The 1150062-nt window shown below is 48.7% G+C and overlaps 6 protein-coding genes across 31 annotated transcripts; 4 read left to right on the top strand and 2 right to left on the bottom strand.

Moving 5' to 3' along the window:
- Positions 1-47906: 47906 nt before the first annotated feature.
- Positions 47907-126529, bottom strand: GALNT9 (polypeptide N-acetylgalactosaminyltransferase 9; the record flags this gene model as incomplete). Its single annotated transcript, XM_082066285.1, has 10 exons — positions 47907-48428; positions 49026-49193; positions 53364-53459; positions 55562-55699; positions 59066-59251; positions 92846-92963; positions 98917-99114; positions 107833-108007; positions 110054-110220; positions 126363-126529. The coding sequence occupies 10 exons, from the start codon at positions 126527-126529 to the stop codon at positions 48282-48284; spliced, it is 1560 nt and encodes a 519-aa protein (XP_081922411.1). The 3' UTR covers positions 47907-48281.
- A 375364-nt stretch (positions 126530-501893) lies between these two features.
- Positions 501894-978724, top strand: FBRSL1 (fibrosin like 1). Of its 17 annotated transcripts, none has more exons than XM_082066498.1 (20): positions 501894-502910; positions 622409-622609; positions 698383-698484; positions 710173-710208; positions 810020-810049; positions 886041-886094; positions 922345-922390; positions 950858-951254; positions 952764-953011; positions 958030-958244; positions 960376-960426; positions 961325-961420; positions 964787-964858; positions 965424-965462; positions 966349-966420; positions 967709-967841; positions 970881-970958; positions 972713-972796; positions 973820-974054; positions 976104-978724. In XM_082066498.1, the coding sequence occupies exons 1-20, from the start codon at positions 502617-502619 to the stop codon at positions 977335-977337; spliced, it is 3717 nt and encodes a 1238-aa protein (XP_081922624.1). In that variant the 5' UTR covers positions 501894-502616; the 3' UTR covers positions 977338-978724. The 17 variants fall into 17 exon arrangements, with proteins under 17 accessions (XP_081922624.1, XP_081922623.1, XP_081922622.1 ...); XM_082066497.1 differs by having other exon boundaries at positions 958030-958265; positions 965424-965453; XM_082066496.1 differs by having other exon boundaries at positions 958030-958265.
- Positions 978725-1016033: 37309 nt separating this feature from the next.
- On the top strand, positions 1016034-1061168 carry CHFR (checkpoint with forkhead and ring finger domains). 5 transcript variants are annotated; one of them, XM_082066660.1, is made up of 20 exons: positions 1016034-1016133; positions 1016595-1016742; positions 1018528-1018627; positions 1021496-1021605; positions 1025615-1025674; positions 1025829-1026041; positions 1027019-1027234; positions 1027958-1028114; positions 1028354-1028508; positions 1029082-1029244; positions 1031896-1032038; positions 1032439-1032558; positions 1032859-1032942; positions 1033662-1033732; positions 1034712-1034799; positions 1034976-1035083; positions 1037331-1037403; positions 1048146-1048277; positions 1050537-1050669; positions 1061090-1061168. In XM_082066660.1, the coding sequence occupies exons 2-20, from the start codon at positions 1016607-1016609 to the stop codon at positions 1061111-1061113; spliced, it is 2286 nt and encodes a 761-aa protein (XP_081922786.1). In that variant the 5' UTR covers positions 1016034-1016133; positions 1016595-1016606; the 3' UTR covers positions 1061114-1061168. The 5 variants fall into 5 exon arrangements, with proteins under 5 accessions (XP_081922786.1, XP_081922785.1, XP_081922783.1 ...); XM_082066659.1 differs by lacking the exon at positions 1061090-1061168 and adding an exon at positions 1051196-1051547 and having other exon boundaries at positions 1027067-1027234; XM_082066657.1 differs by lacking the exon at positions 1061090-1061168 and adding an exon at positions 1051196-1051546.
- On the bottom strand, positions 1048294-1061945 carry LOC309446697 (uncharacterized protein). Its single transcript, XM_082066663.1, has 6 exons — positions 1060987-1061945; positions 1055631-1055682; positions 1055428-1055530; positions 1053992-1054155; positions 1049554-1049799; positions 1048294-1049171 (listed from the first exon to the last, which is right to left on the bottom strand). Exons 1-6 carry the CDS (start codon positions 1061937-1061939, stop codon positions 1048440-1048442), a joined length of 2250 nt encoding a protein of 749 aa, XP_081922789.1. The 5' UTR covers positions 1061940-1061945; the 3' UTR covers positions 1048294-1048439.
- A 23559-nt stretch (positions 1061946-1085504) lies between these two features.
- GOLGA3 (golgin A3) lies at positions 1085505-1113770 on the top strand. 5 transcript variants are annotated; one of them, XM_082066062.1, is made up of 24 exons: positions 1085505-1085673; positions 1087547-1087905; positions 1091348-1091506; positions 1092498-1092610; positions 1093105-1093787; positions 1094998-1095109; positions 1095718-1096024; positions 1096441-1096643; positions 1097003-1097140; positions 1098082-1098243; positions 1099001-1099369; positions 1100582-1100659; positions 1101558-1101821; positions 1102404-1102498; positions 1103175-1103391; positions 1104085-1104228; positions 1104856-1105053; positions 1105734-1105850; positions 1106339-1106478; positions 1107266-1107398; positions 1107579-1107701; positions 1108062-1108226; positions 1109157-1109320; positions 1112105-1113770. In XM_082066062.1, the coding sequence occupies exons 2-24, from the start codon at positions 1087773-1087775 to the stop codon at positions 1112307-1112309; spliced, it is 4422 nt and encodes a 1473-aa protein (XP_081922188.1). In that variant the 5' UTR covers positions 1085505-1085673; positions 1087547-1087772; the 3' UTR covers positions 1112310-1113770. The 5 variants fall into 5 exon arrangements, with proteins under 5 accessions (XP_081922188.1, XP_081922185.1, XP_081922186.1 ...); XM_082066059.1 differs by having other exon boundaries at positions 1091348-1091629; XM_082066060.1 differs by having other exon boundaries at positions 1085505-1085692; positions 1091348-1091629.
- Positions 1113771-1117340: 3570 nt separating this feature from the next.
- ANKLE2 (ankyrin repeat and LEM domain containing 2) lies at positions 1117341-1137508 on the top strand. Of its 2 annotated transcripts, none has more exons than XM_082066580.1 (13): positions 1117341-1117359; positions 1120278-1120772; positions 1121807-1121998; positions 1124936-1125129; positions 1126098-1126286; positions 1126584-1126706; positions 1127095-1127161; positions 1127825-1128006; positions 1129479-1129585; positions 1130470-1130663; positions 1131578-1132304; positions 1132794-1132925; positions 1134024-1137508. In XM_082066580.1, exons 2-13 carry the CDS (start codon positions 1120289-1120291, stop codon positions 1134259-1134261), a joined length of 2829 nt encoding a protein of 942 aa, XP_081922706.1. In that variant the 5' UTR covers positions 1117341-1117359; positions 1120278-1120288; the 3' UTR covers positions 1134262-1137508. The 2 variants fall into 2 exon arrangements, with proteins under 2 accessions (XP_081922706.1, XP_081922705.1); XM_082066579.1 differs by lacking the exon at positions 1117341-1117359 and adding an exon at positions 1117371-1117663.
- Positions 1137509-1150062: the final 12554 nt, after the last annotated feature.

Raw genomic sequence — 1150062 nt, 5'->3', positions numbered from 1 at the left:
TATCAGAGCTACCACATACAAAAGTTTATCGATAGAGTCAAACCCAATCCTTGCGCTGCTCTGCTCAGCAAACAGCAGTTTACAGCACAGCTGGAACGTCCATTCCTGCTGGGGACGGGGAGGATAGCGGGGCCCTGCGCAGGAGATCCGTGCCCATTGCAGGGCAGACTTCCCTTTGGTCTCCAGTTTGGAAGCACTTCACAAATGTCACTGTTTACACAAGTAAGAGGAGCTGCTCGCCAAGGACTCAGCTCCCACGGCGAGGGGAGGGACGGGGGATGCTCTCGAGGTACCATAGACAACTGTCCCTCACACCCCACGCTCCGCTGGGAAATGAAAGCAGCTGTACAACAATTACAGCACCAAAAGCTGCCTTTCCTCTCCCCAAAACTGAGTGAGCTCAGCATGCCCGGGGTGACAGATGGCAGCGGCCATAGACAGACAAGCTGGGGAGTGGCCCATGTAGTTTTGTACTTAAGATAGGCTTGCAAGGTTTTTATTTTGGAGGAAAAAGCCCAACAACAACAGGATCTCTTGTAATTGGAAATGCAGCTAAATGACTGCCACTGCCTTTATGCTGGCAGCTGAATTCCAGTAATGCTCAGCAGTTGTGGTTTTGTGATGTAAATATACCACTGTCACTGCACTGAAATAGATTTCTTCTCTCTCCCTGCTCATCAAAGCAAAAAACATTGCTCCAGATGCTGCTGATCAGGAATTTTTGAGAACATTACCCAGACAATTAGTATTCGGCACACACTGCCAGGTGCACAAATAACTCACCAGCATCTCTCTCAACCCAGTTAACTGAGTTGTGGCCTGATTGGGTTCAACAGACAATAAAAAATAACATTTTCCTAGTTTGAAAAGTTTTGACCTGCCTCAGTGGGTAAGAGTGATAAGGGACATCTCAGCAAGAAAAGCAGGTTTGGGAGCCTAATAATAATCTGTATTTAATTTTGTGAGTGCTCAGCTTTTCTTTTGCTTCCTTACTCATATTTCTGTTCGTGCTGCAAGACAAACGAGCCGGCAGATGCCACAAAAGGTCAGAAGACAGATAAGCAAGAGAGATTTTTAGCGTAACTAGATTTTCTCATCCCTGGCGCGGTCCTGCTGTGCACAGATGGATTTCTGCTCCAGTTGCGTTCTCAGACGGAACCGCAGCCGCGATTACCAGAGGAGGATGTGCAGAACAAGGTGTCCTGCCCCACAGCAACCTCTGCTCTTCTGAAGGCTGTGGAGCTCCGGTCTGATAACCCACGTTGGGATTTAGCACCAGGTGAAGCACAGGAACCCCCAAAGATGGGGAGAGCGCGTGGTTCGCCCACAGGATTCAGCTGGAGGGGAGCGAGCTATGGGGGAAATGAAGGAATTTTACAGCTGAGAAAACCTGCTCTGCTGTGCAGACCTGCCAGATCTTTCTTTATAGATATCCCCTTCTTTTATGGCAACAGAGCACCCTCGTCCTTCCTAATTGTCCAAAGAGTTTCTGCATTTGCCAGAGGAACCCTGCAAATCAGCTACAACAGCAGCTGTGCCAGACAAACCCTCTCTCCTGCTGTGTCCTCAGCGTGTTTCTCTCTTTCCCCAGCTGACGCCTCCTAAACTCCCGGCTTGTCCCCTGGGGTGACCTACAGCATCGCTGCCCGTCCCCATCTCCGCACACAGCCCGTCTCCAGCACAGCAGCCCCGAGCCAGCCAACGGAGACCGGCCTCAGGCTGCCACCAAACCCCTGCAAACTCAGCAACATGCAGGGGGTTTGACAAGCGCTGCCTAGAAAAGAGCAGCAGGTACAAGAGGCCAGAGCAGAACTGCGCCGTCAGCACCCGCAGCACGAGCGACTTTGCAAACTGCGCAGTTTGGCAGCGACCTTGCAGGTGAGCGGCGGGATGGAGGCGCCTGGAGCCCACGCGAAGGTCGGCGTCGGGCCGACCTGTGCGTTCGCTTTGTGATTTGGACCTTCAGCCCATCACGTTGTACTTTCCCACCTATCGCCCCCTTTTCTGGGTGACAGCAGGACAAGGTTCACGGCTGCTGCAAATCAGCACAACTCCAGTACGACCCCCAGGGCTGCAGTGCTCTGTGCAACCCATCTCTCACCTATAAGGGCCCAGAGAGCTTCATATTTTGTAAAATATTAGGCATTACACAGCAGGGGTGAATCTGACTAATTAATTTGACTAATTAATTGACAGAGCTGAAACCCCATTCATTAATGTCTGTATATTTCCAATTTCCTTGTTTATTGAAAACAAATACTTCCTAAATACTCACTGAGGGCTCTTTTTCAATAGATACCAGCCTCAAATGATTGTCAATCCACTCCAACTCTATTTAAGGAGCTCTTGAGTAGAGCCTGCTCTTCCAAAGTGCTTTTCTGTTTTGGGCAAACTTCAGTGGAGAACAGGCCAGCTCGTAGCACCAAGCTTCGCTGTGTTATCTGCCCTGTGTTAAAAGCAGCAGCCCAACCCCTCCTCCCCAGAAACCAAAATACAAATCATGAATTAAGAGCTTTCAGCTGCATTCAGTTGTCAAACAGGCTCTGGAGTATTAACAGATGCAAACAGTATGTATTTTGGTCTGATTAATAGAGAAAATGAAGACTGATGACGCAGAGGTAAGCATCAGGTTCTGAATTGAACGCTGTGTGTTTATTGCAGCGTGAGTCCCACCATCGCAGATCCAGGTCAGGTCTGATTTCCAGAGCAGGAGGGAGCTCGGGGCTGTAACTCAGCCCCGACCGCTCTGTCCAGCCGGGACTGTGGCAGACAAGGTCTCCAAGGACAGCGATGCTTGTGCTGCTAATTATTCTTCCAGCTGGGTTGACCTTCTTAATATTAAAGGAGAGCCTGGCAGGTATATGCAGGTCAAGTGTTACACAATTTCAGATAATTTCTCATGGCTTGAGATAGTGTGTTTTATAACTGTGAGCACAGAACATGGATGAGATGCTAAAACATACTGAAAATTAACAACATGCCCATCCAGGTATTTGATATTAACCCTTCCCCAAAATAACCCTTTAGGGCTACAAAGTGAGAACTAGTTTAGACTCCTTTGAGTCATGAGGATGTCAGCGTGTGACAACAGGCTGGGGGTCACCCTTGACCCAAAGTGACCCATCACTGGGAAAACCACGCTTGTTTTCACTGGTTTTCAGGCAGGCCAGGAGGAGGGCAGTCAGTATCATGCTTCTGGCAGCAATATTCTGCACATTTTAGAAATGAATATGGCGATAGGAAATGGTTAAAGATTGATAAACACATGAATGAAAAGCAACTAGTGTGAGGCAACTTAAATAGAGAAACCACGGAACAAAGGAAAAGCAGCAACAGATTCTTTTTTCTGCTGATAAGAACTGAATTCATACTAAGACACAAAATATGGAAATGTTTAGCTGACCCAAACTTCCTCTCTCTTACCCTTTTAATTTTGCTTGTTTGAAAAAATAAGAAAATCCTGTTTTTTTCTTGACAATTTTAAGATCTGAAAAATTCTCAGAGAATGAGAAACACTTCCTACATGAGCTCGTATTCAAGCAACTAAAATCAAACCAAGCATTTGATTTCCACCATCAGGAATGTGTATACTGAATTGGAGTATATGAAACAAGAGAAACAACCCTGCTCATTTGCCTTCCTAAGGTCATATTTATGCCAGAAGTTGCTCTGGACACTGATTCCATATGCGATTGTACTCATCCTTTAGCACATTTTCAAATTTTTAATTGAATTTGCTTAATCCATTTAGAAGACGTATATTCATAAAAGCCTTTCCCCTTCCAAAATAAGAGCAACCACCCACAGAGGCAATTAGGACCAGTTAAATGGTTTGACATTCAAACTTTCAGTCTTATTCTACACTTTCTTGAGTATAAATGCAAATATTGATTCACCTTTCTCCTTCCCTTACAGTTTATCCAAGGCCACTCAAGACAGATAATTCAATGAGTGGTGAGATGCCGTGTGCCCGAACGCAGCCGCACAAGGACCCCGCTGGCCCGGCTCCTCGAGGCGCAGCCGCTCTGCTCCGGCGCCCGGCGCCGGGGCCATCTGCTCGCTCCAATTAATTACAGCTCGCTCCACAGGTTTCCGCGGGGACTTTCCCTTTTCAGGTGTGCTGAAATGAGACCTGCAAACGTTAGGGGAACGCGACCACATTGTCCCACCTTTTACACAACAATAAAAAGATATGCCCTTCTTAAATAAGGAAAATGGCATTATTTCAGCTCCCTCAGAGTGACTGGTGATGTCTTTCTCTGCAAATGACTATTTACCACATACACAATGAGGCTGGGAGAGGGCGAAGTGTCAAGAATGGTTGAATTTTCAGCTACTTGCTCTTTAATAAATAATGACAGGCTGCACTTGAAGGACAGCAAGGAAACTCTATTGCCTTTCTCCTGCCAGGACATCTTTATGCATTACAGGATTGGACACAAACTCTCCTGACACAGCAAGGTTAGTGCAGTCATGCACTTGAAAAGACAACACGGTGATATTCAGGGTCAACAGCTGAGAAGTATTAAACCATTCGGGTGTCACGCTCTTGCTTTCCAGGCTCCTCCATTTGCTTGTTTGCTGGAGACACGTCTTACAGGGAGATCGGCAATGAACACAGCGACTTCTGCATCTCATTGCAAAAGAGGACAGGTCATAACTTGATAGGAAGATTTTTCTAAGTACCTTAAGTAATGTAATTTGCCAATTCAAACCTGAACTTCTGGCTTACAGCCTACAACATACCGTGTCATGTCTGATTTACCTTCTCCCAAATACGCAGGACTAACACCATGAAGTGTTTTGCACTCTGAGGAAGGTCACGAAGGAAAACCCCCCGCACCTTTATGTGAATACTCCTGTGAGCGTATGGTGTTATAGTTTCTGTCACAAAAATACCGAGTCATCTGCTTAATTATTTCCAAATCATTGAATCAAAAATTCCATCACCTTCTAGTTCCTCCCCAGTTCACCTCTATTATTAGATCCTGGAATGTCTTTAACTTGCCACCAGCCTTATGACCTACTCCAAGCACATCTTGACATTGCAGCATAAAGAACCAGCCTGAATTTTGCTGGATTATTCCCAAACTCACTAAAACCTCCTTCTCATCAGCTGCAGTGTGATGCTGAGCAGTAAAGAGCAGGATAAATCCAACTGTTTCAGTGCTCCTTGGGGTTCCTCACACACAGATACATCTTCTGCCCAGGAGAGTTCAATGCACTTATCTCAAGCTAGCATCTTGTAAAGAGGGGCAGGGGGTGATGGGAGATGTGACTGAAGAGCTTTAACTGAGAAATGCACGTTCTGAACTCCTTTTGACACAGAACAGGGAGCCTGATGAGTCACCAGCCTGAAACCCGACTTCTCTCTCCCACTCCAGCAGGAACTGAAGGGGACGGTTGCTGCAGAATCAGCACTTTCAAATCTCTTCTTAATCCACTCTTGCAAAGCAGCTGATTCTGAATGAACTTGCTGACAGCTCTGTAAACCTTTCTAGATCAATCTCAGCAACTGAAGGACATTTGCAAGGGTTAGATGGTTTAGATTACAACCTTGGGCTGGGACTCTGTTAAATATTCTCGAGTTCAATAACTTACTACGAAGAATTCAATTAGAGAATTATCATCAGTCTGTTTAACAAGAAAATTCTTCACACCAAGTTCTTAAATTCCCTTTTCTTCAATAAATCGAGGCATTTATTCTCCCTGTCATCCATCACCATCTTTTTATTTGCCTGGCTTAAATATTTTAGCAAGTGCTTTAAAAATGTTTGCTGTTTAAAAATTTAGGTGGTGAATAAATATGCCAGTTTCCTATTTCTTAAGCCCCACTGATGCCAGGGACCAGCTATTAACGGGAACACTTTCTGCTGAGCTCTCAACCACAGGAATTATACATTCACATGTTGTCAGAGGGCTTAGCACTGGGTTGAAGCAGTTCGGTGCTCTTAGCACATCATTCCTTCACACATCTGTAAATGAATAAAGTGTATTTGATGAAAATCTGTCACGCACTACTCATCTGCATTAGCAGAGTTTTACATTTTCATGAGAATTATGTTACACTTTAATAATAATAAAAACCCCAACCTTGGAACATATGCAGGGAGTAAGGAGATGTTTTTTGCATGCAGATTAAGGAGTTTTAAATGTATGAACTATACAGCAGAACTTACCTCAGCAATGGCGAAGAAAAGTATACGTGGTCTACAAACTATTCACAGGATATGAAGAACATAAGGATCAAAGAAAGAATTAATAAAAAGTAACATTTTAATAAAAAGTAACACAGGGAAGAAATCATCTTTCTTCAGGGAGACTGGCCCCCACCTCATTTTGAGTCCCATGGAAATCCCGTATGCCCAAGGCTGGGAACATCTGGACACGGGGTTAGTGCTGGGTGCAGCTGAAATGGAAACGGAAGAATGACTTTCCAGGAAAAAGCAGCTCCCCTGTGGCCAAGGCGTTGTGCCGGCCTTAGAACTGGGCCTATTACACCTTTCCCCCAGTCCCTCTGGATTTGATTCCTGATAACTGTAGGTCCCTAAAAAATACCCTTCATTAGTCAGTTAACAGCTGAGTGACTCTGGTTCTGAGAAACGTCTTTGAAGCCTGTTAAGCAGGGGATGTTCTTCCTGGTCTCGTTTCCCCTGCGGTTGGTCAGAAGGACACACGGCAGCCCGCGGTGACAGACAGACAGACGGACGCCGATGGAGCTGTGCTGCCGGGCAGAGCCGGGCAAAGCTGGCACCTGAATTCGGGCTTCCATGTGTAGAAACTGTACTGAAAGGTTTGCTTCGCCACAGAGCGGACAATGAGCGGTAATTTAAGAAGCTGTCTGGTTAAACAAGACCTGCTGGAAATGAAAAATGACATTCCTGATACAAGGCAATTACTGTAGTTCCAGCCATTCACTCAGGAGTGAGGTATAAAGAAATGCTTCCTGCATTTAATTTCCTGCAAAATCACAATTATTAATTAACTTGACTTTTCAAAAAGGTGCTGCCTTTGACATTTGAACACATGCAGATTTGATGGTGGTTTGTAACCATTTGGTTTTTGCAAACTGATTCCGGTCTGTGTGAGCTGACTGAATAGCCGTGCGGTGCAGCATTTAACTGCTGAGAGAACAGTTCTTTTCTTCCTTCATCCCGGATACTTCACAGCTGCAGTAATGGAGCAAACCCTGGTTCAGATAAGCCTGCTAACTGTTCAACAGCAGCGCAATTTCTGTGGACATCAGCCATGGGGAGGAAGGAGCAGATTAGAGCTCATGGCCATGCTGATTTTCTGATTAGAGAGCAGAGGAGGTGGGTTCGGTGATTAGATTTTGGTGGATCTTTGACTAACGAAGCACCAGGAAAATTGTGATGCACTGCAGGACTGAGAAGCACTATGGATATTTTTTCTTTGCCCTCAAAACTTAACACGTTTTCCAAAAAGGAGGAATTCCTCAGAACACTGAGGCTGGTCAGCCTGCTACAGTTTGGCTCTTTTGAGTGTTTGGAAGAGAACATCTTTCTATGAGGCTCAGGTTTCTTCTAGAGAAAAAAATAGAGTCTTCTATTTGTGTTCATGTCCCAAGTCAAGTTTTCATCTAGTTATTGTTAGATAAAAGAAGCTTCATCTTGTTCCTAAGGTCAGAGCAGTAAGTTTACTGCAGCTCCATAAGCAGCACATTCTCCCTGCACCCCTCTCTGGCTTCGAGCACAGCTCTGACACCCCACGCCCACCGCTCCCACACGGCTCCTCAACTCTTTCTCTTTCCCATAAGCCGAATGTCCTCAGCAGTCCTGCCCTCAGCATCCTCGCATGAGAAGACAAATTTAACATCTGTGCTGAAGTAGCCTCCTTGATATGTAACTGTCATGAGGCCCCCACAGATGCACCGTGAGCTGGCACGTCGCTACAGCTGTGGCCAGATGTTGGTGTCAGCAGCAGGGACCCAGAGACTGAAAGTCCTTGCTTCACATCACTGAATATCCCCCCGTCTCTCATTAACGTTCCTCACAATTCTCATTGATGATCTTTCCACCATACTTACAAGCGTCTAGCTGTTAATAAGCACTGTCACTCCACTTATTATGTTTCAGATAAATATGTTGCAGTAATTAATAGAGAATAACAATTTGATTTGAAAGATACTGGCTTGCTCTGGTATGAAAAATGACTTGACTGTCATTGCAAGCTCAGCTAGTCCTCCATTTGATTATATATGCAGTTCACATGGGGAATCATACAGAAATCCCTCATCAGTAAAATTATATTAATTAGCCCTCAGTTTAGAAACGAAGTCGGTAAACCAACTTTATCTCCTGTCTGTGGGGTGAAGAGACTTTTGATAACAGCTTTTTAATTAGATGAGGCTCCTTAGCATCAACACACAGATAAGTGAAACTGCATGAATTACCTGTACTTTGCAAAAATAGATCCTTTGATTCAGAATATAACAACAAGAAGATTTTAACATCAAAAGTATTGGGGACAGGACTGCTGATGAATAATAGCATCTGTATAAATTACAGCAGGAGCAGCTGCAGAGATGAGCGCCTGTAAACTGAACCTACTAGAAGAAATCTGCTACATCAAACCTAGAGAAATCGAGCACCAAGTGGCTATTACAAACTTCCAGGCAGTCCCCACTTGGGTACGAGCTGCCTCACACTCACTTTTCCTAATGGGACCTTAATTATAAAACATTTATCACATTTTCACCCCTTGTTAAATGATTTCTTCCAGAGGAGTTCTTCACTGGCAAGCACACCTACTGCTTCCATATGCCAAGCAAGCAGGAAAAGGGAAAGAGTCAATATTTCATACAGTCCCTGGCTACACTGCTGTGTGTTTCTGGGGCACTCTGCAAGAGCCACAAGGTCTTTAAAAAGCCATTTCCAAGAGAATGGTTCTAAGTTTCCCCTTTTGAACCTGCTGGTCATGTAACTTCTCAGGTGGGAAGGACCCAAGAACCTGAACTCAGCCCTTCCCCAGGAGCACTGAAACCAGACTTGGGAAAAAGCAGCTTCCTCACATCAAGTCTTATTCACACACTACACTCGAGGCTCGAACAGGATTCACACATGCAACACATTCTGCCTCCGCTGCTCCCTCCATAGATAGAGGAGAAGCGGCGAGCTATGGGCCAAGATGACTGCAAATTCTTGCATCATAAATCTGATGTATGTTGTCCTTCAGCAGCTGCTGTGTGCACCCCAAACATCTCGAACTTCCCTCTAAACATCCTGTGTGTGCAGAGATAAGGGCTGCTGGTACTCAAGGTGACAGCTCGTTTCCACACTGAACTGTAAAGAGCAGCATTTCCAGTTCACTCCTTTGTCACCACCATTTCCTCCGTCAGACTCCAGCTGGCACCAGCCAGCCAAGCCTGGAAAGCCGTCCCTTGGGTCCTAGACCTGACAGTTGTACTGATTTCTCACCAGTTCTGTGTAAGAAAAAGATTAACGTGGTCTGGGGAAAACGCAGAGCCAGGCGGTTTCTAGAGGCTTCAGTAAACACAGGATTCCTAAGGTACAGGTGGTGACATGACTTTCTTCACCCTAAATGTCCCTAATGTGAGTTAGAAAGAAAAGCGTCCTCCAGAGCCGGCACGAGACTCCCCGGCGTGTGTGCTGTGCTGTCCTGCTGTCAGACGGCTCATTTTCAATGCCAGAATGCTGGATAGGAAAATATCAGAGCTATCTATGAGTTGTCTCCACTCCCATGGAGGGAGGTGGGAGGTGGGTATCTCAGTCTGATCCTCCGCTCGCTGTCCCAGAGCTGCACCCTGCAGACCTGCCATGGGGAACAATCGAACCCCAGGAGCTGTTTGCCTGGTCCCGGCAGGGGACAAGGACCCAGATCCAGCACCCCAGTGTGATCCCGCCTGGCTGGGGCAGCGATTGCTCCTGCTGAGGGTCAATTAACAGACTTCATTAACATGCATCCTCCATACCATACCCCTCAGAGCACAGCTTTAAGTTTCCTCCAGAGGCAGGTAAAGCCAACTGCCATGTAACTCTTTGCAGAGACTGTTCTTCTTGTTATCAAGTTCCTTCTGTAATACTCCCCTGTCTGCCCTACACTGAGTTTTATGGGAAAAGATCTTGCCTGGGTTTGAAATAATTGCAGGGAGAGAGGAGGCGACCAGAGGAGCACACACCTTTCTGAGAAAAGACAGCTATTTTACATAGCTCACAGCATCACTGTAATTTAAACGGTGTCAAATGTAGCTCTTAGGATCTCTCTGCTCCCAGCAATAAACTTCCAGACAGTTTTAATGCTATTCAGTTGTCAAAGTAGTAATTTACATAATAGTGCACCACTATGTCTGAAAGTCTCGACTCTTTCATAAGGCTCCTTGGCATAACACTTCTGCCTCCAGGAATATTTACATGATATTATTCAGTACAATGCAGCTCTGTGGGTCCCGGCAGATCGGGCTCGCCCAAATGCATTATCCTTGAAACTATGGAAGACTTTTGTGCTGCTCTGACAGCAGAAATTCCACACCTGCTCTCGGAAGACTTGCAGCAGCTCTCCGCTGGCCCCAGCACGTGCCGCAGCTCTTGTCCGCGGGCTTGGTCATAAAGGGTTTGTGTGTGTTCTGCTTCTCAGCAAGCGAGAGGTAATGAGCAGGAAAGGGAATAACTCAATCCTCAATTTGATTCCTATTGTGCACACTAATGCTGCTTTGTAATCCAATCCTCCTTGTGCATCCAAATGCACTGGGGCTAAAGGGGTTTGTGGTCCAGCTGTCGATAGGGAGGTTTGACAGCTCTGACCACATCTGGCTGCAGCTGGCAGGGGGCACAGCAGGGCAGTCCCACCCCAGAGAGCAGGCTTTTGGTGAGTAGTCTGAATAACATGTGCATTCCAAGCGGCCACAAACCCTGCTCAGCGTTCTTTCTCCCCCAGCACAATGTGAAGGAATGCAAGAGCGCTGAATCCTGGTGTCAGGGAGCAGGGTTTGCATTTGCTCTGTTCGTGCTATTTTAAGGTTTGAGGGCAGCGTGGGGCCGGGTGCCATGGACACACACACTGTGGAAACCTCTGCCACGCTGAACTAGAACCACTGGGAAAGGTTTGTAGCCGATAATGTAAAACCTGAGGAGCTCAGGTGCGAGAGGAGATTGTGTGACCTGCTGTGGCTTTCTGAAGGTCACACGTGATGTTTGCACAAACCTCCCTCACAGAAGCCCTAGGAGGAGAGGTGGTGTCAAACTTATAACTGCATTTCAGCTGATGCTTCGGAGTCCTGCTCCAGCATACAGAGATCCAGTGGGAACCTGAACAACGTTTGTGAGTTTTTCATTGTTACATTTGAATATCAAATAACTCAATTATTTGATATGCACCTCAGATAAGAAATCTCAAGGTCTGACTATCCTTTGCCTGTCCTAACCTCTAGTTTCATATGCAAACATTCTTCTTGTGGTTGGGTACTATGTTTCACCAGTGGATACCTGGTTAAACAAAGCACAGGACAGTTGAAAACCAGCCTGTCTCTGCAATCGTGCTATAGCCATCCTCAAAGCTTCCCCGACCTTGCAGGATGCTTTTAAAAATACAGCCAGCCTACAGAATATTAAATAAAGGAGGCCACTAAACAGACTTCTCAGGCACTGGAGGAAGATTTTTAAAAACCTTTCCAGCTGTGTTATCTTTTAGCAGCTGTTAGTGACTACAGCAAGTGGAAAATGCTTTTTCCATCTATAAAACTTGTGCTACGTAATTTCGCAGCCCTAAAATGAGAGAGCATGCACACAGGCAGAAAAAAAAAGTGCAAAGTTCTTCACTTATTCATTTTTCTCCTTGTCTGCCCAGCCGATACTGAGAATGACTGCTGCTTTCTGTCAACATGCAACACATGGGCATTAAGCAGTTTTACTCGATAGCCAGGCAGGTATTAGAGCAACCCAGCCCCCCGTGGCACCACCTTCACCCGGTTCTGTCCCGGGCGCTGCTGGTCACAAAGTGGCCTGTGCAGCAGATGGCCAGAGGTGCCGCCGTCCCTCCCGTCACCGTGTGAGCAGCCTGCGCGCTGCACCCCGCGCCTCGCAGACCCAGCACCGGCCCCTCCGTTGTTTACTTCTCAGATCGGCCTTAATAACGATGTAGGGAAGAACTCGGTTTGGCGATGGAGAGTGATTTAACAGAGCTACCGGTACGCCTGCAAGCTTTGCCCGGGCTGCTCAGCAGAGAGGTGAACACTCTGCCGTTCCGTTAATGGTTATGGGTAGTTGGTCACAGGCATTAACCAGCTGTCACGAATAAAATCTCTGCAATCCACCCATTTCTAGACATGTAGCAAAGCAGTCTGTGCTACGGACAAAAATACTGCCTTCTGGACCAGGTGATGGGAGCACGAGATGTTGTGGTTTACTTTGTGCTTTGTTTTGCTAAGAAACTGGCATCCTTGTTGTTTGGATCAACCCTAATGAAACACCTGCTAGGTTTTAATTAAAATAAAATGGAAAGCAGTCGCACGAACAGGTGGAAGGAGAAGATGATAGACCATACAGCTCAGATCCCTCCGTGTGTTTGGAGACTTTGCAAAGTCCCAGCTCTCACATCCATAAACAGCGATGGAGCGTATCAAGAACATTTTGATTGTGCACACGAGTCTGGTTAAAAAGGCACCTACTTAGTCCAGGAACAGCAGAAAGGTAATATTCAAGCAGCCTTTCATTACATCCAGGTAATGACTGGTGTAATGGTTTCTCGCTTCTGATGTACTACATGATGACATTTTCCAGTTGTGAGAAGCTGGACTATTCGAATCATTCACAATAAAATGTTAAGCATCAAAACAACAGCCAGACATCAAAATACATGAAGCACATAGGGAATACGATCTTAAAAGAAAAAAGTCCTCCATTATAATTCCTACTCTACCCTGAGCTTTCTCCTCATCCTTTGTTGCAAAGATCCAACCCCACGAGGCAGGAGGCTGCCAAAGAGATGGGGGAAAATTAGGTGCTTCATTTACACAGGCACAGAAGAGACGCGGTGCTCTCAGTGATGTCTGTGTCTCCTGAACTTGGCACAGGGTTCGTTGCCATCTGTGAGTGGCAAGAAAAGGGAAGGAAATGAAGAGTTGGAGCCACGCTCCAGCCAACCCCACATCTGGTGCTCACGCTCCAGGAGCATCAGTCACCGCAGAGAACAGAATGAAAACTGCCTGGGAAACAGGGGCAGACAGCGCTGCACTGACATAACAGAATGAAAACTGCCTGGGAAACAGGGGCAGACAGCGCTGCACTGACATAACAGAATGAAAACTGCCTGGGAAACAGGGGCAGACAATGCTGCACCAACATAACCCAGAGCATCTGTGCCTACAGTGGTCAGCAAAAGACACAGCAGCAGTGGATTATTTGCAAGCACTTGCTCCCATTCTGAACGGGAGTGCCCTGCTCTCCAAGACACAAGCTTTTCCCTTTCTGGAAGAATTGCTTAGCAGCTACTGCAAAGTTTACTGCTTGCTATGTTCCTGTATCGCAGCAGCCGAGCTGTGTCACTGCTTTCAGCACCAGCTCACGTACTCTGACACAGATTTGTTTTACTGGAAAAGAAAACTACCCCCCCAGACAACATGCCATCACACCCTCCCTTTGGGAAGCAGAGCTTTGGATCTCTTACCATTAACTATCAGAAGAACACAGTGCATCAACAGACAAGAATCCCTGCTTGCAATGGCTCTGAATGGAAACAACACCACTTCACGGATGTAGTTCTATAAATATTTCACAAATTATCTCTTTTTATTAGCCTTCGCTATCCAGTTCTCCACAATGAGTTCCACCTGCTCCTCAAGCATTGTGTTTCAGAAGCGCTGCCTCATTACAGGGACCTGATTAGGGCTCACTGAGGCTAATGGAAAAGTTTCTACTGACAGCTGCTTTTTCCCGGGTCAGTTTCAAGTGTTTTAGCAATAAACCTGCCCATGTATATAGCCTACTATTTAATTTCAGCAGATTGCTTTTGAGACAAGCAGTAATCAGCCAACCTCAATATTTCACAATATCCAGTGAGTAAAACTTGTAGTTAATGCCTTTACAAAAAGCCCTTAGTGCCATTTAGTTCTTACACTGGGAAAATTGGCTCTTTCCTGGCAATGAAAAACAGAAGAGAAGATGATGGTACAAGCCTATAATCCAAAATACAAACCACAGCCTTGGAGGAGAGCTGCAGAGGACACAGTTTTTCAGGCACGAATACAATGAATACGAGCACCAGCGCAGAACACAAGCAGCTCCAGAAAACCAATGCAGGGGCTGAACACTCCTCTAGACACTTCTCCTCCTCTGAAGGGCTCTCATAAATGAGGTTTATTAGCTTCTTGGAGTGCTTTACCTCACAAAAGATTTAGAACATACAGATAATGTACTTGCTCAACCCAAGAACAGTTATACAGAAAGCAAATTAAACATGTGAGATCATATCAAAACAAGAAAAGTCAGCCTCGAATCTTAATGCCTCATGCCATAAAGACACAAAATGATAAACCCACTCCCTATGGGCAACTGAAAAAGCAGCAACTTGGCAAGCGATCAAGAAAACTGGGTTCTGTCGCTCTGCTAACAGCCCCGGGTCACAGAACAGGAGAATTCAAAGCTGCTGGAGGAACTTTCCTTCTCAGAGGATGAATTAATGAAGGAGCCGCTCCACTGCTGCTGCGCCACCGCTTGTGTTGGACAATTGATGAGGACAAGTTCACCCACACAAGGCACATCCACCCGTCCTTCCCCACTCCTACAGTTCCAATAAAAGCGTACCGGCTTTCATGAGAAATTACATGATGGAAATAGAGTTTAATTCCAGAATCCATTATTTTGTCCAATTACCAGTAGAACACAGGCACAGGATTTTATTCAGGGACCCCTTTAGTGGCCAAATGACTTGTGTTCACTTAAAGCTAAACCAAAACTGTCCAGACATGCCACAGTGCCTCAAAGGCTTAAAGAGAGGAAGAACTCACCTATTACATAGCAACTTGTTCTAATTGGCAATTATGCCCATCTTTCAAAATAAAAGGGTATACACCCCATTTACATTTATTTGGTCTTTTTCTTCACATCTTGGGCCTTCCAAATTCACTTGAAGTGAGGGAAATTAATGCAAAAGGTAAGAAAAGTGTAAGTTTTTGGTAACTGCTCTAGGGGGATCATAACAGTGGACACTCCTCTGGTTTGCACAGCCAGATCCAGCCTGTTAATGCAAATCAGGAACTCCATGTTACCCAGGGCTGAGCTGCCCCTGCTCCTCCCTTTTGTACTTCACCATGGCTGAAGTTTTTAGCCTTGCCATAAATGAGTCTCCTTGGCTTTTACAACAATCTCTCAGCAGAAAAGGCTGTAGTTTTTCTCCCTGCCTTCAGGCATCTTCATTACTGGGTAGTTTAAAAAACTAAACAAAAAAACCCCACTACAACAAAACCATAGTGCAGTGTGCCAGTCAATATTGAAATTATGAGAGATGTAATTTACTCTCCTCACTCTAATGAGCTGAGGAGTAAATAACTGTCAGGCCATGGCGCTGAGCTATTGACCAGGGCTTCCCGCGGAGCTGACGTGCTGCACCGGCACCTGCTGCTGAACAGACGGGATCGATACAGGAAACTTCTCAAAACAACACAGAAAGGGTTCAGGTTTTTAAGATGCTTTTTCTCATGTGCTGGGGCAGCACATCTTCACTGCTGGATCAATCTTCATTGTCAGACCCACCCCGCGTTCTGCTTCTCACCTTGAAGAGGTTAACCATGTTCTGTAAACCCCTCGTCCCCTGGGACATAAAGGCTGATTAGCGAGAAGTGGAGCTGATAGCAGGTATTAGAGCAGCAGCCTGAGATAACTTCACCTGCAACAAGTGCTGCAGAGAAATGTTTATTGGAGATTTAAGCCTCACCTTCTTGCTCCTGTACAACATGGGCACCACACCAGGCACCAGCTTCCTATCCCACCATGGGCCACAGCCCTCCCACGGCAAAACCTCCCACCCTGTGTTCAACACCCTCCCCACCAGCATCTGGAAAATGAACTTTAAGAAAACATGAGACAATGTCATTGTGTTTAAAGGACACTAATGACTGGTAGGGGACCCACTGTTCCCTATAATGAAAGGGAATGCAGAATAGGGTTCAGCTTTCACAGCACTTTGGGGAGGTGGTGTTGTTCTCCCTCTAAATAAATTTTGGAGAGGCGACAGGTGAACTCTAACTGCAACTCCCTCTGTAGGCAATAAAGCATCTGATGGAATTTCTGCACATCTGTGAGTGAAGTTAGATGGATTAATCAACATACAACATCATTTATACAGAGATTACTAAGACCCCCTTGGACTGCTTTGCAAGAACATCCTCTTGACATTATTTTGATATGAATATCTCAGCCTTTATTTGTTTCTTCTCTTCTGGGGTGACATAGGTTAGAAAAACAAAACTTGGTGAAGAATCTTGCTTTGGGAAATACTTGTCCTGATCTTGCACACTGTACATAGGGGTTAATATAACCAGGTTCATTTTCTCCATTGTGTTTTCATTGATGTGACAGTGGGGACAACTGGCTGGAGTCTGTTGACATTTTCCACCTCCACACCCCCAAAGTGAACACGTGGAAAAGTGACATTTTTCAGAGAAAGTGTTTACTTTGCCATCAAAGTTCCCAGTTAAACTTCTGTACTTATTTGAAATCCCAAAAGATATTAGTGTTGACAACATGAAAATGCAAAACTGAGGTACTTTGAAATGGTGGAAATTAATACAACAGTGCTTTCCAGACTTTGTTGGGATGGGAAGGAAATTCAGCAAACATCAATATTTGATTTTCAAGTTTTGAAGAGAGAATTTTTGTCCAGTAAACCAGACTTGAATGAAGTTTCACTAAACATCTCAGCACTAGAGAGGAAGCAGTGTTTGTCTCAACACAAACATCATCTGATTAAATTACAGGGTATAGCAGGAGATACCAGTGTTGATGCCTTCAGTACTCTCAACTAATTTTCGATAACATTTTGGTTTTAACAGCATCTTCCACTAAGTTTTGACACAGTCTGCGAGCTTTGGAAGCTTTGCTTACAAGAACAGCAGTGTGTTCTCTGGGTGTCAAACGGGACCCATTTCGGTCACCTCTCTCTCGTCAAAAAAACAGCTCAACTGAAACATTTAATTGAAACCATGATATAATAGGAAGTCTTCAAATCCCAATCTAGATTTATCCAGAGTCAGTTCATACATGATTTAGTTTTGTGCTCTAGCTCAAATGGGTATTTCTCTCTTTTTTTCTCATTTGTAGTTCCTTCTTCTAGATGAATCTTCTGCACCCTAAAACTACTTTTCAGCCTACCTGGCTCTCACAGGCCCATCCATCACCTTCCCCTCTGAAATGTTCCTAACTCCGAACATGGTTCACATCCCAGATCAAATCTTTATCAATAAACCTGCTCGTAAATCTCTGTAGGTAACAGCTGTCACGCACCTGAGTCAGCTGAAGGGAAAAGGAGATTCATGGCCAGCCGGTCACTTGCTTTGCTCAATTTCTCTTCTCTGGTTCATCTCTGGTTGCCTACAGCTTGGCAGAGAAAGAAAGCACATTTGTAGCAGCCAGGTCTGTCTCCATTTGGAAAGGTTTGCTAACACGACCTTTGTGTGCCGGCACAAAGACAGAACAAAGCCAAAGGGGGATGTCAGAGACACAGGCAAGCACTTTGTCAAACACCACTGGTAGCAGGACACGCTCAGTAACAAGGATATGTCAGAAGAATGTCCAAGTCCTGACCTAGCAGTGATTAGAGCGACTGAACGATCTGGTAAAGGTATTAATCCTGCTATAGACCAGCAGCCAAACTCCAACGAACAGGGCTCGGGGAGAGTTTAATTCTGTCGTCAGTGCCCTGCTGTGAAGGCTGCAGGCGCCAAAGCGGCTGGTGCCCCCAGTGCTGGAGAAAAGCCGCTGGACATGGTAAACTCATCTTCCTCAGCTAATTCTCACATTGCTTTTCTATTTAAAATCAATGGGATGATTAGGAGTGACTTGCTTGTGGCAGGACTGCAGGAGTTTATTAATATATCATGTAACAGAAAGGAATAAAGGGGCACCAGGGAATCTTACAGACCACCAGAAACTTGCTGCTGCATCTTAGGGGCTTGCTTCCATTATACTGATAAATTGTTTCTCCATTGCTTGTCAGCTACAGGATAAAACAGGGCATCTTTATTAGCAACAATGCACTCTAATTGGAATTTTAAAAGAAATTACTTGCTCAAGAGCTCACTCAACACTATTAGGAATATGCATTACTTAGTACTATAGAAAGGGAGTGTTTTAGTAGCATCAGACTATTTTGACTAAATTTATCTCTCTATCCTGACAGTGTGCTGTTGATTTAGCACTATGCCTGCCAGTTATTTTAGGACGGTAATTCTGTCTTGCAGCTGGGGAATAAAGCTTTAATAAAAATATTTATGGAACATATGATTTTTCTTAACGATGCCCAAGTTGGGCAGACTCAACTTACAGTAGCTGAGCAAAACGCCACCCAAAACAATTACAATCAATTCCTTTCAATCTACGAGCAGTTAGACTTGAAACATTAACAAATGACAGACTGGGAACACTTACGGCAAAGTCATTGAAATTAAACCAGCATAAGTGAAAAGATGTACTACTCAGAAATGTGAAAGGACTGCGCTGCAACTGCCTGGGCTGTGCAGCCTTCATACCTCCTGCTGCTTTGGTCGAGTCTTTTTGACCTAAACACTCAAAAAGTCACAATTCCGAGAAAGTGACATTTAAAAGTACAGTCAGGGGAAATAAAATAAAAACAGACAAGATTCAGCAGGGAGACGATTCGTCTTTCCAAGCAAACAGGGGGGGAAACCAGTGCGGAATTACAAACACAAAGGAAAAACCAGTTAGGCAAACAAAGAACATACGGCCCAGAGACACCAATGCACCACCTGCCTCCGCTTGCAAAGGACATGGCAGAGTTGAGAGTAAATGCATCTTTGGAGCAGCGACCGGACAGCTCTTCATCCCGCAGGGAATATCACTCTCAAATAAGACATTCTGGGAGAACTACTCCCGTTTACTTAAAAACAGAAAAAAAGCTTATGTTGCAGCTTTTGGCTGCTCTCATCCAAAGCCCAGTTGTCTTGTTTCCATCCAAGTGGTGCATCTCACAAAATACAACTGCCAGCCCCAAATCGGGAGTAACTTGCTGTGACAACTACAGTCCCCTCTGCAGCTGGCTGACGGTCGGCAGGTATTGGCTGCACCATTCACACAAGTGCCAACTGAAAAAGTCACTTTCATCAGCAGTAACATGTTCACAACTTCAATGAAGGTTTATATTCACCCAGGAAACAGCAAAGAAAGTGAATGAAAGGATGAAGCGAGTGCTGCTCCCCCAGGGCTGAGGCTGGTTTAGAGGTAGATTATCTCTAACTTTCTCTAATGGAAAAGCTAAAGCTGATAGCTAAACTTGATTCCATAATCCTGCTTAGTGAAGTGTAAATACTCATCAAATGCTTTTGGAAGAGAACAGCATTTTCTTGACAGCTAATCAACCAAGAACTATTGTTTGTCTCTAGGAATGACCAGCCCATTGTTGCAGTGTCAGCTTTTATTTGAGGAGAGCACAGCAGCACCTCGATGCAGATGTGCAGGCGTGCGAGCTATTCTATCTGACAACTGTCATCTTCCATTATTCTTTTCTTGCCTACCCTGGTCTTCTTGTTGTAGCCTGTTGTAATGAATTCTAAAATCCCCCCCGGGATCTTGGCACCTTGTTGAGACAAAAGAACTTGTAAGATTCCCTGGCAAACATGGATCCCAGCCTGTCTGGAGTAGATCTGTGACCTGCTGCAATCAGTGCACAATCGCACAGTAGCAGCTTGAAAGAGGAAGGATTATAAACTACACATGCACAAGTGCAGCGCAGAGAGCTGTTTCTGTGCATTTGTTAGCTGCACTGCTATAAGTGAAAAGTTATATTTAAAATTACTCCTGATTTTTTTTTCCCCAGCTTTTGCCTCCAGCAAGTGAGCTCAGCATAATCCTGCCCATGGGTGTTAAAAGAGGAGTAGCAATCATTCCATTAGTACTTCTAAAACCACATGAAGACTAAACTCTGGTGCAATAGGAGCACATGAGGCAGAGACCAGGCAGCTCTGAGCTGAGCTCACCTTGGAAATCCTGTGAATAAAACCACTGGGAGTTGAAATTACATTAATTCATTTTCAGCCACTTGGAAGCAGATTTGTACTGTTGGCAGATTAGTCCACCTGTCTTCTGGCATAGCCACTGACTTGGAGAATAGGAGGTTTTGTCTTTTCAGGGGAAAATTTTGTTTGAGCATAAGCCTGATGAATTGTCTCTGAGAAATCAGTCTGATATTCAGCTAAACATCTACCAGTAAAGAAGAGCCTGCACTTGCTCCATTTGAGGTCATTGTTACTCCTGGTGGCTTTGAAGTATCTCCACAGCAAGATAATTCAGGTTCTAGCTCTGCCAGGTGAACCAGTTCACATGTGTCATGTATAACAACCTGAACAACACAGACTTTGAGGAGATGGAGCATTTGAGGTAGAAGAATTTTAAGTCCTCTCATAAATTGACCTATTCTGTCTTAGTTAAGGCAAATCTTCTGCTTTGTAGTTACCACAGGCAGCAACATTTAATCACCTGCTTGAATTTATTCGTTTTCCTTTAGGCACACAGCACCTTCATCATGCTGTAACTGATGTGGTCCAGGAAATCCTTTGCTCTCGATAGGGGTGAGTGTCCTTGGCATTTGTAAGGCAGTTATCACCATCAGTGCTTGCATTGAAATCACAGGGCAAACTGCTCATTAGAACCGCAATTCATAAGAAGCTTAATTTCCAACATGACGTAAATTGAATGTATCATGTTAGGCCATAGAATATCCATTTACCTGCCTAGTTTCAAGGTTCATCTTCATCAGAACTTGTATTCCACAGTTAGCTACAATAAATCAGCTCCACAAAACAAGGGCTCTAGTAGCAGCAGGTTTCCAGTCTTTGTTTCAGCTCCCCTCTACCTGTAATTAATGCTTCATCATTGTCCTTGAGCAAGAACATCTGTTTTCACAGATCATGCCAACAATTCATTAAATACAACTGTCTTCACTGTTCCCAAAAACATATTTGTCAGATCCTAAACATTTGTATGAGATTCTTCAGGAGGTTTTTATGTTTTTCCTACACCCTCTACCACCCCTTTGCAGAACCAAGCAGCTCTTTTTTCCCATTAACTCACAAGAAATTACCATCCTACTTCCACCGCCTAGAGCCAGAGCTGCAGTATGAGATCATTATCATGTTATCATTACTCTCAATTACACTAAGCCACAGACACAAATAGTGCCTGATTTCACTGTTACCATCACACCTAGTATTACTGAGGAAAGTAAAGTGTGAAGATAATTAGCAAAGATTTTAAGACTTGTGACAAGCAAGCATTTCTCAATGTGAGGCATGCATTTCTCAATGGAAGGGGTTCAAACCTCTTCTACTCTTGAATACAGACAATACAGAAAGCGCAGTCGGCTGCTTCAGAACATCGTTCCTCTAATGGTTAAAAAGATACATTCTGCTGTATCTTACTAACAGAAGCACTGGGGATTTTCTAGCGCTAATTCGTTGTGCTGCGCTACACTGATCTTCACTGCATTCCAGATGTGCTGAAATGACAGGAGAAAACATTTAACGCCTCACATTTCTGGGAATCACATAACACCCACTTCCCATCATCCAGCTCTACAAGTTCCTGGTACTTTCAAGTAAGGTCACAGCACCAGCATCTTCAGAAAAATACCCAGCTCAGATGATAGGAATTCAATATATTTGAGATACGTTTCATTCTCATATAGGATAAAAAAGAGCATAGGCTCAAGGAATTGTTGGTTAGGGCACTCTGGGCTAAGCCAACACATATCCATTGTCAAGACAGAAATTATATATTAACTGCAAAGTGAAAGCAACTGACAAGAGGATAATTCTAATGACCCGAGATTGCAAAGGTGACAGTCTTGGAATCAAATCACTGTATTGCCAGCAGAACCATTTTAAAGGAAGTGTAGCTCAGAGTTTGATAAATAGCATCTCATTAGCAGAAACTCAAGGAGGCAGAGGTTAGTGAGAGTTACAGTCCAGCCAGGTTTGTAACAACGTTTTCAAATTAAACCCTTCATTTAGAATATGCACACAAAGTAGAAGCTGAGCGTCACAGCTCCTGTACGTTCCTTACCCTACTCAGGTACCAGCCATCAGTATATGGCTAAAAGAAAGATGTCCCCTCTCTCCCTTTTTTATGACTACAGTTGTCTGGTGCTTGCAGGTAAAAGCTTTAATTGCTGGTACGTGGCAAGCATAACAATGGGAGGATTTGCACATCTAATGTTTCTTAAACAGGAAACAAGCCCTGCAATCCCATTAACTGTCTTCAATGGTGACTTTAATTTCTAAACTTGGGTAAAATTCTTTCCAGCAAGCCACTTCATACTCTGAGCTCCCACTATGCCTCTCCCACTATTTATTCACCACTGTCAAAAAACGCCAGAAACAAACATTTTAACTCTGAAAGTTAAGAAGGGTATTATAAATGCAGCTAATAACTGCAGAAGCATTCACAATCCCATTCCAAGCTTCTATTGGATTAGTTATTGTAGACTTAGTACAGACAAGTATAATTGAGCAATCACATGACAGATTTTTATTAGGGAAGAATCTGTTATGGATTCAGACACCTAAGAAAGAGCAGGAACGAGATAAGAAGGTTTTGAGTGATCCCAGGGGAGCAGCCAAAAGCCCCAGGTGATCTCCCAGTGATCTTCCAGCCCTGCTGGACTGACCGCTCTGTCTCTAGAGCCTCACATTGTTCTGTCCAAGCCATTTAGCAGAAGGATACAACATATAATTATAAAAGCATAAATGACGGAAGATGTTAAGCTACTGTCTCCTTCTAACAAGGAAATACAGCTGATTATTATCTCAGAAACAATGAAAACAATTTCTGCTTAATTCCTTTAAAAATTCATATCTGACTCCTCTTTGTTAAAACAATCGACAAGTCTTTCTGAAGCCTGCAAGGTAATGAAAATAAGAGACCGCACAGACAAGAGGTACCAGGATCTACAAAGCTTATTACTTTTTGTTGGAGTCTCCACACAGCGATGATCTGTACAACACTCACACATCAGAGTATCCCCAAACCAGAGCTACGCTCTAGAGCGCACCCAGTGCACAAACACCACGTACGCCCCACCCTGGAGGGTGAACTTGAGCTTTTGAATTCACAGCAGAAATTACCTATTACTCTGATTCAAACAAAGCAGTGAGAGCGCCTGTACTTTGCTTTTACCGCCTAAGACAACCCTCAGCCTTCTATCTAACGAGACTTCTTTTATCATTAGACTTAGTGACCCTTAGAGAATGAATCAGCTTTTTTCTCCCAGTGTATCTAGAGACAGATACTCCACAACCAAACATACCAGATTAACATTTCTTGCAGAATTAGGTCCTAACAAGACGAATTGTGAAAGCAAACCAATAAAAAGCAAACCAAATGAAACAAAAGACTAGGCAAAACAACTATAAGAGAAAATAAAATTGTCATAGTCCTTACAAACTCCTGTTTCAGTACAGCTTTGCCTATATTAAAACTATAGTTCACCCCCTGAGTAACTAACAAGTTCCCTCCAAAGCATTCAGCAACCTTCAATTTTTTCATTCTAAGTAGTATTTCATGTGACATTATTTCACTCATGTGAGACAAAGTCAAGAGGGCTCTTCAGTACAACGAGAGCTGCCCAAAAATAAATTACCTTTGTCTGTAGTTTCAGAACCTCCTCTCAGCTCAGAGCAGCCCTGGGAACCCGGCAGCAGCAAGAGCCCAGCCCTGCACCTCCTCCTTTTGTAGGGCCAAGGGCACCTGTTTACCAAATTGCTGTTAATTAGCCATCAGTTCCACCTGTTTCAGATCAAAATCCCCGGTGCTCCAGGCTTGTCCCATCACCTTGTTGTAACCAGCGAAGAGGTTGAGCTGGTGTTTGCAGTGACCTCCTGCCTCACTGACGCCTCACGTTCATGACTGTTCGCTGTGTGCAGTTGTTGACTTGCCTGCTGCACTTACAGACTTGGCTACACACGGTTTCTCTAGTAAGTTAGTTCTGGTTGGTATTTTAAAAGTGAAATAAACTGATTTTTGAAGCAGCACAGAAGTTTGCGAAAATATTCTGTGAAATCAGAAGTACTTCTCCCAGTTGAAATGCCATCTTCTTGAGGACATGGCCCTGTGGGACAGCTGCCGTTTGACACATGCGCTGTACAGCACAGGCTGTGATGGGCCCGAACCTTCTAGGCACACAACAGCAGAAAAGCAGATTATTAGTAACAGCAATCATGAGCATGCAGCTGTGTGCCAAGGATAAAACATGGGACAGCGTGTACGTGCATTCAAACCCAGCATTCACAGTATTTTCCATTAAAAGATATTAGCAATTTAAATATTTCTGGTCGCTTGCTCTTATTGTACCGATCCCATTTTTAATTTTTCCCAGGCTCTTCTGAGAAAATGATTTAATGTGCTGTGCAGATCTCGCATGCAAAAAGGACCAGCATTTTTAATTATAGTAGTTTCACAAGATCTAATAGCAATAAGGTTCCCATAAATGTTCAGAATCTAACAAGCTCCACAGCACTTTGCAAAGAGTAGCCATCATTCAACAGAAATGCTAGAATGCCCTTTATTCCCTTTATTTCCCAGCAAGCACCCCAGGAGAATCATGAGTTTTAAATTTGCTCAGGCATGACGGGATTGTGCGCCCCTTGAGCCTTTGTATTATGATAATGCAGACATAAAGGTAAGTTTTATTAATTGGAGCCCTATCCACAGGGGTCCCTGCAGCGGAGGAGGCGGGGGAGGGGAAGGAATGGAAGGAGTTGTTACAGTTAGCTGCACTTTGCTTCGCAAACTGTATCCAAGATTCTTACCTTATCTTAAAAACTATGCAGGTTGTATATGAGTTTCATATTTTAGAGAACTAAAAGTTAGTACTTATCTTATCTCGCGAAGATAGGATGTGCTGAGAAGGTACATTTACTATCATCCAAGAATTTATACAATTTTGTGAAGAGTGCGCATGTGCTGAGATGAAAGGTGAAAAGTACACTAGTGATGAAGACTACTTACTTCATCCTGAAGACCCCCAAAACGACCACCAGAGGACACTGCGCATGCTTAGGGTAGTTCCAAGGTGTTGCAACTGATATTGTGAAATAATTGTGTAACCTTATGAATATGCAGTATACACGTTGTAACTCTAATGAATATGGATGTAACCAAACTGTATAAATGTAGTAAAGTTCAAATCAGTGGTCGAAGCCAGCTTTGGGTGCGAACCCCTGGTTTCCCAGCGCTGAAATAAAGCACCGCATATAACTACGCCCGTGGTTATGTGTCTTGAATGCTAACATTTCTGGCGACCCAGATGGGACTTCGTGGGCTGCGGAGGCGAATCGCGTCTCGATTCTGCTCCGGCTAGCACCGAGGTATTCTTGGGGAGTGCATCGGACGCGACCGACCCTCTGCTGCACACGACGGACCTCTGACTGGTGAGAAGGTGCTTTATTTGAATTATTGGGTACCCATCTGGTCTGGTTCTGGTCTGGTAGCCTGCTAGTCAGGCATCTGGTAGCCTGCCGGTCAGACGCGGCGAAAGCCACGCTCGGTTGGGCAGGGAGCTCCCGGGGCATTGCCTAGGCAGCCGTCCGTCAGACAGAGGGAAACCTCTGCAGGCTCGGCATCTGGTCTGGTCTGGTTATTTGTGCTGCAGGTTCGGCACCTGGTCTGGTTCTTTGCGCGCACTTGGTCTGGTTATTCGTGCTGCTCAGCACCCGGTCTGTAGTTCTGGTGATTTAATCTGTATTTACTGTTGAAACTGGTAATTTGATCCCGTTTATTGCCCGTTTATTGCTGGTTCATTGCTGTTCTGGTAAAGTTATCTGTGTTATCTTTCTGTGTCTGCTATCCGTATCCTTCTGTGTTGACATGTCTAATTCAAAGGTATCACCGTTGAGTTGTTTACTGAAACATTGGAAGGAGGCTGGGTTTGAACAGTCTATGCATAAAAAGAAGTTAATTGAGTATTGTACGCATAGGTGGCCTGAGTATAAGTTACCAAATGAAGTACAGTGGCCCCCAGAGGGCACTTTGGACTATGAAACTATTGCTGAATTAATGAGGTTTTGTCAGAGAGAGGGTAAATGGGATGAAGTTCCGTATGTTGATCTTTTCTTTTATCTGGAGCGAAAGCGTGAATGGAGAGAGAGCTGTGGGTTAATGTTAGTGCAGAATGACAGCGGTAATAAGTGCACGAGATGCACAACGGAAAAGAAATGCATGACGTGTTTGGCTGTGGAAAATAGCAGTGGTAATGATTCAAAGACGGGTTTACTATGCCTTGATGTTGCGCCTTCTGAGGGAATGGTGCCAATTAGACCCTCCGTGCCGATCCCTCTCACTGATAGTGATGATGATTCAAGTGATGAAAAAGAGGTAATAGCCGGTGTGAAAGAAATAACCGTAACCCCAGTGTCTCACCGAACCAGAAACAAGGAAAAAGAAAAGGAAGTGCAAAAGGGGGGGGGATCGTCAAATGTAATAGCACCCCTGCGGCAGGCGGTAGGTGTTGGGGGGGAACCGGTTTATGTAAAGGTCCCGTTTTCGCCGGGGGATTTGGTGATTTGGAAGCAGTCAGCCGGTCCTTATCGGGAGAACCCAGATAAGGTTGCAAAAGTAATGAAAATGATAATTAAGACACAAAATCCCGATTGGGATGATTTACAAGTTATTTTGGATACCTTAATGGATTCCACAGAAAAAGATATGGTTATACGGGTTGCAAGGGATAAAGTGAGAGAAGATATTCGGAACGGGAGAGTAGAGGGTAATGTTGATGAAAACTTTCCAAAAGAGGATCCCCGATGGAATTATAATACAGGAGGCGGATTATGCCGTCTCCGGAGATATCAGGATTGGTTATTGATCGGTGTTCAAACTGCTATACCAAAGCAAATGAATTGGTCAAAATTGTATAACGTGAGGCAGGAAAAGAATGAGTCTCCCTCAGCCTTTTTGGAGAGATTAAAAGAAGCTGCCAAAAGATATACGGATTTAGATGTGGAAACGGAACAAGCAAAAACTCAGTTGGCTTTAATTTTCTTGGGGCAGTCTCAGGATGACATTCGGAAGAAACTGCAGAAATTAGAGGGGGCGCAATTAAGGGATTTGGACGTAATACTAGAAACGGCTTGGAAGGTTTACAATAATAGAGAAAAGGAGCAGTCGAGGCGTCATCAGCAAAATTTGTTAGCTTTGATCCAGGGCCAAGGTAGGGGAATAGGAATCCGGGGCAGGGGAGCTGGAAATAGTCGAGGAGGTCGGGGACGTGGTTTGTGGAATACCCAAGGAACTCCCCTGAGACCCCCTGTGAGGCTTGGCCCAAATCAATGTGCTTATTGTAAGCAAGACGGACACTGGAAGAATGAATGTCCGGCTAGGGACCCCGCGGGTCAGGTGTCCAATGCTGCGGGAAAAGTGGCACAAACAATGGTGTTGGGGGAATACAGTACTGACAGCTGACTATATGAAGGCACGGAAGTGAAAACCCAGAATAAGGAGCCCTTGGTGACGGTACAAGTGGGAGACCGGGATGTAAAATTTCTAATAGACACGGGGGCTACTTACTCTGTATTAAATTCTTTACAGGGGGCAGTAGGTCACAAAGCTACAACAATTGTTGGTGCCACAGGGAAGGAGGAAGTACGGCCATTCCTGCAACCCTTGGATTTGTGCTTTGGAAAAAAGGAATTAACCCACGAATTCTTGTATGTTCCAGATTGTCCAGTTTCTCTTTTAGGACGAGATTTGTTGACAAAACTAGACGCCACAATAACATTTGAGGATGGAGATTTGGTAATGAAAATTCCGGAGTCAAAGGTAGGACAAATTTTACTAGTAAAGGAAAAACCGCTTGTAAGAATACCACAGGCAATAGAAGATGCAGTGATTCCCACGGTATGGGAAACGGACATACCTGGGAAGTCAAAAGCAGCTAAACCTGTGAAAGTGGAGCTGAAGGAAGGTGCAGAACCAGTACGGTTAAGACAGTACCCATTGAAATTGGAAGCCAGGTTAGGAATAGTATCTTTAATTGAGAAATTTTTGAAATATGGAATTCTAGAGGAATGTGAATCAGAATATAATACCCCAATTTTTCCAGTAAAGAAACCTGATGGTAGCTATCGACTAGTCCAGGACTTACGAGCAATAAATCAGATCACTAAGGACATACATCCGGTAGTTGCAAATCCGTATACCTTGTTAACATCTGTGAAAGAGAAATATAAATGGTTTACAGTACTTGATTTAAAGGATGCCTTCTTCTGCATACCCCTTGACCAGGAAAGCAAAAAGCTATTCGCTTTCGAATGGGAAAATCCACACAACGGAAGAAAGACCCAATTAACCTGGACGCGCCTTCCACAAGGATTTAAGAACAGCCCGACTATCTTTGGAAGTCAACTAGCCAAAGAACTTGAGGAGTGGACTACAAGAGGCCATATCGGAATTCCCCGACAATGGTATTTGTTGCTGCAATATGTGGATGATATTCTGATTGCTGCTGAGACCCAAGAACTCTGCATCCAGGTAACAATTGAAATACTGAACCAATTAGGAATGAATGGATATAAAGTGTCGAAAGACAAAGCTCAGATTGCATCTACAACTGTGATCTATCTAGGATGTGAGCTTTCTCAAGGACAGCGAAGATTAGGTATAAACCGTGTGCATGCTATCTGTGCTATCTCAGAACCCCGTAATTTACATGAATTAAGATCTTTTCTAGGAATGGCAGGATGGTGCAGGCTCTGGATTATGGACTATGGACTTATTGCCAAACCTCTATATGAGGCACAGAAGAATAAGACCTTAGTGTGGGAAAAGCCACAGCAAGAGGCTTTCCAAAAACTGAAACAAGCTTTAATGCAAGCGCCTGCTTTGGGCCTGCCTGACCTGAGTAAGGACTTTCAGTTATTCGTACATGAACGACAGAGACTTGCCCTAGGGGTATTAACCCAACGGCTGGGATCCTGGAAAAGGCCCGTAGGTTATTTTTCTAAACAACTTGACCCGGTAAGTGCTGGATGGCCGGCGTGCTTGCGGGCGGTGGCTGCTACTGTAATATTAATCCAGGAAGTCCGGAAACTGACCATGGGGAAAAGGATTGAAGTATTTGTATCCCACATGGTGACTACTGTATTGGAACAAAAGGGGGGCCATTGGCTTTCCCCAAGTAGAATGATGAAATACCAAGCAATTTTGACAGAACAGGATGATGTTACCCTAAAAACAACTAACCTAATGAATCCAGCTGTGTTTTTAAGTGCAGAGACTGAAGAAGAAGTTCTGGAACATGATTGTGTGGAGGTCATCGAGTACACCCACGCAAGTCGTCCCGACTTGAAGGACATCCCGTTAGAGGAGACGGACTGGGAACTTTTTACTGATGGCAGTAGCTTTGTGGAAAACGGAGTGCGGTACGCAGGATATGCGGTTACTACTGCCAAAACAGTGATTGAAGCCAAATCCCTACCACCAAACACATCAGCACAGAAAGCTGAGTTGATTGCCCTAACCAGGGCACTGGAGCTCAGCGAGGACAAAAAGGTCAATATTTGGACTGACTCAAAATATGTATTCGGAGTTGTTCACGTGCATGGAGCTCTTTGGAAAGAGCGTGGACTACTTTCCTCTCAAGGAACAAACATCAAGTACCAGAAGGAAATATTAAACTTGATTAATGCTGTTCAAAAGCCGTCGCAAGTTGCCATCATGCACTGTAAAGCTCATCAGAGTGGAACATCGAAAATTATTGAAGGAAATCGACTTGCTGATCAGATAGCTCGATCAGTGGCACGACAAGTCTGGACTATGGTGGGTCTTGTCTCCCAGAAGGTAAGAGCAATTAATTTCTTACCCACACCTTCAGAGGTACCTAGATATTCTACAGAAGATGAGAAATTGGCCAGACTAGTAAACGCCGTCAAGGATAATTCCGGATGGTATGTAACCTCCAATGGACAAATTGTGGTGCCAATAACAATCATGAGAGGAATACTTCAGGCGGAGCACCAGAAGTGTCATTGGGGTGCAGAAGCATTGGTAACATATCTGAGAAAATGGATTATCTCAGTCCAGATGTTAACAATGGCAAAATCTATCATGGCTAAGTGTGAAATTTGCTTGAGAAATAATCCTCTAGTAAAAAGAAAAGTAGATATGGGAAAAATTAGGACAGGTGTACAACCAGGAGATTATTGGCAGATAGATTACGTGGAACTCCCCAAAACTCGAGGATTCAGATATCTATTAGTTGGGGTATGCACCTTTTCAGGATGGCCAGAGGCCTTCCCTTGTCGCACCAACCAGGCACAGGAAACTGTAAAATGGCTACTGAAGGAAATAATTCCTAGATTTGGGGTACCATTGGGAATATCATCCGACAGGGGTCCACACTTTGTTGCTCAAGTGGTAAAGGAAGTCAGCAGATGTTTAGGAATCAAATGGGAATTACATACCCCATGGAGACCCCAGTCTAGTGGACAGGTGGAGAAAATGAATCAGACATTAAAACGACAGCTTAGCAAAATTTGCCAGGAGGCAAAAATTCAATGGCCTCAGGCCTTACCTATAGCGTTACTGCGAATTAGGATTAAACCTAGGAGCGGAATGTCAGTAAGTCCATACGAAATTCTGTATGGCAAACCATATGAAGCACCTGATCCGAATCCAAGTGTACATGTAAAAGGGAATCAGGATGTATACAATTATGTGTTGTCTCTTGGCAGGACATTGAATCGACTCAGATCCGTACTAGTGTGGAATCGCCCACTAGCACTTGAGAATCCGGTACATGATATAGAGCCTGGAGACACGGTGTATGTAAAGACTTGGAGAGAAGATCCTTTAAAGGAACGTTGGGATGGACCCTACCAAGTACTTTTAACTACATTCACTGCAATTAAAGTTGCTGAAGTAGACTCCTGGATACACTACACCCGAGTGAAGAAAGTCCCAAAACGGTGGCAATCGCAATTAGTGGGTCCTACCACACTTAAAATCACGGCGCAGGATGTCTAGCTTTTTCTACCGTTATGTGTTTATAGTAGTAAATGTACCCAGACTGTTTGCTTTTGTGGGGACACCTCTTGGGGAGGGAACAGAGAATGCCACTCTGATCTGCAAGGTCGTTGGAGAACAATTATGTAGGATACGAAGAGGTATAGGAGAAGGTGACAGCACTCAAATGCCACAAGTAGTGCAGAGTGTACAGAACCAAGCAGAGAATTTGATGATAGGATTAATTCGAGATTTTGCACTGACCCAGAATACCAGTAGCATCACTGCTTGCCTTCCCATCCCAAAATCGGCCGAAGACCCAATACAATGGGGAATAATATCTACGACCTTACCAGAAATAAATAGAACTGGTAAGATAGTATGTGAATCTCGTACCAGGTTGGAACAAGTGCCAACCAAACAATGGGCATTAAGTGGACTTGAGGAAACTATAGTGAAGTCCAAAGAAGACTGTACAAATCAGAAAGGAAAAGTGACGCGTATCATATACAGCCTATCGGGAAAGCCAGTAGGGGTACTGTGCATACGTGAAAAGTGGACTACCAAGACGGTACATGAAAAGGTTAATCGGACCTATTGGGAATGCAAGGATCAGGATAATCAGAACATAACTGAATCATGGCATAATATGTGGACGATGAGTATAGTACAACAATATCAATATAGTGAAGCATTCCCATGGTGTGTACGATGGTCCAATGTAACAAAAGGAGTAACAGTACCGTGGTGGAATTGCTCACAAGTAATAACCTGCCAAACAGATGTGAGAGAGATACCTCTGTCTATCATTAAAGTCGCAATGATTGCAGGTTGCATCTGTCAGCAACAATTGGATCCAAAAGAAGCGATCAAAATAGGCATCGATGGAGACAAACTAGATTGTAGAGGAGCCATAGGTAGCGTAGGACATTTGGTTTGGGCCTTAAGTGATGGAACCTGGGCAACACATTTACCAATAGGAGGACCTGTAAGGGAAATTACTTTGGGGTTACCAACCCTATGTCCCATTTGGAAAAAGTCACCCTTGAAGAATAGGCAGGAACTCTTACAGATTAGGCACAAACGAGAGATAGATGAAGATGATGTGTGGCATGAACCATCAAGCAGTGTTAAATTCGGCTGGGCATTAGAATCTTTCTTTGCACCAATTGCAACTTACAGAAACAGAGAAATGATTGACAAATTAATTGGGCAGATGGATCGATTGGCAAGGATAACCAAAAAGGGTTTTCGAGATTTCAATATACAATTGCAAGCTACGACCAAAATGACCTTGCAGAACAGAATGGCACTTGACATAATGTTGCTGAAAGAAAATGGTGTTTGCGGATATTTAAAAGACAGGGTTGATCATTGCTGCATTCATATCCCAAACGTAACCTCTGAAGTGGAGAGAGATATCTCCCAATTAACCCAAACGGAAAAGGAGCTACAGAAGGAAAAACAAGATGCAGAGCAGAGCTGGATTGGGGCCTTGCTAGGCACATTGAACCTGAATTTGGGGGGATGGGTACATTCATTACTGGAAAGCTTATTCTTGCTTGCAGTTACAGTTGCTCTCCTCTGTCTGCTGTATGCTTGTATTAAACGTCAAATAGGTCAATCAAACGCCAGGAACGATCGTATCTTTACTGTTCTTAGCAGAAATTACACTAACCCGCTTTTTGACAACCCTCCAGCTTATAAAGATACCCAGCTATAATTAAAACAATAGAGTGAAAATGCATTGTCTAGGAATAGAAAAGCATTTTCAAAGGGGGGAAATGTTACAGTTAGCTGCACTTTGCTTCGCAAACTGTATCCAAGATTCTTACCTTATCTTAAAAACTATGCAGGTTGTATATGAGTTTCATATTTTAGAGAACTAAAAGTTAGTACTTATCTTATCTCGCGAAGATAGGATGTGCTGAGAAGGTACATTTACTATCATCCAAGAATTTATACAATTTTGTGAAGAGTGCGCATGTGCTGAGATGAAAGGTGAAAAGTACACTAGTGATGAAGACTACTTACTTCATCCTGAAGACCCCCAAAACGACCACCAGAGGACACTGCGCATGCTTAGGGTAGTTCCAAGGTGTTGCAACTGATATTGTGAAATAATTGTGTAACCTTATGAATATGCAGTATACACGTTGTAACTCTAATGAATATGGATGTAACCAAACTGTATAAATGTAGTAAAGTTCAAATCAGTGGTCGAAGCCAGCTTTGGGTGCGAACCCCTGGTTTCCCAGCGCTGAAATAAAGCACCGCATATAACTACGCCCGTGGTTATGTGTCTTGAATGCTAACAGAGTGACCCGGTGAGCGGTGATCCCAGATCCAGAATGCAGTGCCACCGTGCTCCCCCGAGCCTGCCCTCCTCACCCCTGCGCTGATTTAACGTGAACCGTTCCAGGCAGCTCTAATTTTTAACAACTCACTCCAATTTATTGTCTTTTTAAAAAAATCAATACTCCAAACTCTCCTTTGTACTTATCTTTAAAAATTGCTCTCAGGCAGGGTTGGAATTCATTACTGTAGCCTTTGCACAAAAGTACCTTTGAGTTCACGCTCTGTGCCGTCCTGCGCTCGCGCTGCCTTCCTAACAGCACAGTGCAGACGTCAGAGGTTCCGCAGTGTTGTCCTCCTTGCTGGCAAATCACACTGTATTTCACTCCTCCTTATTGCATCTGTTTATATCTGTGACTCCTATCACTATTGCTTTCTCCTTCTGCCTTTCCCCGTTATAGCAGCTGATGGATGTACGAGGACATTTCCACGGTGGCAGATCCCTCCTTCCAGTCTTGGCGCAAATGGGACTGAACTGCTGCAGAGCTTTCCCATCCCGTCCTCCCCAAAGGTTTTGGGGGGTGTAGAAGGGAGATACCTGACTTTGGGAAACAAAAGGCACACAACAAATGCCTTATTACTTTCTTATCAGTAACCAGGGTTTGAGGGAAGGAAGAAAATAAAAGTTGGTGGTAGGCTGCTCCTGTTGCTTCTGCCTGGTGCTCAAGCAGAGCCTGTTCACGGCTTTTTTCTCCTTTTCGTGCTGGAGACGTTCTCTTCTGAGCTAAAGGGCACAAGCAGCGTGTAGCTAAAATAAACTTCTTAGCATCTGGTGGCTGACAGCTGCAGATTTTAAGATGTGGTTTGACAGAGATGGGGAAAAGAGTGCAGTGACTTCAGGAAAACCCAGCAAAATGAAAGGCGGTGTGAGATGGGCCCCTCTCCCACCCAGCCGGGCGCTGCCCCGTGTGCTCGGGGATCCCCAGAGCTGCTCTGAGCAGCCAACCATGTCCGCATCATGCTACAGAAAAGAAACGGGGTACATCTCTGATCCCTGTGTTCTGCAAGAGTTGACCAGGTTTGGTCCCTTCCCTCCTTTGGTTTCTTAGGGCATTATGTGTCTTGGGAACAGACTTCACGTTCTACAGTACATGAGGGCTGGTAAATCAACCCGAGAGCACCAAAGCAGAGATTAAGTCAGGGATGTCATTCTCATTCCACCAACAGTTCTGGCAAAGATATCATTTTTCATATCGTGCTCACATACACATCTGAACATCCCGGGGGTTTTTGTATATTCACCCAGTCACAAATCAAAGTATTTGCATTTAACCATATGTCCCCATCCAGCAAACACCTTACCAATCCAGTTGGAATGCAAGTATTCACAAGTTATGACTGAGCCTCCCCACACCTACCACATATTAGAAAAAGAATAATTTATTAACCAAAACCTTGCAGATTTGCTATGTCCTCAGGTAGCTGCAATCCTGCTGCCCTTCCAGCTGCCTCCTCGTTTCAGCAGAAGCAACAAACAACATTCTGTTTCCTGATCTGACAAGTGAGGCCAAATTGACTTAGAGAGCTTAATTACTCTTTAAAAAAAATACTAATGCCACTGGTTGCCATGGCAATACATTCTCACTCGATGGAACAGCACTGGCGGTATTGGAGAAACAGTCTGTCTTTGTAAGTGCTGCTCTTAAAATAAAATACAATTATTCACTATAAATGCTTCTTGCTGTTTAGATCTGCAAGCCCAACAGCCAATACAAGAGCCCAGGACTGCTTTTGATGCACTGCCACCGAAATTCGGGTGTGTGTCCAACGTGCGGCTGCTGCGGCAGCGGGGAAGGGAACAGCCCGACCGTCGCTGCTCGTGCGGCGTGTGACAACGGGTGTGCTGGAGACCTGGGAATGGCCCCGCAGTGTAACCAGAGTGCAAACTTCGCTTGTGCACAGAAACAGTCACACACGTGTCCTGGTCTTGGTCTCTCCCAAGCACTTGCTTAAAACAATTTAAAGAAACCCCCAAACCAGTGACTCATTGCTGTATTGATGGAAGTAGGAAATGAAGCGAACCAACCCCTGCACGGACGGGTTGGGTCCCAATGTGTTACTGCCAAGGGTGAGGACCAGGTCCATCTTCTGCTCCCTCGAATGTGGAATCCTCACTTCCCTGAGTTTTTCTCCGATTCTGGCTCTTCATATTCCTTCTTTCCTTTTCTTTCAGGAGTAGCGCTTAGGTAAAAACAAAGTGTCCTGGGACAAGCATCTCGGGACTGCCATAGTGACAGACTGTCTGAATAGAAACACTTCCACATTTTTGGCTAAACATGATGATATATCATTTGATTAATAAAATTATTTAGAGTGGAAAAATCTTAGAGTTATCCCTCCATCACTTCAGCTCTGCCCTTCACCGAACTGTTGGTAGCTACACATGAACCACAAATCAATTCATTACCTTCTCCCCCACCCCGCAAAGTGCTACCGAGAGCAGAGGACACTCAACAAGTCTATTCTTGCTTAAAGTAGGCTGTGATTTAGGCTGCTTAATGTCTGTTTACTCCAGCACCTTTAACTATGAGGAAACAGAAGAACATTTCAAGGGAAAATATCCTCTGCATTTCTTTTATTAGTTTTAAACTGATGTCAGTGACATTCAAAGACTTAATCTCTTCTCAAGCTAAGGTGCATTCATGCACAAATAGAATGCCAGAAAAATATTGAAGTCTTTGACATTATAGACAAATTCTTACTTAATAATCAGGTGCTCTGTCTCATACACATCTGGAACATGGAGTGATTATGCTGAATGTTGGCAAGCGTGCGAGTTTTGCTTTTGTTCTGTCAATGTGTTTCTGAAAAGCTCTAAGAGAGCTTGTCTGTGGGATTGTGCAGCTCTGCTTGTAAACATGCAAACAAACTTTGCCAAGTGCTCGTAGCTTACCTGGAGATCCTCATGGTGAGAACACACTGGAGGTATAAACTTATGCCCTACGTTAATGGCTTTACAAGGTTCTCCACTATCAAATGGCAAAGAAAATCCTGGCGGTACATACAACAGGCAAACACAAGAGGCTTCCTGGGGAAGCCATTACTTGCTTATTTGTCATCCAGCACTCAAAAGAAACCTCTCTGGCTTTTGCTTGTTATGAAGAGCAGGAAAGAGCTTGTCATACTGGTACCCAGCGTGGAAAAGCAGAATGGATATTGGATTGCTCCTTCAATTCAAAGGATGAGCAGATACTCATGCAATATTTATCACTGAAGGGCAGAGGAAGCAATCAATACCGTTGTCCCATGTGTGCCATTTTTCTCATTGCTTTATAGGACAAATCCAGGTTTCCAAATAACCGGAGCAGGGATGATTTCAGGCCTGCACACGAGGCCGGTGTCAGGACCCACCTGCTCCTCCTGCCCCGCTTCGAAGGTCCGAACTCCTGCACTAATTCCTCTGCACAGGAGCGAGTCCCACCCAACAGAAATGACTTACCCCAAGCAGGAGCAGAGTACGAGCTTCTCAATTTCACCCTTAAGCCCCTTATGTAGGAAAAGAAAACAATGTGCAATAGCTACTGTTGAAAAAAGGAAGAAAACAAGCTCACACAAACCCAAACAATGAAAACCGCACCTGAACCGTGCCCTGCGAGTCAGGAACAGTCAGACTTGCTTGGATGCTTTAACCTGTTTACATTCTGCTTCTCATCCTTTCCCCACTTCCCTCCTTCCTCAGACCAGACAGATGTATTCCTGGTGCTAACAAAACCCACCAGCTTCAGCTGATCATTCCAAATTAAAAACAGAGGGAAGGAAGATTTAGGAAAAGAGATGAAAACATCTAAACAGAGGCTATAAGAAGTAAATATCCTTAATATTTAATAGCATCACCTGGGATCCTTAAAGAACTGGAATTGATTTGTATGGGTTTCATAGTGTGCTCTGTACTTTTCAGAAGAAAACAAACAAAGAAGCTATGCCAGATTTTGAATTAGAGTCTTAATGATAATTCATTAATAAAAATACCATCCAGCAGCAGTTGATTATTTGACAGCTACAGGAAAGGAGAAATGTGTCCAAACCACATGCATTTCAACAAACAACACTCCCACTCTCCCCAAAATCCGTATCAAACCACCCCCGGGTTCCAGAGTTCAGCCAAAGCTCTGGGTTTCCTTGGCAAAATGTCATAACTTTGCTCTGTGCTGCTGCTTTGAGGATTGCAACCATACGGGCGTTTTCTTGAGGTGTCGGTGTAATTACTGTCAGCTCTTCCATCCTTCCCGCTGCCAGCGGCTCTTGAGCCGCAGCAAAACACACACAACTCCGCAATGGAAAAACTGCTGCTTTCCTGCTTTTCAAGAGCAGCCAGCAAACAAACCCTCATCCCAAATGCTTCCCAGGAAAGAAGAAAAACCTGATGTGGAGAAAGACAAATATATTGTTAACAACATGCTAAACAGAACAATTATAAATGCAAACAGTAACAAAAATAAAATTACATCCAGTCAAAGGTGTAAGAGCACGGCTGCCCACAGCACCCCCTTCCCACGTTCCTCATGAACAAGTCTCCACTGAAGAGACAATGAGAGACTAAATTCAGCTCACCTGAGACATCTCAATTATTTAATTAAAAATCATCTTTGGACATGCTAATCCCGACTTAGGTTTAGTTTTCAGTCTCAGAAGACAAAAGCGATTACTAACACAAGCAAATCAACACTCTGCAGCAATGTGGTACCTCAAGCGTATTTACGAGCGGGAAGGTATTATTAAAAAACGAAGAGCTCCCGAGCTCAGACTGAGTGTGTGATTACGGTTGATTATGAAACTTCGCCATCATCATTTAGCTCACCAAGAGAGATTGCTGAGCCAGCACCCGGAATCAGAGCACAGTTTGGGTTGGGAGGGACCTTCAAAGGTGCATCCATTTTCACCATCTACCATTGAAATGGTATTTTTATGGAAAATGGAACCACTACTAAAAATTGCAACAGCCACACCAACGAGGGTCAGGGAGCTTCAACAAGGGAAGAACCTCTTATTTCCTCTTGGTATATTTGGTAACTAAGGGCAGGAGAGACGCCGTTGTCACAGGTGGTGAAAACTGAGCACACTTGAAGGATAACGGGGTCAGACCCTCTTCTCTGAAACGAAATCTCTTTGGAGCCGAAACGTCTGGCTTTGTTTTTTCACAGAACATTGCTCTAAGGTGCTCTGAGGGATAAATCCATCCATTTTCAAACATTTTCTGCTGTTACTTTTCACTCACGTGCATTAGCATAATCTAGTTTGATCACAGCTCCGCAAATTTACAGCTCCAAACAACACTTCTAGTGCTTTAACTCAGAAAATACCTTCTTGTCAGCATTTTCCTTGGTTTGCAAGGACAAGGTGAGGCTGGAGTTGGAGTCCCCATCTCCACCCGGTCACTGCCGAACAGAACCTGCTAATTACTGCACCCCGGCACACGGCAAAACAACACGCAGCCTGCAAAGTCGTTACAGCTGAAATTATCTTTAGCACAGTAAAGCTGAAGTCATTAGTTATTTATTCCTTGGCAGTGTAGGTGGATAATTAGTGCATAATTGGAGGTTTTCTAGGCATGACAGCCTGCTCTGATAGCTGCCCCTAGTCCTGACTAAATCTCTGCTTCGGATCTCACAGCAGCACCTCAAGTGAGACAATTCCAGGCTCTGTCAGTATCGTGTTACCGTCTCACACTTTGAAACCATCATGAATTCTTTTTTTTAATGAATATTTATCTTTTTTTCCTCAAGGTTTGACTAAATGTTGCTTTGCACTCAAAGCACCTGTGAGAACATGGATGCAACTGCAGGGGAAACAAGGGGATATTACATATGAGGCATTCAAATAGCATCATGAACAGAGAGATACATGGACTTCAAAGAGGGAAGTAAATAAGTCTGCATGCTATAAAGTGTATTCAGTTAATGAAGTGTGTTCAGTCTGCTCCAGCCCACACACCAAGGACAACATGGAGCCATTATAGCGCACCCAGTCCGCCCGCCTGGGCTTTCTGCCCCCCATGCACAGTGCCCAGCGCTCACAAACAAGTGGAAAAAAAGAGAAAAAAAGATTAAAAAAACAAAGGAAAAACCAAAAAAGTGCCCATCGGAGGGCGGGCAGACGGCAGCGCGGGTTAATGAGTATTGACTGTGCAGATGCAGCAGTGGGGATGCTGGGTCCTGCCCGCGGCGCCCAGAGCCGCTCACTCGGCAGATTTACACGTTGTGCTGGGACGGGTCGCAGCTCTGCAGCCTGCGAGCTGCGTTCGCATCCCTCCACCCCTCCAGTCACTAGATGCCAGTTAGCCCAGCTAACAATGTAACCCCAGTTCAGGGTCAGACAGGAAAGGGAAGGGGTGTCTGCGTGGTGTTCGGCTCCTGGGCAATTTTGGGGTTTTTCGTTTGTCTGGTTATTTAATTTCCTGATCCCTGGCTTGGGTTCCCCCACGGGACCGCTGGCAATTCCATCACCTAAATCCTCCTGTGGATGCGGATTTGATAAAGGCATCTGTGACAGAGCCCAGCCCAGCTCCCCAGCCCACAGCTATTCCAGTGATGCTGGGGAGATGTCACCCAAACTCCCATCACTAAATATTACTTCTCAGCGTCTTAATAAATACAATTCCTTCTTACCTTGGACTGATCCCTTATTACATTTCAGGGGCTAGCTTGCGGAGGACAGGTTCATTTGCTAATATATGAATCATTATTGCTCTGAGCCTCTGAGTGAGCGATTTTATGAGCACGTTTCAGAATGGATTTGATTGCTGTTAGAAATCATTTTGGTTCAAACTCGACAACCAGGCCAACCTCAGCCAATATGCTCTGCCTGGCACTGCGAAAGGATGTTGTGAGAATTTAATTACTAACTGCGAGTTACTGTGCATATGGTGAATTTTAAATGTACTGCTTCTTTTTTTGCCTTTTTTTTTTTTCCTCCAAGATAAAATGGGGTTGTTTAACTCCAGCTTATTAAGACATCTATCTAGCAGTCCTGATAAGACTGTTTCAGACTGTACACCCTACAGAGCAAATTCCTGTGTCCCTTAAAGACCCCACACTCTGCTCTCAAGAGTGACTCAAAATGACTTATACTGTGTAAAAAGAGAAAAACTGGATGCAAAGTTACTTCTGTTCAGATTTACAAAACTATTTAACTGCTCAGTTTCAGTGGGCTGGACCCCAGCTGATCCGCTTGACTCGCATTTTGCACCCTTGATCGCGATTCTTTTCTCATAACTCTCTGCCCTTTGGTCAGTAGGACAAGAACCCCCCGTGCTGGCCTTGCCCGGAGCACGAGCAGCCAGGTCAGCGCCTCATTTACCCAGAGTCATCCCCAACAGCCTGAACATCTTGCTAATTGCTTTTTAATACAAACCCATCAGCCTTGCAATAAAAAGAGCAGTTTCCGAAGTTCAAGCAGGTCAATGTGCTGTTTCATTTCCCCCTTCTTGCTGGTAGGTGGCACTACTTTCTGCGGGGAACGCCAATGCTTGAATTGCAGAATTGCAATGCAGAATTGCAATAGCTTTGGCAAATGTTTGACTGCTGCCACACCACAGCACCAACCTGTGTGTGTTCTGGAGGTCTGACAGCAGATTATGCAGATTTCACTGTAATAAACTGCAAAAGCAGAAAAACCTCTCCTGAATCCTGTTTGAAATATCTTTATTAAAGCTCAGTTATTCATGTAGGGAACCCAGGGCCTGCTGGCTTTGTGAACTCCTGTATGTCGGGTTACGCTTTCCAGACCGCACAGGGCAGCTCGGGCTCTCATGTTCAACTCCCATTTTCCAGTTCAAGGAAATCCCAATGTGCCTTGTCCTTCCCATATTGCCCCATAACTCCAAGTTACAACAGATGCAGAACTGCTGACAAAATATTTACATGAACCTAGTTTTGTTGGATGTTATTCACTGAACATTCATTTTAACAAGCATATGGTACCTTTAAAGGTGACATTTCTCATTCTCAGAAATGCTGGCTTGATTATAATAGGAAATTAAGTCTACAGAATACCTAAGATAGCAACAGAGCGACGTTTCTGCAGAGTCCTCAGAGTGGGTTTGCAAAGGAAACGTCTCCCTTTAAACCAGGCTGGTCCTGGAGCCGGAGCCGGAGCTGGGTACGTTCACCGCGGCCGTGTCCGGCTGTTCCGCTGAGCCCGGTTGTGTCCTGTCCCAACTGAGGGCTCCAGACAACCCTCCTGCGGGAAACCAGCACCCAACAGCTGCTCCTGCACCCGGGCGGCCCCCGTCCCGTGGAACCCGGGGCAGCGGGAGCTGGTGCACGGGGTGTCACGCAGCTCATTCCACCGGAGCACCGGAGCGCAGGAGTCGGGAGCTCGGAGACGTGTCCTGTCCCCGTCGCACAGCGTGACCGGTTACCAGGCAGGAGGAGCAGGGCAGGGAGCTCTTTCCGGCAGAATGAAAGATGGTGTTGGATCCTTTCTCAGATGTTCTCTGCTCTTCGATCACAAATTGCAATCTTTTTGCATGCACACTAACAGTGGACAAGCAGCCTGAGATCCAAACCCATGTTAAAACCGGTCCTGTATGCTTTATACTGCTGAGCAGCTCAGGAACGCATCAGTTCTCACCGTGCTATCACCCCGTCCAATGTACGACACTGAGCATCTGCTTGTGCTTTTATCAAGTTGTTTGCTAGTGACACAAAAAAAGCATGACAGTCAGCTCCGAAATGTATTTTAAAACATGATGACAGAGGTCAAACTAAGAAGGGTGTTAAAAAAGAGCTGACAACAGTCATTCGCAGTTTTTCACCATAAGAGAACTACAGGGCATCCTATGGGATGAAAAGCAGAGATACTGACTCGCACCAATCGTGCTGTTTAGTACAATGGAATGTGACATCCAGGGGCGTAAGATTAGATACATAGAGGCCCGCAGTAGTTATTAAATCGAATGGTTGGGTTGGTGTGTATACCTCTGGCTTGGGAAGTCCTTACCTTTTGAAATTACGGGGAGATAGATGATGAAAGGGTCATTCTGCATTTTCCCTGTCTCCTATTTCATTCTTCTAAACATCAGTTATTGCTGTGCTCAATGACGAGGCGCTGGGCTGTGTAGGCTCCTGGGAGAAGCATGACAGTGTAGGAGGGAGTTCACAAGTGCTTCATATCCCCTATTGCCTTTGGGCAGATAAAAGTGACTTCAGAAGCAGAAAAAAACAATCGAGTCAATAGCAATACCATCAGTTGCACCAGCCCAGGTCCACAGGGGGTATAAATTACTAGAGTTCCCACAACTTCCCCGGCTGCAGCAGAGCGGTGACATTTCTGTCATCTGCAAACGTGCCCTCTGTCAGGGCACAGGGTGCGGGCGTCCTTCTGTTCCTGGTATTAATTTGGGAACTGTGAGCTGCTCTGTTTCTTGGTTGTGTTCTTTAGAACAGTAACACACCAGTGACAGATCAATGACATTTGAACTGCTAAAACATGGGTCCGGTGCAAAAGTCCTGAAAAGAGAATACTTTCATCAGCAGCTTCCTGGCTGTGGTTCAATAGCATATTTTTCCCCATGGTTCAGTAATTCTGGGAATGGTGATTGCAAGGTCAGAATTTTTCTATGGGATTTTTTAATCTCGGTTTGAACGCTTCTGGCGGAGCACTCACCGGTGCCATGGGCTGTATGGAGCAGAGCGGCTGTTGCTGTGGGTCGGTGCCTGTGGGTGTCACTGAGCGTGTCTTTGTGCCGAACAGGACCAGCCCCCTGCAGGAGGATCTTGTGCTGCTGGTACACTTGGCTCTTCTAGTTCCCCTTTGGACAAAAGCTTTGAATTTTAATACAAGGTGTCCAAATGTACGAGAATAAAAATGCACCTCATGTCAGCAGTAAAATGCATAGTAATTTATTAACTTCTTAAGTGTAAATACAAACCGATTCGATGATGTGTCACATAATGAAAAATTATTTGCAGTCACAACTTGCATTCTAGTTGCTGTATTTTTTTTTTAATTTAACTTATTACAAAGAGTCTGAAACTGTGCAATACTTGTTGGTGGCCAATAGAAAACTGTATCCCTATGAAAAGTAATAAGTACTTGTACACATCTGCTCTTGATTCAGAAATTCTGTTCTTCAAAATCCCGTTGCCACAAATTGCTTCACTGGTGTGTTTATAAGTATCCTTGGCCAAATAAAACAGTTTTTACATAGGGCAACTCACAACCTCAATACCTTTAGTCAGATATCATTGACCCTTTTGTATTGTAAGTCAATGTGTTTAGTGAAACCGTTCTGAAATCCATTACAGTTTACTGAAGAGGTCACAGTATATCTCGTTTTCTGATGCCACTGGTGGCTGGGACTTCGCAGCTGAAGTCTTCCCATGGCATAAGCATCCCAGCCCCCTATAGGGACAGGAGAACCTGAAGCCAATTCATTGCATTTTTTTAGAAGATGTGAATATTGATGCACTTTGTGCCAAATTCACTGAGCATTATTAACTCTATAATTTCAGTATTTATTCCTCAAGTTCCCTCAGGTAAGCAGACGCTGTCTCACAGAACGCACTGTGTGTTGGCATTGCAAGAATAACCTTGTTGCCACAGGAAGCTATACATGCACAATGCACATACTGCAGTAGATCACGGTGCCAATTCATGTATTTTTTATGCATTCAGTAATTACAGCTCTCACCTTAAACCCACTAATTTCACATGTGAAAAAAAATCACATTGTATCTGCAAAATATAATTTAGAGGCACACACTACGGTGGCCTCCTGAACAGGTACTCCTGACGAGCCCTACAAAAATCTGTCAAATCTGGGATTCTTTCCAGAAAGAACGTAATATCAGGTTTACTTTGGTGGCATCCAGATCCAGAGACATGCGGAGACCTGGTCATTCCTTGGTTTCTATCCAGCTTGTTGGATAGTTCTCATTGGCACTACCATCTTTCATCTGTGGCACGGCCTCACTAGTGCCTTGGATTAGCAGTAAGAAGCGGGCAGTAAAAATAACAGCAGTCAAAAATGGATCATCATTGCTAGAAACGTTTTCAATTAAGCACATTCCTACAGTTGTTCTTCCTCCTAAAGCCCTTCAGGAAAAACAAGCAGCCAACCAACCAACCAACCCATCCCACGCCACACAAAGGTATTTGTGTCCTAACCGAATAATAAGATGCCAAACTCCCTCTGAACTCCAACTTCCATTAAAGTTCTTCTTACGACCCAACTCATTGGGTCCCGAAACAGGCCATAATTTGCTTCAGTATGGCTGTTAATGAACCGTTTCAAATGAATACTGGATACTGAAGGAATTACATGCTGTGTAATTGATCTGAAGAACAGATTAGGACTGGTGCTGTTTCATTAAATCTTATTAGCTTTGGCTTAAATACTTAAAATTGCAGCTGTCCTGTGTCAGATGGATTACACCCCCTGTCACACGGCAAGTGAGGTTTTCATCTACTAGACCAAAGGTTTGAAAAAGCAGCAGAGCGATGAAAAGAAATACAAACAAAGGACTGCAAAGGCCTGGTTTTCAGACACACCAAGCCCCGAACTACTCACTGAAATGAGTGAGTTCAACCCATTCGGAATATGGATGAAGCCCCGTTGCTCGTTTCCATTTTGTGTCTAAGATGACTGCGGTGGATGGAGGGTTGTGCTTTCTGGGTGTGGAACAGCCCTGCAGAGTTCTGGCGCCTCATGGATGAGCACAACGTCGATCTTGCTGTAACTGCAGGGAACCCGCTGGTTTTCAGCACCCTGGTCAGCTCCTCATTCGTGTTGCTGTCCCCAGCGGTCACCGTGCCCCAGGACACTGAGCCAGCAGAGCCAGGCTGGACTGGGCAACAAACCCATTTATCAAGCCAAGAATCAATTCAGCTTGGAAAACAGTTTATATCTCTCAAAGGAGAAGGGGTCCTTTTCCCCACAGGACTCAAACTAATTTTTAGGGATCTTGACATGCTTACACAAGTATTTTTCTAACCAGTTTGCCTTTGACAGCAGTTACCACGCTTGATGTTCGTTCTTACCTTCTATTCTCTGTCCTAGGACCTAGTATTTAACTCCATAATCTCCTCAATTAAACAAAAGAGCAACTGAAGATTTTGATCTCAATTTCCTCAACAAGGCATATTACATGATACTAAATACTTTTCCTAATATCTGGACTGCTGCACTGTGAGAAGCAAGACTGACAATTTGAAACAGCATTAAGCAGGACTTAGGGGTGAAATATTGACAAAAGACCCATAGACTTTGTTTCAAACAGGTAATACTCCAGGCTTTTAAAATTATTATTTCTTTTATGAGAGAATATTTAAGACCCTCTCACATGCAGAGTCACCATGTTAATACCACAGCCAGAGCTGCACTTCATACAGATAAGGACTAAAGTAAAAATAATCCAACAGATGTTTTTCAAATATAATAAATTATTTCAGTAAATCTTACAAAAATGACAATCGTAGAAAATACCAGCGCCACTTTGAAGAGTCATTTGAATCCTTTTACATTATTCTGTAAATCTCAGAGGCATTTAACGGGCACAAAAATCTGCTTTTCTTCTTATACTGAGAGCCGGGTTGTTGCAACCCTGCAGCCCCTGGGCTGCGCAGGCACCGCGCGCCAGGACTGGCCGCCCCCACCCGCACCGCGTGGCCACGTTCGGGCGCTCGGCGCGGGGCTCTGGGAACGCGCAGCAGCAAAACCCCAAGGAAAATCAAGTCACACTTGTCATGGTGGTATCACAGTGAAGGGATGTTGGTCTTGCTTTAAATCCTTGCCAGTAAGTGCACATCTATCTGTGCTTCTCAGCTCCAAAGCTCCTAAGCAGCAAATGCAACACTCTTTTAAGATAGCAAACCTAATCCTGGTGTTTCTCCAGATATGCAGCCTTCCTTTTCCATCTACTCAGCATCTAAGAAGATTGCTGCCCCACTGCTGACCAAGGATCAAGTGCAGATTGCAATTTAAGACATGGGGATTAAAAAAAGGCATAACCAGATGCATGTACCATTAATAAAGGTCAGCTGTTAGCCACAAACAAACTCCAGGAGAACCGGCTTTGGGTGCCATCTGACAGACTCTGCTGCAAAAATAAAATTGGGGCAAAATATAGTGATATGCTCTCTGGATACCAACCAAGAGTTGACAAGAACTGATGGATTATGCATGTTAAAAGTAAATATTTTATTACATATCATGCCCTTGAAGAATTAACTTTGTTTCCAGTTTATTTTGTTCAGCATGCCTTGAAATAGGAATGGCTAAAACTCCTCAAGAAACAGATCACCATATTCATGGTACTGCAGTGTCTGTAATTACCTGTTTTCCCAGCTCAGTAAAACAAAGCTTTTTGTTTAAAATGACTATAAAATATTAAACGGTGAAGTGCACAGATACCATGGGTGTCTCTCCTTCAGCGTGACCGCATCTTGTGTGATGAAAAGCTCTGTGCCACAGCCCCTGATCCAGCGCCCGCTGCCCTGGCCAGTGGCCTCGGCTGGGACAGCCCTGGGACGCGCCACGAGCCACCTCATTCCATCCAGGGCACAAAGACGCTGTCAACAGGCCAACTGCACTAAAATAGTTCTATACCAGAGTAACAGCACTTACATACGCTGCCTAGTTCTTCTCTAATTTGCGCTCTTGTCACTAGCTTTTACTTTGTTTTTCAAATACTGAAAATACTTTGTTCAGGAATTTGTCTAAATGGTGCTCACGAAGCGTGTTTGCTCACATTTGACGTTTTCACAGGACGGGTAACAAAATGGAAGATTCAAATTGCTAAATTCCACAGATGGCACCTAAATCATTTCACTTATTTTGAGAAGTAACGAGGGTCCAGCTTGCAGGCAGCTGCTGGAACACACCAGGGCGCCCCTGCCCCGCGCGTGGAGCCTTGGAGTCGTGTCCAGGGCTGGGGCCAAGACCGGCCTCCAGAAACCCAACCATCTACCGGGACATCTACAGCCTCCAAAGAGCTAAATATGCAAGTGCTATATTGTGATGCTTTTACAGCCAAGATATGTAAAACGTGGCAATATAATGGAGCGTGTGGCTATTTTACCTATTCAACATTTACCTGTGTCTAACTAGAAGAGGTCTCTAAAATGCCGCCTTTTAGCAGCTCGAAGGTTGAGAAGCACCTGTAAACATTTGTGGAACAGTCTCTATCTAGAATTAGAGACTCCTAAACAATCAACCTCGGAATTTTTCATATATATTATATTTCCAGTGTTATTTACAGATCATCTTGTTTAGTACAATGAACCAGACATGCTGAAAAGGTATGATTTTTGAAGTCCCCTTTTATATGAAGTACAATAAAAAAGGCACATGATTATTCACCATAGGAGTTGTGCACCAGTCAATAACTTAAAGCTAAAAAGCTACCCATCAGAGAATTCTCTTTATGAGGCAGTATTGGGATCTCTCCCTTCAACTCGTCATAGAAACATCTGTCTATTAATTCCTTCAGGAGAGCTTAAGGAACCCACTTTTCTGTTGTGTTCCAGTGTTCCAACAATTTCCAAATCAACAGAAGACTCTTGTTATGCTTTCCAGGTCATCTACCAAAGCAAGGAAGAGTCAAATAGGGCATGAGTGTGTCTGCTTTCCTTTTTCTTCTCTTCCTCCTTTGAATGCCCAGCTATGGAGGACTTTTGACAGCCAAGTCCTGTTCAAACTAATTTGCTTTAAGACAAATGCCTTGCAAGATATGGCACACTGAGCAATGGACGACGGCAGGAGAGGTGGCTTCTCAGCCCCAGCAGTCAATGTCGACCGTGTTTGATCCAGTTTCTAATCATCCATTTTTGCCCCGAGCACCTTTGTACAACCAATCTGAGCCCAAAATTTGCATCCTTTGACATTTCCACTTCTAGACAGCGGCCAGTGTCTCTGCTGATGATTGGACCATTCTGAGAAAAATAAATTCAATAAGGATTAGAAGAAGGAATAGAAAATGTGAACATACTAGAAGAAATACAGTGCTAGACATGTAAATCCTTAGAAAGGATTATAAAATGCCTGGAACATTCTGTATATATCAAGTGATAAAAGTCCCTAGCAAGTGCTAGAAATTCCTAGGAGGAGCTAAATAACCCACACAAAGTGCCAAAACCATTCCTTGATAATGGTAGATTTAGCAGCTGCTAGAAAATTCCCCAGAAATCACTAGAAAATCTCTAAAAAGCACTAGAGAACCACTACAGTCCCCAAGAGATAGGAAATCACAGAAACTGTAAGAATGCCTTCAAAAGTGCCAAAAATTAATCGAAAGCTAGAAAGTATAAGTGCAAAATCCTCAAAAGCATACCCCAAAATTCCTTAGTAGCCATATAAGAAAATTCTGGGATAACACACGACCTATGGAAAACATACCCGACTATTTCTAGAAAGCAGAAGGGGGGATTCCCAGAATAGTCCTCTAGAGACGTTGTTTCTCCCCAGGTGCCCTCTGGAGCAGTATCACTCCCACACCTTGTCTCTGCAAGGTTCCCTGAGCTCTCCTGTACCTGTGTGAAGTCCCAGAAGCGCTGTGCTGGCCTCAGGACATCTTCACACTTCTTCAGAGTGGGTGTCCGGCCCTTGCCGTCGTCCACGAGGCATTTGGAGTCGGGCAGGAAGGCGGTGGAGCCCAGCGGGCCCAGCTGCAGGACACCTTCCGAGCTGTAGCGCACCAGCTGCGGGAGAAAGGGAAGGGAAGGCTTGGACCACGGCCCTAGGAACCCTGATCACGGGACACAGCGCCGGCCTGGAGCTGCCTCCTCTGCCGGCGACACGTCCTCTTGTCCTCCTGTGTGGTGGGACCTTCCCAGTCTGGCACGCAGAATCATAAAATCATTTTGGCTGGAAGATCATCAAGTCCAACCATTAACCCAACACTGGCACTAAACCATATCCCTAAGAACCTCATCTAAATACCTCCAGGGAGGGTGACTCCACCACTGCCCTGGGCAGCCTGTTCCAACACCCAATAACTCTTTCCATGAAGAAATTTTTCCTAATATCCAACCTAAACCTCTCTGGTGCAATCTGAGGCCATTTCCTCTTGTCCTATCACTTGTTCCTTGGGAGAAGAGACCAACCCCCTCCATGCACCAACCTCCTTCCAGGCAGTTCAGAGATCAGAAGGTCTCCCCTCAGCTCCTGTTCTCCAGCTGAACCCCCAGGTCCCTCAGCCGCTCCATCACACTTGTGCTCCAGCCCCTCACCAGCTCCATTCCCTTCTCTCCACTCACTCCAGCACCTCAAGGCCTTTCTTGGCATGAGGGGCCTAAAACCACACACGGGATTCGAGATGCAGCCTCCACGGCACATGCTGCTCAAGGGCAAAGCTTGGGAGGCTTGTTTTCCCAACACAGGGTCTCTCACAGGACACAACGTTCCCTTCTTCCACACCTCTGCTCCCTGCCCTAGTGTCACTGCAAAAGGGCAATCAAGAAAGTGAAGTCATCAATATGGAAATCAAACCCACTCAGCAGGAATTGATTTGACAAGGACACGATGTCAATTCGCCATGCAGCTTGTTCTTAAGAGCTCTGTTAGAGGCTATTGATAGCAACAAGTCTAATTAGTTTTTGTAGATAAACGCTACTGAAAAAATCCGACCATGCAACCAGTATCCAGATATATGAGAGGGAAAAAATGGAAATCATGAGAGAAATAACAGCAGATTTGTTAGCATGCACTTCAGGCCCACGTAATAAAGAGTCACACTCTGATATTGCAGTTTTGTCTGTGGCTTAACTGTTCTGCAATTTAGTGATGTAGTAAAAGCTACTGGCTGTAATTAGAGGCTTCAGGTGAGAGCCATTTATTATTTTAGAGGTGTTTTTTTTTAATAAAGAGATCTAAGCATGCACAACAATTCATGTTAATTTTTACTGCAGGGAACAAAGTTTTTCCTATGGACACACAGACACACTGGGGACCTTGGAAATTTCTTGCAACCTAAGAAGCCACTGAAGAGCTGCTGGGTGACATCGGGCCTGGAGAACACAATCTTGATGAAGGAAGCTTGATTTTAGACCCTTTATTCTGCCTCCTCCAGATCTGAAAGTGAACTTAAACCGGTGCAAAAGCTTGTCTGGATATTCCAAACTGTTGGCTTGCACTGACCTAGCTCAACTCAAATCCATTAAGCTAAATTGATGTAAACTCAGCCTAAATGCATTCCAGAGCATCCAGGAAACAGCTTGTCCCTGTTTGAATAAAAAAAATTAAAAAGCTGATGTCATTGAAAAGATGTGATTTATCATGGTAAAAATGGTCTTGAGAATACACACAGGGAACAGCGTTTTGTTGCTGGAGCTGTAATGGTAGAGGGGTTTTATTTTTCACCGGTATGCAGGACAGCACCATTCAGGGGTGTGCGTATGCAGGGAAATAGAAGGGTACGCAGAAGAAAAGAACATTTTGTCACAGATGAACAATAATCTTATTCCTTACTCCACTTTCTTTAAACACTTAACAGACTCCTGCTGGTTTCAGTGGAACTATATATATATATATACACTAAAATCAGTGGTAATTTGCTTGTCAAAATTGAAGTGTATGAAAAGCAAACAAGACTGTAGCTGAATAGCGAGAGGTAGGACACATCAAGCACCAGTGATAACCCAGCTGGTGAAAATGAGTTCCATGGTTATATTCATTTATATTCAGTAGGTGTGTACAACTAACCCGAATCCCAACTCAGGGGGGTATTTTATGCCCTATGCTCGAGATGAAAAATGTCAAAAACTGAAAGCTAAACACAACAGACAACTGTGCTCACCAGGCTGATTAGAAGAAGGGCTTTAAAAATGTTTATTTAATATATTAAAAGGCTTGCTGTCAACACCTTTCATGCTATGTGCTTGAATATCCTTGATTAGGGTTTGTGCAGCTGTGGTTCTCATGTCCTCATACCAAATTAATTTTGTAAATTGTGGTGAGATGATAGAAGTTTTCCAGCTGTGTAATCATTAATTAACTTGGCTGCATCTGAGTGGCTCCAACCCATGCTTGTCTGTGAAATGCTCAGCTGAGATAAACCATCCCCTCTGATCACCTCTGCCTGCTGCCGCTTGGTGTTTCTTACAGAATGGAAAATTGTTCTTTCTTACTTTTTTTTTTTTTTTTTATAATTAAAAAAAGAGGAAAGTGCTGCAGGATGATTTAGCAGATTCACTGTTTGCCTTTCTCATACTTTCATCATTCTCACATGGTTTGGGAAGAGTAATTTTCTATGTGAAGAGCTAGTAACAAAAGGGCTCTAGCTTGTGTCTGTAATGTTAAGTCTAGACCGAGCCTCCCAGGCTTTTCCAGAAGATGCAGATGGACAGGACACTGCAGGCCTGTAGCAGAAGTGAGCCAGAAGAGATTTAACCGGACACTTCACAAATTCAGCTTCTTGGGCAGCAACTACTTTGTGTATTTTGTTTGCACCTGAGAAGCGCTGGCCAGTGTCCAGCCTAGACCCGGCAATTCTAAAGGCATCAACTACTAGCAATATATTTATATCTTACTAAAAGGAAAATTACCTGTTCCTTAATGGAAAAAATTGGGCAGAGCTGGATGCTGAGAGGTGAGATACTTTACACCTGAAAATGTCCCTGAAACGTACCAGGAAAAGCTGGGCACATTGTGCTTCCTTCCAATACACTCACAGTAACTTACGCCCTCATCTAGTTTCTTCTTCTGGGAGTCAAAGCATGTTCTATGAAACAGGAGTCATGGAGGCAAATAAGTAGGTTAAGGACTTAAATTGCAAAATAAATTACAGTCAGAAGCATTTATTTCATTATTATTCTCAGAGCTCACACGACGATCGCAGATTAGAGGTTGCAAAGGGACTTTCTAAAAGGACGGAAATTTGCAACTTTCTGGTCAGAATTAGAATGGAGCGAGAGACTCAACTCTGTGAGTGCCTTGACATCTCCAACTAGAGCCTTCTTGAAAAGCTCATTTACATCTAATTAAGTAACACTATTTAGTTACCATGCTCAGAGGCTGTTCCTTCCGCCTCTACCAGGGAAGTGCCAGTCAAGCGTTCCGTAACCATCCTGCCAAAGGTGGACGTTTTGTCAGTAGGAATTACTGTCTGTCTCACTTTGCCCCAATAAGGCATTGCTCTGCACCACCTTGCAATTAAGCACAACAGGCAATATTTATAATTCGTGACTCTTGTTATGCCTCCATGGTGATGAATGAACCAGGACTCCCAGTCAATGGGAGTACGACTGAACTTCAGATAATTGTTAAACCTGTGATAAGGTCAGAGTTTGTTTCCCCATGTGAATATTCATTAATGTACTGTTGGTTCAGGTGGCACTTCAAAAGAAACTACAATTGCATTTCAGAAGAAACTCAAGTCCTGGATTTAAATAATATCCAACTTGTATTTAAAAAACAAGTAACATCCCTATGAGCATGAAAAGAAGAAATGTCATTTTAAAATCTCCAGACGTCCGTAAGAAAGTTATAATATGCACAGCGACCAATAAAAAAGAAATCTTCTCTTTTAAAAAAGCATTAAAAGATATTCTTAATTCCCTTTGAAGCTGATGTTAAATATGTGCTTAAGGTTTTGCCTGCTTGGGGAATCACAGCAGCAGCTTGCTGAATCATCTCTGCATAGGAGCCTATTGGACCAACAAACAGTTAATTTAAAGAGGTGCTATTCCTAGAACAAGTAACATCAACATGAGAAGAGCCGCTCACACAAACACACTGTCTAAATTCCAATATTTTCTTTTGCACCTCAGAAATACACTGCCAAACCCAACTCAAATGGACCAAATTACCCTTTCTTTTTTCCTGAAAATACTTCAAGTTTTCTCATTAACGCTGGGATTTTCAGCATTTACCTGGGAGGACATTCCATGGCACGGGTAGAGGATCGCCTTGTCGTCCTCCTCGGCTCCCTGATCCAGGCAGTAGCCGCTGGCCTTGCTGTTACGCACCTGTAACCAGATCAGAAGAACACGGTTGTATTAGACATTCATTTGGACAACACAAGTCCAGTCTAGTTAAATCTCAGCCGCACTATGGCTATTGAAACTCCTAATATGTAAAACTGTCCTCTGAGAAGCACATTCTCCAGATATGGCAGGATGCCAGTAATGAACCTGCTCCAGGAAAAGATGTTATTTGGACACCCTGCTGTCTTTACAGACCACGGGTCAGAGTTATATTTTCAGCAATTGCTCAAGGATCAAAACCCCTTAAAATTCAGTATAAGAAACCCAGGCCAAGTTTTGCTCCAAATTACCCCTTGTGTATAGATAAACTTTGACTCTATATGTTAAGAGTGTGATGTAAACCAAACATCATAGGAACTACCCAGGACTGGTACAGGATGTTGCACCCTTTTATTTGCTCCTACTGCATATATAAAAATAAAAAAGCATACGAAAAAATCCTATTTGAATTGAGGCTATAGTATAGGGTTATGTAGAGAAGTGGTGTAAAGCACGTCGTAGTGAAAGGATACGGCAATGAGGACCAGCGTTGGAAGGCTTTCAATGCACTTGGGGTTTGGGTTCAGAGAACTGAGTCAAAAATCCCTGTGCTTCCCCAGACAGCGAAAGGCTCCAAGTCCGTAAAACTGGGCTGGAGCTCCTCTGAAATTTCAGGCCTTTCTTTCTCTTCAGGGTAGAAATATTACACATTTTAGACAGGACTTTTACAGCTATCTTAGTGAAGAGGTTATTTAGATGGACATTTTGAAACAGTCAACAGGTCAGTTTTGGTTTAGGCTGTGAACAATTTGCTGCCCCCCCCAATAATACAGAGGTGTCCAAAAAATCATTAAATAATCCTTCATATTACAGCACATGAGCGTCACAGGGATCAGATAAGGGGGCTCACCAGCAGTTAACTTTCAGGACATTTATTTTACGACTTGAGTACTATAAGGCTAAAGAAGATGAAGACAGCTTTATGACATGGCTTTAAACATCTGAATTGAGTCACCAGGAGATATATTTTTACTACTGTTTCAATCTGTTTCACATCTACTCAATACATGCATTTTCCTTTAAACCTGCTGAAATCCATATGTCTTTTCCTCCAGGAAATTAACCAGAAGAGAAGGTATTTAATAACAAGCTTGATGCTATTTGGGATGAAGTGTCTAGTTTTTCATTATGGGCATGTAAGACTGAAAGGGACCGGTGCCAGTTTACACTGGCTACATGGCTTATGTGGCTCCATTTTATTATAAAGGTTAATGAATTAGATACTTGCATCATTAAACTTCCTGTGTGTCTCTAGAACCTTCATATGGCCACTCAACTGAAACAAAGAGCCCGGCTCGCTCACCGCCTGCTGGAACTGGCACCATCACCATCATCATCATCACCATCACCATCATCACCATGCTGCCCGTGCTCTTTGCACTTCACAGCCGCCTCAGGCCTGACCCTTACTAATAGCTCCTGTTGAATTTATTACACGTCTTTCCTCAGTTACTGCCAGGGATAGATATATTAGGATGCAAAGTGATACTATGCAATAAAACTCACACTTTGCATCAATATCTGAAGCGCCTGACTTATATGAAGTCAATCAAATGGAACAGAAAGGAAGAGTGTCCATTTCATTGTCTTGTGTCAAAATACATTGCCTTTGGATTTAATTGTAGTTCATGTAGACAACTAAAACAGAATCTCAAAAACATTACACAGCAGGAGAGCTCCTGGAACCTCGGCCCAGTTCACAGCCATTAGGGACAGCAGTCCGTACATTGCAGGCACATTATATAGATTTAAAGAGCTACAGAAGGTATGTCTGACTGCTTTAGGGATTGGGGTTGAGCATATGTGGGAGATGCGATTGGTTCATAGAAGAGAAATAACTGATCCAGAAAGCTGAAAGGAAACATCTCCACACTTCTGACATGTTGGGATTCAGGGACCCGTCCACTCAGCTCCTCAGAGCAACTGGTCCAAGGACTCAGCACTGGGACACAACTGGAACTGGAAGTCCATCACCTGAGCACACAGACCTGAGGCGAAGGACTGCTCCCACGCAGCCCGGGTGCGTTTTCAAAGACATACAGTACCTCTCCATAAGTGACAGTGTTGTTATACACCCTCATTTCAGGATAGACGTTCTCCAAGTACCACTTGAAACTCCGGCACTGCAGCCGCTGCCGTAGGGCTATTCTCTCAGAAACGTCTCCAAAGTCAACTCCGGGGTTCTACAAAGCAGAAACCAAGAAATCTCACTGCATTGACTTTATGAGTCAGTTTTTTCAATTGAAACCCAACTGGAGCCCATTCTGTGTACCAAGCTGTGTTTTCCTTTCTTCTTTCTCAGTTTTAAGTAGCAGCTCATCAAGCAGCTGCTGTTGAGAACAGACAATAAATATTAATGAAAGTCAGTGGAAAAAGAAGGATAACGAACAAGCAAAAACCAGACATAAATCAGAATAAAAAGAATACAATAAGCGTGTTGTTATTTAGAGCAATTCTAAATGTTTGCAATCAAACCTGAACTCCTTTGCTTTCAGATTTGTGAGGAATTTAGGCGGTAATTCTGCTCAAAGATATGGCATCTTGATCACGGTTTACTCCAGTAACAGCCTTGGATATTCACAAATGTAAATGAGATCAAACAGGCCTGTTAGAACATCAAAGCAGAACTGCTCAAAAAGTCATTAAGCTCCATTAACATTTGCTTAGACCAGCATTCAGTTTTTACTGGAACTGGAGCTCATTTGCAGACTTGAGCCATATAACGCAGTTAAACTTAAAACCTTCTTAGAATTCTACTTCAGAATTTAATTCATGTTTGATTCCAAATCCCATGAAAACATAGGCTGGAAGAGTCAACTCACCATGATCAAAATGAGCCATTTACAAAATGCCAGGTCCTGAGTTAGTCTGTTGATTTAAACCGTAATAAATCACAGTTCAACATCCGGACAGTGAGAGTTACCTCATCTAAAAATCTTTCCCGACACCGTATGAATCGAATGGGCTGGATCTGGGGAGTTCCGTGCGGCACTTTGTTCAGTGCCCCGTGCGTTTCCTCCAGAAAGGTCTCTGTACGTTTTACAAATGAGGTCTAACGCGGGGCTGCAAGGCAGCAGCAAACTTAGCTCAGGCTTTATGAGAATCCCCAACAGACGCCTGGTTTTCAGGAGACAATACAAGTGTAATACTGAACAGGTTTTTCTATTTGCCACATACGGAGCTGGCTGCGCTCACTGCTGCGTGCTGCTGCAGACTGTGGCACGAGCTCGATGCAGCATCCATTCCAATGAATGGTAATTTACCTGCTACTTCAGGCTACATATGAGGAGAGCAACTCTCGGAGGCACTCAGCACCATAAATCATTCAATATAAGATTCCTTCATCACTAAAATTGTTGAGGAATAGATCATAAGCAGGGGCATACCAAATATTTGGTTAACTAAAATAAAGCTATACTGACCTGCTGCTGAAGGTTATGAGAATATGATCTTATAGACATGTTCAAAGAGCACCTGCTGATCAAGGTACACGTTATGCAGAGATCCTCAAGAACGTAGAAGGGAATGAGTTGTGGAAAGTGTTTATTTGGATAGGTTTTGGTATGGAAGAACAGATGTATGTGACCTGCCCCTCTCTGCCCCGTTCTGAAGGAGGGTGCCCTGCTCGCAGTGCTATTCCTGCAGAGCACAGGAGCGGAAAACTGAACAGCTCCGGACACGCCGTGCCCGCCTCTGTATGAGCTGCACTCGTCACGCACGGGGTACGAGAATGAAATGTTCACAGAATTTAGTATGTGGATGGACTCTTTTTAAGCAGGCAGTGAGGTTCCTAGTTCTGCAGAAGGTTTTTCTTACGGCTTATACCAGCACAGTACTTGTTAGTCACCCAGACTGAACACTACAGTGGAATAACTGTGAATATTAATCCCAGCTTCTTTTTCCTGAAAGCGAATGGGGTTGTTTTTACGATGCACATTTTATCAATCAATTTATTTTATGGAAAGAAAATTTTGATGTTCAGTACTTACGCTGATTTTATGTCTCTTAAAGTAGATGTGCCCCCCCTTTTTATTTTCTTTAGAGCACTGCTGTACAGCTCCGTGCAGAAAACGACATAAATAAGTAATCTTAGAGAGATTAAATGAAATCATGTTTTGGTGTAAATGCTTATTTAAATGTCTTTTCTCAGAATTCATTTGCAGAAGGCATCAAGCAAACAAATTTACCAAGGTTACTTCTTTTTCCTCTCCTATTTGAAACATACTATTTTATCAAATGGATGCAGACAAGGCCAAAATGCCCCTAAAAACTTAGGTGAATGCTGCTTTGTCTTCCTCCTGCTATTGTGGAAATCTTGTATGGGAAAGAAGTTGTGCAGTATTGCCTTGTTCAGACAAAATAATTCTCTGCAATGACCTCTCATGCCAGAAGAAGTCACCAACACATCTTCATCGAGACCCAGCTTTCAACATAGCACCAAACGTCCAGTACTGACCAGCAGCAAGTGAATTTGGCCACATGTGAACATCAGGCACTTCAGACATCACGGGGAGGAATAAAACCTCGCTCCTTCAGGTATGTGTATTTTCAGAACTACAACAGGAATCAATAAAAATGGGTTTTGATATATTACCTAGGTACCAAAGTACAAGTGGGTATTTTGGACACAGACTAAACCTGATCACGTCTTTGACGAGACTCCCATGACCCTGATGGACTCTGGGCCATAACTGAATATTCACAAAGACACTGTTGGGCTGGTGATTTTTCCTGTTCTGATGGGAACTTTCCTGTTTCCATTTCTTCAATCAGCTTTGAACGAACGCCTCACAGGAGGGTTAACTGAGCCATTCGTACCTCCGGAGCAGTGTGCTTCCCCGTGCCCCGCACATGAATCACCTGGATGCGAACACCACTACCGGACATGCAGCGCTCAGCTTCCACCCGACTGGCACCGGACACAGACCTCTGCCCTCCAACAATTACACACAATGGAGATGTAGCATGTGACGTACTTACAGAACAGAGACATAAATTGAATCTACAGTTTATCTAATATTTATATTACATGGATTACTAGAGGTCCCCACATGCCATCTACAATTCCTTTGCAAAGCAAGAAACAGAATGTGTCCACGTCGCAACTCTCAGCCTGTAGACAATAAAGCTGGTTAATGTGTGATTCTTTTATCACATACTTCAGTTTTTATGCTGGTGAGATCTACTGAGTCTCATGATGAATGGTATTTATTTATGGACATTTCTGCAGCCCTCACCACTGTAGCATATGAACACCTCAAAGTTTAATGGCATCCCAAATTAACGACTTCTTCTGAGGAAGCACATAAACCTGAAACATCGTGCTCTAGAAATTACAAGCCTGTGTCACCTCTCCGAGCACACAACACGAAGGAAGCAAGTTTATACGGCACAACCCTCTGTGTTGAGCGCGCACCAGCACGAGAGCGCTCTTGCCCCAAGATTCCCCACTTACAACTGCCATCCCCGTTCAACCGTAGCACCGTCCTGCAGCTCACGGAGCTCACTGGGGACTCCTGCCACCACTCTGCTCTGCCACCCGCACTTACCGCCATGGGGATGTTCCACGCCATGTACACGTGGGACTTGAAGTCGTCCATCCAGACCTCGGCGGCGCGCAGGGCGTTGCGCTTTGCATAGTAATCGATGTCATTGTTGTAGGGCTTCTTCGTGCGCTCGATATGTGCCACGCGGGAACAGGGCAGCACCTCCATGCTCCCTCCGCACTGCCACACCTGGGGAGTGGAGGAAAAACAATTACAGGACTTTTTAGTTTATTTTACTTTTAAAATTTCTTCTTCAGGTGATACAACTGCTGCTTTTCAGCTGGTCTGTATAGAGCGTTCCCTGGGTGGCACTGTCAAAGGATTCAGAGCAATCACCCGATTTACCTGCGCTGGGGGTGAATCTCCTCCCTGCACGGTGACTATACACAAATGCAACATGAACGCAGCTGCCTGTGTTAGGTACACAAGTCTACGTGACATAAATATCCAAGTCTTTCCCCATAATGTCACTGCTCTTGGAAGCATTAGGCAGAAGACAAGTGATAAGGTGGTAACCTCTATCACAGGGACTAATTTCACCCAGTGCTTGTTACTGAAACTTCAGCACAGAGCAGTTGTATCCGCCGGCTGTGTTTGGCACTGTGTCAGCTCTCCAAATCAATGAACAGACTTTTAATAGCTTAAACGTGACTGCCAGAAAAATCTGATATATGTTTAGGTGTAAAATAAGCATTTCAGATGACATGTTCCACACCAGAGCCTTTTACGTGGGGATTTGAACATCACCTTTGGAAAAGAGAAGGAAACAAGTTACCCACATACACAATACCAACAGAAAAAAACCCAAAAGGCATGGAAACATACTTATTTTCTTATTATGGAAACTTAGACTTTGATTGTGAGTCAGTCAATTATTCTTCTCTTTTTCTGATCCGTGCCTGCAGGCTTCGCTGGTTTTCACAGCGGTTCTCCCTTCACAAACACCCTTATCCCATCTTCACTGAGATACAAGTGCTGACCCACCTGCTACAGGATGTCCCGTGGAAATTTTAGCTCACTAACCTGAGCACAGGGTGAATGGGTAAATCTGGCCATTAACCGACTGTGCATTTCTGCAGCACGGAGGCCGTGGCACACGTGGCAGCGCGGCCAGCGCGGCAAACGCTTCCTGCGCTGTGCTCACACAGGGACAGCAGTGACGGAACCAAGAAATGATGAACTGTCTGTCCCTGGGTTGCTGAGGATGGGTAAGAGGGGCCAAGTGGAGACGGTACCACCCAGCCGTCCCGGTGCCACCATGCCCACACCGTCCCATTTCTTCCTGTTGGTTATTGACTGTCCATGGACCTGTCCCTTCGAATCAGCAACATTCGGAATGATGCACGGGGAGTGAGGCTGATGCATTTCGGTTCCCTCAGGTCTGCACCCAGTACTACAGTAGCTGAAATAAATAAAGGCTATTGAAATATCAGCAATAACCCCCTGCTTGCCAGGCTGCCTGTGACTGAGCACAGGGAGGATGCGCTCCCGAGCGGCCCTGGGGCAGTTCTGCTCCCAACCTGCCCCCTCGGGGACAAAGGTAAATTGCTGGGGAAGTGGCAGATGAAAATCTTCTCCTCCAGTTTGGCTTTTTTTTGTTTCCTTTACTGCTTCATGAGGTAATATTTATTTGCTGCTTCCCAAGCAGTTCTGCAGTAAATCACCGGCCACTGGAATTTACATTTGATCAATGAAATACACTGATAAACACACCGCTCGTAAATTTGGACTGACGTATGCTGAGGGCTTCCAGTGCTACAAAAAAGAAAGGAATTAATTGATTTTCATGATCAGAATGGGAAATGAGCAGTACACTTTAATATACTGCTCTTTGGCCAAGCCATCCTGGAAGTCAGCTATTTAATGCACAGCTCTATTTTTTTCTCTTGATATGGTTAATGACCTTGTAATTTTTATTTATATATTTTGGTAGCAAAAGCAAATACATTATCTGAGCGACAGATTTATTTCCTTCAAATGCCAGTGCTCATACAAACCTCAAAAGAAAAAGGTACTAAACTGCAACATTAAAGGAAACAGTTTAGCTCATCTGTAAATTCAACACAAACGGGTATTTATCAGCGGTAAATTCTCGGCAGATGAATCCCCAGGGAGCTCAGACACCGGCTCTGAACAAGGCACAGCGGGACAGGAGCAGCCCCGGGCGGGCGATGCTCAGCACCGGTGGAGCTGCCTGCGCTGTGACGGCCCCGGCGCACGTCTGCGGCACTTCACATCTCCGCTCAGCCGCTTCTTTCCCCTGTCCCTCTGCCCCCTTTTGCTCTTTAAAGAGACAAAATCTGAAGAACACAAATGAAGGAAACAGCCAGGAAATCATCAAGGAAATTTTGTTTCCTATAAAGATGCTAATTTACCCCAGATGAATTCCTTTTCTGCTCTGTGTGCTCCTGGGCTGGCCCGGCCATAGCTCCATCACCATCACCATCATCACCAAACAGGCTCTGCTCCATGTGCTCCTGGGCTGGCCCAGCCATAGCTCCATTACCATCATCATCATCACCAAACAGGTTCTGCTCCGCGTGCTCCTGGGCTGGCCCAGCCATAGCTCCATCACCATCATCACCACCAAACAGGTTCTGCTCTGTGTGCTCCTGGGCTGGCCCGGCCATAGCTCCATCACCATCACCATCATCACCAAACAGGCTCTGCTCCATGTGCTCCTGGGCTGGCCCAGCCATAGCTCCATCACCATCATCATCATCACCAAACAGGTTCTGCTCTATGTGCTCCTGGGCTGGGCCAGCCATAGCTCCATCACCATCATCACCAACCAGGTTCTGCTCCGCGTGCTCCTCACCCCGCACGGCTGCGGCCCAGGGACCCGGCTCTGCTCCCACAGCATCACACTGTGCAACATTTTCAGACATGATCGACTCATTCTGAGAGACACTCCACTTATTTGCTAATTGTAGTTAATTTCTAATTTCAGGATTGCTCTTTAGGCTGCTATAAACAAAATTGATAGCAATATAAATGTTACCATAGCTGTGTTACCTTAGCTTTTTTACTGCTAATTATCTCAATCAACTTTTCTATAAACAGACATATTAAGTATTAAGAAGAACAAGTACCCACATCAGGGGTAAATTGCAAACGGAATGATAGAGTTTGTGGTTGCACTACAATTATTTACTTGCACTAATTATTAGCTATTCCTGTACACCTGAGATCTGGCTGTCCTACAGAAAAGCGTTCACCATTTGTTATACAGTACTTAATCCAACACCTTATTCCATGCAGCAAAGACAAGCCGAGGTGAGGCAGGGTCTGCCATGACCTCAAGTGTGCGGCACCAGAGCTCCCTGAGGGTATGGGATTTACAAAGGCCAATAGACTGCAATGCTTTAACTCTTGCTAAACAAGAAGTTGTTTTCTGGGTAAATATGATATCCCACAAGCACTTGTTGCTGAAGATCCAAACTACTGTTTCCGTTAAAAAAAAACAAGCCAAAACAAGAAAAACAACAAAAAAACAAACAAAAAAAGCAAGAAAAAAAAAATCCAGAAAAGGTCCTAATGATTATTCATCATTTCAATTACAAAACACAAACATATAGCTTCACCAGTTTACGGATGACATTATTATTCCAGTTGCCCCAATGACGAGCGCTTGGCAGCGAGCTGCTTCTCCCAAAGTGGTATCATGAGAGGTGTCAAGGGAGCGTTGGGTCCTCTTGCACAGAGGTTTCATCCCAGACTGAATATGACCCTTTCTCTTTGTAGGAAGTAAAAAATACTTGATTAGCCTTTAAAACTTTACAAACGTATTGGGGTTTGACCTCTTAGCTTTGTTCCCTTATGGTTTTCTAAAGTTTAGAGATGGATTGCTTTCCGAGAAAAAAGGTAATGGGACCGTCATGTTCTTGCAATGAGTCTCTTTTTAAAAGTTCTTCTGGTGGCTCTTGGGTAAGCAAACGTCAAGGTTGTCCTTCACGTATTCCTTAGAGGTCACCCAGAAGCTCAAGTCAGTAAGATCTCAGATGTGCCAACAGTGAGAAGATAAACCCTCCCGTTAACCTCTTACAGAAGAAAACAGATAAGAATGAATAAATTGAAATGTGTTCTAGAGACACTCGCGCTCACCGCCCGCTATCTCTCTGTAAAGATAAACGTTGCGTGTGAAGAACTAAGTCCAAGAAATTAATAGACTCGTTGCTATGTGAGGGAGAAGATGGGATTTAAAATGATATTTAAAATGTCCCATGTACTTCAAGCACCTTTTCTAACAGGCAGGCAAACACATGAGCCTAAAACCAGGCAGAACGTCTCATAGCATCTCCCTTGAGCTGCTACCTCAGCTCCGCCAGCATGGGAGTGACAGGCAAAAGTTGTTCAACTTCTTTTCCCCAAGGCGAGTTCTCAGTTGTGTAACATCATTAGTTCACACTTCCAGTCTTTTGCTAGAAAAATAACGATTACTGCACGTTCAACCTGCAGCAAGAAGGCTGAAAAATGATAAAATGCTTCCTGGCATTTTAGGTGAAACCACAGGGAGGAAGAATAAAGAGTGGAATTTATTGATGCTTCCATTAGAATAAAGTCACTCTTGAATAAGAAAATATTGAGACAGACTGTCTAATGAAGTGATCACAAAGGGTCTTTTCAAAGGACCCTAAGTGGAGTCGTCCTCATTTGTTTTCTCTTTCCACAACATCCCCTCAAATGATCTTTGCATATTGTCTGCACTAAATCCTGCAGGGTTGCTATTTTATCGTAAGGAAAAAAGCTTTTAGGCTGCAAGGGATTCATTCAGTGAGAGCTATTATGCTTATTGTGACTCTGCTGCAGAGCCCAGGGATTCACTATATGCTCATTAGATCCTGCTTTGTTCCAAACCAATCTTTTCCGATGCAGATTTTAGCATGCAGATCTACTTAGAACAACATCTTCAAAAAAAAAGGCTGTTAAAGTAAAAGCTTTGTCTAATGCAGAAACACCACAAACTCAGATTAATTACTAATACTTTAGACCATGAAGACATCTGGTGTCTCAGCTTGATTTCAGCTTGGAACATGGTTCCAAGAAGCCACAAGACTCGGCGTCACAGGCACAAAGTGACGCCGTGGATGGTCTCAGAGCTCAGAGGCCACGTTGTGAAGTCACCAGGGATGAGGCACATTTGTCAGGTGGCTGGTGCACAGAGACGTGTGTGTTCAACCTTCGGCACCCAAAGCCTTTAGGCAGTGGAGAAGAGTCACGGCAGAGATGGTGGTTCAGCAGGACCTGCGCAGGACGGCAAAGGGAGCAGGAACAAGTCCCAGGTTCCGACGCTGGCCGGTCAGCGCTGGGGAGCTGGGACAGTTTCATCTCTCAAGAGCGCTCTTTAAATTCACGTCTGGCAGCTGTGACCTGCAGACGTATTGATGGCGAGGGGTGTGCTCTTGCTTTCCAAAGCTTAATTTTATCTTGTTCCTCCTCTATGACCTTCCCAAGGGAGCGGTTGTACAAACACAAAACGATGAATATTATCATCCCAGAGATACACCTGATAGCTCATTCTTAATAGTTCTATAAATCTCACTAAGTCTTAGTGCTTTAAGTGTAGGGCAGAGATAATACTGCTGTACTGCTGTACGGTGTGAACCCATCTCTCATCAGTACAGCATCCAGCCAGCCTGGTGACACTGCACTAATGCCTTCTCCCTTGTACTCGGATTAGCACAACTCGAGCTGGAGCTGGAATTGATACTGAAAACTGATCTCTAGGATAATTAAGAACACATCAGAGGTGAGCTATAAGAAAAAAGAATAGTTCGCGAGCAGAAGTATTAACAAATCATCATAGTAATTCCAGACATGCTTTCCCACACACCATTCCAAATCAGATCAGCAAACTAAATACACTATTTATATTAAAAGACCCAGAAATCATCATGTGTTTATACTGGACAAGTTCACCTGGTGTGAATAAGCACCTGCTCACTAAACCAACACACGATTACTGAATTCAGATGATGTCCTGTTTTCTGCAGTAAGTGCCAAATCCTTAATAAATGTAAAATGCAGATGTGTGTGCATGTGACTTTCACTGACCATTCCTATTTGCTTCAGATGGCAAACCCTGATTAACGTTCCCCTCCTGGGCAGCAACCAGTGCCGTGGGTGTGGGCTGGGGCAGGAGAGGGCTGGAGCGGGTTTAGGCCAAGCCCAACACTAAACATGGCTCTCAGGTTTGGAAGCCATGTCCTGACTTCCACGCTGCCCTTGGCACGGGAACCCTGGGCAGCTCAGCAAGAAGAACCACCAAAAATAGTGCAAAAAGCTCCTGGCGAGTCTGGTGCCACACACGTGGACTTGACCTGTCTGAGCAGGGGACAGCGCGTGTCCGGGACAACTTCTGGGCACCTTAGGGGAAAGGCACAAAGGGGACAAGAGGAACTTTAACAGAACAAAGTGCTATTATGTGCTCGTCATTCACTCTGCTTAAACGCTTTATTGCTGCTACTAATGGACAGATGATATTAATCACAGGCTGTGAAGTGACTGACACACTAAGCTATTTTATACGAACAGATTGCTTAGCATGTCACCTAAGGAGCTGGTAAGGGACGTGATTTGTACCGGCTCTTCTCATGTCATTTCTTCAGGACCAGCTATTCCCAGTTAAGAAGCTTTAGACTAAGGCTTGCGTTAGTTGACAAATTACTTTGTTTGGAGGAGTTTTTTGTTTGTTTTGTTTTGTTTGTTCTGTTGTACAATGAAACCAACAGAAATGTATCAATGGTGACATGAAGAGTTTGCCAGGCATATTTCTATTCCTTAAACCAGACAGGACACATTCCATCTAGCATAAGAATGTACAAATACATATACGCATTTGGCAGTATTTTTCCCAAGAGCTAAAAGTGTCCTCACAATCGAACACTGTAAATATTGGCTTCAGCTTATTGGGAAGATACTGTCCTGTATTATTAAAGTGCTGAGCAAATAATGGATGTTCTTTGTTTGCGAGAGATTTCTAGAAGTTAAATATATGTAGCTACAGATATGGTTTCAAATTGAACCAAAAGCGTCCTTGGTGTTCCAAGGTGCTTGACAACAAATATGGAAAAAAGTTTGTTTCAGATCAAGCAAAATATTTTGTTTCAACAACATCTGAAAATGCCCTTTTTGAGAATGTGACTTAATGGATTCTCCCTCCTCAACAGTCAAATTTAGATATAGGATATTTTTTAGCCAAATCTGTATTTTTTTTTAATTATTTTGAAAATTACTATCCCATTATAGACAAAAAGTTCATTAGTTGATTATAAGGAAAACATTGACACTTAATTTTTCCTTTTTATGGCTTACTTAATTAAGTCATTAATCATAATTCCTCACTCCCGGGCTGGGAACCCGCACTCGGCATGTCCGCTATGAGCAGGTTTCCAAAGCCCCAGCTGGAGACAGAGTGGAAAGCAGCCGTGCAGGAAAGGCCCCGCTCCCCCCGGACACAGCGCCCCGTGCTGCACCACGGACAGGACACCTGGAGCTCACAGTGGCACCCCAATCCATCTCCCTCAGCCCCGCGCTGAATGACGCGGTGACACCTGCCACGCTGGGAGTGGCGGCAGCGCTGCCCCTGCCCCTGGAGACAACGGAGACCCAGCTCGGCAGAGGTTAAAGATGTTTCTGTATCATCCGTCCTCACTCGTACCAAAGGACTGTGATCCTGACACCGAGTGGTCTGCAACACCCGCTGTGAGCAGGGGGAACAGTGTCCCCATCTCACAAACCAGTAAATGAAAATGGATGCACTTCACGCCACCTCTTGGCAACTCTGTCCGGACAAACATCCACGGCCTCCACGAGCTTCTTCGCATGGAAAGGGTTAGAACAGCCAGGACACGTGAGACGAGGATCTCAGAGAACACTTGGACAATGTGCTCACACCGCGGGTGCGTCCCTGCCCTCGGTCCCGTCCTCCTTCAGCCCTGCCCTCAAAGGGCTGCCAGATGTGACCGGAAAAGCAGAAAATATAAACCAAATACAGAGTTTACTTAATGAACATTAATTTACCTAATGGCATTTTATGTTCCCAGACAGCTGCTATGGTTTTACTCCAAATTCTACACTTCAACTACAGTTTGGCTAAAATGAAGAAATAAAAACAACAACTCTATTACTGCAGTAATTTCTTTGTTTCTGGAGGATGGTAGCAGTCATTAAATACTACTTGGCTTCGTTAAAGTCAGAATTTCCAAGAAGCGAACGGGAGAGTGCCACAGGATTAAGGGATCCCTTCATCACGTGCCCGGTGCGTTTCATCCCCGCCGGGTCACAAGTGCTCTCCATTTACCGAGCTCAGGTTTTATCTGACGATTTATTCGTGCAGCCTTTGTTGTAAACACTTTGGGCTGCCAAAGAAATAATCAAGAGTCTTCCCTACTTTTCTTTCTCAACCTGAATACAATTCTCTGTTAAAAAACCTTTTCTGGTAAAACAGAATGGATGATAAAAAAACAATTACAGGGGCTGCATTGCTTCCCTTATCATCTGTAAGGATATTTGAAAAAACTACATCATTTTTATGAAGGCACTCTTCTGGACCTTCAGTTCATTTAATTTTGCCCTGGAGCATCTTTGCTGTGAGTAACACGGAATACAATCCACTTGTCTGTCCCATTGCCTCTAAATCATCTCCTTCCATCTCGTTTCGGGGCCGGGCTGTCACGAGCACTGTAACACATCTACAGAGGTGAAATGAGACCAAAGCAATAACCGAGGCCCCTGGGGGTTCCTCCCGAGCGCGAACCACAGTGCCCCTTGTATCACAGTCCTGCCTGTTGCCCTGTGTCAATGTTCACTCGCTCCGCTGCTCCTGCCCCAGTGTTTTCAGAGGAGCTCCAGCCTCAGCTTCTGCTTTGGCAGGTGATGGCAACAACTATTTCCATTGCCCGTTTCTCTTGTCACCGTCACCAACTCTGGTCACAGCATCTGCTCTATGGCTGAGCTATGCTGAGCAATTCATCATTATATGCAGGATGCTGTGTTTGAAGAACGGTTCTGCAGGAGAAAGGGCTCTGTGGCTGCTTGGTCCCACTGCTGAGACTCGGCTGCTGGTTCTGTGCTTTGTTTTGGCTGGGCCGGGTGAAGATCTTACCCAGAGGTGTTCGTGCCAGTCCTGGTCCATTCCCTCTGCCCCCAACACATCACCGCTCCTTGAGCTGCTCATGTGAACACCCCGTCACTGGCATCAATTATAATTCTAAATGATACAGTCTGGTTTAAACGCTTTAAATAATAGGAGCTGCAGCCTTGTATCATTTTGACAGATTTGGGAAGACTAAGGGCATGGTAACCTACATTTCAGGATGAGGACAGAGAAGAGGCAACATCTTCTTATCCAGTTTTGCTGGAAACAAAATGCCTGACTGTAATTTATGTTGACATGGACCTTTTATTGGGTGAATTTCAGGTTTTTAAATGAGCAGTTCTGTGGCTCTTAGTGTGACAGCAGTTGCAGACTTCAATCACATCCACATGCCACATATGCACGTATTTAAAAACCAAAAGCATTTTAGAGGTCCTCTAAAAGACAGACATGCACAGAAAGAAATATTTCCTCCCATATGCCATAGAACAAAAACTGAATATAGCGAAATCAAATATCTTATTCAAAGTCACATCTGAATCTGTGGCAGAGACAGAAATCAACTCAGATTTCTAATTTTTGGGCTGGTGCCTTAGCTGAAAGGTAATCCTAACGCGGCCAGGCTGGGCTCGGCACAGAACATGCCGTTTTCCCTCATTAGCTGATCCCGGCAGGATTTCTGCCAGGAAATGTCAGTTCCGCTCAGCACTTCAGAATCTGAGTTCAGCCCAGTTTGTCCCACCTTCGTTATTCTGAAGAGCAATGGTGAGCAAGGCCAGCGCTGCAGCTCCCACGCAGGTTCAGAGGCAAATCAAATACACAGTCTGGGTGGGATAAGATGAATGTAATGAGTCATCGCCTTCCAATTAAGAGCTACTCTCTTAATTTTTCTTTCCCAGTGTAATTTAACTGGGATCCTCCTTCCAGATTAGAGTCAGTGATTCCTGATGGTCCCCAGGAAACAGGCTGATAAATCCTCATACATGCAAGTTATGAAGCTGTAAAGACACTGTTCTTAAAGACGTCTAAATACTGTCGCCCAATATCTACAACGATTGGTGTCAGAATGGCCTGTGAAGCCCTTGGAGAGGGCTCGGCAGCACCATCTGCTCCCGGGAGAGAACACGTTGGGTACGTTCAGTGTCCACCTGCACTCACACGCAGACACAGCGCTGCAGGCAAACCTGGCCCAGCCTGGTCAAACCTGGGCTGGAACAAAGCTTGTGCAAAGGAAACAAAAGTCCTTTTCTTTGCTTGACAAATTCACTGTATTTCACTCATGTTCCTTCTCAATAACATAAGTGTGTTTTTAAATCTCAAAAATACGCCATGCAGTGAGGCTTAAGAAGCCCAAGCTATTTTCTGAGAGAAGTCCAAGACACAGTTCAATAAGTAGCTGCATGGGAAGAAATTCTCCATCCTGGCTCTTTAAGACAGCAGAAAAAGACATAATGCAATCTAGTAAATGGTAGTTAACGCTAGAAAAATTCTGACTTCAGATTTCTGGTTTTTTTAAACAACAAAGCCTTTGTAGCGATGCTGGACATCTAAAACTGACCACGAGCCGGAGCAGGAACGCTGGGCTGTCTGTGCGAGCGGCAGGTCAGCACCCCAGCCCTCCATCGGCCAGTCCAACTGCAGATGCTTGCTGGGAGTTATGGGGATTTAACCTCGCATGTTAAATTTACAAAGTATTGCAGAGCAGGAAGATCCCACGGCTCAAAAGAAAGCCTGACAATCAGCAAGCTCTACATTTCCCATTTTTATAAATGATATATAATTTTTACATATTAAAAATTAATCAGGCAAGCTCCCTAGGCTGGGCTCAATCCAGCCCAATAACCCTTTGATGTAGAATTAGAATTTCTTCAAGCAATATTTTTCCTTAACTTTCTCAGGCTATGATTATTATAACTACAGTGCAAGAGATACAGATGGAGATTAATAACTCCCCTTCACAAGGGGAAAAATATTGAAAGCAAAGTACATCACTTTCTGGTAATCCAAGACACAATAGAACAATGTTTTCCTCTGCTTTTAATCGCTAAGGATGTGCAGTAAACCAGAAGTTATCAAGTAGAGCCTGTAGCTCTCGATCCAGCCAAGACTTGGCTGCTTGCTTAACTCTACAGCTCTGCATTATCCCATTGACTATGGCAGGACCACTCAGCTATAATTAAATGCCGATTTAAGTGACTTGTTTTTGGCTTGTTAACAATTCACTGTCAACGCCTCCACCTGCTCAGACTGTCGCTTTCTCACTTGCAGTGGTTCTCCGGTGTTAACCTGAGTCTAAAAACTCCTTTTAGCTCCAAGTTGAACAAGCAAATGTGCTTCTGCAAACACCCCTGATCAGAGCTGGTGAAGAGCCTGCTATCTCTCCTACTTATGCAATTTTCCTAACAGAACAGTACATCACACTTATCTCATTAGCAGTAATCACCTCAGGCAGTACATACAATGTAGGTGGCTTTTCTTTTTTCTGATTACCTAGGAAGTCTCGCTGTCTCTAATTTTCCATGAATCGCCGCTGAAATCTTTATAGCTACGGCAGCCTGGAATGCAATGCTCTAAACTAATTTTATATCCAATAAAACAATTTAATACCTAATAAAGTTTATGAAGAAAGTGGCACACTTCTAAGCAGTGCTTGGTAACAAAATCAAGCCAAAGATGCTCGAGGGAGAAAAGCCTCGTGTCTGTGAGCAGCGGCCTGGGGTACGGTATGTGCTGACACCCCAGGCGAACATCAGAGACCTCACAAAACCAACCGGTACCATCTGCTAATCTTAAACCGAGCTTCAAAATGAAACTTTGTACTGTTTTTATCTTATGGAGAAGTTGCGTTGTAGAAGATGATCCCATATTGCCAAGGAAACAGCGCAAATAATAGACTGTAACTCAGTTTCTCAGTTTTTCAACTTAAATGACACTTGGAGGCTTTGAAGAACACGCCCTCATTGAAGTGATGACTGCGGGGACTTCGGAGCGACCTCATCCTGGACACAAACTGCTTCAACCTCTGACCAGCTTCCAACGCCAACAGCAGCCCATGAGACACGTTACCTGAACCAAAGTGGAAGGGCCAGCCCTGGTTCTTCACTCCGGCTCTGGATTCCACAAGTAGAAGAAATAATTCGTGGCCCTGAGATGCTCAGCCTTGGTGCAGTATCGGAAGTTTGTGGATTATACCATGGTAAAAACCCTGCACGCTTCCCCTACTGTCCATATCCTGCTCCACCATACATTTCTCCAGTTGCAAAAGAAAAACAAAGAAAAAGGTGTGTGACCCTCTGACTGAAATGAAAGTCTGCCCAACATAAAACATCAGGTTACCTGCAAACATAGTTTTAAGCATTTTCCCCTGTATGGGTGGGAACTTCAAAACGGTGCTCAAAACCCTGTGTTATATTGGGGTGGAATTAGCTCTGTGATTGCCCTGGATGCATCTTTGCTCGATGAATCTCTGTAATCATCTGCTACTTAATCAAAACACAACCCAGCATAGCTGTGATTACACCATTTCAAATGATGAGTAACAGCCTCCATCTTTTGTTTTGATGAATTCCGAGTACTCTACGTAGATAACATGGTTAATTTGTTATTTAGAAATGGCATTTAATCAGTGAAGGACATTCTGAATCTGACCAGAAAAACAAAACCACCCCAGTGACAAAAGGAATAATCGAACAATATTTGATAAATGCAATCCGATTGATTTGAACAGTTTTGTCCAAAGTGTTGAGCTTAGGAAAGCAGGCTAAGTTAGCAACATGGAAAAACCCCTAACTCTGTCTTGTTTCACTTCTCTGATATTTCACAAGTCGCTACACAGGAGGAGATTTACAAAGAATTTATAGTAGTTTTGTATTCTGAACAGATTCACTTGGTCGGCAAGAGAAATGACATTAAATATACAAGGCAGAGCCGGTTTCAGTCAAGCCTTGGACTGTCAGAAGGACTACAGACATTAATATCAATCCATGCCTACTCCTAATAGAAACTATGCAAAAAGGAAAAATAAAATGTGTTTTCTAAAGCAAGAAGCTGAAAAAAACATGTCTTGAGATGATAAAGAGACTGTAGAAAATTCAGGTACTGATTTCATGTGTATTAGCTATGCATAATATGTAAGAATTCAGCATAACCGTGTGAACAGGGCATTTCTGTAAGTCTGAGGAGGAGCGCTGGGCTGGGTCCTGCCCAGCGCGGAGGAGCTGGACAAGGCACCTCACACCTCAGGCTGCTCACAGGTAAAGGGCAGATAATAAAATCGCCTTCTGTTAAAAACACGGGAGAATCAGAAGCTGAAAAAACATACAGAAATTAAATACCTCACTTTATTGTTTGTTTTTAAAACAGCGTAGGCGTTTTAAAATACTGGCAACCTCCATCCAGATAAGTAGACAGAACTTGATTCTGACTTAGAGTAAGGGCCCTCCAGACATCACTGGTTGCTGGAGGTGCCTCAGTTTGCAATGGTCAGTCTGGGTCTGCTTAAAGAAAAGGGGTCAATGGGCACATCTCGTTAGCCACCTGCAGTTGTTTCCCAGTTCAGTAACAGCAAGGGGATGATGCTGAGCAGGGTGTCCCCGTTTGCCGCTGCACACTCCAGCGTGTGACGCAGCACAGCATGTTGTAAGTGCTGCCTGCGCTAGATGGACGGTGGGGGAGCTTCCTCACCCTAGGTATCCCGTGGTATCATCACGAGTAGAAGGGCACATGCCATTAAACATAATTCTGAAGTGCCATTCGATGAAATTTTTACTGCTCCCAGCAATTTGAGCAAGATACGTATTAGGACAAACTAGTATTTTATGTCAGCAATGGATGATCTCTACACCAAGAATGAAGTAGATTGTATTTCAGTCTCAAATCTTCAAAGACTGCAATTTAGACCGTTTCTATAGGGTGAACGTTACAGCGCATATGGCTTTCAGCATTTTCAGGCGTCCTGGGTCACAGAACAGCCGCCGTGCCCCAGGCAGCGCCCGCCGGTGCTCCCCGAGCTTCCCTTGCGCTGCTGTTCCACGGCGCCGCTTTCCCGGGGCTCCACACAGCACCAGGAAAAGTGGGGCTGGGACAGCAAGATTTCACTCTCAAGTAGGTACAAAAGAGGAAATTCACTGAAGTTTGGAGGAGAAATCAATTCATTATCAGCTTTTCTTGCCTTTTTGCAACCCTGGAGAGAACCAAAGCCTTTAGGTCACCAGCCCTGGCTGACATGAGCATTTGAGGCAGGTTTGAGCTCTAAGTCATATTATGCTGGCCCATCTGTTGGTGTGGGATAATGCACCTACAAACACAGCAGCCCTGGAAGTGCTTGGCTGTCCCGCTAGGGGGGTGATGGGCAGCACCGGCACACATTTGGGCAACTACTGCACTCAGACAGAAAGAAACAGAAATACATTTCCATCAGCTGAAATGCAGAAACTGAATCTATAAACATAAAGCATCTGCTTGGTGAAAGTGAAAGAAAAGAGGAGCGAAAACCGAGAGAAACATCACAGCTTTAAAATGATAAAAGCCCTTCTAAGAACAATATACTGTACTTGCCGAAATGTGTGCAGCATCATTTGTCAGTTATGAAACTTTAAAGCGAGGATCAAAAGGTGCTCAAAATGGAGTACTTACATGACACTGCTCTATTTTTCTTTTTCTGAAAGCCTTACGGTGCTTTTAGCACAAAACCCCATGAATGTGGCAATCACGTTCCTGCCAAGCAGACTCCCAGTGCTGGCTCGTGAGCCCGGGCAGGATCAGCAGCCGCGGGGGCGGCAGCGGCCGTGGGACCACGGGGCACTGCCGAGGACACGCCGGCCATCAACCCCATCAAACCAGGGACACCGGCTCTTCTCACCAGGAGCCACCTTCTCTAGTGACCACCTTCTGCAAGCTGCTCTTTGAAACCCAAGTAAATATGAAATTAATTCAGGAAAACAAGGTCTGATATTTCTATTTAGACTCTTTGAAAGCAGCCCTAGGCTGTAGACCCTCATGGAAAATGTCTTTCATTTTCTTAAGCTGAATAATGTAACCCAAGCTCCACCCCGCTGTAAAATTGTACCAGTGATGTTGTAACCATGATAGGTTAGGAAAAAAAAAAAAGGTCAAAATCTTCCTACATTTTCTATGTACACATGTCACCTAATAAACCAGATTCTTACCACGGCTTTGGCTATGGAGAACATGACTCCCTATCTACTTTACCACTACTATTTCTTTCTTCCATTGTCGTACTTTGGAAACCAAGTCATGGACCCGCACACATTGGTACCCGGCGCTTACAGAGATCTCAGGTCATATCTGGAAAATGTCCCCCCTTTTCCTGACCTTTCCCTGAATGAGCTGCACACCCAGCAATGGAGAACAGGCGTGTGTGACCGCACCGAGCTGCACACCCAGCAATGGAGAACAGGCGTGTGTGACCGCGTGTGTGACCGCACCGAGCTGCACACCCAGCATTGGAGAACAGGCGTGTGTGACCGCGTGTGTGACCGCACTGAGCTGCACACCCAGCACTGGAGAACAGCCGTGTGTGACCGCACTGAGCTGCACACCCAGCACTGGAGAACAGGCGTGTGTGACCACGTGTGTGACCGCACTGAGCTGCACACCCAGCACTGGAGAACAGGCGTGTGTGACCACGTGTGTGACCGCACTGAGCTGCACACCCAGCAATGGAGAACAGGTGTGTGTGACCGCACTGAGCTGCACACCCAGCACTGGAGAACAGGCGTGTGTGACCGTGTGTGTGACCGCACTGAGCTGCACACCCAGCAATGGAGAACAGGCGTGTGTGACCGCGTGTGTGACCGCACTGAGCTGCACACCCAGCACTGGAGAACAGGCGTGTGTGACTGCGTGTGTGACCGCACTGAGCTGCACACCCAGCACTGGAGAACAGGCGTGTGTGACCGCACTGAGCTGCACACCCAGCACTGGAGAACAGGCGAGTGTGACTGCCCGTGTGCCCGGCCAGGAGGGCAGGAAACGGGGCGCAAACTGCAGGCCAGGCTGGCACCTAATATTAAAATTACTATTTCCACTCCACTCGATTTTCGGTGCTAGCAATGAAGCCAGATGGATTTACATCAGCAAAGGACCTGGCCTTCACTTTTTTCTGAATTGCCTCTGCTGGCTGCATGTCAGAATGAGTCTTGGGCATTCAACAGGGCAAGGAGCCAAGATTGCCGCTTCATGGATTTGTTTTCCAAGCTTCTTTTGGAAGGGTTTAGTGGTATTTATCTGCTGCAAGCAAGTGGGCAAGAGCAGCTTTGTTCAGCGGGTTCTGGTGTCACGCAGGCGTGCTGCCTGACTTGAGCACCTCTCTTTTGTGGAGTGAATTTGTTACTTGTTTGCTGTCAAGATGCTCCTGGGTATCAGCCCCCACTTCTTCTAAAGGGATTTTGTTCTATTATTTTTCACGCTGTCCCCCTCCAGCATTTCAGCCGCTCTAATACTTGAGGATGTTCCAAACAGCAGAGGGATAATGCAGGGACACGGAAAGCCTTTAATGTTGTGACTTCAGATTATCTTTCCTGAAGTTGTTTTCTTTTGAAGTGGCTTCTCAGTCCCCAAATACCAATTTGTCTTTCCTTGGCCTCTCTTAATTCCTCCTCAATATCTACTTTAATAAAAGTTTTAACTACTGTGGCTTTCCTTGTGTCCACATGGTCCCATACTACTATTACAGTGTCTGCAAAACAAATCAGGATCAAGAAGCCGGCCCCTTCCAGCCAAGCTGACCCTGGGGAATAAAGCGCCTCTTGGCCTCTTGATGGAAGTCATAAGGACTTTGTTTTCTCCAGAACAGCCAATTTACTCTTTGAGCCGCAGAGCTGGGCACAGCCCCAGTTCCAGCTCTGAGGAGACAGGACCCGTCACTGAACCTGCTGCGCATCTGGTCTTCAAAAGGGAAACAGAAGGGGGTCTGAACAGGAGCCTTAGTTTGAACATCAAAACCAAAGTCAGCAGCACAGAAGGTACCAATAGTACAATCTCAAGGTGAGAGTATGAGGCAGAATAGGCAGATAAGGGAAAAAATAATATTACAAGGCCCTATTTCTCATCTCAGTGGCACTGGGAATGAACTAGAGAGGATTGTCCTCTGAGCAGGCGAAGGAGCGAAGCACATGCACGCAGCACGAGTTCCGATGCACGAGGCACTGCCAAGCTGTCCGAAACCCAGCACTCAACGCAAGCTGCTCCGATTCACTGCTACACGAACACAGAAATAGCTCGTCTGGCACCTCTCAGCTTTCCTCAGCATTACAGTTCCAAAAGGACTATGTCTGCAAAAACATCAACAGCTTTCAGCTTGCTAAGACAGAAACATTTGACACGAGGCTTTTTAGCACTTCTGAAAAATAAACAAAATTTAAGAGGAACATGAATGTGGATCTGGCACAGGTTCCTGGTTTACACCTCAAACTGGGCTGGGCCGGCATCTCGTTTACAAGGAAACCGCACTCGCCTCTCCATGAGAATCAGACAACCCCTTTATCACTGGCCATAACCGAGCTTTAGGACATAGCTCAGGATTAAAAAATGCAATCTGAGCAGGTTTACACAGGTCAGATGAATAAAAGCCTAATGGAGGTGACGGGCAATAGCTTGCACAAAGGGCCAGCTGAGGTACCTGAAAAAGGAACATTAGATTGCCTCCCCAAAACCAGACAGCAACACCATTAAACAAAAAAGTTACCTTGTGATACTGCACTAAGTCTAGTGATGAATGTTCTGGAAACTCAATGCTTAGTCTTGTGTCACCACTGTAAATCAGAGGTCATTTCTCAAAAGACCGAATGTTGTTCTTTCTTGGTCCATCTTCAGCTGTGGGTTCTCAGCTCTAATGGGAAGAATCCAATTTATAGCCCAGAACTTGGAGCTGATTCTCAGGCTAGACGGATGCTTGTCTCCTGAGCTTAGGCTGACATATCTGACATATTTCTTACTCTCACAGATGCTCGGAAGTTTTTAAGGAAGCCTGAAGTTGCCAAAAAGCAGAATGAGAAGAAATAGCCTAGCACACGGGGAAAAAAAGAGATAAGAAGCAAAACTTTAAAATTTCAAGGTTTTAAGTCTTCGCTATATAAATTCTTCATTCTGCAAAGGTTGTCTTGCTCTTCACTACCAGACCAGCACTCTAGAGCCTTCAGGTGTCCCTGTGGTCTGGCACATAAACCTATGCAAGGACTAAAGTCACGGAGCCCAGGTCATGTCCCCTGTCTCACTATGTGGTCACAGTACAACAGAAAACCCACGTAAGGGTTTCAGTGGTGCCAGACACTATCTGACATTTTCCCTTTTGATCCAGGTATTTGAGGGCTTGTCAACACTAAAATAATTAAGCTCGGTTAATTAAAAGATAACAAAGTGAATGTATGTAATTAAATAAACATATCAGACTGCTATGAAAGCTCTAATTCAGGTGTAAATGGCTTTACATTGAAGATCACGGTTTAGCAATCCAAGGCCACTTTGTGCACACATGTTAACTTCACACTTTGAATCAATTCTCTCTTTCTGAATCAAATCAGCAAGACATTAGTTTCTTTAACATCTTCACCGGCAGGATGTGTCAGATCCTGGAAACACACTGAGATTTGCCACAGACACGTAACTGAGAGAAGTGATTTAGTGTTTAGTGTTGACGTGAGTGAACAGTTTACTGCTGCCTTTTTGAAATGCTGAAGTGAAACACTGTGAGCAGTGAAATGCATTAATGTCAGCTGGAGAAGCAATCTAGACCTGGAGTCGGTAAACACAGAGACGAAAGGCAAAGAGGAAAACAGCTTCACCAATACACCTGGAACAAGCGCACATGAAGCTCTTTGCACTTTGCCGACCTACCATACCCCATCCAGGATTTGTTATAACAAACAAACAAGGAAAACCACCCCCCACAACACCCCCCACACCACAGCTCTGCAAAATGACGGCAGCACCGATCCTTGCAGTGCAGACGCCCTGAAAGTGGCTCATACACCTGACCAGACCGACTCGCTTGGAACTGCCGTCCACAGCACCTGCTTACAAGATGCATATAATAACGCGTTAACAAGAAATTAACCTGTAAACTAATGCACCATTAGGTTTCTGATTCAGATCTTGTCATTGAAAATAATGTCATAGATTCAATAAGCTATCACATCTAGCTGTCTTCTCCCATTTGCACACGACAAGGAAGCATAAGACACGATTACCATTTCTGTTCATATATCTGAATTATTCAATTAGGTTTTTCTCCCTTTGTGAAAAAAAAGTGCAGATCACACAGCATGTGCTGAGAAAACCCATCTTAAGTCTTAGTAGATATCTTGCATTAAAAGATCAAATGGATTGAGTTTGAGGTTTATATTACTTGCTAACACTGATGCTCTGAACAGCCTTTTCAAGTTCACCCCCAGCCTCACTAACCCTCTCTGAACTGGCCGAGTTATGGTAACAAAGGCTGCCACTGTGTGGTCAGTTGTTTTAGTATTCAGGTAAATACAATATACTTCTCCTTCTTTATTCCGTCGCTTCAAATGGGAAACTGGCAAACAAGCTGATCCATGTTGTCCCGTGAGGCCCCGGAGGCGCCAGCCCCGAGGAGCCGTGCCCAGGTGGGACCGCAGCAGAACGGGGTCTCAAACAGACCTGTCCTGCCCCTTCATGTCCGGCCTCAACCCCAAGCAGCTCTCGCCCTGGGAACAGCTGCGATGCTCTGCCCGTGGAAGGGACAGCTGAAACCTGTCCCTCTGCATCTTCAATGAGTCCCTCTTCTGGTCTGAGTCCCCAAGGCCAACATGCACAGTGCAGTAAACAAATGTTAATGGGGCTCATTCTTGCCAGTTAATTAATAGTTATTCTCAGAAATAATTTAGTAAATTATTTCAGTGATGAATAGTGCTTTGAAAGGGTTTTGCAGTTACTAATAACACTATTCTGTCTTCCTGTTCCACAGCTGGTTTTATTAATAGAATCCTTTCACAGACGAGGGCTGATCTGCAAGAACATTTGCTAAAAAAACATGCAGAAAAAGATGACTTACAGGCTGTTCTGAATCCCTAAGCCCGAAGAAGCTTTAGGAAAGCATCAGGATGCTGAAGCTAAGGGAGCTGGGCTGCTTTCAGAACACAGAGCCCCACATTGCGGTGGAGAAGCTGCTCTGAGGTTTCTCACCTTCCATAAAACACCAGAGTTTCTAACAAGGAAAAATTCACCTGCTCCTTCTCTTATTGAACTTTATCAAGTTTAATGGGCTCTACTGATTCATTTTCACTTAATTGGCTCTAAGACGTTACCTCATTATTAGTTGAGCTGCAGGCATTCACACCATCTCGGAAAGGTAAATTGGTCCTAAACCCAGAGAATTACTCCTTTAATTAGGTTGGATTGATCAGAAAGGCTACAAAGATCACCTGCATTAACTATAAATCAGCACTCGTACCCTGCCTGGAGTTGGGGAGTGGCAAACGACCATCGAGGCCTTGTCTGGTAGCACCCACGGACACCAGCCCAAGTTCCGAGATGCTGCAGTAAGACCATCCATCCCACACCCACAGACTGCAGCCACGCTTGCCTGAGGTTTGTTATAGCAATGAGCCGAACCCTCTCAGAGTAGCAGACACCAGGAGGGAAGGATGTTATATGGATCTCCAATACCAGCCAAACAGCCTCAAGCTTGGAGCCAAAATTCTGTCACTCTGCTACTCCGTGGAGTGTCTTGTTTACAGACTTTCATGAGTTACCTGGCTTTGTAAACCACCCATTCCAGAGCTCCCAGTGGTATGAGTGGCTTATCATCACTTGCCATCAACTGTAGTATATCATGTACATTAGTAAGGGTCCCTATGGAAACATAGCATAATGGAATCGGTTCATTTTCCCCAGTAAGAAAAAAAAACCAAAACCAAACCAACAAGACTTCTGCAGAAATAAGCTTCTGAATATGTAAAAATTAATAATTAGGCACTAACTGTTTCCTTGCCAAACGACAGAGTAGGACAATGAGAAGCTATTCAAGATGTTGGTGCCCAGCTAACTTAACACACACTCCAGGAGGGATTTCTGAAATTGCCCAAGTGCTCTGGTAAGTGTCCCATTTCCAATGACATCTCTGCTCCAGAGTCACTCGGGTGAACCTGAGGATTCTCCATTTCCAACGCCCAACCTGTACCATCAGACAGCTCCCAAAAAGAGCTGAAGCACATGTGCTCGGGTACACAGCAGACACTGCCCCTTGGATGGTGCCAAAACATATTGTTAAAAGTTTCCTTTCGAGTTCCATCAAAAACCAGCCCTTTGTTAGCATACAGATACCACTGCCTGCAAACGCTCATAAACCAATCTTGGTTACATGCAAAACATCTGTACTCTGTATTCTGTTATGGCTATAAATTTGTATTATGCTCCTTTGCACACCAGTATTTATCTCTGTTTAGTGCACCTCTGCACACCGCAGAATTCATCAGGAAAGCGACCCAGCCATGCAGCGTGGCTATAAATCAGTGTTGTGTCTGAAGAAACGCTATTGATTTTGCAGGGCACTCCTGGATTTGCATGTTTGCTGGTTAGCTTGACCATAGCACTATAATGTTCATGGAAGAATATCCTCGAGTCGACTGCGCTGCCTAACCAGGGCCGCACTTTGGCAGCATGTTAAGGCTTCACAGAACACCAGCGAGAAAAAAAGCCCCAAACCAATCAATTAAGAGACTTAGACTTAGTCAAGCGTAAATTTTAAGAAAGGGTAAATTTTATAGCTTGCTGTCTTTAACATTTAAGTAGAGCGAGAGTGAGGAGCGAACTCTTTAGCTAATACGCTGAAGTGGTTCCTCTCTTTCCAGCACTCTGAGGGGTGACCTTGGCGGCTACAACCAACCAGCCCGCACCTCGGGACAATGCTCCCTGCAAAGCAGGGCAGGCAAGACGCGGTAAGTGCACTTATGCTGTCAGGCAGCACAAGAACAGACTTAAGGACAGAGCCAAGGCTTCTGCGAACACACTCCAGCACAAGCACAGCGCTCACTCTAGTTTACCCATTTTCATAGCACAGGTTGAAAACGCAGACTCCCAGAAGAGCAGCAGCAAGCACAAAGCCCTGCCTTGGGCACAATGAGGAAACGCACAACTGCAGCGGGACACCCTGGTAAAAGCAATGGGGAGAATGGTCCTCATGGGAAGCACCTGCAGGACCTGATGCAAGGGATGCAAGTCAGAGAGAAGCTAAAACATCACACCAAGAGATGGAAGACAGGGAAGGATGAGGACGTGCTACTTGCAGACCTTGGTATGCGCTGTGAGCTGCAGACACCTTGGCATTCACAACCACCACAGGACACCCGGACTTGTGTCACTCACCTATAGAGTCTTAAAACTGAGAGCTGGCTTTAACCAGCCTGCAATCAATGATTGAAGGAGAGGCAACTGGTAACATATCATGATTAGCCAGATAATTTGCTTCATATTTCCATTAATGATCCCAAGGGGCATGATTAATTGCTGCAGGGGGCAGAATTTCAGCATGACTAGTGGGGAACTTGCTTTGTAATATTGTGAATCCCATTACCATTAATGGAAATTTAACAGCCAAATCCCCTGTGGATCACTTAGGAAAAATCACTCCTTAAGGTTAAGGGGGATTGCTTTAATAGGATTCTAGGATGCTTTGATTTAAAAGTACTGTAAGCCTCCAGTGCCATGTAGAAACACGCATCCTACTGATTTTTGTACATCTCTTGTTATTATATCTATCACATTACCCTCCTCTAATGGAATTTCGAATCACAGATCAGCGTATTGAAATGTAAGGCACATTAAGGGTAAATTTTCTGGAAGTTATTTAAGGAGACTTATTTGCTAAATTTCTATTAATATTAATGGGAATTGCCCAGCCACAATGCCAGACACTACTCTGAAAATGAACCCTAACAGCAATTTCTCAGGCTCCTTGATTCCTGATGCCCACATATAGCAGAATGTACATTACACACAAGTCTAAAATATGGGCTGGGAATCTAGATAGCACATTGTCATGGTAAATGACACCTACCACTTCATCTCACACTCATCCGAGATGTACATGGCATCTTATAAATGACTTTCTGGAGTGTTTGGCATCAAAAGCCAATCCGTGGGTGTCACTCAAACCTAGCTAAGGGATATGTAGAAAAATATTAACTTGTCACTCTCGAGCACCTCACTGACTGTCAGTCACTAGGAAACACTGCTGACCGAGGGCTCCTGTTGTTGGGCAGCCAAGTTGACAGAGAATTAAATTCTCCTTGAAAAGCAAGGCTTATCTTCTCCAAGGGCAACCAAGGCCCGTTGAAATGGACACCCAAAGAGTCCCCTTTAGACACACAAACAAAAGGGGAGCTGCAAGCAGGGACACGGTGTCTCAGACTGATGATAACAGTTGCCCCTTTCAAATTTTTCCTCCAAACACGGAGCATCTCTAGAGGACTTTACTGCACCGTCTTTCTAGAGTCAGAGATGAAGTCAAAGGAAAGCCCTACGACCAACGGCTCTTCTCCCTGTAAAACATAAGCCTCTTCTACTTTTCCTCTGAATTAATTTCCATTCAAACTATAACATTTCCTTTACAGTATCATTTCATGTCACAGAGGGGACTCCTGCTTAAGTTTTTTTATTAAAAAGGCTTTTTTTTTTTCTCTCTCCTTCTCACCTAGTTGAGGTTTCTCCTCTTAAGGAACGCACCACTGAGAAAGTGGCATTTGGGTTGGACAGGTGGATTAATGGGGAGGAAGCAGAGCAGTTCAATACATGCAAATCACACAGCCGCATTTAATCATGTGAATCCATTCTCACAACAGAATATTGTATGGCACAAAAAGTCCCTGAGCGTTCATCTTTTGGCTTACTCTGAAGTGTTAAAGGTTTACCGTTTGAGAATTACTGTTTACAAGTTCTGAAAACAATAGACACGGTGAGCAGAAAGACTGAGAAGCTCTTTTGTAGGCATGCAAAAACATACCCTAAATAATCTGTGCAGCCTTTCAGACTGAAGATGTTTCGACTCTTAGGAGCAAATCCCTCCTCGTCTCATCTGGCACGTGTTCGAGCAGCCCTGATCCTAGAAATGCTATCGCTTTTATCTGTTTACTTTGACAGCTTCTTTGCCTAAGTCTAGCACAATGCTTCCCTGGCTCTCACAGTATAATCTTCATCCTCTTCCCAACAGCTTTGTAAACATTTTTGTTAATAATACCAGTAATCAGAAAAGCACACATTCTGAGGCTTGGAGCCACCTGCCTGCACTGGCGAATCTTTCAAGAGCTTCTATACGAATCTCAAAATCCTCCGTATCAGGCAATTTGCTTCTCACCACCCAGCACTACGGCTGACCCTATTTCCACCAACATCCCCTATTTTACCTTCTTTTCCTCATTGCTGTTCTGACCACGCACAGTGCGGGATGGATCCCTTGTGATAGGAACGGCCCTTTCTGCCTCCCACCCTTCTCTCCTTCCACCCCGGCCACATCGCCTTGTTTCTACACACAGGAATTCCTGTGGAAGTACAAAACCTGTTCGTAACCTCTTCCTTTGCAGTTTACCACTACACACATATTGAGAGTGCATCAGTTTGTCAGAGCACACAAACAGTCTGGCGTGTACACAACGGATTTATAATAGTCCCTTTTAAATTATACATATGCTATTGATTGTGTGTATTAATGGAACACTTTATGTGCAAAAGTAATGAACATGCATTTGTAGTTAAGATAATCAGAGCTCTGCAAAGTGTTCACAATGAAAATTTAAACCACACCTAATTTAAAGACTGTTTGACTTTCATTTTGCAAAATTAATTGAAGCCGAAACACAGTTTCTCTCTTTAATTCCTTTGCTACAAAATACAGCATTTCCATACCTTTCTGGTTTTGGAAAAAAAATGCTTCTCTATTTGAAATAATGTATTTTATATTAACACTCCTATGAAGTTTAGTGGTTCAGCAAACATCCAACTGTCTCACAGCATCCCTGAGAGAAGGAACGACCCAAACCAAGCCCTAGTCCATGGCCTCCGCGTACATATAAATACGTATACACAGACATTATACACAGCCACGTACACAAACGGGCAGACAACTTATCCAGATGTGGAGACAGAATGTGCGTGTGAAGCTGCAGAGAGGGCGCATTTAATAAAGGGAATAGCAGGACATGGTTACATGTTCGTGACAAAGTCTGGCTTTCTGATGTGTCTTATATTGGAAAGCATCGTAATATTTGATTCTAGGTATAAGAAAGCTGAAAGTTCTTAGATAGAGAGACATAAATGAAGTGGTATTGGAAAAAAAATACCCTAGACTCAAATTCTTTTCACATGGTCATTTAGCAACAAAAAAAACCCATAAAAACAAACAAAAAAAAAAAACCCAAAAACCCAAACCCCCAAAGAGTTCCTTATTTAAAAAGAAAAATGCAGTAATTGATATTGTTAATATTTAAACTATGCATAGAAAGGAAATGAAGAATCTCAGGTCATACAGCAAATCACAGAGAAGAAAACGTACTATAAACCATGCGAGTTTCTCTGAATATCTGCATTGGTTTCCAAATAAAAAGTCCCTGTATAGGAAAGATCTGACAAGCAAACTAATCACACCCAGGCAGCGTGCGGTACAGGATTACAGCATATGAAGAGGTACTTCCAGTGCCCCATGTTTGTTCTATCTCACCGAGAGCCCCGTTTCTGGTGTTCCGCCGAACCAGGCGCCCGGGCAGCCGAGCTGAGCTCCGGCTCCATAAGGCTCCATAACCCCAGCTCCTGACAGAGGACTCGATGCTGCAGAGGAGACGTGTCCCCGCTTGGCACGGAATCCCAACTGAACAAAAGGCCTCTTCCAGCCTGGAGATCACCCTCCAGCACCTCACTTAACACAAGCATCTGCAGGGAGTATTTTCCCCTCCACGCCTCCCATGTCCTTCTTTAACATTTACTGTTCGAGATCAGTAGTCTGTACAATTTATCGCACCTGTCAAGGCTAATTTATTCATGTGATCTGGCAGTAATCAAAGCCTGAGATCGATGTGCCAGCAAACCCTGACGTTTATTCATATTTTAAAGTCCCATTTGACCTTGGACTGCAGCTGAGTGGAGCTGAGCTTGTCAGCGGCCCTGGGCTAACGGCACAACATCAGGGCAACCGGCGCTGAACCACGAGAGCACAACATCAGGGCAACCAGCGCTGGACCACGAGAGCACAACATCAGGGCAACCAGCGCTGGACCATGAACCACACGGGCGGGGAGAACAGCACCGATAACAACGCGGATGCAGCACGTGCGTCAGTGCAGCTTGTACCTGCTGGTTCCCACAGAGCAGCGCTCAGGAGCCAAAGCGTTCTTGCTGAGGGGTGAAAAGGGTGAGGGAGAGGAGCGGGTGTAACACGGGCCTGTGCTGGAACCTCCCGTCATCATTTCAGGCCTTGAGTTCAGAACAATTAGCAGAGAAATACAACAAAGTATATTTAAAATACTTTCAACCTGGGTTTTGCTGTCAAATAACTCTCTGCCATCCCGTGAGGACACAGGCTGCCTGCCTCAATTTCCCCTTGGATAAACTCCCAGAACTTTGAAGTTATTAATTGTTTGTTTTGCTGCTGCTAAGAAGGTATTTGTGTAAATGACATGCTACCAGAGATTCAGAGGAGATCTAAGTGGCATTTGAGGTAGAAATAAGCAGTTTCAGTTTTACTGAAACATGCAAATAGATTATTTCATTACAGCCAAAACACTTGAATATGTAATACTCATTTGCACCTAACGCAGATTTTGCAGACGGATTCTGATGCTTGTCTGGGTTCTCCTTGGCTGCATTTCTCACACTATAAATTCTGTATGTCATTTTAAATATGATTTTTCAGTGAAATCTGCCTTTTATAAGCCCAGAAAGAGAAATGACAGATAGGCTGTTTTATGTTTGTTTTCCCTTTCTTTTAACTAGCTATCCACTTTCATTGCATTGGAAGAAAAGTAGCTGGCATTTTGATCAAAACATTTGTGCATGTTATATATATGTTTAACAGTGCCACGCAATCTGATGCTCATGGAAGAGAAACAATGACGAATGGGGATGCAAAGGTAATTTATGTGTATGGATCCAGACCGGCTCCAGAACTCAAGCAGTGAAACTTCCTATGGAGCGATGCAAGTTACGATTGACATGCTAACAAAGCATTTCAGCCAACCTGTTCCCCTATTTTTATTATGTAGGAAACAAAACTTCAGAGAGACTATCTTGGAAGTGTTTAAAGTGCTTGACCTGCTCCACAGCACAGCTGCCCTGGCTGGGGGCTCCTTTGGTGTGAATATTCCCATTGCACTACACAGATCATTAAAAACAGATTTACAGAAGACTTGCATGACACATTTCTCATTGGTGACTAATCCGCTGCCACCTTCAACAGAAAATAGTTTGTCTCTTTCATGCACGGTGTTAAGTTGCTATTTTTTCCCCTGTGTATTACATACAGCACAGATAATGATATAATTTTCTGGCACTAAGCAGTGAAGTTTTGTTCAGCGACACAGGTACACACATTATTCCTCAGCTCGGAGGTACCTGTCACACAGGTCAGCTCAAAGCGCTTTGCTCTACTCAGGCAACACAATTGCAAGGATAATTATTAGTCAGTTAGACATTTCCTTAGCAGATTGCAAAAAATACAGTAAAAAATGTCACATTACCTCCTGAAGTTTTGCAGGCAGAATCAAAACAAACCCAAAACACAAGGGCACCCCCCTCCAAACCCACAGCTCGTCAAAGATCAGCTCTGGTTTCTTCACGTTTATGTGACAAGGATGCTTCCACTCACCAGTGGTAAGGATTCCTGTGCCTCTGCTTAACATCATAAACGACGGTGACTTGAATCTTCTACAAGGGTAACACCTCGGCAACACATGGCAAGTTATACACTTCAACATCTACAATCCCACCTGCAGACGCTGAAGTCAGGGCTGGATGGTCCCCCGAGCTCAGCGCTGAGGCTGAGGACGCTCTCCCAAGCGCGACGCTCTGCCTGGAGGACGGTTCCTGTGCGACCCCTCCCCGCAGCACCGGCTCCCGGGACCTCCGGCCACCGCTCGGGGCTCCCACCCTCAGAGCCCCATGTGCTCCCCACAGGGCCAGATTAAACCCCTCATCCCCAGCAAAACAAGAACCACCTGTGCACATTGTCAAATGGGCAATTAGAGAACAGGCATCCCCCTGCTCCGGGAACAACTGGTATCCTGGAACACTTTTGCATTTCATTTTTTTGAGTGGAAATAAGATGTTTTCCCCAGCAGTGATATATATACTTTTGAAGAATTCTGAAAGACGATCAAAGCGGTTCTAAAAAGATCAAAAAACCTTTGTGGCAGGTGTACTGAGACCCGGCCAAGGACCGACACCTGGGTACCCGACAGCACAAGCCAGGCTTTTGGAAATCAGCAGCCAAATGGAGAGTTCTACACAACACTTGGAGTTCTGGACGAGTTATTATTTTGCAATAGAAAATATGTTGCATCAGAAAGCTTCTGACCAGCTGTAGCTGATCTGCAGGCTTTTGGTTCAGTGTCCTCATTAGGCAAGTGAAACCTCTTTGAACCTCAACACAACCAGCAGGCTCAACTGCTCTGCGTTTGCCCTCAGTCGGTTCCGTTGGCCACTGCGGAGGCACCTGTGTTAGGTTTAGATTAAATCCACAGGAAAGCGGCGGAGAAGAAAGCAGCAAAGACCAAGGAAGCATTTTCCTCCCTCAGTTCTTTTGCTGTTGATCTCTTTCTGAAATTCCCAGCCTTGCGCTTTTATAATGTCCTAGTACATGAAAGAGTTTGTAACATGAAATGTTTCACTCGATGGAGCATGATGTGATATTGAAGCCAAATGGCCAGATGCTCTTTTCTGAGCTATTTCCAATGCTCCCACTTTAGAAAGTGTTTTTAACGGTGTTCACAAGCTCTAGTCCTGTAGTTTGCTGGCAATTTCATGCTAGAGCACCACTGGACTATGTTCTGATGAAAACATTGTTTTCCATTCAAGGTTACAGTTATTTTCAATTTAATAAAAATAAGAAAGAAAAGAGCATGCTGTGGTTCAAAGACATCGCAGACAGGTAGGGAGCTGGATTCTCTCCCCAGAAACAAGATCACACATCCCGTTTGGAGTGCAATTAAGACTATATAAATGAACTGGTAGGAGAAAAACCTAATTACTCTCAGTGGGAACATGACGAGGGCCATGTTGTAGCTGTTTGGCTTTGCTTCACGTTCCTTTCTTCCACATGGGGAGACCCTTCACACGGAAAACCCTCCGGTTTGAAACACGGGTGATGTTGGGCGGGCAGAGGAGGGAAAGGAGCTGTGAATTAACGTAATCCAGGCACCACGAATTCAGTCCTTTTGTGAGTTCTTAATGCTTGATTTAGCAGCTTAACATGCTTTTACCTTTGGAAATGCCCACAAAAACGCTGAGTTAAACCGGAGATGAAAAAGAGGACACCTTTACTAACATGGCTTATCTCATAGGCTGCGACCTAGGCAATCGATCACCAAGATCGCTGCAATTGGCAGCTCCCAATAACAGGAGATGACATCACCTATAGGGATTTTGCTGAAGTAGTGCAGAGTTCAGGGGAGAACTGCTCAGAAACGTTTGAAGAGCATTAACTTCATACCCAAAACGCTGCTTTATCGCAGTGCAGCGAACAGGCGTGTCCCAGGACAGAGCCCACCCCCCAGCAACCGTGGGGGTTCGTTAACACCAACGAGGGCGTTAAATGCCTTCACATTGTAGGGACTTCTTTAAAAGTTTTCATCTGAAACACAATTAATTTATACTACAAATTACTGCTTGGAAAAGGTCAAAATAAAAGTGAAGGGTTTTTGGATTTATAGAAATAAGGCATTTTGATTAACCTGTACTTTTGTACAATTTTCACTTGTATTTTACCACAGCATGTTGGGAAAAAACCTCGAAATGTTGAGAAAGTCTCCCGAATGGGGTTTGTGCTCATCTCCCAGCGCCAGGACCGGCGGAGCCTCATGAATCACGGAGCCCAAGCAGCATTGTCCAGAACTCACAATTAACGTTTGCTCTACATAACCCGCTGACGGTTTTACTGCCGCACACCAGCCCAGAATCTGTGTTTAAAACACCAGCTGCTCAAGAGAATCTAAATCTCCTTGGCTACAGGTAATAAAACCAGGTCAAGGATTCAATACTCAACAATCCACCATTAGCATTTCTCTGCAGAGAAACTGGAGTTCATCTATTTTTAAAGAAAGTAAAGCTGGGCATTATAGCATAAGTTTGGAAAGTATAATGATTTTCTTTTTAAAGTTGATGTTGGCCATAAAAAAGCTTTGCTTTCAGTTGTCAACGTGGCAATATAGTTTTTATTTATTTTGCTTGCATTCTTAATGGTGGGAGCAGAATTTTATTTGTACGAGAGCATCCTTTAAAATAAATGTGTGATTTCTTCCCACCCACCATTACAGTTGATGGGTACAAAATAAAAAGAACAGCAATTCATTCACCTTATCACAGGAGCACCAGGGGAGAGAGAGATCCTCAGTGCAATGATGAATGGCTCACTATAAAAAGACACGTCATAAACCGCCTGTATTAGGTCAAATCATAAACTGGGCTTTTCATGTTTATATGATCCCTTTCTAAATAATTATCTGTAGCTCCCACTAGGAAGGCCACTCACATGACACTTGCAAACATGCGGTTCTTACAGGGTCATCATTTGGGACCCTCACTTGGAGGGTTCCCTGTTCCTCTACACAGGAGCGTGGCTTGAACTCCTCTTACCATTGGGACATCGCTCTGTTCTACAGGGCAGAGACCCCGTTCCATGTCCAGCAGCGGCCAAGACGAACGTGATCTGCGCTGAGTTTAGGGCTCTTCTTCAGGCACAGCCACGCGCACGGCTCTGCTGCGGGAGAAATCGCCGTCCTTTGCTTTATTTGTGCCTCCAGGCTGGGAAGAGGACAGATAAACCAGGGCCGAAATGGAAACGGGGCCACGTGTGGACGAGGCAGATCTGAGAACAGCGCCCTTTGTCCATAACAGAATTCAGTCCTGTATTTATCCACCTTGCAGAGAAACTGTCGTCTTTGAAAAATACAGGACGAGATGACATTATATAAGTGCCCACCGGTTTCCTCACAAGCCCTCAATCACGTCCATCTCCCTTTCATTTCTCGGAACAGCTGGTGCTTTTTCTCAACCCAACCAGAATCTCCTGAGCTCAGCAAACAGACATTGGCCTCATTGCGAAGCTGCCGCATTAGGAGAACGTCACAGCTCGAACCAATATGAACTCTATACCAAAAATAATATTAATTAAAAAAAAAGAGCTGCAGAGCCCTAAATATTTACAGCAGAAGTGGTAAGGCCAGTCGGTTTATGCACCGCTTACTCAATACAGAAAAGCACTTTGGTTAATTATTGAAATATTTCCATCTATGGAAAAGTCAATAGAGGAATACCCAAGATGATGATTTTTTAATAAACAATAGATTTAAGAGGGATTAGCTGGGTTATCAAACAGTATTCTCCCAAATCAGCTCATTAGTTTCACTGACTTTCCCTATTTCACTTTATTAAAACAATTTAAATGAGGGTTCATTACATGCAATGTAATCTAATTCAGACACTCCAAGCCTAATCCTTTTTCTTTTAGCAGTAACATGATAATAGTTTGCAAAAAAGTTTAAAGGATTATTGTTACAGCTGTTTCAAACTGTTTTCAGCCAAACACGGGCCACCACTTCCCCAGCATCTTCTGATTTATTGTTGGATTATTTCTTTACTCATTCATCTGTTTGCTCCTTCCCTTTGGTGTATTTCTTTGCTCCACACAAGCAGAGTCACACGTGGGTGACACCGGCCCTTGGGACGGGAGCGATTCTGTGCGACTCTGAGATTCTGGAGATTAAAAAACCAACCAAAACCAGCTTTGTAAATTGCCAGTGATTTCAGAAATACCCCCGAGGATGGGGAGGAAGCTCCAGCGCATGTTCACGCTGCTGCTTTCTGACAGCTCCGAAACACACACAGAGGGAACACGCGCAGGACTTGCAAACTGGGAGGCAGACACTGGGTATTGCTCACTTTGCTAGGCTGGAACCAGACTAAGAGACCCATGCTGTGGACATACAGGTTATGTCAGAATGAGCTCACTCATAGTCCTGGACTCTCATAAAGCCTTTTTCAAACAGTAGGCTTAATTATTCTTTATAGGGAAACAAAAACCACTAAGCAAAAACCAACTAAACAAACCAACCCCAAACAAACAGAAGCCCTGAAGAACAAGAGCCGGATCCTCGATCCTGGGTTTCTGCAGATTTCACATGTTTCCTACCCCTGAAAACCTGTTCTCACTCACTTCAAATCCTGGTCTCTTCAAGCCAGTGACATTTCATAATCCTATTAAAACCTTTGCCTCTTTCTAGCAGGAGCCCTAATCGTACTCAGCGAGTTCTTCTCGTCTGAGGAAGAGCGACAGCTTTCAGATTGCCAAGGAAGCTCATTCATCAGCTACGCAGGGTTTGGGCAGAGCGCTCAATCTATTCTGGGAGCAGCCATGTGGAAAAAGCTTCAAACAGCTCCAAGCCCTGCAGGATGATAAAGGAAAGCTCACACAATCCTGGTAATAGCCTGACCCTCTTAAGGAAAATTGGATGATTTGTGGTAGCAGTTTTTCTGTCCCTGTGTGAATTCCGAACCTCTAAGCATGAGCAGTGTATTCACACGGTCACATTACAAACCCTATCCCTCTTGCGATGCTGGAATAACAAATACACACCCATATGTGAAAATAACCTCTTGTGGCAATGACCTTCTTCTTCAGCCCAGGGGTGTGAAGGAGTTTGTAGCCATTTTAACAAAAACAGGCAGGTAAAGAACGCACTCGTTTGACGTTCGGTGTTTCACCACGAGCAGAATCTATGCTTTAACGAGCACATCACTTGCACCGGGGACGTGATACTGTGAGCCAGGGAATAAAGAGTAAGGGGAAAACAATTAAACAGTCAGCTTTATAATGAAGAAACTATGTTCATGCAACAATAAGTGGCCTAATTTTCAAGTGCTAAGCAAAGACATGTTGCTTGGACTTCAGAAGGACTTTCTGGCAAGTACTACCTTCAAAACAAGGGTCACAAGTATCAAACCTCCTGTTGTCCAGACGCAGGGTGGACTGATGCACTGACCTGACCCACGGGACCCACTACCTGTACAGGACCCAACACCTGTGCCCATAGTCCTTATTCACCAAGGCCCCTGAAGTTTTACGATACCACGGCATCCATCACGTGTGGTGTGTAGAACATCACAACTGGCTTCTGCCAGCCTGGCCACGAGCTTCCACATCATCGAAGACTTGGTGCAGCTGTTCGCACAAGCAAAGCCACAGGAAAGGGGAAAATCTGTCTCATTGGGTTCAGACACTGACAGAATGAACCAATAAACCAGATTTCTGACTGTTATCAGTTCTCTCAAGGCCAGTAGGGCCAGGAACATTCATTTACTGGGATGACAGTTCCAGATAGTGTTGCAATACCAGTTAATCCAGTGCAATAGCCCATGGGTCGGATGGCAGTTCCGCGGGGCCGCGGGCTCCCCGTCTTTCTTTGCAAACGGACATGACACAAAGTCTCCTCTTTGCTACTCACCCTCATGCCCAGTTCAATGTTTTCTCCTCCGTAGACCTCCATGCCAGGGTCGAGCAAGCCGATCTCCCCAAAATACTCTCGGTCTACTACAAACGAGCATCCAATCATGGCTGGTGTCCTGCACAGACATTAAAGCAAAAAATTCAGTTGTTTATTGGCCACTACAGAAGGCACCTCGTGACAAATGTACACAGACAAAACAGTTCTTAGCCTTCAATTTCACTCTTTCAGTTTCTCTGTTAGCGTGCAATCACATTGTGCTTCATCCCTGATGGACAGAGGACCCTGTGGACCAGAGCCCCCCGATCGCTGACACCCCGCCAGCCACAGCTGGAACAGCTGCCCGTCACAGCCCCAGCTGGAAAGGCAAGTGGTCCACGCACATAAGGGAAGCATCACGTTCTTTTTCCTTTGTGTTATAGGCACAGCCCCTGTGCTGCATTGAAGTTACCCACCAACAGAGTAGCACGAGACACAGACAACACTCATTTGAAGATGAATACACAAAAACACCCCGTAACCTTTGTCAGAAATGGGGGGTCCCCTCACCCACATATGAAAAGTGAGCGGATCCATCAGAGTGCGAGGCCTGGGAAGGGACTCCCTGGGCTCCAGAGCAGACAAATCCCAGCCTTTGTGGAGCTGTTCCATGGTTCACATTTCTGTGTTTGCTGGGCTCAGTCTTTAGAAACGGAAAAATTCTCCGATGAAGAGACTTTGCCCTCAGATCCGCCACTGGCCAACTGGTGATGTCACACAGATCTCTTCCCTTCTCTGAAATCACTTTCTTTATCTGCAAAACCATGGTTCTGTTCTCCTTTACAAGGAAACCTGAAACCTGTCACTGTGAAACACTACATGGCAACAAATTTTGCGATCATTTGCCATATGAACACAAACATCATTTCCGTGCAACATAAGCTGGTGACATTTGTTAGTTTTATTAGTCCAGGCTTTCTCTGCATCTCTGCGCTGGTCACAACACTTGTCTCTCTAGAATTCAAGGTAGGAGTTCAGTTTTGCCACTATAACAGATACATCATCCCTAACGGCGCTATTGTAACAAGACATCAGGAAAATTCTATTTTATGCCAATTTTCTCTTTTCTAGCAGGACAGAGAATGCTCTGTCTATGGCCCAAGCTCGTATATATACCCCATGAAAATACCCTATAGAAACAAAGGTGATGGAAAAGGTCTAAAGCCTATTTTAAGAAGCCTGAGTTATAATGGACTGCTGCTACGCTGCCATTATAAAGTCTCTCTTATCCCAGATGGTGCATGGTGGTTTTCAGTTTGTACAAAGCTCTTCACAAGGTATTTGCCCGTGACACCTCAGAAACATATTCATGAGGCAGCTTCATATACATGTGAAAAACGGCCCTGGCTGGGAGAATGAACACGTTTTCACGCATGTATTAGTGGATCCCACTGGTAGCAGCAGTTGTTATCACATTAGGTCCTTTTCTCATCAGCAGTTCACCATTTCTACAGCAGGGCATTAAAAAGGCTTCAAATAAATGGCCAAGATATGGTTAGATAAAACAATTATTTGCTCCTGGGCCTAATGCATATCCCGACATTGCGGAATACAGTCCAGCCCATGGCAGGAACTATTTGGTATCCTTGAAAAGGTTCATTTGCTGAAGCGCTGCTATTACTTACCTCTAATGGACTCTGCTGTAGCACTCACATTACTGGCACCACTTCAGCATCTCTCCCTTGCACTTTTCTCAGTTTGAAAGCCATTGCAACCTCTCAGATCATTACAAGCCTACACTGCAGTCAGTGCGCACCATCCCGCTCATGTTTTCTCTGCATAATTGAAAAAGGCAGCTGTTGATAGAAACACATTTGATCGGCGCTGTTTCTGACAAAGAAGTTGAAATAGCTTGATTAACTCTCACATTCCAGCCCCACAGTGAGACGCATTCCCTGCGTCCTGAGCTGCGGGGACAGGACTCAATGGCATTTCCAAAGACAAGTGTCTGGCCCTCACAGGTGACTTTGGGCAGACGTGGGGCTCTCAGCCAGATCCCCGCGCCCGCTCAGCCGAGGCTGTGAGAACAGAACTTGAGGACAGATTTGCTGCTCGGGAGCTACAGGAAAAAACTGACAAGCTTAATGATGGGAAGGTTTGTTAACCCCTTTGAAGAGCTACGGCACATGAAAAAATGCAACCCAGAGTGCTTGGCTGGGAAAGGCAGGGCAACAGGGATGTAGAATCACTCTCTGATGTGTATTTTTGGAACAGGCAGGACACCCATCTGAATTGGACAAATAAAAAGGAAACTCCTCTGTTATAGGCTTTGGTGAACCAGCAACTAAAAAGTTGTTAATCATCCATCAGTTGTCACTAGTTTCATCATTACATGACAGAACGTACGGATGAGCCCCTTCCTGAGCTCCTGTACACAGGGGTTTGTGCCCAGGGACACCCAGCATGGGCTGGACACCCGCGCTGCGGCTGACGCGGGCGGCAGCGCACGCTCCGGGACCCTGGGCACACACACCAGCCAGACACGCGTGCTCTCTGGAGCGGCTGCTTCCCAGCGAGTACCGGTACCAAGCTACGGCGTATTAAAGCAATAAGAGAGAACATATGCAGCAGTGCCACGCACCAGTGCTGCTGGAGGAAGATAAGATGGAAAGCTGCGCGGTGCCCGGCTGGGGGAGGCTGATTGACGGCTCCAGCGCTAGTGGCTGCTGCTCAAGAAATCCAACACCGAGCAGCCCATCGCAGTCACGGCAGGTGAGGGGGGACGAGCCAGAGCTCAGGGTACCAGAAACCGTCCTTGTTCCAAAAACCAGAACTATCTTCTGCATACAGAAGAAAAACCCAGCTTGTTTCAATGCGTATTAGTCAAATTCATTAGAAAGCCTCTGAAATAGGATCCTTTGTTACACAGTTTGTCACCAGACGATAAGGAGGTTTTCGGGCAGTGTGTTCTCAGGAACACAAATGGAAAATGACGTGATGGACACAGCGTGTCAAAATAACAATCCCCACACAAATCTTCATGTTAGAGGGATCTTACATCTCAAATGTCAAACATGCCAAATGGATTGTCTGTAGAAGCCGATTTGGGGGACATCAATTGTTCTGAATTTCACAGTATTAACGTGGCGGGGGGGGAATAAAAGAACTGACTTTCAACTGTATCAGAAATCTTTGCAAAATCGGACACTTTGTTCTTGCTACTTCTTTATCTTTGCTTGCACTTCAAGGCTCTATTCCCTTTGTCACTTGGACCACAAGGGCTGATGTGACATTTTTTGGTGTGCGCGGGACACAAGTGCCCACGCGGAGCCCCAGGGCTCTGATCCCCACTGATACCAGGGTACAGGGGGTTTTTAACCCTGAGAGTCTTTAATCCCTTTGGAGATCTGGGCGGAAGCATCCAGCTACAGCAACCACAAAACCAGCCAAAGCGTTATTAGTTATTAGCCTTTCCTTTCACAAAACACACACGGAAACACAAACCAAAGCCACTATTTGCTGAAGACAGCCTCAAAGGAGCTTTAAGAGGGACAGTGTCAGCAAGGACTAAATACATTTGCAGTTATCATGCCGATAAATAGTCTTGCAATCTTACGAACGCACTGAACAGCCACAGGGATCCAAACACCATCGATGCTTCGCAAACTGGACTGAAGCAGAAATCGCAGTTGCCGTCCGTGCTCTGGAAAGCTGATTACAAAACCAAAGTCTGTACCGAACCAACAGAGACTTTTGGAAAAGTTCGCTCCCTAGCCTGATTTTCCCTTACTTTTGAAAACATACCTGAAGTTTTTTACAGCGAGTAAGTTCCCATCACGGGCGCTTTCAAATCTCAGTTCTAAGTACAGATTGCCTGATCCTTTTCAACACTCACACGTTCACTCTTTCCATTACCATAATTACACTGGCATACCCCTTAAAAGCCACAAAATTGCATTGTACTGCAGGTGGGCACAGCACCCCAGCACAAACAAATGCTTTAGCAAACCCATCCACGTGCTCCTGCTCGGGAGGCCCCTCAGAAACCCGCGCAGCGCGACCATGGGGCGGGTGCTGTGCCCCCCCAGATGGCTCCTTCAGAGCACGGGAGACGGGGAAGCGTTCGTGCTCTGGCACTGATATCTCTGCATACTAGGGCATGTAGTTCATAATTTGCACAAGATACACTTATGAAATCGCATCTCAGTGCTCCTGGCATTTGTCAGCCAGGGTTGGGTGCTCCTCTTGTGCTGTTGTCTCATCTGTCTCCGGGCAGCAGATGCAGTGTTGAACTGAACGGTTTCTGCGCTCGGGTTCAGAATAAATCTCTGCTCTCAGGAGCCAGCTGCTGACGTGCATCAGATTCCAACACCGGTCAGTGCTTGAGTTTGGACCTTATTCACTTCTGCATCAGTCCAGCTCAGTGCCAGTAAAACTCTGGCAAGAGCTTGAACATAAAGCTGAGGAAAGCCCATGGTACATCAGGCCCTGTACTGCTGAAAGAAAACAGACACTTCTTCCAGCATTACGGGGATGAGATTCCCTATTCTCTGTTAAAAACATCTGTAGTTGGATTTGCAAAAGTGTTTCGCAGATGCAGCTTCCACACCCTGGGGAGTGCGTGAGCTGCCTCCGCTGAAACCGCGTCTAAGGAACCTGCTGAGGTTTAACCTCTTGGTTCAGTCTTATCTGATATGTGATCACTGCCTCCAGAACAGAAGCTACTCAGATACTAGAACAACTCATGTGAAGATTAATATAGTGATTTCACACATAAACTGGAAGTAATGAAGTGTGTAAAACCTTTCAGGAATAAAAGACTGAAACCTTGATGTCAGGAATGAAAGCTTTGGCTGATTAACTTTCCTTCATCGATAAACTATTTCTCAGGGCTGAGTCAAATAGATATAAAACACCTGCACTTTTAAAACAATGTGAGGAGAGCAGGGCACGTTACCCAGGAAAACTGATTTCCTAAGTAATTACTTTCCTGCTTATTGAGGTTTCAAGCTGAGCACAGGGTCAGTGATGAAGGACTTTGCTCTCCTGTAGTAAATAAGGTTTATGTTACTGTACGAGTCTGTTTCACCATCACGGGGCATAAGAATGAACCTAAGAGCAACACCTGCTCAAGTATGGATTGAAATATTACTCTCCATATGAGGGACAGATCCTGTGAGATGTTTCAGACTGCTTTAGGATTAAGCTGATATACACTAAAACAAATATGACACTAATGCGGTAATTTGCGTCTTTCCTAGCAAATCTCAAAAATAGGGCAGAGCAACACGAAGTGTGTACCTGGGCTTCATATCTTTTAGTGTTTATTTGAAGAGTTGCTAACAACAGTACCCTCCACCCAGCACATCTCAGGGGAGCTGTTAGACAAGCGTCTGCACTGGAGATGAAGGGCGAGGAGGTACCAGTTTACAAACGAAGGGGAAAGAAATCCCCGTTCTTATCAGCTCCTGTTTTCCTATTGTAACAATTCTCAGAAACACTGTTGTGACTCTGGAGACAGTAATTCCTTAGAAAATTCCATTTCTGCAAGGTAAAACGTTCCCTTACAGAGAAAAATCAATTACACTCTATGTGGTCCAGTTTCATTCTAAACTTCACCTGGTAGGAAAACTCCAAGCCGTGCGCAGTTCTCCACAGAGAAGAGCAGCTCCGGCGCTGGGCCCGGCCCGCGCGTCTCGCGAGCGCTGCTGGGCCAGAGCAAACCGCTTCCTCCTCACACACAGAACACTCTCGTTTCTCAGACACAAAAGGTTTCACTGTCTTACTCCTCATGTCTGAGTCCACTGGAAAATGAAAGCACGGATGAAAAGAATCCTGCTGGCTTACTAAGGGCTACAACAAACCTGACCCGCACGTTCAGCACCAGGACACCCGCGCCCCTCTGTCCCTTGCGGTGCAGGTCTGAGGTGCCAGACGTGCACCCACGGCCTCGCAGAGCCGCCCGTTTTCTTCAGCTCCGTTTTGCTGTCCCTGTACAAATCCTGTAGCCTTGTTTCGCTTAAATCCCCCTCAGCAGACAGCTGAGATGGAAACACCGTGAGGACCAAAGTGACAGCACGCGGGAGATTTACCTGATGGGAGCCGACTCATCCCCTTTATCGAGCCAGTCCTGCGGTGGGATTATGTACATGCACCAGAGGCCCCAGTTGTAGCCGTGGGCTGCGTTGGCGTATTGCTGCACTTCAAAAGTGTTGTACTTGATATTGTCAATGGCTGGTAAGATGATCCGCTTTCGGTCGTCTTTGATGCGGGTAAGCGCAGGTTCCACCCTGACAACAACAAAAACAGCAAAATGGTTTGAAGCCATCGAGCTCGGCAGCCTGATAAAATGAAGGGTTTGGATACTGCGAGCAGTGACGCAGCGAGACGGCAGCTCATACACAGCCCGGCGGGATCGCGCACAGGTCACTGCGCACGCCGGAGGGGATGGAGCTCGGTGTGGGACACTTCACATACAACAGCACATCAATTATTACCTTTGTGAAGCTGTACCAGAGTTTAACAACACAAAATTCTACCCAGCGGGGCCTGGAGACTGTCAGTTCATTTTGCAATGGACAAGTGTTGAGAGACACTATTGCTGAGAGCGACTGCCCGGTCTCCAGGAGCTGCACCCCCGGCGCCCGGCGGCGATTGAACACCTGCTCTTGCCAACAAGGCCTGAAGAACCAAACGCGCCAGGGACTGAATGAGTCTGAAGGTTACGCAGGTTTTACTCTTGTTTCCTAAGGACTGACCCCATCAGATCTACTTTGAGTGACAAGCCTGGCTGCGTTACACCTTCCAAAACCTCTTTGGTGATGAGAAGGTTTCAATTGCCAGATGGTGCTAAAGCAGCGAACTGCGGGAAATGTGCCATCATTTCAAAAGGCTTTAAAACATCAATGTGCTCTCAACAGCAGCTACATCCCAAAGTGTCTCGGGGAAGTACAAAGCTTCGGCGCAAACACTCATTTCTGACCGAGGCAATCTGAGGTCGCTATGAATTTACAGAGAAACAGATCCAAAGAGTAGCAGAGTTACAGGAGGGTGGAAAGCGCTTCTCAAAGCAGCGCTAGAAACAGCCACCGGTTGACTCCTTTGTGACTGTGTTTCCCTTGAAATAAGCTTTGAAGATTTGCAGAGCTCTCACGTGTCTTTAAGGGGATGGTGGTTGCTGAGATTCACAGAGGTAGCAGAATTTGAACCACCGATCTTTTCTCATTATTCTTCAGTTGTTGGTTGAAAGGCGATTGTTCCTTTGTCGTTTCAAGTTTGTTACCTTATATTTTGTTTGTTACCGTGTGTTTTCTCGTGTAGGCCAACAGAAAGGGACAAGTTATGAAATTAATTCAACCTCCATTCTCGTTCTTCACTGCCTCAATCTGAACTATCAGAAAGTTGCAGCACTTTCTCTGTACTTGAATATGGCCAAAATATTTGCCTTTTTTGTACACAGACTCCACACTGCTTACACAGGTCAAGTACTGCTTGTTTCTTTTCTTTCTGCCTCTCCCACATCAGTAGAAAGAGACATAGATTCAGTGAAACCCTTGAGTATTGATGATGAGCTACTTACTGCAAATAAACCAGCATGAACCAATGCAAAATAAGAACATAACTGACAAAATACAAGTTTGTCACAGCGTTTCATTTGGAGAGAAGTCAAAGAGTGTGAAACTAGTTTTATTTGGATTCCTCTAGAAAAGTGACATTTGAATTTATCAGCTGAGTGGGAATAACACAGGGTGTGAAGGTTTTAATAGAAAAGATGATCACAAGCATGGTGGGAAGAGAAGAACGACATCGAAGTTGCAGAAATTCCCCCTGGCCAGGCAGGTTATGAATGAGATGTTCATCTCACATGCATCATAGGTTGTTTTGTAACTCTACTTTATTTATTCTGGGAATAAATCAGTGCATCCCCATGACCGGAATGGCCTGAGCTCTGTCTTACTCCTGCCTGTCACCTGCGATTCTTGGTGCAGTAATTCTGCTGTCAAAGCCCAGTCCTGCAAGGTACCAAACGCTCCACAGAAGCATGAAACTTCATCAGCCCAGGCTGTAAGGTACCTTTTTGACTTTAAAATAGTTCCTTAGTCAGCAGGATCATGTGCTGTTTATTCCCTGTGTCTACACGGTTTATCTTAGGTAACCCATGACATAAGAGGAGTTTTTCTGCTATATGCCTTGCTAGCAACATCCAGCCTTGGCATGGTTCTGTTAGGCTCAATGACTTGCAGTGTCTTTGTCTCTGCGCGCTGAGCTGCACATTCATCAAATCCTTTGTCAGCTTTGCTGGTAATTCTGGTTTGTCTAATTGCTGCAGGTTTTTGAAAGGATTATGATTAACTCTTTCCTAGTAATTTCTATTTATTTTTTTCCTAGTGTTAAGCTGCTCCATCATTCTGTAGACTCAGTCACACTCTACCAGCCTCGGGTGAGGACAGGCCGGAGCGGCAGAGGCTGCTCAGGTCCGGTGTGCTCCCCGCGGGCTGATGCGGTTGTTGTTTGGTGTTCCCGTTCCATACCCACTGCTGGCGGGAGGCAGGACCAGCCTGCCCCATTGGCTACATAACCCAGATGTGAGTTCTGAGATTCACCTCTGGTTTTCACAGATGCAAAACCATTAGGTTCCTAGCTCGTATCTGAGTCAATGTACTTTATGGGCACAGAGCGGCATATATTGTTAACAAGTTATTTACTACAGCAAGAGGAAAAATTCTCCCGGGCATATTCATAGATGTGATGGATTTCAGTAAACTAAATACGATCAAAAGATTCAGCTTTAAAGGCAGTGCTTCACAGCATTTGGTTCATTTTTCCACCCAATAAAAACCAAGCATGTAATTTGGGCTGAAATTTGAGTGACATAAGAAGTTCCTCCCTCCTGTCCTCTCAAAAATCTCTATTTGCCAGTGTCCTCCCCTCACTCTGAACAGAAACCAGAAGGGAAAGGACAGTGAATCAAAGGACAGTGGGTCAATATCTGCACTAACACTGGGTTTTCCAAGGTGTTGAGCACCCGTGATGGTTTCGGAGGGAGCTGCAGAAATGCCAGCACCATGGGCCTCAAAGAATAAGTGCCCCCAAGATAAATATTAGAGCTATGAGAAGAGTTGGAGGGCAGAATTTAACCCAGAGTACACAATAAGCTGGTATGAAAACTGAGAGCAAAGGCGGGGGTCACGCTGTGATCACACGGGCTCTTCTAATCCCACCGTAAGCCCGTCTCTGAACATACATGCATTCTATATTTAATACTGGATCGACTCAGCTCAAACCCCATGGGAAACACAGCGCACACAGCTGCGTGCTGCCGCGCATCCGTGTCGGATTGCCCAACGGGCAAGTCTGGTTGTTCGCAGTGTTAAAAAACCCAGCTTTTCCAGATAAAAACAAGTTGGTAATGGGCTCCGCGGCACACACGATTATATAACTCACTTTTTAAAATATGTAAAAACACCTGCTGGCTTCAAGCAGGCTTTTATAAAGGCACAACAGTGGAACTAAGGCCGCAGGCAGCCCCTCTGCTCGCCAGCCCTGCCCAGCGCCTGCCCAGCGCCAGGGACGCGCGCTGACACGGCAGCGGAGCAGCGCACCCACAACACCTCGAGTTCCCGATCAGAATGACCACAACAGGCATTTGGCAATAACTCCCTCCCCACCCCGCCCCATGGGCCACCTTTTATGCATTTGTCCAAGTGTAAATCCTTTCCTAAATGCCGGGAATTGCGCTGGGAAACGTCTCTCTTAAATTCTGCCCCATCCCCAGTGGGTACTCTTAGCTCCAGTTTCTTTTGAGATAAACATGCCTTTTGTTCCTCTCCACCATCACTATTTCTAGTTTTTACTCCAATAAAAAAACATTAAGAACTAACAATAAAAATCCAACCTTTCCCCCACTTCTACAAATCAGAATTTATTCTTTTTTCTTGCAAGGGCTTAAGAACAAGTCCTTATAAAACATAAATGAAGGACAACATGGTCTCATCTACCAGGTTTGATGGCTCGGTGGGTTTAACACCATGTTTTACTCCGGCTGTACCACTGTCAGGTACCATGAAGTAAAACCTTAACACAGAAATGTAAGACAAAAATCTGTGTAAACTGCAAGCTTATTTTGAATGTGATTTTATACGCTACCTCACATTCCACTGACAATATCCATTTATCAGATGCAGACAAGCAGATCTACTGACATACATAATTCCTCGCTGAGGCCAGCTGTAGAATATTTCATGCAGAATGCCTCTCCTGTAAATAAGTGCTCAGAGAACTGAAAGAAAAGTTAATTTCATCCTCCCTTCGTCGGTCTCCAAGAGGAGAGGGAAACTCCCTGTGTGCTATACCTGACATCTTCACCACATCCCGTGTGCTGTACCTGGCACCTCCATCACGTCCTGTGTGTGCTGTACCTGGCATCTCCATCACGTCCCGTGTGCTGTACCTGGCACCTCCATCACGTCCCGTGTGCTGTACCTGGCATCTCCATCACGTCCCGTGTGCTGTACCTGGCACCTCCATCACGTCCCGTGTGCTGTACCTGACACCTCCATCACGTCCCATGTGCTGTACCTGACACCTCCATCACGTCCCGTGTGCTGTACCTGGCATCTCCATCACGTCCCGTGTGCTGTACCTGGCACCTCCATCACGTCCCGTGTGCTGTACCTGGCATCTCCATCACGTCCCGTGTGCTGTACCTGGCATCTCCATCACGTCCCGTGTGCTGTACCTGGCACCTCCATCACCTCCCGTGTGCTGTACCTGACACCTCCATCACCTCCTGTGTGCTGTACCTGGCATCTCCATCACGTCCCGTGTGCTGTACCTGGCACCTCCATCACCTCCCGTGTGCTGTACCTGACACCTCCATCACCTCCTGTGTGCTGTACCTGGCATCTCCATCACGTCCCGTGTGCTGTACCTGGCACCTCCATCACGTCCCGTGTGCTGTACCTGGCACCTCCATCACGTCCCGTGTGCTGTACCTGGCACCTCCATCACGTCCCGTGTGCTGTACCTGGCACCTCCATCACTTCCCGTGTGCTGGGAGGTGCCACCGCAGCCCCAGCCCGTTTCTGCTCCACCGAAAGGCGCTGAGGATGCTGCAGTGAGCGCTCTGGGTTCTTTAGGTAAATGAATAGCTGAGGTTGCTTTTCTGGCACTGTCCCGTGGATCTGAAAGGCCCACATGGCTTGTGTCACAAGTTTCCCTCTTCACCCAGGTAAAGTTAGTTCACTATTGCCATCTTAAACACGTATTTCTTTAAGTTACCGAATTGGTCCTAAGTGACAGTAATGGCTCTGGATGGGAACAAACTCCCTTCATTAACACGTGTCCTTTCCTTTGCATTTGCATAAATAAAACTTCCAAGGTCAAACTCTTCTTCTTAGTTCATTAAAATACTAGTTTTCTATATTTTAAAACACTATCAGCTTCAGGACAATCCATAGTGATGGGATGTTTGTGGCACAAGCTGATGGGTCCTCGTCTTACATTCCAGGTCCTCTTTCTCATGTCGGGCTTTCTCTGCCTCTGGTGTATATTTGAATCTTTGGATTAAATCCTCTTACTCCACTGCTTCTTAGTGATACTCCCCCTTTGGCAAAATTTTAACTACCACAGTACTGCATAACTCTGTTCAGCGCTCTGATACTACCTTTGTGACGGGAGCACAAGCAATCCCGAAGATAGAATGCAAGTATAATACTCTATCATTATGTTGCGCCTTTTACGGTTCCTCGCACCCTCTTTATGGCTGCTGATATATTGTGTTCTCTGCCTTTCATGTACTGATTTCTGCTCTCCTTCACTCACCGTGTCCTTTTTCTCACCCAGAGAATTAACACCCCATCTCTGCGATCTCTCTTTCCTTCTCCCAGGTACAATGCAGTGAAGTTCTCTTCCCCTCGGCATGTTACTCTTTCCCACCTTTGGTGGACGGGAGTCTATATGATGCTTGACCTCCTCTGCAACGCACTCAGCAGCCGGGATGCAGCGCCTGTGCTGTGTTCCCGTGAGCTGCTCAACGCACCGTGGGTGAGCCCGACAGAGACCTCAGAGCTGGAATCCGCAGAGGAATGAAGGGGAAACCGAACCACATAAGCTTAAACATACCCGCAGAGAGGGATGTACAGGAGCTTTCCATACCTGCTGCTTCTGCTGGGTTACTGACTCCTATTGACATTAAGTTACCATTAAAACCAGCAAAGGTTCTACAGCAGGACAGGTAGAATTTTACATATGAATTTTACACACACATTATAATGTGATTTTAATTTAAAATTCCATTTGAGAATGAATAGCTAGTCCTCTGCACGTTTGCTCTCACAGCAGCAAGATTGGCTCACACGATCAAAAGCCTTAACAGGAACAGGTCAATAGAATCTCTGCTCTGCGCTAATACACTTCAACACCTGAGAAGCAAAACAGCAGCAATTAAGCACAGCAAAATAAATAATTCAAGAGTAAATTTGACCTGCTAGGTTGCAGAGTATTTTTTAATATCCTACCAGATCGTATTTTAGTTTAGAAGCGTCCCTGGGGAGTAATGCTGTGAGAGCCTGTAAAATGCTACAGTGCAATATAAGGCAAAAGCTCACCCATAAATGGGTTTTTTGTTGTCAGAGTCCTGGATGTTTCATGAGAAAGTGATGAAGTCCTCCTCTGGTTCTTTCTGAATTAATCCGCCAGCTGATTAGGCAGGTAAAGCAGCCATAGGCTGGAAGACTAAAATCGCACTGCAGGTACTTGACTTTTCGATGGAACACAAACCAAACAGAACGCTAACGCTCTTTTCTGTGTTGAAGGAATTGGCTTCTTCTTAATTGCCTCACAAATAATCCATGGACAGCTTCGAGTGGGAGCAATCCACGTGGCCTCTGAATACATCAATATACATGGAAAACGGGGGGAAATCTTTGTGCAAGATGAGACTCAGGAGGAGAACAGAACAACAGCGCTTTAATGAGATACGCCCACATGAGTACCAAGTTTATAGCGTGATGGAGTAGGGGTGATGTTAATCTGTTTGGAAAAAATAAAGCAGTCCAGACGGAAGGACTTGCAGTCTCTCCTGGTAAAAGAAGACGAGGTGAAAACTGAGATGACAGGCAACCGCATGTGCACGGGTGGACAGAATTAGAACTCGGATGAAGCCGGTAAGAGATGGTTTGAGACAGCTCAGCAGCCCAGGAGCTGAGAAACAACAGCAGAAACACCTGAGGGGACACTCCGAGCCCCCACGTGCGGCTCCGAAACAACGGGGTACGTGATGCTGCGTGTTTGCTGTTCCCTTCATCCCCTGCGGCTGCTCCGGGAGCCAAGGGGGCTCGGAGCAGCATTGCGCAGAGATGAGCCAGAGCACAGGGAGGGTGCACTGAACACACACCGTTTATCTCGGGTACATGCACTCGTTTACTGAGTAGTCTCAGTTCCTACTATACTGATTTCAGCCCTTTCTGACATGAATGCAAAGCAGGAAAGTGAAAAAAACAACCAACCAACCAACCACCAAAAAAAAAAACAAAAAACCCACCACCAAACAAACAAACCAACCCCCACACCACAAAACTAAACCAACCAACCAAACCTAAGAGCAACCACAACCCCCTTTCCTGCTCACTGCCACCACTGCCCAGCGTCTCTGGGTAAAGCACATCAGTGACATCCCAATGTCCTCTCTAGAAGTGATCCCAAAGCTCTCCAGGAGGCCCAGGGCAGCTCGGGCAGGACGAGCACCGCGAGCAGCACCACAGGACGCTCCCCCAGCTCCCCATTCTGCCCAGTAGCTGATATTGCCCTACGTGAACATCTGCAATGATGTCTAATTTAATCCCTACCACATACAAAAAAATACTCAAAATCTGACATTATCAATCCCGGTTTAAATCACATAGCAGCAGAGTGTGCTGCCATTTAAAAGAGTAAAACCTGTCTGTAAGGAGAGTCTGTAACCCCACTTCTCTGTGGAAACAGAAAGATCCAGTTGCTTTAAAAGTAAATAAATAAATTAAACCAGCTCTTAAGCTTCTAGAAAATTACTACAACTGCTCTTATCATCCCGGGGAAAATAAACCAGGCTGAACATAAACCAGGTACACTTCAAGACTTATTTTATTGCATCTTCTATTTTATAAAGATATTCATGAACATATAAAAATAAACACTCCGCTCCTTTGCAATTAAATTTCTCTCTGGTTGTAAGTACAGCTATTTTTAGTTTTAATTTGGGGATATCTCCCAGAACTGCAGAGCATCATCAGCTCCACCATAACCCTGCATCACCAGGATCAAATAACAGCCTATCTTTGGAAAATACACATTTTACATACTGAAGGTCCCAGCAGCCTGTTTTCAGCTGACTGTACGGATCAGTTCCTTCAGTCCCGATTCCAGCAATGGCAAATATTGGCCAGTAAGTGGTGCTACAAAGATTTACTCCAGCTGCAGATCTGGCCCGTTCAGCCCAAAACAGAGCTGGCCACGGCCAGGGCTGCTCCCTTGCGAAACCGAAGGGATGAGGCAGGGTGTGCTCATTTCAAGCCCCATTAAAAATGCAGGAAATAATTCAATATTTCCCTCAAATGTAAACGCAAGAGAAAATCGAATCAGTATTCAGGTTTCTAAGAAATTATAGAAAATGACAAGGAGATTTTTAAAAAGTACCTGGAAACTTGCCTGTGCCTCCAGCACCTGGATGGTGTCTCCCCATTGACTGCTTGGGAGGTTTCATATTCATTGTGGTTTAAACTACTTTCTTTCCACTGCACTGTACTCGAGTGGGCACAACAGCTTTTCCATTATGGATCTTGCAGGCGTTGCAGAAGATTGTCGGCAATGTTGCAATGATCAAGACTATTACTCAGCAGCCATTGCTAACGGTCTAACACCAGCGCAGAGCCGACTGACCCTGCGCTCTGCAGCTCCCGTTGGCGAGCGGAGCTCCTGCCGGCCCCCGGGACACGGTGACAGTGCCGCTCTGCCCGGGACCAGCCACTTACCAGCCAACGTTGAACTCCACGTGAGCGTCAAAGAACCCCACGACAGGAGAGGTCGCTGCTTTCCAGCCTTGGATCCTGGCTCGAATCAGCCCTTCTCGTTTGGTATTGCGCACTATTTTCACCAGGCCGGGGTATCTTTTATTCACATACTGGTCCAGGTTAAATTTCAGCTCAACTGCAAGAGAAAGAAACCCCACACAAATATTGAGAACAGGAAAAGCCCTGCAGGGTTGTGGTTTGCTTTGATTTATTCAGCAACAGAAAGGGGAAGAAATCCTTAGATATTCCTAAACCCTCAAAGACAAGAACCATTTCCCCACTTGTGGCATGGACCAGGGTATCAGCGCAGACACATCAGAGACTTGCACAGGTTTAATATGGCCTGATAGATTTGAGCATCATTATCAAGAGATAGTTTGTCTAAGTATTTTTCAAGTAACTCCTATTTGCCCTCTCTGGCCATGTGCATTAGGTTAGAAGAGGCCTGTGGAGGTGGAATCCTTACAGCAGTGGAACATGGGGGGCTGGAGATTTTGGTTTTCTTTTCTGATTTATGCTATTCAGTCAGAGTTGGAAAAATAACCTCAATGGATTTTGGGTCAAGATATAATTCAGACAACAATTAATTTGCCTTAGTTTTAAGGGTTTTCCCTTGAATATAATTAAGACTCCTCAATACCAGGCTTCTTCCCTGTTAGACTAAATGGATATAAAACATTTCAAATGGACGTCTCTTTTGTTCATTTCCAGGCATTCAACCACAGGCAGATCAGAACTCATTCACTCCTTTATTCAGCTTCATTTCAAGAGGCTTCTAAACAGGCAAATTACCAAAATGGTCTCTCTATTTTTTAAAATCAATCTAGTTTGGTAATTCATTTACATTGCAGTTTATTCATAATGAGGCTTTTACTCAAATATATTTATTAGAAAATCTAGTAGAAGCTTCTAGGACATTAGAAAGCTCATTCTTCTGGTCTGTATTACACAAAAGAATCATTATCATTGGAATCAGAGACCTGATAAATCTCTAGTTATCTAGCAAACTGGCATAGAAAAGCCATATAAGAGTTCACTGAGAAACAAGGAGGCCAGTTCTCCTGTGTGTTACATGGACTCCAAACACCTTGAAATCTCACATAATCACTGCACAAGTTACGCTGCTGCAACCGAGGGCACAACTGGGCAAAAGGTTTCTTGAATCTATAGGTTCTGGAACTTATTTTTGGTTACGTGCTTCGTTCTCTCAACCCTCCTTTCTCTTTGGGGGTCTTGAAGAGCAATAGAAACATGAAACTGGGAGTTTTAAAGCTGTTGATGTGTGAGGCAACGCGACACTTGAGCCTTATTCTAACAAACATGATCTTGGAGAAGATGCAACAGTTCTAGAAGGCTACGGTACAACAGCTTGAAGCACAACAACACCGCTAGTCACCTGTATCCTAAAAGTTCTTTACACCCAAATATCCTTTGAACCATGTTGATCAGTAGCACCCTGCTCACCAATATTTGGAGATTCAAGTGCTATAACAGAACTGCTATTTTTACATTAACGTACCAGATGACCCTAAAGTTGCATGTGCTGTGTGTCCATCCCGTTTCATTCTCTTTGTCTAATTTAATCCCTACCACATACAAAAAATACTCAAAATCTGACATTATCAATCCCAGTTTAAATCATGTAGCAGCACAGTGTGCTGCCATTTCAAACCTGTCTTTAAGGAGAATCTGTAGCCCCACTTATCTGTGGAAACAGAATTTAAACGTTTAGTCTATTAATAGTGATATTCCTCTGGATTTGAAAATTTGGAGGAAACTGTCCTTTCTCTAGTAAGATTGTCTATGAAATATCATTCATCCTGTGAGGACTTCAATGGAACCTGCAGGGTTTATCCACATTATGAGTATTTGTTATACAACTAGTTAATATTTACTCACAGCTTTGTGCAAGTGGCTCAATCAACAAACACTAACGCTTGTAAGTTCTGCTGACTTCAGTAGCGGGACATTCATTTACACCAAATCATGGTCTGGCTTATTAGCCATAAATCAGCAGTTGCAGGTGTGACCTTCCTCCCTGTTTAATACAGAATGAGTCACGGCTGTTTCATCCTGACGTTAAAGAAAAAGGTTAGTAGTGACCAAACCCCCTTTGATTTACGTTTCATGCCCATTAAGCAGCCAGGATGCAGAACTCAGAGGAGAAGTCGGGGATGCTCACCATTGTCACTGTTGTCATCCACCAGGATGATCTCCTTGAGCAGGTGCGAGGGGGTGTGATTGACCACGCTGTGCACGGAGCGCAGGATCACCGACAGCGCCTCGTTCACAAATATAAAGACCACAGAGATCTGGGGCAGGTCGTCGGGGTAGCTCATCTGCTTGCACCTGCAGAGAGAAAGAATTAAACCCCAAGCAGACACTGGGAAGTAAAATACACTGAAGAGGGTCCTCTGGCCATCGCCCTCCAGCAGCCTGCAGGCTTTGTTCCTCCTAACCCCAGAGACGTGGTAAAAGCTCAAATGGAGCAACACAGCAGCAAACTTTCTATCAAGCCAGTGAAAACCGAAGTGCATCTGCATGCACACAGACTGGAAGTGGCTCTCATCCTCTGGAAGGTTAAAAGCATCTCTTGAAAACCAAAGGAGTATCAGTGATGTGCCGGGTGCTCAGGGCAGCCCCTTCTTGGGGGCAGCGTCTCAGCTGCCCTGCCTGGGAGCCCCAGCACCAGCACCACCAGCGACGGAGCTGACATCACCACGGTGACCACCAGCACCACCATAGCACCGCCAGAGATGGAGCTGACACCACCACGGTGACCACCAGCACCACCGGCAATGGAGCTGGGCGCCACCACAGTGACCACCAGCACCACCCCAGCACCGCCGACGATGGAGCTGACACCACCACAGTGACCGCCAGCACCAGCACCACCAGCGATGGAGCTGGGCACCACCGTGCTCCCCACTGCTCTGCAATAGCTCTGATCACATCAGGACCTGCAGCAACCAGGGGAGGAAGGGCAACTACGGTAATTGATAGCCAAATCTTAGCCTCGTTAACATCTGTCTAACACTACTGAGCTTGAGGAGAACTTAGAGTGCACATTTGACCTCTGTGGTAGCTAATGACGGTGTAAGCTGGCCAGGCACAGCTCACGTTTAATATTACCCTGACTCTAGATTAGTGTTATGAGCCATCATCAGGTCCCACAGTGTACAACCAGCAAAGGACTCCAGGTCTGCAGGAGCGGCAGCGTCTCTCCGCAGGGCAGATACGTGCGCTGCAGAACACGCTGCTGGGTGCATCTAGGGCTGGCAATTGCAAGCAAAGGCTGACAATGTCATGGCTAATCATCTCCTTAGACTAGCTGAGAATGGATTAGACCTGATATGTGAAACAGCCCTTCAGGCACCTCTCATCCAACATGCCAAGCATCGAACCTGAGGCACTGCTGTTGTCTTGGGAAGAGGCTTTGAATGCTCTTGCTCTGAACTGGCTACTGCAGAGCTTGGCTGGAACCCAGAGGTGTTTCCTTCAGATGTGACAGAGAGCTTCATGTCAGATCATTTTTCTCTATTCTGGAGTGGATTTTTGCTCGTTCTTCCCTTTGCGCTGAAGCAGCTCCTCAAATGAGCATTTCCCAGCCCGGAGCCCAACTGCGAGCTCTGCCCGTGCAGGCAGCTGCAGCTGGCAAACCAGAACCCTGGGAGAAAAAACAAACTAAACCAAACGACGAAAACCCAGCCCACTGAAACCACAACCCAAACCAAAAAACCCCACACAAAGCAACAACAAACCCAAACCAAACAAACGCCAACAAAACCCAGGTACTAACACACACAAAGGGTCACACATAGGACCATAAGTGAACAAAAGCTGCTCAGCTGCACAGAAGCCTGCTCATCACAGCCCTGTGAGCTTGTAGGAAACAAAGGGAAGGGAATTTTCTCTTGTCTGAAGCTCCATTCCCTGATGTCTGTATTTGCTCCACTTGTACCTGATCCAAAAGAGACGTGAAGTCTCTGTTTCTCAGAGCTGCTCTTACAGTCCATGTGAGCCACACTGTTCTTTGGGAAGGACTGATGTTACAGCCACACCGGCAGCTCAGGCTGTTGCCCTGTTCTTTGGGAAGGACTGACGTTACAGCCACATGAGCAGCTCAGGCTGTTGCCCTGTTCTTTGGGAAGGACTGACGTTACAGCCGCACAGACAGCTCAGGCTGTTGCCCTGTTCTTTGGGAAGGACTGACGTTACAGCCACATGAGCAGCTCAGGCTGTTGCCCTGTTCTTTGGGAAGGACTGACGTTACAGCCACACAGACAGCTCAGGCTGTTGCCCTGTTCTTTGGGAAGGACTGACGTTACAGCCACACGGGCACTTCAGGCTATTGCCGGGGAAAGAAAAACCTTCCGTACTCTGTCCTGTCTCTCTCCCATCTGCATACTCGCTAAACTACAAAAATGAGTTTTGCTTGTAGACCTTAATATACTGTGCTTGGAAAAGGGATATGCAATGCATTTGGAGATTTCTGACAGCTGTACCCTTCAGGAAGATATGCAAACAGAACTAAGCTGCTTCATGAATCTTTGAAGTATTTAATACAAGATGTGTTTTTCCAGTGAACCACTGGATGGAGATGACCGTGGGTTTCTCTCCTTCGCAAACCCGATGCCCCTTGCTGGGCATGAAGAAACCTCCTCTGCAGTTCTAGCACAAAAATCCCCAGCACGTCCATACCTCGCAAGCCGCGGAACGGTCTGTGTGTGTTTCACAGCCGCAGCAGGGGAACAGCGCTGCACTGGGTATGCGATCAATGAAAGGACAAAGATAAATATGAAAAAGATTATTGAATCCTGGCTCATTAATGCTAACAAATATTACTCTCAATCACCAGGTCAATGTGTATTTTGAACCCAGTTAAACCAAAGGCTCAGAGTAATCTTACATACATGGTTAGCTTTTAGTACCTAAATGCTGCTGTGACTTCTGTGGGCATGGGCGATTTTCAACAGCTAAATCACTACATTTGTGGCCAGTTCAACACCTGATTTCTCTCTCCAGAAAACCACTGAGGCTTTGCAGCCAGTGTCAGATGCAACGGTGACTCTTCAAACACAGGAATGAACCAGCGTTACGCTCCTGTTCCGCATTGGCACAACAGTGCAAACGTGACCAGCCGCAAACATCTTCCCGCACAGATGGAGCTGCCGACGCGCCCAGGACAACAGCAGCAACAGGCTACGGAACCCCCCGCTTCACCGACCACGAGCCCAGTTTCTATATTTTGGCTTTTAACAAGCTTGCTGCTCTATTTGCCTCAATTGCCCCCTCTTCTATGACAAATTGGTTTATATGTATGGTAGAAAGCCTCAAAAAGTGTCAGTCAGTGACTGATGGCCCGATATATATGTATGGTTAACATATGCAGAAGGATGACGGTCCCACTTGTAAAGAATATTAACACTTACATTTAGGGTTATTAGACTCGTTAAAAGCAGCTGCCACACACATCAAAAAGGGCCCTTATCTCAGTGAGCTACTTCTGGCCTTCCTCAGGCAAACACCACCAGAAATATGCCATCCTGTCTAATACTCATATTGATTTATACATATAAAAATACTAAAGCTAGTTCAAATCACTTTTAAAACAAGCCCATCTATTAACATGAACAATGGCTAAAAGCTCATGTTCAGATCCTTCTGTAGCAAAAAGTATTTGGCATTTTGGTAACTTAACCGGAGTCACTAATATGTATTGAAATACCACCTGTAAGAAGTTCCCGCTGTATCCCCCAGTGTCCCCCTCAGAGCTGCCCCTGGCTGCGTGTGCAGCATCGCAACCATTAGACTGACTGGAAATTAACGGAGAAGCTGGAATCTGCTTTCAAATGCTCTCAACATTCCCCACAGAAAATATATCCCCCATACGACTTTATTTTTAATGGTGCTGCACTTAAATTTAAAGAAGAGCCCAAATAAATTCCAGGTGACATGTACTCTGCCTGATTGCAGGTGATTAAACACTAATGGCTTATTTAGGTTTGTCAAGTGATTGTCAAGATTTCTGGAAGATCCTGGTCCCAGTTCCAACTGGGTATTTATCCTGCATCCTTTAAAGTGAAAACTAGACAGGAGCTGGCATAAAAAACTAAAGGCGGTTTTGCAGAATTCTGCTTAGAGATTGGAGAGCTCCTTGAACTTGAAGGTAAGTGAAACAGAAACATCAGTGAAACCAACGCGGTGACACTCAAGAAAGGCAAAACTAAAGGCATCTTGCCAATTCACAACAGCTGTGCTTTGACTCAAAGCTCTAACCAGCAAAACAGATCCAGAAAACGTTACCTCCTGTGCACCGTTTTGAACGTTAATTCAGGGAACGATGCTGCCTTTGGGGGAGAGAGAAGATTCTCTTATCTCAGTGTGGCACCAAACCCAAGACCTCCTATTTCAAACAGGGGAGGGTTCACAAAGAGCCGTTCGAGAAGCCAGAAGATGTTTTCTAGAGTACATTCCCAAACCTGGCTTCTTGCTCCCATCACCAAGGGGCGCTGTTCCCCAGCTGCCAATGTGAACTCAGCGATTGGCTGAGTTTCCAGCAGTGATTTCCAGCAGATTTCCCACTCAGAAGCACTCTTCACTCACGGTGATGCATCAAGATCCAAAAAAAAGGGTCTTTATGGCAATGCAAGAATTAATCCCAGCATGTCTGCAGGAAGTGAAAAGGTAACAGCCCAGATACCCAAATGTGGGTAACATATTTTAAGATATTACTTTTTTGGAATGTCTCATGCATTCCAAGTCCATGCCAGACTAAGGAAAAATAGCAGAGTGGAGGAAATCAAATAATAATTTTCAATAAATAATGTATAAGAATAAATTCACCATTTTCCATTTGCACAAACCAGTTTGCTGTGCCCTGGAAGCTATTTGTTATTCAGATAATCTGTAAATACAGAAAGTTATCCTCGACTACTAAAAAATTTGCTGCAAGTATTTAATGTGCAAAATTGAAGGTCCGTTTGTTTAACTGACTATCTCAGTCCCTCAGCTCGAGCTGCTGGTGCCAGGCAGAGGTTGAGCATCCCGGTGTTATCTGGAAATGTAGGGCAATAAACCCTCCTCAAGGTAAGAGCCGCAGAGCTGCTCACGGCTTCACTCCGGGTCTGCTGTCACGTTGCAGGGCGCTGGTGCGGGGGATAGATAGAGGAATGCAATCATTTCCCACTATTACTTCGGCTAACAACGTTTTTCATGGTCTCAGGAGGACATTAAACAACGTTTCGCAAACAATCCTTCCTTTAATGGGCTCTGGCATGTTTCACAGACCAGCTTTAATCTCTGGTCAAGTCCAGTTATGCAGCAGAATGTTTCTTTCTACCTGTGTACAAATACAGGAGGGTTGGAGGAGCAAACAAGTGAACAGGAGCTCAGTCATGAACTGAGCAGACCCGTCCTGTCCCTGTCCAAACCCAGCCAGCAGCGCCGAATGACACCCAAACCAGCCGCGCCGAATGACACCCAAACCAGCCGCGCCGAATGACACCCAAACCAGCCGCGCCGAATGACACCCAAACCAGCCGTGCCGAATGACACCCAAACCAGCCGCGCCGAATGACACCCAAACCAGCCGCGCCGAATGACACCCAAACCAGCCGCGCCGAATGACACCCAAACCAGCCGCGCCGAATGACACCCAAACCAGCCGTGCCGAATGACACCCAAACCAGCCGTGCCGAATGACACCCAAACCAGCCGCGCCGAATGACACCCAAACCAGCCGTGCCGAATGACACCCAAACCAGCCGCGCCGAATGACACCCAAACCAGCGCATCAGCAGCAGGGTGACACCTCCCCAGCCAGCCCAGCACCGGGGTGAGGCCGAACCTCATCTGACTAACCAGGAATGGCCTTGAAACGTTTAAACAGTCGTCACAGCGTTTGTCCTCCTGCTTTAAATGATCGATTTCTATCAGAGGGAAAGCAGACCGAGTTTATGGTATGTGGGAAGAGTTATGGTTGAAATAGAGCAGTGTTCCAAGAACAAATGCATAAAGAACATTGATTTAGCACTGAAAATGGGAGTATTAAATCCATGATGTTTAGATGCTTTCTATGGGATCAAGCAGTGAGGCTGCTGGTGGTAGCAGCGTGTTTATAAAAGGCACGTCTGAGTCCAGCAGAGAGGACAAATGAAGGTGCATGGGCTGCAGGTATTTCCCTCAGGAGACGGGGTAGGAAACCGCCCGACAAACAGCGTCTTTAACAACAGGTGATGGAGCCCGTCCAGCGATCTCACCGGGCTTTGGATCGGGACCCTGCCAGACAAACCCCTGGGCAAAACCAGCTTTGTGGAACTCAGAGCAGTCAGATCCTGAAGTGCCATCAAGACTTGACTCCTCTTTACATCTTTCCCAGTGACACTTGCAGGATTTTTCATTGTATAACTACTTCACTCAATGTCCTATTCGAGTAAGGCAGTTAAGCGTGTTTTAACTTCACTGGGGTTACTCATACACTTAAAACTAGGAACATATTTAAGTGCTTCATTGGACTGGAGCCTAATTGCACGTTTATAGCTTTTGTTTAAATTAAAGGCTAGCTAGAGGTGAATAGCACAGCATTCAACAATTTCATGCATTTAGAAGTTAAATAGTAACAACAGTTTCCTACCTTTAATTATTTCGGGCACTTCAGAAAACTCTTGCATTTTAATTTAATTTTGGTTACATTTAGAAATAAAGATGTTTTTAAAAATTCAGCCACATTTACTGCCTAGTACAACGCTAATATAAAGGGAACACACCCCATAGCAGCAAAACACTTCAATGTATAGGGATTTTTTATATTTAGGAGGTCTTGCCCTAATTCAGACAAACAGGTCAGCACGTGCACACTGAGCAAAGTCAGGCACACGTCCTAGACCAGGCAACACACTCCGGCATGACTGTGACTTGAGCCAAGGGCAGGGGGAGAGGATTCCTTGAGCTCTGCCCAGCAGACCAAGCTGTGTGCACAGCCGAGCCCTGCTCCTCCCTCACCTACCGCCACACGCAGCCTCTCTCGTCCACACTATTTGCTCCAACCTGAATTTAGAGCAGCTTTCCCCCCACTGCTTCCCGAGATGGCAGATCCACCAGGCGAGGAGCCCCGTGCTCCTCTACGAGCAAACAGAGCACAAACTCCCCGCCTCTCGGGTACACGCGGGTTAATCGCACCAAGGCAAGAAGCCAGCGGACTAGCTGTAGGTCACGCGTTTGTTTTCAGGCAGTGTAGAAAATACAGGAGCAAAGCTTCAATGTCATCTTTATCTTGAGCTTAATGTAAACTGCACCATGACCCTCCGGGAGAACATGTCCTGACGACGCATCCGCGGGGGACGAAAGCTCCTCCAGCTGCTGCGTGAGACAACCGTTCATTTGGGCGATAGAAATAACTCAGATTTATGCCTTTCCTGTGGAATTTTAGGGGTACGGTCTAACTTAGCAACAGCACCCAAGGGTATTTTAGTGCACCGTTTTAATTATTATTGCTGCTATTAATATTCCACCATTAGCCAAGTGTGAGCTGGGTCTCTGCCAGGGCGGTGTTTCATCCCCCCCAGGGGCCGGCCCGGCGCTGGGGCCTCTGAACACAAAGTACAGAAACGCACACTAACAAAAGCCTGGGAGCACAGAATTCATAATCTATTCATCCCTTGGAGCAAAGAAGAAAATAAACTAATTAAGGAACTATTTGACAGCCTGAAGGCATCTCACACAGGTAAAATGCAGCTCCGGAGGGGTTCGTTTCTAGAAGCTGAGAAGCAGGGAGCTTGGTGCATCAGCAACACACAGAGATGAAATCTCCTGTCATTAAAAGCTGCCTAATGCCTCGCTAATGAATCTGGCCACGCCACCATCAGCTGTAGGTGCGCTCCTTAGACCAAGGGGATTCGGATTTTGCCTGATGTTTGACTAACATTGTCCTCGTTTTCTCTGTTCAATTCAGACATAGGAGGAGAGATGTGTCTTTGTGCCGGGTAGAGCAGAGAGAAGTCTGCAGGTGGGAACATTCACCTGCTGCAGGATTTCTGGTGGCCAAAATTGCACATACTCAGCTCCACAATGGTTTCTTATTAAGACAGACGGTTGGTTTGGTAGAAACGCAGGGAAAGGAGTGCACAGACTGCACGGGAAGCAAGTGTCCCTGCGTCTCCTTTGAGGCTGCACCCGGCAAGGTGACCTGCTTTGACCACGCTTTGTTTCCCAGCCCGCAGCAGAAGGTTGAGAGGCAATGCAAACGAAGCCAAGAATGGTTCAGAAAGCTGGAGGAACAGAAAATAGAGGCCTCATACTTCAGCATCATAAAACTGTCAAACAAGTGAAATGGCAGGTGCTGCTTCAGACAAACAAAACCTTGGAAAGCATCTCGATCGCGCTAACCAAGGCAGGGAGCTGCATTCGCTAGGCTGCAATGCTCACGTACTTCTGGCTCTGGCCAGTTTTAGGAGTCTCTCACTTTTATTAGCACTAAATTCACTCAAAACAAGAGACATAGGCAAAGCAAGCAAGAGCTGATGCTATTACCATGAAACACTGCATCAACTCAGAGTTCACAACTCAATTCTACTGCAGACAGAAGAATAAATTGTTTGACATTTTGGCCTCTTCATGTTTTATCACAGAGGCACAAACAACAACTACTAAAAAAACCTTTATATTATTTGACCTGAAACCTTGAGTTTCCTATACTATGAAACCTATCCAAATAAAACAGGAAGCAAAACCAGCTAATTTTAAAAGTTACACCAGGAAGGCATTTGGAGATAATACGTATCTCACGTTGTTAGCAGAACTAGATTTGCATGCACATTTTAAGAAAGAAAAAGGGAACATCATCTCAAACCATTAGAAGAATTCCTTCCAAGAATATCACATGTAGTGTAACAGAGATACATGTAAGGAAACATAAAAGGAAAAGAAATACCACGCTGAATCCATTGCCTGACTTGTTCTGTTACTTCTTTTTAGCTTGTAATGTGATATAATGGAGTGTAACATAACATGACAGTTCAGAAATGTACAGGAATACCCTTTTCTCCCTGGAAGTGATAGTGGGCAACGATCGGCCACGGAGCCGGAGGAGGGCAGGGAGGCCGCCAGGCGCCAGCGCGGCGGCACGGGGCTCGGCTGGGCTGGGCTCGGCTGGGCTGGGCTCGGCTGGGCTGGGCTCGGCTGGGCTGGGCTCGGCTGGGCTGGGCTCGGCTGTGCACTACAGGACCGGCCCAGTTCCCTGGGAAAGAATGGCATACACAACCAAAGACAGCACGGTCTTGCTCTTCTTAAGGAAGAAATACAGAAATACTCCTTCTGCTATGAAAATACTGTGGCTCTCTGGTTGCAGGTTGAGAAAATTACTACACTCTCTAAAGCACACCTTTCGTTAAAAAAGGCAACCACGTTTAAGGCACCTGTAAATGTGCAGATCATGAGAACCATGTTTAGTCTTATGGTCTGTAAGATAAACTGAGGGATGCAAAGCAGCTCTCCTAATCATCCTGTCTGTTCCTCCCATGTGAAGCTGTGCTGCACCCAGAGCTGGGGGTGGGGGCCCTGCCCAAGCTGCCGGGTCACCCTTCAACATGTGTCACTAATACAGAAATTCCCCCTTGTTTCTATGTGCCTTGGAGCATTTAACATTTTGGACTGGATTCACCTCTAATCCTATTTAATCTGGCCATCCCAGGCTCCAGAGGGAGAGGCCTCCAGAGGACATAACACACCACACATCTTAAGCGATGCTACCATGTTTTCTCCATTGACTATAAAGGCAGTCAAGTCAATCCCCTTAAGTTAAATGCCTATTTTTTAGCCAATGCTATGCGACCCACCTTAGGTAAACCCGTGTATTCCAGAGTACATTCTGGTGCAGACAAACTGCAGGGAATGGCTTCCAGTCTTACTGCATTTAAACACAACATTGCAATCAGTTATTTTTCATGCTCCCTAGTTAGTCAAATTCAGCCTTCACTAAATCTACATTTATTAGTGCTGACAGTCATGCAGAACTTGTCTTTAACAATTAATATACACAAAGAGACTGCAAAAATGAAGCAAGAGGAAAGCCACTGCATTTGAACATAAGGTGGGGCTTTGGAAAAGTTGTTCATTTGTATGATTCTGTTTAATTTAGCCTTGCTGGTCCTGCTTTTATTATCCCTTGAGACAATGTTCATAATCAAGGTCTATGTTATACATTTTGTGGTATAATTAAAGTCACTACTTAATTGGAAAGCCTAGCTAGCACTGAACAAAAGGGAATCAATAACATAGCTAATTGGGAAAGCCAGAGAGAACTATTGAATATCAGAAATAACTGTGAGACATTGCCAGGTGTCCAGCAGTGCTGTGGGGACAGCACGGGGTCATGGGGGGCCACGTCCTGCAGAAAACACGGGCATTGTCCACCCAGAGCCTGGGGGGCCACCAACCTGGACAAACAGCAGAGCGAAGGGGGAGTATCGCCCTAGTGCAGCCTGGGCAGTGCCGCGGTCCTACCGCATGGTCCTGTCCTACTGCTGCTCACCAGGGAACGGCAGCCCCGAACCTTCCTGGGGAGCTGATGGCCTCCAAAACTGGTTGGAGAGCTTCTCAATATTTTTTAGTTATTATTGGGAAACATAGTCACAGTGTTTATCTGTTCCTCAGTCGGTCTTCTCGTTGGAGCAATTTAACAATTATGTAACTTTACTTAAGTTTCAAAGACCTAATGGTGACCTGAAGTTTTGGAGACAAATGCTTGAGCCCACAATCCAATTAATAAATCATGATTCATGCAAAGCAAGCAGAGCTCCAGCAGAGCTGGGAGACCTGCAGGACCTTCATAAACAGGGACAGGTCACAACTGCAGGTCTCAGTGACACCTGCAGAGGTGCGGGGTGAGTACGGGGTGTATGGCCCATAGGCTGCTGGCACCTGGAACACAGGGACTTTCCCTCCCAGCCCAAGGAGAAGGGGACTTTTCTCCTCCTTTGTGGGCTTTACACAGATCCAGTCCGAGCCCTTTACAGCCAAATCACAAACGTTTCCCAAAATGCAGCGGTGAGCCCTTGGCATGCACAGGGACACCCGAAGGAGCACGGCCAGCCCAGAGGCTGCAGTGGGAGCAAATTTAGGTCGTCAACCGATATCCCAAACGGGCTGAGTCAGAATCACAGCACCAAACACCCGCTGGTCAGAGCCCAGCTCAGCACACAGGAACCAGCACGGGGACCCACTCAGTCCACACCAGCTCCTTCTGCCCCCGGGCTAGACAGATGCAGCCCAGCATCCAGCGCGGCCCGTGGGCTGTGTCGTGTCCCCGTGGGCTGTGTCGTGTCCCCGTGGGCTGTGTCACGGCCCCGTGGGCTGTGTCGTGGCCCCGTGGGCTGTGTCACCAGCTGCGGCACAGACTGCGTGTGCAGAGGATCTGTGCTGTTTGCAGGGACCTGCAGCCCCAGGAAAACACCCATCCTGGGAACCACACAGAACCCCAGAGCACGTGTAGGTACACGGCCCCTCTGCGCTCTTCAGAATCCACATCTGGACGTTGATTTGGAATTTAATTAAAACACTTCAGTTGGTTTCATCTCTTACTCGACTTCCCTCCAATAAACAACCCCAATCTGTTGCCCAGAGGTAATTCTGTCTGCTCCATTTTCTGTCCTTCCTTCTCTCTGCTCTGACTCGCATCACGTGTGCAAGCAGAGTGGCCAAAAGGGCACTTTCAGAATTTTAGCATGGATTTTTAGATTTATTGAGAGTGGGTACAAAAAAAAGTTGAAAAGTTTCCTATCAAAAAAGAAGCCTAAATGAAATAAAAATATTGTGCCTGTGCTGTGATTGTGAAACACCGTCAGCTGCAAAAAAAGAAACCTTTAATTTCAGCTGATGTTTTGGCTTCTGTGACCTGACATTAATCTGAAAGTATCAGTAGAAGTTCGTGATGGAAAATCGAGTATTTTAAAACTGAATTGTTCACGGGAATCTAAATGTTTCATTGGTCTAAACATTTTGTTTAAATAATCATTGCACAGATGTTCAGCCTGACAAAAATATATTTTTAGGTATTTTTTTTTAGTTGCCATTTTCTGCTGATCAGAAATTCTGATTCCGCTTCAATTCGGAGATTCTTGTGTCATTTTCTTTTTCTAAGTGGTGCACCCCGTGTCCCCAGAGGATTCGAAAAGTGGGTCAGGAGGCAGAGCAAGGAGAAAATCAACTGACATCAGGTCTGGCCTCCCCGATCCGCTGATCCAAGAGCTGATGCTCTTTGAAAACCATCTGCTCGGCGGCCGCGGGGCCAGCGGCGCCCAGGGCTGCACCGCACGGCACAGCGCGGATCCTGCTCGCACTGCACGGATCCTGCTCCCGCAGCGCGGATCCTGCTCGCACTGCACGGATCCTGCTCCCGCAGCGCGGATCCTGCTCGCACTGCACGGATCCTGCTCCCGCAGCGCGGATCCTGCTCCTGCAGCGCGGATCCTGCTCCCGCAGCGCGGATCCTGCTCTCCCAGCGCGGATCCTGCTCCCGCAGCGCGGATCCTGCTCGCACTGCACGGATCCTGCTCCCGCAGCGCGGATCCTGCTCTCCCAGCGCGGATCCTGCTCGCACTGCACGGATCCTGCTCCCGCAGCGCGGATCCTGCTCTCCCAGCGCGGATCCTGCTCGCACTGCACGGATCCTGCTCCCGCAGCGCGGATCCTGCTCTCCCAGCGCGGATCCTGCTCCCACTGCACCCATCCTGCTCCCACTGTGCGGATCCTGCTCTCCCAGCGCGGATCCTGCTCCCGCAGCGCGGATCCTGCTCCCGCAGCGTGGATCCTGTTCCCGCAGCGCGGATCCTGCTCCTGCAGAGTGGATCCTGCTCCTGCAGAGTGGATCCTGCTCCCGCTGCACGGATCCTGCTCCCGCTGCACGGATCCTGCTCCCGCTCCGCGGATCCCGCTCGCACTGCACGGATCCTGCTCCTGCAGCATGGATCCTGCTCCCACAACATGGATCCTGCTCTCCCAGCGCGGATCCTGCTCCCCCTGCACGGATCCCGCTCCCACTACACGGATCCCGCTCCCACTGCACGGATCCCGCTCCCACTGCACGGATCCTGCTCCCACTGCACGGATCCTGCTCCCACTGCACGGATCCCGCTCCCACTGCACGGATCCTGCTCCCACTGCACGGATCCTGCTCCCGCAGCGCGGAGCTCACACACACCCCCACACACGCAGGGTTTGGCTCCAGAGCCGCTGAGCGATGGCTCGGACACCGCGGCGGGTCCAGCAGCTCCCCCGCCGCAGCAGGGGGCGCTGTCCAAGGTGGGCAGACGGCGCTCCCCAGGGGCTGCAGCCACCGGCCGCTGAAGGACAAGCTCCTACTGAAAGGCTGTTGTCTGGCTACTGTTATTAAACCGTTGAACGAACAAATCAGAGTCTATTTACCGAGTCTGCCCCCTCGATAGCACTGTTTGATCAATTCCAGAATCCTTTTGGATAGGTAATTAAAAAAGCTTTTCCTTAGGTATAGAGTGGAGCGTACCATTAATTACACTTCAGAGCCCTAGAGATGCAATTCCTCTGCTATTGTGAAATGTCTATTGCGAAGATGCTCGCCTCTATGAAAGAGCTGAATAAATGAAAGTAATTTCCTTGAGACCCAGATTCCTCTGCTTTTTATGGCTAAAGACTTGAGTTGCCTCAGCATTAATAAGCGTGTTCTTCAGGGCTGAATTTTCTCAATACAAACACCCATGACCATAACACAAAGAAATATCTTCTTTGGCTGATAGAGCCAGCAGACTGAATCCATGTATTAGTATTATTGTTATCACCGAACTGCTACAATGCACTTGGCATCAAGTTCCACAAAAAAGATCAGTTAAATTAAAGATCCTCACCAAGCAGCGACAATTTCTTGTAAAAGCCAATTTAGCCCTTATGGAAGCCCCAGGATCACATTAAGTTTTCTCAGAAGTATGCATAATGCATCGCAGCAAGCGCTTCTGACAAGTGCATGTGTGCGTGTGTGCGGATGTGTCCTGCATGTAAAGAAACCCCAGAAGTTATTTAAGTTGCACAGTCAAGTAACAGAAAGTTGGAAAATGCCAGATTTACAGGTGTTCAACCTGTTTAGCTCAACCCCTCACGATCCAGCCTGTGCAGCAGGAAGAACAGGGGAATTGCTGTTATCCTGAGAGACGATGCTTCTGTTTGAAAGCAGCTGCTTAGCTGACACTTCCCAGTTTTCCAGGATGCCGCACCGTAAAACAAACAGCTTTTGTAAATTTGGGGCCTTTTGCCCACTTACGAATGGAATTCCTTAAGGTTCTGACTTTTTCTGCATAATTCATCTTTGATAAAGTCAAAGTCTACTGCCATGTGAGGCTGTAGCACCTCTGTCTTCATGCACGATTGGGAAGGACTGGGTCTGGTCCTTTATTCCTGGAGCACAGTTATAACTTGTGCTGCAATGGGCAGCGGTGGGTGGTTGTTCCCCAAAAGGCAGGTGGGTGGCAGGGACACCTGTGCTGCTTCCTGACCCCTTCCTCTTGGGCCTGTCCTTATCACGAGAAAGGCTTCTCATGCTGGATACGTGTCTGTATGACAGGGGAGGAAAATAACTCAATTTCAAGCGTTATGAATTCCCTTGTAACAAAAATAATCCTGCAGAAATCTTTTGGCAGTAATGTAGATTTCATAGGTACTAAAAAAATTACTCATAAAATAAGAGCTTCTACCTCTCCAAACTTTCACTCATTTTCATTGCAAACTCAATCTGAAGGGTTTTCCTGTGACTCACAGGTATCTAGAGACAAGTGTTTCAGTTCCGGCACCCAGACCCAACTGGAACCACCCCCAAAGCGTCAGAACAGCCCGAGGAAGGCGGTTCTCCTGGAAACTCGGACAGTTACCGCGCGACACGGCCGTACAAGCTTTCCAAAATGCCCACGTCCAAAAACTCCTCTGAATGACTCATCAAAGCTTGCGAGTAGAACAGCGGAGGCGCGTTATCTGGAGTGAAATATCACTGCACTGCAAGCGCTCGTGCTCCCGAAGCTGCGGAGCCGGAGCCACGCGCCGCGACCTTCACGTTCGCATCTCCAGGTACAACATCCTCATCTATCAATTCTCATTCCCATTTCTCACCCACCTGAGCGTGCAGCCAACAACAGGCCAGGCCAGACCTGACTGCCTTGCATTTGGATAACTCCTCTGCTGATTTTAAAGGTCTTTGGACCAGATGTACAACTCAAATATTTGTGTAACTACAAACTACTTCCTCCCCAGAATAATTCCATGATGGATTTTTATGATGTATCAAGAGAGATGGAGAGATAAGACCATTGGACAAGTCACTCTACTTGCATCAAACGTGATATCAAAGCAGTGGGGTTTTTTTCCTCCTTGCACTGTCTTTTATCTGGGTTTTCTCTCTTATAGCAAGTGTCTGAGAAAACAAATGCTGAGTCAGTACTTCTGAGATTAGATTAATATGTAGCACAGCTAATGAAATTTGTAGTTAAGCTGAAATTTTCTTTTGTTGGATTTCGTTTTTGGCAGCCTGAACTGCCCAAGTTCCTAATTCAATTGCAATCTCCTCGAAGAGCACAGATGTTTTGCTTGGCTAAACTTTTCCTTGCTACTTAATAAGACACTTTTTTATTTAACTTTCAGTTCTGCCTGGGAGCCCCAGTGGGTCTTTTAAAACAGAAGATTATTATTAGAAATTAATTAAGTATTCTTTTCAATTCTGCCTCCCGAGAGTAACGAGGCACTGCTGCTGATCTCCTCCGCATTAAGACGTTACTGATTGTCATTCGCGGGATGACAGTACAGAAGTCTCATCTGGATGATACATAACTCCATAAATATGAGAGATTTGAAAGACATTAAATACAAAATATAATAAATCAGTACCAATATTAAACATCGAATTGCAACGTCAAATATAGCACAGGCGTGTGAAGACTATAGCACCAGAATAAAAACAAACACACATTCTAATGACCAAAAAAAACTTATTGCATTTATAGAACCCTGATGGATGACACTCAGTCTGTGTTTCAGCACATTGTAAAACCTGACTACACAATTCTAAGAACAACAAACGCAATTAAAGAAAAGGCAGTTGATTTGATTGGTTTTTAAGTGACCTGTATGTACCGAGTGCCTGTGGTCGCTGCCCCTTCCCTGCCCACGAGTACCCGGGCACGGGCGCCTTGTTCCAAGTTAAACAAACCCCCAAAGCACCAAAATCCTGATGTATTTTTCAATGCGAAGCCTTGAATGTGCACATTAACACAGTACTCACAGAATTAGCTATGCATTTACCAGGACACTTCACGCTTGAGATGGCATTTGGTCTTTCACAATATCACTAAACTCAGGGGTACATGCTGACTAACTGCTGCCATGCTCCAACCTGCACAGGACGCGAAGGGACGAACGCCAGCATGGGCCAACAAGCAACAGTCACTCACTTGCTCTTGATAGTAATGTGGAATTCAACTTACTTTTTCGGTCTGTAGTCAGGGATGGACCTGTCCAGTGATATGCGGTCACTGAGCTGGGCATTGTAACCGTATTCTTCGTACTTGGTCTCCGACTCGTGGCTGTCGTCCCTCAGGGTAGCGGCCATTCCCCCCTGGCCCAAGCCCCCTGGACCTTCAACTAACCCCATGGGCTTTGCCAGACCTAAACGAGAGACACAAAAAACCCAAAATGAATCTAAAGGAAACGCACACAACCTCCCCTGTGAGCACAGAGTGCTCTCAGCTCAACCAGATTGGGAACCCACGAAACTCAGCTCCGAAATCCTCACAGCTCTGTGGAAATTACCCTCAGCTTTTCGAACTGGAGTCCATATCAGTGTACCAGGTAGCATCAGTGCATAATTGTTCATGAGCAAACTATAAAAAATCAATTAGCAGCTTTCATGTTTTCTCCTTTTTTCTTTATAAAGCCCTGGAAGCAGGATCTGGTTTCCAAACATTCTAAAATGCTTAATTATCGAAAAGGTAATTATGAAAAATTTTCCTCCTAAGAACTGGAAGCCGGGCCCTTTCCCAGTATAACCCATTATAGCTGCATTCATTTTAAGAGAGATACGTTGAATTTCCACCACGTGTAGATCCATTTAACTCCATATTAATGTCAGTTCTGGGAGAGCTGTCGGAGCCAAGGCCTCTGTCTGTGGCACCGAGTCCACCCGCAGCTTCCAGCGCATCCGTCAGCTCCATCCACTGCTGCATCACTGCTCAGCTCAAAAATACATGTAAACCATATGATCACATCACCAAGAATCTCTTCCATGGCAACAGGCACTTAACTTGGTGCTGAATTCCCATAAATAAGCTCCTCAAATATCCTGTGTTTAATGTCAAAGATTTCCTTTCCAAAAGGTTCACTACCAACAAGTCGTTATAAGCGAAAAAGTTATTTATAATAGCCTTGGGGATGCCACACCAAAATGTGCAAATATCCTCCAAGTCATTCGACTTTAAACAACAATTTAATCCCAGTAGCTGAAAATTTTATTCTTTATACTATATGTTCTTGCAGTTCACAGAGCAAAACACCTACATCTTTATGGTACAAGGAGAACAAAACTTTCAACCTCGGGATGCTTGAAGCACTTTGTTTGCTACTTTTCTTGTGAGAGAATTAGTTAGATAGCTTTCCAAACCATGCATAAGGACAACTATTTCATGTACCTTTTTTCCTAAATCTGGTATTCTAGCTCTTCGTGCTTATAATATGATCTTGTTCTAGGAAGGAGTCATCATACATCTGACTAACTCTCAGAACATATTGCTGTGAGGTTTCTTCCCCATTCATTACCCAAATTGTAGCCTCGTCTGACTGACAGTTATTATAGCAATGCAGTAACATCGACCAATATACAGCAGCAATTAAATAAATGATATCACATTGTTTCATTCTGCAAGATAAGCACTAAATTTTCTCTACAAGTTCTCAGGAACAATGAATATAGTATATTTTTATATATGTGTGTTAAATTCAGCAATTACAGGCAATGTTCTTCAGTGCTCGGTCGGTTAGCTAGATGCGGTATGTCTCACATAGGATAACATTTGCACAGCATTTCTCATCTCAACGATCACCCGCTGCTCCAGCGAATGTCTCCACAGCGGAGCGTTTGCTCCATGGCTGCCTGAGCCAGGATCCCCCCCCAGCCCCAGCCCCACGGAGACCTGCACTGGCCACCCCTTGTGCAAAGGCAGCCAAGGGTGCCAGTTGGGCAGCATCTCCTGCCGAGGGGCGAGCGGCCGGCGGCCCGGACAGAGCCAGCAGAGAACACGTTCTCCGTGCCTCGTGCACAACCCGGGCAGCCCATAGGAGGGCTCATTCCTGCAGCTCTTGCCTCCCAGAACGACAGGGACAGGGATCCATTTCTGGAAATACTGCTGCTCTGCAGAGAGACAACTGCTATTGATTTTACATGCAGGGTGTTCAGGTCCTACAGCGATGGGGAGCAGCATAAAACCTAAAAAAGACAGACAGAGAAGCGCTTCTGGTTCAACTTCCAGCGCATGTCTGGGTGTTAACCAAGGCAGATCAGACGAGAGAGCTTTTCCATTTTCTCCTACTTTTAAAGCTTGCTGTGGACTTCCAGATCCTCATCTCGTGTATGCGTTGCCCACCTACGGCTCCAACCAGCGCCCATCTCACCCCTTTTTGCACTGAGGGCAGCGTACAGCAGCACTGCTGATAGTGCAGCCCTGTGGCAAAGAACTGAAACTGTGCTGCCAGCCCCGAAACGGTGGTGGGCAGAGAGGGGGACGACCGTGGCAATGCCCAGTGAGCTGCTATTTTTAAAGCTGTCTTCACATTTTTAGGCTAAAAAGATGTACAGCCCATGCTCTGGGATCAGTCGCACCCAGTTCAACGCCACAGACGACAATGAGGTCACAAATAATTAGTGTCTGTCATTCATTTCAAATGTATTGCTCTCACTGCAGAGGTTTCTGTACAAGACAGATATTGCTGGGAGAGTGAAGAGCAGAATGAACCAGTATTAGTTTCTTAACCAGATTAATTACTCTGCAGGATGCATAATTTTCTAGGAAGAAAAGAGAACTTTTATTTTTCACCATAAACCCTGTCACAATGGGAAAATTACTGAAGAGATTCATGTGAGAAACTATGGCGGAAGTATGATCAAACCACATCTGCGATTATTTTAGGGTCTTTTTTATTACTATTTGCAACACAATTACAAGCAGCTGTAAATCAGGTTCAGCCAAGGTTCTCAGACATAATGAACCTTTTGCCTTCTGAGCTTTATTCGCGCTGCCCTCCTGAGTGACACAGGAGTATTCTGGTTCCTTAAAGGAGGGAATAAAACATTTCCTTCTGAAAAAAGCCGCATAGTCACCCAGCGGTTTTCCCTGGGACCCCTGAAACACTCCCCTCTCTCTCTTAAAGAGGAAACACAAAACTCATCAGCACCACAGTTGTTTCCTTCCTTCCTTTTCCAGTTCTGATTTCTCAGTTGAAAACATCCCTCCATAGCTTTAAGGCAATAAAAATCTTTAGACCCTGGCTTAACCAAGAAAGGAAAAAAATAAATCAGTGGAAATAGCACCTCTACATAGACTGACAAATAACAATTTACATAGACTGACAAAGCTGACTTTTCCAGTTATATCTTTTGAAAGAAAAAGGTTCCTAGACTCCAGAATAGGCTCAGTAGCATAGCTAAAACAAGACTCACGTTATAACAACCTTTTAAGCTAGTTCTACACAAAACCACCCTTCTGGAAGGGGGTATTAAATTAGTTGCATCTAATGAATCAGCCCTCGTGCTTCCGTCTTGAATTACTGTGCTGTGCTAATTTTGTAATCCTGTTCTGTTGCAGCTAGAAACTTCAGATGAAGGTTGCTGGCATATCTTTAGGCACGGAGGCAAAACCTGGTCTTCCTCCTTCAGGAGATAACAGCACATGCTAGAGGAAAGCAGACGCACAGGAAAAGCGGCTGGCTGGAGGAGGAAGAAAGAGCAACATGAGCTGTTCAACACCAAGCAAAAGGTCTCAGCTCACCAGTTGTCTTGCTGTTTATAGCTCTCTTTTAGTGTTCCCTAAATATAACCGAGAGGAACAAGTTTTCCAAAAGCACGCGTTTGCACCAGAGAAAGGCTCCGTGGCACGGACAGACAGCCCAGGGAGCGACGGGCGCTCGGCTCGCGACGGAGCCCAAGCGGGCGCTCGAGGACATGCCGTGGGAGGCCAAGCAAGTCCCCAGGCTACAGCCATGGGGAAACGTGCCATGAGCTTTGTCTCCATTCCAGATTGAGATGGTGAGTCCCACCGGGCAGATGGTTTGACAAAGAAGGGACATAGAGGCTGCAAAATGGCACTAAGAACTGTTTTTACAAAATGCTTTGGATAAAAGGAGCCCAAGTTAGTTACTACATCCCAAAGGAAGCAGATTTTGGGCTTTAGACTCGGTATCAGAAAAAATATATCTTTTTCAGAAAACAGTATTAGTTCACATGTCCTTTCCTGGGGCTACTGAAAGCAAAGCAGCCCCAGTGCACAGCAAGTTACAGTACTTGGAGCACTTCATGTAACTGTCACTAAAAACCTCGCAGTTGTCTCCCAGGCACCAGTGCCCGGGTCCCAGTGCCCTGGGGCTGGAAGGACTCGTCCGTCCCACCGCTGGGCAGGAATGAGCTGCTGAAAGGCTCGAGAACTTCCCAGGATTGCACAAGATATGGTGGTGGAGCCAGAAATCACAACCAGCGATCACCTGAATGCTCGTCCTGCTGTGATTCACTGGGGCATTAAAAAGCAGCCTCCCTCAGGGTCTCACACCGGCCAGAGCCGAAGTGCCTTCTCTCGTCGCTCCCTGCGTGGTCGGCTGGAGCTCACACTGCAGTAGTACTGGAGGACATCACCCGTACAATGGTATTTCTGTCCACCATTCCGCGGTACAACCCTGACTCTGCCGCAGCGCTGAGCAGGCTCCATAGCCCGTGCTTTCTCCCTCTCCCACACTGGATGCTTCATTTTCACAACAGGATCCCATGCAAAAGTCTGCCCAAACCAAGTTTGCAGGTATCTGCCTCTTCCATTTACTCCCATAAATGAAGAAATGACCATAGCTAAGAAGTGTCTCTCTGTGATTATTGCCTTGGAGAATATAAAAGATAGTTTTGTTCTGCAGGCATAAATTTCCTGAATGCATTAGCAGCTAAGTGCACCAAAATTAAACCCGAAAAAGTAAAAGCATTTTGAAGTTGCAAACACAAAGATCAACAACATCCAGATTAAAAAAAAAAAAATCATATTGGGAATTATTTCACTATTTGACAGCACTTCAGTCAGCCTCGCAAACAGCAGCACGCGGAGCGGTGGCGTCTGGCTCATGATTCAATCTAAATGTTAAATACAGCCTGGCCCTTCATTTCTGCATATCCCAATTTTCCATATCCCCAGTCGGTTTCTCCTGCCACCACCCTGCACTAAGTCTACATAATATTTAAGACTAAGCGCCTGGGGAACTGATCTAAATGTTGTCCATACCAAAGATGCTCGCTCTCTGAGTTAGGAGGAAAGCCATGGCTGGATGACATTTAGTTTTACATATAGAAACATTCCCCAAATTGCACTCCACAGGGACACAGTCTCAACTCTCTGCATAGAGAAGAGCAGCAAACAAAATCCCATCCAATTTCAATGACTCCAGCACTTGCGTTTATCTGAAATCCAAAATACAGTCCTATTTTTATAGTTGTAATCAAGTGTGCTGCATCCTTGCTTGAAAGATTGATGTTCCCTGGTAGCCAGTATCAGCCCCAAGTGCCTCTGCAGATATACCAGGGAGAACACAAACAGCATCCTGTGGCTGATGGCTTGAAAAGGAAAGAAGTACTTGTAAACTTGTAAAACTGGAGCACTTGGTGTGCAGCTTTTTGGCTCTAGAGACTGGGGGCTGCAGTGGTTTTTCCACCTCGACCTCAGCTCCAGACCCTTCCCTGTCCAAGTGGCAGCGTGGGGGTGTGTTTCCCAACCTCCACCCACAGGTGAAACGCACAACGGGGACCAACACAGCAGGAAAAGCTGCGTCAATGGTCTCGGCACAATGTGGAGAATGACCAGGTCCACCAATGTGTAAAATGGGCCTGTTGGGGGAAAAAAAAGGAACGTATGTCCTTGCAGAGCCGTTTTCTCTCCCTGCCCCACTATTCAAAGGCGTTTCACACGTGACACCGTTGGCTCCATCTGCCCCTTTACAGGCCGCAGATTTTTGTTCATTGGCTTAGCAGAAGCAGTAGCATTGCGTAGGCTCCCTTTCTAGACACAAAATTCATTAGTGCTTTTTAATTGGAAGAAATACTGTGTTTTTATGTACAGATATCTAATATCAAAAGTAATTGCTTTTATAGAATACTCATTTGGAGCTGGTTTCCCCTTGAGATGAGAAAATGTATTCTAATTACAACAGATAATTCAGGAGGAGATAAACAGATTGATGACTGGGAAGGCCAAGAAAAAGGAGCTCCACGGACCACCGGAGATGAAGATAAACCCCGGTTCTGAGGCAGAACACTGATCCCAAGCCTAAAGACAATGAGAGAGATGCCAGAGTTTTGTCAGAGCATTGATATAAGAAAAATCAATTTTCCAAAGAGCAGGGATCCTTGAATGAGGGAGATCAATAGATTTTTAAAATTTGAATAACCAGAAGAGCCTACCTCACATGCACAATGTATGAGTCATTCCAGGTTTTTTTAAATTTTGATTTTTATGATCAAAAAGATCATTCACGGAGAAAGATAAGCTTGTTTTCTTTAAATAAGTAACAGATGCCAAGATTCTTCTAGAAGTTTCAAAATCCCAGCTGACTTGTGGCTTGTGCTAGTGGAACATAGAAAATGGATTTTTCTCTTCAGGGCTCTGGAGGGAAGCCAGAAAACTCCTCCTTGGTGACGGCACAGACCCGGAGCGGGAGAGGGGAGCTGCAGCCTCAGTGTAAGTGATACTAAAAGGAGACAGAGCCCGAGTGTCGTCAGGTCGGTGTCTGGCCCCTGGCAGCCCCCACCACCTGAGGCGCCCGAGGAGACCAAACACAAATCACAGCGCACTCGGCCAATTAAACTCTGGCAGCAGAGTTCCCTTCTGAACCCCATAGGCAGGTAACCAAAGCCCTGAAGCATAATATTAGATTACCCTCATTATCTTAACTCAGACAGGTAGGAATAAGGCTTAAAACTACCCGGTGTCCTCTAAAAGCCCAGACGCCAACACAGGACTCAATGGGCTCCTGCAGCAATGAATTCTCCGGTACTGCCACGGTCAGAGTGCCACTGGCTCTCATGAAACGGATCATCTCTATCAATATATTAGATTTTCTTTAATTTCTCCAGGGAAACAGAGGTGAGAACCTGGGGAAAGCGATCATTAAGATGATAACTGAGCCATTCTAGAGAAACAGAAAGGGGCTTCTCCTTGAAAAGCCACAAGGGGCAAGAGCTAAAACTTTGGGGCTGTTTGATTAGATTCAGGAACAAGCTGCTGCAGGCCAAGTCAAAGGGCTTTCACTTCACAAATGAGGAAAAGATCTTTAGAAAAGCAGGGAGTTTGTGTGAGTCAGAGGTAGGAAAGGGCAGCAGCAAACAGCTGCAGGGAAGTTCTGACCCGAGGTCTGACAGGACGGGGCCCAACGCTGGAAAGATGCTGTTGGATACAACGACATTTTCTTGCACCTGCAGAGCTGTGTGTCTCTACCCGTTAAAAATAGCCCTTTGGTTCCTGATGCAGCGCTGGATGAGAAATCCCCACTGGCCTATTGTCAGACCAGCTCAACCGCAGCAACAAATCCCACAGGGTTCAGTTCCATAAGGAAGAAATTATCTTTAAAGGAATATAAAATCAGCGTGTCTATCTAACGTCAGGTCCTATGCAGGCCTGTATTACTGTAGACTCTGTTGTGCTGAGCTAACCAAGGGCTGTAGCACATCTGACACGGCCAAGCCTGCCGAATTACTGCCGTTCAGCCCAGGCTCAGCCGCCACCCTTGGGACGCCGCTCCGTCCCAGGGGATCGTGTCCGGGGCTCAGGGCTGTTTGAGCTCTCGACAAGGGCCACACGAGCCCATCTCCTGCAGCATCATTTTGCAATCATGCTCCACATTATTTGCAGACATTCATATGCCTCCCTGCTCATTTACCTAAACAGCCTGCTATTAAATTAAACTAACATAATCACACAGGCAGCTTTCCCAATAACAAAGTCGCATACAACACTTGCCATTTGTATGACTGGAAAGCTCCCAATTGCTCAACCCATTTTACACAGCGGAGGATGACAGCATCAAATTCAGCCGTAGTGGCTGCTGGAACTCAAAATCACATCATGCTCAAAAGTGAGATCTCGATTCTCCCCAGCTGTGAAATTAGTCACCAAGTCCACGTCTGGCAATGGAACTACAATAAAGAGACAACATAACACCTACAGACCTGCTGGCTATGTCCATTGTTCTCCTTCCATGCTCCCAGTGACTCCGTCTGGTGTCTTTGTTGGCCAGGAGAGAATTAAATGATCTGAAAAGACCCCCAGTTGTGCCAGAGCAGTTCTGGTTCTCTATCTGCTGCCTCCCGATCTTATCATCAGGCATTTCTCCTTGGGAGCAGCCAACAGACAGATCGGCTGCCATGGAGGCCACGAGAGTTTGAACACTTCCATCAGATCTCTTCAAGGGCCCACGTTTGAAAATCAGTTAATTTGGATATTGGTTTTGACAGGAGCCAGAAAGAGCCTCGATTCCTCCATTTTCCTTTCAGTGTGATATTGCCTTACAGGCTCTTTAAAGGTGGCGTGCTTTTCTTTTTGCATCATTGCACATCAATATTGATGGCTGCCTTCAAAACATACTCATTTTCCTGACAGACTGCCTATTTTACATCTGGAGATATGTGTCTTTTTCTTGAACTGTGTTTGCGTGCTGCTTTTTCAGGCACATCTTTGACACCTCCCAGGGAGTTTGGCTTGAAACCTTGGCTGCAGATGGAACTTACATCTCTGCTTTTTCTGCTCTTTTCTCCCTTCCCTGTGTTTTCCTGTCTCACGTCACACGCTCCACGGCTGTGCTTGCCAAGGGCCGGCTGCAGTGCCTCCTGCCATACACACAGCATTTCATCTCCCACCAGCAGGACAAGACAGCTCCAAACCAAACGCAGGACACATTTGAAACAGCAAAAATACAGCCCAGAGTCCAGCATCTGAACCAAAATGCTTACAAATCAACAGTTCATGGCAGTTGTGAAACTACAGTGAAGAAAGTTACCATGCAGTGTCCTAAGTGGTGAGATACATTGGCAGCCACAAATAGGGCAGATCCGCTGGAGGATGCAGCACAACTCAAGGTCTGATTGTCTCCTGCTCACAGAGAAGTAGAAATTGTCCACAATGCTGAGAATCACACTTGGTTTTGCTGTTGTCTAAGGGAATGTTGAGCTTGGATTGGATTTTGGCTCCAGAAAGAAAAGTGTTCCCTCTTGAAATTTGTAAAAGCCTATTTAGAAATGAAAGACACGATGTTGTGTGGATAGCTTCTAACATACAATTAATCAGGGATTTATCAGGGAAAAATAAGAAGAATTTGGTATTATATTCTCTGGAGGAAGTAAATCAAAGGATGAGATAGTTTTGCAAAAGAAAGGAGAAATGAGGATAAATAGCAATTGTCAATAAATTTGAGCAAATAAAGATCTAATGTTCGAGAAAAAGTATTGGCACAATGTTTTATTTAAAAGTGGTAATAAAAACATTGCTTACTTTGATTTCTGCCCTTTCTGCTTTATTGTAGATATAAAGATAAATTGACTCAGGCTTCCAGGAGCGGGAAAGCGATGATCCACTGTTACAGGCACTTTAAAACAGCATCGCTATAATACCTGATTCATTATTAACAAGATTGGCTTCATTGCATGTTGGTATTTTTAGGAATTGCCTGTGACCTATGGGTAGTTTAGCCCCTGACAGACTCACTGGGGACACCGTGGCTTTTCTTTGCCAACACGGGGTGCGTTTGGTAACAAGGTGCTGCTTTGATCCACCTGCAGAGCATCCTTAAAGCTGTCACACACACCTAGAATTCAGATCATAGATAAAGACAATGGCTGCAACATTGAAGTTGTGGATCACATCATTTAATTATTCAGCCAGCACTGAAAGGCAACGAGACAAGCCAGTGGGACCCAAGTTTGCCCTTTGAGGAACCTGAAAATAAAGGAGCCTCTCCTGCAGTTCTGGTGGAGCGTCAGGGAAAACTCATGCTGCTATAGCTATTAACTGAGGTAAGCAGGAAAGCAGAGAAAAAATGCTTGTGTTAACATATTGCCAATTAACAGAGCAAGCAGAGGAATTCAACGTGAAGATCTGAGTCTGGTTCCTTTAAAAGCGAAGAACTTGATTGTCAATAAGAAGAATTTTACAAAGTGTTTCACTGCTCTCGTTCTTCCACAACCTCCACCATTTGGGCTCCAGCTTCTCAGCACTTACGATACCTAAACAACAAGTCCTGCAACATGTGCAAAACCATGTTCATGCAGCTTCATGGGGGCTGCGTGGACCAGCCTGTGTCCCCCAGCTTCAGGTCAGGCCATGAACAGTTCTCTTCCATTGCCACATGTCCTCTGCTCACTCTTCTCACCGCGCAAGGAAGGCTTAATTATCTCACTTTGTGAACTTTGTAATGTGCGATAGAAAGAGGGAGACAAAGAATCCAGTTGCCAGGCAAGTCAGGTTCCGAATGAATCACAGAAGAAATTCTCGGTTCCCTGAGCTCACCCCAGAGGGCTTTCTGCTGCTGGCTCGGGGTTGAGAAGGCCCGAAACGGGAACCACACCACGCCGACTTTCAGAAAACAGAAGGTTTTACATATAACCCCACTGGATACTGGCATTATAAAAGCCACTTCCGTTCCAGGATTAATTTTATGTTAAATGAAAATGCATTGAGCCAGATGGATCCATTTCAACAGGAGGATGAGGCTGGCACGAGTCTAAAATCAAAGATGATTTTTTGGTGTATTCCAAGCTGGAATAGCTCAGAGCAAAGTGCTGAGTGCAGGTGCTGACACGTTCAGGTCTACCCCCAAAGGAGTGCCCCGGGAAGGACGCATCGAGTGAGTTTGCCAAATAATAAATTGAAGAAAGATGGGAAACTTCTAATTAATACCTGCAAATCTTTTCACTGCTCCCTGCGGTACCGGCAGCAAGTAAACAAAAGACATGCTTCACGTGTCGAGAGAGCTGCAGCCTCCGGCAGAAGCAGATGATCATGAAACAGCGGAAGCAAAGGCTGCTCCCCAGCAGACACCGGCCGGCAGGCTCCAGCGGAGCTTTTCGCCGCCCACATCCCCGCCACGGCGCTGCAACGAACCCTGAACCCACAGGCTTGGATTCTGGGGGTTCTCCACGTGACAGAAATCATGGAACGGAACTACCCAAAAGAAGTGGTTTCCAAACCCGAGGCTAACACTTAAACCACTCAACCACCCATTGTTTTAAGCTAAACCCACCCATTGCTTTTGTAAATGGTAAGCACCAACCATTTCAGCAGTCAGGCAGCCTAGCATTGGGCTGTTCAATAACTTGATCATCTCTCACCTCGTACTCCACTCCCATCTGTCACATGGAGCCGCCTGCAATCTATCATCATGTTTTAGGATTAACAGCTCTGCGCAGCAAAACCTGGTTTTCCCTATTAGAGGTGTGAACGTCCCCGGCCCCTGCTCAGCACCCCCAGCAACACGGAGAGCACGGAACGCGCAGCCGGTTGGCCGGCGGACTCAGCATCCTTCATCTGTCATCAGCAGGTTTGCGCTTGTGGCAATTGCCAACGGGATTGCGTTTTGCAGATATAAATCGTGCAGCTCTCAGTAGCCTCACTTTACACAGGGCTGGGTGACTAGAAATCTGCCTTACAAGGAATCTATAAAGCAACTGCAAATTTTAATCCCGAGGAAGACTAACCTTTGGGTTATACAATGCTATTTCAATTGGGATATTTTTAGTCTTATCACTGCCTTCAGTTCAGTATGCACAGGAAAGAATACCACCAATCTTTTCTGCAACACAAGCCTTGCTTGAAAATGAGTTAATATAACAAAAATACATTTTTATTTACAAAAGTTTCACATCCTAGAGGCATACGAGAGCTGGAGGAAAAAATAAATCCAATTTCTAAAAGGGCAGTAAGGCCCCATTGCCAAATAAAACACAAAACCAGCATAAAGAATCCAAATGAAAAACAACCAATTAACCCCATCACCCCACCAAAAATGCCACAGAGACAAAACGAGAAGCAAACTTCTGCAGAATTGCAGGAGAGGTTTCCAGCTGCCACGGCGGAGCCCGTCAGGAAAAACAAGCCCTTGTGCGGTGGGAACGGTGCAGCAGCACCTGGGCTGGGGCCCCAGTCTGGGCTGTGGGAAACAGGATTGGAGCCTGTGTGCGACCTTGCCCACGATCCAGGTGTTGGTGCATTCCCCAGTGCTCTGATGCACTGAGGATGGCTGCTGGGGGCTGTGATCGCTGCTGGGGGCTGTGATAACTGCTGGGGACTGTGATGATAGCAGCTGGGGGCTGTGATAGCTGCTGGGGGCTGTGATAGCTGCTGGGGCTGAGGGATCCAGCCTCTGGCTGAGGCTCAGCAACAGAGGATGTGGAAAAAGAGGCAATGAAAAGCCCCATCCTTGCTTTGAAGTCTGAAAACCTTTGTCCAGAAAAGACCCACAGCCCTAAAGAATGCAGCAGCTGTCTTATTCACCTAAAGGGAAGTTATATGATCTTCCTTTTGCTTTTATTTTTTAAACAACATACTGGTTAAACAACATGCTGGTTCAAGCATTCAGCTAGGACACAGATACCCCACAGGCCTTCAATTGCACATGCACGCTAAAAATACCTATTCAGTCAAATCTTGGGTCCCGATCAGAGCCCACGAGTCAGGCCCCGATCTGCTCTGTGCTGCCAAGCTGAGACAACAACCATCACCGCAGAGCCAGGAATGCTCTTCGTTTCACAGCGCCACCGAGCCAGGAGCGCCCTGTGTCCTGCAGGACCTGCTGAGCATCCTCAGCTCTCAGCTGCACTGCAGCTCGTCTCCAGGACTGTCTGGGAAACCTGGATACTCCGGAACATCTAAAAGGATAAAAGCTATAGGGCAGAAAGACAATTTTTAACCTATTTGCACCTGCAATGGGTTTTCCCTCCACCTACAAGGCATTCAGATATTCACAATGATTTCCATGCTCCATAGTCCTGGGTTTAGGAACAGCGGGCACAGGCCATAGCCGTGAGCTGGCTCTCGGGAGGGGACGGTGGGTCACTGCGACGCTCTCTGTCTGGTTTCATTCTCAGAAGGCAAAGTTCTCTCATTTCAGAGGACGGTTTTGATCAATAGGACCACAACAAGGCTGGAAGCTGCTCTGCGGTCTCTGCCTTTCTTCCTCCCTGTTACCCAGAACATCACAGCCTCTTTTGTTTTCTTTCACTTTGTTAAAGCGAGTGACGGCAATGGCTACCAAGTGAAACCTTGCAAATAATAACAATAATAAAAAAGTGTGCCAGGTATACCGAGAAAGACAAACTAAATACCCATTAGTAAGGTTAGAAAGGGGCACTAATAAAAGGAAGAATTGTTGAACATGACTCATTTCTTTTCCTTCCTTTCATAAATCTTATTTCTTCCTTGGAGAACAGCCATGCACTCGGTGGCTGGAACCGCATTCTGAAATGATGCTCTTGGTTTAACTACTACCTGTCTTACTTAAAAAAATCAAATAAACAAAAACACCCCTAAACTCAAACCCCAGTGCCAGCTCCCGCTATGGAGGGCGAAGTCAAAGGCAACTTTTCTGATCAACAACCGCACTGCAGCCCTTCACTACAGCCACAGCAGACCCACGTTTCCTCTGCCAACCCCAGCCACGTCTACACAGGAATGGAAAGAAACCGAGCTGGGGTATCTCCCAAAAGGCAACAAAACACCAGTCCAAGATTTTCTTTTGACCCCTGTAAACATTACTTTGAATCCTATAGAGTACAAATTATTCAAGTTCTACACAAACAAATGAGTCAAGGGTAAAATTAGCGCATGATTTGTCTGTTGAAATGAGCTTTCTTCCCAGGTACCAATGCAAAAAGCAGAGACATCACATACAAAATAGCTACCAGTATATGAAACAGAAAGCACAGGAAGAGACTTGAAAATCAGCAAGTTGCGGCTGGAATGGAGATCTACCTTTTGTATTTCCCAAGGCTTTGAAGGTTTGAATGCAATTCTGCCCATTTTACAAAAGAGATTAACTTTTTTTTTCTATCAAACATTTAGGCCTTTTCTTCCTAAAGTACCTAAATAGTGTAATACTATTTTGAATATTACATTATATTTTCATAGGGGCTATCAAAACATAGACTTGTTATGTTTTCTTCCCCAATTTTGGGGAATGAAGTCTTGGCCTTCCTGGAACCACTGATTACGTGTTTCCTCAGCTACATAAGTCAAGACTAACACAGCTAAAGCCAACGCGGAGTGGAAATCAGCCTTTTGGACTCGCCCATCACTTTGAAACACAGGTCACGCCTGTAACGAGGTTTACTTACCTAAGCTGGAGTAACTGATCCAGAACAACGGAAAATACTTGTTATGTGTTGTATGGTAAACTAATAAACTGCAGCCTAACTTAAAAATACAAGCAAAAGGAAATATAGCTGGTGTTTTTCACTCCTGCCTTCACTAGGTCCAACCTTGCACTTCTTAAAAATATCCTCAAAATGCGACCACATGGAGATGATTCTCACGGGTACAAGGAAGCACAGGACCCACAAATAAGCTGATAATTTGCAGGTAATTATGTGCTAATTTCATCAGATGCATGTTAGCATCAGACCATAAGCAAATCAAACAGTAATAGATACATCATGAGAATCTGTCTGTGGGTACGAGAAGGTGCGGTTCCATTAACACGAGGCTGATGGTCACACGTACATCTCCCCCATGCACACGTGGCTTCTCCCCTCTTCCCTCCAAGGAATTTCTCTTCAACTCAAGTTGCCAGCTGTAAAAGCTTCTTTTTGACAAGTGTGATGTGGCCGTTCACATGATTCATTTCAGCCTGTTCCCAACCCCTGCTTTTGATATGGAAATTTGGAACCATTTTCAACCAGCCCCAAGCCTATAAGGACTAAAACTGTCCTTTTAAAAATACTACTGCACCCTTTAAGTATGCAGATTGCCAGGCTGAATTGTCAATGCAATCACTTTGCTTCCAGTATGCTCTAAAAATCAGGAGTCCCAGTCCGCATGGGTCCGTCCTCTGCACCCAGGACCCGCTGGTTCCATCATTTTAAGCCTGTGTGCTGCAATTACACAAATTGTCCACTTTTTTCCCCAGCCTCCTCCATGAAATGCATATACAATATAAACCCCATTTATCATACTGGAAATTGCTACTGTATTTAATCTTCCCAAAGAGAGCAAAATCAAATTACGATGTGTAAAGAATGATGATCTGCCAAACTCTGGGAGTACTCCCAACGTGTCCCTGCACAGCTGCAGCAGACCAGGGCACGGGGGCCTGATGTGGAAGCCATGGATGTGGGCTCACGGTCTGAGAATACATAACGAGAAGATGAAAACTCTCTTAATCTCTGCAGATTGAATGAAATCTAATTACATGCTGTATTGATTGTTGCATATTACTGGAAAGAGACAGTGAAAAGGGAAAAAGGCAATTACAGTGGAATTGTAGTCTGACCCTTCAATTGCTTTTGGCACGAAAGGTCATGCTGTAGTCAGGGCATCAAAAATTCTTTATCCTCTATGGTAAATCATTAGTAACAGACTCGGATGCAAAACCAATTAGGGGAAAAAAAAAATCACTCAATTAAATATTTATTTTTTTTCCCCTTTACAAAAAATAGAAGCAAAGGAAGAAAATACCAATTGTGATCATTATGGCATTTCATGCCTTGCAACTAAGTCTTTCTGGCGTTAGTTCTGTCCTGACTGGCAATAAATCATATTCATCAATAGGAATACCATCATAAGAATGAAAAAAACATATAGATTGATGAACTAGATCTAGAATAACTATTTATTTTCAAAATAAATTCTATACCCGAAGTCAAATACTAAGAGGCAATATGAAGTTTCATCAGGGAGATTCCGCAGACACGTTGCTTTGCTTTCCCTTCCCTTTGCACGCCCTGTTCATTTACCTCCATCACCCAGGAGCAGCCGAGGGGGAGGCAAGCTTTCAGAATACTGGCGTTCTGATAGAAAACCAACGCACGAGCCACTGAAAACGCTTGTTTGGGTGCACGTCTGCAGGGAATCACGGCAATCCTCATTCATTCTGTGCTAAAGATCCCTGTTCTGCCCAAGATACCTGCAAGGAGCAGCTTCCTCCTGCCTGTCGCGCGTGGTCCTCTGTGCTACACCCGCACACACATTGAGCGCACGGGCTTGTTCAGACTGAAGAGTTAATGAGTTCTCTAGTGACCTGGTTTGTTTCGCCTCCTGATACACTCCTAAGGTTACTGCTTGTGTTTGGTTTTCCTTGCAGAAGTTACACTTTCCAATAACATTTATTTGAGTGAATGGAAACAAGTAAGTGTGAAAGAAACAGAATTGTGTGTGGCTGCAGCTGCAGGGCTGGGCTCCACAGATGTGTCTGTTACAATGGATCTCCAACAGAGTCCCTACAAAATCCAGGTAAGGTCTTACTGGTTTAGAACTAACCTGAAAAGAAGAGGAAAATGGGATAAAAAACCACTGAGACTTTATTACCAAAATACAAGATGCTTAATAGGTGGGTCTGAATTTGCTGATCTCAAAACAGAAAGAACCAAGAGCAGAAACTAAAATAATGATCTGGACAGATCTACTGTGACAATAACACTGAGCTGGACTCAAACTCCTGGTGCTTGTGGGAGCCCTGGGTATGCAAAGAATTCATATTCCTCATGAATAAGATCTGTCTGCCTACGTCTGTCTCTCCCTATAAAAGTGACTCTGACCCACTTCATTAAAAAGTGACATCCCAGAAGGCCTTGGATGTGTCTCTCACCTTGCGACAGAGCAATATACAGGATAAAGTCTGAGAATCCGAGCATCGTCAGACACACTGAGCATCACCAGACAGGCTGAGCATCACCAGACAGGCTGAGCGTCGTCAGACAGGCTGCCTGGAACCTCAGTGCTGCCAGAGCACTATTGTGCCCATCAGTAGCATAAGTCGTGATATTAAAAACTGAATACCAGTGAATCAAACCCAAACACAGATGCTTGATCCCGATTTCACCTACAGTAACGCAACTCTGACGGTTTCAGTGGGGCAGCTCCTAATGTTTTAGAAGTTTTTGGTTGTGTTGCCACAGAATAGGGAAAAGAAAGAAAAGTGACAAAGCATATTTTCTTGCTGATGATGAAATAATCTGTGTTACTGTACCACTGTGTAATAAAAAACCAGCCACGTCAGAGGGAGAATGAGGGGAGATGAACAGGAAATTTGAACAGCTCAGCTTGAAAACCTTTCCGTATTTTCCTGTGTAAGAACTTTCAAGAAGCAGCAGCTGACTACAGTGTTTATCACGACCTGAAGAAGCAACGTAACATTTAGGTTCATGTAATTTCGCTGTGAAGTTCTGTATCCAGCAACCGAATTAAAGACGACAGAAGTCCCCCAAACAGAGTCGTATTGACAGAGAAGCTCCTGCTTGCCCCGCAGCACGTGCGATGGTGCCCGCCCAGGACGTTACGGACTCCTGTGATTCCTCAGTGGGTGGGACATGGAGAGGAACCCGGAGCAGGGAAATCCTGCCCAAAGTCTCACCTATGAACAACACCAAGAACAAAGCAGTTTGGGCCAAAAGAAACCCCATTCAATGGAGCTGTTATAGATCTAGCTTGGGGACTGATCTAGTTTAGTTTGAGAAGACTACGGCTTTGTTGAATTTGGGAGCAGGATTTCCCTCTTAAATCCTACATTCCTCAGAACTGCTCCAAGATACAGCTGGGAAACACAGCTGCTGACTCTTCCCTCTAATGTCTGAGTGTGTATTTTGTGACCAACACCCACACCCCACGTTCCCCTTCTCTGTTCCCTGTTCATACAGATGAGCACGTAAGGGGCCGCCTGTTCTATAACGTTTGTGGCATAGACTGCATGTTACCACAACAGACTAAACTACTCAGGTTTATACATTAATTCACAACATAGCAATAGGAAATATACTTGATCCTAATCCTCCTATTTGTCTGCATTTTGAGACTACAATAGCCTTTGTTAGGTCAGCGTTAGGAGTAAGATTGTCACAAGCAGCCTAGAAGAACATTTACTGTACTTAACCATATTTACACTGCAAGTTTTATGTGGTGCTAGGCATTAAATGTTACATTCGTATTATAATTTCATGTAAAAGTTCACTCCATCAGCCTCTTCTTGTCCAAAGCACTAATGATTTTAATCACATCATTATTTCCTTGATGTTCCACATTTAGAACTTTATGAATCTATGCAAATAAAAATGCACTCATTCTGAAGAATTAGTTCTATATGAAACATCAGTTGTTCTATAACAACATTTATGACTTAGCGTGTTCCAGCTACCATAGAAGGGCTTTTTTCTTATCTATCAATATTTATCAAGGGTGGTGAATTTGAATGCTATGTCACAAAAAGAAGTGGTAGATGCTTCCCTACCTCACCAAAGATAATATCAAATTAAAATGGCAAAGTCATTAAGGAAACATATGGGTGCTATGTTTAAAAAGATCATTAAAAGCACACAATATAAGAATTCAGCAGAATATTTTTAGAGTAGTTCTGAAACGAAGCATATGACTTCCAGCTATAACCTAACAGTATTTGCTGTACAAACACCTACCCGTGCAGAGTTAATACATCCAGGCAAACTGTAAAACCTGGTCCAGCCCGTAGGGACTTCCACCAATCCCTAAACCCGTGAACTCTGCAGCCTCCTTAACTTTGTACCTATTGAGGAAGTCCTGACTTTGGACTGAGAGCTCGCGGGGGGGTGCACAACACCACCCCCCCCCCCCCCCCCCCAAATCCCTGCAGCCGCCTCTTTCCCTTCATTTTCAGCACTTCAGCAGTGGGGTCAGTGCACACGGTTCCCAGACCTCCCTCCCCAGCGGGCGGCACTTCGGGTGCTCTCCCCCAGTTCTCAGCACCCTCTCAGGACACAGGGCACCACGGGACTGGTGCCATGTCCCCTCCCAGCCCCCCCGTACCATTGAGCTGGTTGTAGACCACTTCCTCCAGGTGGTCCAGGCGCTGCAGGATGGACTCCCTGTCGGCCAGGCTGCCCACCTTGGCGCCGCGGCTCCTGGCCCGGCGGTCTGCACTCCGGACGATCTGCACCAGCTCCTGGGAGCGGTCCTGGATCCTGCAGTAGACGGAGAAGAGGATGATGCCCACGAAGACCAAGATGTTCACCGTCAACAAAGTTTTGATTTTCCGTGCCACCGCCATGGGAGCCGCCGGCGCGGTGGCGGGGGGCGCATCAAGGCGCGGCGGCCGGCGGCCTGCTGGCCACCCGGGGAGGGGACGCGCCCGGGGCGCGGAGCGGTGCGGAGCAGCACAGAGCTGAGCAGGGCCGAGTCGAGCTGAGCGGAGCCGAGTGGAGTCGAGTGGGGCTGAGCTGAGCTGAGCCGAGCCGAGTGGGGCTGAGCTGAGCCGAGCCGAGCGGAGCCGAGTGGGGCTGAGCTGAGCCGAGCCGAGCCGAGCGGAGCCGAGTGGGGCTGCGCGGGGCTGAGCTGAGCTGTCCTTCAGCACCGCCGCGCCGCTCCCCGCCCGGCTCCCGCCTTCGCCCCGCGGGGGCCGCGCCGCGGCGGGCTGGGCGGCATGGAGCGGGGGCGCGCAGGAGCCGGACCCGAGCGCTGCTGCCTGCGGAGCCGCCGCCGCTTCTCCTCCTCCGGCGGCTCCCGCTCGCCCGCCCTCGCTCTCTCCGCCGCCCCAAACGCAGAGCGCCGGTGCGGAGTGACGTGCTCCGGGGGATCTCATCTACATGCACACGGTGGAGCCGCCGCCCCGCCCGCGGCTCCCGCCCGCACCGCCCCGGCTTTCAGCACCACGGACAGGGGCGGAGGGGCCAGGGCGGCTGCGAGCGACCCTCCCACCGAACACACCGTGGCCATTTTCTCCTCATTGCCCCCTGATCCTGCCCCAGCAGCGCTAGAGGCAGCTCCTGAGAACGGACAGGACAAGGGTTGTCCTTGTCTACGGGTGCTATCTCTGAAGGGGATGATGTCCCACCTGCCTCACCACTGGAAATAGGCTGAAACAAGTTCTCATGCCTCCAACAAGGGAGAGAGCTGGTAACACACTTGGCTCTGGGGGTTTCCTCGCAACCGAAGTACAACATCAGCTAATGACCCTACCTGGAAGTGACACGGCTGGCATGACATCCACATGCAAAAGAAGTTCTTGCCAAGCATACATAGAAAACATAGAATGGTTTGGGTTGGAAGGGACCTTTCAAGGTCATCCAGTGCCATGAGCAGGGACATCTTCACCAGCTCAGGTTGCTCAGAGCCCCATCCAGGCTGGCCTGGGATGTCTCCAGGGATGGTTCATCCACCATCTCTCTGGCCAAACTGGGCCAGTGTTTCACCACCACCATCTTAAAAACTTTCTTCCTTATATCTAGTCTGAATCTGCCCTCTTTCAGTTTAAAACCATTACCCCTTGTCCTGTTGCAACAGTCCCTATTAAAAAGTCTGTCCCCATCTTTCTTATAAGCCCCCTTCTGGTACTGAAAGGTCTCCCTGGTACCTTCACTTCTTCAGGCTGAACACCCCAACCCTCTCAGCCCTCCCTTCAGAGGAGAGGTGCTCCAGCCCTCTGATCGTTTTGTGGCCTCCTCTGGACCTGCTCCGACACATCCATGTCTTTCCCATTATAGAATCATAGAACCATACACGGGTGGAGAAATGCAGCCTAGGCCCTTACTGTCAAACACAAATCCAGTGATTGTTGTAGAATTACCAAGATCATTAAGCTTGACAGCTATGGACATTAGATAGGACCTTTCACCTTCTCAATTTGTGTTCACAGTGGTCCTCCTTTGTGTATCATCTCATGCAGAGGGTTGCACATCAGAATTTAATCCTGGTTGTGAGAATTTTTTTTCCTTTTATCCTTCCTTCCTGATTACAGGAGCTGCCAAGCTAAAAATCTGGCAAAAGTTACAACCTCCCTGAACTTACTGTAATTTGGCAAGACCTGCTCAGTGTTTCCTGAGCTATAAACTCCCCACTGCTGCTCTACTCCCAAACCTCCCTGTTGTTCACCTTCTGTAAGGCCCCTGAGGGTGCAGTTTGTTTGAGAAGATGTGCTTCTAATTTAGAGGAATCATCCGCTTGTCTTTTGGGGATCACCAGTGAAACACATGTTGGAGAGATCAGCTGGGCAGAATAAGCCCAAACTAGAGTTTCACCATAATCTGATCTTATCCCTGGCAAAAATGCTCCAGGTTTCTGCAGCGTCATCTCTTGCAAACAGGCACCTCTCTACAGAAATACGTACAAGATGTGGCTACTCCCTACAGGATGGTATTCTTAAACAAACAACACCTAAATGCAGGGTCAGATGTTTTTTCACTGAAGCAGTAGCAAAACTCTCAGCTCAGCAGAAGCAGCTCAGAACCTGCAATTTTCCAGTGTTTTGATTATTTTAGTAGTATTCTTATTGCAAGACTGTCATAGCATTACATTTTCTTACAAAATACCAATTTGGTTTAAGAAAATGTATTGAACTAATGTTGAAATGTAGCTTATGAGATGTCTCCACAGCATTTAACATATTATAGCAACACCTGCTGGTCTCGATATGGGTAAGAATCTGTTAGATCACGATTTCCACTGTAAGCTCCAAGTGCACAACGTGGGCACAAGAATTCAGTCTGGATTCTGACACATCAGTTTAGAGTTCATCCCAACACCTTTTACTATCTCAGAGAGTTTACCACATTCTGATGTGGTTTGGTTTGGTTGGGTTTTTTCATCACTGCATTTTTAAACGGGCTCTTTCAAAGACACAATTTCATCCATGATTGACTTAGGTCAACCAGTTGTTTTGCTTTGGTAAGTAACTGTTCTTAAATGGTCAGCTTAAATAGTATATGGTGTGCACAGAAGAGCACAAGAATATGATTATACGGCTTAAACCTTACCCAACACCATCCAAATAACAGCTAGCTTTTAGAAGTCATTGTTCATTCACAATTCTCTAAGCAAGTTACAAAAGATCCAGTGTTCGGGCTGCCGGAAGGATGGCAGCAGTCTTTTTGGAAACATTTCAAGGTCAGAAAATGTATTTTCTTTATGCGTTGGAACAAAACCAAAAAGCTCTGAAATATTTTCACACAAACAGCATTGAACCGAAACCACCGTTACTTGCCCCAAAGGGTCAGCTTCCAATTTTTCTTCCCTCAGAAAGGCTCATACTGCCAAAAGAAAACTGGATCAAAATCAATATATGCAACACCTGGATTTCAGCAGAAAGGCTTCTGTTGCCACCACACCAGTCAGCTCAGCCTGCTGACCCATTTACCTATGGGGAACATGGGAAGGCATCGGTAGCTTCTTCCAAACCAACGGAACAAGGCAGAGGCAATGCCAGGATCCCACTCCAATCACAAATCCAGTTTCTCTTGCTATTACTCTCTGATTTTCACTCCTACTTGTCTCCATAGGGCTCCTGTTTTCACTCATAACATCCAAGAAACAGCACGATACGTGTATTCCAATGACAGTCCGTAGTTGATCACGCTCTTTACACCTCTCTGCCACCACCGTGCTCAGCCGAACCAACACGGGGCTGAAGGACAGCTACCTGAGGAGGTGGAGACTCTAAACAACTGTCATCACTCTAAACCAGCGTCTGTCACCGGCGTCTCGCCTCAGGAGGAGAGGTGGCGCATCGCCTTGGGGCACTTCTGGCCTGCGGCTGGGCTGTCAAATAGCCAAGGCTGCAATGACAACAACAGCATCAAAACCCAAACCTCATTATTCTCTGTGGCTCTCCTTGAAACTGTTCTCGGTCTTGAACAAAGTTGATCTCGCAACAGTTGTCTTTGCTTCTATTGACTCTTGGTTAATGCGGAACATTCCATCTCGGCACAAAGGTGCTGATACAGAGAAAACTTGAGTTGTTTCTGCAGTGACAGGGCTGTTCTGCTTAGCTACTGAGGTCAGAGGCAGCAAATTTCACCCCAACAGCACTGAACTGAAGGATTTTGAAAAGAATCTTCAGTAAAGCATCAGTCTTGCAGCCCCTGTCTGCAGAGCCCATCGTGCCACTAGTCAAGGCAACAGACACCAAGTCAACCCAACCCCCGTTCATCTGGAGCCACGAACCTCAACCAACACAGAGGAGCTGGATCTTTCACCAGCGAAAACCGTAAACTGCAGCAACTGAATCTGAGCAAGATACCATCACAATCTGGACATTTCTCAAGGTCAAGTTTTCCCCAAAAGTGGTCAGAAAAAGTTACTAAAGAGACCATGTTAGACGTACAAATTACCATCTCGACAGCAGAACCCCTGGCCTCACCATGCCTTCTGCTGACAGCCCCTACGGCGGGTACACACAGACTCACACAATCAATATGAGCTCCGGTTGTTTATGAGATGTTTTCTGTTGAATTTCATGTTAATGTCTGCAGAAGGAGATGAAGGAACTGCCTTGCTGAGGAAACAAGAGAAAGAAGGTTTTTGCAGAGAGGGGAGGAAAGACTGAGAAGTTGCTTGAAAGTTTTTTGAATTTTAAAAAGCTTAGGTTTAAAAAAAATATCGAATTCAAGCTAATAACCATAAAATCACTCCCAAGCACTTTTCCAAAAGGACACAGGATTGATTCCGCATATCTAAAGAGACATACCTTTCTGATCATCCTACTGCACGATATGAGACACTTTCAAGAAGGAATCATGTGTGGAAGGGAAGACTTTGATGTTTCAAATATTTGAACACTAGCTTTAAAGAAAAAAAACAACAAACCACAGCCAAATATGACGGCAGTAATGATCTGCAATTGTAGTTTCTAGCTGTGGTTATCCACACACAAATGGAATCCCAACTGCATTTACTAGCCCACCGCTTCGAGATTTAAGATAGCCTAATATTTTGATACTGTAAGTAGCGCTTATTTAGAGGAAAACAGCAACAAATCAAGACAAAGTGGGAGACGTCTGTTACACCACCAGACACACAGGACTGAGGCCCTCGTTCTGTCGCAAAGAGGAACTGCAGCCATCACATCATCGTGCAATGTAACATTGTGCAGCCCCATAAGAGATGTGAACAAACACAATGTTTGTATGAGGTTGCATGAAGGTTTTCTTCATGAAAGTAGCAAGTTAGGAGAGAAATAAACAAGGAAACCTTGGCTGTCTCGTACTTGAGGTGTTTCCAACCAGCCCCTCATCTTTGCTGCTGCAGCCTCAGAGACGGTGGCAGCTGGTGTTGGAGAGGCACACGGAGCCTCGAGCCAAATAATTCCTCTTGCAAGCCCCTGCCAGGCCCCTGGGGCTTCCAGCTGCCACTGTGCTCACGTTGATGCTTTGGAGCATGTTCACCGGTGACCAAACGCCTGTTGTTGCTGGCACAGACGTACTGTGGCCGGTGAAGGCAGAGACAGGAACCCCCAACCCTGTATCCATCTCACTGCAGTAAAGGGCTGGGAGCCCGAAAGCCGTGAGGGATTTCCGTGCAGCGATTCCATGCTGGAGTGTTTGGTGCTGGCTCTGAAAGGAAAGGTGTGTGGTGACGGGGTGGCCCTGAACAGAAACAGCGTTTGCTTTGCTTAGAGCAGAATGACAACAGCATGTGCTGTGCTTTCAACCCAGACGAATGTGTTGACTTCAGTAAGATGAGCTCTCTGATACACTTATTACAGACCCAGTGCCGTAAGCATTAATTAGCGTGGTCACAATTACAGTGTGCGCAGACTCTCATTCGTACCCAGCAGACCAACTCGGAGCAGCACACACGGCACAGAGATTAAGTATTCACAAGATCAGCCTGAAGGTGCTGAATTCTAATTTCATCCTGAGGATGGTTCTAAATCAAATGAGATGCCTTAAAATCTTAACACATATTTCAGAAGTTATACAGATCTACGTGTCTGTTTAATTTTGGCAGTATTAGTCTCATCACTGTTTCACTCGTTATGGTTACACAGAAGTTTCCTAACTGGAATTTTGGGATGTTTCCTTCTAAAACCGCGGCAATTCCCACCTGCACACGGGACAGTTCTTTGAATGTACAGACCTCTCTGTGTTCTGGCACCTGCTGCTGCCAGACAAAGATGCCCCATCCGTATATTCATCACATTAAACTCCAGGTTGACTCTGCTGAGAGGATTTACAATACACAGCACAACTGCAGGCAGATCTGCTACTTTCACGTTTGTGATACTGTGCTGATGACCACACTGTAGTAAATAACATAGAGATAAAAGCCAACAATTATCCAAACAAGCATTAAAAACCCCAATAAACCTGTCATTGTAAATCCAGAATATAGATAACTGCCAAGACTAAAATATTCAACCCACATGCTTACATTTTACAAAGCTCTAATTTATAAACATGACAGCTCTCACCAATTTTAATAAGAATTATTTGAGCTCCAACTGCACAGTTCTCTATCCATTTTCTATTATTATCTCCTAGTGTAATTTCAGAATAGGTGCTTGTTTGCTAAGAGCGCTTTATCACCATTCGCTGTGATCAAGGATTATTTACATGGTCTCAGATGTACTCCATGCAGCAGCAGCAAAGCGGCGTGAGGACCCCGTGTCCCCGAGCGGCAGGGGCTCGGTCCCTCAGGGCTGGAACCTCCCGGCACTGCTGCCCGCGGCTCCGGGTGCAGGGGATGCCTTGGACAGCCATCATCATGGTAGGAATTGCACAGGTATGGTGATAAGACAGAGAGAGGCGCACATGCTGGACATAAATCTGGGAAGTTTTCAAGGGCAGTTTCTATGTTTATGAGAATTCTAGTAAAGAAAATGAATGTGCAAGAGATATATAAGTATAATTTAATACCCAGCTATTACAGATACAGAAATTACCTCATTATACTCCTTGACATTCATCTTTACTTATTCCTGTTGGCAGAAAGCTTGCAAGAACCGAACCAATGGCAGGGCTGTTATGTCGCTGAGGCTCCTGCTCTTCACCCTGAGCAGCGCGGTTCTCGCTCCCCCCGTTCTGCTGCAGCCCCGTCTCTGCTCCCATGCTCCGTACAGCCCTCAAAGCACAGACTGCTTTCTGACAGGACTTTGTAAAGAAATGACTAATGCATTGTGTTCCTAATCCCAGGAACAATCTTTGGTTCCGTCTGTCCGTTGACATGTACAGACTATGTCCCTGTGCTTCTCTTTGGAATCTGTTTGTCTTGTTTCCACCTTTATCCTTATACAGCCAACCTTATGGTAACAGAATTTGCAGTCAGCTCTTTTATTAGTGTTTAATCAAATATTGTCTTAGGCAGAAAACACTGTCCAGATCGAGTTTTATAGAAGGCATGTTTTTAATATACTCTGTTTACTGATCGGACTGGCAAACAGAAGTGGCTTTCTCAGACAGGCGTTGGACCTAACAGTTCTTCACTGGCACCAAAAAGCTGGAGGGATGTTACTCCCTGTCCAACCCAGCTGAAAGCCTATGGAAACCATGCATCACTGTCTTAGAATAGTTACCAACATTTTGCTTCTGGAATGGCAGAGAATTCATCAGGGTACATTAATCCCGGGCCAGCACGGCCACAGCCCCAGCTCTGCCAGGAGGTGCGGGCGCGTGGATTTGGGCGAGTGCCGCCCGGGCTGATCCGCTTGTCGGAAAAGAGCCTCATACAGTATTCATTACTTACTTGTCTCTGTCTTGATGCACATTATTAGGTGATGCATGGCCCTCCAGCAACATCTTCACAACAAAATTAAGAAACTCAGCCAGTCATCGTGTCAGAGTCGTAAGAGATTAAATATTCTAAGTGCAGCAGCACAGGGGTAAATTAGTATTGGTACCTTCTGACCCCCAGAGCTGCACCCGGCGCTGACTTTAAACAATACAAATAATGAGATTTTTAGATTCCATTTATTTTGAAACAACAACTGGCAGCTTGAAAGAAGAAAACATGTTTTAGCAAATAAAGTTGACATTTTTCGCAGAGACCAGCTACACGGGAGCTTGTCAGCGGGCAGCCCGCAGCAGCTCGGCCGCCTCGGGGGTGCGGTGCTTCCACAGGGACGGTGCGTGTGTCGGTAATACAGAACAGTTCCTATCTGCCTTTAACAGAGATGGTCAGGATACTTAAATAGAAACCAAACAGTTTCTAGCATTAAAGTCTTCAATGTATTTTTTTTAAATATCATCTTAAAAAAAAGAAGATAAAAGCTGATGTATGGTAAAATTCCAGCCTGAAAACTACGCAAGTGAGAAGCCTTAGCAGATGGAAGTGGGATGGCAAAACCCCACTCTTCTAGTTGAGCTGAATTTCCCAATATTCCCAGTAAAGGTCAGATTCCCATTTAACAGCTTTGGAGGCTTAAATTAAAATAAATCAATAAATAGATAGATAAGAACAAACACCAAAAACCAAACCACCAAAACAATAGAACACAAACCAAAAAACCCATTGCGAGCTCGAAAAAGAGCCAGCTGGTGGGAAAAGAACACTTAGGACCTTATTGGACTATGCAAATGCTCCAATAGCTATTTCCTGTATTTCCTGCTCCAGACCGCACAACTTCTCTGGTTTTCAGTTGCTCCGTCTGAGAAGCGGGGACAGATTGCCATTAGAGAAGTGCCACAATCTGCTTTTATTAAACTTAATCTCAATTCATAAAACAAATAAAAGCCCGAAATGAGAAAAACATGGAAAACCAACAGATCTGCTACAAGGCACCAAAAGAGCAACACGGGGACAGCAGCTGCGGGTGCACAAAGACACGCACAGATATTCAAAACCCTTTTAGCTGGAGATGCTGGGAAGACATTCTCTATTATTCATTAATTCTGTGGTGAGCAGATAGATTAAGCATTTTTCCCTGTTAATTCTCCTTGCTCTGGGCTATGAAGTTGAAGAGCTTCATTTATTTATATATTTACTTGTTTTGAGAGAAAAGTATTTCTCATCAAATCCCTTTGCAGTGAAGCTGCAGCACCAGCGGCTCCAGCGCAGCCCACAGGCGCTCCAGACCGTATGCCCCCTACACCACCATATATCACTGCAGACACAACACCCACTGCTTCTCATACTACATACAGCAAGATATTGGATGTCGGTGGCTTGATTTGCCCAAGTACAGACATTAACACCAGCCATAAAGGACAGATCATATTCCACCTATATAAAGGAAACGTGAAATGGAAAGGATCAGGTCTGCAGTTTTCCTTATGCTGTTTATTATTATATATTACGCCCAACACGTGTCCCATTGTATCAGCTCACAAACATTTCCTGACATTAAACCCTGTAATGTCTATTGAGCTGCTTTCGATTTACATAAACCCAAGGTCAGCAACAAGCAGTGACTGGGCTGCCTAGCGCTGAGCGAAGCTCTTGGTGGTGCTGGTTGTTCCCTTCCACCCTGGGAGGACACACGGGGACAGGGGGCAGCACAGACCTATACCGGCTTCAAATATCTGAAATACAGGGCGTTCAGGCGCTGTTTAACACAGATAATCGGCACTGAGCAGGCACTGCTGTTCGTTAGCATGCTTTGTTCAATACAATTAGCAGGGTCCCCTGCCAGAGCAGATGCTAAAGGAGAGCTCAGGTGACAGACTGAGGTTATTCAACTTTTGACAATAGGTTAGGGGAATTTTCTTGAAGCAGTAATTGTCTGTCACATGAAATACCGCAGCTTCTGGAACACGGGAAAGAGGAAAACAAACCGTGAATTGATTTAGGGCGAGAGGAAACCAGAGGTGAGCAGGTCAATGCAAGGGAACCTAATGGACTTACCAATGGAGTCTAGGGCTTCCATGCCAGGCTACGAACCTACCCATTTCTACTGTCTCATTTTGGAGATAACTTTCTGTTTGCAAATATATGTGTTTCACTACTCAAAAATATTTAGTTTAAAATGTAATTACAGAGAACATCAATGTTGTATTTCCCTAAAAAAGATGCACTGAAATGCACAAAGTAGTAGAAGATAGGAACATCACGCTACACAAAAATAGGAACCCTTGACAAAAGAGTAATGCTTTGAAAAGATAAAGGGAAAATCAATATGTTCCATCTTTAGAGACCCTAATCTCGTATTCTCCTGCAGCCTCAAGTCAATCCTACTTTTGTCTGTAGTCTAACAAAGGGTACCAGTGTTTGGAAATGTACAGTAGTTCCTCCTTTATGCTCCCTGATAACTTGTCATTTATAATCAGCCTGAGATTCAGAACAGCTTTTTCTCCCCCTGCCGGGCTCCCCGTCAGCACAGCTCCCGCAGCTCGGCCCTTCTTTCCTGCGCATAAAGGTTGTTGCCTTTGTTGGGTCCCTCCCTGTCACCCGGCCCAATGGCACCACTGACAACGGCCAGGGCAGCAACCGTGTGAAGAACAGCCCTGTTCAGCTGCGGTACCGGTACCGCCACAGTTCACCGCACGTTGGGCATTGAAAAGAAGAATCCACCGCAAATATACCCCCAGGTGAGGATGTGTGGAATCAGCCCCGCTCACCAAAGCTGCGGATCTGGAGCAATATTAAGGGTGGCAGATGGGCGCCAAGGACACGCTGCCCCGCAATAGGCAGCTGAAAACCGGGGTGTCCAAATGCAGAGGTCAAGCCTGGAGCTTCGTCTGAGCAGCCTGCTCTGATTTGCTCCTGAGTTATGGCAGGGCCATGGCAAACGCTGCTCTGCAGGGCGCTGCAAACCAGAGCTGCAGAGCAGTGCAAGAACAAAGTCATTACCTGGCTCAGAAGTACCAGGACGTGACAGCAATTACTTGTATATAAAGAGACACTATTTGCTTGCCTTTTCACCCAATTATCTGTATTTAAGATGTGCCTGTTTACAAGAAGTCACACAAGATGGAAAGGAAGTACAAAACCTCACTTGCTTCTTCCAGAATAACCTAAAATATCTTTCCTGGAAACACAGAGTCCCTGTGATATTCCCTGCTGTCTCAGCCGAGAAAGTTCTAGAGTCTGTCTGCAAAGCGCACTGCGCCTGCTGTCTGGGCTTGTATTTATAGCAAAGTTTTCCTCTCCAGTTGAATAGCGCTGGTATTCAGCACTATTTTGGCAGTTTCTGAATAAATTAGTTTTTGTGAAAACCCAACAAAAGTGGGGGGTGGTGGGGGTGGGTCAGATGTTTGGATTTCATGCAAGTGATGGTAGAGCAGAAGAGGATGGCAAGTGGACGCAAAGAACAGGAACAGCCCCCGAGACTGATGTTAGTACAGCCAAGGGATAAACTTATCAGATGGCCCAACTTCTCTCTGTTTCGTGTGTCACAGTTGTGACCAATTACAATGAGATCAGCAGCAGACTGGTTTAGGTAGCAGACTGAAAAGGTACTTCAGCACTTCTAGAGAGAGCACAACTGGTTTTATACAGAGTAAACAGAGCAATTTTGAACTTCATTTCCACATTCAATGCTTATCAAAGCTTTTTTCTTAATTATGTTTGGAGAAGGTGGTGGAGAGTAGGAGGATGTGAAATTCCCATAGTTGTTTCATTTCTGAACCCCACAAATCTATCAGCACAACATGTAGGATTACCAGGAATCAAAATCCCAACACTTTGCTTTCATACAGAAGCCTATGAAAGTACAAAGTGGGCACCTTCTTTGGAAACTCGAAACTCCACTAGATTACAGTCTGAGTTCTCAGTAAAGCAGCAGATGAATACTTGGAAGAAATGCTACAAAGGCAAAATCATTTTGCTGCAGACAATGAGCCTCCATGAGGACTGAAACCCACTTCTTATCTTTCAGCAAGTTTTTTGTCTGAATACTATTAACACAGCATTATTTTGATAATTTCTAAATGTCATTTATAAACCCTTGCACAGTTGTTCTGAGCAGAGCAGATGACAGGGTCCAGCCTTCCTCCTCCAGCTTGCAGCCCATGCTCGGTGGTTAATAAGGATGGTGTATACCGTCTCTTTTCAGTTTATGCTTCAGTGAGTACGACCTGTGCTGCACTGTAATGAACCAGACCCTCTACCAGCTCAGTAAATTGCTGAATGTGTGATATGTGCAATGCAGAGGATCGCACTCTCAGTTTGCAAACTCGCACTCATTTTCTCAGAGCTTTCTTCAAGCCACCGGCGGCTCGGGCCGGATCAGCAGCGTGGGCTGACCCCCAGAGAACAGCAGCACAAACTGCCCGTGTATATAGATGACATTGTAATTTATGTTCAGCCTTCTCACAGACAGAAAGGGAAGTTTAATTTTGATCCTGTGCTAAAAATTACGTATTTATTGACCCAAATCCTACCAGCAGTGCCTGTTAAAGGAGAGCTGGACGTGGCTCCTGTCCATCCCCACCTAAACAAAGGGGGCAAATGCTGCCCTGCCACAGCCTCTGAACTGCAAATGAGCAAGGTAAGGGAGGCAGACACGGCAATAGAGCACCGCAGGCTCAACTCTGCTCCGGCTTTAACCGCGGTGTGCAACTAATCTGGAAATCTAGAGCACAAATTAAACACTGGATGAATTCTACATCAGCCATTTGTACGGCATCCATACATGTAAAATTCCAAGCATCGAATAACCACACTTTCTTGGGAACTCTGGGCCACAAGCAGCATGGATGTTCTACGTTTGCTCCTACTTTGAGCCGTAAGGCGCACTTGTTTCCAGGTATTTTAGTGGCAATGTCCAATTCTGAAAAGCTGCTAGCTGTTTAATTATTTCGAAGGAGGAAATGGAACTCTCTCTGTTGAATTAATTAATTTCCTTCCATTCATGCAACGCTTCTCTTTCTTCACAGTCTGTGATCAAAGAAAGGATGTCTTAAATAATGTTCAATATGCTTTAGGTTTTACAGTGCGCTATCTGCTAGCTTGGCTTTCACTTCTCTAATGAATCTTGTGTTTTGTAATCACATCACACAAGGCCCATGATAAACACCACTCAGGAACAAAAGCGCAAGGGCTCTTATTCCAATGTAGAAATAAAACAAAAGCCAGTTGCTACCTTATTATTGCCAGTGCCGAGCTGAAACAACAGAAAACCTCCTAAAAACTACCACCTGCAACCTCCTCCAAACACAACAATGAACTCCTCCAGTATTGGGACCAGTACAGTTTTTTCCAGAGGAATCCAAGGCCAGCTGGGGAAGTGGGAAATTCCCAATGCCACCATCTGCACCCTTGTCCTGCACTCAGGAGGTGACATTGGCATCTCCCTTCACGTGGCAAGGGCAGGTCCCAGCCAGGTGTGCGGCCGCTGGTTTGGCGCCGTGATGCTGCAATGCAAAGTCAATGCGACTCCGCGCACCGGGCGGCTGATTCCAGCCCAACACAGAGCACCGCGCCGCGTTTGCCAAAATATTAATGCACGTTACGCTCCAGTGTTAACTAAAAACATTTCTTAATCTATTGCCTAATCCCAACAAACAAATTAGTATAATTGGAGAGCTGTGTTTACGAATACAAAGCACAACGAGAGGCAACGCACATTGTCTCGTTGTCATTCCCATCAGGCCGCGACGCTGGGCTGGTTCTGCTCCGTGCAGGCTGAGCACACTGCTATAATGGATGGCAACATTTATCATAACAGCAGCACAAAAGCATCAATTGCCTGATGAATTTATTTACTCCTGCCCACAAGTGAAGCGATGATTGGACCACTTTATAAACATCAAACTGCTGCAGACCTGCGCTGCTGTTGTTGATTGCACTTAAAGAGCAAGAGAGAAAGGGAAAAAATACAGAAGAAAACACAGGGGAAACAGACCCTGATTGGAAGGTTGGAGATGGAGTGAAAAGACTAATCTCTTTGATTAGAGGAAAACAACCATTATTTTACCTAATTTAAAAACAAAAATCAAACACATGCGTGATGAAGAGCTGCAGTTTTATCTGCTGCACAGTTCAGTCCTTTCTCTGACAGGTTCTCTCTTCCCAACGTACAATAATCCTGGAGGTCAAGAGCTGTAACGAAAGTATCAGTCTCCCAAAGCAACCCGACAAGGTCCCTGGGCTTAGCAAAGCAAAAACACAAACCGCGTCACATTCCTATTTTGTGAACTGCTTGTCTTCCACAGAGAAATATGGGGCCATATTCTCTCCACTCTGGCGCTCCGCAGTCATTTAAACTTGTGCAAAACTCCACTGTTTTTCCTGGGTGGATTCTGCACTTTTTGTGCACAGATGGAAGTAAATCCAACGGGAAATAGGTCCAATGGCTCTACATTTTATAGGTTTCCAGGCTCTCACTCTACAGCTCTGAAAATCATTGCTTGACAGGGAATGGTCTGTGACACTCAGCCTGCATGCTAATAAAGTATACTTGTTCTTCAAATAATAGTAACTGCAAGAAAATGGTTGGGGTTTGGTTTGTTGGTGGTTTATTGTTTGTTTGTTAAGGTTAAACAGAACACAGGGCAGAAAGCAACGTGCTCTACCAGCAGCGCAGTGCCAGTGCCAGTGCCAGTGCCAGTGCCAGGATGGGTCTCAGCAGAACCGAGCGGGATTTCAGCAGCGTGCGCCGGCCCCGAGAACAAAGTCACTGAATTGCTTTGGTGCTTCCGTTCCTTAGTGACCCGGGGGCTTTAGAAAACTCCTGCTGAAACCCTTTTAATTCCCTTCCTAATTATGCCACTTCTACCTTTGAAGACCCACATCCAAAGCATTTTGTTGTAAAAAGCTGGTACCACCACCCATGCTCCCAGTAACAGTGGGGAGGTGAATGGGAACAAGCGCTGCCTCCCAGACTCGCTATAACCCACAGATAGAATGTTTTTATGAGCGGGGCTTATATCTCCTTTATGTTTTACGCAGCACTTCAAACTCATGGTCAGTGTCACACAAAGAACAATAAGATTATCATAGTAATAAACCACTAATCTATCCTATGAAGCTGTGCCTGCAAAACCTGCAGCAGAGGCAGCTTTCAGTAACAATGGAGGCCCCAGAAAAGGGCAGATTGAACAGACTTCCAGCACGGGGAAATAACCCACCAAATCCTGCCGCATTCAGTTACCAATGTGACATATCCCATGGGAAATTGGATGAGAGCAGCGAGAACCGCTGGTGGCACAGCTTCCACCCTGCTGGTCTGCTGAGCACACCCATTGGGAGAGCCCGCAGCCCGGCCAGCGACGGACGGCTGTCAGTGTAAAGAAACGCCTGCACGAGGAGGGGAAGCAGTCTGCACCGTCCCCATCGCTGTTCAGTGAAAGGCGCAGCTGCACCCTTCTCTGAGTTGTCAAAGATCATTTCAAAAGCATGCAGAATGGCTTTCACAGCAAGACACCGCCCATCCTTTCTCTGTTACTCTGTTCTACAAGGACGGGGACAGGGTGCTCTCCCTTCAGCACACGCCTCTTGGCCAAAACGTTGCTCCTGAGAAGAAACCGCTGCCCTTGCCCTCGGTCGGGTCCTTCAGCCCGGTGCTGTGCTGCTTTGCCAGGGGACGAAGCAGAGCCCTTCAGCCCAATGCTGTGCTGCTTTGCCAGGGGGTGAAGCGGAGCCCTTCAGCCCGGTGCTGTGCTGCTCTGCCGGGGGGTGAAGCGGAGCCCTTCAGCCCGATGCTGTGCTGCTCTGCCGGGGGGTGAAGCGGAGCCCTTCAGCCCAATGCTGTGCTGCTTTGCCAGGGGGCGAAGCGGAGCCCTTCAGCCCGGTGCTGTGCTGCTTTGCCAGGGGGTGAAGCGGAGCCCTTCAGCCCAATGCTGTGCTGCTCTGCCGGGGGGTGAAGCGGAGCCCTTCAGCCCGATGCTGTGCTGCTCTGCCGGGGGGTGAAGCGGAGCCCTTCAGCCCAATGCTGTGCTGCTTTGCCAGGGGGCGAAGCGGAGCCCTTCAGCCCGGTGCTGTGCTGCTTTGCCAGGGGGTGAAGCGGAGCCCTTCAGCCCGGTGCTGTGCTGCTTTGCCAGGGGGCGAAGCGGAGCCCTTCAGCCCGGTGCTGTGCTGCTTTGCCAGGGGGCGAAGCGGAGCCCTTCAGTCCAATGCTGTGCTGCTCTGCCGGGGGGTGAAGCGGAGCAGGAACTGAGCACAGGATGAGACCACAGAACAGGCTTCAGTGGTTCCCATTTTGGCACGAATCTCTTCCGTTTCTTCAAAACCTCTGGGAAGGATGGTGAAAGGGACCCTCTAGTGACTTGCAAAATGCAGAGGCTTTCAGCTGAGAGCAACAAATTTCTATCAAAGACAATTATTTTGCATTTAATATAAGTAAGGCAAGTTTAGCTCCTTAAAAAGACCAAAAAAATGGCAGCAGCATATACCACCTGAGGACTTTGCTTCCCCCATGCAAACAGCAACCTTACTATTATCTTTGCTTTTCTTCCTTTGTGCATCACAGTTCAATGACAGAGAGAAAAGCTGATGGCCTTTCCATATGCTTACTGCTCTCTTCATGGAATCTGACGGAAAGAATTTCTCTGGCCTTGCACCTTCCTGGAGATCTGAGCATCTCCAGCCCCAAAGGCGGCTGCTGTCCAGGGGCTCTGAAGCCGCGCCGTGCAGGTGCTCAGCTGGCTGGTCGTGCGCAGCACGCAGGCTGCGCGGCCAGATGGCTGATGTTGGGAGAGCAGGAGAGATCAGCCCGACTGAGCCCGCTGGCAGCACCGCAGTAATGTCGGACAGGCACGAGGGCTCCATCGCGAACTGCTCCGAGCTGCTCTATCACGTGTGCATCCCCTTGCTCAGAAAATCACATTCACTGCTGCTTGCAAAAAGTCCTCACTACCAAAGTAAACCCTTCCTTACTGTTCAAATCACCTTTTTGGGGATACTTTACTACAGCTTTAATAGTTACTTAACTATTAATATTATTTATGACTATTAATATTTATATATTATTTAACTATTCCACCAGCATGCTGCAAAAGCCTAGATAATTAACAAGAATTCCTCTGCAAACTCCTAATTGCAGAAACACCTCTCCGGTGCGCCCTGGGCCCCAGCAGGATCACCCGTGAGCCACAGTGGGATGTACAGCTCAGACCAACAGCAGGATCGCACTGCCCTAGGACAAGGAACGAGCCATAGAGCTCCGGTCCCCGTTCCTCAGCCTGGTCTGCCGAGCGAACGTCCCTCCTGCAGAGGATGGAGCTTCCCGGGCAAAGCACAACGCTATCGGCCACGCTACAAAGGCAAAACCACTTCAGCTCTTCCTTTTCCATAGTTTTTCCACTCATTTCACCTCTCTGCCATCTCCTTCTGAATAATGTCATTCACTCGCTCCTCCCTTACACGTCAAAAGGACAACTAAGAATCACCCAGCACCCAACCTGAAGAGACAAAAGGGGACAAGGCTTTGAGGCCATCAGCAGGACAGAGCTCCTGCACAGGGACAGAGGAGCGCTCCCCTGGGACAGGATCCTGCCCGGCCACCGCGGCACCGATCCCACGGGAGCTGAGCTCCCCAGGTCCACCTCGCTCTCTGGGGAGCTCTGTCCCTGCCCCGAGCTCCAGGCGGAGGGAGCTGGACCACAGTCCAACCGCCTGCAAACCCAGACGGACGGCGCTGTGGACCAAACCTGCAGGGTGTTGAATGAACACCAGTGTCAAGGCAGATTCACACCAGCTGAGGAGTTTGTTTGCTTCCCAGCACATCCCACCAGAATAAAGCATTTTCTCTGCTCGGCCATGAGACCTGCAGGGTTTGCAGGCTCCTTCTGCGGCTCCTCCCGAGCCAGCCCAACTCCTGAGGCTGCAGCAGGCTCACCCGGGACCTTTGGGCCTTTAATCCAACTCCCTTAAACCAACAGCACTGTCTAGGCTTTTCCCTTCTGTTCTGATTAGTAGACCAAAATACGTTCTACACGAATTCTATCAGCAAATCCATTTTCTTCTGCATTTTTTTTCCAGCTTCCCAAACTGTAGGGCTTCTTCCCCTGCAGAACTCCCCAAAGAGATGCCACAAAGCAAAGCAATCATGCAAAAAGATTTATGACAGTCATTTGTATACATGAGTATGCTCACAGACATTCAAGTTCCCTCTTCTGTCTTCTCCTTTTATTTAGTGTGAAAGCGCAAGCTGTTCCCAAGTCACATTTATACATTTTTCATAAATCAGATAGACTAGTCATATCATTTTAGAGATGGACGTGAGGGGTTATTTTGTGTTTTCTTTTTCCAGAGTCTCAGCCTATTTCCTTCTCTGCCTGGAGCCTTTGGCAAGCGTCAGATTGACTGGAAAGGGACACTCCCCTCGTGGTTGAGCGTGACCTGATGAGCCTTTGCTCAGTGCCCCTGTAGAACCGGCACTAACCGAGGTGCCCGAGGAAGGAATCGTGACCCGGGGGCAGCTCCAGCGTCACCCTCCGCTGTCTGACCTGGGCTGGGTGCAGCTGCTCGTGTGGAGGCCACATCGCACCCCCACGTCACATTCCGGCACCAGACTGGGGATGGAGCGGTAACGTCCCCACTAAACCACCGGGACGGGCCCCGCGGCAGGACCCGCAGAGCCTGGCTGCTCAGCGGCGCTGGAACAGCCAGGGCTGCCTAAAAACTAACACTGATTTCTGCATAGGAGCTGGCGGCACACAGCCGAGCCTACAAAGAGAGCACAGCCCCATGAAAGCCATATCCAGGTATTCTCTGAGCTCGGTGCCCTCTGAATAGTGAGAACATGAGAATATCTCAGCCTCTCTGACTTCTGCAAGAAACAGCATGTGTAATACCCTTTTCCAGGTGTCATCATAGATGGTTACAGTGGGTTCTGGTTGCTTTGCATTACCTGGGGCCAGAATTCCCGGACAAGTAAGAGCTGAGAGAGAACTGGACCTTGGCCATAACACAAGAAAGAAAATGACGGAAGAGGGGAACAGAAAAACTGGGAGAAAAGAGTTGCAACCAGCTCGATCTGATGTCCTTCGCAAAGGGCGTTTTGTGTTTCATATGCATTTACAGTCATTTTGTAAACCTTGGAGAAAGGAATCTGAAACCCCCGTCTCGCTGGGAAAGGAGCAAGAAGAGACGCTCCCTCCGGGCAGCGACATCCTTCCTGGGGGGCTCAGCTCAGCACCCTCAGCTGGCTCGCTCGCTCACGACTCGCTATATTGCAAATGAAACCTATCGGCTCAGGCAGACGGAACGGGGACATTCTATTTCAGTCAGATGAGACTGATGAGCAGACCGGTGACCGGCAAAAGGAGTCAAGAATTAGCAAAGCAAAGGACTTTTTAATGGAACTTTATATTGTCGATCTCCATCTACCATCCAGAGTCTTCAGTCACAGCATGAAATTTATTCAGACACTATAAGCACCCAGCCTTACTCTGACATTGGGACTTAACATGCCTTCTCTTGTTAATATCATTCACCAACAGCTGCATTATATTACCTGTCAAAATTATTAATCCAATTCTGTTTTCATGTATATTTATCATTTCACTGCCAACTACAGTCAAATGATTCTGCAAGACATATTGATCTCCTGAACGAATTAAATGAAAAGTATTTGTCATAAGTTTTACAGACAGTGGAATGATTTTCAGGTACTCTTGGTTTTTTTGCTCTCTTTTATTCCCAATAACTTGCAGATAACAACCAGGGAACAGACGTGCTACCAACTATGAGAGGAGTTTTGCTTCTTTTCACTTTACTTGCTTAGAAAAACTGTGCCATAGAGCCAAATATCCTCACCTTCTTCATATACTGACTACACTCAATTTTAGGAGAGCTCCTTCTACAAAATACTGTTTCACCACAACTACTCATCTGAGTAGTTCCCAGAATCGGAGCTGACAACGTCCATTTAACAAAACCATCCTGTGCTCCTGCCCTTGCATTCGTCTCAGAAGACACACAGCAAGTTGTTGCCCATCTCCCATGACATTCACTTCCATCAGCTTCACCACGGATGGATTTGAGCTTCACACCCTGTATAAACAACTCCCCATTTACAACACCTTGCCCAGGTCATGCAAGTGGACCACAGACCACACTCCACCTTCTACAACAGGGTTGCTACATGGCAAGAAGTGCAGCGCATCCCCCCTAGTTAGCGAGTATTTACCATTTACATCAGTACCCACAAAGAGAATATATTAAAAAAAAAAAAAAAACAACAAGATAGGTCTGTTAAAAGACAACGAGAAGTCTTGGTCATTGAACCCAGGAGTCCTGAGGAAACACGACGACACATCTCAAGCAAGCCCCTTTCATCATTTTCTTCAGATGAAGTTATAATAAAGTTCACTGTGCCTAAAGCAAAAATTAAAGTCCAGAGGGGCTTCAAAAGTGACAAAAGGATGAGAAATATGTTAACGTGAGCAGATAGTCTCCTTCAACCCCATCACCTGGAGATAACACACAGTCCCCTTCAATGACATGCAAGTGCCTGTCAAGGAAAAGTGATTTTTCCCAAAGCATCAAGCTTTTCCTCTCACTCCCCTCAAGCGTTCACAAACTGAGTATAATAACATCCCTCAGAAGCTTCCTTGCCTCTCCTCAGCCCATCTCTGCGGACGCTGTGTAGATGACCCGGCGTCTGGAAGATGCTGCGATACCGGGGGTTCAGCTCTTGACAGGGGCACCGTTGGGTGGTGAGGCGAGCGAGCCTGATCCATCTCCATTTCACAGCGCCAGTGAGAACTCTCAAATGACCCCGAAGCTGTTCATCTCTCAAGCTCATTGCCTCCATCCCATTCCCTAGGACACAAGTTCACCTATCATCATTATTTGCAGGCTATAAATCTTCCCCAGCTTCCATAGGACAGACATGCAAAATGAAGCTTGTTTTCAAAGCCAGTAGCTGAGACAGATGCTCCTCAGAATGATATCAAATGAGCTGTGGAACACCGGCCGTTATGAGTCGGACCTTGCATACAATACATCAAGCTTTTACCAGTCAAGACACAGCGCCGTGCAGGTGAGTTTATTGCAGGGTTTGTAGAACGGGTGTGAGATGTTGCTGAGCTGCTAAAACAGCCGCTGAGCAGAGCGTTTGCTGCCTGGACCCTGCTCAGAAAGCACAGCAGCTGCTGCCCACACTGACCATGGCCCTGCCTGGCAAACAAAATGTGTTAGTAGACCATACAGAGAAAGATACACCTGGAATAATGCACTTTTCCATGCTTCTGTATGAATATCTGGGGAGAGTTTGCCCCCTGCTATTTATTCATGAACGCAAATAAATTTGGGAGGTGATGGTCAACCAAACCTTACCCAAGGTATTTCTTAGCAGAAGTGTGGAAAAGGAAGATCTTGAGATGGGCAGAAGGAGCAAGTGCCTCGGTTCAGAGATGCGCTCCTCACATAAGGAACAAAGAAGCAGAAACGTATGGCAAAAATATTTGCATTTCCAAAGGTGACGTGAAGCAGTGGAGAGTTGATAAATGGTGGGTCCCCACTTGAGAGAGGGCCCAGGAGAACAGGCAAGTTAAGAACCAGAAAAATGATTTCAGCATTTACAGCTGTGTCTGGATCAGGGAGAACTATGCAGATTTTAAGGACACCAAGAGGCTACAGTATTTTTGATTCAAAGGAGTGACAGTGTAGGTGGGAATCCTGACTGAGCATAGAAAGAGAAAAAGCATTTCTTAGAAGTCCTAAAGAAAATACAGTCCATCCTTTGCCTGAAGGAAGAAATGGTATCCAGGTAATGGGCACAGGTCAGACTGAGCCCATTTGCTGTGTGTTACCCCGGCTGCTTTAGCACTGAGGTAAGAGGCAATGATTTCATTTCACTTTCTTTCAGGCAACGGAACTTGGTAATTTCTCCAGGATCATCTTGATTTTGTTCTCTCTTTGACCTCCCGCTCTCTGCATTCGGTATTTCCTCAACAATTTTTTCCTTAGCCACTCTGAATAATAAAACAGTGCTACTTCTACTCTCAGTATTCCCAGCTCTGCTGCTGTTATGGCTCTGGAACTGGACCTCTTTGCTTTGGCCATACTGCCTCAGGGCTCCAATAGCCCAAAATCGTGCACTGGCACCATTTGTAAAATTGAACAATTACTTATGGATCTGCATTGTTTTTCACACGGAGCCCACACTCAGTCGGCTCCCTGTTAAACCACTAGAAAATATTCCTGAGGAAAAGAGCAATACTGGCTTTTCTTTTTCTTTCTGCCCTCACCTGACAAATAGGAAACATGTGCACAGTGACAGCAGTGCCTTAGCTCAGACATTCGAGGGGTTTCCTCCCTTCACCAACCTGCAGGACAAAGTCTTTGCAAGTACATAAGAGGTACTGGCATCAGCCATGCTAAATGTTGTGTATAGCATTGACTGTATAGGTGCATGATAGCCTCTTTCTTTTCCCCTCTACCTTCTCAGTGTTACTAAACTGGCTTGTGCAGCCAGCTGAGGAAGCTGAAAAATAATTTAGCTCAATGGAGATTCAGACTTGAACCACGTGTTTATGGAGCAAAGGCAGCCTGTCCTGCCACGGCACAGGGAGAAAACCTTCACCTGAGCATCCAGGGGCAGGGCAGTGCTGCGCTCGGGAGGGCACAGCCAGCCAGCTCCCATCTGGAGGGGACAGACAGACAGCCAGCCAGCTCCCATCTGGAGGGGACAGACAGACAGCTCCCATCTGGAGGGGACAGACAGACAGACAGACAGCTCCCATCTGGAGGGGACAGACAGACAGACAGACAGCTCCCATCTGGAGGGGACAGACAGACAGACAGACAGCTCCCATCTGGAGGGGACAGACAGACAGACAGCTCGCGTCTGTCAGCTGGACGAACCCCGGGCCAGCTCGGCTGCCGCGGGGAAGCACCGTGAAGGGCTGTAAATCGGTACCGAACTCCTCCCTGGGAGCAGGAACCCGCTGCTGTTCGGCGGGGTCTGTGAGCCCCAGCGCCGTGGGGCTCACACAAAACTGCACATCCCCAAAGCACCCGCAACCCCCCGGAGCACATCAGTGCGCCGGAGCTTTGGGCTCCAAACAACCATCTGAAGCTTCAGCTGGGAGAGGAAACAGCACAGTGTACATATTAAAACAGTTACAATGGAGGAGGAAATCGCCTTTCATTAATTTTCCATAAGTGGATTACACCAAGCAGAATGTAAACAGTCCCACGGGCACCAATTACCAGGCTTATTCTATAACTGAATTGTCCTAAACAAGCACCGTTTTAATTTGAATATCAAATACTTTACACAGCAGGAAAGAGAAGGAATAAACTAACCTAACAATGCATTTGTTATGGATTTCTACAAAATTGCTGTGGGAAGCTCGGTGTCTCTAGTGGCCGGTGCACGGTCTCTTCGCGGTGCTCGCGCTGCACGTCTCGCTCCGTTGGAGGAGAGGCGGCGCGGGCACGTCCCAGCACTGCGCCGTGGGCAACGCTGCTGCAGCACTGCAGGAGGGGCCAAACCAATAAAACCCCAAAACAAAACAAACCAACAAGACAATAAAAGAAAACAACGTTTAGATTTGGCACTATTCCCTTTTTCATTTTAAGAGACTAACAAGACCTACTTTCTGCTTCTAAACGTCTTGGTGAAACTAGCCTTTGGGTATGATTTTTCTTTAATAAATTGAAATTAATAAATACCCCATATCTAAGAGAGAGGGGGGGTTATCCCAGTTTAAGAAGTGGAAATGGAGGCACTCATTAACTAGTTTACTCCACAAAGCTCGCACAGAGTCTGAAGGACATCTACTGCCTAAACCACAGGGCTCCTGGCTCTTCATCTTCTCTCCTGTACATCAGCTGTCCTCCAGAAGCTGGAACAATGCTGGGAAACTGCATCAGAAAGTACATCTCCCCATCTAAACCTCCAGCACAACGAGCGACAGGCAGACCTGCACGAAGGCATTCGGAGCCTCCGTTGGTATAGATCCCGCGGTCCCGCCGCTCGCCGCTGCAATGTGATCAGACAGACCGCGCTGGAAATTGAAAGCAAAGTGTTCTCTGTACAGAAATAAAGAAATAATTTGGTTCCCAGGTGAAGGCAATGTTGTTAAATGTCTTTGAAGCTCTGCATACAAAACAGCCCTTTTTTCCTGCCAGTATGTTTTGGGTTCATTTTATACATCACATAGACGAATGGGCAGGAAAGAACAGCCTTCTGGAAACTGAGTTTGGTGTTTGCCCAAAAACATTATTCATTTCCATGTGTCAACAGCACAAACTGCACGTTCTCCCCTTGTGCTTAAAACTTTAAAAGGAAGGGCCCTAAACAGAAATGTGGGGAGAAGGTTTTTACACGTAAAACAGAAACGATGATGTTTCCTCTTCTTCAATTACATCAGGCAGAAGAAAACCATCTTATATTAAATAACCAGTCTCCAAAAAGGCCAAACCACAGCGTCCTTCCATTAATGGCTACCTATACGAGGGCAGGACTAAGCGAGTGGATAACAAGACCCTAAAGGGAAGAGTCTGATGTCCTCTAAACCTGCCCGGCTGCTCCTGCACAGCAGCAGGAGTCGGGCCCCTTTGTTCTGCACACTCCCCGGCTTTATCCTGGCAGATGAAAGGTAATGAGCCAGCGGGCTTTGTGCCCAGGCACAGGGTACCCAGGAACCCCGCCCCAGTCTGCAGTCCCTCCTGTGCCAACCCACGTCCTTCTGAACGTCCCCAGGAGCGACCGTGGCCAGCCCTGCACGGCCACGGCCTCCACGCACGGACACCGGCACGGAGCACTCCTGTACTGGCCTTCTCCCTTTTCACTGCTTTTCAAGGTTAATGCATATCATATGTTTCACAAAAGAGGTGAAGCCTACAAATATCACTGACTCAGCTTCAGGTACGGTTGGTTCATTTCCAGACTTTGCCACCACTGAAGAAACAGGAAGGCCAGGCGCTGGATTTAATGTTTAGCCTTTCCGGTGACTGTCGGGAGCTCAAGGAATTCCCATATTCATTACACGTGTTATTCTTGTGTTCTGCTTGCTGCCTGGATGTGGCACGAGCACACACGTCTCATTCAGCCCCATCCGGTACTGCCAACCCAACAGAGCAACAGTCCATGTCCCTGCTCCAACGCGGACTTCCCGCATGACCTGGGCCAGGTCACTTTTCACCTGGGAAACACCCATGAGCTCTTACTTCAGTAGAGCACGGAAGGATAAAACACAATTCACCGGAACAAACACTGGGATAATGGATTAAGGAGATTAAGGATGGCCCTACATTTTCCAGCTTGTTGTGCGTGCTGCGTTCTACTACAGAGGTCACTGTGTTGTGTCCTTGTCCTTGCACAGTTCCCCTGTGTCCCCTGCAACCACCACTGGACCCAGGCAGCTTGCACGTCCTTGTGTTATATTCCAAGGCACATCCACAAGTCTCCAGTTCAGCCTGTGAGATGAGATTTACTGGATGAAAAATAGGAGCAACGGATTTCAGGCTCGGCAGAGAAGCCCCCTGTATATTTATGAGCCTAAGTCCAACCTTTAAAACTCTCTTTTCCCCAGTGCAGTTCTTCTCAATGGGAAGCCATGGATAAGACACAGAGAAGCTGCTAATAATAAAATGGTCAGGCAGAAAGAATAGATTTGGATTTTATTTTTTTTCCTATCAGTACCAGCACAGTAAAATAGCAAGAAGCGCCAATAATTTATTTACTGGTCTTCACTACTTCACATCCTGCAGTTTTTCTATCCCCAAACAAGACCCTGTGGGTTTAATTAAGTTTCAGAGGAGGCTTGGGAGATATGATTTCACTCAGTCTATGTCATTTATTCCATGTTTGCTACAGATGCATGGGGAAAAAGCTACACGGCACAATAAATCAAACACGGTGCTGGTGAGCAATACACTACACACACATGGCAAAACCCCCTTGTTCTAACGCTGTGACACTGCAAGGGGGGACCACAACCGAGGGGAAGCAGCCCTCAAAACTCAGCATATCGTGGACATCATTCTTACCGAGAAAAGGGAGGAAGGTGCGAACGAGCTCCTGACGTACCTCTTGTCCCTCCTTCGCCACGGCCACATGAAGCTTCTTCTCCATGGACATCTACAATGAGCACGGCATTTCCAGTCTCACATTTGAGACTCCCACACGCAACAAACTAATGCTGCGATCAGGACTAATAACCAAGGAGAAGGGCCAAAGCAGTTTTTGGACCTCCAAAGGAACAAACGGCACCTGCAATTTGGGAGTTCAGCACTTGCAAAATCAACCAACAGAGCAGGATCTTGAGGACAGATTGAGATCCATCCATGTTTGAGGAACATGACCAGAGCTCCAGAACAGCCAGTGGAAATTGTGCCCAGTCTTACACCCTCTGCCTACATCTGTAGGCAAAAAAACCCAACCCGAAGCACACCTCCTTAAGCTTGGAGACCACTGTGTATTTTTCATGATTTAAAAAAACAAACAGTGGGCTTGTTTTCTCTCCCTTTTGTTTTTAAGCCAACAACTTAGAAGCTTGAAAGTGAAAGATATTTCTTTATCAATTTCTTTTCTCTTCCTCTGCCACCCATGCACAGTGGTTTGCTTATTAAGGTTCATCCATGTGTAGGGGCTGCTGGCATTGATGGATTTTGTTAGCAGGGTGAAGGGTTTTTCTCTATTTTTTTTAAGAGACTACCACATTAATCTAGGCTGGCAGGACGAGCAGATGAAGATGATGCTGATTCTGCGAGCAGAAACAAGAGACAGAAACGCCAGGCGCCGGTCTTGTTGTGGCTGAGGACCCCCAGGTATCAACCGCGTTAATGACGAGCTCTAAGGGGAGGCTGAGAGGCAGGATTGATCTTGGGAAACCTGTCGTGTGCACCCGGTCTTAGACCAGAGTAGATCAATCTAAGGCAGTTCTTTGCATGACAGCCGCTTGTAGGTAAGATACGGACCCTCGCAGCAGTAGCGAGGAGCGCTCTGCTCCCAGGAACCTGGAGATACAGGCAGTCACCTGCGCCCCTTCCAGCCATTTGTCAGTTCATTTACGCTGCTTAGCACCTCATTTAAAATTCTCCTTGTACAATTAAAAAATAATAATAATACTAGTGATTTGTTTCTAAGTGTTCCAGCACAAGTTTCTTTTCACAGGGAGACTAACTTTGGAGTGACCACTGTAGCTGTGGTCAACTGTAGAAAAAACACGCAATATCCGTAACTTCGAGTTCAAACCCAGCCCTCAGCTCCAGTGTCTCTCCTGGCTACATCTGCTATATCTCCCAGCTACACACCTTTGCAAGAGCTTTAGCTTGTGCACGAGGGCATTTTGCAGCAGTAAGGTGTATGCACAGCCAAGACAGGCATTTCAGAGCGCCCCTGGACACACGCACAGGTTGGTGTCTGGATGAGTGTGTGTAACGTCTGTCACCCGCCTGGAAAGGGGGCTGCGCGGAGCCGTGCGCCCCAACGGCGCTGCCCTCGACCAACGGCTCGCTTGGACACGTGCTGCTAGTCCTGCTCAACAGTCACACTTTACAACAATAAAGAAAACTCAGAAGAAATCTGAGAGCACAGAGTTCCAGGCGTTGCTTAAGGTCTCTTGCAGTATCAGAGATCACTATCGCTCCGTGTTTGTTAGAAGAGTTTGGGAGAACGAGGAGGGATTGCTGAAAATTGGCTTTTAAATCTGGCTTCCCCTGAGAAAGATGGCCATGCTCTGACGTTTGTGGTATTACTTGATAAGCGGTGATTAAAACAGTAATCCCGAATTGTAATCAAAAAGCAGTCAAGGCTCTGAAATTACTTTTTACTAAGCTTTTCCCCCTTTCAAAGACAGCCCTGTATGGCAAAAGATAATAAAACCACAGTCGCCGTTCCAATTTCATTTAGAAATATTTGATCCATTAATTTATAGTTTGGAAAGGTTTTTCCTCTTTTATTTGTCTTTAAATCCACATGAGAAGTGGGTGTATAGTCTAGGAGGATGGAGGAAATTCTTTTTGCTGCAGTGTTTGCTCTGGGAGAACACCTGATATATTTATATGTCAGCAGGGTATGAAGCAGTGAAGAGGTTTCCCCTCGCCCAGTGGAACGCTCACTACAATCAGCCCTACCCAGGCAATACAGTGTCGGACTGGCCCATCGGTTGCAGTGGGTTTGCGGTCCCGCGGGTCAGCGATGAGCACAGCGCAGTGAGCGGCCGCTCCACGTCCAGCGCAGCAGAAGCAGCTCACGACAGCTGCATTTTCAACATAACGGTCAAACCAGTTTCCAACAGTGTTTCAGAGAAAAATACATTAGCAATAGGATGGCACAACAGACATGCTGTTTAAAATTTCTGACCTAAGTACAAAACTCTCATCATGTTTGAAAACTTTCTGTAGTTCTATGCAATTAGAGAGGAGATTTTTCTCCTTTATGCTGATTTTGCAAGGAAACAGAAATAAAATTGGTCAAGCTGTACAAATCAATAGTGATGTTCTGCCCTGCGTGATGGCAAAACGGCAGCAGTTTATCAAGCTGAACTGCAGGATTCACAGAGGACAGAGATGGTGTTTGGCCGTGGGAGGAACCCAGGGTGCTGGTTTTGTGTCAGCAGCCCGGCCCCGCACCCAGGCCTTGGGCTTCATTAGAGGCACAATAAGGACACTGAATGGTGTTGCCTTTTCCCAAACATGCCTTATAGCTCTGGAACCACACTTACTTTAGAGACAACTTAAGACATTTCCACTTAGTAAATGTTACTCATTATGTAACTACTCCATGTTATTCATGGGCTACCCTGAAACAGCCACCCCCCTCACACCATCCCAGGGCTTGCGTTTCCTCCAGAGATCGCTTCAGTACTTTCCTACTTGCATGTCTCCGCATTATCGCTTTCCATGTGACATTTCCCCACTGTGCATTTCCTGAGGCCAAGTGCCTCAAGAAATAGGATCAGCTGCTCCAGACGTGGTGGAAACACAGACGAGCCTGAGGATGAAGCGGCAAACCTGCCCGAGGCACCTCCCTCCCCGTCCCGAAAGCCTCCGAGAGCACCAGCCTCTCCATAACGGCGGAAAGAGGCAGGAAACTTTCTGTGCGCGTTGATTAACCAGCCCGACCAGTGACACATACATCTTTGATTTACAGAGCTTCTGAAAACCACATTTTCTTAGTGATAAATAATTTCCTTCTGTTCCACTGAAGAGCTAGGTAGGGAAGATGAAGACAAAGCACGTGCTTTAGCTGCGGATTAAATTAAACCCTGGATTACAGATGTAATCGAACATAATTATTCCAATAGTACAAAAATGTAAGGTTGCCCTATGAGGCAGAATCTGCCCCACAGCGCGTCATAAACGTGATCAAAGCGGTTATCTGCTGCTAGTGCACACGCTGGCATTCGGTTCGCAAGCAGCTAGAGAAACGTCTTCCATTGCTTGTGGAGGAACAAAACAACCCCAAGATACCTTTATGTTTTATGCTGGTCTGTGAAACCAGCGAAGTGTAAATGCTAGAAAATGGCTTTTAATCTGATACAAGTTTACTTTGTACTGTGTGACACGATCATCTAGAACACACGTTGTGGGTCGAATTTGGAAACAGAAGATGCAACCTCAACAAACCTGCTGCGCTTTGGGCACCGGAGGCACCACCCCCGCCAGTGGCAAACGGGACGGACAGACGGACAGACTGTTATACACAGGCTCTGTGATAAATACAAACGCCTGCTCATCACTTCATCTTTCAATCTCATGATGCTATTTCTGTATTATTGCTTCTATAATTTGGTTCCATTGCAATAACAATATACTAATAATTTCGATGCATGACCAGCATTCCTGTCTGACTCCTGTACGACACAAGACATCTCCAGATTGGGAAAGAGACCATATGTATCCACATACCATACACATGTGTGCACACACATATAAACTTGGATAAAGGTTAGATTGTGTCATTAAACTGGGTGTAGGATCCTTCAGCACATATCAGGATCTTCCTGCACTAGAGACACAAACAGAAATCAAAGCAAGAGCTCCAAACGTAACAGAAGACGAACGAACGGTGGATCACAAGGAAGAAAGCAAGACATTGCTGATGAAAGGTTTCATTTAAGCAAACATGCACTCTGGCTGTGGTCAATTTTTCTTGGCCTCACAACAAAGAACATTTGGAAAAGTATGATGTGAAGGAAACTAACAGTCAAGTTCTATGGAGTTGTATCAGAAAGTTTTCCTCGTTCATTTCAGAAATCACGGGTCCTACTTCCCCCTGCACGTTTTCAGACTGGCTGTAACGCAGCTCCGTGTATACACACACACAAGGCAGAACACGGCTGTGTCCAGTTCCATCTCTCCTCGCAAACAATGAACTGAGCCATGATTTGCAAAAAGAGGAAATTCTCACTCTAAAATCAAGAGGTAAATAACGACCTTGCCCTAGTGTTCCGAGCCGGGCCGGCGCGGGCTGCCCCGATCCATCACTTCCTCTCGAGCATACAGAGCAGCTCAGTCCGGGGAGTAAATCCATCATTTTCTCTCTCTGCAGTGTACAGAATATGGACTGCTCTAGTGAGTGACTGCTTCTTTATAACATAAGGTTAATCAATAAAGATAATTAGACACTTCTGGTTAATACATCTATGTCCCTGAAAAAAGCACATAACGTCCTGACATTCGCTATTGAAACACAAACAAACACTGGAACAAATCCAACTCCTATAAAAATGACCTGACTGCATGGAATTGAAAAACCCAGATGAATATTGTGCAGTTCACCCCAACCTGAACGTTTCTGAATCACAAGCTGCCTGATCTCCCATGGCCTGGGCCAGGCGGTTAAACCTCTGTGTTCACCCGGAGCCATCCTAATTTTAGCAGATTTTGAGCAATTTGTGGCCAGTGCCAATTTGTCGTCTGGCATCTTGGTAAAACCGGTTGGGATAAAACCCAGCTCTGGTTTTGGCATAAGGGTCCAACACACACAAAAAGCAAGCACCCTTACAAGACTGGAGCCTTCTTCATTATTTTCACCATTTTTGGGCCATCTCTACACAGCAATTATAAAACTGGAGGTTTATTAACCTCATCCCAACCCCAAAACCTCTGCTTGCTCAGGCGTCCTTTGATGCAAAGAGGGGCGAGCAGGGGCAGCTTGTCCAGGGCACAAACCAGCTCACAAGTGCCCACACGGCTCCCTCAGAGAAATCCTCCCTTCCATGGCTTCTGTGGCACCTACAGCTCTTATTTTGAATTCCCGTGAGCCACACAGCTCGTCTGGGATCACTGCTCCGCTCTGGACAGGGAGGCAAGATCAACCTCTCCAGCCAACCCGGGAATCTGCAGTGATGGACAGCCGGCATCATCCAGCTAATCTCCACTTGTCCCACTTCAGCGGAAGCTTTTCACAAACAAGTATCGATCCATTGTTCCCCAGTCACAAATCCTCAGGTAATTCCCTGTGAAAAGAAGCACTTCTCTTTGGGAGGGGAGGGGAACATTTCTTTGAACCAGAAGAGGGAGAAAAGGGAAAAATAAATAACGTTTCTGCAGCACCAGCAGCCACAGAACCCGCCTCTGCCCACGGAGCAAGAGCTCGCTCTCCCTCACACAAACTCATCTTTAACTTCCACTTCCTCTGGTTAATATTTCAAGCCCAAGTAGGATTTGGTCGCAATACGCAGCCACACGCAGCAGCGGCTGGTCGGAGTTCCAGGGATCATTGTGATTGCCCAGCAAAACATCTAAGAGATAGTAACAGCCTCAATGGAAGTGAGGAAGAATAACAACGAAAACAACCCAACCCGAGCAGGAGACCCTGCCAGAGAAACCTTTCACAGGGAACAACAACTTTGCTTTTCTCCTTCACCATTTGAGTTACCTGAGCAGCCCTGTGCTGCCTGACATGACTGTCAATTCATTTTTAAGCTTGATTCTTAAAAGCAGATGCACCGTTTCCAAACCTCCTGATCTGTCACATATGGAGATGCCATCTGATCTGTTACTGCCCCAGCGTGACCATGTCACTCAGCTCCTTCCTTCAGGGTCTGCTGAACGCCAGGGCAAAATGAAAGTGGCGATAGAGGAGGGAGGAAGTTCAGATCTGCTCTTCATTCTGCCGTGACTAAGAGGATGAATAGGCAAGAGATGCTTATTCTTAAGTACCACGTAATATTAAGAAGCATAAGAAGTGCATGTGAAAGACAAGTGTAATGCAGGATGAGTCACTCGCACAGTAACCAGCCCGTTCCTCTATCTCTCGTTAGAAGCGCGCAGCGCCTGCTGCCCGCCTGGGCCAGCTGTGCACAGCTGTTGCTGCTCCAGCAACAAGAGCAGCGCGTTCGCTTGCCGCTCGCCTGCCTTTCTTCAGTTTTGCTCCGCACCGGAACGGGGCAGGTACAGAAAGCAGCCTGCAGAAACGTCCTGCCCGCGCAGAGAAACGAACCGCTCCACTTCTACATTGGCCCTGCATTACAGAGCCAGAACGTGCACATGGGAAAGCTCAGGTGCAGGATTTTGTGAACGATGAATTGGAGAAACATGATTGAGAGATGAAGTAATTACTATAGCTGACAGAGAAAATCATGTAGATCCCAAGGGTCCCAAGGAAAAAAAAGTCTTATGGGGTGCTCTACAGCTATATTTATCTACCCACTAGATTCAGAAAGATGGTACAATCTTTTCCATGGCTTTTACTCTACAACCAGGTCCAGTCACAAAGCAAAACTTTAGAAAGCATATTTCTCACGCTATTTCTAGACATGGGGTGACCATTGCCACTGAAAAAACAGAAAGAAAAACTCAAAAGAGTGCTCTCACAGCAAAGAAAAGGAAGGTCTCATAGAGAAGATCCTAAATCCAAACCCTGGGTATCACAAGTGGATGAGCAGCTTCAGCATGTGACAATTATGAGCCAGCGTCCCCCTGCGTCACTGCTGCCCAGTCCCGCAGAGGTGACAGTCACTCCACCTTCTCTCGGTTACCGGGACCAGCTCTGCAGGACACTGACGGTGCTGCGGAACCACCCTGCGGCTCTCACAGCGTGAACCAAACTCTGTGTTACTGCACAAGAAACAGGAATAAATGTAAAATGATCGTGAAGGGACATCGGGCAAAAGAACACTATTTAGATGTTTTAAGGCCATTACCTTAAATCCATAATAGCTTTTAAGCTTATACAGATACTTATATTGGCAAATCTCTACTCCGGATAAAGATATGAAGATTGGAGTAATATATTTAGACCGCTCTATACCTGGTTATGGTCCATGCCAAGTTCCACATCTTTCACAGAACATGTACAAGACCTCTGAACACGACACAGTCTAGATAAGAGCATTTGTGAACAGCCTTAAGCCATTCACGTGAGCAAATGGTCATAACCTGACAAAGCTTCCCAGATAGGGAAATGAAGTCTTAATATCTAAGATATAAGTCCTCTGATAAACTGAAGGATAACACAAAAGCCACACTACTGCTGTCAAAACAACATCGCCCTGAGAAACCTCCAGTGTTAAAACACGAGTCACGTTGGCCTCCCATTTGCAGAAAGGATCCTGGGCGATTCGGAACCTGCTCAGATTACAAACTGCCCTTTGGACACGGTGCTGCTGCTGCTTCAGGAAAGGTTCCCCTGTCCTTGCCACCAAAGGAGCCGTTCTGATACCAGAGTAAGCCCACGAAGGTCAGATCACACCAATATAAAGCACACAAGACAGTATACTTGTACCTGGATTACTGCTCTGACATGCTGCAGAAGGAAAATCTCACTGAAAATAGTGCATACTAAGCAGCAGAGAGCTTGCTGATGACAAAAACTGGCAGTTTGTTAGCCTGGCCACCAAAACACATCTCAAAGGCTCCACAAGGAAACCTAATTGCAGCATGATAAACGCCAGTTGGCCACTCTTTGCCAACCCCCCCACGCTTCCAAGGGTGGCGTTTCCCGCCCTGGCGTCTATAACACGGTGAGTGCTGTGTGGCTGTAAGGCAGAGCAGAAGTGAAAGAACGTGTGCATGATGCCAGATGGAAACAGGAGAATGCAGGGTGTACGTTGCCTATGAAATGGAGATGATCACAGACAGCGCAATTAGCAATCTGTGTATCTGCCTTACTACGACTCCCCAGGTCAGAACACACTCATATTGGTTCGGTGCTGCAGAAAGCATTTATTTGCTATTGCAAGAGGATATGAAGCAAAACCCCCCTCCAAATAGTTCAGTCCCGCAAACATCTATCAATTAGTGGCAAACACAAGAAAACCTCGCAACGATGATGATATTACTACAGTGAGGACTATGGCAAGAAAACTGCCCCACACCTACATTCAGTAGAAATATTTTCCTTTCAGAGTTAAGCGTGCACGAATGTTACGCTTGCCTGCAGGGAACAGATTCCTTTAATTCCAGCTGAAGTCAAGGAGTTAGAACACTGCACATTTTTTTTTCACATCTTTGCTCAGTTAAGTCCATTCCCATCATTTCACTTGTGCCCCAAAGCTGCTCTCTCTGCAAACAGCCCTGTGGAGACCAGCGGGCAGGATTCTCACCTTTACTGAGGAAGAACGAGGGAGGACGCCCTGAATCAGAGGCTACAAAGAGAACGATTGCAGGATTTGGTTCCTCAGGACTGAGGCACCAAATTGATTTTCACGCTATTCTGAGAGCATTGCCTTGGGCCTGGCTTTTCGTGAAGGCCTTGGTCCAGAGAGACCAGGACCAAACGCTGAAGTAATGACGGCATCATTGACACCTCTGAAGTAAGGCAAGGGCTGTTCTGACCAGCAAACACACACACACACACCCCAGCACACGCACACACGCACACACACACACACCAGCACATGCACACAAAGAAACAAAAGGAAGCATGATATAAAGCACTAAATTATGTTTCTAATTAATTTTCTACAACAAATGATAAGCACATTTCTAATAATTAACATTTCTGGCTTGCAAACATGTATTGGCCACTTCATTCTTACGCAGCACAAGAATAAAAGCTGAGAGTAGAAAAGAAGTCAATAAAACCAAAAAGTCCTCAATGCTGTAAAAAAACAGAATGAAAAGGACAAGAGTACCTTCCATTGATGTGTAAAGCCCTATGGAGCTTTGCAGTTTAACCGGGTAGCGAAGATTTGCCCACCACCAGCTATCCTCAACCACTAGCGCCTCACACCTTCCACCTGTGCCCATTGCTGTGGGGTTCCTGCAAACCCAGGCTGGTGCTGAGCTCTTTGAACAGGCCCGTGTTACACCTCTGCTGTGAGGACAGCGTGAACCCCTCACAGGTCTCGTTACATGCAGGCGTTTTCTAACCACTGCAGATCCAAAGCTGTCAGACGTACGTGTGCAACCACCACATTGCAGTCCCCATGTCCTGTTAATTTAGAGCCTTGAGTGCAAGGCTACCATCGCCTAATCCTTCCTTCTTAGTGGTTTACAAAGTCCTAATTAGAATAACATCAATGCCTGTCCTTAAAATTCTCTCTACTTTCTATTCTGCTCTTTTGGCTATGCACACTTTTTGCTCCTTTTTTTCTTTATAATAGGAAAGTGTCTAAATAGCTCTTTCACGTATTGATTAGGCCAGCACTCGAAGAAGAAGGGAGGTGATTGATGAACATACCTGTTCATTTAAAGTAGGTCTGAGGCAGCAGTGAAATTAGTTGCTGACTTAAGTAATTTAGTCACAAAATTATGCTCATGTAAGAAGCGAATAGAGTATTTCTGCTGTGCAGTCAGAAAGTCAACTTTTGATGCGCACAACAAAAAAGAAGCAATTCTGCACGTGTCTTCTTTACAGCAACCTGGGCAGAGCAGTGAGGATCTAGGGGATCCATGCAGGAAACCCACAGAGTTAGGGGTTGGAACCCCCTGCTCTTTAGCCGGTGATGTGACACAGCAGCGGCCACCACCTCCTCTGCTCTCTGCATCTCATACGGCAGGGTTAGACCGGCAAATCCTCAGTACAGATACAGCTACACCAGCAGAAAAGCCCTCTGTTTTCCTGGAGGATCTGGATTTAGCATCATGTCCACTGAGAATTTACTGATGTACTTTAAACCCTCTTAATGAAGCAGCTGTTTGAGTCCATGAGGTACTTTGGTTCGTACACTTGTACCACTTTTTATGCATAGCCGCGCCACCAAAGACCTCCCAGCGTATCAAGACGCCCAAAGACGAGTACGCAGGCCACGAGCAGACTGGGAAGCACAAGGAAACCCAAGTCAGCGCTCTCTGCCTTGCTTAGTACTCTCAAAACTGACAAGCACTTCAGTTCCCCTGGCAATGAGGGCTGAGCAGGTGTCTCTGTGCACACAACGCAGCGCTTTGCGTTGCACGAGTAGCACCTGGAGCCTCCTGAGCAGCCCCAGGTGTGGTGAGGGAGCCCAGGAGCCCTTCCCAGAGCCAGGGCTCGCTCAGCCCCGGTGCCCGGAGCCGCACACGCCTCTTATGGGCTTGTCAGCAGGCAAACCAGATTTCAGTAGAGGCAACCGGTAGGTCAATGATAATAAATCTTAGCAGAATTAGGTAACAAGTGAAAAGCGTGACTGCCAATCCTCTCAGCAAGTTTTTGGAATACTGCATTTAAGCAGGATGGCTGTCCAGGTTTTTTTAAGCAACTACACATATAAGAATTGAATATCATTATGAAAGAATATTTAGGCAAACTGCCATGGCAGAAACCCGGTGATGGAGTGCGTCTCAGCTCTACGTACTTCAATTCTAAGTCTTATTAAGTTACCGTCAGGCAGAAGAAAGTGGCAAGTACAACAGCATAAAGACAAACAAAGTGATACGTCCTCACCGCAGGTGGCTGAAGTGGGCGCTGCCTTTGCTGCCTGATCCGCGTCGCAGCTCCCAGGTCCCGCGGTCACCGCGCGGCGGCCGGCAGAGCTGGTCAGAGCCTTGTCCTGTCAGCAGCACTCTGAGAAAACCTGAAAGAGAAGACAACACACGGTCCACATTCAAAATCCTTGTTACATTTTCAGGAAAACAAAGAACAAATCAAGAACAAGTTCATTTTTTAACCTTGTTGTGGAGCACATCCCCACCAAACACACAGACATGTCATGACACCAAAGGCCAGGGAGGCATTGCAGAGGAATGATTATCTGAGCCCAAATTCCGGCATTCAGCTGCTGCTCGGGCTGCAGGATTGGAAGGTGCTGCCCCAGAGCGTCACTGCTGCTGCACCGCGGGGAGCCGGCACAGCGCCGCGGGGAGCCGGCACAGCGCCGCGGGGAGCCGGCACAGCGCCGCGGGGACAGACGGGACCAGGGCTGAGACCCGAGAAGCAGCGTTTACATTCTCAACCAGGCAATATAAGCTACAGGAATGCAATAAATAATGACTGCAACCTGCATAATACTACTGCTTCTGTATCATTCAGTGTTTGGGTCCCATTTCTCCAAATCAGAAGCAAGTGGGCTGGCACGCACCTAGAATAAACATTTAAAACACCGAAGCAGAGACAACCTCGCTCTTCTTTCTTTGCCAAGCTCTTTATCTCTCCGCACTGCTAACTGGTCTGCTGCTTACAGAGCGGTGACAAACCCTCATCTTCAACAAAAATACATAGATATATAAAAGATGTGGGGAAAGGAGGGAGCAGATATCCTTGAGATGAGATGATTCCCTCAAATGTTTGATCCCTCAGATCAAGCGCGGTGTTTTTCCTCCCTCTGTGCACGTGTGCGTGCAGCTGCACCGGTTTACTAGCAGGTACCACAGCCCTTAGAACTCCTGATCACATTCACAGGAGAATCACAGCACAAAGGAGCAAACATTGCCCGTTAAAAGGCAGCCTTGAGTTGTTCTTTGCCAGTTTTCTTGCTTTAGGCTGATGCTTTGGTGTTCATACAAACCACTGAAGTCTCTTATCAGGGACAGCACAGCACAGAATTTGAAAGGGAAAAACACAGGCAATCTGAGTTTCCTTAGAAAAATATTAGAAGGCAAGCTTTGAAAAGTCTTAATTTGAAACTTCTTTTTCTTCACAGTTATCTCTCCCTAAAAGCAAAATGATGACAGCCAAGTGACCAAAAAAGAACAAGGGAACTTTGAAAGGAGCAGGCAGCAGAAAAGGCTGAGCGCAGAATGGCCGGAGAGCAGCCCGGGGAGGAGGACGTGGGGCGCTGCTGGATGAGACCAACGTGCACCTCCAGCCCCGAAACGCAGCCACCCCCGGGCTGTGTGCAGAGCAGCGCGAGCAGCGGGCGAGGGACGGGACCCTGCCCCCTGCCCCCCGAGCACCGGAACGGCTCCAGGACCCCAGCACCACCTCAAATGCAGCCGTAACGTTTCCCGCTGTATGCATCTTCTTTCTAAAAAGATGTGGGGAAAGATGTGGGGTTTTCCTTTCCCCTGTTCGTACGGGCTCGGCTGCCACAGGCAGCAGCACCGACCGGGAGCGGAGACGCCGCCCTTGCCACACCTTGTGTCATTTCTGGATGCCACGCTGACGAAACCAGCGCTAGAGTGTGTCACACGCTTGCTTGTGATCTAACAGAACTCACATCATGTCACAGCACAGCATCTGACTAACTCAACAGCATGTAAGAAATGGAGAATTCCAAGTCCGCCTCATTATTTAATAGGCCTTGGAGTGTAAAATCATTGGATCAACTTGCCAAAAAGAATCTCACCTTTTAAACTCTTATTCGGAATCCATTTGTGTTTTCAGGTAACCAAGAATCTCATCTTTTATTCGTAGGCAATTTGTTTTACAGCTGCCTGTAATCTCCCAACTTCCAGACTGAAAATCATTTAAAACCAAATGAGCTTCCCTGCAGATAAAATCCAGAATCATCCTGAGCTTTCACAATAATAAAACTAAAAGGCAAGGTTGTTTTTCATCTTCCCTTTGAGCTCAGAGTAGACCAGAAAGTCCCATAAAGTTCAGCATTAACCTTGAGGCCAGAAGCAGTGGGCAGAGCGCACGTTTCATTTTCCTGGGCCATTTTACAGGAGCGGGGTGAGAGAGCAGAGCACAGCGTCTTATCCTGTCAGCACCGTTCACGTTTCATGTGCTTTGGTGTGTGTGTCTGTGCTCCAGCTGGGCCCAGTGCCATCCCTGATTATACATTCACAGCTTCCGACTCCACAGCCAAGATTTCCAACAAGCTCGAGTAGCTTGAGGTGCCTCCAACGCTGAAACGTCCCAAGGCGAACAGCTTGGCAGCACTTTCACAAACGGCCTTTTGAAGGTTTTTCGGTCTGGATGCTCAAGCAGGCTGGTACCAAGTCATCACCGACTTGTGACAGAAGCTGGCAGTAGCATAAGGCACATTTCCATATATATAAACTGCTGATGGAGTTGGTAGCTGGTTTTGCTTGAACATTTCAATAATATCTGATATCAAATGTAGGATTAGTATAAACCTGCCTCTCTTTTCTCCAGTGCTTCAGTGTTTTACCGAACTGCATCAAACGCTTTGCAGGAGCACTCTGCCATGTCTCCTGTCAGCACCGCCCTGCGATGCCCCATGGCCCTGGGGGCTGCAGAACCAGAGCCGGGGGGGTCAATGGAGCAGCAGTTTCCACTCCAACCGGCACAGGTTCCCATGGGAACCAGTGCGGGTACGCGATAAGAAACTGGACACAGACCCAGCGCACTGTCAAACTCCCCTCCTGAACACAGAACCACACTCTTCGGGCTGTGTCTGCAGAATTTACTGCCCCCACCTCCGTTCCGGTTCACGCTGACTTTGAGAACACAAGGCAACCGCACGTCTTGTTTGTCTAATGCCAAACACTGACATCAATAGATTATTCAAATTTTCTACTAATTTTTTACAGATTCTCACAGACTTGCAAGAGTCTTTCTGTGCATGCATGATAATTCCAATTATACTCACTATCTGATTTTGTCACTTTTATAAAGTTCCCTACTTGAAAAAGTGTTTTGAAAACAACTGAAGTGCAAACATCCTTAATCGTATTCTCTTCCCCTTGTCCATGGAAATCCAGCAGTAAACCTCATCCCTGTTTAGGCTTCCAACACATATATGCTGCAATGTATGTCCCTCTCCATGGCAGCTCAGCTGCACTGGTCATGGTACCACGAAGGGAACTGAGCACCAGTGGCTGGGGAGCTGCTCACCCTCTTAACTCTGTGTTGTCTGGTAGCCTTTGCACATATAAGAAAGAGATTCATGTCATCTTTTCTGATGAATACACTGGAAAACAAGCTGTCACAGCTGTGAAAAAAATAGCTATTTCATTAGAGAAATAGGAGGCACCTTTGACATAACAATCAGGGGGGACAGCACAGATAAAAGACTGTCAGGCAAGAGAACCAAAAGGACTTGCCCGGGAAGGGGTTACACTCCCAGCACGTTTTGTAAGGCTTTGCATATATGCAAATGTGCCCCTGCGCTCCTGCACATCAGCACAATGCAAGAGACTGGATGAGTCTCTGGGACGGGAGGAAAACAAACTCAGGCCAAAGGAACTCACGTACACACAACTGTTCCAAAGAACTAGAAAGCACCCTTCTCTCGCCAGTTTGCAGCACAGCATCACTGACCACTGCCACGCGGGTCTGGGTTCACAGCTGATCTCTGCAGCTCTAGGAAAGCTGAAAAATACGGTGGAAAACAGTTTCGGATGGATCCCAAGACAAATTGTTCATTTTTTTTCCAGGCAAAACCCACAAACAAATCCTGATGGGCTTCAAAGTGATTTAGGTCATACGTACTGCTCTTGCTTCATGTTTTTCTTCTTTGTTTGAGGCCATTACTTTTAGCATTTCAAAAATAATTTAGTAAGAATGGTTTTTTGGGGGAAAAATATTGAAAGCTAAATGCTATTTTAAATATTACCCTGAAAATACCAGGGGTATAGGTGGGTATACCATAAGTTCTCTACAGAAAATCTGGTCCAATTTTATTTTTATACCCTATAACTGTCCCTCAGAAAAATTAATTAAGCCTGAACAATACAAAACAAAATCCTGTGCCGTGTTCAAGGAACCTGCTGGGACCTATGTGAGCTACTGTAAGATCATTTAATGAGTACTCATTAAATTAACATCTACCCCCACAGCAGGTTCAGCAGTAAAGGACACAAGCAGAAGCGCTTCAAATGGCTTTTCCTGCTCTCGGGGCTCCCGCTGTCTCGTTTAGTTCAGGCAGCTGGATCCGGTGCCTCGCGGCCCAGGAAGCTGCGCCGGCTGCAGAACAGGCTCACCAGTCGGGTTTTACTGTAAATTTCCAGCGTTTAGAGGAAAAGGAGCCTCGCCAGCCCCCAGCACAGCTGGCTCTGCAGGTGCAGATGCTCTGCACAGCTGGAGCCGCTCGCAGGGCAGCACCGGCGCATCCCGCTCGCTGCCCCAGGGACGCTGCCCGACCCGCTCTGCCGCCCTCCACTCGTCTTGTTTCACTCTTGCCTTTCCCAACGAGGGCTGGTTTGGGAGGAAAACAACTACTGGCTGGCAAGAGTTGCCTGAAAATGGCTCATACCTTACAAAGCTCAGGCTGGAGCTGGAGGGATGAAACTGGGACAGAGATGCAGTTTAATCTTACAGTGCATCTCATATGCTTGTCCGTTAATTAAAAAACAAAAAACCAACAAAGTTTTCCTCTTGTAGGTGATTCAGTTGGGCTGCTAGAGTGCTCTGGAGACCAATATGAACGTTTCAATGTTTTATAGCAATACTTAGATGAGCATAAAGAAATCTGAGTTCAGTTTCGTGCTGGCTCATCCACCCTGGGTAAAATGTGGATACTTTGCTTTGAACTCCGAATGGCTTTGCTTTCACAGAGGCTACCGCGCAGTGTGCTGACTGCGTGATGCACCTGGTTCAAAGGCACCTAAATGCACTTGACACTTGGAAAAGGCAAATGATTTGATCCATTTTTCATACTAAGGTGCTACAAAATAACTCACCAAGTGCTCAGGATCACCCAGCTAGCACAGAATCGGCACAATGCGTAAGGCAAATAATGGCATGCGAGGAGAGTTCACCACTACATTAAGGACATTGACTTTAAAACCAACCTCTCCTACCTCAGCTGGGCTGGACCAAACTCCAGCATCAGTTAAAGCAGCATCAAAAGCAAAGCTTATTCACATGCACAATGCTGCCAAATTACACTAAACTGTCAAAAGAAACAGTGTGTGTCAAACAGATGCTCCTTACGCATGATGAGGAAGAACCAGCTGGTGGGTGGTTCCCAAAACGTCCTGCAGCTTCTTGGTTTTTGGAGAGCTCGATCCCAGCACGCAGCCTAACTAATCTGGAGACCACTGCTGCTAGTACCAGCAGCTCTGCTAAGGTCAAGGTTAAGGACCACTGCTGGGTGCTGGACAGCCAGAGTAACAAACAGCCTCTTAAGGCACTTACAGCCACTATGGAGAAATAACAACAGCTGATGAACCTCATTTCATCTTTGTGTGCAAAAACAATTCAAGGGGCTGCTTTTTGGTGACCGATCACCCCTATTTCCCTGATCTCTGATTCTGGTCCCCGATTTCTCCTAACCTAGCTCAAAGTCTAGCTCAAGTTAATGCCTGTAATACCCAAACCTCACCTTTAACCATATTTTTCCCAAGAACAAGCAAATCCTACCTGGCCACCATCAAAGCTCAGCTTGTTGCCTGTCTTAACTGATAGTCCGGCACAGCCATGTTGCTCCTGATATATTACCCCAGCGTTTCTCCTCGTGCCTCAGGGTTCCCCGGGCGCAGAGCAGCTCGATGCCATTACCAGCTGTGAGGGAACACGAATTACTTCCGAAAAGAGAAAGGCGTGGGTGGAACAGTAAGAAGCATCCTGTTCTCTAATGGTTACTTCCATTCAGCTGCTGAATCAGGGAACACTTTCAGATTAGTGCTGTCACTGTTTGGAACACACTTCTTAAATGCTATTGATTTTTAAGATGATGAGTTCATTTGAGGAATATTTTGCCATTTACAATGTTTGAGATGAAGTCATTATCAGCTTTCTGGTGGCATTTGGAAAGCCATGTTCTGGAGAAGCAAACCCTCAGGGAATATGTGAATGCTGGGCCACTTTCCATTCTTCTGAGTACTGTTCAGCTAAGGAACACTTAGTCATTAAGCCACCTTTGTAACATGTTCTACCGAGCGGCACAGTCAGATGGATTCTCACAATTCGCGTCTGTAAGGTGCTTAAAGCCACGTGCGGCGCACACCAGTCCTCAGAGGTCTGCAGGTGCTGGAGCCTGGGTGAGCACCCGTTCTCTTGTTTGCAAGGAGGCGGCTGAAGCACAGCCCATGGCTGGGGCCAGGTGAGCACCCTTCATTAGAGCAGCCGCTCACCCCGACACCGAACATGAAGAGGTTTCTAGTTCTGAGCTACGGGCAAAACTGGGGTGCAACTCCAGCTGTGTCAGCTCTGTCATCCCGAGACAACTGTATTTCCACCTGCATAGGAAATGTGACAGGCACCCTCAGCATCTGCTCCGCAAGTGTCAGGAGTCCAGCAAGAGGACTTGCTGTTTGCAAGTCTGCTTACAATTCAACCTGACTCAGGGTGAACAGAGATCAGCTTATTTTTCTTAATTAGGCCCTCTACGCACTGATGTGCACAAGCCAAGGCAGCTGCTGATGGCAGCACACATCAGCAGGTCTGGGTATTTTAACCCAGGTGCACACGTGGAAGAGTCTGACCAGGACTGGGAGGATTCACTCAGCTCGGTTGTTCACTGGGCTCTGGGTTAGATGATGGTTTGAACAGGAAAAATTTGCTCAGAACATTTCCAAGTGACCTATAACGAAAACAGGATCGCTTCCCAGACAAAAGCATGGTCAGAGAGTGCAGGACGGCTCATAACGCAGACACCGCTTCCTTGCCAGGTAAAGCTGAAGCCCCTGGGGTAGCTGCCTTTTCATACGCGCTGCCTAAAGTCTGTGTCGGGCACCAATTGATGGGAAACGTGCTAAGACACAACTCTTCTTCTGGATTGACCAAAAATCCTTATAATACCATGACATTTTTTTTTCCAGTAGGAAGGGATTACAAGAATCCGAGGCCAGGTTTTATTTACACGCACACAAAAGGACACAGTGCATGTACACACACGACTGTGAAACAGTCTGTCTCACAGCCCAAATTGAAAGATTAGTTCAGGCTCTCTTTAATATGGCATCGACTCCTGACATTTCCTTTGTGAGTGTTATCACACACAGGATTTGCTGCTGGCAGAAGCTGCCAAAACCCTTCTTCTCAATCCCTCTGCATTGCTCCCTGGAGCACTCGCTGCCGGTCCCTCCTGCACCCAGGACACGGCCACCTCACCCACGGCTGGAGCCCCAGCAGAGCCAAAGGGTCCTGCAGGCAGAACGTGTCTTCACCCAGAATCTCTGGCCAGCAGCTGCCCCTCACGTGTACCAGCTTGGAAAGGGACGATCAGCCTGCACTGTGCAGAACTTTTGGGATGCTCAGCTTTCTAAAAGCATCCGTTTCAGGGCAGACGTGGTTCATGGCTTCATTGCCATTGCATTACAGCTTTACAACAGTGTGACAACGACAAGGCAGCTCCCGGCAGGACGAATCGCACCCAAAGCGCTGGAGGAACCGCGTGAGACAGGACGGGCTGTCACACGCTGACAACCAGCAGCAGCATTACTGACACTGGTCTCTTATTTAAAACCATGTTCAAATGCATCTTAATGATGCAAAAAACCTGGTGTCAATAGTAAAATACCCTATACTAAATTTTTGAAATTTAATAGTATTTTTAGGCAATGAGCCCATGGCACTATACAGAAATCACAGTGACCTGAGGGCAGCTCTCAGGGAAAACAACACTGAAGCAGGTGAACTCACATACCTATCAGATATATGGAGGCAGACTCAAATTCTGGAAAATTCTTTTACTTGTAGTCAGTGTAACACCCAACCAATCAGTCCCACAAACATCCTTACACCACCTCATACACTTGGCATTTAGATACGTGCCCAAGTTCTCCACTCATCTGGTAGCAAGATTAATCAGTACACTATATTCACCTATAACTGATAATTCCAATTATAAATACAAAACTGCATTCTGCCTCACTACATTCAACGTGCACCAGTAATGACACGAATCTGAAAGCAGTTTGGCTCAGCATTCATCATCATTTAGAGTCCTCAAAAAGAATGTGTAATGGAACTTCTGCTATTCAGTCCTGAAGCCTGTGACAGCTTCCACCCCCTTCCCCGCAATGGACTTGTCAGCAATACTTGCCCTAACATTTTTTTCCCTAGTGAGTGTAGTTGGCCAACAAGAACTGCAAATTGATCTGTGCTTATCTTCTTCTGGCTATTGCAGAAATCGGGTCCTTTTGAAACAATGTCATCTGCGGTCTGCAAGATGAAATTAAACCTAAACTTGTAGGCTTAATCATATTACTTTGAATGGAGTATCGATTGCAGCTAATTTTATCATGGGGTTGAGAGGCTTGCTTGCTGGCTGGCTGTCACTTTGATAAATGGGAGCCAGTGGATATCTAAAGGGGGACTGATATTTATATTGGAGAAAATACCACCAGTAAGTGTATGAAGAGAAATAGCCCATCCTCTTTACTAATGATCACCGGAGCAATTATGTTTGATGAGTCCCCGTAACACCTACCCCGAAGCAGATGGTCAGTTCAGAACACCCAGTTACTTCAAACCACATTTTCCAATGGTTGCTGCAGTTCGATGAGTTTGGCCGCTGAGCGAGCAGCAGCTGCCACTTTGAATTTCAACAGCCCTGTACTGCAAAGCCCCTCGGGACGATTGTGCCGTTTGGTCAGTATGGTGCCCGTCCAAACACTGAGGCGTGGGCACGAGATAAAGGCGGTCCCGAGAACAAAATGATCAGTCCGGGTTTTGCCATCGCATGGGCTCGGAGCACCTGCCTCCCTCTGGCCAGCCGGCAGCAGGGCCGGCGTGTCCCCAGGGCTCGTGCAGCCGCAGGTTTCTGGCCCGGGCTCCATGCAGCCGGTGCAGCTGCTCTGGCGCAGCAGCTCCTGTGGGGCAGGTGCGAGCCGCTGGCTCCGGCGGGCAGGAGCGCGGGAGGCGAGCGAGTCTCAGCCACGCAGCCCCTGTTCTGTGGAACCACCGCACAACCCATCAGCCCTGGGCACTGAGGTTTGCAAAACCTGCTTGCACATTCGGTATCTTAGCTTTTGCTTCACAATAACTTTATTTTAATGGTAGAAGATAATAGACCAGACTGCACAACATTTATCTTACATATAATCAAAATTAATATGTTATTGTGAAAGGCAAAAGTTACACGCATGGAGCTTGCTTACTCAGCCTCACCCCATTACAGATTCACTGTGTAAACAGTTTTCTCTATTCGGTTTGCTCCCAAAGGATAGCCTAAGTAGATTTTAAAGGATTGATCAGCAAATATCAGCAAAACCTGCCTAAGCCAAAGATATCTTAGAATGGGGGGTGAGGGGGAATAAGCGCCTATCAGGGATTTTAAAACAAAGTCCAGTCTCATAAAAAATCTGTCACTCCAGTTACAGAACTAGTCCATTTTTTTAATAGTTCAGAGTCACTTATCCAGTTCAGATTCTTCTTCAGGTAGAGATCAAAGTGCCCACATGTGCAGGTTATAAAACCGTTAGCTGTATTTTGGAACACGTGGCAGGCTGCAGGCCACATAGATGCAAAAATCTGTTTGCAAAACACATGACCTTGGTTATTCCTCGGATCCCTTTCAGATGCACTGTCCCTGCTAACACTATCTGATAGCTCAGTAGATTGCTCAACGCCAATTACAAGGCTGTGTTCCCATCTGAAGTGAGCTGCTCATTCCTCATTAAAGTGTGTTCTTATCTTCACAAGTTCAAGCGAATTAATCCTTTTCTTTTTCTCTTTCTCTGTTCTTGCCCAGCTCCAACGTGCAGTAGAATTTCTAATGAGGTCTCTAGTATTTGGAAACAGAATGGAAACCTCAATATCGTTCTTGAGCAAGTGATGCGAGTGCAGAGGGGTCAGTCGGGCCGTGGCTGGTGGGACGTGGGAGCCGACGCGCAGCCTGCGCCCGCGGCCGGGCAGCTCGCGTCCTCCTGCGCGGACACGGCTCCCGATACACACCAGATCTACAAGAACATGCTGAGGCACACCTGGTGCCCATGACAGAACTGCATTGCCCCGTTTCCATATATACTGCCACGAGAAAAATACTGATATGAAAATGAGATTAGATTCTTCATCATGAAAACTCCTCTGTCTCACAATTCAGGCAAATGAGCGGCTTATCCTGGCACACGATTGATTGCACTTCATCCTCGGTAATAACTGGGCTTTTGCTCTGGTTCTTTTTTCTTCTTTAAAGGAGGAAGCCCTGCCAAAAGCCTACTATTATCTGCATAAAGAGTTTTTATCATTATAAACAATTAGGCTGATTCATCAGAATCCTGAATTCTCTAAGTAAAACTTTAAAATGAGGCGATGAACTATCATTTTATACATTTCAGAGACAAGCAAAGACGTTCAGAGATGCCTAATTCAGACAGAATCTGAATACAAATGTACAAGCCAGGATGTACTCAACACCCAGGAAAGGGATCTAAAACCATTCCAGTGCCCACCACAGTCGCTCTGGTAAACATCATTCATTCAGAACTCAGGAGTAAGTCGTTTGTGAAAGCAGCTGTTTCCAATGGGAAACATCAGCCTACAGATTGTCCGTCATTCCGGGGTGCTCGTGAGCATGAGCGTCACACCCCCGGACGGACAGAGCTGTCAATGGCCGTGAGGGACAGGGCTGGAACTGATCTGGGTCTTCACTGAGCTCTCCACTAACCAGCTCTACTTCTTCCCTCAATACCAGACTCTCGCGCTTATCGCGTGAACAGGCTCCAATTCATCAACAGGATCCAGCTGATTCCCTGAAGTACATGCTGGGATAACAGAACAAATGCATTTGCACTGACAGTCATTGGTAAATGGCTAATCAATCCCTCAGTACTTCTTAATTAGCGACTGCAGGAGACGGTTCTAATTGGCATCTGATACTTGATTTGAACAGACAAACAAACTGCCATTCAGCCCCTTATTGGTAGCCAAGCTTTTTTTCCCCTATTAACTCCACTGAAGCTCCCGAAGCACATTCCTGCAGACCGGCCCAGAGCAGCAGCTCCCGCCGCAGCCCAGCCTGGCACGCTCCAGCGTTTCATCATGATTTCCGTGCTGATGTTGCATTGAAACAATGCACATGCTCTACTGATTGCTCAATATGCTTTATATTTGTACAAGTTGTGGGCTGTCACTGTGCAGAGAGTAGGGACTTAGATGGAATGCACTGGTTACTTTGTCACTGGAATATGAACAAGTAAGTTCAATAAGCACTATAAAATCAATTTATAGTTTTTATGCACTTCATCTGGGCTAAAAAATAGTTTTGTTCTCCACTATTTTCTGCCTAGACCTCTTCAAGAGAAAAAGGCAGAATAAAGCTTTTAAAATTGTGTTTTGGTCAGCAATGCACTCTGGAATTCAAGATGAAAGATGACAGTTTTCAGCTGCATAAGTAATGCTTGCTTTGTTTTACAGACCCAAGGCCAGCACGGTGTCAGGCATTCCATTGTGAAAAAGCCATCCGAAGGTTAAAGAACAAAATCCACTTCGACAGAGTCAGCCGAAAATCAGCTGATCTGCATTAGCTGAGAAGCCAGTCCAGTTCTGTTTACTCCTTCAAATCACTGATTCACAGAGGCACATAGTTGGTGGTTATTAAAAGTTTCAGGAGGAATGGCAGCTTTGGAGGGAGTAAAATAAGTGGTACCATTAACACAACGCTCGGCGGCTGTGCCTGTAATTGCTATGCAAGGCACAAACACGCTTTCCCAGTAGCATGAAATCCAATTAATACAGTTCTGGGAAGACCCAGTGTTCTAGTTCTGATGAAGATTTAAAGGCTCAATGACAGATTGTAAGAGTGAGCTTGGCCTAACCCCCCTAAAAGCCTTGCTAATAGTGGCAAGATTTACTCAGCATGTGTCCCGCTGGTCGGGTTGAAGAGATAGCTCATCATCCCAACCGGCAGGAGCGCCCGGGCTTTGCATTGTGTCACCCTCGGTGGGCAGAGCAAGGCACAGGTACCTGGCAAGACAGATCGTTCCAGTAAATGGTCGTGTCCCAGCATTGTACACTGAACAATCTCGGAAAAGCATCTCTAGGAGCTGTGAGGGGATCCACGATCCCTGCCCCAGGCTGCCCTGCTGCAAAACACAGCCCTGCTCACAATCAGCACTTCTCCAGCCCTTGTTCTTTATTACTAAACCAGTTTATCATCTCACGCTCATCCTCTATATTATACAGTCTGAACCACTGTGCAGTTTGGAAATCCAAGAACTTTAATGCTGTTTAATTACTTTTTATAATAATCAACCTCCTGGAACCAACCCCGCCATGAGGCCGCGCCGTGGGGCGCGCGGCGCACAGCCCAGCACGCACAGGCCATTCCCTTCTGAACAGAACCTATCGCTTTTTTCCCCACCGTGCAAGGTAAACGTCTTGTGTTTGACACGTGGCTGCTTCATCCAGAGGAAAAAGGGGACGAGAAGACACTGTGGAAAGAACACATAGCTCCAAGAACTAAAACTCTAGCTGAAGTTTGGCAGATAAAGGAAGAAGTTTATGTGTTGGGGAAGCTTTGACCCCAGAAGGTGGTGGCAGACAATGCACTCACACAAAAGCTCAAGTTTTGCAGGATCATTTATCACCTGTGACAGTGGCCTGCAGTAAGAAAAGGTCTGAAGCATCAGCACCGCGTTCCCTCTGCACAGGATGCGTCCCCTCCCCAGCACCTCTCAGGAGACGCTACCAGAGTACAGCGTTATCCCACCAACCCCACGCCCAGACTTCGGCTTTGTGTGCATCCTGTTCAAATCAACTAAAAGGCTGTATCTACAGCGACCCCGTTCAGATGACATTGGAGCAATGATACAATCAACAGCTCAGGGGAGGTTTGAACCATCTGAAAATGCAATTACTCCAAAACCAGGCTACAAACTGTACAAATTCATTGCCCACCAGACCCAAAACAGCACAGCTTTCAGGCTCAAATGCAAAGATGAGTTTCCCAGCCTAGCTCTCCCCAGCAGCACCCTAATGAGGCTGCCCAGCTCCACGGGAAGGGCTGCGGGGCTGCTGGGAGATGCAGCTCCAGGATCACACCGCCCCGGGTCACAGCTCCGGGATCACAGCTCCGGGATCACACCGCGCCGGGATCACAGCTCCGGGATCACACCGCACCGGGTCACAGCTCCGGGATCACACCGCACCGGGTCACAGCTCCGGGATCACACCGCGCCGGGATCACACCGCCCTGATCACAGCTCCGGGACCACACCGCGCCGGTCAGGCTGGTGCAGGACCTGAGAACCTTCCAAAAGGCACTTTGGAAAACAGATCACCAGAGTCCACCTGGAGCCACCGACACTTAGCAGCTCGGAGACTGGCCCAGCACAGCTGCCCTTGAGACCCGCGGTGTCCAGAGCAGAGCCAATTGCAGGTACACTGCGTATCTTCAGCCTCACCTCTAAACACCGCACTGAACACGGGAAAGCAGTGACAGGTCAGCACTGCTCAGACAATAAGACATTTCAGCTTTGTCACGCACTTTGTCCCGATGGTTTCACCAGGGACGGCAGCAGATGGGGAACGACGCTGCGTACCGAGCGGGATTTGGCTGTCATAGAACTAGGGTCTATGTGATTTAAAGTCGTGCAGATTACCCTGTCGGGTATTTGTTGTTATACTTTCCAAGGGCTTTTAAAATGGCTCCAAGAAACATTTACAGAGTGAAAAATAACCAAAGATCTGTACTTCCCAAGATATTTCAGCATTAATGGATTAGAGAATTACCAAGGGAGGGCTAGAAATCATTCCTTAAATAGTCTCAAAGGTAATGAAATAAAACCCACTGAAAGACAAATAGGAATATGAAGGCTTGAATATTACTATTTCTGCTTTAATCAGGTTCCTGAGAGACCTAAATCCACTAATGTTAATTAGCAATAAACAATAATAGCACTTACATGGACCTATTCAACTCTGTGATGTTATAGGCACTCATTTAGAAGTGCATGGAGCCCAATGGGATAGGTACTGCTCTTCACGAGCACCAACATTGGCTAAAACTGGAATTTCTGTTGCAGAAGAAATGCCCATGGAATGCAGTTTCTGCTCCAAACTGTAATAATTCTTCTAAAGATTTCATTTCACAGGCATTCTTAAACACACTTTGCTTCATTTTAATTGACAAATCATGAAAATAATTGATGTCAATATCAGGCCTGTTCCCACATAGGGAACAGGAGCAGCAGAGCGACACGCTCATTTCCAATAAACAGCTGCACAGGAGCCAGTTTAATCTCAGGCACCCAGCAAAGCTAAAGGGCCCCTCCGTGTACCCTGTCATGGGAACTCCTCTTCTCCAAGCACTTGCCTGACACCTGATTGTTTTGCACTGATTAGCACCAGGATCCATTCACTTCTCAGCTGGCCATTCAAGTTATTAAACATACACACGTACAAAGATCAGCCTGTCTTAAATACGTCTTCATCAGACACAGTCACAAAGGCTCGAGCGTTCAGCTCAGCCACCTTGTGCGGCAAAGTCACCGTAACCCTGCGGGCAAAGCGTTTCCCAGGCTGAATGACCCGGAGCGGCGGGAAACCAGCGTCACATGAAAAATGCAGAGCCTTGGGGTTTCTAAAAGCATTGCAAACAGTGGGGAAAAGCAATCAGAACGCATTAGCAGAGGAGGGTATTCACACCTCCCCTCTACCCTTTTCAAGCTGTAAAAGCAAACGCAACATGAGCAAAGCAGATAAAGCTTGAATGGACAGGATTAATTAGAAAACAAAATAGTAATGGGGAAAGCTGCTGTGCTTTTTTTTTTTCCCCTGCAATTTTCAGTTCAGTAAGTGGCCACTTATAAAACCCAAACAGAACACTCACAAAATCCTGGCACGGGATGACATCTCCTTGTCTTGCTTTGAGTAATGAACCTATTTTCTTGTTCCTTGAAGATAAGGCAACTTTTGACTATGAGAAATATGGGAGAAAGTTTTCCATTATAGCTATAGGTCAGCTAGAGAACAGAGGCAGAAAATCGCAATACAGCAGAGACAGGGAGCTGTGGAAGATCGGTTTTCCAGATGCGCTGCTGTACTCTGCTCTCTCAGGTTCTGGGATTTCAAGGGCAGGTACCAAGAGACGAGTCCCTGACGGGAGCTCATTTATTGACTGGATAAAGGGAACCAGTCGCTGGGGCAGGGGAGGAAGAAACAGAGAATAAAATGGAATTGCAAGTGTTCTGTTGCAGTGCAGGTGAGCAGGACGGGGGAGCAGCCTGGCTGGTTCGTGTTGAACCTGAACCTGATGTTCCTCTGAAATCAATGGATACAGAATTCATTTCTAATATATACCTACAGAAAAGACATATGTTATTCTCTACATGTGTGTATGCATATACATATATCTATGTACATGTATATATAGAGAGATTTTAACCTAGCAGACAAGCAATGCACTGGTAGAAGGCTGCTCCCTGGTTAATGCTGTTGGCTGGAAAGGCTTTAAATCATCTCCAGGCAATCTCTCTTGCATCTTTACAGTTGCATTGCAGGGGGTGGGGATCAAAATACACAGCACTAACAAACATTTCACCACATTTTCTCCAGAACCGAGTGGATGAGATAACCCTGACTACAAAGAAAAATAAAACTTCCAAAACTCTGCAGCCCGCTCCTGTTTCAGATGGCTCAGCTCAAGCCTTGGGTTTCTGCTCGGCTGGTTTCTAACGCAGATGGCTGAGATGTTGTTCAGGCACGTTCTGCTGTCAATAATCGTCCTCAGGCACCTCACTGACCACGGGCAGACAAACTTCTGGAGTCAAACAGCTTCAAAGAATGACGATCCTGGTTTGCCTCTTTCCATCCAGTTGGCTCTTGCATTTGACAATGACAATACCGTAAACAACTGGCTTGTCATCTGAAGAGCCATACTAAGAAAACTCACCCTTTTCCGACTACACGGTACTTTAGCTGTGCCGCAGGGTTATTTATGCCCCTCCTGCTCCTTTCTTTGGATGCGGATGCAACACTTTTAGATCTTAAGAAACCATTTGTGAATCAAACAGCGAAGGACTTGGTGATGCCCTTGATCCTCCTCAGCAATCTCACACAAGCACGGACAGCCCTCCCACCCACGCTAATTTAATTCTTTTGTATTCTTACTAGGACATGAAGTGCTGACATTTTCATAAAATTTGTAAAATTAAATCCTTCCTTCCCCCTCAGAAACAAGGGAATAATGTACTGTTGGGTAAGTGCCGCCCTCCGTACTCATGTCAAGTGCATCACTCCATGGTTGTTCCATTCAAGTGTCTCATCAGCAGCCCGGTTAGGAGTGAGTGACAGGATCCCACCGCCACGTACCTACAGGTCTCTGTCACCCCCAGTATGGTGCCCATGTTCTTGATCCTCCCAGGAGAATACAAAACAATATGTCAAATCACTAAGCTGTTTAAGCAGCAGTTGAGTCAAGGATTTTATGAGATAGAAAGCAAGACTGGGTGACACCAAACCAGAATAAGAGAAGGCTTATTAGTACTGAGCTGAGGAGCTACGCTGCAGCACCTCTGTAGTGCAAACATCACTCCAATGTGACAGGGTGACGTGAGATGGGCGAGGACTCTTCAACAGCAGCAAAGGAAGGCAGAAAATCTAATTCCCTGTCACTCAGCTGTAAGTGGTCTAATGAAGTGACAAGAAGATTTCTCAACATAAAAGAAATGCGTGCCTCTGTCTAAATAGAGACCATTAGACTGAAACCTGAGAGAAGCTTGTGGGCACAAATGCTGAAGTGGAATAATCACCTTTTGCAGCAAAAACCCTTTTTCTAGCAGAAAACGTTGCCTTCGGCCGGTACCCAAAGGCTGCGTCTGAGCAGCAGGATGAGCGCCCTGCACCGCACGCTCAGCACAGGCTCCGGAGCGGCTCTGGGGAGGGAACACACGGTCCTCCAGGACAAACGGCCGCTGTCAGCGCCCTCTGCTTCAGGCCAGCTCCTCTTTCCCCAGCCGGGAGCTCTTCCTAGTAGAGAAGGTCCAGTTGAACCCGTCCAAATGACTTCCCGCGTAGGGCCAGCAGCGCACGAGCCCGGATGGCAGCGCGGGGTCACCCCCGGCATCCCCAGCAAATCAGGCCCTCGGCAAACAAACTGAAGTCCCTGCTCTGATTGCTTTACAGTACAATTCCAGATAGACAATGAACACTCCAGATTTATTTACAGTGATGGATATTTCACATGCTGATGGCTCTCAAAGGTACTTTGCGTGGCAATTGCCCTTTTGGTTTTTTTTTTTTAAAAAAAGCAAAACTAACAAAGTAAGAAGCATCACTTTGGGCCACTTCTAATGCACTGAATTACATGAGTCTGAGTTAAGCTGGAACGTATCCCATAAGGATGCATTAATTCCGCACACTCCAAATCCGGTAATGTTGAACAGATTTATCAGGGATAGACAAGTCGGACTGTAACACAGTGATTTAAGATGGTGCACCAAAGGGGCACATGTGCTGAGCCTCCCCTTAACTGCCCAATTCTTCTTCAGCTGAGCCACCACTGACTCTGTCATATTTCATTGCTGCAGAAACCTTGCTTGGAAACAGCATCACAGGAGAACGCCCATTCCTGTGCCTTTGCTAAAGAAGCTGTTACAAGTTTCCTGAAAGCATGAGAGAATTTCAAGTATTGGGAATTTTTTCTGCAGTGCCCCCACCACAATACACACAGAAATTAAGAAACTGTTTTCACATTTTTAGGTTGAACAGGGAGCACCAACAAAAACCTTGGCACTATTTCCACAGAGTTAACCGTGTTTTGGATCTTTCTTCTGAGCTCAGATAACACCCAAAAGGCTGCAAGGCCTCCCGCAAAACCAGGAACCTTGAGGAAAACCTCAGTTTTCTCATCTACCTACACAGCTCCAGGGCAACACCGCTGGCCGGGCTGACTGGCTCAGAGTCATTCCAGCCACAAGCCCTCGCGCCTGGGCAGCTCCATCAGCCCGTCATCTGGGTATTCCTTACATTTAACCTCTCTCAAAACTCAGAGAGCTCAGGAAGAACACATTTGGCTTACTGTTCACAGCATTTATCGACCTGAAGAGGTTATTATGATAGACTGCAAGTCCACAAGGGCTCTTGCACTCCAGCTCTGATTTCCATAAAGCTATAGATTTTGTGATTACAGCTGCTGGCTATAGGTGCATTTAGACAACAGTTGCAACGAGCCACTCAATTCAGCCCAGCTGAAAGCAGAGCCCAGTGAGAAATCTCAGCGTATTGTCTGCTGTGAGCTACCGCTTGTCATTCTGCCTTTGCAGAAACATGGAGCATTTGACTACGTGTACAGAGACGAGGCACTTCCTGTGGAAGCCCTATAGCTTCAGCTACACAGCACCACCCAGCACCAGCGCTGGGATCGGAACGGTGCCACATGGATATAACCCAAGTTTTATAAGTATTGACCATCAAGTATTTGCATCTCACGAGAGCACTGAGAGGGTCCCCGGAGGGCCTGGCTTTGCAGCTGGTGTCACTGTTCCTCCCCTCTGACCCAGACCCGGCTGGCAGCGACTGCACGATGAGCCTGGGCTGTGCCCACGGCATTGCTGGTGCTGGCTCAGGAAAGCCCAGCCCTGCTGCGTTCATCATTCCTACACACCAGAGCCAAGAACAGCCATCTCTTTTCTGCTTCCCATCGAGAAGGCCAGGGAAGAAAGCTCAGGTAGAACAACAGTTTTCACCACTGCACTACAGCCCTGTGCACCCGTGAACCTTCGGGCACGGAGCACTAAGCCACGCTTGGCATTCAGCCCCCAGGCCCAGTGCAGCATTTCCCAGGCCTGGCTCAGGACAAGCCTTCCTTCCTCCTCACACTCTTCCTCCAGCTTGTTTAGGACGAGCTCCTCAGTGCCACGCGGGCAGGACAACCCAGACATGGAGTTTTGCCTGAATACCCACGGTGCTTAATGGTGCTCGAGCCATTCTCGTCAGTGCAGCTTCAAAGCACAGAAACACTTTAATCCAGGTGAAGCAGCAGCAAGGAAAATGATGATTAATCTATGCATGTGTCACACCCATGGTCATCTTCCTTCTAATAAGGACACCCCTCAGTACCACAACTGTTCAAGTTAACAAAGAATCAGGGCTCTGACACGATACTGTTCTGATAAGAGATTGTAGCTGGGCTGGTGACCAGGACTGCCTGTTCAACGTTTTCCCCTCTGACAGACAGACAGACATACAGACATGCCGGCCGTTCCCTGTCCACTTTCCTCTTCACCTGATGGCCCACGACTGCACAGCAGGCTCATATTTCCAGACCAAGGATGGGCTTCAATGCCCCAAATCACATCCTTCTGCCTTATGGTGAGACCCAGGGGTCTGGCAAGAGCTGTTAGTCCCACCTAACGCTGCAGAGCTTTTCTCACATAGAGTTACTCAGACAGACAAGTCTCTAGCCCCCAAAAGCCAAGGCACCGACAGGATGAAATACTGGCCTATACCATGGTTGCTTTTCACAGTATTTTGACTTATGTCTTACACGGTATTTTTATTTGCTTGTACAAAATACTATAAAACCAGATAGAATTTTTGGAGGAAAAAGAAAATGAAAAATCACAGAGCCCCAAGTATTGCAGTGGAACATTTTTCCTGCACTGGGAGATCTGAAGTTTTCTTTTCACAAGACTTTTTAAAAACCATCAACTATCCTCAGAGGAAAGACACAAATCTCCACTTCTATTTGCTAACTTGATTGGTGCTTTATTTTGCTTTCAAGATTCTGCTGAGTCTGCTTGGCTCATGGCCAAGAGATGCATTTTGCCTCTTTGTTTGTATCAAGTTAAGAATGACCATATTCGGGTTGATGGGGAACAGGCTGGTAGAGAAGAAGCCTGTTAAATAAGCCATTTCCTTAGCAATAAACCCTTTCTTCTCCAGCACTTTCAAACCCCGGTTTGTACCACCCCACGCTGACACAGACGTTCTGCCTCTTGACCTGGGGCAGACCAGAGCTGTGGCAACACCAAGGGTCGGATGCAGATGGAGCTTTCCCACAGCCTGCCCTGGAGCTGCCGCCGCTCGGGCCTGCAGGAGGGACCCTGCCCGGAGGGACCCGCGCGTTCGGTGGGGATGAACCTCGCCCCAAAGGGCACCTGCACATCCCCAGTGCCACATTTGTTATTCACCCAATTGCATTGTTAATTAAGGCCAAGTGAAACCTTAATCCTGAACGTGGCTGGGTTTTTATTTTTTAGAGAGTCAATTATTTCTAAACAGTGTATCTGGTCAGGATACAAACGTTTCTGAGCTTAAAACAAAACCTTTGGAAGGAGCAACGACATCATTTCTTTGCTCCTAGGGCAACTAATTAGCGCTCAGAGCTGTGTTCAAACATCCTTCTCTAATGCCACAAACTTCAGCTATTGCTTCACTCTGGGCTGCCCATAAGCCTAAAATCTGTAATGTCTGTTCCGCAACTTAACGGAGCAAAAGCCAAATCCCTTCTCAGAAGGAAAAAAAGGTGGCTGAAACACGAAGGGATTTAATTAAAACAAGTCTTTGCTTATGAATGTTGTTGTGAACATGCAGAACCCCTTGGGGAGTTCCAGGCAGAGCAGAGTCTCCAGAGCAAGGGGAGCCGGGACCCCGTGCAGGGGTGTGCGGGTGCTGTTCCCATCACAGCCCAACAGGAGCTGCACCCAACATCCCGGCACTTCGGGGAAGACCGGGAGGAGCCTGATGTGATCAGACATGACTTTAAAGAGACTTTAAATCTTCCAATTTAAACCTTCTGTGGATCAGGTTCAGTTTGGGGTCTGAGGTTTACACACATTTGTCTGGAGAGCCTGAGTTAACCCATTTACAAAAGCCTGATCAGCTGTCAACTACTCCAGTCCAAACAATTGGCAATAACATGTTCCAGATCCATAGTCCCCATCTTCACCTTTTCTGGTCTAACAGGAGACTGTACTTTTTATCATTTCAGAGAAATTGGTCACAAACTCAAACTAGAAACATGAACAGCACTGCACAACATGGCCAATCCTTCATCTGCGACCAGGAGCCACCTTAACACAGGTGTTCTGCGGGGCTTCCCACTGGATATTCTACTTGCTAATTACCAGATTTGTCTCAGGACTACTGGCACTAATTAACACTGCAGTCTCATTAATCAGAAATTCAAATTCCACTGAAGAGCTTTCGTGCAGCTATTTCTGCCAGGCACAATGGGGGAAATTTTTATTGTTGGGTTTGGCTTTTTTGATAGTTTATTTTGCTTTGAACTAGTAGCAAGATTAATAGTCTTGATAGGAGTAGAATTGATCATTTTCTACTAAACAGCTTTCTGTCTTTTTTGTTTTTTTAAAATAACATTGCTCTTGCCCAACTCAAACACCTTTCCCTGTCTCTTGTTTTATTCCCAAAACGTGACAGTAACCAATACCGTAACTGCTGCTTACTAGAGATGCTGCCATCTCTGTCCAATGAGCAGCTTGGACTTAACTAAGGACTGATCCTGCCACAAATTTAAGACTGACATGCATAACAGACCAAAACCACCACCTGCCTTTAAATTCTTCCATACTGTTACTCCTCTACATCTTTGTGCAGGTTTGTCACAATCCTTAGCCCTACAATCTACTACTAAGGTGCTTCGTTAGCTGTTTGTACTTTCACTGCTTAAATAATTCAAATGCAAGCAACTCAAACACGACCCAGAGGTCCAGGCCAGATGCTCGCAGCAGACTCGGCTGTAGGCACTTCCAGCAGTTTGGTCACACAGAGCTTCACCAGCCCAAGACGAGCCCTCGGTCCCCGTCCAACAGGGCTGCAAACCGCTGGGAATGTGCCATCCCACCCGATTTCATTAAAACAGCAGGAGCAGGAGATAACACCATCAATGGGTAGTTTGTAAGAAGTACATCACGCCCACATCAGCTAATATCCAGGTAACCTCCACGGTAAGAAGCAGTGACAGAATAACCCTCCCAGCCCGGCTGTGCAATGAAGGGTTTCACAGCTGTTGGCAACGGGAGCTACAGATGCTCAGCGTGGCTGAAATGTCCCACCCAACCACCAGCAGAGCAACGGAGCACCCGCACCAACAGGGCTCAATCCTCCTGCAGCTTCATTGGCCTCAAGAGAAACAAAAAGTTCACCTTTATCTTGCTGGATCCTACATAGGGTGACAGGATGAGTCCTCATCTGCTGTAAACTCAAGAAAAGCTTCCCTGACTGAAGAGATTAAAATCTAAACCAAACAGGCAACAGCTTGTAGGAAGGAAGCTCTTCATGCCTTGTGAGCACCAGGAGGCATGAAGATGAAACTTCATTTTGTTTGAGTCCCTCCTGCATTCCCCCCACAGCCCAGACACTGAGAAATGCCAATTTCAGACAAGCTGCAGCATTGAACATCAGCAATTTGTTCACTGGATGCACATTGACCCTGGTGCTTTTAAATACATACAAGAATAAATTAATGCAGGTCTTTTACCCCTCTGAAAACCATGGCATGTTTTCAGTCTCCCATTACACATCAGTGCATCACTGCATTAGTTTTGCAGAGTTTTTGTATGGGAGGAAGAGGGACTTGGCAATCATCCTGCTGATTATACCTACAGCTGGTGGAAATTAGGGAAAGCCAGATGGTGTCTCACCGATTGTTCTGCAGCTGCCCACAACCAAGGCAGCTGGGGAGGCAAACACTCCCACCACACTCAGCACAGGCAGCAGCACAAAAAGAAACGTGTCTCCTCCTGACAAAACTCCAATTCATTATTCAAAAAAATAAAGGGTTGAGGAAAACTGATTCATGCAACTGCCAGAGAAGAAAAAGGGGGAAAAAAAAACCCAATCAAAGAAACAAAACACCAACCTAGAAGTTCAGCTGCACTGTCAAATGAGTGCACTAAACCCTAAACCAACGTGGTGGATTCCCAAGGCGTGGGAATGAGGGATGTCCTTTGGTCGCCGCCACATGTGCTCCTTGGGATGCTTCACATCTACATCTGCAAGGTTGATCTCCCGCCATCCCTGAAGACCTGAGCTCTGCCCTTCCTTAGGACACGCCACCGAGAACAGATGCAGCTCTAAGACTCAGAAGCTGAACTACATCTTTTTGAGCAAACACATGCCGGCTGGCAAAGAGAATAGCATTCATTAACACAAAAAGTGAGATGATACCACAGGCCACAGTGGAACACTGGGCTACTGAACGATTATCTGAAGCCCAGGTCTTTGATTTCATTTTCCGTGCCACGTGCAGACCTGTCTCTGCTCGTTACGCGCTGCAAGCTTCAGCCAGCCATCCTCCCGCCCCGACTAACCAAGAAAGCAATCTGTACCTACAGCTTTCCATAACTCTCAAGCGCCAGATGACTATGAGGTGGGAACTGTCATTTTGATGATTTCACAGATGATTTGGAAAGGCAATTCCTTAAAGGGTCACTGCCTTGCCTCTCTACACCTTTAGCTCCATTGCATCCAAGGGCTCTTCAGTTGCTGAATCGCTTCCCAAAGCACTTTCCGTTACGTCTCTCAGCCCCGCAACCCTCAGCCGATAGTCCTGTAGCCCCAGATAAACAGCACTTCCAGACTATGAATCTATTTTTTCCAGAGCTGTGACAGCAGGCAGCAAGTGCTCTACAATACCTACAACAGTTATGTATTTCCCCCCACACTTCAGCAGGTTCTCAAGCTGCTCATCAATGCTCAGGAGCATTTACACCCCTGCTGGACCTTCACTGTGCTCAGTGGGTCAAATAATTGGTTGGGATCCATCACAAAAAGCAGGAAAAAACCTCAAAAATGTAATTTCAGTGTGCAGCAGGCTAAAAGCCACCAACAGTATTCCAGCGTGACAATACAACCCTAGATGACACCTCTTGTCTTTGTCAGAAATTGCAAAAGATCGCAAATGAAGCTGAAGTGCTCATTTCCTTGGGAAGGAAAGCAGAGCAGCCTCCGGAGCCGCGGTGGCAGACGGTCCCAGCCCGTCACCCCGCCCCACCGGCCTCCCGCCCTCCTCTGACACCCCATCTTTCCAATGCAGCGATCCTGTTGTTGTTTTGCAGCCAAGCACCATGCAGTGCTGCTACAGAGCCTTAAAACAGCTCCTGCATTTCATCCCCAAGGCTTCACCATTTAAATGACAAGGGATCCTTATGCATGCAGAACAGCCAGCTCTACCCTGTACAGCTACAGCCAGCACCAGACTGAGGGTATCACGGTGACCGGAGTTCATGATGCTCCACACATTGGCCTTTCAATCTCATTGCTTGTGCCTCTGACCCCAGAAAAAAACCAACACGCACAGTTTATTTGGGAAAGGACAAAGTGTTTGTTAACACTGTGGCTACACAAGGGACTTTTTAGTCCATGGCCTGAAGAATGTTACCTCCCGCCTCAGTCCAGCTTGACACTAAAATCACAAGTCCTGGTAGGCGAGGGTCTAACATGAACAGTACTTTGCCATTGAATAGTATGTGATGAGGAAGATTTCCTACCAGTAGCAAGAAAGCTGTTCGCTCCCCCGTGGCTGTTCACCATTAGGCACGTCTGCTTCGAAGGCAGCAAGATTTCTTCAGTATGTTAGGACAATACAGGACCATTCATTAGTCTCTAATTATTTAATAAGCACAAACCTACAATGTGCTGAGTGTTTTCACTGAATAAGTATGAAGCGTAAAACTGTGTGGGCTTAGCTAGACGAGGACAAAAAGAAATAGGTCAAACTTTTGTGCTTTAGGAATATCATAATGTTTACTTCTAAAATTAATATTGCTGAACTCTACACCTCTGTAACAAATTTGCAAGGACAAAAATATTGCCTGTGTACTTTTCCCTCAAAGCTTACCATAGCTGGATGTAGATAGCAGTAAGGGTAAAGAAAAACAGAGAGGGGCATATATATATTAAGATTTCATGCAAGAAACCTGCAGCGCTGTAAACTCATGTCTTTCTACAGATGATGATTCACTCATTAAATTTAGAAGCATTTTCAGACACTGAAGTGGAATAACATATCTGTGTGGGTATGGGGTAACTGGAAGACTGAAGTGATGGATAATTTGAAATGTTAAGATACTATATTAAGAACATATCTTTATGACCAGAGCTGAAGAGTGTTCTGGAATTAAAAAAAATTAATTACCAAGTTTTGGCTGTATTTGATTGACTTGTCCTATAAATGCAATGTTTGGTAAGCGGAAGGGGGAATGAACCTATTTCCTAAGCAGGTCCCCAAGGGCTGCAGGGCTGCCCGTCCCCCCGTCCTCTCCACCCAGGGACACTGCAGGTGTAGGCGCATGCATAGATTGTGTATGTGCAGAAAGAGTCTTCTCTTTTAAATAGAGATAGATACATATCTACCCAGAGATATATAATAAGTAAATAAATAAAGCGCCAGAACAGAAACGCAGACTAAACTGGTTCTGGCACCGCGTTGCTGCTGCTCTGGGCTGTTTCCAGCACAACAGCTCCGCATCCCCAGGGCGCCCAGCCCACGCTGCATCGTGCCGGATCAACCAGCTCCACACGGGCCAGCTCCTCAGCTGGTGCACACTGGCCCTGCTCCAATGACTTAATCAGAGTTTTGCTAATTAGCACCAGCACACAACGGATGGCTTTCTGCCTGAGGAGCAGCGAATATTTTTCCTGCCTGCTGGCCTGTGAAAAGCTTTTGCTAGCATGGGATGGTCTTTCCTGATGTGGCAGGAAAACAGTTGTGCGTTGTTTCCATTTCTGGAAGGAGCTCGGGCGGCTGTTTGCCGCACGGAGGAGACGAGGAACCCGGCCGGGTGAGAGCCAACCCGGGACAGCAGGAACAGAGCCAACCCGGGCCAGCGGGACACGCGGGGCAGCGGGAACAGAGCCAACCCGGGACAGCGGGTCAGCGGGAACAGAGCCAACCCGGGACAGTGGATCAGCGGGAACAGAGCCAACCCGGGCCAGCGGGTCAGCGGGAACAGAGCGTTCCTGACACGCGGCCAGGGAAACGAGCTCTGCCCGTCACCGGTGCTGAGCTGCGCGGGGCCAGGCGCTCCCCGGCTGCACCGAAACGCAGCATATGTGCAGAGTCATTAACAGCCACCGTTTAACTCCGGAAATTAAATGAGCAGGGACAGAGCTAGAGAACATTAGTGCCAAGAAACAACAGGCCGGTTCTAACGAGGGGTAAAGCGCAGCGCTTCCCCGCTCGCTCTGCACACACACGGCCACGTGAACAACAGAACTCTGTGCTACCGCCCTGGCAGCATTTATGACCCGTATTTGTGACCAAGAGCATCTATGGAGTGCAACAGAGACAGAACCCAACTGTGTCACACACAGAACCTGCCTCCCAAAGCCTAGCACACAAATCCACCACAATGGCAGCTGAAGTGAGGTTACACAGCCAGCCAAGGAACACCCGGAGTCTCCTTGTCTCCTGCACTGCTTTAACTCAGAACGCATTGCCAGACCGAGACAGACATTAAATGGGAGCCAAGTACTGCCGGAGGTCGCAGGCTTAACCAGACTCAATCTGATTTGCATTGATACTAATACTAATGTGTAGTAAAGCTCATCAATTTTATTGAGTGAGAGTTTCATTAGTTATAAAGAAGCTCAACAATAATGGGCATGAAATCAACAGAATAGAAAAGTAGTATAGAATCATATAAAATGACAGACTAATTTCTCTCCAATAAACCATGACATTCAGAGAATGGTAAAGACACTTCCACTAACTAAAGGCGTTTGATCACATAAGCTCTTTAAGATATACTCAAGTTTATACTTGCAACTATACTGGTGTTAAGAATTAAGGCAGTGGAAATCAGCACCGTTCTTTAATCTGACCTGAAAACACAGCGCTCCCATTCTCATCTTCAGTTGCTATTTCTTTCAATGCTGCCAAATGTTAAACAGACACTAGAAGCAAAGCGCTCAGCAGCTAATGTGGTACATTTTATAGCAGGAGCTTCGCCTATGTAAAATACAGCTCTGTGTCACAAACCTCGGTTGCATGGGTCTGGTACAGAAGATGCAGAGGCTGCGCTGACTTCCAAAGTTATAACTCAGCAGAAGAGCTGGAGCAACAAGCGTGTTTTCTGGTGAGAGGCTGCAGGCTCGTTGATTCCTGCAGCTCGTGCAGCAGGCGGCACAGAGAGCTCGCAGCTCTCCCCAGGCCGGCACACGCGGGCAGGACGTGTGTGCGCAGAGCAGAGCCGGCGCTCAGCGACTCGCACCGCGGGACGGCAGCGCACGGGAAGGACGCTGCGGGAACACGGGGTAACGCCGTCATCTCAACCTTTTCCCAACGCCGCTCTTTCTCGTTCAACCGAGAACCAGTAGCAATCCAGCATTACCTTTAATAACATGATACGGCTGGCGGCAAGAAGCCCTGAGCTAACAGGACATTAATCTCTCCATCTTTGGAGCAAGCACTAAGTGGGAGAGCAAGTATGACCCAAAGCAGTATATAAAGGACCATGGATTTTGCATTAGTTTTGTGGGGAATTCCCTCAGAGCTTTTGATCCAGATGGAAATCAGGAGCGGCAGCAGGGGATATAAAGGTATCTTTTAGCTACAGTTGCACACATACCTGACCTAGAGTGTTCAGGCACTTGGGTGGATGCTGTGATTTGTGCCAGGGACCACTTCAATTTACACTGATCGCCATTATCAAGGGATCCAGGTGCTCGAGCAAACCAGCACAGGAAGGTATTGGGAGCTGCGGGTAGTTGAAGGGCACCTTAGGGTTCCCTTATAGCAAACAAAAACTCCTATAATCATGTAAGCTGGTTTTATGGCAGCTCTGCAGGACAAACTGCCTTTAAGGAAGACATTTTGGGTGCTTCCTTTGTGGAGCAATTGGTGGAGTTGCAGCAGGACCGTGCAGAGACTACAAAGCAGACGGGAAAGAGAGATGGCATGATAAAGATCAGGGCACGCTCCGGCCCCTTCCCCAGCTCCTCCTGGCTGCACGGCCGCTTTCAGAACCATTAGCACGCATCACGACAACGTGGCTTGGGCAGAGAGAAGGGCTGTCGATTACTGTGTCTTTACAGCAGCCCTTTCACCTCACTCGGACGTTTTGCTTGTAGAGTTAACTGTCCGTTTGTAGCTTCCAAATGAAAGCTGTCAGCTGTGTAAATACTGTTGGCCCCGCGGGAGTTGTATCTCCAGCCCTCGTTCCAAACAGCACAGCGGCTGGGAAACCTGACAGACAAACTGAATTCTTTGTAGTCTCCCTCTGAAGTGTTTCTGCAAATGATAGTCCAGAGCATCCCCCGGGCTTCACGTTTCCCGGCCTTCCTGCGCCTGCAGGCAGCAGCAGCTCAGCAGCTGTGTCCCTGTCCCTGTCCCCATCCAGTGCCAGCCCCTGGCACAGGGACGTGCCAGCCCTGGAAACACGCCGCTCTGAACTCTGCAGCTGGGGCTACATTTGGCATGATATGCAAAAATACGAGAGCTTGGGTTTTGGTCTGGTTGCAATTTAAATCTCATGAGCTGCAAGTTCACCTGAGGATTCTAAAGCAGTTTGTGAACAGGTGAGAAAAGGTTCATTTAGTTTCTGGCAGTCTCTCCTCATGAGCGGGGTGGCATCTGTGACAGGCAGCCCTTCGGTTTCCATTCACGAGAGAAGTTTTCTGAGCACAGATGGAACAAAACCAAAACCACTGCGAGCACAACAGCTGGGCTCACCCAGACCCAACGCCCAACACCCAGGGTGTTCGCACGGGGAACTCACAACAAGACACACGCACAGTCGTGTATTCACCAGACACAGCCCAAGAGGACTCGCAGTCTGGAACCCAACTGCCACAGACCTTCTAAGACCGTAAGGACAAGCTCAGTATCTAGAAGAATTAAGTCACCATTATTATGGGAGGACTTTGTCTGCCATAGGCCTGTTTTAATCCAGGTGGTGTTATGCCTGTGTTAATTTATGCCAACTGCCATCAGTCCAAGCACGTTACCATGGCACGGTCCATTTGCAGAAATTCTCAGCCAAAATGTCGCTCCATCGCTGGTGGTTCTGGAGCTGCCTCGTCTGCGCTGTGCCCTACAGATGTGCGGTTACACTGGTCCCTCGTGTTCCAGATGTGCTGGCACTCAGGCCCCTGTGAGCTCAGTGCTGCTGTGGCTGGGCGAGGCGGCCCCCACTCGTGCTTTTGGTTTATTAGGGCAAGTAAGGCCCAGCACTTCCCCTGCTGTTGGAGATACAGTCACATATGGGCTTTAACGTCCACAGGGAGCACTGACTTCACCTACGACAGAGCCGTCCTGACAGCAGCTGGACACGCACTGAAATCAGGCTGCTTTGGAGGCTCTAAAGTGGCGCCCCTGCCAATGCTCCCCCCTTGCTCTCCCCAGGTTTCCTCAGGTTTTCTAGTTCATTCCCTTTTGCCTAAAAGTATTCCTTGCATTTCCTTTTAAAAACCTACTTGATGCATTAGTTTTTCTATCTTCTTCCATCTCTGTTTATTGGTTTCTGTTCATAGGCTCTTGTTTCTAATTCATTCCCACATAGCTTCAGCTCCATCCGCCTTCCCCATCCACTATTTGACATTCCAATCATGTCCTCTTTTTATCTCCTGTCTTCTAATGAATTCAAGACTAATTTTCTTAACCTCTCCACATGGCTCGAAACCATTGAGACCTTTTATCCTACTAGTTGCTCTCTCCTGCACCTTTTCTAATTCTTCAATATGCTTTCTGTAATAAGAACAAACGGCTAGAGGTAAAAGCCTCTCTTCCGGCAAGTGGAAAGAGATTTATTAGAAAGAACAGAAGAATGCTAATGGCAGCCCCATTTTCTGTCTGTGACACACACAGACACCCATTTACAACGGGGTAGGTCCCGAAGAACCCATCCTGCAGCAGCGGCGAACGGGAGCCCCGATCCGCGGGGATTCTGCCGCTGCTGCCGCACACCCGCGGCTGCCCCAGCCCACCCCCAGAACAGGAGAAACCCAACGCCCACAGCCACGGCTTTAAGGAACTGCAGCATTTTGCACAGCGCAGGTACCTACAGGCTGCGGTAGAACCGGTTCCTTCCAACAGTCTGACCAGCCTATGGCAGGTCTATCAGCCGCCTCACCTGTCTCCCGGCAGCACTATATCACTGCAAAGTCACAAGAGCCCACAGACAGAGAGGATTCAGCACCTGTGCCGCCTGTAGAGCAGTCTAAAGGTTCATCCGTCCCTAAAACAACCGCCCTTAGCACCACACAGGGGACTCGGTGTAGTTACTGCAACGTCACCATTCACGGGTGAAAAGCAAAGTTTGCTGAAACTTCTTCAAGACTTGTTCATGATGTTCAACCCACCAAGGTAAGAGGATATGAAGGAGGCACAGAGTATTTTCCTCCTCATCCTCATTAACCCGAGGAAGCACACCACAGTAACACGCTGCCAGTTACCGTATTCTGCCCGCCAATCCTCCAAGTTGAAGCAGCAGTGTCGCTGCAGCAGAAAACCCCTTAACCTCTTGAAACAAAGTCTGAAACAAACATCTTCATAACTTTGACCCTTCTGAATTACCCAAGCGCTTAAGTTCACCTAATTCCCCATTTAATTCCTAACTGGTAAAAGCCTAAAGCAGACCAGCAATGCTAAATTGTAACCAAACTCAAGATTCAAATCTGGATCTGAGCTTTGCTACTTTTGGTAGAAAGGTCTGGAGCAGTTTGAAGCTCCATGAAAAATATTTGCAGCAACAGTAACCCATGTTGCAAGACTATTATTATTATATGGCGACATTATAAACAGAGAAAATAGAGTAATTACTCTAAGTCATTAGAAGATGTTTTTCTCTTTCATCTTTGCCTCCAACTGTTCCACGTTTGATCTCAAAGCTTCAGTCAGATGGTGAATTTTGCCCGGCGCTTGTGCACCTGCCAATTCAGCCACTGAATTCTGCCCCACGGAAAATGTCATTCGGGGAAAGCTGCAGCTCATGAAGCTCTGAAAAAGACTCAAATTTGTGTTCCCACTTAGAGAAATTAGTATACAGCCTATTGCTAGAAGTGGTGAGGCTGCAGGATCTGGAATGCTTGTTTAGCGCCAATCCAAAGGTGTGGATGTGTCATGTGGAGCAAAGGCAGCTTCCCAGAGCTGCTCCCTCTCCCGCCCGTTAGCCCAGCAGGGCAGAGCGAGCAGAGGCCAAAACCAGAAGAAACCCCGAAAACACAGCCTTGAAGGGATATTTTGGATGTATGTTTGTTTTGTTCTACTCACGCTTTTAAAACCTTGGTGTCTATCCTACCAAGCACTGAGCAGTCCCAGCTGCGTTTCCAGCAGCTCCCTGCGCTGCAGTGCCTTCTCGGGTAGGATACAAGGATATGAAACGGAACATCAGGGATTCCGCCCAGAGTAACTGAACCCATTACATTTCATGAGATTTCTACATTTAATTTAGTTTGAAATAAAATAAAGATTGTATGTCTTTCCTGAGTCTATGGAGCGAAAAACCAAATGTACCTTTAACAGAGCTGCAAAAAAATTAGTCTCTTCTTATTAAATCATACTTAACAAATTATAGCAGTGACACAAGTTAATTGCAGAGTTATCTGGAGGATGGTGGAGTTATTATGAGTCACTCTGTAATTAGGGACAGAGCATGATTTCTAACGGTTACCAAAGCCAGCACATCCCAAGGAGTCCGTCCTGCGGAACGACGGGCAGTGTCCTGTCACCCCCAGCGCCGGAGCCCGGTCACGCTGCTCTGTCACAGGGACACAGCCGCAGGGACACCCGCTGCGGCCACAGCCCGGGCACGCTGCTCTGTCACAGGGACACAGCCGCAGGGACACCCGCTGCGGCCACAGCCCGGGCACGCTGCTCTGTCACAGGGACACAGCCGCAGGGACACCCGCTGCGGCCACAGCCCGGTCACGCTGCTCTGTCACAGGGACACAGCCGCAGGGACACCCGCTGCGGACACAGCCCGGTCACGCTGCTCTGTCACAGGGACACAGCCGCAGGGACACCCGCTGCGGCCACAGCCCGGTCACGCTGCTCTGTCACAGGGACACAGCCGCAGGGACACCCGCTGCGCCATCAGGATGGACCCTGCTCTAAAACTGGGGCGGAGGGAAAGTGAGAGACATGGGCTGTCACGGGCACGGTGACGAGGCAGGCGAGCAGCACTTCCTGGTGTAAACCCCGTTTCCATTCAGGTGAGCAGTGAACCAGAGACCACAGGACAAACACAGAGATGCCACTGCCAGCTGCATCCCCCCACGCATCGCGATGGGACAGCAAACGCTGCACATCGTGGCTCTGCTCTTGAGGTGGCCGTGGTCAACCACATGGGGAAAATGAGAAAAGAAGCAGGGATTTAAAGTCTGAGAAAGAACTTTAGCAGCAGGTGACTGGCTACAGGTAACCAGAGACCTGGTAAAAGGACAGGGGAAGGAAAAGAGAGAACTGCAGCCCCGAAGATAAGAAACGCAAAAGGGAAAACCAACTAAGTCTTGAGAGCAAGAGCTCTCACAGCACCCTTTTCGGAAAGGAGGAGTCTGACAGCCTGCGTCTGCAGACGAGGACAGTCCTTCCCAGTGCTCACATTCAGTGACGCCCTTGCATCTCTTTTGCCAGCAAACAGATGCCCCAGGGCTCCTGTCTGCAATGGACCTGGCCGGATCCATCCCTGACTCAGGCTCTGCCAGCGGGGTCCTGCACATCCCCTGTAGGAATCGGGGACCACCTGCCCGTGGGACCAGTTTCGTTAACGGCCCAATCTCAATTAGGCTGCGACTTTCTGGGAGAGGGATCTGGGCCATTTACCCAGCATGAGAACAGGGAGCGCTGCCCTGCTGGAAAACCGCAGCTTATAAAAGATAAGTGCAGCCACGGGTGGCTGAGAAATGAGAGCTGGATGGTAGATTCCCATTTTAGAAAAGACTCTCTGGGGAGCACTTCAGTGGAAAATCCATATGCCCTCCTTTCCTATCAAATTTGTGCCAATCTCGAGTGTCAGAAAAGGGAGCTGCAGAAGTGTAACTCCTGCACCAACAAACACAGCATTGTAGAAATGTAAATATAGCTGCAGTGTGTGCAAGGACAATGGGGTCAGAAAGTGACACTGAAAAAAAGGATTGTTAATTGGATCTGAACAGCATTTGCAGTTAGCAGCTAATCAGCACGCCAGATAATCAACGCTACCATTACTTCGTCCATTATCAGTGGCAATTTCTCGCTTTGGACAAGCGAACTTACTTTTGCCACTGTCACCTTCCAGTTCTCCTGTGCTCAGAGATCAGGGCTGTGAACTTCATGTTTCCAAACTATAAACCATATGCTTCATCCTCTTCTGTCCATTTTTGATTTCTCCATTTGTGCCTTAACTAACCTTGCAGGAAAAGTGTCTACTCACGCATTAAGCTTATTCTCAGTGCACATCCAATCAGCCCTTTCTAAAGATGTTTGTCATTTGAATACGTATTCCTCAGTTTCAAAGTGTAATTGTAAGAACTTTGCAGGAATAACAATTTTCAGGACACGTGTATGCAAAGCAAATGGACTGTTGCTGTACTGCAAATAGATGGCAGTCAACCCCGTCAGCTGGTTCTAGAAAGACTTGACTTCTCTCTTTATTAGCTCCAGTATCTGCTCATAAAAGGAACAAATCAATGAATTCTACTTAGGAAAAAAGAGTAGGAGGGGGATAGTTTTCCTTTTTGGCACTGACTTTCTGATCACTAGAAAATAAATGTTGCAGAAATGATCCTCACCACGCCGAGTATTTTAACATAATGGGCATCCTCTAATTGGTACTGTGGACCATTTCATCTCTAGGGCGTTAAAAGCTAAATTGCATAGTGAGACAGCAGAAGGTAGGAGACCACAGAGGAGCCTAAGGTCTGTTTAGGCTGCGCCTACTGCAATGGAGCAGCGGTTTTCACTCCTGCTGAATATTTGTCATCCATTAAATCTGCTTAGGAGGTTAGTCCAACACTTCACACACGCTCCATCTGGTTCCACAGAACACCGCGTCCCTCGGTGACCAGTAAGCCAAGGAAATCGAACAGTGAATAGACTGCGTTGCCTCAGCGCAGAAACACGAGTAACTGTAAGTTACAGCCATTTAAGTTTACCCTCTGCAGCGCCATGTAAAGTGGGAATGAGCACTTTATGATGCAAGAATTGAAACGATGCATTTGTAGCTCCCCTGTAACAGCTCAAAGACACTTTTACCTTCACCCAGGAATTATAATTCCCTCGGGTCTCAATCTCAGGGCAGCTCATTGAGAATTCTCTCTTAGCGTTTGGCCCCGTATTCAGCACAAGTGCACAAGCCAAGCAGTGGGGAACACGCTGCCAAGGAGGTAACGAATAGGTCATACTGTATTTTAATTATGGAGAAGAGAAGAAGGTATTCTGATAGCTGACGGCAGCCTGCGCTGCTGGTGGCTTTGATGGAAGCCTGTCTTGGTGAATGAGGCGTCTTTCAGCACAGCGAAAATAATGAGCTCCCTGGTGTAGGCTCAGCTATTTCTGAGAAACCATTTTCTTCCTGCGCCAGTTATCAGCCAGACTACACCATTCCTTTCAAATAGGGCTCAGGGTAAAAAGAGGAGCTGGAAACGCACAGCGGTCCAGCCTATCATTACGGATAACGAAACAAACTGTGCCGAGCGGCACTTAAGCCTCTGATTTAGAAATGCCACGATTTCGTCAACAAGGCCCTTTAGCGACGGCGCAGTGAAGGCAGCACGGATCTCAGTGCTGACAGGATCACCCCCGGCATCACCTTCACTAACAGCCAGGTTCACCCAGCACTTTCCCCCAAATGTCGGCTCCGTTCGGACACCTGCAGCTCAGTCCTCGCGCTTTATTACGGATCTCCCCGCTGGAATCCAAACCTGTCACCGCGGCTCAGCTCCCAGCCCGTTACCGCTCACACAGCCCGTTCGGGCTGCCCTGCCCCAGGGACCAGCGGGCCCTTCTGCTTTACAACAAGGTTCTCAACAGGTCCTGTTTCCCCCTTAAACCGTGCAACAGGACATCAAGTATTTCACATGACACGCAGCATCATTCACCCACAGCTGCATTTCGCACAGATGCCAGAGTCAAGGAGATAGAATTTTTGGTTACTTTTAGCTAGGAGGGTTCAGCATTTGTTGTCCTAAAAATCAGATCTCTCCATTGATAGACCCAATATAACCCAGAGAAAAGGCGATTGTGTTGTACACCAGGGAAAACAAGCTAGCATCAACACCAAGGCAAGTGTTTCCAAACAGCAGCAAATTTACAAGCAGACAGGAGGAGAAATGATTAAACATTGAAATGAATACTGACCATAATAAAACAGGTTAATAAAATGAACAACACATTCTAATGACGAGAAGGGAATAATTCCTAGTAATAGCGTAGCCCCAATCCCAACACTTTGCGCGGGCAGCGGTTGGAGTTCGCAGCATCTGGCCGCTGAGAATCAAACCGGCCGCCACGTCCCAGCGCCGCAGGGGAGACGCTGGCAAACCGGCCTGGGCTGCCTTGAATCACAACGGACTGGTCCTTTCCCTACGATACTGAGGACAGCATAAGAAATTTGGGCTGCACATCCTGAAACAGAATTGGAAGTAAATAAGAACTGGGTTCCCAGGGGCCCCAGTAGTTTACATGCTTGGGCTTTGTTACTGTGGAGTAACAAAGTGTGGCTCATGCAGCTGTTGCTCAGTAAATTCAATGGCACAACTGACACCCAACGCATTAGCATTTATAATGTGAGCGGGCCAAGCTAGAGGGGCAATCTGCTGGAATCGGATTGGGGTCCTGAGCACTAAATAGCTCCACACAGCACAACAGAGACGCAGGTAACGAGAGCGCTGCCTGGCCACCTCTGCCACGTCACGCTGAGGGACGGGGACGTGGCTGCTGTTGGCAGAACCAGCTCCGTGTGAGCCGCGTGCCCCCGCTCTGCCCGGGAGGCGCTGGATGTGCTGAGCCGCGTGCCCCCGCTCTGCCCGGGAGGCGCTGGTTGTGCTGAGCCGCGTGCCCCCGCTCTGCCCGGGAGGCGCTGGTTGTGCTGGGCAGGATCCCGTCCCTGCTGTGGTTCCTCAGCCCGGGGCTGTGCTGGGCCACGGCACAACCACAGACCCGCAGCCCTCGGGCGCAGCGCCAGCCCTGCAGGAACCAGCCGCTCCTGTTCAGGGCCATCAGGACTTCAGAAACATTTCCTTTCATTTTCTAAAAGGAAAATTCGCTTTTTAACTAACGTGTTTTCAGTCTTCTCTACGAAGAACAGCTGTGCTCAGCCCTTTGCCTTTCTCTAGCCAAGGATTCCTCTGGCCCAGAGCTGCAGCATCAAAGCAGCCACGGAAAGCTTTGGAAAGGTAAAGCTGTACTTTTTAAGCCCTGCACCACACCGAGAAGGAGGCAGGTCACCTTTGCTATATCCATCACCAGCAAGAGCAATGTTCCCTGGAAGGGAGGCAATTCTGCTGGCAATTGCAGATTCCTATGGCTGTGTATCTATTTCTAAAACAGCTACAATGCAGATGCCAGAATGACTGTTGTTTGGAGCAGTCACCATACTATAAAACTCGCTGTGCTGGTGGGGAAGCAGGTCACCCCCAGCCGCACACAGTGTAACCCGGAGGGTTTCTCTGATCCCCACCGGCCCTGGAGCAGTCACCGTACTATAAAACTCGCTGTGCTGGTGGGGAAGCAGGTCACCCCAGCTGCACACAGTGTAACCCGGAGGGTTTCTCTGATCCCCACCGGCCCTGCCCGCTGCTCTTCACCGTCACCCGAGGGCCCCGCTGGCAGCGCCGGCCCCGACTGCTGCGCCCGCCGCAAACCAAAGGAGAGCTGAGCCCATTCACTTGATTGTTTTCTTACTTATACCAATCCGACCCTGGTTCCCACCACGCTTGTGGAACCGTTCCCTTCAAGCTCAGATCTGCAGGTATAATTCCTATGGAGCTTTATCAATAGCTATTAGCTTCCTTCTACGTGTTTCTAAGCTTCCAAATGACTTCTAGGCAACAGGATTAATCGCTATTTCTTGCCCTAAAACAAAAAAATACTGTTCGTGTCACTCTGCAAATGCTTCAGCTGGCCCCGGCTCCACTGCCCCACTGCTCCCGAGGGGAATCCCTTAAAAGCTGTTGACTGTGACTATAGAACTCCTGGCACAGGACCCAATTTCTTCTCTACAGCGTTAAAGTCTGTCCCACTGCCAACCCCCCTTTCCACATACTCATCGATAAAGGAGCTGCTGAGAGCATTTTCAACCTGTTATCACTACTTTGGGTGTTCCACGCAGAAAAAAAACTTGAGCAGCTATAACTCACTCTCCTTTGTTTAATATGTATCAATGCCAACCAATATCTGTTGGACCCAATGACTGAATACTGACATGCATATTTTTCCAGCCCACTTCTCCTTTGGCAATAATGCTTGACCAAGATTGATGACTCTAATACCAAGGCAGGCAGTTTGTTTGTTTCTTCTACAGGCTTCATTTTTCAAATCGCCTCAGATTCCCCCTCCCTCCCTCAAAGGAAAAAGAAATAGAAAATGGTGATAACTACAGCGATACCTATACGAGTTCAGTTGCTGGCTCCTCAGGCCACCAACCACAAGGGTCAGAATCGCTAACGCGCTAACTGAGTTTATTCCAGCATAATTCGCATGGGTTTATGTCAGTATAGAACTGGTCTGTCACAGTGACACATGCAGCTCCCTCGGTGAGGGATTCGGTTACTGGTGTGGGACAAAACCGGAGCAGGTCTGATCAGATCACAACAGGCACATCTCGTACGTACCGAGTGCCCACACGAGATTCAGGGCAGTTCTCAGGAAAAAGAGTGTCAGCAGCACAAACAAAAAGAACAAAGCAGCCCGCACACGCACAGCACGGCTCTCCTGCCTACACTGTCTGCAGGAGTCAGAGCCCAAGGACACCTGAGAACACGCAGAAACCCTGACGTGCCAAGCTGAGCCAGGAGCCGTTTCCAGCAGCAGCAGGACCCCGTGTGTGACTCAGAAATCAGACAGTAGAGTTTGTCTTGCCTAAGGGGAATCCACTGGGAGCAAAGTACACTGCTGCGTGCTACAGACCACAATTACCTGGAACAAGAACAGAGGAAATGGGAGAAAGCTTTCAAATCAGAACTCAGTGTATTTTGGTGTCTAAGGACAAACCTAGCAATGTTGCATTTGTAGATCAACTTTCCCTGTGTTTTCTCAAGAGCAGTTTGGACCTGGCCTAGCACTTGGGTTTGTTGCTGTATCACTTAAGTTCCTCTATGCTTTTTGCAAAGGAGCCATCTAGGTCATTTAAAAAACGAAGACCCAGGCCGTGCTCCTTGCTGGCATAGCAGACCCACGCAAGAGATGCTCAGGGGCTGGACACGGGAATATATCCGCTCTTCTCGAATCCCACCCATGGCAAAACCAGCTCTCATGTCCCACCGGTATAACAAGAAGGTCACTGTGACCAGATCAAACTGAATTTAAAAGAATAAAAAACCCAAACAAAACAGAGGTCTGTCTTCCATGAGCCCCTTAATGCTGCACAGCAAACGCACAGAAACCAGCTGCCTCCTCAGCTACCGAGGCACAATTTCTGGTGAGCAATAAGCAGGAATAGCCCCTCTAAAGTTTCCTGAGCCCCATTCATACAAGCTCTTAGAAAGCAGCCGCACTTGTACTTCAGAGCCAAAGACAAAAAGCAATTGCAGAGATGAGTCCCCAGAGGGATCTTTGCTCATCCTCAGCCTGGAGAACTTCTTGCCAGTCTATTACGCTGTTCGCAATTTGAAACAACGTGTGATATATAGGAAAGGTTAAACAGGACTGATCAGCAGTAGAAAGTGCATTTTACACTGAATTAGGTAAGGGTAAACAGGAGCCAGCTGCTGTGTTATACGGTAGGTCTGTACCGTAGTGATCACATACTCTTCTGCAAACCCTCTTCTGAATGAAGCATCGCCACACTTACACGCCTGAAACAGCTCACAAAATATCACAATGACGTGCATCTTCTAATAAAGATGCATTTGAGTTCTAAAGAGACAAACAAGAGATTTCATTCGTTCTTGGCGACCTTGGGCTGTGATTCTCAGCCATACATCCCTGATAACATCCCTGATAACATCCCCGCCACGCTTCACTCAGCCCGCTGGTTCTGCCCCCCTCTTTGCTTCAGTTCCATCAATATTTGCTGGGTAGCCCTCGAACAGCTCACAGTCCTGTAAAGATTACACCTGCGACAAAGGCGAATGATAAAGTCTGGATGAGCACAAGGACAGTTTTTGGGAGGCAGTCATGCCCCGAGCCTGACACTTTTAGGTACCCTTCCCCTCAAAGAACCGTTCCATGGCTAAAGCTGCCTGTGAGATGTGTGGGATACAGCCCCAGTTCCAGGGTCCTGAGATGCCGCACTGTTAATTTGGTAAAATAACCTCTGATATATTCCAACCCATCTCCAATGCGGTTCGACAGGTTTACTCTCTGTACAACGCGGCAGGCGGTGACACGTCATCGGGAATGGTCGCGGAGTAACTGGCTCTGGGAGGTCCTTTGAAGTGATACTATTCTGGGGATATTTTCTAAAAGCCCTTGCTAAATTATCTATATCCTCTACCACAGCTAAACAATAATTGATTTTTCTGTTCTTTCTAAGCACTGTCCCATTGCCAACACACATTTCTCATTGAAGTTCCTGGAGCATTTTGTTGCCTCTCCAGCTTAATCTTGCCTTTCTATAAACCTACTTTACGAGCCTCCCCCTCTGTTTCCGAGAGCTGTGTGCACACGCTCTGTATGTGCAGCTCTCTGTATGGCTGTTGTGCAGCCAGGTGTGCGTCTGCCCACCGCACCGCACACACGGCCCGTCCGGAGCCGCCGTGACAACGCTGCAAAATGAGATTCTGAAACGGCTTCGCTGCCGATGCTGCTCCCCATTTAATACCTGTGGCCACGATGAATTACGGTGGACATCCTGGCTTCTCCTCGCTGAATCACAGACTGCAACACAACATCTCTCCCCGGTGTTACACAGAATGCTTTGGCATTACGAGTTCCTTGTGTGCCTTACGACTCCGTTTTTGGCACATGACCCTTCTGGATTTTACGCTGACAGTAAAGCAGATTGTTAGCATCACATTCTTCTTTATCTGTTTGCCAATAGCATGTAACAAAGTATTGCTGAGTGAGGAATCTTATTGCACTGCCCAACCCTCCTGCTTAATATCAGCGCCCTGGGGAAAAGCACGTTACACAAATAAAGGTCAGTGCTGACTGGACTTACTCTTGAATACAATGAATACTCCTACCCCTTAAAAAATAATATAATAATAACGTCCATAACAGTGAGGAAGAGCCTCACGTTGCCGTTCCGTGGCTGGCTGTGCCCTGGCGGCCCGGCTCCAGAACCAGGCCAGCTCCTTCGTTTTGGCTGCATGGGAAGCGTTAAAACACATCCACAGATTTTGTCTTTTTCTGCCCTTTGGTGATTTTCCACGATCGAATGTGTGTTTCTCTTCTCGGGTCCTCAGCTGAGAATTTCACCTCACTAAGCTCCTGCTGTTGCAGAGACCTGTGACCTTCAACGCGCCTTCGGGCTCTCCTGCTCTTTTCTTACCGCACAGCATAGATGTAGCTTGTGATTTTACTGCACATCCTAAATACATACAGGGAAGTATTTTGTGCTTTACAACTCCACCAAGCCATGTAGGATGCAGTCTTCCAGGCACAGCATTTTCCTCCACCCCATCACTTCCCAAACTTGTCTTTCTAGAAGCTGGAAGACTCTGGGCTGGAATAAATAGCTGAAAAGCAAAAATACTCCTTCTGGGAATTTGCAAACCAACCTTTGTGTCCCTGCAGATGAAACACTGCTCAGAATCGCTAGCAAGTGTCATTCAGTCATCAGGGAAACACGCAGAGCAGCTCAAGGGAGCCCGTGCCCTTTGAGGATGGGTCACGCTCCCACTTCACCCGATGTAAGCACAGAAGGTTCACATGCCAGCGAACACTCCACATCTCGACACCTGCCAACAAGCACTTGTGGGAAGATCTGCAGAACTGGGCCCGGATCGTTACATACAGCATGGTGTTCAAGTACTTGAGGCTGTTGAAGTTCAAGTGTTCCATGCTTCAAAACACCGAATTTACCTGCCCTTAAAAGGGCACGATCCAGCTGTGCCTGGTACTCCAGACAAGCGCTCTTAGGGAACCTTTTCAGGACCCACCTCCACTTTTTTTTATTAAAGTCAACACTTAACGTAAAGAAAAGTAGAGAAGGAACTTCCAACCAAAGTGCCTTTATTTTGCTACAAGGCACATTTTCCAGACGCTTTCTGCTGTTACCACCAGCAGGTGCCACCAGCCATGTCCCAGGCGTCCCCAAGAGGTGAGGGACAGCAGAAAGAAATAGGGGAGCATCCCATTGACTTGCATAGCCCAGACTGCAAACTCCAGGGCACAGGTGGGAAAGGGAGGGAAAGCCATCGAACTAAGAGCTTTGCTTTGGTGGTGGTGGTTTGTTTTTTCTGCTCCTAACAAATTAAATAAAAAGTCTAAAGACTACAGCTTGCATAATTTAACATGTCTGTAAACATGGAACATGCATAATTGATGTTAAACAACATGCTAATCACCTCATAATGCGAATAGAGGGGCAACCTGCCCTCAGTTTATGTATAAGTAACAAGCCAGACGCCTGCTGAGCTCTGTATAATAGTTCCCCCCCTTACATTTGTGTCTCAGCAGGATGGTAAGCCACAGCTTAGGCAGGAAACCTCATGTATTATTTACACTAAGCTTTGAACTGAAATGCTTTTCTGTATTTTATATAAATATATATGTTTTGTCTTCAAACACAGTGATTGATTCTGTCAGGTCACTGTACGAATGAGTTCCCTACTGCGGTTAAAAGGGGACGGCCAAGCCGCAGCCGTCAGCCGTGGGGGACAGGTTTGTTTCTCGGGGCAGACACGGTCCTGATCCTCTGCCATTCCTGGGGCTGCTTTGGAAGCTCCACTGAGGGTCCCACAGCACCGAACCCACGGGGACTGAGGGTCTTTCCTCCAGGTGTTCCCGCTCAGAATGAAGGAGGTCGGTCTGTTTCTATCCAGAGGAGAACAGGGCATTATTGGGGAAATAAGGGAAAGCATCAAGGCAATAAACCCAACAGTAACACTGTATGGGCAGGAACTGCAGCAGGAGAGCAGGAGGCAGGTCCTGCTCCGGCTGCACACAGCGGGGACGCTGCACAACTGCACGCTGTGGGGTGCGGGGGCAGGGACGGGGGGGCTGGGGGCTTCTGAAGGAATGTGACTGAGCTTTGGGGAAATTTAACATCAATTTTATCACATTTTCTCCTCCCAAGGCGATGCAGATGGGGACTGAGTTGGACTAAGAGGTATTACACAAAACCACAGCAATGAGCCCACAGTAGCTTCCACCTAACACAACATACACAGCGTCTGCCTTGTCAGAGGTCTGGCTTTAAATCAAATCAATCTTCAATAATTTACATTACATTTCATTAAAAGCACGCTGAGTTAGACCAGGGCACAACCAGTGCAATTTGCTGTATCCTGGGTAGGAGCTGAGAAGCTGAGGTCAGAACAGTGCATTTCTGTTTCTTTCTCCTTTTTGGAATCTGCTGTTTAAAGATAAAACAGCAAACGATTTTCAGCCTTGCTCCGGGCAGCCCGGCTCCCTCCCATGGAATATGTTAGCTGGATGATTAAAAGAACAGAGACAGCCACAAACAGACGGGAGACATCCTGGTTTAATGCCAGAGCTGTTCACCAGTGGCACTTTAGATGCTGGACGTGAGCACCAGCACAACCAAATTGTGCTCCACGCTGAACCAGAGTTAAATATTGAACACTGGAGGGAAGGAAAAGGAAGGCAACAAGGCAGAAAGAGAAACAAACGATTGTACGAAATACAGGAATCGAGAATTGACTAAAAGCCCTGCAGAAGGCAGATCAATAGCCAGGGGCGGCCCCACTGAGAAAGTGGTTTTTCTGTCTCTGAAGGGTTGGGCTTCGCTTTAGGGTGACGAGCACACTGGCTGGAAAAGTTAATGGTGCAGACTCACTCCAGGCTGGTTCCCACTGCGCTCACATCTGCTGAGGGAAATCCTCTTCAAACCGGTTCACTTGAACTGCAACATCTTCAAACATGAAATATTGCATTTTTACTAGTTCCTACCTTGTAGCAAGGGCAGCCTTGGGAGAGCAGTATCTCCAGCACGCCCAGATCAAAAACAGCTCAAGTTAATCCTCCTGTGAGAAAACATCCAATGATGTAGGAGGAAAAAAAAACGGCCAGGATGTGTAGGGAATCCACAATGTTAACTCTGTTCAGCCGGGAGCAATGCGCATTATTCCAAACAAGTTTGCACAGTTTAAACACTTGGTATCATTAACAATAATAAAACTCAGGGAATGCATTCAAAATATGTCCTCGGTGCTGGTGCCACAACTTTGTTACCTTCATTTCTGTTCAGAAGTGGTACCAGCTTAACGTCTCACATAAAACAGAATGAGGGAACTGATAACGAGTACCCTTCTGTTTAATAATTGCTGTGAACATGGCCTCTTATTTCAAAGCGGAAAACAGAAACAAACTAAGAAGCTGAAGTAGGGTGAAAGCGATGATTATTGCTTTTAATTGAGCAGAGCCCGCTCTCCCCCGTGAGCGCAGCTCCGAGACCGCACTGCCATCCAGCGGGCATCCGCAGCCACAACGAGCTTCTCCCTTGCCCGGGCTCCTCCTGGCCTGGGGCCACACAAACGCTCCCTGGTTCGGTACCACACCCCTGGGAAACCGAGCTCCGAGCGCCCTCGGGGGCTGCTCCGGTCCCCTCTGTCACCAGCCGGACAGAGCGCGGGTCCCTCTGCGCCTCCAGACACGAGCGAGCAGACCTCCAGCAGCAGATCCGCCCCGCCGTGCTCTCCAACACTGAATCACAGGCTATTCTTTTCGGCAATGGGCAGAAAGACTGCCTTCCCGTAACAAGTGGAGGGTTCTCGTCAGCTGAGGGAGGCAAAAGCATCACAGCAGTGAATCTTCATTGTGGTTTTACCTTTGCTTGCGCAGCCCCCGGGCAGCACGGAGAGCCCGGCCGAGCACAGAGCCGGGGCTGCCAGCGCCATATGGAAGTCACGACACTTACTACTCTTCAACATGCTGAACCAAGCTCCTGTTTAAAAGCCAAGTACTTTGCCTAGTTTTGAGTTGTGGGGTTTATCTTCCATGTTCCCACTCATCTCATTTTTCTAGCCGTCTGTCTTTCAGTTTTACATCCTGATCAAAATTTCCCTTTACAACACAGTTCGCCTGTCCTCCAAAGATATTAACCCGCTTCACCTGCTGCCCACCGGGTTAAAGATAAAAGGGCTCCACTCGCATCAATTTAAACTCCCTCTTAATAAAAGGAAGCAGACCATTTATACCAGCAGCCACTTGCCTCATTATGGTGCATTATAGCCACATATGTTCTCCACATTTAAAGCAAGTGGCTGAAGTTTCTTTCTCTAAGAGAGGAAGTGAAAGTAGCTGCTAACAAGACTGAGTTCTTCACTCCCGACAGAGCTGCATTCACCAACTCAATGGCATGAGAACAACTGGAGGCTTAATTCCAAAGCAGACAAGTATAACACGAATTAAACAGCTAAGATTAACTGTATTGCACTGGGATCATCACGATCATCAGATTATCATTGCTATGATCAATATATTATACAATCCCCATCAGATCCTACGGGCTTTTCGGATGCAGGAAGGTCAGACGCTGTCACCGTCCCCAGAGCACTCGATTCTCCATTGTACACAGAGAAGACTGGACACTCACACACCACCCTGGGGTGCTTTTGCAAACCCCTCGTTTCGAGTGCTACAGCTGCTTATAAAACACGTCCAGACCTGGCTCAGACATTCCCAGCTGCTGTGGTTCAGCTGACCCAACAGAACACGCTCGCTGTAACCTGCACGACGGGCTGCGCGCTCTTCCCGCTGTGTTACAGCTCTTCTGTCTCCTAGGTTTCTCTGCTAAAACAGTGCTAGAAATGCCATGGACGTTGCCTTCACTACCATTTTGACTTACAGAAGCTCAGGCAAACACAAGCGTTAGTTCAGCCTTGTGGTGCAGATCCAGCCATGGTGCAAAAGGTGTTTCTAAGCCTTAGTGAGACTCAAATGAAGTTGTGATCACTGAAAGCAGCAGCAAAGCAAACCTGAAGCAGCAGCATTCAGCTTGCGGTCTTTTTCCACATGGGTAGAAGGGAGAGAGAAAAAAATGGAAGTTGTATCCCCAGCATGAAAACAGCAAAGGAAAACCCTGACACTTTGTGTTAAAACATTCTCACTCCAGATTCTCCCCGAAGTCTCACTTGGAGCCACTAGATGTCATTCATGGACTTCCAGCTGAAGCAATTGTTTGGTTGGTTTTGTTTTTTCCCTCTAGCTGTTATGCCAGTTGCCACAAAGAATGAAAACCTTGCCATCATTTTACATCTTCATTTAATATGATGGTTCCACAAGAATATATTTGGCCTAATGCCTATGGGAGCAGACACACACCAAATTGCCCCCGTGTAAGACTGGAACTGGTCTGCTTATAATTCAGCTCAGTGACTGATCTTAAAAGCAACACCATTTCAAGAACTTATTGTTTAAATATTGATCTTCCCCTCAGCACTGCTTAATCCCTCTAGAAACACTAGAAGAAGGCAGTACCTTGACTTTGGGAGGGGGTGTGAGGGGATATCTTCTATTTCCCAAAGCTAGAGGTGTAAAATTAGATAATGCTTCTGTAGGTCTTGTTATTCGAGGAACCTCTAATGGAGCAAAGTGCAGCACTAACAGGATTGCAAAAATCCTCGGCATTTCCCCTTGTGAAGAGGGAAGACTATGAGGGGTGGGACTGAAAGCCATAAAGCAGCCAGGTGAAAGAGGAGCAGAGCAAACGGGAACACAGCGCAGCGAACAGACCAGGGCAGGACACCCGACCACGGGAACTGCAGAAAACACATTCACAGACTGTCAGCAGCAGGATACAGCTCCTCAGGAAGGACACCTACACACGGCCATGGTGAACAACGTGACAGAACAGGAGTGTCTCCAGAAACAAAAAGCACTCTGGTGTCAGACCCAGACCACGAGGATATAAGAACTGGTAAGTCCAGACAGCATTACTCCAAGTCTGGGGCTACAAACAGCCCGTTAGCACACACAGAGGCTGATATGTTTTGCCGTGAAGGTTGCTTAGATGCTTGAGTAAATCCATCTGACCCTTTTTCAAGGCTGATTAATCACCACTCTGGATAAACGTTCCCTTGCTGGCGAGTGTTCTCAGCGCGGAGCGGGAAAGGTCACTGCGACAGCACCAGAGCTCAGCAAAGCGCAGCTTTCCATCCCGGCAGGATTAACCCGGCTCCTCACCCTGCAGTTGACCCACATTTGGCTCTCAAAGGGAGGGCAGCACGCAGAACTGCCCTTAAAACCAGCAGAGGTATCTGCCCGCTCCTCGCCTGGGCTCGGCTCCTCCGGGTCCCCGTGTCCTTCCTGCAGGAGCTGGCGGCTCACACCCCCGTTCCTCCCCGCACCACCGAGGAGGCAGAGCAATAGTCGATATGCATACGACACGCTGCCTTCTCACTAAGGGGTGGGGGGAGGATTCCCATGGCCAGAGGGAGCCGAGAGCGCCTGTTCTCAGCAAACCAGCACATGCGCTCCAGCCACAGAAACCCACCACAACACCCTGACCGGCCCACTGCCCACAAGATCTCTGATGTCTAAACATGCAGAAGTGATGATCTAAAGACCGGTAAGCACACTAAGAAAAAAAAAGACTGAAAAACATAAAAATGCTATTCTAGTCAGGAATGGGAAAAAAATAGCATTTTGTACAAGCAAAGCAACCTGGTTGCAACAAACTCACGAGAGAAAGCTACACACAATCTTTACACAGGAAAACAACTGGAGTGTAATAAACAGGTCTAAAGAATGCAATCTGCTTGGAAAAAGAGGGGTTTTTACTGAATGAAAAACCTGTGTAACAATGAACTGGAAGTAATTAATCCAGCACTAGTGAGAGGTCCCATTCTACAAGCACCTTTTCTCCAGAGGCATATTTGGGAGTGACAAACTCTTATGCAGGGATTGTTTCATTTATTGCAATCTGCAGCAATTAGCTACAGACACCCTGAGAGCCACCGACCAGTAGCACCACAGGAGTTCAAGATGCAGCTGAACAAAGATACTTCTCCTGGACATGGAGGCACTGGACTGTCAAGTAGCACACTGTGAAGCTCAAGAAGCTTCAATAGTCCTTATGATGGACACACAGCTGCAATTACAGCTAAGCAGCTGCTTGCTCTCAATCTTCACTCCATCTCTTTTGTCATATGAAGCTGCTTCCTATATATGCAATCGACTTGGCAAACAACCCTCATGTTTTCTCTTTCTCCTACACCACAGCAGCCATGTAGACTGTGAAGTTCTTCAGCCTCAGCATTCCCTCTCCTGCCCAAGCCGCAGGAGATCACGGTTGTAATTTGGGACATGGTGTCACACCTGTCACAGGGCACGGCCCAGTTCTGCTCTGGTGCTGTGAACACGAGGGGCAGAGCAGCCGCACCTCAAGGCTAAAGCAGCTGCAGCTCTGCAGATTGCCTGTAGCTACACTAAAGAGATTCAGAACAACACAACGTAACTGCTTGACAAGGGGCGGCTGGGGTTGAGTTCAGGGGAGGTATTTTGCAGGATTTATAATCCACATCTGTATCACGAAGCAGCAGACAGTTGATGTAAGAGGCAAACAAGGCTGGGGGCAGTCTGAACAGTTCTTAGAGCCTTTTTTTAGCATCCAGCCAGTGTCTGCACTGAGCAAGTGGTCCCACTGCACTTCTAACATGCTTAACATAGGGGAAAACATCTTAAGGGAGTTTGAAGTGGTAATGGGCCACGAAGCATATGGCAGCGTTGTGGCATCTCGAGAGCCATATGTACAGGCCTACAAACCGTTGGGATGTGATACACTACAGATAATATCCATGATAAATTATTCACTTAACCAAAAATTGTACATCAACCCTCAACAGCTGGTAAAGCTGGATCCTTGCCCAGTACATTAAGGAAGTTTGCTTCCTCAAAGCTCTACTGTTCTTTGGGGGATTTGAATTATGCATGTTACCATGAAAGCTAATGCTGTACATATGCATTCAAAGATATTATTAACCTCATCAGGCAGAGGAGGAGTAGAGAAGGCAGCTGTTTTTCTAGCTCGTGTGCTTAAAATGTGGTGATGTTTTAAAGGACTTGCTGAGAGCAAGGATACAAGGGAGTTTATTTTTCCCTTGGAGCGGCTTGGCAGTTCACAGTTCACCCTGCTGGCGAAGCCTTCTCCGCCCATTGCAACATCCAGCACCTTCCCCAAACACCAGCTCACCCGTCCCCCCGCTCTCACCCTCTCCCAGCCCCAGGACTGGTTCCCCATCTGCTTCGGGGAACCGTCTCCTCAAGGCAACACCACAAACCTTCCCTCAAGGGTTCACATCCACCAGGCTCCCACCTTCGATGTTCACACTTCATTATACCAAGTTGAACTTATTTTTATAGATGAAAAAGCTATATAAGTAGCTTCAAAAACCTCTTATCCACACCCCCAATTTCATTGGAGAGACCAAACTTCCAACTAAAAACACAGCCTTATGCTGTATCTTCAAGCACTGCCTGCAGAACTGATTTCTACTGATCCCGAAGAGCAGGAGCAGGGCTGTGCTCGGCCTGCAGACAGCAGGGACAGCGCCGCTATCTCCTGCTGCCCGTCCCTGTGCTCTTGGCATTCAGCTCTGTAGCAGCCCCAGCCACTCATTTCTCTCTTTTTCCAATATGCTGCTCTGCCAAGAGATTCGAAGCCAGGCTATCTGGATAAACAACCAGCTGGTGCTGATGCTCAGTGCATCCCTGGCTAGAAATGGGTTGGAACAACAGTTTGGGGGCAGTTTACATCCCTCGGCCAAATTAGACAGGAGAGAGAGACCAGACATTCTGCTGGGACATGGAATAAGATTTTACAGCATTAACTGGCCTATTCCAGCAGCTGCTAGATAGAGCAATAATCTTTGAACATGACTTGTTGGTCTCTTCTCCCAGAAAGACAAGCTAATTAAAAAGGGGTTACAGAGAGATTATGTAGGCTAAGGGGAGACTTCCGAAAGGCATGAAGAGCAGCTCAGCAGCCAGATCTCCCCAAAAGTCAACGTGAATTAGGCAGCTAACTCCCACTTGTCCTTCAGAAAGCTCTGCTCGGGACTTTTAAAGCTTGTTCTTTGGTCAAAATAAATAAGTAAATCTCAATTTCTTCTGGCAAAGCTATGCATCACCTATACAAATTCCCCATCTTTTAGAGGATCAGTGTGCAATCACCATACAGCAATTTTTGATAGTGCCATCCCCTTATCCCATCCCCCAAATGATCAGTCATAACACACCCACCCTCAGCCCTAGTGAATAAAGCCAGCACACCCTTGATCCTTCGCTGCGCACACAAGCGGCGCTCATTGTCAGAGGCTGTATAACGTGATGATTAAATCAACATGTCCCCAGGCTTCCCAGAGAGCTGCAAGGAAGCAAAGAGCCCTGAAGTGAGAACACGGCTCCGCTTGCTCGCTCTCCTCCCCGAGCAGGCGGCTCGGGAGGCCCCGGCAGCAGCTCTGTGCTGCGGGACCTTCTCCTGGGAGACCCCGGGAGGAACCGGCAGCCCGCGGCAAAGCCGACATCTCCTGAATGTCAGCGGCGTTTACACGGTAAATGTCACTCAGAGCTAACGCCAGAAGGAGCTTGTTGGTGTAATTCAGCAAGAAGTGGCAACAGCAGCTTAGCAGCTCTTTTCCCACATACATGTGTATATATAAAAATATATTTATCCAAAACTGGATTTAAACTCTGAAAGGTTTTTCTAGCGATGACATGAGACTGCCAAGCTCGAGTTTACAGCAGTAAAATCTATATGGCACAATCATGTGCCAGAACACAGACAGTTTTAGACACTTTCTGAAGATGCAGGCAATTTACAGCCAGCATTGGCCAAATCTTTGGCAGCTCTGCTGTGGTAAGGGCGCCAGCCCTGCTAGTGGTGCTCAGACCAGATGAACTTGTCCATCTGGAACTGGACTGAGAATCATTTGCACAGTTTATACTAATCACTGAACAACAGCTCGGACACTAGGCAATCAAGTCACTGCTGGCGCTGGAAGCAGAACGGCGCCTCTCCAGCACAGCTCTGCAGCCGGAGCCGAGCGCCAGCGCCGCCCCTTCCACGGGCCAAACCCCGACCCGGCACAGCCAGCACGGGGGCTTCTCACAGAGACCCAGACAGACACTTGCACTGACGCTTCTGATAAAGGGAGGGAGAGAAGGGAAGCCCAGCACACGACCTGATCCCTCCTGGCTCCGAGCAGCTGTGGGAGCGCGGCCGCAGCGCGGGGCCGCTCCGGTGGCTGGCACCGGGCCGGGAAGCCGCTGCGGACCCCGGCTTGTCTGACCACACATCGTCAGCCCTGAATAGAAGCTACAGGTATTTACAGCATTTGTTGTGGAGAGAACCTGACATCTGTAATTAACGCCTCCCTCGAACTACTAAACCACGTGTTGGTGTCTTTTAGGATATGTCCGTCTCAAACTCTTTTATTCAGGTTACCTGAGACCTGTAGAGCAAGCACAAGGGCAGGCTGGGGAAGCAAATACAGAATGTTCATCAGACAACAAGGTTCTGTAGCCACTCGTACATTTTGTTGCTCTAACACAACCCATGTGCTTGACACATGCAAACAAAATATCCACCTGTTGAATGGCATCACCTATGGTGAAGTGCAGTATATTTCTATAATGTAAAACACAGACTGGAGTCTTCATTTGCGCCTTCCTTGACATAATGCAGCTGCACAGAATTGAGACGTAACACGAGAGCCTCATGAATTCAGAGCTGAGCTGTGGGAGTCCAGAAGCAAATAAATATTTCACGAAGTGTTAGCACAAGACACGACAGCATAAATAAAACAGAACCGCGAGGATAACGGCTCCAAATGCAATTTGGCTTAAGTCATCTGTGCCTTCAGAAATAGAAAGATGATTTATTTCAAACCCGAATGACCTGAAGGGGAGGCAGTGGGGTTTTCTTGGGTTTATTTATTTTCTGTCATTATCTTTGACCTTTATGCAGACGGCGATGGGAGCAGAAGCGGCGGGTTGCTGATACGTCCATAGGTTAGCACAGGAAACATTTCTCAGTGCGGTGACAGACACCCGATGAAGGCGGCTGAGATGGTCAGTGCAGTTCCCCAAGCCCCTTCTGCTGGAGCCCTGTGCCTGTGCCTGAGCCCACGCCACGGCCACAGCTGATGAAAACTTTTCTATTTAATAGCCCTCAATGGACTTTTCTTCCCTGAATTCATCCGGGTGCTTTTTGAGCCACATAAAAACTCAACATCTACTCCCCTTGTCCCAAGGCAAGACAGCTTGGCGCACATCGCGCAGGGAAGGACGTTTTGTTCGATTCCAATCTGCTGCCCCATGGTTCATTTGATGCCCCTTAAGCCACATCCTGGCAGAGGGAATGCGTGGGTGTTCCTTATTTGGTTTTCCTGTTTCACTTGGGGTTTTACAGCCCTCAGTCACATCCTCCTCCGTTCTGTCCTTGTCAGGAGGAGGGTCCTGGCCCTTCTCTACCCCTGCTGACCCCTGTTTGAGTCAGAGCCCGGCCCGCAACCACCACTCGTCCCTCAGCCAGTGCCCCGTGGATTCAAACAGCAGCAGAACAAGGCTGGGGTGCTGGAGACTAAAATGAACCAACTGCTGGAGGGAGGAACACAGCGCTTCAAGCTAAGGCTTGTTAAAACCATGCCCTAGATCTGACTCGCTCCAAGATCCAACCCCAGCCCAGAGGGCTTGGCAATCACAGGGGAGTAAAAGTGCCTTTAATGTATTCCTTATCTCATGACTTAACCTGTTTTCTCATATTGCCCCAGTTCATACAGAATTAGGCAATACAAAAACTAGGGTAACTCTTTGGCAGTTATAAAGTCTTCATCAAATATTGCTCCCTAATCTGAAGCACTGGAAAATGGTAATGAAAGAAGCATGAAACTCTGGAATTCACAAAATTTAAATTAGCACAAACTTAGACCTGCAAAACATGGTAGAGTCAGCGGGCGAGGCAGAGCAGCCTGGGGTTTACCCACAGACACGAGTGCCGGGATTCCCAGCTGCACACACACATTCCCATGCAAAGGAACAAGTGTGTGCCGTGTATCACCCCATGCTTCATTTTACACTATTCGGACTTGATGGTGCTTTTGGGCACCTGAAGCGCTCCTGGTGGCAGAGGGACCGTCCCCTTTCCGCTGAAGCAGCTGGAAGGTACCCACTCTGATCTCACACTCCAGAGCTGTGATTGGCTGGCAAGTTACCACCCTCTGTGCGACACAAACGTCACCGTCACCGTGCTGCCAAAGGCAAAGCCGCACTGCACCTCCAGCTCTCCAAGCAGAACAGTGTGCGGGGGAAAAGAGAGAAGCCACATAATGCTTGAGGGAGGAGAGAAGGCAAGGGTCGCACACAGGCTGGCAAGTGAATCGTTGCCATTCAGCCGGCTGGAATAGTGGCAAGTCCGTCAACACGAGCACCTTATCTCCAGGCTCAGCTCCTGCCGCGGCTGCAGCGAGCTCCGGGAAGGACGCCCGGCGGGACGCTGCTCCTGGCACCGCAGCCGCGCTGGCGGCGGCTTTCGGATGCTCTCTGGTGTGGGAGCAGGAGGCGATTTGAGGCAAAGTGTGCAGATAATGATTTCCTCTGCTGAAAACCCTGCTTGACTTGGCAATCCTGCAGCAAACGCCTTAGTGAGAGCCAGCTAGAAGGCCATCCCTCCTGCCACCTTCCTGCTTCGACTGACTGGCAATAGTACACCCAAAGCATAAATATCCCCTAGCCAAAAACAAACCAACAAAAAGAAGTGAAGCAATAACTGCAGTTTTAAAGCAGAATATCTGGTTTGCGAGAGCAGCTCTCGGCCACACAGGCAGCCTGCGGTTCTCCTCTGCACAAACACAAACCCGAGGCAGCTGTAGCCCAGCCCAGCGCTGCTGGTTCCGGTGGAGCGGAGCCGACACAGGACTAGATCCTCAGCTTTACAGCAGCAGCCTAATTGAATCCAACCCATTTGACTCCGGGGCTGGATGCAATAACACAACAAACACCCCCTGACTGCCGAGGTAGCGGGGTCAGGCCAAGCCTGGATGCTTCTGGAAATCCTGCCCCGCAGCTATCGCAAGGGCTGGCTCCAGCTCAGGAATTTAACAGCATAGCAGGCGTTAGAAATGTGATCAGCAAAAACGATGGGCACATTCTCAGCTGGTGTAATCTGACATAACTCCACTGACCTCGAGCAGAGCAGCAGCTCTTCCCAGCAGCTGACAATCTAATCGAATTACCCTGGTTCGGACTGAGAGAAGTGACACAGCTCTCGGCCACAGAGCACAGACAGCCACATTGATCAAGGCCATGGACGCACGTGTGGGAGAAAAGAAAAACCTGTCCAAAAGAAACTGTAAAATCGTTGGTGAGGTTACTGTCTAATTCATACTGTCTTATTCAATTAAGGGAAAAAGAGGCTCTAGAAGACTTCTGCCTCTCAAGGATTGTACTTTAAGCACTTCTCCCTCCATCTCTGCTTGTGCCTTCTTCCCCAAAATACATCATCTTATCTCCTGTAAATGTGTCTTACTTGCATATCCTTACATGGCCCAAAGTAACACCATAAAGATAACTCAGTTACCTCCAGTAGAGGTTTAAGTGGAGAAAGAGCTCCACCCAGGCAAACACACCAACCAAGACAAAAGCACCCGTCATCTACCTCCATCATCACCTTACTGCACGTGCTCATTCCATCTCCAAACATAAGTCAAAGGCAGATTAATTTATTTAAAAGCTCTTCTTATACTTTACTCACAATGTTGTCTCTGTTGCTTCTGTAGGCCCAATGCCTAAGGAGAGCTGAACAACTCCTTAGGAAAGGACTGCTGCTCAGCTCAGTCGCTGTAAAATGCCCGTGGTTGGGATCATCATAACACAGAACATTGAGCTTCCATTCAAAGCTGGCTGTGCACCAAGCAGAGCTTGGACCAGGCAAACTCCAAAGATCCCTCCCAATCTAAATTTGTCTACAATTTCTTTACGTGTGGCTGAAGTTCAATCCACTGTAGTTAAGAGTACGTAACAGGAGTAAGACTAAAAGTCTTTTAAAATGCTACAACCTACCAACCTGGTTAACAGGACAATTAAAAAAAAATACACACACAAAACCCACAAGATGAAATAATGCTCAATATCCAAAATCAGCTGCATTACAAACATTTTATTCAGTGTCATGATTTATTGGTCTCCTCCCCCTTGAGAGCTTTTATTGACCTCAGGTTCACCTCAATGAATCTTGATTTTTGAATGAAAACAGCAGTCAATAATATTTACTTCCTATTGACTTCATCCTCAACAGCACAAGGAAAAGACTGAACTATTGTTGACCTCCCTGTCTCGGTTTAATCAGAGCAGCGAGATCCACGGCACCACCTCCGCGGGTCAGCGAGAGGTGGCACCCAACCACCACCCACCAGAGGTGATGGACACGTCACATCCCGCAACTTTATTTATGCAGGGAGGAAACGAGCTTCCTGAAATCTCATGGCCGGTTCCGTGTGACAAGAACTTCATAAAACATCCTGTTCCCCTTGCTATTCATCTCCATTAAATCTATCATCGGGGGCAGCAGCTTCAAACCATGATACAGAGACTTGCTATGAGCATCTGGCAGGCAAATCTGAATTGCTGGAGCAAGTCGATTGCATTCCAAGGCTACTGCTGTTTATTTACACCTTTCCTAATGATCAAGGGATTCTGAATGGAAGAGATTGTTTGCTACTCCTCACCCACTGATCCTTCCACCAGCAGTTTGACTGTCAGGCACCTTTCAGATGGTCAAAGTCACACATAAGCTCAACTGTGACTGACAATAGGAAACGCAAACTCTTCCCAGCACACCTAACGAAAGGACAGGAAGGCCTTTGCAAGTTCTGAGTTCATTTTCTGCCTGCAGGATCATCTATAAACAGACTTGTTAGCCCTGATTCAGACTCGAGTCCTAAGGAACAGGTTTAATCTCTTCCAAACTCACCCTTTGCATTTATCAGCAATTTCCTGATCTGCTCGTCATGTTTTGATTTTTGAGTTTATTAGTGCCCCTCCTTCACATTCACCTTGTTCTTTCCCTGACCAATGCAACCACTGCATTGACTGTAAGTCTCGAGTTCAGCACCCCCATACCCACACGAACAGAGGCCGTGTCCTGACGCGGCGTCTCAAGCAGGAGATGGTGAGCCTGGGTGCGCTCTCCGCTCGCTCCTAAACCACAGCCCCATTCTCAGCCTCCCCGGTTCCGCAGCCATTTCATAAACCAGAGCCCCCAGACCACAGCACGGCTTTGCTGAGCTTGCCTCTAAACCACCTGCTTGGCTTTCCTCTTCTGTCTCATCTGCCTCTGTAGAACTTTGTCTAGACACATCATCAGACTTTCTTTACAACCACAGACACTAAACTAAGCTTATTTCCCTCACTCTTGTGCCACGGGCTGCAGGCAAAGCAAATGTTGCTGTCAGGGAATGTGGGCAAGTCCCTTGTGTCCAGCAAGGCATAGCTGTAACAACAAGAACAGGCACTCACATCCAGCAGGCACTACTGAACTAATCCAATTGCCTATGTGTTTTTCCCTGGGTACACTCAGGCTTGGGGAAGCAGTTCCAGGTTACCCCTCATTAGGCAGATGTTCTTTAAATGATTTATGCTTCTATCGAGCTTGATATCCCCACAGAAGACTGTTAGTGGAAAGCTCAGTGTAACCATTCACAGCGGGGTTTCTGATGCTGGAGGCGGTGGCTCCGCTGGCAGGACGGGGGCGCCGGGGCCGCCAGGGGCAGAGCCCGAGCACCGGGCGAGGGGAAACCAGAGCGGGGCTCTCGGGACCCTGTGCACACAGGGGAAGCAGCAGAGACTTCAGTCCCCCCGCCAAAGGCGCACGCACAACCAGAGGAACCAAGCAACACTCCACCTCAAACTGGCAAGGGAGGTGGTAAGTGTGGCTTTAGACTGGTTTTGGCTTGAGCTTGCCCTCCTTTCTTCCTCTGTTTGTATTAAAGTTGCCTCAATTAGAGTCCTGTATTAAGCAAGCAGCCAGTGATGCAAATGGTTTCGTTGGTTTTGTTGCTTTTTGTTTGTTTTGTTGTTTGGTTTTTTGTCCTGTGTTTGTTTGTTTTAAGTGTTATTAATTTATTTTTAGGTCAAAAAAATCACCCAAGCTAGAAAAACAACAAAGTGTGGGGTAAACAGCAAGCAGCCAATTGCACCAGACCCTGGTCCCCTCTTGCAGCACCAGCATCCTCAGGAGAACAGCTGTTAAAGCCATTTCAGGGACATCTGCAAACCACCAGCACCTGGAATAAAATCTCAAGTATTAGTCATCTTTGTACTTCCCGTTTCTTCCAGGGCTGGGAGATAAAGTGCTCGAATACACCCAGAAGGCCAGAAGCACCACAAGAAACGCGCGATAACTCCAGAAGCAGAATCACCGACAGGCTCCTGGGAACGCGCAGTTTTCCTGCCCTGCAGTGCGGGCCCCTCAACACTTGGAGAATTCAGAGGTTGGGATTTTACCCACCCAGGCCGCCCGAACCATCTGGAAGTACTTGCTCCTGCAATCCAGGAATCTCACATTTACTACTCAAAGGCATTTTAATTGTCCTTGGTCCACATTTCTGGCTGACCACCCAACTCTTGCCCAGTGCATGACGAGGCCAGCAGCTTACCATGGCGAACAGCATCCCTAGACGGGCTGGGAACACACGCCAAAGAAAACGGAACTTTAGCTGGCCTAGGGAAACAGCGTTATCCCAAAGCAGCCCAGGGAAGGAAGAGCAGACCTGCATTCTCCTCCCCAGCGGACCCAGCAAAGCTTCTACAGCGCTCCACTGAGCTCAGTTATCTGCTTCTGTCTCACCTTCCTTGCCTACAAGATGAGGCTTTGTTTAAAAAGCCATTTCCAGAGCATGCTGTGAATGCTCCTGGGGTAGCAGCTCTCAGAAAACAACGTGATTTCCAAATCTCTTGCTGGTTTTACGCAAAGTGGCCTAGAGACATGGGTCTTCAGGTTCATCACACAGCAAGGGACGTTTTCCACCCCAGAGAGGCTGCAGGTAAAATATCCCGGCTGGTCCGACAGCGGCAGGAGGGAGGAGCAGGTACATGAGCAGGGGCCCAGCCAGCAGGGGCCCAGCCCAGCACCCCCGCTCAGCACCCCGGCACGGGAAGCCCGTCGTGCCCCCGCAGCGGAGCCGCTCCCACCGCTCCCGCAGGAACCGCTCCGAGCGCACCCACGCGCCACCCAACCCTGAATTAAGTAGCACAGCTATTGTAAAAATGAGTCACAGCAAAAGCTCCTTCATCTCAGCCGTCACAAGGGCTATATCCCACTTCAGTTTTGGTACCAGATGGCTCAAGGTCTATTTTTCAACAAGTGCTGTCTGCTGTACTTGCTGACACAAAGCCCTTTGAGTTACAAGCCAAATCTCTCCCCTTAATATCTTTTTCATCCTCCACCCCCCGCTTTTTGAGCTCTCAAGTATGCCTTTTCTTAAGAAAAAGAAAAAAATCTATTATTCTTCAAAGGCCCGGTTGTGTCCTTCATTTACTGAAGTAGTCAAAGAACATTATGGGTCATTTTGTCACCATGGAAACCACAAATAGACCTTCAGGGTTTTGGAGAGGTGATATTATTTTGGAGAGGCCGTGTAGGGTTCTCTGACAGAAAATAATAGGGACGGCAAATCAAGGAGACCTTTTATACAGACTGTGTGAAATGCAAAGGGTATCAAACATCATTTCTCTGCCACTGAAGACTACTCCAGGCAGCAGTTTAATACGGTATCTTCTGACAGCTGAGCCCAAATGGAAAATTAATGAGGCAGCATGATATATGAGTCTTTTTAAATCTCATAACCAGCCTCCTTTATAGAATAAAAATGGCCAAATCAGTTTAATATTAGGGGAGAGATTCTCTGTGTGTCCTTCTTCAGAGACTTGTCAGTGCGGTGCTGAAGAGACAGTTTTGTTTTATTGACTGTGTAAGCCGCGCTGTTTTCCAGTTTGGGATTATCTAAATTAAAATAACTCTGAGCCTCGGTGGTTTATCAGAACACAGCAAGGATATGGAAGCCTGAGGAACCGCCGGGACCCCGGCAGCGCCGTGTCCTGTCCATGGGCCCAGCAGCACAGACCGCAGCCCAGCTCAGCCCCGGGGTGGCCGGGGACAGCGGCTCCTCCTGCACCTCCCACCTGCACAGCATCCCATCCCATCCCATCCACCACAACAGCGACACGGCTTTGCTGCCATTTGCACCGTGTGCCTGCAAAGGGGACTCGTCCACAGCAGCAGCACACTAGCTACTACGAGAAGAGAGCAGTGTGGTCCAGAAAAACACCCTGGACGGGATGTGTCCCCCACTACGCCCAGTCCCTGCCCAAGCAGACGTTCCCTGTCCGAGATATTGGTGTAGAAAAGAGCCAACATCCATGTAGAGCACAACCTCTCGGTCTGTGTACACGATGCTGCCCCTGCTGCTCTGTTTCGGATGGAGCTCTGCATGCTACAGAAATCACAGAACTCCCCATCCACCGGCATTGCCGGCTCCTGCAGCCCCTGCGCTGCAGCTCTGACAGACCTTTCATCTTCTTTATTTAGAACCAGACCAACCCATTTGATATCAGACACGTTTTAAAGGCTCAGCCTAGCGCTAGCCTATCAAAATTCTTCAAGTGTTGCATTTGATAAGATTTGTTCTTTTGCAAACAAAACTCTTAATTGCACAAATGACTAAACCCGTACAATTGACGGGTCAGAAGCCTTTGTCTGCAAGCGCACCAGCAAACGCTCTTGCAGCTGAGGGCCAGAGGTGAAAGGAGCAGCGATTACAAACAGAGCTTACAAAACAGACACTGTACCCTACCCGGAACTGCGTGAATTCTAAACCTACAGAGGACCCTGATGCTTCAGATGTTGCTGCTACTCTGAATTACAACAAAAACTCAAGTCATTTTGCAGAAGAGAAATTTCAAAATGCTCCTGTCTGGAAACAAGCAGCCGCTTCACTGAAGCGTTAGAAAAACAGCTGGAACACAACAAAGGAGTGAAAACAAACATTCCTTCCCAAACTCTTCCGCTCGGACTTCTTTGAAACGGACACGTTCCTGCAAACCACGTCAGCTGAGCAGAAGAGCTTCCTTCGGACAGCTGCTGAGGAAAGGTGCCAACTCCGCTGGCTTCCCGAGCGGTTACAAGCAGATCATAACACACAACCACCCACACGGTTCAAACGTTGTCGCTTCCCCGTCACCCCCACCCAAAACAGCAGAATTACCTGGGCACTGTCAGCACCCAAGCCCCCAGTAAAACACAGTGCTCTAGAGACCAGAATTTCAGAACATTGAAGCAGAAGGGCCAGCAGAAGTCAGACAAACAGCACTTTGTTATACTTGAGGACTTAATTTTAGCAAACAAACAAACAAGCATTCAACATGTGGCAACAGAAGGAAACCGCTGTAGACTTCATTTTACCTTCCCACCTCATTAGGACACCCCTGACTTCTTTGAAATATTCCATTGGCTGAGGTTCCAAACACACCAAAGGCACTTTGCCTCTTGCACTACAACTCACCCAGCTCTGGTGGTGCTGAGCGCGTCCCACAAGGTCCCACGTTGAAAACAGACGCAGAGCTCCAGCTCCAGCACAGACGTCTGGCTCTTGTCCTGGTTCCCAGCCCACTGACCCCCACCCCAGGCCAGCAGCACAAAGCAGGAGCAGGGGCAGGATCCTCTAATTAGTAGTTGGGCCACTGAAGAGGAATTGGATGCAGCTGTGTGAAAAGGGGAGGAGAACAGAGCACCAGCCAAGCCTAGGGCTTTCAAAGATGCCTCATTTGATACCTTCAAGAAGGATGATGAGGTGGAAGCAGGGATATCAAATTAAACTTTAAAAAAAAAAAAAGGCTTTTCAGGATTTCCCTCATTCCTCGGCTCTTTTTAGACAGTGAATGTTTTATCTTTCAATAACAGTAAAAACTTATGCAGAAATTAGTGTTTGATGCAAACCAGATGGAGTCTAGTTCCTCCGATGCATGTGGAACCTCCTGCAGCTGAGCGAGCAGAGGTGATTTCCACCTTGTGTGCGCTGCTTTCTGTCCTCGTTAAGCACACGGCTGTGCAACCGGGTGCTCTGAGGCTGCCGAGTGGCGTGTGGAAACAAACACCCAGCAATGTAACAGACAGGGAAATGTTAGTGGGGAGGTAGGACCCTGCTGCTGCACCAACACACCAGGTATCAGAAACACTGGGACCGGAATTCCTGCATCTTTCCTGGGAGTTTAAATGAAGACCCTGATTGGTTTCATTTCTGTAATGAACAGTATGATAGTACCAATAAATGTATTTATTGGCTTAATAACATCTCCATTCCTGTTTCATCAAGAAGACTTTACTCAGTGGGTGGGAAGCAAGACAAGGAGGTAATTTAGTATTTCATATGAAAATAAAGCTCATTGCCCAGAGCAAACATTAGATGCTGAATAATGTGTACTTGTTTCCTTTATCGTGTACTGGTGTGTTGGTTTTGCTCAGGCTGTAAATGCCAGCGCTGTTTCGAGCCCCTTGCAGGGGCTGTAGGTGGGCGGCACTGAGATTTCTCCTGCTTTAACCATCCCCACCCCGCACGCTCCGTGTCCTGAGGGCACCAAACGCTGCCCGTGTCAGCAGGAACAGAGCAGCCTGGTGTTCCTTCTCCACTAAGTACTTAGAGACCTTCTCTTCCCTGGGCTCCTTAAATACTTTATAAACATTTAGAAACAGGCAGAGTGAAAAATCAATGCAGAGATGCTATGGGGCGGAAGAGAGAGCGGGGAGAGAAAAACCCAACGAAAAATGAAATCCTGCCCATCCATCAGCTGCCCTCAGCCTTGCTGTTCCAGGGGCTTCCTTACTCCTCCCCATCACAGGCTTTCCGTGCGGGGGGGAATAGACATTTTGTAATGGTCAACTGAAAGGAACAACATGGTTCTTAATAATGGGTCTGTTTCCCGGCCCCCTCGCTGAAGCTAAGGTCGGGTTTGGAAGCTCAAAGGCAGGGAGGATGGTTCCTGCCTGCACCCCGCTGCCTGCACAGGCAGGAGCAGGTAGGAACAGGTAGGATGGTTCCTGCCCGCACAGGCAGGAACAGGTAGGAGGGTTCCTGCCCGCACAGGCAGGAGCAGGCAGGACGGCTCCTCCCGCACAGGCAAGAGCAGGCAGGAGCAGGCAGGCTGGTTCCTGCCCGCACAGGCAAGAGCAGGCAGGAGCAGGCAGGCTGGTTCCTGCCCGCACAGGCAGGAGCAGGCAGGCTGGCTCCTCCCGCACAGGCAGCGCCGTGCAGTGACAGTGGGGGGCAGTGCGTCCCTGCGCATCGATCGGGTTCCTCAGCTGGGAAGGGGTGACAGGAAAAACGGGAAAAGCAGCGATTTGGCACCATTTGTCCTTCCTGATATTTGTGTTTGTAAATCAGCACCAAGTCCTTGAAAGGACTTGGGTTAATGGGGAAAAATCTGCTGTCAGGTTAGTGAGGACTTTGATTTCCTTGGTCAGTCTTAAGCAGCAAAAATTAATGATCAAGCAGTGAAAATTAATTTGATTGCTTAATAAATGCTCCCATATGTGCAGATGTTGAGGTGCTTTCCCCGACCTCTGATCGGATGCTGTGGTTACTGGTGTTAGTGACCCCCATCAGACACCCACCTCTGTTATTTCCTGAGAAGGGGATTCCCCCCCACCAACATTTTGGCAGCTTTTCAGGGACGTTATTTATCCATCACAGAGGGTTTCCCGGGGCGAGCGGAGACTGCAGTTCTGATGCTGCAGCTGAGAGCATGGAAACAAAACCCCACCTCCCACTGGGGTCAGCAACGGGCCTGAGAACAGACCCCAAAAGGGCTGTACCCCGGTGCACACCAGCTGCTGCAGAGCAGGACTAAGATGTGATGAAAGCAGTAGGACTGTGCAGATGTACAACAGGGATGAGATCAGTCAGATCCCTCTGCAGCCTTGATTTACTGCCTGCACTTCATAGGTGAATTCAGAGACTTTGAAAAAACATCATAAATTTAATAAGTCAGACATCCTAAGCTCAGAATCTCTGCACAACTGAGACAAGACCCACTCTTGCCCTGACTTAAGCTATCGGGAGTTTTACTTTTGCCTTCGCAGGATCAGCAGACCCTGGATCAACAGCATGTGCTGGAACACGCTCGGTGCACCTTGCCCAGGGGCTGTATTTTCTGTAGCCTACCGCAAACACTGTTATCTCCCGCACTCTGGCAGGCCACTAATAACAAGTTTATACAGTTCATCTTAAACAAATATTGGGAAAGTCAGTCCATCCAAGGTCTACTGAATTGCAAAGAGGTCTGTGCAATTGCGATTGATGGCACAGCGCTGAGTTATCCAAAGGAAGAGGCCAGTGCCAGCAGGGCTGTTTCTCGGAGCACCTGTGGAGCTCTCATTTAACTGCCAGCTCTGAACACGGGCACTGGCTAAAGCAGAGCTCTGCTTGTTCCAGCACAGGGCCCTCATTTGGCTCCAGGAGCCATCTGCTGATTTAATAGGGGAGCTGGGCTGTTAGGGTTTTCTTTTTTTCATTCTTATGAACACCTAAGGCTTGGGCATTTAACAGAGAAAATTATTGCACTGAGATAATCCTCTGTGCAGTAAAAAAGGGAGAAATAAATGAGTTCGGCTTTGTTTAATTTTGTCTCCTAAGCAACCAACATATTGGATATTGTTGGTACCAAACCTTAAGTGTGTGGAAGTCATTAGAGCGGCCCTTCAAGACTGCTGCAACCCTATTATTAGGAAATTTTAGATAAATTACACTGTCAAGACTGCTAAGTATCACCTTGTGCTTTTATCAGCCACTAATTAAGACTGAAACAGAATGTTAATGCCTGTCTTCAGCTAAACAAACACAGATAATACACACGCTACCTATACATAGATAATAGGCACAACACCCCCTATATACACATTCTTCCTATGTTTTCCCCTGACCATTAAAAGCCTGCTGTTGCCAGAATAAATAACTTTGAAAGGGTATTTCACCCACTAAGTCCTACAGCCAAGGCTGGTGACGTTTGGATTTATCTGAAAAGCTACGGCACCTCTCCTGCTATTCACACAATGGAAAGTGCTTTGAAAATGGGTTTCCAGATTTCTCATTTGTGGTGTGTTATGAGCACATGTGGATTTAATTCCATGGGTAGAACTGTTAATTAGACAAGAAAAAGTGTGCCCTGAGTTTGTAATTGTTTGTAATGCAATGAGATTCCTTCTCATTCTCAGTCCATGGTTCAGACAGAGACACCCGAAACATCTCTGGAGCCCATCCTATCCAGCACCTGAACAAACGCTGCTTCCAGAAAAGGGGTTAAATTGGTGAGCAATGACACCCTGAATGACGGCAAACCTTTCAGCCAGGAGAGGTGGGGCAGGAGAGGAGAATCGAGGCTTAGCTGGGAGCTGGGTCTGCAGGTACGTAGGGACAGGCCCAAGAAAGCCTGATGCAAAGCCTGGCCCTGCGCTCTGGCACTGCGCTTGACCTCTTACAGGAGAGAGCTTGAGCCTCTCTCTGGTTTTGTTCTATTAACTACATGAACAGTCTGCTCCAGCTGCTTGGCTCCAGCTGCTTGGCTCCAGCTGCTTGGCTCCAGCGCCAGTTCACGCTGCCAAGCCAGACGTACTTGGCTTTGATACGAAGTTGGCTCAGCCTTCAAATAAACCACTGCTGTACTGTCATTACAGAACCACTGCCATATTGTCATTACAGAACCACTGCCATATTGTCATTACGGAACCACTGCCATATTGTCATTACGGAACCACTGCCGTATTGTCATTGCAGAACCGCTGCCGTATTGTCATTACGGAACCACTGCCGTATTGTCATTATGGAACCACTGCCGTATTGTCATTGCGGAACCACTGCCGTACTGTCATTACGGAACCACTGCCGTATTGTCATTACGGAACCACTGCCGTATTGTCATTGCGGAACCACTGCCGTATTGTCATTACGGAACCACTGCCGTACTGTCATTACGGAACCACTGCCGTATTGTCATTACGGAACCACTGCCGTATTGTCATTGCGGAACCACTGCCGTATTGTCATTACGGAACCACTGCCGTACTGTCATTACGGAACCACTGCCGTACTGTCATTGCGGAACCACTGCCGTACTGTCATTACGGAACCACTGCCATATTGTCATTATGGAACCACTGCCATATTGTCATTATGGAACCACTGCCATATTGTCATTATGGAACCACTGCCGTACTGTCACTATGGACGGGAGCTCTGAGGGGCTCTGAGCTGGGCGCAGGGCAGCGCGGGAGCAGCAGACCGGCTGCAGGCACCAGGCTGCTGAGAAGTCTCTCATTTTCAGCATCTCCCGTTCATTCCCCAGTCTCGCGTGGTTTGTGACACACCGAAAGCAAGCCGTGTTTGGACAATCTCTATGTCAAACGTGACAACCCATTCGTTCTAATTTTTTCCAGCATTTTTAGGATAATTCTGCCCAAAGCTACAGCTGGTGACACTAAAACTGAGGTATCTGATGAGGGGAAACCCACTGGGCAGGGTGCACCAGGACAGCAGAACAGGACCAGGTTAGAAACACTTGCCAGAAGCCAACAGAACGATCTGCTGACAGAAACCCTGACAACTGTGTATAATCTGCCTGCTTTTCTCTAGTCCAAACAGGCTTAAAACTGGAAGCAGTTCAGCTTTTAGGGGAGCTGGCCCTAGGGAACACAAAGCTTTCTAGACAGAGCAGTGGCCATGGAGGGAGACTCCCAGCTCTCCTTCTTCCCATCTCTTCAAAAACTGATCCAGAAAAACAAACCCATTCCCCTGAAGGTGGGAAATTCAGGAGGGAAAGGACAAGAGGCATAATTCTAGTTTTAAACACCTGAAAATGGCTGCAGAACTACTGAGAATGGCATGGAAAGCACTTAGGAAAATACCACCCAAGTACACACCCAAACTCGGGCCGGAGACAAGTGCTTGCTGGGAAAACCCTGAGTCATGTCCAAGGGCTCAGCACTTCTATTCACTCCCCTAAACTCCCAACATTATCACAACAGGCTGGCAAAATTTATGAGAAATTTACGAGAGTAGGATTTTTGAGTCCTATTCTGGGATTTATGCTGGGTTGGGAGCCAAAAATTACACCTGAGTTATGGATTTCAACAGAGAGTATCCTATCAAAATGTAAAATGAAATAATATCCAGATGCTAACACAAAACACGTGTTAGGCTTTAAGCATGATAGCATTGACTGTTTTAGCCACATTAATATTATGGTTAAGACATACTGTACTGATTACAGGTTTAATTTAATAAATGTCAGTGGTGCAAAGCATCTTTTCCTTTATTTACGCGCGGCATCCTTCCTCCGCAGGGCAACGAGACCGGAAAAACAAAGGAACCTTCACCAAGTGAAGTTCAATTCAATTTAAAGAAAGTTCGGCAAGATGAAGGCTTTAACAAACACTGCGATACGCTGCTGGACTAACGGCAACACTGGATTCGGTTTATTAATGTCAAGAAACACCATCAATCCAATCGAGTAACCCTGCATGGGCAGCGCTGCCTTCCCCTTCCCCACCACAGCTGCTCATTTGTTTTCCCCTTTTCCTCCCAGAATTATTGTACAATTTACCGTGGGAGAGCCTGGGCCTCCTGGTCCTGCTCCCAGCGGTGACTCCAGAGCCAGCCCGACCCGCTCAGGTCAAGCTTTATTCTCTCGGGGGGGTGGGAGTGCGGGGGCACAGGGACCAGCAGCTTCGCCTTCTCCAGGCATTGCTTTCCCTCTCTTTTGGGGGGAATCGGGCAATGACACGTTCGAGTGAAAACCTGGTGCTTGTGGAACACAGTGTGCTGCCCACTGAGAGAGACAAACACTGGGAAAAGAAAAAATACAATGTTCTTTTGCAAAATTAAGGCAAATGGTGTAATGAAATCCCGATGGCTGATGGCCGGTCCTTAAGAGCAGGTTGAAAATAATGTTTGCAGAAAGCAGGAGAACAATAGCAATAACATCCTATTGTCTCTAGGTTTTAGAGCCACTAAGACTAATGAGTTCATTTATAGCCCTGATGGAAGTAATTAAATCTGAAAATCAAAGCACAACATTCTTGTTTAGTGCTCTTTGAAACCAATATTCGAATGGAACGCCATCAGCAGCTAATTGAAGCGCTGATCTGGCCCAGGGTTGGGCCCGTTGCCCAGATGGCTAATATATCATTTCCTAGTCTGGCAAGCAACATATTGCACTGGCTGGATAAAGCAGTGATTAGATATTTCTATATGATACAATGGAAGCATTAGAACTTTTGTCAATCAATATTTTGATAAAATTGGCATTTAATGTCAGTCATTCAATAAACTTCTTGCTAAAGTACAAGGACACGTCCTTGGCTTTATAAATAAAAATCTGCTGCCTTATGCAAATGAAAGTTCCTACCAACTGTATAGAAATGGTGATACAGAAACATGAGCAAGATTAATGCCCAGTGACTGGTATGAGGACAACTAGAAAAATACACAGCTGAATTTTCCTCCTGTAATTGAATAACTTAACAAATCAAGGTCACCGTTTTCTGCCAAAACATGTCCTTTCTGCAGGTTTTTGTATCCTGTGCGCTCTGTCCGAGGGAGGGGTGGAAGGTGCGTTGGCGGGGTGTCTGACCCAGCGCACCGACAGGAGGGTTCTCATCCCGCAGCGGTCACTGGGAGGAGCCTCCAGCCTCTGCGCCTGGGACGCAAGAATCTGCTCTTCCCAGAACTGGAGCTTCGGAGCGTCAGAGACCACGTTAGCAAATTTTAATACAAGCAATATGACTAATGTTGCATTTTCAGACGGCATATCCAGTTGTAAATGCTTTTTTTCCTGGCAGGTTGTTGGGGTTTTTTTTTGTTTGCTTAGTTTTTTTGAACTTAATAGTGGGGCAGCTGTTGACATCTGGTTTAGATGTTCAACAGATTTGCCCTCTGTGGTCCCTTTTCTCACTGTGCACATTCACAAATTGTCATTCAACTGTACAGTGTTTGTTCAGCCGGACGCTCAGCTGGTGTAAATCAGCACCATTCTGTGAACGCCAGCAGAGCTTCGCCAGCTCACACCAGCTTCAAATGGGCTTCTGGGCGCCCGGTGCGCTTGGAAGCAGGGAGGCAATGAAGCAAGATAACGGGAAGAACATCCTTAAGGTGCCCAGTGATCTGTGTCTGCACTCTCTGAAAATGCGGTTTGAACTTCAGCCTCCAGCCATGAATTCAGAATTGCTCATGGCACGTGTTGTTCCTGCGGAGCGCTGCGTGAGGTCGGGTTTGCAGGCAGCACGGACGCCGCTGTGCTTCCGAACCCGTGCACGCTGCTCACACGAGCTGTGAAACCGCACAGCCGTCTGTGCGGGCACCCAGCCCTCTCTGGGAGGCAGAAATCATCTCAAGAATATCCTGGTTTGTTGGTATTTTGCCAGCAGACTGGTCAGACAGAGTATTTTGAAAATTCTGTAGGTTTTGGGTTTTTTTTTTTATACTAAATGGTATCAAGCTTAATGCCAGTACAAGTCCTAAGTCCAAATGCAGCATTAACTGAGAGCCAGCAGGAGGCAGCAATCGCTGTCTACCGCGGTACAATCCTGTCTTACTTCAGGAGACAAGAATCTGCCTTGACAAGCGAGGGAACCAAACATCCATGATATGTTCATCTATAACTTACTTTTAGTATGCACATCAAACATTAGGTATTTCTGGCCCTACACCTTTAATACACATTCTGTGGCTTTACTTTCTATACTATAAGCTTAACACCTAACATTAAGCATCAGTATTTCCCTAAGGTGCCTAAGTTGAAAGAGCAACCACTCAAGGCCAAGGTAGGAGAGCTCAGACCTGCCCTGCCCCTCTCTGCCTCCCTCGCTCTGACAGACAAGGAGCAGGCTCGGACAGCTTACGCACCACTCAGTAATTGGCCACATTCCAGGTGAACTGGAAAATAAAGATTCAGTATGGTCCTTGACCCTTAAAAACAGAGGAGCGAGCAGGTGAAAGCGTGAAGCCTTGCTCACTGCAGCAAAAGGACACGTTTTTTTCCCAGCATATAACTCAGAATCAAGTCAACATACCAGAGCGGCAGCAAATCACAGCTTTGGCATTTTCTAATACCTCAGGGCAGATGCCCTATAAATCTGTCGTCATAGGCCCAAACCAGCGTTGTCAGATGGCCCAAAGCCCTGCTCACTCTGCTCGTTCACTCTGTACCCGAGCACTTCCCACCACACGAGAGACCATCCGGCTGGAACTGCCGGCACGAAGAGTGAAGTTGGCATTAAATCCCCACCATGTGCTCCCCCACTTAAAATGGAAATCAAATCCCATGCCCACACTTGACTGGGGCAAGATGATCTGGCAAGGCACGGATCTGACATTAATGACTGTGGAACCACATTTTCCTTGTAAAGGAAACCTGAGCAGTAAGTTCAAGGTTTAGCAGCCGTGGATGTGACCCTGCTTCTTCACGAGCCCTGCTAAAAGGCAACGGGGAGATTAATGTGTGGAGGATTCAAGTTGCCCCGTAGTGTTCTTCAACAGGCACAAAACCAGCATAAAAACAAGCCCATAAAGAGCTGTTTAAAATGCCTGCTGTACAATCCATTGCATCCTACAGATTTCAGAGTGGATGCAGATACAACAGGTCCCCAACATTGGCATTGTTCCCCAGAAGCCTTTCAAAGATGCCAACGGCTTTTAATGGCAAAGCATGTGTTTCCACTCTATTCTGAAGCGCTGCATTACCAGGATACAGTTCCCAATACTTGGTTATTACCATCTCCATTAAAGTTCTTAATTGGGCAGAATCATTTCACTCAAGCATGAAGAGGAAAACCCACACACGTTATTTTTTTAACCGATAGTTAAAAAGCGTGGAGAGTGATCCTTCAGCACAAGCTCAATACAAAACATAGTAACCTACCCAACAGGTTGAAGTGCCGGCCGCGGTGTGAGCGGGTCCACGTCAGGAGCCGACACACACCGAGCGCCGTGGGAAGGGAAGGGAAGGGAAGGGAAGGGAAGGGAAGGGAAGGGAAGGGAAGGGAAGGGAAGGGAAGGGAAGGGAAGGGAAGGGAAGGGAAGGGAAGGGAAGGGAAGGGAAGGGAAGGGAAGGGAAGGGAAGGGAAGGGAAGGGAAGGGAAGGGAAGGGAAGGGAAGGGAAGGGAAGGGAAGGGAAGGGAAGGGAAGGGAAGGGAAGGGAAGGGAAGGGGCTGCACATCCACGCTGGTGAGCCCAGGATGCTGAGCGCCCCAGGGATTGCTGTTAAGAATAATGAACCTGACCTTGTCAAAGGCTGTCATTATTGATAATAACAGAGTTCAAGAGCGTTATTATAGGATTTCACAACTGTTAACCTTTATTGCTGGAGGGCTAATTGTGACCTTCCTTGTGCCTCCTTCACACCTAATTAGGTTTCTGTTGTAATGAGATAAAAGAATGTTTGTATCAGTGTGGCATCTTTTTGTGCAGCTGAGTGAATTCATGAAAGAGTGAGATTGTTAAGAGACAGAGAGAAGGGGAGGAAATCTAGAAAAAGGCAGGAGGCATTAACAGACTTTAGAATAAAATCCTGACAGATTCAAATTGATTCTGCTGCCTGAGAAAATTGAGTGCGGAGGGAATTAGATTTATGCAGTGTTAAATGTAACTGCCTGGCAGTATCCATACAGAAAGCTGTTAAAATGGTAATCTTTAGAGATGTATGAAAATTGTGTGTGAATAGACCAACGAACCATCACTCGGAGCATGCCTCTTCTAGCCAAATAACACAAGACAGTATTATTATTATTAATAATGTATTACAAACGCTATGCATTATGTATGTAATTTAATCACAGCATCTAAATGTATAAACAACAGCACAGGCAGTCGGGAACTTTCTTGTGCTTGCGGTTATGTATTAATTTTTTCACTTTGAGGACCCTGAGGAAGCCGAGCGCGCTGCTGGTGACCCGGTGCGGCGGGTGAAAACAGGTTTGGGCTGAAGCGGGCGGTGCGAAGCCACTTCTTCAGGCAAAGCGTGGAGGACCATACCTGATGGAAACCCTCCTGCCACCAACGCACGTGCTGGTACCCACGGCCGCTGGATGCCGGCAGAGTCCTGGGCAAATTCACTTGAGGGACATGACTTACACAAACAGATCGTGAGATATGAAATCTCTCTTGGCCAAGTCACCACTTAGACTAAACCAGAACAGTAATTACCTTTCGACATTGCCCAGACAACGGGTTCCACGGGCCGCGGGGCAGCCCGGCTGCTGCCGGCTGTCAACGGGCCCTCGGTGGCGCAGCGAGCGGGGCGAGAACCCGCGGCCAGCGAGGGCCGGGCTGGGCAGGGCGGCAGCCGCCCAGCGTCGCCAGGGGGGTCGCTTCTGCTCTTCTTTCAAACCTTCAGCTAAAAATACTGGGTTGAAAACCCTTCCAAAGGCTAATGCCTAGCAAAAGGCATGGACGGCGTGTCAAGCCAATGGGAGTTTCGAGTTACAACGGAGGAAGTTAGGAAGACGTTTCTAATAAACATAACCATAGCTCAGATGAAGGGGGAAAAATCCAACTAGAAATGTAATCACTTCTTGAGTCCCCCGTTTGACTTCAGATCTGTGGTTCTTATGTCAGGCTTATCTCCGGCATCAAAGCAACTCAGAATGAGCATAAATTACCACAGATGATAGGGACAATCACTGATTGATCTTTCAAGATCCGATTTAGATTACACGCTGTCATAGGTTCTTTTTATAACTCTAAGGGTTGTAACTTCACTCTACTCATATTTGGAAGTGCACTCTCTGTAGTAACGGAGCTATTTCAGGACAGAGCAAGTTGCTCTTCGGTTGTTGCTTCATCCCATCAAGTACAAGGGGCTGTGAAAAGTCATGAATCCAGAAATACTTCCAGGTGAGCCAGGTAGTTACGTCCTTTGGACCATGGTGCTGAACTAGAGCTCCTCAGATACTTTCTTCTATTCAGAAAATGTCATTTCTACACAGAACAATTAATTCACTAAAGCCTTGCAAAGAAGCAAAGCCATTACGCAAGTCCAACCCAACAAACCTGCACCCAGCACCCCGTGCGGGGATCTGAACAAAGCCCCTCATGTTGGCAGCCAAGCCTCTTATCTGCCACACCTGTGGCCACCTTGAAAGGCGCGCTCCACGTTATTTCAGGAACTTTGTTCCAGTTTTGTTCCAGTGTGGATACCAACCGAGTTAGTCATGCGGAACTCCTGTATTTCAGCCACCCTGGTGACGGCACTGACAAGACTTAAGACAGCGCTCAACGCTCCAGCTCGAATGCCGTGTCCCTGTCCCTGCCTTGCACAGAGCAGCACGTTGCACTCGACGTTCCTAAGGAGTTCTACTGCCAAACGGCTTCTCCAGAGAGACCTGTCTGGAGTCAGCTGGAACCCTCCTTACAGGTACCTATAGTTCACACCAAGCCAGCAAACCACAGAAAGCTGAGGGCGCTGAGGGGACTCTCAGCATCTCCCCGTAGGGCCACCACCTCCTACCTGTGCACCACACCAGGTCCTCCACGTTTTCCCCTCTGCTGTTGGAATATCCAAGGTTCACATCCATTCTAACACTGAGTAGTACAGTGTAAACACGCATAAACAGAACATGGACCAGCTCAGGGTGGCTCACTGGCCAGGACACCCCAGGCTGCCCCCCACAACTGCACAGAGGAACCACACAGATGGATCCATCACTGAAACACAGCAATGTGGACACAGTTTCAGCTAACGTGAGATCATCTTCCCTCCCCGGCTGATTCCATTTTCTCTAGCCCCAATCTCCACTTTTTATGAGGCAGCATTGAAAGTAACTTGCTCGACTTGTAACTGAGTCACCTAGAGCAGTTTCCTTCCGTGCGTCTGAAAAATAAGTGCAGCCCTGTGCATTTAGCTAGGAACATAACTCATGGATACCCTCCCAGCGGGGCTGAAATGTGATTAATCTGTCTTGGGTTCACGCAGACTAGTAGAGGATTTAATCTCCAGCAGACTGTTTCTCATTCAACGGTGTTTTAGTAAAGGACAATCCTCTCTGGCTGCAGAGTGGCTACAATATTGGGAATTCCTTACTGTAGGCTGAGTCTTTAAACTGGAGAAAATATTGGAATATGGTTGAAGCAATAATCTGTCTTGCTCAGCAAAGCTAGTGAAGGGCAAAAATAACTTTATTCTTTGACAAAACTCTATGGCATACTTAAAATGGATCTATAAAGTGATCTATAAAGTGGCACACTTAGAGATGGATCTATAAAGCGATCTATGAAGTGGCATACTTAGAGATGGATCTATGAAGTTGCTTCCTCCTCCCAGTCCATCCCAAAGGACTCATGCTTTTAGTGCCATCTCTGCATGGCCCACACATCCAAAATGAACCCCAAACCCGCCATCTGGCCCCACAGCTCTCCCACCCACCTGCTCCCCACCTCCCACCACCTACCTGCAGCACCCCATGGGCTCTGCTGCTTCCCCGTCCCACAGCAGCACTAACCTGGGTGCTCGGTCCTCATGAGCATCTGGAGGATCACACAGCAGGATGAGGCCCGAGGCGCAGGAAGGTTCAGTGCCAGGGGACGCAGGAAGGTTCAGTGCCAGGGGACGCGGGAAGGTTCAGTGCCAGGGGACGCGGGAAGGTTCAGTGCCAGGGGACGCGGGAAGGTTCAGTGCCAGGGGACGCGGGAAGGTTCAGCGCCAGGGGACGCGGGAAGGTTCAGCGCCAGGGGACGCGGGAAGATTCAGCGCCAGGGGACGCGGGAAGATTCAGTGCCAGGGGACGCGGGAAGGTTCAGCGCCAGGGGACGCGGGAAGGTTCAGCGCCAGGGGACGCGGGAAGGTTCAGTGCCAGGGGACGCGGGAAGGTTCAGTGCCAGGGGACGCGGGAAGGTTCAGCGCCAGGGGACGCGGGAAGGTTCAGTGCCAGGGGTGCAGCAGAGGCAGCGCTGTCCCCACGGCCCCCACGCCGAGCTCCTCCCGAACGCTCCTCGTGGGGTCAGGAGTCACCCGTGCTGCTGCTGTCATCCCCACCTGGAATCAAGAGGAAAAGCAAGAGCTCTGGGAATGTACTCAAACTGGTTTACTGCTTAAACAGGCACATGCAATAACGTGTTGACAAAAACGTATGGGGGAAATATTCTCCGGTATATTGCTCTGTGGAGATAAGTATGCTAGCAAAAAGCAAGCATTATGTTTTATTTACCAGGTCAGCCCATTTTTGAACTAGCTTTCTGTAACAAAAGAGTTTAATAATAGCATTGAAGGCAAGAAAGATACCTATAAATAGGACCAAGACCTGTCTGTGGAACTTTTACATGAAACTTTAATGGCAAGAGAAACAGCCTTCATGTATCGCACTTGGCAAATTCTTTACTGTATTTCTGCCTATACCAACTTAGAGTGAAAGTAGGTAGTAGAATCAGGAAAAGATTTTTCTATGTGTCCATTAATCAGTTTTCCCAAGGCTTCTCTACCCCGAAGCCTGGGTGCTGGCCCCCTACGGCCCCTCCTGCCGAGGGACAGTGACAGCGCCGCTTCAGCACCGGCAGGGACCTGGGGACGCCCTTCCCATCCTCATCCCAGCTCCTCTGCCTCCCCCATCGTCGGGGACAACGGGGCGCCCCCGCCGGGCAGATGGCGATTTCCTTCGAAGGAAAACACACACACACACCCAGCTTTCTCTAGAAACCTTGGCTCCCCAATGCCCGCTGCAGCGCTCCCCAAAGTCCGTCTGTGATGGGTTCCTGAAGGACACGGCTGCCAGCAGAACTCTCACCACCGAGCCGTCCACTTTCCACAGTCAGTCCAGCCCTGGTCACACGCGGGCACTCCTGAAATGAACCAATGACCCATTCGTTCCTCCTCATCTGTTCGGGTGGCCTCTGCTGTATCTATTAACTACAGAATCTCCAGTCTATCAAAAATGCAATCTGTCTTCCAAGACTTAAAAATTTTATCTCTGTGCCCTCTACACATATACTGCTACGTGAAAGCAAAAGGGATTTCATCCTTGGCAGTTCAAATGTTACGTATTCCAGGTGAAAAAATATTTTTAATAAGAAACAGTAATTTCTGCTACTAATTGCCATTTTAATAATTCTATTTATGTGTATTTTACATATCAATTACCAAATACTGATAACAAGTATCATTAAGTAATAATTATTTTAAGTATGCTACTGTAAATTGCGAAGCCCTTTGTCTCTCTTCAGATCATGGCAGCTCATGTAACAGAAAAGCAGCGTGCCCAGGCTGAGCCTGCTCAGAGCGCGGAACGCGTTTCTGTTGCTGGCTGCTGCGCGTGTTTATATGGACAGCTGAGAAAGATCATCATTATCTCTAACTCTTAGCCATTTGGTTTCCTAGAACTACGCAGGAATATTTCTGGCTGGTGCCACCACTCACCACTCAAACACCTACAAGTCTTTATGGTGAGCGTGTCTCTAGTCCCACAGCTCTTGTCTTCCTAGAGCTTTTCTTTTCCTTTGGACGCGCCCCTAGAGAAGAAGGCGGCAGAAAATGTCCCATACCCCACATTGCTTTTACTACTGCACGGTCCTGTAAAAGGCTGGAATTTGCAAATGGAGCCTAAGGGAATTTGGCACCCAAATCCTATTGATTTCAAGCAGGTCTGGAACGTCAGAACTCACAGCCTAAAGAAAGACTGCAGTGTTACTGAATTCCCAAATAGTTCAGAGCAGATCCAATAATATTATCACCTCAATTAATAACTGGCAAGGGAAGGGCTGCGTTTTCAGCTGGAATTTCAAAGCCCCTGGAAAGCCCTTTGCAGAGGGGCCTGTGCGACACGTGGCTTCCAGGGGTTTGCATGTGAAGGGTCAGGGAACGTCCCCCCGCGCCACAGAGGAGAGACCGGGAGCAGCTGGTGAGAATCCTGACGGCGACAGCTCCGATGGGAACTTCTCCTGCCTCTCCCTCACTCGGGATCTGATTTCATGATCAGAATTACAGACTGTCACTACGCCCACAGTGTTTAAAAACCAGCTCATGCTTCAAGGAAAATCACTTCTCCAGCAAGTACACAAACAGATGCTCGGATCTCACGCAGCCTGAGGAGAGGCGGCCATGGGATGGATTTCTTCCTTCCAGAGCTGTTGGAGCCCTGCGGCCAGAGAAACAGCCCCCCGGGTGCCTCTCTGCAGCACCTGCCGGCTCGTTCTTCCTCGCAGAGATCACTCCATCTCACAAGCCCTAAGTCACCTGGCAGGTTTGATGACCTTGATGCTTGAGGACTAAGCCACCATGTTCACAGTGCAGCTAATGCTAACTGCCAGTTTTGCTTCCCCAGCTGTTCGGTGAGAGCAAAACCTCATTCGCAGCCTCTCAAACTCTCTACCAGGTCCTGAACTTGTAGCTCCATCGCCTGTGGCTGCCGCAGTCAGTGGGTGTCTCCTAAGCACGGGCTGTAGCTGCAACAGCCGTAAGCCCGAGAGCACCCGCAGCCCCAACAGCTCCTGCCTTCCCGGGGCTGAAGCACCCACCGCAGACACAGGGCCAGCCCGTTACCTGAGCTGCAGACGGGCTCATCCGCCCAGCGAGGACAAACAGAATCACAGGCAATTTGTCAGAGCATGAGCTGATAACTCAGACCGAAATGGTAGATCTGGAGGTGCAGCTCCGAGCTGCAGGGGAAATGTTATTGACGCTGACGGGTTCCTGATGACAAACCCACTCCCTCTCCCGGGGCAAGGCTACATTTAGACACATTTTCATTCAAACTCCAGATTAACACAGCAAGTGGACAGCAGGAAAGAAAGCGAGCGGTTGGTGGAGGAAGCGCGAGCTTGCACAGTTGAGGTTTGGCTTCTCATCCCACCTCTGTAATCGTGGCCTCATTATTTCCTCTAAAACTCATTGACTTCACCATAGTAATTATTACTCAAGCTTAGAAATAAATATTCCTTCTGCTTAGAGACAGCCATTCCTGCCTACTAAATACTACTTATTTGCTGTAATAGCTCAGAGTCCAGATTTAGACAACACTGAGCCTCGATGGAATCTTGCCCCGCGCTCTCGGCACCGCCTCTGGTCCCAGGGCTGCATTCATTCATTCATTGTCTCTCAGGCAGAGATTTCAAAAGCCTTCAGGTTATTTCGTAGTTGTTGTTCTTGTATGTATTCATATCACCCTGTGCTGAGCCTTCAATGACAGCTCTTAAGTAGCAAATAATAGTAATAATTGGAGCATATCTAATTGGGCTGCATTTTTCCAATCCGGGTGCCTAAGGAGGTGCGTTACATCTGAGCGTGGCTCTGCTCCTAATCCACTCGAGGTGCCTTCAAAACAAGACACTTGCAGCCCTGTTCATTTCAGCAGACCTTGGGACTGAGGCCTCTAAGCATCAGAATATCTTCTACCCGTCTTTAAATGGACATCCTGAATTAGGCAGCTTTCTTGGTGTGTTGGTTTGGTTTCAACTAGACTTTCCTGACTTATAAGCTCTCCGTTGACAGAAAATGTCTTTTTCTACCATATCTTAGAGGGGAAAAAAACCAAACCAAACACATTCAGTTTGATTTTTTCATCAGAATTGAGCAAAATTTTGCATATGATTTGTTTGCCCCCCTGCTTGTCAAAATTGGTTAACATCAAAACTTTTCAAACTTTAGCACAACCTTACCTAGATGTGCTGCACAGAGGTCCTGCTACCACCGAAAACACCTATCGAACCTCTCACCCTTCACTGGACGGCACTATTGCACCTTTGGGCTGGGTGTTCCCTCTGTCCTGCCCCGGCCCGGCGCCGCGGGCGACCAGACCAGCTGCTCTGGTGGCCACTGGGGCGTTTAAACGGCAGACAGGCTGCTGAAGCAAACACAGTGCTCCCAAAGCATCGTGTACCCCGCAAATCAGGCCCACGATGACACAGAGGGAAACACGACCCCATTTAATCCTGGACATGTGCAATCATTTAAAGAGCCTCTTCCATCCCAGCCAGCACGCAGGATGCAGCTGTTTACTTCCAACACACTAAAGGCCAAAGCCAATGACAACTCCAGACATGGCAGAGGTTGAATCAGCGTATCACTTGACGGGGAACTCAGAGCCATTAACCTTCCACTGGCACTTGCGACCAAGAGCTGGAAGACAAACACACTGGGTAGGAAACAAATGGGCTCATTCGAACGCTATTAATGTGCTTGTCCTCAGAGGCCGCATTTATGCTTTTGGAAAATTACACATTCATGCGTAATGAAGTGAGATATAGCTCACCGATTGCCAACAGGGTGCAAAGCCCACGATAAGGATTTATAGCAGGTGCCTAATTCTCTAAACATTTGCAAATTAAGTATTTGCAAGCATAATGCTGGCTATTTTATTGCTAGTTTAAGTTACCATCATTTGAGCTTTTTATTTTGCACTGAAACTGAGCTGAGCATTTAATATCCATGATGTGTAATTTATTCAAGTGATTTGGTGATGGTATAGTGGCAATTAGGGTGATGCCCAGAGACCTTAATTATGGCACAACTACACATAAACATAGGAAGAAATCCTCTGTCCTAAAGAACTTGTTCTCAACTGATAAAATCAGATAGAGATTGCAACACACACTGTAGAGGAGGGAAATGTCAGAAAGAGAAATGGAATGACTTGCCCAGTGCCACATGAAATGTCTGTCAGAGCTGGCAAACATCCCAACATCCTGCCCTACACACCTGGGGTGCAACCGGAGCTTTGGGTACCCGCCCGCAGGCGATGGGCCTCAGCGTCACTCAACACGGCACAGAGTACCCCCCAGGTAACCACGAACCTTGTTTCCCTGGGAAGCTGCCACAGCTTACAAGAATATATAAAGATTTCAAGAAATACTGAATAGAGAGAGCATGCATAAGAGGTGACAGCATGGGTAAAAGGGAATATGCCACCTGAATATTCCTATTGCAGTTCCTCCCCATTGAACATTCAAGAAAAAAATGGGGATTTGCCCTGCGGTGAGTTCATAAGAGAGATTTTGCACAGCAGGGAAGGAACCAGGTTTCATGACCCAGGAGGTGCCCTTCAGGCTAACGGTACCGTGAAAACACATTTTGCAGTCTGTGTAAAAGAACATAAGCATTTCTGTAAGTCACACAAGTAATTTACCCAACTTTTTTTCCATAGAAAGACTGTTTTTCATACCTCACCATTTCGTTACGCTATTTCAATATGGGAAAGCTCCCATGACTTCTGCTGCAAAAGACCAGCCCTAGGTCTGAGGTGAAGGATCAGCCCAAGGCAACTCACAGCCCTCCCGCAAGTGGAACCAGGAGACACCAGGAGCAGCCGCCAGTCTGGGTGATGTACAGTGGCATTTGTACCTCGTACCTCATCCATTCCCTGCTGGTTGGTGCAGTATATCTTGTCTAACCATTTCCCACACGGCACACCAGGCGCAGACGGATGGATGTACCTGGAGGAGCATCAGCTCATCCCCAAAGAGGAGCTGCCAGAGCTTGGCCAACACCCAGCTCGGTGTCTGTACCACTCCCCCTCTCCTGGCGCAGCTCCGCAGCCCGGCTGGACACGAACAGGCTGTTTGCCTTGGAAGGCACCCAGTTCCCCACAGCTCTGCTGCAGCCAGCACAGCATGGAGGAACAGTTGAGTTTCAGCCATGGAATGGCTTTAAAACTCAACGCAAATGGTTCCCAGGAGGTGGAAGGGATGAAATGATTCACATCGCTGTTCTCCTCGCAGGTGGAGGGAGCACGTCTGTTTTGCTCCAAGAGAACGTGCAAGATCTGTCTCTCTCTGCCCGAGCAGCGGTGACATATTCAACCTGTCAACCTCCTGCTCCGGATCCGCTGCTCAGCCCGCCGGCTGGAAGGTGAATGATTTCCCTGCCTCTCCCCTTCGCGTTTCGAGGAGGTAACAGCTTAGAAAGAGAGGAAAAGATTACTCATTCATTAAAAATGTGGCTTTGAACCGGGCCTAAAGTGTTATTCCAGGACATTTATAATGAAACACACCAAGGCTGCTGCTTTTTCGCTCTGCTGAGCATCCCTGCGTAAGGGGCTGTTGCTCTTGAGGAGACGTCTGTGTGTGCAACAGGCACCGCTGCGCACCCCGAGAAACGCTCTCCCTGCGGCATCTGAGCCGTCCCTCCGGAGCAGAGCCCAGCAGGAGCCGCTGCCACGAGGGGTGTGCGGAGGGCAACTGCAGCGCACTTCTTGGGTGCTAAATCCCCCGCAGCTTCCGTGAAATGAACACAGGTTTGGGCTGAAGCGGGCGGTGCGAAGCCACTTCTTCAGGCAAAGCGTGGAGGACCATACCTGATGGAAACCCTCCTGCCACCAACGCACGTGCTGGTACCCACGGCCGCTGGATGCCGGCAGAGTCCTGGGCAAATTCACTTGAGGGACATGACTTACACAAACAGATCGTGAGATATGAAATCTCTCTTGGCCAAGTCACCACTTAGACTAAACCAGAATAGTAATTACCTTTCGACATTGCCCAGACACATGTGAAAGGAGCAGACTAGTCCTTGCTGCACATAAATAAAGGCCCCATGAATCAAGATAGAAAAATCTGACACCTTGCCTACCACAGGGTTTTTAAAGATGAGGATCAACTAAAACAGATGAATTCATGCCATACCCTGGGAGCCACTAAACATTTTAAGTATTTCTGGTCTTCTGGAAAGTAGATAAAATATTATTATGGGAAAACTGTTAATGCACAGTGGTTCAAGAAAAATGAGAGGAAGGGAAGAAGCCAGATAGGACTGGAACAACTACCAAGTACTTAAGCTGTTTTGCAGCCAAAACTTATTGAGAATGTATTTTCAAGTGTAGCAAGGGATGCTGTTAATAACTGGTGAGTAAACCCTGATGCTAAGTGCTGCATATAGGTTTGAAACAATTGACATTTGTAGAGGTTAAAACGGAGGTTCTTCATCCAGAAGATGCTATTCTTTTTCTTCCGGGGATGCTGAATGGAATGTGCGTAGCTACAATGACGGATTTAGAAGAGCTGTTAACACCAGAGCAGCTTTTGAAAGCACCTATTTTCCCTGGAGAAGCTGAGTGGGGCTGCACACGCAGGTCTCTAATTGTTCTCCTTAAACCGATAGTGCTGCCTTTCCATTCAGTCTCCTGAATTCCTCTCTCCTGGGAAAGCCAGAAATAGAAAGGGGCAGGCAGAATTTTCAGTGTTTGAGGTGAATTTGGTGACAAAGTCAAGGCTGTGACTTTACAAATCCCACCCTTTATCTGGGGCTGACGCAATGAGATAAACAAGGGGAGAGCTGGAAGACACAAAGTGCTGTTCCGCTCCTCCGAGATCCAAAAGTGTCTCCAGAAATCTCATGGACTATTAACAGGCCTCATGTACCTCTCCATATTGATTCAATATGAGGCATTTAATTCCCTTTCTTTAAATCATCCTTGATTTGAAACTGTTCCTACATCACCTCTTCAGAGTACCTGTTCTCCCTTCCAAAGGCATTATCCTCACCTTCCTGGCACTTTACACACGTGTGTGCTTGGGATGGTAAAGACCTTGAGTTTTAACTACAGTGCGCTATAAAGACACAGAAAACTCTCGTCTCCTCATTTTTCCCGTTGTTAATCCAGATTCTCATAAAACTTCTGTATGAATTCATGAAATCATCTCATTAAACAAGGAAACATTGACCTGGGGCAAAAACTCAGAGTTCTTGGAGTTGTCACAGCTCATCCGGGTGAGGTCTGACAAAAGTGACGGGTCCCTTCCAGACGAGCCGCTGACCCCGTCGTCCTCCCTTTCCAGATCCCTCCTTCATCCTTCAGCGTTCGAAGATCTTCAGAAACTGACAACACGCTGAAGTTGAGGGCTTGGGTTTGGCTTTATTTCAAACCATTTGTGTTTTACTGTCAGGGTAGACACAAGCCCCAATATCCAGCAACACCCAACAATTGTGTGTATTTTCAGTTCCAAAAAGCCGTGCTTGTCAGAGACAGGGTGCTCAACACTGTGACATCCAGCCCTGGTGAGGGTCAAGTGCAGCCACTGAAATCACAATTCACTAAGCAGTTTTGCAAAGGGAAGGTATTACCAGCAGCACCATGCCAGCAAGTGGAGGAGGAAAATTCCTTCACGTGTAGAGCAAATACTTAAAACTGCGCAGCATATTGATGGCTACAGTGAGACATGTTTATAAAAGCATCAACTACACGAGTGTGCAGTCACGGCTTATCACCTGTACAAACACTGCTGCTGAATGTAGCCGGACTATGCTGGGACTCTCCTGAGAATCAAGCGCAGAGGAGGCAGGGATTTGTCAGGCATGTCCTGGGCATGTTCACAGGGACTGAGTATGTGAAGCAAAAGTCATGAATAAGCACATGATTTTGCATAAAGAAATAAGAAGATGTGGCCAGATACCAACAAAAACTACACAAGAGCGGAGCAGACAAGCTTTATAGATGTGATCTTGGAAAGACTGACAGAAAACTGTCACAGAAAGAACCTTTTCTCCTAAAATATTACCTACTTGGGACTTGTGGCCATTCTAACCTTCCAGACTAAAGGGATGTGAACTCAGAGGCTGACAGAAATCTTGGTCTGCCCTGTATTTAGTTTTATTCTTTACAATACAACCTTTTGCCCACTATAAAATAGACGTTTGTCAGAACCAGGAGATATACACTTATTCCCAGTCATACCGCGTACTTGGACTTTTCTTGTGATTGTGTTAAAGAAACCTGCTTTTATTTTAAATTACAAAAGCAACCTGAGCGGAGGAGGGACACTCGTAAACCAGAGCGAGCACTGAGGTGATCAGAACGCACCCTATGGTGGAGATAGAGATAGATGCCATCTGGTGATGCATCCCCATGGCGTTCCGGACCACAATTTGCCTGTGGGCAGTGGCACACGAGAGGTTTTTCTTCCTGCCCGTGGAGGGAGACAAATGCCCGTGAATCTCATGAGCTGAAAACAAGCTTCCCATGGGAGCACAGGGAGAGCAGAGGAGAGTTTACCCACGCACAGCCGGGGAACACAGCTCCTGCCACATCCCGGGCAGTCTCCATCAGGAGCAGTGCCCAGCTCAGACTGCGATGGGATCCCAGCGCTGAGCTGGACACCGAGCTGCCCGGGGACAGGCCAGCACCATGGCCCGTGGAGCCCATGTCCCCTCCTCACATCACTGAGGGCCCATCACAGCCCTCTCCAGCTGCCTGCTGGCCTTGTTATCCTCAAAGAAAAGCGTTCCCTGAGATTTTCTATCAAAATATCAAGAAGCAAACTCAGGATTGGCTCACCTACCGCTTACAATCGCTTGGCAGCCCCTCCTCTGGCTGCTTCGTGTTTGCCCCCAACCAGCGCAATTCAGCTCAGGATAAGGGTGTAATTTTTAATTGTCGTTTCTGTTCTTCGGTTTAAAAGCAGCTGAAGGGGGAAGTGGGTGCTGGTGTGTGCTCCCCCGTGGGTACCGGTCCCCATCCCCACAGCCAGCACTGCTCGCCCAAAACGTCTCCAGCGCCACATGTGCAGTGACACACGGGACTCAGACACGGACCCGCCAGGATCCACACGGGACTCAGACACGGACCCGCCAGGATCCACACGGGACTCAGACACGGACCCGCCAGGATCCACACGGGACTCAGACACGGACCCGCCAGGATCCACACGGGACTCAGACACGGACCCGCCAGGATCCACACGGGACTCAGACACGGACCCGCCAGGATCCACTCGGGACTCAGACACGGACCCGCCAGGATCCACACGGGACTCAGACACGGACCCGCCAGGATCCACTCGGCGCTCAGAGCAGCGGAAGCGCTGCCCACGGGTGGGACCCCCTGCTCCCCGCCGGCTGGGAAACCACGGAGGAGACCTGCGGGAGCCCGAGCACCGAGCCGCCTCGCGCCTCGGAAACAAACCAGATGCGTTGGTGTGAGACACAGGCAGTTGTCAGCCCAAGCGAGGCTCGCGACGGCACAATTACATCTCTTAATTATTACCAGCCTGGCTCCCCAAATGTTCGCGTTTTTTCACAGTTACTAAATAAGTTAATCACTTCATGAACAAGGAAATCTGCAGATGCCTTTGAGGCTTTGTTAACATAGTGCCTAAGCCAGCTTTACACTCCTTTCTAATCCTCTTTAAGACAGTATGAGGCAGTGAAGTAGCCTATAATCAGTTTTTAAGGTTATAGACAATATCCCCACTCAAGCTGGTTGCCTAGAGCAACAGTGCAGGAACTGAATACTAGCAATGAGATTGGATTACTTGCCTTGTTTATTCATCCATATATATTTATCCTCTGCTCTGCCTACAGCAGAAGCAGGGATTTTTGTAGCCTGTGCCATACATGTCTGGATGCAGAGCAGGATTTATGTAAAAAAATGCAGACAGGCTTCAAGAATTAATCTCTTTCCATTTCTGATTCTCTCCTTTCCCTCTCCATCTCAATACCTGGAAGTTCAAAACACTCCCAGAATTGAGATTGCTCGCACCGCCTCAGCACCAGTGACGGTCCTCCCGCTGCTCCACGTCTCGATGGAGGTGGAAAGGCCTCCACCAGCACCAGCACCAGCACCATCCAGGCTCCCCGACCCCCCTCCCGCGCCGTGCACGCTCCCCAGGAGCTGCTGTTGCACCTTCACTGAGCACCCGGCCCAGCCTGACCCACGGGAAGCCCCATCTACCATCTGCACAAAGCAAATTGCTCTGCATTTGATAACCACCACCAAGAAGTCGGCCTGTGCCCCTGTTTCTCTCAGTTGTAAGCATTCTAACTTCATCTTCTTTCCTTGAAAAACTGCATTTCTTCCCTCTGGCCAAAACCTCCTTCCATTTTGCACTTCAAGCTTAGGCGTAGTTTTAACCAGAGTCAGAACAATTTATCTATCCATTCTTGCCTGCTGTGGCTCTTCAGATGGACCTGGAGCAACTGGTGTTAAATCCAGGCTCTTCCTTGGAAAAGAAGATGATACAAAAGCCCCGTTACTGGTGGAAGAAAGACTTGCAGCAATGACACTGAGGCAGCAGTCAGAGACTGCCTGATTGTTACCAACAGACCTGGGACCGAAGTGCACAAAGCACACCTTGTGCTGCCACACTTCTGCTTATCCGAGTCTTCTTGGAGCTCACGCTTTCTGTAGCAAATTTAACCAGTATCTCCTACGCACAGGCCAAAATCCCTTCTTGGAGCTTTCTTTAACCCCAGCCAACATAGAAACCTCAAAATCAGTCAATAACGGAAAATCCAGAAGGATCTTCTGTACCCCTCACATTCCAAAACCCCCCTGGAGCTCGGCAGCGTTCAGCGGCCAAACCGACCCACCGAGCTGCCCTTGCTGAGCCACGGACATCGCGTATCGCACGAGCTTCTCAAAGGAAAAACAGTTCACCCCATTTCCTTCCACGATGCAGCGTCACATCCTCGAGCGGCCCCGTCACCCAACCGTTACCACACAACACATCAGCTCACTGAGACACCGCAGCTCCGGCCCTGGGACAGGGGCTGCAGGAGCGGGGACGGAGGACCCAGTCTCAGGGGAATTCGGTGTAATCTGGGCCTCGTCACTTTGTAACTCCACTACTAGTGAAATGGTGTGTTCATTCTGGAGAAGAGATTAGAGGCTTGACAGATAATAAATGTGCTGAGAAACTGAGTTTTAAAGACATGCGACTGAATGGCAGATGAACTTGGCAAATGGTTGTCACTGAGCAAAGAGGGAAGGTTGCTGCTAGGAGGGAAACCAGAAATAGAGTTCAAGATATTGCATTTCAGGACACTGTTAAAACAAAAGACATCATTTTGGGAAGGATGAAGTTTATCCCTTGAATATTTCCAAAAAGAAACTTGCTGGCTTTACAGTTTGAAGTGTATTGGTTTTTTTTCTCACATTAAAAGTCACCTAAACTAAGAGGAAAGAGAAAAGCAGGAGTTACATGACCCTAAATCAAACCAGAACATTTCATTCTGGTTCTAATCAGACATTTCAGGTTGACTCAAAGTGAAAGCTTTGTGGTTTCACTTCACTTCAAATATCTGAGAACAAAAATGTCTGTCTCAAACTGACATGAACCGTTTCCCCCTACACCTCCCACCTTCAAACCCATCTTTGGTTTCTCGGCTAACAAAAAAGACCAGTAACTCTCATGTATTATCGCCTGATGGCTTGGACCGTTCATCCAGCCGGCGATGCAGAACCTGAGCTGTTTGGGACCTTCTACCAAGCGTCTCCCACGGGATCCTACACCATGTGCCGTCCTTCTGCTTTTCCCAAGTCCTCAGACAATGAGCATCTAATGACGGGAGAGCCCTCGTGCCCGTGCCCCACACGGTCCCTGCACCGGGCACCGCCAGAGGGTCCGAGCCCCCGCCAGTGAGCCCCGTGTCCCCCGAGGGTCCCTGCACCGGGCACGGCCAGAGGGTCCGAGCCCCTGCCAGTGTCCCCTGAGGGTCCCTGCACCGGGCACGGCCAGAGGGTCCGAGCCCCAGCCAGCGAGCCCCGTGTCCCCGGTCCCGCACTCACCCCGCTGCCTCGCTCTACCTTCTGCTTCAGCTTTTTGGCCTTTTTTTTTCCTCCCAGAGAAATTATTTATTGCAGGGATTGCCAGTGCTCAGTAAACATCCCTCCAAGAATAAATTTGTTTATCTAAGGTATTTTATTATGCTGCCTCAGATAAGAGAGGAGGGGAAAAAAAATCCTTCCCAGAATATTTTTGAGTGTGCAAACAGTGGAAGAACAGTGTCCTTGAGCACCATTTCCAAAAGGGAGGTTTGTCAGAAGCCATTTCAGCTGTTAAGGAATGAGTTATCTTTCAAATGAACAAAACGAGGTGGCAGTGGAGGCCCTGGCAATTGATCCAGTGTGACAGAGACAGATTTAGGAGCCTCAGAGCGTTTTGTTCCAGGGGCTGCGCTGGTTGTCCTCCTGTTTCACCTTCCGTTGTCACCCAGACTCGGTGGCGGGGGGAGGAAGGTGGAAGCGTTTTAAATTCAGGTTGTGCAGGTTCAAGTAGAAACACGAGACAGCAGATCATGGAAAATCAGGACCTGTGTCGCTCAGTCCTGCGGTGGGTTGTGTCTCCTCCTCCCGCCCTGGCTGGTGTCTGTGCTGATGATCTGCCGATGATCTTCCGATGATCTGCCGATGATCTGCTGATGGTCTGCTGATGGTCTGCTGATGGTCTGCTGATGATCGGGCTCCCCATGCACCAGGGCAGCGAGTCACAGCGGGGGGGCAGCTGAGAGCCCCGGGCTGGGCAAGCGGGTGATGCAGGGAAGGATCGCTCCTTAGGAGCAGGAAGCCTGGCAGTAGGATTTCTCATCCCAAATATGGGGTTTTCAGAAATATGAATAATGCATGTCAATTGTCAGCATCCGGAAAGTTAGTGAAAGTAGGTTGGGGGGGAAAAATTAAAAAAGAAAATCACACTCCGATGCTCTCCATTCAAAGGGAGTCAGCTGCTCATACTGGGCCCATATGGAAAGAGGGGACAGTAATTCAAACCTCATCTCCTGCATGAGACTGTGCTAGCAAGAGACAGAATATTTTCCAAGTGGTTGTGCCCAGCCCTTCAGGCTCCTGCCCAAACTGCTGCCCTGCAGTCACCCCTATGGAAACGCCGTCCTGTGGGGCCATCCGTGTGCCTGGGCACGCCTGGAGAACCGCTGCCCGGGACCAGCACCGGGACCAGCACCAGGACCAGCCCCAGGACCCAGCCCCGGGACCAGCACCGGGACCAGCCCCAGGACCCAGCACCGGGACCAGCACCGGGACCAGCCCTGGGACCAGCACCGGGACCAGCACCAGGACCCAGCACCAGGACCAGCACCAGGACCCAGCCCCGGGACCAGCACCGGGACCAGCACCGGGACCCAGCACCGGGACCCAGCACCGGGACCAGCCCCGGGACCAGCACCAGGACCCAGCACCGGGACCAGCACCGGGACCAGCCCCGGGACCAGCCCCGGGACCAGCAGCCCCGCTGCGCTCCGCACTGAGCACAGTAATTGCAGCACTTCCTTCCACCAGGGACTCCGGCCAAGACATTTTACCAAGTAACAAGGCATTCTCTGTTCCCCTCTTCAGAACAGAATAGCATTGTTTAGTGCAAGTGGGCTCCCAGCCAGAAGAAGGTCAAACATAACAAAGCACTGACATTAAGATAAAGGGTAAAACTAAGCTTTGTGAAAAGTATCCAGCTCGTGACAGCTGGCGCTTGAGTGACAAGTTTGCACTGGGAGCGCTTCGTGTACTTGGCTTTTGTAATTCGGGTAGTGTTCGATTTCACGTTTGTGTTTATTTATTGCAAACCACAGAATCTCCCTCCAGGTTTTCTCAATTTTCTCCTAAGAAAAATACAATGTTCTATTGCAATTAAGTAAACAGAGCTGATTTTAACATACACTTTAAAAAAACATCGGTTTGCGAGCCCGCCAGCGGCGCAGCTTGTTTACAGTTGGCGGTCTCAGGCATTTTCCCTGTGGTTCTCTACATGGCGGGTTTGCTGTACAAAATAGCTGGCATTGTCTCGTCTCCTTTTTTGGTGATGTTTGCAAAGAAAACTCTCTCTAATAAAGCTGCACGGATGAGAATATCTTCCCAGCTATCACACACCTGCAGATTAACACTGCTGCTTTTATTTCTATTTTTCTTCCCTAAAACGGCACGTCTTGACATTTGGTCTCAGCTTCCCCGCGTGCTCCCCGTGCTCCGACACGCGCTGCTTTCACAGTATCACAGTATGTTTGGGATTGGAAGGGACCTCAGAAGATCATCTAGTCCAATCCTTTCCCACCAGCGCCCCAGCCCGTCCCTCCTGTCTCGCTGGTGTTCTCTGGAGAACCACCTGGAAGCTTCACTGTGTCTCATCTTTTGGTCTCTCCATAACTGCGCATTTTTTGCCCTTTCAGTACAGGATCAGATAACCCTTCTTGGTTCATTTTCCATCTACTCCGATAAAATGGGTTTCAAATTGAGATCCAATATATTAAGAATGAGGACACACTTCTGAAAGATGAGAAGGAGATTTTGTGATATGCAACATACTGGCCAAATATTTAATATGTGCCTCAGTCAAAAATTCCTCCGTTGCCTCTCATCTAAGCACTCCCTATGTGCTACATCATCTAACATTTCCCCTGGGCAGCCAGTGAAGGCCGAGTTAACACCTCAGAGTTACACAGACACACTGAGACCCCGAGCGCTAAAAGGCTGAGGGAGCAAATGACAAGTGATGTCAAGTGCCTCACCCAAGAGCTGCAGCTGAGCCAGAAAACGATAACAGTGCAGCCCCTGCACTGTCACTGCAGCAACATCCCTCCCGCCCCTCGGTTGTTCTCTCTTGAAATATTTGAGGGTCTAGCACCCAACCCCAAGGTGTGAAGGAGAGAGGCAGCGCTCCTTGTTGTGACAAGACAGGAGAAAACCAACTTCCAGGCACCCAGTCTGTTCAGACCTGGCAGATAAAGGCAGTTTTGTGAGCTTGTCAGATTTTGGTAACTGCTGTTGGCTCATTTAACACAGGACATTACATTTCCCCACAAACCTTGCATCTCTTATAGACTTAAACCACTGTACAAGTAATTAATAATTTATTCCTCCCTCTCCCTGGAAATCTAGAAACATATTAAGATATTCATTTAAAGCATGTGTGTTGAGAGAGGAGGGAAGTGAGGAGAGGACGATAAACACGTGTGTGCTGGGGACGTCAGACAACGCTTGGAGCCGCAGCCGTGGGAGAACTGCGCTTTGCTGCCTCCCGTCCGTCTCACAGCCCATGGTTGTCAGCAGCAGCCAGCGCTGGGCCCGCTGCACACCCCGGGTGCTGCCGCAGACACAGATCCTCCCGCAGGACCCACCTCCTGCCACCAAAGCGCCACTGACAGCACGTGCCACGAGCAATCCCGATAAACTACATCGCCCTCCATCCCTGCGTACGGATCCTCGCAGGGGCTGGGCAGGCGCGGTACCGGGTGTTTGCGGTACCGGTGTTTGCGGTACCGGTGTTCGCGGTACCGGCAGTGTGTGCACGCCGTGTGCGGGCTGCTGCCTTTCGTCTAGGAGCTACTTAAACCGTGTTCATTTGACAGAGCTAAAATTAACTCACGCATGTTCTCAACGCTATCTTAATTTGCTAAATTCTACAGTTCAACGTAGATCATCCAAACTTCAATTAGCCAGAACTCCCTGGTATTCAAAACAGGGTTAAGTCACTTGACACCCATTAAATACAATGAAAATTCCCTCAGTTATCAGAGACCTCATTTATACGAACGTATTCCATATTCCCAATGGTTTTTAGGTAATTGAGGCTGAATGTCAGTAAGGTTTCGATTTCTGGATATTTTGACGGATAATTGAAATTTCCAGAGATAGCAATTATTTCACTATATTATTCTTTGCCTCTTCCTTTTTTTTTTTTCTGTCTCAAGAAACCTATTTTGCTAAACACTCAAATTCAGACTAAGACTCCCTGTGACAGCCCCGGGCACCCACAGCCCTCTACCACACTCACAACAGGCGCTGCCTCCCAAACTGGCTCACGATTCTGCAGGCAGATGTCTGTCTTCATAACATACCGTACAGTGTTTTTAGGTTTCCAATGCTCTAACCACACCAGCTGTACATCTCTGAGTGAACAGAAAGGCGGTTTGACTCAAAACACACAGAAGGATTTCGAAGATCTCACACGGGGTACGATGCTCAAGGGCTCAGGCTGGATCTGTGGTCACCACGCAGAGCTTGAGCAAGCCCAGCAGATCCTGAGGAGGATCACAACACTGCACAGGAGCCACAATGAAACACCTGAATACACTTTCTAAACTATACAAGGAAGTGTAACCTAAAGAGCTAACAACTAACGAATGGCTGCACTAATAAATTCTTAGTCTAAGTTACTGGACAGGTCACAAGGCAGAAGATTCAAGAGGCACAGTATGAAGAGACACAGAAGCTGGTAGGAGAAGGTGCTCGGCGTGGAAGGATGTGCGGAGCACAGATTGGAGGCAGTTGCACAGTGTGTCCCCACCCTCTCATCCTGACACTCGTTGTTTGTCCTGTATCCAGGCTGGGAAGGGATGCAAAGCGCAGAGAAGCAACATTCTGCAATCTACGAACAGTCTGGGCTTTCGGCTCACAGCAATTCCAGTTGAGATGAAGTTAGTACACGATGACAACCCAAAAATGTCCTTGCTAGCAGGGCCCGGGGAGATGGTTAATTCTTTTTGCTTACAAACCCTTGGTTAGAAATGGCTGACTTGTGTAAGCAAAGAGCTTTGAGGCAGTACATTTGCTTGCGGTGTGGGAGGACAGCTCATCCCTGAGTGTGACAAAAACAAAGAGAAGGACAAAATGTAGAGATGAGAACGGAAGCAATAAAAGTAGAATATTAACAGCAACAATAAAAAACCAGACGAGGAAGGTTGAAAAAGGTCTCATGGGGAGCCAGGCCCAAGAAGTTTCAGAAAGCAGAAAAAAGAACTGACTGTGCTCTTGTAACAATCAGATCCCTCTTGAACATTGAATCAACCAACACCAGGAGACACAAACCATAACGTGTGCTGGCTCTGGGCTGCAGACAGAAAGCTGCCTGTGGGCATCTTCTGTACATCTGTCTAACTGTTGTGTTTCTTACGCTTTAAACAAAACCAAGAGATACTCAGAAATTCTGGGACGGTCCATGCAAAGGATCCCAGAGCTACACTTGCAAATTCCCTCCTTCAGAAGTGTTTCGGGAGCAGGTGTGTGTGTTGGCATCCTGAGGAGTCAAACCCGCATCTCTGGGAGAAGGAAAGTCCAGAAATTGAGCTCTTGTGAAGTTCTAGCAGCTGAGAACCCAGACATCTACCTTCACTATGGAACCAGGCCACACATTTCTAAAAACCAAGTGATATAGAGAAGGGAATTTTCCTAAATTTGCACATTTCAGACAACACAAGACACTCTTTACACTGGGGGAAAAAAAAAAAGCCTTCTGGATTATTTTCAAGACACAGTGTCGGGAGGGGAACCCCAGCCCGTCCATTTGAACTGGAAAACACCCTGCGCTCCATAGCGCTTGTCTAGAGGAAAAACCCTACAGAAACAGACCCTGCAGGCAGCGAATCTGGTTTGGGTACAAATTACACAGCGGGGCGGCTGGGAAGGAAGGGATACGTGGATCCTTTCGTCTGCCTTGGGTCAGTTCCCCACGTTGCCCTGATAAAGCGCGAATAATCTCGAATTGGCTGCTCTCGGGGTTCAGCGAGCAGAGGCCTCGTGCTCGGCCGCGGCGCAGGACGCCAGCAGCTCTGCCGGCCCCGCGGCCACCGCGCCAGCCGCACAGCGGGGGCTGAGCTTGCTAAGCCGCCAAGCTCTGAAGGGTTCCGCTCAGTATGGCAATAACAAGGCTGAGCGATAAAGCTTTTAGTGGGTAGAGAAATAGCAGCCAAGATCTCCTGTGAAGGGGACATGCAGTTTGTTTTCTTTACACAGGTTCTTCTGGACATGCCAACACAGAAATAAATAAAATTCTGCACGCTAGATAACACCCTGGCTATGAGACAGACCAACAAAAGCTGGGAAATCAGCATTGAAGAGATGTTGTTAAGTGATTTAGACCAAGAAGTTGACCTGTCAAACCTGATAAAGAATATCACGTAGATATTAAGCAACCAACAAAATAAACCACATTATTCAGGTACTCTGATGTTTTTAAACAGAGCCAATCCATTGCCAGTATCTGCAGAAAGAAGTTATTGTGATCCTGGTTTGGTTCTGCATGAGTGGTCGCCTAAAGAAAACAGGAGCAGGAAACGCAGCCGCCCCACGTTCTGCCCCCACCCTCAGAACAGTCGTTCTATGCACCCAAAATACTCTCACCATTCAAATTAGGAGACCGGACAAGACCCCCTCACTAATGATTTAGACCCGAAATGAAAGAGTCCAGGGCCTGGGAAACCTCAGAGGTGCCGCTGCCTCTCCCTGACCCTCGGCCCCCCGGCTCCCAGAGATCCCCCTCCCTCGCCTTTTGTCTCCATCAACGCTGGAACAGGTTGTTCTTCAGGTTTCAGATGTTTCTGCTGCTCTCATCAATCTAAAAGGCTTTTCGTTTTTTTGAGCTCGGGCCTCACTGATTGGAAAGCCCCATTATAGATCAAAGGTGATGCTCATTTGCAACCCAACTTAAAATAATGGAAAGACATTCAAGCATCTACAGCTGAAGGCGATCAGGCTTTAACCCCTACAGCGCAATCACACTGCGCTTCACCCAGCCTGCTCCGTCCCGGGCAGATGTGGATCAGTGCGGCTTTGCTGCACACGCACGCCTTGGAATCGTCGTGACTCTTCGAAGACCAGCAAATCCGGAGCAGGCTCCAAACCGAGTGCTCCATTGGTGAGTGAGGCTTGGGGACGTCACCACTCACCACCAACAAGGATTTGGCTGCTTTGCAAACCAACAGGATGAAAACACTCAGAAGGGTCAAGTGCCTCCATCTTGTTTGTCAAGTGCCATAGGATCTTTGTCTGAAAGCAAAGGGTAGGATGCAAAGAACAAAAGTAGCAGAGAATAACTAGGATTTTTATTTTTAAGGAGGATTCGGGCCCATAGCCCCATTCAGAAGCCCATGGACACCGCTGTCCCCCAGAGCTGCGGGCCCTTGTCTGGGAGAGCAGCAGCTGGTGCCGAATAGTTCTTAGACAAACAGTAACTTTACAAGCAGACTGTACAAGAACATTTTGGTGCCTGCAAATTATGAGGCAAATATTCCTGTGTTCTCTTTTCCATAATATTTTAAGTGCCATTTAAGCTCACTAGAATGCCCGTCCCACCAACGCAAAACATGGAAACAAAGGAAATAAGCAGTTAGGTCAGTCAAGCCCCAAGTCCCACAGTCACCAGTTCCCTACCATAACCTCAGTTACATCCCGCTCACCACCCACGTCCCCCCGCTCCCAGCACGCTCATGCCACCCCTGCAATCGCTGCTCAGTACAGCCGCCATGTGCAAAGGGCTTGAAGTACTTTTCTTTCATCAGGCTGCAGAAAATCAGCATTGTCTCATACCAGGGTAACACGGAGCTGGGGCTGCTGCTCAGGTTGCCCCAGCAAAGGTGTTGGATGGGGTTGAGATGTGGATCGCCCCAGGAGCTTCAGGATGACCTTAAGTCCAGTATCTGAACTCCACCAGCAGCTTCACCTCAGAGTTACCCCAAGGCTGTGACTGTGGCGAGGTCTCTCTGCAATGACTGCGGCAGATCCAGCAGGAGTTCAGCTGCCAGCTCTTAAACATAGGAGTGTCTGGTGGGCACTGTTTTCATGGTTAAAGCCTCACACAAATCAAGCGCTTGGCCAAAGCTCAGGGACTAACTCAGTGCAGGGCGCTGGGGATTCCAGAGTGGAGACAGCGGAGGGAAGAGAGCAAGAGAAATGGACATCTCGGGCATTAAGACTTGACTAACGGGATGAGAAAGGATTATTAAAAAGGGGGGATGGGAAGGGAGGGAGGCAGACAATCTTCCCTAACCTGCCCCGTCCCACCATTAACGTTCAAATTAAAATGATGAATTACTGAAGTAGCCATGGTCAAGGCCTCCGCATCCTCCCCTGTAGTAAGCACCAGGATGCATTGTCATGTGCAAACAGCTCCTTCGTGAGACACCAAAAGGCTCTTAATAATGGATATTACACTTCTGCGATGATCGCAGTGGAAAGCACCCAAAATTACCAGCTTTCTTTGCAGAGTAATTTGTTATTTTAATGCTGTCAACCTGCAGAAATAGATTTATTGTTATTAATAACAGTGATTTGCCACATTTTGCTAGTTAAATTACAGTGCTGTATAGTTAGTTCCACAATAAAGGACTGGAAGTGTGCCAGGAGATTGCTCATAGCTCAGTGTAACAGCACTTGGCACTGTTCCCATTAAGGCATTAAAATTTGAGTCAGAAACATAACAGATGCAAAACAAAACATCAGGTCGCTCACGGGGATTATATAAAAACAATTAAAACAAATTAATTACCAGTTATGTTAGTGTTGCTGAGTGTACACGTAGAATGATTACAAATCCACGCAGAGGTCTTTTAATGACCATAAAAGTCAATCAGGATCCCTGAGGGACCAGGAGGGAACTTTTGGTTTGCAGCGCACAGTGAGCTGAGCTGAGAGCGTGGAGGCCCAGGGGGGCCAGCACAGCCCCCGGGCGGCAGCTGCCGGGGCTCCCGAGGACACTCGGTACGAGGGTGACGAGTGGAGAACAGGTCCCTGTCCCCCGTTGTTACAGATGGTAGAGCAGCCCGAGCACGCAGGCTGGAGCTCTTTGGGGAAGAAGGACCCTGAGCCAGCTCAGGAAATCCCAGCTGGAGGCAGTGAGATAAAGCAGGGTGGGGGACACTCCAGAGCATGCATGGGACATACTTCATAGAACGACGGGTCTGTTGAAAGGTGCTGCAATGATTGTCTCCCCATCTCCTCCTACACAAGCCTGAATGTTTCTGGTCCTTGCAGAAAACTTGCTGTGAAGTCTCTGTGGAGAATCCCTATGGAGAGCCCACCCGTGAGTACACTTGTTTTCCAGCCATGTGTGTCTCTCTTTGCGAAAAAAAGGGGATTGGTTTTAGTGTGTTAATGCTCTTCATCATCACCTTGTCTTCGGGGGCTGCAGTTCCCCACAGAAGCAGGGATCAGCCACCACCAAACCCTGCTGGAGAGCTTCTCTGAGCCCTCCCTGTCCTGCTGCTGCAGAAATAGAACAGCCAAGGAACCCGGGGGTCCGAACAACCTCTTACACCTGTGCACCCCCCGTCACTTCACACTGTCCCCCCCCATCCCACGGGCCCTGCAGGACAGCACAGCTCAACACAAAGCAAGTATCAGAGGTATTTGGTTGTGCTTTACACCCTACGTCTGTGACTCGGTTGTAATAACCCTTGCCTGCGCAAAATCAACAGGAAAAAATTGCCTCTGAGTTCTGCTAATATTTTGCTATTTGACTTCAGAGTATTGACAGAGAGATTGGCAAATTATTTCTCATCAATAGAGAGCACTTTCCACCTTATTTAAATAGCTTTCTCCTAATAATTAGAAAGGCTGAACCAGGCTGGATGAAGTAAGGTCTGACCGGGACCTGAGCACCGCACCGCACCGCACCGCACAGCACCGCACCGCACAGCACCGCACAGCACCGCACTGCAGAGCACCGCACCGCACAGCACCGCACAGCACCGCACCGCAGAGCACCACACCGCACAGCACCGCACAGCACCGCACCGCACAGCACCGCACAGCACCGCACAGCACCGCCCAGCACAGCACCGCACAGCACTGCACAGCACAGCACTGCACCGCACAGCACCGCACAGCACAGCACTGCACCGCACCGCACAGCACCGCACAGCACCGCACAGCACCGCACCGCACAGCACCGCACAGCACCGCACAGCACAGCACCGCACAGCACAGCACCGCACCGCACAGCACCGCACAGCACAGCACCGCACAGCACCGCCCCGCCGCTGCCAGCCCTCTGCACGCAGCCCTTGGCCCGCAACAGCCGCACACGGGAGCACCAACACCAGAGCGCAGGCGGCCTCCAGGAGCAGCCCTGGCAGCTCTGGACTCACACCCAAGCGCTTTGCTCTGACTTACTGCTCAAGTGATAAGGGATTTGCAGTTTCTAACTCCACCCTCTTAAAAAGCAGACGGAAGCAGTAAATATTGATGGGTATCGCCAGATGTCACTGTTGTACAAAGTCATCCAAGTTGTGTTTCTTGGAGAGCACATGGTAGGCTTGAAAAGGCACGTGAGGCTTTTCCCCTCGCCTGTGCCCTTGGCCTCAGCAGCCCAACAAAAGGTTCTACAAGAGGAGCAGCAGCAAATTTGCTCTCCAGCACGGGTGGTTTTAAAGCCAGTTTCTGAAAGTGGAGGCAGGCTGGACTGTGATTTGGGGAAGGAAACACGGCGCATCACGACGGCTTTTGTTTCAGGTCCGATGTGTTTATATCAAGCTTTGTTCCAATACCTTTCTTTCTGCTGGAAGGCTAAATTGCAGGGCTGCAAGCACTGCTATCAACTAGCAAAGAGATAACAATAATTAATACTTAGTAATATTGAGCCTAGAATGTCTTTTGCATGATGCTGCCTTATTAGTTTCAGCAGGGATTCTCTGAGATAATCAAACCCTGGAGTTTAGAGTTCATTTGCTTAAAGTCTGTTCCATGCAGATTTTGATGTATTCTAGGATGGCTCGGATATGAGCATTTACTTTCCAATAATAAAGTATTGTTCCCTGTCTGTAAGATATCTATCAGCAGAGCAGAGCAGTAGCTGGAGGAGCTTAGGGGTGAACAAGAAATGCAGAGAGCAGGGCTCTTCCGAAAGGAAGCCTGCTGAGGAAATCATTTCAGCTAAGAAAATAAACATGACTGGCACTGCATCACAAGAGCAGCACGAGAACGTTGACCTGCTGAAGGAACACACTTGAAGTTTCAAAACAAAACAGATCTGTGCAAGGAAGTGCTTGCTTAAAATAAAATACATGTGTATTTTTGTTCTTCAAGACACGTTTGAAAACAAAAAGAAGACGAAACATACACACACATAAAGCCCTTCAGCCTGAGCGCGTTGCTGCTGGTTTGTTATGTATCATTAGCTATTCCCAAGGTGCCAAGCGTTATCTGAATGCGGTTTGTGCAGTAATCCAGAACCAATTATGTATAATAGTTCCCCAGCAGAGTACATTGCAAAAATAAAGAAAACGTGCTGATTGACAAATACGCTTCTCCTAGTGCTGGCACAGCGCCCCTGCCCCCCCCAGCAGTGGACGAGGAGAGGAGAGGAGAGGAGAGGAGAGGAGAGGAGAGGAGAGGAGAGGAGAGGAGAGGAGAGGAGAGGAGAGGAGAGGAGAGGAGAGGAGAGGAGAGGAGAGGAGAGGAGAGGAGAGGAGAGGAGAGGAGAGGAGAGGAGAGGAGGCACCAAGGGGACCCAGAGCCCAGGACGGGGGGACAGCAGCGCGTCACCACCCCTGCCTGGTGACAACCCCCCAGCCCACCAGGAACACACGTGCCAGGGTCTGGCTGCCGAGAGGGTGATGGTAGGAAAGAGACACGGGGACGTCTGGTCCCCACCAGTGCCACGGAGGCACCGGCCAGAGGGACTCATCGAATCGATCCCAGGGCGAGCGTCAATAGCCATGAACCAGCCGCTGCTTGTCACTGCCCAGGCATTAGAGAGCTCTTTCTGTCACAATCCTGCTGCACTTGCACAGAGCAAAAGGTACAGGAATTAGCCTCAGGTCATTCCACAATGAAAAACATTGCGAAGAGAAATAGAAGAAAAACAACAGGCCTGGGGAAGTTCACAAAATATGAGCATGAAGTAGCAAAATAATATTCCAGACAGAAAAATGCAGAGCTAACATGTACTGTGGAGGCTGGAGACATAAATCTCGCATGCAACAGTTTGAGGAGGAGGAAGATGCTTGTGATGCAGGACAAGGGGATGCTCTGGGCTGACAGGGCCCATTTTGTCTAAGGGCCGGCACAATGCTGCTGCTGCTGAGCTCCCTCCCTCTCCCCACCACCCCTCGGGTCACACCGAGGGACACAAAGGCAGTTCAGGCTTAACAAGCAAGCAGAAGGCAAAGAGCTTTGGGAGAAAGCCTCCTTGTTTCAGGATCGAAACCAAGAGCAAAGCGCCCGAGGTCAGGCGGCGAGCAGCCTCCCGTCAGGCTCTAATTGCCTGCTGCAGGATTTCTGACATTTTCGTCTCATACAGCTGGTAGCACAGTGGGAGACAAAATATTGTGCTCTGATCCAGTCCATGAGTAGACTTAATCTTTTATGCTCTCTCTTCCTGCCATCCTTCGGTAGTATTTTCTAATAAAATGGTAGCACTTGTCCTCCAAATAAAACCAACAATGCTTATTTTCAAGTCTCAAGCCGTAGCTCAGTAGCAGCAGCCGGGGTCAGCTGCAGGAACCACCCCAAGCTCAGCCAGGCAAGCCAGGCCTAACTCGGCAAAACCAGCCCAGATCTCCTCAATCCCTGCCCCATCGGCCTGAACTTCTTAAAGCCCTGTCTCAGTCTGGCTTCTCACCAGCCCCAAGGGTTTACTGCAGGGCAGGTTTTGCTGGGACCTCAGGTGTCTGTCCCCGTCCCTCCCCGGAGACCAGGACCCAGACAAACGCAGCTGGCACACGGGACGCTCGGCTGGCACACGGGACGCTCGGCTGGCACACGGGACGCTCGGCTGGCACACGGGACGCTCGGCTGGCACACGGGACGCTCGGCTGGCACCGCCGCAGCTCGATGCCTTTTCTCCAGAGCCACGTCTGCCATGCTCACCTTGCTGTGTCCCTCCTGTCCCCACCTCCAACCTGCTGCTTCCTCGCACATCCCACATCACCAGATCCACACACAGCCTTCCAGCTGCTGTCCTGGGTTGTTATCACCACCACCAAACACAGGGGTGACTTCAGAGCTGTCCTGCAGGGACACGGGCAGGTTCAGAACCCCGGGTCCCAGCCCGTCTCAGCCCCGCTGCTCCCACTCCCACCGCCTCACTGCTGTCTGGGTTGCCAGCTCTCGGCACCAATGACACCAATGAGACGAGGACAAGAAAAAAGCAAAATCAGAGCAGAGCAATGGAGAAGAGCCCAAACCTGAAGAGGAACGGTCCTTCATGTTTGGTCTTGTGCACACTGCAATGCATCAGCCTGCAAAGGACGTGGCTCGCCAAAGCCTCTGTGCAAAGGGGAAAAGAGCGTGATGCGGTGTCTGTCGTGCATTCATTTGTAAGCCCTTTTGGGCTACTTCGCTGACTAGAGCAGCATGAATAGGTCTCAGACTATGAGGTCCCAAAACACAGCAAACACGTCCTAAAGGCTTGCACACAGAACAGTGCTCGCCCGAAGCTGATCTTTGAAGCAATTTCCTCCTGCAACTGCACAGATTTTCTTTTGCTCTCAAGAGAGGCCACTCAGTGCCCATACAGATGAGCAGCACAAGTTAGAAAAATACTAAACCAAGCCGCACAGCAGCAGTGCTGCAGGCTCCTTACCACAAAGGGTATTTCAGAGCTGGAGCAGCCGCTTGTCTTCGCTCCCGTGGCGTTAACCCCTGCAGAAGGTCGGGAGCAATTACAGCCTGTCAGAGCTGCGGGTTCGACCCTCCGCTGCCTGGTCCTGGCTCCTCACCCCTCGACATGGCACCCGAAACAGCCCCTTCCGAAGCAAACGCCAGGCTCGCCGTTCTCCCGCGGCACTGGGACAGCCTGGAGAGAACAGCCAGGCGAAGGGCTGGAGCGCTGACACCGGATAAACGCTGTCACCCAGCCAACCGCACAGTCATCGGGGCTAAAGAAAAGAGCAAACGTCTGTAATCGGAGCTGCTGCAAACTCACTGGTTCCTTGCTAAGCCCTAAGAAAAACAAGGAGATGAAAAGTTGGCTTCTGCTCCTTTTTGTAGGCACTGGCAACGCTTTGGCTCGGTGCGAAGCGACGCTGTTGACACGGCCCCCCCGTGGCTCCCGCCCGCGTTCACCCTGCGATCGGCCTCTGGTTGCAAGCAGCAGGGAATGGGAACTCTGTCCATGAAAATGGATGATGTCAGGGTTAATTAACCCGACCTGAGGTGACACGGCCAGGAGCAGCCACTGTGTCAGCCGATAGGGAGAAGCTATATTTAGTTGCATGACACTATGAGACATATCAATCATGCAGCAAAGAAAACAAAAAGGCACTTTGATTTAACAGCAAACTCTGCTTTGTGATCCCAGGAAGGCTGGTCAGCTGAAATACTGCATGGAAGTCAACCACAGTGCAAAATGTATTTGCAGATGGGGCATTTACTGGTAGAGATTTGCGCCTTGATAGGAGGGACTGTTAGAAGATCTGAGCATCTTTAACAGGGAAATTTCCTTTTCAGTCTGGAGGTCAGAGCTGTACAGAACAGCCAGCAGCTTTGTCTCCCAGGGTATGAGAACATCATGCTCAGATCAAGCTGCAGACTTTGTCTCCCCGTATTTCTCTGTCTAAGCCCAGAATGGAAAGCTAAATTCAGTCAAACACCCAGGCAAAGCCACAGGAAGCCATGAATTTCACATGGTGCTGGATGGGAAGCCATAAATGCATCTAGGAATGCTCCCAAATGTTTCCCAAGCCTTCAGGGGATTTTTCAGCTCTTTATTTGTGAGATTTCAAACACAGCTCACAGCTGAGCTAAGGGAACCGGCTGCGGGGCTTGTTCCCAATCCGTTTTCAGAGCCGATGGGGAAAAGCAAAAGTCCTTCTCACTCTCTCTTCCTTCCCACCAGTTACCTGACCAGCAATCCAGCTCACTGATCAAGACCTTCCAGGGTCATTTCAGGAATCAGTTGATGTTGTTGGACAAGAGAACAATGTGAGCAGGCTGAATCAGCACAGCATTTAACAGAGCAGCGTTCTGACGAGCGGCCTCGCGCTGGTGGGGATGCTGCTGCGTCACATCAGGGGCTGGGGCACCTCACACCCAGACAAATCGCACCCGCCCTCGTTGCTGGTTCCTGCTCCGACCACAAAACCAGTTCCCATGCCCTGAATTGCAGTCAGGAGCCAGAGCGGGTACGATTTTGCCTGCACTGGCTGACGAGCTGTTCTGTAGCCCACGGAGGGCAGAGTGGATAACTATAAATGCTCCCTCTTGGCCTTCGAATGGATCAATCTATAAATATTGATAGCCCTGAAGATTCAAGCACTCTGTTTATGCACAAAACAAGTGAAAGCAACAGCCAAGTATCTTCCTGGAAATGGCTGTTTTATGTGCTTTCCCAACATGGGGAGAAGGAATTGGCAGCGCGGTGCATTACCAGGCTGCCCGCAGATTGCCACCCAGAGCCAGCGCTGCTGCCCGCTGCAACAGACCCCACAGGAGCTCCTCATGTGTGTGACAGCAACCCAGAGCGGGGGAACGGGGGATTTCCTGCCCCAGCTGAGGGACAAGAAGGAGAATTATTAAAGATAAAAAAAATTCAACAACCTTCTGTCTCTGAAGTGCAGCTCCAGTGACTGAACACGGTAATGACATAGTGCAGGTGCAGCAGGAATTTGTCAATGACAAACATGTGCGAGAAGAGCGTATGTTTATCCTGTATATACACTGTGAAAAATACAGCCTCCCCTCGGCACCAGGCCTGAGCGCAGCCCCGCTCAGCACAGCCCGGATCTGCACAGCCTGACAGCTCGCTATTATTTATGGCAGCTTTTCCACCTAGGTAGACATTTACAAATCAAAATAACTGTCATCTGTGTTTTCTGAATGCAATTTTTGGTGTGTTTTATCCCCTGCTTTCCCCCACCTACTGTATTATTAAGGGCGCCCAGCCTCTCCCTGCCAATCTCGCGGCTCCCGTGGATGCTGCCCCCGCGCCGCAGCCCCGAGCAGAGCGGACGGCACACGGCAGCCCACGCGCCTCCGGACACCCCTGCCCGCGGAGCCAATGACGGGCTCATTGAGACTCCGTTCTGGCTGACGCAGTCCCGGGGACGCTGGACCCAAGAGCCCCCCCAGGCCTGTCCATGGACACGTGGGGTGCAGCTCCCTCTCTGGGAGGGCGGCTGGACTGGGGGTGCTGTGCAGTCACCTGAACCCCCATGGAGCCTGGGCCAGGGGGCGCACACAGCACCCGCTTTTCCAAAGAGCCTCAGCCCATAGTGTGGAGCCAAAAGGGACACAGGGGTGGGGCAAATTCTGTGCTAAGGCAGCCAAGAGGGGAGGGAGGTGCTGCTGCTGCTGAATTACTGGCAGGGTGGTGGGAACGGTCCAGCTCGGGGCTGCCTGACGCTGCTCCTTCCTCCAGGATGTTTTCACTGCAAAACCAAGCAAGGGGCAGGTCGTGCTGCAGACCTGGAGAAGATCTGCAGGGAATGTGCCCCCGGAGCAGGATGTGGGAGCAGAGAGCTCCACAGTGACCGCGGCAGCAGAGTCCGCGCATCCTCTGCCCTGGGCTTTCTGTGCAGCCACACAGGAGCGAGACCCAGTGAGAACGAAGCACACTCTGCCTGCAGCTCTGCTGTCCCCCAGGGCAGCTTCATTAAGGGAATCAAAATAAGTAAACAGATAAATAAATAAAAACCCCTCCTCCCGTCCATTCTCCAGAATAATGATCACCAAAACACTGCGCAGAAAACATACTTTTATCCCTTTGCTGCAAAGGGAACATGCAATTTTTTTTTCCTAAAAACTGCATCTCTCGCACCGTGACCCACGACTGGCCTGCGAGCGGTACCTGGTACAGAGGTGCGTACGGCGGGGCTGGATTAACGAGGGTTTAAGAGGCTGCCGCCTCCCCACGAGCTCTGCCATGTGCGCGGAGAGCAGCCGTCCCACTGCGCAGCCCTTCCTATTCCCATGGAAACCACGGCTGCAGCAGCGGGGGTATAAATAAACCTCTCCTACTAACTTCATCCTCTGTGTTATTTCACAGCCGTGATGTCTGACACCCTTATTTGGGGACACGGGCGCCTCTGTGTGTGCGGTGCACCGGCACAGCGCTCTCCCCCTCGTACCTGAACACGAGCCAAGGGAGGACACACGGGAGCCCAAGGAAGGGAGGGGTCGTATGGGGGAATATAACAAGACATGATCAAACAACACATCTCAAAATTACGTAGAACAAAAATAATCCTACAGCCAATTTTAATTGTTCTGCGTGAATTTTTAAAGTCACAAAGAACAGTGCTTAAGAGACACTTAAAATGCACACCATCCAATTTTAAAGAGCCGTGCAGAAAAATAACCCTGCACCTTCCATTCCTGCGGGGCTCCCCACACTTTTGGTAGGAAAGCACAGGCCCACCTCCAATATTCTGACTCCTGTTGGGTACTCCTGGTGACTGGGAATATCTGATTTGAACCCACCCGCGATGCAAGGGCACCTTTGGGCAGCGAGTCCAGCACTCAGCCAGCAGGTTTTCTTTCATTTTAAGGGAGACTGGGATAACTTGCAGGTGATTTTAAAAGGTTTTGGACACACGCAATTCCCTTAACTCTAGTTGTAGGGGTCCATCTTTTATCTACAAACACTATCTGCTCCCACATACCCCACCTCTCCTGTCGTTCCATAACCATTTCTTTAGGGGAAGGGGATCTGCCCAAACAATCTCCGTGCTTGCTCTACAGAAAGGATTAGACACTGCACAATATAAGATCATCTGCCGCTGCACATCAGGATCAAAACTGTAAGTGGCGTGAGCTGTGGCTCTCAGCCAGACTCCAGCCCTTACACACAGGCACAATTAAGCATTAGAAGGAACGGCAGCGAAGGAAATGTCAAACATTTCCAGGGTTTTTTAGCCCGGTCCCCGAAGCCTGCTGCTACCTCCACTTTGTCAATTATTACCACTAACAATTATCAGACTAAACTCCATGCAGAGGAACTTCTCCATTAATTACAGCCAGAAATAGTAACAACAAAAGCATTGCCAGACGTAGATCAAACTCCTCGACGACTCTGTGAGCCCGCGGTACCTCGGTGAGCCTCTGACAGCAAGGGAAAGGAGCCTGCTTGACTTTGCTGGAGTAATTTTATTAACTCTGGCTGGTTCTGTTAGTTGACAAAGTGACAGGAACCTCGGGAAAATTTCTCTGTGTGTTTAGTACATCTTTGGCAGGTGTCAAGGTATATTCTCTGCCTTGTCACTCACCAGGCTGCCCTTTAGATGGTTATTATTTCATGTAATTATGATTATTACGTGCTGAGATGCCACCCTTATGAATAGCCTCTGGTTGCTGTCACTCACTGCAGCGTGGCGCGGGAGGACGAGCTGCCAGAGGGGACTGCGGAGTACGGAATTGCCACGTTTCTCTAGGTTAAAACAAACAACGCCGCTGCTTTGCTGGTCATCCCCATCCGCTCAGCAAGCGGCACGCGCAGGACAGCAACACTCGGGCAGCACGGACAGAAAACCATCTGCTATGAAACAGCCATGCCAGTCACACAGTAACTGCAGCCAGAGCCCCCGCACAAGATGATGGTGACACGAAGCTGCCGGGAGAAGGAGAAAGGATAATAACGCTGGAGCTGCACACCAGCGCTGTGCTGTGTGGCATTTCTCTTCCAGAGATGCCTTCTCCTTGGCTGCTCAATCCAAAACAACCTGTGGAACGGGGGACCGGGAGGGGACACATGCTCCATTTACTGCTGAGCGGGCAGATCACCCCCTTGAAACTCAAGCGTGCCGATAAACTCCTCCGCTTTGCAAAGGTGAGGTTTCTATAGCAGACATGCACAACATATACACTAACTGATGACAGTTCCTGCTCTGGGACTGTTACACACAAATCAAAGCATTTGACTTGAACTAAGGCAACCCTGATTCTTTCCCAAAGTCATTTTGTACTTCCATCGCCCTATCATAAAACGGAATTCATGGTATTTTCTGACAGCCCTTTAGACCAAGTGTTCTTCCATACAATAACAGCTGAAAAGTGCAATGCAAGAAGGCTGCAATCTTGACTAAAGCCTTTTGGAGCAACCACAATATTAAAAACAAAACACAACAAAAAGCACTCTCTCACTCGATTTCAGATACCTAACGCTTTGTACAGCACACAGCCTCTGCAGGGAGATATTCACAATTACAGATGGGTCAATATTCATAAATCATCTCCACACAACAGCCAAACAAATCATTTGTAATGATTCATTTCCTTGATTAATTTCACTTCTCTTTCTGTTTGCAAACTACTTGTGAACAGAGTGGGATTTTCCAAATTGATTTTTTCCAAGCCTTTTTCATCCCATATAATTTCTGAGAATAGCTTTGAGCCTTAAAAGAACACTCCAGATCCGCACCCATCGCTGCGTGGCGCCCACGGTCAGACCGCAGCTGTCATCGACAGCAACCAGCTCGTTACCATCACCATTGCCCTACTTGGTTTCACGGCACATGAGCCGCCCAGCTCCTCGTGTTTCTTGCCAGGGTGGGTGCAGAAGTCACCATCAGGCTTCTAGTGCAGAAAACTTAGAAAACCTAGGTTTGCCATCCTCTTGGAGATTAATTTGAACAGATATTTCCCATTCCCATGAGCACTCCTGCCTGTAAACCTGCTCGCTAAAGCATTCACAGAAAGCTAACGCAAAAAAGGACAGCACAAAGGTAATATTGAAGCCAGGCCTGCTGAAGCATTTGCTCAACTTAATACCTGGTGCAGCCCAGACACAATTCTCCTTGCTCAGGTCTTCTCCTGTACTATGGATGATGCACTAGCATCCCAGCCCATGGATGATACATTAACATCCCAGCTCAGGGATGATACACTAACACCCCGGCTCAGGGATGATACACTGACACCCCAACCCACGGATGATACACTGACACCCCAGCCCATGGTTGATACACTGACACCCCAGCCCAGGGATGATTGATACACTAACACCCGGCTCAGGGATGATACACTGACACCCCGGCTCAGGGATGATACACTGACACCCCGGCCCAGGGATGATACACTGACACCCCAGCGCAGGGATGATACACTGACACCCCAGCCCAGGGATGATACACTGACACCCCAGCGCAGGGATGGTTGATACACCAACACCCAGCCCACGGGTGCTCCCTGGGTGCTCTGAGCCGTCTCTGCCTCCCGCAGCCACCAGGAACCCCGGTTCCACTTCACCAGCGCCGAGATCCGCTCTGCTCTCTGAGGGCAAGTGGGATTGATAATTAAATCCGCTACTGAGATATTCACGTTCTGTTCCCCTGCCATTTAAGCAGACATAAAACATTTTATTATTCTGCTGATTTAGGAACCTGAATTTAAATATTAGAGTATTAAAGTGATACTTAATTAGTTGACTGAATGTTCTCCCTTTTATCAGTGTTGACAGATCTTAATTATAGCATGGGCTGTGAAAGCTGATAGAACAGCTGATGGCAGCAGCACCACCAGGAATACTAAAGTGTGTCGGAATTGCTTGTCTGTTTTCCCTTCGCTCTTGCTCTGTTCTTCGGGCACACTCTCAAGCCCTTGGCAAACAAAGCCAATGCTGCGGCCAAGCCTGAGCAGTTTGCCATTTACTCTCAAGGACATGAGAAACTGCTCACCCTTGGGGGAGTCAGGATTATCCACAGGGCCAGACTGTCCAAAAGACCCAAATGATGGGAAATTGTCTCCCAGTTAATCATTCTCCTATCCACTAATCAAGCAGACATGGGGATCACCATAGAACAAGAGTGCTGAGGTTACTTATTTGCTTAAGCCCCATTTTGAAATGCAGTTTAGACACGTGGGAACGGCTGTCTGGATGGCACGTGGCTTTCCAGTGCCGTGACCCCGCGCGTCCTGCTCCGGTGACAGTGGTGGCTCTGAGCGCCGGCCGTGCGGGCACACCATGGTGACAGCCCTGGCTCCTCGTGTCACAGAGCCTGCTTACCTTACGCTGTTTGCAGGTGAAAAGTGCCATGAAAAACGTGAAGTAAACAAGGTAGAAGCAATGTCCTAGAGCCAGTCGTCTAATCAACTACAGTTAAAATTCGGAGAGAGTCCCTTGGCACCAGAAGCACAGCATGGTTCTCCACTGTGCTGAATGCTGACTACACTTCAGATCCTCATCCCCACCCAGAATACTTTAGGATTATTAAATTACTCAGATCCAATTTTATTCTGGGAAAAATATATGGTAAATATCGTGAATAAAATCAGTAATTTTCATCCATTTGTGTATCCTGACTTTAGCTCCTTCCTTTTAAGGCTGCAGAGGAAGAGAAGTTTAAATCCCGCTGGTCCATTCATGCTTTATAAGTTATTCCAGCGTGAATGATCTCAGCCTCAGGAATGATATGTGCAAACTCTGCCAGAGCGAGAAGACGGGCATGGAAGAAGAAACCCTTTGTTGTCATGATTCAGACATGTGATGGGTTGCAACACCTTTTCTGCAGGTACCTCGCAGTGCTCAGCGCTGGGCCAGCTACCTCCTCACCACAGAAGCATCTGATTCCCACTGCCAGTAACCGCTGGAAACGAGCCCTTTTCCCTCCCATTATTGAGTGAGGTAAGCAATGACTTTGTACTTAGCATGCACGTGGCTCCGGGCGGGCAGAGGGTCTCTGCACTGGCTACAGGTTCTCCTCTGCTCCTGTACGCGCAACCATGTCCCCATGGGCGCACAGGACACTTGTGACAGAGAGTGTCCCCCAGGAGCTCGGGGGGATGCGTGTGCTCTGGGTTCCAGCGGCCGCACCGTCAGCGGGTTCCCACAAACACACCCGTCTGTCACCAAAGTCACACGGAATTCTTTTACTCAGGCTGGCAAAGAGCCGAGGCACAATTCTCTTAAACAGCTACAGCGATCCAGCCGTTCCTGAGCCAGCCACCCAGACCACATCGGGAAAGCAAAGGCTGTGAAATCTGGAAATTATCATTAGAAGGAAAAAGAAAAAAATGGGCACAGAGTCCTTTCCATAAAACTGTTTTCCATTTAGCATTCGGCCCAAAAAGAAACACTAGTTCTTCCATTACTTGTGCCACAAGCCCAAAGCAACAACCATTGACTATTCTTCAGTCCCAGCTCCACAGCAGCCTGGCCAGGGGGTCAGTTTTGCAAGAGCAGGTGTTCCTCAGACCTGATTTCTTACTGCTCTCTGCCTCTGAGAGCGCTGGAAACCCACCTTCTCACCTTGCAGTACTCTGGGTATTGCTGCTGCTGGCAGGTGCCCAAATAAACTAGAAAATAATGACTTGGAGGGGAAGGAGGACATTTACTCAGCTTTACTAATCGCCCCCAGAAGTTCAAGTGGCAGCTTTGACTTGAAGCCAAATGCTTTTTCCAGACTGGACCTTTCTCCATTAAGGAGGCAAAGCTGATGCTTTCCATTCTCCTTCTCTGTGCCCACAGCTAATTCCAGCCGCAGCTGGGACAACACCGCAGGACACCAAAACATTGCGTGGAGTGACTGCTGAGGCCAAGTGGGTTTATTTCAAAGGCTCCTTCCCACCCTCCCCAAACCCTTGACGCTGGTCCCTTTAGAAAACCCAGGGTCAGGATTGCAGCAAAAGGGTTTGTATCTTCCAAAGGTTTTTTTACTTCTCCAGCATCATTACATCCATCAAGGCGCATAACCAGTCACCCATAGCAGCACAACAAATCAATGGCTGTAGATTAAGCATTTTGTTTCTGCACCGTGCAGCAAGGCTCTCCGAAGCCAGCAGCAAAGAGCGCTGCCCGCGGATTTCATCACACGCAGCCCCAGCCACGGGCTGGCGAGCACGCTGTGCAGCCCGCGAGGTTCCGCAGCGCAGGGGCAGCCAGCCCAGGGCTGCTCCGTCCGTCCTGCTCCGTCCTGCTCCGGTCGGTGCTGGCTCGTGCGAGCTGCCGTTTCCAGCACAGCCCACGCTGTCCAGGAGGCTCCAGGGACAGCGAGAGCTTTGCTGCTTCCCAATGTCCCTCCAGCTGCCCTGGGAGGAGACACACGCAGGGTCCCGGGGCACAACAGTGCAAGAAGGGAAGAAACTTCTGCCATCGAGTCCCAGGCTCATTTGTTGTGACAGACGAGAAACCCTCTCACCACCCCCATGGGACTGGTGCCCCAGCCCTGGCTCATTCCCCACAGAAACACCTCCAGCCCCAGCTGAACCCCCAGCATAGATTCTTCCCCTCACTCCCACCCTCCTCATGCCTGAGCAACGAGCCCTCTATTGACACTTTTTTTACAATATGCTGGTAACTTGTATATATCTCCCTTTTGGCATTTTACTGCAGAGATGAGACTTCAATTCCTATAAACCACCAACACCGAGAAGCCGAACAAGTCCCTCTCCCCACATAAACGGCACAGAAGCAGCACAGCAGTAATTCACCTGTGCTTGCAAGGATTTATTTTTCCTCCTTTTCCTTTCGTTTGAGTTGCCACTTTCACCCCCCCCACCAGTGCCCAGTTCCCCATCCCACTTGTGCCACCCGCGGCATTTGTGCCACCTGCGGCATCCGCCGGCAGGTGCTGGGTTAAGGACAAAGCACACCCGGAGCTTTGCCGCAGTTGTCTGTCTGGCAGTCTGTCTCTATGCACTTTAACCATTATAATCTCCGCTTCTGGGTCAGAGGTGGCTCCAGTAACGCAGGAACCAGGTCTGGAAGATGGTACATGACTGCTTTAAGCTAGAGCTTTAATAGCATTTGCTTATCAGGGACCTGATGGTTATTCCCCAGATGGGGCTTGAAGGTCACTTGCAAAAAACAGAATCATTTTGATTGGAAAAGACCTTTAAGATTGAGTCCAGCCATTAACCTAACACTGTCAAGTCCACCTCTGAACCCCACTGAGGTTCTTGAGCAAAGATAAATGTTATTTCCCAGACCTCAGGCTGGGGATCCACAGGACAGAACCAGCTGTTTAGACCTGATGTTTGGCTCATCACCCTGGTGCCCAGGCCTGCGACTTCTGCCCAGGAGAGCGAATGGTGATCAATGGCCAGGGAAAAGGAAATGAAAATGAGGTGAAGAGGTCTGCACACACGCTTGTTTCTTCTGAATGCCCATCCCGGTGTCGCTAGCAGTGTGTATCAGGATGGAACACCTGTAGGAGTTGTTTCTCCTGTTTTCTGACCAAAAGCTGGTCATGTCCCCCAAGAAACAGGCAAACCACTGCTGGTACCTCAGCCATGCAGCTCCCCCTCTGTATGCAGGAGACACCCGCGTTTTAACAGAAAGCACTCCCTGCGCTCATCACAGCGAGCATGGCGGCTGCAGATCCTTCGGGACTGGGGACATTATGTATGTGAATGACAGCAATATTTCAGAGGATGACAGTGATGGCCAATATAGACTGCTGCGCTCCCTGGGAGGAAGTATTATGAAGCCCATAAAAGCTGCAAAGGACCTTGCAATTGCCATCAATTTAATGGAGAAGATGCTGCGGTGATGGGCAACAGGTAAAAACCTGAAGAGAGAGACAAGAGAAGTGGAGCATCTCAGCTAAAGACCACGAGAGGAAGGAAGCGAACCGAGAACTGCACACCGACTCCCGTGTGTTGAATGGTGGCCATAGACAACAACACAAGATTTCAAAGGGAAGGCATTCAGTAGCTTACTGCGAGGGCTTTGGGGTGTGGGGTGTTTTGGTTTTTTGGTTCCTGCAGACTGTTGAAAATTGGCTGCTATAGAATGATTTGTGCACACATCTCTTCCACGTTCTCAGCCAGCCCCGGCGAGGTGAGAAAGCTCTGTTGGCTCTATTTCAAGTGTCTGACTCTCAGCAGAGTGAGTGTGGAACATCCCAAAGGGAGCGTGTGGACCGCACTGAGCTCCTCAGCCTGTCTGCAACATCGGCCCTTGGCTGCTCCTCGTATCCCAGCCACAGCGCCACGGACACGCCGCTTCGCGGGAGCTCCGCAAACGGCTGGAGCCCCTCAGCCCCTGCTCGGCCCGCACACAACGCTCTCGTTCCAGAGTGAGGTGGGCACGGTACCCCGGCATGAATCCAGCTGTAAATATTCACAGTGATTCATTGTTTGGCACATAAAAGAGACTATTTCCTTGTGAAGAAGGCAAGTTCTCACATCTCCATTTAACCACCTTTCTCCCTGGGGTGCAGAGCAGAAAACTGAATGTGTGAGCTCCCTCTTCCCTGTCACCAGATTAACTGAATCCATGGAAAGATCTCTTTTGCTCCTGAGAAGTTCCCAGTTGGGCCCAGTAAGCTCTCCATGGTGGGAGCAGAGCTGGAAAGAGAAAGGGGCGGCCCTTGCTTTCTTATCACATCATTGATGTAGTGCTTGTCAGAACAAAGTATTATTTTTATTCAGTGCATTTACATTCTAGACTTTATTTCAGTCCGCCACAGCCTCCCTGCCGCTCAGTGAAGAACAAAAGGAGGAGGGACCGATGGTGTCCCGGGCGCAGCGATGCCCATGTGTCGGCACCGCCCTTGGCCAGCACACAGGGCTCCTCACGGTGCCACTGACCCCTGGTCACCCTCCGCTTCCCCTCAGCGCAGGGATCTGCGGACACAGACCGAGGGCACATCGAGGTGAGTGTCCATGACAAGAAAATAAAAAATAGCTGCTTACAAAAATAAAGAGCAAACAAAATCTTGTCTGGCAATTCCCAGATCCCCAGGATCTGAAGTGTTGAGGAGCCTCTAAATGATTGTCTTCTGAGCCTGCCACACCAGCTCCAGTAGGTATATGAGGATCAATGTACATCGGCCTGTCAGGTCCTGATGAGATGTGTCACTCATCTCGGGGTTTAATCCTCAGACACTGCAGATGACAAAATGCTGCCCAGCTGAGCCTGTCAGAGCAGCATCGATAACTCGGCTTCAGCACCTTCCTTCGGGGTAACCCCGTCCCCAGGGGTCCCGACAGACCCCGCCGGCTGCAGTTCTGCCACAGCAGCCAGGACGTGTTCTGACACTCCATGGTCAGAAGGGAGCACAGCGATAAAATGAAGCCCTGTCCAGAGGGAAAATGCTCCAAAGGTAAAAAGACAGAGAAAGAAAACAACTTTTTCCAGCTGGAAAACAAAACAAAACAAATCTGTGGATGCTTGTCACTAAAGCTTTCTAGATGTGAGCTACTGCTGGGGTGAGAAGCAGCCAAAGCGAGCACTAGGTGTAATCCAAGCCAGTCCACATCCCACGATGAGCAGAGCAACATCCCCATTACAAGCGCTAGAGGAAAGGATACCATTTGATTCTGCTGCTTGCACTGAAGCAGGCAGAAGCAGGCAGTTCCTTGGAGAGGGCCAGCCTTCAAACAGCCGCCTCCTGCGGTCCGCGCAAAATACCACGCGAGCCACTGTGCGGCGGTGTTATATTGAGAAAGAACAAACAGCAAAAGCAAGATTGGCAGCTGAAATCAAGACAGGAAATCAAGAATTCTTCACACAAATACACCACCATCATCAGCTGGGGCGTGCAGGAAAGCAACAAAGGACACAAGAAAAGAAAAAGCCAAAGAATGGTCTCAGTTTTTACAGCTAGTTTTCATTGTTCTGCTTGGACATCTGGTAAATCTTTCTCTTTTTTTGAGGACCCAGTGTAGAAGGCACTTGATGCGCTTTTTGACCTTTTAATTCAAAGATTAAGCTCAACGTTTGAGTCACAGAGCCCACTGTGTAACTGGTGCACTCGGTGAAAACAAGGGAGCTGGCAATGAGCCCCGGGTGCTCAGCAGCACCGGGCACTGGCGATGAGCACCGGGCACTGGCGATGAGCACCAGGCACTGGCGATGAGCCCCGGGTGCTCAGCAGCGCTGGGCGCTGGCGATGAGCACCGGGCACTGGCGATGAGCCCCGGGCACTGGCGATGAGCACCGGGTGCTCAGCAGCGCCGGGCGCTGGCGATGAGCACCGGGCACTGGCGATGAGCCCCGGGTGCTCAGCAGCGCCGGGCAGAGCCGCGGCACCCCCTGCCTGGATCACCAGCAACGGCTGCTCCAAGGCAAGCACAGAAAGCAATCAGTGTTTGTTCATTACAGGTTGGAGATTTGAAATAAATTGGCCTTCACCCAAGACACAACCACACTGCAGGTCAGACCAAGAGTTACCTGTGCAGCCAATGGGAGCTACTAAACACTGGGCATGGAAGAAATGGAGCAGAAAGCCTCGGTGACAAGAGGAAAAACAATGGCCAAGGAAAGAGCTCTTCAGGTGAACTGCTGGTTGGAAGAGGCCTGGAGCTGTGAGCAGGGAAATATTCTCGTTTGAAATTGTGGTGAAAGAAATGGGACTTGGTGCATCTCTGCTAAGGAACAAGCTGTGACAGTGACCCACCTCCATCTTCAGACTCCCTACCAGTGACCAGGATAAGCTCTAACTGAGAGAAGTGCTATAAGAAGGTGCTTGTTGCACTTCCACGATCTTTGCAGCATGTGACAGTAACTCTGTGCCTCAGTTTCCCTGCACAGTACGAGGCTACAGCCCCTGCCTGACCACTCGGAGGCAGAGATCGCCTTTTCTGGGGGGTCTGCACCGCGAGGCACGGAGCAGAGAGGGGCTGCAGCGACAGAGTAAACCCAGAGTACCGAGCAAACTGCGCTTCAGGCTGCAGCGGTGCGAGCACAGCCACGCGGACACCGCGGGTGAAGAGGCGTTTCCAAGGGGGAGAGACGCGTTTAGAAGACCCCGGGAGGCAGGAGGAAGGGGCTGTTTCCCCCGAAGCCACGCGGTGTCCCGCCGGGCACCCAGCAGCACACCATTAATAATGCAGAGGCTGATGCAGCGGTGTCTGCTCCTGCGGGACCCGGGGGAGGCCGCCCAGCAGCTGCCGACTGCTCCATTATTGAACACAGCTGAGAACAAACCTGATCTAGTTTTCCATTTACTTCCCAGGGATTACTGCATGCTGTCCTTGTCTCCACTTTGCAAGCCTTCTTCCATCTATTTGCATAGCCCTGGTCAGTCTCCAGCTGCTGAGGGGCTCCTGACCTCATGGCACATCTCTGGATCTCAGACCTTCTAGCCAAGCCACACTGCAAAATCAAACCATGACTGTTCTGAGAACTGGGAGAGGAGGACCAAGTTTCACAGGGTTCCAGGTATAACAATCTGGGGAAGGTTTGGAGAAATAGTCTTACATTCTTTAATTTAAAGTCAAGCAATCCAAAACACACAGATTTGGATTTATCATTGGACCACAGCCACCTCTCCTCAGGGTCAACCGACAGGAGATGCTCCCACGTCACAGGATGCAGTCACGGCTCCAGTCCAACGGGGCAGATCCGCCACCCGCTCCTGCTCTGTTTGCCTCACAGCAGCCAGCCCTGAGTCACCGAGGAAAGGGACATCTGTCTTTTGATTCAGCCGAGACCACATGCTGTTGTCTAACAACTCCGGGATCGCAACTGTAAGGTAAACCACATCTCCATGAGCACCCAAGAGGGGTGGGTGGAAGAGAACAGAACCTCACAGTATCCCTCTGCAGTGGCTCAGACCATCTCTCTAGCACCAAGAACAAACGTCTTCCCAGCAGATCGCGTTCAGATGGATCCCTACGGCTGCCCCACCAGCAGATCCGCAGAGTGGTGCCGCTCCTGCCGTCTATAAACAAGGCTGGTCAGAGCAAGGCTCAGATTTGGTTCTGCACTAAGGACAGATGGATGATAGGGGTGACTAATCCCTGATCGCCATCCAAGAGCCTTTTTTGCAAGATCTGGAGCAGGAACGTGAAATTATCATTCCCCAGGCTATTTCTACACAGTTTTCATTTGTGTCTGTCGGCAGATGGCATGGGAAAGAGAGTTTGTGCTGCCAGAGGCAAGGAGACCATGGATGACTCTGATGGATGCAGGATCTTCTGAAAGCGACCTGTAGTTTCTAAGCTCCCCGGTTCTGCCTCAGTTCCCCCAGCACTCAGTATACCTTTTTCACATGAAGAAACAGCTTTGAGTGTCGTCATGAGCTGACAGACAAGTGTTAATGGGTCTGCGCATCACTGCCCGAGCTGCAGGCAAACGTTCCTCTGCACAGAGCAGGGATACCAGAGGAAGAGACACCCTTTGGAGTATCGGCTGCACTGCCAGCACCAGATAATGCTTTTCCTGCAGAGAGGTGAAAACTTGAGAGAAAAGAAGAAGAAGAAGAAGAAGAAAAAAAGATGAGAAGAAGGAGAAGAAAACCAGAAGGGAGTCTGCCAGTGTTGCAAAAGGTGCTGGCAAGCGGGCAGTCAACTTCTCCTTACTTGAGAAAGGATGTGTTATCGTAGGTTCAGAGCTCGAGAACCTGGCTGTTGTACCTGGCAAGCACACGCTCGATCTCCTAAAGCGCCGCGGCTCCCCTGCAATCCCCACGGGTGCCCCTGCTCCCCCGAGTGTCCCTCGAGGGCCGTGCTGCCCCCAGCAGGACCCCGGTGAGGGGCTGTTCCTGTCAGCTCTGACCACAGAAGAGCTTGTTTGCCAATGACACACCAGAGACTATTTGAGGTATTCGGAGAGGCTCCGTAAAGGCCAGGGCTGAGAACAAAAAGCCCTTTTGGTACAAGCCTGACAACACTAATGTATATTAACCCATGGCACACAAACCCTTTAAGCAGCATCAAGAAACCATTAAGCAAAAACCTATCAAAACCATATAAAACCCGTGCTTGCAGAGCAGGAAAGGGATGCAGGGAAACACACGCTGCTTTCTGAATGTCTGGCCGGGAGGAAATATTTGCAAAAAAATGCAGAGGCCCCAAGGAATCCATTAAATTCAGCATCACCACAATGCGCTGCTAGTGTGGACAGCCTAATTACACTCTAATCATGGCCTCTAACCCAAAGTGCAGATCTACTTCACCGAGATTTATACCTGGAGAGGATACACAGTACTTCTTTTCAGAGATATTTGCCTGCTACAACCTTTTGCTCTAACACAAGAGGGTATTTGATGCCCACATGCAATGCACTGAACCAGAATGCACTCCCATCTCAGCATCTTGAAATAACTGAGAGTCCTTGGAGATGAACACAGAAGTGGCTTAGCAGCCATAAGGCAGCAGCACTTGGCTCCCATGCTGTGTGTTCCCCTGAAGACCTCAAAGCTCTTTAAAAACATGGCAGAGCCACAAGGACCCTGCTGGAGCTGTTATTCAACTCATTTAGGTGGTGGGTGGACTGAGCCCAGACAGGATAAACAACCCTTCCACTGCAGATCGATCAGCTCTCTAACAGCCCAAAACAATCAACGCTTATTTGCCTTACTTATCCCAAATATTTTTCCATTCCACTGGTAAGGCAAGGGAACGTTATTGCAGACTTTTCCCTCTCCATCCTAATTCACTCTCCATCCTCACCTGAGACAGCAATAGCAAGAGAGTTACCGTGGCTGCTTTTACCTCCGTGCTACTCAGACAAATGCAATGACAACTCGAAAACTCAGCCTCTAATTGCCACGGGCAGCAGACCAGCCTGTAGCATAACAACAGGCTTCGCTAAGAAAGAGCACTTGCCATGCACTGAAGTGCTTGGCTAGCAAGGCTGGATACATGCAAGCAATGAAAGATTTGAGCTATCCTTCTGCCACATTAAGGACATTGATCAATAAAAGTCTATACTAAACAGCATAACAGAGTTGTTAAAGATCTTTGCTGCTTCTTTAGCTAACAAGTCAGCTTATGGTTCCTGCCCCAACCTCGGCCATCTCAGCTCTGCACGTGTGGCTGGTCGGGAGCTGAAACTGCCCTCGCAGCCCCTTTGGGCACCGCTGGCCCTTAGAGATTGTCCTGTTTTAACCCCATGAGCCCCAGAGCTCAAAACAGGCTTTTTCACCTTCCAAAGGAGGAAACCACTCCACTGCAGAATGCAACAGACGAGAGCGGATTTTATCAGGGTCTGATCCTCTGTACCAAACAACGGACAAGCGGGGAGAAAGAGGTCTCCCACCCTTCCTATCTGTTTCCTTCCCTAACCACAGCAGCCGTGTCTTCAGCCTGCGGAGGTGCCGTCGAGCCCGCCGAGCGGAGCGGCTGCAGACAGCCCCTCGCTGGCAGCGTTTGCTGCGCTACGTTCCACGTGCTGGGCAAAGAAACCTCCTCTCCATAGCTTTTAGGAGGGAAACCCCCAACAACTTCAAAGGCAGCAAGACTTTCACCATACAGAAGCAACAGTTGTGCAGGTGCAAAACAAAGATGCCCACACCAGGTGGGTCACTTGGCATAAAGGACAGCACTTCTGTCTCATTTTAGCTACAGGCAGAGGAAAGCACCACGACACCCAGACGGCCCCATCCACCTCCTTAGAGCCCCAGCAGCATGACAAGGAGGGATGTTACAGCACCTGTATCACTAATAAGCCGCAAGGTCTCGGTGTTTCTTCACCTTGCTGCCCCTGCCGAGCGAGCAGCACCACGCCAACCTGCTTCTTTCACCTCACCTCTGCCTTAAGCTTCCTGCCAACAACAACAACCAAATCCATTCTATGCATTAGGTACGGCTCTGATCGCAATTACCCAGCCCTGCGTTGCATCCCGCTCCCCGGAGGAAAGGGCCTGCCGTGTTTTCCAATTCCATGGCGCAATCTCTTTAGACACATTTCACAGTAATTGCAAAGCTGAGCCGCCCGGATTGCGCGCAGAGCCTCCGCTTCAATGTTTATCCAAGGTGCTGCAGATCTCCAGCTGTGATCTGTCAGCGGTTATTTCCATACCCTTCACTTCACCCTTGTATGCGAGCATGTACCGAGGAACGAGCAGTAATTAAAAGAATTGGGGTCTATTTAATTACGTTCCGACACAGTAGTGCAACGGTTGCCTTCAAAGCAGCAAATCCAATCCAAGGGCAGCCGAGCAGCAGCGTGGGCCCCACATCGCATCAGCTCAGGGCTCCTCTCTTTGCAGGGGAAGCAGCAAGCTCTCATTTCCAGTTCGGAACACGCCAATTCCAGACCAAAACCTGCCACAGAAGCCAATGGGATTGCAAAGGGCAAACTTTGAGTGTGGCCTTTAGGCTGTGGCAGCTTTTGGCAGTTCAGTGGGAGCGGGCTGGGGTCATCATAGAAAGGAATCGGGGGCTGCACAAATCCACTCGCACAAGCCAGGAAGGTTCAGTTTCACGCAGATTCACGTTAACGTTCCTCAAGCAGAGGAAAGGTCTCAGCCCACACACTGTTCTCGTCACTCCTCAGAAGTGGTGCCTGATAGCAGCCTGGGAAAGCAACACAGAGAGGGGGTAAAACCTGCACCTCCTGCAGCCCAGAGGCCCTCACAGGGCTCTGGAGAAGCATCTAATTATTTACCCACAGCCTCTTCCATAGGAGACACGAGCTGTGAATGCCTAGCACCAGGCAACAACCACTGCCAAAGCCTCACAGCATGAGTGGTGCTTAAAGACAACCCCAGTGGCCTGCAAATCCCAGTGCCAACTCATGCACTGGGACACTGGGACTGCGCGTTTCCACCTCTGCCTGCTCCCAACTTGCCATTGTATCAGGACGTAACTGCTTCTCCTCATCACCCTTTCACCCTGGGTCTACATGAATTTGTACTAGCTAAGGTCACAGTCCTGCAAGACATCTGATTTTTGTCTGTGGTTCAGGCAGAGGGCAGGGAGCTGATGGATTGATGGATGGATGGATGGATGGATGGATGGATGGATGGATGGATGGATGGATGGATCTCAGCCCTCCTCCTGAAGGAGGGGGCTCTTAGCAGCTCTTCTTCCCTAACAAGTCTCACCTCTGAGCTGTACCCTTGATCCTTTCACACACCTTCTGCCTTAGGGAAAGATGTAATTATCTTTGGAAGTTAAGGAAGCCCAAATGATGGCACAAACACCCCTGTGCCAGGACCACCGGGCAGCTTCAGGCTCTTTCAGTCCTGCCGCAGGGGATGCTGGTGCCCCATGCAGATCAGTTACAAACCTGCGGTGAACAGACAGGATGCAGAACCCACAAACTGTTCCTCTGCAGAAAGGAAATGGAAACCAAGCAGAAAAATCTAACCACGAGCTCTCGAGCTCATCAGGAGACAAGCAGAAAGCAAGCAAGGACGGGAGATCCGCGGAGGCGGCAGCGGAGTCCCTGCCACCAGCCCGACCCACACCGGCTCCAGAGGGACCTGCAGGTGCCCAGCACCTCTGAACACAACGTGCTGGTGGTTTTGTAAGTCACCTATAAACTCAAAAATACAGGCCAAATGTTCCTCGAGAAAGACACGTCACCATTTCCTCCACCAGAAAGCCCTTCCAGAAGCTGCCACGATACTTAGGAGAGACTTTCTCCATGACAAAGATTGAGTTAGGAGAAAACCTCTTCCCCATAAACCATTCAATGAATTCTTGGTTTTTGTTTTTCTTGGTGCAAAGCAGGGAGGAAAATGCCTGTCTTCTCCTGAGCTGTTTTCTGGACATATTCAAACTACAGGATGTTCCAGCTGATTTTCAATGTAAGAATTAACGTCACATCTCTGTTCTGCAAAGGGCAGTTTCCAAACCCAGTGAGAATATTCACATTTATGACTCAAAATCTGTTCTCTGGAAAAGTCCTCCATGCTTTGTTTAAAATTCATTGTTTCTTGTAAACTCATTCACTAGAATATTAATAGAAGGAAAACATATAAAAGGAAGAAATGCAGCTGACAGGAGTTTGGTTAAAAACTCAAACAAACATTCACAGGACTTTTCCATTTCCAAGCTCTGGGTTGTACAATTTTCGATGCACAGACCCTGAAACAGGCCTGAATTCTAATGCTATTTTGAAAAGAAAAGACATGATGAGTGTTTTGGCAGATTCCTGATTTTCTTTTTAGCTCACTCTGAAGATACGATTGAAAATGCAAAGAGACATCATGGACAAAAGAAAAAAGGAAAGGAGATGAAGGACAGAATGTCACACAGGAGGAAAGAGCCTGCAGAGGCAAAGAGGCCAAATGTTGTGTTTCTCTTAATATAAGTTTGGGTCCAAAGCAACCACGGCCAAGATCAACTGGTGCACAGAACCCCTGGTGTTTGCTGGTGCTTCATAGGGGTGAGGAGACAACTAAAGGAGACAACTGGTAAGTCCGGTGGCTTGGAAAACACTTGTGGGCTCCTCTCCCATCGCTGTGATGTCCATTTGACTCCACGTTCCAGAGATGAACAAGCACTGTCCCTGTGACCGACCCATTAGAACATCCAGGCCCTGTCACTAACTTGCATACCACTGTGTATACTTCTACTAGACAAAACAGATACTTATCATCTAGAGTAATATATTTCTATTAGACAATTTTTTATTATATATTTATACTAGACAAAATAGATGCATATCATCTAGAGTAATATCATTCTAAGCTGCAGAATAAAAGAAATTGGTAGGAAACGTGAGGAAGAAATGACTGAAACAGTTATTAATGAGGAACTACCGTGTAATTACACAGGTTACCAATAGCCCATGGAAAGGCAGCAAAGCCCCACTGAACTAGCACTCGCACACTTCCACAGCCACGGGCTGTTCCACAGGCAGCGCTCTGCTCCCACGGCCCCTGCCAGCAGCACAGGACGCGGCCGCACAGCCGGCGGCTGCTCCCGCCCCGCTGCACCATCGGCTCACCAGCACAGCCAGAGGAGAGAGCACCCCTCATGGAAACTGCAGCTGCCATCTCAAATGAGCAAAGAACAACCATCTGCACTGGAGTCTGGCTGCGACAGCTGGGCTGCGAGACTTCAGACCTCCAACATTCCTTTAGACACCTTTTATCTGCCGGGCAAATCCGCTCCCAGAACTCAGCCCCTCATGAGAACAGAGAGGAAAAAGAACCGCTGAGCATCAACATCACAGGGGAAGAGTGGGGCCAAATTCCACACCATCCTCCACATGGGGCACGACCAGATGGGAGGAGCAGGTCATGGGTATTTGCATCTTGGCTTCTGAGCCATCTGGGGAGCCAGCCCAGCAGTGCTTTCCCCCCACATGGCTGGGAGCAAAGCTGAGGACCCCTGCAGCCCTTCTTCCCAGCTACAGCCCCTCCCCGTACACGGGTATGGCAGCTCATTTCACACACGCTCTCTCTCTTTAGCACGGGGGAAAAAGCAAGAAGGGGTTCAGCCATCGAGCACTGGGCCATGCTGGTGGTGTCACACAGCCACCAGCAATCGTGTCTCCATGTCTCAGAGGGCAGACGAGGCTGGAACAGCAGCACCCCAGCACTCCCAGTCCTCCGTGTTTACAAACAGTGGCTCAAAGGAGACCTGGCACCGTATCAGACCAGCACCGCACAGGTCACGGCTCCAGAAGGAGGTTCAGCAGTGTAAAGTCCCACCCAGAGCAACGTTTGGTGTTGTCACTAGATGAGCCTTCCAGCGCCACCCCCACGGCCCGTGCCCACTGCACCCCGCAGCAAATCCACCAGAAACGGGACCTGAATCCCACCCAGCCCACACACACAAGCCCTGCAGAACACTCTTCGTGGAAAACCCCTAGACCGCTCTGGCTGTAGTCCCTGCTCGGAGGGCATTCTTCAATTCTTCACCCGTGAGAACTGTCTGCAGAGACTCCTCCCAGGCAAAAATTTGCCAGCACAGAGCGCGTGTTCCCTGGCAGCCGAATCCCCCCCACCGAGCGCGGTGCAGCTGGGAGCTGAGCACCGAATCCCCATCACCGAGCGCAGTGCAGCTCAGAGCTGAGCACCCGAATCCCCCCCACCGAGCGCGGTGCAGCTGGGAGCTGAGCACCCGAATCCCCATCACCGAGCGCGGTGCAGCTGGGAGCTGAGCACCCGAATCCCCATCACCAAGCGCGGTGCAGCTGGGAGCTGAGCACCCGAATCCCCGTCACCGAGCGCGGTGCAGCTCAGAGCTGAGCACCCGAATCCCCGTCACCGAGCGCGGTGCAGCTCAGAGCTGAGCACCCGAATCCCCACCACCGAGCGCGGTGCAGCTGGGAGCTGAGCACCCGAATCCCCATCACTGAGCGCGGTGCAGCTGGGAGCTGAGCACCCGAATCCCCATCACCGAGCGCAGTGCAGCTCAGAGCTGAGCACCCGAATCCCCGTCACCGAGCGCGGTGCAGCTGGAAGCTGAGCACCCGAATCCCCATCACTGAGCGCAGTGCAGCTCAGAGCTGAGCACCCAAATCCCCATCACCGAGCGCGGTGCAGCTGGGAGCTGAGCACCCGAATCCCCATCACCGAGCGCGGTGCAGCTCGGAGCTGAGCACCCGAATCCCCATCACCGAGCGCGGTGCAGCTCGGAGCTGAGCGCGGGCAGGACGGGCCCCTGGGTCCGTGTCTGCGCCGGCACAGCGAGGGCTGCGTAACACACAGAGCCATTATCAGGGGTAAAATTAGCTCCTGTTACTGACAGCATCTATCACTCATTCTACTCTAATCTCTACCAGGGGAAAGATTTACAAGCAACAATGATGAAAGAGAAAAGGGAGGGGGAAAAAAAAAAACCTCAAAGCAAAGATAACAAAAGCATTTGTAAGGCTGGAAGAAACAAACTACATTATATTACAGGGACCAAGGGATCCTTATCACGCCCAGATAAGATTTTCATTCAATGTGTTGGGAATTTCTTTCTCAACTGCTTACGAAGATTCAAAGACACGGGCAGGTACCTCCGCTCCGCCGGGGGTTTCTCTGAGCCCTGCATCACCACGGCCGCCTGTCCCTAACATCCCAGGGAAACACGTACCGGGGAAGCACATCCAACGGACACACATGTGAGACACTCAACAGGTACAAGAACTAAAGGTGGGAACAAGATAACACTCAGATTTTATGTCAATGCTATTCTTTAAGAGGTTTATTAACCCTTTAAAAATGGTTTATTGAAAAGCTATTCATTGCAGAATAATCAGTTGTGATGAACCTAAGCCACAGATCAATGGATATTACGCTATTAGAGAGATGTATTAGTAAATGGCTACATAATGCAGAAATTAATGAACCATTATGAAAATGGTTCTTAAAATAAAATATGACCATGAAAAGAAAGCAAACCACCAGCAGTGCTGCTTGTCAGCTCCCAAATAATCTTTGCTTTGTTTACCCTTAATAAACCTCTCCATTTTTTGGCAGTTAATCACCACAAATGACAGCAGCCTCTGGCTGCACTGTTCCCAGGCAGGGTCAGTCCTCTCCTTCGCTAAGTGTGCAGCTACTGCGGGCTCCGCGAGTCAAGAGACCTCAGCCACCCAGACTAACGTCACCCACAAGAACAGTGTGATTTAAATGTGCCTTTTATGCACAGGTCTTGGAGCACCTGATCAATAATTATTAATGGAGCCGAACAGCAACCCATTCACCAGTTCCTGCTGAATTTGTGCTGCTCCTTTGGCCACCGCTGAGCCAGAGTGAGCCAGCCCTCCGCTCCCAACCCCCCTGCACTTCACACAGCAGCTGGAGGGGTCAGGGGCCTGTCTGAGTCAGATTATAAAGGACAACTAAAGAAAAAAAGCAAAGAGCCTGCCCTGTCTTTACACCTTCACCATACACGTGTCTCCCATGAGGTTCCTCTAGCATTAGAGGTGACTCCTGCTCCCCAGCACCTGTTTGGATGGAACACCCGTGGGGTCCGGGCTGAGGGGGCTCACAGAACACGAGCAAAGGGAACGTGGGGCTGTGCTGCCACCCAACAGTGTTCCCTTCATCCCTCCCTTCCCGGCACAGGGGAGGCACCAACATCTCTCTTGAAACAATATTGAAATGAACGGGAGGAAATGACTCATTTGCTAGGAGAGGTTACACATCTGTGTTTGGGGAAGTCTAATTTGCATTTCTGGGCCTCTGAGTGCCCCTAATAGAATTTGCAGAGGGTTGTGAAGATTGCCATCCCAGCCAATCAAACATAATAAATAGCTCTGGCTGAACAGATGACTCTTCTACAGCACCGTGGTTATCAGAGGGATCGGTCTTAATTTGAGACTCCATTCATCAGCCCGGCTAACGGGGTAGCGCAGAGAGTGATATTTGACGGAAGTGTTTGTGAAATTCCTAACTGGAGAGTGCGCATTGAGGGAGACAAGATGGATGTTTCCATTACAGTGACTGTACGGGATGTCTCGCTGCCCCCTCTTCCCGCCCAGCAATGAAGAGCTGATGGACACGGACCATTACGGTGAACACAGGGGGCACAGGTTCCTCCTTTTGTTTATCTAAAGGAAAACAAGCATTAATTCTGGGGTGCAGGGTGCCAGGGGCCGGGCAGGCGCTCGTGCTCCGGGCTGCACATCACACTGTGAGCTCTGGAGGGGGCGGCGAGGGCAGGAGAGGCCAGAGGGACAGGGATGGAGCCAAGAGCCACCGGGCAAAGGAGTCACTGGGGACTGGAGACCAGAAAGGACCTCGCGGTGTATTGACCCGTGTACCCTGCAGGCGGGGAACACGGGAAGGAAAAAAGTATTTAAAAAAAAAAAAAAAAAAAAAGGAGGAAAGAGGGAAGCTTATTTTGCAAGTCAAAAACAGTTTGGCATTTCCAAGCTAAACACAAGCGAAGCCTCCTGTCCACATGCTTCATTGTAGCACTGTTGCTCTAAATCCGCTTTTATCCCTTTAATTATGCATGAAAAAACCACAGGACCTCCCGCTTGATCGCTCGGCCCAGCACCGGCTCACCAGCAGAAGGCTCATTATACAGCTTTAGCAGGGCTGAGTGCTTTGAATTATTTAAATCTCCATTAAGTCTCCACTACGGCGTATCTGTGTGATAAACGGCTCAGGTGCTGCTGGGTGTCTGCCCTGGCCAACCCGCGCTCTCCTTCCCCCGCTAAACTCGGTGGGAAGGGAAATAATTGCCAAGAGGGAAAGAGTCTGCAGTCCTGCTATCAAGTGCTTCGGTGTCATTTAAAAGAGGCCAACTGAGCCAAGTAATAAAGACACTTAATCAGGATTAGCACTAGAGGGCACAGTAAGGTGGTCAATGCATAACTTGTTTAATGGCCATTTTATTGTTTAAATTAAATAAAACTTAAATCATTATGTTTTACTTAAGCAGTGTGAATGCCCCGTCCCCGTTCCTGCGGCACCACTGCACAGGCACACAGAAGCGATGGTGTATTGCCAGAGACAGGGGTTGCGACGTGATGGGGCTCAGGGCACCCAGCGTGGGGAGTGATGGATTTTGTCCTGCCCGTCCCTTTCTCACACGTCCAGGAGCACGAGGAGGACAATGGTCCAAGGAGAACCTGGGAAAGGTGGACTGCGGGATCCCAGAGCACGAAGTGTGAGGGGTTTGTGGAACGGCCTTCTGGCTCCAGAAAAGTGGGAAGAAGAAAGTCAGTAAGACACAGCAGTGCCTGCAGCTTCCCCGGGAGCAGGGGGAGCCGGGGAGGCCATCCCACGTCCAGCAGAGACCCTTAATCCCCGGGAAGCAAAGACCTTCAGAGCAAGTCAGTTCACAATGGTTGGGAGGGAGCAGCAACCCAAAAATACAGTTATTACATCAAATTCACAATTCCTTACCCCTCCAAAAAAGTGAACAGGATTTACCTCCCGTTCAATCACAAATTTGCTGAGTGTGAGTAAGTCCCAGCTCTGCCCAGGCTTTGGCTGCCCAGCTGCCAGATGGAGATGAGGGTCCGTGTGTCACCCGCGGCGCAGCGAGGCCGGAGCATCGTGAGCGGCTTCCAGAGGCCGAGGTGAGCGGGGAGCTCCCCCGCGGCCTCGGGAGCGCGTGCTGCGCGGGGCACGGAGCGACGGGCTCCCCCGCGGCCTCGGGAGCGCGTGCTGCACGGGGCACGGAGCGACGGGCTCCCCCGCGGCCTCGGGAGCGCGTGCTGCGCGGGGCACGGAGCGACGGGCTCCCCCGCGGCCTCGGGAGCGCGTGCTGCGCGGGGCACGGAGCGACGGGAGACCAGGGCGGCACTGAGTTAGTTATTTGTGAAAGCTACTGCAAAATGTGCTGAGGAGGAGAGAAAAAGCCTTTGGTGTTAAAAATAACCCCTGCCAGGAAAAAAATAAAAAGCCTCTTATTTTAAAGAGTTTCTCTCCATATTTACTCGAGATAAATGGAGGCAGCACAGTGGCAGCAATTTCTTAAGACTTCAGGAATTGACAGCAGGGCTTTGCTCATGTATCACCCCCTCCTCCTCCCGGTCCTGGGGCACACGCGTGGCTGTGAGATCTTTGGCTAAGTGCACAGAGCGGCCATCCTTACTACATCCGTGTCTACTTACACCAGCAGTTTGTAAAGCCAGTAGTTACTGTGCTGCTCTGGCAGTGCTTGTTTCTCCAAATGCAGGAAAGCAGCCATGCCTGGTGCCCTCCCCAGCACCTTGGGGTGGCGGGGGACCCCACCTCACCTGGGGCTGCCCTCACCCCCTCTGGGCCTCAGTTCATCTCACTCTTGCCAGCTCCCATCTGTATTTTAAAAGCAGCGTGAGTCAGCCATGAGTCAAAGTCCTAAAATGCAAGGAATTGGCTTCAAACTGCGGCTGCATTTTAAAGAGGAAGGTGCCAATTTTTTCTGTGCATGTGAAATATACAGCGATGACCTCTAGGTGCCGAGACTCTCTTTTAAAGAAGTCTGAAACAGATAGTAAATACAGAGTATTTACAAACATGAATCATCTAGGTTTACAAAACAAGTGTCCCTTTGCTGACAACTCTCAAACTGTATCAAAACAACCTTTCCAAGGGAAAAAAAACAAACATAAGGCATCGCCTCCCACTGATAGCAAAGCCAGGATAATAGTAATAAAGCCAGGAGGGGCAATCAGATCACATTGTCCCACCCAAAGCCCAGGGGCTCTGCCAAGGAGAGGAGCCACCCCAGCCCCATCCGTCCTCCTGGGGACCCGCGATCCCATGTGCTGCTCCTCACACGGGCGCCTTGAGATGGATAACCAGGAAAACTTCAGTATTAAAAGAAAACCACTATCAGTTTCTAATGCAATTAACAGCCCCCTGCCAAGAGAGCCAGTAAGAGCACTTCATCAGACCATTATAACCCTGGAGGGTATAGAGAGGCTGCCACGGCAACTCCTTTAATTGCCCTTAATGTTTCATTAAACACAATTACATTTAAACCTAAACTGTGCCATTTGTTGTGGTTTTAAATAGACAAAGGGCAAGATAAAAGGACTGGATTAACCCTCTGCCTCCCTCCCTCCCTCCGCGGGGCTGGCCGAGCTGGAACCGGCCCGAACAGGGACCAGAGCCAAGAACACGCACGGAGCCGGGAGAACAGCGGCGGCACGGCCGGGAGGCGGCGGCACGGGCTGGGCTCACGGGGCTCTGCCGGCGGGACAGCAAAGCAGAGGACTTTTTCTAACACAGTTCTGCAGTTTCTTTGGCACGATCAGAGATGCCCGTGGCCACACAGCCTCCCTGGTTACCGATGCCTTTCCTCAGTAGGGAATTGTCAGCCCATCACTCCTGCAGCGAGGCTGCTGCGCTGGATGCACTCCCGCTCTCAGATGCTGGTTTCAAGAATTTGAAACAGACACACACAAAAAGCATGCAAACACTTATTGTAACCTAATTAAAAGTAAACCCTTTTTTTTTCCTTTACCGAATTTATTCACTAGTTGCTTAAATATTGCTTCTAAGTTAAGTCTAAGGCTTAAATGCTGAATGTCTGCACTCCTGTTTGATGTTGCAGAGCTTTGCAAACCAGGCTGTCTCCTCCATCTTTTCTGAGCTTTTCAGTGACTTAGAGGGGAAAAAAAAAAGTGGATGTAGCTGCAGTGCCACACACCCAAGCCAGAAAACACCGCTGATATGCTGCTCTCTTCGGAGACTTATGATACAATTAACATTTCCGTTGGTTTCTAATGACTTCTTTCTTCCTTTTTGAAGCTGACAAGAGAGTAGGAATAGCCACAGGGTATAATCAGACAGTCTGCAAGGTGGAAGGGAAATGAAGCAGAGCAGAGGGACTCTCTGAAGCAGGTGGGTGTCATTATTGTGTCTTTGTGGGAGCATTAGCACCATTGGAGGGCACTCAGGCACCACTGGAACAAGAGCAGCATCAGAACTCGAACAGAACCGAGGAGAAGATGAAAAGAATGAAGCAGGCACTCGCTGACAAGCCTGAATGGCTCCTTTGTGCCGCAAGACTCGCTGAGATTTTGCTATCACCTGACAAGTGCCAAAGCTCCACAAGTCTGAGCCAAAGGCTACATCTGTCAACAGGAAACCTTCCATTAGCTCCAGGGAAACTCAGCCCAAGCCACGGTGTCACAGATCACGTATCGCTGTTCCAGGGAAACAAGTGACATCCACCTTTGAATTCTCACTACTAATTTCTAGTGATTTTTCACACTATATCTCATCATCAGAAGCGTCTACTCACACAATAAATCAACGCTTTTGTAAAGCTGCGAGTAAAATGAGGGGACGGGGCAGATGACAATGATGGAAGAGACAATGTGTGCCATGGCTGAGAAGAAAGTAATTGGAGCAAGAACAAGCTCTCCTTCGGTCCACTAACACAGCTACGTATGCGCTGCAACAGTTCGTGGTGGCCTCACCAGTCACAGGGACAGTCTTAACGCCCCCCGAGAGGGAGCTGAGGCACAGACTAGGAGGTGAATTGGCACTGCAGCAAGGCAAGAGCTGTACACACGAGGTGAGAGATGTGGGCTGGGAATCTGTCTCTGCAGAAAAGCTCCCAGTCCCACTGACTGCGAGGAGAGAGAACAGCACTGCTCAGCAGGGCCAAAGCGGCACCAGAAGCAAAAGAGACCAGACTAGCCCAGGGAGGAAAGAGCCAGACTTGCACGCTGAGGCTGTGAACAGACAGAGCGTGTTGGCCTGGGGAGAGCACGACGGGTACAAACACCGGACTTGGGAGCAGCCAAAATAGCACAGCAGGTTGCAAGCTGGCAACTCCCTGTTACTAGGTGTGCACTTAAGAACAGATTAACAGGGCAAATATATCCTAATATGTCACTTCCAATTTACTCCCTTGTTCTTTTAATTTTCTGTTTGCCCAGAAGTAAAGCCGTGAGTGGTCCAGGTAGAGCGATGCTGCCTCTCGACCTCTCCGCAGCCCCGTGGCAGCTCCTTCCATTCTGCCGAGGTAAGAGGGAGGAACATCCCCGTGACCATCACCAGACAACCCAACACTGCCACGGTGCTGCTGCCCAACAGAAGAGATTGTGGGAGCTCCTGCGCTGGGGAAGCTGCTGCCCACAGCAAGGCCGGAGGGCACCGCGCAGCCCTGCTCCCAGCCCCAGGAGTAAGGGGTGACCTTCGGTTTGAGCTTTGGGGAGCAAGAGGGGCTGAGGGGCAGGGGTACGAGGGAGTGGGGAGAACAGCTGTTAAGCTCCTGGAGATAATAAATTGAGTAGCTCTGAAATTGGACCCACAAGGATAAAAGTGTTTTTAGTGCCTATAAGACCGACTATAAACTCAATCTGTCAGACAGCAGCAGCTGTTAAAGATAATGGTCCTGGTAAATTTAACTTCCGAACTGCCACAAAAGGACTAGTGTGATGTTAAGTTTCTCCCTTCTTTGAAAGGGGGTGAGGAGAAAAAGAAAAGGCATCAAAAAACGCAAGATCTTAACCACGCGTCTCCAGGCAGCAAAATCCAAAACCGCTTTGAAGAGAACGGATGGGCTGAGCCCCCACGGGGAGGAGAGATCCCCGGGGTTCGGGGCAGATGAAAACCTCCGGCTGCTTTGACAGGATTCCACAAATGGCACCAAATATTTGCTAATCGGCCAAGGTCAGCAGGGACAGCAATGACTCTCTGCTCTGAAGTCAGGCAGCTCCTAATTATTGAAGTTCCCGCTGTGACTGTGTCACGAGCTCCAGGCAAAGCAATGTGTCTAGCTGGACGGCCCCGAGCGGATGGCAACCCAGAAGCATTCTCCTTGCCTCCATCACCCCGGCCCTGGAAGAGAACAGCCCTTCACGCACCTCAGGCCCCTTTGGGATGAGGATCCTTCCCCAGATGGGTCCCAGCACACGGTGAGCGGGACAGAGCGAGACCAGCCCAGGGCTGGCCCGGCAGAGCTGCTGCTCCCCAAAAACCCCCAAAAACCCGGGGAATTCCATCACTGAACCCATCAGCAACAGGGTCTGCCCACAGAGATCAGGCAGACGTCTCTAGACTGGCAGTGTAATTCTTCTAAACATATTTTGCCAGGCAAGCAGGTAACACAGTGTGATTGAGAAGGTCTTTTATACAGACCGCTGCTCCAAATCAGCTATTTGCAGCAAGTGGTTTTAATATGACAATCAGAACTACTTCTGCAATTTTGAAAGGACAGACGGATTTGGCTACAAGAACCGAGGACAGTCCAGTGAACTTCACTTAACAAAGCACCCATTGCAACCACAAACCATCACCAGCTTCCTACAGAATAAAGCAAACAAGGCCTGAAGGTCCTGGTGGGAGGCGAGGAGGAGGACTCGCCCCTCTGCATCAGCCACCCCGCTCAGCCCGTCCGGCCGCACGGCCTCCAGCCCCTCCCAGCGCTCCGCAGGGACACGGACCTTCCCCTCGCACGTATCCCCAGCATCCTGCTGGCTCTGGATCTGAGCAGGGCTCCATCTCCTGAGGATTGCTTCACAGCTCATTTTTCAGCTGCCTGAGTGGTGTTTTTGGACTCTCGCCACTGCAAGGCAAACCTACAGGTGACCTTTACTGAGCACACAGAAGTGGTTCCTTTGGAAATGTTTTTATTCCAATGGGGATGAGATTTTTCATGTGCTTAGCATAATATTTGTGCCTCGATGGATTTGGATTTCATTGGAATGAAGGATATGGTGTCAAACACAGCAATGCTTCCAATCAAGTCCCTGGGAGATGACCACGCAACGACTTTGGAGCAATACCCTGGAATTACTTCCCAAGCCAAGGGTATTTTTCGGGGGGTTGGAGGTCTGGCTCCTCTGCACACATTTCAGCAGAACTCATCATTTCTAACTAGCACCTAAAGAGTGTTGAAGGTCTCAAGTCAGAAGCAGAGCAATGTAAACTAGCTTTAAGCTACTTGGAGATTAAAACTCCTGATTTTATTCAACAGTATGGATAATTTATCACTGTTGTTATTACCCAAGGACATAAGAAGAATCCAATCAAACTTAAACACACGGAATATCTGGGGGGCATTTACAGATACACTAATGAAAGAAGAGAGCAAGCCCAAGCGCCAGTGTTTACACGTCTCATTGCCACCGGAAAGCTCCAATTCCAAAGCAGCTCCTCCAGCCTCTCTCGTCAGTGCTATGAAGGACAGTACAGAAACGACGCAGGATTAATCCCTGTGGAATTATTAACGCTGCAGCCACGCACAGCGCAGCTGCTGCCGCAGTTGTCCATCAATCCCAGCAATGGACCTGGGGACTTTATTCCCAGGAACATCAAGTTTGCAACGGGAGGTCCCTGCAGTGACTCCCCAGCTCAGCGAGCCCTGCGCACAGCACCCCCGGCAGCCCCTCCCTCCTTCCATCGCTTCTTTGTGCTCTCGGAGCAGAATAAAAGAAAAAAGGGGGTGGAAAAAAAAAAGAATAGCCTTTCCAGGCCTGCGGGTTAAACCATGACCTACTTCAATCCACACTGCTGCCCATTATTAACAATCCAATTATTCCAGACAGGTTAACTCAGCTTTAATTTATGTCAATCCAATTATTTTTTTATTAAATAAAAAGATCACTTCGTGCTTCGAATGATTGATGAACACTGGGTCAGCATCACCGGGAGCGCACCGGGAACGCTCAAGGTCAAGGTTGGTCCCGTGCAGGAAATCCCTCCCGGTTTGTGGGAGAGCTTTACCCACCTCATCTCCCCTTTTGTGTGTTTTAATTGGATCTCTCACATGAGCCTGTGGCTTCCAGGACTCTGCTCAGCGAGCAGGAATGGGATTCTGATTGCAAATATCTCTCAGCTGAAGTAAGAGGCACTTAACTCCATTTCCTTGTCTGCTGCAGTATAACGCGACAGAGGAGCACAAGGCTTTCCCTTTGGGGGAAACGAAATCCAGGATGGGGAGTTTTTGAAGGCACAGAAGGGAGTTAGGTATCTATTTCCCACAAACATCCCCTTCGCCAGCTCCTGCAAATCTTTGAGCCGTGGGCCAGGGGCAGGGTGTTGCCAAAACCCCTCGGTGGGTCCGGCTCGGCGGGTCCGGCCCGGCCCCTCTGCCACCAGCACCAGGACCGAGGCAGCACGAGATGCTTCCCAGACCTTCAGAGCTGGAACATCCTCCACTCCCCTTCAAGCGAAGGCTCCAGACGACTCAGTTCTACTCCCACCTCTGCCTCTAACCCACCAAACTCCTTTTCACTGATGTTCCCACAGAGCCAACAACCCACAACGTGGGTCCGTCACTACATCCCCTGCCAGGGACCAAACGCGAGACCCAACAGGCTTTTGACTGACTATCTCCCTGGCTCCTAGACAGGCCATGAGCAGAGCTCGTTAAGTCTTTAATATGCATTTCTCAATTATTCTTCCCCAGCGTTTCTAATTAGGACCAAAGAAGTTCTGCTGAAGTCAGCGAGACCCAGTGTCCCAAGCCCAGCTCCAGCACCGGGAACACGCTCCGTGCGGGACGGCATTGGAGCGCAGCCCCGGGGTGAACACCACAGAGACAGCTGAGTCACAGGGAAAAGGATGGAAAGCATAACTGCATCCAGATGGGGAAATAAACGGAAGAGAGACGTCAAGAACAAGCACTAAAATCACTTCCCAAAAAAAAAAAAAACATCTTCCTTTTAGAAGGAGAAAGCATCTCAAACCAAGAACGTAATTCTAATGGTCTCCTTCGAGTGCTCCCTTCACCTCCTTACCTGAATGAAACCAGGATTACCTACATCTCAGTCATAGTCAGACAGTCAGACAACAGGGCTGTCCCAAACAACACAACAAGCCCTCTGCCTGAAACCCCATCCAGACACCCAGACACTGAGTCACCTCAGCATCCCGCCCGGCGTGTGCTCTGGGAGGAAAGGCAGACGCTGAGCTGGGACACCCCCGGGACGGTCACACCAAGCACCGCCATTCAGAACGAGCATCCCTTGAGGAGAGGTGCGATGGTACCTGCCCTTTCTCAATCTCTCTTCATCCTCACGCTACCCAGTAACCGCAACCACCTGGGCAGAATCTGTTCCCCATCCCTCCCACTTCGCCTTGGGAATGGGAATGTCATTTTTTCCCAAATACAGCCTTTAATATTCTAACAACAATTATCTGTGTGCACACATTACTTATCATTGTCTAGATATTGCTATCCTACCCCAATTTTAGATGAGGACATAAGAACAAGTCAATAGTAATAGGTCAATAGGGTACCCAGTTCCTAAAGACACCACATTAAGTGGTAAAGAACTTGAGAACATATTTCATACAAAGTTAAATGCTGGATAAGGAAAGCACCAACCTGCACAAGCCTATTGCATTATTCCTTTCCTTATCCTCAGGCTGTGCCATTAAGAAGGTACATGAGAAACCGGGATTATGCTGTACAGCTACAACAGATGTCCATGTGCTGCTCTTGAGGACTTCCCTGGTGCTGCTTTGGGGAACACAGCCCAAATTCATCATGTACTGGAGCCGTTGTTGAGCTGTCTGAAAACAGGCAAATGAAAACACAACGCCAAACAAAAATCATAGCTTTTGCAAAGAGGGATGTTCGAAATTCACAAAATGCATTGCTACAGCCAGAGAATTTCAAGCTCTCCTTTTGCATGCTGCCAAAGCAACATGGATGGCCCCCCTTAGAGAAAATAAATAACAAAAGTCCATGCCTACCAAGTGGCTTTGAAATTTCCATCCCAAATATCAAGATGACCCCTTGGGCTGGGACAGCATTGTTCCAATTAGTGCTCCTCTGACCAGCCTAATTGCTAGAGCTGGAAACAGCCAACATTCCAAAGGGCCACGAGCTCTTTCCCCTATTGTTTTAGGCTCAGCCACCAGAGAGCAAGTGAAGGAGGAGTAACAGCGACAAACAGGAGGGAAGCAGCTGGATCCGCTCTCCTGGGGCTATTTCTGCCAAGACTTAAAATAACACCGAGATCCTTCATCCTCCTCCCTCTACACTTTCTATCACAGACACCAGGTTTCTCCCAAGCTGTGACCTGGCACAACATCTCCCAACCAGGACCCCTCTTTTTGCAGGCAGAGTTTAACACAGGCAGGTGAAAGGAAAAGCCTGAGCTCCTGCAGCGAGAAGGCTGCGTTTGGGTGAGCTCGGGGGAGTTTATTCTCTGCAAACACCTTCCGTTCCAGCCTGAGCACGAGCTGAAGGGAACCAGCCCTCCAGGATCCCCTCCTGCCCTTTGTTTTGAAGCCAGTCTCAGAGCAGGCTCCAGCTCAGCATGTGTTTTCTCTTCTCTCATGACACGTGTTAGTGTTGGTTTTCTGCCCATCCTCTTCAAAAGCAAGAAAGAGAAGAGACAGGAAAGAAAAAAGTACAGCAAAAAATGATGCCACTCTCCAAAGATGGCACTTTAGGCAGTCTCCACTACATCAGTAATGACAGTCAACGGTGCCTCCAAGGACTCGCTTTCTTCAAGTCAGTGCTATGTTCTGACAGCCAGTTTATTCCTGGGATCCATGAGCTCCTCTTCCAGATTCAATCTTGCTCAGACAATCACTCCTCCGAGGCTTTTATCCAGCTCACAGATAGCACAGCGATACGAGAGCCAAGCAGGGAAGCAATCTGACGGCTGCTCTGCAGAAACGCGCTGCTTCACCACGCGCTTTTCTTACCCACCAGGGTCACCCGTGGCACTGAAGAAGCCAGAGGTCATTAGAAATAAAGCAGAGGTGCTTAAACAAACACCCCTTGCTGGATTCACACAGCTTAGGCTTCAGGTGACCCTGTCCTACAGCCTTCCCTCTTAAAGAGATTTATCCCATGGAGACAGGGCCAAGAGGAAAGTGAGGCAGAGAACATCTAAGAAGAAACAACAATTTAAAGCCTGTAAAGCTTATTTCACTGACTTGGCTGCATGAGCCAGAGCTGAGATGGTACCCAGCACATCCACCCCAGTTTGGGGGTCTCAGCAGGGAAGGCCTTATCTTTGTTACAGAACTGCCCACCTGCACCACTAACCACCTGTAGCAGCCAGTCCTTGTCCTCAGGCACCAAGGAATGAACACAGAGTCATCTTCACAGCAGGCCGAGAGAAGAGGAAGCATGTGCTAAAATAATGAGGCTCAGCGCAGCGAGCCCCTGGCCGCCTCCTGCAAAGGCACAAGCACGATTGCAACATTAAACAGACGCAGCAAAGAGCTCGAGGTTACAAAGAGGTTTTGCAGAGATCAACAGCAAGGTTGGTGAGAGCAGCCTTAGCAGCTTCAACAGCAAAATGCAGATGCTTTGTGGTGATCTCCGTCGCTGTCCCAATTTTACTCACATCCTTGTATTTCAGGAAAGCCCATCTTTGCTACAAACGCTGGATGGAGCCTTTTTATCAAGGCACTTTCTGCAAAGACTTGTTCCTGCTTCAGCTGCCGTCCGTATTCGCTGTGCCCGCCCGCAGGAGTGGCGGAGGGATTCCCGCCAGTGCTGAGCAGCACGGGCAGAGTCACCGTGAATTAACCCGCTGGTCCCAGCTTGGGAAGAGCACACTGGGAATGGCACGTCTCACAATAATCAGATGCTCCTGCTGCAATCAGGAGCAGAAGACGAATGACTAGTCCTTGGTGTCCTTGGAGTGCTGCTCCTTTCCCTTCTCATACACCAAAAGCCTTTGATGAAATGAAAGCTGTCTATCAAAGAACATCTCCCATCATCTGAACTCAGCTCTGCTTTGTGCGTCGCAGTAGCCTCTGCCCTCCTCCCTGCACAACCAAATGCAGCTCACTTGTGCTACAGCAAAGCCATAGGGTTATATTGTTTGGTGAGTAGATGAGGGCAAACCCGGAAAGATTTAGATGTTTTTCCAGCACCTGCCACCTTGCACCTCCCTGTGCAGCGCCAGCGCCAGCACCAGCGGCGCGATCCTGGGGGCGACGCTTGGCAGCGTCACAGCAAGTTCACCAGCTCACCCGAGAGCCTGAGAGCTGGCTGGTGACTAATGAGGCCCAGGGAGGGACGGATTGCTGCTGCTCGTCCAGCTTCGGGGAGGAGGATGGGAGTGCTCTGCAGATGCAATCAGTACGTATTTGCACATTAATGTAATTTAACCTGAACTCATTCTATCTTTTAAACCCCTGGAGTGGCAGGGAAGACCCACGAGCAAACAGGCAAAGAATATCTTTATTATGGAAAGAATAAGGTGACAGTTATAACATGTCAGACAGCTGAAGCTGGCAGCAGGCTGGAGATCCGAGCAAGAACAAAGACCACAGCAAAGAAATACCTCCAAGGTGTTCTCCACAACACACGCACTGGAGTTGAATTTCGCCTGACAAACACAGCTAAAGTGGTGTAAACAGACACACTCACAAATAACTTGTTTGCATGGCTGTACTCTTAGAAGGAGCTGCTTTACCAAAGCCAGATGTTTGCACAAAATCCCCAGAGGCTTCTGAAAATCCCCTGCAGTTAGAAGCTGTCACGATCGGTATTTTGTATAAATTAACGGCAAGGACTGCTCAGAGCAGAGCTACCCAAGCCAGGAAACCCAGAAACTGTCTGACCACAAGTACGTTTTGCCCAGACCCCTCCAGACTGGCAGATGTGCAGCACATCCCACGTGCGTGGGACCCTGTGCTGCTGCCCTTCCCACGTCCCCACAGGAGGAGAGGACAGTGGCCACCGAGCCCCCAAGCGCGCTGCCCCTGCCAGGTGACTGCAATCCAATGCACAGCCGGATAAATTGCGCCTCCGGTAGATGCTGCACAGGCTTGTTTAGCCTGGGGCTCTTTACACGCACCCACCAGGCTCTTCAGATGTTCCAACACAGTGTTTCTCGTGGAGGGCAGTGTTATGCAAGGCTGAGCAGTGAAAGCAGAGATTGTTACCAGCTTTAACAGGCTTTGGATCATGCCAAGAACAAGTCCCACTCTGTTTTCGTTGCATGATATCCCACATCTTTTCTATAATAATCAGATGCTCCTACACTGCAATCGGGAGCAGGAGACAAGTGACTAGTAAACAGATGAGCAACAATCTCTTTAAAGAGCTGAGAGTACTGCCAAGAATATCAGTAACCTGATTTCACCTGTGCCTCCCCTGACCTGTCCCTGGACCTCGGGGGGACCTACGCGGTGGTTTTCAGGCTGTGTCCACAGGTTACTGCTGATGGACCGAGAAAAGCAAACTGACCGGCAGGCTGAGAGTCCTTATAGACCCACATCACCGACCTACAGCAGCCACCAGCTCATCTGTGAAGGAGCTTCACTTTGTTACAGGTCACTGAAAACATTTAGCCTAGACAAGTGATGTATTTATGTTTGGAAACAAACTCACTTAGTAGACTATGACATGAACATAAGTTCCCCGAGACACTGCACTAACACTCACGAAAACCCCCTAAGCATGGACCGTACACTGAGGTGACCAGAACAGCCTCGGAGCTGCTGTGCTGTGGCCATCACCCCGAACAATCAAACACACTTCATTAGTCATTTCAAGAAACGCATCCCCAGTTGCAGAGGAGAGGCTGAAGCAGATGACAGGAGCCTTACATAAACATTATTGATTTTGTTTCTCCAAACACTCATGAAATAAGCCAGATAAACACAGCAACCGGTTTTGTTCAACAATCTAATGCATCATTCAGCCTTTCAGCAGAACACCCCAACCATCAGCTGTGCGCGGCGTGTGCGTCTGACGCTGCCGAAGGAGCGAGGCCGAGGGAGGCGGCGACGAGACGCGGGCTGCGCGTCCTCCTCGGGCAGCGGCTCCGCGCCGGGCGCCACAAACCTGCGGTATTTCGATAGACCTAACATTTTAAAGTGTCTTAAATCAGCCTGTTTCTGCGCAGCATCCGGAATGGCACAGGGGTCCCGTTCATCAACACAGCAAGAAAAATCTCCACCCTAACTCTATAATCAAAAGAAGTCACGACAAAGGATGAAGGAGCAGATATCTTGTTCCTCCCACTTCACAGATGGGAAGTGAAAGATCCAAAATCTTAATGCAGTCACACACCAAACAAACAAACAAAGCCCACCACACCAAACATCAGCATATTTTTTGTTAGAGGCAGGAAAAACCACGCTGGGAATCAAATATCACCAAGAAGCACAGCAGGTACCAACGGGCAGATCATCCGCAGGAAAAGGTGTTCCAGAAACCAGCCCGACCCGTGTGGCCAAGCACAGGGAGAACGTCCTTGTTTCACCCACACCTCCCTTCCCGATACATCTCCTGCTTCACTAGACAGAGTGAAGAAAAGTTGTGTAACTCGGGATTCTCCCACCTGCTCAGTGCCTGTTAGCTCACAAACCACAGAAGAGTTTAAACGGGCATGTCAAGGGGTGGATGGACACACACAAGAAAGCAACTACAGAGCCGAGTTTTTAATGTAGACCCTCTTGTTGAGGATGAAATCTGCTGCTACATGTAAACAAGTTTTTAAAGCTTGATCATCTACTTTTCTTTTTTGAACACGGGGAGAAGAGGAGGGTTCTGAGGACATGAAACACCAATCGCTTTAATCTTTCAGGGGTTTGGGAACAGAGTTTGCACTTGGATACATTGAGTTTCATAAATCTCAAACAAAAGACAGAAAAATCAATGGGTAAGGGAGATGGATCACTCACCTGAACCCAGAGCAATGAGTCAGCCTGTATCCCATCCGCAATGACACCGGGCAGCCTGTCAAAACACGTTCTTCAGGGGAATAATCCCTCTGACCAGGCGGGGCAGCCACAAGAACCAAGGGGCAAAAACCCAATGGGGAAGGTAAGAACCCCCAAAACATTTCAGGTAATTGGTATTTTATCTCTGGAGCGTTTCTTATCTCAACTCGCATCGCATTCAGAAAGGACAGGACAGCACAGACTTGTTACAGCTTCACTGCTGGATCAATACACACCCAACGGACCCCATGTGCTGAACCTAAAAACACCCCCGCGTTTCACCTGTTACACAGGGCAAAACGCAGCCTCAGAAAACAAAAGACCAGAACCAGCAACAGGGCTGCAGATCTTAATTACAAGAGCTTCCTATTGAAGCCTTAGGGTGGGACATTTGAAAGCATTTCGTTTGCTCCCATTAAAGACAGACACAAGTCCATTGGCACGGGCACAGCCGGAGCCCGTGTCCTGCTCTGGGGTGCTTCACGGGATTTGGGAAAACAAAAACACACACACACACCCCAACAGGCTGGAAGACCCACCAGGTTCCTCAGGCCAAGCCAAGAGACCCAGCAAAGGAAGAAGGAAAATGCCACAAAAACCATTTACCTTCATTCCCCCTCATGGACCATGTGTAGCTCATTTCCCCTCTAGCAGCTCAGCTGCCTCACCCTCATATATTTTCAGCATACTTAGTTTTTTCTACCGTTTCCTCACGTTAGAATTTCACCGATGATACCTTGCAGTCAATCTGGATTTTTTCTTTCCTCTCTCATTCTCCTCTCAATGTGTTTTGTGGGCAATTACGTACTGAGGTGCTGGATGTGGGCTACAAGTAGGGAGGAGAGGCAGGTGGTAAAGAACTGGATATGCTTTGCTTTCTGTTTCTTCTGTGTTGGCAACAATTACGGAAACGCCACACCAGAGCCACCCTCTCTAAAAAGCGTAAGCGGGTACAAACGCAGCCGCCCATCTGCTTAGCAACACATGGTGCCAGCAAACCCCGTTCCCAAGGCGCAGGCTGAGGTTTGCAGATATGACAAAGTCACACGGGTTCTCCGCTCCGACGACAGGTTGGGATGGGGCTGGGCAGGAGGGCTCTCCCGCAGCAGGCGGCTGCAAGCAGGACACTCTTATCTTTCCCTTTTGGCAGCATCACACACCAAAACCAACATGCTTTATGACCCTGTGTCTTCTGTAACACTATTCAGATGTGCCCTCTTGCTCTGCACCTTCAATACAGGACCCTGTGTGCAAGCACACCTTTCCTAGAGCATCCCTAATCAGACACCGGCTTCTCCTTCCCAATGACCACCCAAAACATGTCTTCAGATTTTCCCAGATGAATTTTGACACCCGACCTGCTCTCCAAAACCAGCTCCATAAGAAATGAACCACTACAGCATGAGCTGCACCTCGCAAATGCCCAGTTGCTGGAGTACAACCTCAGTTCACCTTCTCCTTCCCATCATCCAGGGAGCCCCTTCACCTTTCTTAGTGTCAAGCTGTCCCCAAATGCTCAGCTTACACCAGCTTGTAACCCAGGTGTAGCCCAAATGTAGTATCCCATAGCCCTGCTTTGGTGGGGGAAAACACAGAACAGGTGAAGCTCTTGACCAAGAGAAACTTGGCGTTTTGACACTGCAAGTGCAGATAGGGACTGGGCCAAAAATCAGTATAAATAAATTCAAGTGAAGTGGAAGGAGCTACGGCTGCTCGTGCCCATCCCAGGTGGCTCAATTCCAGCACCTGAAATTGTCTGTGGGTCAAGCGGGACTTCAGAGAGGTTTCTAAAAGGAGACACTTGGTAGAAAGTTCCCCGAAAACCTGCAGCAAGCGCTAGAAACTGGCACAAAAGGCCAGAGAAAGTCGACAACAGGCAGAAAAAAAGACAAAAGAGACAGTTAGAAATGCATGAGTGATCATAAGGAAATGATGTTTTGTTATGTGATTCAAAGCCCTCTGCCATGGGTGCCATACAAATAATTATTAATTATGTTGTTGATTATCTGTGTGAGCAATAGAGCTAATGAGCTGGTTCTTACAGGAGATAAATAAAGCTTCTAAAGAGCAGGGCAGCCATTCCGCCAAAGGCAAGTAATTAGAAGCGTTTCTTCTCTGCTGAAAGTTTGACTATTTGTTTTTAACCTGAGGACAACCACCACACACTGTAGATATTTGCTATTAAAAACCCACTGCCTTGACAGTCCCAGTAGACAGAGACTGAATTTCTCTTAATGACTGGGCCCAATTAGCGGGCACCTGGAGCTCCACTTAGCGAGCAGCGGGTTCCTCAGGAGGCCCGGCCCCAGCGGGCAGGAGACAGGCAAAGGGTGAGGATTAAAGCTGCTTTGTTTCACGGAACGCGTACAGCGGGTTGCAGGACGGTTGGCATGGGAACACAGCGATGGAGCCTGGAGCGCACGGCAAACGGCCTCAATAAAATACATGAGCAAATAACCGGGGAGCTGAAGGGTAGAGCCCTCGCCCATCATCTGGGAGGGCTGAGCAGACAGAAGAAGGGTCAGCCCTTTCAATGGATCTTCATCCATACCTGAGAAATGTCTGCTTCGGGATTCTTGTTTTAACATTGCTGCTTCAAGCCTTCGGCACACAAATAAACTCAAATCCCGTTTCACCGATGGTGTCCAGACCACAGGGATCCGAACGAAAGCTCCAGGTTACCTGCTGCCGTCGTTTATAACCCTGGGCTGCAATGCCTCGAGGTGCTGGTTGAGCCCAGGTCGGAGCTGAGGAGGCGGCTGGCCCGGGGGAGCGGGGTTAGACGGGACCACTGCACGGGTTCCGCTGGCCCGAGGGAGCGGGGTTAGACGGGACCACTGCACGGGTTCCGCTGGCCCGAGGGAGCGGGGTTAGACGGGACCGCTGCACGGGTTCCGCTGGCCCGGGGGAGCGGGGTTAGACGGGACCGCTGCACGGGTTCCGCTGGCTCGAGGGAGCGGGGTTAGACGGGACCGCTGCACGGGTTCCGCTGGCCCGAGGGAGCGGGGTCAGACGGGACCGCTGCACGGGTTCCGCTGTCAGAGCTGCCAGCAAAATGCCAAAGCTGCTCTCCGGCAGCGGACACTCAGACCCCGATCCAGCTGGCTAATTAAACACAAATAGCTCTATTCTAGTCAACACAAGTACTTGTGCAGGCTAAGGAGATACATAAATACCTGTGTAGCTCAAACACTGGACAAGCAAAGCAAAAACCAGTACCAGTTAAGCTGATGATCAGCGAACTCCATGCATCGGATACATAACCGCAGGTCCACAGGTACCGTCGCACCACTTAGAGCTGAGGATCAGCACCTCAGTACTAAGCAAAAAACACCCCTCCCAAGTGCAGCCTTCACTGAAAAGCAGCGTTAACCCCATCAGTTAAAACCAGAGCTCATTCACCCACACAACCCAAAAACATGACACTCATCCCGCCCTCCTAGTACAGCTGAAATGTACTTGTATAACAACTTAAGATACATTTTTCTTATTTCATATAGAAGAGTTTGGCTATTTTACATGTTTAAAATTAGCACTACACAGTAAATATTAAAAATTGCATTGTCCCACTGACTAGGAAATCCACCCAGGTGCCATTTTGCTGGTGCAGGACAAATTCTCCACCCTATGTACCTTTCCAGCTCAAAGCCAGTTTTCCATTTCCAGCCATCTGAACACGCATGGGCTGCTCCGCCCAGCCAGGCCACCCACTGCTTTGTTAGATATGACCTTACGTGTCCCCTACAGTTTAAAGGGGTCAGACAAGAGCTCCCAAACATGCTCAGAGTCGCCAAAAACGTCGCTTTTTCCTCCTACCTTTGTTCCTCAGCAGCCACGTGCTGGGAGCAGCCTCTGCATCCCGCACTTCTCACGCATCTTCTAATGCATCCCCATGCATAATGAATTAGCTCATTAATGAAGTGATTCGAAGGCAGAGCTCACTGCAGGGGCCAGGAACCCAAAGACACACACCTACAACTGAACAAGTCACTTTGGCAATATCACACCGTGGTGAAGATCCCATTAAACCACCCTGCACTTCTGCTGCTGGTTCTCCATCCCCCCACTATAAGAGCTATATGGGAACTGCTTTCACCTTCGCAGCTACTTGTTTGTGGAGGTCTGGTCTCGTTCTTACAGGCTTTTTTAATTTGGAACTGTCACAGTTGTTGTTCACATTAAGGGAGTTTGCAATTGTAGCACTAACTTGCGCGGTGTCTGAATTATTCGGATGCAGCTCATTTGGGTGGTGAGCGGGGACTGCAGGTCTGCCCTGCAGGTTGTTACCAGTCTGCAAAGCCCCAAGACTGCGCTGCCTGTTTGCTGTTGCTGCCCACAAAGAGGGGATTGACTCCCAACAGCTGCCCGGAGCTGCTAACTGAGCGGCTCCAGATGAACCAGCACCCAGCACCACCTTGTAAACAAACGCCCTGATACGGGGCTGTGTGGGCAAAGTTAATTATCTCCAAATAGCTTCCAGAAGCCTCAATTCAATTTATGAAAACAAAAATTAACTTTCCATATAAACATAATTACAGTGAGACAACAGTATCCAGCCTGGTGCTAGTGCTGGTTTTGGAAGCTGGGCGGAAAGCCAAATGAGTTCATTAGGCAGTGTAATTAATAATGGTTTTCCCCTGCTTTAGGAAGCCATTTGTGGTCCTAAGAGGCAAAGGTATTCAGGAAACAACCCACAGCTGACAAGTTTTAAAAGGTGCTTCTGCAACAATGATATAGTTTAGAACCTCCATGTGAAAGTATATCATTTAATGAACATAAAAAGAGAAAAAAATATATACTGCAGGGAGATCTGTTCACTCTGCTCCAAAAGGTGCCCAGGAAGACTTCTCTTGAGAAGCAACCACTAAGCTTCTCCTCAAGAAACAAGCATCACCCACTTCAGAGCACAAGAGGAATCAAGTTAGCAACGCACAAGTGGCTTCCCCGGTTCGGTCCTCCAGCTCTCAGCATGAGAGCCTCAGAACGCAAGAGGAGCCCACAAACCAACCCCATTTAGTGACTCTCATCCCAGCAAAACACTAACAAGTTCCTTTGGTTTTTAAGCAAATCTGCTTATTTGCTGCCAGCTCTGAACTTCAGTCTCTCATTCTCAGGCTACAGACAAGCACTTCGCAAGCACTGAGCATCGTGCCTCTCCAAGCACGTCCTGGCAACGTGCCATCTGCAATGCAGTCCTTCCACATGTGAGAAACCCAAATCCATCATCTTCTGTCCCACTGAGCCCAGAGAGCTCGTGTTAATGTTACCGAGAAAGTGCCGGTCAGTGTTGATAGAGACCGCACGGGGTGATTAAGATGTGAGAGCACACGAGGCAAGCCGTGTTCCACCATGCAGCCACGGCTGTGGACCCAGGGCAGTCCTGCACAGCTCAAACGCCTTGGTAACAGGACAAATTAAAAGCAGAGAAAGACAGCACCCATCTCATCATCAATATCTACATATCTAGACTTCTAACAGCACACCCTAAATGCTATTACATTTCCCTGCATTTCCCTGCCAAGAGCTCCCTTGCAGCCTTGCACAACCCGCGAACATCACGCAGCAGCAAAGAGGTGCTGACTCAGCACCCGTCAGGTCACCAGCTGCTCAGCCGTCACCCAACACCACACCAACCCGCGGGACCTCTGAGCAGCCACTGTCTCTCCCCCCTGCTCTCCTGCATCCCCCAGCTCGTGACCGACGCAGGGCGCACCCCTGGCTCTGGGGCAAGGCTACGTTTGGGTGCGCACGTCCTAAAGCCAGGAGGGTTGGCAGCCCTTGCCCCCTTCACGCCACCTCCACTGCCTGCTCAGCTGCTCCACTTCCCCATAGCAGAGGGGAGAAAAGCCTCATTACGTATTGCCCGTGGTTTATACAAACCCACCTCACGGCACACAGCGGTGTAACCTGGTTACGAATGGCAGCGGAACCCCAAGATTGAATTACAAGGCAGGTTTTCAATCAGGCGGGATGCGTAGCTGCCTTCTAACAGACTGGAGGATTAAAAGAGCGATAGGATACACGCTGCTTTCCTTCCACATGACAGCATCTCCCTCTTCTCCCCTCCCCAACCAAGAAACCAGCAGAGCCTGTGCTTAAAGAGAAGAGGATTTGCAGCGCTCAGGACCCACAAGGAGGATTAGAGAAAGGTTACAGAGAACACGCGTACAAAGACAGCTCTCCTGTATCATCGCCAGCAGAAGGATGATAAACCAGCCATCTGCGCTACCCCGGGCAGACACACCTGAGCTCGGGGAGCAGGGGCTGCAGCTGCTCGGTGCCGACTGCTGCACCGCATGCCCGCACAGCGCGGCTGCACCGCGCCCGCACCTGCTCTCAGCACAGCTCAAACACAGGCTGCACCGTGCTTAAATGCCTGTGCAGGTAGAGAACTGCAGCCAAGAGAGACTAGTCAGTTCTGGTTTATATTCTGTTAACACCCCAGGTTTATTATCTCCACATGCACCAAGTCCTGCACACGCAGGAGACAGAAAAAGCCCCTACACCAAAGAGCACATCACACAGAACGTAGCGATTCCCACTTCACCCATTGCCAGCGTTCCTAGGGACATATGTTGTAGCACAGCATGACAAGGAAATAGGGAGTTTATTGCTTTAAGCCTGGAGAAAACCACAGTGCATGGATGTGAAAGTCATCTATTGGAAAAAGGCTGCAGTCTAGCACGAGAAGACAGAGGACAGTGTTTCACATGATGGAGGAAAGAAATTCTGTATCTGATGCAGCAGGATTACATCATGTCTGACGGCAGAGGCCCATTGTGCTCTCACTTGTAAAGGAGGATTACTGTATATCTGATCTGCAAGAAGGATTATTGTGTTTGAAGCGGGTCGAGTACAATCAGGATAAACCGAGAGCTGGCGATGCGCTGGCGGAGGGTTTCAGGGGATTTGTGGCGGGGCAGATGGAGAGCAGCGCAGCACGGGCATGGGCAATGGAGCATCCCGCACGGAGAGAGCCCCGCGGACACGGTGGGTTCACTGCCAGCCCCCTCCCTGCACGGGGCACGAACGAGCTCGTGACAGAGTTTATAACAGAACTCCATGCAGTTCCTTATGGAAAAAAGTGCCAGCCTCTCTTCATTCTTCTCCTGATTTCAGCCCTTTTCAGTCCCATCTGACCCCACATCTATTTGCAGCCCTTCCCTTGCACATACTTCAATGACTTTTTATTTCTAATTAAAATCTTAATTGAATTCGACAGTGATAAACATGTAGTAGATGCTGTAATGTCTTATAGAATATTAACTCTGGGACATGTGTCTATTGCATTCCCCCTTATCAATACTACAATAAACTTCCCATTAAACCTTGTTACAAGAAAATTGAGCTTTCATTGAAATCTACAGGACTGGTCTATTACTGCAGGAATCGTATGGGACATGATAGCCATCCTGACACAAGCCAGACAGCCCTTACCATGCCGGATGGCATTTATCAAGGTATTGACTATAAATCATTGCAATTGGAACTGCAGGAAAAGGCGAAGCAGAGCTGCCTGTTGGGATCACGCAGGACTTATTGCACACTGTGCCGAGTCATCCCTAGAATTGTCTTCATTGTTTCTTTAAATCCTGTCCCATCTGCAGGGAAAGCCCCGTGTCCCATCTCCCGACCTGAAGGGTTTGCATTAGATGCCACTTTTGGCCGTGGGGGTTTGGTGAGACGTGTCAGGCACACACCGCACAGCCTGCAGACCACAGACAATCCCCACAGCTCCGCACCCCAGCTACTCAGAGGCTCACACTCAGGTTTGACACGAAAAGGCACATCTCGATTAATACTCCTCCACAAACACACTATTCATTCTTTCCTCTTTCTCACCAAATCCTCCTGCTAGAATCCATCCTTCAGGGGAAAAATTAATCCGCAGCAAAGCAAGCAGGTTTGCTGCACTCTCCGCGTTCGACAGAAGGGAGAACAGATTGGGACTCCGTGAAGAGTGACTCATTATCAGCAAATAGTTTTAAGTGATGATTGTTTCATCACCACCCACCCAGCTCTTCCCTCTGTCTGCAGGCTGGAGCAAAAACTGCCTGCAAGACCATGACAAGAAAGACAAATTAGGCAGACGGGCTCACCTCTCGCTGCCTCTCCCAGGACCAAGAGAGCAGAACTGCCTAAAAAAGGAACGTGCAACAGGCTCCGAAAACCTTGGGTTACGGATAGGGGGCTTAAGGGTTTTCTTTTCCTCCAAAACCAGTAAATAACATTGGCTCCCTTGTTAACCTAACTGAGAAAATGCTGAGAAATGCTGTCAGATATCTGCCCTTTCCCTGTGCAAACATATGCTGAGCCGAACCCTTGGGGACACTTGAACCCTTGCAGTCATTTAGCAGATAAGCCCTTGCTGTAGGATCAAAGCTCCGTTGCGATGTGCCAGTCGATGCTGCTGTAAACGAGCATTAGCACATTTGGGATCCAGCAGGACTGGTGCCCGAAGGTGCAGAACCCCACGCTTCCAGTCAGACACACCGAAACCCCATCAACAGCAGGGTACAGAGGGTCACAGCAGCAGAAACGAAACCCTTGGCGTGTCAAGTTGCTCTCGGCAGCTACTTCCAGCAGTGAGCTGCCTTTAGAATGACTGCAGAGCAAAGCTGGAGAGGAGAGCAAAATAATCACACACACTCTATCCAGAGAGGATTTTGGAATGGAGGTATCTTGAGGACAACCACACATGTAAAATGGAGTCGTGTTGCTCCAGGCACGATGGCCTGGCCTCTGCTGTCACAAGCAAAGGAGCAGGCAGGACAACGAGGCGATGGCCACGGCCTCGTCCTTCCACCCACAGCAGCCTCGCGGCACAGCCAGCAGGCTCACGGACAGCGCTTCCCAGGACATGACCCCTCTTGGCCAGCTCTCCATACAACAAACACCTGCTCCAGGTTCCCCAGTGCTCTGTGCAGGATGCTCTGCGGGGAACACACACTGATGAGCTATTTCCACCACCTCCCCAACTCTTGCCAGGCAAAGAGCCACCTGGGGAGCTCTTATCAAGAGATAATCACATCCCCAGGGCACTGCCAAGCATGAAATCCAGCTGTGCCCTGGTCCTCCGGGTGCAATTACCTCCTCACAGCGCTCCCACCTGCCCTAGAGCCGCCTTCAGTGCTGTTATAAAACTGGTTGTACCTCTTCATCGCTGTGAACTATTGAGCAGTACTTGAAGCCCTGGAAGGCATTACTTCACATATCCAAAATAAGCAAATAACCAAAACCCCTTTCCATCAAAATATCTATTTAGACTTAAATATTACAAGAACAAACAAAATTGCCAAAAATTCTTTAAAAATTCCTGGCAGTATTAAACACAAACCCACACCATGAAAAATGGGTCACAACTCCTATCATTTGAATAGCCAGATGAGCTTTGCAGGCATTTTGCATTTCAGCTACCAGCATGGGTTGTACCGTGCAGGCTTTGCATTGCTGCCGCAGCTGGAGACAGCCACCAGTGACCGCCTGGCCAAGCACTGAGGGCTACCAGCCTCTTCTGGTTTCTGACCAGCAAGACTTATATCTTTTGCTTTCTTTCAAGCCTGAGGAATATAAAAGTGGAAAGGAAGGATTTTGTGTCTAGATTTCTCCTCCAGAATTCAGTGGTAGAAAGAACTAAAAGCCAGATGTGTTTTTGAGATGATCCATGGTCAGGCGGGAGCAGATGGGGTGGTCGGCTCCCCATCCTCCCATGGCCTCCTTCAGGATTTGACTGGAAAAAAAACCCACACCAAAGCCACAACCACACACATTTGCCATTACATTGTCCAAAGGGGCTTCAGAGGAGAACTGAAGATTTAGTGATTTTTGTTTATTATCTCTCTGCCCTTATCCCTTAAAACATCTCCACAACCCGGAGGTGGGGAGAGAGGAGAGAGAAGAGCTGCGGTGCCACAGCTGCCCCTGTGCGACAGAGGCACAGCCCGAGAGCCCGTTACCCACAGCTCAACCCGCCGGCCAAGGCCACCCTCCACCTCCATTGGCATCGGCCCTTGTTTGTTTTCCACCCTTTACTCCCAGGAAGCTGAAAGCCCAAAGTGCAACAAGAGACACAATTCCTTTCCCTGGACACTTATTGCATTATTAAACATGGATTTAAACAAGGTTTTCTGTCTGTACACTAAAACGCCCTTTTTTGTTTTTGTTTAAGACAGCTCTGCCTGGGGGAACCACTCTTTGTTTTGGCTCAACCGAACGCCCATTAATTTTGTTAGAAGGGGTGGGGGAAGGGCTCGCGTCTCCACAGATTTATAGCCTGCTCATGCCAACTGGGAAGGAAATTCTCACATGCTCGTGTAGCATCAGACTTCTCCCACAAAGCTCATATTTACAGAAGAATGCAGAGCTCCCCAAGGGAGTCTAGGAACTAATGAGACTGTGAAGATCTGTTATTTATGTTATAAAAGTGCCCAGGATTTTTGGACACTGCACACAGCCCCCCCCGGGCAGGGTTCACGCTCGTAGCAGATTACTCACTTCCATGGAAATCAGCACGAGTTTCACGTGTTGTTCTGGAACAGAGCTGTTAGTTCACACAACCCAGAGGCAACCTGATGCCTGCGTCTGGCCACCGCGGCAAACAACGAGCCCGCTCATCCGCATCATCGCTGCTGCGCCCAGACTTGCCAAACGGGACTGGGGTTGAGCAACACGAGTCACCCTGTGCCAGATCCACCAGAAGGGCCTGGAAGCCATTCCACCCAAGTCACTGCAGTCACTGTGACAGAAAACTGCGTAATCCGACTGATTTTACGAACTTGTGAAATTCCTGAGAGTCCGCTGAACCAACCAGCTGCCGGCAGAGCTGGTGTCATCGCTCCCCCTTCGAGCCACAGCGGATTCATCGTCCTAACCCGTTTTCCACTGGCGTTTGCTGCGGGGCAGAGCAGAGCAGAGCTTGCTGCGTTCTTTGCCCTACAGCCACAGAACGCTTTTTTTTCATAAGAAATCCTTTACCGGAGGGAAACAAGTTATTTCACACACCTGAAGGCATCCACTGAGCTTACAGGATGAAAAAGGCTTATACAGACATTAACTTTCCCGTAATTCACTTTGTGTTTGCCTGGAAGTGTCTGGTGCAGATACTACGAGAGTTTTCTGAAATATCTACCTACAAAGCAGAAGGGGAAGAAAGAACAAAGCACACAGGCTCTTCAGTCCCAGGAAAGGACCAGGATGGGCAGGGGAAGAAGGGAAAGGGCCAAAGGCATAACAGCCTCCTGGAGGCTGGAGAGTCCTTTTCACATCTGCAGCGCATGTGCAGAACAGAGAAACGATGGGCTCACAATTACAGAAAGGAAAATGAGAACTGCAATGAAGAGAACCATTTCTACCAGAAAGAACAAGATTTGTGAGCAGAAGAGACCACGGCAGCTCAGCTCTGGAGCTGTCCTGGAGCCGTCCGAGCGTCCTGCCGGGCAGCACAGCAGTGCCCGCCACGGCCCTTCCCAAGCGCTTCAACTCTGCCAGTGACTCTCGACTTGGTGTCATACAGAGGTTCCTAAGTGACAAACACTTTTCCTTCTGCCTACGGAAAGCTGCCAAATCAGAAAGCTCCATCCTGTGTGTAAAGCAAGCCCTGGGGTATTATTTTTCCTGAAGTCAATGATGTCACAAATACTACTTGAAAACAGAATCTAAAATTACACTCTTGAGTGCAACACATTCTGGAGTTTTCGTTGGCACAGCTAAAATTGTTCTGTTGTGTTTTTCTGGCACAGGCTCTAGTCAGATAATTGCTCGCGGCTAATCTTGAGGAGGCAAAACACACACAACCAGCACAACTCCGCTGCTGCTCCGGCTTCAATCAAGAAACAAATATTCTCCACAGCATGATGTCAGGTTATCGTTGCCAACAAACTCCACTAAACGGCGCAGGGTGAATTTGGGAGTGGGGACAGGGTGTGCAAGTTTGCCAGGACCAAAAAGCTTTTGTCAATGGTTGCATTGCCAAATTGTTTATTTAAAACAAAAAATAAATAAAAATAAAAATGGGGGAAGAAAGTTTATATCAAGAGGTCAAAGAGTTTTGTTTCACCTGAAAGATTTCAGAATTGTTTCCCCCCTAGAAATATGTGTGAATGAGGGAGCAAATGGGACACTCGGTATGAGTATCGTAGGACACATGAACAGCCTTGCTCCAGCTAAGCAGCATATGCAGTTTGATTCAATATATTGTCTAACAGAGATTAATAAACCTGTAAAAGCTCCGTAATTAGTCTCTGTCTGTGAAGAGATATTGTATGGGAAGAACAAAAATGTGTCTATGACCATGAAACTTAGACAGTGCAATGGTTAATGGACTTGAGAACCAGAGCGCAGCCTGGATCTGAAGGAGTCATCCATAGAATGTAAACTGTAAAACAACACAAGCTGAGAGTGCAGCACTGCAGCTCCCACCGCAGAGCGGCCCAGCAGCACCTGCTGGGCAGGACGGGGCTCAGCACCAGGAGCTCTGCACCTTCACCTTCACCGCCCTGGCTCCCGAAGCACCAGGTCAGCGTGGGCATCGCCTTGGGCTGCGCTGGGGACTGAGCGCAGAGAAGGGATGGGAGTGGGGAGAAGCCAGAAAGGGCCTTTTAAGTGCAGGAAATGCAGTACCAGGATGAAGCTGATGCCTTCGCTGGCTGGCGTGCCAGACCCCAGCTTCAAAGCCAGGAAAGCTGGAGGCAGGAGGTCCAGAGGGTTTCAGCCTCTCACAGGGAGCTCGTGTTATCTGCACATCACTCTCACATTCGCGTTTCCTCCAGCATCGCGAGGAATTTCACTGCAGACAAGCGATGCTTTCAGAAGGACGGATGTGTGGGAAGGCTGCCTAAACAACCCTGCAGCTCCGCTAGCTCCGTCGCTGCTGTTCCAGGGGCACAGATTAAAGCAGCTCGCAGCCTTTACTCACCCCTCGCTCCCACAGGTAGCCAGGAGATGACAGACTGCAGGAAGATCAGTACATTTGCCTTGTAGTTATACAAGACAAGTAGTGGCAGCAACCTCCATGCCCAGCTGCAGCTGGTCAGGAAGTCTGACAATTTTTTTTTTTTTCCATTGCAAAGTGTCATTTTATAACAACCAAACCTTTGCAGAACAGTTTCAACAGCTACTAGGGTTGGCAAAACTCGAAACAGCCTGTTATCCTCCCATACAGCAGCCTACTTGTCTCACTTCTGTCAAAACAAGGACTTGAACCCTGTTCCCCTAAATCACCGGCAACCACTGTACACACTGTACTCACTATTCAGACTAATTTTAAGTTCACAGGTTCATGTGGCTTACTGTGCATTCCTTATTCTTCAGGAAATAAGTGAAGTTGCATGAAGACCCACAACAGGGGATGCAAACAAGAACCTCCCCAGCTTTTCCATCAGCATCATCCTACCCGTGTCTCCATCGAGCCTCGGCCAGTTTCTCCCACGTGAGCACTGTGCTGCAGGCACTGGGTCCCAGCTCAGCAAGTGGGGTGGGAATGGTCTCCAGGGCTCGCACAGCAGGAGCAGAACTAGAAGTCACCACATGAGGGCTGTGGCAGTTGATTTGGGCGGGTTACAGTCGCTTCACGCTGTTTTCTCACCTGTGTCCCAGGGGAGTTTGGTCACAGTCACCAACGGCCCTTCTGAGCGGGCAGGTTTGCACGGGAAGGGCAGCAAACAGCGTTTGAAGCCAACAGCGGTGGCTGGCACTGCCCGAGGTCTGTGTCCTGTGAGCCTCGGGCTGTACAGGCACAGCGGTGGCTGGCACTGCCCGAGGTCTGTGCCCTGTGAGCCTCGGGCTGTACAGGCACAAGACAGGCAGGAAGCTCCGGGGCCAGGACACGGGTTATGTCAGTTAAAGGTGAGGCAACAGACAAATAACTTGGGTATGAAACACAAGTGGGCAGCATGAAAGAAGCAGTCCTGGGATACCAGGCACTTATTTGAAGATCGTATCAGCTCAAGAATAGGTTATAATCTGAACTCTCACCAGCGTCGGAGCTGGCCTTGCTACATCCCTTGGAACGGCACTAAGGCTGTGGGGCCGTTCACCGAGCAAAAATGAACTTGAACAAACACCCGCTCCCTGTTCTAGCGCTAAAGCAGCTTCAAGACAGGGACCAGCAATGCAGAGGCATGCAGGGCAGCAGGAGAGCTGCTCTTCTGGTTTGGTTTTAAGATGGTACCGTGGACAGGAGATGTGGTCCTGCCATCGTTTATTGAATGACAAGCCTGTGCCTAAAAGCAAACAACTAATGCGTTCTACTTAAACATGGCAAACAGCAGTGAAAGCTACAGCTCAAACAACAACAGGGAACAGCAGCGGTTAGAAAAGGGACAAGCGGCTTGTGATAGAGGATTGGAAAAAAGGCAATTAGAGCAACTACCAACTTCATGACAAAATGAGGACACGTTGCTGAATGCAATGGTGACTAGTGTGGAAATGCCAGGGCCACGCAGAGAGCTGGAGCAGTGCCGCAGCCCTGACAGCTAATGCGGGGTGACATCTGCCTCTGGCTAGAGCAGCAAGACTGTGGAGAGGAGATGACTGGAGTCAGGAACAGAGCTGCTCAGGCAACGGAAAAAGTAGCAACATGGAGAGAAAGCAGTAAGGAAACAGTATTATACAGAAAGATGAGGTACAAAATTAGACATGGCCTGAAGAAAAAGTAAAGAAAACTATGATCTTGGTGGGTTACACACAGTGACTAAGGAAGGAAGGACAAAAATTGACAAGAAAGGCCAAGTGTCTTGTTTTTCATGCTGATATTCAAGCCGTGCTAAGAACCGTTTGGCACAGACATCCCCCTGAAGCAGGAAGATGCAGCTGCAAAGACTGGAGACCACTTCCAATAACACAGCCTGCAAGGTGTGAAATCAAGAGGGAAGAAGATGGGGACAGGCAGGGGCACAGAACGAGCAGTGAGATCAGCTGGGGCTCCAAGGGAGAGGCACCTCAGAAAGTCAAAATGAAACATGTCTGCGTACTGATAGATCTTTGAGACTGAGCTAAATTTAAAATCAAGAACACTCAAAAATGAAACATCCTGCAGAGACGTGGTTATTTGCAGAGTTTTGGTTAACACCCTTCCTGGCAGTGAAAGGCGTTTAATGTGGTAAAGGCAGCGCGAGAACAGGGCTGTTGTCTTCTCCCGGCGCCTCGCACAGGTTCTCTCTGCAGATTCCGCCCCGTGCGTGTCCCTGTGCAGCCCCATCCCCACAATCAGAGACCCGGGAAGGTTACCCAAGCACCAGGTCAGAACCATTGGTTGCCAACACGTTACGTCCCAAGCACCACCCAAAACAGAGCAACCAGAACAGCCTGGGGACAACCCCAGAGCTCGCACAGCGTCGCCCCGGTCTGATGAAAAGGACGTGCCCTTCCAATAAATCCCAGCCTGCCACTGCAGAGGTCAGACAGACTCCTGACAGAGGCACAGGCCTCACGCTGTCACTCATATTAATGACGCAATGCTTCATTAATTGGAGTTTTCCTGAACAGCATGTGTAGTATCAGTGACACTCATAATTAAATAGGCAGGCAGCATTTTTTTTTTAAATGAGCAGAGAGTTAATTGAATTCTGGAGTCCCTGTGATCAGCTGTGAAATTTATACCTGCAATTTGTGCAGGCAGCAAGAACTAGAGCCTTTGGGGCCTTGTTATTCATCAAAAATAGCCTGATTTATTTGTGCCAAGTATCTCTGTAGGAGGCTCTTGGGCCTGATGTACAGTCACTTTCCTCCAATTAACCTCCCTGGCCTAGAGGGAAAAGAGAATTAGACATCTGTTAAAAGCACAAACCCAGTCTTGAGAACGTGGGCACATTTCGGGGGAAGGCGGCTCTCGGCTGAGTTAACCTCTGGCCACCAGGAGCTGAGGAGCTCCCAGCACGGAACGCGGCAGGGACAGCCCAGACACTGCAGAGCTGAGGCTGCTCACAGGTGACAGGGGTGGAAGGGACCTGGCAGCCAGCTGGACCAGCCTGCTGCCAGCAGAGCAGCCTCCGACCCCCCGGGAACACCCCTGCGTCTGCTGTAAGGCTCCTACTGCCATTAGTACCATGACAACTGCTACCCCTCCAAACATCTCGTTTTCCTTTCCTCTTGGCTCGCACCACACATATAACTTCCACAGGCACACAACTGGTTTGCAAAACTGGTTCATCTTTGGGTACATGTTGCTTCTCATTTTAGTTCTGGCAGCAGCAGCGGTTCAGCCGCCGCGGCGCCCGTGACATGCAGGTCATACAGCCCCGGGACCCGTGTGCCGCTCAGGACCGGGAAACGCAGCGTGACCTCCCAAGTACCAACTTCTCTGTTGAGTTAACGGGTCACATTGGATCCCAGCAAGGACATAAAGGAGGTCACGGAGATAAACAGAACCAAAGGCACTCAACCCTGCAAGCTCAACCACAGGCAAAGAGCCCCAGTGCCTGACAGGGCAGGGGGTTCGGGGCCAGCTCCAGGGACCCCTCCTCTGGCTGGCAGCTCCTGCGGTGCAGAACGGCAGTTCCTCCCCTTTGGTCTCATCTGTGCAAAACCCAGGTCCCAGAAGACTCTGCTTTGCTCACCCACTTTCAATGCCGCCTTTCTTCCACCCACTGCTCCACCTGGGTAAATCATTGTAGAGGCATTTCTTAGTGTGAAAAGTTTGTACACACTTTCAGGAAACTTTCCAGCCAACAGGCAGCTTCGTGTCAGCATCTCAAGGACCACACAGAAGATAAGCAGATAAGAAGAGAAGCCTGGAGCTGCATAATGCTTTTTTGAACCTCCTCTTTGGGCCAGGACTGCTCAAGAAACCTCGCAGCAGAGCCAGGAACTGATGATGTCCTTGCTCAGTGGATTTTTCCAGCCTAAGGCTGACTTTGCCAGCAATACCACGTTGTTCCTCACTGCAGCGCCACACCAACAGCGTTAGCTGATCCGCATCAAGTGTGTGGGAAATAGCTTGGAGCTCTGTAGTTGGCTTTTATAAAACCTTCCATCAGGAACGGCTCCTCAGCATAGACAGACCTGCCATGTGGATATTCTGGAGAGCCCACAGTCTAACTAGTTTTGCATGGCAAAAGTATAAGCCAGCACTGGTTTAATAGTGTTTGGTTGTCTGAGATCACAACGGCAGCTGCTAGCCTCAAAAGCGCACAACAGCACAGCCGAACTTTCCACCCTGCTCTTGTCCAGAGGAGATTTCAAGCTTTTATCTTCACCATGCTGTTCGTAGCTATGGGACGCGTGACTTCTGGCTGAGGTTTATTTGTTTGTTTTAACGCTTGATTTCCTTTAAAAGGCTGGAGTTTGGTTTGCAATTTATTTTGACTGTCTTGGAGATAAAGTTTACTCTGTCCACCGGCCAGGAAAGCCCACTAAGTAGACAAGTCTGCTGGAAATCGTGGGTGGCCAAAAGGACACCGACCTAGAACAGTTCTTGTCCCTCATCCAGTATCACTAGTTGTTTTTGGAAACAGTCAGTGGGGTGAAACAAACAAAGCCCAGACACACAAACAACACACAGACCGTACTAACAGTCCAATTAGCTGTTAAAATCTATGTTTCTTCATGGCTAAATGCAGCCATCAAAAATGAGCACTCAGGACTTGTTAACGACTGTTGTAAAGATCTTCAGTGATGCCCTATGACACCAAGGTGGCAAGAATCCATGTAAAAAGTTTGTATAGAAACTGGTTTCACAGGCAAACTGTTTTATAGACATAAATTCCCTTTTGTATTTCAACTGGTATTTCTTTATAAACTAACTCAAAGTCAAATGCAACTCAACCACAAGTGCCATAGGTGGTTGCTCACAAAGGAAAGCAATGGCAACAACTTTTGCAGTCTAGCCTAGGAAGCCCTTAATAAGAACATTTGTTTCCCTAAGACACTCATCCCTGTGCAGAAATGCAGTCGCCACACACCAATTGCAGCCTGTCTGCATGAGAGAGGATCCTGGGTGGGCCGAGAACTGCTCCGGTGACTCTGGAGTCTACGGCAGCGTCACAACAAGACTTTGTCCCAGGAGCGCCTGACAGGCGTTGAACCGTGGTTTCAGGAGGCCGCGCTCAGCAGGTACCTTTGCTCATTAAAGCAGACAACAACAGCCCGGGTCACTTTTGCTGATGCAGGAAATTTCCTGTTGGCCTGCTGCTAAATACACACAGTCCCCAGCAGCACTGAGCTCACATCCAGCCAGCACCTGCAGTGCATAAGGTCACCGAGCAGTAGAAATGCCACAGTGTATTCTCAGGAAAAGACATAATACAAGTATAACTGCAGAGAAATACATAACAGGAGTCAAATGCTTAGGAGCACAAGATTCACAGGTCCACAGTCAGCTAAAATAAAACCCCATAGGAAACAACCTGCTACTGCCCAGACAGGGCTGCAGGCAGATATAATTAGTGCTTATCAAATAGCTTCTGGTACTTGCAGCATATGCAAAGCTCCACCTTCGACTTGAGGCGTTTAAGCAGTATGTGAATGCACTTGCCCTAAGCAAGTTCTGTTAGCGAGCACGAGGTGTCTACACCAGCCAACCGGACACCAGACTGGCAGCAGAGAGGAACACGCCGGGCAGGAGCCAGCGGGACAGCCAGAGGGACACCGGGCTCCCCAGACCTCTCAGACAGCAGAATAGGCTGGAACCAGGCTGGAGCCGGAACCAGGCTGGAGCCCGAACCAGGCTGGAGCCCGAACCAGGCTGGAGCTGCCTTCCAGAAAGACAGCTCATGGGCCACAGGCTAAATTTACAGATATGCTGGTTACTGTTACTACAGAGAAGTCAGAGCACAAATGGCAAACAGGAGAGGATTTTCAAAGCAGTTTATGACTGAGGAGCCTCAGAAAGATTTCCATTGTTTAATTAAAAAAAAAAAAAAGTAGCTATACACCTACATGCAAACACACAATGAAATCAGAACATTTACTATGAAGTTATTTACACAGCCTCCCTAAGCTTAGTCATAGACAAAAACATTGCATAATAACAAAACCATCAAACCTAATAACAACTTCCACGAAGCAGGGGGGAAAAACACACTTGCTTAACTGTACCTCTTGAAGGCAGAGCCTCTTTCCTCACTGCGTGGGCAGACAGAACCAACCAAGGCCCAAAAAGTCTATGAGATATCAAAGATTTGCACCAGGTCTCTTGAAACAATCTCAATCAGCAAGAATTATACAAGAATAAAACTCCAAAGTGCTCTCCTAGCGAACCGTCCAAAAGTCAGCCATCGAGAACTGACCCTGAAAGAGAGGTCACCTCCAGCAGAGCTCTTTGCTCACCATCCCAGCCGAACGGCAGCACAGCAAAGCCTCCGCACCCCCCGGCCCCCAGCGGCCCCAGCCCCGGCGCAGCGCCCGACCCCGGCGAACCCAGCGGCCCCAGCCCCGCGTACCTTACACCGGGCTCCGCGCATCTTCATCCCACGGCGAACTCCCAGCAGCTTCTCTCCACACCAGCCCCCGCAAACCAAACCTCTGAATTTGCTTTTTGTGGCTGCAAAGGTGCCCGCCAGGGAGACGAGCTCCGGCGGGACCTGCGCGGCGAGACCTGCGCGGCCCGACCCCGCAGCCCGGGCCGCGAGGGCGCCGGCCACACGTGTCTCCAATTGCCTCGTTAGCCAGCGCTAATGGGCCACGGCAACCGCACGTTGGTGGGGTCAACTGCCGGGTCAGCCGTTTGGAGGGGGGAAGGGGGTGTTTCGCAGCCAGGTGAGGACAGGGAGCACCTCCAACCCCCCTTGCACATGGGACACCCGTGTTGCAGGGGGAGAGGGCCCTGGGGGACCGTCCAGCTGCAGCACACGCACCCCCAGCCGCCGGCCTGGCCATGCTGGTGTCCTGTCCAGCTCCCAGCCTGCTCGCAGCCTGCAGCAGCACCCCCAGCCTGTTTGCAGCCTGCAGCAGCACCCCCAGCCTGTTGGCTGCCTGCAGCAGCACCCCCAGCCTGTTTGCAGCCTGCAGCAGCACCCCCCAGCCTGTTGGCTGCCTGCAGCAGCACCCCCAGCCTGTTGGCTGCCTGCAGCAGCACCCCCAGCCTGTTGGCTGCCTGCAGCAGCACCCCCAGCCTGTTGGCTGCCTGCAGCAGCACCCCCAGCCTGTTGGCTGCCTGCAGCAGCTCCTCAGCCCGCCGTACCCGGCCCGATTGCCACAAGAGGGGGACAGAGCACTGCCTGGCCCGTCCTCGCCGTGCGTGGCAGCCAGCACACCCTTCCGTCCCCCCAGGCCATCCCCACCACCCCTCGCTCACTGGGGTCACCAGTGCCGGACAGGACGCCCACAGGCCTCACCGCAGTTCGCCCCGTCTCCTTCGCAGCTTGGCTGGTCCCTCCGCCATGGCCCAGAGCCAGGGGGAATGATAGCGTGAAAGCCACTGAAAGACAGCCAGTGTGCTCCCTTTGCTCCTCGCTGTTCCCCTCCCGCACGGGGGTGCTGGATGTAGGGGCGCTCCCCTCGCTGGCCAGCTGCCTCCAGCCGCACCGGCTGCACAGGGTGGGAAAGCCCGGTGTGGCCCCACACACCACCCACAGCTGCCCCCACCGCAGCTCCTTGCCGTGCTGGGGTTCTGCATCACCATCTGATCAAACACCACAAATGAAGTTGTTTATTTAAGAGACATTTGAGCAGCTCTTTACCATAAGTGACAAATCATTATTTAATTCATTTGGTGCTCATGGAAATAACATCAATCAAAATGAATGCATCTGCTAGCTAAATATGAATGTAATCATCCATTAAAATGTTAACATTTATGAAAACTGTTTATTAAAATAAAGCGATAAGAATCTCATTGTGATTTGACAATCAGCTAATGTCCCCTTAAGGCAGAACTTGAACACTTGATGTTTGGAACCAGATAACATTTTAAATGCACCATCAGTTTATGACTCCAGTTATTCTGAAACACGATTAAGTCCTTACATTGCAGCCCTGGAAACTGACGTCCTTTTGTTTTTTGAATCCTTGGGCACATACATTGCAACACGGGCCTTCCTCTCCAGCCATGAGTACAACCCCCTAATTCAGATAAACAGCAGAAGAGATAAGCACATGCAGATAAACTGAGCTCAAACCTGTCTGGTTCTACCCTGTGTGATCCTGCAGGGCTCACGTGACAGCAGATGCGCTGGAGTTCGGACTCAGCTTTCACATCTTTGCTACCCAGTGGTCTGTGCCCAGGGAGATACACATGGGACCAACAAGCCATCCAGGTGGGCACACGTGGCCCCGCAGACCACACTCCATTCTTGTCCTTGTGTACATCCCAACTGGTACATCCGCTTGGACACACATCTCGGTGTCCTCTACCTCGAACCCAACCCTTTTTCCGTTTCTAAGAAGGCAGAAGTTCTACATGTAATGAGATAACGTTTTGCTGTAAGGCAGCTGACAACCACGGGCAGGTTTCGTGTTGAGTCACGCTTTGAGCGGAGCACACGTGGGTCTGGATCCCGGCGCACGGTCCCCGCTCCCGCAGCTCGCGTGTGCCCAGGCCGCGGGCAGGGACCGCGCGGGCTCTTCACCTGCACAGACATGTTTGGCCTTCCCTGCGTTTAGATTCAAACATGACTGTGACAAATTCAGTTGGCATCTGTTTGCTACATCTAGAGAGCTCTGAGAGCACCCAGGCCCCGAGCTCCTGCTGTACTTTAATCTCCAGGCTCAGGACAGCTCAGACATATCTCTGTAGAAACCTGGTATGTGCCATTGTCCTTTGACAGGTGCACTTCTATCCTAAAGGACTATTATTTCCACCACAATTAATAATGAATCATATCACACACATCTTGCAAGAACTTACTCAGGAACCAAACTATTTCAGACAGCCCTGAAATTGGTAAGCTTAGTCATAAAGTTCTGTGTTGGAATATCAAACTTCAAATACTTTCTGGGAATAAGGGAATTTTGTATCCTCATCTGGTTCAGTGTGTACTTTTTGCAAATTTCAAGTATTCTTAACACATAAATAAGGATGTTCTCTACAAATTTCTGTGTTTCATCTGTTTCAGTTGAATTTAGTAAACAGTGGCTTCACAATTCCCAGTCATTTCAGCTATAAACCCCTAATCACCAGCAATTCATTACATATTAGTTTTAACAGGATACATCCAAATTCCTTTGATAACCACGAGGAAATTGTGAGAGCTGTCTTTGTCCTAGAGAATTTCCACTATTATTCAGCGTTAGTCAAGCACTAATGGACATTAAAAAATAAAGAATTGCTGGAGACTGTAAAAAATACATCATTTCAACTTTCCCATGTGACTGAGGGCTTGAGAAATTGACTGGCAGAGCTATAACAAAATAATTATCCTGTTATAGCTGTGCCTGTGTAACTTCTCCACACGGACACTCTATTCTAAAATTTAAGTGACTTTATTACAGAATAATTACTCAAGGACTTTAGTCCGAAATGAGGTTCTGCACAGGAGACTTTTGCCAGTGTGGCTCTGATGATTGAAGTTCACCATACTAAGCAGGTGAATTTTGCTGCACAGACTCTCGGGAGCGTCTGCCAGCAGCGCTAGATAAGATATCCCAATTCTGTACTAGCTGAAAATTGAACTTGTGCATTGTACAGGCCATAGCATCCTGTTCTGCGTGCCCTCTCCAACACGCAGGGCATCCGCCTCGCAGGGAATGGCCTCCCACAGCGCGGAAGGACAGACAGACTCCAGGCAGCTGTAGAGAAAGAAGTGGGGTTGGGTAAACCTCGGGTCACAGATTTCAAGTCAGTTCTATTTGCAAATATGAACTCTGGATGTCCAGCCTTCCCACCCACTTGCTTACACGTTTTGGCTAGAAAAATACACCTCTCATGCCAAATTTGCTTTCCTTGCTGGTGCTGCCCCAGCAGGCTTTCAGCAGCACGGTTACCGCAGTTCTGCGACCCGCCGTGCCCTCGGCACACACGCCGGCCGCGCTGCCAAGCGCTGCTGCAGCACAGCCCCCGAGCAGCCGCCGGCTGAGTCACCGCGGCCGCGGGTGATTCATCACCGCCACCGAGCACCAGCACAGGCCGCGTTCTTTTAACGAGACCTCACACGCCTCCGTTAACAAACGCTGTCACGATTGGGGATGTGGAGACACAGAGAGAACCTCCAACCTGCAATGCCCAAGGGACTCGGAACATCCTCATCCTCCTCGCACCGATGACACAGCGAACAGAACGAGGAGCCGCGTCTTGCCTGATCTCGGCAGCTGAAGCAGCCCCGTGTCTGCACAGAGACCACCCGGGAATCTCGGGTGCTTCAGGCACAGAGTCATTCACCACGTGTTTGAAATTGAACTAGTGCAAAGATCTTGTTCGGTCCCAAAACGCAGCTGAGCTAACACACAGGAATCAAAAGAAACAAGCAGCCCTATTAAGAGCAGAATCAGTGAAGCCTGGTTTGCTGCGCATTTGTCTTTCAAAGTTGAGCTCCTCTGTGGATTCCCTCATGCCTAGAACACTGAGTTTGTGCCTTTTCCTTGGCAGACAAGGGTTTAACAGGCTCTCCTTTGCCTACAAAATGCAGTACATTTCCTTGATTGTAAGACCTCACTCCCTCCCAAATCAAACTTGCTTGAAATTAAACAAAAGCTATATATATCTGTTAGGAACAGCAGGCATTACCCACCGGTGAAGGCAAGCAGGCTCGGAGGACAAGAGCACAAGAATGGGCTTATTGATAGAAGTTCAAGGCCTTTGACTCATGCAATTCCCAGATCAAAGACTCTCTGGGTACTTGGGCAGGTGAATGATTATAGACTGTTCCAGCATTTTTCCATCTGTCAGACGAGGATAGTATCACCCCATTTCACACCCGTATCACGATATTTGAGTATAACAATCACAAAGGCATCTGCAAACCAGGTTAGGTAATTTATGGCCAAATCAATTTTCAGTGGTAGTAAATGTTCTCATTTTAGCTCCATTGGAGAGCCAAGGGAAAAAGAAACACCCACAAACAAACAACCACCACCACACACACCAAACAGGGAAACGTGTAAATAGCTCCACCTCGCCTGTCTAATGAGCAAAAATTGGAAAATGCTCCATTTCCAGAACCCCCTGACACTCGGGTCTCAAGGAGCCGTGACCCGCCCGGGACAGCGGGACAGGAGCGGCTGGGGAGGGGGACGAGCTGGTCTCCTGTGCAGCTCCCGTCTTAGTCCGAAATCAAGGGGAGAAGCCACACGTGGAGATTCCGGTTTCTAAAGAGATTTCTTGAAATTACTCCTATTTTCCCCAGAAGTTTTGACTTTCCCCATTCTGGAATCCTACTAACACCATAACTGCGTTTTATTGTAATAGGGGGGAAAAAGGGTTTTGCAGCATTAGAAAGCAAGGAAATACAGAACAGTTCACACCGTGCAGCGCAGTGCGACCCAGGCTCGGCGCAGCCAGCCCGGCTGCCATCGGCGGGCAGGGATCTCACCCGGGGCTGGGTTTTGTTCTGTGCTTGTGTTGAACCGCCTGGGAACCCGCGCTCGCTGCGGTCAGGCAAGCCGAGCAGGGTGACACAGGCGCTTCTCCCCTTTCAGATCCCAGGCACGGCCCAGACCGCTCCGTGTGTGTGTGTGAGTGTGTGTGTGTGTGTGTGTGTGTGTGTGTGTGTGTCTGCCTCTGAATTATTTAACTGTCCGGCTGGTTAAAAATAGCCCAGCAGCAGCTCCGTTTCCAGCCGGGAGCGCCAGCGGGGCCGCAGGCCCGGCCCAGGCCGCACATGTGGCGGGGCCCGCGGTGCCAGAGCGGCAGAACGCGTTCCGCAGAGCCCCGCTCCAGCACGATGATATCAGCCGGCGAAAGAAAAGCAAGGCAATCTCGGAACATTATGGAGCTGCCAAAGAAAACACTGTCTTCACAATGAACAAAAGTCTGATTAATTATTAATTGCCTGCCAGCTAATTAGCATTCCCTTGGGCAGCTGTCTACAGAATGCCTTATATTTCCAACCCACCCCGGGCCAACTTCATCTATGCAAATGGCTTTGGATCAGAGTTAGCAACTGATTTGTTGCCTGAAACAAGCTGCTCCCCTCCCCTCTCCCCATCTCCTCCTGTCACCCCCTCTTTCCTCCACCCAGGGACTCGAGCTCATTACAGCGTCAGCTGAGCAGAAAACATCCCTTGCTGACAAATCTCTTTCCCGTTCTGGTGCAAGTGGTGCTGTTCCGAGGGAGCGGACACCTCCCAGCACCAGCCCCGTGTGACAGGACGGCTGTGGTTCCCAGCCCCGTGTGTGACAGGGACGGCTGCGGTGCCCAGCCCCGTGTGTGACAGGGACGGCTGCGGTGCCCAACCCTGTGTGACAGGACGGCTGCGGTGCCCAGCCCCGTGTGTGACAGGACGGCTGCGGTGCCCAGCCCCGTGTGTGACAGGGACGGCTGCGGTGCCCAGCCCTGTGTGTGACAGGGACGGCTGCGGTGCCCAGCCCTGTGTGACAGGACGGCTGCGGTGCCCAGCCCCGTGTGTGACAGGACGGCTGTGGTGCCCAGCCCTGTGTGTGACAGGACGGCTGCGGTGCCCAGCCCCGTGTGTGACAGGACGGCTGTGGTGCCCAGCCCTGTGTGTGACAGGACGGCTGCGGTGCCCAGCCCTGTGTGTGACAGGGACGGCTGCGGTGCCCAGCCCTGTGTGTGACAGGGACGGCTGCGGTGCCCAGCCCTGTGTGACAGGACGGCTGCGGTGCCCAGCCCTGTGTGACAGGGACGGCTGCGGTGCCCAGCCCTGTGTGACAGGACGGCTGCGGTGCCCAGCCCTGTGTGTGACGGGGACGGCTGCGGTGCCCAGCCCTGTGTGTGACGGGGACGGCTGCGGTGCCCAGCCCCGTGTGTGACAGGGACGGCTGCGGTGCCCAGCCCCGTGTGTGACAGGGACGGCTGCGGTGCCCAGCCCTGTGTGACAGGGACGGCTGCGGTGCCCAGCCCTGTGTGACAGGACGGCTGCGGTGCCCAGCCCTGTGTGTGACAGGGACGGCTGCGGTGCCCAGCCCTGTGTGACAGGACGGCTGCGGTGCCCAGCCCTGTGTGACAGGACGGCTGCGGTGCCCAGCCCTGTGTGACAGGACGGCTGCGGTGCCCAGCCCTGGCACACGCAGGTTGGGGGGGGCAGCTCAGCACTGATCAGCTCCAAAAGCAGGGACCAAATTTTGGCTTTAGAACCAAAGCAGCATTCAGGGAATCGGGCATCAGCTAATGCTTGCGTTCAGCTCCTATTAGCGTTAATGGGACTTACGCACATGCATCAAGGGTAAGCAGACCGCTTTACGAGAGCAAAAGCATAAATTACAGCTAAGTACAGGCAGAGCAAGCAGAGCGTCTCCACATTCTACCATGTGAAGATGCACTTTCCATTTTAAGAACTTATCAGCTTTTTTTGTTGTTGTTTAAATGGAGCAAGCCAATGCGGTTGGTGAGCTACTGCAACAAAACATGAAGTACCTCACCTTACCATTCCGCTGCTCTGCACAGGCTGTCCACAAACCTACACAGACTAGGACACAAGGGTTTGCTGTTTTCCCCGGGAACTTCACCCAGCCGCTGTATTTTGCGCCTGACACCTGAGTGTACCCGTCACTCAAACTCATTCGGTGAATTAGGAGAGCTTAGCAGGAAAGCACACAAAGTTTATAAGGGAAGAGGGTGATAGAAACAAGGATCAGCTGCAGAGTGGTCTCAGGTCTCAACTCTGACCATCGGCAACCAGGTGTCCCAGAGAAGGTGAGGGGACCGTAACGCAGCCGTGGTAACAGACATCTCTCCGGGAACTTCACCAGAGCTCAGGCTGACACTGCGGCTCCAGAGATCCGCGATCACGACGCTGCAGCCCAGGCCGGCGCTGGGAGCTGCCGTGGGGAGCAGAGGAGCCCTCACAGGACCATTGGGCCACATGGCAGTTTCCTGGGCTGCTCACACATTTTTCCAGAACAAGGCGTCCTGCGTCTAAGACTGCGTGTCCTGGCTGCTACTGCAACGTAAGCGTCATAAATGGACTGTTTTCCCACCCCAAAGCCAAAAGATCAGTGCTGATCCAGCAAGACAATTGAGTTGTTTTCAGAGTGAAGGGACATAATCTGTGGGAAGTTCTTTGTTTTTAGGCAAGGAACTTGATCTGCCAAGTAAAAAAATCAAAATGCCCCAATTACCACAGTCAAATTCTCATTCTCATCCTACGGGTTCGCCCTGTCTGCTGCCCAGCTCTAACACTGCACTGTCCCAGGAAGGCAGCACGTTAGTCAAGCATGAGACCATTAAGTTACATCGCTATAGATATGGGATATAACCCCTTGAAATATATAGGCACTGCAGAGGAACAGAACGTGGTTTTGTAGCAACCCTGTTAACAGTTCTGCAAAGAACCTGCAGCCACAATGCACAGCTAGATATTTTATTAGACTACATTTTCCTCACGTACATGAGTCATATAAAGTACATAAACTCATGAAGTCCGCCTAAGACTAGCATAAATCAGGGGTAACACCACCGAAGCCAAAAGAGTTGCACCGGGGTGAAAGTGCCATAAATCAGACCCTGATCAGGTACACATTTTCTTTAAGGTAGACAGACCATTAAGTGGCTTACATAGACTTCTTATCACATTACAGTTCTGTAAGGTAAATAACAGTCACCATACACTGTATATAATGAATTGCAGCCTGCACCATACAACAAATGGCCATTTTTCTCAGGGAATCTCTCAGCTCAGAGCTCTGGGACCAAAAATAATGGGCAATATTCTCCAGCATTCATGTGTGACATTCCCATTAGTATTAACAGGAGGTATGTGCCCAAAGTCAGGACGTATTCATCAGCAATCTGAATTGGATATTACTGAGGCTCCCGACGAACGTTCTGGCTTTATCCCCAGCAACGATCATCCTAGGGAGCAGGCACAGCTCTTTACTCACCTTCGCACAGGGAAATATTTGCGGGGTGGCAGGTCGAGCTGGAATCAGAGGTACCAGAACAGGCCGGTGTCACCCGAGCCCCCAGCCCAGACCGGGGCTCACCGGTGCACGCGCTGAGCACCCGCTTCGGGACTGGACGGCTGGATGGCAGCTGGAGCCTGGAGAGGGTAAAAGAAGTGAAGTGACCACAAAGTCACAGGGCAGCTCAGCAGTGGAGCTCGTGGAGCCGATGTCTGACCTTACAGCCAAATATTCTGCTATACGCTACCACCTTCCTGCATTTACCCCACCCGTCATCTCAAGGCCTTGAAGTCTCTGGTGCATGTGTGCACAGCTTTGTTAACAAGAACAAATTGCTTCCTGCCCTGAATTGCACCTAAGAAGAGCCCTAAACTCCTTCAAAACTCAATATACACCACAGCATATGTGCTTCCTAAGAAGGTCATTAGAACATATAGATTGGGGAGAGTGGTGTAGCAGGAGAAAATAAATACAAGAATAAGATGCAGTGGAATCTGTGCAAGAGAAAAGAATTGAGAGACACAGAAGCCAGGGAGCACTGCTGCTTGAAAGAATTCTTTCGAAAAGAAACGGCAGCTGCACGTCTTATCCTAAACCCCCGTGTCCGAAAGTGTGAACTTAGCAGTGCAATCCTGCCCTACCAGCATAAGGATCTGGCACTATAGGGTACCCTATGGAGAGCCAGCGGTGAGACTGACCATCCAGCCTAAAGCATCAGGTCCCAAGATTTTGGAGGTGTTGGCTGTGCAATTTAAAATAAATGTGTTTCGCAAAGACTTTGTTCACTGCAGCAATACAGCCCACCTGCAGCTCTAAATGCAAGGGCTTCATCCCAGAGTTACCGGCCTGTAGATAGAGTGTCCAAGAACAGCGCCCATAACTCTGACAAGCTGTAATTAGTGTAATAGAACAATGTAAATAGGACTCTAACTTACAGATGATTGACAGTGATACAACCGAGGGGTCAGGGGAAGCTAAGCCAGAAATTCAGCGTGCACCCCCGAGCAAGGAATTGGAGTGCAACTAAAAATAGAAGGTGAGACTATGTGACAGCTAAATTGCCAGTGGTAGCTTAGCATGGATTCGGTTACATCGCTCAGCGACCCTCAGTGAATTAAATAGATTGAAATGCTAATGATAGAGTGAATTCCCAGTACAGAGGTAGAATAAAGTAGTCAGATTAGGTTTCAGACAAGGTGAGTTCAATGGCAGCAGAGAGATCAGAGTTTGTTTAGATCAAGCTACAAAGGTAATTTGTCTAGATCAGGGCAGAGAGATGTTTCTGTAAAGCTTAGGGGCTCCCCCATGTTAAGTAACATGCTGAGAACAGCACAGACCTGACAAGCTGTTTCAGTGACTGTTATTTTATGTGATTTCTATCAACACTGGAGCATTTTTCACTGGTCTCAATGTACTCCTAATGGCATAGTCATTTATCTCCTAATTAGTTAAATGTGACTCTGATGACAGATATGTGATGGTTCACCTGGGCTGTCACTCAGACTCTTTATTTCTTCTCATCAGGTATTCTAAGCAGCATATATCTTCTGTGAAACCACAGCTGTGGTTCACAGGCTCGTTTGGACCATGGCTTCGCGGCTTCCAAAGCAGGCGGAGGTTCATCCTCACTGCGCCTCCTAAGGCTCAGGAACCAATATCGCCCCAGAACGGGGGCAGGTCTGACCAGGTGTCTTACCTGCCACTGCCCTGACTGAGCCAGGACACCTGCTTAGTGAAATCTAAACCCTAAGCTAATGATCATGCAAAGCGATACCCAGAAAGTACACAAAAAAATAAGAACTGAGCCTGAAACTCCATCCAGGGTTCGGCCGTTTAAGACAACCCTGGGTGCTCTCCGGAGCGGGTATATTGCTACATAAATTCCAAGATCAATCTAGCCTTAAACAACTGATCCATCCCTTCTCATCCAAGGTCACACAGCGAGTCAATGCCATTAGATTAAAACAAAACACAACAAACAAACAAAACCATACAACAAACCCCACACACCAACCTTGAAATAAGATGCATTATCCTGGCAGTAAGGGCAATTAAAGACCTTATTTGACAAGATAGGGTGCTCACCATCACTTGGAGCTTTAAAAATGAAATTAGGCGTCTCTCTAAAGGATGTGTTTCAATTCACTGCCCTTGTAATTCAGGATAGTTATTCTCATAAGAAAGTGACATTGCAACTAGTCATTTGACTATCAGTCAGTGGTGTCATGATACTTCAGTGTTGACTGTCTGTTTCCACTACAATAAATAAATAAGAATTATGTGTGCTAGTGAAGGAAAAGCAATATAAGCCTGTGTAAGGTGGGGGAGGCGTAACACGTCGTGCCCATAGGAGTTTCTTTTGCTGTAGTGCTCATGAAGCTGTGAGCAGGAAATCCAGGCTCTCTGACACCCATGATTTTGGTCTAAGGACCAGACCTCACCACTGGGTTAATTACAACATAGGAAAAATACAAGAAACCAAGGTTTTCCAGAGTGCTAATTTGGTGCAGGTTGCTGTGCTGCAGCGCCGAGACACAACCAGGAGTAGCTTCGGGCGGCAGCTGCCCCGCGGGGGTCAGCCCCTCAGCCCCCAGGCTGGAGCGCTCGAACCAGACACCGCACGGGGACGGACTCGGCCCTGCCTTCCTCCTCACCAACCACAGCTCTTGGTTTAGTCTCGGTGTTACTACAGGAAAAGGACCACGTGGCCAGTATTTTGGAACTGTGCAAGACAGCTTTGGTGACTGGCCATGAGCCACCATCCTCAGCACCAGAGGTTACCAAGAGCCTGGGATCAATTCTCCCCTGCTATACCAGTGAAAACCTGAGTAACTACAGTCCCCCAGGCACAGAGAGGTTGGCAACAGAATCTCAGCCCGTGTGGTTCCAGGCCTAAATGAGATTCAGCAAGTGGAAATAATTCTTGAGAAGCAGAGCCCTGATGTGCTCTCTCCATTCATAGTAACAGCCCACTTCATGCCAAGTGACTCATTACCAGGAGCGGAGGGAACGTGATTCAAGCAGAAAAGTACATGTAATTTGCATAGATTACTTTCCCACTTGGTTTCCATGCTGTGCAGTAGCAGGGACTGCCTTCAAGATGGGAAAAAAAGGATAATCCCTTGAGTAATTCTTTGCTTAAGTATTAAGAGATGACAGACTGAAGAGCTATTTGGATGTGACAGTCTAGAGAGAAACAAAAAACCAACCAAAAAACCAAAACCCACCACACCAAAAACCAAACCAACAACGCACTGTGAAGAAGGAAGCCTTGTGTTCCGCTTATGTCCAGTGTCGTGGAAGTGAAATGAAACTGATGTTTGAAGGATGCTTCAAGCACCGCTTGCCAAGTAGGGCATAAATATTTCTTTGCAACCCCCGGAAGTGAGTGCTGGAAGAGAGAAAGAGGAGGCGGCCTCAGGCCCGAGTTGGTTGGGTTTCAGGGTTTGTTTTCTCCCCGGCCAGCTGTGCTTGTGTTCTGTCCACCGGTGACACTCCTCAGCCCTGTGGAACCACGGGCGGCAGAGCCGGGGCTCACCCCGAACACGAGCCCATCTGCAGACGTGCACCTCGCTCAGTCACTGCAGCGTCCCACGAGACGGAACTCAAAGACAGCCTTCAGTATTCACGTATCGGACCATTAACCTAGAATGAAGATGTGTATATATATACAATAACTTATAACTCTGCACTGAAACACAGTACCTGCAGTGGGTAGTTTTATAATTCTTTTGCTGCAGCTCTTGCTGGCAGAATCATGATAGGAACAAGCAGCTGGTTCCAGTGAAGCCACAAGGGCAAACCCAAAGTGCTTACATTGTGCACAAATGGTTTAATGCGACAGAGCATGGGGAAAGCAGAAGATGCGACAGAGAAAATAAACAGGAAAGAAAATATTACTTCAGAGCAACTCATCACAAGTAAATTGAGCTTTCCAAATAAGCAACATGCAAACTATTCAGTTTCAAGAGCTTCATCCTGACTCCAGGCAATGTATGATGCTCCACTTGACAAACAAGCCAGGCTCAAGAAAAACAACCTTGCTAGATTAAGAAAGCAAGGAGCGACTGGGGAGAACTGAAGTGAGACGTGGGTCACCAGATACAGGGCTGGTTTTACTGTAAGAGAACAGCCAGGCTTTGGACGAGCAGAGAAGCATACAGACAAACTGACATACTGACCCATACATACCCATACAGACATACTGAAACCCACAAAACACTTCCCCATGCTTTGAACCAACTGCAGAGGCGACAATGGTGTATTTTAAGTATGCAGAAGCAAAGTTGTACCTCCTTACAGAACACAAAGCAGACACACAAATCAGCATCCAACTACAAACCCATGGCTTTACTCGGCTTTCCGTCTAAGGGTTTATATCTCATGAAGTCTGCTCCCTTTGCCTTGCATTTCTAATCCTTCTGACCCGTGTCTCAGAGGTGGTTACCTACCTATAATTGTACTGCTGCTGAAGAGGAGGCTCAGCTCTGCTCTCCTGAAGGGTGGGACATGTCCTGCAGGGCTGGGTGAAATTACACCCTCCACAAGGCACTCCCTTCATCGGCCAAGTCATTTTTCTTAACTGCATATAAGAAAACAGCTGGAAAACAAAGAGAAGACAGGTAATAGGAGGGTACTGCAAAAATAAATACAATTCAGCAATAACAGAACACAAATTAAATCCCTGTGAAATGTCTGAACATCAGCTTCACACTTTGACCTGGTTCAAATAGGGATGCATTGTGCGCCTAGGAAAACCAGGAGGGGAGAGCAAATACCCAAGTCTTCCCCCAGCACAGGATTATTCCCAGTTCCCACAGCCCAGATAGTCCCAGAATTCCCATTATTACCCTTTTTGTTCTTATCATGTAGTTCAAACTCCTTTGCTTTCCCATGGCGCTCTGGCTGTGCTCCCAGCTGCTCGGGCGCCTTTGTCTGGGGACGAGGCCCTGTGAGCCCACTCCCAACAGGAAACATCAGCCAGAACCTGGGCACAGAACTGGGACATGAAAGGAGCCACAGCTGCTTGAGAACTTGCTTTTAAATGGAAAAGTGACGCCCATTCTGGGAGACCTTGCTGCAGGAGGGACCACAGGCGATGAGCCCATTGCTTCCAGCTGACAAGCAGGGGGGTGTGGGCTCTTCAGAGCCAGCGGAGGTTCAGCAGCTCTTTGGAGAAATGGTTTGCTAGCAATTTTTTGGTTTTGGTCCCTTTCAGAAGATGGGAAGGAGGAGGTGAACCCAGCAACATGCCCTTGTAAGCGCTGCTACAACCCTAAGGGCTTCTCCACATTAAAGCTGACAGAGCAGCAGCTCCTACAGGCTGCCACTGCGGTTTGTGTTTGCACTCTCTATTCTTTAATTACAACAGTTTACAAGACCACTTGCAGCTCTGTCGTGGAAATCAATTCAGATGTCAACAGTTACACTGTGAATGGGCTTAAAGCAAATGGGTAAAGCCATAAACTTGACACCAGAAAGTGTAAATCTCCAAAAAAGGAAGAGTGGGACTTCTGAAAGATGTGACAGGGAGGCTGGTGACCAGAGAAGACTCTGGAGAACACCAGCCTCTGGTCACCAAGAGGTGCATACACAGCGTGTGTGTGCACCCAGCAGGACAGTAGCTCTGCTTTCTTCTGCAATGACGACATGAACACATAACAGTAACAATAACCTTCTTCATAAATAAGATTAAACCCTCCAAAACATCAAAACTTTGGCTTCTAAGCACTTCCCAGGGTCTTCTGCAAGTGGGTGATGGTTACAAGTGGCAGCAGCTGGAGAGCTCATCTCCAACGGAGACGTCCTCGGGCAGAGCTCCACGGGAAACGGGACTCAAAATGTTCTAGGTGGGAGTTTACAAATGGGGAACCGAGGCACAGGAAGATTAATAATAATGATACTTAGCATTTCTTTATTGCTTTAAATGCTCCACACCCTTTACAGACGTTGACCGTCACAATACCCTGGGGAGAGGTGACTGACTATTATTATCCTGTTTTTCACAGATGGGGACAAAGAGGCTGAAATGTGGCATTTCCCAGGCCAAATAGCTGACAACCAGTGAACGTAATTCTGTGCTTCAAGTCCAGCTGAAGCGCTCCACATGCCTCCCAAAAGAAAATCTTGTAGTAATTCCCTTTCTGACCAGCCTTGTCTTGCTCCTCATAGCTGAAAACACGCAGAGCAGCTTTAGCCCCTTTGCAGGAATGGTTGGTTTGAGGTGGCTTCACCCAGCAGGGACAGACAACCCCGTCCCCAGCCCTGCCTGCCACCAGTGCTCCCAGTGTGCGCCCTTGCTGGGCTCGGTCCTCATACACATCTTACCGCAACACCAATTTTATTGCTCCAGTGCTTCCCATAACAACATCCTGCTTTTCCCCCGCTTTGCAGCTGAAGGAGGACCACACAGGGCTGGGAATGGGGCTGAGCAGTGATTTTTTAGAGGATAAATAAAAAGAAGGGAAACAGCTACCAGGCAATGTTGACATAAGACTGAGTGGAAATTAAACAGTTTCTCACCAGCAGAGTGAGCTTCTGGAACAGACCAGGGGGAGCAGCAGTGGGGGGTAAAAATCGAGGACAAAAATACCTATGTAGTTTTAGGACGGATCTTGATCAGTCTATAGGGGTGGCTGCCTGGGATGTGTGTGATCAGAGCTGGTGATGGAGGGCGTCTCTGCAGCCCGCGCTCCCCCAGCCTGAAAGCACTGAGCTGTTCAGCTTGCGCTGCCAAGGTCACTGCTCTGCTCGCCGCACAAACAACGCCGGCACACCGGAGAAGTTAATAAAGAAAAATGCTTTGCAACACTCAGCTCCAGCTCTGTTCCCAGCACTTGGGGAGTTCGTACTCGCTTCCCTCCTGGGCAGGGGCTGTGTTGGGACAGACCCCCTTGCCGAGGCGCTGGCACTCCGGTGCCACACGCTGCCTCTGGCACACCCAACTGCTCCAATGCACTTGGCTCTGCTACTGAAAGAAATTACAGCAAGGCTTTCCCATGGTCAGCATGCCCTGCGGACAGGGATCGGAGCCCGCTTTGTCCAGCTCATGAAGAAGGTTGTAACAACAGCAATAGGAGCTGGTGCAGCTGAGGATAATTTTGGGAACTTAAGTTCAAGAAGGCAGACCCTCTGCTCCCCTCCCTGCTCCCGGGTGCAGACGCTCCTCTCCCCCGGCCGGGAGGTGCGGTGGGCACGCTCCCCGGCACAGGGTCAAAGGGACGGGTCAGGGGCCAGGGCCTCCTCCTGACCCACATCTCTGGGGCAGCTGAACCCCATCCATCAATGGGAGCGCTCGCTCATCACACCGGGAGCGCTCGGGGCTCTGTCTCCATGGGAAGATCGCGTTGGTATCGTTCAGGGTACGAACACAAATTGCTGCGATCCCTCGGGGCCCTTCTTCGCTAGAAAAATGTGAGTCCTTAATGCCCATTAATTAACTCAAAGTAGGCTTTGCGGGAAATGTGTAGTTTTCACATGAATTGGTAGATTATATTAAAGACCAGCTCTGCGTATTTCATTTGCTGTATGATTCAGCAAAACTCAAGCATGCACTTAAGTTTAAACATGCACTTAGAGTTCAGTGAAGTCAATGGGAGGCTGCTAGAATGTTTCAGTGAATTGGAACTTATTTAGACTGTGCGTGATTTAGAGATAGGCATCAGCAATCAAAAATTTCCAATACTTCACCTCGTACTGCAGTACCTGAACGTGTCCTCCTTTCCCTTTGGCTGAAAAACTGCTAACGTTATGAGAATAAATAAGACTGAAACCTATACAAGATTCAAGTTTGGCTTGCTTAAAACTCAGTAGAGCTTTGCAGGCATGGCCCAGGGGTGTGTTTTTCTGCAGGTCTAAGTCAGCAGCTCTGCAGTATGGACTGACACTCTGGTTTTCTGCTTTCCTGAAAGCTGGTGAACCAGCAGACTGAGCTGCTTTGTGCTGAGAGGCTACAAGGGCCCGCCAGATGTGCTGAAGAGCTTGTGAAACTGTTGTGTGTATTTGGAAAGCACTAGCAGCCTTGGAATGACAAGTTACGGCTATAAAGCTGGGAAGAGCATCTCCTGATCACCTGCACTTCTCTGCCTGGGTAGCAGCGGGCATAAAGCACGAACCACCAGAAGGCATCTCCCGTAGCTCTTTTCTCCTGCCATGAGAAGATGATCCAGGATCAGATGATCCTTCAGGCTGGGGCTGCGGCCGGGGCAGCACATGCCAGAGCCCGTTCCCCATTCTCTCCTGCCCACGGACCCTCCAGGAGGGCTCCCCTTCCTCCACGCCCGCAGCCTCAGCCACCAACCCCTCATGATTTGTCTTTAACCTTAAAACATGGCAGCATCGTGCTGCACTTTTGTGATTCTGTAATCACATCTTCCTACAGACGCCCTTTTCATGCAGCTTAAATATTTTACAAATACATGTCTAAGTACAAATCTGCTGCATTAACTCTTATACAGAGGGTACTTATTTTCAGCTAGGTGGCTGGGATTCCTCTAAGTATAATTTACCATGCAGTATGACAGAGCTGGGCTAGAATGCACAGCTTTTACCAGCTAAAATACAATAAAATATGCTGCACCGTGTTTCACAGATGAATCACTTCTAAACCATGCCTTTAAGTATTGTCTGTCACTGCAGATCCTTATTGTAATACTTTGTGAGAGCTAAAGAAAAAGAGAGAGGAATTGCCTTTTAAATCTCCACCAAGCCTACCATGCAGAAGAAATTAGGGACATTTTTTCTTGGAGTGAGATGGGTTATGGGAGAGAAAGCTATACACAACAGGTTTTATTGGGGTGGAGGTGAGGGGAATGTGTTTTCACTTATTTATTTATATTATGTTTTATTAGCAGAACGTTCAAGGACCAGCTCCTGAAGGAAACAGCACCCCAGCTGTTTAAAGAGCAGCTGCAGCCCAAAGGGTGCAGACAATGATTCCACCTCAGCCCAGGCTGCCAGGCCACCGGGGTGCACACCCCGTGGAGCAGAACTTGCTGATCCCTGCTTTGAATTAGCTCCCAAGAGAAGAGTCAACAGCATGTGGACCAAGCAGAGACGCAGGTCAGGCAAATCATCGTCAGACAGTGAGACGTTCCACACTCAGTAGGTGCCCGATGCTCTGTGCGGTCCCCACGTTGAAGGACAGGACTGCAAAGAGCACAAGCCCACGGCCGTCACAGGCAGCCTGAAGAGCAGACAGTTATTGGGGAAATGGCCACGCAGGATCCGTGCCAAAGACTTTTGAACACTTCCCAATATCTAAAATCCAACTTAAGTATGAAAGACCCAAAGTTATAGAAAGAGAGCAATAATGATCTCCAACGGGATGTCGTAAGTCTGGCCCCCCGACACGTGGAGCCAGCGCAGGCCATGGATTCGCCTGCCCCCCCACCCCTGTGCCCACCGCAAGATGCTCAGAAAGGCTGAGCCGTGCAAATCTCTGCCCTGCAATCCTGACTCTGCCCAGCCTCTCTTTTAGGCTCAGAGATTTATGTATCCCTTCTGTTTTAAGTAAACTCTCTTCCAAGAGCATGACTGTGAAGGTAAGTTCAGGCATAAACCTGTGTAAATTACCCAGTTTGAGTTCCCCGGGGACAGGGCTGCTTTCTGCAGTCTCTCCGCCACTCCAGCTCCCCCGTACACTCCGTAATCATTTCCAGCTTCCTTCACGCTCCCGACTCCGGGCTATAACTCAGACTGTCCCCCTCTGTGCTGGAGAGGCCTCTTTGGCAGCTGCTCGGCGTGCTGGGGAGCAGCGTTCCCGGAGCCCGTCCCGCCGGAGGGACCCGGTGCTGGTGCCACGCGGTGGCTCGGTGCAGCGCTGCCGCCCAGGCGCCCAGACAGGAGCTCTGCAGGCGAGACCCCCAAAACCAGCATCCAGGGGACAGAGGCCCCTGCTGCCACGCGCCTGCGGTCAGAGCCCAGCACGCCCTGACCAGCCCCTCGTTTGCGGGAGCAGCGCAGCGTTCTGCAGAAAACCTCCCTGCCCATGGACAGCTTGAGGGCTCTAAAGACAAAACAAACCTGTCCTGGCTTTTTATGTACCTTGTATTGGAAAATCCGCATCCATTTGTTTGGGGACAGCGAGCTGCTAGCTCAGGAAGCTTGTGCGGTTTTTAAGACCATCTATTGTACATCTACCTTTTGAGACCGAGTAGAACTTGCCTTTGCAGCAAATGACTTCTATAAAGATCAGAAATGGACCTTGCTTATTGCCTATTGATTTCATGAATGAAGAATGTGCACATGGCACAAGAACTGAGCAATTGCATAATGAACACTTGTATAATTATGGCAGAAGTACACATTAATGAGGGATTGATTATATTTTCCTTAAGTGCAAAGTGCATTTAAAAGGAGAAAGCAGCTCCTAGAGCTTTTGAAGTCAGAAGCTGTTAAACAGCCAGCAGCTGGAAATTTAAAATTCTTTCAGATCAGGTCTCTCGGACCCGTGATCAATAGGGATTAAGACAGACAGGACTTTTCAAAGCCTCTGGCTTTATTAACAAATAGGAAACTGAAATAGTGAGGCACTGCTAGAGACACCTGCGGGAGCTCGGGGTCGGGAGGTGGGGAGGGGACACTGTTGCCTCTCCAGGGCTGAGGCAGCCACACGCACCGGGCTGGCACAACCACAGCCACACGAGCATCACACCAGGCCGGCACAACCACAGCCACACGAGCATCGCACCGGGCCGGCACAACCACAGCCACACGAGCATCGCACCGGGCCGGCACAACCACAGCCACGCGAGCATCGCACCGGGCCGGCACAACCACAGCCACAGAAATGCAACCTAGGTGCGATTTCCCTTCCTTTGATGCTTGCCTGACCGTCTCCTGCTCACCTGCCAGTCTGCAGAGGGGCTTTCCTGCCCAGTTTCCAGACACCCTGCTCCTAAGCGCGCCGTTGTGGTACGCGTTACCTGTCAGGAGCTCTCCATTGCAGCAGCGTGGCACTCGGTACATGGGGTTTTGCCTCCTTTCTGCCGACAGTCCCTTCCTCCTCCGCAGAGACAGGCCGGCCGGGAGGATGGTGATCCCTGCTGACTGGGGAGGGGTCTCTGCAGGAGCCCCGAGGAGCAGGGACGGGATCAGGAAGCCGTGCCTGTGCTCTCCAGGGACTGCTGGTGAAGCGCCTGGTTCAGGGCTCGCAGGACAGTCTGCACTTGCTCCTGTCACTTGAGGAGCACAAAACCCCAACAGGAACTTGGTTTTTTTCAGTCAAAGGAAAAGAACTGAAGATTCCCTTTCCTGGAGTTTTCCTGAGTATGGACTGAATAGGGTGTTAAGTCCTGGGGCCACAGAGGCAGCGCCCAGGCAGCAGCTCTATAAAACAGGAGCAAAGATTAAGATCTTTGCTCTGATCGGATCCAGAAATCAATTTCTTCTTCTCCTAAGGTTCTTTTTATTTACCAATTTCTGCAGTTTTACTAGAGTTATAAATACACTGCCTTTTGAGGAAAAAAAAAATAGACTCCTGCAAAACTAAGAAAGTCAGTGCCCTTCTTTTTATATCTAGCAGGTGCAAGCTACCAAAAGAGACTTCCTTTTCAGCAGACACAGTATCCAAACGCTGTGGTTTCATTCACAATATTTCCTGCATGAATGAGCCAGGCCCTGTTGTTGCCACATCTTTGGATTTACGGTGTGGTCAAGGGTTTGTTACTTTCCCCTCTGCCCCCCAGTTGCCTTTGCCCGGCCGGTGCGCAGGGCGAGGGGAGTCGCCTGGCCCAGGACCCCGCTGTGCGCCCGCACCCCGCGCAGCGCGGCCCCGGGGAGCCCCGGCAGCGCGGCCCCGGGGAGCCCCGGCAGCGCGGCTCAGCCAGCAGATGCGTTTTAATGACAAACGGCTGAGAGGAACACGGCTCAGAGCCCAAGTCTGTTGTCCTCGGCACAACATCATCGCATTGACTAGCGGAGCAAAATGTTTTATGTTGCTGTGAAAGGAGCCGACACGGCTGGAGATTTAATCATTTCGGATTCATCTTGGCATGGCGCCACTAGTGCGTATAAATGGAGCGTTTAATGTTTAATGTGCTGTTCTGACTGAGCTGTGACCTTCTTGCGCAATTGCATGTCGGGGATTTCCAATGCGGTGTCGCTACAAGCAGCATTGCCACTTACACCATTGGAAGTGGGTGAAAATCGGGCAGCCTGACCCAGCGAGGGACCGGGACCAGTGCGCTGGCTGGGGGCTGCACTGGTGCCTTCTGGACTCAGCAGCACGTGGTTGTGATGCACAGCGGGACACTCCAGGACGAGATTTCCCTGACTGTGTTGGTCTGCACCTATTAAATAACTGCAGAAGTTCAGAAAGAACATCCCTCTGATAACGTGTCCCTTGGTTTGGGGGAACAGAACAGCCTGGAAAATGAGGTGCCAGGAAACAGAACAGCCTGGAAAACAAGGCGCCACCAGCGGCAGGAGGCTCCTCTTTCCCCACCCCAGGTCATCCTTCCACAGCTGGAGACCACAGTGAGAGGACACTGGGAGTCCTGCCTCCCTGTCAAAGCATCAGGAGACTTGGATCTCTGCCTCACGTTTTGCAAAAGTAAAGTACTAAAATATTATGGAAGCATATTATGGAAATTGAAGCAAAGGGGAAAATGCTTGTTTTGTACATATATTTTTTCCAGCAGAAGGACGGGCTCCTACGGCACGCAGGCTTCCTCAGGATGCCTTTGTCAGCCACAGCAGCGATTGTTTGCGAGGTTCCTCTTTCCCCCTACTACATCATTTTTATTGGCTTGCTCGGTTTCTGCTGCATGTGCTTCTCACTTCTCCACCAGAGAAAACGAGCAACACACAGGCTGGGCATGAGAATGACAGCAAAGAGAAAGAACTGGAAAGCACTTAATGCAAATTAACATAGGGCCAGGTTGAACCCAGCCACTGCTCCCCATCTAATATCATTTTCGTTTTTTTAAGAAGTATCTACATGCTAGGAGGAGATTTCAGGTGCTCTCATTTGTACTTTGCCCCAGTGTGGGTCAGACGGAGCACAAAGCAAACTCCCACATGCTCTGCCCCAAGGAAACCACCCTCCAGTTTCTCCTGTCCTGAGACTTAGGGGTAATTCGTTGCCCCAACATTGCAAATGCCGAATGTGACAGGATTTGCTGTGGTCAAACTCGGCATCACTGCTGAGGAATCAGCTCTGAATCTGAAATACATTATTTTCTTTGAACATTTCCCCTCTGTTGCTAAACATTATCCCCTGTCAGTATCTGCTGAGTTTCTTAGTTAGGTTTCCTGAAACTGTCGTGGACTTCAGGAACCTGTGTAGATCATCTCCGTCCTGGGGAAGGACGAGGTAATGAAGTCATCCCTGACAACTGTTCCCTGTTCTTAAAGACCTCCCCAAGGTGGAGGTCCTGCAGCCTCCTCACGAGAGCCGTTCAAGCCCTTCATAAATGTGGAAAACACATGACACCTTGGGATGATCTCCACAGTATGACTTCAATCCCATCTGCTTCCGTTTTAGTAATAACACCTCTTACCGTCAGTGAAAATCTCTAACTCAGTATTTGCAGACAATAGCACACACAAGTACCATTGCAGTGAGAACACTTCCCCGAACAAATGGATTTCAAGAGATTTGCTGAGCTTTAGCTGCAAGGTTAACTCTGGATATAAGGAGAAAACACAGAGGGCCTGTAAGATATTGAGAGAAGAGCGGGTTAGACAAAGAGGTGTGGAACCATTCCCAGCGGGAGGTGTGACGCTGTGCTGGGCAGCTGATTAATGTCTGAGTGTCGGGATGGGGCTTTCTACAAAGTGTCAGCCCACTAGGAACTGGACAGGAATTGGCAACTTGTTTCAGGTCAGAACACTAAACACCATAAGATGAACAATGAGGACGTTTGCTTGTTATTAACATGGGCTGATTTTGAACCTACATGAGGGAAGGGAACACACCTCTTAGTTATCCCAGGCAATGAACCAAAGCCTGGGGGGGACTCTGGCTGCTTAAGAGCAGCGGCTTAAGGAAAGTTGGGGCAAATCAGAGCAGGTTGCGTCTGCCTAGGGAACGTGGAGGCTCCTGAGATGTTTGCAGATGGCTCGTGTGGAAGGACAAGGCACGGTCCTGGCTGCAGGGACCGCAGGTCCCCGACAGCTTTCACTGGAGAGGGAAAGGGACGGACGCACAGGAGCCCCAGGCGTCTCTTTGGAATAACGGCAACTGGTGTGATGGCACCAAGAGGAGGGGAAAGGCAGGTGCTTGGGACACGTCATTGATGTAACTGTAGCAGAAGCTAAAGGGACAAAAAGGCATCTGATTCCCAGGTTAATTTGTAGTGGGAAGAGCAATAGGAAGTGGGCAGAGGATGTCAGAAAGATGTGCAAACAGAAAAGCAGCTGACTATACATACCCAGAAACATATCTGACAGGAGATGTATCTCACTGTACTTTAGAGACATCTCTCTGTTCCCCCTGCATGGTGACACTGGACTCCTTTACAGTCACAGGAGAGAAAAAGGCCCATTTACAGAATGATTCATCTGACCTATTTTAGACATTTACTCTAGCATACAATGACTCATGTCCTTGGGGTGCCCATTTCTTTCCTATAAACAAGAGTCTAGACAAGTAACTCAGCTGTAGACATCCACAATTAGTTGTCTACATTTGGACAGATGAATTCTGTCTCTAACGTTCAACCAGAAATCAACCTACAAGCTACGCCAAAGACAGCTCTGGTTGATAGCCACGATAGGGAAGAGAAACAGGGCCATCCATTCTTTTTGATGGTGCGTAGCTCCCTGCACAAAATGCTTAAAGCACTAGCGAAAAGATTAACCATCCTGGGAAAGGCTGCACTGGCACCACTGCAGCAGCAGCAGGGACCAGGAAAACGAGAGTCATTTTTGCAACTATTTTTCTAACCTGCACCTGTGTCTAATTAACTGGTGTCGGTCCCCTTTCCAATCAAAGACATTTCACAAAAGGAAGCACAGATCAAACCAGTTTGTCATGCAGTCTCCTCTCGGGATGGGCTGGTAATGACACGATGGGTGTCTGGCCGCAGGCTTCCACTCTCCCAGACTTGGGAGGCCACAAGAAAAGCTGGTGCCAAGTCTCTTGCCGATCCCCAGGGCCCCGCGCACTGTCAGCACGGCTGGTGCTGTGCTCTGTCACACCGGGCTCTTGGGAGCCCCTTGGGCTGGGGAAGCTGGCAGGATCTTGGGAGGCTTTAGGAACCAATAATCTGGATGAGAAGTCAGGTCAGACCACAGGGAAGGCTCTTTGTTTTGACAATTTTAAAGTGTTTCTCACTTCAGCCTGTCAGTCTGATTTCCTATGGCTCACACATTCACTATGTCTGTGTCTCCCTCAACAACTTTGAACTCATTGAGCAATTTCAGCCAAATCTGACATAGAGATCACAGCCTCAGAGACGATTCAGTTCCTCAAAGGTTTGCAAAAATAGACATCCACGTAAAGGAGAGAGATGTTATGAGTAACCTCGGTGGAACAGAAGGCTGCAGCGTGCACTCAGCCTTGATGAGACACTGGAGAACCCACAAGGGACAGAGCCATTGCAGCTCCTCCAGAGCCCAGCCGGGGGACAGTTCTCCCGAGCTCCCCAGCAACCCGGACACAGCCCCAGGGGAATCCAGGCTCAGGTTCACCCAGCAGCCACAGACCCCCGTGTTATTCTCTAGGTGCTCTTGGCAGCAGTTAACTGAAGTTTCAACACACTAAGTCGTCTCAAATTTAAAAAAAACAGATCTGTTTTAATGTTGCAATTGCAGTTTCAAATGTGAAAATTCAGGATACTTATCTTACTGAGCTGTGTTTTGGAAGGGAAAGAAACTCCCAGCCCAACAGCTTTCTGCTGGTATTATAGAAACAAACCACTCTCCTCTTCACAGCGATGATGTTGGTGGACAGGATGAAAACCCCAAAGAACACCAGGCTCCCACACCAGCACCACAGCGGTGCTATTCCACCCCGAGGGACAGCGCTACCGAAGATCAAGCCGCATTCGGCCAAGCTCTTTCAGATGGCCCAGCGCTCCTGCTACCCTCTGTTCCCAAATGGTGTCACCGTCTCTGATGACACATCATGGCTATGAAGCATCCTCTAAAACCCGTGTGAGAAACGGGCTTTGCTCAGCCCGGGGAGCAGCGGTGGAGGCAGCTGCTGGTGGGGTGCAGAGCTCACACACGTGCGCGTGTGTGGGAGACCCTGCGCTTACAACAGTGGCTTTTAATGGTTTCTTCCACACTGTTGTGCTGATTGATAGCTTACCACGGAGCTGTTAACACAGCAATATCCCAGCCCTATTTACAGACATCTCTGCACATTTACTTTGTCACAAGTAAACTCTGCACACAGCAATAAAGCTTAAGGTAATGACTTCTTCAGCACAAAGCCAGCAATTTCCTGTCAGCCTGGTTTACAAATGGCTAACTCGGGGGTTAATTTTCAACTGCAGCTCCAAAGATGGCTATGCAAAGCGAGGATGAGGGGAAGGAGAAACTCGAGGCTGTGCCACTCTGAGCTGTGTCATCCCTGCTCCAAAGGATGAACACGATGGGGCAAATCCCCCCTGTGTTCCCGTGTCCTCACCCACAGGCACAATGTTTGGTTCTCTTTCCACCAGTAAGAAAGCAAGTAAACACCAGCCCCAAGTCTCAGGCTAACTCTGCATGTTAATGTTTTGAAACATCCTTCTTAAAACCAACCTCGCCATTACGCAGCTGGGAGGATGGTGCCGTGACACGAGGGGAGATCACGGTGGGTTTCTCCTCGGACGCCTTTCTGAGGGAGATGCACAGAGCCAGGCACCCCAGCGCGCTCCCTACGGCACTTTCCCACGGAGCGTGTGGCCGCAGCACAGCGAGGCGGCGATGCCGCGAGTGGCCTGCAGGTCACCCCACGCTGCAGCCATCCCTCCCTGCCCCCAGGAAAACAAAGACGGTATTGTGGCTCTGTCCCGCATGCACCAAACTTCACGTGCTGAAACTAAGAGCTTAACATCTCCAGCCTCCTTCTATAATTAGTGCGGAGAGAGGATGTCTGAGAACAGGAGCCTATTTTAGGTGTTGTGAGTCACCTTCCAGAGACACGTATCTTTTTTTTTGCGCTGACCATGCAGAAGGATCTGAAAGTAGATACCTAAAATAGGTGGTATAACTGTGCATTGAAAGCTTGGAGTACCCTGCCCTTTAACTGGGTTAGGAAGTTTTTCCTTGAGAAGGGTGTGAAAACACTTTGTCACACTGAAATCTAAAGGGCTGCAGCTGGGAGTGCTGTCAGCAGCCACGCGGGCACACGGGGACACGATGGCGCATCCTAATGAGACTGGAAAAGAGCCAACTGCTCCACCCTTGCCTTGGTGTGGCCTGTCTTGCCTTCCAGCACAGACCCTGAACCGTGAGAAAACAGCTTTGGTGACATTGGAAAAGAGAGAAAAGTGAAAATCTTTCCATCTGTGGAGAAAAGGCCAAAGGATCGAGCATTCCTCTTGGCTCCATCTCCAAAAGGTAGGTCTGTACATAATATTTTCATTTTTGGCCATCGCTAAAAGAAGAAGAAACTAAAGATGGGACAAGCCATCCTCTTGCAGTCTCGCCTGTTTGTGGAGGACTCAGTGCTAGGGGAAGGGCTGAGTGGAGCTCGAGTGGAGCTTCGGAGTTTTCCACACCACCGTCCGAGGTTCAGGGACTTCTTTTTTCCCCTCATCCTCCTTTTCTCCCAAATGTCACTGCCTTCCCCCCACTGCTCTGGGGCCCTGGGCCACGGTCCCTGTTCCGCTGCCCTGTGTGAGTATCAGCTCAGAAGTTTGGGAGACGTATTTCTCACCCTCCTTGGTTGCAAATGTTTTTATGATGCCCTCATCAACAAAAATATAGCTTAAATCATTAACTACACATGTGGTCCTAGACAATACCGCAACTGATTCTGTTCAAAAGCATGGGGTCAAGAAAAACCCATCTGCTGCGCTACCGCCCAAAATATCATTTCCTGTTGTCTCCAGCTCACACGCTCCCCGCAGCAAACAGCTTTTCATAACCATGCATTTCACAGAGCTGAAGGCGTGGCTGCTACAAACACACCTCAGCCACCTACACTGCAGATATTTGGAAGGGAGGATCACAGACAGGACGTGATCACAGGAGAGATTGGACAAGACATGGGTTAAAACGTTTCCTCCTTCTCCCTTTCTTTTCTTTCCACCTGAGCATCACTAGGACAGCCTGCAAGAGCGTTCCTGACACGAGCAGCAGCTCCTCCAGAGGGCCGGGACCGTTCATGGGCAGCGCAGCTGAGCTCCTGGTGCAGAGGAGCAATCTGCTGGTGTCCACTCCATCCACCATGGGGAAAAGTGCATTTCCCCAGTACGGGATCTATTAGGCATTAGAGCACAATTTAGATGTAAAACTTCAAATCACAAAGCTGCATTAAAGCCTGCATTTCCCCTCCGACTTTGCTGCAACAGAGGATCAGAAACTCACTTGGAAATTCAGAAGGGTTTGGGGTGAAGCGGTCCATAACAATAAAGAGGCAATCGTTATTCTGCTCTGGCTTCACTGGACTCTCCTGAGGCTGATTCACTGGGTACCAAAAGGATCTCTGCTATCTAAATGTTCATTCTTCGAAGCCAGTCCCTCTCTGGGCAGGGAGGATGACAGACTCATCTCTTCTGTGCCTGTCAGTGCCACACCTGGGGGATAAACGTGTCCCCTCCCTGGGCACCGTGTACAGAGCTGGTTTGAGTGGTGTGACCTGCCTGCCGGCCATCGGCACAGAGCACCGGGGCTGGTGACCCATGGCGCACTGGGGCTGGTGACCCATGGCGCACCGGGCTGGTGACCCACGGAGCACCGGGCTGGTGACCCACGGCGCACTGGGGCTGGTGACCCATGGCACACTGGGGCTGGTGACCCACGGCGCACTGGGGCTGGTGACCCATGGCACACTGGGGCTGGTGACCCACGGCGCACCGGGCTGGTGACCCATGGCACACTGGGGCTGGTGACCCACGGCGCACCGGGCTGGTGACCCACGGCGCACTGGGGCTGGTGACCCATGGCGCAATGGGGCTGGTGACCCACGGCGCACCGGGGCTGGTGACCCACAGCACTCGCTGTGCTGGTTCTGCTGATGGACACCGGTGACATGGAGTGTTTGATCCCAGCCTGGCCCAAAACTGCCGAAGCAAGAACTGAGATCTCGGTCGTTATTTCTTGAAAGGCTCCTTCGCCAGTTCAGGTTGAGGACGCCAGCAGAGCAGACACTGTGGCCAACACCTTCCATGGCAGTTGGCGGAAAGCTTTCTGAGATTAAGGGAAATAACATGAAGAAAGAATCTCATTTCTGTGCCAGAAACACACACAGCCTGAAGCTTATTTCACTGTGCAGAGGATAAGCATTGGGGGGGCCTATTCTAACACCCAGTAAAATCAATAGAAATATTTCTGCTTCTTTCAGTGGGTCCAACTGAGGAAAGACTAGTGCTTAAGGAGTTCTTTAACCCTAAACTCAACTCTCTGAGAGCCAGTCTGGTCAGATCTCTATTTTTGTGTTTTTCTGGGGGATTGCTTGAGAAGAGAAGGCAGATAAGAGCTGGGTTTAAAAAAACAGTCCTTGTTTTCTTTCTGACTATTTGAAACTGTAGCTTAGTTTTATCAGTAACCCAGCCTGGTGCAGCTATTGTAGACCTGGCTGCCCCCAGCACTCAAGTGCGATCCTCTCAGTTTGTACAACCTCGCGTCAAAGGGAGGGCAGAGCAATGAAACCATTCGAGCGTAATCTTTAATAGGACATCTGAGAAAAAGAGTGAGAATGAAGTAGCATTTTCCCGAGACAGTCATGATAGATTCAACCATATCCAGGTCTGAATATAAGCTCCTCTAAACTATTCAAGTTAAGCTCCAGTCTGGTTACATTTTGTAAATTTTGTGCATCGTGCTAGACATAAATCACAATTAAAAATAGGCAACTTTTAAGAAGGAAATAACACTGCAAGATAACCAAACAAACAGCTCCGCGCAGCTCCAGCTCTGTGTCTCGTCAAGCGTGGCCCAGGCCGTGCCGGGGTCCCCGTGACACGTGGAGACCGCAGGACCCGGTGAGAGCCCACGCGGCCCCCGTGCCCAGTGAATCAGAGGTGATCTGGAGCAGGTGTTCCCTGCACTCCCAGAAAGGAAACAAATCCTCCCAGAGTCAGCAGGGCTCACGCTGGCTCCTCTGCAGGCTGAGATTAAAGCAATATGCCAGCAGGCCGTTTATAAGGCCTCGGTGTGCGCTTTAGAGCCCCGCAGGGGCACTCTGACTCAATTACCGCACGATGTGGACTCCTCACCAGCCACCCCCTCATAATGAACAGACCTGCAGGTTCCAAATCTTTAAGAAGAGGGAAAACACCACCAAACAGATTAGCTCCACAGTTGTGCTGTTAATTATGGGTCATTTAGTTCAGTTAATCAATAGGCAGACTTCTTTAACCGGTTAATTATGCCAAACTGCTTCCACAATGAGCAGGTTTGCTGCTGGTTGTTAACCGTGAAGGGATAATATTTCACTGCAAAGATAAGCACAGTCACAGCCTTCAGACAAATGCTTTGCAGTGCCCCGAATTTGTGTTTTCACGGGCTGCAATTTAACGTGTTCCACCCCAAACAGAGACTTACGGCCGGGACAAAAAGGTACCAGCATCACTGGCTTCTCAGTGCTGCACCAGCAGGGTAAACATCTGGCCACATCCCTGAGTGAATCATTTGGATTATTTCCTCTCCAAATTCCTCCAGGCTAAACAGGAGCTAAAAATGATCTACCCAAACCAACCAGCAGAACTTCTCTGGTGGTAGCCCAGGTAAAACCAAGCAGGCTGTGCAGTTCCCTGCCGTGCTTCGCCAGGCAGCTACGCGAGACACGTCCAGCCCCGCGGGACCGGGGGAGCCGGGCGCGTCCTCCGATCGGGCCCTCGGAGAGAGGATCTGCACGGGGAGGAGGAGGCTGCGCTCTCGGGCTCTCAAAACACATAAAATGTCAAGACAACCTCTTGGTACTTGTAGTTGTTTAGAAAAAATAATGGATTTTGTTGCACACTTGAAGAACTGATTACTGGATTCAAGGCCTCTGTTGAGGTCACCAAATACTTATTGCAACAGAGCGAGATAAGAGCTGAGAGATAACAAAAAATTGCATGTGAATCTCCTGGATATTTGTTTTACCGGAACAAAGCGATCTGTGCTTGGGCTCGCTCGCAGGGTGCTGGAGCTGGGGAGCAGCAGCTGGCTGCGCGAGCACCCTCAGACACGGCGCCGCAGCCAGTCCACGGGCGGTTCCACGTCCCTCCCAGCCCCGAGGACGACGACAGCGCTGGCACGCCAGCCGGGGCCCGGCCTCGGGCTCCCACCGCGCTGACTCACTGCAGTACGAGCCACGGTTCCTGTCCTGCTTGCATCCCCTATTTTTATTTCCCCATCTTATTTCCCCTTTTTAAGCCCCATCTACTGGCAAAGCAGACCCGGCTTCTGCTGCATGAGAAAGTCCATCAATGGTGCATTATTGGAATGAAGAAATGCAAATGCAAGCCTTGGCGGTAAGCGCTTGCTAAAAATTTCTCTCCACAGAGAAGTCATGCTGTTGTAACTACACCAGCATGACTAATATAGTTTGATGCTGCCATAAAAACACAACTAGAGACAACAAATAAGTTATACCGGTAGCATTAGCCATCTTTAACTAGAGGAGAGGTCAAGGTGTCGATATGACCATCCAGAACAACCTCAGATTAAACCACCGTGTGTCTAATTCAGCCCATTATACCAGCGCAAAACTTGCATTTCTCCAGAGGGAGCTTGAAATGCATTGCTCGGGTGGCACAGCAGCCGGCAGCCCACAGCCCGTCTCTGCTGCCTCTGCTCGCAGCTCCGGTGGCCTTTTGGGGACCATTCTCAACCCAGCCGACCTCCAGAGCTGCAAGCAAGAAGCTGGTTGCAGGTAGAAGTTTAACCTTTGCTCCCCATCACCTGGTTCGTGACACATGGAGGGAGCTGTATTGTTTTAAAATGGGCAAGGTTTGACTTCCACATTTGTCTGCAATCAGCTCTTTCTAAAATGTACCGTTGGAGCACAAGCCTTCTGTACGCTTTTCAGTTTCAGGTGCTGTTTTTGTAACCTCCTCACAAGTTTACGAAAACATTGAAAAGATTGCAGTGTTGACTGGGAAAAAATGGAACACAGACTTGCAGAAAAACGGGCTTTGCTGAATGACAAAACCTTGCAGAAGTGATAAGGTTCGTATCCTGAGGTGGCTTGTTAAAAAGCTGCAGTGATTTCTTATTGGAAAACAAGGTGCTATGAGAAAGGGCTGCAGCTGGATTCCAGGGGAGTTAGAACTTAGGGATCAAATTCCAAGCTAATTCCAAGGTTTACTCTGGAAAAAGTGCTATTGAGATTTAATACCACTCCTTGGTAGTACTATAAAGCATCATACATTCCCACGTGCAACTGATTTACTAAACTTCAACGCATATGTCAGGAGCTGGAATGTCAACCTGGAAACTGGGAGACAGAAGCTTAATAGTTGAGAAGAGGAAGAAAACCCACACTACAAACCCCACCAAACACCAGAAAGACGGTTTTTACCCAGATCACTAGAAAACGATAGGACAAGGAGTATTCCCTCGGGACACGCGGTGCTAGATGGCAGATGTGATTCACTGAGACATTCAATCAGATGGCGCATCAAAAGCAATGGTAAATTACACGTCTTCCATAAAATAAAAATAAGTCATAGCTACTTGGCGATGGAGGAAGGCAATTAGACCTCAGCATTATTTGTTAAACAACAGGCACAAGATAGTGATATTTTGCAATAATAGCCATTCCTGGTCATTCATTTTGAAGAGAATAAATCTGTCACTTGAGTGAAAACAATTGACAGCACCATTTATTACCTTGCATGCTTCAGAAAAACAGCACAATTTACATGTTGCCCTTTGGCACCGGGACACTCAGCTCGCTTAGAAACAAAGCGAAAATATCCACAGACCTGGTAGCGAGGATTTAAGCAGCAACTGACCTTCTGTGGTTTTAACTCCTATAACGTTGTGCTCCTGCTCAGCGCCGCTTACAGGAGAAATGGGCTCCTCTGCAGAATCTGCAGCCTCAGGACTCTGACTCACGAGGGGTCACGCAGAGGTCTCTGTATCTGATAGTTCAGAGAGTAACATTTTAGCTCTGATCCTCTGAGATGGCTCCTGGGAATTACAGATATTTGGTTTCCTTTCAGAGGCTTCAAAGGGCCGGGTCCATCAGGAGGACACCTTCCCTTAGCTCATGAAGATAAATCTCTGCACTAAATCTTAGCTTTGCTTTTCATACGAGAGGGACAGATCCTTGGCAAATTTAAGCCATTTAGCCCACTGAAAAACAAGCCAACGCACCTAAGGGAAACGCTGTACTACTATAATAGAAAATACGCAGCCAAAAAATCATCTAAATGTTCTAAAGTGCTGCCCTTTAGAGTAACGTCTTTACAGTGCTAGCTGTTGGCTGGCGTTCCTTTTCGAGGACTTTAATAGGTTTCCTATGGCACCTGTTACAAATGCATGAGGCGCTCAAATTTGGGATCAGCTATAATAGAAGCGAAGTCTGCAGACAATTTTGGAAAGTCATTTTAAAGAGATATTTTCCTCCTCAAATCCAACAGAACTATTTAGGTCGAGAGCTATTACAAACCTCTATCAAGTACTTCTGCATTCTTCAGCAGCAGGAAGTTGTCCAGAATGGATCCATTGGAGTCTCTTGCGGGGTTCAGCTGGGATTCGGGTTGACGGATGGACGCGGGTCCCGGGCAGGCGCTGCCGAGAGGTCTCCGCCGCTCCGCCGCTGCCGCGGGAGCCAAAACACACAGCTTTTCTCACCACAAAATCCTCTCGGTTTGGCAGCGTCCATCCCAGCTCCCGAAGGTCCCGCCTTTCGCCATCGTCCCTGAGTCCGCACAAGGGCAGACCAACACCCACCACTCTCTCGTTACGCTTCACATTTAAAGTGGGCTTTGATGTTTGTTTCCACTTTCCCCCAGCAAGGTCAAGAGATGCCATTTACTAAGAGGCTCTGTTATTCCCAAACACTATTCTACGTGTTGTAAAATGCAGGGATACTAACACTGCTGAGGGCAGCCCTTATATTCTCAACACGCACCTCGTGCCTTTGCGCCCCCTCCCACAGCAGCTGCTCTTCGTAGAGCCACAAAGAAATTGCCACTCTGAAGTACCCTGTTCTCAGCACTAGGACGCAGTTATAAGAAAGAAAGTGAGATCTTGGGTCTCAGGTATCTTAATGGAAGATTTTAGTCCTCTGCTATTACAGAATATTCACAAAGATCCAGGCTGTATCTTAGCCTCTTTCTTTTCCCTATTCTAATTCCTGGAGATGCTAACATATAATCAAAATGTCTTTTTTTGCCTTATTTCTTGGGGTTTTTTTTATAGTTGTCACTGATCTGTAGTTACATTGTCAAATAAACTGCTGATACAGGTATATCTTTTACTGTCATTTCTAGCACTGCAGAGAGGGGAGTTTAATTTTTTCCCCCTTTTAACACTGCAGCATAAAATTCCACCTGACTCGGGTGTCAGTTCGGAGCTCAGAAACACCCTGATCCAAACCCTCCATTTGAATGGATAGAATCACCAAGGAGAACATCAGCGGGACCTGGACAGCCCAGAGCCGTGGAGCCCCTGCCCACAGCCGCAGACCCGGACCCCCGGGGGAACCCCCGTCCCTCAGCACTAACAGCAAACATCTGGAGTTTTAAACCTCTCCCTCTCCAGTAAAGTCAAGAAATTAAGACTCTAGGTAGGGATTATTTAAACCAATTTTTCCACTATTCAGAAGATACAGCTTCTCTTCAGAAGAACCAGGGTAAGATAGTATAGATGGCTTTCATTTTTAAACCATCCATTGCACAGCCAAATGTGCAAATATTTGGGTACTCTGTGTGATGGACTTTCGGTTTGCTTGTTTTCCTCAGACCTGACGAAGGTGTCCTGAGGTGCCTGGCCTGGGTACGGCTTTATGAAGTGCACGTTAGATCTACTCACACTGAGAGTTCTCCGAACCACGCCTACAACTCTTTATCCCATTCCCTTCCATGTCTCCTGCTCTGCTTCTGCCACCTTCTCTAAACAAACAAAATTTGGCAGCGGACGAAGCAGCACAATACCGGGCTTGTGGGGCAACCAGAGGTCACGTACCCTATCTCCGTCTGTGGAGTCTAAAAGCAGAGTACTTAGTGTTATTAGCTTTTCTGCATGAGTGATCAATCCCAAATTGGACGTGTGGATGCCATGGACAGACTGATAAAAGCAGCATTTATTTTTTCTGAATGGTCTATTTACTACTTGCTTGTGACTGCAATAGCAGACTGCAGGCTGTACTGCAGCCATACGCTGTTATCATGCTGTGTGATAAGGCTGAACCATTAGGCAGACAATAAATAAATAAATATAAGGGAAAAGTGCTCCTGTAAATGCCAGGGGAATACTTTAAAGCAGGCTGGACATCTGCTTAGGAGCTGACACCCTAAATCGTGTTCTAGTTCCCAGGCTGCTCCTCCGCAGGGGTATCTGAAGATATAATACAGGCTCCTACCTAGTTTGGGTGGGTATTGGAGGGTCACTCTACCCACAAAGTTTCACCCAAAAGACTGTACAACAGAAGAACCAGATGCTGCTTCCCTTTCTCAAAGACACTCAGAGGTAAGGAAATGTCGGGTCCTTGCACGGCTCTCCCTCGCAGCCCTGGGTGAAGGATGCATCCTTATTTACAAACGGGGACGCCGAGTCACGTCGTGATGCCCAGCGCACGGCCTGCGTTTCCCTGCGCGCAGCTGGGGCCGTGCTCGGCAGCACAATTCAGAAACAAGAAGGAGCCCCCACCAGATGAATCATATTGAAGTCCAGAGGACCTTCACTGCAGCCTCAGAAACCCCGACACCAGCACCCACACAGGCTGTGAGGTGATGGGAAACAGCTGCCTGGTTTGCCATGGCTTGCTCAGGGCCCCGTGCTGTTCAGATCACCTTTCTCTGAATTCAAAGTTTCTGTTTCCTGCGAGCAGGGAGGTGTGTACAATGTACAACAGGGCACTTCTCACCAGCGTGGGGCCAAGAGCTTGTTCCTGAAGGTGACTTCGAGGCCACCACAGCCCTTATTTGATCTTCCTTATTCTAGAGCGTCTAGAAGGAACTGAAAGAAGCCATGTCCTGGGATCATGGAAATCAGAGCAGGGCACCACGTCAGGCTGGTCATGGCCTCTTGCAGCATGAGAGCGCCACCCATTTCTTTAAAATACTCCCTCAGCTGCATTTTTTCTCTCGTTTCACTTCCCTTGTCTGTCCCGTTCTTTGGCACCACGGAGCTCGTGTCAGGACGTTCAGGACGAGCTGGGCCAGCTCTCTGCACCCGGCCGGGCAGCGCGGGCGCCCCCGGCTGCTCCAGCACCGCACGGAGCAGGGAACACGCAGAGCGCTCTGCAACCCGCTGCTCTGCAACCCGCTGCTCTGCAACCCGCTGCTCTGCAACCCGCTGCTCTGCAACCCGCTGCTCTGCTGCCCCTCAGGTAACCCCTTTATGGGCAGCGCCCTTCTCGCATGGCGAGCGTGCTGATGTACCTGACACATCTCAGTCACTGTGCTCCAGAAAGGGCTTTCCCCCTGTCCAGCCCCGCTAGGAAACCACCCCACAGGGGCTGAGGGTCGCTGTCCCGCCTGAGCACCAAAGGAGCAGCACAAGAGCTGTGCCCTGTACAAAAAGGGGCACAGAATTTCCCTTCACCAGGAGCCTCCACTTAGGTCACGTTAAACCCACTGAAATCACAGCCCAAGCCAACTAACACCCCCTTTTATCACCGGGAGATTTTTGGTTATTTTCATTTGCAGATTAATTTGAAGAAAAGTCACTATTCAAAACAGGGAAAAATATTGCCATTTCAGACAGCTTTACAAGTTGCTCCAAGTCATTTGCAGCCCAGTAATTTGAAATGTCTGCTCTTGCAAAGCTGTCTACATTCTTTGGCACAGCTTAGTTTTCCACTGCAAATCCCATGCGATTAATCTATTCTTCAGAAAGGGAAAGGCAAACGAGGAAGTCCAGTTGCAACAGAAACCTATGGGAATCTTTCGGTGAGTTTTAATAGGAACTGAACTAAACCCTGGGTTAACTCGAGATGCTGGAACAATCCCCAGCTCGAGACAGATATGGTAAATGCTTGGGACGCCAGACATTGGGAATGGACCATAACGATTGACCTTTCATACCCCCAGACAGCGATAGTCCCGGCACAGTCACTCCCGAGCAACGGATCCAACACACCCGGCTCAGGGCTCTGTGACAGGGACTTACTGCAACTGCCCCCAGAGCTGATCCATAAATGAACACTAAGAGGGCAGGCACACACTGGCCATATGCACAATGCATCTTTTATAGGATCCACAACCAGCGGCGTGCCGGGGTCTGGCAGCGTAACACAGCCCACGTGCAGCCCACCCACGCGCTGCAGCCCCATAGACTCGCACACGCCAACGGGGCTCCGAGCTGCACCGGGGAGATCAGGACATCTCTTCATGACCGCGTGTTCCCCCAGCTTCATTCCCAAGGGCAGACACAGCATAAACTAAAGGAGAAACAGTCCCGGGGTCCCCCATGAGTCACAGGAACAAGACACCAGGCGGGTCCATTCTCAGCTCCCCCAGCGCCGCAGCTCCAGCTGCCGAGCTGCTGAACACCCCAGCCCGCTCCCATTCGAGCTGCTGAACACCCCAGCCCGCTCCCATTCGAGCTGCTGAACACCCCCAGCCTGCTCCCACTCAAGCTGCTGAACACCCCAGCCCGCTCCATTCAAGCTGCTGAACACCCCAGCCCGCTCCATTCGAGCTGCTGAACACCCCAGCCTGCTCCATTCGAGCTGCTGAACACCCCCAGCCTGCTCCATTCGAGCTGCTGAACACCCCAGCCCGCTCCCATTCGAGCTGCTGAACACCCCCAGCCTGCTCCATTCGAGCTGCTGAACACCCCAGCCTGCTCCATTCGAGCTGCTGAACACCCCAGCCCACTCCCATTCGAGCTGCTGAACACCCCCAGCCTGCTCCATTCGAGCTGCTGAACACCCCAGCCCGCTCCATTCGAGCTGCTGAACACCCCAGCCCACTCCCATTCGAGCTGCTGAACACCCCCAGCCTGCTCCATTCGAGCTGCTGAACACCCCCAGCCTGCTCCATTCGAGCTGCTGAACACCCCAGCCTGCTCCATTCGAGCTGCTGAACACCCCAGCCTGCTCCATTCGAGCTGCTGAACACCCCCAGCCTGCTCCATTCAGCATGTCCTATCACACCCCATCCAGCCTTTCATTCAAGGGACAACCCAAAAACACGAGCGGGTTCGTAACCCCACGAGCAATCTAACCAAAAAGAGGAGAAAACAGCTCTGCGACATCAGGTTGTAAGGAACAGGCCCACAACTGCTGCTGAGGTTATTTTTATGGATAGCAAATTAATGATCGTTTTTTGGAAGGGAAATTGGTATGAGAGGAGATGGATTTTTCCAAAATGTCAGAACATTTTGTTTCAACATTTTTCAAAATGAAAACTTTGACATTTTGCAAGAAAAAAAATCCTAATTTAGATTTTAGTTTAATGTTAAATGGGGATTCATCAATAGGAAAACTCAAGAAAATAATCCATTCTATGTCAAGCATTTTAGAAGTCAGATCAAAATTAATTTGCAGTTGGGATTTGTTTAATTAATTGAACCCTCCTGGAAAGTGGGGGTTTCAGTGGGGCTGAAGTGACACAACCCAGTTTACAGATTCAGGCATTGAGACAGAAATTTTACATTCAAATTAAAGGAAGGTGGGAGAAGATAAACCCGATGGGAAGAGCAGCACTTACTGGGACACGGGGAACAGGCTGGGAGAGCGACTGAGATGTGCGGGACTGAGCAGTGCGGGTCATGGGCAGGAACGTTCCGAGCGAAGGAAACGCTGTAGGAGTGCATCGACACCCCTGGAAGGGGATGGAGGGTTTGGCATTACAGGGGGAGAACTGGGATGCAGAAGACAAGGGGATTTGCAATCATGCCTTAATCCCCTTGCATCCTCGGGCTAAACCCAGCTCCAGAAGATACAAATGCTTAAACAAACATGAGTCAATTTATTATTCCTCTGTGTTTCAGATCTTCCTCACCTTCTGCCTGGCCCACTTACTGCAATTAAATGCTTGTAAACACATTATACCCTGAAAGCTACATTTTCCTGGTAAGTGGTCACCTTAACCTCCTCTGCTTTGAGTGCGGCTCATATTCCCAAGGTCACACTATAATCACTGAGTAATGGGACCGAAGTGAACGGCTAGGTCACTTGGTTCAACAAAACTGCCTCCAGCATCCAAACCACAAATGCAACTGTGCTTTGCTGGTTACTGCGACAAGCACTGCTCACACAGGAAAAAGTTACTAATGTCACAGTTCTTGAAATCTTAACAACCCTGCCCTGAACACAGCACGCAAGCCGCTGTATTAAACCAGTAAGTGCGATGATGAGCTCTCCACTCATCTAGTTTTGCATTCTTGTTGGTTATGGCATTGTACACATTGTGAAACCCGCAAAGTGAAGCCTACTGTGAAACGGTGTAACTTTCTGGAAGCCTAGATAAGCTTCTCTGAGCCATTCAAAGAACTGGGGTTCCACTGCCTTGTATTCAGCTCTGTCCCAAAATAACGTCACAACCCATCCAGGGTGGGGGAACTGCACAAGCAGCCAGAGGAACCATTAACAAGGAAGCCTTTTGCAATGCTCTGGCTGGTTTTAGTGGCAAGGTCTGAGCTGAAACACTGACAGGGACAAGGTTTATTACGGCCTCTCAAATGGGAAGGAGGTTTTAAGATGGTGTAGATGAGCGTATCTTCACTAAATCAGGTCGGGTTACCAGTTTATAACAACTGGCAGTCTCGGTCTGTATTTCCTGTCCTCTCTGACACTGACAAACTGTATTGATTGTCTCTAACAAAAAAAAAAAAAAAACAACAGGGGAAAATAAACATTCCTTCCAGATGTTGGAAGGTTTTGCTCTCTCCTAAACAGACTTAGGCAGGCCATTTCTATCCTTATTTATATAGACCCTGTTCTGCCTCTCAAAGCCCTCAAAATATCTTTGCAGAAACGAGTAAGAAAGGTGAAGTTGCTGTGAAAAAGAAACACGGCGCCCGATCCGAGCTTGCAGCCCGAATTCCGCAGCTGAGCACTGCGCTCTCGCGGGCCCATCTCCGGCGTCCCTCCGGAGGAGCCGTCGGCCAGCCCGGCCCGTGCCCCGCGCCCTGTGCCCTGTGACCCGCGCCCTGTGTCCCGCGCCCCGTGCCCTGTGTCCCGCGCCCTGTGCCCCACGCCCCATGCGGCGCTGGCGGGGCTGCCGGAGCCAGCAGCGGGGAGCAGAGGGGCTGGCGCAGGTTGCCGCAGGAGCCAGCTCTTCATTTGAACATCAGCACCTCTATTCTGAGCGCTCTAGGGAAAGCTCAGAAAAGGGAAAGAGCAGAAAGTCCCAGTGACAGCGCAGCCAGAACTCAGAGATGCAGCGTGGTGCTTAGCGGTGTTTACCTGCTCCAATAACTCTGATCCCAGGGCAAAGCACTAAAGATTAGCTCCAGACCTCATTAGGCAGGATAGTATTATGTGGGTTAACAAAGTAATACCCTTGGCTTTCTTCTGCATTTCAAAAGTGGCTTGAGACCTATAAAATCCCTTTGAATTTTATTAAAAGTCTTCCGCAATCATTTTTTATCCTGCAGCCCAGTTGAGCTGAACTAATAAATTAGCATGTTATCTGTGTGGATATCCATTAGAGCTTCACACGAAGATTATTAGAGCCAAAACCCTAACAGTTATGGTTACAGCTGGGGAGGAAGCAAGCTGGCCCACCCAGCTGTGGGCACCAAAGGTAAGGATAGGGGACACATCTGTCCCACGAGGCCCAGGAGGTGGACACCATGAAGAGCATCTCCAGCTGCCAAACAGGTAACCTTGAGCCACCCCGAGCGGGAGGGCACTAGAGCCGATAATGCATGAAAGCCGCAGGGAAGGCTCCTCAGGCCTCTCCTTACTGCGCAGTGCAGGTGAGTTTTCACCCACACTGAACTGGTACCAGTTGCCCACGCTCAGGTCTCAGCCACCGGTGAACTCCGCTTTCCAGCTGAGCTGCCTGGCTCGAGCAAACCCCGCTCCGAGCAAGGGGCACAACAGGAACAGAAATACACACCTTTCCCGTCGCTACAGCTGCAGGCAGCGCAGTGACAGACAGGGTTTGAAGTTGGAGCGATGTACCCAGATGGGGCATCAGCTTCCCACAAGACTCTTGCTTTTGTTCCTCAAACACTTTGGGATTTCTAACCGAAATGTCAGCACAAGTACAGTGTAATAGTTTTTGCTGTTTTGTGAATCTCACAAAGAAACAGGCAAACTTTAAAAATGATGCCAGGTTGTAAAAAACAGGTGCAAGATGGCAAACGGCTGCTGGGAGGATGTCTTTTTAATCAGGTTCACTGGCAGTGCCCTTGGCCGAGTGCTGTGTGCTCAGGACGCCTGGCAGGATGCCGGCTGCCCCGCGCTGGCCTGATGGGCGAGCAGAGGAGGCACCGGGGGCTGGATCCGAAACTCTGTGGTAGCTGAAACTACCCAGAGGGAGCCAGGACTGTGCACCCCGCCAGGTCGTCCCGCTCCCCCAGGCTCTGCAATGAACCGGGGGACCAGGAGAGGGGGTTCAAAGGGCTTTACACAAGCGCACATGGAGCCTTCAACAGCCTGACCCCCACACAGGAGCAAGCACCTCCTTCGAAGGGAAGGTCACCAAACAAAAGTGCGATCATCACCTTGTCCATGCTCCTCTATCCTGCCCTGTCCCTGCAGCACTCCTCTTTCTCCCTGCTCGTCTGCCTTCCCAATCTCCTCCTTTTTCCTTCTCCCTACTGATTTATTTCTGACCCTCTCAGAGGGGTATTTGGGTCACCTCTGCAAGCAGGAGCCTGGGGGCTAAGGCACCGAAACTGTCCAAGTATGTGCAGGCAGGGGAGTGCAAAGGTGGGTTAATATACTTTCTCTTCAAGGTATTTTCCGAGGGTTATTTTCAACACCCGATTCCCACGAGGCTGCCCGTGAGGAGCAGGCAGGGGGGCGTCCCGCAGGGCAGCAGCTGCTGCTCCGCTGCCAGCCGCCCAGCCCAGCGCACCCCCCACACGGCGGGGCTGGGAGCAATGTCATCGGCCGCTGCCCCTCGCTGAGCTGCAGCAGCCCGGCCGTGCTGCCCTGCACTCTTCTGCTTTACCTTAAACGAGACTCAGATCCCGCTTCCAGGGCTCCTGCAGCGCCCACGGGCACCAGCACCACCCTGATGTTATTGCAGACATGGGTTGCTCTTCCCCAAAGGAAAAAGCCCTTGCCTGAGCCTCCTGCTGTGCGATCCAAAGTGAATTTCAAGATATATCTCCAAGCTGCTGCTCTTTCCCTGGAGTCACTCAGACACCATTTCAGTATATCTTTATTTCCAGCCTTCCTCTTCTTCATCTAATTCCCTTTTGCCTCCCACTCCTGTCCTTTATTACTCCTTTTCTAAGAGGAAAAATATTTTTTACTTTCAGTCTCTGTTCCTTTGCTCCTGTCATTCCCTTCATGGCTCATCCACAATGATATTTTTTTCATGCAATAACTAGTTGCTCTTTCTCCTCTTCCCGCTGGACCACTTTGATCTACTTGTTCCTGTGTCTGTTTTACACATTCCTTTTCCTCCCTCCACAGACGCATCAGTCTATTTCCCATCCCCTCCTCCTTACTCATCTCTCTCTTCCTGCTCTGATCTGTTCTTGCTGCACCAAACTTATTTCACGTGTAGACAGTTTTAGAACCTGCTCTGCTGCGCCGATAAACATTGCGGTAAGTGCTGGAGGATACGGTCTGTCAATCCAGCCGCCCTAAACCAACACCGGATGCCACTTTAACACCCCGCCTTAGCCATGCTTTATTAACAACGCCACCACCTGACTCCCAAAGAAAACCGAGCCCAGGGAGCACTTAGGACGATAATCCCTCGGTCACTTCAAGTTCAGCAGATCACATTGCAGCACGAACCTGGAACTGCCCCAGGACCCGTCCCAGCCCTGCCCGGCTCTGCGGCAGGAAGGGTGCCCACCAACCTTTGCAGTGTCCAGAATCAAGACAATACCCTGAAAATGCATAAAGTTCACTTGCAGCTTCATAGGACTGTGGAGAGAGGAACTTTTGGAGCTGCACACTCTTAGTTACAACAAATGCCGGCAGGGTTCGAAGCCGAGCAGCAGGGAGCCTGCTGGCCCCTGCAAGGGGAGACCTGAGGGTGGGAATGACTCTTCTCCTCCACGTGACAGCCATTTACTAATCTGCCCCCTGCCCTGAGAGTCTGCAGGCAGGGAGAAACAAGACAGGGCTAAAAATCATGTTTTCTCACCCCGTGCCAAACAAGACATTAGCGCTTTCTGCACCGCCCCCTCCTGATGAACACTCACTGCCACTGACCTGGCCACTCTGGGGGGAAATCAGGTAAGAGTGGGAACAAACAGCACCGGAGCTGCCGGAGCCTCCCCCCCCAGACCAAACAACGCTTCCCTAGGGGCAGGTGCCGCGAAACAGGGCGTTTGGACACAGAGCACAAACACCATTCGGTGCCCAGCGAGTGCCCCCTGGGCCTTTGGGCAGCTGCCAGGCTGCTGTCCAGCTGCCACCACAGGGGGTTGATGAGCAGCACTTAATCTGAAGGTTATAACGGGGCATTTTGGCCACTTCGGTTCATAGAGCATCATCCACTGTGGGAATAGTGCAAATGTTGGCACACAGGCCTGGAAGGGAGAAAAGAGATTTTCCTCATTGTTGCTTCTTCCAAAGTGGGGAACACGGGAACAAAGTGATGTGCTTGTTGTGACAGGACTGGTGATAGCCAGCAAAGTCACTCCAAGTTAAAAGACCCAGTTGACAGCAAATGAAACATTCTGTTAATTTACCATAGCATTTGTAATGTCGGTCCCAGAAACCTGCACTCCTTTTTTCACTTTGCACAGCCATGTGAATCAGTCATTCCCAAGACTATAACTGCAACGAGAACCGTGATAAGGCTGAGTTTTCCTCCCCGATGTCCAGCCCTGGATCCTCCAGGCTCAGTAACAACAGTGGCCTGCGAGCGAGCTCCGTGTGCACACAAGCACCCGCCAAGAAATAAAGTGGCCGCAGCGAGCTTTATGTCATTGCAAAGGCTGGTCGCAGGCTGCCCTCTGCACGCCCCAATCCAAACCCAGTTTGTGTCTGAGCAGGGGGGAAGATTAAAATAAAACAAACAACAGCAGAACTAAAAAAACCCACCAAGATGAATCAAGTCTCAGCAATTCTTCACATGTATGAACACTGCAGTTTTTGATCGTAATGGTCTGAAACGTTATACCTCCACAACGCTATAACAGCATCACTCAGAGTCATTACGTGAGCATAATGCAGTTCAATTTGGCAGCGTGCAGTTTCCCTTTTCTAATACAGAAAGGAAGGACTAGAAGCCTTGCAAACTTTGTGAGCCCATCCTAAATAATTTCACTGAAATATAAACGACCATGTGTAAAGTGAGCTCAATCACTAGAAAACTAAATTAGCCCTTTCATTGCATATCCAGTTGTTTCTATATACAGGGGAACAGCTGGAACACCTGACGAGCATCTCTTGCCACTTTGCCATCCAGCTGCTCCCGCTGCAAGGGGCACCGGCCTGTGTCCACAATGCTAAGGCTGTGTCTCAGATGCTCCAGGGAGTCTGAGATGTCACAGGACACCTACACTCGGGCACCTGATGCCGTTCCACACCGCCCTGCACCAGCGGGTGATGAACAGGAGACAGCACGGAGCGTCCTCCTCTGCACCATTCCCAGCACGCTGCTGACCCACAGCTCAGCGAGACCTCCGGAAATTACCGCTTGGTACTAAGCCAGTTGATTTAACTAGAAAGGCATAATAAATATTAAACAGTCTATATATATATATGGCATAGATATAGCATATATTTGTGCCTCCCCTTGGAGGCTGTGCTCACCAGTAGTGACCAAGTTCTGTCCTTGGTCTTAGATCAGACTGTGGTCAAGGGCAGCATTTGTTCATAAATAGAAGTGACACGGGTTAACAGAGAAAAAAGATAATTTCATTATCTGAATCCAAACAGATCTTGTCATATAAGAAAAAACAACCTAATGCAGTGCTGATGGCGAAAATAAGCAGATACTTTAATAGCTATCATCACGGCCTGAACCGTATGAATACCTAACACAACTGCTGTGCTAGAAAACAGCTTCTGACCTGCCGGTAGCACTTCATTGTGAACTCAGTGCCAACCCAAGTCTTTTGAACTTGGGAGATGTATCCACAGCACATGCAGTGAAGTCCCAGCATTGAGGCTGAATGTTGCCTTATTTGGTGAAAATTGATTAGATTTGTCAGGTGAATAAAATTCTGTATTAAATTTGCCTGGGTGAAAGTATGCCTGTGTGGTTTAGTTTTTCATTAGAGCCCCGCTGAATTTGTCTGAAGTGGTTAAGAGCACCATAAGTGACACATCAGTACCAATGGGACCAGGCCATGGCAGAAACCCCCAGGAGAACTGGCTTTGCCTGTGGAACTGATGTCCAACTGCTGCTGGTTTCAGTTTCTCCCCGCCAGAGAAGAAAAATCAGGCCAGGAAAGTGTTGGGTTGGTTTTGGTGGGTTTGTCTGGTTTCTTTGTTTGTTGTTGTTCGGGGTTTGTTTGGCTTTGGTTGTTTGTTTTCAAGAAGAAAAGAAAAACCTCAAACCCCCCTCTCCTCACTTATATACACGCACACACACCCTTCTCCTCACTCATATACACACACTCTCACACACCCCTGTCCTCACTCATATATATATATATACACACACACAGAGCCAGGAAAACAGCACAACTATTGCAGAAGTAGGTGTGAAGCCGAGCAGCAGGCGCTGGAGCAGGATGCTGGAGCAGGACGCTGGCGGAGCCGCTGTTCGTCCTCCCCTTTCTCCCCACATCCCACGCCTGGGGATTCATCGCAGTTGCCCGGCTTCTATTTCTAATTATGATGCAGGATGCACAGTGGTAAATTTCCTATGGGATATTCATTATATAGAGCATATGAATGTGCTGTAATCAGGCGTATTTGTTGCTATGGAAAAACACAGCAAGCATGCAGAGCCTTCTGTGTGGCATCCTCAGCGTCCCTGCACTTGGACTGCTCGGATTCCTCGGCAGCGCGCGCCATAGCGACATGTTACCTGGCACAGAACCCGAGGACACTGCAAGCTTCAACTGAGAAACCTGCAAGGCTCGTTAGCCCATCGTGTCTTCAAGGGGTGCTAGACAGTGATTTTTACATCACTCCCTTTTAAAGCAAAGGGATCAACGAACATGGGCAGCACGAGTTTGACAGTGTGACCTTTCCAAAGCCCGTTGTCTTCCTCTCACATATAGCGACTACAGCCATTTTAGGAGGTGAAACAGGATTGTTGGACCATACATTCAAACCTTTGCCTGCCACAGTTAGACAGGGCTTCCCTGTGCCCCGGTGAGAAGGTGTTGGCCTGAAGGGCACACGGGGCAGTGCCCGGGGAGGACGCGCTCTGCTAGACATTGAAAAGAAAAAGAAAAAAAGAAAAAAAAGGGCAAAAAGGAAAGAAAGTCACCATGCTTATTAATTAAATCCCCAGCTAATCCCTTCTGCGAGCAGCTGGTGGAGGTGGGGAGGGTGCCAAAGTGCAGCCCTCTCTACGTCACCGAATTAATGGGTCTCGGTGGCGCATGGAAACGCTCAGACTGTGTGTTTTCTGCCTCCCTGATTCTGGAACGCTTCACCCACGGCAGCACAGCACCTTCCATGGGGCCGGCACAGCGTCCACAGAGCAGCAGGAACCGCGGCAAAGCCATCGCGCCCCAGCGCGGCTCCTCCAGAGGGCAGAGGCGCGAGATCCCGGGTGGTACAAAACAGGAGCCTACAGCCTTCACCAAAAGCAGCCAGCCTCCCAAGCCCATAACTCCATCCAGAACAAGTGCATTGGTGAAAACTAATGTCTGCAAAGAGGCTGTGACACAAAACCAAGCTGACAACAGAGCAGCGAGTGCGGGGCCCCCAGCCCCCGGCAAGCAGGCAGGTTAATCCTCAGCTGTTATTCACTGAACTTGAAGGAAAACCATCCAAAACACTTTTGGTTTTGTTCTTGTAGCTTTCGCAATGCTTATAAATATGAAACTTGACAAGAAATGCGAATACACAATTTCTCAAACAAAACATACTTAGAAGAGTGAAATTCCCCTCCTGCTTCAAGGGAAAAGTGCCTCATTTGCTGATGCAAAGTACTGATTTAAAACACTGACATACACCGACCACTAAAACTTCCCGTAATGAACTGTGGTTTTCAGTGTTGGTAAAAAAACCTCAAAACACAACAGGAAATGAGGCAAAGGTTTTGTTTTGTTTCCCCTACCGTTGCTTATATAAAGGGGAAATCGTTACCATCTATTGCTAAATCCACAGCTCAGGACGAAGGCCTGACGTCCCCGTCCCCCCACCCCACGCGTGTCCCAGCGAGCAGCAGGGACAGCGGCTCAGGGGCAGTGAAAGCAGCAGCTCAGCCTGGGCCGGGTGTCAACAAAAGCAGCAGCTCCGTTGCTGATTTAAGGTCTTTCAAGTGCTGCTTTTTCAGACAAAATAAACTGCAAACGCGTTTTTCCCATGTCAGTTGTGCTTTGCCAGCAGCGCTGCTCTTGCTACCTCTGGCGGCTTTGGTTTGAATAATTTTGGGGGGCTTTTGGCTCTCTGCTGAATTTATTTACTCTTTTAATCTCACTGCAGAAATGTTTGATAATCCTATAGGGCTTTTTCTTTTTTCCCCTCAAGCAGAGGAAACTCCCACCTTGAAAGTTTAGGAGAAGTGATTTTTGTCTTTTTCAGCGCGTGAAGCTCCTCTCCCTTCCCATCGCCTCCTTCCCATCCCAACAGCTCCATAACAGAATCACAGAGTAAATCAGACATGGTGAAGCGTAGGGAGGGAAGAGGCTCAGAGCGCCAGGCGGTGGTGGGAGAGAGAGCCGGCTCGCAGCGGGTGCTGTGTTACCGCACCGTCCCGCCGGCTGGGGAACCGGGCAAAAAGAGCTATTGCGAGTTCTCTTATTTCTCGTCTGAGCGTGTCCATGGTGGGAGCTATTGGGACAGTACCAGTACATACATACTGAAAAAAATACCCCAAAGGTTGTTCCCCGTTTCGCTTTTTAACTTCTGGACTGCGCATCAAAATTTCCCCAAATTCAGTGCTTAAAATCGGTGACAATTTCACAATTCTTATAGATTTCTTCAACTCAAAATCAAAGGTGGCTATAAATATTTGATGTTGCACTTGTCTTGGGGACTGACACAAGTCTGGGCTACCCACGCTTGGAGGACTTGAAGTGTAAAATCTACTTTCTGCAACAACTTTTGCCTAAAATCTGCAGGCAGATGTGTTTTAAAAAAAACAATCCAGGGAAATATTGCAGACAATATTTCCCCAGCTGCATTCAAATTAGTTATGAATCCGAGCTATTAACAAAGGCTCTTAGCTCTTAAGGAAGGCAATAGTAGCACAAGTGGCGCAGCAGCCCTGGCCGTGCTGGGCTCCCTGTCAGCCCACACGCGCTCCCCAAGGACAGCGGACACAGGGCTGCTGGCCCCAAACACGATCAAGCATAAGCAGTTGCAGATAGAGAAGGAAGAAATTTACCTTGACAGGATCCAAAGAAAGAGCAGCAAAGATCCCAGGGCGGCATCGTCCTGGTAATTCAGCCAGAAGGTGCCGTAAATAAGGTCTGCAGGGCAGGGTGCATTAAGGAGGCCTGAGGATGGCTTTCCCAGCCTCCAGATGGTAATCTCTGCTCAGCTGCAAAGGGCTGCAGCTGCTGAATAATTGCTTCAATAGCAGCGGGTTCAGAGACAGCTTATCAGCCAGCCCTGTCCTGCCCTTGGAGCGGGAGGTTAAGGTCCAGGGACAGAGATAAATTTAGAGGGACAGAGAAGTAATAAGTAGAAGGAAGGGGAAGGCCCCTGTTTGCTTCCCATTACACTTCTAGTTTTGAGAGATAAGGATCCTTTTCTTTTTGTCGGAGCAATAAAAGGGAAGTGGATTAACTGTTGGCCGGGATTCTCCTCCTGGACCCCAAAGGAGGGGGAAGCAGCAAGTTTGAGCAGCCTGACTCCTTCCCAATGTCCCAGTGCTGTGACATTAATGATACCAGCTCTCCTAGACATGAGCAAAGCCTCTTCCAAAGGAGGATCGCCCAATGTTGCTGCTCCCTATTTAAGGCGAAAAAAAAAAACATTTGATTCTACCATTTTGCCAGATAGGACAGGAAATTCTCAGCAAGAAATAGCACAGATTTATTAGATTTATCATCTGGGGTGCAGCAGGACGCTGACACCACTCCACAGATTTCAGATAGCGATCAAGCAGTGATCAGCAGCTCAGAACGCAGGAGCTCAACTGGGTCTATTCTGGCTTGAAAGGTGACATCTTTAGAGCATTAAAAACAAATAAACCCGCACCTTTTAAAACCGCACCCAGCAGCAGTGAGACAGAGGGCATGCAGGTGGAAAGAGGAAATCCAAAAGCTCTGATGAAGAATTTAACCTTTTGCTTTCAAGGGGAAAATACACAGTAGTGTATTGTTCTAACAGAGCAGAACTGTGCTTGGAAAGCACATTTGCAGCGGGTTCTCGTCTCCTGGGCGCAAAGACTGCGGAGCGATGGGGTGTCCTGTCCGCAGGGGGGAACAGGCAGCCCCGGACCCCCCAGCTCGGGGGTAACCCTGGGGGCGCAGTGCCCAGCCTAGAACCACAGCTTTCGGCAGTTACCGTGGTTACCCGCTCTTTTGTCAGACAGCGCACTGATGATGTCACTTCGTAAACCACGGTTTAGCTTAATTCTTCGGTGCCCTGAGAAGTCTCATTGAACTCACAGGAAATTAAGCAGATTATTATCTGATCAAGAGCACAAACAGCAATAATTTTCCCTTATCTCCCCATCAGCCTAGGATCTCAAAGCAATTTACAGAATAAGTAAGTCAGGACATGCAGGTAATCTCAAAGGAATGGTTCTGTGCCCATTTTACAAGTAGGGAAACTGAGGCACACCATTTCCAAGCAAAGATAAGCATGCTTTCTCATTACACTGTCAGACTTATCGAAACCCCGGGGATGACTGTTGAAATGGGAGGGTTTGTCTCATGAATGAAGGGAATAGAGATGGCCCCAAAAGCATCAAAGTACAGATGATGGCATCAAAGTACAGATGAAAGCACAGATCAGACAGGAAAAGACCTGAAGAGCATCAGCTTGTTGGTGCAATGGCAGGTCTGCCTCTCACAGACACATACAGAAAGTCTCTTCATGCATAGGTATGTATATATGTTCCTCTTTGAAATTCCTTCTTGCATGGCACTGTTGACTTACCGGCCTTCTGCAGCAAGGGAGGGGTGATGGATTCGCATTAATGTGCGTCCCGGGAACCCGGCACGTCCCCAGGAGGGCAGCGTGATTCATTTCTAATGATACTTCCCTGAGTCTGTAGTCCCTATAAGCCAAGAATTAGAAGCCTTGGAAGCCGTCATCACTGACAGAGCCGTGTTGGTGAAGGAGGGTTTCCCGCCCAAGTGGGAGTCGTTACAGCAGAGGGTTCATCTTAAACTAAGTGACAAGAATATATTAGGAGAAGGAAAATTACACTTTTCAACAACAGAAGAAAAGAAAAAAAAAACACTTCCTGCCAGAAATTCTGATTCAGAAACAAGACAAGGCAGCAAATTGTTTCCCCATCTACGCTGCATGGAGCAAACCTACACACATAGGTCAGAGGCCTAGCAAGAGCCTGAGGCTAAACTAATTATTGTGATTTGCTCGTCTTTTGTAATTAATCTAGGAAAGGCTTTAGGCTGTTAGCAGCTTTAAAGAAGTAAATCTGAAGGACCAATTAATTAAGAGCAGCAGTGCTTAATGAGGACCTTTTGGTTCTCTCATGTTGATTGTTATATTTGTTGAAAGTTAAGTTTCCGCTGTCTGTCAGATCTTGTCTGGTCTTGTAAAATAGATCTTCTTACTTGGTGCTTAACCACTTGACACTGGAACAAAAGCTTTCGATTACAAAGCAATTTGTGGGGATTATAATGGAATGAGCTACACCCACGCTCCCTGATTTAACAATCAATTTGAAGCAATATTCAGTTCAATCGAGAAGCCTTGAGGATCCTGAGACCACAGTTTGGATCTTCTGGTTCCTCTTCTCCAGGCTGGACCCACAGGCGTTCACCACGGAGGCAGGTAGGCTGCAGCACACATCTCCTTCGAAAACAGAAATATGGATGCACTTTTCCTTACTCAGCCTTGTCTTACATTGGCAATTAAGCACCCATCTGTCTCAGCATTTTCTGTGGAAGTGTGGATCTAGTGTAGACCAAGAAAATCGTGTCTTGCTCTAATCCAAAAGGGAAATTCAGCCGAGCACCAGAGACGGCCAGCGCTACCTCCTTACACTGGACACGACACAGCTGACACTCGCTCCGTGCCCTGGAAGCCGCTCGTACCCTGTTCGGCTGCTGCAAGGCAGGAGGTGCCAGAGAAACGAGGGACATGCCGGGGAGGTCCTGGTCAGCAGCCGAGAGAAACGGCCACTTAGTGTCTGCTGTGCTCTTGGACATGGTGTTTTTAGGACATCTTACACGATTTTCTTACACATGTGGAAAAAGGCTTTTGACGGTTTGGTTTATTTAATCAGGGGAACAGATAAATCACCCCAAGAACATCCATTTTTGATTTCTGTGAAGCTGGACCTGTGAACCAAACCCTAACAACAGAGCTCTGCCCCGGGTAAAACCTGGAGCAACATGTTATCTGGAGCCCCTGAGCACCTCACAGTGAACAGTATTATTCACCAAGGGAATGCAGCACCCATCATTGACAAGGACAAGGACTCTGCCTATTTGCTGTCCTTATATACAATATGCAAAAGTCTTTTGTGCTGGAAAAGAGAGACTAGGAGAGGAGTAAACAAGTATGAAAGGAAGATCAGATTACTAACTTAGCCCCAGAAACAGCCCTTTGTGAACAAAATTGGACTATTTGACTTGGCAAGATAGAGGAAACATACCCATGCTATTCTCTTTCAGACACCTCCTCTGTCATCTGTCCCCGCAGCCAGCATTTGTCACATGCAGCAAATTAATTCTACATTCTCAGCAGGCATTCCTTTCAGAGACCAGCCAACTTCCTGAGATTTTGTGTTCGGTTTTCGTATCAGCAGATCTATTTTAAATAAAAAGCTATGTGTTTTACAAAACACAAGTGCCAGTAACACAGAGGAAGAATGTGACATTTTTCTCCCCGGGATATTTTGACTGACACATGAAAAAGTCTATAATCTTACATAGGCTCAAGCTGCTCATGTTGACATCCAAATGCTTGGTGAAAAAGAGCTCGATTGCCTCCCATGAAAGGTGTGGGCTTCTGATTTACCCCCTCCATCCCAGGAAAAGAAAAAACAGCCCCACAACTGAACTCCAGCTCTTTCTCCAAGTATTACCCTTTATTCCCCTGTCACAGATGCAGTGTGTGAGTTGTCCTTCCACTGCTTGACTGAGTCCCCACACAACACCTTGTTTATTTTCACCACATCTCACACTACCAGCTGCTCGGCTGAGCCTGTCCCAAAAGCCACCTCAGCTCATTGCTCAGCCTGGTGGAAATGCTCCCTAGCTTTGGTAACTGCTTGATCCTTAGCTCAATAGCCTCCCCGAAGGCTCCACGGCCGCGATCCCTCAGCCTCCGCAGGGATCCATCATCCTCCTGGAGAACCAGCCGCCCTTTGCCAAGCGGAAGCCTGTGACTCAGCCACGGGGGACGGGAATCTCTCCCCATCCCACGCCACCTCTGCACTGCCTCATCTCAACATTATTCAGCTGAAAATCCTCCCAGACAGCAGCACACAGACGCAGTCTCCTTGGAGCCTCCTCTAGAGTTACTCGAGCTCTAAATGAAAGCCAAAGCACAACCCTATTAACTTCTGGTATCCTTATGGTTCTGTACTTCAGTGAAAGCGCTTGAACACCAAGACAAAAACATCCCCTTTCTAAGGGATTTTCCCTCCAACACCACAGCGGAAACTCCTTGAGCTTTGAGTCATTGTTTCAGACTGATTGTTTCAGCAGCCATTGGGAGAAATGGAGGCTGAAATCACCCCCCAGCATTTACAGGGCATGGAAGACCCGCTGGAACTGTGTTGAATTGGGCAAAACCCCCCAGTATTCGCTCTGCCTCCCAGCAACGTGCAAGCGGCTCTAACACCGGTCTGAACAAGCAGCAAACTCTCCAGCATTAAGAGTGAACACAGATCTCAGACTGATCCTTGTGTACATGCTTCAGCTTTTCAAAGTCTATGGCTGAGCCATATCAGTGTTTTTTCAGCTCAGATGCATGAAGGGGAGTAGGAGCTACTCAGCGGAGTGCTAAACATTAAAGTCACTTTAAGATACTTTTCCCTCTTGGCATAAGTTTTCCCGGATCCATTTCCAGCAGCTCTCAGCTTGACGCTGTCAGCAGCTTTGCACACACACACACACACACACACCAGCCCCAAAAGCCTGGAAAGAAACATTTTAGAGCCCCGTGCCTGCTGAACCCTGTCACCAGGCAAGAGGGATCAGCCGCTGTGTGCAGCGGTGACCGTGGCGTCGACCCCACGTGTCCCATGGCTGTGACCACCACCAGCCCAGACGGGCTGCGGGAGGAGTCAGCTGAAGAACCACCATGGCAGGCTCTTCCTTGTTAAAACAAACATTAAAAGTGAGATCGAGAAGATCTGAATCCACCCAATGGCTAACCCATCTTCTCTCTTTCAACAGTTCAAGCTGAAGATTCCAAACAAGAGAGTTCAACCACCAGGCCACTCCATACCGCTCCCATGGTCCTTTCTCCTTCCATTTTCTTGCAACATAGGGAAAAAACAACATTTCTAGGCACACATGAATCCACAGAAGTGCTTGGACACCTCATCACCATTTATTTCACATATGTAACCAGGAGTGTTTAGGACTAGAGTCACATGAACATCTGGTGAGTGCCCATGCAGTGAACTCCATAATCAAACTGATCCATTATAACCTGTGTACAGACAGTTTTGCAACCTCCCAAGCATAAATGCATAATGGGCAGCAGGTTGGCAAGTTGATAATCACTCTGACTAGATGGTTTAACAGCCCCTGTCTGCAGTGACTGGGAATGGAACGAAAGATCCCGGTCCAGCAATGTTAATTTCTCATTTGTTTAGTTCAACTTGACAAAGAACACAGCAACATCTGCCTGCTTTTAAGCAGAGGGGGCAGAAGCCTGTGAATATGTGATTAGTGGAGTGTTCTCTCTCCAGACGTGCACCTCAGCAGCATCCCAGGACTGGGATATTCTCGCATATTCCCTGCAGAGCAGGACCCTGCTGAGAATGAGGGAATCTGGTGGTCTCCGGAGACATCCAGCTCAGACTCCCTGCAAATCACGAAGCAGAGGAAAAGAAGTGTCTAATGTTTGTTCTTCCCATAATTCAAAGCATATAAAAATCTAGTAAGAGATTGGGGAAAGGAACATCTAAATGCTGGCTGTCTTATGCGGGACAAGAGCGCTTACTTGGAAGCAATCAGAAGATGCTTGATAACATGTTTGCAGCCATGTCACTAGTGACCTGTCAGTCTCCTTACACATGAAGATCGATGTCAAGGCTGAGCCATTGTGTATTCTTGAGGTACAAAGGAGAATACTTTGAAAAGTAGTCCCAGAGCACTCCAGTCATCACCATGAGATGAAGCACAATAAGACATCTGAAAAGCTGTGGCAGTTGTTTTATGTCTGATATGTGTTTGTGTGAATAGCAGCTTCAGTAATTTATGTTCCTGGGTTGAAAAGCTTTTTGTAGCCTTAATACACAGAGTGGTTAACCCTTCTACTCGTCAGCTCAGGAATCTGCACAAGTCACTGAAGACAAATAGTGTTATCCTTGGCTCCGTGTCCAGCGCCCTTCTCACATCTACACACTGGCATCCCTTATTTTCCATGCATTTAGACAAGCTGTATCCCTGAAGCACAGGAGATACCCCAAAACTCGTATCCTGAAGCAGCAACACGACTTTCTCCACGTTTCCGCAGCCAGCCCTCCCTCGGCATCCTCCGTTGCTCCCCGGAGTCTCCCTCCTCTCCCGCCCCGGGAATCCGCCTTTTCCCTTGGCTGCCCGTACAAACGCTGCACCCAAAGCCTCCTGCAAACTCTTGGCAAGGGATTGCTTCTCTGAAGATAAATTCAACACAGTTTCCAGCCTTTCTTGGGAAACACAGGTTTTGCACAATGACCTCCACACATCATCCCCAGGTACCAAGAAACCCAAGTTGTATCCAGCAGCCACTCACTTTCTAGCAGGTAGGATCTCAAGAGGAATATTTGCAGTAATTTTACATGTGCATGCATGTGCATAAAGCACAGGGGATGACTGAGAGAACAATATAATACAAAACAAGAACGGTGTGAATAATTTCTTGTAACAATAATACCAGCAAAACAACAATATTTAGTCTTCTGTTGTGGAAAACAGGACAAACATCCTTGCCTTGTAAAGGATTATTTTCGCCTGCATGCCTCTTCCCGCGCTGCCTTGTGCCCAGCTCTGCAGGCTCGGGCTGCTGATGGAACCCGCACAGACAAACAGTGGAGGGACACAAAGTGCACCAGGACCCTCTAAAGCCTTCACACATCGGTGGAAAAAAAGTGATCCAGTAACTGGTTTATATGATGTCTGCAACTGCCTCTGTTGCATCGTGCTGCCACTGCATGTCACTGTTAAGACAGAATGGCGATAAATGACAAGGATTTTAGAGAAAACTATAAAACTCCAGTGGAGTTGGATCCTACAGCTCCCGAGAGCTGCCCCGGTTGTTCCTTGGTCAGCCCCGCGCTCCCTGCAAGCGCAGGACTGGAGAGCTGAGAGCCCATCAGCATTTGTGCCAAGCTGAAAGCAGCACCAGGACAAAACCACGTGCTTGGAAGAGAGAAAAGGTGAGAAAATACATGGGAGGAAAAGGATGCCAGAGAGAAGGGCAGAGAGCAACGGCTAAAGATCTCTTGCTTCTGCCAGCATGTGTCAGCAGTGAAGTCCTTATGAATTTCCTAGCAACATAACAATATCTATTTCTCTGCTAACAAAAAAAGAAATCATCTTGGTCTTCTCAAAATCAATAGGAGCTAAGCAGGGACCAGTTCCTGCTACACCTTGCTGGTGTGTGGGCAGCACATCAGGAGAACAACTCTCTCAACAGCACAACCTAGAAAATGGCCCGTCCAGAATGGCCCCCTCCGCTCCTGCAGCCACAGGGGACACTGCGCTCCAGGGCAGGTCCTGGACCATCTGTGGCTGGTGTTCTGTGTCCTCCTCATTTCTAGTTTGTGATATCTGGAAGACTCATTTGAGATTAAACAAAGGTCTAAAGATTAGGTGTTCTGTAATTTAGTACTTCCTTTGTCTGTTTTGTGTTTAGTGGCTTTTGGCAGAGAAAAGTAACATCAGCAGCCAAGATGGGCTCTTTCTGTGATTCCACACGACCTAACCAGAAACAAGAGCATGTCACTTGACTCTGCTTAGCAAGCCAAACTTTAATCCAGGATCCCCTTCCAGCCACTACACTTGCATTCATTTTGTCACCAAACCACGTGGTTGTTTAACTGGACTCATGGAAAACACATTAAATAAACCATAGAGCAGATCCAGATGTTCTGAAAAGTTGAACTTAGTGCTCCACACTCTTCCCTCCTCATCTCACTTTAAAAGATTCCTAAAAAACTCAAAAGCATTCCTGAGCTGGTTTGTAATGAGCCTTACTTCATACTAAAAAGTATACTCTAACAGACTTAAATAATCAATCTTTTAGCCATAAGCACAATTATCAAAACACTTTGAAGTTTTGGATCAGCTTCATGAAAGGATAAAAATTCTTTGCTCTCTTATTTTAAATAAGACTCTTGTTTCCAATAAAAGTTCGTGTTCTCATTGAAAATAGACAGGCAGAGGCAAGATGACGTCCCTGAGCACCGACCTCGGGATGACGCAGCAGGCAAGGGAGCTTTGCAAGAAGGCAGCAGAGGCACTTTGCACCTCATTTTCAAGGTGTTACCCACAAAGCAAGAGAAACTAAGCTCAGCAGCGCTGCCTTGTTCAAACTGTGCAGCAAGTACAAGCACACTTGTCCCTCAGCAGCTCAGTTAGCACTCCTCATCCATCTCACAGGAATTCGGACGTAGAGGGCCATAGGGTATCACTAGCACCTCTATGCTCTTATCTGAAATCCCCAAAGACCTTCATTTCCCCATGTAAATCTGCATTTCTTAAAATCCTTCTGGTTTTGAGAATCTCAGTTTCAGAAAGTCAGTGCCCCCAGCACCAGACCAGTATCCAGCGCACCAGACCAGTGTCCAGCGCACCAGACCAGTGTCCAGCGCACCAGACCAGTGTCCAGCGCACCAGACCAGTGTCCAGCGCACCAGACCAGTGTCCAGCGCACCAGACAGCCCACGCTGACCTTAAATCAGCCAGCGCTCCATGGCCCAGCAAAGAAGAGCCAAGAAGCTGCTGCGGAGCCGCCTGCCCGGCCAGGCCGACACGCACCCGACGTGCACAGTTTCCTCGTGACTTCTGCAAAACCTCCATGTGCTTCAGTTCCTTGAAAGAAAAGTTGCGAAGAGCTTAAGTACCAGCAGGAGCGAGCCCTGTTGTGATCCCACCAATGGGCAGGAAGAAAGCAAAACCACGGCTAGTTGTGGAACTGGAGTCAGCTGCCATTTGCACATCATTCCTTCCCCCACTCCCGTGTTTTATTTCCAATGCAAAGATTTTTACCCTGATCTTGCTCCCCTGGGCTGGCCAGGAACCTCCTCAGTTCCCCTTGCTACGAGTCGGGCTCGCAGCCGAATAACTGCCAGGCCAGACTCAGTGACATCATGTTCCCCTCTTCTGTTCCAGCTTTCCTCTAGCAGCTCCCAAGCTCTCCCCTGAAATACGGCTTCCTAAAGTTCTCAGGCAACCTGAGAAACCATGGAGATCATGATTTTATTTTTGTTTTAAATAATCCTAGACACAGTAATTGAAGCCTTACGTCCCTGAGGAGCAGCTGAGGGTTATTCACTGGATGAATACATCAAGTATGTTAATATATCCAGCCCTACATTCAGCCATGAGAAGTTTTACTCAGAAAGACATAGAGACTCGGTCACCAGGATGAGACAGTTGAGGTGATGTCCAAATGTGGAGAAGGAACTAGTGAGTCAGGATGCTGAGATGCTTTTGAGAATCCCTTTGGGGTGCTCATCACCAGCTATAAGTGCTTCACTGCCTTTGAGGACTTGACCCACAAGCTCTTTTGTTACATGTGGAGCACAGAAACCCCAAAAGCCCCCTCAACTTCCCAGACAAGGTTTTCCTAATCAATGAAACGGCCTCCCTTGAAAATCATCCGGACACACATTAAGATCTGGACTCACAGTAGGTTTTACCCTTTAAAAATAAAAGGAAAAATTATATTTTACTGACAAAGCTTGCATCCAATATTTCATTGAACCATTCCCAGTATCACAGATTGGGTCACTGCCGTACCTGCTGCGCACCTCCTCTCCCTCTCTCCTCCGGCCATTCAGCAGTGCTGCTCTACCCGGACCAGTCTGTGGCTGCTGTAAATCTTACGTGCAGCGGTGAAGACTTCCCCGGTAGGTTTTACTTAACAAAAAGAAGTGTCCCAGGCCACCTGCCAAAGCATTTATGCAGGATCTGTGCCTTTGAGACTTATCTTAACTACATGTTGCAGATCAGCTTTAAAATCAGCTCCAAAACATTTGGAAATTATTACAGTCTGCTAGCCCTGTAATTATAAAAAGCTGAAATTACTTTGAAGCTTCAGTTAGAGAAGACTAATGCTGCAATTACTCAACAGAGCCCTTTGCAACCTGATTATCAATGAGGATCGTATGTTCATATCCGTGCGTGAACCTGAACCACTGAAGGGCCGAACACTACAAACCACACACCTCCAGGCATCTCTCGTTAATCTTGCCCCATAAAGCAATCTGCTATAAACTAAGAAAATAATACATATTACATGCTGATTTAATTGTTACAGTTTCCTTGTAAAGCAGCACATATAAGAGGGCATTGTGAAGAGCTGGGATGTTTCATGGAGGAGGCTGTATGGAAATGATTAGCACCTGTGAGCAGCACAAAGCAGCGAAGTTTAGGAACCATGAGCTCAGCATTTGGCAGAATGAAGAGCTTGAAAGTTTCCCTGGGCAATAAATTCAGTGATTACTGAGATTGTATTCACCTAAATTAAGTCCCATCATATTTTCGCAGCAGCATAAGCAATCCCGCTCAGATCTCGTGCATTTGGGCGCAGGTTTTGAGGGTGGACGGGAAAGATGGGTCACACGGGAAGACCTGACCCTCCGACCCACTCGCATGAGCAACTTCAAATCCGACATACGTGCTGAGTAACCAAAAACTGACAAGTTTTACAAGTGTTTGTGATGAGACTAACTACTTTCGTAAAAATCTATTTTTCACTAAAATGGCAACTTTTCTCTCCAAATGTTTTTAAAACGTATATAACACACACACAAAAACAAATTCACTCTGCCAGTAGAGAAAAACCTTCCAGGAATTTACTGACAAGCAAATAGTTTTGCCAGATGTTGTACCAAAAAGCAAATACAATTCTACGTAAAAACGTAGTTTATCGGGAGTGGGGGGAGGTGTTTTTGTTGTGTTTGGGTTTTGTTTGTTGGGTTGGTTTTTGTTTGTTTGTGGTTTTGGGGGGTTTGGGTGGGTTTGTTTTGGTTTTTTCCCTGTCTGGACTCATTTTGGTTACTGTTATTTCTGCAGTGGAATGTAAAACCTGACCGTGGGACTAACGACTGCAGAATTAAGGTCCCTTGAGCTTTTCAGTCCCTTTCAGCAGAACACTCTGCAATCAAGGGTTAGGGTATGGAGGCTATAGGCTCATAGAGGCTTGAAAAATCATCAGTTTTTTAGATGATCTTGTGTGTGGAAAGTACAAACCAGGATGGGAACAAAAGAGGATATGAAGAAAACCCCAAACAAAGCCTGTTTGCTTGCCTTTAAAAACCACACACAACAAACCAACAACCAAACCAAACACACACTTGCACAGGGTCTGTTCTCTAGTAAGGTATCGGAGGTCTCCCTGATTTTACCCCACCTTTTTCATACCATCTGTGCGTCTCACCAGCGGTCACAGAACACCTGCACACGGAGAAAGTTCATTGAACCTCATTCTACACTTAAACAAAGGACTCTATGCGCTTGATCCATTTGAAGTCCATTCTGATCGAAAGGTTAGTGCCTGCGACCAGACCTCAGCGGCGCCCTGACTCACCCCGGCTCAGAGGAACGTATTGACTGCCAGGTTAAATCAGATCTCCACATCCATCTAATCACACATCCTGTTCTGACCTGGTGTGGCAGGATGTGTCTCAGAAGAAGAGTTTACTGGGGAAAGAAATTAACAAAACAGCAGCAATTCTAACATTGTGAGGTCAGTAAAGGGATTTAACTGCTAAATTTCTTACAGAATGTGCAGCCTGGTGTAATGGTGTAATCGCATGCCTGCCTGGATCCCCTGATCTGGCCAGGGCTGCCGAGAATGTGTGCACAAGAGGGGAACAGAAACTCTCTGGAGAACACCCTTGCCTGCTGGCCACGGGGTTGCTGGGGCAGGGTGTTCCTGTCCCTCCCCGCGCAGCAAGCAGCCGTTCCCTCCTCCAGCAGAGCTGCCGCGGCGAATCCAGCGGGCGCAGAGGTGGGCAGCGCAGGCGCTGGGAGCTGGGCAGGCGCTGGGAGCTGGGCAGGCGCTGGGAGCTGGGCAGGCGCTGGGAGCTGGGCAGGCGCTGGGCACCATGCCCACCAGCAGCACCGCTCCGCGCAGTCACTGGGAGCTGGGCAGGCGCTGGGAGCTGGGCAGGCGCTGGGAGCTGGGCAGGCGCTGGGAGCTGGGCACCCTGCCCGCCAGCAGCACCACTCTGTGCAGGCGCTGGGAGCTGGGCAGGCGCTGGGAGCTGGGCAGGCGCTGGGAGCTGGGCACCATGCCCACCAGCAGCACCGCTCCGCGCAGTCACTGGGAGCTGGGCAGGCGCTGGGAGCTGGGCAGGCGCTGGGAGCTGGGCACCGTGCCCGCCAGCAGCGCCGCTCCACGCAGCCACGGCTCAAACCGTCCTTCACAAACACCCACAAGGGCTGCTCTCTCCACACGGGCACTTAGAGGCCGCTTTCCTCCCCGGACAGAAGTGTTTTCATCCCCATAGTCCAGAGCAGACATTAAAATCTGTGAAGAAGAGACTGCAGCTATTCCTGCTAACAGGCTTCTTACTGTAAGTTGAACCACACTGTTGCGCTCCAAACACTTCACCTGGTTCTAGCAGGGGGGGAAATTGTCCTCCCATTTTGAGTAGAATAAATGACCGAACGGGGCAAGTGCCTCCCCAGCAGCAGCACAGCCCCATCAGGTGAGCCAGCCCCCAGGTCTGCCTGTGTCTGTACCCAGGAGGATGCCCGAGCTCAGGCATCGTTCCCCAGCTCCAGCAGCACCAGCAGCCGTCTCCACCGCTCCTCACACCCTCAATCTCCTCCGGTTTCCCTGCTCTCGGCTCGGAGCAGCAGCCCCGCACCGGGGCCACACGGCTGCACCGCTGCCACCATGTCCTCCCGTCGCTATGGAAAAGCCCCATCTCCGCCTTCCAGAGGTGACCGTGGGACTGGAGTAATGCTTGGAAATGAAAGAGCCTGTAAAAGTTACAATAATTAAAGTTCCATTTTAATTCCTCACACAGGAGAAGAGGTCTCCAGCACATATTTTCCCACTGCCACAACAGTTTGTGCATTGTGTTATAAAATTTTTCAGTGCCATTTATTTTTATTTGGCCTGTGAAATACTTTGGGGAAGGCCTCCTCGTAAATGGCCCATAAAGTTTGACAGGAACTAAACCTCCCACTGTTTTTGTGACTGATATAAAAAAGAACCAACTTAGTTGGCACCCTTAATGCATGTTTTATGGGAAAAGGAAGACTGTCCCTCTGTACAAACAGCCGACTCCCGAGCAGACCAAGTTCAGTCCTGTAAGCATCTTTTGTGGCCTTTTACGAGGTAAGGCTTTCCTTGTAAAGTTCTGGCTTCACTGCAAATCCACTTCCCTCTGGGCTCATCCATTAATAAGCACTTTCATTAAAATTCCACCTTTCTCAGGGAAACAGCCAAGTTAATTTAACAGGAAATTGACTTTCTCCGTCACCCTCGCGTCTCTAACTGCAGCCACACCAGCCAGCGCTGGCCAGAGACATCCTGCCCATTAGTGTTTCTCCTTCGTGCATCTATTTGCAAAAGCCACATGGTTCCTTGGACTGTTTGGGGGAAGAAGAAATGGGATGGTCTCAGGACAGTCACTTTAAGATGCAGTTGCCTTCAGAGAAACACCGAGATGTGATTAACCCATTGCACCTTCTGCTATCACCAGCCTCTACGGGAGCAATGATGGAGCTCAAAGAGCCTGGGAGCAAATAGCGATGGCACTGATCTGGGTGACCGGTGCAGCCAAACACACGGAAGGTGGACAACAAGGAGACCATCTGAAGAGCTGAAGCGCGGGGCAGGGCCGCAGAGCGCGGGCAGACGCGGCTCTCGCTCCGGCGCCTGCGCTCGGCGTCCTCCCGAGCTGTCGCCTCCCGCCAGCAGAGCACCAGCCACACAGAGCATCCCCAGCCTGACACGGGCTGTCCTGCAGAACGGGACTTCCACCAGCACACCAGTGAGCACTTCATGAGCAGAAGAGGGGGCTGAGTTCATCAAACACATTATCTGCATCCTGTATTTGGCAGACTTGTAAGAATTAAGAACTTTTTTGGCTTTATTGTAAAAATCGATTTTATTTTCTTTTGGCTTCCAAGACAAGCTTTCAGGTGGAAAGCTGTGCATAACACCACTGTATTTAGAAACGAGAAACTAGAAATGACACTGACTCCATCTGTCCATAAAAGTTACATAGCACAAAAAATTCCATATGAATATGTTTTGCATTCCAGTGACGTATCTCTCTGCATTTCACAAGAAAATGTCCAGGAAAAGTGACAGGTTTATTTTTAGCCTCTCTTTAATCTTTGCCGAGTATGGCAGCAGATTGCAGCCCATCACAAGTGTCCCAAACTAGGCTGAGATATGCTGCTGAAAAAGAATGGGTTTGGATTGACTGTCAAGCTGCAAAGATATGGAGATGTTCTTAACAACCAGCCCCTCTCCAGCTATAAGAAATTTGATCATATGCATTTCATTCTCAGTGTCACATATAAGTGGGAGATACATTTGTCACTGGATAATACATTCAGAATTAACAAGAAGAACTTGTCAGGTTTTGGCTGCAACCACTGAAGCTAAAGCCTAGAGCAAAATAAACTGTCAGATCAGAGCTTTGTTAAAAGGATTAAACCCATTCTTAAGGGTGGAGCTGTGGAAAAGCTTTTAAGCTTTATACTCTCACCTGAAAGGTTTTAAACTGGGATTCCAAAGACTGACATGAAACAAATATTGTAAAAAGCAGCTGACGTGACCTCGGGAGCAGGGCAGGACATCCTCAGGGTCAGCCGCGTGGTGAACGCAAAGCTGAGAAACCCGGACCCGTCAGGCAGCCACTAATTATTGGTCGCATTTTTTGGCATCTGCTCAAGTTGCTGTAGAATCAGTAACTGTTTTGTAAGTTAGTCTCATTACAAGCCTACTACAGTAATTGATTTGCACAGTGGCCATGTGGTAACTCGTAAAACTTTGAACAGGAGTCCCAATTCTGCAAATATTTCCTCCTGCACTTACAGGAAACAAAGCAGCCTCTGGAAGTCAATTAGTTCAGCCACGCTGCCAGCCGGATCAGACCACTGCATCGCAGCCTTTGTGCCACAGGAGACAAAAAAAGTCTTCCTGTATCCACTTAATTACAAAACTGCACCCCGTGATACCCTTGTGAATGAAGTAGGTGTTGCTGCACCGCTTGTTTTGAGCTGGGGAAGCAGAGCTATGACTCAGAGGTGCATGGAGCTGCTCGGGGTCACACAGTAGCTCAGTCACAAATAGCACCCAGGTGCTCTTGCCCAGCTCTGAGCTTTCTCACACTGCTCTGACAGTATTTTGGGACCTTGACTTCAGCTTCAAAAAGGTTTTGAACCCACTCAGTGTCTGCCCTGTCCTGCATCTGCTTCACCCACCCCTTCCCCTAGTGTGCTCTGAACCATGGTGCCCTGTGGTTCATCACCCTCCATCACCTCTCGGTCCTCCGCTGGTTGAGTCAAGCACAGGCGTCTCCTTACCAGCACTGCGATAAGGAAACACGTAGGAACAGGCACCGGCTGAGATGCAACAAGCAGCATAGCAACGCAAACATCGCAATGCGTAGCAAATAACACCAGCTCTGCAGCAGGGAGGCTGACACACACCAAAGCAGCTCACACTCAGGGGTGGCTGCTGCTTGTTGAGAGGATGCGGTCAGGGTCCCCCACATGGGTCCAAAAAAGGTGCATCAAGAAGGGCAAATGAGCTGAGGAGGTACCTGCAGGTCAAAACATCCTTCTACAGCTCTAAAAAAATACCTGCCAAAGAGGCCACAGCTCCAGTTGCCAGGTGAAACACTCCGCTATCACATGTAACCTGGAGGCAAAACTCCATAGAGCTTCAGTAACCTGTGAGCTTTTTACATCTATACCATCCATCAATGAAATACCAAGCTGGGTCATTCAAATGCAAAGCCCAGGCACTTGGTGAAAGATTTTCAGGTGGGCTGTTCCTCACCCGTTTGGGCTGAAGGCAAGATCTCCAGGGTGTGCTGCTGCCGAGTGGAGCTTTACAGGGCCGGACCCGGGAAGGGGGAAGCACCAGCTGCAGACCCCGGTTCTGCAGAGGCTGCGACCCAAGGAAAGAGAGCTGGAACACGTCTGCTTCACGAGTCAGATGTCTTACTAAAAGTGCCGTGGAATGAACCCTGGTAGGATTGAAGTTTAATGATTTTGAGAGACATCAGATAGTACAGCACCAATGGTCCAGGACCACCAGAGCTGAAGTCTAATCTCATTATGACGTTGCTGTAGTCATCTAGGAAAAGGAGCAAGTCTCTTAAGTTCTCCATGCCTCTCTGACACACGATAGGATGTGTCTCTGCTGACTTCATCTGTCCAGGTTATCAAGCCATCAGCATACAGCCTATTTCTCATCCGTAAAGCCTGTAGCAGATAGCACCTGACAACAGCCTCATATTTAATGCCAGTCGTTACACAGGGGTAGACATTAAAAAAAAAAAACAAATGTATTTCTAAGATGATTTAGTAAAGTGAGGAATCCTTGTTTCACATTTGAAGGCAATTGTGGTCCAAAGAGGCTCATTTGGGCCACCTGGGAGGACAGGCACTGTGTCACTGCGCCTTTTCTAGGGATCAAACCGGTCTGTGAACCGTCAGACCTCCCAGCACCTTGGCTCATCACGCACCAAAGCTGTGCAGCACCAGCCCTCGTGTGAAGCTCCCCTGCTGCCCCTCCTGCTTTTGGCACCAACCGACTCGAGGGCTGAGAGGACTGGGGTGCTTTTGTTTTTAATATTTGAACTCAATCGTGATAAGTACTGTACACTCACTGAAATGTCACTATACCCCCGGTGACCACCCCTGCCAGGTAATTAGGCTTGTTGCTTTCACAAAAATGAAAGCAAATGAAATTTTTAAAAAGTGTAATTATGGTTCGGAGAGCACTGGTCTCAATTTTTCCATTCTCAAAAGTCCTCTAGGGAAACCGAGAATGAGAGCTACTTATTGATTTCATCCTCCTGACGCTCACACACAAGATTTGCTGGAGAACAGGACCCCTTGTTAGAAACCAGCACCGTCCTCAGCTCCCCCAGGGAAACAGGAGCAGAAGCGAAGGCACTTGTGTTTAAAAGGGAAAAATAGAGAAAGGAAAAAAAAGGGCAACAGTTTCGGCTTTCATTATAAGCACTGTTATATCAACAATGGCTGGGGAACAAAGGAAGCCATTTCCACTAGTTCCTGCTTCAATTAGTTATTTGAACTAGTGAAGATTGTGCCACTTTATCTCCCCCTTGTAACATAATCATTGTATTTTACATCTCATGAGAAAAAAGGCCTGCCAGAGGACATTATCTGGCTCTGGGTCATACATCACAGGAGATAACATCGTTATTCATGTCAAAAGGGATGATCAAGGTCTTCCTGTTTTATCAGCGATTAGCCAGGGAAGAAAAGCTGCTGCTGCTGCTCTTGGCAGGTAGCCAGGCGCTGGCTGAGCGTCCCCGCAGCTCTGAGCGCCGCTCCGCGCCGCTCCGCTCCCCGCCGCCGCTCCGCACGCCCGGGCCCGGCACAGCGGCTGAGCGCGCTCCCCCAGCCGCTCCCGGCTCCGCACACACGCTCTGCTCCCCGCACCGGCTCCGCACACACGCTCTGCTCCCCGCGCACACGCTCTGCGCCCCGCACCGGCTCCGCGCACACGCTCTGCGCCCCGCACCGGCCCCGCACACACGCTCTGCGCCCCGCACACACGCTCTGCGGGGGCAGCTGGCGGCCGACCCGCCTTGCTCCGCCCGGGATGTCCCTTGGGCTTGGGCCAGGCCGCCCTCTTCACCCCAGACGCCCTCCCCTCGGCTGTCGCCATCTCCCTTTCCTCGCACCATTCCTTCTCGCTCCCCCCGGATCGCGCTGCGCTAAAGCTGGGGCAGAGCTCAGCAGCCTCCGGCCTTGTCACTCCCCGAATTATTCCACTTCTCAAGCACCTTCCCTTGGGCTCAGAGCTCTTCACTCCTGAATGCTTAGAATATTCCCAATTTAAACATCTCAAGCAGTTTACCTACTATCTGAGAGCAACAGTAAAACTACCCACCTTATCTCAGCTACAAGCCCAAAGGGAGTTAGAATCCAGTGCCTTATGCCTCAAACACTAACAAAAATAAGAAAAACCTCTGCTATTTGAAAAATATACCATGTTGAGCTGCAGAGGCAAGTTCCACAGCAGCTTCCTGAAGTGTCTCGGTTTTATGTGCCTCATGCAGGGTTCATTGAACCAAGAAATTCTTTCTACTCGCTCACTGAGCTCCAGCACTGGAGCCTTTGACAGCGACCCATCACCACGGAAATTCAGTGCCCCAAGTCACCAGGCAAGACTTATCTGAACAGGCTTTCACTGTCTTCTCCAACCTAACTGACAATAGATAAGTCCATTCACCATTTGTACTGTTGTAAACCAAAATGCTTAAAGGATCTTATGCATGAGCTGGGTGATTCATGTAAGACCAAATCTGTACAAGTTTTGAATGTTGCTAAAATGCAAAAAATCAGCAGTGTGATTGACAAGCACAAAAACTCATAATGGATACATAACCTCCTAGTTGGGAGACAAACAAACACACACCTCCTTCAAGGGCACATTTTGGGTAGATCTGTTGTCTGGGTTTCATACCTCTCCCCAGATCATCTATCACTGGCCAAAGATGAGGAAGGACACAGGAACTGCCGTAGCCAGTAACTCCAGTAGTTATTCCAGTGATTTCAACACCAGTTACTCCAGCTCACAGTCCAACACGCAATTATGCTGCTGCAGCAACCAGTCTGAAACTGGAAGAGTGTTAATAGCAAAAATAAAGTGTGAACCAAAACTTACTAAACCTTGCAATACGTTAAAAATAACAATGAAAGAAATCTGAGACCAAGTGCCATTTCCCTTCAAAGGGAGATAAAATTAAAAATGACTCAGCAACTATGAGTCAGGACAGGAAACTTGTCACGGAGCCAGTGATTGTAGCTCCGGTGGAAACGGGCACGAGGGCTCCGAATTGCTGTCGCTGGCGTGTTCTGCATCGCTAACGCTGCCAAACATGACACACAACCCGTAGGCAGAGCTGCATGAGACAAGCTCACCAGGAAGAGCTTGAGAAAGTCAGATGTTCCTTCAGAGGGGTTATGAAAAGGAAACATAACTGCTCAAACAGACCACAAAAATAAGTCAGGTTAAGCCAGCACAGCTGGCAGGTCACACCATTAAACAGAAAAATGGAGCTTTTTTAGAAGGGCCTGCACCAAGAGGCCGTGCGAGGACCTGTCCTGCCTCCCATTCTGATCTCAAAGCAGCACCTTCCTCCTTCCCACCCACAAGGCCAAGGCAATGCTACAAAGCAACTGTCCCCACATGGCAGGGAAAGGGTTCCCCAGGCTTCCAGTCCTGTTAACCGCAGGACATCTCGTCTGACAGGCTGAGAGCCGAGGCTTCCCAGAGCTCTGTCAGCAGAGCTTGGGGCCGTCACCAAGCCCATGAAAACAGGTTTGGGAGCAGCACCCACTGGAGCTTGGGATACCCAGCCCTGTGCCCTCTGCTGCTCCCCAAACCCCAGGTGCAGGAGGTTCCACTGCCTCTGTGTCCTGGGGACACCCAATGCCAGGACCATGGCAAATCTCCACTGATGTCCAAGCTGCTCGTTAGGCAAACGATGGGAAGCTGAGCCATACAGAGGGCAGCCACCTCCAGCGTCAAACTGCAGTTGGGCTTCCACCCACAGACATCCACGGCAAAACATTCAGTCCTCATGACCTCCATTTACTAGAAGTCATGGGATCCGAGTGGGAAAGGCCAGCAAGTAATTTCATGAGCAGTTAGCAAACCTTGTACTGCTCTTTTGGAGAAAGACCCATGAGATCACTGTCTAGATAGAAGAATTCATAAGGTTTTACTACCGAGATCATATAAGCCCTGCAACCTTTAATAAAGCAATTGTAATTACAGAGGATTATTATTTTTTAAATCAAACATTTCAAGTATCAAGTACATAACAACACAATTGTACAAGCTGCCAAAAAGAATCAAGCAAAACATGTAACTCTCCCAGTAATTAACATTCATTAGGGGTAATTTGCATGCAATCACTCATCAGATCTAGAAAAGCCAAGCCTGAAGAACTGCCCAGTTTGTCCTTTGGGCATTCTAGCCTTGCTCACATCCTGTCAAACCACATATCCAAAGACCTCAGAACACCAGCAGAAAGGCAAAGGGACCTGCTGCCCCAGGAGGAGTCTTACCCAGCAAGCAGCAACCTCCTTGCAGACCACAGCAGCAAAAGCTACAAAGCTAAACCCATCTCTGAGCTCTATTAATCAGTCGATGCACCACGGGCGTACTCTAATCTTTCTCTTCTCTTCAAAGGTGGTCAGGAGCATGTGGCAGAGTCCTCCCAGGAAGCAGAGCCCCTCTTGCAGGATTTCCCCACCACCTCCCCAGCGGTTTCCCACGGCCCTCGGTCCCACACGTCCCATGGGGAGCATCAGCACCCACGGAGCTCCAGCCCTGCAGGTGGGCCCACGGCCCCAGTTAACCGGCTCAGCATGACTGCTGGGGGCTCTCCCGGAGCACTGGGCTGGATCCAGCCTGAGCACAGGGCAGCCCTGACCCGAGCTGGAAAGGTCTGCCTCAGATAACTACAGCTGCCCTAGGAAAGCTTCTTGGGGGTTGTGTAATGGATACTGAAATACCAGGGAGATGAAATCCATCTGCAAGGGTTTCTCATGGAATAATTGTGCACTACAGAAACTATACATACTGCTCCTGGCCAGAAGTGTTATTTTGCATGGGCCGCACCACATGGATATTTTTATTACTACACTTCATAAAATATTTCTGAAGTTTCCTGGAAGATACTGTTTCACATGCCACCAACAAACACAAAGCTTGCTCCGAGCAACTCCTGACACATATGCAGTGAAAGGGAGAGAAAAACAAGAGAAAAAAAATCACAAAATGCCCAAAACCCAAAGCACACACAACACCTAAAGCCTTTTGAAGAGCCATATCTTCCACGCATTGCAGAGACTGCAGCCACGACTCGCGTTGGCTGGGGCCGTCACAGGAGTCCCACTCACACCGAGCTTTCCCAGAAAACCACACACTCATTCCATCAGGGGGTTTTCTTGCATCTCACAACCTGTGTCAAACAGTTTCCCATATAAGCTTCCAGATACACCCTGCCAAAAACATGGTCCCCTCTGTTCCCCCATAGGCCCCATCTATAGCCACTCTGTCACTGTCGTAGCCAAAGGGGAACCAAAAGGGGAAAGAAAACATCCCTCAGTGTGCTGGTCAAAGTCCTTGTGAGTAACCAGCCCTCTGCTCACACTCCTCCTCACCCTGTGATTTTCGCTTCTAGTCCCACAACAGCTGAACCCGGACAGGAGAGATCCCCGCGGGCTGAGCTCCCCGCCCTGTGTCAGCCATGCTGAAATCTCTACTCTGTTATTAAATGATTATTTCATTTGAGTCCTTATAACGCCATAGAACAATTTCCAGGACAGGGTCGCTGTCCCACTGTCGCTGGTTGGTGCTGCCAGCACAGCTCAGAACTCCCCCACGGGTCCAAGTGGAGACACCGGGCAGAAGAGACCGATCATTGCCAGTGGACAAATGGGAGAGAAGAAAAAGTGCTTATCCACGTCTCTGCATTAGAAGCACAGATTTATCAAGCTCTTCTTCTAAGAATGCATTTGCCAGAGAGCCATAATGCCTTCAGATTAATTATTCCAAATAAAAATTATGGAGGGTGGCTTTAAGCAGTATTGATTCCCTGCTCAGCTGCTGCCCTGGCCTCATTTGTTGCTCCTGCCTCAGCTCCCCTTCCCTTATCCTTTGCTTTCCTTTCACCTGGAGCCCGCCCACAAAAGAGCCCACAAATCCTTCTTTTCTAACTTCCTATTTTATCCAAGTTCCCTGTAATAAAGAACTTGAAAACAGCACACACTCCCAAAGCTACAGCCGCTTCCTTCTCTCCCTTCCTGGGCCTTTCTACTCTTTTTTTTAATAAATACCCCCCAAAAGCTGTGCCAATATTTGGGGAGGTGGAGATGCATCCTGGGGAGGGAGGCGTTTAAGATAAGAATGAAGATTTGTGGAGGTTTCTTTGCTCAAGACTTTACATACGCGATCAGTAGCCAAGGGATAATTTATTGACAAAATTTGTGGCAGATCAGACAAGGTGTTTGTGAGATATGGGACTTTGAAAAATTAGGTGCAATTCAGCCTTTGAAATATTCCTCTAACAATTTATCGTAGAGCCATATCTCAAAACCTGCTTGGCCTAGAAACTTCAGCTTTGTTTTATTCAAGAGTCCTTGGCTGGATTCAGTGCACAGGAACACTCCAGATAAGGTCAGAGTCTTATTTACTGTAGGCTCCCTCCCACCAGTCTTCATTTTATCCCGTCTTTAAACCATCAAACATTCCTTCAGCCTGGAAAGAGACCTTAAGTCGGGCTTTGCCAGGATGCTGGCAGGGTTAGTTGCTGCGTGGGGACACAGACACACTAGCAACATTTTTCAGCTCAATTAGCTCAACTTCCAGAAGGTTTGCACTTGCTCCCAACTAACCCCTGGGATCTGCACACGCTGGTGCCTGATCTGCTCTTGCTGGAACAACACAGACACCAGGACAGACCATTCTGTAAACCCTGTCAGCCGAAATCCCCCACATGGAGATACCGCTCAGCCCAGCCCGGGCAGCCCCACGCGCCGGCACCGCAGGGCTCCCCGGAACCAGGGCAGGAGGCTTCCAGGCAAACCCCATCCCCTTGTAACAGGAAAAAAAGAGGAAAGCCGGCAGCTGCAACATTTGTTATCAAGGTTTTCTATGTGCATCTTGGCTCGAATGCTCAACTCCAGCTTCATCTTGAAAGCATCCCAGACACACACAGCAATGAGTCTGCTGGAGCCAGCGTTTGGAGATCTTCGCTAACTCAGATACTCTGGTTACATTCAGGGTGTGTCTAGGTAGGCAAATTTATCGGCATAAACAGGGAGCATCCACTCAGCTTTATAATTACACAGTGAAACAGGTTTCACCCAGAGCAGGAAAGGAAGCTTGAAGCAGAGTTTCTTTGGTTTCATTTCATTATAGCTATTTTTAGAAGAACAAAAATACAAAGCCTGCAGCTGCTGAAAGCCTAACTTCATCCCAGGCTTGTGGAACTTAATCTAGGTCAAAAATCCCAGAGAATTCAGAAGTTCTTGAAAGCTTCCTCATGGATACCTGCACTCAGTTCCCAGCACTCAGACAGACTCACCTCAGCTTCCCTCTCCGGCAGCAGCGCTGGGCTCCGGCACATCAAAGGCGCTCGGGCTCCTGGGGTCAGCAGCACGAGCTCAGGAACAACCACCAGCCACTTCCACCCCAGCAGCCGTCCCAGTTGGTGCTCAGACTGGGAACAAGGCTTCTGCTCCCCAGCCCCATTGCAGTCTGCAGCCCCCCCACCCGCTCCCCAGCTGTAAATTACCACCCGTGACAGATGGATTCAATTGCTTTTGACCTCACAGTTTCAATAATCAGGTAGGCTTTTCACCTGTCAGCTACCTTGACAAGCAAATTGCTGTTGCAAATAGGAAAAACCCAGCAAGGGGAGGGCAGGAGAGTGGAAGGGGTGAGGAATGACAAGCCTTTTCCTATCTTGCCCCAGGTGAGTGTTGCAAATTGGCAGCAGCGTCAGGGAGTTACCCAGGGTTACCAGGCAATGATTTGAGTATTAACAAGCATCCTTGCATTGTTTTCATCCATAATGTATAATTAACCCCTTGGAGCCAACGAGTCTGGCAGTGGCATTGTTAGGGCTGCTGTGAAAGGCGGTGTGGCATGTTGCACTGGGAATTCCTAACAGCCCACCATCAAAGGTTTAATCATATGCAATTTATGCCTTCACAGTTTATTATATATCGGAGCTTGCTGGAACCTCTCCTGTTATCGTGCACCAACATGAAACACATCGGGTAATCTCCACTTGAGCGCATTGTCTCACAAGTGCCCTTTTCCCATAGAAAAAAAAAAAGGCAGTAGATATTTTTAAACAGTCTAGACTGTAAATTGAATAGGAGGAGGTGGAGGCTGAGAATGAAAGACATGAACGTAGCTCCTTTGATACAGGACAACACATATAAATAACTTACTTGAACTCTTGCTGCAGTTTTGGAGCACCCAGAGGGAAACCTGAATGGAGAGGTTTAATTTTCTGGGTTCCAAAACGCTGCTGTTAAATGTGTATATATTACTTTCCCCAGATGCTATTTCTTAATACCCAATACATGCATTGTGCCAGCCTGTAAGCAGATTAGGTAACAACAGAAGAACATTTATTAAGATACGAAGCTCCACGGCAGCCTGTCCAAAGGAAACCGCTGCGGCTCCGTTTTTATACTGACAGCGTCAGCTCCAAGAGCTCGAGCGCCGCGGCGCCGGCAGCTGCAGCTCTGCCCCCGGCGGCCCCGCTGCCCCAGACTTCGCCTTTGGTGCCTTTGGCGGGACTTGGCTTTCGTTGGTGGCTTCTTTAAAGACTTCTTTGCCTCTGCTCTGTGTTGAATGGGTACATACAAACTTCAGCTGGTCTGCAGGCAGGAAAAGTAGTTTTTCTCCTGGCTTCGGCACTGGTTCTGCACGGGTCCGTCCGCATCTCAAGACTGATGAGTTGAGTCTGCGGAAGGTCACCACATTAGCCCAAATATCTCCATGTTTGAAGAAACAGCAGATTCCAGGCATCTGGGGATATCACCCTCTGGTTCTTTTTTGCCCTGGTGCCAGTGATGTACCTTTAAAAGGTACCTTGAGAACACCACCCATTCCCCCAAAAAACAAAACCAAAGTGAAACAAAACACCACAAACCCAGGAGTGAAGGTTCTCACCTGATCAGCTACGTCAAGAATCTGGGATTTAAATATTGCAGAAAATGTCACGAAGCTCACAGTCTGGTCAGCAGTGAACAGGGGAAACTGAAATACCTTTATTCCCAAATGCAAAAGCTGATTACCCAAAGCACTGATCAGTTCAGACCAGTCTGCTGAGACACCTGGTGCCGGACAGCCCTGCCTGGCCCACACCTGACCCACAGAAAGCAGGCAGGTGACAGGGAGCAAAAATGCAGTTTTATATTACAGATGAGGAACAAGATAATTAAGTGACTTGCTTTAACTATGACAGTATATAACAGAAATGAGGACTGAGGTCAGACCTCGTAAACTGTCCTGCAGGATTATTGGCATAAAGCTGGCACTCGGGGCCAGAGGAAAGCCAGGAAAGTCACCCAGGAGTCACAGTGTTAGAAACGACAGGACGGCTCTCGGATGATTTATGTAAACAGATCTTCACTCCAAACCCAGCAGGATGTTTGTCACACTGTCACCTCCCAGAGGTGAGGTCTCGGGACAGGCAAGGATGCTTTGGAACAGAGGGTTCCCTGACACTGGTTCTGCAGCAGACGCTGAGTTTATCTTCAGTCCGGCGGTGGGCGGGAGGGATGGGACCGTGTTATCTGCACTCGGTCTCAAGTGACACGGTCGTTCCACAGCACGACTGCCAGAGATAGCGGGATCGCATGGCAGAACATCTGCTGTGGGAAATGTCTCCTCAGGGTGACTCAGCTCTTCTGCTCTCCAGCGTGCAGAGGAAAAAGGAAGACATTTCAGATTAGACCTTTAAATGTTAATGTGTGGAGGAAGCACCGGTACACCGTGGACTGTTTTGTATGATGTGCTTGTCCTGAGGAGGTTAAGGGGAATGTTCCTCTCTGGGTGTCCTGTGCTGTGGGTTGGACAAATGCCCATCGGGAAGGTGTGGGTATAAATCACTCCTGTCTCAGAGGAGGGGGACAGGCTAAAGGGCGTCCCCAGGCTTCCTCCCACCCCACTGCTTGACAAAGGGACCTTCACACAGAGAGAGCAGAACAAGGCTGTCACGACCATTGCAAGAGATGGTGCCGAAAAAGGCACCAACTGGCAAGAGACTACCCGGGGGGCTGGGTACAAGCCCTGGTGACGGTTCATTTGGGATGGATGCTTTCTTCTCGACGTCTGTTCCTATTTAAAAATAGAAGAAAAATTCAGAGCTTGGCTAAACAGGAGCATCCCAAAGGTGAAGTTTTGCAAAGTACTTCTCCAGCCTCTGTCGCATCCCATCTGCAGGGCTGAGAGCAGCTGCCTGAGTGTGGGAGCGTGGGATGACCCCGCAGACAGATGCTGAAGAGCCGGAGCTGCTGTGCCCTGCAGCCTGCTGGAGCTCTGGCAGCAGGGCAAAGGTGTCTTCAAACTACAGAAAACTGTCAACAGTCTTGAATGCTTGTGGTTAAAAAAAAAAAAAAAGTTGCAAAGAATTCAGCCAAAAATGTATATTGCTCTGCTGGCACTCAAAATCTACCTCACACGCCCCCCCCATAGGGCTGTGCATCACATCTTTAAATCTTGTCCAACCACCTCCTTTGCTCCCGCAATATGGTGCTGTGGATGTGTGCACCGTGCTGCCCGGGCGCTGCCCTGGCGGGTGGAGGGAACCGCTCACTCACTGCTCCGCAGCCAGACGCTCGGGCAGAGGAGGAGAGGAGGCAGAGGAGGCAGAGGAGGCAGAGGAAGCAGAGGAAGCAGAGGAAGCAGAGGAAGCAGAGGAAGCAGAGGCCACGGAGACACCACTTGCTGCTGCCAACCCTCCACTGCGATTTCGCACTGGAAGGTGCGGTTCGAGCTCCCCACCCCAACGCGCCCTCCCGGCTGGATTGACATCAAAAAGCAAATGCAAGAGGCTAAACCGCTTGGTGTAATCAGGCCAGAGCTGTAAAAGGAGAAGCAGCGGTGGGCTGCTGGCGAGCGCTGGAATGCCATTCATCTCGGCTGGGGCGGTAAGCGAAGCCAGCTGCTGCTTAGAGGTGGTCTGGAGCCTTTAGCTGGGACCAGCCCAGCTCTCCAGCATTTGATCCACCACGGGTTGGGTTCCAGCCTCAGCTCTTCGCTTCTGCTCCACAGCCAAGGCTGAATCCTCCCCACGCCCTCGGGATGGCCGGAGAAGCGGGGGAGCCGCTGGGAGGTGGGGAGGAGCCCGGTGCTGCAGGGCTGTCCCAGCGCCCCACCGGGACCACGGCGGCTCGTCCCCCGGGCAGCGGCAAACGCCAGGTCCAGAGGACCCTCGTGCAGTATCAGAACACTGCTCAGCAAGGAGCTTTTCAGTGACGGGTGAGTTTTCACCATAGCATTATTGGTATGAATAAAGGCAATTTAAGAACATGGCAATTGCATCAGGCAACAAGCAGTTATTTTGCAGTGGCGTGTTCATTTGCTTTTCCCCTGATGTCAGGAACGGTCTAAACTTCTGCCCAACATCTCTCTCACACTTAGTGCTTCAATAAACCTGGTCATTCAGCCTATTCCAGCAGGAGAGGCAAGGAAGAAACCTCAGCTCATCCCTGCCTTAGATGTAGTTAATTGCCTTGAGAAAAGACAACTCCCCCAAGGGAGAAAAAGGCAGAGCCTATAAGCTAAAAACCTCTTATTCTGATTTTTGGAGACTTCTCACACATCCTTTCTCCACTCCTTTAAAAAAGCTCCTGTCACATCAAAGTTCGTCACATCAAAGTTCATAACAGAGGCTCTCCACCCGGGAGCTAATAATTCACAATTCTCACAACCAGGAAGTCATTTGGGCTTTAACATCCCTTTCTGGGACCCGTGTTAACAAATGACTCTTCCCAGATCATTCCTCAAATCTCTAAGCCATGTTCCTTTACCGAGAGAAAGGCCGCGGTTAGTCAAAGAGGCACCAAGAGGAAATAAGTCATTAAACTCAAAACATTAAAAAAAACCTACTCAGTTTAGCATCAGCAGAGTTGCTGTAAGCTTGACTGCTTTGTTTTCTGTCGCCAGCCCTGCAGACACACACCCAGAAATCAAACATTCCTCTGTGCTCTGGAGGAGATTGTGACAGCACAAGCAGGTTTTGTGGGTGTGTTTCACTGTCTCCCCTTGAGCCTATTCTGTTGGCATCTATTAAGACATCACTGCACATTATTAAGCTATCTCTTAATTAGCATTAGCTACATTACACTCCAGTTTTTTCATAGGCAAACTAGGTTTTTGTACAGCTGCATAATGTCAGTAAGTGCTCTATGAGATGAACCTCAACCTCACCTATGTTCAGCTTAGAAAGAAGTGCAGCTTCGGTTTGAAGTGTCTGTCACATAGGAGACCTGGTACAGAGACTGTATTTTCCATCATGTTCTGGCTGCTCCCTAACCATGAGAGCAATGTACAGACCTCCAGCTGAGCAGAGCACCCCTAGGAAAGGGGATGGAAGCCATTAAAGTTTAAAATGCAATCATGTGCATGAAAGAGAGGTGATTCCTTCATATCACTCTGAGTTCAGGCAAAAGAAGAAAAAGGAAGGTATCTCAGCTGATTAGAACAGGTCAATGGAAAAGGGACAGAAAACTGGAGAGATGAGGGAGAGATCCCAAAATAACTTAGACTGCAGGGATTGTCACTTGGAACCCTGTCATGACACGGTGACCACTGGCACATCACTTGCCCTCTCCTGGCAGCGGTTTGCCCAGAGCAAGCGGGTGAAGGCAGGGCAGGTTTACGCACCAGCTTTGCGCAGGGTGAGCTTTTCTTCGTGACCGTTAGCATTTCAAGGAGCAAAAGGCAAGGTGAGAAGCAGCTCATGTGCAGATGAGCATCCAGCGGGCAGGGCCGGGCTCTGCGCTTGCGTGCGCCGAGCTGCTGGAGGCACGGGGACGGGGCGGAGAGGGACGCGCCTGTCCCGCCTCCCCGTAATTCATTCTTAACCTGTGTCTCTGCCAAGCTCCAACATTCGTTGGGACTTGTAGAAGCAATAATTTATAAATTATGAACAGTAGCAAACAAACAGCTTTTTCAGCATCTGCCATCGCTGTGAAAGAAATATAAGCACAGCCCCGGGAACCTCAAGGTGTCAGCCAAAGGAACTTGCTGGTACCAGCTTCCCCATCAATCAGAGTGACCAGAGCATCTAACCGCGGCTCAGGGAGGCAGAAAGCAAATGCTTCACCAGGCTGCCCTGTATTTGCTCCGGTGACTAACAGCTCAGGGGGGAAAAATTGCAAGCAATTTATGAGTGGAAAAAAAAGGCAACACTTGAATATTATTCATTGCAAATTATTCATGCTCCTTTTCATGCAAGTAGTCTGTCCATTCATCAACATTTTTGCTCCATCCAGGGCTAGGAAACAAGCTGTTACTCATTTTTATTTTCTTGTGCTGCACTCAAGGTATAATATATAAGGAAAGTCATGTTCTGCCAGTACATGGGCAAGGGACAGAGTCACAGAGACACCAGGATGCAGCAGCAGAGCCCTGGGGTGCAGGCAGCAGAGTCGTGGGGTGCAGGCAGCTCTCCTGGAGAAGGGGACAGCACTAGGGGTGTAAATTCACCAAGGAAGGGCTGTCGCCAATGCAACAGGGAAAAGTGAGGCTTCAGACTGCACCCTTCCTTTGGACACTGTGCCTTGCGAGGCGTGGTCAGTGGAAAGCGGGGTTCAGGAGGCACCCCTGCTGTGACCCCCAGCCCTCCAGCAGCCCGCCCCAGCACAGAGGGCCCCAGCACCCAGCGATCCTCCCTGCACCCAGCACACAGCTCAAAGGGTAAGGGCACGCCGCATCCCCTCTGCAAGCCCTGGGCACTCAGCCCTGTCTTTGGCGATCAAGGCAGTGACGTGGTGGAACAAGCTGAATTTTCCATGGGGTGATCCAGAGCCCCTCGGTCCCGCTGCACGGGAGGAGCCGTCGCTGGTGCGCACGGGAGCAGACACATGCACCTGCACACGGGTTGAGTCATTGCGTGTGGCAGGTACCAGACGGGCCTTTGCATGCATAATTGTTCAATCTGAATTAGTGATAATTGCCTGGGCGAATCCGGAATGCAGGCGGGTGTTATCCTGGGCTTGATAGGCTGCTGATAGTGAAAAAAAAAAAAAAAGGCAAACTTGCTTATGCATTCCTGGTTTGTTGTTTTTCCATTTCATTGATTAAAATGTGAGAGTGAATTTAGCCTTAATGAATGTCAAGGACTCTCTCGCTGGAAGTAAAACCAGTTTAGGCAGTGCACTGCAAACTTTCTGTGCTGGGCTGTGCCAAGGCAGAGTGTCCCGGCTTGCCAGGCCCTGCCAGCGCTGCCCACGGGACACGGCTCATGGTGACGAGGCTCCCGGCTCCCCAGCGCTGCCCATGGGACACGGCTCACGGTGACGAGGGTCCCGGCTCCCCAGCGCTGCCCACGGGACACGGCTCATGGTGACGAGGGTCCCAGCTCCCCAGCGCTGCCCACGGGACACGGCTCATGGTGACGAGGGTCCCGGCTCCCCAGTGCTGCCCACGGGACACGGCTCATGGTGACGAGGCTCCCGGCTCCCCAGTGCTGCCCACGGGACACGGCTCATGGTGACGAGGGTCCCGGCTCCCCAGCGCTGCCCACGGGACACGGCTCACGGTGACGAGGGTCCCGGCTCCCCAGTGCTGCCCACGGGACACGGCTCATGGTGACGAGGGTCCCGGCTCCCCAGCGCTGCCCACGGGACACGGCTCACGGTGACGAGGGTCCCGGCTCCCCAGTGCTGCCCATGGGACACGGCTCATGGTGACGAGGGTCCCGGCTCCCCAGCGCTGCCCACGGGACACGGCTCACGGTGACGAGGGTCCCGGCTCCCCAGCGCTGCCCACGGGACACGGCTCATGGTGACGAGGGTCCCGGCTCCCCAGTGCTGCCCACGGGACACGGCTCATGGTGACGAGGGTCCCGGCTCCCCAGCGCTGCCCATGGGACACGGCTCATGGTGACGAGGATCCTGGCTCCCCAGCGCTGCCCATGGGACACGGCTCATGGTGACGAGGGTCCCGGCTCCCCAGCACTGTCCATGGGGCATGGCTCACAGTGATGAGGATCCTGGCTCCCCAGCGCTGCCGCATCCCGCCGGTCCATCGCGGCGTGCCGGGGCTGCTCGGCGCGGGTGCCGTCAGGCTGCCCCCAGGCTGGCCCGGCCGTGTCACAGAGAGCCGCCGTGACCGTGGAGCTGCCCCCGGAGCACTAACCAGCACAGCGCTGCCCAGCCGGAGGCTCTCGCAGAGCGGAATGTTCACCTCCCGCCCTGCCTCTCTGCAGCAGCTGGAAATAGGCTGAAATACAGGAAACATGACATCATTTGCCTGCTCCCAGCACAAGATAGATTAGCTCCTTTGTAAGGGGAAGCGGTGGCGAGAAACACACACCCCCAGCAGTAAATTCCACTATTACAGAGACACATTTATTGGGAGATAACAAAAGAAAGCTGCTTCTACAGTGACTTTCGGGATAGAAAAAAGGAGACATCTATTTTATTCTTTTGAAGTAGATGCTGTGTAGGAAATGGCCAGCTTTTTACAGCTGGCTGTGTTTCCAGCCACAGCCTTCCCCAAACCTGCTCCTGAAGCTGTGTGCTATATGAGTCACTCCATCAAATAAAGAGCAATAAGAAGTTATTGTGAGCACCAGGCTTTTCGATTTCTCAATCTCCTCATCTGAAGAATAAAAATTACCCCCCTCCTGACTTCTTAACTTTGTTGGCCAAACTTTAAAGCTGTGGCTGAGAACCAAGCAAAAGCAGCGAGCACGCTACTGCAGTGCAACCAGTTTCATGCAGTTCAAAGGCAACGTTGCTGGGTCCATTTCCCAGCTCTACCACGGCCTTTTCTTTCCTTTTTTTAAACTTTTTTTTTATTACACCTTCAGTGACTCATTTGCTGAGTTTCTCCTCTCTAAAACATCCTGTCCTGAAGGACATCAGAAAGTGCAGAAATTCATATGAACAAATTGCTTTAAATCATTCCTTGCTTGTGCATAAAGCCAAATAAATAAAAAAATGAAATGAGTTACTTCTTCCTGAAGAGATTAAAATTCAAGGTAAGAGTAACCCCACCATGGCCCTCACATCAAGCAATGTCTATAGGATGGAGCGGGAGTCGGGGCCTGTGACAGGTCAGGTTGGCCACATCACGGTGCTTCTGCTCAGCCCGGGTTAGTCGGGTTCATTTCACCACAGGAAGATTTAAGAGATGTTCTTCATTCAGGCTCTTCCCACACTGGTCTCCGCATTTCCCTCTTTCTCATACCAAAATCCCCTCGCCTCACCCCTCTCCGTCCCCGCACCTCTGCTCCTCACCGACGTGGATGGTGGGGGACAGGACGAACGTCCCCGGTGCCCCTGCGGAGGGGACAGGTCGCTCTGGCGCTGGGTCACCTCGTCTGCCCAAGCCTGGCGCTCCACAGCCACGAAGGGAACGGAAGCCCCTCTGGCGCTGCACACGCTGGCGCCCGAGCCTGCGCCTGCCAGGAGGGACGCTCTGCGGAGAGCAGATCCTCGCGAGTCTGTTTCCGAGCTGGGAAATGCATTATGCAGCTGGCACCTCGGGGAATCTGCGGAGAAGGCTGAGAGAGGCTGGCAGTGGGTAGCTATTAAATATATTGCAGCTATTATTATTATTACTGTTGAGAAAGCAGGCACTAGGATATCATTGAGAGAGGCTGAAGAGAAGAAATATAAGCAAAACACAAGCAGTACATAGGAAATAAAACCATCTTCGGAAAGTAACCCAGGGAAATGGAAAGCCAAAATAAAGCTAGCTGGAACAGGGGAGTTTTCTGCCAATGTTTCCACATCCACCCCACCGCCCGCTCCTCACCACAGTCAGAGTCCCATTGCGCTCGAGTGGAGTGTGTAAACCCAGCAGAAATCCAGCAGAAGGAAAGGTTCTGTGCTCAGTGCGAGATTTCGCAGCCAACAGAGCTCGCTGACTGCAGGGGTCCCTGGGCCAGAGACACGCTGGTGCGGGTTTGGTTGGGGCTCCTCCGGCAGGGGTGCTGGCTTGTTCTCGGGGCTGTGCTCGTGCAGCCGCGCGTGTTTGGAACACGTGGGACCACGATACCCTGAGCCATGAACGCTGGTTCACAGAGATCCAAGTGCCACCTCTGTACAGGGTGCAGTTTGGCACAGGGAGGAGCCGGTCCAGGGTGGGAGCAAGCGAACCGCAGAGCAGGCACTGCTTCCTGGGCTTGGCAGCAATACTGTCTGAAATGCGGTATTTCCTCAGAAATAAGAATCAAAACTGTTTAATAATATCCAGTTTAGAGTCAAAGGCTCCATCCAAAGCCCACTGAGGAGGAGGGAGAGATCCCCAGAGTGCCCGAGTCTCAGCCCACAGTGCACGCTGCTCTCCTGATTTATTGGAGACTGAAGCTCACACTCCCAGGGGATCTCCAGCAAAGAACAAACCAAATTAAGGCTGCTACCTTTGGAAATCAGATTTCAAGACAATTAACTACTGCAAAAAGATTGCTGTTTGCATCTCAGTCCCTAAAACTGCAAAATACTGCCTGTTATTATTCCTCAGAGATGCACATATCTGTTAATACAAATAACCCTTTCCACCCGTAAATATCCTTTTAGCTTTCAGACACCCCTCAGCTTTTCCTGTCAGTGTCCTAGATCTGCTGCTGCTCTAAGAAAAACATACACCCAAAGAACATCCTTATTATTCTTGCTTGTAAAGATTGCCATGGGAAAGTGGATACCACATGACCTAAACGCTGCACTTGATGGAAGTAAATCACTGCATTCTCACTTAAAATATGATGGCATTCAAGGGCTTGTGTCAAACTCTGGATCTCTCTGTGCATGGGGCGATGCAGACTTCCAGCAGATAACCCCTACACAAAAAGCAGAAGGAAATGGAATAAAGGTGTATTGAAATCACACCTTCATTCCATTTTCTCAAAGGAAGAACTTCAGACATGTTCCCACTCCTTTCTTCTAAGGAAATCAATGGGACTATTGTCACCATTTTCAAAAGAAGCAAGATCAGGCCTTTCACTGAACACGACAAAACAAAAAGAAACACACTTTCCCTTCCCTGCACTCCCACGTGCTGCTCGGCCAGCCCGGCCGCTCCGCAAAGGCAAAACCAGCTGCAGCACGTTGGCACCGCACCACAAAGGCCAGTTGCACTGAGAAAATGCGATGTACGTGACTTTACAGCAGCCAGGCCCGGCTCGGGTGGTCACACCTTTCTGGATCATCGGCAGAGCCTTTCCCCACGCTGGGGAATTCTGTGTCCTTCCCTCTTGCTGTGCCGGAGCTGAGGACACGTTTGCCACCCACGTCCCTCCTGCACTGCTGGGAACAGGCAGGTGTACGGACGCAAAGCTCTTCCCATGCTGCTTTTCTTTTGTACTCGATGACCCTGAGGGTCTCTTCCAACCAGAACGATTCTATGATGTTCTATGAAAACCCCCAAGTGCTCCAGATGCCGCTTCCAGCATGCAAGACACGCGGTAGCTCTCCAAACTGCAGATACACCCGTGCGGCAAAGCGTGCGGGCAGCTGTGGGCCCCTCCAGGGAGGCGTTGCTGGGAGCCCTCACGCGGCTCCGCTCACCCTCCCCGTCGCTATATTCACTCCTCCAGGGGTTATCCAAGGTGTTGGTGAAGGAGCGTGAGAGCTCCACCACAGAGCAGCACCGTCCCCTGCTAATGGCCTTGAAGGCAGAGGGGACACTGGGGGGACGCCTGGGGACAGCGCGGCTTGAACCAGCCCTGCACTGATGGCCAACTCCCTCCCAGCCACCCGCTCCCCAGTGCTCCCACCACCAGCTTTCCCAGAGCGTCCACAAACATGCTCAGCAACGCAAATTAAACTTCCTTTCATCAGCCTCCTCTGGCCCTGGGCTTGGTTGGTGGGCAGGTCGGGGCTTGTGAAAAACACAGCCCAACGGCTGCAGGGTGGCTGGTGCTGCCGCGTGCCTTGTTAAACCAGGCAGGGATTTCACCTGCCCTCCGACTTCCTTTGGAAAACCCAGCCCCAAGGTTCCTCTTTCCCAGCTGGCACTCGGGACGCCTGGGGGAGGCACCGCGGCCGTCGGGTTTGCTGCACGGGGCTTCGAGCTCTGCCCCGTCTGCTCAGCATCCTTCCCGCTGCGGCGCAGGGTGCAGCGATGTTCCACTTGGTCAAACGCTATTCCTCTTTTATCTTCTAATTTCCAGCCTGCAAACAAGTACATCTGCCAGGCTGCATGTAAACACAATAATGGGTTCTCTGGCCAGCAGGAAGGTATGACTCATTAATTGTTTTACACCACAGTATAGGAAGCCATCGGTGTCTGCTCCGGCCAATCTCCTTGTAGGAAAGACTTTACATTTGGATTATATTTTTCAAAAGAATCTTCTGTGTGCTCTGCCACTGTTTGCTATGCAAATTTTGGTGTTAATTGCACCAAAATGAGAAACATATTACTTAAATCAGTGCACTCTTCAGATGGGCATCAGTGCGTGTGTGTGATATTCTGCCAGATGTTATTTTATTACTGCAGTTTAATACCTAACCATCTGCTTCCTCCTTCTTTTGTCATGGTTTGTATTCTCCCTGGGACCTCTTTTCTGTTACGCCGGTTTTATCATGCGCTGTGCACCAGCACCGGCACGGCCAAGGCTGAGGCTGCAGCCTCCCGAGCACACTGCGTGCACACAGAAGGGAACGAGCAGCAGATCATCGCAGTAAGAGCACGGAACTGATGCTCCAGTCGGACCAAAGAATGAGGTTGGTAACAAAAAGCGGGTGGGGGGAAGACAACTAGAGAATGTTTTCTGTTTTTTTCAGGTCAATTTTACGGGGACATTTTCAAAGGTTTAATGGCTTCCCAAACGCCAGGCCCTAATTCGCAGTACGGGGCCGGCCGCCTTCCCCAGGCTCAGTCCGGCTCTCAGTGGCATTTCAAAATTCTTGCTCCCATGAGGGAGTGAGATTGTTCAAATAATTCACTTTACCACCACATAAAGCAATATTTTCAATAATTCTCTCTAGTCTGTTGCCATTTTATTGTCTAGTAAGAGATAATGGATAAAAATGAGCTGACCTTTTGTTAGTAAACTTCCACTAGGCTACACATAATATTACCTAGCGCTCCGATCCTCAAAGCATCGTACAAATACTAAATAATGGATCTACATGGTAATTGTCCAGTACAATAAAGAGCAAAGAGCACAGCATTTATCAGCACAAGGGTTAGGTCTGTCCACAGTATAAATCTCCCCGTTTGTGGGACGTGTTACACCGGTTCGTGTCCCTGCCACGCTCTCCCAGTTTGCCCAGTGCTGCTACAGCTGTGCTGGGAACTCAGCCCTGTAAAGGCCATAAAACAAAACCAATTGTATAACAGTAACCTGTTTCTAGATCCTTTTTGGTTAAGAACAAATTTAACTTTCAATTGATTAGGAATTAAAAGCATGACAGGGAATATAACCCAAATGCACCGCGAAACGGACAACAGACCTGAGCAGCAGAAGCTCCTGCCTCCAACCTTTAAAGCTATTAACCCTGGCATGAATTTTTATTTAGTGTTAATTAGGGGACTAGCAGCAAAAATCAATTAATTAATTACATCCCTGATCCACTGGAAAGCATAACGGAAATCAAAGAGAGCCAGATTATCCTGCATCCATGGAGGAGAGGCTGCTGCAGCAGCTCTGAATGGTAGCACTCCTGTTCTCTTGAAGCAGAAAGAAATGTGTTTAGACCAAAAAAATAAATAAATAACATGATAATTTCCCCTGGTTGGAAACACCAAACCCCTCTTTGTCTTGGCCCATCTGTCAGAACAATCTACCCCTGGCTCCTGCTGCCAGTTCTGCCTCTGGAGCTCTCTGATCCTGGGGGTTTCTCGCACCAGTCCTGCAAAGTTCAGCCTGTTACAAATCACCATCCCCAAACCGCCCCACAGCCTCAGGTTACGAGACCTCTGGAAAAGGTCCAGAAGGTCCCCAACGGAGACGTTTCCACAGAGCACGGCAGGGGACGGCAGCACGTGTTGCCATCTTCCTGGCCACATCCTTCCGCAGAACACACATGTTTAGCTATTTCATCTATTGCAACAAAATTATGTACTAGGTCTGGGTTTGCTTTGGTTTTTAATGCCCAAGGTACAATTAGCTAACTAACACTACTGACAGTGACTAGCGGGTGCTAATTACAATGGAATTTCTGTCAAATTACATGGCGCATAAACAGGCCTGACAAACGGTTCAATTTTTAGCGCAGAGGGAGCGAGCGGAGGGGCTGGTGGTGCCCGCGCCGCTGGCAGCTCATGCAGCCAAAACACTGCCGGTGAACACATCGCCCAGCTGGGGTGAACACATCGCCCGGCTCGGGTGGACACATCGCCCGGCTCGGGTGAACACATCGCCCGGCTCGGGTGAACACATCGCCCGGCTGGGGTGAACACATCGACCAACTCGGGTGAACATGTCGCCCGGCTCGGGTGAACACGTCGACCAGCTCGGGTGAACATGTCGCCCATCTCGGGTGAACACGTCGCCCATCTGGGGTGAACACGTCGCCCATCTCAGGTGAACACGTCGCCCGGCTCGGGTGAACACGTTGCCCATCTCGGGTGAACACGTCGCCCATCTCGGGTTAACACATCGCCCGGCTCGGGTGAACACGTCGACCATCTCGGGTGAACACGTCGCCCGGCTCGGGTGAACACATCGCCCATCTCGGGTGAACACGTCGCCCGGCTCGGGTGAACACATCGCCCATCTCGGGTGAACACATCGCCCATCTCGGGTGAACATGTCGCCCATCTCGGGTGAACACGTCGCCCGGCTCGGGTGAACACGTCGCCCATCTCGGGTGAACACGTCGCCCATCTCGGGTGAACACGTCGCCCGGCTCGGGCCAGATGTCAGGCCAGCAGCTCCCACAGAGGGATCGTTATCTGGGCAGGACAATAACATTTGGTCTTTATGGCTTCCGGATATGAAAAGGCAGATATGAGCAAGTGTGTGTGTTTGTGGGGGTGTGAAGAACCGCCCGGCTCGGACACCTCCTGCTGCTACAGCTTTTGTGCTGTGGAAAACATGGAATTCCATTGCCCAGGATGTTTGAGAGCGGCTGGTTAACAAGGTCTTGCGTGCCCTAATAGCGAGTATTTTGATGGAGTTAGTTCAGCAAGACGTGCTGCCGCCCAGCTGGTTCCGTCGTGCCCAGGGGCTCGGGGACGCGGGGGGGGACGTCGGCGCAGCCTGTGGCCCATTGCTCAGCCCATCCATCAGTGCCACCGCGGAGAATAAATGTTTATAAATGGTGTGTCAGCTCTAATGTGATAAATGATCTCCAGTCATCACGTAGATGGTTCAAGATGTGTTAAGCTGGTTCTAAACATTTGGTTAAGAAAATGTCCAAGAGGGGACCTGGAGGGGGAGAGAGAAGAAAAAAACCAAACAACAAAAAGCACACAACACCACACGTGCGCCAAAGAGACGGACAAAACATTCACCAGTTGGACTCTGCACAGCACTTCTTGCCCCGGGTTTGTGAAGTGCAAGTAACCTGCTGAAGTATATTAAAACTCTCTTGACTAACCCCAGTTTATTGTAAATATTACAGCAAATCCATTGTAAACAGCAGCAAGAGGCTTTTGGGAACCCATTAATCAAAATAAACTGCTCTGGAAAAGGCCTCTGCTCGGCTTGTTTAACTAGCGCTGCAGCTCCATACTGCATAGCTGATTTCAAAATACACAATTTATTGCCTTGGACGTCTTTGCTCAGAGCTAGATCTGAATTCCTCTGGGTACTTTAACATACAGTTAATCAAAGCACAATGCCACCCCTATCATATTTACAATCTGGCAGGCAATTAGTCAATAATAAATAAAATGCATTGGAAAGACAAATGATATTACTGTGTCTGTATCAATGGGCTTATAGGCTCAAAAGATTTATCAGTACCACTGGAGAGAATAAATATTTATAAATGGAAGTGTCACTCAGAAAGTGATAAACTATCTGCAGTCATCACATGAAGAATGCATATTTTCGAGTTGCCATACTTTATTATCTACCTAATCATTTTTCAAAAGGTGTTTTTCAACTTTATTAGCTGTACTTAACAACTGGAGGAACATATTATCATCACCACTGAGCTGAGATTGCGCAGCAAAGCCCCACTCAGGATTTCCACTGCAGGTTGGACAAGGAGGATACAAGATTTTCTTTCTCCTTTGTTATCCTTTGGCCCCAAACGAGCACCCGAAGTCCTGCAAAGTGTATTTCTGTGAGCAGAACCACTTAAAAACATCTAAAACCGTAACCTTCCCCCAAATAAAAATTCCAACATTCAGAGTGCTGTTGATACACAGACACTTGAAACCCACTAGGACTCAAAACTTGTTAATTCATTCTGCCACAGTTCCACACGGGGAGGGAGCAGAGGAGGAAATATTGGTACAAAACCCACCTTTCCCTACAATCCCTTTGGCACCATCTCCTGCTGCTCTACGAGCGACTCACGGTGTCAGAACTAAGTACGTCTTTTAAAACCTACCAAATTTCTGTATAAATATTTCAATAGAAGCGCTTTTTAGGAAAGTATCTTGTGTTGGTAAAAGTGTGTGTGAAGTTATATTTGTATAAAACGTTTCCACTATAGCTGTATTTGTGGAGAAGATTTAAACTGATAAAACTGCATCCACACTTAGAAATGTCCACAGCAATGGCAGAGTAATTCTTGTCTGCTCACATCCTCACAAATGGATCATTAGTTAATGAACTATTTATTTCTAGAACTTTGATTTCCATTTTATGTTATTATATTTTCTTTTATTGACTGAAAAGCTAAAGCAATATATTCTAAAATGTCTATAAACTGCTTGAAGACCATTAATAGCCCAATAATTTAGCATTAGCTTACAAGCCGTAAGCCCAGGAGCGGAGTGCCGGGTCAGCTGCCAGGAGCGCCGCTCCACGGCGGACGGGCACGAGCTGTGCTGGGCTTGCACAGCCACGCCGGGACCGAGCCGAGCAAACTGGATATTCCCCACATTCACGACTCCACCGTGCCAGGTAGACCTGATACAATTTTAAACGCTCCCTTGAATGAAGTTTTTTAAATGCTGCTGTTGTTGTCCCACTCATTTTACATTTGGGTTTGGCAGCAGATGCCATTAGTGAACACTCAGTGTCAACAGTGTCATGATGTTGCTCTTAGAGTTGTGTCAAGTACCGTAGCGTGATCTTGTTGTATTTAAAATTAACCGCAGGAGTAAGACGGTGCCAATTTCTTGCATTAGATCCAGAACGAAGCCAGCAAACGCGTCGTGTGCACAGCGCGTGTTTCAAGAATAAACAAGCAACAAAGGAACCTCCTTTCTGCTGCTGCTTTTTTCTTTAAGACACATCTTGTCACACAGGTGAATTGGAAGGTAAAGAGCCGTCCCTGTGCCCGGCTGCGGCGCACAGCCGCCTCCGCACCGGGAAAGCAGCGATGGCAGCTCAACGGCCCCGACCCCTGGGAACGCTGTAAGACAGCAAATTACAACCTGGTTTGAACTTGTTTCTCATTCATAATCCTTCACAGAAATTACCTTTGGAGGCAGGACAGGAATTTGGAGAAACCACACAGACTTGTTTACCTAAGAAAAAAAAAAGTGCACCTTGGAGTGTGCTGCCCAGGCCGGTGCACTTTAAATGCGCTTTTTTCCTGACGTAGTCACAGAGTTTTTCTATGCAAATCATTTCTCAGTCTCAATCTTCAGTTTCTTGGAAACCACATGACTGATGGTCCTCAACACTCAGCTCAAGCCAATCCATCGCACTTTAGCTGCAGAGTTGCCCACTCAGCATTACACCCGGCTCCAGTCCGTACCACTTGTTTTACGAGGTGTAATACCAGCTTTACATCCGTTGCAGCTGAAGCTCTAACAATTTTTTTCCTCTGTGATTCAGACCAGGGGGAAAGAAACGTATTCATTGAATTGAGAAATGCTCATGTTTAAGTATTTTCATCTTGCTTATTCACATGAAAATATTAAAGAAAGACAGTGTGCAGAACCAGGGTTGTGGCGGAGTCCTGTCACATACAAGCCAAGAGCAGCTTGCCCAGGGTGTCCCCCAGTGCTGGCAGCAGGACCAGCAGAACACCCAGAGCCCCACCAGCCCTCCCCCACGCTTTTGACATAGCGCTGGCCAGCTGCACTTTTCATTGCAGCACTTAAACGGCCCCAAGCAAACATAACATTCAGCACAGACTCTTTTTCCAGTTTGCCTATGTGTTTCTATCAAGACACTTTTATCAAAATGCAGGTCATGTGAATATTCCTACGTCCCACTTGCTTCTCAGCGAGTGGATGGTGTCCAAGCACCACGTTTCCCAGCTGCAGGGCAGGTAGGAAGCTCCTCCACAGGTCACTGCCTCACTCCTCCTCCAGCCCCGGTTCACAGCTGCTGGTGCACCCACCTGTGCCGGCTTCTCCTCCAGCCCTGGTTCACGGCTGCTGGTGCACCCACCTGTGCTGGCTTCTCCTCCAGCCCCGGTTCACGGCTGCTGGTGCACCAGTGTGTGCCGGCTTCTCCTCCAGCCCCGGTTCACGGCTGCTGGTGCGCCCGCGTGTGCCGGCTTCTCCTCCAGCCCCGGTTCACGGCTGCTGGTGCGCCCGCGTGTGCCAGTTTCTCCTCCAGCCCCGGTTCATGGCTGCTGGTGCACCCGCGTGTGCCTGCTCTGAGCCACCGTCCTGGGAGCTGCTCTTCAGCATGGCCACACCAAACACCAGCCCTGGCTCTTCTCCACCCTTACCATTACCTGTGCACCTTTCCTTGCGTTGCTGTGTCTGTGGGCAGAGCTGACCCTGTGCAAAACTGCTCAACCGACCCTCCCCATCAACTGCCAAGGCTTCCATCACACCCACAGCCACAAATGTCCCTGTGATCCTCAAAGAACAAGCGCTTCAATACCCTCTGACAAGCAGCAGCTCGGGCTCGCAGTCGTGCTCCTTGTCAGCCAGGGTTTCCTAATGGAATGAACATCTCTAGAACATCCTCCTGCAGCCCGGCCCAGCTCCCGCAGCGCCTGCCTGAGCGCACGGGGACCCCAGCCCAGCCAAACCCACAGCCAGGCCTTGGGGCCCCCCATGCAGGGGCAGCACCACATGGCGGGACCTGCAGAGCGGGACGGGGGCCCCTGGGGCCGCAGCAGCCGCGCTCACTGTGAGCACAGCCTTGCTCCGTACGGCTGCGTTGAGGCTCGGTCGCTGTCTAACCCCGTGGAGATGTCTCCTAGGGATGAGAATTGTTCTGAGGGCTTGCAGTGAAACAAACTGCTGGAAGGAAAATAACAAAACAGGGAGTCTAGACTCTTCCACTGGGTCACCTGAAGTTAATTCTTTGAAAACAGCGATCTTTCATCCAGCTGCATCTCACCAAAACATTTCCAAGACAGATGGAAAGTGACCTGCAACAAATCCCCCAGGAACTTCGGTTAGAGCTGAAATTCCAGGAAAATCTGAGCACAGGGAATAGCGCCGAGAGCAGCCATGGGAGGGGAGACTGCTTACACCGGGAAAGGTTATTTGGGTGTTCAGTAACAGACAGGGAAATGATCTTTCAAGTTCAAGATCCTCAGCTGAAGATGGCTGTTGAACAAGCCGATGTCAAGACTCAGAAGGACGTTTGAAGGAGCTAATTCCTTACAGCAGTATCTATGCAACAGCACTTTACTTCAGCAGTTGTGCAAAATTGCAAACAGCTGGTGGATTGTTGGAACAGTTTAAAACATTTCTTTCAAGGTACTTTATTACTTTCTTAAAAATAAATACACATGCCACATATTCCCCATTTTGCAGACACAGTAAACGTGCATCCTAAGGATCATTTCTTAGTTGGAGAGTTTCTTGTTCACCAAAGCGAGATCTCTGTTCTGCTTTCTCTGCTGCAGTGGGGCTCAGTTTTATCTATTCTTTCCCCCCGCAGCCTGCAGTCCCTGTTTACCGGGACAACAAGTGCCTCCGTGGCTCATGACGGAGCAGAGGTGGCCACAGCGCGGTTGTGTTATCACTGTGCTCACAGACCCGGGCACGGAGCAGCATCCGGCTCCGGGGGAGCTCACAGCCTTCTCGAAAACGGGAGCAGGAACATACGGTTACTTTATGCGTGAGGGATTTGTTTCCAATGCTGCCGTGGGGACTGCCCAGAGGTCCTAAGAGCTAAGGATAGATTTTGAAAACTGTGTCGTTGCATGTGGGGGAATGAAGTGATGACCGCACCATTCAATTCCCTATAGCAAAGGTCAGGAATAAAAATCTCAGCCCACAGATTGTCTCCTGTTGTGAATGTCTCGCCATGAGTTGACTCTCACTGCAGCCAAATCTTCTGCCTGCTCCCAAATCTTTCCTGTCCCTCCTTCCATTTGTCATTGCTGAGAACACAAACATCCCCTCCATCACACGAGGTCACCCCCACCCTCCAAACAGCCCTGGATCCCTGTTCTGCACCCGCACCAGGCAGCACCTTTCACCTCTCAGTCTGCAACACCTTCACTGTGGTACAACAGCATTAGCACCAGACGGAGACAACCAAAGACAAGGTGAAGCGACCCCGCAAGGCGAAGGGCACGAGTCGGCGGCACACAGCTGCTGCAAACACCGCGACTGCGGGGACGCGGTGCTGCGCACCATGCATTTTAACACACACTTTAATTGAATTCATTATGAGAACCACATCCCCACATTATGAATACCATACGGTATTTGGCAGCTGCGGTCGTAACTCAGCTTCATCAAAACCCGCAGCCACTAGCGACGCTCAATAGCAATGGCACGTGATTTTTTCAGAGAGTATAATACAGAATATATGGCTACAGGCAAGTACGTGCAAAGTCAAGAATAAAGTTGGAGGCTTCCATTTTTTTAATTTTAATGGCAGTTTTCACCCATCAGAAGCAGAGACACTTGACTATGGATAAAATTATATATATTATAATAATTAGCAAATGCAAGCACTGGAAGTACAAGGTCAGTTAACGTACCTGTGGGTACATCAATGACAGTTCCCAGATCGAGCAGTTCTGGGGTTTAATGTCACCCCAGAGCTGGCCCACACTCAGTCCCCTTGTCTTTTCTCCATCCTCTCCTTGGTTCTCAGAAAATTACTATATGCAGCATTCAAGGGAGCAAGACCTCCCTGCCCACGTGCTTTAGTGCAGGAGCTGCTGTTACCTTGGGATAATGGGGTCAGTCCCAGAGTGAACTTTATAAAATCATTATTCTGTCTGGAGTGACACATAAAAAAATCGTGACAGACCTTCTGCAGATGTGGCACAACATCTGACATATTTCCATAGATTTTGGTTGACTAAGGCCCCACTGAGCTCTCCTGCATCGCTGTGCCCAGGCAGGGACCTGCGGGGGGCAGTGCGCTGGGTGCTGGAGGGGACACGCAGGTCGATGTCACAGGACCCTTTACAGGTCAACGGCATCGCTTTCTATTTTCCATCATACAGCAGCTAAACGTTTGTATTCACTCGATAACGAATATCTTGTATTTGCCCTCTTTTCTATGCTATCAGTCTCTAGAGACCTCCCCTGCGTTCTGCACATGGGCACACATGCACACACTCATCTACTTAAAAAAACCCTCCTATTTGATCCACACTACTTAAAAAGCGTTCGAGGCAGTAACCAGAAGTACTTTCTCTCTCATTGTCCTGCGATAAAACTTTGTTCAGCAAGCCAAAGGACAAAATCCTGACATTTCAGCTCGGCTGATTATCCCTCTTTCTTCCCAGCCTTTTTCCTCTCGCTGTGTCAGAAGTGCAGCTGCTTCCAGCAGCTCTGCTGCCTCACATCAACCGTGGGCTCTTTGGGAGGGAACCACAGTTCTCCTAAATTGAGAGGGGCCAGAATGGGAAACATTCTGAGGTTGGGCAGGGCTTAGATCTGAAGCGTTAGTGTGAGACTGAGGAACGAGAAAAGGGAATTTCACAGAATGGGTGTTACAAAAAAAAAATCTGTAATCAGTCTAATTTGATAACCGATTTGTCTCCGCCAGGCTCTCACCCCTGCTTTCAAAATGAATGTTCTTTGGAGACCAATATCAGAGAGCCGAGCTGGACTGTGAAATCCATGGCAAGCACAGCCACCAGATGCATTTGCTTTATGAACTTCAGATTTCCTGAAACTCTTGGTTAAAAAGCACGTTACTCTATTACTCAAGATCAGGAGCAGCAAATGCAGTGAGTAACGATCAAATCATAGTTATTTCTTGAGAAGTTTCATGTGCCCTCATTCCAGGGCTGGGTGCAGTTCTCCTGCACAGGACACTGCGGGAGGACCCTGCTCAGCAGCACCAGCGCCCTGGAACCCGACCCAGAGCGGGCACTGCGAGCGGCGCCACCGCGGCGCCCCCGGTGCTTCCCCACAAACCCCTGCCTTTCCGCTTATCTCTCCCTCCTTCGCACTCTCGATCACCATTCTTGCTCCAGAAGGCAAGAAGAGCATAGGGGATGCTACCGCGGATACACCTTATCTGAGAGCGTAGCACAAAGGAGGCCACGAATTTGCAAAGCCACCTCAGAGTAAATTGATGACCAGGCAATAAACCTGTCCTTAGATAAGTAGAACGGTTTGCATATGCTTTTGTGCGTGCACCTGCCTGTTCAGCAAGTCATCACTCATTTCACAGCTCATTTCGCTGACTGTGGGCTACAGGTTTATCTTTTTAATTGGGCAAACAATACACACCTTGTCTTTGCGCATAAAGTCCAGCACTAAGCTGTATGACTCCTACAAGTTGGTGGTTTGGTTTTTTTCAATCAGCTCTTGGCAATGTTGTAAATTTAAGGTGGACAAGTTCCTTTTTTTTGCTGGTGCCATATCTATAATGCAAATACTCAGATTTCTGTAAAGATTTTGATTCTGCCTGAGGCAGATCTTCAAGAGCCCACGTCAGTGTCCATTAAAGCCCATGGGGTCCTTTTGATGTCAAATGGCTTTGGGATAGTCCCAAAAGTGCTAAAAAGAAAAGATAAGTGTGAGTTCCCTCTCACTCCCAAGCAAGGAGTTAAAAGCAGAGGAAGAAGAGCAGAAATGTAGCAGTTACCCTGCTTCATGTGGCTTCTCTAGGAAATGACTGGGGTATTTATTACACACACAAGCAGTGCATTACACAGGGACAAGGTTTAGCATCTCCCACAGAGGCCAACAGAGTTAATGTAGATCATACCCGCCCCAGTCTTGGCCTGAGGGAGAAGCTGGCGCCAATGAAACCGGCCGAGCAGAGCGTGGTCCTCCAGCACTTGTGTTCTCCTGCCTTCTTCTACACTTTTCATTGCTCGCTGCTCTTGAGGTTTTAGAGGAAGGGTCCCAGCCTGGGGACACAGGCCAGGCCTGCTCGCCCGGCCCGTGGCTGTGGTGGGACATTGCCAGCGGCACCAGCGCCTGCCAACCGCCTCTGCACAACCAGCGGCCCCCGGGGGGTCCTGTCTGAGCTGAGAGGTCCAGCATCAGCGCAAACCCAAGCAGACCCGACTGAGGGCCCGTGGACAGGATGGGCGCCCGTCCCCGCTCCAGCGCAGAGCAACGCAGCAGCGGGGAAACGCTCAAAACAACAGCCCCCCCCCTACACACACACTTTGCAGCATGATTAGCTTTTGGCGAACACACACTGAACGTAGAGGGGGAAAAGCGCTGTCTTTGTTCTAGGATGCAAATGAGCATCTTTTTTAGAAGCTGAGAAAGAGCCTCAACTAACAAAAATTGCACATTGACTGAAATAAGGCAGGCTGCCTTTCAGATGTAGACTTCAGACAGAAAATGGAACGTATCAAAGTGTCTGATTTGACGTGGCTGCAGCTGCAAGGCAAAGCGACTGTCCCATTTTTTTCCCCCGAGGCAAACACTCAAGATTTTCTTGATCTTATCTTTGTCTTTCTATAAGTCTTTGAAAACCATCTGTAGAGATTCATAAAGGGTATTTGTGTTTTAAGTAAACTGCAGAAGTGATCTATACTGAACAGATGGAAACAAATCAAAAAGCTTAACGGGATACAGAAAAACAGCAACACTTAGTAAAATACTAGATATGAATGAGTAGGCAGGTTGCCTCCCATTTGAATTACATTTCGTGTGGCATGTCTTTCCTCTGCAGTGATCTTGGTCTGCTCTCACTGCTCTTGTCCTTGTCCATGGGCTGCAAAATCCTGCGTTTGCTCTTCTGGGTGAGCATCCCTGCGATGGGAACCGCTCAGCTCCTCCGCAGAGCCCGCACACCCCCACGAAGCCCTTGAAGCAGCTCCCTGGGAAATAGATTGCGTTTGACAGCAAAGGGCTCTGATTTTTCATGGCTTGCCAAAACATCTCTGAACAGATAAGGTGGGGGAGAAAAGTGCTACAAATCAATCTCCGGCATGCTCAGGATTGTGCACTTGTTTGTTTGTTCGGGGGGATGTTTTTTTCTGACAGACAATTTCAAAGAAGCACAAGACTTCTTCATCAGTACCAGCTTTTCATAGAAGACACAATAAGGTGCAAAATGATGTGTGTTACTGGAGTGAGTGGGCGTTAATGGGACTTCCTGAGCGTACTAACAAAACCAACAGAGAAAAGAGGAAAAAAACCTCACAAATTTCCCCCGGTGTTTCAGCTGCAGCCCTGTATGTTTTCCCTTTCCCCATTAGTCAGAGCCCCATGTACTGGTTTTGAGGAGCTGCCACCATACTGCTGGAGGGCACCTGCCCCAGTTCAGCCCAGTCATTGTAACCCTGAGCAAAGGCTGCGCTTAACCACATCTTCACCACAACGGCTGTTTGCACATCAGCACAGCTCCTGCTCTGCACCATTCCCAGCAGCGGCTCCGCAGGGGCCAGTCCCAGCAAACACGAAGTCGGGGCCGTGTAATCCCCTCCGTAAATTTATCAGCCTCCATCATAAAACCACACGGACTCCACACGTACACTCAGAGACACTGTTGCTGCACAGCTGTTCCATAAGCTCAACCCTCCGGTGGTAGCAATACCTGTTTTATTTCCAGCTTACATTTGTTAATGGCCAGTTTGTACCTTTTTCCCCAACTCCTTTTCTCACCAGTCTCTTACAGGCCCAAGGTCAAGGCTGAGGAGAATCCCCGATGGGAGAGCTGGCCATGGAAAGGCTGTGGGAGTGACACCAAGGCACTTCTCCTGCCTTGTTTCTATAGCACGTTACATGACAGAAGTTCAAGACAGATGCGTGTTTCTATTGAGCTACTTAATTTATCGTGACACCAAGACACAGGCTCTGCCTTAACGGGCTCTGGCACACGTAGGTGTGGGGCAGAGGGATGCATGGGCAGCTGAGCTGGGAAAAACCCTTCAGCTGACCATGCCAACCCAGCAGCCTGCAGGGCACCGTGGTTTCACAGCACCTCTCTCAGCCACCGCCCACGGACATGAAACATTCCTGCATATTTCTCTGTTCCTCCCAGAGGAGCTCGCTGCCCTCTGCTCAGCCTCACTGCCTTCTCCAGAATGGAACAGGCAAAGACTGACTTCCATGAGACCCATCACGGCATGAGACCATGTGTGGATGACATTCTGGGCCATTGTCAAGCTGTATACACCTTTTTTCCCCTGACCTGGAGTTTAGCCATCTCTAAGCTCTGCCTCCTGGGCAAAGCACAAGGCATCCCATGCTGCAGCCCCGATGGACCTTTGGTATTTGGATCCATTTAAATGCAGATTCCCAGTTCTATCCACCTACCAGCCTAGAGAGCCTTGCACCCAAAAATAGAGGCAATACCGTGACTGATATTTTTAGAAAGGGAATGCATATGTAAATTATTCCTCTGAAAATGTCTCTGTGCGTCAGACTCTCCCCTGATTCAGAGAACATCCCTTCTATCTTTTCCTCAAGTACACGCTGTGTGCAGCGTAACTTAGCATCCCAGGGACTCTGCTGGCGGAGAAGGTTGCTGCAGAAGTGATTCATCTATCACATCCTTCACAGCTTTGGTAAACTGGAACGGTGCAAATTTCTCTGCTCCTGGCCTTGGCTGCTCAAGAGGTCCCCGACTTCTCTGTCATTCATAGCTCCACGCACACACAGGAAGAAGCGAGGAGCGTTGCTGGTTCCCTCAGCCCCGTGTCCCCAGCTCCTGCCGTATGCTTCTGCTGAGGATCTGCCAGAACCCAGACAGGCCCATCTGCTGGGAGTGCGTCCCGCCCGCGGCTCGGAGGCTGCAGGACGTGGCTGTGCTGGCGCGGAGCAGGGCGGTGAGGACACCACCACTCTGCACCGAGACCGTCCCACCGCACGAGCTGAGCCCCAGGCAGAGCAGACATCCCACCTATGCCCGGCACTGGGGAAATAGAGCCTGCCAAGAGGAGGAAGCACTTGAGGCCACCAAGACACACAGCTGTGTTCTTCCACCCCCTCGCATCCGCCGTGTCCATGGGTGTAACCCGCCCCAAACCCCTGCAGGACACTCCGAGCTCGGGCAGGGCAGGAGCGCGAGCACCAGCCATGCCCTGCGCTTGGGGAAGTAAACAGTACAGTCCCTGACATGATGTTTGATCACTGTCCAGAAGCTATTAGGAAGCTAATTAAAATGAATAGATCACTTACGTATTCAGAGTTCATATCCCATTAATTCAACAGCACAAGATACAGAGAAAGACAAAGGCTGAAGAAAAGGCAAAGGATGGTACAGCAATGTTCTTTGGTGTGGATTTTACCCCCCCTTTCTTGTAATACAAAAGATAAGTCTGTCTCCTGGCTTATCTAGATACATTTGTAAAGATTAAAAACACACCTCTTTGCCTTTGCATTCTGCTGTAAATTATTAGCCCATGGTATCGCTCTCAGGGCAATCTGCCAGCCCCAAGGCTCTGATTTAAGCCACAGAGACAGGGAAATTGAGAGCGAAACCTGCCGCTGCCTGCACGGGCCCAGCCGGGCAGGCAGGACCTGCCGCTCCCTGCCCGCGCGGGCAGCCGGGACACGGAGCTGCGCACGAGCGCCACACAAACTCAGCTCTGCAGGAGCGGCTGGCCGTGATTCCCCCCATTCCTGCACCGGGGGGGGGAAATGAACATTTTCCTGCTTACTGGCACTGTTTGGGAATAGGATGGCGACAGCCAGGCAAGGGGGTAATTCAGCAAGGCTGGCTCCGAGGTGGGAGCAGCAGTCTCCGAAGCTCTGGCCAGGCCTCAAGGAGGTGCATCCATGGAGAAAGCCCTGGCCCCAAGCACATCCCCCAGCCCAGCTCGGCACAACGAGCGGGCTGCCGGAGGGAGCCAGACGGCTCCCATGGCGGGACATGGGTCACAGCACTTCAGAGAACACACAGGTGTACAGCTGTTGGGCGTGCTCAGGACAGTCCTGCCGCCTGTAAGACCTGGATACTTCTCTGGTGCAAAAATCTGTTTGCAATGGTTCAACATGGGACCCAAAAGAGAAAAAAATTCAAGAGCAGGTATGGTCCAGACCTGCACCTCCCGCTGAAGGTTGAATCCTGCTGTACCGTTCTGAAGGCCCGCTCCTCACACCTCTCTTTAAACCTGGTGTTGCAGACACCTCTACGTCCTCTTGTCTCTCCCTGAAACGATTCCTGGGTCAGAAAAACTCAGGTACAGGCAATTTGCTGAGGAACTTGCGTGTTTGTACCCCGAGAGCCTGCAGCCATAATCCTACGTTCTTCAGTTTAAAAAACCTAACCCAAGGAAATTAATTTCTTTGTCACATTCCAGACCGATGCAAATTAATGTATTGGCATTAAAAGACCATGAAAAATGGGGTTAATTATGGAAACTATGACCTTTATATACAGCAGCTCAGGCATGGGCTACTATTATATATCATAACATTAAGAAGTGACACACAACAGCAAATAATAAATAATAAATAATAAATCCATCAACCTAATTTAAACCTCGTGTAATGTACGCCTGACAAGCCACAGATTAATTTTCCTAATCCATCATTTGTTAATCCTTCATTCCCAAGAAATGCACGTAAGCGCTACAGCTGCGACAGCCGAGTCTGTTCGCGGAGGCACAGTGACCCCGGTGCACTCGTCCAGCCCAGCAGCCGAGATTGCCACCCTTAACAGGTACTGCCAAAGTGCTGTGTATTGAAAATAACTATCAGGTTTTTATATCATCAGTAACTATGACAATTATACTAGACTTAACATATTGTTTGCACTGTATAAATAATAAATGCTAATATTCGATGTTAAAGGAAACTGGAGCTGTAATGCATACTAGCAGGCTTATACAATGGAGCACATTGTATAAAAGCTTGCACATTAGGCTGAGGCCCTTAATAAAAGAAGGAAATTAGAAGGATTTTTGAGTTTTAAAAGTATTTTACCCTGAGGCTGCTTAGGGTTTTACAGGTAACACAGGACACCCGAGCAGCTGCAGGTGAAGATGCAGCAGAGGTGGATGTGCTCACCTTACTAGAAGTACCGGAAACTGGCAACACATTTCTGTAGCCACTAAACGTAAAACAGTCCCAGAAAGAATAACTGCTGCAGATTAAGAGCAGTTAAAATCTCCCCAGATTTCTGCGGGGACCAGCAGCTGCTGCATCGAGCTCAGTCATGTCCCATTCTGCCCCGAGACCCGGAGCTGAATGTGCGAGCGGAGCTGATCCCGCGCTCCGCGGGGCAGCGGCTCAGGAAAGCTCTCCCGGGCACCCCTGTGACACGGGCACCCCTGTGACACGGGCACCCCACTTCCCACAGTACACGGAACATTTTGCACAGGATTTTCCAATATTCAAGAAACCCAGCAACTTTCCTCTGATCCACTCTGAGTGACAGGTTCCACAGCAGCGGTACCTAAAATACTTACTTATTAAACCCATTATTAGACAGCAGCAGTATGCCTGCTCTGACACGAGAGCTGGAAATCTGCGTCTAGTTTACAGAGAAAGCTAAGAAGCAAACAATGGAAATAATATTGCCCCCCACAACAGATTAATGTTGTTTCGCAGTGCTATTGTCAAATCTAATTAATCTGTTCTTTGCAACACTGCTTGTACTGCTTCTAATTGTCAAGTGACACCATGAAGTGACAGTGCCAAACCTGCCCGAGAGCTGCACTGGGACCCCCCAGCTCTTTCCTGGTCAAAATTAACCCCTCTGGTGCCCACACTCAGCCAGCGCATCGCTGCTGCTCACTGAGCAGGGGCGTGCAGGGCCGGTGTAGCCTCTGCAGACACAGGGACGAGGGTGGTTACACCATGAGGACGCCTGTTCTGGCATCAGCCCAACAACAACAACAAAACACAACAAAACCACAACTTGAAAAATGTTCCAGAAACAGCAGGAGCGGCAAGGACAGCAGGAGGGTCATGTTTGGCTGCTCTACTTGGCAGCCAAGAACAGCAACTTGCGTCGATCCTGCCCCACCACACAAGCCTCCATCCCCAAGTACTGAACACAGTTCAAAAGCAAAAGCTTTCAAAGCAGCAGGGCAGGCGAGCTGGGTGGAGGACAGACACCGCAGGCAGTGTAAATGCAACCGACAGGACCTTTGCTACATCCCAGCAAGAGGGCAATGCACTCCTAACAAAGTCTCTAGCGTAGAATTACAATGTATTAACATATTTGAGCATAATATGTGCAGTAATGGCTGAAAGCTGGAAACCATGGGTTAATGGAAGAAAGCACCACAGTCACTTGTGTCAAATGCATATTTAATGCTCTCAGAGGACAACTATGCCAATTGCTCAGCAGCCAGGAACTCTTTCTTAAGAGCTACTGTCATAAGCTTGTGATCTAGTTCATAAATAATCATCGAATGAAATGATTTATGGATTTGCTGAATTAAACCTTTCCTATCTGTTATTCCTGCAGCTCCTCATGGATGGCTGGAGCGGAGCTGCAGGAGCTGGGCTGAGGTCACTGTGCGCAGGTTTAAGGGCCCATCTGGCTTTGGGAAGGGCAGTGGGGACAGCAGAACCTGGCACGTGGGCACCCAGGGCACTGGGCTCCTCAGAGACCACGGGACACTCCCAACAGCTGTGCCCACATCTGGCACCCACCCCAGGCCAATCCCACCCCACAGCTTCCTTCAGGTCCTGCCTTGTGCCAGGCTGGGAAAACACATCCTGAGGCAGTGATGGTTAAGTCAGTATTTAGATACTAATCTCAAAAATGCCACACCGTTTTCTCCGGTTATCCCTTTACTCCGAAGAGACAGACAGAAAATAAACTGAGACACTTAAGTGTGATTGTCACTATGTAAATAAACATAATCATCATCACATTTAAATCAGAATTTGACTAACTTTGAGGTCAGCCCTGCTTTGAACAGGAGGTTGGGCTGCATGACCTCCAGAGGTCCCTTGCAACCTAAATTATTCTGTGATCCAGTGATTTTTCCTTGACAGAAGTTTTCTGTCTCTTTTAATAGAAGCAACTTATTGCAAGCCACAAGAAAGAGCAGTTTAATAACAGGTTCCTCCTGCTTTGCATTCAAAGCTTTAAGGGAGGTAAATAAACTTAAAAGGGATTGCAGCCTTCAAAGGGGCGCAGGACGCAATCCTGCAGCACCCTGCACAAGGCAGGCGCCTGGCTCCGGTGCTGGCACAGCCGCTTGCAGAGACATTGCTACTGGATTTTACAATGGCATCCAAATACCTTCTGTAGCATGGAAGACGCAGACTTTAAAAGTCTACTAGGATATGTTTTTTCTAGTTGCTAAAGCCCGAATTTGCCTGTAGCGATTTGCAGGTTGCCCTCCTCTCCCTGGGAGCGCGGGTAAGCTCCCAGCAACACATTTATATTACATTTACAAAAATGTGGGGCCAGGCCATTATTTTGGCACAGAGACCCACCTGCCAATACACACCAAAACGTGCCTTTTTCTTGCCAAAATCAGGGTGTCCCCACGGTTCCGCCTGCGCCGCGGCACAAAGCAGCCCCGGCCGCGGCGAAGATCAAGCCGTGCTTGTGCTGGGCTTTGATGTTCCCAGGTGGAAGGAGCTTTAACGGCGCGGTGGAGTGTTGTTTTTACACAAGATTTATCAGCACAGTTAACATACCGCCACAGAGCTGCTACTTGAGCATGCCCTGAATGTTAATAGGCACACAGGAGACAGGCGGCTGCTGCAGGTACTCACCAGCGTTCACCTTCAAAGAGCTCTCCAAACAGCCGCCCGGCGGGCCGCGCGGCTCCCGAATTAGAGCTCGGCTGCGCGCGGCGAGGGAGGGGGCGCGAGGCCACGGACGGGGCTCGCAATGGGTTCGCAAGAGCCAGGATTCAAAGGAGATTCCAGTGACTTATTTTCACAGAGGCATTTGTACAGAGCTCGCACATTGTACTGCCTGGAGGAACCTTGTACTTTGGCAATCAAGAGTTTTGGTAGGTTAGGATATACTTTATCCTGAGCTGCGCAATCTTTCTATATCCAACAGGATGAGTCGCTCTGTAAAACAGAGTTCTCAAACTGAAGATTTGCTGAATTTAACAGAGACACATCAATGAATCTTCACTAATATCCCAAGGACATTAAACAGGAGGCTACAAAAAATACAGGAGAAAATATCTGGGATTCTTTGGGGGGAAAACTGTCAAAGGGTCATAGGAAAATACAAGCTTGACTGGGTATCAGGAGTCAGCCATGAGCCCAGTGCTTCTCAACCTTTAAAAAAATCAGTTAGCTCCTTCATTTAGAAGTCACAGACCTATTGCGCACTGTTGGGACACCTGTCTTACTTGTAAACCCAACCAGTATCTGCATTAGTGCAGAGACAGGTTTGAGTTTGTTTGTTTTTCTGTATTTTTCTTTGGGGTTTTTGTGGTTTTGGGTTTTTGTGTTTGGTTGGTGTTGTTTTGGTTTTGATGCGGGTTTGGTTTGGTTTTTCTCCTCTCATATATTTTTTCTCAATTCTTGCATGGTTTACTTTTTCCTGGTTGCCTTCTGAGGCACCGTGTGCTGTCCTGTGGACACTCCTGGACCAGTTGCTCCTTAGCAAGGCCTCACCTTACAAAGTCACAGGTCCCATCAAAGCCATCCACACCAGCCCAAGAGCAAACGCTGTTCCCTCCAGCAGCGCCCCGTGTTCGCCTGCCTCGCCCTCGTGGTTGCTGCACAGACACCTCTGATGCTGCCCCATTATGTGCTTTTAAAAATAGAGAATGCTTTAATACACCAGTTCCTTCCAAGCAGAGCTGGGATGAGTAAGTCCAACAACAGCAAATGGGTCTTACTATGTTTGCAAAGACAGATTGCTCCGAGATACCGGAGTGACCCCCAAACCTCTGTGGACAGCCTGGTTTACAGATCCAGCCGTGCTGTCAAACACAAAAGCCCAGCAATTCAAACAAATACTGTTCTGCTAATCCTTGCAGCTTACTATCCTGCCCAAATTCAACTGCCTCCTGCATTACCCTTTGCTATAGGGAAGACTCATCATTACCAGACATGGAGACAATTTGTGCAGCCTGTGCACAAGATCCCCCCGACCTCCCCCAGAGCCAACCTCACCAGTCCTAACCCTCAATCCAGAACAACGGGCACAAAAACCATCAAGATACACATCCTTTGGGATGACACCACGCAGGTATTTTTCATACTTGGGCATAAACCATCCACCCATCAGGATGCACGTCCTTTGGGATGACACCGAGGGAGGATTTTTCATATTCGGGCAGACGGAAGCGAGCGTTTCCCACACCTCCTCCCCAGAGCAAACCCAGTCCCTCCAGCTCCTTTCTTAACCACAGGAGCAGCGGTTCTGTGTGCCTTGTGTATGTAACTAGTGCACCGAGGTCTGTTTTTTGTTTAAATAGCTGTGAAAAGCACCGTGTGTGTTTTACCCAGAGATATATTACACTTGATTAGGCGGTGCGCTGGAGCGCGAATGGTACAACAGGAGACGGACGTGCTTAACTAGCGGTTTCAGCCCGCGCTCCGGTATCAGGAGGTCAAGGGAAAGATTAACTATATCTGACTGCCGTGTCAAAACACTCAATTGGAGCATTTATAAACCCACAGAACTAGTTGCCTCAGTCAGCAGAGCAGATTTATTTCCCTCCACGTAGCTCCCACAAAGCAAACTAGGGAAGCTGCCAGGGCCAGGTTTGCTTTCGGCTCCTTCCAAAGGGCAGAGAGATCCAAAAGGTTCAGGCGGAAGTGTGCAGGGCTCAAAGTCTGCCTGTTATCTCTGCCTAAAAGTAAATCTGGGGTAAAGATGGTGATTCGCAGTCACCGCTGCTTGCGGGTGACCCACAGCCAGGCAGTCCTGCCACAGCTCGAGTCCGGCCAAATGCTCTTCTAATAGACAAATAAAAATTCCTACGTCCCTGCTTTTCAACAGGTGTAACACAAGCATAGTAACTTCTGGTTTACACTGAAAATCCTTGTGGGAAAAGTCCTGCTTTTCGTGTATTAGAGCCATTTGGTTTATTCTATAGAATTTTAGAAGTGTCATTCTGTGTAAAACAACTTGAAGGCAGCTCCTGAAAAGAGGCCCCCGAAGGAGCCCTCCCGTTCCTGAAGTCAGCATCCCTTCAGGGTGTGAGGTCTGCAATTTACAGCTACTTTTGGAACAGTACGTGCAGCTCTTGGGATGCAAGTCTGGTCCTTTACATCTCAGTATACATCTCCACTGAAACACATTGAGCCATGCCGATGTGAACGTACAACTGCAGCGTGTGGCCACTGACAATCGGAATTTGGATAACTGGGACCACCATTTAAACAAAAACCACGCACAAAAAACCCACATAGCTTCAGCTTTATAACATCTGTATGACTAAGGAAAAAGGTTTTGCTTCCCCTTCTGCTACAAAATTCAATTCTTTCTCAGCATCCATATCAATTCCAACCAACTCATTGTCACCTCAGATTGCCCCCCTTTTCCATGTAAGACTCAGTGGCCACCACATGATGTGCAATGAGAGCTTATTCCTCCCTATTTCATCTATGGTTTCAGCGTCAAGGTCAGGACCAGAGATGTCACTGGCATTTGAAGAAAAAGGTGTCAAATCCCCAGGGTCAGCTTCCCAAGAGCTCGCCTGTTCTGCATCAGACACATTGCAGGTACCATAAGGAGCCACTGCTGCCCACGGTCCGCAAAAGCAGCAATTTTCCTGTTTTTCAAGCCTCTAAAGCTCAACTTTGGGTCTAGGAGGAGGACCAGCACATCCAAGAGGTACCCAACTTAGAAACACTCACCCCGCAAGCCCTCCTGTGTTTCTTAGCCTATCCCAGGCCACGTGGACTCCTCAGTTAAAGGGTTCAAGGGTTTCTGCTGCACAGCGCAGACATGCCCGTGCTACCCTGGCAGGAAACAGCAGCCAGGGCTTCTCCACTGGAGTCACGGGAATGCATTTGTGTTGAGACTATCTGCATAAACCAGATGCTTCAGCACCCTGAGCTACGCTGCAGGGCTGCAATTCTGTTTCTAAACTGCACTTAGCAGCGTTCTGACTTGCAGGTTTCACTTTTTAATAGTAAACAGATTTTGTAGGTGCCAGAGAGCATTTCAAAGCATTTCAGTGGAGTCCTTTTACCTTTGCAGCCTGGAGGCACATACATTGAAACAACAGCTGAAATCCAATTACTGAGGAATATTCTCAAGTGCATTACCATAGGTAATTTGTTAGTCTGTTGGAACATGCAAAGTGATTTTTCTCCACTTCTTGATGCTGTACCTTGGGCTCCTTGGTTGAAGATTTCTTTCCAAATTGCATAGTAACTACTACTGAAAAGGAATGCACATGACTGCCTCCTTCTCCAGGGCAGAAACCTGCCAGCACCTCCCAGGACCCAGCCCTTACCCACGATTTGACAAAACATCCATCACCCAGCCACGCTGTGATTCCTGCTACCACCCCAGCTTCTTGCTGCCCAATCAGTTTGATGCATAAAGACATAAGAAGCCTAAAACTATTTTTCCTTCAGGATCCTGTTTATTGATTCAGCAAAGCGCTGACACAGATGTACAGTTCTAGAGACAAGCCGTAATGCAATCCCTTCATCTGCTGTCACTCAAAATCACACCGGCCGGCTGCTGCCATAAGGGGAGGAGTGGCCGCTCTGCTCATTTAGGGACTGCCAAACAACCCAACCATGAGCTTTGTCCTCATTAAGGAGGGACCCCCAGACTGACAACACACCCCCCGCGGTACACCCGACCCTGCCAGGAATCCCCACGCGCTGGGTACACGCAGAGCCCACCGTGACGCCCATCCCTCCTCTCTGCGGCTGGAGAAGAGGAACCACGGCATGAACCGCCCCAGGTGCCACCAGGGCCATGGCCCCGCTCGGGTTGGCCTCGCAGCCCGCTGCGGGTACCCAGGGTTACCTTCCACCCACGTCAGTAACATCAGGCGGGTCAGAGCACGGGCTGGTCCCTAAGGGACGTCAGCCACTCCGTCCACAGCTCAGAATCATCACCACTGCTGGGATATCATTGGAAATGGGTTTGTTTTCAGAAAAAGGAGACAAAAATTAAATAGACAAAGTTTGGGTCAGAATGACAAGGAGCATAATCAGAAAAGAGCATAGACAAACTGCCTGTGAGTACTGCAGATAATTCAGGGCAAATTAAAGCATCTGAAATCCTACTGAGAGCCACTGATTTAGAATTATGAAGTTAACTTACAGCAATCATTTTCTATATGAAAGCAATTACGGATGGGTTAAAAGCTTCTGTTATTATGGATTGTGTATGGCTGCCACAGAAGGTTCAGTCTCCCAGGATGAAATTTTAGCCTTGTGAAAATCTCCTACATCCTGTATGCCAAATCTTGTACACCCATCAGAAAGTCATTGAACATCAGCTATTTTATTAACCAATGCAAATGCAGACAGTCAGGGAGAGGTAGATAGGGAACATACTGCTCACCAATAAAACACATACACACAAATCACCATGGTTCACTTCCCAAAATAATCACACAGGCTCAAACACACAGCTGTGATGAATGGCAAATTTCCAATCCTAATGCATCAGAAAGCAGAACCGTTGTTTGAAGCGGTCATCTCTTGAAGGGAAGGGAAAAGTCAAGGGAAGGCTGTGAGAAGCCTGCAAGCGCGGGGCCGTCCCGCGGAGCAGCCGCGGTGCCGCAGGAAGGACACCAGCCCTGCTGACAGCGGCCTCCTCCGTCTGCTGTCCCAACGCTGCCAGGGCAGAGCCTCACGCACATCGGCAGCGGCTCTCAGCGGGGCTGCCTCCGCGGAACAGGGCCCAGAGCAGCAGCCTGGCGCGTCCCCACGAGCCGGAGGAGCTGTTGGGGGGTGGTGGCACAGCCCTCCGGGAGAGACGACCCACAGCTCCACCACCCCAGACGAGGAGCCAGCGCAGCCGCCCGCTCTGTCTGCGCCCAGCCCGGGCCTGCAGGTTCACACACAAACAGCTTGCAAATGGAGCTGACGAAACCACTTACCAAAACAATTCATTATATTGAGCCTCTTCCTTCTCTTTATTCTTAATTGGGTTTTATTTCTTGTTTGGTGTTTTCTGTGCAGTTAACGAGTTGACAGACCTTTTGTTTCTGGAATGAAAATGAGATTTTGACTGCGACGTGCATGGCAATGAGGGGAGAATGCGAGGGTACCTGATCACACGCCTTTCAGGGATGAGTGCCCCAGAGGGGAAAACGGGAACCCTGCCCAAGATTTGGTGCAAACCAAACTTTCACACACAGGTGATCTGTCAGTAGGTGCAATAGTGTGGATATTTGGATTTCTCCTGCTGCAAAGGCTGTGAGAGCAAGAGGGGTGTGAAGTGACAACCAGCCTGCCCCTGTGCTGCCCCTCAGCAGGCGGGGAGCAGCTTTGGGACACCGTGAGCACCATCAGGTTGGCAGAGCAGGGAGGTACCTGTGAGCCTCCTGGCCCCTGCAGAGAAGGGGACTCAGCACAAGGCTCTGATGGCCGGCACGGAACCGTAATTGATGTTAGCTGTTATAATAAATGACACTTCATAGCTAAACTCAGAGGGTTACAGTAACAGCACTGAAAAGGCAATGAGAAAGCAAGGCTTGCTGCAAAATGCATGAGGGGGAAACCCACAGTATTGACAGTCAGAGCTAAATGATGCTACAGAATGGTTGAAGACAAAGATCCTCATTGGATTCAAAGCAAGCCGAGTTGTAATGAGAAGACAGAGCAGCTCATTCTCATGGGACCCCAGATCCTGCTCTTCTTGCTCACCCCAAGGGTTAGTGCAGAGATCTTTTGGCAGGAGGGCTGTACAACTGCGCACAGGGATCCCTCTAAGGTATTTCTGTGCCCTCCTCCTAACTTCATTAGTGCAAGAGAATCTCTGAGCACGCGGCACGCAGCCGCGGGTCTCCCGGGTGACTGAGGGTCCCTGCGGTGTCCCCGGGCTGTGCAGGACGTGTGCGCAGAGCTCAGCCCGAACGGCGCAGCAGCGTCTCCCGGGTGACTGAGGCTGAGGGTCCCCGCGGTGTCCCCGGGCTGTGCAGGACGTGTGCGCAGAGCTCAGCCCGAACGGCGCAGCAGCGTCTCCCAGGGCCTGGGACAGCATGGGCGCTGCAGCCCTGGCTGCACTCCTTGCTCAGGGGTGAAGGTGGTAAATACGTGAAACAAAGCCTTACATTCCTGGACGTCCTCTGTTAGAGTGGATTTGGATTCAGGGTCTTTCTGTTCCCAGCTCAGAAGCTCTGTTCAAAGAGGTGTCTTTTGGGGGAAAAAATCCCAAAGCTGACCGTAAAAAAATGATAAATGATTGCCGGGAAGCAACAGGAGAACGAATTCAATCCTTTCCCTTTCTGCTTATCTTTTCTATGAAAGTTTTCCATGGCATAGTCAACACAAGAAATTGAACCTACTTAGCACTATTGATCCAGCTTACTTCAGTAACAAACCACATTAAGTTAAAATCAATACCAGCCACTCTTAAACTGATTTAGGAGTGTCCACACAAAGGGGCTTGCACCAATTTAGACAGATCTGTTTTGTAACCAATTTAGTTAAAAGATGCGATCTAGGGGCTGAGCTGTGCTCTGAGCGGCTCAGAGGCATTAATTCCAGGGTTCAAAGGCATTAGTTCCTAAGTCTCATCAATGGCTCCCAAGAGACAGGGCATGACGGGTTAAACGTCACTGACCAATGTCCATCTTTCTTGGCAAAACACACGGGTGTCCCTGGCTCCAAAAGCCAAAGAGCTTGGGAGAAACCCAAATGCCTCAGGGTTAATCTATTCCTGCAGCTCAAACTTTACATTCAAATTGAAACAAAACAAACCAAACCAACCTCAAAAAAATCCCTGAAGATGCCAGAGACAAGCAGATCAGAACACTACGTTTTATTTCTCGCCCAGAATATTTACTCCATGAGATACATGCATTACAAATAGCTTTGCCCACTGTAAATCCACCAGCACTTTGCTTCACAGTTCATTTTGCAGCAACATCCAAGTGACCCAGGTTAGGAAACGTAACCCAAGGAGGAGTTTGTCGCTGTATCTCACAGCGGCTCGGCTGTGCTTTGACACCTGCTGGTTTAATACCCAAGGGGCTGGCGTGCGCAGGAGAGGTCTGGGGAGAGCACCGAGGGGCTGGTTTAATACCCAAGGGGCTGGCGTGCGCAGGAGAGGTCTGGGGAGAGCACCGAGGGGCTGGTTTAATACCCAAGGGGCTGGCGTGCGCAGGAGAGGTCTGGGGAGAGCACCGAGGGGCAGAGCACGAATTCCACCGCACCCCGACACCGCAGCGCCACGGGCAGCTTGCTGAGCCGGCCACCAACCTCCCTCGCAAGAGGGAGGGCAGGAGGGCTCTTACCTCAAAGGAGATGTTTTGATGTTGAATCAAGCGCAAGCTCGGGGGTCTCATCAGACACAACTCTGGCTGCCAGGGAAAGGCCACTAGCAAATGTTTGGTGTTTCCCTTCCTGGCCAAGGGAAAACACCACAATTTACCTCCTCCAAGAGGCTTTGGGTAAAGCTCAGAGCTCACACTCTGCTCTTGCCATGGCAGCGAACAGCCCCTCTGCCCCCAAAGACAGGGGAAGGACTGCACAAGTGCATGGACTCCCAGCATGCAAGGACTTCAAGAAACCTTTCATGAAAAACAAGTCCCAACTTTATCCTCTTGCAATGAAGATGAACAAAAGAACTGCCAAAAAAAAAAAAAAAAGGCATGCATAGAACCCAGATATAGTCCTTCGGGGCTCTTTTATACCTCAGAGAAAAATGCCAAATGGTACAGGGACAGTACGGTTTGTCTGATTTAAATCAGACCTTAAGTTGTCCCTGGGCTCACGGTGGTAACGGAGCCGGGACGGTCTCCACTGCACCCACACAGCACTCCCAGGTGACCTCCCAGAGCCGCTCACTCCTGGTCTCTAATCCCCATTAATTTCTTTCTCCTCCTGCTCCTTCCCTGGAGCCTCAGGCGTCGTTTCCCATTCTTACTCATTACCTTGGGAGATCAGGATCAGCCAACCCACTGAAAACCCTCTGAAAGGCAGGAAATGCCACACTTTGCTGCTGCTCATCCACCTACAAAATATGCATGTTCAGGCACCTTCTCACCTAAGCTGCTTTTCAACCTGCCATTCAGAAGGGGTTTGGGGTAGACGTTGCAGGCTGTAATTCTGGTTTGTGATGTTCTAAATACCTGGAAAAGGTTTTGAAATAATTTTCCCTGCTGTTACCAGGTAATAATGTCAGAGAAAGATTCAAGAGTTCCACTTATGTTGCTGAATTAAACACTGGAATTTTGTGGAACCAGAACTAAACCTTTTTCCTTCTTAAAAAAAAAAAAGTTTATATATTTATTTTACTTTAAAGCCTCAGGCATTTAAATTTAGCCTCTGTTGTTCCTGAAATATACAAGGAATGGGTCTTTTCCCAGAGTAAATAAATAAGATAAAGAAAACACCCCCTTCCACACTTTGCTGCTGGGTACAGAGCATCCCCAAAGAGGGACGGATCCTGCTGAGACATCCTGCCCAGGGCCCAAGGGCGACCGGCACCGGGGTCCCCGAGCCGTGCAGGTTTGGTACGTGCGTCCCAAGCTCCAGGGCAAAGGATCCCTGGATCCCTGTCCCCACAGCCCCTGCTCCCCATCGTGTCTCACAGGAACTGCTCCGACCACCACAGAGCGATGAAGCCCGTTCCTCGCACAGGGAGCAAACACATTTGGGCAGAGCAGCCATCGCCTTTCCCCAGCGCCGCACTGAAGCCCTTATTCAGCTGACAAAACGCTCACGATCGCACTCCAGAGAAGAGCTGACATCTGTCATCAGCTTTAATACTCCAGCTGAAAGACTGAGCCAAGACTTTGTGAGCTCTGCATGTGACGACAAATTTCAGATCAAGGACACTGACCACATGGCTGCGATTACCATCAGGGGTCTATTGGCAGGGAAAGCCAGTATGCGGCTTGCATGGCCATTTAAGGCCTTCTCTGATGCAAATACGGAAAAAGAATCCCATCTGGTAGGTGCTCTGATGCAGGGAAACGCAGATTAAGAGGCTTCCTCTGGTGAACAACTACTTTCCAAATCACCAAGTCTAAAGAAAATAACCCCACACCCTCATCAACACAAATCCCACACGCACAGAAGCTTCTGCCGCTCTGAAGAGTGCCCGCGCTGCCACATGCTAACGCCAACAGCACCGATGGGGGCGCGAGGGTGACATTCAGTCTGCTCTTCTCCATTCGAGCACATAAGTACCAGCCAAGCTCACTTTGCAACAGGAAGACTTAAAACCCACTTAAAAAATACGCTGCATGCAGGGCCAGCCAGCCCACCTCAAGACTGAATTGTGTCTTCTCTTTTCCTTACCTTCAAAGCAATAAATGCAAGACAGGATTTATTGTTTTTTAACAAGTGCCACAGAACATCCATTTCATTAATTTACATGGAAGAGGGGGGGAAGAAGATGCCAGTCACTACCTAATGTAACACGAGGCCAGGCCCCTGCCTCCCCGCAGCTCCCGCTCGGGGCCGTCCGGGAGAGCCTGGTCCACCCTGCACGCGTCTCTGCTGCTGCTTTCCCCAGAGCAGCTGCAACGGGAGAAACCTGCAGCGCTCCAGAACGGCCCCGCCAGGCGGAACCCCGCCAGCCTCATTGTATCTACAGCGAGCCCTTAATTCAGGCTGATTCTCAGAAAATGTCCATAGCCAAGCTGGTTTTGCATTATGCCAGCAAAATAAACTACAATAAACTACATAAAAAAAAAAAAAAAAAAAGAGAGACTGGGGTTTGTGGTTTCAGAAGCAGCGCTGAAGTGCCTAATCGACCACATCCTTGCGATCTCTTCTGCTCTCTGTTTCTGATAGAAATTAAATACATTTCAACCTTCCTGCAGTGTCCTTACAGCAAAGTCTTTCCCAGGGGCTCAGGCTCGCTCAGGGGCTGCTCTGAAGGTCTAATATCACAAACACTCTCCAAGCATCCCTTACACAGCCTGTGAAACGGCACTTGCCTCTCAGTCAAAGACTGAGAGAAGAGACCCTGTCAGGTTGAGGTGGAAGCAGGGAGGAATACCCAATTTACCCTTTTCTGCTGCGATTCGGGATGACGGTGCAGAAGAGGCCACAGCAGCAGCAGAGGTCGTGCCTGTGGCCATGAGGCCCTTGCCCAGCACCAGCACTCTGCCCCGCGCTCACTCCTCAACCTGCTGGGCATCCTCAAAGACCGTAAATGCTCCCATCTGCCTTTACACTGATGTCACACAAGGAGCCAGCAGCCTGGGTCCCGCTGTCCCGCGTCTGTTCCGTGCAGCGGAGCCCTCTCGGGCACCGTGCTCCTCCGCCAGCCCAGAGCTCCGGTTCCACATCGGCACCGCCACAGCAGCTGGGGCCAGCCAGCCCGCCGCAGCACTGAACTGTGTCTTCTCTTTTCCTTACCTTCGAAGCAATAAATGCAAGACAGGATTTATTGTTTTTTAACAAGTGCCACAGAACATCCATTTCATTAATTTACATGGAAGAGGGGGGAAGAAGATGCCAGTTCAATAAATCCTCCCAGACTATCGCTTTGAAACAAACAACTCTGTGGATCCGGGCTGCGGATGTCACAGCAGAGGCTTTTATCCAAATGAGCTACACGCTCAACAGAATGACTAAAACGCTTCAAGAAAATAAAGAAGAAAAACATAAAAAAAGGTGGAGACAAACAAGCCGCTCTCTACCAAAGGCAGCGTATCGCTGACACGCTGTCCCAGCTCCCAGTGGTGCATTAAAACATGGAAATAAAACCCCTCTAAACCACAGCTGCATCCTTAGCCTGCGCTGCTGTGTTATTTTAGCTTGGAGGGGAAAATGTCATTTGCCAATGCCTTTTTTTTTCCTCTCTCCCAGGGAGGAAAGTGTGTGTTTTCCTTCCACCGGGTGCTTGCGGTGCGCGTGGTGCCCGGGGAGAGAGGGGACAGTGTTTGCAGAGGGGTGGGTTAGGGAGGGTTCCTGCCCATCTGATTTACCCTCGAGGCTGCAGCAAATCCAAGGGAGCGTTCCCCGCCCAGCGCACAGCGGGGCTGCAGATGTGAACACAGCGCAACATCCCGCCTGAGCCCACAGCACTTCTATGACAATAGAAAGTAAATAGCTCCATATTTGTTTATTTAGTTAACTTCTGAGGGATTCATTTTGTGCTACTGAAGAAGAGGAAATGGAGATGAGATGAGGGTGACTGGGCAGCACGGCGCTCGGGCTCTCCTGACCGCATCACCCCCAGACAGTGATCCCCAGCACGGCGCTCAGGCTCTCCTGACCGCATCACCCCCCGACACTGATCCCCAGCACGGCGCTCGGGCTCTCCTGACCGCATCACCCCCCGACACTGATCCCCAGCACGGCGCTCGGGCTCTCCTGACCGCATCACCCCCCGACACTGATCCCCAGCACGGCGCTCGGGCTCTCCTGACCACATCACCCCCAGACACCTGCCGGGACGTGGTGCCGGCCCCTCGCAGAGCCGCCGACCCGCTGGGCACGAACGCTCCTGCAGAGCCTCATGAAGCTCCTATTGGCGTTTTAAACGTATCCCGTCCTCCACCGGCCTCTTGGAAACCAGTTGTGTTTCCTCCAGCCGGATAGACCCCATTTGGCACTATTTCCAGAAAACCTGTTTAGAGCCGTACGGGGGATTTTCCGCTCCCACCCGCGCCCCTGCCCCGGGGTGCATGGCCTGCGGGCGCAGGCACCGTCCTCAGACACCTCCGAAGGTAAATACTGAAGGCAGAGCTTGCAGGCGTTTGTTTAAACAGTTGGCAAATACATGACTCTTATCAGAAAGTGTTTGGTTTGATCTGTTTTGCCATCAGATAAGAGAAAAAGCAGAGGTTTTTGCTAAAAAGGGAACATTTTTTTTCCACAACAGTTACTTTTTAATTTTCTAGTTATAAAACAGAGAGGAATTCTCCTTTTTATTTTTGAAGAGAAATTCTCTGATGGTTTCCAGACTTGTTTAAAACAAAAAACTTCCCACAAATACCAATGTTTCTGCTGCCTCTGATTCCTACCGCGCTCATTGCAGCAGCGTCCAAGCACCTCGCAAATCTCAGTTAACCTCAGGCATCCTGGGAGGTAAAAGCGTATTAACAATCTTGTCTCAGCTATGGACGGACTGCAGCAGAGAGAACGAGCCCGGGAACGGCACCATCACGGCGAAATGGCTCCGGGACCTGGTGGCAAAGCCAGTTCAACTGGAATACAGAGGCGAATTACACCACAGCATCCGCACTAAAACATTTCTGCTCAAAAAGAAGCGGCACCTAAACCACCAGATCGGTTTTTCCAGAAGTATTACAAAATTTGAAGCCAAAATTGTTTCATTTCAACCCTAACATCAATCTTACTGATTAACCTCCCCCCCAACTTTTCCTGTGCTCTGATATGGATCCTGTCTCCACGCCCCCATAACTTTGACTGGGTTGATCTCCATGGGACCTGAAGATAACAAACTGCTGTTATTCTAATTTCACAAGCAAGGACTGAAGCACAGACAAATTAACTTGCTTATCTGCCATCACGCACATCTCCAGCACAGCAAGGAGAGCGACAGCCCAAGTCAGAGGCTCAGCTTAACAACCGCTCAGCTGCTCTACAACTCCTCCGGGATATCAGCTGGGATTTGACCTTGTAGCTACTCGAGCAAAGATAGGGAGCTCTAATACAACCTTCAAAGAGACAGTATTACATAGTCGCTTCCTATATCATGCAAAGATAATAGTAACATGTTTTTAAATTATGCATTATAAAAGAAGGCAATGCAAGATTAAGGCTACTTATATTTTCCCAGCAGCAATTTTCAGCCTTTTTACAGCAGCTTTGTCAGAGAGTTTAAGGCTCACAGAATTACAGTTACTCTGCTTTATTCCCCCTCTGACCCTCTCAAAAGGCAATTTCCCAGGCTGTAAAGCCACCTAAAATGTGGTGCGTGTTACCTTCTCTCTTGCTAGGAGCCCATGAAACACAACTCAGGTGATCTCCGAAGTCCTGTCCACAAGCAGGAGAGCCCGATCTGCGCCAGCTTCAGACACACCCTCACTCCTCGGGGACTCACACCTGGATGAGACATCCCCACACAGCAGCGCAGAGAAGCCACCCACTTACAGACCAGGCTGGCGACTTCTTCCGCCACCTTAAATAGGAGATTACCAGCTTCTCTTCCACCTACCACAGCCTCCCATCCTTCTCCTCGTTTGTTACAAATGAGATACAACCCAGCCAATTAGCTAATAATTAAACCTAACATGCAGGGCTGGGAAGCTGTTGGAGCCCCAGTCCCCAGGCTAAGACTGAACCTCCTTGCAGCGGCCCATGGGCTCCAGCACAGTTTGTGTGTCCTGGTGTCCTGGCTCTGCTCCCCCGGCCCGGGCGATGGTGATGCAGGGGCTGTGACTCCCAGCCCTTGCTGCTCTCCCTTTAACGTCCCTGCTCAACAGATCAACACCAACACAAGGAGCCAGAGCTCTTGGTCCTCTGCCAAAGCCTCTTCCTCTCTGCAAATTGTCCGGAAGGAGGTTTGTGACACCAGACTCTGCGCTGCATGTTTTTGTTGGGTTTTTTGCAGTCCTGCCCTGGCTCCTGGAGTTCTCCTCCTTTCCCCAGCCCAGCCTCTGTGCAGCTCCGTGATCCGTACTCCGTCACACCTGCTGCCTTCCAGGCGCTCCCCTCTCGCAGGGTGTGCGGTTTCCCTCACCTGCTCATTTGACACGCCATAAACCTTCTGTTTGCTAAGCTTAGAGATTGTTCTGCCAGCCAGGAAACCATGTGAGATTGGTGGCGAGACCCAAACTGAAAACAAAACTCAAGACAAAAGCATTCAAAGAGACTGCAGAAGTGCTCAGGTTAACAGCAGGTGACAAAGAGGCTTTTACAGGCAGGCCAGCGACACATGCTCTGCCTTCCCTCAGCTCTCACTGCACAGTAAATTTGCTGATCTCAGGTGTCAATGAGAAAAAGAAAAAGATATATATAAAAGTGAGTGATCCAACAAGAAAATCATACCAAAACTGGCCTGGGGTGGGCTGGCAAAGCCAGAGGTGCCCCCAGCAGCAGCCACGGTGAGAGGCTGAGCCCCTGCTCCTCGTCCTCCCCCTGCCTCAAGGATGCTCATTTTCATTTGTCCCGCCGGAGCAGCGCACGGACCCGCCGTGACTTGGGCTAATGGCCCGTGGAAGAGCACAAGCGCTTCCCCGCTCGTCCTCCTCCCGCGCGGGCGGAACGCGGCGGGGCCGGCGGGCTGGCGAGCCCAGCGCACGCTGGTGCGGCGGGGCGGGTGATCCGCACGGACACCGTCAGCAAGATGTGACTCGTTCGAGTTACAAGTAGACGTGTTTTAATAAGAAATGTGCCTCTGAGTCACGGCGCTCCAGGGACCAGTGATGTGCTGTCTTATCCACCAGCCTTGCTCAGGGACTTTCTTAAGGTCAGGATCTGGGCTTAAAATTGCCCAGCTGTGAACAGAATAAACACTTGGTCATGTTTGCTCGCTCAAGCTAAAGGTGAGTCACTCATAACAACTTTCAGAGGAAAATTACATGAGTAATACTTTGAGAAAAAAGGTATGAAAAACACAGGGAGGGAGATTTGCGATGTATTCAGTAATTACAAGCCCTCACAGAATCACGATGCTCTCAGAGAACTGTTCTGAACCCCCACCATCATTTGATTGCGCTGCTCTGGAGCGTGCTAACCCTAAGATGTTCTGCAAAAACATTTGTGTCTCTCAGCCCTATCTGTGTTTAGAGAGCATCTTGGAGAACACATTAAACACCTGAGCTGCTGCAGCAAGTGTCAGTGCCGTCCCAAGAGCCTCCCAAGTAAATGATGTCGTTAACCACATCACGGGAATACTCTTATTAATCTCCCCGCTCTGTGAAACCTGCTTTGCTGCACCAGAGCCACAGGTGTCAAAGTCGGTGTGCTGGCACATTTCGAGCAGCTCCCAGCGGCCGGTTCCAGGACGTGCTGCTGGGGCCGTGGAGCTGCGAATGGAGGAGCAGCCGGGGGGTCCTGGCCGGGGCTCCCCCCAACCAGCACTCGCCCCTCTCCCCACCAGCATCTCCCCAGCCCCACCAGGCCCCTGTGGCCACCGTGTGTCCAGCCCAGCAGAGCGAAGCCCATCCAGCACATCAGCCTTGCAAGGAAAAGACCCCCAAAAAGCTGGTTTTCTGCAGAGAAAGCACGAAAGGTGTTGCACGGGGGACAGAGGACCCACGACACCTCCAGGCGGGTGTCTGTGTCTCCAGGGCGAGATGCGTCTACATGGGAGTGCTCAGGAAAGACGGGGGACCGATGGCACACAGTGACCGATAGCACACGGTGACCAACGGCACACAGCATTAGCTTGGACGGTGCCCCGGTGAAACACAAACATCCGCAGCGCCCGCCGAGAGAGTGTCATTATTAATGTATAAAAAATGCATCCTTGTTTCATATGTCAGCCCATGTTTTGTGCCTTTTCTGCACAGCTCTGGAGGGATGTGCTGTATTTCCAGCTGGCACTCTGGGAACCCTGACAAGGGCAGCAAGCTCTGGGTTTCCCTGGCCGCTCTCCCCAGGTTAACGTGTTTGCAAGACAAACTGTTGTCAGAAATGATGGGGGCAGTCCCTAGGGACAGAACTTTGAAGGGCAGGCTTTCACTCCCAGGTGGATGAACAGAGAACAGGCTACAGATAGCCCTGAGAGCTGAGATCTGCAGCATCTCTGAGAGCAAAACCAGGACTAGGAGCTGGGAGAAGGCTGAGGGCAGGTGGAGGCATTTGTCCGGGTGAGCAGCAAAGCCTGGCCACCGAGAGCGGGAGTCCCGCCCGCTCCTCCGGCACAGCCCTGGCGACGGTCCACGGTCCGCTCCGGCAGGCTGCCCAAAGCCCTGGAGAAGCTCAAGCGTCAGCTCTGCACGTCAAGCCTTGAGCTTGCCGGCATGTTTCAAGTTTGGCTTTCTAGCGTGTAAAAGCATCGTGGGGGGCTGAGAGAAGGCTGAGCCGTGGGCACACGCTGCAGAACGTCCCTCCGGAGCTGCAGGTCTCCTGGCCGCGTGGGACGGGCTGCGCGGGGCACAGCGAGGGGCTCCGCTCCCAGCCAGCAGCTCTTCCTCGCTGCCCCCGTTACTCTGCACCGGGAGTCCTGGGCAGCAGGACTCCTGACACGGCTGTAATGTAATTTTGCATGTGTTAATTTCATTTCTTGGCTTTGCTTAATATCAGTTATTATTCTGCTGAAATCCTAACCAGGAACAGGTGAAGCTGATTCAGAGAAAACAGCCAAGCCCATGCCTTTCATTTCCCTTCTCCTCCCAGCCACCGTGACCTCTGCCCACTATTAGAACCAAAATTGAAATAAGCCTTTTCTCTCTGTGGCTCTGAAATACTCATCTCTGAGTCAAATTCATGGAACAGGGGAACTGATTCAGACAGCCACAAGCTATTGTTTCGGTTCCACCTTAAACCAGTTCCAGCTCGGTCAGCTCTTTTCTTTCCTCCTTTTAAAACGCAGCTGGGAGCAGCGCAGTGAGAGCCCAGCTGACACTGGGGACGGAGGTTTGGGGCTGCCCCGGCTCCTCCCAAAGCCCCACAGCCCAGAGAGCACCGTGGCTCGTGGCAGCACACGCGCCCCACACCGTCCTACCGGGCAGGGGCTGCATGTCACACAGGGGGCAGATCCTGTCCATCCACCCCTTGCTAGAAAACCAGCACCGTGCTGTGGCAAATCTTGGGTGTGTGGTTCCTGCGCCACAAGCTCATCCTTTGGAGCAGTGGGAAATCACCTAATGGCTTTACCAGCTCCAAAAAAGCCAGCAGCTGGTACTTCATCCCTCAGAGAAGCGAAGAAGTGCCACTCGAGGGACTGCTCCGTACAGTCTCGCTCCATGGTAGCGCACCTACTATCGGGCACCACAGCGACAAACTCTGCCGGGACATCGGTGTAACATGTGCAGCTCCAGGACGGAGGCTAATTGCATTGGCGTAAGCTTTTTCCCAATCTGTGTTTCTGTACCACGGGTTTGTAGGTACAGCCACCTTGGTGTAGCTACACCCGTGCTCAGAGCTCAGAGCAGGTAAGCCAAGCCCTTCGGAAAAAGGCTGTTATGGGTTCTCCAAGTCACCACGTGCTTCTCCGGTTGTACTTAAACCTGATATTGATCCACACTCTTTTTGAAAGCAGAAAATAAGCAGATGAAGAAGGAGCTGGGAAGGCAGTTTAAAGACTTTTCCATCAAAGGTGATATCAAAATATTTTCCATCTTGGCATTCTTTACCGTAAATACACCACCCAGGCTTCCAGGGGCCTTTGGGGTTAGAAGATCAGTGTAAGGAAGCATCTCCTCTGCCAAGGTCTGATATTTGAGGAGCTCCAACTTGCAAAATAACTCAGGCACCTGTTGTTTGTTTTGGCAATTCTGGCATCGCAGTGTTCCCATGGACTCCACACACAGCGGCTCTGGGAGAGCCCTCGCTCTCAGTACTGAAGAGATAGTGGTGTTTAAATAAAGAAATCCTCAAGGTTTCTGAGTCGTCTAGCAAAGACTGCGGGGAAAAATCACTGTGCAACTGTCAGATAGCTGAGATTCAGGCCCAAAGGCCAAGAAAGCTGTCTGTTCTTGTCTCCCCTGGAAGGAAAGCACACTAGCCCTGATCACAGCTGCTGGGAACAGAAGCACTTCTTGACAAGGAAAGGTGGGATTTGCTTTTGAAGCACCTTTTCTACCAGGTGCCATGGGACCTACCCATCCCACAGGGATTTTTTGGCCATCTGCACACACGACATGATTCATCTCCAGGCCAGAATGGGCTCAAGTCAGAATGGTGGGCCAGGTCTGGACACTCGAGGGTCCAGCTCTGGTGACGTTGTTGGAGTGCCAGCAGGCACACGGGCTCGGGGACACAGAGCAGCCTGCAAAGCTGAGCTGGAAACCCAGCGCAGACAGAGCTCAGGCTGACTCTGGAGCACGGGTGTAAGATCTCTCCTCTTCGAAGCATCTCCTGCAGGTTACAGTTTGAAGCCAGTAGGAGAACAATCTGCTGGCAAAACAGACAAAATCCAGGCACAAACCAAGCTTAAAACCACTAAGAGCCTGTGCTGATACACATACGGGCAGGCTTGAAGATGTATTGGTGCTGAACCCCAGATTAGGGGCGGGCATGGGGACCCTCAGCACCACACTAGGGAGGATGGGACAATGTCTGCAAAGTGGCTTTTCATCCTTTACCAGAAAAAAAGCAAAACCACGGATGTTAACTGCAGAGTCGTGTGTGAAACAGCAACCGGCTGTTAATACCCGGCTCCTTGCCTGAAACACATTTGGTTCGTACAGTGTTTATGCAGAACATTTTTTCAGACACCCAAGACAGTTGTGATTACTCACCTGAATGTTCAGCATTTATCCATATCTATCTTACAGTAGTTAACATCCGCAAGCCAGCCAGGCTTAGCAAATCTTTGCCCTTTTCTACATTATTGATCTGACATTTCCTCTGGAGTATTTCAACTGAGAATTAAATTAACGTCGTATCTATGGACATTACCTAGTTAAAACAGAGCAGCTGCATAGGCTGGCACACCCTTTGTTTAGTCAATCACAATCTTCCTTTTATTAATTCATGAAACCTTGCTGTTATTTCTTAAAAGTGGAAGATGCCATTAGTAATGCTAATGAAAACTACCAGGCTCATCACGCCCAGTGCTCTCCAGACAACCCTGGGAGTGCTCTCCGTCCTACAGAGACCTCCCTCCGCACTTCCCAGGCAATAATAACGCGGCGTTTGCTTTCCGTCAGACATTTTCCGGGAAGAAGGTATGCCAGCCATTAACTGTGTCGTGCCCAGTCGTGCCAGCCCAGTGCTGAAATTGGGGCGTCTCTGGGGTCCCTGGAACGGCCCATTGTTAGTGCCAGCACCAAGGAGAAGACAGTATGGGTGTGAAAGGCATCGTCTCAGCTCTCTTGCTTGCTTCCCACATTCCCTTTTCAAGCTTAAAATATCCGGTTGTTTCCACAGTTAAATATTCATTTTCCCTTTTGCTTTTATGTCACAGAAACATCATCGAAGGATCAGCAGGAAAAACAAACAACTTAGAAAAGACTGTTTGGCCTGAGGAAGAGGTGTCCCCAGCATGGGCTCAGCCACCTTCCCGGATTTACAGGGCTTTCGTTGGTATTTAATAAAGATTGCTGTGCTGACAATAAAGAGAAACATCTGCTGCCTTCTGAGTGTCTGGCCTGCTTTAACAGCCTTTCTTTTTCCTTCTGAAGAGAACAGTTTGGATTGATTAAGACTGCAGCAAGTATTTATACTGTGATACATCCCCAGCTTGTTGAAATCTTACCTGAAATCTTCTAAAAAAAAAAAAAAAAAAAAAGAAAAAAAAAGCAAACCAACATACTACATTAAATGAAAGTCTGGAGGACACATGAAGGCCCAGAGACTTCAAAGAAGCGCTTTCAAGGCTGAAGACGGGATCTAAAGACCTTTCTGTTGCTCCAGGCACAGAGGCAGCCTCAGGCGGGCTCTGGGCAGTGTGCTCGGGCGGGGGCTCCGCTGGCACAGAGCTGCTGCAGCCGGGACCCCCTTTGTGCACACACGGGCCTCACCAACACTGAGCCGGGTGAGACATCCAGGCTTTGACCCGGGCTCACCTGCTCAGCTGAAGAGCAAAGCACCCAAGAGATACGCACTCTGCACAGCTTAGAGATGCCATGGGAGACACTGGGGATGCTCTAATCCTTGAAGAACTGTGTCTTCAGAGTGCAACAAGGTAAGTTTCCAGATTGATGAATAATAGTAAATATAGAATAAAGAGAACAAATCTAAGCTGATGCTTTTTATCACATATAAACCTCTGAACAGAAATCAGTGCAGACTCTTTGGCTCCGAGCATAAAATACCTGCAGGTAAATAAAAATCCTTATGCCACATGTGTTGCCCTGGGTTATAGCTCCATGGAATACCCAGAAACAGACTTTTGCTTTAAGATTTTACTTCTTTTAACTCTTTTACTTCTCACTTGCAAAACCAACACCTGCAACAGAAGATGATAAGTGATACTGTTGGGTAAATGCACTCTGCTGGGTAAAGTCATGTAGTATTCAGGCAGACGGCGGCTCTACAAAAGTGTTTCAGTGCTGTAGATGAACCCCAGCAGAGATGAGGCTTGGGGCAGGTTTGACGCTGGTGCACGCTCCAGTTTGCTGCTCTGCACCCCACCAGGATCAGCCCTGGAGCGCGGGATCCAGCACACGCAGCGTGCGCTGCAGCGACAGCCAGTCCAGCGCTGAAACTCACACCCGGACAGCCTGCTCAGCAGAGTCTTCTCCATTTCAGAGACAGGGAAACGATGCGCTACACTTCCTCGCACAGCTTAGCTGATGTGGTTTAGGAGTAATCCGCCTTGCTTCTACTATAAAATAAAAAATAAATCTTGCTTCTACTCACCCAAAGCTTCCAGTTGTGTCAAAGCAGGTGGTACATTTCGCAAATACGCACTGGGGATGAGGTTGGGACCACTAAACTCCTTTCAGTTGTAAGATAGGAGGCAGTTAAAGCTCGGCTCTCCAGCGGTACAAGGCAGACACGTCCCCCTGCCCAGCTCCAGCCGTCCCTGCTGTGACACCCCCGGCAGGGCCCCCGCCCGTCACCTCCCACCCGCACCCAAACCTCCGCGCTCTGCTTCCCCGTCACTGTCCCTGGGTGAGCACAGACACCCAATCAGCTCCCGTCCTGTGGGTTAATTGCTGAAATCATGTTACAGACTGGAGAAGGACACACAACGTACAAAGCAAATCCCTGGAAATGTCACACCGCCCAACCACAAAACACTTCTTTCTGCAAAGAAGAAATCGCACCAGGTCAGTTTATTCAGCCAAGAGAGGTGTTGGAGCAAATAATTCAAGAGTAGTATGATAAAACACCACAATAGCAATAACTGCCTTTACTGAATGAGACGTGCTCAGTGTGCTGCACATGCCCCACTTGCTGTCGTTTTCTTGCTCTGAGCAGATTTGCTGAAGATTTGAGCCCTAATCTGTGAACGTAACGTTATCTACAGCGTTTGTACTTGTATGCTGATCTTCTGTGGTTAGACAGAGGCTCTGGCTCCCGGGGGGACTCCCTAACACCATTCGATTGTGTCTGTTCCAAACAACTGCACGTGAGTTTTTACGTAGAGAAAAGGTTTATGTTTTCTTGGGTTTAAAAATAATAATAAAAAAACTTGACTGATTTTTGGTGCCTGACGCTGATGCTCACCCTGGATTTCAGAACTACGAAGTATCAAAGGCATCCAGAAACTTTGCCAAAGGGCTCAAAACAACGCGCACAGTCTGCCCATCGGTGCACAAGCTGCTCCGGGGTGTCCCCCCGTAACCCCCTGCGACAGCACACGAGCAGACTCCATAACGAGGCCGTAATTAACACCTAATTACAGAGATGGTCAAACTACACCAAGCACAGAGCAGATCCCCAGTTGAAGTAAATCAGTGAGTGTCCACAGAGCCCATTGGTACAGCAGCCCAAGATGTCTCTGAATCACTTTGCACCGACAATGCAACAAGCCAAGCACAGGCCCTAAACTGTTAGCAATTAATGTTGGGTGTTTTAATATGCTCAAAATGAAACGGTCCGTGTCAGAAGCATTGTCCTGAAAAGGAAGAGCACCTGCCACTCCTATGGCCAGTCTCCCTTTTTCTTTATCTTGGGCTTCTGACTCCTTAATCTGTTGTGGAATGTCATTTAATTAAGCATTTTCAGGGTTCACTCTGGGCCGTGGGATTACGCCGTAAGCAGGCGATGCTGGCCTGAAGTTGCGATAATTAAGGCCACAAAGGACAGCTTGGCACATTGTCTAATCAGGGAGCCAACATAAATATGCCAGAGCTGGTACTAAATATTTCCATGGTAGAAGCATTCAGACTTACTATCACTAGATATTACTAGATGGGGGTTTCCCCATATTATGTAAGGAACAGAGACTTTTTTAAAAAGGAGTGCATTTTTTAGTTAAAATAAATTTTTAAAATCATTTAAGAACACCAGAAGCATTCTTGACAGCACAGCACCTGCCCAGGTTCTCAGCCTTCCAGTAGGGCTCAGTGAGCTCCAGGGCTGGCCAGCGCACGGCACCGCTGGCTGCGGCGCCCCCGCTCCAAAGCGCATCCCAACCCTGGATCCGGGAGCAGCTCTGCCAGCTCAAGCCCTGTCCTGGCAGGACTCGGAGCGGCCGGGCTGGCCAGAGGAGCCGCCGTGATTCCCACCCGCGGAGCCGCCGGTTCAGCCGTGCCCGCCCGTCCCCGCCAGCTCCGCGGCGCCTCACCTGGAGCGGGGCCGGGCACCTGCCCTCCGGCTCCTCAGCACAGGCGCTTCTCCCAGCACCGGGTGGAACAGGAACAGGGAGCTGGGTCCTTGTCGAACACGCTGGGCAACCTGGGGGAAGTAAAAGCAGAAACGGCCTCCCCAGGGTACATACCACATACACGCTCAAACACAGCAGATGGTACCACCGGCTCAGCTATCTGCTTCAAAGTCTGTACTATCGTTATACTATGAATGCTCACAAAAGTTTATTTGAAAATTAACAAGTGTGACACTGCAGTTTTGGTTTCAAGGGCTTCTGTTGTGTTCCCAGTATTGCCAGACATGAAAAGTTCATACAGTACAACAACGGAGTTCAGAGCGTTACAAAGGAAGAGGGGGAACGATGCGTTCAATTAAACCAGCGTGAATATGAAAGGAAGACAAATAGGATGGTTAAAAAAAAAAAAAAAAAGAAAAAAGGAGACAAATAGGAAAGAGCTGTGTATTCTAGGCATAATTGCAGGTAATAGTCTGCCCTGGATACTAAACTGCAGATTTTAGAGGACAGGAAGACACTTCTGTATCTCCAGCTGTACAGCACCCAGTGCAAACGGGGCTCTGGTCTCTGATCAGATGCATCCGCACATCTCACAGCTGCAGCTCAAATGAAGGCTTAGAGGAGCCAGGCCATTCTCCTCCTTTTATGTGCACCTGAGCAAAACGCAAACCAGACTTGAAATAAGCAATATTCTTCCTTTTTGCTTTCTGCCGAGCAGGCCATGGAGCCAATAGCTCCAGGCTGCAAAAGCAGCGTTACTTCCCCCAGCGCCTCCTCATTAGAAACGTCTCCCGAAACACGCTCCGTGTCATACCCATTTAGTGTCAGGTGACAGGCATTTTCTTCTGTAACGTTCTCTTTAACAGTGGTATTATTACTTTTACTTGAGTGCTTTGATTTAAGCCACAGGAGATGTCACAAATTAGTGTTTACAAAACTTAACACGAGGGGGCTGTCAGGACTTGCTTGAAGCCGAGGATTTCGGCGGCTGAGACCCCTGTGCGAGGGAGCGCGGAGCCGGAGGCGCCGGCCCGGGACTCCAGCCCTCAGGGCCCGGAGCAGGGTGGACTGGCTGATGCTCGGCGGGAGCTCGGCGGCCCAGCGCACAGAACCCTCCCTTTCTCTGGTTTTTGCTGTTGTTTGTTTCTTTGTTGTTTTGTGTGTTTGGGTTGATTGTTTTCCATGCAGTGCAAAAAGGAATTAAAAGAGCAGAGTTAAGAGTCCAGCTCAGCTTGGTAACTGCTCCAACAGCAACGTGCATCCTGACCCTGCCCATCACATCCACAAACACAAACCGTAAGCATCTCCCAGCGAACCTTACTGATGGAACAGCACTAGAGTGACATGTTGCAAGGGAACAGATTCCAAGAGCACCTGGATAAACAAATCACCTGCTGATTCAAGGAGAAGATACAAATTATTCTGTGATCCAAGGACTCACTGGTATTACCTGTTAGTTGGAGATCGTTTTCGAGCAGTTAGCTGTCCAAGTGCAAGAAATCTGTTTTACATTTGGGAAAGGCTGAAAAATATATTTCATTGCTATGATTGAAACACAGTCAGGAGAAATGCAGATTTCATAGACGGGCAGCAGAGATGAGTGTGCAGAGGAATGTAGATTGTCCCTTAGAAACACGGTCCCCTAAGAGGCCCTTCAGCACAGCAAGGTACTCCCATGTTCACCATTAACGAACTAACCCCACACTAGCATTAACTCCCCAGCAATGAGAAGTTTCACACAAGCGCAGAGTTCTTTGTGCAACGAACACACCAGCCCAGAGCCACCAACGCAGCAGAAGATCCCATCGGAAACCTCCTCTCCAGCCTCCACGGTGATTCATTGCGCCACTCCGTGCAAATCACAGGCTACCAAATTGCATTATCAGTACAGCTCTTTTTAATCAATCCAAGGTACCAGTGTTTCAATATCTCCTGCACTACAAAGCAAATGCTGTTTAGATCCTTTTTTTTAAAAAAAAAAGAAATCATTATAACATTCTCATAATTGCTTGTCTCCCAGAGGAACATAGCGTAGACACAGCTGCTGTTTGAAAGGATATTTTGTACATGTAGCTCAGTCACATCTGAAACACAGCAGAGATTCTCTCTAATTCGGGAACCTATTTATCGCTGACTGCGCTGTGTCACAGCGCCGTGGCCTCAGTTACACTCGCAGCAGAGGTATTTATACACTGATTTGCCTAAGGACGCCTTCCTCTGCTGGGGCCGCGTGCCGCAGAACACTGTAATAGACGCTCAACATCACGCTCAAGTGATTTACTGAGGAGGGCTGAGCATTTCTGTGCTGGCTTTGGGAAGCTGGTTTCCTCCGGATGTTCCTCCCCTCTGTCTCCTGGCCAGTCCCACAGAACACCTTGTACTGCTCCACAGAACACCTTGTACTGCTCCACCAGCCAAACACCTCGTACTGCCCCACAGAACACCTCGTACTGCCCCACCGGCCCCACAGAACACCTCGTACTGCCCCACCGGCCCCACAGAACACCTCGTACTGCCCCACCGGCCACCTCTGCTCGGCACGGTGGGTTCAAACCTTGACATCGCCCCCCAGCTCGCCCTTGGAGCCACAGGGCAACCTCTAATAGGAAACCTCAGGAAAATATCCGCGTGGTAGATAAGTTCACATAACGTTGCTGGGGTCAACAGCAATCTCTATCTGGATTTTAAAGAGGAAATATGACCTTGCCTTGAAATTGAATATCTCCCTTTTAACACAGGTAGGTCAGTACTTCCATAGAAGAGGATGTTGCTTCCCCACCCAACACAGCCACAGAGCAAGGCTGCTTCTCTGGGGGCGCTCAGATATGCACGGTCAGGACAGCACCCACAGGTAAATCCGAGTCTCATTATCAGTGGTCCCCTGGGAGCACCTCTCCCATATCCGCATCCATCCTGCCCAGGTGCCCGGCTCTGTCCGGCCCCTCGGCCCGGAGGGGACGCTCTGCCGGGGGTGCACCCCGCGGGCAGCAGCACCGCCGAGAGGGTCCTCAGAGCATCTTCCTCCTCCAGAGCGGGCTCACTGCAGACCAGCACCCCCTCCTGCAGCAGCTGCTCTAGCAAGTACGGTCGGAGGCTCTGCAAGATTCCAATTCACATTTCACTCAGTGATTAGAGACCCCAGGAGCCAAGACTAACTACCACTTTGCAAGTAATTTGTTGCCCTTAGTCTGATGCGACCTGAGCTACAGATCTCCAGGTCCATAGTACACACTGCTCAAGCTGTGACCAAACTCCTCCACCCTTTCCTGCATTCAGGAGCAGAGCTAAACACAGTGCCCAGGCACCTCGTTTGGGAACTCCCAACACATGATGGACCACCAAGATCATCCATCTTCCATGTAATACCGGCTATAGGGCTTCCAAAAATTATTGCTGGTGCAAATCCAGAGACAACTCTTAGGAAAATTTACCTCCTGACATTCCTATTGCTAGTACTGGAGAATCCACCAGTGCTTGTGTTGTTCCAGCTGTTAATTATCTTGACTTTTAGAACCTTTTTCCCCTGACAGAAAGCTCTGCCAACAAATTGGTCAAGCTAATCAGTGCCCTGACTCGCTGTCTAACATCTAAGAACAGGAGAAAGAAGTGAGACAAAATACACAGGTAATAGATGTTCTAGAAAGCTACAGAGAAAAATACCCTGAAAACCAGGTTAAATTACCAGGAAGATAAAGCATATTAGAAAACAGGAGGGTATGAATCAACAATTTACATTTCAGATCAGTTACTCAGACACCTACAAGAGCTTTCAAAAGCCTCCCTCAGCCCTCTCCAGAGCGAGATGCTGACCATGACCACCAGCAACTGCCTTAGAACCAAAGTGATTCTTAGAAACACTTCAAATTTTGCTCTACAGGAACAGGACAAGTGAATAGAAAAAGAGAAAATACTGGGGGAGAAGGGGGATCTTATCTGACTACAACTGTTGCCACCAACACAGCATAGACATTTCCCACCACTTGTAATTTAAATAAACTCCTAACACAGTTCTGCTGCTAAACATGGTACTTAATAACACAAAGGCTCCCTGACGCCGCTAACACAGCTGGACTGCCAGCTCGGAAATGTCAGCTTTCTTCCCTACTTTGCACAAGCTCTACTGTTAATTTTGACATCTGGTTTTTAGTGAGATGTATTTCTTGCAGAGCAAATGCACACTGACAAATCCGGGGCCCTCTGTGTATTTTGGTAAATTGCAATCCATTATGAATATATATCTTCCTATAATGAAATGTTAGCTTAGCAGTTGTAATGCAAGCTGTCCAAGTATCTGGTGGGAACATTTAATAACAATAATATTTTGCTGAGGATAACACAGCTACCTCATTTAGGTATTCCTAATACACTCTCCTGGATGAGTTTTTTCCCCCCGATATATTAGCAGTTTAATAGTGCACAGGTGAAAGCAAGCAGGCAATATTGAGATTAAAAACTGCCCTGGCAGCTTAGGCCCTTTCTGCAGAGGCAGCAGAACAGGGACATGTCGGCAGCGGATCCCACTGGGATCTCCCTGACAGCAAACGTCACGGATCAGGACAGGCCCAGGAGGACTCGGCTCAATCACCGCACACCGAGCACCTCCGAGCGCGGTTGGGGGGCCCGGCCACGTCTCCCGGTGCCGGGGGCTGCGATGGGCGCACCGAGCACGTCCTTCCCACGGGAAGGGAGTGATGCCGGTGGAAAGCGTTCCCTGCACCTGCTGCCCAGCTCTGCAAAGAAACCGTCCCTGCTCCTTTGAATTATAAACTGCAGCTTCTTTTTTTCCTCCCTGTTGAGTCCAAAAAGATTCTAAGCGCAGAATTAGCCGATCCTGACGCAAAGGAGGCTGGTGAGCAGGGTGGTGCGGGCAGAGCGGGGTTTCCCCAGAGCTGAGCTACAGCAGCCATGCAGTTCTACATGACAGGCTGAATGCACATAAAAATCACAGGTTCTCATTTCTCCTAAACTGCTCACCATGTTTTGCTCTAGCAATAGAATCTGGAGTGCTATCTGACACGTACCAAGACTCCAGATATACAAATCTAGAAGGAATTAGGACCTGGGCTTTTTTATCTCAAATTGGTACCTCATCCAGCTACTGGAACAGTCCTGATTGTAGTTAAAAAGCAGTTTGCGCTATAATTACTCTCAAATTTAGTATGATATTATTTGGTTGTATTGTATTTTAAAGGGCTGCTTCGTAGGAGAGATGCAAAGCTCACAGAGGAAAGACTTAACTGACATTAGGGATCTAGATCAGGCCCCTAGTGAGTGGAAGAGAATTAATATTAATTCTTAACTTTCCTATCCGCGCACGATGTGCCCCCGGGCTGGCGGCGTGTCTCTGCAGCAGCACTGCCTCCTGTTCCGGCACGGCAATATTTGTCAAGTGCAATGCTCATTAGTCTGCTGTGTGGTCAGGCTGGCAGTGTATAAACACTCGGAAAGATCAGGTAGGGACTAAAGGTCTGCTCTTTGTGGTCAATTATAGCCATCAACATTAATGATGCCACCATGGAGAGCCGTGCAGGAAGAGAGAAGTGTTTTTCCAAGGTTATTCTCGACAAGGCACCTTGGCTGCGAGGAGCCGGCCATGGAAAGGGCAGCGTGCGCCTCCAGCCGGCACCCGCCCCCGCGGATTCATTCCTGAAGAGTCCAGGGGCCTTTTTTAACACCTGAATAAAGTACAAGCTTTCTAACCTGATGTGCATTCGCTTGCGTTCTCCAGGACTCACACTGTTGATGATACTTACACCTGATTTTAATCAAAGAGCCAAAAACCAGCACAGAGCCTGATCAAAGTTTCCCATTTCTGCCTTCATTTTTGACACTACATTCCGCCCAAATCCTAGAATTTCCCAAGGCTGAGATTGACTCTATTTGCTTCCAGAGAGTTCTTGTCACAGTTCCTAAATGAACTGGAAAAAAGAACAAGGTTTATTTTCCCCCTTGAAAAATTACAGGTCTTTTTTCTCTTTTTAATTATTATTAAAGTGGGCCTGTAGCTTTGCAGATCTCAAAAAGAGAAGGGGAAAAGTTCACTTTAATTCTTACAGAAGTAGAAGAACTTGGCAATATTTAAAAACATTCCCTAAAAGGGAAAAAAAAAGCCACTATCACACAGCTAATGATAATGATCCTCAACTGGCAACATCCCATCTACCACCACAGGAGAAGGACCATTGCAGGGCAGAGCTTCAGCAAGAGCATCATCAATGACAGCAGAAATAGCAGGAGCTTTTGGAATCCTTATATAGATCCCCGAGCCTGCTGGAGCACTATAAATAAAACAAGCATGAGACAGCAATAGCATGTCCTGATGCCCCAGTGAAGTTTGGCATGTACATAACTCTATCAATGAAGCCTATCCGTAGAGAACTTGCTAATATTGGGGTCCCAGCCATATTTCATTCATTTAGTTACATTTGTCGGCCTAATCAGAACCCTACCTGTAAGGTTATCTGTGTGCTTGTCCGTGGAGCAGACCGCACAGCAAACACCAGCACTCAATGTTTGCTGCGTTCTGTGCAAAAGAGAAGCGCATTTCCTGCAGGTGAGGTGCAGCCCAGTCAGTCACTCAGCCTCCCAGCATCACGGAACCCCGCAATCCATTCAGGCTGCTTTGCAGAACTGACCTTTGCTTCGTGGGCTAAAGCCTTTTCTTTTTCTCTTTTCCTTTCCAGCATGTGCTCCTGTACTTACCGGGGCACTTACAGCATTATTTAGGTTGCTGCCTGCGATATTTCCAAGCTACTAGAAGACAGTTTCTTAGACATTTTCATAATGTTTTGAAATGCTGATGAGGATTTAGCATTAAAATTAATGGCAGCCAGCCGTGGTCTTTCAGATGTGAAAGACTGTGCAGTATTTTCTGGGAAAAAAGGGGGGGCAGGGGGAGAAGAATGGAGATATAAATAGCCAGTCTTGCTTTTCTCCAGGCAGGATCCTTTTAATCATGTAAAATAGATTTTAAAGATTAAAGACTCCGGGCTCTGTTCTGCCTTTACTCATGTCTCGTATCACCAATTTTTTGTATGCAATTTGAATGAAAAAGGACACACATGGTGTTTTCATTTGCATTACCCCAAACTGGAATTTCCCCGTGAAGAACACAGCCCCCACCCCACCTCCTCCTGCGGTGAGGGGAAACTACCACACCTGGGCAAAACAACAGGAACAGGAGAACAAACTATTCTAAATCATCACTCTGCTTCTTGGACCTGGAACCTTGTTTTTCTGAGACTCAATTTAGAGCTGTGTCTTATAAGCCGAAAAGGAGACAGAAGAATTACTGGTCCAGCAGCCATATCTGTATATGTATGAGCGGCAGTCCTGGATTTCATCCAGACATCATCATGCTGCACATGGGAAAACCTGCACTAATTGAAGCAGGAGCATCGGCACTGGGAGAACTGGCTGCGCCAGGGGGGCAAGGGAGCTCAGTCCTGGTCAGAAAACTCAGCAGTGCGGGGGCTCTGCAAAGAGCGCCCGGGGCAGAGGGTAAGAGGAAAGGCCCAGCTCACGGAGACCAGACCAACCCGAGCTCTCTTGTAGAGCACGGGCTGTCAAAGGCCAGGGGAGATGCTGGGAGGACAGAGTAGAGCAAAGAACTGAAAATTCAGGGTAGAATACACTGCCCAGGCCCATCAACAGTCTGTTGACAGAACTGGAACCAACAAGCTTCCTTCTGCCACTTGCACAATAAATCCCGTTTTGCCACATCACTCCCTCGCACCACGGCACACAACGCAACAGGGGTTGCCTCTCGGCACAGGTCAGTCTTCATTCTTACATTTACTTTGCTAACGCAAGCTGCAATCAGTTCCTCTTATACATTGACTCAGGTGTCCTTTCTCCCCCTGACCCTCCTCAGACTCAGCTGCAGTCCAGCCTGGGCTCCAGCCGCGAGTCCCTCCTGGCACTGGAAGCCCCTCATCTCCTCCATGACTCTCAGGCCAACAAAAATCAATGCTGGAACGTATTGATTATATGTACTTAGTTATACTTCTCAAACGAAGTACAGGACATCTGGATAATTCTCTTTGATTACATTTATAAATACCCAGAGCATCCTAACTTCGTTCCACATGCTAAAACATCAATGGCCTCATCAGCGAAGAGCATGGAGCTTTCCTTAAGGGACCAGCAGAAGTCGTCAGCTGTGAACAAGCATTCCTTCCACTAGACATTCTTTTGTATTCATAAGCCAAAGTATAGAAAGGAAACAAAGGACACTGTTCAGACACAAACCAATAAATCTTTCTAATGACATCTAGAATTGACCTTGAAATCCTGGCCAAGCCTGAGAAGGTTTTCTGGTGGGCTTCAGCTCCATGGGTTTGCAGAGTAGGGTCCTGTATCCCACACAATTACTCTGCCATGCACGTGGCCCATGGAAAGAGAGACGGTTGTGCTGAGAGCAGAAGAGCAGCACTTGAATGTAAGAAGCTGTCTCCATTCCAAGCAGTGCCTTCTTGCCGGGATGGTATGGTGAGTGAAAATAAACGCATGCAATTATTACAGGAAAATAAACCACGTCTGTAATCGCAATGAAAGACTTTGTCTTGACAGCCCTGGGAATGCAAGTTCACAAAACACACAGAGTGTGGGAAGTGTCAGCACAAACCTCCCACACGTGCCTCCGCCAGCATAACCGGGGGAGAAGGGCAGCGTGTTCCCAGTCTCCCTGCCTGCTCCTGCCTCCCTGCTGAAAGCGGCCATCAGTGTTCTCAATTAATTCCAGGTGCTTTTGTACCACAGGCACTGATCCACTTGGAGCTGAACCAAAACCGCTCCCCTCGCAGCACAGATAGCGCACATACCCCGCTCACTCCCAGCCCGCAGATCTGTTTCAAGGTCCTGACCCTCTTTTTTAAAGCCCTTAATAGGCGAGGGCCTAATGAACCTTGGAGACTGCTTCTTATTCCACAATCCAAAGTAACAGCTGCAATTGCTCTGGGTAAGCAGGGCTGAGCGAGCTCAGGGTGGAATCCTCCTTGCTTTCTGCATCCAAGCCTCCTGCCACCAAAAAGTCTCAGCCCTGACTTTTCACAAGAGAAACATCCTCAGGACCTCATCTGCAGTCCTGCTGCAGCCTTCTTCACTATAAACATTAGCACAAGGTAAAGAAAAGCTGCATTTTAGAAAGAGACACGTGTTCGGGTCTTTGCAGCAGACAGTCGTTTTGAGACCGTGTCCCCAAGAGCAAAGGGAGACAGACGCGTTTCAAGTTACAGTAGAGTGGAGCTGGGAGAGAACTGGAGAGGTCAGGACCTCACCCTGCTGGGTGCAGCAAGGGCAGCGCAGGTACCGGAGCAGGTGCCGTGACGGGACCGTGCCCCTCGTGCGCGGGGCGGCGCAGCCAGAGCCCTCCCAGCACAGCGCCCCGGCCAGCCGGGTCGGGCGGGCCCGGGTCGGGCGGGGCCCGCAGCAGCGCGTGCAGGACGGCTTCGCTTGTTGGGAACAACGCAACACGCAGCTGGAAGAAGAAATTCCCCATTACTGAGATGTTAATGCTCCCTGCTCGCTTATCAGCCTCTTCTTGCTCTTCCACATGCAGCCTGTGCTTTTTCTGCTACACAGCTATGAACAAAAAAGCAGAATTAGCCTGCATCTCAGCACTGGTTTGAAAGCTCGTCTGTACCTCCCCATCCTTCTTGCCACATGCTATTTCATACTTTTATATCAACTTTAAAAGAGATTAGAGGCTGATGAGCTGAAACAAATCCAGATCATTGCTACCACAGCACTAGCGCTGCTCTCCCAGAGCCTTCCTTCCTTTTGCACCCATCCCGGCTTCGCCTCTGGCCTCACCACCCGCCCTGTCCCTTCGGCATCAGCGTAAACCCAGCGTGCTGAGCCAGGGATGGGTGCTCCGGGCCGGCAGCTGCACCTTCCCGTAACCCACCCAGCACAGCCCGGGTCTTGCCAAGCAACTCATCCCGCTGCTCCCAACCTTCGAACCTCAGCTGGTCACACCGGGTCCTTTTAGACTGCACGTTCATCTGCTTTCAGATCCTGCTCGGTTTTGTAAGTGCAGGTTCCTTCAAAAGAATAGGCAGTAATTACTGCAGCCACACCTATACTGGAAATGCCTGTGCAATGATCTGTAGTTCATGCTCACAAAGAAAACAAAAGCTATAAAGGAATAAGCATCCATTCGCTTTGAACTTTGGTGTCTGGTCCTCTGCTGCAGCAGGGACCTGATTCTTTGAAGCACTGAGCTGCCGGAACCCCTGAGGGACTTGAGTTTCTTCTCACACATGCAAATATAAATCAGAAGTCGCTCTATTGAAGCCAAGTGAATAGTGCAGGTGTAGCCTCAGTGCGACAGAGAGGGCTCGTGGATGTCAACAGAGACTGGAACAGGTGCCCTTTCATTTTTCACATGGTGATTTTTTCATTTTCAGCCACTTGGTTTTGCACAGCTACAACAGCACACATACAGCTGCGATGCGATAGGACATGATGGCTGATATTTAGGAGAAATCACACGCTTAGATCAATGCACACTGCAGGTATTCAGCTGGAACCAAATGTGTCGGAAGCAATGTAAACCCCGGGGGGCGTGTTCGCTAATCAATAAACACCAGGAATGCATGCCACTGAGTTATTGCTGCACTGGTAATTGTAACTATACAGGACTTTTTTCTTTTTTGCATTGCTAAAGAAACTGACATCTTCAAGAACTACGGCTTTCACAGACACATGTGAGAGATACATTTCTGTTCATTTCTCTGATGTTTTCAACTTCAGGAAAATACACAGCCTCACTAGAAGCTCTCAGTGCTGTCTCATGAAGGGGAAAGGGAAGCTCTGTGGTTCCCTGGTGGACAAGTGACATTTATGCAGTCACCTGGGGAAAATCCCAATGGGAGCACAGACAAGTTCACCATTTGAGAAAGGTCAGGCCTTCTACTCTTGTTCTGAATAGATGGTACTGACCTTACAAACCTCCCAGTCTCAGTCCCCTGCCTCGTAAGCAGCTGATGGAGCTGCCAGCGAGGGCAAACCCGTCCAGGAGGAGACGCAGGGCACCATCGCTCTGCAGGATTTGCTTATTCCTTGCTTTTCTCTTGACAAATTACAGCCGAATCAGCCAGCGGGTGCTCGGGACCAGCAGCAGGCGGGCACAGCTGCAGCGGGAACAGAGCTGCCTCCCTCCAACGGGATTGTCTTGAACACGGCTGGCAAAGACAACAGCACAGAAGATCCTGGTGAACAGGGCGTTCTGTGTAAGTGTGATGGAAAAGGGGGATTTGTAAAGACTAACTAGCCCAGGCAGTTCAGAGCAGGAATTGCCATTTAGCAGCTCCGTTCCAGCCTCTGGAAGAGCCTCTTCGATACAGACACTACAAAAATTGTGTTGTTCAGCCAAAGTGAGCTTTGCGAGACACATCTTGTTCCATTGACTGAAGACCCCTCCTCACTCATCCGTTATGTACAGAAACAGGCAGCTGGAGAGATGGAAACTAAACCTCTGGTATGACCTTGAGCACAAGGTCAAGCAAGGATCTCACAGCAGAAGTCAAACCCAGATTCATGAGGTTCTAGCTCAGGACCCTGAGCTCATCCTTCTTCCTGACGTGACCCCTTAGTCTGAACCTGTAAGTGCTCAGTGCTACACACACTAACTCCTCAGCTTCACTGAGGATGCTCACCCTGGCACAGTAAAACCCGCCCTGTGCCAGGTAGCCAGATGTGAATAGGGATCATTCCCCTCGTCAGTACAACTGCCAGGGGCTGACCCTCCACACAGGCTTCAGCAGACCGACTGAATCATCCCGTGGGATGACACAGGACAGCCCGCAGCGGCGATCCCAACGCTGCAGTGTGCTTGACAGTCAGTCCCTAACTGCTGCAGTCACGAAAACACAATAAACATGCCCTGCGATTCCATTTTTAGTCACTTTTCAATGCAGGGCTGCAGTTTGTCAGTCTTTCTTGTCCCAGCTGGAACAGATGAATTGCTGATGCTTTTTAGGACCATTGGCAGATGAGCACAATAGAAACATCACTCAGATATTGATGACTAATGCACACAGAACGTTTCCAAAAACTGTGTTGCCATCGCAGCTAAACAAAGTGTACTAAATTAACATTCACATGGAAAGAGAGGAGCTCATTTCCACGTATTCAGCATTTCAACGAATCTGTGGCACCACTGCAACACTCGGCTGAAACCAAAAACTGGCCATGGTTCTCCTGAAAGCTTCATAGACCTCCAAAAGCCAAACTCGGGTTTCAGGCTGGCAAAGCCTGGACTATCTCATGGGTCTGAGATTTCCTCATAGCAATTTCTAGCAGCCACTAGGAGAGCGTCTCTTGGGTCACAGACACAGGCCTCTAGATATTGTCCTCCCTTTAAATTATTGTTGCCTTGCTATAAAAGTGACATGTGTTACTTGTAAGGCAGTCCAGCACATTTCAGAGCTCACAGAAGTCTCTTACTAGTTCAAATTGATCAGATCAGCTTCTTCATGAGAAACCTCTTAGACAGTTTTGCCGTTAGAACTGGAAGTAATCTTCTTGAGTTCAGCATAAGCCAGGACTAACCTGCAGAGGTAGAAAATCCTTGCAATGGCTGAAAATGCCCCTGCCAAAATATTTGAAACGACAGAATAACCTAATGTAGACTGAAAAACAGACAAAAAACCCCACACACCTGACTCGCACTTGATAGATAAATCCCTATCCTCCTTCAAACAGGAAGATCACCTCCACGCCCCTGGTTATCACAGCTGCCCAAATCCAAACAGGGTGGACGCACCTTAACAACCGGCCGGACGCTGTTGGGAAGCTCCCTCCCTCCAGACTGAAATTAGTGAGGGGAGAGGGGAGAACAGGAAATGTTCTTGAAAAAAGGAGAATAATAGAATGTTTTTCTACGTCTCACGGATTTGTTTCATTAGCTGAGGGAGTAGCGCCTTTAATGTAACCAACATGTAGCAACCACAGGGTAACCACAGTGAGTAAATCTGTCCTGCAGGAGGAAGCTCGAATGCAGCAGGTTTGCTTCAACTGCTGGGAAAGAACCAAGAAACCCTTCTAAGCACCGGGTGCAGCCGGGGTGGAGGGAGGAGAGCTGAGAACACACCAACAGTGGCAGCTGGAAACATCTCAGCGTCTGTGGGTGGGGGAATCAAACAGGTCCCCCATCCCGGTAATGCTTGTGCTCCAGATTTGTCCTTGTTGAAAAGAAGCAAAGCAACAGATCTGATAGTCCTCACTCCTCAGGTAAAGGCTCCAGGTGGTCTTAAACAAGATAAAGATATTTAAGAACAGCAGTTAATCATGAGACGTGCAGAGATGCGCACGTTCGTGTGCAAAACCCGTGCAAGCTGGGGGAGCTGCAGTGAGGCTGGGGGGCTCGTGCTCCCCCTTTGTCGGGATCAGCCGGGTTCACTGCTCCCCTCCAGCGCTCCCGTCAGGGCCGCAGCGCCCCGGTTCACGCTCCCCCTTTGTCGGGATCAGCCGGGTTCACTGCTCCCCTCCAGCGCTGCCGTCGGGGCCGCAGCGCCCCGGCTCTGCTCCCACACTGCCAGCGTTTCACTCGTGTCCACAGTAAACCACCATCGTTTGGCAGCTTTGGGAACAGAAGCTAGATGGAAAAATCAGTCTAAATAAAACTATCAAAAAAGTACCAGCACATTATGGGCCATTTCAAAACAAATTAGGGTATCTTTTAAATCTCTACACAACAATTTGTATTTCAAATCAAAAGCCCGTATGTCACTGACTTTCCCCTGACTAATCCAAGTGACAGGGCTCTCTGAGGTGCAGTAATAGGATGTAAGTGAAGAAGTGGGTATTATTTTACTCATGCTGTGATAATCTGAATGCACCACTGCCCAGCATCATAAACAGTGAAGCAAGAACTATGAGCAGCACTCTCAAACCACAGTGCATTTGGAGACTGCAGGAGGGGGGGACCAGGTCTCCAGTGAGAGGGAATGGGAACACTTAAAACTACAGCAAGAGCAACATAATATTGTTTAAAATCCAAAGGAAAACTGTGAAAGCTTGCTTTCCACCTCTCCAGGAAGGAAAAAAAGCAAGCAATGTGAGGAAATAGCATTACAAATAGAGAGTGCAGCAGTATTTTAAAGATGATCTTGAAGTTTTGCACTGAGACTCTATAATTAAGGAAAGAAATCAAGGCTTACCAGCTACCGCCTGTCTGCAGCTGGGAGGGAGCCGACACCGCGGGGTCTCTCCCATGGAAGAGCACACGCCGCAGAGGGAAAAATTAAACCCGTTACAGCCAACAACAGGCACCCGCGGGTCACACGCTGCTCGTCTCTTCCCAGACCGAAGCGTTTCCTTGTCGTCCTCCCGCAGAGCGAGCCCTGGGCCGGGACGGAGCGCGGCCACCCCCCTGGGATGGAGCGCGGCCACCCCGCCGCTGTCCCACCGCCCTGCACGGGGACCGGGCTCCAACAACACAAACTGTGCCGTAAGGCCTCAGATTTAAAGTGTATCAGGAGGGGGAATCCAAGCCTCACACACAGCCTGGGGTGTACAACGCAACCAGCTGAGAGCAGGATTATTTGAAAGAAGCCTCAGTTCTGCATTGTGCCTAAACTAACAAGGACAAATACATTATTTTTAAAAGCATGAAGATAGAGAAAGGGATCATTATATGTAATTATTTTAAGGACTGCTTTAAAACCCTTTTCACTATGAACGGTGCAAGTTAATGCCACACAAACTGTGGAACCCCCAGAGGTTTCTCTTTCTGGAAAAGGGCTCTGACCCGTTTGTTGGCAGGAGATGCTGCACCTGCGCACCCACGGCACCGGTGCGGACGCTGCCCAAACCCGCGCGCAGCTCCCGCCGCCGCCTCCCGGCTCCGCAAAACATCCCGTGAGCCGCACAGACCACGGGCACAAAGCAGCAGCGGAGTCACTAACACGCCAGAGGGAAGATCGTTTCTCCTCTGCACCAAATCTGGAAAACAAAAGGTGGCAACTGATAATCACAGGCAACAGTTTTCTCATTGTGAAGTTACACACCATGACAACTAGAAGCGCTTCCACAAGAACTGCACCAACAGCGTTTGCCCTGTGCAAAACTGCTGCTTGTCTCCAGAACACCCGTTCTCCCCTCTCGCTCCAATTCACAGCACAATGATCCAGTGTCGCAGGCTTGCAATTATAGCCGGTCATTCCCATTTAGCTTCTTTTGTCTGCCATGTTTCTTACACTTTCCACACAGAAGGCAGATAACACTTTACAGAATTTATATGCCAACAGGACCCAAGGAACAGTCAGGTATGGCTTCAGTGGGATTTATACCTGCATTGAAAAAACAAACCCACACACCAAACAAAACAGAAACCACAAAACTTATAGAATGATCCAGGAGTTGCTCCCAAATTACTAAGGGTGAGTGGATCTGAGAAACATAATAGCTTTGTACATCCAGCCAGTCCTCCTTTGACTCCAGATGCAAAATTACCATTTTTCTGCTGAAAGGGTGATTTCATGCCATAACTTGCATGACTAAGGTTTTCAGAGAAGACTTTTGTTTAGATAAGGACAAGAGATGCCCTGAGGCTTGTATTGTAATGTTATATGGATATATAGATAAAGAAATTTTTTGTTGAGCGGAGGGAGTGGTGTGATTTTTATCTGCATGATTACTTACTGACAGGCACTGGGAACAGCAACGTTCTTCCTGACCTTTGTTCCACCCCTGCCTGGTTGCAAACTCCCAGCCGGGCTCCCGGGCAGCACTCGGGCACCGCGGGCAGCCGGGCTCCGTGTGCCCGCCGGCAGCCGGACACCGCGCTGTCCTTAAACAGAGCTGTCGGCCATTTGAAATCCAACCCACAGGTCTAGCAAAAACCAAACCAAAACACACAAACCACAAACAAACCAAACTGGGACTGACAACGGTCCCAAAGGAAAATGGTCAACGGAAGATCTTGTTTTGTGGTGGTATTTTAACAGCTCCTGGGATTTGCCCTCCGCTTGCATTATGAAATAAGCTTGAGCTTGCATTGCTTTTGATACACGTTCACCCAGCGGGAGTGCTGTGCGCAGCTCCGGGTACCAGAGCAGCCGGACGGGCACCAGGAAGCATCCCACATGCTGATGCTCCCGTTTCCCACTCCTGTGGTGGGTGCAGGCCCTTCATTAACGCACAGCAAACAGCGGCTTGAGAGCCAGCAGCGCTGCAGGGATACGATTAACTCTCCCAGGGCACTTCAAGAACATTGCTGTGAACTTCATTGTGCGTCTCATCTGGGGCTATTCACTATTCTTCTTGTCTTCTACTTGAGACAGCAGATAACCTTAGTTCAGATTACTAGATAGCTCTAAAACTCTGCATCTCAGCCTAAAAATTAAATTCTCAGCAATTTCTGAACTCCAGAGCAAGCAGGAGATTGGGTGGTTTTGATTCAGTACTGTCTGAAACAGCTTCACTGCAAGGATAGCTGATCACAATAACTGCGCCGCCTTTTCATCCACAGATTTAAAACCAATTCAGAAATGAGAAGTTGTTCCCGTTTTACAGACGAGAAAGGACAAATATTTCCCATCAAGTTCCATTGCTGCCATAATGTAAAGAACCCTCTCGTAGCAAAGGTTCCGTTTGAAATGTTTCAAAGTGTTTCTTGGGTTTGGTTGTTGTTTTTGTTGTTGTTTTGTTTCCCTCCCCCCAGTTTTGCTTTTAAACTGTCCTCGATACAGCAGCACAGCGGCACCACGTTAAGGACATTGAACCCTCTGTTACTTCAAGCTTAAGACACTTCACACTTCCAGCCTTACCCTTATTTGGCTACAGGAAAGGAAGTTATCTGTCGTGCATTTTACTGCACGTTCCAAAACACCGGAGCCATCCAAACAAGCGCTGGTTGTGCACAGCGCAGCCCGTTCCGACCGGCCCCAGCGGGACGGTGACACCGCCAGAGCAAACTCCCGGTTATGGGGTGAGCAAAACAAGTTCTCTCCATTTTCCAAGTTCTCATCATATAAATATCTCTGTAATTAAACAGGTAAAAGATGAGTTATAACCTTGGGACTAATGTAGTAAATCAGTTAAAAAATTAACTCCTATCCACACAGAAGATGTTTCCTGAGCATATGAAAAGCATATGCAATTTTATCACGTATAGACTTTTAAATAAAATTCCACCTCATTTTGTGGATATGTACACACATAACAGAAGTATTTAACCCTTACACCCGCATCACAGTCACATATGTACACAAACGCGCTGTTCTGTAGCAGAAGAATGCGTTTCCTTTGCACTCGGCTGTATGGGAAATGTTAATCTGGCCTAAGTCTCACTTTAGTAGTAACTCTCACATTTGTGCTTTGGAGGGAGGAGCAGGGCTGAAGCTTCAAAAACCCTGAGAACCAAGTTAAACCTATTAAAGGTTCATTTATCCCCAATACTGCATGGAAAGCTTCGGGCTTTTTTTCTTCAAGGGAAACAAAGACGTCATAGCTATGTATTTATTAACACTGATATTAAAATAAAATCAATTTTAAATACTCCTGTAAGCTTCCTTAAAAACTTGGAAGACACAACAAACTAATCTGAACCAGATACCACAGAATACATCCTGGGCACACACACTGGAACCAGATCTTTCCAAAGCCACCACCTCCCTCCACAGCTCAGCGTCCCAACAGCCGACAGGACAGCCGGACACGTCACTGTCTGCAGATGGACAACCAACAGGTGAGGAAAACAGTTCCAATTTTTAGCCAAAATGCAAATAAGAAATTCCATACTTTTAGAGGTCTGGTTTTCATCGATTTGGACCTCAGTTGGCTTCCTACCTCTCAAATGTTTGCTTTTCATAATCCCATTGTTCCAATAAAGCTCCTTTAAAGTCCTCTAATCGATGTGTATTTGTAAGGCCATACAGGTCCTTTGTTGAAGCTTCTGTTCTAATCCGGGAACGTTAATTTTCGGAGAAGCCGATTCCTCAGTTGCGTGGAAGCATCAAGGTGAAGGTTCGGTGAACTCCAGGTCAGTCAGTCACACGCTTCTTTTGACTGGTATTTGCTCTTGACAAGCAAGCCGCTCACAAATCCCTTTGGCGAGTCTAAGGCTCTGTGTAGCCTGCAGACACAAAATTAGAATATAAACTTCTACTCACTACAGAAAACAAGAGAGTTATTGTCACTGTAAAGAAGGAGACATCTAAACCATATCCCCCTGCATTAATTCCATTACTGTGCGCAGGCAGGCTGACAGTTATGCCACTGAGTAAACTGCAGTTATCTAGTCAAATGATCATTTCATGTCCTTTATTTTACTTTTTCTAAAGAAAATGGTTTTCTTGCTATTTATGTTCGGGGTCTTTCATTGTGCTGTGATTATAAAATAGACCAAACGTATTTCTACTAACTCCCTGCAAAGTGTGTTCTACAATCCTTCCTGTTTGTACAATGCAAGATGCCTTCTCTAAAAACCAAGGTCTGGGGATGAAGCAGGATGCACGCTCGCCCGTTTGCTCAGAAGCTCTGAAGCAGTGAGGCCGGACTCCAGGCTTTAAACACACTGCTATGAGATATGGAAGGAAATATGCCCAGTAATGATGTTTACTGTGTAAACGACTAAACTGCCTACCACCCATTGAACTCCATCAAGGCTTCGCAGATATTTGAAGTTTAACTTGTAAGGACAATTCCTACAGCAAGTTCTGGGTCACAACTGCCACGCGTGTCACACCAGGTGTGTCTCCTGTCCCTCTGTGTGACACAGCACCGGGGGCAGAGCAGCCCCGCCGGGGTGGGCCGAGGCTCCACCGCGGAGCACCAGCACCCCACCCCACACCTCCAGATCCTTCCTCCACACACCCAGCTCCCCCGTTCCTCTGCAACCGCTCTTCTAGTGCACAGAAGGGACGTGAGATGACAAGAGAGGGAGAGCTGCAGCAGAGGGGTTTGGGTCGATGGAAAAGCACGACGGCCCAGCCCTGGAGCAGCCGCGCTGCCCCGTGCGGGTCACGGGCACTCCGGGCACTGCGGCCCCACGGACACGGGACCTGCAGCTCCTGCTCGACAGCCCCAGGAGAAACACCCTTATTGCAGGAGCCAGCCCGCAGCTCAGCAGGGACTGCTGGAGGGGTTTGTGCAAATTACTTCATCTTTAAGGAAAAGTGATCCCTTACTTGAGAAAGTGCAAACTTCCCAGCTCTCAAGTACTGCTAATGTGATCAGTTTAACCACCCCCAGGCTGAAAGCCTAAGGACACACATCCAGGCACAGGCTTTAAAACATGTTCAACTTTCTGTGATTTTTTTTCTTCCCTTCCCACATCTCAGTATGTAAAACCCGATTGCTGTGGAAATAAACGTGTGAAAAATCAATCAGGGACCTTTGCAAGCTATTAGAAATGTAACATAGCATTACAGGTTTACCTCCAGCGGCTAAAAAGAGGCTCTCTGTGCAGCTGTGTGGGCAACATTCCACACCATACAAGGATTTTGACAGACATACAGAGTATTTTGAATCAACTAGCAACTATTTACCTAGAAAACCACAGTCACTTTCACAAATACATAGCTCTATAAATATTATTTTACCACTGATGTTTTGCTATCCTTTCTTGGTGAAACCATGTCATTTGTTTGGAGGGAGGGTTTGGACTTCATTGTAAATATCAATTGTTAAAAGACAAACAAAGGAAAATGTAGGGGGTTTGTTCCCACCCACTCTTAACTGCCTGTTCGCCTTGTCTGTGATACCATTCATTGCTTCTCGGATGTGAAGAACTCCCCTCCTCCTGCTGCCTGCTTTCATCCACACGTGCAGTGGGGGAACAGAGGAGCCCTGGGTGCCCACGGTACAGACAGGACATCCCTGTCCCGCCGCTTTGTCACCCAACACAGCACTGCAGGCTGAGCAGCCCCATTGCACCAGCGGATCAGAACCAGGCAACGCGTTTTCAGTGCAAGTTTGGATTCCTGCTTCCTCCTCCTGCACCGGAACACTCACCCAGCTGTGGTCCCTTGTAGGGCTCGATTCTCTGCTGGTTTAGAGAATTCTAGTGAAAATTCCAGCTAAAGCAACACCAGATGTTACAGGAGAACCAGCCTTAGCAAAATCACCAAGACCTTGTCCATCAGCTTCAAAAGACCTAAAGGATGTACCATGCTATCTCATTTAGTGACCATGATAGCGGGACTATTCCAGGAGAGGTTCAATTGCAAGCGAGAACTATGGGGAGCTGTGAGAACACGATTCTCTCGGGCTCTGGTTTGCCATTTCTCTCGGCCACAGCTCCGCTCCTTCCAGGTTAGTGAGGAGCTCACATTGCTGATGGCACTGAGCTCACGTGTCAGTTATTTTGGAGTCTCTCCAGAGGGAAATATTTTGACAGTCATACTCTGTTCATTATTCTTCCAAGAGAGGAGATACGCATGTCGCTATCTAGAGGAGTACCGCCAGCCCCCCGCGCTCTTCCCTGGCTGGCTGGCTTATCTTGATAAATGCCGGCCAAGATCAGGACTTGGTGCCATTAGATGTGTCTAAAACATGAAGCTGTCATTACTGTGTCAGCACCAAGGATGGTTTCCAACCGTGATAATGTTGGGGCCACGTTTTGAACAAAGACAGATCTCAGTCTGAAATGGCCTACCACACCAGCTGGTTCTCATTACAGCACAGAGACCTTTTGCTCGTGATTATGAGCTTCACCATTGTATTTTTTTTTTAATTGGAAACCAGAAATATCCTCCCCACCTCTGAGTCATATCGCACCAGCAAACGGTCACGTCACGGCCGGGGCCGGCAGAGCTGCCGCCCACAGCCGCTCAGAGCTGCGCGCTGCAGAGGCTGGAGAGCGCCCGGTCAGCACGGAGCGCCAGCCGCGCCGCACGGACCCGCGCCCGCTCCCCACAGCGCTGTGGGCACGGGCACCGCGTACGTGGCGTTAATGAAACAACACCAACACAACACATCTCCTCCACCGCCTCTTTGACACCGGTCTCCAAAGCGCAGGTTAGCTCCACGCAAGTAATTCACACAGCAAGAAGAGAACTCACATTCACTCTGCCCTGACTCAGCCCAACATTTAAACAAAATACTTAAGTACTTCCTGTCCAGCAAAGCACTTAAGTATGTGGTTTAATTTAAAAAAGGTAAGCAAGTGTTTATGTGCTTTGGACTGTTGAACTGGCAACTATTATACCAACTGCTATATATGTATATAATTATATATAGACAACTGTTGTTAAAAATAAAGCCATAGCTGGTTTTAATCTCAGGTTTTAAGGATTCTCAGTGGGTTTGTAGAAATTACATAGCCCTGCAAACAAGCATAATTACATACATCATTCACACTGCTTTCCATTTCTCCTCGCAGAGATCTGTCCCCGCGAGGCAGCAGCAACCTGTGCTTTATTCCCCCCAACCAGCACCTGGAGCTGCCGTCTTCCTGCTCCCACCAGACAGAGCAGAGGATTTCACATGAATATAGATTTATGACTTGCTGCTTGAAAACGTGCAATGTCAAGTGTCCCACTGAGTTTTATTGAGTTAGCTGTGGCAGTGCTACTACCCAGTGCTGCATGATCATTTCAGACATTAATCCTGACTAATCCTGTTCTACAGGGTTTATTCCCCCCAGTCCTCTTTGTCTGACAATTTTGGCATCTAAACCACACACACTATGTTACTTACATACAAAAATCAAGACCAACAGGGCATCTCCTAAAGGCAGGACCTCTGCTGACCACAGGGCTCGTCCAAGACCCAACAGTGCCTCGTATTCTCACCCGAGTTCTGTCCAATCTTGTCCCTTACATTTGGTTGCACTGAAAGCTCCCCACACTTTGCTCAGTTTACACTTCAGTTGGTGACATCTCTTATTTATGCTACATTGTAATGCAAATTGTTTGCAGCTATTCAGCATAACAATCCAAAGATTTCAGAAGAAGCAGAAATCATGTGCTCTTTCATTTGACTTTTTTCCCCTATAGCAAAGCAACAAGAGTTAACTTACTGTCCCCAAAATAAAGTTACAAAAGATAATGTAATTCATTTCCTAGTAAATACACACATCGTTAGATGTAACTCATTGAATTGTCTCACTGGCTTTACAGGGTTAATATCGGGTGCCTTTTGCTTGAATGGGAGCTGCCAGTGCTGGAGCAGGGAAGCGCTTCTCGGGTGCACGGCCACCACAGGCCACAAGCTCGTTGCAGTTCTCTAATTGCCAAGTTGACCATTTACGTGTTCTGCTTCCACAAAGAAGGCAATTACGCCTGTATTTCTCCTAGAAATGGGGAGAGAGGTGAACCCACAATGAGCACAAGAGTTAAAGACGAGACAGTACAACAGTCTCGTGAACAATTTCCAGTGGAGACAGCGCATTGCACGCTCCCAATAACCCAGTCCCTAGGAGAACGACAGGGTTCCTGAAAACAGGTATGGGCACCGCAAGGTGATGATGAACTTCAGAGACTGCAAGGGCACCATTTGAAAAGCTGCATGAGGTATCTTAAAGCTGTCTGCAGGGCAAGCATAATTAACCAAACCAAAGAGAAGGACAAATAACCACAAAGAACGAGCTCCTATTTTGGAATACGGCAACTTACATTCCAAAGTGGACAGCGGTAAGAAAGGAAATGGTTAGTTACTATCCCAACAATGCCCAACAGCCTCTCATTTAAGGTGAATTGTGCAAAGGTATCTTAAGGACCAAGCACATCCTGGGCAGGGGTTGCGAGCAGCTAACATGCTCCAAAATCATTCCATTTCATGTGCTGTCACTACGCAACAACTCAAAGATATAGATACATCTTTTTATGCCTTGATTTCTCTTCTTTCGACAAAGCACTTTTCCTGAGAATTTTGGAAGGTTGCTACACTACTCGTGCTTTGTTCAAGTGTCCCCTGTGACAACCATATCGTGGAGTGTATTAAAGTTTAGAAATACAGCAGCGAGATAAGCAGTGGCAGGAAGATAGAGGAATTCAGAACTTTGAGACTCCGAAGAAAAGATATTTCTAATCTCTGCTGAAAATAAGACAAAGTGGATAAGGCAGACAGGCACAAGGAGGCTGTTACAAACAGGAACTGGGGCTGGCCAGGGAAGTGGGGGGAGCCCTCACACCAGCAGGTGAGCCCGACAAAGTGAGAGGTCACAGCAAGAGCAGCACAGCGAGTGGCAGAGCTCCAGGGACACGGTCGAGAAGACAGGTCAGGGCACGTCCATGTCTATGCCTTGCTTTGTTCTTGTTTTTGGCTTTCCACATACCTTCAAAAGGAGAGATTATCAGACAAGAATTGATGGGACACCATTAACACAGAAGGTTTTCCCAGCTCTATTGTGTGCATGACGTTCCTTCCCCTCTGGTCTCCAGAGATCTCGTACATCTGGGGATGTAATTTGCAAAGCACGCATGCAGCAGAGCTCCACAGCGATGCTGCCTTTGGTTAGGAACTCAATCAAGGTGCAGTTTAAAGTGGGTGTTTAACAGCCTCGTGGTGTTTCTTCACCATGGGGTTGTACAGCCCAGCCTGTGACACACAGCTCTGTGCTGTCGACAGGTGCTGGGACACGTGCCAATGGCCGGCGTACCTCACCTCACAAAGCCTCCGCCTTTCCCGATGGCGCCCATGCACTCCGGGTACAGGAACTCCAGACCTTCTCTGTTGTAAGGCAGGAGATTCAGCCACCCCAGCTAAAGAACAGTTGGTACCAGATGCTGATTTCCTGAGGGCTAATAGTACAAGAAGATAATGCATTGGAAGCAAACAATGCCCTGGGAATTGAGGAGATATGTAAATGGGAAGGCTGGTTTCCACTGAGAGAGTCACAAGTGCCGTATCTCTAAAGGTCAGAAGAACCTGAAAAATCAACATGGGGGAAAAAATGCTGGTGTGTAACAGCTGGAAAAAATCAGCAACCATAGAGCTACATAAGGTGAGAGAGGACCTGACATTGGTATATTGCTGAATACATATTAAGACACTGGCAGAAGAGATTGGAGCTGAAATAGAAGGGAACTGCTGTTCTAGGATTTCAACTGTGCTTTTACAGCGACCTACCAATTTTCCCCATCTCTGTATTTTCTTCCCATTCTTCTTCACACTGAATGATCTCCAATATTTCCATTCCCAGAGCATTTTCCAAGTTGTCCACCATATTCACTAAATTTTGTCCATTTATGTCTTGCATCATGTAGGGAAGACAGGAGAGCTGAGGATACTGCAAAGGAAAAATCACAGGAGGTGGGAAAAGGCTGCTGAGATCGCTGCAGCGGAGGAACACACAAGAGGCTGGTCAAAGCCCCACTGCTCATGCAACAGCTCCTCTCATCATTTCACACTCGGTGCTATTTCACAGCAGCAGGATACCCCGGCTGGCGAGCCGCTGTGTGCGGTGCAGCGGCTCGCTGCTGCTCCTCCACACGGCTCGGGAGACACCGCGTTGGAACAGCTCAGCACCAACTACACTGGGGTGATGCTGCACATATAGAGAAGAGCTTTAAGTACCTAAGGAACCCTCTTGGTCGAGATACTCAGCTGCTTACAGAGGTAGGCAGGAGCAGGAGTAAAAGGATTATCCTTCTGGATTTAGGTGTCTAAATTCCCCCTCAAGTTCCCCCTTAGGCACCTATTTCATTCTGTAAATCCAGCACTCAAAAAAAGCAGCACTGCCCCTTCTTTCCTTATCCACAGAGCAACGGATAGAGACACCTGACTATCCAAATAAATCCAGACATCCTGAAGGCTCATTCACTCCTCATAGTCTCGCAGCTGACTTCAGCACAGTAGGGTGATATCTACAGAAACAAGCAATGGTGCAAGGAGCCAACTGCTACCACAGAATTCAAAACATATCTATATATACATATATATACGTATATATATACATATATATATATATATATATAAACCAAGCACTGATCTATTTCTGTCCCAGTGACATAAATCCCATCATTGCTTCTGACCCTGGGATTACCTGTGGATTCCCATCAAATTGATCACAAGCACACAATTGAGGTTTAGAGGGCTACTCATCACTTCTCCCTTTTTTCTGTAATTTGTCTCCAAGAATCCCTTACAGGAACCTTTTCTAATATCTTCTCCCCTTAACCAATTCTAAAGGAGTAGAAATATTAAGATCTCCTTGCTAGGAACCTGAGGATTCCTGCAGAGCTTGTTTCAATGTAAATCTCCTTAGTAACAAAGCAAAGGGAGCAGGGGAGGAAGAGAGGAGCGCGCACAGAACGCGCAGGTTGCCTCGCACAGAGCGCTCGCTGCCGCGCGGCTCCAGGCAATCCAGCCCCTCCGTCAGCGCCCTCGCTGCTCCCGGCTTCTGGCAACCATCCTCCATCAGGATTTTCCCCCAAAGTTCTCAATGAGGCATCAGCTGCTCTTTAAAGAGCACGTTGACTCCACTGTGCAGCCAGCCCTGAGATTAAATGGCTCAGCAAAGGTGGTTTCCAAGGATAAACCATGCCAGGGATGACAACATTGCCTCACCAAAGAGGGGAGAACCTAATCAAAAATAAGGATAGAGGAAAACTGCTCCAGCTCTACAGCTATTATTAGTGTCTCAGAGCATTGTCGTTGCTTTGCCTGTGCTGTCAGATGTCACTTGACATCAGTTCTGGGCAGCGCTCAGAAGAAAAACGGTGGAGCTCATTTAATTCTGCAGTGCATGAGTGGGCTGGGCAGCAGGGCCGGCGAGGGTGGAGTGACCTCTTAATGCCGGTGGGAGCACCGCTCAACAGGTTCAAGTGGGCTCTCCACGAATTCATGCAAACGCCTTTTTGCATAGACTGGCAATTTATAGTCATTTATACCTTCGCTCCAGCTGCTCTCACAGAGCATAAAACAAGTACTTGCAAACGGGTTCAGCGCTCAGTCCCACTGTCCCTGCAGCAGCTCCCTACCGAACCAGCAATCCAAACGGGGGAAAAGACAACTGAGGCAAGTAAGCGACATCCAACAGACATTTGCACTTCGGGCACAAGCTGCGCAGCACTTGGAACCCCAGTCTGGGCCCACGAGCATCGCACGTGACACCGCAGCAAACCCAGCCAGCACCAGCACAGCCGAACCCCTGCACGTACCATCTCCAGCAATGTGCTCCCTGTATCCCTTTGCTTACTGCAGGATCACCCTTTTCATCAGCACTTCTTCCCCCATTTTTCTTTCAGGGACAGTTTCTTCGAAAGCTGAGCAGCTCTGTCTCAGGGAAGAATCTGGCACCCAGCAGATGCTGACTGTATTGTTTTGTGCTTTGAGGAAGCATTATCAACATCCTTCGCACTCTTCTCACAAAGAACCCCAATGGTTACACACTCTTTTAACTGCTCAGGATGACTGCATGGTTAAGTTCGTTTTGCTGACCATGTGGCAGTTCACATTGAACTATATGCATAAGCAAAGCTGATCAGGGCTGACGGAGCCCCACTCATCCCTCTCATTTGCTTTGTCCACAGCCAGAGCCCCACTCATCCAATAGCACTCTCACCACACTCACGCATGTCTGCCTCTGCTCTGAGCCGAAAGCCGCATCCACCACCAGCAAAACATTAACTTGTTTTTCTTCTGATCTTAGTTGCCTGTCAACACTTCGTTCGCTGTAGAAGAACACAGTATTGTTTAGCAGGCAGCTAAATGCAAGTTAAAATGGCAGCTTCAGGAAAAAAAAAGCAACAAAACCCCCAGGTGTTAGTGATTTATCAAAGTGGACTGAAATCACACCTTCACATCCCAGCTGTAGACAGGTCCTGTATTTCTGAGGTGAGTTTTCAGAAGCCAATTTAACTCCTCCTTTCAAAACACCCATTAGCTATTCAACACACTTGGTGTGACGGGAGTAACGCCACGCTGACAGCTGCAGGATCCCAGCCAGGCCCGCGGATCACAGCACCTGTGCATCGCGCTCCTGAGCACCCACGCAGCTCTGAGGCTCACACTGACTGTCTGATACTCTCCTTTCTGTCCTGCTGCATTGGAAAGCCTGGCCTAAGGAAAACCTCCCATTATTTTGACCACAGTGTCCAAATCTCAGAACATAAAGAGGAAATAGGGATTTTTATTTCTTTTTTAAAGAGCCAAACCCAGCCGTGTGTGCACACACGCTGTGACATGACTCTAGTCTGTCTCTTCCCTAGTGGTATCTTTGTGTACAGACACACCGGATTCGCTGGGAGAAGATCGTGTCCTGGCACCAATTCCCCATGGTCCTCCCCGAGGAGGCAGCAGCTGGGACAGACCCCACCGCTCCCACTCCACCAAGGGCCCTGTCCTCTCCATCTGCTGGACTCTGCTCCATCGCAGGTTTATTACAGGCCTCATCCTGCTATTTTGAGAGTCAAAAGCTCCACTAAGCACCTTTTTCCTGCTAGAACAAGTCAGGAACAACCCCAGAACTACAGGAGCAGGAAAGAAACAAGTTCTCAGGCACAAGCCTTTGAGCTGGTAAGTACCACTGAGGAGCTCTCGGGTTAGAAAGCACAAACAATTTAATGATCATCCCAAGATGCAAGCGTTGAAGCACATGAAGCCCAGCATTAAGACTAAATTCTTTGAGAGTCGGGCTGTCGTTTGTCCATTTGTCCTGTTTTTTCCAAGGGCTGACTCTGTCCTGCCTTTTTCAGCAGCAATGCTCTCGGTAATGCATCTCCCCTGCCCCCCAGAAACACTAGTAATGCCACCTTTGCTTGCTCCCAGCTGTTGCCTTTAAGCTTTCCAAAGACACACAGAACTGCAAGCAAAGTCCCACTGACTACAAACCCTCTTCCTTTGGTTTAATCACAGCTAAGGGATCTTGAGCAATAAGCACCCAAAACACACCTCAATCCCAGGTGTGGGAAAGGAAAAAAAAAAGAAAAAGAGGGTGAGGAAGCACAGGAATCTGCCAGGCAGAACACACATGGCTAAAGTCATAGAGGCAGCTCCCGCCTACAGAATGGCTGCACAGCCCCAGCTATTTCATTAGCATTGCTCTAAAGGGTCCTGGGGACTTTCATCTTGAGGTGTAGGCAATTCAGAGAGCTGAGAGATCACTGTAATTTGGCCTATGAAAAATGAGTAGGTGTTCACAGTTCATTTCCCAATAGAGACAGTCATGCTCAGCACAGAAGCCATTGCGGCGCACGGAACCAGGAGCCGCCCTCGGCGGGCACACCCATGCGCGTTGGGAAGCCTCACGGCGCACCGGCTCTCAGCACCGGCTGGGCTCGCAAACCTGTCAGTAACGCACATTTTTTCCAGCACTACAACAAGGTGAAATTATATAATGATGTTACAAGCAAGTAAATACAAACAACCAAAACTAGACTCCTGGAACCACTAAAAAACTAAAAACTGTGAAGCGTTCCCAAAGAACCCCCTACTCCCAGATGAACTAGAATGAAAACACAATGGAAACGTCACAAGCACAGAGGGAAAAATGCGAGGATACAGGGAGAGGATGCAAGCAGATAACATGTGGACTAAACGGAATAAAACAAGCTACTCCTTATCTGAAGGAGAACATCAGCTGTGATCAAAGGGCCATGGCTGGACAGGACCTGCCCTTCTCCCATTCCGGCTGTAAGCAAAGCTCAGAACAACCGAGCCCCAGATCCTGGGACTCCAGCGGTCAGTTCTCAGCCTCTGCGGAGGCTCTGCCTTGAAGCCCTGCAGAGCCTTGGAGAACCTCAGGGCCCCTCCAGAAGACCATTGAGCAGCTGACTTCTGCTCGGATATTGCCAAAATAAACTGGAGTCAACATAAGATAGGGCTGAGTCCAATTTCACCATGATGAGTATTTACATAACACACAGGGCAACATGAGAAGAGCACATGAATAATGCACTGTCTGTTGCAGGCTCCGAGGAGCAGCGTTCTCGGCGGAGCGCTGATCCCGCACACCCGCTCACCCTGCAGAAAGCCCCGAGCTCCCAGAGCCGCACAGGCCGCGCTGCAGACGGAGCCTCCAGAGCAGCGGGGCCGGCAGCCCCAGAGCCGCGCTCTGGATAGGAGCCTCAGCTGGGAAAGGAAAAACAAGTGAAGGGGGGTTCCAGATCGGGTTGATTTAACAGATACTATCTGTTTCCTTAACTTATTTCCGTCTAGTGGACTTGTCATTTCTAACACTCCCAGGAAACAAACTTGGGAGAAGCCACTCGTTGGACTTTTCTTCCTGTTACTGAACCACCGCTTATCCATCCAGTCTGGATACAAGTTGTGGGGTTCCAAAACCAAACCATTACCCAGGAATGACTCGGTACTGTCACTTTCTGAGGCTGCTGCACAACACAATATTACTCGAGAGCCACAAGGAGTTTGTGCCATCTGTGAGAATGAAATGAGAACAGTTTATTTTCCTGTTGGAGGAAGGATATAACTTCATGCCCAGTCCATATGGGTAACGATGGAGGGCATCTGGACATCTTTTCTAGCTCTTTTGGTGAACATTGTTAGGAAAATAACTCCAAGATTTCCTTTGAAGAGACATTTCCACTCCTACTTCACCTACTCTGGCCTTACTGGCCTCTCAAAGAAACCCCCCAGCCCCCTACCACACCGCTCCCCAGGCACCTCGTGCCAAGGCCGCTCGCGAGCCCAGGCGGCCGCTCGCCAGGCCCGGGAGCCACCTGCAGACCCCAGCGCACCCGATGGAAACGGCCGAGGGGCAGAATCGCGCAGTCAGAACCGCCAGGGTAACCTCTGCCCCTTCGCAGCCACAAAGCAAAGCAGCTGAGGATGTTACAATCAGTAAGAGGCAAATCAGGCCTCAGATCTAAAGCACCCAACACAGCAAATATCCCCTTATCAGAGGCTCATTCTGCGCTAGCAGGAGAGGCGGCTCAGAGGCTCAGCATTCCTGTTTTCCTGATGCATCGATGTCTCACCAGTTCGCAGCAAAGGAATGTCATTCTCAAGCATACTGTTAGGAAAGATTGCTTAAAATTAATTAGCTTAGTAACAATGGCCTGTCATTATGCTACTAAGTCACCAGCGTGAGCACATAAGTTACTGTGACAGCTCAGGGTATAAAATAAGTGCCTTTTATATCGAAATTTGCAAAGTGCCTAGCAGTCAAATGCCAATCTATTCACTCCTGGTAATATTGCATAGTTTCTTCTTAATAGACTGTTCCAAACTCCCACACAAATATATGACTTATTTTACTACAGAGAAGTCTTTCTACTTCATACACTGATCATGGCCAAATTTAGAAAGCTTTTTAAAGTGTATTTATTTGTACAGCGTTGATTCATTCAACATCAAGTTACATGTGAGATTTAGAACATGACATTAGAAAAAGCTGTAGGTAATGGAAAGAAAAAGGTCTCTCTTGGGTGACTTATCTGGGGATGCACAATAAAACACAGGTAAGGACTGGATCCTGAGAGGTAAGAACATCAGCAGCTCCCATATTCAGCGCTTCACAAGGCTCCCCCAGTAGAGAAGGAAATAGTTATTGCCATAATTATTTCATAGTTCCAGTCAGCTGCATTCAGTTGTACTGCTCTGTTCCAATGGCAGGAAAATGGAATACAGTAAACCATAAATATCTGTCAGAATTCCTTTGAAAGGACAACAGTTAATTGCATAGCTTGATCTCCCGCCGTGCAGAGCTTGCATTTCAGGTTAGAAAGGTACAGATTGTTATTGATTTAATTCTCTTGAAACATGTGTGGTATAAAACTGTTCAAAAGACTTATAGGGGAGAAATATATGCTTCCAAAGGAAGTCCTATAGCACAAGATTGTGGCAGACTACCTTCTTGTAAAATGCTTTCTGCAGTTCAATACAGCCCTTCCAAAGGCCCCCTCAGTCCCCTATAAATTGAGGCTCCTTGCTTCCTCCACAGAACTGAAATTAAATCAGTGAACCAGATGAAGAACAACAAAAGATTAGCAGTAGTATGATGTGCATGCAAGAAATAGTCCTCCGCGTTAAGAATAATTCCGTCCTTATTACACACACAAACAGCAAGTGATGCATTCCAATCTCCTCTTTTCTTCACCTTCCAGCTCCACCTCTTTGCAGAACGATCCCAGGCAGTCAAGCTAATATTTTAACTACTATTTTCTCCTAAATATCTTTGAGCCCACTTCTGATTCAGCTCTTGCAAAGTTGGTCTGACCACCCAAAGACATCAGGACACACAGCTGTGCAGTAGTTTGAGCTCTGTTCATTCTGGGAACCGCAGCGAGGGTGACGCTGTGTTTAACGCTTGTCCAGCTCACCCCCTTTCCACGAAGGGTAACCTGACCCAGTATAAATTATGTATCATTGTGACTCTGCCAGTCTACACCTGTGTTCAGCCTGCTGCTGGTACCACACAGCTAAACCCCCAGCGCAGAGAAGCCTTCACTGGGAAGGTACAGAGATACCAGTGAACTCCCTGCTCCCAGATACTGTAATTACGATGACACATCTTCCTGACGGCTGCTTAAAGAGACAACATATTAATGGAGGAAACACTCCAGAGATGCTTTAGCACCTGCTGATCCTAAGTAGCTGACCAGGTGCTAAGTTACATTTGCACACCCTGCCAGCTTTATTAGAAGAGCTCTGGAAGTTGCAGGTTGCCAGATATATATTCTCTGAGTTAGTTTTCATGAGCTTTCCCCCAGTTTCTAGGCTTAGAACAGAAAAACATATTTACAGGCTTAATTTTCACCAGGTTTACCAAGGTGGGTGGATGTTTCTTTAAGAGTTTTTTCCTTTAACTATTAGCTAATTGATAATATATACTAAGACTAAAACTAAACGTATTACTTTAACAAACTTAAGAGTAAAATGAGCACAACTTACAATACTTGAAAACAGAAGCACCTTGTATCCAAGGAAAGCTTCCAGTGGTTGTACCTAATAAGGCTGATCGAGAAGATTTTCCACTTTTATTCATCCCTAAGTACCACATACCCATGACATACCAAGCACTGAAGGAGGCGGCTGCCCATTAGCAATGTTCTAAATGCAAGTAAATGAATAATCAAATAGATCACTGAGCCCAACAAGATTTAGGCACACCTAGTCAAGCAGAAGTTAATAGTAGCTACTGATCATTGTGCTGCAGGGCCTAAGAACAGACAGGGCAGCTTTCAGACTTCTCAGGGAGGGAGCGAGAGGCAGCACACACCCCACAAGGCTCACAGCACCCGAAATCCGGCCCCTGCGCATGCAAACCCCGGGTTGGGGAGCACCAGAGCGCACGGGGCCGCGGCGGGAGCCAGAGCCGGCCCACGGGGAGCGGGCTCCGCAGCCAGGACCCGGGGAGAGCAGCCAGACAGCAACACGGGCAGCGACCGCAGCACCAGGGCGGGGAAACCTCACTGAGATGAAGTAGGCAAGAAAGAATCCCTGGAAGAGAAAAAACCCAGAGATTTAAGATAACAGACAGTAACAGCAGGCAGGGCACAAATGGGGAACTCTTACAACAGATTTCTACCACACGGGATCTCACGAAGGATTTGTGCTCACCGCTGCGTAGGTGAGGAACGCAGCCTACTGAAGAAGTTATGGGGTTTTGTTCCTGTATCTCCACTTCCCCAGTTCAAAATAAGGGTAAAGATAATAACATCCTGTCCTGAAACAACTTCAGGAGTTAAGTAGAGTATATACAGTCAAGTAAAACTAAGCCATTCTTATTGACTTTGTCTGACCCATGATAGCAGGAAAAAAAAGACGGTTTCTCTGAAGAGCACCACAAGAAATACTACTCACACTGCTATTACCCCCCAAAACATAACCCACCAGTATTTAGCTGTTACAGATAGACTTAAACGGCTTCTCTTTCTTACTAGAATTCCCTCCCCTTTCCTTCGCCTGCTCAGAACAGAAAGAGGTGACTCCTTTCTTACCCCCGGCTGCACCAGAGCTGAGACTGTGAGCTGAGCCCAGCTAAACCCAGCCTGGGCTGCACTCCCCACAAACCCTCCTCACAGGATGCTCACTGGCCCAGGGCTGTACCCCCACCCTCTTCTTTATGCCTTCTCAGGCCAGAAAATCACCTGGTGTCAGCATGTGGAAGCCGTTAGTAAACGAGGGGAGGTCACATCCAGCCCTCTACCCATTGATTGTGTGTTTTCTCCCAAAGGCAAAAAAAAAGTGTATTTGAACCCTTAAAGCAGATAGGCTGAAGCTGATTTATTGAGGTGATTTAGATCTGTTAAAACAAATTTAATCTTGAATACAATTTTATATCAATTAACAGAGTCTCACAAGTGTAGCCATTAAGGAATCTCTTTCCAAAACCAAAGCCAAATATTCAAGATTTATGAGACTGACTTACCATATTGGAAGTAACTAATTATTCGTAATGATTCTTTGTACTCTGACAGTGATTATGTATTTTCGGTGCAAATGGCCATGATGAAGCAAGTGATGAAGGCAGCCCGTGTTTGCGGAAGGGATACCAAGCGGTTAAGGCCTGATCGTTTTGGCAGAATATTGGAGCGGCAGGGGAGAACCAACAGAAGACAGCTAAGCCCAGCAACACAAAAAACCAGATTATTTAACATCTTGAAGTATATTCTGGTGCGTGTCAGAATGTCAGTGAAAGCCTGTGGTCTCTCTTTATTGCCTTAAGCAATTTTGCATTCACTGTATTTATTCCGACCTTTTGGTTGTCCTTCCACCCTGGACACCGTGTTCTTTACCAGAGCAAGGCCCCACGGGCTCAGCTTGCACTGTTTGCAACAGATCGCGGGGTACATTTGGGGTGAGAGGAACAACACAGGTTTGGGGGCCGATTCTCGTTTGCACGGAAGGTTCTCCACCTTGCTCTGACAGCACACGGCAGGGTGAGTGTAACAGCAGCCCTGCTTCCAGCTCCGCAGGATGAAGGAAAGTCTCTTGATTACGTGGCTGTGATTAAAGTCCCTGGGAATACGAAAATGATAGTTAGACAGGGACAGGGTAGATTTTCATGTCGCCTTGGGCTGCAGAGGACACAAAGGCACCGCCTTTCCGCTCCTTTCATAGCTTCCAGTGCTGCCCCAGACAGAAGAACAATGAGGGGCAAAGTCGGCGTTGCAGTGAGGGGCTGCGGTGCCAGCGTGGTCGGTGACCGGGCGGGCCGGCGGTGACAGCCGTGCCACCTTCACTGCCGGGGCGGGCTGGCGGTGACAGCCGTGCCACCTTCACTGCCGGGGCGGGCTCATGGCGACAGCCGTGCCACCTTCACTGCCGGGGCGGGCTGGCGGTGACAGCTGTGCCACCTTCACTGCCGGGGCGGGCCGGCGGTGACAGCCGTGCCACCTTCACTGCCGGGGCGGGCTCATGGCGACAGCCGTGCCACCTTCACTGCCGGGGCGGGCCGGCGGTGACAGCCGTGCCACCTTCACTGCCGGGGCGGGCCGGCGGTGACAGCCGTGCCACCTTCACTGCCGGGGCGGGCCGGCGGTGACAGCCGTGCCACCTTCACTGCCGGGGCGGGCCGGCGGTGACAGCCGTGCCACCTTCACTGCCGGGGCGGGCTCATGGTGACAGCCGTGCCACCTTCACTGCCGGGGCGGCTGCCGCTCTGAGGCTGCACTCGCCCAAGCTACGAACAACGGTCTCATTCTGATCCTCAAAAAGCAAAGGCCTAGCAAGTTGGCCATTAAAATCTGCAGCAGCATGCATGTGATTAAAATGTTAATGTCAATATTGTAATCAAGGTCTGACTCACAGGACAGCTGGTGAGTGACTTGATCAGTGTTGCTTAGCCCTGCCACCTCATGCAGACCAGGGCTACAAAAGGTTGTGCCCCAGCACAGGGCAGGGTTGTGCTCTCTGATTCATGTGCCTGGCTGCTGAAAGGGGAAAACCAGATCAAACATGGGCGCAATATCGATAATTTCAGCTATATCTGTGCTCCAGCAAGATGAAAGCTTTTCTGTAAGTCTCCTTGGTATCATGTAAGCTGTGGCTCTGTTGCAAAGGTACACGAGTGTCTCCTGTTCCCCTGCAGCGCTGCTGACCGCGTGTTCTCATCCCTTCTCTCACTGGCCCATCTCTTGCTCCTTTTGCAATTTTTTGGTGCTAGTTTCTGTCTAGCTGAGTTTTATCCATTTAAGCCTGTGGTAAATTTTGCCTGGTGTTGTCTAAGCACCGAAAGAGCTACAGTCTGCAAAGCTTCTTTTCAGTAAATTCAGGATTAATGAAGAAGGCCTCTCTATTGTTGGAATGTCTAATACAATTATGAACTGAATGAGGGGACTAGGCAGCAGTGGAGGGCTCCCGGGTTCGTGGCAGGGAATTGTCTGGTTTAACATCCATCTGTTTTCATTCCCTCTGATCCATTATCATTCACCTGGAGTTATAACATGATGACTATCATTGTGTGGAAAGCCATTTGATGCTGGGGGGGGAGATCACTGTAGGTCTGCCTTCTATTGAAAATGGGAAATTGCCTTGGTGGAAGGAACAGCACGATTGATTGAGAGACGCTGTTTCAAAGAGAGGCGTCCTTTCACGTGCGGGCTGTTGGGTTTTGTTAATTCCTTCGGATGACCCTTCTGCTGGGTCTTTCAACAAAAATATACACATATCCAAAATGAGGGATAACTACCGGTAACCACGGTGCTGCTGGCTTTGTGGAGTTAATTGGAAAAACAACTGTGTTCACAAATTTCCCCAGAAGGCACCTTCGGTTTACGCTCATGGTGACATTAAACTCCTGTGCGTAAACACGTAAGCGGGATGAGAATCTTGATGACCCTGCTGACAGAAATAAAGAAAGGTACTTTACAGGCAATTTGCACTGTCCTTGTTGGTCAGCAAATTTGGAAGTGAATGAAAAAAAGAGAACTAGAAATGCATATTAATGATGGAGGACCTAATGCACAATGGGACTGAAATAGGCACTAGAAAGAGAAACTGTTATAGATTCCCCAGTTCATCTTTTTCAACTGCTTACCCTTATGATGCACTTGTAAGCAACACAGAAATTACCTGGTAAATTAAAGGACAGGGTCGCAAATGTAAAAATAGCTTATTGAACTCAGTGTAAATGCTCTTCCCTAGAAAGTGATTCTTAAAATATTGGTAAAGCAAATATAGTTGTTAAGCTCAATCCATTGTTTACCTGGGTGTATCTAAACTCCAGATCTTTCATTAGCAACCATCCCCTGGATCTCGGTTAAAGCTTTAAAGTACCATACATCTAAAAAATTATAGCACTGTCCCTTAAAGAAACAGACAGAAAATACCCCTTTGGAAATCCACAGTCCAGCAAAACCCATGTCCGAGTCCCCACAAGCCTGTAATTACCCAAGGAAGCAGCCAGACTTTGCTATCTTTCTTGTTTAATTGGCACGCAAAAGATGATAGGATTTTATTAGGACACAAATGACACCGACACAAGTGTGACTGAGGCGTGCAATGCATGGCTGACTATTTGCATTAAGAGGCTTTGTACTACACATGGGATTTTCTACCTTTGGTTTTAAATTGCTTAAATTTAAATGATGTTTCTTGCTACATTTTGAAAGGATGGTGTTTGTTTTAGTTCTTGTTTAAGTAAGGTAGGGCACAGCTATCATCAGACACCAGAAAACCTTCTAAAGGAGCCTGTTGGGGCCAGGGGGAAGGAGGCTAATTTTGAACTGCTCTGTTACGACAATCAGATCAGGAACACAAGAAAGCCAAGAAGGACCGGCATTGCAGCCTCCCCGTCACAGGCTCCAGCGGGGGTGTTGGACACCCCCACTACCAGGCTGACGCTGCTGGGGACACCGTCCCGGGGAGGCCACCGTCCCTGGTGGTGGTTGAGCTGGAACCCAAGCGGGAGCGGGTGGCAGGAGACTCTTTTGGCGTCCCTTACTCCCAGGGCCCCCACTAACACTGGATCTCCTTCATGGATTTCTTCCCTGCTTATTTATGAAGCTCAGTGGAGTTTTTTAGGTTTTATTTCACAATATCATTTTAGCTCCTCTCACATCCAGAAGCGGAGGCCACCCCCCGGGGAAGGCAAAATCAGCTGAAGGTGTAAGGAATGAAGCCAAGTCAGGCAAATGGAGCAAAGCCAGCCATGCACAAGGAAGGGAGCACGCAGGGGTGATGGGAACATGCAGCAATATCTGACTGCATGCAATAAAAGATGATAACAGCAGGATTAGGTCCTGCTACCATTGCGATATGTGGGACAACCGGTGCTCTTTGCTGGGGCCTGATCCAGGCGCACCCCCCCCGCCGTCCCTGGGGCTGGGCATGGCACAGCTGCTCTGTCGGCCACCGAGCTGGTCCGTTTCCAGGGAAGTTCCCAGGGACCAAGCCTTGGACAAACTGATCCTGGAGTGAGGAGAGGGCCCGAATCAGCAGGGAAACAAGAAGGGAAATGCAGCCCCCTCCTGCATTGCAGAGCCCAAGATGGCAAGATGGACGGCTGGGGACGATGAGGAATGGGGTAACGAAAGGGAAGGGTCTCCTGCCTCCGTCTCCAGGACCCTGGCGTTCCCCGCAGCCCCCTGCGCCGCCCCATGTCGCACCCACAGCCCCGGGTGCTCAGCTGCGCTGCCCCTGCGCCCTCATCACCAGCTTGTCCCCGAACCTGTCCCTTGCTCCCCAGATTGTGCCCTGGCTCATCCCTCAGCTCTTCCCATGTCCCTTGGGTTGTCCCAGACCCCCAGCTCACCCCTCGGCCTGTCCCTTGTCTTGCAGCTCATTATTCAGCCCCCAACTCATCCTTCAGCTCGTTCCTTGTCTCCGGCTCATCCCGCGACTCCCAACCCACCCCTCGTCCCTCGGTTCACCATTTAACCTCCAGCCCATCCCGCAGCTTGACCTGCTCCTCCTGCTTGTCCCCAGGTCGCCCCTTGTCCCCTCCGCTCGCCCCTGGCTCCCGGCAGCCCCCCCCGCCGCCCCGCGGCTCTGCCGGCGGTGCCCCCTCCATTTCCGGGGGCTCCAGCAGCCCCGCGGCGCGGAGCGGGGCAGGGCCGCTGCGGGAGCCGGGCCCGGGGAAACTTTTCCCGGCGGCGGGGCCCAGGCCCCCGCCCCGCTCCCGCTGGGCCGCGCCGGTGGGCGGTGCGCGGCGCGGGGCGGGAAGGAGGAGGAGGAAGGGGGGGCCGGGGGCACGGCCGGGCCTGCGCCGGGGAATGACGCGCAGCTGGCAGCCCTGCTCATGCGCGGCCGGCCGGGCGGTGCTAGCGCCGCGTCCCAGCTCGGGGAGAATGGGGCGGCATCCGGGCAGCGCCGACTGAGCGGCTGCTGGGGGCCGGGGCTGCGCCGCGGGCGGCCGGGCTGGGGCGGGCGGGCGAGCGCCATCCGGCAGCGGGCGGCGGCGGGGGAGCCGCGCCGCGCCGGGGGGGGCTGCGAGCCGCCGGCGGCGCCCGGCGAGGAGGGGTCGGCGGCGGCGGGCGGCGACGGGCGGCGGCGGGGGCTGCCCAGGGATTGTCTCGCTCGCTCCGCGGCAAGAAAGTTGGGCGGCGAGCGCGGCGGCGGCGGCGGCCCCCCCGGCGCGGAGCGCGGCGGCCGGAGCGGGGCCCCGGAGCGGCGCTGCCCCCGGGGAGGGGGCGCCGCGCCTGGATTATCCCGAGCTGGGTCGAGCCTCCTGGATCTGCCTCTCTCTTCCGCGCCGAGTGAATCCGAGGTGTCCTCGTCCTGATCCAGATATATCCCCCCCCCTCTTTTTTTTTTTCCTCCCCTCCTCTTCCCGTCTCTGCTTTTTTTGGGGGGTGGGGGGGCGGGGGGTGGAAATTTGTCAAGGTCATTCCGTGGATTTAATATTTTTTGTGTGTGTGTGCCGCTCGCCCCACCACCACCGCCACCCAGCCTTGCTCTGTGGATTATCATCGCCCTGGATCCGAGGCTCTGAACAGCAGGATTTTTTGTTGTTGTTGTTGTTGAATTTTTTTTTATTATTATTATAATTTTTAAGGGCTCCGGGGTTTGGAGAGGGGAAGCGGTGAGTTGGAGGGGGGCGACTTTTCTCTCTCCCCCCGCCGCGTCCCCCCCGCCCCCACACCCCCCCCGCGCCCGGCCTTCTCATTTTTTTTTTTTTTTTTCCCAATTTTTAATTATTTTGATTATTACTGTTTTAAAATTTTTTTGATTTGCTGCTTCTTCGGCGATGGATGGGAAAATCCGGCAGAGCCGGAGGTCGAGGTCGCAGCGGGACCGCGTGCGGCGGCGGGAGGCGGCGGCCCGCGACCCGCGGAACCAGAGCCCGTCCTCGGGCTCCGACAAGGAGCCGAGCCCCGGCAAGGAGAACGGCGGCCAGAACTGCACCGCCCCGCGGGGCCCGCCGCCCGCCGCCCGCGCCGCGCGGCCCCCGCGCCGCCGCCGCCGCGAGTCCAGCTCCCAGGAGGAGGACCTGATCGATGGCTTCGCCATAGCCAGCTTCAACACCCTGGAAGCGCTGGAGGTAAGAGCGGAGGGGCCGGGGGCTCGTCCCTCCTGCCGAGCGGGGGGTGGGGGAGAGGAAGGAGAAAAAGGAAGCGCGGCGCTTTCAGGCTGCTGAATTTTGCAAATAGCAATTAATGTGCATTAATCCTGGTGTCAGCCCGGAGGGATCTCGGGGCTGCGGTCAGGAGGGTGGCGAGCCAGCCCGGTGCTCGCAGCCCCGCTGGCAACTTGCTGCACACCCCCCGAGCCCCCCCGCTCCCTCCGGCTGGTGTTAGCTAGCACTTAGGGCAAGTCAAATGTTTGTTTGGGGTTTTAATTGGCTGGCGGAGGGCTGCAGAATATTCCTGGCGTGTTGGGATGGTCCGGGATTGTTGTGAATGGTGGAGTTTCCCCCTCCCGCCCCCACACCCCCTTTCCTCCCCCCCTGCTCGGCTCGAGGAGTTTGTGTTTGCATTGCCAAAATGTTACTCTGTCTGTCTCCGGAGATTGTTAGCAAATGGCTAGTGTTTGACATTTTGTGGAAAAGAGATGTTTAAATGGATAATAATCCCTTGGTTGTAATTCCCATTTTTGAAGTAATTGAGCAAATTCTTCATCTCTTGTTGACTGTACATATTTTTCTGGTGTTAATAGGCTGGCAAAAAATATTGCTTGTCTAACTTATTACAAACAATATTTGCTGAGCAAATACTGCCTGCCTTGTCTGAGCTAAGTTAAGCAGAGCAGGAAATTTAATATTTTTAGAGGAGCATTGACAAACTAAGACTTTGGCTTTTGATTTTTGTTTTGTTTGTGTGTGAGGGGAGAAAGTGGGTTGTTGAGAGAAAGCCCCTGACGAGTCACTTGATGGGTATAATAACTTGTATTCCTGGTAAATGTGAGCAATGCTGGTGCCTTTGCCCACTGTCGTTGACACACCGTGGTAAAAACATGCACAAAGTTTTGGGTGCTCCCCCTACTTCAGATTTCCTGTCACTCGAGTATCTGTTGATCTGCGTTACGGTGATGGAGGGTTCTGTGCAGGCTAATGAATCATCTCAGGTTTGCCCTGGGATCTCTGGCATCTTTGCTCAGGCTTTGAGATCCCATTTGGTCTGTGGGCTCCTCAGCCCGCCCCTCCTGCCACGCAGGCCTCGGGTGGCTTCGTGGCCATCGGGAGCGCTCTGCTCGTGGAACCAACTTCTCGAAGTGCCGGAGGTGGTCCCTGTGCTCCCGCGGAGGTGTCGGCAGCGGCCTGGGCCACCTGCCCCGCTGTCGGACAGGGGAAGCTGGGCCCTGGGCCACCTGCCCCGCTGTCGGACAGTGGGAGCTGGGCCCTGGGCCACCTGCCCCGCTGTCGGACAGGGGAAGCTGGGCCCTGGGCCACCTGCCCGGCTGTCGGACAGGGGAAGCTGGGCCCTGGGCCACCTGCCCGGCTGTCGGACAGGGGAAGCTGGGCCCTGGGCCACCTGCCCCGCTGTCGGACAGGGGAAGCTGGGCCCTGGGCCACCTGCCCGGCTGTCGGACAGGGGAAGCTGGGCCCTGGGCCACCTGCCCGGCTGTCGGACAGGGGAAGCTGGGCCCTGGGCCACCTGCCCGGCTGTCGGACAGGGGAAGCTGGGGCCTGGGCCACCTGCCCGGCTGTCGGACCGCGGGAGCTGCGCGCGGGAGCCTGGGCCTCGCTCCAGGGGGTCGGTGAGCGCGGCAGCCCCTGCAGCAGATGCGGAGGTGCCGGGCTGGGAAGGTGACCCGTGTTGGCTGGAGGTGGCTGTTCTTTGGCCTCTCGCTGTATCGTTTGTGGGGTGTTGTCCTGACAGGAACGCCAGCTACTTTGTCTACGCAGAACCGATAATGAGGAGCGATCTGCTTTTGTGTGCCTCTAAAACAAGCTGCAGACCTGTATCTTTTTGGTTTTTTTCTTGGCTGTGCTCTTAGTCAACTGTGCATCAGCAGATAGGTGCAATTAAACCCCCGAGTCTCTACTGAGCTGTCAGCGAAGAAAGTAAAATTCATCTTCCTGTAGAAATTTTCTACCATGATGAGCACATTATAAGGAAATAGAATTCAAATGATAGCGCAGTCCCTCCAGGGCTGGTGGGGAAAGCTCCAGGCTTTTCAAATGGGGTGAGCTTTGTGATCAAATCAACCAAACTATAACCTTGATAATAGGGTGCATGAGGATAGAAGGTGACCTTAAACTTCTGCCACCCAAAGTACCTTATTCTGTTGAGGCGCTTCTGGTTTTACTTTAAAAAAAAAAAAAATTATGTACAAGTCTTTACAAAACCGTCCCCTTCCAAACTCCTGCAAAACACTTCAGCACCACCTGAAATTAATTGATTTCCCAGCATGCAGGAGAGCGTGCAGCTCAGCTCCCTGGCACCTGGGAATTGAATTCACCTGTTCCCTTCAGGTGCTGAACCAGGAGATCTATTGTGCTCCAGGTTCTCAGAGGGCCCCGATGACCATGTGCATTCTGTAAGTCCCAGTGACCTTAAAAAGAAGAAACTCGTCTGCTTTGTGTGGATTTTTCCGCGGAGGGTGCCGCTGGCCATGCGCGGGTTTGATGCAGCAGCCAGAGAAGGGAGGACTATTGAGGCAAAACTACTGTAAGTCAACATTTGCCCGTGTAAATGGCTGAAACTGGAAGGAAGGTGGTTTTGCGTGGTGTGGAGCTGTGTTCTCTAGTGAAGCGAGTTGCAGCAGGTGGTTTTCTTCTGCTTTGGAGGGTATTTGCCTTTCAGTGTGTGTGTGTTTTCTAAGAGTACTTAAAATCTGCTGTGGTGATGTTTGGAAAATAAATAAGAATTGAAACCTTCCATGTTCATGAGGGAGTAGAAAGAATAAAAGTCAGTATGCAGTGCAGAAACAATACTGAACTAAGAAAGTCTGCTTTATTTAATTCTAATCCTAAAAGGAGCTTTTGTTGCGTATGTGGCCGCTGGTTGTGATCCTTCTTGTGTTCTGGGTTTGTTTGTGACTTGATGTTGCAGAGATCTGTGGTTACATTTAATAGGCTCGCTAAGCCTTGGGCTTCCCCTTGGAAATGAAATTTCTCAGTGCTTAGGCAGAACTGAATGGCAGGAGCGTTGGGAGAGGTGAGGTGGTTTTTATTGTTCTTTTAATCTCAAAATATTGTGAATTCCCCTTCCACACTGCAGAAAATTCTCACCACTGGTGTTCCTGTAAATAAGGAGTGCTTTGCAGAATATATCTCTATTTTCCCTTTATGTTGACCTGGGGCTATGAGCAATTTAAGGCTAATGCTGAGGGATGGCTTTGTGAATTCCTCTTTAGCTCTTTGGTGTGATTGATTTATTTATTTATTTTTAGCATTCTGGATTTTGATTTTGCTTGTGACAATGTTTCCTTTGGCACTTCTCATCTGAAAATATCGTGTCTTGTTTCTCTGATACTTGTGACTTGGCTTACAGGTCCCCTGTCCCACCATCTTTCACATAAAGACAGAACTGATGATAGCAATTAAGGAAAAAAAAGAGCCCACAGACAAAGCAGCAGCAACAACCCCTTTCTGTGCATTCGCCGAAACTTCCCCTTTCCCTTCCTTCCCCTGGACCTGCTTCTACAAATCCGGCTCCAACTCAGGTTGCGTGAGCTGATGCGTGTGCAGTGGTGGTACGGGTGCGGGGGGTTTGTTGTGCTTTTGTTTGTTTGGGTTTTTTAATACCCGTCTCCTGAGCGTGACTGTGGAGGTACCAGCCTGGACACTCGGTTCGCCCCGGCCCGGGTGCTGGGGACCGCGGGTGCTGGGGCTGCCCGGGAGATGGTTCCGGGCCGGGGCAGAAAAGCTGGCGGGCTGAGAAACGGGGGATTTCTCGCCGCCTTCCGAAATGAATGGTATGTACGTGAGCATGTGTGTATATTCATTACGTTCAGATGAAGCTGCTAATTATTCTTGAAGGTGATTGGTGAATCAGAGCGAGAGAGTCTAAATGAGTGAGTCGGTGGTTGAGGGCTCTCTCTGATCATAGCTGTTCCTTTCAAGTACGAAAAACAGCGCTAAAAGGGAACTTCATCAGAATGTTAATGAATGCGATCTTTGAGAGCAATTGTTCTCCCAAAGTAGTTGTAAAGACAAGGGGTTGTGTTTTCTTTTTGGCTGTTGTTTATCATTTTTACAGATTCCAGCAAAGCTTTGGAACGCTGTATGGAAATTTTAACTTTCCCGGTGTGTGCGTGTGGGTTTTTTGGGGATGTTTAACCCATTTATAGAGTCTTGCGGAGAATCCGCTCGCAAACACGCATGATGTCGTGCAGAAGCGGATCCCTCGGCTGCAGAGCGGCCTGGTGCGTGTCGTCGAGGTGGCGCTGCCCTCCCCAGCCAAACCGGGCCCGGCGCAGCTGGCGCCTCCGGAGCAGGTTAATGCTTTGCCCGCTCTGCCTTTGGTTCGTGTGCGGAGCTCGGGGTGCTGGGTGACAGTCCCTCCTCCGCCGTTTGCACCTGAGTGCAGCAGGGCCTGGGAAGGCCGGTGGTGACAGCAGACTTCTGGACAGAATCCATAAGTTCCTCAGCTGTTATCTTGATAAGGCTGGTTTCACATGTGCGGTGTACACTGTGCTGTTGCTGTTGCTCTGATCTCTCATTGATAAGAAAACCAGTGTATTTAACTGCAGCTTCCTGTTCCAAAGCTTTTGTGCTAGTTCCATTGACCTAGCTATGTAACTTCTCATTTATTTGTCCTATCTCTGTATATGTACCTTGCAGCTTAGTTTTTTCCATAGTTAGCCTTGTGTTTTAAAACAAATTTCTCGATTTTGAAGTATTTTCCCCTTCTACTTAATTGACAAGTCATGATGTGTCAAGTTAGTGTTTCTGATGGCCAGTTATTCCTTAAAGAAAATGCTTTTAACCTCAGGAAAGCTAATGATTTTCTGGATGGTGCTCTAAATGCCTTTTGGTTTTCCCAAAGGCTTGTTAGTCTCCATTGATTTCTTCTCCTAGCTGTTGATTTTTTTGCATCTAGTCTGAAGTGGGCACTTAAGGTATTTTTGTTGTTGTTAAGGACCAAGAGGTGGTTAATTAGGAGCTAAAACAGGAGTGAGCTCTGGAAAGCCCGAGGTATCTGCTCAGCTGGACCAGGGCCCAAGGGGCTCTGGGTTCCCTGCAAACCATGGCCGCATGCTGGGCAGCGGTGAGGAGGGATCCAGCTCTTTGCGTGCAGCCGGAGTTCTTTACCTCATCACAGAAACATTCTGGGATCAAGGGGTGGATTGTGCACAGGAGAGCGAGCGGGTGACCGTGTCGGGGTGCTGCTCGCAGCCCAGGGTGACCGTGTCGGGGTGCTGCTCGCAGCCCAGGGTGACCGTGTCGGGGTGCTGCTCGCAGCCCAGGGTGACCGTGTCGGGGTGCTGCTCCCAGCCCAGGGTGACCGTGTCGGGGTGCTGCTCGCAGCCCAGGGTGACCGTGTCGGGGTGCTGCTCCCAGCCCAGGGTGACCGTGTCGGGGTGCTGCTCCCAGCCCAGGGTGACCGTGTCGGGGTGATGCTCGCAGCCTGGGCCCCGCTCTGTGCTGAGCCGGCGGGAGAGGGGAAGGACTCCTTACCTGAGACTGCGCTGTGAAACCCCAGCCAGTTTCAGGGATCACTGTACTCCCTACCCGAGGTCCCATTTTTAGCTCAAGCTGCACTCATCCCTGTCCGTTTGGGTTTTTTGGAAGACCTCTTAATATCTTGCCAGTTTTCAGTATAGTTTCCTGTAGCATGACCGCCCAGCCTTTCTTCAGCACTCTGAAGCCTGGGGTGAAGCCTGGGATGAGTTTGCTGCAGTGCCAAGTGGACCAACTACCACAGAGAAATTCAGAAGATGAATTACAATTAATTAAAATTTTTGAATATGTCATATTTAAGAAATAAAGGTACAATGCATAGATACAATTTGCTGATAAAAGGGATGTAATAAAATTACTGTTCCACTTCTTCCAAATATTAGATGATGTAGGATCCAAATTAATATTTGCTTGCAATAGTGCATTTGACTTGTTGTCTAGAAAGTACTGAAAACTTTGCGGTCTTTCCAGTGTGCTAACAAGATGCACTTGTAATTACTTATCTTGATTATTTCACAGAATGAGCCTGACTATGACAGTGTTACTTTCGGGGAAAATAGCAGTGGACAAGGGAGCCTGGTAGGATGAGACGTGTTTCTGTGTGTGCCGTTGGCAGGTTCCTGCTTGCTCTGCAGGAGGCTGCTGTGTCGCACAACTGGGCCTCTTTGAGAGTTCCTGTAGGTACTGACATACAGTATCTGGGCTGGAGACAGTCACGGTGGTACGAAGGGCTGGGGTGGGTGTTTCTGTCCTGCTCCGTTCTTGGTGAGGGCTGTTGAATACTGCAGGCTGCTTCCCTGCCTTCCTTCACCAGACCTGCCGGGCTTTGCACACGTAGATCCTGAACCCGTGTGCACCGTGGCTGGGGAAAGCGCTGCCGAAATGGGGGTGTTGTTCAGCTCCCTGGTGTCTGCGCTGGTGACCCAGGTCCTGGGGAACATCCTGTACCTTGTCTGCAGCGATGCAGCCGGTGCTGGAGCAAACAGTACCAGCAGAACTGAAGCGCTGTGTCCTGCTTGTTGTGATATTATTATTATTTTTTTTTAAATGAAGATTTGAAATACAGCATGGAGGATGTGCGTCTTTGTATCAGTTGTATGCGAACATCCAGCTGTGAGAACAATTTCCAATTCACTGCGCTTTGATGCCTCCAGTTTATCAGGGTAAAGGTGTAAAAGGGTTTTCTGTAGGTGAAGTGGCTCTTGCTGTTTAAGTGTGTTGTGGCTGTGCTGCGCTCAGCACGTCGGGGCTGTGGCCACTCGGGCCGCGCTCCTCGCGTGGGGAGGAGAGCTGGAGCGCCGTTGTACTGGCCCCGTTCCATCTCCTTGAAAAACAGCCTCTTTTCCAAAACTAGTGAACGGTTTAGAATACTGTTCAGATGCTGAAAGGAGAATTGGTCTTGATGTTTAAAATGGAGGAGAGGGTTAAACAGCTCCCGAGCCGCCCAGGCAGAGCCTGCATTTAGTTGTCCGTCCAGTTCCTCTGGTGCAAGCGGTTGTGAAAGCGGGGCAGGTACGGACCGCGCGGCCGGGCGGCAGATGTGCCCAGCCCTGAGGACGGCTGAGTAGCTGCTCCTCGGGTTTTGCGGCTTAATCACTTCGCACTGAGTGCCTGGGTGAGAGGTGCAGGAGACCCGGTGAGAAGGAGCACGGGCAGCTGTGTGCGCAGCGCTCGCACGAGCCAGGATGAATGGAGAGTGCTCCCTTTGTAGCTCTGTCTTGCTTCAAGCCAAAAAGGGACTAAACTTGAACAAAAGTTGCATCTGCAAGGTCTGTGGTTGGCATGGATAAGGGGATTGAAGGGATCAAAATGATTTCCCTGTGCTACTGGCTGCAAAACATGGGCTTATGGCACCATTCCTGTCTCTCCCTTTGTGCTCAGAGCAAAGCTTTTTTAATCTCGTACTGGCTATGTATAGTTGTGCCACACAGACATGGCAATTTGGAGTCAAATGTTCTATTTTGGGGACTGCTGGGCACTGTTGGCGGGGCAGGGGCTGTGCGGGCTCCTCTCCTGTCCAAACCCGCCGCCTCTCTTCCGAGCGGGGTGTCATACAGAGGCAGTTGGTAAAAAATAATAATCATCATAATCATAAAAATAAAATATATATATATATATAGCACTTGTGCATGTAGTCTAAACGTGAAGTTTATAACATCGTGCTGTTGTTATCTTTCTCTCCAACAGATGTTCTTTCCAGCATCACAAAAATGTGACTGTAATTGGTGGGGTGTTTGGTTGCGTGTTTTTGTGTTGTTTTTCCCAATTTTAAATATAGTCTGATTTACTCTGCTGTTAGTGTATCCCTGATGTGGCCTGTACTTAGTGAGGAGATGCTTAGGTTAGGAGGAGTGCAGCCCAAGTTGGGAAACAAATGGTAATTTCGGGCTTCTGGCTGCTGTGCCGATGGACTCGGAGGTCACTTTGGAACCCTCCTGTTGGTTGGCGAGGCTGCAGTTTCTTTTCTGGTAGCTCTTATTTGTACAGGGGAGCTAAAACCCCAAGGAATTCTAGGGAAGGAAATGGCCCAAGCCTTACAATGACATCAAGTGCATCGGCTAATAAATGTATGATTGCTGTGGATTTTTTGGTGGCTCATAAATGCCTCTTGCGCTGCTGTCAGAGACGATGTGCAGCTTCTTTATTCCACTTAGCCCGAGCACATACTTGCACTCAGGGGGAGCGAGGCTGCAGATAGTATGCAGCTAAGAGATGTTTATGGAATCAGTCAAACTTGATATAAAATAATTATGGTGTTTTGACAGCTTGTTAATAACTTGCAACCATTGGAAGAAATGGAATTATGGCGTTCTTGGTCCTTGATGGAACCTTGGCATTTCTTCCAGATTGTAAAATTAAAGAAAAAATGTGAAAGCCATTAAAAGAGTCGAACGTGGTGCCTGGGGAAAAATGATGGGCTGCTTAATTGAAAAAATGCTTCGTTCCGGTTGAAGTTGATTGCAGTTCAGTTCTGCCCGCTTCCCTCTGTCTGTGCTGGGGAAGGGACAGGGCTGCCGCCCCCAAATCCACCCGGGACAGGGCTTGGGTGTCACTTGGCGTTTCATCTGATCCGTGAGTGAAGTGGAAGGAAATCCTGGCGAGCATTAGACATGAGAGAAAAGTCTTGTCACCTGTAATGACTAAAATCCCCTGAAGTGTTGCCAGCGTGTACTTTAGGAATCATATAATTATATGATTATTGAAACAGACATAAAAGACCTCATGGCAAAAACCTTAGAACAGAGGAGGGAGGGAATCTGTATGCAAATGAAGATATACAGAATTTGCTGTCTGTTTTTTTTCCTAGTTATTTTTCAGTCCAAAGCTCAGTAATTGCTTTTATGGGGATTACTTAATAAAACTGGGGCATGCAAAGGAGGGAGAAACTGTTTATGCCGTGTCACAGGGCTGGCTTGTGAACCTGCAGAGTTGGAGTAAAAATGGATCTTCACAAATAAAACTGCCAAATGGGTTTTCTGCTAACAGAAAATAGCTATTTGTTGTTATGTTATTCTACAATAAAAGTGTTTTGTGGTCTGGTGGTTAGCAGAGGGGTCCGGAAGTTGAGATAACGGGGTTTTCTTTCTGATTCCGCCACAAGTTTCCTCTGTGAGCGCTGGGCAGGTCCTTCCGCGGCCATCGCTGGGTACCCGGTGGAGCCCGGGTTCTCCGCTTGGGGAACCTCGTGGGAAACTGGAGGGAACGTCTCTGTCTTTCAGCCCCGGTCTGTTGGAATGAGGGAGGAGATGGGAGAGCCGTGATGAAACAGCTGCTCCCAGAGCCACAGCACCGTTCCTGCTGGGCTGCGTTGTGGGGTGGGAATGGGGACGTTCACCGTTCCTGCTGGGCTGCCTTGTGGGGTGGGAATGGGGACGTTCACCGTTCCTGCTGGGCTGCGTTGTGGGGCGGGAATGGGGACGTTCACCGTTCCTGCTGGGCTGCGTTGTGGGGTGGGAATGGGGACGTTCACCGTTCCTGCTGGGCTGCGTTGTGGGGTGGGAATGGGGACGTTCACCGTTCCTGCTGGGCTGCGTTGTGGGGCGGGAATGGGGACGTTCCTGTCCGTGGTCGGGTGCTCCCGGGGTGGGTGTTGCGTGGGTGTGAGCACAGTGCCCTGCGGAGCTGCTCGTGGCCACGTGCTGGGTGTTACAATGGAGCACAAGCGTGTGTATCGGTGTCTTCTGGCCTTGTTTGTCACTTCAGTGACTTGCGGCCCCAGTAGAAGTCTTGCTGTGTGAAGCGTTAGCAAGATGTTTCTGCCGGGTTGGTGTGGTGCGGGACGTGCCGGGCAGCGGCTCCCGTGTGTGCTGTGCTCTGGGTGCCGCTGCGACTGGGAGCTCAGCGTCAGCTCTTCCTGAGCTCTAGTTCTGTCTCTTACAGTTTGAATACAGGCCTTGGCTGGGGGCTCCCTGACTTCTCCTGGGCTTCATCCGTCCCTACCGACGCTCTGGACTTATAATCGTGCTTCTCATAGAAGCGCTTGTTCATGCGTTTACTAAGAAAGTCTCCTGGTGCAGAACAGGCCCATATCTCAAGACAGGTTTTGTTGCAAGATAGGCAAAATCCTTCCTTTTTTCTCAGACTAAAGCACCCGGTGCATTTAAAAAGAAAAAAGAACCTGCCATACTGCTGTTAGTGTTGAGTTACTGGATATTTTACAAGATCTCTCCAGGAAAAAAGAATACCATTTATTCTGGTATTCTAGTTTGAAGCTAAATAGTATCAAGTTGTGATATGAGTTTGCTAATGTGATTTTTAGCTGAAATTGACAATGGTTTTCCAAACAGATGGATTCTATAACTCGTCTGCTATCAGCTCATCCATCAAACTCCACAGATGTCGGTACGTTCATTACAGTGTGCGCATGGTAATGTTGTTGATTCCACCAAACAAGCCGGTAACCCTGCTCAGCCCCGCCGAGGCTCTCGGGCAGCCCGCACGGTGTGTTCTGCAGTGAGGGCTGGGATTTGTGTTTGCAACCTGGCCCTGCAGGTACTCGATGGGCACTCGGGGCTGAGCTGCTTCCTGAGCCCCTTTCTGTTGCTATGGAGATGGGCTGACTTCACTTTTTTAGAGAGACAACTTTGATACAGGCACAGAGGTTTCCGATGCTGTTTGTATGGGGAAGAACAGAAATGGGAGGTCTGGGCTGCACGTGGCCTGTAACTTGATTTCATACAGCTCACAACTTCTCTTCCGCATCGTTGGGTGACACTGAGTCACAGAGGGTATGTGGCTTAGAAATTAAAGTTTTATCTGCATCTCGGCAAAAGTGCTTGCAGGGCTTGCTCAGAAAAGGTTCCCATGCTTGTTACAAAGTCATTTTTACAAGTATTAGGCTTTTTGCAAGAAAAGATGATCTTTTCAGCAGCTGTTGCATAGGAGGTTGTCTAGAGTCTAGTGTTATCATCAAACCCGATTGCCTCAGCTAGAAAACAAGCTTGTGTTTTGGTAGGTGTAGAACATGCCATTTCCAAAACAGAGGCTATGAATGTAAACTAATGTGAACTCCCAGTTGATGGCCTCAGATAAACAAGTATTTGTAGTTTGCTTTCTTGATGGGTTCCCAAGAATTATTTCTGAAGTTGGTCTTTTTCTTAAGAAACAAACTGCTTACGCAAGCTGTTTCCAGACAGAGCATCTTTGGTTTCTTATCGTGAGCCGTGTTGTGGAGTCTGGGCGCGTATCGCTGCTGTTCCTGCGCTGGGGAGCTCAGGTTGTCATCGCTGGGCTCACGCGGCTCCTGCTCTGTGGGCACACGTTGCTCCTGAGCCCGAGCAGGCCGTGCTGCCGGGTTTGGAGATGGTTTCTGTTGATTATTGACACCTGTTGTGTTGCTCGGGTGACAAAGCGTGTGTGGGTGTCCGGGAGGGGGTCCCAGCCTGCCTGGGGGACAGCAGTGCGGTCTTTGCTGGTTTCCTGGTCAAAATACAGCAGCGGATTTTCTTTTCCGCTGCCAAAACAAATGCTGCAGACAATCCAGGGCCAGGAATGTCATCATCATCGTGTTACTGAGTTTCTGCCTGAAGGTCAGCTAGCTGTGACTGTTACTAAATAGCTCTTTGCTAATATATTTGCGGTCAGCCTCAGCGTGTCTGGTTGCATGTCTCCAGTGGACTGCTTGGCACCGGGATACCCGGCCCGAACCAGGACGTGTCCTATGATCCTGCTCTGCAACTTTGGTTGTGAGGTTGGTACAGCCTGTAAGGATATTAATCTGACTTGAAGAAAGGATGTGAACTGCTGGTGTTTATGTACCTGTTAAGTACGATGTGCTGTGCATCTAAAATCAGATTATTTGGTGTATATAGCGGTTCTGTGGCGGGATGCGCTGCTGCCCCTCGGTGTCCTTTCCGCAGCCGTGGCGTGGGGTGCTCTTGGGGAGCGCTGGGAGGTGCTGATGCAGAACGTGATTCAGCATCGGGGCCGGCTGGTGGGCAGGTTCCGGCAGCGCGTTTCCTGCAGGTACACAAAGCCTGCCTTTCTTTGGAGTATTTCTTGGTTTGGTTTTTAATGTAGTTCTGATTTTCTGCTAATTATCAGTAGGTGAATTTTCACTGTTTGAGTGCTCTTGCCTGGGCAGAGGAGCGGGAATAGATTTTTGTCTCGAGCGATAGATGAATTAGTTTTGTTCTTTTACATCTCTCTCCTTTTGTGCCTGTGTGCATTAAAATTCCCATTCCCTGTTTATAAATGTTTAGTGGATGAAGTCACTGGTGTTTTTCCCAGTATTACCTTTGCGAGGTTCAGAACATAAGCAAAATGTAATTCTTCACTTGGTCTCTGCTGAATATTGTAGGAATAATGAGTCTGTGCCTGAAGCGCAAACCCGGACTCAGAAAGCATGCCAATAAGAACGGACCTGGGGAGGAATGCAAAGGGTAGCATATTAAAGCAATATTCCTGGAGCCCCCTTGCAGATATTTGGGGTTGTGGAGGAGGTAACGGTGGTGTAGGACTGGCCTTTCTGACGCGGGGAGCAGAGCGCGGGTGGCGGAGGGTCGCCCTGGGGTGGCGGCAGTCGTGGCTGTGTAACCCTGTACCGGCAGCGCTGCGGCTGAGAAAGATGGGAAGAAAATGGGCTGGCTTTGTGTCTTTGGACATTGAGCCATTCTGAAGAGAGTAAATGGTGGTGTATTGCAACATGTTCCTGGTGCTGGTGAAAGGAACCGAAATAGGCTGCAGGTTTTCCCCACGGGTGAATCGACATCCCGTTGCTTGTGCCTCCCCGGCAGCTGCCAAACCAGGAATGCTCACATCTGTTTCTGGGGGCTGCGGGCACCTGTCAGGAAGGTCGGAACTTGGGTTACAGCTGAATTACAATGTAAACCCTTTGCAGTGACATACAGAACGTTTCTTTCAGACTTCGTAGTTCTTCTACGTTGTCAAGATTTAAAGCTGAATGGACTTTATCTGTGTCTAACAGCATTTAATCTTTCTGTTTTCTGTTTTGTTCAGCCTGAAAGTGTTGTGTTCTCTTTGGACTTTGGTCAGTGAAATGGTTTGTTTCTATTTTTAAATGAAAAATGAGAATTTGTGTGCCTAGTTACTCAGTGCTACTGGTTTTAATGTTGAAAATTCATTCTTTGCCCCTACTCTTCTTTTTCTAAACAGCATATGTGTCCAAAAGACCTCATTAGTGTTGAAATTTCAGTATCTAGGCTTTTTTTAATAGGGCACCTGGGTATCAGCACTAAATGTGAAGCAAATGGAACCAATACCCGAAGTGCATGCTTGTAATTTTAAGTGGGAGTGGCAGAAGAAGCCACTCCAACGCTTCCCCCTGAGTTATTTGTTGTGGTGTTGTCCTGCGTTTGGTGTGCCCGCGGAGGGAAGGGAAGAACCGTGTTCAGTTAGTGCTCAGGTAATAACTTACTGAGCTTTATGGTTTTTGGATAATTTGCATAGGCAAACCCCTGCTGGCTGGGGTGGTATCTGTTTGGTCTGATACAGCATTGTTCGCACCTTCTTGGAATGCAGTAGGGACTGCGCGGGAAGCCGATCTCGCACCGTGTGGCGCAGACAGGCCGTGCTCTGGTGCGGGGATGCAGTAGGGACTGTGGCACAGACAGGCCGTGCTCTGGTGCGGGGATGCAGCAGGGACTGTGGCGCAGACAGGCCGTGCTCTGGTGCAGGGATGCAGCAGGGACTGTGGCGCAGACAGGCCGTGCTCTGGTGCGGGGATGCAGTAGGGGCTGTGGCGCAGACAGGCCGTGCTCTGGTTCGGGGGTTTATTTCATGCGTGGTGGCCCAGGCACGAAGCAAACATGTAGGAAAGGGAATTATGTAAAATTGAAAGTGACAATTATGCAAACATTCCAGTTGAGGAAGAAGTAAATGCTGCTTTTTCCCATGTGCTCAGCTCCAGAGCTGACGAGCAGCCTGTTGGGCTTTGCTCTGTGTGTATCTGCCATATCTCTCTCATCTCAGCTGCTTCTTGTTTCATTTTCTTTTTTTTTTTTTTTTCCAGTTTGACCTTATTTTCCCTTTTGTTCCATGGAGTCATTCAATCTTTGTACCGTGTGGTTTGTTTACCTTGCCAGGGAAAACGTGAGCGCCGTTCCACGCAGGACCTGCGCCGCCGTCCCCTCGCAGCACCGTGTCCTCTGCTCCGCACGCGCGGCCGGGGACGTGGCTGCTGGGGTCCTCATACCTCCAGCCAAATCTTGTGTTTCTTTTAAATGAAAGGGAGCTGGTGACAGGAGAAACAAGCAGTGAAAATAGCTCTGTATCTAGACAGACACCCCTTTGCAAAGCTAAATGACTCGGTTGTCTGTCCTGCTTGGTATTTCCCACACTTGCAGAAACAGGGAGAGGAAGCTGGGGCTATGACCACTTTAATCTGACATAAGTATGGTCCTTTCCTGCCCTGCTGCTGGTCCCGATTGCCTCCCTTGTGCCAGCGTTAGCATTTATGCTGCCAGGAAAACGAATTCCCTGGTTCCCTGGTCTGGCTCTGCTGCACGGCTGTGCAATGCCCTTCTGGCACAGGGGAGGGAGGGTGCCGAGCAGATGCATATTGATTAAAGAAACCCTGAAAACACAGCCTCAGCCTTTGTAGCAGGATTATAGCTACGTGTTCTTTCCATATTTTAGGTCGTCTTTTAAGTTAGGGGTCCACTGAAATTAATGGTGTAAAATGATGGTGGTGCTGGAATGACTCTGGTCTCTGTTAAGCGCATGAGGTTGGGATGATGTGGTCAGATATGGGGTGCTGGGGAGTGGCTGAGCATAGAAGGGATTACTTGGAAAGATCAAACCTCGCTTGCAATTTAATTGCTCTGAAAACCCAGTTCCTACCTTGTTTTCACTGATTAGTTTCAACGTGACAGAGAGAAAGAAGAGACAAGCTTTTGTGTGCGCTTGGTGGGGTGCTTGGAGTGCAGAGGTATCTAATGCTTTTGATGGCAGAAGGTTAAAAGTAGTTTAGTCTGTAAATGGCCTTTATAGCTCAGTTTACACAAGAATTCTTTCTTTTTGGCCTTCTGTCCTTTTCTTCTCCCATCTTTCTGAGCTGTTTCTCTACATGCCCTGTACGGAGGAGAAGCCCGTATTGGATATTAAATGCAAAGAGCGGGGGAAGAAGCAGCTCTTCTCATCAGTGTCATTTTCCCCACTGTAATCCCACGGAGGGATTGAAGAAAGTGTCAGGAGGATAAGATCAGTGTTTCAGCCCAGCTAAACCCTGACTCTGCTGCCCAAAATGGTTTTAATGGAGGCTGGCTGTGTGGGGAGGGTGAGAAAATTGCACATAAACTGTGCAACTTTCTAAATAAAAAGCATTTAATTGCATTAAAAGAGGGGGAGGGACACTCTTGTGTGCACGTCGGAGACTTCAGCGAGCATAAGTAACCTCTGTGGCACTGTAGCCATTGACCTTGTCAAATGGTGCCATCGGAGGTCGTGTGTGGGAAGGGGTTGCCATTAGCACATTGGGCAGAGGGTTTAGGTCTGAGCGTGCACACCAGATGCCATCGCCAGCGGTGCATGTGGGTCATGGCAACAGGCCCGGAGGGAAGGCGGGAAAGCGCTGCCCGAAGTGCATGGGAGGAAACCGCAGGAGCCGGGGCCGTCTGGGACAGCTGGGGACGCCCCGGGCTCCCGCTCCAAGGACATGGACTTGCAGTGGAACTATAATAAACTCGCAGGCTTTTCAGTAATCTCACAACGAGGTAGTCTCAGATGCAGGGCTGTCTTTTTCCCTTGGTTTCCCCTCTAGTTTCACATGTACAGACTGTTTTACACCCTGCGCGCGGCTGTTGGTTTGGTATGAGCAGGTACAGCTTTGTGCGGGTGTTTATGTTGATTTGCTTATGTGCTTTTTAAGGTCAAACACTTGTATTTTGGGATTAAAGTATGAACAGAGGATGACATTTCATTATAAATCTCAGAAGAAATTATATTCCAGTGGTATATCGGCTCCTATGTAGGGCTTAACACTTACTGTCTAGATTAATGAAGATATTAGGCCCTTTTCACAGATGGGGATGCCCGAAGCATAGGGAAAGTGAATAATTACTAGCAACTGATCCGTTTGCTCTGTGCCTAGAAAGGAGAATATTCAAGGCTTTAACTTCGCTGCTTTATTGAAGTGTTTATCGAAAGCTCGCTGGTATGGCATCCTTGCGGTCTGAAGGTGTGAGGTTTAATACAGACCTGTTCTGCTTTGCCACCTGTGTTCTTCTAAAATTCTGCCTTAGTTGATTTAATAACCCATGAAGAAGGCACCAAAAGAAAATTATCAAAACTTCCAGCAGGAAAATGGTTGGTATCTTGGTAGGTAAAAGTTGAAGCTAGCTTGTCTTTGTTGTTGTCAGTAAGGGAGTTCATTGTCACTGATTTCCATTGCCTCCCGCACGAGGGGAGAAATGACTGATGCTTGGCTCCTGCCTTAGCTGTGAGGACCTGGGTAGTTACCAAAAGACTAAATGGTGATGGGTTTATATACTTGTGCTGAACTTTTTCTAGAGTTCTGCAAAGTTATGATTTTCAGAAAGTACTGTTTGGATAACATCAGGAAAATGATGCTGGAAGTCGCTTGTTGGAAGCACGATGTTCAGGAGACCTGTCCTGGGCTCACAGGTGGCGTTGGGGACACGGCGGAGGTGCAGCCAACCCACGCGGGGCTTTTCAGCGCCGGTGGCTTCTGAGGCTTCTGCGGAGGGTGCGCGGTTTACGGTGTGTGTAAGGCTGCTGGGTGTGGGTGTCCTTTTCGTGGTCGCCTTTAGAAGCTGTCCCGTGACGTCCAGCTGGGCGCTGCAGGGCGCAGGTGATGGTCTGGACTCGTGGTGGAGCCCTGGATGGAGCGTGGGTTCTCCTGCCTCCCGCTTCGTTACGCTAATTACTGTACCGTATTGCATCTGAAATATTAGGTTGGACTTAGAGAATTAAGTGGCGCAATTATGAAGTGGAGGAAAAAAAACACTTATGTGGTGGCTGTGATAGATTAGTCATTTTGTACCTCCAAATAGCCAATTACTCCTCTGACTGGCTTTTATCTGACCGATTTGCATGTGCAGTCATGGTAACTGGTTTGCAGACTAGGCTCAGGATTTCACGTGGATCTGATGTCGTGTTCTGGTCTCGTACGCTTGGTGCTCCCTGCAAGCAAAACGCACAGACAAGAGTTTCTGTGTAACCAATTACCATTAGCCGCTTTGTTTTTTGTGCTCTCAAAGTCTTTTCGCACTCAAAGGGAACAAGATGGCTCACTTCTCTTGTAGGCTTTTTTCCTTTCTCTTTTTTTAGATATCTGACAGAGCTGTAAAGCGGTCCCAGCTCCCTGGAAGCTGCAGCACAGATTTCAGTTGTACTGGTGTTCTCGGCTGCGTGGTTTGAGAACGCGTTGTTGGCGCGCTGGGGGCTCGCTGGAGCTGTGGTGCCTTCAGAAGAGATGTGAAAGCAGCAACAAAATAAAACGAGCTGGAGGAAAGAAGGGAAAATAAGTGGGAGCGGCGTGGGGTGAGCAGGGTGGGATCCTGCCTGGCCGGAGCGGCCCGGGGGGCGAGCGGGCCGGGGTCCCGCCCGGGGGGGCGAGCGGGCCGGGGTCCCGCCCGGGGGGGCGAGCGGGCCGGGGTCCCGCGGGGGGGGCGAGCGGGCCGGGGTCCCGCCTGGCCAGAGCCGGCATCTAAACTCCCGGGCTTGGCTGGTGCCGGGTTTGCAGGTCCGCTCTCTGATTTTGATCTCAGCTCCACTGGTGTGCTGAAAATTAACAAATGGTAATGGTAATAGACTTAATATTGTACACCTAGATAGCTGAGTGGAATCTTAATTTGAAGACTGTTAATTATTCAAGTAGATGAATTTTGGTAGTAGGTTAAACATAAGCTCTGTTTCTGCCGGGGCTTTGCGTGATTTAGCGTGCTGTGGACTTTGTGCAATCTCTGATATGAAGAGTCTTTGAAGTGGAGCAGCGGTCTAAAATATTTGCCAACAGCCAGTTAGCTTTTTAAAGGCTTTATTTACTTCAAATAAGCAAGTTTTGAAAACCAAACAAACAAAAACCGGTTTGCAAGTGCAAGAATAACAAGATACTTTTTCAAAAGCCGTTTCTTTGCGTGCGAGCTCCAGCAACTCAGCTGTAGTTACCTTGGTCTCCAGTGCTGCTAAAGACAAATTAAGCTAATAAAACAGTATCTTGCAACATCATAGCAAATAAATGAGCTAATCTGTATGCAAGTTTCTTGCTATGCCAATTTTAAAGTGCTTAAGCATTTCCTTTTTCAATGAGAGGTAGAGGTTTTATAAACGTGACCTTTGCGAGGGTCTGTGAAATGCCTTGTCAGGCATTCAGCAGTCTTCTGAATACAGACTGTAGGTTGAGAAGTACTTTAAGGAAATTATGTATTTATTTTCATGTAAGTGACAGTGAAATCTTAGACTGATAAGACTGTACGTCAGCAGGCGCATCCAGGAGGTGGTTGTATCCACCTGTCCCCGGAGCGTTACCCACCTTCACTGGCAGCTGGAGGAGGTCCTTGTTTTGCACCAAACGCTAATCGTGTAGCGGCTGTCATCAAGTGCACATGCATGCACACGTGTGCATCAGCATGTGAGTTTTCTCTTTTTCATGCACTTAAGGTAGTGGGACCCGTCTTAGATTTCTTGGAAAGCGCGGTTAGTTCCTTTGCCGGGCTCCGACGGCCCCGTGCGCTGCCTTGAGCAGAGCGGCGCCTGCCGCGGCTCCTGCGTTTGTGTAAAACCTGCTCTTCAAATAATTACAGGTGTGCAAGCCCCTAGTTTTAAGTTCTCTGAGCTGTTTAAACTTATGAGGCTTTTCGTGTCCTGTGTGTAAGTTTTATTAAGTCTGTGTGTGAAATTTAATTTTTGCAGCCGTTTTCTCTGCAGTAGCTGCTGAAGAGCCCCCTCCGAAGTGGTTACAGCACAGCTTGAAGGGGCTGGAAAATCAGAGTTGAAAACTGTGGCAAGTCACTTTTTTCCCTGTCTAGAGGAGTTATTTAATCTCTGTCCCTCTGTTTCTTCTGTAGAACAGGGATAACTTATCTCGCAGTACTTCTGCTGCTTAGTAGTTGTAAACCCCACATGCAGGATCTTTTTGATAGGAAGTACATTAAGATTAAAGTACAGGGTGTTTTGTTCTGAGAGTTTGAGGATGAAATTTATAGGCAACTGTAAGCTGTGTGTTTGTTTATGATAAAATTGGGAGATGGAGCATAAAGGAACAGACACTGGTACTGGCCATGTAACTTGCAGCTTTACATTACAAACAGGCTCATGGTCGTGGTGATAAAGGCAGGAAATCCAGTGCATACTACTAGCTACAAATAACTACATGGGGTAGAGCTTTTCACTATGTAAAAATGAGCTTTTTCTCGTTCTCAAATCAATCTCTTGGCTGTTCCTGCTAAAAGGGTCTTCTCTCCACCTCTTTAGTGACTGTGAATTTTCTTGCTGTAAGAGCGAAAAGTGTCTTTTGCTGCTGAACATCCTGGGGCTGTCGCTGCTCTCTCCTCCCCCAACTCCTTCTCTGTTCTCAGGATTTACTTTGTGAAACTCACCCCCTGCCCCCGATTCTTTGGCCTAATGGGTGGGAAGGCGCAGCCGGCAGAGCCGGGCGAGCGGGGCTGCTGTGCGGCCGCTGTCCCCGCCTGGCGGGTGCGCAGGGCGCGCCTGGGCCCGTCCTCCCAGCGCCGGAGCCCGCGGGAGCCCGCGCAGAGCCCTCCCGGCGCTGTCTGCAGGAGCTCTGAGTGCACTGCAGACCCTGCTGAACATCCCGGAGCCCGCGGGAGCCCTCCCGGCGCTGTCTGCAGGAGCTCTGAGTGCACTGCAGACCCTGCTGAACACTCACACATCTTTTTATTTTGTTTCTTCACCACCCCTGGCTTTTCTGGATGTTACAGAAATATTGGGAGGGATGGAGTTTGTGCAGGTGCTGAAGAATTTTGGAGAGGGAGATGGGCTTGGTGGCCTTGGGGTATGATTTTATAACAGATAGCTGGAGAGGTGTCTTCACTTCTCTCTAGTGGATCCACTGTCTTAAAGCTTGTTGGTGGCAAGATTCAGAATTGATTTTTAATCTTCCATGAGGGGAAAGAAAAAAAATTGTCAGTTTCTCCTTCAGGCCGCACTTGGATGTCTCAGGACGTGTCTGTGGGTTGTTCTTCATCCCAGCCCCTTCTGCAGACAGAGCTCATCGTCGTCTTGTGCCGTGGGTCATTTCCTCCTGTTTCTGAACCAGAAAATATCCAAGGTTTTTCCCTCCTGCTTGTGGGACTTGCTAATGATACTGGGCTGCTGGGTGCAGATGTCCTGGATAGCTTTGCAATGGGCCATCAAAATACAAACCAAGCAAATAAAAACCCCAAACCCGCCCAAATTGCATAAGGCAATAAAGGTTTAATAGCGGTTGTGAGCGGTTGGCTTGCCCAGAGTTCAAACTGCTGCACCATTTAACCCCTAATGTGGGTTAAACGTGCATAGGAGAGATTGTGCTAATACAAGCCTTAGATCTTGGGAAACAACAGCAAGTTCTAGTTAGGTAGCTGTGTGAAAGGCTACTTGGAAAAGGGCAGAGGGCCATATACTGGGGTTGTAGCTGGAGTGGCCAGGTGAGTGATGCACGGAGGCACTGCTCTGATAACTGCTGCCAGGACGGGTCTGAGTCCTTTTAAATTGACTGTATTAAAAAGAGAAAAAATTCTCCCCACAGCATGGTATTAACATGTTTTATCAAAGCAGCGTGAGCCGGGGCTGCGGCGCCGTCTCCGGGGCCTGGCAGAGCTCTGGCTCGGTGGGAATCCTGCCGGGCTGGAGGAGCAGCAGGGAAAGATGCTTCTTTGGGACTTGGTTCCTGGGATTTCGCTGATACCTTTTCAGTGAATCCCAGCGGGAGCGGCTGAGTGCCCACTGCGGGGGAGCGGGCAGTGGTGCCTGGTGCACAGCTCGGTGTGTGGGATGTATACGTGCTGGGCATTGTTACTGGTCATTTTATTCATCCTCTGCATGTTGTTGAATTCTCCATCTCTCTCTGCTTGCCACGTACATCCCAGATAGGGAGATTGCAGGGAGAGCTGCACAAAGCTGCCTTTCTTGTCATTTCTGCTTAAATCTCACGTGACAGTTGGACAGAAGCTGTTTTCACTGCCTGGAGTGAGGGGGAGGTGAAACGGGTGGTGGATTTTTAAAGAAAACTATATATACTTATTTTTCCGCATGCAGGTGGCTTATGTTTGTGGTGGTGTGGGCAAGGAAGCACCTCGTTATGCAATCTGTATTGGATCTATAGTGGAGAGAGCTCCATTTCCTCCTGAGTACAGACTTCTCTCTCTTGTCAGACAAGTTTGGATGTGAGTTATAAGGCCCTTTGATTGTGCTTTCCTCCCTGGCTGAGGGAGGGAGCCGGCCGAGCTGGCCGCAGGGGATGCAGGGCTATTGTGCCCCTTCTTTTTAATTCCTCTTTTTCCCTCCATTTAGTGGGGTGTGAGGTGCCGCATGCAGGAGTTTCCAAATCACATTAGTTGCTTGTGACACCACTCGGGCTCTCTCCAGAGCTGACCGGCGGGGCCGGTCGTCGCCCCTGCGGCACGGCCGGGCCGGGCTGGCGCTGCAGCCTGAGCCGCCCGCTCTCACGGGAACTGCAGGAAACACGCTCCAGCTGTGGCCCAGCTGTGGCGGGGGTTCCCTGGCCCGGCAGCGCTGTCCCGGGGTGCAGAGCGGCCAAGCCCGGCCGGGTGTGCGGCGCAGATTAGCAAACCGCAGGAACTGGCGGGGCTGTGCTTCCTCCGTCTGCCGCTGCTCCCGTTGCCCTCCTCGCGGCGGGGCACGTGTGGGGCTGCTGGGGGTCGGTGGTTTTGGAGGTGCGGTGGGTGTGCTGGGGCGTGTATGGACCTGCCGTGGCCAAAACTGAAGGGCAGTGAGCTGAATTTTGGTGAATGCTGGAACAATAGAGAACTGGTGGTGCTCTGCCTCCACCTCTCCCCTCCTCGCCCTGAGGCTGTTGCAGGAGGGCTGGCTCACGGCTGGTTCCCGTCGGGCATCGCTCCCGCTGTCGGGGAGGGGAAGGAGGTGAAGGAGCCTGAATAAAACATTTAGGCTGCAGGCTAAAAGCAGAAGAGGAGCTGATCCTGTGTGCTCGAGCTCCGAGGAAGCTCCTGGCCAAACCTCCCTGGCACCTGGAGTGTGTGAGGTCCAATGGGCAAGGAAAAGGCCAGTTACCCTGTGGTCCCGCAGCCACTGTCCCTTTGGCCAGGCTGTTGATGGCAAGTCTGTCTTCAGTGTGTTGCTTAGTGCTAGGTTGAAATTTGCCAGCCCTCTGGTTGTGTCCTGATTTCTCGGTGTTGTGGCCACAAAGAAGTTTGAGCAGGCGAGGTCGGGGTGTCTGGGTGCAGAGGGGGCGAGCTGCGGCACACGGGCCGTGTGCCCCTCCTGCTGCTGCAGCTGTAAGCGAATTAAACCTCACGTTGGGGCTTGGGTTTGAAAATGGTGCACTCTTCAGAACAGCAGGTGGGACTGGGATACTGTACTGTATGGGGGGAAGAGAGGAACAGTTGACACGGGCGTTTCACGTTGGGTTGTCTTCAGTGTGATAGTCCTAGAGCTGAATGGTCTCTAACTGTATATAATTAAAAAAACCCACAAACTTCCTTGTTGTTTTAATTCTCCACATCCTTGGACTTTGGGCAAGCTCAGATCTAAACGTGAGGTTTTAGTCTGTCTCAATCGTCGTTTCTCTTTTGTTCCTGGCATTCCTTGCTTGTTGCCACCCCTGCCCGGATCCTCCTGGCTGCGGAACTCGTTCCTCCGCTCTGCTCCCTGCAGGCTGTGGGGGTGCTGGGCCGGCCTGAGCTCCGCGCGGGCCTGGCTGAGCAGTGGGCCCGGCTTTATGCGAGGGCTGCAAGCGGGTACGGTTACACCAGGCTGGCATTGGTGCCCGCTGGGTTCAGCAGGACGCGCAGTGTGCTGTGGTGTGGGAGAACGCGCACCATCGTCTGCCGGGGATGATGCGCGCACAGCGTGCGGGTCAGCGGAGGTGGGCACGCAGGGCCGCGGGGTGCAGCCCTGGACAGCCCGTGGCCCTCGTCCTGCAGGTGCGGGTCGGACACTGCAGCAAGTCCGGCTCTGCTCAGTGGAGTCAGCAGGTCCGGCTGTTTCCGCGGGATCTAATAGTATATTTAATGGGAAGGATGGATGATCAGTTTTAGTTTGGTTTGAATTGCTTTCGTGCGTGTGTAGAAAAAAGAGCTTTCTGGAGGAGAAAGAACAAAAGTCGTCTTGCACGCACACCAAAAAAACCTTGGCAAAAATGCTTTGAAACTGCACCAGTTTTCTTTACCGCTATGGCTTTATTGGCCTAGAGAGGGAACGGGAGCCGGAGGGAGGTGTATTGGAGAGATGACCTTGTGCAGTCCAAGGCAAAAATAATCTGTGGAAAAGCTTACAGTTACTTATTAAAAGTTGTCACTTTGTTATCCCTCTCCTCATATCTTTCTCCTCTTGCTTTTTGCATCAATCTTGTAGGTTTTGGTGGCTGGTTGGTTGTTTTCCTGGCTGTAGGTGCATGGTACTTTCTAGTCTGTTCTCTCTCCGTCCTGTTTTCCCCAGGAAGGAGCATTGGGCATTAGAGACACGGGCACACGGGAGCGAACAGCAGAGCGCGGTTTGTGCGTCGTTGCCTGTTTTGAAAAGTGATGATCTGTCCCCTGAAGGACTGAGCTCTCAAACCTGAATCCGGCAATCCCCCTAAATTGGATGCGGCTTTCTCTGGGAACTACAAAACTAACAAATTTTCAAAACCTTTTGCTAATGGCTCACTGAGCGAAGATCAATAGAGATGCCGGGAGGAGCCAGGCCCGGAGAAAGAGCATATAATGCAAGCTGCCTGATTAATTTGCTCTAGAGAGTAACAGCCTTCAGAGATGAGAACAGGGTATAAAATCAGCATTTACAGACTTCCTGTTCGCTGAGTAGAAAATGTTAAATGTTAACTTCTTCAGGCTGCTACAGGGTTGCCGGCATTAGTGTTGTAATGGTGTAGTATATTTAGCATAAGAGGGGGTAGTCAGAACACCGATGAGGCCCCTGCCTGTTCTGTGCCGCCCAAAGCCACCCTGACTTCTCATCTGTGTGTTGCACAAGTGCTGGAAAGGGGATGTGTTGGATTGCAAACGGGTGCGTATCTGCTAATCCTCAGATTAGGTTCATGATTTCTGTTGTCAGTGCAGGAGTTCAAATAGTCCTGACTCTAAACAACAATTTGAACTGTTTTCTTCCCTTTTTGGCAGTTTCAGCCTGTATTTAAAGTACTATTTCTTCAGGAGAACTGAGGAGTCATGTTTTACTATCTTGGTTGGGCAACCGCGTCCCGGCTGGGCAGGTGCTGGGGCGACTGGTTGGGAGATGGAGGTCAGGGGTGGACAAAGGGGCCGTTGGAAGCGGGCGGATGCTTCTTGGATGCTCCTGGTTCAGAGGACCGTGTCCTTCCCAAGCCGCTCTTGTGTTCCTGCTGGTACTTTGCTGTTGTCGGATATTCTTTGTGGCTCAGGTTAGAGAGGTCAGTTTTCCAAAAGAGAAGAACTCCACAGAGCGTGTTTCCTTGCATGCTCTTCTCTTGCTCTGATGTCCGTGCTCAGACCATCGCTGGTGAAGAAAGGAAATCAGGAATTTTCCCAAATGGAGTTTGGCCAAGAGGCTGGTGTTCATGTCTTCCCTCTGCTTGGAAAGGTGCCTGATCGCAGGTGTCCCAAACTTCCAGTTTCTGTCCTGGTGGCGCTTCTGCGGCAGCAAAGGCGCGCGGTGGTGGTTGAGTGGGTCCCGGTGGTTCCCTGGGCTTCCCGCAGGACTGTGCTTGCACCGGGAAGAAAAGTTTTATCCGAAAAGTCTTGTTTTCATGTTTGTTCTCAAGCTCCTCAACGTGCATGGTTTATTTTTGGAGGAAACAATGTCAGGCGGATTTGTGCTAATTGTTGGCAGCAGTGTGCTCACCCCTCGGATGCTGACAGGGAGACAGTGTTTGGTGATTGCAGCCGTGCAAAGCTAAAAATGACTTTAATTAAACAATCATGAAGTATACTCTGCAATGTAGGAGTTGAGCAGTGGGGGTTTTGGTTCGGAGTTTTATTTACGTGTTTTTTTCACTCAGCTGATTGCAGGTGTTGTGTGACAAATTGGTTCTTGTTTGTGTTCTGCCTTTAATTATTATTCCTGAATATATGAGAAAATCAAAAACTGTCATCTCTGAATTGACGACAAGTTCCTTTCCTCATTCCTCCTCCCCCTTGCTGGCATTGGAGCTACTCTGTACTTTAATTACATTTATTTGTGGTGTTTGTTTGTTAATTTGCTATAGGAGGGATTTTGGTGGCGTTTCTCTGGTTGCGTTTTGACAGGTTTTTGTTCGATGTGTGAAGGCCTCAGTTCATGGTGCTGAGGCCCAGCTGAGTGACTAACGTGGGTGCGAGGGCAGAGCGGGTTGGGTGGCAGCTGTACCGCAGCCCAGCTTGTGGGTCCCTCACCTTCCTCCCTCGGGACTGGGGGTCCAGGTACGTGGGCTCCGGCTGCAGGAGCTTCAGTGAGTCCTGACGGTGCACTTCTGGTTTGGATCTTTTGTGGGAAAGAGAAAGCGAAACCCATCACTTGGACTCGGCGCTTCCTCGTGGCAGAAGCTTCAGGGATGAAGACGTGGTCGATGCCTCCTGCATGTCGCGAGCACCTGGCGAGGTGCACGGGGCACTTCTGAAAGCCATCAGGAGTAGTTTCCTCCGCAGAGCCCGGCCTGCTGAGAAGCCAGCTGCCCAAGATGAAGATGCTCTGTGGTGGAATATGAGGGGGAAATGTGCTGCAAACCAGCAAAGCCATGAGATCAGCCTCTCTCCAGGCTCCGCTTGTAATGGCCTCGGGCTCCAGCTCCTTTCCAGACAAAAATCAGCCTCTTGTAGCTTTTGCTACAACTGCGGAGATGTCGGTGGTGATGTTAGTGGTGTCGGCTGCGCTGCAAAGAGCAAAGGTTTCTGGCCGCTGCCGGCCTGCCCGTGGCTCTGAGCGCCACCAGCTATTTGCTCTCTTTGTCCAGAACTGAACAGCACAGCGCATTTCTTGCCCAAAAGTGTTTATTTTCCCGTATTTGCCTTGCTGGCAAGGAACGCCAAAGATGGCCAAACCCTTTGAGATATGGAAACGGCAACAGAGAGGAGAAATGATGGATGGGCAGGCTGGAAGGCTGGTTCTGCCTATTGCGTCTATTTGCTGTAGGCTTTTGCTTTTGGACGAGTGGCGGTGACTCGCTGCTCTGCCGCTCGGCTCTGACTTCCCCGTGCTTGGTTGTGCTCGTGGCTTTTCGGCTCCTGCGCGATGCTGTGCGCGATGGGCTCTCCTGATTTCCACCACTCTTTTTACAAGCGGGGTGGCTGCTCAGGTATATAATAGCATATATATCCTATTTGTAAGTTGAGTAGCAGCCCTTGAGGAAAAGATATTCAATGAGCATTGAATGAGCGGATGTTCTGGCAAAGAAGGGGGGTTAAAGCTGCTGTGGGATGCCCTTCAGCCAGGGGCTGGAGGGTGTGGTAGGGTTGGGGTCTGTGGATGGAGAAGAGCAGAGCAGCTCATCCTTTCTGGGCTGCGCAGGCAGGAGCAGCGCAGCTTTGGTCGCCCTCGCTTGAATTGTTGAAGGTGATGTTAACGCTCCTGGCCGAACATTCAGTTTAAAGGAGCCCAGAAAGGGTGAAGGTGTGGGGGGGCGGGCTCGGCGGCTGTGCGAGCGCCGGGTGGTACGTGTGAGACTGCGTCGTGCACAACGGGAAGCAGAATAGATCTGGTGTTGCTGGAGGCCATAGTGGAGGGTCACCGTGATGTTACTGGCCAGCATGTCTGGCTGGTATTGCGTCTGTACAACGGGTTATGGGGTCATCCTTTTGAAATCCATTTTTTGTGTATCTGAACTTTTTTCTTCCAACCAGACTGTTTTTGGTGCAGTTTTTTTTTTGGGGGGGTCTAACATGTGACCTGATGAGCATCTTCACGTTGTCTCCCTGGCTCGTGGGGACTGTGCTTGCTCCCTGCGCGGAACCCCCAGCGTTCAGCCTCTGTCTTAGATGTTCTGAAATCCCCCGGGTCTGGCTTGGCCTTGGGGACGAGCAGCGTTTGCTCTCCGAGGACGCACAAGCGGCTCCCGTGCAGCCGGTGCAATTACCAACTGACTAGTTTCGGAGTGTATTCAGGCACCATGTGGTTTATTGTCAAGTTTCATTATAATTTTGCAGAATCTTAATAAGGAAGTTTGGAAAGGGGAAAAAACGCACACTCAGGAATGATAAATGTTCTCCAAAGCAATGTTATTAAATTTATTTTTAATTTAATTTTTCTTTAAATCTGTGTATGCTTGTAGGAGTTGATGCTCCTGACTCCAGGGAGGTCCTCGTTAACAGCCCTGTGGTCCTGTTGATGGCAATTGTAGTAAATGAATTTTAATAAATATGGAATTGTGATTCTGTTGCGCTTCCTCTACCCTGTTGAAATACAACTGTGATTTTACCTGACACACACCTTTTTACTTCTGTTCCATAGAATAATGAGGCTTATGGGGCTGGTTTGTGTTGCTGTTTTCCTTGAGAAATCAATTATATATCTTATGTGATGCCAGATTAAATAGTGCATTCCAGAGCAGAGCAAAGAGCACAGCACCTTGATTCTGATTCCAGTGTTGCATCTTGTCTACCTTAAATCTCTGGCCATTTTAAACCCACTTAGAATTAACTGTGTAGGCTGTGAAGCTCCCCGTCCTCTGGCTCCTGCCTGCAGTAGTCAGCCACGGAAAAGAGGACCTGGATAGAAATAAATGGCATTGCACTGCGTTCTCTGGTTTGAAAACATCCTTCTTCCCTTCATTTATAGCCTTTTAAGTGGAATTGCCTATTGAAACGTGACGGCTGGTGTTGGATCAAGTGGTCGGGCTCCACCAGGCTTCTGAGCGACAGTGCCCAGGAAATGAGGTGTTTCAAAGGGCTGAACAAATGAGAGGGCAGACAGTGCTTCTTTTGGCATATTAAAATAGCACTGTTTTAAAGGGCCTTTGAACTTATTTTTCGGTGGCTGGGTCAGAAACGTGCTGTTTAGCTTGACAAAGCTACTCTTTCCCCTTCTGTTTGCTTGTATTGCTGGGCTGAGGGGAGGCAAGAAAGGAGATTTCACATAGACAAGCCTCCTTGGTTGGAGGAAACGTAGCATATCCCCATCGGCCAGCAGAGGCAAGAAGGAGAACAGTGAGAGCAAACCCGAGGAGCAGCCAGGAAAACCGGCGCTGTTTGTTTTTGGCAGGAGCTGCTGAATGGAAGCTGCTTGTAGCTAATGCTGTCGGTGGCAAGATGCAGCGGGGTCAGGTTGCAGCTCTGATTCGGAGACCAGGAAATGGTTTTCCTCTTTTTCTCGCCCTATTTGATCCCCTTCTCCTCCTTTTGCGTAGACCTTTGGAGGACATCCCTGTTCGCCCTGGGTGCCCTTGGAGGAACATGCTGGGGTGGTGAAACAGTTTCCAGCGAACCTGGCAGCTCAGTATCTATTGCACGTTGGAGAGGGGTCCAGGTGTGCCCATGGTGTTGATCCTGACACCGGGAGAGCTGCTGGCATTTCAAAGCATCGCAGCTTTGCAGGGGAGCCAGGCCGGGCCAGCACAGGGATCCGAGCCAGCACAGCTTTGGCAAAGGGGCAGGAGCTGCTGAAATGGCTTCTAGCAGCAGCCTTGTGGTGTCGGATGGCCACCGAGATCCAGCGTCTGGACGCAGATCCAGGCAGGTATGAAATCAGCATCTGTACAGTGTATTAAATAGATCGTGTCTTGTAATGCCAGAGTTTGATCACAGCGTGTGTAGATATGAAGGCTTTTGATATGAATGAAATACCCTGTTGAAAGATAAATAGAGGAATTCCTTAGAAAACAATTGAGTCGTGTGCTGGAAGATAGAAAATGCATTTGCGTATGGATGGAAAACGAGACTGTTCTGTCCGCATGCATGTCCTCCACTGCTGGTGTTTTCATACCTGTGGCAGCTGGGCGGTCATTGCTTTCCCTGGGGGAAAATGAAGTGGAGAAAGATAAAAGAGCTTTCAATGCACACGGAGCAGGCGGGAGGGGTCTGGGAGGCTCCGATCCTCCTCCCAGCAGGGCTGGAGGGCTGGGGTCCCTGTGCTGCGCCGCTGGGACTTTGTCTCTGCAGCTGGCCTCAGTGTCCTGGGTTCTGGCTGTGCTATTAAGCTCTCTTCCACCCAGGTTTGTCTGTCCGTTTTTAAAGCATGCCAGTGCAGAAAGGGGGGTGCCCCTGCTGTCTGGGGCAGCATCGCACCGGGGAGGGCTCTCACAGCTTTCAGTGTAGTTGTTACAAATCTTGGGCGGCCAGCAGCATGTGCAGGTACAAACCCTAACATAAGTAGTGAGGCTGTTGCGTCTCCTGACATGGGAGAACAGCTGTTCCCCAGCGCAGCCATCTGGCTTCATTCTGGGTGGCAAAGTTTCGCTTTCCAGGGTGTTGAGTTTGGGGTTCCATGGGGGTCCCCTACCCCAGTTTACTGGGGTGATGTGCGGTGGGAGCACATGGGGGTCTGTGGGACCCCTGGCAGGGCGAGGACCTGACCCCACAGTGTGTCAGGAGGACTTGACCTCCAGGGCCAGGTGTCTGAAATCACAGCAGGATGCAGCAATTCCCAAGTTGCTTTTTGTTTGCTCCTCTCTGGGATCTTAAAGGAGGTAGAAGTCAAGCTAATAAAAACCAACAGAAACCCAACCAGGCAGCCTCCCAAACCAAGTGGACACAAGAACCTTTCCCCCACAGCCAGCAACGAAAAGCCCAAAACAATTCTATACCTAGGTTTTGGTACTGTTTCCCTCTCACTGGTTGCTCCATTGCTCATTTTCTTTCAAGGAGAGAAAAAAAAAAAAAAGGCATAATTTGTCTGCATTTGTAAATTACAGGAGACTTGTCTTTGAAACAGAATATGGAGTAGAAATTTAAATATAATTTTGCAAGGTAAATATTCTCCCTTTGTCCTCTGGTGCAACCACTTTAAATACTTGAATTCCCCGTTCCGCAGTTCCTGGACTGGAGCAGCAAAGGAAAATCCCCCCAGCTTCCACTGAAACGTGGGCAGAGCTCCATTATTTAGCCCTCAGTCTGGTGTTTTGTTAATACCTTGCGCTGCTGCAGTGTTACAGTTCATTAACACCAAGTTGGGAAGTTTTAAATCCAGACAACAAATACTTGCTAATTGAGTTAATGGCTAGCTTGGTGCAGCTGTAATCTTCTGTTTTGCTTTAATGGCTTTAAAAAACCCACACATCTTAAGAAGTTGCTTTTTGTGTGGCAGGGCTATTGGAAAATTGGTCATCTCCTGGCAGGGAATGCCTGTGTTATTTTTCCTTCTCCTCCCTACAAATCAATGGTTACAGCTAGGTTTTTCCCTATGGTTGCCTTTTTGGGACTGTGCAAGAGTTCAGATGTGAAGTAGAGCATTTACATTTCTGTATGAAAGTTCAAATGAGAGGCGCGTTGGCTGCGGTGCTGGGGAGCCCTGCTGCATTTGTCATGTTCCCATCCAGCAGGGATTAGCTGCAGCTCAGTCATCCTGCAACGTTTCTGGAAGGAACTGGAAATCCATCTAATTGCTAAGCCAAAAACTAATAAAAAGCACATATGTGCAGCTCTCACAAAGGAAAGCAGCTAAAAATTGGAAGGCTATTGTAATCTTATCTCAGTGGGGGAAAAATTAAAGATTTATTTGGCTCAAGTTGTTCTCTCTGTCTGCGTAGCGTGTCTGATGAGAATCCGTCCGTCCGTCCCTCCCGCCCGGCGGGCTGCGCTGCTGCCCGGGGTCGCTGGGCCCGCCTGCCCTTGTGCTGCTGAGAGCTTTACGTTTTCTGTACAGGGACTGGCTTCTCCTAAATGCTTAGGTACTGTCTATTATCCCAGCACTAATGCAAAGTAATGTGCGCTTTTCCTAAGATAGGAACACCAGGCTTTTGAGTGAAGCCCTTGAAACACTGGAGGCTCTTGCATTTTGGGATCAACCTGAATTGAACCAGGGTCACATAGATGTTGATAGTTACACTTGTTTAACACATACATTGCTGACTTTAAGAGCTTTGCTTGTAAACTAAAGGAAGAAGAAGTAGGGAGTAAATAAACATATTGGTACATTTGGTTCAGTTGCACATACCTGAGCCGGAGATGAGCTTCAGCACCGCAGCTCACTGAGTCAGTTCATTCAGAAGCATCGGCAGTGCCCCTGTAAGTGGTGGACTCACCGCTCTCTGTAAATATTGAAACTGTTGCTCTTTACTACTGGAAAAAACCCTTGAATTATTTCCTTTTCAAAGGAAACATGTCAAAGCTCCGGATGGAAACGGTTGGTGTCCGTTTCTGGAAAAAACAGCGTGCTGCTCAGGCCCAGCGTTCGTTCCCTTCGGAGGATCTGCTGGAGAGCTGGCCGGGAAGGACTGTGTCAGACCTGTGCGAGGAAGCTGCCGCTCCCCAGCGGGCACGCGAGCGTGCGTGTGCTCCAGAACCGGGGTCAGCGTTTGACAGACAAGTGGAGCTGTTGGGAGGCAGATGTACGGCTTTTAGTTGGGTTGTGCAGACTTCCCGCATGTTTACAGTGAAGGGAAGGGGAAGTCCCTTGGGAAGCTGGGGAAAGTACTTGGAACCAGGCTGTGGCGCTCAGCCGGATCAAGGCTAATGCTCTATTCCTTTTTTTTCCTTTCTCCTGCCTCTCCTAATATTTTGTTGGTCAAAACCCCTGAAGACTGTAGGAAAAGTGTACAGCGGTACTTCTGCTTGATTTCTTATTCACAGAGTCCTGTTAATTTTCATTTGCAGCAGGTAAACAGAGTTTAATCAACTCTTTCTCGGTGGCTTTGTTTTCTGTTTTTGTGTGGGGTTTTCTTTTGGGGGCGATGCCATGTGTTCCAGAGAAGCACTAATAACCGGGGACCTTCCCTGGCTTTGCTTTCAACACGGTGAAAGGCACCGTGCTGCACGTGGACGGCAGAGCGCGTTTGGGAAACCAGCGCTGGTGCAGCTGAGGCGGAGGAGCGCAGCTGCTGCGGGAGCTGCGGGAGCTGCGGGAGCTGCGGGAGCTGCAGGAGCTGCAGGAGCTGCGGGAGCAGGCCTCACGGGCAGGCCCCATGGCGGTGACCGCGGGCGGGGCTGGCGCGGCCGGGCGGGCTGTCCCCCCAGCCGGTCCGTGTGCCGAGCTGCCCTCTGCCCCGGCTCCCAGGAGAACCGCGGCACGGACTCACCGAAGGGGCTCGGCTGCCGCTGCAGGCTGGACTCGCTGTTGTGCTTTCCCTGCCCGCCTGTTCCGCAGGGACTTCCCTGCACAGCTTGGGGCGGCTCAGACTTTGAATTTGTTTTCTACCAGTTGCTTTATTTTTGCAGCAAACTATTATGGTGGAGGCTTAGTGGGTGAGGACTGACGTGTGTGAGACCCCTTCACCGAGGGGAAAGGCGGTGGGATGTGTCACCAGCAGGATGGTTTCCCTCCCGCCTGCCTTGGAACAGGTCGGGTTTGGCTGAGGAAACGATGGTCCGACTTGTCTGGGAGGTCAGTGGGATCCAAGCGCTTTCTGTTAAATCTCTGTTTCTAATATCTTCTGAAGCTCTTGGATTCAGTCCAACACTCATTTCCTAGTTTGTCAGGAAGTTGTTTTGCTGCTTTGTTGAATGAATTGCAAAATAATCCCAAGGAGGGGAAAATGTCTTAAGGAGAGCCTCAGCAATGCTTTAGCTGCTGGTGCCTGGTAAAACCGGGTAGATCAAAGGTATCTGTCCAGCAGTTTTATCCTTATTGCTTTCAGCAATGATATTGAATTGATTCTCAGGCAAGTGGAAACTGCCAGGTTGAAGTTAATCAATAGGTGCCCGCAGTGTCTGTCCGCACCCCCGGGCGGGCGGAGGGGCCGCGTCAGCTCCGTCAGGCTCCGACCGCAGCAGGGAGGAGCTGCCGTGAGGATTTTCTTCCTCAGAGGTGCGGTGGAAGGTTTGTGAGCTGGGTTGATGGTCTTTTCTGAAGCCTGCTGGGCTGTTGTTTTGGTGTTGCATTGTGGCTGGTTTGGTGTTGGCCTTCTGGGCGTGCTTGCTTTTGGACGCGAGTCTGGCCTTCCACCTCTGTGGCCAAAGAGTGAAAAAGAGCCTGTAAGGAATTCCATATTTTACATCAGTGTCGATGACTTTTAATTTACACTGTTATGGAAACAAGATCTCTTAGTTTTCTCCTTTCATGGGTCAGACTTGGTATTTACTTTATTATGTGTTCTCTGATAGCGTCCCACCCACTTGCTGCATAACTTGTTTTCCTGGAGGCTGGACCTGCCTCTAGTTGAGAATATTGCCAAGCAAAAACTAAATAGCTGGCTCAGATTCACTGCTAGAAAATGTTTCTACTAAATCTGTGTAGGAGGATAGAAAGGGAGAGGCTGCATCCTGGCTGCAGAATAACGCAAAAATCATAAGATAAGTAACTTCCATTAAGCAGTAAACTTTTTCACTAAGTTGATAACAAGAAGTGTGGAAAAGTGACAAAATAATAATGCGCTTTCAGTGCCGACCTCCTTCTCTGCACTGGCCACGCTTCTGCCGGGCCTGCCAAAGCCCAAGCTTCAAATAATAGATGCTTTCTTAAAATAAAACTGTATTGAAAACCAGCAAGAGTCTTTAGTGATACTGAACCCCCACCCAGATATGAAATGCTCAAAGGGGGTTTTATTTTTGTGGGGGGTGTGTGTGGGGGGTTTCCATTGTGGTAAAACTGTTAATGTGATTGGGGAAATGAGAGGAGGGGTTGGGACTTGGTACTTGATACAACACCCGGACTTGGGGTGTTGTGTTGCGCAGGTGACAGTGGTGCTGCTGTAGTGCTGCCCAGGAGCGGGTCTGTCTCCTCCTGGGCTGTGTGTGTGTCCGGAACAGCCGCGAGGCCGGTGCCAGCGGCGTCACCGGGAGAGCGCTGGCTGGGGACAGCGCGGACGTCCTGCACCGCAGCCCTTCCAGAGGGCTGAGTAGTCTCCAAAGAAATGTCCTTTGAGATGTCACTATCTGATCCAAGTCACAAGCAGCTGTGTGAAAAACGGTGCAGTTTACCCAATGCCTGCAGCAGGGAGGCTTTTGTTTGTGATGTATGACTGTTGGACGCCTTGGAGACGCGGCAGAGCCGGCCCTGTCACCCGTGCGTTCCGCAGGGACGTCTGGGAGGAGCAGAGCGTGACAGCCCCGGGTTGTGCGCCGCCGGCCCGGGGGTGCGGGTCCGTGGCCATGGGGCGAGGTGGGCCAGCACGAGCCCTGCCGTGTCTGCCTGGCCGTCCTGCTGCCGGCCCGGGGGTGTGGGTCTGTGGCCGTGGGGCGGGGTGGGCCAGCACGAGCCCTGCCGTGTCTGCCCGGCCGTCCTGCTGCCGGCCCGGGGGTGTGGGTCTGTGGCCGTGGGGCGAGGTGGGCCAGCACGAGCCCTGCCGTGTCTGCCCGGCCGTCCCGCTGGCTCTAACGCTCCTGTTTGTAAACCGCACAGCAGTCTGGAAGCATGTGTGGTAGTGGTGCCTATTGTGTTCCTCTAGGTAAGAGTTCTCCCTGGGCTTATCTCTATCCCTTCTAAGCAGGGATGTGTCAGACCTTAATTCCCTTCGGTTGGTGTCATTGAACCGCAGCATCTCGTTTTATCCCGTTATACAGAGACTTTAGGAAGATCTAGCACCCGAGCGCTGTAGGAGCACGGGGGCTGCACAAATGCTGCTCTGGGGGGATCTGCCTGAGCCTCTGATGCGGATTTCTGGCATTTCTCCACTGTCAATGAGCTCCTCCTCCATGTGCTCCCAGGTGAGCTGGGCTTCACAGGGAGCTCTGGATTTTGGAGCTGACTTGGACTTTAATTGTACAGAGTGTTGTATTGCTCTTGCTGCGGAAGGAAGGAAACCACCATTAAAAGGGTTAATCATTTGAGAGGGTTAATGGCTCTAACTATCGGCTTGCTTGACCTGCTGGTCTGGGCGGTTGCCAGTCACGGTGCAAATGAACTTCCCACCTGCAAGAGTCATCACATTAATTCTCACAGAAAATAAATGGATCCTGCTTCATTCTGCCCAGAATACGTGCTATTAGCTGACGAGGAAGGAGTTCTGTTGTTTCAACATTGCACGTTTTCATCAGCCCAGATGTCACAAGTTTTAATTCGGCCTCCAAGGAATGTTGGAGGAATTTTGAAACCTTTTGTTACTGATACAAAGCCCAGAAGAATGTCGGTGAGCAGCCGCCCGGGTGTCCCCCCCGGCAGGGGGCCCGTGCCCCGGGTGTCCCCCCCGGCAGGGGGCCCGTGCCCCGGGTGTCCCCCCCGGCAGGGGGCCCGTGCCCCGGGTGTCCCCCCCGGCAGGGGGCCCGTGCCCCGGGTGTCCCCCCCGGCAGGGGGCCCGTGCCCCGGGTGTCCCCCCCGGCAGGGGGCCCGTGCCCCGGGTGTCCCCCCCGGCAGGGGGCCCGTGCCCCGGGTGTCCCCCCCGGCAGGGAGCGGTGCCCCGGGTGTCCCCCAGCCGCAGGTTGAACTGGGAGCAGGAGGAGGGAGATGTGGGCAGTGGATTCAAAGTGTGACTTCTGTCTCTTTTTCTATTTGGTGCCTTGGATATCCCGCTCATATGTACTTCATTCGCTGCCGGGCTGCCGGCGATCCAGTGCTTTGCTCCAGAAACCTTCACAGGAGCGCGGGTACCAGCGTGTTCCCCCCGCGCTGCCGGGCTCCCAGCAATCCGGTGCTTTGCTCTGGAAACCTTCACAGGAGCGCGGGTACCAGCGCCTTCCCCCCGCGCTGCCAGCGATCCGGTGCTTTGCTCTAGAAACCTTCACAGGAGCGCGGGTACCAGCGCGTTCCCCCCGCGCTGCCGGGCTCCCAGCAATCCGGTGCTTTGCTCTGGAAACCTTCACAGGAGCGCGGGTACCAGCGCGTTCCCCCCGCGCTGCCGGGCTCCCAGCAATCCGGTGCTTTGCTCTGGAAACCTTCACAGGAGCGCGGGTGCGATGCCGCTGGGCAGCTGCTAGGTGGAGGTTATCGTGGCTTTTTAACTGTTATCAGAACACTGAAAGAGAAAAGAACAACTAGTATGTCTTGAAGCAATGGCTAAAGCCCAAGGGAGTGCGACTAGAGGTGCACACAAATGTCATAGTCAAACACCTAATAGGATTTGGGGGATGATTATTTTTCTCCAGACTGATTCTCGTGCTGTTTCTGGGTCTCCGTAGGGCTGTGCCTTTCTGCAGTGAAGTTGAAACCAATTAGGACCCAAGTTCTGACTGAGACTTTGAATTTTCAAGTTGAAGCTAAGTTACAGATAGCTTTCAAGGTCAATATGTGGTTGCATGCTATGAAATTTAATTGATATTTTTCTTCCCTGAAGCATCGACATATTAGCAGGCAGCTCATCACTTGCGTAGAACTCCCCTGGACATCATTAGATTTAACCTGGGATGCTTTATCACTGAAGGACTCGTATTCGAGTTTAAATGCTTTCTTTTTCAAGAAATAAGTGATAAATTCTACCTAATGTTTCCAAAGTAAAGTATGTGCAATGAGAAATAGAGGAGGAAGAAGGATTTGAATGTGGGAGTGCACACGTCCTACTGAGCAGAAATGTTTGAGAAGGAAGACGACTGGGGAGCTGAAATCAAAGCTTTGAAGAGAAAAAGCAGGGAGTTTAAATGCAAAACTATCACCAAGATAGAAGCAATTTCATGTTAAAATATTTTCATGTAAAATAACAATATTGTCACTATTGTGCTTTATAGATGGACAAAATGCTTAGAGATCAGTCCCGAGAGCATTAACAAATATATCAAAGCCAAGCACGTTTGTGCTCAAAAGGGCCCTCTTGGAGGGGTCGTTTACAGGTGAAGTGAGATGGAAAAGCGCTCGTCCTCTTCAGCGACTTGGGCTCTTCTCACGTTTTGCACTGAGCAGCTAAGCAAGACGTTCCAAATTATTAATCACCTTCTACTTAAGTCCAAGTTTTTCATAGCTAATGAGATTTCTCTAGAGCGGCCAGTACCTGAACGGTGCATTTTAGTACAACAACATACAGCAGCAGAAAAGCGACGTGCAAACCAAACGTTATGTGATTCCTGTGCTGGACTCTGTCCTATTTATTCCTGGCCAGAGATCCCGTAGCATACGGGAGCGGTGATGCTTCCAGAACCCGGCGGCACGTGACGTGTTCTTCTCGCTGGGCACGAGGCGCCGTGCCACGAGACGTCAGCTCCCCCTCCGCTTCATCAGCGCCTTTGTTTGCTCAAGGGACACGGCAGCGTTTGTAATTAGGCAGGTGAAATTGCTGGGAGGAGCATCCTGTGCCCCTTTCCAAATGCAGGGCAAGGTTTTGTGTGTGTTATCAGATATATAATGTGATTTGTATTTATCCTGTAAGTTAGAGTGAGCAAAACCCTGGCTTGCGAGAAGCCAGAGAGCAGAGGTTTTATTTTCATACATAGTCAAGTGAAAGGAACAATATCTCTTTTATGTTGATAGCCAGGATTAAATTATTCTTGGACTCGTTATTAAATGAAGCATATGATTAAATATTGAAATGAAGACTATTATTTTTCATATCTGCATTTGAATGAGGAAGATAAAAAGCCACGCGGATGAGTCAGTTCCTGTACCCAGAGCAGCGCGGGAGAAGGAGCCGTTTCCATACGGACGCCAGCTCTGGGTTTGGAGCCCGGTGTGGAGATGTTCACACGTGGTTCGGGGCACCGTGTGTTGTTACTGCACGTCAGGGCTGTGCGGGTGGAACGATGCACGTTTTGTAGGTGTGAGATGAGGACCAGGAGCACTCGGTGTGACTGGAACTGGCGCTTTTCTCAGAGAAAGTGCCGAGAAGAGCCAGTTTCCCGTGCTGATTTGCACAGGTGCACACCTGGTACACAGATGCTGGCTCAGAACACACACACAGGTGGGTAAATGCCGTAATGGGTTGTAGAGATCCCGGTGAGGTTAGTGCTGGGCTAGATCCTATTTAACAGGGTGTGTTTTACTCCGCTGCCCCAAGGGTCTGCAAAGCAAAGGCGATGGAAAAGAGGAGAGATGAGTGAGCCCAGGCTGCAGGAGCTGTGCTTCAGGCCGTGGGTTTGCAGGGCCAGTTTCAAAAGCCATGTGAGAGGCTTCCCAGACCTTTGAGCCCATCCTCGTTTGAGGCTTGGGTACCTGTGTGGGCACGTAAACCCAACAAAAAGTCCCCAACAAGTCTTGCAGCATATTTCTGTGTTCTGCTGGGAGTGAATGTACTAAATTGGCAGAAGTATGCTTGAGAGATGTGGTATTTCTAGAGAAGTAAGAATATCATAAGGAACAGAGATTAGGAGGGCAAGTGAAATGACCAGGTGTGATTCTTGGTCTGTGTAGATTTACTGTTTATGAATCAGTCTGGTGGGGAACTTGGGAACCCAGGCTGACCAAAAAGCGAAGGGGTGTTTTGGCAGTGTCTGTGCTACCAAACCCTTCAGAAAACGTGCTTGTTTCTGAGGTAGTTGTTGCACAGGAAGATGGAATGCAGCGAGGAGCGCTTTGATGGCAGCTGTTCCGTTACCAGCTCCTCATGGCGGGGTCTGTCTTGCCTGATGTGGTCTGGTGTCTGCGTTCACTCCTGTGATAAGCTGGTTAAAGCAGAAGGGCCTTTTCTTTTCCTTAAATGAAACTAGAGATTTTTAATTGATTTCCCTGGCATGCCTGTTGTTCTTGAGGAGTTGCCCTTGGGTAATTAGTGGCCTTCTTCACATGATTAAAAAAGAAGAATTTGAAATGGCAGAGGGGTGTGCAGATCAGGAGTGGTCCGGTGTGCGATCGCGCCGCCGGGTCGGGCGGGGCTGCCCGCGCTGTGGGCGAGCGGACGGCCCGGGCGCTGCGTGTCCCGTCACCAGCCCCGGCCCGGCAGGCTCAGCCCCGGCCCGGCAGGCTCGGCCCCGGCCCGGCAGGCTCGGCCCCGGCCCGGCAGGCTCAGCCCCGGCCCGGCAGCTGGGCTGCGGGCTGTGAGGAACCCGAGCTGGCTTTCAAAGGTCAGGGCAGTCGGGCTCTCTTGACTCCAGCCATAGTGAGGAGCGTGGACATTTGCTGCTTATGAATAACATCCTCACTGTTTCTATTTCTGCCGGCTATCAGAGATGTGGTTTGGCTGCGCTGCTGCAGCCCCGTGATGGCTCAGAGCTCTTCGTTGCCCATGGCCGGCCCCTCCCTGGCCTAGGTCTGCCCTGGCGTGGGGAGAAGGAGCTTCCCAAATCATCGCAAGGATGGTTTCAGTAATGAATGAAGCTGTATTAATTCCAAGAAAAACACTAGAGTTAGTAGCACGGCAACACGTGTGTTTTATAGGGCTTCTTTTTGCAGCTATGGTGTATTGGAGTGTACTGCTGCTCTTCCATGGTTTATTGCTTGTTTGGTAAACTTTCTAGGACAGCTATTAAAAGTATTTAGTTTATTGCTGCATTGATGGCGCTATTAATAGTCTAACTTGGTAGGAACGAGTGGAGGTCGATGCAGAAGTACAGACAGGCCTTGCCCAGGCTCCATTTTGTTCTTTTTATTGGTGGCAGATGTACTTTGTTGGCACGCCGTCCCACACAGCTGAACTGCATCAAACTCCTCATGCTCTCGGAACTACACTTTTAAACAAAAACTAGAAAGACTGTTCGGACCATAGAGCTGAATTTCACATTGAGTCTACTGGGTTGTTTGTGAGGTTACTTAAAAGTTTATCCCCTACTTGCTGGGCGGTGTTTATCAAGTCTCAGGGAAGCTTGTAGTGTCAATAAACCTGACGAATGACTCGGTAGTTGGTTTGGAACTGTCAGTGGGCAAAGTACAGGCACAGCCGTTCCTGGGTCGTGTTACCAAAACGTTCTATCAGCTGAGTGTAGAATTGCGGTTTTCTGGGTGTTTTCCTGTGACTGGGTTTGCTGAGTTTTTGTAGCCATCCGAGGACCATCCACTGCTGTGTCCATTCACGTCTTCGGATAAGGAAGCCCAGCACGGGCTGATGGCGTTGATTCCAAACTGGCGACTAACAGGTTTGTTTCTGCTGCATCTGATGCTCAAATGTCCGTACTGAAGCTGCCATCACCAATGCTGGAACACGCGTGGCTGCAGCCGCGAGCGGGCGGCTGGGTGGTGTTTGTATCGGAGCTTCCCCCTCTGAGGTTCTCGTGAGTGCCAGTAGAAGCAGAGTGTCTTTGCTTGCGTGCTAGCGCCGTTTCTAGGTGGAAAACTGTGTGAGAAGGAGACCTGTTATCCAGCTCTGCAGCGCGGATTTCCTGAGCACGTGTGAGCCTGGGTTAGGAAACCATAAAGGGGAAGGTCTGGAAGATAAGATCCTTTTGTTCCTATTAATGCCTAGAGGAGGCTTCTCAAGATGCTTGCAGCAGAGAGCATCATGGATTTTGTTTTAAAGCTGTGTCACGTTTAACTTCATTGCTGAACTGAAAATATCCCAGTGCTAAATCAAACTAAACTCAATTTTTTTTTCCTCCTGTTTCTGTATTGCTGGTTTGATCCCTAGATATAGAAGATCAGCAGAAATCCCCCACCATTTAAAAGGATTAGAGCTGACTGGTGAGATTTGGGCTGTAGAATTAATGGTTGGGAGCAGTTTTACAGTAATAATGCACAGGTCAAATGCGTGGATGAGTGGTGTTTCTATATTGAGCAGAAGGCAAGATGCAATAGTCCTTCTGCACGTTTCTGTAGTCTCGCCTGCTCAGATTGAGCTTTTATACTTGTGGGCTTTGCATTTCTGGTTTTGTGAAGCGTTCCTTCCGTGCGGCACCTGTATTTGAGTTAAAGCTGCTGCCTTGGCCCGGCCGGCCACCTCCCGCCCTGAGCAGTCCCTTTCTTTCCAGGCGTAACTCCCCATCTGCTTTGCTGCTCGTTCCTCTGGTGTGGAACCTGTTCGGCTGGTGATGTGATTAATGACCGCACCGAGCGTGCTTGTCTAAACACCTTTTCTTCTTTTTCTTTTTTCCTGGCCCGCATGCGTAACCGGGAAGGCTGAGGCTCTGGCACTTGGCGCTGCCACCACGCTCGTACTCACCAAACCTCCCTGTGCTCCTTGGGGCGGTAACAGGGCGCTCGTCCCGGCGTGGCCGGGGCTGCCGGAGGCTGGCGGCTGTGTGGTGGCAGCCCGGCGAAGGCTCCGCTTCCGGGGCGCGTCCTCCGGCGTGTTCTGCAGCACAGACGGCAGCCGTGGCTCGGACGTGGCTCAGGGTGCCGCGGGGCGGCTCCGTCAGGGTGCAGCGCGCTGTGCTGAGGGGAGCGCGAGGGCCCAGCTGCGGCGCCGCTGCTCGGTCCTGCTGGGTCTCAGACCACCAGGCGACACATACCCTGATTGCGGGAAGCTTGATTTTATTAAAGAGTAGTCAGCAGCGGATATGTGAGCATAATTTACTGGGCATCAGAATGTCTCTTTAAACATTGCACTGAATTAAAAAAGAAAAACTGCTATGCATGGTTTTATTGTTTCTTTATGAAACACAGCTGTTGAATTAGTATTTTCCCTTATTATATTCACTGTCCCCCAGCCATTCATCATTGCAGCTCTCTGGAGTCATGATTGCTCCCCAGTCTCAAGCATTAAAAAGCCATCAGAAGAGTCCAGTTGGAATTTGCCAAGCACGCATGGCATCTCGGCATCACAGTTCTCAGTAATTTTTGTGACATTAAGGGTTGGGATCCCACAGGCAGGCTTTTGGAAATGTTTAGTTTCCGTGAAGAAAAAAGCGGCGAGGGACTTTCTGCCTCCAAACAACTCTTTATTTCTCTTTCCTGTGTAAAGTGAACAGAGCGAGCGCTTGTGCTGCGAGCGGCCGGGGCAGCTCCCAGCAGCGGGTGCTGCGGCCGGGCCCGGGGCTGGCACACCGATGCTCCAATTAAAGCAGCATCTCTGCAGGTACATATTTAAAACTAAAATATTACAGCGAGTTAAAACAACTTTGGCAGCATGTGCAAATTACTTGGCAAAAGTGTTAATTTCCTTGTTAAACGTCGGAGCAGAAAGGGCCTTTGATCCCAGCAGCCTGTTGGGAGTCCTTCCTAATTGTTATCAAACTATCCTGTAGCTTTAAACAGATGAGACCTAATTAGCTGAAGTGGTGTTGCGTTTTTTAAAACAGAGAGGGCCCTCTCAGTGTTCGGCACCTGCGGTTCTGCTCTTTGGGCTGCAGTTACGTGTTTGGCGCTGTGCCCGCCGTGGCTGCGGCCGGGGGCCGGTGTCCCGGGGGCCGGTGTCCCAGCGGCCAGGGGCCGGTGTCCCGGCGGCCGGGGGCCGGCGTCCCGGCGGCGGCCGAGGGGGCTTGTGTGGCCCTCGTGGCCTGAACAAAACGTGCAAATAACCCTGTCAGACGGGAGGCAGAATTGAGACCCTTTTAATTACAGGAACCGGAAGGGCTGATGTAGAAGTCTCTCTCTTCTCTTTGTATCCTTTGCACTTGTGGAAAGGAAGAGGGGAAAATTGCGTTAATGCAGTAAGGTCTGGCTTCCTTGCCTTGATATAAAGAATCTTCTCCACGTCAAAAGATCACTTCAGTGATTAATCTGAAATCTCCTTTACTACTTTTAACCTCAGACTGTTTTCGAGGTGACCACAGAGGAGAAGAGAGATGTTGGACATGCGCTATTCTTGTCTCTTTCGCCTGCATGCTTCCGATGGGAAAACTGAAGCATTAAGGATTTGGTTCAATGCCTGTTGGGTTACTCAAGAAAATATGATGACTTTGTCTGTTTAATCAGTCAAACTTGTAACAATCAATGCAATTGTCTATACCCTTGGGAAAGAATTGTTCCCGTGAAGCACTGTTTAATGCGTGTGGAGCTGCAGCGGTTGCCTGTGGCGGTGGCCGAAGGAAGCAGTAGGTTATCTTCCTGCTCATCGTATACAGCTTTGGGAGATTTCTTGCCCCACGTTTTTAAGCCCCAAGCAAAGAAAGAAAATCAGTTTTTAGAACAGGTAGAAATAGGGTGCATAACCACCTGCACAACTGTCAGAGGTCACTTGACATTTATTTACAATGAGTATCAGGGAAAGTAAAGAACAGGTTTAGTTTTGCAAGGTATTTTGTGAAGGTGGGTGATTCCTTGAAGTTCTGAAGCTTAGGTTCCTTATTGATGTTTTTGTATATAAAACAGATATAAAAATACAAGCTTTGTTTTCACCACAGGCTACCATTGGTGCTTTATCTAGAAAAATACTGTTGCTCTAAATCCAGAGGAGCTCCTCTAGTGATGTGATTTGGATGCAAATAATGACGGTTTTAAGTGGTTTCCTGGGGAAACGCTTTACACCAGCTCCCATCAACGATGCTTCTGGTCCAGGCACCTCCAGGGCTGGGAGGCCGAGTGTTTCTCCGGCGCGGCGCCCCGGCCATGGGCGGCGGAGCCCGCGAGCCGCGGGTGCGGCCGCAGCCAGACAAACTGCAGCGTGCTGGATAAGCAACTTGTCATCAGAGGGAGGGCACAGTTCAGCTCCTGACGCTGCCTCCCAGCAGTTCGCCTTCTGTCGCATCGTAATGATTAATCACAGCCTGTACCATGTGTTACCAGGCAGCCTGTGTTTGCTTAGCAGTCACTGACTACTATACATACTCTGCTGGCTTAATCCCTAGTGACTGTTTTCTAATGCTAACAGTGCTGAACAATGGGATATCATGACAGCTTGGGATTGATTCTTATTTTTTTCCCTCCTTTGCAAAGAATTGGGAATTTCCCGGTTAGCCACCTTTTATTGTCAGTGGTTAAGCACTGCGCTGGTTGCTACCAGTATCAAATAACTTTTAACTCTTCTCTAATTCAGTATTTGGCCAAGTTGACGACAGGGGTATTGTTGTAAGTTCCTGTGTGCTTGTGAGCCGGTTGGTAACTGAGCACTGGGAGCTCAGGCTGCTCGGGTTTGCTCCAGCTCATCCCTCTGGAGGCACTGGAGAGGGAGCCCGAAGGACCCTCTATCTTTAAATGTCTCCATTGACATCCTTGGATAACAGCTCTGCCATCTTTTGTGCATTAAAATGAAGATGGAACTAGTTGTTTTCTGTTTAGGAAACAAAAAAAACAGCTGTCACAATGAATATATACAGTTCGTTAAAGGAGAGTCAGGGTTTGTCTTGGTCTCCACCATGTGAATTGGAAAGCTCTTCTCCATCGCATGTAGGACAAAGTGATTTTAAAAGGCACTGAAGTCAGCTAAAGACAATATTTTTCTTAATTCATACCTCTTTGCTGACATCATGTGAAGCATTACGGAAAAAGCTTGTTTAGGCCTGGATCGGTGTATGCTTTAGGTGTCAAGCTCTTTGGGAACACAGTGATTATTGTTAAGGGAAACATCTGCTGATCCAGGTCTAAACGTGTTTCTCCTCTATTCCTGACACAGCGTTAATGGAGAGGTCCCGGTGCTGGCTCTGTGCAGGCTGGTGGTGCGGCTGGCGCCGCGGTTGGTGCTGCTGGCTCTGTGCAGGCTGGTGGTGCGGCTGGTGCCGCGGTTGGTGCCGCTGGCTCTGTGCAGGCTGGTGGTGCGGCTGGTGCCGCGGTTGGTGCCGCTGGCTCTGTGCAGGCTGGTGGTGCGGCTGGTGCCGCGGTTGGTGCCGCTGGCTCTGTGCAGGCTGGTGGTGCGGCTGGTGCCGCGGTTGGTGCCGCTGGCTCTGTGCAGGCTGGTGGTGCGGCTGGCGCCGCGGTTGGTGCCGCTGGCTCTGTGCAGGCTGGTGGTGCAGGCTGGTGCCGCGGTTGGTGCCGCTGGCTCTGTGCAGGCTGGTGCCGCGGTTGGTGCCGCTGGCTCTGTGCAGGCTGGTGGTGCGGCTGGCGCCGCGGTTGGTGCCGCGGCAGCACAGGGAGCGGCGCCCGGCTCTCCTGCGGGCATCTGAACCCTCGGCCCTCCACCCAAACCGAAGCGGGGGTGCAGAGATGAGTGGGAAGCCGCTGTCCGGAAGAGCAGAGTGTTCTCGGCGCGGTGCTCCGGTCTGAGTGCTACAGGTCTGTTTCTTCCCCGTCTTGTGCGCCGGGGCGGCTGGATTGGTGGGAATGAGAGATGCCAGGAGGTGGAAGGAGAAAGGACTGCGTGGCCTCTCCTGTTTCTCCAATCTCATATAATCTCCTTAATTTTCTTTGCATAAACCAATTCTCCTTTCCTGGTGTTTTCAAGCACTCTTTTCTCACTGCTGGAGGCTTTATGTCCACTGAATTGCTTTCTGGAATAACGAAATGTTATGTTTTGTGCTATGGGCTAAATTATGCTCCTGTAGAATTTAAACTGCTCTTATTTTCCCTGACTTTCCGGGTGTCTGAAGGCTTTCCTGCTTTAATCCAGATCACTGGGATTTCCTTATATATCGGATGCAAATCTCTTTGCATCCATAATCCTTCTTTATAAACGGTTGTTGACTTTGCTGCTGGATTTTTATTTTATGCCCTGTCTCAATGGGTACATATGTTCCGAGGTTCGAGTTTTTGAGAAGTGCATCCCAAGTGAGTTACGAGGCAGCTCCGTGCTGACGGGGCCGGGCCGGGCGCTGTGCCCGAGCGCTGCGTCTGGACGGTCTAAGCTCCGCTTTCTGAGATACAAGGATGGAAAGCTTGTCACTGCTCTTAAGACTTATTTGTTTGTTCACCAAACTTTGAGACCTATAAAGTGCTGTGGTCTGAGATCGTAACTACTTGCTTCTCCGTTCACATGGAATTCTGTAACTGAATTATTCTGAAGACAGCTGGATTTAGAATAAGTGTATTAAATAATTCACAAGACAGTGGAAAGCGTTACTTCCAAGGTTGAAAGAAGGCAACCAAAGATTAAGATATCTTGGAGTCTGATTAATTTGTGACTGATTCTGTTTCTTGAAGTAGGAATAGCAATATGGACCAGATCTGTCAACAACTGTGCTTAACAGTTGTGGTTTGTGCTTTAATAATAGGAAAAGAAAGAAAAAGAAGTCAACATACTTTTATCTTAGCTCGAATGCACCTAATTAAAAACAAGCAAAAAAGGCATCCAGATTGTTATAGCAAAATGTGCTTTAATCACAGTGTGACCCTTTAATGATGGTTTTCCTGTCATAAGTGTAATTGCTGATGCTTTGATAGTTCACCGGTGTGATTTACAGAAGCTGCAGTATGAATATGGAAAGGATGTGTACCGAGTCGTGCACTTTTAAAAGCATCAAAGCAAATCCATGACATTGATTTTTATTCTTCTGCTGTTCATCTGCAGATTCTTGCGTCTACAGGGAAGGCAGGTAGTGACTAACAGTTTGTGAATGCTTCTGAGAGTCGTCTGGGGTTAGTACAAGGTGAAAGCACCGAGCAGTTACCCAGGATCTATTAGGTGTTTAAGTGCAGCTGTTTACCTTTTAAGGCGGTTGCTCTAATGTTTAAGAGCTAACTTTTGCTGTCACGTTGTTGCAGGACAATTTCCTTGTGTTGTGACAACAGCAGAAACCCTGGCGCTTTGTCAGTGGCTTTACATTGCTCGAGTTCCTTAAACAGAGCCCGGGATTCCTGCCCCACTTTCCTCTGGCACGTAGTTCTGTCTCCTGCTCGCTCGCGGCGGTCCAGCCCTCCTTCCTCTGCGGACATCTCGCAAGACGCTGCACCCGTTGGAGGGGGTTTGGTGGTTATAGGCCTAGCAGGATTTTTCTAGTTTTGCCTGGATGGTGGGAATTAATTATAAACATAATGAAAAGCTGCTCCTTGATGCTGTTGTCCGAAAGCTGCCCCAAACACGAAGGTTTGTAGCCGAGCAGCGTGCTGGGCGAGCTGGCGGTTCGCGTCCCGTCCCGTGCGAGGAGCCGAGGTGCCTGGTTTGTGATACCTTCTCCGCAAATGTGAGTCGTCCCTGTTGGAGGAGCAGCTCCCGGCGCCGGAGCCGCAGCGAGCGGGCTGTCAGCTCACGAGGCAGACAATCGAATCAAGGCACTAAAACATGCCACTCCAAAGCTGTTTAAATCATCCTAATGTGAATTATGAATTTATTACAGTGCATGTTACCTCAGGGGACAGAGAAGGAGGGGAGATCTGAAGGGGCTGTTTGTAAACATGTAAAACAATAAGTGTTTCCTGCGCTGCCGCCGCGACAGGGAGCTCGCCTGCTGAAATAAACCCTGAATAGCTGCGTGGGCAGGCGGTGGCTCACCTGGGGCCGGGGGCTCTTGGTGGGCCAGGTAACAAACTGCCTAAAAAAGAAAACCCAACAAACCACAACCCAAACCACCACCTACAAGAAACAACAATGAAAAATCTGTTGTAGATTTGAAGCTCATTGATTTTTTATTTGACATCCCACTCCCACTTTGTTGCTCAACACTGGCCGTCTCTCCCGCATCACGTGTTCCCTCCCAGCCTTTCCTCTCTCTGTCCCCTCTGAACAGCCCTAGAGCTGCCCAGCTGCCCCTCTCTGGGTGTTCTGGGTCCCGGGGAGCGTTTGCAGCGGGGCGTTGCCGAGCAGGCGGTGGGACGGTGCCCAGGGAAGGGCTCGGAGGGGTCACGCTGCCGCCGCGGTGTGCGCTGCGTGCCGGGCAGCGCCGGCTCCCGCAGCGCCTGCAGGCTCAGCGCTGCTGCATTCTAAGCCCTGGCTCATTTTCTTCCAGCTACTTGTAGCTGGTCTGAGTTTATGGTGTCGCTGGCAGCCCCGGCACTGCATGTGTGCAGCGGGAGCTGGTGCGCGGTGGTTTTGGTGCTGGTTTGGGGGAGGTTTGGAGGCCTTGGCAAGCCGGAGCCCCTCGCTGTGCCAGGGGGCTGAGCCGCGGGGCTGCGGGCGTCTGCCTGGCCTGAGCAGAGGATCCTTCTGCTGTGTCTGGCTCTTCTCCTGCTGAGGGCAGCACGTCATGTAGCCCACGAAGCAGTGGGCATATGAAGTGGTTTGAGCTTTACTAAGAGGTTTCCTGAAGAACAGTGATAGGGCTTTGCTGGCCCAGATCGCTTCCCTGTGAAAGGGGTTTTTGGTGCCAGGAGAGCCAATTATGACTGTGCGCTCTGATGTTCTCCTGCACACAGCTGGTTTAGCCCAAGTCCCAGTTCCCTGAGCCCTGGGTGTCCCCGTGCCCTGTGTGTGGAGCAGAAGCGCCGTGCTGGGGGAAGGCAAAACGTCTCCCGTGCTTTGGACGAGCTGCCACACACACAAAAGGCAGCGGGGGCTGGAAAGCCACACATTCAGCAGTCCTTCCTAAGGGCGAGAAGAGAAGCACACACCGCTCGGGGAGCATCGCAGGAAGTGCGTGGATGCTCCGCGTTTCCCTGAGCAACACTCTTGAGCACATGTAGTCTTTTGGGGTTTTCTCTTTGTTTTTCAGCGGCAGTGTTGATCGGTGGCGTCCGACAGTGCCGTGACTCCTCAGGTGCTCTGCGCTGAGCCGATCGGCAGCTGCCCTCCCCGCATTCACGTCTCCGCTGTCGATGGGCTGCCTGCCCGACAGAAGAGGGGCACCCCGGTGCTGTGGAGTCCTGCTGGACGCTCCAAACGGCTTACTGAGAAACAGCGATGGGACAATGTATTTTAGTCATTACTGATCAGCAGAACACAATAAAGGAAGCAGCATCTTGCAGGCGGGTGGCTCTGCAGCCCGTGGCGTGTTTGGAGTGAGCTCTGGGGTGATGATTTCCGAGGTGCAGCGCCGCAGCTGCGGGCGCGCTGCATCGCCAGCACGCTGCCTGTCCTTAGAGGACTCCTCGGTGTGCTGCAGCGCAAGGCTGCAGCGATTTGGCTGCAAGCTATATTTAGCCTGTTTATTCTTTGTTGGTGTATAATGTGCAGTTCAGTGGAAACTTGGTCTCTCCAGAAAGGAGATTTGAACCGGAGTCAAGGCAGGGAAAACACCATCTGTCTAGAAAACGTTTTTCTTAAGTGATTTGAAGGGGAAGGCTGTATATGTAAGATATATGTGCGCATTGCTTGGTTTGCTGCTTGTGGTTTTTTTGTCGTGTTGTTTTTTCCCTTGGTGTCTTCCATCCTTTAGTTTAGTTATTAAATTATTTTAAAAATACGGAAAAATGCACTTTGTAATTCAGCTTTTTGGACCAACTCTTTAGTAAAAAAATATATTTTTTTTTCTTCTTACCGTGAACAGCTCCAGTGCTGGGGCAAAACTGTGCTTTTGAGGAGGAGATTATTCGTGTTGGAAGCACCCTTAAACGTTGAACAGGGATTAGCCCTATTGTGTTACGGAACAGAAAAGAGCAAGAAACACTGTTTTGCGGTGCTTACGGTCTGGTTAAAGGTTTGCAAAACGCGTTGGTGATGGTCCCGGGCTCTGCGGTGGCTCCCGTGGCTCGCGCGTGCAGGAGCGTCTGGCTCTGCCTTGCCAGGACGGTCCATGGCTGCAGCAGCGGTCAGAGTCACCTCTGGCGGTGCCTGGGAGGGTGCTCCCGGGGTTTGGTCAGAGTTACCTCTGGCGGTGCCTGGGAGGGTGCTCCCGGGGTTTGGTCAGAGTCACCTCTGGCGGTGCCTGGGCCGGTGTTCCCGGGGTTTGGTCAGAGTCACCTCTGGCGGTGCCTGGGAGGGTGCTCCCGGGGTTTGGTCAGAGTCACCTCTGGCGGTGCCTGGGAGGGTGCTCCCGGGGTTTGGTCAGAGTCACCTCTGGCGGTGCCTGGGCCGGTGTTCCCGGGGTTTGGTCAGAGTTACCTCTGGCGGTGCCTGGGAGGGTGCTCCCGGGGTTTGGTCAGAGTCACCTCTGGCGGTGCCTGGGCCGGTGTTCCCGGGGGTTTCCTGCCATGACGGCCACATCGGTTCAGGAATTCCCTCTGGCGGTGCCTGGGCGGCTGTTCCCGGGGTTTCCTGCTCTGAGGGCCGCGGTCCGGCCGGCCTGGTCCCCAGCGCGGGACCTGCCGCCCGCTCTGTCTGGCTGCCCCGCGCTGACCTTAGGGCACAATGCGGGGCTTTGTCCTGCAAGTTCTGATCCGGGAAGAGCCAAGTCCATGGATTTTTAGGTGAGAAAAGTTAGGGGGAGGGTTTTTCCTCAGGACTTTTGGCTGATGAACTGTTGCTATCAATTGGAGAAAATGGATTGAAAAATTACACCGTGTGAATGAAATAGCGATGGAGAGAATGTGGTGTCTATTCGTGCAGTAGCTCTAGAAATAAAACCAATGCCATTCAGTCTTAAAAGTCAAATTTTAATTATTGTCAGATTCTTGAGCTTTATCTGACTAATTGGGGGGCCCAGTCAAGTGTTAATTGAAGGCGCGTGTGGTGCGGGCCCTGCTGAGCGGGGGGGCCGGGTGGTCTCGGGTCCGTCCGGCCCCACCGCTCTGGACCGGCGCAGGACGGGGCGCTGGAGCCCGACCGCCTTTCAGCGGTAACACAGCGATGTCTGACGGTGTCTGGTGAGAAAACGATAAATCCTACTCTATTTATTCTGTATCGTATTTTCCAAGTTCATAGCGTGTGCCTACGTAATGATACAGGTATCTTACAGTCCTGCTGTGAAATGACTGCACAAATAAATCCTGGGCAGAATTCCACCTGTTCCTTATGAGTTTCAATAGGCAAAGCGTCTATGTGGATAACATTTTCTTAGTTTTAATAATGTTATATATGAAATATTGCTTTTTATGGCTATGCAGTATCTGTTAATTCTGTTTCTGGGGTGTCTGTTCATCTGTCTCCGTAATTATATTTAACTTCCCGGAATGATGCGATCCATCAACGTCGGGAAGGGCAGGGCGGTTAAGGGCTGCTCGGAGACCCGTCAGACAAATGCCATGCATCTCTGCAGTTAAACTGGATCCTTATTAAGATTGAAGGATTTCTTCTCCCTGCCCCTCCCCAACTTACATGATTTTAAAACAACCCCATAAAATGGAAATCTCAATCTCTTATCACGTTTTTATAAATTTACAACTTAATTTAAACTAGCCCATGGTGAATATCTTCAAATGAATTGTTCTTTGGTTTGATACAGTGTGCAGATATCCAGGAGTCTGGCTGGGATGGTGTCTGATGGACATACTTAACAGCTGGAAAAAAGGTTGCGAGTGATGTGGTTCTTCACACAGCAGCACTTAGCTATTCCATGCACAGTTTTGAAATGCTTTGAACAGGAGATTAGTATCTTGCTCATTTTGCAGATGAGCAAACAGAAGTACAGAGGGAGATGAATAGGCTCAAGCAGCAGGTCAACAGCAGAGCCAAAAGAATGAATCCCGGCTGTCTAAATCCGATCTGTTGGAGCCGAGGAAATGATGTTTCCCGTAGGATTATTTCATCTGCCAGTGCTGACAGGGCCAACATTTTCAAGGTTTATTTTTGCTAGTTTTTGAATTTTTTCTTTCTGTAACGTGTGGGTGTCGGTGAGTGAGATCCTTGGAGACGTATGTCCAGTGCTTTCCGGAAAACATCAGACCCTCTGGTTCCGGCGCATGTTCCCTTTGCAGTACGTATTGCGTTGCTGACAGTAAGGAAGAGTGAAACCAAAGTTGTTTTTGCACACTTGCTGAAGAGAACGGGTTCCCTGAGCTGGCGCTGCGGAGCCCCCTCAGCAGCCATCCCCGTCCCTGCCCCCGGTGCTGTTCCGCAGCAGGTCCCGGCCGAGGGGGCGCTGGGGACTCTGCTGCTCCGTGGGTCGTGGGGCAGCCGCTGTGTGTCCCGCGGGGCGGCAGGACCGGCCCGTCCGCCGGCTCGTTGCCGAGCGCGGGCAGGCGGTTCGGTTCCCCTGTCCCGCGCTCCTGAGGCTCCGAGGCGGTGCCGCGGTTTGTGGCACCGACTCACCGTTAATCGTGAACCGACAGCTAATCCGGGGTTTGGTTTGGCTGTGGGAGTTGATCCAGGCTCTGCTTCTCACTCAAAGTTTTGCTGTTCCCCCTGCTATGTTGTTCTTTATCTGGGTTTAAAATACATATTGTTGCTGGCATTCGAATCCATATCTGTTGCCAACATATGCTATTGGCGCAATACCAGCAGATGCTGTTAAGCGGTATCGAATCTTAAAGTGCAGCTACATTCCGAAGTGTGACTCTGTGAAAATGGCACCGTAGGGTTCCTCTTCTGTGCCTCGGTGATTTACACATTAAGCCCTCTCTTAAAAAGTAAAAGATGTTGATTGATTGTTTGTGAAAGTCATCTCGACAAAGCAAACGCGCGGCTGGGGCTGTTTTGGGGGGGACCTCTGGGCCGGGGCTCGCTCGGCGCTCTGGGGGCCGGGCCGGGGCTTTGCGGGCGCCGGGGGCTCAGGCCTCTCTGGCAGCCTGTGAACGTTCCCATTTTGCTGTTTGATAACAAGTTGGTCACACTCCATTTGAAACTCTCTTGAAAATCCAAAATCCACGTGGGGGAATAGAAATATCAGAAATGTCAACAAACAATTAGCATTGCCAAGAATGGGGGGTTTATTTAAATAAAAAAATAAAGTGAAAGAAGCTAAGTTAATATTCTTCTTTCCCTCTTTCCATCCTATTCTCCTCTTGTTTGTTTGAGATGAAATGATTGTAAGAACTTTCTGCACAAGTGACTCTTTGCTTATTGTTCCTTCTCCTATGGAGTGTGGTGCCATCTGGCACATGGACAAGTGGGGAAGATTGATGGCTAACAAAGAGCACCATTCATTTTCTCCTACCAGATTTGGACAGAAAGCCAAAGTTTTTAATCAAATCTATATGTTTCTAAGGAGTATTGGCTCCTGAAAATTTGCCAACAGCTGAATTTCCCCCTTCCCCACCCTATGAGAATTATATCCTGCCAGGCTGATTCATGGACAGGACAGTGTGCGTGTATCGGGGTTTTTTCGTGTTATCGAGAGAGCATTGAGGTGAAGGGCTGTTGGTCCTGGGGAGAGAGAAGAGTGGTTATGTGCTGTAGTGCAAATAACCTTAAAATGTAAGAGTATAGTTCCTTTGATGGCCTCACAATGAATCATGCAAGACAACTGTCTGAACAAAACACACAGTTGCTTTCCATGAAGCAACCAAAACAGCAGCGGAAAGTTTGCCTGCAGTGGTTTTTCATATTTCAGAGAAACTGAATGATTTATGCGTTCCCTGTACCATCCCCTCTTCTCTCGATAATGATGTGGTCACGGGATAACACCGGATGTCGGATCTGTGGGTCGGTGGGGATCGGGGCAGGACTGGGGGCGGACGGGGTGAAACACAGGGCCCTGGGGTGGGGATCAGGGCAGGGCCTGGGGCGGCGTTTGGCTGCAGGGGATGGACGATAACCAAGTGCTCGCCTGCAGGAAGAGATGCTGTGTGTTTTTAGAATTCAAGGAACATTGTCTGTGATGTGTCAGTATTGCCGCAGGTGCCAGGCGGGTGCCGCCTTGCCGCGCCGCCCTCCTGCGCGAGGCACACGTGACGAGAGCGGCTTCTACTTTGTGCTAAGATACAAGAAGAAAAAAAAGACTTGGCCATTTGAATATTAAATTCAGATGCCTTTAATAATACCTATAAATTAATAGGATTTCATGCACAGCATTCAAAAGCATTGTAAAGAGGATATGGGATATGTAAAGATAAAATGGATTTTGTAGCACTTTATAGCTGTGGAATGAAAATTATTTTCGTTTTGATTTTTTTTAATATATTTTTTCCCTTTGAAGTCTAATAATGGAGTTAATTAGCTCTCAGCACCTGGATTCGCAGGTTTGAAAGCGATCCTTTCATGGCAGTGGCACTGAATTTTCTGGCAAGTCGCAGCCCAGGCCCGCAGCCCCGTCCGGCACACGCGTGTGCACACGGAGCCCAGACAGCGGGACCTGGACGCCTCTGTTTGGAGAACTGGGGAGTTCCTGCTGTTATAAACCGCAGCGTCTCTGAGAAGTGTCTCATATCCCGGTTTCCAGGTTGGGAAGCTGTGGCAGAGCTTTTCTCTGCTAGTTCTCACCTGTGACTTGAGTCAATGGGCGATGATGCTGCGGTGTGGAAACGCCGGTCCTGCCGCATGGCTGCGCGGGCCCTCGGTGCAGCAGGGCCGTGTCCCAGGCGTTTGCCCCGCCGGAGGACACTGGTGTCACCTCGCTTCGGACTGGGCACGTTTGTCAGCGTTCGCTGTGGTTCATGGGGTTGTATTTTGCCTGGGTGTCAGCCCTCGTGCGCTCCCCGGGCCGGGTGCGGTTGCGGGCGCGCGGCTGCAGCGCGCCCGGGGCCGGTCCCAGCGCGCCCGGGGCCGGTCACAACGTGCCGGAGGCGGCACTGGGAGCGCCCGTCCCTCGGCCGCGCCGGGGGCTGAGCGGGTCCCCGGCAGCGTCCGTGGGGTGAAGGGCCAGCTCTGCACGGCGCTCCCAGGAACAAAACCAGCCCGGAGAAGGCAGTGACCATGTTGACGTGCAGACTTTCCAACTGTTACATTTATATAACAGTTCAGAGCTTCAATTCCTCTTGAGGCAGGCAGATTTATATTCCTTCCAAGCCGTGCTGCATGCAGCTCTCCTCGGCTTTTCTTCCTGCTGCTATAAATCTGGATGCTCTTGTTGATATAAATACTCTTTTAAAGAATTTTGCTAACTTTGTGGACGCCGAATCAAGTCTCATGGACTTTGCCTTGCTTTGCTTTGTTTTCCTTTATCAGTCTTTCATTTGCTGCCTTTTAAATATTCCCTTGCTTCATTTTTTACATTACAGGAAAATGTCAGAAGGAAGTTTGTTTACGATACAGGGACATCTCTCATTTGTGTTTGAAAAAGCGAGCTTGCACTTAGCTGCTGTTAGGATGGTTGGTAAAACAAAAGTGGCTCTGAAGAGAGCGGCACGGCCAGGAAAGGGTTTGGGGTGAAATGTGCGTGTTCCCGTCTCCCTTGGAACGTGATGCAGCCTCTGAGCGGGACAGAAGGGACAAGCAGGGACAAAACTTGGAAGGTTTCATTTTTGCTCTCCTGTGAACCTCACAAAGGCTTTAACAAACAGATCCAGTGATGCTGCTCAGTGTCCGTGGTGCCCTCGGGGGTCCCCCGAGCCATCGGCCCCAGGAGGGCGCAGAGTCCCCTCTCCCCTCTCCAGCGTGAGGACTTGTGGTCCTGTTTGTTGGTTTCCTTGTTTTGTGGGTGGCAATCCGAAATACACAGCTGGTTAAAAAAAGCAAAAAAAAAGACCGTTATATTGCATCTTTACTTATAATAAGGTGAGGAGGACTGAATAGGGATTAAGCTGGTGTCTTTAAACTGGAGGAGTACAAATCCTCAAGCAAGCCAGTGGTCTGATCCTCAGAGGTAATTAGTAGGTAGCCCTATTAATTTTAATGGCAGCTCTGAGCTGTTAAAGCCTGGCTATTGCCTCTGTATCTTAAATATTATTAAATGCTACATACTTTAAGTACTTCATTGCTCTCATTTAAGAAAAACAGCTTGTTCATTGGGTGCCTCATTTAAAATTATTTGTAGCGCCCGTTGGAAAACGGGTGCGATCCTCTGGGAGGAAAGTCGCTGTTAGGACAACGGCGCCCGCGCTGCTCACAGCTTCAGGGAAACCCCTTCAGTCCGTCCCGGGGCAGAGGCGTGAAGATGGATGTTGATAATCCTCGCCTTGAACGTTTCTCCAGAAACCAAGCTGTAGCACAGCGCGTGAGCGATGGGTGCTGGAAGTGCCACGCGGTGCCACGAGAAGTCATTTGACACTGGAGCAGGGCTGGGTGGGCCTGCCAAGTCTTAACAGCCTTTTGTTGCCCTGGCTGGTAAGTCCAGCTCTCGGGCGGCAGAGGCTGCTTGGAAAGGATCCCACCGGCATTTCCAAAAGCTCTCACCTGCTTCTGTCTTCTGTCTCTTCTTACTCTCTTGCTTCTCTCCATCAGGAGCCTGGGATCTAAACTGAGCTCCTGACACGTTTTGCGTGTTGTTGTTGTTTAGTTTTTGTTTGGTTTGCTTTTTTAAAACCCCCTGGGAAATACGTTGTTTTGAAGACCTGGTTCTGTGTGGGGTGTGTTCAGCAGGTGAAGAGGTTCGTGTGCGGGGTCAGGGTGACCCGGTGCAAAGGGAGGATCTGCGCGGGGCTGTGAGCTCCCGCGGGGTTTGGGAGCGTTTGACCCTTCCCTGGTAGTGTGTGATGTGCAAGGTGAGGTGAGACAGAGACCCCAGGTCATTTCAGAGAGCGAAGAGTGCGTGGCGTCCTGTGCAGCTCGGGATGTCTGTCCCCTTTGCCTGCCAGCCTTAGGAAGCAGGCTCCAGTGGAGTTTGCACGTGCTGTGCCAACTGATTTTGTGTTCACATCAAACCGAGGGACGCGTGTGGAGGCAGCCGATGCGGGGCAGCTCCGCAGCTTCTCTGTGAGCAGCGGCCTTGCCGTTCCGTCAGGCGCGGTGTGGAGGGCAGAGGTTTGATGAAGGTGCTGAAATACTTAACTAGGATATTTTTCCCCCTGCAGCCAGGATTGCTTGTTGTGCCTGTTAATTTTTTACAAGACTCACATCTGTTCAGAGGTGGGTTGTTTCAGGCTTCCGATGGACTTTGTGTGCCTGGTTCGAAAGAGAGCTCTGATGGACTGACGTGTGTGTGTGCGCCTGAACCGAATGCACGGAGCAGGTGAATTATTCCCTCAGTGGCCGAAAGTCTATAAGGCTAAAATGTAGTTAACCACTTATCCCAAGTCAGCAGCTTTCTTGTTAAGGGAGGATTTATCTTCAGCCAAACTAGGACCTTTCTGTAACGCTTAATTCTTCGGCATAAGCTTCTAACCAGAGCCCCTTGTGTTTTCATTTTCTCTTGTTATAACACTTGCACTGTTCATCGTAGCTGGAGATTGAAACGCTGTAAAATCTTGGATAACATGGCAGACTAAAACAAGCACAATAAAAATCACATATATGCAAAACTTACCCCCCTCCCCAAAGGAGCAGCCTTGTTGGGCGGTATGTTATACAGTGTGTTGCATTTCAGAAAAAAACCTCTGTAATTAATACTTAATAAGGATTAATACTTAGAAAGTAATTAAAAACCTCTCTGAAACACGTGTTTTCCTTTGCCGATGCTGACTTAACGGCCTGTAGTGTCGGGGGTTTGTTTGGTTGGGTTTTTCCTAGTCTGTTCTGGCCTGGTTTTCTTTGAATGTTGCGGTTCTGAGCTTAAAGTCCTGCATTGTCTGTTAAATATCTGCTGGCTGGAATCCGGTTTTTGTTTCCTTTAAAATTAGTTGTCTTATAAATACCCTTTTTCTCTTTACATGTGTGAATTGAAGCGGGACATTGTCACACAGACCCATCCGACTTCCCTTCTCCAGACAGAGGATGAGTTGTTCGCTCTGTGTTTTTAGGTGTTTGGAGGTGATTCAGCACGGCCAGAGTTGTACCCGCCAGTCTGAGAGCGTTTCGGGGCAATCCCAGGAGGCGATGGGGTGGGATGGCAGTTGTGCTTTAGCAGAACAGGCCTCGATCAGCGGCCATGCAGGATGCTGAATGCGGTCATTTTGCTGCATCGAGGAAGGGGAAGAGGTGGAAAAAAAGATCTTGTGGAGCTGAAGCGTGGCCTCAGAGCTCTGTCTGTCCAGTTAGGTCTCCGTGTGCGCTGTGTGGCGGTGCCGCGGGCGCGCGTCGTGCTCGCAGGACGGTCCTCGGGCAGCGCGGCTGGGCTGTGATCTCGCTCTGGTTTCCCTTTGGGTACCTTCGTAGGTGATTATGTAGGACATCCAAACTGTCTTTCTAAATACGGCGAGATTTAGTACAAGGAGTGCTAAAGGAGTACAAGGGAATTAAAATGGAAAGCGTAAGCAAGGCCGGCATTTATAAATGATTGAACTAAGCTGCGCTCCCTGCAGGAGCTGCAGCTGTGACAGCTATGTTTCTTTCTCCAGGTAAATAACATTGCCCATCATTATTGGTTCTGTTAAAAGGCCATAATTCCATGTTAACATGCCTTATTGCAGCCTGATAAGTCGTAGCCTAATCTCCATTACCAGGCTGCCCATAAATATCAGCGACCTGCGGGACGGGGTGGTGCGGGATGAAATCTGGTGCTGCTGCAGCGGTGCCGGTGCTGGCTGCGTCATCCGAGATGAAGCGACTCCTGGCGTGCGTATGGTGACTCTTCGTTTTTATTTAATCAAGTATAAAGCTGTATTGTCACAAATTGTTTGCTCCAACAAGCCTTGGTGACTTTCACACGTGAGGAAATGCGAGCAGGTGAAGGTTTGGAGCGTGCTGTGCTGTCGTACCACAACTGCGGTTCCACCGTTGTTTTCACTTCACTAAGTTACTGCTTTTTGTGGACAATAAAACCACAGGCTGTTGAAAGTATATGGTATAATAATGGACTCAAATCCACATGCCCAAGTGATCCTGTGTGCTTTTGACGTTTATTAAATTGATGAGTAGGTAAAAGGTTGGATATTTTTTTTCCCCTCGCGAGAAAACAGAGAACCCCCAACTCTCCAGTTACCTCTTCCTGGAACACATAATGGCCATTTGTGGTGCTTCTTGCCGAAGCAGCTGTAGTCCCTTGTCTTAACTTTGAATTCATGGTGAATTTCAACCACTGTTTGTTTATTACAGAAACATTCAGGCTGCAGTTGAAGTCAAGGGATTAGCTTTGTTTTGTGACCCTTTGGAAAACATCGCATGCCAAATCCGCTGAAACAATTCCCATTGAAAGGCTCAATGTGTTTTTTTCTCCCCATTCTACATGGCAGAATGTGCAAGAGCAGCGTTTTTAATATTTTAAAGTAACAGGAGTGGCAAAGAGAAGTTTGCTGTTGTGTGACCAACCAGAGTCTTCCCAACTCCGCTGCCTGTTCCTGCTTTAATGGAAACGATTATGGTATAAAGAGCAGCACATAAATACCTGTTTCAAACAACCTCATCCCTGGGATGGGCTGGGTAAGGGGCTGCTCTGGGATGGGTCTGAAAGCTGAATAATTTGGGGCTCTAATGGAGGAGAAGCCAACCAATAATTGCAAAAACTCTTTCTGGGAGCAGGGGAAACTTGAGACCCGGGTGTGCGAGTAAATCAGTGTGGAACGAGCCCGGGCAGGAGCTGCAGCGCAGCGGCGCGGGGCTGCGCAGGGGGGCGCGCAGCTGTACGTGCAGGTGTACATGCAGGTGTATATGCGGGGGTGCGCGGGGGTGTATATGCGGGTGTATGTGCGGGGGTGCGCGGGTGTATGTGCGGGGGTGCGCGGGTGTATATGCGGGGGTGCGCGGGTGTGTATGTGGGGGTGCACGGGGAGCGGGGCAGCCCGCGCGTCCCCGCTGCCCAGCTCGGGCACTCTGGCTTTGGGGGTGACGTTTGCAGCAATGTGATAGAGACATTTGCGGTATTTCCCCTGGGCAGCAGTGTGCACAGCGTCGTGCTTTTGCAACCATGCTTTTGCAGAGATGAAAGTGAAATTTATTTCCGTTGTTTTGTTGTGTTTTCCTCTGATTCAGGTTCAAATCTTGCTGATTTTTCCGTTGTTCTCTGTTGCTATTCTGTGCTTGCAGAGCTTGCCTCCCCTGCCTCAGAGTTATTGGGGGAGCATGAGGGAAAAATGAAATGAAGCGATATATTTTGCTTGTTGTCATCTTGTAGTCAGTTGGGTCTTAGTGGTGCCATTAGTCATTTTATGACACGGTACCTTACCTGGGCGCATTTTGCTTCTGTCTCAGTGTGTTTGGCTGAATTTTTAAACATGTTGTTTTGGGTCGCCATACGTCCTGAAACTGGAGAGTGTGCTTTTTATCAGTCCAGTCACTTTCTGAGCCTTGGAGGCTTTCCTCTCCTCACCCCGCTCTGTCGGCCTGCGTTTGGGAGGCTCTGGGGCTGGCAGTGAGCTTGGTCTGTGACACCGTTAGTCGGGTCAGCGTCAGCGTGACAGCGACTCTGCGCAGCGCTGGAACGGGAGCAGAGCAGCCACAGGTCCCCAGAGAAAACCGGAACAAGGAATCTGTATTTCTGCAGAGCTCTGCACTGTAGGAGTGCATGTGACACTCCCAAAGCTCATTTTACTCGCATGAATGTTCAGAACAGTTGATTTTGTTGCATTTCTCTTGGTAGCATCCAGTTCTGTTCCTAACCGAGGCGATCACTGTCAAAGGTGCTCAGTGACCCCTGGTCCAGGAGACCTCCCCCCAGCACAGTACGCTGGGTGCTTTCCGTGCTCCTTCCTCGCCAACTCCAAGTACACCGGACATTTTTCATCAACTTTATGTAGCTCCTTAAGAGAAACTGGAGTTTCCTTTCTGTGTGGAAGCCGTGGAGTCCTTTGTGTGTGTGCATGCAGCTTATGATTCCTACTAATAACAACTGGTTTATAAAATGTGGTTACTGGAATTGCCAAGTGTGTATTGGCAGCAAGACTACACAATAGTCCAGGAGCTGAATGCAGGCAGCGGGCTGTTAATGCACCCCTACAGGATCCTTGTTGGTGCGCTTCTAACTGATTATCTTTGGGCTGTACTTGCATTAAGAGCCTCTTGGGCTCAACTGCCAGAAGTGTGAAGATCCTGATGGCAAATAACTGGCTGACTTGGTAGCTGTATTGGTTAAATGAAAAGTGTTACAAATATTGGCAGTGAGAAAACTTCTAGCTGAAGACTACAATCACAGATCACAAACTGGATCTGAAAGCTGACTCATGCTAAGGGAGTGTTAAATGTCTCTAATCATAAGTGTGATTGTAAGCATTTCATGTAGTGATGTTCCACCTGCAGCTGAATGCTGAGAGGGATCCGCGTGGAGCCCGGAGCCAATCCAGCCGAAGGGCGGCGGTGCAGAACCCGCGAGCCGAGGAGCGCATGGGTCGGACCAACTGCCCTTTGGCCACTTCGCTCCCCAGTGAAGTTCCAGGATGGGTGTTTTGGTGACTCCACATCCACCCCCTCCGGCTTCTCTAGATCCCACCTCTTCAAAGTAAAGCGGAATTAGCTCCGCCAGCTCCCCTGATGTGGATCGTAGCTCTGTCTCCCTTGCCGTGAACCCACAAACTGTGTCTTGATGAAGTGCAAGATCAGACCAGTCCGGAAACTCGAGCTGTCAGGTTCAATTTAAAGAAAGAGGATTTTTATTTAGTTTGGTTTCTTCTAATGTGAACAGCAGGAAGACAAGCCAATGGCATCTACCACATTATTGCTGTGTTGTGTTTAGGGTTATAGAGCTTACTGTAGTACTAACGCGGACTGGCATCTGTTTTGTTTCAGCTTTAGTGACTGATAATTACCAAAAAGCATCAGACTTCGGAGACCAAGTCAGAGGATGTGGGGGAAGGGTTAGCCGAGCAGCCCCCTCAACATGGGACCGTTACCGCTACTGAAATGTCTCTGTGGGTGACTTGGATGTTGGGAACGAACTCTGATGTTGGTTTGGAGGAAAATTCTTCTGAATGTAGACAGTAATTTCATAATTAGCCTTTAAAATTACATGGTAGTGAAAACTTAGGAAACATTAAAGATCGCAGACATGAAAGCATCTGGTTTATATTGTAGCTGTTTTCATGGGGATCCGTCTCGCTGCCCTCGATGGAGGCGGAGCAGAGCAGAGCGCGCGTGGAGCAGCGAGGGCTGCGGGACGGGCGGTGGAGAGCGGGCCCCGGGCTGCCCGGAGCACCGGCCACGGCTGCTCTGAGCGGACGGGACCCTTTGCACAGTCAGGGAACTGGGAGATTTCATATTCACCTTCTTTAATATTCACCAACATAAAGTTTAGTCCCAGTAACATCATTTTCAAACATCTCTTGGTGGTACAAGTGGTACTTGTATGGAGTACAGAACTTTCTTATTCTCTTAGCATGAGCGTCTTGAGTGGAGGTGAGACTTCAGTGAACACATGGTCACACAATTCACCATTAAAAAAAAGAAGTCTGAAGATTTGCTAAAAGGGATGTAAAACTGTTTCTGCTGTTGTTCTCTACTTAGATTTTTAATTTTCTTTGCAGGGAAAGCCTGTTGCTCAAAAAGAGAAAGAAAATTATGATATTGGAATAAACAGTTGTGCTAAATTACTGAATTTCAGTATTGGTTTCCCCGATCACCACCTCCTTGTTTTCCTTACTTAGAAGCTGATAGTTGTTTAAGGGTAAATCCGTCTCTTTTTGGCATGCCGGTTACCTGAGTTGCACAGGCACAGTGACTTTAGGAACACACGGAAATCCTTTTCAAACATGGGCATCCTAAACCAGCCAAGTTCCTCATTATAGGGGCACTTCGGCTCCAACCACGTGAAGTGTTTTTAGAGCTTTTCCACAGGACACTGCCCCTGTTTCCTGTGTTACTCTAAGATCTCGCCGTTCTGTTGGAGCAGGCGGAACCCCATGGACGAGCTGTGTAACGGTGCTGCGGCTGAAGGGGCCGTGCAGGCTGAGCCCAGGCTGAGCCCAGCCCGGCGCTCGCGGCCTGGAGCTGGTCGGTACGTGGAAAAGGCTTCTCAGCATACGGATATATGAAGCATTTTCAGCACCCTGTTGAAAATGGACCAGACTGACAAGTCGGACCAACAAGTTCAGGAAAATCAATGTAGCCATTTTTACCTGTGTATTGTAGGGAAGGAAGATACAACTAAATTGCTTTTCTCTAACAGTAGAGGTGGTTTTCAAATTGTGTTGGAAAACATTTGCATTAATGTTTAGTCTACACAGTGTTTAAGTTATTTTCTATCTAATTTCTTCTGCCAGTATAGGCTTTATTTTTAGATGTCAGTTTGCTTTTCTGTAAAATTAAGTGTAAGGTGATGACTAACATCACAGCTTTACCCAACAACTTAACCCAGCATTTGCATACTCTAGGGCCTTCATTTAAACAGCAACAACAAAACTAGGCAGGAAAAGATCCTTTTGGGGAATGCATTAGTGCAAGATTCACAGGATCAGCAAACATGGTGTCTTCTGAATTGTGAATTTCCCATCAGTTCCTCATGGGTTTCTTCTTTTCTCTTCTTCTCTTTGGAGTGTCTGCATGAGGCCAGGGAGCCCAGATCCGCTCCAGCTCCAGAGGAAAGAACAGAGTCCCTTCCTTCCCAAATAGAACCCAGGGCCACCACGTCCTCGTTCTGGAATACCTCATGGAGGAGGCAGTTTGTGGCACTGAAGAGAAAAATACGAACTAGCACTTTTTCTTGGGTCTGTAATTGCACACACGCGGTGATGATTCACCAGAGAGACAGAAGTGTTGTAAGTCAGCGCTGTAAGCTGAACCTCTGTGCCGGCGATGGGCACGTCCTGCGCGCGGTAGCGAAGTTCTCTAGGGTTTGGACATGTTTTGTTGGTGGCCCCGCTCTGGGCCGTGTTCCCCGCCGCGGGCCGTGTGTGTTCCCCGCTCTGGGCCGTGTTCCCCGCCGCGGGCCGTGTGCGTTCCCCGCTCTGGGCCATGTTCCCCGCCGCGGGCCGTGTGTGTTCCCCGCTCTGGGCCGTGTTCCCCGCCGCGGGCCGTGTGTGTTCCCCGCTCTGGGCCGTGTTCCCCGCCGCGGGCCGTGTGTGTTCCCCGCTCTGGGCCGTGTTCCCCGCCGCGGGCCGTGTGTGTTCCCCGCTCTGGGCTACGTTCCCTGCTGCGGGCCGCGTGCGTTCCCCGCTCTGGGCCACGTTCCCCGCCGCGGGCCGTGTGTGTTCCCCGCTCTGGGCAGTGTTCCCCGCCGCGGGCCGCGTGCGTTCCCCGCTCTGGGCCGTGTTCCCCCCCGCGGGCCGTGTGTGTTCCCTGCGCCCGGGTGCTCGGGGTTCCGCCGCTATGCTGCAGAGCTGGTCAGCGTTGCGCAGGGTGCACCGAGGTGCTGAGGCTCGATTGTGTTTAACACCTTGTTGAAAAAGCAGCGAGACCTGAAAATTATCCACTTTGTCATCCTGGTACTTTCCTGCCCCTCTTGACACCTTTCTACCCATTCTACTTACAGCAGTATTTTAAAGCTCTGAAATGTGAATACTTATAGTTTAAGTATCTCTTGAAAACGTGACAGCAAAATCACGTGTTGCGTGTGACGTTGAGCAAGGCTGGGCCAGGGACACCTCCAGACCGTTGTTGTTGTTGCACGCTCACGGTCAGACTCGGTTCAGAGAGCACGTACGACCCCGCCGCTCGCCGGGGGCTCTTGTTTTCCTGCACTCCGCATCACGCCGCCTGCTGAACCTGCTGGCTGCTGACTTAACCCATTGAATTTATCTCACGTGGGGTATTTTCTGGCTACTGACACTGTTCAAACCTCTCAAATCCACAAACTCATCCAATGCTGCTTTCAGGGCAAGGTGTGTAACAGATGTACCTCGTCTTTTGCAGGGTGGTCTAGAATGTCGTGGTGGTTTAGAAAGAAAATGTATTAATAATTACTGTTCATAACACCACCGTTGTTATTAGTGTTATTCATTCACAGCTGCTTGGATCCTTCTTTCCTTGGTCTGGGCTGCAGCGCAAGGGGCAGCAGCAGCTCGTGTGAGGCGCTGGCTGCGGGAGGTTCTTCCATGCGGAGCAGACACAGCACGTGGGGTGATTCCTGCTGGGAAAAGGGCAAGGGAAGGGAAATACCATAAAATGTCTGTGGGGCTAAGAGTGCCTCTTTGGTTAAACAAACGTGTAGTTTTTAAAGAGAAGAGGGTGGAAGGGAGGGGGTGTGAGGTGAAGGGAGCCGGAGGGTGACGCGTGAACTGAGGCGCAGGCGCGGTGCCGGGCTGGAATTGCTGTGCGTCCAGCGCGGTGCCGGGCTGGAATTGCTGTGCGTCCAGCGCGGTGCCGGGCTGGAATTGCTGTGCGTCCAGCGCGGTGCCGGGCTGGAATTGCTGTGCGTCCAGCGCGGTGGAGCTGTCAGAGCCAACCGGAGCTGCCGAGCCGCTGTGGCAGTAGCTGCGCCTGCCGCGGGCCGGGAGCATCCCTGGGCTCCGCACAGAGCTGGCCTGGCCGGTGCCGGGGGAGCTCTGGAACGAGCGAGACATAGAGACTGTGTTGGAGTTCCAAAGGGCAGATATGGGGAGAAAGCCTCTGCCTGAACTGCTGCTCTGAGAGCGAGCTTTATGCCAGGCAAGCGCTAAAAAACACATATTTCCAATACATATTCTCAGCATTTATCAGTGAACATGCCCTAAGCCGAGTTATGATGTTTCTCAGGTTTTTGTTCCCTGGGCCAACCCACCCTCAATGTTCATTAGCACTTGGCCAGCAGCGCCCCAGCCATCTCGTTAGCATTTGAAGTAATAGTACAGCTTGCATAGATTTCCTGAGCAAGCTCAGTGATTTTGTGTTTGCAGAGTTTGAGCCAACTGATCCTACTTCCAAAAGAAACACGGTGTGTTCACCCGCTTTACCTCTGAAACAAGAGAGGAAAGGGGCTCATACGGCTTGTGTTTTGTAGTCTCTCCCATGGGGCTGCGTAACTGCCCTCCTGAAATTGCTTTTACTATAGAATAGTGGCTTTACCAGTTTGGAAAGACTGAAGGGGAAGAGAAATGTTCTTGAAGCAGCCTCTGGGGTTATCGATGCATGAACATCTGGTAAAAATTAAGTGTTACTTAATGCAATAAAAAAGCGAAATGCAAGGTGGCCAATAGCCAGGAGGTGGCTGATGCTGGGGGGGGATTGCAGGCTGCAAACCGTACAGGGGTTTGCACCTTGAGCTCCACCTTGAGCTTTCCAAGCCCGTACACAGCAGAGATTGTACCTTTGGCCGTTTCTGGGGCTTCCCCTGCCCTGTTTAAACAGCTCTTCACTAGACCGTCAGGTGTCTGCTTTCCCAAGTCCCAACCAGCCTTGTGAAGTGGCTTGTGACCATGGCAGATGATTCATAAGCCTGTTTATTTAGGTGGTCAGATTGTGATGCCTTTTTGCATGCTGATCTTCATAGGAGGAATTTTCAGAACACTGGGTGACTGATTGTAGAAAGGGCCGAAGAGGTTTTAAAACTGGGGAAAATAGCCCTCTGCTTTACAATAGCTTTTCTTCCTAAACGCTGCATCCTCAGCTGTGGGTCCGTTCCGTTTCTGGCTTTCGGTTTCTATGCATGAGCTTTCTTGGTGCTTTCTTTTGTGTCTTGGCCAAATTTGTTTCAAATCATGATGAGTCTATCTCTATTTTACTGCAGTAAAATAAAAATCCTGTTGACAATGCGGCAAAGTTAATTGTTAGAGAAGCAGAAGGTCTGGGTTTCTAAGGAACTTCAGAATGTTCTAAAGAGCTTAATAAAATAGTTTTGGTAAATTGACAGTATTCTCTATTAAAACAAATGTTACAAATCATGTGTTCGCTGCTGTCAAGCGTCAACAGTGGCTTGATTAATGCAAAGTAATGTCTGGCTGATTGTTTGTAGCTGTCCATAAACTCCTGAATTTGAATGTGGGGTTATACATTAATGAGCCGGGGAGCGTTTTTCACTCTTGCTGATGGTCCAGCTCCAGAATTTGACTGCTGTGCAGCACTTGGGAAGCGAAGGCTGGTCGGTTTGATTTGGGTGTGCTGTCTTTGCAAGGCAGAGAACGCTCTGTTCTGCTTTGTCTGGTGTCTTTAGAGACGGCACATCCTGCTGGTACCCCCGCGCGGCCCCCCGCGCGCCCCACACTGCGCGAGAAAGGCTATAAAAATCATACAAGCCTCTGTTTCGTGATTATTCTTTCAATATAATGGTGCAAACCTACAAAGATGGGGCTTATGGGCATACTTGAAGCGTTTAGCACCCAGTTTTGATGTCTGTTTCATATAGTTTATTGATTAATAAACTGAGAGAGTTGTGCTTCCTTCTGAGGAGGTGCAGGGTGCTGCAGAACACGAGGAATGTCATCGTTGCAGGTAGCTGTGCAGCTGCATGGCTGCAGCCAGATTTGCCCGTACAGATGTGGTTTGTGTGCTGATGAGGATGACTCTGCTGGCAGCAGTTTCTGCTGAGCGCTGGGACGCCGGGTGTGATTCTGCGGAGCGGTTTGTGCCGCAGGACGGTTCATCCGCGGCGCTGGGCGCTGCTGCTCCTGAGCCGGCTCCTGCGGCCTGCCTGGGCAGCTATTTGAAATAGCACTCGGTGCCTCGGGTGCACAGTGTGCTTGCCAAACACAGGAAAGGGATTTTTCTCTCTTTCAGGTGCACTGTGTGTCAGTCCCTATTTATTTCTAGTCTTTCTCACTTTCCAGCTGATCTTTGACCAATTTAAATAAATTGACCTTTGGGATTTTTGAGGTAGAAAGGAATAAAGATGCGACTAAAAATGTCATGAAAACTGCTGGGTTGACTCCGGGGATCTCTGCACCGTGTTATCTTACCTTTTATCTAAAACTCTGTTCTGATGTGCTTTGATCTTCAAGGGTTTTTAAAACACGCTTTTTTTAATGTGCAAATGGCCACTGAGAAGTTTACAGAGTCGCAGCGTGTGTGCTGCGCAGGGCGCTCTCAGCACCGCCTTTGATACGTCACTGTATCTACAGAAACGACGCTTGAGCCCCAACGCGAGCTGACTTTGCACGATAATACCCGAGTCTTGCGCAGCGTGTTTTGTCCTGGGTATTGAGGCTTTCTAAGGATTTGGTGTAATTTTCCTGATTTTGCAGGTTGGGAGAGGGAATGGCATCTGGGAAGCAGTTGTTCAGCATGGGAATGGGGAGAGAGGGAACAGGGATGATTGCCGTTTCCAGCGTGGATAGGAACGGAGGCACCGAGAGCAGCCGCCTTGCCCGGACGCCCAGCGGGTCTCGTACTCCATAGGATTGCATACGGTTTTCCTCCTGGGCACACAGGCCTGCAGTTGATGGGATATATGTTGTCTGGTTTGCATGAACATTTATCTGTATTTTGCAAAGGTTCTTAGTATCTCATGAAGACATGTTTATTGTGCATTAAAATCTCGTTTTCTCTTGCGTGATTTTCAGCCTCTGGAGGACTTTTAATATCTCAGGCAAAACCAAAGGCTGGTCCTTCCATTTGGCTCTGGCAGACATTACAGAGGCTAAACAAAGGAAAAAATACCTGTGGAGCTTTCGTATTCATTTGCACTGCAGCCGTGTTTGGGTTGGCGCGCCAGGCTCAGTGAACGCAGCGCCAGTGCCGGTGCCGGTGCCGGAGGGAGGGAATTCCCTGTTTCCACATGGACACTGTGCGGCCTGGTAGCTGAACATTTGCCTGTGCCTCACTGAGCTGTTGTAAAACAAGGCTCACTGACAGCAGTGTTCCAAGGAATCCTAACTGGAAATGGTCATGCAAATTACTTGGCACCTTTCAGTGACCAACAAAGCCATTAGTTTCCTTGGAGAATATTGAGAGGAGCGTTAATTGAATCAACAGGAATGGACGGGGGAAGAGAGGCAGATAAGCAGCTGTTCAGAGAGAAGAAAATATTCATCAAGCAGGACACACCATTTGCAAGAAGGAGGCAGATCCTTCAGATACTTGGGTGGTGGCATCCAGCGCTGAGCCCCCCTCCTCCTGGCCGAGATCGCGGTGCCAAGCGCTGATCTGGTGACCGTCCTCTGCCAGCTCCCGCCAGCTGGCACAGCTCCCCGGCCAGCGGGCACGTCTCTCCTGCCATCTGCAGCGCATGCGAGGAGGCAAAGGTGCCAAATTTCAGCCGCAGTCTGGCCGGAGCCCTGTTGTGTTTGGGGTGGGAGACGGAGCAGGGTGCAGCGCCGTGTGCGCGGGGCTGCTGCTCCGCAGCCGCTCTGCGGGGGGGGTGGCGCGTGCAGCCCAGAGCTGCTGCACCGCGAGCCTGTGGTTCCCCGGGTTAGTTTATGGAGACTGGCGGAGCAGGGAGCACCAGCAGTGAGGGGGCAGAGAGGAGTCGTGATACAGCGACGAGAGCTCCAGTCCTGGTATGTTCTTCACCTGCTGGCAGCTGGCGCTGGTTGTTCCCGGTGCACCGCTCAGAGCTGCTATAAACCGCAACCACACTCGATCTTGCCAAATGCAAGTTAAAATGTCAGAATGATTCTTAAATCCCTTCTTTAAAAAAAAAACCCTGCAAGCTTCTAAGGCACTTGCCCCCCAGTATTTTCGCCTGCTTTCTTCTTTCTTCTGTGATTCATGAAGTGACTTTATGCTCCTGTGCGTGAAAAAAATGCAAGCATTATGTTCACAATGTGTAAGATCACACAGAGCTACTTTTGCTGGCACATTTGTACAAGCTTCTATTCTGCATATTGGAATATTTTCATGCTGGCTTCCAAAATTCATGAGCAAGGGCAAGCTAGGCTTTTGTGTTGGACAGAAATCAAAGGATCTCGAAGTGTAGCCAGTGACTGTAGAAAAAAGGCAATTATCACATGTAACAGTATGGAAATGTCTTTATTAGGAATGTGTATGTCCCTTGTTAGTGTGTGTCTTGGTGCCACAGTGTCTTTGATGGTGACAATGGTCTTGTGAAAAATAACAGTGCTGTTTTTCCCATTTTGCAAAGCTTCATCCTAAATAACTTCCCCTTCAAATTAATTCTCTTGGCCTCCCTTCAAGCGTTCTATTCTTTTCTTTTCTTACCAGCCATGTAGCTCTGTGGTTGACCTTGGTTTTCATATCCTGCAGGCCAGATCAACTACTTCCTGAAAAATATTTGCCCAAGGGGAAATGCAAGGCAAGAATGAGGTTTGACAGGGGTGGGCTCCTGCACAGCAGCAGAGGGCGATGGGGCAGAGCAGCTCGGGGAATGGCCCCGGGGCAACGGCAGCAGTGGGGTGGTCAGGGAATTCTCTTTTGGAATCTTCCAGTGCTGCCTCTATGTTTAAAAACAAACACCTCCCGCTCCCCCAAAACCAAACAGAAACAAGGCGGTGTGTATGTAGCGTGCAAGCTGAGTTTGCTAAACCTCGGTGGGAAACAACTCTGACAGCTGGTTAAAGACAGAGGGGCAGGGGCGCTCTGTAGGAACATCTTCTGAAGCACCGTGAGAGCTTTTGTTGTCTTTACCTTGAACCACATCTGTGCAGCATCTGTTGTTTTAAAAGCACATACCTGTCATTACGTATACATAATTAAACTTAATTTCATCTGAAACTCTGGTTAATTTCTTATAATGACTGCACAGGCCGCTTTTTTCTTCTGTGGGGAAACTTGGCTCAGGAGTATGCTTACAGCAAGTCTCTTTGTCCTCAGATGTGAGAGCAGCAAAGCCTTTGGCCTTGAAAATAGGGTGGTGAATTCTGAAAAAACACCTTCCACTTGATAACGTGTTTCTGCTAAGGAAGATGTCTTTGTGTCACAAAGTTTGTCTGATCCAACCAAACATCCCATTCGTGTAGCAATACTTCAAAGTTAATTAAATAGAGGATCTGTGTGGCGTGTGTGTGCCGGAGCCTGTGCCGCTCAGCCCCGCCGTGTCTGCGCCCGCTGCGCCATCGCCGCTGAATTGCAGAACTAGCGCAGCATCTGCTGAACTCGTCTCCTTTCCAACAGGAGGAAGCTGTCCCGAAGGCTGGGGACAGGGGAGCAGCGAGCGCGAGCCGGGGTGCCTGGGGAGAAAGGGGGCAGTAAATAAAAAGCGCAGACTGCAGCTCAGGATATAAAAATCCCTTCCTTCCTGTAAGAGCGGCACAGGGACGGGGGCCGGTGCGGCGACCGGTGTTCACCCACTGGTGCCTTTCCCAGCAGCTGTCATAATGTTATTCTTTTCAGCAGCCTCTTTTGTTTTTGTTAAGGAATTATTTCAAACATTTCAGCCCTGAGCCTGTGAGAAGGAATTAAGTTTTGGCAGCTGGGCTTCATCCGCCGCTCCCTTCCCCCAGAAACGCTCCGGTTACTGTCCGCGGCGTGCGCGGGGCAGCGGGAGCGGCCGTGCCCGTGGCGAAGCAGCTGTGGCAGACCTTCCTGCTGCGAGCGAGGGAGCCCTCAGCGAGAACTGAGGACGTGTTCGTGCTGCGGCATGCTGTTCGAAAGCTGGCACGGCTTGTCGTAGGGTCTGGTGCTGCGGGGGTGCTGGCACCGTGTGGGAAGGGGAGCAGGGGTACCCGGTCCCCAAGCAGCGTGGGCTGGGCCGGGCCCGGTGGGGCTGCTCGGCAGAGAGGAGCTGAGGGCAGCGGCCCCTGGGCGTCCTGTCCCCGTGGGCCCCGGGAGCCCCGTCCCCGTGGGGCCTGCACGGCTGTGCCCGGGCCCAGGCTGGGCCCAGCCCACGGGCAGCGCGGCCCCGGCCCAGCTCGCGGGTGCCCGCCCCGGCCGTCGGGGCTGCAGCAGTGAGAGGCTGGGGTGAAACACAAACCCGTGAGGTGAAAACTGTCAGGGCTGTGTTTGAGGCTGAAGCTTGGAGTGTGGGTGTGCCTGCAGGAGGGGAGGAGGAGGAGCAGTGCCTGAAAATAAAGGCCTACAAAAATGGTGGAATTCAGGTGGAGGCAGGAGCCCTTGAGCCATCCGGGAGTGCAGATATGGCCACAGAGCTGCCAAAACCATGGAGCCCCACCGCTCCGGTGCCCCTTGCAGGAACTGGCGATGTCTCGGAGCTGGTGGGTTTGTGGCCCGTGCTGCCCTGTGAAAGGGGGATGGTGGCTGGCTGCTTGGCGAGCACATCGTCATAGATCATATTTCCAGTAAAAATCATAGTGGGATCATGGTCAAATGAGCTCTCTGGTTGCTCAGTGATTTAAAGGTGGTATCTGCTCATCTTTGGCGAGGTAGCATGAAGGATGTCAGCCAGAGCTGCAGCTGATGGGGAACATATTCTGTAAACTCTGGACTATCTTTCTGAAGAGAACTGGTGCACTGAAACACGGGGAAAGGACGGCTTGCCTGGAGGACACCCAGAAGTCAAGTAATACCATCAGCTGGTAAGCAAACTGTGAGAAGAATGATTGTTATTCAAGGTACAGTTATTTTTCTTGATATTATTTTCAAAGTCACTAACTTTAATTTGTCAGGTAGCAAGATCCTGGAGGGTTTTGATCAATCTACTTGTCTTACCTGCACAACATCTGGCTGCTGGCAGATGTTTACAGCACTGTCCCACGGTCCCTTTTCAAAAAGCAGTGAGCTAGATAAATGGCAGCTCCTGCTGAGAAGCCATTTCACATCACTGGTCAGGGAACCACGTAGTTCTGCTTCTGTAAAACCGCGACTTCTGCTCGTTGCGATGCTAGAGACGTTAAAAATATACGTCTTTGTCCCTTCCCCCCTTTTCCCTTGGCAGCTGCTGTGTGGTGATCCCAGACGTTAACTTATGCTGCCATTATTAATGGGAGCTGGCTGGCCGTGTTTAGCAGCCACCAACACCTCAGACATTTTCCCAACAATTTGGTTTCAGAAGTTATCCAGATAACAAAGTAATAATAAAATACAGAATCAACAAATGCTGCTTGAGATCATGACAGAAAAGCAAAATAATGAAAAGATCAATAAGTGGCATTAAAATATGAAGTCTGATAGCATGTAAAAACAAGCAAGTTTTTGGACAGAAAATGCTGAATGTGAGCACACCAGAAATGTGAGCTGTAAGCCCGGCTGCCGGGGACTGTGCAGTTAAACGGGGCATGTCTCAATGGGGTCTCAATGGGGTCTCGCTGGGGTCTCGCCGGGGTCTCGCCGGTGTCCCTGGTGCGCAGTTCTCAGCAGCGCCGGCACGGGCAGCCTTGCGTTTCTCACTCCGCACACGTGACGGAGGTTCCTGGGGTGAGCTCCTCCAGGCCGCTCGCGCTGTCCGCTCACCCTCCCCTTGCCGGCTCAGGGTCCTTGGCTGCCCGTGAGCTGTTGTGCAAAACCTCAGCGTCAGTGGTGCCAGCACAAGATAGTCTCCTCCCATAGACTTTTTTTTTTAATGTGAAATGAGGGTGTTAATTCCTTCTGCCATTCTCTATTTCCTGGTATGAATGGGTGTTGAAATAGTTGTGCTGCCACAGCTTGCAGCAGGGAGCGTGTGGTGGCGTGAGGCCGGCTTGGGGCGGCCAGCAGAGGAAAGGGGGCGCGACAGGAGCTGCGCTGCGGTCTGAGCACAGGACATAGCACATCTGAAACTATGGAGCGTCACTGAGCAGCTGATGAGGATTTAACAGGGTGTCTTCACATGTTGTTATGGTCATTGGAGAGCCTTTTAATTGGGGTATAGGGGTGTACATTGTTAGGTAGTGTACAGAAACTAAGGCAAGCTCTGGAAATGACGCTGAAAAGCTGCATCTAAACCAGCCAAGAAGAAGAGGATAAACCTTGTCAGGTCCATTTTTTGAAGACTCTTAGAGCCCAGGGTTACGTAAGAAGTGAGTCGCCAGGTTTCCTACCTTGCTGGCTGCCGCTCTGATCAGACAGGGGCTCGCTCCGTGCTGCCCACGTCCAAAGGCTCTGCACGAGCGCCAGACCGCAGAGCAGCTGCTGCGCGATCCCTGCTCCCCTCTCTGCTGAGGCCATGGACGGCGTTTGCTCGCGTTTTGCAGCATTAGTTCATCTGTGCTGTAATTTTAGTAGGTGGCTTCTTCTCTGAGAAAGGTTAAAAAAAAGAAGGAATCAAGCCCCCCCGTGTCTTTATGGTGCGATTTCCGCTCCTGTGGAGCAGTTGGCACCACGCTGCGTGGCGCTGGGAAGCCACACGTTGCCAGAAGGCTGCCAGGTATTTTTGGAATAGCCTGTTCGGCAAGGAGAAGTGCTGCTCTTCTCCCCGGGAAGGAGCGAGGGCTGCAGGCTGTGGTGCGCTGGATGCTGCTCCACTGTCGCTGCTCTAAGTCTTACTGGGGTAATCGGTTGCCTTCACCTATTGTTTAAGAAATGTTTAATGCATGGGTGCTCCGGTTGCCACAGCTGTCTTAGCTTTTGCCTTTCCCTGTCTGTCTCTCCTTATTTTTTCCTCTCTTTGTCTCAAATTAGCGCCACAATTAAAGTGTGAAGCCTGCTGGCAGCTAACTAGTAATTACTGTACAATGAAAGAGAGGAACATCTGTCAAAGCTAGGACAAGATAACAGCTGTAATTGATTGCCACATCATGGAGCTTGACCACCAGCAGATGGCTGGGGCCAGTTTTTAATAACCGACCACAGCAGTGGTCCCAGGGCTTTGGTGCGACTCTTCCGAGGTGGCTGTGAATTACACCTGTTCAGAAGCAGCCATGCAAGGCTCCATCTTTTGCTTCCTTCATTGGAGGGTGCTTATTTGTTTTTCAACCTGTTCCCCTCTGAAGCCGCCGTGCCGGGCTCCCCCCGCCGCTGTGCGGAGCAGCCCGTGCAGCCCCCGCCGCCGTGCCGGGCCCCCCCCGCCGCTGTGCCGGTCAGTGCCTGCAGCCCCCGCCGCTGTGCCGGGCCCCCCCCGCCGCTGTGCCGGGCCCCCCCCCGCCGCCGTGCCGGGCCGCCCCCGCCGCTGTGCGGAGCATTCCCTGCAGCCCCCGCCGCTGTGCCGGGCCCCCCCCCGCCGCTGTGCCGGGCCCCCCCCCGCCGCTGTGCCGGGCCCCCCCCCGCCGCTGTGCGGAGCATTCCCTGCAGCCCCCGCCGCTGTGCCGGCCCCCCCCCGCCGCTGTGCCGTCCGCCCCCGCCGCTGCTCTCGCGGGCAGGGAGTGGCGGGAGAGGCGCGAGGCCCCGCGCGCGGAGCCGCCGCCCTCGGCGCGGGGCGGCACGGGAGCTGCCTCGGTCCCTGGGCTCTTGAGAAGCGCAGGAGCACGTTAAAGCTCATTGCAAGACAGAGGGATCCCTTCAGAGGCAAGTGTTTAAAAAGCAAATGGAGGGGGGAGCCATTTACTGCAGAACACGGGGCTCCCGCGTCAGAATTAAATTGCTCTGAGTGCCCGCCCTGTGATTGGGTTTGTTTCTGATTCTTTGTGGTGTCTTTTCCCTCCCCACCCAGTCTCCCAGCTCCTGCTCCCAGCTCTTGTTTGTGTCTCGATGGCAGAGTTGACAGGAAAAGGTCCGAGTTTATTAGAGCGTCACAATTCATCAAACCTGCGGCCTAGGGCGGCCGAGGAGCCGCGGTGGTTCCGCTGCCCGGGCCCGCGCTGGTAGAGCCCGTTTGCGGCACGTGCGCTGCTGCACCAGCAGTGTGGCTGGAGAGGCGGAGAAGGAATCATTTGGAGAGACAGTTGTAACTTTTATTACACGTAATGGCACTTGCTTTGTGTAGCAATGAGATAAGGCCTGAGCAATCAGATCTCTGCTTATTCTGCAGTTTCCTTTTCAGTCACACATATATACAGAAAGCACACGGGATTTTGCTTTTGCAGGGTCTTCGAACCCGAGGGAGTGATTGTGTGTGGTGGGGGTGCCGGGGGAATCTTCTGTTGTTTTCCATAAGAAAGCCGAACGTCTGGGTGTAAATGAATTGCAGAGACTGGACCTGCATCCCAAACTCTGCAGGGAGCCTGAATAGCTGCTGCTATTCAGCTTTCCTGGTGTTGTCACAGGGTTAATTGTTAAACAATTAGTGCTCCATTGCAAAGGCAATAAGACAAACGAGCTCAGGTATGGTGAGCAGGCTCACCTTGCAGGGAGCGCTCCTCCCGTCCTTGCAGTGACTCACTTGGACACAGCTTCCCGGGTTATTGTGTAAAACAGCAGCTTGTTTTAAACAGTGCAATCTGTCATTAATTCAGCTAATAAATCACAGCGAAAGAACAAGAGTCTTGCAAGATTAACATCTACAATCAATTGGGAATTACAACATTGGCTTTCATAGGCAAAGCTGATCGTTAAGTCATGGAAAATTTATTGCCTTACAAATCTGCTTATAAAAAGTGTTGACTTGAAGCCTTTATAGATTGTACTTATTATTATCAGATATTCACAGTTTTTTTGATGAAAGGTTAAATAACTACAGTTGGGCTCTGCATTTTCATTGAATTACAAAAAGCTATGGGCAATTTTCTAGGGTTGACTGAAATTTTTGTGGAATGATCCTATTCAAGTATGCAGTTTCTGTGAATCACAATCTTCTTAGCATGACAATACCCATGTTAAACGTCAGAGGAGGCCAAAATCATCTTGTTAAGTGTGCAAACAAATCTTCGAACCATTTTTGCTGGTGCAAACTGATGTGAGATGTGTTATTTTTCCTTGTATGCAATGGGAGAATTCTGCGGGAGCTGTAACACCACCATTGTCGAAGGGTTTCGTATCCTGTAATAAGAAAAGAAAGTCTGTGGAAGTTTCCTGTTAAGAAAAACATTATATATCTATGCAAAAGAAAACACAGTGCAAAGAACATACAGTACAGCGAGTCCTGGATCTGTTGTGTTGGATTGGAGCTTTCTCAATCCTCAAAATTAGGCACCTGCTTAAGAGAGAACAGGGATTCTGCACCTTAGCTATCGGTGTAATTTCTGTTCACGGTAACCAGAAAGTAACAGGACAGTGCATACGTGATATTAGATTTTTGTGACGTGGAGAACGTGTCTTAAATTGAATTGAAGGTGTTACTGGATGTTCCAGTGGCAGCTCACCCTGGGCGGGACTGAACAGCCGAATCCTGGAGATAACTGACAGGTTTAACTGACAGGTTCTGTGGTGTGGGGTTTGTTTGGTTTGTACTTGCAGCATGTAAAAACAAACATGCTGATGTGCAGATGTGATCCTGGCCCTGGTCACTTAGCAGCCGTTCAGGTGTGTAGCAGTCCTTCCCGGGCCCCTGGACAGGGCGCTTCTCTGGGCTGCGCTGGCTGTGAAGGGCAGAGCAGATCTCTAAAGGATCCCAACGCAAGTGTTGGTATTTGTCTCAACCTGATTTGGGAAGACCCTTTTTCGTTTTTGTAATGTTGTCTCTTGCTGAATAACCACCTGATTTTTTAATAACAGAAGAGCTGCAGCCCAGGCTGGAAGCTGGTGCGAAGGCAGCAGTCAGTGCACTGGCCGCTCGGCGCTCGGGTGCAGGATCCGCAGCCCAGCTCTGCAGAGGCCGGGGCAGCATGTGGGGCGATGGCAGCATGTGGGGCGCCTGCAGCGCAGTGCCATCCTGCTGCATTGCCGTCTCCAGAGAGAGGGCAAGGAAGGGAAGAAATGGAGGGGGAGGCAGAGGATGCGGGGAAAATAGCTTTGAGAAAAGGGAAGAGGAGAGGGCAGATGCAGGAATCAATAAATGAAGAGCCTTTATGTTGTGTGGACAGGGTACGGTGCCAGCTGGAAGCAGCTGAAGCTCTCGTGCAGCGTCAGGATTCAGCTCCCTATCCCTTCACCCCTGCGCCTTGTTGGTGGCACCTCGGGGTTAGTGTCCTTTGCATTTATATGCATTCCAGCGCCGCGGAGCCGCGGCAGCCGGCGCACTTGACATGGAGAGCCCCTTTGTGCTCCTGACGCCGCGTGAGCAGCAGGTCAGCCAGTGAGCAGGGTTTGAATAAGCAGCCCTTGTGTCTTCATATGTCTCTCTGATCCCTTAAACAAAACCAGCATACGAAAGGCAGGAAGGCAATGTGAAGGCCTCCCAAATGTCACCATAATGTCAGCAGCACTGGGAGCAGAGCAGCCTCCAAAGAGCAGAAAGCTTTGTAATATTTATAGAAACAGAATTTGTTAAAAATACATTTGCCTGTTAGAGTTCAACCTTTTGGAGTCCTCGCTCCTTTCATCTCGGGAGTGGGTGGTGAGCTGAGAGGCTGCGTGTTTCAGGCTGGGCTTAGGCTGCTGCAGTCAGGCCGGGACCCTCGCAACTGCTGGAAACCTGAGAGTTTGGGAATTTGGTAGCCCGGGAACAGTCATGGAAAACAACCGGGAAGCAGAGCGAGAGAATGCTGCGGAACGACCCTGGACAAACCCGTCTCTGCCCCGCGCTGCGCAGGACTCGTGCAGCAGCGCTGCTTGCTTTCCTCACTCTTCGTTTCTCGCCCTGTTCTGCACCCTCTTTACTGTGGTCACTCAGCACCACATCCAGGACTGTTAAAAGTCAAATTGCTGCTTAACAAATGCTCTGAATCCTTCCCCTTCCCCCTTTCCCCATTCCAGCTCTTAGTTGCTTAAGTTTCTGATGCTTCTGGGGAGCAGGAGGCTGGAAGATGCATTGATTTGTGATTTCCGGCTCGGTGCTACAGAAACCTGGGCTTGCTGTTCCCATTTACCTGAGCTTTGTTTCAGTGAGGTGGAAAAAATACCTCCAGTCCTACCAAGCCTATGTTGTTTGGGTTGATCAGGCAGCTGCTGTGTTTTAGACAGCAATATGAGGCTAAGTATGACATATTCCATTTGGGGGAGTAGGAAATAATTCTTTTGTTCAGTGTGTTTGACATTACACAACGTTTCCTGGTACCAGATTTGCCGCTGTGCTGCCCGCCTCTCACTGATGTCTTCTTGTGCGTAGCAGCACGCCAGTAGAGCAGAGCACTTATTGCCCCTCCTCGCTCAAACCATATGTTTTGCAAAGGCATTTGCTCCCTCCTTCCCCCCCGCTGTTCTGAGCAGGAAAGGTCCAACAGACAGGAACAGCTCCTGCTGGTTTCCCCTCCCAGCATCTCCCAGCGGGGCTGCAGACCGGCCGGGGAGCCTGGCTTTGCCTCCGGGCTCGGGACGGCTGCGGAGCGAGCGGGTGGAGCGGTGCTGCCTACTGCATTAATAGTGTTTCGCAGCAGTTAACAGGCACTTTGATTACAGCGCTTTTTTTTATAATGACCGCTTGACTGCAGGTGGTGACGGATGGCTTTAAAATGTCCTTTTAAAGTTACTTTCAGACTCCACAGAGAAATATCAAATTATACTTTCCCCCTTCCTACAGAACTCTAGCAGTGCTGTGTTACCTGCTTGTAGCATATAGAAGTACATACACCTTTTCGATATGTCTCTTTCATTGGCCTCTTGTATGTTTTTTCCCTGTGGGCAACTAAATGACTCGGGGTGGGGGGAAGAGGAAGATTAGTGAAATGAGTGTTTATCTGTCTTAATTAGTGCTCTGTTGACAGAAATTATTTTGAGTATTTGCTGCACAGTAGTTACTGTTCATGTAATTATTTTTTTTTCACTTGAATTGACATGTCTATTTCTTGCACTAAGTTATTGGCGCAACTTAGCACAGCCCACTACTGATTCCTCTTCGCAACCAGACACTTGATGACTTCTTTGGTCCATCGCTTGCGCTCGGTTTGCCTGCAGGTTCCCCGGGCAGGACCTGTGGTGCAGGCGGCGGTTTGGAGCGGGGCAGCTGAGCTCTGGGGAGGGGCTGAGTGTGCTTGGTTTTGGATCACCACCGACGGGTTCGGAGCTGTGGTGCAGCCTGTGGCTGTACCCAGGGCGGTTACAGGAGGCTTCCAAGAAAGAAGGTGGCAGGACGTATCTGCAAAACTGAACAAGGACCCATTTTGTGTCAGGGCCTCAACCCTGTACGTCCTCGAAGGTAGAAAGGAGACTGGTGGGCAGCAGGGCTCGAGTGCTGAGCAGAGGCACTCCTTGTTTCACCGGGTTTTGTTGGAAGACTACACTACCTTGGTTCATTAATCCTCTGATAACTCATGAGAAGTTTTGTAGCAAAACCACAGCAATTCTGCCGCTTGGAGAGGAAGTTTTGAAGGGATTTGTGGGTTGGTTTGGATCTTGTACTGTACAGAAACAATCCAGCTCTTCTAGTCTGTACGTTTCTGGACCAGGTGCTCAGAAATGGCTGTGGAGTTCGGCAGGGGACTAACGATGTGCCTCTCCGAGAGCAGCGTGCGTGAAGGCATGATGTGCGTTGATGTCTCATGCTGAGCGTGCTAGTGCTCCTCAGTATCTCCCTTCTCAAGCTAGAGAGAGTGTTCGGTATGAAATTCTCTGCAAAAGTCCTTTTGTAGCATTGTGCTGGTGTCCGATTGTGCACCACAGAAAATGGAAAATCATAATACGATGCAGTGTTACTGTGTGAAGAGGCAGCTTTCTCCACACACTTTGGAGAAGAGGTTTCCACATAGTGTCATCCTGCGTTTCAGTGGTCCTGGTCACCAGTGGCTGGTTTAATCTCGGGGATTTATTTTTCTGACTCTAAGGTGAAAATACCATGGCCATGGAGATGGAAGGTTGCCATCGCTGATGCTTGCAGGGTGCCCTGAAACCCTTAAGGGGAGGAGACATAATAAATGGTCTTTTAGGCTTTGTGGTGTTGCACGAACAACTTCTGATGACAGTCCCCGCCTGTCCTGTTCTTTCCTACTCTCCCTACTCTCTGCCTTGGGTTTCTAAAGAAACGTGGCAGGACCATTTCAGTTTAGAACAGAAATGTTCAGATCTAGTGTGAGAAGAAAAGCCTGCCTGTGTGGCTGAGTGCCGCCTTGGGCAGTGGCCCTTTAACGCAGCAGCTGCTGCCAAGGTCTGGATGCCGTGGTCACTAAATCATTTAGAGCTGCACTGTAGCTGACGGCTTCCAGCTTCGCCTTTTGTTAGTGTCACACAGTGGGACCTGGCCGGCAGCCAGGGCTGCAGGCGCCCATTGTGCAGGGAAGCCGCACATCTGCAGGGGAGGACGAAAACTGGATGGCAGCTGCCTGAGCAGAACTTCTCAAAGTGCTGTCGGAAGGCCCTGAAAAGGGGGCCGGCAGGTTGTTGTTTTTTTTCCTCCTTGGTGCAGCAGGGCTGTTCTGGTGTGTTTGGAATCCTGATCTGTTTCTGTGGTTTTTTTAAGCTCTACCTTTCATTTTGGTGGAGGGGATGGTGGTGGTAAGGGAAGCGTGGCCAGAATCTTTATAACTGTAATAGACTGCAACAAAAGGTCTATTCACTTCTTGATGAACCAGGGATTTACGTGCATTAGTCCCCACGCTGCACAGAGAGGGAAGGCTGCCTGATGAATGGAGAAAATTCCTCTATTCTGTGCCCCCCTCGCGTCACCCCTGCACCCAGCCTGTCCGTGGTGTTTAGTGATGGGGAATCAGCACACTCTGCTTGGGCTATGGGGGAATGAAGTGTCTCTGCTCTTGGCTTTCTTGAACATTCACACAGAGCAGCAGGAGCTCTTTTATTTATTTGAGCTTTCTATTAATTTTAATTTTCAGTCCAAATGTGTGCAAACACCAATTAAGTAGGGATGGGTTTACATCACAGCCAAGATACTTGTTAAATGAAACTTGTGTATTATATAGATATATATATATAGTACAGGAACAGCATGCTTGTCTCATTAGTGCAGTCAGAAGTAATTGCTCTGAGTCTGAACATTTATTTTGTAGCGATGCCTGCAAGATTTTAAAGAAGATCCATGGGGCTGGATGCTACACGAACATGTGCAGCGTGTCTCAGGGATGATATTTGCAGTGGCAAAACAGTGCGTGGTAACAGGGTGGAGTAAGCAAAAGTGAATGAGTTCAAGAGCTCGATCAGAAGTTCCGAACAGAGCTGGATTTCTTCCCTTGAGCCAAGAGGATCAGTATTTCCTCTGCTGTACTTCTCTGCCCATCTCACCTCCAGCATTTCCTCAGAGACACTCTTCCCGCGGGATCCTGAGCCCAGCCGCGCTCCACGGAGTCGCTGTTTGCGCGGCGCGTGGGCTGAGCCCCTGCTCTGTGTTTCGGGGGGACACAGTGGAGCTGCGGCCGTCCCAGGGCAGGCAGGACGGGTCTGGTGGGGCCCGGCCGTGGGGCTGCGCACGTCGTGGAGCTGCCTGGGGAGCTCTGCGCCTCGAGCTCCCATCAGCATCTGAAATGGCTGAAGCTACTGATGCAAAACACCTTGTAAACAGCGTGGATGCCAAATTTGCTATGCTGCAGTTTTTCTGAGAGCGTGTGTTGACTGGAGAAGGTTATTCAAAATAGCCATGTATCTGTTGTTACATGTGGTGTAACAGGGAGGAAAACACCAACTCTGGCGGCATCCAGCCCCTTCCTGTCAACTGGTGCCGAAGGGGTCTGACCCTTGGCATGCGCTGCACTCCTTTGTGCTTAGAGAACTCTGCTGGGGAGAATAGGAAGGAGAAGTGGGCTTTCCTTTGAAAACAAAGCAGAGGACAGGAAGGAACAGCTGGTCCGTAGGCAGCCTTCTACTGATGCAGATAGATTTTTCCATTAAGGCGCAGTTGGAATGGCGCTAAGGGGACCACCGATGCTGGAGTGTGCGTGCTTTGGGGCTGGAAAAGCGTCTTTGTCCTGTTTCCATAGCGCTCTGCTTTGGGAGCGCCTTCATTCGGGCTCCTGCACGCTGCCAGAACGCGAATATATTTCTAGGGACATGGGAAAGACTCAAGATCTTCGTTCCTACTAAAAGCAAGTTCTCTGAACCGTCTCCTTGGGCAGGCACAGAAAGAACCACATCTTTGTTGCTGCTTTTAGTGTTGGAGCATGACCCTGCGTTACAGTTCATGAAGTCAAAGCTGCGAATCCCCGCTCCCCTGGGGTTCCGTACTAGCTGTCTTCGTCCCAGAAAACTCCCAGGATTTATGAAACCACAGCCTGACTGGATTATGCTGGCAATATATTTGGAAATGCAATTGGTCTCTTGAAATTAAAAATAACAGTGCGTTGTCTTTCATATGGCTCTCGTACTGCTGATACAGCTAATGATTAGAGAAGATTTGGAAAGAGTTATAGCAAATCATAAAAATAGATCTGAACTGAGGTAATAATTCAAGAGGAACCTTTGGGAAGTCTGGGCATGTCATTTTTTCTTGATTAGAGGTCACTCAGCCTTCATACTTTCTCACTATAGTCAGTTAATTCTGTGCAGCCTACATGTTAGTGTCCTATATCCAGTCTAACCGAGCTGAAGCTTATTTTTGAAGGGATTATGTTTTACAGCACTCTGACAGTGCACTTTCATAGTTACTGGCAGCTGTAGCCGAATTTTGGAAGGCTGATTAGTCGCCTTCTTTCGTCATCCCCGGTCTCAGCCCAGCCCAGCCGCGGTCCGGCCGGGCCCGGCGTGCCGGGCGTCGCACCGGCGATCCGCGCAGCGTCTGGGCGCCTCGGCTCCTTGGGCTGGCGGGAGTTTGGCTGCAGACCCGCTGCCGCGGTGCCTGGAACACCGCTCAGAGATCCGGTGTGGGGAGCAGGAGATGGACGCGAACACTGGGGGTACTGTAGTCTACCGTGGGCTTTGATTTCTGAAAGAAACAGCCAGGTTTTGATGCGGAGGATCATCCTACTATTAATAGTGCTTAAATTGGTCTTAATAGGCAGGAGTGGGAACAGGACCCCTGTGAATTACTGATGTGTCTGCTGCCCATCGGAGGGGTGCGGGACGTGCGTGCTGGTGGTTAATGGTGCGATGGTCCAGAGCTGGGACCGGCCGCCAGGCTCTTTAGGGTATGTGAGTGACCAATGCGTTATTAGTGAGGCACTGCTCCGTTTTTAATGTAGTACATGGAAGCACAGTGATATTACTGCCATTATTTAATTAGAAAGTTGTCTGGGTAACCATTGCAATCCTACGTTGAATTTTTGCATGCTAATACCTCCTTTATCCAAAGTTGGGAGTGCCGGTTTTAATGCCATCGCGTGTGTAAACACTGTTGTCTGCGGCCTGCTGGGACCTTGCAGCGATGCTGAGGGGAGCGCAGCAGCCTGGGTACAAATGTTTAAACTTCCTCCTGACCTTGTAAATCCTGTTTTCTCCCCAAGTGCAAATCTGGTGCAATGCAAACAGCAGCGCTTCAAAAATAACCCTAATTAGCAATTAGCTGCAATAAATCAAGCTTTGATGGTGTGCTCAGTGCTGCTGAATTTGATACTATATTGTGGCACAGGTTGTGTAATAGACATTTAACTGTTTTAGCTTGTAGCGCTGCTTTTCTCACATTAAGTAAAATATCTAAATGTCATGCAAGTTTCAGCAGCAGTTTAGTAGATCGTATATACAGTCCTCGTTAGTGGAGCCGTGCTTTCTGCAGGAAGGTAGCAGATGAGCTCACGTAGCCGTGCTTCTGAGGACCCGTGTCTGCATTCAGTACTAACAAATACCAAAATTCAGCCATTCCTATTTCCTTCTGAAATGCATCAAGTTTAACTATAATGATTTCTGATACCAGCCAGAAAAAGCGAGAGTCATTAGGGGGATCTGGGGGCTAATTGGGCTTATAAAAAGGCAAATGGTATTTTGATGATGTTCTAACAAAATGATGATAAGTGCATTTTTATGGCCCTGGGTACATGAGTTTTCTAAGGTCCTTTAGAAGTAACTGGAAAGCTGTTCAGCATTTTATAACGTGTCCCATGATGTCTGTAAGTACCAGAGACACGATTCTTTTCTGAAAACAAGAACCTGTGTTTTTGAAGCAAACCTTCAGTGGTTGTGGGTCTGCTGGGGTCTCAGGTGTGGGAAGATGACGGGTCACAGCAGCAGCAGCAAATGCCTCCGTGGCACGTGGTGGGAAAAACACTTTTTGGTGTAACGTTGTTATGAGCTGCGTGTAACCCGTGGTGTCAGTGGGGTGTGAGGCGCCCAGCGAGCTGGCGGGGGGCCGTGGGGAGCCCGTGGTGTCAGTGGGGTGTGAGGCGCCCAGCGAGCTGGCGGGGGGCCGTGGGGAGCCCGTGGTGTCAGTGGGGTGTGAGGCGCCCAGCGAGCTGGCGGGGGGCCGTGGGGGGCCCGTGGTGTCAGTGGGGTGTGAGGCGCCCAGCGAGCTGGCGGGGGGCCGTGGGGGGCCCGTGGTGTCAGTGGGGTGTGAGGCGCCCAGCGAGCTGGCGGGGGGCCGTGGGCAGCCTGTGGCGTCGGGGCGCGCGCCCGCGATCCCAGCGATCCCGGCGATCCCAGCGGGGAGCCCGTGGTGTCGGGGCGCGCGCCAGCGATCCCAGCGATCCGGGCGCTGTGCTGCCCTCAGGGTGCAGTCCCTGCTTGGGGCTGTTTTCTTCTGGATGCTCATTGCACACCTCAGTTCTTATTTACTTGCTTTGAAAACCTCTTTGCAACTTTGTATCACTGTTGGATCCGTGCTTTCATAATGCAAATTTGAATTTTTAGGGAGTTTTGCTGTAGGTTTTGTCAAATTCAAATGTCAGTATAATATCTGAAAAGTAAACACTGATGAATCAATGTCTTTAAAGCAGTGATATTAATAGAACTTTATATTTTACATACATAGTATTTTACAAAATGTTTTTGTTTTGTTCAGTGCTTTTGTCAGCTAAATAAATATTGCTGTTAGTCTGTGTCAGGTGCTGAGACCAGGACTCTTTTCCATCGATTCCCGATCTCATACCTCGGTTAAAAAGTTACATCGACTGGATTTATCTTCATTTAAATTTGCCACCATGTGAGCAGTGGGGCCCAGTGTTACACTCAGGGCTTCTGAAATGGCCATAATTCATCTTGCGACTCGGTCAGACAGCACGCTTTCTTTTGTTAAAAACCTCAATAATACATTACTGCGTGGGAAAAGATGGCATTAGTGTCTCTTACACCTCTGTTTCTTTGAAAGAGAATGTAATTATTGGTACTGATTAAGATGGTGAGTCCCTAATTTATCACTCACTGTGTTCTCGTTGTAGTTTACCTCATGCCTTTCTTGATTTTATCCGTGCCTTACGGAATAATAATGCTATTGTTATAGGTCACTCTTCAGTTTATGGATGGATCAAGTCGTACTGAGGCATGAATTGTAGTGTTGTGTAGTGCAGGGGCAGAGAAGAGCAGGTGGCCTGAGGTCTGGTTGTGTTGGTGACTGCCCTGGTGGGTGAGGAGGAGCATCGTGTGTTGTGTGAGCAAGTAGCAAAGCTGATGGTTTCTTTTTGAGACTTAATGAGCTTTGGGGAATAGGAAGAATCAAGGTGCCCTTGCAAGGAAATCCAATAAAAACTCTAATTCCAGATGTCCAGGTGGGAAGGCTCTTCATGGAGTGAAATCCCCAAACTGGAGAAGCAGAACAATTTACAGGTGATGATTTAATCCATGTGCTAGAGAGAATGTGCATGGCTTTGAATTTGAAGTGCTTCCTCTGGGCCTGTTTGTAAAGATTTTGTTCTTATCATTCCTTATTGCTTCGGCGGAGCTTTCCTGCGCGTCCCCGCTCGCGGGCCCGTGGTCCCTCTGGGGACAGGCCGCTCTTTGGACGGCTGCCGGACGCCGCTCCGGGGCGCCTGGGCCGCTCGGCGGGGAGCCCGCTCGGCTCCCTGCGGGCCCGGCTGCCTTGGGCTGCGCCCGGTGTTGGGGGGTGAATTTGTTTGTCAGACTCAGTTCTCTGCAGCAGCCGAGTTTTAGGGTTTACAGCAGACAAAGACGGCTGTCGTCTTTCTCTGCGTGTTCTGGGTGCTCTGGTAGCGTGCTTTGAATTTGTACGCAAAGACCTTCTCAGTCTGTTTTGAAGGCAGGTAGTGTCATTTCGAACACCGCTTTAAAGGATGCTGGCTCTTATTCAAGTAATAAGTGAAATCCCGTAACAACTCCAAGCTTAACCTGGAATTCGCGTTGTCTTCTCCATAATCTTACTGCACTCATAACTGAGTGTGAGTCGTGTAGTAGCAGAGATGCCGATGGCGTTGTCAGCACCAGCTGTCCCTCTTCGAAGCCGTTTCTTGTACTGAATTATTTACTACTGGGATTTATGCTATGTATATAGTGTAAAAGTTTTATCACAGCAGTTGTGCATGTCAACTAGTGCTGGCTACAGAGATGGTCTCAAGTGTTACAGGAATGCTAAAGGGAAGGACTTTAATTGGTTTTATCTGTGGCTCCAGATTTATTAATTTTTCTCTTTATCTGTACTTTAACAAATAATCATTCTCCATAATTTGACACATTATATGGCTGAATAATTATGTTCTAATTATGGAATCCCTTAACTGCAAGGTATGGTTTCACAAAAGATTGGGGTCTTTTATTAACTGTAGGCACATTTCCATAGGATATTTTTCCAAATGAATTTAAGGGTTCCCAGTACTGGAAAACTTTAGGTTCATAATGTGTATCTTACTGTTCCTCCATCCCTGTGAAACAGGGATGAGTAACGAAGAGAAGAATGAAAGCATTGGAAGGCAGCTGTTAGCCACAGATCTTAGGTTAGTGCTGTGAGCACAGCCAGCGCGGATCACGCTGCGTAAACTCGAGCTGAACTGAAGGGGAGGAAGGCATCCGGCTCAGAATTACAGCACGATATATTGAAACTGAAGTAGGAGATTGAGTAGTTTAACGTACCTGTGACTAGTGTGGTTTTTTGATGACTCTTCTCTGGATATCTTTAGTTCGAGAAGGGGCTAAAGTACGTCCATTAGGTGGCTGTTACAATAGTTTGCTACTTGTCCAAAGTGAAGTCAGCAGATGACAGTTTAAAAATTAAAGAATCCTATTTATTAAGGGCCCAAAATGTAGGAAGCACAACTGTAGCCAGGAGTGTCCCCGAAAGCATCGCCACCGTGTCTCTTGGGTGCGGTATCTGAATTGCTTCTGTTAGAGGTTTGAGGGTTAGTTGATGCTTTCCTTGGATTGTCTCACTAACTGTGCTTGATTCCTGTTGCCTCCCTTGTATTTGTAGAGGTGACTTCCAGTGATGATGTGGAGTGTTGATTTAGGTGAGGCGGGTGCCTGGCCAGCCTGCGAGAGCCCGAAGAACAGCCTGGTGTGCTGCTGGAGCCGGGGCGCCTGCCGGGCCGTCCTGAGGGAGCTTGAACATAACAGCAAATGCACAAAGCGGCGTCCGTGCTCTGCCAAAGGCAGCACCTCTTGGGTGCCAGCTGTTCCCTGCTGTGTTAGAAATCTGCAGGGGAGAAAAGCCTGCTCCTCTGTACCCCCCCAAAGGCTGGTGCAAGGGCTGCTATTACCAAAGATAATATATTGCAGGGCTTAATATTCTTCTAAAATGTATTTCCTAAAGGTGATGTGCCCTGGTTTTATTGTAATGTTCACAGCTTGCATCTATTAAGACCTGGACTTGTTATGAGACTCTGGACACACTCCCAACCCTGTAACTGGGTGCTGTTGTGTTTGACAAACAGGGCCGTAGCTCGCCGTCGCCAGGGTGTGCGTGGTGGGGGATGAATCCCGGGTGCTCAGCGGGCACTGCCGGGTTGTTCCCAGTGATCTCTGGGGTCCACGCAGCCGGTGGGGAGAAGTGCCATTTCAGGCGTGTTTTGGGGGGCTACGGGAAATGGCAGATAATGGGTAATAAATATTGTTCTCTGCCGGAGGAGTTCAGAGGGGAAAGGCACGATGGAATCCGGAGGCGGACTGTCCTTTAGTTACCAAATGGATGCACTGAAGTTGTCCAGCCTGGGGTTGGACAGCAGATACTATTTCTGTTTAAAATGCTGTGAGAGGGTTGTCCTGAGGAAGAGTCTGTTATTGCCTTGCTCGTTAATGGGAATCGTGCTTCGCTACCAATGGGTAGAATTTGGCTCTTTGGAGACACGGCATTAAATGCTTTAGGGAATAGGTCGTACACGATGTGTTCGTTTCCTTAGCGTAATTCCCCATCACCAATGTCATTAAATGCACCATTACCAGCCATCTTATGTAAATGATTTTTCCAGTCTTTCCTTTTAGTTCAAAATACCCTTTTGGAGGGCTCTTGATTAGTTGAACTCAATTTGCTCAAAGGTTAGCATGTTAAATTGGTATTTGGTTTTCATTAACCTGTGCAGTAATATCTTGTCATTAGGAAAGGCCTCTTACAGGGTCTCCATCATCATTCATTTCTTGTAGCTGGGTGCTTTGCTTTTCACCTTTTTTTTCAATCTGTTTCATGCTGTCAAGGTTGCTGCCTTAAAACACCTTGTTCTTTGTATTGTGTGAGAAAACACCGTGGCAGCGTGGTAACCCACAAGTGCACTGTGTGGTGGCTGAGGTAGCAACAGCATCTCTTTCACTCTGGATTTTTTAAAATTAGTATTTAATTAGGTTTTGGCGAGGTGTTACCATCATTACAGTTCCGTAAGATGAGAGTATTTATTACTTTGCTGACCAAGGCACAGCTGAATGATCAAAAATAACACCACACAGAGAAATCCGGGGAAACTGCTCGTCTTCTCTACAGTGGCGGGGTTTCAGGAGACACAGGCTAGAAAATCCACAATATACTGCTAAGAAAGGGACTTTTTTCTCTCCTGAAATAATGGCAGCTTGTATGTATATCTGCAAGAGGGAGCGTAAAGGTGCAGCTCTAAACGTGCGGGTGGGTGCGGGGTAGCGCCCGGGCTGCTGCTCCTCCGCCATCGCTGCCCGTGGGACCCGCGTGTGTGGGTGCGACCGACCGTCTCGGGCGGCTCAGGCGCCTCCCGTTCTGCCCAGTGCCTCATTCTGAAGTACAATCGTGTTTCTCCCAGCTCTCTCCCATATACCAAATTGATAAAAGCAACATATTTGAACATAAATAAAATTAATGGAGCAATAAAACAAAAGAAATTGTGTTCTACTAAATCCTCTCTGTTTGCTTTGCTTAAAAAAACAATACATTACTCCAGGGATAAAGAAAAGCAGCACAAGACGAGCTTTGAATCAAGTGTTTCCTATGTGCTTTCCATCTCAAAGAGGGAAGCACTCATTGAAACGCTTGCTCTAAGACAGCAGAACCAGCAGGTTCATTTTTGGTGCCCGAGATGGCCGTAGCATATGCAGTGGGACTTTTTCCACAAGCGAAACAAAAGTCGAACTTGTTGGAGAGGAAAGATGGCAAATTCTTGTCTTCATGGAAGATGAGAACATCGTGATTGTTCCCTTGTAGGCTGGAAATTCAGCCTATTTATTAATTTTATCAAATCGCCAATTCTGGTGGCAGGACCTGTTGTTTGAGTTTTGCGTAACAGAAGCGTGTAATATTTGAAGTGTGACTCTTGAAGCCGTTGTGTAGAACGCGGGTGCTGTGCTCAGGCGCTGTGCCAGGTGCGGGTGCTGCGCTCAGGCGCTGTGCCAGGTGCGGGTGCTGTGCTCAGGCGCTGTGCCAGGTGCGGGTGCTGTGCTCAGGCGCTGTGCCAGGTGCGGGTGCTGTACTCGGGTGCTGTACCAGGTGCGGGTGCTGTGCTCAGGCCCTGCGCCCAGGTGCGGGTGCTGCGCTCAGGCGCTGTGCCAGGTGCGGGTGCTGTACTCGGGTGCTGTACCAGGTGCGGGTGCTGTGCTCAGGCCCTGCGCCCAGGTGCGGGTGCTGCGCTCAGGCGCTGTGCCAGGTGCGGGTGCTGTACTCGGGTGCTGTACCAGGTGCGGGTGCTGTGCTCAGGCGCTGTGCCAGGTGTGGGTGCTGCGCTCAGGCGCTGTGCCAGGTGCGGGTGCTGTGCTCAGGCGCTGTGCCAGGTGCGGGTGCTGTACTCGGGTGCTGTGCCAGGTGCGGGTGCTGTACTCGGGTGCTGTGCAAGGTGCAGGTGCTGTACTCGGGTGCTGTGCCAGGTGCGGGTGCCGCGCTCAGGCGCTGCGCCAGGTGCGGGTGCCGCGCTCAGGCGCTGTGCCAGGTGCGGGTGCTGTACTCGGGTGCTGTGCCAGGTGCGGGTGCTGTGCTCAGGCGCTGTGCCAGTCCTGTCCCGGGGGCGCACAGCCCTGCGCCCAGGTCTCCATCCCGCTGGGCAGGACTTGCTGTGCGAGTCTTGATGTTCTGAGCCAAGCTTTGCTGTATTAAAAATTACAGAAACAACAGAAATTATAGAAACATAAAATATAGAAATTATAGAAACAATAGAAACTCCGTAAAATCCAAAACTCACCTTACAAAAACAAACCAACCCCACCAACAACAGAAACAACCCAATCTATTATGCTTCATTAAACCAGGATTTAAAAATCCCCCTAATGATTTTTTTTGTTCAGTTCATTTACCAAATTTCTGTTTTCTTTTTTCAGGTTAAATTACACAAGTTTGTTATTACACTTGAATAATAGCAAAAGAAATAAAATAGCACCTGACTAAGATGTGAAATTCCTGGGGAATGTCACTTCACCAAAAGAATCAATTTCTGGGTTTTGAGGTGTCACAGTATTTCATGCACCTGCTTTAGTGTCGAGGATATAGATGATTAATATTAGAATTTTGTTTATGAAGTTAGAGCGGTTTGAAATTGAGTAAGATATTGCTGAAGCTCGTGACTTCACGTGGGTGAAGGTTTAAGACATCTGGTTTTCATTTTCCTCTTTTCAATCCCGTTTGCAAGAGTTTGTTGTGCGTTTGCTCTCGCTCGTCCCGTGCGGGCAGAGCGCGCCGGGTTCGGCCCCGCGTGCCGTGGGGCTCCGTTCAGCATTTCGGCCTTTCTGCCAGCAGCTTGTTCCCAAAACACCAGCAGAAACACTGAAGATGATGAGGATGCTCTCCCCTGCCCCCAAAAACATGCACTAACAAAGACCTTGGTACATGGATCTAAACCAAACCCTAGAAATGTGCTGTCTTCCAAGGCCGACAGTTCCTCTCTGAATGGGCCCAAGTGAAGCTCTGAGTCTCCTTGGCCTTAGTCAGTTTGAAGCAAGATGTCGTAAAGTAATCGGGCTCAGCTTGGAAGAACTGCCTGGGATTGTTTTAGGCCAAACTGTCAAGAGCGAAGAGTGGAGCCATAGCGTATTGAATCTAAAACCCGAGCTCACCTTTGATACATCTACATTTCAGTGTAAAGAGCTCTTAAAATAGCTTCATTGCGTGCCTCTCGGCAGCTCTCTGTGGGCGAACGTATTCTTTTAAATAGTTTGCTTAGGGATGTAGATCGGTGCTTTTATGAACCGAGTGTTTTGCTGGGTCCCGTGTGCCGGGGGCCAGCCCCGGCCACCGCCTCACCCTGCGCGGCCAAGGGCGCCGCGGGGACGGGTCCAGCCCCGGCCACCGCCTCACCCTGCGCGGCCAAGGGCGCCGCGGGGACGGGTCCAGCCCCGGCCACCGCCTCACCCTGCGCGGCCAAGGGCGCCGCGGGGACGGGTCCAGCCCCGGCCACCGCCTCACCCTGCGCGGCCAAGGGCGCCGCGGGGACGGGTCCCGGTGGCTCCCGCCTCTGCCGGCCGCAGCTGCGCGGGGCCGCGGGTGGGCGGGGGAGCTGTCGTCTGCAAAATAATTCGCAGAGCAGATGCTATGCATCAGTTTTTCCTATCGCCACGCTCCAAATTCACTGGGTCTTTGGGTGTGTGTTTTTCTTGTTTTTCCTTTGTAACGTTACCTTAGGAGAACACAAGGCTCTTCTGGCTGAGGACTGACACTAGGTCAACTTAAAAAAAAATCAGTTGCTAAATATTAGGCCAAATTCTATTCTTACGTGGTTCAGATGCACGTGTCTCTCCTGGGCAGCACACAAGGCATCCTTGGTGAGCCATGGAGACAGGGCTTTGTTAGCGAGCTGCCGTCTGCCCACCCAGCGCTCGGTGCTGGAGCCCTTAGGAGCTCTTGGCAATCAGTGTGGGCTCTGAACCCGCGGGAGATGGGCGGGAGGGGAGTGGGACGCGCCGGCGGTGACAGCAAGTGCAGGGCACAGGCTGGGCTTACACTGCAAAGGCAAGAGTTGGTGTGATCTGAGCAGATTTAGAGTGGAGAGTGTGATGGGGATTGCTTAGGAGAAGGGGTTAGTGCCTTCACTCTACAGCTTCGCGTAGAGAACAGTGTATGAGCTCTTGTGTGCTTTTATTGGTTTTATTCACCTTTAAGCCACTTCTGGAAAGGTAGAATCCAAACCTAATTTGAGAGCAACCAGGAAGATGAAGCAGAACAGTTGTAGGCAGCAGCTTTCAGCAGGAATGGTTGCGCGAGGGACAGTTGGCTTGTGTGGTCTTGAATCTGGGGAGAGTTATCCAGGGTCTGTACAAGTTGATTAAAAAAGGCAAGTGTGTGTGTGCCATAGAGCAGTGGATGTGAACAGGAGTTCTTGAGGCGTCCACCGGAACAGTGGGAAGAAGTCACAGTCTGCAAAGACTGTAAATGATCACAGGACTCGTGGACAGAAGGAGAGGAATGCAAACCAGGCTGTGTTAGGAGCTACATCTTCCCCTCTGTGCTGCACTCTGTTATGAATTTAAGCTGAATGCATAATACCAGTTGTATTTTATATATGTGTTGGTTTCTTTTATTCTTTTTATGCTGACCAGAAAAGAACCTTTCATGGGAGTTTAGAGAATTTACTTTAAATGATGTATTATTTACACAGTGGTAATGGCCCCTTTGTAAAGATGCCTTTTGAAACTTTTTAGCCTGCATATTGTCATTTAAATTCACACACAGAGACTATTTAAAATGTGTATTACAGTGTATGTATGTATTTAGAGATTTGTGTATATTATTTTATCCTAATGTGTAATCCATCTTTTCAGTGTGTTTAGGGACACTTAAATCCATGGATTATTCAGCAGTTGAGCATGCACGTTAGCTTCGCAAGCTGAAATTGAGAAGAAACGTTGCTGTGTACAGAAAGAACAACGTACCCAACACTGAGTGCGTTAGTTTGCCTGGCACTGGTCTCGGGCAGGTGGGCAGTCTGAGGAGCAGCTCCGGTGGATTTGCACCTAGAGCTGGTTCCTTCTTGTCAGGAAAAAAACATTGGAGAGGGAGAGAAACCCTCATGGTAAGTGTCCGTGTAGTGCTCTGGTTCCTCGCTGTGTTCTCTTTGCATTCCCTTCAGGTTCCAGACAAACAGCGAGGAACCAAAACAGTTTTAATTTAAGGAAGAAGGTTTATCCTAATTCTCGGCAGTAGTTCTGCCGCCTGGGAAAGCGGAACAGTGTGTTCTTTGTCCAAGCTGCTGTCATTTGAGAAGCAGTGGGAATTGGCAGGTTCGGAAAAATGCTTCTTTATGAGGACTTAATTTTCAGGCTTCAAGCTGGTCACCTTTTGGATGGAGGAATTCCACTGCCAAGCGTAGTTGTGGTCTCATTTTGCATGGGGGTTCTCACTGAAATCAAGAAGAAACGTGTTAAGGCTTTTGTTTTTAAAGCAGTCAGGAAAACAACTGCTGACACTTGTCGGAAAGCTTTGCTGTCTAGAAATGGCACAGGCTTTGCATTGCTCCGTGTTTGCTGATTTACTTCCACGAATGCGAACATGAGAACAGAATCCTTGTCTCTGGAGACTCTGCCTGCTCCTGGCGCGGTGTTGGGCTGCAGGTATCGGCCCGTGCTGCGTGTTCTGCAGGAACGTGCAGCAGCGCTTTCAGGTGAGAGTGGTGGGGTATCCGGTTGGTGCTTCCCAGAGCAGCTGTTCCCGGGGGTGGGTCGGGTGGGTGGGTCGGGCTGTGCCGGGAGCACCCACAGCCCCGTCAGCGGCTGCTTGTTCTGGCCTTTCTGTGGGTTTTAAGGGCTGCTTGTCCATCTCAGATGTAGCTGGGTTCAGGGCTGCAGTGGCGGCTGTAATCCACTAATTTTTTAAAAAGAACTGCGACTATTTGTGCTCTGACGTCCCTTCAGATATTTGGTGCGTGCGGGAATGTACAAAAGCTGGTGAGCAGCTAGAAGATCTGGAGTATAGAAATGATTTCTGTTCAGTCATGGTAGCATAACTGAAGTTCATAAGCTGCGTGCAGGTGTGAAGGAGCATCTTTCAAAGCCCCGGGCAGTGGTCTCTGTGCATGGCCTGCAGTCCTCCCCAAACCAGCTCTTTGATACGCAAAAAGAGAAGGAATTGGATTCAACCATCCGAGACAAGGCAGTTCAAGCAGCGACGGCTGAAGCAGAGAAAGCAAAGCATGTCCTGCAGAATGAGCCGCTTGTACCTACGGAGGTCAGGCCAGCAGATGTCTTTCTGCTCTCTTGTACTCCACAGACAGGGTGTTTGCTGCTGTATAAGCAGCTCTGCAAGCCAGTTTCTAGAGCATCTTGTCATCAAATGGCACAAACCTGTTAATCAGCACAATCTAGTTCAAGGAGGAGGAGAACACATGCAGCAGAAAGCAAAGCAAAGCAGTGGCTCTACTGAGCCTACAGACCTGGGATGTGGCTCCGCAGAGTTGGCGCTGGCCCTCTGGGGGGGCATCGCGGTTGCTGCTGCCTGAAATTGGAACTTGGGTCTGTGTCTTTATTTTTCCGTGTTTGTGGTTGTGTGGGTTTGTTGTGTGTGTATTGGAGGTGGGTTTTTTGTTGTTTTGGGTTTTTTTAGCTTTGTTTTGTTTTTCCCCAGGGTATTTTTTAAATTATCTTTCTGATTTGCACTTTTCTGGTACTCAGGTGCACCCAGAATTTCTGTTGGTGGCAAGAGAAGAGCTGAGCTCATAGCAGGATTTCCAGCTCTCGGCTGCTACTGTTAGCCCACCGAGCACCACGATAGAGCAGAGCAGCCCGTCGGTCCTGCTGACGAGCAAAGGCTGTTCCCTCCGAGTCCTCCTTGCTGGAAGGGAACACCAAACGAAAAGTCACTGTTCCGCTCTTGGATTTTTTGACATAAACGCTGTAATTAACTTCTGATCACCATCAATTTTCGTATGCTCAATTCCATGGCAATGTTAATGTAAGATAGCAAAGGCACAGACGTTTATCGGCTCTCAAACAAATAATACATGGGTGTATGTCCTGCGAAGTCCTTTAGGTTTTGACACCGCTGTGTTATTTACCATTTTCCCAAATATCTCACAAAGCAGTGCTGAGTGAAGAGACAATGCTATCAAACCATAAAGCATCAAGCTTTTGACTGCCTTTAATGGGCCATTTTGACAGCTTTCTCCAAAGCCCAGCTGTTCTGAATTAAGTACTGTTAGGTAGATGTTACAGAATTTGCGTTCTGCATGAGCAGAGGGAATTTCTCCACACCCACTTTTCAGCCTGCTATTACCACTACAAGGGGCTTGTCATCCCACACTTCTTAAGGAAGCCAGATTTTTGGCTTGGGTTCAAACATATGTTTCTGTGCTGCTGCCTGTGTGCTCTCTGATCTGCCATTGGGAACCGGTTTCAACTGATTCACCACATTTCCTTCCCCACTCCTGAAATGCTGTTGCAAGCTTGTAGGAAGTGTGACCAGTGCATTGACAAGAAAATTCACGGCTCCTCAGACCAGTGGACAGTTCTGTTTGATGGCCATTTGATAGGTTTGTCAAGCTGTTAAAAGAAATTAAGAAATCTATAGTAAAGTTATCCTAGGTATCAGAAGCCTGTACTAAAAGGAAAGGCGCTCTATTTATTAATAGCAGTATTATTTAACAATTTAATGGAGGAATGATAGACTGTCCATTGGCTGCAGTGCATGAGTTTCAAGGACCTGAATTCCCATGTTAGCAATTTGTATGGGTTTGTGATGCTTTCTAGTCTGTGTGCATGTGACCTGCATCTAAATGAAAGCAGCTGGTGGAGGCAAGAAGTGGAAAGCCCGGTGTTTAAACACACAGAGGGACTGCTCTGGTGGGCAGACGCTGTCCCGCAACCTTGTGTTCTCAGCTTTGGAAGTTTTATTAACCGCTTTGGGCGAGTAGTTAAAGCATCACCTCTGTGCTGCTGCCAGCTGTGGGCATCAGCTGTGGGCATCACCGCTGTGCTGCTGCCAGCTGTGGGCATCACCTCTGTGCTGCCGCCAGCTGTGGGCATCAGCCGTGGGCATCACCGCTGTGCTGCTGCCAGCTGTGGGCATCAGCCGTGGGCATCACCTCTGTGGTACCGCCAGCTGTGGACATCAGCCATGGGCATCACCGCTGTGCTGCCGCCAGCTGTGGGCGTCAGCCGTGGGCATCACCTCTGTGGTACCGCCAGCTGTGGGCATCACCTCTGTGCTGCCGCCAGCTGTGGACATCAGCCATGGGCATCACCTCTGTGCTGCCGCCAGCCGTGGGCATCAGCCGTGGGCGTCACCTCTGTGCTGCCGCCAGCCGTGGGCATCAGCCATGGGCATCACCTCTGTGCTGCCGCCAGCCATGGACATCAGCCGTGGGCATCACCTCTGTGCTGCCGCCAGCCGTGGGCATCAGCCGTGGGCGTCACCTCTGTGCTGCCGCCAGCCGTGGGCATCAGCCATGGGCATCACCTCTGTGCTGCCGCCAGCCATGGACATCAGCCGTGGGCATCACCTCTGTGCTGCCGACAGCTGTGGACATCAGCCGTGGGCATCACCTCTGTGCTGCCGACAGCTGTGGGCGTCAGCCGTGGGCGTCACCTCTGTGCTGCCGCCAGCTGTGGGCATCAGCCGTGGGCATCACCTCTGTGCTGCCGACAGCTGTGGGCATCAGCCGTGGGCGTCACCTCTGTGGTACCGCCAGCTGTGGGCAGGAGGGTCACAGCTCAATCCAGCGATGGCTGGAACAGCCAAAATGAGGCATTTTCAAGTATCTGTTTATTCAGGGCTGAGGTTTCTAAGCCACCATGTAAATACGCAATGGAGGATGTAGGTACATTGATGGATTTTCCTAAGGCTTTAGAAAGACTTCTGGAAGTAGATGTTGGACAACAGTTGTGTGTGGTGTTGAAAGTATTTGAAAAATATTGGAAGAAAATGATTAAATCAGGTTTGGTTTTCTGGGGTTTTGTTTATTTTTTAAGGGATATGCTTCGTGTCAATTAGCAAGATTTGTTCATAAACTGATGCTCTTCCACAGTATTTGAAATTGTTGCAATGGGAAGAAGCTTCGGTTGACTCTTTAGCCTTTCATTCAATTGAACAATAGTGTGCATACCGAAATTTTGCTAGCAGGCAAAACCTGTTTTTACTGCTGCTGAGACAAACAACTTAATGGTATCAAAGAAGAACTGGCAATGCATGTCCACTGCGGGTCTCCGTCTGAGAGCTCTCAGGCTGGCTGGGCGCGTTGTTTGTGAATATGGCCCTGTTCTCCGGGCTCCTGCGGTTTGAGGGGTTTCATTTATTCTCCTTTGATCGCCACTTTCCCCCCTTTTCTCTTGTGTGTGGTGTGGTTTGGTTTGGTTTGGTTTGCCTTTGTTTGTTTGTTTGGGGGGTTTTTGTTTGTTTTTTACTCTCGGTGTTCTCTGTGGCCAAAGGGGGGAGGAGGTGTTGATTCAAGGGAGGATTTTTGAAAGAATAAGGATAAATATTTTCCAAATTATGTAAAAATCTGATACATTTTTCGGCAATGTGACATTTTGGGCTAGAAGCAGGGTGGAAACATTGTGCTTCAAGAGGCTCATCGCAGTGATTTGTGTAATATTATCCTTGCAGTTAAATGCCTGATCTGCCAGATGAGGCAGTTGCATGCTTAGATACATTTTCCAAAACCATAAACTTTTCTGTTCTGAAGGAACAGTAATAACAAGTTGATTGGAAAGAACAACAGAAAGAACCACCTGTTGCAGAAATCTGTGCGGAGTCCCTGGAGTGCCTGTGGGCAGGGCCGTGGCGGCTTCCCTTCGACAGCACCGCCGGGCGCTGCCCGGGCCGGGTCCGTGGCTGCCCGGGGCCGGGTCCGTGGCTGCCCGGGCCGGGTCCGTGGCTGCCGCAGCAGCAGCATGGGCTGGCCCAGCTGGCAGCGAAGGGCCAGCTCTGCGGGGACTGAGCGACGGGGACAGTCTTCAAGTCCCAGCAGTAACAAGAGACGTTTCTTACCAAAGAAAAACTGTGTTGTGATTGCGTTTGTGCCTTTAGTCTAAAATTGAGGACTAATTTAAGTGTAGCTCCAAAAAAGTGGAAGACTTTGTGCCTGGAAACATGGCTCAGGAGCAGAACGGAAAGGACTTGTTCAGGATCCAAAGCTCTTGCCTCTGACACACTCTTGTCTTTTTGTTCCACTGACCCTCTCCAAGCCTAAATTCTAATGTTTCTTTTTTCCAAGTCCTCCTCCTGCCTTGACCTTTCTGCCTGTACTGATAAAACACTGTCCAGCTCCTTCTCATCTCTTGATGGCTTCAAGCCTCTCGTTCGTGACCTCTTTGGCATGGATATTATACCTTTCCTTTCTCTGCTCTGCTTGCACGGTTGTTCAAGATGCAATTTAGACATGATTTCTTTGGCTCATTTCTGGCTGTGCCATCCCTGCAGTTGTGTGTTTGATTAAAAAGAGGAAGGGGACCCCCTTCAGAATTAGTGAGAGCAGCAGGCGAGAGCCTCGTCCAGGAAAGTCCCCGTGTTTGCTGAGCGGGGAGATCTCCGCCGAATCACTTGCCCATTCACCCCTCCGTTCCCTGGCCCGCCTTGGCTGCAGGGGTTCTGATATCAGAAGGGCTGCTTACGCTACTGGTGGCAGTACATGTTTGCTTTATCTTTAACCTTATAAGCCATTTGTGCTCCAGGGCATGTGTAAGAAGAATTAAATGCAAACAGTCAGAGTCCTCCGCAGGTCAGAGACAAGAAAGATACTGCAAAGGGATTAAGGATTAAAGGGAGAACAGCCATAAGCGGGATGGAAGGTTCACTTATGCACTTGGCTCCAACTAGATAAATATTTATGAGCAAAGGGCATGGATGGTTGTAAGAGTGTCAGGGGTTTGTATAAGCAGAGCAGATATAGAATTCTTGGAGATTTTGGCACTATTGACATTCAGAGGATTTTTTTTACAGTTTGAAGGAGTTAGGAGCATAGATGCCATTAAAGCCCTCATTAGCCAGATATTTATGGCCACTCCAATTCTCTTCTCAAGTTTGAAAAGACTATTTCTTGGTTGAGCCAATCTGCTTTTGATATTCTTTTCACTTGCTTCTCTTTAGAGTAAGTTTTCTATTCATGGATTTTCGCTATATGTATATGAAGTGCTACCCTCACTGGACAGTATATTTTCAATTCATTGTGTAGCTACTAATAGAATTAGTAGTAGAAGGGCTCTTTGACCTGGATGGTTTTTTTAACAACAAAAAAAGCATTGATGGGAGCAGGACATCCGTTGGCAATGGAGGTGAATGGGAGGTTCTTTGAAAAAGAGATGGTGACGCTAATTCAAATGGCAGTGACGTTTCAGGGATATACTTGGGTAAAGGCTGCGGGGACGTGGGCCATGTTCATCATTTGCTTTGAGGTATTAAGTGAATGTGGGGAGTGTGCCTGCCCTCGCAGCGCTTCGCTGCTTCGGCTTCTTGGCGGCAGCAGTCATTTGTGCACTCTCAGGTGTCTGGGCTGTAGTGCAGCTCCCAGTTCATCACTGCACCTCACCATCTTGTCTAGATCACCTCCTGCCCTTTCTCCACCAGAACAGCAAACCGTCATTTACCGTGTGCAGTTTACTAGGATTGAGAAGAAACTATGGAATAAACTCAGAAAATGTAATATTACAGATCAGCAAGCATACACTTAAAACACCTTATTTTCCTCAAGTGTGGCTGCAAAGCGTGGTTGTCCTGTGCGGCTGTGGCTGGGTGAAGCCCGTACCGGCGCGGCGGAGCTGGGGCTGCTCGGCGCTGAGTGAGCGACGGGCACGTCCTGCACGGTCTGTAACTCTGCTGCTGTACTCATCTGGAGCGTGTTGTTCTCATTGCACTTAAATCTCCCTGCATTACAGATAATCTAATTCTATCATGTTAGGATTAGGGGACCCCACTGAGAAGAGTGAAGAGGACCAGCTGCTCTGTGCTTGAAAGGCACAACCCTGGATTGTGTAATCTGGAGGGGCTGCCCTACAGAGCCCGAGGAGCGGGCGCCGGAGCGGGAGCTCTGCCGTGGCGGGCTGGCTGTTCGCGGGGCTCTGCCGCGGCGGGCTGGCTGTTGGCGGGGCTCTGCCGTGGCGGGCTGGCTGTTGGCGGGGCTCTGCCGCGGCGGGCTGGCTGTTGGCGGGGCTCTGCCGTGGCGGGCTGGCTGTTCGTGGGGCTCTGCCGTGGCGGGCTGGCTGTTGGCGGGGCTCTGCCGTGGCGGGCTGGCTGTTCGTGGGGCTCTGCCGTGGCGGGCTGGCTGTTCGTGGGGCTCTGCCGCGGCGGGCTGGCTGTTGGCGGGGCTCTGCCGTGGCGGGCTGGCTGTTCGTGGGGCTCTGCCGCGGCGGGCTGGCTGTTCGCAGGCTCCGCTCCCGCCCGCGGGACGCGCTGGTGGCACCGGCTCCAGCAGCCGCTGCCAGACCTGCAGCTCTAGAGAGATGGTGGCGAAACGCGCAGCTGGATGTGGACCCTTGGACACTTAAAATAAGCTTTAAGCCCTCTGCATGGTAGTTGGTAGCTCTATTTTTCTCTGAGATCAGTTGCAGTCAGCTGTGAAAGCCCCAGATATTTGATCCAATATATTTTGAAGTTGAGTGGTTTTAGCCCAGCTCTATTATTTTGTTAATGTGGATATTTAACAGAAGGAGCACGAGAACTGGGTTCAAAACTGTCTAGCTGGAAGGTTTCAAAATAGGGCAGGCAAAGAAGCAGCAGCTTCTAAAAGGTATGTTTGTAGTAGCTCCTTAGCATGGCACTATTTAACTTCTTTTAATCAGTGACCCGGGGGAAGAAAAATAAAGCCATTACTCATGAAGTCCTCAGATAACACACAGATTAGGTGGAACATAAGATAAGGAACAGGACCTGAGTGACGGGGGTTGCTTCATGACCGGTGTGTTCTGATGCAATAAAATGCTGTACTCTGGAGACAAACGAGGGCTCTGGCTGGGGTGGAGGACGGGCGGCTGTCTCCAGAGCAGTGGCTGTGCTGAAGGAGGCCCGGCTGGCAGGTAACAACCATCTGGACTCGAGTTTTCACAGCGTAGCTGTGCCCAAGATTGAGAATGAAATCCTTGAATATACGGACAGGGAAATACTGAGTTTAATAGGTCTGAGGTGGTTATACAGCCCTGTATTTGGCATTGGCACAAGTGTAACCTGAACACTGTATCCCATCCTGGGGCTTGCAGTTCAAGAAGGATGTTTAAAATGGGAGAGCCTTTGGGAAAGGGTGGTGAGAACGGTTACAGAATGAGCAGGTCTGTCTCTCGGGAGGGCTCCGGGAGCTCTGTCTGGTTTGCAGTAATAGCGTGAGGGGTGACGTGGTCACGGTTTTTCACAGCCCGCGCAGGGAAGGGCAGTTTGCTAATAGAGGGCTGTTCTGCCTGGCGTCCGAACTGTAGCGAGATCCAGGACTGGAAGGCTGTAACGTTGGTACATTTAGACCACAGATAAGCTACAGAATTTTGCCAGGATGAATAATTAACCACTGGAGCAGTTTATCAAGGGTTTTGATGGCTCCTTCATCTCTGGATATCTGTGAATTGAACCTTTTTAAACAAGAGGCTGTGTTTCAGTCTGGGATTAGCTCAAGCAAGTCTGGTGGTGTGGTAGTGTACCAGCAATGAGAACTCTTGAGGCGGTAGATTCTTCTGTTGGAACAGTCTGGGGATGAATCCTGTCCTCGTTTACAGCTGGGACTCAGCGCCGCTGCCCGGTTGTGACCGTGGCAGTGCTCCGCGCCCCCGCCGTGGGGACTCGGAGATGCTGCCCGGTTGTGACCGTGGCAGTGCTCCACACCCCCGCCGTGGGGACTCGGCGCCGCTGCCCGGTTGTGACCGTGGCAGTGCTCCGCGCCCCCGCCGTGGGGACTCGGCGCTGCTGCCCGGTTGTGACCATGGCAGTGCTCCGCACCCCCGCCGTGGGGACTCGGCGCCGCTGCCCGGTTGTGACCGTGGCAGTGCTCCGCGCCCCCGCCGTGGGGACTCGGCGCCGCTGCCCGGTTGTGACCGTGGCAGTGCTCCGCGCCCCCGCCGTGGGGACTCGGCGCCGCTGCCCGGTTGTGACCGTGGCAGTGCTCCGCGCCCCCGCCGTGGGGACTCGGCGCTGCTGCCCGGTTGTGACCGTGGCAGTGCTCCGCGCCCCCGCCGTGGGGACTCGGCGCCGCTGCCCGGTTGTGACCGTGGCAGTGCTCCGCACCCCCACCGTGGGGACTCAGCGCCGCTGCCCGGTTGTGACCGTGGCAGTGCTCCGCGCCCCCGCCGTGGGGACTCGGAGATGCTGCCCGGTTGTGACCGTGGCAGTGCTCCGCGCCCCCGCCGTGGGGACTCGGCGCCGCTGCCCGGTTGTGACCGTGGCAGTGCTCCGCGCCCCCGCCGTGGGGACTCGGCGCCGCTGCCCGGTTGTGACCGTGGCAGTGCTCCGCGCCCCCGCTCTGCACGGTGACAGCTGGCCCGTGCTGCTGCAGCTCCCGCTGGGAAAGTGCAGTTTCGTGGTTAGTTTTGCACCAAAGGGAAGTGAGTATCTCTCTCCCTGTCTTGCTGCTACTTTTCAGGATTCAAAACCAATGGGGAAGCAGGGTTTGATATTTTTGCCAGGATGTTGCAGTTATATTTTTAAGTTGATGAATGCTCAGTAGGAGCTTTTGCAATGGGAGAGATGGGGATGCTTAGCATCTTTGATGTATTGGTCCCTCTTGTTTGCAGCGAGGAGGGTTTGTGTTGAACTACACCGATGCGTGTTTGTGCTGAAGAATTATCTGAGCCTTCACTTTCTCCCTGGCTGTAGAGGACCCTGCCTGCATTTCAGGGGAATATATTGGCAACTGACATTACTGTTGTTGAGAAAACATCCTAACGTAGGTGTGTTAAACTTGCTGGGGCTCTAAGCACTCTAATCTCTTCTTTATGAGGTTTGTGCTTGTTTTGCTTATATGTCACCAAGCAGGTCATGACTCAAATTTAGCCCGCGCTGTTATTGATGCTGGAGCAAGTCTTCAGCGGGTTATTTTTAGCAAGCGGGTTATTTTGAGAGCGTGCGATCGCTGAAAACGCCTCGGAATGATTTCACAGCGATACTGTCTGTGCTGGAATTTGCGCACCAGCTGTCTGTCGTCAGGCCAGTTGAGTGTGTTGACACGTATTCCCTGTGATGTGTCATCCCTGCCTCCGCGCTGCGGTGGCTGTGACAGCCGTGCTCTGGGTGTCTGCGCTGAGCGGGGTGAGTGGCGGCGCAGCCTCCGTGGCAGCCTGGGAGCGCTGAGGTGGCGCGGGGGCTTTGGCCTGGGCTGGCGCTTGGTTTGCTGCCGTACCCCGGTTCCTGAGGGGCACCTCGCTGCCGCTGCCTTCCCGGCCGCCTGTTCCACGCTGACTATTTGAAACGTTCTCCTGGCTTCAGGGGCTGCCTCCAGGCAGAGCAGTTGCTGAACTTTATCTCGTTGCTGACGGCATCTTCTATCCTAAGCTGGTGGTTCTCACGTTAGCCAAATTTTTGGCAAGATGATGCCCCAAGGCACAAGGCTGAAAAATGGGATCGCTGAAAACTGTGGCTCTGGGTTTGACTTGGCTGCTCATGTCTTGTGCATCTGACCGTGGTTGGTTCAGTTTGCCCATCAGAAGTCACAGGATAAAGGAAGGGGATGAGGTTTGCACATGAAATGATCACGTTATTAAAATTGATTACCTGCTCTATATCCTGGGTAGCTTTGAAGCTGCAAAATAAAAAAGGCTTGCTAATAGCGGTAAGCGCTCTCACTCCCATGAACATAATACATCTATATGTGAAACTATGGCTATTTTCTTAGTGAAATTACTAGTTCAGTTAGTGAAATACAAGGGTATTAACTCTTCTCCAGGGATTTTGAGGTGTTTAAGTCCTGGAAATACAGAATCGTAGAATGCTTTTGCGCTTAGTGGCTGAGAGGTGAATCAAGGCTGCTGTGATGAAATGACTTTGAATTGATTCCAGTTTTTCTGTTTTGTAACAAATCCACTGATGAATGCAAACCGGACAAGAGTTTCAATTCGCAGGCCTTCAAAGCAACCGTTTGGCATTGTCTCTTGAGTTAGAGTCTGAAATACCCCACCAAATCTTTTAGATGTTACACACACGTGGGTTTCAAATAAGTGTAAAAAGATGCAAGGAAGGCAAACGGGCAGTAATGACTTATAATGCTGTTGTCTTTCTGCCTCCAGAGACCTTGATTCAAATCTTGGCCCAAGCCTGAAGGGAAATGAGGTTGGGGTTTAGACTAATTTAGATGTGTGGCTTATCTGGCGGTCGGAAACCTTCCTGGCGTAACAGCTCAATTAGAGAATGTGCTTTAATAGGGCTTAATGGGGAAACGGGTCTGTCTGGATGAAGCTTGGACCAGTTTTGCATCACTTGTCTATATAAGCACCAAGTTCGGCAGAAATTAAAGAACCCAACATTTGAAAGTGAGAGCATCTGTTGCTTCCAGAGCAGCGTTTGCTGCTCAGCTGTCACTCCGCATCCCTGAGTCTGTGCTCATTTAGTAGTTCATACATCTGATCTGAGATTCAGACCTGGAGTTTTGTGTATTGTTCTTTTATGCCTCCTTAAAATTAACATCTTTCCATTCACTCAAATTGTAAGTCGCTGTTCCACATGCAGAGCATCAGGAATTTTGGGTTCCTTTTCATATAGTAATGTATTAAAAGGTGCAGTGATTTCAGATTTCTAGCCACTTGGTACAAGCTCTGACTGGTAAGAGTGGCTGGAAATAAGTAAATACATTTTACTGCAGTTTACTTAAATATCCTTAACACTTGAGCAAAGGCCTATGAGCTTATGTAAAGAATGTGAGAGCACTTGGACGTGGTGACCAGCTCTGGTGGAGCTTCATCATCTCTTCCGAATGAGATGATTTGACCTTTATCAGGAGTTTCAAACCTCTGGACCCAAATGAAGAATGCAAAAATTCTACTTCTTTCCGAGTAATTATAAGTATGCAGAGAGATATAGCAGTACCATTTCTTTTTTAATTGTGGTAACTTGCAGATTCTCAGTATTATTAAAGCAGGCTCAAGTGAAAGAAAATTCCTGGGGTGGTTCTAATTGAAAGCAGTTGCAGCAAATGCATTTTTCAAAATACAGCAGTTCTTTATTTTATTTGCAGCTGAGATCTCCCCTGCGGAGGCGGCTGTGTGAGCAGCGCGGCCGTTCACACCGACCACAGCGGCGCGGTGGGTGCGCGGCCCGCGCGCGGCTCCGCAGCCCGAGCTCCAGCTTGTCCCGCGCGGGGCTCGCGCGGGCTCTTACACGGCGACGTTCTGTTCCTCGCTGTCTCGCAGACGCGAACACGAGCTGAATCAGCTGCTTCTGCAGGGGTGTTCTTTGGGGAGAATGGAATCCACACCGCTGAGTAACTTCAGCTGGAGTAGATTATCTCCTCTTATGCTGCACACAAGTACTTTACTTGCTTATTTTAAGTCTACAGCCCTTAATAAACTCCTTAAATTTGGTGTGGTTAGCTTTAATTCACAGTTCTGCTTTTTTATTTATTTATTTTTAAGAATTTCCTTCATCTCTGTAACCAACAAGGGACATTAATCCTTTCTGTGTACAGAGATTCATAACCTGTTGGTGGAAGTATTGTCCTTTCTTTTAGGGATCAGATGTTAAAAGCAGAGCGCGTGGGACTCTCCCTTGTTCTTCCCATTGACGTAGTGCTGGTCGATACTGGGGGTTTTTCTTCATCGGTGTCAGACAAATCCCTGTTTTCCTGCAGTGCTTGTACAGCCCGGCTGAGAACTCTGTAGCCCACGTGACTAACTTTGCGATGAAGGGTTGCTCTTCCCTTAGCAGACGAGGAACAGGGAGAGCAGGGATGCAGACTGGTTGTCCCTGTGGGGTTTTGCTGCAGCAGCTGAAGGCGGTTACCCGTGCTCACTTTAGTGTGCAGTGACCCGTGGGTTGTGGGCCGGGCAGGCTGTCCTGTGTCAGCACGCTGCGTGGCGCTGGTTCCAGCCGGGGGGGGGGTCAGACCACGGCCCTTTCGGCCCCTGTAACCAGATCTGGCAGAGACCTGGACGGGAGCCCTGGGCACACAGGTGTGCATGGCGGGGTGCCGGGGTGACCAGCTGGCTCCTGGTGCCAGCAGCCTGCAGCTCAGGACACCTGCTTTGCTGCTGGACGTCAGTCTGTCACACAGGCTGTTGTGCTGTCCTGTGGCTGTGCAGGGGTGACCAGGTTGAACCAAGGCCCTGTGGTCCCAGCCAGTGTAACCGAATAGTCCTGCCCATCCCCAGACTTGGTGCCTTTGGGATGCCGGTGCTCCAGACGCCGGGTACCTGCCTCGCTGCGGGTGCTTGTTCTGCCTGCGGCCTCGGGAGGAGCTTTGGCAGCGTCTGCTGACGGTGGTGAAATTGCAGTCTCAATTACTTTCAGCTGTACTTCTCTGAGAGCTGCGCTTCCGCAGTGCATGCTAAATTGTTTGGAAGGACTACATATGCCTCGGGATCAAAATGCACCGGGAAACGTCAGCAGCATGTCTAAATAAACGGCTCTGTCTCTCTTACAAGAGTGTTTAGCAGCTCTGTTGGCAGATGTTTCTATAAAATGTTAAATACTGTGCTTTCCAAACCTCCAAAATGTTTGTGATGCAGTAAATAGAAGAGGACAGGAAAGCAGCTGTGGAAGGTGTGTCCAAGGACAGGACAGCCCGAAAGAATTCCTGGTTCTTCAGAAACAAAAAGTTAAATTGGGTCCTGGGAACTATTACTTCATTGATAACGTGGGGATTTAAAAATGATTTATTATTGATGTGCACTGGTTTAGCTGTGTAAGAGTGCAGAAGGCAGTAGGGGTTGGTTTAATGCAAGTTAAGGGGCTTTGATAGTTGCGTGAGTTTAATATATCAAGAGTTCCTACATATGTTTTTGTATCAGTAGCCTGGCATATTTATCTACTGTGTTTCAGAAGTGCAAATCCTGAATAGAAGTTAGTGGCATTTGCCTTTCCTCATGGATCCTTTGCATCCTCTTACAATGCTAATTCATTTTTTCTAATGATTTTTATTTCGGTGTGCTAAGGGAAGAAGGGCCTTCCTCTTTCTTTTACAGTTCCCCTTTGTTTTCTGCCTCACTGGCCAGCAGAGACAATTAGCGCCTGGGTTTTAATCAACCTGGCTGCTTCCACAGTCTGTTTTTCTTTCAGACGCTTTAAGTGCCGGACCCGTGGTGCTGCGAGGTCCCGTTGGACCCGGTGTTAGATCCGGTGTTAGATCTGGTGTGAGCACAGCAGGTCAGCCTGGCTGAGCCGTGTCTCCTGGTTTCGGGACGCTGTCCTTCAGAAGACAGGGCGGACAGGTGGGGCTGCGCTTTCTTAAACTGCAATAACCATTTTGTGGGATTCCTCAGAGATTCCTGTTTTTTTGAGTTGGCATAAACTGAGTTAATGATGGTTCTCTCTTCTCCACTACTGTGACTCTCCTTATCTCAGTGGAGATAACAGCTGCATGAAGCCGTGCGGGTGAATGCAGAACTGAATGTTAGATGTGATGGGAGATATCCCACTTGCTCTCTCAGACAGATTGCTGTTCCCGCTGCTCCCTGAGTATTCTCATTTCCTTACTCCCAAATCCTCACCGAAACGCTAGAAGCCGACTCCAGAGGAGCCTGTGCGCTGCCCGCCGGCAGCAGGCGGGAGGAAGGGGTGGGCTGTGCCGGGCTGGGCGGCCAAGCTTTGAGAAGTCTAAGCTGTAGGAAAACATGTTGGTTTTGACTGCCGCGCGATGCCGGAGTGAATGTAAAAACAGAGGTGGAAACATCAGGCTTTTGAGTTTGGGGATTAGCTTTGGGGCAGGGGAGGAAATGTGATACCCTCTGCTTCGGATCTGCACCAGGAAAAGCGTTTTGCCTATTTTTGTGCCATTGGCAATGTTTCCCCAAATAAAACAAATGTTTACCTGGATCTCGTCTGCAGAAGAAATTCTCAGCCCTCATATTGCCCTGGAGTCACTTCACTCATATTTCCAGCGTGCTTGGCTGGCTTTGCAGAGGTTCGAAGTCCGTGTTGTGCACTGATATGTCATTCTGTCTGTCAGCCAGAAGTCTCCTCTGTCCTCCTTGGGTACATGTGCCTGTGCTGGCCACATGGTGCTGGGTTTGGGTGCCATCCAAAGCAGCACATTAGAAAGGCCAGGTTATGTGTCGTCTTTCAGAAACCAGGAAGAGCTGCCAGTTCTGCTCTTTCACTAACACACAGCTTGCCTTAATGTATTGATTGTGTTGTCATTGCTGTTCTCAGGCTGATTTTATCTAAGACATTCAAAAGAATAGAAGGCTGAAGCCGTACCAATCTAACCTGCTGCCTTGTCTGCGGCTGATATCTACATATGCATTTATTGTGTGTCCTGGAAGAATCTGTCTGTACCACCACCATGAAATCTTTGCTGGTGTCAGCAGATGTGGGTGTCGTGTGGCTGGAGCACCGTCTGATGTCGGAGCTGGGAGATGGGACTGGGGGTTGGATCGGGACAAGTTGCTTTGTGTTTGTTCATTTTGCATTCTGTAAAATAGAGGTGAAAATGCTGAATCCTTTTGTGTTGTGCTTGAAGAATTGCTGATGCAAAAGGCTTAATGAAGCCAAATGGTGATGTTATTTATAAATTATAAAAGAACTTCTCTGCACATTCTTAGCCTGCTTTTTTTCTATTATGTTTTTTTCCTAGAGGAAGGCTTTCTCTAATGGGGTTTGAAAGCCACAAACCTCATCTGTATTATCAGTAAGAGTAATGTCTGGATGGGAAGTGTACTTGGTATGGAGGGAGAGATGGGGGATGAACCGCCATTAAGTGCATGTTAATTAACATGGCCTTGCAGCCCAGGGCTTCAGGAGAGACACAGTGGCCCGTTGGGTGCCATGTTTGGGAACAGCCGTGTTCGGGAGCAGGGCCGGGGCAGCTGGGGCAGGCGCTGCCGGTGCTGGTGGATGCTGCCGGTGCTGGTGGATGCTGCCGGTGCTGGTGGATGCTGCCGGTGCTGGTGGATGCTGCCGGTGCTGGTGGATGTTGCCGGTCCGCGCTGTGGCTGCCGGTGCGCGCTGTGGCTGCTGGTGCTGGTGGATGCTGCCGATGCGCGCTGTGGCTGCTGGTGCTGGTGGATGCTGCCGGTGCGCGCTGTGGCTGCCGGTGCTCGCTGTGGCTGCCGGTGCACGCTGTGGCTGCTGGTGCTGGTGGATGCTGCCGATGCGCGCTGTGGCTGCTGGTGCTGGTGGATGCTGCCGGTGCGCGCTGTGGCTGCCGGTGCACGCTGTGGCTGCCGGTGCACGCTGTGGCTGCCGGTGCGCGCTGTGGCTGCCGGTGCTGGTGGATGTTGCCGGTGCGCGCTGTGGCTGCCGGTGCGTGCTGCGGCTGCCGGTGCACGCGGATGCTGTGGCGCAGCAGCGGGCTCTGGCTCTGAGGTGGAGGTGGCAGGAGGACGCTGCCCTGCAGCCCCAGCACCTCCCGCGGTGCCGGCCGGGGCTGCACCGTGGGGTCTCGCGGGGTGCGCTGTGACCTGGGGACAGACGGGCATCTCCTGGCTGCCAGCGCTGACAGGGATCAGGGCTTCCTTAACGGTGCTTGAGAAACACTTTTTTAGCTGTTTTTCATCTGGAAAGCCCTTTGTATGGTAACACTATTGAGAGAGATGTGTTACAGCTCTTACTTGACTTTTGAGAGTGCTTTTTAGAACAGCTTTTAAACTAGGTGTCTCACATACGGTTGCACTGAGAACTGGTGTTAGAGCCTGGGGGAGGATTCAGGATGTGCTTGTTCTTCATTGCTCGTGCTGGTGTAGCAGTGAGAGTTGTTGGTAGCGTGTGTGTGTAATAGAATTGCCATGTCAGCTTTTCTGTTTCTGGTTATCTACATAAGGAGGCGGAGAGCTGATGGAGATGTCAGCTGTGATGTGGCTTATTAAGAAGTACAAGACAAAAGTGAACACAAGAAACCCTGTTTCCATGCAGGCTGTTCTCCAGAGTCTTTGGGTGCATCTGTTATGTCTTAACCCTTCTCACATGGATGGAATTTTTTGGTTCTTGCCAAAGGGTTGTGCTCATTTGAGCAAATACATACTGTGCACTGTATCTGTATTGTTCTGAGATGTTTACAAGGTGCTGTGAACAGTGTGAAGCAAAACTAAGCCCTCAGAGACGTGAATCTTGAGATGTACAACACCTCTTAACTAATTTGAGTGGCTTAGCAGTGATGAAAATTGCTGCTCTGTATCATGTTTGAATTTCTTATTGCATTTCAAATTGAGGGGTAGCAGCAAATGGAAAACTTACATGAACTTACTTTTTCTAGTCTGACTGGTAAAGCCTGGTTCCAGACAGGTTCCTACAAACGAGCTAGCCTTCAGTTCCAGGTCTGTGAAATGCAGGTAGAAGTGTCTGGATCTGAAAACAAGGCGTTGGGAGAAGCTCGTGGTTCTGCATGGGCTGAGGAAGTGGTTGCAAAGAGGCCCAGCTTGGGCTGCTTGAGCGGGGAACACCTGAATCCTCTGAACGTGAGAGAGTGGCAGCGCTGCTGGAAACTTGCTCCGCGGTGGGTCGGTGTCCCGGCCGCTCTGCCTGCCCGGGCTGCCTGGGACGCGCTTGGATAAGCGGGTCGGACCGTTGTGATTCTGCACGTTCTCCAGCTTGCTGGGTTTGTTCGCTCTTGAGCTTGAATTGTCTGCTGGCCTGGTGGAGTGTTCGCTTCGGTGCTTCTTCCTTAGGGGCAAGTGACACTAACCAGACACTAGTTCAGATCCTCCGTTCTCTCAGGAATATTAATGAACATGCTGACTTATCTGTTCCTTCTTGAATCACGTAAACTGATGTACCCCAGAACTGGTGGTGTCGTTTGTCAGTCTCATAGAAGTCTGTCTTCCCATTAGCGCTGCTCCTGCCCTCCGCTTCTTGCTTTCAATTTCATCTCCCAGAGGAAACTAGGATGGAAATGAGAATGAAATATGGGTTTCCTTTTTGAAAAGAAAACACACCAAATCTTAAGGGCTTCCTATTGGTACGCAGTGGGATTGGGCTACTATTTCTTATCCTTTGAAAATCCCAGCTGGAATTATTTAATGTCAAAGCATGGAATTTCCTAGTGTGAGACTCATTGCTGGTGAAGGCCGCGCTGGGATCAGAGGCATCGCCGTGCCAGGGAGCGGCGCTGGCACCGCAGGACACCTCGCGTGCACAAAGGGACGTTGCTGGTTTGTCCCGCTTCAAAGCTGAGTCTTGGGGATGAGAGTCTTCGGTTCCCATTGAAGTGACGTGCTGTGCGACTGACAGCTGGACGGGGGGGAATGAGCCAGCGGGTGATGCTTGCGCTGCGAGGAGGAGAGAGGGAAAAAGGAGAGGGGAGAGCAAAACAATTTGCTCCTTTTTCTGATTTGGTAGTGGGGTAGCTTGCTAGTGCACTTCCACAACTTCCCTTCGACCACTTCGCAGCTGGGTGGTTTTGCTCATTTGGATGCGTGATAAAAGGGTCAGATCAGATGATCACAGTGATTTCTTCTGGACCAAAATGAAAATGAAATAAAATATCTATGGTATAGAAGCCTGATGTCTTGCAGAGCTTTAGTTTAGATTACAACACCCTCCTTCGGAAAAACCTCTGAGTTTTGGAGGGTGTCTTCTCAGTTTCAGTGTAGTTGTGTAAAGAAAAATCCAGGAGCATATTCAGACAGTGCACTGGAAAACCAATAAACACCCTTTTTTGTTTCCTCCTTTGATCGAATATGGTTATTTTAAGCAGGCATCGGTGTCTGTGTTAGGGATCTCTAAAGCACTTCAGCAAACCGTGGGGTGCGGAGCAGGTGCAGCCCTGTTTCCAGACTCGTCCATCCGCGGTGGTTTAGGTGATGGGAGAGAGAGGAGCAGCTCTGCCGCATTAAACAGTAACCTTTCTGGCCTCTCTTTCTAAACTGTTGATCTCTTTATAAAAGAGGATTTGCGCTGCTGTTCTAATAAGAGTCGTAAAGTAATATATGTGTAATTAGAATTTAATAATGATTTGTGTGACTGGATCTACAGCATAAGCTGGTTCAAGTGATTGTGTAACCTTTGCATCGTGTTCATTATCTAATGTTGAAATAACAGCTGGAAGTTGAGGGACTGACATGCAGTTTTAAAATTACAGAGCTTGAAATTGCTGCTGTCTGTAAACATATGAAAATCTATTAATGACCTTTGAGCTCTCTGTAACGGAAAATGTTTTGTAGCATAGAATACATCAAAATTGCCTGCTGCTGTAGTGGATGTTTCGCCTCTCTCAGTGATTGCCTAGGGAATAAATGAAGGTTTCTTTCCTGACACAGATATCAGAATATTTGGAGCTATTCTAGGAAGCCCTGAGGATACATGGAAACATTTGGTTGCCTGTTGTTTGTTCTCACACACCAGTTGTAGTGGGGAGTGCATGGTGTGTGCAGCCCTGGCCAGGGGACCACGCTGCGGCGGGCGGCAGCCCGAGTCCTGCTCGGGCAGGGTGAGCGGACAGCAGCTCTGCTCCTGCTCGGACAGGGTGAGCGGACAGCAGCTCTGCTCCTGCTCGGACAGGGTGAGCGGACAGCAGCTCTGCTCCTGCTCGGACAGGGTGAGCGGACAGCAGCTCTGCTCCTGCTCGGACAGGGTGAGCGGACAGCAGCTCTGCCCCTGCTCGGACAGGGTGAGCAGACAGCAGCTCTGCTCCTGCTCGGACAGGGTGAGCGGACAGCAGCTCTGCTCCTGCTCGGACAGGGTGAGCGGACAGCAGCTCTGCTCCTGCTCGGACAGGGTGAGCGGACAGCAGCTCTGCTCCTGCTCGGACAGGGTGTTCAGACAGCAGCTCTGCTCCTGCTCGGACAGGGTGAGCGGACAGCAGCTCTGCTCCTGCTCGGACAGGGTGAGCGGACAGCAGCTCTGCTCCTGCTCGGACAGGGTGTTCAGACAGCAGCTCTGCCCCTGCTCGGACAGGGTGAGCGGACAGCAGCTCTGCTCCTGCTCGGACAGGGTGAGCGGACAGCAGCTCTGCTCCTGCTCGGACAGGGTGAGCGGACAGCAGCTCTGCTCCTGCTCGGACAGGGTGAGCGGACAGCAGCTCTGCCCCTGCTCGGACAGGGTGAGCGGACAGCAGCTCTGCTCCTGCTCGGACAGGGTGTTCAGACAGCAGCTCTGCTCCTGCTCGGACAGGGTGAGCGGACAGCAGCTCTGCTCCTGCTCGGACAGGGTGAGCGGACAGCAGCTCTGCCCCTGCTCGGACAGGGTGAGCGGACAGCAGCTCTGCTCCTGCTCGGACAGGGTGAGCGGACAGCAGCTCTGCCCCTGCTCGGACAGGGTGAGCGGACAGCAGCTCTGCTCCTGCTCGGGCAGGGTGAGCGGACAGCAGCTCTGCCCCTGCTCGGACAGGGTGAGCAGACAGCAGCTCTGCTCCTGCTCGGACAGGGTGAGCGGACAGCAGCTCTGCTCCTGCTCGGACAGGGTGAGCGGACAGCAGCTCTGCTCCTGCTCGGACAGGGTGAGCGGACAGCAGCTCTGCTCCTGCTCGGACAGGGTGAGCGGACAGCAGCTCTGCTCCTGCTCGGACAGGGTGAGCAGACAGCAGCTCTGCTCCTGCTCGGACAGGGTGAGCGGACAGCAGCTCTGCTCCTGCTCGGACAGGGTGAGCGGACAGCAGCTCTGCTCCTGCTCGGACAGGGTGAGCGGACAGCAGCTCTGCTCCTGCTCGGACAGGGTGAGCGGACAGCAGCTCTGCTCCTGCTCGGACAGGGTGAGCGGACAGCAGCTCTGCTCCTGCTCGGACAGGGTGAGCGGACAGCAGCTCTGCTCCTGCTCGGACAGGGTGTTCAGACAGCAGCTCTGCTCCTGCTCGGACAAGGTGAGCGGACAGCAGCTCTGCTCCTGCTCGGACAGGGTGAGCGGACAGCAGCTCTGCTCCTGCTCGGACAGGGTGAGCGGACAGCAGCTCTGCTCCTGCTCGGACAAGGTGTTCCCAGCAGCGTGTTTGAGGAGTGGGGGCCGAGGGGGACACCAATGTGCTGGCCTGGGCTTTTCATTGGCGCACGTGACATTTAGATATTTAGAAAGTAATGTCTGTCTTGCTAGAAGTCACCTCGCTCAGAGTTTCCCCCCTAGGTTGAAATAATATGTTACGGGCAGCTGCTCCTGCTCCTTTATGTTATAGGATCTCCACTTGCATTTGCTGCCCGTTCACCACGTTGAGTTCGAATCAATCACCTTAGTGGTCCTACCTGGTACCCTCCGGTTACCTCTTACCCCATTCGTTTTTTCTCTCCTTATTATTCACCTCATTTCATTTGCCTGTTGTTGCAGTTTCTCTCTCCATGGACCCATCTTCAAATCTGTGCCTTAAAGTTAATTTCTTTCATGTGTGTTTCTCACCTCCAGTATTATCTTTCCATTTGAATTACTGTCTCCTGTGTCACCTTCGTGCAGCTAAACGGTCAGTAGATTAACATGCGTTGTCTGCTTAGGAAGCACAAGAATATTAAGTCTGCATTTGTTTCTATTAATATGTTGCTGTTCTGTAAACTGGGTATCAGGTCAATAAGAATATTTTAAAAATAACCTAATTAAAAGTAAATCTGTTTCGTTTTCTCTCTGAGTCAGGATCTCTCCCTGAACTATTAAACAAACACATTTGACAACACTACTGCTAATTGCATGATAAAGGTGATATAAGGATAGACGGCGCCTAGATCCTCGGGGCTTTTCCATTGCAGTTTTGCTGGGAGAAGCTGGAGGCAGAACCAGGGACGAGCAGGGTCAGTTTTAGAGCCAGCAGTGGGGTTTTTTGTTTCCTTTGTGTGAATCCTTCTTCTGTTTGATGTTCAGCGGGATATTTCGTGTTCCCCAATGTAAGGAGTAAGTGCTGCAGTGAAGAGCTGTGGGGAGAGAAGCTGGGGGCTGTTTCCGCCTGGGCAATCAGCCGGTACAATGTGGGAGCGGGCAGGGGGGGCTAAACACAGGGTGGAATGGGCTTCGTTTGGCACCACGGCTGCATTTCCACTGCTGCTTGCGGGCTGAGGGCAGTTAGTTTATTACCTGTAGGTGTGGGTCTTTTGTCCTCTGCACCCTGGCAGCACGCTTGAGGTTTTTCCTCTAGCTGTGTGGGGTTTTTGCACTTTTTTCAGGTTCTTTAAGTGCCCCCTCTGTATGAAAAGTGTTTCCAGGGCCAGGCTCCCCCTGCGTGCTTGCTGAGATCTCCGAGGGGATGAGGGCAGAGTTGGAGCGGGCTGAGCAGACCCGCAGCGCTGGCTCCAGCTCCTCCAGGCCTCAGCGGCGCTGTCCTCGCCCACGGACAGCGTGGGGTCTGCTGTGCACAGGTCTCTTGCGGTGGCATTTTAGGGGTGAGAGCAGCCTCATCCGAGCCGAGGGCCGTGCACCTGTGTCACACACAGCTCGCTTTATAAACCAAGCGGTGTGCATCTTGAGTGTCGCGGGAGATTGCAGCTGTGCCTTGGTGACAGAAGAAAAATGGCTTTTCAGGAAGGAGTGTTCCAAGTGATTAAGGGTGTTGCCACCTCTGCTGCAAGCAGAGATGCAATTGCACAGCTATCTTGGGCCAAATAGCAATGAAAAAAATTAAAGCTTTTGTTACAAACTCTCAGAATCTGCTGCAGAGTCCGGGTTGCCTGCTTGGGTTGCCAGCCTGTGCTGAGGTCTTGGCCGGTGCATCTTCACTGCTGCTGGTGTGCGAGACGTTTCAGGTAGAGCTGGGAGAGGTGCCACAGTTACATCTTCAACTGAAGTGTTCTTTGATACCTGTACATCCGAATGCACGAATGGAGAGATAGAATCTGTATGTTTCGTGGAGTAACTGCTGGGAAAGAGGCTCTAAAGAAAAGCCTAATTCTTCCTTATCTTGTAACCACGCGGCCAATTAGAACCATCTGCTCTCCGTCTGTGGCGCAGACAGCCGAGGGGCTGCAGATGGAGAGGCTGTAGCCTGCCCTGGAAGGTGTGAGAGACATTCCGAAGTGAGGACAGGTAGGAGACAACCCTGGAGCACTGAGTAGTAACGAACAAAATAGTTTTGTGTGTTCTGGAACAAGATTTGGCAATCTCCTTCCTGGAATGCAGAAGAGAGAAAGGCCTTGGATCCACCAGCCTTCCCTGCAGAAGGGGACTTAGCGGCGCTGGCCGCGAAGGGGTGGCCAGCTCTGCCGGCTCCTGGCTTGGGCAGAACCCCCAAGGCTGGATGGATATGAACGCCTTCTGACTCCAGGGCCTGAATGCAGACGCTGACGCTGTGCGAGCCCCTGGGCTTTCCATGATGTGCAAATAATTGCTGGTCTGGGCTTGTCTGGGGGAAGGCTCCAGCGGAGCAGTTTGTCAGAAAGCCAGTCTCACCTGCCGGCTGGGATTTCTGGATTGAAGTCAAGGTACATCAATAAACATTGTTCACTGCAGTGATGTACTGTATGTTCTGTATGTGCTTAAATTTTCCAGCAGTTGCCTGTGCATAAGCACAGATGCAGGTCCAAAAATAGCAAGCTCTTGTGCTAAGTGAGGTCCCCAACTTGGAGGTCATAAACTTCAGTAAAAGAGCAATCGCTGGAAGGCTCTTTTAGTAGAGTAAGTAGAAAGGAAACAAAGGAGGCAAGAACAGAAACCCCACGGTCTCCCTCCTGCTCTCCGCCCGAGGCTGCGAAGAGGCCTGTGTTCAGCAGCACGGAGCAGCCCCGCGCTGGCCCGGTCGGTCAGAGCAGCTGGTTCAGCGTCCTGCCTGCCCGGAAACAAATCCTGGAGCCGCGTCCTCTGCTGAGGCGGGAGGAGCGGGACTGCGGGACAGGCGTTCTCGTCACGGGGCCGAGGAGCGCGGCCTCTTCCCCATGGCTGCCCCAGACGTGCTGGGAGCTGGGACACCTTCCTCCTCCTTCCTCCTCCTTCTCCCTCCTCCTCCTCGCTGGTGGCAGAGGCCAGCACGGCCTCGGCTCCCAGGCCTTGGGTCTTAATTCACGGCTGTTTGGAAAGTGCTTCAGATTCTTGGGCGCGAGTGGCACTACAAGTGAATGCATTATTTCCTTGGCTTTGATCCAGCTATGACTGTATTCCCTGAATTAATTTTGTAGCAGCTCAGTGGTGAGACAAACCTTAAATCTCCTCACAAAATGGGGATTAAAGCTAAATTTCGAAGTGGGGAACTCTGTCGGATTCAGTAGGGGGGAAACACAGCTTTCCAGGCTAGTTGTGTGGGGAAGTGAATCTTCTAAACCGTGCAGTGGATGTGCGGTGGGTGCTGAGGGAAGAGTTCCCTGAGGTATTAACAGGGCCCAGTCCGCACGTAAAGCCAGCTGCAATTAAAACCCAACCAGCCATTCGCTGTGTGATGTTAGACACCGAGCCAGGAGTGTTGGTACCCTCGGGTGGCGGCGTTCCCGGCCACAGGCTCCTCTCTCCCTTCTCGGGGCCCGTGTTGTCTCATGCAGCGTCTTCCATGGGGCTCCTGTCACGTTGCAGCTGCATCTGGTGTGAAGTGCACGGTTTTGGTGCCTTCTGTTTGTGATGTTTTGCTGAGTATCAGTTAACAGGTGTCACTTCCATTGCTCTGGTTTCTGGTTAGTTACTAAAGCTCAACATTTTGATTTCTGCCTCAGCAGCTTCCCAGTGAGTAGGACAGTGGGACCTTCTTTCAGTGGTATCTCGAACTGCTGCTTTGGAGTGTTATCTTAAAACTAAAAACCAAAGTGAGCAACTAAACATTAGGTTCTGTTCCTCATTTTATCATTTATGGAGAATAATGCCAAAATGATCTTCCTAGCTCTTTCACTTGTGGACTTGGCAAGCTGTGCTGTGTTGTGGTGTGTTCTGGGCCTCTGGGGATTGTTTTGGTTTTGGGCTGGGGGCTGTATCTTTGGGGGTTTTGGAACCTGCCGCTCTCCGTGTGTTTGGAGAGGAGGCGCCAGTCACGCAGCACCCGCGCAGGTGTCCGGAGATGGGGGCTGCCCAACCGTCTCTGAGCCTGCGCTGGAATAGGAAACAGCTCCATGTGGTTGATCATTCCTGGTCAAATTCCAGTGTCTCTGGGACCGTGACGTGTCATCGGTCATCGTCTTGCTGCACAGGGGAGGGTAACTTGAAGCAGTGAGTGATTTGGAGTGGAATCAGCATGTTGCACACTGAGGCAGTCAATCCACTAATTAAACAAGAGGGAGAGGAAGTAACGTAGAGCAATCACCAGGCTATTTCATCCTGATCTCTTATTTTCTTTTCTGTTGGGCTTTAGTTCTGGGGAGACTAGAGAGCTAATGATTTCCTTGAGCTCTTTTGCTGGCGGAGAGTGGGCCGTGTGGGGAGCGGGCCGCGTGGGGAGCGGGCCGTGTGGGGAGCGGGCCGCGGGGCGAGCGGGCCGTGTGGGGAGCGGGCCGCGTGGGGAGCGGGCCGTGTGGGGAGCGGGCCGCGGGGTGAGCGGGCCGTGTGGGGAGCGGGCTGCGGGGCGAGTGGGCTGCGGGGCGAGTGGGCTGCGGGGCGAGCGGGCCGTGTGGGGAGCGGGCCGTGTGGGGAGCGGGCCACGGGGCGAGCAGGCCGTGTGGGGAGCGGGCCGTGTGGGGAGCGGGCCACGGGGCGAGCAGGCCGTGTGGGGAGCGGGCCGTGAGGCGAGTGGCCGTGTGGTGAGCTGTGTTTCAGGGGTGCCAGCGTGCCCAGGGCAGCTGCTGAGTCAGCAGCGGGGTGTTAGAGAGGGGGGTGAGGCATTCCGGAAGATTTCTGTGGCTGCGGTTGGCAAAGTTGGCAGGGTAAGCGGTGCTTTCAAGGTACCTCCTAATCTATTTACCTCACATAAAAAATTGGGATAGAGATTCTACAAAACATTCCAAAAAGACTTTAGTTTTTACCCATGACCAGTTAGTAAAAGTCACCGAGGAAAAATTATCTAGCTGTGGTGAACTAATGTCACAGTGATTCGGCATATTATTTCTCCAACTTTTTTCTGTGTGGTGTGTGTACGGGGAAGGGTTGATACCTTGTCACCAAGAGTTCGGTTTTCAGTCCTCAAAGACGCCAGGGCCAGCAGTAATAACTCCCTCTCTGATCTCTCTTTCTACGTTAATTGTCATGACATGACTCTGCTTAGATTCTGTGTTGTAGTCCTGACTCGGCAGACACTTAACACTTAGTGCTCGGCCTCTGTTCGGTGCTTAGATCCCATTGATCTCTGCTTATTGAATGCACAGTGGGCTTTAGAGGCTCCATTCTCCCTGTGAATGCTGCTGTGAATCAGACTGTGGGCCCGAGGTGGGGCTGATATGTTGATTTTTGAGATCAGAAGCAGAGGAAAAGCCACCTCTGTTTCAGTTAGCAGTTAAAGGCTTTCCTTCAGGATGCTGATTTGTTCATGTGCTGTTGACGTATGGTTCCTGAATTAATCCGAAGCAAACTCATCCTCATAACCAGTTTCCAGCATCTCTGAAATTAATCAAACACATAGCCTGGAGAGTATTCATCCTAATCTAATCTAAAATTACTGTTCGCATTGTGCGTGCCTAATTATTCATCTTAAGTCATCTCTGAAAAGAACATGCTGTCCTGTTTGTGTTTGTATTCAATATTTATACTGCTTTATGCTTAAAAGTAGTCTCAAAGAACTTAGAGAACTTAACATTTTTTGTTTTTCCTCCGTTACAGAAGGACATGTCGCTAAAGCCTCAGGAGCGGAAGGAGAAGTGGGAGAGGCATCCAGGAAAGAAACCGCGAGAGTCCGAGAACTGTGTGTCTGCCGAGCCCAGTGAAAATGGCCACCCCAATGACGCGGGCGGCTCCGAGAGGGAGGCGGAGAGAGGCAAGGAGCGGATGAAGAAGAAGCTCCCCTTGAAGCCATCCAAACAGGTAGGAAATTATTTCTCATCTGAAGCGACGGTATCGTGCCATTTGGCCACCAAAGTGGTGTCCTGCGGGTAGGTTGGGGTTGTTCATGTAACTGGCTTCTCTGGTAACTTGTGCCGGTGAGAAACACTGTCCCTTACGGGACTTGGGGCCAAGTGCAGCAGTCCGGTGTTGTGGGCAGGTTTCATAGGCTACAATGGCAGAGCGAGTTTGCTGGGCGATGTAGGCAGGAAGGAGCAGAGCCCCTGCAGCTGCGAGCGCGGTCGCTCACACGCAGGCTCGCGGCTGGCGCGGTCCCTCCGGGCAGGGGGACAGCCGCGGTGACCCAGGGCTCCGTCAGCGGGACAGCCGCGGTGACCCAGGGCTCCGTCAGCGGGACAGCCGCGGTGACCCAGGGCTCCGTCAGCGCTTTCACACCTGGATCCATAACAAACACTTGCCCGGTTGTCCCTTGTCCGTTAACGTGGTGCCAAATGGCAGCTAGTGGGAAGACCAGCACACCTGACCCTCCAGCATTTGTTCATGCTAAGAAATACGCTACAATGAAAAACTATTTCTTTTATTCTTTGTGATGCAGAGAAAAGAGCTGTTTAACCCCAGGACACCTTCTGTTCTGTGAGACCAGCTCTGTGTGTGTGCCAGACAACAAGAGCTTGAATTGGCTGGGTATTGGCAGTCTTTTTTCAGACTTCCTATATTTTTAGGATTTGAAAGGATCGCCAAGGTTATCTAATGTAACCCCCTGCGTAACTTCACTACATACGATCTTTTGTGATTGCGTTGTAGCGTATTTGTTCAGAAAGGCTCACCGTTTTACATTGGAAATGTTAATGGTCTGCTCAGGGCCCTGCTCTCTGGTGGTTTGTCATTAATAAATTAGCAGACTTTTGTCTTCTTCCTTTTGATTAAAAACATATTTGGAATAATTCAGTATAAATGAGTTGTGTAAAGATACGAGTACTTTTCTGCTTATAAACGTTTACGTAGCAAACCATGTAACCCTGCACTCCTGGCAAAATATTTGCCAGATTTGTTTCTTTTAACTCCCCAAAGTGACACCAAATGTTTGGTTTTAGACTCATCATATGTAGTTAAAATGTATCAAGTTTCTTGTTTGTTTTTGCTGGTAGTTGAGTGATAGGGTTTCAGTTCCCCCCTCTGGTCACAGGTGCAATTAATTTGTGTACAAATAATCACTCTCCAATCCAGCAATCCTTGCGAAGCACGGACTGAGCTGGTTGGCTTTCCGCTCTGCTCCCCGAGTGCCTTACAGACACCAGGTGGAGGCCTGGCCTCAGTGGACACTGCGGGTTAGAGCTGGGCCTCCGCTGGAAGGTTCGGCTGCCGGGAGCTGGCTGCGCTCGGGGCTCCACCGCGCTGGATCCGCTCTGCTCCGTGCGCTCGGGGCTCCACCGCGCTGGATCCGCTCTGCTCCGTGCGCTCGGGGCTCCACCGCGCTGGATCCGCTCTGCTCCGTGCGCTCGGGGCTCCACCGCGCTGGATCCGCTCTGCTCCGTGCGCTCGGGGCTCCACCGCGCTGGATCCGCTCTGCTCCGTGCGCTCGGGGCTCCACCGCGCTGGATCCGCTCTGCTCCGTGCGCTCGGGGCTCCACCGCGCTGGATCCGCTCTGCTCCGTGCGCTCGGGGCTCCACCGCGCTGGATCCGCTCTGCTCCGTGCGCTCGGGGCTCCACCGCGCTGGATCCGCTCTGCTCCGTGCGCTCGGGGCTCCACCGCGCTGGATCCGCTCTGCTCCGTGCGCTCGGGGCTCCACCGCGCTGGATCCGCTCTGCTCCGTGCGCTCGGGGCTCCACCGCGCTGGATCCGCTCTGCTCCGTGCGCTCGGGGCTCCACCGCGCTGGATCCGCTCTGCTCCGTGCGCTCGGGGCTCCACCGCGCTGGATCCGCTCTGCTCCGTGCGCTCGGGGCTCCACCGCGCTGGATCCGCTCTGCTCCGTGCGCTCGGGGCTCCACCGCGCTGGCTCCGCTCTGCTCCGTGCGCTCGGGGCTCCACCGCGCTGGATCCGCTCTGCTCCGTGCGCTCGGGGCTCCACCGCGCTGGATCCGCTCTGCTCCGTGCGCTCGGGGCTCCACCGCGCTGGATCCGCTCTGCTCCGTGCGCTCGGAGCTCCACCGCGCTGGATCCGCTCTGCTCCGTGCGCTCGGGGCTCCACCGCGCTGGCTCCGCTCTGCTCCGTGCGCTCGGGGCTCCACCGCGCTGGATCCGCTCTGCTCCGTGCGCTCGGGGCTCCACCGCGCTGGATCCGCTCTGCTCCGTGCGCTCGGGGCTCCACCGTGCTGGATCCGCTCTGCTCCGTGCGCTCGGAGCTCCACCACGCTGGATCCGCTCTGCTCCGTGCGCTCGGGGCTCCACCGCGCTGGCTCCGCTCTGCTCCGTGCGCTCGGGGCTCCACTGCGCTGGATCCGCTCTGCTCCGTGCGCTCGGGGCTCCACCGCGCTGGCTCCGCTCTGCTCCGTGCGCTCGGGGCTCCACCGCGCTGGCTCCGCTCTGCTCCGTGCGCTCGGGGTTCCTCACCCGCTGCACAGGAGGGAAGGGTGGCTGACAGTGACATCTTCAACGTGACATTTCAAACTGACCATCAAGTAGTTGTGGCCGCTGGAGATTTCATGACACTTCCTTAGGAACTTTGAGGGTAAGAGGTGTTGTTTCGCTGGCCCAGCTGCAGTTTCTGTAATTGTGTGCTACTGCCTTCGTTTCCCAAGCATTTAGATTACTTGTGTTTCAGCTCTGAGAAATGAGGGGTTGTTGTGTGTTTCTTCTGGCTAGTGTTTGTCTGCCATCAGTGCTTAAATAGGGTATTTGCTGCCGCATTCATGAAAACCTCAATTCATCTTTCATTGTCTAATCTTTTTTTTTCCTGTAAGTATAAGTAACAAACTCCAAAACGAGCGAGGCGCATGCACAGAGAGCATCAAATAGAACCTGCGATGAGTGACTCATTAATAGCCTCTTTAAACCAGTCACAATTAAAATTCATCTTCTACTGAAAGGGGAGTTTTTAAAATACCTTTTATTATCCTAGCTGATACAGTTATGAAAACCAGACAGATTTTCAGGTCCGTAAGGTTGATGAAAGTAGCAGCAAAATCTCAGCTACATAAACTAGGCTATTCTTATTTCAAGCTAATTATGCAAATGATATAGACCAGTTCAATAATTTTTCCTTCTTTTAATAACATGCAGCTCACACCAGAATTCTGGCACCTCCCGCCACGCCGTCTAGACAAATTGGCTGCAACGTTAAGTTTCGTGGAATTTGGGGGTGATTTTTGCATCTCAGGGTTATTAAACACAGGTTTATACCTAATTTGGAAAGCTTACTGTAATTAATGCTAATTATATTGAGATGTTGCTTAGAAATCACTGTTCAATTTGAAGCTTTCCTTATACTCTCATCCCTTCTCTTCACTATGCTACTGAATTGTCATATTTTCTGTGCAGCCTCCTCTAATAAATCAAATTGGGCATTATAATGATGGCATTCTGCTAATCCCTGTAGAGAGGTGCAAAGTGGTAAGCTGATCTGAGTGCCAGGTTGTCTGCTTTGTTTAGAAAATTAGATTAGTACTTCACTCCTTTTGGCGAAGCCTCCAGATTCCTATTTGCTCCTCAATATTTGGTTCTCGTGCAGTCAGGGCCAGGGGGGTTGCAGGACACAGTCCGTCCTTTGCAGCCTGTTACTGCAACTGCCTATAAAAATCATTCAGAGACATTTATCTCCTGCTGTAGCCAAGCAGAGGGAACAAAGGGCGTTTCAGATAGTCACAGGTGCTTTGGTGTAAGATTTGTCGGGGTTTGGGGCTGTTCTGAGCGCCCGTGTGCAGGGAAAGCTGCTGCGGTGGGAGGCGGCGGAGCCGCTCGCGGTCGTCAGGGTACGTCCAGGGATGAGAACGCGTTTCGCTGCAGCCGGCGTGGCCGTTCGGAAAGCTCGCCTCTGGAACTGTGTAGTTGCCTCCACCATGGGGGTGTCTCTTGGGCTGTTCTCCGCAGCCGCGAGCCTGGCCCAGCGGGCTGTGGGAGGGGGTCCCGCAGCGCCTGTGGGCGGGAGCCCAGTGCGTCCATGAGGGTCCCTCTATGCTTGGGTGCATCATTTACTTCAGTTACGAGGTAGATGCAAGATGAAACCTCTTAGTTCCAGTTACACTTCCTTGTGTTGTCCTAAGTCGTTCTAGTTGTTGGAGGGTCACCCTTTGAATTTTGAGTCTGCCTTTCATTAGCCTCGGCTGAGCTGTTCTGCTCTTTGCTGGTTCATTTTTGGAGCTGCTTATTCCTCTGGATGTGTGAGCAGCCTGGGGCCATCTTGGGTGTAGAACAGTGTTTTTTCTGAGCTTCAGCACCCACTGCTATTTCTGTACGTAGATGGAAAGTGAGCTGACCTCCTTCTGAAGAGAGCTGGTGCTGGTAGGGAAGAGTTGCGGCTACTTAAGTCAGCTTAACCTCAAGCTCTTTGGTTAGTCAGCTCAGGAGCGTCACGGTGCAGTGAATGTGTTTAGATGTTAAATGCGGCTGCAGTAACACTCTGTTTTGCAAATAGTCATTTGTCATGAAGATGAGTGTCTTACACCTCCTCCTTCCTTTTCTCACTCACCGTTTAAATCGCCCAAGATGAGGAAGAGTCTCAGAGAAGCCGAGGAGAACAGGGTGGTGTAGCACGTATTCGGTGCTCACAAACAGTGTGCTGGGAGGAAAGGGCAGGGGAGGCAGCGCTGTCGTGCTGACCAGAGCTGTGACATCTCTGTGACTCCGCAGAGCTCCCTGGAGGGAGGGAACGCTGAGTTAATTCTGGGGCCTCGCTCACTCCCAGCCTTTGTCAAACTGCCGAGCGTTATTGATGATTAATGTATACTGTTGCTGTGGCTCTTGCTGGACTGGAAATGCTAAATTACATTAACATGTTTGATTACCTATTCATGCGATTTTTCTGTGATGCTCATCAGCTCGTTACCCAACACTCAGTGATGAGCGTAGCGCCCGTCCCTGACCCCCGGAGAGCGCTGCTCTGGTGAGCGCTGGTGGAGCCGAGGGCGATGCGCTGAGGTGTTTTCCGGCCAGGATCGCGTTGTTTCTTCTGATGTCTAGGTGAAGACTGATAGCTTGTCTTCAAACCGGTTACGTACCCTCAGCCCCATTTTGTGTGGTCTTGGTGGTATCGAAAGGCTATTGGGAGTTTTCCGTCTAGAAACTTGTCTGGCTGATGAAATACCGTATGTGGAAGAATTCCGTTGGCGTCACGCTGCTCGTGCTGGTGGTTGGGCAACACGAGCATGTAGCTGCTTGACTGCTGCCTTTCCAGATAATGATAAATGGCAAATCGAACACTCTGTGCTTTTGAAGGCGCTGGGGCTGGGGGCAGCGCGCTGCCCTGGGGATGCGGAGCTGGGGGCTGGAATGCACCTTCCTTAGCTCGGGGTCAGCAGCCCTGGGGGAGAGTGAGTCGAAAATAACCTCGGCAGTCTACGTCTGTAGGCCACAATACAGATGTGGGTGTGCTTGTGTCTTCATAATGGAGCATTTGGAAGCTAAATTGTGCCTAAGAAGGTCTAAATATAATGGTAACTTATTCTGTTGCCTTCAGTACCTTAGGCTATTAAAAGCAAATGAATTCTAGGCAGCCAACGTGCCAAAAAATAAACGAAAGGTTGCCTTTAATGTGGGTTTTGGGGATTGGTTCTGTTTGGTGTGTGCTGCTTTGGTGTTTGCGTTTCACTGCTTTTGAACACTGAAATTATACAACCTGTTTCTTTTTGTTTCTAATTGATGTTACCCTTTTTGTTAGCAGATATTGTTATTTAAATGTTCTTTGAAACTAAACAACAAAGCAAAAGGAAAAAAAAAGTCAATTTTCTTTTAATCAGGAAGATGTTGCTGCATGTATTGCTTAAAACCAGGATCCATTTCTACCTTTGTGAATTCTTGTACCTACAATTGGGACATGAAAGCTCTGCACCAATTAGTTTTAAGTACACGTTTATGATGGCTGGGAGACTTGTGCGGTTAACGCAGCGTGTTATCTGGGTGGGACTCTCCCCCGTGGACTCCAGCCGGGCTCCCTGCAGCCGGGGAGCGGCCGCACTTGGTGCTTGGTTCCCTTTGCTGGAGCCAAGGACGGCGATGGAGACTTTGTGTGCCCCGGCGAGGTCTCCAGCCCAGCCTTGCCAAGCCCCGAACGTGGAGCGGCCTCGCCGGCGTCCAGGCCCCAGGAGGTGGCGGTGCGGGGTTGGCCGCGGTTCGGTGCGCGGGGCCGCGCAGACACGGGTGGCCGGGCCGGGCTCGCCGGCGCTGATCTGCAACCGCAGAGACCTCACAGCTGCCCGGGAGAGCCCTGGGGAGCAGCCCTGCAAAGTACCGAAGTGGGCAGTACAGCGTTTAGTCATTAGGTTTGCTAATCCGAGGCCTAAAATCAGCCTCATTTCAATCAATAGCAATCTGTTTGCACTGTCAGGAACTAATTTAAAAATCTGCTTTCAGTTCTGGTTAGGCACTTGATATTCTGTTCTCTGCATCAAAGCAGAGGGGAAGCAGTGAGCATAGCACAGCAGCGGCAGGAGGAGGACAAATCCTTTGTAAATAAATACTGGAAGTTTATTTCCCAAATGAAACCCTGCTATTACAAAGCAGCGCTGTTGTTTTTGCTAAATTTATCCAAGAATTCGTTGAGATTCCTGAAGTGGCTGCAGAGCCCACGCTGCAACAGAGGGGACTCACAGTGTGTTTGGTTTCTTCAGTTTCTTATGAACTTTACACAATTAGGGTTTGTGTTGTAGATGTGGCAGAGGTACCTCCGTCCCAGGGTTGCAGCCACTGCACAGCTTCCACGGCAGCTCTGGAACCTCCTGTGCTTAGGAGAAGTAGTGCAAACAGTGCCATAAACCCCGGGGACGGCGGCAGGAGAAGGCCTTTGTTTAAGCTGGAAAAACGTATTTCAAACTCTTCTGCATTTCTGGTAGGGAAATGTAAGTTGAGAAGACCCTGTTTATTAGAATTGGGGTGGAAATCCAGCTGTTTTTAGACCAACGCTGCAGCATGAAGCAGAAGCATGTGTCAGATTTTACTACACTGCAAATGTTATTTTCTGATGTAAAGTGTGTTTTGGCCGCTGAAAGTGGTGTATGTAGAGGAATGTGGCTTTTCCGTGCATGTACTGAAATACTTATTCACTTCTCTGGACCAGCAGACTGCCCTTTTCCAGGGGACTCTCACTTGCCAGTATTGCTGTTGCTCGTGCCCCCCTGTCCCTGCTCTTGCTCAGGCATCGGAGGCCGGTGGCCGTGGGGAAGGGGACGCAGTGTCCTGGCACGGCAGTCTGCTCCCTGCTTTGTGTATAAGGGTCACAACGCTGCTGCGGTGGTGTCGACCCTGCTCCGTTCAGAACCGAACCCCAAGGCTTTGCCTGCAGCACTTGCTTCTACCTCCTTTGTCTCTGCTTTTCTGCTTCTCCAGAATTCCCATCTGTCCCCGTTCACCTCTCCCACTGCAGAGCGCTCGGACATCAGCAACGTGTTGAGGCCTCCAGATGGCTGCTGGCATTGCTAACACGTGTTAGAGTGGGTCTAGAGAGCACAGTGATTAAAGCCCTGCATGCTACCAGCGCTTTCTCTGCATTGGGGCTTCCCACGCTGCATCTAGCGGAGCTGAGCCACAGTGTGTTTGGGGCCCCGTGTCTCCGCTGAGAAGCCGCGATACCCGTGGGCCCGCGGGGGCGGCCCAGCGCGGCCGGGGGCTGGAGACCCGCACGCGGTGTGTGAGCGAGGGATCTGGGCGGGCCGCTCGGAGCAGCTCTCGTCTCACAGACCATCCCCAGCGAGCGGGGCGGCTGGACCTGACGCTGCTGCTGTTTTCAAAATTAGAGAAAGTCAGAAAATTGAAGTGGTAGGAATAGAGTTGAGTCACCGTGCTATGGTGTAGGGAAGCGGTGGTGTGTGTCTGTGAAGAATCAAAGCAGTTTTAAAACTCTTGCAGATCACCTTTAACTTCTCTGCCTGCAGTTAGATGGCTGATGAGGACCTTAGGTTACATTTGCTTAAATAAAGCCTCAGACAAGAGCAGGATAGAGAGAAACAAAGCAACCCTCTCTCTTGCTGGTGTTCTGTAAGTAGCTGTGAATGATTCTCATTACAATGGCTTCTTTTGAAAGGAAGAAATAGAAAGGAGATATCTTGCTTACAAGTTATGTGGCATCAGACGCAGAAAAAAGGTTTTTGGTGGTCATTGGTTACATCCTTATAAAAGAAGAGCTAAATGGACTGTAATTTAGAGAAAGGGATTTAATTACATGAAGTAATTTACAGGAAGCTATAACCACTTGTGTCTTTTTCTCTGTTGAATTTAATTGGTTGACACAATGCACAAAGTTGTCTTTATTTTCCTTCTTCCCTCCTCTCACTTTTTTGTTTATTTGCTTTTGGAAAAGACAAGGCACCGGGATGGAGGACTTCTGTTGTGTCTGGGGAGTTCAGCGAGTCGAGAACCGAGCAACACGGGGCTGTTCACATGGTGCTCCGTGTCCTGCCAGTCCTGGCACCGTGTGCTGTTGGAGGAGGTCCAGGGCCTTGGCTGGGGGTTTTTCTTGTGCACCCCTTCCTGACCGTGAGATAAGGTTCGGGTGTCTGCGGCTGTGCGGAGCCCGAGGTTCGGGTGTCTGCGGCTGTGCGGAGCCCGAGGTTCGGGTGTCTGCGGCTGTGCGGAGCCCGAGGTTCGGGTGTCTGCGGCTGTGCGGAGCCCGCGGTTCGGGTGTCTGCGGCTCTGCGGAGCCTGAGGTTCGGGTGTCTGCGGCTGTGCGGAGCCCGCGGTTCGGGTGTCTGCGGCTGTGCGGAGCCTGCGGTTCGGGTGTCTGCGGCTGTGCGGAGCCTGCGGTTCGGGTGTCTGTGGCTGTGTGGAGCCCGAGGTTCGGGTGTCTGCGGCTGTGCGGAGCCCGCGGTTCGGGTGTCTGCGGCTGTGCGGAGCCTGCGGTTCGGGTGTCTGCGGCTGTGCGGAGCCCGCGGTTCGGGTGTCTGTGGCTGTGCGGAGCCTGTGGATGGGGTTCTCCGGGGTGTCGCGCAGGCACTGCAGGGAGGGCTGGGACACAGAGAGAGTTGAAAGCAATAGGGCCTTTCACAGGTTGTGTTTCTGGTTTGCACAAGGTTATTCCAGGGTTATTCCATCTTGTTTTAAGCACTATCTCCCTGATATTTTAGCTAGCTTTGCACAAGGGTTTGGCAGCTGTGAGCTAATTGCAGCCCCCACTCTTTGGCTTGCGTAGAAGGTCTGTGGTAAAACGTGAAGCCTATGGATGGCAGCAGGTAGAGTTCCTTTTGATCATCCCTGGAATTTTGGGGATTATCACAAGCATTTTTGTGTGTGTGAAGCAAGCACAGTGGATGCATACGGATAATATTCTTCCTCTAGTGTGCTTGTCACTATAATAACTAAACCATCTGCCCAGGTCCAGTCTAAAGCTGAGCTGGCCTAAAACAAACAAAACTCTTTCATGGCATGCTGTTACTGCGACCACACAGAAGCTGTTCCTGCCTGCTGCTGGCTGTGGGTGTCCGTGTCTGCGAGAGGCGGCCGGGGCGGCAGCGGGGTCGCGGTGGTGGGGCGGCGGGGCGGCGGCGGGGGCGGCAGCGGGGTCGCGGTGGTGGGGCGGTGGTGGGGCGGTGGGGCGGCGGCGGGGGCGGCAGCGGGGTCGCGACGGTGGGGTGGTGGGGCGGCAGCGGGGTCGCGGCGGTGGGGTGGTGGGGCGGCGGCGGGGGCGGCGGCGGCAGTGGCCAGGCTGTGCCCGCCGTGGCTGCGTGGCCCCGGTCCAGCTCGCCTGGCTTCCCTCCTGGAAGCGGATCAAAGACGATGCTGTTTCCACCGCTCAGCCGCTCTCGCCTCACAAACTGCGGCCTCGGGCAGCGTTCCGCACATCGCTCGACCTCTTTTCTGTGTGGATTCTTAAGGGAGCTAATTTTCATACTTGTGCCTGATGGATGCTTTACACAAGCTGTTGAGAATATACACAGCTTGAGTAAGTACGGCTTTGGTTTGAAGACATCTCTTAGGTAAAATAAGCACTTGTTTTTTCTCCTCAGTCCTTCAAGCAAGGTCACTAGTAGCTATTCAGGTGAATGCCATTGCGCTATTTATTTGGCAAAATCGGTTCATGAAACTCATGCTGTTTCCTCTAATGTTTTGTCTAAAAGAAGCTGAAGAATCAGATGAAGGCAGCAGGAGTTTGTGGTAGATCTACAGCTCTTCCAGGCTTACTGGTTGAGAGAGTCCTGAGGCATAGTCGGGTAGACGTGCACCTTCTAACTCCAGCTGAAATACGCCCTGTCTGTGTGTAGGTTTTTGCAGCTGTTAGCACTGTAAATTGATCCTGAAATTTTTCTGAAGTTGAGCCTTCAAATTAATTTATTGGGAAAAAAAATCCTAGCAAGGAGGATATTTCCGATGTGAAGTTTAGGAGTTACACCTATGAACTCCTCTCATAGTTACGTGAAAAAGTGGGGTGGCTTTGAGTGTGTGGGGCTTTTTTTCATGGCTTCCTCTCAATTTCGTTTCTTTGCAGTTGGAGTTTTTGAGATTAGAAAGCAAAGTATTAATTAGGTAGCTGCTGGGTTTTGAACATTAGGGTCTAAAGTCAATTATGTAAATATGTGCAGGGTTTTTCATTTAACATGAAGTCATTTCTCTTCACCTTTCCCGCCCACATACCGCTTTCTTCTGGGTAACGGCTTTGATTTCGGCACTGGGGAAAGGAGCACAAGCTCAGTTCTTCCTTCGGCTGCAGGTCCATTGCCAGTTAAAGCTGAGACCAGTAACAGGTTTCGCTGTGCACTCTAATGTTTCCTCTCACAGCCCTGCTTGACTTGTTGACACTGAACAGTAAGAACAAGGAAAAAGCCTTTTCTGGGGGAAACCTTGTCCACTGGAATGATATTGCTAAAAGAATCCAGGCCGAGGTGACGGGTCGCGGGGCGGGTGCTGCCCCGGCGGCCGGAGCGACAGCGGTGAGGGGCGTCCTGGTGCTGAGCTTGGCGCCTCCCGCTCGGTGCTGCTGGATCTCGTGAATTGTCTTGCTGTGGGTTCTCAAAACTTTTGAGTGGCCGCAGGGCAATATTTTGTAATGTAACATGGCATTTATTTGCTGTAGTGTCAATCCCGGGCATCTTTTCAGAGTGAGGGTCTCAGTCCCGCGCGGTCGAAGCTGGGGGTTGTTCAGCGGGTCAGACGGGTCTGCTGCGGGTACATCTGCAGCTTTAGCATGAAAAAATGAATGCACTTTCCTGTTATTCTTCAGCTTGTATGGAGCAATTTCAGTGTATAAAGGTGTAAATGGGGATGACATGAAAGAAGAGTCATATTACAAGTGCTGCCTGAGTCGAGGGTTTTTTAACTTACTCCTCATGTGTACATGTGCTCTTTTTCTTCCAGGTGCATACTGCCAAAAGCAATAGTATAAAAATAAAGAGGTTATTCTTTGCTTACCGCATAGGAAATAATCTCTACAGCAGAGAACAAAGTCTAGATCCACAAAGCCCGAGCCCCATTCTGAAGCGCTGGGTTCAGTGTTTTCCCAGCCTGTGTCCGTGCTGTCCCGTAAGCGGGGCGGCAGCGCGAACCGGGCGGCCGGGGACGTGGGGACACATGCCAGCTCTCATTGCTTCCCTGGTTTCATCTCTTGCTTTCCTTGCCACTGGCTCGTTTCGTTCATGAAGCAGCTTGTAATTGAGTGTTTGACAAAGAAGTGTTTACAAGCAGTGTTTCTTGTGCATAACTGCCTAGCTGAGGGGAATAACAATTTGGATCTGAATTTGAGCCCTCCTTTGTCACTGTCGTATCAGCGTCGGTGGCAGTGCTGTCTCTGCTCAAAAGAAGGATGGGTTAGAGGTGGGCAGGGTGTGGCGCGGGCAGCGCCTGCTCTTTGGAGAAGCTGCTGACGGGTCCTGGTGGCCCAGGCTCGTTCTCTGTTCGCGTCTCGGTTTGGAGCACAGCGAGGTGTGTGCTGGTCACCATGGGTGGTGACTTCTGGGTTTCGAGAGGTAGGAACCTGCTAATTTAGGGAGCGTTTTACTCCATATGAAAGGTAACAGTTGGAGTTTTGCCAGTTTTGAAGCCTTCTCTGGCCATCGTGTGGGGTGAGATTCTGTAGCCTGTATCTGTCCTGGTCAGGAGGTGTGGTCGGAGCTCATTCTCCGTGGGTTGAAGCCTACGGTGCAGATGGGACCTGTGTTACCAAAGGAGAGGTGCCGTTCAGCTGGCGCTTGGAAGCAGAGGACTCTAGGATCAAGCTTTTCAGTTCAGGCAGCACGTGGGTGTTTCAGCCGTCCGTGCCAAACCCTTCTGCAAATTGTGCCAGCTGGGCAGGGTGTGGAGGGAACAGAAGCAATGAAGTTATGCATGAGTAAGGAACAGCGCAGGCTTTATTTAGACCCATTAGAGGTCATTTGCAATGGGTACTTTTTTTTCTTTTTTAGGGGGGGGTTGTCTGTTAAAGGGGCTTTTCATCCCATTTGCAGGAATTACCATGTTGAATCATAAGTGATGGGAGCTGGTACGTGGTGAATAAGCAAAAATCTCCCCCCGTACCGCGTAAGAGCCGGAGGCGCCCGGAGCTGCGGTCCCGCGGGCTGGACGCGGCCGTTCCCTGACGGCAGCGCCCGCCTGGGACTGCAGCCGCACGGAGAGAGGGAAATCAGCCCCGGCGTGCGAAACAAGAGCCGTGTAACCGGGCACGAGGAGGAGCGGTGCTCAGCTGTTTGCCCAGTGACATGAACAGTTCCTGCTGCTGGAGCGCCAGCAGAAGTCACTGGTATCCCGTCTGCTCTTCTGGGTGTAGTCATTGCTCAGCGCTCGATACCAATCTGTTGAGCGAAAATGGATAAACAGTCACAGCTTTACTGAGAAACTAGGAGCAGGTTAACACAACGGCTAAACTGTTAGCAGCATCTCTGAATTAGTGTTACTGCTTGTCGGAGTGCTTCGGCTGCAGCAATGAATTGTTAAACTCTTGTATAAAGACCACGTTATGCTCACATCCAGTGAGCCTTTTATTTGTCCTCATGTGGCGCAGCTGTGCGGGTGTTTTGTGAAGACATCTTCCCAGCCCCCTCACCTTGTTCTGAATCATCCCTGTGCATCGAGTAGCTTGGTGAATAAACAGCATGTTTTCTGTGCCTGTGGGAACGCTGGTCTCTTACAGTCCTTCAGCCAGATATTCCCTCCCTGTTTACCTGACTTGTCGAGAGCAGAAGGAGAAGAAAAATGCCTTCATGACAGCTTGTTTTTTTCTTTCCTTACAGCGAAGCAAAGGAATCGAGGGATTGTTTTTCCCCAGACGGTCTGCACAGCAGCACCAGGGACCTCTGGCAAATTGATCAAGGGACACATTTGACCTTAGGGCTGCTTGTTAGGGAACATTGTTACAGGCACGTTGTAATAGCAGATGTAATAAACTCTGCATTGTCTCAGAAAAAAAGACAGTATGTTTTGTGAGGGGTTTTTTGTGTGTGTGCATGTTATTTACTAGGAACTGAATTGTCTGGCAACCTCGGGTCACCTCCAGCAGGCAGAAGCCTGAGGCAAAGCCAAAGGCAGACAAGTTCCAGAGTAAGTTGTATGGGAACTTGACAAATACCTGCTTGTTATTGTTTATTGAAACTGAGAGCACAGGCAAGAGTCGGGTTTATGAAAAATTACCTCATTGCAAGATGCCAAAGCAGCGTGTGCGGTGTCGGTGGTGCCGGGCGGCAGAGCGGCGCTCACCGCTGGGCCAGGGGCGGCGCCGGAGCGGCTCCGGCTACACAAACTGATGGTTGGGGGGCTCGTCCCAGAGCCGCGTCTGGAAAACAGGGAGCTGGCTGCTGCTCCAGGCTCGCGGACACGCGTGAAAGAGATGCTCTCACAAGAAATTACCGCCACAAGGACTCAGTTAGTTGAGAGCCTAAATCCCAGTGGCTCCGTGAGGCCATGTGCTCCGCACTCACTTAAGCATTCGCATAAAACCCACTTACCAGTTTACTTTTATCTCCATTTTTGTATTCTGATATCTCTTCCTAGAGTAAACATGTTTTTTCTGGTTTGGTAGATACAGGCAAATAGAATGTGCAAGCTGTTGCAAGATGTTTGTTGTGTTCCACTAATGGGACTCAAAATAGGATTTCTGATCATTTCAGAGACTTTCTTCTGTGGCATCATGTGCTTATTTTCCTGATGGTTATTATCTATTTATTTTGGCAGACTGTCCTTAACTTATGCTGGCAGTGACGGGAATTTGTCCCGCCTCAGCTGCGTGCCTTTGCACATCGCAGAAAATTGCAACCTTTTTGCAATATTCAGCACCCAGTGACTTAAACTGACCAGGTATTTCCTGCCTTCCCCAGACCTGTGGGAGGCGCTGGAACGGCTGAAGGTGTCCGGGCCCGCACAGCTGGCCGGAAGGCTTTAGAAGGTCCTTTTATGCAACAAAGGCTGTTAATACAACTATAGAAATGAGAGTTAATTCCTTGTTCAGTATTGACGTACTTGTTGACTTTAAGCTTGTTCTGACAGAACTGGGATTCAGTCAGTAAAACTCTGTCTGTCCTTCCTACCTATCAACGAGCTCTTTCCAGCGCGGAACCGAGTGTGTTACAGTGGAGGTCCAAACAAGTGCTGTGGTCTTTTTCACTATTGGATACTGGCTTTCACCTGGTAGTCACTCTGCAAGGAATTAACTACTAGGTCACATTTTTATTTCCGATTTGAATAGGAATCTTGATCTCAAGCAAATGATGGTAATTAGTATCCATGTTGTTTGGTTTTATTTTGGTTGGGTTTTCTTTTCCTGTTTCGAGACACTGCAGACACATAATTTTAAAACCATTTTCCTCCTCCTCAGAAAGAAAGAAAGAACTGGATCTGGGAGAGGAGAGGCTGCGCCCTTGCCAATAGACATAATTGGTGCAGTTGTTGAGGTTAAAGGATTTATGCTACCGAGTTCTGTCACTGGTAAATCACTTAACCATCTTTGTCTGGTTGCTAATCTGTGACATGGAGATAATAATTCTTACTTCCTTTTAAAAACTCTTGCAATATACAGAGGAAAAGTAGTTGGGGACATGATGACTATTTTGTTACCATAAAGGAGAATACAAAGCTGTTTTTGCAGCCTAAAGAAGGAGGGGAGGAGGCCATTGCTGTAGGAGTCTTGGTCCTGCTAGCAAGGTTTAAGGGATTAGTCTGAAGGTGTGGAACATCATGCAGAGACTTGACCAGACTGGGAAGCAGCACTGCCCCGTGAACTCAGGGCTGCCCCACAGCTGGTTCAGCTGGAGGACGTCGGCGGGGCGGCTCCGTCTAACCCGGCTCCGCACCGGGCCCTGTGGATGCACCACGTCGGGTACCGGCGGGATCCAAGAGCTTGCTGGGAGGCGCTGGGCACAGGTCAGTAACCGAACCCGCCGAGAGCCTTGCGCAAAGCTCCGGCGACTGCTGAGGATGATCTAATGCTGGTATTAATCATCGTCTCATGATTGGGAACTAGGTGTGAATGCTGAGGGTGTTTCCGCAGTACAAACCCAGGGAAGGATCTTGATAGCAAACTCGCTGGGCCAGTTTTCCAGCCTAAGCATTTTTCTTCATTATAAACCCTCCAAAGGTCTTCTAGGGTGAAGAGCTGGTTAGAAATACTGAGTGTATGGTTTTGTGGTTTTCTGTCTTTAGTAACTGGCTTCTCAGGAAGCTTTAGGAAGGAATAGATTCTCTTATGTGTGCTTGAGAGAGGGCTCAGGTATCTCTGACTCGGAAATAGCCCACCTGATGATGCAGCTTAGAGTATGAGATGTACGTAAAGCTGATTGTGATGGGCTAAAAAGGGCTGGCAAACCCTGGCTTGCCAAGAAAAACATTCTCTTCAATTCAGTATGAATTAATCTCTTTTATTCTTCCCAGCAGTGGGATTTGTGTACGTACTGCCCCTAGTTCACAAACCCAGACCCACACCTGCTGTGGTCTCCTGGGTGTCCCCGGAGCGCGGGCCTGGGAGGCCTTTGCTTTTCCCTGCTGGTCTGGGGTGGGGGGGCAGGAGGGGCTGTTACGGCGCCGCGGGTGGGAGGGTGGCACGTCTGGCTCGGGGCTCTGCCATCCAAGACTTCCCTTGCACAGGATGGCAGGGGAGCAGCAGCTGCCAGCGAGTCGTGCTGGCACCTCCGCTGTTGTTGTGTTATGTTCTGTTTTCTGAAACTAAGCGGAGAATATTCCAAATTCCTAAAATTCTCTGTGCCCAGCAAAATCAGGGGGAGTGTGGCATTAACGGTTCTGTGGATGATTGCTTAATTTAGCAACAAGTTATGAATATTCAGTGGCAGAGGCTTCAGCAGAGAGGAGGCACAGGGATGTAACCCGCGGGGACCAGGCTCATTACCCCGGGCTGCGCCGTGCACCGTGCGCCGTGCCCGTGTGCCGTGTCCGTGCCCGGAGGGGAATCCTCCGGTGCGCTCGTCCCCGCGCCGCTGACCCGGCACGGCGCTTCGGAGATGGGCCCTGGGAGCTGCCCGTGTGGGAGTGGGACAGTCAGGCTTTGTGCGAATGCATGTGCATGTCTGTCAAGTTTGCTCTCGCAGCTTAACTGTAATTCATTACATAAAGCCTGTTTGTCACGCACGACTTCAAATATCCACAGGCCAGTCTCATGCTGTAACTCCAATGTGGAGTTCTAATACGGCGAGGTAGGGGCTGCGGTTTCCTGAAGGTCTGGGCACAGAGGGTGGGTGTGCGTTATGATGGGGATCTCGCTTCTGACCAGTGCTGGAGCTGCCGTGATTGAAGCACCAGGAGTCAAGTGACTTGTCAAAGGTTGCACAGTGAGGGAGCGACTCACTGACATTCGATACCGGAGCCTTCTGTTTCCCAGTCTGCTGCTGATTTACACTTTCATCCTCCGGTACACGTAACTGCCGCTTGAATTAAGCTGTGACACATCTTCACATCAGTGTAAAATTATTTCAGGTTAGACCTTGAGAAGGGAATGTCATTCCTTCCACAAACACTGCGTAGGTTTAGTCCGTTCCCACCTGGTTCGTATGCCAGTTCAGCACTGCTGACTAATAAATTACAATTATTGAGGTATCAATTCATCATGTCTCAGCGATGGTGCTGCCTGTTCCACTGCGTTGACCGAAGCCCTTTGCTGGCTGGCTAATGTACTGCAGTTCTACTCTTTCTTGTCCTGTGGTGATAGGATCCCTTGTACCAATTTGAATCCTATTAGATTGCAATTAATTTCTCCCTACTCCAAACTGAGGCTGTTCAGTGCTGAGCTTACCACACGGATACATCAAAAGGCTGAAGTGCTAAGAAAGAACCCAGCCTGAGCAATTTTTTGACCTGTGCCTCATGTTTCCCATCTCCCCTGATCGCAGTACTTAGCAAACCAAGTGCATCGCTTTGGGAGCACCAATGTGAGTGAGTAAGAAGGAGAATATAACCAGGTGCTCTAAGAATGAATATCAGAAAGCGCAACAGCTGCAGAAAGTTGGGCTTGTGAGGGAGGGATTCCTGCCGTCCGATCTGCAAGGGGCTCACGTGCGCTGCGGTGGGGTGCTCTGCTCTCAGGCTTGCTGAGCTGGCTGTTTCACAGCGAGGCATTTAATGCATTTACGTCGTGCTGCAGGGTCCCTGGAGGAGCCTGATCCAGCTTTGCTGGGTGTTGTGGGCGCGGGAGCGAGGCGAGGCCGGCGCTGGGTGCGGATGGTTCCGGCAGCAGCCGGGCGCAGGGCTGGTCCGGCGCTGCAGCGGGGGCGCTGCAGACTCCTCCCGTGGGGAGGAGCGCAGGGCGCTGGAGTCAGCGGGAGGTGCGTCAGTGTGCTCCTGAAGCCCTGGCTCCATAAGCCTCCCAGGAAAGCCAAAGCACGCTGCAGGCACCCCGAGTGTGGTAAAAAGGCAAGTTGCTCCACTGCGGAGAACTGAAAACAACGACTTGGGGTGGAGCCCCCGCCGCCCTCCTCGCGTGCCGGGCGGGCTCGAGCTGCGCTTTCCCTGCAGAAACAGTGGAATGTCAGCATGCAGCCAGAAAACAATAGCTTTGGTTTATGGTTGAGCTCAGATTTCAGAGGAGGGCTTGACTGCACTGTCACAATGCGGTTTCTACTGGATAAATTGATCCTTGGAGGCAAACTAGATTAATACTAGGAGGAGACAGATTTAGAATTTACCCTTCTCTGTGGTTTCTATAAACTGAGAAATACTTCTGGGCTCTTTGTTGCTCTAGCAATTTTCTCTCTGTTGGATGATGACCCTTTCAATAAGTGGTCATCCGCATTGGATTTTTCTGACTCAGAGCTTAAAAAAAGGGGTTTTTATTGACTATAGAATTCCCATTCTGTAGCTTGACCTCTCTGTCGGCTTTCTTTGGAGACTCCACAGAGATTTCAGCTAATGCCAAAAGAAGCCATTCACCTTTTAAGCTTCCTTTTCCCTGGCTCATAATCTACATGTGAGCGCAATAGAAAGCGTTGTGTATCTGATCTGCGGAGCCGGCTGAGCTCTGGGCCCCGCGTACCCGGTGGCCCTGACGCTGCTCTGCTGGGCGCACGCCTATTGCTTTACTTTTTCTTTACTTACTTTATTTTTACTTCTAGCCTGTTATGACCCATCTGTTTCTTGCGGTAGGTGGTAAGAGAGATTTAATCAGATTTGCTGTTGTCATACATTTGGATACATGTTCACATGTATGATTAAACAAATAATGCGTTCCAGTCTGTGCTCGCACAGACCTGGGAAGCAGCAGCGGCCGTTTCAAGGTGGAGGTGATGCCAGACACATACATGTACAAGTCGTGTTTTGTATTAGCGACAGGCTAATCAGTGTTTGTAGGGTGTTTGGGGCGTGTTTTGTTTGCTTGCCCTTTATGTGTTGCTTCTTGAGCACTAAATGTGTTCAAGCCACTGGGACGGGTCCATGGCGGCTCTGGAGAGCCACGCTGGGCCGGGCGTCCAGGCCCCTTTGGCGCAGCTCTGTCCCTCAGGAGAGAGGGTTATCCTTGGTTGTTATCCTTGCAGAACACTGTGTGTGTGCGTCTGCGCTTTGAAAAGTCACCGTTGCTCGATAACTTCTGCGTGCTGCCTCGTGCCGCGTGCAGTAGAACCTTTGGAAGAGGATGGATAGAAATTCAATGTAAATCTAAACAAGGAAAAAAACCCTGCTACATGTTATTTAGAATTTGCATTCAAAATCTTATGTTATATTTGTTCCAGTCTTTTCTTGGGGTTTCACTGAGAATTTGCAACTCTCTGGGAATGTCAGCACAGTAAAGTTACATGATGTTGTCTGAAGGAGAAGTAATGAACAGGCGAGTTTTGTCTGTGCAAAGAAATTAAGACAGTTTCTACTAAACTATAATTCCAGTATTTAGTTTGCCAAGCTGAAATGGTTTTCTCTCTAATTTTGAGGCGGACACTGTATACCATGTGCTGATTTTCTCCTTAATCAAAGTAGTTTTGTTCTATTGCCTAGATTTACTGTGTCTCACTACTGTAAGTGGCTAAAAAAATACCTCTAAAGGAGTTCTTGAAATGACTAACAGTTGGTCTGTGTGTGTAGTTGTGGTTTTGGGGTCTTTCCCCTGGAAAGAAACATTTCATCCCAGATTTATACTGCCTGAAAATCCCCTTTGTGTTCTAACACAATCATAAAAGGAAAAAGGGCAGTTTCTTGATGACACTGCTCGAGTGGGTACAGACAGCCTGGGTCATCTAAAGAGCCACATACGGCCTTGGGCAGGTTATTGAAGGTACTTTGCTCCTTGCTGTTTCATGTCTGAAACCAGGCATAATATCTCCGTATTGCACACAGAAGTTGCGAGTTGACATTTTGTGACCATTAGGTACTCAATTACTGATGAGAGGTTTGGATAGCGTGTAATGGAAACCATTCTGACCTTCCGTGTGCTAGTAGCAGGAATTTGACTTTCAAAGACTCCATCAGAACAGACCTAATATAAAGCTATTAAATCTGCATCTCAGATTTAAAGAAAAAAACAAGTGTAAGTGCTCTTGGTTGTGGTTAAAGGGTACAAATGGCAGGCCCTGGACCCCATCTAAGTGTTAGAAAATCAAGCTTAGGAAACGGAAGGTCTCGGGAGCGCCTGGCGGGGGCTGTGTGGCGCAGAGGAACGAGAAGGGAGCCGCTCGCCTGCCGGCGCCGCGGGTGGGAGCAGCAGCAGCGAGCACTCACGTCTTGGAGAAAGCTCCAGTCGCAGGCAGTGCCGAGGGAGTTGTCTGCACGTCAGGATGCTGGGACCTCAGTCTAAAACGCTGCAATGAACTGTCCGAGAAGTTCGCGTGTAGTCTGCTGAACTTTCTTGGAACAGAAGTTGTAGAAAGAAAAGGGAACTAGGGCAAGAAGCTGGTTAGCAGCTGTCAGCAAAGCCTGGCCGAGCGGTGCTTGTGTCTCAGGCGCGTGTTCCGGCCGCGCGCGTCCCAGCGCACCCACCCGCGAGCTGCCGTGTCCCGGGCGCTCGCGCCTGCGGCGGCTCCGCAGCTTCGGGTGGCTTCACTAAAGAGTTATGACACAAACCACAGGCCATCTGAGCCAGTCAGATCCAGTCTGGAAGAGCTGAAAGTATGGCAGCATGAGTAAGTACATTTGAGAGTATCAAAGAGCTATAATAATGTGGATAGCATTACATTAGAAAACCAAGGTGGGAGGATTACATGAAAGCAAAACACACAGACAGGCCCCAAGGGGAGACCATCCACCACAAAGGATAATTTCCTACGGGATTCAGACCCAACAGCACATTCCTCTGAGGCTACTTTAAAGCATCCAGGCGAGACATCTGAAGAGAGAGAAATTCATAATGCTTTTTTTAAACAACCGTGTGTAGTTGGAGCAGATGCAGCGGTGCCTGGTCTGCAGCTCTATCCTTTCGTCTGGACTCCTACATGTTTTCCGCCCTGTGATCTCCTTCTCTTTTCCCCTCCAGGGAGAGGAGAAGGGAAACATCTTTTGTCTGTGTTTTGGTTGTGCTTCTGCGATGTCGGCCGCGCCGCGGGGGACCCAGGGCGCCCGCTGGGACCGAGCGCAGCCCGCGCAGCGCTGCCGCCAGACGTGTCCAGCGCTGGGCGCTGCTGGCAGAGCCGGGTTCAATAACTAGCACTCCAGGTTCAATAACTAGCACTCCAGGTTCAATAACTAGCACTCCAGGTTCAATAACTAGCATTCCGTACCTTCCACCCCCCAGTCAGCTGTCTGGAACAGACGCTGTTTACAGCCCTTTCCCCCAGACATCCTTTGGAGTTGCTCAGTCCCACATGAACTTGTTTATGTGCCTATACATGTAGTGTATGTATACATTAACATGAAGGATAATGTACAGCCTTGGGCACAGCAGGTTTAGGCTCTTTGCAAAGCTGTTAGGCCGCTTTGCCCTTTAGGGTTTGTGTGGAGCGCCAGGAGGGCGATGCTGGCCGGATTTTCTCGGTTGACGGCCCCAGTCCTGGCGAGGGCGGCGGGACGGCGCTGCGGCCGGACACCCTGGCTCTGCAGGGCCGGTGCGTGCGCCGCTGTCACACGTGGCAGCAGCAGACAGCGAGAGCCGCCTGCGTGGGGTTCTGTGCAGAGAAAAGCTCGAGTGCGGTTTGTCATTGCAGCTTCGGCCCTCTGGAAACACAGAGACTTTTGTTATGGCGAATGTGCTGGGGAAGGAGCGTGCGTTTAAAAAAATAAAAAAGTCCAGGCCTTCTGTGTGACAGTAAAATATTCAGAGAAATATGTGCTCTTTGTGCAGTAGGCATCCCGAAGCAAGGCATTGGCACCTCCATAATACAGAAACTGAAGCAAGATGTTTGGAAGAGACAGATAGACAACTGGTTTGTGCCCAGCTCGTGGTTGTACATAATCCATCACTGCCAGGGCTGGAAACACGCAGCGGCTCAGAGGCGCTGGCTCCGGGCGCCGCGCTGCTCGGCTCAAGCTCCGTGGGGCTCACGCTCTGCAGGGGGCGGCGCTGCGGACAGGCCCCTCGTTCTCCCTGCCCGGGAAGCCGTTCGCTGGCAGGTGGAAGCAGCTGAGGCCTCTGTGCTGCCGCGGCCGTGCCGGAGCGGGGGCTCCGCTGTGCTCTCCTGTGATAAACAGGCACCGGTCCGCTGGCTGGTGGCAGCAGCGATGTTTTAAGGGCAAACGAAGCAGGAGGATGAGCTCGAGGCAGGAGGTTCCATTAAAAAGTTTACTCAAAACTTTCACTATTCTTGCACAGAATTTGTTTGCTGACTTTGTTGTTGTTGTTGTTGTTGTTATTCCAGGGCCTGTAACGTGATAAAAATTCCTTCTGGCCGTAGTGCCAGTATTGGCAGGTCCTGCTGTCCCCCTCACTGGTGATGACAGAACAGTCTATGGGACCTCGCAGCCTGAGCTCTGGCTGCACAACAATACCAACCGTTCCTGCCCTGAGTCGTGGCACCAGCGTGCGGCTTGTAAACCTCCCTTGCCTGAACTACAGACTTTGGATGCGGCCACCAAGCTTTCTCACAGCTGATATGAAGGCCATAACTTAGGTATTCGTCGTCACGTGCGTGAACTGCGGTTTGTGGCTGTGAGGTTTTTCTGGTGCTTCTGTTTTTCTAAGGACCGTAATACAGCCCCTAGTGCCGTGTGCTCAGAGCAGGCTGGAGCGGGACAGAGGTGCCTGTGGGCTATGGAGGATTTGGAATCTGGCCAAACGTCATTTTATTGCAGATTTTATGTATTTTCCTTAAAATCATTGCTACTGGATGTATGTTCAGGCCTGCTGGTGATTAACAGCTAACAGGAAAATATCCCTTTTCCCAGTATTGTTAACGGTTTAGAAGCTGGTGCTGATGTAGGGAGGGATTTTGGTGCTGGGCTTTACCCCAACTAGGTTGTGGTAACATCTCAAGTGTGGTGTTAACTTCAAGTATCTGGTATCAACAGTTACTGCTTTTGTAAAATAATAGCAAAGCCATTAGAAAATCATGTAGTTAAATATCCTATTACAAGCCCTAAAGGCAAAGTATAGAACTATAGAAGGAGCCTAATTCCACATTTTTCACTTTTGAGTTCAAACTTGGACTTTGGACAGTGTGCTTGTGCTGCTTCGTGCGGCTCATCGCACTGCCTTGCAGGGGCTGAATAACGTGCCCCAGCCCTGCACGAGATAACGAAATACTTGAGGAATTATTGTGTAAACTGGCTTGTCTCTGTTGACTTCAGCGTAACTGTTGACGCAGTTGGGGTTCGCTCTTTGTTGTTCAAAAGCAGCGGTCTCTGGGATTTGGGATTTGATTTTCCCACAGCCTTCCTCCCCAACACACTATTGCACAAGTGCTGCGCAATCGCGGGGAGCATCGGTGACTCTCTTGCGTTTCAGTTGAGCGTGTTTGTGAGAGCTTCTCCTGCTTTGGAGAGACGGTTGATGACAATGGGAATTCCTGTAAAACTTGACACGAACAAACAAGTGATTCTGCAAGAAGTTCTACTCAAAAAAACAAAAACCAAGCCTGTGATACAGTGTCCTTTCCTTTGGCAGAAATTGTTTGGCTCTGGGTATTATCTTACCCAACATGACTGCACCACCCGCTGCTCTGACTTTGGAAAAAACAGAACTGTTCATCCAGGAGCCAAGAGGAGCCAGTGATTCTAAATTGTACCATTTGTAGAGGAAATGACTTGTTTGGTTGATCTGCTTCACTACCGAATGAGCTTCTGTTCGTCTGCAGCGGGACGCTGTCGACCTTGGAAGGTCCTGTCCCCGCGGGTTCTGTCCTCAGGGCTGTAGGTGGAACCCCGGGTGCTGGTGCCGGTGGCCTCCACTGAGGTGTTGGTCTCCAGGATGGTGCCTGCAGGCACAGGTGTAGGATTTCACAGCAGGAACCCTGGGGACAGGCCCCTGGCATCTTCGCTGCCCCGAGCCAGGCTGGCTGGCCTTCAGTCAGCTGCACGGCGCTGCCCGCCTGCAACGCGCAGTCCGGCTGTGTGCAGACGGAGCTCAATCATGGCAGAACTGCAGTGCGCGGGCTTCCCAGTGTTTAAACGTAAGACATCCTTTTTTATTATAGCGTTTTATTTTAGCAGTTCAAAACATCTCAATTCCCAGGGCTCTTGCTGAAAAATTCTCCCACACGCTCTGTCTTATCACAGGTCCTCCCGCGTTCTCACTTTGCATCCACCGCGAACCGACAGTTTCCCAAAGAGGAACTCACCTCCACGGTTGCTAAGCTGTTGATTTTGCTGGGTCCCTAACACCCACAATTTCCCCCCAGACTGGAGGGTTTAATTAGTGACCTGTCCCTGGAGGGCTGTGTCCTGCCTTTGTAGGGGGCGGACCGTGTGATCTAATAGGTGATTATTTGCTTTCCTCTCAAAGGACTATAGTCATGTTCCTGTTGGAATATGTTTTCTGATTTTGAGGATGATGGATGTTAACAAGTCACTGGAAGTGAAAATAGAAATAGAGAAAGTAGGTGAGATAGCACTGCAAGCTTGGCTTGTGCTTTGTGGATCTTTTTTTAATAGCAAAAAAAAGTGACATCAGCTGTGCTGCAGGCATGAATTAAAGATGAGAACTTAATAAAACTTGTTGGAGGGGAGAGGGAGGAAGGAAAGTGGAGCTAAAGCAGCGATGTCTTTATTTTTAAGCAGACAGCACCACCTCTGCTTCAGCTCTTTGAGGTGGCGATGGAGAATAAGGAGCGGCAGCATCGAAGGGCTCTGCGGATCACAGGCGCCCTCTGCTGGACAGCCCGCCCGGAGGAGCGCCCCCCGCGCCCCCCGCGCCCCCCGCGCCCCCCGCGCCCCCCGCGCTCCCCCGCGCCCCCCCGCGCCCCCCGCGCTCCCCCGCGCTCCCCCGCGCTCCCCCGCCCTCCCCCGCGCCCCCCGCGCTCCCCCGCGCCCCCCGCGCCCCCCGCGCCCCTCGGGCCCCCCGCGCCCCCCGCGCTCCCCCGCCCTCCCCCGCGCTCCCCCGCCCTCCCCCGCGCTCCCCCGCGCCCCCCGCGCCCCCCGCGCTCCCTGCTCGGCAGGAACGCAGAACGTGAATTTGCATTTGCAGTATTGCCACATGAAAGATCAGGATTTGAGTGCGAATACAGACAACATCATGCTTGGTAATGAAACAAGTGATGGAAAGGGGATGTTGCTGGGAAGGAATGTTCGGTAGCCCTGATTTAACCCTTGTGAACCCTCGCTCGTCCAGCGAGCCCTGGCTCTTCCAGGGCTGCAGCACAGGCACCACCTGAGCCTGAACCCCCAGGTGATGTGGCCGCCACAGCAGGAATGAATATTTGCGTGATCTCTGGTCAGTCCAGTGGTTCTTGGTTCTCCATCTGCCCTCGTCTCTTGCCTGGGACGGTACCGGCTGGGCTTTGGGGGCGGATGGCGAAGGCCGTGGGGCCCGTGGTGCGAGTGGCCGCAGAGCATGGCGAGGGGGCTCGGCTGTTCCTGCCGCGGGGGCTCCTGTGCGTTTCCAGCCCTCTCGCCAGCATGGCTCTCGCTATTTTAGTCACAATCTGCAACTCCTTGAAATTCAGGAAGGATCCAGGCGCTGTCTGCATGCAGCTCCCGTGGCACAAACCCATTACTCTGCAAAATGAACTATTTGCATGTAAAAATATGGCTCTCCCCACTTAGATCCTTGCTGTAAGTTGAGCTGCTGACCTTCTCCCCCGGGCTATCGCAGTTCTGATCCCCGGGTCCAGTGCCTCTGAGGGGACAGAGCAGCACAGGGAGAAAAAACAGGAAAGAACAATAAAAACCCAACTAGAAAAACATGGAGTGTGTAAGGTTTCGGCTGTTTGTTTCTCTGTTCTGAGCATCTTTGGCAATTCCAGTGACAAGGGCTGCTTCTTATATAATTAAAATAATTTATCTTTACATCTGAAGCAAAAAGGAATTGGTGTCTCTGGTTATTTGTCATCACAAAAGACTTTTAAAAGATGAATTGGCAGAGATGTAAAAATAGCAGAAATCAGAGTGAATAGATAAATTGAACTTAAAACTGCTGTTAGTACAGCGTGCTGTTCATGCCCATGGGAAGAGGAGCTGCTGTGTGCGCATCATGTTGATGTTATCTAGCAGCAAGGAGTGATCTTGATGAGTTCTGAAAGGAGAGCTGGCCAAAAAAGGAGGGAGATAATCCTTGTGGCTATGGAACAAGCTTGAAATCCTCAGGGGTTTGTAACGGAAGCTTTTTCCCTCCCAGGGGCTGTAGATCTGGTGTCCCAGGTTCCACTGTGCTGGCAGCGTTGACTTTGGCAGGCAGGAGTTTTCCTCTAATTGTCCTTGAGAAGCCTTTGATTGTTCTGCCTGCGCTCGTGGGCGGGAAGGCAGCTTTAGTTAAGGAGGAATAAATATTTATTCTCTCGGAGTGCTCGCCACAGCTGCTGCTTTGCAAGGGATGGTGGTTTCAGAAGTGAGTCATGCAGACTCCGTGCTTTTACGGATTTGCACCTGCTGAGATGTGGTTTGGGTTTGAATGAATCGAAAATCTCAGGGGTAAAGTTCACCAAAAGTTGTAAGTTTTGACTGTCTAAAGCCAGTGAATTATTCATTCCCGTCTCTCAGTACCATGAAATTACCACCCAGAGCTCCTGCCTGCACTCTGAGTGGGTTTCTTAGTAAATCTGGCGGCCGTTTCAGGTGCACAGCAACCGCTCGACCTGTTTTCAGACCGATTTCAGAGGAATCGCAGAGCTGAGTCTCGTCAGCCGTAATATCTGTGAATTCAGACACAGGGGCTTTTGGTGCTGAATTCAAATAATTTGTGGAGTTGACAAGGTGACTTCTCTCTGTTTCAGTTTACAGGTAGGAAGGGCAGCTTTGAGCTACGTGAAAGGTCTCTGTTATCTCTGAAACCCACTGACAGGTAAATGTCACTGACGGTTAGTGCGTGAGGGACTTGAGTCAAATGAGGATTGTGCAGGACATATTTATATTATACATACGCTCTTAATGGCATTTGGTTTTTTAGTGGATGTTTGCTGGCTGTGATTGCTGTACTTAATGCTGTCGATGATTTTTGGATCCAGAAATCCATGAGTGTCCTTTTAGGAGCTGAGAAATGTACTGCAAACAAAACATGAGTCTAAATGCTGTGAATGCAGTATTTCTGTAATTCGTTTCCTTCAGAAGTGGGGAATTTATGTGGCTTTTAATAGTCACCCTTTAACCCACTCCGGTTTCTCCCCGCCTCTCCATCCATGCTCCACAGAACATACTTTTTTAGTTCTATCTTAGAACTTACAGATTCAAGTCACCCTTTTCAGGTAGTGAAAATGAATCAGGAAAGTGAGATTAAAAAAAAAAATCTTGTGATAATATAATGCTTATTTCTGCGTAGCATATGGTGTGTTTGGAAGGAGGGTTGGTAATGTTTTTGGGGGGTTTGGTAAGCTCGTGATGGAGAGGCTGCGGCTGGGCGCCGCGCAGGGGCTGCGGCTGGGCACTGGCAGAGGCTGCGGCTGGGCGCCGCGCAGGGGCTGCGGCTGGGCACTGGCAGGGGCTGCGGCTGGGCACTGCGCAGGGGCTGCGGCTGGGCGCCGCGCAGGGGCTGCGGCTGGGCACTGCGCAGGGGCTGCGGCTGGGCGCCGCGCAGGGGCTGCGGCTGGGCACTGGCAGGGGCTGCGGCTGGGCACTGCGCAGGGGCTGCGGCTGGGCACTGGCAGGGGCTGCGGCTGGGCACTGCGCAGAGGCGCTGCTGCCGAAGGGCCCGGCGCTGGCGTCCTGGGCCGCGTCCTCCTCCCCCTGGCAGCTCTGCCGCTGGTCCGGGTGGGTGCAGCGGGAGCCGGTCCCGGCGCCTGGGGAGGGAGCGCACGGCGCTGCTGCCGCCGGGCAGGCCCGGCCCCGCCGCCCGGCTCTTGTCCCCCGCGAGCAGAGCTGCGGCAGCTTGTGCCCCCCGCTGGAGGTTGATTGGGTGGGTGGTCTGGCTCAGCAGCAAAGTGGCGGTGATGGAGGGGAATGGCTTTGTGCAGAGCCTGCTGGTGTGCCCGCACCTTTCTTAGCGCACACCGGAGTTTGCTGGAAAAGGTGCAGGGAGCGCTTTCAGTCGCAGCACAAGCATCAAAGTGGAGATCTGCTCCTGGTGACGGGAACACGCACAATTGAAACGTTTTCTTTAAAAAACAGATTTGTTTCCTGCGGTCTTCTCATCTGGAAAAGGAGCACATTGCTTTCTTAACACCTTAGTGAAAGGGGATATGTGTCAAGGGATTGATCCATTCAGAGTACGTGTTTAGTTGACAAATCAAAGGGCGCCCAGCTGGGAGAGCTGCCTTGCGATCTCAGCATGGGGCTGACATGTGAAGTGAGATCCGTAAAATGACTCCTCTTGTTAATTTGTCTCATTAGGAAGATGGGGGGCTGTACGTGATGCAGAGTGTTCCCTTTTTGTTGTTCCCCATGTTGGTAACTTCTAAATGTAAGAAGCAAAATACCCTCTGCATAAACAGTCCCCAAGGGCATTTGTTCCACTTGCATTTCTCACCTTCACACCCATCTTGCTCCTGTATTTCTGCATGGAAAAAACAGGTACTTGTCTGTGTAGAAAGTAACAGATAACAAAGCAACACTTTGCTCTTTTGTCAGCGTTTTGTCGTGGGATTTCTCCACAGAGTGAGTGTAATGCTTTAAAAACCCTCCAAGCAGAGGTGGGGTGTGCGGCCTGCGCTCCTGCTGCGCTCGGGCTCTTGTCTCTTCCTCCCAATGCTTTTCCTTCTTTCCAGTTTCTGATTAAATGAGGCCATCCTGAGACAAAGAAATCCTGTGTACACTTGTTTAAGAAACCCTGTTGAACTTCTCTCATATTTCACTAGTAGTTTTAAAAGGAAAATGAAAATTCAAGCAGGGGTCTTGATTATTTTGATCAGAGTTTTTTGAGAGTTTTTTCTAATAAGATGTCATGCTATGTACCTGGAGTTTGATCATGTTCGGTCATTAGAAATAGACTGTAAGAGGAAGTTGAGTTGTAGGAGTCTCGTCCCGCGGGTGCGCTGCCGCAGAGCGTCGAACAGCGGTGCCTTCCGGCCGTTGGTGGGCGGCAAAACCGGTGGGTGGGTGCGCAGGGGGAAGGAGACTGGAATGTTCGGTTGCTGCTTTGGACATGGAGATGGTGAGATAGCGTCACAAAGTCTGTGACGAAGATCTTTTTGGACATTCGGAAATGAGCAGAACGGGGGTCTTGCCAACCCCACCGCAGGTCTCCTAAGCGGCACTTGTGCTTGCGGACACGCTGCTCTCCCCGTCCTCGCCTCCCCTTGCCCAAGTTGTGCGTCAGGGCACAAGTAAAACAGGATGCTTAAACCCTTCTACAGCTGCTGATGATTGAACAGAAAGCTCAGCTCAAGAAGCTATTAGTATGCTGAACTAGACTGGTTCGCTCACCTAATTTTAATGCAAATGAGTTTATTTCAAATTGATGCCAGTAAGAGCTGGGAAAAGCTTTCTGAGGGAGGTTTTTCCTTGCTGTTAGAACAACCTCACTTCGGGCTCCGCGTGGGAGCTGGTGCGGCAGCTCCTCTTGGTCGGGAGGCTGCCCCAGGTGACTTACGGTGCACGCGCTCTGCTAAGTGCTGTTAATTGGTGAGGTTTCAGTGGCTAAACTGAGCAGCTGAGTGGGCTCTGAGCAAATAATGAGGCCAAGCAGGGAACAGAGTGAAGAGTCCTGCCGGTTCTCACTTGGCGTTTGTACCCACGTGTCACATTTTATGGAGATTTTGTCCTAAAAGGGAAGTTACTCTGAATTCTTCACTTAGCGGAGGTGATTTGCAATTCTTGTGCAAACCTGAAAACAAACTAGTTGTTGATGCTCAGTGCGGCGCCACTGTTGAAGTTGCTGCTGTCACGCTGAAATGCAAATGTGCTGCTGTTTGGTTTGGATCATTTTGTGCTGTGTTAGGATGAAGAAACTGCTCAAATGCTGATCCTTCTTCTCTGAGGGGTTTTACAAGGTAAGTTGCACCATGGTAAGGTGAAATAGCATTGTGGAATAGCACTGCTTAGAACATTGTATAAAGAGGGTGCAAAGCTCGATGTAGAAGGAACATTATTGTCATGTACTGAGTAGTTGGAAAGCCCCAAAGACAATAGTTGGAACAGTTTGCAAACAATTGTCTTCTCTGTTTTACACTAACTGGCTCCCTGACTTTGATCTTAAAATAATCTTCACATTATAAGTGTATCAGAGAGTTCCCCGGGTACAGCAGGAACCTTTTATCATTTCTGGGATTTGGTATATCCATTACAAAGCTTCAGGTAGAGTCCCTCAGCAGATGTAAGGAGGAGGGCAGCGCTCAGTGTCCATGAGGGGCCTCTTTGGGCTGCGGGCGCAGGACTCGCTCCTCGGGAGCTGCGGCGGGTGCTCGGTCAGACGCAGGGCGGGGGGGCAGCGCACCAGCACCGCCTGGGCCGAGCTGCTCACGGGATGCTGAGGCCGCGCACCAGCACCGCCTGGGCCGAGCTGCTCACGGGATGCTGAGGCCGCGCACCAGCACCATCCCGGCTGAGCTGCTCACGGGATGCTGAGGCCGCGCACCAGCACCGCCTGGGCCGAGCTGCTCACGGGATGCTGAGGCCGCGCACCAGCACCGCCTGGGCCGAGCTGCTCACGGGATGCTGAGGCCGCGCACCAGCACCGCCTGGGCCGAGCTGCTCACGGGATGCTGAGGCCGCGCACCAGCACCGCCTGGGCTGAGCTGCTCACGGGATGCTGAGGCCGCGCACCAGCACCGCCTGGGCCGAGCTGCTCACGGGATGCTGAGTTCTTGCAGAGGTCACTGTTTAACTTCCAGGTGGTTGTTTCGGTGGGGCTGCTGATAGTATATAAAGTGCTAGCGTAGGATCATGATAATTTTAAATCTGCTCCCTGCGGGTCCAGATACAAATGGAATATCCTGCAAAAGGGACTGGTGGCCATGGCTCTGGGCTACAGGCAGCTGCTCATTCACAGATGAATCAGAAGTTGCTTGAAGAAACCAGGTCTCGAAAGAACCTCTCTTTATTTCTAAAAGCATTATACAATTTTAAACAGCTGTCTTATTGACCTGGGTGAATAAAACATGTCTTTTTTTTTAATAGCCCGAAGAGAACATGCCTATTCAGTAATAGTGCAGATGGCAAATGTTTCTGTGCTATGCAAAGTCTGTTGGGTGAAGGTGACCGTGGTAGTCATAAGGTGTTTTCTGTAATAACATACCATGGTTTCAAAATACACTTTTATGCTCCCTTGATGCGTGTTTTTGAGTGCGCAGGGTTTCATTAACGTTGTAGGGATATCTTTGGTTGGATTTAATTTGCATATAGCATACTTGCTTAAAAAGGGGTAGGTGGCTGAGTCTTCTGCTGCTCTTTGGCTGATGGGTCTTTCCTCCTGAGTCGCACGAGCTCCGCTGCTCGGCTGCAGCTCCCTGCGCTGCAGAGAAACTCGACTCGGTGTTGTCTCAGTTTCCATTAACGTCTCTCAGAGGGGAGATTTGCATTGTGGCGACCTCTGCAAGTGCAGATGCACGTGTAATAAACGGATCACGTTGTGACTGTGAGTCTTGCCTCGGAAATGTGCTGGATGACGGTGTAATTGGTTTGTTTGCTGGGGGACAGGGAGCCCCTGGGCGTCCTGCGCTGTTTGCGGCCGTGCCGGAGCCGGGACCGGAGCTCTGCAGTGCAGAGGAGCCGCTCAGGTTGGGGGCAGCTCAGCCATTGCCAGCGGAACTCAGCGTGTTTGCTCATACCAGGGCTTGGGTGTTAGAGCGTGTGGCACCAAAGCAAGAACGTGGCAGTCTTGGTTTGTTGGCCTTATTTGTTGGCTGGTGCCAAACGTTTGCCACGGCGTGCTACAGCAAGAGAGTCAGAAGAGTTCCTTCTTTCTGAAACTACAGCCACTTTCTACAGCCTTCATAAGTTTTAATTAAAAAGAACATGTAATTATTTGGGGATTGAATTCAATTTCATATGCTGTTTAAATCGAGAAATAAAATTATTTCCATCAGGCTTTTAGTTCAAGGTTTGTATCTGCTGGATCATTTTCTTTTTCATCAGTTTCTGAGTTTTAAAATGGCTTATGAACTTTGGTGAAGTCATTTAGAAATGGATTTCATGCAGAATAGTTAATAAATGGATGGCACGGCCCTGTAGTGAAATGAGTCTTGTTTGCATCTCAAGCAGCACAAATTTAAATAAAATGCAGGGCTTTGCATAACAGCATTGGGTTTTAATGTCTAGTGGTTTCCAAGCCACCTCCAGCACCTTCATCTTTCCCAGGGACATCTCTGGCAGCGAGGAGCGTTTCCAGGGGCTGATCTGAGGTACATAATTGGAGCAGTAACTGCACACACACAGTGTCACTTAATGGATGAGGCTCATTTAATTGCAGGCTGCTCAGAAATAACCCAAGAAACACTTCACTGGTAGCTAATGCAAAGGTGTAATTAGACTTCTGCATAAGTGTAATTAGACTGATTGCACAGAAGGAAAGAGAGTTCATAAGGTTTTTTAAATGTGTGCAGAGTCATTTTATCTCAACTGTCTTGTCCCTAAGCTTCTGCCATATTTGTGTTGGACTTAAATACGTAGATTGCTCTTTAGCTTGCAGTTCTGCGTGATCTTCCCCAGCTGTGGGTGGGCGGCTGGGCTGGTTTGGGGTTTGCCTGTTGGGAAGCGAAGCTCCAGCAGCGGTGCCGGGGGAGCCGTGTCCCGCGCTCGCCTGGGGCCTTTGCAACAGCCAGAGCCCGGGGAGCGGCAGCACAGGTGCCTGCGCTCCAGGCAGCGTCCCGCTGAGACAGCGGGGTTTCGGAGGGCGGGTGGCACCCTGGTTATTTATACCTTGATTTTTTTTTCCATGGGAATTTGCCTGGTGCAATGTCTATGTGATTTTTTTTTCTGCTGTCCAGTAACTTTTAAGCTGCCTGAGTTAAACCATGTGGGGAAAGTCCGATAGACCTCTTAACAATGAAATGTAAGTGCCAGAGGGATAGAGAGCGCCTCCATTTGCTCCCCGTAAGAAACCCTGCAGCAGAGGGTCCGGGGCTCAGGGGGATGGAGATGCCTGAGCTGATGGGAAAGCAGCTCCGGCTGGTGCCACCGGGCAGAGATTTGCTGGGACAAGGCGCTGGGGAGCAGGACGCTGGTCCATATGAAATCAGAATTTGCTGGATCTGGGGCTTTGTGTGAGCCCTGGGAAACTGGAGTTTGGGTGAAGGAGTCCGGGAGTTGCTGTTGGATTCTCTTATCCCCACACATTGCAAATTCCAGCCCAGTTTTCCATGGAGTTATTTCCTCATCTGAAACCGGTCACTGCGGGCACTGAAACTGCAGCCGAGTGCGGTTCAGCTCAGGCCTGAACACAGGCCCGGGGATTGCTTAGGTCAGACTGACAGGGCGTGTGGTGCCCCGAGGGCCCAGACACGGCTGCCTCGCTCAGGACCCTCAATTCCCAACTTCTCTACATCCGCTTCCATTTTTGTTTCTCTTCCCCGTTACCGTGGGTTGCACCGAGTGATGAAAAGCAGGATATCCCACCTGCTTTGCTACTGGGTGTTATTGGTGCCACGTGGGCTGAAAAGGCTGAGCTGGAGGCTTTACAGGCTTTTGGTAAATATTTCTTTCCTGTCCTGAATGGTCACATTTCTTAAGCAGAGATTCCTGACAAAATCCTTAACTTTGGTGGTTTTCAGAAGACTTTTGTCTCCCAGTCGTTTCCTTATCAAAGTTAATGGGAAAGAATATAGAAAAGCACTGTCCTGAGCTGCTCTTACAGACTGATGCTCATAGCTGCTCAGCTGAGGCTCCTGAGCCAAATGTAGCTTATTCTATAGGTTTCCCCAGTGGCAGCACGCGCTGTCTGCCAGGCGCTGGTGAGCAGAGGTCGCAGCTGCTGGCGTCGCTGCCGCCGGCTTGGGCGGCTCCTCCGGGCCCCGCTGGCGCAGGACACCGTCTGGCTGCTGCGGGTGCCGGGAGATTCCCGCCTTGCAGATCTTCAGAGCTGCAGTCTCTTACATTTTCAAAAGCCTGGGGACTCTTCTAGCTCTGTTTTCCCCTTGTTTCTCTCCGAGCTGGAGAATGTCTCTTGCCCTCTTATTTACAGCTGCTTGCCCCGGGCGTGCGTGTCAGAGAGCGTTAAGTGTTCAGAGCTGACCTGGCTTTTCAGGGTTACTGCCTGCCCCGTCTCCCGGGAATGCCGAGGAGCTCCTTGAGATGGCTGGCAGAGAATTGCTTTCCTGAAACACGCGGATGTTACAGAGCTGATCAAAGGTGGGCAGGTTCTGCATTGCCCCAACACACGGGGCAGGTGGGTCTGTTTTCAAGAGGAAAACCCCCTCTTTGAGGTGCGTCAAATGGCAGGTTATCTAATAGCAGCTCATATCTGACCAGGCTTTTGGGTTCAAGTTAATATTTATACCAGGAGAGAGAAACAGCTATCGCTGCTGTGACCGTGCGGAGGTGGCCGTGAGTCAGCCGGGGAGCAGCCCAGTTCCGTCTGCGTGCTCTGCAGCTGCATTAAAAATGCTTGTTTAAAATATCTGTTCTCAGTCCAATGAGGTAATGTATCCATCCCTCCATATATCCATAGCTGCTGTAATAATAGCCAGTGTAACTTCACAGAGCAAATGCAATAGGATAAATGGGAAAATTGCTCAGGACACAGCGGTTAAGGGGGAGCTCTGTGGGTGGGAAGTGTTTGTTTTCTTCCCCATGCCTTCGGATGTGTGGTCATGGCTGCAAAACACCTTCATGGCTTGTTTTTCCCCATCCACCCTCCAGTGGGGAAAACCAGGACATTATTTTCCCTGGAGAAGTCTCAAGGGTTTGAGTTCTCACCCGTCTCCTTGCGCTGGAGGCTCTGGGTGGCTCAGTCTGTGAGGAGCTGCAGGATGAGCTTCCAGGAGCGCGCCCGGAACGCGGCTGGGGCAGCGCGAGCAGGGAGCGTCCGGCTCTGCTGTCGGTGCTGCGCGGGAGCATTACAGCTGGCTCCGGGCGACGGGGCTGCTCTGCTGCAGCTCCTGACAGTTCAAAGTTTGCTTGGGTTCAATGTTGCAACAAAAGGAAAAGCTTTTGAATGTTGTTTGCAACACAAGCATGTGTTGAAACGCCTCATTTTGGACAGGGTTAGTGAGGATCAGCCAGGTAGCTATCGGTACATGAAATGGCTGAGGACAGCTCTGGGTTAGAAGGGAAGAGAATGTGCAAGTGTGGATTGGGTTTTATTTGCCTGGCTTTAACATAGCACTCTTGTCAGCAGAGAAAAGAACATTCTTGCTTTGTTGTCCAAAAATACCCACCAACAGCCACTTCCAGAAGGGGTTTGCTCCTTGATGCGCTGTCGGGTGCATGTGTTGCGTGCACTTCGCAGCAGGGTCCTGATGGGCGGCGTGCGGCGCTGCGGCAGCGAGCCGCTCTGCCTCCGCGCGGCTGTTGGTGTGCGGCAGAGCAGCCGCGTGGGTCACGGGGAGCTGCCTTTGCTGTTTGCTCGGCTTTGGTTTTTTCCTGTTTTCGGCCGCCCTGGTTTCCTGCTCTGTGCCGTCACCGTGCCGGGGCGCAGGAGCAGCCGGGGCCTGGGGAGGAAAGTTCCCACTTCTGGCCACTGTGTTGGCTTGTGCTGCACTGAAACGTATGTGAAATTATGCCACCAGGGTTGCGGCACACACCAATATTTTATACTCATTAACCTCTTGAAGTTGAGAGATTATTGATATGAATAATTTTGGGAGGGCAGGGGATTTAGAGGAGGGGAGGATCAATTATATTTAACAAAACAATTTTTAAAAAATAACTAAAACCCAAGCAGCAGCCCCAGCGTTGCGCGGGCTGAGCAGCGGCAGCGCCGGCCGCGCTGCGGGGCCGCCGGTCGAGGGCCGAGGCTCAGCTGGCGCTGCAGCCGCTCGGAGCGCCTGCCACCTCCGCAGCGCTGCGGAGAGCTGAGCGTCAGCACCAGCTATGACAAATCAGGGCTTCTCCAGCTAAAATCAATAATGATGCAAGCTAAATAAGAGGTTTAACAGCGGGCGGGGTGGTCTGCCTGGTAGATTGATTTTCTTTGGGGACAGGTGAATGTGCATGACAGTACCTCCGTCATTAAACAGCTTTTGTGATGAGAAGCACAATCAGCTTTATTAATGTGACTGTTCTTGTAGATTTCTAACGTAAATCAGTGCCGGCTGGAAAACATCGCGTAATTGGTTAGAAAGATGAGAAAGCAATATATTAGGAAGCGGTTTACTAATCTTTGCCAAGCGGATTGAAATGTGTGTTGGCCGTAGAGGAGCAGCGAGAGTTCAGAGTAAAATCAGAACAAAGATTAGCCAGGTTTAACACAAACTGCACAGGATTAGCGTCTTCCTTGTGTTGGTGGTACCATAGCTTGAATGCGTGATCAAAACCAAGTTTGCATTGTTTTAGTGGCACAACGGAACAAAGTTCTGGATACTTCACATTTGCTAATTGTTTTCAACTGTGTAAAGATCACAGTGTCTGGGATATTGTGAATCAAGCTGGTTAATATTACACTACAAGTGATAAGGTGTGAGACTGAAAAGTCCCTGAGTCTTTACCTCCCTTATCTCTTATCACTCTCCTTAATAGTTATAGTTTTAGATTAAGTAACCTCTCATATCATAAAATAATTTACAGTTTATTGGTGCATGATACAATTTTGCTTCCTATTGTCACTTATTGAGCTTTCAAACATGTCAAAGGTCAGTTGTTTTTTGTCCCTCGTGGCAAATGACTTTCAGTTCACAAATGAGAATGTTGCGACTTAAGAAACACTGCTTTGGGGTTTCCCGATCAAGGTTTGTCAGAGAATAAAGCAGAGGAGAGGGCTTCACCGGTGGGATTGGAGCCCGACACGGTGCCCAGGTTGCTGTGCCTTTCTCTGTGGCTTGTTCCTCACCTCGGTTTCCTCTGCAGAACGGAGAGAAGATTTGGCTGCGTACTTTCCTTACTGTGGCTCTAACTGCTAGTTAAACATTTTTAAAGATTTAGGGGATGATAAGCCCTCCGAGTTAATAATTAACCTGTCCATAACTGTCTTGTACTGTAGATTTCACTTTGTCAATTTGTACTTTTTTTTCATTGTTAATCTTTGTGGCTTTGATCCTTTCTTGTTCCCCCTGAAGTGAACTGTCTGGTGGCCGCGGGTGCGGGGCTGTGGTGGCCCAGGCGGCCGCGGGTGCGGGGCCGTGGTGGCCCAGGTGGCCGTGGGTGCGGGGCCGTGGTGGCCCAGGTGGCCGCGGGTGCGGGGCCGTGGTGGCCCAGGTGGCCGCGGGTGCGGGGCCGTGGTGGCCCAGGCGGCCGCGGGTGCGGGGCCGTGGTGGCCCAGGCGGCCGCGGGTGCGGGGCCGTGGTGGCCCAGGTGGCCGCGGGGCCGTGATGGCCCAGGTGGCCGCGGGTGCGGGGCCGTGGTGGCCCAGGTGGCCGCGGGTGCGGGGCCGTCGGGACCGGCGGGTGAGAACAGCGGGGGGAGCGCGGCTGCGCGGGGACGGGTTCTGGTCCCGCCTGCCCTGTGGTTTCTGTGGTGTGTGAGGGCAGCCAGCACGTCCCGACCGCTTGATTTGGGTTTGGTGGGGCCATGGAAGGTAGAAATACCTTGGGTTTATTTTATTTCTTTCTTATTATTTTCTTTACTTTCCAGCTTGCTTTGTTTTGGTAAGAGTGGTAGTTGTTTATAACACCATGCTGTACTAAGTGGGCATTGCAATTCTGTTCTCAGTCTTTGTGTTACTGAGAAAGCACTCTCTAGTTATCTTACAGGAAAATAAAAATACACTGCAAACTCTGAATTGCCTGGAGCTCAGCTGTCCCAGCATACAGCAGATGGTGAACCTGCCTCTGAATCTTTGCGCAGATGATGTCAGTTCTCTGCGCTGCCCGTGATCTTTCAACCCGTTCCCAGTATTTTGAGCGAAAGAAGGATTTGCAGGTCAGTTCCAGGCTGTGGAGGGGAAGCGTCCTGCTCTAGTGGGAGAGCGCGAGGCAGGAGCAGGAGCTGGGCTCCGACCCGCGGCGTTTGCCCCGCGCTGGTTCGCTGGTTCGCGGGCGCTGCGCGGGAGCCGTGCGATGCGCCTTCTCCCACAGCGCCGGGTCCAGTGCGGGTAGAAACGCTTTGTCTCGACGTTCTTCAAATTATCCCAGCAACGCAGTGAGAAATGATGTTATTCTAGGCTGTCCTTTCTTGTGGTATCAGTACTAATTCCAGTTTTTCTGAAGTGTTTTCTTCTCTGGTCTCTCACAGAATCTGAGTTTTGCTTCAGCATTTCTCGCGCATTTTCTTTTCTTTTCTTTTGTTTCCTTTGTGAGGAATTCAATTTGCTGCAGTAAAATAATCTCAATACTGAAATAATAGATATATTAAAGTATGAATTACCTTGGTGGCAATAAAGGACAGGTTTTTATTACTTGCTTATCAGGGAGGGTTTGTGTTTATGGGTTCGCTGAGTTGTAAGTGCATTGCATTAGAACTAATTTTAACCTGGCTTAGTAACGACAGTGTGCATGGGCAATCCATGAAGACGGTGCAGATTTATATGGCAGCAATTTAAAGAATAATAATAATAATAATTTTTAAAAAGGTGGAGCTGCTTTCATGTTTTTTATCGGCAAAGAAGCTGTCAATAGCATTGAAAGAATATATCAGTAGCTATTTTAGAACTTTTTAATGAGAGAAGAGAGCTGACCGATAGGAAAGTTCTAGATCGAGCCCGTTCCCAGTCAGCAGCACAGGCCGTGGGAGCCCCACGGGGCTGCGGGGCCCGGGCGCGGGGCAGCGGCCCAGAGCTCGGCACACGCCGCGGTCAGGACGGGGGGCAGCGGCCCAGAGCTCGGCACACGCCGCGGTCAGGACACGGCGGGGGGCAGCGGCCCAGAGCTCGGCACACGCCTCGGTCAGGGCGGGGGGCAGCGGCCCAGAGCTCGGCACACGCCTCGGTCAGGGCGGGGGGCAGCGGCCCAGAGCTCGGCACACGCCGCGGTCAGGACGGGGGGGCAGCGGCCCAGAGCTCGGCACACGCCTCGGGCAGGACGGGGGGCAGCGGCCCAGAGCTCGGCACACGCCTCGGGCAGGGCGCGGGGGCAGCACGAGGTTCCGCTCGCGGCGTGTGGCAGCTCAGCGCCCGGAACTCCGCTGGCCCTGTCTAATACAGCAATTTACTTGTATGAATGTAAATACAAACAGCTGCATTCAAATGAACGGCAATGGTTTCGGGAAACAGTGTGGATAAACGCCGAAGAAACCTGCTTCTCGTAACCGTCAGGCTGCCATTTACATCGCTGCAAGCTTGTGGGTGGAACGTGATCTAATAATGGTATCAGCTGTTAAGCAACAGTTAATTAGATGATTCTTAATTGAGTTAATATAAGTTTCAGGCAGAAAGTTGGATCCAGCCTATTCTGTTAGCAGGGTCTTCTGTTACTGTGCCGGTAGGAGCGCGGGGCTGCGGCGCCGTGTGTCAGAACAACGCGCTTGGTGGGGATCCACGCGCCTCCTCGAGGGAGCTTGAGTAACTGTCTTGGTCAAACAGAACCACTTGTTTCTGGGTGCTTCAGAAGTGCCCTTCTTCACACAGTGCTTTACACAAGCAGCGTGAGATAATGATAAAAGGAAGAAATAAGGGAATCTGAGGTTTTTTTCCTGACTTTGTTTGATTTGGTGATTTGGTTAACCACCTCACTGTCTGGCACCAGCAGCAGAAGGTGCTGGCGATGCCGCTCCAGCCGTGCTGGGCTGCAGGGACCGTGTTGGAGCAGCCGCCGGGGGCTCCCGCACCCCGAGCGCTGCAATTCCTGCACGGGGACACGCGTGGGGCCCGCGGCGGCCCAGCCGGGCTCCAGGGCCGCTCGTCCAGTTCAGCAGGTTCGGCAGGGGATGGTCCACGGGCCGTGCTCTGGAGGAGGATTTTGCTTTCAAGGGCAGACAAGGAGGAAGCAAGTCTGCAGAGTCGAGCAGTGCGCTCTAATTGAAGTCATGCGTCTGGATGGAGCAGAGGGAGGAAGGAGGAGACCGTGTGGTGTAACCTTTATTTTTGTTAGGTTCCCTGATAAGCGCTGATTTGATAAGAAGTGCTGCTCCATTGGCTGAGCTCGCAGGGTGCAGTTGTTCTCTGATAAGCGTGTGTTTGCTGTCTGCCATAAATGCCTGAAGTGACAGTTTATGGCAGGTCGGATTGGATGTTTTCAACGCTGGGTGGATGTTTCGTACCCGGGCGCTCACAGGCGAGCTCGCGTGCACAGGGGTCTGAGCTCTAACGTTCCGTTGTTCTCGGAGCAGACCCGTTGGACCCAGGGCAGTGCACAGTCCCTGCAAATACTGCACAATACAGACCCATTGAATCCGATATCCGGCCCAATAACCTCCTGAAAAGCCGTGGAGGAGGAACACAAAGGTGATGTGTATTTTGGTACAAACTGGGCATGTTTTTAGAACTAGATGATTGTTTTCTTCCTTTGTGTTAGATGCCCATGCTATCTGGATCTTGATGTAGCCTTCTTTAGAGCAATATTCAAATGCATTGAGATTTTCAAACCAGTAAATGAAGTTCTGGTGGGTTTCCTGATGCCAGAGCTCCAGTACTGTCCCAGTCAGAGCAGTTCAGGGATGAAAACACGTTCAGTCTTTGTGCTGGTACAGAAAGGACGTGACTGGCTGCCCCTTGGGCTGGTGGCGGGTACCGCGTTACACTCGCGTGTTCTGTTCCTACTTGAGCTGGGTAATTTTTTCTGAAACTCAAGATACATTTTTTTTTTCCAATTAAAATTTGAAGACACGCTGTTATTTCTATAACCACATTTAAGTCTTGTAATTTAAACAAATTAGTTTGCATTTCACATGTCAGACACAATGATTTATAGAGGAAAATGGGGGTTTGCATCTGTTTTGTCTCTTGATTCATTAAGTTTTGGTTGAAGAAAGTTTTTGAAATAGGCTGTAAAGGAATTTTCCATCCTTAGTGAAGGGATTTCTTGGGTTTTGCAGCATCTGGCAGATTTTCCCTCCTCCCTGTGCATATGCCAAGAAACCTTGAATTCCCCTTCCTGATTCTGAAAGCTGAGCCTGAGGGAATTGAGCCATTTCTCCAGTTTAGAGGTTTGCTGCTGTTGGTCTGAAGGCAGCAGCTCTGACCAAGCCAGTCGTGGCGCCAGGTGCCTTAACTCCAGAACTTTCCTCTAATGACTCGAGTAGCTTTGGGATGTGCAGCTGTGATGTTCCTGCAGCCCCGGGGGTGCCCGGGGCCGTTGCACCAGAGCCGTTCTGCTCCCGGCCCGCGGGAGCTGGGCAGGCGAGGGCAAACCCGCCCGGTTCGGTTCTGCTCTGCCCCGGCCCGCGAAGATCACGTGCTGTGATACAGGCCAGTTGCCGCTTCGCCTGGAGACCTCGGAGTAGCTGAATATCGCTTTTCTGCTCCAGCATAAGGAGACAAATCATCAGGAATCGTGTCAAGGCAGCGTCCAGAAGAAATTGCATCGGATCATCTGATGCTTCTGTCCAGCTGAGGTAGCTGGTTTTGTTTTGCTTTGGATGTGACCTTTATTCATTTAGCATGAATAAGTTTTCAGATGTCACATAAATCAAAGTCTGGCCTGATGTTAAAAGTCTGTTACAAGCAAAAATGAAGAAGATGATCCCAGATTTTCTGGCTGATGAGTGATTTTGGAAGAGGAGACGCTGAGCTAAAAGGCTTCTGGGCTAATCCTGCCCTGTGCCATGTGGGTGAGATGATCCAGGTGAAGCTCCCGCAAGGCTACGAGTTAACTGTTTCTGTTGTGTTGCACCCAGTCACTGCAGGGCCGAGGCTGATCCTGCCTCGTGTTTGCTGCCTTTCATTGCCCTCTCCCGCACAGCAGCTTGTGACAGATGGAGCCACCGCGTTCAGCAAGGGACCTTTGTCAAGCCCGGGAAAACGGCCACTTGAATTCAGAGAGAAAATCCTGATGGTTTTGCTGGAGCACGCGGCGCTGGACGGGCTGCGCACCCCAGGGAGAGCTCAAAGGGCGCCCGAGCGCCAGCGCTGGCAGCGAACGCGCCCGCCTGGGAGGGGAAACACTGGCCCCATGTTTGGAAAGCACAGAGGAAGAGAGATTAGAGGTTAAACTGGAAAGAGTGTTAAAATATTCTCAGTGTATGAGGGCTGTAGCTGTGGGTTTAAATTGCTGAAATTATTATACCTTGTCAGGATGTCTTATCAGCTGCTGTTCTAGTGATTGTTTGGTTTAGATAAGAACTAGAGTGCGATAAAACCTTGATAACAGTTTAGAGATTACAGCTCTTTTGAAACTGCTGGCACTTGCTAAGGGCTCGCTGAACTGCCGAGAAACTGCACTTGGATTTATTCCACTGCAGGGCTGGTGGGGTTTTTGCCTCTGCCACCCTTTTCTTTTGGTTCGTGTTTTGTTTAAGTGCTTAAGCTTTTGTTTTGGATGGTTGTTACTTTGAGACTCTTCTGAGCCCGTTCTGGAAGCGGCGTGTGCGTAGGGGAGCCGGCCCGTGTGAGCAGCGAAGGTGGGTGCCGAGGGGAAGAGCAAACCGAGGTGCCTGTGCCCGCTGCCGTGGCTGCACCGTGGGCACCGCGCTGCACCGGGCTGGGCTGCAGGCACCGGGCTGCATGGAGCTGCACCGGGCTGGGCTGCAGGCACCGGGCTGAGCTGCAGGCACCGGGCTTCATGGAGCTGCACCGGGCTGGGCTGCAGGCACCAGGCTGAGCTGCAGGCACCGGGCTGCATGGAGCTGCACCGGGCTGGGCTGCAGGCACCAGGCTGAGCTGCAGGCACCGGGCTGCATGGAGCTGCACTGGGCTGTGCCGCAGGCACCGGGCTGCATGGAGCTGCACTGGGCTGTGCCGCAGGCACTGGGCTGCATGGAGCTGCACTGGGCTGGGCTGCATGGAGCTGCACTGGGCTGTGCCGCAGGCACTGGGCTGCTCTGAGCTCTACCGAGTGCGCTGCTGCTCTCCTGGTGCTGCCCAGAGTACACACTTGCTGTAAAAACGATTGGTTTACTACAGTACATTAATGGGGTGTAAAATCCTTGGATGTACCTGATGTTTGTGACTGTGCGTTTGTGTCTCTTACACCAGTTTTGACTGTTAGGCTTTTGATTTTGTGATTTTGTGTGTGTTTGGTTGGGGTTTGTTGGTTTGCTTTTCTTATTTGGGCAGAGGGTAGTAACAAATCTGCAGCTGGATTCACCCCGCACGTGTGGAGCCCACGGGACACGAGCAGTTACAGACACCAGTGTGGTGCTGTTGTCTGATTTGTATTGAAGGTGATTTATGTGGTATGGCAGCGTGGCCTTGTTTTGGTTCTGCCTTTCTTCTAATAAATTACACACTCAGCACCTCTTGCTCACCTGAAGGTGTGTGCTGCTTAGTTTTTCAAAATAATTTAAATCTATTTGTTTTTTGTGTAAATAGAATTTGAGATGGGGCAGCATAGAAGCTATGGAACTGAGATGAGCAATAGGACTCTGGTTAGAAAATGGAAATTCAGGATGAATTTCGTGGTGAAAACCCTTTTCATTGTGCTTTTGTTTTAGATTTCTGCTCATGCTCGTTAGGTTTGATAGCAGAGCAGTGTGTCCAGGCATTCCTTGTCTACGGGTGTTTTTAGCCTGTCCAGCCAAAGGTTAAACTTAAAACACTATGAAATAAGCATTGAGAAGAAGTGTCTGCTGAGATAATTACACATCTGGTGTATTAATTGTATTTACAAACCCCTGAAATAATCTGAGGCTGGTCACAGTTAAACGTTTCTTGGCTTGGTAGGCAGTAGAGCAGTTTGCGTTACACCGCTTGCTTTCTCCTGCTGAGAAGTTCCACCTTCTTAAACAACGTACAGGTGACCTCTCGGTGTTGCTGGCACAGCAGGACCGTTGTGCCTCCCGGTTCTTGTCATGTCGCGATGTGTAACGCATAGAGCGCGAGGAGCCGTGTCCGTGGGTCCGTCGCTCCGCTGCCGTCGCCCCCGCCGCGGTTTGCCCGGCGGCTCGGGGGCCGCGCGGCCGGTGACCGGCAGGGCCGCTCCGCCCGGCTGCAGCTGCTGAGCGCGTTCGAGCAGGAGGTTCCTGTATCCGCAAGAGTGGAGAAAAGATTATTTGGGACAGCGTGTGAAGAAGCCTTAACTGCAGCTTTCAAGTACGTTTCTTTACGTTCTGGGCTAAAATATGTGGTAAAGTGTTAAATGTTGAGGTCCCGTGTTGGAGCTGTTGAGCTGGATGGTGCGGAGCTGGACGGTGTTGGTTACTCATGCTGTTCAGCTGACCAAAGAGCCTCGATGTCCAGGTCGTTGCAACTCGTACCTGCTTCCCATAGCGTGCTTGGATTTGGTTTTGCATTTTGTTGTGGTTTTTTGACTTGGTGTTTGTGATGAGCTAATTTCATGTAGATTACTGATTTTATATATATATATATTTTTAGTGGCAAGTGTAGTGTATGGTTTGTTCCCCAGCAGGCGGAGCGCGCACTGAGCGTGCTCCCCTTGGCACAGTCACGGTGCGTTCTGCAAAGTCCACAACAAAACTTTGGACCATATCAGTTTGACTACCCGGGGATATGTAAATAACTGCAACACAAAGTACCGGGGGAAGCTGTCCTGTGGAATAACCAGACTGCGCTTTGTCGGTGGTTTTGGTTTTGTGGTTTTTTCCTTGTTTTTAACCCGAAACGCTTTGTTTTTCTCTTGTAATATGGGAGGAACCCTTTTGGCAGTTGATTTACTGAATGTACGCCCATGTGTTCTGGCAACTGCTGAAACCCGTCATCTAAAAGCCCTGGTAAGAGAAATTAGCGGTTCGTAGATTAATCGTTCTGTATATTGGTTATATCTCAAGACATCAGTTTTATGAGATCACTGTGAGCTAAAACTTTTTTTTAAAAAATATATATATAAGGTTGATAGGTATAAATGGTACATTTTTAATGGGGCAGCATTGTTTTGAGGCTCTGGTTCCTGTCCAAGAACAGATTCATTATCAAAGCTCTGATGAAGCATTTCAAAGAGTTCTTTGCAAAACTCGGAGGTTTCGTTTTTTACCCTGAAGTTTCATTTTGAATCCCAGCTCCATTCCAGGTGGTGCTAAAATGAATCTTGGCCAGTTCTGTGCCGGAGCAGTTACCAGCGACAGCTCAGGAGTCACACGTAGCTGGCATGGGGAGCAGTAGGGTGGGGAGGCAGACGACAGGAGCGCCAGCTGCAGCAGGTGCAGTTCTGCAGCTGCAGGACCCGCTGTCCCTGCTCGGTCCCGCTGGTGCCATCGGTATTTCACCCCAGGACCCTTACGGAGGAGGCAGCAGCTGCTGCTCCTCCAGGACATTCGCTTGGGCAGTGAAGAGGCAAACACTGCATTGTCCCTTGTGATTTGTTGCTAAAAGTGACAGGACAGTCCTGTCCCTTCCTCTGGACTCTTACTATTACAGCATCCTTGAAAATATTTACAGCTACACACGCAAATAATTCTGTTACCCTTCTGTACCACCAAAACCGCAGTAACTGGAAGGCACAGAGGGTGCAAACGTTGAGATGTCAGTGCCCATCTCAGTCGTGTCAGTGCTCCCTGGGGCCGCGTGTGTCCGAAGGAGCGGGACGGCAGAGCTGCGCCCTCGCTCTGCGCGTCGTCCTCGTGTGTGACAGCGGAGCGCAGACGGTTCCACTGGTGAGGCCACGGTGCTGTTCCTGAGTGCACAGACACTCGGGAGCTCTGACTCTAAGGATGTAGTTTGTGACCTGCTGGTCACCTTTCTCATGTCTCTTAAGACAGGAACAGTCTTACAATAAAAATTGAATGTACTTACAGTGGTCAGAACAGCTTCAAAGTGGCCTAGCTAATTTGGGGGTCGAGTTTGACCCCAGAAGCAGTTGAGTTGCGTGGAGGTCAGGCCTACATCTTGAAGATTGTGACTAAACCACACTGATTTATTTAACTACAGTGACGAATTTGAATTATTCTGGGTTGTGGGGTTTATTTTTTCCTTAAAAGCTCACATGAAAGGCAAAGTTTGAGCTACCACACACAGCTGGTGTTTCTAATAAGACACAAATGTGTTTTGCGAACTCTCCCATCTCCTGCAACATTTAAATGTAGATAAATAGAACTTAATCAGCTATAAATAACTGCGTGTCATGCCTGTGGATCGCTAACCTTCTCTGGGACTCCCACAGGACTCGGGTTAAGCTTAATTACTTCAGTCTACTGCAAACAACAGAATAATCAGCTGTTGGATGTTGCATGGGGGAAGGTGGAGGAGCGTGAAGAATCAAGTCAACATCCATAGCCAGGGACGTGATGCCCACGAGTTCGATGGAGGATGTTTGCCGTGTTTTGAGACCAGTGGGTTTCTTTTATTTCCTGTTTCGGATTCAGTGCACTTGAGGTTCAGTGTTATTACTGCATCTGTAGACTTTGTGATTTGCGTAACCTTTTCCCAGCTGCAGTAGCTTTAAGCTGGAGATTGTTTTTACAGTAGACCTGATTTACAGCAGGTGTCCTGTTCCACGTCTCCGCTGTTTGGAGTGGCAGTGTTGGCGGTGAAGCTGGGCGGAGGAGGGCAGCCCTGCAGCGCTCCTCAACAGCAAGGGCGGTCTGTAAGAGCAACGTCCGTGCTTTGGCATTCAGGTTTGATTTGTGGGGTAGATTGTATGCAGCTCAACATCACGGAGTCTGGGTTGGGCTCGGCTCAAGGCTGCGGGGGTTTCTGTGTTTGCCGCTGTCCCTGCACCCCTTTTCTTCCAAAGCGAGAACAGGTATTGGGGTGTACAATTAACACAAGCTTACTGTTTTCTCTTTTCTTGCCTCCCTGTAGGCTGCATTCCCTCCATGGCAATGCAGTTAAAGGGTTTATGATGGGGATGCGCTGTGGCGCGGAGGCTGCTGCACCGGGAGAGCCGCCCGTGGCCCCTGGTCACCTTGGCTTCCCCGCCGCCTTGCTTTCCCTCCAGTTCGCTTTCTCCGCTGTGGGCCGGGCTCAGGGGGACAGGGGAATATTTATTTATAAGTTGTACAGATGTTTTCATTGTGGTTTGCGGTGCATTGGTGCCACTTAGTGGGGGGAGAATTGAATTGACAGCTTTAACAGTGCAGGGGAAAACAAGGAGAGCCGGGTTTCCTATTCCAGCCCCACCGCCACCCCCCAGCAGCCCTGCTGCAGCTCACAGACATGCAGCTGCAGCGCCAGGCACGGAGCCGCGGGCTCTGGAGAGCTGCCCGGAGAGCGCTGCTCCGTGTTGGCTTTGCTCATGGAAGATGAGCCAGCCATACCTTGTGTTGTGCAAGCTTTTGGCAGGCTTAAAAATCATTCTCTGTCCGTGCTACAATTTCAACTGTTTTAGGTGTAATGGGAAGGATAATGGAATGGGGTGGTCTTAGCTCTGATTCCAGTTTTCGAGTAGCCGATCTGTACAAAATGTTAACAGTGTTTATTCAAAATAATTTAACTAGATTTTCTATTGATTTCCTCACAGAAAGGCCTGTGGGAAAAAAGACAGTCCTGTGCTTGTGATGTTTGTAAGTGCCCCGTTCTGCTCCCCAGGTAGATGCTGGTGAAGCGGTGGTGCCGCGGAGGCGCGCGGTGCCGCGGTTTGCAGCTGCAGAACCGCGTCACCCCCGAGTCCCCGCGCCCGGGGCTTGGCCGCCAGGCTGCGGCGCTGCGCTCAAAACGCTCTGTGGCATCCTGTGTGTTGTGTGGGGGTGTGCAGTCGTGGAAGAGGTTCTGCCTTGTCATGGTGCTGAAGAACGTCTTGTGTTTGGTTGATATCTGTGTGTTCTTGTCTCATGTAGGAAAGGGCTTCAGGGTGGTTGTACCTCGAGTTGAATTACTGAATTGCTGCCTTGGTGCCCATGGGATCCTTATGTTGTTGAGTGGTTTCTCTGTGCTCGTTTGTGGCGTGCAGGGCTCCAGGGAATCTGAGCCTGGGTTTGCAGCTCTTCTGTGAGGGGAACTGCTGCTAATTTTGGTCAAATTTCTGGGCATGGAACAGTTGGACTTTTAGTCCTCAAGAAAACATACCGTGACCTAGGGTTGTGCTTACTGACCTCAGCCATGCCTGCTGCAGCTCTCATCCTGGCTAGTCCACGGCCCTCAGCAGGTCCTGCTGTGGAAATGTCCCCAGCGCCCTCGGTGACCCGCTCTGTGACCCGCTCGGTGACCCGCTCTGTGACCCGCTCTGTGACCCGCTCTGTGACCCGCTCTGTGCGCTGCGGTGCCCCGGCCCCCCCGGAGCGGTGAGAGCCGGGGGAGCGTGTCCCGCGTCCCCTCTCTGCTGCCTTCCAGCCCGCGTGCTGCGGGTGCGCGGGGCACCGGCACCTGCGCCTTGGGGAGCTTTGGACCCGTTTGCGTCCCTTGCGCTCTCACCAGAGGGCACTGCACAACGTGTTGCAGCCTAATAAATAACCTCTTAACCTGCTTAGCTGCTTTATGCTCAGTGGCGTGTTTTACAACGTTACCTGGAGTCCTTGAATGCTGGTTCCCATGGCAACCTGGTATAGCATTTTTATTCTTTATTGCTATCACTGTTTTATTGCTGCCTTGTTCAAATGTGCTGTCATCTTTATTTTGCCTTGGTGTGTGTGTGCGAGCCACAAATCTGTTTCTAAAAATTATATTATTAAACAATTTAGTGAATTTGGAAAAAAAAAGTGATGAGCTGTCACTGTCAATTTAATATTAAATGGAGAAGCAACCATGAGTGGAAACAAACGAGAAAGAAAAAATAAACCAGCAACCCAAATAGTAATACAGTCAACTTAGGATGTTTGGTGGAGGCGCAAATAGTTGATAAAGGCAAATCAGTAGGAGAAATATACTGCTTCTGGGGGAGCACTGGAGCCTCAGCTCCCATGGGCGGCGTGCTGGCACTGTGCAGCTGTTCGTGAGGAGCAGCTTTTGACCCAGGACAGTTACGGGATCAGGACCTAAATTGTTTTAAGGCGAAGCTTGACACATTTGTAGAAGGAGCTGTATGGCCCAATAGAGAACAGCCAGGCTCCCCGGGGCACGACCCACGGGTGGACGTGGCCCACGGGTGGACGTGCCCGCTGCTGCCTGGGCGGCAGGGGCTGTTTGGGCCCCGCTAATCAGAGCTGACAGCGGGATGGGGTTTCTCTCAGGGCACAGACTGCGTTTCTGGGAACGGCAGAGCGAGCGGAGTTGAAGGCAGCGGGATCTTGTGTGTGCAGGAGCCAGCTGGCAAAGCCCAGATAACGGATATCTCTCAGAGCACCTGTTAGGAGCAGTGCTGGTTTCAATGGCTCCCTTGTACATGCTGTCATTTTCCTTCCCCGCTCTGAGTATTAGGGGGCTGCTATGACATATTTGTTGTTCGTTAGCTCTTCTGTCGAAGCCACTCTTTCCTCTCGACTGCCACTGTGCAGCTGAGCACGGCGGCAGGATATAAGTATCCCCTGTGCAGAGAGAGCGTGTTGGAAGGACTGGGGTCAGGGCTGCCTCCTCGAGGGTGATCTGCTGTATTTATGGAATGGAGAGGCATCATTTGGAAAGGTATAAATTATCTGGGACAGCACATAGAATTTTACAACCTGTACTTAAATCCTTCGTTATATCTTGTGCCAGCAGCAAGGCGGATTCTGCAGCCTTTTCTAAGGACATGAACCTAGAGATTCAGATGCTTTGGAGGATGTGCTTGTCCTTACAGAAAAGCCTGAGATGTCCACACGCCCCCAGCCCCCTTCATTCTTTGCGAATTCCTCTGGTTTGTGCAGGACAGGTTGGGCTGTGAGACTTTGGGAGGCAAATGTCTTCCCAGTGCTTGAAGTACGCCCTTGCTCCCCTCCAGAGCCCCGCGCAGAACGGACGCAAACCCAGCGGTAACTGCAGTTCAGGCTTGCCTGGGAAATTAGGGAATGGGTCTGCCTGGACAGAATAGTCTCTCTAAAGTAAAAACATTCCTAGATTGTCAGACTGCTGATTGTGAAGAAGAAAACCAGGGCGAGCAGCGTGGGGAGGATCGTGGGTTCCAGTCAGCTCAGAGCTGCTGGGAGAGGGGGGTTCAGGAGAGCTGGAAGTTTCTTAGAGAAGCAAATGGAACTGCACGAGTATGAACTCCCTTAATGGAGAGGACAGATGGGGAACGTAGTAAGAGATTACTGTAGCTCAGTCACAGGCTCTTTAGTGACCTGAAACTCAAAAGCAACATAAAAAAATTGGAGAGTGGGTTGAACTATTGAGAACAATTTTAGCATGAACGTGCAAGGAAAAATGAGCCAACCAAGGTCCAAATGAGCTACACTTGGCAAAAGACACAAAGGGCGGCCAGAGGGGTGTCTGTACATGTGTTTGTGGCGAGAGCTGGGCCAGGGAATGGGTTAGTCCGCTGCTCGGTGGAAAGGAAAAGCTCTCAGAAGATGGAAGTGAGAAAGCTGAAGTGCCGAGGGAGTTTTTCATCCTCTCTGAGAGGACCAGCTGCAGCGCTCGCTGTCGGCACGGGGAGAACGGCCTTGGATACCTGCGCTGGCAGAGCCGCGAGGAATTCAGCTCCAGTGCCTAGAAAAGCGGCTGAAGCGATTTCAGTGCCATTAGTGATAATCTTTGAAAATCTGCAGAGGACAAATGAGGCTTGAGAAAACTGGAGGAGATATCTTTCAAAAAGGAGAAGCTGTAGGCTGGGAAGCCTGCGATGCCAAGGGGATTTTTTCAGCGGAGTATGCTGAAGGTGCCGCGGCTGTTTCTAAGCGCGCAGGAGGCAGCCGGGGGGGCGCAGGCTCGCGGCTCCCGCAGCCGTCACGGGTTCGTCAGGACGTGGCTGGCGCTGCCAAGCACGGTCATTCACTTTGCACATCGTGCTAAGGTGAGACGGGCACCAGCACAGCCCAGCTCAACGCTGAGATTCAGAGGGATCTGAAATGACAGAAATAGGGTACAGCTGAGCAGCGCTAAGCAAAGCAGGAATGGGCCACTGTAGAAGGCCAGAGCTGGTCAGGTGCCTGTTCTGCCAGAAATTATAAAAGAAAGTGTGCGAGGAGGGTTTTGGGATTACAGCAGACCACTGACTGATCTGCAATGCCATCTTGTGAGAGGGGCAACAAAATCATCAGGACATGGAAATATGTTTTACTCTAAAATATGTGAGGCATTCTGTTCATTTAAGTTGGTTCTGGCGGTGGGTGCAGTACGTTTGGTTCTGAGTGTTGCTGTTCAGGGGGATACTGGCTGTCAGGAACAATTCACAACCAGAACGCTGGTGAAGCGTGAGGACCCGTTTCCCTGGGGAGGACGCAGCTGCAGTGAGGCCAGAGCAGCACGCGCGGTGGTTGTCAGCACAAGAGACGATGGGTTGGTTGGGTTGGTTTGTTTGGTCGGGTTTGTTTTTGTTTTTTTACCATCCTTTTACCTTGTGGCAGAGAAGCTGGGACATTGATTCGTGCCCAGGGAGGAGCGGTGAGAGTCAATGAACATACAGAATTCCAACTTAACGGGGAAAAAAAAGAAAAGAAGCTTTTAGGGACCTGTGGGTGACCAGGCGGGACAGCAGCTTCTGGGCATCTAGTGCAGAGCCGATGGGAACACTGTGTGCCTGGGAGTGCCACAGCAGAGCCGAACCGTCACATATTCCTCTGTGCTTCGTGTACTTGAAAGTTAAGTTCTCTAATTTTATACGGTGGTTTGAAAGCTATTGAGAGAGATCCCTAATTTAAACACCGCTGTTTTGCGTGAAATGCTGAAGTACGGTGCCCAAATGTTCCTTGGTCCGTTGTTGATTTTTCATATCTCCCATACAGCAATAGGGGTGCCCAAAGACCTATAAAAACATGAAAACCCGAACAGACAGAAATTAATAGCAAGTTCTTCAAAAGGGAAATGGAGAACATAAGTGGTGTCTGGGGTGACATCAACATTTGGATCCCACTCTTTGAGTCTGAAATCAGGCTTAGGAGGGAGATGAAATAGCATCCAAGAGTTTTCATGACAGGAAGAGTCTTCAGACATCAGAAGACTCTTTAATTATGGGCAGAATGATTCATTCAGTGGTCGGCATCTGTATCTCATTAAAATATGAAATCCTTCCCTACTTCTCCTTTAAATCTGAAGGTATCCGTGTTTTATCTTCTTTGGCTTAGCAGGGCTGTATTTCATGTCGGATCACTGCAGTGAACCTTTCCAGTGAGCCTGAGTTATGTGCAGATTATTTAATGCTGAAAATGTTGAGCAAATGTAATTCACCTGTGTCGCTTTCTCCAGAACCTTTTCTCCTTCGGCAGCTTGAAACGCAATTGGAGGATTAATTTCAAATTATTTGTGGAATGGGCATAGCCAATAAAAATAGGTTATTCTCGGTGTTTTTTCCTGCTGAGCTCTAATCGACAAGTGAGGATTTTCCCGAAGCAAACTATCTAACGGACCCAACCCAGCTCCTGCTGGAAGTGATGGGGAACCCGCCTGGAGTTGCGGGCGCAGGCCGCGCCGAGCTGGGCTCATCGTGCTGGGGGGCGACGCGCCGTGTCTGCAGGAAGGTTCCATGGACACCCGTGCAGCTCGGGTGCGAACCGCACGAGCGCCGGCGAGGTGCCCAGCGCCCTTCAGCACCCCACCCAGAATCAACTGCCAGCTCTAGTTTGGATCAATAAGGAGAATGAATTTTCAGGCTAAAAGGGTCATGATAACTTGCCACAATTTCCCCATTTTTTTTCTGCCATCTTGCTCTGACTGTTTAGATTTTAGAAAGAAAGCACGTGCACACACACAGAATTTTACAACAAATTAGAGGCAATTAAGTGTTTGCAGTTTTCTCACATCGGTTGTGATTAGTGCACGGGCTTTCTGCTCCACCGGCTCTTTCCAAAATGCATTAAGGCTGTCAGATGGAAATTGGGGTCATCAAAGCACGTTCTCCACAGGGCTATAAGCTGGTCTGCACTGCGGATTGCTCTGAATTCTCCCGGTGTGTTCAGTGCCAAGCACAAATTGCATTTTAAAAGCAATATTTTGTTTGGCCAGTTTGTATTGATCTAACTGTATTCAGCAGCTGCGAGGTTAAATTCTGGTTTCCCAGTTGGCTTTAGGGTTTGAAAGAGAAACAGCAGCAACAGGTTTCTCAGCCTTGCCTGTGATAAAGTGATGCTGGAAAGAGTGGGAGAGGAGAGAGCGTGGAGATGCCTTCATTTCTCAAGGGCAAGCCACGTGGCTGTTTGTCGCTCTTTGATGGTGTTGGGATCTGCCCAGAAATACCGAAGAGAGGAGAACTAGGTGGAAAGTTGGGACAAAAATATATAAGGAGGTGGAAAGCGGGCTGGCTGCCAAGCCTGCGGTGTCGGAGTTGGCCCCCAGCTTTGCTCCGTGCTTGTCTTGGCGCTCTGGTTGCCGGACGAACGCGCTGGTGTTGCCCTGGCGGAGCGCGGCCGGCGCAGCGACGGTGCTGAGCGGGGCGGCTCGTCTGCCGGGGCACAGCCGGGTCCGCGGGCCGGGGGGGGCGCTCAGTGCTCTGCCCTAAGTGCTCCATCAGCCCGAGTGGCCACGGAGCGGCCGCTGGTGCAGGCTGGGCCAGCAGTGCGTGCTGGCGGGGAAAGCGGAGAATTCAGGACGGACCACGAGTGGTTTCCTGCGGTGCCGCGGGGAAGCAGGAGGAACGGTCTGGTGGTTACAGATCCCGATTCAGGAGATTAAAGCTTCTCGAAGCAGCAAAGAGCTGATTTCAGTCTCCAAGCCTTGTTCTTCGTCTGTGTAACAGAAATCGCACAAGGCCCAGCTCACCAGAGCGCCGTGAGGATAAATGCACTGAGGGCTCTGGAGTGCCCAGATAAATACCTGCGAGAGCACAGGGAGGCATTTGTGCTTGGATGAGGGATAAGTGCTTTATTAGTAGTGACCCGGAAAGGACAGAACTACTTGCAGGTGTAGTAAGCACAAGCAAATACCTCCTGTGGTTGACAGGCTCTTGGTATAAATCATTTGTGAAATAAATGACACAGGAGAATTCATGCTTCCTACAGGAAGAGGAAAGAAGTCTCTGCTGAGCTTAATAAAAATGAAAATTTGGTAATAGATAATACGAGTCTAGAGGGGTCACAGTCTGCTTGACAGGAGCTGTAAGGTCACAGATTAAGTAGGTGCCCAAGTCAGTTGCAGCAATAAACAGGAGATTATTGAAGGAAGATGCATCCTGGGAATGTCTCCCACAGAACGGAAGATCTGTGATAGCCGTAACTGTGGTTTTGCACAGCAGAATTCAAAGGAAATATTGCAGCAAATAGCTGTGTGTTTGACATTGTGCCTTGCAGACAGCCGGGCGGTTCCCCAGCCCTCCTTGGAGCTCGCGCAGGTGCCCGTGCGCAGGGCGGGAGGAGGAGCCGCGCGTCCCAGCGCGTGGCCACACGCAGGGTCTGCAGCTCCCGCGCCTCCCTCTGCCGCTCGCAACCGCTGCACAGACGGCAGCCGGCCAGGAGCTAACGTGATGTTTTAAAACATTAGTTTATTTTGAGCTAATTTCCTGAATTGTCTCGCCACTTAGACATAAAGGTAATGGTGCAAGAGAGAAGGTGGGAATGTACGGCTGGGGGCACAGGGAAGAGTGGGAATTGGTCAGTTTATAACTTTCATCAGCTAAAGCTGCCATGGGACTGTCACGTCTGGGCTGCTGCGGCTCCGTCTCCTTGGAATGGAAGAAATGCGTCAGTCCAGGCTGGGAGTTGGTTCACGCACCGCGGCAGCTCCGCGGTGCCGCTCTGTCCCAGCGGCACGTTGGCGGTACGGGGGGCTGCGGGAACGGAGCGTTGGAGGCACCGCACCATCCTTCCTGTGCGCTTCCAAAAACGGGCTCAGCCGGCGAGCAAAAAGTGACCACTGCTACACTGTGACCTAGAAGAGATACAGGAACATACCTGGACACGTTCTGTTTGTGAAAGAGCAGGAGGTTTAGCTTGTTAAACCCCCAGGCTTCCAATGGTGCTGAAGTTGGGGTCAGGAATAGCCGTAAATTGACTGCAAAGGAGCCCCGTTAGCTGCTGGCCGCTTCCCGGGCGTCCTGCGTGGGGCCGTGCAGATGTTGGTCACAGCGGAAGGGCCGCGAGTTGGTGCGGTTCACGTCAGTCGATACAGGCTCTCACCCTCCCGCAGGGGCGTTCCCGGGCACCTACCTGTAACTGGGGAAAGAAATCATTTGAGAAAGGCCTCTCTTCTATAAAGCTATTTTTTACCTTTTAATAGTTGAGCCTTTTTCTGCTAGTCTAATTCCTCCTGCTCTCCAGAATTCACATTCTTCAGGCATATGACAATTGCTACCAGTTATTTTCCCCACGGTGATCATTGCAGATCCAAGTTACATGTCTCATGCTTTAGAAATTTTCTTTTAAAAGTACATTACTTCAACTCCAGTAAAAAGTTGTGGGGTTTTTTCTTCAAGTTTTTTTTCAACTTTATTAGCGTCTAGAAGACAGGCCAGCGTGCAGAGTTGCGACGCGCTCGTGCTGGAGAGGCGCTCTTCCTTCCCTTCTTGCGCAGTGATGCTCTGTCTCGGCGCGCTCGTACCCTCCCGGCTGCCGCTCGGCCTCGCCGCACAGGATGTGTGACGGGATGCGCTCGTGGGCCCTGAGACACAAAGCCACGACCGGCCACCTCTTGCGCTGCTTTGCCGTGTTACTGCATTATCAGGTGCGTGCTGGCCTGGATCTCACAGCTAAGCCCAGGGGGTTGCAATTCAAGAAGGAAACTTTCACTATTACCCTGGAAACAGAAGCATAGAAAGAACTAATTTGGAAAGAGCTTCATGTAAAATTTTTATACGCCGTCTTGCTGCCAAGTTGTCTTGCCAGTTGGGTGGCAGTAGGACTATTTTTAACTCTCTGTATACAAATAGGATGACTTAACCTCTTCCTCTTTATCCTTGAACAAAAGAAAAGGATGATCATTTGAACAGATGTTCTGCAAATTGGTAGCTGGCTTGTGGTGTAGTAGGGAAGCAGCGTGGTCTTTGAACGTAGCTTTGTGTCATTTGCCTTTTTCTCTGCTGCCTTGTCCGTTTTCCAAAGGACAGAGATCACACTGAGACTCAGAAACGAGAATTCGCAACAGGAAAAGCTGGTAGATTGTGCGTGGTTGTGGACGCCCCGCTGAGCTCTCGGGAGGATGCAGGAGCGGCGTCACGAGCCGGGGGCTCGGGGCCGGCAGTGGCGCGGTGGGCTGGGCGCCAGCGGCGCGAGGCGGGAGCGGGACCTGGCCCGGGGGCTGACGCACAGCGGCTGGGGCTGCGGGACCCGGCCCGGGGGCTGACGCACAGCGGCTGGGGCTGCGGGACCTGGCCCGGGGGCTGACGCACAGCGGCTGGGGCTGCGGGACCTGGCCCGGGGGCTGACGCACAGCGGCTGGGGCTGCGGGACCCGGCCCGGGGGCTGACACACAGCGGCTGGGGCTGCGGGACCTGGCCCGGGGGCTGACGCACAGCGGCTGGGGCTGCGGGACCTGGCCCGGGGGCTGACGCACAGCGGCTGGGGCTGCGGGACCTGGCCCGGGGGCTGACGCACAGCGGTTGGGGCTGCGGGACCCGGCCCGGGGGCTGACGCACAGCGGTTGGGGCTGCGCCGCGGGTGAGACCCAAACCTCAGCTGGCTCGAGCGGCTCCTGGTTGTGCGGCGCAGAGGAGCCGGGGCTCTCCCAGCTCACCTTGATCCAGAGAAACTGGAGCGATTGGGCTGCATCATTTTGTGCATACACATAGTTAAACTGGTCTAGGCCTTTAGCATGGGCGCTCTTGCTGGTTTAAGAGTGTCTGGTGTGGATCAGGCGTGTTGGAACTGACTCATTTGAGCGTGTCCCTGTGACGGGGTTACACCAGTTTAACATCATCAGTTTAGATGCCAGTAGTTGCGTTAGTGTGGTGGTGGAATGCAAATCCAACTAGGAAACAGCTTGAAGAGGCATTTTTTCACCAAAACAGTGTGTAAAGCTACTAAAATTAATAAAAATGATAAATGAATAAAATTGATAGCAGAAAATTGCAGTATCATCTCACATTCTCCTACGGAAAGAAGAAGGGATCTTAATTTTTTATTTTTTTAGGAAAGAATAGGGGAAGCGCACAATTAAAGTATTTTATGCTTATGTCTCCTAAAATCTTTCAGAAACGTTCTCTCAAAAACGCAAGTCTAAGGCTCCAGGATGGGTTTTGGTCTGGATGGCAGACCCGGCATGTGGGGTCATAGTCTGCAATAAAACCTCCGTGCACTGTTTCTGCACGCGAGCGCCGGCGCCGCTGGGCCGCGATCGTACCTCGCCAAGGGGGGTGCGATATGTGCCTTTCTTCCTGTCCTTAGATACCTCTTCCCTTCCCCCTGCTCCGTGGTGCTATTGCGCTTCTCTGACTACAATTAAAATGTTGACACCTGGCTTGGCTCTGCAGATTAGGATTTGATTTTCTGTAATTATATGTTATCGCTCACATTCAGTAGCAATTTTACCTTCTGTACAGTATGATAACACTTATTAATTCAATAAAAGAAATCAATTCACAGGCAATTTCAAAATGTAACACCTTGGTAACTGAGTACTAACCAATCAGACTATGCATCTGACATTGTGCCTTGTTATTTAATCAGTAATGGGTGATTGCAAAAGCAGATATATGTCAGATGTTAATTAAGAATAACACAGTTTGGGACCATAATGTTAGCGGTGCTTGTTTTGTTATGATGCTGTGCCGAATATAGCTAATATTTGACTTGCACTTAAGTATTATTTACAGTAAACGGAACGATAAGGATATTTATTCTGTCTGTGTATTCCGACAGAGGTATTGAGTTTTCCCTTTAGTCGGCGGCGCGCGGTGGGTTTACCGGGCTGCCGTGGCGCGTGTGGGCGAACGGGGTGCGGAGGCGGTTCTGGTGCGGTGGACGCGCTCCGTCTCATCTCCAGCCAGCCACACAGCCCTGCTGTCCCTGCCGCCTGCTGGGTTCTCCAGGTGTTTCACTTGGCACCTGCCGATCAACTCTTCCCATCAGGATGTCGTTACAGTGGTGAAAAATCCACGTGCAAGTGCAGCTTTCTTGAACTTGTAAGGAAGCAGAGTGTTTGTTTTCAATGTGCGTGCCAGTAATGAAGCAATCCTGTATTTTGCAATAACTAGCGAGTGTCTGTGTTGTGATAACTGATGAGTATACCTGGAGAGAGCCCCGTCCTTGGCAACCAGCGGCGCTTAAACTGCCTTGTTACACCGAAGTTTAGGAAATACCTTGTCCCTTCGAGAGGTCTTACTGTGCTGTACTACGCATTTCTATAATGAAGAGATAATTACGACCTTAATTCTAGCTTGAAACTTTTTTATCCTGAGAATTTTCACCTCCGGTTTGGATCTTACCGCAGGTTTTCTTGGTGTCCTCACAAAGCTGGAAGACAGTTTCTCTTGGATGGGCGTTCTCATCGGTTCCGTTCTGCTGCTCGGCCCGTCTGCGCAGGGAGGTCTGAGGGGCTGGGAAAGGCTCCCAAATGTCTTTCTGCAGGAGAGCAGTGCTTACCAGATTTTGGTGGATCGACGCGTTTATCAAAATACCTACAGAATCCACACCCAGAATGGTGAAATGATAATAAATATTGGGTGCTGAGCTAAGAATGTGAAATTATCCCAGTAAATGTTGTTAATAAGTTACTGTATCTTAAAATCTTTGGTTCTTCCATGTGATTTTCTTAAGGAAAGAACAAGATGCCAGCATTGAGTTGGTTGAAGCTGGATTCTTTGACATCGGATCAGATCTTTCCTCCTTCCCTCGTCAGCTCTGTGTCAGCACAGGGTGGGGCAGACCGTGAGCTGGTCCTCTGCGTGCAGCTGTAGTTAATGCTGGAAGTGCGTGCCAGGTTGTTCTTCTCCTCCAGCGTGGGGAGAAGGCAGTTCTGCGGGAGGCCGGGGGGCTCTGCTTCGCCCCGGGGCGGCGTGGGGACGGGGACGGGGGTGGCTGAGGAGCAGCAGCAAAGTTAAATCAGCTCTGCCCAGGGCTGTAGCTCAGACTTGAGGTTTGAAGTTCATGTGACCGATCTGAGAGAGTCTCCTGCTGAATTCCGTGATGCAGACCAGAGCAGAGGATGTCAGGGCTCTCCTGCAGGTGTCCCCGGCACAGCCACCGCCACTCTTGGTTCGATCGCAAGGAATGGAAGGGCCTTCTCCGCGGCTGAGCGGGGGTCGTGGCTCTTTCTTGGTACCACGAGCTGCTTACGTGGTTTATGTTTCCATGGTGTATCAGGAACAAAGAAGCCTGGGTACAAAGCCTGTTTGAAAATTGATCCTCGGTGAAATGGGAATTTACAAATGTGGCGTGTTCTTCCTAAAAATAAAATTGAGCTTTGCCCATATTACTATAAAAGTACAAAGCTTTAATTATGCCCTAAATCCACGCTTTAGCTGGGGGGCTCACATGATTAGCAGCAAGGAAAAAAAAAAAGGGCATCTGGGGAGGCTGTGGTGCCACGTTTTCCCATCTGTGAAATTTTATACTGTACAAATTATTAAACACCAAACCTCCGGAGAAAGATTGTAATGAAAAATTTAGCACTCCCCGTCAGGCTGCAAGTCATTTGCCTTCTGAGTAGATGTGGAAGAGCCAGGGCTGTGCTGGGGCCGCCCTCGCTGACGGGCCGGCAGCAGGAGGCAAGCGGGGTTGTGACGGAGTGCCGCAGGAGCAGCGGGTGACACCTCCGGGGGCTGTGTCACCGAGACGCAGCTGAGGGCAGCAGAAACAACAAGTAAATCACCATTTTCAATCAGGGCCTGTGGGAGCGTATCCCATTCTTTTCATCTTGGAGCACTTCTTTGCAATGACGCCGTAGAGCAGAGAGGAGACGCGGAGCGGCGCTGCTGGCTCCGTGTGGCCGCCGCTCTGGTCCGCGCCCGCGGCGCACACAGTCTCTCTCTCACCTGCTCGTGCCCCTTCCCCTCAGCCCCCTGCGCCCCGGGCGCACGGCCGCGGGACACGAGCTGGTTTGTGGCACCCGAGAGCTGCGTTTGCAGTCCCTGCGCAGACGGGACGCTCTGCTGAACAGCCATCGAGCCGCGGCCGAGCGGCGGGTGGAACCACCGCACTGCGTGTCCCGGTGACAGGTGCCGGTGATCCCCCGGCAGTGCCGGGACGGTTCCCTGGAGGCTGTCGTGGGCTTTACAGAAACTTGCAGCAAATGGTGGAATGGCCCTCTACTTTTTTTTTTTTTTTTCTTTTTCAGTAGAGCATTAATTAGGCTTTTCTTTAAAATTGTTTATGAAAAGTTTACCTTCCCCCCGTTCTTTTTCTTTAAGTTTGTCCCTGAAGAATCCATCAGCTTGCTAGGTCAAGCAAGAGGATGATGAAACTAGGCTGATGTGACCGGAGGCACTGGCTGTGTGATTCTCTGTGATTAACCATTGTTACGTTGTGCCAGGTGCTCATTACAATTAAATTCTCCCTTGCCGGCGCAGCCTGCGTCACCACGATTGTCGCAGCGGGAGAGCTGCTGCTCTTGCGGGGCAGGCTGGATCCTCTGAGCGCGCCCGCCTTGTTCTGGCCTCTTTTCTCCATGTTTCTTGCTAACAAAAGAAAGGCCCCGTGTGACCCCACGTGCAGTTTATAGTGTTTTGTTGTAGCTGGAACATGCTCTCACCAGCAGAGAGGTCACCTTGTCACGTGCGTTGCGTCCCCTGGCTCAGAAAGCCCCCGACTCCCCGGTTTCCTGCAGGAAGAATTCCCCCCGCCATCTGTAAGTTCTCACTTGCCGCTGAAAGCCAGGGGTCAATGTCGCCTCTGCCTCAGGAGGAAAAGGCTGCAGGCACAAACCCATCTCTCCGCTGAGTCAATCTCACATCCACATTTTACAGGGTAAGTCCAGGAAAACTCAGCATCGGCAGATTGCTCTTGGCCCCTGCCTGGCAGGGTGTTGATTAATAATTTGAACCTGCAAATCCTCTTTCAACTTCTGTGAAATCTAAATTGTCCATCTGAGGCTTGCTTCTTTCAAAACAATTCGACTGTGATTTTCACTGCTAGCATAATTCCTGGTAAAATAGATAACCCTGTCAGTGGCAAAGCTGTGCGGCACACCTGCAAGGCAGCGCAGCTGCCGCAGCGCTGGTGTGCACGTGTGGGGGGCAGAATTTAAACTGAGCTCAGTTCGGATATGTCTGACTGAATGCCGCTCCCCTCTTGCTGTACCACATGTATTTGTTCGTTCCAGGATTTATTGATTTTTTTAAGAAGGCTGAAGGTTGGAAGGTGGAGCATAAGAGACTGGAATCTCAACACTTTTAGGAGTCGGGGTGCCTGAGGCACTTCAGAAAGTCTCAGCTTTAGGACTCACCAGAAGATAATGGTGCAGCCGCTTATTCACCAAAGAGACGCAGGTGACCGTTCGATCCTGCTCCTGCCGCTGTGTTCTCCCTGCGGGCTGCAGGAGCTGATTTTTGGGTTAAAATGAGAGGTTTCTGTGAGCTGTGGGCTTATGCAGCGGTGGGAGCGTGCTGGTCCTGCGGGGCGCTGGGTTTGGGAGGGACAGGAGCAGGCTGCAGACGCGCCTCGTTGGTGAGCTCCGCCTTGGTCTGAGCTGCTCCCATGTTTAAGCTTAGCTATCCTGTTTCCATTTGGGCTCTTTTTATGGTTTCAGGGAAAGGATATCACGTTACTCTTGCATCAGTGCAAATCCATAGTAATTCTCTTAATGAAGAGAAAGAAAAAAACCTGGTTTTAGAAACCGTGAGAAAAAGAATCACCTGTGGTGTCTTTGAAAAAGGACCTTGTTTGCCCAGCAATTCAATATTGCTCCATCGTCTCAATAATGAGAGCTCAACTGGTAATAGCAGCACATTACAAGAAAGGCTGTACAATTTAAATGTGTTGTAAATCCAGCTAATAGGTATAAATTGATTTTTAAGGGGAAAAAATGTGCACAAAACTAGTCTTTTACCATATGTTTCAACTCTACCAGAAATCCTACTTGAACAGTATTTCAATGTGCTTTACCTATTGTGTCACAAACTTTTTCAGACTCTGTCAAGTTGTACTAAAGCTTTTAAAATACAGATGGTGGTGAAATCCCCGTGGAAAACAGACTTCTATTTCAGACTTCAGTGCTGGTTTTTTCTCTTCTAGTTCATAGCAGATTTTGACAGATCAGAAGAAATATTCACAGCTTGATGCAGCTGGATTCTCCTTTGGCACGAGCAGAAACATCTGGCCCCAAAACAGTGCATTTTACCAAAGGGCCGAAATACATGCACATGCATCTGTTGTGCTAATCTATTTCCCTGTGAACTCAGATGTTAATTGCTTTGTTTTGCCGAGACAAGAGTGTTGGTTAGCGAGTAAGACTGTTTCCTTTAGCCGCTGCTGATGGTTTCCTTTAGCGGCAGTACTGTTTTAAGTAGGAAAGTGTCAGGTGCGTTGTGAATAGCAGCGTGGTGAAGCGCTTTGGGCAAGGATGTCTATGGTGTATCTAGACATGTGCTGTTAGGTGGAATTTGCATATCGACTGAGACAACTGTTAGCACAAAAGCTCCATGCGAGACCAGTTTTACATCTCTAAGAGACGTGTTCAGTTTTTGCATCATGATTTTAGAGGCTTCTGCCAGTCCCACTTGCCAGTTCTAGTGTTGTCTCGCTGCTCATCCACGGGCAGCAGCAAGGGAACATGAAAGAGCCGAAGAATTAGTTGGTTATCCAGCTCTACCCGTAGTTCTGCCTTGGTGAATTGTGTTACTTTGGGCTCTGTTCCTTCCCCGCAGTCACTCTGATGGAAGAGCTGCGGTTGGAGAAGTCCTTCTGCTGAGTTCTGGTCTCTGGATTGACCTTCTGGTTCCACCCGCCGGCTGTAGCAGTGCTGGCCCATCGCTGTTTAAAGGTCCCAGGTGCGACAGACCCCGCTCATTTCCACAGCTGTGACCAAGGGTCCGTACCCTCTCCCTGCAGGCAGTGCTGTCTGGTGGCTTCGCTTTCTTAGCAAACTCTGCTCTGTTAACATTGTACTTGACACTTGAGTTGGCTTTTCTGTCATGACAGAAAACACGGTATGAAATCCAGATCCTGTGTTTTGCTTGAAGCTACGGTGTTTCAGCCACTCTTTTGTGTCTGAGAAATGTTAAAACCTTTGTTTGTAGGGATAATACAGTTAGTGCCAAGCCACTCTTGTGCTGCACATCGTGAGGGCAGAGTACAGGCCAAAAAGAAGCATCTTCCTCCACCATAAGTGGATGCAGCGTGTGTTATGTGGGAAGAAGGCAGGGCAGGCTCCCAGTCCATGTCTGCTGAGCTTGCTGTGCTCTCTTTACTTCTCGGACCCCTGGGTAGCGCCCCTGCCCCTCGGTGCGGCCTCTTCCAGCCGTTTCTGGGCCAGGCCCGACAGCGCCGCGGCCCGAGAGCCGCTTCCCGCTCCTCGGCTGCCGTCTCAAAGTTCAGTGATCGTTAGCTGAAGTAATTATCACCCCTTTTTAGTTATTCAGGGCTGAAAATTACCAAAGGGCTTCACCTTAGTTGCTTCGGCTGTAATTATTCTTAGATTTTTGTTTTCCTCAGGATGTCAAGCAGCAAGCAGGATGTCCCTGGGCATTTAGAGGAAATTGCTTCTTTGTGGAGCTGGCTGTGCTTGCTCTGGTACGTGGAACCCTGCTTTCTCAAACCAAAAACCTGCCGTGCTGCTCTAGGATCTCATGCCCTTATTGAAGGTTTCCTTGATAACTCTGATGTCTTGGCCGATCGCAGTGGGTGGTCACAACCGCAGTGATGCTTCACATCGCCTCTGCTTCAGGTGCAGAGCCAGGGACTCGCTTTCCAGCCCTGCAGAGCCGTTGGCTTTGCTCTGGTTCTCGCCAGAGGGGCTCGGTTCATCGGCTATGCTGGGAGCCTGAAGGAGATGGCGCTGGTTCTTGCAGGACTCACTGCAGCAGCTGTAGTTAGCTTTCCATTGCCTGCGGTGACGAGGGCCGGTTGGCTGGGGATGAAGACCTCTGCCAGGGAAATGACAGGTCCCCGGAGGTCTGCACGGGCTGCAAGGAGGGGCTTGGGTAAGATTGAATTAGCAACAGAAGTAAATCATAGGTCTGGCTAAAACAAGGTAGAAGCTGTAATCAAAATACGCGTGGTGGTGTGCGTGGGGTTGTGTCTGCTCTGCGGAATCCCTCGCGCGGCTCGTGCCCGCCAGTCCCCTCTGCACCGAAGCGGCGTTCTCCTGCCTTTCAGGGCAGCTTTCACAGCTGCTGCTGCACCCCGGCCTTGCTCCTGGGCTTTGCGCGGCCTTCAGAAGTTACAGGGGGAGGTAACGAAGCTCAGTTCAGGGACGTGATTGTGGGCTGGTTTGCGGAACAGCTGAAAACACACGATATCAAGCCTGATCCTGCATACGTGAAAGGCCGCCTGCTGGCTCCTGTGGTGTAAACGATTCCAGTGTGGCCGAACCTCGCTCGGGTGCTGGGCCAGCCCGGCTGTGTCTGCGGTGCCGGATCCTGCTCCGTCGCGCTGCGCCGGCGTGCGGGGCTGCCCGGCCGCGCTGTGCCTCCGGCTGCTCCGCACGGGCGTCTGACAGCCCTTTCTGCAGAGGAATCGTTCCCAGGGCAGCCTTTGTGTTTATTTATCTACTTTGTTTCTTTTATTTTTTTCACTTTATTAATTGCATATGGGGCTTTATCTGGAAAAAATTGCATGCAATTTATGCATGCCTAAAGTAGCATGTGTTTTATATATTGGGTTTTTAGGAATGGTACTGATTCCTGAATTAATTTGAACAGCAAATTGTTGTTGTATCTGCACACAGTATGTATTTTCTTTTTTTAACATGTATTATATGACACACATCTGGTGGTGTTTTAATTGTGTTATTGTGGTGCCTCAGAGTCCTAGTAACGAATTTGAAACCCTACTGTACTAAGCATGTGTTCTTCACAGGGAACGCTTGAAGGGTTGAGTGATTTGTGCAGTGAGAATGTGGACGCTTTTGTCTGTGCCTTGAACTACGGGCGAGAACCGCCAGGCTGCCCTTACAAAATCCTCCTCCGCCATCCGTCAGCACCGGGATGGTAACTCCTGTTCTCTAAGGAGGGCCTGCGGTGCGTCGCGCCTGGGCAGCCGCTGGCAGCTCCGGCGTTCTCCATGGCACTGCGGTGGGTCCGCGCGGCCCGAGCAGCCCGGCGCAGCCGTCAGCCTGGCGCTGCAGCCGGACTGCGCTGCCGTGGGCGGCCGGTGCGCAGCAGCTCTGCCTCGCCGGGAGCCTGTAGACGAGCCCACCTTCCACAGTCCTTGCTGTGCATGCTGCACCCACGAGGAAGCGGCTCTTGCCCTCTGCTGGGCTCGCTGGGCTGTTTGGGCGGGTGTTTGCCCGCCTGGCAGCGCGGCCCGTGCCGGCCCTGCGCTCGCTCCTGGCGCCGCAGGCAGCTCCGCTTTGGGATGCGCTTCTCCTCATGACGTGTGTTTTCCAAGGAATCCAGGCTGCTGCCTACCACTGCCTTCCCCTCCTTTTCCTAATTTAGTTCCAAACAGGTATTATTGGCATCTATGAATTTTATCTGCAATGGCTTTGATAATATTTTGTCTCAGATATTGATGGAACTATTGACTAACTGCAAGCCTTGTTTAAATCCTTTTACCTTCTATAGCAAACATTAATCAGTATTGACACTGCTTTTTGAGAACTCAGCTGATATGTTACCTGCTTAAAATATGCTTTGTTGGTATTTATTTAGTGCTAATTTTTATCAGAATCTCTTGCAGTGTGAGTGTATCAAGAATCCTAAATATATCACACCTGTCCAGTTCCCTTTTCAACCAGACTTGTCAAAGAAATGAAACCAGGCCTATTCAAGAAGATTAATTGTCCAGCAAACATTGTTGACTGCAGTAGTTTGTCGTTTGCATGCAGTGCTTGAAGTCCCTCCTGTTCTGGTCCGGTGTGGCGGCAGCGCGCTGCAGCTGCCCCGCCGCTCCTGGGCGCTCCTTTGAAATACTTCTCCAACGCTTGTCCTTTTCGCTTTTCTCGGTGGCTATTCCAAGATCTATTAAAATATCTGCGTGCGTGTGAGCTCCCATTCTAGGGCTTCATGCAGCAGGTCTGGACTTTGTTCTTAGCAAATGTTCTCTAATATCTTTCTTTAGTTACCAGAAGACTGAGGAGTGAGTCTGTTTCCTTCCCAAGGACAAAGCAGAACTACGTTGAATGTCTTGCCTGACATCATTAGTAATGTGTTTACCTTCCTTTTTGGGATCTTCTCTTACGAAAGTCACTTTTGAAGGTTATCATCACCTCTCGTCTTCAATTCAAAACCCTTGCTTTTGGTGGGTTATATTACTAGAAGAGAAATACCGTAGTAAACAGATTTTTCTTGCTTGAATTTCCTAATATATTTTGAAACATCTCCTGCAGCTTTGGACAATTGAGTATGTACGTTGAATCCACTTCTGCTTTGAACGTCACAGCTGTTGACATTGGGCTTTAATAGGTGGTATCTGGATGCACAGAAGGCAGCAGTGCTAAAGCCATCGGTCCTGGTTCCTCCTCCGTGGTGTTCAGAGCACTGTGTAAGCTCAGCCTAGCGTGGCGCGCTGGCCCAGCTGGACACAGCTCTGCCCGCTGAGGGGCGCTCGCTCCGTCCCGGCTCCGAGCGCTCGGGGTTCCCTCCTTTCGCCATGGGCAGCTGCTCGGGTGTCGGTAACGCTTGGTGCACCTGTTGTGAGAGTCCCGGGCTCATCTTTAGCATATCCGTTTCTTTCCCATCACCAGAAAAAATGTGCAGAGTCAGCTTCTCGTATGTTGTGTATTGGATGGCGTTTTAGAACTGAGAATCACAGGTCTGAATCACCTTGATGTGAAACTTGAAGCTACAAATCTTATTTAGTAACTTGCTGAGAGGCTTTCAGCTCTCTGGTGCAGTATTTATTGGTTGCTATTCCTTTAGGCCTGTCGCTAAATTGAAGTGTATCTAGGGCGTCCAATTCTGCGGCTGGTGCAGTAATCACTGGGTGCTGCCTTGGCGTTGATGGCGATTATTCCTGTTCCTTGTCCAGCTATGGTTTCCTTATCATCTCCCAGCTTTACAAGCTGCTTCTCTTCAGCCACCAAGCATTGTGTGTCAGTTTTGGTTTTGTGCCTTGAGTTGCCTTCATTTATTTATAAACAGAATAAGGTGCCCCAATAAGTTTGATTTCTCATGGTTTTTTTTAGCCGAGGGAGTGTGAGGTGTCCTGACTGTTTGACTCTTGCAATTGCTTATAGCTGCCTTTGCAACAGGACCTGATAAATTGTGGCTGGTGCTGGGAACTGTTTTGTTATGTGTTGTGCTGGTTTAGAGCCGCAGCCCATTAATCCAAATGGCGCGTTACCCCTCCATCGCCTTCCCTGCCTGTCCCGGCAGCCCCGGGGGCCTGGAGGTGCCGTCTGCGTACCTGCTGGGAAAGCACTTCCAGCTAAATTGGTGAGGAGCGCTGGTTCCCCTTCGCCAGTCGGCGTCTCGCTGCTGCGCACACGCTGGCGCGGTGACCCGAGCGGCTCCGCGCCGACACCGTTCATCGCTGGCGGGCGTCAAGCCCAGACCGTCCCAGCTGTCTGCTGCCATCTGCCAGCGCGGCGGGGGCACGCGGGGCGCAGCTTGCTGTGCAGGCCGGGTGGCAGCTGTAACATCGAGCAGTTTTGCCTGCTTAAGCACCAGCCCTTTTCCACAATAAGCGCTAGCTGTGGCCTCGCAGTGTGGGGCTCTGAGAGCGCTGGTGCCAGGGCCGCCTTGGCGGTCCCCGCGCGGCGGTCCCAGCGCAGGCTCGAGCTGCACAGGCGCCCACCCTGGTGCTCGCACGGCTTCTCTGCGCCGGGCACTGGTGAAAATGCTTCTCCAGTCTCCAGGGGCGCTGGCCTCTTTTGACCGCACCTCACTGAGGTCAAGCGTGGTTGCTGTCCGGTCTGGTGTGGAGGGAGGCGAGCCGGGTCGGCCGGCGCTGGGCACGGCGTGTGGGCGCAGCTCCGTGCTCCGGGCAGAGCGGCTCTGCAGCGCGGGGCACGGCGCGTGGGCGCAGCTCCGTGCTCCGGGCAGAGCGGCTCTGCAGCGCGGGGCACGGCACGTGGGCGCAGCTCCATGCTCCGGGCAGAGCGGCTCTGCAGCGCGGGGCACGGCGCGTGGGCGCAGCTCCGTGCTCCGGGCAGAGCGGCTCTGCAGCGCGGGGCACGGCGCGTGGGCGCAGCTCCGTGCTCCGGGCAGAGCGGCTCTGCAGCGCGGGGCACGGCGGGACGGACCTGCAGGGGCAGCTCTCGGGGCGCTAAAGCCGAGCTCATCCTGGGCTGTTGCTCCGGCTGACCGGAGCAGCTCTTCAATCGCTGTACCAAATGACTCAGTTTTCACTTGTTTCTGAAAAATGGAAGTGACCCTCATTTCTAGTTGCAAGCATTGAGATGCAAACTTGGGTTATTAATGAGTAGTTAGCATGGCTCAAATACCGGAGAAACTGTCAATAGATTTTGAGTGTTTTGATTTTTCACTAATAACACTTCTTATCCCAGTGAGCTGTTGCGCTTCCCTCCCCGTAGCAGCTGACTCTGGCAGCTTCTGAGCACAGAAATCGTTTGCTAATGTTAATTCAGCTTTTCTGCACCCCAGAGAGGCAAAAATTAACCAACGTGCTGCAGACGTCTCAACTGCAACTTTTGAGTCATGTGTCCAGAGGAAACAGGTAAATCAGGGTTAGAAGCCGAAGTCTGCTTGCCAGTAAACCCTAAGCTTCTACAATCACACAACTTTCTGAATTAAAGTGTTTCGGATTCTATTTTCAAAACAGGACTCGTTTCCTTCTGTATCACAACACTGGTGATGTTTTCCTTTTCATCGCAGCGGGTAGAAATGGACACGTCACATTTGAACTGAGTTACAGCTCAGACAGCCGGTCACAACGTCCACAGCAGCACCACCCAATTAGAAAAACTGCTCTAATCTAACCTGCTGCTACTGTCATTTTTTAAAATGAGTCCTACTTCAATCATAAAATCCTTGGACCATAACATTACTTTCTACTCCATACGTCCTTATTTAGAGGAAAAAAAAGTGATTGCACCCTTAATTCAAAGGGAACGTTTCCCTCTGAGCCAGAGCTCAATAAAATGTATCAAAAACATTGCGGAAAAGGGCAAGCAAAGAAAATCAAATTGCGGCGTGTGAAACGATTTAGGGAGGGACCTGGGGAATACATAATCTCCAAACTGCCAAGTTAGAGCAAGTATAAAATATACAAACAAGCCTGATATTTTTCCCAGTTGATCTCATTATGAGGTGTGCTTGGGATAGATAAATTTTGTTAGAATGCGTTAAGGCTGGATTTTCAAGGAAACAAGTCAGAAGTAATGTGGTTAGCTGATTCCACCTTGTTTTGATACATGGGTCTTTTCAGGTTTAAAGTAGTACATTTTTAAAGCCAAATGGTTTGTTGTGTTTCAAGCATTAAACCCAAAGGCAACTGGGTGAGTTTTTCCCCTCCTGGGGTGCAATGTGCTCTTTGCTGTGCTCTCCAGTGAGCTCCTCAGTCACCGGGCAGGGCTCTGTGCAGTCTGTTTCCCTGCTTAAAATACACTGAACTGGCCTTGCGTGCAACCCCTTAACAGCCTGTGTCGTCCACAAATAGTACTTTTGCCGAGTCTCCAATATATTTTAATTAAATTGTCCATTTGTATTTATTAAGGCAGTTTGCTGTCTCCTGCTGCAGAAAGCTCGACTGCTGATAGTCCACCAAGAGAACACGAGCTTGTCTGGGAGTTGATAAAAACCACAAGCACATGGTAGGAAAAAGGCTTCCCAGAATATTATTTAAGCATCATTTTTGTGTTTGTTGGGAAGGCAACAGGCCATACAATTAGTTTTGATAAGTTTTTGGAACAGCTGCTCTTAATGATTCTTGTAGCCATGGAGAATCGTAATCTTTGTTAATATGAAAGTGAGTTGCAGAAACTTTTTCTTCCTTAGGCTGACCCTATAGAAACAGCTGAAGAAGGGTCCTTTGGCGGAGCAGATGGTGAAGTGGTTACACACTGGTGAGCTGTAAAGTGCTGTTCAGCAGCATTAGCTTAGAGGGATGAGCATGATAAGGTGGATTCATCCCTGTCTCTGGTGATCTGAAAGCTTGGGCCTAAGCTCTGGGACTCGGCCCCCTCCCAGCTGTACCCGCTTGTCTCCAGGCAGCTTCTGCCAAAAGAGGTTTGCCAGGGAGAGTCAGCAGAATCCTAAGTCTGAAGGCTGTGTTGGGTCTGTCCCTTCTCTCAAGTGCAAGTTCGTGTTGCAGAGCTCTGAAGCAGGAATTAAGCTGTTCTCCCAGAAGCGGCCGTTCTGAGGGGCGGCGTGGCCGGCGCTGCGTGCGGCTCTGCGCCGGCGCTCCGGACGGGCTGCTCTGGGCCGGAGGCGCCGTTCCTGCTCCGGTGCGGCTCGGGGTCCGGCCCAGGCGAGAGGTGCTGGGCTGAGGGCGGCCGAGCCGCCGCTGCAGCCGAGACGGGCGTTGGGGATGCCTCCCTGGGGTGCCGCTCTCTCTCGTCTTCAGGGCAGCGCGGGGGGAGGCTGTTCCACCGCGTGTGTCTGCAGGATCCGTTTTGTGAAAAGCAGACACAAACCCAAGCAACAGGGAGAGGTTTGAAATCAGACTGCTGTGACTTTAAGAGCGAGGAAAAAAAACTGTTAAGGAAGGAAAATAAAAATCCCACAGCCTGTTGTAGCAGCTGTAGCTTCAGATCGTGTGGAAAATGAAGGCAGATGATTCAATTTGGCCTGTGCCCCGAGTACATTTCCAAATGCTTCTGTGTGTGCGCAAGATAATGAACAAATATATTGAGATGGCACAAGATCAGTCCGAGTTTGCCGCTGCACGAGCCGCGCGGCTCCCAGCAGGAGCGCACTAGCGCTGCTGGGTTAATGGGGGTGAGGGTCGGGGAGCCCAGCACCTTTCACAACAACTTAAGAAAAGAATTTGTCTCCTTTTGCCCCAAGCTCCCCGTGGCACTCAGACGGAGCTTGTGATGAATCCAAGTGTATTTATTAATGATGAGCGGGGGCAACGTGCCCGTGATTTGAAAATAGGTGTGCCAACTAAAAATGTGCTTTCCTCTGACATTGGAAAAGCCTAAGTAAATGGAGAGCAGGCTGATGGAGAGCAGGCTGATCTATTATGATTAAAAAGCGGGGGCTGAGAGCCAGCGTAGTGGTAATGAAAAAGCCCTTTCAGGGAAGCAGGACCCATTCTGCCCATTCATATGTTCCTCCACCCCTACTCCATAAGAAGAAATAGGGAGGGGGAGGCTGGATGAGAGAGATGAAAAGGCGGCAGCAGTCCAGGATGGCAGAACTGGAGTTAAATGAGAGCTGGAATTATTACTGGAATGAGTTATGATGTTTAATCATGCTACATGATGTCCGACAGCGCAAGGTTCATAATTCTTGGCTCCAAACAGGGCTTGGGACTGTGGGCGAGCACCTGCAGCACGGATGGGTCCTGCGCGGCTCGCCCGCGGCCCCTCCGCCCGCCCGGCTGTGGCGCTGGCTGCGCCCGGCGCCGGGAGCGGCCGCTCCCTGTGCTCACACACGGTCCGTAGCTGTTGCGGGAAGCCGGGGTCGCCTGCCGCCGGGTTTTCTCTGCAGCGGGCGCTGGAGTCAGGTGTGTTATTTATCTTGCGGGGGCTGCACTGGTCTGGGTTTTAATCAGTCTTGGATTTAATTAATGCTTTTTGAGAATTCTGTTAACTTCAGCAGTGAAATAGGCTCTGCTTGAGTAAAGCTTTGGCACCTATTTAATGTTTCAGTGAGTACATAGTGACATGAATGTCTTGCTGACACAGGATTTGGTTGAGGACGGGATTTGGCCTTTGGAAGACAGAAGTTACCAAATAACTTCAATTTGACCTCCTGTGCCTTTTTATTTTGTTCCAGCTTAGCTGCCTTGCAGTGCCGGAGTAGTCAGCCTACGTTTAGGAGAAGATTCCCTCCCCTTCCCAAGCCTCAGGAGGCGAGACATCTTCTCAAGGCTCTCTCTGGCTGAGCTCTGTGCATTGCGGTTATTTTGGGACATCTTTGCCTCTCTGCTGGCTCCTAAGATACTTCGGGCAGAGCGGGTGGAAAGGCGGCTCCCTCAGACAGCCCTTCCCTGCCCCAGTGCGTTTAGACAGGTGTTTGGCTCCTCTCCCTCGGGTGTTTGGTAACGGTGGCTGGTGTCCATCGAGTGTCTGTGTACTCGCTGGCACAACAGCGTAGCGTGTCTTGCGTATGAATGTGAGGAGTTTCTTGTTCGGCTGGGAGCCCACGTCGCCTCTGCTCTGCAGAGCCTTTGCAGGCTCGAGCAAAGTCATAACCCTTGAAAGGGAGAGGAATACTCGTTTTTATAGTAAAGCTCAATCAGGGAACATGGCCAGGAGGAATTTCTGCAACTCAAGCAAAAACACCCAGAGAAAATCACTAGAAATCAAGCAGCCAAGCCAGAAGCAACTCTGGGAAAGATTTGGAGCAGTTTGCTACAACCCAGGTCTGCAGAGAGTGCCCCTGAAACCGATGCATCCATTTAGCAGAACAACTTGTCCTCCTGGCTGGGTCCTGCGTGTGGCTCGTTAGGGTAATTAGTGGAGAAGGAAGGCAGGCTGGCTGTGCTGGGCGCGGGTGTGCGGGCTCCCCTGCTGGCAGGCAGCAGGTGTAAATGAACAAGATCTGTCAGGAAGGCTGATGACCCTCTTAATTCACAGCAGCAAACTGGGGACAGAGGTAGTGCAGCAAGTTTAATAATTGATACTTACTTGGAAAGGTTAATGGCAGCAGTGATGCTTCTAATTTGCTTGCCCGTGCAAGACCTTGTCAGGTCAAATTGTCTCAATTTGTTACTGTGGGTGTAGGTGTAGTTTTCCTTTAATGAAATTTGGAGAAAAGAAACAGGTGGTGTTGGGAGCTGAGTGTAACTCAAGGAAAACAGCACAAGGTTGGGGTCCGGTAACAGGTTGGGTGAGTCTGTGCTAACTTTAAACAGCTGGCAGTTTAGTCCTTTTGAATTAACTCCGGTGAACATTTGCGCTTGGGAATGCGAAAGGATTTGGAATGGTGTAATTTATTTTTCCTTTAATTTGCAGCTGTCTGAGAGCTGTTTAGGTCAAAAGTGTGATAATTTTGATGGGCTTTGATGTGTTCCTAGGCGGGAGCGGCAGGGTTGTGGATCAGAAAGCCGTTCAATGAGTATTTCTGGAGTGTATTTAGGGCCATTGTAGCTCTGCCCTGCGCTAGTTAAGTGGTTCCGGTTCCAGGGAGGAGCGCAGCGCCGGCTGCGTCTGGGAGCTCCGAGCTCGGCAGGTCGGTCTGCACGGCCCGCGTTGCGGGGCGCGGCGGAGCCGCCGGAGCCACCAGAGCCGCGCGTCCGGGCCGCGCCAGAGCCGCGTGGCGGGGGAGATGGGGCGCCAGCGTTTCCACAGCTGGCGCTAACGGGGCATCGCCTTCTGTGCTATTGGCTTGGCGTCAGTCCTAGGTAAGCTAATGGGATAGCTGAAATTATAATTGGTTAATAAAGACCTGAAAAGGAATAAAATAAGTGAATGACAATCTTTTTATGTATTTAGGAAAAAAAATCAAATTTTCTTAATTATATCTGGGACTAAAAATTTGATGAAGAATGGCCACAGTACTGATGTAGTACAGTTAGATTTCTACGCTTGATGCTGCTGGCCTTTGTATTAAGGAAGCAGGCAGTGTGGATTCAGCATGATGAATTCAAGTGGATTATTTCCTGCCAACTGTTGGCTGGAAATGCTTCCAGCAGATCCCAGCAGGGATTTCCTCTCATTGCTGCTTTGTCTGAGCATTTTGAGGTCGGAGCAGAGATGAAAAATCGGACTTGATAGAGTTTGCAGGTGGGCAGCCTGTGGGGAAGGTGGTTTACAGTGGGTGAGACAGGACACCGGTGCTGAGAGCCGTGTTAGTGTGACGGGGTGGCCCTGAGCAAATGTGTATTTCTAACACTTTGGTGTTTTTCCTGAGGAAAAACGTATATTGATGAAGTGTAAGGTGGCAGAAAGGCATGCAGAGTAAAACCTTTAACCAGAAATGTACTGCTGCTGTAACATGAGCGGGATATTTCCTCCGTGTTCAGATACAAGCCTGTACAGGGCTGTATACCACAGTATCACAGTATCACAGTATGTTTGGGATTGGAAGGGACCTCAAAAGATCATCTAGTCCAATCCCCCTGCTGGAGCAGGAACGCCCAGGTGAGGTCGCACAGGAACATGTCCAGGCGGGTTTTGAATGTCTCCAGAGAAGGAGACTCCACCACTTCCCTGGGCAGCCTGTTCCAGTGCTCTGTCACCCTTACTGAGAAGAAGTTTCTTCTCAGATTTAAGTGGAACCTCTTGTGTTCCAGCTTGATCCCATTACCCCTTGTCCTATCATTGTTTGCCACCGAGAAGAGCCCGGCTCCATCCCCATGGCACTCACCCTTTATATATTTATAAACATTAATAAGGTCACCCCTCAGTCTCCTCTTCTCCAAACTAAAGAGACCCAGCTCCCTCAGCCTTTCTTCATAAGGGAGATGCTCCACTCCCTTAATCATCTTGGTTGCCCTACGCTGGACCCTCTCCAGCAGTTCCCTGTCCTTCTTGAACTGAGGGGCCCAGAACTGGACACAATATTCCAGATGTGGTCTCACCAGGGCGGAGTAGAGGGGAAGGACTGCAGGCTGGCTGAGCGCTGGAGCTCGTTCTGCATACAGCATCTTGAATATTGTATTCAGCTGTGAGCAGACTGCGGGCACTTACCTGGCAGCTGTGTCAGACACAGTGGGAGCGCAATGGTCAGCGTGTCCCGGGTTCGGTGCCTCGTTCGGTGCCGTGTCCGGCAGCGTCCTGGGGTTCAGTGCCGTGTCCCGGGGTTCGGTGCCATGTCCAGTAGTTTGTCCCGGGGTTCAGTGCCATGTCCGTCAGTGTCCCCGGCAGCGTCCCCGGCAGCGTCCCCGGCAGCGTCCCCAGCAGTGTCCCCAGCAGGCGGCTGGTGCCGCAGCGGGGTCTGTGTGGGGCGCTGGGGGGTCAGCAGAGCACCAGGAGCAAACTCTGCCAGAGCCCGAGACTGCAGTGAAATAGGACAGAAGGAAACAAGGGGATTTTATTGCCATTAAAAGTACCAATTTGTACAAGCCGACATTTTAAATAGTGTAATTTAAATGGAACCAAACTGATATGAATAGAACCTATTAATAAATTAAACACTTCTTTCCACCCAATATTTCACAAGGGAATTAGCAGAATAATTTGTTAGTAAATGAGCCCAGGAATTAAGCTGTGAATGACAGATCTATCCGATCCTTCTCCTCCCCCTGTAACACTCTTTGCAGATGTGAGCGGAAAGTTGCTGTGGTTTCAAACATTTGCGCCTCTCACTTATGTACAAACAGGAACACAACTTCAAGTGAAGGAAGAGGGGTGATTTAGTGGTTAGAGAACCAGCCTTGGCTGTAAGAGTTAATCAGGCTCTACTTCAAATCTGGTGTTATCTCAAGCAGGTTGTTCCAGGCCGGTGTCCCTCACGGCGTTCAGGCACGTGGCCGTGGTGCCGGTACCGGCCTCCCGGTGCAGCTGGTGGGGCCGGACTGGGAGCCGGAGCCCCGGGCGCTGGGTCAGCGCTGCAGCCCCAGCGGCACAGCTGAGGTTTGCTGGCAGCAGAGAGCGAAGGGCGTTTGTCTGTCCGCTCCCCTCTGGCGCTGGCCCCGGGGCTGTGGCCACCGTGCCCGCAGCTCCGCTCCTCCTGGGTTAGCGAGAGGGAACGCGGGCGCTTCAGAGGAGCCCATGCGTTCACGAGCATGCTCTCCACGGCGCCGCGGGTGGAGGAGCTGAGCGTTGACTCAGCCTCTGTCAGCGACCTCGGGATCGGGTGGCAGAGTGGTGCTTGAAAATCTCCTTTCTCCCCCTCCTTCTTCTCCTCTAGATGAAGGTCCCTCCAAGCAGAAGTGGCAGAAATAGCGAGGAAGACAGCATCAGGGAGGCCACAAGCTCTCAGCGGAGCAGCTCGAGGGACCGGCTCAGTGATGTAAGTACACTCAGGAGAAGGCACCGCTGCGGTGCGGCGGCTCCGCCGCTGACATGGCTTTTCATAAATCCTGCTGAGCAAACGTTGGCATCCAGAGGTCACTGTGTAATAACTTTTTTTAATGTCATGATTGAGTGTTATGGCATAAGTGGTTGAGCTGCCTTGCAAACGCTATAATCATGGTGCAAATAATATGATAAGCGAAAGATCAGAGATGGGAAAACAAAATGGAATTGTTATTCCTTGGGGAAAAACGGCTTGATGTCGTGTTTTGTTTTCTCAAAGAAGTTGTGTTAAAAAGCTTTTTGCAGTATCTTTGGGTTTATCTGCCGCACATAATCGTGTAGTTTGGGTGCAGAGTCGGTTCATCTGATTTTCTGCTTCCTGCCTGCAAGACGACGTTTTCGGGAGGAAGGCTGTCTTCCGCTCGGGAAATCCAGCGGCAGCTTGACTGAAATGTTATCGTGAAACAAAAGCAAACGGTGCCTTAGTGTGTAAACACACAAATGGGCTTTTGAGTCACCAAGAAATCAGTGGCAGTGCTGGGATAATTTTATATGAAGGTTTTTTGTGTTAGCAATTAGCATTTCGCCTTCATTAAAACATGATTTTTTACTAATTAGGACCTTTCCCGTTAGGAGAGATTTAAATGAAGAACAATAATCAAACGCTGGCACGAGCATGTCTGAAATATTAAATTTGCCATTTCAATGGCAAGCCACAGAAATCCCAGAGCGAGTGGTTTTCATGTTGAGTTCTATTAATGTAAAATATGCTTCATAACTAAAACCTGTCACAGAAAACGGCTCACACCAGCTAAATTCAATTGGACAGTTAATTTAGCTTTAAAATTGAAAACACTACCTCCGCTTCAGGATGCAGGAGGAAGGGGGGGGAAAGCCTTTGATAAGTGTAATGTATTTGCTATTAAGGCTTTCAGAGCCCATTCTGCAGGAGGAGAAGGGAGAAAAAGGGGAAAAAATGGCTCCCACAAATGTGTTTAAAAGCTGAAAGTATTTATTAAAAATGTCAGCAGAAAAGTGCTTTTGGCAGATTAAAGCGGGATTCGGCTTGACAGCTCTGACAGGGAAATGTGACGGGGAAAATTCCCTGTACATGTTTGGAGTGCGAATGGGGCGCTCGTGCAGCCGCGGCGCTGGGAGGAGCCGCCGCGTGTCCCGTGGTCGTGCCGCGCCGGGGACGGGCGGCCAGCGCAGCCCCTCCGGACAGACCCTCGCCGCGAGGCATCTCTGGCTGTTATTAGCCAATAATGGTCTTAATTGTACAGATGTGTATATATCTATATACTTGATTTTTCCCTTCCCCCTGGCGCCCCTGGCAGGTGTGTGAGCAGGGCTGCCTGGGGGCGTTGCTGTACCGGAACGTGCGGGAGAGAGATAACATGTCCCGACGTAGCGGTTAGCTGAGGTCAAAGCGTTCAGTGGGCTTGGAGACTCTGCACTTCCAGGTTTTTTCTCCTCCTTTCCCTTTGCCCCAAAGTCACAAGCTGAGCCTGCAGGAGCTGAGTCTGCGTACCTAGTTCCTGCAGCTCTTCAAAGCCGGTTCAGCACCAGTGGAGTTCAGTGGGACGCGGGCGCTGCGGTTTCGTGAGTGGGGACGTGGGGCGGTGCCTGCAGGCCGGGGCTCTTCAGGGCTCTGCTCCTCACCTGGCCACCCCTTGCAAATGAGAATTTTTCAAATTAGTAATTAAACCGTTTGAAAAGGAAGGTTCATGAATCACAGAATGTTCTTCGTTCGTTACTTGACGAGTGCAATTTAGCTTTAATTACGTATAAAGCTTCCTTGCGTACTAGTAAATGTTCTGTAGTCTATTTAGGGACTGTCAGAAAGTCTCAGGGAGTCCCGTGGGTGCAATCAGATGTTTTTCCCCATTTGCGGCAGACTTGTCGTAGAGAGGGAGCAGGGGGGAGGGGGGACGTGCTGCCCGGTGTGGGTTCCTGCAGGACGGCCTGTTTGAACAGACGCGTGCAGCTGCGCTGGGGCAGCCCCTGACGTGCGGCACCGGGGACCGACGGGCGTACGGGGCAGGAAGGGCGTACGGGGCAGGGCCGTGTTTTCCCCGCGGTTCGGGTGAAGGCTGCAGCGCAGGCTGCGCAGGGCTGGCCGCGCAGACGATGCTCTGTGGCCAGAGGCACCTGGGCTGTTTCTTGCTCTCCTGCGGTTCCTTGGTGCATTTGCCCTTCAGGACTGTTTGCGTGCTGTCTTTCCCTCCCATCCCTTCCCCACGAACTCGAGTGAACAGTGGAGCAAAGGGGCGGGAGGCGGCACGCGGGGTGAGGAGCGGCGTGCGGGGCCGTGTCCCGGCGGCGTGCGGGGCCGTGTCCCGGCGGGGTGCGGGGCCGTGTCCCGGCGGGGTGCGGGGCCGCGTCCCGGCGGCGTGCGGGGCCGCGTCCCGGCGGGGTGCGGGGCCGCGTCCCGGCGGCGTGCGGGGCCGCGTCCCGGCGGGGTGCGGGGCCGCGTCCCGGCGGGGTGCGGGGCCGTGTCCCGGCGGCGTGCGGGGCCGCGTCCCGGCGGGGTGCGGGGCCGTGTCCCGGCGGCGTGCGGGGCCGTGTCCCGGCGGCGTGCGGGGCCGTGTCCCGGCGGCGTGCGGGGCCGTGTCCCGGCGCGGTGCGGGGCCGTGTCCCGGCGGGGTGCGGGGCCGTGTCCCGGCGCTGTGCGGGGCCGTGTCCCGGCGGCGCCGCCTCGGCGCGGCTCTGGGCTCTCCTCACTCCAGCCACATCGTTGGTCTCCGTTTAGAAGGCACTATTATGAACAGCTTGGCTGCTCTGTGTGGTTTGTTTCTTGAGGTGACTTGTTCAATGGGATGCCAGCAAGTTGTTCTTTATTTACATTAATGCATGTCATTAGTCTCTAATGGACCATGAAGTCAAGAGGTGGCCCGGTCTGTCATGAAGTAATTGCACTCTAAAGAAAACTGAAGCAAATGATTGATTACGTCTTGCACACATACGCACACACAGAGCCATCGGTCCATCCGCAACAAAACCCAGAGCGCTCTGCTGCTGCTTTGCCACGATGCAACTTCTGTGGGGAGAGAGTGCTACAACTTCATAGCGAGACAGCAGTTGTCTGTCTTGTACAGCGCGTCTTTCCAGACATTACACTCACTGCCATTTATTATGGGTCATTGGGGAAAAAATGCTTGTTGCGATCTGGTGAAATCATCCCTGGCTGCAGAGGTCGGGTTTGCTGGGGCTGGGCTCTTCTCTGGCTGCTGAAAGCCGGAGAAGCTTTAGCGCAGGTTTGGCAGCAGCCGCGGTGGCGTGGGCAGAGGGGACGGGAATTCGCAGCTTCTTTATGTTCCAGTGTTGATGTAAAATTCCCTTCAAATCTACTGCAAAGCTCACATCCCTATTACACATGTGCTCTCGGGTCTTCTACAACCAACACAGAGCCAACAGCCTTTATCCAAAATGGGATTTTCCTCTGCTGTCTTTCAGAGTGAGGTAATTGGAAGTTGCCAGGGAATTAAGAGCCAGATAAGCCATATTGCTATTTTGTTGTGTTGACCCAAGTAAAAGTGGAAGGCTTGGGCATTTTGTTTTGGTTTTCCCCATGTTCCATAATTGTCCTAATCTTTTCTGATGTCCTGAACAGTCCAAAAATCCACACAGAGCCTTGTATAATGGCTTTAAAAAAAGGTTTTTATCTTTTTCTTGACCCATCAGCTTAGGAACTGCCTGCTTTTTAATGGATTTTCTCCCTCACTAAATTGAATGGATCGTCCCTCATTATCATTTAAATAGAAGCCTCACTCCCTGTGAACATGGAAAATTTGAATGTGGTAGTAGAGCTGTGATAATTTGCAATATTCGGAAGGTGGGGGCAGGCGGCAGAGTGCAGAACTGCTGAATGTAATTGTCATGGATTCTCAATTTTGTTGCCACAAGATGGGAAAATAGACTAATAATTGTCTTCCAACCCTAGTAGAATAGTTGCCCTAGTTAGGTGAAGCTAACACTCTAATTGTCATGGGGGCACCGAGATGAATGAGGATGTATGCAGGGCACAGCCAGGGCTAAATTGAGTGATATACTAAGGCAAAGAGCAAATTGGCAATTATTGGCCCAGCTGAAAAGGTTGGCAGGTGTGCTGCTTTCTCACGAGCCCTTAGGGGGAAATTGGAAATATAAAATATCGACCATAAATACTCGCTGATTAGGAAATATGTTGCAAGAGGTGCTGGCCACTTAGGAGTCAAAACTCTCCTTTCCAAGGGATCGACCTCACGGCGCATGAAACCAGCAGGCGCTGCTACCGAGTTGTTGAGAGCGTTTCCTCACGCCCCCGTCCCCCAGGCTGTCTGTGCCAGTTTTCAATCATCCCATCCTCAGATGTTTGTTTGTTATTCTTTAAATATAAAAAATGAAAAGCAGTCTTTTAGGAAATGCGGAGATTTTCCTCTCTGTAAATGTTCTTTGATAAGTGTTTAGCGTATTGCATAACTAGATATAAAATTCTCTCTCTGGCAGATGAATACAGAACAAGTTCTGTGATTTCTGATTCAGACAGCCCAGTGTGATCTGCCTTTCTTTGTGTGCCATCACAGGCACCATCTGCCCCTTCGCTCCCACTCTCTGTCTCACAGTCCCCGGGGCGGGGATTGAAGCAGCAGCAGCAGGGTGCAGAGCCGCAGGGTGCAGGGCCGCGGGGTGCAGAGCCGCGGGGTGCAGGGCCACAGGGTGCAGAGCCGCGGGGTGCAGGGCCGCGGGGTGCAGAGCCGCGGGGTGCAGGGCCGAAGGGTGCAGGGCCGCGGGGTGCAGGGCCGCGGGGTGCAGGGCCGCGGGGTGCAGAGCCGCAGGGTGCAGGGCCACAGGGTGCAGAGCCGCGGGGTGCAGGACCGCGGGGTGCGGGGCCGCGGGGTGCAGGGCCGCGGGGTGCAGGGCCGCGGGGTGCAGAGCCGCGGGGTGCAGAGCCGAAGGGTGCAGGACCGCGGGGTGCGGGGCCGCGGGGTGCAGGGCCGCGGGGTGCAGGACCGCGGGGTGCGGGGCCGCGGGGTGCGGGGCCGCGGGGTGCAGGGCCGCAGGGCCCTCACTGGGCCTCGGGTTGCAGTCCCTGGCCAGGTCCACCATCAACGAGCCTCTGAAGTGACAGCTGGACCACGGCAGCTCCACAGGTCCACACCGATCCACCTCCGAACCCGGGCACACACCTGGTGTTGGCTCCAGACCTTCACCATGCTCTGTACTTTTATCTTTCTGTTGCTCAAAATACCACATGCTTGCATGGAAGGTGATGCAGCAGCAATTATGAGCGGAGTTGTAATGACTTGCATGAAGCTTCAGGTAGCAAAGCACAGCTAGGAAGAGGGAAAGTCTGGAGAAGGTGAAGCTGGCCGAGGGTGATGGTTCGAGTGGCAGCAGCACTCGTGCGTGTTCTGCGTGTTTTGGAGATGTGAGGTCTTTTCACGGTGTTCCTGGCCCGCTGGACACCCGTCGCTCGTTCCTGGTCAGCACCCATCTTTCCTTCTGCTGGCTGTGCCCATCCAGCTGTAGGAGTTGAAGTGTCTTGGTTCAAAACTGTTCTGCAGCTTATCAAGCCAGTTCCAGATCTTTAGTCCTTGTGTAGTTTGATATCTTACTGAACTGGTTTTGCAGTATTTCCAAGCATAACCCTCTTTGTTTAGCCAACATAATAAAATAGTTGAATTAAAGAAGGAACACATTCAAGTTTTGCATTTCATCCAGGATCATTCATCATGTATTGCGGTTATCTTGTCAGGTCCTCGTTTCTAATCTAAGTGAGCATCAGATGCACCCTGTGACCTTTGCCAGGTCAGCTGAACTCATTGTATGAACGGGCACAAGTGTGACTATGGAAATGAGTTGTGTGAAGAGATTCTGTGTTAAGGTCTGGGATATCTTCTGCCCTTGCCCCTTTTTGCCCTCCTCCCCAGTTACTCCTCTCATTACAAGACGTTGGAGTTTCGAAGGGGAGCTGCTTGGAAAGGAGTAGCAGATTTCTCCAGTATTCAAAGCTGAACCAGTATTCTGTTGCTGAACATTCTCTGAATGGCCAAGTGAACATGCGTAGCTGCTCGTGCCTCAGTCCTGCCCGGCCGCGCGCTGGGTCACCGAGGAGCCGTGTGACACAGGTACAGCGGGGCGTTCATGACATAATCAAAAATCAGTTCTCTTCGTATTATTGATTAACTCTGCTGAGTGTTAAACAACCAAATCAGGCTCGTGGCATTTGGGCCTGTGATTCAACAAGGCCAGATTAGGCACTAAACAGGAGAGAAGTGAATACTAAAAACAAGAGCTGACTTTATGGTTGTGATGCCATCACCTGCTTTTGTTTAATCCCCCTATAGTTAGTTCGTATATCAGAGATCCAAGTTGAAACCTGCCTGACCCATTGAGAGTGAGGAATTGGCTTGAGGTGCCCTATTACCATGATTATTACTGGATATTAACCCCCTTCCTATTGTCTTTCTAGTTCAATAAATAATCCATTGGCTCTAAGGAACTGAACAGAGGGTGATTGTGTTGATTTCCTTGCATGGTGAGAACGGTGGAAGGCCATGCGTTCATTTATGCAAGGGAAATAACTTTTCATGTCAGTTTAATAGATGATTTTGGAAAACCCGCTGAAGCTTATTGGTGAGATTTTGTCATGATTTTCTTGTCTAAATTGCAATCACAGTGTTTATCGGGAATAAAGGAAGAAATCTGTGAAATCCAGTGGCAGATTGCAGTGTAACTCAGGCTCTCAAGGACACTGGCGGGATAGTAGAGTCTTTCAGCAGGAAGATTTTGTCTTTGCTGCCAGAAAGGTGTAGCTTTTTTATATCCCCTGTAATTAACACAAGAGCTGTCCCAGGGTAGAAATAATTCACTCTGTGACATAGCTGAAATGTCTTGTCTGTGCTGCCTGGTTTTGTTTTTAACCTTGGGCTTAAAAGGAACCAAAAATCTTTAGTTGTAAAAGAGCACATCATCTGCAAAATATTATAAGCCATTTATCTTTATGCACAAATGCCATCTAGCCCTGTAGTTCCACTTATGCGTCGTTAAATGCACAGACCACACTCATTTTGCCCCTAACTAGTAACAGTCTCTCTTGGAAAGTCCAGAGCGTTCCAGATGGAGCTGGCAGAGGCCCAGGAGGCAGCAGAGCGGGTGCTCAGCCCCTGCCTGCCTGGGGCCGCCCCGCAGCTCCGGCGCCCGCGCGGGCTCGGGGGCCGCGTGTGCCGGGCCGGCAGCGCCGCGTCCTGCGGGCACGTCGCCCTCCCCAGCTCCGCTCCTTCTGCAGGGTGGGGGCTGCAGGCAGGAAGGACTTTGGCAAGACGTGCTGTGGCGGCGGCTCCGGTGTCTGCGGAGAGCTGGTCGGGTGGGGCCGCCGCCCTCCGAACCGAACCGTCTGGGCCTCTCCTGCGGCGACGTTCCCTGGGGCAGCGGGTGCAGCCGGCGCTTGGGCCTGGCCTGGGCAGCGGGCGCTGCGTTGGGTTTTGGTGTCGGGTGAACCAGAGCTGCCAGGGAGGTGGAGTGCAGCACGAACACGGTGTGGCGAGCTGGGTACCGCGGCGACCACCGTACCCTGCTGCTTCAGGTACCTTCAGACAGGAGAAAATTGACCAAAATAGCAAGAGACTATTTAGACAATAAGAATGTTATGAAAGCCCTTCCTGTAAGTGCCCCTGTCCTGCAGGTAAGAGCCTCTCTAAATCTGTCCTGCTGAGGATCTGCCCCAGGAACTGCTCTTGCCAGGCAAGCGCTCATTTATAGCCAAAGGTTTCTTCAGCTTTGGGTACGTGCCAAGTTGAACTTCCACTAAGATTTCTTATATTTGTAGCCACAGTTGATTACTTTTCTCATTATTTGATCTTGATATAGAGACATATGGATTGAGCTACGTTGATATCAACCCTCCAAGATTATTTTCTTTAGGAACATGCACTCAAAGCGTTCTGCTCTGGCACTCGCAGCTGGCGTTAGCTGGGGCTGTCCAAGTTTCCACACGTGGCAGTGGGTACGGATCCTCCTGAGGGGCCCGCAGTGCTCCCCGCTAACAAACAGCAACAGCGGCTGTTAGATGTGCAGAAAAACGCACGCAAGCAGCCCCGGAGAGGGTGGGACACGGCTGTGCGTAAAGCCGATTGTTGGAAAGGATTTTGTGAGTTGGATCCAGAGTGTTCACTAGTTACTAACTTTACACATGCAATAAAAATGCGGGGCCGGGGGGAGGCGGAGGACACCGCACGGATGAACAATGCTTTTTCCCTATGATTTCCAGGAAATGTAACGTTAAAACTTGGAGGAAGAAGTTCTTAGATGCTAGAGCAATTTGCCATTCAGTTTTAATTATTTCTGATGTAACACTTTTATTCAGCAGCTGTTTTTATTGTGTTCTACTCAGTGGTTTTAAATCAGTGGTCTGCAGATTCCTGGGGTTCTTGCACAGCTTCAGATGCCTGCAAATTATCTAAGAAAAGCAGGTCTTTTGTAAGAGTGTTTCAGTTCGGTGACCCGGGGTCTGCTCCCTCCCAGGAAGATATTTTGGGTGCGCCCAAGACTCCCAGGGCCAGGTGTAAGGGCCGTGCAGGGCTGGGTGTAAGGGCTGTGCAGGGCTGGGTGTAAGGGCTGTGCAGAGCTGGGTGTAAGGGGGTGCAGGGCTGTGTGTAAGGGGGTGCAGAGCTGGGTGTAAGGGCCGTGCAGGGCTGGGTGTAAGGGGGTGCAGGGCTGGGTGTAAGGGCCGTGCAGGGCTGTGTGTAAGTGCTGTGCAGAGCTGGGTGTAAGGGCTGTGTAGAGCTGGGTGTAAGGGCTGTGTAGAGCTGGGTGTAAGGGCGGTGCAGAGCTGCGTGTAAGGGCCGTGCAGGGCTGGGTGTAAGGGCCGTGCAGGGCTGGGTGTAAGGGCTGTGCAGGGCTCAGTGTAAGGGCTGTGCAGGGCTGTGTGTAAGTGCTGTGCAGAGCTGGGTGTAAGGGCCGTGCAGGGCTGTGTGTAAGGGCCGTGCAGGGCTGGGTGTAAGGGCCGTGCAGAGCTGGGTGTAAGGGCTGTGCAGAGCTGGGTGTAAGGGCCGTGCAGGGCTGGGTGTAAGGGCCGTGCAGAGCTGCGTGTAAGGGCTGTGCAGAGCTGGGTGTAAGGGCCGTGCAGGGCTGGGTGTAAGGGCCGTGCAGGGCTGCGTGTAAGGGCTGTGCAGAGCTGGGTGTAAGGGCTGTGCAGAGCTGGGTGTAAGGGCTGTGCAGAGCTGCGTGTAAGGGCTGTGCAGAGCTGGGTGTAAGGGCCGTGCAGGGCTGGGTGTAAGGGCTGTGCAGAGCTGCGTGTAAGGGCTGTGCAGAGCTGGGTGTAAGGGCCGTGCAGGGCTGGGTGTAAGGGCTGTGCAGAGCTGCGTGTAAGGGCTGTGCAGAGCTGGGTGTAAGGGCCGTGCAGAGCTGGGTGTAAGGGCTGTGCAGAGCTGCGTGTAAGGGCTGTGCAGAGCTGGGTGTAAGGGCCGTGCAGGGCTGGGTGTAAGGGCCGTGCAGAGCTGCGTGTAAGGGCTGTGCAGGGCTGGGTGTAAGGGCCGTGCAGAGCTGTGTGTAAGGGCCGTGCAGGGCTGTGTGTAAGGGCCGTGCAGAGCTGGGTGTAAGGGCCGTGCAGGGCTGGGTGTAAGGGCCGTGCAGGGCTGTGTGTAAGGGCTGTGCAGGGCTGGGTGTAAGGGCCGTGCAGAGCTGGGTGTAAGGGCTGTGCAGAGCTGGGTGTAAGGGCTGTGCAGGGCTGGGTGTAAGGGCTGTGCAGAGCTGGGTGTAAGGGCTGTGTAGAGCTGGGTGTAAGGGCTGTGCAGAGCTGGGTGTAAGGGGGTGCAGGGCTGTGTGTAAGGGGGTGCAGAGCTGGGTGTAAGGGCCGTGCAGGGCTGTGTGTAAGGGCCGTGCAGAGCTGGGTGTAAGGGCCGTGCAGGGCTGGGTGTAAGGGCCGTGCAGGGCTGTGTGTAAGGGCTGTGCAGGGCTGGGTGTAAGGGCCGTGCAGAGCTGGGTGTAAGGGCTGTGCAGAGCTGGGTGTAAGGGCTGTGCAGGGCTGGGTGTAAGGGCCGTGCAGAGCTGTGCCGCAGCTTTCCTGCCGTCTGGCACCCGGGCCGGCGGGGAGGGGTGAACGGGGAGCTCTGGGGAGGGGTGAACGGGGAGCTCTGGGGAGGGGTGAACGGGGAGCGCCGGGGAGGGGTGAATGGGGAGCGCCGGGGAGGGGTGAACGGGGAGCGCCCTTGCTCCAGCAGCACACTCGTGTAGGGGTTGGGCACGGCTGTTGTCCCTCCCTCGCTCTGGACGCTTTCCTGCGCTGGGCTGGACTGGCGAATTGCCTCTCTGGTGTCCGGGGTGGTCACAAGGGCGCAGGGCAGAGCGGCGAGAGAATCGCGTTGTCCATCGAGTGCAGCTTCTGGAAGGGTTTCTGCATGCGTCAGGGGACCTTCTGATCAATAGGTTTGCAAACTGGTAGTACAAAGGAACTGTTATCTTACTGGTGGAAAACTACAAGTACTTGCAGTAGCCTGTGATCATTTTGTATCAATCTCTGCAGGGGCATCTTGCTCTTGCGGTGATGAAGTGACACGGTAACTGGCGGCAGTGCAGGCGCAGGAGCAATCCTCGGCCTGCAACAGGGTGCCATTTTTGTTCAGGTTTTGGTACCCGCTAGAACATACGTCTTGGAAACGGGACTGCTGAGACTCCCTGAATCTTATTTAATAAAATCATATAGTGAGGGCGTCGTGATTATAAATCACACTTGGAAATTGGCCTGCAGTGTGCTTGCTGGGTCATGCGGTGTCATGTGCCACCGCTGGTCCCCCTTTCTTTTTAATTTCCGAAGAGAAGGCGTATAGCAGCAGCTGCAGATAGATGTGGAATTCATTTGGCTGTTTGGAGAAAGCTACTGCCAGTGAAAACCAGCAGCTCAGCAGCCTTGGGTTGTGGGGAGGGAAAAGGCGTCCAAGTGACTGGAGATAGTGTAATGAAAAGAAAAAGAAGCAAATGACTTGGCAGCGTGTGAAAAGCAGTAAGGATGTGGTAGAGAAAGGAGCAGGAGGAGCTGAAATGAAGAGTAGGAGTAAACAATGTAATTTAACTTACTCAAAAGGGACAGAATGCTTATTAAAGCTCTGAGAGATGATAAATTAGTGCTTTGCTGCTATTGTTGTTTCAGATAGAGTTGTCATTTGTAATACTGCAGCAGTGAGAGCTGGAGGCTTTGGAGGGGAATGGGAAGTGGGATATATGGTTACATGACTGAACGATGGAGTGAACGAGGCAAAATGTGCGGCCGCGATCCAGGAGAGCGTCCTTGCACACGCGTGCTGTTCGTGGGAGCTGCCACGGCTTGGACGGGACACTCGCGCGCTGCTGCTCCGCAGGTGTGTGCGCGCCGAGGCTCTGACGCAGCTGGGGTGCTGCTGAAACCCTGCTCTGCCTGGGAAACCTCGTCTGAAATAGCCCCGGAGCCCTCACCTGGAGGGGCTCTTGGGCTGTTGCTCCTGTGGCGGCAGAATGTCAGATGGTCATTCGCAGAATGTCAGATGGTCATTCGCAGAATGTCAGATCGTCGTTCGCAGAATGTCAGATGGGAATTCGAGGCGCTCTGGTTGTGAAGTTTTCCCCTAAGGAATACGGGGCTGGGGGAGGGAATTGCAAAATGATTCTTATCTTACTTTACACAGAATCTCTTGCATTACTTACTGTGGCATATTGTTTCCTCCCACAGAGTTCTGCTCAATCGCTTTCAGGAAGAGGCTACTCCGTAAGTTATTTTACAGCTATTTTTTTCACTTCTGTTGATGTTGATTGCAGAGGTTTACAGCACCTATTGCATATCCACTGACGTGAAAGAAATGCAGAACATGCAAGGTGAAGGTGGAGTACAGGGCTGTCATGGACCTGGCAGGGGCGTGCGCTGACGCATGGGAGCGCACTGAGAGTTTGGGGGCTTCTTCAATTTGATTTTATACTTCTAGGCAGGGGTTTGCTGTTTTATAGTGCATTACAGCTAGATAGTTACCTCCTGACAATTAAAAGACGTAAGTGGGAAGAGTTTTCCACACCGGTGGGAGATGCTTCCCTCCTCCCCTCCCTTCCCCATTTAGGTTTTCATTCATGCGTTAAATACAAGAATCAAAGACAAATGTTACTGCATTTTAAGAACTGGGACCCTCACCAGTGTGAACCGAAAAGGTCAATATTCTCTTATGTACAAGCTCTGAGTTACGAAACATGGCCCTTGTTTTCAAAGGGGGTGCTGCTGGTCGTTCCTTCCCCGCAGTGCCGCGGGCACCGTGTTCCAGGGCTGCGCGGCAGGGCCGGGACGCGTCTGCAGCGTCACAGGGCTGTTTGCTTGACCGTTTCTGTTCGCATGTTTATTTGTATGTGCAATAATGACATTTCTTCCTGTAGCGGTAAAATATTTGTTTCTTTTGGGTGCCTTTGCTCAGCTGTCCCAAAAGACATGCATCGAGACGTTATTGTATATATTAATAAGGAAATAGGAGAGGGCGTGAGCGGCTTAGCAATGTCAACATGAAAATTCCTGGAATCGCATTTTGTCTGACTGTCATAACGAATGTATGGTGTGTAGGTGTGTTACGGCAGCCTGGTTGTTCATGGATACCCTCATTGCCAGCGCACAGGTTGCAGATGAAGGCGTAGGCTGATCTTGTGTGCAAACCTGAGCAGGGGTGTCTCGGCCCAGCTGCCAGTTCCTGCCCGCGCGTACTGACAAGAATTGCTGTTTTCGTGACCTCTGCCGGGATAAAGTTTTGCCTTCTAGGTAAATGGTCCCAAACTCTTTCTGGCCAAGAGCTATAACTGCTCATTTTTCATAAACCAGAACAAGGGTGGATTTTATGTACATCAGGAAGTTGATGTGGAGACCTGGTACATATTTTTGTTTGGTTGGCTTTTGATAATGACATGAATGATTTTCTTTCAATAATTGATATTGTATGATTAGAGTTGTATGATGGAACCCGTGAGCTCCCACCTGGTGTGTGCACACGGAAAACATTGCTAGGCCGTGCAGAATTTATGGTCTGATTTCATAGTGACACTGGCTCATGCTGTCATACATATCAGGAATTCATAGTACAAGACTAAGTACGGTTTAATCATAAAGCTGTTACAAAATAACATATGACTTGAGAAGTCTTACATCTCCTAAGTAACTTCCTGTCTAAATCTTCCGGCCCCCGAGGTGAGTATCGTGACTTGAGCGAGTGACGGGCAGGCTGCGGCGGGCCCAGCGCGCGGGCGGCTCCGGGCGGCTCCGGCCGCTGCGCGTGCTCTCGGTGCAGCGCCGCGCGTGCCCTGGCACCGCGTAAACTGGGATGAGCCATCTGCACAGATTTTATGGCTGAGGGCATGGTTTGGGAATTAAACAATTTCCCACTGGCTGTAACATAGGTTGTGAAATCTTAATGGAAAAAGGCCAAACAATTCTTTTTAGAGTCTCAAGGCAATAAATCATAGGACTGTTTTCCTCCATTGCTGGCTGTTAAGAAATTTACTTTTGTCTCTCAGATAAATGATTTTCAGAAAATTTCTAGCTTGTTCTCGGTGCGTGTGTGGGGACAAGGTTCTTTCATTTAGCCAACCCATAACTTCTCAAGGGAGGTGAGAGCTTCCTGCATGCCAAGGCAGGATTTTGAGATCATGAGCAGCATGAGCCGGAGTTGCTTTTCCTGATGGGTTGTCATGTTCCCTATTAACCTGCCTTCTGGCTCGCCGTGCGCCAGCTGCGGAGGCTGACCGCGTCCCCCCCGCCCCCGACGCGGCTCCACATTGCGCGTTAGGCAGCGATGCCCCTTCCAGCACTGCCGGACCCAAAGCTGCACTGGAACCTGGTGTTCCCAGGTGGAGCGACACGTTCAAGACAACTGGACAACAAGGGTTGTCCACACTATCTTGTAACAGTTTTTATTTTCTCGTGAAGCCAGCTGTATACGATACACTAAGTCAGTGTTTTGGCTGTTTACATCAAATAGGTGGTTTGCCAGACATGGTGAAAGCGCAGCAGAAGCCCGTGCTGGCAGGAGGCAGGACCGAGACGCCGCTCTGGTGCTGAGTGCTCCTCCTGCTGTCTGCACGGCTTGTGTTGCGCAATCGTGATCTATATCATTACTCGGTGAAGTTCTCGTGCTGAGTTTCATAAGCAGCTGTTTAAATACCACAAACTATTTTGTGCGCGTTCATTTTTAATTAGCTCTTTTCGAATCTGCATGCTTCACCGTTCACTGTGCCCTTGCAGAGATGTTGGCTTTGAGAAACATTTGTAGAAAATGCACATTTTTAAGGAAACGGGCATTTGCAGAAAGAGGGCTTAAACCCTGGACTAATGGCGCACAAAGAATCCCGATCCGAGCCCATGTGGAGGCAGGCGAGCGGGGCGGACCCACGGACCCACGGACCCGCGCTGTGTGGACCCACGGACCCGCGCTGCGCAGACCCACTGACCTGTGCTGCACGGACCCACGGACCCGCGCTGTGCGGACCCACGGACCCGCGCTGTGCGGACCCACGGACCCGCGCTGCGCGGACCCACGGACCCGTGCTGCGCAGACCCACTGACCTGTGCTGCACGGACCCACGGACCCGCGCTGTGCGGACCCACGGACCCGCGCTGTGCGGACCCACGGACCCGTGCTGCGCAGACCCACTGACCTGTGCTGCGCGGACACACTGACCCGTGCTGTGCGGACACACTGACCCGTGCTGTGCGGACACACTGACCTGTGCTGTGCGGACCCACGGACCCGCGCTGTGCGGACACACTGACCTGTGCTGCGCGGACCCACGGACCCGCGCTGTGCGGACCCACTGACCCGCGCTGTGCGGACCCACTGACCCGCGCTGTGCGGACCCACGGACCCGCGCTGTGCGGACCCACGGACCCGCGCTGTGCGGACCCACTGACCCGCGCTGTGCGGACCCACTGACCCGCGCTGTGCGGACCCACGGACCCGCGCTGTGCGGACCCACGGACCCGCGCTGTGCGGACCCACGGACCCGCTGTGTGCGCTGCACACTGTGCAGCTGCGGGGGCAGGAAACTAATGCAAGTGTCCAAATAACTCCTGAGTGTTGGATATTGCAACAGCTTCATTGACTTCAGGCTTTCCATAGAACTTTAAGTGGCTAAATGAGGGCTGTGCTTGAAATAACTTTGTGGAATTCAGGTCTCGTTGAAATTACCAAATAACCTCTGGTTAACTTCAGTGGCAACTAGGTTTAGTTTCTGCACTTGAGAATTGTAGCCTCAGAAATAGTGTTAACAGTGTCTTGACACGTGGTTCCACAGTCTCGCTGTAGATATTGCAGACAAAATTTCTGATAAATCTATTTCCCAGCATGGCATTTACTTTTACTTGGATAGCATGAGACATATCTGTGTCTGTACTGTTTCTGCGAGCTCCTTATCTCATCAGTAGCATGTGTTTCATATCCTTATCTTACTAAACGTGTACTTCCGCCATGCTGAGAAGTAGAATGCTGGTTTGTTTATGGAGGTTACTATCTTATTCCCTTTATGACTTGATCGCTACGTATGTGTGATAAACTACTGCAGCCATTTGTCTCCCGTCCTGCACACGCAGATGAGATCGGTGATGTTAGAAAGGTCCGCCCATCCTCTGAGCAGGCAAAACAGATTTCGGGAACAGGATGAGGGGCCTGGCTACCTGAAAATGCACTGATTTGTTAAAAAGTAGGACTTAACGTGGTTAGAAAGTAGTTACAAACGTAAGATCAGTATATACAGTTTGTTATTAGTGGCTAAAAAGTTGCCACTGTTTATAACATTGAGCACATCATGTTGTTGTCCCCAAATCAGGGCTCTTTACAATGTGGACAGACCCAAACTGCAGCTGAACTTGACTCGGTTTTGTAGAGAGCACAGGAAAGGACAGAACTGGGAATATGTGGTAGCTTGAAAAAACAAACAAAAAACTTCTTTCAGTAAACGATCTAGTTTATTTATAGAGCATCTGTGCAGCTGTTGCTGCTCTGGAATGGAAGGGGCTAAAATGTGGGAGTGAATAAAGGAATAAACTTGAAAGCATATGGCAAATGGAGAGCCAGCGAACCAGCCCGTGCGAGTGCGCATCAGAGCAGACGTGCAGGGGATGAGATGGCTTTGTTTGGTTTTATTTGTTCTTGGAGGATTTTATTTTTTAGTAAAAACAGTAACATGCACTTGGCAACAGCAGCAGCTGATTTTTATTCTGAGCTTCTGTAAAATATCAAAGTCTTTGCAGCCCAGTCAAATCCCTGGCAGCTCATCAAATTCTGTTGATTTTACATCTTCCTTGTTGAGCGCCGGAAACCAGCGTCTCCGATAACTCAGACTGCAGCCCGGGGATGGAAAGAAACGTGCAAAACACCAGAAGGCTGGAGAGATACTTGGGTCATCCGGAGTCAGCTCAGCGCTGTCTGCAGCCTCCTTCCCTTCTGCTCGGTGACGGAGCCCGAGAACAAGAACCTCGCGGCGCAGGCGCAGCGGGAGCCTGCGCTGGTGCAGGAAGCACAGGGCGCTCGAGCTGCCCGGGCCCCGGGCACCCTCTGCCTGCGCCCACGTCTGCTCCTGCCCGACTGTTTCTCTCACATTATATTGCTGATTTTTGGAACTGGCTTTGCGGTTGCTAGTGATGATCTTCCCAGCCTTCCAGGACTCCCGTGCTGTGTGCTTGATGTTGCTGTCCAGAGCTGTTGCCCAGCACGGCTGCCCCTCTGGGTGCTGTGAGCTCCCACCTGCGGGCACAGCACGGCCTGGGCTGGGACGCAGCCGCGTGTTGTCCAGCACAGCGAGCTGGGTGGCAGGGGGGACAGATACGAATGATTGCGCTAGGCAATCATCGGCCTAGGAACCGCGGCTCTCTGCAGGTTTTTATACCCTCGTATACCCTGTAAAGCTCTTTCACGGCCTGTTTCAGTCTTGTGCCAGCTCAGTGCAGTTCTGTGAAACCCCGGAGCAGATGGTCCCGGCTAAGGAGGCTGTTCCCGTGCCAGAAACCCTCGGTGCGTGTGCAGGCAGGTTCCCTCTCTTAGTGTAATGGGCGCAGAAGCTCGCTGAGACCATGCCAGCAGCGTTCCTGATCCGCTCTGCATTTCAGGGATGTTCTTGTGCTCTTGGGCTGGGGACCAAATTGTCATACTTGGAAAAGCACCTTCAGCAGCATCTTATTGGTGCAGAGCTTAAGTCAGTAGCACTTCCTACAAGGAGCATGGTCCGAACCCCCGGGTGGGGAAACCTCGCCGTCTTTGAGGCTGCCATGGAGGATCTGGTGTCCTTAGAAGGATGAATTTCTACATAAAGATCAGCAAGTTATTGCTACGAAGCATGTCATACTTCTGGTTGGGCATTCTTGAGTGCACTGGAGCTCGCGGGCGTGCGCGCACGCTCGGTGACCAGAGACAAACTTGAATTGTAACTAATGGGGCTTATCCACCTGCTGACCTGTCACACACTGGTGACAAATCTCTCTGTAGACAGGCAACATTTCTTAGCTGGGCTGGCAGATTCATCCTATTTTAGGACCTCTGATAAATTAGCATTTTTCTGTGCCAAAAATCAATTTTGGAAGCAGGGTTCTTGTTATGAATCTAAAACTCCTTGAGCTGGAGCCAAAGTTAAATGATAGAAGTGAATTTAATATGTATTTCCTACACTAGTGTGCCTGTAGGCTGGCAACGTGAGCAAGAGGTTCTGAACTAGATTTATGAACAGGGGAGTAATAATTCCAAAATAAGTATCAATCTCATTTTGCCATGATGCCAAGTGGAAAAGAGGGACTGTAGTTGTCTTTTTCTTCTGGACAGGAAAAAAAATGTCAGATAGGTCCCCTTCAGGTGGAGTGATACTCTGTCTTTGGAGACAGACACTCAGAAAGAGAAAATAAAAAGGGACTATAATAAAAGTGTTGTGGCCTGTAAGAGCAATGACAGTACAAATGATTTAAAAAATAGAAAAATAATAATAATAAATAATAGAAACATAAAGGATTTCGAAAGGAGTTCTCCCTCTAAGCAGGAATTTTAGAGAGCCAGGAATATAATGGTAGGTGTCAGTCCCAAGCATTGAACTTCTGCTGGTTTTCTTTTCACATGTTCTTAAATAGCCTCACTTTGCGAGAACTGCCGCCGTGTTTGAATTCGCCTGCACAGGCTGAGTTGAGTGGCCGAGGAGCTGGGTCGTGTGCGTGCCGGGCGGGCGGTGCCGGGCGGTGCCGGGCGGTGCCGGGCGGGCGGTGCCAGGCAGAAGGGGCCGAGCGGGCGGTGCCGGGCGGTGCTGGGTGGTGCCGAGCGGACGGTGCAGGGCGGTGCCGGGCGGGCAGTGCAGGGCGGTGCCAGGCAGGAGGTGCCGGGCGCGCGGTGCCGGGCGGTGCCGGGCGGGCGGTGCAGGGCGGGCGGTGCTGGGCGGTGCCGGGCGGGCGGTGCCGGGCGGTGCAGGGCGGGTGGTGCCGGGTGGTGCCGGGCGGTGCTGGCTGGTGCCGAGCGGGCGGTGCAGGGCGGTGCCGGGCGGGCGGTGCCGGGCGGTGCTGGGCGGGCGGTGCCAGCAGCCGGCCCTGGTTCCCGCGCACCGTCTGTGACCCGGCAGCTCAGGTGCCGTTGAGCGGTTCGTGCATATCTTATCCCAGATGCGTGGGAGCTCTTGAGGGTTTTTGAGATGTCCTGTGGAAGAGTAAGCAGAAGTACAAACATAAATAAACTACATACTTCAGCTCTACAAGTACTGAAGTCCATGAACTTCCTTACAACACATTTTCCTTTAGAAGTTCCCTCTTCTGAAAGTCTGTTTCTTCTTAGATGACCTCTGCTTTTAATTAGGATGAAGAGTCCCATAAATTTTCGCTCATCTCCGCAGCCATAAGCACAAAGGGCTCTCTCTGGCTGGATGTCAGGCTGCCTGAACCAGGGGCCTTGGCAGAGGCTGCTCCGGCAGCTCCCGGCGCAGCCGTCCAGCTGCGATGTCCCTTTGTCCCCACCATGTCCCTTTGTCCCCACCGTGTCCCTTTGTCCCCACCGTGTCCCTTTGTCCCCGATGGAGCGGGATGAGATGATGCCGATTTCCATAAAGCCCCCAGCTGACACCATGAGCCCTTGTGAGCCCCTTGAGGGACGGGCCCTACGACTTGTGTGTGATTCTTGCCCGTGTTCTCGGTCTCGCCGGCACTGCGGTCAGCTCAGCGCGGCGCGGGAACAGATCTCTGATCTGACTGGAAAGCTGCTGCTGTTATACAGACACATCCCCTGGAATTCCCAGCGCTCCTTGGCTTTTGGGCTAGGATAACTTCGCTGTCACTGGCCGTGCCCGCCAGAATGAAGCGTTGTCCTAAATCCATCTTGAATTCTCCAGCCTGGAGAGGATTACATCCTGCCCAAGAGGAAAGTCAAAGGATTTTGAGACTATCTGGACCTTTCTGGTTAAGGCTGTCTGAGGCAGTTGTGTCACTTACATGCTGTAGCTTTCTTTTTGTAATAGGGCAAGATATTTGTGTGTCTGTTTCAGGCATTTTCACGTTGGGACTCTCCTTACAATCCATTGCTGTGTTTGAACTGTCCTTCCTTCCCTTTACCAAAACCAACAAAAAGATGTTTAAAACAGGTGGTTGATGAGAATGAGGGCTACTCTGCCTGATGAGCACGCTGAGCAGAGGTTGAGTGTGGGGCCTCTTGGGGGGTTTCCTTTTCTTCAGTTCTCTAATAGTCTGGTGCAGTGAGAGCGGACAGTGCTAGGGGCTCAGAGCTAGAGAAGGGGGTAGAATAGGTGCTGGTGTTCGGCGTGCTGGCGCTGCAGTAGGTTCCTCGGAGGACAGTCACGGGGGAACGGGGGCTCACACTCGTTTTATCTCGTATCTCAGTGTGCCCTTGCAGAAACCTGCACCCACAACCACGAGGTGTCATGGGAGCAGCAGAGGAAATAACGGTGCCGCTAACTCAGAATGCTGGTATAGAACTAAGAGACAAAACACCTTTGTTTGCCTTAATAGTAGGTGAACAAGAAAGAAGAAGGAAAGAGTATCAAGTGCATCAACTTTGTGGGTTCATGGCATTAGAGAACACTGTCCGTCATCTTAAAGCATTATAAGATCTAAACTAATAGTGCAGCTCGGTGGAATACCCTGTTGTACTTGCACTCAGGGTCTGATTGCTTATCAGTCCCAAAGTGGTTTTCCCTGTGTTAAACTGCAAGGAAATAAACTGGTCCAGAGAGAGCAGGTTAACTGGGTTGGTGATAAAACCACTCGCTGCACATCCAGAATGTAAGGAAGGTTTCCCATAGGTTGCTGTTCTTTGCTTAGTTTCATCTCTTGCATTTTTCCCTTGTTTCTATATTTTGTTTTTAACTGGCAGATGTTATTAAAGGCTAGAGAGAGAGATCTTCAGTTTCTTCTCTGTCCTAACAGAAGACAAAGATGCACCTTTAATTTAACAAAACAACAGGTGCGATCCTAAGTCAGATCTCACACCAAAGGAAGCTTTTGTAACACGCTGAAGGTGCGGTGGCTCTGCTGCAAGAACTGCAAATGGGGGGTGGAATCTGCCGGAGGCTCAGGCTTTTCATTCTCGCTTCACGTTTCAGCCTGGCTGCAATGCGGCTGCCTGCTCAATGTCAGTGCACGGGGGCAGGCAGCGGTAAGGCAGCGGCAGGCAGCGGTAAGGCAGGGGCAGGCAGCGGCAAGGCAGCGGCAGGCAGCGGTAAGGCAGCAGCAGGCAGCAGTAAGGCAGGGGCAGGCAGCGGTAAGGCAGTGGCAGGCAGTGGCAGGCAGCAGTAAGGCAGGGGCAGGCAGCGGTAAGGCAGTGGCAGGCAGCGGTAAGGCAGTGGCAGGCAGTGGCAGGCAGCGGTAAGGCAGTGGCAGGCAGCGGTAAGGCAGTGGCAGGCAGTGGCAGGCAGCGGTAAGGCAGGGGCAGGCAGCGGTAAGGCAGGGGCAGGCAGCGGTAAGGCAGGGGCAGGCAGCAGCAGGCAGCGGTAAGGCAGGGGCAGGCAGCGGTAAGGCAGCAGCAGGCAGGGGCAGGCAGCAGCAGGCAGCGGTAAGGCAGCGGCAGGCAGCGGCAGGCAGCGGCAGGCAGCAGCAGGCAGCGGCAGGCAGCGGTAAGGCAGGGGCAGGCAGCAGCAGGCAGCGGTAAGGCAGGGGCAGGCAGCGGCAGGCAGCAGCAGGCAGCGGTAAGGCAGCGGCAGGCAGCGGCAGGCAGCGGTAAGGCAGCGGCAGGCAGCGGCAGGCAGCGGCAGGCAGCGGTAAGGCAGCGGCAGGCAGCGGCAGGCAGCAGCAGGCAGCGGCAGGCAGCGGTAAGGCAGCGGCAGGCAGCGGCAGGCAGCAGCAGGCAGCGGCAGGCAGCGGCAGGCAGTGGCAGGCAGCGGCAGGCAGCGGCAGGCAGTGCTCCGCCGTCCGGCGCTGCCAGCAGAGCACGGCTCCGCTCCTCTGCAGCCCGGGCTGCCCTGCAGAGGCTGAGGAGCATCCCTCTGGGGACACCGCGGTTCTGGTCACAGCGCTGGCTGTGCTGGGCAGGAGCATTCGATGGGAACCCTGTCCAGCCCTGTGCAGTGTTCCTTGCGCAGGGTCACTTTTTCACGCTGCCATAGTGTTTCAGTGTCGTGGTTCTTGTGGTCAGCTCCAGGCCCTGTCACCAGGACTTGCTGGTAACGTTTCAGAAAGATGTCCTTTCTCCTTCTTGTAGCAAATAAATACATGAAAATGTAAGACTCCTCCTTACCTTATGCAAAATGATCAAGTGCCCTTCTGGCAAGCCAGGGAATGCAGGGTGAGGGCAGAAGTGTAGATGTTGTGCATAACTTGTGTGTGAGATTCGGGGTGGGAGGAAGCTCCCCCACCGTTTGGCAATGGGTAAGGCCAAGATCCTCTGCTTTTCCTTGGCTCTTCGTTTTAGTGAATTGCTTCAGGGAGGAGTGGTATAACTCTGAAATTCAGGTATTGCCATACCCAAAAGTTGGTCATTGTAAGTCTTGTTTTAAAGCCCATTGATCAATGAGACTAATTTCATGGAGAAATGTTTAACTTCCCATCCAGAATACCCAGCGCTTCAGCTTCTCAAGTGATTGTAGCTGTTCTCTCACTTTTCAGCTCTTCACAGGTCAGGAACTCAAAGGCACCGAGGTTGAGTAAAACATCTGTTCATGTCTCTGAGCTCTGCTTTGTTTCTGTGGGTCTTGCCTGTTTCTGCAGCACCTTCAGTTTCAGTACTTTTTTAAAGTTTGGTTTACTAACCTGCTCTTGGAGCAGATAAAACCACCAAAGCTCATTTTAATTAGCCCCCGGTCCATCCGGTGCGTGTGCACTGGCATCTTTGCCGTACAATGTACTTCCAATGAAAGGGATCAGTCTGCCACAGAGTCTTGTAACCTCGGGGTCAGTTTTGAGCTCAGAATTGCTTTTGATTATGTGTCTCAAAAAATAATGAAATAAATCCAGCAAGCACTAGTGGTCCTTACATGATGCTGCTGAGTTAAACACGCGAGTGGTATCACATCTGGATTTTAATGGAATTAACTGCTTTATTTAGAGATTCTTTTGAGATGCATTACTGTGTTACTGGTTTGAATATGCCAACGGGAATGATGGAAAGCCGGCGTACAGTTACACCATTGTGGACGCGTCCGCAGTGGTTTCTGCAGCAGTGTAGCCTGATTCATACCTTTACTGTCTGCATTTCATCTCTGTGCTATATGATGGATAAGACTTTGTGTGCTCGAACACTTGCGGCCTAGATCCGTAGTGTCCTAAGGAATTTTCTTGCCTGATTAATTCACCATGTGTTCTCCAGAAAGCCTGGTGACATTGGCAGCCCTTGAGAATCATGGCAGGACTGTGAGGATGCTGGGTGTTTGCAAACCTCAGGTCAGTTTTTTAGGCTGGTACACAAGTAAGTGTTGGGTTTGACTGGGGAGCTGTTCTGTGTATTGGTGGGTTTTCTGGAGGTGGTCGTGCTGGATGCTGGGATGGCTCATGCTACCCTTGGAACCCGCTAATCAGAGCAGGATGGTTTTTGGCATGTCAGAGCGCTGTAGAGGAGGGACGGTGCAGGCTGCACCCTGTCTGCTTGGAAGCCACTCGACATAGTACTCTGACCAGCTGGTAACTGTCAAATAAAACCATTGTTACATTGAGGCAGGTAAAACATACACCTGTTTTAGAAGATTGCTGAAACTCTGCGGTCAGCTGCAGTGGTTAACTGCTGTATTTTGTCTTGTATCACATTCACTCTACAAACAGCCAGAGCTGAGCAGGTGAAAACGTGACCGTTGTCTGTGGGGTTCCACGCTACCTTCAGTGGCAGAATGGGGTTCAGTATTATTTTCCTTCAAAATTATCCTGGTGAACTGATTTCCATATATCATCAGATGATTGTGACCGCTATTGGAATTCTGAAAGTCGAGTCCCATGGAGTGACTAAAGCCGCGTCCCCTTTCTTTCTGCCCCGCAGTCAAGGACAGCAAATGGTGTCGGGGGCAGCGTCCCAGTGACTGCACCAGGCGACGGACCGGACCGCAGGCTGCAGGCGGCAGCAGCGTGAACAGACGTGAAGTTAAACTTAATGGAATACTTGTAATGAACCAAAGATTCAAAATTTGTTCTCAAAGTCACCCCTTGAAAAGGCTTTGTAAGCATTTTTTGTAGCAAAACGCAAGCGGGTGTTGACAAAAGCATGATTGTAAGGCTTATGATCCAGGTTAGATCAAACCTCCTCCTCAGGTTCACAGAACACACTTCCCCCACTCTACTCAGGTCGCTCTCCCAAAGCTGCCTAACGGCGCCTAGGCCAGCAGGTCCCTGCCTGGAGAGCAGGAGCTGGCAGTCAAGAGGGGGTACCCGCTCAAGCGCCCGGGGCCGAAGCGCCGCATGCCTGGCAGGCGCCTGCTGCAGCGGGGCCGCACATCTCCTTGAGCACCTTTCCCCGAGGACTTGCTGTTCTCAAGAGCCCTAATTTGGTTCGTTTCTAAGGAGCCAGGGAAGGGGGTGGGAGAGAGTAATAAATGGTCCCTTGAAAACAAGAGTCGGTCATACACGCCGCGTGACAGCCTAGACACCCGATTTAACTGCGGTTGCCTTCCTGCTGAAGATTCATTTCTAAAAGACTGTGAGAGCGCTCAAACAGGAAACTGCAACTTCACCAGACGGTTTCGATATCAGTGTGTTATCTGTGGTCATTCCCTTCTGCAGCTTGTGGCCAGCTTCTGGTTAGCAGAGAAAGACGCTTCGAGCTGAGCTGGCATCGGTTCCCAGCTCCTGAACCAGTCGAGTCGTGAGCCGTGCGGTCAGCTCAGCCCCGGCCGCCCTGGGGTGGCGGGGACAGGAAGGCGGAGGTGCATCGAGTGGTTCAGACAGGAATAGCTCGGTTATCTGATGGTCACCCCAGAGGCTGATAAAGTTATGTGAGCTCTTTTCTGAGAAGACATTAAAAAAGCAGAAACTGTTGTCTCTAACCACCTGAAGAGTTTGTAACGTCAAGGGAAATTTTGCTTATCTTCAAAGGCTCAGAACTGTTAACCCGTCGCCCCGCTGCAGACCGCAGCGGCGCCTCGGCCCCGGTGCACAGAGCGAAGCTAGCAGGCCATCGCGTGCGAAGCTCTGAAGGCTTATTGAGGAAGCGGTGGAGCTCAGATCTTCCAAAATTACTTTGCCACTTCAAATTCAGACGTGAACAGCTTGAAACATATGAGAGGAACCAGTCTCTTCTGAGGGAGCGTGCTCCGTGTCTTCAGAAAACCTGGTGCCTTTGAGGCTCTCAAGCTGTGTCAGGAGTTTGGGCTTGCAGAGTGGTGAGTCACTCTTCAAAGCATGGCCTGGTTGATGAGCCCGGACTAATCCGATGCCAAAAGGATGGTGGCTGTGATGTGGGCTTGCAAATGTTAAAAAACAGAAGGTGGTCATATCCTTGGGACCACTTAGGGCACTTGTTTTGTTTTTGTCACGTATTTGCTGAGCAAACCTCAGGATTAGAATGGACAAGCATCAGAGACAGACCTCGCGCAAATGAGGTTTCAAATGGATACTTTCACAGCAGCCTTGGGCAGGTTGCTCAGCCTCGGCGCCGAGTTTCTGTAACCTGGAGGTGGGGCAGCGGGGCTGGGGTCTGCACCCCCTCGCCGCCGGCCCGTGGACAAACACGGGGGCCGGGGGCAGCGCGCCTCGCCCGTGCCCGCGGGTCGTCAGAGCATCACGCTGGATTCGTACGGTCCGGTGGTGATTTGGAGCTGCAGCAATCACCAAAGTGAAATCCCGCTTGTCCGTTGGGTTTGTTCAGGTTTTGAGGTGAAGCCCGTGTGTGCGGGCACGTGTCTGCACGGAGCCGGGAGGTGCTCTGCCTGCTCACACTGCCTGGCTCAGCCCGTCAGTGACAGCCATAACAATCAGGGCCTTCTGACTCAGAGCTATTTCCTTTCCTGGTGCAGATTATGTCTGGTATGCATAACGTGTTAATTTAACAAAGCAGTGCTTTTGATACAGCTTTAATTTTTTAACAACAGCTCGGAGGCAATGATGTACAGATTATATAGTGTCAGTTTCCCAATTAAAGTTTTACAGGAAAATACTCTGGTTTTGCTGGAAGCCTGTGTTGAATTCTTCCTTCTGGCACTTGTACAAATGGAAACCGTGCTATTGCAAAGCATCCATTTGAAACCTTGAAATATTTATTGAGGCTTCATTGAATACTGAAACAGGAATCTTCCTGTAGGCTTGTTGATGTCTGTCATATGCATATATTTTGTAATTAAATGTCTGGAAGCCTGTGTGTGTGTGGTTGTTTTCTTGTGGTTTATTTTTTTTTGCAGGTTTTGTTGTTGTTATGCTCTTTTTCCTGAGAAATGTATTTAACACATCGCTTTTAAGAGTTCCTGTGGAACCTTATCCAAAGCAAGGCCACATCTTTGATGCAAAGCAATGAAGCTCCTATTAATTTTTGTGTAGAATGTCAGACCAGCGGCATAACGTGCCTGTTCAGGGGGCGAGGATGGAGAGTACCCGAAGGAACCAGAAGAAAACACTTCATTCTTAAAACGCCACCCACAAACTGGAAAACTTTGTATATGGAATTCGCTTTCTTTCCCTCTCTTGCCTCCTCTTCTTCCCAGTCCTTTGTCTTGAATATCCCCAGGTCACTGACTTTTGCTGTTGGTGTCGCCTGGAACCCCAGGGGCTGAGCGCATCCCAGAGCGTGTGCTGTGTAGGAGGCCTGGGAGCCAGTGTGCGCGCCGGGGGACGGGGTCGTGTGGAGCGCGAGCTGGAGCTCAGCGGGCAGAGCCACGGCGCGCTGGCCTTGGACAGGAGTCACCAGCCCCGGAGCCGCAGAAATGCCACCGTGAAGCTGCACAACCACGTGCCTGGAGGCGTCTCCCTGGTGCCTGGTGTCCTGGTGACACTCTGGCGGCAGCAGCCGCTGCGCAGTCCCACCAGAGGCACGTCCTGGCTCCAAGAGTCTCACCCGCCTGATGGTTGCACAATGACTGGAAGAACAGGAGTATCAGAAACCTGATTTAGATTAGCATGCAGCCTGCAGTAGCGTTAGTTACTGCCCGGATTTGCAAAGCAGCACGGTAGAATGAAGATCGCTGCAGTCGCATCTGAATCTCGCCATTAGTGAGGAAAGTGCAGCTGCGTTCACCGGCGAGCGAGCGCGCTGGGCCTGGCACGGCCCGGCAGGCTGCGGCCGCTGCTCTGCCTCCGGCGTGCCGGGAGCCTGCAGTGTTCTCTGCCTCCGGCGTGCCGGGAGCCTGCAGTGTTCTCTGCCGCCGGCGTGCCGGGAGCCTGCAGTGTTCTCTTTCGTATCTACATCTTTTTCTCAAGCTCGGCTGCATTATTTTTGGTCAGCTATTTAAGACTTATTATTTTTTAAAAACATATTGTGTAATATTTGTATATTTACATTTCAGGACAAACAAACAGTGATATTTCTCACAGTACATCATTCTTCAAATATTTTTCTTAACAAGCAGAACTTTCTCAGGTGTACCAGAATCAGCTTCATTATATGAATCCTATTTATGGATCCTATTTAGACCATTGGAAGAAAGGGGCTTAAAGGGGCTGTTTCCACAAACGCTGTATCTGGCGCCGTGTGAGAAGGGTGAGAATTGGTTAGTGTTTCAGGGAAATTAGAACAGTTCCCTAGAAGAAAGGCCTTTGTTTCTTCCTTTCTTTCTTCTCAATGTTTCTTCTTAAATTCTCTGTGTTATTTCCTTCATCAGACACGGGAACAGAGGCCGGGGCGCTGGGCAGGCGGCCTGGGGAGCGGGGCCTGCAGGATGTGGGCCACTGTATAGAAGTCCGTGGTAGATAAGGAACAAGATGTATGCACAGATATGTTGTGTTGCTGCGGTACGATGGGCTCTTGATACATGTATTGAAAACAATAGTCATTTATGTGGGAAATAAAAGCCAAGGCATTCATTACCAAAACCAAAAGAAATGGATTCTGCAGCACTGTTTCACGTCAGTGACTCTATTTGTATAATGGCCAGTGATGGGTGTACAGTTAATCGTTCTAACCGAAGGGTGTTAGCGCGAGCTGCCGGTTGGTCTCTGCAGCGCTGGTGGGCGCCGTGGTTGGCGCAGAGAGCGCGGGAACGGGGGGCCTGTCAGCCCCAGCGCGTCCCGAAGCGCGGGGGCTCCTAACGCGTCCTGGGCAAAGGGAGAGCAGAGGCAGCGGGGCGTTTTGGGAAGTGCCGCTGTTGGGTTCCCCAGCTGAGCGACGGCCACTGCGGTGCTGCGTTGGCGGGGCTCATGGGATGGGTGCCTTTCAGAACCGAATGCTCGGCTTCAAATAGTCTTGCAAATGTAAGGGAAAGCAGTTCCTTAAAAGCTTCCAGTACTACTGCAGCATTGAATAACAGGGGAAGTTGCTTTAGGCAATGTATTTTAAATGAAGTGTACATGTTCAAACACATAAGGAGCAATACAAATGAACCTTAGATTAATCTGGTGTTTAGGAAGGAGGAGTCTGGCATGTTTTTAGCTACGCTGTCTGCACGCTGCCCCTCTCCTTGGCCCGAAGTGCCGTGACACGTTGTGCATCAGCGACTCGCACTTCAGTTTCTGTTCAGGCGGTTGGGTCAGCAATCCAAACAGGCGCACGGGAAGATCAAAGGGGACAGCGGGTTCTCCACAGAGAAGGAAAAATTAGAAGGCCAGTATGCAGTTTCATATAATGGTTCGATGTCTGAACAGCACGTTTGGCACCTACTGGTTTCATCTAGTGGTTTTTGGCAGCAAGGAAGGGAGCTTTGGAGTTTTTTGCTTTGTTTTACTTGAGGAATGGAGTGTGAGAGAAAGGTCCTCAACAGGACTGGCTTCTGCTTCACCTCATGGGTGTTTTACACCTGATCAGATCAAAACTTTATCTGGGCTCTGTCTTTGCCTTGGGCAAACATCCTTGTGCCCGTTCTGTTCAGGTAGCTCTTTACCTCACTGGCCCTGGACAGTGAGTGTGAGACCAGTAGCGTGTCTGTTGACCTCTGTCGGTGACAGTGGTGGAAGCTGCAGGAGTCCCAGGACAGGCTCAGCGCAGAGGGCGCGGGCCGTCGCCGGCCGTGCGGGACCAGCCTGGCTCTGCTTGCGCCTTCACCGAGCAGGGTGCTTCCACCCACCAGCACCTTCGCAAGGTGATCCATTCTTGTCAGAATGTGCTTGAAAAGAAATGAATTGTTATCAGTAATTGTGAAACCTAAGGCAAACATGTCACTGAAAATAGGCTTACAATGGTTTGATCAAGATCTCATGAATAGAGGTTTTCAGATACTTTGATGTGTTCAGTTGCTGTAAAGCTGGAAGCACAGGTAGGAAGGACGCTAATTAAAGTTGCGTTGTGAGCAGCCAGACTCAGAACTTCATGAGGCCTGGCTGTTGACATTTTCAGGTTTCAGACTTGTAATAATGTGCTTTTAATAGTTTGGGGGGTTCAGTTTGGTCCAAGTCTGCTGCCCTTTTACCCAAATCTTCATGATGATAGGCTTCTCTCATACCTCAGAGTCTTGCTGGTGGTTTTCAACCTCTTCCAATTTGCAAGCACCCTAAGAGAAATGCCGCTAAAGCCGCAGAGCTCTGTATTTTGGATTTAAGGCTGTCCTGACTGCAGGCTCGCTTTTCTTAGTTCCCTTTGTACAGCTCATTTAAGAACTCAGCAAAGCTGGAGGTCTGGTGCAGCCCTGTTTCTGGCTGTTGTAGCATGAACACAGATTGTGCAAACCACGTCTTAGAGATTCTGTTCCATAGAAGCGTATCTGCAGCATCAGTGCAGACTTTGTCTGCTGCAGTGGGCTTTCTTCCTTCTGACCGGAGCTGGGGTTGGTTTGTTTGGATGCTGTGGGGGTCTCTGATGCCTCTTTAATTTTGTTGGAGCGGTATTTTTGTGACACCACGGTGCCGTGAGAGTTGTAAATGATTCTGTTACTCGAGTAGACTTTGTAATTTGGTTGGAAAAATTGCTTTCCAATGAAACAGCCTGAAAGTTAACATGTTCATTAGTCACTGGAGTGGCCTACAGTGGTACAACTTGCGGATTATTTTACAATATGTACTTTTCTGGTTGTTTGCACAAATCTAATACAAAAGTTGCTTTTATATTAATCTTTAAAGTTGCAGCCTTGACTGCTTACGATTTCAGCACCCTGCGTGCTGACCAACAAAGGGAGCGCGGTCCTGTGTCCGGAGCGGGAGCAGACAGCGGGTCTGCGCCGTGTTCCCAGCGCTGCGCCATCGGGCTCCACCATCGGGCTCCGTGTGCCTGTGCGGGCCGGAGCCCCTCGGGTGTGTTGACAGGCCGGCTGTGCGAAGGCTTTAATGGTCTATGGGATTTGCTGGTGGGAGGATGTAATATTGTTCTGAGTGCAGGAATCCATGGGTTTAAGGAGTTACCCCGACAGTTAAAAATGGCGTTTCTTCCACTTGTGTCGCAGGTTGGCATCTGCTGCGAATGTCTATTTCCCCCTGTTATATTTGTGTATTTTGCAGGCAGGGAATGTCAGGGCGGGCCCAAGCACAGCGTGGTTTGTTCCTCTCGGTGTCCCGGTGCGTGAGGCTGCCTCTTCCCGGGAAGTGCCGGCAGAAGCCCGGCGCGTTGGTACAGATGGCCCCTTGTTAACTCTGCATTTCTCCAGTCGCTTTGTTTTTCCAGGTTTGAGTTAGACGGCTTGATGTTACTTCAGAGCCATCCTTTTGATGGCTGGAAACGATAATAGCCTGTGTCATCTGCCCTTTAGATGGAAGGGTTATGGCTCGTCCTTTATTCCTCGGCTCTCCCCACAGAACCCGTCCCACAATGCACCCGCGCGCAGGTGTTCCCGCCGCTCTGCCCTCTCACATGCACCGCAAATTAGTAACAGAAGCTAATGGCCCAGCATGCGGCCATCAAAGGGCTGACAATTCCAGCCTTTCCAAAGGGCCCTTTATGTCAAAGCCCCCCACGAGACCTGTCGGGCTGAAAAGCCCATTTGTCTGTCCCCGTGTGCGGGCCTGCTCAGCGCCGCGGCCCCACGCTGCGCCCCGGCTGTTGCTGCTGGCAACAGATAAAAATCACTGCTGGCCACAGCGGGGCCCGCGGCACATCAATCATCCGGCCCAGATAAAGGCCTCGGGCCTCGGCCCCATCCTTCGGTTGTTTCTAAATAATTTCCAGTGGCTGAGCATGCTATGGTGTAGGCCGGGTAATTCAGTCCAGAAAACTTCATTTCACTAAAAATGCTTTGATTCTTTTTTTTTTTTAAAGGCTGTTTTTGTTCAAATAGATGTTTGTTTCAAAGGGGGAATTTAGCTGATGAAAGGCATGCCGTGAAAGTTCAGAGCGACAGTAATACATAAAACTGTGGGTAAATGTAAAGTGCAACCAAACGGGCAGCAAGAAGAATCAGCATTTACCAGGAGCAACAAAGCAACGTCGCGCTTTAGAAGCAGCAGCGCTCAGCATCGCTCAGCTTCCTGAATTTATATATGTTTAAATAGAGATTAATCTTTATATATGGATAACATCATTCCCATCACACCTTTATTAAAGAGATTTATAGCTGGGTATCAAATTACACTTTTAATACAGCCTAGTTGATTTTTTGGTAGCAGCAAATCATATTTGTAACTCTGAATAACTAAACAAATTTGACAGTAGCAAATTTTCTCCTTGACACGGCTAATTCTTCATCCTGTCTCAGTGTTCTGCTGTGAAGCCATAAGAAATTGTGATGCTTAGAGCCTGACAGTCCCAGGTTTTGTTCTTGCCACTTAGCAATCCTTCAAAGAGGAAACCATTGCCATTGGCGTGGAGGGACACGCAGGCGCAGTAGCAGGGATATCTCTGTAGATAAGCCCCCGTTTACAACCCCGCTGCCTTGTGCTGTAAGGATGGGGTAGGCAGGGTATAGTGGAATAGTGAAGGTAAAATCAAGCGTTAGGTCGCAAATAAAACCTCTGAAAATAAATGTCAGTCAGCCTGCCTTCTGCACAAGCATCTTTGCATACCAATTGCACGCACCTTTGTATTATTGTAGGTACTAATTACTGCCAGTTCTCAGTGAGAACTGGACCCCTGATTGCCTGCTGCTGCTCGTAGCCCCGCAGCGCGCAGCCGTGTTGCGCAGCGCCTGGTCCTGCTGCGGGGCCCAGGGTCAGGCGCCATCCCGCACACGTGCACCGCGGCTGCTCGGGGGACGGACGAGAGATCCTGCAGAATTCTGCAGCGTGGGCAGCGTTTCTTGGTTGGATGTGACCGTGGAGCTCAGCAGCAGCTGGCCAGGCTAGCACAGCAGCGGTTGCGCTCCCGGTCTGCTGGAATCACGACACAGAACCTGGTTTACTTCACCCTCTTGCTGCTCATAGGGCTATGGTTGCACTAAAAGGGACAGTTAAAAAGTCAAATTCTCACCTGGCTGGTATTCTGAAATATGACTTGTTGCCTGTGGAACCTGCTGTGTATTTCATACTTCACTGGATGAGTCTGATATGAAGAATTTGAGAAGCTTCCTGGCTCAGGGGTGCTCCCGGCTCGGGGTGCTCCCGGCTCAGGGTGCTCCAGGCTCAGGGTGCTCCTGGCTCAGGGTGCTCCCGGCTCAGGGTGCTCCCGGCTCGGGGTGCTCCCGGCTCAGGGGTGCTCACGGCTCAGGGTCCTCCTGGCTCGGGGGTGCTCCTGGCTCAGGGTGCTCACGGCTCAGGGGTGCTCCCGGCTCAGGGTGCTCCCGGCTCGGGGGTGCTCCCGGCTCAGGGTGCTCATGGCTCGGGGGTGCTCCCGGCTCAGGGTCCTCCTGGCTCGGGGGTGCTCCCGGCTCAGGGTGCTCCCGGCTCAGGGGTGCTTCTGGCTCGGGGTGCTCCCGGCTCAGGGTGCTCCCGGCTCGGGGTGCTCCCGGCTCAGGGGTGCTTCTGGCTCGGGGTGCTCCCGGCTCAGGGTGCTCCCGGCTCAGGGTGCTCCCGGCTCAGGGGTGCTCCCGGCTCAGGGTGCTCCCGGCTCAGGGTGCTCCCGGCTCGGGGTGCTCCCGGCTCAGGGTGCTCCCGGCTCAGGGTGCTCCCGGCTCAGGGGTGCTCCCGGCTCAGGGTGCTCCTGGCTCGGGGGTGCTCCCGGCTCAGGGGTGTCCCGGCTCGGGGGTGCTCCCAGCTCGGAGCGCTCCGGCCCGGCAGCCCCAGCCTCGGGTCCCGTCTGAGGTCGGCAGCTGGAACAGGCACGAGGTGTTGAACAAACAGCATTTCCTCTTCAACTCTAAGCGATATGTAAGACAAATGCTCTGCGATACTGGAAAAAAATATTACGCTTGTGACTTAATAGGATGCCATTCCTTGGGATGGAAGAAATGCTCTTTTTGTAGAACTTACAAGATATAGGAGAATTTCTTGGTTTTCTGTGCAAACTAGGCTGTGACTTTTGAACAGCGTTGTGAGTTGCAAAGAGCAGCTAACGTGTGTTGACGTGATCTGTTCCTCACAGACTGTAGGCGTTGCTCAAAGGCGTGCTCTGACACCCACCCCGTATTGCCTCTCTTTATTTCTCATACCTGGGGTGCTGTTGAAAGGGAGACCAGAGCCCGTCCCCCTCGGGGGTCCCTCTGGAAGCCGTTCTGGACATCAGCAAACCCAGGAAGCTTCATCCTGCTTTTTAAGGCCTGTCTGGCAGGTACGCTGTGGGAATAACTTTAATCACAGTGACCGCTGCTTGGCAGGGGGAGGCTCACTTTAATTTTTTTAATTAGATACAGATTTGCTGGCAACGTTTTCTTCCATTTGTGTTAGACTGATGCCTGACTTGACCTGCAGAGTTCATAGCTGTCATAACTTCCCGGCGTCACTGCCGTGTGTAGCGGTGCCCATGGTTATCACGGCCGTGCGTTGCCCTATCGATCGCCGTCCTGCTCAGCGCTTCTAATTACACGAGCGGATGAGACGACGTTGTTGTACTTGGCCTCTCTCCAGCATGGCCGTGCCAGCGTTGCGGCCTCTCTTGCCATTTCTTTGAACGCGGTGTTGATCCCACCACCTCGTGTGTTTAAATTATTGCTAAATGGCAGTGTTTTGAAGCCGCAGGAATATTGCGTAAAGAACTCTTCTCATAAAACAGCTCATTAATATGTGTGCTGTTCGGGGTGTGCCAAAAGTTCTGTGGTCGGTGTCGCCTCCTCCACTCCTCGCTCCTCTCCGCCATCAAAACGTCTGCAGGAAAGTGTGGGCAAAATTGATTCCCCTGTGGCTGTTTCCAGCTACACAGTTCGGGCTCATCCTTTGATCCCTCCTCATGACTTTATTTCATTATCCCTTAAGTATAAGGAGGAAAGTTAATGACATCATAAAACTAGAACTCTATAAAAGATGTTTCTGCTGATTTACTGCCAATGTACTAGCAGCATGTCATATAACTGCCCATTAAAGATGGTGAGTTGCTCTCCTGCCTGCAGCTTTCCTTATCACCAGCCCTCTTATTTATGGCCAGATTATAGGGATTGGGTGTGCACAGTAAAACATAAAACTTATTTTTATCATGCATATAATTAACCCTTTAATTATGGAATTAAGTTGCATCCATCCTCCTTTTTTATTTAAGAAAGTATTATTAATTATTCCTCTTTGCTTTTGAAGAGCTTAATGTGTTGCTGAGAAAACGCAGTTCATGGTTTCTTTCCCTTTCCACGCATGACCTGAACAATTCTCATCAGTGAAGAGGCCGAGAGGGACCATAGAAGCTTCCTTATGTAGATAAACAAAATCCATTTTGTCCTGTTCGAGGCAGTTGGATTTGGCCTGTGGAAACCCCCACCTTCTTGCTCGCCTGCTTCTCAAACTGCCGGCTCTTTGTAGGTCCTGCCTCCCGCCCGGGGGTGCAGACTCAGCTTGGAAGGTGATGACTGGAGGGCACGTTTCCCCTTGCAGAGCCCATCACCACTCTCACTGTCACGGCTGGTTTGCCTGGTTGTGCAGGTCCAGGCTCTTGCTTTGTGCAGCGTGACGTTTGTCCTGCCGCAGCACCCTTCCCAGCAGCCTCGGCACCCCCTGTTTCCAAAGGCTCGTCATTTGGGGACGGTCACTGCTGAATGGCAGGCGCCCCCCTCCCACCTGCAGCTCTGGGTACCTCAAGGTCAGTCCGTGTTCCGAAAGCAAGGCTTCTCTTAGTTATCTGGAGCTGCAGACAGGGCGGGGGAAGGCTGCGTGTTCCAAGGGGCTCATTGCTCCTGAGGACCTTGGCCACTGAGGCTGCTTGTTTAAAGTCAGTCACGTTCCTTGTGCACCAGGCGTCTCCTGTTGATGCAATCGTAATGGTTTGTTTGCTGGATACTGTTTGCTGGATCTCAGTCTTGGGAATGCGCTGTGATCAACTTTATACGTTATTAAAAGCTGTTTGTCTTTTTGTCTTTTACCCAGTTAGTTGTTCCGATTTCATTTTGCTGATCACGAATTGCTGACAAAGAGCAGGCATTCCTCAAGCGAAAGGCAAGAACAAAGCTTTCTGTTCATACCGTCTGCTACCCAGGCTTTCTATTAGTACCTACGTAGTTCTTGAGAACGTGTAAGAACAAATGTTGTGTAATAGCTGTTTTCCTGGGGTTTTCCTCGGCTGTCGTGTGGATTTGGGATTCCGTGTGCAGTGCTGATAGGCTGCCGAGGGGCGGTGACACGAGGGGCGCTGTGCCGGCTGCGCGTTCGGCACTTGTCACAGCCGGGAAGATCTCTCTGATGGTTTCAGTTGTTTGGGGCCGATTTCCTCCCCTCCTTCCAGGAAAGAGAGGGAGGTGTGATGTATGATTGCATGAGCTCGTTTGCACTCGTGTGAGTGATGGGGTAGGAGAAGTTCCAAATGAGGAAGTCATAAAGAAAAATAATAAAGGAAGGAAGCGGTGAATTAGAGTCCCAGTGCTTTGTTGTGTGGCTGTGATTTATAAAGAGGTGTTTATTTATTGCTTACAGAAGGAATTCGTCTCTGCATAGAGTAAGATAAATAATAATGTTTAAAAATAAAGTATTACTGTGTCCATACTGGACCCTGGCTGCCTCTGATCAGCTCACATTCATTTTACTTCAGTTACAGGAGGTATCTCTGAGCTGACAGTAACATGGTGCTGAAGGTCTGGGCAATAGCCAGCGGTTTTATTTTTGGTGTATCCCCATTTTAGGAGAAGTAAAGAACAGCAAGTACTACACTGTTCTCAAGGAAAGGTATTGAGCATGAAATACATTCTTAATGACAAAACTGTTGCAGTTGATCCGCCGGCTTGACGTGCTGCAGCACAGCGCCATTGCCCTCCAGGCAGACCTTGTGCAGCTCGTAGCAGGTGCGTGTTCAGACTGAACAGAGACTTCCCGCTCCCTGGGCCTGCGGTGCGGAGCCCGCGGAGCAGGCAGAGCGCTCGCTGAGCCCGGCCCTGCAGCCTGCGTTTAAGGGCGATGGAGTCTCAGTTCGTCGGCTTCATGAGAAAAGCCCTTCTAAACGATAAAGGGTAGATATTCCACGTGTGCGCTGCACCCGGTGTTCCAGGAGCGACCCTCCCCCTTGTCTGAGCTTCCAACGATCTTGTGCTTGTTGAAAGCTTAATTAATTAATGAGTAATCAGTTCTAAGCTTTAGGGTATCAATTTGAAGGAAAAATTGATTTTCAAACCCAAATGTCTTAGACTATTTTTATTCTGAAACTACCGTGCATGTCATGGTCCTGTTCAGAACCGTGTCCACCGCCCCTCGAGGGCGGGCAGACGAGCGAATTCATTGCACCCGTCAGAGGACGAGTGCTGAGTATCCACCTGCTGGCGAGGAGCTTGTGGTTCTCATACCTGAGTGGAAATTGGCCAAGGATTTAAAATGCACATTTCATGGCTGCCAGACATTTGCCTAACATGAGCATTAATAGGATGAGAGGAAAAAATTAAAGGTTCAACAATAATTCAAAGTTCTCTGTTTATAATGCGAGAAATCATCAATTAATTCCATACCTGGAATCAAACATGCCCTAAGGCCCACCATCTGCCCACATTTAAACTTGAAGATAATAGATTTGGAAGAGAAGTTTGTAATTATTTGCTAGGTGGTTCTGATTAATTTACAAGGAAAATTGCTAATACCGGCAGTGTGCTACCCGGGGGCCAAGTGGAAATCACAACACTGCAGAAAGGGATAACGTGTAAATGATGGCTCGTGCGTTATCTGTTGGGCTGATTGGACACTGATTGTTTTTCTTAAGCCACTAATGGGTGCATATGAGATTAGTGTGTGCTTTGGACAACATGACTATAATTCTCACCTAACAGGCTGTAGAAAATAGCAAGTAAATATACCCCAGTGGCATTCTTAGAAATTAAAAACGCTAAAGGCGAGATTATGAAATGAGAATAGATTTACAGCAGCATGACTGAGACCAGAGCCTGGCTGGAGAATGCCCGTGTGGAGCGATCTGCGCCGCAGCCTTGGAAAGGGCGCTGTGGGGAGCGCGAGCGGCTGCTGCGCACGGACCCGCGTGCTCGGAGGCGTGCTGGAGGAGCCATCCTGGAGTCTCACAGTCAATTGAAGTCGAAACAGACTTTACTGGGCTGCCGCCCAGCGGGTATGGACGGGGGTCGTTTATCCGGAACTCTAAATATCTCGTTTTGGCTGCTGTTGTCTTGCGTTGGAGGGCACTGTGGCCTGTGTGCACCACGCCAGCTGTGGCTGCGCGACTGCAGGCCGACCTTTAAAGAGGGTGTGAATCTGTGTTGCCGAGGTGGAGCAAAAGGCGTGTGCCGTACGCAGCCCTGTGATAACCGCAGAGAATGGCGAGAGGAGGCAGAAAACCCATTTCCACAGCGGCTGGCCAGAGCCTCTGCCATCAGCTTTGCTGCTTCTCCGGTTGTCTTCTGCTCCTGTGTGGTTTGCTCGGTGGTAGCAAAAGCCAAGTGGAGAAGGGTCCCTAAAGGATTATAAGTGGGTCTTTACATTTGGGTACAACTGCCTCACCCATTTAAAACAGCACCGACTGCCCAAACAGGATCTTCCCTGCAACAGAGTTCTCTGTCCGTGTGGACTGACCAGGAGCAGCTCTCCCTGCAGCTCTCCGTCCCCTCCTGTCTGGGGTCCCTCTACCACCCCCCAATACAATTTCAGCACAGTTCTCCCTATGAAAAAGATGAAGGGACTTAACTCGTTCGCAGTAGGGTGTTCTTCGCTCGGAGGCGGGGGCTGTAGGCAGTGGTCTTGCCTTTTCTATGATCTTTGTGCACGCTCGTACTTAAATGTTGTAGGGATCATTAGCCAAAGATGTTATCAGCTGATGCCTGACAACTCTATCTCATATACTGTTTCAGAGGCTGTAAATTTTCACTTAATGGAAAAAAACGTTGGACGTATGTGTAACAGCAGGTTTGAAGCTTTATGCTGACATCAGGCAAAGAGGCGTGAGGGTCACCTTCATGTGACGGTTGAACCATTCGCTGTCCGAGCAGAGCAGCGCGGGGAGCGCAGGGCTCCCGTCCCGCGCCCTCTCCCGGGCGGGCAGGGCCCCTCTGCGCCGCGGTGCTTTGGAAGCCAGCGTCCCCGTGTAACTGCAGCGCTGCAGCACTAGGTGATGATCCTGTAGGACAGCTACATCATCTCACCATTATCTGTTCCAGCTAAGTAGATTAAATGTTGGTTGTTTTTTTTTTAAAGTGATGGTGGGAGCTTCTGTCTTTGGTGTGTGGGGTTTGTCTTTGGAAGGAAAATAAAACCGAGAGCTGCAAATTGCCCATTAGTCATATAACAGGTCTGGTCTGAAGTGCCTTTGCGTCCTATGCCCTGAAATCCTTTATCAACCAGGACAAGAAAATTAGCCTTCCAAGCTAATTTGACATTTAAAAATATTTATGAACAGGCAAGTAAGTATGTCCAAATCAGTCCTTGAGAAGAGTGTCTTGAGCTGCAGAACATTCCTGTCCCACAAATGACAGTTAAAACATTGCTGTTAAAGCTGTGAGTGGGAATTTCAGTTGCTTGTCAAAACAAGCAGCACTTTCCTTCCGTGGAGTGTAAGATGCTGAACAACAGGCAGCACCTTTCAGAATGGCACCTTCATTATACAGTCAGGTTCTAATGTCATATTTTCATCCACGAATAGTGTATTATTTCTCCATAACACTTTATAGTAAGTGGATATTAAATTAATGCTACATGCCAATGGAATTCCCGCGGAGTTCTGTACTACCCCGAGACGAGTGCCCAAGGAAGCTGCTGGGATTAAAGGAGACAGGCGGAGGGGAGGAGAGGGGGAGCAGCGGCTTGTTGCAGGTGCCTCAGCTGAGGACAACAGGGCTGTTTGAGGGCAAAGGAAACCCACAAGCCTCAACCTGAGCTCAAACCAAGAGGAAAAGCATTTGCTGTCTTCTTGAACATGATGGAGATCCTTCGGCTTTATGGCTGGAGGGGACAGGAGGAAAAGCTTGTGTTGAATTATGAGTAGTGGAGGGTCCTGTCTCTGTCCTTCCCCATTGCCCATCCCATTGTGCTGCCTCTGAAAGGACCCATTTTAATCCAAGTGAGGACTCAAGAGCAGCATATTTATGAAAAAAGTAATAGAGGTCTTTCTCATGAGTATTATTAACAGCCCGTGGCAGTCAGTAGGTGTTTTTCTTGTGTGCTGCACAGCAGCAGCAGATAGTTAGCAGAGCAAGCGTGCTGTATCATCATCCCTGCAGAGAACACAAGTAGCAGACAGTTCCCTTCCTTCATGGCAAAGCGCCTGTAAGTGAAATCTCTCTGAAAACGTAGCAGAGGGCAGATGGGAGAGCAAACCCGGCCTGGAGCGCGGGGCGGCATCCCGCGCTGGCTCTGGGCGGGCAGCAGGCGGCCGAGCAGCCTCCGAGCGGCTCGGTTGGCGCTGGGCGCCGATGAGCAGTTGGGCAGGAGGCGGCGGGCGCTGCTGCTTCGTGCCGCCGAGACGCGTTTCAGTCTGAAGCAGGAGCCGTTTTCTGGTGGGTGCGCGAGCTGCGTGTTGCAGGGAGCGCCCGTGCCTGTCCGGGCTGCGGGGACAGCGGCCCTGGGCAGCCCGCGAGGCTCATCCTTTCCACGAAAGAAGGCAGGAGATGAGCAGTGCAGCCCAGGGACCTGCAGCCCTGTTTGTGCAAAGGGACGGTGGCTGTGTTCAGGAGGGTGCACCGTGCCATTCCCAGCCTTGGCTGCTGCTTTCCACCCTTTCCTAAAAGAGCTGCAGGTGTTTCTAAATCAGTCCACCCAAACCCTTTATAAAGTCTTTGCAGGGGACTCATCCTTCTCTCTTCTCTTTGATGCTCTCAAATACTTTTTTTTGAACAGCCGCATTCAGCCAAGAAATACTACAAATAATTTCGATAGCATAGAGCTCTTTCTTCTTGGTGCCGGAAACTTAACAATGTCTGCCAATGGTGTGCTCATGGCAAATAAATAGCGAAAATAGGAGAGTCTAAAAAGATGTCTCACAAAAGGAAATACAGGTACAAAGATAAGTAAGTAAAAAGAAACATCACAAGTTAATTATTCTCAGAGCATTATCAGAGAAGATTTGCACATACGTCACGTACCGTTACCTTCCTGTGAACCAGAAGGAACAGATCAGTGACCGATGTAGCTGGTAGGTCTCGGTGGTCCGTTGGGCCGATCGGTACCGTCCTGTGTTCCTTTTCTCGAGATCAAACCCAAAGTGTCCTGCGGTTTGGTGGCGGCGGAGCCGGCGTGGGGGCAGGGCCGGGCTCCGGACCCGCCTCCCGGGTCCCAGCCGGGTTTGCCCAACTCCTGCAGCAAAGTGGTGCTGGACAAATAGTGTCGGCAGGAAACATAACAAACATTACTTGAAAGCGTTTGGATCAGCAGGGTTTTTGTTTTTAACCACGTGGTAGTAAATGCAACATATTGTGAAGGAAAAACTAGCAGTATTTAATACGTACCCCCTAGCAGATACTTGCTGTATAATCTCGTAAAAGGACAGTCTGCTTCTGTTTAGGCTTGCAAGAAAAGAAAGGTTCCTTCTTGCCGACATGCTAACGTACGGTATTTGTGTTCTGTGCTGGATCCGAGCTGTGTCCGGGATTTCCGGAGCGTCCCCCGGAGCCCGCGCTGGCGCTGCGGGTGCCGCGGCGCCCGGGCCGTCCCGCCGTGCTCCCCGCGCCCTGCCCGCCGTCCGCAGTGCCCGCCTGGGGAGGTGCAGCTTCCCATGTCTTTTCCATCAAAATGCAGATACTTCTCATGCTGGTAGTTGGTTTTCTTGCCCTGTGCCCCGTCTCGTTTTCTGACATTCCCATGTCCTGGCTTCCATCTTTCCGAAAAATAGGGTGGGCCTGGGAGTCTGGGGTGTGCTTTGTGTTCCTTGCTCTGCTGCCACTTTGCTAAGATGACTTGTTGATCAGATTTTATAAAACTGAGATTCTGTGCTTTATAAGGTGAGGTCTTTGAATTAGACCGAGTGATGAACTTTACATCAGTTGCCGGTGTCAATAATGCTGAATTGATAAAGGACATGGAATCTGTATAGCTCTTAATTTGTTGCACAGACTGCATTACTACGTAGCAAATCTGATCCTGGTTTGCTCATTTTTCTTCCACGCCTGTTAGGAAATACAGGTCAAGGAAACAGAGCCCAGTTTCTTCTCCATTGCCTTATTCTGGGCTGCGCTCTCTGGTGTGTGAGGTGGGAAGTAGAGGTCAGGATGGTTCATTGCCTCTCTCAGTCGTCTTTGCTTGTAAATGTGTGCTGTCTTCCTCTAATTCTGCCTGAATTGCAAAAACCAATGGGCCAGACCTTTAGCTGGAGTAAATTGTCATAGCTCCATTGATTTCAACTGAGTATGGCAGCTTTCACCAGTGAGAAATCTGTCCTGCAAGCTGGAATGATTAACTTACAAAAACATTTGATTATGACATTTGTAGTTTTCTGTTGTTTCAATGTACTGTGACAAAGTCTTTACAAGGAAGATAGCTCATGATTGAATTATTTTTGTTTGTTTTAAGGAGAGAGGTCTCTTTGTCTGTGTTCAGGATATTTGTTCCATAGTGATGACACTTGGCAAGTGCTGGTGAAATCCTGGCTCCATGGGAGTCAACCAGGACCTTCTCCTTCATAGTTATCGCTTTAAACCTCTGCCTGTGAATGTCTGCGCAGTGTCTGCACGTAATGCACCGTCGTGGGAATGCTGCTGAGAGCAGTCGGCAGCTGGGATAAATGGGCTACCTGGTCTTATTCCACATCAGTTAAGAATCTGGAGCAAACTGGGTAAAAGGGTTGTGGAGGGGTTTTGATTGTCCCAATCCTGCCTCTGTGGCTGAAGCAGCTGGACCGATGTGCTGCAGCCTGTGACAACGCGCGGTGGGACGGGGGAGCGTGTTGGTGGCTGTGTCCCCACCGTCCTGCGTCCCCGTTGTGCTGTGACCCCACTGTCCTGCATCCCCATTGTGCCATGTCCCCGCCATCCTGCGTCCCCATTGTGCCATGTCCCCGCCATCCTGCGTCCCCGTTGTGCCATGTCCCCGCCATCCTGCGTCCCCGTTGTGCCATGTCCCTGCCATCCTGCGTCCCCGCTGTCCTGTGTCCCCGTTGTGCCATGTCCCTGCCATGCTGCATCCCCGCTGTCCTGTGTCCCAGTTGTGCCGTGTCCCTGCCATCCTGCGTCCCCGCTGTCCTGTGTCCCCGCTGTCCTGTGTCCCCGCTGTCCTGTGTCCCCACTGTCCTGTGTCCCTGCCATCCTGCGTCCCCGCTGTCCTGTGTCCCCGCTGTCCTGTGTCCCTGCCATCCTGCGTCCCCGCTGTCCTGTGTCCCCGCTGTCCTGTGTCCCTGCCATGCTGCGTCCCCGCTGTCCTGTGTCCCTGCCATGCTGCGTCCCCGCTGTCCTGTGTCCCCGCTGTCCTGTGTCCCCGCTGTCCTGTGTCCCCGCTGTCCTGTGTCCCTGCCATGCTGCGTCCCCGCTGTCCTGTGTCCCCGCTGTCCTGTGTCCCTGCCATCCTGCGTCCCCGCTGTCCTGTGTCCCAGTTGTGCCATGTCCCTGCCATGCTGCGTCCCCGCTGTCCTGTGTCCCCGCTGTCCTGTGTCCCTGCCATGCTGCGTCCCCGCTGTCCTGTGCCACGTGCAGGTGCCTCCAGCGCTGAGCTGGAGTCAGGAATGACACCCAGGAATTTGGTAATTCTGTGCTTGGATTTCTCGTACACAAAAGGCGGGGGGGGGAGTTTTACCTGTGCTCAGTACTCGGAGAAAGCAATTATTCCGGGTTTATGCAATACCTTTCCCTGCGCCGAGTGACACGGGGCATTCGTTATTTGCCGTTTGACCTGGTTTTTATAGAACATACTTAAAAGCAGGTTAATTTCATCAAGATTTATTCACAGTAAATTTCCAATTATTACTCATGTCTTAACGGCTTCATCCAGAAAGCTTGAAGCTTTTCCCCAGCATATCATCAGATGTTCTTTAGCACTATAAAATTAGTTAGAAAGTAATTTTCTTAATTTGGTTTCTTGCAACCAAATAAATGAAAATCCATCTCCAGCTGAAGCTGCGGGATTTAGGGTTTTCCTTTATTAAAGAGAAATGATAATCTATAAAGTCGGGATGTGGCTGGGGACGAATATTAACTAGTAAAAGGCTTATCTGCCATAATATCCTGAAGATGCTTCGGCAACCAGCGATTCCCCATTGGCACTTCTTGATGTATTTTGCTTGCAGCAGGAAGTAGGACAGGTCTTATATCCTAAGGAAAAATGGCAGATTTGGTTAAATACCGTCTCTTGTGCGTGACTCATGACAAGCTGGAGTCAAAACAGCAAGGACCCTGATTTAATGTAAGTTTGACATGAATTCAGGGAAGCATTTAAGCATTTGCTTAAGTACATTCTTGTTCAACAAAGCACTTAAAACCTGGTTAGCTCCAGGCACTTTCTTTAAGTCCTGTTAATTTTAATGAAATTTAAGCGCGTGCCTAACTTTAAACAGATGCTTAGCAGCGTGGCTGAGCGGAGTGCCACATTTTAGATGTGTGACACTAGCATTCTTTCTGTGGTGACAAGAGAAACAGTAATTCCCCATGGACACGGTTACCGAAGGACACTGAGCCGCGCTGTGACCGATGGCAGACGGAGCGGAATGACGCCCGCGCGTGTTGCTGACAAGCTGGACCTTTCAGTCTGCTAACGAAGATCGCTGGCCATTCCCACCCTAAGGCAGATGGAGTTGTGACAGGTAGATGTGATACTGAACAGACACTGAACACGAGCTGGGCTGGAGGTGTTTCATCTGAGAGTCGGTCAGTGGTCCGTCCTTTGGCCAGTCCAGGCCAACAGCTCAGGAAGCCTCTAGCCATGGCAATAAGGGACCGAAGCTTCTAGACAAGAAACTGGAGAAACCCCTGTGGTTCCTCCGCATTCTAGGCACGTGGGTTGTGTTTTTACTGGAGGGCGCTCGCTGGTCACTTGGATTACAGCAGCAACAAGTGTAGGAACTCACTGAGAACTGCCCCTGGATCTGAAATTCCAAGCTCGTCCCAGGCCTGGCCCGTCCTGGACCCGGTCTGAGCAAGGCTGAGGTTGAACTCTCGGGCTCTGTCCCAGCGTCAGTGTTCACGGTGTGAACTCTGTGCCCGTGACTTTGCTGTGCCACTGTGTGCCAGGTTCCCGTGTTCTGTCGATGGGCAGCGTGTGAGCTGAGCCCAGGCCGCTCCGCGGGCACCGCCGGTCATGGGGGCGCCCAGCGTCAACCGTGCTGCTCCCCGTCCTCTGCAGAGAAATACGTACAACGTGATAATGAGCAAATGAAGTGTGAAGGCTTTCCTTCCTCTGATTTATGTGCAGAAGTGTTTCTAATTTTCCTGATGTTATCTCCCTTTACAGGATATAATTACTTGATTTACTTGATTGCCTTCTGGGAATATTTTTTATAAATTGACTTAAAATTGTTTATACTGTTGCAAACTGATAATTTCATAAAGTGCCTGCTAATCTGCTTGAGTTGTTTGTTGTATTTTATTTTGTATTTTTCCTCCTTGCCCTTCATTACTTTCATTTGTAGTTATTATGGGAAGTTGATATCGTGCTTTTGACTAAGCTGAAAGTAGAATAGCTTGTCAAGACTTCTCATGTCGTCGTCTCCACGTGTTGCTGAGAATAGACTCCCTCACTTCACTGTACCAAACAAAACCAGGGCCGTATCTTCTCATATACCTGACAGCACCTCGGGAGCTCTTCAGGAAAGGTCTCCATGTGAAGTGGGTGCAGCGGGTCCCTTGTATCGTTAGTTTAGTTGTATTCAGACAGATGTTGGTGAGAAGTCCTCTGACTTCACCCATCTTAAATTCCTAAACTCTAAAGGCTGGGCCTGAGCACGAGGACCTGTCCCTGTCCCTGTCCCTGTCCCTGTCCCTGTCCCTGCCCCTGTCCCTGCCCCTGTCCCTGCCCCTGTCCCTGTCCCTGTCCCTGTCCCTGTCCCTGCCCCTGTCCCTGCCCCTGCCCCTGTCCCTGCCCCTGTCCCTGTCCCTGTCCCTGTCCCTGTCCCTGCCCCTGTCCCTGCCCCTGTCCCTGCCCCTGCCCCTGTCCCTGCCCCTGTCCCTGTCCCTGTCCCTGTCCCTGTCCCTGCCCCTGTCCCTGCCCCTGTCCCTGTCCCTGTCCCTGTCCCTGCCCCTGTCCCTGCCCCTGCCCCTGTCCCTGTCCCTGTCCCTGTCCCTGCCCCTGTCCCTGTCCCTGTCCCTGTCCCTGTCCCTGCCCCTGTCCCTGCCCCTGTCCCTGTCCCTGTCCCTGTCCCTGTCCCTGTCCCTGCCCCTGTCCCTGTCCCTGTCCCTGCCCCTGTCCCTGTCCCTGTCCCTGTCCCTGCCCCTGTCCCTGCCCCTGTCCCTGTCCCTGTCCTCGCACACACTGGGGAGGGAAGTTCGAGGAAGGCCCAGAGCTGCTCCTGGGCCTTTCTGTTCCAGTCATTACATGGACACAGGGTAGCGGTTTATCCTTTGAAATATATAAAGCTGTATATGGGAACAAACTAGCATGTCAAAAAGCATTAAGTATTGGGTTTGTATTTTACATTTCTGAATGGCTTGTAGGTGTTATCCCTGTGCATGCCGTAAAGACCTTTGCATTATCAGAGAGGAGAGCGATTTCTGGAGCTTTTATTTGCACCCTGCTCCACTGCCAAGGCCGCTGGTTTCTGCTGGGCGGCAGTGATGCCTCCCTGGGACTGTGGCAAATGGCTCATTTAGCTCCGTTTCTCATTGCGTCCCGGCTGGCACCTGTTCTGAGCGGCATCACCTCTCACACTGACTCCCCGGGTCACACCGCGGTATTTCACCCCGTCCCGCCTGCGGCCGTTGTCCTGGCGTGATGGCCGCGGTGCCGGGTTGGAGGTGCTCCGGCTGCCGGGGCCAGGCTGGTGTGCAGCGACTCCCATGGCGAGCGGGGAGATGGGCACACGCTGCGCACCAAACACTGCTGGTTGTGGTGATGTTTCAGAAACTTTTGGTGCTTTTATTTTGGGTTTGCAACTCCAGATGTGTTACAGCGAGGGGAGAGCTGACGGCTGCCTGGTGTTAAAGAGAGGGGTAACGATGGTTTTCTTTCATAGCTCCTCTAACGCTGCTCCGTCCTATTCCCGTAAGCGAAGTGAAGGAGCCTCTTCTTGCCGCACGGGCTGTGTCTGTTGTTCTGCGCACAGTTTGCTGTTCCGCTGTTGTGCCTCGGGGCTGGCAGCCTGCGGCTGTGCAGGATACTTCACCTCCAGCCCTCCCAAAATGGCATCTGCTGCCCGGAGGCCACGTGCTCCCCGTGCAGGCAATTGTGTGATCTGTAAATAGCTGTTAGACTGGCATGGCCTAAATTAACTGCAAATTGACAACTCAATTGTGAAACAAAAAATGACCTAGTAATTAACAGGATATTTCCATAAAGGCATAATTACCATTTAGCAGGGTGCTGTTTGTACTTCCCTTTATTCTAATAAACGCTTACTCCTTTTTTCACTCTTCTGCCACAGAAAATATTATTGTTCCAATCTTTATCGATTTTTCAAGCTGACTTTGGAAAGATGAAGGCGGGTGAGTGAGCAGCGGTGTCCGTGCTCCCCGTCCCTCTCCTGGGGAAGAGACGAGTCTGTCTGCCCTGAACGGCCCTTCCCTCGCAGGGCTTCGCTTCCTTTGTTTTCGTTGGCAATCCATCTTAACCCTGCTCTGAAGTGAAGGGCCTTCCCCCTTTTGTCACTCAGAATCAAGGGGGTGTTTGGCTTTCCCGGCAGCTCTTCCCCACCCCCTGTCCCTTCTCCTCCTCCAGCCCAGGGACATAATGGCACTGATGAGCTCTTATCTTTTTGTCACACTCCTGCCAGCAGAGGAGACAAATTGATTTATGTATGTGGCATCCTACTCCTGATAGTGCCATAATTTACCACTAAATATTGCTTTGACACAATAGTTTTGTAACAAATACATAATGCATATTGCTCTACTTTCCCTCCACCTCAATCGGTTTTTGAATTAATGGAGTGAGACTCCCTCAATTCAGAGGAATCTCGTGTCCACCGCCGGCGCAGCCTCGCGGAATACCAATCTGCCGCGCTCCTCTTCCCGCTTAGTGTCACCTTGAAATGAAGCTGGCTCCCCCATTAGGGTTTTTCCCCTTCCCTGCACTGTCAAATGAGGCGGTTCTTCACTCCCTCACGAGGAGCGATGCTTTACTCAAAAAGGCCTGACTTGATTTATTAGATGAAGGAAGAACTAGTGTAGCAGGCGGGAAGGCCTTGCGTGTCCTTGCACCGAGCGGGAGCGTTGCTTGGGAGCTGGCGCTGCTTTCGTTGCGCTGGAGCGGCGCACCTGCACATGCCAAGTCCTTTTTGAATAAGGCCAGGCTCTGTCTGCCTGGGCTGCTAGGCTGTGTCGCTTGCCATCCCCGCTGCCACAGAGGAACATGTCCCACGAAGGGGATTCTGCATCCTCAGCAATTATTTGGGCAAGTGAACAGCCCGGCACTGATTTTTTTTAATTATTATACTTTTTTTTTTACAATACCGTCCATAATGGTAATGTCACTAAAATCGTCGTCTTGCTTAAGGATCACTTGGTTTAGAAACGAAGCAGCAGAAGCAAAGGCGAAATTGGGAGGTGGAGGGGTTGGAGGCTTCTCAGAATACGCAGTATGAAATGCAGCTTAGGCTGGAAATGGGAAAGCTGCTCCTGGTTGGCAAGGAGGGGTGCGACGGCTGCGGCGTTTGTTTTAACTCCTTTTGCCGGTGTATGTCAGACTTAAGTACAGTTTCCCCCAGTTAACCTTATTGGTACTTTAAAAAATACGAAAGGGGAGAGGGAGAGATTTGTTTCCTGTATTATTCTGTTGATACTCTGGAGCGCGAGGGAGGCCGCGCCCCCATGGGAACGCTGGCCGCTGTGCGTTGGTGTGCGCGCAGTCTGCGGGGCCAGCGGAACCCGTGCAGCTCGCCCCGGGCAGCCTGGGGCTGGATGGAAGCCCCGCGTTCGGGTGTTCGCCTCTGGGCTGTGCCGCCCCTGCTCTCTTCCGTCCTTGCCGTTGCCCCTCTGGCCGCCCGTCCAGGCCGCCCGGAGGTGTGGGGAGCGCGAGGAGCGGCGCGGCGGGCGCAGGGCGGGCCGCGCGGCTGGAGCGCCTGCTCAAAGCCAGGCTGGTTCAGAGCCAGGCATTTTGCGCCGGTTCCTGAATTCAGGCATCCTACCCACCTCCCTCATCCCTTTGCTGTTCAAAGCAACCATGCACCTGCTTTGTGGCAATTACCCGACACTTATGTGCTGCTAATAACGATGTTTGCTCCCTGCAGGTCTCATATTAATTTTCAGTCAAGCTACACTATTGAAAGAGAGGAACTTCTGAAATGATTATGGGTTGTAAACCCTATCTGGCAAATTACTACATATTTCTAGCACAGTTTCAGTTGTCAGAGATACTTCGCAGCCTGTGTGCTTCCAAACAGTCCTATCAATTATGTTTCTTTTGACGTCTGAGCAAGCGACTGTCAGCTTGCTCTGCAGCGGGTTCTCTTTGCTTTTGCAGCTTCCTTGTGTAACCAAGTATGAGAATCCCAGGGGAGTCTCATCCTAAAACAGTCATAAATGAAAAGTTCTGCTTTGTATGATATTTTATTTTCTAGCTGGAGAGAGGTTGTTTACAGGCAGGTCAGACCTGAATTTCAAATGACTGTGGAGAACAGAGATGGGAAAGCCAGCGTGTCCGAGCTGTTTGCCCGGTGGGCGCAGCCGTGTGCCCGGGCACCCGCTCCGCTCTGCACTCCCTCTGGGCTGTCATCTAGTAATGAACCTCCTGATTTTTCCACTTCACACGAGCCAAAATAACAGCCTTAATATTTCCCTTTTTTGGCCTCTGTGTTATTTGGTGTATTGTTAGTTGTCGCTTTTCTCGGCATTGTTTTAATGACAACATGCTTCCGCTGCAGCCTTGCGTTCTTGCGTGGCTGTTGCTGTCAAGGCCTTCGTGTTCAATCCGTTCTGTCGTAAGTCATGAGCAGATTGCTTCAGTTCCTCAGTTATTTGTGCTGTGTGGTTCTCTCCGGTTGAGCACCATCCCTGTAGCTCGGGAAGCGCTGCTGACCCTGCTCTGCCGGCAGCGGCAGAGCCGTTGGGCGCAGGATGATGGATTCTCCTGCTCTGCGTGTAGAGCCTGCTCATAGCTCACAGCGATACGTCATTACTGTAACTCTTCAAATCAGTGTATGGAACTGGAAATGTATCACCCAAGCAGCTGGTCTTAACTAAGACTGATATTTAATGTTTGTGATTTGGAAACAGAAGGCAGCAATATTGCAGCATTACATGTATATGTCACACAGGCTGTTTGTTCTGGATCAGCGAAGGAACAGAATTCGTGAGGCTGTGCTGGGTGTGTGCTGAGGACGTGTACTGAGCGCAAACCCTCCCGTGTTTAACCAGCCTTTACTGCTGCCCCGCTCATGCTTCCTTGTCTTTTCTCTTTTGGGGGAACTCTGTTGCAGCATCTTTGGTTTGTACCATGTTATTACTTGACCCCAGGAACTGTCGTGTTGTCAGATGCTCCTGCACTTTGGGAGGGATGCTCTTAGATGTGATTCCTCCAGCAAACTCAAAAGCTGGTAATCTGTTGTTACATACAGCCAAGAAAATTCCTTCCCTGGGCCAAATAGTGTTTGTAGGTGTCAGATATTGGTATTTCTTTCAAAGTCCTCCTTTCTGAAATGCAGAACGCAGTGCTGATGAGAATTATGTGCAGTATTTAACAAAGACAAGACTGTCAAGTACTGGATTACTGCAGTTTTCTTAAATCTCCTTTCTCTTTGAAAATCATATCAATTTACTATAAACATTGCCCAAGTAACCAACACTAATCCAACTCCTTCCATTCCTTTCTTGTCTGAGAAATCCCTTCTTCAGTAGTTCACTAAAATTACAGTGTTTAGGAAGACGGAAATAGCTGACAGGCATCAGCATTATCCCTTCAATCCTAAGAATGGCGGCGTCTTATCACTCAGGCAGTTGTTGAACAATTCGTTTCTTTGCCTCTATGCAAGAGGAAACAAAACAGCTGGGTGTCTATGAGAAACATTCATTAGAATGCCAGAGTAATTAAGAGGTTCTCTTAAATGATAACTTTGCTGAGCTTTCAGATGTTCCTGAAGTAGGATGCCTGCTCAGGTTGCAATGTACAGGCTATATTATTGTCAGAGTCGGTTAATTACTGTCCTAGAAACCACTGGATTGAGAAGAGCAGCGGTGCTGGTTGCCACCAGTTCTGTGTGTGTTCAGAAGTGCAGACTCGTGGAACGGCGAAGGCACTGGGCGTTTCATACGCTCGAGGCTTTGACAGGACCTACGTCTTTCACACATACAAAAAACCAAAACCAACCACAACAACAACAAAACCACCAATACACTTCTTGCTTTAAACGCTCTATTTGTCCGTATTTCCTCCTCCAGTTCTGTTTCATGTCCAGGAGCTATGACAGAAATTTGATTTTGCCACAAGGACAGAGGAGGGTCGGCAGCTGTTGCTGGTGGAGCGGGCAGTGCTGAGTTGCAGATTCCTGCGTGTGGCTGCAGGTGATCCCCGCGGGGCGCGGTCGAGCTCCAGCGGGATCCGTCGCTGTCCCACAGAGGAGCGCGGGCGGCGCAGGTGTGGCTGCAGGTGATCCCCGCAGGGCGCGGTCGAGCTCCAGCGGGATCCGTCGCTGTCCCGCAGAGGAGCGCGGGCGGCGCTCCCCTTGCCGCCGGGCGGCGGATCCGCGGGCGCCGCGCTCTCTGCCGTCCGCGGTTCGGCACCTCCTGCTGCCGAGGAGGAGTCTGGCGGGCGACTTCCCATCACCTGGCTGTGCTCAGTTCGTGCAAAACCGTAGTGCAGATCACAAGAATCTGAACCCCAGCCAGCATCTTTTAAAATGAATAGCTTTCTGAAACCAGCCTTGCCCATTTCTCGCAGTAAAGGTCTCCTGCCCGTGGTGTGGGTACGGTAACCGAGCTTGTTCCTCACAGAGTTGTCCAGGATTTGGCGCGTCAGGGGACCGCCAGCCTTCAGAGGACAGACAGACGGACACGGCTCAGGTGTTCGTGCTGCGGTTCGTGGCCCCCTTCATATTGCCAGTCGGGGTAGTGACAGTTCAAGTACAATGCAGCCAAGTGCACTGTCTAATAAGGTTGTATAATTTTGATATAACAGCCTAGCTCTGTTGTACTATTAAAGCTTTAAAATATTAATGCTCGTTAATGGTGTCACTCAGCCATTTTATATGATTAGTTTTAAGTCTCTCTTGGGTAGGCAAGAAGGGGAATTTTTAATGAAATGTTCCCTGCTCATCTGACCTGCTGTATTACTGCATGAATGCCATTTTTATGAGGCAGGTTTATGACGTTCATTACTCTGCTCCTTGAGCCACTTCATGGCTGCTGTAATTTTTAAAGAAGAGATAAAAATAAGTCAGTTCTTTCTTTGCAGTCAAGAAGCTCTGCATTCTAGCTTTGACCTTTAAGCTGTCATGCATGGATTAATCACATTTCAGCTGGAGATTGTTTTAGACTTAATATTAGCGGTGGACTGATTAGCTTACTTGCCTTCCTGGCAACTTCTTAAGGAGGTTTGTCAATGATTTAGACAAAAGAGACGTATTCCAAATAGTTCTCTGTGTCTGACCTGCTGGGTTTGTGTACGTGTGTGCATTCACACAGGTGCACTTGCACGTCACATCTAAGCGATGAGGCGTGTATTGGGTGTGGGTATCCCCAGTACCGCAGCCGCGGGCTGTCAGCACGGAAAACAGCGACTGGGCCAGTTCTGGCCCAGGAGCTGCAGTTTGCCTCCCACTTCAGAGCTGTAACTGGAGAGGCTTCTTCTTTGGGAAAAAAAAGAGTTTTTAACAACAGCAAGCCCAGACCATCAGCACTTGCCCAGCCGTTTCCAGGTGACACGGCGTCGTGTTGTTCTGTGCTCTGAACGGGATCACAGTTTAACTGCGGCCAGCAGCTGCCTACAGAAATTGGGCAGAACAATAGCACGGAGCCGCTGCTGTTATTAGCAGCCCCGTACTGTTTGTGACTTTTGATAAGCAAATCTGGTGGGAACACTGTGATGAGGTGCTCAGGACTGGCAAAAACAGGGTGTTTCTTCATTTGGTGATCGTTTAAAGAAACTTCTGGAAGCAGAAAAAGAAAGAAGTGATGCCTTGTTCAGGGCGGGAGAGGGAGCTCTGCTGGGGCTGCCGAGGTGCAAGGAAAGTCTGAGTTCAGCATGCCGAGGAGAAACCTGCACATCTGGGGAGCCCTTAACGTCTGTAACGGAACGGTTCTTTCCTTTGGTGTCAGAACGTTCCTGTAAGCACTGGAAAGTGCCCTTGCTTCCTAAACCAGATGTTTTGAGAACGTAGGTGAGAAATCACGTTATAAAATCTTCACTCACAAAGTGAGAGCTGTGTTACACAGTCAGTGAAGTTTTTAGCCAGTACGTAAGGGTTGCAAGTGCCTTCTTGTTGAAGAGGTGCCGCGCCGCAGCGTGAGGCTGCTGTTCATCAGCCAGCGGTGAGGACCGTGCCTGCGGGCAGCGGCCGCCGCGGGAGCCACGAGGCGGGGGAGGCCGCCGGGTGACCCGCGTGCTGCCCCGCGCGGAACGGGCGCCAGCAGCTCCGGCGCCGTGGCGAGCGCTCGCATGGAGACACGCAGGAGCGAGCGCGGCGGAGGAGCCCGGGGAGCCGCGGAGCTCCGGCTGGGCCTCCCTGCAGCACCCTTGCCGTGTGCTGGAGTACGAAATAAATGGAGACTATAGCTTGTCAAACTGCAGATAAAGGGCTCCCTCTTACTGGGGCCTTCAGGGCGATAAGAGAAATCATGACAGCAGAGTCAAAGTGGTTTACGCATTCAGCTGGAAGAACCCTGTGACAAAAATAAAGCTGCGTAATACATATTATGTAGATGCACTATACTGTTTGATACTTGTATATCAATGAAAGGTGAAGATATTTTATTCCAGCTTCTGAAATTTGTGTTTGCACGGGGCTGGGTGTTCCTTTGCATGACGCCACTGCGTTGGGTGACCTGGGCTGCTCTCTGTCCCTCAGTGCCCTGCTGCCTCCGTCATGCTGTGGTGATTTGGGATGAAATATCACTGAAATATAGTAGTTTAATTTTTCTTAAATATTTAAGAACACTAGTTTTCATTTGTGACAGCAATTTGAGTATCATTACAGTGTACGATCGCAGCACATGCTATTGCTTAGTGAAATACAAGGCTCCAAAATACGCTATTGTAGTCTTGGTTGAGAAACAAAGGTATTACGCGTGCATACATCTGCTTTTACTGAAGTGACAGGTACTAACTGCGCTGCTCTCCTCTTCTATTCACCTTTTTAATATGATTATCTGACTGTTTCAACAGAGCATAATTTGAAGAATGGATTATATACTGAGCATTCTTAACAAGACATGATAAAAGAGCAATTCATTTACTCCTCCCCTAAGTTCTATATGAGCTGAGGGAAATTTCTGCCGCTGCTTCTTTTGTTGAAAAAAAAGTCATCTGTGCTGGGAATAGCTCTGGAGCATCCTGGTTTCCTTCTTACCTTGAAGGTAATGGGACAAACCGTGTTAGAAATGTCCCATCAATAGGGTTCAAGGGAGGGCCGTTAATATTAACCCTGCTCTACGGACAGATTGAATCGTTCGTACATGTGGCCCATTGTTACTAAAGACAGTTTAAATAAGCAATGAGAGATTCCCTTGCACTGGCGCTTTCCGCTCAGAGCCAGCCCGTGCTGCCTGGCCCCGGCCCCGGCCATGATGGTTGACCAGCTCTTGCATTGAAGCCCTGCTCGCTTGATCCCGACCTTCTTCTGCTTCTCTGAAAATGATGGTGCAATGATTTCCTCTGGAAGTCAGCAGCTGCAGCTTTATCTTTTCTCACCTCACCTACCACTGAGATCTCAGTGAAGAGCTTTCTCGGGAAAGGTTACGGAGGGGGTGAGGAAACTCGACGGCCTTTCACTGGCCAAGCGGCGGTAGCTGGAGCGAGCAGACGAGCCCTTCTCTAGGTCTGCAGCAGAAGTGCCCGACTTCACACCGAGGGCGGCTTGGGACCAGGTCAATGGGATGAGCTTGTTGTGGCCCTCAAGCACCTCTAGTCTGACTTAAAAATAAATATATATATATATATATATACATATGGGGAAGGAAAAGCAAATCCAGCTTAATCCATTACGTGGAGGCTCACGATGTAGCGTGTTTTCCTCCCGCTAGGTGGTTAGATGTTGTCAGAAGGCATTAGGTATTTCAGGCAAGCACTAGGCAAAATGTGTGCCCCGCTGTTCTGAGCTCGCTCAGCTCAGCCTCGATCTGTGAGGGATCAGCTTTTCTCGAAAACAGATTAATTATGTTAGCACGGACAGGGAAGTGGTTTAGTGTTAAGTGACACAGAAAGTACCTGCTTTGCATGCTGAAATACCTATTTTCCCACAAAAATGCCTTTCGCCCACCCTCTCCCTGGTCACGAGAGCTTCTGCCTCCTCTTCTTTGTAGTGAGGGATCTGCGCTGGAGTATGAAGGTGTGGAGTATGCAGGTGGGAATGTATTACAATGCACCTGGAAGTATATGGTTAGATACATAACAGAGCTTAATGGAGTTATTAAATCCATAAAGGTTGACGTGCAAACCAAACACTGCTGTGTACGTCCTGCACACATAGTCTTTATCTATGTGTTCACTTCTGTGTTTGCCGTGTTGCAAACACCGTAAAACCTTCCCGGTGTGAGCTCAGCCAGGGCGCTCGCCGTCTGGCCCGGTTACCTCCCGTGCAAACGCAAACACTGCCAATATCTGCAAAATGCTTTTTGATTCTTGTCAGGAGCTTTACAAGGGCAACTTTCGAACAATTAATTATTTTATGTGACCTACATGCTTTTATTTGTACATTGTGCTCTTACCATGGCATGAAGGCCCCTGAACACCTTGCGGCACGTTGTGTTCCCTGTGCGTGGCTGTTCTCTGCTGTGTGTGACCCTCCGGGAGAGTCGCGCGGCGTGGGTTGGTACAGTCGGACGGACAGCAGAGCACAGAGCACATCCTGCAGCAGGAGATGCGCTTTCGGAAAGACAAGGCTGTTGTGCAGCCCCGTGTCGGATCCTGGAGTCACGTCCGCGGAGCGCTTCCTCCGCTCACGCGTTCCTGTCTGCGCACCTCACCCTTACGTGTGCTCATGAAATGATTCTGAACACACACTTTGTTCTCGGTTACTTCCCACTTTCTAAACAGTGCCTATCACCCCCTTCCTCCAATAAAATAATCCTGGAAGCCAGGCTAACTGTGGTGGCCTTCCCATTGAACTGTATATCACGCAGCTGTCTCTGAGACAGCTGTAAATTCCAGCATTTCTGTACCCTGAGCTTCCGAGTATCTTTAACTCTTATTGAAAAAGACAACGTTAAATGAGCGCGTGTGAGCAGATCTCCTCTCCTGGCGCCGGGCAGGAGCTCGCACGGGCCTTCGATGAGTTCAGCTCCCGAGGCTGCATGTTCTTCCGTGATATTGAGGTATTGAGCATTCAGCAACACGTGGGACCCTCATTTACACCTGCCCCGTTGTGCTCCCATAAATACGCCCGTGTCGGTACGTTTCTCGGAAGGGCCCTGTTGCAGAGATGAGCTCTTATGCTGAGGCTCAGAATGCAGAAACATCATCCTTGTGGTGCCGGCACCTATCAGCACACTGCTAATTAACTCAACGGGATTTATACCTCGCTTCTTCAAGTCTGGAACACAACCCATTTTAATTTGAAGCCTAATCTTGAAGCTGAAAGATAAAGCCAAAACATTACATTTGCATGTAGGTATCTGCTATGAAACAATTTGGGCAACGACTGAGATCCAGTAAGGGGGGAAGTTCCTCACGCGGTGTATCTTTGGGAAGCACCAGACGATGTTTTTCAGACCTAGAGGGGTTTTGTGGCACTGTGCCGCTGAAGGGCAGGCGGACGCGGCACGCAGCCCGGCTCATTGCAGCGGCGCTTTACTGACGTCTGCGCCGCTCTTGTCTTTCATGGTTCCTGCTCTGGTCGAGCATTGTCTATTTTGGATTAAAAAGGAATTAAGCTCTGTGGACCAAATGGCTGGAAAAGTGTGTGTGTGCCACCCCCAGTTACGGTGTCTGGGCTCCTGTGTGCTGGGAACCTTCCCCAGTTACTGCCATGGGCCGTTCTCTCCGGGATTAACGTCAGGAGGGACCCTGGAGACGTGGCGTGTGCCCGCAGGACCGGCCCCGCGCGGCACCGGGCTGGGTCGTGTCCTGCCCCGCGGCCGCGGTGCTGGAGCGAGCCCGCGGCGGGAGGTGGACCTGCTGCTCCGGGCTCGTGGTGTTCCTGCCTCTGATGGCTTTTCTGCCCGTTACGCTGCGTCATCGGAGTTTAAGTTTGCGTTTTATTTGGAGTTTGAGTTGTGGACCTTTTGAAATACGGAAAGTGCTGTAGAAGAGAGTTCTCCTTGTCTACTTCTTTTTTTCTCTGAGTTTTGTTAACATTCTTCTTAGGATTAGTCTTAAGTATGATTAACTAAAATTTAAATTGGGTTGTTTTTACAAGGAAGTAGCATTAATTTACCTAACTAGCTAATGGGCAGTATTGTTTGTCATGAAAGGTGAGCTTTTACAGCTAATAAAGAGACAGAGTACGTTCATAATGGCGGCTTAATGAAAGGTGTTTTGGATAAATGGTCAGCCGCAGGTATTAGCAGAGAGTACCAGTCACAAATGTCTCATTTGGTGATGAAATTCTGCATTCCACATGCAAGTAAAGAATTTGCCGCAGCTCCTCCTTAGTGGTTATCCTCACTCCCTATCCTGTGTTCTGTCCAAGTCTTATGTTGTTGCTTCGTATTTATATTTCACCGCTCACAAAAGTGATGGGCACTGGAGTCAGGAAATCCTCCTTCTTTCCCAAATGATACTTTGAAGCTAAAAATCGTAAGTTAAAGTACATCTTTAGTTTGCGTTGCTGTTCTCCCATCATGTACGCTGAAGATGGATCTTTTATTTAAAGGGGTTGTGGACAGGTTAACTGACTTCTGACTTAGTAAAAATGCATATTTCTCTTGGAAGCCCTAGATTCTAAAACTGATCAAATTGTTCTAAATTTGGAGAAGGCTGTGCTGTTTTCCCTTTAGCGCGCTCCCATGTGCTGATGGTTATTTTATGTCACAGCTATGCAGCGCAGCGCTTGCGGTTTTTCTCTTCTCTTCTCTTCTCTTCTCTTCTCTTCTCTTCTCTTCTCTTCTCTTCTCTTCTCTTCTCTTCTCTTCTCTTCTCTTCTCTTCTCTTCTCTTCTCTTCTCTTCTCTTCTCTTCTCTTCTCTTCTCTTCTCTTCTCTTCTCTTCTCTTCTCTTCTCTTCTCTTCTCTTCTCTTCTCTCCTCTCCTCTCCTCTCCTCTCCTCTCCTCTCCTCTCACGCGTCCCGTGCGGTTTGAGCGCAGGAGCCGTGGTTCGCGCTCCGGGCGGCGCTGGCGCCGCGCGCCCGTCCGGCCGTCCCTGGCGCGTCCGGTGGCCGGGGCCTGTGCGGGGCAAGGGCTGGCCGGGCGCCCCTCGGAACATCTACTCCAGTTCTAGTTTCCAGTTTCTGAATAGATTTCAGAGGTACTCCAGTGATTGCATTTTCTCCATTAAAAAAGCAGGGGAGGGAATAAAATCCCCAAACAAAAGAAAAGCCCTGCACCATAACTGAACAGTGTGAAATGAGAGCTTGGTCTGGAAAGCCACACCGGGAGGCAGGAGACGCGGGAATGGCCGATCTGAGCAGTTTGCTGTAGCCTCCCCTTTATTTCCAGTACAACAAGCCATAGGTCTTCCTTCCAAAGCACTTGTTTAATTACAGCTTCAGGAACATAAACCCTGTTATTATTTTAATAGAAGGAGCTGAGACTGATATAAAACTGAGCTGGGCCCATGTCTTTTCCTGGCAACTTGTAATTTCATGGATGGAAAAAACACCTGTTCAGTGGGGAATCCTTATCATTATGTTTTAGATTTCCCCATTAATTTATTTTACAGTCTTTAAGCACATATACAGATGGAAAGCAATCACGTTTAAGGCCTCTCATCACTCTCTCCCTAGGAATTATGGTGGGGATGTCAGTTCTTCATTAATTCACTGCGGCAGGCTCAGGGGGTACCACAGCGAGCGCCGGCTGGGCAGCGGGGGACCCGCCGTCACCCCGTCCGCGGGGGCGCGTCCCCCAGCCCAGGCACCGCTCAGGGCTGCTGCCTTGGGGCTCTGCACCCTGGCCAAGGTTAAACCTTCATCTTCACCTACTTGGGAGCAGAAACCAACTCCCTCCGTGCTCCAGCCTCCGTCCAGGCAGCTGCACAGAGCGAGAAGGTCTCCGCTCAGCCTCCTGGGGCTGGAGTGACCCTTTGCAGGGCCGAAGGCAGCACTGGAGATCAGCACCGGCCGGGAGAAGCCGGCTGGTGTGGGGACAGCTCCGGCTGGTGTGGGGACAGCACCGGCCGGGAGAAGCCGGCTGGTGTGGGGACAGCACCGGCCAGGAGAAGCCGGCTGGTGTGGGGACAGCACCGGCCGGTGTGGGGACAGCACCGGCCGGGAGAAGCCGGCTGGTGTGGGGACAGCACCGGCCGGGAGAAGCCGGCTGGTGTGGGGACAGCACCGGCCGGGAGAAGCCGGCTGGTGTGGCAGCCAGGGAGCAAGAGCCTCCTGTGGCCCGTAGAGCATTTTGGGCCACTTCTCTAAGATTTGGCACCTGCAGCCTCCGGGGCACCGCGTGGGCCGCGGTTGTGGTGTGGTCGCACTGGTGGTGCCCTTCCTCGAGCAGGGTTTGGTGAGGCAGAGGATGGGGCTTGTCACAGGATAAACTGAAATGCTGCTATTCCAGCAATTTGCTTTTCATAAATATGCATAAAAATTGCAACAAAAGAGTATCAATGGTACCTGACGATCATTTGACTCCGCATAAAATCCCTGTCAAGGAGGAAAGTAATCTGTTGTGGGGGAAGAGCAGGGAGGCTGCTCTTATTTCACCCTCCCCTCTTCACCCCTCTTTTAATAAAGAAAATCACTTTTCTTTGTCACCATTTTAATGATTCCCAGGGCGCTTCACAGCACAGACATAAATCTGGAAATCAGCTCTCAGAAAGAATGAGAGATTTCTCTTCCCTAAATCACAAAAGTATGCTGAGCTCTTTGTAAATCCCACAACAATGTAATTGCGGTTCTCCCATCATTATGTGGAATGTTTTTGGTGGCTTGTTTACAAGCTAAATAAATAGCTGTGCGAAACATCTGGAACCACAGTGTGTCTTAGAAGTCTGCTTTTAGCAGAGCTTGGAATCTCAGTTATTACTGGGTTTGAGGCTTTCTGATCTGATTGGTGTATGTTAATAGACTGTATGGAAATATTTGCCTGAAATATGATTAATGCTCTTAATTATTCATAGTGAGAGTTACAATGATTAGTGCTTTATGGAAAAACTGCATTGATCTTTCTGTACATTAAAACCCCACGCAAAACCAAGGCAGAACTTCCCTGTGCCAGGTGGTTCCAGTGTCCGGCCGCTGCCGGCACGTACGGGAACAGGGGCTGCGCAGAGCCAGGGGCGCCAGAGGCGCCAGAGGTACGAGGTGCCAGGAGTGCCAGAGGTGTCAGAGGTACCAGAGGCACCAGAGGAGCCAGAGGTACCAGAGGCACCAGAGGTGCCAGAGGCGCCAGAGGCGTCAGAGGTACCAGAGGCACCAGAGGTACCAGAGGCACCAGAGGCGTCAGAGGCGCCAGAGGTACCAGGAGCATCGGTCAAACTCTGAGGAGCTGCCTGCAGTGGTGAACTCTGGAGATCAAGTGGTTTGTCTGACAGGTTTTGTACTGTGGAGCAGTGTTGTGTTGGGTTTTTTTACCCTGCAAATACATTTATAAAGAAGAGGAGCTAAAATTTCTAGAATTCGAGCTAATCCACTGAGGCTTAGCAGATGAGTTTTTATAATAGTAAATAATAATAGTAGGCTATGGCAAGCAGCTTAGTTTCTCCTGAAGTCTTGGCTGAAGCATCATGACTAAGCCCAGCTGCACCCATCAGCTCCAGTAATTGAATGTTTCTCAGCTGCAGAAATCTTCTGTACTGGTTTCAAAGTTCACACATTTATGGTTTTGAACCTTGTGTTTCTCATCCCCTTAGATTTCTGCAAGCCTAGCGGAGAAACCCCATTCCGGCAAACTTTTAAATCTAGATGGAAAACACGTAGCTAGGTAATCGTTTTCCTTTGTTCTGGGAGGAACGTGCTCATTTTTCTCAGTCCGAGATTCACCGCTGCTGGGAGCGCGTTTTGGGTGGGCTGTAGGGCGCTGTGCCGGAGCTGCCCTGTGCCGGCACTGCCCTGTGCCGGAGCTGCCCTGTGCCGGAGCTGCCCTGTGCCGGCACTGCCCTGTGCCGGAGCTGCCCTGTGCCGCGGCTGCCCTGTGCCGGAGCTGCCCTGTGCTGGAGCTGCCCTGTGCCGGCGCTGCCCTGTGCCGGCGCTGCCCTGTGCCGGAGCTGCCCTGTGCTGGAGCTGCCCTGTGCCGGAGCTGCCCTGTGCCGGAGCTGCCCTGTGCTGGAGCTGCCCTGTGCCGGAGCTGCCCTGTGCTGGAGCTGCCCTGTGCTGCCCTGTGCCGGAGCTGCCCTGTGCCGGAGCTGCCCTGTGCTGGAGCTGCCCTGTGCTGCCCTGTGCCGGAGCTGCCCTGTGCTGGAGCTACCCTGTGCTGGAGCTGCCCTGTGCTGCCCTGTGCCGGAGCTGCCCTGTGCCGGAGCTGCCCTGTGCCGCCGCTGCCCTGTGCCGCCGCTGCCCTGTGCCGGCGCTGCCCTGTGCCGGAGCTGCCCTGTGCTGGAGCTGCCCTGTGCCGGAGCTGCCCTGTGCTGGAGCTGCCCTGTGCTGCCCTGTGCCGGAGCTGCCCTGTGCCGGAGCTGCCCTGTGCTGGAGCTGCCCTGTGCCGGAGCTGCCCTGTGCCGGCGCTGCCCTGTGCCGGAGCTGCCGCTGCCGTTCTGCAACATCCAGGGTCAGAGTTCAGCGCTCGTGTGAGGACTCAGTGAATCAACATGAAACATGGGGCAGTTCCTGTCCTGTAAATCACGCTGCCCGGTCGTTGGCCACGCGAGGCCAGCAGAGCAGCTCTGGTGGTGTGTGGGGTGTCAGATAGCGCTGTGCCTGGTACAGGCCTGTGCCCTGGGCTTGGGTCCAAAAGGGACTGTGAGTAGGCTGTCCCAGAGCAAAATTCTCCCTCGTGTTTTGGGAATGGTTGTATTCCTCTAAAATGGGTGTTCAGACCCAGAGGCGAACAGAGAGCACAAGTACGTGAGGACATTCAGAGGAAGGTTTCCAGAGGTAAGGACGGAGCGGCGCTGGGATGGATCGCAGCTGGTGCTCCTGAGACAGAGGGGCTGGGTGCTCCCATCCAGAGCTGTAATGCTGTGGACACTGTGAGGTGACAAAGTCCTTCCCCCAAATCCCAGTTTAACTCCTCAAAAGCCGAAGCTGGGTGGCAGGGCCTGGAGGCTGCTGCTCCTCTCTGGGTGTTTGCTGGTTTTATTAATTCCGCGGGGCTTCAGGAAACGTCTGGGATTCTCACCAAAGGTTGGACAGTTCTCTACTTTGCTCCGCTTTGTTTTATTTTGTAATAAGTTTTCTGTCATTGCAGCTGTTTGGGGTTACATGAGGGGACGATGGCTCCCAGAGCAGGTTCTGGGCAGGCAGGGCCTCCGAGCTGACAGTCTGCGGAAGGTTGTGCAGGTTCTGGGCAGGCAGGGCCTCCGAGCTGACAGTCTGCGGAAGGTTGTGCGGCTGCGGGCTGGGGTCGGTCCCCCAGACGCTGAGCGCGGGGGCAGCAGGTTCCGGGCCTTCCCCTGGTGGGACGGGCCTGACCAGAACCCCGCGGCACTCTGCCCCGTCGGGTGTCTGGGAATTGGTGTAGCCTGCTCGTGGCCCTGGGAAAAATTAATAAACCGAACGAAAACAAAACAACTGAGATTAATATGTGATTAAAGCAAGCTTTTCTAGGCTTAACACTGGTTCTTCTGCTGATTATTGAATACAATGGAAATTGCACCATAAATTTTACTTGCAACATTGCGAAAATAATACTAACAGTATGTTTGATGGTCTTTTACACTGCAATTAACAGGGAAAGAATGCTTTGGGGAAGGGTTTTCGCTTTTAAATACTGCATTTCAGGGTGGAATAAGACTTTGTTTACTAGTCTGGTATTGAAATGATTACTTTTGAAGCATGACTTGAGCAATCGTGATTGCCTCCTGTGATGAAGCGGAGAATGAAATTCCCGTTTCTAGTAGAGGAAATTCTCTTTCCTGTGTCGCTCGGAGGGTCTGTTGCGCTTGCCGGCATTAATTGAGTCCTACTGATTTCAAAGGGTTTGCCTTTCAAACTCGAGAAGAGCTGCACCAGTTGTAAGTTTTATGAGGAAAAATCTCTTTCAGAATAGGCCTAAAAGGGAAAAGAAAACACGTCTGTCCAGGCTGTCTGTCCGAGCTGGCCAACTGGCACAGGCTTTCGTGGCAGTAAAACGAGTCCTTTTCAGCCACATGGGCCAGGGAAGATCCAGAGCTGGGCTTTTTTCCTTCCTCTTGCAGAATACCGCGGAGACTTCTAAAGTGAGGCACGGCTCGGGCCAGAGAACAGCGCTGGGATGGTTCCAGCCGGGCCGGGGCCGTGTCGCGCTCGGGTTCACTGGGGCTCTGCGCAAAGCCTGTGCACTTGTCAAAAACCGGGGGAGGGACCTACCTCGTCTCCTTTCTTCAAATGACCCCTCTTTCATGCGCCTTCCCAAATCTGTCATAAAGGCATCCCAAGGTGGCTGTTAGTGAGCTCCCCTCATGAGAGCTGATTAAAACCAGATGAGACGGAGCCCCAAAACACAGTCCCTTTGTTAGAGAAAACAAAGGCCTTGGTAATTGGATTCACATTGAGTGAGGCACTTAAAACAGCAAAGTAACAAGAAAAATCTGCCGGGTTATGTCATAACTGCCAGGGTGGGTGTTTTGTTATTTTAAAAGAGCATGACTGTCTCATTTTTTTACTGGCTTAGTCTGGTATATTGAAGTGGAAGATAAAAATCCCCAATTGTAACGCATTTTATACAACCGACAGAGTTTGGGACGTAGCGGCCGCCAAGCACGGAGCTGTACTTGTCCTGTGCAGTGCGGGGTGCGGTGCGGGGTGCGGTGCGGGGTGCGGTGCGGGGTGCGGTGCGGGGTGCGGTGCAGGGTGCGGTGAGGGGTGCGGTGCAGGGTGCAGTGCGGGGTGCGGTGCGGGGTGCGGTGAGGGGTGCGGTGCAGGGTGCGGTGCGGGGTGCGGTGCGGGGTGCAGTGCGGGGTGCGGTGAGGGGTGCGGTGCGGGGTGCGGTGCAGGGTGCGGTGAGGGGTGCGGTGCGGGGTGCGGTGCGGGGTGCAGTGCGGGATGCGGTGCGGGGTGCAGGATGTGTCCTCCACAAGCCCTCGGCGGGGCCAGGAGTCAGTCCCAGCGCATCAGTCATCCTTAAACCTCATTTGTTTGGCTCATGCAGAAACTGTTCCGCTTCCAGTTGGCCTGTAGAGTCATTTTCCATAGCTCGGGAGCAGGCATGTACAGATGGGAACTAGTTGTCACCGTCTTCTGCTGTGTTTGGGGAAAAAACTAATAAATACCAAATTGAAGGGAGACCTGAGCTGTCGCATGGATTTACTGCACAAGCGTGTGTCTCCCAGACCTTTTATCGTCGGTTTTGCTCTGAGCACTAACACTACAAGGAACAGCTGAAGGTGCCAGGTTATCGGGTCTCCAGAAAACCGGGTTGGTGTCACTTACAGAGGTGCTAGTGAGATCTTGCAGGAAGGATGTGAAGTGGCTTTCAAGAATTGCTTTTCACTGTGTCGTGGCAAACAATTTTAGATTTAATATGCAAATGTCTGCCAAAGAAAAGTATCTGGCTTGGCAAAGACTGATTTATTCCATCATAGGCTCCAGAGTAAAAATAAAAACAACTACAGAAAAAAGAATCTGCTCTGAAGATCCCAGTGCCTGTAAAAGATTAGTCTTAAGAAGAGTTAGCAGAGTGTTGAAAAATGTCATGTCTTGTTTTCCATTGAAACTTGGCTGGCACTCTTGGATGGAAAACCCAGAATCACATAGTCTAACACCCGCAAAGCTCAGCACTTTTCAGCTCAGATTAAAACACTTGCAGTCATCTGCCTTCTCGCAGCAAAGGTGCGATACACACAGCTCCTGGGAAGAGTGAGCGTTTGGTTACCAGCTCAGGCATTAGGTAAGGGCTGATACTCGTTCCTCGCTTTGGAGATGGTGGAGATCTTTGTTTTTGTTGGCTGAGGTTACTCTTCCTTGGAGTAGCGGAATGAGCCGCAGCCTCAGCGCTTCGCGGCCGCGTGTCCGTGTCCCCGCAGCAGGGCAGGGTCCCCTGTGCCGAGCTCTCGGTGCTTCTCCTCTCTGGTCAGACTCGTCCTTCGGGAGCAGCCGCCTTGCCCTGTGCTGGGCTCTCCTGCTTCCCATCCACCCTCTGGGTTTGGGCTCCCAGGAGAAGAAAGACGAGATATCTTTGTAAGAGTAGAGTTCCCATTCCGTTCTTCACCCAGATGGGAAAGGACCAAGGGGATTTAATGCTTCTCTCCTTGCCCTTGCCGGCTCTGAGAACAGAGGGAGAAAACTACCAAAGCTGCTGTTTGGCTGAGTTGTTCCAGGATTTAGAGCCTTAAGCCATGTCTCATTTCTATAAGGCCCTCATGCTCTGTTGATAATTTCTGAACTGTTTCTTCAGGGATGAACAAACCTCAGCCTCTGAGTGTGAATTGTAAATAGAGCTCTAGGCTGGTGCTGCTCTTGCTGGCGCTGTGACGGAGGCTGGTGCTGTGATGGAGGCTGGCGCTGTGAACGGAGGCTGGCGCTGTGATGGAGGCTGGCGCTGTGATGGAGGCTGGCGCTGTGATGGAGGCTGGCGCTGTGATGGAGGCTGGCGCTGTGAACGGAGGCTGGCGCTGTGATGGAGGCTGGCGCTGTGAACGGAGGCTGGCACTGTGATGGAGGCTGGCGCTGTGATGGAGGCTGGCGCTGTGATGGAGGCTGGCGCTGTGAACGGAGGCTGGCGCTGTGATGGAGGCTGGCGCTGTGAACGGAGGCTGGCGCCGTGACGGAGGCTGGCGCTGTGAACGGAGGCTGGCGCTGTGATGGAGGCTGGCGCTGTGACGGAGGCTGGCGCTGTGATGGAGGCTGGCGCTGTGACGGAGGCTGGCGCTGTGATGGAGGCTGGCGCTGTGAACGGAGGCTGGCGTTGTGATGGAGGCTGGCGCTGTGACGGAGGCTGGCGTTGTGATGGAGGCTGGCGCTGTGACGGAGGCTGGTGCTGTGATGGAGGCTGGCGCTGTGATGGAGACTGGCGCTGTGACGGAGGCTGGCGTACCCACCGGGCACAGAGCTGTTTCCTTTCTGCGCACGTGTTGTCACATCTCTGCTCTTGATCCAGCACAAGCATAATGTCCCAAGACTCTTCTGGAGGAACAAATGTGAATACAACCCTCAGGTCCCAACTGGACCCTTGTATTGTAGGTCTTGATAGGGTTAGTATGGTACAAATTAAGCCTGACCTGTAAATCAATTTGACAATTGCTCAAAATTGGCTGGGGATAATGGTTGAAACTCATTTCTACAATGGCTACAAATGATGGAGTTGCAGAAACTCATGCGTTTGGGGAGCACCCAGGGGAGAGCGGAGAGATGGATGGACAGATGGACGAGCTGAGCCAAGTGCCAGAGCCTTTGGACAGTCTCCCCTGCCCCGTCCCCCACGATTCACGTGCATCGGGCAACCCCTCGGTATGTTGGAAGCGGAGAAGGCTGAACATATTCCATACCAGCCGCAATTAGAAATCCCAAGAGCAGGCTGATAAGCAGCTCAGCGTCCGGAATCGTCCTGGGCAGGAGGGAGCTGCAGTGCTTCCCATTGCTGCAAAGCCATTCCACACTTGTCTCCAGTCAGGCTTATTGCTCACGGAACCCTGAACTGCCTGTAATGCACCAGATGTGCAAAAAGAGCAGCCGTTCCTCTTGCTATCATAGGCAGCCACACTTACAAAAACAGCGACTTGTGCTTTGATTGCTTGTCTAAAACTAAAATTCAATTATGCAGTGCAGGCAGGCTTTGCTGTGACACAGAGGGTTAGAAATTAATGTTAACACTGTTTCTGGTTAAGACTTTTTGTGTTGATAAATAATTCATAAGGCAGTTAGCTCTTTGAGTCTGACAACACAAGAATATATTAATACAGTAGACTCAGCTAAAGGTCAGCCCTGAACAGTGAAGCATCTGAGCCATCTTTTATTCATTTTCTGACACAGACTCATTAATTATTACCGCATTTGAAGGTCTGCACGGCAGAAGTGCTAATGAGAAAAAGGATATTGGGTTTGATATCTGACGCTCACTCTTTCAAATGACTTTAGATTTAGAAAAAAGAGAGCAGAGAGAACAATACAAAACAGGCCAGGTAAGACCTTTTCTTTAATAAAAAATAAAATAAAAAGACTAAAGATAGAGTTGGGAGACATTATTCAATCAAAACCAGATGCTGCTGGGCTGCAATGTGAGTGGCTGATGAAGTTTCTGAGAAAGCAGCAGTATAGACATGATTAAAAGATGTCCCTTTTTAGGTGAGGTATTTCACTTTGAGCCTTGTTTGTTGCCTTCAGGTTTGTTTTCCACATTTTTCATCTCAGCTGGCCGTTTACCTTCCTGCGCTGTTTGCAATCTCCAGGTGATGGTTCTGGCTTTGCGCTCGTGTTGCCTGACGGTTTCTGTTCCTCGTCCAGGCCACGCTCTTGTTAAATGCCTCAGGAAACCTTGATCCATGGAGCCGCCTGCCCCAAGAGGACATTGTTACTCTTCTCCTTTAGCCTCGTTTCCTGAGAAACTAGATGTAGGCAATCGCGTGTCCTTGTGTGTCTGTCTGTGCTTCACCCATTCTAATAATTTTTTAAGCCCATCAGCGCGTCGCTCCATCAAGTTGGGTGGAACAATAAACATTCCAAAACCAGTAAATTCTTTCAGTGTTTGTGGGGAAAAAACAACTCCTCTTCAATATTCCCCCTGGGGAGAGGGTTGGGGCTTAAGCGTAATCCTTGTCAGATGGCGGAGAACGTGCACGGGAAGGGTCTCTAGCACAGGCTGCGGGGCCTGGGTAGCAGCTCTGCCTGGGAAGTGGCCGTGGGGCCGAGCGCAGCTCTGTGTGTCCGTCACCGACGAGACAGCCTCGTGCTCTCGCCCTCATTAGCACTGGTGTGTCTTTATGTTTGGTAAGGGACGTGCAGGAGCCAGATCGGTAGTGACGGCTATAAATCAGTGCAGTTCCTGCAGCTCTGTGGGACTATGGTGATGCCAGCTCGCAGGTTCGATGTGTGTATGCAACTTGAAAAAATACATGCTTGCAGCTGCTGGACTTCCAGCTCATGGCTTTCCTTTAACGTCAGGCCCGTCGGACCCAGTACAGCCGGCGGCGGTTGCAGCTCACCGCGCACCTCCATGGCGTTACTGGGGAGTACGGCAGCCTTGCAGAACTGCATTGCTTGCGTCGTTCTGGTCTGTGAAACAGCTCTTATTCACATAGTGCAGCCTGTGTTTTGAAGTGATACTGTGCCTGTGGAAGAGGTAACCTAAGGCTGTATGTGTGCTAGGAGATAAATGGAAACCTGTCTTGTATGGGCAGAAATAAATGATCCATCTATTTGAATTTCAATTAGTCTTGCCCAGAAAAAAAAACATTTCCTTTAACTAAGATGAAATGGGTGCTTTAAAAATAAAGCTTTTCTCCATGCAATCAAAATTTCACTAAAAGGTACACCCCTTATTGATGTAAAAATTGAACCACCCTGAAATACAGTTATAATACCATGGGTTTGTTGTAATCGTTGAGGGAAGAGGGCGCAGAAGTTAAGCCTGAAACTCTCTTTTAGCATTCATGCCACTGTGTCTCGGTGCTGCTCAGTGTGCGGGGAGGGAGGTCGTGCTTGGCCACCGGGAGCCCCGTCTGCCCAGAGGAGCCCATAAACATGCTCGTCACGCAGTTACACATCCTCCGCTTCGCAACCTGCTTGCACACCTAAACCCGCTACAACGTCACCGCTGCAGAGAGCACCTGAGACTCCTGCAAACAAGTACCTTTATTTGTTGAAAACAAATGGACTGTCATTTCTTCCTAAATTCAGAATTCAAGAAAGTTTTAAGGTAAATGTTACCTTGGTTAAGAGTCACCTGGTGTTCAGACAGCTGGGAAATGCAGAGCCCACCTCTTTTGTGCCCCCGGTAGAATGTGAGACTTGCCCGTGCTCCGAGCTCAGTCGGGTAAGCTGGCAACGGTGCTCACCAGCCAGTGAGTGATGTTTGGAGGCTGTGAAAATATTAGCATGTAATGTAACATCTCTGGAAATGTAATGTTTGCTACAGCTGTGTATAAATTTGTTTAATGGGTCTCTAACTCACCATCAGACTCATAAAGGCAGCCACTGTACAGGCTATTAGGCTGCAGTAACTTAATTGCTCGTTAATTGGGTAATTAGTGCTTTGTTTTGCTTTAAAGCCTAAACACTCATAAAAAGTGAATTAGCTGAGTAAACAAGAATGGAATTTTCATGATATGCTGTCCCAGTTATTGCACATAATTAATCAACCTTTTATTATCATTCCTTTTTTATTTTTTCCCCTGCTGGTGTTTTTCTCAGGTGGGCGGGTAAACGTCCCAGCTCGGCCCGGGGAGGCGCCCCCAGGGCGGCTCCGTAAGCCGAGCCTGGTCCCTGCGTTCCCGGTGGAGCGGGGTTTGTGTCCGGCACCGCTCAGGGCCGCGGGCGCCTCCCGTGCGGGCGCCTCCCGTGCGGGCGCCTCCCGTGCGGGCGCCTCCCGTGTGGACGCCTCCCGTGTGGGCGCCTCCCGTGCGGGCGCCTCCCGTGCGGGCGCCTCCCATGCGTGCGGGCGCCTCCCGTGCGGGCACCTCCGGTGCGTGCGGGCGCCTCCCGTGTGGACGCCTCCCGTGCTCCACCTGCGGGGCCAGGGCTGCTCTTTGGTTCTACAAGAAAGGACTAATTTACACCTTCCCATTTCCCGGCATACATGGTGTTCAGTTCCATAGCTCAGGCTAATCTAGCAGAAATGTAAATGAAAACCTAGCAGCCTGGAAAACAGGTTTATTTAACCAAGATGTGCATTAACATGAAACTATTGCTGTGGTGCTTTAGGTATTTGGGCAAGAGATGGACCTGCAAATGAAAGCACTTAGCAGGAAATGTTCCTCCCAGCTTTAGCACAGGTAGTTAAACTAAATATTGGACGAGGAGAAAGTAAAGGGAAAGGCTGTTTGCACCCAAGTACCGGAGGCTTAACTTGCACTCCCAAACGGGATCGCGGCCCCTCGTCCCTGCCGGGGCACACGGTGCCTTGAGTGCCAGCAGGGCTGCAGTTGCTTGTGCTGCTTGAACAGGGACCGTCCTTAATTGGGATTACGGCCTCTGCTCTAATGAGTGCTCTGGTTGCTCCATGGTGCTCTTTCCTACACTGCTGGGCCTGACTGCTTAACGATGTCTTAATTGGCTTTGAGGACTCCTCAAGAGGAGGAGAGCAGGAGATAAAGGAATTGGTGCATTTTTTTATATTTATCCTTGATTTAGAGATGTTATAAGGAGGACAACTGATGTAGAATATTACTCTTGTAGTGCGATATTACATGTAGAATTTTACATGTGAAGAACACTTTGATTTCAGTTTAAAGCAATGGAAGTTAACGGCTGGATTTCCACATTGAAGGGACATGAAGTATTTACTGGTGGAAGCTAATGTCATAGTTGCCTGAGCACACATTGAGTAAGGCTGAAGGGTGTGGGTCACAAAGAGAGTACAAAATACAATCAAATTGAGTCCCAGTAACTTGTATACTTGGCACTTGTGCTCAGATGTTAACAGTAAATATAAGCAGAACTTTACTGTAAAAATTAGATGTCTTTCATTGCAGAGCCACTGAAGTACCAATCCAGGGAGAGTTTTTCCCAGTGAGCTGATAAAGGGAGCAGTTGCAAGGTCTGATGCGTAGGAAGTTTAAGTTGGAGGTGTTTGGTCTGATGGAGCAGATGGCGTTGGGTGCTGCTCTGTGCAGCTCGTGTTTCAGGTGGACTCCGGGGCTGCTCCCCGGGCCGTGTCCGGACAGCTCTCCAGGCCTGTGGTCTGTGCAGGAGCACCGGGGGCTGCTCCCCGGGCCGTGTCCGGACAGCTCTCCGGGGCCGTGGTCTGTGCGGGAGCACCGGGGGCTGCTCCCCGGGCCCCGTGGTCTGTGCGGGAGCACCGGGGGCTGCTCTCCGGGCCCGTGGTCTGTGCGGGAGCACCGGGGGCTGCTCTCCGGGGCCGTGGTCTGTGCGGGAGCACCGGGGGCTGCTCTCCGGGCCGTGGTCTGTGCGGGAGCAGCGGGGGCTGCTCTCCGGGCCGTGGTCTGTGCGGGAGCACCGGGGGCTGCTCTCCGGGCCGTGGTCTGTGCGGGAGCACCGGGGGCTGCTCTCCGGGCCGTGGTCTGTGCGGGAGCAGCGGGGGCTGCTCTCCGGGCCGTGGTCTGTGCGGGAGCACCGGGGGCTGCTCTCCGGGGCCGTGGTCTGTGCGGGAGCAGCGGGGGCTGCTCTCCGGGGCCGTGGTCTGTGCGGGAGCAGCGGGGGCTGCTCCCCGGGCCGTGTCCGGACAGCTCTCCGGGCCCGTGGTCTGTGCGGGAGCAGCGGGGGCTGCTCCCCGGGCCGTGTCCGGACAGCTCTCCGGGCCCGTGGTCTGTGCGGGAGCACCGGGGGCTGCTCTCCGGGGCCGTGGTCTGTGCGGGAGCACCGGGGGCTGCTCTCCGGGGCCGTGGTCTGTGCGGGAGCAGCGGGGGCTGCTCCCCGGGCCGTGTCCGGACAGCTCTCCGGGGCCGTGGTCTGTGCGGGAGCACCGGCTGCCCCGCAGCTCAGCGGGGACAGCTCCTGCGAGCCGAGCTCCTAGAACTCTGTTTGGCCTGTGCTTTCATCTAAAACCCTGCCCTCAGTAACCTGCAGAGGTTTGCCCTGTAGATCTTGCTGTGTGATAAGAGATGAGGGCCTGGGCGCGGGTGGCTGGTGTGACTGCATGGGCAGCAGTCGCGGTGCCGGTTGTCGTTTCGGCGATGGCGGGTGCGGCTGGAGCCGAAGGAAGGGCCGGCCGGGGTGAGGAGCTGAGCGCCGGGCCAGCCCCGTGTTGTCTCTTGCAGACTTGCCTTTCCGCATTCACCAGTGAGGAATAAATACTGCTTTTAGGTTGACTGCACTGAGCCCACTAGACCATCACTTCTTGAGACATCTGGCCACACAAAACCTATAAAAGCGCAGGAAAGTGGCTGGCTGCCGTTAGGAAAAGAATTAAAGGGAAACTGAGTGGGTGATCTTAATGAAGAAATTGAGACTGGGTGAATACCTTGTCTCTCTACTACACTTTATTATGTATGCTGCAAAATTCCCTACAAAGATGCTGACTTTAAAAGAAGTGTGAAATGCATGTAATTTTTTCCATGTAATCTTATACTTTTACCATTTTTTTAAGTAGCATTCCAGATAAGTTTTGAAGAATTGCAGAAAATATATTCTATAATTTGTACTATTAATGTACTTTAAGGGTTATTTTTCCCTTTTGCAGAGGTTTTTCCAGTCCATGAAATATTGGCTCCTCCAGAACTGTACTGGAATTTTTGAAATTGGCTGAAGGCATAAATGCCTGGTATTAACAAGTTTCAGCCTTTTTTATGAACATATATTAAGCTATGTGTAAAATATGTATATTTCGCCTGTTACTCTGCAGGCCCGTGTCTGGCACGCGCCGCAGTGACAGCGCAGGTTTCCCGTTAACGTGTGTGGAGTCCGCGCCCCGCGTCCGTGCAGAGCGGGTGCAGGGTGGGGCGCAGGGGGCTGCGGGGGAGCCTCGCCTGGGCTGCTGTGTGAGTGCTGCTGTGCTGGGGGGCAGAACCCTCTCGCTTTGCTCAGGAGCTTTGCCCTTGCTCTCTTTTCTGTGGTTTTCGGATTCTGTTTTCCCTTTTTCACTTGTGAATCACCTTTCATGAAAACACAGTTCATAGTGGAAAAACTTCCCAACTGGATGCCCTGTGTTCCTTACCGCAGTTGAACTCACGAAGCGAGCATTGATAGAGCTGGTTTGGGTCTGGTGTGTTGGGGTTTGGTTTTTCACCTGAAGCTTGCACTAACCTTTTGCTGACTAAGCGCTCCAGCGGGGGCCAGAGGAGTTCCGGGCAGGCTGGTTGTTGGATGTGGCCACGTGTAGTGGAAGCAGAGGTGCGGCGTCCCTGCGGAGCAGCCGCTGGGGGGAATCGTCCCCGTCGTGCCGCCGTGGGGCGGGATTCCTGCTCTTCAGGCATCCTCTCCTCAACCCTTCGGGCCAAACCAAGGAAGCCAAAGCAAGACAGGCATGCAGACGCTTCCGTCCCTCACGGCTCTTCTGGTGTGATCCAGTGGCTCGCTCGACGTTATCATCGCTATTACCGCTAGTATGACACTAGGGGTGGCGCTAGGGGGGCTCTGCAGAGTCCCGCCCTGGAAGGCTGTGGTTGTTTGCAGCTGCCTCCATCTCTCTGTTTCAGGGGGTTTTCACAAGGGCTGCAGGGGATGATTAAGGATGACGGAGAAGATCAAGCTGATAAATAGTCGGAAAATTTTCACATACAAAACCCAGCAAGTCTGAAAACAGAGCCGTGACAACAGAGAGATTTATGTATTATGTATTGAAAAATACAAGCATGGCATGCTTTGTAAATGCTGGATCACCAGCTCTCCTGAGCTGGGCTTTGCAGTCTATTAAATTACGCTGGGCTGCAATCTGTTACAATAAATGGTTTGCGTAGCACCTTTGGAGCCCACTGCCAGGCAGAAGAAGGGAGATGGCTCTTCCTGGGAACAGCCGCAGCCCGGCCGCGCAGAACTGCGGGGGACACAGCCCGGCCGCGCAGAGCCGCGGGGGACACGGCCCGGCCGCGCAGAGCCGCGGGGGACGCGGCCCGGCCGCGCAGAACTGCGGGGGACACGGCCCGGCCGCACAGAACTGCGGGGGACACGGCCCGGCTGTGCAGAGCCGCGGGGGACACGGCCCGGCCGCGCAGAACTGCGGGGGACACGGCCCGGCCGCGCAGAGCCGTGGGGGACACGGCCCGGCCGCGCAGAGCCGCGGGGGACACGGCCCGGCCGCGCAGAGCCGCGGGTGACATGGCCCGGCCGCGCAGAGCCTCGGGGACGCGGCCCGGCCGCGCAGAACTGCGGGGGACGCGGCCGGGAGGAGGCAGGAGCGGCCGGCAAGGAGAGCTGCCGGGGGATGTTCTTCTGGTGGCTGTGGCAAGGACAAGAGCTGGGCTGTTGGGGTGACTGGAAGACACGGAGAGAGGAACCTATTGAGAAAAGAAGAGAACAGAAGGCTATCTTTCAGGCTACATGGGATCAAATGTGTTATTACTCTGAATAATGCCCTCGTTTAGCTCGTTTGTGTGATGGATTTGAAGCTTCAAAACATAAATGAAACTAAGGGCCTAGATAGCCTAGTGCTGTTATAAATTTTGAAGACTTGGTTTCAAATCTGATTCATGGGCCTTAGTGAAATGCGTTTGGGGATCTCGGCTCCGTCGCAGGTGGAGAACCGCACGCCCCAGCAGCCGCACACCTGGCGCGGCGCTGCTGCTGTGCCGATGGAGGATCCAGGGCCGCGGCGCTCAGGGGTGCTGGTGCTCAGGGGTGCTGGTGCTCAGGGGTGCTGGCGTTCAGGGGTGCTGGTGCTCAGGGGTGCTGGCGTTCAGGGGTGCTGGTGTTCAGGGCCGCGGCGCTCAGGGGTGCTGGTGCTCAGGGGTGCTGGCGTTCAGGGGTGCTGGCGTTCAGGGGTGCTGGCCGGGTCCTGTGCAGCCACAGCCTGCAGAGTTTCTGCCTAGAAAGCATTTAAAAAAATAAAAGGAAAGGAAAGGAAAGGAAACTAAAATCTCCAAGTTGATTCTCTGTTATGGAAAATAGCATGTTGGAGAAGAGGCGAGTACTTTGTGAAATTGCCAGTGCCCCATTCCTGTAGTCTGTTTGAAATATTTTTTAACATTCTCCACCTCACAACATTAAAAAGGAGGAAAAAGTCTGAATAAAATGTGTGAGGTCACAGGTGAACTGCTGGCCTAATGCACGGCAGGAGGAGCTGCATGCACTGGTGTGGCTGTTCTGGAACTCGTGGGCACTGGCTGTGTCCACCGCCTGGGATTACAGATGTTTTTCTGTCATCCGAAAATACAGAAAAACTCAGACTGCAAACACCCTCAGCCCTGAGTAGTTCTAATTTACATGACTTAGGTAGGCGTAAAAGATGAGAAATGACCTTTTCAACATGACTTCAGATATTAAAACGATCTTACAATCTTATTATCATGAGAACATTTCGCAGAGTATTAAGCTCAATAAATTACCTTTTCCCCAAGCTGCTAACCCTCGATCCCTCAGGGGCAGCTGCAGCAACGATGTTGGTTCATGGCCTTCTTATTTTAGCTGAATTGCTTAATTGGTATGTGTTCTACATCCCCGATTGAGTATTTGGAGCACAAATGAAGGTTAGAACCTTTGCGCTAGTTATCGACTGCAAGAAAATTGATTCACGCTGAGGAGCGCAGCTGGGAGACGATTCCCAGCCCTCCCCAGGAAGGAAGGATCCTGCTCTTCTCTTTTTCCCGAGATTTCTTGCAAAGGTCACTCCAACGGAACATCGTCATGTCTTTGGTTTGGTGGTTGCTTTTTTTGACACGCTCACTGTTTGAGAATGGCGGGTTTCTTTCCAGACGTGTTTGTGGCTGGACTTGAAACCCTGGTCCTGTGCGTGGTGTTGTTCGTCTGCGCCTCCCCTGCTCTGTGCAGCCGCCCTCGTGCTCCGGGACCCTGCGGTGCGGGACGTCCCGTGGGGAGACAGGTCACGATTCCCCAGGGTTCTCCGCCTTTGGTGGGTCCAGGAGAGGGGCAAAGGGCTGTTGCAGCTCCCAGCCTCAAGATGTGTCTCGTAAGGTGACTTTCCAAGGACGCTTTTCCGTTGTGCTGAACATCTTCAGTGAGTGAAAATGAATCCTTGAGTAAAAGTCATTCAGGAGGAAGTTCGGGAATGCCAGAAGTGACAGCAAAATTTACCAAATTGCCATGCTGAACAAATTTAAGTGCACGTGCCTTGTATTGCCTCATAATTGCTCTTTTTCTTTGCAATAGGATCAAGCCCTTCTGTGCATCAATTGCTACAAATGCCTTTGTTTTTCTGTGATCTTTGTAGGAGGAACATGAGCTTTCTTGTGGCCTGTATTAATAGAAACATCAAAGTGGCGTAGATTCCGCTCCTTTTGAATGTTCATTAGAGGGCAGACATGTGGCTTGGGCAGCCCCAGCAAGGCTGCCCCTGGCTCCGGGCGCGTGCGGAGGCCGAGCCGGCCGCCGGAGCGAGGGCCGTTCCTGCCGCAGCCGCCACGCGGGGCGGGCGGACACGGAACGAAGAGGCCGAAGCCAGCCGGGCGGGGGGCGGCGGTGTCAGCTCGGCATGCTGACGTGCCACAGTCTGGTGGCTCAGCCTCGGTAACGTGGAGGCCAATGAGGAGGAGATAGATGGGGTTGAAGGAGGAAATTTGGCAGCGTCGGGTCCACCCGGATACAGGCACTGAGACACCGTGAGATGCTTCGTCCGAGGAACGCTGTAAAACCAGGATAGAGCTCAGCGCGGAGTCCATCCGAGCGTTGTGTGCAGGGGCGGTAACTAACCTGGGAACGGGTGGGCTTTCCCCGTGGCCCAGGGACGAGGGTGCAGTAGAGGCTGTGATGTGTGTGACACGTGGGGCGCAGGTTTGCGGGCACGGGGCTGTGCGGCGGGCGCCGGTCGCGCCGCAGCGGCCGCGGCACCGAGCGGGATGTGGCGGCGGCCGGGCCGCGCCATGGCCAGGGGCTGGAGGAGCATGTGGGAAGGCTGGAAGGTTCTCTTATTTGACCACTTGCCTTTGTTTCTGGTCTTTCGTAGCACCCTGTGTTTTGACTGAAAGCCTTTTGATGTCATCGAGAGTCTTAAAGCTTGTGATAAACATTGTAATAGTTTAAATATATAAATTTAGATTTCTTCTTCTGTTAGTAAGTGTTTTAGGTGCTTGCATACAAAGTTCTGTGGAAATCTAACAAAGTTATCTGCTGCTTGGAATGCATTACGGAAAGATACCGCTGTCCTAGAAATCCGTATGGTAATGATATAAGCAATGAAATACCAATTTCTGTCAGCATTTCTAGATGGCGACAGCCTGTAGTTCTCATGAAGTACGGTGGACGTCTCAGCTTGTCTGTGGATTTACCCTGAGTGTGTTGTGTATTATCTTTATTTTAACACAACTAAGATTTCAGAGCCAAAGTCAAATATCAGCGTGATCAGTGACTGACCATCAAAGTAGGTAAATGGAGCACTCCCTTGATATCTGGCACTTCTGAAATGGTTTTTCTTGCTGTTGTTTGGAAGAGTCTCTTGGGAGCTTCCACATGAAGACGTGTCCGCGTGTCTTCTCTTCCGAGAGCCGTGGCGCTGAGCCGGGTGGCTCCTGACATCACACGCTCCGTGGCTCTTGGGTTTGGGTTTTGTTTGGAGCTTTTTTTTTCTTTTGAGAAAAGAAGAAAGCTTCAAATAATTTAAATTCTCCTGCCTCCCATACACATACAGTTAAAAGAGGATTGCAGGCAGATCGTGGCTTAAGCAGAAAAAGCAGCATTTGCTTCATATGTTGCAATCGTTCTGCGGCCCTGGCTGCCGTTCGCGTGCTGAGCTGAAGGAGCAGCAGTGGTTGCGCCGGCGTTTGCTCTCCTGCCCGCGCGTGGGGACACCAGGCGCTGCGGGGCAGTGTCACCTCTGGGGACCAGCGTGCTGCCCAGGCCTTTCCCAGGAAAGCCTCCGGAGAGAACCAGCGCACACATACGCACTTTCTGTGGTCTGAATGTGCTTGTAACTCTTCTGATAACCCGTCGGGTTATCCTGACTGGGTCTGTGCTCTGACATGGCTGTGGTTCATTTAGCCATTCTGATAAAAGCAATACAGTCCTTAAACCGCTTGAGATCTGTCTTCCCAGAAAAGAAATATGTTTGTTATTAGGCTGGGTAGGGGAACATAAAGAATTGTATTGGGATTGAGATGATATTTGTAGTTTTTATTTATGTTGTGAATGCTTGCAGCAAAAGGTCTAAGGAGCGAACGAGCAAATACCTTCTTTTTGCAGTGTCTGTGTCGTGCACATTGTCTGCGGACACCAGACATCGATTCTATAACTTACGAGTCATAGAAAAGCGAACTGTAAATATGTCAACATTTTCTTTGTCATCCCAGCACACTCAATAATCTCTGAGATAGCTGGGATGTGAGCCGGGCAGTGCCGTAGCAATAAGGTCCAAGGCTTTGAACTTGATTCAAAATTAAATGGAAATCTAGTGTCGAACGTGAAGGTTTTTATGTTCTTACAGTGAGTTCTCTTGCCAAAGGGACAAATTCCAGTATTTGGTGTTACTTAGGGGTTCTGAGTGCTGTACTTTTGACGCCCAATGTGCTGTCAGTTCCCTCCCCGCTGTCCTGCGGCCCCAGCCCCGTCCCTGCAGCCCCAGCCCCGTCCCTCCCCGCTGTCCTGCAGCCCCAGCCCCGTCCCTCCCCGCTGTCCTGGGGCCCCAGCCCCGTCCCTCCCCGCTGTCCTGCGGCCCCAGCCCCGTCCCTGCAGCCCCAGCCCCGTCCCTCCCCGCTGTCCTGCAGCCCCAGCCCCGTCCCTCCCCGCTGTCCTGCGGCCCCAGCCCCGTCCCTGCAGCCCCAGCCCCGTCCCTCCCCGCTGTCCTGCAGCCCCAGCCCCGTCCCTGCAGCCCCAGCCCCGTCCCTCCCCGCTGTCCTGCAGCCCCAGCCCCGTCCCTGCAGCCCCAGCCCCGTCCCTCCCTGCTGTCCTGCAGCCCCAGCCCCGTCCCTCCCCGCTGTCCTGCAGCCCCAGCCCCGTCCCTGCAGCCCCAGCCCCGTCCCTCCCCGCTGTCCTGGGGCCGCCTCAGGCTCACCCCCGTTTACCTTCCGGGAGCTCCGTGCTTTGGAGCTGCCTGTTGACAGCATCGCCCAGGCTGCTGCGGGCTGTTGTGTCACCATTTTTCTCGTCAAGTTGCAGTTACACAAAGGCTCTTTCTTTTCAGTGAGTTGAGCAAGTTTCCTCCTCCTTTTTCTGAGAAGGAAAAGAAGAAGCAGATGATCAGGTTGAAGCAGAAACTGAGATATGTTTACTAACACTTACTCTGAATGTGTTTGAGTGCAAAGAAGCTAAAGAATCTATATCTTTCAGTTGCTACTGAGGAGGAAAGGGGGACTCCCTGACAAACTCAGTGTCTGTGTGGCCGGAGTGCTGGGGTTCGTGTTTGTCGACATTAGGATCTTTCTGCTTCCTAGTTTTAATTCAACAAGCTGATGCCAGTCAGAAGGTTTTTTCTTTAATGCAAAAGAAGACAAATTTTGCAAAATCGTCGTACTAAGATCAGGATGTAAGTTTATCAGATGAAAAGAAAAGCGCGTTTTCCTTTGTTCTGAAATGAAGGGTTGGTTGTTTTGAGCACGTAGCCATCCCAGGCCACTCAACCGCAGAAGTCTGTTCAAAGGTATTTAAATTGACAACAGAGACTAATGCGAAGAACTTGCTTTTGTTTCTGTTTTCATGGCAAAGAATTACATTAAATGAGGGAAGTTACCAGGCTGATTGTTTGTCACACTAAACGTCTGTTTAGAGTAGAACCACGTACAGGATCAGGTTCTTCTGTACTCATCGCTGGATTTGGTGATTGTGTAGCTGAATATGAAATTATGACCTAGTTTTTGGTAAAAATCTGTGAGAGAGATGAGGACTAAGAACCAGAATACCTGGTCTTGAAAGAGTATTTGAGACCAGATTTTCTTGTGCTGGGGAGATTCAGAAAAGCAGCAAGATTTGGTGGTAGCTTTTGCTTCTCGTGAAGTCCGTACTCGAATGGCAAAAGGTGCCACGTTCACATAGTAGAAATGAGAAGCGTGTGACGAGGGGACTGTGGTCTGCGTCACAGCCGTGCTCTCATCCGTCTCTCAGAATCCATGTTTTTGGAATAGTTGCACTGATTTCTCATGTTTGGGGTGATATTTGATACCTGGACAATAAGACTTTTTGGGTGTGAGGACTGTGTTTACTCTAGAGGAGCTTAGAGTGGCCAAGAAAGAGAAGAAGAGAGTGAACAGTTAAGAGGTTCAGGAAACAGACTTCAAAGTTTGTTGTGAGAGGAACATTCTTCCTCCCTGAAAGTTCAAAATGCCAGAATCTAAAAGCCACTCAGTACTTCAAAAGCGAATGTATCACAGTGATGCGTAACCTTCTGGATGAGGTGTCTCCCGCCCGCAGGAGGAGCGTGAGCGCGGCTGCTCCTGCGCCGGCGGCAGCGTGGGAGCTGCTCTTGGCTGCGTCAGGCGCCGGTGCTCTGCCGCCCATCGCGCCGCGCGGCACTGGCTCCGGAGCCGGGGTCGGCGGCCGCTCGGGGTGCTCGCCGGGAGCACACCAGGGGCGTTTGCCAAGTGTATTGCTGCATGCAGATTTGTTTTTTAAACAAGTCAAAGTGGGAATAATCACTTTCATGAATCATCGTGGTAATAGAGAAATTCTCTTCTTTATTGACCTGTGCAGCGTGGCACTGATATCAATCAGTACTCTGTGCGGGTATGGGAAGCCTTATGAACATCACTCATCCAAGCAATAAGCACCAAAAAAAGCATCTGGGCTGCATTTTGGTCTAGTTGCAGCTTTCTTGGCAAAGGACTGTTGCTAATCCATTGTGACTGTTTAAAGTTTCATACATATATTCATCATTATTATTCCCCAATCACTGCAAAAAGACATTTTAACTGTTATTTTCCCTATTGAAATCATCATTCCTCTCCTGCGCAGGAGTGAAGCGTGTTACCAGCAGCTGGCTGATGGTCAGGTAGTAGCTGTGTGGCAGCAAACCCATCGCTCTGCGGTGGGAGGGCGGGTTCAGAGGGACCTTTGCTGTGAGGCCTGGACAGTGTTGCCCGACGCTGCGTTCCAGCGGCTGCGCAGGGCGCCAGAGGCTCCAGCCCTTCCCGCCGCCGTGGCCGGCGCGTCGTCCCATGGAGAGTGAGGAGCTGCCGGGAGCGCGTGGGCGCAGCGGGAGGCGGCGGCTCTGCCGGCGGAGCAGGACTCTGCCCTCGGCCGCGCAGAGCTGCTGCCGCGCCGCGACGGCGGCTCCTGCTGCGGCCGCAGCCTTGAGCAGCAAAAGCCTTTCACGATATCTGGATACGGCACCAGCCCAAAGCTTGGGAAAGGGCAAATGATGGAGAAGCTGTGTTTGGGTTTGTTGTTTTTTTTCTGGCTGTATCACCAGATAGACAGATAGGTGGGTACGTAGATAGATAAGGACACAACTGACAGTATTTCATCTGTTTCATGCTGTAGCAATTAGACTGCCTTTCCCCACCGATGCGTACCAGATAGATGCATAAAACCACACAGCTTCTGTGTTCCTCAAAGGCCCAAGTACGCTTGAATACCTTGCACTGTTTTCAAGAGCAGTACAGCTGCACCAGGGCTAGCAAAAATCAAATGCTCGTGTAGGCAAGGCCTATTTTATCAGTGCACTTGCAGCTTTTTGCATGACATTGTAGTAAAAACACCTGAGCCCTGTCTATTTTCAGATACACGGCTGTTGAAAAATGAGTATGTTTTGTCGTGTACCAGAGACCACAGAGACCGAGCTATTGGTCTATAACAAATACCGCTGGAGAACATTAAACAGCAATTCACTGTTTCATTGGCAGGAAATAGGATGTTTTTGAAGTGTGACAACATGTCTGTTTAAATTTTGATGAGGCGCAGGTTCACAAAAGGCAGTAAGGGTTTGTTGGCTGTCCCGGAGCGCTGGCTGCAGAGCTGGGCTCTGTCTCCAGTGTCGGAGACGGAAAAGGACGTTTGTTGGCCAGCGCTGCGGCACGTTCCTCATGCTTTGGATCTCTTCCCCACGTACTAAGTAAAGGGACAGGAAGGTGTCACTGGCCACTGAGGGCTTCTCAGAACTGACCATTACCTCAAAACCAAACTATTCAAAGCAGCTGGAGGTGTGCATGGGAAAGAGCCTTTAATTAAAACTCTGTTGGAATTAGAGCCTAATCTGGGCCAGGTAGCTGAACAGCACTGCAGGGAGGGGAGACTTCTGGTATTTTATATGCAAATGTGTTATAAATGCTCCAGAGCAAGCCCCGTCCTGCCCTCGGTCCCCAGCTGCTGCTGTGACCCGGCACAGACGTCCCGTGCGAGCGCCGTCCTGCGCGCGGGTCCCTGGCGGCAGAGGTGCCGGGCGCTGGAGGGTCCCTGGCGGCAGAGGTGCCGGGCGCTGGAGGGTCCCTGGCGGCAGAGGTGCCGGGCGCTGGAGGGTCCCTGGCGGCAGAGGTGCCGGGCGCTGCGCCGTCCTGCGCGCGGGTCCCTGGCGGCAGAGGTGCCGGGCGCTGCGGGGTCCCTGGCGGCAGAGGTGCCGGGCGCTGGAGGGTCCCTGGCAGCAGAGGTGCCGGGCGCTGCGCCGTCCTGCCGCACGGGTCCCTGGCGGCAGAGGTGCCGGGCGCTGCGCCGTCCTGCCGCACGGGTCCCTGGCGGCAGAGGTGCCGGGTGCTGCGCCGTGCTGCTCTCGCTGGGCACCTCGCGCGTTCACCGGCACAGGGCAGAAAGTGAGCTCATTAGGTAGCTCCATTTCAAAGCTGAGGTGTCATTACCTGCTTCTTGTCTTCTGCTGGGAACTATTGGCAACATTTACCTTCGTCTGTCTCAGGTGTCTGGCGTGTACTTTGGACTGTTCCACTGCTTTTGTTTGTGTAAAATACAATAAAAACTGCAAACAGGAAGGATGTATGTGATTGCCTGCTGGTTGTGAAAGCTCCTGCAAGCACCAGCTTGGAACAAAGGAAGCACTGAAAAAGACAACTGTAAAGAAGCAAAGGATTCATTTTAATGCAGTTTAGAAATTGCAGCAACTTTTTTCTGAGTGTAGAATAAACATTTTAGTGAATCGAGTGAAACAATCTGGAGGAAACAGGAATTTGTGTTCTTCTTGATGGAGTTGATCCAATTTTGGGGGGAAATTATCCTTCAAAGCTTTACTGAGGCCCAGATTAGGAAAAAAGCAGCCCTTCATGTCAAGCCTGTTCAGATGAATCATTGTTCGTTACTTGTGTTATGCATTAATGCCTCGCTGCCTCAGCTGAGATAGACGTTGTGCCATATGCACGCACATATTGGGGACGGCCCGTGCCAGGAGCCTGTCGGGAGCGGCGGGGAGGCCGTGCGCCCGGGATGGAGCGGGATGGGGAGGCCGGGCGCCCGGGATGGAGCGGGATGGGGAGGCCGTGCGCCCGGGATGGAGCGGGATGGGGAGGCCGTGCGCCCGGGATGGAGCGGGATGGGGAGGCCGTGCGCCCGGGGCCGGCAGAGCGGGATGGGGAGGCTGTGCGCCCGGGGCCGGCGGAGCGGGATCCCCAGCCTGGCCAGCGCTGCACACCAGGGCCGCCTCCCACCCCTCCTCTAATGGCCCTTCAGCCGCGGACTCGCAAGACCTTTGCTCGCAGCTGCATCTTCTCGTACGCGTTTCCTTAGCTGGGAAATGCTCTGTCTCTGAGTGTGACTTATTAAAGCTCCAATTGAAGTGTGATAAATAACGAGATCTGACGTGGTATAGCTGTGATGCCGTCCAAAGCACTGCCATAAAGAAGGTCACGGCACGTGCGGAACAGCGTCACCTTCACAGCTCGGGTTCTTAGCCCTTGTTCCTGGACTTCGCAGCAGGCTTGGGAGGAGAGCTAATAAAAACGTAGTGGCAGTAGTGGACATACAGCAGCCTGAATGCACATCTTTGTTTCATCCAGCATCAAATATGGTCTGCAGTTTTTGTCTACATCTCCTCAAAGCAAAAATAAATATATAAATACAGGTTTTCCCACCTGTGATGCATCACTCTGCTTATGCTGGGCAATTGAATCAAAAAGAGATGAAAAGAGGGTTAATTACCATATGTCAGTGTTTCAGATTCCACGGATTCTGGGAATTTTGGCACTATTCAAAAACCGCCGAAGACGCAGAGATAACTGTTTTGGCTCTCGTCCGCCGGCAGTGTGCAGTCGGGAGGGCCCGTCGCAGGTGTGGCCCTGGGCGGGCGCGGTGGCCGCGCACCGCACCGCGCTCTGGGCCGGAGGGGAGGGTTTGGAGCAGAGCCATTCCTGCAGGCCTCTTCCATTCCGGAGGTTCAGCGGCGCAAAGTCACCTCTGAATGTTTTGCAATTGAGGAGATAAGAGAGCAAGTGTTGGGCCCGTCTGTTCAGGAGTAAGGACCGTTGGTGGTGACTCCATTGCCTGGTTCTGGTGTGCCCCAGAGGGGACTAACCTGGCCAGATGCGAAGGTGTGCTGGAGCACTAGAGATGTTTATCTGTCACAAAAACTTCGCATCTTGGTTCTCAAGTGTTACAGGGTGTTGTGGTGCTAGAGATGGACTTCCGCGGCCACGCGCTTCCCTTCCGAGACTGGCGAGATGATACATCTGCCACATCATCTCCTGTTTACTTATTTTTTCTCATATTAATACCTTAATTTATTCCCCAATTTCTGCAGGTAGTTATAAATAACTGCATAGTGTTTCTCTTCATTTTTGCTAGTTATAATTAGGTGTTACAGTGACTTTATGGTATTGTTCTTATAACTTAAAGAAGACAAAACCACTGAAACAGTAGCTTTCCTTTCTGTAACATTTTCGTTCCAATTCCAGAAGCCACCAAGTGGTGGTGGAACTGAAGTCCCCGGCTCCCCCGCGGGGACACGGGTCCCGTCTGCACGGGCGATTGGCTCAAGGCCCGGGGCCTGCGCCCGGTGGGCAGAGCGCTGGGCCTGGGCGGCTGCCGGCCGGCTGGGAACTGCACACCCTGTGGCCCCAGACTGTTTCACACCCTCTGTTACCGCTCTGTGCTCTGGAGGTGTCAACAGGATCGCGTTCGCGACATGTGCATAACGAAGGCAGCTGTTACCAGGCTCTGAATAGACCTGGTTAGTCAGATGTATCCACACTGGGATGTCGCGTGCCTTGTGTGTAATTTGGAATTGTATGTTTTTAACTCTAGCACACCTTAAAAACCTCTCTGGATAATTCTCTGTAAGTCTTCTCCATCGATCATATGGAATTTTTCAGCTGAAATCTGCTTTCCATTTACTTTTCACCTTCAAATTGCAGTTCCCCAAGGTCCTTTATAGAGAACTATAAATTGTAGATAGACGTTTTTGATTCTTTTTATTCAAGCTTAATATCTTGCTCAGTTAGTGAACCCTTAGGAATTGCCGTGTGGCCCCTTATAACCAGGGTGGTAATAAAGTGCCGGATTTGCAGAAACCCTATAAAAATGTGTGCAACGGTAAATTGTATTTAGGCTACTACTGGGGAGAGAGGCATGAATGTACAATTATGAGAAGGATGTCCCTGAAGAGAGATTTCAATCCTTTGCCATAGTCTAAATCCTCTATCTTGTGGTGCACAAGGTAATTCAGGCATAGAGCAGAGGATTTTTTTTTCCTAAAGAGATTATATTACCCATCTCCTCTGTTGATGGATTTTATTGCACAGGTTCACTGAGAGTTTTATTATTGCATTACTTAATCTGTTTTTGAGGTTCCTGAAGCATTTTCAATATACTGATGAGCTGGGCTGTTTGCCTGTGCCGGGTCCCCAGGCGCAGCAAAGCTCCCGCTCCAGGGCCCGGGGCAGCGCCGGGGCGGGGCGGGGCGGAGCGGGGCGGGGCGGGGCGGGGCGGCGGGACGTGTGTGCCAGCAGGGCCGGTGCTTTGCCGTCCCCCGGCGCGGGGCGGGCGGGTGTGGGCGCGGGAGGCGCGGGGCGGGCGGGTGTGGGCGCGGGAGGCGCGGGGCGGGCGGCTCTGGGCGCGGGAGGCGCCGGCCGGGCCGCTGCGGCCGCGCTGGTGCCGCGTCCTGTGCCCAGCGGCTCAGGAACCGCGCGGCGTCGCGAGCGCGGCACCGGTCACGTCAGTTTAGGACTGTGGTGCTGGTGTAGGAACAATCCCCCGTGGGAATCGTGGCCTGACATCCTTCTAACAGTGTGGCAGTGGGGAGGACAGTCTGCTTTCTCTTCAAAGAGATCAGAACTTTTTCTCAGTTGATCCTTGTAGTGTGTTGATAGGCCTGGTTTTTAAATGGGACTTAATCCAGAAACTTTAAAAATAAACAGGTTTTCGTAACTTTTTTTTTTCATATAAAAACCACAGAATTTTGCCTGCCCTGCCACATAATGGGGTTGGTTTCGTTCTCAGAAGAGCAGGAGCGATAGATACAACTGTTGTGGTGGTTCAGCTTTTATACATTCTGCTCGCTCAACCAATCTGAAAGCAGCGTGGGAATACAGCTCACTATTGCGGTGAATTCCCACCCTGCTGACGTCAGAAACGATACCACGCTGTGCTAAAAGAGCTGCTTCCACTGCCAGCAGTTCCAGGTTTGCGATGCCAGTTATAACATTAAAAAAGCACAAAAAAACCCTTGATTTTGAGTTTTGGTTCATGCACATTTGGTTCATAAACATGTTGAAAATGCTTTTCCCTTCTCTTTTTTCCACTTCTCTCTCCTCTTCACAAGATCAAGGCAAAGTGCATTTATCTGATAGACGTGTATGTGTCTGTGTGTTTGTATTTAATAGAAGCTTGAGAGAAAGAAAGGTTGGAAGTGGCGTGAGTTTGTGCTCCCGAGGCTCCGTCGTGTGGTTACAGGGACTCCTGCGTTCTTAACCCAGGGAATGACCTGGATCCGGGGTTTAGGACCTGGCATCTGAACGTGTGGGTGAACTGAAACTCTTATCCTACTGTGAAGATGCTCTAGCAGCTGGATTTTAAAGGAACTGTGTCTCTAAACTCTGTAAAGTTGCTTTATTTTGCAGTACATTGACAACAAATCTACTTTCTTCTTAATCATTTTTCTCTTATCACCGAGATACAGCTTCCGTTTTGTGTTACCTGTGCCTTGCGGTGTTTCTGATGCTGGTGAAACAGCAGGTGTCAGAGCTGCATGTCCACAGGCTCCCTGGGGATTCGTTCAGTACACCCAGCCCGTGTCTGGTGCTCCCCGCTGCCAGCGCCTCGTGAACGGCAGAAACCCCGGGCAGCAAACGGGAGACAGGAGCACGTTCTGCTGCGCCGTGAGGACAGGGCAGCCGCAGCCCCTCAGGCGAAGCAAACGGCCTGCATTCAATAGAAACTCCCCGGTGTGTTTGAATGTTTCACCAGTCCGCAGTATAGTTTAAACTTTATGCTTCTAATTTTACTCAATGGAAACCAGATGAAATGAAAACAGGAATAGTCAAAAGAAAACACTGTGTTTGAAATATAGGCCTGTGAGCAAGGAAAAACCCTGCATGTTTTCGAAACCCAAATGAGTCACCAACCCGCTGCAAGACATGCCTAAATCACTTGAGTACTCTCCGTCTTTTATTAAGCTCATCAGGAAAAGAGCTTAAGACGTGGTAAACCTGACCCTGCAGCTGCGTTATTTTCTTGGCTAGATAAGCATGGGATGGAGGGCGCCTCATGTCACGATGAGGGTGGTGGCGTTTGCCACGGGGCCGTTTCCGTCGCTGGGCCGGCTCTGCAGAGCGTTCCCGCTGCGGCGGGCGCGGGGGAGGCGGTTTTGGTTCTCATGAACGCGAGACGCGCGGCGGCCGCGCGGTGCCGCAGGAGCCGACCCGAGCGCGCGGCGGCGGGGCACCCGGCGAGCGGCCCCGCGCGGGCGGCAGCGCCCGCGGACACCCCCGTGGTGCCGGTCTCACTGGCGGTTCTGGTGGAGACAGATCATTCTTTTAAACCTAGATCTTTAAAATGTCAGGATTAGATATTAGCATGGTTTAAACATATTAGCAAGTAATAAACAGAAATAAACCTCTTAAATGAAAGAATTCTGGGAACAGACATGCCTTAGATCTTCTCTTCTTCAGCAAAGGATTTTTCCTTTCAAAGTTCTGTATCTTTGATCAGATTTTATCCTGTAGATTGGACCTAAATCTTTAAAATAAATACACTGGGTAATAATTTGAAAATGCCCAAGCAAGAGAGGTGTACGGGGAGAGGGAGTCTCTGCAGTTTGGTACAATGCAAGTTTCCTCTTATACCTTATACCTTTTTAAATGGTCTCCTCCTTCAGCTGACTGGCTGCATCTTTTCTCCTAAAGCCTTAGTGCTGGGAAACATTTTGCCTTCCCATTCCAGTGGCCTTGTGGAAAATACTGGTACGTACCTCCATGGCTGCCAGAACCCTTCTGGGTTTAGTGGTACGAACACTGACGAGAGAAACACCTCTTAGGTTCTTGAGTCACAAACATCAGTGCGGTGTCACACGTAAAACTAAGCTATAAGAGCCAAACACAGGTATAGAAGACACCTGCAAACCACTCAGACTAGGAAATCTTGGTTCTAAAGAAGAGTCTAATTTCAGAACAGTACTTTGGGAGGCAATCAGTGTACCAGTGTGAACGTTTGGCTCCAGTGAGGTCTTGAACACTGACACGATTATGAGAGGTTTTCCTTCTTTGTTAATATTTAGCTGAAGTTTCTTGCCTAACCTCAGAGGCGTGAGCTTATGTTAAATCTGCCTACTTGCCAAAAAGGCTTTCTGGGAAGGGAGATTAATTCAAAAATTGCCTCAAATTCACAGTTCAGGCTTCTAATCTTGCAGCATGTTCTGTGCTACTGAGTTGTCGTGTTTGCGTGAAGATCAGTGCAGACAACACAGACTATTCAAGCGACTCTTATCTCGTCCTTGTCCAATCGTCTGGATTCTGGGAGAGGTGGTACGCTGGGGATTTTTATGTAGAATAATTTCGAAAAGCGTGAGGCCACGGATTAGGGAAGTTTTTGATTTGAAGAGTGATTCTTAGTGACTCACCTGAGGGATTTCTCGTTATTAAACTAACAAGGAAAGAAAACATTGAGCGGTTCAGACTTTGAAGACCTCATCAAACTCCTGCTTCTGCCACGGTGAATTTGATTAGGCAAGGGAAGGAGTTTCACATGATCCCAACAGCTTTTGTGTTATACTTGTTTCTTGTTAGTCCACTAAATGGCCTTATTCTCCTCTCACTTGATCTGTGCCTGACCTACATGTCAGCAAACAGCAGCTCCTTTTTGTAACCTTTAAAGAATCCTCAGCAGAGTTTGAATAACGGGACAGCTAACTTGCAAAGCATCCCCATGGCTGAAGCCAGTTACACAAAAAGAGATTTTAGGTCTTTCAGAAGCCATGGCAGCCACAGCGGGATCCTCCTCCCCGGCGCAGCAGAGGCGTTTGGACGCGCGGTGTCCTGACGACGTGTCCGTGTTGGCGGTTCTGCGGAGCCTGCTCGTCAGGGCTCGTCTGGACCGTTTGCAGAGCGATGTGCGTTCAGCCTTTCTTGACATCAGCTGAACCATCTTGGTTCCTACGTTATGGACAGACCAGTGTTGTGAGCGCTCTGTCCTTAGGCGGACAGGCATTGTAGTGTGAGATTTTCATTGTAAACTGAGTGAATGATGCTGGAAGACACTGTTGGCCAGTGAAAATATGTTGACAAGGTCACATGTAGCCTATAAAATTCCTCTTGCTTTTAGATCCAGCTGACAGGCATCCTTTAGACTTGGATATTGCTGTATAACCTTCCCAAGGACCTCCAGAGCTGAAATATTTGACAAGAAAACTGAAGCTCAACACCAAGGTCTTCCCTGCTCATGAATTTTTCATGTCTTTGTTTGAAAAATGCTAGGCAGTAAAACCCTCTCGTTATCTCTGCTGTAAGGCACAGTAATTAACATTCACACTGCAAAAAAACCCAAACCAAAACAAACCAGAAAGAACTGTCTTGTTTCTGTTGAAGCTTAATTGCTTTGTTGATGTTATCTTGTGCGTTTGTGTGCGTTAGTGAGCTGCCCCGCTCTCCCCCTTTCTGTTACAGATCCCGACACCCGTCTCGCGCACGTCACCCAGACGGGGACCCGTGGCTGAGGTCAGGTCGGGATTCAGCCTCGGATCCCGCGTCTTCCCGTGAAACGGGATCCGCTCACTAACCCTGCAGGGTTGGCATTATTAATGTTCACCCTTGCATTGAGGTGCTGAGAAAGTACTTTGTCGTGATCCACTTAATAAAAGCAATGGTATCTTACACTTTGGTGGCCAAGGCTGAAACAGTCCTGTGCGGTGGTGACTCCATCCTGCTTTAATGCACTCATTGATGTGAGAGCAGGAGCGTAGGAACAGGTTAACCACTATTCAGCCCTCTGGCAAATCTTCCTAACCTCTAATTGTCGGATTCTTTATCAATGAACATCTAAGCAATCCTTCGTTTGTTTGTTTGCTTTAAATGGAGAATCCTGATCTAATCCATACTGCTGCTGACCGTGCTGACAGGGAGGGGAGTTTGCCGATTACTGACATGCCGGTTGCTCCATCAGTTCAATGTAGGAAAACAATTATGGTTTGGGAAATCTGCAGTTCATTTGCATTAAGAGGAAAAAAAAAAAAAGTCTTTATTCAAAGATAATTATTGCTTAAGAACTTGCTACAAAAATACCAACGGATTTTTCTTTTAAAATATTGTTTAATATTCATAATATGTTACACTGAAAAAAGTACATATACCTGCCTATCTGTCAAAGGTAGGACTTGTGAACAATAGATACTGTTCTACATGGGAAGTGCAAAAAGCCTTAGCTGGGATGAGGGTTGTTATCATCATTAGTATTATCATTTTATTCCTCCTTAAACTCTGAAATAAATTGAACTAAGACTTTTCAACAGTTCAGAACCTGAGGGAGTCTAATTAACCCGTTAAAGAAAATTCCACTACAGAGTTTAAGATTGATGAGGAAAAATTTAACGTAATGTATTTTAGTTGATCAAAGCACAATCCGTGGAACAAAAGCTTCTGAACATGATTTTTTTAGCCTCCCCTAGATGCTGAAGAGCATTAAGCCTTTAAAAATTACCATTAATGTATGTCAGCTCCCCGTTTCATTTTCTAGTGACGCTGAGCAGATGTAGTTCATGTTTATAACCAGCATGATCTTCGCCATCTCAACACTCATGACTTTATGAAATAAGCCCCTCGAGACACAGTGTTGGGTTCCCTGGGGCGCGATGTGTCCGTGAAGCCCCCGCTGGCAGCGTGTGCTGCGCGGGGTGACCGTGCCCCGCGGTGGCACCAGGACTGTCCCCTCGAGTGGCGGGACCCGTCTGAAGGCCCTTGTGCTCCATGTTTGCAAAGTGACCCGTCTGAAGGCCCTTGTGCTCCATGTTTGCAAAGTGACCCGTCCGAAGGTCATTGTGCTCCATGTTTGCAAAGTGACCCGTCTGAAGGTCATTGTGCTCCATGTTTGCAAAGTGACCCGTCTGAAGGCCCTTGTGCTCCATGTTTGCAAAGTGACCCGTCTGAAGGCCCTTGTGCTCCATGTTTGCAAAGTGACCCGTCTGAAGGCCCTTGTGCTCCATGTTTGCAAAGTGACCCGTCTGAAGGCCCTTGTGCTCCATGTTTGCAAAGTGACCCGTCTGAAGGTTGACTGTTGTGCTCCATGTTTGCAAAGTGACCCGTCTGAAGGTTGACTGTTGTGCTCCATGTTTGCAAAGTGAGACAGATGTGGCTTTTCTTTTCTTCAGTTCTTACTCTGATTAATTGCCTCATTCAATTTCAACTCTATTGCAGTTAAGCATTAATTCAGTAGGACTTAATAATGTATTCATTTATGATCTTGCTTGTGCATTAATGACAATGATTTGCTGTTTTTTTAATTATAGGGCTCCATGCAATGCGTATTTTACATCCACTTACAGGAAAATGCTATACACTCTTGTTCTTTTATGTCAGATAAATTAAACACTCAAAGAAGTGCTGAAGTACTTTATGAAATATTTCATTCTAAATATTTGCTGCAAAATATGTATTGCTACAGATGCTGGCTTTAGAATCCCTTGGGAAATATTTGTATATACCTAGAGATTACATCTTTTCATCCATTATGTGAGTGATAGCCCTAGACCTCTACAGGAGCACACTACAGAAAAATGCGTCCTGATTAATAAGGGAGTGCCTTTTTTTCATTTTAACACTAATTAGGAGGTTTGCTTTGGTTTGGCTTTCTTCGGTTTCAGTTCTGTCCAGTAACTCAGGCTCTGGAGGATGAGTGATTAATGTGGTTTCTGTATCATGGCAACACGCTCTGGCCGTGGGCATCTCCCGCGGACCCTTCCCTGTCCCCAGGCCCTTCCCTGTCCCCAGGCCCTTCCCTGTCCCCAGACCCTTTTTCCTGTCCCCAGACCCTTTTTCCTGTCCCCAGGCCCTTTCCTGTCCCCAGACCCTTTTTCCTGTCCCCAGGCCCTTCCCTGTCCCCAGACCCTTTTTCCTGTCCCCAGGCCCTTTTTCCTGTCCCCAGACCCTTTTTCCTGTCCCCAGGCCCTTTTTCCTGTCCCCAGGCCCTTTTTCCTGTCCCCAGGCCCTTTTTCCTGTCCCCAGGCCCTGCTGCTGCAGCAGCTCACGGGGACTTTGCTGAGTCTCAAGTCAACGGTGCCACGTCCGTAGTGGCTGAAAGTCCACGTGGTTTTTGTGCTACTGAGACTTCTCTTGGTCACGTTTCTTATTCCATAAAATATACCATAGCACACAACCAATTTGTGTTCTCTAGGTCTCCGTGTCCATTTCTGCACTGCAATAGGGATCAAAAGTGAATATTTATGCCCAGAGTATTTAATTGTTTAGTGTCTAATAACATTTAGTCTATATTGTTATTTCAAACCAAAGGGTAAATAACCATTACCTGCTGTCTCTGCCCCACATGTTATCCAGCCTTACCTGGTGCTTATATAGAACTAGAGGCACACGTCTGCTCTGGGTGGCCGTGGGCGAGCGGGACGGGGACTCGGCTCAGACATCCCTGGTTTGCCGGGTCCCCCGAACCCGCCCACCAGGCTGGGATCAGCCGTGCTCCTCTCTGTGCCTGTGTGGGCTTCCTGTGCCGCATTAACACCGCACATGGTCCCACCAGGCTGGGATCAGCCGTGCTCCTCTCTGCGCCTGTGTGGGCTTCCTGTGGCCACGTTAACACCGCACATGGTCCCACCAGGCTGGGATCAGCCGTGCTCCTCTCTGTGCCTGTGTGGGCTTCCTGTGGCCACGTTAACACCGCACATGGTCCCACCAGGCTGGGATCAGCCGTGCTCCTCTCTGTGCCTGTGTGGGCTTCCTGTGGCCACGTTAACACCGCACATGGTTCCTGCTCGTATCATTATTTAGTGGAGCTTGAAAGGTCTGATCACCTGCCGCTAAAATGACACTTTAATGGGGATTACAGGTTTCCAGCTCAAGTGTTCAGGAGCTTTAATTAAGCAGGAAAAGGCCAGATCAGTAGCAGAGTCAACATCTCTGTTGGATGGCTTTCTGTTTGGATCCCAGGCTCAATATTGGTCCCATGCAAGTGATGTGGTGGGATCGTCTTTTTGCCGGAAGTTATTAAATGTATTTTGTTCTCTAATAGGAAGAAGAAAAGAAAGGCATTTCCTATTTTTCTCTTTTCCCGCTGCCCGCTTTGCGGCTGCGTCTCACAAGATGTGCGTTTCTTACACGTCAAACTCAATGCTATTTTCATTCTCATTACTGCAGAATTACTCTTGGGAAGATATTTGTTTGTTTTCCACTAAGGTCATTAGATTTTTAAAGTTTATCCACTTGAAATTTAAAGCAGTTCTTAGTGTCTCATGGGTTCTCAAATCTTTGGGCAGTTAAACTTCTGCGCAGGTTTGTATTTACAGCTCTGGATTGCACTGGGCCATCAACCAGTCTGATCCAGAAATTCTCATTAGCAGCTCACATCTTCAAAGCATTGTACGAGCGTGAACTAATCATATATTAATCATGCTGAATTTTATGTTGGCTTATGTATTCCCTCTCATGCGCTGTGCATTGCAACCTGTCATATTATGAGAGATGAAGCCAAGCTCTTCAGCAGAAATGCAATTGTCTAAAAAGAGCTCCTCCTCCTTTTCCTCATTGTCTTTGACATTTGGTACTATCATTAGTCATTGGAAAAATGAGTATCTCTATTTCTATGGATTGTGCAGTGGTGGTTGCCCTAACCTGATCACTCTGATTTGTGCTTATTCTGGTGGTTGGTTCACTTGGCTGTTTTCTGGCATTATGTGGGATTGGGAGTTGCTAAAGAGCACGTAGTATTGGTTTAATTAAAAAAAAAAAATGGTGTTCATGCCAAAATTGATTCTTCTTCTTCACTAAGCCCATGTAATTAATTCGGAATCTCCCTCTCCTTGCTATTTGTTTCTAAATAGAGGAGTAAGAAGTTGTGCGGATACTGATAGAGCGTCATTTAGGGAGCGCATCAGCACTGAGCTGGGCCTGCCTGCTCTGAGCGTGACCCTGTCCCTAGCGCAGTGGTTCTGATCTTGTCAGGCGTGACCTAACTACAGGGTCTACTAAAAATAAAACCACAGTAGGTTTATTTTTAATAGTCACACCTTGAGGAAAATAAGCAAATTTAATCGTGGGGAAAATTAGCAAGAGAACATCTAACAAAGTGTCCTGCTCTGGCGCTGCGGGTGAAGGTTTGGAACACGGGATGTGCATGGGGCGTGAGCTCCATCGTCTGCCACCGCCCCCAGCTCCAGCTGGGCCCGAGCGACTCCAGGCGTGGGGCAGGTCCCGCGGAGCTGGGGCAGCGCGTGGGGCAGAGCTGGGGCAGCCTATGGGGCAGAGCTGGGGCAGCCCATGGGGCAGAGCTGGGGCAGCCTATGGGGCAGAGCTGGGGCAGCCTATGGGGCAGAGCTGGGGCAGCGCGTGGGGCAGAGCTGGGGCAGCCTATGGGGCAGAGCTGGGGCAGCGCGTGGGGCAGAGCTGGGGCAGCGCGTGGGGCAGAGCTGGGGCAGCCCATGGGGCAGAGCTGGGGCAGCCTATGGGGCAGAGCTGGGGCAGCCTGTGGGGCAGAGCTGGGGCAGCGCGTGGGGCAGAGCTGGGGCAGCCTATGGGGCAGAGCTGGGGCAGCCTGTGGGGCAGAGCTGGGGCAGCGCGTGGGGCAGGTCCTGCGGAGCTGGGGCAGCGCGTGGGGCAGAGCTGGGCTGGCACAGGGCGTCGGGGCTCTGGAAGGTGCTTCAGGCTCCTCTGGGTTTCCGGGTTGCGGAGCATCGCAGCAGGTGTGCTGCACGCGCTGTGCTCAGTACTGCCCGCTGAACTTCTGTTAGCTTAGCTCCGTGTAACTGGTTTAGACGTACCATGCTAATTACATGTTAACTTTCCATACTTTCCGTGTACTAGACCTCCCAGGGGAAAACACAAAAGATTCTGAGTTCATGCATTTAAAAGAATGCATAAAACTTTTGCAGGAACAGAATATTGAAGTGATGTATCTTCCTAATAACCAAAAAAAGCAGTATTGTGTTGTTGCTGCTGTAGGAACTTTTCAGGCCACCGTGATTAGTTATTTGAAATATATATGGATAGGATATATATATGAATAGGATGATGGTTCCCACTCAGACATTTCATGTATTTGTCATCTTTTTGAGAATGGAAAAATCCTGAGAACAGATTGTGCTGGAAACTTTCATGAACTAGTTGCAGAAGGTACAAAAACTCGTGTGTGGACTGAAATGATAAATACACATATTTTACAGCAAAATATACTTTTTGTTGGCATTTAATAGCTCAGTACTGCGTTTCTTGACATCACATTAAATCAGATCAACACAATAAATGAGGAAATACTCCACACTGTGCATTTGTCATGCTCGTCATTGTCCTTAGAGGTCATCAGATAAGCAAGTAAGAAAGTGATTTCTCATTTCTTGTTTTCAATGGGCAATTACTATAAATGTTGAAGTGTATTATGGATCCTCACTTTTCAGTGTCCTTTATTAAAAAAGGAGAAGTGTGGCGGTTTGATGAAAGGTTTTTAGCTAACCAGAAAGCTGTAGAAATAGAGGGAACTCACTTCAAGCAAATTTTAAATTAAAAGTTAATATTATTACACGTTTTCCTCACCGGTTCTTGGCAGTGTGTTCTCAGCAGGACTGTGTGATGAACGATCATTGCTGTCCTTCGAGAGCCAAGAAAACCGAGGCGTCGAATCACACCAAAGGTTGTTGTTGGAGCTGGGAAGTGACCTCGGTCCTCGCGCTCGGTGTCTCACCGCGTCGCCGCTCTCACAGCCTCCCGTGTCCCAGCAGCAGAAGGAAAAGTGGATGTTGCCAGTAACGTCTGTAATAAGATGAGTAGGAGGTGGTTTATGAAGTTGAGGTGCCGCCCGGGGGTACCTTTACAGCACCGGCGGCGCAGGGTCAGCAAACACCCAGCAAAGGTGGCTGGTGCGCAGAGCAGCGGCTCGTCTGCTTCGTTAGTGGTAGCCATGGCAACCTCAGGACATCAGCTTACGCCGTGATTGCAAGCCGGGAGCATCAAAGCAAGTAATTAGGGACACAAATGGGGAGTCTTGATGGATTCTTCCATCAAGATCAAAGCTTTATATAAGTTTGTCATTAATTTGGGAACAAGCACGGAGATGATTTTTATGTTCTGTTAGGCTATCAATGAAAACTGGGAGCGAAGCGAGATTGTTTTGTGATTTTCCAAGGAAGGGCCACTCAACCCGGTCAAAACCCTTTTTAATAGCCATGATAGTAAATCAGGAGTGCACCAGTTGAATCGGGCCGTTGCAGTATTCACACTGCTAGATGTTTTCAGCAGAAATATAATTGTGCTAAACTTAGATTGTCCTCATCAAAACCAGGAACATTAACTGGAACTCAGAAATTTTAAGAATGCAATATTTAACCCATGACATGTGCCTCTAATGCTTCATAGCATTTGGGGATTCAGTCTGGCAATCTCCAAATGGAGCACGAGAGCTGCTGCTGCCGGTGCGGTGACTGTGCTGCACGGGTGCTCTGCGGGCGGTCCCCGGGCCCGTGGCTCCGTAGCCCCGGCGCTTGAGCCGGCGGCTGGGGAGCCAGCCTGCGCACAGCACCGGGTCCGCAGCCGCAGCGGAGGTGAGGAATTGTCTGAAGCCACAATAAGCAATTGTAATGGAGATCTTTATGGGTGGCAGGTTCTCTCTGTATAGGGAGCTTAGAGTGAAATTGCAAATATCAGCTTTCATATTTTCCCCAAACTGCAAGGATTTCCATAACCGTGGGCTATATTTCCCTCTTTCCAAGATTTGCTTTTCTGAAAGGTGACTTATCCGAACCGAGCAGGAGTGTTCCAAACCAGAGAAACTTCCCCAGCACTTGGTTGAGTTAGAGCTTCACGTAGGATGCAGCAATAGTCCCTAGAGCATCAATAACTGCATTCTGTTGGGACTTTGAGGCAGGCATTAATATTTGGGTTGGGCTTTCATTTTTAATTGATGAGGGAAAAGACTATCTGCCTTTCTTTCCTTCTTGATAACACGAGTTTCTCTTTAGTAACTTCAAACACCCCAATTCTTCAGTTAAAGGCGAATTAAGTTTTCCTGTATTTCAAATTAGCTCTCTGAGGGTGGCATCAGCTCTGGTTCTTTTATGTTTAAGTCCCAGTTCTTTAATCTGTTTCTAATACATTCTGTTCAGCAATTTTGCATTTCTGTTTTAGTGGAAGCAATGCTGATTAATTCCTCCTTATGACATCTGTGGCTGCATCCTAGATTAAACCTACTCTAATACAGAGCCTATCATTAAGTGTTAAATATTCTTGCAAGGCTACTTAAATTAGATTCAACATCAGTGGATCATTTAGTAGAGAGTCGTTAATTCTCCATCTTACGGCAAGGCCACATTCTGGTGATGCTTTTAATCACAAGATTATTGAGGTATGATTTGAAAAGGATATGCTGCCCATATTTTGCCTTTGGGCAAATTATGAAAGGTCAAGTTGCCAAGGAAACAAAACTAAGATAACATTACTAATTCCTGAATCCAAGAGTTGTCTTTCCTGATCATATCATTTGCTCAACATACATCCTTAGAAAAGATACCAGCTAACAATGTCTGTGCCATTTAGTTCCACGGAAAATGGCTCTATAACTCTGGCTCTTCCAGACAGTGCTGGTAGCCATGACAAGGCTCGCCAGAGTTCTTTGCCTCTGCACAACTTACAGATTGGTTGCTTTGATGATTTACAGATATGGGAAACGTTATTCGTGATGTATATAAGAGAAAAGAGGGAAGGGTTAGGATTTACGTATTCAAAGGTAGCTGCAAACTTGAGATTTTCCAGTTTTGACAGTCTAATTTACAGCCCTTTAGAGAATCCTGTTCATAAAGTGAAGAGCACTTGACAGCACAACTTCACGTAGGCGCCCCGAGTTAAGCGTAGGATCACGAAGGCGCCCCGAGTTAAGCGCAGGATCACCAAGGCCTGGCCTGTCCCAGCGAGGGCTCTCCAGCACGTGCTGCTCTCCAGACCCTCCTCCTCCTCCCGGGCTGCTGGTTTCTCTCATGTCCCGTTGCAGGTCGCTCAGGGTCGGCTCCAGCGCAGGAAACCTGCGGGAGCAGTGGCGAGTTACGGCGAGTGTCTTCCTGCCCCTCGCTCCCTTCCACCCGTGTGTGTAATACGGTGTGTGTCTTGGTGTCCAGTCCCTTGTCCTTCCTTTGGGCAGCTCCTGAAAAAGGAGTCACTTTATTCCCTCAAGTATCAGTAGCAGAGATTGTGGTGGATCCTGCCCTTACATTTCCATTCTGAACTTCGCAGTGTCACAGGGCGCTGCAGAATGAATACGACCCTGCCAATCAAGACACTCTGGTTTATATCACTTATTACTAAATTGAAAATGGTGTTTTACTACAGCAATAAAGGGCTGGTACAGCATGAGGTACATTTTTATACAACTCTATGAACTTTGTCATTGAAAACATTATAGCCTTGAATTTGAGAGCACAGTGGAAGGCAATATAATTTGATTACCTATATTAATCAAGTAGAGTACAACATATAAAACCAGTAATGCATAAGTCTGACTGGAGCCAGATAACCCTCTTGTGCATCTTAGAAAGATTTATTTTCAGTAATATAATTCATTTGACATGAAAGTATCATAATTGCAGTTGCTAGGAAGGATTTCTTTCTTTCCTTTTTAAGGGAAAAACTATCATGCTTTCAAGAGCAACTTGTTCTATTAAAGTTCTGCTTATTGAAAATTGAAAACAAAGATTTGTTTTTGTAATTGTGGCAATTTTTCATTAGCCAGCAGAGCTAACGAAGTGATTTGTTTTGAATGCTATTTCTGCTTCAAAAGCAGAAATGTGTTAGGTGCGAATTTAAAGGAGTTTTTTTAATGTGCATTGATCAGCGTTGAGACCCTGTCATTGCCGAGCTGTCCTGCTAAAAGCTGCCCAGAGCCTCTCGAGCTTTCAGCTGTCTGTGCAAGTGCTTTGCATGAATGCTGAAGAGAAGTCGTGCCCGCTCCAGTCTGTGGAAAGGCTTTAAAGCATAGTTACAGACCGCTAGTGACTCAACATCCACGGAAACCCCTCTTGTTATTAAATGTGCCGTAGTGACACATACTAATAACAGCATTATCAGGAGTTGCTGTTCCTGCGGTTTATTGCTGCGCGAGGCTGCAGCCGCACGCGGGCAGCTGGCGGGTCAGGGCGATGCGGCGGCAGCCGCGGGCGCAGGCGGCTCTGGCGGTGCCGCTGGGCCGGGGAGCCGCGCTGCTCCGCCGCCGGCACGGCCTGCGCCCCGAGCTCCTGGGGACCTCCTGGGAGGGGCAGTGTCCTCACGCTGTGACGAATACGTGCCATTTGTTCCAGCTCATTATCAGCAGATTTATCGTCATAATAATGGTTACTGATTAAAGCCGAGAGGGTTTGTTCCCAAAAAGACAGTGTTTCTAGTCCCATCTCATTATTGGTCCACAGTGCAGGAAGTTGTTTTTTGAGTTCTTGCTCTTCAGTCTTCTATTCTTTCTCTCTTATTTCCCCTCCTGTTGAGATGTTTCTTCTTTCTTTTGTTCTCTAATTGCTCCAGGCTGGATTAGCCATACAGGGGGCTGCCACTATTAAGGAAAGACTTGGAACTTTGGAACTTTATTCATGAATGGCACCTGACCACACAACGGAGCATTTCCACATCTGTCCTGGAAGAAAAATACAAATCAGAAACAAACGAGCCCGTAGTGACAACAGAAAGGGTAGATGTCCTTGAGCCTGTCAGAAAGTTCCGGATAGCTTAGCGGAGGCTGTTGCTTTCCCGTCCTTCAACATCTGCTGCCAGCCCTTGTCCTGATCTCCGAGGTCGGCGCTGGTCGGTCGCTTTGCGGTCTGAGAGCAGAGCGGCGGGTGGGGGCTCCGTCTTGTGAACCGTTCCAGGGGCATCGATCACTGGCAGGTTGGGGGCTCACAAGAACGAATGAGTGTCTCGGGGGGTCGGAAGAGAGCAGCAGATGTGCTGAGGTGGGGGAGAGCCTTTGCAATTTCACCTGAAATAGCAATTTTTTTTTTAATTGCTTAATTTTTAAAGTTTTGTCATTCGGTGGTCCAGAGAAGTCCAGGTAATGGCACAGGCCTTGAAGCTTTTATATTTAGCTTTGCCAAGGCATAGTTCTGTACAAGTGAATAACCAACCCCATTATTTTTTTAACACAATGCCCGAGCGAGGGGGCATGAAAAGAACTTGTGAGCACTTGAGAAAGAAGCAAACAGCGTCTCTTTTCTTGTCCGAGTCTCCTCCATTTCGTAAATGGGTGAAATGCCGTGTCAGCCATTGAGCTCTGTGTGTGCGGCCCTTCCCGTGCCCCAGCGCGGCCGTGGGACGGCACCGTGTCAGCCATCGAGCTCTGTGTGTGCGGCCCTTCCCGTCGCCCCAGCGCGGCCGTGGGACGGCACCGTCAGAGACCCGTGGGCACGAGGGAAACGGGAAAGAGATGAAGCAGCCTCAGCTCATTATTTACATGGTCCTTGCAAACACTGGGCTAAGTTTGGCCCATCATTCCCGTTACCCTTTGGTATAATCACAGGTGTTACAAGAGAAAATGACCTGCTGCGTTGTCTGATCTCTCTCTTGCTTGGCAAATATGGGCTGAAATTAAGCATAAGATTGTATGTGTGCAGCCAGCTGGCTTTGGGTTTCCCACAGCAGCCGTCCCACGGGAGCCGAGAGGCTGCAGCCATGGATGTAATGAGACCATCACGATCAGTAACTTGACTTCAAGGCAGCTATATCAACCTACCATTAAATACTTAGAGTAAGTCCAAATAGTAAGAGACGGGGGAGAGAGATATTATATAGACATAGACAGAGAGACCTACTTTTTTCTAACCATAGAATAGAATGGATTGATTATTGAAGAGACATCATTAAATCATCCAAAAATTATGGAAAAGCATTATAGTGGTATATTAAGGCCTCAAGTAGGAGCTGTAATATGGTAAAGCAGCCAGAAAGCCTCTCTTGAACGTGGTACCAACATTGCTGTGTAGATGACATTGGATGCTGACTTCTCTGTTTTTAATGAACGTGTCTTTATTAAACACTTATGCAGGAACATTCATCTGTGTAGGCTCCAGTAAAAAACTGCATTAGGGAAGATACTTTCACCTTTCCTATCAGGTTGCAGAGCAGCATAGTGGGAAACCAAGAGAAATCTGGTTGCTCTTACAGCGTCTTCAAATGAGTTGGTCACTCTCCCACGAAATAGGTCATTTCTAGACTGAGCTTGCAAGTAGGCAGGTGCAGATCTCACTTTGTAGATCTCAAGGAATAATTTGTGATTATCTCTTTTTTTCCAAAATACTTGCCTGTATATAGGTGTAATATAAATAAACCATTTTCAGCATAAAAGATGTGCTTGTCAAGCCACAGCAGTGATTTTCCAGTTGCTGGCTTTTTTAGTTGTGCAGCCTTCTAATATTTCTGCTTGGATTCTTTCACGACAGAAGCAAATGAAAATTACACCGTGGTTTTTAGGTCTCTGTTCCCTGATTTTTGCTTGTCATGTCATGGCCCTCTCGGAAGCGGTGAAATGGCAGCCCGTCTCCCCGAGAGCTCAGACAGATTTCGAAGCTGTCTTGTTAACAGCTTGTCACAAACCTACATTGCAGTCTCGCTGAGTTTATAGCATGCAAAAAAAAAAAAAAGTTGCTGGCAATGATGATTTTTACAGGTTCTGACATTTTTCTAAAGAACCGAAACGCCCAAGGCTGCCGTCTCCCTTCACAGCCTGCGCTGTTTGGGGTAATATTCTGCGTTGCATCAACTGAACATCAGAGCAACATTCAGTTTCTTCCCTTTAACATGTTCTTTGAATTATTTAAGGTGTTTTGATGTTGGCTAGAATTTGTAACAAAGTCCTCCAGCTTTTATCCTAAAATATCAAAAAGGTTGTGATTTTTTCCTTCCCCCTTCCTTTTTCTCTCTCTTCCCTAACCCTTCCTCCCTCGCTCCTCCCGCTTTTAATAGATCCTCGCGTGGATCATCAGGGGACTTTCTTTTATGTTGTACAGCATGAAATGACTTAGTCAGGGTCTTCCTGATTAATTTATGAGTGCTAAGGAAAAGCGAAGGGGGGAAAACAGTCCTTGAGGGATTGACCCTAAGCTGCAGCAGATCAACTCAATTTTATGGAATGAAGCGACACTTCAACAGTATTTTCAGCGCGGGTTCCTCGCCCGCGGAGGGGGACGCGCCCGCGCCTGGCGGTGCGGTGCCCGCCTCCCCCCGGTGCGGTGCCCGCCTCCCCCCGGTGCGGTGCCCGCCTCCCCGCGGTGCGGTGCCCGCCTCCCCCCGGTGCGGTGCCCGCCTCCCCCCGGTGCGGTGCCCGTCTCCCCCCGGTGCGGTGCCCGCCTCCCCCCGGTGCGGTGCCCGTCTCCCCCCGGTGCGGTGCCCGCCTCCCCGCGGTGCGGTGCCCGCCTCCCCCCGGTGCGGTGCCCGCCTCCCCCCGGTGCGGTGCCCGCCTCCCCGCGGTGCGGTGCCCGTCTCCCCCCGGTGCGGTGCCCGCCTCCCCCCGGTGCGATGCCCGCCTCCCCGCGGTGCGGTGCCCGCCTCCCCCCGGTGCGGTGCCCGCCTCCCCCCGGTGCGGTGCCCGCCTCCCCGCGGTGCGGTGCCCGCCTCCCCCCGGTGCGGTGCCCGCCTCCCCCCGGTGCGGTGCCCGTCTCCCCGCGGTGCGGTGCCCGCCTCCCCCCGGTGCGGTGCCCGCCTCCCCCCGGTGCGGTGCCCGCCTCCCCGGCGGCCGCTGCGCGCAGTTCGGCTCTGGAGGCGCCGGGCGCTTTCGGGGGTGCAGCTGCGGCAGAGCGGTGGATTAACGCGCTCTGCCTCCAAGGGACAAATGCTCCTTTTTCTTTTCTTCTTTTGGCCTCCCCCTTGCTCCCTCCTTCCCTGCTCTGGGCTTGCAGATGACAGCTGTTGGTCACTTAACAAAATGTCCTCTTGATTGCTGCTTCACAACAGGGGCCCCCTCAGACCAAACAGCACATCGCCGGTACAATGCATCACTGCCCCTCAAAATTAGTTATAGTGCTCAGGGCTGTTCTCGGCTGCCATAGCTAATACTCTCTTGCTGTTCTCCTCTCTCCCCTGCCCTCCCCCTCTGCAGACAAAGGCTCAGCCTATACATCTGTAGTGCTGGTAACCTCCCCTTCCCCCGCCAAATGCTGAGGAGAGAAGGGAAAAAGAATTGCTGCCCTGAGGCTCAATCTGTTTCTTACAGCTCTGCCCCGGCACTTGGAAGCCGGAGCTGGTCGAGCCATGGGGAGGCCCTGACTCATTTCATCAAACTGTCAGGGAGGCAGTGGAGCTAAGAGGACTCTGCTGCCTGGGGCAAGTTCAAGTCAACATTCGATTTCCGTCCTCCCCCCGGCCCCCGCCTTTCGCTTGGACACTTTCTGTGCTCTGGATCTCAACTTCTCCCCGAGCTGCGGCAGCTCACAGCCTCTTGCCAGGAGGAAAGACTTGTGGGACCTTATAAAGGACACAGTGGCAAAATTGCTGCAATAAATCAGTGGCCCTCTGACACTTGGCAGTAGCTTAATGTTTTGGCACTTTCTTTCCTGTGTATGCCTCAAGTCCCATTAGCAGGCTTTTCTGTCAGTCTGGCTCATGATAAAACTCTCTCTTCCTATCATCTTAAGCAAGCCCCTGCAGACAAGAATCCGATGCCAGACTTAATAGGAAGCAACACCCTCCCCTGCACGCAGCAGCGCATCCCTGCGTGAGAGCCCCTGGGAGGTGAGATCGGAGGGCAGGGCGAGGGGGGAGAGCTCGTGAAAATAGACTTGATTTTACTTCTTCCTTTGAAAGAAACATTAACAAACTGGGATTTGAGCCTAATGCTTCCCTGAGCCTCTCTATTAAAAGAAAATTCAGTAACTAAATCTGGTTGGCCATAATAAGATAGCAGTAGCATGGCCATCCTCTGGGACTGTCTGAGTGGGTGTACAAGATCTGTAGGTATCTACACTGATTCTGTATTTTCTGGAACTTTTTACTTATATATTCCACCCTTCCAGCTTGCATTGTGATGTTAGACTGTATGTTGAATATTTTGCTCTCCCCTTGTTCCAGCCTTATACTTCCCCACACAATTCTAGTTGCAGGCAGACTGGTTAGATGACATGTCCCTCCAGGCTGGGATCTGCTTTTTCACACGGCCAGCTTAGGCATCTCAGCCTCTGCTTAATCGTAATATAAATCATATCTGTAGGTATGTGTGTTTGTGTGCAAAGAAGAAACAAGCCTTTCTGTCAGCTGTTTCGGGAGGAACCTGTAATTTCTGTGCTGTGTCGTGCCTGGCACAACAGGGCCCTACAGCCTTGAGGCTGTGTAGGCACAGCCGGGATTGCAAACCTCCAGGTTTGGGTGGAATAGGAGATGCTGTGTTTATGTGAATAAGCTGAGGTGACTTCTGTGCGAGTCTCAAAAGCCTGGAGGATGTGGCCCCATTTCACATAACAGGGTGTTTCTCCACACCTAACCAATGACATAACACCCGAGGGTTGCCAGTCTTGTTGCAGTCTTGAGATCTGGGTTGGTTTTGTTTTCATTTCTTGGAGCTCTTGTTCCTGGCATAAGGCAGTTCATGTGAGAATCTGATTTAATGTAATCAATGTAGCGCTTTTGTTATATGAAGAAAAACTGGGTGATCTGGAAGTTAAGATATTGAGGGCAAGCAAAGAGTCAAAGGATGTTTTCATGGTACTTAAAGTTTCCAGAAAACATCCAGAATCACAGTGCAAACAATTTTAGTATCTATCTTGCCGCTTCTTGGACTAAATGCCTTTGCGAGGAGCCCAGTGCCGGGGGAGGTGTCCCGTGTACTTCTTCTGCAGATGCTACCGTTTTGGAAAAATCTGTGCGTAGCTCATTGCAGGCCTGTTCCCCTTCTGCACTCAAAAACCCTAAACTTCCGTGGCTAAAACACTGCAGCTGTTCTGATTGCCTGTGGATGCTGTGGCAGGGCCAGCAACGATACTGCTGAACACTGACGCTAGGGCCACCAGAAAACCTTTGCAGTGGAGATTTAGCTTTATTTGCAGTGACACAAACCTCTGCAGTATCCGTTGTGTTACGTGCAGTAATCTGATTTATGCTTCTGTCTCGTGTGAACCACAGTGGGTAATGTTCCTATTGCCCATTTCACCCTTTGCTTGCTTGGGATGAGGCAGGGGTTTGAGCTTTATTTCCAGTTCACCACAGGCAGGAGTGCTGCTGGTGGCATCTACATGTCCATGGTAAGAGAAGGCTCTTGTCCAAACACACCCTTGCCAGTGTTTTACAGTAGCCACGAGTCCATTTTTCTCCCCTGTTGAGATGATTTGTACAAGCAAGTGCTGGAGTGCATCGTAACTCCTTGCCTGGTGGGAAAGCATGGTGGAGGGGGCGTCTTGAAATGTGATTTTCCACCTCAGCTGTCAAACAAAAAAAAGAAGCCACAGGGCCTGGTCTACACATGTGGGAGCTCTGATTGCTCAGGTCTTCTGGGTGCAGCAGGGAACAGGCGGGATGGAGGGAGAGCGTAGTTGCTGCAGTTGCTTAGGTGGTGGGTAGGAAAGCACCAGTTTTTCTTACTGCTTCACCCCAGCCTCATCCGGAGCCTGAACCTCCGTGTGGAGCACAGTCCCCTGGCCGCACAGTCCCCTGGTCTCACAGTCCCCTGGTCTCACAGTCCCCTGGCCGCACAGTCCCCTGGTCTCACAGTCCCCTGGTCTCACAGTCCCCTGGTCTCACAGTCCCCTGGTCTCACAGTCCCCTGGCCGCACAGTCCCCTGGTCTCACAGTCCCCTGGCCGCACAGTCCCCTGGTCTCACAGTCCCCTGGCCACACAGTCCCCTGGTCTCACAGTCCCCTGGCCGCACAGTCCCCTGGTCTCACAGTCCCCTGGTCTCACAGTCCCCTGGTCTCACAGTCCCCGGGCAGCACAGTCCCCTGGTCTCACAGTCCCCTGGTCTCACAGTCCCCTGGTCTCACAGTCCCCTGGTCTCACAGTCCCCTGGCCGCACAGTCCCCTGGTCTCACAGTCCCCTGGTCTCACAGTCCCCTGGTCTCACAGTCCCCTGGTCTCACAGTCCCCTGGCCACACAGTCCCCTGGTCTCACAGTCCCCTGGTCTCACAGTCCCCTGGTCTCACAGTCCCCTGGCCACACAGTCCCCTGGCCGCACAGTCCCCTGGTCTCACAGTCCCCTGGTCTCACAGTCCCCTGGCCGCACAGTCCCCTGGCCACACAGTCCCCTGGTCTCACAGTCCCCTGGTCTCACAGTCCCCTGGTCTCACAGTCCCCAGGCCGCACAGTCCCCTGGTCTCACAGTCCCCTGGTCTCACAGTCCCCTGGTCTCACAGTCCCCTGGCCGCACAGTCCCCTGGTCTCACAGTCCCCTGGTCTCACAGTCCCCTGGCAGCACAGTCCCCTGGTCTCACAGTCCCCTGGCCACACAGTCCCCTGGTCTCACAGTCCCCTGGTCTCACAGTCCCCTGGTCTCACAGTCCCCAGGCCGCACAGTCCCCTGGCCACACAGTCCCCTGGTCTCACAGTCCCCTGGTCTCACAGTCCCCGGCAGCACAGTCCCCTGGTCTCACAGTCCCCTGGTCTCACAGTCCCCTGGCCGCACAGTCCCCTGGTCTCACAGTCCCCTGGTCTCACAGTCCCCTGGTCTCACAGTCCCCGGGCAGCACAGTCCCCTGGTCTCACAGTCCCCTGGTCTCACAGTCCCCTGGTCTCACAGTCCCCGGGCAGCACAGTCCCCTGGTCTCACAGTCCCCTGGTCTCACAGTCCCCGGGCAGCACAGTCCCCCGGCAGCACAGTCCCCGGGCAGCACAGTCCCCTGGCCACACAGTCCCCTGGTCTCACAGTCCCCTGGCCGCACAGTCCCCTGGTCTCACAGTCCCCTGGCCGCACAGTCCCCTGGTCTCACAGTCCCCTGGTCTCACAGTCCCCTGGTCTCACAGTCCCCTGGCCGCACAGTCCCCTGGTCTCACAGTCCCCTGGTCTCACAGTCCCCTGGCCGCACAGTCCCCTGGTCTCACAGTCCCCTGGTCCCACAGTCCCCTGGTCTCACAGTCCCCTGGCCACACAGTCCCCTGGCCGCACAGTCCCCTGGTCTCACAGTCCCCTGGCCACACAGTCCCCTGGTCTCACAGTCCCCTGGCCGCACAGTCCCCTGGTCTCACAGTCCCCTGGTCTCACAGTCCCTGGCCGCACAGTCCCCTGGTCTCACAGTCCCCTGGTCTCACAGTCCCCTGGCCGCACAGTCCCCTGGTCTCACAGTCCCCTGGTCTCACAGTCCCCTGGCCGCACAGTCCCCTGGTCTCACAGTCCCCTGGTCTCACAGTCCCCTGGCCGCACAGTCCCCTGGTCTCACAGTCCCCTGGTCCCACAGTCCCCTGGTCTCACAGTCCCCTGGCCACACAGTCCCCTGGCCGCACAGTCCCCTGGTCTCACAGTCCCCTGGCCACACAGTCCCCTGGTCTCACAGTCCCCTGGCCGCACAGTCCCCTGGTCTCACAGTCCCCTGGTCTCACAGTCCCTGGCCGCACAGTCCCCTGGTCTCACAGTCCCCTGGTCTCACAGTCCCTGGCCGCACAGTCCCCGGGCAGCAGCCACCAGACCGTGCCCTGCCCTGGCGAGCCACGGCCAGTTCGGCAGAGGCTTCTTGTCACCGGGTCATCGTCAACAGAGGGCCCATGTCTGCAAAGTCTGCATCCTCCTCCTCCGTGGGGGAGAGGGAGGGAGGGGTGAAGCCTTTTTACCCGAATTATGTGTTGTTTCTGCTTAACTTTACCTCATGGGAGGCTTTTTCTGACTGGAATCTGCCACTGCAAGAAATTGTTTTGAAAAGGCGGCACAATTAGGGGTCAGCTTTGCAAAGATTCTTGATGGAATTGAGAGGCAATTGGCACAACCCAGTGAATAATCCTTTTAGGAGCCTTTATGAACCCAGCACAATGGCTGTTTACAGTTTCGCTTATAGACAAGGAGTGTTAACAGGCCTTTAGAAAAATCCAGGTAATTGAAGCTTTTGTCTCTCAATGAGCCCCCGTAGCTGTCAACAGTTGCCATTCTCCACATTTTCTTTAACTTTTTTGTTTTGACAAGGGCTTTTGTCCCTCCAACAGCAGCTGCGTGGGAGGTGAGCGCAGGCCGGGTGGCGGGGCCCTGGGCCCTGCGGAGGGAGAGCCGCGCCTGCTCCTCGCCAGGCCACAACAAGGTGTCTTTTAAGACAGAAAACCCTTTGGGTCAAACCAAAGTTTCTCGTAGGACTTCATTACTCGTTTAAACATCCTGGTGGTGCAGCGCACCAGCCCCGGTCTCTGTCAACCCCAGCTCCGCGTGAGGAAGAGGCTGGAGAGGAGCGGCTGTGCGGGGCCGTCACCACAGAAACTGAACCAGCCCATTGAAATCGGTCTTTTAATGCCCCTTCTCGAGGAGAGGGGGTCAACAGCAGTTCTGTTTTTCGTAGATCTCTCTGGGCGGGTTTGGTTTTGCTGTTTTTTCAATGCCATTGCGTGTTCAGCAGCCTGTGGGTTCCTGTTTCTCAACGCTAATGTGGGAGCCTGTTTCTTTAAAATAAAAGGAAGAAAACCTAAGTGAATGCTGAAGCTTGAGGGTTTTTTTCCACCAAAGCTGGCTGTATTTTCTTCAGGAGTCAGTGGGAGATTAATGTGGGTTGGTAGCCATGAGTCTCTCCATTTTCCAGAATGCTGCATGTTAAACAGAAGTCCAAATGTTATAAATAATGGTGTGTTAATTCTTCCCCCACTGTCTCTCAACATGGAGATTGCTTAGCAGCTTTGGGTCGGTTTGGGGCTTCATTCTGATGAGGATTAAGGTGTAGTATTTTGGTGGTTTAAAAGCCACGCAGTAGGAGTCGGTACGGGGACATTTGCGTGCATGAGCAGGTCTGTCTGACGTGGCTGGGAAGGACAGCTGGTCCGTAAGGCAAACAAGACATTATGCAACTTGCTGTCGAAGAGCGGTTTCTGAAGCACCCATGTTGCGGTCGCGCTGCTCGGTGGGCTCCGTGTCCAGCACAGCCACGTCTGCTGCGGATCCGCATCCACAGCCCCACCGGCTCCTTCGGCTGCAAGACGGATGCAGCCGTCATTAAAGGAAGGAAGATGTAAGCTAAAATGAAACAAAATTCTTTGCTGTCCTTTCCATTTTAAAAACAATTAATTATGGAGTATTTACAGATCCTGAATGGGGAAAAACGTATCCTCAGAGAGCAGATGTTTGCTTCATTTGTGTGTCTGTTTATGAAATTTAGCATGTGGATTTGATGGTTCACTGGCTTTTTGCAGCTTTCACTTATCTACATGAGACAAAGTTGCATATTAGTACAAAGCAAAGTTAGGCATCTAAATAAAGCAGTTCTGCACCTTTTAGTAATGCAGACCATCTGTAATAGGTTTTATACTCATTATAAGCATACAAATTTTTGAGGTCAAATCTGTTTTCAAGGAGAAGAAGCCTCTCGTCTTTCTTTTAAATATCATTTCCAGGCAATATATTTCTCAGTTTAATTTATTTGAGTTTTTTACTACTTCATTGTATCATTCTTTAAGTCTCTGTAAGAACTGAAATTTGTATTGGGGTTGCCTAAGCATAGAGTTTTAAGCAACACAGGGCTGAGTGCACAAACTAATTTTGTGCCATCTTTGTGATATCTGTATAATCCCGGTGTAACATGCTCTAATGCGAACCGCGCAGGTTGAATCACATCATCAGAATACTCCGCCTCTGAAATATGAGTGTGCAGACTGAATGAGCACGATGCTTAAAATTAGTGTAGCCCAGGTTTAAAGGGTAAGATAACTTGATTTTGTGACCCACTCCATTACGGTGGTGACGTGGGGACACGCTCCCGTCGCGCTGTGGCCCCCATCAGTCCCCGGGAGCAGGGAGCGGCGTCCCCGCGCCAGCCGGCGGGTCTGCGGTCACGGCAGCGGTACCAGTGCACTGCAATGGTAACAGTGCACGGCAACGGTAACAGTGCATGGCAGTGGTACCAGTGCACGGCAGCGGTACCAGTGCACGGCAGCGGTACCAGTGCACGGCAGCGGTACCAGTGCACGGCAGTGGTACCAGTGCACTGCTGCGCCGCACCTTCCCTCGCCGCCCCTCGGGCTGGATGGACGTGGTGCTTTGTCGCCGTGCACCAGTGCTGTCTTGAGCAAGCACCAATGCAGCAGGTAGCGGCGCAGCCTTTGCCCAGTGAACCGGTTTTGGCGTGTGTGGTGATGCTGGCCCGTTAGGCCCGTCCCAGGCCCGGAGCACGGTGGTTGCGTGGTGCGGGCTGAGGAGAGTCAGCAGGTGGCTGCTGCTGGTGATGATTTATCAGGACTGATTTTACTTTTCATATGAATGTCTGGTTTGTCAAAAACCAGAAACTGTTTCCTATAAGAATTTTCGTAAAGCTCTGTGGCAGAATAAAAGTCCCCAGAAAAGGCACAAACAGCTTATGGGAAGGTGTTTGGTAAAGACACAGCTATCTGATTTTCTCACCTTCCATGTACAAAGTAATTGGGTAGGGCTTGATGCAGCCTGCTGCTGTTAACCCTGGTTATTGCCACGGGACTTGCCCACCCGCACTCCTGGCCGCTGCAGAGCAGCGTCCTGCCCTCCTGTCACCTCATCCACTTGTGCTTCGGGTTCTTCCTTTCCCGGAATGGTAAGAGATACAATTAGATCCGTGTGCATGCTTCTAAAGAGCTGCATTTCTCGCTGAAAACCATGTTGTGGATCTGGTGGGGCAGTGTGAAATGGTTTCATTTTGAAAAAACAAAGTGTTCTGCTTAGTCGAGACTATAGAAAAACAGGTTCCTTAAGGCAAGTGTTTCCACGGGAGTTAAATGGAAATAAGGAGTCGGTTGGGAAGCCGAGCAGCCCTCCTGCAGGCTCACCGCGGGAGGCCCCTCCGCCGCGGCGCGGCTCTTCGTGTGCTCAGTGCGTGTCGGAGAATTTAAGAGTAAAATGTTCCGCGAGTGTTTGGGGTCAATCATTTCAGGCGCCAAATAGAATAAGAGTTTAAATAGTCTCTCAAAAATCAGCAGAAAACTTAAGAATGTCACAGCTGAAATTTCTGCTTTGTAACTTGAGGATAAAAGGATGTGTCAGGAAAGATTCCCGTCCGCTCCCTGCGCGCTGAGCAGCGGGCGCTGCGCAGGCTGACCGAACGGATCCGCTCCTTCTGCCTTCGCCGCACCAAAGCACGTGCATTCCGATGGACCGGCTCCCATTTGGAGCTTGTCGTTGCTGGCTTGCAGAGTCCCGTCCTGTTGACCCAGTGAACTCGGTAGGGTGCCACCACTTGTGGAACCCCCCGGATTGTGCTCGTCAGCTGCTGGCTGAAGGAGAAGGTTCCCGGTGGGCAAAACGCTCCAGGAAGCACTGGCTGCTTTCTGTCAGCGTGACAGACACCAAGGGATCTGGGGTTGTGCCTGGCTGTGAATGCTTCTCAGCTCCAGACAAGAAGATGTACGTGTCCTGAAGTGTTCGGTGCTCGAGTTATCTTCCCACCATCTCTGCTGTGAAAATCGAGTGTTTCATTTTCAGGGGCTGTAAGAGATTACACTCTCAAACTCTTCAAGTAAACATTTCCTCCTGGGATCGTGATCTCATTCAAACTAAAAAATGTACCACAATTTATGATGTATTTTAATTATTATTCTTGGTACCACTCATTACATTAGAAATTGATTACCAGTTTCACAGTTTCCTTGTTAGATGACAAAGTGCTTATCAAGGTGAAGCAATGCAAAACTGTTACTATTTATTCCACAATTTGGGATGATAAAAAGACGTGCTTTTTGTTGTGCTGTTCGTGTTTACAGTTGTTATTATAATGCATTGCTGATTCCCTTTTTTGTTTAAAGTTTGCTTTTCCCCATCCAAGTAAGAGTAACCATATTTTAGTATAAGAAGAGAGAAATTGGCTTTGTCTGGTTTATGCTAGCGATCTAAAAGGCATTACTGCAAACATCAAAAGTGTGTATCATTGAGCTGAGAACATCATAAGCAGCTATCCTGAAGATTTAAGAGGGTGATGCAAAGGCTCCCTATACATAAAGGTGTTTCTCAAAATCTTTTTTTCTCTCTCTAATCCACAGTGTGACAGCGAGAGTGATATTGACGATAAGGTAAGACTGAATTTTCTTCTTTCCCGTGCTTTACTTGCTTGGAAATTCCCTCAGAGTCAAAATAAGAACGAATTTGAAAACAATATTTTGCTGCAGTCGTCATGTCAAATTAAAAAATACCTGTAAGTGAATGACAAACCATTGGATCGGGTACTCTGTGATCTTCACTAGGTTTTGCTTACAGAAGAGGAGCCCCCATTAACATAATAGTCTGTCTTGATCATGACGTGAGCACTGGGTGAGACCCGAGCCGTAGCGCTGGAGCTGTCTCAGAGGTGCTCTCCTCTGACACCTTGTCAGGAGCCCATGTTTCATTGATAGTAACCTTTGAAGATGTCAATTTTGTAATCGGTTTAGAAGATGGGACAACCGGTACCTACCTCAAAGGCAGTGTGGTGACTGTCAAGGAGTGTTTTGTCATGTTGCATGCGTATTTATCACAGAGCAATGTTTTTTTCTGAGCTTCTTTTGGATACAGAGGTTGGTCATTGAAAGGTTGTAGTTGTGTGGTTTTGTATAAGGATTTATTGTTTTCACCGTTGCAAGGAAACCAGGGAAGTCCCCCTACACAGCAACAGTTGCGCTACCCTTTTGAGCATCAAATGTATAAAAGACGTGAGTATCTCTTGCTGACTTCTGTCTTGGCAGACCAAACTGGGTAGTCTCAGGTCAGATCTTCATCAAACTTTGATGATATTCTGGCTGTCCGGTCTCTTGCATTCATTCATGAGCAGCTGTGGCACGCAGGTTTCTACAGGATCAGCATTACCAGAGTGAAGACCAAGTTCAGGCAGCGCGTCTCCGTGGCCGCGCACTCGTACGGCCGTACAGCGCGGTGACGGGTTCAGCTGCTTCTGGTTCAGCCTTTCTTCGTTTTCGGTGGAGTGGTGGTGTTGCTTGGGAAGCATTAAGGTTTCTTCAGCTTCTTCTTTTAGAAATCCCATCTGGTACCAAATATCCCTGGAGTATGGCAAAAGCTGCATTTTGAGATGAAGGCTTGATCAAAGAGAAACATGTAAATCGTATATGTTAAATGAAAGATACTATACATATTTTATTTTATGTATGTGTATATATGTACAAAGTAACTCCCTGAAACTGCCACGAGGCCCCCACGTTCTGTGTCTCACAAGGTGAGCCAGCAGAGCTGACGGCGGGGCTGGGGAGGGTGCAAAACCCTTCCCTAAAAGCTTAGACACCATGGGGTTAAAACGTTTCTTAGACTGCCCAATCAAGGAAAGTAAAAGCAATCACTTAGAAAACTGTTTAAAGATCTGCCAGTCAAACCTCAGATGAAGTTGTAAGTGACATGTAGTTTTATTATACAGCTATGCTATTAATGATTATCTAAATTACACTGGTAGACCCAGCTAGCGGCATTACATCTGAGACTGACGTTTGTTAGATTAGGTTTGACTTCACCTTGTAGAGAAGAAATTGAAATCTGAACAGCATTGATTAGCTTTCAGAATGTGGGATCTGAGGTTACCTTCAGAGGAAGCTGCATTGTGTTTGGCTGGTAACTCACTGTCCTTTACAGCAAGTGAAAGGCTATTATAGTGTTATTTACCATTAGTATGGCATTTCTTTACATATCTGTAACTGTAATTTGACCTTCCAGGCTCAAGTATTTCCAGCCACCTTCTCCTTAGGGTGACTCCACCTTAGTAATAGCATTTCTTCATAAGGAGAGCAGCACAAGATCACCATCTCTTTATCTCTTACCTGATCCGTAGAGACATGAGACTTGACATCGGCTCTGTTAAATAGGTCTCTGGAATTAAGTAGGGTTGCTTCTCAGCAAAGATGTGCACGTGCATGTAAACTCACCGAGGCTGAAGTGAAAAGGCTTCAGACCTGTCATGGGGATGATGTGAGTGCAACGTTCCTTCCAGTGGGGAAGACAAGGGCAGCCTGGCTCTCTCTGTCGATACCTGGTGTACTGCACTCCCCTAGAAACACATTCAGTCTTTGTCTAAAACTTAACCTGGCTGATGCAACGAGGAGCTATAAAAACATTGGCATGAATATCCTGAGGGATTACACTGGGAGGTGTTTTTCCCCTCCTCCATGTGTTGGCAAAATGTATCTTCTAACAACACTCTCTGGTATCGCAGCCAGACGGAGTACTCGACGTTCCGTCTGCCCGGCATCGGGCTTCCCAAATTCCCTGACAGGTCGGCGTCATTTCACAGCACTACAGAACAGTCTTGCTTTCCTGCTTGGTCAGCAAGAAGCGTCTTTCTCGAGGCACACCTACGCGTGCTGGCGCTAATGAAGGCAGGAATTACTAATGTACTTTGGATTTGCATAACACTTTTTGTTAGTCACAAACAGCGCATCACTGTCGTCTGTATATAACTCCCGAGGAGAGCAGGCAAAAAGAAGTTCACGTACAAATACAAACTGAGTCAGTGACAGAGCCAGAAGCAAAACTGAAATTTTCCACCTCCTACTTCTCTCTCTGCACCATGCTACTAATTATCCACTACTTATTTAGTTCATAGGTATATGGGCTGTTGAGCTCTTAACGTTTTAAAACATAGACGTTAGAGTAAAGTCAAGGCTTTACCCTCCCTGCATCGAAGAACATAGACACACTCCTGGCGGTTTTGGGTTTTGCCTTGTGCAGTGTTGTGCAGGACTCCAGGGGAGAAAAGTAATTGAGCGTAGTCGGATCATACATACGGTCCAGCAGAATCGAGGAGCCCTTACTTCAGCGCAAGGTGCAGTTTCGCAGCAGATCGTGAGGATGTTTCCAAACAGTGCTGCTGTTTTAATAATCGGAGAACAGGCGCTAAGCTGGGGACTCGTCATCCCGTCTGCTTTCTGAGAGCGTCTCTGGCCAAGTGCAGCATTTCGCTGCTGCGTCGCTGCTGAAATCTCAAGGGAAGTGAGTGGGATGAGGCTTTCTCACACCTTTCATTCTGTCACCACATGCCTCTCGAAGAACTGCTCGGAACACCCAAAGTAATAAAGTGAGCTGTCCAGCCATTTAGCCAAGTGAGAAACTTATCAAATCGTGCATTCCCAGAGATGGAAATGCAAATCCCGTTTCTTTTAGCGTATGTGCAATGAAGGACATCGGTTTGGACTCTGCAGCTGTTAGGAGAATTGCCAGGTGGTTTGCCGAAACTGTGGAAATGATACTGTGCTTTTAGTGAGGGTGGAGGCAGGGAAAGGGAGTTAGTCTGACAGTCCTATTACACTCTCTCTGTTGTGCAATAGCTGCGACGTGAGGCTCACGGTCCATAAACATTGTTACTGAAAATATATACTTCCTTTAATAGCAACAACAGCATTAACAGATAGCAATTACCCTTCATTTTCAGGAACTATAAAGTCTCCATTAATTCAAGATTTATGTAGTTATAGCATTTAGCACAGGAATAACACCACAGAGAATTGGTTTATACACATGTAATGAGAGAGCTTATGGCATACTTTAGTGAACATTAACATAATAGAGTAATATAAACCATCAACAGTTCTACTTATTGTCTCTTACCTGCTTTAGCATCACTGTGGAAAGTGGCTAGCAGCTTGGTAATGTGCTCCGTTAAATGGTGTTCTGCAGAAAGCCAAAAGTCAACTTGTGTAAAACAAGGGAATGAGTAATCTGTGCTCGTTATTCCAAAGCGTTGCTCTCATTTTTCAATAACAGTGTTCAAGATTGCATTAAAAAGAAGCCTGTTTCTTTCCTTAAAAGTAATTCAATGTTCATGTTTTTTCAGTCTTGGACTTGTGTCTGCTGTGTGCGAAATTGTGGGTTGTCAGCTTAATTGCATGGCCCCACAGTGTAAGTGAGCTCTTTAAATCAGGGGTTAGATGTCAGACATTCCTTCATTTAATGTGGTGCTAAGTTAGATGTACAAAAAATGACACTGTATAGCTAAGTTGAATTGGTATTTACCATATATTTGTTCTGTAGTTTGTGGTTTAGCTATAGCAAGCAATCTTGGAGACTGGTAAAGCTGTATTCAGGGTGGAAGCAAAAAGTTTTCAAGTCAGGTTTCTAAACCAGTGTTTTCACACCGCTTTCTGCAACAGCACAGCGAGTTTGTTAGGCCCTGCTTGCGCCAGAGTGAGCGCGGCCTGGCCAGGCTGTTGTGTGCTGATTCCTGAGCCCCGGTAGGTGTGTGGCCCACGGCGCCGCGCATGAGCGGGTGCAGCTCAGCACCCGATGGGCCGGAGCAGAGCGGCACCGCAGGGGTGCAGCTCAGCACCCGATGGGCCGGAGCAGGGCGGCACCGCAGGGGTGCAGTTCAGCACCCAATGGGCCGGAGCAGGGCGGCACCGCAGGGGTGCAGTTCAGGGGTGCAGCTCAGCACCCGATGGGCCGGAGCAGAGCGGCACCGCAGGGGTGCAGTTCAGCACCCGATGGGCCGGAGCAGAGCGGCACCGCAGGGGTGCAGCTCAGCACCCGATGGGCCGGAGCAGAGCGGCACCGCAGGGGTGCAGCTCAGCACCCGATGGGCCGGAGCAGAGCGGCACCGCAGGGGTGCAGCTCAGCACCCGATGGGCCGGAGCAGGGCGGCACCGCAGGGGTGCAGTTCAGGGGTGCAGCTCAGCACCCGATGGGCCGGAGCAGAGCGGCACCGCAGGGGTGCAGCTCAGCACCCGATGGGCCGGAGCAGGGCGGCACCGCAGGGGTGCAGTTCAGCACCCGATGGGCCGGAGCAGAGCAGCACCGCAGGGGTGCAGTTCAGCACCCGATGGGCCGGAGCAGAGCAGCATGGCACGGCTGTGGCTGCTCCACCACGGGCTGCACTGGAGGCTTCTTTCCCCCGCTCCTCATATCTCATCTGGCAATGGAAAGAGGTGGGATCCACCTGTAAATCTCTTGTTTCCATGAAGCTGGAAGTTTAGTTCCAGGCATGTCCCTAGCTCTCTGTTTTCTCTATTGTCTCCCTATTCCGGTTCCCCATCCATGAGCATTGTCTTATCTTACCAGGGACCTTGTGAAGAAGCTTTTAAGATCTGAGGCAACAGGGAAGAGAGCAATCTTGTACAGCTGTCTGCCCGCATCAAGAAACCCCATTAAATATAGCCATAAATCCAAAGGGCTACCTGTGCAAAGGCAGTAGCTCCCTGGAAGGTGATCAGATAGAACATAACATAGCAAGCAGGTGACAGGAATTGACAATTGAGTTAGGCAATTCATTTAATTAAATTGAATGATTTGATTAACCACAAAGATGCCAAGAAGATAGGAGTTTTGGAGGACGCATGCTCCAGTAGCTGCAATTGCAAGCACTTACTTGGCTTGAGAAGTTTCTCATTACTGTATTCCAGAGCTGTTTTAGCAGATTAAGTAGCACAGCAGTGCACAGCGTGCAGCACTGGCTGTCCTGTGCAGATGTAACAGGTATCAGAAGCTTGATCATCTCCACATCTCCAAAGAGTCTTTGGCTCTTTGATGGGTCATATTGAAATATCTGAAGCCCACACAAAAGACCTGGTTTCCAAACCATACAGACCAACTCACGGCCTCTCTTTCCTTGGCCTTTCCCGCACCTGTGTCAAAATCACTTGGAGATCTTTGCCTAAATCTTTGGCAGCAGCTGACTTAATTTGTGGTTTACTACTCCTGACAGTTTATTGGGGAAGCAAAGCGCGCCTTCATCTCCAATAATAAACAGCCCACCCGCCGACACTTTGACAGACTTAATGGTTTTTTATACAAAAATGGACAGACTTAATGTTTCAACTGTAGCGATCATCTGTCCTGATCTCCTTAATGAAATTAGATTAAGTGCACCTGGGAAAATGCTGAGACGGCACATTGCCTTCATCACCTTCCTTAATTTAAAACCAATTTGCGGGGAAAATATCCTCTGAAGCCGAGGGAGGCAGAGAGAAGGGGGAGGGAAGGGGATTTTAAAGTCTATCTGGATAGCTACTGGCAGTTTTAATTCCTTTCCCTGCTGGTAATGTGAAATATTAACAACCGTCAGAACTGAGAGTTTAAAGACTTACTAACCTTCTTGCCTTTCTTAGGGGAAAAAGAAGCAAAACAAAACCTTTCCCATCAAGATCACACACAGGGACAAAGCGCGGCACATGCTGGGGCTCAGAGGCGGCGCTGGGCTGGGAACAGACCTCTGAAATAAGAGAGGTTTTTCTTCCGAGAGCTGGGCTGTGTTTCCTAGAGCGCGTTGTGACCACTAGATGTTGGTGGTGCTTAGTCTGCTGCTACCTTGGTAATCAGTTAGTTCTGCAGAAAGGAGTAATTAGCCCACGTAGCTGTGAAGTCAGCTGCAATATATACAATATAATGTGACCTGAAAATGATTACAAGTGGGCTCGTTCTGAAGAGAGCAAGAAATGTGTCTTTTTAATTAAAAATAGTGTGTTGCAAAGAATAACGGTATTTTATTTTCCATGAAGGATGATTCCTGTTCTCTCAGACTGATTCCACTGATTGGAAACACAATAACAGCGCAAGGTGTTCCAGCGGCGAGGTGGCTGGCGAGCACAGTGGTCTGCGATAGGCTGCAAAGTCTCTTTATAGCAGTTTTTAATGTTTACAGCCTTTGCCATTTGGACTATTACAGTCCAAGCTCAGCAGTGCTGTTGGTTGCTCCATCTCCTGTCTCAGATCTCAGTGCTGCTAGAACAGAAGCATTCACACCGGAGATGGGTGGTTCCTGCTGCTTGGAGGTGCTTTTCTTCATTTGCTTGGAGTCAGCTTTGTGCTTCGTGAAAGCTTTCACAGCCCAGGTTCTGCAGAGGTGTCACCTCGTGTCACCTTGTGTCGGGAGCACCCTGAACCCACACCGGAAAGGGAAGCGCCATGGAACTTGGTGCTCTAGAGAGGTCTTGCAGCAGGCTTGGGGTTTGTTATGGTAACCAGTGCACAATCGCTCGTGTTCCTTCAGCTGCTGCTGGTGATCACCTCTCAGAACCTCGGTCATGGTGACCTTTGAAGAAATGTCATTCGGAACACCCATGCTGAAACTCTCAGTTAAATTATATTTATTAGTGAAGATAGGGCCCGATTTTCAAAAGCCCTGCTCACCCTAATCAAAGTCAGCAGTGGCTGTGGATGCCCCGTGCACCCCAGAATCCGTTCAGCCATCTCCCTGCACTTGACTGGTCCTGTCACTGGCACTGCTGGTGTAAGTGGGAGTTTGCATGAGCAGCCCAATTGCTGTCAATGAATAATTTAAATGATTTAAGCCTCATACATGCTGCTTAATAATGAGAGAAATCAGCCCCATATGTCCTTGTCCATAAATACTAGAAGATGGGGACAAGTCACTTTTAAATGGGATTCATTTATTTTTAAATGGAATCGTGATAAGTGTTTTAAAGGTAATCAAGCATGTGTAGCTACCCTGAATATTATAAATATAAAAGAGCATTAGCCTAAAATCGAAAGCGATCCCATTCATCTATAAACTGAGCTAAAACTATCATGTGAGGATAAAAGTGCAGAGTAGCCTTTGATAACTGACGAAGATTTTAAAGTGTCTGTTCTTTTCATCAATTGCCACAAAGGCGGCTGCAGTGACCAGTGTGTGCGAAGCGTGTCACTGTGTTGTGGACCCTCGGGTGCAGGCTCCTGAGCGGCTGCCGTCACTTTCCCGCCTTTCAGTCTTTAGGTAACCTCACCCCACCCGCAGCAGGTGAAACTGAAGAAAGTAGAATTTCTTGTATCATGGTTATTGAGCTTGTCCCCAAAAAAAGACATTGTATAGCCCACCAAAAAGGTGTAATTTTAGTCCCCCTTTTTTGTGAAATGTGAGTTTCTTGCCCTGTTTTTCAGGATCCTGCGCCACACTCCCGTGTCCCACCTGTGGTCTCGCCTGACGGCGTCACTTCCGCTCTGCGCCGCAGGCCGCCCCTGGCTCCGCAGCGCAGGCTGCTCATGGCTCCGGCTGCAGGCCGCCCGTGGCTCCGGCTGCAGGCCGCCCCTGGCTCCGGCTGCAGGCCGCCCCTGGCTCCGGCTGCAGGCCGCCCCTGGCTCCGGCTGCAGGCCGCCCGTGGCTCCGCTCCGCAGGCCGCCCGTGGCTCCGGCCGCAGGCCTCCCCTGGCTCCGGCTGCAGGCCGCCCGTGGCTCCGCTCCGCAGGCCGCCTGTGGCTCCGGCTGCAGGCCGCCCCTGGCTCCGGCTGCAGGCCGCCCCTGGCTCCGGCTGCAGGCCGCCCCTGGCTCCGGCTGCAGGCCGCCCGTGGCTCCGCTCCGCAGGCCGCCCGTGGCTCCGGCCGCAGGCCTCCCCTGGCTCCGGCCGCAGGCCGCCCGTGGCTCCGCTCCGCAGGCCGCCTGTGGCTCCGGCTGCAGGCCGCCCCTGGCTCCGGCTGCAGGCCGCCCCTGGCTCCGGCTGCAGGCCGCCCGTGGCTCCGGCTGCAGGCCGCCCGTGGCTCCGCTCCGCAGGCCGCCCCTGGCTCCGGCCGCAGGCCGCCCGTGGCTCCGGCTGCAGGCCGCCCGTGGCTCCGGCCGCAGGCCGCCCGTGGCTCCGGCCGCAGGCCGCCCCTGGCTCCGCTCCGCAGGCCGCCCCTGGCTCCGGCTGCAGGCCGCCCCTGGCTCCGCTCCGCAGGCCGCCCCTGGCTCCGCTCCGCAGGCCACCTGTGGCTCCGGCCGCAGGCCGCCCCTGGCTCCGGCTGCAGGCCGCCCGTGGCTCCGGCCGCAGGCCGCCCCTGGCTCCGCGCCGCGGGGCTCCGGCTGCGGGGCCTGGCCGGGTCTGTTCCCCGCAGAGCCCGCCGGACACCACGCGCGCCGGGGCTGCGCTTTTGGTCACTTGTATTACCGCAAACGGCGCGTTTTAGGAGCTGTGAGACAGAGAGTGTGGCCTCCTGTAGAGGAGATGACTAAATAGCTCATGGTCACTCCTGAAGTACCAAAAACATACAGAAACTATTTGTGAGCATGTTTTATGCAAAATTTGTTAGGAAACTGAATAAGCGTCGTTATTAGCATTTTCCACTGAACAAACTGAGGCTCGGAGAAAACACAGTTTGCCTGTGGTGCCACAGGGAATCAATTAGAAGTGCTGTGGGACAGAACTTCCTGGTGTTCCTGTCGGCTCTGTGCTCTGACCCCGCGCCGTGTGAGTCTGGATGGCGCAGTGCGCTGGCTCGGCCAAAACCAGCTCCTACCCCGTAACCGGCTCTGCTGGTGACAGACGATTCCTGAAAAAGTAATTACCTTTAGCTGAGCTGGAATATGTTTTGGTTTTGCTTTGTTAAGAGGTCATAAAGCTTTACGTATTACATTCAAAGTCTTACTCTTTCTAAGACAATAGAGTCTGTTTTCATAACTTCATCGCTGAAGTGTCTCTAAAAGTAGTGGAGTATCAAGATGTTTCTTGGATGGCTGTTTCCTTCGAACTCTTAACACACAGAAATGATTTGTGCAACAGGAACAAATTGAAAAGTGATTCTGGAAAGGGAGAGCAAGGCTGGAAGAAGTGACAGCTTCTCCGTGTGTATGGCTGCGTTCAGTCAAAACAATGTTCTTAGTTATCCCAGCCTTTTGGAGTATCCGCAACTCGGGCGTTTTTTCTGCTTCATACATCATCGCCAAGAGCCATCAGCAGCCCAGACATCAGAAATCGGCTCACGGCCGGACAATAGGGGATGATGTACTGTGTAAACCAGACGGAAGGGCAAGTCCAAAAAGGACGGTTCTCAGCCATCTTATGAGGTTCAAAAGTTAGTACATCCCATCTCCCTGGCAAGTCTGCAGCATCACTGGTGTTGAATCGATTTGTCTGTGCTGCCGGTTTGCAGTGCTGTGGATGTAAAGGATGCAGAAGTAAGTACAGTTCTTACAGTTTCCAACTGCAATTCGTGGCTGTTCAGCTGAATATATTCTGTATAATAGCCGTGCGTGAAAACATTTCAAACAGGCCTGTAAACCCCAGTTTACAGGGGTTACATTAGACCCATCCTGGGTGTTAATTTCCAGCTTTCCTCCTCCCTCCATGCCCTGTCTCCTTTCGCCTTCCCTTTTGACCTGTGGTTGCCTTGCAAATCAAATCTGTTCAGTGCAGAGAACCAACACAAGGTGGATGCAGTGGAGGTGCAAAAGGGGGTATTGTTACTTAGCTCTCAGGGCAGCACGCCTCTCCCCTCTGTTCAGCAGAAAGACCAAGTAATGCTCAGGTCTAATTGCGTACCCAAGTCTGCCCCGCACCAGTTCGAACACACGCTGAGGGACGGCGGATCGCGTGCGCCCCAGCGCTCTGCTAAAATGAGGCCTCGGTTTTCCCTGCTCCCAAACAGGCAAACCCACCAGCGTCGGGTGCGCTGGGCTCCGGGGGCAGTGACACAGGGAACCGTGTCTTGGGGCCGATGGCTGAAACTCGCTGCTCCCTGCCCTTTGGTTGTGGCCGTGTCTCAGGCTTGTACCTTAGGCAAAATTCCCATTCATCGTTTCACTGCAAAGAGCAAACATTTGGGGAGCAAAATAACTCTGCGTTGAGAATCGGATAATGTAGTTCAAGTCCATGCCCTAATTCCTCTGATGATGTTGTTTAAAACATTATTTTCTCATCACCCTTTGTGAGCTGAGCTTCAGAGCTCTCCATTAAAAATAACAGCAGTGACTTGAATTAAATAGTTGGAAATAGTTTCTTCTCTCAGCCGTGTTCCACAGCACAACCTGGGGAGCCGAGGAGAGTCCTGGCCCCCCCGGAGCAGCTCAGCGGGAGCTCTGCAGACAGGTACGCGGGGAGCGGGCTGCGGGCTGCGGCCCAGGCGCCCGCTGCTCTGCAGACGGGTACGCGGGGAGCGGGCTGCGGGCTGCGGCCCAGGCGCCCGCCGCTCTGCAGAGGGGTACGCGGGGAGCAGGCTGCGGGCTGCGGCCCAGGCGCCCGCCGCTCTGCAGAGGGGTACGCGGGGAGCGGGCTGCGGGCTGCGGCCCAGGCGCCCGCCGCTCTGCAGAGGGGTACGCGGGGAGCGGGCTGCGGGCTGCGGGCTGCGGCTCCGGCGCGGCTGCTGGCCAGGCTCTGGTTATCTGACAGCCCCCAGTAAAGGAACTGTTTGTCTGACTCTCCTGATGAGTCTGACGAGCCTGCCAGTTGGGAGGACCAGGCAGGAAACCATTGCTATTCTGGCTTGTTTTTCCTTAAGGGTTGTGATAGTATTTGCAATAATTTCTCCTTTATTAAGTTTGGCATTTCAAAATAATTCACTGCTGCAATGTGAACATTTTCCACATCAACAATAAGTCTATTACAGAGAAATTTACAAAAACAAAATGACTTCATATTGCTTGCAGATGTATTCTGTAAAAATAATTGTTTTTCACTGGATTTTAATGTTTCTAGGCCTTTGTAAACATAATGCCTAAATACTTTTATTCAATAAACGAGTCCCATTGAGTAATTGCTTGCACATTTGAAGTCCAGTAAATAAGGAGCAGATTTTCACCAAAACCTGTGTATCATTTAAGCTGCTTAGGTCACAGCCCCGGGGCAGAAAAGAGCTGGTGAGAAACTTGTGTTTGCAGGAGTGGAGAACTGCGACTTCAGAAACCGAGACAAATAAGCCCCATTTCTCTTTAATTAGTGGGTTCCTGCTTACGGGCCAGGCTTGCTTTATTCTGGGTTCAGTAAGGCTGGGAATTCAAAGGAGGCTGGAGATGTTAAGCATTCTGTTCTCCGGACTTTCTTTATAGTCTGGGGATACCGAACTCCTTCAGGCTCCATTGGAAATCCCATCACACAAACCCGTATTTTTTTCCTTGAACGCATTGTTTTCAGGTTGGAACCATCATTGTGCATAGAGAAAACACATGCACAAATGTGGAGGCAAAACTGCGGCTGATGTCACTAATTGTGTGCTTTGGTTTTATGTGTATTAGGTTTAGTATGTACTAATTTTTAAAAGCCAGCAGTACGGGAGACCTCATTGAAGCTCTAGGAAGCATCTTGTGGTCTTAAGCTTGGGCAAAATGTCAACTTAAAACAAAAAAGACAGTGCATGAATAATTGGATGTTGCTTGTCATGCAAGAAAAATAACTTACAAAGCAAAGTAGAATCCAGAAATAAAATTGAAATGAAAACAAAAACAAACAAGAACCACATGTATTTTAATTCCTGTGTGAGACGTGTGGTGGAGTCCTTAAGTCAACCAGCTTACAGACTGCATTGATGAGCTCTCCCGTGCCTTAAGAAAGTTAATTCCAAGTGAAGTGTTCTCTGTGGTGGTTTATTTTCCTCTACAGATATTTTGCAAAGCACAGAGACCTTTTAATGGAGTAGAGGAAGGCAAAATATCTCAGACAAGGTGGTTTAAAAGATAATGTGGAGTTTTTCCTTGGACTTTGGTACCTTCTGTTCTCACGGGTGAAACTCTGGCATGTCTGAAGGCAGTAATAAAACTCTCTTTAATTTAAATATGACTGAGATTTCAACTAGTATCAGCAGGAATACATCTCCCCTCTTAACATGGAAGTACAGGTAAATAGTGGCAAAGTAACCTTTTTGTTGGGTAAAGAGGTGGGTGCAGGCAATGGGCCGTCACCTCTCGTGGCACAAAGAGTGTGGGAGACACAGCGGGTCACACTGACCCCGTTCCAGGTGACAAGTCATGGAAAGCAAACCCTTTGAGAAAAAAGCGGCTTTGTATCTCTCCGTCCTTAATCTTTTGCTCATGTTCATGACAGTGTGCTTAGCTGCCTCCACAGGTCAGCCCAGCTAGCTTGCTCCAGGTCTCATTCCTGCTCCTTTCCCCCCTCCTATCCAAAGAACAACAACTCTAAAGCCCCATAAAGCTTTGCAGCTGTTTTCGCACATAATCAAATCGTCCTAGGTAATCCTTGCCTGGTGGCCTTCTGTGCTCCGGTGGGGGAGCCACCGCCATGATTTGGCTCCTGGGGTTCCTGTGCAGATCAGCTGCTCCTCGCAGGCAGCTGAGACGTTTCCAGGGCTGCGGACGGATGGGCTGTGCTCGGACGGGCTGTGCTCGGACGGGCTGTGCTCGGACGGGCTGTGATCGAACGGGCTGTGATCGGACGGGCCGTGTCGCGGTGAGCTGAGACGTTTCCAGGGCTGTGCTCGGACAGGCTGTGCTCGCATGGCCTGTGCCACGGCGAGCTGAGACGTTTCCAGGGCTGTGCTCGGACGGGCTGTGCTCGGACGGGCTGTGATCGGATGGGCTGTGCTCGGACGGGCTGTGCTCGGACGGGCCGTGTCGCGGCGAGCTGAGACGTTTCCAGGCTGTGCTCGGACGGGCTGTGATCGCACAGCCTGTGCCGCGGTGAGCTGAGACGTTTCCAGGCTGTGCTCGGACGGGCTGTGATCGCACGGCCTGTGCCGCGGCGCACCCTGCAGCCCGTGGCACCTTCGGGCACGGAGGAGACACATGGTAGTTCCTCCTTCTGGGGAAGCTGCCTGGGATGGGCAGAGGGTTGTGTGGATCTGTGGCCCGGGCGAGGGTTGGGAGCGAGACGCCGGGGCACGGCAGGGCAAAGGCGTGACGTTAGACAGCTCTGCGCGGGCCCGAAGGTCTCATAGCACTTGTGTTCAGTTAGAAGACGGGAGTGTAAAACTGGACAGACTTGGTCAGAAGCATGACAGAAACTCTGCCCGAGTTACTACAAGTGCTATTGCGTTTCCTCTACCCGTAGCTGATCAAAAGCTTTAGCTAATGAAACAGGCTTTTTGTGTTTTGCAGTGTTGTGTTTGCGTAGGGAATTGTGTCTATTTGCAGTGAACCCTGCCTGGATACCTGTTTCTCACTAATGCAGCACAATTAACTGGTTTGCAAACTTCATTGGGGTGTTAAGCAGCAGTGATTACCAAGTTATTAATACTTGTGTTGCACGAGAAGGGCCTGAAGTGTTTCGGGAAGCACAGGCTGACAGAATGACTGTCCCTCAAAATTTTGGCTCCTGTACAAACTTGTGGGCCACGTAGCATAACAGTGCCAAAAAAAAATAAAAGCCTATTGTTTAAATGAGAAATGTTGCCTGCAAACCTCTGTACAGGTGATCCTTCGCACTTAGAAACTCCCTGACTGGTTTCGGTTTTATCATTTTCACATAGCCATAAATGTGTCTGCTCTTACACCCACGTGCCTTCCTCTCTTGTGCCCCAGCTTTTGGGTCTTACTTTATCAGCACAGTGTGAAAAACATTGAAAAGAAAGAAATAAAGGGTGTTCAGAAGCGACCCTTGAGCACCAAGAGCTGCAGGTTTCCTCGGGAGCCTGCAAAGGCTGTAGCACGTTTTAGAGCAGCAGGGAACTGGGAAGTGTTCTTTACTCCAGGAAGATCCCTGTCACACACAGGGACATGCCAAAGCCTTTTTTTCTTGCTGGTAATCTCTCCAGGGAATTCTGTATGCTGAGTATTGCCATGATACATGCTCTCTATGATGTTTCTCAGAACACGCCCCGTCTGCTGGAAGCACTTCCCTGCACTCATTATCTAATCTCCGTCATCAGAGGTCAGTGGATACAGGCCAAGGTCCTCCCTCCGCATATTTCCAAGCAAATCCTTGCACCCCTTGAAAGAGCCTGTTTCGAATGGACTATAAACTGGGATTTGCCTCGCACACGGGCTAGGAATCCAAGTTCTTCCGAGTTTCTTTTGTGGGTCTATTTGCAAGAGATTCCTGAACCCCCATTGTAGAAGAGGCTGTGGCTTAGATGCTTTGATAGTCAGTCACTTTATCATTGATTTCCAAGGAAGGCTGTGTTGGGTTGTGCTGGAATTATTTACTGTGTCAAAGCCCCAGGAGCTCCAGCCAAGGACCATATCCACACTGGGCTACGTACTTGACAAAAAGGCCGACTCCAGGGAAACAGCATGAAAGGATGCGTGTGCTCTGAAGAGGTCCCGTAAGACAACGCGGTCAGCAGCGGCCTCGCCGTACCGAGAGGTTTGACGGCAGTCAGCGGCGTTGCGTGGAGGAGAACTCGGAGCAGAGTAGTGCAGCAGGTCTGCAGGTGGGACGGGAGCTCGGCCCAGGGCCGGGCGGCCTGCGAGGAAGCGCCGTGCAAGCGTGGGCGCAGGAGACCCGTCTCAACCTGTTCAGGTCGTTGCTCTCCAAACAACTGGAGAACAGTGAGAGCAGGGGAGATGCAAAGGAGATGCAATGTTTTGTTCAGTGGCTGTGTTTCGCAATAACCGCTGTTGTTAGAGGAGCGGGTGTTTGCATCGTAAGAAAAACACCCTGGTTGGTAGGCTGTCCTTGTAGTCTGACTAGACATAAATGCATGGAGAAAGGTCACATCAGAGTAATTGGATTACCTAATAAATAGCTGGATGTGGGTCTGTTACAGACAGGGAAGGCTTGCAGAGCCTCCTGCTTCTTTAATTGCAGCTTTATCCGGTTGGTAGGAATGGGGAGGTGTTGGGAAATGACATTTACAATAGCAGGTTCAGGGTATTGCTCATGAATCAGTGCTTCAGTGCATCCCCTGCTCCAGTCTGTGCCGCATAGTGAGAGCTTTCATGAGTATTTTGTTTGTTCCTGTGATTTATTCCCAGCGTTCTTCTGAAGCTGCCAAGGCGAGGTCGAAGATGCTGGTGTCTCAGTGTGGTTTTGTAAGTGTGAAGTTCAGAGTTATTTTCTAAAGGTGAGCCGAGTATGGAAGATCTTGTCCGATCTCAGCACAGTGTTTTCATGCCATGCGCAGCTGACTCCATGCTCTGCTAGAAGCTTCTCACTGACAAGTTTTACTGTCATCCTGGTTACACAAATTATCCTTGTTTATTTTGGGGGAGCTTGAGAGATGTGTTCTTCTTGTTCTTCTCAAGGTCACAAAACACAGAGGTCCTTCCCACCCTCCTGTAAACAGGACAGGAAGGAAAACCAGATGTTAAGGTTGTCTTAAAATTTATACCACGAGGCTCTGCTTCCATGTGCTTACAATCTGGCCAGACCTTGTCACTGCAAATTTCATTGCTGGGCGTCTTCTTCAGACTGAATTATTTGGGTGAGGTTCAGCTGAAACACTTCAGGACTGGGTGCTTCTCCACTTCTTTCTCCTCCTCGCTGCCGGCGAAGTGCGGGCGCAGGGAAGCCGGCAGATGGGAGAAGCACGTCCCGTTGGCGCTCACAGCTTGTCCCGCTGGCTCCGGCGGCGAGGAGCCGGCGCTGCAGGGCGGGGAGGTGGAACCAGCGCTGACGGGAACCTGCGCCCGTGGGCGGCTGCAGGGGACCGAGGAGATCGGGGAGCCAGGTGTTGAAAACAGAGAGGCTTTTACTACACAACTAAAGCATGCGTGCAAAGGAGAGCTAAATTAGGGTTGTGTGGACTACCCTAAGTATTTTTGCCCAGCACTTTCCTAAATCCTTTAGTTTGCATCTTTAGGGATCTATTTTTTCATGCCTGGTTGTATGGCACGTGAAATGGGTGAGACTGCATAAAAAGTAGTGTTAAGTTTTGTGTGAGCCAAAGAGCCACCCTAAAGTGAGAAGTGTTTATCAAATGCCTGTGTATGTTTTAGGGTGCAGCCAGATGTTCTCTGTGTGCGAAACTCGGACAGAAGCACAGGTTAGCAAAGCCTGCTCTCCCCTTGCGCTGCTGCATCAGCCTTTCAGACATCAGGTTCTGCAGGTCCTACAAACCATTGGTTTTTGTTAACAAGGTTTGCCAAGCTTGTCCCTGGCTGTAAACCTTTATTTCCTATAATTTAAACAAATGATGCATTTCAGAAGTGACCCAGTTCTTTAAAATAAAGATCTGTTTCTGCTAGCTGTCTAAATGGAAGCCTGGTTTCTCTGTACTGCTGCCTTTCCCAAGGCCTCCGGCGTGGCCCGTAATGCCGCATCCGGGTCTCTCAACTTTTCTCTGAATGCTTTTACAACTTGAAACTGGAGAAGGTGTTTGAGTAAGTTTTCAAACCACCTGAATTTGAGTGGGTTGGGAAGAAGGAAAGCTGTTTTTTCAGGAGCGGCGCTGCTTTCCAGGAGAGTGGGGCATGTGTCTGAGCTCACCTCGGCTTTGTGTCCGTACCAGGGTGCTCCGAAAAACGCATGGAAGTCAACTAAAATGATAAAGCCGGGAGCCAAGTGAGAGAATATCCGCATAGGGCTTGCCTTCTGAGCATAAGTGACTTCTCACTGCTGAGCTGGGCTGTAAAGATCTGAAGGGTTTTTTATGTCGTAGAACTATTTTAACTAATCTGCCGTGTCTTTGAACCTTTCCTCACCTTCTCTTGCCTTTCTTTACTGTTCGGGTAGTTTGGGTATCACGGTGCTAGTCTGCAGTTCAGAAATCTCCGTCTGTTGCCTCTAGTTAACATTCACGCTTCCGTGTAACCTGTCTAACTTGCTGTCTGATGACTCACTAAGCAATTGTTTTTAATTAGCAAGCTAATGACTAGTCTGCATACAGGGATTTAAATTAAAAAAAAAGAAAGAAGCTTCATTCAGTTTCTGGAAAGTGTAGGTTAAATTATTTACCATACTGCTTGTAAACTTCTTGAGTATATTTATTAAAGCAGGGGAGTTTCGTAAGTGGCAGCCCCTTGTCTGGCACTGTCGTGTCTTTGGTAAGCAGGGAGAAAGAAGATGGTGTTTGCTTTTGTTTGAAAAATACCAGGTTGGGCAAATTGTTGGCCAGAACAGAGAGTTCATCAGATGGCTGTGGTCGGCAGGGACGTTCCAGAGGCCTCGGGCACCTGCGCAAGAAAAGCTGCAGAACCTGTTGTTGGAATGAGTGACATGCGGGGACTCTACCAAAACTCTCCTTAGATTTCAGCATAAGTGAAAACAAATGTTCTGCTGTAAATATCCCCCAGGTGCATACGCTCATTCCCTTCACAGCTTTGAAACAGGCTGCAGGCTGGAGAGGCTCCCTGGAGAGGGCACTCGGTGCTCCGAGCCAAAGGTCAGGGTCGGGTCACTCTGCTCCATTTGAAATTTGGCACCTCAGTACATATGGCAACTGCATCATCCCAGGGGCTAATTTGCCAAATCAGATCGCATCCTCTTTCGCTGCTGTGTGCCAAGCTCTTCACTCAGTCTTCTCCCTGCAAAGCTGAGTGTCAAACGTGCAGGACCTGCCTCTCACACCAGCCACCGTGAGCAGCTGAGCTCTCTGGAAGAAAACCAGAGCACACCTACCTGATAATAAGAACAACATTTACGTAGTGCTTTTGATTTCAAAACTTTATTAAGCATCAAAGGCGAAGTTGTGCTTGACCCCTGGAGGCATTCGCAAGGAGCTCTCCCTTGCTAACGCGCGGCCGCGGTGGCACGAGGGGATGCAGCCGCGCTCCCGGCGCAGGCCGGCGGGACCCTGGCGCGGGCTCTCCGGGAGCTCGCGATCAAAGCGCGGCTGCACGGGAGGAGGAAGCAGGGACGCTGGAGACGGTAAACGGTAAGAGAAGAGGCACCCAGTGCGCGCGGGCAGCTGAGTGCAGAATCCACGATGCTCTCAGCGGTATCGCACAAGTCAGTCGGGTTATTACAAAGCCCCACGTGGGATGCCATGGTCACCTTTACACTACAGGTTTTAGCAGCTTAATTAGGTTGGTCTGGGGTAGGGGGAGATGGCAAAAACCCTTTCTGCACATACAATTATGCTGAGAAACTAGTTTTTCCCAGTACAGCTTTGCTTTGGTAGCTTTTGTTACTGGGATGAGTTGCATGTGGTGTTTCGCTGACACTGGTATTGATACACGTTGCTAACGGCTCCTAAACCTCCATGTTCTTTGATGTTCTTTCTTAAAGACAGAAGCAGCGAGACATGGAAATGAAACAATGAAAGAACTGTGGCGACTTTCTGCCACTGATGGTACTGAGGTTTAGGATGTTTTTGTTCCTGCTCCCGTACCCAAGCAGCTATAGCAGGCGTCTCTGCCGTGCCAGCGTCCGCATGCGCTCGCCTGTGCCAGGGCTGGGGCAGGGCGGCCGCAGCGCGGGCAGAGGAGATGCTGGGGTACAGAGGGAGACTTTGGCGAACCCAGAAGGTGCTGGAGGCTTCAGTTTGCTTCAGTTAGTGGAAGTCAGCGTGTACCTCCTTCCCTGCCTGCCTACCTTTGATGTTTCTTGAAGGTGTAATGCTAGAAACAGATTTAATCATGATACAAAATACCTGGGAAATGCAGTCTGTAGCTTTTATGATTCTCCTCTGAAAAGGACCTTGGAGATTTTAGCTTCTCTTTTCTTCTGGCCTTGGAGATAGGCTTGTTCATATAACCCTGCTGTTTCATCATTTGTATCGGTAACGTGCTTGCTGCCAAGATCCGCGTTTCCCCATACAACATCTAAACATCGTAGCTCTGAGGGTTTTTCGGTTCCGCCGGTTGTTTCCTGCAGACGCTGGGTGTGAGCGCTGGTTCTGGGGAGCGCGTTCCCCGCCAGATCGTGGTGCGCACACCTTTCCCCGCGCTGCCAGCGGTCAGCTGGCCTCATCCCTGGTGCTCTCCTCTGCCTGCGCTCTTTGTTCCTGCCCTCGTTCTCGTTTTGTAACATGGCAGAAGGCTCGTGTGTTTAACCTGTAGAGGCGTTCCTGCCGGTCTCTGTTCCCTTGCCAAGAGGACAGGGGTGTTTCTGAGTGATGGAGTCTGGGGTGGCGCTTCAGAAGCTTGTGTTACGTGCACAGCATCCCCACCGCAGTCGTGGCTTAGGAGAGATCGTCTTGCACTGGGAGCGCCTGAAGCCTCCTGGCAGCAGACAGAATGCCTCTCAGAACAACAGCTGACTACATACCTGTTGGTGGTGTGCCGTGTTCCAAAGTCAGGGCGGAATTTTTAGCCCATCAAGCTACTGAGATCAAATGTGGGCCATGTATTACCCTAATAAAATAAAAACCACGCCAGAATGTTTTGCAGAAATGAGTCTGTGCTCTGTGCTGCTGCGCAGCCTGTGCCGGTGGGCGCAGCTGCCGGGTCTCGCAGCCCGTCTCTGCTCTCCCGCTGCCGTTTTTACACCCGTGCAGTTTCAGTTACATCGGCGGAGCGGTTCCAGATCGATACCAGCAGTTTGGCAAACCCCCGACGTTTAAAAATCACGAGTCAGGCTCCAGAAAGTAGTGTGATTTTTTTCTTACAAGTCATTATTCAGAACAACACATTGAATTAGGAGTATTTTAATCTGCCTTTTAATGTTTCTGCTGATGGGTGCTCTTTGGATTTTTGTAATATATCTGTGAGGTCTGGAAGATTAGTTTTCAGTTGCCAGCACAGGACTCCCTTAACTCTTAAACTTGGAACCTGGCACTTTTAAAGCAGAACTTTTATCAGTGTTCCTCTTGCTGCGTGTCTGGGCAGCACTTGAGGGAAGTCTCTTTGCGGGCCCAGGCTCTAAGCATTTACATGTATATAAAATGCAGTAATTATCAACACAATCAACCACATTTTAATCAACATAATAATCAATGTAATAGTCATCAATATTTCATATTAGAATCTGGAGTGTTGTCAGCATTGCATCTCGGTAAGAACAGAGTGCCATTGATTCACCTCTTTGACAAAATTTCACCAAGTCTATAGGCAGAACACAGAACTTCCTACCTGAGCTTGGTTTTAGCTTGAAACCATGATAGCGAGAAGGTAGGCGAGTGTTGGAGCTGCCGTGAGCCAGTACTTTGTGCTGGGGGTTGGACTAGTTAAACTGCTCAGCAGGAAAGCCTGCGTGTGTATGCACTTGCACAGATGTAAACAATACTTCCTCATATACATATAGGAAGCCAGCCAGCTACTCAGTGATGTCGGGTTTGCCTTTCTGCTGCCCATGCCTGTGCCTCTTATCATTTATTTGGAAAGTTAATGAAAGCAAGCTTAGTGCAAGGCGAAGCACCCAGCAGAGCAGCCGCCGGTGCTGCAGAAGGTGCTTCGTGCCTGCGTACGGTTAACGGCTCTTCCAGCAGAGGCTGCAGGCGGCGCCCGCTGGAGCAGCGGCTGCTGGTGATCGGGAGGGGTGGCTGCCTGGGGTGCAGAGAAGCCCGCGTGCCCCACCTTGTACCGAGGGACGTGTGAAAGCCATTGGTTTTTTAAATCATTGCAAAAAATGAGCGTTTCCACCTCGCCTTCGTCTGCCACATCCACGCCAGCAGGTCCGGGTGGGCTCATTTCGTGGGTGGCTGCTTCGAGAGGCGCCACGTGGAGGAAAAGTCGGGTCTGGTGTGCTCGTGCACAAAGGCCACCTGTGTTGCTTAAAAAGAGTGAGCAAATGTATTTTGGAAATGAAAGATGAACCAATGATGGTGTGTCTGCTCAGTGTACAGCGTGGGCTGTGGAAACTGGAGTTAAATATGCCCAATGACTGAGGGCACCAACTTGATAATTACTGAGTGGCCTTATCTACACAGGTTATTGTTGGTTGTGTGAGTTTGTTCTCTCAGTACACATATCTTATTCTTGTAGTTCTGCCTTTGGGACCCCGATAACAAATCACTATGTCAGTTAATTGTCAGAGGCTTTTTCCTTTTTGCAGATTATTAAATGAGCTGGTTAAAACATTAAGTGCAGGATACCACTGATGGGCCTCTATTAAGCTACTGCACTACTGGGAGAGATACCTAGAGATATATCTCTGTGTTTTCAGGAGAAAGCAGCTGGGGCAGCTCTGCATTTCTGTGTCATTTCGTGAACAGCAGCGCTGGCGCTGAGGAGGAGGTGGGAATGTGCAGCAGGGAGCCCAGACTGCCTTGAGCTCCTGGGGCAGAGTCCCCAGGTATCAGAAAGGGAGGAAGTTTGTTTCTAATCAACCAGCCTTACATTTCAATCAAAGAGTTTAAATTTATACACATAAATAATTCATACATTTATTATGCTACTCATTCAGAACAGAGTGCACATTAGTTTGTCCTTGTCCCACTATAACAGCTCTGCAAGTGTGATCATCCCTGTTTTATTAGGGGAAAATGATACCAAAAGTGAGATGCTGGTGCATTAAAATTGACAGCAAAATTCTTAGACTCCAATGCAACTGGATTTTTCACTTGAAACGGCTGAGCTCGGTGGCTGTTAAAACAGCGCTGGCGCTCTTCCTAGCTGCGCGCAGCGGCTGCGTCGCAGGAGGACGCTCGGGCGGTCACGCAGCGGGGGGAGCGCGGCGCTGCCCCGGTGCCCCCGCGGTCGCAGCCCCGCAGCTCGGCTGCAGCCGCCCGCAGCCACGCAGCGACCGCGCCGCTCGCCCGAGACAGCCCCGTGCGAGCACCAGTGCCTGCTGTGAGCAAACACAGCCCTGCCACTCAGGGAAGGGTCGGGTTCAATAACAAGTTTGATTGTGTTGAATCTTAAAAAAAAAAAGCGTATTTTATGCAGCATACTTGAGTACGGCTTTGGCTTGGGGAAGGGTGCTGTACTGTTCCAGTTCCTGCTCAGTTTTGTGCTGTTCTAATTCATTTTCTTTGATTTTTTTATTTTGGCGAGGTCTTGACTTGTTATTTTTTAGTTTGAGGAATTTCCATTTCCTTTTGATTGAAGATATAATTTAACATTATATGTAAAGATTGTATTGCTGCAAGTGACACCTGAAATGTCTAAAGCAGACTACAAATCTGTATGAATAATGTGTCTTATAGAGTAGCCGTGGTTGATCCATCTTCCTCTGCTATGAAGCTCCCTGGTTCTGTGGCTGTGCTTCCTTGTATTTCAGCCTCTGCATTTTAGTAATCTGCTCACAACACACACCACAAAGAATTTCTCCTGATTCCTTAAAAATAGCTGCCTGGGAGAGGGCACGGTCCTGGCACGGTGTGTGTCCGCGGGTCCTGGCACGGTGTGTGTCCGCGGGTCCTGGCACGGTGTGTGTCCGCGGGTCCTGGCACGGTGTGTGTCCGCGGGTCCTGGCACCGTGTCCGCGGGTCCTGGCACCGTGTCCGCGGGTCCTGGCCAGGCTGCAGGTGGAGCTGGGGCCCTGCCCGCGCTGCTGTTCCTGGCACTTCCCCGTACAGGGCTGCTGGCAACTGCTCGTAGCTTTGCCAAATTGAAGCTGTTTGAGCTGAAATTTTCCATGTCAAGTATCTGCCCGCAGCCGATTTCCCTTTCTTTTAAAGTTCAAATAAAAATAGTTGGCTCCCTCAAAAAATAAGAAGGGGGCAGGGGGGGACGGCAGAATAAATTGTTTTGATCATGTTATAAGCACTTGCAAGTAATTTGCTAAGAAGGCTGCCCATCTCCGTTTTTTGGAGGAAGGAAGCACGGATGTGAAATTTGGCCTCGTATAAGCGAGATGCCTTCTGTTACCTCTGCAAAAGTTGCACCAGATCCAGCCAAGTCAGAATGCTCCTAAAGTATCGGTTTGCACGTCTAAGGGTTGCAGAAAAAGCAGGTCCCATGGCTGCAGAGGTAGGCTTTTGAAAGGAAACGACTATTTCCAAAGCAGTTTACTGGATATTCTATATGAGCAATTTCCCAAAAGGCAACCCCGTAAAGACATGTCTTCCATCCGGAGAAAAACGAGCGCTCAGAATTGCGTAGCAGTCAAGATCACGAGAAGCCCCAAGTGTGCTTAGAGGGCACCTGATAAGAGCAGTGCAGAAATACCCATTGCTGCCTCTGGAGGGTCATGTGAATCTGTCTACACTTGCCTTTCACGTTTTTAATTGAAAACATAAAGGGGTGGGGGGAGTGTTTGAGCAGATTAGCTAATTGATTGATTATTTACAACGAATCAAAATTAGAGGGACAATGATGTCTTTTTAGAGGTGTCAAGGCAAATTATATGATTATCAGGTTACCCGTATGAACGGTTTGACGTGCACAACACAACTGCACGCATTTGTATGCAAATCACACACTGGGGTTTTTCCTAACACATTTTAAGAGAATTTTAAGTGCTTTTCTCAAAACCACAAAAACAAAATCATAGTGTGTTGAGAATGAAATACTCATCTCTGGCAGCAAGCGCTTGTCTGGCTCCCGGGCGCCAGCAGAGGTTTCAGTGCAGGGTGACCGTGGCTTTGCTCAGCGCCGTGGGGCCAAGCCCCTGTCCTGCTGGTTTCGGGGCCGGGGCCGGGCACACGAGGAGCGTGCGGTAACGTGCGCCGCGTGCCCAGCCGTCCGTGGGCCCGTCTGACCGGCTCCTGCCGCGCGTGGGGCTGCTCCGCGGGGCGCCGGCGCGGGGCAGAGAGCACCGCGGCCTCGCGGTGAGCGGCCGCTGGCAGCGCCATCTCTAAGACTCTCCTCCCAATCTGCCCTGTTTAGGACAGTGGGCAAGTATATTGATATAATTAGTTTATCGTGAAGAAGTCAACCCTGCCCCCGGGGTCAGCAGCCCCGTCCCGGCAAAGGGAGGGACCTGCGAGTTCATTCCGGTTGTGGTGTTTGCCCTCGGAGCCCATGGGGATATCTTGGCCAGAAGTGACTTCTTGCAATGAATGGTGCAATTTGTGCCAAGTGTTGTGAGACCATCTTTCTCATTTTTTCTTTGTTTCAATATTCATGTATCTAAGTCCTGCAAGTGCGGTTGCCAGTACTCTTGGCTAGGGATGGCTAGCTTACCTTTGGGATATTTTGAAATTTAAGCACCTTTCTTAGTAGCAAAGGCAAGTTCTCAAGTGCTTCCCCTGGTAACATTCTCTCTTGGATGATTGTTATAATCTTGGCAAGCAAAGATGAAGGATCAAGCTCAGAATCTGGCTTCTCTCCAATTGCCTTGATTTCTTATCTCCAAAGCAGAATTATTTTGCACAGATCTTGCTGTTTCATATGTTTCCCTTTGCTTTCACGGTACCGTTTCAATTAATGCCATGCTAGGGACACATGAGCCTGGTGTAAAACATCATCAACAATGCTTAACAGTGGTTCTGAGAGTCAGTTCTGCACATATTAAAAACTGTGTCAATACATACTCAGGCTTTTAAAAGTGGTGTTTATAGCACCGTAATGACCCTGTATCTAGGTCTTGAATCAGAACAGGGTGTGGGCCCTTTACAATGTGAGTACAATAACGTGTATTTAACAACAGTAAGAAGTTACTGCCAGCACGCAGTAGCCAATCTTCCCCGGTTAATACCTGAGAACAACAAGCAGCGGGCGGGGCGGGGCCGGTTCGGTGGCCGGGGGGCCGGCCGGTTCGGGGCCGCGGGGTCTTGCCGGGCCGGTGCCGGCGGGCCCGGCCGGTTCTTGGCCGCGGGGTCTTGCCGGGCCGGTTCTTGGCCGCGGGGTCTTGCCGGGCCGGTTCGGGGCCGCGGGGTCTTGCCGGGCCGGTTCGGGGCCGCGGGGTCTTGCCGGGCCGGTGCCGGCGGGCCGGGCCGGTTCGGGGCCGCGGGGTCTTGCCGGGCCGGTGCCGGCGGGCCCGGCCGGTTCGGGGCCGCGGGGTCTTGCCGGTTCGGGGCCGCGGGCCGGCTGTTCCGCAGCCGGTCCGGCTCGGGGCGCGCTGGCCGCGGGCGGGGTGAGCCCGCGCCCCCGCCGGGCCGCCCCGGAGCCCAGCCCCGCTGGGACAGCCCGGCCCGGTTTACAGACCCTGCTGGGAGCGCGTTGGTCTGGATCCCCAGGAGATCCTGTTGAGCAACAACAGAAGTGCCCGGGGCAGGGGAAAAGAAAAGCCAGTCTGCTCTGGGCTGTGGCCCTGTCATTTGCATGCAACATATGTGCTCTTCGTTTGCATGTCAAAGTAACCCCGCCCCAATTGCCTCCAGCGAGAGATTAGATCTGGGAGGAGGCTTACACCAGCGCAGCTTTTAGCACAACAAGGAAGTTCTGAAAGAGTGCAGATAATTAAAAACAAGAGATGAAAGCTAGCTCAGTCAGCTCGCTTGACATAGCCAGGTATCTCCAGATCATTCAGGAAAGCTCTGGGTGTCCAGAGCTGCCCATCATCCACCCTGTTTTCCCCTGCCAGCACGATCTGGCATTTTAAAATTAAAATGGTTGTGCTTGTCCTGCTGACTCACATGTTGTGCATCTCCCTTCTGCCCAGACTTGGGATGAAGTCTTGGCCCTGTGCTATAAGCCCGTGTTATGCAGGAGGTCAGAGCAGTTAATCAAAACGGATCATTCTAGCTTTATAGCATAGAAGTCAGTTAAGTCATTGGCAAAATTCCTGCTGATGCCTATAAATGCAGAATTTGAACTATATAACCCCAAGACAGCCAAGTGCCTGGCTGTACGACTCTCTCAGAGTCTAGCTCTTCTGTTTAGAGGTCCAGAGCCGTCTGTTTCCTTGCCTTTTTCTGCATGCATCCCATGGATTTCAAGTGCTGAGCTTGTTTAATGACAAGAGCAAAGCTTTATTTCTAAGGAAGAAAAGGTGGCTTAGATTTATTATTTTTTTGAGTGAAAATGAATTACTTGAAAATAGCCCTAATCCATTTGTTACCTTTTTCACTGTGAATTTTCTTTTACCTTTGCAATAAAAGGAATTTATTTTTAATAGGATCAAGGGGAAGCATTCTAGGATCCGTTTGCACCATGTTTCTGCCTACAGCTAAAATCTCAAATCTAAACCATAAACCCTTAAAAATAGTGAGGAGGAAAGGATCATTAATAACCCTACAACTAGTTTTGAGACTCACCATAAGAACATTATCTGTAAAGGCAACATGTCAGTTACAGTGATTTAGCACTAATAAGCAATAAAAATAAAACACACTGCAGGGCTGAAACAAGCGTGAAAGCCTAAGATGTGAATTTGGGGCTGCCGTGCAGTGACGGGGCTGTCAGGGCACAAAAGGCCACTGTGTTCAGGGTTTCCGTGCGCAGGTCCGCCCGCTGCCTGTCCGCTCACACGGGTTCGGTGCTGTGTTCTGCAGCTCTTGCTCTGCTCTCCATCGGCCCGTGGCTGGAGGTGCAGCCGCTCACACGGGTTCTATGTCCGGCATCTCTTGCTCTGCTCTCCATCGGCCCGTGGCTGGAGGTGCAGCCGCTCACATGGGTTCCGTGCTGTGTTCTGCAGCTCTTGCTCTGCTCTCCATCGGCCCGTGGCTGGAGGTGCAGCCGCTCACACCGGTTCTATGTCCGGCATCTCTTGCTCTGCTCTCCATCGGCCCGTGGCTGGAGGTGCAGCCGCTCACACCGGTTCTATGTGTGGCAGCTCTTGCTCTGCTCTCCATCCGCCCGTGGCTGGAGGTGCAGCCGCTCACACCGGTTCCGTGCTGTGTTCTGCAGCTCTTGCGCTGCTCTCCATCGGCCCGTGGCTGGAGGTGCAGCCGCTCACACCGGTTCTATGTCCGGCAGCTCTTGCTCTGCTCTCCATCGGCCCGTGGCTGGAGGTGCAGCCGCTCACACCGGTTCTATGTGCGGCAGCTCTTGCGCTGCTCTCCATCGGCCCGTGGCTGGAGGTGCAGCCGCTCCGTGCAGCGCAGGGCACGTAGCTGTCAGCAGAGCTGTAAAACAAAGAGCGGTTTGCCGTGTGCAGGTAACCTACCCGACCTTCGATGTAGATGAGTCCTGAATGAAATGAAAACTAGCCTTGGATCAAATGCCCAATTATCTGTGCGTCTTCTCTGGGGGCTGGGAGCTCTCCCTGGGACGTGGGGCAGAGAGCTGAGCAAGTTATGCAAACGCTATTGTGTTAGACTTGTGTAAGGGCTAAATGGCTTTAGCCCGTGGGCTCAGTCGTTTGATTGGATGGAAACCATTTAAGAGACTATTTTTTTCTTCTTGAAATAGTTTATTCCCTGACCACATTTAAGTAGCTAGAATGTTTTTCTTGGTGGAGTGTGCGGCTGTGGGGGGTGGAGAGCAAGGGAAAGGGAATTGGGGCTCATTTTTGTGGATATCCCAAAATAACCCAAATGAAGACAACCCAACCTGAAATGTAAGAATTCCCAGAGGGTGCTTGGTCACAGGATATATTTCCACATTGTATTAAAGCAATTCCCTGAACTGGAGAAGGCAGAGGCAGTACTGGCTGACTCGTAGTTTTACTGCCCGGTTGTTTATTAGCAATCCTGCTGTGCAAAAGCATTGAAGAAATGGAAGTTATTCAGAGGCAGCTCCGAGCCAGACCTGATTGTTAGCAGCTTTAGGGATTTGGCTATTAGGTGGTGCGTTCTGTGGTAATGGAATATTGTAAAAATGTTTATATAAAAAAGTGCAAATGTCGAGGCAGTGTGTGAGAGTGCCTCTTCATACAGTAATGGCTCTTAGAAGTCAAACTTACCAGAAGTATAATAGAACAAAAAGTTGCTCTGGCAGATTTGCTTGGTTTCTAATTTACTTTGCTATGAAACAAGGTCCTTTACCCTACCCTGCACACCAGGCCCAAATTATAGAGTTTGCAACCCCAGAACTGTCTGACCTGACTACTGATGCTCACATTCTTCTTATGATTGCCATGAGGTTTGCAGCGGGTTGCAGGATTGTGCACTGAAAGTACGTCAGTGCTTTTAGCGTGAACTGGTGTTTTAGGTCGAGCGGTAGGAGGTGAATTGGAGCTTTCAGCACCCACTAAAGGGATGGAGGTAATTTTTTTCTGCTTCTTGTCAGCAGTTTGCACAGCCATTTTCAATAATGGAGATAGGACACATCACAATTTGGGGGCCAAGGGTGACTTGAGCAGCAGAGCGTGAATGTGGAGCCCCTTATGTCCATCACACCAACTCTGAGCTTCACCCGCCCGCTCTGCTGCCCCATCCCAGAGCCGCTGCCCTTTCTGGACAGGCACAGAAGCGCACACTAATTAAAGCTGTCGTCGTCACCCAGCCGCCCGTTGGGTTCACCTCCAGCCTGTTCTGGGCGGGTTCTGAGTCAGCGCCCACTCGCGCTGTCTCGGTCACCGTTTCGGCCTGTTTCCGGGCTCTGGTTGTGTCAGCTCGCTCTCTGAAGGTTATCTACTCAACCAGTAGGATTACAAGGGCAATATATTTCTTAATGAAAATGTTGATTCTGGAGTACAGTTATAGGGGCATTTACATTATTATGCACATAATCACCACCATAATCTCTTTCAGAGCAGGGGGTCTAGAATGACCTTTTAAGGTCCATTTCTGTACTGCATTTCTATGATTCTATGAAGTCCTTGCTGAAAACAAATAAATGTTATCAACATTCCTATAAATTATTCATTTTTTAAATCCACTGGTCATTATAAGATGATTGGCATAAGTAATAATCTGTGTTAGGGATGCAAAGGAACGCGAAATGATGAAAAACCTCCCTGATGTTCTGCTGCTGCTCGTCATCTTTTTGGAGAGAAAGAGGGGTCCAACGGAGCGGGCTTTGCCCGCAGCGGACTGCGGCTCCGGTCCCCGCGCCCGCGGCTGCTCTGGTGTTCTCCACCCGTGACGGGGGAGGGACCCAGAGGCCGTTTGGAGCATCTTCCCTGCGCCTCAGCCGCCTGCGCTCCCGCCGGCCGGGCCCCGAGCTGCCCGCGGGCGCTCCGCCGGCCGGACCCCGAGCTGCCCGTGGACGCTCCGCCGGCCGGGCCCCGAGCTGCCTGCGGACGCTCCGCCGGCCGGGCCCCGAGCTGCCCGCGGGCGCTCCGCCGCCCGCGCCTCTTCCAGCTTGTCCCACTACTGCTTGGCCCATCAGTAGTTTTTAAATGTTCTTCTTAGCTGTATTTGGATTTTTCTGCCTTTCTGGAGGACCTTTGCTTTGCATTTCTGGTTTCAAAAATTGATTCTAAGATCCAGTTATTCCGTGCATAAATTCCGTGCTCCAAAATCAGCTTTCTTCTCCCTCTGCTCGCTCTCGCGGTCCAGTGACAAAGAGGCAAGTTGAGCTGCTTTCCAGCACATCAAAGCAGATCCTCGGGCCGCAGCTCGTCCTGCGCCGGGGTCAGTGGAGTAACCGCAGCTACGGGCTCCGTTCCTCCCACCCGACCAAACTGCCGCACGGGGACAACAGCAAAGGCAAAGAACAAGAAATAAAGCCGCTTATATTCATTTGGTTGCAATAAATGGGTTTAAACCATAATTCTTTGGTTTCCTCTGCAGACGCTTTCAAACACTGTCCTTGGAGTTCTTCTTTCTCATGGCCCTGAACTCACAGCGTGGGCCAGACGGTGGTGACCGTGGCAGCGTGGGTTATGTTGATTTTGAATCTCACTTTAACTGAACCAAATGTTGCTGGTGGGCTCAGATACGTACAATTAGCTCACTTAAAATGATGCCTCCAGTGTGCTAAGACACTTAAAATTAGGACCAGAAGTTAGGCAGTTAATCTGTAAAGCTCAATAAAGCCCCCTGTTTCATCCAAGGGTTGTCAGAAAATTCGTTCCACATCTGTACAGAAAAAAGCGAGGTGTAAACTGCCAAGAACCATTTTAATGATGGCTGGAGAAAAAAGCAGCCAGATGGCAAGCTCTGCTGTGGCTGCGGTTGGTATTTAACTGCTTTTTTATTGGAAAAATATGGGGTGAAAAATTGTGTGGGACTCATTAGGCAGCCTGCTGCGATTCTGATCAGCTTGCCAATCTGTTCAGTGTGGCAAAGATCCAAACAGCCATAAATTTTTAGCAGCAGCTTATAATCTATGACTTGGAGCTTGTTAAACCTTCTATGCTCCCCCCACTTCTGTATACTGCTTGCTTTTGGGTTTTTTTATCTTTTCTTTATTTTTTTAATAAAAACTTCAGAGCTCAAGCTGTGCTGAAAAAGAAAGGCGTGGGGGGAATAAAGGCTCTCGCAAACAGCGTCAGTGAATAGCACGTCTCTTTGCTCCTTCTCGAAGTACGACTTCATAACACCAGTTTAATTCTCCTGATCCCGCATATTAACTGACAACCCAGGTGCGCAGCGACGTCGGAGCCAAGAGTGAGCGGTGTTGCGTCCGTCGGCACAGGAGCGGCGGAATCCTGCTCCTCCTGCGGCCGCGGGCTGGTGCGCAGGCAGCTCTGCGCCTCTCGCCCTTTGCCGAAAGGCCCCTCAGGTGGAGCATGCACGCTGCCGAATTTCATCGCTTGGAGCGCAGTGCTCGGATCACAGCGCCGCTGGCGCTCGGGGAGGCGCACACTGCTGGCAGGGTGTCGTTTTCCGTGCAGCGGTGTCTGGATTCCGAAGGAGTCACAAAGGATCCTAAGAGGAAACTTAAAGCTTCCTTTTTCTTAATATTTGCATATTACAGACATCGATTTCAGACAAAGGAAAAAGAGGTTTAAGAGGCTGCCGTGACGTGTTTCCAAGTAACATACACAGAACTATTGATCTGACCACTTTTATGGAGATGGAAAGTAAGCAGCCAGCACTCCTTCATGGGAGTATAAATATTGGTTTTGAAAGATTTATGGAAACCAGCGGCCAGCAGCAGTATATGGTCTCTCGTATATGTACTGTTAAAAATACTACAGTATTTCACAGAAATTTCCCCAAGTAGAGAAGTAAAATTACAAGCTGTGGAGTTTTGATGCTTAACTGAGGCATTTCTATCCTGTAGTATCTTTATGATGGTAATGATGAAGTCATGCTTTCATCTACATATGTGCATGCTTGCTGCATGTTTGCTGTAGGTTCAAGGTTGTTTCAAGGACGGAGCAGTGAGGCGGTTGCGCAGCCGTTTGCGCACGCGCCGCGGCTCCGGCGCGCGGCTGAGTCCTGCTGGCGCGTCCGAGGCAAAGGCACCACCTCGGCTCCTGCAGCACGAGTGGGACTTCAGCTGATTGACTTTGTTTCTGTGTGCAATTTTCAATATGACGGGTACATTAAAAAACCTGTGTTAGCCAGGTGTCAATTATTTACATTTTTTAAGCTGATTTAGCATTTCCAATGGCACGTCCGTTCTCATTGTATTGTGGGACAACAGTGCAATAGAAATCGAAGAGTTAGCAGACCTCCTTGCAAATGCCGTTCAGCTGGTTTCATGCTGACCAAGCTCTCTTCAGCCTGTGATCTCCCCAGACTCAGAGCCCGTGGGGGCTGCTCTCCGGGGCCCGAGCGCCCCGCGCCCGTCCCTCGCCCGGCACGCACTGCGCGCTCCCAGCTGCTGCCCGGCCCTGCGCGCGTTGCCTTGGTCCGGAGCGCACGTGTCATAGGGAGGGGGAAAGGCGACTTCTTCCCTTTCACACAGCTTATCGTAAAGAGCAGAAAAGAACAGTATGGACAAGCCTAGGGAGGTTGTCTCATGTTTTCTATAAATATAATACAAACAGGAAGTCTTTGTTGTGAGAAGGGGCTAAATGAGCAGAGAGTGGTCACCAGGAGTGCGGTGATCTACGTGAAGTCTTCGTCCTCTTTTTTTCTCTTACTGCCAGTAGGAATATTTGTATATTACTGTTTAAAGAAAAACTGCCTCTTTTTCTTCCTAAAGTAATAATTCATGGTATATGAAGGACACTTTTTATTCACATTGACTGGTCTGTGTTTAGAGAAAGTTGGGTTTTTCCTTCTCGTCCTACAGGAATTACGGGTTTGGGGCTGGGGCTGGCTGTGGGTTTTTTTGGACATCTCTGCCACTTGGAGTGGTTTTTCTTTAAACAAAACCTTGAATCGCGCCTCTGTCTTCCCAGCTGGCCCCGGGCTTCGCCAAGACAGCCAATTTGTCTTCACTTCCAGGAAACGGGTTTATTCTTCCCCTCCCCGCCTGGGACCACGAGCGCTCTGAGCAGCTCCTCTCGCCCGCAGCGCAGAGCCCGCGGCTGCCGAGAACACGCTGCTCCCCGTGCCACCTTCCTTCTCGTCTCTCTGCTGCCCGTCTGTGGGGCGTGTAGCCACGAACACAGCCTTGTCACAGCCTGTCTCGCAATAGGGTCCGTGAGCGCGTTGGCTGTCGGCGCTGGCTGAGCGGGAGGAGAGCGGCGAGGGGGGCTGGCGAGGGACTGCACCAGTGTCACCGAATCTTCTCATTTTACTGCAGAATGTTTCCTTAAAGGCTCAGCTCCTGGAATTCTGCAATGAGATAAGAAATTTTGGCTTTCACACGAAAAAAAATGAACCCATGCAGTTGCTAAGGGGATTTGGCAATAGGAGCCACCCCACCACAAATTAAGCAAGCAATCAAAAAAAGGCCACTGTATTTATTTAATTAGTTTTTCGTCTTACTATTTTGAAGCTTATTTTCTTATTCGGTGAGGAGAGAGGGGGTGAAACAAATGGGCGAAGATTGATTTGCGTTTTGTACGCTTTGGCAGTTCTTTGGAAGCAGGAATTGGCCACATGTGTGACTGCAGTAGTTTCCACTGGGAAAAGCTTTTCCATCTTGTTTTGAAAAAATGAAAAAACAGGATGGGATAGGATTTCCCAGAGAGCGCTCATCTTGCCTCTGTCTCCAGAGGTTTCCAGAAAAGACCAGCTGTGATTTTGTGAAGGGAATTGCTACGTTTGGGGCAGATCCAGCATCTTCTTCTCTTGACCACCGAGTAAGTGTCAGATAGGAAGCAGAGGCTGGGCTGGGTTCGTCAGGAACCCGGAAGGGAAGCGCCATGTCCCCGCAGCTCTCCAGAGGTACCGGTGCTGCGCCAGGTCCCCGCAGGCTCTCCAGAGGTACCGGTGCTGCGCCAGGTCCCCGCAGCTCTCCAGAGGTGCCGGTACTGCGCCGGAGCTGCGCGGCTCTCCAGAGGTGCCGGTACTGCACCAGGTCCCCGCAGGCTCTCCAGAGGTGCCGGTACTGCGCCATGTCCCCGCAGGCTCTCCAGAGGTACCGGTACTGCGCCATGTCCCCGCAGGCTCTCCAGAGGTGCCGGTACTGCGCCATGTCCCCACAGCTCTCCAGAGGTGCCGGTACTGCGCCGGGGCTGCACGGCTCTCCAGAGGTGCCGGTACTGCGCCGGGGCTGCGCGGCGTGCCCGGCGGTGCCGGCAGGAGCGCGATGCCGCAGCCGAGCCGGTCCCGCGGGCGCTGCGGGGCGGCAGCGCGGCCTGGGGGCGAGAGCCCAGGGCGGCCCGAGCTGTCCCGCGCGGCACAGCTGCTCTGCCCCGGCTGCTCCGCGCCGCGGGGCTGCGGGCGAGCGGCGCTGCTCTGAGCCGCGGCTCCGGCACCGGGGCTTTGGGTTCACAGATGGACAGGAAAGATTTGTCTGTAGTTGCTTTTATTTAAAGTGCAGCGTGGATACCAGCTGGCTTTATTTAGTTGGTATCAGGCTTTTTTTCTGTGTATCATCAATGTACAGAAAATGTTTGCCTTGTTTTAAATGCCTTGTTTCTATACACAGCAGCTTTGTGGGGGTGACGGTGCCCTCACCAGCGCTGGGGTCAGCAGCCCCTGCCCCACACCACCTGCACGAACAGGCTGCTGGAACGGCCTTTTCAATAAATAGACGCAACTCCCAGCTGATACTAGCCCTTCACTTGCCAATAGCACTCAAGTCCTTTGGCTCTCCAAAACATCCCTTAAGAGAGGGGATTCTGCATTAAGCACCTTGTTCTGCCAGGAGCGGTTCGCGCTGCGACAGCTCTGGCCCGGGAGGAGACGGTCGTGGTGTGTGCAGCCTCTGCTGGGGAGGAGGAGACACGGTGAATGACACAGGCTGGTCATTTGTAGGAGGACTTGATCGTCTGCCTTCCCAGATCTCTAAGCTTCTAATGGACGATCTCATTTTTCAATAGATAATTCAATTAGGAGGTTTTAATTAGGGAGCTGAAGCTGGTTCCCCACGCTGTTCCTGTAGCTGTCGGCCTCTGCGCAGAAGCGCGCGTGCCCCTCTGTCCCCCTTCTCTTTTATTTATTTATTTTGTTTAATTCCTCATCATCCATGTGGAAGAAAGCAGGGGGGAGGGAAAGATGATGACGGGAGAACAGGGACATAAAAATTAAAATTTAAAAAAAGCCCCACAGCATGTTGTGTCATTAAAAAGTGCCTCGTGTTACCCGGGAGCTTCTCCATCTGCTGTCGGTGGGCATCCCAGGAGGACTTGGCGATTATGAAGGAATTCTCGGAGGCCATTACTGGGAAGAGGAAAAAAGGCTTGCTGCAGACAGCTTAATGGACTAATTTGTAACTGTGAGAGCAGGAGAAATGAGTTGTTGGCCACGTTTTAATTTGACAGCGAGTGGCAGAACGAATGCGAAACGCGATGAGTGAGCAGGCGCGTTCGTTCTCACCGCGCACTTGGCAGGGCCGGCCGGCTCTCCCGCCAGGGCCATCACTGTTGTTTTTGCGGGATGGCGGGGCGAGGCGCGGGGGGAGGACAGCCCGGACGAGGGGAGGTGCGATCGAGCACACGGGGCTCAGGATCCAGGGCCATCACTGTTGTTTTTGCGGGATGGCGGGGCGAGGCGCGGGGGCGGGGAGCCCGGACGAGGGGAGGTGCGATCGAGCACACGGGGCTCAGGATCCAGTTTTGTGCCAGCACGAGGAAGACAGGAGGGGACAGGCTAGAGAAATTAGCAGTGTCTCTTAACTCTTTGTATGATGAACAAGGGGAAGACACTTGATCAAGAGCATTTTTTCTGCACGTAGTGACTTTGTTGTCATCTGACATCCGCACAGCCGCACTACCTTTTGTAGTCCACTTGAGCAAAGGTCATGGGCGACAGATCACCAGCCAAAGCAAAATCTGGCAGTCTTTCGAGGAAAACTGGAGCTCCTAAATGGGCTCATACGCCTGATGTGCAGTTGTTGAGCCTTATCCAAAACTCAGGTCCTCATCGCAGCCGCTCAGAGGCTGTTGCCCACCAGGGCTTCTGCAGAAGCATCGCGTCCCAGCCGCGTCCCGCTGCCCGGGCCCCCCGTGCCCGTCGGGCGTGGCGATAGCTCCGGTGGGGTCTCACAGGAGCCCGCCAAGTGTAGAAGTTGCCACCCCCGTTTGCTGCAGACAGAGAAATAAGTGTGGTTCTGTAGATGCTACCTTGGCAGCCAGTGCTCACCATAGTTCCTCGTCATATACTGTATTTTTTTCTGTTACGTGTTCTTTACTGAAGTTCAAATAAGGGGAAGAACATCCAGTTGGCTGCCGTGTTTTCCAGTGGGTTCTCTTCAATGGCCTGTTGTTAAGTTGTGTGATTAAAAAGAGAAAATACTAATTCTGCCGGAAAACACACATGGATTGGTAATAGAATAAATTGATATATATAAGCTGAGATGATTATTTATGGCTCTCTCCCCAGGCTGCAGTACCAAGGTGCGGTTGTGCCGTAAATTGCAGGACCGCAGACAAGGCACCATCTCGCGCCGTGGGCGGCTGCGGGAGGTCTCGGGAGGCTGCCTGCAGCCAGGCGGGGCGCAGCCCCCCCCCGCAGCCGCGGGCTGGCCCAGGGCTCCTCCGCGGGCTGCAGGGGCCACCGTGCAGCGCCGCGCAGTCCGGCAGCTGCGCTGCAGGGGAGCCCTGGGCCTGGCACACGGCTTTCCAAAGCCTCCAACGGGTTTTGTCCTCTGGGGTAGGGGAATAGCAGATGAGGAGGTCGCCTGCAGGCTCTGCCGTCCCCAGCGGGGGGACCTGCGCTCGCGCCCCGGAAAGGGCTCCGCGTATTGCAGATGGGCAATGGCTGGTACCTGAGAGATACTACTTGGGCTCATTTTGTCAACATACTGAAATATGGTATTTTCATTTAAGTGTGTGTGGATACATTGCGCGTTTAGTGAACATACTTCCCAGATAAGGTAGGTACATGTAAGCGTGCACGTGCCCAGTGTGAATCCTGATTTCATGGGTGATTTTGTGCTGGTGTAACTCCATGGGACTTGAAGAGGAATTCCATTGTGATCATTATGTGTACTTTCTGAAAGTGAAAAGCCAGCAATTAACTCATGAGCAGGTAACTGGCTAGTATTTGTTTTCTTTTCCAACAAAAGCACAGGATGCATTGAAACTCTTCTCTTTATGGCATTTGCTTTTCCTCTTTGATCTTTCATACGATAAGAAATATTTGGAAAACCTTTCTACCTTTTGTTTAAGAATGAAAAATACTACATGTGATTTCAGAAATGTACACCTACAGTACTGGCTGTTAGTTGTGGGGGTTGTAAAGGATATCTGCAAATGATACCTACAGTCCTCATGTATAGAAATTTTACCAGCAGGTTTAATAGTATCGATTTATCCTGCAAGGTACAAAGGTTCATCTTCCTCCAGTGTGGGCATCTGCCTTGAGAGACCCTTGAGTGAATTGGACAGCTACACAACATCCAACTCCCCTGGATTGTCTAAGTGTTTCTTTAAATAGATTAACCTTGGTTTAAAGCTTTTCGTTATTCACCTTACTGATATGTAACACTGTGCTTTTAAATGGGGTGGGAGAAGGCGCGGGAAGAAGGCAGCGTGCACTTGGCCACGGCGTGGGGAGAGGGTGATGGAGGAGGAGGGTGATCTTCCCAATCGGGACAGCGTTGGCCTTGTGCCTCCTGAGCTCACTGAGCCTCGGCTCTTGCTTTGGTGTTTCGATAGAGGGTGACGGGCAAAGGACCGTTTCAGTGCTTGTGTTCATCTCACCTACTTGCCCTTTTCATCTCTGTCTCTGAACACTGATCTCCAGAAGGGAAAGCATTGGGATTTCTCCAAGCTGTCACCCAGCCCCAGGATCTGATCGGTCCAAGGCAGCAAGGAAACTAAATATAAGGAAGCCAGAGTGTGTCTGGCTGTATTTATCAAGAAGACTAAGTGAATGAAATCCGTTCTGCCTCCAGGACTTCTGTTCACACCTCAACCTGTCCCCTTTGAATCTAGAAACACAGCCCTCTGCTTTCAATCCTGGATGCACAGACATATGAATGGAAACTGAAATTCCTAGATAGCAGGAGGCAAGACTGTTCGTTTACCCAAGACATGACCTGATGTGGCCGAGTCCCCGGAAGCGGGTTTGCAGGGCTGGAGAGCTGGGATTGGGGAAGCTTCAGGCTGTTTCATTCCCAGGTAAAAATCTTTCATTCGAAGGCCCCTGTGGACTTTTGGGGGTCTCCTGCGGTTCCCAAAAAGCAGAGCCGGGGCGCGGTGGTTGTCTGAACTCCTGCCTTGGCGCAGCTTCCCTCCTCCAGCCAGCAAAGCTGCGCTCGCCCCTTTACCTTCCAGCTCACTGCGTCTGTTCTGGCGGCCCCGGGAGGCTTTAACAACCGCTAGATTGTTAGTGACAGTCAGACACTTTAACACTTAAAGTAGAAGGTTTGATTTAATCGCAAGGCTGTCATTTATTATTTGTCTGCTGTGTTCCGCTGGGGCGCCCGCTGATCAACTGCCTGCTCCCAGGAGGGCGGTTTTTTTGTTATGTCTAAATCCTCAATACAAATTGCAGCGCTCCTAGATCTCCCAGCGGGACCCATTACCGCCTGTGGGGCATTAAGGATCATTAATAGTGCTGTCAGCAAGCTAGCCAGTTGGTTAGCTTCTCATAAATAGGAAATTAATCCATCTACTTCATTAATAATGCCGAGTGTAGCTATTTTGTTGCACTTGATGTAAGGGGCCCTGTGTTTGTCTGTAATGCGATAAGACAAGACTCCAAATTAGCATTGGATGTCTGGTACAAGAGTTGCAGGCTCAGTTACGTAGTGGAAAGGGGTTTGTTTTGGTTGGGGTTTTTTGTTGTTTTTTCCCCAAATGTCTTTAAGGTACTTGAGCAGCAAGAGAAGAAACAGCACTGGTTTGCTGCATTATTCGTGTTTTACAGGTTCTGTTTCCATCGCTTGCTTCTGCTTTTGAAGGATGAATTGCTGGGGAGGGAAACCAGCGAGTGAGAAATGGGGACCACACCTGGCAGGAAAGCAAAATGCGTTAATTAGAGACGGGGCTAACTAACTGTGCTCATCTCCCCTTCTGCGCTGGGGCTTCGGGCGCTGGTTTGCTTTTCACTTGCATCTATATTTAAGGAATCATTACAGCACTGATGGGTGTTATATTTCACTTTGTAGGAGGAGGAGAAGTAATAGTATAGGTTAGAGGAGAAAATGAGCCATGGTAAGAGCCGTCCAGCTTTTCATGAGAAAATCATTTGTGCCTCCCCAGCAAACGCGGAGTCCCTGAGGGGTGGTGCTGGAACCACTCGCAGCATGTGAAGATTTCTGAGTACATTTATCTATTGCATTTCTAATTAGTTTTACTCAATAATATCTAGGCACCAGAAACAAAACAGAGAGTTACATGGCAATTATCCATAGAAGTACTTCATCCTGTGCTTCTGCGCTGCTCTGATCTTCCTCTGTTTCCTTCCTTCCTATAAGTTTCTCATCAGTGCGTGGGAAAATACAAGTAATTTTTCAGCCTGAATTATTAAAGAAAAGCTTTTCAGGAAAGAAGTGGGTTTGCTCATGCCCTCGCAACACTGGACATTCGCCTTTTGTGCTTCAGCCGGGTGAGTTTGTTTTCAGCCAAACAAAGAGGCGGCCGGACGGGCGGCTCCCGCTGGGCCTGACCCGCTGGGCCCTCGGCTGGGGAGCCGCTCCACGGCCTCGGATCCTGTCCGGGGCTCTGGGGACGCTCCGCTGGGCCTGACCCGCTGGGCGCTCGGCTGGGGAGCCGCTCCACGGCCTCGGATCCTGTCCGGGGCTCTGGGGACGCTCCGCTGGGCCTGACCCGCTGGGCCCTCGGCTGGGGAGCCGCTCCACGGCCTCGGATCCTGTCCGGGGCTCTGGGGACGCTCCCGCTGGGCCTGACCCGCTGGGCGCTCGGCTGGGGAGCCGCTCCACGGCCTCGGATCCTGTCCGGGGCTCTGGGGACGCTCCGCTGGCCGTCGCCTTCGTGGCGCTTGGAGAACGGGCCCTGACTGACTTTCTAGCAATGTGCTGTTAAGTGACGTGCAGAGGAGGGATTATAAACATGTAAACATATAGCCATATCAGGTCCCAGCCTGTGCCTGGGGCTCCAAGGCACTACCACAACATAAATAGTAATGATTATAACTAATTACTGTTTGGGCATTGCAGAGGGAGAGCACTTTTATTTATTTTTGTAAGGGGAGGCAAATACATTTCTGAAATATCAAGTGGAGGGAGGGAAGAGCTTCTACAAAGTGATGAGATAAATAGATTTGGGAACATTCCAGTTCTCAGAAGCCAGTGGTCTGGAATGGATATTTCTGCAGACAAACTTTTCAATCCATGTGGGCTGTACTGTATTTATTCGCGTCACTCCTGCAGGAGAAATGCGTGTTCCGTCGTGTGACCGAAGCAGCGCGGTGCAGCACAGGGGCTGGTGCAGCACAGGGGCTGGTGCAGCACAGGGGCTGGTGCAGCACAGGGCTGGTGCAGCACAGGGGCTGGTGCAGCACAGGGGGGACGGCAGCACAGGGCTGGTGCAGCACAGGGCTGGTGCAGCACAGGGGCTGGTGCAGCACAGGGGCTGGTGCAGCACAGGGCTGGTGCAGCACAGGGCTGGTGCAGCACAGGGCTGGTGCAGCACAGGGGCTGGTGCAGCACAGGGGCTGGTGCAGCACAGGGCTGGTGCAGCACAGGGGGGACGGCAGCACAGGGCTGGTGCAGCACAGGGCTGGTGCAGCACAGGGGCTGGTGCAGCACAGGGGCTGGTGCAGCACAGGGCTGGTGCAGCACAGGGGCTGGTGCAGCACAGGGGGGACGGCAGCACAGGGGCTGGTGCAGCACAGGGGCTGGTGCAGCACAGGGCTGGTGCAGCACAGGGGGGACGGCAGCACAGGGGCTGGTGCAGCACAGGGGGGACGGCAGCACAGGGGCTGGTGCAGCACGGGGGCTGGTGCAGCACAGGGGCTGGTGCAGCACAGGGGGGACGGCAGCACAGGGGCTGGTGCAGCACGGGGGCTGGTGCAGCACAGGGCTGGTGCAGCACAGGGGGGACGGCAGTACAGGGGCTGGTGCAGCACAGGGCTGGTGCAGCACAGGGGCTGGTGCAGCACAGGGCTGGTGCAGCACAGGGGCTGGTGCAGCACAGGGCTGGTGCAGCACAGGGGGGACAGCAGCACAGGGGCTGGTGCAGCACAGGGCTGGTGCAGCACAGGGGCTGGTGCAGCACTCAGAGGAGCTGTGGGAAAGGACTGTGGGGATTTCCATCCCAGGCAGAGAGGTGCTTGTGCTTGTTGGGTTAGATGCACGTTACGCTGCAGCGCCAGCTGGGATGTGGCCCTGAAGGGTAAAATATCCAAAGAAACACAGGAGACATAGACCCTGTCTCTAAAAATCTCACTATGGGCGCCCTCAAACTTTGCAAATATTCATTGTCCGAATTCCAGCGATGGTTCTGAGTTTCACAATTGCCCTCTAGGATACGCAAGAACAAAAGGATAAAACCAAACAACTTTCAATGTAGAATTGCACTGGAGGAGGAAGGGGGGTTCAGCATTGGAAATTCATCTATGAATTGTGCAGATTGGCTCTGTTTCCAGAGTATTTTTCCTTAATTGCTGCCTTTTCCTGTTTGGAGCTGTCTGAGTAGCAATCACAGCAAACTGTCCCTCACCTCTGTGTTATTAGCAGCAGTTGTGCTGAGAATCCAGTGGCCGTGAAAAGCTCAGCTGCAGCCAGGCTCCTAATGCACTTCCAGTTCCCCATGCATTAAGCTGGGAGGAGTCGAGTGAGTGTTATCCCAGGCTCTGTCTGTTCCTCTGCGGGTTTTCTGGTGCTAAAATCTTTGCAAGCATTTTTGTCAAATGCTTAATGCTTTAAAACTCAGCCTCATTACACTCCAGTCTATTTGTGTGTTGAAGGAGAAGGGAGCACAGGAAGGATCTCTTCCCTGAAAATAAAAAGTCCAGCCAACATGAGTTAGATGCTTTGGAGGCTCTTTTATTGTGAGCTACAGGAAAGGACTTTGGCAATGTGTTGAAATCGTTAGATTAAAGCTTTCCCCTCCATCACCCCCCATTCTGCCACTAAAGACCAATGCTGCTGTAAACAATTTATGGCTTTCTTAAAGGAAGTCAGATAATCCTGGCTGATTTGTGGCCATTCCTTTATTGCCTTGCCAAGCCCTGCTTTGTCATTTCTGGTTGGAGGAGAAAGCACACATAGCCACATATGTTCAAGTTTCTGACCTCATTTCGGCTGTTATGAGAGAGTGAGCACATGTGTCTTTTTGGGGGGGAAAAAGAATCCTGAAGTAAAAGAAGAATAATTTCCCTAGTAACCATGTTTTTTAAGAAGTATGGGGTGTAAGATACACCGCTAATGCCTTTACAGTCACTTGAGCAGTCAGGCAGGAGGGCTGGCTGCGCCAGCCTGGTCGGGAGCACCATGAGTGTCAGAGGGGATGTGCAGCCGTGTGCAGCCGTGGTGAAGCTGGAAGCGGGAGGGAGCCAATGCTCCTCTCGGAGAGGGGAACAGACACCCTCTCTTGTTCTACACATCTCTCTGGGGATGAAGAAAATGGCTCTCTGCAGCATCCACCTCTTGCTTAGTTCTGGATCAACACGTGTTGCACTACCTACACACATGTGGTAGGAAAATGCGATCTGCGTAGATATGTCATGGCTCCAGAGAAATCATGAGCATGAAAGGGGCACATTTCTCCTCTCTGCAGCCCTCCTCTTCCTGGCATTTTGAGTAACCGTGTTACTGATTAGTGAATATTTCTTGTTATAAGCAGAGTTCGTAGTCGGACATACAGTGACCGTGACCTGCACGTCCCGTGCAGTGCCCGTGTCCGCCTGGCCCGGTGTGTGCGCAGCCGTGCTGGAGATTGCGCTGCTCCAGTCCGACGATGACATAGTTGTGTCAACAAAGAATGTGGGGAAAGATGAATCCCCAAAACAAATACAAGTGAAAAAAACAAACAATGGCATAGATACAATTTTATCAGCCAGAAATCCTGTTACTGGTTCAACTTGTTTGTTTTATCAGGGAACTGTTACTCTCTGGTGAGCAGAAGCTGGGTCTCTGTCTCCAGGAGAAGCTTTCTTGGTTGACCCTTTCCAGCACAGACAAGGTCTCAGCTGTAGGTATTCACAGAAAACAGAGTTGGAGAACATGTGTTGGGCCGCTTCATCCGTGCTGCTGACAAGGCAGTCTCTTCTGTTTAAAAAACATTTTCCAGTTCTTGTCCAATTCAGCCGTACGTGTTCCGAGCGGCAGCTCCTGCAGCCCTCGGGACACGGTTCCGGAGCCGAAGAGCTCTCACGCTCAGACAGACGTGCAAAGCCTGGTTCATTCTTCAACTACAGGTCATTTCATACCTATTGTGGCCCTGTGAGATACCTTAGAACACAAACTATATTTGTACTCGTTACATTCTCTTGTGCCGCCAGAGCAGCATTGGGTAACCTAGACATAAATACAGATGAGACCAAGAGAGCCTGAACTGTCCTGTTCTTCGTTTTGTCTTGTCTTACCCCGTCATCTGTGCACTCCAAATAAACACCCCGCCTTAGCTGTCACTCCACCAAACCGCGCTTGCAGCCGCAGGTCAGAGAGGGCTCTGTGGCTGCCTCTGGAAGCGTGGCAGTGGTCAGGAGGGGGAGATTTTCAGAATGCAGAGCTTCTTCCAACCTGCAATTGCACAGTGTTTCTTAGGCATTAATAATGTAGTAAATCTCCTATCTCTGATGTGACCTATATGAGCGTTACCATGAAACAGAAGACAGAAGTGAGATACAGAGATTGATTTTCAAGAGCTGTCCTCTGCAAAAGCTGTTCAGGACCCAATACTGCTGTGACCGCAGGAGCGTTTGGAAGTGCTCGGCTCCTCTGAAAGTTGCGCCAGGGAGTTTTCAAGAAGCATATCCAGAAATTCAGGGACACAGAATTACCTTGCTTGTTTTTTTTCTTAGAAATTGCAATTCCGAGGTTTGTGTCCAGAGCCATGTGGCAAGTCGTTGGTGAGACTAGGCTTTCTGCTTCCAAGAATCTGCGTTCTTGCAACTTTCTAAAAAACAAGAATGTAGAGTCTTGCACGTGAAGCAGCAGACGAGGCTGGAGGTAACTCGTTGTAGAACACCATTTGATGGACTGTTAAAAGCTCTCCTGAATGGAGCATCATCCATGTTTGTGGTGGGGCTGAGATGATTCTGTTATGAAATGGCATTCGATGCAGAACAGAGTGTTGCCACAGCACTGATTTCCAACGTCCAGCTCTAACAATAAGTCATCCCCAGATCCTTACCACAGAGGGCCGGGCTCTTGGTGTACAGTGAAAACAAGATTTGTGAGACTGCAACCCCACTTAGCTTAAGCAAGAGCTGTGGCATCTCACCAGTGTTGCATTAATCAGGCAACACTGGCTGCAAACACCTCGAAGCAGCTCTGTGAGCGCACGCTTGAAGGTGCCTTCTCTCTGCAGTTTCACCGTCAAGCTGGAGTTGCATAAGCTCAGGGTAATACAGCAGCGGTAATGCCTCCATTTTCCAGAAAGCCATTCGCACATGAACTCGACCTTTCACACACACGTCCCGTGCGTCGGCTCTGGCTGCTCTCCCGCCCGCGCCCCGGCGAGCGAGCGCGGCTGCGCCGCGGCCCTCGGAGCGCGGGCTCCCTGCGCCCGGGTTCTGGGGGCCCCTGGACGCCCCGTGGCACATCTTCCCCTACAGCAAGAGAACTTTCTGTATGATAAGTATTCCGTAATAAAGGGACTGTGTTGTTATAGCTTATTAGTCACAAATGTATCACCCCTTGAAGTATAGATATTTTATTAGCCTCTTCCTAGCACAGCCTATTTTTTCGGTTAGTTATAATTTCTCCCACTTATTCTTTCCTTCATAAATTTTAGAAGATTTAATATGTTTATGCCTACAATAGTGAAAATAGCCTTTCAAGATATGTGTACACCACTTTTCAGCTCATTTTTAAAAAATGCATTATTTTCTGTTTTGAACAAATGATTTTATTGTTAACAAGGAGGACTTCTTTGGGTTTAAAGTCATAATCAATAGCGATTGCAGAAGAGCCCAGAGGACTCTCTGGATTTGTAATGCCAGAAAAGCCTAGATAGGCTTTGAGATATGATTCATTAGTATCTGATGATGGTTTAACTTAAATGATAAAAGGGTTTTCCCTGTCACTGTGTTTTGGGGATGATGTTCCGCTTCTTCACTGGCTTACATCTGCCAGTTTCCACTAACCACATAAAGGAGAAACAGTAAATGAAACACCAACAAGTGGTTTTTTTCAGCTATTTCAAGTGACAGGCTCCACAGTGGCTGTTAGGTCGCTTTAAACTGCGTGGCGGCAAGTGGGGGCACGGACAGCAGCGTTTGGCGCTTTGGTGAGCAGCAGAGCCGCGGCACCGCGGCACCGACCCGCTGCGCCCACTCCGGAGTCGCCGATCGATCCCACACCGCTGCTTCTGTATTGACACCTGGATTTGTCCAGCTCATAAAATTCAGCTGGATGTGAAATGCTGCCATTGGCCTTCAGTAACACGGGTGTGTTTTAATATGAAGTCGTTTCTGGTTTTAGTCCCGTCCTTCCTATTTTGCATACCACAGCGCTCCTGCTCTTTGCAAACGTGTCCCGCGCAGCCGTTCGTTCCCTCTGTGCGGCAGGCGCTCTGGGTTCCGTCCAGACCCAGCCCGCGGCAGCACGGTCCAGCCAAACCCCATCTGGCTAATTGATGAGCGGCACTAACGGGTCCTCAGGGACCCCATCAGCCGTCTCGTCCCGGACGCGATGGCCACGACACAAACCTGCAGGGGAGACGGGGACGGGTTCTTGGGAGAAGTTCGAGATGAGTAGGGGCAGGGGCAGCAAGAAAGCCCGGGGGTCTGGGGATGGAGAAAGTATAACCCCCCAGGCACTGTTGTTGTGTCTCACGTGAGCTCTGAACAAATGTCCCTGCATCTTCAGGTCAGAAAGCTGCACAAATAAATTTATGTGACATGTTTTCCTCTCCCATGTTTAATGTCTACCCAGTCAATAAATAATTATTAAGTGATGATATAAGAGCTGCACTCTCAGAAAGTTCAAACTTTAGTTTCAGGAAAATGAATTAATCCAGGAAAAACACCTTTGTGCCATAAAGACTTGAGAAAGTAAAATGACGTTGTGGGCTTTCTTTCCCCAGGCTTGGATATTGCTTTATCAATACAGCTCTGTCAATAAGCTGTGAACAAACGCAGGTCTTGTCAGATTTACTAACTAAGCACAGAAGAGTGTTGGCAGGGCTTAAAGGATTGGGTGAGCAGACATAGTAACTCATTTTAAGTGTTCCTGCTTGCTGTGTTTTCTTCTTTTTTTGTCCTTTCTCGCTCCCTACTTTTTCTCTCTGGAGTGGATAGGACAGCGAGTATCTTCATCTGGCACCTTCCGCAGAAGCCAAAGATGTGCAAATTCCACAGATTTTGGTTGTCTTCAGCTTAGTTCTTGAGCCACAGCCACAAAAATATGTATGTGCATAAATAATGTCATTCATTTGGTGCGCCCAGATCTCTGCAAGCAGATCTGCATATTACGCATGCATGCGTGTCCGTGTAAGCACGCTGCGCTGGCTCTGATGGCCTTACGGTGGTTCCAGCCTCAGCTTGAGCGGGAGACCTTCATTCGGCCACTTGATAGCAGGTTTTCCTTTAACTGAAAAGGTGGAACGAGTACATTGGAATTGCTTTTTTCTCTTTCTCTCCACAATTTCTGTCGTGGATTCCTCTGGTTTTGCTGTTTGTTCCCTGCTGGCAGTTGCCATCTGTAGCGATTTTTCTTCTGCCAGAAGGGCTGGCAAGTGACTCCCTGCAGCGCGCAGGAGCGGTGCCGGGGTGCGGGTGCCGGGGTGCTGGGGTGCGGGTGCCAGGGCGCGGATGCCGGGGTGCGGGTGCCGGGGTGTGGGTGCCATGGCGCGGGTGCCAGGGAATGGGTGCTGGGGTGCGGGTACTGGGGCACGAGTGCTGGGGTGCGGGTGCCAGGGCGCGGGTGCTGGGGTGCGGGTGCCAGGGCGCGGGTGCTGGGGTGCGGGTGTGAGGGCACGGGTGCCGGGACGCAGGTCCAATTTGCTTTCCGTTGGGAGAGTCAAACCTAAAGTTACAGTTAATTAAGTCGATCGCCCCTGCTACAAATGCCGTGAAGCAATGATCGCCTGAGGAGAGTCCTCCTCCTGAAAGACTGGTTTCTAGGTTCAGGGCATTAATCTTTGCGAGAGTGAGGTAAAGAAGGAAAACGTGATTCAAGTATGAATTGTTTTTTTACATCACAAATAACAGATAGTGTGTGGTCACAGAACAACATGAAAAATGAAAACAATAAGTCTTTATTGTAAGTTTTAAATATTTCCATATTGTGAAGATCGTAATTGTTATTAACCTGCTGTTTTGCGGGCATGATTTGAAGGATGGAGCTGGTGTTCTTTGTTTAGAAGCAAACTTTAGATTATTTGTCGTAATGGAAAGGATATATCTGTACAGACGTATATGCACAAGATACATGTTTGCACATAGACTTTGGCTTCTGTATTCCTGATGTCTGAGACTCCGCATCATCTTGAAAGAGGTTCAACCAAAGCCGGCTCGTAGCTCAGCGCCGCGGTGGAAGCGATCTGGCAGCTGGAAGGTGCGCTGGGGTTATCACAACTGCCATAAACACCTCTGAGACCCGCGAGGAGCTCGGTGCGGTGGTTGGCGTGCACAGGGCAGGAATTTGGGCTCGTCTGGGTCGGGTGGGCAGGAGGCCGTGAGCCCACGCGGCTTTCCCGCGGCTCGGCCGCTGCATCGCTGCGGTGACGCAGGTCCGGCGCGGGCAGCGCGAGGGGCTGGCAGTGATTGCTGCATGCGCGACCACACGCGCACCTACCGTAGTGCGGTGACGGTGCAAACAAAGCAGCCTGTTATTTCTGAAGTTGAAAGAGTAACATGTGCAGGAAAGACTGGGGTCCCTGGTGAGCCAGGGTTTGTTATTTGTGGCTGTGGGTGAATTTGGCCTCGGCACAAGTGGTTGTGGGTCCCGCAGGACCCGTGTGTGTCAGGCCTGGATGCAGTCCACTGCCCTTAGTTAAGCCTCATGCCTGAGTGTGATTTGAAGGGAGGATGTGGCGACGCAAACCATCTCTCCCCCAGCACTGTTCTTCCTTTCCAGAGACCCCTGAGCCCTGGCCGTGTTTCCCAGTGAAGTTTTTCCCCTTGTTTCCCCCGTGGCAGCCAGAAGGACCTGAACTCGGCTACCTAAGCGCATGTCCCGGGAGCTCCCGCTCACCCGGCGCTCAGGGCCGAGGGAGCTGCCCCAGGGCCTCTGCTGGCGCGAGGGCGGTTTCGGGGGCTGGGGCTCTGCTGGGGGGACTGAGCCGCTCCCTCCCCCAGCTGTCAGGGAAACCCGAGGAGGCATTCAAATGAGAGACACATGGATGTTTATAATTCACAGTTTTGCCATTGTTGTCACCAGAGATTTGTTCTTCCTGCTTGGCGAGGGGAAAAAAGGAAGGATAAAATTGGTACCATAACATGGCCAGACATAACTTGTTTGAAAGATGGGCCTCCAATTATTTACTTAAGGAAATAGTGGGAGATTTATTAATAACCTCTGGCGACTTAAATAGCTCTAGTGATTTCCATGTGTGACCTGAGGCCTCAGCCTTCCTGGCTGATTAGACACGAAACTCAGCTAAAGAGCTGACCTGCTCGGTTTCCAGTGCTCTGCTGGTTAACTCCCAGATGTGCGGCCGAGAAAAACAACGTCTGTCAGAGCCATTACTGAGCGCTCCGCTCCAGCACATTTCAGCTTGCCCCTGGTTTCAGAGGAAGCGGTGCAGTAGGAGGACTGAAGCTGTGCTGAACTCTTAACACAGAAAACTTCTCTTCCGTGCGTCTGAGCGCGAGCAGAAGTCCTGCTCGGGCGCTGCCTGCGCCGGCCGGTCTCCAGCGCTGCGCCTGGACGCGCCACCTCTTTCTTCTTGACAAAAAAGGGCTTTAAAAAACAAAACAAAACAAAACCAAACCCCACCAGAATACTGTAATTCTTTCCTGGCCATGTGTACCAGTGTTTCCTGGGGCTGGTATCCATATTGCTGCTGGATGGTTTTGCCAGATGTTGTCTGTATAAGATAGCTGGTGACCCTGAAATATCTCTTAGGCTTTACGTCACCACAACAGGATCTGCTCGTTCCCTTTGTTTCCCTCCTGATAGAAGCTGCCATAGGTTGGAAACAAAACCTTTCCTAAAAAATCACCAAAGACCCCTCTTCCTGCCTTCCCATCGCCTCCCAATAAACAGGAGAAGGTATGTTGCAAGGGCACACGGATGGAAGAGTGAGCAGAGGGAGCGGGTGGGAAGCGGGACCCGGAGCTGCCGCTCCTGGGCTTGCTGGGGTCACCGCGCTGACTGCAGATGGTGTTTGCTCAGGGGGAACAGCGCAGTCTCCAGTATCTTGTGAACTGGTGGGGGTACAAGTGTTAATGCCATCACTTACAGACTTTTCGTGGGACTAAAAGACAAAAAGCAAATTAGGGTAGGAGAACAGAAACTAAAAGGGCTAGAATTGCATTAGTGTAGCATGGCTCCAATTGAAATGAAGGTGTTCAGTTACCAAATGACTGCTGACATCTCACCTCAAAACAACTAAGTCTGTTGCAACAAATTGAATAAAATAGCACTGAAAAATAGTTTAGATCTGCATAACAAATATGCTGATGGCATGGAACTCAATGCTGTATTAGCCTGTCTTCAAAATGACTTCGATACTCAGGTCCTGCTCCTGTCTTGTCTTTAATTTTGCAAATGTTCTGACTCATAGAAATGTAAAGAGCAAGTGTTTATGTTGTTTATAGGTGGGAGCTTCAAAAAGGAAGAAAGGGGCTCGTGTACTTTGTGTGGTTTCTGAAGGGAGCAAGGCTGGCCGGAAGCTGAGGGGTTGGTTTGCTCTGTCAGTCGCAGTGATTTCTGCAGACATCCAGTTGTGCGTTGGCCAAGAGGCTCGCAGGGGCTCACGAGAACCGAGACACCCACGGGGGTCAGCGGCTGGAAGGCTCGGACGGGGAAACGTTCAAACTCGGGCTGTTGGGGCTTTCTGCTGGTGAGGCTTCTTGTGCTGGAAACACAACAGATACAATCTCGGTAGCTACGTGCACGTGTTAAAAGATATTTTGGAAGGTCTTCATATAGCACATGGTGACAAGAAAGGTGGAAATGAACGTTTTTTTAAAAAAGGCTTTTCTAAGTGCTTTTACAAGTGCTAAGAAGTAAAAAAGTCCTGACGTAGGCCTTGTTTGTGTTCACATTTGTACTGGTCAGTAACTGGGGACGTGATTTGGATCCTCGATCTCGAACAATGCAGAACTCAGCATGGACATTCTTCCTTCTTTTTAAACCAGGATGAAACAGATTTGTCTTGATCTTAATTTAAATTTTACTAGGCTTAAATCAAATTGAGTTTGAAACAACTGATGTAAGTTTTGCCACGTGTTAGCACAACTGTTTTTTAGAGCAATGGAAATTTGTGACTAGAGGGGATGTTACAGTGAATTAGATGGCTCTGGGTAATGGTTAACCAAGGATTTTGGTTCATTACGTTTTTGTTACGTCTTGAAACAAACTCATACAGGTTAATTCCAAATCTGTGTCATGCTCTATAACTGAGATATGAGACTAAAGAATATTAGGAACTTGTGCTATTTTGGGCCTCACAGAATATGAAAGTTAAGCTACATCTGGGTGCTTGCAATTTGGGACTTGACTGTGTCTAATAAATAGATTTGAGCCACGTCATCGACTATCATGAGTCTCAGAAAAGATTTATTTCAAGGCGGAAATCTTGGTCTTCAAACGAGATCCTTTCCCCTGCCTGTGGGGCCGAGGGAATGCATTTAGATCGCAGTTTTAAGCCTCGCAGCGCTAGCAATTTATCATTTTCTGTTTCATCAAACACTAAGATTCTCACAGAATTACTCTGAGATGGGCTCCAAGAAGAGCACCAACAATCCTACGGCCAGGGAATTGCGCCGTGAATAACTGAGGAGCTCGATGTCCCTGCGCATCCGCGCCCACCGCGCCCGGCGGGGCTGCCGGGAGGGGCCGGGGGGCTGGGTGCACGGGAACCCCTCCTGGCCGCTCCCCCGCGCCGGGCACCGGCCCTTCCTGAGCCGGGGCCGCGTCCAGACCGCGGTGTGTAGGTGCCGCCCGTGGGCTTCTCCCCTCTCAAGCTGTCTAATCTTTTCTTGTACTCGTTTATATTTTTGGCCTCTGCAACATCTTGTGGTAGTGAGTTCCACAATTCAGTGACACGTCATGTGGAAAAACTGCTTCCTTGTGTTTGCTGCAATAACCCTACAGTTTCATTCAGCAGAACTGATTTCGGTTTAAGTGAAACATCAAAATTAAGCACTTTTCCGAAGTGAGGTCTTGGTTCAAAACTCCCTGAAGTCAAGAAGCAGCTCTGCATTATTTTTTTGCAGAATTAAAAGCATTTAAGTCTCCAGACTTGTTTTACCCTAGCAACATATTTTTCTGTCACTCAGGCAAATTATGTGAAAGAATTTGGTCATACCACTCAGAGGATGGATTTGTGACTCTTGCAGCTAATTCAGCTGCTGTTATTGATGGTGTTAGTAGTAAAAACCCACTAATACTCAGGCTAGGAGTAGAGTGATAGCCAACATATGGCGCTGACTGAAGTCCCTGAGTTTGCTCAGCATTTCATTGATAGCAAAAAGCGTTTGCGCTGGAAGTAGCCAAGTGCTGTTTGTGGTGGCGTGTTTTACTTCATTTTGACCACTTCAAACAAGCACTTTGGATTAGTTTGCTCCAGTTCTTGGTGACATTTCAAGATTTCAGTCAACCAAGTATTGGCTCGAGAAACACTCTGGGGCTGCAGAGGGAGCAGATTTGGAGCCTTTGGGGAGAGAGGAGCAGCTCTGGTGTCGTGCTGCGTCACCCGCGTTGGGCCGCGCTCCCTCCCCGCGGCCGCAGCGCTGGCTCCCAGCGCCGGGTCCCCCCGCGCCCTCCCAGAGGAGACGTCAAGGAAAACACAGTGAATAACCGTAATAACACGGTGATCCCAAGTGTAAAATGGAACGTCAGCTGCCCCCCTCACTGGTGGGGTGCAGCGGGGGGGGAGGGGGGACCTGGGCTTCGGCCAGCGGATGGAACTGGGGCAAAACAACCAGGTTTCTGGCACACAGCCCTTACAAAGAGGCCGCTGCAGCGGCTTCTTCAGGAGGGATCCGTGCACTTGGCGTTTGCTTTATGCAACCATTCAGTGTAACATAAAGAAAACGCGCTGTGTGTGTAAGCCTCATGCTGTTCTTATGGTGGCCCGGGAGGGCTTGCTGGGCACCCTGGCCGTGGCGATGAGGGATTGTCGTTCATCCAGCGGCTCTCCCCTCCTGTTACCAAGTGGCTGGTACCTCCACAGGGGGCTCTTTGGCTTTTTCTAAAATAGAAGTATGGGAACCCATGCGTGTTTCCATGTTTTCTCGTAAATATTTCACCTTGTAGTTTCTCACTTGTGGAAGCTTTCTCTGCAGCTTCAGGGGCTGTTGCGGGTGAGCGGAGCTGCAGAGGGCAGAGCTGTCCCCGCTGTCCCCTCGCTGTCCCAGGAGAGGGCCGGTGTCTCCGGAGCAGGGATCTCATTCTAGGTGCTAATATCAAAAGGTTTAGTTAAATCTTTGCCTGTAATGTGGATTTGTTAATGTAATTGCCAAAAGCTAAGCACCAAAATCCATTTTTGAGTTTTCAATTTGTCTTGATTTCCAGAGCTCCTTATCTCGTATTGACTTAGGTATCTAATGACCCAATTCATCAAGTAGTTTAAGCATGTCGCTCGTTTTAATCAAGTGCGTAATCCCACATTTAGTTAGGTACACGTATAAGTATCTCGCTGAATGAAAAATGGGTATAAAGCCTAAATTAAGGCAAATCCGTGCTTGAACGTGTTGCCTTTGTTCTTCATGAGGAAGATGAAAACACGGGAGCATCTTTGCAGGGAGCCGCTTTCGGGACAGGCAGCAGAGCTCCGGCGCGGCCGGGAGCCGCCGCGAGCCGCTGGGAGCGCTGCCCCCGCCTCCGGCACCCCTGCGGCCTAACAGTGACAAATGGAGTTATCATATTGGTTGTTGAACCATAAGCTGTAGATAAATGTGCTTCTGAGAACCACCATTAAGTCCCTAAATGGATTATATATATTTGGTTTAGAAACCTAATATTTAATATTAGTGTACTCTCCAGCGGTTGGCTTTATTTCTCTTGATAATCTATTCCCACTCCATTTCCTTTTAGATTTCTAACCTCATTAAACCTTTCATATCGCAGTTATTTTCTGTTCTAAACAAAATTAAAGACACACCATGCCCAGGTTTTAAGAGTCTAATTTTACTCCCAAACTGGAGAAAACCCAGAGATAAACATTCTTTTCAGTGATGAATTTTAAAACCGCGTTACGAGTCAGCTGGAATTGCTAACCATATTGAGGATTGTGAAAGTCTGGGAAAGGCAGCGTAATAAATGATGCTTGAAATGGCATTTGTTGTATGGGAGTTCAGATGCTTACATGGTATCTTTCCCTTCCCAGCTTTGTGTAAAGTGTGAGGGTGTATCTCGTGTCATGCAGTACCTTTAGGATTTATAACAGCCTGCCTCTGGGCCGCAGTCTGCTCGGAGCCCCAGGGCCAGCCGGGGCTCCTCACGGCCGCAGGGCCGGGGACGCGGTGTCGGTCACACTCTGCTCCCAGGGAGCACATTGAACTGGTTTTTCGTGATCGAGGACACATTTCTTCCTTCTCATCAGGCACTTTGCCACATTGCTTGTTCTGATATATATAAGTATTGCACTCTGCCTTACCAGACACATTAAAATTGTGTTTGACCATTCTTCTTGTTATACAATGCCCTGGCCCCTACAGTGGCTGCTTTAGGAAAAAATGCAGTATACGTGGTGCTGAAAAGGAATCTGCTGGAGGAAGCTCTGAAATGTGTGTTCTATTTGCCCAAATCCGTTTCTCTTACCCGTGTTTTCCTGTGAGGCCTGTAACACCTCTGCCAATTACCAAACAGCGTTAATGAGGTTGAATCAGGGTTGTATAGCCCATAGCCCCTCTGCTCCTTCCCTGTCCGCCCGCAGCGGGGCCGTGCGGCTGCGGGGCCGCGTCACGGCCGGTGCGGCGCGGCGCCGCGGCGCGGGCTGTGGGACGGGCTGCCGGACGGCGGTGCCGCGGGCCCGGCCGCGCTGCGGCAGCGCCCGCTGCGTCCCAGGAGAAGACGGGTTGGCAGGAGCGGTTCTTTGTTCTGCGGGTGAAGCGAAACCTCTCCATGGAACAGCACCCCTGTTTGCAGACGGTGAAGTCGCTGTTGCGGGCCTGTTCTATTTGGTGACTGTAACAGTAGCTCGCCTAGTTTTGCTGCTTCTAATTCCAGTGCCAAGACCTGCAGTTTGCACATTAGCAATTGGCATTTTGCATTTAAAAAAACAAACAGCAAACAACCTCTGTTCCCCTGCCTTATGGCAGGAGATCCTGTTGTTTCCCATCCCCGTTCTCGGGCAGGGAAGGTTGAGGCAGGGGCAGGGTACCCAGGATACTTACGCTGCACATCAATAGCCAGAATTACCACCAGCGGCTCCTGACACCCTGTCCTTTGCTCATCCGTTAGTCTGTGACGGGAGAACTAACATTTTGGGGGTTTAAAATCAGAGACAGGGGTCTCAGCAATTTGCAGAAGCTCTCAACGTGCCACAGGAGCAGGGCTGGTGACAATAGGCATTTGTTTGACACAGAAAAAATGACAGTGAAAATTGGCTGAGCAGTTTCTGATCCCTGAAGTCCCTGCTGATAGCTTTGTGCTGCTCGTGTTCACATTCGCAGTCAGGAGCAGCATGGTGCTAATCGCTGGGAAGGTCGGGGAGAAGGCTGGTCAGCAGGGGGCTTACATGAAGAGCGATGTGATGAAGCGATAGGGAAATAGGTCTTTATCCTGACCCTTTTCCTCTCCCTTCCAGTTGCGTGGAGCGGTTAACGATGGCCAGAAGCTTTCCTGGCAAACCGACTAGCAGTTTGGCTAAGTTACATTTGTTTTCAAGGGTTCGCCATCATTGTCTTTAATAGGATGCTCTCGTCCGGGACCGGGTTGTGGCTGTTTATGAGGTGCCTGCATTTTTGCTCTCGTCCTGTTTTCTTCCACGATACATAATGTAATTTTGATGAGGACAGTGTCCTTTCATGTGCTGTGTTGTGAGAGGATGCATTATTAGCACAAGTCCATTTTGAGCCAGTTTCCACCAGGTTTATTGTATCCTGAGGATTCATTATACTCCTGCTCACCTGTGTTAGATGCAAGTGACAGTGTTATCATTCTCCTTTCAGAGGGCAAGAGCTGTTCAGTTTTAAGTTTTAATGGCTGCTTTTTTAACGCAGTTTTATCTTCACCCACACATAGCAATCACCACCTTAAAAATCACCTCCATCATATCCATTTCTGCTCTCCACTGCTGAACAAATCAATGCCCTCTGACAGCCCGAGACTGCGTGAGCGCGCGGGAATCCTGCGGAATCAGTGGCGCCCAGGTGCGTCGGGGGCATTAGCGGTGTCCCCAGGGACAGCTGCTGGCGATACCGGCCCCGTTCTCCTGGCTCCGCAGCTCCGCTCCCATTTCCCACCTCAAATACAGAGCAGCGAGCTCTGAATCTTCTGTGCCTGAGTGCAGAGTGGAGAGCCCAGTACAGAGCACGTCACTTCGTACTGACGGACGGAAAGCCCTAATAACGTCTCTTTCTTCATGACGAGTGATGGGTTCCCACAGAGCAGAATGGATTCCGAGCGCGGCAGAGGCTCCGGTGGTGCCAGGAGCTGGACGCTCAAGTGAGAATCCAGTGCGTGTCGTTGGGTGTCTCACCGTGGGCAGGATAGTTGCCATCTGTTCTATAGGCGTCATGTCTCAGGCTGTTTGCAGGTCCCCTCCAGTACCCCAAAAGTGCTGGGGACTGGAGCGGGCAAGGGGAGTGAGAGCCTTTGTGGGGATCGGTCTGGGATAGGTGTCCGGTTAACAGGAGGCCAGGGTGAGAAAGCACGTCTGCTCCATTGCACAACTGAAGGAGGCAAAGGATTCGAGATGCGGGGTTGGTACTTCTCACCAATATCAAGTTTACTCCTAAGAGTTGGTATGGGGCACCTAAATCAACTGACACCAAGCAGCCATCAGGATGAAAGAGGTTGAAAATAGCGATAGTCCTATGCCGTAATGTTAAAGAGCCTCAGTTTTTCAGGCTTGCCCTCTGCAGCCCCCCTGTTGGCTTTGGTAGACACTACTGTGTGTGTCAGAGGTCCAGAATCAACCTTTTTTTCCCGTTTCCCACATCGGAAGAGACTCTTTTCTGCAGAGAAAATCGGCAAGCTTGCCTGCAGGTCAGAATAACAGGTATTCCCATCAAAGGCACAAGCTCCCTTCCCTTAGAGCGCACGGGTGCTTTCAGAAGCTCTCCTCGTTCCTGTCCAGCGTGCCAAGCCGCCCAGCGTGCCGCGCCGCGCCGCGAGCGGGCAGCGTGGGCTCCGGGACAGGTCTGTGTCAGCAGTGCTTCCGATAGCAACAGGCTATTCCCACCTGCTTTCTGAAGAGTTTTCTCTGCTTCCCTCCTCTCTTGCTTTGAGCCCTTCTTCACCAGGCTCAGAGCACACATTCTGAAAATATGTTCCCAGCTCTTTTCGTGATGTTGTTTTATTTTCTGCATCATTCGTGTTTTGAAACTTTTTAAAAATGTTATCCTTCACATGGTTTGGAATCCCCCAAATTCAGCTTCTTCCTCACTAACTAAATTCCCCCAAAGAAAAGTCTGCATTTCTTCCAGTCCGGCGAGAGCACAGAGAGCTGCAGTCCCTGCTTGATGCAGCTCTGCCCCCGGAAACCACTACAAATCCAGATTTAACAGAGTTACATCCATTCTGGGAGCTCCTGGTCTGCAGCCGGGGCTGAGCCGCGGTGCCGCCGAGCGGGCACAGCCGAGCCGGCGCGGATGCTGTCAGCCGGCGGTGCTGTCAGCCGGCGGTGCTGTCAGCCGGCCGCACTGCCCGCCGGCGTGTTACTGGCCTCCAATACAGACTTGAAGAGGCGGAAGCTTGTGATGTCTCTCTAGATTAAATGTGGGAACTGAAGTTCGCCCACTGCTCTTCTTATCTTCGATCAGATTCAGTGTTAGATGAACGCTAGAGGACTGTTGAACGGGGTGGGATGATTCTTTATTCCACCCTCATACAGCTGCTTACCCGGTTAGTTGTGGTTGAGAGCCCGGCAGTCCCTGACCCGAGCGCGTGAGCCGCGGGTGCGGCCGCGCAGGGCGGCGGCTCCGTGCGGGCCGGCCCGGCACGCTCCGCAGCTCGGGGAGCCGCCCCCGGCTTCGGGTGCGTGTGAACTACGTCGGGATTGTGAACTACTTACTTCTATAAAACCAGAGAAAAAGTAGAACCTCTCAGAGCTCCAGACGACTCACATCTGCTGTATCCTCTTGGGTTATGGTGAAACTGCGCAAGTAAATAACACTGCTCTTTACCAGGAGTCTGTTAGACCTGCTTGTTTGTTCATCTGCCCTCTCCTCAAGTCTTGAACTCCCCGCAGCAGTTTCTAGGTGAACAGCAGGTTTGGGGACTCTGTTGTAATGGGAAACCTCTATTTCCCTTTTAACCAGGACTTCAACCCTGCAAAACAATCAGCTCTTCCATTTCCATTGAGAGGCAGCAGTATCTAATCAGGTTTCACTTCTTTGTTGTATCTATTGATCCTCAGCACTGTAAGATGCAAATTGCCATGCCTGACAGGATTCAGGGTGTTTTATCATCAATGGAGAGTAATTATCCTTGGCTGCACCAATATTGGATTGTTAAGCCCCAGGATAATGCACAAGGTAAAGACATTTAGAAGGCAGTCCACCTTGGGGATTTGTGTAAATGTGATGGATAGAGTGAGAGCGGGAGAGCTGAATTACAGCCCGCAGGGACCGGCAGCTGCACCGGGGTGTAGTCTCGATAATCCTGCCAGAGCAGATAGTGCTGCAGTCGGTATTGAGACACAAAGTGTGGCTAAAGCTGCAAGTTTTCCTTTCTCTGTAATCATCGTAGTGTGTATATGCTGAAGAAGAAAACTTATGAAAGGTTTTGAATGGATTCTGCGTGCTTGCAAGACTGGCCATTTATTTATCTGACCGTAATTCAAGCTTTTCACGTGAGTGTATTTTCGGAGCACAAAGGGTTTGGGTGCTTATTTCTTTGTGGATTCCAACTCAGTACTGAAAGCAGAACAAATTAATAAGTCGGAGATGCTTTCCTTTTCTGAAGGTAGCTGGTTGAGCGTTGCGTGCTGTGGCGTTGGAGCGGCCGGGCTGAGGAGGGGGACGCGTGTCGGCAGAGGGGCCGCGGCGGCTCACTGACCCTCCACTGACCCAGCAAACCTGAGAGCAGACTCGTGCCAGAAAGTCTCTTTTCCATAGTTGTCCATATGAGCTGGGTCTTATACCTGTCACTGTTTTTTGGTTGTTTGGTTTGGTTTGGTTTGGTTTGGTTTTCTAAACCAGACCATTTATGTCGTTGCAAAATAGCTAAGAACAGAGATACAAAGAGGAAAAGGAGTGTTGGTGCCTGAGAACTGCGGAGGTGAATGATGAGGGTAGTTCCCAGAGACCATCGGGCTTCAGATACAGCACTAAACTTGGAAGCTCTGAGTTCTATTATCATTTTTTAGTGGTTTTAGTTGCAATTCTTCCTTGTCAAGCAATTCCTTGCGTTTGACCAAGGCCATGACTAAGATCAGCCAACTTGCTTGGCGTGCAAAGCACGCTTTATTCTTGTTGAAGCTGCTAAGGACACTGAGGAGTAAATGCCAGAAACTTAAGCAAATAGTCGTTTTAGCAGAACCGCGGCACTGTGTGGCTGCGGCCCTGTCCGGGCGGCCCGTGCCGCGCGGCCGCGGGAGCTCCGCCTGTGTTCTCCGGACGGGTTGTTCTGACACCATCCACAGGCACCCCTGGCTGCTTCATTTCACACGTATTATCGAAGTGTGCAACAAACTCCTTACATTTCTCCATACCTTCCAACAAGCAGGAAGGAGCTTAGCTCTGCAGTCAATTTTAACTGCACGTTTGAAATAGGAGAAAATTGAGAAAGATTAAGAAAATTGTCTCACATACCTATGCTGTTTGTCATGTTTTTGAAAGGGAGCGAGTCTCGCAGAAGTTTTGATTGCCAAGTCGCAAACGTGCTGCTCGGAGAGCGGGGCCCCGGGGAAATCGTGTTGGGAGGAATCGGCACCGCTGCTCCCTTTGTTCTGCCTGTCAGAATAGCCCCCCCGGCCAGGAGGGGCTTGTGTGACTGCAATGGTGCAACAGGAACTGATGCCCGTTCGGGCTCCCCCGCCCTGGGCCGCGGGGCTCCCTGCCCGCGCTCCTCACGCGCTGCAGGGGACGGGGCTGCTCCGCGCTGGCGGGTTTGTGGCCATTTCCTGCAAATGTCACTGCGTGTAGGACGTTATCTTTGGGGAAGTATTATTGTGTGCTCCCTCTTCCCCATAATCCCTCCTCTTTTCCTAGAAGCGACTCAAAACTGTGCGGTTCTGCAAGTGCAATTTGCCATGGCTCTTAGAATTCCTCGGGATGCAGAGAAGCAGGTTTCTGACCGCTGACGGGCTTTTTCCACAGCGCTAACCGTTGCTCTCGGCAGGGACGCAGGAGCAGATCCATACTGTGGCTTCTGAAGACGAACCGACGGCAAAATTGCAAACACAACAATCCTGGAGTTCGGGAAGCTGGAGATCTGGACCCCCATTATGTTGCAGGGCCTGAATCTGAATTAGACTGAGCCCAAAAACGTGTGAGCTGAGAGGCTGGGCCTGCAGACGGGCGGACGCTCCGGTTCAGAGCAGGGGCTGAGGCTGAGGCCTCCGCGGGGCCTCCGGAGCACGGCGGGGCAGCGGCGGAGGCGCCGGGCCTGCGGGGCTTGGGCGTGCGCGGGGCTCCGGAGCCGGGCCTGCGGGGCCTGGGCGTGCGCGGGGCTCCGGAGCCGGGCCTGCGGGGCCTGGGCGTGCGCGGGGCTCCGGGGCCGGGCCTGCGGGGCCTGGGCGTGCGCGGGGCTCCGGAGCCGGGCCTGCGGGGCCTGGGCGTGCGAGGGGCTCCGGGGCCGGGCCTGCGGGGCCTGGGCGTGCGCGGGGCTCCGGAGCCGGGCCTGCGGGGCCTGGGCGTGCGCGGGGCTCTGGAGCCGGGCCTGCAGGGCCTGGGCGTGCGAGGGGCTCCGGAGCCGGGCCTGCGGGGCCTGGGCGTGCGCGGGGCTCTGGAGCCGGGCGGCGGATCCGCGGTCTGTTCCGCTGGAACGACGCGGTGATCCTGCGCGCCACGGAATTGCACCGCAGCGCAAAGCTTGCGGAATCCTGCTGGCAGTGCAGACGGTTTAGGTGAAGTCTATACCAGTGGAGGATCAATACCATATGGCGTGCGTGTTAAAATAAAAACATGGTGCACTCGTGGCTGTATTTGCAGTATTCCACACAAAAGTAGTTATTTTTTTTATTGGGAAAATTGTTAGATTTGATGGCGGTATGTAATTAGTAGTTTGCCAGCAATAATTACAGGGCTGTGCTCCAGAATAAATGATGTAGCATTCCTGTGCATATAATATGGTATACCACAAAACAGGAGTTGGAAAATTACAGCATTGCTGGATCATCACATATCTGACATGTTGAAGGGGTTTCTTGCTCTGATAGTTTATGAAAAATAGTAAGTATGGTGCACGGTGAACCAAAAGGCTTTCTTTGTTAAATTAACCACAATTGCAACCACAAATTATGGCTTCACAAACTATAGATTTAAGACTGGCTTTTCATAAATAGAGCTTCTTTGTGTTTTAGCAAAACATACACGAAAGAATGGAGTGTGCAATGATACCGAAGTAGCACTTTCAAAATCATCAGCCCATTCAAGCCTTTGGAATACAATCATAATATTTGTTTAAAGTTTAATGTCCAGAAAGGGAATTCGCAGAAATCCAATAAGCTTAACACAGTCTGATGTAATTTCTGTGTGCTTTAATGAAATAATAGCAAGATAACAGCCTTAAAAAGCTAGGTTTGTGTACATTTGAAGGTTTGTATACATTTGAAAGTTTCACTTATGTAAGAGAATAATTGGGCATTAAATGACAAAGCAAAGGTTCTGCAAAAAGAAACATGACAGAAAAATCCTCACGTGGACTTTTTTACACATATTATAACATGTCCATATATGTGAGGGACCCATATCTTTCAATTAGAAAGAGTTATGCTAGTTTCTACCAAAGGTAAATTTGCCCAAAAAGCATTTTCTCCAATACTGGCTGATTACTATAGATTTCTCCAAGTTTTAAAATACCCTACCAATTATTGGCGTGCTCGTCCTGATTTTGAAAGACATACTTTTGGCAGCAGCAAACTGAGCAGGGCATGTGTTAACATCCTGGTTTAGCAATATGGATTCCCACATGGTACGCTCTCGTACAAGTGCAGTTTTTATTGCTGTTGACTTCAAACAAAGATGCTTTGACATCTAAAGTTGTATGTGTTACAGATGCGATGCCTAACCATACTCATGCTGTAGATTTTAGGATGAGCTGGCTGTGGTCCCAATTATACAATCCAGTGTAAACGCTCCCAGGATACAGGGCCCCATACGGGGGGGGTCGCTTATCTCTGTTGCACTGTGCACTGCTGCTCTGTAACATCTTGCCGTGTCTGATATTTTGTGCTCCGGCTCATTTGCACGTTGTTGCTTAACACAAGATATAAATAACAAATAGGAGCAGGCAACATCGCTCGCCTTCTGACTTCGAATGTGGAACAAGTATCGTTAACGTATTGCTTAGTCGCTCCCAAACCCACAGCCTGAGTCCAGGACTGCAGCCTCTCTGGTACTTTCCCGTTATGTATGTTCTCATCCTTACACTAATTGTGAGAAGGGGATAATAATCCAGTTAGGAAGCATTTCTAAGGGAAAAAAAAAGTCTATTTGTTGGCCGAAATCTTTTGTGCTAAGCATAGAAACTGCAGTTTAAGGCTTGGTATTTTGAAATGATGGTTGGTGGCTGGCTGTTCATCTTTGCAGCAATATCTTGGTTTTCTGGGAAGAATCCTTAGAAGGGTGAGTAAATCGCTCTTCTCCTTCCACCGTTGTCCTCAGAAGAAAGCCAGAGTTCTGCTTTACTTCTGCACCTGTCTTTGTGAGAAACCGGCGCCTGGAAGCTGAAGGCCGGTGTCCTCTGTCCTCAGGAAAGCTCCAGGTTCTGGCCTGGCTGCCGTCTCCACTGGGTGCTTGGGGGGAGGACGTTACGCGCCCCTTTGGCTTGGACTCATCTGCTGTCTGTTCTGTTCAGACTTTCCCCAGCAAGATAAATCCTGCCACTCCTCTCGTTTGCATCCAGGAGATCGCGGAGCAGTTTTGATGTGTAGAAGCACCCCCCCCATCTCTCAGCAGCATCCCTTCGGGGGCCCGTTCACAGGCTGATGGTGGTGGGGTTTGCCAGGAGGGAGGTCCGGGGGCACTGACAGGTCCATGGGGAGATGGGGGGTCCGGGGGCACTGACAGGTCCATGGGGAGATGGGGGGTCCGGGGGCACTGACAGGTCCATGGGGAGATGGGGGGTCCGGGGGCACTGACGGGTCCATGGGGAGATGGGGGTTCCGGGGGCACTGACAGGTCCATGGGGAGATGGGGGGTCCGGGGGCGCTGACGGGTCCATGGGGAGATGGGGGTTCCGGGGGCACTGACGGGTCCATGGGGAGATGGGGGGTCCGGGGGCACTGACAGGTCCATGGGGAGATGGGGGGTCCGGGGGCACTGACAGGTCCATGGGGAGATGGGGGGTCCGGGGGCACTGACGGGTCCATGGGGAGATGGGGGGTCCGGGGGCACTGACAGGTCCATGGGGAGATGGGGGGTCCGGGGGCACTGACAGGTCCATGGGGAGATGGGGGGTCCGGGGGCTGCACCACACTGGTGACCACACCTGGCAGGAGGCCTAAATACGTGTCTCACCTGGCCCCTCGTGTTTGCATCCTTCAAAGATAACTGGGTTTGTGCATAAGGTTTTCACTCCTGTAGCTGGCAGCGTGTGCAGGGGTTCTTGTAATAATAATTAGTTGTAAATATTTTGCATCTAATTCTGAAAGGTTACTTCAAAGAAACATTTCTTCATATCGCTTGAGATCTTTTCTTCTGTTGAAATACACATTCATGAGTGAAGTGCTGCAATTACAAGGATGTTTAGAGAATCACAAAGGTATTTATTCTTGTCCTGGCTAGTTTATAGTAGCAAAATTGCAAGTGGAAAGGCTAAGAAAATGTATTCTAAAAACAAATGTGTAATTGTTTTGTTGAGAGTTACAGTCAACAGTGTTTATTCATGAGGTTTAGCTGCCCCAGGCAAGAGCAATCAGACTGGAGGTACCACCTCCTGTATCCTTGTTCTCTTTAATTGGAGCCATAGCCGTGGACGCCCCGAGGCGAAGGGCCATCTCTAACCGTTCTGTTTGGGTTATGAACGTTTGAAAGTGCAGTGGAAAGAAAAACATTCTTTTGTTTAGACAGTTTCAGGCTTCCCTCCCTCTTCTGTGCGGCAAGTTACAATTGTATGTCAAAATTAAGCTCTTGAGCAGCTATAGATTGTGCATGTAATGTGATACTCCAAAGGCTAAATAGTTTTGCAGTGTTGTTAGGCCTGGGAGCGGAGCCGTGTGTTACCAGCACACCCAGGGACCGAGAGCTGCCGCACAGGGTGGTGGCACAACCGCGGCGGCTCGGCGTGCCCAGCAGCGGGGCGCGCCACGCTGTCCCAGGAGCTGTCCCCGAGAACTGTCCCCGTCACTCTGTCCCCATCACGCTGTCCCAGGAGCTGTCCCCGAGAACTGTCCCCGTCACTCTGTCCCCATCACGCTGTCCCCAGGAGCTGTCCCTGAGAACTGTCCCCGTCACTCTGTCCCCATCACGCTGTCCCAGGAGCTGTCCCCGAGAACTGTCCCCGTCACTCTGTCCCCATCACGCTATCCCAGGAGCTGTCCCCGAGAACTGTCCCCATCACTCTGTCCCCATCACGCTGTCCCAGGAGCTGTCGCCGAGAACTGTCCCCATCACTCTGTCCCCATCACACTGTCCCAGGAGCTGTCCCAGCCGTGCTGTCCCAGCCGTGCTCCCTCTCCTGGCACACATCTTTTAAAGCAAATCAGAGCATATTTTAACAGTTTCACTGCAGATTCCTGTGTCATTTCACTTCTATTTCTAGGCCCTGGTGAGGGTACCTAGCGCAGCTGCCAGCCTAGAGACAGATTCAATAAAAGATTCAATAAAACTTCTCTCCAGCTGCCTCCAGCAGAAGCCCAGGTGGGGGCACGCAGAGCAGGAGGCGGCTGGCGTCTCTTATTGAATCTGGCCCTGAGTTTATCCAAGCTCTTCCTGAGTGTTTTTCTACTCTCTCTACTATAAAATCCTGATTTCCTCATGACATCTTTATGCAACGCTATGGTTAAGTGCTTTCTCCTTCTATTGTCAGCGCTGCCAGTCTCAAACTGCTTGAAGCTTTTAGCTCCAAAGTGAGAAGCGGGGTCTGGCTCAGGGTGCGAGGAGAGCCCTCCGTGCTCTCCCCAGCCCGGTCTGGGGGAGTCCTGTCTCGGGAGGGCTCTCACTGCGGGATCCTGCAGCCTGGAGTCAGACCCGAGTGAAACCGAGAGCCACAGCCCATCTCAGCCCATCTCGCGAGCGCTCGCTGCCCCACACCCGGCATCCCGGCACCCGCAGGAGGTGAGCGCAGGCGCGGTGTGGAGACCCTGGTGTGGTCTGCTGGGCTGCACTTAAAGTGTTGGTGGTCCGATAGCATCTTGAAAAGATGAGAAAACAAGAATACAACCCATCTAAGCTTCCACTTCACATTGCACCAGCCCAGCGCCTGGCCACGCTGCTCCAAGAGCAGAGTTCACGCAAGTAACACCCGCTGTTGTCATCTTGGTTTGCACATTTCAGGGCTGAACCGAGAACATTAAATAAACCTCTGAGATTGCACCACTTACCCATCAATCCCCCACCCTTCTGGAAGGGTATGAAGCGGCTGCTGCCGTTGACAGTGCGCATTGTGTCCGGCTGCAGCTGGAGGGGGTAAGAAGGGACAGTGTGACGGGTGGGGTGAGCCCTTGGCTCCAGGAATGCTCATCCTTCACTCACGGTGTCTCGCTGCTGGTTCACCCCCCTCTGTAGGTCCATGTGAGCGGAGATTTCGAGCTCTTCAGAGCCCTTCTGTAGGAATGGCCTTTCATTTACCACGTCTTCTTAATTTAAAACAGAGTTCCTGAGTGGCTTAGCAGATATCCCACATTTTCCAGGATATCACTCCAGTCATATCTTCACTGCAGTGAATACCAAGGCTTTGAAAGGCACCTATTTATTTAGTTGTTTCGTGCAACCAACAAGGCTTCAGAGCCGTCCCGGAATGATATCAGTTCTAGTGAGAAGTATGTCATAGCTCTGGAGACTTTAAATAATCACGTGCTTTCTGGAGTGCAGTTTTCAGATTTAAGTTATTAAATTTCTGGTTTTCGTAGGAAAACGCCTCCCCTTCCATCCCACTTCCATGCCCCTGGCCCAGGGCTGGACTGTCTAGGGGATGGCGTAACGTTTGCTGCGTGTTTGCTTTGACAAATGGCTGGAGCCGCTCGGACCGCGGGGCTCCGCTGTGCCCTGGGGACAGCGGGCTCCTTGGCTGCCTTGCTGAGAGCGTTTGTTCAAATGCAGCAAGTCCTTTCTCCAGTGTTGTCTTTGCAAAATGTGAATGGTTGAGCCTTTTGATGTTTGTATTTACAGTGTTTTCACATCTGGATGTCATTTGTGACACAGGCTCTCCTCCTTTTCCTATCCCTGTGTCTTCCTGTAAAATTCATTTTGAACGTACAAGCTCATGTAGCTTTAATGTGTGGTAGTCGGCCAATGTATTTAGCAGGCCTGTAGTAGGCCAATAAAGAGGTACCTTGGGTCACGCTGTACGCTCTTGTAAATTTATCCCAAATTAACCCTGATTGGCATCCAGCTCCCCTGCTGTAAAGATACAGATGTGCGCGCTCTCCAACATCTGCTGTTCCATGAGGAGCTGTGCCATAGATCCACGCGCGCCGGTGACCTGCAGGCCGGGCTGCGGGTTCGGAGCTGATCTGCTGCTGATCTGCTGCTGTGCTCGGCAGCGGGCGAGCTCACCGCGAGCTCACCGCGAGCTCACCGCGACCGGCGCCCGCGGCTGCTGGCGGACGCAGCTCCGTCCTCGCGTTCTCACATGACAATCCTGTTGGCGTTGCAGGAGGGTGTTCAAGAGGGTGTTCTTCTCTCTGCGCAACGCCAAGATACGGCCTCTGGTGTAAATCCTTCTTGTGGCTCCCCGTTTCATGCAAGCAGTTTGAATATCCTCGTCCAACAGGTTTCTTTGGGGCTTGTATTAATTCAGCCTCATCTTTTAAAATGCAAACTTGGGCATGGCGGAGCAGGCTCTTTCGGCTGCCTTTACTTGCAGAGGAAAGCAGGGGAAAGAGGTCAGTCAGAACAGCAGCGCGTCGCTGCAGTCCTGCAGCCAGCCCGCATGCAGAAAGAAAAACATACCCATCCATTTCTAAATGTCAGCAGAGATCCCCTGGAAATTATTTATTGCATCTGCTGTCATATTTAATGATTTAACAATATACTAATAATCATAATGTATTAACTTTGTGTAGTGATATACCAATCAATATAAAATAATGAACACATCTAGTAGGTTTAATAGTATACAGATGTTTACTGCCTTTCTCCCTGAAGGTTTTCAGATAATGTCTCAAGGCCGGCCGAAAACGGTGCGCAGGCGGTTGCCGGCCTCCCGGGGCAGTCGCGGTGCGGGACGCTGTGGCCGCGCGGACGCAGCAGCGCGGCCGTTGCGGGGCAGGGGATGCGCAGCGTCCCGGGGCCGCGTGTGCCGGCTGTGGCTGCGCAGCCAGGGCAGGGGCTCGCCGGCCCGTGAACCGCGTCTGCTGCGTCTGCTGCGTCTGCTGCGGGCACTGACCGGGCGCGTCGGGCAGCGTGGCTCCTCAGCCCCTGTGGCCATTGATTAACCGTTTGTTAAAGCACCTATGAGTCACTGCAATAGTAATTATATTTTAAATATACCTACTAACAACTGCTTTGCAATGTGAAGGTTAATCATGATTAAACATTTCCTTTGCTTTCTCTTCGCCCTCTGCCTGGATCCAAATCTCCTGGGGGTCTGAATGCATCTTAGGGACACAAGGCTGCAACTGACATCAAAATAGAGGGAAAGGAGCCCAACCTCAGCCCATCAAAAGAATGGGGTGGGGAAGGAAGCGTGCACACGCATGCACACATGCACACCATGCGTGCACACGCACACACACGCGTGTGTGCAGAGGGCGGTAACGCGCTCCATGGACTCTGCGACCATGTGCGCGCACACAGACTGCGTGCGAGACCACACACCCCATGCACACACCACCACTGTGAGTGCACAGATACGGGCTGGCGTGCACACACTCCACACACACACACGTGCTGCACACACCGTGTATGCACATTGTATGTACACCTCGGCCACACACATCGATAGGCTGTGCACGCACACGCTGTGCACACACTGACTGTTCCCAGGGACACAGCTCATGCCGGGCCCGCACGGACACACGCATGGACACAGACACACGCACGGACACAGACACGGACACACGCACGGACACACGCACGGACACAGACACGCACGGACACAGACACACGGACACAGATACACGCACGGACACAGACACGGACACACGCACAGACACAGACACACGGACACAGACACACGCACGGACACAGACACACGCACGGACACAGACACACGGACACAGACACAGACACACGGACACAGACACGCACGGACACAGACACGCACGGACACAGACACACGCACGGACACACGCGCGGACACACGCACGGACGCGCGCAGAGCGCGCGCCCCCGCTCCGGGCCCGCCTGCACGCGCTGCCCCGGCGGCCGGTCCCGCGCGTGCCCCGCGGCGGGGCGGGGCGGGCGGGCGCGCGCCGCGGATCCGCGTCTCGTGGCTGGATTGGTCTCGCCTGGCGGCGGGCGGCGCGGGGCGGGCGCGCGGGGGCCGCGCGGAGCAGTCGCGCCGCGGAGCCGCGGGGAGCGGCAGCGCCGAGCGGAGCGCGGAACGGAGCGCGGAGCGGAGCGGCCTCGGCGCGGTGCCGGCTCTCCATGTTTGGGAATAATGGCTACCGAGGCGTGAACCACAAAAAGAAGGAGAGAAAGAAATCCGCCGCCGCGGGAACCCCCTGGATGGGGCCGGGCTGGGGCTGCCTGCGGCGCTGATCTTTCCCCGTTCTCTCGCTCGTCGGATGCCGGCCGGAGCCGCCTGGGTCGCTTTTTTTTTTGCTTTGTTGCCTTTTTTTGGTGTGCGTCTGTGGGTTTTTCGCCCCCTCGCGTGATTTTTCTCCCCGCCGTGGCCCCGCGGGTGATGGACCCGTAGTGCCGGCTGCGCGGCTCCGGGGCTGAGCGGGCGGCGGGGACGCAGCTCGCCGGGGCGAGGCGGAGGGGGCGCAAACTTTGAGCCCCGGGTTCGGCGAGGGGAAAAAAACCAAACGAAAACCGAACAAAACACAAGGGAGGAAAAAAAGGAGGAAAAAAAAAAGGGAGAAGAGGCGCGCTGCCTGCACCCCCGAGAGAGCGAAGGAAAAGGAGCGAGCGGCGGCGACTGCGGCGGGAGGAGGCGGAGGCGCCGCGGCGGGGGCCGGCGGGACCCCCGGGGCACCTCCGGGCCGGGCGCCGCGTTGTGCCGCTGCCGGGGGGGCCCGAGCGGCTCCGCTCCGCGCCCGCGGGGGCCGCCCGGCCTCGCCTTGTGGATTATCCGGCGGGGGCCCGGCTCGCCGGCGGGGCTCGCCATGGTCTGCGCGCCGCACGGTAAGTAGCGGACCCCCCACCCGCGGCGGGGGCTTCTCTTCTCTTCCCCTCCCCGACCCGTTTTTCAGCCGGGCTGCCGGAGCCGGGGAGTTCGGTGGCTTTGCGGTCAGACGGGAGAAGGAAAGAAGGAAATCGCCGCGTTTGCCGCCCGGTGCGATGGTTGTGTGCGTGCGGTTTTTTTGTCTTTTTTGTGTGTGTGTCTCTTTCGGTGCAGTCGACGAGGTGGTTTGATTTTTCCGGCCGCGCCGTTTGCTCGCTGCCAGCCCCGCCTCCCCAGCCCCGTTCTGTTTTCGGAGGTGATTCGCGTCCCTTGCTCCGAATAGGTGCTGAGGTGCGGCGGAGAGACAGAAGCCGGCCCTTAGCATCCCCGCCCGCGAACCCAGGAGCTCCCGTACGGGTTGAAGGAGAAGGGATTTTGAGCGGGGGAGACTGGGCGTGTTTAAATAAAATAATAGATGTAACAGCGAGGAGCTGCCGGGATGCGATGTGCTCCCCAAGCTGCCTTTTTTTCACCCGATTTCGCACGTTGCTCTAGTGCGGCTGCATCCCTCTTGCCGCCCCTCGCCCCTGCTTCCAGGAGGGGTGGAAGGCAGCGATGAACATGGAACCGCTGCCGTCCGGGCAGCGGGGCCCGAGCCGCGGCTCTGCCGGCGCGCTCTGCGGGACGGGGACGAGATTTCTCTGGGATTGCTGGCGATAAAAGCGGTCACGAACTTAAAAATCTGTAGCCGGCGGTTAAACCCTTCGGCGCAGGCCAGAGCACTTCTGGTCACACAGAGTAACGGGTCTTAAAAGGGTCTTCGTGGATTTTTTTCCCCTGTGTGTTTTTGGCCTGAGAAATGAGCCGCTGGGGTCCCGCCGCGGCCGGGCCGGCTGCCCGGGCCTGTGCGAGTCCCTGCGGCTGGGGAAATTAAACCTTGTGTGTTTAGCAGGGACAAATTTGCGGGGGGGGGGGGGCGAAGTAAAATTTCCAGGTCACTGGTTAACTAAGAATGGTTTGGAAAAAAGGCTCGAGAATAAGATGAGAACAGAAGGAAAGAGGGACCTTTTCAAATGGCAAAGGCTTGTAGGTCTTCCTGATATTTAAACTGTTTTTTAGGCATGTAAAATCTTCTTGAAGTTGCACATTTTTCTCAGGAGGCCGCTTGCTAGCTAATCTTCTCAAGGCATGTCCTGGTTTTTGTAACATTACAGTATCTGAGGTCCTTTTAACCTAATTTTGTATCAAAGATCATTTCTTGTTATGTAAGTTACTGTTCTGAGTGATTGCTTTGGGTCGTGGAGATCGTCCTTAACCACTCTCCCCCGTGCCAGAAACTGCTATTGTTTACTTTGTTATCAATTCTCAAAATCAAGCCTCGCTCGCCTGGGAGAGGTTGCTGCGGTATTACAGCAAAGCAGTCTCCCCATTCATCTTCCTAAAGAGTTAAATCTCTGGTCATCCCTGATCAGAAGTTACTTCAGAGGTTTATGTTTATGGATAAATCCGATTTTCCCCACATACAGACTTACAAGGACGAGCTGCTTGCTTATACACAGCATTAACTTAGACAAGCAGCAGACTTCTAATGCTCTCTTCAGGAATGTTCTTCTTTGCTGACAAGTCCCCTAAAGCCGCCCCGTGCTAAAGCCAAAAGGCACCAGCTTCGGCTGCCTGATTAATACTGTAAAACGAGCAGTGTTTTGTTTAGTTGGATGTTGAGTTTTCGCTAGTGCAGTGATTTTTTTAGGTTTACTTTGTTTTGAAGGTGGTTATTCTGAGCGAAACCTTAAGCGCCGTTTATCAGAGAGGGGCAGCCTGTTCTCATGAGCGACCGGGGGAGCGGAGCACGGCCGGTGCTGCTCTGCCGGGCGCGGTGGCCGTGGGCCCCGCGGGCTGTGCCGGCCCCGCCGGACGGCGGCGGCGCTGCTGGCTCTGGGGTGTTCTGAGTAAGAAAGGGATTGAATATGCTTCGAATTCCAGTGGTGAGCTACAGCCGTGTAGCAGCAGTTGATGTTTGGTTTGCTTTGATTTCGCAAGAATGTCGCGATTTGATGTGTCAGTAAAGGGTGTAAATGTTGGTGTTTGCTGTTGTTGCTTTTTAAACTAAAAGCTGTTAAGATGTTTAATGGTGCTGTGTTGACAAAAGTGCAGTAGAAGGGCTGCACTCGTCATGGGGCCGGGCTGCTGTGCGGCGCTTCTGGAAAGCACAGGTGTGTTTGCCCTTTTCTGCCGCAAATCTCTTCTTTTTTCCCTTGACATCAGCATCCTTGTGTTGAGTGACCCACAATAGCTAAGGATTGTGGTGTCTGGATGTATTTGAATATGAAGCAATCTTTTAAAAGCCATTACAGACAATTCAGTCATGTAAAATTACTTGTATCATTGGAATAGGAAATGTAAGGTGGTTAATTTTAATGACTATGAATTTACAGTATCTGAAGTCAGGCAGGTACAAGAATGTGTTGCTCTTCACGTAACAGCACGTTTGAGCAGAGATTGGCGTTCTGCATCAGAAATGGAAATTTTAGCGTTTCTTGAAATCTTTTATCCTTCTGAATAAAGGTGGAAATTCTGAACTAGGTAAAGAAACATGTGGTTTTACCAGAAATTATTTCCTAGACCGATCAATTACAAGGACACGTAATGAGAAATACACTCCTTAGGGAGAGGAAGGAGGGATTGCCATTACATAATGTCCCTTGGGATAATTTCTGTATCACATAATGAGGTTGGTGATGGAGCGTTTGGGGGAAATGCCTGTGGATAGGAATTTGTTCTTCAGATTTACATAAGCAAAACATATTACTGAAAAATAGGCTTGTTAAACATAGTACTGTTGCATTGGTAGGTGGGTGCTTTGCCTCTGTACACCTTTCTTTTGTTCTCATTACTGCTATGGAAGAGATTAGGTAACCATGAGATTAAAACGTCCACAAAATGAGAGATGTTAGTGAATCATTTCCTTACTTATTTAACACCAAAGGTGAGCCATTAAGGGCTTACGTTCTGTTCTAGGCTTCATTAAATTATTTCTGTTTATCTATTGAAAATAGGTCTGAAGGAAGAGAAAAATATCTAGACTTAATGGTGTGAACATAGATGACCTTATCCTCATGCTGGTTAAAATGAAACGTATAGAAGTGCATGTAGTGATGCTCTGGAGTCATCCACAGCAGCGGCAGCTGGATGGCGTTTTCAGAGTCCCCGCAAGATCCTGAGGATCACCTGGGAGCTGACTCCAGGCGGAGAGGAAAGCGCTTGTTAAAAGTGACTCAGACGCAGCCTGACTTTTTTAGTAGCCGTTGCCTTAAACAGGAAGAGAATTCATTTTGGCACACGCGCCCTGCGGCATGTTTGCCGCGGAGGGCGGGCGAACCGAACGCCTGCGTTGCTGCCGCGGGCCGCGCCGCGGTCGGGCCGCTGGTTCAGAGCCGAGCGCTGGCGATCCTGGTGGTTCTTCAGACGCTCGCCAGCCTTTGTCCCTGGAGTCACAAACGCGCTGCAGCAGCCGAGGTGGCGCAGGGGCCGCCCGTGGTGGCCGGTGGCCCGGGCAGGGCTGCACAGCTGTTGCTGCTTGGGAAGTTCAAGGTGCAATGGCTGGTTTGACGTCCAGGCCCCTATTTCAGCATTTCATCGATGATAATATTTTGCAGTATTTTGTGTGCCCTCGTGTGGCGGCCGGGACGTGTTGCAGCTGTGGGTGTGGGTGGGTGTTGCAGGCCGGTCCGGTTTTAGTGCTGCCTCGATGGATTTGGTTTGTGTCTGGGTTTGGTGTGGGCTCCGATTCACCTGGCGCTGCCGCAGCTGCCAGGTCCTGGTTGCTGGAAACGCCGAGGGGCGCGGTGGCTGCTCGCTGCCACCCAGCGCCTTGCTTTGCCAGTTTGCGGCAGGGCTTTGCTTTCCAAAAGGGTGGAAAATGATGCCGGATTTAAGCACTGAGAGTTTGCACAAATCACTGACATTTCTCATCCGGTGGAAAGGTCACCGTCAGGGGGACGGAAGGTCCGTGCAGCTGATCTGGTGGCCGGACGCGGTGGCGGGCGGTGCCGCCGGGCGCCGTGAGCCGCCCGCGGGGCCGCCGGGGGTCGGCATCGCCCGCCGCGCGGGGCCTCCAGCCGTCTCGGGGCAGCCCATGTCCCTTCAAACGCTGAGATAGCAACCTGTGAGTGTTGGTTCTTGTGAACTGAAACAAGGATGGTGCTGTTGGCATGGATATAGAAAAACAGGTTTCCCCAAAACATCCATTTGTGCCCTATGCAGCTGCATTGAAAGGGTTAAAGATAAATAAAATATGTGTTCTTTAATATCATTTTTTAAAATGTTACTTTCTGGCGGGTGTAGGAGAATCTAGGTGAAGACAGTGTTTCAAGGTGGCTGCTTTCGTTAACAAAGATCGCTCTAGCTTACTCACAAAAGGAGATTTTTTGGTAATATAGTCTTAATTTTGAAAGTACTCAGCCTAGCTTGTGTGTTTCTGGAAGAACATTACGGTTAAATTGCTGTGGAAGGTAGCTTCAAGATTTTTAATAGCGAGTTAAAGCAAGCTGGGTACATTGTTTGCCATGATGTTTCTGTGGGGGTAAAAACCATCTGTGTGTGGATGCTGTTTCTGCAGTAACTGCTGTACCGGAGCAGAATCAGGGACATAATAGGCAAATCTTGTTTGTTTGTGTGGAATAAATCAACAAATGTTTAGGCTATTAAGATACCTGCAAGCAGGTCCTTACTACAGAGCTGTAGGTTATGAGTCATAGTATAGTGTGCCTTCAAGATGGTTGGAAATCCATCATAAATATCTTTAGCCACATAGGTTCTGTCTCCCTGGATGACTGGCTCTCTAGCAAAGCCTTCGTAGAGGGTGTACTGTAATCCTTTTATGTTACTTCTTCAGTGCAGATTACGCAGCAAGAAATAATTAGGAGATTAATTTTCACCTGTCACTGCCAATAATAGATAACCTTGATACAGTGATGGGGCGAGGAATCTGGGGAGCGGAAGAGCGGTTAACCGGGTGGCGGTTGCTGCGGGGACCAGGCAGGCAGTGGTGGCCGGGACCGACCTCGCTGCGCGGGAGGGCAGCGCGGGAGGGCAGCGCGGGAGGGCAGCGCGGGAGGGCAGCGCGGGAGGGCAGCGCGGGCTCTCGGCCGCGCGGGCTCTCGGCCGCGCGGGCTCTCGGCCGCGCGGGCTCTCGGCCGCGCGGGAGGGCAGCGCGGGAGGGCAGCGCGGGCTCTCGGCCGCGCGGGAGGGCAGCGCGGGAGGGCAGCGCGGGCTCTCGGCCGCCCGGCCTCCCCGAGCGCGCCGCGCAAGCGCCGTGTCCCGCGCGGCCACCGGCGCGGAGCCGGCCTCCGGGACCTGTGCAGCCTCGACTTCTAATTCACATGCAGGTGTGTTGCCTTTTCATGATTTCAATTCCCAATCTGACTGGTATTCCTAGTCTGCTAGGGAAGGAAGCAAACTAATGAAGATGGCTTCATTAGGCGGAGTGCAATTTAGCCCTTGCCTCTCTCCAACAAATGCAGCTGAAAAAGCATCCCAGAAGTAACTGTGCGTTTGGTCTTCAGAGAAAGCAAAGCTGAGGTGTTTCTGCTCCCTTTCAAAATTAATTACCAGCTCACATCAGGTGAGTTTAAAAAGAACGCAGCCTGGGCTCCGAGACAGGAGGGTGAGCGGGACGGACAGAGCCACCCTGCCCCGCCGCCTCTTTTTTATGGTTTTCTTTTGTGCTGAAGTTCAAATCTACAATCTGTTGAAAACGTAATGGGAAACCAGCCTACAGAAAATGCCATTATTCATATCATCCTGAGCTCATTTATTTTATCTGCAATAGTAATGATAAGACAGGCTGCTTGGCAATGCTGATAAGCTGAGAAATATCTTAGAGCTATTTGTAAAAGTTAAAGCAGATCTTGGTACTGAGAGATAGGGAAACTGATGAGCCTTTGGGCAATCTGCAGAGCTGAAAGCTAATAAAGATTTTAATAGGAAAGCCTCATTAGGATTAGGGAGAAGATCCATTATCTGGGATTTACACAACACAAACGGTGGGGCAACTTTAATTTTTGCTTCTTTGTTCATTAAATACTATTGTTGAACGTGAAGCCTTTTAACTCTGATCTGGATGGCTTGGTGCGTTCAAGGAGCCGTCACCAGCTGTTGGCCGAGCAAGGAGGGGAGGGCAGGTTGTGTGGGAATGTGTTTTCCAAATGTGAGAAATGCCCGAAAACCATCCCATTCAAGGGTCAGTCACTTTTTGGGGGTGCAGAAACACAGTTGTCAGCAGGCGCCTGGCCGGAGGGTTCTCAGTAGTGCCTTTTTTCTGTTGTGAACAATATTTCTGATCTTCTGGCCCTGAGGAGCATCTTTAGACAGAAACTAACCTGTTGCTGTTGTGCTGGTTCTCTTGCGGGAGACTGGAATTCTGTTGCTGGAGTTGAGCATGGCGCGGCGTGAGCTCCAAACCGCGCCGTGGTGGCTCGTGGCGAGCTGTGCTGGTGGAGCGCACAGAGCCGTGTGGTGGAGCCGGCGGCCGGGCTGGCCTGGTGGGAGCGCTGGGCCGTGGTGACCTGGGCAAGTGGTTCCGTAGTTCTCCAGTAGAACTGGTTTTGGCACCAGGTGCATTCTTACATGTGTGATACACAAAACAGTCACTTCTTGAGGACCTCGAGTGTGTGCGCGCACCTGTGACATGGTCTCAGCTGTGTTATTCCTCATACTTTGCATGATCTGCAAGGTACATGTAAGCTGCTGAGAGAGCATTAGTTTATCCAGGTTTTACGGATGTATTTAATATTTTTTCTCAAGGACTGTCCAGACTTTTTTTTTGTGGTTGAACTGGATTGTGGAGCAGGAGGAGAAGCAGCTCTGGAACATTCTTTGGTTTGCTGTGATGTCCAGGCCGTGTTCCAGCCTGATTCTGCTGGCCCACAGTTTAAGCCATTTTCACGGGCGGCCGCTGAGGTCCCGCGGAGCCTCTGGCGCGGCTGAGGGGCCGCGTGGCAGCGCCCGCGCTGGCTGCGCGTGAGCACCCTGCGCCGGAGCCGTCCGTTCCTGCCTGGCTGCAGCCTCTGCCCGTCCCGCGCACAGGCCGGCTCCTCCCCTGCTGCGGGAGCGCGTGACCCCCGTGGTGACTCCCGTGACATTGCGTCCAGGGAAGAGTAACGCTTGGAAAGTGTGTTCTTGTATTTTCAGTTGCCTTCACTATTGTGTAGCAACCAGAACCCAAAAGGGAGCACAGGACCGTGAGCCACAGAAGTTTGTTCCAGACAATAGTTCAGGATCCACCGGTTGAAGCCTCTGGTTTCATAGGGCCTGCGGTGGACAGTGTAATAATAGATTTAACAACAAGTATTCGGACTCGCATGCGCTTCAGGAGCTTGTCCAGGGCAGCTGGAGCCGACGGGCAGGGCTGGGGGAAGCGCTGGCCCCGGCTGCCCAGGACGCACTGACTGCTCACAGCAGTTCGGTGCCAGTTTATTGCAGCTTGTTGGTAACAAGTCACGGTTTATGGCAACAAACCAGCATGGCTTCCTCAAGAACTAACGCTATTTGCACGTAACATGTTGCTCCAGCAAAGCTGCCATTTGAGAAGTTTCTAATATTTATGTTTGATATGAATGAAACTTTTTGTTTTGTCTGTAGACCGCAACGGAACTGGAGCTGACTCGTATCAGGAGTGCCTTGATAACAAGCAAGGTATGAGATCAAGTCTCTCCAACATGGGCACTTGGGACTGGTGTAGCTTGGTTTCTTGCAGCTGATTTGGTTGCTGTCTCTGTCTCTCACTTTGTGTCTTTTTTTTCCTTTTTACCTTCGCCCCACTGTCTCCAGGCCGGTTCACTGTTAACGGTTCCGTGTCACCTAACCTGTGAGCTCAGAGTCTCATCACATGTTTGTGCGAAGGCTTCTCGTCTCTAGCACCCCAAACCCTGTGTTGATAAGGGAGAAAGTGGGAAGGTTGTAAAACAAAAGCAGCTCATGCGCCTGCTTGCTGTTACCTTCTTCCTTGAGTTTTAGTAGCAGAACCAAGCAGAAAAATATTGAAGTGGAGTTAAGGGAAGGCACGAGCTGGGCTGGGCCAGCCAAGCGCCGCAGCTCCCGCGGTGGGCGAGCGCCGCAGCTCCCGCGGTGGCCGAGCGCCGCAGCTCCCGCGGTGGGCGAGCGCCGCAGCTCCCGCGGTGGGCGAGCGCCGCAGCTCCCGCGGTGGGCGAGCGCCGCAGCTCCCGCGGTGGGCGAGCGCCGCAGCTCCCGCGGTGGGCGAGCGCCGCAGCTCCCGCGGTGGGCGAGCGCCGCAGCTCCCGCGGTGGGCGGTGCGCTGGCTCGCCAGCCGCCTGCCGCCGTCTCCTGTGGCAGAGTTGATAAGAGCTGGAAAAGCCTCTTGTGACTTACAAGGGAGCGATGGTGGTGAGAGAGGAACCTGTTACCCTGTTACTGTAAACAAGGAAAGAAGAGTCACATCAGTAGAAATTGCAGTTGTAAAAGTATCTCAGAAGCAGGAGCCAAAGGCCATTTTATTGATTTTGTATTTAGAAAAAGGGTTGGTGTGTTGTGTTCTCTCAGATGTCCTGAGACCTGCAGTCGCGAGTGCTACCACATCGTCACGGCCATGTAGTGAGTGCTGGACCTTGTGCTCATCAGGGAGAACAAGCACCCTTCAGTCCAGAATTTTGTTCATTATAAGCTGCAGCAATGCGATAAGAGGAAATGCTTGTTTGAACCAGGTTAAAGGCATCAGTTACATCAGCTTTTTACCCTGCTGTTGACACAGATCTGTGACAGTTGCTAAAATGATCATTTGCTGAAATTCTGCCCCTTCTTGCATAGCTTTCTGAGTGGTACCAAGGAACACACAAGAAAAGCCTGTCCAGCTGTCGGTGCTCGTTTGGCTCAGTTTCCGCTGGTGTGTTCGCCGTCCTGCCCATCGGTCCGTGTTGTGTGCTGCAGTCAGCGCTGCGTGCGGGCGCCCCCCGCGGGGCCGGCAGCGGGGCGGTTCGGTTCGGTTCGGTTTGTCCCGCGCCCCCACACCAAACAGCAGTATGTTGTCTCTCTGGTGGCCTTTACACTCATCTTTTTTCACTGTTTTTCTGTACTGATTGTACTAAATACCTGATCATTGCTAAGCTTTCATTTCAGAACTTACAACCGAAGACTAATGTGGAAGAACTATGATCACTATTTTTTATTTTTTTAACTTCCAAAGTCTGCCAGACCAGTGCAGCGCAGGTGCTGCTTTGATAGACAGACAGGTTTTTGCAGTACCATTTTTCTGGTTGCTTTGTGCTGGGGGTTGTTCCATTGAAAGTTTTGTAGAAAGCAATGGAGTTTCTGTTCTTTTTAAAAAATGGAGTATTCTCATTTTTGGAAACTCCGGGTGTGCCAGTTACCCGGGTCCATCTGACCGGCCGTGGTAAATGGCGTTGTATCCGTCAGGTTCATTTGTCCGTCACCGCCCTGCGCTGTTCTTGTCGTGTGGGTTTGGGTGGGTTTCTTTGACCTGGTTGTTAACACGTGGACAAGGTGCAGCATTGTAAACGTTTTCAGTCGCGTATGAACTGGATGTGGTTTGGGTAATTTACCTGTCTGTGCTACATCCTCGTGTTTAAAGCAACAACCTTTAGGAATGCAGAGGTGCAAAGGCAAAAGTATATACAGTAACTCATGGTCAGGCCCTCACTGTCCAATGCAGATTACACTTTGTGAGTATGCGGTAGAGCCGAATCCACCATTTGCAAGAATTTACATAATAGAAAATACATAGCAGACAGTGGGCCCATAATTGTGGTTGCTTTCTGTTATGTTCCAAACAAAGTAACACCAATGGCTGGAAGTAGCAGTGGCTCTTTATTAAATCTTCAAGCTATCTGAAATGCAATTGCTGTGGCTTCTTTTTATAACGGCATGCTTGTCTCCTGGAAATTATGCTGTAATGAGGTTTGGTTTATATATTTTACCCCTTTCCTCATTAAAGTGCTATCTCTCGAAGAAGCGCTTTGTGTCTTGAAATACTGTGCGGTTAAAATGAAGGCAGGTTTATAAGAATTTAATGTCTTGGGAGGCAAGGTTTTGCAGCTTATGGCAGCGACGTTGAAACACGGCTCTGTGGTGAGGGGCTGCGTTTCCGCCAGGCAGCTGCTCGGGGAGGTTCCGGTGTGAGCGCGAGGGGCGGCTGGCGGGGCCGGGCCCGGGCCCGCTCGCCCGTGTCGAGTCTTCGTTCGTTGCGGTTCCAGCCCCCGAGTTTTCATATTTCTCTCCTCTTGCTCAAGAAGACGAAGCCGCGCGGCCGCAGTGCGCCCGGGTCACTGAGGCCGCTCATCCTGGTGCGCAGAGGCCGGTGCGGGAGAGCACGGCGTTTTTCACTCCTCAGGATGGAGCTTGTCTCGCCAGCCTTTATCTCCAGCGTTCATTATTAAAGTCGTGCCCTAAAAGCAAGGCTTTCTGGGTGTTTGGGACTGGAAATGAAGAAGGCGGCAGTTGGGAGCAGTTGCCCATCCACTGCAGCAGCAGACGTGTCCTGGATCTGCCTGTTTCTCTGGGATACAGTCAACAGCCCGTGGTTTCCCAAGAGCCAGGGGGCTCTGCCATGGAAAAACAGGTATAAAGTTACAACCTGACACAGTTGTTGCTGGAGCTTCTCAATAGGAACTTGCTGTACCTATAAATAAAACAATTCTGTTGCAAAGGTTAGGCAATGAAAAGCTCTTAGCTGGGGCCCTAGTGGCAGCCAGGAGGCGTAACCTCCATTCCTCAAGAGTGTGCGTAGAGAGATGGCCTTGGAAACCCATTCTGAGTGTTCTGTGTGTGGCACCTTCTCTTACCCATGGGGCACTGGTTTCACTTTGCTTCAGCAGTTTTCTCTCCGTCCCCACGCCTCGGGTGGGCTGGTCGGTACCATCCACCCTGCTGGGCTCCAGTTTATTGACCAGAGCTACAGGTTCCTGCTGGAGAAACCCAATACCTTCCACTTTTCCCACTTTCTCTCTCTTGTGGAGTATCTTGGTTCTCTGTTATTTCCCCCAATGAATTAGTTGATGTTTTTCCAAGATGAACATGGTTTAGTTTTTCTGATGGCACTATTAACTTCCCAAGTCTCTTCATATTTATTTTGTGGTATTTTACACCGACTCTAAATTCAGCACTGCTTATTGATTTGATTCCCTCTCAAGGAGGGTGGTTAATCTCGACAGTGACCCAGTTCGGCTTTGTTGGAGGCAGCAGCGGTGCCCCCGTGCTGGCGCCGGGGGGGACCCAGCGCCCCCGTGCTGGCGCCGGGGGGGACCCAGCGCCCCCGTGCTGGCGCCGGGGGGCACCCAGCGCCCCTGCCCTGCGAGCGGATCGCAGGAGGGCTGCGGGGATGTCTGCAGGATCAGCCTTGGCTTCGGAGTAGTGGCCATAAACTGAAGACTTTTCGTCGTGTCACTGGTCCCCTGGGCCGTGCGCTCCCAGTGTGTGTCATCTCTTGTTAGTCTTGATGCAGCCAATGACGCTGTTTGTGTGAGCACATTAAGCACAACATTAACGTCTAATTTGACTCTTTGAATTCAGGCAGGCTGTAGTCAATCAGCTGAACCCTCTTGACAGTGAGCATGGCTGGACGGGATAAGGAGAACAGACAGAATGCATGCTTGGGCCAAAACTCTAGGAAATTGGGAAACTGCTCGTGAACCTGTGTAGGTGATGGAGCTGCAGCTGTTGGTGGAAACGGGTTCTACCTGGAAAACAACGGCTCCGAAAGCAAGAAATGTGTGTCTCTGTAGAGACCTGTTCAGCCTTCCTCCTGCCGGTTAAACACCGACGTGGCGAGCGAGGCCACCAAGGTACAGCGTCACCGGTGAGAAGGTGGTTTTGGGAGCAGTTCTGGTCCGCTCCAGGTCTTGCATCCCTTCTGAACCCAGCAAGATCAGTTTCAGGATGGCAAAGATGAATTAGGAGGCAGATAAATAGAAATGGCAGGCTGGTATGACTGGATTAACAAGTACGGCCAAAACAGTTCTGTCACTGAAGATGTTATTGCCATTAAATGTTTTGAGATTTAATGTTGATTTCGGTGAAATTACCCTTGAAAACAGATTTCCTCTGAACCTTTATTTTTATGTATTTGTTTTGGAAGTACTTTAGGAGGCAGAAAAATGAAACTTTTGCTTCAAACATTTTTTTATGTTTTGAAATTGGCTTTCTGCACTGTATGAACAGTTTTTGAAGTATTATTTATTATTCGTATTCCGGTCATGCCTGTGCACTCTAGTTACGGCTGAACATCATTTCGCTGACCACAACGCAGATGGGGCAGAGGGGGGATCACTTTCTGCTTGAAAAAGCCTTGGTTGTGCGCTGCTGGCTGGGGCCACGTTGATTGCCAGTGCCTCTTTAAAAAATCTCATTTTACAATATGTTGGCTGCCTTTTTGTTTAAAGAATTATAAATACATCAGCAGATTTTCCACAAAAACACATATGCTTTCCTCCTGATGAGCGCGGTGACGCACTGAGAATCCTTGCAAGAGGCCTTGAATCTCCTTCAAGCAGAGGATAGCGCTGGAGTTGAAATTGAGATTTTAAATAACTCGCTTCATTAAAAAAAGATGCTGGTTGGGCCTCGTTAGCAGAGGAATTGCCGTTTTCTGACTAATTCTTCTTTTTGCCAGCATGGGAACAAAGAAAGAAAGGAGGAGGCAGAATAAAAGCCTGTGTGAGCGTACGTACCGAGGCTGCAGCTCTGAGCTGGTAATGGTGTCTGGAAAGAGGCCAGGCTGTTGTAAATATGAACTTTTGTCAATATTCCCCAAGCCGCTTTGGACTCTGGGGTGGGCTTTATTAGCTGAAGGTCACAGCATTGTGCTGTGTCCCTCTCCGGAGACCTCTGATACCGTCCTGAAAGGACAGCCCGTCATCCCTGGGCTCGGCAGCCGGCTTCTCCTCAGCACGCTGAAGCTGATAAGCTTAAGAGGAGTATTTCATCCCCCACTGCTGCTTTCAGGAGACAAACGGTGTTTATCATTCCTGATTAATTCCAGTTGAACAAAACAATAAAACAGGAGGCGTGTGCGCGCACGTGTGCGTACGCGCCGGCGCGGAGGCGCGCTCGGCGGGCTGGGCGGGGGTGGCCGCGCGGCGCTGGCAGCGGCTGCCTCGTGGTGTTCCGCGTGGTGTGTCCGGGGCCGATGTGCTGACACGAGCGCACGCTGGGCTGTGGCGGTGGGAAGGGGGGACAGGGGAGCAGCAGCCTGCAGCTTTCCAGCACCTGCAGAGGATGGGCAGGGACTTCATATTCAGTTGCCTGAAAAGCACCATAAGAACACCGTGACTTGCTTCTGTATCTTGCAGCCCTGTTCAGCACAAATAAATCCCTTTGCTGGGAATTGTGTGCAGGAGAGCTGGAAGGTACAAATGCTAGTTGCTTCCACCGGGCGGGCGCTGCACCGGGCAGGCGCTGCACCGGGCGGGCGCTGCACCGGGCAGGCGCTGCACTGAACGGGCGCTGCACCGGGCGGGCGCTGCACCAGCTACTTAGCACGTGTTGCATCACATCTTTGTTTCGCTTGCCATTGGGCCGTGTTTAAGCCAGACTTTTGGTACTCAGGTTACAACTGGCTTCATTTCCTTCACCAGAACAGAGAGAGGTGGAACAGTATTTACAAAATAACTTTATTTACAAATTTACAGTATTTACAAATAACTTTACAAAACTGTGTTTACTTCTTGTCAGTTAGGGCCATGTTTAAAATGCATTTTACAATTGTGGCTTCAGTGCTAGTGTAAACAGGGTCTAATGGGAAAGGCAGTAAAATAATAAGAATATTGGTCATCCTCAGAGAAAAAGGAATTTCCATCATGCATTTCAAACTGGAACAGATCCAAAGCTTTGGCTGACCAAACACAACTAGTATTTCCATTTAAAAATTTATACAGTAGCATGAAACGGGAGTGATGGGCCTCTGATACTATTTTTTCAAAGGTAAACTGCACAGGGGTGTGTGAATGGGGGACACTTGTTTACTTGTGCTTTGTGGATTGGATTAAACTGGTCGTTCTTCATATAAAATAGAATACAGTTAAGTTTTAGATGCGAACCTCCTCAAACATACCGCAGACTCCATTTAAAGCCCAGGTGGGTTAGAGGGAGAAAATTACTCTGAGATGTAGCAATAGGTTGTGTAGCTCTGTGTGTGGCTCTTGGCCAGGTCAGTCAGCGTGCTGGAAGGGGTTTCATCAGTCCAGCGGGGCCCCGCAGGCTGAAGCAGGATACAGACTGGACCCCAAGTGTGGTGATGGGTGAAACGTTAGTACGTGCTTAGCAGAGCAAGCTCTTAATTTCCCTTAAAATGGAGGGGGCAGAAATTACCTCATTCGACAAGATGCCTTTGGGCTACTGCCCACCATTAGGAACGTCCTAGGCAAGATTTATTTACTCGGAGCAGACGGATTATTTCCCTTTCCCTCCTGCGGTAGCTGTTAGCAAGAGAGCTTTCCTCCTCCTGTGTTGCAGGGAGCATTTTAGCTCTTGCTGAAATATGAATCTCCCTTTATTAAAATTAAGAACCACTTTCTCACATGACAAAGTGATAATAAAGACTGAAATTGGATCTATAACTTCATGAAAAGAAAGAATTTTTTAAAAGACAAATCATGCATGGTAATACCTCCATTGTTCTCTCTCTGCGTTCTTTGTATTGCTTAACTCCCTGCGAACAAAGAACCCATAACTGGAGTTGTAAAATAATGCAAAACTCGAGAGGCCGTTGGGCGTCTCGCAAAGGCGCCCTTGGGATGGTGCTTCGGGAGCTGTGGAACAGGTCTGAGCGCCGGCCCTGCGCAGACCACGGGAACGTGGCCGCGGGGCTCGGGCGCCCCGCAGAGCCCCCTCGGCACTGAGAACGTCCCGCTCCCTCCTCAGGCGCGCGGGAGATTTTCTAGTTGCTTGCGCTTGCGAATTCTAGTTAAGGGAATTGCTTTTGGTCCCCCCATCTTTGTCACTTACTTAAACAAACATGCAAACTGGAAACATGCACTTGCTTGAGCTTCAGCAGCAAGTACCTCCTCAAGATCTCTCGTTACTGAGCTGGAACTTAAACTCGTTGGGAAAGTGGATTTAAGCTGAGCTTCAGGCCTGCTTAAATGAAACCTTCTGGGCAGAGAGATGGGAAATTTTATTCCCAGTTGCCATTGGGATGTCTGACCCCAGCTAATTTGAAGGTCCATTCTCTGATCTTGGACACAGATCAGTATGGCGGTTGTACTGTAAATTGGAGCAATGAGTACTTTTTCACCAGTTTATTGCAAAATAGTGTGGTTTTAAACATAAGGTCTGTCCAGGGTCAGAGTCACTGCGAAAGGAAGGTGCTTAAATGAACAGTGCGGGAATTAGTGCAAGATTTGCATGCAGATTCAGCTAACCAAGGCCCTTCGAAACCCACCTGAACGCAGATGTTAGCCCTGTTTGGGCAGAACTTGAGCCAGATGACGACTTGCAGTCCTACCGCTCGAGTGACTGTGGTTTTCTGGTTAGGTGTCTCATTCCTGCCAGGGTATTTGAGCAGAAGGCTGGATTGCCTGACCCTCATCGTTGTGAACGTGGGCATCGTCTTTTATCGTGTCCCAGTTCAGAGAGAGGAGTCACCAGCAGATTCCCCATTGTCCTCAGTCTTCCAGATTAATGGTGTGGTGGCCAATGACATAATCTCTTGTTTAAGAACCGCTGTTGATTGAATAAGATCTGTATATAATGGAAAGAAAAACCAAAGAAACACTAATCCCCAAAAACCATGATTCGGGGCTCCAAGAAAAGGGGAACACTGAAGTTACGTAATTGTAGTTCTGCATCAAGAGAAAAAGTTTAGGGAAAAATACTAGAAGAAGCCTTCTAAGCTTTCAGCAAAAATATCCCACAGATTGTTGTCAGTCCAAAGTGATCCCACAAAGCTGAACCAATGGATTTCTAGTGAATTTGTTTGTACTTCATGCTAGTTGAATTTGTATCAGAAACATGGGCTGTGTGCCCCTCGTGTTCCTGTCGGTAGCTGGAAAGGGGAGTGAGGAAGCTGCATCCTGTGTGCAACACAAAAGGTTTATTTAGGCTTCCCTGCTGCTCAGAGATTGCAGAAATGGTACAGTAGCTGAAATACCGTCTTTAACTTTTCCACGTGCAGCTGTAATGGAATGCACAAAACCAGAAATTCCTCGGAGGTGCCTGGAGAGCCCAGACGCTGGTGTCCGCAGGACCGCGCGTTGAAACTGCTCCGGAGAGGGACGTTCCTCAGGACGGTTTGTAGACAGTGACAGTCACAGCTCGGTATGGGCAATCAGAACATGTTGGAAGTAAATGGCTCCTTTTTCTTAACTTCCTATTGCCCAAACACAACTACCAGAGGCAGGCGGAGTGGAGGGCAGGTCGGTGGTTCTTCGCTGTAGCTGTGTCTTGAGGGCTTTCCTTGATGAGCCGTCCCCTGTCCAGCGTGGAGGGACAAACAGAAGGGTTGGAGACCTTCCTTTGTCCCCATGTGATTTTAATCTGATTCGTCCATTCCTGATCATGTTGAAGGATTATGAAAACAAAATCTGTTAAATCTCGGTTCTTACTTTTTTTTCTTTCTCTCCCAAACATCATCATTTGTTCTTTTATCGTGTTGCGTTTCTTTACCCATGAATCAGCAGCCTTTTAATTGCTTTTCTCCATAAGAGAAGTGGAGCGGGAAGGGGGTGACGGGAGCGCTGCTTCCTTTGATTCGTTCGACACACAAGTGTTCCTTGGCCTTTCATACCAAGGAGTGGATGCAGCTCTTGAACAAATTGGACCTACTTGTTTGCTGGCCTAGGCCATCTTGTTATCCAGCCAGCTGTGTTTTGATCTTGGAGGGCCATTTGAAGATTAAATTGAGACATCTTTTGTTACTATTAAGTGCAGTAATTAAATCAGCTCAGTGTTATTTAACTGTGGAAAACGTCGCTTCGCTGGCCCATGGGTGCCTGAAGTTGCCGTTAGACAGCTGTGTTGCCTCCAGTACTAATGATGAAGAGGTAGGAGAAAAGAGCCAAGTGCTCTCTAAATAATTTTCAACTATTCTGGGTTATGCCGCATCCCCTCCCCACCTTTTTGTGTGATGTTTCTCCCCGTCTCTTCTCAGCTCCCCAAGGTTTTTGAGAGGGGTCCCAAGGGCTGGCGGGCGGAGAGCTGGGGTGAGGGCTGAGCCGCGGGGACGCGGCCGAGCGCCGCGGGCCGGCAGCTGCTCGTCTCTGAGCCGCGGGCTGGCGGCTCCGTGAACGACAAAGCGGGAGCTCGCAGGACAGTGCGGGCAGCGAGCAAGGCTGGCTCTTCCCCCGCTCTTCCTCTGTGCGCGGGAGTCTGCGGGTCGAGCCAAGCACCGCAAGCACGTGTGTTCCCATGAGGGTCATTGTAATAGAATTTGCAGGTGCAGGCTGGCCTGAGTGTGAAGTGGTGGCACCTGAGAGATGTGAACTGTGGTTAGGCCAGGGCTGGTATAATTCGGAGGTCGGCTGGGGCCTGATGGGCAGCTGCCCCCGCTGGCCGAGCAGGTTGTGTGGGAGCTGCCTGCAGGGATGAGAGAAGGCGAGATCCTGAGCGGGTGAGCGGTTCCTCGGAGGTCGAGTGCGTTTAATGCCGGGTTGGGTTGCGCGGCAGCGCTGGCTCGCTGCGGCCGGCAGCGCTGGTCGCCGGCGCGTGGCCGCGCCCTTCCCCACCTGCCCTCCAGCAGCCCCGTCTCGCCGCGGTGGCTCCCGCAGCAGGGCTGGGCGCAGGGCCCCGCCGGTTCCGCAGCCCCTGTCCTCTCTGGCCGCGGTGGCTCCCGCAGCCGGGCTGGGCGCAGGGCCCCGCCGGTTCCGCAGCCCCTGTCCTCCCGCCTGCGCCCGCCTCTCCAGCTTCCATCTCCAGTAATTGCCCAGCAACATCTATTTGCATTGCTTTGTGTGTTTCTCTATAGAGAGGGAAGTGTATTTGCACTTCACGAGTGTTTTTGAGCTGCGGCAAGGGCAGAAGTATGGCAGATGGGTGGGGATGAGAGAAACGGGAGCATGATGGATCTGTTTTTCTTACCTTGTTTAAAATTGCCTGTTAAAATTCAGCAGCCGCACCTCCGATCAGCCTAATGGTGTCTGCCATGTTGCGAATACACAGTCGTTAGTTGGTCCGATTCATGCACGCTGAGGTAGGAGGGTGATGTGAATGCAAAGGAGATGGAGAGAATAGGAGTTGGGGGGCAGAGGAAGGAGGGGGAGAAGCTTGGTAATACAGTGACAATGAAACATACGGTAGTCACACTGGAAAACTTTCTCCTTCATTAGCAGGGATCTGTTGAGTTTCTGCTCACATTAGGGTAATTAACACAAGTACAGATTGTTGAACATCTGTGCAGTTTAACTATATGGCCGGTTCCCAGGCTTTAAACAGGGCTGTGAGGAGCCAAATCCAAAGCGGTATGAAAAGCCCACACACTACTCATTTTACTGAAATTAGCATTTCTGGATGGAAGCTGATGTTGCACGTCGGCTATAAATTTTCTCTGGTCTGTTGCCAGGTTGGCTAATGATCTGAGGTTAGTGTTTGTTAATAATTTTTAAAAATTTGTTACTTTTAATATTCTGGAGGGGAAGTTTCTGTCTCGCTCTTCTTTTCTTAAAAGGCAAAACAACAAGCAAACAAAACAAAGTATATGGGTATATTACATTGTAATCTTTTTCCGAAGGAAACCCGGGAAGGAATTGCTGGTCCCGCCTCCATCGGGGGCTGTTGGCTTCATGAAGCCACCGAGGCGTTTTAGTATTTCTGACCAAACTGCAGCGTTAATTTGCGAGCCTTGCGAGTGCCTGGGAGGCTCTGCTGACAGCGTGTTGTACGCAGGAGCTGTGTAAATAGCATGCGGAGTTCTGTCTGCAGGATGGTGCTCGCACGGTGCTGCTGCTCCACACAGCGCACCCCGTCCCTCTGCCTGTGCGTGTGTATGGCGTGCCGGTATAAAGGCGTAGCTCTATTTTGTCATGCTGTTTTCACTAAGCAAAAATATTTTGTTCAGGGTGGTTTGTGTTTTTTGATGTAATCCCTGTGGGCCGATGTGGACAGAGCTGACCTTTGAAACCCTGCTTACATTTTGAAAGGTGTGTGCATATTTTGTTTGTTGAACTGGGGAGGGAAGGGACTTGGTAGCTTGGAGGAGATGTTGTTCTTGCCGAGAGCGCGGCGGTTTGGTCCCTCCGTGCGCGTCCTGCCCGCTCCGTCCGCGCCAGCCCGCAGCTGAGCTTGGCGCCGCTGGAAGCCGTTGGTGAAGCTGCTGCCGCAGCCACCGGCTCCTCCGCAGCGCGCTGACGAGCCCCAGAGCTTCCCGTGCCCAGCACCTTCTGGGAGCAGAGCCTGCGCGTCCGGGACGCAGCCCGCAGGTGGACACGGTGCTCCAGCGCCTGCCGCGGCAGCGTCCCTGTCTGGAGTGAGGGTGGCCCCGCAAGACAGACTTGATGAATGCAAGTTAAATATGTCGTTTCTCTTTGAAGCAACGGTTTAGTTAATCTAGTCCAAAGGGAAACTCGGGCTGGCCTACTTACTCTTGTAACAGTTTTGCAGATAGTTATTTGTGTGTGCACACATGAACGCACACCAGCTCAGTTAGGAAAATAGAAATTGTTTGAGGGAAACGTTCATCTACACTGGATTTCTAACCCCTCCGTAAACGGTGTCAGGAGGTGGCGTGTTGTGTGGTAACAACGAGGGGCACGTACAGCTCAGAGAGCGTCTGTTACACGACCGAGGGCACTTGCCCTCTCAGTGAATGGAGCATTGAGATCTTCTCTGCAGTGGTGTGGCCAGAAGGGTCCTGACCCTTTGGTTAAGATGTATGTGGGTTTAGCCTAAATTGGGAAAAAGAAAAGATTCAAGAAAGTATGGCATTTTATCTGGTTTTGTACAATCCTTTCTTAAACCAATGAGTCGTCCTAATGTGGACGAGTCTGAGGACAGACCAGGAGAGCGATAGGAGGAGGAGGAATGTTGGAAGAGACTGGATTTCAAGGGCACGAGAGGGGTTTTCTTAGGGACACTTCCCTCTCCTTGAACATGGGCTATAATATTGCAGAAGCTGTAAAAGGTGTTTAATGTATGCAAATACGAGTATCAAAATGTTCTCAGGCATTGTTTGTAGTTCTCTGTGCTGATGGCAAGAGGGTCTCGGTTGGGGCGCGCTGGCGCTGCCTGGCACAGGAAGGCGTTTGGGTGCTGCGGAGCCGTGTCAGCCGGAGCTGCTGAGGACGTTAGTCTTCCCAAGGTTACCATCTCTGCTCCTGGAGCTGCACCCCGTGGATCTGCTTGGCTTTTATTTGGTCTCTTTCTAGGAAAGTCCAGCTCTATAGGAGAGTCGTGCTCGGGAAAAAAAAGTATTCCTGTTAAAACACACAGACAAACCTGGAGTATTTTCACTCTCTACTAGGCAGAATCTAAAGTCACTTATTTGGGTATGTGGAACTGACCATGAAATTAAAGGGCTGCTGTATCTGCAGGTAACCTTGCCAACCTTGCAGTCGCGTGGTTGGAGTTGTCTCCACTGTGTAGTGGGAACACTGAGGCAGATTTGAAATTACTTGCCCCAGGCCACCTAACGCTGACAACAGACCACACAGTCCCTTGGCCTCTCTCTGTGCCAAACCCATTCTCTTGTGTCTGCGTATGGAAAAAACAGAGCAGAGCGGTATTTGTTGTGACAACAATGTGCGTTCAGTCCCAAAGAGCCGTCGGACAGTGATGGATACGTGGCTGTGGAAGTGCGGTGGCGGGAGGTGCGCGGAAGGCGAGGCTGCAGCGCGCGGCTGCAACCTGCCACGGGCGGCTCAGACTGCAGCCCGCTCTGGCCTTGAATTATGCATGACCAATTTATCACGCCCCCAGCTGAAAAGCTAATTGTGTCCCTGGGATGTATTTACTAGAAATTGTAGTTCGCTGTGCTGGGGTCCCCAGAGTGTCCGGCAGAGCGAATGACTGGGAAGTCGAAGCGCGTTCAGCGCGGGACTCCTGGCTCTGCCACAGCACTGTGCCATTGATAGATTTCTCACTTCGATTGCCTTTCTGAGGGTTTCCCCCCTCCTTCCTATTTTTCTTACACTGCATTGCACTTAATCAGGCTGCAGGAGTCCTTCCCGTAGTCTCCGGTATTAAAAAGCACCCCCATGTGCCTGGAAGAAAGGCAGTTTATTCGGGAGCGCTGGCGAGGTTGGGAGGAAGGGGGCTGTTTTCTTCTGTGTGTGGTTTTTCAGTTTTTTATAAGCGCAGTGTGGCTTCATGTAATGTCTCCAATTACCGTGAACGTCCCCTCCCCCTCCAGGTCTAGAGTGATGAGATTGCCTAATTACTGTCATTTGAACGAGAGTTTGGGGAGGAGAGGATTTCTTTTCCTCATGTAGAGCTCATGGGGTGAGCTTAAGCTTGCAAATGGTGTTACCACTGGGCCTGGCAAAGGAGCATGGGATGCTGCAAACTGAATTTCTCAGCAACAAAATGCCAGGTGTCAAACCTGTCTCTGGCTGTAAACCCGCTCATAAGGTAGAGCTGAGCCATAAAGATCATCGGCGGGGGCGAGGTTTGAAAGGGGAGGAGGTAAATCACTGATAAATTAATCACCAAGTTCAGTCTGTCCTCCCCCGCTTGTCACAGGAGGAGGATGTCAAGGAGTTAATCACAAGGAGCCGAGAGTAACACAACCTCAGAGGCAGAAGAGCCTTCTGGAGTCTCTCGGTCCCTTTTTCTTCTCTCCCTGGTCCAATCTTGTGCAGCTCTGCCCCGCACAGCGTCCGAGGACAAGGGATCCGTGCCACCCGCTGTACCCCTGTGGGGAGCCCGCGGGATCCGTGCCACCCGCTGTACCCCTGTGGGGAGCCCGCGGGATCCGTGCCACCCGCTGTACCCCTGTGGGGAGCCCGCGGGATCCGTGCCACCCGCTGTACCCCTGTGGGGAGCCCGCGGGATCCGTGCCACCCGCTGTACCCCTGTGGGGAGCCCGGGGGATCCGTGCCGCCTGCTGTACCCCTGTGGGGAGCCCGGGGGATCCGTGCCGCCTGCCGTCCCCGTGGCCGCACCGCGGGGCCGTGGGAAGCCCTGCTCGCTGCTCCCAGAGCCCGGGGGACGTGGCGGAGCAGGGCCCGGCGGGGCAGGGGCAGGGCCCGGCGGGGCAGGACGCGGCAGGGCAGGGCCCGGCGGGCAGGACGCAGCGGGCAGGACGCGGCGGGGCAGGGGCAGGGCCCAGCGGGCAGGACGCGGCGGGGCAGGGGCAGGACGCGGCGGGGCAGGGCTCTGCCGAGATGGGCTGCGCGCGTGCCCTCCGATGGGAGAGCTGCGGAGGTTAACTGGGCTGGAATAACGGTGCTGGCAGAGGCGCTTTCGTAGGTAGATTCAAGGTGTGTCAAGTAGTTTGTGGAAAGTATTTGCAGCAAGTGTGTGCATGGGAAGTTGAAAGAAGTGAAGGTGGTTTTATGTTTTACGTTCCCTCACCCGAAGATTCTGCCTTCCATCCTTTTTTTCTTCCTCTTCTGTAGCTGGGATACATGTCAGTGTCAATTTTCATTCGCTCCTGTGCTTAAAATTATGGGAGGAATTAGGGAAAAACAAGTTGTGATGGGCAAAGAAAGAGGGGGTTTACGTGCCTTTTTAAGAAGGGGAAATTTTTTTATTCATGCTTAAGGGAAATTACGTGCACATCAACTATGACTTAAACATAGTACTTGGTGCCGCAGTTTCAGGTCACTGTGAGCGTAGTCAGCTAAGACATCGTTCTGGCTTGGGAATCTCTGGGCAGGCGTTGAGCCCCACGTCCTCGGCACAGCGTGTTTCTAAGTGTCAACATGTTCCTCCCGGCCAGGAACGAGAACTAACAAAAATAGGTGGGGAAAAGGGGCAACACATTTCTCTCGCGACAGGACCATGGAAGCCCCTCTGGAGATGTGTGTGGGTACAGCAGCACATCCATATCCCCACCTTAGCAAGCTGTGGAGGAATTGTGGGGCAGATGTGGGAGAATAAACCTTGCCGCTCTAAGAAATTCTGAAAATGTCCATCAGAAATGCTGCAAGTATTCGGAGGCTGCTGGAAGCGTTCCAGGATTGGAGTCTTTGTCTCCATCCATCACAGGCACTGCAATCTTTGTGCCCCCAGCTTCAAACAAGGGCTTCACGCTGTCCTTGCAATCTGCCTTTATGCAGCGGAGTGTGGAGGCTTCTAATTACGAGGCCGAGCGGCGCGGCGGGAGGGGAGGCGTGCTGCGCCCCGCAGCCGCGCACCTGATTATCCGTTGCTGAGGTCGTTAGAAGGGTTACTCCTGAGTTTAAGCCTGCTCCACAAGACCCCTAATTATATGCTGCTCTGCAAGTTGTATTAAAAAGAAATTGTTGAAAAGACAAAGGACAGAATAACATTTCCTCCCTCGTCTTCCCCTCTCTCCCCCCTGCAACACACACAGACACACACTCCCCCACTTCTCCCTGCTGGGCCCAGAGCTACTTTTCACGCTTGAGTTGGCGCAAGCTCTGATAAAGCCATTGAAAGATGCAGCGGGGAGACGGAGCGCTCCCAGGGACAGAGGGAGCCGAGGAGGAAGCCGCAGTGAAATGACCCCCTCCCAGGTAGATACAGCCAGGCGCTGCGTGCTGAAGGAGTTGTCCCACAGAGCAGAATTAGAGAAGAGATTAACCATCCTTTATTGTTTTGTTTCACTTCCTAGGGAGCAATGTAATGTGGTTTCTTCCATCGTGAAAAACCTGCTTCAACTGGAGCTCCAGGAAGCCTGAATCACTATAGATAACACATTCAAAGTGCAGTATCCCTTGCACATGCTGCCAGTTCTCATTTTAATCTCCCCAGACATCAAAAAAATTAAAATGTAAAATTCTAAGCTATGCAGTTGAGTGACATGAAGGCTGTACTCACCGCAATGCAATTTCCAAATGTGGGACGTGCGCACATGTGTCCATCCCTGTCAGAGATAACGGGTTTGTGTGTGCTTTCCATGAGCCCACAAAGTGTACCGCTAGCAGAGATAGAGAATTGAATGGGTTCTTCATTACCGCATGTCGGGACTGCTAATGAAACTAAACCCAGGTTGATAACAGTAGCACTAAATATTTCCAGTGCTTCTTGGTGTGATGCTAACGTTTTCAATTTACGGTGGAGATTATTATAGGGGTATCTGCGGTACCGAGGGTAATGCTTTTTCAAGATTGCTATTTCAAGGAGTGGGGTTTTTATCACCATTTGCATTATAGTGGTACCCGAAAGCCTGAGTGACAGAGCAGGATTGCACGGCGCGAGGTTGCTGTACGTGCATGGCAGTGGGAGGGGAAGGTGATCTACTGCAGGTTGGGGGTTTTCTGAGACGCGGCCGCGGGGCTTTTTCATTGCTTTTGGAGCTGTAGCTTGTATTTGAACAGGAGTTTCAAAGTCAAAATATCAAAGTTTGAGTCACTTCTGAACTGGCGAAGCTTGCAGACTCTGTCACATTACATTTTGCTGCGATCTGTGAGCTTTAAACCTTGCTTCGTCTCTTGAATATCCCAGTTGTAGTGCTCTGGTTTACACCCCTTATTTCTTACCCATTTACCTTTGTTTTATTCGAGTGCGTACTGCTGGATTTGCTGCCCACCCAAGGCAGCAGCAGCAGGGGAGCTCCTGCTCCTCCTGTCTGACGTGCTTTGCCTTCCCTGCCGCGTCCCGCGCGCTCGGGGGTCTCCGCAGCGGCGCCTGTTGGCGCTCGGGCCGCGCGCTCAGCGCGTCGCTCCGGGCGGGAGGCGGAACGCGCTTCTCTCTTGGTCACCTTGTGCTCACCCACGTTGCTCCAGCCAAGGCAAGATACAAAACCACTGACTGATCAGTCCCTGTTCTTCTTTTATGCGTTTAATGTGGAGTCACAACCTTCTGTCTGGGTATAAGGTGAAATAACCCCAAGCTTTGAACCCGATGACCCAAAATCTTCTCTGCACATCAGCTTCATGTTTCAAATGGTATTTGGAGATCTTCCAGTCAGGTGACAATGCCATGGAAATACAAGCCATGAGATAGTTCAAAATCTCTTTGATGTAAAAATGTCATAGCGCTTGAGCCGGGGCTGTCCCCTTGCCCCGAAGCCAGGTGCCGGAGCGCTGGCTCTGGGTTAGTCAGTGCTGGTACTTTCCTTGTCTCGCACGCTCTTTGGTTAGCAAGAGTCTCTCGTTGGCTTTTCAGTTTTTGTTCTGTGATGTCTCCCTGCTTTAAAAGGTGTGAAGAGTGATCACATTTTTTTGCATGCATGGTTTGTTGGTTTCTAACCCCAACGTCCCCAGAGTCTGCAAGCGGAATCATTTTTCTGCTGGCACAGACTCGCGCATTACTCAGAGATGGCAGGTAGACTGAGCCTTCGGCCGCGTGTTGTGGAACGGCCTCCAGAGTGACTGTCTTGCTTATTTTCTCAGTTTGGAAATAAAAGAACTTGATATCTAGAAGTAGCGAAGATAGAAGTGAATTTCAGTGTAGCACTTTTCGAACCCCTGGACATGGGCAAGACAAGGAAGCAGGCAGCACATTCAGCCGTCGCTCGGTTGGCAGAAGTTTGGCACCGTAACCCATTTCACTGCGCAGAAAGCACTGTGACTTCCCTCTGGACAGCGGCCAAGGAGGGCAGACGGACACGATGCTTTTCATGTGATCGTTGCCCTGTCTTGGAATCAAAGCTGTGTAGAGTCTTCCCTCTCCTCTCAGAAATCTGGCTCTTTGGTTTGGAGGCCAACAGGATATCAATTCAGATAAACCAGATGTGGTCCACAAATGTTTAGGCTGGGGAAGCGTGGCTCAGCATTCGTTATATTTTTACCACACACGTCTTTCTGTTGTGTGTCGGACATGGTTTTTACGTTTCTAAACAAATAAGCACTGACTGAGATCAGGTACACAGTCTGTCCGAATGGAGGTAAAGCAAGAGTGCTTTGATGGAGCTGTATTTCTTTAGTAATTATTTTACTGTTACAAAGATGCCATCTCCTGGCTGTAGCCCAAGTAGATCTGAAATATCCTCCACAATACATTGCAGTACTAATGCAAAAAAAGTGGGGGAAAAAATAGTTTGTTACTTGTTCCTTCAGGGTAGTTGAGCTTTTCGGCCATCCATCTGCCCCAGCCTTTGGACTGTGACCAAACCCTCGTACGGGAGGTTTTCTTTTCTAACATTTCATCCCGTTGCTCCCCTGATCTATCGCTGCCAAGCTTTAGGGCCGATGTTAGACAAGGGTGTTCTAACCGTATCGTCAGTGGCTGCTGCGCGGCGCCTCGTCTTCACCGGCGCTCGCGCCGTGGCCGCGACGGGGGAGCTGGGCCGGCAGGGAGCCGCTGCAGGTCGGCTCAGTAGGGGTTAATGTCCAACGCAGTTGCCTGCAGCAAGCAGGCTACGAGAACCCCCTGCGAATGGAGCAGTATTAAATCTGAACCTCGCAAAGATGTTTGAAAACCAGCAGAGCGGGTGGCTGGAAGATTAACTCTGCACAAGGATGCTCTGGAGAGCACGGAGCCACAATAGCAGTTTCAGTGCCAGCTTTGTCCCAGCTGCCAGGAGGCACTTTGTCAGGGGAGTCCTTTGCCATGGCACTGCTCCCCCAGCCGCTGGAACAATTGCTTGGGACCGCTGGCAGTCGTCGTGGTTAAAGCAGCCTTCAGGCAGCTTTATTGTGCATGGGCAGTTACCCAGGTCCAGGGGTCGGCTCAGCCTGGGAGGATGGAGGAGGGAGTTGGCCGTGTTGTGCCCTTCTGCAAGACGTCTCTCCTGGGCCTGCCCGGAGCGCCGGGCTGGCGTCGGGGTGGGTCTGTCATCACCCGTGACACGCTCCCCGGACCTCTGCGTACTGGATGGTGTGACAAGATCGGTCATTTTTGGTTTTCTTTCTACATAAAGGAGACATTTAATGTAATTGATTATGTAATTAATCACCTGCCAAACTGGGATTTTAGCTGTATGAATTAATAATACAAACTAAGAGCACCCTTAAAACTTGAACCCCTTTTCTTTCTCTTAAACTGTGTTGCAGCTGTTAGATCACATTTACAAACCGAAAGTGCTGTGGCTACCAGTGATGGAATCACTAATTCCATTGCAGGAACCAAACAGGGCTGCTTGCTGAGGCTTTGGTTTCTTCCTTAGGCCAGGTAGAGCCTTCCCTTTGCCTTTGTATTTTTAAAAAGGAGAGCTGGGAGGTGTGTTTACCGAAATGGATCTTTGTCCCAATGGGAATGGCCCTCTTCTGCTTTCCTCTGCTTTCTTTATGTATGTAAATATATGTAAATGTATACAGAGGCTTGGATATACCCTCTTCGTCTCCCCCTCCCATGTATAATGTATGTGTTAAACACGTAATCATTAATCAACTTTGTGGGGAGTGGAGACAAGAAGGGCTCTTTGATGATAGATGTGTACTTGCGACTGTGCTTGGATGCGTGTTTATTAGGCAGCACGGCGCTATCAAAAGAAACTCCAGGTCCCCGAGGGTAAGAAACAGCGCAGGGAACAAATGGAGAGGAAAAAACGTCCAACCCCTCTCACTGTAAAACCCTCTGTCTTCTACCATCTGTCCCCTTCTTTGGCGTGAAATAAATTGGAGAGGGATGTTTGAATGGGGTGCTTGTTTGCAATGCACAGAAGCGTTAATGTAGAGCAGAAGCAAAGTTTTGGTTAACGCTGCCTCTGACGGCCGGGGTGTTGGTGGCAGGATGATGTTATTTCTTTTGTCTGTACATGCTGGAAGTGGTTTAAAGCAAAATGCCCTCAGGTTATCCTGCACAAGCACAGCTATTTCTTAGGATTTAATATCACGTTTGATGTTATGGAAGGCGCTGACCGAAGGTGGTCGTTGCCCTGAGGTGTTCACAATAAAGACAGCAAACACCTCAGTGGTTCTTCGTGAGCACCCAGCTCAGAACGTGCTTCAGGCCGCTCTGCGCTGCTGGAGGACAGCTCGGGGCACCGGAATTACTCGTCTGGAGATTAAGGTAGAGGTGCAGGGATTGACTTTGGTGCATTTCTCTTCCCGTGAGATAAGGCAGTAAGTCTTGGGACCTAAAAGCTTAGATTGGATGTAGGAAACCAAACGTTTGCTTGACTGTATTGAAGGGGAGCTTAGTCAGTCTTGTAGAGTTGTGCATGTGGTCTTGCACAAAACAGTGTTGTCCAAAATGGTAAAGTTGGAATAGACATATTTGGGGGAAAAATTAAAAACACAAATTATTTAAGTCCCTCATGTTATTTTTTGCTGCTCATACTTAGCTTGTGCACATGCAAATGCTCACTTTGAGAAATATCTAGTAAAACATGTATTTTAAATGAGCGTAACGAGCGGTTTTGGCTCATTGGGCGTAGAGCTGCTGCACCTTCTGCTCTGCGCTCCCGCGGAGCGCGGCCGGAGCCGCCAGCTCTGCCTGCGCGTTCCACAGGGGAGCTGAGAGCCCGTCACGTTCGGAGCCTCACCAGCATTTTCCTGAACTGTTGACCGTTAGAGTCTTGGAGGCCTTTCCATCATTTCATTTTTTGCAGAAGAAATAAACAAGGCATTGGTTTAGGAAAGTGCTTCAGCTACAGCGAATTAAGCACATCCATGGAGCTAAGCATTTGATCAAGTGCTTTTCTGACTACGCTTCCTAGAAAATTGATGTCCCTTTTGCTGCTCGTGCTAAGCTAATCAGAAGATGCTGGGGTCTGATCAGAGCCTTTTGTGCGTCTCCAAGATAGCGTCTCTGGAGGATCATTACACAAATCCCTCTGCAGCAAGTACAAGGAGATTGTCACCGGGAAGGTGTTTGTCACTGTGTATTAACATGTGGGATTATTTTGCCTCTTTTTTCACTGTCGGCTTTTCATCTCCTTACTAAGCAGGCGCAGTCATGTCTGGGCTAAAATTGCAAAGGCTTCTTATAACACTGCATTTGTGCCCCCAGTTCAAGAAATAAGCTCCAGTGAAAGGAGCTATTAGCTGCTGTGGGAATTTTGAAGAGAGGTATGGAAGGGCACAGGCGTCAGCCCGTGCCCCCGAGGGGCCAAGGGGAGATGGGCTGCGGGAGCTCGGCGCTGAGCTCCTGGGGTTTAACAGCCTCTCGGCTGAACAGAGCGGCTGCCGTCCCGGCTGGGGAGCGCCCGGCCCGGCCCGTCCCGGCTGGGGAGCGCCCGTCCCGTCCCGGCTGGGGGAGCGCCCGTCCCGTCCCGTCCCGGCTGGGGGAGCGCCCGTCCCGTCCCGTCCCGGCTGGGGAGCGCCCGTCCCGTCCCGGCTGGGGGGCGCCCGTCCCGTCCCAGCTGGGGAGCGCCCGTCCCGTCCCGTCCCGGCTGGGGAGCGCCCGTCCCGTCCCGTCCCAGCTGGGGAGCGCCCGTCCCGTCCCGTCCCGTCCCGGCTGGGGGAGCGCCCGGCCCGTCCCGTCCCGGCTGGGGGAGCGCCCGGCCCGTCCCGTCCCGGCTGGGGAGCGCCCGGCCCGGCCCGGCTGGGGGGCGCCCGTCCCGTCCCGGCTGGGGGGCGCCCGTCCCGTCCCGTCCCGGCTGGGGGGCGCCCGTCCCGTCCCGGCTGGGGAGCGCCCGTCCCGTCCCAGCTGGGGGGCGCCCGTCCCGTCCCGGCTGGGGAGCGCCCGGCTGCAGCTTGCTCTCCTGTTCCTGCCAGAAGCGTCTGCTGGTGGTTGAACACACGCACTGGTGATGTTCCCCCTCCTCCAGCCGGGCCAGCTTTCTCCTGCCAGCCTGGCCCTTTGCAAGCCGTGTGTGCGTCCTGGAAGCCTTCTCTGAGCATGGCAAGCGTTAGCCAACGGCTCAAGAGATGTTCCCAGCAGACATCACCACAAAGGGAGAAGAGCAAAGTTGAGTCCATTCTTATTCACAGGTCCGTGAGCAAACACAGTAGAAGGTTTCAGAACACAAAAGCTCTGGCAAGACATCCACCATTCACTGCAAACAAAGCTTTACAGGCAAAATTGCATCAGCGCATATGGAAAATAAACTTAGTAATTGCCCTGCGATTATGCCTTAGCGTAACGACTGCTGTTAGAGGGACTGTTGTGCTAGAATAGGTGTGTGTCTAGAGTTCAGCCTTCTGTGCTTCTCACCTGACTCCTAATCCAGTAACTTTCAACATGCAGAACCATGTTTTTGTTGAAAATAGTTGGTTACTGATACAAGCCAGTATGCCGGAGAAGTTCTTATGGTTTGTGCCTGAGGAAGCGGCCTGGTTTTGTGGTCAGCAGTTGGCATAGTATATGTTGGACTGCTTTAATGTTTTTTGGAACCCCACCAAGATCAGGGCTCCAGTACCGAATAAATAACTTTGGAGGAGCTGCACGGAGGTAGCTGGTCCATAGCCACCCTGTTCGCCTCAGCTGGCCTGTGGAGTTCCTGTGTTCAGAACTCTGAGAACACAGGGCTTTTTGAAATGAAACTAGCTGTTCCCTGTGTCAGGTTGGCTCACGTCTGTACGGATGGTTTCTCAACTGGAATTGCCAGTAACATCATCGGCAAAGGCTTTGAATGACTTCTTTGTTCATTTGGGTTTGGGGGATTTTCTTGTTTTGTCTCTCTGATTGTATTCATAAAGGAAAAATTGCAAAGAAAAGAGCCAAAGGAAAGTCAAGAAGCGCTGTACAAGAAGGAAAATACTATAGCAGGGAGGCGTGATGTATTGGAAGTGAAAGACCGTTCCCGTCTACTGGGGATTTTCTCAAGAATGTGAGTGTACGTGTGTACCAGAGGAATGGGGAAGGAAGGGCTGACGCTTTGTGGGGTTCAGACAAAAGAATGTACATCTTTTTCCCTTCGTATCAAGTGGTATTAAGTTTTCCTCGCAGTGCAGGGGAAGTTCCTGCCCAGAATGTACCACAGCGCGATGGCGACTGGAAGAGCTTTTCTCTTCTGCTACCTTGCTCCACGGGGCATTTATCTGAAGAGCATAGTGAGGATATGCATCTGGACAAACACACCCCCGGGCACAGACACAGTAACGCGCTGGAACCCAAGTGTATGTTAGTGTACTGCAGGTGACAGAAAAGAAACCGAGTTGAGCAGAGTCAAAACTTACTTCCCATGAACTTTCTCTCCCCGTTTCTTCACGTGCTTTGGCTTATGAACATACAGATCTCCTTCTGTAAGGGAGAAAAGCCATTTGAATCCCATGAAAGAAGTTTGATTTAAGAGGAGACTTGAAAAGTCGAGAGTGAAGACCTGGCTGGCGAGGAGCGGGAAGGTTTCGGTGCTTTGGATGGAGGGCACAAAGCGAGCGGGCAGATCCCTGGCCCGGGGTTTATAGCGGCTGTCGGTGCCACAGCCGATTTCTGAGACCTGCGATGTGGTGAAGGAGATTTGGTGTTGGCTGAGTTACTTGTAGTTTGGGGAGAGCCGAGAGCTATGAGAGGCAGGAACTGAGAGTCTTTTAGGTTTTTTGGAGACAAGGATGAGAAGATTGTTTGTGAAAGCAACTGGAATGGGGCATGGAAAAATCCAGCACGGCTGTTTTTACCCATGAGGTGAAACTCTTTGGTTTGGACAGTAGCCAGTGGCACAGAGTAACAGAAACTTTCGGATTTGTGCATCTGCCACTTGGCCAGTCCTCGCTGGAGACTGTCAGCAAACGGAGCTGCCTGTTGGAACCGTTCGAGCTGGAGTCAGCTCCCAGAAGACACTTGTTAATAACTCCTGTCTCACCAGCCCTCTCCTCCTCCGCTCCGCTCCCTAAAATCTGGGCTGAGCGACTGTGCAGGAGCGGGGCTCCCGGGCAGCCCCGCAGCGAGGGGCTCCGGCTGAGCGCATCTGCTAAAGCCATTGCTGCCTCGCTCGGCACCGCGGCCCAGAGCACGGGCGTTTGAGCACCAGACTGCCTTTCTGTCCGCTTTAATGCTTTAAACAGGGCTGTGCGCTCAGCAGCTATTTGTGTAAGCGTTCTCCAGGCATTAGGAAAAGACTTCTGCTTTCCAGAACAGAGGGCAGAAGGGACGACGTGGGGCAGAGTGGGGACCAGCAATAGGGGAGCAGCCAAAAGGAGGCGCTGGCTGAGCTGGAGGGTGGGTGACGGTGGGCAGACGTGGTGCTGCACGTAGACTAGCTAGGGCTCCCCACACCTGGTATTAAATCAGAGAAAAGACTTCCACCTTCTGTTGCGGGGAGTTATGCTCTTTAGAGCTGAGTTCGACAGTTGTTATTGCAATTTTGTGGTGCTCTTTTGATTTACAGCTGTTTTTACGACCATTGAGACAGCCACAAATCGAGGAAATCTCATAAAACAGAGAGTAAACGTCTCCTTCACAACCCAGGCAGAGTTTTGGCATCCGTGCTTATTCCATAGAGCAGGATGTGTAAACAATATCGTGTCCCCTGAGTGGCTGATATCAGTACAGTTAAGTGGTAACAGCTTGAAAAATGCATTTCTCGTATATTAGCGGTAAAACTCGAAATGGGCCCCCAGGCTAAAGTAAATTGGTGACATTTTGCAGCAGAAAGGGAAAAAAAAATAAAGGCAAGGATTGGGAATGCAGAGCCCCAGCTTTGAAAGCAGTGGGACTGGAGCCAGAGTTGGATTTATCTGCATTATTGCAGTACGGAAATAAATGGATCCACCACACTTGTTGCAAAGCATATCTAATTGGAGAAGACAGATTAGATGTTGGCTGCAAATGGTGGACTGCCCCTTCACCGCCTTCGTACACAGAAGATGGGGTCACTTAGTGCCACGTTTAATCAAAGTATAAGGTGAGAGCTTCTTTCCTGCCTTGCCGTCCAGCGCAGGAGAAATGCTCCGTGTCACTTCTCTACAAAAACAGGCGAGACCGCTTTGCTGCCCTTGAATGAGTGAGGGATAGGAAGCCCAATGTTTTGCAGATGTGAACCGTAGTCTGCCTTCCATATTTTCTCCTTCACAGCCTCCATTTGAAGGTACATTTATATGCTGTCCTGCTTCCTTCTTTTCAGGAGTTCCTGGTCCCGTCTGTTGAGTGTTTAAGTGCTGATGCACCCCGTGATGCGCCCTCTGCGGGGCGAGGGTGCGGAACGGGGCCGCGCGGAACAGCTGCTCCAACAGAGACTCTGTTCCCTAAAACAGAAACACAAGGCACGAGAGAGACGGGTTGATGGGCAGACTTGTTGATAAAGTTTAAAAAGTCAATCTGATAAACACCGGAGAGACGCCTTCTAAACTTTCACCGTGTTCTGGGATTACCACGCCCGCGTTGTTTTCGCAGTGAATATTTGATGTTTCCTTCATGTACAGAGCTGCTGTGGTCTGACCGGGGTGATGGGGGCGTCATCGCCTTGTAGCTTCTTCCTCCGATACCCGCGGGTTGCCGAACACAAGGCGCGGTGGCCGCCGGCTCGGCGAGCGCGGCGGGGCTGGCAGAGGGCGGCCGCTCCACTACGATCCACACGACTAATGCTCATCTCGTAACGAGAGTCTCTTCTACATGTAATTTCTGATGGGAATGAAAATTTCCCAGTAAACCTCTTAGTGAGGCCGCTGAATTAAGAAGAGGAGATACTTCTTGGGTGGTGGAGCCCGCCTGAACCACAGGGTCTCTGGGGCCGCGTCAGGAGCTGCTCCGGGTGCCAACGCTCCTGCATGCAGCCGCATCCTTCTGCCGGCCGTCAGGCGCTGGAGGGCCAGCGGATCCATCCGAGAGCTCTTGGTCTCCTGGGGTTCGCCTCGACGTTCAGGATGAACGCACCCAGCACGCCGCAGCTTTGGGTGAAGCCAGGGGTGCATTTATGTCCAAATTGAGACACTTTCTGGATAAAAGGGGAGCCCACTTTAGAAGCCCCATCCTCCTCCTGGACTGCACAGCTGTGAAAGGAGTGGACCTGGGAAAGAACGGGGCTTTTGTGCAGCACGGTTATGTGTTTAACATAATAAATGTTTATTGTCCTCTGGAGCAAAGGAGCAATAGGCTCAATTATAGCCTGGGGAGGGAAAGCTAGAATCATGAGGTATAGGCTGTTAATTATCTTTCTGTTTTCAGTTGTCATAATGTGCTGGGTTTGCCTGCAGCTCTCCCCCTCCCGCTGCTCCGGCCCCTCCACCGCCGTCGCTAGAGCCTCTGCTCCCATACCGCTGCGGTGCCTCCACCGCCGTGTCTCCACCGCCGTCGCTAGAGCCTCTGCTCCCATACCGCTGCGGTGCCTCCACCGCCGTCGCTAGAGCCTCTGCTCCCATACCGCTGCGGTGCCTCCACCGCCGTCGCTAGAGCCTCTGCTCCCATACCGCTGCGGTGCCTCCACCGCCGTCGCTAGAGCCTCTGCTCCCATACCGCTGCGGCCTCCTCCTCTCCGGCCGCCTCTCTTTCATTTGTAAGGCATCTCCTGCCTCCTGAGAGATTTGTGACTTCTCTCCCAGCAGCCGCTCACAGTGATAAAGGCCCTCAGACTGCCTCTCTCTGATTAATCAGCCCTGGTGCAGCCTCGATAGGGTGTTAATTTGTAAACTCAGTGGACAGGCAGCCTGATAAGCCTCTGCAGCTGCTGTGTGTCTGCAGGGGGATGGGCAGATAAGGCTTCAGCCCTGGGATACAGCCAAGAAATATTTTGGAGCAGTGAATTAGAAACAACAACAACAAAAGCGCCTTCTGCAGAGACACTGCTGTGAGGGTGCTGCGGGAAGCACACCATGTTTCCATCGCAGCGGACAAGAGCCGCCTTTCTGATAAGCTCCCTGCCCCCAGCCCAGGAAAAGGGCCACATCAGGATGGCATCCCTCACTGGGAACTCCTGTCACAAGGGTGTACGTGTGTCACACGTCACGGTCCGGGCTCGGAGGGCGATGCAGTCTTCTCTGCATCTCATGAGCCTATCGCAGTTAGCCCGATCCTTTTCAGAGACTCCAGTGCTGGTTTGCCTGAGGGCTGTCTGGCAGGACATGTCACCCGCAAAACAGGGATGGGCACCAAGGGTGTCCAGAACAGCATCAATGTCAAATGGGTTTTGAGTATTCCCAGATGTTTTCTGTGATGTGGTTCACATAAAGTGCCGTACAGGGTCCACTACATATCCGCGTATGGATTAGAAATGAGAAGGCAGCATTTCCCCTGAACAGCAGAGCATCCTGAGCGGGCCGGGCCGTGCAGCGTTGCCGTGGTCTGAGAAACGGCCAGGCAGGTGTTGGGCTCTGCGGTACCCGGCAGATGGAGCGGGCTGTGCTCTGCCTGTTCAAGGTGGCCGTGTTGGATGTGTTCATGGGCTCGTGCAGTTTTCCTTTTTTCATCTAAGCGATTATGTTTTCTTCAAAAATTGAAAGGAAGAGATATTCTGCTGAATTTGCATCAGCTCTTTGGTTGAGCTGAATCGTAACGATTCTGCCATTGTTGGCCTCCCTAATCGTTCTAATGTTATCTGACAACACGCAACAGACCATGGAAGAGGTTCCTTCTCTGTCTGCCAGTGCAGTTTGTTATTCAGTACAGTTTTGAACTGCAGCAATTTTCAGACAGTGACCTTTTTAGGAAATCAAATGTCTCGCAAAACCCTCTTGGTCTCTAAACTGTGATTTATAGCCATTTGTGTCGAAGGCTGCAGGTGGGATTTGGGTGACATGTAATTGGTTGAAAGACACAACAAGATGAAGGTTGTCCTGCTGGCACAGCGGGGGCAGGAGCCGCAGGAGCGACCTGCCCGGCCCTGCGCCGCTGCCAAGGCCGCCGGCCGGTGCCGCGATAAGCGCCGGGAGCCGGCGGAGACCGCGGCCGGGGGTTCGTCCTCGCGTGCCAAGCCCTGCTTGGCGTTCCCGGTTAGTGCCAGCGTTTGCACTCTTACTCAGTTTGACGGAAACCAGGACATGAGGTGTGAATTCATGTCTGCGTCCTCCCAGGAGAGAGCTGGGATAATGAAATGCCGAGGCAGCCCTGGGAGCCGCAGGGTAATTTGGTAGGTACCAAACAACAGTCTGCCACCTGTCATTTGCAGTGCAGTCCCTGCTCCCCCATCACTCTTCCTACAAGGCAGCCTTTGAATTATAAGAAGTTGTAGGTAGTTCTGCAAAGAGCACTCTCCATGCCATTTGTTAGTGAAAATAAAAACCCATATCCCAGCCAAACAGATATCCTGGCTAGATAGTTTCAAGCTGTAATGACAGTAATACAAGTTACGATAGTAGTATATTACACAGTGTTCCCAACTTGTTGTATTTGTAGGCAGGTCTTCCCCTACATCAGTAGCAAAAGCTGAATCAGTAATCAAGTCTGCAGTTGCCTGTGTCAACGTCTGGGTAATGGAAACATTTTCAGTGTTGGAAACCCAGTCTGAAAAGCCTGCCTGTTGAGGAGGGATCAGCTCTCGGGAAGAAGCATGACATCTCTGTTGTTTCGGAGGTTTAAACCAGATCGCACAAAGCCCTTTTGTAGTGCGTGCCACGGAGAGCGGTTGTTCGCTGACCGGGTGTGCACCGGTTGCCGTTGGCGTGGACACGTTGCTCCTCTGAGCGACGGCGGGAGGTGCAGCCCGGTGCGGTGACGCCGGGAGAGGACTCTCCTCAGGGGTCCCATAAGCTAAGTCAGCAGTGTTGTACGTGAGCACGGAACTAAAAACAACCCGGTGTGAGACAAAGAAGAGCAACATCCAGCTGACGTTCTGCGTTGTCTTTTTTTCCCTGCTGACCGTAACAGGCGCTTGTTTGGTGGGAATAGGCCAGGACGTGGAGTGCACCAGCGTGTACAGGTGGGGCAGTCAGTGCTGGCTGGAGTGGAAGAGAGTCGGGAATGTAAAATTAAGGTAGGTTTTGGTAGCAATTTGGGAGCTGAGGTTTGAGGGAGGAGGATACTGAGACAGAGACCAACTGCACCTTAATTTAAATTAAGACATGTAAGCACAGTAACTTTTAGCAAGGATTTTGGCTGAGTTTAATGAGGAACAGCTGGAAGTTTTCTCCTCTGGTCAGTGTCTGTTCAAACAGCTGAGGGACTGTTTGCAGCTGTGTGACCAGCCTTGCTGAGGCCCAGGAGCTCCCCGGCTTCCTCCCTTCTCCTCCTTTACTAAATTCTTTTAAGTGCGCGTGTTTGTTTATTTATTGGAGCTGAGCTGGGAAGGAGAGGGAGTTTGATCTTGTCCTTTGGGAGGCAGCAACTGCTCAGAGGAAGGTGAACCATGAAGCATGGCTAATGGCGGGAGTAGGATGGGGAGAAGCCCGGGCTGTAGCCGTTCTCCAGGGGCTGGAGGGGTGGTCTGGGGAGGGCTGTGCCCGAGGCCCCGGTGGCCGCCGTGCGGTGGGCCGCAGCGCCGGTCGCCCTCGCCGCGGCAGGAGGCTCGGCTGCGCAATAAGCCGACAGACCGCGGCAGCATATCTTCAGGAATTACAGTCGCTGCTTAATCGAAGCTAGTTTGATCTACCCCAAATTGGTTGTGAGGTGATGAGGAACATGCTCTGGACACAAAATGGTGTTGTTTTAAGCTTATCACTGTGTTGCCAAAAGAGGAGGTCCAAACAAAACTGTACCATTGAAGTTGCGGAGAAGCGATGAGCTGGGTTGCTCCTTGCCCCGAGCTGAATCAGACTGTCTGCACAGCGTTTCCTCCGTGCCCTCCAGGCAGCATCCACCCTGCTTTGCTTTCCGTTTGTCATCATGTAAAGTCAGCGTAATTCAATGGTGAATCGGGACCAGTGATCTCTGCTTCTGGGACCTCTGTGGCCTAGTTTAGTTCTCTGTTCACACACCTGTGGTAGCTTCTCAAAGGGGCTGTTGTAAAAATAGTCATGGTTATACAAACTGCTGAGAGAAATAGGCATTCTTGGAAGAAATAGTGAACAAGAGCGGAGTGTGTTGTGAAAGCCCTTTCCAGGAGTACAGCAGTACTGAATATGCATGTGCTAAATGAATGTGAGGTGGGAACCTAAACAAATATGTTGCTGTATGAAAGTGCAGTCCAAGAACCGTTTTGTTTCTGGTCAACCTTCTGTAGAGTGAACTCTCCTGCAAGATACCGAATACCCATCGGTACCTCCCAGAGATGGCCTAGAATCAAAATTGAAGTAGAAGTATCTGGGGCATTTACGGAATTGCCGTTTCAATAAGTAGTTGTCTGTTCAGGATGCTGCACGGTTCACTGTGATGTGTTACGGTGTAGCTGAAGGCACAACTGAAGTTGTAGGATTGTTGCAAGAAAGCTGGAGGTCTGTCTGGCATTCATTCTTGCTTAGGGAATAATACTTATTATTAGTCCTTATTTGCATTGGATGTCAACAGCCAGAATTTCGTAAGTGATCCTGACCCTCAGCTGGAACTAGATTTTTCACAGCAGCCTGTTCACCATTCAGGATCTAAACGGCTTTTCGGAAGTGCTCCCTTCCCGATGGCTCCGCTCGTGGTGCCCGGAGCGCGGCTGCGGGTGCTGAGCCCTCCTGGGCCCAGCGACACTTGGTGCGACGCTCTCGGAGGGACGGGGACCGGGGATGTCTTTGCTGTGGGAAGGTGATCACAAGGTGCCGCGTGGGTTTGTGCGAGTCGTCGAGTGTCCTGTTCCCCGTGCTCAGCCCCTCGCACAGCTGGTTCGGCCCTGTCCCAGCCAGCCACATGCTGCGATGCTGGATCTTCTGGAAGGTGCTGCAGAAGGGCGGCTCGTGTACTTCTCACTCCAGCTTGCTTTCCTGTGATGCTGTGTGAAATGACTGACTTGCAGGTCTAACTTTTCTTTTGTCCTCTTAACTGAGCTGTGGTTTCCCTCCAAAAATAATCCTGGTTGTGAAAAGACCGTAGGTTCCCTTGAAACATCCCCTCACAACGCAGGCAGTGCTTCCCGTGGGTCGCTTCTGTATTCTGGAATGTGTTAAATACTGTCTTGGTCTTAAGGGTCAACTTCAGTTTGGTTTTGTGTGTGTGATTTCTAGGCTCCTCTTGCACCTTTCCAGATGGATCAATTTCTACTTCCTATAGAAGAATCACAACCTGAACAATACCTTCCTGGTTTAGGTATTGCTCTCATATTACTGAATGAAGGGATCTGGTATGAATGACTTAGAGACTCACCTGGAATATAGTAAAGCAGTACTGACGTGTGCTGAAATTCTCTCCTAGACAAGCGACCAAGTGCCGTCAGAGTGGTAGGTAAAAGCAGGGGAAACAGTTCAAAGGGAAGAATGAAAATTGATCTACCGTTTACAGATAGCAGCTGTGCTTTATGCTGGAAGTTTCTCTAGGTGTATCCAACACTTCTAGTTTGAATATATCCTGGAGAAGGGTTTTCTTGAGAGCTTTTTAGTGCTTGCTAGGTTCAGTAACAGTGTGAAAACAGTCTCTCTTGAGACCGGCTCTTGGCTGTTTAGAAGATAGGCAGCCATCCAGAAATACAATGTAAACTCTCTTTTATTGCCTCCTTCTGCCTACGGAAGTGGACTCAGATTTGGAGGGAATGCTTGTCTTTTGCACTGTAGAGAATTACCTGCCAGGTCCTTACACCGCGCAGCCTTGCTCCTGGTGGCCCAGAACTGCAGCCGTGTTGGCCGCTTCCCGGTGCCGGCTCCGGCGCCCGGCGCGGCGGGCGGGCTCTGGCGCTCCAGGAGGCCGCAGGAGGTCAGAGCTCTCGTTGGGAACACGGGGCAGCTGTATTCCGTTAGCCATTTTACAGGCTACGGAGAAAGGAGAAGAAAAAACAACCAAACAAACAAACAGGTAGTTGCTATGAGGCCTGACATAGTGTATAATCCTGTCTCTGTCAGATGATGTTGTTCTGTCGTATATAATCATTAAATTATTAATCTGTCACAGCTCTTACACCTTTCAGCTGCCTTGGCTTAGTGGGAACCAGGATGAATGAGGCGTGGACTTCATTATGCCTCACTGTTCCCCTTCAGAGGAGAGGCTGTGCTAAATCCTTCGTGGTTACCACCTTCCATTTTGAGGAAAAAACTGCTATTGCTACGCTTTTAGTGCTGAAAATGGAATCTGAGTTTATATGTGGTAGGTCCAAGGCGAGGAGGAAGGAGGGACTGCAGCACGGCTCCTCTGCTTGCTCTCTGCAACCCAGGAAGGGGTTAGAAATGTGTTCAGCGTGGTTTCAAACTGTCACAGAACTGGGTGGGCACGTTTTCCCCTTTAGATCTGGTGTAGAAAAGAAAGAAAATCAAATTGGGGCAGAGAATTGCTAACTTGGTTGAGTAAACCACAAAGGGGGACCCACAAGGCTTGGTGCAGATCTGAGCGTGTCATCAAAAGGGTGTTGGGCCTTACAGATTTCAGCAACATGAGACTACCCCAGAGACTGTGCTGCTCTCCAAAATCATGTGTGTGTGTGTGTTTCACTTTGGGGATGGATGTTAGATATGCTTAAATGCAAAGGTGGTTATTGGGAGTGAGAGTGGGTCCTTACAAGCGGCAGTTTTTGTGGAAAGGTGCCTGTGGTGGGCGCTGCTGTGGCGCGAGCAGCGAATGCGCAGGGAGCACTGGACGTGTCTTGTTGTTCGAATGCGCAGGGAGCACTGGACGTGTCTTGTTGTTCGAATGCGCAGGGAGCACTGGAGGTGTCTTGTTGTTCGAATGCGCAGGGAGCACTGGAGGTGTCTTGTTGTTCGAATGCGCAGGGAGCACTGGACGTGTCTTGTTGTTCGAATGCGCAGGGAGCACTGGACGTGTCTTGTTGTTCGAATGCGCAGGGAGCACTGGACGTGTCTTGTTGTTCGAATGCGCAGGGAGCACTGGACGTGTCTTGTTGTTCGAATGCACAAGGAGGGCTGGAGGTGTCTTGTTTGGATGCACAAGGAGGGCTGGAGGTGTCTTGTTGTTCGAATGCACAAGGAGGGCTGGACGTGTCTTGTTTGGATGCACAAGGAGGGCTGGAGGTGTCTTGTTTGGATGCACAAGGAGGGCTGGAGGTGTCTTTCGTTGTTTGCTTCAGGCTGGGGACGTTTCTCTGCCCTGTTCAGCAACAAAAAGGGGTTGGGGCAATGAAGAGCAGCGGGCGCTGCTGCGGCTGCCCGGGCCCCGGGGCGGGTGCTCGAGGTGCAGACGGGCAGGGGCAGTGAAAGGGGGGAAGGAAACTTCTGGTTTCATCAAAAAAGTGTGATTTCCTGGGATGGCTTGGACCCACCGCAGAAAGGCCTCCAAGTGCCTGCTTTTGCTCACAAGTGAAGAATGCCACTTATTTTTTTTTCTAATTCTTTCTTAAACATATGCAAATGATTTGCCTGAAACAGCAGGAAGTTTGGGAGGGGACTTGTTACGCAGATGCCTGGGTTTGCTGGGTTTTTTCACTCATCAGTGGGCTCCCTCAGTCACATAGGTTTATTGTATGCTTCCTTTAAAGGGCGGCTGAGGGAATTGAATGATGTTTTCAGGCTCTTCCTCCCCCAGCTCCCCGCCTGCCTCTGCAGCAGCTCGCAGCATATCCTACAGCACAGGCGTTCACTGTTTCGGAATGGTGCTCATGCCAAAAAATGCTCAGATCTGGAGTTAGAAATTGCCAGAAGTGAGAGCACAGTTACTGTAAACTCTAGGTGTAAAGGTTTGTGTCTGTAAACTGTGGCCCTGATGTTGAGAACATTGCTCTGTAAATGTTGACTCTGATTGTTGAAGGTGGTGCCACACACTGTTATCAGAAGGCTGAGCAATAATCCATGTGTCTTTCTCTTTAAAGTGTATTTTCTCGCTTGACTTCCTTAAACATTGTTTTTATATGGCTTGGACCTACAGCAACTGAGATCTTGAGCTCCTGATTAAACAGTGCCGGTCTGTATTAAATCCTCGGGGCTGAATTACACAGATGGGAGTGAGCTGGTGGTTGCCATAAAGTTGGCAGGACCCAACTTTCCAGATGAGGCAAAGCACCAAGCTGGGCTGGTGCGGCAGCCGCTGGCCGGCACAGCTGGGATGGGGGGGCACAGCCGGGGGACAGCCGGGAATAGCCGGGACAGCCAGGGACAGCGGGGACAGCGGGGAATAGCCGGGACAGCCAGGGACAGCGGGGACAGCGGGGAATAGCCGGGACAGTGGGGAATAGCTGGGACAGCCGGGGAATAGCCGGGACAGCCGGGGAATAGCTGGGACAGCCGGGGAATAGCCGGGACAGCCGGGGAATAGCCGGGACAGCCAGGACAGAGAGGGCACAGCGGGGACAGTGGGGAATAGCCGGGGCAGGGCAGCGGCTCCTCTCGGAACCGGCGCTCAGGAGTTGTGGCTCAGCTGCCGATGTGCTGCGTGGGCTTTAGTGCAAGCACACCCAAGTCTCATAGCCTGGAAAGCGGGTCCGTCGTCTTTGTTCCCGCGCCCCGTGTCCCGGCGCCGCAGAGCTGCGCGGCGAGGCCCCGGCGTTGTGTCGGCTGGGGTGTGCGTGCGTTCCGGGGCCTGCGGGTGTGTTCTGTGTGCGTGGTGACTTTGCGTGGACTGTAAGTGAAAAATCTCTTAACAATGGGTTGTAAATTCAGAGCTGGCTGACAAACGTTATATACACCGCTGTTGTTGCTGCTGTGTGACACTGTTACACTTTCTTTGCAAACCAGCCTAGGCAAAGCCTTGTTTAATCCTGGTTCTTCCTCTCTTTACTCCACGCAGTGAAGGGATCGTGCAGGTAACTGATTTTCCCTAAGATTTCAGGATCCTTTTGCTGAGCTGTGTAATGCTCATACATGCCACAGCTACACATGCAGCTTTGTCATGGACATGATTCAGAATTTCTTTCTTATGTGTCTCAGCCTCAACCTATTTTTCATGTCGTTTTCCCTATCTTTTTTATACATTTGCATTAAATAAGACATTCAGTGCAAGCTTGCAGTGCCACTTTACTTAGAAATAACATTAATAGATCACTCTTTCTTGTTTCTTACTGTATCTCACACAGATCTTCTTGCATTTTACTATTTGTTTTGGGTTTTTTTCCTTCTGAGTCATCATTAAAAATATGTAACGATGTAATACAATTCATAGTGTTCTTTATCATCTAAATCTCCTAAGGCACATTAGAATAAAATCAGTAAAACAAAACATAAAATCAGCTTGGTTCAGCCATGTGTTGAACTGGTTCATTGCTTCTAAGGCAGAGTCACAGAAAGGCTTTTTGCACGTCCAGCGAGTTCCGCTCCTCGGCCTCGCACGTCTCCGTGTGCTCCGCGGCAGCGGTGCCGGAGCGCGGCGTGTTCTCCGCCGGCAGGAGCGCCGACCGAGCTCCCTGCGCCCAGACCAGCTCTGGCTCTGTAGGGGCCACTTGCTGTTCTATCAGAGAGCGAGGAGGAAGAGCTCGTGTTGAAACAGATTGACTGTTTGATATCAGAGCGCGGAGGGAAGGAAACCATCCAATCAACTCATAAAAGCTTTATTTACGATGAATGGACTTTCTTTCCTGTATGTCATTATCATCTTGTCTGTAACCCAGTGACCCTGATTATTGTGAAGCTGTTTACAAGGTTTAGGTTAATTGGATTTCTTTAGCTATTTCCCAGAGCAGTGAGGAGCACAAATACAAATGCTGTGGAGCTCCAACAGCAAAGTGCGACCCCGTTTGCAGGGAGATGGGCTTCTTCCAGGAGGAAGGCATTTTATTTCATACTCAACTAAGTGCGTAGCAGCATGTACCTGTCATTTGGCATAATATTGTATAACACCCTCTTTCATACAGATGTGTTCAGTTGCAACTTGTGTTTCCAACACAGAAATTACATTTTGCATGTTCGGCAAGTAATGAGCTTATTTTCAAAGAGAGAGGCTTTGATTTTTTTTTCCTTGAGCTTGATAGCAGTTTCACTGGTTTTGTTTTCATGTGAGGAATCATGGATAAAATAGCTGTGCATTGCATGGCTGCCTGAATAAACGGGACAGGAGGATGTAGCTGGGTGAGATCAGGACAGTACTTGTATACGCTTTGCTTTCATCTTCTTAGGATGCATGCTTATTCTTTAATGGCACAACATTGCACCCTCCAGGTGCAGTGTGTAACTGCAGGTCTACAGATAACCGACTTGGTTTTTGAGCTGTGTTTTTGTGAGCAAGCCTTCCTAGATTCTCCTTTGCTGTTATTCACCCTCTTTTTCTCTTTCTTTTTCAGGCTTCTGTAGGCTCTGAGAAGCTGTTCTCTCCTGCAGCAAATAAAGGTAAGTGATCTGGAGAAATGCTTTCTTTATCTTAGAGCAAGAGATTTGAGTTGTGAATCCATATCGTGCAAATAGCAGGAGAGCAGCTTTGCCAGTGCCTTTCATTTTGCCACACACATTGTCATGAAGATCAGCTTTACAGGCTTGTGATGACAAAGTTAAAATTTCGAGCTGCTTTGTCTCGGTGCGGGGCGGGAGTTCTTCCCTACCAGCCAGATTTGTAATGAACGTCCTAGGGAAGGGGATTACTGACGAAAGTCAGCCTTTGCTGCGGGAGATGTGCTTCTCCCGCTAATACAATCAAACCTGTTTCTTTTTTAAAGCAACATTTCAGTGTTATTTGTGTCACCCTTACAAGGGCTTGTACGTTCCTCTCCTGCCAGTGCATACAGAGCATTTGTGTCCGTACATCTGGGTTCTCCAAAACAAGGTGGCGGGTGCTCGGCACCTTTGCAGGGTTTCGGTTTGCGGCTCCCACCAGTACTGTTAGTTGAGAGTTACCTGTGATACGCACTGGGTGTTGCTAAGAGACTGCACCGGTTCACATTCCCCAGGGGAAGTACCGTGACATCTCTCTAAACGTGCCAAGCCCTAATTGGAGGGCTCGGTACAGCCGTAAAACAGAGCTCCTCTCTTTTAATGTGTTCTCAGGGATAATCTCACCGAGATGGATGCGAGGCAAAAATCCTGAAGAAACAGCCGTGGAGAGGGCAAAGTGTGGTGCATGATGGAAAGCATCGTGCATGATGGAAAGCATCGTGCATGATGGAAAGCATCGTGCTGGGAATAGTTCCACTTATTGTGTGAGGAGGCTGGTGATGTGTCTCTGAATTGTCAGGTCGTGTGGCTGTTCTGCAGCATTCTCAGCATTGACCTGCAGAATAAAACCAGTTCAGAGCAATAATGAATACTAGGGATATACAAATATCCCAGAGATGGGAGATGAGGCACATTAATAAGTAGTGATGAAATAACCTTCATGCATTATTTCAAGGGAGCCAAGAAAAGAATAATTTGCAGTCGTGTAGGAGCAGGTGCTGGCCGTGGGACGGAGCTTTGGTGGCTGTGTGCTCCGTCACCTGGATCCAGACCCGGTTTAGAGACGGGCTCTTGAGCAGCAGTAAGTGTTAGGAATTCTCTTTCTTTCCAAGCTTTGCAGATTTCCAGTGCCAAATGGGGAAACTGATGACAAGCCCATTATGTTACAACATTTGCAGATATTTTTATGAAAGTATGCAGCTTTTTCTGGGGGAAAGAGGGAAGTTTAAACAAATGGTGGGGAAGAGTATTTCTTTTCTCTCCGCCTTGGCTCGCTAGAAGGCAAACCAGATTGCCCATACGGCGCTGCCTCAGCAAAACAAAGATCTTGCCATCCTGCATAAATGCATGGCACAGAGATCTGCTGGAGCCACTTGTGCTGAAGCACTGGCAGCTTTGTTGGCTCCTTCTCATGCTGAAACCTGAGATCCCTCACCCCTTCGTATCACAGAGCAGCTCAGCAACATGAGTTTTCAAAATAACCTCCCTATCAGAAGTTAAATCTGTGAATGCCTGTGGATTTGCTGTCTTGAAGTCTGTATTCACTGCTGTTTATGTCCCTGTAACTTAAGCCTGTTCCTGTTTGGTTTACTGTGGGTGTAGACATGGCCAGCTTTAGGCAGCTTTGGGTTTAGCTCGTGATTTTTGTCTCTGGCCCTTTACCGGTGGCTGCGATTGTGGGCAAGCTCTGCTGGGGCTGCCTCAGCGTTTGGCACTTGCATTGAGAGGTGAGGGAGGTTCGCCTCGGTAAGGTACTGTGCAGAAACCCAAACAGCGCTGAATTCTGCCCCTCGCCCCGTTACCGCTCCCGCAAGGCAAGAGCCAGATTTGTCTCTCGCACATGCAAATGAACGCCGCTCCAGCACCGCCAGGCTCGGTGATGCCATATGGCCGAGAGAAAGTGACTTTCAAAGCCTCGCGCTTAAATTCCTTTTGTGAGATAAGAGTGTTGATTTAAGGCCCATGTTCTGCAGGGCTGGAGCCGTGGTGGCTGCGCGGAGCGGATTAACGCTCCGTGGGTTCCTGACGGGCACACGCGCGGCGGCACGTGCTCGTCCTCTCCCGTGGGCATTTGCACCATGCCCTGCTTTTGTAAACGCTTGCAGCCTTTTTGGAGAGATGTTAACTAGCAAATCTGCAGCATCCATGCTACAGCTTTTATTGAAGGTAGCCAGGCTTTTGAAACACAATAAAGTGTATTCATTTTCTGGTGCAACTCCTCCTGTTCCCACAGACTTTCCCTGGGGATGTGTTTGGCCCAGCATATTTGTTTTGTGCCATCCTACTTTATCAGCAGCTTAGCAATGCAATTAAGTATTAAGATAGATGGATTGTGCTTATTTGAGGCTGGAACAGCTGTAAAACATAACCTTTGACCATATTTCACGGCTCCACAAAGGCCTGAGAAGCAGCATCTTTTGTCTGGGCCTCTGCGGGTGACGTTGTCCGGGTCCCCTCCCGCCGGGCCTGGCCGTGGCGATGCGTCTCCTTCGTGGCGATGCGTCTCCTTCGTGGCGATGCGTCTCCTTCGTGGCGATGCGTCTCCTTCGTGGCGATGCGTCTCCTTCGTGGCGATGCGTCTCCTTCGTGGCGATGCGTCTCCTTCGTGGCGATGCGTCTCCTTCGTGGCGATGCGTCTCCTTCGCGCCCCGGCCCGTCTGCAGCAGCAGACGCAGGCGCCCCGTCCGCTGCGGGCCGGCCGCTGTGGTGCGGTGTGGAGCGGTGTCCCGACCCGGGGTGACCTCGGCAGTCACAGCTGTGAGATGGGCTGAATGGGGCACTTGGAGCCTCCAGGAGGCTCATGACGAAATCCTCTGTGTAAGGAAGGAAAAATAAAAGCAGAGAATCCCTGATCTGCTGTGCTGACAGGTCTTTGTTTTCTGATGCAGAAAAGCATTTGTTTAGCCAAGTTGTCGCTGTAGCACAGAGTTACAAGGGCATTTGCTGCCAAGAGCCGAGTGTTACATCCCTCTGGCGAATAAATCGATAGCCAAATAATAAAGGTCTGTTTGCTCTCCCATGCAGCTCCTTTCTCGCAGGACTCTCCCAGCCAGTCCTTTGCTTTTTCTGAAGGGCCAGTGCCGTGCAGAGCAGGGGAGGCGCAGGCGAAAGCCGAACCCCTCCCTCTGTCTCCAGGCGGGTGGATGAGGCAGATGATGGTGGTTGATAGGAGGGCAGGTGTGTTGTGGGTCTGGGAAGGTGGGAGGGACGTTCGCTCATGGATCCCTGGAAGGCTTTCCGCCTGTGTGCTGCAATGATATTTTCAAGCGTGTGGGGGATAGTTTGGATTTTAAGGACTTCAGCGCTGTGTTCCTGTTGTTGGCTGCCTCCTGCAGTGAGGAGTCAGCCTTGCCGTTGTGGCCCAGGAGACCTGCTGAGTTCCCTGCTTTCGAACTCAGGCCTGCTGGTGGGGACAGAGTGAAATAAGTGTCTTAAAGCAGATATTTCCCAAATGCCATTAGCGTTGGCCAAGGGCCCTGATGAGGAAGATCTCCATTGCAGAGTCAGTGGCGGCCGGGCAGCAGCTCGGTGTCCCCGTTCCCAGCGCTGGGCAGGCTGTGGGGTGGAGGTGCCGCTGCGAGGCGCAGGGGTGTCCAGAGCCCGGGTGCCAGGCTGTTGGGTGGGAGCAGCGGAGCCCAGCTGTGCGGGGGCGCAGGGCGGCCGGCGGGCCCAGCTCTGCTCCGAGCCGCCCTCTCCCCCTCCTGCGTCAGGAGACCAATGCTTGTCAGCCAAGTGTGCTGAGAGACTTAATTAATGAATGTTTATCAAGCGGTTTATCAAGAGATCCTTTTAATGAGAGATACCATAAACAGTGCAAGACTTCATGGCAATAATAAATGACAGTGAAAATGTCTTATCCTTCCCCCACATATGCACCCCCCAGGAAAATAAGATTGCTTACCCTCCGCTCACCCTTCTCCACGGGTTTCCAGGCAGAGGGCTTTGAAGTGCTATCTTTCATCATGAACTGTACACATCCTCAAAGCTCTGCAGCTCGCAGCCTGTGTCTTATCCCTCTGACGGGAGGGAGGCGAGCTTTCCGGGTGCGCAGGTCGTCATTGTCAGCGTGGGATGCGCCGCAGCCACCCGCCCCAGCAGACTAATGCAGCTTATGGTTCTTTGAAGTTCCCTCCCTTTATTTTCTGTCCTCTTGACCACAAAACTGTGCCTTGGGCCAGCAAGAGAGATTTCTTGTTCAGAGACGACACTGCATCCTGACAAGCATATCTCAACCAGAGAAGAGCCCTTGTTCCTCTGAGATCACTGCTCTGTAATGTTGTTGCCTTAAGGGGACTGTCTCTCCTTTTTCTCTCTACTTCTTCTCATTCTTTTTTCTTCCTTTCCTTTTGTTTTTAATTCAGCACTAAACTGTCACGGTAAATAATTTTAAAAGCTGGAACTACAGAACCTCCGCGTAGGGCGCGCTCAGGCCGTTAGCTGTGTTTTACATGAATGGGGGGCAGGAGAGATCCCATACATTTTCCCAGTATCCTGCGTGGCGTCCACAGTGGGGCGGAGGGGCAGGAAAAGCAGAGATGCATCCTGTCTCTTGATCTCAGCTTTATCCCCAGGTTTTGGTTGTGTTTTGGTGAGGTCACCGTCTTGTGTGTGACTACGTGCACAGTGAGCCTGGGGTACGATCGTTTACAGCTGAATCTTTGGGCAGGAGTCCGCCGTAATCATAGACATGCAAAACTTCCACAGCGGCATCTGTAATAATAGAGGAAATAAGTAATGCATATATTTAGATAGCAACCACATTGCTCTGATTTATACAGCGCTCGTGATGCTCTGCAGCTGCCCTGTTCCCTGTGTTGCAGCTCTTGTGATTTTATCAGAGTCTCACAGTATTCTGTGTTTTCCATGCAAACAAGCCCCTCGGAGGATTGTATGAGCAATTGTATGGCAATCTAAGATTGTATGGCAATCTAAGTCAGGTGGCGTTTGTTTTTTTCTTTAAGCGAGACTTCAGTCTTCCTGGCCACAGAGAGGAGCTCTGATTTTTCCGTGCTGCAAAGCCCGCAGGCAGTTAAAAAGACACCCACATACCTTGGTTTTAACCTCATTTTAAAGATAGTTTGTGATTTGTAAATGCTTGGGGTCAGCAATGCTGGATGCCCTGAACTGCTGCTAAATCCAGCGCCCTCTTCTTGAAAAGTTCTATCTAATTCCGTCACTGCCTGCATGAGCACATTAGCGTTCTTGCATATGCATGTGTATAATTATACAGTGGCCTGGGAAGGAGGAGGGCTTTGATTTTCAAACAATGTGGGTAACCAAGATAATCACCCAAATCACAGCCAGTTTCAGCCACATTTCAAAACAAAACCAAACATAGAAAACAGTGCGGTAAGTGCAGTCTTACAATCTCCTTGCAGTTTTCTGATGTTGCAGGCTCTGGAAAGCTCTCTTTGGGAACGGGAACGTACTCACCGTCTCCTCTGTCAGCTATGTTGTGGGGGTTCAGTAGCAGTTCAGGGTACAGCCATCTCTACCCACAGCAGGAGAGACCATGCACCTTAACCGCATTGCATCCGTCCAACTTCATAAACCCGGGTTACGTGGAAAGGTGGATAATCTGTTAACTTCAGCACGAGCTGGGTGCCGTGTGCCTCCCAACGGCAGAGCTGCCGCGCGAGCTCGTGGGTTGGCGGCGCTGTTGGCAGTGCGGGTTGGCTGTGCTGTTGGCTGCGCCGTTGGCGGTGTGGGTTGGCAGCGCCGTTGGCTGCACCGTTGGCAGTGCGGGTTGGCTGCGCCGTTGGCTGCACCGTTGGCGGTGTGGGTTGGCTGCGCTGTTCGGTGCGGGTTGGCTGCGCTGTTCGGTGCGGGTTGGCTGCGCTGTTCGGTGCGGGTTGGCTGCGCCGTTGCCTGCGCCGTTGGCGGTGCGGGTTGGCTGCGCCGTTGGCAGTGCGGGTTGGCAGCGCCGTTGGCAGTGCGGGTTGGCAGCGCCGTTGGCAGTGCGGGTTGGCTGCGCTGTTCGGTGCGGGTTGGCTGCGCCGCTGGCGGTGCGGGTTGGCTGCGCCGTTGGCTGCACCGTTGGCGGTGCGGGTTGGCTGCGCTGTTCGGTGCGGGTTGGCTGCGCCGCTGGCGGTGCGGGTTGGCTGCGCCGTTGGCGGTGCGGGTTGGCTGCGCCGTTGGCGGTGCGGGTTGGCTGCGCCATTGGCGGTGCGGGTTGGCTGCGCTGTTCGGTGCGGGTTGGCTGCGCTGTTCGGTGCGGGTTGGCTGCGCTGTTCGGTGCGGGTTGGCTGCGCTGTTCGGTGCGGGTTGGCTGCGCTGTTCGGTGCGGGTTGGCTGCGCTGTTCGGTGCGGGTTGGCTGCGCCGTTGGCGGTGCGGGTTGGCTGCGCTGTTGGCGGTGCGGGTTGCACAGCCGCCCCGGGCCGGCTCCCCAGCCGAGCCCCATAGACCCTTCTTTGTAGCTGCAGACTGCAGCCCGGAGAGTTGAAAAGTTGAACTATAAACATTTCCAGGCCTTCTGGTTGGTGTCTTGTGTTTTGTTTTGTTTTGTTATTCTAAGGATGTGGGGCATGTTGCTGCATTCCTGTCAGTGGGATTAGAGTGAATAGAAGCAATACTGTAGGAGATAAAATGTGTTCAATTATTTATTTGAGTATTACAGACTGAAATTGCTTTTTGATTTAAAGCATCCAAGCCATTAATATGTTTTTGGAGTGGCGAGAGACACGCAGAAACATATATATGCACAATTACCCGGGGTAATGTAAGTCTCTTTGCTCAGCTGCCCTTCCTCCGCAGAATTTGTTCATTTCCTTAAAGATTCTAAGTTTCAAATGCAGGTTTGTTAGGTATCATGGCAAGCTAACTGCATGCTGTGCCTTGCCCACCAAAACATAAGTAAATAAAGTCTTCATTGTGTAAGTGTTATAAAGTGGGTGGTTTATTTTCTTTAATTATACTTTTTATTAAAAATAAACTATAAAAGCAAAATAATACATATCCTGAATGTGCCAGCACAAACTCATATTGATTGAGGAGGCACATTCGGGCTTTTCTTGGTTCATGTGAAAGTAGATAAAAGGACTATCAAACTGTAAATCAGAAAGAAAAAAGAGTTCTTTCAAAATGTGTTTAGTAGTTTAGATTGCCCAGACTTTTAAAGGGTGGTTGAAAGATACCATCTTTTACTCCTCCTTTACAGCGTGCTTATCTGTTTCCTTGAGCAGCAGAAGCCCGGGCGGTGCCGGCGCTGGCCCTGACTGCGGGACGCGGCGCCCCAGGGCGCTGCGGGGCCGTGATGTTAAGAGCAGTGGCTGCAACCCCCACAAAGCTATCGGGTCTTCTTGATTCTGCTTTTAAAATACCTCAGAGACATGTTTTATTCATGTAAGGTTTTATAAAGCTGATTCCTAGGGACTAGCACTGCAGTGCGGGGCGAGGGGAGGTCCGAGCACGCCGGGGGCACCACAGCCCTGTTTAATTCCGGTTGTTTCTCATGAGGGGCAGTCAGTCCTCTTTCCCTCCAGCCCCCGACCCCGAGGTGTGCGCGTGCTGTGCACAGCCGGGGCTTCCCCTGTGTTCTGTAAGCTCTCTGCTGCTCCGTTTGGGTGGTTTGTGGTTTGACAGGTTGCCGATGGGCAGCTTTCCTCTGCGTGGAATAGCCCGTTAGGGACTCCCGCAGACAGCGTAACCCCGTGCGTGGTGCGGGTCACCGGCATGAAACGGGGCAGTCTGAGGACTGACGAGTAATGCGACAAGGTGGCGGAGGGTGAGGAGGCTGGTGCAGGAGGGAGCTGGGTCTGACCCCAGGTCATCTTGTGTTTCCTTCTGGGCAATGAATGGGAGCGATCAATGGGACCGGGATGTGCTGTTTAATTGCAAATGGATCTGGTTACTCTTTTGTGTGTGATGCCGATGGGGTCTATAAGTCCCAGCAAGGCCCCAGCACCCAGCAGTGGTGACCCCAGGAAAAGAGGTTGCTGTCAGCATCTGGCTGCTTCTCCCTCTGCTGTCACCACCCCCGAGGCCACCAAAGCCTCCGCTCAGGACAGGGACGTGGCTGATGAGCAGCACGCTGCTGTCCCAGTCAGCCCGGGTGGCGAGCAGTACTAGTTTGTGCTATGTTTCTCCGTTTCGTTGTGTTTTTCTTTTGTATTAGCTTCATTTGGAATCACTGCTGTAAGCGATGTAGCTCTCCCGTCCTGTCCCACGGGAGGGGAGGAGGGAGGCCGGGTTCAGGTCTTGCTGCAGCCCACGGGGTTCGTGCCGTTTTTGCTTTAATGACTGCACGAGCCGAGCACACGTTCTCTCCGTTCCTCTCACCTCCGTGCCTGCTGACCCTCCCTCCTGCTGACAGGGCTGGACACGGCTCCCGGGCGCCTGTCGGTGCTGCCGAGCTGCCCGGGGCCCGCGGCTCCTCCCGCCCCGCGGCCCCGCGCGCAGCCCCCGCAGAGCCACGCTGGACACGGCTCCCGGGCGCCTGTCGGTGCTGCTGCCCGGGGCCCGCGGCTCCTCCCGCCCCGCGGCCCCGCGCGCAGCCCCCGCAGAGCCACACTGGCTCCATTGACTTCACCGGGCTTCCACCAGTGTGAGAGAGCGGGACTTGGCGTAGCGTTTGTGTTTGCATGTCTGTGTTTCTGAAAAGGATACTTGTTCTAGTTTGTTGGGTTTTTCTCCGAACAGTAAATACTTTCTTGTAAATCGCTGGACAGGAAAGTGACTGCAGTGTTTCTAGTTCGTTTATTTGCTTTAAATTGATGGCAAAGTCTTACAGGAGGTAATAGGAAATTAAAAGCTTTCTGTATTTTTTTTAAACCATCCTACAAAATTTATTGCAGAATTATATCCTCGCTATGGGATTCTGTCGGACAGTTCAAAAAGCCTGTGGAAAGGTTCTCATTTGTCATTAAATTTTAAAAGTTATTGAAGTAATTTTTATGGAACCCTATTAAGCTTCTGAAGAAACATATTGGTTTCATCACTAATACATTCTTTAAGGCTTATCCAGAAGGGAATTGTCAGACTTGCAGACCTCTCTCCAATGAAATGGACATTAACTTTTTGCCTGTTGGGATAGATATTCTTAAGAGGTATCAGCAAGGTGAGCAGCAAAGCCAGGAAACCCCGATTGCACCCAAGTACACCTTCAAACTGTGGGATGGTGGGTTTTCACCAAGTACACCTTCTAGCTGTGGGATGGTGGGTTTTCACCAGTCAGGCCAGTAGAGTTTGGGTGGAGATTTTAGAAAAAAGTAGGGTTTGTTTGATTCTTTCGAAAGGTGAGAAAGAAGAAGGTTGCAGTTAGAGATGTGTACAGAAAACACCCGGTGCAGGGGCTAAACCGAGCCCCCGTGTCTGGTTCGGAGCACCGCTGCGTTTGGAGAGGTGCAGCGTGAAGTCCCCGGTGCTTTCAAAATAATGTAAAATAACGTGTTCGCTGTGCTTTTCCAGTGCATCCGGAAGAGCACAAGGAGACTTCCCCCCAGTGAAAGGGAAGTATCAAGCTGACTTTGTGCTTGACTTAGAGCTCACCAGCAACTTCCATACGTGAGCGCAGAGCTGTGTGATGAAAAGCAAATGGGCTAGGAGGGAAATAAAATTGTGTAATTGCCAGTTTCCTTCACTTCCACTCCCTCTCCTGTTTTGCATGAAGGAGGCTATTTAAGTCTCAGCTGGAGAGAGGTTTGGTAATAAGCAGACACCTCTGAACCTGCATCTGCTGCTGGTGTCTGCCTAGTTTGTTCTGCATTTCCACACCTGGTATTGTGAGAGACGGTTCTCCGGAACGCTCCCTGCCTCGTGGTGTGAAAGCCAGGGAAGAAGAGTTTGCCCCTCGGGTCCATGAGTCCTTGTGACGTCTCGGGAAGCGTAGGACCAGGCAGCATTGCCAGAGGTCACGTCAGAGTCTGCAGATCCACCTCAGCCTGCATTGACTCTTGAATGTCAATGTGCAAAAGCGAAGGCAGAGCCCGCTCGGGGCAGCCGTCCGCCAGCAGGGCAGGGGCTGCCGGCCTCGCTGGACGGGGCTGCTGACGTTCTGATTTCCTCACTGCTGTGTGCTTTGGCGTCCAAACAGCGAAGCCGCCCCGTCGGTAGCCGTGCTACGTGGCTGGCATTCCCTGGGCACAGTGAGAGGCACGCGCAGGGCAAGCCCTGCAGAGACAACCTGATTTAACACAGGCTTAATGGCCGAAAGAAGAGATTTACAGTATGAGCATTGAATGTTTATACAATAATGAACATTGTCATTATTTCTGTTATTGAATCTGTCTTTAAAACTGAGCTAGAAGCCTGAAATCGACAAATAGAATATGTCCATTATATTCTGTACTGATCAATTTAATAACCAAAGTGGAGCACATTATTTTATACATTTCATTGGATGAACGAACAAATTCTCTGAGCATAATGTACCTTTTGGCATGAAATATTTTTGCATTACAGGCCAGTATCTGGACCCTTTGTGTCATTCTAGCAGCACACGCTGTAAAGCAGCCGTAAGCAGACGTCCAAGGACTCCCCACGGACATGGCCACGCAGTCAGCCCAGCTCAGGCCTGGGGCCGGGGCAGAGAAGGGCCCAGCGCGGCTGCGGCAGCCGGGCGGGCAGGACGGGCTCAGGCGCTGTGCAGGGTCCGTGTGGTGCTGGAGCTCTGCCAGCGAGCTCAGTGCCCTGCTAGCCTGTGTCAGTCATCCGGTCCAGTGAGAAATACTGCCTGGGCTACACCACTTGCTGTATCCTCCGGGAATACCGTGGTTTTAAACTGAGAGCATGGCTACATCCGGACCTGGATTTGAAAGTATGTTCTCAGAAGCTCTCCGTGCCTCCCAACAGCTGAGGAGGACTGAGCTCAGAGCTGTGCGTGCTCCATACATTTCCTCCACCAAATGGACACAGCTAAACCTCTTTCTGCGTCGTTTCCTGCGGGCCTGCACTAAACGGGCCTCCCCGGTGTCCCCGTGTGAAGCCGCTGCTGCCGCCGGCCTTGGCGAGCTCGCGGCCGGGCTGCCAGCACAGCGCGTCGGTGTTAAACCAGGAGCGCGTTTTGATACGGTAGGGTCTTTCTCATCAGGTCATATCAGAGTTTCGCTTAAAAGGGAAGGCTGGTTTTTATTATGTTTTATTTTCCCTTTTCCTCTCTTTTAATATGATCCCCGCAATTTTGTTTTCACTGAAATATTGACTGGCAGCATTGCAAATTGCCTGCGTGTAGGCAGGAGCCTGCCAGCACTTTCTTACTCAGCTAGCCATCAAGGTTGTGGATTCCACCACAAGCAGTGCCAGGAAAGCTGTTGATCAAAAATATTCCTAACATCTGCGAGTCCTCTCCATCCAAATGAGATGTAGTTACATTCTCCTTTTCCCCACACTCCTTCCAAAGTGTTGCTTCAGACACCTAGAAAGCCCTCATTGCAAATCATAAGCCAATCTCTGTTTGATTTGCAGCTCAGTTTCCAACTCTGTTGAAATCCAATATAAACTCCAAAGTGCCCTTCCCCCCGTCGTAATACACGAAAAATACCGTTCTCCAAACGGAGAGCAGACGGGGCGCGTTTCTGTGCGCCGTGCTCGTTCGGTGCAGGCGCCGTCCCGCGCCGTCCGCGGCCGCCGCGGCCACCAGCCAACCAGGAGGGTCTGTGAGAGCGGCGGAGCGAGGGCCCGGCCGTGCCTGGTGCCGCGCACACGCGTGTGCACACACGTGTGAACACACACGCTTCTGCCAGTGCAAGGAGGGGGCTGGGGGCAGGGAGGGAAAGGCCTGATTTCCCTTCCACCCCCTTCCTACCACCACCAATTCACAAGCCAGCTATTAAATAATTAGCGTGCCCAGTGGGGCAGGAGGAATCAAAAGCTGTTGTGTTCCCAAGTTTTCTCTGGCTCTGAAAGGCGCAGCTCACTGTGTATTCTGGCACCTTGGAGCGGGTTTTCCTCCCTTCCTCGCCTCCCCCCTATTATCCGTATGTGTGCTGGAGAGGGAAGTGGCGTTCCCAGCCCAGCGGGGGATGACTGTTATTTCAGACTAGCAAGGGGGGAAAAGGAACAGCCTGTTGCCTGATTGATGTTTGTTTTTTGTGGACAGACACCAAAGGCTCATTAGAGACGGAAGGTTTGGGAGGAGGGGGTGGCGGCGGGGGAGACACTCGCTCTTAAGGAACTATTGTACCCCTGTGCGCTAACCTGGCTCTGCACTTTCTTTGACTTCTGTGAATGTCTCAGCTGTACCGTTCTGGCCCCGGCAACTTTAGGAAAACATACATGCCACAAAGGTCTCAGTGAGAGCTCTGCAACGAGGGGGTCAGGGGAAAAAGGAAGGGGAGGAGAGAACAATGCAGTAGGTTTTGCTGTGATTAATTTCAAATGTGCTGCTCATCTGTTCTCCTCTGGTTCCAAAGGGAACCAGGGCAGTTTGCAGGGCTTTTCCTACCACATCTGCGTCTTTCCAGAGGTGGGGATGGAAAGGCGTCTGTCCTTCCATCTGTGGGTCTGACCAGTCCGGCAGCGTGGGACGCAGCACAGACCAGTGCTGCAAATGCTGTGCTGTCCAGGGTGAGGGAGAGGAGGGACGGGCCCGCGGGAGCTTCGCTCCTCCTCACCACGTGGGGCGGATGGAGCTGAGGAGACCGAGGAGGTTGGTGTTGGTTAAAGCAGATTTCTCTGCAAAGAGCGGATGGAGCACGTTTATTTAAGTCACAAATGTTATTTGCTACTGTTGCTGGTTCTGAAAAACTTCCAGGTTGTGGTGCAGGTGAACTGGGTGGTCACAAGGCTGTCAAAGGTTTGGGTTAAACCCTCACTTAATCTCCTGCTGACTTTGCGCCTTTGAAAAAATCTGCCTTTGTATAATTGTGTCAGGAACCAGTAGGTTAATATTAAACCTTTGGTATTACGACATCTTGAGTACAAAACAGTGCCTTCTGATGGCTGTTTTCAAACCTCATCTGTTGGACTGTGCTGTGTGACTCGAAATAGGGGTTTGGCATCTGCTGCAGGGCATTGTCCTCCTGTCCTTTGCCTTTGGATCTCAGTATCGATGATTCACACGACTGCAGCAGTTAAGAGAAATGAAATGGGCCTGTTTAGATTATTGACTTTACTCCTCTCAACAAGATATCCAGATGCTAATTTGATAGCCCTATGAATCTTAGCCAGAAAAAATCAGTAAAACAGAAACTTAAACTACTCTACACTACTGTTAGTGCTTTAACAGCTCTATTTTCCAATTGCTCTTTGCTTAGAAGCTTGCACTGAACCCTGGAGCTGGTGGATAATGACCTCTTGTTTAAACACGTGGCTACTTTATGATCCTTAGCTCTTAGAAAAACCAACCTCGATATTGGGTGGTGAATATTTCTGAAGTTCGGCCATAAAGAAAACATTTCTACAGCACCACTGAAGAAAGTGTTCTCTTTTCTGGTCAGAAACGAATTCAGTGCAGCGACAACATGCTGAATACCCCAAAGGTACTTGAGGTGGATTCTTGTTTGTGACAGAGTCCTTCTCCAGGACGCCAGTGCTGGTATGTGACTTGTGGAGCTTGACCATGTAGTGATGAATGTTGCTGTGGTTCTTCGGAAGGGATGTAGATGCTGCTGCGGTGTTTCAGCCCGTGCACAGGCGTATGCCGGTTTCTGTAGGCTTTCAGACTAAGTAGACTTCCTGGCACTGCTGTGCTGCTCAGCGGTGGGATGTCACCGGCCGTCCACGCAGCCGTCACCAGCTGCTGCGCGTGGGGAGAGCTGGGCACGTGCATCTCGAACTGACGGCAGTGAAGGCGGCGAACAGGCTCAACTGATACAGACAAAGAGATAAGTGAAAGCCCAGAGCTCCAGAATGTGGCCTGTCTGTAGAAGGCTGCTGGGACTTCAGACCTTTTTCTCTATATATCACTTGTGGAGGAAAAGGAAGTCACATATGGAGAATATTCAAGCCCCCCGCCACCCCCTCTCTGGAAAGAAACCCCTATGAGAAAGGAAGATCTGAGTCAAGTCCAGGTTTAATTTCCTGGTCCTCCTCCATAGGAATAAATACCCCTTCCTTTTAACTACTGAACAAACAACTGCTTGGGCCGCACCATAGCAAAGCATCCCTTAGATCACGTTCAGATAAGCCTGGATTCCAGCAGTCGCTCCTAGCCATGGATGTTTCTGCACCTCGTGCTTGCCAGCTAACACAGAGGAGCAGCAGCACCTGAGGTCTTTGCCGAAAGCACATCTGTTCCTCTGCCTCCTTTGCTCGTAGCTGGATTGGAGACCATATCCTAATTCCCTGCACACAGGGAGCGGCCGTAACAGCGCTTTGGAACGCGGCGGGGGTGCTTTGATTCTCGGTGTCGATTCTCGGCTGTGCCTGTGCAGCTGTCACCGCTCTGCTCTTCCCTTCGGCGCTAAGGGGGGAGAAGGGCGGGCGGGCGGGGAGCGGCGCTGCCGCAGAGCTCGGCCTGCGGTGCCGCGGCCAGCCCGCCTGGGCGCCCGTGCCGGGGCCCGGCCCGTTGTAAAGCACGAGGCTAAGGTACTTTGTCAGCCTCAGCATACTGTGACGTTTCTCTCAGAGACTAAGGATCAGAAAGTTATTGTAGGGGAGGGTTTTGTTAAAGAATAGAAGCAAAGCCCCAAGGATGGTTTTGCAGGTCCAGCTTTTTGTTCTGTCACAAAACTAGTTCAAACATTGAATGGTTTCTGTATGTGCTCTGTATGTTGGAGAAGATAGAGGCTTCTGCTGGTTTTGTAAAGCTGGATCTCGGAATCCCGAGCCAGCCTGCGGAACGGGGCTGGGAGGGCTTTTGGAACCAGGGCAACGCGTACTGTCTGTAAGGGGCTTATTCTGTAATTCTCCTTGCTTCCCGTGTCTGCTCTGTCTCTCCTGGCCTCATTTCTCTTTGTGGAGTAATTGTAAGGTAAAGTGTGATAGTCCAGTCACTTCCATTAGCCATGAGCATGACATGTAACAAAACCACTATTGCTTTCATTTCTCACATGAAAATTATACTGCTGTGAGGTCCCAAAACCCAGCATGGACCAGTGTTACCGTTTTGCATCTTCTGGAAAAAGCACCTACCTGTGTGCGTCTGTGTGAGATGAAGAGATGCTTTTGCAGTTTGGTTAGATACCAAGAAAAGCACGGTGGCTGTGGCTGGGAGGGCAGCGGGCAGGGCAGGGGTGAGGCGCTGTGCGGTTTGCCCGCAGGTTTGCTCTCTCCCGCGCTGCTCTGGCCCCTGGTCCCCAGCGTCATCTGTGCTCCTCGTTGCCGTTGTGTCTGAGAGCTGTACAGGGCTCACTGTTTGCCTTCTGGTTACAGCAGAAAATTGGTGGAAAGGCAACATGCTAGATTTAGGCTTAGAATCCTTACTTCAAGCCAAAGGAGGAGCAAGCTGAAACTGGGACATTTGGAAACTGATCCCCCTTCCATTTTCTCTATAACCGTGATACGGATCTGAGTAGGTTCTCCACTATTGACAGTGCAAAGTCAATATAGGTCAATTCGCTGTTAGCATGAGGAATCAGGAGGATGGTGTGGATTTCATTACTTTCAGCTATTTGGGCTGGAGGCTCTCATGCTGTCAGAGCTGAATCAAGCTCTCAGCCAGTTTGCACGCAACATATGTGATAGATTTTGGAAATGAATATGTTGGCGTGGGAGGAGGTGGTTCCCTGAAACTAACCACTGGCGGTTTGGAGTGTTGTCCTCAAAACCAAAACCACATGGTGTCCTCAAAACCAGAACCTGTGGCACCAAAACTTGGATTCTGCCCAGAGATGAGGCAATTTGTTTGTAATCATTGGATCGCTTAACCATTTGGGGTCCATTAGATCAAACACATTTCTTAAAAGAAGGATTCCCCTCCCTGCAAGGATCTATTATGTCATCTCCAGTTAGGTTAACATGAGAAAAGGTGCCTCAAACCGTTGCTCAGAGACTGCGTTGAGGACTTGCATCATTGCTGTGACTCTCTTTGTAAGCCTCTTTGGTGTGTGAGCTGGCAATGGTTTCCAGCTATGCTGAGGTTTCCTGTCAGCGGCAGATGCGGAGTCGCTGCCAGCCCGAGCAGAGGGCAGCGCTCCTCAGCACGTGTGGTCGGAGCTGACGGGCAGCAGGTGGCTCTGGGTAGAGATACGGAGACTGAATTCTGACTGCACAGAGTACTGCGTGCCGGGACGTACAGAGATAATGAGCGAAAGATGTTGTCTGCTGTGCTAATGTGGAGTGGAAACTCTCAAGAATTACTTTGGACCTCACTTTCTCCTTCTAATGTGCAAGAATCTGGGATTACAGGAAATTGCCCAACACAGGTTGCCGTTTCGCACCGGCCTTCTGCTTGTTTGTGTTTCTGCTGTTTGGACAAACTGACATGGAGAGGACTTGAAGGAATAACTTACAGTGAATTCAATACAGTGAATTGGCACACATGGCAAACATGTGAAAACAAGAATATGAATTACGCAGCAATTACTGTCTTGGAAAAGTATCTGCAGGCTAAGCCCAGATACTTGTCTCTTTCACCCAATGCTGAAATAAATACGTGCAGTAGTTTTGTATGAAATAATGCCTGTGATTATCCTTGCAGACGTCTGAGTCTGCGCTTGTCTGCTGCCTAAGGTGGAGGTTGGTGCTGCGGCAGCGGCTGCCCCGTCCCAGCCCAGAGGGTGAGGCGGGGAGCGGGAGGGGACGGCGCTGTGCGCTGTGCGCACCGCGGACCCCGCGGCCAGGAAACACAAAGCCACGGGCAGCGCGGTGAGTGCTCTGCCTGGGGACTCCCCCCGCCGCAGTGGACAGTCCTCCTGCACGTCAGAGACGGGTGTCCCCTGTGGCCTTGACAGCCTGACACTGAAGGTACCACGTCCATCCAGCAGCCTTGGAGAAGTTGTGCTGATGCCTGAAAGTCACTGCAGGGCCTCTACAGTGGATATAAAGGGACTCTGAGGAGTCATGGCGAGGAGGAGCGTAGAGCAAGCGTTTGGGTTTGCAAGTCTTGAGTTACGGCTTTTTGCGCATTCGGGCAGTCGTGCGGCCTTGCAGCATCCAGCACCCTCCAGCCTTCTGAGGTTTCTTTCCGCGTCCATAAACCCTCATGCAAGAAGAGATTCAAAGTACCTCTTCATTAACAGGGTGTGATTCCATTGCAGTGCACAACGGAGTGTTCCTCTGTTAGATCTTATTAGATGCCAGATCTTAACATTTTCCTCAAGCAGATCCAGCACCAAAGTATTTCCAAGTTTTGCACTTCATGGAAGGAGAGAGCTGGGAGCTTGGCAGCGCCCGCGCAGACCGCGCTCAGGGTTCGCCTTCCGCGCTGAAGCGCTCGTCTCTTTCCTCTCTCCATACCAAGCCGCTCTTCCTCTTCTGAAGGAAAAGTGGCTCAGCCCTCAGTTTTTCCTCCTTGAGGACGCTGCAGATGTGCCCTCCACATGCTGCTGCGCGCTCAGCGTTTGTCTCTTGTTGAACCAGGCGAGACAGAAAAGATTTTTCTGAAGATTTTGATGCAACATTTTCCAATAGGGGGAGTGCACAATCTCAATTTCTCAAAGTTTGAGAAGTTAGAAACTGAAGAAAAACTTCTATCATAAAAATGTTATCAGTAGCTAATACATGTGATTCAGCACAGCATGTGCAATGCAGTCCAATTTTAGTTATAGTGGGTGTGTTTAAAGGAAGAGTGGTCTTTTTCAATCTTAAAAAGCAAAAGACCATCTGTGGCTTCCTGGTGCTGTTTACAAACCTTTTTTGCCTGTGCTGTGCTTGTCGGTAGCTGTGTTTATTCACTGCTCAGTCTGTGAATTCAAACACTGAGGCAGCTCCTGACGTGCTTCTTCCAGCGCATCCTTTTGGAGCCTGTTTGGTTGCCATAGAGACCAAATCCAGAGGGCACACACCATTCAAGTAAATGTTCCCTGATTAGCAACTTGTGGCTTGTCCTTTAAATATTTTAATTATCCACGATGCAACTTGAATTGTTGTTGAATGTGTTCAGTCTGTTAATTTCAGCCGTTACAGCAGCTTTAGAGCTGGATTTTGACCATGCAAATAGGAGTGAGGTGGGAGAACTTACTGCTCCTGAGCTTGCAGGAGACTCTCTTCTTCCAGTTTGCCTTGACCCTAGATCCTCAACAGGGTTGATGTCAAGAGGCACTACTGCAAAACGTGACAGCTGAACGTGCTGGTTTAGAGCAGCAAGTGCTGCTGCTGCACGCAGGGGAAGGTGCCTCCTGGTGCGCGGGCAGCACGGGGAGCTGCTCGTTGGAAAGCGCTGGCCCCGCTTGGCGAGCGCTGCATCTCAAGTGTTGTTTTTCCAAATTATAAGCGTATTAGCACTAATGTGACAGAAGTTACTGAACTATGAGGGCTGGACTTAACAAATAAATAAGGCAGGATTTTGCTAATTTGCGTGTGGTCAGTCACTCCTTCCAGTTCCTGTTCAGCAGAGACAGAGGTGAGCTCTCTTTCAGGAGATGGGTGTAGGATGTTGGATTTTGAGCTGATTTATTGTAGTTCACATCAGTAGGGCATATCACACTCCAGACTAGCGCTCACAACCTGATTTGACCTTTCTAACTCCAGTGAGAGTCTCTGACCTTTAGGGAGGAAGGAAACTGGTGTCTGGGCTCCTTTTGCCTCTGCCGCAGGGGAACAGATCATGTCCCTCCCTTGTGTACAAGCTGCTCCTTTGTCTGGCAGTGCAAAGCCCTGGTGAGATCCCACCGGTAGTGCTGCCCCTCTGCCTGCTGGTTTTTGCGTTGCCTGATTCGGTGTCACTTTTCCCCGCGTATGGTGAGCCTTGGCAAAGACTGTTTTGACACACCCGACAGTGACCCGGCCAGGGGAAGAAGCAGTGACAGGACATCCGTCACATACAGGCCCGCAGCCTGAAGAGTTTGATATGGACTCACCTCGACGAGCTTTGAGTTGTGGGCCCATCGCCATTTAATTGGCTGCCAATAGTTTCCCTGAGAAGGGGGAGGCCGGTGCTCGCGCCTGCGAGAGGTGCCAGCGCATCGGCGGCCGGGCTGTGAGCAGGAGGTGCCAGCGCATCGGCGGCCGGGCTGTGAGCAGGAGGTGCCAGCGCATCGGCGGCCGGGCTGTGAGCGGGAGGTGCCAGTGCATCGGCGGCCGGGCTGTGAGCGGGAGGTGCCAGCGCATCGGCAGCGGGAGGTGCCAGTGGATCGGCGGCCGGGCTGTGAGCAGGAGGTGCCAGCGGATCGGCGGCCGGGCTGTGAGCGGGAGGTGCCAGCGGATCGGAGGCCGGGCTGTGAGCGGGAGGTGCCAGCGCATCGGCGGCCGGGCTGTGAGCAGGAGGTGCCAGCGCATCGGCGGCCGGGCTGTGAGCAGGAGGTGCCAGCGCATCGGCGGCCGGGCTGTGAGCGGGAGGTGCCAGCGGATCGGAGGCCGGGCTGTGAGCGGGAGGTGCCAGCGCATCGGCGGCCGGGCTGTGAGCAGGAGGTGCCAGCGCATCGGCGGCCGGGCTGTGAGCGGGAGGTGCCAGCGGATCGGAGGCCGGGCTGTGAGCGGGAGGTGCCAGCGCATCGGCGGCCGGGCTGTGAGCGGGAGGTGCCAGCGGATCGGAGGCCGGGCTGTGAGCAGGAGGTGCCAGCGGATTGGAGGCCGGGCTGTGAGCGGGAGCGGCGCCCTCGCCGGGACGCGGGAGCCGGGCGGCGCTCGGGGCACCGGGCCGGGCGGGCCCACGTCTCCGCAGCAGCGCAGGCACCGGCTGTCTCCAGGGCAGGGCTGCGAATTCCTGCGACCTTGCGTGTGCTTGGCGGTGAGGGCAGTCGTCTCCTGTTCCCAGCAGAGATGATCTGGTGTTCGAGAATGTTCTTTCTTGCCTTTTTCTGGTTTTGGTTAGCAAATGTGCTTTCTCAGCCAGCTGTTGACTTAACTTCTCCAGGCTGGAAGGTCTGAAAGGTCATTCACACTCCTCCAGAACAGTCTCACTTTCTGATTTTACTTTAAATGATTCTTTGGGAGTTTGGAGTTCTGTGATGTCATTTAAAAAAAAATAAAACCTTCATAAGACTGTGCAGATGAAACAAAGTTGTTGTCTTAGCCCACACAGGGTATTATGCAGCCTGGCAGATCCCTTCCTTGTAGCAATAAGAAAAGGATTTGGCATTTAACCTCTGGAAATTAAACCAGTGTGAACTTCAATAGTTCAATCTTATCAGGGCTTTGCTAGAATAACAAATTGTGAAAAAATGTAATCGTGTCTCCAATGTGACCTTGGCAGATCTGCCTCTGTGATGTGGGGATTAGGTAACTCTAAGCAGATGTCTGTTTGTTTTGACAATAATAGTTATGAAATCTCTTTCCCGGTCTGCTCGCGCTGCCCTGGAGCTCGCGAAGGAGCCGCGGCTGCGCGGCGCTCTCGGAACGAGCTGCTCCGTTTGCTGAGCAGTAATTGCTCCTGGAGGTTTGAGCTATCGATCTGTTGGTGGGGGTTCAATTTCAGCGTTAAGACCTGTGTTCATGATTTAATTGGAGTGATTAATAACTCACTCGCGGGCTAGATGGGAATCAATATGTATTTCAAACAGCAAAAGCAGTACATTTTCTCCTATAATGTAGTAGTTGATGGTTTATTATTTGCCCTTGTTTGACTAATTAAAACCATAGGATTGCTTGGTATATGGCAGTTTCTTCTGTTTAAAAGCTTACATCTGGAGGTGAGTGTTTGTGCTTGCTTGCTTTCCCGTTGGGAGGGTTGTCTTTCTAATAGCTTATCCACCGTGTTGCTCGTCTGTCACTCAGATCAGGTGTGCAACGCGCCATTGCACATTACAAAGCAACGCCAGGCGCACCCCTAGTAAGTAACTACAAGGAGCATTAGTAACGTTTTGTGGCCAGGGCAGTAGAGCAGCTCCTTCGCCTCCGGTTTTTAGGCACCCAGCATCTGCTTAGGAGCCGCGCTGGAGAGATTTAACCCTGCGGCATTTGATCCACCATTATAGCCCTAGATTAAAAGCCTGTGTGAAACTTTCAATCTCATTACAACGCCAGCATCCATACTAGGTGCTTTAGCTGCAAATCCAGTTTCAGCTTTGCATTGGAATGTTGCCAGAAGCAGCATTGCTAGGAAAATGTAGTGTGACTTACTTGGGGGGATTTGAATGGTGATCCTTCTTTATGGTCTGGCCCCAATGCTGGTGTTTGGCACCCGTTTTCATTCAGCTCCTGCAGCTTTGGAGTGTCGTCATGCGTACTTACAGCTAACAGGCCTGGATAGAGCATGGAAAGCTCCCAAAGCTCTAGAAATAAAGCATCCCATTAAAGAACCATAAAGCAGCAAATCAGTGTCAAGCCTGTAGCTCTTAATGCTGTTGCTCTCAGTTTCTAGGGGAGGGGGTGCAATCCCTCTGTGCTGCAAGCTTCCACAACAGAGGCTCTTCTCTGGGTAGCTGGCCAAGGAAAACATTTAGCATAGTTGTCTTGAATCTTCTTTTTGATTTGCAGAGTCCCATAAGCTTTCTGGTGGAAGTGCAAATTAACCCTGATGACAATAGACCTTTTTTTATTAACATTAACAGACATCTTGGTATATACATGAACCACAAACCGAAAACAATGATCTGGATGGAAGAGTTTTAATTTTAAATAAATGGTCCTTTAGGAAATCTCTCCTACCAGTCCTGAAGGTACCAGAGTAAATGTGTATTTATCGCGCTTGGGTTTTCAATTGGTTGAGAAGCTGTAGTCGTCCGGAGGGCGTAAGGAGCAGGCTGGAGCGGTGGGCACGGAGCCCCGGAGGCGCTCAGGGCGTCCTGGGGCTGCGTCGCCGGCGCTGGGGACAGCCCCGGACAGGCCCGCGCCGCCCGGCGCCAGCAGCGTGTGCACCCAGCGGGTGCGCTCCGAACGGAGCATCCTGCCGCGGGCAGCGCTTGGCTCGGGAGCCGCTGGCCTTGTGCTGAAGATGTGAGACGCCTTCCTTGTCGTGACACTATGAAAATGACTTGAAGATATTTTAAACTTGGGTGCTTCAGAAAGCAGAAGTCTGGGGGAAAGACACCCTTGGAAGTTAATTCTGAGGACCAAGCTGACAGCTTTTTGCCAGTGTTGCTTTCTTCTAGGTTGAAAAGCTGAAGGCTCGTTACAGCCCCAGCATCCAGCAATCTAGCAGGTTAAATGACTTGGGCAACACAGTTTATTAAAACTGGCAAGTGCTCGCTCCAGTTCTCTTCCTGATAGTCAGGGCTGTCGGGGAGAGTAATTGATAGTGGCAGCTGCTCGGAGGGTGGTTCGGATTGCGGCAAGCCGATTTGACGTGACAGACAGCTCCGTACCAATGAGCGGGGCGACGGGGCCGGATCCGGAGCGCTGTGGGAGGATCTCCGCGCTCACGGCCGCAGTGGAGCCGGGCGCTGGGGACGCGGCCCGGCTGTCCCCGCGCGGGCTCAGAGCCAGGCGGACGGTTCGTGTTTAGGCTCGGCTTACTTTGTGGGAAGAACCGCAGTCGTTTGTGGAAGATCCGTGAGAGGCCCATGTAGGATGTTCTGGGAGCACGGAAGAACAGTTCCTGACGTGAGCTAATGTGAGCAGTTTGCCACTGTCATGATGGAAATTTGGCCTTTGCTTTGCATTAAAGTTAAAAAGGGTTCACATTAAACACCATGGAGCCTTGCAAACAGTGGTTTCACGTGCAAGTCCCAAGCCTTTATGTCTTAAGCTGATTTGCACTAAAATGGGTGGAGGAAACAGGTGCCCCATATGTTGGATAGCTTCTGTGTTGTAGCTCTGCTTGCCTCACCTTTGCAGACCCAGTTAATCGTTTAATGTCTTAGATAGTGCTACCCTCCTGAAATGCAATGAAAAAGCCATCCATATAAAAGCAGAAGCCAGCTGAGGATAAAGAATTAGCACTTAAATATTGATTTTCACTTGTAAGCACTCTGCCAGCATCAGTGCTGTCATTGCCAGTGCAAAATACTTTATTCTCCCTTGAGTTTATATATGTTGCATGTCCACAATCTTTCATGCAGCAATCTAAAAGCTCAATTAAAAAAAAAGAAGTTTGCCGAAGTTCATGGAATACTCTCCTTTAGTTGTTTCTTCGTTTTGACCTACGTCTGTAAAATCACGTTTGTCTGTACACATTCCCCGTGCTGATGGTTCAAAACTCGTCTCTGGGACTCGTCAGGAGCTGCAGCGCTCGCGTCTCGCACGCCTGTCCCTGTCATCCCACGGCGATGCCTCTGAAGCGTTTCCTGCTGAGTCCAAGGTGGAGCGGGGTTCGTCACCGCCCGCCTGGCCGCTGTCTGTTTGCGAGGACGTGCACGGGGTGGATAGATAGGCTGCAGCTGGTGGTTGTTGTGTTTCTTGGGTAATTGCCACTGGTAAAGATGTCATTGATGGATGTAGGAGAGGAATTTCCTTCTCGCATCGCCCCATCACCCTTGCCGTTTGAATAAAACAAGGGAGACTGCAGAAAGACATCTGAATGGCTCCACTTTTTTTTCAAGAGACAAAGGAAAGGCGTGCAGGCAAGATTAGATTATTTTCAGTCACGTTGTACATGTGTTGACAGTCCCTTTCAGCAGCAACCAGCAGCTTGCAAAGAGCAAGAGGCAGGGCTGGAACCGCTGTGGCCCTAAGTACTGTTTGTATAACACAGTGACTGCTTATTGCAGTTCTCAAAGCAGCCTTTACATGTTTAATTCCTTGCACTTGAGCTACTCCTAATCAGCTTGAAAGCAAATTCCTGTAACAGAAAGGTTTAATTTGTGTCTAGGGCTTGCTGTATTGTATTTAGCCTGCAATGGTGTGTAGTTACACGCTGACAAGCATGTCACCCTCTGCAGCCGCGGGGATGGGCAGTGCGTGTTTATTCCAGTCACACATTTTGAATTCACTGAGGTTTCATATTGTATCCATGCTCATGGTCTCTCAGGTTCGGGTAACTCCTCCTGAAAAACACATTTTACAGCAAAATCAACTGTAGTTGACTTTGGGGTTTCCCTTAAGCTTAACTCTTGTTTCTGCCGATTTCCATCAGCAGTAGCTGAAGCTCTCTGTGCTTTTAAGAGGCGTTAAAAGTATTCATCTTTATCTGGTTAAATTGGAATGTGATGTAGCCCACGGCACAGGGAGGCCGAAATTTTGCAACACTCCAAATGACAAATGAGTTGATCAAGGAGGCAAGAACTGCTAATCCCAGGTTGGTTTTGTTTTTCTTGTTAGAGCAGATTCGGTCGTCGTTCATCCCGTGAGACCCAGACGCGTTCCGCTGCCCGCGAGGGGCGGGTGCGATCCCGCCTCCCGCAGCGCCGGGCGTCGCAGACGTCGCGTTTCCTGCGAGGGGACGAGCTGAACTGACGTGCATTCAGGTTTCATTAAGGCTGAATTATTGGAGCTGACTGTCAAGTCTTGGGCAAATTGGCTCAGCCTGGTGTCATTAAGCATGAAAATTACTCTGGGACTTGGTAAAAATAAACACATTTTTGCCTCTAGAACGTTGTGGTGCGGCCTTGTGGGTCTGTGCTTTTGTTGGGGCGGTCGTGCTCAGCTCTCCGCGTCAGTCAGCTCTGAAGGACTAGATTAGGAGCCGAAGTACTGAAGTTTAGGAAAGGATCTCAAAGAAACACGATCCACCTTGCAGAAGAGGGACTATTTGGTTTCTTTCCTCGGGATATTTATGTGGCCAGCAGTCAGCCTGGTCGATCGGAAGGAGCTTGGGCACACAAGAGTGCGGTTCCCTCAGGAGAGGCGTTCAGGGATCCTGCAGAGAAACTGCAGATCAGAGTGGGCAATGTCTCTCGTTGAACTCATTAAAATCAATTTTCTGAGGGATTTCAGGGAAGGTAGTTCAGAGACTTTCATTTGAATGGAAAGTCTTAAACTGGAGATTTTTGTGATAAGTATCACGATAAAGATCTTGTTAAGTACCCAGGAAACCAGGTAATTATAGCCTTCAAAATCCATCATTTCTTTGGTTGCACAGGGAAAACGGTCTCGAAATTGTCAGGTTTCTGGAGACCTCTGGAGTGTGGTTAGCCAGTGACTGGATGCTGGAAACAGATGCTGAACAGGTATAATAAGTGTTGGTGGAAAAGTGTGAAAGGGAAGAAAGCAACCAGGACATGTATGCTGTTCGGTGTCGGTGTGCAGGTCGTGGACCGTTCTCCGTGGAGCTGGCTGAAGCGAAGGGTCTTAAGTCTTTGCTTAGAATTGACTTCTGTGTTCCCTAGAACAGTGAGGTGTATGGATGAGGTGGATTTCCATTCGGGCATCTGCCTTACGTTTGGTCCAAATCTGTTTCACCATAGACTTAAGTGAATCACCTAGAAGTGAGAAAAGCTTCCTTTTCAGAAGGTTTGACTTTCAAACATCAGGCAGGTCGCAGCGCCTGGTGCCCCTGTCATGCTGTCGTTTCTCTCCATGGCTTGTCCTTTGGTCACGTATGGTCCCCTTACCCTCACCCTCCACTGAACCACGCGAAGCAGCTTCTCGCTCGTCCTGCGTGGCAGCCAGGTCACCAAAGTGCCGGGATGTATCCACCGTCCTTGCTGTGTGGTGGCCGAGAAGGCCTGGGGATTTTTCCATCTCCCACATGCCTCTCCATGCTCTCCTGTGAATTCACACCGTATCTTTCCCTTCTCAGTGCTTCTGCTTTTGGTCACTGTGGCTACAAAGGGAGAGAAGATGCTCACACTTGTGCCTGTAGCTTTTCCAGAGAGCTGGGGGAAAGCGTCTGGGTATTTTTATCGTTGTCAAGAATTAAACACAAAACCATTTCAATATTGCAACCTGAGAGATGCAAGTTGGCAGCAGAAGTTACTCACGTACCCCTGGTACTAACTAACACAACCAGGCTGGCTGGTCAGTTCAGCCAGCAAGGGAGTTGAGCTTCTGCTTTGAGAAAATTGCAAATGAGAACTAATGCTGAAACCACAGGGAATCAATAGTTGTACATAAAACTGGTCAAACAGCTGCTTTTAATGCAGGACGTTATCAGTTTGTTTTGGATCTAATTGACTTTTTACTCAACTAACGTTTGTGGTGCCAGTGTGTTTTGAATATACACCATTAGCCTGCATTGCCTGTAATTCCACGATGTGAAGTTTAATGCTGTAGGAGGAGACCTGTTGGATGGCCAGAGCTAATAGGCTCTCAGGAAACCTATGGTCAAGAAGGAAACTCAATTGCTTTTGATGGGCGGCTCCTGAAAAGCAGCGGGATCTAGCGCCGTGGATACTCTTCCTGCAGAGCGCGCCGAGTGGGGCCCCTGCCGTGACTGACCAGTCACAACTTTTCAGTTGTTAGTAAAGAAATCTGAGGAAGATTTACAAACATAGGTAGCATTATAAAAAATAATGGTGCACAAGAGCAATGAGAATTTGATTTTACAAATAAATTCTTTGTGACTCCAAATACCATTGGAACCAAGTCCAGTTATGTCTCAAAACCAGGGCACCTGTGATGCATGAACTTGTATTTGAAAAAGGAATTTTCTGACATGCGAGTTAGCCTTATGTTCGTTGTGAGGAATAATTTAGGACCTCCAGGCATTGTGTCAAACCTGCAAAGATGTATAAGGTGCTGGAAAGTACAGGGCTGACTGTATTTGCCAGCCAAAGCACTGCTGGTTGGAAGTTCTGTTCCTGTTATTTGCAGGTTTGAGACCACAAGCCCTCAGACATCTTCGACTGATAAATATAGTTCATGTGTTTCTATTTGTTCTCTTTTCACATTCTAAATTAACGTGTAGTGGTTGGTTGGTTGGTTGGTTGGTTGGTTGGTTGGTTGGTTGGTTGGTTGGTTGACCGAGGAAGGGAATGGTGTGATGGCGAGAGCGCAGGCCGAGCCAGAGGCAGTGTGGGGAGCTGCTTTTGCCCCACGGAAGAAGGTGCCGTGGCCAGGTGGGCAGTTTCTGTACGGAAGGGGGTGGTGCTGCAGGCTGGGCCAGCGCTGTCCCGCTCACGTCTGCTGCCGGGCGGGGGTGAGACCTCGAAGCTGCGGTCCTGAGGACGCTGGCCTCGCACGGGCTGCGTTCACAGCGCCTGGTACGGCGTCTGCATGGCCAGAATTAGCTCGTGGTGTGTGGGTTTTGTTATTTTGACACCTCCTACATCAGGAACTGGCTCAGCCCTTTGAAGAGATGGGAAGATTTCAAAGGTGGAATCTGTTTGTGAGGATGTTGGGAGCATGTTAAGGAGTGTGGGTAGCATCTCTTGCATGTCTGCAAACCAGCTAAATGCAAACAACCCCCAGCACCTTCTGGTGGATAATAAAACCATGTATCCTGGAAGTCAGATAGAAGTGCTGTGTGTGCACAGCAGGGTGTGTGCATGTGAATCACACGGACAACACTAGTTCTCATAACCCAGGAATAGCTTTTCATGTAACTGCAGATATATGTGCACTCAAGGATACACAGATTATGTTGAAAAGGGATTTACGGTGCGAGTTAATCATGTTCATGTTGGTCCTTTCAGTTGTCATTGACCTTTTGGAAACGGCTTGAACTGAAATAGCTCTCCTTTCCTCTGGTTTTCCTTTCTAGCCTTTTAAACCTTTGGGCTGCTTTGTTTAGTTTATTTTGGAAAAAAATAAACACTTGGCATCATAGAAGGAGTAAGTCCATATGGAATTCTCACTGTCAGTGCATTTTGCAAGGTTGTAGTATTCCTGGTAGTTTTGAAATGCTGTGCATACGGGTGTGTACAATATTCGCAGTGAGCAGGGCTGCAGTTAGTGCTCTCTGCACTTCTCACTGGATTTTTCAAGCCTTCTCTGTTCTGTTCTTCCACGCGAGTGTGTGGCCGGGGCATGGCGGTGTCACTGCAGAGGGGACCCAGCCCCTGCCGCAGGAGCGGCCCCGGGAGCCTCCCCCTGGAAGCCAGGTGGGGTATCATTAGTGATCAGTGCTTGGGTCACAGTGTGTTGTAGCTGGAGTGGAGCCTAAACACAGTGTAGATTACCTTGAAAGAACATTGAGAAAATGAAATGTCTTAATGATCAGGCTTGTGTTCATGAGTTCGTTATCAGCCTTAAAAATTACATAGAGCAGGAAATACTGTAGCAGCAACTTGAGACACATTCACACTCCTGTTGTACTGTAGACTCACAGAACCCCAGAGTGTCAGGGGTTGAAGGGCCTGGAAAGCTCATCCAGTGCAATCCCCCCGGAGCAGGAACAGCCAGCTGAGGGTACACAGGAAGGTGTCCAGGGGGTTGGAATGTCTGCAGAGAAGGAGACTCCACAACCCCCCTGGGCAGCCTGGGCCAGTGTTCAGAAGTCACAAAGCTCTGTTCTTTGTAGTGTGCATTCATTTAATGAGAGCTAAGTCTTTTACGTGCTAACAAGTCCTGTAGACTGGCCAGTCAAGGACAGACAGACAAACACATACCCATCTTGTAGCAGCAGTGCTCCCACGATGCTCCCGCGAGCTGAAACATGAGTTGTTTTTTCTCAGGCATGTGTTCTGCCAAGCAGAGATGCAAACGCAGGCCTTTCAGCATGCGCTTTGTTCTTTTTCTCGTTCCTCCATAAGGTCCCACCTTGAATGACAAGCCAGAAGCGAAAGCAGCCAATGTCCCAAAGGTGTCTGGGCTAGAGCGGAGCAGGGAGCTGAGCACCGACGTGCCCTTCGCCCTGCCCATCCCCAGCCCCCAGCCGGTAGCTGCCGTTGTGACTTCTACTTCCTCAGCGCCCACGTCAAGCGCCAGAGCAAGCCCACTCCTGAAGAAGGAGCCAGTGATCTCAGCACCAGCACCACCAAGGCTCACGCCTCAGCCGCAGCCTCGGCCGCAGTCGCAGCCTCAGCCTCGGCCGCAGTCGCAGCCTCAGTTAATACCTGAGCTTCGCACGCAGCCTCCGAGTCACATCCCTCCGCCTCTCAATTACCAGGTGCATCACCAGGTGGCCCACAACGGACTCAATAATATCAGGTATGGGAAATGGACGCTTGTGTCATCCTGATGCTGCTGCCGGGACAAAACTTGTTTCAAAAGGGGTAGGAATTGCTGGGAGGTGAGACTCTTACTGTCTGTGTAAGATGCTTCATGTTTTGGTTATTGGAGTTTTTGTGCTGACCTCCCAGGATGGAGTTTCCAGCCATGGTGGGTAGCTGCGTTTGGAACATGGTGATAAATGTTCCCCTCTGGGAGAAAGGCGTGTGTAACTGTGGGGTAAAGTTCTTTTAGCTCTACTTTCTGGGGAGTTTTGCACTGTTTTGTCTGGGCCAGCCAGTTCTTGCCTTAGAAATTTAAGGTGGTTGGAGTTTGAGAAATTCCTTTGTTTCATATTCAGTAAAACTTCAATTGAAGTAGAAGGTTATCACAGTTTTGTTGGTTCACCAGCATCAGAAGGGGGATTTCTGTATCAAAAAATGCTGTGTCCCTTAGAACATGTGGGCTGAGAACTCTGCTCGGTCTGACATGGTCAGGTGTGGCAGGAGGCTTAGTGTCGCTGTTTAAATTGCCTCCATCCAATAAGCAGGATAGATGAAAATGGTACAGAAAAAGAGGTTCTGGAGAGAAGAGTTTAGCCAGTCAACTGGAACTTGTATAATCTTTTTGCTGGTACAGAAAACATGCCCTACCTCCCAAACTACAATTAAGCTTGTTAAACAAGATTAGAAGACTGATTTAAAACATAATACCTGGCTGCATAAGGGTCAAAATATGAATACAGAGAGCCGCCATTAATGTGTGTTTCGTGGTATCCTGCATACTTCAGCTCTCTTGTGATTTTACCCTGCAAAGCCACCACAGTATAAATGATCAATAACATTTCAAACTATTCAAGCTATCTCGAAGATTTAGATTACAAGAAATACTGGTATTGTGGGAATTACTCTAAATAATAACTGCAGCAATGTTGCCTTTCACCTCACAAAACTTAGATCACTTGCAGTGGAGTAATAATAATAGAAAAATATTTGAAATACAGGGTTATTATGAGAATAATTTATTAACATGGCAGGAGTTTGCAGGATTGTGTGAATATAACTACACAGCACACAGCAGATACAACTTGGTCCCCAAGTCACTCACACTGCGCAACTCTCTGCACCCAGAGTAAAAAAAAGAAGGAATTAAGGAATTGTGTTGTGTGGTCACGAGGACAGACACGGCCTAAATAAACGTGCAGAACCCTCTGCCCCGTGGGCTCCATCCGCGTCTCACGGGCAGCTCTGAGGACTGTGGGCTGCTCAGCCACCGGAGGAGCGTCACTCCGGAGCGCCCCCGCCCACCCTGCCCCGGTGGAGAAGTTCATTGAGATTCATTACTGTCTCCGGTGTCATTAAGAAAAAACAAAAACATAAGCCTGGGGAGATCAGTGTTACATAGTCGTGTTGTTTCTGGTAGCACATTTCTTGCACTGTTTCAGTCTTGTATTGTAATGCGCGCTGTCTCTGTCTCTCTCCCCTCTTCCCCATCTTTCTCTCTCCGCAGCCGGAGCAGCAGTGCTAGCAGTGCAACGAGCATCAGCCTCCCGAAACACCTCTCTCCCCAGATTCCTCCACACCATTCCTCCGGCCCAGCTCTGCCCCTCTCCATCTCTAATCTTGCTACCTCGCACTTCTCTCTCAGATCGCAGACCCAACACCAGCACCATCCGGCCATGTTTGCCACCCCACCCACGCTGCCACCTCCACCAGCGTTACCTACCAACAGCCTCGTGATACCAGGTCACCCTGCGGGTAGGTTCCCTTCTTCTTCCGGGGCTGATCTGTCCTGCATGCGCTGGAGGGTGTTGAAAGACGGGCTGGCTGGTGGGAGGTGACGTACAGTGACGTGGACCCCTCTGTGGGCAGCGCGCTCTGGAGCTGTGAGGGTGCTCGAGAAACTGGTAGGAGACCTGGACGTGCTTTACCAGGTGAGAGATTGTAGAAGGAGCACTGTAGCTTCCTACAGAAGTCTATGAAACAAATTTTTCTGGAAAAAAGTCTTTTCAGGGCATGAGTTCTCAAGTGTGGCGTTCCACAGTCATCAGACATTTTTTTGGTCAGCAAAGGGCTGATGTACAAATTGCCATTCTCCACTTCTTTCTCCCCACTCAAATGAAAGCTGCCAGTGTTAGAACTGACATGAAGAAGCTGTTCCTAGTTGTCCCAGAGGGCTGCGCTAACTGAGAACTAAGCAGCCCCCCCATCTGTCCGCGCTCCGATCCTTGGGCGAGCAGCCCGTCCTGGGCAGAGCGGGACCCGCTGCCGCGGCAGCACAGGCTCCCGTGTCCGTAGCCGCTTGGCCTTCCTGTGCAAGGCAGAGACGGCTCAGCGGACAAGCTCTGCTGTTCAGCTCTCACCGTCTTTGCATCTTTTTAAAAGGTTTCCTTTGTTCACCCCGGACCCCATTCTGTTGCCACTTCTGCCCTAACCGCCCTGTATATAGCCTATCCATTAGCCTACAGCTGTCCCTGGAAGAGACCCTGGCAGCTGGAGACTTCCCTGCAACATTCACTTGCTGGGGCCTCCTTTTGATCTGGCATTTGACTCCACATATAACTCAGCAGGGATTAAACAGGACAAGCTTTTTGCAAAAAAACGTGCCCTCTGTTTCCTGTGAAGCCGCTTAAAGGAATAAGGAGAGGTCAGATTTGCTGCAGAAAAATCTCATGAACTTGCGTCCCGTTTTTTTCTTCCAGGAGCTAAATAATGTCCCAATATTTATAACTGTTTCTTTAAATGAAAGAACAATGTGAATTGGTCCAAAGTGAGCTCTCAAATGATGATAGACAAAAGTGTTGTGGGTTCCCAGCCAGAAGCAGGACCACATAGGCCCAAGCCGCCAGCTTTCACAGGCCCTGGCACCATCTAGAATTTCAACCACATGGCTGGAGAGATGTTGGCAGCGCTGTGGGAGACCTATTCATTGCTTCCCCTGTTCGAGGCAAAGGACTACTGTGATGGAGGCTTTGAAAGCATTGCGAGAGGAAATAGCAATGTGCTCACTAAAAGCATGGTATTGCAGTCACTGGAAGCGAGTATGTTTTCACCATTAAATTCAGGAGGTGCAAGACCAAGTGGCCTATTCACATTCAACAGCTTGCCAGGAAATGGTAAGAGTCTTGCTCCTACTAAAAGGATTTCTCCTGCAATTTAAGCAGGAGAAGCCTAAGTTAGTGGAGGGAAAGGTCTGGGTGTCTAACCCTGCAGACAGTGAAATGCCTCTTGTCTGCATTATATGAAATGCCTGCAAGCTGGCACATCATAAAATCGATACAGAGCGCTGCATAGCCAGGAGCTTCTGTTGTCATTCACATGAAAGTTTCTTAAAAGCAAACAATATTGCTGAGCGCCCTGAAGAGCTGGGATCCAACTGCCGCCAGCAGCACCATGGCTGCTGTGCTGTTCGAGTGCATGTGTGCTCTCAGTAATAGCCACCAGCTTAGAAAAGCCATCAAAGAGGGTATGGCCCTTTGAAGTCTTCTTTTTGTCGTCTTCTTTTCCCCCTGCTTCAAAGGAGAATGCGCTCTTTCTTTAGATTTACTTTGGCAAAATTATCACTATTACCAAGAAGAGAAGCAGAGCTCAGAGCTCCTGCATTCACTGATGGTACAAATTAAGGTCTCTGAATAACAAGAATGCACTTCTGGTGACTTTTCTTCCCTTTGAAACCCTAAAGCTTATACAAGTAACTTAGGAGCAACCCTTGTGGGGGCTGTTGCCCTCTACTCAAGGGCACCAAGCCTGGCCCTGATGTAGGATACGCAGAGGAAAGAGCGATCTCCGTGTCTTCTCTTCTGAACGTGAGGGTACCTAGCAACATCGGCAGGATTGAGCTTTTTCTGCCATCCCCACCTCCGGTGTGCACACAGAGCAGCAGTGTTTGGGCATTCAAAGGGCTGCTCAGTTACTCTGCTCCTGGTTGTGTTTTTACACGGCCAGACCCACGGGACGAGCCGTCACTGGTAGGCACAGGAACTCAGTTCCTGTCCTGACGTTGCCCAGAGCCCCTCACAGAACTGGGTTATTTCTCAGCAGCCCCATCCGTGCTCTCAAGCAGCCTCTCCGAGGGCCACACCGCTTCTCCAAATGTCTCCAGGCCTTTTTTGTCCTGAGAAAGGCCAAAGCTGTGGAACGGGGCTACGGGCTGGAGCCAGCTGCAAATCTAGCAGTCTGGCCTCAAGTCTCTTAAAGAAATTGGATATCAGAGCACTCATAACTGCCAACTCGCTTTTATCTCTCCCTCCAGAAAAGTGGATTATCTTGATGCTAACAGAAGGATTCAGTTTCTTTGAGCCATGCCAGACTTAAATGCGGAAACACACACACACATATGAAATCATACTCATATTCTCTAAAGAGGTTAGGTTTTGGACCTGAGTGCTTTCAGCCTAGTGGTTTTTTTCTTGTTTGCTTGCTCCAAGTAGAACCCATTATGGATTTTTTTTTTCCAGTGCCTTAGGCTTTGGTATCACAAGCATATGCAGTTTCTGCTTTTGTATTAATTATTATAAAGATTGTAGCAGTATGCAGGACCTGCTCTTAGCAGTACGTTTATTACTGGAAAGCAAATTACTTAGGCACCCAAAATTTGCTTTCAGAAGTGACTTTCAATATGATGTAAGAGGTAATAGAGACTCTTAAATTCCCCATCAGAGTGCCTGTTTTTAAAGATCTTAACCATGTCGCTTCAGAAAGTGATTGATTTAGACATTTCCAATGTCACTCTAAAAAATTTAAGTAAAAGAAATGCCTGCAGAACATGAAATAAAACTTTAGAGCACACGTCTTCTTTTGCCCCTTTATATTCAGTGCTGTAGTTTAAAAGGAGTGTTACACTAAAAAAGTTCATGTGAGTTCAGTAGCAAATGGGTCAGTCAGGAATAGCGTGTGTCATCCACAGCTGATGACAGTGGTTCTCAGCTCACAAAACATCTAACAGGTTGGGTCAAAGCACAGATGGATTTAACTGAAAACAGCAGACTTTTATGGGGAAGTGGACATTTGTCCTTAATGACCTCAGTCACATCATTTCTAAAGTGCTGGTGTCTTCCACTGCCCTAAACCACATTCAGATCTGTGCTAGTTGGTTCTCATAGAGCAAAATGCTGAGAAGATGCCATGTGTCATATGGTGAAACAATTTATTCTCTGTAGCCACTGCAGCCTTCATGAGGTCGTGAACCAGTTCAGTGTCTCTGCTCTCACCCGTATTTTCTCATAGGAGAAAACCCTGGAGGCAGGGAAAACAATGCCAGTCATATCTTGTTAGAAATTAGGGAAGGACTGCTTAGTATTGAAGATCTAAAAAACCAAACCAAAACAAACAAGCAAAAACGTTATTTGCAGAGAAGGCTTCGGTTTGTAGGGTGGATGTTCTTGGTCACTGTGTGCATGTCCTGGGGCTGAGAAGGCAGGGATGGCACAGGGATCTGTTGAGAAATGGCCGTCTGAGCAGGTAGTTTCCAGCCACCCAGATCCATGGTTATCTCATTGCATTGTAGATCTTGTCAAAAATATATGCCTTAAGTATGTATATGTTAGAGTGTAACGCAACATGTTAGGCCCAACGTCCATTTTCAGTGTATGTGTATGCAAAGCTCCAGAGGAAACAGGTGGGTATGACTCATTCTAAAGCGAGCCCTTGTCCTCGAGGGTGCTCCCCAGCATCTTGCTGGTGCGGGAAGGTCCTGCCACCATGCCGCGAGACCAGCCCACCTGCGAGGCTGGCTCCGGAGATGCCTCGGTGCCCTGTCCGCCAGGTGCCCTGTCCGCCAGGTGCCCTGTCCGCCAGGTGCTGTGTCCGCCAGGTGCCCTGTCCGCCAGGTGCCGTGTCCGCCAGGTGCCGTGTCCGCCAGGTGCCCTGTCCGCCAGGTGCCCTGTCCGCCAGGTGTCCTGTCCGCCAGGTGCCGTGTCCGCCAGGTGCCCTGTCCGCCAGGTGCCCTGTCCACCAGGTGCCCTGTCCGCCAGGTGCCCTGTCCGCCAGGTGCCCTGTCCGCCAGGTGCCGTGTCCGCCAGGTGCCCTGTCCGCCAGGTGCCGTGTCCGCCAGGTGCCCTGTCCACCAGGTGCCCTGTCCGCCAGGTGTCCTGTCCACCAGGTGCCCTGTCCGCCAGGTGTCCTGTCCGCCAGGTGCCCTGTCCACCAGGTGCCCTGTCCGCCAGGTGCCCTGTCCACCAGGTGCCCTGTCCGCCAGGTGCCGTGTCCGCCAGGTGTCCTGTCCGCCAGGTGCCGTGTCCGCCAGGTGCCCTGTCCGCCAGGTGCCGTGTCCGCCAGGTGTCCTGTCCGCCAGGTGCCCTGTCCGCCAGGTGCCGTGTCCGCCAGGTGCCCTGTCCACCAGGTGCCCTGTCCACCAGGTGCCCTGTCCGCCAGGTGCCGTGTCCGCCAGGTGCCGGGGAGCTGGAGCGTCCGGTGGGAGCAGCGCGGGGGGGCGGGGCCGCGGGCGGGGGGCGCGGGCGGATGTTGCTGACGCCCCCATGATGTTTTCTGCTGTGATGACTCATGGTGTTCTCTCTTGTCTTTAGATACCAGCCTGTTGATATCATTCAACCAACCAATCATGTATTGCCAGCCTCATTCGGGGATTCTGATTGGTACTTTGTCACAGGCATCTCTCTTACCTCCACCAATGAGTCCTCACGTAGAAAACCACCACAGCATGACCTGCAGAAACAGGGAATGCCAGGTGAATATTGACTCTTTCTCCTCCGTCTTTGTGGTACTCACAGGCCCACGGGCCTCTGTGTCTTTTTTTTTTCTCTCTCTCTCTCCTCTAGATCACGAACTGCTCAGGCAAGAGCTGAACAACCGGTTTTTGGTTCAGAGTTCGGACCGGGCCGCTGCCTCACTTGGCCCGGTGCCGCTGCTGAGAGCGGAGTTTCACCAGCACCAACACACGCATCAGCACCAACACACCCACCAGCACACATTCACTCCTTTTCCATCCAGCTTGCCCCAGACGCCGCTCATGCCGCCCTCTGCACCTCCTATGGTGCGTACCCCAGCCCAAAATGTGAGGATAAGTAGAGCATCTCTGGTCAAAAAGCTTAACCCGCTCCTGTCAAACAAAACGCAGCCCTCTTTATTTCAGCCAGGCGTGCTGTCCCTGCCCCTCAACGAGGCCTGGAGAGATGGGCCGGCACCCCGAAGGGACCCCTTTCCATCCAGAGCTTCCACACCAACGCTCCAGGTCCCCCCATGAGCGGATACTGCACCAATGAGACAAGCCCAAAGGCTCTTCAGCGTCCCTTTTTGTGTGTCCTGCTGTGTATTTCGATTCCCTTCCCCAGAGCCAGGTGCCACGACGCCAAAACACACCCACAAGGACACCACGAGATCGGTGGCCTCCAGTACCAAACGCAGCCCCACAACTGTTAGTTGTGGTGCAGACCGTGCTCATTTACCAGAGCTCTCACCGTAGTGCAGCATCTCATCTGATAGGAGTTTTGTCCCTCTTGCTCCAAGTTCCCTAATCTATATCAATTTTGGCATTTATTATTTGTTTACATCAACAAGCACTAATTTGTGTGTGGCTGGTTCTTGTGGGAGAGATCCTTCTGGCTGTGTAATAAGCGTTAATGTTTTGCCATTGAATTTGCTTGTAACACAATGGGGCCTTTACTGCAGCTGTTACAAAATTCTTACAGATCTGCTACAAAGGGATTTTGTCAGTACTTGAAAATGCACTCTCTCCCCATTTCTGGCAATTGCTTTCTGAGACTGAAAAAGCAAGATTCAGCTTTTTTCCCCCCTCTCAGTTTCACACTGTGTCCAAAATGTGGAAACAGCCCTCCTGTGCTAAGGCTAGCAAAAGCCAAGAGTAACAGCAAAAGCTGCATTTGGGGAGACCTACCAAGAACGCAAGGAGCATAATGTTTCTCACTTTTCTTTCCCACTGCTGACTGCTCGATGACGTTCTTGGGTTGCAATCTGCTTAGCAGCAAACCAGTTAAAAGTAATATCATCCACTCAAAATCCAGCCCCAGGTGTTTGCTCAATATATTCATGTGTAAACACCTTCCCCTCTTTTCTTGGTCTGTGTAAAACAGCCTTGAAGCTTTTCTCAGAAACCTCCTGTGTTGTTTAAGAATACTGATACCTGATCCTGTGAATGGCTCCCTCCCCTGCCCCCCATGCCCGTTGATCTCAGCCTTCATAGCAAAAACAGCTTGCAAGGCCCTTTAGTTATATTTTGCTCACATCTTCTTATATTCCACTAGATCAGGTCTGCTAATCCCAACACTAGAGAAGAGTGTTGAAATTTACAGCTGCATGTGTTTGGTAATTTGTGGTATTTACACTGGAGGGGACATGGCTCCAGTAATAACTGTAATTAATGAAATTACAAATCTACTCTCTTGCACATAGAGGAGTGTGAAACAGCAGCTGACTTGCCAAATAAGCATCTTTTCCTGGGGTCCTACAGCTCCCTTCCCTGCCTCCTTCCCTTTTCCCTCCTCCCCAGCAGAATGTACATGCTGTTCAAAAATGCAATGTATAGATGCTTTGGTTTTTCTTCCAAGGAGCTACAGGACAAATGGTCGTAAAAGTAAATATGGGGCAGACTACACACATGGAGGTGTTAAAACCTCATGCTGGAAACAGGAGAGGCTAATAATCAGCTTTTCTCTGGGGCGCCAGCTCTTTTTCAGGGGAGGGAGAATGTATAGAGTTTTGTGCACCTAAAGCAATTAAGCCCTTTTCCAAATGATTTTGGCACTTGCAGGAACCCAGAAAACAGGGAGTTGATATTGGTTGCGCCACAGTAGACATTGGGGCCTAATGGAAAACATTCCCTACCTTCTGGTCTGTGATCGAGTCAGTGCCCCAGGGGCAGAGCCCAGATCTAGACCTGGAGCTGAACTCGCCCACTCTCTGCGCTGCCCGCACCAGGACTGCTCCCGTGGAGGAGCCTCCTGACGCGGAGCCTGCGAGCGGGGCCGGCGCCTTGCTGTCTCCATTGGCCTTGGGCAGTCAGTCAGCTCCCAGGATGGAAAAACCAGCCAGTTCTGCTCTGTGAAATGCTGTACAAACAGGCCATGATTCTTTGTGTTAATCCTGATGTGTCCACTACTGCTGAAACCACACTCACCTGTTGCCTTTTTTTTCTCTTTTCTTTCCAGTTTGACAAGTACGCTCCCAAATTAGACAACCCTTACTTTCGACATTCCAACGTGAGTGCTTACCTTTCTAGGTGGTGTCTTTGTTAATGATTTTGCTTGCACTTTTGCTTGTTTTCAGTTGATTGGTAGTGTTTTAATTCATTCATTCCTAAAGCTCTTTTTCCATCTTGATTATTTTTTTTAGGTACAAAATTTTCTTTGGGCTTTTTTTTGTTTAATCTTTGTCTACTGCACTGTTGCTGCTGCGGCTCTGTGTTGCTGTGCCCGGGATGGCAGGGAATGCGCAGACATTGGTCACTGCGGTACCTCTGCAGCTGGAGCTTCTCGCCTGCAGCAGCCCAGAGTGCATGGCCCTTTCACAACATTTTGCTCAGGTCACAGGAGTAAGTCAGAGTGGTGGTTTCTTCCTGATGCTCCCCACTGCTCCAAAGCACAAAAACTACATGTTTTGGGACTTGTAAAACTGGTATATGTGCTCAGGAGAGACCTAAGCAAAACTTTACACAACTACAAGGTGATGTGCATGTTGCCTGTGGTTAGTGTGTAACGCAGCATCTTGTGGTTCTTTTTTGCTTTGAAAATTAAAGCAGGTCACATTTCAAAACAATCCATTTGTTTGCTACTGCAAAAAAATGCAAAGTTAACCAAAAGTGAACATAAAACTCAAATGAGTCTGATTCCTTTAAAAATGGTGAATGCTCTATGCTTCCTGCAATAGTCCACAAATGTTCAAGGCACACTTGTTCAACACCATCTAGAATATTAATCAGATGAGTGTGTTTTTCAAGTTTTGGCTTTGCTCTTGGAAATTTTGAAAGTAAATTCAGCGTGTATGTTCACTGTGGCACTCATTGAACACAGCACCATTTTTGTGTGTACCAGGCTTGGCACATACCTCCATTATTGTTCAAGTTGTCCTGTGACATAAGCATCTCTTTTTCTTTTGTAGTTCTTTCCAACCTATCCTCCAGCAATGCCTGGAATGCCACCCATGCTTCCACATTCAGGTCCCTTTGGGTCACTTCAGGGAGCATTTCAACCGAAGGTACAAACTACTTCTTCTGAAGGCTTTGTTCTTTTGCTGGGCGAGAGCTGTGTTCAGAGTCATGTCTCTGAGGATTTTATAGCACATGATATAACCAGCACAAGTGCAGCCCAGGGTTGGAAGCGATCATCCCACAGATCTGTGAGCATCCTCTGCACAAAGCAGCCAGCGCTTTAGCAGAAGTTTCCACTTGGCCCTACAGATCGTTCCTTGGAATAGGATATAGTGGCTCACTTGGGAGGTCAACTGCAACTAGAGGAGAAGCATACAGTCAAATGCATTACTTGTTTGAAATATTCACAGCTGATAGTAGACCAGTGAGTCCCAAATAATTTTATAAATGTAACGGTCTGAGATTGCAAAAGATAAACTGTGTTTGTTCCCAGAAGAAAATGAGAAATTGACTCTACAAGTGTGGGAACAGTAGGGAGAGACTGCTGTGGATGAGTAGAGCAATTTGAAGGACCTGAATGTTTGTCCCCGGCTCCAACACTGTCTGACCTTGGGCAAGTCGCTTAAACCTTCTGTTCCTCAGCGTCCTCATCTGTAAAGTTATCTTGCAGTGGGTTTTATAAGGGTTGATTAATGCCTGCAAGCTTCTTTGAGATAGCGTGTTTGAAAGGTGCGCTGCAACTGTAACGTATCGTTACAACTAGGGCTGATTGGCGTTTGGAAATGTTGCCATGATATCCACCATTTTGGATGAATTCTGTGGTGTGCTCTGTTTTTTTTTTTCCTCCTAGACTTGTTCTTTTTATTGACTATTTTTCAATGTACAGAAAGCTGCAGTAAATCTATATAGCATTTGTTTGAAAGTGGAGCGTTGACTCAATTCGTAAGGTGACGTGTCCTTACCTACTGTGATTCTAGAGGTTCCTTATCTCGAAGTGCGTTTCGGTGGCGCTCTGCTGTGTTAGAGGCGGGACGGAGCAGCGCTGCGGCCGGGCCCCTCCTGCCGGCGTGCGGACGGTCGTTTCCACACCGTACCGAGCGGGTCTGCCGTTGTGCTTCCCTCCGCAGTCTCACCGACTTCACTGGAAGTCAGTAACTAGCAACTGCCCACAAATAAGGCGCCTCGCAACCTTCCCATTTAACTTAAATTTTTTAGTTGAAGCTGAAGTATTTCCTCAGTGCCCATCAAATCCTTTACACTATTTTTTGTTCTCTAGATACGTTACAAATAGCAAAGTCTCTAAAATGGCTTTTTTTCGACAAGATTTGTGTGTGTAGTGGCTACAGGCGGAGAAGAGGAGCGGTTGATCGTAGGGAGCAAGACAGACAGAGCACAGCTGTCCCTCCAGGGCGTTTGTCCGCCAGTGCTGATCGTTGCTGTTCGTGCGAGGGATGCGGGGGGATCCCAGCAGGCCCCAGCCTGCCAGGGCGCGAACTCGACTGCCCAGGAGAAGGAGCTCTGCAGATAAGGCGGAATTGAAAAATTTCGCTAATGTGAGGATAGGGGTCAGTTTTGCCATAAGGCTCCTGTTAACAAGGAGCTTCTGATACACCGATAGCATGCTCTTCTGGTTTCCACCTTCGTTACAGAGCTTTATAGGTACCGTCCCACTGTAAAATACCATTAGACCAAAGAGAAGCAGTTACATAGCAAGAAAGAAGAAGCGAGCAGAGACCTTTTACGTTTTTAAACAGTTCCTAGGCCTGTATTATAACTAGCTTTTAATTCACTTTAATGATAGATACTTAGAAATTTGCTACCTTGAGTTGAAGCAGCACAAGGTCACACTCTAGTTCCGTGGTTAGTTGCTACCATCACTTGATCTCTGAACAGTGTTGTATTTACCTGCAATCTAACATCTTAAAAAGAAAAAAAGAGGGATAGGTGGAAAAATGGATCTGCTGCTTTGGCCCGTTGTTTTCCAGTTTTCTAGAGGAGCCGAAGCTGAACTGCTGGGCAGAGCCACTCTAGTCATCATTACTGCATTGTTTTTCCATGCTCTCTGCCTCCCGAGCTGTTTGACTAAAGCCTTCATCATCACTGCAGACCCAATGATTTGGTTTTGGCACACTGAATCCCGCACTTCTTGCTTTCTGAAGCAGAGGTCTTGGTTTTGTTTTCCCCTTCCCATCTCAGTTGCCTACAGCTGTGCATGTAAATCCACTGCACATAAATCCAGGCTGACTGTAACTTCTCAGTGAGTTTCCCAAAGGCAATTTCTCACAAGCTAAGAACTTGAAAAGGTCAGAAGTATTCAGTTTGCTTTGCTGGAGGAAGCATTCACATCTTTCTCCAGGGGATAAAGGGACAGGATGACACCATGCTATTAACATGTTGTGATCTTAAAGCTCTTGCCTGTATGATAGTTGTAACTTACTTGCCACCTTCTATCTACCTCAGTTGTCAGACGGGCCCTGAGAGCACAGATCTGCCTGGCGAGTCCATTGGCTTACCTACACACACATACAAGAATTCTCTTTTTCATGAGTCTGGAAGTTATGGAGCCTTAGACAAATTAAAACCCATCTTTCCTCCCACACCCATGGTTTTATTTATTCCTCATACAGTTTGACTGTTTGAAATCTACTGTAATTTGACCTAAAATGTGGGTGAAATAGTCTCTTGGGGAATGAGGTTTAACCCCTCTGCACTCAGCTGCGTGGAGGCACCAGGTGCAGTTGCTCTGGGAGCGGGAGATGGATGGATGGAAGCCAGTGTGAAGACGAACGAGTTCTTGGGGATCATCTAGGACAGGGCAACAGGTGGGATCCGGAGGAGGAACAGGGATTCGTTCAATGAGGTGTTTAATTCTTGATGGAAAATGATGGGACAAACAATGCAAAGCTATAAAAGACCCACAAGCACCATCTAAGGTTTCTTATTTTGCCTTGTCGAAGCAAATAGATGGGCCGTTGCCATTTCAGCCGTTGTGTTACCTAGCCCCAGTCGGCGAGGGGCTGTGGTCCAACAGCTGGAATATGGGACCAAGATGCTTGAGTTGTTCTGTTCCTGACTGCAATACTGGCTGCTGCCTGAAACATGGAGGGAATCAGTCCAGCTCTCGCATTCTCTCTCCTCCTGCCTGCCTGTTTTGTCTAAAGAATAAGCCTGGGGGCTGGGGACTGTCTCTTCCCATCCACTCGCATACTGCATAGCACAATGGGGTTTTGATTTCAGTGGGGCTTAGGGACGCTGCTGTAATACTGGTACTGCTGCTAAATAATAATAGATGACATGGTGGTTAAATGCTGTTGGCTGTCAGTAAGAGATAACAGTTAGTACTAATGTAGCAATATGCGTGTTCAAAGCACAGTACAAACATGGACTAATTAATGCCATTAACATCAGATAGAGATGTTAAATGTACCGCTGGTGTGATACAGTATTATTCATGCTCTGTGCTTGTCTTTCAGACTTCAAACCCTATTGATGTAGCAGGTAGACCAGGCACAGTCCACCATACGCTGCTGCAGAAGACTCCAGGGGTAGGCAACAATCTATGACCTTCCTATCTGGTTTTACAGTAAACACAGTGATTCCTAAAAAAATTAAAAAGAGCAACTGGTGAGCCAGTTGGCCCTTGAGACTCTGAATATACATTCAGGACGGACAGAATTTTCTTTTTCTGGTGAGATAACAATAGCCTCCACCAGTCATGAATACAAAAGGATGTATTGACTTCTTTAAACAAAGTCAGAGGAAAGTGGGGCAGGAAACCCCTTCAAGGCCTTTCCTCTAAGCGTTGCTTGGAGAGTAGTTTTGTGCGCTCCATTTCAGAATAATTATAGGGTTCGGAAAAGCACTAGATGTGTTCAGTTGCTGGCATGAAACTGCTTTGTTTATCTTGAAATTCTGCTGAGTGTGGTGCAAAGAATGAAAAAGAAGTTTTGAGCCTCTCCTAAGTCTTTTAGGTTTCCTGTGTCACAGGGGACTTCTCTGGAACATTGCTTTCTAAATGCTTTTACTTGTCCAGAGGAAGGAAGTTCCCCACCTTTCTGTATATTGGCCAGTTTTAGAAAGACTGATTGTTTTATTCTGCTTTTTCCATAGGTGTCAGACCCTTACAGGCCTCCAGTGAGAGTAAGTAAGGTTTGTGGGGGATTTTATTTTTATATATATATACATGTATATATATATATATATACACACACACTCTCTTCAAATATTGTGCATATGTTTTTGAAATGTAGCATGTCCAGTAGAAAATTTCATGTTTGTCCTTTATTTAAAGGAAAATGTCATAGTTAGCTCTTTGCTGCTCTGATTAATAATGTTTAGGTTGAATCCCAACCTTATTTTGCATCCATTTATGAGCAGTAGTAGTTCACAGTATGAAGTAAGGGTCACAGAAATAAACTGCTGTGAGCATGGACAGACATTCACCAGTGACCAGATTCATGGTGGCTTAGGTCAATGTGTTTTATTTGTGCTTCTGATTATCCACCAAAATACTGAGTCCTGCAGCTCTGCTGAAGAACATGGTTTGTTCAGCTGTGGCACTGCTCGTCCCTGGTGACTGTCCGTACCCTTTTCCTCCCCAAATGCAAGTAGCCATAATAACCACGCATGACGTAGCCTGCAGTGCAGCAGGGATGGATGAGCAGGGCTCTTTCCAGAAGCAGAACTGTTAAACTATTAGTTGCTTTCTCGTAAGCATGGCATACTGCTCTTTGCTGCCATCTGTTTTGATTTATGAAGGGGAGGTGCAACGAGGAAAGAACAAGGCAGGGATCTCGGGTCTCCATGAGATGATGAAGATACACCACATCCCACAGTCTTCCTGTTTGTTTCCTTCTAATTTAAACATCATCTGCTGCAGTATAGAAAAAAATGTTGATCACCCGTTGTGCCATTTTAGTTATCAGCCTTTCTCATTGCTTAGCCGCCTGTTTGGCAGTAAGGGAAATGAAATGTTCTATCTGATGTAGGTTGCTAACATATAAATTAATCTAATTTCTTGTGCTTTCCATTGCAGAAGCCCGGGAAGTGGTGTGCGGTTCATGTACAAATCGCCTGGCAGATCTACCATCACCAGCAAAAGATAAAGGTAATTCAGACAGTTTCTGGAACAAAGCCAAGTCTTTTGGCTTACAGATTACATTTTAGTGAGTAATGAGCAGGAAGCCGTTACCATTGGTGATTCTCAGGCTTGCCTGTATTGATTAACTAAAACACTTTGAATCCTTTAACATTTACTGTAGCAACCGTAAAGTTTATTTGAGGGCAAAGGATTTGTGATGAAGGGTGGCAAAATGAGCAGGAGTTACTAAGTGCACAGCCAGAAAGAGAAGAAGAAAGGGAGGGGGAGAGTAATTTTGTCCCAAATCCATTTTTGTTACAAAGCATATGCATTTAATGTCATTTCCCATCTGTACTAGTGCCTCCTGTGGAATATGGATTAATATCCCGTTCATAATGAAATGACCAATACAGTGAGAAAGCATTACAAAATATAGAGCAGCCAAGTAGATCGAGTTACTGTGTTAGAGGTTGTTGGGCTTTCTGCACTGCAGTGATGATGGGCAGAAGGAGGGGGTTTAAAACTCAAAAGGTAACAAGACGTAGGTGCACCGGGTGCTCCGACAGGCTCCAGGCTCCCTGTGGCAGGCACAGGAGTTGCTGATAATGGGACTGGTGGAGCGTTGTATTTTTTCATAGCTCCTGCTGTAGTTTTTTTGTCCCATTAATGAAGACTATTCAGTGTTTAAGCAGCTACACGGTACTCAGTGCCTCTACAAGTGGTGTACGTCCTTTTCTTTAAAAGGAAATGTATCATCTTTAAGCTGTTTAGATTCAAATGACTCAGGTGCAGTTCTGACCATGCTCAGTTGAACAGGGAAAGGATAAAAATAACGTCTGGAGAAGCCTCATGGTTTTCTTTATCCTTTGCCCCTTGTCTGTGTACTGAGCTATAGTAGCTGAAGGAAGGGCATAGTTTAGAAACATCTCTGTCTTTCCAAACCGGAGCAGCAAAACAGACAAGTCCATCACCCAGCTCTCAAGACGTGGGCAGCTTTACACCTGCGGAATACTTTTTGTCAGGCTGAGGACGCTGCCTGATGCTGGGGTGCAGCGCGCTCGGTGTGCCGCGGTGCGCGCTCCGCTGTGCGCCGAGGGCTGAGCTCCTTCACGCCTGGTTCGTGCGGATGAGGCAGCCGGGGGGCTGGGGAGCCACATGGCCCTGCAGCGGCTGTCGGAGCGTGACCAGGGACGCTGCCGTCACCCTCACTAACCCTCCCTGGCCCGGCAAAGCAGGACTGAGCCTGAACTCTCTCTCTTTTTCTCCCATAAAAAAATCAAGTGGATAATGAGATTGTTTTTACATCATTTGACAGCAAATGCAGCTGGATCCCCACAAGCTAGAAATAGGTGGTAAACTTGACCTGTTCAGCAGACCTCCTGCCCCTGGAGTGTTTCCAGGCTTCCATTATCCACAGGATCTTGCCAGGCCTCTGTTTTCTACCACAGGTAAGGGAAGATCATCTTTTGTGTATGTGTAATGTGTATCTCTGCAGCTCCGTATGCCTTGGAAACCGGAGCAGGCAGGACGGCTCCTGGGCATGTGGGGGCTGTTGTGCCCAGGGCTCTCGGAGCCGCTGCGCTGGGCTCTGCTGCCCCCGGTGCAGGATCCTGCACGTCGCTGAGCTGCGGCACTTGGCTCCTGCAGTCACAGCTGTGCGGCTGGTTCTTATGCGCCTGATTAATAGGCTATAGAGTGATTTTTTAAAGTGATTTTGATAAAACACTTGAAAATGTTTCCATTGCACAGGATTGGAAGTGGCCCCGGTCTCTTTCTTGCTTGTATATTTGCCACGTTGTTCTTCTCAGCTGCTCCACTCACAAAGTTTTTGTTTGTTTTCTGAAAACAAGGGTTTTTTTGCAAAAGGAAGACTTCAATAACAGCATCGAAAGTATCACAAGAGGTCTATTTGAGGAGTGTTCGTTTTTTAAATTAAAAAATCCCCCTATATGTTATGAAGTGCAGCAATCTCTAAGGCTTAAATTGGCATATTGAACTTAAAAATAATAATAATAAAAAAAAAATTAAATGCAGTTTACATTGATCAACTGCTTTCCAATCTGTTGGAGAAGTAATTACAATTAATGCAATTCCCAAAGTGCAGTGAACTTCACTACACTGTTCTTGGTGGTTCTGCCCACGGGAGACTGCAACTCCTGACGTTCTGCTTTCGGAGGTCACTGCTGCTGCTCCTGTTGATTGCCATCTGCCAGCTGTTGGCTTTGTTCTCTTCCCATGGCTTTACTTTCCCCTTAGACTTTTTCAGATTTTCTTTCCGTGTTTAAGACGTCGAAGTCTGCCTTCTGTATGTTATTAATTGGCAGCTAATGTAATTTTCTTTCCTAACTTTACTCTGATTTTATGATGCAATATGGTGCTCTCATTCTAACTCAATGCGGACGTGGTCATATTCGTGGTTGAAATTAATGAGGTTCAAAGTGTTACAAATTTTGTCCCAAATGTGACAGAACAGCAACAGATGAGAATGCAGCTGAAACCTCCATGAGAATTGATTTTCAAATGCAGATGTTAGATACCCCTCAGGAACTCCACCGGTGGCTCCGTTTGTCTTCCCACCCTTATCTGTGGATGGAAGTTCTTAACCATCAAATGCACATTTCCAGCACATATAATCAGTGCTGATGCTGTGTGTACATTGTGGGATGCTACCCTGTGTTTTGGTCTCTATAAAGGTACTTTGATAGTACAGGGCCAAAATATTTATTGCATCTGCTTCAGTGCATAAACAGAGATGATGTACAAACCTTGCTGTGGTAGCTGTTTCTTTATCACTGTGTTCAGTCTGTCCTGTGTTGTCATTATGCAAATGTTGTTCCGTATATGGTTTTGCTACTGAAAGCTGTATGGGCAGAGTTTACCCTATCAGGCAGAAAAGCACCAGTCCAGTATTATCTTGAGCTTTTTCTCTTAAAGATGCAAGTGTGGCTTGCTTCTCTATTCATAAAAGCAAGAGGGGAAATAATATGTAATAGATACATTAAAGAAGGCAAATTAATAGAAAACTTTCACTAGAGATAAATAACCTTGCAGTAGCTTGTTCGTGAGTATATTAATCACAGGAGTCACCACACGGTAGATCTAGGTAAAGAGTGCTATCAAAGTGAACAAACATTGCGACAGCAATATATAGATGAATAAATCTTTTACTCTGCAATATCCGAAGCATTCTTTTCACCTTATCGAACAAGCATGCCATTGATGTGAATCATTGGTTCTGCTGCATTGCCTAGTTACTGTGGGAGACATAAGTTATCTTGGGGCCACCTGTCTGCAGGACGGATGTTCAGCTGCCTGGCAGACGCTCTATTTAATAACAGCCTGACAGCCTGCAATGCCACTTCTGGCTTTCTCCAGAGGATTTGTTATTATCAGCCCATGTAGTTGAGTTTGTAAGCCGTCCCCTTTGAAGAAATCTCCCATTCCTTCTGAAATCTTAAAGGATTAGAAAGATGACAGTCTCCATCCATCTTGAAGCATTGGAGCAGTCAGAATGTTTATAGATAACTCCAGGTCTCGTTGCCGTGGTCTCTCTTAGGTTTCCTCAACTCATTTTCTGGCTGCTTAGGTTTGTGGTGTCCAAGCTGGTGAGGGACACGCAGCGCTGTCTCCCTCTCCAGTTCTACAGTCTGCTTGTGTTCTGGACACGTGGGAGCATTTTACAATGCGCCCAATGTTGTTGGGCTCTGTCACCAGGGAAGACCAGGTCAGGGACTGACCAGCACCTCCATAAAAAACAGTATGGCCTTTCTTTAGGATGCAGTTTCTCCTGTGCATATTAATTTCTTCCCTTCGTTTCCCTCCACTTTTGCTGTGACCTTCCATAGTGTTTTCAGCGCTGATGATACATGGTGGAAAGCTTGTTTCAGCCCCTTCTTGTCCCTTGCCTCAAGCCAGTGTAATCCAGCATGCTCAGCAGTGGGGTTCCTGTCCCATGAGGCCACGTGGCACCATGGCCATGAGCAGTGTCCAAGAAAGGTAAAAAAATACCACGGCGGGAGCCTGTGGATGCAGAGACAGACGTGAGAGCGTGGGTGTGGCTCTCATGGGAGAGGCATGATTGGCGTTCCCTGCGTGCCTGATGTTAACTGGTGTTTCATGTAGACTCTAATCAGCCACTGCCGAGCACCTTCTGTCTGGGCCCGTAACCTGGGCTGACCCTTTTAAATGTAGACACAGAATAATGACTGAAAACACCAGACAAAGTCACTTCCTCCTTGCTACAGGTAGCAGCAATGCTCAGTGCAAGGTCTTCTCCTGCCTCCTGGTGCCCACAGACTCTGTTAAAGGGCACTCAGAGAAATCCTGCCTGTAGCTCGCTCAGCTGGTGTTCAGGCTCTTCTCCTGCCTTTGCTGTGTTTAAATCTGACCTGTGCCTTTGCATCTGGTTCTTGGATGTGACGGCCAGGACCTCTGTGTATACAAGCAGTCACTTGCCACTCAGCTAAAAAGGTACCTTGTTCTCACAGGTGCGACCCATCCAGCCACCACCCCTTTTGGTCCTTCACCTCATCACAGCAGTTTCCTGCCTACTAACCACTTGGCAGGTAAGTGTAAGTAACCCCTGCCTTCACCTTTATGCCTGTGCCCCGTCCCTGGCTCCCCGTCGCGGTCCAGCCCTGAGCTCTGTCGCACCAGGGCAGGGAGAGGCTTGACCTGTCCCGGGAGCTGCTCCCCCCCACACCAGCCCCTGGTCTCCTCCAGAGGAGAGCAGCAGGACTAGCAGAGCCCCTCCTGCAAGAGAAGAGGGCATTGCAGGGCAGGCAGGTCTGTCACCACCGGGACTCTGCGCGGGAGCTGAAATGTGACTGTAGAGCCCTCTGTGCTGCTGAACGTGCCCAAGGAAATCGGGGGGAAATTTATGCAAAGGTACCTCAAACAAGCCGCAGTTTAAAATGGACTCCTCCTGTACTGTTGCCCACCTATGGAAGTTCTTGGCTAGGTTCTATATTAAAGTTCAGTGAACAATTCCTGGGAAATAGCTGTTCTGCACATTTTGCCAGCCTTTTCGGTTTCCTAATTGACAGTAAGTAGAGCCTGACTTTCTCAAATTTCCTCATTTTAGAAGCTCACAAGCAGCTCATTGCCAATTAAAGTTCAAGCTCTGTTGATTAATGCTTTAGTAACACTCATCCAATCAGTAAATGTGGCATGCCACATGACCTGGTAGACTTTTTTCTGTTGCAGATAGCCAGATTTATATCAATTCCTGAACGTCCTGTCAAAATTAACTGTATCTCTACAGAGTCACTCAACTGCTTAATATTAAAGGAGAGGGCAAAAATACCTATTTAAAATAAGCAAATAACTGTTTGCTTAAAGATCCAAGGTATTTATGCTATTTGCCTTGAAATTTTAAATCTAAGGATATCCATGAGGAAGTGGAGAGCACCTCACCTCCTGTAACATAGCAAGTTAAAGATATTAAAGGGTCGCTCAGAAAGCCAGTGCATAGGAGAAGTTGTTTGTTTATAGACGACCAGCAGAAAAGAAAACAAGTGCAGAGGGTTAATGTAACCGATAGCCATCTCTGGAGTGCAGAAACCTGAGCTGGGCTGTATCCGCTCAGAGAGGAATCTCTTCTGATGGTGGGTGCCTTTAATGAAAAAAAAAAGGCAGGATAAGCACCAGTAGCCAAATAGTCGGATACTTGACTAGGAAGGGCAAGATTCATCTTTTGCCTCAAAGGATGCAAATCTCCCGTCCCTTTGCACAGTAGCTCCTCAGACTATGCTGTCGTTTCTTCTGCCACCACTGGGATCAAGGAAGCTAATTTGTGAGAGTATTTTGGCACAAACAGGCCAAAGTTAGTTGGTGTACGGATGGATGTCAGTAGCAATTAGCTTAGGACAGTCTCTGTGCACTATAACAAAGAGGGTAGAAAGTTGTATACAGAAACAAGAGTGAGATGGTGAGTCCCTTGGGTATTCTGACTGAGGAGCCTGCTGAAGTTCTTCTTTCAAGGCAATTGCAATGTACTGATAAGGAACTGATAGTACTGATAGCGAGTTATAGCTCAGCAGCAGCCACCCTAATTTCAGCTATTAGACCTTAATTTCTAGCTCCCCTCTGACTGACACACAAAAGTTTATTACAGCACCTGTTGCAGAGTGAGCACTGAATCCCTTCTCCATTTTAACATGATGGGAATTTTCTGTGCCAAGAACCTTGCAATGAGAAGGATCAGCTTAAAGTCTGGCCTAATCCTACTTGGATTCAGACCGTTAAGAAGGGGAGGGGTGCATTTCATTCTCCAACATTCTTGGCTAAATGCCTGCTAAATCCCTGTTTGCCTTTCCAGATCCATTTAGCAGGTCAAGCACCTTCAGCGGCCTTGGGAACTTAGGCAGCAATGCCTTTGGAGGATTAGGCAGTCATGCTCTGAGTAAGTACTGGCTGGGTTACTGCAGACAAACATCCCTTCCAGAAAAGCCATGTGCTAATATTTACAGCAGCTGGTGGTAGTTTTTAAAGAAGTTTAATTCCTAACCTCCATTCTCCTATCTGAAAACACTGCACCTAAGATTTCCAGGTCTCTGCGGTGGGAGCTTTTCTGCATGTCACAGATCACTAGCTGTGCTCTGTGTCTCCTCGCTGCTGAAGGCTTGTGTGCTTGTGTGCTCCTAGAGGTGCTAGAGCTGCAAGACCCCATCAGGCTCTGGGTCTCTATGGGCATCTAAAGTAACACCCTTCAACCGTGAAGATGTGCAGTGGAACAGCTATTGATAATTCTCCTAATTCAGCGTTTAGACTCCCTCTGTAACCATTGTCTGAAGTTTAACTTGCCTGTATAAATGATTTTACTTCAAAACCATGTTACCTGTAGGCAAGACATGCTTGAGAGCCACACATAAGAGAGTATGCCTTTGCGTCTCATGGTGCAACAGGAATTGGTTGAATATTGATGGAGGAAAATCAAGTGACTGTTCTGAAAAGCCTACAGCCAAGCTCTGTTTTTATACACACACATACCACCAAGTAGTCTGGTTTCTTTAACAAAGAAGTCCCTGAATCCTCAGCTGCAGGAGCTGATTGCTTGTAACTACCCACAAATTAAAGTTTCTGCCGGTGAGGGGAGCTGAGGGAGAATATTGCTTTTGTGCTGCAACCCTTGCCGGGGTGGGGGGAGAGGAGGACCTGGGCATTTTGAGTTGTCTCTGAGATAATCAGATATACAGTTAAGGCTTCTTCTGCCGATAGCCTTAAAAGAGCTGGTGGATCTTTCACCCAGTGTTGGAGGTATCTGTGTCTACCTGCTAGTAGCTCCCCCTCAGCATTAGCTCCATATTAAAAAGTCTTTAAAGTCTTGAAAGGACAGTTCTGGCTGTGATTGGCATTGTGCAAAATGTGTATGTAATTATTTGGTTTGAATTATTTTTAACTCTTCCTCCCTCTGCTGTTATTCTAGCTCACAACAATATTTTTACTCACAAAGATGGCCCAAACCTACAGAATTTCAATAATCCCCACGAGCCATGGAACAGACTCCATCGGACCCCACCGTCCTTCCCGACGCCTCCACAGTGGCCCAAGCCCACCGATTCGGAGCGAAGCTCCTCGGTGACAAACCATGACCGAGACAGGGAGCGGGAGCGAGAACCCGAGAAGAGGGATCTTTCTCTGAGTAAAGATGACAAAGAGAGGTAAGATGACTGTGCTTTTGAGCACTTTCTTCTGGGCCTCCTTTTCCTCTATATTTTTTTTAGTCTTAAAATAGCCTTTAGAGCAAAATGTTGCTTGTCTGTGAAGCAGCTGATAGGCCTCTTCTTCAGATAAGCACAAGTCCTAGCAACATTTAAAAAGAAGTCTTTACCTTTTAGGATTTGCCCTCTGTGGAAATGAAGGTAAGCTGGTCCCTGCTAGTAAGTCAGTGAAAAACGTCAGGCTGAAGAGATGATCGTGTTGCTGTGTTTTTGGGGTATACCTGCCTGTTTTCAGTGCAGCTGCTTTAAGGTTGCTCTGTATTCTGAAATCATGAAAGTAGCGTCGTGATGTGTCCTTTGGAGACAGTCATACTTCTCATTAATGTACATATATGCCGATGAATTCAAATGTTAGCTGGACATTGATGAGATAAAAATGCAAATGCTTGTATCTGGAGCAGTGTGCATGAATCCATTAGCCAAACTGATTTTTAAAATTGCATTGTAGACAAATCCTTATTAACGATGACAGGAGGGTATCACCTGGGCTATAGATACTTCATTAGCTTCCAGTTATATGATTTTGAAGCTGTAAAGCCCTTTATTTTTCAGAGCTTGGTAGTCTCCAACAGGCTACTTCTTTGTAGGCAATAACAGCCTGCAAGCCTTAGATGTGTGTGTTTGAGTAGTGATAGGGGGTTCGTAGTTTGCCTGGAGTGCTTTTAATGAGATCTTCAGGCAGTGCCTTTGAACAAGATTATATGGAATCAATAGGCTGAAAATCATCTTGCTTTAAATGTTAGATTGTCTGACACCCTTGCATGGGTAGTCATTCACATGGAAGCTCCCTTCTTGGCTTTAGTGTAATTCATTTGCAAACGAAGGTTACTTTATTCTCAAGAGTGTTCACACGGGGTTTAACATGTCTGTCACATTTCTATTAATTCAACTTAAGCTGTCCGCAGCATCCCCGTTTGGACGTGGTTTTAATAAACCACATCACTGACCAGCAATCAGGACTACCGTAGAGGAAGAAATCTGGGTTAGCAGATGTAATCATAAGGCACAAATACTTACAAAACTCTCCAAAACACCTCCAGCTTTCAGCACTCAGGTCTTACAGCTCTCAAAAGCAAACCCGGCATAAAACCTGGGCATCAATGAGCCTCTCAGCTGCATAATGCAGTTCTCTCAATCACACCATCATACTTTGCATTTAAAGTGACTCTCATTCAGAGCAAAGTGCTTTTAAAAGGTGAGTGTTATTTATTCCCCTCTTAAAGAGGTGGGAGTAACTGTGACTAATTGGCTTGCTGAGAGATAGAGGTGCAGTTAGAAATGTAAACTCTCATGCCTCTCTTTCTAAACCATAGACATTGTCATCAAACCTCATAGCAGGTCCTCTTGAAGTGGAGGTCAATTACTCCGCTCCATGACCTAGTTGAGGATGTTTTTCCTTAAGCACCTGGCTTACCTGCCAAAACAGCCAACGACAAAAACTCTTCTGCAGCTCCATAGGAAAATAAGCATTATATTGTGTCTGCTTCCAGTCAGCAAGGCTGTCTTGTGAAGGACCTGCGAACATTTCTGTAGGCTTCTATTTTGTGCGCCTCAGTGCATGTTTTAGTAGAGGAAACTGAGTTAAGAGTGTTACAGCCAAGAAAATCATTGTCTGGCAGCAGGATGTATTTATAAACAACAAGCATTTAAAAAAAAACAAAACAGAACTGTCTAGAATTCTTCTCTCCCCACATTTCTCAGTGAAGTGGCCTTTTTCTTAAGGTGAATACACTGTTCTTTCAAATGCATCCCCAATTTAGTCCTCAGATTTGTGAACATGTATCATTTTTTTTCTTACGTAGTATGTAAAGGAAGGTAGCATGTATCTTTTAATGTAGCATCACAGCTATAGCTGATGCTAGCAAAGCTTTTCAAATCATTTTCTGAGCAATCTCTAATTACACAACTAGACACAGCACTATGCGTGTCCAGCATCACGTGTATGTTTGTTCACTCAAAAACAAGGATGTCTGTTCTCTCTCTCTACAGAGACCTCATGGATAAAAACAGACATTCAAACAGATCCTCACCGGCATCGGCTCCAGTGACACATCAGATAAGCAATCTCATCCGCAGCAACAGCCAGACTTCCAGTGATCCCATCCGGCAGGTCAGCCTCAGCGAGAGGGAAAGGGCCAAAGAGCCCGAGCGAGAGCACCCTGACCGGCTGCGAGAGCCGCCCGTGGCAGAGCACAAGATTAAAGAGAGCCGCTCCCCAGTGAAGGAAACTCCAAGCCATGATAAGAGACCCTCCGAGGACAACACAAAGCCAGTAATCCAATCCGTGTCCCCATACAGCAAACCCGCACTAAGTGAGAGCTTGAAGCTTACCAATCTAATGAGCAAGGACATGGAGAGAAAGACAGAGCTTCCCAGCGACCTCCAGAAGATTAAGAACGACATCAAAGTCAAAGAGGAGAGGAAGGAAGACAGTGATGTGCTAGTGGTAGGGTCTGAGCCTTCACAGCACTCTCGGTCAGTGGAGCATCCCACACCACCTGCTTTGCATGGATTATCATTGCCTCACTCGATGGCTGCCTCTATGCCCATCTCCATGGGCAGCGTGCACCAGATGAACAACATGAACGTTCTGGACCGCAGCAGAATGATGACCCCGCTCATAGGCATGAATCCTTTGTCGGGAAGAGAGAGGCTGCCGCATCCTGGATTTTCCTGGGACCCGATGAGGGACCCATTGCGTGATGCCTACCGGAGCTTAGACCTGCACCGTCGGATGGACTTCCAGCTCCGGACGGATCCTATCCATAGGTTCCCTACCACCTCTGGATTTTATGACCACGAGCGTTCTTATAGAGACAGGGAGCCACACGACTATAACCACGAAAACCTTCTTGAAGCCCGCCGAGAGCAGGAGCGGTTGCGGCAAGTGGAGGAAAGAGAGCGCTTGCACTTACGGGAAGAACTTGAGCGTGCCAGAATGCACCACTTGCACTCGTCCCCCATCGAAAGTCACCTGGCGCACGTGCCATCCTTCATGCCTCATTTAAGCGGGATGCATTACCCCAGACTGAGTCCATCCACTGCCATGCACAACGGGATCTTGAACAGGAACCCGCCGACCGCCGCGCTGAGCGCCCCGCCGCCCCTGGTCCCGGCCAGCAGCACCCGGCCTGCCTCCCCCCGCAGGACTACCCCGCTGGCGCCCGCGGAGCCGCGGGACTACTCCCCGTCCAGGAACCCCAAAGAGGTAGAGGCACGATAGTCCAGCACCGAGCTGTCCACTCGCCTGTACATAGAACACAAAGCAAAACAAAAAACAAGCAGGAAAAAAATCCACAAAAAAGAAAATCCACAAAAAAAAGCCTTTTACAAGATGCACTGCTGTAAACTTTTTTTTTTAATGTAAAATTTGTAGAAGTTAAGCACATTTCCATAAATAACGGGGTCGGGGATGCAGACTTTCCAACAAGAAGAAGGTTGCTAAGAATGGGAATTTAATATATAGGTATTGATTTTGGTTTTGTTTTTTGTTTCTGTGCTAAAAAAAAAAAAAAAAGTTAAAAATGTCCAGTTTGTACATTTCTTCCCAAATGTGAGAAACATTTTTAATGGATTTGTATTTTTTTTAATTTTGTGCTCTTTCTTCACTTGAAAAAGAAAAAAAAGAAATTTTGCTTTTGTTTTTAGTTAAATTTGCATTTTAAGGGCCTCAGATCCTTAAGAAAAAAATACCCAGGGTTTCTTAAAAGTATTATTTATGGAAATACTGTAGTTTTACAGTCCACTGTGAGGTTCCCTTCTGAGGCCAATTGATCATTTACCTTGGTACTTTGGAACCGAAGTTACAGATATATATTAAAATATTAATAATAATAATAATGTACAAAACTGTTTGTTTTTTGCCTTATTATATTATGCAGAAATTTAAGAGGAATTTTTTTTGACTTCTTGTTTTAAACAACAACAAAAAAAAAAAACAAACTGTAAATATTCTGTTAATATAAATGTACACCAATATTAAATTCTTAACATAGGTAGACTTTATAAAAATGGTTTCTAGAACCACTCTGGTTATTTGTTAACATGGTTACAACTCATACTCTTGTCACAGTCAGAAATTCACACTCAGAAAGCAAAGTACGGCAAATACTCTTCAACTATGCAAGAACTGGGAGGCAGGTCTTCAGGTCTCAGTGGATGCTGGGGGGAGGAAGCACCAACCCAAAACAACCAACTCGCAACGGTGGAGACGGAACGGACGCGCACGAGAGGAGGAAGGAGGATGCTTGTGTTTAACCGGAAGGATAGAGACTGGACTTTCTGTGCAAACACAAGGGACGGCTCAGCGAGGACAGACGGACACGCTCCTGGAAGGGAACCCCGGTTTCCCGCCGTTCCCGCGGGAGGGGCCGGTGGGGCCGGCACAGACCCATGCGCAGACCCTTTCCTTTGATTCGCTTCTTTTCTCTTTTTTTGTGTTGTGGGCAGGATCGCTGGCAAGCAAGGACAATTTTCTGTGGACCCCTTGTGCTAATTGTGCAGTGTTCTTATGGAATCTGTATACAAGACAAAGTAGAATTTTAGGAGTGCAAAAAAAAAAGTCTAATGGTTGATTAAAAAAAAAAAGAAATTCTGATATATTATCTATAGTACATGAAGACCATAAGCAAATGTTTGTTTCAGTGTGGTTCTGCCTTGAACTGCTTTTTGGCATGATTTATTTTTTATTTCCAATTTTACTTTTCATCCATATGTAAATTTTGCCATGTTTTACTTGCTGTACCATCCCCCCTCCCTTATTTTATTTTTCAGTGTCCATGTTTTATATATCCTGGGCTTTTTCTCTCTAGTTAATTCAGCCATCCGCTACTATTTTCTTGGCTCTGTAACTCTTGTTTCCCCTCTCCCCGTCCTCCCCCCTGCATCCCCTGTAATTTTAAACATTCGGTTTCCTTGTAGATCAATGAAGATAAATACAGCATTGATTTTGGATGAACGCGGCGGTGCGGTGTCTGTGTGGCAGCCGGGCGGGCGGAGGCCGCCGGCGGAAGGTGCCGCCGGGGGGTTCTTGCGGCAGAAGGAGCGTGGCCGTAAGCGCTGCTCGGGGGGGCAGCTGCGCGGTGGGCCGGGGGCGGCCGCTGCGCGGTGGGCTGGGGGCGGCCGCTGCGCGGTGGGCCGGGGCGGCCGGTGGGCCGGGGGCGGCCGCTGCGCGGTGGGCCGGGGGCGGCCGCTGCGCGGTGGGCCGGGGCGGCCGGTGGGCTGGGGGCGGCCGCTGCGCGGTGGGCCGGGGCGGCCGGTGGGCTGGGGGCGGCCGCTGCGCGGTGGGCCGGGGGCGGCCGCTGCGCGGTGGGCCGGGGGCGGCCGCTGCGCGGTGGGCCGGGGCGGCCGGTGGGCTGGGGGCGGCCGCTGCGCGGTGGGCCGGGGGCGGCCGCTGCGCGGTGGGCTGGGGGCGGCCGCTGCGCGGTGGGCCGGGGCGGCCGGTGGGCCGGGGGCGGCCGCTGCGCGGTGGGCCGGGGGCGGCCGCTGCGCGGTGGGCCGGGGCGGCCGGTGGGCTGGGGGCGGCCGCTGCGCGGTGGGCCGGGGCGGCCGGTGGGCTGGGGGCGGCCGCTGCGCGGTGGGCCGGGGGCGGCCGCTGCGCGGTGGGCCGGGGCGGCTCCCGGCAGCCCTTGCTGGGGGGGCGGACGGAGAGCGCAGCGCAGCCTGTCGGACGCGTCGCGCTGCTGCGGGGGGGTCGTCGCCCCCGGTGCTGTTCTCCGTGTGCCTTTTCCTTCCCTTCCCCAGCGCCTCCTGTAGCCCGAGAGCAGACATCTGCGGGGGATGGGAAAGTGCTCCAAGCTCTCAGTAACTGGTTTACCAGTGAGCGACTGCTCCAACAGCAGGTTACAGCTTCTCTTTTTAAGTTTGCATATGACTAAATTACGGAGCATAAAGAAATAAAATGAAATAAAATAGCAGGGTCCTTAATCTGATGAAAGGAGGCTTAAAACAAAATAGGCATTAAAAATCAGCACCTGCACTCCCAGCTGAAATTGGAGGAACATAAAATACATGGTGGAAGTTAAAAGTGTGTTGCACTCAGCATAAACATGTTGGTGATGCTGCCTCAGGGGATGGTGATTCTCCTCTGGTGCCATCGTCCAACGTGGCATCTTGCCTGACTCCACCAGGAACCTCCTGGACGTCTGATAGAGCCCATAGCTGCATCTTCCCAGTACAGGTAAGTGTGAGCGAGGGGCCTTTAGTGTGCAGTTCAAATCAAATACAAAAATGGACCATACCTTCTGGAAGCATTTGGTCCACGTATGATTTTAAAAGTGAGCGTTAAATCAATGGCATGCTCCCCCGGCATTCCCGAGGGATTGCTTATCGCAGCCACACCGGTGCCAGAGGAATCCAGCATGGCCGATGTTGGGGTGGCTTGAATAATGAAAGCAAATCAAGAGTTTGCCATTTGCTGTGTTAGGAAGCATTTGCTCTTGCGCTTGCAGAAGATGACCCACCAATAATGCTGCACTGCAGTGAGATTCCTGCAGAATTGCACAGTGCCGAATATCAGCCTTCTCACAATATGGTTCATCGTGATTAATGGTATTATTACCTAAACAGAGAAACTAATTAATTCAGCCTTATTCCTTTAAGCCACCCCAGCTCAGCCGCCTTCTGCTAAACAGAGCTGTTACAGGAGAACTTCTGGGTTCTGTGCATTTCTACCACTGTTGAGCTTTAATTCTGTACGGTTTAGACCATTTTTTTCTCCTTTCATCCGTCTCCGCAGAGACCTCCCTCTGTCGCCAGCAAAGGGTGGGACTGAGCAAACAAACGACAGCGGGCGGAACTCCTCTTCCTCGCAGTGTAGGCTCATCGCTTGCCTGCCTGCTCTTACAAAGACGCTCAGAAAGCACCAGGAGGGAGAGCAGCTCTGGCACTTGCTTTGCCTTTTGTCCAAATCATGACGCCGTGTGCCACTGTGACTTGGTGGAATGCAGTTGGGTGTGCACCCTCCTCGGTTAACAGACGCCAGTCTTAGACTGGTCAATAAAGCAGATAAATAACCAGGAGAGTGTGCGTGCAGGAAAAAGCCAATCTGTAAAGCTGTTACGAATTTTCAGATGACTCGTCAAAAATATTAACTGACTTTTGACAAAAAGTTTTAGTACTTCCCTAAAAAGCAAGCTTCATTGCCTACAATAAGCGTATGGGAATGATCCATTTCAGCCTTTATAGATACCATAAATATTGAGAGTTAGTTACTGGTGACCCTGAGTTTGACAAAGGGCTGATGCGGGGGAGCCCAGGGGCCCCGCGCAGCCCGAGCCGTGACCGTCAGATGGGCGACGCCAGCGTCACCCGGCTCAGGAGGCACGAGCCGGCTGGGGAGAACCGCGATACCCGCGCGCTGGGGCGAGAGCGGGACGCGCCAGCTTCGCCTCGGGCGCTCCGGCACCCGCCAGGAGCGAGTCGCTGGTGCGCAGCTCGGGCTTGAGCCGAGGAGCTCTCGGCGGTGGGGAAAACGGGGTTCGTGTTTTCTTTGGCTCATTACAAGAAAAAGAAAGGAAACTTTACCTCCCTCAGAAATTCCTTTTTGCCAAAACCTTAGGAAAATAGCGGTGTTGCAGTTTTGGGGGGATTTTGGTAATGGTCTTGTGACAGACCAAAGTAACATTGCCCGTCACTGAAACCCAGGCTTCCCTGCGCATCCACTTACAGACTTTCCCCAATGCTTCTTGGTGCTCCTTTGCACAGACAGTTTGCTTCGGAAGAGTCTAACCGAAGAAATAAAGAGAAATGGGGCTTTGGCAAACATATAAAACTTTTACACAAATCCTTAGTTCGGAAACATGGTGCTTCAGGGGAAGAGGCAGCGGGCCATGGACTCAGCCCTAAACACAGCACCACTGCGGGCACAGCAGTGTCTGGGGGAGCCCCATCATGTCCACCCGTATCCCTCTGCTGAGGCCACAGCTCCTTCATACCGTCGAGACTGATGTTTTGTGGGGATTAAGCCTCTCCCAACAGCACACTGTGTTACGCAAAACCAAACAGAAAGCAGGGAGCAGGGCAGAACCACAATGGGCCTGAATTACAGGCTACCATTTCTGAACATGGTAGGGAAAAAGAAAAATGAAATGGTGTTTTGAAGTTTAACTTGGAAAGTGTTTGTCAAGGCCTTTGAAGGGTGCGTGTGCGAAGGAAGGGGGTCGTCTCCCCAGCCCTGCTGCTGCAGCACGGCTGGAGGTCTCCCGGCCAGCACCGGGACCTCCTTGCAGGTGTCAGGTGGCAGTTTCCTTGTCTTCTCACAAAAACCTTCTGCTTCATTAAGCTTCCCTAATTGCTGCATTTATCACCAGCCATTTCTGCCTGTTCTCTTCCTCATTCAGCAAGGATGTGTCAAAACACCCGGCCATCCCTCCCACCTCTGGAGCTGACGCAGGCACCAGCTGCTCAATTGGCCGTTGAGCAGAAGGTCTCTCATTACTGGCTCCACGGTGGCCTCTGTCACGCAGATCACGGCAGATCACGCAGATCATGGCAGATCATGGCAGATCACGGCAGATCACGCAGATCATGGCAGATCACCACAGATCACGGCAGATCACCACAGATCACGGCAGATCACGCAGATCACGCAGATCATGGCAGATCACGCAGATCACCACAGATCACGGCAGATCACGCAGATCACGGCGGATCATGGCAGATCACGCAGATCACGGCAGATCACGCAGATCACGGCGGATCATGGCAGATCACGCAGATCATGGCAGATCACGCAGATCACGGCAGATCACGCAGATCACGCAGATCACGGCAGATCACGCAGATCACGGCAGATCACCGCAGATCACGGCAGATCATGGCAGATCACCGCAGATCACCGCAGATCACCGCAGATCACGGCAGATCGCAGATCGCCACAGATCACACAGATCACGGCAGATCACGCAGATCGCCACAGATCACGGCAGATCACCGCAGATCACCGCAGATCACGGCAGATCACCGCAGATCACGGCAGATCACGCAGATCATGGCAGATCACGGCAGATCACCGCAGATCACCGCAGATCACCGCAGATCACGGCAGATCACGGCAGATCACGCAGATCACGGCAGCCGGGCGGCGCGGGACAGGTGTCAGGCCCTTTGTGCTGAGCCTTGATAAACGGCTGAAAGGAGGGAAACAGGGCTTAATTTTTGACTCAAAACCCAACCAGCTTCATCCTCCTCCAGCTCCTGACGGGAATTAATGCAGCCAGCTGCAGCTGCCCGCCACGAGGTGATGCCCTTCATCTCCTCACAAAAGCAGTTCGAGGAGCAGAGGGTGCATTAGGCACCCACGGGAGACAGGACCCAGCTCACACCCACGTTGTCCTCGGTCACACACTGCACGGCCCTGCCAGTGGCAGGAAAACCCTGCAAGAAAGCAGCTGCAGCTCAGCCAGGACAGACAGGTTTCTGCTGCTGGTTTGCAGAAAAGCTGTTGCAATGTAAGTCGTAATTAGCTCTTCTGCAGCATTTTCTCACTGTTTTATCGAAACACTTTTGTCAAGGAATATTATTTTAGGAAAAGGAAAAGGAAAACCCAGCTGACACTGAAGGACGTGAGCAGCTTTTCTTGAACGCTGCTCCCAGACACACGTTCGCGGTGGGATCGCTCAGGACAAAATTGCAAAGCAGAAGGACTCTGTGCGGATCCAAATTCAGAGCGCTGGCCAGTGGGAAACGCAGCAGTGGGGAACGAGTCTGGGGAAGCTTTTAGGTTCCGTGATTCAAAAATCTTCCTTTCATTTTGAATGCTATAAAATAGCACTCCAAAAACATTTTACTCCGAAAACCCCGAGAGAAGCGTGATTTTAGAGAGAAAGGCAGTTTGTTGAAATAAGAAAGGAACAAATATTGTTAACTTGAGAGGGAATGAGTCCAGCTGCACGCCACACCAGAGCCTCGTGCCGGGTGAGACCGAGCCGCAGGGAGCCGGGATCTCTTCCACATTGGCTTAATTGTACCAGGAGAGTGGAGATGCTGGAAATTCCTTTTTTTAATTGTACCATGAGTAAAGTTCCTCTTATGTCCCATGTCCCTCTATGGCTTGAAAAGTCCTTTCATCCAGGCCAATGGCTCTTATACAGAAGTGCAGGAAACACCATCACCTGTAAAATCCTTCCTGGGGGCTTGCTGAATTACCCTCACAGACACAGGGCCAATGCAATGCTTTGGAAGGAGCATAAAAGGATTTAAGAGTGTCTCCTTAATGGCTTGTTGAATGAAAAAGCTGCAAGAAAACTGACCTAAAGCACTTCAGGTTCCCTTCTGGAATCTGTACTATTCATTTCACCAATATGAGACACACGCTGAAAACCTCCTGCCTGCTTTTAAGGATGGATTCGGCCACTTGTGTGCAGATTCCCACAGAAGCCATTAGGATGCAGGCAGCCATATCTCGTCCATCAGGGAACAAAGGACTGGCAGAGCAAATTTCCTGCCATATCTCAGTAACAAACAGCAATACACACCGTCAAGGCCACTGTGAGGATCAGCTCTCTTTCCGCCTGCCCAATAATGTCTATGGGTACACGGTCACGGGCACTGGGAGCTTCTACACCTACTGCAGAGTCAACAAAGGAAATGGGGAATTTTATGGGTTTTCTTACAAAACTAAGATGGCTCAGGATCTTTGGTTTGTTAATGGACATCTAAGAAACTACAGCGTGCGAAAAATTTCTGACAATGGAACTGCATCTGAGCACTAAGATGCACTGAGCCCCTTTGGCAGAGGAGGTGACAGTACCATAAAATATACTGTTACGGCTTCCATTTAAAAACAACACACCTCCACCTTAACTCTCAGCACATAGGACTGGTAGCCCTGAAAAGGATAAAAGCTATGCATTGCTGCCATGGGGCCATACAGGCTAACCATGTCTCTGCAGCTGAGAAAGCCGGGATCGAAAGCAGTCCAGCTATTTGAGGAATTAATTCAGCTGGTGGGGATGGCTCTGGAGTCCTTGCACAGCCAGATTAGCCTGTGCAAGAGCTCAGCGTTTTCTGCCTTGTCCTATGGAGTTTCACTGATGAAACTCTGCAGAATTTAAAGGTTAAGCTTCAGGCAGGACCCAGCTACCTTCAGTCAGATACAAGATCGATATCACACCTCTGGCCAGCACATCAGGTCGCTGGGCCACCAATGGCACATGCCCAGGGTATGGCGGAGCAACAGGAGGAACCAGACCCCCTCTCACCTTAGTCCGCAAAATCCACAGGGGCCTGTTTAGAACTTCACTGACGGATCCTGTCAAAGACACTGTACATTTTTTCTGCACCCTGCCTCCAGTGTGTTCACTGGATGACTTCATGCAGCCAGACATGGCCAAAAATGTGCCTCTGTGAACTAATGAATTGGTTTAATTGTCTGCCAAACCTGTGAGCAGCCAAAAGTAACAAATTAAAGTTTACAATCCTGTGGTCTCATTTACAAGGGATAATACAGCAACTGTTTATTTTGTGAGATGTTGGAGTGAGTCGGGAGAAAATTACAGCTCCTATGTAATATTAATAATAATCATCATCATAAAAATACTTTTAATAGGAAACACCGATGGTTGTTTAGCTCAATTAACTTACACTATTGTTTCAGCCCGTCTGGCTGCCAACTCCGCGGGGCAGGGAGTGTTGATTCCCGGGGACAAAGCGGCTTCACAGCACAACAGCTCACAGCAGCTTCACGCTGTGGCGCCAGAGTTTGATCATCACCACGGTTTAGCCTGGCAGCACCAGTGGGAGAATCTGTGGGTCCAGATGATGCTTTACGGGGCCGTGGAAAGAGCTCCAGGGAAGGAAGGAGATGCCAGGGTGTCTGGAAGCTGCAGGGAGACTTTATGGCCCATGTCCCCAGCCTGTCTCCCACTCCACTTCTGCACCATGCCTGGACAGGGGGGTCCCAGGGTGAGGAAGGAGCGTCCCAGGCTGGGGAGGACCGTACGCCCAGCACCGCCGGTGCGGACACGGGCTCAAAGGCCGTGAGCCACTGACCAAGCGAAGCGGGTGGCGACTGTGCTGAGCACGGATCATTTCAGGCTTTCAGCTGCCGCATCGGAAGCTCCAGGTGCATCTTCCCTCACGCGTGGGCTGCCCAGCACTGGGGGTGCCCCCAGGCTCTGGTACCCCCTTTGCTCCAGCCATAGGCACCAGAGAGGTGGGGGCTTGTGAGAGGAGCTTTGGGACAAGAGAGGGCCCGAAATATGGGAAAACTGCTGTAAGTGACTATTTATTCAGCAAAATACATGAGGCCCATAGGAAGCTCAGCAGCTGGGGAAACGGCTGTGTCGCCAGAGGCAGCTGAATGGGAATGTGAGAAGAGGAAAAATAAATAAATACGTCCATACATCCCCATGAAATTAATCCCTCCCCACTCAGCCATTCCCCTTTATTTCTTCCTTTTAGAAGCAAGGTTATCTGGTGTAACATCACATCCAAACATTTCAGCACTAGCATTATACAGGATGCTCCAAGGTCAGCGCCTGCAGCTGTAAACTCATTAGTCTTGTCTTTTGTGAGAGAAGAAAGCCTCTTCATTCCTGTCTCGCCCCCTTCCCCCCTAATTAAAATTAAAGTATTTCCTGGCCAAAAGTCATTTCTGCATTCATTCATCTCAATTCTTTTCTGTTTGGATAAACCACCCTCTGGTACTCCGAGGGTGTTATGTATACAAACTATAAACTCTTAATGGTCTTGCAGTGTGTTACAACTGGGTTAAAGAGCTAAAGCAGGCTCTGAAAAAAGTGGTTCTTGGCAACGCTGTGTATGGAGTTCAGGCTCATCAGTCCTATGCAATTAGAGATTAAGAGTGCTTGATGGACTATAGGGGAGACCAGCACAGAGGGAGATTAGGAATGTAGGAGGGAAAAGGCAAACAAAAGCTTTTATCTTGGTGCAGCAGTTGCTACGACAAAAGCAGCGACAGGAGGACAGTCCTCGTTTTTCCCGAGGCACCCGCAACTTTTCCGGGCTCGAGGGCCCAGGCCTGCTGATCACAGGGCCCCATCTCCATCCTGACCACCCACGTCTCCGGCGGGGATGTGGGTCCTCGGGGACCACCGGGGCCGCTGGCTGCTGCTCGGGGCTGGGCTGGGAGGAGGCTCACGCTGCTTTGGGGATCCTATTGCCAGGGACACAGTGCCTGGCAAACTTCACCCCAGCTGCTCGTAAGGGCCAATCTGCCCAGAACAAAGGCACCTGGGAGGCATTGGGAGCCTGAAGGGTTTATAGGGATGGGGAGAGAACAGTCTCTTCTTTCTCCAGAGCAAAGGGGCGTTTCCCAGTTGGGCTCCGGCTGCTTTGAAGGTGGTTGGCTCATAAATGCTTTTGTAAGGTTTCTGGCTGTTTATTTCGGATGTTCGTTGAGTGTGAGGTCCTGCTGCACACTGAAACAGGCTGTGGGGTGAGGCAGCTCCTTGCTGGCCGTGTCGCTGCCCAGGCACGGCCAAGGGCGGGCGGGAGCAGGGCGCAAGAAGAGAAGAGTTAAATGTTTGGGATTAGCAGGGACTGTCTTGTCCTCTCCCTCTCTACATCCAGTCTGTGCAGCCTCTGCAATATTGGGCAGGCTTGAAATGTTGGGCTAATGTGTGCTATACAGTGGGGCACAGAAATGTTTGGTTTGGTTTTCCCAGTAAATTGATGTTTGTGTTTGCAGTCTGGAGAAGGTTAACTTTTCTTAGGCAATCTAGAGAGAACCTAGCAAAAAGCCTAGCTGATCTGATGTTGAATGCGCCTTGTACAGGCCCAGAAGACGATGCATTTTTCCATCCAGTGAAACACAGCTGTTTTGTTAGCAAGATTTATTTTAGCTAAGAAAATGCTTGGGCCTTGCTGGAAAAGCATAAATGAGCTGGGTAGGGCAGTCTTGATCCCCAGGTGAAATGCAGACCAGTCGCCAAGGTCCAGGAGCCCTCTGTGCCATCACAGTACGTGTGTGCTGGAGGCTTTTCTGCTCATCATCAGGACTGGGGGCACCCTCAGGGGTTCGGTGCCCTTTGCTGGGTCACTGGCTCAGTGGTAAATTAGAGGAAGGGCTCCACCAGCAGAGCTGCCAATGTGGCCTGGCAGGTGTCTTATGGAGCCAAGGACACAGCTTAGCCTGCAAAATTTCATGAGCCTTCAGCCTTTCTTTGCATTTTCAAGTGCCTTTGTCCTTCATGAAGGAGGAAGGTATGAGACAGCTCTCTGTGCACTGTGGTCACTGCAGTACAAGGAATTGTTTCCTATAGTATGAGGAGACAGAGGTGAGACTTGGCACTTTGCGACCTTCTTGGTGTAGTTATCTCAGAAAGTTGACCCTTGAACAACCAGCAGGCTTCCCTCCTTTCTCCCCACAGCACATTTGTCCTTCCATCCCTTTGCTTTTCCTACCGACAGCTAGCAGGAGAGCCAGGAGGCACTTGGCCTGACCAGCCTGAAGGAAGAAGCTGACACTTTATAGAGTTTCATTACAGAAGTCTCAATCAGCCATTAGAGGTTCATTTAAATGGGTTTTCTTGAGCATTAATAGGCTATGATAGTGCATTCATAGCCAACTTTCCTCGGGTTTTGCAGAAAGTGGCATAAGTGGGTTTCATTGAGTATATGTGATTGCTCATAGCTCCTGAAGTTGATTTGAATCACTTGCTACCAGGCTCACCAATTTAGCCTGGTAAATTGTGCGTTATTAAATGGGGGAAGGGAACAAAGCTATGTTCTCCCTGAGAAGAAAATGCAGGATTTCTCATCAGTGAAAAATGATTCCTCTCATCAGGACCATCTGAGACAGGTGATAATGAACCGTTTGCACCTGAGAGCAAAAGCCTTCAGTGTTCTACATTCCTGATCAGTCCTCATGTTCTGAGACTCTGCCCAGAGCCAGCCATGGCGATAAGTAAATCCAGCTAGCAGTGCTATGTGTGCAGCTAAGAGTGTGTTGATATCAGTGCTCCTTGGCCACCCTCATTAGTCATCAGTCCTGTCCTCTGTACAGCTGATGGTGACTCTGCCTTTCCATTCATGAATGCTTACCAAGAGCAAAATGTGCATGGAAGAGGGATTCAACTTCTTGCTCCAAGCATTTGTACTTAATAAAGTAATGAATATATTTGGAAGGTTTTTCTCTTTGATGTGCTGGATAGAAAGCATTTGCCACGCAGGAAATAACTGTCTGACTTTGGGAAGCAAGTCTTGCTCTCACCCACACAAGCTGCTTGCTGGTGATCATGCATGAGGTCTTGGAGCTGGTACTTGGAAAGGGACTGGTCTTCATGACTGCAATAATGAGATTATTGCTTTGGATTGATATTCTGAAATGCATTTTAGGTGTTTTCAATCCAGACATTCCAGCTTCTTGACCCCCGATGCAACAGTGACTAGGTATGCGAATAACCTGCTCTATGTTTGGATGACATTGAAGTATAATTATTGTTTTTAATATACTGCGTAAGTATGGGGCTTGCTGGATCCCACTGCTCCACCCAGACTGGCACCCTGCTCAAGCGTCCCAGCATGCACGGGCTGTACAGCCAGGTGCGGTGCTGTGCTCTCACGTCAGCACAGTTACTAATGCCGTGCTGTGGCAGCCCAGCCCGGCGTGCAGGCTGCACGGTTGGTCCCAGGGGCCTGTGGCCGCCACGCGTCTCGCTCGCAGCCTCGCGGCCTGATGGATGGACCCGTGTTAATGAGCTCCGAAGGGAACCGCATGGAGCCCTCCTTGCTGGAGGCACCAGCCTCCAAGGGAGGGAGTTAAAAGGGGGCAAAGAAGAGCAGTAGAGAAAAGGGATAGACTCCAGATAGCTCCTTTGGGGATGTGAAGGTTGTACTTGATTAAAAGCGGTGCTTTATGAAAATGTTATTTGCTATGCTTGGAAGATGACATTCAGTGCACCAAAAGTGTACAGCAAACCTAATATGCTCCCTATGGAAAGGGCTGGTGTGTGTGCCTGTGAATGCATCCTACCCTCTTAGCTTTGATCCCTTGTTCTCAGTAGCTGGGTTTTTCTGGTGCTGGGAGCTGCTGCTTGCTTCCAAATATGTAGGAATCCTCCCTCTGTGGCAATGTGCGAGCGTGATGCAGAAATGGGTCTTTGATCAGAAGATTCCCAAGAGCCAAGGACGGCGGCTGGCTCTCCGGGACACACGGATGACTGGTATCCAAACCTCAACCCTCAAATCCCGTCCTGAGCCCTTGGGGTATATTCGTTTTGGACACCATCAGCTTGGCTACACCAGCATGCCTGGAACGAGTCTTTCAGGAGGTGATGTATGGGGCTATTTCCAAGTAGTTTGCACTAATCTTTGTCTGGACGTGTTTGGGTTTTAATGCTTTCCCGGAACACTTGTAAATTTTTATTTCTGCTGAGAGCAGGAGAAACTAGCTGCTCTGCACAGAATAAAGCTGATTGTCTACAAAGTTTGGTGCTGTTTTCTTGCTCTATTATTTGACCATTCTGTGTTTGTGCAAGACTCTGTTTTAAAGCTCACTCAGAGCTCCTGGGCTGTGCAAGGAAGAGAAGGGGGAAAAGCTATTTCTCTGCTCTGCCAAAATACACAGAAGTTTTATGTACCATGATGGAAAGTTAAGGTGAAAAGGGTTGGATCTGAGACAAGGAACATTTCTTTAATTTTGCCTACGTTTTTTTAAACAGGATTTGCTGTTGCTTTGAAAGCCTCCTGCTATTTTACAGGCAATAAAAAAGAGAGACTGAAAACATTTATTTCCTGAGACTTGCTTGTTTCTCAAGCTCTGTTAAACCGAGCATGCCTAGCAAAGGGGAGAGACGGCAGGAGCCCAGCAGACCCTTCATACAGCTGGGGAGACCAGAATTTGCCTTCCTGGCCCTAATAACTGAAAGTTTCCTTCTGCTTTGCACCCTCCTCCACACATCCTGTGCAGCCCAGGACAGGACCTGCCTCCCCAAGGACACGCGAGTTCCAGGGCGCTCGGACGGCTGTGCAGGTGAGCAGCCGCCGCCTCCTTTCTGCACCGGCGATGGCTCTTGGCTCACAGGTAAGCCAAAAGATTGCACACAGCCAGGTGCTGGCTGGCTGCAGTATTGTCCCCCTGCTTGGCCCATAATGTCACCTAGTGCCTTTTTTGTGGGCCGGCAGGGGTTACAGGTAGTAACGGATCCTCGGGTCTGGCCCATGTCCCCAGCCCAGGAGACACGTGGGTGTCCTCCCGCAGCACAGTCTGGGGCCAGGGCTCCCGCGGGATGGTGACCCTGCACTTGGCTTCTCCCAGTGGGTCTCAGCTGGTGGCAAATCCAGGTCATGGACGTGGAGGCCAAACCTGCAGCTGCATGTCAGGGTTCACAGGCCGTTTCAGAAGCACGTGCTGTAAAAGAGAGGATGTGTGAAACTGGAAATACTTTCATATGATTCTCATACAGTTTAGCCTTCCTTTGACCTACAGCTTTACTTCCACTTACTGCCATGGTTTGGGACTGAACATCACAAAGCTGAAAGATCATCTGTTCCAAATAATGCTGGTCAGGCTGCTGGATAATGGCTCAACAGCTGCCTGCCAGGAGCAGTTGCTGTGGCTTCTTGATTACTCCAAAGTTTCATTCAGTGTTTTGGGGAGGATAAGGGAGTATCAAGAGGAAGACAGGAAATATTTGTTTGTAGAAAGCCTAGATACCAAAGGCCCAGCCATACTAACTAGGGTATATTTTAAAACTCCATATTTCAAGTTAAATTCTCCAAGGGAAAGCACTTAATACAGCCTTTAAAGACCATTAAACATAAGATATTTTGAAAAACTGGCTATCAAATACAAAATTAGCACAAAATAGGATTGATTGGGAGTCATGTACATTTAAGAAATCTAGATATTTGGACATTAAAAGATATCATCTTTATTTAAGTTGCTGGTTTTTTAGACATGAGCTACCTTCTTTATTTGGTTTTGATAGGGAAATGACCAAAAAAGTGTTCTCTTCAGCTCACACCAGGGCAGACATTAAAGTTTTCTGAGTTCTCTTCAGTTAGGAAGGTAATTCTGCTCGCCTGCACAGCTGAACCTCAGAGGTTTGGGGTTTTTGGTTTTTTAATATCCTGCAAAGCCTGAGGAAAATGCCCTCACTGCAGAAATCCTTTTAAACCTGTCTGCGGAGCAGCAGGCGGCTGAGCTCAGTCTGTGGAGCTAAGACAAGTCTGGCTTGGTTTAGGTTGCTGTGGTCCATTATTCTCCTGTGCAGCACAGGCGGGGACAGGGTTTGTCAGATGGCGGGAGAAGCACCAGCTGTTCTGAGCGGACCAGCTACTTGTCCTGGTCTCTCTGGCTTGCTCACGAGGTCACTTAAATAGCAAAACACTTCTGATTTGTCGCTGTCCAGGTGAGCCAGTGGTTGGATCAGCGGCGGGTCTGCTCTCCTGGCGGCAGAGCTGCAGGACGCTGCTGGGCTCCCGCCAGCCCTGCCTGCTCCCCCCACTGCCCCCGGCACACAGCTCCCCATCCTGGCCAGGCTCCAGCAGCCTGTCTCATGTTCAGCCAGCCCGAATACCCCCTCAATGCTCTGATGCCACGTTTTTCTTCAATTCCGCTCCTAAAATGGTTGAAGGCTCAACCTCATTTGTACCATTCCTTATGAATCGATCAGTGTTGTGGACCTGTGCCCATCAGAGGCACATGGCTTCACTGAGACCTCATGTCCCATCTGCTTTCCCTTTTAATGAAGCTGTACTTTGGGCAGAGGACAGGGAGGCAATCCCAACAGCTGAGCAACTGCATCACTTCATGTAAATGAAGGAGGGATGTTCCTGCTGTCCCTGTGCACTGTCCCCAGAGCCCGTGCTGGTGCATCCCCGGAGCCCGTGCTGGTCTGTCCCCGGAGCCAGTGCTGGTCTGTCCCCGGAGCCCGTGCTGGTGCGTCCCCGGAGCCCGTGCCGGTGCGTCCCCGGAGCCCGTGCCGGTGCGTCCCCGGAGCCCGTGCCGGTGCGTCCCCAGAGCCCGTGCCGGTGCGTCCCCAGAGCCCGTGCTGGTGCGTCCCCGGAGCCCGTGCCGGTGCGTCCCCGGAGCCCGTGCCGGTGCGTCCCCGGAGCCCGTGCCGGTCTGTCCCCGGAGCCCGTGCCGGTCTGTCCCCGGAGCCCGTGCTGGTCTGTCCCCAGAGCCCGTGCTGGTCTGCATCGCTGCCCAGCAGAAATGCGCAGCAGGTTCCTTGCCTTTCCTGGGATGAGGTAGGAAGACCTGATTTTGTTCTGATTTACTTGCCTCCTGGTTTCTCTGCTATCTGGGATGACTGTTGCTCGTGAATGTGCCTGCGTGTCTCTGAGCCTTATTTCTCTCCTTCAGTTCTGATTATTCTTTCTCACAGTACTTTTCTATTATTTGTTCAGACTGTTAAACTGGAGATTAAATGGAGTAAAAAGTTATTACTTTGAAAAAAAAAATGAAACTTCTAATTTTTTTTGGCTGAATCCCCTTGACTAAATTATGTGGGATTTTTATTTGCTATAGCGAGTCCCCAGGCTCCCAACTAATGTTGCAAGATGTTAATGGTTTCTCTCACTTCCCTGCACTCCACCTCCCACCCTCCCAACCAATATCATGGTCTGTCCATCCTGAGTGGGTTTAATGTTAGTGCAGCTCCATTAGTGCTAGCACACATGGGCCTTGTGGTTAGCCCTGAGCTGTCCAAATCTGTACCCTGAACTTAATACACATCATCGAAGAAATGATGATGTAAGTCAGCCAGATTGCCACACTCACGTGAGAGAGTGTCACTAATTTATACTGATGTGTAAAGAAAAAATCTGTTCTTGCAGTCACATTGCTAAGCCTGACAGTAAACAGCTGAGAGTTTCAAGGATAAAACTGGTACTGCAGTGTCGGGCTACACAACAGTACTGCGAGAAGGGGGTTCCTGGGGTTTTACGGGAAGCAGGCTGAGGTGTACCAAGAGGTTTTTCCCAAGGTGGATAACTGAAGTTACATCCCCAGCTGCAGTATTTGTAGTATGGGAATAAACAGCGCTTCCTTCACCCTGAGTTAGGGACAGACACAGGGTGGGAGAAATGCTTCAGAAGCCACTTGCCCAAAGCACAATCCCCCAGTAATTAACAGGAAGGTTTCTATGTGCTATAAATTCCAAGAAGCTTTGCTTGGCAGCCTTGTTGATCCTTCCCTATGAACTCTAACAAGGGAAGCTTGGGCAGTGTAATAATTCTTTGTTGCATGCTGTGTATTGAGTATAGAGTTTTGCATCTGTCCTGCTGCTAACGTACCAGGCAAATGCTTCAGAGATGCTGTTTCCTTTATTTATGACGTGGGCACATGAACAGCCGGCAAAGCAAAGCCACGTCCCTTCTACTCCCATTTACTGTAGAGGCTGAGATGTCCATTTTTCTAACAGCCTGCAAGACATGACACAGCCCTGCGTTCTGGGTCCCATCACGCACAAGCCAGTTGCAGGTGGTGAGAAGGCAAATTACAACAGCATCTGTTCAAATCTTTGTTTGTATTTCCATACCAAAACGCCTACAAACAATTCTCCCCTGGGTTTTCCAGGAAATTAAGATAAAAAAAAAAAAAAATAGGGACTTGCTGGGCAACCCCAAACTATATATTATAAACATAGCAAACCCACAATTAGAGTTGCGTTTTTCAAGACACTGCTCAGAAAAGCCTAAGTAGGGCACACAAGAAGCTGATTGCATGGGTATGACATCCAAAGCAACCTCAGCCTGACCCTGTAGTGATCTACACAACGACCACAAATTTGTGATTTGGGCCTGATTACTTCAAACGAAGCTTCAAAGAGTTAATGGAGTGCTGAGGAGAGTTTTGTTTTGTTTCCTTGTGCCTATACGGCACTGCTGTGAGTGATTTTGGTATGAGGCGGCCTGACAAAGCTGCCTGGGGGTGCTTTGCAGTCACAGAACATTGCCATGGGGACCCAGACATCATCGGACCTGAAAGCAGGAGTTTGGGACCACCATCACAGGGTCACCTTCTGTGCTCTGCACAGCTCCGGCAGCACATCCAGTACCAGCGTAAGGGGGTGCTTGATGTAAATGGGATGCACTGTGAACACAGAGCTAAATTTGCAGTTAATTCAGTGATTTATAGGCTATTCCAGCCCCTGCACCAAGGGCTTTTGTGCTTTACAGGAGCTGCGTTCCTGCCTCAGTTTCTCCCCCATTAGTGCTACATTAAAGCTGAGCAAAGGGTGCAACAGCAAACTTTGATGTTTGGGTTTGGGGCACAAGCGTAACTTCCAGACGAGGCAGCGGAGCCGGCTCAGCCAGCAAAGCGCCTCCTGCTGCGGCGCCGCCGCCCCAGCGCGGAGCCTCCCCGCAGACCACCCGGCCCGGGAAGGTGGCAGGTGGCGGAGTTCTTGTGTCACCGTAACTCCATTTTCGTTACTTGAGCTCATTTGTAGCCTATATAATCATAGCAATTAGATACAACCACTCCTAGCTGCATAGCTTAATTACAGCTAATGCACATCATTTCAATTAATTTTAATTATATGGAAAATGTGAAGAGTCTGTTACTCCATTGTTAAAATCATTTGGGACAAACAAGACTAACGTGCTGAATTTCATAAAGGACCTAGTTATTAATTTTAACTCACTAATGAATGGATGTGTCTCTAAAATCTCTGAAGATGTAGTCTCTACTTGAAGAGTCAGTGCTGTAGATTTGTGGATATACTGGCTTGTACAGAGACATTTGGTCCCAGATTTAAATGCAGAATAGAAATGGCCCATACTACTGTCTCAAGCAATACTTCTACAAAAGTTATTTCATGTTGATTATAAGTAACCCTAAAATTAACATCCACTACTTCTGAAATACCACCGTGTGAACACTCTTCTGACAAAATAAATGTAGGCATGGCCACTTACTTGGAATAATTTTAGCTTCTAATTAATCCAACAATTTTCTGAAACATTGATGTCTACCTCCTACTAGCTTGTTTCTATTTAGTCTTCGAAAGAAAATCTTTAATGCTCCTTAGGCAAGTTTGGAAAGTCTTATTTATGATATGTACTATTTTTATCTGCTCTTATAAATACCAGTCCTTTAGAAATAAAATGTTTCTGGAGTTTGCTACATTAAAAGGAAAAGAAAACATAGCAGAAACTTTGAGTCCTGTTTTAAAGCATAAAAGGGTTTAACTTATCTAGGGCAACCAGTACAGGATAACCAGTGTTATCTTATCACCACATATTGATGTCAGGGTTTAAAAGGACTTGAGGCTGTTATGCTACACGGAGCAGAACTCCTACACTGATAAACACTGATAAAGCTGCAGCGCTCTAATCTAAACTACACCTTCGTTCTGCCCCAAGTACATGTGAGAATAGCCAGAAGCACTTTTCCCAGCACAGCCAGCCCTCCAGGTGCGGGTGGGCTGCGGAGCTCCCTGCTGGAGGGGGCCCGGCCCCACGGAGGAACAGCGACACCGGCTCCCTGCTGGAGGGGGCCCGGCCCCACGGAGGAACAGCGACACCGGCTCCCTGCTGGAGGGGGCCCGGCCCCACGGAGGAACAGCGACACCGGCTCCCTGCTGGAGGGGGCCCGGCCCCACGGAGGAACAGCGACACCGGCTCCCTGCTGGAGGGGGCCCGGCCCCACGGAGGAACAGCGACACCGGCTCCCTGCTGGAGGGGGCCCGGCCCCACGGAGGAACAGCGACACCGGCTCCCTGCTGGAGGGGGCCCGGCCCCACGGAGGAACAGCGACACCGGCTCCCTGCTGGAGGGGGCCCGGCCCCACGGAGGAACAGCGACACCGGCTCCCTGCTGGAGGGGGCCCGGCCCCACGGGAGGAGCAGCGACACCGGCCCCCGCCGGGCTCTGCCCACGGCCATCCCCGCCGCCAGCCGCACGGAGGAACCGGAGCCAACGGCGCGGGGTTTGTTCACAGGAGGAGGACAGCGGGCCACAACTGCAGCACTGGCTGTACCAGGTTCAATCCTTCAGCAGCCTGGCTGCAATCGTGCACTTTCTTCAGGAAGGGCTGTGCAGTCCTAGGGCCTTTGCTTGGAGAAAAAGAAACACCCACAAAGTGGATCAGGTCCTGTAAAGAGAGCGCTTGTCAGGTGTGGCATGCAGGCCGAGAATCCAGGCTGCATCCCAGGTTTCTTCTTGCCTGAATAAGGTGGATGCCAGTGACCGATGTTAATGTAATCTTCCAGTGTTAAGCCACTGAATCAGCCTTCCAGAGAAACAACGTGGAACCAAATTAACAGCATGCTGACATAAGAGTGTCCATGCTCATTAGAACCATGCTAATGACCTCGGGCATCCCACTTTGCCTTGCACGGCCAGCTGCTGCCCTCCAGCATCACTCACCTGAAAAACACCAGGCCTTGGACGTGGCCAGAGTTTGCTTCTGGGTTTGCATCAGGGAAGGGGCTTCTCTATAGGCCGTGGTAAGGGCACAAGTGTGACACTGATAGCGTTGAGTATGTTGGAGCCGAGGGGAGACCAAGGCACAGACAAGGTGCCTCCGTCACTTCTGTCTGCACACAGCTTTTCAATGGGAGTGGTGCAGTGCAATGAGGCAAAGCGCAGAAGGTAGAAGAAATAAGGATGTACAATACTGGTGACAACGTGAAACTCATAGCAAGGACAAAAGTACAAGGCTGAGATAGTCACGCTGCAGATGTTCAAAATGTAGTACCTAGGACGGCCGTGTAATCTATGCATGAACTCAGAGCTTGACAGCTCTTGCCTGCTTGTGCAATTCCAATTAAATTTGGGTGCATTAATCTCTCTATTCTTAATAAAACTTTGTTGCTTGCTCTCACCTTCATTTTCTGCCAACTGCAGATAAAACACCCAGTCAGCCCTCTGCCTATTTGATCCTAAGGTGAAGTGATCAAACAAGCTTGCAGCTTCACTGAAGGATCACACAGAATGAGGAAGTGGGCTCCAAGGTAGGTTAGTGAAATCGCTTCCATTACATCTCCAATCATGGGCATATGCTGTCTTGGCAAGTTTCTTTTATGAGCCTAACTTTTGTCCCTTCTCCTTCGGTTTTGCTGTGGTGTTGCAGCCCCTTTCTCTAGGCACTCAGGAAATAAACCCCATGCTTCAGAAGCAAAGTGCAGCAGCTTCGAAAGGCCCAGTGTTGCACTCTACCATGAGCTGCACAGGCTGCTTTTATTTCAGTAGAGCTGCTCCATCCAGATGTAGATGTCGTGACACGTATAGTACAACATACATTCTCTCCGTGTTGCCTTGAGCTGACAGCGTGTGGTTCCCAGCCCTGTGGCAGCAGAGCTGCTGATGCTACAGTCCTGGGGACCAGGATTCTGTTCACTCTTTCCACACTTTTTTATAGAAAATAGGTGGCAATTTTACCAATTAAGTGTATGGGGAAGCAGTGGGTTTGGATCAGATGCACACAGCAGCTGCCACAGCATGACTATGCAGCACAGGGAGGCTGTAAGCACTTAAGCAAGGCAGAATTATCATAGCACAAGATTAGTTCAGATATCATAAAGCACTGTTCCACTTCCAACAGCTCCGGCCAGGAAATATCCACGCGTTCCTGCAGTTAAGATGTGTATCTGTCTTGCAGCGTTAATTGTACTGGCCTGCCACTTTGCTGTGGTTTATGTAGGCAGCCCAACCTAACAAACCCAGACAGTAAGGGCATTCCAGTGCTGGGATGGATAGTCCAAAACCGAATAAATATAAGTAATGCAGTTCTGCTGAACCTTTGGTTTAAAGCTTCTAATTGCTAACTTTCATCTTTTACCAGCATAAATAATAAATGTGGCATGTTCCCCATTTTCCATCACCACTGTATTATTAAAGCAATAAAACAATGTCAAAGGTGTGGTTATCATAATCTAATGGCACCTCTAGGGCATTAGTAACACCCCAGGAGACTTCTTAGTCTTAAAAAACCTGGTACCCCATGTCAGTGTCTATTAGCTCAGTCATGTGCGCTCACGCTATGCCACTCGCTGCGCAGGACAAGATAAATGACAAAACTGCAGGGATAATTAGGTCAGGAGATACTTCCAGGCAGGTAATTAAATAAAAGACAGGAGTCCTGCAATCACACACAGGTCAGATTATGTTCACATGCAGGTAACCCAGCTTCCTACAAGCCAGTCGCAGCTTTTTTGGAGTCCAATTCAGACCAAAGGGAGAGTCTCCTCTCGTACGTGGAGAAGTGGCTAGCCAGTGTGGCCATGCAGAGCACTGTAGTGTGACTGCAATGAGCTCTCCTTGCCACACACCCAAAAGCATTTCCTCAAGATCAGGCAGGTGTGGAGGGAGCAGGTGACTTTGGGAGAGCCATTCGCCTGCCTGGAAGCACCACCGCTGGATTTCGCAGCCCTGCTGGCAGCAGAGCTGTCTGAAGGCGAGCCCGCTGGCTGCCCCGCCAGCTGATTTGGGAGCACACAACTCCTACACACGACTTTGGGGATATTCCTCCTCCTCCTCCTCCTCGGTTGTGACATCATTGGGAATTATGTTAGTTTTAGTATCTGCTGGGGCATTAAGACCAAGCTATTTAAGCACATCAAAACAACAGTATTAGCAAACAGACCTTCATTTAAGGTAATTACACACCAAGGAGGCTGTCCTATCTTTCATCTCCTATTTATTTTGCTAACAGTTACCCAGATTCTTTAAGTAATACCTTCCCTGCTATCAGTTATCAAAGCAATGATGGAGGTAGAAGACAGCTGAATGCACTGAGCTCTCACACGGCAAAGGCCTCACAGGTGGGAGGAGGAGGAGGGACAGCTGAATAAGGGTGAGAGAGGAAGCCTGTCTGTCTCCGGCTTTGTCAGCAGCGCTAAGCCGGGAACCCTGATCCCACAGGACTTTGCAGAGCCTGGAGCAGGGATGTGGTTTGACGGATATGTGCTGCACACCCTCCTGACATAGAGGCTTCAGGTGAGTAATTGCTGTTGTAAATTGTCACAGTGAGTCTTCAACTCCCACTGTGCCTGCACTTCCCTATCATCCTCAGTAAAGATAAAGAGGGCACAGGTGGGAGGATCTAAAGAATGGGTGTAAGCCACAGCACAATGGCCTCAAAGATCGGTATCAGGCTAAGCAAGGCCTTTAGAGACAGGTTTCCATCCTCCCCCGCACGAAGCGTGGGTTCAAAGACTGTCACAACCGCCAAAGCCATCTGTGTAACCACTGCCTTTGCCACAGTAGCCAAAATGCACACTGGGGACTGAGCTGCTTGAGCCCAAGCTCAGCTTTAAAATAATAATGGACAAAGGAATCCTGGGAACATCTAAATGTCTTTTTGCACTACAGAAGGGGTGGGGTGGTGGAATGTGAGTCATGTCACAGTGATGGCGAAGCAACGGAGTGTTGGAGTATTGCGAACTGAATAGTCTTTGTTGTGAGTGCTGTAAGGATTTAATTGGTCAATAGGCTAGTTTCAGTGGTAAAAATCATTTTACTGTGACTGATCAGACTGGGTTCTCGTTCTCCAGTGTGTTCAAAAGAAAAGGGCGATGAAATGCCTTGAGAGAACAAGACCCTGGAATAAATCATACTGTGGTGGTCAAATTGCAAATCTACTAGGAATAAGTTCGAACATAAGCTGTAGGTTCTGGCTCTCTATTGAGAAAAGAGCAGAGGAGATGGAAGCAGTTCTCGCTGAAAGCAGTGCTGGGGCATGAAGTAGAGAAGAAGCCAGGCATGCAGGGTCTCTCTCACTGCTTCTCCAGCAGGGAGCGCAGCAAGGCAGCACTAGGTAGTTCTCTCATTTCTTACCCAAGTGCAGCTGTGCGGAGCAGAAACACAGTTTCGCCCGCAGGTCTCTGCGATGCGCTGGCAGGGCGCTTTGGGCGGTTCTGCCATCTGAAAGTCCTTCAGTGTAGTTTTCTCATACGGTTTGAAGAAGGTGAGCTTTAGGCATATCTGGATGAAACAGGAATGTGGACAAGGGGATGTGCTTTGGGGATGCAGTCCACATGTGCTTTCACCCTGAATTCAGTATGTTGATAGAACAAAGGGCAGAAATCTTTACGTTCATTCACCACTGGATTTCTTTCTGTTGTAAACACAGTAAACTCAGTTGTTGCTACTCAAATTTTAAAAAATTCCTTTAATGGGCATATTTATAGTATTACGTCCATTAATTGAAAGACAAGAAACCTTTTCCTTCAGTTACAACTAAGCAATGGAAAACTGATATTATGCAGGCAGAAAATAGGGTGAAAATTAAATATCCAAACAATTTTCAAACAGGAATCAGTAGTGGTCTGGAAGTTACTGTAAGCTTATACTTCATAAAACAAAACAGATACTAGGAGGAAAGGCTCATAACATTCTGAAGATGACTATGACTGATAAGCAGAACAATTGGGGAAGTCATTTGGGGTTTTATAGCTTTTTCATATGTGTCTGATGGAAACAGTAATTTAAATCCTTTTGAGTATTGGCACAACCAAGCAGATGACAAAAGCATGAACTGTAAACAAAGGACTGCAGGAAGCGAACACGCTGTGTTACAGAAGGACGTCTGAGAATGTGTAATTCATTCATAGCCCAATACAAAGAGTAAATTGGGATACCAGAGCACTTTGCTGACTCCACTAAATGGGGAGATTTTGAGGAATAATACCAAAAAAAGGATGTAGCTAGACTAGAAAGTGACAAACACATTTAACATGGAAAAACTCTAAGTAAATCTGTCTAAGGAAAACTAATCCAAAACACAGATGTTGTCCTGGAGCGAGAAATCTTGAAAGCAATCATATTAAAGCAGACAGGTACTGACAACAGAGTTAATGGTGAGTCCCCAGTGCAACAGACAGCACGAATGAGGATGGGGACCTGGCTCTTGTGCGCTGCCAGCCCGCTGGTGCCACCGCTGCACACGTGCGCTGCCAGCCCGCTGGTGCCACCGCTCCTGTCGTGCGCTGCCAGCCCGCTGGTGCCACCGCTGCACACGTGCGCTGCCAGCCCGCTGGTGCCACCGCTCCTGTCGTGCGCTGCCAGCCCGCTGGTGCCACCGCTCCTGTCGTGCGCTGCCAGCCCGCTGGTGCCACCGCTCCTGTCGTGCGCTGCCAGCCCGCTGGTGCCACCGCTCCTGTCGTGCGCTGCCAGCCCGCTGGTGCCACCGCTCGCTCCTGCTGGCCGCTGCTGCAACCTCTGCTCCTGAAATGCTGATTCTAGCCCAGTGATCAGCAGAGAGATAACAAAGCGGAAGCAACTGTAAGAATTACAGAAGAATTATTACAAGCTTGGAGAAAACAACTCGTATAACACATACCACTGCTGGAGTGAGGTCTAAGATTTGAGACAAGCCCATTAACACTGAAACTGAAATATTAAAAGTTCCATCACATGGCAGATTTGAAAACTAGAAAGTAGCTGCAGATCATCTCTGTGGTGCAAAGTTCAGGGTGTCTTTTATAATTTGCTTTAAAATTTCCTCTTAAAAACCTGCCTGTGACTGACTGACAAAACTCCATTCAAAGGCAACAACAGAAAATGCTCTGTGACTTTTTCTTAAGAAAAACACTTCATAAGAAAAAGTCACTGGATTAAGGGTAATTAATAAAATGTCCAGATACAAATGATCAGAAATGTTATTCTATGCTTAGAAAGGGAAACGTGAACCTTTCCTGGGCAGAAAGGCTGCAGAAGACAGCCAGCAGTGGCAGTTTCTGGCAGTGACAAAGCTGCTGCTTTCCTACCAGTGCCGCATGCAGAATTGCGGGTGTGGGTGTTTTAACAATACCTTGGGCACAAATAAAACACCGGCACATTTTGCTTCCTGCAGATGAGGTTCACGTCCCATATATGTTTCCCACAGACACTGTGGGTCTCAGCAATGAGTACGTTAGGCTGGGCAGCAATGTGCTGCTCCCCATCCGCAGGAGTACGTGTTGCAGCCAGCACTATCCAGCCCCACTGCCAGCTGCAGCTTTTATTTACAGAGATGGATAAAATCCATTTTGGGAGGGGAGGCAGTTCTGCGGGCGCAGGGCAGTGACAGCCACCCAGGAGCGCTTCATCTCACATTCTGTCGGGGAGACCGCCCGAGTTCTCAGCGGGGTTAAACACCGGGAGGGATGCGGAGAGGCCTCGTGCGGGGACGCGCAGCGACGGGCGCTCGGGTCCCCACGCGCCCCCCGCTGTCCTCCCGGAGCTGCCGAAGTCCCACATTGCCACCTGGCGCCGGCGGAGCGCGCGCGCAGCCGGGGGCGCGTCGCGCGGCCCCGCTGGCTCTGCGGCCGGTAACGCGCTTCACCGCGGGAGCGCGCGGCGGGGCAGCGGGCCCCGCGCGGTTCTGCCGAGCCCCGGCAGTCGCGTGCAGCCCCGCGCGGGTCCTGCCGTGTCCCGCGGACGCCGGGGGGCTCAAGAAACGTGGAAATAGCTTTGCTTGAGCTCAAAACATTATAGCTGGTAGCGATCTCATCCTAAAAATGCTGCAACTGAAGTAAGGTTCAGCAGTGGTTGAAGTACCGAACATTTATGTACTTCCATAGACGTTTACTTGATGATATACCTCCTACCACTTGACCTTCGGCCTGGCTGCCGTGGCCCCGCTCTGCCCCAGATGCTAAGAAGAGCTGGGTGAGTGAAGGCTTGCTGCCCGCAGGAGCATCAAGCTGCCACAGAGGCCTTTTGATAGGTATTAATAAACCGTGGCAGTTCCAGTGAGAATCAGGGCGTTAACCTTCTTGTCCTGACCAGGATCCAGCTGGGATAGTTCAGCTCTGCCAGCTGCGGTTTGCCTGCAGGAGAGAGCCAGAGGAAGGTGCAAGGCTGAGCAGGCCGGGTCCTGCCCGCGCTCCTGCTGCAGGCGCTGCACGTCGGTCCTGGCGGTGAGCTGCTGTTCCTGTGCAGTCTGGAACAGCTGCTGCTTTCCACCCAGAAGTGATCACATTACAGTCGTAAATGGTTACTTCCAAAAGAATAGATTGAAATTATACTATTTTCTGTGGCATCTTTTCATGCCAAGCACTTCTATATACACAGAATATTTTTGATGGCACTTCCCACTATAAGAGATTGAACTGTTAAGTGTTATTATGATGTGTGCTACAAGAATACCTAGAAGCCTCAGGTGAGACAAGGGCTTCACTATGCTCAATAGAGTATACATGTTCAATAAAACTCAGTCTTGTCTGTGCAGAACTGGCAGTCTGATTGCAATGGGATGGAGGAGTGAGTAAGCAAAGTGATTCGCTGCACATCATAAAGCAGTTCAGTAGCTCACCCAGGTCTCCCAGGTTGCAGCTTGCCAGCCAGTCTTTTCAATTAAATGTTGTACCTGGTGGAGTTTGTTTATTTTTCAGACTGTGGTTATGCCCTTGTAACAAAGGGCACCGAGAGGAAACAGCCGTTTCATGGGCTCATTGATAGAAGAGAGACTCTGTTCTCTCATCATCCTTTCTCATGCCGTAAGTGGGAACTTTGAGCCCCACTTGGCAAAGACGCAGCAGAAAGCTGGCGTGCTTGGCTGGAAAGATTCATTAGTGGATCCTGAGAGCTCTACCAAGCAACTTGACAACAGAGTGTGGTCATTAAACTTTGACAGTGAAGTGGCAGCCTATGACCAGTGAGAGCTTGTGGGTTTCCAGCAGCGTAGGTACAAACTGAGCTTTGCCATTGCAGAGGAGAGGTGTGGAGCGAGGTCTGCTCTTGATGCAGGACGGGTGGCTAGAAAGGGTAAAGGTTGAGGGCGAGTGTTCTCCTTGCACTCCTTGCTCTCTGCCAGAAGACCTCATAAAGAAAAACCACTCAGAAGCACTACCTGATTGCAATGAGCTCCTCAGCCCTCACTCAAGTGTACATGCTCGGAAGGTCACTCATCAAGCAATGGACAGCAAACGTGCTGCTTTTGTAGCTGAAATTTTGCATATGTTCAAAGGACTGGGAGAAAATTTCACCTACAGCCCCTGAAATTGCTGGTGCCTGACAAGACAACACTGTATGAAACTCAGGCCCTGTAAAAATAACATCCTTTAATGGAGGCAAGCAAAATCTTAGAGGCCCAGTCACTCTAAGAACTTTTTCCCCCTAATTCCAATATCTCAGTGAAATCTATTTATCATAGGCTTGTTGTGTCATAACAGATCCGAGAGGTGCATTTTCTCTGGGAAAGAGGCAAGGTTTGGTTTAAAAGTATTAGCTTTTCATGGCATTTAGTCTCAATTTCTGTACAAGGTTTTAAACTCTGCCTCTCTAGTGCAGATCAAGGACCAGCTTCTTCCTCAGTGTAATTCTGCCTAAGCCCATGCATTTACACTGGGGTGAATTTCATCCATAAGGTTTGCGACTCTCAGGCAGAGGCTTATTTACAAGCACCAGGCTGAAGATATTTACAATCAGCAAGGCTCATAAGCCATTGAACATCTGTTCTGTCATTAGCAGCCTCCTCAGCATTTGCCCTTTAGGCAATAATCTACAGGACAAGTTTCCCAGCACCTAAACTACTGCAGGATAATTCTTTAACTAAATGGAAAGCAAAGCCCAAGGCCCTGAGAATTCACTTTTGTACAATAATCTTTTGTGTGCATACAGTGGAAACCAGAGGATTATGGAGTCAAATCAAGAGAATTCAGGTCAAGTGAGACTTGCGGAGGGGGAGGAGAAGGTGACAGAAGCAGCACTGGGAAGGTAGTCATCCCAGGGGAAGTAACGTGATGCTTGCAGATAAGCCTGTTCTGCTTTCATGGTTTAATTTTACACATCAGTATTAAAATTTCTGAGCACTGCCGAACAACAACTCTCCCTTTACTGCACAAGGCTCTTTGTGTTGGTTTTTATCCCTTGAGCAGCTGTGTTAATTTGGAGTATCCCCGTGTCTCAGTTATTTACAAGTACCATGCTTCCATTGTCTATTTTTTTTTCCAATCTGAGAGTTTGTGTTTAAATCTCCTTCCTCCATCCAGCTCCCTGTTATTTTTCTCATTCTTGCACACTTAGCCTGGATCAAGGATTTCAAAGATCCTGTAGATACACAAAGCAATTCATTTATCTCCCCTTGACATTTGCTTAATGGAAGGAAGGAAATGTCATTAAAGAAAAGCAATATGAAAAATGTGATGCTGCTATTTCTCTTTCTGGCAAGGGATTGTCTGGATATCCAGATCGACATCCAGAAACTGTATTCAAATTCCTGCCTGCTCTTGCTACAATGTAGAAAGACCCAGCTGAATCTCATTGACTATTTAACACAATCTTGGCTTGTATGGGCTGCTAAACTGATGGGAGGATGTGCCGTTGGGCAGTGACTGCTGAGAAACTGGTGGAATAGAAGGCGTTAGGTCAGACACAGGTGTAAGTGAAGGAGAAAACAGTGTCAAGGAAAATTCACAAGTCTTCTGCAAAACTGAGCAGCTCCCCTGAATATGAGGCTTTTCCTTATCTTTTTAAGAAGATAGGCAATATGGCAGAAAGTTCATGTTCTCTCTGTGGCATAAAATCCTGTCTTGGTTACCAAGTATGAGACCTGGAACAAAATATCTTCTCTACTGCCTTTCTGAAATCTAACGTGCTAAGCAAGCCGGGAGCAAGCCGGGAGCAAGCCGGGAGCAAGCAAGCTGGGAGCAAGCCGGGAGCAAGCCGGGAGCAAGCAAGCTGGGAGCAAGCCGGGAGCAATCCGCTGCACAGGCAGCTCCGCTTCCTGCTCTGAAGTGCTGGGGAGGAGGAGTGTGAGTCCGTAAGTATTTGAACTATGAAAGTGGTTTAGGCTGGGAAACGCAGATTATTCTTTTTTTTGGTCACAGCATTTTAGCACCTCCAGAAAAAGAGTATTTAAATCTGCCTGGGTAGGAAATCTTCATTTTATGAGAATCATATGTGATGTTATTTATGAACTTATCCTACTCAGTGTTCTTCAAGCCTCTCACAGGCAAAAGCAGAAAATATTTTGTTAGTGCTTGCTTTGGTTGAGAGAACAATCAACTTGTCGTCTAATAAATACTGTATTTTTTTGCCCTAAGGAGTGACACTGTCTTGATTGTCACAAGTCATACATGTGTCAGCAAAGTCCAGGACTAAGGTTGTCCAAGGAATCGCAACTGAGTCTTCCTCTGTGTGTGTTACGAAAAGTCCCAAGCTGTACGCTCACATGCTATTACCCTAATACCTTTGAGAGATTGTGTTCTTGCTCTTTTTCCTTTGCGTCCCATTTTCAGTTGTTTAGTTCATGTATTCTAGACAAGCACATGCTGCATGATGGGCCAGGAAAGGAGGCAAGAGGGACAGTATAAGTCTTTGTGGGAAGTAACCTGCAGTTTGAACATCATATTTAAAAAGCACAGTACAGAGTACAGACGTTGCGGGTTGTATTAGCCTGGTCTGCAGGGAACCACATCCTGTGTTGGATGAAATGGTTTGACCCCTTCCATTGAAATGCTAATGCTTGACCGTTTCCTCCAGCAAAGTGAGTCTCATTATTCCTCATTGTAGCCTACATTTACCCTTCCTCCAATCTATGCCATCCTGACCCCAGAGTTTCTGCTTTTCAAATATGTGCTTAAAATTTGTCTGCTCTATGATCGTTTTATGAGGTGATATCATGGAGTATGTGTTCCAGCTGTGTTAGTGACCCTGACCATGCAGGTTGGCTATGCGCACTCTTGCCCTCCTGCTTAATGTGGCTCAAGACAAGAAAATTGAGTGATCCAGAGTGCAAAAGTGCGAGTGAAAAATCCAGATCAGAACCTGGAAACAGGAAACTCTAAGTGAAACCGACTTTCTATCTCTTTGTGTCTTCATGTTGACACTACGTCAGGCAGGCTGACATCAGATATCCCTAGAGACCCAAATCCAATTTTGAATCAAATGTCGAAGACCAGCTTGTAAAGGCAAAGAATGAATTGGTTCTGCCAGAATAAAAATTAGCACAGAAACAAGCTTATTTCCAGGAAATCTACTGAACTAACTACATGATGCCGTAATAGAGATTGTCCTTCCCTGATTTTTTTTTCCTTAAACTTGGTGAAAGTTCAGGCTTTGAAATGACCAATCTCTATAGGGAACACGTCCATCTCTAGATTTATCACATGCAGGAATCTGTAGTCAAGGTTACTTTAGTTAGCATTGAGATTGGCTGCTCTTTTTATTCTCTGAGTCTGTTTTAACACTAATCCCTGAACAAATACTTACGAAAGCTAAACAGATACGTGTCTGTCCCACTTGCTTCCATTTACATCTGTAAGAAGCTGCAGAGATTTTGTGCCATTAGCTGTCACGCTGTTCCTTAGTGCCAAGTTCTCATATTGCTGCAGTTCTAGGCCATTTGCTGTTGCAGGAGAAGATTTAGGTCAGTGTTTTTTAAACCTTTTTTGATTTGTAGACCCCTGAAAAAAATTCCAGCAGTAGAGCAGACTCCTTGAGGAATTTCACATATGTGGAGTGCTGTCTGGCACACAGGAATTTACTTTTTCTCAATCACTTTTTGCAGACTCTTTAGAAGTTTTCCATGGGCTTGCCAGGCTCTGCAGACCATAAACTGGAAACCAGTGATTTACGTGAGCTCTTGAACCATTACTCCTCCACATGTACAGTGCTGTAAAAGATCAGAATGCCATCAAATGAGTAACATCAAGGCCAATGTTTTGGGAATATTGTGACTTTCAGTACTTTACTGCCTGTCAAACATCAATGCAGGGCGTTTAAGCAACCAGTGTTCACATATTAAAAGACACATGGTGATGGTGTACCAACACCCAGGTTGTGCCGTTGTCTCAACAGCTTTGGATACTGAGCTCTGGGTGTTCCTATGACCCCATAAATAATAACCGGTTGTTTCCAGAGCTTTAGCTATCAAATGATATATGCTTTTTGGCTTCTCTAAGCCTAGCCCAAATAAGAGTCTGCAATATTTCCTTAGATTGAGATCAAGCTTAGGAGGAAATGTGGGACAAAGTCCATGCATAAATCAGCTTTATCCTTGCATTGCTTTATGCACCATACCATGAGAACTGGTAATTCTTCAGGACCCATCAAGCCCTCTCTCCTGACTGAGAGACTGCTATTAGCAAGCAACAACATCCTCACCACAGTAGGCTGAGCTCCTTAGCCTTTCTAGCCCCGCTATTTATACAACAAGGTACTGCATCTTCTCCCACTCATCACTTTGCTGTTGGCAAACTGGAGGAAAACAATAGCCATCAGCTTAGAAGTGAGGAAAGACTGGTGTTAATCATTTGCACTGCCATAGTTCCTGCGCGCTGTATTTTGACCAGGTCTCTGTTATAGGAGGTCAAAGCAAGGCACTGTGTCGACAAAGAATTGGGCAAGACATCAAATGACTAAAATGAAGGAAAGAATAATGCAGCAGTGGAGACGAAAAGTGAAGAAAACCCCATCAAGAGTTCCAGCTGCATGGATGAAGAGAAACTATTATATATTTGTTTTGTTATACAGGAACAAACTGTAAATGTGGACATTTTTGGACATTTTTGACTAGGAAGGCCCAGAACAAGGTCCGGCTTGAAGATGACATCTGACTCGCATTTGCTCTTCCTTTCCTTTGCTTGGCATCTGTTGTAAACCTACTGTTCCCCAGCCTGAGATTGATCTCAGAGTCATTGTTTTGATTCTACTTTTATCCCTCCTGCCAAGAGGTTTATAGAGCTTGGTGTTCTTTATAATGGAAGTATAGTGCCCTTCAGCTGGTACTTCCAGATTTTCAATTTTCTTTTTGGCCTCCTGAGGCTTTAATATGAAACCTTCCATCTCACTGTCCACCAGAAGTACTGCTCCTGAATTATGGCAGATTTCCTCTTAATATCCACAGCAGGGATTTTTAATAAATCAAATAAAAAATGCTGCCCCATCCCCCAGGGTTGATGGATCTGACTCTCTTCCTATAATAAGCCAGACAAGATGTTATCGGACCTTTTGTTTTTGTACAGGATGTAGAAGACAGACTCTTCCCTTTCTCAGGAGGCAATTCAGTGTAAACCAGGTTAGTGTGCAAGCCTGCACCTCCAAAGGTGTTGCAAAATAAAAACAGCAAGGTGTCTCTAGAATATGGCATTGAGAGAAAGCAAGGAACAAGATACTCCATTAATCCCGGTGTCTCATTTGAATATGATGCAATTCAGGGCATGCTATCTTTTACAGAAATAATGACTAGACTTCCAGGTATGTACTGCACGTGATACCAAGTTCTTATCAACTTCTCTCTGGCTCAGTGCCTACACGAGTCAATTTACAGAACATTACACTGTACAATATGTAAAATAAAAATAAATCTCGCTAAACATCCTGATTGTATGTTGCTTAGTCTGCTACTCTGTCACACTGTGATTTAAAGACTTACCTCAGCACCTTGGGAGGAGGAACTGTACTCAGCCCATCATTCCCTTTTTCTTCAGCTACCTTTTCTATCTCCCCATATCCAGCTCAAAAAGGGATTTGTCCCCCTTGTGGCAGGGACAGTATTTCCTGGGGTTATTGTGTGGCAAGGATACAACCCATTACAGAGCTGCCCAGCCGAGAGGGGATCTGCAGGGCAGAGCACCTGGGTGAGCTCCTTCCCCTGAGAGAGGGAAAGCTTTCCGCACCTTCCTGCCCGGAGGAAGACTAGGAAAGCCTTCCCTCTGGAGCCTATTGCAACAGCTCCTACATGGTCACAGAGGTCACTCCCAGCATTCAAGGCTTTGGTTCATGAACTCATTGTGCTTCCAGAGCAGTTCAAAGCTTTGCCAATCCAGGCAAGTGATGGTACTTTGAGCTGGTGCAAGGCTGCTGCTCAGTGACTGCAGTGGTACTCCACTGGCGGATACAGCTGAGAATTCAGTGAGCTAATTCTTTTTAGAAAAATTAGCATCTCTTCTGCATCTCAATACAGTGTTAACTGATAGGCTTGGATCTGAGATTGCCCTAATAATGGATCAATTTAATACTTAAGGGGTTTTTTCATTCTGACAATGTCCACACTTACATGATGTTACAGATTGATTTTATTAGTTTTCACTGCTACTGTTGGCTTTCATTGCTAATCTCAAAGTAAGAAAGTAAACTTGCATTCTGAAATGAGAGGAAAAATAAATATAAATTTGGGATTTTGCCTCTTATTATTGGAGTATTCTAGAAGGTTTCCACTTAAATAATTATCCAGCAGAGATTTACTGTCAAGTAGAAGATAACCAGGCACTCCTTCAGTAATATTTCTAATGCAGTTGGGTTAAAGATCCAGAATATCTGGACTGTGTGATTATTTTAACTGCTGTGTAGATAAAAGCACAGAAAAGAGCAGCGAGGTGTGGAAAAGGTGTGTATATATATATATTATAACATTACTTTGGATCAATTTTCTTTTACTTCTTCGTCTGGAAACAGTGATTAGATTGATTTTTCTCATGTAGTAAACAGACTTCTCTAGGAGTAAGGTGGTCACTTGTTCAAAGGAAGGTTTATGTTTTAAGTGATAGATCTCTGTTTTCTGAGCCAATGAAACCTCTCCTCTGCTATAATGCCATTTACAGACATCCTTACTTGGGGCTGACAATCCCTCAGACCTGTAGAAAACTGTATGACACTCCTGACCATCTTTCCTTCAGTTTTTCTGTGTCGTTTAAATTCTTGTGTCCAGGTTTCTGCCCTTATTCGTAAACTGGCTGAAGCACTGTACAGCTGTCACTGCATTCATAACTTCTTCCCTCCCCAAGGTCTCTTTCTTTCTAAGGCTGAGATGGATGTCTCTCTCCACTCACACACTCTCAAAGCTCTTTTCCAAGGGATGTATTGCATCTGAACTTGGCAGGGAATGTGGATGACATTAATCACAGGGCTGGTCAGCACTGTTTCTGACTTCAGGAGAGACTCGCAAGTGAACAGCTGAGAGATTCCACTCTGAGTGCTGGTGCCCTTGGCGCAGGCTGCAGCGGTGCATCACGCACAAGGTACAGTGAAATGTACAGTATGGACAGCTGTCATGTCCTCCGTGTGGATAATGTATATATTTCTACTTTCCAGTGGTGTTAATTTGGCACCCCCTGCAGGAAATATGTTTCAAAACACTTAAAGAAAGGAAATATTTTACAAATCCCCTTTGATGCAATAAATTCTTTAACTAGACTGTAAATGTTCCCAATTATCAATGGAGACGGGAGTCTCTGCACAAATATTAATGTAATTTTTTTGTAGGCAGTTTTTCATCCTGAGATAATACATGCAGTATTTTTCTTTCTCAGACTAAACACGTCAATCTAAGACTGTGACTGAGGAAGTGCTGGTGAATTTCTCTAACATGATGAACTAAGCAATCAAAAAGAAAACCTGGAACATCACATATAAATGACAAGAACAATTAAAGGTGTCCGTCTGAATCTGGTCCAAGATATGTCAGAATCAGTATACGTCCTTACTCTCATGGCTAGGGTGGGCTCAGGCCAGGTAAAATGCGGGAGGACCTTACTGCAGGGCTCTGCCTTGATTTACAAAACAAAGCAAACCTTCTCATTATATTAATAGAAAACTTAAGGCTATTAGAAATACTTCAGTTTTGCTTTCTCATTTATATTATGGGAGGAACACAGATTATCTGCAAGACTGGGCTATCAGTGTTTGGAAAAATGCTTGACTAAAAGGCTGTCCTTGGTATGTTTTCTTGTGCACTGTAAAGTTGTTTTTCCTCACCCATGGACAAGCAGCCAGCAGTAGGAAACCATAACCGAAGATGGCTGTATGATACCATTACTCCTTCTGCCTTAGGATGATCTTTAAATGCTTTATTTTCCATGCAAAACACATATTTATTTTTTTAACCATGAACATGTTTTCCATGTTGCATTTGCGAGATCTGATGTTGAGAATTTAATATTCTTTTCACCAGACGTGAAAAAAATGCAGAGAAAATTGAACAACATCAGTCTTTCTGAATGTTATCTATCACAGGGTGATTAAGAGCTCCAGACATTAATGCAATACAAACACATTTGGAATTTTACAGTAGGATTTGAGTAGCTGTCCTCAGGTCCTTTTCAATTAGATTGATTTCTATATTGTTCTTTACCAGGAGCTCCCAAATTTCTTTTGCTAGAACCAGTATCAGAGGTGGCAGCTTCTGGCTTGTATCCATCTACACATCGCGGAGTATTTTGAAACTGCCGGGATGTGTACTGCTATTGGTACGGAAAAAGAGAAACAAGATTTGTAGCTTCTTTTTCTCCTGAATCTAATATATGTATACCTACAAAATTCAGAGCCTGAATATTAATTCCAGCTAGAATGACCTGGATTCTAGAAAGAAAAAGAGGGGGAGGTATATTCCTAAATAAACCTTAACTGATGGGAAAGATGGACTCTAGGAAAAGATTCTGTCCATCCTGCCCAGCTCAGGAGGGTAACAAACACAAAACGGGCCTGTTGAGGGATGGCTTACTTGGAATGTCATATAAAACCACGATGAGCAGGGAGGGAAGTGTTGTCAGTGTACACTGAAAGCAGTTATAGCAGTTCTAGTGTTCAACTGCACATAGCAACAGATCAGTACATCTCTAATTATTATTTGTCTAGCTGGCTAAGCAGCACAGCATTTAAAACCTAATTTGTTGTATAATTTAGTTTTAATTGAGTCTCCTATCCACACAGGACTCGTTAAGCTGTATGTTTCACTTGCTGTCTTTTTACATGGATACTATGGGAGAGCTGCAAGAGCTGAACCAATCATTTGCTTGCACTCTGCTATCACCAAGGTGCAGTAATTCCTTGGTGTGATTGCAGAAGGGTCTCTCGGCAGGAATATTTGGAAAATATGTTTCCTCAATGCCACAATAAAACAAAACAACTTCCTCCCTCGGCTAATGCTATAGTTTACACAAAAGATTTGGTTGTTGGGCTTTCAGCTGCATGTCCCATGTGCTGGCATTTTCCTCTGCCACTCAGAGATAACAATTATTAGTCACCATGAGCAGTAATAAAAATGATGCACTGCGATAACTCTTTTGAGTGGTTCTAACTTCCACTGATGCGCCTCTCTTCGAAAATATGAAAGGTACTAGTCCTCAGTGAGGCCCAAGTTGAAAATAAGCAGGGTATTTTATAGATGAAACATTTTGGAGGAATTCAGACAGTCAGGCCTCAAAGAAATATATATATTTTAGTATTATTACTAAGGGAAGTGTTATTGACTAAGGTAAATAATGCAAAGCTCTTATGTACTTTTCTTCATTTTGACTTACAAACGTGCTTACATTTCCTCCTGAACTGGGGCCCACGCGATTGAGAACTGTGAAAGCAATACTGTCCATTAGGTATCAGCTAAAAGTACAGATCCAAAACACTTTTGTATTTGAATAATTTTGCATGTCCCATGTAGTCCCATGCAGCTCTCTTACACAGGTTGGCATCACTGTGAGCTTCACGTGGCCAAGGGAATCTACAGGGTTTCCAGGAAAGGTTAAGATAAAAGCAAAATCTGAGGGCCCGAGCCTGTGAACCAAGTAGGAGTATCAAAGCAAAGAACTGCAAATGGTTTTGTTTTCAGTGTTTAGTTCCTGGTTTTATGCCTTGTGACTTAATCCAAACTTCAAAATCATTTGAGTGAAAAAGAAGTAAAAGTTCACTGTCTCTGTACACATTACATGACTAACTTAACAAGCTAATCAGCAACCAGCAGGGAGATCCAGGAGAGCTCAGCTTCTTCCTGATTTGTTTTGATGAAAATAAAACTGTTTGACTTCTTCAAATGAATATGATAAAGGAATTATCAACTAGATGGTTGCTACTGATACTGTGCACAAGGACAAGGACAACAATTTGTTTGCCTAACAAGCCACTCTATATGGAATAGTAATTGGTAATCTTTTTAGATTATGGTACAAGTGGTAAAAATGTCCCAGCAGATCAACAAATGGGTAGGAAGTGATAATGCTTCATGCGAGGGGGAAAGGACCACCAAATTTCAGGTATTGAGGTTACGGATAGCTTTTGGGGGGCTCGGTTATGTTAGCTGATTTGGGTGTGGTTATGGAATCCTCCAAAGGTCAGATTAAGGAAAGAAAGACTGATGTCTTTCAGCAGACCCAGAGGAAGCAGCTCCAACTATTTGGACACATCTGGCAGGGTAAAGGTGGCTGCCAGGCGAACTGGGCCAGGCGGGCAACAGGGGCGGCCGCCTGAGGTGACCCAGCTGTGAGGTGAAGGCAGCATGGAGCGCAGGATGGGGAGAGATGGTGCTGCTCGGCGGGACTAAGATCGGCCTAAGGTTTTGGCCATTTTAGCTCTCCGAGGCGGCTCCCAGCCGGATGGGGAGGCCAGGGAGACGAAGCGGGGATGTGATGGCTCCACAGCGGCCAGGGCTGCTGGGGGCACAGGCCCTGCAGACCCCACCAGTACAGGGCTGCAGGCAGGGCTGCTGCCAGGGAACCGATGAGATCTCTTCACTTACTGTTTGGGGATATTTGATGTCAGTTCAGGTCTTTTTTTAGCTAGTTTCCAACGACTGTAGAAGAGGTGCAATTAGGTGGTTGTTGGAGTAACAAAGAGCAAAGTGACAATTCTTGAGGTACAGTAAGCTCTGTTGCCCACTTTTGTCCCCAGTAACTGAAGGTTTTGCTTTGTAAGAAACTCCTCTGATTAAATGTGGGGCTGCCCCTTCAGGGCACGAATCCACGTAACAGGCATTGATCTTGCCTCAGTGTGAACTTTCTTTCTCAACATGTCCCTGGAATAACAAGTACGCTTTTATGTAACCGCTGCTGGCGAACTAATAACTCTTCAACATCGAAGAGTTAAACAACAATTATTTTTCACCCTAAGTGACAAAAGAGCTCCGCCGGCACACACAACTGCTGTCAGGCGCTCCATCCGCCCGCAACAAAGATGGCGGCGAGCGCCTTGTCCAGCTTCCGAGACAGCCCACACCCAAGATGTCCGCTGAGGAGTCTCCTGTGCCCAAACCTCGCTACCGCCCTATGTACAGCGGTACGCCTCGGCCTCCCCGGAAAATGCGACGCTCTAGCTCCCGTGCCTCTATGGTGGGCACCGGAAGGTCCGCCTCTCCCTCTGGTGCGTTATCTATGGCCGCCTCCAATAGCAGGCCTGGCCCTGCCCAGTCCGGATCAGCTGATGGTGGCAATGCCTGGTGACAGGAGCCGCCTCGGCCGCGGGACGGGGTGTAAGGGCCGGCGCCGAGGGGAGGGGGCGGGCGTAGGCGGCTGCAGGCGGCCGGGGAGGGGATGTTTGGGGCGCGGCGTCCCCTGCCCTTCCCTCGCCGCTCCTCTCCGCCGGGGGAGCGGGGCCCGCTGGGGGCGGAAAGTTGGGGAGAGAAGTAAGCGGAGGGCCGGAGGGAGCCCGCCCCAGCCCGCTGCCCCTCGGGCGTGGAGCGGTCCTGTGGGCTGGAGCCGAAGGGAAGCGGGAGGGCTGGCTGCGGGGGGGCGGGTGGCCCAGGGGGAGGGCTTTCCAACACCACACAAAAGGAAGCGGGCAGGGCAGGAGCCGGGAGAGCCTCTGGGGGTGTGAGGGGCGGTGGGGCGCAGGGCCCGGCTCCGGGGAGGCGGCTGCCGGCCCGGAGCGAGCCCTCTCCCCTGGGCGCTGAGTGATGCTGGAGTCTGCGTTCGCTTTGTTTGTTTTTGTCAGATGTGAATCCAAATGGAGCGCTCGGAAGGAGGCGAACAGAGCCAGCAGCAGCCGCAGCCCTGGGGGAAGCTCATTCGGCTGGGTGCTGAGGAGGCAGAGCCGCACGTCCTGCTGCTGAAAAGAGAGTGGACGATTGGTCGGAAGAAAGGTGGGAGAGGGACACGCTGCGCTGGCCTGGGGCGGTGTTTCGGGGGACAGCAGCGGTTCTCCCTCCTGGCCTTTAAAACGCTAGAAGGTGGATGAAGTTAGTTGGGTGAAGAGGGAGTTTTAGACTGACCTTTTCTTACCAGCTTGTTACATGTGCCTCTTTAAAAGTCAGTATGCCTTTTGGGTTCTCTGTGGCAGTTTACACAAATAAGAAAAAAAAAATTGTTCATTCAGAAGGGTTTCTGTTTATTAGTCCTGTTTATGTTCTCATTTAGTTTCTGTGGTTAACATAAGTTGGAACTGCCATGCAAAATACTTGTGCGTCACAGAAAACACCCACATAAAAGCCCTTAATTCTTCTGGTGGTATAAAGATTGCTAACAAGTACCAAAAGTTTTTCTGGGATTTGAAAGCTTAATTCTCAGAGACTAGGGCTATCGCTGCTTGCCTTTAGTTTAAAGGATTTCATGCTTACTGTATTTAAAATGATTGTCTTAGTGGGTTGTTCTTTTTTTTCACTCTGCCCTGACAGCACCGGTTTTCTGTTTCCTGTTGATCAGTTCAAGCTATTTGATTGAGCAGTCACATTTTGTAAACAGTCTTGAACAAACGCCAGATGCTATAGCTCCATGAGAAATTCACATAATGTATTGTAAGAAAAATATTGCTTAATTTAGATTGCTTAACATTGTCTAAGCTGTGGATAGATTATTTAAATTGAGGTCTAGTTGAGGGTTGTCTTGCAGAAAAAGATTTTTTTGCATGTTCTATTGCTTTCATAACTGTTTGCTAGTGGATTAATAAAATAAGTGGTTACAAGTATACCAAGCTTTGGGTCATAAGTATTAGAAAATCTTCAGGAGCATTAGAAATGCATCTTGTCGTTCACGCTCCCATATGAACATCCAGCTCTGTAGAATACAGTGGAAATGTTGGCATGCTCCTGAATAAAATTTAGTTTACTCACTTTCAGTGGGGTTCCTGGCATCACAAGTTGTGTGGCAGCAGTGAACTCTGTAGCTGTTGATTGTTCCTTGAATATGAGGAGCAGACTAGTGACAAACGATCCCCAGCATATGTAGTGGTGGTGACTTTCCTTCTGGGTGCGTTGCTCTTGCAGGCTATGATACAGCGCACGGACAGTGTGAATAGGTGGAAGTCAATCATGTTTGTTAATTATAACTTTTGTGTAAGCAAGTACTTTCAGTTATTTGTTAGTGTAATAGCATTGTCAACAGAGATAAGGGAAAATTTCCTATTTAAAAACAAACAAAAGGAAAAGACTTTAACATAAAACAGTGATACTCATATTTATCAGCCATTCGTTCTTACTACTTTCCCCCAGTACACTGGGATGAGGCAGAAATTAAATCCCATGAAACAGTGTTACAATGATGTGGAAAAAGATCTGGGTGCTGTGTGATGAATGCCTGTAGAATTTGGATTGACCACTTCAAATATGTGTGAATTTATCTCTGTACCACTCTAGAACAGGGTAATTGTAATTTGGTTTCTATCTGCAAGGGCTAGGATTGCAGGGAAAAAAGGGATGTAAAACATCTTGAAAAGGTTGAAATCAGATTATATCAGCACGTGGGGCTATGGCACTGCTTGTATTTCTGTATCACATACTAGACTGTGTTGCTGCTTGTGTGCCAGTAGAAGTTTTGAACTATTGCAGATGTACGTGAGTCAGTTTGTTGTGCATTTATAGCCATGTAGAATGCAGATCTGTCTGTGTAATGTGTATTTTTAAGCACGCTGGAAAATATGCTTTCTTTTTAAGGTTGTGACTTATCTTTCCCTGGCAACAAGTTGGTGTCTGGAGATCACTGTAAAATCATAGTGGATGAAGAATCTGGCCAAGTGTCATTGGAAGATACAAGGTTGGTTCTTCTGTGGACTTGTACTCTTCCTTTTAGTTTGTGAAGTAAAAGCTTGTGTATTGCTCAAGGCATCAGTAGTCAATCCTTCTCTTTTTTTTATTTTTCTTTCCTCCCCCCATTTTTATGTCTCCATGTGGGTTTTTTTTTGTCTCTTTCTAAATATTTTTTCTCTATGAAGGATTTCATAGTTTACTGGATGAAAAATACTGTTGATCTAATAGTTCTTTAGACTTGTGAAAAAAGTGATGCCTGCCTAAGTGCTTTTGAGGGGCAGCCCAGCTCTGCCGCTGCTTCGGTGTCATCTGCAAGCTTGATGGGAGTGTATTTTGCCTCTACTTCTAGGTTGTAGCTAGAGAAAATAACCAGGATAAGTCCCTGCATAGATCCTTAGAGGACTTACATTCAGAGAAGCTGCAGGATGGAATACTAAATTTGGGGGAAAAATATCAGGCCTAGCTAGGATGTCTAGGAAATGGCTTATAATGTAATTCTCCGATGTTTTCCCAAATTTCAAGATGTTTCAAACAACAGATCAGGCCATGTTTGCCTATCATGGCAGTCTCAGAGCATAGCTATAAATCTAAACTTGAGAAGCCACCCCTAGTTTCAGTTGCATGTAACTGGTAGAATTAGTTTAAACCAATGTCATGATAATACAAGCTAAAGGAATTGTGAATGATGACGAAACATTCCTGCTTTTTTTTTCCCCTACACACACTCTCCTCACCCGAGGCAGAAGTTGCAGCCAGACGAAAACTAGCAAAGCCAAATAAAAGTTAATTTTCCATATTCATAGAAAGGTGGGGCTTGCTACAAAGGTAGTGTAATAGAAAGACTGCACCCATGGAGTACTACCAATTAGCTGTTTAAGCATGTTACACTTCTATGTAGCTAACAAAAACAAAAAAATCCTTTATGTGTTCTGCTCACCTGTGAGTTGGTATGAAGTGTGGCTACCATTTGCTGAATTAAGAGGCTAAACAGATTGATATTACTACTTGTAGAAGAGTGTCTCTTCTTCTGGGTCTTCCAGTGTTTGTGCTGCATATCAGAGGAGCTCCAAAAAATCAAGCAGTGCAAGAAGATTTTCGAATGTTTGAGTTGGCAATACAGATTCCCTGTGTCCTAGAAGAATACTGCAACATCAGCTTTTTCTTCTCTAAAGTGGAAAATAGTTTGGAAACATTGCTGTGGTCAAGCTCAGATTTTTCTGGTGGAGACGAATGCATTGAAGGAGGTAGCTGGTGTGGGACAGTTGAACTGAGTGGACTTTGTTTCTGTATTGTAGCTAAACCAGAGAATATAATCAAATATATATAGACAGCCAATACTGGTGTTTAGCTCCTTGGTAGCATAATGAGTCTTGGATCTGCCTTGGAAAGAATTACCATAGATTTGCAGGTAAAAGAAAATGTGTAAAGAGCTCAAAATTATCAAGTAAATAGAAGTTTGGAAGTAACAAAAGCCAGGAGTTAGCAAACAGTACAATAAAATATTCACAGACTTTCCCTTTTTTGGAATATGTTTCTGCTTTATTTTCCAAACAGTCCACTAGTTGCTTTATGCTGCTTGAAAGAAAACAAATAATACAAGCCGACCTAACACAGTGGAGGCGGTAGTTGACTTGCCCTAAGTAAAAGCAATTGTAAGGCTCTCCATTTTGAAAAAGAAATTTTAAAGGCAACTAAATAATCCTTTTTTAAAAAAACAAAACAAAACAAAACTCCTCTTGTTGTGTACTAGGAATTTTTTTTAAAGGATGTTAAGTAGTAAGTGATGTTTCAGAGCAGGAAGCTATTTGCACAAGACTGATACTTGGCGACAGGCCAGTGGATATTCTCTTTCTGTGGGTAAATTGGAGTTTGATCTTCAGTAGGTGCTGGTATCCTTTCTGCTACTAAATTCTCCTCAGCCTACCAGTCAGAACTATTTCTGGGAACATTAAAAGAACAGAGACTGGCACAGTAGAGAGGGGATTCTGTAGGTGGTGGCTCCAGGAGGTGGCAGCAGAGGTTTGCTGGCATTTCATGCAGCAGCTTGTTCTGCTGAGTGGGAAAACACACATTTTCTGTTTGTTTGTATGTGGCACTATTTGCTGAGATTTTGAGTGGCAGAAGTCTGAAATTCTAGAATGCCTCAGCCGCGAAAGAGGCTTATTGCAACTGAGCCGCAGTTATTTCATACTTTAATAACTCGACTCATTTATAAAACACTAATAGCTTGTGTAGAAAACATCACCCAGTGTAAAAGAGCAGAGATACCTCCGTTAATTAGCAAAACTCTGCGTTTTCCTTTTCCCCAATTTAATTCCAAGACTTGCATGAGTCTTGGAGTTTTTATTATTATGAAAAATAATTCATTCCAACTCATCTTTTAATTATGTTTAACTCTTTTCCCACCTTACTAACTTCTCGCTTTTGAGTTGCAAACAGTCTAAGTAATCTTGGAATTTTAGGGTATCCCTGGCAGTACAGGAAAAGTTCTTTTGTTGCAGAATGTCTTAGGGGATTCCCAGTGTTAATTGGAAAACATAACCTAGAACTTTTTTAACAGAACTCCTGTTGCCTTTTCCTGAAAGGGTGAGCAGTCATCTAATTATTTTTGAGACATGGGCCAAATGTCAGGGATCTTGTGTCTGTCTGTCTGTGTTTCAGATACCATTTCTTTACCAGTAACTGCAAATGAGCTTTGAAGCTGCAAATGAGCTTTGAAGTCCTAGTAGCTCTGCACTTCTGTCTGGCTTACATTCTTTTTGAGAGAGCCAATTGTTTGTTTGTTTTTAATTAAAAGTATCTTGTGTTTTCACTTCCTTCTCCTATGTAATTATGAAAACATTTATGCTAAGTTATCTTTTCTTTCTTTTTACAGTACTAATGGAACAGTAATTAATAAACTGAAAGTAGTGAAGAAGCAGACACACCCTTTACAGACTGGGGATGTGATCTATGTTGTTTACAGAAAAAATGAGCCAGAGAACAGTAAGTAAATGACATTTTTTAAATGGCATGCTTAGTAACTTTGAGTCATGAGAGAAAAAAATATCAGTACACCCTGGGGGCAGGGTGAGGGACATTAATAGAAGACTTCCTGAGCTAATTCAGCCCTCAGACCATTATCCCCTGTTAGTAGTCCAAGCTGGCAGTGAGCACATTAATAGAAGTACCAAGACAATTAAAAAAGACTTTAAAGCACTGGGTCGGTCAGTTCATGGGACAGGAGCACAGGTGATATTTGCCTCAGTTCCTGTGCTGTCTGGGATGGATGAGGAGCTAAATAAAGAGAGGAGTAGAAAAGCCCATCTCATTCACAGGTGGCTAAAGGAGTGGTGTCACCATCAACATTTTGGTTTTTTTGACCCTGGGGCAAACTCCATGGTACCTGCTCTCCTCAAATCAGATGGGCTTCATCCTCCTAGGAAGAGCAAATGGACTATAGCCCATAAGTTGGCGGGGCTGATCAGGAGGACTTTAAACTAGGTTTGAAAGGGGAAGGGATTGAAACTGGGCTCTCCAAAGATCAGCCTAAGGATGAAAAGCCTGAATTAAGAGTGAAATCAGCAGCCCACTGTGCATGTACACTAATGCACGCAGTATGGGCAACAAACAAGAGGAGCTGGAAGCCATCGTGCAGCAGGAAAGCTATGACGTAGTTGCCATCACAGAAACATCATCCTGAATACGGTCACACAGCACCTTCAGGATGGGCAAGGGATCAGACCCAGCCAGCATGGGTTTAGGAGGGGCAGGTCCTGTCTGACCAACCTGATCTCCTTTTATGATCAGGTGACCCACCTGGTGGATGAGGGGAAAGCGGTAGATGCGGTCTATCTAGACTTCAGCAAAGCCTTTGACACTGTCTCCCATAATATACTCCTGCAAAAGCTGATGGCCCGTGGCTTGGACAAGCGCACTCTCTGCTGGGTTAAGAACTGGCTGGAGGGCCGGGCCCAGAGAGTGCTGGTGAATGGGGCCGCATCCAGCTGGCGGCCAGTCACTAGTGGTGTCCCCCAGGGGTCAGTGTTGGGGCCAGTCCTGTTGAACATCTTTACTGATGATTTAGATGAGGGGACTGAGACCATCCATCATCAGCAAATTTGCTGATGACACCAAGTTGGGAGGGAGTGTCGACCTGCTGGAAGGCAGGAGGGCTCTGCAGAGGGATCTGGATAGACTGGAAAAATGGGCCGATTCCAATGGGCTGAAGTTCAACAAGGCCAAGTGCCGGGTGCTGCACTTTGGCCACAACAACCCCCCGCAGCGCTCCAGGCTGGGCACAGAGTGGCTGGAGAGCAGTCAGACAGAAAGGGACCTGGGGGACTAATGGACAGGAAGCTCAACATGAGCCAACGGTGTGCCCAGGTGGCCAAGAAGGCCAAGGGTGTCCTGTCCTGTATCAAAAACAGCGTGGTCAGCAGGACGAGGGCAGTGATCCTTCCCCTGTGCTCTGCATTGGGGAGGCCACACCTGGAGTGTTGTGTTCAGTTCTGGGCCCCTCAGGTCAGCAAAGAGATTGAAGTGCTGGAGCGGGTCCAGAGAAGAGCAACAAGACTGGGGAAGGGACTTGAACACAAGCCCTGTGGGGAGAGGCTGAGGGAGCTGGGCTTGTTCAGTCTGGAGAAGAGGAGGCTTAGAGGTGAGCTCAGCACTCTCTAGAACTACCTGAAGGGCAGTTCTAGCCAGGTGGGGACTGGTCTCTTCTCCCAGGCAGTCAGCAATAGGACAAGGGGGCATGGGCTTCAACTCTGCCAGGGGAAATTTAGGCTGGAGAATAGAAAGCAATTCTTTGCAGAGAGAGTGGTCAGGCATTGGAATGGCTGCCCAGGGAGGTGCTGGACTCACCGGCCCTGGAGGTTTTTAAACTGAGATTGGACATGGCATTTAGTGCCATGATCTAGTCAATGGACTGGAGTTGGACCAAGGGTTGGACTGGATGATCTCTGAGGGCTTTTCCAACCCAGTCGATTCTGTGATTCTGTGAATAGAGTATTACTCAATTTAAACATTAATAAATTATTTGTCTTAAAGACAGGTCTCTATAGAAGAGATCATGGATTTGCCAGTTTTTACAAGGACAAGTCTGAGCAACTGTCTAAAATTGAAATGTGCCTAGAAGTAGTTTTGGAAGAACTAATGCATGGAATGGTAACTAATGAGGTCCTGATCACGTGGCCAGTGTTTCTTTTAGAAGTCCAATTGCCGGGGCAGTTAGTGATACTTTATATCTCACATTGAAGCAATTTTTGGCACAGGAAGGAAAAGCTGCAAAAGCATATTTTTGTGTTGTTTTTGTTTTGTTTTGTTCTAAAGAGGGAAGAGGCAAAATGAGAGGGAAGTGGGGAAAGTCCTATAGTGAAAGTAGAATTAGTAAACCTGGAAAAAATATTTGTATAGTCTTAAAGAAGAATCATGGCTTAGATGCGTATAATTCTTTTCAGGAATCATTTTCAGGATGATGCAATTTGAATAACATAATTAGTTAAAAAAAAACTTAATGGAGAGTCTTTCCTCAAAGGGAAAGCCAAGCTGTTGTCAGGCAGGAAGTGATGTTCTTTCATATGTTAACTGGGTAAAAGTCAGGGAACAAGGTTTAGGTGTAAATGCTCAGCTTTTGCAGTGGAGTGAAATTTTAAAAAGATTTAATAAATGGTCTGTGCTGGCATCTGTCTTAAAGATGTTCATAAATGATTTGGGAAAGGATAACCACTGAGGCAGCAGAACTCCCATACCTGTTCATTTCATACCATTTAATTTCATTCATTTATGCAGGATCATTAAATTCAGTGCTGACTGAAAAGACTTACAGAAATAATTTAATTGCTCATTATTATGAAATAACAGATGGGGTTCAACTTTGATAAATGCGGGAGAGAGGGACTGGGCCTGCTCTTTTTTACGTATGTGTTGTGAAGCTGCCAACTGCTCTGTCTATTAGCATGCAATTTTTCTTTTAAGTGTAAAATATGTCATATTTAAATTTTAGTAGAGAGCATTCGCTTTCTGGAAAAGACTTATGAAATTGGTGTGAATTTATGTACAGATAAATCACACAGATTTATGCTGTCTGATAGTAAATGTTACAGGAAGAAGTGGTAAGTTATATTTGTCTGTATGGCTTATCCCACAAATCCTTTCTCAGATGACACTATTGCAGTTGGTTCTGCTTGGAAGAACTCAAGCAGATTTTCCAGGTCCTTTGTAATGAACTGAATCACTGATTTTTGTTTGGGTTAACAAATATTTGAATTACCAAGCATTCAGTTTTGCTTTTTCAGCTTCTCCATCTTCAAAGACTGAGAGAGAGTTTAGATTTGGCATGCCTATTTGGCGGTTCTGAGTAGTTTTGAAGGAAGCAGTACTATAACTTTTTTGAAAGGATTACTACAAACTAAGAGAGTCTTACTTGCTTCTAGGTGGCTGGAGATGAAAAGTAGTAGCAAGTTAGGGGAATCTTTGGAGCTGTATTATGTCGAAGTAAGATGGAGAAGAAAGGGATATTATCCAGATGGCTTTACTAATAGATAATAAGTTAGTTTCTGGATGAAACTTATGACATGTCCTAATCTCTATTTTTGAGAGTTCATGTATCTCACAAAGAAATGAAATAAAATTGATCGAAGAAGTTGAGATGTGAGCTCAGAAATAATAAGCTGCTTCGAAGAACTTTCCTTCAAGTATCAGTAAAAATACAGCTTGTTCTGACACAGAGCAGATTTTATGTTTAAATGATTAAGCCTCTGATTCCATGACTGGCACAAGTTAAACATCACACAAAACCTGCTCTACCTGGTTTCCTGAGAAGAAAAGATCTTGCTATGCTGTTCCTAATTGCCTCCTAAGTAGGAGTATTAATGTTGTGACCCCTCATTTGCCTCTTCCGTTGACAGGCTCTTTGGGGAAGCAGCCACTTGTGAACAGAAGTTGTTTATGTGAGATTAAGGTTAGTTAATTTTTGTTTAAAGATTCTGATAAATATTTTGTTCTCTTTCAGATGTTGCTTATCTTTATGAATCCTTAAACACAAAACATGATGCAACTCAACAACCAGTAGGTAAGGAAGTAATTCAAGATCCATGAGAAGGAGCTTTAGTCTCCAGGGACTAAAGTACCATTTAGAGAGAGTTTGTTTCCTTGGAATTCGGAAGCCACAGTGTGGTGACTATCACACCGATCTTTTTCTTTCCTTTCTCCCCTTCTGATTGTAGAAGTTAATGTAGAAAAGCAATGCCATGTGACCAAAGATACCTCAAGTACAGGAAGAAGTAATGATGAGACCCAAATTACCTCATCACTGTCAGCTACTCAGTCTTGCTATGAGGAACCGCAGCCATCTACTTCTACATCTAACCTCTTTAATGCTTCTTCTACCTCTCTTATTGAGTCTGCATCTGTTCAGCAGGATAATCCTTCTACATCTGGTAAGAACTGTGTCAAGTATTTAAAGGTTGATATCCCATCGATTGTTACTCTGGTTTTGAATTTTAAGAAATTAATCTCGTACCCCATGTGGGTCTTCAGCATTTGCTTTGTAAAGTTCTAGTGAAAATACCAGGTGGATATGTGCATTTTAACTTTCAGAGTAGGCAGGGTAAATTCTGCTGGACGAGTAAGGCAATTGTGAGAATTGCTTATGCTCAGAGGGGCAGAAAATGCATGTAAATACCAAATTGTTCTATCTTTACATTATGGTTTTGTAGAGAAGCACTGGTGAAGACTTAGCAAATCTATGTGGCTTATATAACAACATAAGTAAATATGAGTGCCCATGCAGTCATTCCAAGAAACTGCTCTAATTTTCAGTGTTACTGCTGCCAATCACGAGTCTGCTTTCCCTTGCTTAGAGCTCAAGGCCAAAATACACCACATGGATCCCTAATCTAGTATTTTGCATTACACTGGCAAGTGTAGTACCCCAGTGCTGCGTAACTCTTAAAACAGAACTGGAGCAAGAACAGTTATCTAGAAAATGGCATTTGTCCACAGTTCGTTGGGACTTTTTAAACATGCTTGTATGAAAATAAAGCTTTGTGGTGATCCCGACCTGTTTTGTATGATCAATATTGCATAAATGCTCAGTCTGGTATCTTTATCAGGAAGACTTGGTGTAGGTAATGGTCTTTTGGATAAAGACTAATGAATAAAGTTTAAAGAGGAATGGAGATTTTAAGTAGGGTTACACGACTAATAGCTTGTTTTTCCCTCATGTCTTCCAGTTAGTCAGTTTGGCTCAGAATTCATTTAGTATACTTATGCAGACATTGCTTTTTTGCTCCACTTTTTCCTGTTTGGACGTTTGGATTGATGCGTGTGCATCATCAGTGTTTGAGTACTGGTTGTTTTCACGTGTCCTGTATCTCTGTGCACCTGTGTTCGTGTTTCTGTTTTTATCTTGCAGGATCACAATCCTCAGTTTTCACTCCTGTGCCTGCTTTCCCCATCTTAGAACCCGTGTGTCTAACAGCGCTGCATGGCGAACATGAAAAGCCGGACATGAATACTGAAACCTCTGCAGTCGCTTCTGAAAACACTGACAAAGCAAAAGCAGAATCAGATTCTCGAAGTATGGGGGAGGAGGGATGTTTGGAACCTGCTAAGAAGAAACTAAAAGGAGGCTAGTACAATACTACAGTGTTGTGCAACGTACCCTGCACTCTTTTATTTTAATGTTATTGTTGAAAGTTAGTTTCAAAAACTTAATTAGAAACTTAAAACTATGTTAATTTTTCACAGAAGCCCAGTGAGATTAACAGAAACAAGGATCATAGAATAATTTGGGTTGGAAGTGACCTTGAAAGGTCATCTAGTGCAACCCTCCTGCAATGAGCAGGGACATCTTCAACTAGATCAGGTTGCTCAGAGACTCGTCCAGTCTGGCCTTGGATGTTTCCAGGATCTGTGCTTATTTATCTTTATAAATATGAAATAAATTCAAAATGCATGCATGTCAAACCTTGAAGGTCTTGAGAAGTTATGTTAGTAGGGAATAGGTAACTTTTTTCCTCCTCACAATGTTATTTTATGTTTTAGTATTGTATTAAATAAGAAAAGCAAACCTCTCATTCCACCTCTGACACCCCAGATTGAGTCAGGTCAGCTGTCATCAGTCCTCCTTCAGTTTGTTTCTTGCTTATTATGGGCTTGATTTCTGGTTCAGTGAAAATAATGTCTTCAGTAGGAGAAGCTGTAATGTGTAAAGCAAGAACCTTTAGTGGGACCATTGCAAGTGAACAGTGAATCGGTGTATATCTTTCACGTCTGTTTTTAACACTTAAAAAAATACATTAAGAAAAAAACCTTCAAAAACTACATACTATGGAATCTTCTGTCTTCGTAGGTGAAGGTGCTTGTCCACATCTTCCACCAGCAGCTCCGAGTGAACGTATAATTAAAGTTGGCTCTGAAGATGGAAAAACATCAAATGTGAAACCAGATAAGATGGAAGAAACGCTGACTTGCATTATCTGCCAAGAGCTGCTGCATGACTGCGTAAGGTACGTATGACTGAGAAAAGCTGTAACCATGTGGTAATAACATAAGTTTAGTGACAACTGTTTGAGGAGGCCAGGATATTTAGGTTTTTGCTAGCCCTTCTGAGTGCCACCCCACTCCACTATCTAGGTAGTTAAACCAATGCTAAACAGTTATGTGGGTGTTATGAATGTATCTGAAAACCAAAAGATTTGTGTTTTGACTCAATTTCTTTCATTGTTTTCATGTTTGTGTTTTCCAGCTTGCAGCCTTGCATGCATACTTTTTGTGCTGCCTGCTACTCAGGATGGATGGAAAGATCTTCTCTATGTCCAACTTGTCGTTGTCCGGTAGAACGTATTTGTAAAAATCACATATTGAACAACTTGGTTGAAGCTTATCTGATTCAACATCCAGGCAAGTTGTACAGTGTGTGTAACAGAATCTGATGTATTTCACACATTAGTTGCATAATTGATGTATGCACAGACTGTTGTCTGTTTAATTTCTATGTGTGTTTTAATTTCTGTTTTCTCTGATATGACTGTAAGAAAATGGCATTTAATATGACATAATAACTTCTTGTAATATTTCAAATACTGGGTGAAAATTGAAGGTGATTTAATGCTATAACTGAGTATGCTAAGAATTCTTTATTTTGCTGCTTAATCATGAGAAGGATGTCAGTTCTATCAAACAGAGGATACTAACTAATTAGACCACCTAAACCCAGGTACTTCTGAAAAATATACTTTAATTTGGATTTAATTAACTTTCATCATGTCCTCTTGAAAAGAAAACTTAAGTACACTGCATTAACAGAGAAGGGAACTTAACTAAGATCTTCTAGAACTCTGTTATCCAAAAATATTTTTATGGAAATGAAAACACAGTAATTGTAACACTGTAACTGTGTTAATAAAGCAGGGTGGGGATAAGGGATGCGAGGTATACTTTTCTCTGGAAATTTGAATTTGATTCTCATGCCAGATAAATGTCGTAATGAAGATGATGTACGTAGCATGGATGCTAGAAACAAAATTACTCAAGACATGTTGCAACCTAAGGTACGGAGATCTTTTTCGGACGAGGAAGGAAGTTCTGAAGATTTATTGGAACTGTCAGATGTAGATAGCGAATCTTCAGATATCAGGTATGTCTATTTAATCACAGAATCCCAGAATGTCAGGGATTGGAAGGGACCTTGAAAGCTCATCCAGTGCAATTCCCCCCGGAGCAGGAACACCCAGTGAGGTTCCACAGGAAGGTGTCCAGGCGGGTTGGAATGTCTGCAGAGAAGGAGACTCCACAACCCCCCTGGGCAGCCTGGGCCAGGCTCTGCCACCCTCACCGGGAACGAGTTTCTTCTCAAATTTAAGTGGAACCTCCTGTGTTCCAGTTTGAACCCATTACCCTTTGTCCTGTCACTGGTTGTCACCGAGAAGAGCCTGGCTCCATCCTCCTGACACTCCCCCTTCATATATCTGTAAACATTAATGAGTCACCCCTCCATCTCCTCCAAGCTAAAGAGCCCCAGCTCCCTCAGCCTTTCCTCACACGGGAGATGCTCCACTCCCTGCAGCATCTTGGTGGCTGCGCTGGACTCTCTCCAGCAGTTCCCTGTCCTGCTGGAACTGAGGGGCCACAACTGGACACAAGATTCCAGGTGTGGTCTCCCCAGGGCAGAGCAGAGGGGCAGGAGAACCTCTCTGACCTACTGACCACCCCCTTCTAACCCACCCCAGGTACCATTGGCCTTCCTGGGAACAACGGCCCAGTGCTGGCTCATGGTCCCCCTGCTGTCCCCAGGACCCCCAGGTCCCTTTCCCCTACACTGCTCTCTAATGGGTCATTCCTCAACTTACACTGGAACCTGGGGCTGTTCCTGCCCAGATTCAAGACTCTATACTTGCCCTTGTTGTATTTTGTTAAATGTTTCCCCGTCCAACTCTCCAGCCTGTCCAGGTCTCTGGATGGCAGCTCAGCTTCCAGTGTCAGCCACTCCTCCCAGCTTGGTGTCATCAGCAAACTTGCTGACAGTCACTTTATTCCCTCGTCCAAATCATTGATGAACATATTGAATAATACCGGCCCCAGCACTGACCCCTGAGGCACTGCACTAGATCCAGGCCTCAACTGGACTCTTCCCCATTGACCACGACTCTCTGGCTTCTTCTCTTCAGCGAGTTCACAGTCACCTCACTACCCGCTCATCCAGACTGCACTCCCTCAGTTTAGCTGTGAGGATGCTGGGGGAGACTGGGTCATATGCCTTACTCACGTCACGGCAGATCACGTCCACCGCTCTGCCATCATCCATCCATCTTGTTATGTCCTCATAACAGTCAATGAGGTTGGTCAAGCACAACTTCCCCTTGGTGAAGCCGTGTTGACTGCCCCTAATGACCCTCTTTTCTCTTGAGATGGCACCAAGGAGAAGTTGTTCCATCAGTTTCCCAGGGATGGAGGTGAGGCTGACCGGTCTAGAGTTACCCGGGTCCTCCTTCTTGCCCTTTTTGAAGACTGGAGTGACATTTGCTTTCCTCCAGTCCTCAGGCACCTCTCCCGTTTCCCAAGACTTGGCAAAGGTGATGGAGAATGGTCCAGCAATGACCTCAGCCAGCTCCCTCAGCACCCGTGGGTGCAGTCCCTGAACACTGACCAACTGTCTTGGGCCCCTTTACCTTCAAGCAGCCTTGCCCATGGGATTTCCCCCAGCAATTGGCTGAAAAGACCAAAGTTTGTCCTGCTGAAATCCAGGGTTGCAATTCTGCTTGCTATCCTGCTCCTGCCTCATGAGATCTTGAACTCCACCATGTCATGGTCGCTGCAACCAAGGCAGTCCTCAACCTTTACTGCTTCAACCAGACCCTGCTTGTTAGTGAGGATGAGGTCCAGCAGTGCACCTCTTCTAGTCGGCTCCTCCACCCTTTGCATTAGAAAGCTATCATCAAGGCGCCAAGTTGTGTGCTAAATTAGGTTTACTTATGTTTGAATGCAACCAACAAACGGAGCTGGTTTCATGAACGTTGTTATTACAGTCATTGCCAGAATGAATCTTATTTTTGTTTTCAGGTAAGTTCATTCTTACCAGTAATTATCTTGACAATTATATTGCCCACCCTGCTGAACCTCGAACAGTCAAGAAAAAAATAAGTAAAATTAGAACTTCCTAGAAGTCCAGCAAGATTCAGTTTGATGAACAGTTCTATCCTGAATTGTGCAACAGCTTTCACGTGAGACATGTGAAATTGCCTTTTCCAATTATGAATTAGATGTTGTTTTAGAGAAAACAGGTTTCTGGCTAAGATCTTGTCAGGAGATAAAGCAGTGCATGGCCCTGTGAGTGTAGCTGCAATCATTGTCCCTTCTTATGTGCCTGAATTGCATACTGGAGCAGCTGTTGACCTAGGGATTCCCAGGCAACAATATATCTCCTCTTTATTTCCAACAGCATTTTTTGGTCTATGTCTAGAGGGGAACAGAAGAACTCTTCCTGTAATTATTCCAGCTTTGTTCCTCTTGTTCATCTTGCTTCCGGTCACACTGCCTTTTGTTTTTTAAAAAAAAAACAAAAACCCAAAACCTACTTGAGGAATACTACAAAATAGCTTTTGTCTGTTACAGCTACAGCACTCTTCACAGCTATGAGGTGCTGAGTTATGTAAACTTCTATATATTACAGGATGAAAAAATTCCAAATTTAAACTTGGAAAGTATGACCAACCCTATCTAGCATAGGGATACGAGTTATATTTGCATTTGTTGGGTGTGATCTCCTATGACCCTATTTTATTCTTTCAGTCAACCATATATAATATGCAGACAGTGCCCAGGGTATCGAGGACACTCTGTTCCAACTCTGCCTGGCATGGGACAAGAGACAGAAGCAGGAGGAATGCAGGCTCTGGGAGATGCGCCGTCTACATCTGCCGACTTCCCTGCAGGTCAGTCTCCTGAAATCTTCAGTAGTGCAAGACTCAAAGACTACAGCTCGTACACTCAATATGAACTAAGCAGGCTCACCCTCGTAGTATTGCAAGAGTATCGCCGCTTTGTGTAGGTGTCTTTTCAAATATGAGATTTGACTGTGTTTTTTCTATAGTTGTCCAAAATAGTTCTTGAACTGCTTTACATATTGAAACATTTTACACACCTACGTAGTTTAGAGGTCTGAATGCCATTTTTCTGCTCTCTTATGGAATCTTTGTAAAAAGTTATGTGTCTTGTTTGTTACTTTTAGATTTTTATGTTGCTGATATTCGCTAAGATTTCTAGTCCAGATTGCAGTTGTGTACGTTGTTCAGTCTGTCCGTGGGTTTTTTTCCCTGTTTTTAACTCGTCTAGCTGTCCAGGAATACGTGTGTCCTGCTCAAGGAAGCCATGTGATATGTACCTGCTGCTTTCAGCCCATGCCCGACCGAAGAGCGGAGCGTGAGCAGAATCCTCATGTTGCTCCTCAGCAATGTGCGTACTTTTTTTAAGTCTTGGCTACAGAACTAAGTCTCTCTTTATTTTAATTAAACATGAGTTTATTTTGAAGAGTGTTCTTTATTTAAATATTCTTTATCTGGACTCTTATAGTGACAGCATGAAAGAATCTTCCTTTATAAAAGTTATTATTCCTCTATAGAATGTATTTTAAATTACGAAATTGTACTGTTTTAACTAAGTTTATCAGGGTTCTATTGTTATTGATTTATAAGAACAATAACTGAGTTTTGTTGTGTGCGGGTCTTTACAGGGGTTTTCTTTGTTATTTTACAGGTACAGTTTGTCTGCAACCCTTCTGTCACTTATACTGGGGCTGCACTCGGGTGGCATGTTTTGGCTGTTTGGCACCATTTTGTGGTATTGTGGAATAATTGTTTCTTCTGAGCCTGCTCACTTTGCAATAATGTCTGTCTGTCTTGAAATTTAAGTAATTTAAGAAAAATAATAGATTAGTTTGTAGCACAGTGATGCAAAAGGAAACTAAGCCTGTGTACTCAAGTGACAAACGTAAAACGTTCTCGAGGGGTATGTGTCTTAACTTTGAGAGGTTTTAACTTCTTGTCTTCCTATTATGTTGACTTTGAAAACTACACTTGTTAAGCACAATGCTTTCGTGTGTAAAAAGAATTAGTGTATTTCAGCCTAGTAGGAGAATCATACAGATCAATGCAAGAGCACTGAACATCTGATGTTAACTGATTAGAAAAGAACCGTACCTTTTTAAACTTGCAGACTTCTGAAACTCCAGGTTTTAGACATTTTTAAAAACATATTGGAACAGTTGAAAACACTTGTCTAGGGTTTGAAGCTAATAGAATATGCTCTAATAGTGCTGTTCATTTGTGCAGATTAGTAATAGTGTTTGTGGACTAAAGGTAAAATGGTAAAATCTTAATGTCTTGTCTCTGCCGCTGGACGTTATATATCACTTGCTTTAGCATATGTTGAATGCTGTCATTTACTTGGTGCTCACGAGTCTGTGCACATTATTGCAGGAACAGAAGAATCTTGAGAAAATGTGTGAGGCCTATGGGGTTGGGAAAATAAATAGTAACTTTTCTTCTTTTTCTGATTAGAAATAAATCTTGGTGATAAGTGTTTAGATGGAGTCCTAAATAACAACCACTACGAGTCAGATATCCTAAAGGTATGTTTTGAAATCGTTATGTGTGATGTATAATACTAAATGTACAAAGATTAAGAAATACTCATTAATGATAGTGATGAGCTGCCTAACAGTTACAGTGGCAGCATTGTGTCACTTTCAGCAACTCATTCTAAAAGGCAAATCTAAAGAGCTGGAATGTTCAGCTGGACTAAGTTACAGTTTCTGCATTTTGATTGAAAGCATTTTGGGGTGATAACCTGACCCTTTCAGTCTCTGTGTAAGCAACATTGTATTCTAGATATGCGTTCCGTTTAGCATCAGCTCTTCCTGTACCACCCGAATTAACAACAGTAACAAAAAAAATCACTTTCATGCAATCCTGATGTTTAATTTCTCCAACATGTGTGTCTGACGGGTGCCAAGAAAGCCAACATCCTAGGCATAACATCTGAATTTGACTTTAAATGACTGGTAGACACATTGTAGAATTCAGATATATTTATTTTACTTGAATGAAGTATTTGTTAGGGAAGCCAGTTTCTACAGTCTAAAGTGTGACATCCAGAATAATAATTAAAGATAAAAATAATTCACTAAAAAATATACCAGGAAAGCCAGACTTGTCTGGAAAAAAATAAATTACCGAGTTAAATTTCACACTAAGTTGCCTGGAAAATATTTTGCCCATACCATAACGGGGTTATCTAAATTAAGTAAACTGCATGAAATCTTGATTTAAGGTAAATGAGAGTGCGACTGAAATTCATCTGCTTGCATTCTTGTGGCAAAAGTAGGAATCTTCTGAAGAAGAAGATACTGAGTGGAAGTTTTTATTGGTGATCTGAAAGTAGCATGCTAATTAAGTTAAACGTGTTTCATGTTTACTTGTAGTCAGCATCAGTCCATTTTGAAAACCTAGTTAGATCTAGATTTGCAAATAATTGAGGGTGAATGGCTTGATAACTCTTTATAGTGTTGGAGATCTTTCTAAATTAAACACTTAAATTGTTCTTTTCAGGATTACTTGGCATCCAGGGGTTTGACATGGAAAAATATGCTAAACGAAAGTCTCTTAGCTCTTCAAAGAGGTGTTTTTATGTTGTCAGGTATGTGTTAAGTTCTTTTTTGTCCATGGTGTAACTCTTTGTCTCTATACAACTCAGTAATATTACCAAGAGTTTTGAAGTTCTGTGTACATAACCAGCGCCATCGTGACATTTTTGTTCAGTCTGATTTCTCAAGGCTTTCGCTGACATTATGTAGAAACTGCTTTTCTCCCCAGATTACAGAATTACTGGGAACACAGTGCTGTGCTACTGTTGTGGCCTTCGCAGCTTTCGGGAACTTGCCTACCAGTACAGGCAGAATATTCCTGTTGCTGAATTGCCAGGTGGGTATAGCTTTGCACAGTAAGGGGGGAAAAGTCAAAGTGTTAAAGTCAATTTCATCCTTGGATCTTCTGTTCAAAGCCTTAGATTCAAATGTGATGTGACGTGGGATTTTATTTTAGTTTTTTTAGTCCTCAGATTAACAGAGACATCCCTTTGTAGGGGGTTGGGGTTGTTTTAGCTCCTTCCCGTAGCCCAGTGCAAATCTCTTTGTAGTGCTACTGTCTTATGCTGGTTGATTTACTTGTTACCTGCTAAGTTTGCATTCAGGTATTGTCAGACTTCCTAATGGAACCTTTTCAGTATGATTTCTCATCTGTAGAATAAATATATTGTCATGGTGAAAAGAGGAATTCACTGAAGTCCAGAATTAGTGAACAGGAACTAATTGCTCTAATTTATTTTCCTATTTAAATTGTTAAAATTATGCACTTCCTGAACAATTTCACATTTTACCAGCTTTCAACTAGGAACAAGAATGTTGTCATAAATTAATTCTAAATCTGTTTGCATTTACAGTTTTAGTAAAAAATAGCATGCAAGCAACTGTGCCTCCTTCAGTCCCAAATCTGTTGGGAACTAAAGCTCTCCCAACAGTCTCCTTTTAAAAATTACTTCTGTCCATCTAGTTGCTGTTGTTAGCAAGAGCTTCCCTGTCTCTAACTGTTGATAACTCTGGTTCTGCTGCTGTGCGTGATGCAAGTCAGTCTACCTTGTTTCTCCTTAGTATTGGTATGTATTATATTGTAACAGCCCGCTGGACAGCTGAGTTATAATGTGTGCAAAGTGGGGGAAAACGAACAAATTCTGTGCAAATTTAATAAATTCTTCATTTGTATGGAAATGTATCTAGATATATGCCCAGCGTCTTAAATTGTATAGTCCATCTCTATTAAACTAAATGGTAAAATTTCAGTTGATGGCACTGAGAATAGAATCCTTTCATTTTAAGTCTGCATTAGCCTAAGATTCAGAATAATTTTTCTGTCCTTCACTAAGTGGGTGCCCTGGTGACAGAAGATACAGAGAAGGCAGAGTTACTGAATGCTTCTTTGTCTCTGTCTGTTCTGCTGGAGGCTGTCCTGAGGAGCCCCGCACTGCTGAGGCCCCAGAGGAAGGCAGGACAATGCAGGAGTTTGTATTATTCAATATGTTCATCAATGATTTGGACGAGGGAATAGAGCGACTGTCAGCAAGTTTGCTGATGACACCAACCTGGGAGGAGTGGCTGACACTGGAAGCTGAGCTGCCATCCAGAGACCTGGACAGGCTGGGGAGTTGGACGGGGAAAAATGTAATGAAATATAACAAGGGCAAGTGTAGAGTCTTGAATCTGGGCAGAACAGCCCCAGGTTCCAGTATAAGTTGGGGAATGACCCATTAGAGAGCAGTGTAGGGGAAAGGGACCTGGGGGTCCTGGGGACAGCAGGGTGACCATGAGCCAGCACTGGGCCGTTGTTCCCAGGAAGGCCAATGGTACCTGGGGTGGGTTGGAAGGGGGTGGTCAGTAGGTCAGAGAGGTTCTCCTGCCCCTCTGCTCTGCCCTGGTGAGACCACACCTGGAATCTTGTGTCCAGTTGTGGCCCCTCAGTTCCAGCAGGACAGGGAACTGCTGGAGAGAGTCCAGCGCAGCCACCAAGATGCTGCAGGGAGTGGAGCATCTCCCGTGTGAGGAAAGGCTGAGGGAGCTGGGGCTCTTTAGCTTGGAGGAGATGGAGGGGTGACTCATTAATGTTTACAGATATATGAAGGGGGAGTGTCAGGAGGATGGAGCCAGGCTCTTCTCGGTGACAACCAGTGACAGGACAAAGGGTAATGGGTTCAAACTGGAACACAGGAGGTTCCACTTAAATTTGAGAAGAAACTCGTTCCCGGTGAGGGTGGCAGAGCCTGGCCCAGGCTGCCCAGGGGGGTTGTGGAGTCTCCTTCTCTGCAGACATTCCAACCTGCCTGGACACCTTCCTGTGTAACCTCATCTGGGTGTTCCTGCTCCATGGGGGAATTGCACTGGATGAGCTTTCCAGGTCCTTTCAACCCCTGACACTGTGATTCTGTGTGATTCTTTAAGTGTTTGCTTTGTTTCTAGAAAGGTGAACCAGCATAGTTTACAGTCATTTTTTGCCAATCATGTCTTGTTTCTCTACAAAGCCTGCTCTGAGTAACCACAATTAGCAGTGGTTTAATAATCTACATCACTTTATTTAATGACTTCTGTAACAAATGTAGCCTTTCATTTGCTCTTCTTGTAGTTACTGTCACGTCACGTCCTGACTGCTACTGGGGACGCAACTGTCGAACTCAGGTCAAAGCACATCATGCCATGTAAGTTATACAATTTAGAAAGTGGTTTGGGGTGTGGTGGTTTTGTGTGCTTTTTGTTGGTTTTGTTTGGTTTTGTTGTTGTTTTAAAAAAAAATCTCTGTGCCAGAAATGGCATGAATAGCACTCCTGCAGCATAAGCAAAACTGTGTGAGCTTTTGGGTTTTTTTTTGTCATTTTTGTTTTGAAAACAACTTTGAAATAAGCCCTTCATGCATGTCAGAAGGGCACCACTGGCACTTGTAAGCTGATGTAAACTACTGCTGACACTTCTGGAGTCTTGTTTTCCATCGGTGACTTCCCCTTCTCCAGTGTTTTAACACACCTGGGGGACATGGACTCCTGGTGTCTGGTCATTCACGAGAAATGCCCATGTAAAATAAATCAAGGTCCTTGATTAAAAAAAAATCGAGGCCACTGATAACCAATGCAATTTCATTCTTATGAAAAGATGCATGTGTTGTGAGACAAGTATGAAAGATTTGTAAATCCAAACCTAAGAGCTAACTTGTACCAGGGAGGGTAGAAAAATTCCTTTTTATGAATAATTCTCTTAAATTCTCAGTGCAAATTAAGGTAGAGGAGCTGTTACCCCTTATTGAGAAACTGCTTTAACAAGTAGTAGATTCTGCAGTATCTTTCTAATGCTTCAATGAACATATACGCTTAGCGTAATTCCTTTAATATTTCAGGTACTATAGGTTGAAAATAACCAGCCTGTACAGCTCATGCAAGCAAATCACAAGGAAGACTTGTGAAGTATTCATCCCCAGTCTCCTACAAATTCAGAGGGTTTTACCAAATAACTTTCAAAAACAATTTGGAGTTTAAGTTGCAGATATAATTCAGAGCAACCCTGCTATATGTAATTTCAGGTTACAGGACTGTGTTCCCAGAGATTATTTTGTTTTGAAATGTTAGAGAGTTAATTCAGGATCAAAGCCCTCACCCGTTGGCATTGTGGTAGATAATTCCATCTAGAATGGAAATGACTCGGGGTTTTTCCTTTTTTTTCCTTCTCATTTTTTCTTCGAAGCTTTAGCTGTTCTAGAACTTTGTTGGCTACTGCTCTTAGTCCCTAAAATCCACAAAAGCAAACAATCCTGTCATACCACTCCTAGATATCCAGTCATGTTGTTTTTCTTTTAATTGAGTCAAACTATTTTGGTAAGTAGGTTTGTTTTGTAAGCAAGGTTTCTTTCTAATCTTTGATTTAATTCATCAAGAGGGAGAAAATTCATGGTGTCTCTTGCATCATCTCTTCCACTTCTGTACATATATACACACTCAACACCCCAACTGTTAGTTAAGTGTCAGTTAAGTGTCAAGGGGATGCATAACCCGAGTAAGAGAGAAGCAAAGAATGAATAACGAGATGTTTTTGAGAACTGGAAGACAGTGCCTCATAGAAAAATTGTGTTATCTGTTTAGTTCAGGAAGACAGACATGCCGTTTCCACATCACCTAAATAATACAGAGTGAGAAATACTTGTCTTTTCCTTTCCAGAAGAAGCTTCTAAGCCAGTGAAAGAACATGTTTATGTTGAGAACTGTCATTACCCTGGTTACTTCTGCTTCCTAGTGACTTGCTTAATGTTGTCCACTACAAATTACTAGTGTCTCATAGGGCAAAATTAATTCATTGATTCCTGTTTAATTGCTTTCTGGGTTTGAAGCATGCAGAAGTATAAAGGAGTGTTTTAGTAACAGGTTTTCTGTGTACATAATAAAGCTAACAAGGGTTAATCAGGAGAGATGTTGAAAATCCTGTTACAGATAACATGGTACTAGAGTATGATCTAAATGGATTCTGAAAAATGGGTATGTTAGCATGTAAATGTTCTGCTTTAAAGTGCTTACCATTTAAAATACTCTGTGAAGGACTTTTTTTTTTATGTTGCCTGACTTCTGAGAACTTTGTTACAGTTTAATACTTTTTTTTATTTCAGGAAATTCAATCACATTTGTGAACAAACACGATTCAAGAACTGAAAACTCATAGTCAGTAGTGAGGGGACAAAAACCTGTTATACTGCTTGTACAGTGTGGGGTTTCAGGGGGTCTTCTCTGTTCCCCCATAGCAGGGAGTCAATAACTTTTGCATCAGGTAATCTGGTGTGAACTTCTTGATTTGTAGAATTTTACAGCTGTACGTGAATAAGGTAGGGGGTTCTTTTTTCAAGAAAGTACAGCAAGCATTGCATTCCATCCTCATGACTACAGTGTCCCTGTATCACTTCAGTGAAGAACACAGAAATCACACACACACAAACCAGCCATATTTTGGGAAGACCTAAGAATAAGGAGTGTATTTGCACTACTTGTGAAGAAACTAATAAAATCCTTAGACTTAAAATAGAAATGTTTTGTAAAAGTATCTGATGGGTATTTCAAGAGCCATTAATATTTAAGAAGGAAATTGTCAGTGTATATTTGTAACTGCATTTTGTGGTAGTCTGATATTTTCTCACTACCCATTGCATTTGGGCTAGAAACCACATTAATTTTCACTTTAAAAAGAAATCTGTCCATTAAACAGCCTTTTCAACTGAAAGCTTCTACCATATGTGAAGTGTTATAGTGGAAGTAACAGAGTTTCTTTTCTTAGTTTAGTCGTGTTGGTGTTTCTATTCGCATTAAATTGCAGAAATAATTGCACAAAAATTGGAAAATCACATTTAGAGTTGGGGTAATATTTGAAGCAGAACAGACTTCTGCTAGTATTACTTCTGTAGTGGTTTCTATCAGAAGACCAAACAGTGCTTTTGACATAGGGCAGCCAGTAGGACACACTGGTTCAGCCTTTGTTGAATTTTTTTGGTTTGATCCCATGTGTTAAATACGTACCTCTGCCCCGCAGCTGTTCCCTAGCGTGCGTACACTGGCGAACGTGTAGAGAAAGCTATAATTTAAAACAGAAAATAGCAGCTTTACTGGAAGGAACAATCTAACGGAAAATAATTTAGTTTGGACAAATTGTAGCAATATGGACCCATTTCTGGGTGGAGTGAGGATGATGAAGGGGAGCTCTGGTGACCCTGACATAAAAAAATGTAGATTTTTAGATTCATGCCTTCTGCAAAGCTCATTCACGAAATTTAAAATAAGAAATAAATACCACACAACCCACCCTCCCGTGCACAAACGCGTATGATCCGAACTGGCTCACGATCATCTGGTAGCTAATGATGACAAATCTCAACTGGGACCAATTTTTCTTTTTCTTGGTACACAGAAGAGTAGAACAGAATGAGAAGAAAGCATACAAAGTTACCTCTGTGGATACGGTAGTGTGTTGTTTTTAAGTATGCCTTATTTTATGAGCAGGATTTATACTTCAATATTAAAAAGTGTATACACTATCTTGTGATATAATGGAGCACAAATGATGCAGCACATCGTGTCTACTGGTGTCAGTGAATTAAACGACTATTTATAGTAATGCACATCTTAATATGAATGCTAATTAGAATGATGCATTTCTGTTTAGATTTTTATTTTTTAAAAGAGCTGTTGCAAGGTGGGTCTGTTGACCATGCCTGTTGACCATGCTATTAAAATACACTTTGGTGTGGACTTCTCCTAATCTCTGGGCATTTTCTCCTGTGAGTAGGATTGAAATTGTATCTGGAATAATACTTGAAACTTCTTTTAACAACAATGGTGTGTTTCTGTCTTTTAGTGTTATTATCAATGTTCTTTTGCTTCTGTATTTGTATTTTATGTTTAGATTTTTTTTATTGGTAATTGTATCTTCTCAGGACAACCATTCCCAGCTGGTTTTGATCTCATTTTCATCTCTTGCTGTGCACGTAGCAAATTGAGTGTGGTTGTGGAGATCAAACCTTTGCACATGAAATGCAGAAATGTGCTTCGTATTCTCATTCAGCACTTCCCCCAGGACGAGCTTTCAGCGCGGACTTGTCGCTGTGCTAGTGTCCAAGGCTCCTGTGCTGATCTGTGGGTTTTTTGGGTCAAGATTATGGTGTCTACAGAACTATGTACAACCTCGCTTGCACTTACTTCAGTTATATTTATATAGGGATGTATTATGTGACTTTAAGAAAAAAAAAGGGGAGAAAAAGCAACAAATTCATGTACTTAACATCTAAACTACCTGTGCAGTAGAGGTTCTTCGAATTCCTTTTATAAACCCCTCTTCATTTTCTCTGTTACAGGTAATTAATCTGCCTTTCTATGCATATAGGGTTGCGGTAGTGCAATGGAATGAAGGGGAAATTTTTGTCACTTATATTGTAGCAGGAAGAGATGAGAAATTAACTTTCAGATGGGGAGGGTGAATAAATCCTGATCTTTTTATGCTCTTAAGTAAGTAAGAGTATCTGTCATGGGTATTACATACTCTATACGTTAGACCTTTTTAAATGTATAGTTACCAGGTGATAGTTAATGTGATAAATGTATGAACTATGCTTGGTGTAATTGTTTAAATACTCTAAAGGTGCAGCCTATTTTTAACCTAAAGCACACTCCCACCTGCTTTATAAGAGATACTTGGAAGCTGATCATGAAATGTGGTAGAATAGATGTTGTGAAAACGGAGGTGATTACGGTAGGGTTTGACATAGTGGTGAACAAGGTGTGTAGTCTCTGTCTTTGAGAAAGTTCTTTTATAAAGAAGGTGGAGAGCAGTTCTTCCAGTTCCCTTTTGTGATTTATTTTTTCCCAAACTAAGAAGTTATTAATTAAAAAAAAAAGAAAAAAAAAATCACTGAAGTTGTCTGTTTCTGTTTCTTCTGTGGCATATTCTCTCACCACAGAAATGGATGTATGCAACAGTTTCTAATGCTTGGTCAAGCGATCAGTTATTTGAATGTTGAGATTTCACAACTAAATATCATCCTTAACTCGTCATTCGAAGAAATTTTCTGAAACTTTAAAGTGTCGGGTGATTCACAAAGGATCATCTGTATTTCTACTGGACTTATAACTAATGATGTAAGCAAAAAACTATTAAATACAATTCATTTTTGTCAACAACTTCAAGATACTGATAAGTAAGAAAGTTTACTACTTTAAAAAAAAGTGGATAATATTTTAATTTCTTGCAACACTGTAAACACTGAGGTGACAGTCATTACACCTCTGATGTAATGGCAGGCTAGAGAAAATTGTTATAGTGTTCTTTACAATGACCTAATTTGTATAAATTATAAGATTTCAAATGGCTACTATTAGTAGAATGTTTTTTCTGAAGATAACTTTTCCCTTGCTGAGTAAATAGGAGGCCCTGTCTGCTCCCCGTTCTGGTGTGCAGGACAGTGGGCCAGAGCTGTTAAACTTCAGACGGCAACTTAGAGTCTGAGGAGTTTTGTGCTGCTGCTATTCCCACGTTGAAGCTGGCTATCCTTCAATGGTATAGCTAATCCATATTGCTGCTCTTAAACCAGCTATCATTTGTTCTTCAGACTAAATTTAAAAGAAATGCAAACTCATGGTTGTGTAATGTAAAAGTGAAAATGCTGTGCTGTTCTGTACAACATAAAGACACACTGATAGACCTTAAAACTTGTAATGGTTTTGGCGTGCCCTACACTTATATTGGTGGATTTAAGTGTGTTAGACTCCGTTATGTCAACCAGTGACGTGTAACTAATTTAGTTTGAGGAAGCTGCTGATTTTGGATTTATGCCCCATCAAGTGATCAGTTCTGGCACAGCATAAGCTTTTCTGAGCATTTCCTCCATAAAGGATAAAGAAAGACAGTAGCATGGTTGTGAGAAAGAGAATACAATATATGGCCTTTTGCAGCTGGAATAGCTGTCAGTGTCCTCATCTCAACAGTTAGTGCTGATGTGAGAGCTCTTAGTGTCTCAAGTATTTGAATCAGCAGCTGTGTAGGAAAATTTGTGTTGAAGCTCTGATACTGTTTTCCTTTAATTTAATAGAAAAATTGTGGTATTTGACAGTCAAAGATCCATCATTAGCTCATTCATTCTGCCATCAAAATACATCATTTTTGTATCTATTTCGAGTCTTCGGCTCTGATGGCTTAGCCTGCAGCAAGAGCTGAGGGAAATCAATTGACTCAGCGGGAAGGGGTTAGGCATTTGAGAAGAGAATGCTCGGTTCTAAATTGTGCTCTGAAAACCTGGTTTCTCATGGCCTCTTAGAAATTTCTACTGGAAGGCAGCCTTATTTTGTACAGTCTGCCCCTAAAAATAAACCAATAGTCACTGCATTACTGGAAGTTAGGAAAAGGATCTCTTGGTTTTAAGAAGAACGTGTGGGGGTTTTGCAATTTTCTGCCTATTTTATCTAACATTGTTGCTGCATGATGTTTGGGAGCTGAAGTACCACTTATACCGTTCCAAGGAATAACTTCCGAAGAAAACTAATTATACCATTTCCCACAGTAATGCTTAATATGCAAAGATTGCTTCTAAATCTGCTTTTCAGGTCATCCTTCTTTTCTTCAAACTTCACCATTTTGACTTTCAATGAGATAATTTCACCCTTAAGCTCATTAGTTTCCATAGGAAATGAATTATAAAAAAATGCTAAGTGTGCCGTATGAGGTTTAACATCAAAGACATTTCTAGACAGACCATGAATATATGTTGAAGCCATATTTGGTCTCTGTTGGGTATTCTTTTCAGTGCTGCTGAGTTTCACTTGCTTGCTTTTGTTAGGTAAGTGTTGGCTCAGGACTTATCTTTTCCTTGCAATGCAAATTAATGTTGAATTGTTTAGAATAAAATCTAGTAGCTGACTGGACCGCTTGAGTCAGATGTGTCACGTTACGGCTCATGCCTTTCTCATGGAAGAACAAACAAACCACAGCTGTAAGTAGGATGCTTTGTAACCAACTGCTCTTAAAGGTTGGATTTCTGAAAGGAAACCTCAGTTCATGTTTCTGCTAGGAAGTTATAAGCTGATTTCTTGCTCCCCTGAAGGCTCAAAGTTGGGGTTCATTAGCTGCATGTTAAATCTTTGATTGTTTTCCCATTGAAACTGTATTCTCAACTATTTTAACCACTTGACAGTAAGAAACCTAACCCATAGAATTCTTGTCAGGCCGTATAGCATCAGGCTTTATTTTGAAGCTCTGTTCCTAACAATGGAAAAATAGGGAATGCCCACATATTTTTGTCCTTTTCAGTCTACCTAACACACTGGCTAGAGGGATTGTCTACCATACTCCAGAATAATTAATTAAAAAAAGCCCAAGTGAACATTATTCAGATCCAGTTTTACTGAAAGTAATACTCCTCCTGTTAGCTCCATAACATTTTTTGACTTTTTTTTTTCTTCCCATGCAATTGTGATTGAAATGATTTTCCTCCTCCTCAGCAAGTGTTTAGCATGCTTATCCCATTTGCTGCTTGGTTACAGTATGCAGAGGAGCACAGTGAAGCGACTGTATTAGCACAAAAGTAAAACGGAATCCCGAGCTCATGCATGAGCTGTGAGGGTTTCTGTCATTAAAAAGTGGCAGCATGGCTCTCCGAAGTAATATAACTGCTAGCAACAGAATAAATGCCATAAGTAACGCTATTTAAAAACTAATCCTAGTCAATATTTACAGCTGAAAATATTAGAGCACTTTATTCCACCCGGAGCTTTCAGAATTTCTTAAATTTGTGCTGTGACTTTGTCAAGGTTGAAGGCAAGGCGGCACTAAACCGTGGCAGACCCTGCTATTCCTTCACCTCCCACCACCCCTTTCCTTTACATTGGAAAGATGATAAAGATAAGGGGAAAGGAAGAGACTTAGACTGCAAGTTGGAGAGTTTTAAGGGGTTTTACTAATGCTACTAATAAATAGAGATTATATACAAACTATACAAACCCGATCTGGAGCGCTGGATGTGGCGCTGGCGTCGCTCAGCAGCAGAGCTGGGGGTGCGGAGCTGGCGGCTCCAGGTGCAGCTCCGGCCCCGAAGTCACGGGCGGGACTGCACAGCAAACGGAACCTGGTGCAGGATGCAGGGCCTGAGGGCTGTGGGTCACAGACAGACAGACAGACAGACAGGGGCCTCTCCTGATGCTGGCCATGGGCGAAGAGAGAGTGACCCTCGTGATCACCCTCTTACATAGGGGGTATGACGATTATGGGATGGAATACTTGCGTTGGTCAGTTCTAGTCACCTGTTCCATCCACCCCTCCTCAAACACGCCCCTCTCACAACGGAACGTGGGAAAACTTCTCAGTCTTTCTTAGCTACCATTGTAATAAATCTAACCATGAGCTGCTTCAGCATTCCGTTGGTCTCTTATCAGCACCAAGTACAGCATCCTAGGAAAAATATGCAGGCTAAACCTCAGAAAAGTACAGCCACCTAGGAGAACTGAGCTGAAAGGAACATCACTGAAAGAGAACTGGTCTGGTTTTTAACAAAACCAGGACAGACTTGTTTGAAGAGCATGGGTGGAAACTGTTTCTGTGCCTGTGGGGGAAAAGGAGAATTTCAAAATAGTTCATTTGGCTGCAAGGGGAGGAGATTCTTTTATAAATTCTTTAAAGCTACAAAATGAAACACGAGTACCTCTTTATCTGCCTAAGGAAAAATAGGAACTTCGAAGGGCAAGTCAGGAGCCGAAGCCTCCCGCGCGCTGCGCTCCCGGCTCTCCAGCGCTGCTGGCTGGGCCGGCGCCGGCTCGGCGCTGGGCTTGGTTCGTTCCAGCGGCAGAAGGCATCACCTTTGAATGGCCTGGTGTATCGCCCACGTCCATTCTGAGAATAAGCAGCGTTGTTCAATATTGCATGTTCTTCAGGAGAAGGGCCTCTCTCAACATGTGTATGTATATAGTCCATGCTGAACACAGGATATCTGATTTAGTGTCTCATGTATAGTTGTGGCTCTATAGTGCCACAATAGGTAATAATGGAAGAGGTACCGAGTGTTCAGATAAGCAGTCTGTGATAGGAAATGCAAACTTGCCCAGAAACCAGCCTCTGGCAGCAGTCTTCACAGGTTTAGCAAAAATCTGCTCTTTGGTAGTAGAGGACGCCGGGGTAAACAACCACCTTGTTCTCTTGTGGGGTTACTGAGGAGAAATCAGACAGCGTAGTCCTGACTGAGCGCCGCAGCAGCTTTTGTGCTCTTCCATTGCAACAACTGGTAAGGGGCTGCTGTGCTGGTATATACCGTGTGACGTGCTGGTGCACTGAGGCAGTGCCATACAATCTAGTCTTTCAGCAAAATAAATAAAATGTCATTACATTTTAGAAATGAATAGTTAAACATGCTTTTATTGAAAAAGGCTTTTTTTCCCAGCCCTTCAAATGTAGCTACTGTAAATAACTGAACACAAGTACTTTTCAAAAGTAGATTTTTAGTACTTCAATCTTTAGAAATGTAATAAGTAACAGAACATTGACTCTGAATTACAATGTATATGAATTCAATGCAATGGAAGTTATTATTAGAATACTGAAGACCTCTAAATATTTTCTTAAATCATAAATATATTAACTCTTCACTTTGAATCATGTAGCATTTATGAAACAACAAAAAACTCCACACCCAACTTTTGTGCTTCAAAACTACTCAGTGCAGTCTGGTAACAACAAATGCAGAGACTTGTTTGCTGTCCACATTTTGCTGGTTTCGCTTTCACTGCTACCAGATGCAAGGCGTCTATGTCTACATGGACACGCAAACACATAATCAAAATATAAGGCAAAACCTACAATCCTGTGTTGCATATCTCAGACATTAATAGGTGGCAAATGGAAGCTGTAATAGCAGGTGAAATCATAAATAATTCAGTTAAATATTTCAGGAATCGGACTTAAATGCCTTTACACAGAAGGATTAAGATAACTTGATACATGCTGTAGCTGATAATAGGGGAAGACTTGTATGGAAGATTTCTTTCTGACACCTGTTTTATGACATGCTATTGCTTTAAAACAGTGTGCTGTGTCAGCTGCAAATACAGCTTCATAGAGAATTTCTTTCATTTAGAAAGCAAAATAATCCTAAGGTGTGGGTTGAATATGCAGGAGTCTCTTGCAAAGACAGGAAAATATCACCAGGAGGCAATTAAAATACTAATAGGGTTATTAAAGGCAATAGGACCAGCAGGCTTCCCTTTGGTTCAGCGTTCCATTGAATTCCCTGGGTTTGTAATCACGGAGGCACAGCCACTTAGTAGTTCATTTCTAAAGAAAGTGAGCACTCAAAGTTTGCCTCACCTAACTTTGTCTTCTAAGCCTTGCCTGCTAAAGGAAGGGAATTAGTTCTCTACTAAATGTGCATGACCAGCAATAAATAGCTGGTGGATATAGGATCAGAGCAGCTGCAGCTATCCAAGTGTTCAGTGGTTTTGTACACGTGGTCCTGTTTCAATGAGGAGTCACTTAATGTAGTGGATTGAGATGTTTTAAGTCCATGTAGATCCAACAAAGATGAAGCTACACCAGACTTCTCTAGAACTAGCATCCGGTGTTCAGCTTGTCTGCACACTTTTCTAAGGAGTCAGAATATGAGATAATCATGGTCTTTAATATTAGAGATGCTAATGCTTGGTAAACTTTGTGCTAGAGGGCAGAAATTAGGAAATGCATAAAATTACATTTACACAATTGTGCACAAACATGCATAATTGAATTCTAACCCTTGTCTTGCATTGTACAAACATACTTACTAACAGAATTTAACTCATAGCGCCTAACAGAATGACTCGAGTGATACTGCAGTGACAGAGGACTGATTCACATTTCAGATATAACTATGATGTATCCATCTCAGATGATGTTCCATTTCTCATTCCAGAAAAGGTTTTCTGCACTCTGAATTACCTTTTCAGAGGATGCTTTCTTCTATAAACCACATCAAAATTCCGTGCAGAAGAGCAGAGGGGAGGTTAGTGAGCAGAAGGGAAGACGGCATTTGTGCTGTGCTATGGTATGTATAATTGTAATCCCAATCCCAACAGGTGGGAAGAGAACACCACTCTTAAAGTTGTATCTATCTATGACTGCTACACTCAACTACTTAGCACAGCTTCCACTCTGATCACTGTTGCCTCTGTTTTTGTGAGCTGATGTTTCAGTCTTTCTGAGGGTGTCACTGGACGGAAGCTTGGCATGGCATAGGAGCAGGCAGGCTGTCACAGTTCTGTGAGGTCTCACAGGTATCAGCATCTACAACCGATGAGCTCTGCTGGTCCCTGGAAGAGCTGTGGGCCTTCACATGATCTTTGTATAAACCAGGGGATTTTGCCCAAAGGGGCAGATTCGATGTGAAGCTGGCAGAACTGTTCCCCTCAACAGTCAGAACCAACGGCCGTTTATCTGGCACGGCCGGAGCGTACACAGCATTTTGCTCTGACAGATGGTCTCCACATTGACTAAGATGCTCTGCTAGGACCAGAGGCTGTTGATCATCTCCTTCTTCAGAAATAACAAAAACTGGTTTGTTTGTTTCTGCCATAAGCTCCTTTGTTTTTGAACCGTTGACCAAGTTGATTTTCAGTGGGTTGGAGGGCTCTAGAGGATTTTGGGGGCTTTGGCTGTTAACCGGAGATGCTGCCCCTAGATGTCTTGAGGGATCCAAGGACTTCACATGTTTGCTGTCAGGGGAACTGGCAAAAAATCCAAAATAAGGGTTCCCAAACTTGGATTTTTTCAGACTGCAGGCGCTTAGCTTCCGCTGCCTTTGTGCAGACAGAGTGAGGGGGTAGGAGGCATTACTGGCAGATGAGTCGGAGTAAACAGTCTCTGATGCTCCCTCGATCTCAGTGGCTGAAATTACCTTCCTGGTTGGGACATCCTGGGATCTTGCAGCTGTAGCAAAACTCTACACAAAACAATGATAAATTAGTAGACATGCTGTGAAAAGCAGCTCTCTGTTACTACCTTAAAAGAAGCAGCAGCATTCTCTATTAGCTTTGTAACAAGGTGTTGGTTTGATGATTACAGTCGGTGAAACATAGATATCCCTCCCACACCTATGGATTCCTCACAATGCAATAGTAATATGTCAATTAAAATAAATTTAAGGCGTAACCAGGGAAAAAAGTTACATACCAGAACATTAAATGAGATAATCTAGTCTGAAGGTATTAACTCCTGGGAAATACAGCTGCTTAGTACTTCAGGAAAGCCTTTCATTTCTTAAAAGGGGCCTGTAAGAAAGATGGGGGACGGACTTTTTAGCAGGGACTCCTTGCACAACTTACACTGTTGTCAACCAGCTTTGTGAAGGGACTGTTGGTTGTCCAGCTACACCATTTTTTCTGTAGCTGTGGTATTGGAGCCAGGAGATCGTGGAAAGTGCGGGCACTCCACGTCCGTTGTCTGGGATAGTGATTTTCTAGCTGGACGTTCCCCTTCTCAGCAGCGTCTGCGCCTGCCGCTGTGTGACTACAAGTCAGCCAGTCGGACACTGAGGCTGGGCTTGTGACACTTCTTTTTAGGTTTTTGTCCTGAAAAGAGTAAAGATCATTTCAAGAAGAGACTGGACAACATCCTCAGACACGTGGTGTGAACCGTGGGGTGGTCACATGCAGGGGCGGGAGCTGGACTTGATGATCCTTCTGGGCCCCTTGCAACTCAGGACATTCTATGATTCTATGAAGTTTACAGCATCTTTCATCAAAAGGTTTTTAAAACACTTAAAAAAATATGCTGCTAGCACAAGAGACTGATTTTGTCAGCGGTTCTCTTCTCAGGACAAGAGACACGAATACAGCTTCTCATTGCTCTTCCAGTGTGGGGCCTGCAGTTCACTGCCTTCCCAGAGTGAAAGTTTTACTTTGCTTCCCCAGTTTCAGGTTTAATGCTGAACTGGGCAATTTCAGTTGCATAAAGTCCTACCACTCTCACTAACCAAATACAGGGTGTTTCAAAAACATGGACCCAATTGAAATCACTACATCTCTGCAACCACGAACTGCCCATGAATGGGCCTTTGACCACTTGAAAGGGCGGGACACAGAGTTTGGAACTGTTGCCACTCGGTGCCTCCCCAGAGCCACAGCCCCAGCCCCGCACGTCCACAGAACGGCGACCGCGCAGCACGAGGCATTTGCGCTCGATGATTTCAAATTGGGTCCGTCTTTTTGAAACACCCTGTACAACAAATATGTACAGGTTTATTGTACTGGAGATATCTGACAGACCAGAGTAGTACATTTCACTGTGTAAAACATAATTCTTGCAGTCTGCTCTGCTCTTGGAGGGCTCTGGTTGTGTCTGAGCGGAAACCAAACTTCAAGGTGGATGGGGCCTACTGGAAGCAAGCAAGGAGAGACGCAGAAATTTCATACATGCATGATTCAGGAGGGAAGACTGAAGTGAGTGGTGCTCTTTAGTCTATGTTAGGGAAAATGAAGAAATAAAAACAGTTAAAAACAAAGAGAAAGAGAATAATTGGTTCTCAGTGTCTGCGGTGAATAAAACAAGAGGCACGGGGCCCAGATTGGAACCAAGGAGATTTTAGTTTCACATAAGAAATGCTTTTCGGCTGGAAGATGTGTTTCGGCAGGAGAACAGGACATCCAGAGAGGTGTAAAATTGGCATAATCAGAAGGTGAGACCACATTAAACCACTGTCAGCAGCTCTTGTGTATAGGCAGAGTTCATCTGATATGGGAATGAACTGCACATAACTTTTAAAGATCTCTTCTATGCTTCTTCTGTACATTCTGATGTTGCATTTTAAATCACGTTTTTTCTCTTTAATTTGATGTGGGTTTAAAAATAGAAAAGTTAAAGGATCTCTGACTGTCCTATGAATCTCCTGTCTTTCTTCCTAATACTTCACCTGTTATTTATATAAGCCTCCTGTTCCCCTACTCTATATGTATTTTTAATTTTCAGCTGCGTGAATGTGGTTGTCATGAGAAGAATGCAAAATCCACATTCCCGAAGTTTACACAGTCTTTAAAGATGGTCTGAAATAAATCCCACACCGTCCTGAATTTAAAAGTCCTGAGAAACCAGACACTTGTCATTTGTTACTTCTGTTAATCTCTCAAGTTTGTGCAAATTAAATAAACTATTTAGTGAAAACGTCATATTGGAAATGGATGGGCTACTACAGCCGAAGAAAAATCTCCGTAGGAAGCTGGGTGAAGTTCCAGGCTCTGCACAAGTTTGTTTCAGTATTAAGCTCTTAGATTTGATTAAAGTAACGATCTTTATAAATAAATTTATCAGCCAGCTGTCTTCTCCTCAGAAGCCTCTTCAGGCTGTCTTGGGATTTATTATTCTAATATTATTATAATTACTTCCAAACTGGTGTAAAAGCTAGCCACTGGTTTTGAGCTAGATATACTGAATGTAACTATGAGGATGAGTAATGCATTTTCTAGATTTTTGAAAATGTTATAGCAAAAAATGTTTCTTTAGCCTCCATGATAATACTCTTTAGTTAAACCATTGCATCTGAAACTCAGAAACTTGTAATGTCTGAAGTCAGAGGTCATAGTTATAAGTTAGCCAAAGGCTGAATGATGAATTAAACTATATGAGACTTAGAAAGCCACGACCCTCCTGGAGGCCACCTCAGCAGCCATCCGAAAGCCATCCTGCGCTCCCTTTCCTCCTGTAGGCCACGTACAGAGATGTGTGTTTGCTCTCCCAGCTCTAGCCTCCTGACAGGGGATTGATCTCTTCAAATGGATTTTAAAAGTTAAAAAGCAAAAGCCAATTTATTACTGGCTCCGGCCCAGCAGAGCTGAGGCTCACAAGACCAAGTGGTCAGCCACCATTTCTCAGCAAAAAAATTTGGATCCTTTTTTTAATGAAAGCTCCATACACCTTGCTTTCTCTAGTCAAGCACCCTGGGTGAGGTGAGTCTGATGGTGTTACTTATTAAACTGTGAAGGTTGGGGATTTCATAGGCCTTTTCACATGAGGATAACAGCTTAGCTCCTGTCAAGACAGTGGCCGCATTCCAGTGGAGAACTCGTCCTGCCTGCCTAGCACTGGTCCACAGAAGCTCTGCTCCGTACCCTGAGCGGGGCTCAGAGGCTAAAGTCAGGAGCTGGCTGTCCAACTGCATTTTACACCCTGAAAATACACATTTAGCAATGAAACTGTAAACACGTTTGTATTTCTAACATCTAGTAACCCTGGGTAACTCAAGTGGCCTGAGGAAATCTCATTTGAGTGCAGGTTTGTAATTAGCCTGCTGTGCTCTATTTACACCCGCCTTAGAGAGGATAGTCTTCAGCTGTGGGTAAAGACCAAGTGCTTTTAAATAGGTCCTTCCACTCTTCCTGGGTAGGTTTTCTGTTCTTGAAGGGATTTAGTTGAGAGCATTAACTTGCTTGTGTATGGCAAGGGCACGACTGAGAAGGAGATGGCTCCTCTGTGAGTAACATGCTAAGTCACTGTAATTCTTTGTGTTATGTTCACTTAGAACTGCTTTAACACTATGTATTTTATTTTTATACGTATTTCCTTTGCTAGATGACTTGCAGAAGGGATGGCGGGACATCAGTGTTTTGGTTTTTCTTTTGAAGTGTATTTATTCATTCTGACTGGGCTGGGGAAAGGAGGAAGGAAAGCGAGGGGTTTTTTCCTGCTCGGAAGCTGTATTTGTATGTGACTGCCACCAGGTGAAGCTCTGTTCCCTGGGATGGACTGGGGAGCAGAGGTGTTCAAGAGTGCTCAGTTTGGGCACTGACACAGCTCACAGTGCCCTGTTCCTCAGAAGGTGATGTGTTTGGGCAAGGGAAAGCATGAGAGCTGCTTTCCTTTCTTCCCTTTTTACTGTTAATTAGTGTGGCTAACTGAAGGAAAAGCTTAGTATGTGTCTTATGCTAGTGGAGGAAAATCCTGAGCAGCCTGGTCTCCTGGCTAACTTACTAATCAAGTACAGAGGTACAGAATGCTTTTGTTTTGTATCCTGTGATGGGAGTGTTACATGGAATGTCCTGGGGCATGGGAGTTTCTTTTGCTGGTTATTTGTCCTCTTGTGAGAAAAAAAGAAAGGGCGCTGAAGAGGAGAGTATTGACCAGGAAAAGGCTTTAATATAAACTTGTAATGGGTGTGCTCTGTCAGGCACTATTGAAGAGGTGGCAGCCAGACCTGAGACTTCTGAGCTATCCTCTGTTTCTAAACACATAATTGATCAGGAATGCAGGGAAAGTGCTAAAATAAGAGAGAACTTACTGAACGGATCCAGGTTTCTGTGTGTGTATTTGAAATGGGCCCACTGTTTTCACTTGAAGAGCTTGATTTTTGGAGCATACAATGTTAATCGTTAGTTAAATAGCAGTGAAATAGCTTTATAACAAGCTGATTAACTTCCCTGACCCCTCAGTAGTGCTGGGCAGGAACAGGTCTGACTCCCAGGTCCTTTAGTTGCTGTAAGTGATATCTTTGCCAGTTAATGTATTTCTGAGGGATGGTCCTGCTGCCTGTGGGCAGACCTTTCCCATCCAAGGTAGACTTCTGCACGTGCCCTTCTCAAAGCTGGGAAGATACTGGCTTGGGGGGTCACAGCCCACACCATTTGATGGCAGTTCAGCTTGAGGTTTAGGAGAACTGACTGGCTTAGTCACAGGCTTTCTTGCCAAGTGGCAGCAAGCATGAACGGGCAGATACAAGTGCTGTCCAAGAGGGATATCCTGTGGTTTGCTAGAGATGCTGAAGAGCATTCCTACCTGTACTCTATAGGTGGTAAAGCTCAGCCCACTGGCCCCAGGTCCAGCAGAAATAATAAACACTTCATCGCTCCCAGTTTCGGTGGTCACTGCAGATGTGGAGGAGGGCGCATCTGGGTCAGTGTCCTGAGGAGACAGTTCTGTGCTGCCTCTGCAGGAAGTGACTGAGAAAAGAAGAGAATCGGTAAAGACTGCTTGCAAGAGTCCAAAACATCTGTTCCTGTCTCTCCCGTGACAAACCCTCCTCCTTCTCTTCCCAGAAAATCTAGAGCAGGCTTTGTCTGCCACACCAGCCAGAACAAACCCCAAGCCAACAGTTTGCTCTCCTGAAACTGCAAGCTTTTAAAAACAAAACAAAAGGAGACCCTTGGGTCTGTTTTCTAATAAAGACAGACCCAAACTGAAATCCCTTGTACTAAACACGCAGGGTTGTGCTGCAGATCAGAAACCTGCAGACTTGCTCAACTCGTGCTTTATTTGTATTTACTCATTCCTGTAAATACTGGGAGCTATGCTTTTTGTTGCCAAGTGCTTTTTGCTTGGACCTGGTGATGCTGCTCCCGCAGGCAGCCTTACAGTCTAGGGACTGCCACAGGGTTGTGTGTGTGCACGTGTCCTCAAGGCCTGTACATCTGGTCCCAGGCTAGGAGAACTCTGGCCACAACCTCCTCAATGACTTCTCCAAAGAAGGAGATAGGAAATTGTCACGGCTGGGAGCACAGAATTAGCTTTTTATGAAAATATCCTTGTAAGAGCTGTGTGTTAATGGCTGATGGTTTAGTGGGAAACTGATGGTGTGTGGCAACATAATGTGAAGTAGCTCTCTGTTGGCCTTCAGAAACCAAAAGGGGCACTGATGCAACTCATGTGTTGTGACTCAGAATTGCAGCATGTGACATTATCTGCAGCTTGTCTGGGGTGTTCTTGTCCTGGAAACACGCTGTGAGGTAGATGTCATGTAAAGCAGTCCTGTCCATAAAGACCTTCAGGAAAAAGTTAGCTCCAGTAGTCAAAGCTGACCAAGGTCAACACAACCCTTGTAAAGCTCATCCTTTCCAGGTAAGGTTAGGCACAGGGCAGGTGAAACTCTTCCACAATTTATGTATCTTCGTAGGTTGTTTGTAGCAGCCTGAATCCACCCAACACATTTGCTCTGCTAACCCAGTGTCTCTGCAGTGCCATGTGCTACGACAGCTCTTGTTGGCAGCCTCCTGGAGCCGTGCTCGTGTGTGCTCCTTGCCAGGGGAATTACCCTCCCAGCGAGGGGGGAGAGCAGCAAGGGATAGCTCCCACAACAAAGGCTTTTTGCTGTGAAGCAGCTCTCCAGCTGTGCATGGGCAAGACAGCGAGGAGAACTGCAGGGAAGAAATTATCTGATTAACTCTCCGGGGGCTATGGGGTGCCCTGACCTGCTCCTGGTGATGCCCCGTGCTTACCCGCCTGCTCCTGGCTCACAGAGTGGTTGTTGTTTTCATTCTCCCGACTTGGCACCACCAGCTGGAGCTCATTGATATCGACGGCAGAGTTCTGGATCCCATTCTACAACTCAGAACATGCCCCAGTAAACATCGTCTGATAAACAGTGCAACAGCCAATATGAAAGAGAGAAACAGAAATTGCTGAAGCCATTAGCACTAACCTCCTGGTCACTGAGTGCGTTGGATGAGCTCCTTTTGGGGCACGTTCTCTGCCTGAAAAGGAGAGACAGCAACAACAACAACAAGCCCACAAGTGAGTTCAAGATCCACAGAAGGGAAGGTCTCAGCTGTGCTCATCCTGTGAGGAGGACTCAGCGGGTTATGAGCTCTTCTGCCTACAGGAGGATCCAAAATACTTGCAAAGACTCAGGGCCACGAGGACTGGAGGCCAGGGGAGAAGGTGATATGCTCATGTAGTGGGAAGTGATCTGGGGAAAGACCTGTCATCTTCTTCCCATAATCACTGCAAAAGCAGGAACAGAGTTCAGATCTCTGCCGAGTCCCCCCAGGCTCACCCCTGCCGGCTGCTTTCACGTCAGTAGCTAAACAGGGGGACTGATATCCTGCCTTTGGTCTGGGCAGTGACATCGTTTTTATCCTGTTAGACGGAATATTTCATCTGTGTAGCCAGTGTTGCATGCCTGATTATATTTAGCAAGCAGAGAGCATCAGATGTTGTTCATTTGTAGGAACATTTTATTAAAAGACAGTGCTATGGCTGATGATGACTGGGTGAAACATACCTCTTGGCTGAAGGGAGATACAATTTAACTAAAACTGAGATTAAGAAACAACTGGCGTTATTTACTTTTGGATTAATAAGGCTTAAATGTGTCACAAAGGAAGGCTGGCACTAATGGACTCAGTAATGACTGAGGCAAGTGCATTTTTGTCTTTGTGTGCAGCAGTTCTCCATGGGACAGTGCAGAGACACCAGGGAGCGTTACGGCAATGACCAGATGGGATGTGACCCATGTTACTGCTCCCCTGCTATCCGTGCTGTTGGCTGGCATTTTTCCTCTTCTTGTAGGAGGGCCTGGTTTGTTTTAAGGCATGTAATCTCTTCCATGCAAGGGTTTTTTTGTACTGATGTGTTGAAGCCAAGATTTCAAGTTTTCAGTCAATGTTTCGTTACTGTTTGTTTTTTAAGAATGGGGGCCCAGAGGCCCCCTGATGAGGCTGGCCAAGAGCCAGCATCTGCTGCATCTCAGGCATGGTGGGTTTTCTTCCTTCACTGTATCATTGGATCTCTCAAAAAATGCTTATTGACTGACAAGTGAATTGAGGGAGGACAAAAACCCATGACGCACCTCCAGTACTGTTCCTAGTGAATACAGACAAGACTACAGAAAAATAGGAGAGCAAGTTGGCACTTGAGAATTTAATCCAGAGAGATCCAGACAGCTGTTACTCTAGATGCACAATAGCACTGGCCACTGTCTGGACTTCTTGGGGGAGCTCAGGGCTAAAGCAGGAAAGGCCCTTCCTTAATGCACTGAAGAATCCTGTTCTTTCCAAAGTTTAAATTAGGGTTAAAAAATGGTAACTGGCTGAAATGTCCCTATTTGAACTTCTTCCTTTCATCAGACTTCAGTTATTGAGTGTCTGATTTCCACTGAACAATTTGATTTACTGTTGAAAACAAACACACGCCAAGGGAGTTTCTAGATTTGGCCAACAATTTTGGTGGAAACTTGAGATTTTTTTATTTCCCTTCTGTTCAGAGCTGCTGCCACAGTGCTTGGGAGGCCGTGCTCGCTGCCGGGACCAGGGACCTTGGTCTGTCTTTAGCTCATTTTCCAGCTGGACTATATCTCCTGTGGCGTGCTGCAGTGCCTTGCCACAAAGGAGATGAGTGATTTAGATCAGTGTGCAGCTCATGGATGTAACACAGCTAATGTGCAAATACACCAGTTGCCATAATTTTTAAAAAAGTTGTAATTCTTTTTTTTAAGTTTCTTCAAACTTGTCAAATGAAAAAAAAATTCAAGTGTGTTGGAAGTTTTATGGAGATTGTCCTGCGCTCCCCAGGAGGCAGCTCTAGCTACGTCTAGCTGCCTTAGGTCTCTAACTAAACCAGCCTGATATGGAGAGGGACAGGAATGGGAGGACACAGCTACAACAGGCAGAGGAAGGTTTCTAGGTTGTGACTAGCATGAAGATGGCAGAGAAAAGGTGTGGGTTTAGCCCCGAAGTGACCAGGATTCTCTAGGAGGGCATTATATGATGAAGGAAAAGTTTCACTCCCAGGTGACAAGGAGGCTGCAGGCAGTGACTGGGCGGCTTGCATGGAGAGAGATGCCAGCACGTGATGACTTGATGAAATAGCTGTACACTTAGGGGGTTGTAATTGGAAACAGGTAATTGGAAGGCTATGCAGAAGAAAAATGTAGTTGCAATCCATGGGTTGCAACCATCGAGCAAAAGTCTGACTACATTGGGCAGGATTAAAATTAAATATAGTGGACATGTCTGTTGTTCTTGGGGCTTGGGAAAGAAAATGAAAAATACCCCATTACTCAAGCCAGGCTTCGTGGCCAAAAGTAATTATAATTATTGGCCAACTAACAACTGAAGCTTTCATTCCCTCGCCAAAGAGCAAACAAAAGCTGCAGTGTGGCAGAGACTTGGAGTTTCCCCAGAGAGCTTTGCCCTGGCTGGATGCAATGAGCCTGAGCAGACACTGCAGATGACTTGGTGCACTGGAGTGGCCGTAGGTGCCAAGCCCATCCCAGGCCATTTCTACCCCTGGCAAGGCAGAGCCTGCTACTTTTAGCTGAGCAAGAGCAGCAGATAGAAATGGAAGGGGGTGAGGAAACAGCTAAACCTGGTACCAGAGGAACAAGTAAAGTAAAAAGAGAAAAGAAAGACAAGTTTACAAGGCCAAGACCTTGAGGTTACCATTAGCATCCTTTGTGATGCACGCTCCAGTCAGAGTACTATCATGCCTTAGATAGCCGGTCCCGTTTCTGAGCAAATTAGTGTTCTGCGTCCTAAAGCATCTTCATCTCTCCCCACTGTCCACCCCTTGCCATCCTGACATTTTCTGCAGTGAGGATGGGCTGTAGCTAATACACATTTGACACTTCATTTCAAGCACTTATGTAGGGCAAAAAGCATAAAATAGGGTTTTGTGGGCTCAAACTGAAAGGAGTTTAGATATGGTTAATGGCTTATGCAGTCTTATTGTGAGCTGCATTAAACACCCCACAGCTGGGAAGTGCAGGCAGGCTCTAGCCAGCACCAGCAGTTCTGGGGCCAGAGACCAATATCCTCAAAGCAGTCAGCGCAGTAGAGAGGGGAAAAGAGACTCTTCCAGTGCAATACAAGTGAGCTTACTCAGCACAGATCATGGCTTCCACATGTGTTGGATCCTGCTTAAATGTTTTAAATCTGACCAAAAAATGAAGTATTGTAATCAAGGCCTCCCTGGAACAGCATGCAGGGAATATAAGCAGTTGGGATAGCAAATGGCCCTTAAAGAGGCTAAAGGTCTAGGGATGGTCTCTATCTGTATACAGTCAATAGCTGACTGGTACATATCTTCCTTTAAAAAAAAAGAGTTGTAGGGCAATGAAGAGATGCTGGTGTTACAAGAAGCAAGTCCAATCCTGGGCCTGTGGCACAGGACCCCTGGTAGGATGTATTCACAGTGACCAGAACATAAAAACATTTGGGGGGCTGTGGAGGTGTGGAAATTGTTCTGTATTTGTTTGTTGTTTAGCAAAAGCATCATATTACCTTACTTTGTAAACATCTGACAAGCAAAAATCCAAACTGTGCATGTGAGCACCATGGCCTGGCTTCAGCCAGTGAGGTCTTAGATTGCCAGTGTGCTTTTGGTTTGAATAGTACTCTACTTCATGGCTAGTTACAGTGAAATTAAATAGGAGTAATGGAGCACGAACAGCCAACTGAACATGCGTATGAGCCTGGAGTGCTGCCATAGTGAAGGAAGCGTGTTTCTGTCTCTTCTGAAGATTGGCAAGGGTATAAAAATAAAGTATTTACTATCTGGAAGACATTTTCCACCAGACATTTTCCTTTAGAGCTAGCAAAAAAATTGTGGTCTAAATTAGTGTTCTGCGTACTCTTTAAAAAGGAAAAAGGTTAGTTAGATGTAACACATGCTAGTTTAACTCTTAAGACTATGAAAAGCTTAAACCTTGAAAGCAGGAATTTCTATATACAGCAAGAGAGAGTGTATTTAAGCTTCACCACCTTGCCCACGTTCTCTTGTACTCAGTATGACGGCCTGTATTTTGTGTTTATTCAGCAAGAGCTAGAAATGCAGCATCCAAAAGGACGAGGAAAACAAAGTTCCTCTGTCCAACCAGTCCAAGTGGCCAGGAGTGGCCGGGCAATCCTGAAGCCTTTTGGGTTGGAGGATGCACAGTAGATGGGGCAGTGGCTGCAGGAAGAGAGAAGACGGGTCGCCTGCTGTCACTGGGAAATGAATGCTGTTGCTAATACCCTGTCACCACAGTGGAGCCCTGCAAGAGACAGTATTTGTTTCAGTTTACCTGATGTTTTCATTGAAGTAAAAACATTTGAAAAATATTGCTTGTTTTGACAAAAACCTGGGGAGCTTGAGCTCTGTTTTGAATTTGTTGGAAGGAAAAAAAATCGCTGTTTCTACAAAAATGTTTTCACTAGGCAGTTAGTAAGACAAATGCAAACATATGCTGGGAGGTGGAGAATTTCTCTTGCTAGATATAGATAAAAGAAATATGTAAAATAAAAGCAACTGACTGGAGAGGTAGTCTTTTGTCACTGGCTGGTTTTAGCCTTGTAACTGGTTAGCATCAGGATGTGGAAATAAGCAACCCAGCCTGACCATCTTCTCACTTGACCTTTTCATTTTGAATGATGTTTGAAGACAATCACAGGTACTGCCACATGGCTCTCAGCTCTTCCCTAGCAGCCAAAGGGATGTGCAGATGACCGCTTAATGCGTGAGGTGCGTTGGAGTTCAAATGCCTACACAGTCTCCTGGGTAAAACATGCCACAGAGTGGAAAATATTATTTAATCTTAATTCTAAATGGCAATACTTTTGCTATTATTAACTCTTCTGCAGAGCATTAGTGATGGTTAGAGTCAAACTGTGGAATCACTTTCCAGACACAGTGGCTGTCAGCTCAGCCTGCTCGGGAGGATGATCTTTCTATTCTGCATTTGTCCATTGGCCAGCTAGTGTCCCAAAACTGAGATTCAAAGGTATCACTGCCATTGAAACAAAATAATGCCCAAGAAAGTCCTCACCCTTCAGGTATCTATCTCTGCAGGAAAAAGACAATGAAATGGAAGCACTGGTGCTGTGGGACTGGGAAAGAAAATTGAGGAGCCTATGGCAGGAGTAGTGACTGGCATTGATCTCCTCTGTATCCACACACTTAACTACATTTAAAGGACAGCAAGCATTAGCAGAGGAAAGGAAATGTAACTTCATTTTCTGGCCTTTTTCCTGTATGGATAATAGCACATGCTTCAAAGGCTCGGATATGCATCATCTTACCTGCAAGCTATGCAGAGGGTAGAGAGGAAAGCAAGTGCAAAGATGACGATTCCTGTTACAATTGCCAGCATCATCATGTTTTCCTTTGTCTCCTGCCTTACAGCATCTACAGCACTGGGGTCAGTGATGTTCTTGTATTCAAAAAGCATTGCAAAGCCTCGGCCCCGGTCTGTGGTGGTGATCAGTTCCATGATAACCTCAACCATTTCCAGAGAGGAACCGAAGACCATGGTCTTGTTTAAAGGTGAATTTGGTCCACAGAAGCGAGAGGAAAATGTGATGAGATCAGAAACGTATAATACATCATGGGGACAGATGTCCACTGCCGACTGTGGGCTGGAGGAGATTTCCAAGGGCAACACTGTTGTGGGAGGAGTCCAGCTCTCTGCGGTAACTTCCTCTCTCTCACCAGCAGCCAGGTGAGCAAGAAAGATTTTCTCTTTCAAGTTCTCTTCTGTTTCCAGGCCACTGGTATTTTGCCTTTGCATTGTGGCACTACCAGCCACAGGGAATGGCAGTTCTGGCTGAGCCTTGGTAATTGCTTTGGATTCCTTCATCTGCTTCGACTGGTTTTCTTCTTGTTTGGCTTGATCTTTTTTTGAGGCAGCTCCTGGAAGTTCATCTAGGTGACCAGCAATGTCCTTTGACTGATCTCCTGTGCTGCTCAGATTCTGAGCCACCTTCGACATCCTGGTCTGGAGAGAGGGTTTTGTGGTACGGACAGCAAAATCCAGGTTTTCCTCAAGAGAAGGCATGTCCTTATTTCCTGCTTTAGCAGGGGCTGAAAAGACATCCCAGGTGGTTGGAGTTTCACTAGAGCTCTCAAAAATGTCAAAATCAAAAATTTCGAAGATAAGATGGGTTCTCATGGGAATAAAAAATTGCCAAACACAGTGTGTCCCTGGGTAGTAGTTGTTTGGAAAACCTGGTGATAAAATCAGGCCTCTTCCCATCGATTCCACCACTGCACCACAGGAATAATATACCTGGAAATAAAACAGATAAGCTTATATCTTGCCAGAGATGATATACAGGATGCACTCTGCTAGACCTGCTGAGGGTCCTCCTCTTGTCTTTCCCTTCAGAGACTGGTATAAGATAACCTCAAGACAGACTTGAACAAGCTTAATGAATTTCCCTATATCTTCTACTTTTCCATTTGGAGCATTAATCTAATATGTCTGATACAGACAGCCAGTCTCAGAGACTATGGAAATGTATATTGAAAGATCAGCCTCCACAGAAATATAACCCAGATTAGTATTTCATATAATTCTCACTTTCTACTACTGATCATAGTAGCGTCTATTTGTGCTGTTGGCTAACATACAACTTTTTGACCACACAAACGTGTTGTCCTAAAATGCTGGTTTTGTGATAAAAACCTTAAGAAGGTAAAGAAAAACTGTCACTGCAGTATCTTGAACTCCGTTATTTTCGTTATAAAACCATTTCTTTAATGTAAAAAAACCCTGCACTGATGATTACCCATGGTTCATTGATCCAACTAATCTTCTGTTTCAAAGACATTCAGCCTTATTTACTTCAATAAGCAGTAAAATCTAGGTGATTTTGATTAAGTTGTCTCTTCTTCAAATGTAAAGCCTCTCAAAATAGTGACAGCAGATACCAGCTCTCACTAGTAAACTAGCAATCAACATGCGTTTTACATAACACAGCCATAGCTCTGTGTGAAACGTGCAGTTTCTTCTTTCTCCATAAATAACCTACAGACTCCAAAGAGGAAGGAAGTCGTAAATGGTGGCACTAGCTACCATGCCGCTTTTTCTTCTAAAGGTACAGTGTACCTTCAGACATCGTATTTAAAGCTACCTTCTCCCAAAGATACTCTTGGAGCCTTTTTTCAAGGTTCTTTCATAAATCTGGAGAGCACAGAGCCCTGTCTGGGCCTTGGACTATTTTGAAAAGGGGAAAAAATAAGTCAGAAGTACTTAGGTCATGAGGCCTGTCTAGAAGCATGGGTTTACAAGAATTAATGGGAAAAGAAAGGGAATGCTTTGGGTTTGGTGGGGTTTTTTTATTGGAAATGATTAGTTGTCTTGGTCTGTTATCTATTTAAACACAAAGGAAGCTTGGCAGTAGAACAAACAAAGCTTATGAAGAACATATAAAGCCACAAAGATCAAAATACTGCAGACTTTTTTCCTCGTAGCCCCTCCCCTTGGCTCATGTTGAAATGGAAAGGAAAAAAATGCAATGCCAAATGTTAAAAGCCCTTAAATAAAACCAAAAAGCCAGACTTGTTCTGCAAGGCATGACCTTTGTTTTCCAGCAGGTGCTGTTCATATTCTGTGTAATTTCAGCGTGGATGGCAATGGAAAAGGACCAAAACAGCAACGTGGGTGGAAATTGTGTTCTGTATTTAACTTGAAATCCAATCTTTGACTTTTAAAAGTGTCATTTAAATCAAAGCTCATGTTAAAACTACTGGCTTTTCCTTTAAGGCGCCTGGGCTGGTCTATGGCTTGAAGGCTCAAGTGGAAAAAAGAAAAAGCAGCACATTCATGTGCCAAATACATGTTGTTCTCTGTCTAATGCCTTAGGAGTCCCACAGCACATAATACCAAATTGAAGTGACATTTACTGACCTAAAGTAAAGAAAGTAATATTTTGGGGTTTAGTCTGAATTAGTTAATTCACGGGAAAAATCCAGGTGAAAATAGCAAAATTTTGTCAGTTGACGAGACTACAGATCCTAACATTTAGATCCATTTGCTAATTCACATCAGAATTACAGATACATTTGTCATCACTTGAATTTTACTGAAAACTAGCTGGTTTCTAGTGAATATGCTCCACCTCCCTCAGGGAGAAGATTGCTCCCACACTTGGAGAAGGAAAGGGGGTTTTTCTGTGACTTCTCTCATTTCTTCCCTCCACCCCAGTTTGTCCCATGCTAGTCTCCTGAGCTCACATTTAAATAAGGTATTTGTATAGCAAGAAACAGTAAATAATGCCTAATTTTTCAACTAAAATGTGTACCCGGTTTTGGAGCCAGCATGTGCACCAGAACTGCTGCTATTACAGGGTACTCCTCCTGGGTGTGGGAGGATTACAGATTGGCCCAAACCTCCTTAAAATCTCAACCCTCCGTCTTTGCTAATTTATTTTGAGGAATATGTGAACTGATATAGTTGCCTTTTTTCAGGCACTGAGAAGGTGCTTGGAGGCGTTCACAGCCCCACCTCTACTACCGGAAGACTCTGTTAACACCCAAAAGCATCAGCCATCGGTTCAAGTGGATCTTGTGGGATTAATCATCAAAGTGCTGAATGGGTAGTGCATCCCCTCAAATCCCTCGCCCCTGCTCCCCAGGATACGCTCTCTTTCCTGCCTGCATTTTCACTTGACTCTGGTATGATTTGGAGAGAAATATCTTGCAGACTCTCTGCACATTTGAGGAGTTTTGGTTTCAAACTCAAATGCTACTTGTTCCCCTATGAGCCACGTGGCCACCAGGTGGCTGCAATATCTAGCTGAATCCCAACAGGTACCTTGCATTCCCCAACTTGGGAGAGTAGGGCATAGTGCAACGTGTGCGTTCAGTGATGAAGAGCCTCCGCCTGAATCATAGAAGAAGCCAGTGCTCGGTTTTTCAAGCTGCTTTGTCCTGCCTTCAAGAGAGAAAAGCTTCTGGAATAAGGCAATGGTGGGGCCCAGAGGGAATGTGAGAAGGATGCTGTGACATGCAGCTGGTAAGAGAAGGTGCCGTGGCCATGTGGTTCAGCTTGTGAAGATGTAGGCCCTGCTGAAGAGAAGTGGGGAAAAAAGTGATGCGAGGTGCTGGCTAGGGAGACCCTAGCCCATTTGTGCTCATCGTTTTTGAGGAAGAACAGAAAGGTGAAATACTGATAAATTTCCTTTGTTCATGTTAATGCTGGTTACAAGGAGCTGCTGTTTGCAGCATCCTGGAGGATGCTGTCCTGTTTGCATCCCATGCAAAATCACAAAGATTGTTTGTTTTTAAAGTGTATTTATTTCAAAGAAGAGAAAGCAGGTCATCCTGTCTTGATGTTTGTCATTCCTCTGCAAGCACAATCTCAGGTTCTCTGCCCTGGGACCTGTCCAATGTAGTTTGTTTTCTTTTATAACGTACTTACTCAAGAAATATCAAGTTCTCTTGGTGTGTACACAGAGTCGGAGTAAAAGCCTCAGCAAAGGAAACTGGGGACGCATACTGGAGCCTCTGAATTTCCAAGCCATCCTCAGGGGCCAAGCCATGCACTTTGTACAATAGATACTCAGTTGCAGGCTTGCAAGGAAATGACGTGCAAATGTCATAACCCACTTTGCCCTCATTAATGCCTTATGCACATCCTGGTTTCTGTGCATTCTTCACATTTCCAGTTTCAGACAGACTTAAAAATGTCACTTCCACTTATTTTTAGAAATGACAGAGAAGGAATAATCCACTATATTTCAAACTGGCTGAACGTTTAAGAGCTGCTGCATTTATTAGTCTTTTCAGGAACAGACATGTATTATCTCCTTATACAACCTTTTTGGTCTTTGCTTGAAGACTGTACTAGAAAGATTTAATGCTACAGTGAGTGAAGGTGAGGATAGAAGCTACTTATGCAGACCTTAGGCCCTTAGAAAAAAACATTCTGAAATCAAAATACTTGGTTATGATCCTGTGCTTTTGATGGAAAAATTTTGCTTTGTCCCTTCCTGTACTATAGCTCCATTACATAAATGATCCTTTATTGTTTTGGGTGGTGGTTGTTGTTGTTTTTAATTGTTTTGTTTTGGTTTTGAGTAGGAAAGAGAGACTCCCTCCCCAGGTAACTTTTTTTCATTTAAAAACACAAATCCACTTCAGCTGCAGCCACAACAGGGCTGTAGGCAGTATACAGCAGTCCTGTAGTAGCCTTATCTTGTCAGCTTACAGCTGATTCAATGGTAACCATAGAGGAATGCAATTAGTTTCTGGACAGAGATGGATGCAGTCTTAGAATCCAAGATTGTTCAGTGTGCATTACTAAATTTAGCCATCTGGGCTCACCATAGTATCAGTGGGGTGAAGATCCAGCACACTTTACTTGGGGTCCCTCGCCCCTCTGAAATAAAAAACATACGATGTGCACACATGCACGCACGCGTGCGTTTCTTTCAAGGAGCTGGCAACGCTGTGAGATTACCTCACCGGCTCCGTCACGCTTTATTCTGCCCCAGGGACCTCTTTAAGACTCTGGCTCCACCAACATCTTTGCAATTGCTCAAAACACGTGGGTGAAGTACGGTACCTCAGTTACTTCCCTCTCCTGCCCTCCAAACATAGGCGGTTTCACTCTGAGTTAAAGATCGCTCAGACTCACGAGGACATTTAAATGGAGCCAACCACCTGGAATGAAACATGAAGTGGCCCAAACTTGCAGACAGAGCAGAAAGAAAATGCTAAACTTAGGGTTTTAAGAAGAGAAGGAGAAGGAAAAAGAGAAAGTGGTCATTCCACACTCTCAGCTTAAGGGGTAAAAATAAAAGATAGACAAGTCCTTACTTGCTGACGTGGCTGGAACTAGCTGCAAAGTTACCAGAAATACAATTCTTGTGGTTCCTAGGGAAGGCCCCAACTTCTTCTCTCACAGTATTTCCAAGTTAGGGAAGTCTGAGCTTTTTGAATGCTTGTCAAATACAGGATCTGAGGAAAGACTATCCCAAGAGCGAGGTATAAAACTCCGGTCTGTTAGTTTAAGAAGTGACCATGTTTACTTCTCTAGCTGACTGATCCAGAGATCAAAGCTGGTAGGACATTTTGCAAGTGGAGTACAAAGTTAATTGGAGGCTTTTTAAAATTAGTGTTCTACTTAATTTTGCATTTTCAGCTCATCTTTGCACGCAAGGTTTACTTTCTTTCATTAGTGTGAACTAGATACAGCAGCAGCACATTTAACCTATTTTTCTACCTGGCAGTGCAAGAATTTCTGCAAGTGCCTTGGAATCACTATTTCCCCCTCTGCCAAATTGCCTTTGCTGTTTAAAGCATGAGACAACAGCAGGAGGAGACATTCTCATCCCGTATTAGGGTAACTCTTCATCTACCTCTGGATGCTTGAAAGTAGCAGACCTGGCAGAAGTGGATTGGGACATGGAACTGACAGAGTGTAACAAAAAATTGCTGACCCTTTGCTTAGTTATTAGGAGAGTTGGCCCTGTCTCCTTTTTCCAGTCCTTAACTGTAACTTCTGTTTTTGTAGAGTGCCAAAAGAGTTCAATTATGAAAGTATCCTGTTTGCTAAGGGGTCTCCCTCTCCCAACAGTCCCGTCCCAACACAAACCCATACACCTGCACACACGCTTCCTATTCTCTTCTTGTTCCCTGACCAAACTGACATAAATGAGCACTGAACAAGGTCCAACTGTAGGACCCTGAATCTGGGCTGAGCATACATTTGCTTTTAATACATTCATGTTATCAGAGCAGTTTTCAAACAAGGGTCTAATATTTCTTGAAGTAAATGCAACCTGCTGGATTTAAGCAAAACCAAAACTGCATTTTTTTAAATAGATTTCAGTAGTGGTTAGCAGCAGTTCCACCACATGAAAGTGATCATGGATGTGACATTTCCACTCTGCAAATCCCTTTTTCAGGAAAGAACCCGACTCATATTCCTTCTTGGCACACATCAGGCAGCTGTACAGGTCCCTTTTTCAGGCCTATCACCAAGCTTTCTGTTGTTTCTAATGGTTTACAGGGCATTTGAAGGGAACAAAAACACAGGTAGGAAGAGGACTCTGAAAGCCTGTTGCTACAGGAGAAAAGGAAAAGAAAAATAGCAAGAGAGTAGAGGAGGGAAGCAGGAATGCATTGCAGCAATTAGAGCAAAGAATGCAAAGTCTGAATGAGACTTGAGGACTTGCAAGTCCAAATATGCTGTAGGCATGCTATTTTCTCTTATTCTTACCATATGTGAGTTTGCTACAGCTGAGTCCTGAGCTCAAGTGTCGCAACAGGACTACTTGGAAGGCGCTGCTTTATTTCACTGGAGAGCAGACAACCTTCTAACTTCTAAAAGTCAGGGAGGATGGTAATGTTTGCATACCCTTGGATGAAGGCATGTAAGCTCTGCCGGGACTGGAAGAGGTTGGCAGGGCTCAGGATATCCTCACCTCTCTGGGTCTCTGAGGCCAGCACCTCATGCCTGCCTGTAGATACAGCGTTTCCTATGGCAGCTTGCCAAACTGTTCCGCAGCCCATTGCCACAACAAATCTCTGTGAATCAAAGCAGCTGCAGAAGTGGCAGGAGAAGGTCAGTGATCTCATTAGAGTCAGGAGGCCCAGGGCTCCAGCCACAGCGAGCTCCCAGCCCCACAGCTGCAGTGTATTTTGATACCTGGCCTCAAGCAGATCACAATAGTTGCACCATGAGGTCACCATCCCTCCTGCTTAATCCTCCCTGAACATGGGACGTGGGGAAAGGGAAAATCACAAAAAAAACCCAACACATGGGTGCTCTAACCATCACCAGACAGCAACACGCTCCAGTTTCTGTGGAGAACAACAGACCTCCTCATTTAACTCCAGAGATGCAGTGCCTTTTCCTTCTTACAAAAATATGCTGTTTCCCAAAGACACAAACAGGGGCTGTTTTCCAAACAGTCACCCGTGGAACAGCACAGCTTTCCACAGCAGGATCAGCAGTACATGCAATCGGGCATACACTGTAACTTGACATTTTGTACTTGCCTTCGGAGCACTGAGAGGAAAGGTGGCCGGCCTAATGCTTGGGTGCTTTTGGGAGGTTCAGGTGGGAAGCAAAACCAGCTTATCCTTATTAGGCCAGAAATGCTGACCTACCCTGTAGTTATGAGCAATGGGCAGAATTTTCTGCGGTAGCCACAGATATTTTGAGTACCTGGTGCAAGATTCCTGTGTGAGGCCATGGATGACAATTACCCAGCTCTGGATGTGGGGCTCTGCTGGATAATTTGGCTTGTCTCCCTCTGCAGACAAAAGCCAGAGTTGTTTCCTGCAGAGGGAAATTCGCAGCAGGAGCTAGAGATGCTCTTAACAGCCCTCTGAAAGAATATCTCACCATCTCAGCAAAGGTAGGACCTTAGGAGGCTTCCTGGCTAACTCAGCTACCTAAAGCTTTATAGGTAAAATCTCAGGATATTGAAGATGATAAAACCATTCTTGCTCTTCTTCCTCACATGGGTAGAAGCTTTAGTTTTCCCCTTTTGGTTCTTTAATTAAGGTTGAGTTGGATTCACCTACAACAAGTCTTGTAAGTTACAGCTATGTAAGTCTGGCTAAGCAGAGTTCTCTCTCCTTATCTAGTTCTTGCTTTGATTTGCATTTTTTAGGCTAGAAATTCTTACGATGAATAGTTTTTCTCGGGGCTTGGCAGCAGCCTGGCAGTTCATGGGTACATTGCTACTTGATGTGACAGTTTCCTAGGCTGAAGTCACCACTGCAGGAGTAACCCTGGCATTTGCTGGCTACTCTGCAATTGTTGTACACCAAGGTGTAGACACCCTCATGAGGTGGATAAAATACTGGTAGGCATGTGAAACGCAGATAGAAATGCTCTGGAAGAGATCTAGGCCAAGGCACAGGACATTTCTAATTTTTTAGTTAATTTCATTGATACCTTTATGTCCAGGTGGTTTTACTAGCAAATAAGTGCCAGGTCTTATTCTGAACTTTACTCCATCTCTCACTGCAGCCCCACCGTGCAATATTTATTTCCTAATTCTCATCTTGGTCTGAAAGGGACAAAAGCCAGATTGTTTTTCTATGAAATTAGTGGAAAAAGAAAATCTGTGTAAAATACGCAAATCAAGTGCTTGGAAAGACCCACTTGACTGGGCAGTGTTCCCTTGGGGAATACGACTATTACACTTATAAAGTAGAACTATTTTAAGTAGAAACCTGTCATTAGTATTGCATAAATTTATCGTGCTCTTTTCATGAACAAATGCAAGTGAGACGTCATTATGAGAGCAGTCTGAACATTGGTTTTCCCCTTTCATCCCAACATTAGCTTTCACGGCTAAGGAAGCGTACAACGTATCTAAGATAACATCCACTAAGTAGTGCTAGAATTCACATCAACAACCAGCTTTTTCTTGTGGACTTTCCAGAGTAATCCTTGGCGGGTGCGGAGGGAAGAGCTAACTCTTGTGACTGGAACTCAACAGACAAATAGAGCTTCTCTGATACAGATGCAAGACACCATATATCAAATGAGATCCTACATCTATACAAAGCTGCCATCCCTGTTCTCTTTTAGGGTGGGTCTTTCTTGTTTGTTTTCGTTTTCACAAAATACCCTCATTCAAACATACAAAAAATTTAAAGCTTTAGAAAGAGAAACAAAGGCATCATTTAGAGTGTCTCCTCAGGCAAACAATCATGAATATGATGGGACCATCATAAATAAAAGTAAGGCAGCGTAATGAAGAGTTGAAGATGTCGTCGCCAGGTTTTAATAGGTCATCACAGGCCTTTTTTCTACTAGAGCAAGTTCTCATTAACAAAGTATATGTAATGTGCCATAGAAAAAAATAACAGTAAATTATATGGTTGGTGGGAACTGACAGAAGTGATGAGGGAGTTTCCAGAAGATCAATCTGGTTTTCATTTTCTATAAATTGAAAAGGCCAAAGCAGCTCAAATTAAAGAGCAGAATATATGGTTAGATTTTTTGAACTGCTTGGTAACCAGACAAAATATATAATAAAACAAAAGCTATAGTGATGCAGTAAAAGTTTGCTTGTAGAGTTCAGTATAAAAGTCCATTGAGCAAGTTATGTATGTTCATAGGAATCTGCCAAACTAGTATTCCCAAATTAACTTTATATATATATATATATATATATGAAACCTCCCAAATATGTGGGGGAGGTTTAAATAATGAAATCCAGATGCAGCTTAGGTGTCCAAAAATACTTTGTCTTGTTTTGAAAGTACCAGAAACAGGAGAAAGGGGAACTGAAAGGCAATCCGATGCAAATTTTGCTAGCCACTTCCCAGGAAATAAATTTGAATTTTAAATGCAAACAAAACACACACATATACATATAAACTGGCCTTGTGCTTGATTTTCCAGCTGCATGACCCTGTTTTTCCAACCAGACACGTCAGATGTTTCACATGTTGAAAGTCTATTGTACAAACATATGGAAAAGGAAACATTCCACATGTGAAAGCCAAAATCTGCAACTGTTCTGGATCACCACTAGCATGCTGCAGAGTTGTTACAAAAACTCTTTGGGAACTGGGTCATTGTTTCACTAAATGGTCGTAACAGGTGGGAGGGCTTATGTAGAAGACGAGGATAGTGAGCCTTAAAAAGCAAACAAAGCAAAACCCTCTTCCTTTCATGCGATATTTTTAACTGGGTTTCTAAAGAAGCCATTCGGCCCGTCAGGGTCCGCTGTGGCCTGAACGCACGCCCGCAGTTCCGGAGGGCAGACACCACCAGTGCTTTCCCCCCCGTTGTTCCGGGATTAGTCTCCTCGCGTGCACTACGCAAAGGGAAATTTCCAAGACTCCACCTTTGCCAGGATTTCAGAGAGCAGGATGCTTGTAAATTTTACTGCCCACACATATGGAGAGACCACGAGGACACAGCAGGAAGAAAGCAGACAAAAGTATCACAGATATTACAGTCAGAGGAGAAACCAAGCCCTGGGTATGTTGTTACAGGGTCCCAAGCAGGGAGTTTATTTTTCCAAATAAATCTGCTTTGCAGACATCCTTTCTTCTTCCCCATTCAAGTTTCAACTAGGAAACCTGGAATAAGTTATTGTTGATTTCAGAGGCAAATCAAAGTGTTCAGCCTGCTAAGCTTGCATTTAAAGTTAGTCTTGATGAGCAACTCCTTCGGGCCCTTGTATTCAAATAGTGAGGTCTCAGATTCACCTGAACTGCCCACTCATGCAGATCTACAGGATGTTTCAAAAAGATGGACCCAGTTTCAGATATATAGTGGTTTCCAATCGGGTCCATCTCTGTGAAACACCCTGTATAATACAGGCAGGAAGACAAGGGAGTGGGCAGCCTAGGATTCAAGCCCCAGTTCTGACAGGAAAGGCTCCACATTTAAGTCAATTCCAAAAAACAAACAAAACAACACAACCAAACACGCACAAAAAAACCCAACCAAAAAACCAAACATGACACTTCGTAAAACATAAGGAGTCTTTCAAAACAGTGGAAAATTTACTAACCCAGACAAGGTAAGGGCTGGATTTAGGTAGAACAAGTGGATTAGATCTCCCATTGCTAATCCCAGATTGAGTACTGAGCAGGCACAAATCTCTTTGGAAAGGCTGAGCACCCAACTTTCTGGGATTTGGATCAGGTTGGACATTTTGTCAGACATCAGAGGCATCGTGTCCCAGATCTGCTGTATTCAGGAAGCTGCCCTTATGGGCACCTTGGCTCCTGACATTTGCTACAGTCCTGCTGCTCCTAACAGAATAATGGAACACAAACATCGTGAAAATGCATCAGGAAGAAGTCAGTGAACTTCCAAAAGTGCCTTCTTCAAATCTAATGGTAGTTCTGAATGGAGACTTGTACCAGCCCATTTTGTTTAGGTGGTTTGATGTTGCAACCTGGCTGCTAATATAAAGAAATGAGAAGAATAAAATACTGGATGAAAATGAGATAGTGCAGCAGGTTACAGCTTGCATGTGGCAGATTTGCTTTTGTTTTGCCACTTTGAACACCACCCACCCCTGCTTTATATTGAAGCATAATGGTGCTGTCTGCACTCCCTCAGGACCAAGGATTTCACCTAATTTAATAGTTTCTGTAATTAGACATTTGTGAAACTCTGAAGTCCTCTAATGAAAGATGCTGTAAAAGTATACTGACTCTTCTACCACAAAAGGACTCCACCCAAAGCCAAATACAGAAGTTGTCCTGAATGTACATCATCACTAACCCAAGCCAGCAGTACTTATGGCCTCATGTAAATCCTCCTGAAGTCCCAGATGACTTCTGTGAGCTCCAGGAGGGCCCCAAGAATTCTAGAAAGGAAATATAGGCAAATGAGCCTTTTCTCCTCTCAAAATTGGAACCTCTTTTTCACCAGCAATGACATGAGTAAGGATATTTGAAATGAACCATAAGGCCATTTGCTGCTGAGAGCTTGTAAGAGGAATTACGATGTTCTCACCTTGAGTTCGAGAACTAAGGCTGCCAGTAAGGCTCTTCCCTGCTGGTGTATAATTGTTTCACATATTAATATAAGATCCTATAGTGCCCTGTCCCTACTCCACCCTCCTCCTGCATGTACAAGCAGAAGACGATTATTTTTCTGTTTAGTACTTCCCATACTCAAGTATCTAACCACCAAGTTGGATATTTTTTATTTATAGACCTGAGATATCAGTGCACAGACTGACCTTGCAATAATAATAGTGAGTAATGGGAAGAGCTGCTGTTGCAGAGCAGGTCTAGCTACACTCGTATGGCCGGGTACTCTTCGGTACCAAACATGCCATGAGTTCTTTTTCTTTTTTTTGAAAGAAGAAAGGGAGGCAGGAAGAAAAAGACTTGAGGTTTTATCACCGTTCCTGGTCTGTCATGAAAAGAAGCAGATGGGGAGAATAGTAATTGTTTGTTAGTTACCACAGGAAATTTTGTTTGCTGGATCTTTTTAAACCAGTGCAACAGGATTGTTTGCTTCAATCTACTTAGATAGTAAAGAAACAAAAGTGACTTCAGCGTTTTCATCCCACGGATGGCTGGCATCTCTAGTGGTACCGCACTCTTTAGCTCCTTGTGCCTAAAGACGACCCACATCATTCCAGGAATCTGCCGCTGGCTTACTCCTCTTACCTTGGCTGCTGCTTCCACTGCCGGCCTTGGCAAACAGAACTACGACTCAGTGCTACAAAGGCAGAGTCCCGTGTGCTGTGCAGGACCCGAGGCCGACCTCATCCCTCTCCTCTGATTTCAGCTTCTTCAGTGCTTCAGTAATTAGAGTTATCGGGACTCAAACGCTGTGGACATTATTGCTGCTTAGCGTGACGCTAACAAGGGAGCGCCAGATTTACAGCATTCTGGCCAGACAGAGAATTAAAATAAAGTTACAAATGATCGCCCAGTTCCAGGGATGCATACTCCAGGATCTTATTTTGCCAGAGACTCCACGTGAACTTTAGCCTCCAGGAGAAATCTGCCTGCACTTTTCTAACTGAAATACCAGTCAGACCAGTGGCAGGATGCAAACTAACATGCATGAAAAAGAAAAGTTCAATGACCTAAATCAATTATGTTTTAAGGGCACTGCTCTGGACACAGTAGGAAATATTTTAAACAGGAAAAAGAGCTAAATGGCATCATTCATTGAGCTGACGTGGAAATGAGACAGAAATTGGGTAAATAAGTTCAATGCAAGCAGTTTTATGTACCAACTGTAGTGGATTAAAAAGAAAAAAAAAATAGGCCAGATATTTCTCAGACTCAAATAATGTTTCAGACTTCTGGGCACTAAAGTGAACAGTACAATAAAACAAAGCGATTCCCATGCTCTCCTTGAGCACAGGCAGTGTTACACAGTTTATTTCCAGGCATTGGAAAATAAGGTCTTTATTAAAATAGGACAACCTGCTGGCCTTCTGTGTGGAACAAAAATAATAAATTGAAGCAAAAACAACTTCTGAAAATCACAACCAGCTACTGTGGCTGGATTTTCAAAGCACGTACGCACAAGCTAGTGAGAAACAGCTCTACTGCTTCAGGATATGTGAATATAGCTGGCTGCTCATCAAACTGGCCAAACATCCAAACTCTTCACACAGCAAATATCTACCAAGGTACGTTGTAAACACAATGGGAAACAGCTACAGCAATTAATCAAGGTATAAAGAAAATAGGAAGACCTATCATTTTTCTACTCCTAAAGCACAGAGTACTTCCACAAACAGTGAAGACGTTAACAGATATCATGCTCACTGCCAACAAAACTTTAAGGTTTTTTGAAGGTGCCTTATTTGCCTTGATTGGCTTTGTTTCTTGAGACAGAAAGACAGTCAGTGTGCACATACAGTGCTTTACAGTGACCTATAAAGAAAAATTACCTGGATCTAAAAATCCCATTAAAATGTTACTAAAATGACCCCTGCACCTGGCAGCAGCTGGGATTGGAACCAGATGTGCGGTACATCTGGTAAAGAACAGGGCTGCTGCTAGCAGACAGTGAGCCGTTTGGGGGACGTACTTTTCCAGTCCAGCATTTGTCTGGAGAGACTTGACAAAAATTATACATTTTGCCTCCACTTCTCTTAAGGCCAGTAATGGACCTATTGTGTGTCAATTTAAAACATTTGAGAATTTCCATATCCTTTTCCCCCAATCAGAAGTGCATATTAGACTGCTCCAGTTGCATAATTTACTGATTCAGCTACATGCTTGGTTGATCTGGCAGGAGACTAGTACAGCAGTTGAGATTCTGGATACATTGCCAATTGTGCAGCATGCTTTGTTGATCAGGGCTGTAGAATTTAATAGCTGAAATTTCATACACTTTACTAATCAGGCCACATTCTTTGCTAATTGAAGTGCATATTTTAGTAGTTGATTTTTTTTTTTTGTAATCCTTCACTGATCTTGGGAAGGATCCTGCTTCCGCTGAAACCAGCGGGAATTTTGCCATAGTCCTCACTGGGAGCAGGACTGAGACTTTCTCTAGAGGGTCTAGAATCACTGATTTCTTTTCTTAAAAGGAAGAAGAGAGGCTCGATTTCTTCTTTAAGCCAGCAAGTGAACAGAAGAATACCCGATGGAGGATGGCACTGGCATAGAGACCTCCTCCACAGGGGTTCGATTAAACAGATAATATTTCATGGACATACACAGACATAACTTTGACTGTGTCATTCTTTCATCAGGTTTATGTTCTTCCTTCAGGATAAACAAGCCAATTATCTGCACATCTTGTTTCATTTGATACAGACAAGCAGGAGGAAACATCATACACCTTATCTTCAAATTTTCTTTCATTTGATCTAACTCCTATTTTTATATTGCCATAGTATTCAGTGAAGGATTCCAGAGAGAGCTCTGCTTTGCCAGAAAACATGTTTCAAACATCCACGCTACCTCGCAGCATTCCAAAGTTTCTCAGCTCTGAGTGGCAGAGATCACCTTCCTGGATGAAAAGAGCAATTCAGTGTCCCGTACCTCATGCAGACTTTGTCCTTGCCAAGGGACTTTCTGTTAGGATTTTATATTGTTAAAGTCTAAGCCAGAAGACAATTCATTTATCATAAATCTTTGAGTACCTTTTTTCAACTCCAAAACTGATCTACACTTGAACCGCCAACTTAGAGTGGGATGTGTATTTTTTTACTAGCATAGCAACACTGTCAGAATGTAGCCAAAAAGATAATGAAGCCTATGCAGCATAGTGCAGTCCTTGATGAGCGAAGAGCAAGTGCAACTTAAAAAATAGCAAAACGAGGGAGCAAGAGATCTACACACAGATCTTCACACACAGAGACTTTACTGTCACATTTAGGATGATAAGCAACAGAAAATGCCTAAGTTTCATTCTGCAAAAGAGAGAAGTCTGCGAAATTATGCAGGAAGCTGCTGCTGCTTCGTTAAGGAGGCAGTTTATTTTCTATAGTGCTGTTGGTCACTACTTAGCTCGTTCAGATACTGCCTGATGGGAAATCAAATTGTGCTGATCTCAGAGTTAGAGAACCACAGAAGCTGGCTAGGAAACAGAGAAAAAAAAAAATCAAGCAAAAATAATACAGCTTGCTGATGCATTCTGTGTCCCACCATCGCCACTCACACTCAAAGGCAATACACACAGCTAGTACTTGGTCCACCTCATGACTGTCCAGGCAAAGTTAGAACAAAACTAGTGCGGAAAGGATGTAATAACTCAGAGCAGCAAGCAACTTGTGTAGTCTGATAAGAGAAGTATGCTGCTGGATGAGGGAGTCATTCAACTCTAGTGACAAACCCCACACAAAAAGGTAAGCTTGCAGTGCCAATCTGAGTTAGAAGAGAAACAAAAGACAAAACCCCACAACTGTACAATTCAATAGATTTAAGTGTGCGTCTTTTTAAAGTTAATACTTAGTACTTCAATGCCAGAAATGTGGCTTAATTAAGAAGTTTCCACTGTAGCTATCCTCACTAGAATACCAGAGCGAGATAAAACATCTTTGTTTCAACCACAAAGTCATTGCTGTGTTTGTATGTGCTGTGGCAGGCAGACGGTGTATCAGGCAGAATTACAATGCTGTTTTCCACCTGGGAAAGCAATCCTCCACCTTTTAATATAAATATATATACATGACAAAAGACATAAATGCATGGAATATTATTTTCTTATAGTGTAGTGGCTCATATTTTATAGATCTGAGAATCTCTACCTGAAGTGTCAAATCTTGCTTCTGTCAGGCTCCATAGAAAAAGTCACACTCAATTCATCAGGACTAGGACTGCTCACCCTTCCCAAAGCACAGAGTGACTGTTTGTTCTGCAGCTGCTCCTAGTTGTGGGGTACTCTTTGCTTCCTTGTCAGCCTTTCTATCCCTGCAGAGCTCACCCAGTGGTTCCCAGGCTATGCCAAGGTCCCTGCCCTGAGAGGTGTAGCTGTCACTTGCACTATTTACCTCCTTTCGGGACTACAGAGGTGGTCCACAAGACCAAGAGCATGGGGACAGTAATACAGCACAAAGTGGTTTGTTTGGGTTCCTTATGCCAGGCTGCCCCTTGTTAGGGATGCCTTTGGGCAAGTGCTCAGGTTTCTGCTGAAAATGCTGTTGTATTGGTTTCCACGGGGCTTGCACCTGATTTTGGGTCTGGCTGTATCGAAGCAGAGAGGGTGATCCAGAGACAGACTCCCGCATCATGGTGTCTCCCGGTGCCTTTCGGACTCCCAGGCGAGTCACCAGCCAGCCCCCAAAGAGAAGCCCCCGGGCGGGCAGGGGCCGAGGCGTGCCCGCGGTCCCGGGCAAAGGGGCAGCGACGCCGTCCCCGCTCCGGCTGCACCGCTGCATCCCTTCTCCCGGGAGCCGCGGCGCATCCTTTGTCCCGGGAGCATCACCGCATCCCTCGTCCCGGGACTCCCGGCAGCTCCACTGCATCCCGCGTCCCGGGACTCCCGGTACTTCCTCTCGTCCCGGCGGATCTCCCTCCCTGGTGCACGCCGAGCCCCGGGGCACCCCGTCCCCGTGGAGTTGGCCGCTGCCCGCGCCGCGCCGCCCGTCGCCGGGCGTCCGGTGCCGCCCGTTACCTTGCCTCCCGCCCCGCCGAGGCAGAGAGCCGCAGCTGCCGCCAGGACGAGCCCCACGCCGGGGAAGCTGCGGACCATGGCGTGGTGCGCTGCGCCGTGCCGAGCCGTGCTGCGCCGAGCGGAGCCTCGAGCTGTCGAGCTGAGCCGTGCCGAGCCGTGCCCCAGCGGGCGCCGCTGACAGCGACCCCCCGAGCCCGGCCTCCCCGCCTCTCGCCCCCTCCCCCGACCGCTCCCGGCCCCTGCCCTCGCCCGGGGGGTCACCTGCGGCGCGGAGCTCGGCGGGGAGCGGAAGGGGTCGGGCGGCCGCGGGGCGGCCCGGGCTGCAGGGGAGCGGAGGTGCCTGGTCCGAGTTCCCCGCCGTGCGCAAGGTCAGAGCGGGGTGCCCCGGGCTGTGTACGCTGCGGGCTTGGGAACCGCCGGGGATGGAGGCAGCCAACGGCTCCGAACAGCCTGCTTGAGCGGGCTCCTGCGGGAAGAATTTCCCCTGCTGTCTGGGTGGGGGGAGATGGAGGGGCTGGTGTCCTGGCACTAGCGTACCCGGCCGGTGCTCCGGTCTCCTGCCAGACCCCGGAGTCCAGTCAGGGGGGTGAATTATCAGTGGGAAATAGGAAAAGAGCTCAGGTCTTCCCGAGGAGGGGAAATCACCCCGGCTTCATCTGAGCACGGAGCAAAGCACAGGGAAGGAATATTTCCAGTCATCCCGGGGAGCCCGAAGAGAAACAGCTGCCACGTGCTGCAATGAGTGTTGGACGGCCCCACAGTCCCCAGCGACCAAAAATGATTCTGTCCTTGCAGGTGGCAGCACGTATACGTTGCTGGCCGCAATTGATTTTTCTCTTCTGTAGGACGAGTTGCAATAATCTATTTTAAAAGTATTTGACAAAATACCGTGGGTTTACCTGCTCTATTGTAGCCCGATTACCCCTCACAGTAAGCAGCAGAAGGAGCCCTTACATATCCAGCTCTAACTTACTGAGAGGGGAACCTGGCAAGCAGCAGGTTATTACAGAGTTTCTTACACCTTTCCCAAAAACTGTTGTGCCCGCCACTACTAGAAAAGGGACAATGGACTAGCCAGGCTTTTGGGCTGTTCCTGAATTCCCTTTTCAAAGGGGATTCCCTTTGAAAAGCTAAGAGATTAGCTTTGTTTTCAGAGGATAATGTAATCAATAGAAAACAATTGGATAATACCTTCAGGTGTTGTCCAAGTGGGTGCATATAATAAGCCTGAGGTTGGAGAACCGGTGTCAAAGCCTTCTTTTTTTTTTTTTTTTTTTTTTAATATTAATGAATGCATGAACCTACTTTGCATTTTACTTTATCTTTATTGTCATGTCATTGTGTAAATTGGAAGGAATGTCTTGAATCTATACTTTGTAAATGAAAGCAGAAGAGGCTGGGCACAGGCACCGAGGCAGCAGTGTCACCTTGAATACAGGCTGACACTGAGCTCACGTGTAGCCCAGGGCCGTTCACCTACTCTGTGGGTTTGATGTCCTGTATATAGAAAAAAAAGCTTGACTTCCAAAGAAGTGAAACAGATATTCACGTAATCCTTGCACTGCCTGTGAGAGGAATCTGCCTTTTATCCTTTCTTGTACATACTGGGGACACCTAGAAAAAGTAAATACATGATTAGCCCGAGATTGAGAGGGAACGAGGGAGAGGACTCCGCTTGCCGCCCTCTTGGACCACGTTGCCTCCCTGGGAAATTTGCATTTGCAAATATAGAAATAGCCCTTTGATGGAGGGGCACATAAGGAACATCTTGATAGCTTAATTGGCTTGTTTATCCTTCTTGCACTAAAGGTAGAAGATGTAAATAGTTATTTTTGTGGCCAATTCTTATTTCACCCTTTTCAGGGCAAATTCTGTGTAAATGGTGTGTCAGTTATTTACTGTGATTGCTCATGTTCAAATTTACATTTTGCTTCTCCTGGGTAATATTTCTTTGTTACCTGTCAACCGGAAAAGCATATATATTCTGAATAGGCACGTAACCCAGGACACTTGGCATCTCTGGCAGGAGGGGCTTTTGAGCGGGAAGGGATTTTTCCAAGCACAACACTGCTGCCTGAAGGGCAGTCTGGCGTCTGTAGTGCAGCGCTGTGGAGCATTGCTTTTCTTAACACTCATAGCTAAATCTTAGGGCGATGTCACCATAAATGCCTGTTAAGCTTTGAAAAATCCCTGAAACAAGAAATCTACTTCTTTTCCATATGTGACAGAAGTAAATACAGAGATTCCATCTGCTGTTTCCTTATGTTAATGCACAGTTGTTCAGGACACAAGTCAAGGACTAGCGGGCAGAAAGGAGCATTCAAAAAGTGATTTTTCTTCACTTGGACAGGGCTGGAATAATAACATAAAAATATCTAAATAAAAAGAGAGAGAACATACCCAAGTCTAGCAATGCAGCTCTCTTTTTACGGATCTTACATCCCTGTTATCTGGATTCCTTTCCAGGGGTCATCTGAGTGCAGGCATCCCTAATCCTTTTGAGGCAGAGAGGCTGCTGTGTGGGCTACACTTCTGTTCCAAGCTGTAGACCTTGGGCATGTAGCACAGACACAAATGTATGCTGATTTCTCATGTTTGTGTTTACTCTGTTCTTGGCCCAGCAAATTCTGTCAATATGTCTTTGTCCCCTTAGCTCAGCAACCCTCTGCTAGCAGGACCTGTCCACACAACACTTCATCGCTGTGGCTTAGCAATGACTTAGCATCTAGAATTAAGGATAAAACTTATAGCAGTCTGCTCATAAGTATTTTCAGCTCAGATTGGTGACCCTTTCAAGCTGTAGTTTTTATGAAGATTATGTTTTATATTTATGAGCTCCCTTTGTGAGCAGGCAGTGGGACTTTGTACGGGCACGGACAATTTCCCACACCGGAGGCATGGAAGACCAGGTCCAAAAGCTAACTGCCTACTGAACAAGCTTGCAGGTGGTGCACCAAGCCTGCAAGCATGGCTTCTAATGTCCCTTCCAGGGAACATCTAGCTGGTAAGCTGGCTTCCCAGCCACACAAGGCAGCTGGAGATAGACCGGGGATAAATGTAATGGAGGGATTAAGAAAGGACAGAAGGGCAAAAGGAACTTTGCTTCCTGCCTACTCTTTATTCCCTATATTACAATCTCTACAGCTCCACTTCTCACAGTTGCCGCACAGCCCAGATCAGAGTTGTACCCCATCGCAACTGCGCGTCAGGAAGGGGAGATGCAGGTGCAAGTGTGCACATCCCCGAACGGACACGCCAAACCTCTTCCACAGCCACCAAGACACCGTTAGGAAATAAATATTCTGTTCTTTGTGTTGGGCTCGCTGTTGAAAAATTCCAGGTTTCCAAGATCTTTTAGCAAGTCCTTCCAGGGACTGGCTGATGTTACCTACTGTCCTGTACCATTTTGAGGGCTCTTGAAATGCTGAAGAAAGCACCACGTTTCAGTGGAACAGTAAAATTTATGAAGTTAGTGGATAGGATTTGTGTGTATAATGGCAGCACTTCCTTAAGCCGTAGCCCCAGGCTGGGAGAGTCATTTATAGTGGGGGAGGAAAAAAAAAGTAGAAACTTGCCTTTTCCAGGCTGGCAGCAAAAATCATTTATTGTGGGAAATGTAAGCTTAAAACCACTAAAACCCAGTAATTTCCATCCACTCTCACACACTTATGCATGGAAAGATAATTTACTGAATTAATTTCCTTAAATATGTAAGGCATCCTGATACCAAAAGTAACCCTTCCTGCCCAGGGAGACTATAGTGGAATGTCCCACAGAAATGAATGTAGCTCTTAGCAGTTTCTGTTTTCCAAAACAGCTGGTGTGACCAAACTGAATCCAGCTTTAAACAGGAGGAGGGCATTGGCGAGATACTCTCAGTAACAAGGCCTTCAGTCTTAGTTTATTCTCTGTACGCAAGAGTTTTCATCTGCAAACCTTGTGGTTAAAAACCGTGGCTTTTCATGCTTTCTCAGCCTTCTCTTCTGTGGAGTAGAAGTTGATCAAAACCATTCTTAGCTATGTTGCTATATCAGACACGCCACAGTTACATTTGAGTGTCTCCCCTGTTTATAGAAATGAGTCAGGAAAGTAGCATTTTAAATAGTTACCCATGCTAGAACAGACACTCTAAGAATTGCTTAGGTAGAATGCTGTATAAATGTTTCACATATATAAATAAAATATTAAGGCAGTCTTCAGTAAAGCATATTTCTGAAGACCTGAATTCTATATCCATAGCCTGTATTTAATACAATTCTTCTTTCCTCAGTGACTGTGAGAGGAGAGCCGGGTGCCTGGGACAGATTGCCATGTGCCAATGACAGAGCTATTTATATGTGGTTAGCACAAATTTATTTCTTAATGAAGTTTCTGCAGTCTGAGTGACACCAAATAATAGAAATATGTGAGCAGAAATAGATGCAATAAACACAGGGAATGGGAACATAGTGTTGTCGGTGGCTCGGGAAGAAGATCTCTACTAAGGGAATATTTAGAAAAACATGTTTGTACTGTAATAGCTGTAACTGAAAGCACCATGCATGGGCTTTGTACTGTGCAGAGAGTGCCACCCTCTGCTTCTGCAGAGTATGAAGCCTTTCTCTCTCGCTTGGCTCTTCCTCTGATGCTAGGACAATTCTCTCACACACAGAGGGAGTTACAAAAATACCCTGCTTGGTAGGTAAGTCTGCAAATTGTCTGTCATTCTCTGTTAATTTTAATTCCTAGCTCAGGTCTTTAATTTGGCATTATATGCCTTTTTATTTTGGTTAGAGCAATGATGAATAAATTTGCCTTCCTCTTTCAGGGGCAAGGCCCTGTGAGTTCCTGAAAAATACTGTTCCTACTAAGGTCTGAGAAACCTCAGGTGGGGAGAAGGTGGCACGGCAGCTCCTGCACGCAGCCTAGGGGCACGGTGAGGGAATGCTGTGGCTGGCTGTGGTTAAAGGACTCATTGCTCTACGTTCTGATTTTTATATCTGAAGAATAAGAGAGTGCTCTGTGAGAGGAACTTGGATAGAGTTTAGAATAATCCGTGGGCACTCTCTGTGCTGGAGACAGAGACTGCAGCTTACAGAAACAAGTCTCCTGCAAATGTACATGTATCCCTGCATTTAAAAGCCTTGTTTGTTAGTGTTAGACAATTTTTCTGGCTTTTTAAACAACTACCACGATATCCCTCTGTTGTGCTAAAACTTACGTTACTGATTATCTATATCTTTCAGTAAGAAGGATTCTCTTTCTGTTCAGGCAGCCTGTTCAAGCCTGCTGCAGCTTTGTGCCAGGCTTGGGTGGCAGTCTGTAAACAAGTGGTTATTGCTGCAGCTGGGGGGCCTGGTGCTGTGGCAGACTCGAAAGTAAAAAGGAGATACTTTGAATCTTTACCCAAGTAATAAATTGTCCTAGAGAGTTGGGATCGAAGTCAAGATTAGCAACTCATTGGTCTTGAGTTCACTGTGGGAGGCAAAACTCTTAACTTTTTACATTCTTACACGAAAAGCAAAGCAGCAGATTGAACAAAGATTAGGCATTCAAGTCTTCCTCACGTATTGTCCTTGACAACTTCTGTGAAGAGTATCCAGTGAAAGTCACTACTAAAGAATTTGAAACGCACATTGGTATACGCAAGTTCTCAAGGATTCCTCTCCAATCTCAGAAGAGACTCATTCTGTTAACATCCCTTTTGGCTCAGCTCTCCTTCACCCATACAGACCCCACATATAGTTTACAAGCTCGATGCCAAACATGTGCATCCAGCCAGGAAGGTCAAACTTCAGGTAACTCTGGTATTGAGCCACAGCCTGGGATTGCCCACTAGTGCAGACATCTGGCTCAGGCAGCATAATAGCAGGAGGCTGCTGTTCTCTAAATCCAAATATACTTTTGCCAGGTATTTGTGCAGATCACCCACTGAGACTGTGAATTTGTGAACAGTAAAAGGTGTTTCATTCAGTAGAGTCTCTAAGAAGATTGCACTGAGTCCTTGATCACGCTCATCTAGTCCCTATTTTAGGTCATCTGGCTTGCCAGCCTCTCTCAGACCCGTGCCTCCCTGCATTTCCACTTGCAAAGAGTCTGCTTCCCGAGTTAGTTTATAAAGCAATGTTTTCTTCCAAATCACACCTAGAGCACTACCTCTGCATAATCTGCGCAGGAAAACACCCACATACTGTCATTAGCAATCTGTCAGGAGTTTGATTAACAGGTTTGCAATTTAACCAAGTTAGATTCAGGTTTGGGTTTAACTAGATTCCTGACTTGCTGAACAGCCTCACATCTTCCTAGAGAAACAGCTCGGCGGGTTCATATCAAGGATAATTTGGACACGTTGAGAAAAGCGAAGAGGAATAGCTGGAAAAGCTGACTATGTATGTTTACCTGGCAATTATAATTTGGGTGACAATATGATGTTAGAAGGCATCTTCATTATGAAAATAAAAATGATCAGAGATAAGTGTCGGTGATATGACCTTTCACGGAGACATCTGGTTTTCCAAATCCATTTACTAAGCATTATGGTCCATACGGTTACTCTAGCAAGGTTAGGAGTAAAGTCTACCCAACCAATAAACTCTCCAGCAAGCCCAAAATAATCCCAGTCTAACGAGATGAGCCACTATACTAATGGAAAAAAAATCTAGAAAAGCAAAACCCACCAGTGTAAGTATAGGAAGTAACAGTTGTGTGAAACGCGACTTGACAGTTCCCAGTATCCCAGAGGACTTCTGGGGTGCCCAATGCTGGAAAGATGCTGAAAACCTTTAAGGACTGATTTATGAGCGAAACGGCCATCAGGAATGCTGGGAACAAGCCATGTCATTGAACTCCCTGTAATCTCATCCAGTAAATGTTTATGCTAATGTAGGAATGTCAGTGATCTAGATAATGAAGGCTGCGAGGGGCACACCGCATTACACACAGACTTAATTTTTAATTTATGCGCAGGTTTAATTTTAATTTATGCAAGTCTGCTGCTGGCCTTGGGGTCTTGCACGGAACCCGAAGGGAGCCGGCGCATCCCGCTCGGCCGGCCCGGCCCTGCCCCGCCGCGGGCTCCCCCGGAAACACGGCCCCGCCGCTGCTGCCGGGCCCGGCGTGGGGAGCCCGGCCCGGGTGCCGGCAATAAAAGGCGTTTCCCCTTCCTCCCTGTCCCTCCCGCCGCTCCCGGAAGAGTCCGTCCGGAAAAGCCGCCGCCTCTCCCGCGGGTCTGGCGGCGCTGGCCGCCGCCCCGTTGCGCCAGGCCGCCGCAGCTCCCCGACGAGGGGCGCGGGCCCGGCTGTGCGGGGGCGGCGCGGGAGCGGGCCGGGCCGCGCCGCCCCCGGGCCTCAGCGGCGGCGCCCGGCCGGCGGGGGAGGGAGAACTGCGTTGCACCGCCGCGCCCTCCCCTTCCCGGTGGAGGCAGCGCCACGTCTCGGGCAGGAGCCGGGCGCCAGGCGGGCGGCCCCAGGTCTGCAGAGTCTCGCCGGGTAGGGGGGCGGCGGGGCTCGGGGGCGGCTGGGGCGGGGCGGCCGGGCTCTGCTTCAGGCCGGGGAAGCGCGTTCGGGGTTGCCCTCCCTGCCCGCGGCCTGCGCGGAGCCGTCCGGCCCGGCTACGTGGGCTGCGGCCCCCGGGCTCCGGCCCGGCGTCCCGGAGAGGTGTCCCGGCTCCCGCCCAGGGACCCCGCGGGCGTGTCTCGTCGGGCGGCGCCCCCAGTTTGGGACAGGACTCCGTTGCCCTCCTGGTTATTGGTGTTTTAAACAAAAGAGCTTGTTTTCGTACAGCTCATTTCTCTGTGAGGCTGCTGCTGGGTTCCCGTGTGTGTGTGCGTGTGCCTGCCTGTGCTCAGCACAAAGATACAAAAGGGCTTTGAGGCCAAAACACTCTAACCTTTAACGTTTGCGAGTGGGTTGCACAGGAGAAAGCTGTTCTTCAGGATCCTGGTTATTCAAAGATGTTTTATGACAAGAATAACAAACCATCTCATGTTCCCTGGATTTTGCCACAGTGTAAGCAGTGTAAATTGTGCTTGCCTTTTGCCTGCAGTTCCTCTTTGAGACCTGTCATGTAGTATCTTTTTGCCATACAACGGCTGTTCTTCCAGAAGTTTTATTGTAAGCTTTATTATACAGAATGGCTTTAAAAATCAATAACAAATCACAGTGAAGGTATTAATCTTTCTGTTTGGTGGAGGTTTCTCTTTTAGGAATATATTCCAGCTTTCTGGCTCCTTCACGGTTCACCCCGATGATGGTCACCTATCTGATAATCTAGTCCTGTGTATCCTGAGTTAATAGGAGCTTCGGTAACGCTTTGGAGATGTCTGGTGGTGTTGCTGGGTGACCAGGGCAGCTTGGTACAGTAGAAGTTAACACAAGTGCTGTCTGGAGATATGGAAGGAATGTTGCTCAAAATGTTTACGTTCATGTAAAAATGAAATTTCAATATCCCTGACCTGACATTCTCTCCTCATTGCCTCCCTCCATTTGTTTTTTTTAACTGGTGATTTCTTAAGTTTCTTTTGTAAAGAGGAACCATAACACTTTTGTAGTCTAAGTTCAGCTGTCAGTAACTATTTTAACAAATTTGAAATAACTTGAAATAACTATTTCCAACAGCTTCTATCATATTGTATTAGTTGGCTGGGTCTATACCCCAAAGTAAGATCTGAATGCCTGGAGAATAATTTGTAAGTTCGATAAACTGTGTTTGACAATGCTTCTCTTGACTTGCCATAGAGGAAGGCAGCATTGAACTGCAGCCCAGGCCACGTTCTGACTGCCAACACAGGCTGTAATTAGTAGTTCAGGCTCAGTATGGTGATACATACCGGTTGCTCTGCAGACAAGTAAACAGTAATGATGTCATTTAATTAAAAAATAAATCTGAATTCCATACTGCATTCTAACTGAAGTTATTGAAACTTAAATGGCAGGATGTCCTTGAAAGGGAATATATGTTATGAAAATCCAAACTGTAGTTTACAGGTCAAAATGCTGCTTTGAATACTGGCTCACTTATTAAAGTAGAGGCCAAAGAGACATTTCCATTAAAAAGGACAGTGATCTTAAATCAGTTGTCTGGCTGACTATTATCTTGTTGCGTCATTATGCTGGTGTATCAATGCTACTAAGAAAAAAAAGTTCTGAAACTGTTAAATAGATCACTACTTATTCACAAAAGCTGGATACTTGTTGTATTTCATTGTCTCTGTTATTAACCCATGTCCTGTTTCTGTTTGTTGTAGCTGGGCTGGTGGGTAATCTGTGTGTACTGTTTGTTTTTTAACTCATATTTTCAAAGCTCTAAGAAATGTTTGTAAGTTCACTACATTTTGCTTCTAGAGAGTGCAGCTCCTTCATGATTACAGTTTTGCCTGCGAGCTGTTTCTGTGATCTCCTGGAACTATCGGCTGCCTGCTGCACGCCAACAGCTGTAAAGCTCACAACTGTGCTCCTGTGTAACATCTCGATGCCGTTGTTGCTGATGGAGAGAAACAGGACTTGGTAGTTCACTTGGTGGAAAATTATTTGGAAGAAAAACTTTCCAGGGATCTGGATTACTTCTACCATGGACTCCTCATCTGTCCAGCAGGACATTCACTTGGAGAACAGAAGCAGTAATGTGGCCCTTAGCAGCTCTGAAGAACTTCTGGATCATAACGCCAAGTCAGATTTGCCAGTTACAACAGATGAAATTAACAGTAAGTTGCTTCATATACACTGAATTGTTTCGTACTCTTACCCAGGCTTCTCTACAACTACCTATTTTGTTGTTCAGGTGATGCTGAAGGACTTTTTTCCTTGAGGTCAAGAATTTCTTGTACAGCGGTTTTAAGCAAGCTTGAATACTATGGCTCTGTCTATGGGAAAATTCTCTTTTGTTTTAAAAGTTGTTCTTTCAAAACAAAACCAAACTCTTAAGTACTATTGGCTATCAGTTGAGTACATGCTGCCCAGGGTGTTCATCTGTCTTCTGATAGTGTTTCCAAGAGTACATACCTGAAATTACTAGAACTAATAATTCTGCGGTTATTATTGTGGAGTAAGATCATGACTGGAGTATTTATTCTGGCAAAATAGATTTTCCTAATAAATCGATTAGGTAAAAATCCAAATGTACTCAAAGTTTCTCTAAACTTCCATTTATGGTTGTGAAATGCTGGCATGTACTGTCCAAGTTATCTCAAAATAACTTTTATCAGCAATCTCTAAAATAAATTAATTGTGCAGCTGTTCACAAGAAACTTAAGAGAGCGCTGGTCTGAGTAGGTCACAGAATCAGACTTCGGATGGAAGGGACCTTTCTGGGTCTCCTAGTCCAACCTCATGCACAGAGCAGACCTGGTTTTGAAGCTGGATCAGGTTGCTCAGAGCCTTGCCCTGTTGAATTCTGAAAATCTCCAGACAGAGGTTCAACAGCCTCTCTACACATTCCAGTATTTAACTGCTTTCCCTGGGAAAATCCTCTCCTTGTATTGAATTGAAATCTGTGTTTCCACTACAGGTAACTGAGGATATGTTGGTATATAAGGATATAGTGGGAGATGGGTGGAGGGGGTGTATATGTTGCAGGTGCGTAGATACACAAAAGTACACGGGTTCCTTACGTAAAAGCAGGTGATCACGTGATGGAGTTATTGGCCTTCCACCCTCCTCTCCTAGCACACATTTGTCCTCTTGTCACGTACAGGAAAGTGGAGGCTTGAGACTTTATTTGCAGTTCTTACACCGTGTGTTATCGAACTGGCAGAGTGTAGTTATATGATGATTCATTCATTTTTTATGAAGTTGGAGATCACATATTCCTGTCTTCTTCTGTGTTGGACCTCATCCAAACAATAGAATTGTGGCTTACAAACAGGTAGTGAGTCTTTTTACTGTTTTCGGTTTAATTGCATCTCCTCCCCCACTGTTCCAAAAAGACCGCAGTTGTAGTGATGCTACTGCAATTAAATTACTTTAGTTCAAGGCAGCATTTAGATTCTGAGTGTCCTATGGCCTCAGTAAGTTGTCAGGAAACCATTCCTCCAGAATTTTGCTCCAGCATCTCTTGTCTATATATACCACTCACAGTTATGAAGATAAAAATATAAATAAAGTATAAACCTGATACAGGTTTCCGAAAGACAGGCAGAAGCAATGTTTCTGAATACGTGAGGTATCTTCTTGGCTTCTTGTGACTGTTCTTAGCACTAACCTTTATTTTAAGTTTGGTTTTGACAATCTTTTAAAATGCCTTAAACTCTGATTTTGATCAGTCATTAAAAAAGAAGTCATGTCCTCTGTCCTTCTTTGCATCCTTGTTGCTCCCATCCCTTCCATTGTGCCTCCAAGTGTTTTTGTGACCGTATGGTGAACTAAATCAGATAACTGATTTAGGCTGAAACGCCCTGAAAATGTTCTGTGTGTGACAAATAAGATACTCAAAAGTGTTTTAACTAAAATGTTAGAGATATGATGGGTTTTGGCCACCTAGGGCTGAAAACTTTTTACCCACATTCAGTTTCCTTATTCAGTTTCCTCTGAGATGGTTAGCTGTACTGACATCTGTGACGGCTTAAGGGAGAATGCACCACAGAAGTGGGAACAAATGGTTAGGGGTGGAAATTTATCTTTCCCTCTTTAAGTTACTCTGAAATGATATTTGACTGCACTTGAAATGTTTTGCTTTCTTTGATAACAAAAGGGAAAACAAAAAGTCCTTTCTTCCTACATGTAACTTGGTTTATTTAAGTTCAGGATGCGCTTTAATGTTCTCCACGTGCATGAATGATAATAGCTTTACTCTGGAATTGGTTTGCTTTCAATATTTTGTAGTGATTCATTATATGGGGGTAAAAGTTTAACAGCAATGTGTTAATGGTCTGGTCTAAATTAGTAACTAAAGTTTTGTTTAATTGTCATAATCGACTTCCTGGCTACAGAATATTTCTTCATATGAATCTTAGAAACTTCTAGTTTTGGGAGTATCTGTTTCTCAGTTCTGGTTTCTTGTGATGTGGGCTTTTTGTGTGTGTTTCTGGTTGGTTGGTTTTTCCTTATTTGTTTTTTCTTTCCCCCACATCATCTTTGAGCAGACTTTAAAAAAAGGAAAACAACAAACTGCTTGTTCAAGTCTGTAGTTCCGAGAGGAGGGGTAAATAGAAAGAGGAAACTTGATTTTTCCCACTTGCAAATACTTTGTGGTCATAAATGTTAAATATTTTAAAACATATTTTTGAAGATTTCTTTTTTTCTTTTTTTTTTTCCACATTATTGCAGTGTGTTCCAGTTACTCCAATGGTACGTGATTTGGGAATGAACAGAAGGGCAGTGGCCCTGCTCATTTGAGATCTATAATCCTTTTAAGTTAGAAGCATGGTTTTGTTGCAACAGCAGCTTCATAAATGTAATGTGCCCCCAACTGAGTGAAGTAGAACTGTATGACAAATGCAAAGCATAAACCTGTGAAGTGTTGAATTAAGTTCTGAAGATGCATTTTTCCTGATGGAAAAGAAAAATCAATCAAATCACAGAATCATAGAATGTCCTAATAAGTGGGGATAAAATTTGTGTTTAAGGGGTTCTTGAATTGCCTTTTACTTGGTAGATTTATTATTTTGATACGTGAGCTTTGCTACTGTATTCTTGATGAAGATGTTCTATTTGAAAAATTTAAACTCAGTTTAAAATTGAGAAACTCTGCTTGGCCCAGGCTGGAAGTCGGGACGGTGTCTGCTTTTTCTGGGTGCCCAGCAGCTCAGCAAATAGCTGAATCATTCGGCACAGGCCCACAGTCCCCGAGTCTTATTTGTAGTAGGTTGCCACTCAGTGTGACACAGATCATGTTACTTGTACTCAGTGCTTCATGCTTCTAAACCTAACATGATTTAAAAACCCATGTGAGGTTTTGAAGATGTTTTATGATTGCTTTTGAGGTCTTGCTTGAAGGCAATGTAGTAAAGCAAATGAAAGGTACTTGTTCTGGTCTTTTTAAATGAAGAATCAACAGTTGTTTATAAATTTCCTCCTGCCAGTTGCTGTCACTTGCAATTTCTATATTCTTACAGTCTGAAGGCAATAGCGATAGCATTGTATTTGGCTGGAGGTGTGAAGATAAATGTGTTGGCTTAGAGCGTAAGTCAGTGAAACTTTCTTTTCCAGCTACCAGTATTGATGTCAACAAAGTGCCAAATGAAGAGGGAAGTCTGGAGATAAACAGCAAAGTGGACGCCTACCAGAATGGGCCAGAGTCGCTCTTCCCCAACTCTCCTGTATCTTTTGACCCCACCAGCAATGTGCAGGGTCAGGAGTCGTCCCCAGGTGTGACTGGTTTCCATGACAGCCTAAGGAAGTCTCAGGGAACTAGTGCTGAGGGCATAGTTCTTAGAAAGGAAGCTTTGCAGTCCCTCAAACTAAGTCTTCCCATGCAAGAAACTGAATTGTGTAAGCATCTGTTTATGGTGGTGCCTCCGCTTTCTCCTGCTGCATAGAGCTTTTCACTCTGAGCCTGGCTCTAGAATTCTATATCATCATTTAAGCTTGGACTAAACTTCATTTTTGCAGTAAGCTTTTACTTTGAACGACAATTCATTTTCTTTCAGTAAACCACCATCTGCTGCAGCTAAGGCACGTGCCTTACCATTTAAAAATTGTTCTTATGCTGGAGGGCAATTTGTGCTTTCTGGGGCTGAAGCTATTCTAATCTTGATTATTAGGAGTAACAGGTGACATTAAAAAAAGATAGAACAGCAGAACCAGGTGATTTTAAGCTAAGTAGTAAAGGGGAGAAGGGAAGAGCAATAATGGTGAGAAGCCTTTGTATTAAGGTGTCTACTACTGCAGGAGTTCTCTGAACTAATGTTTTCGAAAAGCCTACTACTATGGGAAGGATTTAATGTGAGTTAACGAAAAGAAAGAAAATCTGTCTTGGCAACATCTTTTTCTGACCTCTAGGGAATGAGTGGACTGCGTAAGTCTTGCTTGGTTTTATGATTTCAGTACTGTCAGAAGTGCAGGACAGGTGAGATTAAATGACAGCAGTAGCTTTGTTCTTGCTGTGTAATCTCTTGTCATATACACATGGAGGGACTACAGCATTTGCAAGTGGAGCAATGGAAATACACAGGCTTTATCAATTCTTAGAGATATATTAGAAGAGGGTATTCTGAGTTGCATGCTGATGGGCTTTCCTTGCGTTCCTTGCTTAAGCATGAAGCATGTTGCTGATGGTAGATGGGGCTCTTTCCTTTTGCATCGGATTTGCCTGTGCGGGAATTTTCCGTTTGACTGCGAAGTTACATTTCACTTACAGGCTCAGTAGAGTCTTCACTCCCATTGGAGAAAGAAGAACAAATAAGACTTCAAGCCAGAAGACGGCTAGAAGAACAGCTCAAACAATACAGAGTGAAGAGACATCAAGAACGAGTGAGTACTGTACAACAGCGTGTTGTTGAGAAGCTTAAAAACTTTATCCTTTCTGTGCTCTAAACTACTGTTTTCTCTGCTTTAAACATTCAGTAGCTTTCTCAAATGTGAGAAGGTGTTTTTTTTTTTCTTCTGGACATGCAAAATTTGGTTCTGTTACCTCATGGGTAATGTACCATTTGGTGCTACTTACAACAGGGCAAGAAAAAAAAAACCACAAACAAACCTTAAGTAGCCTGAATGATCAATTTTTCCTATATTTTTCACTTAGCTTTTGAAGTCTACCTTGATCATTTTTGACATGCCTATACTGAGCCTTGATAGGGTTGATTGCTGATGGAATTTACCTTGTTTATGAAATGATGCATATATTTAAATATTAATATAAAACTGTAGAGCTTTACCTATGAAGTTCTACAGCAAAATGAGTCTTTGCTAGTTCAGTCATAGCATTCTGGAATTTATTGTTGATTCTTTACTTTTTGTCTATTCAGTCTACATCCAAAACCCGTCCTTCCAGCACCCTAGATCCTGAGCTGATGTTAAATCCAGAAATCTTGCCAAGAGCTAGCACTGTAGCAATGACGAAAGAATACTCCTTTTTGCGGACCAGCGTCCCTAGGGGCCCAAAACTGGGTAGCTTGGGACTTCCAGTATCCTCAAAAGAGAGAAGAAGTGCAAGATCTAAGCCCGGTAGGATCCGATCTTTGGCTGACTACAGAACTGAAGAATCGGGCTCCGGAGATGCTACTGGAAATTTTGTAGCTACTGATTTATCTGGTGGGACTCTCAAGCAAAGCAGAAGTGGTCCAGCATCAGTTGTTTCTGAGATTAATCTGCCCTCTGACACAGACGATCGAATAGAGAATTCCTCCCTGGCAGGAGAAGTCATTTCAGAGCTAGATGGGAGTGAAGCAGGAATGAGGCTGGATGGAAATGAGAGTGACAGCTCTACCTACAGCAGCGTGTCGGGAAGAGGGCTGTATAACAGCTCACAGAATGCAGAAGGCAGGCAGGGTATTCCATATACAATAAATGGTCAGAAGATACATCCTGATGCAATGGGGCAATTTCCTTCCATCAGTGAGGTGCTACGGGCTGCGGCAGTGGAGCATCAAGCCCGAGAGCAAGAAGTTAATGGGGAAGTACGGAGCAGGAGAGACAGTATTTCTAGCAGGTAAGAGAGATCACTGTACAGTGAGGCCATTATTAAGCATTATACTTTATTAGAATAGGCAGCTTATGACTCTTACCCTCTACTAACTTTTTAAACTTACATTAATTGTGATCAAATCTGCTGTTAACATACAGATTCTGAAAGAAACCGGAAGGTCATGTCACTTGAGTACCTATTTATGAAGTGTATCTTTAGAGAGAGATGTCTTTAGCACTAATAGTTTGTTTTAAATGTTCTGCTAGCACCTGCTTCTATCTGCATTTTCTTGGGAAAATCACTGAATCACTGATGTAGCATTGGTCTTTAAAGTCTGAAAGTGTAGACCTGACTGACTCAGTGATATTTATTATAGTCCTTTTCCTGATCTACTCATGTACCTTTCAGACCTCAAATAGTTATGAAAGGCTAAGAGTCTTGTCCTACGTACTCTTATCCTCTTCAGCCCTTTAGAATGAGATTTGTGGTAGGTATTAAACTACGATCCAGGAAGTGAGTGGATAACTGGTGAAGCCCTAAAAGTACAGTTGTGTTTATCAGTTGTCTGGAGATATGTGTTTTATCTAGCACACATGCTAACTTTGAAATGTCCTTTTTTTCCCCCTTCTTTGGAATGAAGGGTAATTCACCCAGATGGTAAAATAAGTTGTTGACAATTATTCCAGCTTAGACTTAATTCTTACAGGAATGAGAGGGAGGAGAAGATCTTGCCCCTTTTTCTCTAGACTCCTGGCTGTACATCAGGGAAGGAGCATAAGGAATCCCTTATACCAAATACCTGTTCTTCTTTTGCAGCAGCTGTTGGTATTTCTCAGGCAGACAATTAAAACAGACAATTGCAGACAGTAGTTGTGGAAGTTTTGTGCTCTCATTATGTCCATTTGTCTGCCTATAAAGGGATATGCAGATACAGAATACAGTGGAGTCAGCCATTGCACTTGTGTAAAATAACAAACATATGACTGCCACACTAGATAATAGTTGCTGCAAGTATAGGAAACTGATGTATCAAACCTTAGCATGAATAAAATTTCTTTATCTCTTTGGGTAATAACTATGTTCTGGAGCCATCGTCAGGCCAGAAAAAAAAAGTCCAAATTCTAGGTCACATGTGGAGCCTGAGTATCTCTTAATTTCAGCTTCAGTTTTCTTCTGATGAGGTGACTGTTGTATTCTAACCCTTGAACTGTATATGTGCTGTCTTTGTCTCCAGTGTTTCTATGGAAAGCTCTGTCGCAGGAACTCATGATGAAATGTTGCAGGTCCTGAAGGAGAAGATCAGACTTGAAGGGCAACTAGAAGCGCTCTCACTAGAAGCTAATCAGGTTAGAAAATGAATTTCAATTTCTGTATTTAACAAATTATAATAGTATGTTAATTTTCAAGAGCCTCTTGCTCATTACATGGGAATTGTGTTTTATCAAAATATTGCTGGATAAGGTTATATATTAGGAAGATAATGTATAAAACTTGACAAGTACAAGGATGCTTAAGAGGATAAATATAAAGTTAGTAAAGTCTTCAAAGGCTTAATTTTTTTTTTTTAAATAGTAAAATTTAAAGAGAGTTGATGAATCCAGAGTAACGCTAGCTATGTCTGTATAGCTGCATTGTCTCTTTGTGTTGATTGGTGGTATAACACATATACTAGAAAGTGTTCTTCTTTTATGTGTGGAAACAGATGTTATATTAAAAATCCTGATATGATTACTGACATACAAAGCTATACATCTTGTAGAGGCTTTCCCAGTATTTGATTGTTTGAAATACCTGCTGAGATGTGACTTTAAAAAAGAAATTTTTTACAAGCCAGTGGTCTTTGCCTTAGCAAAGCCATTTTTGCTGGGCATCTTCTTTAGTCAGCCGTTAATGTATTTTCTCTTAAGACTTCTGTATTTTGATTTTTTTTTTTTTTTTTTTGGGACACGTTCAGGCTCTCAAAGAGAAGACTGAGCTACAAGCCCAACTCGCAGCTTTGAACATGAAACTTCAGGCTCAGATGGAGCACAGCCAGAGCAGCCAGCAGAAGCAGGAATCTCTGAGCGCAGAAGTGGCCACGTTAAAGCAGTCTTGCTGGGATCTGGAACGAGCAATGGCTGACCTGCAAAATGCCTTGGAAGCAAAGAATGCTAGTTTGGCTTCTTCAAATAATGATTTGCAGTTAGCAGAGGAGCAGTACCAAAGGCTCCTGCTGAAGGTTGAAGATATGCAAAAAAATGTTCTCACCAGAGACAGCACAGGTGGGATGATACAAATTACAACCTTTAAAATTTTTTATTCCATAAATCACTTTATTTCAACATAATTCTGAAGTCCTGGAAGAAAAATTAATTTTAATTTGTGTTTCATTGATGACATACTAATGAACTGGTCTGAATTTTAAGATGATAGTTTTAAATTTTGTGTCACGTAAGTGCTACAGTTTGCAAGCTGCCACTGCCAGCCTGGAGAGGGAGTCATAAATATCTAGTCTGGTAACTGTTTGACAGTGGACTAATGGTTTTTAGAAAATTTTACAGATATTGGTTTTTAATGATGACTTTACATGGCAGGATACCTGCATCCAGCAGGGGATTGGACTAGATGATCTTTTGAGGTCCCTTCCAATCCCTGACATTCTGCGATTCTGTGAAGTTCTTTATTTTTCTTTTTCTAGTGCATGATCTGCGACAGCAGTTGGCTTCCTTGCAGAACCAACTTCAGAAGGTTCAGTTGGAACGGACCACACTGACCAATAAGCTGAAGGCATCTGAAACAGAAATCACGGCGCTCCAGAATGTGCGACAGTGGTACCAGCAGCAGCTTGTACTGGCACAGGAGGCCCGTGTCAGGCTGCAGAGTGAGATGGCCAATATACAGGTAATATGCTTTACTTGCATGTGGGAGGACTGATAATCTGTTCTTCTTACATGTTTGTTTTACCCAGAGGACACTGTTTATGAGCTTGGACAAGGGAGCCAGTCTCACTTGTGCATTCTTCAGGTGGAGAGCAGGCAGGGATGGTGTTTTGTTTTTCATCATGAGATTAGTTCACATTAAGGCTGAGGCATAAATTTAACCAAAACACTTTCTGTGGATGAAGGTCTGTAGTGCTGTGACAGTAGTAAATGACATAAGGCACAGATAGATTAAATGTGATTATATTTTTCTAAAATTCTTAAATTTGTTGGCCAAATTTGACTGTTAGTATTAATAGTTTATTTTTTTACTTCCTTTAGGCTGGGCAAATGACCCAAGCAGGTATGTTGGAACATCTCAAACTAGAGAATGTGACACTGTCTCAGCAGCTAACTGAAACCCAGCACAGATCCATTAAAGAGAAGGAACGCATTGCAGCACAGCTGCAAAATATTGAGGTACGGTTGTAGGTGGTCTTCATGAATTACATTCTGCTTAGGTTCTGTGTTTAGGTTTTGCTGAAGGATATTCTGGCAAAGTAACATAACTTCTTATGAATTGATTCAGCTGCTGCCTTATAAAAAGTTATTTCACAGCAAGTAAATATGAATGACATTACAAACAGTAAGAGGGAGCAAGGCCATGTATTTCCCATTGCAAGATGATACTTGCATTTTCAGCTCTGGTATTTGTTTCTATTTGAATTTTAAAGGTGGATGTAAGTGTTCTCCTTTGCCCAACTTTTTCAAGAGAAAACTTAATTGGAAGTTAATTTAAGTCAGTAGAGTGCTGCTTAAATGTGTGAAATTGCTCAGTACTCAGGTTTGTCCTTCCTGCTCTCCAGTTAGAGAGGGTGAGTAAAACCTGAAGTGCAGTACGCTGCCTTTTGAAGTACAGAACCTTAAATCCCATTGAATTTCGGTGACATTCCTGCTTCTAAGTCTCAAAGGGCAGTAAAGCGGCAGGTTAGTGGAAGCACCCCATCTCCTGCATTACTAATAGTGGTTGTGTAAATGACAGGAATGGCTATTTCACGGAGTAGCTACAGCATCCGAGGAATCTCTTTTGTTTCAGATTTTTTTTCCAAACAGCTTAATATTAATAAAGATTCTTTTTCTTTACATCTTGTTTCATCAATTTAAAAAGGACATGGTGTCATTAAAGACGAATTCAGATTGTCACAAGTATACAAGACATTCACTTTTATTTTGTGGTATCTTAAGTATATGAATGTGTGTGACTTCAGTAAAGACATAAAATTGTGTAAGATGGACATCAGAATTATTTGTGCTTGTGTCTTTTCTCTAGAAAATTTATTGATGATTTTATTTTCCTCTTTTTCTTGACTCTCCCTCTCCGTGGAAATTTTCAGAGTTGATTCCTTGCTCTTTCTGTGCAGGCTGACATGTTGGATCAAGAAGCTGCCTTCATGCAGATCCAGGAGGCTAAAACCATGGTGGAAGAAGACTTGCAGAGAAAACTAGAGGAGTTTGAGGATGAGAAAGAACAGCTTCAGAAAATGGCTGATTCTGCAGCAATGTTGGGGCAAGAATTGGAACAGGTAGAGTGTTGTTAAGCAATTTCCCAAGGGTTTCAGGAGAAATGCTTACATGGGTGAAAAAGCAATAGTAAATAGATCCTGAGCTCTAAATGTGTCTTAAAACCTGAAAGATTGCTGCAAAAATGAAGTCTGTATCAAAGTCATTCTGTCCCAGGTGAAAAGGCTCCCTTTTTCTCAACCATCTCTTTAACAGTACTGTTTTGAAATTTCAGAGCTACTGTCTTGTAGATGTTGGTTTGTTTGTTTGTTTTTAATGAATTCCTTATGTGATTATTCTGTGTGTAGACAAGAAGCATAGATCCGTGTTCCAAGTTGTTAGGCAGTCAGGATATCATTGTACCTTGTAACATTACAAAGGCAGCATGTCATGGGCTGGAAGGAGATGAAGTATGTAGTAGCTCAGTGTTATATTCCATGTAATTATATGGCACTATCATTAGCAATGCTGAATTTACCCCGTATAACTACCGTGTACACATTTTTCAAATAAAAATTTAGAATACTGTGAATCTTATTTAAGAATGTTTTACATTTGTCATTCTGGTCATTGCTTAGCCTGTAAGATTACAGATGCTGAAGGAGGCAGTTAATGCAATTAATAGAGTAAATAGAAGTGGCCTAAGAAAGTTAAAAATATTTTCAACTGCTATTTTCTCTTAGAAGCTAAAACAGTAGTTAAAATATTTTATTTTTATTAGAGAGCATTTGCAAAGAAAACATTCATCTTGTATTAATGTAAGCTTAAAATACTTCTCAGGTCAGGTTGACTGTGCATCAGCGAGATCTGCAGCTTGAATCTTTACAGCAAGAACACTTGGACCTAATGAAGCAATTCACTCTGATCCAAGAGACATTGCACACCAAAGAGCAGTCCCTGGATGACCTGCAAACACAGTATGATGAACTGAAGGCCAGATTAGAAGAGTTTCAAAGTGACGCTATTTCTAAAGATGACATGATCCAGTATTTGCAGAATGAGAAGATTGTCTTGGAAGTAGCTCTGCAGGCAGCAAAAACAAGCAAAGAGCAACTGGACAAAGGAGCAGTGCGCCTTGGAGAAGATAGAGAAGTAGCATCAGAAATCTTGGAACAGCTGAGGCAAGAAATGGCAATCACATCAAGCCAGGTAATGAATCCCTAAAAGCGTCTTATTAAAATAGCCGTTGCAGGGAAGTATTGCCACAGGCACGTGGTAGGGTCAGTTACATGAGAGGAGATGGTACACATGAGTTTCTTCACATCTGTAGTTGTGAGATTCAGATAGTGGGAATATTTTAATCAGTTCTCTCATCTTTTACTGTTGGTAAACTATCTGGCAATTTACGTCCTGTTACATCCTTGATGAGCTTACAGTTTAATATCCCTTAATATCTACATATGTTTATGTGCTTGTGTGGTATGGGGTGGGAAGCTGAGGTCGATCTTATTCTCTTTCCAAGAGCCACCATCTTTCTGAAGTCTACTGGTTTTTAAAAGTTACAATTTTGAGTACAGATCACATTTTTGGAAGTGGATTTTTTGGGTGCTCCTTTTCAGTGGCACTGTGAACCAAACATTTTTCCTTATGCTGTACTTTGGTGCTGTTTAATTGTGCCTTTTCTCTTGAAACAGTATACCAGGGTTTGCTTTTTCATATTGTTGTATAGCAGCTGAGGCTCATTTCTACTCACTGAACTATTTTACAAGATCAAGCCTCATGCATATCCTTATTTTTTTGTGTCTGCTTTAAATTCTGGTGACTCTTCCTTTCACACCTTGGTTTTATAGTCATGTATGCTCTGTATCTTTTAGAGCATCCAAGCTGCATAACAAGAGCTTTCTTTTTGAATCCTGGTAATGACGACTGCCAGGTAGTCTTCAGAGGTTTCTTCTGAAGATAGTAATAGGACTTGATAGTATTATCAATAAAGTATTGAAAAACTATGGAAATATGCCTAACATAAAGATTGTGGTGTTTTTTTTCCTTCAAAGTACCAGCTGGTTTCTTCATTTGATCATCATGTATATGTGAATAGGTGCCATCTGGATACAAGATATGTGCACTAGTGTTGTGTACTAAAACTTTAATGGCAGGATGTTAAGGGGACTTCATGCAGTCCTGAGGGTTGACAAGGCTCGCTCTGTGGCGACCTGAGTGAATGTATTTCTGTATGAAACCTTGTAGTGTTATCTGCCAGTACCATTGAGATGCCTAGTCAGAAACAGGACCCTCATTAGATTAGGGAATTGGTACAGGAATAACAAAAGATACTGCCACTGCTTGAAATAACATAGAGTATGATGTTTGGCATGTAAAACAAAGTGTTTGTATGTTGTTTGCTTTTTTTTCTTCTGGCAGGTGGAAAATCTGCAACAAGAAAATTCCAGCCTTAAAAAACAGGTTCAAAAAGTGAAAGAACAGTTCCTGCAGCAGAAGGTGAGCAAAAGCATACTATGGCAAAGAAATAAACCCAAGGAGTATACTTGTTTTTTCACAGTGAAGGCACGTTCTTCTGAGGGCTTTGTGGAAACTTGCATCAATTATCTGTGCCAAAGAACTTTGTGACATAATTACACAGTTTCTGTATTTTACACAGTTGAATTTTTACCTGTAACTAACACAAAAGGAGATCCACCAACCAGTTCATGCTTTCATTGGACTTTCAGGTTTTCTTTTGCAAAAAGCACTCAAAAATCTTCAAGTGTTGTCATTTTCCTTCAGCTTTGAAAAACGATAGTTGCTTCAGTAATTTGAAATTAAGTGCTTTATTGCAAATTTTATTCTGAATTTACACACTTTTGAAACAGTAATTTAAAATTGATCTGTCATTAGTGTTGCCGTGTGTCTTATGTAGAGGGTGGCACCATTAATTTACTGCTTGATTGCTGATTAACCTAATGCCAAATGTTGTTTTAGCTCATCAAGTTTAGGTTTGGGAAGGCTGTTGAAATTGTCAGTCACAGTTAAGCCCTCTTGTCACGGCAGAAGTTATTAATTGTGTGCATGGGAGGGTTAATTTTTTGCAATTAGTTTAGTTTAAAAAAAATGGAATGTGATTAGTGCAGTTCAATAAGGAATGTGAAGACTATCCCATACTGTTATAAACGTTTTTACTCTGAGGTTGAGAACTGCTGATACATAGCGGTGTTTTATATATGAGCTTACCTAAAAATCTTTGGAACGGAGTAAATATGTTACAGAAGATGATGCTGGTTTGTATTCTTTGACACCCCCAACTAAAAGAATATCAGTAAATACTTTATAGTAAGCTATTTTTAAACTTGTAAAGCTGTAAGAGAGGTGATACTGTCCTCCTGAAACTCTTCTCTCTCAGGTAATGGTGGAAGCGTATCGAAGAGATGCAAGTTCTAAGGACCAGCTGATTAGCGAACTGAAAGCTACAAAGAAACGGCTGGACTCAGAAGTGAAAGAATTAAGACAAGAGCTACTGAAAATTCAAATAGAAAAACAGTCACTAGAATCTGAACATTCAAAACTACAGAAGGAAGCATCTCAGGTTCACCAGCAGATGGTGGAAATAGAAAATAATCTTCAGTCAGTGCAGAAGGAACGAAACGATATGGAAACATGTCTACAGGTATGGAAGGTGTTAAGCTTTGGACTTTGAGAGTGTTACAGCCAGGATACGTTGCTACATCTGTTAACTTTGGAAATAAACAGATGGACAACTTGCAAGTTAAGGTTTGTGGCTACATATTTAATATTGTCTAGACATTTGAGTATATGCCTACCAAAATTGTGTAAATATGTGGTTGCTTATTAACATGTCGTGTAAGTAAGTGGGGAGAAGCATGCTACAGGAATGGTAGAGGTGTGATGTGGAAGCACTTTCCTTGGTCTCAAAGTGAACTCCATCTGAGAACAAAGGCCATACATGTTCATATGTGTTGTCATAGAATCATAGAATGTCCCGAGTTGGAAGGGACCCACAAGGAACACTGAGTCCAACTGTTCCTCCACCGTGTTATGGTGGTGGCCACAAAGGGAAGAATTAAAGAAGAAAAAGAAGGGAAAGAGAAAGGAGAGCGAGAGTGCCTTGGAGCAGTTTCCATTTAGAGGTGTTAGTATTTTTGAAACTTCATGCTTATTCTTTTATAAGAAAACATAGAGCAAACATGCTTTTGTTCTTACTCTCATGGCTACTTTTTTCCTTCTTAAGTCTTTGCAGTTTGATAAGGAACAAATGGCGTCTCTTGCTGAGGCAAATCAGGCATTAAAACAACAAGTAGAACAAATGCAAGAAGAAGCAAAAAAGTAAGTCTGTTCTTTTAGCACAGACAAAAGAACTGTTTTACGTATTTACCATTTTAGTAGTCACTCTGTTCCTATTCCCCGGTCTTGTCTTTGAGAAATTGACTCGGAGAGTCATAGTGTCATATCCATGGCAAAGTGTTGATTGTGTGCTACACGTGTTGCAGCTTCGCCTCTGATTCACTTATGCTTTTAAACAACAGTATATGTCATACAACATACATATTGGAGCTAATCCTGATTGCCATTCAGTAGCTTGAATATTGGCATTAATGAGAACCATTTTTATCTTCCACTGCTGATCACAGGGTTTTTGTGATACTTGACATATCCACCAAGGGTCTCGGATCAGATTAGATTATTACTTTAATTCTGTGTTGTTTTTAGAGAGGGTAGTATATATTCCTTCATAATGGAGTTTTTGTAATTCTGGTAAAGACCCCTTAATTACTGTAAGTATTTTCTTAGAATGTTACCAAGAGTCTTCAAGGTACTGTCTTGCAAACAGCCAAATTGTACCATACCAGCCAAAGGCTTTCTCCAATGAGATGGGTGACTCTGGGACAATGTGAGAGAAATGGATGTCAGGTTCTGTTGGGCCATGTTAAAATTAGTCTTTTAGTACTGTTTTCAGGCAGTTTTTGTTTTTACCTGATGTTTTGTTTTCCTTTCACTCCAGGGCCATTACGGAGCAGAAACAGAAAATGAAGCGTCTAGGGTCAGATCTGACCAGTGCTCAGAAAGAGATGAAAGCAAAACATAAAGCCTATGAGAATGCAGTTGGCATTCTTAGTCGTCGGCTACAGGAATCTCTCGCTGCAAAGGAATCTGCTGAAGCAGAGCTGAGCAAACTAAAAGCACAAATCACTGACAGTGGAAACAACCGTATTTCTCAAGTATGCAGATATCTTTTAACATTGTTAGTACAAAGACAGAGCTATCTTGTTGTTAAATATAAGTCTTGAAATATTATTTTACACTGAAGTGATGAAAATATTTGGAATATAAAGCTAGATAAGAACATGTTGTCAGTGTTCTAAGCACTGAGAATTTCCTTAACCACATTTGAAAGAGGTGATTTGGCAAGCTTTGCTGTACTTGTTTTTCTTTTAATTTTACTTGTATCTTTCAGATTACTGATTGTAATCCAAGATCATGAGGATGATCAGCCTTAATGCTAAATTTCCTGGTTAATTTTTATTGTTGATTTGGTATTTGGTTGTGTGGGGTTTTTTTTGTTTTTGAAAGGCTCAGCATCTGAAGATTTTTTTCAATATTCTAGCTCTTACTGCTTTTTTTTTCCTCATTGAGAGTTAAAAGTTCTTCAGCCTGGTCATAATTTACTCATATATGTTATGCCTGTGATAAGAAAATCAGTTTATTGGGGGAAGCTCCAATTCCTTGGATCAATGGAACAAGATATCAAATACACTAACAGCAGTAGTGAGCGTGGAAAGCTCTGAGCAAGACCTTTACATTAAGCACTAGCACCTCATTTAATATTTGCTAGAGAAGTGGATGTTTTAACAGCAAAAAAATTACTCCTGTAGATGGGTGATATATTAATCATACTCATGGTCTGTCTTTAGGAAAGGATTCAAGCTCTGGAGACAGAATTGCAAACTGTTTGCAGCAGTAAGTTGATGCTGGAAAAAGAGCTGCAAGAAGTGATTTCACTTACCAGCCAGGAGCTTGAAGAATACAGAGAGAAAGTGCTGGAACTTGAGGATGAGGTGATTGCTTGAATTTGCACAGTCGATGGGAAGATGGCAGTAAATAGTGCCTGAGAGGCAGGGAGAAATTTTAGTACCATAATTTTATTACAACAGTGCAGGAAATTAGAATCTTACATAGGAAGTGGCAGTGCCATGATGTTTCCTAATTTTACTGCCCTGTGGTTTCATGAATCGTTGTCGTATAGCGGAAAAGAAGACGTGAGAGAAGAGTAGTTCCTGTATTAGATACCAGCAGTGTCTGGTCATGAGACAGTGGGCCTGCACGAATCATTGTCTTTTGAAACTATTTGGAGTCATGGATGCTCAGTGACTTTGAGCACAGGGTGGTGGTGTTCAGCTGCAGAGTTTCAGAAAAAATACATATATATATATATATGTATCAGCTACTCTTGACCTGCACCTGAACAGTACTCATGGATTCGGCTTTCTGGGAATCATTTTAGTCTTCCAAAATTAAAAAAACCAACACCTAACTGAACTTATTTTGAAGTGTTCATTTTGGGGAAAAAAAACCCAAAAAATTCCACTCTAGGAAAGCAAGATACTTAATGAGTTTAGCTTCCAATTTTCTGTGGTAGTAATCTGGAATGGCTTGGTTCTGTTTGTTTTTTTCTTTGGCTATAGCTTCAGGAATCTAGAGGCTTCAGGAAGAAGATAAAACGCTTAGAAGAAGTTAATAAGAAGTTGGCCCTTGAACTAGAGCACGAACGCGGAAAACTTACGGGTCTTAGTCAGTCCAACGCTGCTTTGAGGGAGCACAACAATATCCTAGAAACAGCGTTAGCAAAAAGAGAGGCAGACTTGGTACAGCTGAATCTACAGGTATCTGACCTTTTGATATAATACCTTAAGAAAGGGATTAGCTCATATTTATGATAGCAGGACGTAGACATCTTCAGTTGTATGATACAAAGTTGGTGCATTTTCTCCAGATCTGGGTCTCCCGTGTGTTGCACAACAGCAGTATTAAAGGGGGCCAAACGTGAGATCAGAAATGAGACTTTTCACCAAACAGTGCTGTTTCTTTGGAGGGAAAAAAATCACAGTAAAATATTTGCAACAGTGAAAGTGTGACTCTGTTAAGTTAGCTGGAACATACAAACAGTGCTACACACGCATTCATTGAGATGAGGCGTTTAAAAGGCGTAGATGAGGTTCTTAGGGACGTGGTTTAGTGCCAGTGCTAGGTTAACGGTTGGACTCTGATCTTGAGAGTCTCTTCCAACCCAAATGATTCTATGATGCTATCAATGATTTTTATGCCAGTAGTAGTAATGCATTGCCATTTGCTTGTACCTCACGAATCTAAGCGATGAGCTCCCCTTTAACCATAACTACTTCTAAGGTTGAAGGGGTGCCATGAGGAAAGCGGTATCAGTGAACAGCAGAGAGAATTATTGCAATCCCTGCATTGGCTTGTGTTTATTTTTCCTTTATTGGCATTTCTGGTCTTCCAGTGAGCCCACGCAAAATATGTGTTTGTTTTTTGCGATGTGATACAGGTTCAGGCAGTCCTAAAGCGGAAAGAGGAAGAGGACCAGCAAACGCAACAACTTATTCAAGCTTTACAGGCTTCCTTAGAGAAAGAAAAGGCCAAAGTTAGAGACCTTAAGAAACAGGTAATGGCTCGTCTTTTGTTTTATTTACTTAAAAGGTGATTTAAATGTAAAATATTTTAAAAGTAGCTTGAAACAAAATCTATGCTTCGTAATAGACTGCTCTGTCGTGATGGCCAGCAGCTGAAGGAGGAGTTGATGTCTTTTCTGTTGTGCCCTGTGTTAAACATACTCATTGACTACCAGGAAAGTTCCATTCTGACTTGTAATGCATGGGACATACCCCGAAGTGATGCTACTTCATCCAGAAATTCACGATGAAAAAGCAGTATAGCAGACATGCTTCTTCCATTATATATAGTTATCAACTGCCATTAGCATGAGTAGGGGTAACAACACTAATCATACGTTTTTTGGACAAGAAGAGAAGTGTCGACAGCTGCACAACTTCTTTCTTGATTTGTTTCATACCCCTTTAGTCAAGCTCCCTTTGATGTACCTACAGTGAGTGATAAAACAAAGAAAAATTGCTGCTTTTTTTTTCCTGGTAGGAAGCAGCTGCCAAAGCAGATGCCGCACATAACCGCCGTCATTACAGAGCTGCCATGCTTGAGCTCAGTGAAATCAAGAAAGAGCTACATGCCAAAGAAACGCTTGTTCAGGCCCTTCAGGCTGAAGTGGACAAACTGCGGTAAGTGTATGTCCAAGTTCTTAGAGAATAGTAAATAAAACAAATCCTCTGAAAAAGACACACATTAGTGAATTTTTGGTTTTGCTACTCTGTGGCGGATTATGTTGAAATGTATCCCAGCTGACCCTGACCATAAGATGCATGTTGAGACTCTAGAATACTTGCAATTTTCTGTTCCTTCATAATTCAGGTAGACCTGAAGTGTACACTGTATTTAGGGTTCAGCATCTGCTTTTTTTACTGTTTCAACACAGATTTTTACTATTTCACGTTACCAGTAAGAATTAACACTTCATATATATTCTATTATTCTTCTCTCTACCACATCTCTGAGGAACTACACAGAGGATGAATTTTATTTTTTTAATATATTCCACAATATATTCAAATTCAATTTTTTCCTTGTATAGAAGGTGTGTTCTTGAGTTATAAGAAATTGTCAGACCTCCGTGAGAATGGATATAGTGTTAACCGTATTCCTCTTAAAACAAAAGCAAAATTGCTGACAGGTTTTTGGTTTGATTTTTACTGTGTAATCTTTTGTTTGTAACTGGACTGTTACTACTGCTCAAGGGATTTTTTTCGATATGTAATGATCTATTCATGCATCTGTCTCACATAAAAGCTTTTTGTGACTTGACCCTTGCTGTGAATGTGTTGGTAAAGCTATAACTAACTAGGTCCCATGCACTGTCACATCACTTACAGCTACATAGCTAACCCAGCGTAGTATTTGTTTTAAAGGACAGATTGAATAACTGCTGTATCTGTTAATTCTGCTGCGCAGGGTGGAGGACGAAAAACATTCCCAGGAGGTATCACAGTTTCAGCAAGAGCTTGCAGAAGCCAGGTCTCAGCTCCAGTTTCTGCAGAAGACACTGGATGACAAGCTTAGTGAACAGCCTGTAGTGAGCCAAGAGGTAAAAATTGCACACTTACTGTGTTTATCCTTATTTATGGTGTACTATATTACTTAATTTGTCTATAATTCAATATTTTTAATGAAGTTTTGCTAGAACCAGGAAGGGTTCATGAGACATTTTCTAGTTGACTGCACCTATAGATAATTCTAAATATACTTTCTCCCCCCACCACGGCAGGTGGAAGACCTCAAGTGGGAAGTAGAACGGAAAGAAAGAGAAATTGAAACACTTAAGCAGCAGCTGGATATGGGTGAACAGCGCAGCCACAAGGAATTAGAAGGGATACAGGTTGTCTTGCAGGTATTTAATCTAGCTGGTGGAGATCTAATGAATAACTGGTACCACTGGGGAGGGTGGAGGGGAGGGGCAATTAAAACAATATTATTTTGTTTAAAAGCATATTTACTGATATTTTTCTGATGCACTTTTAATATAAATTTTTATTCAGAAAAGCTTAGTCACTGTGTGTTTGCAGTGTCTTCACTTAGTTTTACTTTGTGCTGATAGCTTCTTATTTCTTTGACCATATGCTTTTAAAATAGACTACTGACCTTTTTTATCTATTTCTGGTTACTGAAAAAAATGACCAAAACCATTAGTTGGCTGGAATTTTTATACTGTTGCTCTGAATCACCTTGATTTTTTTCTTTTCCCATTTAGAATATTAAGACTGAGTTGGAAATGGTGAGGGAAGACTTGTCAGTGACTCAGAAGGATAAGTTTATGCTGCAGGCTAAAGTGAGTGAGCTGAAGAACAGCATGAAGTCACTGCTGCAGCAGAACCAGCAACTGAAGTTGGACCTGAAGCATGACAAGATGAAGAAGGTATTTAAATAGGAAGAATACACATAGTGCGATACCAGAAAATACTCTGCCGCAGGAAACCTGGTGAAAACTCTGAACTGAAATGCCTGCCTGTGATGCAGACTTACTGATGTTCTGGTATTTAAATGATAAATGCAGGAAGATGTGCAGGCAAAAGTAATTGTACTGATCTTGACTTCCCACCTGTTACTTCAGATATCTTTTTGTTTAGCTTATGATCTTACATTTACATTTTGACTTAAAATAATACAGTTTAAAAAGTAGCACTTAAATAATGCATCATGGGCAAATATGGAATTAATACCTTCTTGTAGTTAATACCTTCTTAATGTTCATGTGTCTGTCCTCTCCTTCTGAAGGTAACTTAGTGGCTTCCTTGAGTTTTCTGATTTGCTACTGGTACACAGAAAATGCAGTAATACTACACCTCTTGCTATTTCCCTCCCTGAAGTAATTCTCTCACTTAGTGAGACGAAATTTGTATGGAAGCTTCCATTTCATTGTTTTAGACGTCGGTACTGATGCCCCATTCTGCAGCCTCCAGAATTTCCAAAAGGATTTATTTGCTTGTACTTAACTGATTTTTTTTTTTTTTTTCCTGAATTGTTCTCTTAACTATACTTAGAGTGTTACTAAAATTTGTTTTGAAGATCCAAGTAATTTGCTTTAAATTCATCCTGTCTTATTTCTTTTGTAGGGTGAGTTCTCGAGTAGGTCCTTCTAGATGCTGTTTGTTTACTTCTGAGCATGGCTAGCAGATGACATTAGGTTGGGAACTTTTGCTTGTGACACATGAGACTTAACATGAATGTACTTCTGATTCTTGCTCTGTAATGCAGCTGTGCACCAGTAGTGTGATGTGAGACTTTCTACGTGGTAAAAATGGTTTTGATTAAATAACTTAATTGCATTTCTGTCTCTTTTAACCAGAGGAAGGAATTGAAAGGAGAGAACAACTCTTCAAGTCCTGTGACTCCAGTCAAGATTCCTGATTGTCCAGTGCCTGCTGCCTTGCTGGAAGAACTGTTGAAACCACCAACGGCTGTGAGCAAGGAGCCTTTAAAAAATCTGAACAGCTGTCTCCAGCAGTTGAAGTATGACCTGTTATTTTCAACCATATTAAATAATCTTAAACATGTTTCCAAGAAACCAGCTGCCAGCCTAGGGAAAAAAGGATTTGTGAAGTGAAGTCTTTTCTTCTTACTGGGACTACATTTAGGATAGTAGGATGTTCTGTCATTGTAAGTCCTTGCTTATGTAATAGTGGAAGAAGCCTTTTCAATGAACTGGACGAAATGTCCATCCTAAATTGTAAACAGTAGAACAAACCAGAAACAGCTATTTCTAATTGTTCTTGCTGGTGGAAACACTGGTGTTTCTCTCTCTTCACAGCATCAAAAAGGCTGCTCTTGATAGGAGCCCAGGCAGTGTGTTAATAAGAAATCTCAGCAGAGGAAGTTAATTCTGCCAGAAATAAGTTTTCAGATCTTCTCTGATGAGGTTGCCCGGCCTTCTTAGAATTAAACCTGGCGAGAGGGGTCAAGGACAACTGGAAGAGCTTTTTCCAATATGTGGCAGACAAAACTAACACCAGAGGCAATGTAGGCCCACTGATGAACGAGGTGGGTGCCCTGGTGACAGAAGATACATAAGATATGGAGAAGAGTTACTGAATGCCTTCTTTGTCTCTGTCTGCTCTGCCGGGGGCTGTCCTGAGGAGCCCCGCACCACTGAGGCCCCAGAGGAAGGCAGGACAATGGAGGAGTTTGCCTGGGTTGATGAGGACTGGGTTAGGGAGCAGTTAAGCAATCTGGACATCCATAAATCCATGGGTCTGGATGGGATGCACCCATGGGTGCTGAGGGAGCTGGCTGAGGTCATTGCTGGACCACTCTCCATCACCTTTGCCAAGTCTTGGGAAACGGGAGAGGTGCCTGAGGACTGGAGGAAAGCAAATGTTACTCCAGTCTTCAAAAAGGGCAAGAAGGAGGACCCGGGTAACTCTAGACCGGTCAGCCTCACCTCCATCCCTGGGAAACTGATGGAACAACTTCTCCTTGGTGCCATCTCAAGAGAAAAGAGGGTCATTAGGGGCAGTCAACACGGCTTCACCAAGGGGAAGTCATGCTTGACCAACCTCATTGACTGTTATGAGGACATAACAAGATGGATGGATGATGGCAGAGCGGTGGACGTGATCTGCCGTGACGTGAGTAAGGCATATGACCCAGTCTCCCCCAGCATCCTCACAGCTAAACTGAGGGAGTGCGGTCTGGACAATCGGGTAGTGAGGTAACTGTGAACTGGCTGAAGAGAAGAAGCCAGAGAGTCGTGGTCAATGGGGCAGAGTCCAGTTGAGGCCTGGATCTAGTGCAGTGCCTCAGGGGTCAGTGCTGGGGCCGGTATTATTCAATATGTTCATCAACGATTTGGACGAGGGAACAGAGTGACTGTCAGCAAGTTTGATGACACCAAGCTGGGAGGAGTGGCTGTCAAGCCAGAAGGCTCTGCTGCCATCCAGAGACCTGGACAGGCTGGAGAGTTGGACGGGGAAACATTTAACGAAATATAACAAAGGCAAGTGTAGAGTCTTGAATCTCGGCAGGAACAACCCCAGGTTCCAGTGTAAGTTGGGGAATGACCCATTAGAGAGCAGTGTAGGGGAAAGGGACCTGGAGGTCCTGGGGACAGCACCGGGACCATGAGCCAGCACTGTGCCCTTGTGGCCAGGAAGCCAATGGTACCTGGGGTGGGTTAGAAGGGGGTGGTCAGTAGGTCAGAGAGGTTCTCCTGCCCCTCTGCTCTGCCCTGGTGAGACCACACCTGGAATCTTGTGTCCAGTTGTGGCCCCTCAGTTCCAGCAGGACAGGGAACTGCTGCAGAGAGTCCAGCGCAGCCACCAAGATGCTGAAGGGAGTGGAGCATCTCCCGTGTGAGGAAAGGCTGAGGGAGCTGGGGCTCTTTAGCTTGGAGGAGATGGAGGGGTGACTCATTAATGTTTACAGATATATGAAGGGTGAGTGTCAGGAGGATGGAGCCAGGCTCTTCTCGGTGACAACCAATGATAGGACAAGGGGTAATGGGTTCAAACTGGAACACAAAAGGTTCCACTTAAATTTGAGAAGAAATTTCTTCTCAGTGAGGGTGGCAGAGCCTGGCCCAGGCTGCCCAGGGAGGTTGTGGAGTCTCCTTCTCTGCAGACATTCCAACCCGCCTGGACACCTTCCTGTGTAACCTCAGCTGGGTGTTCGTGCTCCGGGGGGATTGCACTGGATGAGCTTTTGAGGTCCCTTCCAATCCCTGACATTCTGGGATTCTGTGAGATTCTGAGCAGGAAAGTTACAACTTCAGGAAGACGTGGAGTTCACGTTATTAGAACTGAGCTGCTCTTGTCACCTCTGTTGATGTTTAAGGGGAGCGACCTGTGATTATGTTCTGTGATCCTGTATTACCAGACTAGTCCCTTTGCTAAGTTGGTGTCTAAATTCATAAAGTGTTTATCTGATTACTTTTCGCTGCTACTTTCCTCACCTCTACCTCCCATGTTGTCTTCTATACCTGGAGTACTACGTTCATCAGGTTGCAGTCACTAAATGCCTTTTCTGATGGAACAGTGCTGCATCATCCCTGGCAAGGAGTATGTGCAGCCAAGTTGCTGCTGCATTATTGGCCCTTATTTTTGAATTAAGCATATTGTATTTGTTTCGCCCTTAAATTTGAGAAAGACAAAGCTTCCTGTAGACTTCTTTATTTTGTATACAGCTGTAGCTTAGATAGACTCAGAGTAGCTGTCAAGAATAAGAAATGTAATTTTCCGATCTTGCAGTTAGCTTTCTGCTTGTTAATTTTTGCCTTTTTGTTCTCAATACTTTCAAAAGGCAAGAAATGGACAGCCTGCAGCGTCAGATGGAGGAACACACCATTACAGTACATGAATCAATGTCTTCGTGGACTCAGATTGAGGGGCAGCTGATGGACCTTACCTCTACCAGTCCTGCAACTGCATCAGACCAGGAGATTCCTACTGTAGAAGAAAAGAAACAGAATTGTAGTGTTAGTGACAAGGAAGCTTGTACACTATAACCTCCTTATTAGTTGTCTTTCTTCCTATTGATTTAAGTATGTTAACAAATCTTTATCAAAATTATTTATTTATTTCATTTCTAATATGGTGTTCAGACTTGTGCTTTTGCCTGTAGAAGCAAAGGGCATGGTTTTGAGAAAATGGTGTAATAATAAATGCATAACATGCTATTCCAAGGGTTTGTTTGAAACCTTACCACGATGATTCTGTTATGTTGGGGACTGCCAGGTGGTAAACCTAGCTCACTTTGGGATTCAGTAAGAGATTCAGATGAAGGTTTAAGATGAGGCCAAGAGGAGCATCTGTTTCCGGGTCTGGTTTTGTTCGATCTGTGTGAGTTTGGTAAGGAATGACTCTTAATTATGTCACATCTGGGTTTTGGTGGTGTGTGTGTGTTTTTTGTTGTGTGTGTGTTTGTTTTTAATTTGGTGGTGGTGTTTTCCCCTGTCTTGGGTTGTATCCAAATCACAGGTAAAAATAGGTTCTGCTCATGTTCAGCCATTAGCAGTGGTTGAGAATTGGGTATTTTCATCATCCTCTCTTCCCTCGTATCATCTCTTATTCTTGAAATTCAGATTATAGATACCTATATTTAAAGAAAAGAAATTAATTTGAAGCCATTTCTAGTTATGAAGGTGACCTGTGACCTATGGCAAAAGAAATAAGACTGTGAAGACAAGCAATGCAGACCAGTTCCTATCTTTGACAGATTTGCCTGGGATGTTTTCTTAAGTGTCAGTTTTCCTCTTACAGTTGCAGGCCAGTAGGGAACTTTGCTTCACTGCACAAACACTTCTTGCACCTTTTTAGTTCAACTTTTGAAGTAGACACGCTTGAAAAAGGTATGTGTGTAATATATATATATATAAGAAAAAAATAGTAATTTTCTCACTTGAAAATCTTTTATTATGCTTATGTACTGTAAGTTAAGGCTGACATGAGGGGTTTTTGTTACTGTCATTGTTTTAATGTTACATTTAAGTTTGCTGAAATGGCTTAGGGAAATTAGCCCCTAAAGTCAGAGCTTTTAGAAATATAATTATTTTATTTTAAAAGAAAAAATTATAATGCCTGTACCATTGTTTTAATTAGCTTTATCTTCTCCTACACACTTCCCCTACTTTTTGTACCCTGTATTACAAGGTGTCCACCATGAACGGAAGTGTTGGTCCTATGGCAGCTCCTCTGCAGAGCACCTTGGCTAGTTTATTACTAAAGCAGTCCACATTAGATTCCTGCACCTTTGATCGCGTTGCTCCATGTGGCCCATAGCGCAGCGATAAGCCCGCCCTCTCTTCATTCAAAAACTCAGCGTGGAGGGACTGCTTCACCCTTGTGCTAAGTGCTGAGGCACAAATCAAAGCATATGTGACAGATTATTTGGAAGATTTAGTGGCAACTCATGTACTAGTGTGTTTTTTGTCTTTAAAACATAAATAAAATAGCTCAATTATATCCACTATAGGTTTGTGTTTAAAAAAAAAAACAAACAAAACCCAACAAAACAAAAAACAAACACAACAAAAAAACAACAAGAACAAGTAGATTAAGTGGATGGTGGGAGCAGGGGGAGAAGTCTATGTATTTTTCCAAAGAGACTTTTGCAGCTTTTGGATGGATTTGGTTGGTTGGGGAGGAAATTATTGCAGTTAGCTTAGCAGTAGGGCGAAAAATAAGCAAACAAACAAAAACCCCCATATTTAACCCCCCCATATTTATCTGAAGACTGATTTCTCATAATTACCAATTCAAGCTCTAGTTCAGTTGAACACTTTGCACCTAAAGTGTCTATACTGACTGATTTAATGCCCCTCAGCTACTGGATTTTACCTTACATTTTATTGGGATCAAAGTCAAGTGATGCTAAAAGGTTTTGAAATTGGTGAAGGAAGAAATGCATTAGTGTGGCATTAAGTGCCCATCATACAGAATTACCAAACAATTCAAAGAAAACTCAAAAGCCTTACAGACTAGCTTAGACATGTTCATGTCTGCATACTGCTGTAGTCTACTTTGCAGAGTAAATGGTCCTGAGTGTCTTGCTGCTGTCATGTTCCTGAAGTTGCTTGTATATTAAGCTTGAAGAAAAAAAAAATGCAGTATTGTAAAAGAACAAAATTAAAACTACATAATGAATAATAGATTCAGTACAAAACAGTTATCAAACATTCAGATTTTTAAATAAAATAACACCTGTGCAGCGTTCATGTTGCTGTTCATTTTGGTAAATACATTGCCTACAGTTAGGAATCCATTATGTTTTAATCTCTTGAATTAGGCAACAGTTGTATGGATACAGGTTTTTTTAAGGTATAAATGAAGCCATAATTGTTAGAAACCTTCATAGTTCTTCGGAATGTCTGCTCTCCTTTTCATATCAATAATCATGCTGCATTCTGTGTTCAGTGCAGTGCTGCATTTTCTCATTAGCTCCTTGTAAAGACACCTGAGCTTATACAATCAAGTAGCCTTGTCTGCATGTTTTTCCTTTTAAAGCTGAGGGAGCTGTTGTGAAGTGCTCGGATTAGATTTCTGCATTGACCCAGCTGTTGCTGAGAGCACCTGGACACTAGGGATTTTCATTTTATATTTACCAGGTGTTTCTTCTAGAAACAGAAGCACCGTGTCATTTTAAGTACAGGAAGGACAGGTGGTGAGACTTGAGGGTCTAAATCCAGTGAGGTACTAAGCCAAGTTATAGACGTCACTGGGAAGCCTTCTAGAAGGAGCGTGCAGCATGTGGTAAAAGCAAAGCCTTTTCTTTGAAGCGTATCAGCCCAGAGAAATAGTTGCTGTTTTATTAAAAAGCCTCACCCTGAGGCTGAGCATACTTGCACTACAAAGCTTCAGTTCTCTGCTCTCTAGGCAATAAAATAAACGGGGTAGGAATGAAAACTGCTTCCCCCCGCCAAATACATCAGAGGAAAACCAGTGCCTCGTTAACACTGGTGTGGTTTCAGAAACTGAAAAATACTATTTAGAATTTTTCTTTTTTTTCAAGCACTGCAATAGAATGTATTTTCTATGTCTGGTTCTTCAGTGGTTGCTACCTACTAAACCAAGTCTTTTTGATGAAGGAGAAATGTCACTAATGTGAGAATGTTTCCCAAGTGATGAAAGTTGGTAAATGCTGCAGGATTACTTTTTGAGATGCTATTGGTTTTTTGAGGACTTTTGAAAAATTGTTTATTTAAAAACCAATCAAAAGACACAACAAAAAAAACAGCAAACCCTACAGTGGAAAAAAAATGTTACTTACTGAGTCTCTGGTATTGCTGAACATTGCTTAATACTCCATTCTATGGTCTTCCAGATTTCTTGGAAATATTTGTGCACTGTATTGGGATCAGCTGAGCCCCTTATCCACTCATGCAAAGAGAGGATCTGATCCCATACTGTTTGTTCAGGCAATATCCTCGCTGAAATCTATGAGAATGTCACATATGTAAAGAGTAGAGTAATATTCAGAATGAAGGTTCTAGTGCTCCTATTGCCATGGATTACTTAGTCCTCCTTAGGGGAGTGAACTGCAGTGGCATGGGTGGTGTGATGCTGGTTATGACAACATTGAAGGTGCACTTGGGACAGTTAGTATTATCGTTATAAATTTAAATTAAAGATGACATTCACTACTGGTGAAGCAAAAGCTTGTGGTGTGTGCTTTATTAACTGTGCTGGGGAAGTGTGAATAGTTGCATGAAACTTGCTGTGACCAGAGCCTTTAAATATTTTCATGTGAAAGCAATTACAGTCCAAAGTAATTACTAATGCTTACCAGCTGTCATCTGCTCACTCTTCTCTTCTACTAACCTGTATCGCTTCAGTCTTGGGCAGTAGGGCAGCCTGATCTCCAATACAGATGCACGCCTTTCTAAGAGAGAGAAATATCTTCTGGATATCGTGAAGAAAATATTGTATGTTTTATACATGACATTCAGTAGGTCTGCGTAGGCCATATTTGTAACGATAGGAGTTTGTAATTTCATGTTCTTGAGTGGATAACCCAGGGGATGGAGGAGTTACACTATGTACAATCAGTGTTTATGATCATACAAAGCATATTGATTATAAAAATAATGTGCATAGGAATTCCTTGGAAAGTTTTGTGCAATAAACTATTTTTGGTAAAGGGCTCCATGTTGGTTTTGCTTTTAAAGAGAAATTGATAGCATCTTTTTTTTTGGTTTTGGACAGTAATTTTTATGTTTAGGATTCTCAACATGCTGAACCTTAAAGGAAAAAAACCCAACCCTTTATTTTGAAAGGCTACATTATTGCATGTTGACTTTTCACTGATTTTTATACATCTGAAATTTGATTGTGCTTCTATTTCCATTACATTTGCTTTTTCTCAGTTTGCTGAACATGTTCAAAATAATGAGTGTGTTTGCCTTGGCCTGAATTTACCAACATCTTAAGTTTGCATGTTCAAAATGCCACGATGGAGACATGTCACCTTGGTTATAAATTAGCCACTTGCCATGACGAAGAGAGAAATTATTCTACCTTGCTCGTAGTGTTAAACAGCGTGAGCTAAAGGGATGTCGTCAGCTTCTTGCAGGACTGCCATTTTTTTGTCAGTTTAACCACCGACTGACCAGTTGGTTTGTAGTGCAAGTTACACCTACTGGGATGAGTAGTTCTGGTCTGCGAGTGGAGTTGTATTAATCTCATGCACTCCTAATGCCATCTAAATAGAAATTCTGAATCCAAGTAAGTGAGGTTGTAAAATACATGTATCTAGTGTGGTGGAGGAGGGAGGTACTGGGAAATTGTCGAGTCCTGCGTTCTTTAAAGCATCTCTTTGTGCAGTGCCAGCGTCAGTCGAGACTCCAGCCCTACAGCTCTTCCGGGCCCAATTAAACGCTTTTGTCACCCAAACCCGCCGTTCTGACTTGAGCCCGGAGCCGCGCCCCCCGCAGGCACCGGCCCGGCTGCCGGGGTTTTCTGTCAGGCAGCGGCTCGGGCAGACCTGTCGTCTCGCGGGGCGGGGGCCTGTCGGGGTGGGGCGGTGGGAGGAGCAGAGGCGGAAGCTGCGAGGCCTCTGAGGTACCGTCCCCGACAGGCCCGCCGGGAGCTGCTGAGCGGCGGGCGGGAGCGGGCCGGGGCATGGAGCGGTGGGTCGGGGCCGCCGGGGGCTGGGGCTCCCTCTGGGGAGCCGACTGGGTCTGCTGGCCGGGTTGGGAGTTCTTGGCTGCCTGCGCGGTCATCGGCGCCGTGGGCTGGCTACTGCGGCTGCTGGAGAGGAGGCCGTGCGGCCGCGGGGCGCCAGCCGCCATCTCCTCTGCGGCGGCCCGCTCCGCCCCGGCGCCGCTCTCTGCGGGGAGCCGGCGCTGCAGCGGGAGCCGCCCAGGTGAGAGACTCGGGGAAGGTTGGCGGGGGCTGGCGCTGCCTCTCGCCCGGCGGGAGAGCCGGCTGGGCAGCGGACACCGCCCGGGGAGGCCCGTGGCCGCTCGGCCTCTGGCCCTTCCTGCCTGCGCGGCCCCGGGGTTCCTCTGCCACGGGCGGAGCTCCCCTGGCACCGGGCCCGGGCCCGGCTCCTCTTGGTCACGGGCGGCCCGGCTTGCTGCGGGCTGCTGCTGCGGACTGCTCCCTTCTCACGCGTGCCGGCGCTGGCTCTGCTGCCTAAACCCTCTCCCGCGCCGAGCCTGTCCTCCCTTACGAGGTCTAGAAGTACATGTGTATTTCTCGTTCTTGAGAGGTCGTCTTTCTTTCTTTCCTTCTTTCCTTTTTTTTTTTTTTTTTTTTAAATTTTGTCTTTCCCGTAGCCTATTTCGAGTCTGTTTTGTAGTTCTATTTCTGCTACATAGTTCATAACTGTTGGCTAATTTGGCAACAGGCAGTATAGACAAAATACCCAATTGCACAGCCACAATTATTCTGCCATGTGTAAATCCTGGCAGTCGAAATATAGCCAGAGACAGGATATGTGTCACTTAATTCCTGCCTGGAAAAGATAAAAGAAGATGTCTGGTTTTTTCAGTTACTCACTTACTGAGGGATTTAATGAGTAGCGGAATAAAATACTGGCATCCTTAAAAGTCAATTGTTCATTCTCTGTTGGTAGTAATCTTGATGTTTTTTGGAAACAGGTGCTACTGTTTCATATTGATGCAGTAAGACAAGGGAAAATGAAACTCTTATTTGTTCTCCCAGATTTTGGTTGATTTTAAAGAAACCTCAAACATGTGGTTGTTATTACAGTAGTTATTCATATTTGTAAAGCCACTAAAGGTAGCTTGCAAGACCTTGTGTGCTAAACTAGAAAAAGTAGCTGCATTGGTGCTGGCTGTACTCTGGATCATTTGAAGTTACATAAAATGCATTTTAATGTTCAAATAATTGACTCTTGCACCTGCTTGTAGCACATGATGAAATTATTATCTTAAACCAGGCAATTGCTATTTCTTGGGTTTGCAAGTAACACCTCTTGTTTTGGACAGATCTAAACAGATGATGTGGTTAAAAATTAATAAGTGCTTGAAAGCGGGAAGCTTAGTGTCAGAACACAAACATGTTTAATGCAAGTTCTATGTTGTCATTCCAACAAAGTGTCTTTCCTGTTTCTGCAGTAAGCTTAAACTGTTGTTCTGCTTTGTCGTTTCGCTCTCTCATTTAGTTGTGCTGGAGTTGTAGTGGACACATGAAAGAATTACTTTTTCTCACATAGTTGAGGAAGAAAGTTTTAGGTGCCACGTTCTGTTGAACATGAGATACCAGAGAAATTGCTTCTTGCTGATATTTTTTACTTAACAACAAGCCAAGAAGAAAGATTATTTTATATGCCTGCTTTGTCTCTAATGGAGGAAGATTAGGAGTTGTGTTATTCTAAATATAACATTATTAAAGAAATAGATATAAATTAATGTGGAAATAATAGTCTTAAGTTTCATAAACTGAGGATGAAACCTAGAATTGAAAAGAAAGCATTAACACCATACATACCTGTCCAAACCAGTACAAGACATAAAATGACTGGGTGGTGAAGGAAGGGTCAATATAGGTTGAGAGAGAAAGCAGCTGAAGGAGTTCAACAGCCTGAAGAAATGACACCTTTAGAACAGAATTCTCACTGGTGTCCAGCAGGAAAAAGTCACAGCCTTTGTGGAGATACATTGATGCAGTATCTCATAAAATAAAGCTTCTTATGTCCTTGGGCTGCCTGCCCAATTTTTCAGTTGTGTTTTTAAAAGCAAGAAATTTGTGTTGACATCATGTTGGTTTTAGTATCTTCTTGCTGACTGTGCAGGAGCTGTGTGTGGATTACCTGGAGGGAAGCAAGTTGGGGGACTTGTAGTATCCTATCAGGGAGAAGGATTTTCCTTTGGAAATTCTTCCAGCTCCCTCTCTGTCAGAGAAGGAAGTCTGAAAAGATCAGCTGTTCTTGTCTTCTGGCTGTTTGCTGTCCAAACGGGCTGGGAAGCAACATGTTGTCTAAATAGTTCCAGCCTTGCACCATGGCCAGAGATAGACTCCCCTGGTTATTGTTTCATACTTATACCTTATACTTTTTTTTCAGCTAGAAATTCCTACAGAAATAATAGAAATAGTGATGTGCTTTGAGCTGTAGGTGCTGCCTAACCAGAGTCTCTTACTGGGGCTAACTAGTCATCACATCCTTGTATTCCGTTACGTACACAGATTGTTCCTCTGTTGGCAGGAATAAAATATTTCTCAGCCAGCCTGTCATAAATTTTCATGCATAAATACTCTGGACTGAATTTTTACTCCACAAGTCTTCATGAAATCTGAAAAGGGCAAATGAAAATAAAAACTAAACTGTAAATAATCTTTCAAGTAGTTGTGTGAGGAGGTTGAGTTGTCTTCTCTGCAACTCTAATAATCTCTTCAGAATCCAAAAAATTGCTAGGAGACACTTTATTCCTTGGGTTTAATACAGCATTTAAATAACAGGAAAAAACTGTGTTGTTCTTTAGTTTATTTCCATTCTTTTTTTTTTCCTATAGGTGAAATCACGATGGATGCGATATTATCCCGATTGAAGCAGCTCAGCCCTGATGAGCTTAGAGAAGAAATTATAAGAGCAGGACTGAAATGTGGGCCCATTACCGTGACTACTAGGTTTATTTTTGAAAAAAAATTGGCTCAGGCATTGTTAGAGCAGCAGCAGCAAGGCGTGTTGGAGGAAGAAGGATCTGCTCTGTCGGAGGAGGCTGCTGGAAATGTCCCATCTGATGGCAGCCAGGCAGAAGCACAAAAGGCTTTGAAAACTGTGGCACCGAATCGCAATGGCCATGGAGGTGTTTCCGAAGAGGTGGACTTTGGGTACTGTGTAGGTCTGAACCCTCCAGAAGAAGATGCTGTGATGCACGTGAACTGTTCAGCTCCAGTCTGTGGAGCAGGCTGTGTTGATTCACAGAGCAGTACTCAGGCACTCTCCAGAGACCCTCCGCTATTCTATGGTGTTTGTCCAGTTTACGATGACATACTGGCAAGGAATGGTAAATATTCATTTCCTTTATTTCCAATGATTTTCTAAGCATTTTGCAATCATATCTAAACAGATCTTCTATATAGCAGGGGATATGAACACCACTGTATTAGTGTTTTAAGCATTGCTTGAAGTATTTGTTTGTTTCTATAAATAGTATTTATTGGATCTAATGAGGCACAGAAACACAGTTATAAGACATCCTGTGTGTTCTGCCGTAATACTTGATACACATGAGGATCCTCTACTCGAAGAAGATAATTTCCTACCGCTACTCTCATACCTATCCTGTGCTTTTAATCCCTCTCAGGAATAAAAAGTAATCCTACAAATAATAATCAAAAAGCTATTTATACTATCATCAGTTGAAGATTAAGTAGTCTCCTCTAACAGATTTCATATTTTCATTTCTGTCTTAATGACAAATGGTATCTGGAAGCATCAGTCATTCTTCACATTTTATTGACTAATACTGTAATAAGGAATTATCGAATTACCTAGTGGCAGGATTGCAGTAGTCCAGAAATGATCATTTACTCTGAGACAACAAGTGTTCTTTCTCATAGAAAGGATATTCAGATATCTTAATTTGAACAAATTAACATGAACGCAACAGGAGAGAAAGGAGAAGGATTTGATTAATGTCTGAGGTTCTGTGTAGAGGTCTTAAAGTTGTGACAGTGAATTGCTGACATAGTTGTTCTTTCTGAACAGGAGAACTTGGAAGGTAATGCAGGGTGAATAAGCTCTGAGTTTGCTTTCCAATCTGGATGTGAAGTGCCTGTTGAAGATATTCAGATACTGATTGGTATGAATGGCCAGACATGGTACACATAACACCTGATGTTAGCTGGAGTGTGTAAAATTCTTCTACTCAGTTTCCAGGAGAGAAAATTTAAAAGGACTTTTTATCCTTACGCTGTGTTTGGTAGAGAAACAGTTTGAGACCAAGCTGGTAGAGTAGTCTGAGAATTTTATAGTCTGTTTCTAGGAACAAATCTGAGGTTATTGAAATAATTTAACTTTGATTGTACTTTTTTGCAGAGAGAGTACACGTTTATGAAGATAAAAAAGAAGCTCTCCAAGCTGTTAAGATGATTAAGGGGTCCCGTTTTAAAGCTTTTTCAAACAGAGAGGATGCTGAGAAATTTGCTAAAGGAATCTGTGATTATTTCCCGTCTCCAAGCAAGTCCTCTGTATGTTTGTCTCCAGTGAAAATGGGATCATTTAACAGAGGTAAGTGAGGGTATTCATCTATGTGCAGTAGACGGTCTGTTAAGTTTTTATGAGAGAAGAAGCAACAACTTAATAACCAGTATGCTAATAGCAGGAAAAATTTCAAAGGGTGAAGCATCTTAATAAATTGAAGTGTCTTTATGGTGGTGGTGTTTAAGGTAAACTGTAAACAAATGTTAGATCACAGCTCCAGAACTTACTCAACAAATAATATATCAATAGATATGTTAGCCAGTATTTAATTACGTTTTTTTTTCTGTGAAATAAATTAGAAACAGACAATAAAAAGCATATTTTAATTTTTTATTTCAAATCTGGTTTTCATTATGTATAAAATGATACTGTCAGTGGAGAAGTCATCCCTAAAGTTGACTGATGCTTTTCCAAGCAAGGAGTGCTGAAGTTTATGTACAGGAGTAAAAACAAGGATTCTGGCCGTTTCTTTTGTAAAGAACTACCACAGGAGTAAATTAGAGCCTCAGGAATCTATAGGAAGTCTGCTCTTTGTGTTTTAAAGCGTAACGTTTGGCCTTCAATGTGTGGTTTCTGTGGTCTATGTGATGATAAAGTAAACTGGTTACTTTTAAAAGCAATTGTTGTTTTGGTTCGCATGAATTTTGTGTTAAAGATTGTTGCTGTTCTTCCAAAGCTGAAATGACCAAAATGACTCTATGATTCTATGAAATGTTGGTAATGGCCTGCATAGGTATGTTGCTTAGTAGCTCATGGTTATATTTGGTAGGATTTTATTTTAGTCATGAACTTCAGCATTTTCAAGTATAATAAGACGCTGATAAAATTGCACAGTATGTTAAAGCTGTACTTAATTGTTAAGTAAGTTCACAGAATCAACTGGGTTGGAAAAGACCTCAGAGATCATCGAGTCCAACCCTTGGTCCAACTCCAGTCCATTGACCAGATCATGGCACTAAGCGCTATGTCCAGTCTCAGTTTAAAAACCTCCAGGGACGGTGAGTCCAGCGCCTCCCTGGGCAGCCATTCCAATGCCTGACCACTCTCTCTGCAAAGAATTTCTTTCTAATCTCCAGCCTAAATTTCCCCTGACAGAGTTGAAGCCCATGCCCCCTTGTCCTATTGCTGACTGCCTGGGAGAAGAGACCAGTCCCCACCTGGCTAGAACTGCCCTTCAGGTAGTTCTAGAGAGTGCTGAGCTCACCTCTAAGCCTCCTCTTCTCCAGACTGAACAAGCCCAGCTCCCTCAGCCTCTCCCCACAGGGCTTGTGTTCAAGTCCCTTCCCCAGTCTTGTTGCTCTTCTCTGGACCCGCTCCAGCACTTCAATCTCTTTGCTGACCTGAGGGGCCCAGAACTGAACACAGTACTCCAGGTGTGGCCTCCCCAATGCAGAGCACAGGGGAAGGATCACTGCCCTTGTCCTGCTGACCACGCTGTTTTTGATACAGGACAGGACACCCTTGGCCTTCTTGGCCACCTGGGCACACCGTTGGCTCATGTTGAGCTTCCTGTCCATTAGTCCTCCCAGGTCCCTTTCTGCCTGACTGCTCTCCAGCCACTCTGTGCCCAGCCTGGAGCGCTGCGGGGGGTTGTTGTGGCCAAAGTGCAGCACCTGGCACTTGGCCTTGTTGAACTTCAGCCCATTGGAATCGGCCCATTTTTCCAGTCTATCCAGATCCCTCTGCAGAGCCCTCCTGCCTTCCAGCAGGTCGACACTCCCTCCCAACTTGGTGTCATCAGCAAATTTGCTGATGATGGATGGTCTCAGTCCCCTCATCTAAATCATCAGTAAAGATGTTCAACAGGACTGGCCCCAACACTGACCCCTGGGGGACACCACTAGTGACTGGCCGCCAGCTGGATGCGGCCCCATTCACCAGCACTCTCTGGGCCCGGCCCTCCAGCCAGTTCTTAACCCAGCAGAGAGTGCGCTTGTCCAAGCCACGGGCCATCAGCTTTTGCAGGAGTATATTATGGGAGACAGTGTCAAAGGCTTTGCTGAAGTCTAGATAGACCGCATCTACCGCTTTCCCCTCATCCACCAGGTGGGTCACCTGATCATAAAAGGAGATCAGGTTGGTCAGACAGGACCTGCCCCTCCTAAACCCATGCTGGCTGGGTCTGATCCCTTGCCCATCCTGAAGGTGCTGTGTGACCGCATTCAGGATGATGTTTCTGTGATGGCAACTATGTCATAGCTTTCCTGCTGCACGATGGCTTCCAGCTCCTCTTGTTTGTTGCCCATACTGCGTGCATTAGTGTACATGCACAGTGGGCTGCTGATTTCACTCTTAATTCAGGCTTTTCATCCTTAGGCTGATCTTTGGAGAGCCCAGTTTCAATCCCTTCCCCTTTCAAACCTAGTTTAAAGTCCTCCTGATCAGCCCCGCCAACTTATGGGCTATAGTCCATTTGCTCTTCCTAGGAGGATGAAGCCCATCTGATTTGAGGAGAGCAGGTACCATGGAGTTTGCCCCAGGGTCAAAAAAACCAAAATGTTGATGGTGACACCACTCCTTTAGCCACCTGTTAATGAGTCATAAGTTCCAAAATAAAATGGTAAACACTGATCGTATTTCACAGTGTTGCCAGTTGCTAGATTAAAGGGACTCAGTAGTCACATACTGCAAAATCAATTTTAATATTCAGAAAATTCTTATTTGTCATTGAATTTTGCTTTTAAGTTTGGGTGGAAGCAGATTGGTAATTATAAAATTTACCAGTCCCTATTAAAGTCTGAAACAGTTTTACAAGATGATTAAGAAGATGATATTTTCCTCCCTCCCTATTACTACTAGTAATTTCAAATGTCTTGTCATTGATCTCAGCTTTTCAGTCCTGTAGCTTAAACATACAAAGTTAATACATATTTTAGATTAAAAGCTTCTTTTTATGGTCTGGGTGTGAAATTGGTGATGACTAGAAATAATGCATCTAGAAACATGTTACTTGTGTTTTGATAGATGGCTTATGCTCCCCTGAGACTGAAACTGCTAATAAGGAGAGAGCCAACAGTTACAAAAGTCCACGTACTCAAGATCTTACTGCTAAACTTCGGAAAGCTGTGGAGAAAGGAGATACAGCAACATTTTCAGAACTTATTTGGAGTAACCCTCGCTATCTGATTGGGTCAGGAGACAATCCAACAATTGTACAGGTAAAAAAAACCAAACCAAACCAGAAAATTCCAAGATCTAGTTTCATGATTTAGCTTTGAGACCTGATAAGCAGAACTGGAAATGTTGTTTCCTACTCTTCCTTCAAGGTATCTTGTTTCCACCAGTGCAGAGTTTCTCAGTGTTTGTTTTTGCCAGGTGAAAGTGAAGAGAAATATGGCACTTGTCTGTCTTGCATAAGTCACCCATCGTAACTGAGAGTTCACTTTGCTCCAGGAAAGCTAGAGTAAAGAAACTGAGTATGCAGTTCTTCAGGGAAAGAATAGTCCCGTCTTCGTGTAGTATTGGTCTCCTCCAAATAATTCCACTCTTTTTAAAATAGAATGATTTTAAGGAGCGGGGTGGTGCCTAGGCTGTAACTACGTGTTCCTACAGGCCTGCTTACCTAGACAGCACCGTTACATTTCAAAACATGCTCTGCATTGAATATCCCTGTGTAAGGTACCATTCAGCAGACACCAACAATCTTTCTTGAACACATGATTTCCATCAGACCAACTTTGTGAAGTTGTTGAAATTTTGTATGTAATATATTACAGGAAATCGAGTTTTATATATATACAGACCCATTTTCCTGTTCTTTTTACACACTGAACGTCCTATCTCCTTTTATTATGTGATATTTTAGTGTACCACCTTTGCCACATTTTTCCCCTGGATATCAAAAGGGGCTATAGCTGAGTATGAGAAAAGTGTAGTTAATTGTGAGAATAATGTGGGTACAAAGATGCATAAGTCTTTACAACATCATATAATTTACTGCAGTTCTGAATGTTTATTTACTATTTTGTAAGCATATTTTTGTAATAAGATATTAAGAAACAAAAATCGAAATATAAGACTCAGCGTGGGAATCTTTGTATTTTCACAGTCAAATCAGTTAAGTGCATGGGCATAAGAGAAGAGTTTAGATTTGAGTTCATTCTAATGCTTGTCTTATTTTTTTCAGGAAGGGTGCAGGTACAATGTCATGCATGTTGCTGCCAAGGAGAATCAGCCTGGTATCTGCCAGTTATTACTGGACACTTTAGAAAATCCTGAATTTATGCGGCTTATGTATCCAGATGATAATGCTGTAATGTTGAAGAATCGCATCCAATATATTGTTGACCTTTACCTTAATACACCAGATAAAATGGTAAGATTTGAATGTTTGCCAGGTTCTTATTATTATGGAAACAACTGGAAGGTGTTAAGGATGTGTAAGGGAGAAGGAAAGAGAACAGAGGGGAACACTTCTAGCAAAATGAGCTAATCATGAGTTTTGGGGGGCTTAACAATCATTATTCTACAGTATGGTGGGAGAAGGTGAATTGAGAGCCCTGGTTATTAGCCAGGACATTTATTTACTTTTCCCAGTCTCAAAAGAAAATACGTGGATTTGACTTTATCGTGTTTCCAAATGCATGTGAATTTTCCGTTTTTCTCACTGCAGGGATTTGATACTCCATTGCATTTTGCCTGCAAGTTTGGGAATTTGGACGTTGTTAATGTGCTTACCTCACACCCAGCTATTGTAAAAAATCCAAGAAACAAATATGATCAAACTCCAGCAGAAGTAAGTCTCTCCATGTCCACAACAAAACTGAAAATATTATGCCTAATCAATACTTTTGAAGTTCAAACACTTACTAACTACTGTAGATAGAAGGCTTGTAGTGAGATATTAGTGTCATGATTAGAGTGTAAATCTTTGGTAACACTAAAGATATTTTATGTTGATTGTATCTGGGGAAAAGTTCTAGATTCTATTCACTGCCTTTTCTTTACAGTATCCATTTATGGATGCTGATATATTTTAGTGGTTTGTTCTACTATGAATTAAAAGTGCTGGATAAGATGGGTAGAGGCCAATGATGGGAATGTTTGAAAAGAACACACATTGCAGTTCATTTGACATTGATGTCTTATATTTTACTAACAAACAACTAAAATTATGTTAACAGGTAGTTTGTGAAAGAAGCAAGAATAAATCTGCAGAATTGAAAGAAAAAATAAGAGAGTACTTGAAAGGTCTGTATTCAGATTTTTATACTGTAACAGGCATGTAGTTTGGCTCTTTACCATCTTCTGTTTGCTTTCTGTAACATTCTAGTTCGTAAATGGTGCTACTGTACAGTGCTGTGCAAACCAAAGAGAAATTCTAGAACTGGCAAGGAACAGAAAACATTCTGTCTTTTAAATGACACGGTCAGAACTCTTATTCTATGGATTGCAAGATTATCCTCATAGCTCTGTAATGTATGCATGGCCCTTATTTTATTCAGCGAGCCTGAAGCAGGAAGTTTAATCTAAAAGCAAATAGAAGATCTTTACAGAGCAAGAGGTTTATTTGTCACACTAGGGAGTCGTGTAATTCCTTTGACATAAACCTTTTCCCTGTTTTGTCATCTGTGGGTTTAGGTATTTGCAAAAGGAGGTTTTGGAATTTGTTGAAGATCCTTGGGGAAAGAATATATGTATCAATGCAGGTGTCCTTGTATTTGAGAGAGAAGGGAACCTATTCTAAAATACGATCTGTAAGCAGGCAATAAGTATGGAAACAATGAGTTTGAATTACAAGTACTAATGAAATAAAGTTCACTGGTTAAGTATATGGTTGTGTTGATACTCTAGGAAGAAGCAGCAGGCTAATGTAACAGACTTCTTAAGAAAACTTTGTATTATTTATTTTAGGTCGATACTATGTACCACTCTTGAGAGCAGAAGACAATTCCTCAGCTCCTGTAATTGGTGCACCCTGGTCACCCGATCAGACAGATGATAGCCCCCAAAGAACTTTATCTAAATACACTGGCAGCCCCAAAGATCCAGTGTTGTCGATAAGAGCTTTTGCAGGCCCCATGAGCCCCTCAAAGGTAAGGAGAGAACTTTGTTTAACTCTCATGCCTATTTTTTTCTTTTTTAATAAAGAACCATTAGGAGATCCACCCACAGTTGGTTGTGTGGTGTAGCTTGCTCTTATTACAGATTGTGACACTCTTTTTTTTTTTTGAAGAGGTGAGTCTTCCATAGAGAAGGGGAAGCGCAAAAACTTGTGAATATTTTTTTATTGGTGAAAACAGAGAAATGTGTGGTGTAAATAAGAAGAGTTGGAAGTTCAGTCAAAAGAAAGTTATTCTTGTTCCTATTGCATTCTATTCAAAGAGCACTTTTTGACAAACGTTTCATTGTCCTACAGATAGTTGCTCTTTGTAATTTGAAACAAAGCCTTTCAACGTAGCTATGGACTGATTTAAAAAAAAATCTTAACTTTCTCTCATTTCTAGAAATTAACATTGGATGTTAGAAGCAGTTTATCACCTCTGTTGAATTAACATTAATGTTTTTCTCTAAATGGAAGAAAAGATGACCAAGTAGTAGGTGTTAGGATAGTTTTGAAGGTATTGATTGCATAGCAGGAAAGTGAAGTCATCAGTTCTCAGGAGGAATACTTAGATACCGTTTAAATAGATTATAAATTTATAGGCGTTTCTTCGACTAATTTGTTTAATATGAATATGCTGGAAGTCTGACAGCTTTAGAAATAGTGAATAAATACAGCTGATGACTTTTTTTTCATCTAATGCTTGAATTCTTCCAGGACGCAGTATTAACAAAATACTTAATGATTTTTGTTCTAAATAGGCTCGTTGGTCAATTTTCTGTTCACCCAGCAGAAATGTAAATATATTTTATACTCTGAAAAAATGTACCTAGGATGTAAGCAGTGTATTATTTTGGTTGCTGACAAAAACTTTTAATGTCTGAATGTAGTTCTTAGGCGTTGGCGCTGATTTTTGTTGTGTAAAAGCATAAAGTTTGGGATTTTACAAGATGCCATGAGTTCAAATTGAAAATAATCAGCAAGAATATATTCTAATAATTGTGACAAGTCTGTGGAATTGAATTTATACATATAAAAATATCACCTTTGCATCCTAGAAACTAGTGAGCAAGAGAGCATTTGACATTAAATAACATTCTAATGACATGGCAAAATTCTAAGACATACCTGTTTCCTGCCGCACACAAATTCAAACCAGGCAGACTTAGCATCTGTTCTGTTTACTTTATGGTGGTTATACATTATGGTCCTTATTCTTTTAATAAGCAGTTATGAGATCAAAGCGAAGTTATAAACCAGTATTACTGGGAGGAGTAACTTAAGATCCAAAATAAGGTTCTCCATAGCTAGAGTTGAGCAATATTTGCAGCAGAATTTGAGTTGTTTACATGTAGACCAGAAACACCTAAATGTCTTCTAGATCTACAGGTAGACACTTAGCCAGCACTGAGTTAACTTCATACTGTGGGGGGTAGATTTTAAAATTATTTCTGTTTTTTAAAGGCTGAAGAATTTCGTAGGCTGTGGAAGACTCCACCTCGAGAGCGAGCTGGCTTCTTTCACAATGTCAGGAAATCTGATCTGGAGAGAGGTGTTGAAAGAGTTGGAAGGTATCTTAAAGAGTGTCGGTATAAAAAATTAGCAGTAGACAGAGCAATTGAAAGCGAAAGACTTGTGCTAATAGTACAGTTACTTGCCGAACAGTATCTTTTGGCAAAAGTTACTGGCAGAAATAGTTATGACATATATTGTAGTTGAATCTTTACTGTATTTTTTTGTAAATAAAATAGCTGCAAATGTGAGACCTAGCTTTCTTAGCTTTGGAAACAAGTAAAACTACATTTTAACTTTATTGATGGTATGTGTAGAATGCTTTTCTCAAACATTGACTTGCCTAATTTGTCAGAAGATCTGAAATTATGTATAGCCTACTTTTTCTGTAAAATGGAGGGATTGTTAAAAGACAGCAGAATGAAAAGATCCTAATACATGTGTTGGCTTCATAAAAGCTATATGTTTTGATGTATGTGTCCTTGCTGTCAAAATACCTTGTATCAGCAATGTATGGCAATAACATGCTTTGTTAAAGGATGATTAGATTTCTTTCCTTGAAATAACTCCTTGCTTCTTCCTACCTTCTCCCACTCCCAAATACAAAAAGCTGTTGAATGGAGTGTCAGTCAAATTATGCCCATGTCAGTGGGGATTAATCTCTAGCTGATGTCTGGATACAGTCAGCCTAAAAATAGCAATGTTTATGGTCCTAACTGTAAGAATAGTAGATTAAATTTGAAAAATATTCTAGAAAAAATTAGGTGATACTGTGTTTGCTAAGGATGTGTATATCGCTTTTGCAGACTGTTGATTGTTGCAAATTGTGTTGCGTAGTTGCACCTTTGTACTCCTATTAATAGCTGATAAAATGTGTTCAGAAAAATTGTCAAACTAATATTTATGTCTTCACAAATGATTCGTTTTATTTTATTTATTGCAGGGAGTTAGCTCATGAACTGGGGTTCCCGTGGGTTGAATACTGGGAATTTCTGGGCTGTTTTGTTGATCTGTCTTCCCAGGAGGGGTTGCGAAAATTAGAAGAGTACCTGAGTCATCGGGAAATGAGCAAAAAGGCTCAGCAAGAAACAGGGGAAAATGAAACCTGCAATAGATATAAAACTCCACATCCTTCTGGTAAGAAAGGGGCAAATGCTACAAACAACAGAGGTTGTACCTGGGGAGAAGAGGGAGAGAAAAGCTTGGTGCCCAGGGGAAGTCATTCACCTGTTGCGGTTGTTCCTATTAATCTGTTATCCAAACAGTCTGATTATAGTCTTGAAGAAGTAGCTAACAGCACTGTGAATGTAGGAGAGTTATCACAGACGTCATTAGTTGCTTGGTATCTCTCATATGAAGTACTTTATTTGATTGTAGCCCCCAAATGAAATTCCTCTAAGAAAACCTCTGTCTTTAGTATGTTTTCACTCAGAGCATTTGGGAATTCATCTTAAGAGCACAGAATTTTCTAATCCAAAGATACAGAATAACTAACTTCTTCAAATAAAATAGTAATTCTTTACAGATGAGGGTGAAAGACACACCGAACAAAACCCAGGAAAGCTTTTGTACCTTAGACCGCTGCTTGCCACACGCTAGTCCCAAATCTTTGTGCTGCTTCCTCCTCCTCCCGTGCATGGTTATGGATCTGAAGGGGCTCTGGTAGCACAGTCACTGCACTGGTCGTGAGCCCTTGTGCTTTGGAAGACATGAACACTTAAGCTGTTCTATAATAGTAACATTTTCCTGCTCTATTCTGCTTTATCCTGACTTTGTCCTTTGTTGCTGGTTAATTATCGAAGTGAGCAGTGTAGGAAATACAGTTCTCAAATGACAAGGATATAAAAGGTTATCTGCAAAAGAGATGCAGCCGTAATGTTTTCATCTTGCATTTGTAGCTTTACTTAGGTTAGTTCATACTATTGCATAAATAAGAGAGGACTTCAATAAATAGAATAAGACATAAAGATAGCACATTTTTTCCGACTTTACTTGATTGGTGTTGTGTTGAAAGTCTTTTTATGTGTTACTCTTATTAAAATTGTCTACAGGCAAGGGTAAAAAGTGCTGCAATTCTATTTCTGTTGGAGCGTTTTTGGATGAGGATGATGATGACATGAGCTTAGAAGAAATTAAAAACAGACAAAATGCAGCACGGAATATCAGCCAACCTCTTGTGTCCAAGGAACCTAGCATTGCTGCTATCGGAGATGCCGAGTGTGATATCTTGTCAATGGAGCACACAGGAAACATTATAGAAACATCAGATCACCCCAGGCACTATGAAAAGGCATCTTCTTCCACCAAAAATGGATTTTGTAATTCTGTGTCCAGTGAAAGGATAATTAGTGAGAGAAAGCATTTGCATCATGGAGAAGAATGCTTTGTATCACCTGTTTCGAATTTAATGTCAGAATTTGAAAGCCTGTCATTCCAAGAGCAAGAGGTTGCAGGAGAATCAAATAAAATCACTGAAAAAAATGAGAATGAGAGAATTGTGGCTGAAGGAACAAGTCAGGTGAGAATATCCAAGGACCATCTGGATAAGACCTGCTATGCAGTTTCACTGGCAAGTTCTTCTGAGCCAAATGTTGCAGGTAAACCTGGAGAGACCAAGTTAAGGACAGAACACAAAATACCATTGGAAAAGGAGAGACTGTCTGCGGAATCTGGAATTCAGACTAATGGGGCACAACGACATCAAGAACTTTCTTCCCAGAAATTTCTTTCAAAGGCTTCACCCACAAATGACAATTCTAATAAGTTATTCCTGCTTGGGTAAGAATTGTCTTTTTTTTTTTTTTTAACACTTATTTGTCCTTTAGTTTATATATGCAAAACAAGATGCTTTTTATAATATCGCTGACAGCAAGGTTGAGATGATGTGACATGAAGCAACACTAGTTGCAGTCAGCCTTGAATGATCATCTTAAAGTGTCTCAGTGTTTGTGCAGTAGCCATACAGTTCTCTGGCAAATAATTACCTGGAGACTATCTCTACAGCACAAGTTTCCAAATCAGTTTGCTGGTTACGACACTCTTGGGATGTCCTCAGATAAAATTTTCAAAACTGTTCTTTTATGAAGCTACTGTGCAGTAATGGACAGTCATTTATATGTGCGCCTGCTGGGAGAACTTCATAGAGGAACTATGTTTATAGGAAAGCGTGGCCATTTTCCTTGATTCCATAAGAAATAAATGTTTGGAATTGGTATTGGCTGAACAAAGACATAGTTCTCTTTTCATCTACTTCTGTTTATATTCTAGGGAGCAGCCCTCGAAGCTGGATAGTGATGTCTTAGCAGCTATAGAAGCAGCAGAGATTGATCCACAGAAATACCCGATTATTTACAAATGGAGACATGCTGTGCAGTCATACTCCTCATCTGACAGGCAAAGGTATTTCTGCAAATTCGATCAAATGCATTGATATAATGTTTTTAGCGGGTCAGCTGCAGAACAGCTTGAATAGCTAGAATTTCAGGCCTCGCTCACAAACCTCTTGTTTTAAATATTCAATATTTGTATAATGCATTGCCTGTCAGTGTGTTTCTGCAATTAATCACCAAGCCTTTTTTGGCAGGTGTTTTTTAGTAAAGAAAGTTTACCGGTGCTGCAGTCAAATTCTTTCCATTACACTGTGATTCCATGTAACTTAAGCATATCTGTACAGACAAATAAGATGGAAAATGAAGGTCTCAAGAGCAGAAGTGTTTGTCAGGTGGCAAATGTCTTAGTTTGGTGATTTAATACTTAGTACTTGCACCCTTCACTGGTCTCAATGGTAGTTGTGATGTCAGTTGATAATTCATCCCTGTTGTGGATGCAGTGCCAGAATGTTGTTTTGCTTTGAGGTACTTGGGTTGTGCAGAGTGATGTTAAACTCAATTTAGTATCTTCAGGCATCTTTTTACTACTGTTTTTATTTTTACCCTCTATTACCCCAGTCCAAAGGAATTGTTCATGTGAACGATGGTGTTAAGTTTTTAGAGAGAATGTCATGTTTTGCTACACAAATAATGGAAGCAGACTGCATTATGCCATTTCTACATTTTATTTTGAACGCTGTTGCAAAAAGGCAAGTTTTTTACAGAAAAGGTGGTTTAATTTAGCAAAGGAAATATTTTACTGTACTTTGAAGGACATTTTAGATGCTGGTGCTCATTGATTTAAGCAGCACTAAGATCAGGTCAGCTTCCAACTTGATGCCTTTTTCTAATGGGGGTGTTGAACTAAAATTTCCCAGGGGCTTCACAAGCTCCTGATTCTTTTTTCATGGGCATTTTGGAGCAAATGACATCTTAGTGATGAGGCAACATGTCTACGTATAATACATAGTGCTGTCACTGTTTCTTCTTAGACCTGTCTCTTACCAGTTATGATTTTTCTCTGATGGTCCATTTTTTCTAAGATCTGCAAGTGACACTGGGTACAAGTACTGCTCTCCTTATTGCAGTCTTCCTAACAACGTGCAAAATGACTTTATGTTTCTTTCAGTTGGCCTAGTCCAGCACTGAAGGCAAGATTCAAGTCCCGAACCACCGCTGCTGGACTTCCATATGCTTCGGTGAATTCTAATTCGGGAAGAAATAGTCCCATAACAGGAAGTCCAGGAAAATCTGGCAGTGCCACCTCGTTCTCTCCGGACCCTGGGAGTCCTGGGCGCTACAGTCCTGCGTGTGTCAACCATGCTCTGTTAAAACTGCGTTATTTTCCAGAGCCTTCTGCCCACTAAAATATGATTCATCCTCCTGGGACTTCAATTATGTTTTCATTGTTAGAGTGGGGGGAAAAAATTACAATGTTACTGAAGTGACATGAGGTTTGTACTTTGCTATTTATTTTTCCTCAATTGAGGACACCTGGATGTTAAAAAAAAAAAAAAAAAAAGAATATATGTCTTTATGCCATATATGGGTTAGATTACTGGTGATAGCAAGAAGTTAGTGACAGTGCAGTTGTCTAGTAGCTATGAATTAACCCTTGTTGCGAGTAAAGCAGTAAGCCGAACCTTTACTTAGAAACGGTGGTATGTTACTGTCACCAGTTGTCACTACTGTAACGAACCTGTTAGCCCTCAACTGCATTTCTTTGCTTGGATAGTCTGGAGGAGGCAGATCATCAGTAAACAGAAATTTTATGAGAGGAAATTGATGGCAAGGAGTAGAATGTTCTTCCGCTTGCAGGGGAACGCTCAAAGTGAAAAGCCTAAACCAAGGCATGGGTAAGGACAGGATGCTTCTCAGTGCTGAGTATGAATAGGAATGCTGTGCATAAACAGAAGGTGTTTAAAACCAGCAGTTTGGTTGAAACAGTTGAGTACCCACACACACTTAGATATGGGTGTGTATGTGTGCACGTGTTCACCCTGAAACCTCAAGTCTTTGCTTGTTCTGAGGCTGTTAAAAACACCGTGATACATAGAGTGTTTTAGTAAAGGGGCACTGTAGACATTACTGGTATTCCTTTCAATGTTAGCTTGAAGATTGAAAAAATATTAGTGTTTTTCTTCTCCCCACAGAAGCTTTTAACGTTAGCAGATTTTAATAGCTATTACACAAAAGCACATCAGCAATAATTTCAGCAAATTTACCACCAAGATACCATAATGGACTAGTTTGTAATAGTGTGGTGGCCAGTGACTCATGATGTGGCTCCTTATTTCCCAACTGTAAAGACAGGAATAAGGACTAAAAATATTTTTTTTGAAATCTAACCTTTTACTATGTCTCTGGTCTTGATGTGGTAATGAGTTTTTGTTACAGCAGTCAATAATTTTATTCTTTAGCCCTCTGTGAGAATGGCTTGTTTTGACAGTGCAATGCTGAGGTTGAAGAATGCTTTTCAAAACTCAAGACAGTTTTCTGTATTGAGCTTAATGGTTGTCGTGTTTCTTGAAAGGCGGCTTCCAGAAGCAGTTCTCTAGTGTTGATAGTGCTTCGGTTCCTTACAATGGAAATACGATCGGAAAACTGAACTCTCCCGAGGCCGTGCTGGTAGGAAGGGGTGGATTTGGATTCACTGGTGCCACCCTGTAGGTGAGAACTGAGGAAGCTCCTTGGGCATCCGCAGCCGCGCTCGCTGCGGGCAGGACGGTGCAGGGCGGCGGGGCCGTTTCCACCCGGTCTCACCACTGTGGGGCTGGATTTAAAAATCCGGATCTTGACGGGTTCCGTGGCTGTTGCATGTTGCAGTGACTGTACGCAAACCGTACACCCTGCAATAGCTTCGTCATTTGGTACAAACCTAAAAAAAAAAAATGCACTTAATGCTTTTGCAAGCTTGATAGTGCCTTTTGTAACATTTTTTTAAACTAAATTTTTGTTTTTTTAGAAGTTAAAAAAAAAAAGTGGCATCCACTTACTACGGGCACATAGAGTTTTTCTTCTGGGCTTTCTGAACAGAATGTATTTTAATGCCTCTCTCTTTTTCTAAGTTTGATTATTTGGTGCAGTAGCTCTCTGCTGGGGGAGAGCATTCCTATTTTAGAAATTATTTTTTAAAAAAGGCTTATTTAGCTCTTTCTTTATAATTAAGCTTATTTCTAATGACCTGGACATTAGAAAGCACTGCTTTACACAAATGCCTGTTATTCAGTGATATTCCAGACAACTGGGTGGGGGGCAGTGGTGTCATTTTTTAAGAGACATTTAAAAAAACCACAAAACTTGCCATGTTACCAAGTATGTTAACTGACTTTTTCATACTTTTGGGGGTTTTTTTAGTCTGTTTTTTGATGCAGCAGTCTCTGTGGTCTCAAACAACTTTTCTGGATCCCAAAATCCTACAGTTCGAAGGGTTTGGATTTTTTGTTTGACATTTGTTTTTTTTTTTTTTGTAGTTTTGTGGGCTTTTAATAGTTTAATGTAATGATGCCTTTATCATTCTGTATAAATTATTCAGATGTTTAATTGCCTAATACCATGTTAAAGTCAAATTCACGTGTAAGTTGCTGGGTGTGCAGCTGCTGTCTTCCACCCTGGTCCTTCAGCTGCTGTGCAGCCACGGTGCCCCTTTGGTAGGAGTTTGTTAGAGAGCCAGGAGACCAACATTAACAGTCTAGTTCTTTTTCTTTTTTGTCCTTTTTACCTTTGTTATGCTTCGCTTTCTTAATATTTAAATGTATATTACTGGCATGTACATGTAGTCAGATGGCACACGCTCCCCCCCACGCCTTCCCCCCACCCACTACTACCCCCCACCTTTGCGTTTCACTTGGTAATTTGGTTTTGGTTCGGTCAAGAGAACGTTTTCTTAACTGTGTTACATAATGTGCGGTAGTCCAGTTGTACGGCATCTTAGGATGTCATTTTTCTAACAGTATACTCACTTTAGCTATTAAAAAAATAGCAATTTATGTAGCAATTTGATCATTCATGGTTGTGAAGAAAGCTCTTCCACACACAGCCTGGGGTGGAGACACCTTACATCAGATTGATATTGCTCAAATGGTGTTTTCTTAGACAAAAGTTCACTTTTAAAGGTGCAAAGATTAGTTGTGTGTTTTGTTGTTTTTTTTTGTTTTGTTTTGTTTAATTAACCAAGTGTCATGTTAAAAATACAGAATTACCTTGCTTTCTATTCATAAATAAAGGAGTAGCTGAAAGCGTCACACTGTTTAGCGTATGTGGCACAGTGGTACGTAGCTGAGTCGATACCATGACATCTGTCCAGGACTTACTAACACAACTATGTGCATCTGGGGGGTGTGCACAGCAACACTGAATTATGCCACTGAAGGTTTGAAAAACAGTCTCAGAATGTTTAGGAGAAAGTAAGTCTGAATATTTTGTAGTAGTTAATTTTAAATGCCAAACTTTCTCCCCATAACTTAAGTGCCACTGAAACTGTTAATTTCTGTACATGTGCAAAGAATTGTTAAGAACCTATTTATTGGTATGGGAGGGGTGTAGAAGAGTATGGATTTGAGAGGGTATGTGTACACACCCACACAAATAAAAATGCACAAAATTTTCACCTTCCAGCTTTGATGCTCCTGTTACACGTGGGGTCAGTGACACAGCCCTGCAACACAAAGGGTTGTGAACAGAGCCCAGCTGTCCTCTCTTGCGAACTACGCGGCTCGCACACATTTCTGTGCATGATGATAATTAACTCTGAGCTGGTTGCTATCCCAAGTTTACATTTCAGATCATTAGAGTTAAAAGGACAAAGTGGGTGAATGAACTGTTGCTCCAAAGACGGTTCGGCTGGCAGAGACACACCGGGCCCTTATGGCCACTGGAATGATGACTGAAGGAGACTGGAGGATTCTTCCCCAGCAGAACCCCTGGTTAGAAGTGAGCTGGGGAATGGGCAAATAGAATTCTTAGTTGATCCAGGGGCCAGTTGTTCTCTGTTAAACACTATGCAGGGGAAAAACTAAGTAACGATTCTGTAACAATTATTGGTGCCTTAGGGAATGGCAAAACACATTCTTTGGCTAACCCGGTTGAATTCAAGCTAGCACTCTGCCCCATAGTCCCACAGTGCTGCCCCACAGCACCCCATAGCTCTTCTGCTCTGCCCCATAGATCCACAGCACTGCCCCACAGCACCCCATAGATCCTACACCCTGCCCCATAAATCCACAGCAGTGTCCTACAGCACCCCATGGCTCCTGTGCTCTCCCCTGTACTCCCACAATGCTACCCCACAGCACTCCATAGTTCCTGCACTCTGCCACGTGGACCCGCGATGCTGCCCCGCAGCATTCTACCCTATAGATACATACCACCCCATATTTCTGCACCCAATCAGGTTGCCAAAGAGGCGGCGGGTGTTGCAGGCTTCCTAATGCGCATGCCCATATTGCGAGCACCGATAGGCGGAGAGAATGGTGATTGATGTACTTAGGCAGCCAATCAGTTTGCCGGAAGGGTGGGTGATGCACCCTCCCGGTACAGAGGACCCCTACGGAGCCGTGGCACCCACGCGCTCAGCTTCCCCTTTTGGACAACGCGTCACGAGAGCAAGCAAAAGAAAATACAGGCGCAAAAAAGCGCAAGAGCTGGCGCCAGGGTGCACGTCGCTTCGGGCGGGCACGCAACAGGCACAGAGAACGGCAATTCAGGTGCAATTTAGGGTTAGGGTTAGGTTCAGGATTAGGACTAAGTTAGGGTTAGAGTTAGGGTTAGGCTTAGGCTTAGGTTAGGGTTAAGTTTAGGGTTATTGTTAAACTTAGGTTAGGGTTAGGGTGAGGGTTATGGTCAGGGTTAGGTTACGGTTAGGGTTAGGATTAGGGTTAAGTTAGGGTTAGAGTTAGGGTTAGGCTTAGGCTTAGGTTAGGGTTAGGGTTAAATTTAGGGTTATTCTTAAACTTGGGTTAGGCTGAGGGTTATGCTCAGGGTTAGGAATAGGTTAGGGTTAGGATTAGGGTTAAGTTAGGGTTAGAGTTAGGGTTAGGCTTAGTTTTATGTTAGGGTTAGGGTTAAGTTTAGGGTTATTGTTATACTTAGGTTAGGTTTAGTGGGAGGGTTATGGTCAGGGTCAGGGTCAGGGTTAGTTTAGGGTTAGGGTTAAGTTACGGTTAGGGTTAGCATTAGGGTTAGGATTAGGGTTAGGTTAGGGTTAGGAGAGGGTGGGATAAACTTGGAGTACAACTTGTGAGGGCAGTATGTTGTGGGTAGGTTTTAGTATTATCTGTGGAGTACTGCTATAAGCGTTCATAGTTATTGCTTGTCTTTGTTACGAGCCGTGTTGTTCTGCATGACGCGTAACGGGAGGATGGCGTAGTAGCGTCATTCTGAAAAAGAGCCCGTTAGGGTGTATTTTAGCTCGCAGGAAAGAGATTGGGGAACCACCTGGTGGTAATGTGAGTAGAGCAGCCTTGACGAGATCTGATGAGCAGAGGTCATTGTATGAATTGGACAAGGAAGGAAAGGCTGCGGACAAAGCGCGGTGCTGCACCCGGCCGCCCCAATGCGGTGCCTCGGCGCGCCTCAGTGCTGCCGCCCTGTGGCGAAACTCGGGTACTGCAGCGCACGGCCAGTGGGAAGAGACGCTGTTTGACCCGCAGGGTTTGCAGTCAGGTACTTGCTTGTCACTGTCCTTTCCCCCGACGGGGGTCAGGTCCCCATTTGTGTGAAAACGACATCCCTCCCTCGATGACTCCTTAGAAGGGTTAATCCCAATCCTCGTTTTTTTGGCAGCGGTGGATCTGTGACCTCGTGGGAAGCCCAGGCTGCTGCACAGAGCTCGTCGGGAGCGGGAGCTGCGGAGGCGGGGCCTCGACAAGCCAGAGCTGCGGCAGACGGACAGGGCGCACTGCCCGGGGGTTGCGTCAGGCGGAGCCGAAGTGACCTGCGGCGGCAACGAGCGGGAGCCGCTCGGAGCTGGAGCGGCCGTTGGCCGGGCTGTCCCGGGGAGGTGAGCGCGGGGAGCCCGGCCTCTCTCTCCCTCGGGGATTAAACCCGCGCCCGTCCGTGCCCTTCCCGGGGCAGTGGCGAGGCGGGGTCCCCCGGCTCTCCTGGGGCGGCCCCGCTGCCAAGGAGCACGGGCAAGGCAGCAGCGCCTCCTCGGTGCCGGGGGGCGGAGGGGAGAGAGACCTGCCGGCTGGAGCTGCGGGGCGCGCGGCCCCTCGGGCAGGGTGCTCCCGGTCTATGGCCGCAGGATGGGGGTGGCAGACAGGTTCAGGTGCTTTGGCCGCGTTTTTGCCAGTGTCGCCTTCTCCACTTGGCTGCCAGCGGAGTTCTGTTCTGTGCAGTCTTCAGTTTCGGACATTCAGTTTGTCCTTCCAGAAAAGGAGCAGTCATTGGTAGGACTGAGAGACGCTTTGAAGTGCATGATCAGAATTGAAGCCAGATTGCACTTGATGTTGCTGCTGTCGGTCTTGGCTTTCACTGGTTTCCCCACGGCTCCCTAGTGTTTGGGAGCTCGGAGTGGACATGTTTTTTTCCCCAAGGAGAGGCCGTGCTTAAAAATGAATTTGTTTCCTCAGAGAAGTGCAGGTCCGTGTGTGTAAGACAGACAAAAACCCCAGCCTAGTCAAGTTCTGAGTGTGCGTCTGTCAGACAGCGGCTTTATGTTGACGAGTTCACAGCTGTGCGATTGTAATGGCGAAGGGCAATGCAAGACAGAAGGGTTTTTCCTGCTGTGGGGACCCACCCGCCCCCATTTCAGCGTAAAGCAGAGGAGCGCGGTTTGTTGTTTCCTTTTTAACGCGGCTGCTGGAAGCCGCGCGGCCAAAGGGCTTGGGGGTCCCGGCAGAGCAGGCGGGTGAGGATCCAGAGCGGACCAATCAGATGGCTCGGGAGGGTTGGAGGGGCGGAGCGCTGGTAGGCGGGGAGAATGGCAAGTGATGTGCGTAGGCAGCCAATCAGGTTGCCGGAGGGGCGGGCGTTGAGGTGTCCGTACTGCGCATGCCCAAATTGCGCAGTCCTCAGTCAGGTCCGACGCTGAGGCGGGCACCTGGGGGCGGACCGCGGGAAGGCGCATCCAATAGGAGGACGGCGCGTTGGGGTGGAAAGCAGCCAATCAGAGCGCGCGGAGTCAATCCCGTTTGAACAGCTGCCTGCCTGGCCAACGCGTCCGTGGTGTCTCGGGGCGGGTAGCGGGAGTTAACGGGGAAACGGGGGTCGGGGCGAGGGAGGGGAGGCTGTGGAGTGCTCATTTTGGCCTCTCCGTCCCGTTTGCCTCGCTCTCCCTCTCTCTGTGTCACCTTGTCTGGCTCCCTGTCACTGTCTTTCTCTGGTAAGCTGACCTGCTCTTTTCCGTCCCTTTTTGTGGAATCACAGGCTCATTCTGCTTGGAAAAGACACATGCAGTTTTAAATTTGGGGTTGACTTCTAGGGTTTTCTTTCCCCATTAGTGTATATCGATGGCACGTTGTCCTGCGGCTCAATCCCCGTTCTGTTCCGTGGAGTCTTCAATTTAGGATGTTCAGGTAAGAAAGTTTGTCCTTCCAGAAAAGGAGCCGTCATTGGTAGGAGCGAGAGAGGCTTTGAAGTGCACGATCAGAATTGAAGCCAGATTGCACTTGCCGTTGCTGTTGTCCGTCTTGTCTCTCACTGGTTTCCCCACGGCTCCCTAGTGTTTGGGCATGATTTTTTTTCCCCAAGGAGAGGCCGTGCGGGTGAGGATTCAGAGCGGGCCAATCAGATGGCGCGGGAGGGCTGGAGGGGCGGAGCGCTGGTTGGCTGCCTAGGCACGTCAGTTGCCACTCTGTCCGCCTATCAGGTTGCTGGAGGGGCGGGCGTTGAGTGCTCCGTACTGCGCATGCCCCAAAGAGCGAGCGCTGATAGGCGGAGAACATGGTGATTGGCGTGCAGCCGGCAGCCAATGATGTTGCCGAAGAGGCGGGCGTTGCGGTCTCCCTACTGCGCATGCCCCAAGAGCGAGCGCTGATAGGCGGCGAGAGAGGTGATTGACGTGTCCTAGGCAGCCAACCGAGATGCGGCAAGGGGCGGGTGCTGCGGTATCCCTACTGCGCATGTCCAAACCGCGAGCGCCTCGGTTGTGGGGGGGGTAACCGGGAGCGAACGGGAACGGGGGTCGGGGCTGCTGCGGAGCGCTCGCTGCGGCCGGCGGGGTCGTTGCCCGCGGAGCCCGGCGGGACGGCGGGAGAGCGCGAGGGGAACGGAGCGGCGAGAGACGCGGAAAGTGAGTGCGGCGACGGTGACCGTGCCGTTGGAACGGGGGGAGCGGGATGGGCTCCGTTTCCCCCCCGCCCTTACGGCCGAGCTGGCGAAGCTGGTGGGCGGCGTGCGACCCCGAGGGCAGGTGCGCTGAAGGCTTGCGGGCTGGAGCCGCGTCTCCCTCCGGCGCAGCGCCCGTGCCCGGTCCGGCAGTCCCTCCGGGAGCGGCGCAGCCCCCGTTAGTGGGGGCACGTTTAAAAGCGGAGCTGAGGCGCGGTTGCAGGCTCGGTGGTGGGGCGCCGCTTCGGCGGGAGCTCGGGGCGAGGCGCGGCGGGTTCCGTGTCCTGTAGGCGCGGCTTTCGTGCCGCGGCTCTCCGTGTGCTTTTTTGTTTTGTTGCCTTTGTTTTTGGGGTTTTTTTTTTCGGGATAGCCGCGACACGCGGCGCGACCGCTCGCCCGGGGCTGGCGCGGCGGGTCTCAGTGTCGCCGTCCTGTGGACAAAGCGCGGTGCTGCACCCGGCCGCCCCAATGCGGTGCCGCGGCGCGCGTCAGTGCTGCCGCCCTGTGGCGAAACTCGGGTACTGCAGCGCACGGCCGGGGGGCAGAGACGCAGCTTGACCCGAAGCAGCCAGAGGTGCCAGATAAGAAACACAAGCAGCCAGAGGTGCCAGATAAGAAACACAAGCAGTCAGAGGTGCCAGATAAGAAACAAACGTCAGAACCGGCAGGAGCTCCGGCTCCACAGCTCTGTGAGCGTTGATCTTATGACTCTGATTTTGATGCGAGCCATTTTGACTTACATTATGCTACAGTGTTCTGTTTGGCACTGCTAGTGGGTAACAAATAATTGTGCTGTACCACAGCACGAGGTGATAATATTTTGTAGATTTGTACTGCCAAAGAATTTGCAAGTATATTGCAAAGGGGGGAATTCAAGAGAAGCTGCTAAATTAATGTATAGTGTGATTAAGTTACAAAAGACAAGCCTGTCATCAGGCAGTTGACATAAGAAATGCTTTCTGGAAACGTGCAAAACGAGGGGCTATGTTTCAAGAACTCTCATGTGGAATTGCTGTGTTTCAGGGGGAGCTGTGACCGCCCCATGCTCAGCAGACCCCCAGCCCCGGTGGGGGGAGCAGCGCCGGAGTGGGAGACGCGGCACCGTCGTCCGTCCCCAGCGTGCCGGGGGGCGGCTGCCGGCCTGTGGGACGTGGCTGTGGCTGTTCGGGGCGCTGCCCCCCCGGGTTTGGGGGCTCTGGTATGTACGTATGTAAATGGCATTTTAAAGTAACGAGCTGCCCGCTGGGGCTGTTTTCCTTTTCTACCTTTTTTTTTTGGAGTGCATAAATGGGGGGACTCAGGGGGTGACAATGATGTTACCGGAGGAGCAGCCAGCGAGAGATGGGGGCTCACAGCCCCAAAATGCCTGAAGAATCAGGGTGTTTAGTGGTAGTGTGGGGAGGAGAAATTTCTCCCTGTCCGCTGCAGGGAAAACAGAACAATCCCCCATCAAAGCTGTCCTAGAGAAATACTTGCTGTTTGTCATTCAGGCTCTAGAACGGCCCAATGTCCTGTTAAAGGTTGCGGTGGTGCGGGTCAGGGATCCCCAGGCTGTGCCGGGACCACAGGACGGCTGCTGGTGGAACCAAAGTCCAGGACAGCTTCTCAGAGGTAAGAACCTTTCGATTTGTTCTCCTCAGGACACGTCCCTTTGCCTCTGGCCCCCTCACAAGCTTACTCGCCCCCTGGTTCCCTCAGAAACCCATTTCCTTCCAGCTCCTCTGCGATTACCCTGCCTGCCTTTGGGTCCCTGCAGGCTCTTTGGTGGCATCACGGTGCCTGTTTGACCTTTTGCCCCATTAAATTCCCCTCTTTTCTCTCTTCCCCTCAAAACTTCCCCATTTGCTCTTGACACATCCCAGAGGCCTCATTTTTCCCTCTTGTCTCCTCTCAGGACCCCCGATCTGTTGGCCCCTGTCGAGGGTTTAGATTGCGGGGCGACAGTAAAACCCTGGTAGGTGTATTGTTAACCCCCTCTCCTCCCCACTTCCCCCTTTTGCCCCTCCCTCTCCCCCCTTCCCACTCAGGACAGGCGATCGGGAGGGAGAGAAGGACAGAAAGAAGAGAGCTGGAAACATTAACAATGTTTTACTAATGCTACTGATAACAGAGAAAATAATACAAAATATACAAAACCAATCTTGAAAGTCTCAGCAGCTGCAGAGCCGGCACCCGAAGTGTGGTGAGCTGGCACCAAAAGTGTGGTGAGCCGGCACCCAGCCGTGGGGTTCATTGGGCGCGTCGTTGGCGGAGCCGGCACCGACGATCTCTGGACACGTCGAGGCGCTGCGGTGGGTTTTCCTGGAAATTCCAAGGCCCTGGTGTTTTATTATTGTAACTACTTACTTACTGTAAGACATTTAGAATGAAAACATAAATAACAGTAACCAGAAGAGTCTTTGGGAGTAAATAATGCTTGTCATCTACTCTAGCTGTTACTCAAAACTCTGCAGACAGTAATTATCTCCAATTTATGTAGTAAAATTTAAGAGAGTGGAATATAAATACTGGAGCACTAATTGGAAGTAATACCTGTGGAGAAAAAATCTCTAGTTTATAATAAAAAATAATGTGTGCTAGTTAATCCGGCTGGTAGTAATGTAATGATAAAAATGTTAAAGTGTAAATAAATGAAATTATTTAGGCGTGAGCAATAACTAAATTTAATTTCAGCTATTACTTGGTGAACTAGGCAGCAGTTCTTCCCAATCTGAATCCTAGTTTAAAAACCACATTGTTTGGAATTCCTTTTAAATGGTAAAGGCAGAAAACTAATGTGGAGTCATTGGTAGCTCCATTTGCACAACCGTTATGAAATAAACTGCAGGCACGAATGGCTGCATAGGAAACAAAGTAAGGAAGCTTTAGATTTTAAACAGCATTGGAAAGTAATCGGGAGTGTTTAGTATTTAAATTATAACAGAGCCATGAGATTGGAGGCAACAAAGCTCAGAACCAAACGGAGTCAAAACATTACTTTTTTTTTTTTTTTTTTAAAGAGAAGTAAAAAGGAACCACTAAATAGTGGCTGTTTCTAAATGGTGAGGATTCAGAATGGGCCAATCAGATCGCTCGGGAGGGCTGGAGGGGCGGAGCTCTGATAGGCGGGGAGAATGGCAATTGATGTATGTAGGCAGCCAATCAGGTTGCCGGAGGGGCGGGCGTTGAGGAGTCCGTACTGCGCATGCCCAAAGTGCGCAGTCCTCAGTCAGGTCCGACGCTGAGGCGGGCACCTGGGCGCGGACCGCGGAAGGCGCATCCAATAGGAGGACGGCGCGTTGGGGTGGAAGGCAGCCAATCAGAGTGCGCCGAGTCAATCCCGTTTGAACAGCTGCCTGCCTTGCAAACGCGTCCGTGGTCCCTCGGGGCGAGGGAGGGGAGGCTGTGGAGCGCTCATTTTGGCCTCTCCGTCCCGTTTGCCTCGCTCTCCCTCTCTCTGTGTCACCTCGTCTGGCTCCCTGTCACTGTCTTTCTCTGATAAGCTGACCTGTTCTTTGCCCTCCTTTTCTGTGGAATCACAGGCTCATTCTGCTTGGAAAAGACACGTGCAATTTTAAATTTGGGGTTGACTTCTAGGGGTTTTTTTCCCCATTAGTGTAAATCGATGGCACGTTGTCCTGCGGCTCAATCCCCGTTCTGTTCCGTGGAGTCTTCAATTTAGGATGTTCAGGTAAGAAAGTTTGTCCTTCCAGAAAAGGAGCCGTCATTGGTAGGAGCGAGAGAGGCTTTGAAGTGCACGATCAGAATTGAAGCCAGATTGCACTTGCCGTTGCTGCTGTCCGTCTTGTCTCACTGGTTTCCCCACGGCTCCCTAGTGTTTGGGCATGATTTTTTTTCCCCAAGGAGAGGCCGTGCGGGTGAGGATTCAGAGGATTCAGAGCGGGCCAATCAGATGGCGCGGGAGGGCTGGAGGGCTGGAGGGGCGGAGCGCTGGTTGGCTGCCTAGGCACGTCAGTTGCCACTCTGTCCGCCTATCAGATTGCTGGAGGGGTGGGCGTTGAGTGTTCCGTACTGCGCATGCCCCTCCTGGGAGCGCTTCTGGGCGGCGACCGGGGGAGGGGGGGGGGTAACCCGAAGCGAACGGCAACCGGGTTCGGTGCGCGCGGAGCCCGGGCGGACGGCGGGAGAGTGCGAGGGGACCGGAGCGGAACGGCGGAAGAGGCGGCAGGTGAGTGCGGCCGCGGCCACGGGGACCGTGCCGTTGGAACGGGGGGAGCGGGATGGGCTCCGTTTCCCCCCCGCCCTTACGGCCGAGCTGGCGAAGCTGGTGGGAGGCGTGCGACCCCGAGGGCAGGTGCGCTGAAGGCTTGCGGTCTGGAGCCGTGTCTCCCTCCGGCGCAGCGCCCGTGCCCGGTCCGGCAGTCCCTCCGGGAGCGGCGCAGCCCCCGTTAGTGGGGGCACGTTTAAAAGCGGAGCTGAGGCACGGTTGCAGGCTCGGTGGTGGGGCGCCGCTTCGGTGGGAGCTCGGGGCGAGGCGCGGCGGGTTCCGTGTCCTGTAGGCGCGGCTTTCGTGCCGCGGCTCTCCGTGTGCTTTTTTGTTTTGTTGCGTTTGTTTTTTGGGTTTTTTTTCGGGATAGCCGCGACACGCGGCGGGACCGCTCGCCCGGGGCTGGCGCGGCGGGTCTCAGTGTCGCCGTCCTGTGGACAAAGCGCGGTGCTGCACCCGGCCGCCCCAATGCGGTGCCGCGGCGCGCGTCAGTGCTGCCGCCCTGTGGCGAAACTCGGGTACTGCAGCGCACGGCCGGGGGGCAGAGATGATAATATAAGGAAGATGGCTCAGCCTCAGATAGGGAAGACGTGAAAGGAAGGGTGGGCTACGCTGTCTTTACATGCTGGATTTTAGGAAAAATAAGTTTATCACGGTCTTATTCAAATCTTACTGTCTAAAGCCAGGCATTTCTGTTCCTCAGAGCTCTGCCCCAGGGGAGCTGGTGTGCGGGAAAGGAAATTCAGCTGAAGGCGGCTTAGTTTTTAAAGTGCGTGATGTGCTTTTTCTGGGGTGGCATTAACCTGAGTAATTTGGGAACTCAGAAAAAAAAAAAATTATCTGCCCTGCCACTGGCTGTTGTCAGCCCAGCATTTTCATCAGGCAAGGCGAGGTCTGACCTGAGAATGGGCTGCTCACAACCAGAGACCCACGATTCAGTAAAGCTAAAGGATTTTATCACGGGGTTGTTTCGGGAGATGTTCTGATATGTGACTGGTGTCTGCTTTTGGTCTTATACAGGAATAAATCAGAATGGCTTAATGCACCATATACCAGCAGGTCTATGTGTCAGGTGGACTTAATGGGTCTGAACAGCTTCACCTGGGACCTCACCCACACCCTGACCACAGGCCCTGGATCCTATTTAAGCTCAGCCCAGGGCTCTCACCTGCTCTTTGAGCTCTGCTGCAGGAGTGCTGGTCTGCAGCCTTGTTGTTGCCTGTGCTCCTTGGACTGATGCTGTCGGTAGGTGTCTCCTGGATGGCCCCTTGCGTGTGTGTTGTGGCTTGTCTGGTCCTGTCTGCATTTGCTCCTGACTGGGTTCCTTGGGTGGCCCTGGACCTGTTCATCCCTTGGTGGTTCTGTTTGCTGTGTCTGGGCTCTGTGGGAGCTGGGCAGAGCCCTCACTGGGGTTGCTCTTGGTTCCTTTCCCTCAGGGAGCATCTGGAGCAGTCGCTGTAATGAAGCTCAACCACCTTGTATGTTGCTTATGTGCATTGTCTTTTCAGGAAGTAAAGAAAGGAACTCTTTGTTCGTGAGCTGGGAGATGAATTGTTTAAATTAGTGAGGAGTTGCCCCAGACTGTCGTGTTGGTAGGAGAGCATTTCTTCATCCGTGTGAGTAAGAGTATATGAGCTGGCCCCATCTGCCTCAGACATCAAGCTCTATGAAAGGGCATGAATTTTTTGGGATCTTCCTCAATCAAAGATAATATATAATGGTTTCTGACTTCTATGGCACCTCTTTCCTGCTCTGAAATGGTAATTCTGACAGAGGTGCAATATCTGAGTATGTATTTCTGTAGCTGTCACCCTGATTTCACTCAAAAGCAATACTGCCCCCCATCTCTTTTTGTTCCTGTTTTAAAAATTACTGTTAGCAAATATGTCTCTTGTGGCATGGACTTAAACTTTTGGAGTGAACAAGTAATTCTGGTTCACGGGAAATTATCACCTGGCCAAGCGAAGCAGAAACTACAGGAGTAAATCCTCACGGCTCGTTAAAACCACGCTGTGGGTCCAGCTGGTGACAAACCACATCTGTCAGACTGGAGATGAAAGCGGCTGTACCTTTGTCAAAGCATTGGGTAGGCTGAGGAGCTTGGTTGTTAGTACAGCTATGCTAATCTGAGAATGACGTTCAGATGGAGGCAAAGAAAGGCTGGGAAGGTGTCTGGGAACTCCCCATGTTGTTGGCTGCAGTCTGGGAAAGTGGATGTGTTGCCGGATGCTGCTTCCCCAGCGCCTGGGACCACAGGGTGGGCAGCACTAGGGAAGACCTGCAAGACTTGCTTAACTTGTTTTTTTCAGGCTCCTTGGCTTTTTTGGAAGCACCAGTTTATTAGTGCTCTTCTCTAGTTGACCTCTCATCACATTGAGTTTCACATCAGGCTGGTGATGGTCAAGTCACTTATTCCTTTTGTCTTTCTTTGGAGCTTGCTTTAGAGACTAGACCAAGTGGGCTGGCACCCTGGTTGAATTCACTCTGGTGGGTGATTTATTACTAATATACAGGGAAGGACCACTCTGGAGGTCCTGCTGAGATGGTACAGATGTAAATGGCATACAAAATAAAGATGGGAAATTGTAGCAATGCCTAGCAGTAAGCTGTCACCTCAGAGCAATAGTCCAATGAGGTCTGTGCCCAGGAGTTCCCTGGTTTCAGTCTTTTACTGGAGTTAAATATAGTTTTAGCAGAAATCTTGACTGCAGCTAGTCTTGCTTTGGGCAAGAACAAGGCTGAGCTCCTTTAGATCAGTGCTAAAATGGGTATCAGCTGCTGATTATCAACCAGCAAAGAACTGAAGTGTGAGGATGAATTAACATTGTGTGTCTTTTAGGATGAATTGGCTGCTGTGTCCTGCAGCCTGGCTTCTGGAACCCCTGGGATCTGCAGTCCTGTAGGGGCTGGGAGTTGGAGTGGCAACTCTCACTCGAGTGTCAGAGGAAATTACACAGCACTTCAAACTAAACCTTGCAAGCAGGGCTGAGGGGCTGTGAGTTATTGCTGTGATTAAGATGATCCAGTCCTGAGGAGGCTAAAGGGTTACTTAGCGATACTTTAGCAATGACTAACAGTGCTTTACTAGGCTTTCACTGTTTACTATGGCTTTAATACTGGCTCAGTGGAGTTTTTTTTAGTGGAATGTTCTTACTATTTTTGTAATGGTCTCCCTTCTTGAGAAACTGTCAAACTCATCACTTACAATGACCAGGCAGCAGTTAGCAAGCATTTGATTGCTGATCATGTGTTGATTTTTTGGCCTGACCTCATTAAGTTTCTTTATCTCTACCTTCTCTTTCCCTAGCAGTCCTTAAATTAGCTACAGAGATTAGATAATTTAAGTGCTTTTCATATAAATGCCTCCTAGTCTGTTTACTTTTCCTAAACCACCCCTTGTCCATGTGGAAGCTTATTTCTGGTACTTAAAGGAGAGATGGACTGGGGAAGAGATGGTCTGAACCAGCCCAGAGCCACATCTCACAGAAAACTTTATTATGGTCTTCTGTGAAGCCCTTTAACAGGACAAGATGTGTATTGTTCCATTTAATGTTCTTCAGCAGCATCACTGTTAAGACAGGTCTCCTTCCTGATGTCAAGAGGCTGCTGTAATATGTAGTATATTCACATAATTTCCGTTAAAAAGTATATTGAGGGCCAAGTTTTCTATTAACATTTTTAAGTTCTGAGCTGA

This window comes from Streptopelia decaocto (assembly GCF_964273445.1).
Source record: "Streptopelia decaocto genome assembly, chromosome: 15".
Taxonomy (NCBI): domain Eukaryota; kingdom Metazoa; phylum Chordata; class Aves; order Columbiformes; family Columbidae; genus Streptopelia; species Streptopelia decaocto.
This window is presented reverse-complemented; position numbering and strand designations above follow the sequence as displayed.

Bases quoted from the DNA above. Each gene is read 5' to 3' on its own strand.
- LOC309446697 (XM_082066663.1), bottom strand. From the start codon at position 1,061,939: ATGGGAAGAGGCCTGATTTTATCACCAGGTTTTCCAAACAACTACTAC. The intron at 1,054,156-1,055,427 runs GTAAGCACGGGG...TTCTTTTCTCAG, and splicing joins TGTGAGCCAGGAGCAGGCGG to TCACTTCCTGCAGAGGCAGC. The intron at 1,049,172-1,049,553 runs GTAAGTTGTGCA...TGTTTTGTGTAG, and splicing joins CAAAGCTGGTTGACAACAGT to AGTTTTGCTACAGCTGCAAG.
- CHFR (XM_082066657.1), top strand. From the start codon at position 1,016,607: ATGGAGCGCTCGGAAGGAGGCGAACAGAGCCAGCAGCAGCCGCAGCCC. The intron at 1,028,115-1,028,353 runs GTACGTATGACT...TGTGTTTTCCAG, and splicing joins CTGCTGCATGACTGCGTAAG to CTTGCAGCCTTGCATGCATA. The intron at 1,034,800-1,034,975 runs GTATGTGTTAAG...TTTTCTCCCCAG, and splicing joins AGGTGTTTTTATGTTGTCAG to ATTACAGAATTACTGGGAAC.
- GOLGA3 (XM_082066059.1), top strand. From the start codon at position 1,087,773: ATGGACTCCTCATCTGTCCAGCAGGACATTCACTTGGAGAACAGAAGC. The intron at 1,096,644-1,097,002 runs GTAATATGCTTT...TACTTCCTTTAG, and splicing joins GTGAGATGGCCAATATACAG to GCTGGGCAAATGACCCAAGC. The intron at 1,098,244-1,099,000 runs GTAGAGTGTTGT...AATACTTCTCAG, and splicing joins TGGGGCAAGAATTGGAACAG to GTCAGGTTGACTGTGCATCA.
- FBRSL1 (XM_082066487.1), top strand. From the start codon at position 502,617: ATGGATGGGAAAATCCGGCAGAGCCGGAGGTCGAGGTCGCAGCGGGAC. The intron at 622,610-698,382 runs GTAGGAAATTAT...CTTCTCCTCTAG, and splicing joins CCTTGAAGCCATCCAAACAG to ATGAAGGTCCCTCCAAGCAG. The intron at 886,095-922,344 runs GTATGAGATCAA...TTTCTTTTTCAG, and splicing joins GTGCCTTGATAACAAGCAAG to GCTTCTGTAGGCTCTGAGAA.
- ANKLE2 (XM_082066579.1), top strand. From the start codon at position 1,117,420: ATGGAGCGGTGGGTCGGGGCCGCCGGGGGCTGGGGCTCCCTCTGGGGA. The intron at 1,121,999-1,124,935 runs GTAAGTGAGGGT...GTGTTTTGATAG, and splicing joins AATGGGATCATTTAACAGAG to ATGGCTTATGCTCCCCTGAG. The intron at 1,130,664-1,131,577 runs GTAAGAAAGGGG...AATTGTCTACAG, and splicing joins TAAAACTCCACATCCTTCTG to GCAAGGGTAAAAAGTGCTGC.